Source organism: Eubalaena glacialis, chromosome 2, assembly GCF_028564815.1.
Source record: "Eubalaena glacialis isolate mEubGla1 chromosome 2, mEubGla1.1.hap2.+ XY, whole genome shotgun sequence".
Taxonomy (NCBI): domain Eukaryota; kingdom Metazoa; phylum Chordata; class Mammalia; order Artiodactyla; family Balaenidae; genus Eubalaena; species Eubalaena glacialis.
The window spans coordinates 70948563-72068902 of NC_083717.1; the positions used below are offsets into that span (position 1 = coordinate 70948563).

Genomic DNA, 1120340 nt, shown 5'->3' on the forward strand with positions numbered 1-1120340 from the left:
CTCTCATGCCCCTGCTCCATCTTTCCCAGGGTTCCGGCTGCTCCCCTTTTTGACTCTCAACGCCAAGGGGCTAATTACACACACACACACACACACACACACACACACACACTCTCTCTCTCTCTCTCTCTCTCTCTCTCTCTGTGGCAGGTCTCCCGACTCCTCAGAAATCATACACACATAGGTTTAGGGTGGGATGATGGGGAATAGGGAGAGGGGATGTTTCCTGCTTCCTTACACTCCAGGATCAGCTCTCTCACCCGCCCTAGTCATGGAAGCCAGTCCCACGTTCTAGATTTCTACCAAATATCTCCACTTGCTTGTCTCATCACTTCAGTTTCAAAGCAGAGCTGAAAGTCATCATGGTTACCGCCAAGCAGTTCTTCCTCTCTGTCAACCTCTTGTCTTGTCACCCAGACTCCGAAACTGGAGTAATTTCATTGATTCAAATGCACACATACTCCATTCATCAGGGGAGAGAAATATCTGGAAACTGGAGCACCAGCCAAATTAGCATTATTTGGGTTCTATTATAGCCCAGTCCTCTTGGATGTGCTTTCTGGGCGTCTTAACTTATTACCTAAAACTCCTTGCCATTAGGAGCTAACGTCCTCATTTTCTCTGTGTGCTGTATAGTAGCTCCAGACGTGGATTTGTCTGGGCTTGGAAATGGACTCCCCCACCCCCAATACAACCCCAATTTACCACCAAGAGTTTCAGAAAGATTTCCATTTTAGCATCCTGGGAAAATTTAAGCCGTTACAATAATATCATGTTCAGTTTTTTAAAAATAAGTTTGCTAAAAATCAAAAGACCACCCACTAGAAAATTAGATGTCGGTGGAAGGAGCCAACTCTATGGAGGAAAGAAAACGGATTGGCTTTGGCCCTTCAGACTGAGCTGTCTCTATGTGCTCGGCAGAGGGCGCTGTGAGTGGCTCAAGGCAGCTCTGTGGGGCGGGGCTACCTGTGGAGAATTTGGGCTGCCAAAAATAAATTGTAGCATAATGCAGGCTCTCTAACTCAAGGAGAGAAATTACATAAAGACAAATACGAAGAGTCACTCTTTAGACAGCAGCCAGAGTCTAAGGCGAAAACCTAAATGAGTATTTGGGTTGTATTTATAGATCATGTTGTATGGGAAAAGACCATTTTTAAAATATTAGAATCATATTTCACTTACCCTAAGAGAGGATACTAGAAGAGAACTTGATTGTAAGAATAGAAGGTTGGGATCTCAGTTAGCTCCTCATCTCATACATGATCAGATGAACAGAATCACTGGAAATACACTCCCTCCCTTCCTATTTGCCTCTCTCTTTTCTATTCAACACACAGGTGAATTTGTCAATGTCTATGCATACATTAGACAACTTCCCTCAGTAATTCCAAATTGTGTGAGAAGCAGAGGTCCCCACAGAGCATTAAAAGGGCACATAGAGAAAGACATTAAGTCCATGCAGGCAAGAGCTCAAGTCTCCAGGAAGGATGTCTGACCTTGGCATTGAAGAATGGATAGCATTTAGAGAGGAGGAGAGGTGGGGAGGGCAGTAAGACTAGAAGAGAATCTGGTCTCCACTCAACAGCCAGGATGTGTGACCATCGTCAAGGAGAAGGCCACTGCATAGGCCTCAGGAATACAGAATCTAAGCACTAAAGGTCTTTAGAGGTCTTCTGAGGACAGCTTCCCCTGCCCATTTTCCTTAAGAGTCTCTTCTATGTTATCCCTCGGTGTGGGAGGGAACCCACGGGGTACGGGCAAGAGCGGGCCTTTGATTCACCAGAGTGACTACGAGCAAGAATTAAGCCTCCGTTTCCTCAGGGGCAAAATGGGGACATTGACTTCCCTAGTACATAGGATTGCTATGAAGGCCAAGTGGTTAGGATCACAGAATTTGGAGCTACATGGGGCTAGCTGTGAGGATCCTACATAGGTAATTACCTTAATTTCACGGAGCCTCAGATCCTCTTCAGTAAAATGGTTGTAATAATATCTACCTGGTATAGTTGATATGAGGATTAACTAAACTAACGGATATATAAAATGCTTAGCCAAAGCATGGCTTCTAGTAAATATTAGTTATAATGGCTGAGAAAATGATACAGAAATAAATAAATAAATGAGATTTCGTCGTCTGAAAACACATATGATTTGTTCCCAAAAGAGTTGTTTGGGGAGATTGGCTAAATCGTGCAAACAAATGCAACAAAAGTCAGGGGGACGCTTGAACCGGCAAATTCCTTCATCTGCCGCGCTTGCAATCAGGCAAGCCCCGCCCCAGTCGCTGAAAGACCTCGCCCATCGGGTTTCCTCCCCGGCCCCGCCCCTCCTGCCTAGCTCCCTCTACCCCACCACAATGCGCCTGCGCAGGGTGGGCCGCCCGCGCAGGCGATGAGGGTTCTGGTACGGTGCTGCTGGGGGCCCCTGCCAGGCGGCGGCGGCTGCGCGGGCAGGAGGCAGAGCCCTCAGTGGCGATCCCTGGTCGGCCTGAGCGGGTCTTCTGGCGGGGAGGACGGCCGGGGCGCTCGAGTCCGCGAGAAGCCGCCTTGGCGGGTGCTCTTCTTCGGCACTGACCAGTTCGCCCGCGAAACGCTGCGGGCGCTGCACGCCGCCAGGTACCGGGGCCAGGGGTTGGGAGGCCCGGGTGTCGAGGACGCGGCTGTGGAGCCACTGCGGCCGGCCTCGAGGGTTTGGACTCCTAGTCGGGGAAAGCAGCTGCGCCGGAGGGGTGTGGGCCCAGATCTCGGCGTCTCCGGGCGCCCGGAAGGTGCACCACCCCCGCTCGGTCAGCCCTTGGGCGCCTGCCTGGTCCCGTGCGGTCTACACGCCCGATTCTTTCCGCGCTCTGAGCGCCACCGGGCGCCCTGCGGTGCCAAGGCCGCGCTGGTTGCTTTACCTGCATCACCTCCGTCCAGTCCCACCACCTCCCTGCCCGTTTAGCATGTAAACCGTAGCTCAGAGAGGTTAAGAGATTGCCCAAGGTTATCAGCTGAGCAGGTTGGGACTAAAACGGGCTCTGACTTAAAGGACCTCCCCTTTCCACTTCCTCCTACTGCCTCTTACTCACCTGATTTGTATCATCTAATCCTTTGGGCTTCTTCCCAGGCACAGGCATCCCTCTGCACACGCTTGCCTCATGCCTTCGCTCCCCATCGCTTCCCTGTATACAACTGGATCCAGTTTTCTGAGACTGAAATGAAGACATAGTCCAAAACGGAACTGTTTTCCTATGAATAAATTTATAAATTAGAACTCTTAGGTATACATTTAGTATTTCTAAAATTTAACAAATTGTGTGTCCTGGAAAAAAATAATTGAGATCCAGCCTGTCCTGAAAGTCCATGGTATGTGGTGGCTATACCCATATATCCTGCTCTGTCTCCTTTCCCCAGCCTCCATTTTTTATTTCCCCACTCCGTTTTTTCCTGATGCACCCTCACACTCATTTCTGTCATCTCCCTCCATCAAGTCTTCTCTACAAATACTTCCCAGCAGACCCTGATGTTGATTCATTCATGAATCCCCTTGTATTCCCCTCTTCACACACTCTCCTCTATAACACACCCTGAAACACTTCCTTCACACATGTTCCCTTTGCACACCTCCGTAATACACTCTATACATGCTACTTTCTGTGTATGGCCTCCTGCATCTCTCACTGCATGCACCCTGACGCTTCTGCTGATGCTTCACTTGGCAGCTCCAGTACTTCTGTACTTTTTCTTTGGGGCCCTCCTGTCTATTCCTTTTCTTATAAATCCTCAACATGTGATGCAGTACCTGCTAAATAAATAAATAAACAGCCCCAGGCACTGGAATACTTTGCAGCAGGTAAAAAAAATGAGGTAGTGCTACATATAGTGTCATGGAATGATGCCCATGGTGTGTGTGTATATTTATGTATGTATATATATATATTTTTAAAGTATTTATTGTTTGAATAACATGTGGTTATAGTAAAAAATTCAAAAGATTCAAAAGATATAAAATGAAATGTCAGTTCCTTCCATCTCTTTCTCCCAGTCCCCAGTTCTTCTCTTCAAAGATAGCCACTGTTTTCAGTTTCCTATTCTAGAAATGGTTGATGCATATACAAGCAAATGTATATTTAACCCATTTTTAAAAAAGACTCACATAATAGCATACATAGTGTTAAGAGAAAAAAACAAAATGCAGGACAGTATATATAATATTACAGTTGTGTAAAATGTCTGTACTGTATATGTTTCTGCATACACAGGAAATTTCTACAACCATAACAGTCCAAACAGTAGCCAGTAGCCACTTGTGGCTCTTTAAATGTAAAACAATTAAAATTGAATAAAAATAAAACTTTAGTCTCTCAGTTGCACTAGTTTTAATCATTTACCTTTAAATGCTTCGTGAATTTAATCATAAAAATGCCTTAGAAATGTGTGAAGTAGTTTAGCTTTCCGACATTGTCTTAACACTGTCACATTTTCTTCTAATCTTTCCAACTTAGGGAAAACAAAGGGGAAGAGTTAATTGAAAACTTGGAGGTGGTCACAGTGCCCTCCCCATCACCAAAAAGACTGCCGGTGAAGCAATATGCTGTCCAATCTCAGCTTCCAGTGTATGAGTGGCCAGATGTGGGATCTGGAGAATATGATGTTGGAGTGGTAGCTTCATTTGGCCGACTTTTGAGTGAGGCTCTTATTCTTAAATTTCCCTAGTAAGTTTTATTTGTAAGGGAATACAGTGTAGAGACCTCGGTCTTTATATATGGACCTGGTATCTAAAGTGCAATAACTTGAACTTAATTCTGCTTTCTTTAGTATTTTCTCTTAAAATAAAAGATTTTATTAGTGGCATGAATTGTTAGAATGTGTGATGCTCTTTATCACTATCTATGGGCTCTCACCCACCCTTATTTAAATTCCACGTGTATGCTGACAACTCCCAGATTTGTCCCTCCAGTTCAGATCTCTCCCTGATCTCCAGGCCCCTGATACCCACTGCCTCCTCCGCAGCTCTGCTTGGATGTCTGATAGGCACCTTACATGTAAGATGTCCAAAACAACATTCCTGAAATTTCACCCCAAAACCTGCTCCTTCCCAAAATCTTCATCTCAGTACATTGGTAGCTCCAGCCTTTAAGTTGCTCGGACCCAAAGCCTTGGCATTATTCTTAATTCCTTATCTCACACCACGCATCCAATCCATCAGGAAATCCTATTGGCTCTGCTTTTGAAATCTCTCTAGAATGACTGATTCTCATCACTTCCGCTGCCACCATTCTTGGCTGTCATACTGCAGTAGCCTCCTAAGGGGTCTCCACTTCTGTCTTTGGCCCTCTCAGTCTTTTACTACCCAACACCAAAGTGATCCTTTTAAAGCATAAGTCAGATCATGTCACTCTGCTCAAAATTCTCCGGTGGTTTTCCATCTCGCTCAGAATAAAAGTCAAGTCCTTATATTGGCCTAAGAGGGCAGAATTTTTTTTTTTTTTCTGTGTGGTTCACTGTTGCTTATATCCCCAGCACTTAGTGCCAGAACGTGGATTGTGCTCAGTAAATATTTGTTGGATGAATGAGACTGGGCTGAACAATGGAATTTAGAATATATATATACACATACACACTCTCAAGTGCATACTCATGCTGATGGAGACATTAAACTAATGACAGATTAGTAAATTATTAAAATTGCTCATTAATGGGTGAAAGGTGTATAGGGATAAACAGCAAAGGTGAATAAATCATTAGATGGGGATTTAAGAAGCTTGTTTTAGGAACTCTATATACAAACTAAGTGAAGTGAGGGTAATTATGTAACTAAACTATACGTATAATTCACATCATCCATGAGATGCACGATTGGATTTGAGTGGTTCTTCTCATATAGTAAAAAACACATTTTTTGTTTTTATTTAAAAACTCCCAGACATTGTGAGCTATGTCTTGAATTGCGAAGCTGGAACATCTTCGGAACAATGAATAGTTGTTCCTGCTCTTTTTTTAATTGAGTTTCATTGGTCTCTTATGGTAAGAAAGTTGAACTTAGCTCTGACTCCTGCTTAAGTTGGTATGAGACTAGATTTAACTGTTTTTCAAAATTTCTGGGCAAGTTTAATGATGAAAAGTAGCATATTAATTTAGGTAGCAGTAAACTAAATGGTAAAAAGCCCACTTGCATACTAATTTCTGCCTTTTCTAACTCAGTGGCATCTTGAATGTCCATCCCAGTTGCCTCCCGAGGTGGCGTGGTCCAGCCCCTATAATCCATACGGTCCTGCATGGAGACACAGTTGCTGGAGTAACGATTATGCAAATTAGACCTAAAAGGTAGAGCATATTTTCTTGAGACTTTTTGTGATTTTGAATGTTAATATCAGTCTGCCTGGGGGGGAAGTGGAGGTGGATGAGTGGGTACTAATCACTAATTTCTCTAACTCCTGGGTGCTTTATCCTTCTGTTTCCTCCTGGTTTCTAACGTAAACCACATGTGATTTGGCATTTACACAGGGTCTCTTTAAACTTGTTAATTGAAATAAATTATTAACAACTGGATTTCTATAAACGATGTTGTGTAAATGAGAGATGTATTTTTGTATATTAGTTATGAATCTCTGTTCTGCTGGCTTTGGTTTCTATGGTCAAAAATTTTTTGGAACCTGAAGTAAGAATACGTTGTATACCAATGTGTTATATAATTGTCTTAAATGTTTAATTTTTTAAATTATACCTACAATCTAAGAAACAATTATTTTAAATTGTTTTAGGAGTATATTATGCCTCTGCCTATTATCACCTAACATCCCCATAGAAAAGAAAAATTCACAAGTTCACAAGACCAAGTCAATATCTGGGATTTGCTTTAACTCACTTCAAAAAAAAAAAAAAAGAGGGGAGGGGCAGATGAAACAAGAGTGGCGAAACTTTGGTAATTCTCAAATCTGGGAGATGTGTATATGGGGATTCCTTAGACTGTTCATTCTGTTTTTGGAACGTTTGTAACTTTTCATAATAAGCATTTTATTAAAGCTCACAGGTTAAAAATAGAGTTAACAGACCACAAAGTTAAGTCTTTAAAACAAAATATATTTCTAATAAAAGCTGATGGCCAATATTTGCAGAGCTTGATATAAAATATTGAATATAAGACTTGTGGGAATGCAAATACACTTGCACCTACTTATAATCACTATTGATTATAATTCAGGCAAAACTCTTGTCCTTTGAGAAAGGAAATACAGGAAGGAATGATTGTAAATTCCTAGTTGTACTTCCTTGGAAAATGTATTCTTTGCTCTGTACTTTCATTATATAATTAGAGATTTTTTTCGTACTATTTACTACTAATGATAGAATTATTTGTAGTTGCAATTAAATCCCTGATATGCAACTTTTTTCCTTTGTGAAAAAATAAACCTAAAATCTAAATATAGGCCAGATTTTGCTCTCCCTTCTTTCTTTTTTTTTTTAATTTTATGGATTTTAATTTTTAAAATTTTAATAGTTTAGTAAAATGACTGTATTAGAATTTAATTTTGTTAAGCTCAAGTATTGACTCCATAAATGACCAGAAAATGGTACTTAAGAATAAAGCAGATGAAAATGCAGAGAATGGTGAAAAGTTAGCGTGCTTAAACTATCGAGTTGATAGACTAAAGTGATATTAGTAACATACTAATGTTGCTCTCCCTTCTTTCAAACTGACATTTCTCCCTTGCCAATGGCTAACAGTCACATTCATGGCCACCGTTAAACTATCCTTGTGGGGGAATTTCCCAGCCTTCCAGTGGTTAGGACTCTGCACTTCCACTGCAGCGGGCCCGGGTTCGATCCCTGGTCAGGGAACTAAGATCCCACAAGCCGCACTGTGTGGCCTAAAAAAACAAAACAAAACAAAACACAACCCACCCGAACAAACAAAAAACTGTCCTTGTGGTATATAAACATTCATGTAGACAAACATATTGATCTTAAGAAGTAGTCAGTAATCATGTTATTATTTGCTTTTGATTTTTTGGTAGGTTTGATGTAGGCCCAATTCTCAAACAGGAAACGGTTCCTGTACCACCCAAGAGCACCACAAAGGATTTGGAAGCAGTGCTGTCAAGACTGGGTGCCAACATGGTACAGTTTTCCAATATCCCCGTGCTTGTTTCCTAAGTGGTTATGAGGAAAAGAACAATTTTATGATATGTGATTTTAAGCTTCTTTTCAAAAAGTGGTTTCTATCCCTGGCTTCCTAAAAATTAGCATGGCTTTTGTGATCTTATGTCAGTCTTTGAGAATTTACACAGAGTATGTACTTAATCAAGGCTTTTGAATGAAATATGTGATTTTATATGGTCTATTACATTTCATGGTGAGGCTTTTAGACTATTCTTCCCATTTTCACTCTCCTTAGTCTCATAGACGTACCATTCACCCCTGTCGAACTGAACCAACAGCATTTCCTAAGTAAGTCTCTGTTTTCCTCCAACTTATGTGCCTGTGTTCTAGTCATTTGCATCTGTACGCATTGGAATTCTGCTGACCCCCTAGCTGTAAATGAACTCTGAGACTTTTTTTTGAGTCTGCATACAATAGGGTGTGAATAAAGTCTTAATGACCCAATTAATGATTTTCATCTGAACTAAAGTTTCTGTAGAGGAACCCCCCTCCACCCCACCCCCCGCCGTATAGATGATGCTTCCCATTCTAGGCACTCACCTTGGAAATGCTGTTATTATAGTGTCTGTCGTTTATTGAGCACTGGCTTGTGTGCCAAGACTGTTTTAGATACTTTCATACACTTATTTTTTTTTTACCTTCGCAAGAAACCTTTGAGGTAGCTATTGCTTTCAACTGTTTTATAGATTATGACATTGAAGGCCACAGACAAGTAAAATAACTTTTCCACAGTGACACAGCTAGCAGGTGGTAGAACTGGGATTTGAATCCAGAACTATGTGACTCCAGAGTACAGAGTCCCCACTGCCTTCCTTCAGAGTGAGAGTGAGAGTGTGGATGGCCGAGCACAGGCTGTTCTGACAGCCAGTCGAGGCTCAGCGTTCTCTGGAAGGAAATCAATGACCTGTACTCTACAGAGAGCAACATCTCCACTGAAACTCCACCAAGTAGATGGATCCTCACAGCTTAAGCCAATTTACTGCTTTACCCTGCCACACAGCTCTTAAAGCTGTAATTTCATGGTACTGAATTGTAATGTATTTCTGCTTTCGTTCTTTTCATTTTGAATATATTACTCTCCTTTTTTTTAAGCTTATTTCAATTTTGAAAAATTTGCCTGAAAGTTTGAACAATGGAAGGCAGCAGCCAGCCGAGGGGGTGACACATGGTAAGTGCAGACGGCAGAGGCTCTTACATCTTTCCTAAGGTTTTGTTTGTTGTGATGGCATCTGAACACTGTGGCTTCCTCACTTGCAAGTTGCCCTTAATTTTGACTAAAGATTGAATGTCCACTTGCATGTCCTTTTCCAGAGAATGATTGTTAAGGGGTCTCTCTCCCTCTTCACATTTAGCCTTATGAAAGATTAGAACAATTTTCTCTACTCTTTATATTGAAAAGTACCAAACACAAAGGTAAGTTGAAAGACAGTGAATACCTGTTTAACCCAGAGTCAACAATTATTAATGTTTGGCCATATTTTCTTTATATATGTGTTTATGTGTTTATGTAGCAAATATATTTTAATTTTTGCTATACCATTTGGAAGTATGCATCATGACCTTTCATCCCTAAATATTTCAACATGCATCTCCTAGGAAAAATGAACAGTTCCCTAATAGCATTGAATAGCCAGTCCATATTTAAATTTTCCTAACACTCTAAAAACATATTTTATAGCTGTATATTTTTTCAAACTAGGATCCAATTATAATTAGTCGTATGTCTCTTTAGTCTCATTAGAGTAATTCCTCCACTATTTTTTTCCCTCTATGTCATTAACTTTTTGAAGAGACCAGGCCAATTGTCTCTTTCCTTCCAGTGTTGTTTAATGTGTTTTTCTAGCCCTTAAAGTTCCTGTAAATCGGAAGTTCTAAAGGCTTGATGAGATTCGGGCTTAAAGTTTGTGGAAAGAGTATTTCATGGATGATATTGTGTTCCAGTGATATTTGTTTCAGTTTGTTTTTTAACCTTAAGGGTTGCTTTTTATTTTTATTTATGATGTAATTTTATTTCTTGACTATGTAAGACATTTACATGACTCAAAAGTTAAAACTGTTTAAAGGATCTACTCAGAGAAGCCCCCGCCTCCGTCCCCTAAAGTCTTAGGGAGTCATATCAGTAAGCCATAATACCAGGTTGCATCAAGGCTAGTGAAGCTAAATTTGATCACTTGATGGAGGTGGCGACCACCAGATCTTTCCAGTGTAAAGATGTGTTTCTCCCTTTGCAAATGGCAGGTAATCCATGGGGTGATACTTTGGCACCATGCAAATATCCGGTTCCCTACCAGCCTTTCACGTAACAATTTTAGCATGGATTGATGCTCCTTCCCTGAATGAATTATTTCAGTGAAAATCAAAATGGTGATTTTCCAATTCCTTTTATATTTAATAGTTGGCATTGTTCTGTAAAGAAGAGATTTTCCTCATTAATTGTGGGTGAATTTTAATTCATCCTAAAATGGCAGGATAAATGCTTAATTCTTTCTCTAATTATCAATTTTTAAAATAGGGAGTTGGTGCCATAATCACCTTCAATTATGGTGGCAAGTGAGTTTTTTTAGTCATTTGACTTGTGGATTTTTATTTACCGTGTTTTATAGTTAATTACATTCATAATGCTTTGTGCTGCTCAAGTTGTCCCAAATTTAGCCAGTGGTAGCCTCTTAAAGTTGGCTCCTGAATCCTTTTGACATCCCTCCACCCCCAGCTAGTTTTTGAGCGCTTCCTTGTTTCTATCACAAGATGTCCCAGGCTTACCTTGTAAATTCTCTGTCCCATGTTGGAATCAGCCACCTCTCCCTTGTTTATTTTAGTTGGGGGGTAGTATTTAGAAACCATCTAATACAATGATGTGTTCCAAAATGAAGTGTTAGTGGAGAAGGGTAGGCATTATAGTTTTTAAAAATATTTGAGTTCAGGGACTTCCCTGGCTGTCCAGTGGTTAAGACTTCACGTTCCAATGCAGGGGGTGCAGGTTCAATCCCTGGTTGGGGAGCTAAGATCCCACATGCCTCAGGGCCAAAAAAACAAAACATAAAACAGAAACAGTATTGTAACAAATTCAATAAAGTCTTTAAAAAAAAATTTGAGCTCATATTGTTTCTGATTCAAATTTTAAAGTACAGGGTTTTTCTGGTATTTTCTCTTACACAGAAAATCTTTTTTAAATATATGCTGACCTGTTTTTTATTTGCTGTGCATAAAATAATTTCAAGATTACAACACCAGTATCACTACAGAAAGTATAACTACTAAGTAAGAGTTAAGATTTTTCTGCAGTTTTTTTTTTTTTCTGCAGTTTTTTTTTTTTTTTTCCTTAAAATATATCCTACGAAGGGTATATAGTCAGAGTACTGTGTTCAAAACTTACTGGAGATAATTATTTTTTCCATGTGGTTTTGTTATGTAGTTTGATATATAGTTAAGTTTCTTTGTTTCAGTTTGTTTTTAATTTTCAGGGTTGCATTTTCCTCTTTACAACTAAATCTTATTTTTGAATATATAAAATACTTACATGATTCAAAGTTAAAACTATTTGAAAAGGTTATACAGAGAAGTCTTACTTCCATCGCATTTCTATCTCTTCCAATCCTGTTTCCCTCCCTCTAGAGTTAGTAGTTTCTGATTTAGCCTTTCAGTTGTTTCCTTTTATGAAAATAAGCAAAAACACATACTTTAAAACTGATTTTTCCTTTTTTTTTCCACAAAAGGTGGCATAAAATATACACTCTTCTGCATCTTTCTTTTTTTCACTTTACGGTGTATCCTGGTAATCATTTCCTATCAATAAGAAGAAATTTTCCTGTTCTTTTTTATGGCAGTATAGTTCTCACTTGTATGGGTAAATCATAATTTAATCAATAGATCCCCTATTGGTGGACATTTGGATTGTTTCTAATCTTTTGCTATTTCAAATAATGCCACTATGAATAACTTTATGCATATGTTACCTTCTAATCTAATAGATAAAAAATTGTGTCTTGGAGTAGTTTTAATTTACATTCCTCCTTGAGTGAGGCTGAGGAGCTTTTTATATGGTTAAGGACTATTTGCATTTCTTTTTTTCCGAGAAGGGTCTGTTATATCTTTTGCCCATTTTTCTATCCGGTTTTTGGTCTTTTTTGTCTCAGTTTTTAGGAGTACTTTGTGTAATAGATATAAATAAATCTATATAATAGATACAAAGTACTCCTAAATATAATATAAATATACATAACACATATATATAGTAATTATATATAAATATTTACATTTATTATATAGATACATCTCTCATGGAATATATATAAACAGATATAAAGTACTGTGATATAAATTGCAAATAACTTGTCATTTGTTTTTTGGCTTGATTTATGGCATTTCTTTTTGTCTTACAAAAGTTTAATTTTTTGTAGTCACATTTATCATTCTTTAATTGCTTCTGGATTTTGAGTCATAAAAGGACTTTTTCTATTCCTAGGTTATAAAGAAATTTACCCATGTTTTCTTCTAGTACTTTTATTTATTATGTATGTATGTATGTATATATTTTTACTTTATATTATGGAAAATTTAAAACATACAAAAGTTGAGACAATAATATAATGAATTCTCTTGTAGCTGTCATTCAGTATCAGTAATTACCAATTTATGGTCATTGATCTGATATTCATTCTTACTATTGGCTTTATCTTATAGCCCCTAAGATTTCTGCTGCTACCAGCTGTATAAAATGGGAGGAACAAACTTCAGAGCAAATATTCAGACTTCATTGTGCCATTGGAAATATAGTAAGTTGGAAGTCAAATTGCAGTTTTACCTAATTGTGTGTGTGAGTGTGTGTGTGTGTGTGTGTGTGTAATTTACTTTTGAAATATTTTAATTTAGGAATAAATCTCATAAAACCAAAGGATCCTGAAATTCATTTTTTTAAAAATAACTATTTTTTGGTTCTTTTGAACCTAGGGGCAGGACAGGAATAAAGACACAGATGTAGAGAATGGACTTGAGGACAAGGGAAGGGGGACGGGTAAGCTGGGACGAAGTGAGAGAGTAGCATTGACATATATACACTACCAAATGTAAAATAGATAGCTAGTGGGAAGCAGCTTCATGGCACAGAGAGATCAGCTCTGTGCTTTGCGACCACCTAGACGGGTGGGATAAGGAGGGTGGGAGGGAGATGCAAGAGGGAGGGGATATGGGGATATACATATGCATATAGCTGATTCACTTTGTTATGCAGCAGAAACTAACACAACACTGTAAAGCAATTATACTCCAATAGAGATGTTAAAAAAAAGAAACTTTTTTGGTTGGGGTAAAATATATATATAACATAAAATTTACCATTTAAACCGTTTTTAAGTGTATAGTTTAGTGGCATTAAGTACATTTACATTATTATGCAACCATCACCAGTATCCACTTCCAGAACTTTTTCATCATCTCAAACTGAAACTCTATACCCATTAAATAACAACTCCTCATTCCCCCCGCCCCACAGTCCCTGGTAATCACTATTCTACTTCCTGTCTCTATGAATCTGCCTTTTATAGGTACCTCATATAAGTGGAATCATACAATATTTAACCTTTTGTGTCTGGCTTATCTCACCTAGCATAATGTTTTCAAGTTTCATTCATGTTGTACCATGTATCAGAATGTCATTCCTTTTTTAGTCTGAATAATATTCCATTGTATGTATATAGCACATTTTGTTTATCCATTTGTCTATCAATGGACATTTGGGTTGTTTCTGCCTTTTAGCTAATGTGAATAATGCTGCATGAACATGGGTGTACACATATCTGTTTGAGTCCCTGTTTCAGTTCTTTTGTATATATGACATTCATTTTTTAAATATTCTTTAAACTTCAAGTTTTCATAGGGGCCTTAGAATTCACAAAGTACTTCAAAATAGATATTTTGCCATCTCCCATAACCAAATTTTATTATCCTGTTTCATAGATGAGGAGAATGAAAATGAAGTGACTAACTTCGGGTGCTCAGTCACTGAATAATGAACCTAAATCTTCTAACTCCTAGTCCAATGCTTTTACTAGTATGTCTTTCTGCCTTTGGCCCATTTTTTACAACTGAATTCTTAAATCCTTGATTGCTACATATGGCATACAAAATCTAGTTGTAATAACTTGTTAAAATATCTGAATTAAATTCTCATTTCTTTGACAAATTTATTGGGTTTTTTTCCCTTCATTTTGATAGCATCTTATGTTTTTTGAACTCTTGAGTCTACCAAGTGTGGGGTTTTTAATGGACCTCCTCTGTAGGTTAAAATGGAGAACTGCCATTGAATATCTGTAGCATGCCAGGTTCTTCGGTGAGGATTACAGCCTTATGTTGTGGGTATTATCCCATTTTAAGTTGATGAAATTGAGGCTTAAAGAAGATACTCAGTGTATGGCTGTTGAATGTTGCTCAAGGTCACATTGCTAGTTAGTGAGAGTCAGGTTTTGAACCAGATCTGCCTGATGTCAAACCCTGTACTTTCCCCACTGTAAGAGAACGGCATAGGGGAAGGAACATTGACTTTAGAGCCAGACGGAGCTGGGTTCCATCTTCTCTCTGCTACTTCCTATCTTTGTAGACTTGAGAAGGTTATTTAATCTCTGAGCTTTAGTTAGTTCGTTTGAAAATTAGAATGATATAATGTATATAAAGCATCTAGTACAGTATCTGAGTAGGTACTCATTAAATGATGTCTGCTCTTATTCATTCATTAAACAAAATATTTATTGAAAGCCTATTATATGTCAGGCATTGTTCTAGGTATTAGAGGTGATGTGAGAAGATGGAAACAAATAAGAAAAATAGCAGATGGTGTGATAAGCTCTTTGATGAAAATTAAAATAAGATAATGTGATAGATTAACTGGTGGCTATTTTAGACTGGCTATCTAAATGGGGAAGGCCACTTTGAACTGACATTTAAGCTGAGGTCTGAAAGACAATAAGGAGCAAGTCACGCCAAGATCAGGAAAAGAGCATTCCAGGCAGAGGGAGCAGCTAGTACAAAAGTCAAGTAAGCTAAACCAGATACAGATTTTACAAGAAAAGAAAACTACAAATCAATAGACCTTATTAATATAGAGGCAAAAATCCTTAACAGAATTAGCAAAGTGAATCAAACAACATGTAGAAAAGGATTATACACTGTGACCAAGTGGGATGTAGCCCAGGAATGTAAGGCTGGTTCAACATACAAAAATCAATCCATGTAATATACCATATTAATAGAATAAAGGACAAAAGCCACATAATTATCTCAGTAGATGCAGAAACAGCATTTGAAAAATCCAATACCTTTTCATGATAAAAATGTTCAACAAACTAAGAATAGACGGGAACTTCCTCAACCTGATGAAGAATATCTACAAAAAAATCCAAATCTAACATCATATTTGATGGCAAAAGATTGAAAGTGTTCCCTCTAAGATCAGGAACAAGACAAAGATGTCCACTCTCACCACTTCTATTCAACATTGTACTGGAGGTTATAGCCAGGGTAATTAGGCAAGAAAAAAGGAAAAATGTAAAACTATATTTGCAGATGGTGTAATCTCATATATAGAAAATCATAAATAATTCCACCCCCCAAAACTAATAGGGCTAATAAACAGTAAAGAAGACCTAAGTAAATGGAAGGGCCTCTGTGTTTATGGATTAGAAGACTTAATATTGTTAAGATGGCACTATTCCCCAAATTGATCTACAGGCTCAACACAATTCCTATAAAAATCCTAGTTGACTTCTTTGCAGAAATTGACAAGCTTATCCTAAAATTCATATGGAATCCCAAGAGGCCCAGAATGGACAGAAAATCTTGAAAAAGAAGAATGAAGTTCCAATTTCAAAGTTCCTATGAAATCAGGACTCATAGTTCCTGATTTCAAAATTTACTACAATGCCACAGTAATCAAGGCAATGTGATACTGACAAAGACATAAAGCTCAATGGGATAGAATTCAGAGTCCAGAAATAAACCCATACATTTATGATCACTTGATTTTTGATAAGGGTGCCAAGGCAATTTGATGGGGAAAGAATAATCTTTTTACCACATGGTGCTTGGACAACTGGATATCCACAATCAGAAGAAATGGATTTGGATCCCTACCTCATACCACATATAAAAATGAACTCTAAATGGATCAGAAACCTAAATGTAAGAGCTGAAACTATGAAAACTCTTGGAAGAAGATATAGGGACGTATCTTCATGACCTTGAAGTAGGTGGTGGTTCTTAGATATAATGCCTGAAGCATAAGCAACAAACTAAAACTAGAGAAATTGGACTTCAAAATTTAAAACTGTTGGGCTTCAAAGAACACTGTCAAGAAAATGAAAAGACAACCTACATAATAAAAGAAGATATTTGCAAATCATATATCTGATGAGGGTCTAGTATCCAGAATATACCTGTATGTCTCTCCACTCTCTTCTTTATAAAGAACTTTTATAGCAAAAAGATAAATAACATGATTAGAAAATCAGCAAAGGATCTACATAGACGTTTATCCTAAGAAAATATATAAATGGCCACTACGCATATGAAAAGATAATTTCATTAGTCATTAGGGAAATGCAAATCAAAACTATACTGAGAGACCACTTCACACTCACTAGGATTACTGTAATTTAAAAAAACAGACAATAACAAGTGTTGACAGGGATATGGAGAAATTTGGAACCCTTATTCATTGTTGGTAGAAATGTAAAATGGGGCAGCTGCTTTAGAAAACAGTTTGACAGTTCCCCAAAAAGTTAAACACTACATAATAATTCTTATCTTCTGCAATTCACCTTTCCTCTCCACTGAGAAATTCTTGTGCTACTACAGAAGGAGTGCCTATCTTGGAGCCAGAAGGTGAAATTTGATTCCTAGAGCTGCTGTGTATTAACCAAGAGCAAGATCCTTATCTTCTCTGAGCTTCTGCTTTTTTATCTCTAAAATGGGGTTAATGACCTGGTCCACAACTCTCAAGATCAAAGGAGATAAACTGTGAATTTAAATCCACGCCAACATATGATTTTGACAGTAATGACGGTGGACACAGAAATGACTATTTTCTTACCATCCCTTTCCTTTCTTCAGTGTTCTGATGATAAGGTGAAGATGAGCTTTACCTCCTCAAGAACAAGAAGGGTATATTCTGATTCTATACCTATCATATTTATACCTCTTAGTAAATATAAACATTTTTCAAACAGTAATCATGTTTCAGAAGTATTTTGAGTTCTTTGGAAGAAAAAAGCTACACACATGAAAGTCATTTCATAACTTTTGTTAGAAGCAGATGAAAGAAAAATAAGCAAGTTATAGAAGACAATATTTTACCAAAATATGACATATATAAGGTTGTGAATACTTTTCTTCAAATTTACTTAATTCTCTGATTTAATTGTTCACATCTTTGAAACAACCTAACTGTTCTGAAAGTTAAATGTCCTCTTTAGAGGATGTCATCAAAAGAGCACTGAGCTGAGAATGAGAAAACATATATTCTGATCCTTGGCTCTGCCACTAACTAGCTGTGTCTAAACTTGGGAAAACAGCTGCATTTCTCTGGGCCTCACTTTCCTCGTCTATGAAATAGAGGACTGAACTGCAGTCTGAAAATCCGTTTATTTACTTCAGAAATTTGAGAGAACTTATTTCCTGGTGTGTGTTAATTTCTGTTAGCTTATTTAAATCAAAATATAATAAAGGTAGCATTTCACACTGAGGGGAAGGGTGAGATGGATTATCCAATAAATAGTGTTGGGACAGCTGGTTAGCCATTAAAAGGGGGAGCCCTCAAGTCTCACCTTTTCAAATCAAAATAAAATCTAGATGGATCAAGGATTTAAGTGTTTTCAAAAAATGAAACCACGAAGAACTGGGAAAAAGAACAGTTGAATAATTTTATAATATTTGATAAACGTGGATAGGCCTTTTTAAGCATGACATGAACCAATGAAGTCATGAGAGAAAAGAGTGATAAATATTACTCCATAAATTAAAAAATTATGCATGGAAAAAAATTACCCAATATTTAAAGTCAACAAACTAGAAAAATACTCATAATACATCTGAGAACTAAAGGGCTAATTTCCTAAAAATATAAAAGCCTTTCACAAATTAATAAGAAAGAGATGAATAACTCAGGTTTTTTGTTTTGTTTTGTTTTTAATGGCCAAAGGGCATAAATAGGCCTAAGAAATAAATAAAATGTGCAGGTAGATATGGACTGCTCCTCGGCCTCACTAATCATAAACAGCAATAGACTGCCATTTTTTTTCTTTTATCAAGGCAGTTTAACAATAAAATGTTGATACTATTTAACCCAGGTGGTCCATTTAAAAAACAACCATTCTCCAGAAATATAAAAGTCCTCAAAGATATATCTACCAGGCTATTTGTTATCACATTTAAAATTTTTCATAATTTTGTAATGTGTTATGAAGTATCCATCATAAAGACATTTGTTGCATAAATTATGGTACATTTTATAAAATGGAATACTGTGCAGCAGATTAAAGAGTGAAATAGATAAGTGTGTACTGATGAAAATTTGTCCACAGTTTATGGTTAAGTAAAAAAAGTTCCTTGTCAAACAGTATGTTCTAGATTTTTGTGATAATTATATTTGTAGGAAAAATACAAGGATATACACATTGAACTATTAACAGTGGTTACCTCTGGGGATGGGAGTACAGAATACTTTCACATTCTAATTTTTTTTAACATAGTTGTAATGCTTGCATTTTTTTAAATGAGCATGATTTTTAACTAGAAATATTAATAAAGATATAAACATTGATTTTAAAATAGTGTTTAATTTTAAGATCTAATGAATCCTGGAGACTGATGTAGAGGGTCATGTTCTGTTCTGTTCTGTAAGGTTTAGAGACTGAGTTCCCAATTCCTCTGTAATTGGGAGAGAAGTCAGACCAGATTAACACAAAATAGTAGTTGAAAAGGGTTTCAGGGTTGAGTGTATTTATTTATCATCCTTCTTTCATTTTATTTGCAGATTCCGTTGCAGACACTCTGGGTGAATAGTACCATTAAACTTCTGGATTTGGTAGAAGTTAATAGTTCAGTCCTCACTGGTACTTATTTTTGAATAGCTGACATGGAAAATGTTTTCAGTATAGTCTATTTGAAAATGTGTTTTACCATAGATCCCATTTACTAAAAATAAGGATTCTTTTAGCTTGTTTCAGTTCAATAATGGTAATACTTTACATTCATTTATAGTCTTATTCTTTACAGTGTCCATTCACGTGTATTTTCTCTTCTGATCATCATAAGAACCTGAGAAGTAGGCAGATCAGTGTTACTATCCCATTTTAAGCTCTGTGATTTCCTATATTAAGGTTTTCAGGGAATGCAGAGTGCCTAGGTTGACTTCATTCTGGTGAATATCATAATAAAAATCTCTGGGCACCTCAGTGAGAATCTTAGGCCAGGGTATAGCATTTCATGTCCCTGGTCCATTCAGAGGCCCATCAGTGCCCTCCCATCCTGGTGGACTGAAGGAGTATGAGCCACAAAGGCAGAGAGTTCCCCAGAAATCTGGGAATTGGGACTTGTTTAGTCACGGATGGAAGGACCAGCTTAGATCCTAAGTCTCCTGTATGTCTCTCCACTGGTAGCTAGTTATTTCCCCGAAATGGTCAAAACTTATAGATTCAACATTTTAGGTTGATCTCTGGGACACTGGGTAAAGGACTCATAGCTTCTTGTGTGTATGGAAAGCTTCCCTTTGGGTTCAAGATACACACAGAGCACCACATCTCTATCATAAGTTTTAGATTACAAAGTCAGGGCATCAGCAGATGTGTACTCTCTGATATTAGTACTGTCTTGCAGAATGTTTTTTGATTTTTAAGGAGCATCGTGAAGTTGCATAATTATTTATTCTCTCTCTCATATCCCTCTTTTCCCCTCCCTTGTCTTTAGATCCAAAATTAACAGGACAGGCTGTTATTCCAGGATCAGTAATATACCACAGACAGTCACAAATACTGCTGGTTTGTTGCAAGGTACATTTTCCTTTAGTTTCACATTATCACACTTGTTTTACTGAGTTTATAGTTGGTATCATTTGTCATTTTTAGCTGAGACTTCACTCAACTGCCTGTCCATCAGATTGAGCCAATGGACAGTTTAATTTTCTTAAGAAATAGTAGAATCTCTAGTATAATTTTTTTCAAGAGATGAAGTTTTACCAAGGTGTTATTATTACTCAGACAATGAAAGAAGATTCAGTAACTTTAGTTCTTACTCAAAAGAAACTTGTATATTCTCAGTAATCCAATTTAATTAGCAAGTCATCGTGTTAATTGGACTTTCACAAAAAAATAGTAATGTCAAAGTATCTCACTGAACTACAACAGTGCCTGTATCCTACTTGCTTCTACTGTTTAATGTGGTTAGAGAGGAGATTTCTTAACTATTTAAAATGACTTTGAAACCATTATCATTTTTAAGACAATGGCATTATCCTGAGAAGTGTTCCATGTTCCTTCCATTTCCTGAGTGTTTTCCTTCATGTGGTATTTATGTGCGATGTTCCATGCTCAAGAAAGAGTATTTAAAATGTGTGATAGATTGATCTGACCTACACAGACTGTAGATACAGAATGCCTACAGCAACCTCTCTTCACCTCTCTTCAACTTATTCTGGAATAGCACTGGGTGCATATGTCTGGGTCTGTATACATCTATACTGCAAATCCACAGTTTGCTCTCATAGAAGTGGGTTGTCTCAACATGTGAGTTTGAGTCCCACCAGTTATGTCACCTTGGACAAATCACTCACACTCTCTGGGCATCAGTTTTCTCTTGTAAAATCAGTTTTCTCTGGGGATAATATTGGATCTGCCTACTTTTTAGAGTGCTTGTATTTTGACAACCAGTAACAATAAGATACATGGACATACTCTGAAAACTGTCAAGCACCACACAAATACAACGTACCTTTTTATTCTGCCCTGTCTATGTTTAAATAGATTTAAATAGGTCTACACATTTGTTATCACTCCTCGGTAATAAACTTTTAGAGTCAAAGAATCATATATGTTACTTAGTGCTATTTGTAGCCTGGCATTTAGTAAAGAGTTGTTGGTTTATTTTTTTCATGATAAAAGTTTTATAAACTAAAGTTTACCACCAGTTTTGCCAGCACCGCGTATTCACTATTTGTCTTTTGCCCTTTAGGATGGCTGGATTGGTGTTCGATCAGTGATGCTCAAGAAAACACTAACAGCTACTGATTTCTACAATGGATATTTACACCCCTGGTACCAGAAAAATTCGCAGGCTCAACCAAGCCAGTGCAGATTTCAGACTCTCAGACTTCCACTGAAGAAGAAGCAGAAAAAAAAAATTGTTGCTGTGCAATAGTGCACTAAGTAGTTAGGAAGAAGATGGACAAGTACCTACTACATACTTGTAATTTGTTAAAAGCCTTATTTACAAGGAATTACCTTGACTTTCAAAGAAGATGACACTGTTGGAAGGAAAGATTATTGTCAAAAAGATGAATTACCTCACTTTTCACTTTTCGTTTAACAGTGGTTAAAAACAGCTTTTTCTATTTCAATAACAAAAGAAACTTTAAATTAAATTTTCATTTATAATATCAGATTCATGGAGATTGTATCTTTCCCTAAGAGCAAGTACAACTAACTGTTACGTGTATATACTGAAGAGAGGTTCTTTTAAAAAGTGCATCTATTAAATTTTTAAAATCATGTGTCCCCATTGACTATGTTACCATTTCAGTAGTATTTAATCTACATTTTGGTTTTTCAACAAGGACTAAAGTCAGCTCTTTAAATTTAGCTACCATCTAGTTCTCACCAAGTCATAAACATTCCTAATGTGTAATAATCTGTGTCACATTGATCTGTCCAATAAATTCAGATTTTACATCTAGATTTTCTTAAAGTAGGAATACAGTAACATTCTTCAACGTATTTGTGCAGTAAAGGTTATTGAGCATCTGGTCTGTGCAAACTCATCTTCTCCGTCTCCAGGAGAGTCAGGCACTTCTGGAGGAGGAAGGAGGTGCAGTGGCCAGCTGTTGAATTTTTTAGTATCTTTACATAATCAGCTTTTCCTGCCTAGATTCTATCAGTTAAAATCTTTCTGCAATCATTAATTCATCCATTCAACAACATTTATTGATAGCATGATCGGATAATTGGTCATCTAAATTAGGACATGTTCATGAGTAAAAAGCACTTATATGAATTATTTCTGGACAACAGGCATAAACAGGACTCTCCCAGGCAAACCAGGTTGTGTAAACATCCTATTTATTGAACACTTGCAGTGTAACCAGGCTTTATGCTGATTGCTGGAGATTCAGAGATTAAATAATATTTGGTGTGTTCAATCTACCGGGGAGGCAAGCATAAGCAAATATAATACTGTTATAAATGCCATAATGAAGGTAAAGTGGAAGCAGTAAGTCACCCTCAAGGGAGTCATCGGAGGCTTCCCAGAGGAGGCAGAGCTGAACCTGAGGTTCCAAATGATGAGTTCATTATGCAGACTAAGGCCTGGAAGAACATTCTAGCATGTGCAGAGGAACAGAGGCATAAAAGAACACTATCCCGTAGGGGGTTGGTAACGTGGTTCTTAAACTGGGAGCATGATTGCCTTTTATTATCATTCTTTAAACCATAAATTTGCTATGCACTCTCTTCCGCCTATGAGCTAGTTATACACTTACGTAAGTGTATATATCGATGGCTTGGAGAACGCTAACGGTGGATCATGGAAGAGAAACAAATGGCATGTTAAACACAGGAAAAAAGAGCTGTGTTTTAAAGAAACTGGAAGAATTGATAGAAATGGAGTAGAACGATGGAGATGAGTCTGGAAGACCAGATCATGGAGGGCTTGAAGACCATGAGAATTTGGACCTTTGTCTTGTAGTGCAATAGACAATCAAGGAAGTGACCCGACTACAGATTTGCATTTTGGTAAGTTAACCCTGGTGGTGGGGTGGAAGGTAGATTGGAGGTAAAACCGGGGGCAGGAAGATCTGTTGGGAGGTTAGAAACGTGAAGATACGAACTATGGCAGCAGGTAATGGGGGTGGGGGAAATGGTTTAAAAGATTTTGGTGTGGAAGTAAGAACTTGAGTTATCAGTTGGTTTTTATATTCGTATGGAGAGTTTTGGCTTCACCACTGATTAGCTCTTTGATCTCTAACAAGTTACTAAACATCACTGAACTTTAGTTTCCTCATATGTGAAATGGGGCTGAAGATAAAAAACAGCACTCCCAAAATAGTTTTGAGAATCAATGACTGTGTGAAAGTGCCTTTTTGTTGTTGTTTTTCAGTTAATGTGTATTGAGCACTTACTCCCCTCTCCAGGCACTAAGCTCACGTTGTGGAATTCAGAGAGAACGAGAGTCAGTGTCCCCTGGGAGCTTACTGGTGATTTCTGCAGGGAATCTCAGGAGGTACCCACTCAAGACATTGCCACGGAGAGTGGGGAACCTTAGTTCCCCACTATAAGTTCTCATCTCTTACTACATGGTGGTAAATGGTCTCAGGTCTGCCTCCCTGCATTCTGGGTAGAGGCTATCTGATTGTTTAGCCTATTACCATTGCCCTTGCTGGGCAGAATCTTTTTGCCAGACCACCCCTAGCCCTTGGCCAGACAGTGAGTCAAGGCCTACCCCAGTCCAGTGATGCCACCTGCATAAACAATTCAGCCTAATGCCAAGTAGGGGGCTGTGGGTGAGGCTGTGTGAGCTGGAAAGGGAAGCTGGTCATCATGATTGACGTGGTTAGTACACTTAGGACAACATGAAATACCGTTTATACGTATGGAATCTTGAGGCACGAGTGCAAGGCCCATCTCATAGAGGGCAGTTTCCCATCCAGGGAGCCTCAAGCCCATCATGGGACTGGAAGACAAACACCAGGTTTAGAATGCCATCTCTATGTTAACAGCCCATTTTTTGAAAAATTAAATGGTGCACATCCCAGATAGGCCTCAGGAAATGAGATGACCCACTCTTTCAGGCCCCCTGTAGAGACCACAACCCAGTATGACTGAGCAGTTTCTCATCTGAACCAGAGTCACCTGGAGTACTTGTTTAAAATGTAGATTCCTGGGCCCTACTCCAGCGCTTGAATCAGAATCTCTGGATATGGGAATCTGCATTTGATCACACTCAACAAATAATTTGTATGTTAGAGCAGTAACAGCTTTAACTAGCAAGAGGTACACGTGGGGGCACATGTTGGGCCTTAGATCCGGGGTCCTCCCAGAAAGGGTGGAACACAGCCTTTTCTGCACTCTGGCTGAAAGGATGGATTTGCAAACACATTGCCTCCTTGTGCAAGATGCTTCTATTTTGATTCTTGTCATTGCTGAAAAACCATCAGACTCAAAACAGTTCAGTTACTCATGGCTAGTTGGGTGACCCAGGACAAATTTAAAAATTTTTAAATTCTGGGAATTTCCTGGTGGTCCAGTGGTTAGGACTCCGTGCTTCCACTGCAGGGGGCACGGGTTCAATCCCTGGTTGGGGAACTAAGATCCCGCATGCCGTGTGTGGTGCAACCAAAAAAAACTTTTTTTAATTCTGATTCCTCAGTTTAAAAACAAGGGTAGAATGTAAAAACATTCTATCTTGCAGAATAGAAATACATATAGAATATGCCCAGGGAAGCACGTGGCAAACAGTAGACGATAAATGGTAGCTATTTTTGTCACCACAGTCTAACACTGCTATAATGCCTTCTTTGGGCCTGCAACAATATTTTCTCCTCTGGATGGCAGCAGCAACTGGCTGAGATGCCTTTAGACTAACAGGAGGAAAAGAATTTTAGATCAGGAAAGGCTCAATGATTTAGTACTCAAAATTTCAGTTTGGAGATGAATGAAACAGGGGTCCAGCAACAGCTAGCTAGTGACAATATTAGAACCCGAAGACTACTGTAGATTTTGTTTAAAAAGGATTTTATTCTTGGTTTGATTTGAGGGACAAAAGAAATGTTCCTGAGCATAAAATTGAGCTCTTGAAAAAGCCTACTGAAAGAATGCTTATTGCTTTTAAACTTTGTGTTAAAGGAAGTACAACCTATTTTCACCATTTTTCTTTATATTTATCAAACAATTTCAAGGTAAAGAGTTATGATTTTGAGAGGTAGAGTCTTAGATTCAACAAACATGGCATGAGCCCTGCCACTGACCTTAAGCCGAGGCTGATTACACACCCTCTCTGAATCTGTTTCCTTATCTATGAAATGAAAATTGTACCTGCTTTGCAAGGACTCTCATGAGGAATAAAAATAGTATATGTAATGTACCTAGCACAGTGCCTGGAACACAGAAGGTTCTCAATACCATTATTATTAGCCAACATTTATTGATTGCTAGTCTCGTTGCTAAGGACTCGACCTGAACTATCTCATTTTATATTGACAGTAACCCTATGAGGCAGGTAATGTTATTGATCCTCATTTTTCCAGACTGTTAGATAGCTAATAAGTGGTAGAGCTAGAATTCACACTCCAGTAGTCTGACACCAGTCTGTGGGCCTAAGCACTTTGGTACCCTACCTCTATTGCAAATGTTTTTATCCTTGATCAAGGAATTTAATGTATTAGGCTTTTGTGCTCAGAAATGTAGAAGTAGGAGCACATGTTAATTGAGTGCCCATCATACGCATGCACTAGGCTAGACAATTTCAAAAAGATTTTCCCATTTTAGTTACTATTTAATCACTGTCTTTATTACCTAAGAATTCATAAAGTTTTCTAGAACCCTACAGATAGAAGCTGCTTTATTTTGTAGTATAATAGTGCAGCTCTTGTTTCCCAGGATTTTTTAATTGCAGCTCTTTTTCCGGAAGGTTATCGCATTGTTATTTATGGAAGAAACATTAATGAGATGCTAGGTTGGCAGATGATACAAAAGATGTGGTACCTTTGCTTAGGAACTTCTATTTTACCAAGTTAATAATGGTCAGACATTAACTTATCGAAGAAGTCAAAATACTGTTTCCATAAGCAGGCATTTTTGTGTGCAGGATACTTTTTTTTTTAATATCTATTTTATTTGTTTATTTATTTGGTTGCACTGGGTCTTAGTTGTGGCAGGCGGGCTCCTTAGTTGCGACTCACTGGCCAGGCTACTTTTTTTTTTAAGTTTGATTGGAAGGGAGTGACGGTGGGGGAATTATCAGAGAAGAGCAGCTTTGAGGAAAGGCTGTTGTAAAGATTCTGTAATATAGCTCTCATAAGTACATAGAATCTAAAATCTTAGAATTGGAAAGAACTTAGAGATCATTTAGTCTAACTTTGGACTCATTTTACAGAAAAGAAAACCACACCTAGAGAGAGGAAATGTCTTGCCCAAGGATAGAACTCAGGTTTCTTAACTCCCGAATGATAATAAATTATTAATTATAAATAACTGTATATAACTTGTTTGATAGGACCTTTAGGTAGCAAACTATAGAATAGTCATGTCGGTATCTTTCTTGGGCAGTTTTAGAATCCCCACTCTGTGTCTGATCCCTATAATCCAGTATAGTATGTGTATGTCACAGACTGGGTCTGGCAATGAGGAAACAGCATTCATTTTCAATCTTGGTTCTTAGCATAATTTGATATATAACACTGCAGTCGATTGTACCCTGGAAAGCTTAAAAGGATGGTATTCCAAGAATTGGTACTAGTATGAAAAACTAAGTGTTTTGCTCCTCTTTTACTTTTTCACACATGGTTCCTGGGAGCAAAATAGGGGAAATTCACTCTGGTGGAGGGGGGACACTCTGAGTGGAGGGAAGAGCATACACAAATGCCTAGAGGTTTGAGACCTCATAGGGTGTAATGGGCCCTTTGAGAGAGTCAGACCTGCTGTAGCGCATACACTTTGGACTTTAGCTTGAAGGCAATGGGGAGCTATTGAAGGATTTAGAGCAGGTTTACAGCAGCATTTAAAGCATGAATATAGTTGCTTTTAAGTAATTTTTTGTCACACCATAACATATGGCTACATACTTATATAAATTCAAATACTAAATCTAAAGCCAGCTTCTCCTTCAACACCCCTTCTATTCCCAGTTTCCCCTCAGAGGTAACCACTACTCTGTTTGGTATGTATACGTGCATAAGAGAGATATCTAGGATTATTTTGCACATGTGTTTTAAAACAAATATTATCCTGTCAAAAAGATAAATTTGAGGAAAAGAGAAAAGAGCTTGGGTTTGGGCAATTTTGAGAACCAGCTGGCCACCTGTTTCCTTTGCTCGGTGTTCAGAGAGTATTTTGTGAACATTCCAGTTTGTAAAGTGAGATTCTCACCCAGGGACTGGTGCTGTGGGAACCATCTAGCAGACCCCAACCATGACAGCTGCAAACCCTCCCAGCCATATCCACCAGGTCTGCCTGCACCGTGGCCTGCCCTGGGTTAAAAGTTTGCTTCCTGCAGTTGTGCAATTACAGGACAGCTGGAATTCACAGATACTAAATGTTTCTTGTTCAGATTAGGGAATGGACAATGTGCTTCCTATGTGTTATGGACCAACTGAAGATCCAAACATGACCATGGGTTCCTTCTCTAAGGGAAACAAAACATTCATTATTTTGGGTTTGATCTTTTAATAAAAGTATACATATAACAAAACGTATCTACATAGTGAAATAGTTTTCCATTATCAACAGTCAGGTTAAAAATTATTATTACCAAACTAACAGAAAAAAGGACTTCTAATACATTTGGGCACATCCATAGTTCATGTCTCTTCAGGGCTGATACTCAAGTGAGGTCTGGGAGTATGGGATATAAGGAATACAGCTTTAGGAATACAAGCGGATAGATTTCTTTATTTGCTAATTAGTTCATTCAATACACATTTAGTACTTATTATGAATCAGGTCATAATAGCTAAGGCACTGGTTAAATCACTCTGTTCACTTTGCTCTAAATTAAAGCTCCCAGCCCACTGGGGGAGACAGATAAACAATGTAATGAGTACCCATAATGGATTTTACATAAATACAACCAGTGATTTGCCAGGTATTCCATTCATTAAACCTCTCCAAGTTTTTTAGAAAAAGTCCCAAAGTTAAAAATCTTCCACAAAAACATTCCCTGTATAGCACCAATGTGGTGCTTATAATAGAAGACCATTTTCTGTTACTGACTCAAAATTCCAAAAAGGTGATTTGGGGGGGAAAAAGGCGGATATGTTACTGTGCTCTTGGGAAATTCGTTTGGGATTTGTCCAAGTTCTAGACTGCGAACCAAGGCTCCTGAGCAGGAGGGCAGAGGTCATGACTTAGGATGCAGTTTACTTGGATTCTCCCCTGACCTTAATCCCCAAAACAGTTGCCAGGGTAAAGGCAAAGCCCTTTAATAGGGTACAAGTTTTCCCTAACACAGATTAGGGAGAGGCATTTTCAGCAGGATCTTGTTGAAGGATCACTAAAAAACTTCCAACAAGGAAATTTACATGTTATTCAACCTTTTCATACCTCCAAATATTTTACTGAAAAAGAGAGTCATGACCTCTGCAACATCTTAAGAAAAATGATTATAAATAGATTAATATTCTCTATTCCTTTAAGGGAAAGTGATGAAGGAGCTGGAGGCTCAGTGGGAGCTGTTCCCCGAAATCCCCAGGACCTCAGCACAAGTCTGGGAAGGGAGGTGGGGGCGTTACAGTGGAGGATTAGGGAGGGCGTCTGTAGCTGTGCCAAAGGAAAAAAATCTTGCCAAGAAAAGAGAATATGCAAAGCCCTGTTCATCAAAGCCTGTAACCCAAAGGGATCCCCTCAAAGCTTTACACGGCGGAGAGAAAAGGTCGGCATCTGCTTCCTCCAAGAGAGCGCGAACTGCAGGCGGAGGCAGATCTCAAGGGTCAGGCGCCCCTTTCTTCCAGTCCCACGACCTCTCCCTAGGTGTTCACGTCACATGGGTGACCTAGAGCTGACCCAGAGGCTCCTCGGACCTCCTCCCCGCGCCCGCCGCCACCGCCAGAGCGGATGCCAACTCCGCACCCGGCAGGATGTACATAGAGCGCCGGAGTCTCACCCTGTGGTCCAACGCGCCCCGTCGCCATGGTGACCGCCGGAGTCACGCAGCTCCACCCCTTCCTCGCGGCGTGGCCCCGCCCCTCCGAACCCGGAAACGCGAGGCTCGAGCCAGCTGCGCGAACGCTTCGGGAGGAGGGAGGGCGGTGGCCGAGGCTCGCTTGGCTGCGTTCCCCGCCCCTCGGAGGCCGGCCCTCCAGCGCTCCCCCAAGGTCCACAGCGCTTGCGGGTACTGAGCGCTCAAGCCGCCGGCCCCGACCCGGGCCCAGCAGCTTCCCAGGCCCGCACCCGTAGTGGAGGGAAGAGCCGCCTTGGGGAGGAGGGAAAGGGACCTGGGGGCGGCCACGGCAGGTGAGGGGTGGGCGAGGCCCTGGGAAGCGGGGGATGTGGGTGTGTGACGGGTTTGTGGCTGCAGGTGAGTATGGTTTGTAGTGTGCGCGGCTGCCTCTGTCGGTGTGACTTTGTGAGTGGGGCCCTGAATGGGTCGGTTCATGTGACCATGCACGTGATTGCATGTCCCTGTGTGTGTCTGAGGTCGAGTCTGAGTTCATGGGGGTGATTGGTGTGCCTGTGCCCCTGCCTTTGTGTAGCTGTCATCAGTGGGACTGGGAGAAGGTGGAGGTCTGTGTGTGGGTCGCCTGGGGTGGGCAGTGGGGCGCTTGACCTGGGCATACTACTGTAATACCATTTAGGGGTTACAGTGCTGCAGCCCAGGAACATGTTTTTCCTGTAAACTTTTAAGAACTCTGAGCAGACTAGTTATTTTGGAGATTGCACCTCAGCCTGAAAGTGATAAATGCCTTTGTCATTGCTGAGTACGGGCCAGGTGTGAGGCTTGTGAAGGAGGCATGAGGAAAGTAGCAGGGCTAGGCTGTCTCACTTTTCCTAGGGAGTCATAAGTTCTGCATTTATGCTGCTTCTTTGTCTCCACCTACAGTATTCCAGCTCCTGTTGGCACAAAGCTTCAAGAGACTGAGGGGTGATAGAACAGCTGTGTGCAAATTTCCAAAAGCTTTTATACTAAGACAGAGTACAAGATGAGGTGTCACCGTCGAAATGTCAAGTAGTCGGCTTTTCCTCCCATGAGGTTTAGAAGATAATGGAATAAGTTTCTGAAGAAAGGAGGGGTAAATCTTCCCCTGAGGAAACCCAAAAAAAGAATAGCTCTGTACTGGTGTGGTGAGGTATGGAGGCTTGCATTAAAAAGCCAATGGCATTGCCCAGAGACTCTCAGGTTCTAATATTTCGTTATTGCTGGTGTTAATAATAATCACAGATTGTCCATACGAAGATCATATGATTGAGATAAAGGATAAGAAAACATCTGACTAGTTAAACTGGTTAGATGACAAACATTTGTGAAGGCAATTTCACTGACTGTAAATTGGCAGGGTCTGTTGAAACCCTGAGGGATAAGTGGGCTGTAAACTGGCTGGTTCTGCTGAAACCTTGAGGGATAAGTGCACGTAATTCTTGGTGCACACTCACAACTAGCAGTTTAATTGTCGAGCAGTACAAGGGCCAGAGAGGCCCCGGTGTCCAGAGCACTCCCTGAGGAGGGGTTTCCTTAGGCAGGATTAAGGCAAAATTCCTGCAGCTCTTTTCCCAGCAACATGAACAGGTGCTTTTGTTTTTGTGAAGAATTGTGAGAGATCAAATCAGCACTGAGTTCGTGGTCCACATTCTTTCTTATTTAATACTGACCAGTTGAGTTACAGTCTCAGTGAACCTTTTTTTTTTTTTTTTTTGCCCTATGCAGAATGTTCCCCTTGTGACTTGGAAAAGTATTCCCCTGAAGTGGATGAAAGAGAGCTGGGAGAACAAACTTCCTTTTCATACCACTCACAGCTGCTTTCCCTTTGCAGCAGTTTTTTTTTTTTTTTCACTTAAACGTCAGTTGGTCAGATGCAACATTTGGTATCTATCTTAGCTTTCATGTACTGCCAAACTAGCACAAGTGTTAAAATCACTTGCCTCTACAAAAATTTAGTCACAGTTGGGTGGAATCTCTCCATCCAGCAAGATTAGTTATAAAATATTATAATATTGGGTGGTAGTGGATAATACTGAGGACTGTGGTGAGGAACATCTTTCTACTTACTGCTGAGGGAAGAAGTGGATGACAGTGAATGTGTGTGCCTGGGAATGATGTGTGTATGTGTATTTGTATGGTAGTTTGGTTTGTAGATTGCAACTGATTCAAACTATGAATACTTTATTTTATCCCAAGTTTGGTGACTCTAGAAGCATACTTTCTGGCTTTAATTAGCTAAAGTGTTTTATAAATCTGTTGAGTAGGGTTTTTTTTCTAAACAATGTTTTTGATATTTCCTCCTGTAGAATAGTGATTGTTTATAGTATTGCAATACTAGAAAATGTCTCCATTAGGCAATATTTAGATGATATAGGAATATTTCAAGTCTGTCCAGGTAGAAAATATTCTGGAATTAACTATATGGGCTAGTTGCTTTCAATTAAAAGCAGTGACCAGCTTAGAGAAAGGCTGTAGTTCAGATGGCTTCAATTTTTTAACATGTTAATATTTGTTAAGAGAAAATGAATATGCAAAGAATGATTTTCTTTATTTCAGTATGAATAAGTACTCCATCTGTGCACACTGATTTTCAGCATAAGACTGGCTGATAATTTTCTTGATATTTTAGAGTCACTTAAGATTTTAATAAACTTTTCTAAGTACCATCCTAGCCTTGAGAGAAGAGACCATTATTACAGTGTCAAGGTTGTAAACCTAGTTTAATATTGGATGTCTACATTTACCATCTCCTTGGGGTTCAGTTTAGTAACCCCCAAGGTTAGAGGTAGCAGTTGAGATTGCTCAGTGCCCTGTGTTCTTGAGGGAGAAGATTTGGAGGGCCAAGGAGGAATATTCGTTGGTTTTAGAATCCCCAGCTCCTGACCAGTCCAGAGAAGCCCCTCTAAAATGGCAGTTCAGAGTCATCCCAGGAGTTAAGTCCTAGGGTCTCAAACTCATCCTAGCCCTGCTAGGAAAACCCAGGCTTGTGCTGGGGTAGAGGACATGATGCAAACAAGCATTTGAATCCTTCCAAACTGATGGGTGGAAGTTCTTCATTGGGCAATAAGAATCTGCAACAAGGAACTATAATTTTCAGGTTCCTGTTACAACACAACACAGATCCCTGAGCAAAGAGGGGTAGCCTTTAAGTTGAAGATGCCCAGCTAATGGAAAGCTCGTAGGTACCCGGGTTAAAAGGGACTCTAGGATGGCCTAGTTTGGCCTGCTTAGGATATAGTCATTTATTTAGTCAACAGATAATGCCTGCTGTGTACCAAGCACTGTTCTACGCTTTGGAGAGAGAGTGGTGAAATAGTCACAGAGGAGAAAACAGCCCAAAAAGGGTCAGTGACTTTTCCAACGTCACAGAGCTATAAAAGCTGGAAATCACTAATCTCACAACAGAAGACCACACATTTTTTCTAAAGGCACATGTTTTGTTTTGTTGCTAGTTATTGTGCCTTCAGGTCTATTCTGATATCTTATCATGGATCTTTCAGTACATTATATCACTTTTAACCACATCCATATGAACAGCAAGTTTTCCTGTATTTTGCATTAAAAACTATGTGTGAGTTTCTGAAACTATGTTCCCCTAGAGTGAGATTTATAGCATTTTATGAATTTATGAGGAAGCAGGCTTACAGTAACTCCTTTTTCTAGTGTGGACTGTTCTCTAGAATTTTATCAGACAGGAATATCTTTATTAACATAGATACTTAAGATTTTGTCAAAAGATAGGTTATGCTACTGCATTTGGAATCATTTAACTAGGACAGACAGTCAGGTGTCAGAAAAGGCTGTCCTGCGTCTGGTCCTGGTTTTGCAATAGCCATGGGATCTTGGGTAAGTCATTAAAATTTTCTAGACCAGATTCTTCTTCTGGAGGAACTAAGAGGATTGGAATAATTCTCTCTCGGGGCCCTTCCTGCTCCATGATTATAGGTTTTCACCAAATTGTTTTCTGTATTTTAAGTATATGCCGACAAGGTGAAATAGCCCATTTCCTCAGTTTTATCCTTTAAAGTATTGTTGGTAGAGCTAGACCAGACTCTACATTTAGTGCTGATATAAACATGAATTCTTGACATGAAACATCACATGCTTTTATTTCAGGGTTAATCTCCATTTCAGCTAATCATGGGAGAGATTAAAGTCTCTCCTGATTATAACTGGTTTAGAAGTACAGTCCCCCTTAAAAAGGTATGTATGGTTTTACTACACCTCTTATTTGCAAAATCTTGTAATTGTTTTTGTGTGTGATTTAGATGTTATGTCTTGGTAGTGTTTGAGAGTAAAGGTTATTGCCAAGTATTGTGACTGGGTTGCAGGGCCTAAAGTTCACCCCCTCCCTGTCAAGTACAATCAACTTTTGAGACTCAATCAAGAGTAAAAGTGAGAATAATTGTACTCATTATTTTATAATTGTTTTTACATATTCAAGCAAGCAGGAATATGTGTACTCCTCTGTATAGTTTGGTAGAAAGCTTACAGCAACTGCAACTGTACAGTAAGTGCAGTTGGATTCTATTAGAAAGCATTTTCCTGTTCCTCAGATTAAAGATTTACAGTGAGTCACATTATAGATCCTCTGTTTGCCATGATATATACTCATTCTGCCATAGTCATCTTTTGGAAACTTTATATGCCTGGGATGTCTAAAAACGCTAAACACTTGTATCGAAGTTTTTTGACTCTGAGTCCCAATTTAATCCCAAATGTTTGGGGATCACACCAGACAAAAGTTGTGTCAGAATAAAATCTTTGCTGATCCCCTTGCAGAAATATTAGAGTACTATGACCTGAAGAACATCTATGTCTCTGTTGTAATTATTTTGTCAGGATAGATAGCTGTGGAAGTATCATGCAAGTTTGAATTGGTAACAGAATTACTCTTCATATAGAAATTTGAGATACAGTCTCCAAGTATAGACAGAACACCTGCTATATACCTGGCACTGTTGTAGGAAGTCCCCAAATCTTATTTAATTCTTTCAACAGTTTAACAAAGTAGATAGTGGTGTGCCCACTTAGCAGATGGGAAAACTGAGGTTCATGGAGGTTAACATGTTAAAGTCACACAGTCTAGTCGAGTTTGAATTAAAATCAAATTAATCTGGCTTCAAAGCCAGAACTGGGCTTCCCTGGTGGCACAGCGGTTAAGAATCCGCCTGCCAATGCAGGGGACAGGGGTTCGATCCCTGGCCCAGGAAGATCCCACATGCCGCTGAGCAACTAAGCCTGTGCGCCACAAACTACTGAGCCTGCGTGCCACAACTACTGAGGCCCGTACGCCTAGAGCCCATGCTCCGCAACAAGAGAAGCCACGGCAATGAGAAGCCCACACACCACAGCAAAGAGTAGCCCCCGCTCTCCGCAACTAGAGAAAGCCCACACTCAGCAACAAAGACCCAACGCAGCCAAAAATTAATTAACTTTCTTAAAAAAAGAAAAAATTCCTTAAAAAAAAGAAAAGCCAGAACTAATTGGCAGCTTACCAAAGGGAACCCACCTTTCTTCTTGCTACCCCAGGAACTACTGCCCATGCTAGGAGAATTGCCCCCAGAGTCCCTCTGCCTTGTCCCATCCCCTCAAGTAATTCATGTGAACTCCTCTTGATGGACTCACTCAGCAAGCTGATCACCAGACCCAAAACAACACAAACTTATCTAAATATTCTTGGAAGTAGTAGTTTCATTGATGTAATTTTCTCCTTTGGTCAGTTTGGTCCACAAGTCAGGAAAAGTTTGCTTGAAATTTCGTAGTGCTAGATTTTCGTTTCAGAGATCTGAATATCTTGTCTCATATGAATTTTATTACTATAAGGTTGGAATTTACTGTATGCACTGTCAGAGGTTACTGAGGTTTTTTTACTACAATCATAGCAAAAAGAAACAGGAAAAGCAAAAATGTGAGTGGCAAATACAAAGGGCAAAAACATAATCATGAGATATATTGTCACCCGGGGAAGTCCAGAAGGTGTTGGTTAGGGCCCTCTGGACTTCGCCCTGCCCTGTTTGTCTGCTCCCAGTGATGCCAGTGACCCCGGTTAGTATGCCGCCACCCACATTGACACCATGGGCCCCACAGCACTGCCAGTTAGGAGCTCTCAGAAAATAGAACCTTGAACTTTTTAATGTAAAAAGGATAAGTGTTGATTTGCATTGGCAAAAGTTCAAGCAGTTAATGTACTTTTCCAAATACCAAAAAGTCAGCCAAAGAGAACAAAAATTAAACTATCATGCAGTGCATACTGTAGCTAACACTCTTGACACTGTTGAACACTCAATATCTGCCAAACTCTGTGCTAAACACCTGATTTGTCTCAGCTCATGGAATGCTCATCTGTTTCCCTTTTTGGGTCAAGAACCACTAAATCAGGAAGGTTTCTGATGACCTTTCTCCTTCTTACCCCCTTTTCCCCAAAAAGCCAGTTTTTCCCTGAGCCCATTCCCCACACTGACTGAATGGTTTGAAACATTCTCTGGGGACAGCGATGCCTATACCTGCCTCGTCCCTCCTCTCTAGCAGAGGTCTCCCCCTCAGAGGCTTGGTCTAGATCAGGCTCCTGAAGCATCTCTTGAGAGGTCCCATCTCTACCCAGCTTCTCCCCAGAGCCTGGAGTCTTTTCTTCCCCTCACCTCCCCTGGTCACACACTGACCCTGCTGATCCCAGCCCGCCCTCTGGGCCAGCACCCGAGAATGACTCTGCAAATTGTCCTCCTCCTATGTGCACACACGCACACGCACATGCACGCGTGCGCACACACGCACACAGGCAGAAGTATGGGGAAGAAATAAGATGCCATGTACAGAGTTTACTGTTTAATGGTAAACAAAATAAACATATAATCGTGGCTGGGGAGAAAAATTCAAAACTGATAGAAAAAACAGCTCTTGGGAGAAGTATAAAGCAGTTCCGTGGACTATGTCAGCACTGAAGAAGGAAAAGGAGACAAAGCCGTTTTTTATATGTGCTAGTCTGGTGTGATCCCCGCATTAGCATGTAACAACCAAGGCAGTGGTATTAAAATTGTCAGTGAAATTATAGTGCTGAAATAACTATATAAAACCCAATCCATGAGGTTTTTCATTTTTTTTCTTATAATTTTCCCTCCAGATTATTGTGGATGATGACGACAGTAAGATCTGGTCGCTCTACGATGCAGGCCCCAGAAATATCAGGTGTCCTCTCATATTTCTCCCTCCCGTCAGCGGAACTGCTGATGTATTTTTCCGGCAGATTTTGGCTTTGACTGGATGGGGTTACCGGGTTATAGCTGTAAGTATTACTGATTCAGGATTAAAATTCAAGTCCACATTTTCTGGTTTTCTCTGTGTGTGTGTGTGTGCGTGCATGTGCATGTACATGTGCGCTTCTGTTTCTGATTAACTGTAGTAATAGGCATGTTTTTTATTGAGGTAAGATGGTGTTTTCCTTTGTTAAAATGTGAAAGGGAGTTTTTTGAAGGAAGGTGGTGTGGTTCACCAACATACAGAGGCTCAGAGGGGACAAACCTCTATTGGAAGCCTTCTCTACCCTCAGCTTGAACGTGCATTTTCTGAATAAGTCTGACCAGCAGGAAGCATTGTCCTTGTTTATAGATAAGGAGACTGAGGTCCGGACCGTTTTAGTGATCACCGAGGGTCACACAGCCAGTAGGCCATGGAGGGAGAGCCCAGCTCAGTCTTCTAACCCCATTTACCCTCCCCTTTTATTACATCACTGCTTCGGGGGCAGCAGAGGGATCAGCTGACATCCAGGGGACTGAAAGCTTGCTTTAATGTGAGTCTTTGACAGGTGAGGTGAGGCTCATTAATTAGCTCATATCCTTCGCATTTGGTTTTTTGTTTCTAATCGTTATCACTGAGTTCGGTCCAAATCTAGTTTCGCATTGATCGTTCTCTAAGCTTCCTCTCTGGGAGGTGGGCGTAGGTGGGAAGGCACTGTTTGTTTTTTTGTTTTTGTTTTGGCCACACGGTGTGGCAGCGGGATCTTAGTTCCCCGACCAGGGATTGAACCCATGCCCCATGCAGTAGAAGCGCAGAGTCCTAACCACTGGACTGCCAGGGAATTCCCAGGAAGGCACTGTTGCTCACAGTGGAGTGTTTGGTGTGCCTCGATCGGGTCAGGACAATGGAAGTTGGTTTCCTAACTTCCCCTGGAAGGAGAGGCTCTGGCTTTGGAGCCAGCAGTTGTTTCTGGGACCTGGAATGTTAACATGTAAACAGTACTCCCCGTGGGAGTACTGCCGTTAGTATACATTTTATTTACTGCCTAGAAGAGAGAAAACGTGGACCAGATCTCTTCTCTTGGATGATAACTGAAAATTCCAATGGGGTTACCACTAACTGGGGTCATACAAGACAAATCCAGTTCCTCTTCATGCAGACAGCCCTTCTCTTTCTTGAAAAAACTAGTTATTATCGGCGGCCTACTGCCTTCCGCCCCCAGGTCTTTTCTTCTCCAGCTAAATTTCTCCAGATTCTTTAACCATTCCTCGTACGGTGTGTTTGAATCCCTGCAACATAATCCTCCCTTGTTCTGGGTGTTCAGTAATCCCTCTCAGTGGACAGCATTGCAGGAGAGCAGAGTGGTAACTGCCCTCATCCCAGTCCACTGCAGCCTAAGTCGTGACACTTTCTGTCCTTCTGGTCACTGTTGATCAGCCAGGGAGGGGGAACCTGAGCAGCTCCCGGGTGTCTGTCTCACTTTAGAGTGCTGTCCAAAGCGAACAGTGTGGTTATCACTCCAAACTGACAGGGCACATAGCCTTGCCTTCTGGCTGGATATTTCTTCTTGCTTCCTGATGTGGGCTTTCGCTATTTCTTAGCTAGATAATGAATCAAGAAAAAGGCCAGCAATGTCTTCAAAATTACTTTGTCCTTCTTAAGATTTGATCAGAATGCCCAACCCCAGGAGGTTCTGAAATTTACTAGGTATTTGTTAAATACCTAGCAGTTAAAATGCATGGATCCTCTTTTCGTTTACATATTTATTGAGATAATTATAGATTCACATGCAGTAAGAAATAATAGAGAGATATCCCTTATATACTTTGCCCAGTTTCTCCCAATAGTAACATTTTATAAAACTGTAGTAGGATATCACAACCAAGATATTGATGTTAATGTAATCCACCAGCCTTGTTCAGATTTCCCAGTTTTACTCGTACTCAGTTGTGTGTGTGTGTATCAAGTCATATACAGTTTTATCACCTGTCTAGGGCACAGATTTTTTAAATTTAATTTTTATTTTATATTAGAGTATAGTTGATTTACAATGTTGTGTTAGTTTCAGGTGTACAGCAAAGTGATTCAGTTATACATATACATATATCCATTCTTTTTCAGATTGTTTTCCCATATAGGTTATTAGAGAATATTGAGTAGAGTTTCCTGAGCTATACAGTAGGTTCTTATTGATTATCTATTTTATATATAGACACTACTATATATATATATATATATATATATATATATATATATATATATATTAATCCCAAACTTCTAATTCATCCCTCCCCCTACCATTCCCCTTTGGTAACGATAAGTTCGTTTTCAAAGTCTGTGAGTCTGTTTCTGTTTTGTAAATAAGTTCATTTGTATCATTTTTTTAACTTCCACTTATAAGTGTTATCCTATGATATTTGTCTTTCTCTGTCTGACTTACTTCACTTAGTATGATAATCTCTAGGTCCATCCATGATGCTGCAAATGGCATTATTTCATTCGTTTTTATGGCTGAGTAGTATTCCATTGTATATATGTACCACATCTTCTTTATCCATTCCTCTCGATGGACATTTAGGTTGCTTCCATGTCTTGGCTGTTGTAAATAGTGCTGCACTGAACATTGGAGTGCATGTATCGTTTCGAATTATGATTTTTTCTGGATATATGCCCAGGAGTGAGATTGCTGGATCAAATGGTAGTTCTTAGTTTTTTAAGGAACCTCCATACTGTTCTCCATAGTGGTTGTATCAATTTACATTCCCACCAACAGCGTAGGAGGGTTTTCTTTTCTCCACACCCTCTTTAGCATTTATTGTTTGTAGACTTTTTGATGATGGCCATTCTGACTCATGTGAGGTGATACCTCATTGTAGTTTTGATTTGCATTTCTCTAATAATTAGCAGTGTTGAGCATCTTTTCATGTGCTTTTTGGCCATCTATATGTCTTCTTTGGAGAAATGTCTATTCAGGTTTTCTGCCCATTTTTCAATCAGGTTGTTTGTTTTTTGATATTGAGCTGCATGAGCTGTTTGCATATTTTGGAGATTAATCCCTTATCAGTTCCTTCGTTTGCAAATATTTTCTCCCATTCTGTGGGTTGTCTTTTCATTTTGTTTATGGTTTCCTTTGCTGTGCAAAAGCTTTTAAGTTTAATTAGATACCATTTGTTTATTTTTATTTTTATTTTCATTACTCTAGATGGTGGATCCAAAAAGATATTGCTGTGATTTATGTCAGAGTGTTCTGCCTATGTTTTCCTCTGAGAGTTTTACAGTATCCAGTCTTCATTTAGGTCTTTAATCTATTTTGAGTTTATTTTTGTGTATGGTGTTAGAGAATGTTCTAGTTTCATTCTTTTACATGTAGCTGTCCAGTTTTCCCAGCACCATTTCTCCATTGTATATTCTTGTCTCCTTTGTCATAGATTAATTGACCATAGGCACGTGGGTTTATTTCTGGGCTTTCTATCCTGTTCCACTGATCTATATTTCTGTTTTTGTGCCAGTACCATACTGTTTTGATTACTGTAGCTTTGTAATATAGTCTGAAATCAGGGCGCCCGGTTCCTCCAGCTCCATTTTTCTTTCTCAGGATTGCTTTGGCTATTCGGGTCTTTTGTGTTTCCATACAAATTTTTAAATTTTTTTTGTTCTAGTTTTGTGAAATATGCCATTGGTAATTTGATAGGGATTGCATTGAATCTGTAGATTGCCTTGAGTAGTATAGTCATTTTGACAATATTGATTCTTCCAATCCAAGAACATAGTCTATCTTTCAATTTGTTTGTGTCATCTTCAATTTCTTTCATCAGCATCTTATAGTTTTCAGAGTATAGGTCTTTTGCCTCCTTAGGCAGGTTTATTCCTAGATATTTTATTCTTTTTGATACATTGGTAAATGGGATTGTTTCTTTAATTTCTCTTTCTGATCTTTCATTGTTAATGTATAGAAATGCAACGGATTTCTGTGTATTAATTTTGTATCCTGCAACTTTACCAAATTCATTGATGAGCTCTAGTAGTTTTATGGTAACATCTTTAGGATATTCTGTGTACAGTATCGCGTCATCTGCAAACAGTGACAGTTTTACTTCTTTTCCAATTTGGATTCCTTTTATTTCTTTTACTTCTCTAATTCCCATGGCTAGGAATTCCAAAACTATGTTGAATAAAAGTGGCAAGAGTGGACATCCTTGTCTTGTTCCTGATCCTAGAGAAAATGCTTTCAGCTTTTCACTGTTGAGTATGATGTTAGCTGTGGGTTTGTCATATATGGCCTTTATTATGTTGAGGTAGGTTCCCTCTATGCCTACTTTCTGGAGAGTTTTTATAATAAATGGGTGTTGAGCTTTGTCAAGAGCTTTTTCTGCATCTATTAGATGATCATATGGTTTTCTTCAGTTTGTTAATGTGGTGTATCACACTGATTGATCTGTGGATATTGAAAAATCCTTGCATCCCACTTGATCATGGTGTATTATCCTTTTAATGTATTGTTGGATTCAGTTTGCTATTATTTTTTTTGAGGATTTTTGAATCTATGTTCATCAGTGATATTGGTTTCTTTCTATTTTTGTGGTATCTTTGTCTGTTTTTGGTATCAGGGTGATGGTGGCCTCATAGAATGAGTTTGGGAGTGTTCCTTCCTCTGCAGTTTTTTGGAATAGTTTCAGAAGGATAGGTGTTAACTCTTGTCTAAATGCTTGATAGAATTTGCCTATGAAGCCATCTGGTCCTGGACTTTTGTGTGTTGGAAGTTTTTTAATCACAGTTTCAATTTCAGTACTTGTGATAGGTCTGTTCATATTTTCTATTTCTTCCTGGTTCAGTCTTGGAAGATTATACCTTTCTAAGAATTTATCCACTTCTTCTAGGTTGTCCATTTTATTGGCATATAGTTGCTTGTAGTAGTCTCTTATTATCCTTAGTATTTCTGTGGTGTCCATTGTAACTTTTTCTTTTTCATTTCTAATTTTATTGATTTGAGCCCTCTCCCTTTTTTCTTTTTTTTTTAAAATTTATTTATTTTATTTTATTTTTATTTTTGGCTGTGTTGGGTCTTCGTTGCTGCACACAGGCTTTCTCTAGTTGCGGCGAGCGGGGGCTACTCTTCGTTGCAGTGCGTGGGCTTCCCATTGCAGTGGCTTCTCTTGCTGCGGAGCACAGGCTCTAGGTGTATGGGCTTCAGTAGTTGCAGCACACAGGCTCAGTAGTTGTGGCTCGCAGGCTCTAGAGCACAGGCTCAGTAGTTGTGGCGCACGGGCTTAGTTGCTCCGCGGCATGTGGGATCTTCCCGGACCAGGGCTCGAACCCGTGTCCCCTGCATTGGCAGGCGGATTCTTAACCACTGCGCCACCAGGGAAGCCCTCCCTTTTTTTCTTGATGAGTCTGGCTAAAGGTTTATCAATTTTGTTTATCCTTTCAAAGAACCAGCTTTTAGTTTCATTGATCTTTCCTATTGTTTTCTTCATCTCTATTTCATTTATTTCTGCTCTGATTTTTATGATTTCTTTCCTTCTACTAACTTTGGGTTTTGTTTGTTTTTCATTCTCTAGTTGCTTTAGGTGTAAGGTTAGGTTGTTTATTTGAGATTTTTCTTGTTTCCTGAGGTCAGATTGTATTGCTATGAACTTCCCTCATAGAACTGCTTTTGCTGCATCCCATCGGTTTTGGATCATCGTGTTTTCATTTTCTTTTGTCTCTAGGTATTTTTTGATTTCCTCTTTGACTTTTTCAGCAATCCATTGGTTGTTTAGTAACATATTGTTTAGCTTCCATGTGTTTGTGTTTTTCAGTTTTTTTTCTTGTAGTTGATTTCTAATCTCATAGCATTGTGGTTGGAGAAGGTGCTTGATATGATTTTAGTTTCCTTAAATTTACCAAGGCTTGCTTTGTGGCCCAGCATGTAATCTGTCCCAGAGAATGTGCCATGTGCACTTGAGAAGAATGTATATTCTGCTTTCAGATGGAATGTTCTATAAATATCAATTAAGTTCATTTGCTCTAATGTGTCATTTAAGCCTTGTATTTCCTTATTTGATTTTCTATCTGGATGTTCTGTCCATTGATGTAAGTGGGGTGTTAAAGTCCCCCACTATTATTGTGTTACTGTTGATTTCTCCTTTTATAGCTGTTAGCATTTGCCTATGTATTGGTGCTCCTATCTTGGGTGCATATATATTTACAATTGTTATATCTTTTTCTTGGATTGATCCCTTGATCATTATGCAGTGTCCTTGTCTCTTGTAACAGTCTTTATTTTAAAGTCTATTTTGTCTGATATGAGAATTGCTACTGCAGCTTTCTTTTGATTTCCATTTGCATGGAATACCTTTTTCCATCCCCTCACTTTCAGTCTGTATGTGTCCCTAGGTCTGAAGTGGGTCTCTTGTAGACAGCATATATACGGGTCTTGTTTTTGTATCCATTCAGCCAGTCTGTGTCTTTTGGTTGGAACATTTAATCCATTTACATTTAAGGTAATTATCAATATGTATGCTCTTATTGCTGTTTTGTTAATTGTTTTGGATTTGTTTTTGTAGGTCTTTTTTCTTCCCTTCCTCTTTTGTTCTCTTCTCTTGTGATTTGATGACTATCTTTAGTGTTTTGTTTGGATTGCTGCTTCTTTTTTGTGTGTGTATCTATTGTAGATTTTTGGTTTGCAGTTACCATGAGGTTTTGTTATAGCAGTCTATATATGCAAGATTGTTTTAAGTGCTGGTCTCTTAATTTCAAATGCATTTCTAACATCCTGCATTTGTACTCTCTTCTCACGATTGCTGGTGTTACCTATCTATCTATCCGTTTATTTTATTTATTTATTTTGGCTGCGCTGGGTCTTAGTTGCTGCATGCAGGATCTTTGTTGCAGCATGCGGGATCTTTTAGTTGCGGCATGCGGACTTCTTAGTTGCGGCATGCGGACTTCTTAGTTGCGGCATGCGGACTTCTTAGTTGCAGCATGTGGACTTCTTAGTTGCAGCATGCAGACTCTTAGTTGTGGCATGCTCTTATTTGTGGCATGCATGTGGGATCTAGTTCCCCGACTAGGGATTGAACCCGGGCCTCCTGCATTGGGAGCACAGAGTCTTACCCACTGGACCACCAGAGAAGTCCCATGATTGCTGGTTTTGATATCATATTTGTGTGTGGATGATTTCCTACCTTTACTGTATGTTTGCCTTTACTGGTGAGCTTTCCCGTTTGTAATTTTCTTGTTTCTAGTTGTGGCCTTTCTTTTCCATCTAGAGAAGTTCCTTTAGCATTTGTTGTAAAGCAGGTTTGGTGGTGCTGAATTCTCTTAGCTTTTGCTTGTCCATAAAGCTTTTGATTTCTCTGTCGAATCTGAGCAAGAGCCTTGCTGGGTAGAGTATTCTTGGTTGCATCATTTTAAATATATTGTGCCACTCCCTTCTGGTCTGCAGAGTTTCTGCTGTAAAATCAGCTGATAACTGTATGGGGAATCCTTGTATATAATTTGTTGCTTTTAATATCTTCTCTTTGTCTTTAATTTTTATAAATTTGATTAATACGTTTCTTGGTGTGTTCCTCCTTGGGTTTATCCTATATGGAACTCTCTGGACTTGAATGTTTCCTTTCCCATGTTAGGGAAGTTTTTGGCTATTATCTCTGCAAATATTTTTTCAGGCCCTTTCTCTCCCTCTTCTTCTGGGACCTCTATAATGTGAATGTTGGTGCGTTTAATGTTGTCCCAGAGGTCTCTCAGACTGTCCTCATTTCTTTTCATTCTTTTTTCTTTATTCTGTTCTGCAGCAGTGATTTCCACCAACCTGTCTTACAACTCACTTATTCGTTCTTTTGTCTCATTTATTCTGCTATCGATTCCTTCTATTCTATTTTTCATTTCAGTTGTATTGTTCATCTCTGTTTGTTTGTTCTTTAAAGCTTCTAGCTCTTTCTTAAACATTTCTTGTATCTTCTCAATCTGTGCCTCCATTCTTTTACTGAGATCTTAGATCATCTTTACTATCATTACTCTGAATTCTTTTTCAGGTAGCTTTCCTATCTCCACTTCACTTAGTTGTTCTTCTGGGGTTTTGTCTTGTTCTTTCATCTGGAACATATTTCCCTGCATCTCATTTTGTCTAATTTTCTATGTTTGTGGTCTCTGTTCCTCAGGCGTCTTGTTATGGCTTCTTTGTCTTTGGGTATAGAATATCTTTTTTGGTAGGCTCAAGTTTTTTTTGTCAGCAGTTAGTTGTGATTTTGGTGTTTTCATGAGAGGAGGTGAGCTCAAGTCCTTCTACTCCACCATCTTGTCTCCAGCTTTTTTTTTTCCCTTTGTGCTTCCAGTCTCACTTGCTCATAGAGTCCTGCATGCAGAGGCCCTCCCCCTGGCACTTCAAGCCAGAGTTTCTAGTGTGAAATGGCCGTGCTTGACACCTCAGCTCTGCTACACTCTGTAAGGCACAGACATTTTTAAATTAAAGGATTCATAAAAATGTCATCTCCTTTCTTTTAGGCTGTCATCTGACTCAAATTCTCAAATTAGCAGCTAGGGAGAGTCTGTTCTCCATCCTGCCTCAGAAAAGTGGAATCCTATCCACAAGTGGAATTTTAATAGTAAAAGTAACATATTACATCATATCTGAAATTATCCCATAATTTACATGGCAGTATCTATCCCAGTGATTTGTCAATGGCAAAATGAATCTAAGTGCTTAAAAGAGCAAGCCTGTAAGATGGGTTTTACGTGTATTAAAGAGAGGGGAACTCTTAGGTGACAAACCTGAGTCTCCTAGAAAGGAATTAATGACTTGTGTTTCTTTTTCTTCATTATTGTCAACATTAATAGGCTACTTAGGGTCAAGCATCTGAAATTTTTGGTCACAAACAAAAGTACTACAAGAAATCAGATAGAATGACTAAGTCATTAAAAGTAGAGGAACAATTTTATTGAATATTCCCTTAAAGAAATGCTACCAAAAAGAGAGGAAACTCTCCTTAGAACAGATTTTATTTCTAGTTCTCCTGAGCCATAATTCAGAATGAAATTGGTTTAAAGGGAAAACAGAATTTCTTTATTTGAATGGGTTCTGCTCTGTTCATCCTTGAACCTCAGAGTTTCTTAGCTATTTGGAAAGGAAATTGATGTGAATTAAAATTGTTGTGTACGTAATATCACTAAAGTGTGCTTTTTTATTTTTATATTTTAAATTGTTCTATTAGATAAAATGTGAATTTTGAAGTTTAGGATAAGATGAGAGCTTATTTTCCACATATTTTGAATAAGGAGCAGAGATTAAGCAAATGAGAAATGCTATTATGAAAGTCCTAAATTTTTCAGATATATATGACTTGTATTTTACCTCTACAGTTTTTAAAATAAATTTTAAATTTATTGTTATTATTCTAGTTGCAGTATCCAGTTTATTGGGACCATCTTGAATTCTGTGATGGATTCAGGAAACTTTTAGACCATTTACAGTTGGATAAAGTGAGTCCCTTGAAACTAATTACTCACATGTGATTTTAATGCAACATTTATTGATACATTGTTAAGTCTGGTGTTGTCTTTTATTTTTTAATAACAGCTCTTTTGAGATAGAATTCACATACCATACAGTTTACCCTTTTAAAGTGTATAATTCACGTATGTACAACCATCACCACAGTCAATTTTTGAACATTTTTCCACCCCAAAAAGAAACCCCATACTTAGCAGTCACTCCCCACCCTTTCTCCCTGGAGCCCTGTTTCTATGGATTTGCCTATTTTGGATATTTTATGTAATGGAATGATGTAATTTGTGGTCTTTTGTGACTGGCTTTTTTCACTTAGCATAACATTTTCAGGGTTCATCAATGTTGCAGATTATATCAATATTTCATTCCTTTTTATTGTCAAATAATATCCCATTGTATGAATATAACACATTTTATTTATCCATTCATCATTTGGTTTGTTTCCATTGGTTAGTTATTATGAGTAATGTTGCTATGAACATTCTTTTGGAGCTTTTTTTTTTTTAATAAATTTATTTATTTTATTTTTAGCTGTGTTGGGTCTTTGTTTCTGTGCGAGGGCTTTCTCTAGTTGTGGCAAGCGGGGGCCACTCTTCATTGCGGTGCGTGGGCCTCTCACTATCGCGGCCTCTCTTGTTGTGGAGCACAGGCTCCAGACGCGCAGGCTCAGTAGTTGTGGCTCACGGGCCCAGTTGCTCCGCGGCATGTGGGATCCTCCCAGACCAGGGCTCGAACCCGTGTCCCCTGCATTGGTAGGCAGATTCTCAACCACCGTGCCACCAGGGAAGCCCACCTATGAACATTCTTATACAAGTTTTTGTGTAGACAGATGTTTTCAGTTCTCTTGGGTACATGCCTAGGAGTGGAATTACCGAATCATAGTTTTCTTAAACAGAAACTACAAAGTAGTTTAATTTTCTAATGTAATCTATGAATAATATTTTTTCACTTGTGTAATTTATACACACAGTTGTATTTTTTCTTGACAGGGTGTAGACATTACATTTAAATACAATATTTCCTAAACTTCTAACTGCTGTAAATATTTCAGTCTAATGACTGGTGATGACATTGTATTCTGTGGTTGGTGATAATTAAAACAATTTTTTTTGATACTTCAAGATTGATCATTGTTTTTAGGATCCTTGTGTTTGTTTCCAATTAGGTTCATCTCTTTGGGGCTTCTTTGGGAGGCTTTTTGGCCCAGAAGTTTGCTGAATACACTCACAAATCTCCCAGAGTCCATTCTCTCATCCTCTGCAATTCCTTCAGTGACACTTCTATCTTTAACCAAACATGGACTGCAAACAGGTAAGAATGTAAACATTCAACCAACATTTTTTTATTTTCAGTGGAATTTTGAAAATGTTGGCTTTTGGTTTTTCGATGCATTAGGGAGGGAGGGGCCATATATACTTGTGTCTTTTGAAACCACCCTGGCTTTTAAAATTAGAAACAATCACCTTTGGAAAAGAAAAGAATTGAAAGACTTCTAAATTCAGTTGTTTCCATTACTCTAAATCATTGTCTAGCTTTGTTTACTATACATTCACATGCCTTTACAGTTTAGTGCATATGTAACTGATACTGTGTTCTGCTTGCTCCACTTAGTATTTTGTGTACACAGTCCTGTTATAGTTTTTTAAGGCCTTTGGCTTCTCCCAATTTTTCATCATGTTCTACTGTAGATCTTTGTATAAACTACTTTTGTTCTTTCCCTTTCTGGGTTATTTTCTTGAGTTATGTTCCCGAAAAGGGAGAGATTAGAGCACTTAGTCTGTCAGCAGATGTTCTGTACATCTTGACACTTTTACAATGTTAGTCTGCTTTTTAGAAAGATGGAAATGGTGGAATGCTTTGCGGGGCAACTAGTGGGGTACCTGTTTCCTCTGAGCCATCCCTTTATTGATTTTATCATTTTAATTAACTTGATAGATGTCTAATGGTACCTTAAAGCTGACTTCATGATATTTCTTTCATTGCTAGCAAGGCTAGGCTCTACCCCAAAAAGCAGCCTAGTAACTAAACCTACCTGTGTGATCAGATTGGTTTTCACATAATGTTCTAGGTAAACACTGTTTTCATGGTTTTCACATCTACTCAACATTCACTCTGATATTTAAAATATTTCTCCTGATACTTTCTCAGTTGTTTACTCAGCATTCATGCAGCAATTTCTTGTATACATCACACACAGATACTTCATGTCCAGATGATGCACTAAGTCATTGATTATTTTTGATGATTTTTCATGTTGTTTTAATTGTCAGAAGCCAAGACTTCCCCCACTTTGTTTGTGCTCTTGCATATTAGCTACTTTTTGTCAAATGTCTGAGTGCTTACTATGTGCCACACAGAGGCTGCAGGGGCAAACCGAGCCAAGAGGATGCACCCTCTACAGAGCACACCTAGGCAGCATCACCTTTAGAAGATAAGGAGCTGTGGGGTAGAGAACTTAGAAAGATCACTGAAGGTGACTGAAAGATGGCTGTCTGGTCCTTGTGAGGGAAGCCCACTGAGAATATGCATCAGAAGGTGGTCTGCACGTGTTTTGTGTTTTTTTTTGGCCACGGCCTGTGGGATCTTAGTTCCCCAACCAGGGATCGAACCCATGTGCCCTGCATTGGAAGCATGGAGTCTTAACCATTGGACCACCAGGGAAGTCCCTGGTCTACACCTTTTATAAGTCATTTTCAGCATAGGGTAGAGAAATTCATGTTTACCCTGTATAATGGCTCTCAGTGTAATTAGTGGAGTAAATACTAATGACAGATCACATATAGAAATACATAAAGATTGAATTGCCTTGAATTAGCCCAATTGAACCCAGTAGTAGCAATAGGAGGTATAATAACTCTGATTTTCCTATTTTGAAATCTATCTTTAATCAAAAGGTGATATAAACCTTAAGGTTGATATGGTAAGTGTTCAGTTTACCGCAAATAGGTTAGCCATTGGAAATAAGACCAAATAGAAAATAAAATCTTGGAATCATCAGAATGTCTACCTCTGTAAAGGCATTTTGAAATATTGCTTATAATTATTCCAAATCCCCAGAAGTTGGATCATATTAAACCATAACTCTTTCGGAGCTTGAGAAAATGTATACAAAAACTAGATGCTTCAAAACTAGCTCTTTAAAGGAAGGGACTAGGTTTTTTTTAATCTCTAGGTCCCAAGTACCTAGCTAATACGAAGCTTCAGTGTTGAATGAATATTTGCCATTTATGTGTAGTCTTGGAAATTTGAATTATCAGATCTTTTTTTTTTTTTTTAACAGCTTTTGGCTGATGCCATCATTTATGCTCAAAAAAATAGTTCTTGGAAACTTTTCATCTGGCCCAGTGGACCCTATGATGGCTGATGCCATTGATTTCATGGTGGACAGGGTAAGGATCATGGCCTTGGGGTGGGGACACCTTGTACTCGGAATTTTCATGTCTGCTTGGTTCCTGAAGAAATACCTGTCTCACTGTGTACTAGAGGTATTTGTTAAGCGTTCTTCCATATTAACTTTACTACATCCAGACAGATATTCCTGCTGCTAAGTAATTCATCAGAATCACTTGGAGGAGCTTTTAAAAATACAGATTCTAAGGCCTCACACCAGACCATTGAACTAGAATCCCTGGCCGAGGGCACTGGGAATCTGTGTTTTTACCTCACTCCTCCTCTTCCACCTCCCCAGGTAAGTGTGATGGAGCAGGTCTGTGGACTTGCATTTAGGAACTACTGGGATAGACGTTTTTCTTCGGAGGCCTCTACTTAAATGTCTATCTATCTGTCCTCTTTGAGCTGCTGGAATTGGCTTGGTGCCCACAGGCACCTGGTGGAAGAGTCGGCTCAGGTTGAGGGCTGTAGAAGGCCAGGTGCCCAGAATAGAAAAATGTCACCACTTGCAAGGCCCAGTTATGGTCTCAAATACACTGTGTTTCCTCAGTGGTGACCATACTGGCCCCACCACACATAATACCACCTTTCTAAGCACAGATATTATCTGTGGATTTAATGTAAATGTGAAAAAATTAATTTTTAAAAAATTCACCTTTGTTTCTTTCTGCAGCTGGAAAGTTTGGGGCAGAGTGAACTGGCTTCAAGACTTACCCTGAATTGTCAAAATTCTTACGTGGAACCTCATAAAATTCGGGACATCCCTGTAACCATCATGGATGTAAGTTTTCTTTTAAGTAAAATAGATGCTTTGCCTTTTCTATATGTATATGTCAAGATCCACCTTGTAATTATTTAATGATTTTTCAGTGTGCCTCTTCAAATACTGCCTTGGATTTTCTTTTTTTTACCCCCCAGCTTTCTCAAATCCAAAATAATCTTTTATTGCTTATCCTGTATTTTTCCTGGCAGGAATAACACCATTGAAATCAAAGTAAATTTAAACAAACATGGTGGTCCTTACCCGTTTTGGTTTGCTTTGCTATTCTCATCAACAGATATTGCTCTTTAGCCTAAATTACAAATCTGGGCGGTAAAGTGAAGGTGCCTCATGAGTGCAGAGAATCAAGAATTCCATAAAGTCTAACACAAAAACTTGCTTCTTATATATTTTTTAATGGTAGTGAAATATACATAACAAAATTCACCATTTAAACCACTTTTAAGTGTACAGAGCAGTGGCATTAAGTACATTTACAGTGTGGTCCAACTGCCACTGTTACCCATCTCCAGAACTTTCCATCATCCCAAACTGAAACTCTGTACCCATTAAACAATAATTCCCCATTCCCTCCCCAGTCCCTACTAGTAACCTTTATCTTACTTTTTGTCTCTATGAATTTGCCTATTCTAGGTACCTCATGCAAGTGGAATCATACAATTATCCTTTTGTATCTGGCTTGTTTCACTTACTTAGCATAATGTTTTCAAGGTTCATCCATGTTACAGTGTCATTCCCTTTTACGGCTGAATTATACTCCGTTGTACGTATATACCACCTCTTGTTTATCTTCTCATCTACTGACAGACATTTAAGTTGTTTCCACCTTTTGGCAATTGCGAACATTGGTGTACAAATACCCATTTGAGTTCCTGCTTTCAATTCTTTTGGGTAGTGCATACCTAGAAGTAGAAATGCTGAATCATTTGGTAATTCTGTATTTAACTTTTTGAGGAACTGCCTTATCGCCTTCCACAGGGGCTGTACCATTTTACATTCCCACTAGCAATGCATAAGGTTTCCAATTTCTCCATATCCTCTCCAACACTTGTTATTTTCTGGGTGTTTTTGATAGTAGCCACCCTAATGGATGTGAAGTGGTATCTCACTGTGGCTTTGACTTTTTATTTTAATCATATAACTGTTCTGTCTCATAATGGATTTATTCCTAAATGCAAGTAACGTGGTATTTTTAAGAACTGATTATCAGGAAATTATCCATTACAAACACGTACAATAATTTATCATTCTCCACTATAATTCCTACATTCCAACATTTACCATGACACAGAGCAAGCTTTTCAACACTCTCAGTGAAATACATGGTCCTCGCAGTGCATTTGCTCTGCCTGCCCTTTCAAAGTTGTGTTCCATGTACCACTTGGGTACATGGTCACTTAAAACTGTCTGCAAGTTTTAGCAAGGTGGAGATACACCTATTTTTATTTTTATGGGGTTTTTTGTTTATTTTAAATTACTTTGAATAATTTTTTGCATGTGCATAAACATAAATTTGTATGAGTGCTGAAAGATTCTAGAGTCATATATTCCAAACTTCTAACAGTGGCTCCCCCAGAAAAGGGTCTGGACTTCTTATCTTATACTATAAAAAAATTTTTTTGAATCCTTTTTCACTGAGCATATGCTACTTGTATAACTTTTTATTTTTTTAATAAAATTTTCTTTTCTTTTTTTTATAAATTTATTTATTTATTTATTTATGGCTGCATTGGGTCTTCATTGTTGTGCCCGGGCCTAGTTGTGGCAAGCAGGGGCTACTCTTTGTTGCAGTGCATGGGCTTCTCATTGCAGTGGCTTCTCTTGTTGTGGAGCACGGGCTCTAGGCACGTGGGCTTCAGTAGTTGTGGCTTGCGGGCTCTAGGCTCAGTAGTTGTGGCACATGGGCTTAGTTGCTCTGTGGCATGTGGGATCTTCCCAGGCCAGGGCTTGAACCCACGTCCCCTGCATTGGCAGGCGGATTCTTAACCACTGTGCCACCAGGGAAGTCCCGATAACTGTTTTCAAATTAATAATAAGTTCTTTTGGGGTTTCGTGATCTTTTTGAAATTGGTATTTTCAATGATTGTTCGCAGGACTTCCCTGGTGGCTAGAGCCCATGCTCCACAAGAGAAGCCACCACAATGAGAAGCCACACACCACAACAAAGAGTAGCTCCCGCTCGCCGCAACTAGAGAAGGCCCAAACGCAGCAACGAAGACCCAACGCAGCCCCCCCCCAAAAAAAAAGATCGTTATTAATATTCTGTTAATTTAGTTAACTATGTTTGAGGACAAAGGAAATTCATGGTAGAATTTTTTCCCCTAAACAATGCAAGAGACATTTGGCAGTAAAATCTGTGTTAATGTTTTACATTGCAGTTAGAGTCACCAGGGATGAGCAAGAGGGGGTGGCCCAGGCTCTAGAAGGGTTCAGCCATGTCTCTTGAAAGGAATGCTTGGTTGGGGGGGGGCACTTTGCTGAATGTGAAAAGAACACATTGAAATAACAGTTTGGGCCTCATGTTCTTTTAAAGGTGTTTGACCAGAGTGCACTTTCAACTGAAGCTAAAGAAGAAATGTACAAACTGTATCCTAATGCCCGGAGGGCTCACCTGAAAACAGGAGGCAATTTCCCATACCTGTGCAGAAGTGCAGAGGTGAATCTCTATGTACAGGTAGGTCCTAGGTTGGAACCCAGAGCACTTTGAACCCAGAGTCTATGGTTTGAAACAAAGTTTTTTTTTTTTTTTTTTTTTGGTGGTCGAGTAAGAGAACTACAGAATTCTCTGTAGGAATGAAGCATTGACTTGATAAAGGTGGTCTACATTAATAACTTACATGAGAATTCAAGCATATTAGAGACGCCTGGGGGACTCTCTGCCCACTATCCCTTTTCTAAGAACCACAGGCCTGAACTCACACACTGAAGCAGCCGTTTGGTACGATGGGACCTTGGCTCCTGGATGCAATGAATTCAGCCAGAGCAGGATACCAGACTTAAATGGAGTTGATCTGAATCCCATGAAGTGACTTCTTGGTCTAATTTTATGCATTAAAACACACCACACAAACAAGTAAACACCACTTCTTCTAATACTTGCCTAAATGGATATTAGAATAGTGGTGAGAAATGGTTGCTTTGCAATTTGGCAAGTAGTATCAAGAGCCTTAAAAAAACCAGTCACATTCTTTGATCCTGTCGTCCACGTGTGGCAACAGATCCTGAGGAGAGGATCATAAATACAAAAAAAACTTGATTCCTAGAGATAGTCATTACAGTGTTAGAACAGCAGAGGATGGGTAGGACCTGATTCGTAGCAGCAGAGGGGAAGGGTAAACACCTACTAGTGAAGAAGCATGTGGCAATTTAAGATGTTAATAACAATTTGTAGTTACCTGGAAAGACTGGTTACATATTAAGTGAGGAACAAAGATCCCAAATTGTGGTTTTGGTTTGTTTTTTTTGTTTGTTTCTTTTGGCTGCGTTGGGTCTTCATTGCTGCACGCGGGCTTTCTCTAGTTGCAGCAAGCAGGGGCTACTCTTCATTGTGATGTGCGGGCTTCTCTTCATTGTGATGTGCGGGCTTTTCATTGCGGTGGCTTCTCTTGTTGCAGAGCACAGGCTCTAGGCACGCAGGCTTCAGTATTTGTGGCACACGGGCTCAGTAGTTGTGGCTTGCAGGCTCTGGAGCACAGGCGCAGTAGTTATGGCACACAGGCTTAGTTGCTCCACAGCATGTGGGATCTTCCTGGACCAGGGCTCGAACCCATGTCCCCTGCATTGGCAGGCGGATTCTTAACCACTGCACTGCCAGGGAAGTCCCCAAATTGTGGTTTTTAAAAATTTTTTGACTTTTCTAATTTTTCTAATTAGTATGTATTACTCTAATTTTTTAGTGTATATTTTTATTGAGGCATAGTTGATTTACAATATTAGTTTCAGGTGTTCTGTATAGTGATTCAACATTTTTATAGATTATACTCCATTTAAAGTTACTATAAAATATTGGCTATATTCCCTGTGCTGTACAATATATTCTTATAGCTTATTTTATACATAGTAGTTTGTACCTTTTAACCCCCTGACCTTATCTTGCCCATTCCCCCAGTACTCTGTAATTTTAGAACTAGAAACCATTAATACATGACAGTGATGTTTAAAATAATTATTCTGCATTTCTGCAGATACATTTGCTGCAATTCCACGGAACCAAATATGCGGCTATTGACCCATCGATGGTCAGTGCTGAGGAACTCGAGGTGCAGAAAGGCAACCTTGCCATCAGTCAGGAGGAGCAGTAGCTGTTAGCATTGGCTGTTAGTGATGAGGGATCCAGTGTGTTCGTACAATCAGTGACATCAGTGCCCACCAGTCGGCCTCTCTCTTCGGTTCGTCAGGTTCACCGGTTATCACTGTGTTTGTTTGGAACTAGGACTGATTGTCATCTTCGTGACAGGCGGCAGCTCTTCTAAGCCAGTGTAACTATTCCCCCTTGAGTTTTTTTAGCTTTTGAACTTAAAGAAGTACTTTTGAAGATTCCCATTTTAAGAATTGTGAAAATTTTGCTACCAAAAAGTCTTCACCACTGTGTTGTTAAGTGAATGTTAATTTCTGAATTTGGCGATTCTGTGGATTTTTTTCCTTTCTTTTCTTCCTTTCTTTCTGTTATTTGCTGTAAATGCTGCATATCCACATTGTGTATCAGAAGGACATTGGTTATTTTTATGCTTTCTTGGTTATAACTTACTTATCAGAGTGCCAAGGCTGTCACCCACTGTTTGCTCTCCTGCAAATGAACTACTTCTAATTTCCAGTTAAGCAAATTGTTTTCAGTTTTGGCTGTTGTCTTTCTACCCATTACAGTCTTTGGAATAAAAATTCAATTTGAGTGAGTGGCTTTTGTGATTATCATAGCTGCCAACTGGGCTACCTACACATAGGACTCTCTGAGAAGCAGACTTGTGTTTGCCAAGCCTGTGTGTCTTTCTTTAGGTTAAGTTACTTAATCTCTCTCTCTAAAGCGCAGTTTGCTCATTGTTTGTTAGATTACAGAAACAGTCCTTTATTGAGCTGCTGCTATGTGCAAGGTACTTTTCATACCTGCTTTTTTTTCCACCTCAGTGGAAGATTTTAAACAAACACACATAAAGTAGAGAAAATAGTATAATGAACTACATCCCCATTACCCAGTTTCAAAAATTATCAACTCATGGACAGTGTTGTATCATCTCTTACCCCACCCTCACTTTTTCCACACATACTCCTATGACTGAATTATTTTAAGGCAATTTCTGATACCTTATTTCATCTGTACATTTCTATATGTACCTTCAAGAGATAAAGTAATGCCATTATCACACTAAAAAATTCACCAATAATTCCTTCATACTGTCTAACATCCAGTCAATGTTCTTATTTGTGATGATCTCATAAATGTCTTTTTACAGTTGACTTGTTCTAATCAGCTTCCAAAGTTCACACTTTGGAAAGACCAGAAACTACCAAAAAGATCTTCTACAACTAAAGATAATATAAAGAAGGAACCACAACAAGACAGGCAGGAGGGGTGGAGTCGCAATATAGCCAAGTCCCATACCCCCAGGTGGGGGACCGACATACAGGAGAATTGCAATTGCAGAGGTTCTCCCAAAAGAGGGTTCCAAGCCCCAAGTCAGGCTCCCCAGCCCAAGGGTCCTGCACTGGCAAGATGAGCACCCAGAGCATTTGGCTTTGAAAGGCAAGAGGGGCTTACTTTCAGGAATACCAGAGGGCTGGCGGAAACGAAGACTTCACTCTCAAAGGGCTCACAGAAAATCTCACATGCTCCGGGACCCAGGGCAGGAGCAGTGATTATATAGGAGCCTGGGTCAGACCTACCTGCTGCTCTTAGAGAATCTCCTGGAGAGGCAGGAGGCAACTGCGGCTCACCCTAGGGACATAGACACTGGCAGCAGCCATTCTTGGGAGCTCATTCTACCACGTGGACACTGGTGCTGACAAGTCATTGTGGAATCCTCCCTCCAGCTTATTAGCCCCAGCACCCAGCCTGGCCCTGGCCCAACAGCCTATAGGCACCACTGCTGGGACACCTTAGGCCAAGCAACTAACTGGGTGGGGACACAGCTCCACCCACCATCAGATAGGCTGCCTTGAGACCCCCTGAGCCCCCAGCCACCTCTGGACATGGCCTTGCCCACCATAGGGCCCAGCTCCACCCACCCATGGGCAGGCACCAATGCCTGGGCCACAGTCCCACATTCTAAGGAGTCTGCTCTAGCCTCCAGACCAGTCTCACCCACCAGGGAGCAGACACCAACAGCAAGAAAACCACAGCTCCACGGCCGATGGATCCGGACACGCCACCAGCAGGCCAGATCCTGCACTAGGACCAGCTGGGCCTGGCCCCACCCACTAGCAGGCCAACACAAACTTCAGGATGCTCTGGACTCTGCACTCAACCATGTCAGGAATGGGCCTCACCCACCAGCAACCTGACACCAGCTCAGGGACCCCTGGTCACTGTGACTAGATTCCAGGATCTGGCTCTGCCTAGCAGTAGGCTGCCACTAGCCCCAGGACCTGGGTTCCCCCACCAGTGGGTGGGCAACAGCCCCAGAGTCTCCTGGACCTTGACTCTGCCCACCAGTGCCTAGCACTAGTCCCGGGCCTCCTGGGTTCCACAGTCAGCCACCACGTGACCTGGTCCCAGCAACCAGCAGTTAGCACCCCCCACACAAGGCAAGGCCTGGCAATCAACTGAACCGGGGGCCAATCAAGCCTACCAAACTACCCACACAGCCTGCCACAACAGAGGGACCCACGCAGCCCTCATAGGGTGAACCCCTAGAGGACATACAGCTTGGGTAACGAGGGGGATGCATTGCTGGGATGCATAGGACATCTCCTACAAAAGGCTGCTTCTCCAGGGTGGGGAAGTGGAACCAACCTGCCAGATACATAAAAATAGAAACAACAACTTGGCAAAATGAGGCAACAGAGGAGTATTTTCCAAAAGAAGGAACAAGATAAAACCCCAGAAAAAAAACTAAGCAAAGTGGAGATATGCAGTCTACTCAAGAAAGAGTTCAGGGTAGTGATCATAAAAATGATCAAAGAACTCGGGAGAAGAGTGGATAAACAGTGAGAAAAGTTGGAAGTTTTAAACAGAGTTGGAAAATGTAAAGAACCAAACAGAGATGAAGAATACAATAACTGAAATGAAAAATATACTAGAAGAAACCAACAGTAGACTAAATGGGACAGAGGAATGGATCAGCGAGCTGGAAGATGGAGAAGTGGAAATCACTGAAGCTGAACAGAAAAAACAATGAAAAGAAATGAGGACAATTTAAGAGACCTCTGGGACAACATCAAGTGCACTACTATAGAGGTCCAAGAAGGAGGAAACAGAGAAAAGGGAGCTGAGAACAAACTTGAAGACATAATAGCCGAAAACTGGCCTAAAATGGGAAAGGAAACAAACATCCAATCCAGGAAGTACAGAGTCCCCACAGGATTAACCCAAAGAGAAACACACCAAGACACATTGTAATCAAAATGGCAGAAATTAGAGATGAGAAGAGAATATTAAAACCAGCAAGGGAAAAACAACAAATGAAATACAAGTAAAGTCCCATAAAGCTATCAGCTGACTTTTCAGCAGAAACTCTGTAGGCCAGTAGGGAATGGCACAATATACTTAAACTGATGAAAGGGAAAAACCTACAACAACCAAGAATACCCAGCAAGGCTCTCATTCAGATTTGATGGAGAGATCAAAAGCCTTACAGACAAGCAAAAGCAGAAAGAGTTCAGCACCACCAAACAAGAAATGTTAAAGGAACTTCCCTAAGCAAAAAAGAAAAGGCCACAACAGGAAACCCAAAAATCATGAAAGGAAAAAAATCTCATTGGTAAAGGCAAACAGTAAAGGCAGGAAATCACCCACACACAAAGCTAGTAGGAAGGTTAAAACACAAAAGTAGTAAAATCTACATCCACAGTAAGCAGAAAAGAGATACACAAAACAATTAGATGTAAAATATAATATCAAAAACAGTAAACATGAGGGGAGGAGAGTACAAATGCAGGGTTGTTAAAAGGCATTGGAAATGAAGAGATCAGCAACTTAAAACAATCACATATACATATCAATTGCTATATTAAAACCTCATGGGGGACTTCCCTGGTGGTCCAGTGGCTAAGACTCCATGCTCCCAATGCAGCGAGCCCAGGTTCGATCCCTGGTCAGGGAATTAGATCCCACATGCATGCTGCAGTGAAGATCCCACATGCCGCAACTAAGATGTGGCACAGCCAAAATAAATAAATAAATATTTAAAAAAAAAAACCTCATGGTAATCACACACAAGATCTGTAATAGACACACACTCAAAAAGAAAAAGGAATCCAAACATAACACTAAAGATAGTCATCAAATCACAAGAGAACAAAAGAAGAAAGGAACAAAAAAGACCTATAAAAATAACCCAAAACAATTAACAAAATGGCAATAAGAACATACATATCTGTAATTACTTTAAATGTAAATGGACTAAATGCTCCAATCAAAAGACAGAGTAGGGGCTTCCCTGGTGGCGCAGTGGTTAAGAATCCACCTGCCGATGCAGGGGACACGGGTTCGAGCCCTGGTCCGGGAAGATCCCACATGCCGCAGAACAACTAAGCCCGTGCACCACAATTACTGAGCCTCTGCTCTACAGCCCACGAGCCACAACTACTGAGCCCGTGTGCAACAACTACTGAAGCCCATGTGCCTAGAGCCTGTGCTCCGCAACAAGAGAAGCCACCGCAATGAGAAGTCTACACACCGCAACGAAGAGTAGCCCCCGCTCGCCACAACTAGAGAAAGCCCGTGCGCAGCAATGAAGACCCAACGCAGCCAAAAATAAACAAAATAAATAAATTTATTAAAAAAAAAAAAAAGAGTAGCTGAATGAATAAAAAAACAAGACCCACATATATGCTGGCTACAAGAGACTCACTTGAGATGTAAAGACACACACAAACTGAAAGTGAGGGGATGGAAAAAGGTATTCCATGCAAATGGAAATCAAAAGAAAGCCAAGGTAGCAATACTCATATCAGACAAAATAGACTTTAAAATAAAGACTGGGGCTTCCCTGGTGGCGCAGTGGTTGAGAATCTGCCTGCCAATGCAGGGGACACGGGTTCGAGCCCTGGTCTGGGAAGATCCCACATGCCGCGGAGCAACTGGGCCCGTGAGCCACAACTACTGAGCCTGCGCGTCTGGAGCCTGTGCTCCGCAACAAGAGAGGCCGCGACAGTGAGAGGCCCGCGCACCGCGATGAAGAGTGGCCCCCACTCGCCACAACTAAAGAAAGCCCTCGCACAGAAACGAAGACCCAACACAGCCAAAAATAAATAAATAAATTAATTAAAAAAAAAATAAAATAAAATAAAGACTGTTACAAGAGATAAAGAAGGACATTACATAATGAACAAGGGATCAATCCAAGAAAAAGTTATACCAATTGTAAACATATATGCACCCAACATAGGAGCACCTAAATACATAAAGCAAATATTAATGGACATAAAGGCAGAAATTGATAGTAACAATAATAATAGGGGACCTTACCACACTTACATCAATGGACAGAACATCCAGAGAATCAATAAGGAAACACTGGCCTTAAATGACACATTAGACCAAATGAACTTAATAGATATATATAGAACATCCCATAAAAAGCAGTAGAATACACATTCAAGTGCTCATGGAACATTCTCCAGGATAGATCACATGCTAGGCCAGAAAACAATCCTTGGTAAATTTAAGAAAATTGAAATCATATCAAGCATCTTTTCCAACCACAATGCTATGAAACTAGAAATCAACTACAAGAAAAAAAAACCTGCAAAAAACACAAACAGGTGGAGGCTAAACAATATGCTACTAAACAAGCACTGAATAAATCAAAGAGGAAATAAAAAATACCTAGAGACAAATGAAAATGAAAACAAAATGATCCAAAAATCTATGGGATGCAGCAAAAGCAGTTCTAAGAGGGAAGTTTATAGCAATACAAGCTTACCTCAGGAAACAAGAAAAATCTCAAACAACCTGACCTTACACGTAAAGGAACTAGAAAAAGAACAACAAACAAAACCCCAAGTCAATAGAAGGAAAGAAATTGTAAAGATCAGGGCAGAAAAAAATGAAATACAGATTTTTAAAAAATCAATGAAACTAAGAGCTAGTTCTTTGAAAGGATAAAATTGATAAACCTTTAGCCAGACTCATCAAGAAAAAAGAGGGAGGGCCCAAATCAATAAAATGGGAAATGAAAATGGAGAAGTTACAGCCAACACCACAGAAATACAAAGGATCATAAGAGACTACTACAAACAAGTATATGCTAATAAAATGAACAACCTAGAAGAAATGGACAAATTCCTAGAAATATACAACTTCCCAAGACTGAACCAGGAATAAATAGAAAATATGAACAGATCAATTACCCATAATGAAACTGAATCAGAAACTTTAAAAAATCCCAACAACAAAAAAGTCCAGGACCATGTGGCTTCACAGGAGAATTCTACCAAACATTTCTACAAGAGTTAACATCTATCCTTATGAAACTATTCCAAAAAACTGCAGAGGAAGGAATACTCCCAAACTCATTCTATGAGGCCAGCATCACCGTGATACCAAAACCAGACAAAGATACCACAAAAAAAGAAAATTGCAGGCCAATATCACTGATGAATATAAATGCAAAAACCCTCAACAAAATATTAGCAAACCAAATCCAATGATACATTAAAAGAATCATATAACATAATCAAGTGGGATTTATCCCAGGGATGCAAGAATTTTTCAATATTCACAAATCAATCAATGTGATACACCACATTAACAAACTGAAGAATAAAAACCATATGATCATCTCAATAGATTCAGAAAAAGCTTTTGATAAAAACTCAATATCCATTTATGATAAAAAAAAAACTCTCCAGAAAGTGGGCATAGAGGGAAACATAACTCAACATAATAAAGGCCATATATGACAAGCCCACTACTAACATCATGCTCGACAGTAAAAAGCTGAAAGCATTTCCTCTAAGATCAGGAACAAGACAAGCATGCCCACTCTTGCCACTTTTATTCAACATGGCATTGGAAGTCCTAGCCACAACAATCAGACAAGAAAAGAAAAGTAATCCAAATTGAAAAGGAAGAAGTAAAACTGTCATTGTTTGGAGAAAACATGATTCTATACATAGAAAATCCTAAAGACACCACCAGAAAACTAACAAGGCTCATCAATTAATTCACTAAAGTTGCAGGATACAAAATTAATATACAGAAATCTGTTGCATTTCTAAACACTAAGAACGAACTATTAGAAGAGAAATTAAGGAAACAATCCATTTACTGTCACATCAAAAAGAGTAAAATAGGAATAAACCTACCTAAGGAGGTAAAAGACCTGTACTCAGAAAACTAACTGTAAGACACTGATGAAAGAAGTTGAAGATGACACAGACAGATGGAAAGACAGACCACATTCATGGATTGGAAGAATTAATATTGTTAAAATGACCATACTACCCAGGTGATCTATAGATTCAATGCAAACCCCATCAAAATACCAAGGGCATTTTTCACAGAACTAAAACAAATACTTTTAAAATTTGTATGGAAACACAAAAGACCACAAAAAGCCAAAACAATCTTGAGAAAGAAGAACAGAGCTGGAGGAATCATGCTCCGTGGCTTCAAACTATACTACAAAGATACAGTAATAAAAACAATAAGGTACTGGCACAAAAAACAGACACATAGATCAATGGAACAGAATAGAAAGCCCAGAAATAAACCAACACACCTATGGTCAATTAATCTATGCAAAAGGAGATAAGAATATACAATGGAAAAAAAGTCTCTTTAATAAATGGTCCTGGAACAAATGGGACCTAATGAAACTTAAAAGCTTTTACACAGCAAAGGAAACTATAAACAAGATGAAAAGACAACCCTCAGAATGGGAGAAAATATTTGCAAACAAATCAACGGACAAAGGATTAATCTCCAAAATATATAAATAGCTCATGCAGCTCAATATTAAAAAAAATAAACAACCCAATCAAAAAATGGGCAGAAGACCCAAATAGACATTTCTCCAAAGATGACATACAGATGGCCAAGAGGTACATGAAAAGCTGCTCAACATCACTAATTATTAGAGAAATGCAAATCAAAACTACAATGAGGTATCACCTCACACCAGTTAGAATGGGGATCATCAGAAAATCTACAAACGACACCGCGGAGCAACTAAGCCCATGCGCCACAACTAAGCCTGCGCTCTCAACTAAGCCTGTGCTCTGAAGTCTGTGAGCCACAACTACTGAGCCTGTGTGCCACAACTACTGAAGCCCTCATGCCTAGAGCCCATGCTCCACAACAAGAGAAGCCACTGCAATGAGAAGCCTGTGTGCCACAACGAAGAGCAGCCCACACTCGCCCCAACTAGAGAAAGCCCACATGCAGCAACAAAGACCCAACGCAGCCAAAAATAAATAAATTAATAACTTAAAAAAAGAATATCTATGATTTACATGGATAACAGAGTCACAGGTTCTGCTAATACTATTGTGGTTTGCTGCCTACATTCATAATAGAAGGAAGTGCTAATTTTCAGTTTGACCAGTATACATTTTTTTCCTACTCAAGTTCATGGACCTGCTGCATTACACCATAGACTTGAGTTCAAGAACTCCTTTTCTAATGAAGCCTTCTCCTGTCAGCACCAGATCGGATGAACCACTCTGGGCCCCAGCCACACTCTGTTTAAAATGCTGGCTTAGCACCTTTCACACAGCCTGCCTTGTTAACATCTCTAAATCACTGAGGGACTCCAGTCTTCTTCCTTTATTTATCTTCACTATCTTGGACAGGTGTGGCCCCTCAGATGCACTTAGCAAATCCCATCAACAGTCTGTGATGCACACAGATGAGCAGAACTCTCAAAATCAGCCTGGAGCTAGTGAGTAGGTAGTGCAAAGACACTGACCAGGAACTTCTGCCTGCCCTTACCTGTTTTTCCCTTAGATCCAAGCCCCAGGGCAAATTCAGACAAACAGATACACCCGCTTGGGATGTCCACTCTAAGATGCACCCTGGACTGTGGTGCTTCAGGAGCTCAGGTGTCCTCCTTTCCTCTAACCACCTGTCCTGGACCTTTGAACAGCCTGCTCTGCCAGGCACCTGTCTCACACCATGTGTGCCCTGCCCTGCACTAGGATCGCTCTCTCCGAAGCAAGTGTGGAAGACTGGGTCACCTGCTGACCTCCTATATGGAGGATAAAGGGCAAAGGAAAGCAGAGGCCAGATCTGTAACAAGTCCTCCACAACAATGCCTTTCAAACTCGACTCTTCAGGATCCTCCAGGACTGCGCTTTGCAAACTTTAGAGTTTTAAAAAATCACAAGAGATTGCTAAAACAGACTGCTGGATGCCACCTCCAAAGATTCTGATGCAACAGCTCTGCAGTGGAGCCCAGGAATCTGTATTTCTAAGAAGTTTCCAGGTGATGCTGATACAGCTGCCCCAGGGGCCACCCTTTAAGCAGCACGTGCTAAGATACTCTTTGCTGATTTCCAAGGTTTCCAGGGGCTTCTAGTTGGTACAGAATTTCCTTGTGGTTCCTCCTCATGTCCCTGACCTCCAAGAGTTAGGGCTGCCTCAAGATTCAGTCCAGAAAGTTCTTCTCTATCTCGACTCATCACTCTCTTGGTGAACACATTCAACTTCATGACTTCAAAGTGCATCCATATGCTGACGACTCAATGCCAACTTGACGGCTCCACTTGGGTGTCTCAAACATGCCCCAAACCAAACTCCAGATTTGCCTCTAGAGGTCCCTCTACCCTTTCAAATAAGCAGGCAATATATTCTGGAGCAATCCTTGATTTCTCTTTTTCATACTCCACAACCAATCAGCAGCAAGAACCTTCAAATTATAGCCAGACTCAGACCAATTCTTCTGCTGTCACCATCCAAACTACCATCTTCTCTGCCTGAAATACTCCAGTAGCCTCCTAACTGGTCTCTCTGATTCTATTCCAGTCCCGCCTGCAAGTCTGTTTCCTACAAAGCAGCCTGAGTGGTCTCTCTCTTTTTTTTTTAATTAAAAAATACTTGATTGTTAAAAAGTGCTAGCCATCATAAAAAAAAAAAGAAAGAAAAGAAAATCTACAAATGACAAATGCTGGAGAGGGTGTGGAGAAAAGGGAACCCTCTTGCACTGTTGGTGGGAATGTAAATTGATACAGCCACTATGGAGAACAGTATGGAGGTGCCTTAAAAAACTAGAAATAGAATTACCATATGATCCAGCAATCCCACTACTGGGCATATACCCTGAGAAAACCATAATTCAAAAAGACACATGCACCCCAGTGTTCATTGCAGCACTATTAACAATAGCCAGGTCATGGAAGCAACCTAAATGCCCATCGACAGATGAATGGATAAAGAAGATGTGGTACATATATACAATGGAATATCAGCCATGAAAAGGAACAAAACTGGGTCATTTATAGAGACATGGATAGACCTACAGATTGTTATACAGAGTGAAGTAAGTCAGAAAAAGAAAAAAAATATCGTATATTAACGCATATATGTGGAATCTAGAAAAATGGTACAGATGAACCAGTTTGCAAGGCAGAAATAGAGACACAGATGTAAAGAACAAACGTATGGACACCAAAGGGGGAAAGCGGGGAGCGGGGGGCGGGGGGGGTGATGGTGGGATGAATTGGGAGATTGGGATTGACATATATACACTAATATGTATAAAATAGATAACTAATAAGAACCTGCTGTATAAAAAAATAAAATTCAAAAAAAAAAAAAAGGAACAGGGCAAAGTGAAAAAATAAAAATAAATGCTCCTGGGAAAACCAGGCAGCTTCATGTAAAAGAATGAAATTAGAACATTGTCTAACACCATATACAAAAATACACTCAAAATGGATTAAAGACCTAAATGTAAGGCGGGAGGCTATAAAACTCCTAGAAGAAAACATAGGCAGAACACTCTTTGACATAAATCGTAGCAATATTTTTTTGGATCTGTCCCCTAAAGCAAAGGACAAAAAAGCAAAAACAAACAAATGGGACTTAAATAAACTTAAAAGCTTTTGCACAGCAAAGGAAACCATCAACAAAATAAAAAGACAGCCTACTTAATGGGAGAAAATATTTGCAAACCGTGCAACTGATAAGGGCTTAATATCCAAAATATTTATACAGCTCAGACAGCCGAACATCAAAAAACAAAAAACCAGATTGAAAAGTGGGCAGAAGACCTGAATAGACATTTTTCCAAAGAGGACATGCAGATGGCCAACAGACACAGGAAAAGATGCTCAAGATCATTAATTATCAGAGAAATGCAAATCAAAACCACAATGATGTATCACACTTCACTCCTGTTAGAATGGCTATCATCAAAAAGAACACAAATAACAAATGTTGATGAGGATGTGGAGAAAAGGAAACCCTAATACACCGTTGGTGGGAATGTAAATTGGTGATGCCACTGTAGGACACAACACTGAAGTTTCTCAAAAAAACTAAAAATAGAACTACTATATGATGCAGCAATTTCACTACTGGGTATCTATGTGAAAAAACAAAAACATTAATTCGAAAAGATACATACACACCATGTTCATAGCAGCATTATTTACAATTGCCAAGATATGGAAGCAACCTAAATGTCCATCAACAGACAAATGGATAAAGAAAATATACACACAATGGAACACCACTCAGCCATGAAAAAAAGAATGAATTTTGCCATTTGCAGCAACATGGATGGACCTGCAGGGTATTATGCTTAGTGAAACGAGTCCAAGAAAGAAAAATACTGTATGGTATCACTTACATGTGGAATCTAAAAAATAAAACCACCTACTGAATATTACATAAAAGAAAGAGACTCATGGATATAGAGAACAAACTAGTGGTTACCAGTGGGAAGGGGAAGGGGCAAGATAGGGGTAGGGGATTAACAGGTACAAACTACTATATATAAAAATAAGTTATAAGAATATACTGTACAGCACAGGCAATATAGCCAATGTTATAATAAGTATAAAAGGAGTATAACTTTAAAAAATTGTGAATCATTATATGTACACCTAAAGGTTACATAATATTGTACATCAACAATACTTCAATTAAAAAAAGTTACCTCAGCTCTGTGCTGCCAGTCCCTCCACCTCCCTCCTCAGAGACAGAAAGGGGGATCAAGATGGCGGAGTAGGAGGACAAAGAGCTCACCTGCCCCCCACAAACACATCAAAAATACATCTACATGTGGAACAATTCTTGTGGAAAACCAACTGGAAACTGTCAGAAGAACTCCTATGTAACCAAACCTGCAAGAAAGATTTCCATGTAACTGGGTAAGACAGGTAAAAAAGCCGTTGGATTGGGACCTGCACTCTTGGATTGGAACCCTCGCCCTGGAGAGCAAGCAGGTTGAGCCACAATCTGGCTATCCCAGTCCTGGGGGTCTTGCATGGAGGACACAAGCCCACTTGCCTGCTGAAAAATCCACTGGGATAGACAGAAGGGCTGGAGAAGGCTAGACTCCACTCACAAGGAGTATGCCCATGCTGGCTCACTAACAATCAGGGCAGAGAGAGCCTTGCACTGGCTGCTGCCACCTCACCAAACTTCCCAATCCAAAGGGGTCAACACCTCAGCTCTGCCCACCCCACACCACAGCTTAGTGCTGGATCTGGTAGACATGTCCTGAGAGAAGTCTGCCACAGAGACAGCCCAGATCTCTGGTGGGCAGTGCAGCCACCTCAATTCCTGCAGCCACACATCACAACCCCCAGCCTCAGCCTGCTCCACAGCACAGCCTGGCACTAGATCTAAGACGAACACAACTGAGAAAGGGACACGACCTTGGGCTGCTTCTGAGCAGAACTGTGGATGCATACACAGGTAGCACATAGGTCCCCTGTGACTGCATGGGCCTCACTTCCTCCAGCAACTACCTCATTTGCAGCAGGGCACGTGCCCAAAGGCAACAGAGCCTGACTGAACCCAACCCTCAGGACGTCTACTTTAACAACTGAGGAGCAGACCCCACCCCTGACAGAGCTGTGACAGCTGTGGAGCAGAGGGGAAGCCCTGCCTCACACCCTGCACAGGCTTTAGATACTCCAACACCAACCACACACCCATATCAAGGGGATAAAGGCCAGCACTTCCTGAGGGAAGATGTGGCTGTCATCCATACCGAAACCAGCCCTCGCACCAAAAGCACTGGACACACACAGTCTACACACGTACACTCCCACAAAAAAATGCCTCTTCAAGACCACAGTAGATAACTTTCTCCTAAATTCATAGAGACAGAGAACGTTAAGTCAAATGAAAAGGCAGAGGAATTACTCCCAATTAAAAGAGCAAGAGATATCCTCTGAAAGAATAATGAAACAGAGCTCACCAGTCTACTAGACACCGAGTTCAAAAAGGTGGTAATAAAAATGCTAACTGAATTAAGAAAGATTATCAATAGAAACACAGATCACTGTAACAAGGAACTAGAAGTTATAAAGATGAACCAATCAAAAATAGACAATTCAGGGACTTCCTTGGTGGTGCAGTGGTTAAGAATCCTCCTGCCAATGCAGGGGACACGGGTTCAAGCCCTGGTCCGGGAAGATCCCACATGCCGCAGAGCAACTAAGTCTGTGCACCACAACTACTGAGCCTACGCTCTAGAGCCTGCGTGCCACAACTACTGAAGCCCACGCACCTAGAGCGCATGCTCTGCAACAAGAGAAGCCACTGCAATGAGAAGCCTGTGCACCGCAAAGAAGAGTAGCCCCTTCTCACCACAACTAGAGAAAGCCCGCGTGCAGCAACGAAGACCCAACGCAGCCAAAAAATAAATAAATAAAATTTTAAAAAACAGACAATTCAATTGCTGAGATGAAAACCAATGTTGAAGCAATCAATAGTCAACTAAATGACACAGAAGAATGAATAAGTGATTTGGAAGACAGAATAATGGAAATCACCCAATCAGAACAGCAGACAGAAAGACAAATGAAAAAAAAAAAAGAAAGCGACATACAAGACCTATATAATATACAACATGCCAACCTACACATAATAGGGGTTCCAGAAGGAGAAGAGAGAGAGAAGGGGATCAAAAATGCATTTGAAGAAATTATGGCTGGAAACTTCCCAAACCTAAAGAAGGAAACAGATATCCAGATACAGGAAGCACAGAGGCTCCCAAACAAGATAAACCCAAACAGACCCAGACCAAAACATATTATAATTAAAAGAGCAAAATTTAAAGAGCAGATTCTAAAGGCAGCAAGAGAAAAACAAAGAGTCAGTTACAAGGGACCCCCCCCCCCACACACACATAATATCAGTTGATTTCCCTGCACAAACTTTGCAGGCCAGAAGGGGGTGGCATGAATGTAGTCAAAGTACTGAAAGGGAAAAACTTGCAACCTAGGATACTCTACCCAGCAAGAGTGTCATTTAGAATAGAAGGAGAGAGAAAGAATTTCTCAGACAAGCAAAAACTAAAAGAATTCAGCTATACTAACCCTACCTTAAAAGAAATATTGAAGGGTCTTCTGTAATAGAGGAAAGGCAAAAATCTATAGGAAAGGGAAAATCATAATAGGAAAGGCAAATATGTAAAAAGATTGAAGATCACTTAAATAAGCCAGTACATAGATTAAAAAACAATTTAAAAAATTGTAAAAGTGACTTTAACTATCAATACAATAAACAGTAAAAGGATAAGCATGAAGATGTAAAATAGGACATCAAAATCACAAAATGTGGGTAAGGGGAGTATAAAAATGTAGATCTTTTAGAATGTGTTTGAACTTGAACAACTATCAGTTTAAAGCAAGTAGATTTAGTTATGGGTCAACATACTTGACCCCATGGTAACCACAAATCAAAAATATACAACAGATTCACACAAACCAAAAAGAAAGGAACTCAAACATACTACAAAAGAAAATCATCAAACCACAAAAGGAAAAACAAACAAAAAGAAATGAACAAAGAAGAGCTACAAAAACAACTGGAAAACAAGGATTAAATTTCCCCACAAACAAAAGTCCAGAACTGGACGGCTTCACTGGGGAATACTACCAAACACATAAAGAACTTATACCTATCCTTCTCAAACTATTCCAAAAAACTGAAAAGGAGGGAACACTCCCAAATTCATTTTATGAGGCCACCATCACCCTGATATCAAAACCAGACAAAGATACTACAAAAAAAGAAAATTACAGGCCAATGTCTTTGATGAATATAGATGCAAAAATACTCAACAAAATATTGGCAAACTGAATCCAACAATACATAAAAGGGATCATATACCATGATCAAGTTGGATTCACTCCAGGGTTGCGAGGATGGCTCAACATATGCAGATCAATGTGATGCACCACATCAACAAAAGAAAACACAAAAACCATGACCATCTCAATAGATGCAGAAAAACCATTTGACAAATTCAACATCCATTCATGATAAAAACTCTCATCAAAGTGGGTATAGAGAGAACATATCTCAACATAATAAAGGCCATTTGCAACAAACCCACAGCCAACATAATACTCAATGGTGAAAAGCTGAAAGTCTTCCCACTAAATTCAGGAACAAGGCAAGGATACCCACTCTCACCACTGTTATTCAACATAGTATTGGAAGTTCTAGCCACAGCAATCAGACAAGAAAAAGAAATAAAATGTATCCAAATTGGAAGGGAAGAGGTAAAACCGTCACTAGTTGCAGATGACAAGATGCTCTATATAGAGAACCTCAAAGTCTCCACACAAAGACTACTAGAATAAATGAATTCAGCAAGGTAGCAGGATGGAAGATTAATATACAGAAATTTGTTGCATTTCTTTATATGAACAATGAAATATCAGAAAGTAAAAAAAAAAATCCCATTTATTATTTTTTAAATTTATTTTTATTTTATTTTTTTATCTGTGGCTACATCAGCTTTTTTTTTTTTTTTTTTTTTTTGGCTGTGTTGGGTCTTCGTCTCTGTGCAAGGGCTTTCTCCAGTTGCAGCGAGCGCGGGCCACTCTTCATCGTGGTGCGTGGGCCTCTCACCGCCGTGGCCTCTCGCTGTGGAGCACAGGCTCCAGAGGTGCAGGCTCAGTAGTTGTGGCTCACGGGCCCAGCTGCTCCGCGGCATGTGGGATCCTCCCAGACCGGGGTTCGAACCCGTGTCCCCTGCATTGGCAGGCAGACTCTCAAACACTGCACCACCAGGGAAGCCCCCAAAAAATCCCATTTAAAATCATGTAAAAAAAATACCTGGGTATAAACTTAACCAAGGAGTTGAAAGACCTATATGCTGAAAACTATAAGATACTGATAAAGGAAACTGAAGATGATTCAAAGAAATGGAAAGATATTCCATGTTCTTGGATTGGAAGAATTAATATTGTTAAAATGGCCATACTACCCAAGGCAATCTACAGATTTAATGTGATCCCTATCAAATTACCCATGACATTTTTCACAGAACTAGAACAAATAATCCTAAAATTTATATGGAACCACAAAAGACCCAGAACTGCCAAAGCAATCCTGAGGAAAAAGAAAAAGCCGGATGTATAACCCTTCCAGGCTTCAGACTATACTATAAAGCTACAGTTAACAGAACAGCCTGGTATTGGCACAAAAACAGACATATAGATCAATGGAACAGAATAGAGAGCCTAGAAATAAACCCACACACCCATGGTCAATTAATTTATGCAAAGGAGGCAAGAATATACAATGGAGAAAAGACGGTCTCTTCAACAAGTGGTGTTGGGAAAGCTGGACGGATACATGTATATCAACTGAAATTACAACACTCCCTCACACCATACAAAAAATAAACTCAAAATGGTTTAAAGACCTAACTGTAAGACATGACAGCATAGAACTCCTAGAAGAGAACATGGGTGAAATACACTTTGACATAAATCGTAGCAATATTTTCTTACATCAGTCTCTCAAGGCAAAAGAAATAACAGCAAAAATAAACAAATGGGACCTAATCAAACTTAAAAGCTTTTGCAGAGCAACGGAAACCATCGAGAGGAACCAAGACAGCGGAGTAGAAGGACGTGCTCTCACTCTCTCTTGCGAGAACACCAGAATCACAACTAGCTGCTGGACAATCATCAACCGGAAGACACTGGAACTCACCAAAAAAGATACCCCACATCCAAAGACAAAGGAGAAGCCACAGTGAGACGGTAGGAGGGGCGCAATCACAGTAAAGTCAAATCCCATAACTGCTGGGTGGGTGGCTCACAGACTGGAGAACACTTATACCACAGAAGTCCACCCACTGGAGTGAAGGTTCTGAGCCCCACGTCAGGCTTCCCAACCTGGGGGTCTGGCCAACGGGAGGGGGAATTCCTAGAGAATCAGACTTGAAGCCTAGTGGGAATTGATTGCAGGACTTTGACAGGACTGGGGGAAACAGAGACTCCACTCTTGGATGGCACACACAAAGTACTGTGCACATCGGGACCCAGGGGAAGCAGCAGTGACCCCAGGGGACACTGAACCAGACATATCTGCTAGTGTTGGAGGGTCTCCTGCAGAGGCAGGGGGTGGCTGTGTGGCTGTGGCTCACTGGGGGGACAAGGACACTGGCAGCAGAAGTTCTGGGAAGTACTCCTTGGCATGAGCCCTCCCAGAGTCTGTCATTAGCCCCACCAAAGAGCCCAGGTAGGCTCCAGTGTTGGGTTGCCTCAGGCAAAACAACCAACAGGGAGGGAACCCAGTCCCACCAATCAACAGTCAAGCAGATTAAAGTTTTACTGAGCTCTGCCTACCAGAGCAACAGTCACCTCTACCCACCACCAGTCCCTCCCATCAGGAAACTTACACAAGCCTCTTAGATAGCCTGATCCACCAGAGGGCAGACAGCAGAAGCAAGAAGAACTACAATCCTGCAGCCTGTGGAACAAAAACCACATTCACAGAAAGATAGACAAGATGAAAAGGCAGAAGGCTACGTACCAGATCAAGGAACAAGATAAAACCCCAGAAAAACAACTAAATGAAGTGGAGATAGGCAACCTTCCAGAAAAAGAATTCAGAATAATGATAGTGAAGATGATCCAGGACCTCGGAATAAGAATGGAGGCAAAGATCGAGAAGATGAAAGAAATGTTTAACAAACACCTAGAAGAATTAAAGAACAAACAAACAGAGATGAACAATACAATAACTGAAATGAAAACTACACTAGAAGGAATCAATAGCAGAATAACTGAGGCAGAAGAACGGATAAGTGACCTGGAAGACAGACTGGTGGAATTCACTGCTGTGGAACAGAATAAAGAAAAAAGAATGAAAAGAAATGAAGACAGCCTAAGAGACCTCTGGGACAACATTAAATGCAACAACATTCGCATTATAGGGGTCCCAGAAGGAGAAGAGGGAGAGAAAGGACCAGAGAAAATATTTGAAGAGATTATAGTCGAAAATTTCCCTAACATGGGAAAGGAAATACCAACCCAAGTCCAGGAAGCTCAGCAAGTCCAATACAGGATAAACCTAAGGAGAAACACGCTGAGACACGTAGTAATCAAATTGGCAAAAATTAAAGACAAAGAAAAATTATTGAAAGCAGCAAGGGAAAAATGACAACATACAAGGGAACTCCCATAAGGTTAACAGCTGATTTCTCAGCAGAAACTCTACAGGCCAGAAGGGAGTGGCATGATAAACTTAAAGTGATGAAAGGGAAGAACCTACAACCAAGATTATTCTACCCGGCAAGGATCTCATTCACATTTGATGGAGAAATCAAAAGCTTTACAGACAAGCAAAAGCTAAGAGAATTCAGCACCACCAAACCAGCTCTACAACAAATGCTAAAGGAACTTCTCTAAGTGGGAAACACGAGAGAAGAAAAGGAACAAAAACAAACCCAAAACAATTAAGAAAATGGTCATAAGAACATACTTATCGATAATTACCTTAAACGTGAATGGATTAAATGCTCCAACTAAAAGACACAGGCTTGCTGAATGGATACAAAAACAAGTCCCATATATATGCTGTCTACAAGAGACCCACTTCAGACCTAGGGACACATACAGAATGAAAGTGAGGGGATGGAAAAAGATATTCCATGCAAATGGAAATCAAAAGAAAGCTGGAGTAGCTATACTCATATCAGATAAAATAGACTTTAAAATAAAGAATGTTACAAGAGACAAAGAAGGACACTACATAATGATCAAGGGATCAATCCAACAAGAAGATATAACAATTATAAATATATATGCACCCAACATAGGAGCACCTCAATACATAACGCAACCGCTAACAGCTATAAAAGAGGAAATTGACAGTAACACAATAATAGTGGGGGACTTTAACACCTCACTTACACCAATGGACAGATCATCCAAAATGAAAATAAATAAGGAAACAGAAGCTTTAAATGACACAATAGACCAGATAGATTTAATTGATATTTATAGGACATTCCATCCAAAAACAGCAGATTACACGTTCTTCTCAAGTGCACATGGAACATTCTCCAGGATAGATCACATCTTGGGTCACAAATCAAGCCTCAGTAAATTTAAGAAAATTGAAATCATATCAAGCATCTTTTCTGACCACAATGCTATGAGATTAGAAATGAATTACAGGGAAAAAAACGTAAGAAACACAAACACATGGAGGCTAAACAATACGTTACTAAATAACCAAGAGATCACTGAAGAAATCAAAGAGGAAATCAAAAATTACCTAGAGACAAATGACAATGAACACACGACGATCCAAAACCTATGGGATGCAGCAAAAGCAGTTCTAAGAGGGAAGTTTATAGCTATACAAGCCTACCTTAAGAAACAAGAAAAATCTCAAGTAAACAATCTAACCTTACACCTAAAGGAACTAGAGAAAGAAGAACAAACAAAACCCAAAGTTAGCAGAAGGAAAGAAATTATAAAGATCAGAGCAGAAATAAATGAAATAGAAACAAAGAAAACAACAGCAAAGATCAATAAAACTAAAAGCTGGTTCTTTGAGAAGATAAACAAATTGATAAACCATTAGCCAGACTCATCAAGAAAAAGAGGGAGAGGACTCAAATCAATAAAATTAGAAATGAAAAAGGAGAAGTTACAACAGACACCTCAGAAATACAAAACATCCTAAGAGACTACTACAAGCAAGTCTATGCCAATAAAATGGACAACCTGGAAGAAATGGACAAATTCTTAGAAAGGTATAACCTTCCAAGACTGAACCAGGAAGAGATAGAAAATATGAACAGACCAATCACAAGTAATGAAATTGAAACTGTGATTAAAAATCTTCCAACAAACGAAAGTCCAGGACCAGATGGCTTCACAGGTGAATTCTATCAAACATTTAGAGAAGAGCTAACACCCATCCTTCTCAAACTCTTCCAAAAAACTGCAGAGGAAGGAACACTCCCAAACTCATTCTATGAGGCCACCATCACCCTGATACCAAAACCAGACAAAGATACTACAAAAAAACGAAAATTACAGACCAATATCACTGATGAATATGGATGCAAAAATCCTCAACAAAATACTAGCAAACAGAATCCAACAACACATTAAAAGGATCATACACCATGATCAAGTGGGATTTATCCCAGGGATGCAAGGATTCTTCAATATATGCAAATCAATCAATGTGATACACCATATTAACAAATTGAAGAATAAAAACCATATGATCATCCCAATAGATGCCGAAAAAGCTTTTGACAAAATTCAACACCGATTTATGATAAAAACTCTCCAGAAAGTGAGCATAGAGGGAACCTACCTCAACGTAATAAAGGCCATATACAACAAACCCACAGCAAACATCATTCTCAATGGTGAAAAACTGAAAGCATTCCCTCTAAGATCAGGAACGAGACAAGAATGTCCACTCTCACCACTATTATTCAACACAGTTTTGGAAGTCCTAGCCATGGCAATCAGAGAAGAAAAAGAAATAAAAGGAATACAAATTGGAAAAGAAGTAAAATTGTCACTGTTTGCAGATGACATGATACTATACATAGAGAATCCTAAAGATGCCACCAGAAAACTACTAGAGCTAATCAATGAATTTGGTAAAGTTGCAGGATACAAAATTAATGCACAGAAATCTCTTGCATTCTTATACAATAATGATGAAAAATCTGAAAGAGAAATTATGGAAACACTCCCATTTACCATTTCAACAAAAAAGAATAAAATACCTAGGAATAAACCTACCTAGGGAGACAAAAGACCTGTATGCAGAAAACTGTAAGACACTGATGGAAGAAATTAAAGATGATACCAACAGATGGAGAGATATAGCATGTTCTTGGATTGGAAGAATCAATATTGTGAAAATGACTATACTACACAAAGCAATCTACAGATTCAGTGCAATCCCTATCAAATTACCAATGGTATTTTTTACAGAACTAGAACAAAAACTCTTAAAATTTGTATGGAGACACAAAAGACCCCGAATAGCCAAAGCAGTCTTTAGGGAAAAAAGCGGAGCTGGAGGAATCAGACTCCCTGACTTCAGACTATACTACAAAGCTACAGTCATCAAGACAATATGGTACTGGCACAAAAACAGAAATATAGATCAATGGAACAAGATAGAAAGCCCAGAGATAAACCCACGCACCTATGGTCAACTAATCTATGACAAAGGAGGCAAAGATATACAGTGGAGAAAAGACAGCCTCTTCAATAAGTGGTGCTGGGAAAACTGGACAGCTACATGTAAAAGAATGAAATTAGAACACTCCCTAACACCATACACAAAAATAAACTCAAAATGGATTCGAGACCTAAATGTAAGACCGGACACTATAAAACCCTTAGAGGAAAACATAGGAAGAACACTCTTTGACATAAATCGCAGCAAGATCTTTTTTGATCCACCTCCTAGAGTAATGGAAATAAAAACAAAAATAAACAAATGGGAACTAATGAAACTTCAAAGCTTTTGCATAGCAAAGGAAACTATAAACAAGACGAAAAGACAACCCTCAGAATGGGAGAAAATATTTGCAAACGAATCAACAGACGAAAGATTAATCTACAAAATATATAAACAGCTTATGCAGCTCAGTATTAAAAAAATAAACAACGCAATCCAAAAATGGGCAGAAGACCTAAATAGACATTTCTCCAAAGAAGACATACAGATGGCCAAGAAGCACATGAAAAGCTGCTCTACATCACTAATTATTAGAGAAATGCAAATCAAAACAACAATGAGGTATCACCTCACACCAGTTAGAATGGGCATCATCAGAAAATCTACAAACAACAAATGCTGGAGAGGGTGTGGAGAAAAGGGAACCCTCTTGCACTGTTGGTGGGAATGTAAATTGATACAGCCACTATGGAGAACAGTATGGAGGTTCCTTAAAAAACTAAAAATAGAATTACCATATGACCCAGCAATCCCACTACTGGGCATATACCCAGAGAAAACCATAATTCAAAAAGACACATGCACCCCAATGTTCATTGCAGCACTATTTACAATAGCCAGGTCATGGAAGCAACCTAAATGCCCATCAACAGACGAATGGATAAAGAAGTTGTGGTACATATATACAAGGGAATATTACTCAGCCATAAAAAGGAACGAAATTGAGTCATTTGTTGAGACGTGGATGGACCTAGAGACTGTCATACAGAGTGAAGTAAGTCAGAAAGAGAAAAACAAATATCGTATATTAACGCTTGTATGTGGAACCTAGAAAAATGGTACAGATGAACCGGTTTGCAGGGCAGAAGTTGAGACACAGATGTAGAGAACAGACATATGGACACCAAGGAGGGAAAAACACAGTGGGGTGGGGATAGTGGTGTGCTGAATTGGGCGATTGGGATTGACATGTATACACTGATGTGCGTAAAATTGATGACTAATAAGAACCTGCAGTATAAAAAAACAAACAAAAAAAACTAATACTAAACTTTCTTTGGGTTATTTGTATGGAAATATGTTAATATAAATGTTTCAGACATTACATGAAATTTCTAAAAATCTTATATGTTCTGGTATAATGTCATAAGTCATAATTCTAGTTATTAAAATGTATATCTCAGAAATAACTAAATTTCCTTGTGAATTGTATTATTATGAACTTTCATCAAATCTTTAACTGTGGTCATTTTTAAGTCTTTTGTCATTTACAGACAGTTCTGGGTGTACTCTGATGCTTTTGCAAAAATGTTCCTATAAAAAGGTTTCATCTTCAAGGAATTCATGGAAAAGACTCTGACAAGTACAGGTTTCTGGTAACTGACTGTACTGCTGAACTGAATGAATAAGCATTTTCAGAACTCTAATGAAAAACTGATGAACTCATAAAAGTGCTAACAAAAGATCAAGATGAAAAAAAAATTAATTACATGGGACTGAGTGAACTGATGAGGATGATTATAATTTTTGTGACTTTCTGTTGGAATAAAAAAAAAAATCCCACAAGGACTCAGAGGCAAAAAGTATACAAATCAATTTTCACTGCAAAGTAAAGGAGCTGTTACAGTGGAGGATTACTGGACTGAATGTCAATATCATGACATAGTATGAGTGTGTTTCGTGTTTGGTAATTGCAATCATTGTTGCTTTTGTTGTGGTCATCCATTTACAATGCTTGGTGTCAGTTTATTTATCTCTTGTAAAAATAAAATACAGTGTGTGTGTGTGTGTGAAAAAAAAAAAAAAGGAAACCATCGACAAAACAAAAAGACAACCTACGGAATGGGAGAAAATATTTGCAAATGATGCAACATACAAGGGGTTAATATCCAAAATATACAAACAGCTCATACAACTCAATATCAAAAAACAAACAACCCAATCAGAAAATGGGCAGAAGATCTAAATAGACATTTTCCCAAAGAAGACATACAGATGACCAATAGGCACATGAAAAGATGCCCAACATCATTAATGATTAGAGAAATGCAAATCAAAACCACAATGAGATATCACCTTATACCTGTTATAATAGCTATCATCAAAAAGTCCACAAATAGCAAATGTTGGAGAGGATGTGGAGAAAAGTGAACCCTAATACACTGTTGGGAATGTAAATTGTTCAGCCACTATGGAAAACAGTATGGAGGTTCCTTAAAAAACTAAAAATAGGGACTTCCCTTGTGGTCCAGTGGTTAAGACTCTGTGCTCCCAAGGCAGGGGGCCTGTGTTCGATCCCTGGTCAGGGAATTAGATCCTGCATGCTGTGGCTAAGATCCCCGGCACAGCCCAAATAAATGAGAATAAACAAACAAATAAATATTTTTTAAAAACTAAAAACAGAGCAGCTATATGATCCAGCAATCTACTCCTGAGTATGTATCCAGAAAAGACGAAAATTCTAATTCAAAAGGACACATGCACTATGAATAGTGCTGTTCATAGCAGCACTATTTCCAATAGCCAGGACATGGAAATAACGCAAGTGTCCATCAACAGGTGAGCAGCTTAAGAAGATGTGGTATATATATACAATGGAATATTACTCAGCCATAAAAAATAATGAAATATTGCCATTTGCAGCAACATGGATAGACCTAGAGAATATTATATTTAGTGAAGTAAGTCAAACAGAGAAATACTATATAATATCACTTATATGTGGAATCTAAAAAATAGTACAAATGAACTTATTTACAAAACAGAAACAGACTCACAGACATAGAAAAGAAACCTATGGTTACCAAAGGAGTGAGGGAGGTGGGGAGGGACAAATTAGGAATATGGGATTAACAGATATAAAGTACTATACATAAAATAGATAAGCAACAAGGGTTTACTGTATAGCACAGGGAACTATATTTAGTATCTAGTAAATAACTATAATGGAATATAATCAGAAAAAAACTGAGTCACTATGATGTACACTTGAAGCTAAAACAATATTGTAAATCAACTATAATTCAATAAAAAATTATTGATCTAAATATTTTTAAAAGTTAAAAAAAATTTTTTTTAAGTTTAAAAAAATTGTTTACAGGTTGATTGAGTAGGCAACAAGAGCTCATTCATGAGAACCCTCTAAATCAATCTTGTAAATCCTGTTTTAAAAAAAAAAAAAATCCACAATAGCTTGTTTGAAATTTTGCTATTGATCTCCCAAACAAAAGAAATAAGTATTGAACTTGAGAGATATATTTCAACGTTTAAACTTCATTTATGGACTTGCTTTTTTGTCTCAAAAAACAAACAACAGGGCTTCCCTGGTGGCACAGTGGTTAAGAATCCACCTGCCAATGCAGGGGACATGGGTTCGAGCCCTGGTCTGGGAAGATCCCACATGCCACAGAGCACCTAAGCCTGCGCACCACAACTACTGAGCCTGCGTGCCACAACTACTGAAGCCCTTGTGCCTAGAGCCTGTGCTCTGCAACAAGAGAAGCCACCACAATGAGAAGCCCACGCACTGCAACGAAGAGTAGCCCCCGCTCGCTGCAACTAGAGAAAGCCCGTGTGCAGCAACAAAGACCCAATGCAGTCAAAACTAAATAAAAAATAAAACAAAAAACAAAATTCATCCAGGTAAGTGATCCAAGTCCCATGTGGTATGAAATACCTTTCTCATATGGAATAGATGGTAGAAGAAGGTTCTCCGTCTCAACACAGCGTGTGCAGATGAAGGGTGCCACAATGGCAGGGAGGCTGTGTGCTGTGCTGGGGACTGAATCCCACTGCAAACTGTGAGGCCTCAGGCAAGACACACCTCTCAAATCATCAACCTGATGGGTTGGTTTCAAAGCCTCGTTTTCTTTCTTTTTGTAAGTTTTAGTTTCAGTTATTTTAAAAAATAGACTATTTTTAAAAAACGGTTAAAGAAAACTGAGCAGATAGTACACAGTTCCCATACATCCATCTCATGGCATAGTTTCACCTTTGTTCACTTGCATGCGTGTTAGTATTATATAATGTTTGCAGGTTTCTCTGTAGGATAAATTCCTAGGTGTGGGACTGCTAGGTCAAAGGGTAAATGTATTTGTAGTTTCGGTGGATAATGCCAAATTGCCTTTCAGAGGATTGTACCACTGTGAACTCCCACCAGCCATGTGTGAGAGCTGGAGCCCCTTTCAGCTCTAGCAGTTTTTATTCTATCTTCTTCCCAGGACGCAGGCCCAAAGGCTAACTTCGTGGGGAGTTTTTCTAAGATATGGGCTCCGAAACTGGCCACAGCCAGCTGTGCCACATGCAGGAGAGCTCACATTAGACAGAAACAGCTTTCAGGCAGAACTTCCAGGCTCAAATGACAAAATTTGAATCAGGTGTGAAGGTGAGTTAATAGTATCCTAGCAGTGTTAATTTCCTGGTTATGTAAGATGTTAACATTTGGAGAAGCTGAGTGAAGAGTATTTGGAAATTCTTTGATCTATTTCTGCAGCTTTTTCGTTAAGTCTGAAATGATTTTAAAATTAAGAGTTTAAAACTTTAAAAGGTAATTTGAAAAAGAGGGGAAAAATGCGAGTGTGTGCCTCCTGGAACTGTCAAAATGTACAAATAAGCTGAGAATAGAAACAGTTGTAGAGTAAGCACAGCATTCATAAAAGTCAGGGATTGAATTAAGGGCGGTCCTTCTCGTAAGGGACGGATGGAGCCCTTCGCCCGGTTGGGGAGACAGGAATGCCGAGTTTGGCCCCTGACCTCACCACCTGCTGAGCTGCTTATAAACGCTGTGCCCAGAGTCCTCTCTGAAAAGGCATCCCTTGCACCACAGGGGGCTGCTGCGAGGCTCCAGTGAGATGCAGGAGATGAAAGTAAGCTGAGAGCTGCAAAGGACCACACCTCTGGGAAGGGATTACCTGCAAAACCTGAGACAGGCCCCCGTGAAAAAGATCACAAACATTTGCCTGCTGGTCCTGCTTAACTATGGGTTTCAGTGGAAGCAGCTGGAAGTCTGTTTACAGTACTTGTTTTTTAAGCCCTTAAACAGTGGTCCTCCTCTGTTCAGTGGCCCCCACTCTGAGGTCCCATGCTCCTGAAGGTCCAGTCCCCCCAATTACATGGCTGTGCACCTCCTTGGGGCGCTAGAGTCATCGTTTGCTTTCTTCCTGATGCTTTCTGCAAAAGACAAGAATCCTGTTGCCTGAGCGCTGCCTCACAAGGCTAGTTTGATGTTTTAATTGCCTGCAAGAGTTTGTGTTAAAAGAAGATGCAGAATGATATTTAAGAACATACTGGAAAAAGAACCAAGTCATCCCTAATTCCTCCCCTCTGAAATGACTGTTTCGCACCTTGTGTGGCAGCTGGGGGAGACCCACCACACAGGGGACTTTCCCTTTGCCCCTTGATAACGTGCTATCAACGCTTTTCCTTGTTGCCAAGTGACTGATGTACCTTCATTACTATGGATGGCTGCCTAGTACCTCATCCTGTGGTTGCCCTGTAATGCACCATGGCAATGGACGTTACAGAGTTTAAGCCTTTTTCATCATGAGCCGATTTTGTTTTTAATGAGGGATCATTACTAGAACCTGTTACTTCACTTGCCTAATGGTTCTACATGGTGCCCTGAATCCCAAATCCCAAAAAAAGCTGTTGGGATGGACAGATTCAAATAGGTTGTGACGGCCTCAGAAATTTTATTTGACCAGATCTTACTGGTTCAACTCATCTTAAGCCAGTTTTGGCCCATAGGTTTTAATGTTTATGAAAAACAACTCTGCAGGCTGTTCCCACCTTATTCCAAACTGGAGAAAAAAAAAAAATCAATGTAGTATAGAGAGCTGGATAGGAAGAGATTGTAGCTTCAGTGGCCTTGGGGCTGTGAAGGTCATAGGGATCGTCTAGGCCACCCTCATGGCACAGATGGGGAGACTGGGGCCAGGAGGTACTATGAGTTGCCCAAGGCTCCGTCTGGGTTCCAGGAGGAGGCAGGGCTAGGACCATCAATCTGGAAGGTTCAGAGCCAGCGCCACAGTGCTGTGGTCTGAGCAGCCTTGGAGGGCCCTGCTGCAGTCCAGCGGGGCCATGCAACTCTGACTCTGCGCCCGGCGCTGCCCTGAGCAGGAGCCGGGCAGGGGGGACACTTACCAGCCAGGTCCCTCCTGCCAATGGCGACGAGGCCTTTGAATAGCGCTCTGCTGGGGTTCTCACTGGCTGTGACCAGTGCCCGTGCTCCCGGTAGCTCTTGGTGCCTGAGGATCATGAGGGGAGAAAGAGAGAGAAGGCGCCAACCCCGCCTGCCTTACCAGAGCCAGGCCTGAGCACACCCCTTACCGCCGCCAGAACAGCAGACACTTCTCCAAGTTCCAGCAGAACTCAGCCCAGATATGGGGAGGGCGTGGGAGGGAAGGGGAGGAGCAGCCTTAGATGGGATGGGGGTGGAGTTTTATGTCAGGGACACCTGGATCTCCCCAGGGCCAGGCTTTCCCCTGAGCATCCACCATGTATCCTATTGGTGTCACTGGGAAGAGAGAATGAATTGGCATTCACTGTGGTACCACAATGCACACACGACTATACAGTTCATCTCTCTGGCGGCTCACAATAACCTGTGACTTGCATGCTAGTGGCCCTGTTCTTTCCCCTGAACCAGTGGTTCTCAGCCATAAGTGCTCATTGGAAACACCTGGGAGGCTTTAGCAAACACTGACACCTGGGTCCCCCTCCCCGTTCGGCGATTCCTATGTACTTGGGTCTGGGTGTGGCCTAGGCAACAGATCAGTGTTAAGCCTTCCCAGGTGATTCCAATGTTTGGAAAATAAGTGCCCATGCTCTTCAGTGCCGAGGTGGGGTTAACTTGTTATTCAACTGTGACCAGGTCAGCTCTCGCAGCTGGGGACAGACGGCCTGGCACAGCCATGGGGGCACAGCCATCAGGTCCAAGTCAGTCAGCCACTGCGTCCCTGATGCTCTGGTGTCCGTGGGCCCCCAGCAGGCACTTCCTCCTGGTGCTGCTCGTGATGTAGCAGTTTCATTTGACCCGTTTATTCACTACCCCTTGTCCCCAGCCCTGTAATTTACCAGTGCTCCTTTATCGTCTCTGAAATCCGCATCGGTAATAGAGTTTGCTTGTGGACTCCCCACTCTATTCCACTACCTGATTTGCATATGTTTATGTCAGGTATCTCTCTGTGTTAAATATTTTAGCTTTCTAAGGTTGAGTCTGGTTGAGTTAGACCCTCTTCGCTTTTTTCCCCCAGAATATTCATTTATACATTCCCTGTTTCTTCTTTCAGATGAACTGTAGAATCCTTTAATCAAGTTTCAAAAACCTCCTATTTTGATTTGATTTAAATTGGATCAAAGCTTTAATTTGGGGAAAATCAATATCTACATGACACTTTTTTTAGCTGGAAATACAGAATGTCATTCCACTTACCCAAGTCTTCTTTTATAGTTCAAATAATTTGTATTGTCTTACTCATAGGTCATTCATATTTCTTCTTAGAAACACACACTATTGTAAATGCAGTATACTTTTTACATATATTTTTAATATATATTTAAAATATTTTAAAATATATTTAAAATATATTTTTACATATATATATATTTTTTACATATATATACCTCTATATATTTTGCCCACTTATTGATGGTACTATGGTGTTCCATTCCACTATGGAATACTATGGTGTTCGTATATTTAATCACGATTAGCCATTTCATTGAATTATTTTATTCTAAGAGTTTTTCCGTTGATTCTTCTGGACTTCCTGTGTGTGTGTGTGTGTGTGTGTGTGTGTGTATCGCATCTGAAATTAATCTCTCTCTTCCTTTCCAGTATTCACACTCAATTTCTATTTCTGTTTCATGCCTTAATACCAGGGCCAGAATTTCCAAATAGATGTTAAATAATGGTGGCGACAGCAGCTCCTCTCCTTTTTACAGGGAGCACCTTTAGTTTCACGTGTGAACGATGGGTTTCAGCTCAAGCAGATTCGTGAAGAATGTGAAGTTCACAGGTCAATGTGGAGGGAGGGGCAGAGGGCCCAGTCTGTGTAAAGGCCTGGAGAGGGCAAGAGCACGTGATGTGTTGGAAGTGGCGTGTGGCTTGCTGAGGCTTTTCCCCCAGAAGCACAGAAAACTGAACACACCCCGCGTGCCCCCACCCCTCCACCGGGTTGCTCTGGGGCACCAAGGCAAGGTGGTACCTGTCCACTGTTGCTCGATGGCGTGGACGTGGGCCTCAGTGAACTCCCAGCAATACGCCAGCTTCTTCCACTCGTGGGGCCGCAGGTACCTGGAGGCCAGTCACCACAGCACAGAGCGGAGCTGCTGCGTTTCCTGCCGATGGTCCTGCTTAAAGGTCAAGCTCTTCCCAGAGCGGTCACAGAGGTCCCTGCATGAGAGCTGGTCCTGTAGGGCAGATCCCAGAAGTGCAGCAGCTGTCTGGGGGAAATCCCTGCCAGGCTCTCCCTCGTGAGCCTGGACACAGAACTGGTATCATCACAGGCCTGGGGCATAGTGTCCATTACTCTGGTTTCTGACTCTGTGCCTTGCTTTTTTTTTTTTTTTTTTTTAATATTTATTTATTTATTTGGCTGCACAGGGTCTTCGTTGCAGCATGAGGGGTCTTTTAGTTGTGGCATGTGGGATCTAGTTCCCTGACCAGGGTTCGAACCTGGGCCCCCAGTATTGGGAGCTCAGAGTCTTAGCCACTGGACCACCAGGGAAGTCCCTGTGCCTTGCTTTGAGTGCTGGAACCTGAGTTGCTTACACTGTTTCTCCATCCAGAATTCCTTTTCTCACCTCCCTGTCTCTCAATCCCGTTGCCACAGTCAAAAGACCACCTGAGTGCCACCTCTTCCAGGAAGCCTTCCCAATTTCTCTCTTTTCTTTGTGTTCTTATAGCACGAGTGTCAGTAGAATGACTCAGCAGCTGTGGCTAAAACCAGGCAAGCCAAGAATCAGGCGCTAACTAAACTTGCCAAATGACAACAAGTAGAGAAGGTCTGGGTTACAGAATTCTTTCTATGCAAAGCAGGTGATAAAATGAGAGGTTACCAAAAATTATGTAATAGCTTCAGTTAAACCCACAAAAGTCTTAGTTAAAGCCACAAAAGCCCCTCAAAAGGATGTGGATGCAGATTTCTAGTTGTTAAAAAGCTCAGGTGAGTTCTGGCATCTGCAGCTCTGAATCTTACATCCTGGTTAACTGTGTCTGGCCAGTCACCTGGGAGGTGACGACCTGGGAGCTTGGCTCTCTCCTCGGGTGGTAAAAACTGTTTCTTTAGAGCAGTGTTCTCAGCTGCATCTTACATTGGGATCATCTGGGAGCTTTAAGAACCACAGAAGCTTGGCCCTTACCCCCTAGATTCTGATTGAATTGGTCTAGGGGTAGGAAGGAGGGATTTGTGATTCTAACTGCACCACTGCCTTAGTGTTGAAAACTTTTAAAGCCTGAGGTGGTTTAAAATTAAGCATAGAAGTGAATCAGTTCATCAAACCATTGGTATTAATATTTAGGAGTAATCTGTTGTACGTAAAGGGGTTGTAATATTTACGAGAATCCAGCATGTCAGTGAAAGAGAAAATCTTATGATTCCTATGGAAATTTATCAATTGATTGATTTTTGGACAGTGATTTTTTTGAGAAGTGTAAGAGAAGTTTACTAAGTTTGTAGACAATATCAGAATGTTTATGATATTCGAGATTCACTTTATAGGTTTAATTTATTGGATTTAATGGGATAATTTAAGAATTTAGGAAGCATTTGAAGTGCTTAAAAAGAAAACCTATTATATTAAATTTATTCTTTCAGTTTAAAACGTTTAAGGTAGTTTAATTAAGCTTAAACATGGGATCAAACTTTAATCAAAAGGCTTCCTTGAAAGTGACTGTTAAAATTTACTCATTGTATAAATATAATAATAAGATTGTAAAAATAAATTTAAAAGGTTGAGGAAAAGTAGGATTTAAATTTTGTAAACAATTTAGTATTAATTTCTAAAACTGAAATAAATGCAAAAATTTATTTTCTGTGTATAAAAGTAACCATTAAGGACAACAAAAAAACTCTCCACCCACCCGCATTTGCTGACACTGGAGCTGTAAATGCAGGACCTTACATCTGCCACTCCTCTTTCCCAAATCCACAGCAGATATCACTAATCAATCCCAGCACACTTTCCTTCTGGGCTCAGAATGTTGCCTGAATAGAACACCCCAAGCCATAATTCCAATCACCTGGAGCTGACAGTGAGCTGGAACCAACTTGCCATTTCTTTATTCATGCATGAATGCATTCATCCATCAACCAGGAGCTACAGCAGGGTCTACTAGTATCTCCACACTGGCACGGACCTCAGTCAGCTTTATTTCAGTGTGGTTTGGGTGTTCACCCATCTCTGGATGCCCGCAAAGAACCCTAGTGTTAGGTAAGGCAGGGATTATCACTCGCTTGGAAACTGAGGGGCCCCTGAATTGGTCAGGGCTGGGGTTCAAAGCCAACTCCACCTGAAGCCATGGCCACTCCCTTTCCAACACGGAGAGACCAAGCGCAGGGTCTCAGTACCTTCTCCCATCTGTAGAAGCTATAGGCTTTTATGATCATGTCCACCAGGCTGACATGGTTGATGTGGGCGGCCACTGGCAATGCGGTTTTTCCTTGCTGCGGGTAAGAAGGGAGAAGGGAAGCCAGAGTTCCTATAAGAGGGTGTAGGGTGGCCTCTAGCACTGACTACAGACCCTCCTGCCCAAAGAAAGCGGTTTCCAGCAGTCTACACTGGAGAGCAGAAGGGTTTTCTTGGAGTAACTCTGGGTGTGGAAAAGTCACAGGTAGAATAAGGCAATAATTCCAGCAACCACCTCTTGTGTTCCTCTAGAATAGGAGGACTTAAAACTTATAAAACTCAGCCTGCATAACTCTTCAAGGTCATCTGTGAGATAGATGTTACCAGCCTCATGTCTCAGATGAAACCAGAACCCAGAGAAGGGGCTTGGGCTCCTGTGTCAAGTTTGCTGCCTCCCCTCAGGTTTCCAGCCCTTTGCTCCAGGCCTCCGGCACAGTGCTGGCCTCCACCACCTCCAGGGACCTACGGGGAGATGGGAAGCTCCTCTTCAAGCTTGGCCAGCTGCCCCGGGCCCCAGCTTCCCTCCCAGGAAGCAGGAAGCCCTTCCCAGGTCCAGCCTCAGGGCCTGTTCCCTGCGCCCACCTCTTTCCCACACCATCCCAAGGGCTGGGCCACGTGTGCAAGGGCCTTTCCCCTCATGAGCCTGTGACCTCTTCAGCCTCATACTAAGCCTTCAGCTCTTCTCGAACCTCTGGCCACCTGAGGAGGTGGCCACCCCAGAAGTACCGTGACCCGGGAAGCTTCCCCCAACCCTGTTTCACACGCACGGAGTTGTGGGGTGGTGACATGCTGTTCCTCTAGCTCTCTTCCGCTCTCCCCAGCAGATGACTCGAGCTCAAAGTCCGATGGGGGCCATGAAACAGAAGACAAACGTATCACAGGCAAGGACCAGGAGAGGGGCGGGCCAAGTGCTGAGGGACCTCAGAGGAGGCAGGGGAAGGTGATGGAGGGGCAGGAAGGCTTCCTGGAGGAGGCTGCCTTTGAGCTGATATATAACAGACGGGAAGCCTTGAACACTCTGGGAGCAGGAGGCATTTGCATCAGGGTCTCTGGCAAAGAGGGAGTCATGAAAGCTTGCAAGGGAGGCTGGTTGTGAGCAGAGGTACCTTATCTCTCAGGTTTAAGTTAACCCCAGCAATGAGGAGAATATCCGCTATGTCCTGCCAGGCGTGCTCAGCCGCAAGGTGAGGGGTGTCTGCTGCCTCTGGAAAAGAAGCCAAGAGGATGGAGAGCAGAAAAGCATGTAGAGATGGCCTGTGGCTCAAAGCCAGGACAGGACCAAGGTGGGTACACTCCCAACTGGGCCTTAACAGAGTTTTTCTAAGAAGTTATGTGGGGCTTCCCCGGTGGCGCAGTGGTTAAGAATCCGCCTGCCAATGCAGGAGACACAGGTTCGAGCCCTGGTCCGGGAAGATCCCACATGCTGCAGAGCAACTAAGCCCATGCGCCACAACTACTGAGCTCGTGCTCTAGAGCCCACGAGCCACAACTACTGAAGCCCAGGTGCCTAGAGCCCGTGCTCCCAACAAGAGAAGCCACTGCAATGAGAAGCCTGCGCACCACAACGAAGAGTAGCCCCTGCTCACCACAACCAGAGAAAAGCCCGCGTGCAGCAACGAAGACCCAACACAGTCAAAAATAAAAAAAAAAATAATAATAATAAAATAAATTTATTAAAAAAAAAGAAGTTATGTGGGAGGGTAAACTGGATTTAATCATAAACATAATACTCAGCAAACTTAGTAAATAACAAAAAAGTAGAAAGAACAAAGAAAAAACACCACTCGCTATCCCACCTAAGTCAACCTCTGTTAACAGCCTTAGTACATTTCTTCCAGTATTTTCTTTAATGCAGAATGTTTTTAGTTTTATGGTTTTACATATTTGAGATCATCCTGTATATACATTTTGCGTCTGTATAACTTTCTGCATATTATAAGCTCTATAAACACCATTTTTTATAACTCCATAAGAGCCTATCTATGCCTATACCGTAATTTAACCAACCACTTCTCTCTTATTAAGTACTTGGGGCCCTTTTTGAAACGAAAACTGATAGACTGCTACAACAAATATCTTGGTGCATCAGCTCTTAATATATTTCTTGAGGCTCAATTCTCAGACGTGCAAATACTGACCATTTTAAAGGTATATGTTATATTCTGTCGAATTGCTTTCCACCACTAGTGGTTGTGTGTGGCGGCCCTGAGGATTGTATGGTTGAGGGGTGGATTGTGGGGATGGGGATTTTAAAACGCTCCTGATTGATCACAACTTCAGGACTCAGAGGCCTCTTGTTATACAAGATTAACCCAGTCACCCCTGCCCTGGGAATTTTCCCTAAGGGGAAAAAAAAATCAATGAAAGGAAAAGGTTGCATGTAGCAACATGTTTACCACAGTGTTCTATATATCATGACAAAAACTTGGAAATACTCAAATGTTCAAAATAGAGGAATGGTTGATAAAATAATGCTACCTTCAACAAATATTCAAACAACTTTTGACAAGCTGAAAGAGCAATTTCTCAATTCTGGGCCAGGCTAGTAGACCACAGTCAAGCCCTGCCAACCTGGAAGGGTGCCCAGAGGCTCCGTGGGGCCCAGATGGTTTCTGCAGCCACTTACATTGTCAACGGCGTCCAGGTCACTGCCGGTGTCGATGAAGAGCTGCACCAGGACGGGGAAGTTGTGCCTCACGGAGATGTGCACAGGAGAGGTGCCCTGCTGGGGGGGTGGAGAGGCACAGATCAGTTGATGGGTCCCTCCCAGGACTGCCCAGCTGCAGGTTGGTGCTAGAAGATGGGAGTTGGGAGGAGTACAGTAAGTCCCCTACGTACGAACTTTCAAGTTGCGAACTTTCAAAGATGCGAATGTGCGTGTGCGTGTCCGATCACATAAATTAATTCACATGTCTGGCATACATTGTCACATGTGTGCATCCTCTACTAGTCGTGCTTTTGTGTACTTTACTGTACAGTACTGTTGCTGTGCAACACGAGGAGCTTACTAATGAAGATCTGATGGAATTGGAGGCTCAGAGAAAGGACAAAGAGACACAAGAGGAAGAAGAAGTAACTGAAGAAATGAAGCGATTCACGACGCAGGAAATGGCAAGGGGATTTTCTTCATTTGAGGAGGTACTGTTAGTTTTTGAGGCACAGGACCCGAACACAGAACGGTACATGAAAGTTGGAGCAGCGGTTCAGAATGCAATCCAGTGCTACTGTGTCATCTATGATGAGAAAAAAAGAGCTACTACCCAGACATCACTGAATCATTTTTTCAAGAGGGTAGATAGAATTGAATCCAGCAAGGAACCAGAACCTCTGCCGTCAAAGTCAGGCATGAGTGAAATTGCAGCTTGCCCTCCGTCTCCTATTGCTGACGATCCTTCAGCTTTACCATCTCCCACCTCCTCTCCCTCCTCCAGTCAGTAACTCTTCTTGCCTGTTCACTCAATGCCAGCCCCTGTATGCCAGCTGTTGTACTGTACTACTGTACTTTTCAAGGTACTGTACTGTAAGATGAAAAATGTTTTCTTTATTTTTTGTTTGTTTTTTATGTATTATTTGTGTGAAAAGTATTATAAACCTATTACAGTACAGTACTATATAGCCAATTGTGTTAGTTGGGTACCTAGGCTAACTTTGTTGGACTTATGAACAAATTAGACTTACGAATGTGCTCTCGGAATGGAACTGGTTCATGTGTAGGGGACTTACTGTATAGATAGTGCTTCTGAGTTTGGACCTTCTCACTTCTCGGGTGACATGAGTGGCCTGAGGAATTTACAGCCCACAGCCTGAATCCCTTGGACCACAATTGATCCTCATGGTGGGCGGGAGCCTGAAATCCCAAGTTTGAGACCTTGCCATGCCAGGAACTCACTACGTGACTTTGGGCAAGTCATCTCGCTTCTCTGCTGCTCTTCATCTGGCAAGTGATGCTTGCTGAGGTCCCTTCTAGCAACAACACCTTAAGATTCTGTGCTATCTCATTTACTCCACACATAAACCTAGCAAGTATATAGGAATGGTATTCTTATTCGTACTTTCATCTTACAAATGAGAACACTTAATAAGTTCATAAAACTTACATGACTCACCCAAGGACACGTAACTAATAGAGACCTTGTGTTACTGGACTTCCTACCCCTGGCATCTAGGTAGGTGCTCAACGACTATTTATGTATGAAATGAATGAATGAGAGAGCCAGCCGGGACCAGAACAGAGGTCTCACCCAAACCCAACATTCACCCAAGGCCTCACTCAAGGCTGGAGGACTCCATCTCCAGTGGTTCCCTGTGAGCACTGACTACGTGACAAAGTGGAGATACTGCCACAGCATCCTTCTGTCTAGGTGTATGGTGACACACATCTAGTAGAATAGTACAAAGCCAGAAAAATCAATGGGATAGATCTATACTTACTGTGGAAAAACACCCTCACATGTTGAGTACCAAAAGGTGACAGAACAGAACACACACACATACAACATAAATGCCCATGACTGCCATTACTAGTTTAGGCCAGAAAAAAACAGTTTATGGATATTGGAAAAGAAGATTTAAACTATATGATTACTCGTAGGCAACGTGATTGTATATCTACCCAGGTCAAAACAGTTATTATACCCCCACCAAAAAAAAAAAAAAACCTCTAGCAAAATCAATGAAAAGTCATATAGAAGATAAAAATACCAAAGTCAATAGCATTCCTGTATTGAATGCCTACAAGAAATGACATATTTTAAAAAGATAGTCTATTTGCAATGACAGTCAAAATATATAAAGTACCTATGAAGAGTATAATTGGAAATGGCTATTACAAAGACAAACAAAAACCACAGAACATCACTGAGGGATACAAAAGAAGACAAAAAGAAATGGCGGGCTTCCCTGGTGGCACAGTGGTTAAGAATCCGCCTGCCAATGCAGGGGACACGGGTTCGAGCCCTGGTCCGGGAAGATCCCACATGCCGCGGAGCAACTAAGCCCGTGCGCCACAACTACCGAGCCTGCGCTCTACAGCCCGCGAGCCACAGCTACAGAAGCCTGCACACCTAGAGCCCGTGCTCTGCAACAAGAGAAGCCACTGCAATGAGAAACCTGCGCAGCGCAACGAAGAGTAGACCCCACTCTCCGCAAGTAGAGAAAACCTGTGAGCAGCAACAAAGACCCAATGCAGCCAAAAATAAATAAATAAAATAAAAAAATAAAAAAAAAAAAGAAATGGCAAGACATGTTCGTAGTGAAAAAATAAAATATTACAAAGATGACTATTTTCTCTTATATTATTTACAGGCTTAATGTAATCCCAAACCCAAATAGCAATAAATGACAAAAAGTATTCTGAAACACATCTAGAAAAAAATCTAAAAACCTAGATAAAACTACCACAGAATTTCAGCAGTGTCCTCAGATCATTGCTAGATAACTGTGAAATCAAAATCAGGCCAAAAGAAGGTCTCCTGTGAGAGTGAATGGGCAGACACTGGAAACTGGCTCAAGTGCACAGCTCAGATGAGCTAGGAAACTTATCAGAGCTCTAACGGTGGCTCTCCAGGAAGCAGCAGGCCACGGAGATAAAATAACCAAGGACGCTGGATATGGCCTCCATCGTCCTGGATAGGTCTGTGGGAATGTGGTAGGAAAGGGGAGTGGCAAGAGAGCAAGTATTGCTTTTCATTGTTTTACATTTTATTTATAGAAACCTAAAGAACCAAAAAGAACAAAAGGTATCTGGTGAAAAGCCTTCTTCCCACCCTCAACACCCATCTGCTCTGTTCTCCCCACTCCAATGGTAACATCTTACAAAGCCACAGTACAATATCCCAACCAGAACACTGACATTGATAATACCCACCATCTTACTCAGATCTCCCCAGTTTCACTTGTAGTCATTCGTATACATGTGTGTTCTATGTAATTTTATCACACGTGTAGGTTTGTGTATCCGTTACATAGTCAAGATGCAGCACAGTTCCATCACCATAAGGGTCCCTTGTGTAGTCCTTTTATAACCACACCCTCCTCCCTTCTCGGCCCCACTCCCCCATCCCTAGCCCCCCGCCACCACTAATCTGTTCTCCATTTCTATTTTGAGAAGTGAGGCCCTGGGAGACTTGGCAGTGTATCCCCCGCCTCCCCACCTTCCATCCAGGCCCCACACGTACATGATCAGCCACGTCAGTGCTGCCTCCTGCATGGACGAGGGCCCAGGCCATGTCCTCAGAGCCACCGAGGGCTGCGTAGTGGAAGCAGCTCTGCTTTTTCTAGAGGGAAACAGGCATCAATGCAGCATCCTAAGGACCCCTCACAGCAGGGTTTACAAAGCACTTTGAGATTCATTATCCCATTCACAGCTCACAACCCCCCTGGGCCTATTATACCCATTAAACCCTGAGGCAGGAGAAATCAATGACTTGCCCAGGCCTGGTGACTAGTAAAAGGAGTTTACTATGGTCTCAGGATTTTCCTCACCTCCAGTCACAGACTCCGGAACAAAGGCCAAAGCCAGTAAAGACACATGGAATATAGACACTGAGGAGATGGTTTTCAAGGAGGGGGACCAATAAGATTTACCTGTACAGGGCAAATCCCACCCAGCATGTACTGTCCAGCTGGAGCTGGTCTAAGCACATCCGCAGAGGAACCTGGCAGGGCCAGAGGGAGGGCTTCTTCCTGGATGAGACTTCGTCTCAGGCAGGACCCACTAGGTAACCAACTGTCCCAGATTGCCTGGGACTGAAGGTTCCCTGGATGCGAGACTTTCTGTTTTAAAATCAGGACAGTATGGGGCAGACCAGGATGAGTTGGTCACCCTCCCAAAGTCGAGTCTGAGCAAGTTTACAGGGTGGGTGGGAATCCATCCACCTCCCAGTGGGAAATGCAATCACTTTGGGTTTGCTCCCTCCTCAAAGACCCTGCTGCACGACACTGCCAGAGGTGGGAGTGTCAGAATAGACCGTGGCCTCTGCCAGAAACCTCAAGTCAAGGCTGGAGCACGAGACCTAGTGAGGTGGGCAGCTCCAAGCCACCAACGACCACCAGCTGGATCTAACCCCCTGAGTCTCTAAGCTCCTGTGCTGTTACTGCTGGGGAGGTGACCATGGCATGACCTGTCTGTGCCCCCTCCCAGTGCCTAGTGCTGGGCACAGAGAAAGGGCCTTTCTGACTAAGGAGCAACACCTTGCTGATGGAAGTGAAACAGGAGGGAAGGGGGCAGGGCACAACCTTTAAAAGAATGACATAGCCATAGTACATGACGAAAACTAATGAGAACCAACTAGGTCCAAGATGGCAGAAGATTCGACCTCCAGTAGACTTTGAGCCTCATTATATGCTCACTGTAATACCTTAGCATGCTAAATGACACACCCACCAGCGGTGTGACAGTTCTGAGGCTAACCGTAAAAGGCCAAAAAGTGGGCAGTGGCCCAATTTCTGGAAATCCCCGCCCCTTCCTCAAAATAGTTGGAATACCCCTCCCACTCATTAGCCTATGAAATTACCCACCCCGATAAAAACTGACAACCCCATACCCTGGGGCCGCTCTCACCTTCTGAGATGGCCCACACTCTGTCTGTGGAGTGTGTTTCTCTCTAAATAAATCTGATTCTTACCTATCACTTCGTCTCCAAATTCTTTTGCAATGAAGAAAGAACCTTAAATTCACCAGCAACAGAAGGACATGGCTGGTGCCCTGGGACAGCTACTTTCCCCCTCTTGGCTGTAATGTCCCCTGCTATGCCCCTGGGGTAGTAGTCTCCACACCTTCCAGGGGAGCAAATTAAATGATTTGTGGTTTATAAAGCATTATTCACATTTAAGGGAATTTACGATTTATATTATTATTATATTTACATTTGCCATTTTGCTATTTCTTTTCTTTTTTTTTTTTTTTTTTCCCCCTCCGGCCGAGCTGCTCGGCTTGTGAATCTTAGTTCCCCGACCAGGGATTAAACCTGGGCCCTCGGCAGTGAAAGTGCAGAGTCCTAACCACTGAACCACCAGGGAATTCCCTTTGCTATTTTTTTTCTGAATGTCTCTTGTTCTTTTTTGTTCTGTTTCCCCTTGACTGCCTTCTTTTGTGTTAAATATTTTTAGCATATCATTTTCATTCCTCTGTTTTTAAACTATTTTTGCTATTATTTATATTATTCACTGTTAATATTATTTTTGCTACATTACTGAAATTTAGAACAAAAAGAGAATTCCAGACCCTGCAGCCGTTCAACCAGCCAAGAAAGATTATTTGTCACTGATCTAAAAATAAAAAGCAAAACAAAACAAAAACACCAACTTTCTACCTAAAGAAAGGCCACAACCCCCTTTTCAAGGACACAGAGAATTTCTAATGGCCAACTCACAGAGTGCAGTGGTAAGGGAGAAAGAGGCCTGTCCCAGAGTCACACCCAGGCCCCAGCTCTAATTGCGGTGTGGGCCTCATGTTGGGGACACCCCACCCCTACCCCCGCTGGGCAAGGCAAATGTTTCAGGCCATGAGCTCTGGAGTCAGGGGAATAGGGTTTTCAGACTCAGCTTTGCTTCTTACCAACTTGTGACCTGGGAAAGTCACTGAACCTCTCTCATCTGCAAAATGGGGGGAATTTTTCTGAGGTAATAGTTATGAAAGGGCTTTGTGAACTGTCACGTGCCCAGCAATAAGACACTAATGGGTACTGAGCTCCTATTATGTCCCAGGCAATATGCTAGGTATTTAGTCTTCATAGCAATATAAAATAGTAAGTATATATCACCCCCAATCTATAGTTGAGAAACGAGGCTCAGAGAGATTAAGTAACTTGCCCAAAGTCACAGAGCTCAGCAGTAGAGAAGTCAAGTCCGGAACCTGAGCCTGCTCCCTCACAGCCTTGTTCACACGATGTTCAGGAATCATCGTGGCTGCTACAGCTGACACAGTCACGGCTCTGCAGGCAGCCGAGGGCACACGCCAGTCGTGAGGAGGCCCGGCTACCTGGGAGAGGGCGCGCGCGCTACTCCCGGCCCTGAGGAGGAGCTGCACACAGTCGGGGTGGATCCCTTCAGCAGCTGCGTGCAGGGCAGTCAGACCTTCCTGAAACACAGGGCAGCGGTGTGAGGACGGCAGGAGGCTGAGGCCAGAGCCTGAGACCGGAGGACACCCCTTCTGCCAGGGCTCCAGGGCTCTCTGAGCTCTCCCCTCCCTACTACTGCAGATGTGACCTGGTGATCTGCGGTTCCCTGAGCCCCGCACCTGATTCTCACCTCGAGGGGCACGTGGTGCATTCACTCCCTCCGCCACAGCTCCGCTCGTGCTCTCCTTGCCCTCCAAGCTGCCTCATCCCTGCCCTGTCTATTCCCTCCTACTCCATCCTGGCCACAGCGACCTCTCCCTTCTTTGAACACACGCCGTGCGTATGACTCCTCCGTCATCCCTCAGGCCCAGTGCCCCTCTGAGCCTGGAGTTCTGTGCTGCTGCTCATCTTCTCCTCGTGGGCTGTTTGAGAACACGTCCTCGCTCCTGGCTTCAGAGCCCCTACCAGGGGAGATCAGGCTGCACCCCGGGCTGTGGGCTCCTGGAAGGCAGGGGGCAAGCCAGTGTCACACACCTCTGCATCCTCCAGGTGGTGACTCACCGCATTCCGCTCCTCCAGGTCCAGCCTGACGTCCAGGAGTTGCTGCAGCACAGCCAGGTGGCCCCAGCGGGCGGCTGGGTGAAGGGCTGTGTTCCCCTCCTGCGGGGAGAAGGGCTCCTGAGGGGTCAGTGGAATCACAGACCCTTGCAGGCCCTGGGGACCCGCTGGAGCTGAGATCCAGAGAGGGGAGACATGTCCAGGGTTATAGAGCAAGTTGGTGACGAGCTGCAGCCCTGCACGCTGGGCCAACGCCACCCTGCTCTGAGAACTGTGCCAAAAACTACCAAAAACCAGGGGCACTTTCAAGGGCTAAGTTCTGGTCTCTTTCCTTACACTTTAAGACGGACACATTACTTTAAAAAAAAAAAAAAAATCCCTATTTTTCCATGCTCCAGTCTAAAGCCAGTCCCAACTCGGTGACCCCGGATCCATCCCCTCCCTCTGCTCAGGCCACAGCCCCAGAGACTCCCCTTGTGCTCACCTGCGCCCAGCAGCCACATGGCCCAATCGCTCGCCTCCTGCGTCTTTGCTCAAGATGTTAGCTTCTCATTGAATAGTGCAGCCCACCGTGACCACAATATTGAAAACCACAACTCCCACCTCCTGTTCTCCTGATCCCCTTATCCTGCCCCACTTTTCCTTTTCCCCCATAGCACTGACCACCTAACACCCTCTACAATCTACTTGTATACTATGCTTGTTGTTTATTGGCTGACTCTCTTGGCTGGAACATAAGCATCACAAGGGCAAGGGTTTTTGTCTATTTTGTTCTCTGAAGTTTCCCCAAGTGCCTAGAATAGGGCCTGGGCACATGATAGACACTCAGTAGATGTTTGTTCAATGATAATACATAATGTGATGGAGAGCTTGACCTGTGTCTCCTGGAACTTGAGAACCACAGGACTGGGAGCAGCCTCACCCTTGAGAAGTCTAAAGGTGACAGTGACAGAGCCAAAAGAGGTGGCTCCACTGGGCGGGCAAAGGGCCCAGTGTTCTTTGTGTTGGAAGTGGTCCCACAGAGGGCAGCCTATTTGGGATCGTCCTTAAAGGGATCTTGCTGCAGGAGGGTAAGGGGCCCCAGGTAAGAGGAGGCAGCTGGACATGGCCAGCCCGAGAAAAGGTATGTCCCTACAGAGGAACCACAGATGGGGGACCAGAACAAGGACCCTGGAGGGACCCACAAAAGCATCCAGAAGGGAAGACCCGGCTTCAGCCATGCATCGTGCCCAGAAGGCCATGGGGACGATCGAGCTGAACCAGTCACGGGGGCCTCCTGGGTCAAGTGCTTTCCTCTGCCCTGGCCTGTCTCAGTACCTTCCCCAGGAGACATTCAGTTTAGGCACAGATATCTATAAAGGGCCCAATGAGGATGTGAACACATACAGAAGCCAAAGCAGTACTTAAAGTAGTTAAAAACATACCCTGCCCCCAAGATAGATAAACACACACATAAACAGCTATAACTATCTTAGAGTCAAGGAGGAAACATCTACATTTCCTTTATGATCATCATTATATTAATAAATAAAATTAAGTTTAAAAAATCTCCTCAACAGCTTTTTTCGGCTCCTCTCCCACCCGCTCCGTGGTAGGCTCGCCACAGCAAGCAAGGGTCAGGCTGTGGGCGGTGTAGCCACAGCCTGAAGTCTCTGTGTTCAAAGAGACCGGAAGGAAGTGTGTGAACGTTGGGGTCTGGCACGTGCCCCCAGTTAGCAGAGCTGTGGAAACAGGGCAGGGCTTCCCTCTTCCTTCTGGATTATAAATATCTACTTCCTGCCCTTTGAAGCTGCAGATGGCATGGACCCCCTGCCAGGGCCCTCACACTCTGCCCAGGCAGGACAGGGGGCTGGGTGGAAGGAGGCCTTGGCCTTGGGCCTGGCCTCTCCCCTCCACCTGTGGGGACATCCAGCCTCTCCACCTCTGTGGGGCCCTGTCAGCCTCTCCTTGACATTTCCGGAGGAATTAATCACTCTCTCCGGGCTCTCAAAGCCTCCTTACCACAGCACCTGCAGCGTGAGGTATGTTGTCATCTGTTCTGACAGGTCTGTCCCCCTACACAGGCTGGCGGGTCCTAGCACGAGTCAGACCTTCAGTGGCCCAAAGCCTTGAAAAGCTTACTGTGCCCTCTCCCCAAATGAAATTCAAAATGAAAACATTCCTCATTGGAAAATACAACACTTAACAGGGACATGTAATTTTAAAAGCTTCTTTCTAGAATTTCTGATTGCAAGATTCTGGGTAAGTTCACCAAAGCTGAACTTCTCTTGCTTTCTAGTTTGGAGCTCCTGCTCTGTTGGGGTCCTGAGTACATCATTTTTTTTTTTTTTTTTTGCCTCCTGGGTAGATGTGTCCTGGCAAGGGTCGTCCTTTACCCCTCTCTGTGCTCCCAGTTCCTGGCTCAGGGCCTGGCACAGAGCACAACCTGCTCTGCCCATGTTTCTGAAATGAAGGAAATCAGCCTGATCTGAATCTCAGAACCTGACTTAGCCTTTTCATCCTGAAAGGATGAGTGTGGGCGGACAGATTTGGTGCAGACCCCCAGGGCTCAGGGCCGCAGGAGGCGGCCTGAGGAGAAGGAGGAGCACAGGGGTAGGCATCAAGATGCTGGTTCCAAACCCAGCTCGACCTTTGTCCTGCTGTGTGACCTTGGCTAAAGTATCCCCCTCTCTGGGCCTCAGCTTCCACATCTGTAAAATGAGAAGGTTGAACTGGCCCTTGATCTAAGATCCTGTGATCCATTGGTCTGTGAGCTCTGTCACTAGCTTTATAAACAGAACTCCTTGTATCCTAGCCAAGCATATTAATCAGAAAATCAACAGTGGAATTCTTCCCTTTGTTGGAAGCACTGTTTAGAATTTGCTGCAACACATTTGCCTAATGACTCGCAATGGTCCATTGATACAAGTCATTTGTAGGGTAGTCCCCTTGGGTCCCAACCCCTCATCTATTCTCAGATAGGTGAATTCCTGCTTATAAGCTCTCCACCCTGAATGAACTGCTCCCTCCTCAGCGGTCTCATCCTACATTTGCCATAATCATAGTAGATTACTAAAACACAAAGAAAGCAAATAACCAGCAGGCATGTGGCTACCATCCCCCAACTCCTCCCCATTCCCCCCAGCAACAGACAGCCCCAGTGGAATCACAGCCCCGCTCAAACCCACCCCAGGCATCACTACCAACCAATCAGATTTGCCATCCTGGCTCCCCACATTGGCTCACAGCTCTTTCCTAGGATTGTGGTTGAATTCCTTCATTAAGAAACTGTGTCTTGGGCATCTTTGTGCTCTTCACCCATAGCACATGGCTGGCCCATAGTGTGTGCTCGAAAAATGCCTGCTGCATGAGCATCAGACACACGCTGCTCTTTGGGCCACCAGCCCCTCTAGCACGCTGCAGTTGGCAGTAGACACAGGTGAGCTGCCCGTGACCACCCCGGTCAGGAGCCCAGAGCCCGGCCCTCCCCCTGGGACCCATGGTCACAGTACCTTGTCTTTGACACTGTGGTCACAGCCAGAGCCCACAAGGAAGTCCAGAGAACCCAGCTGCCCGTGCTCTGCAGCCCGATGAAACGCTGTCCTTCCCAGCTGGCGGGGGAGGAGAAGAAAGTGAATCTTCCTCGCCCTGCCCACCTGGCCTCAGTTTCCCCAACCACACTGGGCTTGCAGTGCTCCAGACACTCTCCCCCACCTTGCCCTATACACCCTGCCTGGAAAGCCCAGACCATCTTCCCAACAAGACCCCACTTGGTGGGTCCCTCCCCCACTGAAATCCTCCTGTGGCTCCTGAATAAAGGACCCATTCCTGAGGCTGGGGGTTGAGATCTCCATGAAGGCCCCTAACAACCTCTCAGGCCTTCATTCCCAAGATTCTAACCCATCTGAACTCACACACCAAAAGCCCTTTTCCTCTAAAGCTCTAGCAATTGTCTCTCCTCCATCTGGAATGTCCCTTGCTTTCTAACCTTACTAATGAAATCTAGTTCATTTACCAAATTCCACCTCCTCCAGGAAGCAGAAAGCAATGTCTCCCTTCTCTAACCTGTGTCTAGTCCATATCAGAGTCTCTCTGAGGGAACTGACCATGTGCTGCTGGCGTCCTCCTCATTTGTGCCCTAATGCCCCTTCTAGACCAGCAACTCCCTCAGGTAGGGTCCAGTCTGCACTACCCATGGCTCAAGGGATGCACTCAAGGAATGTACAGGAGAGGCCCCAGGAATCCCAAGCCCGATGGGAAGGACACACAGCCTTGAGGCCACACTCACCTTGTCAGCATGGTCCAGGGCCACGTCCTCCAGGTCCTCTGTTATGAACGCCAGCACTGGCACATGGCCTTTTTGGGCTGCGCAGTGCAGTAAGGTCAGGCCGTCCTGGAAACAAGCCCAGGGTTGTCCCTGCAGTCTGCGAAGGGAGGCTCTGCTCACGCGCTGGCTGTCTCCCAATGAGTGTTTGGGATCAGAACAGCTTTCCAAAGGAAACCACACTGAAAATGGAGATAGGCCCCTGGGACATCCGCAGGACCCACTTAGCCTCACAGGGGCTGGTGGGAGTCAGGATGCCAGAGTTCAAATCCCAGCTCCAGCATTTATCAGCTCTGTGGTCTTCGGCAAGTTACCTATACCTCTCTGAGCCCCCATTTCCTCATAGGTCAAGTTAGGATAATACAGGCGTATTGTGCTTCACTTTATTGAAGGTCTCTTAGCCCCAGAAGCAATATTTAAGTGAGGGAGGTTTGCAAATCCTATGTTCATAGCCGAGAGCTCCTACCCAGGCCTTGCATTACAGCTAGATTATTTGGAGTACTTTTCCAAATAGATTGTAACCATCAATGGGTCATAAAAGTCAATGGAAGTCTTCTACATCTTGACAGTGGTTTGGGTTACAGAGGAGTAGCACTTGTCAAATTTCAGTGTGTAGGGACTTCCCTGGTGGTGTAGTGGATAAGACTCCACATTCCCAACACAGGGGGCCAAGATTCCATCCCTGGTCAGGGAACTAGATCCCACATGCATGCCGCAACTAAGAGTTCACATGCCACAACTAAGGAGCTGGCAAGCCGCAGCTAAAATGAGGAGCCCTGGAGCCGCAACTAAGGAGCCTGCAAGCCACAACTAAGACCTGGTGCAACCAAATAAAAAATAAATAAATAAATAAATATTTTTAAAAAAACTCAGCTTGTATTTCATTGTATACAAAGAATTTGAACTCTAGTTAATAATATGCATTCTGGGGCTTCCCTGGTGGCGCAGTGGTTGAGAATCTGCCTGCCAATGCAGGGGACACAGGTTCGAGCCCTGGTCTGGGAGGATCCCACATGCCGCGGAGCAACTAGGCCCGTGAGCCACAATTACTGAGCCTGCGCGTCTGGAGCCTGTGCTCTGCAACAAGAGAGGCCGCGATAGTGAGAGGCCCGCGCACTGTGATGAAGAGTGGCTCCCGCTTGCCGCAACTGGAGAAAGCCCTCGCACAGAAACGAAGACCCAACACAGCCATAAATAAAGAAATAAAATTTTTAATAATAATAATAATATGCATGCTGACATATTTAGAGGGAAGTACATTGATGTCTGCAATTTATTTTGAAATGCATCCAAAATCTATAAAGAACTCTAAAAACTCATCAATAAGAAATTACCCCAGGGACTTCCCTGGTGGCACAGTGGTTAAGAATCCGCCTGCCAGTGCAGGGGACACGGGTTCGAGCCCTGGTCTGGGAAGATCCCACATGCCGCGGAGCAACTAAGCCTATGCGTCACAACTACTGAGCCTGCACTTTAGAGCCCGCGAGCCACAGCTACTGAGCCCACGCTCCACAACTACTGAAGCCCGTGCGCCTAGAGCCTGTGCTCTGCAACAAGAGAAGCCACCTCAATGAGAAGCCCGCGCACCGCAACGAAGAGTAGCCCCCGCTCGCCACAACTAGAGAAAGCCCACGTGCAGCAGCGAAGACCCAACGCAGCCAAAAGTAAATAAATAAAAATAAATAAATTTTAAAAAAAGGAAATTACCCCAATTAAAAAATAATCTGCACACCAAAGAAGATATATGGAATGGCAAATAAGCACATGAAAAAATATATGACTTCATTAGTCATTATTGAAATGCAAATTAAAACGACAAAGAGTTTCCAACAATAGAGCATGGAAAGGGAAAAATGCTAACATTCCAGTGGAGAAACCTGGCCGACACCACTTTAACCAAGAGATCAAGCTTGATATTGTGATTTATAATAAGAAATATATATTTGGTCTTTGTCCTGGCTCCTGGCACAGAGCTCCTAAAACCCTAGGAATCTCCTAAATGGTAACAGTGATAAAGGTGTCTTTTATGATGTTAACGAGGTGACCTGAAGCCCCTAAGTAACCAAAGGATGGGGGCTGGTTGCCGGGGGAACCAACAGTGATTAGAGGGTTGGAACTTCCATACCCACCTCCCCACCTCTGAGGAGAGGAGAGGGGATGGAGGTTCAGTCAATGACCAAGGGCTGAGAATTTAATCTATCAAGTCTATGTAATGAAGCCTCCATTAAAAACCCAAAAGGACAGGGCTTGGAGAACTTCCAGGTTGGTGAATCAGATCACATCCATGTGCCGGGTCCCAAACTCCATGGGGACACAAGCACCTGCATTCAGGACCTTGCCCTATGCATCTCTTCATCTGGCCATTGATGATTCATATTCTTAATATCCTTTGTAATAAACCAGTAATATAGTAAGTAAACCAGTTACCTGAGTTCTGAGAGCCGCTCTAGCAAATTAATCGAACCTGGGGAGGGGGTCGTGGGAACTTCTGATTTACAGGCAATTATATAGCCAGGCAACCACCTGGGCTTGTGATTGACATCCAAAGTGTGGGCAGTCTTGTAGGACTGAACCCTTAGCCGGCAGAACCTGACACTATCTCCAAGTAGTGTCAGAAATGAGTTAAACTTGTGGACTCCCGGTCAGTGTCCACAGGGAATTGAGTTAACTGCTTGGTGATGTGGAAAAAACACACATCAGAATTGGTGTCAGAACTGGATCAAGAGACCATCACCAGTGACGAATCACAATGGTATCACATGCCCCCTGATAGGAGGTAATGAGAAGGGCATTTGACCTCTGTGATCTTCTTCCCAAAATTCCATAACCCCAATCTAATCATGAGAAAAACATCAGACAAAACCAAATTGAAGGATATTCTACAAAATACTTGACCAGTACTCTTCGAAAGTGGCAAGGTCATGAAAAACAGGATGGACTGAGAAACTGTCCCAAGATCAAGCAACAGGACTGTGCTACTACTCTTCACATCAAGAGGAAGAATCCGATATTTTCCTCCCCCTGAAACGAGGCTGACCCTGTGATGGGCTTTGACCAGTAGAATGCGGTAGAAGTAATATCTCAAGAAACCTGGCTACTTCTACTCTTGCTCTTTTGATGTCCTGGGGCTGTCACAGAAGGAAGTCTCCATGAATATCAGCTACCACCTGGAGACACTGGCCACACCATCCGCGACGTTCCCTCTTCCTGCAGAGGCCCCAGACATGCGCTGACTGTGTCCTCATAAGTGAGCCCAGGCAAGGCCAGAGGAACTGACCAGCCAATGACATTATGAAAAATCATAAATCAATGTTACTTTAAGCCACTACATTTTAGGGTGGTTTGTTACCAAAAACAGAAAACTAATATGGAGTGGACCTGCTTAACTAGAAGATCCATTACTCAGAGCCCTGCCCTCCACACACACTTAAGACCTCACCTCCCTCATTCTAGAACACTGAGGCTCATTCTGTGTTGATAGCAAATTTCATCGCAACAGCTACTGGATTCTCCAAGACCACTGAGACTCTCTCTAAGGCTAAGCCAGACAGGCAGGACTGGACAGGAGGGCCCTCAGCTTGAAACTGGGCTTGGATCCCACACTCTGGGCTTGGATCCTGTGGCCCATAACCTAGGGGTATCCTTCCCTGGGAGCTGTCAGACATTTCCACCACTGCCAACAAGATCCTAACAATGGTATAGGGCAGACCTCCTGTGTGCCATGGCCCTTTTTGGCGTCTGGTGAATACCCATCTATTATCTTACAGTTCTGGAGGTCAAAAGTCTAAAATGGGCTGGGAGGGCTGCTTCTCTTCTGGAGTTTCTAGGAGAATCCATTTCCTGGCCTTTCCAGCTTCTAGAGGCTACCCGCATTCCTTGGCTTGTGGGTCACATTACTCCAACCTCTGCTTCCTTCAATCACATCTCCTTCTCTGACTCTCCTGCCTCCCTCCTTCTTTCCCCTAAAAGGACATGTGGGCCATGTGGATAATCCAGAATAGTCTCCCCATCTCAAGGTCCTTAACTTAATCACATCAGAAAAATTTCTTTTGCCATGTTACGTTCTAGAGTTCACAGGTTCTAGGGATAGGAATATGGACATCTTGGGGCAGACAGTATTCTGCCTACCAGAAAAGAAAAACAATGATGTTGAAATAGCATTATCAAAATATTAAAACCCCAATTTTTTATCTAGTAGCATATGTGCTTTATTGATCCATTAAACAACAAGATCTAGTGAAAGGTCTAATAACTATCGCCATGATTTCAAAGTAATCATGAGCATAAACAGTATTTTGAGACAACTGCAAAAACTGTAATGTGATATGAAAAGAGCTACATTTTGTCTTAGAGACAATGTCACAGATAATATTAATTCTACCTGCATTCATCATGGAAAGAAATGCTAAAATTTCAAGCAGAGGGCAGTTTAAAAAAAAAAAGGTCCTTGTTTTCCCTTCAAAGTTCATGGATCCCCAAATTCTGTCTCTCTAAGGACCAAGGTTGAGAACTCCTGGCTGAAGGTATTTGGCCCAGAAATGTTTGCATTTTCATAAGGGCGACCAACCCCCTAAAAGTTGAGACACCAGTTCAGGGATTCTGGGCACTCTTGACTCCCTGGGGCTCTCCTCCCTCAAACCATAGCACATACCAGTGAGCAACGGGGGACTGCCAGGGTCGCTAATGTGCCAGGCACTGGGCCAGGTACTTTAGACACAGCACCGTACTTACTTCTGCCTCAGCTCAGAGGTGGGTACCAGCACCCCTATTTCCAAGTGGGAAAACTGAGGCTCAGGGTGGCAAAATAACTTGCCCAAGGTCCCAGAGTTTGGTAAATGGTGCTTTGCTCCTTCTACCTGGCCATACTGACCGCAAGGGAGCCGGGGTCCCGTGGGAGGGAGAAGGCCTTACCTTCTTCTCATTTAATCTTCTGAGGGTGTTACTTTAATTCCTCTTTGTGAACAAGAGGCTGGCCAGAGGACTGGGGACCGTCCCAACATCACAGAGTGGTAAAGAGTAGGGGGATCAGAAGCTAGGGGCTTTCAATGTTGATGAAAGAGGCGTCCCCAGGCCCTTCTCCCAGCCCCAGTGGAAGTAGTGAAGGTCCCAGCTTCACAAGGCCGAGCTCAGCTGGGGGTTCAGGACGGTTCTCAGAGGTTCGAGGCAAGTTGGGCCAGGCAGAGGCACATGAGGGGACAGAGGGGGCAGTGATGGGGACACGCAGCAGAGGTGGGGGCAGCCCTGTGCAGCAGGAGGTAGGAGGGGGCAAGGGGGATGCCAGCTGAGGCCTTACCTTGTTCTTACAGTGGATCTTGGCCCCGGAGTTGACCAGGATCTGGAGGATCCGTAAGTGGCTGAACCAGGCAGACAGGAGAAGCGCATTCATCCCAAACTCGGGGAGAGGACATGGGGGAGGAAGGGAGGAGACTGTGAGGAGGCAGGGCTGTGCCAACTGGGTCCAAGTGTGCTTTGCAAAATCGTGCAACCATAAGGGACCTTAAGTGCCACCCAGGCCGGGGAGCTCTGGGCTTTAGGAACTTAAAGTCCAGGAAATTGTGTTAAACAGAGGCTGATATACTATTGCTAACTTTTCCCCCCCAGTTTTATTGACGAATAATTGACATACATCACAGTATAAGTTTAAGGCATACAGCATGATCGTTTGATTTACATATATTGTGAAATGATCACCACAGTAGGTTCAGCTAACAGCCATCTTCTCACATAGATACAATAAAAAGAAAGAAAAGAAAAAAGGGAAAAAGATTTTCTCCCTGTGGTAACTCTGAGGATTTACTCTTCCAACAACTGCAAACCTTTGTGGGGATACCAAATAAAACTTAAAAATAAAAGAGCTGCCATCTCCTCTCACCACCAGTTCATAAAGATGGACCGTTTTACCACAAAAAATTTGGAAGGAGCTGATCTCAGACTATACTCTTTCCAAATACAGCTTCATGAAACATACACTGCATTGTTCTAATTTTCTGATTTGCTGTGACCGGTGAAGACCTCATCCTGGACTGGCGTTTGAGAATCAACTGTTTGAATCTCCTGCAGCACATCCTCCAGGCAGATGGCTTAGGTCTGCACACATGAAGGGACGGCATCTCGCCGCTGCACAAGACAACCACTGCACCGTCAAACACTTCTCACCGTGAGAGTCCCTGAAACTGAAAGAGAAAGTGAAAGTCCCTCCTCATGCTGAACTGAAATCTGCATCCCTGTGCTTTCCACCCTACTGGCCCTTTGGAGCAACTGAAAATACATCTAGGCCTTCTTCTGATGGCAGCCCAGATCCTATTTGCAGGATACTCTTCCTCGACATCTGCGAAGTGTTTCCAGGTCACCAGAGCCCCTGCACTGACCTCCACCTTCGTGGGGTTCTGCATCTGAGGGCAGCCTTCATCCCCACCTCTACTGAGTCTTTCCTTCTCTGTGAAGAGCACCCCCGGCCTCCAAACTCACCTCCCAGGACGCACTGACAGCCAGCGACCCTCTTAGAAGTGGTTTTTCTCTGTCTTTCCTTGAGTGTGGTGGGATGGGGCAGGGTCTGAGCAGAACAGAGGCCTGGGAGATCATCACCACCTTCCGCCTACAGGCTGCACTGGCCTCCCTCAGCTTTGGGCAGCCCCAAAGTTTGTCTCTAAGTTGGGCGTTCAAAGACCAGAACATATTTTCCCACAGAAACAGGGTCATGTGTGGCTCTGGGTCCTCTGGTGAGGCCAATGGCCTGTCATTCATAGAATGAGCTCACAGGGTGACCTGGTACTGATGGGCCACAGAATCTCCCCACAAGCATAAGAAGCAGGCTTGCAGTGGGAAAATGCTCCCAAGTCCAGCTGGGAGCAGAAATGCAGAGCCCACCTCAGGAAGGGCTAAGGGATCAGTGTCCCCTGATGTATCCTCATCCCCAGCACACTCTAAGCTGCCAGAAGAACAGGGTTGGCCTAGTCCTGAATCAGCCTCAATTTCACAGTCTGGACCTCTGGGGGAAAGGGTGCCTCACCCCAGCACCTGCACAGAGCACCCCAATCACAACCGCTTCCCCTCTTGGCTCCACAAAGAGCTTCTGGGGGGGGTACCAGGAAAAGGGGTCTTAGTGGTTGGCACCAGAATCCCTCTTAGGGACAGAACTGGGTTTGGGTAAAAGCTGTGACAAGTGGTTGGGATGAAAGGTGAAACCCAAAAAGAACTGACTGGGCATCACGGCAGGAATTTGGAGGCAGGGCGGGGATGGTGCAGACAAGGACAGCATTGAAAGTGGGGCAGGGGAAGAGGCCAAGCCCAAGACAAGGAAAGGACCAAGGGACTTTAAAGAACAGGAATGGCATAGAGAACAAACTTGTGGTTGCCAAGGGGGAGGGGGGAGGAGGGAGGGATGGGCTGGGAGTTTGGGGTTAGTAGATGCAAGCTATTACATAAAGAATAGATGGGGCTTCCCTGGTGGCGCAGTGGTTGAGAATCTGCCTGCCAATGCAGGGGACACGGGTTCGAGCCCTGGTCTGGGAAGATCCCACATGCCGCGGAGCAACTAGGCCCGTGAGCCACAACAATTGAGCCTGCGCGTCTGGAGCCTGTGCTCCGCAACAAGAGAGGCCGCGACAGTGAGAGGCCCACGCATCACGATGAAGAGTGGCCCCCGCTTGCCGCACCTAGAGAAAGCCCTCGCACAGAAACGAAGACCCAACACAGCCAAAAATAAATAATAAATAAATTAAAAAAAAAAAAAGAATAGATGGACAAGGTCCTACTGTATAGCACAGGGAACTATATTTAATGTCCTGGGATAAACCATAATGGAAAATAGTATAAAAAAGAATGTATGTATATGTACAACTGAGTCACTTTGCTGTACAGCAGAAATTAACACAACATTGTAAATCAACTATACTTCAATTTAAAAAATAAATTTAAAAAAAAGAAAAAAATAAAGCATATGGTAAAGGAAAGAAAATAATAAAGAACAGGAATGTCAAAGACAGGATTTTAGGATTTTTACATTGTTTTTGTGTGTAATGTAAATCCCCTCCATCTCTTATTTTGGAAAGCCTGCCCCACATCAAAGTGTGTGAATGGGGTCTCTATGGAAAGTGGGGAGAAAGACTGTGGTCCATGTTAGGGGTGATGCCAAGTTAGAGACAAAGGACTATGTGCAAAATTTCAAGAGGACGGCAAAAACCGAGCAGAAGCTGGAAGTAAGAGCCAAGAGTGACCACAAGAATTTAAGCCCTTCCTCCTGAAACCTTGGGAAGGTGCTGGACCCACCATAGCACCTCAAATGGGGACTAGAGTTGGTCTCAGCTAGAACCAAAGAGGCCAGGAGACCCAGCACTGGCTCAGAGCTCAGCCACTGGTACAATATCAGTAACTGTGGGCTGGCTGGAGGACGAAGGACAGAGTCCAAGGGGAGAAGCCCACAGGAGCTTGGGAATGAAAAGGGTCAAGGCTCAAGGTTGGGGGAGGAGAGTCATGGGAGACAGAGCCTCTTGCCAGTGGGATCCCCAAGATACCTCACTGTCCTAGTTCCAGGAACTATCTAGGACAGAGCCCTGCGGCTTTTCACTAGAGACCTTCCCCCCAACAACAGGATTTCCCTTCTCCAGTGTCTCCTCCACCCTCCTGTTATTAAAGTAGGCACGCCTACCAGCCTTCTTATTTTTCAAAACGTATTTATTGCTGTTTGCAAAGGAAACAGAGATTTGTAAGCACCCTCTCTTACTATTCTCCCTCATATCTTCTTCTCTCACTCAGTCCCTCAAGGAAGAAATAATAGAGCATGGTGGTGATAGTGAGGGTCTTTTTTAAAATATTTATTTATTTATTTATTTATTTTTGGCTACGTTGGGTCTTCCTTGCTGCACGTGGGCTTTCTCTGGTTGCGGCGAGCGGGGGCTACTCTTCGTTGCGGAGCGCGGGCTTCTCATTGCGGTGGCTTCTCTTGTTGTGGAGCACGGGCTCCAGGCGCACGGGCTTCAGTAGTTGTGGCACATAGGCTCAGTAGTTGTGGCTCACAGGCTGTACAGCGCAGGCTCAGTAGTTGTGGCGCGCAGGCTTAGCTGCTCCGTGGCATGTGGGATCTTCCTGGACCAGGGCTCAAACCCGTGTCCCCTGCATTGGCAGGTGGATTCTTAACCACTGTGCCACCAGGGAATCCCAACAGTGAGGGTCTTTGTGGGCAAAAGGCTGATACAAGAAGTTCCAGTGGTTTACTGGGACACTCAGACTAAGGAACCCAGACACTCTCCTTCCAGGGTCATCTCTAAATGAGGCCTAAGCAGGAGCAGGGAGGAGATGGGGTGAGGGAGTGGGGAGGCAGGTGTTGCTGCCCCACTCCCAGCCCTGACTTGTAATCAAGCCCACTTCATGGTGGGGCCTCAGAGCAAAGAGGAGTCAGGACAAAGAAGAGTATTTCCACGGAAGCCAAGTTTCTGCAGAGAAGTTTATAATTTTTTAAAAATGTATCCCTGTCAAATGCCGTTGTCAGATTCAGCTCTTTACCCAAACCCGTAGAGATAAATTTGTAGACCTTGTTATTATTCTGTTCTCTCTCTTAGCAGTGTGCTCCCTGCCAATTTGTTAAGTAAGACTGTTAGTCTTTATCCAGGTTGTGGGTTAGTGTTTGCCAGGGCAGAGCCCTGTGGCATATCATGAGAGACCTCCCTCCCGATGACTTTACTAATGAGGCCTTTGTCAACCCACCCAATTACCTGTTCTACAGCCCACATCTCTCCCTGTTCACATGACATCACGAGGGACTGAAAAGGCTGAGAACTGAAAGGCCCTTGAAAATGAAGAGATCTTTATGACTGTGCCAAGGGAAAGTGGGATTGGTGCAGTGTCATTGGCCCCTGAAGACTTTGACCCCCTGCCCAGCCTGCACCTGCTCGTCTGTGTATCAGTGACGACCTCGGCAATGACAGCTGGCTCATAGACCCAGAATGAGTTCTGATGCCCCTGCCCCACCCTAAGACAGACAGGAAGACGGACATACACACACAGACATGCCTGCGTGAGGGGACCCGTACCGCATCCTCATCATCCACAGCAGCCTCGTGTTCTAGGAGCAGCCGCACAGCCTGCTCGTGCCCTGCGCCCGCGGCCCGCTGCAGGGCCACCCTGCCCACCTGCCAGGAGGGAGAGGAAACCTGTGAGGCACCAGCTGGCTTCCCGGCCCACCTCGCACAGCCTCCCTACCTCTCGGCCAGGACAACCTGTCTGCGGGGTGGAAGGACCTTTGCTGGCTCTGGTGACCAGTCAGCTGGGGCCAGAGCTCCACTCTGACCCCCTCCTCTTCCACTCTGTAGCTGCTGAAATGAACGTAGTAAAACACCATGTCTAGATCCATCTGTCTCCCACCTAAAACTCTTCTCAGCTTCCCACTGTTCTTGGATCAAACTCCTAAACCTTGGGCCTATGAGGCCCTGCATGGCCCGGCACTGCTTGTCAGAAATGTCAGACAACATCCTGTCTCTAAGTCTGTTCCTGTTGCTCCCTCTGCTGGGCAGCCACCTGTGTCTGAGGATTATTTTCCAAGTCCCTGAGGAATCCTGAGTGCCTGGGTTCTGTCCCCTCCTTCCTTCAGAACAGGGCTGAAGGGTTCTGACCTACCCCCCACCCCAAACTCACTGTCAGACCGACCTGGCAGTTCACCCTGGTCTCTGGCCCTCAGCACATCTGAGCAGGCCTTGGGGAAGCCAGCCTCCAACCCAAGAACCCACTTCCCTCCACAGTTTTCAGCACGTGATGGGGCAACAAAAGAAAACACTAATTTTCTGTGTGGTCTCTCTGGGGACGAGCTGTCCCCTCCTTTCCCATGCTGTCCCCTCTGCCTGGAAACACTGCCCTTTTTCACTGGCTCCCACAAAAATGCCACTTCCTTGGGAAGACTTCTGGCCGACAGGGCCCCTCTGACGCCCACATGCTCTCAAATTGTGACAGTGGGGATGAACTATTTGTGAGATACTCTATTTACTGTCTGTTTTCCCCCACCAGACTGTCAGCTCCAAGAGGGCTGGGACCATGTCTGCCATGGGCTCTGCTGTCCCCATCACCTAGCACAGTGCCAGCACAGAGTAAGCCCTTAATACTTATTGAACAAATGAATCATTCAACGAGTAAATGAATGAATGAATCTGGCATTAGCATCCTATCATCCATAAGACGCAAGTCCAACTTGCAAGTCCATGTTTCCTTGCAAGTGCTTGTCCAGGAGATGAGACCAAGGCTCCAGTCACCAGTAATGTGCTGTGTGACCTAAGGTGACTTGCTGCCCTCCTCTGTGCCTGCCTCCATCTATAAATAGGACTAATCCTCCCTCCTCTCCTCCCCTCTCCAGGGGTGAGTGAGAACCACCAGGAAACAGGTAGATGAGTGCTCTGAAAACCAAAACACACCAGACACACCCTAGAACTCCTGCTACTATTACTGAGCCCTAGGCAGGCTGTGAAGACCCAAGTTGTACCCCTGTCACATCAAACCAGACAGAGGATAACCGCTGCAGTCAGGAATCCTGCATCCAACCCTTTCAGCCTCCACTGACCTCTCACCCAGGCCCTGGCATCTCCTCTAAGATGCTCCTGACAGCTAGAAGCCCCAACACATGGAGAGGCTACCCCACGTGGTACCCAGGCCCGTCCCCAGTGTCCCCAACCAGAAGAATGGCTTTTCCCTCTGCTCCCTTCTCCAGCAGGGCTGTGAACCAGCCCACCTGCACCCTTCCGTGAGGCCTCGTCAGCAGGGCCTGGTCTGCTTTCCCACCAGGCCAAGGGCAGGCCTGGGCCCACAACAGTTTTACACACTCAGTGGGCACAGCGGGCCCTCAGAGAACTGAACTAAATTGCTGCCTCAGGGACTCCGCCTTCCAGTGCAGGGGATGCAGTCTGGACCCCTGGTGGGGGAGCTAAGATCTCACATGCCTTGTGGCCAAAAAACCAAAGCATAAAACAGAAGCCATATTGTAACAAATTCAATAAAGACTTTAAAACAAAACACTGTAAAAAAAAAAAAAATTGGCAACTGACACATCAGCCTCCCTTGGTCCAGAACCCCTGGACTTCTGACCAGAGGCACCAGGCCACCTTTGTCTCTCCAGGTGCCTGTCCCTATCTGCCAGCCTCCGACTCCTGACCTTTGACCCCCTGCCCTCCTGATTCTAAATTTGTTTCTTAGAGGAGCCTTCTGGATGGGTCACAAGGATTAAGAGTTAAGAGCGCTGGAATCCTGACCCTGACTTTGGGCCTCAGAGATTTTGAGACAAAGTAGACAAGGACAGGGCCTGAGCCTCCCCCAAGTTAACACGTGCCGATGTGCCTGCCCCAGGCTCCGTGAACTGTCCCTCCTGTGTGGAGGTGACACTATAGCATTATTCCTAGCTGGAGCCCCTATACACACGTGATTTCTGGCCCTGATGTGTACTCTCCTCCCGATCAGCTCCTTCATCCTCCCAACGTGGTTCCGGCAGGCAGCCTCATGGAGCTGCCTCTCCAGAGGAAGCACTGTGGGGACAAAATGGGGTGCAGGATGAGGGCGGAGGACCCCCGACACTGTGTAAGGAGGATCGGGGAACAGCCCCTCCCTGGCCTGAATGTCTCCTAGGCAGGGGGTCTTCCAGCTCAGAATGGTGCGTGGATGCCTCTCCTCTTTATGTTGGAGACTTCCCCAGACAGGCTGCTTCTCCTTCCAACGCACCTCATGTCCACGTGACCAGGACTCGGCAGAACCCTAAAGCTGGGAGACCGTGGGCAAGACCATCCACAGGGGCTTCCCTGGTGGCGCAGTGGTTGTGAATCTGCCTGCCAATGCAGGGGACACGGGTTCGAGCCCTGGTCTGGGAAGATCCCACATGCCGCGGAGCGACTGGGCCCGTGAGCCACAATTACTGAGCCTGCGTGTCTGGAGCCTGTGCTCCGCAACAAGAGAGGCCGCGATAGTGAGAGGCCCGCGCACCGCGATGAAGAGTGGCCCCCGCTTGCCGCAACTAGAGAAAGCCCTCGTACAGAAACGAAGACCCAACACAGCCATAAATAAATAAATAAATAAATAAATAAATAAATAAATTTAAAAAAGACCATCCACAGGAGCCAGGTGTGTGCCCCTCCCCTCAGAGGTGCCCTGTCATCCAGTTTTCCTGACTGCTATTGTTGTTCTTGAGGAAGGGAATGCAATGCATTCCCACTGGAGTCGATAACCACCTTTTCCATGGCTCCATCAGTGAGGAAGGCAGCCAGGATTTACTGAGCCACCCACTGCGTCAGGCCCGGGTGAGGCCAGAGGCGCGTGTTCACCCGGCTTCTTTGTCCTCGTCCCTCCACCTCTTCTCTTCTCATCCCCAAATCCTAACCAGCTTTCGCCTCCCGGTTGTGGGGCCCTCTCTGATTGCCTTCTCTGTGGTCTCTGCACTCCTCTCACCCTTGTCGCGGCACCTTCACCTCAGTCTCAGACTAGAAGGAACCTCCAAGCCCCCCTTCCGGCCTCTTGTCATGGCCAGCGGTGGGCTCAGAGGGTTGGTGGCCAAGCCAGGGGGACTCAGGCCTGACGACGGGGTCCAGGGCTCATCTCACCAGACCCCCATGCTGCCGTCATCCTGACTGCTCTTGGCTTATAAGGATGTCCGGTCTCTTTGGCTGGACCTCAAGCTCCTTGGGGGCTCTGGCCACAACTGACACTTGCCAACCCACCCATACTTCACAGTGGGCCCAAAGCTGAGCACGTGGAGAAATCCACAAAACTCTGCTTCCATGAGTGACACTGAAAATCCCCTAGCTGACAGATGCCTGTCCCCCCTTCAGAAAGGCTTAGATACACAAGCACAGGGGACAAATATTGGGCTGGCCAAAAAGTTCTTTCGGGTTTTCCCGTAACATCTAACAGAAAAACCCGAACGAACTTTTTGGCCAACCTAATATTAGCTGGCCCTTTGCACAATCAGTACAGGGCATGTAACTTGAGGTTTTATTGTTGCTGAACCTAAATCCTGCACATTTGGTCCACTGCGAATGTCCAGACCCAGCCCCTCTATGTATCCAGGGACAGGTCGCCAGTGTCTTGGCAGGGAAGGCTAGGATGCATTAAAGTGACAGAGAAGCCTGCCATCAATTTGTTTTTTCCAGATAAATTCCACATGGCTTTCCAGATACAGGAGAGGGTTTGGGGCTTTCTGAGGCCTCATAGATGCAACCTATGGACCTCAGAGCTGCTGCCCTCTGGCTGAGCCATTTCCTGGCTGTGTGACTTAGGTTACTTAATTTTTCTGTGCCTCAGTTTCCTCATCTGCAAAATGGGGACATGAGCTGCCCTGCAGGGTTATTGTAATGATTGGATATAAGTATGTGAAAAGCTCCTAGCATGGTATCTGGCAAATAGTACCATCGTCATCATCACTATTATTCCTCCAAAACAAAGGGTCAGAGAATAAATTCTGGTGGCCAAAGACCTGGGGGTGGTGGGGCTTCCTTCGTTCAGGGCTCTCTGAGCCAGTGAAGCCCCAACCAAGGAAACACCTTCCCTACCCACCTCCCCGCCCTGCTTTTCTCCACAGCACCCCTCACCACTGGCCTATGCTATATTTACATATTTATTAGCTTTATTGTCTGCTTCCCCCACTATAATATAAGCCCATGAAGGGAGAGATTTTTGTCTGACTTGTTAACTACTATATCCCTAAATTCAGGTCCTGGCATATATTTTCTGAATGAATAAGTGACACACAAATCATTAAATCTCTTCAGGGCTTTTGAACTATATAAGATGTTGCCCCAGTTGAGACTCATTTGTTCCCTGGAAAACCAAACCACAAGCTCAGGTAAATGGCAGGAAAGAGGTGTACGGGGGGGACAGGGGGAGCTTCATGTCAATACTTCAGGGGAGAGGGGAAAACATCTCCTTCCAAGTGTGGTCCCCATTGATGGCGCCACCCTTCCCCACCCCCAAAAGGGTCTGCCTTTCCTACAGGGGAGGAGAGGGTCCTTCTGGTAGACTCCCTCTCAGATCTCAAACATCTCCAGGAAGCAACTGTGTCCTGAGGGTTCCTTTCCTTAAACTCTTGGACGAAAACCACCATGATCCAGGTTTAGCAAAAGATCTGGCAGTTCAGGCGTAAGCTTAGGGAAGCTGGGGTTTAGTACCCATACTGCCACTTTCTAACAGCAGGAAACATCCCCCTTGGGGGCCTCAGTTCCGCTGTAGAATCGGGGGAGGGTGAAAAAGTGATCTGTAGAGATCCCTACCAGCTCTGACTCCCTTTCTCTTGGTGGAAGCCTGGGAGAGTGGCCTGGTTTGTATTGGCAAACAGCCAAGAGCCTGAAGGAGAGCATGGAGGCCCTGGAGAGCGCCAGTGAAATCAACTTCAGTCTCATCTCTTCCATGCATCTCAATCCATGCATCCTCTTTCTGGCCACAACAGACACACACTGCACTCTGGCCTCTGAGCCTTTGCCTATTCTGGGTCCTCTGCGCAGAACTCCCTCCCGCGCACCGCAATGATCCATTGCTGCACATTCTTTAAGGGCCTGCTCAAGTGATGTCTGCCCCAAGCAGAACCCTGTACCTGCTTGAAAGACTTAGCACCTGATAGAACCTCCACTCCCATCTGCATCCCAGTGAGGAAAATGGCACAGTCCTTCTCTCCCTTTACCAGGCAGAGCAGCCAAAGGTCCCCCAAGCTGGCTGGTGTCCACAGGGATGCCACTGACTGGCCCAGAGGCCCTACCAGCCAGGCACACTCCTGGAGGGGGGCTCTGAGGTGCCCTCATCCCCCCTGCAGCACATCGTACCTCCTCCACTCCCCATCCAGCCCCGACATTCTCAGGGAGCCAGGACCCTCAGCATTTCTACCACTTTAAGGCTGTGTGACCTTGGGCAACTTGTTTAACCACTTTGTGCCTCAGCTTTCTCTTCAGCAAAATGGAGATAACAGTAGGTCCTACCCAGAAGGCTGCCGTGGAGATCAAATAAAGTGCCAGCCCCGGCTCAGTCTGGCACACAAAGTAAGTACCCAATAAAGGATCGTATTACCATCTTCTTTCGAGCTAATGTCTCCTCCACCCAAGCTCCCCGCTCCAGGGCGGGGAGCACCCCCAGTCCCAGGTGAGCAGCCAATGTCCCCTCGGCCAGGTGCGAGTTCCTCTCGCGGCCACAAAGAAGCCCAAGACGCAGGTGGCCACGCGGACCGCGCAGATCGAAGGCTCGGTCACCCCCGCTGGGTTGCGGCGCATCCTCTCGGCCTCTACCCGCCCCTGTCCCGGCCCCCACCCCGCGGACTCACGGCCCTGGGTCTCCCACGCCAGCTCCTCCTCCATGCCGCCGCTCCGGAGTTCCTCTGCGTTCTGCCTGGTCGCGAGCGGCGCGTCCGCCCGACTGGGCGCAGGAGCTGAGGGAGGGGGAGCTGAGCTGGGGTTGAGGACGAGGCTCCCGGGAGCGTCGGAGGGCAGGCGGCAGCCACTCCTCCAGAGCCCTCGCCCCTCCTCGGCTCTTGGGTACGATGCGGGCGCAGCTGCTACGACCTCCCGACCGCCCCCCATCCCGGGCCAGACTGCGGGTCTCTCTTCGGGCTCCCTCGACCAGCCCACGGCCCAGCGGTTCGGAGCCACTTGGGGCTCCGCAGGTCCCCCTGGGCTTGTCTCCTCTGCGAGCTGTCCCAGCCTCCCGGTCCCGGATGCACGACCTCCCGCAGGCCCCTGGCTCGCGACTCGGGAGCCTGGTCTGGCGCCTCCAGGCGCTGAAAGTCAGACCCCAAGCACTTGTGTGGGCATTTAAGGAACAGTAACCTCCGCAAGCCTGCAGGCATATGAAGAGATGGTCAGACTTGTTCATGATCAGAAAAATACAAATTAAAATGACAATGAGATACCACTTACACCGATTAGACTGGCAAAAATTAGAAAAACTGGATAATGCCAGATGGTGGTGGGGAATGAGGGGTGTCATGGCCAGGTGCACTGCTGGTGGGGGTAGCCTGGGGCAGCCATTCCTGTAAAGAGTCTTGGCAGTAATGAGGGAAACTAAACACAGCGAACTCTGACCCTAAAAGCCAGCTCCTTCTCTTACAGGCTCATCAGGGGACATGTAAGAGGATTTTGTTGCTGGGTTGTTGTTTTGTGGTTACTGGGAGCTGGAAGCAACCTAAGTGTCCACATTGGGGGAGTAGATGGATAGGTAAAATGTGGTACTACTATGCAACTACAGATGCAAGGACCACGTGTATTTACAGCAACATGGATTGAAACACCAAGTGCTGAGTGGAAAGAGTAAAACAACCAAATGAGACCTAAAACACAATACCAATAAAAATGCTTGCACACAAAACAACACAAATTTGCAAAGGTACATACAGTACAAACAAAATGATACACATTAAACATATCAGAATGGGTTGTACTTCAGACCCTGGGGGATGTCCATGTCTTCTCTTCTTTGCCTTTCAGGCATTTACAGCCTCTTTAGATTTGGGGATAGTGGGGTCCCAGGCATCTCTATCCCAAGGCAAGAAGTCATTACTATTTCTTGTGGGATCAGAGGAGGACAAATATCTTTCAGTCATTAGTGTAGATCAGAAAGGCCTCCTGGAGGAGGAAGTACTTGGAATGACCTTTGAAAAATAACATAATGATAACAGCTAACAGTTAATGAGCCCCACAGTAAGACTTTGTGTGGATTATCTCATTTTGTCCCCCAAACCACCCTATGAAATGGACATTATTACCACCAGATTATGGGAGAGGAACTGAAGCACAGAGAGGGTAAATAACTCTTCCTACCCGCCACAGTAAGTGGTGAAGCCAGGGTTCTAACCCAGCTGGTCTGATTTAAGAGCCACGGCATGAACATCTGGTAGGTGGATAGGACATTGATGGAGCCAAACCTGCAGACAGCTGGTGGTTGGTCACTCTCCAAGCCCTGGCCTCCCTGATGGATGCAGAGGTGCCAGGGAGCAGTTGGCTGGCACAGCTGCCCAGCTGCCATCCTTGATGTCCACGGCCCTGAACCAGCAGAATGAAGTGACTGCTGCTTTATCATCTTCCTCCTGCAGCCACTGCTGCCTGGAGATAGTCTGTGTCTCCACACTTTCCCTGGGGCACCTGGAGGTGAGACCCAAGTGACCATGAGTCAGTATTAGAGAAACCCTTGGGAAGTGGGTGACTGACAGAAGCCTGGCTGTCCCTACCAGACCAGCCGCCCTGGCCCAGGCTAGGCCACACCCATCCAGTGCTTCCAGGTAAACCCAGAAGTTTCTATGGGCTTCCTCTAGGAGGCCTCCCCAGCCTTCAATGATCCCACATTCTGGCCAGGAATTTTTAAATTCATTATCCCACTTAATCCTCACAGCAATTCTGCAAAACAGACATTATCACTCCTATTTAATGGATGAGGAAACTGAGGCTCAGAAAGGTCCAATAACTTTTCGAGGTCACAGCAACAAATAGTGGTAGAGGCTGGATTCAAACTCACTGCACCACACTGCCATTTCGGTCTGGACCAAACTGGCCCATTATCCAACCCCTTTTCATCCTTCAACTTCAACTCCACAGCACCAACCCCTAGCCTCCAGCCTCCCAGGAAGGCTCCCTTGTAGATGCTATAACTAGCTGGTGATCTAGGTCAGTCCCCTTCCCCTCTGTGGGCCTCGGTCTCCTCATCTGTAAAACCACTGGGTTGGAAGTAGGGCCTGTGAGCCATCCAGCCCTGATGGTCCATGGTTGGACAAGGCACAGTGATCTTTCCAAAGATCACTCAAGTGGGTTGAGGGCCTCTAGCACTGGTGACTGTTTTCTCCACAAGATGGCCCTCCTGGTTTTTCTTTGTTCTTACCTCGTATCTTAAGAAATTAGAGAGGGTTTCTTTGTTTTACAAAATAGAACTGTGACCTGTGTTTCACAATCTACCTAGTTGATTTCATGCTCCTGTTATTTGGGTGACATTCTGTTAGAAAGACAGAATCCCGGGCCCCACCCCAGACTGACTGAATCAGAACCTGCATTTCCACAAGATCTCTGGTGATTCCTGTGTACATCAAAATATGAGAAGCACTGCTCTAAGCTGTCAACGCTACTTCATTCCAATCCATTGTTTTCGGGCTTTTATGCCTATTTTCCCAAGCAGGTCTAATTAATCTCTTTGAGCTGTCGTCATTTCTTGAGTAACAGCTGTGTACCAGCCACTGTATCAGTTCTTTATCAGCATTATTTCCTGTACTCTTCCCAAACTCCCTATGATGCCTTTTCTTCCAGAGAGAGGTCACAATTTGTAATTTTGGAACACACAAATAACACTGGGTCCACCTATTCCCACTCAGAGCTCAATGCCCTTTCATTTCATACTCAAAAGAATCACTAGCATGGTTCCAAAGCCTTGAAAAATAACGCAGGGGACTTCCCTGTTGATCCAGTGGGTAAGACTCCGTGCTCCCAATGCAGAGGTCTCGGGTTCAATCCCTGGCCAGAGAACTAGATCCCGCATGCATGCTGTAACTAAGAGTCCACATGCTGCAACTAAAGATCCCACATGCCACAACGAAGATCCCGTGTGCCGCAAGTAAGACCTGGCACAGCCAAAATAAATAAATAAATAAATAAATAAATAAATAAATAAATAAATATATTTTAAAGAAAGAAAAAGAATGCAAGTGATATTGTCTTTGTCAACAGTTTATTTAACATAGGCTCACTGCAGAAATTATAATAATTTCACAAGCTATTAGCATACAGGATAATGTCTCTTAAAAAGCCAATAAAGAGGGAGCCGTTTTCAAGAACACAGTACATTGAGAGAGAAGTGCATTGTTGAGACCATCTGGATGATCTACATGAACCCAGTTCAGGCCTCTATATAAATTCTTAAGAATCTCGTGAGCGGGTGCAGAGATCTACCGGTTCTGCAGGCACCAAGAGAAGCCTGAGGATGTCAGCTCCGAGCCCCAGCAAGAAATAACAGACTTCACCTTGGATTAGTTCACCCACTCCTGCTTCATTAAAGAGGATTTTGAAAAGAAAACCCCAATCAAGTCCCCTTTCCAACCCCACTTTGTTCCGGAATTGAACAGAAACAGTTTCCTGTTCCAGCTGTGTGGCTAAAAGGGTCTTGGTGCTCTGGCCAGGTGTCAGGCCTGTGCCTCTGAGGTGGGAGAGCCGACTTCAGGACATTGGTCCACCAGAGACCTCCCAGCGCCACATAATATTAAACAGCAAAAGCTCTCCCAGAGATCTCCATCTCAACGCTAAGACCCAGCTCCACTCAACGACCAGCAAGCTACAGTGCTGGACACCCTATGCCAAACAACTAGCAAGACAAGAACACAACCCCACCCATTAGCAGAGAGGCTGCCTAAAATCATAATAAGGTCACAGACACCCCAAAACACACCACCGGACACGGTCCTGCCCACCAGAAAGACAAGATCCAGCCTCATCCTCCAGAACACAGGCACCAGTCCCCTCCACCAGGAAGCCTACACAACCCACTGAACTAACCTTAGCCACTGGGGACAGACACCAAAAACAACGGGAACTACGAACTTGCAGCCTGCGAAAAGGAGACCCTAAACACAGTAAGTTAAGCAAAATGAGAAGACAGAGAAACAAACAGCAGATGAAGGAGTAAGGTAAAAACTCACCAGACCAAACAAATGAAGAGGAAATAGGCAATCTACCTGAAAAAGAATTCAGAGTAATGATAGTAAAGATGATCCAAAATCTTGGAAATACAATGGAGAAAATACAAAAAACGTTTAACAAGGACCTAGAAGAATTAAGGAGCAAACAATGATGAACAACACAATAAATGAAATTAAAAATTCTAGAAGGAATCAATAGCAGAATAACTGAGGCAAAAGAACGGATAAGTGACCTGGAAGATAAAACAGTGGAAATAACTACTGCAGAGCAGAATAAAGAAAAAAGAATGAAAAGAATTGAGGACCGTCTCAGAGACCTCTGGGACAACATTAAACACACCAACATTTGAACTATAGGGGTCCCAGAAGAAGAAGAGAGAAAGAAAGGGACTGAGAAAATATTTGAAGAGATTATAGTGGAAAATTTCCCTACTATGAGAAAGGAAATAGTCAATCAAGTCCAGGAAGCACAGAGAGTCCCATACAGGATAAATCCAAGGAGAAACATGCCAAGACACATATTAATCAAACTATCAAAAATTAAATACAAAGAAAAAATATTAAAAGCAGCAAGGGAAAAACAACAAATAACACACAAGGGATCCCCATAAGGTTAACAGCTGATCTTTCAGCAGAAACTCTGCAAGCCAGAAGGGAGTGGCAGGACATATTTAAAGTGATGAAAGGGAAAAACCTACAACCAAGATTACTCTACCCAGCAAGGGTCTCATTCAGATTCGATGGAGAAATTAAAACCTTTACAGACAAGCAAAAGCTAGGAGAATTCAGCACCACCAAACCAGCTTTACAACAAATGCTAAAGGAACTTCTCTAGGCAGGAAACACAAGAGAAGGAAAAGACCTACAATAACAAACCCAAAACAATTAAGAAAATGGTAATAGGAACATACATATCAATAATTACCTTAAATGTAAATGGATTAAATGCTCCAACCAAAAGACACAGACTGGGTGAATGGATACAAAAACAAGACCCATATATATGCTGTCTACAAGAGACCCACTTCAGACCTAAGGACACACACAGACTGAAAATGAGGGGATGGAAAAAGATATTCCATGCAAATGGAAATCAAAAGAAAGCTGGAGTAGTAATTCTCATATCAGACAAAATAGACTTTAAAATAAAGACTATTACAAGAGACAAAGAAGGACACTACATAATGATCAAGGGATCAATCCAAGAAGATATAACAATTGTAAATATTTATGCACCCAACATAGGAGCACCTCAATACATAAGGCAAATGCTAACAGCCATAAAAGGGGAAATCGACAGTAACACAATCATAGTAGGGGACTTTAACACCCCACTTTCACCAATGGACAGATCATCCAAAATGAAAATAAATAAGGAAACACAAGCTTTAAATGATACATTAAACAAGATGGACTTAATTGATATTTAGAGGACATTCTACCCCAAAACAACAGAATACACTTTCTTCTCAAGTGCTCATGGAACACTCTCCAAGATAGATCATATCTTGGGTCACAAATCAAGCCTCGGTAAACTTAAGAAAATTGAAATCATATCAAGTATCTTTTCTGACCACAATGCTATGAGATTGGATATCAATTACAGGAAAAAATCTGTAAAAAATACAAATACATGGAGGCTAAACAATACACTACTTAATAACCAAGAGATCACTGAAGAAATCAAGAGGAAATCAAAAAATACCTAGAAACAAATGACAATGAAAACACGACGACCCAAAACCTATGGGATGCAACAAAAGCAGTTCTAAGAGGGAAGTTTATAGCAATACAATCCTACCTCAAGAAACAAGAAACATCTCAAATAAAAAACCTAACCTTATACCTAAAGCAATTAGAGAAAGAAGAACAAAAAACCCCGAAAGTTAGCGGAAGGAAAGAAATCATAAAGATCAGATCAGAAATAAATGAAAAAGAAACAAAGGAAACAATAGCAAAGATCAATAAAACTAAAAGCTGATTCTTTGAGAAGATAAAAAAAATTGATAAGCCATCAGCCAGACTCATCAAGAAAAAAAGGGAGAAGACTCAAATCAATAGAATTAGAAATGAAAAAGGAGAAGTAACAACTGACACTGCAGAAATACAAAAGATCATGAGAGATTACTACAAGCAACTCTATGCTAATAAAATGGACAACCTGGAAGAAATGGACACATTCTTAGAAAAACACAACCTTCTGAGACTTACCAGGAAGAACTAGAAAATATAAACGGACCAATCACCAGCACTGAAATTGAGACTGTGATTAAAAATCTTCCAACAAACAAAAGCCCAGGACCAGATGGCTTCACAGGTGAATGCTATCAAACATTTAGAGAAGAGCTAACAACCATCCTTCTCAAACTCTTCCAAAATATAGCAGAGGGAGGAACACTCCCAAACTCACTCTACGAGGCCACCATAACCCTGTTACCAAAACCAGACAAAGATGTCACAAAGAAAGAAAACTACAGGCCAATATCACTGTGAACATAGATGCAAAAATCCTCAACAAAATACTAGCAAACAGAATCCAACAGCACATTAAAAGGATCATACACTATGATCAAGTGGGGTTTATCCCAGGGATGCAAGGATTCTTCAATATATGCAAATCAATCAATGTGATACACCATATTAACAAATTGAAGGATAAAAACCATATGATCATCTCAATAGATGCCGAAAAAGCTTTTGACAAAATTCAACACCCATTTATGATAAAAACCCTCCAGAAAGTAGGCATAGAGGGAACTTACCTCAACATAATAAACACCATATATGACAAACCCACAGCCAACATCATTCTCAATGGTGAAAAACTGAAACCATTTCCTCTAAGATCAGGAACAAGACAAGGTTGCCTACTCTCACCACTATTATTCAACATAGTTTTGAAAGTGTTAGCCACAGCAATCAGAGAAGAAAAAGAAATAAAAGGAATCCAAATCGGAAAAGTAAAGCTGTCACTGTTTCCAGATGACCTGATACTATACATAGAGAATCCTAAAGATGCTACCAGAAAACTACTAGAGCTAATCAATGAATTTGGTAAAGTAGCAGGATACAAAATTAATGCATGGAAATCTCTTGCATTCTTATACACTAATGATGAAAAATCTGAAAGATAAATTAAGGAAACACTACCATTTACCATTGCAACAAAAAGAATAAAATACCTGGGAATAAACCTACCTAAGGAGACAAAAGACCTGTATGCAGAAAACTATAAGACACTGATGAAAGAAGTTAAAGATGATACAAACACATGGAGAGATACACCATGTTCTTGGATTGGAAGAATCAACATTGTGAAAATGACTATACTACCCAAAGCAATCTACAAATTGCTAATCCCTAATTTGATAGGGATTCAGTGCAATCCCTATCAAATTACCAATGGCATTTTCTATAGAACTAGAACAAAAAATCTTAAAATTTGTATGGAGACACAAAAGACCCCAAAAAGCCAAAGCAATCCTCAGAAAGAAAAACGGAGCTAGAGGAATCAGGCTCCCGGACTTCAGACTATACTACAAAGCTACAGTAATCAAGACAGTATGGTACTGGCACAAAAACAGAAATATAGATCAATGGAACAGGATAGAAAGCCCAGAGATAAACCCACGCACATATGGTCACCTTATCTTTGATAAAGGAGGCAAGAGTATACAATGGAGAAAAGACAGCCTCTTCAATAAGTGGTGTGGGAAACTGGACAGCTACATGCAAAAGAATGAAATTAGAACACTCCCTAACACCACACAAAAATATAAACTCAAAATGGATTAAAGACCTAAATGTAAGGCCGGACACTATAAAACTCTTAGAGGAAAACATAGGAAGAACACTCTATGACATAAATCACAGCAAGATCCTTTTTGACCCACCTCCTAGAGACATGGAAATAAAAACAAAAATAAACAAATGGGACCTAATGAAACTTAAAACTTTTGCACAGCAAAGGAAACCATAAACAAGGCGAAAAGACAACCCTCAGAATGGGAGAAAATACTTGCAAATGAAGCAACTGACAAAGGATTAATCTCCAAAATTTACAAGCAGCTCATGCAGCTCAATATCAAAAACACAAACAACCCAATCCAAAAATGGGCAGAAGACCTAAACAGATATTTCTCCAAAGAAGATATACAACAGATAGCCAACACACACATGAAAGAATGCTCAACTTCACTAATCATTAGAGAGATGCAAATCAAAACTACAATGAGGTACCATCTCACACCTATCAGAATGACCATCATCAAAAAATCTACAAACAACAAATGCTGGAGAGGGTGTGGAGAAAAGGGAACCCTCTTGCATTGTTGGTGGGAATGTAAATTGATAGAGTCACTATGGAGAACAGTATGGAGGTTCCTTAAAAAACTAAAAATAGAACTACCATACAACCCAGCGATCCCACTACTGGGCATATACCCTGAGAAAACCATAATTCAAAGAGAGTCATGTACCACAATGTTCATTGCAGCTCTATTTACAATAGCCAGGACATGGAAGCAACCTAAGTGTCCACTGACAGATGAATGGATAAAGAAGATGTGGCACATATATACAATGGAATATTACTCAGCCATAAAAAGAAACGAAATTGAGTTATTTGTAGTGAGGTGGATGGACCTAGAGTCTGTCATACAGAGTGAAGTAAGTCCAAAAGGGAAAAACAAATACCGTACGCTAACACATATATATGGAATCTAAAAAAAAAAAATGGTTATGAAGAACCTAGGGGCAGGACAGGAATAAAGACGCAGATTTAGAGAATGAACTTGAGGACACAGGGAGGGGGAAGGGTAAGCTGGGACGCAGTGAGATAGTGGCATGGACTAATATACACTACCAAATGTAAAATAGATAGCTAGTGGGAAGCAGCCGCATAGCACAGGGAGATCAGCTCGGTGCTTTGTGACCACCTAGATGGGTGGGATAGGGAGGGTGGGAGGGAGACGCAAGAGGGAGGAGATATGGGGATATATGTATATGTATAGCTGATTCACTTTGTTATAAAGCAGAAAGTAACACACCATTGTAAAGCAATTATACTCCAATAAAGATGTTTAAAAAAAAAAAAGCCAATAAAGAAATAACATACTCCAAACAAACGACAGATTAATTACACTACTGTTCCAGGCAGGGGCAGATGTAGAGAACAAAGCCCAAATTCAATTGAGGTGTATCTTTTCTACCAGTTTTGGTTTCTCAGGAGAGACATCTTTGCCAACAGACAGCTACATTCAGCTATCAACGCAAAAATAAAAGTCCCTTGTTGCTAGAGCATGTTGCTAGGCAACGATGGCACCTGTATTATCTGGCAGGCAGGTGTCCTTCTAGGCTGCATGGTTTGTCATCACCGCTGATAAAGGAGTAGTCTTTACCAGGGCAGGAGCTAATGCCCCAAGATCTTCGGAGAGCTAGATCAGCAAAAGATAGCTTTGCCCAGACTGAAACTCTCATACATCCCCCCCAAAACTCTCGGTATTTATAGTTTAAATGCCCCTTGCCATAGTGGCTTCTCCACACATTCTTATTGATAAGCCCCCATCGGGGCCTCTCAGCAGCTGAGCTACTAAGTGCTTATCAACAGCAACAGATGAGATGAAGACATCCTGACACAGCTTACTTCACTCATATCAAAACAACTTTACTTCTAAAAACAACTCTTTTTTTGTCTTTGACACAAACAAGTAGATTAAAACAGCTGCGCTTAAGTCATAAACAAGTGGGTTTGAAATCATATCAAACCAATACACAAGTGGCAAGGATTTCAGGGAAGTTCAGACACAGAAAAATGTCCTAAAAACCGTATTTCAACATCTCTTTCCCCAAAGGTCCACTCATCCCAGTAGGGCCCCCACTTCTTCCAAATCTCCTCTGCCGCTCTTCTCCTAAACCAGACTCTTCGTAACATCCAAATGTTCTCTGCGCAGCCTTGCTTTTCATATGGAACAGTTTTGTCTGCTCACCTCTTCCTGCCACTGGGATCTCCTCCGTTGCCCCAACAGCCCTTTGGGGTGCCCCCAAGCAGTCTCCTCCTTCAGAGGCTGTAAAGACTCCTAGCTTAATACTTTTGAATATGTCACGTGAATGTTTGTTTACTGGCTTGTTATCTACCTCCCCTACTTCCCTTTAAGCACTTTTGTTCACCATTAAATCACAGGGAGGGACAGTGGAGGGCAAGTCTCAAAGGTACAGGACTCTCTAAGTTGATGGGAGCCCTGAACGTGAAGGTCTGAAGTTCCAGGTGCCCCAGGCAACATTTAGGAGGAGCCCAGAAACACCTGGATTTTATTCCTAGCTCTGACCTTGCTGGGTCTGGGGGCTGCTCCAGGTGGTAGCCTGTGACCAGAAGACTTCTTCCAAGCCCAAAGGACTGTTCAGAAGCGCCCCTGGGGGCGCAAGATCTGGGTTGTGAGGACTCCTCCTGGGGCAAAAGGATCAAGACAAAGCAACTATTTCTTTTCTCCTAATGTTTTGTTTAGAAAAATTTAAACCTACACAAAAGTTGAAATAATAGTACCACATATTAATATTTTGCCATATTTATCTTATCTAAGAGATATGAATCTTGTAAATACTACGGAAATTTTTAAATATACTCAAAGATAGAATAATATAATGAACCCCACATACCTATCTATCATCCAGTTTCAACAATTAACAATCCATGGCTAACTTTCTCCTCCTCCTGAATTATTTTGAAGCAGATTCATAAATACCATTTTATCCATAAACGTGAGTACCTCTATAAGTAAAGCCTCATTTTAAAACATAACCAAAATACCATTTTCACACCTAAAAATTAACAGTAATTCCTTAATATCATCAACTATTCAGTCGGTGTTCAACTTTCTCCAATTACTATAGTTTATTCAAATCAGAATTCCAACAAGCTCCATACACTGAAATTGGCTGATTTGTCTCTTAGTCTACAAGTTCCACTCCACTCCCTCTCCCTCCCTATCCCGCCCTCTCTTTCTCTCTCCTTCCCACCCTGCCTCCCTCCCTCTCACAATTTATTTGTTGATTCACTGTACTGGGTCGTATATCCTGTAGAGATTCCCACAGTCTCTGTTTTGCTGATGACCTCCCTAGGATGTCATTTAACACGTTCCTCTGTCGCCTGTGTTTCCTATAAACTAGTAGATTGATCAAAGCTTTGTAAACGGAGTTTTGGAGAGGCTCCTTTCATAGAAGTGGTGTGTATTTCCATCAGAAAATACACAACATCTTGTCCCTTTTTGTGTGATGTTAGCGGCCGTTGATGATTTCCTAAATCCATTTTTTAAACCACTCTGATATTGTGATTCATAATAAGAAATATATATTTGGTCTTTGTCCCTGTTCCTGGAGCAGAGCTCCTAAAACCCTAGGAATCTCCCACGTGTGATGAGTTAGAAAGGTGTCTTTTGTTATGCTAGTGAGGTGATTTGGGAAGCCTCTAGGTGACCTAAGATTGGGGTCTGGTTGCCTGGGGAACCAACTGAGATTAGACAGTGGGAATTTTCAGTCCTCTTCCCTCCCCTACCTCTGAGGAGGGGAGAGGGGCTGGAGTTTGAATCGGTCAACAGTGGTCAATTATTTCATCAATCATTCCTATGTAACAAAGCCTCCATAAAAATCCAAAAGGAGGGCGTTCGGAGAGCTTCCAGGTTGGTGAACACGTGGAGATTCCAGGAGAGCAACGACCCGGAGTGGACAGAGAAGCTCTACACCCTCTTCCCATACTTGCCCTGTGCATCTCTTCCCTCTGGCTGTTCCTGGGCTATATCCTTTTATAATACATTGGTAAACATAGGAATGATAACTGCTATTGGGTTGGTCTTATTTCTAGGACCTTTCAGTGGATAGAGCTAGGAAATGTCTGTTCATTTGTTTTTCTTCTGATAAAATGCATCATGAGTTCATACTCATGACTATCAACTCAAATTCAAGACAACAGGGTTTTACCTAACATCATCAAAATTACATCTGTGTTTTCCTTCTCCCATGTTGGAAATCCTGCATTCACTTTACCCTACAATCTACTCACAGCAGTCTCAGAATAACAATTTCAACATAATAACCAATAACATGATTCCTGAAAACTGTTTTCAAAGTTTGTCTGGTTGTTTGGAGATATCCCACTAGGGGCATACAGTTGGCCCTCATATCTGCAAGACCTGCATCCAAGGATTCAATCAGCCCCAGATCGAAAATATTTGGAAAAAAATTCCAGAAAGTTTCAAAAAAGAAAACTTGAATTTGCTGCATACTGGCAACTATCTACATACCATTACATTGTGTTAGGTATTACAAGTAATCTAGAGATGATTTAAAGTACGTGGGAGGATGTGGGTAGGCTATATGCAAATACTATTGAAACCGTGCAACTCATATTGGGACTTGAACCCACGCACCTGGACTCGAACCCTGCCAAAACCCAGATTGGGACTTGTACCCACAGTCTTTTCATTGAGATCACACACCTGGTTTCAGGACTTAATGAAGCTCAGCTTCTTTTTTTTTTAATTATTATTTATTTATTTATTTTGGCTGTGTTGGGTCTTCGTTTCCGTGCGAGGGCTTCCTCCAGTTGCGGCAAGCGGGGACCACTCCTCATCGCGGTGCGCGGGCCTCTCACTCTCGCGGCCTCTCCCGTTGCGGAGCACAGGCTCCAGACGCGCAGGCTCAGTAGTTGTGGCTCACGGGCCCAGCCGCCCCGCGGCATGCGGGATCCTCCCAGACCAGGGCCCGAACCCATGCCCCCTGCATTAGCAGGCAGACTCCCAACCACTGCGCCACCAGGGAAGCCCAAGCTCAGCTTCTTGATGTCTCCTCGCAGAAAGAATTCAGTGAGAGACAAAGGGATAGATAAGAAGTGGATTTATTTAGAGAGAGACACACTCCATAGAGTGTGGGCCATCTCAGAAGGCAAGAGGCCCTGAAATATGGCGTGGTTAGTTTTTATGGACTGGGTAATTTCATAGGCTAATGAGTGGGAGGATTATTCCAACTATTTTGAGGAAGGGGCAGGGATTTCCAGAAATTGGGCCACTGCCCACTTTTTGGCCTTTTATGGTTAGCCTCAAAACTGTCATGGCGCTGGTGGGTATGTTATTTAGATGCTAACATATTACAAGGAGCACATAATGAGGCTCAAGGTCCACTGCAAGTTGAATCTTCTGCCATCTTGGACCTAATCGGTTCTGACAAGTTTTTGTCATGTCCTATGGCTATGTCATTCTTTTAAAGGTTGTGCCTTGCCCCCTTCCCTCCTGTTTCACTATGCCACTCTATAAGGAACTTGAGCATCTGCAGATTTTGGCATCTGGGGTCCTGGAACCAATCCTTCCAGGATACCGAGGGATAACTGTATAGTCACACTACTGTCTTAAAGCCACTTGGAATAGTTCCTCTCTATGTGATTATGCTACTAACTCAACAGGCATAGGTTTATTTGTTTCATTTTACTTTTTAGATTTTTTTTCCTTCCAGTTTTATCGAGCTATAATTGTGCTATAATTGACATACAGCACTGTGTAGGTTTAAGGTGTATGGCATAATGATATGAATTACATACATTATGAAGTGATCACCATAATAAGTTTAGTGAACATCCATCATCTCAAGGAGATACAACATTAAAGAAATAGAGAAAAAATTATTTTCCATGTGATGAGAAGTCTCAGGATATATAACATACAGCAGTGACTCTTTAGATATTTTTTAACATTAATTTTGTTTTAGAATTATGTAAAATGTTTACAAGTTTCAAAGTCAAGTCTCTGAAGGTTGTCATAGTCAGTTGTCTAAGACCTGCAGCTTCCACCTTGTTCTCTCTCTCCTTCACTCCGTACCCAGCTTTTATTCCCAGCTGATGACACAGTTGACCAATAGTGGCCTCCTGCCACCACAGATGCTCAACGGCAGACCCAGTGGCATCCTCTACACAGAGGAAACAGCTTCCCACAGACCTCCTGCAGCTTCGCCTGTGGCTGCATTTCACAGCTGGACCAACCTGGTTTCTCAGAGTGGCTAGTGCCTCCTCTGATGCTCTTACTCTCCTTCTGGTCTCTGTCTTCCCCAGCTCCTTCCACAATTGTGCAAAGCAAATTACCATCAAAAAGCCTCCAGCCCGGACTTCCCTGGTGGTCCAGTGGTAAAGAATCTGCCTGCTAATACAGGGGAGATGGGTTCAAGCCCTGGTCGGGGAAGATCCCACATGCCGTGGGGCAACTAAGCCCATGCGCCACAACTACTGAGCCTGCGCTCTGGAGCCCGTGAGCCACAACTACTGAAGCATGCACGCCTAGAGCCCGTGCTCCACAACAAGAGAAGCCACCGCAATGAGAAGCCCGCGCTCCACAACGAAGAGTAGCCCCGGCTCACCGCAACTAGAGAAAGCCCGTGCGCAGCAACGAAGATCCAGCGCAGCCCAAATAAATTAATTAATTAATTAAATTTTTAAAAAAGCCTCCATACCACAACATCAAAGTGATTCTGTTCCCCAACTGAATCCTGACTGACACCTGACTGATACAACAACCTTTTTTGTTGCTGCTGCTTACCCTTATATTGTTTAATTCAATCATATGTATATAATTTTTTCTCCCTTTCCTACAGTAGCATACTATACACACTTTTCTCACATTGTCTTTTTTTAGTAACAGCTTTATGGAGATATAAGCTACATATTGTACAATTCACTCATTTAAGTGTACAATGCAATGGTTTTCATGTGTAATCATCACCAGTAAATTTTAGAACATTTTCATCACCCAAAAAAAGAAACCCCATACCCGCATACCCTACAGTTTTCCTTCCCCTCCCCAGTATTCCCATCCCCCCATAGCCCCAGGCAACCACTAATCTACTTTGTGTCTCTACAGATTTGCCTATTCTGGACACCTACCTTGCTTTATTTACCAAACAGCTCACCTCAGCCATCTCTCTGCAGTAGTACAAGCTCTTTCTTATTCCTTTTGCAGCCTCAGAGTCCTCCAGCATGTGGCTTATTCAACCAGTTCCTGCTGATGGATGCTTGCCCTGTTTCCAGTCTTTTGCTATTACAATAGCGTTATGGTGAGTAGCCTCTTGCAAACATCATTTGGTATTTTTTTAACCAGTGCATCTAAAGGATCTATTCTTAGAAGTGGATTTCTGGGTCAAAGGGTCAATACACACTACACATGTGATTTTGCTAGCTATTGCCAGATGCCCTACATAGGATCTATACTATTTTGCACTCCCATCAGCAATGTATGAAAGTGTTTCCTCACAGCCTTCCCAACAGAACTTGTCCAACTTGGATTTTTGCCAATCTGATAGGTAAGAAATGCTAACTCAGTGTAATTTTAATTTGCATTTCTATCATTATGAGCAAAGTCTTTTTCTATGTTTAAGAAACATTTTCTTTTTTCGGCGAACAATCTGTTCTTACCTCTAGCTCATTTTTCTTTATGATTGTTGGCCTTTTTCTTTTCTTCAAATTTTTATTTATTTACTTCTGGCTGCGTTGGGTCTTCGTTGCTGCGCACAGGCTTGCTCCGCTGCATGTGGGATCTTCCCGGACCAGGGCTTGAACTCGTGTCCCCTGCATTGGCAGACGGATTCTTAACCACTGCGCCACCAGGGAAGTCCCGGCCTTTTTCTTAACAGCATTTTAGAGCAACTTTTATTTCTTGTCTTATTAATAATGTTTGTTTATTACTAAAGAAAATTTAAAACGCAAACAAGGAAAAAAATACCCACAATTCATCTACCCAAAGATGCCACTGTCAGTCACTTGCTATATATATTAGGTTAGCCCCTTTCTAACAACAACAACAAGTGCACACGCACGCACACAAGCACACACAGTGGTAAAATATTGGCTGATCTTGTGCCAGCCCTTGGGAGCCAGAGGCTGCACTGGTTTCCTCTTTGCTTAGAGCATTACCCCTGTGAGGGGAGAGAGGCCCAGAGTGTGTGCAGGAGGGAGAAGAAGGGAGTGGCAGAAGGTCCTGGCAAGTGGGGACAGGACAGGCCAGTGGGCAGCCCCTGGAGAGGAGCCTATACTGAGTGGGCAGTTTGATTGTGGGTGGGAAGGAGCATTCCCCCTCTCCTAGAATTGCTCCCCCCAAAGCAGGAGGATGTGTGGAGGAGCAGGACACAGGGACAGAACTGAGCTCCAGTCTAGTTCTGAGCTGCCGGGCCATGTGACCCTGGACAAGTCTCTCCCTGGCTCTTCATAAGGAAATAGGCATGGATGGTCTTTTAGGTCCCTGCCCACCGAAGCATTATATCAAGAAGGCATGAATAATTCATTATAAGAAAGCATTGATTAACGACACAAAGGGAGGCAAAGCTGGATATTTTTCAGGCCTCTGAGCACCCCACTAAACTCACAAACCTTGGACCACCACCCACACCCCCAGCACTTGTGTACCCATGTCTACCTGAGTCCAGTCCCAGCTCTGCCTCTCTAGATGTCTGACTCTGGGAAAATCACTAAATCTCAGTTTCTTCCCTCAATTTCTTCATCTGTGGATGATACCTTTTTATAAGGCCATTTCAAAATGCCTAGAGCAGTCCCTTGCACACAGTGAGTGTCCCATTATGGTGGTGATTACTATCTTGCTCTCCACCTGCCACGTGGATCATCCCATTGAGTCACCTTTACAACCCAAGTGCTAGTAAATCTAAGCTCCATTTTACAGAGGAGACAGGTGAAGTTCAGAAAGGTTAATGACTCGCCCAGAGACACACTGCAAGCAACTGAAGAGTTCAGAGTGGGCTTCTCCAAAGGCGAACTCTGTGGTCCCCAAGGCGCCACAGCCAGTGCTGGTCCCGGGCGGGGCCGCGGGAGCGGCTGCAGAGGAGGCCCGAGGACGTCTTTCGGGCCAGCTTCCGCTGGGCACCCCAACTCTAGGGGGCAGCTCTGTCATCAGGAAGGAAAGCTATTTGGGGGAAAACCTCAGAAAACAGCGCAAGCAAGTCCCCCTGCACGGAGGAGACAGACGAGAGAGTTACCTCGCGCGTGGCTTCCAGAAGCGGCGCCTCCTCCCGGAACTCCGCCGGGAGTGGGCGGAGCCGGTTTGTCTCGACTGCAGTTCCTGTTTTGGACACACTGGGGAGCCAGAGCCGGCAAAGAGCCGCAGTCGGGAAATACCGTAATTCCCTCCAGTGTGCGCATACGTAATCTGTTCCCATCACCAGAGAGGCTGATGGACACAGGCTGTAGTCTGACCTGAGGTTGGCTATGTCCTCCGGTGAAGGAGGAGGCTCTCCCTGCTGGGTCCTCCACTCCGGGCTTCCTGCTGCTCTGCTTTATGAGGCTTTCCCCAGAATTTCCAGTGAAGGTCCTTGAACGCCAGGCTAAGGACTTGGGTGAGGCCGGGGTGAGGGAGAAAGAGTTGCGGCAGAGATGTTAGTAATGTGGGGTTAACTGCCAGTTTAATTCCCACTCCCCTTATTTCCCACTTCACAAGGACCTGTCAGAGAGCCTCAGGCCTTTCTTAACCTGAGGGAAAAGACAGAGTGACTTTATTCACACAGAACTTTTGGGAATTACTGTGGGTTCCTGTCAGAGTGATGTGCATTTAGAAAAATGTAGAATGTGGCAAATGCTTAACCCAAAAGAACTTCTGAAGGCCTAATTTCTGAAGGAGGTGTTTGCCTGGAGAAGGGATGGGATAGGATGACCTGGCATTCCTGGGTTGGGAAATGAGGCAGCTTCATGTGGTCTGGGCCCCAGAGCAGTGGCAGGGGCCAGCCTGCTGTGAAAGTGGGACAGTGGGGTCTGGGTCCCAGGCCTCTGGAAGGAGGACACCCAGCCCTGGGCAGAGTCCATAGGCAAGTGCCCACAGCCCAGGGCTCTGTCAGCCCAGCCAGCATGGCACAGGATGTGGGGCAGGAGGCTGGGGGTAGAGGTGATGGCGGAAGCACAGCAAAGAGAAAGGGAAAGGCAGTTAAGAGCTGGGAGGATGGAGCTGGGCAAGACCTTCATTCTCCAGGACTCAGTTTCCTCATCTGAAAGGTGGAGATAATACTACTACTTAATGCAAAGGGCTATTGTGAGAATTTAATGAGTCAGTGTTCTAAAAGTGCTCTGTAACCAGGGCAAAGGGTAGGCAGGACACCTTCTCAGTGGGGGCTTCCCTGATTGCCCCAGACCCAAAATGTTACTCTTTCTTGAGTGTCCCCAGAGCCCATGGTCCAGCCTTTGGTGCCAGCCCTGGCCTTGATGGAAATAATTGTTTGCAGCTATCATCCCCCACTACACTGCTCTCTCCACTCCATTCCCTGCCAGACGGTGAACTTTTCAAGGCATGCATGGTGGCTGATTCACCCTTAAACTCATTCGAAAACAAGGCCTGATAATACTTGGCAAAACGATACTAAAGTTCACCTAAAAAAACAAACATGTGAAAACAGACAGTAAAGGTATGGAAACAAAAGCAGTGGAGGGAAACTGGGACCAGATAGTGAAACAATTTGCCAGGAGTTATCAGAATTTTTAAAAATGTACGTAGACTTTATGCTCAACACATCCGTTTGTAAGAATCTACACCACAAAAGTAATAGCAGTGAGAGGGCAGAGATAAATGTGCAAGGATGTCTGCTGCAGTATTGTCTGTAATGATAGCAAAGAACTGGAAACAACCCAAGAGTCCATCAATAGAGGATGGTGAAATAAATTGAGGTGCAGCCATTCAATGGAATGCTGAGCAGTTGTTGAAAAGAACTCAGTGAGTCTATGAGTACTGAGGTAGGGAGAATCTCCGAAAGATAGCAAGATGCAGAATAGAAAGTACAGGATGAGTCCATTTCTTTTTTTTTTAATTTTATTTATTTATTTTTGGCTGTGTTGGGTCTTTGTTGCTGCGCGCAGGCTTTCTCTATTTGTGGTGAGCAGGGGCTACTCTTCATTGCAGTGCACGGGCTTCTCATTGCGGTGGCTTCTCTTGTTGCGCAGCACGGGCTCTAGGTGCGAGGGCTTCAGTAGTTGTGGCATGCGGGCTCAGTAGTTGTGGCTCAAGGGCTCTAGAGCACAGGTTCAGTAGTTGTGGCGCACGGGCTTAGTCGCTCCGCGGCTTGTGGGATCTTCCCAGACCAGGGATCAAACCTGTGTCCCCTGCATTGGCAGGCAGATTCTTAACCACTGCACCACCAGGGAAGTCCCAGGATGAGTCCATTTCTTGAAAAACATTCTCCCACCACTGCCTTCAAGCCTTTATTTGTTGACTCTCCCTTCCCTGTCCTAGGATGGCAATCTGGCAGATCCTTTGCTATGCAATCCCTTTAGGATATTGACAGTCTTGTCCAACCCAAGTTAAATTCCAAGTTCTTTGCATCTTCAAAGTACATATAGCACAGATACATACCAGGCTTGTCATTTTAACTCGCTTATTTCTCACCACAGCCATCTGAAGTAGGTACTATGATTATCATCCCCATTTTACGGATGAGGACAATGTGGTATAGAGAGATTAAACAATTTTCCCAAAGTCACACAGATCATAAATGGCAGAGCCAGGGTCTATGGGTCCAGAATCTATGCTCTTAACTATTCTGTTATGTCACCCGAGGCTCACAGGACCATGAATGAGACTTTTTCTTGTCTCAAGATTTCAGCAGGCACAGTATATAACTAGATATATTAGAATTAATTTAGCCATTCCCCTAATGATGGGCAGATAGATTTTTCCAGTCTTGTGCTATCACAAACAATGCTGCGATGAATTTCTTCAGTCGGGTGTTTTTGTGCACTTGTGCAAACATCTCAGTAGGTTAGATTCATAGAAGTGCAATTGCTGGCTCAAAGGATAAACTTAAATCTGGATGCTGTTCCAGATGCCTATGGCTGTATAACAAACTACCCCAAAACTCAGTGTTTAATGCCACCATTTTATTTTACTCATGATTTTGTAGGTCAGAAAGGGCTCAGTTGGATGGCTCATCTTTGATTCTCTTCCGAGCTGGTTTCATCACTTATATAACTGAGGCTCAGTGCTCCTTGACCTCTCTCTCTCCACGTGGTGTCATATCCTCCAGGGCTTTGCCACATGGTTTGACCTTCATAAGAGCAGGTGATGTCAGGTAATCACAGTTTAAGTAAGAGGTAAGAAGTGGAACCCACTGGACAAGTTAAGGGGATACACTTGGATTTAGGGTTATTAGAGAACTCATAGACTAGCCCAAGTTCAAGGGAAGGGGACCTACACCCCATCTCTCTGTGGGGAAGTGTCAAAGAATTTGTGGATACCTTTACTTCACCACAGTAGCTATTTCCAAATTGCCCTCCACAATGTTGGTCAATTTACATTTCCACCAAAAATGTCCAAGTCTGACTTTCCCCACACCCTCACTGACACTATCCATTGTAAAACATTTTAATTGGTGCCAATCTGGCAGTTGAAAATGGTATATTTAATTGCTGTTTCATTATGCATTTCTTTAATTATGAGTGAAGATGGGTATCTTTTTATGTAATAACTGTTCATTAAAATTTTTTCTTTCCTTGTGAATTGTCTGTTTACATACTTTGCCCATTTTTAAATTTGTTTTTTTTTTTTTTATATTGGTTTCTGAAATGTGTATATCAAGGAGATTAGCTCTTTATCTGACATTGTGTTACAAATAGTTTTTATAGCCTTTTGACTGTTTTTTTATAATTTTCTCCATTCAGGTTTTTCAATGTTTTTACATGTTCAATTTATCAATCTTTTACTTTAAGACTTCTGAGTTTTATGTGGAGCGTTCCCTTCCTTTTTCAGAATTTTCCTGCTAGTTTCAAATGTTTACTTTTCCAGAAGAAAATTAATATCATTTTCCGAGGCTTCCTCTCCAAACCTGTTGGTGCTTGGATTGAAATAGCTTTCAGTTGACAGACCCCGTAAAGAAAACGCACAACTTTACAATTGGAGGGCAGGGCTGGAAGTCACCTTGTTTTGAATCTTCTCTTCCGTAGGACATCAAGGCTTAATGAGGGGGTGGCAGTGCCATCTCAGGGAGCCCCAGCACTCTGGGTACCTATCGAGAAAGAGCCCAAGAGCCCAAAGGGCAGCCCTGGGGTCAGATAGGCTCCCCACAGCCCTGTCCGTGGGAACCTGAGGCCTGGCCAGGGAAGGCCTATAACTCCTAGACCTCCACTGCAGGGTGAACTCAGGCCTCCTTGAAAGAAACATTCCTTGCAGGCCCAGGAGAGGGGCCAGATGTGCCCTCAGAGAGCTGATTCACAAGATAGGAGATTTCACAGAGTGGTGCCTTGTTCAGGAGATCAAACACAGTAATGTCTTTGCCAAGGACAATCCTCTGGTCTCAACATCACAACCTTGGGGAGAGGCAGGGATCTGCTCTGGGAACCAGAGACAGGGGAGGCTGCTCTGAACACAGGCCTTCAGGCTTGCCTCCCAACCCAGTCAGGCTCCGCCGGCTTCTCTCTGATCCGGAGCCCCAGACAATAGCGTTCTCCACCTACTCCTTCCCCAGGCAGGGCCCAAGGGACCCAAAGGCCTTCCCCCAGGTGCCTAGGGAGACTGAGTGGGCATTCATTTATTCAGGGATTATTTATTGATGCCTACTATGTGCCAGTCAGTGTTCTTGGGATACAGTAGAGAATAAAAGAGATCAAAATTCCTGCCCTCCTGGAGCTTACAGACAATAAAAATAACCAGAGTGAAAATGTAAATATGTTAGGAGAAGTACCCTGGAAGAAAACAGGGCCAAGTAAGAGGACTTGGGAGTTGGGGGCAGAGGAGCAGAGGTTACTGGGGAACGTGCATTTGCCCTCCAGCCGGATTCAGCCTGTGCAGGGGAGGCAGGAAGGAGAGGAGAGGAGGGCCCTTCCCTGCGGGGTCACAGCTCTGGCCAGGTGGCCCTCGCCCCCAAGCTCTCCTTTCTGATTCTAGCAGCCACTTCTTTCCCTCCCGCTCAGGCCAGGGAGTAGCAAAGGTGCCCCACGCTGCACTGCACTCTCCCTTGGGGTTTCCTTACATCCCATCCACACTTCTGCAGATAGTCCTCGAATAATCCTAACTTAAGTGCTGTATTCTGCTGAAACGCTGAGAAATACGGTGACATATGAGCAGGCTGAGTATCAGGCCATGCTGATATCTAAGGGAAGAGTGTCCTAGGCAGAGGGAACTGCCCATGCAAAGGACTGGAGATAGGATGGTATGCTTGACTTTTTTGAAGCAAGGCCAGAGTGGCCGGAGCAGAGTGAGGGGAGCAGTAGGAAGTGGTATCGAAGCGGCATGTGTTGGGAAAGGGGGCCATTGGAGGGCTTCAGTCTGAGGAGTGATATGATCTTTAATGTTATCACTCTGGCTACTGTGTTGAGAACAGATTATGGAGGCCAAGGGTGGAAACAGGGAGGCCAGTGAGGGGGCTATTGCAGAGTCCCAGGGGAGAGACAATGGTGGCTCAGTTGGCAGTGGGGAAGGAATGAGCCACAGGGTTTGCTAACTACTGGATGTGGGGTGTGAGAGAAAGGAGGTAAGGGTGCTCCAAGGATTCTGGCCTGTTGGATTTAGCTGGGCTACTAGATTTCTTGTGGCTTCTCTGCATCCACCCAGCCTGGGCCTCTGAGTGCTGCAGATGTGCGTGCATGCTTGCGTGCGTGTCTCCAGTCCCTGGGGCTGTACACTGCAGACCCATCTCCTCTCTGGCAGGCCTAGAGGTCTGCCAGCCTTGGCCAGGAGGGGTCCTTGAGCAAGCCGCAGCCCCCTCTGCTCAGGGCCATCTCTCTGTATGTCCCTGGTTCAGGGTCAGCCGTGGATTCAACCCCTGGGGCGCTGGGAAGGGAGGCTAAGCCAGATCCCCAGAAGCAGCCCCAGTGAGTGAGCTGACTGAGTTGCCATATCAGTGACCTGCTTTCTGGGGCACTCCCAGACCCACGCTCTTTTTTTTTTTTTTTTTTAATGTAGAGAAGGTACTTTTTTTATTTTTTGAGGAAGATAATGTACACAGAATTACAAACAATAATATATCCAACACCTAGAGTTAATAATGGTTGACATTTCTTCATATTTGCTTCTAGATTTTTTTAATCTAAAGAGATTATTATTATTATATACTATGGCTATTATAGAATGACTAACCTTTCCTTTTACCAACATCTACATTCCTATTCTTCTTCCAACTCCAGAGGCAACCAATACCACACATTTAGTATTTATCATTTTATTGCATTTTACACAGAGAGGAATGCATTCACAGACAATCCCAGAGTATTATTTTTGGTATATTTTTTAACTGCCACACATTAAAAGATGATGTATAGATAGATAATTTTACTTCTTGCAGCATTATATTTTTGAGATGTAGCCACAGTTTCTCTGCTTTATAATGTTCCATCCTGAGATCATGTCCTAACATATGAATGTTTTTATCCATTTCTCTACTTGTACACACACAGGTTATTCCCTTGATTTTGCTGTTAAGGAGGAATGCTTCTTTGTGTGTGTCTCTTTGTATGCATGTGTAAGAGTTCTATTAGGTATGCACTCAGATGTGCAAATGCTGCATTGAGCCATGTGGTACACATGTTCTTAAATTCACTGCTGAATGCCAAATTATCCTCTAAGGGACCCACGCTCTTCAACCTGGGTTCTGGGGGTCAGCCAGAACTGAATGTGACCTGCTTCTTCTTCCATCACTCACTCGGCTGGCTTCCTCTCGGGCTCCAGCCCTCAGTGGGGGCATCCAAGGCGAGGGGAGAGTAAAGGTCCTGCTCAGGGGTGGCCCAACTCCCTTCCTCAGGGCCCTGAGCCTTTGCCCCTCCTGCTGGCTATGGTTTTTCCAAATCCTGGCTTGGAGGACCTCCTCCCACAGCATCCCGTGGGGTCACTTGGCTGGGCCAAGCCCTGCCCCAGCCCATGAAGTCAGGCTGAGCACCTTCTGGGACAGCCAGGCCTGGGCTCCACAGATAACAGCACCACCCTTCCGCACTTTCCCCAAGCTGGCTCCATGCTGAGCTCTCTGCAAGCCTATCCTCACAGGCCCTCTGGGGTCCATCTAGTACAGAGGGTTGGTTAGAAAAGTGGGTTCTGGGGCACAAGCTCTGCCACTCACCTGCACTTGACCTTGGGGAGTCACCTAACTTCTCCAAGCCCCCACTTCCTCAGCTGACCTCGTGGTGTCCCTTGCACATTGGAAGCCCTTGTAAGTACTTTCTGAATAAGTTACTACATATAATATGCCTAACACAGTGCCTGACCCATAGTATGTGCTCAAGAAAAGTCAGCTATTTAAGTTGTCCCCATCTCCAGATGAAGAAACTGAGGCTCAGAGAGGAATGGAACTTGTCCAAGGCCACAGGGCTGGGAAATGGTGGAGCCCAATTCCCCTGTGCCCGCCCCTGCACTTGTCACCTTCTTCCCTGCCTCTGTGAGGCCAGCACAGAGTAGGTGTCAGCTTACAAATGGAGAAGCCAGGAGCTTACACTCTGAGAACCCCCAAGGGGAGGGGAGGCTCCTGTCATAATGGGAGATACAAAGATTAATTAAACACAACCCCACAAGAGGCTGCCCATTCTGAAGCCAAGAGCCACAGCACTCTGGGAGCAGTATCCCTCCCTACATAAAGGATCCAGAAACCTCTGTGGAGGGGTGACACCTGGGTCCCTGATACAGGACTGGCTCATTGAATCACAAAGGTCATAAGAAATGGTAAACATACAACCTGAATTTTTAAAGACAATCCAAGTTTCAAATATTCCGTCCCACTGTTGAAATAAAGCATCAAGAGCCCCAAAGAATCCAATATTGTGGCATCTAAATAACCTCTCACTGCTAGATGGGTCACAAAAATCCATGTGACTTCAAATGTCCTGAGTTTGACTTGGGGAAACAAAGTCCCCATTATTCCAGGCACAGAGATGCCAGCTGCCCCCGTTTCGTGGATGTGTGCATGTCCACACAGACACTAACACCAGCCAAGGCTAAGGGTCACCCAGTCTTGGGGCATTAGGTGACTCCATGGCTTGAGGAGTGCCCCTTCCCCCTTTCAGCAAAGATCCTAAACCCAGTGCTAGGCACTGTAATCTCTGGAGGGGACTTTTGAATCCTCAGAGAAAAGAGCCTCTGGCCTTGCACACTTCTTGTCAGCATGAAGGGCAAGATCTGGTCTAGGTGACACCAAGGTTGCAGCTAGGGAGTCTCTGACCAGTCAGTTATGAAGGCTGTGCTCTTTCAGTGCCACTTTGCAATCTTAGCATCTTGCTGCAGATCTGCCTTTCACATTGACTCCTGCCAGGACTTTCGGTTTCAGTTTCTGAGAGCAGAAATGAGTCCTACCCTTTCCCTCTGCGGCCCGCCTTACTCTCCTTCCTCCTCTCTTGTCTCTGTCCTTCCTTCCCTCTCCCACCCTGGTGGGACATGGCCCCCTGCTCCCTGGCTCTGTGGGAAGGGTTAAGGGAAAGAAGAGAGGGGATAGAAAAGTGGGAAGAGTTGCCAGAGAACTCACTCTATTTTCAGGGCTGGGCAGCCATTCACAGTTGTACAAATTGTGCACAGCACAACTCTAGGGGATGCAGTCACCTCAAAGTCACCAAAATTTTCAGTTATTGGCACACTTTTCAGGCAGATGGCAGTAAAGTTCCTGAGAGGGGGCATCTGTCTGAAGTGAGCCGAGTGGGATGAAGGGGCTGGGTGCATTTGGGCTCTGATCTCCAAGAAGCCCCAAGCCATCCCCTGTCCCACAAGCCACCACCCCCCGCCAGGTCTGTGCTCTAACTCACTTGTCCCTCATTGCTCAACTTCTCAGCTGGGCTAGAGCCCCAGTGAGAGACTCTTGTTCAAAAGAGGCTGGCCAATCACCTCTAGGGCCATCTGTGGGACTCCAAGCAAGTCTCTTCCTTTCTGGGCCTCAGTTACCCCATCTGTAATATGCAGAATGGACAAAATGATCTCTAAGGGGCTCTCCGGATTGAACATCTGAGTCTGCACTGCAGGTGCCTGGGAGGCAGATGAGTTACAGTTAGGTTGGTCTCAGGGTCCCCTTTTCACTGAAGGAAGAAGGCTGTCATTGCCCTGACTGAAAGCAGGGCTCAGAGAGGATCCTTTTGTTGAAGGATGATGGTGGAGGCCCCATGAGGTCACCCAGAGAAGCTGTGTGATCTGGGTCAAGTCCCCTAACCTCTCTAAACCTGTTTCCTCCCCCACGAAATGGGGGTGATACTCACCTTGCAGGTGGCTGTGAGGATTAAAGGGAATATTGTATGCAAAGGCGCTGGCACAGAGGAGGCACTCAGAGAACGGCAGAGGAAAGGAGCCCTGGGGAACACAGGGGAGCCAGGCTCCAAGGCTCTGATGGAGGGACAGCAGCCCTGCAAGGCACAGGCCCACCACTGCCTGAGCTCAGGCTCTAGGGCAGGAAATTTACCTGGCTTCCTCTGGGCCTGACAGCCTCCCGCCTTCCTCCCCGTGTGGGCTCCCCCAGTGTGAGCTCCCCTCCCCTCTCTTTGCATGACCGCACTTCCGAGAGGATGCCTTGTGCCTGCACAGCTATGCAGGAAACCCAAAGAGCCTTTAGCCTGGCATGCGAGGCCCTCCCCTAATGTCCCCTCCGTCCCTGCCGCTCCCCAGCCACCTAGAGTTACCTGACACCCCCAAACAAGCCATGCACTGTCACACCTCCATGCCTTTGTCCATGCCCTATCCCTCTGTGTCACATGCCTTTCCTTCTCCCCTCTCCCTGCCCCCGCCCCCCCCAGGAGAGCTAAATCCTGCTCATTGTTTAGGGCCAGGCTCAAATGTCACCCTCTCTGGGAAGCCTTTCCCTGTCCTTCCAGTAAAGAAAATAATCACCCTTCCTGTTGGCTCCCTCAACCCAGGACTCACAGTCAGGAGTGCTGTGGAGCTGAGTCAGTCACACCCTCACGGAGCCTCCGCACCCTTATCTATAAAATGGAGGCAAGTCACCTCTACCTAAGGGGGAGGGTGTCGGAAGAATTCAAGAAAAGGAGATGTAAAGCCCCTAAGCACAGTGCGGACACACAATCGGTGCCCAATAAACCCTATGTGAAACTTCAAGTCCAGCCGGCCTAGCCTGCAGAGGGCAGGAAGGATGTGTCAGGCACGTTTCCATTGTTCTTCCAGCTCTTTTCAGTGGGTCCTCAGGTTCCCGCCCAGGGACACCGCCGGCCCACAGCTCATTGGAAGATCAACAATGATTGACAGGCTCTGAGCCCGACGACTGACCTAGTCCTTCTTGGAGCAGGTTGTCCACCGCACTGCTCTCTTTGGCACCTCTCCCTGAGGAAGGCAAAGGGCAGGAGTCATTTTTGGGGATAGGGCTGGTTTTCATGGCAGACTTGTGTCAGCTGTGCAGCCCCACTGAGGAATCAGGTCTCCTCCCCACCCTTCCCCTTCCGGAAGAGGCCCTGTCATAATCACAGTTGCGCTACATAAAAATAGCTTCAGTTCACAGATGCATGAGCACCAGGTCTTTCCACTGAGGGAAGAGGAAGGCCATTTCCCCACACACATTCCCCTGGCCCCTATTCAAAAAGCGGATCCTCTGGGGTGGGGTCTTAACACTTCTGTGTGAATGGCTTGAGCGGCAGCTTCCTCCCCAGCTTTGGTGCAGAAGGCTTTTTGTGGCTTTGCAATCAACCTCTCACATTTTCTCATTTGTCTCTCACACCAGAGATATGGGGCACAGCAACTAAGATTGCTGTACCCATCTTGCAGGTGTGGAAACCCAGACCAAGGGAGGGAGGGATGGTGACTTGCCTCACACAGTGAGCCGATGGTGAAGCTGAGTTGTGGGTACCTGACTCCTGCTACAGTGCTCTTTCCGCTCTGGCATGTGCCTCCTCCTTCGAAAATGCCGTGGTCACGGTCAGAGCAAAGTGAAAAAGGGTAGGAGAGAAAGGCTGGACAGAGCACAGCTTTGAGGAGCAAGGCATTCATGCAACAAATACTTGTCAAGCTCCTGCTACATGCCAGGCACCATGCTAGGCACTAGGGACACAGTAGGGAGCAAAAACGAGGTCCAATTCCTGCCCCCTCATGGAGCTTACAGTTTAATAGAGTGAAAACTAACATTTACCAAGCATGTTCTTTACACCAGATGCTTTGCTAAACACTTCTACATGGAATAAATCATTTAATTCTCACCAACATCCCCATAAGGTAGCATATCAGACATTTGTCATTCGTGTTGGCCACCCAGCATCTGAAACCCCTTCCTTTGTGTGGGGTGTTCTTCACGCATGAGGAAGAGCCCAGCTTCCATTCCTGAGGCTAAGTATGACAGATACTCCCTTTCCCAGCCTCCCTTGCAGCTAAGGCTGGGCATGTGACCAGGCTTGGCCAATCAGCATAACCACCCCAGACCTGGTATTGTGAAGCAGTAATTGTACAGATCCATCACAGCAATCAGGGCCGTAACAACAGGAGCCCCACCTGACTTCCCAGCGGCACCAGCAGCCATTTGTAAGGGCAGGTTCCCTCGTTCACTGCTGGTGGGGCCAGTGTCTGTGCGCAGTGATGGGAGCTAGTGTTGTCCCTCCAGCTCTGCAGAGAAATTTTTGTTTTGTTTTGTTTGTTTGTTTTCTGCAGAGGAATTTTGAGTATTTCTCCTTAGCTAGTAGAGAAAGGAGAAAATCCTGCCCTGCCTGCAGGTGGGGTCCCTGCTGCTTCCCCCCGGGGAAGTAGAGGAGGTGGACAGAACCTGGAAAGGGCAGGGAGTCTGGGCAGAGGTACGATTTTCCTGAGAACTTCCAGCCTGAACCCAGTGGCCTGGGCTGGGGTGGAGGTGGGCACTCGGTGGTTTCAGGACCTCTGCCTGGTGGCTGCATAATCCTCCCTTCCCCTATCTATTCTCAGGCTGTCTCTCTTCTCCCACCCACCCTCCTCTCCATCCCACTGTCCCAGGCCTGGTTCTAGCCCCACAATCTCTGCTTGGACACTTTCCTCCTCAGCCTCTCCTCCTTGCAGCCACTCACTACCATCCTTCATCCTGGAGTCAGAGTGAGCCTCTGGAACACAGGACTGATGGAGGCACACCCTTTTTTAAGCACCTACCAGGATATCCTGGGACCCAAATGCCTTTGCCTGGCACCCAAGGTTCTTCCAACCCCTCCGACCTGCACATCAATCCTCTAGCTCCAACCCAGAGCTCTGATCACACACCTCTCAGGCCAGTTGCCCCCCGTTCCATTGTTACTGTGCCCTGCCCTGTCCCTTGCACCTTCTTGCACTGCCTTTGCTCATGCTGTTCCCTCTGCCAGGAGTGCCCTTCCCTGTCCCCTCCGCTCATCTAATAATCTCATTCATTCTTTCTTTTTTTTTTAATAAATTTATTTATTTTTTGCTGCGCTGGGTCTTTGTTGCGCGCAGGCTTTCTCTAGTTGTGGCGAGCAGGGGCTACTCTTCGTTGCAGTGAGCGGGCTTCTCATTGCGGTGGTTTCTCTTTGTTGCCAAGCACGGGCTCTAGGCATGCGGGCTTCAGTAGTTGTGGCTTGTTGGCTCTAGAGCACAGGCTCAGTAGTTGTGGCGCAAGGGCTTAGCTACTCCGCGGCATGTGGGATCTTCCCAGACCAGGGCTCGAACCCGTGTCCCCTGCATTGGCAGGCGGATTCTTAACCACTGCGCCACCAGGGAAGCCCCCTCTCATTCATTCTTGAAGCAGCTTCAAATGCCAACTCATCTATGAAGCCTCCCTCAACCCCACCTAGACACCCAATGATACTGTTTCCTTTATTTTGTCCTTGAGAAGTTCTGTGCATCAGCCTCTTTGGAATGAAGGAAGGTGTGCCTGTGGAACCAGGAACCTGGGCTCTTGGTCAAACAGACCGGGTTCAAATCTAAGCTTTGCCATTTCCATGCTGGGCTATTGTGGGCAAGTCGGTTAACCTCTCGGGGGCCCCCACTCTTCGGCCTTACTGACACACCCCAAGACACATTGGTGGTTTCCCTGTCAGTCTGCCCTGTGAATGAGCAGCCCCTCCATGCCCAGGACTGATGGGCATCAGCCCTGGGGCCCAGCCTGGGTCATGGGGGCCTTTGCTACCCATTAAAGCCCTGCCCGATCCCCTTGTTTCACTTCTACCCCTTCAAATCCACCCTCCACTACAGAAACAAAAGGCCGGTCACAGCGTACCAGGTGAGAGCCTCTGATTGGGCATCTCCTGGCACCAGGGAGAGAAGTGCACAGATGTGTCTCATCTATGTGCCTAAATGCCAAACAAGTACAAGCAGGTGGCTGTGTGTGTGTGCACGCAACCGTGTAAAACCTTGGGGTGGGTGTATGTGGGGGCATATGTGCTTATCTGTATGTGTGTGTAGCCGCTGTGGTTGTCAACTCAGAGCAAAAAAAGCCCACACTTCCTGTTAAGAATCAATTAGAGCATCTTTTATAGAAGCCCCAAATCTCCCTGAGAGTGTCATCAGAGCTCGGGGAGGGGAGGAGAGGTGGGAAGGGCAGGAAGGATGGGAGCAGAGGGCAGGACTCTGCTGCCAAGTCATTGCATGACCCCCAACAACACCTCTCTGGGCCTCAGTTTCCCTTTCTGTAAAAGCAGGATGGGGGATTTAGGCTAGGTGATCTCTGAACCCTCCCACCCCCTCATTTATGGAGACAGATTAGTATCCAGAGTACACTGTTCAGGTGGAGACACCACACACAGTCCGAAATCCCACCAGGCATGCCCCTGACCTCATATTGATCTGACCTTTCCCAGACCATTGTTGAAAACCTAGGCTAGACTCTTCCCTGTGGCTGTATGGGGGAGGGGAGAGGGAGGATGTTTCCAGTGGGGAAGGGCTAGTGGCAGCCAGTCTCCCACCTCATCAGCAACTTCCTCTCCACTCCCATCCCCACCCTGACCTGCTCCCTCCCGGTTCCCACATCCTCAACCAGAAGAGAAACAAATTAGTTCCTCTGTAGGAAAGGGCAGGAGTCCCTGCCCCTTCCACACACCCCATCTGCAGTGGGGGAGGGTAAGTGGAGGAGAGGCTGGGTTCACAGTCAAAGCTGGCCCCCCACATTTTACAGATGAGAAAACACACAGTGAGACAGTGGTGGTGCCAGGATTGCACCCAGCTTCCCACATGCCTTTCCACATCATCAGGCTGCCCCTCAGTGAAGGAGTGTACCTAACAAATTCTCATTTCCACTGAGGGTGGAACACAAGAACAGGAACTGACATTGTAGCATGGGTACTTAGGATAGATGCCAGGAAGCACTTCCCCAGGGATTCTCCAGGACAGGTGCCAAAGGAACACTTACCTCCTCCCAGGCATGCCTTTAGAGTATAGGATTCCCTGGAATGCAGTAGCTCCTCATGGTTAGGAAGAGGGCTGGAGAGACCAGGCTTCCTGTCTAAGTTATCCTGCAGGGAAGGGGGCAAGATTCCAGGAGGAGGAGTAAAGCTACCATGGCTGGGCTCCATGCTCAGTACTCACACCTGTGCCCATTTTACAGATGAGGAAACTGAAGCCCAGAGAGGTTAAGTGACTTTCCCAAGCTCACACAACTAGGACCTATGTGGTATGACCCCAAAATCTTTGTCTTTCCACTAACAAGTTCCCACACACAGATCACAAGATGAATTTAAAAACACGATCCACAAGGTGAGTTTAGATGATATGTGGGTGAACTGTTTTTGTTTTTTTTAACAATATATTGATCCGGGGATTCCCTGGCAGTCCGATGGTTAGGAGTGTGTGCTTTCACTGCTGAGGGCGTGGGTTCAATCCCTGGTCGGGAACTAAGATCCTGCAAACCACGTGGCGTGGCCAAATTAAAAAAACAAAAACAAAATGAAACAAAACCAATGTATTGATCCAAATATAAATCAGGAAAAAATAAATCAGCCGTCATACTCGTGAATTCACAGACAGTATTGCTTGGGACTAGGCTACGTTTTGAAAGGAGTTGAGAAATATTAAATGGAGAATAGTTTAGGTAGCAAAACTCTGGAAAGTGTTGCATGAATGGCTGAAGCTTTAGAAACAATCCTTGAAATCTCTCAGTTGGAGGCAGTGAATATGGGCCTCTACTGGCAAACAACAGGGTGACTCCTGAGTGTGTGCTCCACTCCCACCCCGTCCACCTGTCCGTCCTGGCCATGCAGCTCAGGCTCTGGTGTGTGTGTGGGGGGCAGTTCATCCTAGGTCATGCCGGCCCCGGGGGAGGTGAGACAGAGGAGAGTAGGCTGAGCTGCTGCGGAGGGAGGGGGGCGGGAGGAAGGGGAGCCTGCGGAGGCTCAGAAGAGTGAGATGCGGCCCCTGGGCGCTCGTGTCAACTCTGAGGAGAGCTCTCCACTCAGCCTGCCCTGTGTGGGTGCCCCCTTCCTCTCTCGGTTTTAGCTCCTCATTTTGGGTCCTCGTTCCTACTCACCTATGTCCCTACCAGTTTCAGCTTTGCTCATTTTCTTTATTATTTTTTAATAATTCTTCTTTTTTTTAATTAAATTAAATTTATTTATTTTTATTTTTGGCTGCGTTGGGTCTTCGTTGCAGCATGCGGGGTCTTTCTTTGCGGCGTGCTGGCTTCTCTCTAGTTGTGGCGTGCAGGTCCTCTCTCTCTCTCTCTCTTTCATTGAGGTGCGCAGGCTCAGTAGTTGCAGCGCACGGGCTTAGTTGCCTCACGGCATTTGGGATCTTAGTTGCCTGACCAGGGATCGAACCCGCATCCCCTGCATTGGAAGGCGGATTCTTTACCACTGGACCACAGGGAAGTCCCTTTGCTCATTTTCTGAGAAGCCATCCAGGCAGGAGGGAGACTCTGGGCCTCCCCAAGGAGGCAGCTCCACTCCTGGGCCCTTCCTCACGGGTCTCCAGGCCTGGCCTAGAAGCCAGCTCCAAGCAGCTGAGCATCAGGCCTGGCCCCTCGCCAGCTGCCTGGACCCAGGGGACTGAGGGAGGACGCAGAGCCCGGCGAGGGCCTGGCTGGCTGACCCGGCAGTCTGGGGTCAGCTCCACAGGGGCCGGCCATCAAGGAGGTTGAGTGAGCTCACTCCAAGGCCTGACACAGAGGAACCTCTGGGCAGCATCTTCCCTGTGTCAGTAGGAAGCCCCATGGTGGCGGTGGGGGAGGGACTCCATCTTCTTTCGACCTCCTCACTGCACTAGCCCCCAGGTGGGGCCAGCCTGCCTTAATGACTCACAGCCTATTCACCCACCTAGGATTTGAATCCTGAATGATCAAGATCATATTCATCAAGAAACATTTTTCAGGTGTTTCCCCCAAAGCTCTGGGCCCAGTGCTCTTGACACAGGATTTTATGGAACCTTCACAACACTGGGGTTGATCCTGTTATTATCTCCACTTAATAGGTGATAAACTGAGTCTCAGAGAAGTGAAACCATCTTGCCCAAGGTCAGACATAGGTCAGGGAAGAGCCAGGATTCGATCTGATTCTGAACCTGTGCTGTTTCCCCCATCCCTGTGAAGGGGGAGCTCACCATTAGAGAAGAAGGTGGTTCCTTCCACCTAACTCCATCCCCAGTTTCAGTACCAAGCGCATTGAGAATAGCCATCCTTGAAGCTTTAGTCACCTATACCTTAGTGTGAGTGAGTGGATGATCATTGTGACCGTGTACCATAAATGTTTTCTCACTTAGCATCTTATTTAGTCCATGCCCAGAAGAGCAGATATCATTATGCCTATTTTACAGCTGAGGAACACAAGACTCAGGGAAGTGTGGTGGCGGGTTCTGCAATGCCCTGGCTAGCATTGCAACCAGCCCCTCTGTTGGGTGGGCCACTCCATCCACCCCACAGCCCTTCTCTCTCAGGACCTTTCTCCCAGAGCACATTTTGTTAAGAGGAAGGGGAGCCAGCGTGAGGAACCAGGACCCCAGAGAGAGAGGGCAATGAGGGAGAGAAGTGGGCTGCAAGGAGAAAACAGAGACTATCTGGACGATCGCCGGTCATCCTGATTTTGGCTGTCCTTGGTGGGCTTCTAGGGCTGCTTGCAGGAATGTAAGGGCCACCCTTCATGAAAGCAAGACAGCTGTTCTGTGTCCTTTCCCCGACAGCCCGCCACCACCATCCTCTTTTCTAGCCATAAGACCTCCATTCTTAACCATTCCTCTTAGGACATTGCCTAATTACAGTGAGTATGAGAAAAACATGCAGACGACTCAAGGTTGTTTTTCAGTTATGTTAAACAATGTCAATGCCTGTTTGGGGGAAAGATTTCTCTGCTAATAGGCTGTTAGAAGTGTTCACCTGGAGAGCTGTGGGTTGCTCACCGTCCGGTGATGGCAGGGAGTTGAATTTCACTCGAGTAAGTAAAATAAGCAGATCAGCATTCAACTTTCTGATATAACTGGGAAATAGTTTTTTAAAAATCAGGATCCTCTCAAAATACTGCAGGGCAGGCCTAGATCAGGGGCTTGTACCCTTGTGTGTCTGTGCCATAGCTTCCTTTGTCATATGGTGAAGCCTATGGACCCCATCTCAGAATGATGTTCTTAAATGCATAAAATAAATAACATAGGCCTATGAAGGAAACCAACTATATTAAAATGTAGTTATCAAACATTAAAAAAATTTTTTGATGTAGATGGTGCTTCCTAATTAATGCATGAAATATCAAGATCTAGCAATAGGTCTCATAACTACTGTAGTTTTAAAACAGTGATGAATGTAAACCATATCTTGAAATATCTGAAAAAGCTAATTTGAAAATATCTGTAATTCTGTCAGTGACACCATCATGGGTCCTGCTAATACTGCTGTGGTTTGTTGCCACATCTTTGAAGAGGAAAAAAAAATTCAGGTAGAGGTCAGTGAAAATAAAGATGTATTTTTTTTCTCCTCCCGATTTTCAGACTTCTGAATTCTATCCTTTGATCTCTAGGGATCCCACAGACCCCAGATTAAGAACTCCCAGTCTAGATCTATCTTTTATAGCACATATGTGTAATTGTATCAAATGCAGTTTTCAAAAATCTGATTAAATTTACAAATAAATAAAGTGCCTGACAGGTAGGTCTCCATAAATGAGAATCTCTGTGCCCAGGGCCTGGAGCTCCTGCTAAGGTTACTCCATTCGTTCTTCTAGGGAAAACAGAGCCTCTGTTTGCTCACCCACAAAGTGGCTCCACAAAGTGGAGCTCCCAGAGCTACATCAAGACGTTGTGCCCTAGATGCCCGCAGACCGCTTGCCACTGAGCCAGGCCTTCCTCCACCAGAGGGGCCTTTGTGCCCCTCCTCACACTGATGCCACTTGGCAGGAGAAGAATTGCGTTGGGTCTGGGAAAATTCTGACTGGCCCTCGACCCTGGGAGGAGGGTGGCTTCACAACCAGCCCTGGGGAGCCCCAGCCTCCGAGGCACCCTGAGGCTCCCTCACCCAGAGCCTCGAGCTGCCTGCATCCCGGGAATTCCCCAGAAGCCCTTAGGCACCTGCTTCCCCTCTTGACTCATTTGTGGTCACATGAGGAACACAGTCACGAGCCAGTGTGACCAGGTCATTGCTGACAGGCTCACGAGACACTTGGCCGGGAATCAGGCAGCAGACAGTGGCAGCCGAGCTGGAAGGTCCTCAGAGCCCAGAGGGCAGACGGAGGCCTACAGCAGAGGCTGACTCCAGGCCGTCAGGCTCTGACTCCCTAGGGTTCATGCCCCACTCCTCCTTTTCAGCCTCCCCCCATGGCCAGGCCACCCTTCCCTGTGCCAGAAATGTCAATGCCCTGGGGATCATGCTCTTCCCTCTAGCCAAGGTCTGACATCCAACTGCCCCTTCTCCGGAAACTTTTCCCCTCGTCCCTTCCACTTTCCTATCAAAACCCATCTGTTCTGTGTCCCGTCACCCTCTGCTCTAAGGCAACTAACTCCCAGTTACCTGAGGTACGAGGAATTTGGAGTTAAAGACCTTCATTCAAGTCCTGGCTCTGACTAGCTATGAAGTCCCCTGCCTCTCTGAACCTTGTTCAATGTCCTCATCTATTACATGATGTGTTTAAATTGCTGCCCTACCTTTCATACCTGTTATGAGGACCAAGAACACTTTTAGATGTGAAATCACTTCATAAACTGTAAAGCATTTTCAGAGTTGTAATATGGGACTCATCATGGCTGACAAGCTGTCTGATGTGTTTCAATTATCAGGGTCCTTCTGGAGAAATGATGGTGGTGGTGTTTCAGGAGGGGTGAAGATCCATTTAACTAGAGGGCCCTGCCACATAGTCCCACCCCATCCCCTAAATCATACCCCAAGCAAGACATGCTCTTGTAGGCAGAGTCTGGTCTTGGATCTGAGTGGGAGTTTGAGAACTCTGAAGAAATAAAACCCCCCTAAACCCAACCCAGGAAATTGACCAAGTAGGTGCTGGGGGTGATACAGATTCACTTCTGCTTTAGATGTGATTCACCCAGTTTGTCTCAATCATTGTCAAGCCAAGAGGGAGACGGAAGGATGGAGCATCTGTTTCTGAGGAGGGAAGCTGGAGAGGTGCTGCACCTCAGGAGCTGAGGAGTGCATTTGTTGGCTTGGGGGCCTGGAGGGTGACCTGCTGGGAATCATGCAGGGTTTAGCAGCAGAAGGCCTGAATTCCAGACCCTGCTCTGCCATGCCGAAACTGTGTGTCCGTGGGCAGGTCACTGGCCATCTCTGAGCTTACACACCCTGTGAGTAAAAGGGCTGCAATAACCCGCAATTTAGCAGGGTCTTCCTAGGATTCATGTGTTCACTGCGTGAGACACAGAAACGCCTGCAGTTGGGTCGCAGGGTGAAGTGCCACCCGCCCCGCCTCCCAGGGTGCCAGCCCCCATGCTGCCACCCAGCACGGCACTTGTCCAGGCCTCATATGTGTTGAGCTCCTCACTGGGCTGATTCCTGCAAGAGAGAACGGTGCTTCTCGTCTTATACTCGCAACGCCGGGCACCTGTAAGCAGGGCCCAAAGCCCAGGAAGGCCCCTTACCTCCTTGTGAGACTATGATCACATGTCTACAATTGTATTGTTTTCAGATATTTCATTCAGCTTTCCCCTTTGGGGTTGCAGAAAACCTCAGCGCCAGCTGGCATTTCCCCAGCATCTGGGAGAGTTTCATCAATGCCCTCTCTTCCTTCTTTGGGGCTAGACAGTCTTGTTCAAATCCCAGCTTTGACACTTACTAGCTATAACCTTGGGCAAGTCACTTAACCACTCTGCGCCTCGGTTTCCTCATTTGGGAATAATAATTCAAACTACTGCTGGGTAGATGTATATTCAGCTTGACAGGAAAATGTCAAAATTTTTTCTTTTCTTTTCTTTCTTTCTTTCTTTTTTTTTTTTTTTTGGCCATGCCTTGTGGCATGCGGGATCTTAGTTCCCTGACCAGGGATCAAACCCGCACCCCCTGCAGTGGAAGTGCAGAGTCTTAACCACTGGATGGCCAGGGAGGTCCCTCAAATTGTTTTCTAAAGTGGTTCTGCCAATGTATATTCCCAACAGCTGTGTTTAAGAGCTCTCATTGTCCATATCCTCTTCTACCTTTGTATTGTCAAACTTTGGCCAGCCAAATGGATGTAAAATGGAATTCATTATGGTGTGTGTTTGCATTTCCCTGAATGCTAATGAGGTTGAGTACCTCTTCATGCTTACTAGTCACACATATTCATATCTTTTGTTCATTTTTCTGTTGTATTGTTTACCTTTTTGTTAACTGATTTGTAGGAGTTCTGTTTTTTTCTATATATTCTTTTTTTTTTTCTATATATTCTTAATACTAATCCTTTGTTGGTTGTATAAAATAATTATCTTCTCCCCGTCTGTAGCCTTGTCTTTCATTTTATTCAAGGTGTCTTTTGCTGAGCAGAAGTTCTTAATTTTAATGAAGTAGCACATCAGAAAGATATTCACCAAATTTTTTTCTAAAGGTTTTGATGTTTAACTTTTAAGTTCTTGATCCATCTAGAGCTGATTTTTGGTGTATGGTGTGAGGTGGGGTTTTTATCTTTTCCATGGGGATGATTAAATTTTCTAGCTGCATTTGTGGACCAGTCCTGCAACCAACTTTCTTTCCCCCTGCCGCCCCCCACCCCGACCGGAGCCAATCTTAACAGATCTTGAGGGGACAGGAAGGGAGGGCCCAGATGAAGTCTGAGTGACACAGAATTCCCTCCTGACAAGGACTTCCAGGTGGGGGAGGGTCACATCCAAGGAGGCTAGAGACAAAAGAAGCCACATGGCAGCTTTGCCCAAGCAGCCCCTGCCTGCATCTGAGCTCAGCATTAACTATTTTATTAAAGATGTAACACACAGGGCTTCCCTGGTGGCGCAGTGGTTAAGAACCCGCCTGCCAATGCAGGGGACACAGGTTCGAGCCCTGGTCCGGGAAGATCCCACATGCCGCGGAGCAACTAAGCCCGTGTGCCACAACTACTGAGCCTGCATGCCACAACTACTGAAGCCCGTGTGCCTAGAGCCCGTGCTCCGCAACAAGAGAAGCCACCGCAATGAGAAGCCCACACACCGCAATGAAGAGTAGCCCCCGCTCGTCACAACTAGAGAAAGCCCGCGCGCAGCAACGAAGACCTAACGCAGCCAAAAATAAATAAATTTAAAAAAAAAAGATGTAACACACAGATATAGCAAATAATGATAATAATAATCCAAATAGTGCTCAAAAGTATCAAATGAAGTTAAATTTTCCCACCTCCAGAACTCCTGCCCAGAGGTAATCACTTCAGTAGTGGCTTAGTAATGATTTTTAGCTCTCATGAATTCTCTCCTTGACTGCAAATAATATGCTTGGTGCCTCTATTTCTTGATTTATCAACTCTAGAATAACTCTAGGTATTCTCTGCTGGAAAAGTTAGTTTCCTTACATCTACCCCATCTCTCCTTCCTTCTCACCCCATTCTCAATATTTGATTTTTTTTTTTTTTTTTGGAGGGGGCACCCAGATCTGAACCAGGGACCTCTTGATCCACAGTGATTTTTTTTTAATGAATGCTAAATGTTAGGTCAACTCCTGCAGTTGCTGCCACAGCTGTATTTCAGGAAGCCCAGCCCATTGAGGCTCCTGCCCCCCCACCCCCACCCCCGGCAGGAGGACGTCAGACAGGACACTTCCCATCACCCTGCTTCCGGATTCCAGGCATCAGCGCTGAGCTGGACAGAAGGAAAACAGCCTTTCGGTGTCTGGGGCTCTTCCCAACAATGGTGCAAATGAAAGGACTGGGCTTATTTCCTGAGTGGGGGTGGTGAGCCCTGGAGAGGGCGGGAGGAGAAAGCTGCACGTGAATCCAGGCCAGTTGATACCCTGCCGCAGGCTCCCTGTGTGACCTTGGGCAAGTCCCTTCCCTGTCTCTCCATCTGCAAAATGCAGGTTACTGAGATCCCTCCCACCATGGACTTTCTGTGATAAGATCACAGTGGTGGCTCTAAGGAGACCTTCTGATAAAGGGTAGAAAAGGCTCTCCTGAGAGACAGTATACTACTAATACAATGACAATAAGAACAGCTGCTGTTTCCTGAGTGCCTCCCATGGGCCAGGCACTGTCCAGACAGTTCACTTGCCTGACCTTATGTAATGCTTATAACTCTCAGGGGGGCATTATTCTCCTCATTTAACAGATGAAGAAACTGAGATCAGTGAGGTTAGGCAACTTGTCAGAGGTCACAGGGCGGGAAGGTCTTTGCCACCAATCCAATCCATCACCTAGCCCTGTTGAAGAACTTGGATATTTGAAAGTGCTGAAAATCTCCAGGGTCCCTCTGGGTCTCCAGAAACAGGTTGGGAGGCCAGAGTTATCCCTTCCTGAGCTTGCGGATAGCCTGCCTCCCAGACCCACTGCGGAGACTGACCCTGGCCCAGGTCCAACAGGTGATTCTGAGGTCAGTTTCTTTCAGGAGGCCTTTACATAGCCAGAGAAGAGTGGGGGTCTGTTTGGCCTGGGGAGACCTTTGCTCACCCACAGCAGGGACCCCAGGCAGTTCAGAGTGGCCTGGGGGCTATTTCTCTCTCTAGCCCTCCCCAGGGGCAGAGCTGTTCACACACTCCCCACCCACAGACAGGCACACTCTTGGCCACATCATGTCCTGGGGACTCTGGGGACCCACAGGCCTAAGCCCAGCATGACCTGGCACTGGCTGCAGTTGGGCAGGCCTGCTTCCCTTCAGACCCAAGGCCACAGGCCGGGAAGGAAATGAAGGTGGGAGGAGCCCAGAAACGCTGACTTTGTTGGAAAGCTGCCTGGGAGGGAGGAAGCACAGAAAGGCCCGGCCCAGGGCTGTGGGCAAAACCAGCAAAGCTGCCCTGGCGTCTCTGTAGATTCAGGGCCACAAGGGCCTCTCCTGGGCCACCCAGCCCTGGCTTGTGGCTAGGAGGCTGGGGGAAGAGGCCTGATGATGTCGCACTGTAAATGAGGGACTGAGCCTGACCTCCCATGTCAGTGTCCCAGCTCAGGCTCTCACCACTCCACACCTGGCCCTGGCTGCCCAGACTATGGGGCTTTTTCCCTCACCAACAGCCAGGGGTGGCGGGTGGCAGCTGGTGGGCAAAGAAACACCTATAGCTTAAACAAGCCCCTTCCCTGAGAGTCCAGCCTGGGAATCTGCACTTCTGAGCCCAACATCAAGAAACGAATAAAACAAAGATACACAAATGAAACAAACAAAGGCTCTTCGCTTTTGTAAGAGGGCAGAAGCCCCTCCAAGCTGAGGCAAATCTGACAAAACCCTTGAGCCTAGATCTGAGCTCCTGAACCCCCCCTGACATGTGGCCTACGGGGGACAGATGTCTTGCCGGCCCACAAGTGACTTGACCACTCACTCTGCACATTGTTGTGGCAATGGGACTATAAATTGTCTGCCGAGGTCAGGGTTTCTCAACCTCAGCACGACTGACATTTTGGGCCAGATATTGTGGATGGCTGTCCTGTGCCTTGCAGTATGTTTAGCAGCATCCCTGGTCTCCCCCGCTGGAAACCCCTCCCAGTTGTGACAAACAAAAATATCTCCAGCCTCTGCCAAATGTCCCCTGGAGGACAACATGGTCCCCAGTTGAGAACCACTGCTCTAGATCCATTCTTCCCTTCTTTGGTAATAAGACTTTTGATTTTCAGCTGACACATAGCCACCAGGATCAAAGACCAAGGAGCAAGACCACCCTTGCTGTTGTGTGTGGCCATGTGACTAAGATCTGGCCAAGGAGAGGCAGGCAGAAGTGCAACTTCCAGGAAGTGTCTTTAAAGGGAAGGTGTGTGTCCTTATGACCTCTTCTCCATTCCCACTGGGTAGAATACAAGTATGGTAACCAGAGCTGGGTCACTCATGGGTCATGAATTTGTTGTCAAGTGCTAAGATGGCAGAACACATGGTGAGAGAGAAAGAGGCTGGGTCCTGGGTGACCATGGAGCTGTTGTGGTAGAGATGGGATCTACCGCCAGACTTCTCACATGGGAGGACTGAACTTGAGTCACTGCTATCTTGTCTATCTCCCCCGGAGCCGATTTTAGCCTCTGATGAACTCTCCTGACACCGTGGCCTCTTGTCAGTCACAGTCAAATCTAATCCTGAGTAACCCAGAAGATATAACTCTGCTATCCTTGTGGCTTCAATCACTTACCGTCTACATGTCCGTGACCTTCACATTTGCCCCAGCCCAGTTCTGGTAGTTCACTGGACTACTTTGCACAGTTGCTGTCCTCTCCCCAACCTGCCCCTCCCCGGATACTCCCCATCTCAGGAAAGGGCACCTCCACACCCCCAGCCCCCCCCCGTGAGGCATCTCTGATTCCCCTCCCCCCACTCCATCTCTCACATCCACAAGACCCAAAATCCCCTATTCTGCTTCATAAAAAGGATCTATTCCTCCACTCCACCTCCCATGTCAGTGTCCCAGCTCAGGCTCTCACCACTCCACACCTGGTCCATTGCAACCACCTCCTGACTGGTCTCCCTGCCTCCAGTCCCCACTCTGCAGCCTGTCCCTGCCCTCTTTAAAACCCTCCCATGACTCCCTTTGGTCCAAATTTTCTGGGGAACATCATGACCCCCTGCCTTCTGCCACCTCATTTCCCATCCCCTCACCCTTCCCTCAGCACCTCCTACTACAGGATACTACACAGAATTTGCCCAGTTCCAAGAATATGCTGTGATTCTCTGTTTTTGCACATGCTGTTCCCTCTCTCAAATACTCTCCCCAGCTCCTGTTCGGTAAACTCTTACTCCTCCTTCAAGGCCCAGGCAAACGTTACCTCCTCCATGAGGCCTTGCCTGATTCCCCCAGCAAAAGCAGCCTGTTGATCTCTCCTCTATGCTGCTGCAGAACTTGCCCCTCTAACTCAGGGCTGATCCCACTGTGTTCGTTGAGTCAGGATGTCTGTCTCATTTTATCGTACTTGGAATCCACAGCACCTAATGTAATGTTGGCAAGGCGTGGGTGTCCGACACACAGTACTGTTACCCATTTACTAAGCCCTTACTCTGTGCCAGCCTCTGAGCTAGATGCTTTATCGAAATTACCTCATTTTATCCTCAAGATCACGCTGCTGGGAGAGATGAGACTGAGATTCAGAGAGGTTGAGCAGCTGCTTCAGGTCACACAGCTTGTGCACAGACGTGTCAGAGACTGATCTGCTACACTTGATTCCCCCTTAGGATCTGGCCTCACCCCCACTGCCAACCCGAGGGTCTCCAAGGAAGCACCAATCACCAGAGCTAACCAGACCTGGGTGTGGAAAAAACCCTTTGTCCTTTTCTTCAACTAACAAGTTGGGATTTGTTGAAAAGGAACTTTAAATAGGAAACCAAGAAAAAGCACCCCCAAATATATATATATATATATATATAATTTTTTTTTTTTTTTAACAGTACAGATGGGCAAGTTCAGGTCCTCCCTCTGAGCTGTTACTTCCTCCACTCTAAAACCAGCAGAAGGTACTCGATGGTCTCAGAGATCCTTATCAGTCCTGATATCCTGTGATTCCTCAATTAGTTTCTCAGGTGGACCGTGGGCCGGTAGGTAGGTAGGTTTTGTTGGGCCACAGCTAAGCAAGGAGGAGGGTAGGGTCCTGTTGCAGGCTGCCTAGTCCCCACCCAGCTCTCCTCCCCTTTAGGACTTGACCTTAGAGGGCGAAGGGAGAAAGACACTTGCCCAAGGGCCTCCTCCTGCCTCCTCCCGACTCTCTCTCTCGCCTGGCCCTGCCTGACCAGCCTGAGGGCTGGGCTAGATAGGCCTACAGCTTGGAGTCCAGACTGCATGCTTCCTGCAGGGCCTGCAAGGGTCCTGTCCCCTCTCTTGGCCTGTTTACTCATCTTCCCTCCATGGGTCACCACCCACTCTGACCTCCCAGGCCCTGGCTCCTCCCCACTCCTGCCAGTGGGACCCTCTGGAAAGCCCCACTCAGAGCCGACAGGAAGGGGAGAGGGGAGGCTCGTGGGCGAGTTCCTGTGGAGGCTCAGGCTCTCAGCTGTAGCCGTTGGAGCCTGTCGTTTCCCTTCCCCCGCCCACCCAGCCGGGAGGCCGAGAAGTTTCATCACTGCCGAGTTGTTGTCCTTATAAGGGAAGGGCCTCCCGAGCCTCTCCCTTGGGCCCTGGCTGGCTGGTGGAGAGCCAGGCCAGCCTCGGGGTGTCCTTCAGGGGCCAGGAAAGGTGGGGATGCCCCAAGCCCCAAGTCAGCCCCAATTCCCCTGGGCTGAGCGTCCATCTGAAGTCAGAGACTCTCCAGAGAAGAAACAGGAAGCAGTCGAGTGTCACCCCAGGCCAGGAACCCAGAGTGTCAAATTCCAGGTCCCAACACTAACCTGTGGTCTCCTAGGCAAGCTGTTTAAGCCTCAGTTTCCTAAGCTGTCAAAGGAGTGAACAGAAATACATCTTCCTCATGAGGCCACTGGTGACAGTGAGAGACCAAAACAGGCCTGCCAAGTAGTAGGTGCTCTGTGAGGCCAGGTGGCTAGGGTTTACTAACCTCATCTTCTGTGAGGCAGACCATGGGCTAAGTGTTCCACAACAATCCTGTGAAGAAGGGAGAGTTAGCCCATTTGACAGACAGGAAAAACTGAGGCACATTTTACCTAAGGTCACTCATTCATGGCTGGGGTCTGAATCTAGATATGTCTGCCTCCAAATCTTAAGTCATGTTTTTCTACTTACACCCTGCTGCTTCCTCCAGGAACTTTGTTCCTGTAATACAATTATGACAACAGGGCAGAATTTCCACCATCACCTCTCCACCCTCCACGTCCCCGCACAGAGCCTCCTCGTAACGTCACAGAAACCTCCACTTGAGTGAGTTTGTGAGGTCTTTTCTGACAGTCCTGCCTCATGTCTGGGACACGAGAGTAGGGGTCAGGGAGGCTGGGAGGCAGGAACACAGGACTTGGAGGGCATAAAATATGGTGGCTCCAGAAAGACACAGGGAGCTTCCAGAGCCCAGGCTCAGGTGGGGGCAGAGGGAGGGGCAATCTGGATGTCCCCTTCCCCACCAGACCCTCCTGCTCTGTCCTGGGTCCCGCCTGAAGGCAGCCACCTGTGTTGTGCAAAGCCCCACAGGACTTCAGGCCACTGAGATATCGGGGGGATGCGTATTCAAAAGAAAAAGGCTCCGTTTCTCTGCACAGGCCTCCAGCCCCCAGGGCCAGAAGGAAAGAAAGTTCTCACCACATCCTTCCTCAGTCTTGTGGCTGGCTGGCCACTGACACCTTCCCAGCAGCCGCTCCCTTCAAGGCGTCCCTCGGGAGGAGACCTTGTTCCTGGGCCAGGGTGGGAGCACGTCCTCGTCAATAAAGGGACTTCTCTCCCTTACCTTGGTTCCTCCTTACCGATAAGGTGAAATGATTCGCCTGGGGTCCCTCACCTTCTGCAGGCCACCCACTTGGTATGGTGGACACACGTCAGGCCAGTGGCAGGGGAATTCAGGAGGGATAAGAAAGTCATAGAACAGTCAACAAGCCCGGGTCAGGTGCTTCCTGTTGTGTTGACCACCAGGCCTTTCCAGCAGCCCTCACAGATAAGGAAGGGAGCCGGCCTTTGGGGAGCACTGTGGTGCTTTCCCACGTGGGGAGCGGGTGGCACTGCAATCCCCCTTTTATGGGTGAGGAAACTGAGGCCCTGAGAGGCTGAGATTCACTGAAGTCCCTGGGTGGGACTTGACACCTTCCCAGCAGCTTGACTTGACTTGGTAGCTTGACTTGGAGCTCTGTCTACTGGCCCAGGGGCTTCCAAAGAGCACTCAGCAAAGCCCTGGGGTCCTGCTGAGATGTATTAGGGGTGCCACAGGCATAAGTCGGGGCCCAGGATCACCCCAACCAGGACCAGGCTCTGAGGTTAAAATGACAGCTGGAATCATTTTGAACCATCATAGGAAACACCTGTTCAGGCAAGCATCCTCAATGGAGATTAGATCTAAGGGGAAATTTTGATGAGGTGCAGCATATTTGTGCATGGTCTTTAATAAAAAGTCTCCCAGATTGCTTGTTAGTTACATGAGAAAAATATGTAACCATACAACAAAAATCAGACACTTTGGCTGATCAAAATAAACATCACCAGTAAAAGTCGGATGGAGGTTGTGTTTCCAGATGTGATTGCCTGAGAAGGATCTAGTATCGCCTATGCAGTTCTCTGGCTGAGACTCTATAACCTTGATCTAATTATGAAGTAACTGCAAACCAACCCCAAATGAACAATATTCTATTAAAAAGCTGGGGAGGACTGTATTCTTCAAAAATACCCAAATCGTGAAAGATAAAGGCTGTGGAAACATTTCAGATTAAAGGAGACTTGAAGAGACATGTATATAATATTCAACCCTACACTGGAGGCAACATGTGATTAAAGGATATTATTGGGTCTAACGACAAAATCAGAATATGAACAGCAAGTATTCTATCGGTGTTAAATTTACTGAAGTTGATACCTGCACTACGATTAATGAGAGAATATGCTTATTTTTAGGATATACACACTGAAGTATTTAGGGGAAAGGGGCCATGACAACTAACTCTCCAAAGACTCAGAAAAAAAAAATTGTGTGTATACTACAGAGAGAAGGCACTCAAAAGACAAGGCAACAGGTCAATCTGAGTAGAGTATATGCGTGTTCTCTGTCCTATACTTACTCTCGCAACTTTTCTCTGTGTTTGAAATTATTTCCAAATGAAGTTTTTAAAAACTGAAAAGCATTGTTCCCTATGACACTTAGCCTCCGGGCTGTAGAAACATGTTGGGGGCAGGGGGTGAGACTGGAGCGCCTGGCCAAGTTTAGCGAAGGTGGAGCACTGAGGGAGGGCGAGGCCCCCAGCCTAGCCTATGAGAAGTGGGCCCTCGAAGAGAGCTTGGAGGAAAGGTGATGCCCCGGTCAACCACCACCTACCCTCCGCTTCCATGAGGCCCTGGAGCTGGTCCCCACGCCAACAAACAGGCTTGTGGCAGCGAAGTTCCACGAAAAGGGATTTATTGCCAAACTTCAAGAAAGGCGCTTCATAAGCAGAAGGCATGGAATGCCACCCTCCTCAAGGAGGCAGGCCAGGCAGCCCCTGTGAATTCCCGATCCTCTCCCCTCCCCTGGAAGCTGGCTTCCCCCTCGGGTCCAGGCTGCCAAGGCACAGGAACCCCACAGAAACCAATGGCATTAGGCCACTAAGGTGACCCCAGAGCTACTTGCTCAGCCTGGTCACTTATCAGAGGAGGAAACTGAGGCTCTAGTCCCAGGAAGGAGGCGACTTGGCTAATGCTCCAGCCGGCCCAGGCTGCTGGTGGAGCAAGGCTGTTCCCCAAAGGAAGACTGCAGGGGGCCACGTGACTGTGGGCCCCTGGCGACATTCTTGCTCTCATACTGGAGACAGATGGAGAGACAGGCAGACTGTGGCGTGGGAGCCTAGTCTGTTCAAGGAGTGTGGCTTAGGGAGGCCAAGGCAGGCTCACGAGCCATGACCTTGCTGCTTGCCTCCACCCCTGCCCAGTACAGGCCGCAGAGTGGACACGTGCCCCTCCCGATCCCTGGACACTGCCCTCAAGAACCAAGGAGAAGTAAAGAAGACAGTGACCTGTGCCGGTGGGCCTCAGAGGGCATGACTAGTGGCTGGGGGTGAGGCAGTAGGCAGGAAGGCCAGGCACGCAGCTGTGACCCTCCTTCTCTTTCAGTAAACAAAAGTGCACTTGCAGAAACCCCTGAGCAGGCCTGTCAGAAGCTGCGCCTACTCCCGCAGGCCCCAGGGAGAGTGGCTGTGGCCCTCAGGGCCTCTGCACCTATAGACTGCCCTCAGTCCGGCCGCTGCAGCAGGATGGAGACTGGATGTGCTCCTGGAGCCAGAGACGATGGGGGGGAGGGGCTCGGGAGAGGCCCAGGGTGCAGGCACGGACCAGGAAAGGGAAGGAGCTAATGCTCCTTCCACAAGGAAGTTCAGGAGGAGCAGTCCCTCTAGCCTGAGCCAGAGGGGTGAGGGGAAAGGGGAGAGGGAAGTGGGTTCAGGTCCCAACACATTCCCATCGGCATTCGAAGAAATAACTGGGATATTGGACCTGTTTGGGTTGAGAAGCAACCACAGAGACCCAGCTATAAATCCCATCTGGGAGGCACAGAAGTTGGGGCAGCTTCTCTTCTGAAGGTTGATTTATAATGAATTACATACAGGATGTTCTGATGTCGACATCGGGTTCACCTGTACAGGAATGTGCAAGGCTGGACACAAGCAGGTCCAGGGGCAGGGACTAGACTAGAGACCCTTCGAGTTCCTCCTCCACCCTGGAGTCCTCCAATCACGGCTCACCAGAGGGGAAGGCCTGCAGAATAGGAAACAGGCCCAGGGAGGGGGCTCACAGCTAATGGCTTTCTCACACAGATGCCTCCCACCTGCCTTCAGAGGCCCTAGCTGGGTTCCAGGTCTCACTCAGCTGAAGGACAAACCTCTAGTCTAGACCCAAGGCCCCTGCAGCTACTAGGAATAGGGGGGTGGGGAGGGTTGCTTATGGCTTGAAGCTGCCTCTGCCTGGGAACATCTGGACATGGAGGCAGCAGGGGGGCTCAGCTGTGCTCTATTCAGAAGTCAGGAATGTAAACTATTGAGGGCGCAAAGCAGAGATGACGCCGCCCTCAAAAACCCGAGCGCTGTGCCAGGGCCCTGGGGCTGTTCGGAACGATCACGCCAGCACAGAGGTACCGCATGTGTGCTCCCAGCCCAAGCCCAGAGCCGGAGGCCCGGCCAGAGAGCAGCCCTGGGTGGCACCTGGCACCTCTGGCCAAGGCAGGGCGAGAAGGATCCCAGGAGTCTCTGCAGGTCCTGGCCAAACCCTGACATGCCTGATGGCCCTTCTACAGCCTGGAAAGAAGCACATTTCTCGGCAGGGCTGGGCTCCGATGGACTGAGCCGGCCAGGAGGGACCATGCTTTGGCCCGGCAGGCCCTAGGGTGCGCTTCTCCTGTAGAGGGTCACCAGCTCCTTCCGCTTCTCCCGGAGCCCAGGTGCTTCCTGGCTCAGCTCGCCCAGATCTCTGATCTCCTGCAGGACCTGGGTGGCCTGCCTCAGCTGCTCCACAGCCTGGCTGAGCAATGCCTCGGCATTCCCAGCAGCCGGCTCACTGCCCAGCACCTTGTTCAACAGTTTCTCCGTCTGTTCCGAGGCCACCTTCACCTCCAGCTGGGCCCGATACAGCTGTTCCCCAGGCTGCCGTGGACGTCGGGGGCCTTCCCCAAGCAGGTCCCCCAGGGAGGAGCAGCGGGGATGGAACTGAGGCTGCGGGTCCCAGCGGGGCAGGGCTGTGGACGTTGTTGCATCCTTTGGGAGAGTTCCTGGGGTGCCTGCGTCCTGGGATGGCTTGATGGGCTCAGGGCTGTCATCCATACCATTCACCGAGACCTGTGCTGGGCCTTGGGCAGAGGTCTCAGAGGCCCCAGGACTCTGGGCTGGCCCAGAAGCCTGCACGCCACTCATGGAGGCTCTCAGTTTCTCCGATAAGATCTTGGGTGGGGGTGTAGGGGGTGGAGGGGGCTTCCCACCCTCCCTAGGCACGGCCTTGGAAGTCCCAGAATCGGGCACCTGGGGCGGTTCTGTACTCTCAGGGTCGGGGGGCTCCTCAGGGCTGGGGCTCTCCCAGCTCACCTTCAGTTTGTCAGGCAGGACCCTGTTGGGGGGCTGCTCAGAGCCCCTGTCCTCCCCCACTGGAGTCTCTGAGTCTTCTCGGCTTTCAGGGTGGGCCTCAGAGCTTGCTGGGACAGGGGTGGAGGCTCTCTCCCCTACAGGGGTCTCCACTCCGTCACCAAGACTGGTTGTCTCAGGCGCTGCGGAAGGCTTGGTAGGAGGCATGGGCGGCCGGGGTGTCTCCCGGGGCTGGGCTGCACTGACGTCATTGCTGGGGGCAAACACTGGCAGCCCGCTGTCAGGAACATCAAGGTCCAGGCGCGAAAGCCCATCGGATGCTGCACTGGCTACCTGGGTGGAGGGGCAGGATATGGGCATCAACTTGGATGACCAGCCACTGGGTCAGGTGTGCCCACCTACAAGGTATTCAAGCCCTCCCATCCAGGCTGCCCAGGTCCCTGGCCCTCTACTCTCCATGTCCTCTGCTCTGGTTTCCAAAGCCACCTGATTAGAAGCTGAAGTGATTCTCTGATGAATCCTCTCCTCTCTCTCACTTCCATAGAATTCCTGGTTTTGAAATCACAGGCCAGGAAGCCAGAGCTAGGGTGTCCTCTCAGCGCCCCAGCCTGGCTTCTTCCGGCCTGTGTGATAGGCTGCTCTTTTGAATGGCAATTGTGCTGGCCTGGGTGGCAGGGGACATAGTTCCAGCCCTGTTTTCGGTCCCCTACCTGGCTGTAGGCCTTGGGAGGGTCCCTTCTCTGCAACCACCCACACAGGGTCCCCACAGTCAGCAGGCGACAGGACCAGAACTCACAGATGGGTCTCCTGCATCATCCTGAGCTCACTCGCCCTGCAGACCTCTGTCCGGTCTGCCAGCCCTCCGGGCCAGAGCTCTCCAGCCTTCGCCTGCCCAGCTGCTCAGCAGCCAGTGCCCGCTCTCCTCGTGCTGTCACATGTGGCACCAGACACGGGCAGCCCCAGACCACAGCTGAGTGCCAGAGGAGAACAGCTGCACCCAGCAGGCAGCTGTCCCCACCTGGCCCCAGGGGTCCACAGGGACACCCAGCAGCCCCACGGTCATGGGGACAACTCCCAGGGAGCCTCAGAGGGCCTGGAGCGGGGCTGGGCAGGAGGCCCTTCCCAAGGTCCCTCAAGGTCCCTCACTCCCTTTTACACACACAGGGTGACCTGGCCTACACATGCACTCAGTCACTGGACATGAGTCCCTCCCTGAATTCTTCTCAGAGGGTTCCCCTCTCCAAGGCTGGCCTGCCCCACACCTCCTAGGCCTCCTCCCTCAGACGTGCCTTTCCTCTCTGGCTACTTCAGTCACTCCCTCTGCAGGCTTTTCTCCCTCAGCTGACAGACATGAACAGGCTATCTCATCTCACCAGCAAACCCTCCAATGACCTTGGCCCCTTTCTGTCTCCCTCTTTCCCCACCATGGTCTATCTCCTTCTCTCCAGCACCCCCAGCTCTGCACCCCATGACAGCCCTAAGCGGACTCCTTCTCTGAGAAAATGTGCTGTAAACGTCACCATCTGCCTTTTCCTCAGTCCTGCCTCGTGACTTGTGGCTGCCAACCTGGCTGATGACCCCCAGTCCTGTGCCCTTCTCTCTGGATGCGCCACTCTCTGGCTTCCTCTTCCTTTGCTCCCTACTGCCCCCCATTCCCCAAAGGCAGCATTTGCTGAGGTTCTTTCCTGGCCTCCAAGATCTCTCCCCCAACTATCTACACCCATCAGTAACACTGGTCTGATGAAGGGCTCCTCCCTTCCCTCTCCCCCTTGCCCATAACTTCTCCCACATTCCCTGTGTCCAGGGCCTCCCTTCGCCGGGTCTCCAGGCTTGGGGGCACTCCTGACAACCCTCCCTCTTTGTCCAGTCCGCCTCCCTGAGTTCTGAATTCAATCACAAGCCCAGGTGGCTGTTGCTTCCCAGTGTCTCTCCCACCAGCCCCTCCCTTTTCACCCCCTCCTGGAGCCTAGAGGCCCCACCCCTGCCTCTATTTCCTGGGCCCCTGCCTTTCCCTCCATCAACCTGACCCATCCTACCCAGGGCCTCCAACTGACCTCAGGAACACACCCTCCCATCCATCCTGCCCCCGACTCCTGCTTTCAAGGCCTCCACAATTTCCTCCCCCTGACCCCGCCTTCCCAGACACATCTCCCAGTCAAAGGGACCAGGCACACCTCAAACTCCCCTGCCCTGGGCCTCAAGCTCGCACCATTCCCTCCACCCAGGACCTCCCTCACTCCAAGTCTGCCCACTGAAGCCGTTCCCATGCTTCAAGGGTCAGCTCAGGTGTCTGTGGGTCCTCTGTGGTCCCTCCTGCTCAGCCTCTCTGAGCCGCCCTCTGTGCCAAAATTAGACAGCGCTGCTTGGAGCAGTCCGTGGACAGGTCTCTTCTCCAGCTGGAAGCTGAGCTCTGAGAGGTGGGGACTAGCCTCAGGCTCTCAGTTTCCCTCCAGCACCAGCTTGGGTTAAGGCCCGTGGACTCAACACGGGAAGCAGGCGCACCCACTCCCTGAGCACATACAGCACACGCGTCTCCACACCGACACCCCGCATGCCACTCAGGCAGCCCGATACCAAGAGTGCGCAGGAAAAAGGTGGCCCAAGCCCGCTGCCACCTAAGGAGCTGTGGTCCCAGGCTCATCTGACTCCCAACCTTCCCAAGCTGGGGCCAAGGCCTTACCTCCTTCAGGTGGACCCTTGTAGGGGGCCGGCGCCGCTGACCCCCACGTACGCGGTCCCGTGTCACATGCTCCAGGGCACAGCTCTTGTCCACCTTTACCTGGGAAGGACAGGGAACCACATCAGGCCCCAGCAGGCCTTGAGGAGAGGAGGAAATGCCCGGGCGTTAACCTGAGACTCAGAGGCGGGGTCTGCACCTGCATCCTTGCTTGACAGGGTCAAGTGCCCCAGCTGTCCCTCTCTTTGAGGCATCTCCCTGCTTTTCTCCCTGCCTCTACACAGCCTGTGTCGTCTCTCTGCAGTCTGAGGCTCTCCCTCCTCTGCAGCTGCTCTCTTTGCCTCAGTCTTCCTGCCCAAATGTGGGCTATCAGCCCTCACCCCTCAGTCCACTGCAATATGTGAGCAGCCCTGAGGCTGCTTTTGTGCTTAGCTGGGGGAGAGCGGGGAGAAGACAGCCCATGATCCCCTAGTACCTGGCTTCCAGAAAAGACCTTCCCTGGCCCCAGTCACTCTCCCAGGACCCCTGGGGATAGCTCAAGAAAGAGCAGGGCCTCCACCCCCAGGGGTCGGGGAGTCTTGGGGGCAGCATCTCCTCTCTAAGGATAAGGAATGAGGGCGAGGAGTAGCCGGGAAGCCACAGGAAGAGACACATGGGAAATCCAGACTCTGAATCCCGGAGCAGCCTGTCCCTGCGGTGGGGGGGTGGGCTAAGACTCTTCTGCCCACAGGGGAGGCTCAGGCCCACCTGAGGGTCTTTGCAGTGGAGGAGTTGGTCCTGCTCTGCCAAGGCTGTGGGCCGAGACCCAGCCCATGCTCCTGTGGCCTCCAACACTCTCTCCCTGGAAATGGGGACACTTTCCCAAGCAAGTGAAGGGCTGAGCATGGCACAGTCACGTAAGACGTGATCCAGGAGCCATGGCTGTGAGGCAGGGAACCTGGGTGTTAAGAGGGAACTTGTGTGGGAAAATTCACTCCCCTTGGGTCTCAGTCTTCTGCAATCCAAGGGGTCACTCTAGGTGGCCCCCAAGTCCATTTTTGCCCAAACAGCTATGAATCCATGATGTCAAAGATAAACCCTCCCTAGGAGATCTGGCCCCCTGGGACACCCTGCCTGCCCAAAGCCTGATCATGGCCCTGCTGCCGTCACCACTACAGCACAGGGGGCTGGGTGGCCACTGCAGGCAGATAAGGAGCCCCAGGGTTAGAGCCAGCCAAGCTTGGACCTCACCGCCCAACTGAAGAGTGAGCTGTCAGGCTCTCAGCTCACCCACAGACCTCTCTGCTGTTTCCTGCTGTTTCCGGCTGGGGCTGGGTTGGAAAGGATGCATGGCTGCATCCAGTTAAATTCTACCCCACCACTTACCCACGTTTTAATTTAAAACAAGTTACTTAACTTCCTTACATCTCAGTGTCCTCATCTGTAACATGGGAACACAACCACCTACTTTGAGGGGTGTTGTGAGGATTAAACGAGGTAACAACCACAGATGCCCCAGTGTTTGTAGCAGTGACATAATCAAGGAGTTGTCAGGGTGGGGTGGGGCAGGGTCCACTCTGAGATCACACACGGTGGGAAAGGAGACCCAGAGCCGTCCACAGGACCTCATCGCACCTCGTCGAAAGCCTTGTTCTTGCCTCGGTTGATCCCTTCATTGAGGGCTTTGATCCAGGATTCCTTCTCCTCCCCATTGGGTGCCTGGAACTTGATGTCGCTGACCTGCAAGGGGCATGCGTGGGGTGGATAGTAGATGTTTAAAAGGGTTCACATTTGGGGTCTTGAGGAAGCTTCCCACTCTGGATTGAAGTCTGCCCCCGCACAGCTGGTCAGGAGCAAACCACAATGACCCCCACATCAGGTCTGACACTGGGGCTTCAGAGCAAGGGAGGGGACAGATCCAGCAGAGAAGGGGCCCTCTCCATGTATACAGCTGCCAGAGATTTGGATTCGAATCAGCCTTGCCCAGATCTGGTCTCACTCCATGTGACTCCCCCAGACCAGCTGCCTGACCTCTGAGTTTTCTCTGTAAAGTAGGAGTAGTCTCAGTCTACTTCCACCAGACTGAGTACAATGACAGAGGTGACAGGCATGAGGGGTGTCCACTGGTGAAGGCCCACTGGAACCAGGGCCGCCCGCAGCTGCCCAGTGGGCCCCACAACCAGTCCTGGACAAGTGGAAAAGTCCCTGGGTCTCCTTTCTGGCCTTGAATCACAGACTGCAAGAGAGAAAGGGCATTAGGGGGTCAACTCCAGCCCCCTCATCATATAGATGAGGAAAAAGAGGCTCATCAGATGGGATGGGACTTGGCCAAGGTGGCCTAAAGTAATACCATGACTTGACCTCACACCCAACCTCATCCCACGCCACCCCATGGGTTCCTTCCCACCTCAGGCAGGAGCTCTGAACTCCTACATTAGAATCAGAAGGCAGCTCAGAGAGGCCCCTTCCTGCCAGGCCCCACGGTCAGACAGGAAACAGCGGAAGGAGTGAGGCCACAGAAACCAAGGAGCTGTCCCTATGGTGGACGCAGCAGTAGGGCCTCTGAGCTGCACAGACCAGCCCTCACAGCTGGCTGACTCGGAGCCTCAGGGAGCTATGAAGATCAGTGATGTAGCAAAGTGTTAAATGTGGAAGTGGGCACAGAGGGGGTGCTCAGTAATAGGAATTATCACCATTTCTCTCCTTCTGGACAAAACAGTCCTAGTTTCCTCATCTGGAAAAAGGGATGACACCGCCTACCACAAAGCAATGCTGAGGGAATTAAACATGACTAAAGCCACAGCCCGGCACATAGTAGGTACTCAGTAAATAGTTACTGAATGAATAGCTAATCAATGAATGAACTGGCCCAAGGTTCCCGTTTTGGGGCCGCTGCCCACTCTGACCTCAAGATGCCCTAGTTCTTTGTCGGGCGGGTCACCAGCTGCCCATCCCTGCCCGGGTGTTAAGATAGCGCCTTCCCTCCTGCTGCTCTCCCAGTTATGTAACATGCAGCCCGCCTGGCCCCCTCAGCATCCTTGTTATATAACTTCCTCCTGGCTGCCTCTGCCTTCTCCTCACACAGGGCCCTGGTCCCACCCACCTCCCCACGCCAGGCACAGCCAAATGCTCATTTGCATGACCAGGGTAAATTTGATCCTGGCAGCAGATCGGCAGCTAAGTCGAAAACCCCAGGGCACCTTGGCAACTGTCTCAGCCCAGCCATCAGGGCCAGTAGGGGCTCAGGAAGGGACAGCGCTGCATCTGGGCTCTGAAAGGGCCCACCCAACCCTGAATGGGGGCTGCGAGTAAGGTGGCCCAGGGCAGCCCATGAGCCCAGCTACACTTCTCCTGCTCACAGGTCCTAAGTTGGTGGGGTCCTTGCCTGGTGCAGGACTTAGCATCCCAGAGAGCTTGAGAGGCATACACTTGAACTCAGCAACAGATGCAGCAAGAGAAAGAGCACTGGCCTGAGAGTCAAGATCACAGGGTCTAGTCGCACCAACCTGCAATGAGACCTGCACAGGTCTCTTTACTATTCAGGGCCTCAATGGGACAAAAACACAACCACTGGACTCAACCCAAACTGTGACCCTTTCCCACTGACAGCCCACCTAGGCAGGCTGGGGGGAGGGTGTTGGCCCAGGGGCTCCCCTAGGAGAGGGAATACGAGGTTAAATGGGACCCAGCCTCACCCTAAGGAACCCTGAAATCCTGCTGAATGAGCCAGGCATCCCACAAGGGTGGTCCGAATAGGGACAAATAGAGGACCAAGAAGTTGCTCCTCTTGCCCCACCCCTGTGTCCTGAAGGCTGCACACGTCCCTCCTCAAGCCCTTCCTAGCACAGGCCCCGCTAGGAGTTTAGAAGCTAACGGGACTGGACACAGAGAAGGCCCACACATGGCTGGAAAAGGGGGGAGGACAAAATGGCAGAGAGGAAAGAAGCAGGAGGGGGAGAGAGGAGGCAGGAAAGAGGAAAGGGCCAAGCTGGCTGAAACCAGCGGGGCAGCAAGGCCCAGCAGAGGCCACCCTGCTTCCTGGCAGCGTCTGCCTGTGACCTCATGGCAGGGGTGTGGGGACAGGGAGGCAGGAGGGAGAGGGGCACGCAAGACACTGGAGTCTTTGTTTATTTGATTAGAGGGAAAAAAAGGCGGCCTCAGGACCAGACAGCCAGGGTCATGTGACCTCCCGGCCAGCCTGCAGCCTCCCTGAGGAGGGGAACACCCAGGGCGATAGGAAAGGAGAGAGGATGCTGGGGGGGGCGCGAGGCCGTCTACCATCTGGCCTTTGGAGAGCGCCCACTCTCTGTGTGAGCTCCTGGGTGCTGAGGGTCAGGGGCCCTTGAGCCGGAACCAGGGTGGGCTGCGCTCCCGCTGCCCAGCAGCCCCCACCAATCACCCCACAGCCCCATCTCCCCGACCCTCGCCCTGCTCCCAGGGTCACCCAGAGCTGACCTGAACTCTTGGCACGATTCAGGGATGAAAGGGAGGGTGCTGGCCGAAGCAGCTGACAATGCAGCTGCAAAAACAGGCCTCTCGGAAGGTGATGCCCCCCCCAGTGGGGCCCGACCCACCTGGCCCACCACCAGATGATTCTCAGAGCCGCGAAAGGAGGTGGCCCACAGAACCGTGCTGGCAGAGGACAGAGGAGCAAGGCCCCCTCCACCTCACATCCACATAAGCTCACTAAGGGACACACAAAGACCCAGGCAGCCCCTGGGCCAGGCGAACACTCAGCGGCACATAAAGAGGTGCACACACGCCCATCAGGCACACAGGCAGACCTTCACATATAGCGCACTCTACACCTCTCCCAAATACACACACACAAATACAGCGCCACTGAGAGAGGAAGTGGATCTCCAGGAAAGGGTCGGGGCTCCAGGGCCTGAAAGACCAAAACGTGGCTCTCCCCTTCCTCACAGAGCCCTAAGCATCAGAGGTCAATGAAACCTGCCCCTACCCTGGCATACTGCCACCCCCAGGGTCAGAGCTCCACGGTGGCTCCCTTGCCCCCACCCACCGCCAAGTGGGACAGAGGGTTAGTGAGTAAAGCATCATGGTCTCCTCCAGGGCCCAGAGCTCCGGGGACCACAGAGGACTGGGTTCCTGGCCCTTAAACCTATGAAAGAGACAGAATGGCTTCGGGCAAGCCCAGACGAGGCCCACTCTCCAACCCCCAGCCTCTGTGACTCAGCCCCGCTCTGCGAGGCTCCACGTGACATGCAGAGGTCGGGGCAAGGCACGGCCCAGCTGCAGATTGGCCTGAGCTGGCGAGAGGCGCTGTAAATGCCAGCCTCCAATCTGATCTCCCTCCTGACATCTGTGAAACTCCACCACATGTTAACACCCAGCCGGACTCCCTGCCAGAGGTGCGGGGTGCAAACAGCGAACTTCATCCACACACACAGCATGTCCCAGGGCAAGAACCTCTCAGGCAAGAGACTTCCTCCAGCTTCAGCCAAGAAAGAACAGTGCGAAGGGAGGAAAGCTGGGGGGCTGCAGGTCCGAGCACTGAGCCTAGGATGAAAGGTAGGAGAGGTGGCCCACCCAGGAAGGCCTGGGATGAGGAGAGGGTGTGGCCGCCTGACTACGTCAGGGTGTCAGAGGCCTGGTGGGGTGAAGGCCTCATCCCCAGCTTTCTTGCCTCAGTCCTGGGCCTCCTGGGTATGGGAGATGGCCAAGGGCCCCACCTCCCAAAGGCTACTTTCCAACTACAGCCTGGGAAGGAGGCCCCAGGGCCTAGAAGGGGAGGGGGGAGCAGAGCTCTCAGCAGAGCTCTAAATGCGCCTCCTATCAACCAGGGGCTGGGGCGACTTCAAGATAAAAGCAAGCCAAAGGTCCAACCTGTGGCAGCCCCTGGGTCTGAGCCTCAGCCACATTCAACAGAGAACCGGCAGACTTGCATCCAGGGGCCCAGCCTGTCTTAGAGAGCCTTCCAGGGGTGACCTTCCCCAGGAGACCCTGGCCTGGAGGGAGGTCAGTCAGCAGCAGGCCTAGCCCTACCTTGTTCCCTGGGGACCGCAGCAGAATAAAGCGGTGTTTCCGCTTGAGGAGGGCACGAAGGTCCTGGCACTTCTCATAGCTGCCCAGCTCCACTGTCTCCACACACTTCTGCTCATCCTGGGGAGGGAGACAGAGGGGACATGGTGAGAGCTAGATGCCCTAGGCCCTCAAACACCCAGGCCCCGCCCCAGACCCTGATCCCACTCAGTGAGGGCACTGCTTGGTCAGAGGGGGCCCTCGGGCTGCCAATCAACCACCAAGATGCAGCATTCAGACCCTGGCAAGGAGACGGTGTTCAGTCCACGCTGGTTGGAGGGATGCCCTCAAGGCTCACCATCCATATGAGAAATGGGGCTCACAGCCCGAAGGTGTGTAGCAGGGCTGACTCAAATGTGCCTAAGGTCAAAGGAGGAAACGCGGAAGCTAGAAAGGCTTAGGAAAGTGTGCCTGGGAGTCCATACAGGCCCAGAAGCCAGGCAGAGACCTGTGAAGAGGTGGTCTGGAAGGAGGAGCAAGTTATCACAAATGAGGGGAAAAAAGGCCTTCCAGGCAGAGCCACTGAGAGAAGCGTGAATAAGGCTGTTTGAGGTTACACAACCTGCCTTCACCACAGTGATCCGGAGTTGACTTCCCCACTTGGCATCTTCCTCTGCTGACCCTTGGCTTGGGGTGAGAGGCCACTCTCCATGGCCTGCACAGTGGAGAAGGCAAGGGTTCCTTCAAGAGTACCCCCTGAGTCTGCCACCATGAGGCCTCATCACTAGTAAGGCTGGTGGCCAGGACAGCGGCCAGCCTCTTCTCGGTCACCCCTGGACGCTGGCTGGGCTGCCTTTCTGCCTGCCAGCCCTGGCCCTTGAGTGTTTTCTCCTCGTGGGCTCTACCCACCAGGTGCCTCTCCAGCCAGCTGTCTGGGACACCCTCCTCCCTCAATGGTGGTCAGTTGGTTCCACTTCCAGGGGACACCCAGCTGGAACAGCTTCCTGGGTGTGGCACACTCTCCCCCTGGAGACTCGAGGGAAGTAGATGCAGGCCCTGGAGACTGGCAAGCAAGTTAAGCCAACTCTTGCTGTTGGACATCATGCAGAGCATCCAACCAGGGACCGCCTCAGTGCTCCACAGTTTGGGGCGGAATATCTGGGAGGCAGTGACTCGATTATTTGCAGAGGAAATGCCCCAATTTCCCTCCATGATAATTCGCATATACTAAGAAACCCTGACACTTAGCGAGCACTTTTGCATCCCCGATTCTCCTGAGTCCCTCAAGCACCCTGAAATCCTAGAGCCCCAGTATTTGTCTCATTTTATAGAGGAAGAGAATGAGACCTGGAGGCGAAGAGATTTGCCCTTGGGCACAGACCCAAATATAAGGAGCAGGGCCAAACGCAAACACCCATCCTCTGACTCCCAAGCCAGAGCCCTTTGTAGCATACCACACTCCTTCCAGCCAGAGCCAGAAGCTGGACAGTGCCCTAGCAGCAGGCTGCTCTGCACCAGTGGTCCTCCAGGTGTGGTACCTGGGCCAGCAGCCGCAGCATCACCTGAGGACTTGTTAGAAATGCAAATTCTCTTGAATAAAAAATATATATATATATCCCACAAGGACTCAGAGGAAAAAAATTTACAAATCAATTTTCACTGCAAAGTAAAGGAGCTGTTACAGTGGAGGATTACTGGACTGAATGTCAATATTATGACATAGTATGAGTGTGTTTCGTGTTTGGTAATTGCAATCATTGTTGCTTTTGTTGTGGTCATCCATTTACAATGCTTGGCGTCAGTTTATTTATCTCTGTAAAAATAAAATACAGTATGTGTGTGTGAAAAAAAAAAAGTTAATGCAAAGTGTATCTGGGGACCAGCGCTGGTTTGCACATTATTTCCTACAGGTCTTCATCAAGATGTAGTTTATATTAATCACATGTTCAGTGAATAATGGTACAGTTTTTGTAATCTTTTTTTTACCCCTATGTTACGTTTGTTCTGGTTAAATTTATTGAAATATAATTTTCTGTCTGTTAAATCTAATAATAAAAAATTGGATAATAGGAAAAAAGAAAATGCAAATTCTCAAGCCCCATCCCTACTGAATCATAATCTTGGGGGAATGCGCCTGGAAATCTGAGTTTTAACAAGCCCTTATGCAAAAATTTGCAAACCTCTGCTCTATACCAGAGATTCTCAACCTTGGTGGCACCTGGTAGCTTTAAAAAACCCCAGTGCCCAGGCAACATCCCAGACCAATTACATCAGGATCCCTGGGGGATAGAGCTCAGACATCAGTATTTTTCAAAGCAGATGATTGTACAGCTAAGGTGAGTAACCACAGACCTACTCTCTCTTCAGCCTTTCAGGGAAAGGGGAACAGGTGGCCAGGGTGGCCTGATCTTTCCCATCTAGATTCAAACAGGTGTCTTTTCCCATTTTTGCCTCTACGCACCTCTTTCCAATCCTTAGTCTCCAGTCCCTTCCAGGTTCCTGCACTCAACACAAGGGCTGGTAAAATCCACCTGCTCCAGGAAGCTGCCCTGCTCACCCGCAAGAGCCTAAGCCTCAGTGCTCTCTCCCTCCTCTAAGGGTCCCCATCAGAGGGCACTTCTGCAGGCATCTTACTAGGTGCTAGGGACACCCTGTCATGGGGAAGAATGGTCCTAACTCCCTGCTGAGCCATCTTTCTCTACCCTCTGCTGCATGCGTCTGCTCTCCTTTCTGTTCCCCCTACAGCACCCTACAAGGGGCAGCCCTCAAGAGGAAAAGTTTGCTGAACTGAATGCCTGACTCAGAGTGAGACTCCAGAAAGGACGTTCCCCCCGACCCCATCCCAGAGAGAGAGGCTCACCTACCCCATGGGCACAGGCCTCCCCCGACTAGGCAGCTACTGGCCCAAACATACCCTCCTCTGTCTGGAAACAAAAGTCACTCCATCTCCGCCACCCGGCTCCCCACGGCTGCCTGACCTGGGTCTCCTCTCAACCTGAAACGCTGAATCATCCGGCCCTTCTGCATCTCAGAAAAATCGGATAAACCAGCAGACACTGGGCGGGGGCAGCATTTTTGGAATGTCAGCCTCACTGACAGCAAAGAAACAGCCAAGAGTCATTCGCACTCGCCTAGTTCCTTACATCAGAAAGAGGAATTGAACTAGTAAGCATTTCTCAACTCCTTCTCCTGCGCCAAGCTCCCCCACCCCCGAGTGCTAAGTTCTTAAAACTGCCCTGAGGTTTTTAATAGTGATTTTTTTTTTTAAAGCATGATTTAGACTTTTTGTGTTTAGGGGATATGAAATCCTTCCTGCTTCCCAGACGTGGGCCAGATGTAGAGAGGTGACCCAGGACAAGTCTGGTAGCGCCTGACGACGGGCTGACAGCTGGGGGGCCTGTCACTCAACTCTTATGGCAGCTGGGACTGCAGGAAGCTGCGACAGCCCCCTTTATTTATAAAAATAGCCCCCTGCTGCCGCCACAGCACATCCTAATTTGGTGACAGCAGCAGTAGAGAACATCTGGGGGGCTGTCTGCACCATTCACCCCCTTGGCCTCCTCCGGCTGCTTCTCTGACACCCCAACTCCATGAGCCTGGGGACTCGGTCAGGAAAGGTGAGATGCTTCTCAAAGGCAGCTCCTTTGAACACCTAGATCTTTCTTGGTCTGCGACAACTATGAATTTGCCAAGACAGCCTGAGGCATGCTGACAGAGGCTGATGGGGAACAGGCAGGATCCCCCTTCCTCTGCCCCCAGGCCAGTTCTGCCCCGTGTACTCTGTGTGTCAGAGTCATACAGTGATAGCCCAGTCGCAGTGGACAGGCCCTCTGAGAGCCTCAACCCCAGAACATAAACAGCATCTCCAAGTAAAGGCCACCTTTTCACGTCGGGTCTTCACCCAGAACTTTATTGACACTTATTTAACACACAACTTCTACATCCTGGGTTGTCCAAGTTCGAAACCTGCTGAAATGAAAAGGGGCACAAGTCTGAAGTGGGAAGATATGAGGACTGTGAGAGGCACAAGGACGGCAGAAGCGGCAACTGGCAGCTTGATGTTAGAGGAGAATGCAAAGCTGAAAAGTACAGTCTGGCAGTACGGAGCAGCCTGATTGATCATCAGTGACTCTGAGCCACCAAGGAAAGACTCCGTTTAGGCCAGCACCTTCTGTTGAAGGGCAGACAATATCCAACATATTTTAGAGGACTTCCACCAAGAATAAGTTTTAGAGTTTACTTGCTGACATAGCTGGGTGGAGAGATCCCTGACTTTGGTTCTAGACCTGACCTTCATTCACTGAGATGTTGAACAGGATTTGAGCACCCTGGGCCTCAGGGTGCTCCTCTGTAGAATATGACATGATGACCACTCTTTTTTTTTTTTTTTAATATTTATTTATTTATTTGGCTGTGCCAGATCTCAGTTGAGGCATGCAGGATCTTCATTGCCGTGTGCAGGATCTTTAGTTGCGGCATGTGGGCTCTTAGTTGCGGCATGTGAGATCTAGTTCCCTGACCAGGGATTGAACCCAGGCGCCCTGCATTGGGAGCATGGAGTCTTAACCACTGGACCACCAGGGAGGTCCCCATGATGACCACTCTTAAGGGACTATCGTGAGCATCGTCCGAGAGGTATGTAAGACCTCCAAACAAGCATGAGCAATAAGTATTATTTCTACTATCATTACTGAGTGGAGCAAGCTTGAGTTTTCTGGAAACTTCACAGATGTGGAACCTAGCCCCGGGACAGGGAGCTGCAGTGTAGCTGGACAGCTGAGGAGACACACACATCACTGTGTACATATGCTTCAAAGAGCCCCTCATCCAGGAGTCCTACACTCGCACCTAGAGGTATCGTCCTTGTACCACAGAGACCCAGAGAAGACCAGGCAATCGCCCAAGGTTGCACAGCAGGTCAAAAGCGAAGCAGGCCTTCCAGTCCGGGTTCTGGAATCCTCTTCTGGCCTGGGCTGCCCTCACTTTGCTCCCTGACCCGGCACCCCCAAACTCAGGACCAGGCAGGTCCTTACCTCGTTCTCGTAGACCAGCAGCTGGGCCTGGCAGAGGAGCAGGTAGCGGTCTTTCCAGAGGCCCAGGAAGCCCCCGCTGCTCTTCTTGATCCAGCCAGCCTTGTCCGCTGTCTGCGCTCCCCGAGGCTTCTGGCCCCCCTCCTTCACGCCCTGTAACATAGCATCCAGACATGCCGTGAGGGTTGCTGCCGTGAGGCCACACAGGGATGTGTCCCTCTGCTGGATACCTACTGATATCACCCCATTTGAGCTTCCCCACAACCCCTGAGGCAGATATTCTCAATCCAATATCAGAAATAACAGTTAATAACAGCAGCCACAACGATAACAGCTGCAGTCACCTTATACTGAACCACTGTATTATGTTTTACCCAAACTGTCTCATTTAACCCATGCGACTACCCTCCCAGGTGGTAGCATCATTATCCACATGTCACAGCAGACTGAAGCTCCGAGAGGGGAGGTGACTCGCCGGAGTCACACCCCTGGAAGGACAAAACCAGAATTCAAACTGGGTCTCTGACCCCATGTTCTCCCCTCCACCATTCTGCCTCCCATCTATTCATTCAACCTCATCAACACACGCTGTACTGAGCACCTACAATGTCACGGATGCTGCAGTAGGCAGGGAAGAATAAAAATAACGCATCTTTGCCCTCATAGGGCTGGCAATGCGGGGAAGGAGGAGCTGAACAAATAAACACCAGACATAAATACATTAACAACCATGAAATGCTATGAAGGAATCAGTGAAGGGGAAGTGAAGAGGAGGGAGTGCGAGAGGACAGCGGGGGACCTGGCTCAGGTCAGGGTCGCTCAGGAAGGCCTCCCAGAGGAAAGGACGTTCACGCAGGATCAGAAGGATGGGAGGAGGCAGGCAGGCAGAGTGGTAATCTTCCTCCCTACCCCTGCCCTTCTAGAGAGCCCACTCTGCAGCCCCTGCATCCTACCCCAAAGCAGGAGGTTCCACTGCCCTCATCCCTGCCCCAGGCCAGGACTTTAGGGTAGCCACCTTGTCTGGCGAGGGCTCCAAGGACGCTGCCTTCGACCACAAGCAGGTATAGGAGGTAAACTCAAACCCTTCTCTAGGACATGGCAGCCACCCTGGAGTCTCCAGGCCAGTCACTGACATCTTGTGCCTCTTGATTACCTGCTTGAGTAGCTGGGCGCCAGGTATATGCCTACCAGATGGGGTCGAATTCACATTTAGTCCCCAGAACCCAGTACCATTCCTTTACACATAATGGGTGCTCAAGAAATATCTGTGAAATGAAAATAAAAATACACCCAATTTGCTAACCACTTTGCTTCAATGACTGGTACCCACAGTGGTGAGTGTGAAGGGGAGAGTGGAGGAGAAGGGGGCTAAGAGTATGTCAGAATCTACAGGATGCTAGAAGGAAATCAGCACTGACTAATTCTGACTGCTCTATAATTTACATAAAGCTTAAAAAAGGGGCTCCAGTTAAAGGGAGCATACCTCTCCCCAGGGATACCCTGTGGCCACAGCTGCCTTTGGAAGGACAAGTCCAGACAGAAGTGTGGTGGGCTGTCAGGGGCTGGACAGGGCATGACCTCCCTGTGCTCCATCATGGCAGGGAATCCCCAGTCCAGTTCTTACTATGGCCCCCTCCCCCTCTGAACTGCATACTCCAGTGGTCAGGAGTCTGAGCTTTGAAGCCCAAGTCACGCAGACCAGAGGCAGGTCACTTGGTCTCTCTAAGCCTCAGTTTCTTCATCTGTGAAATGATGATATTAACAGAAGTTACAAGGATTATAACTCCGTGAGGGCAGGGGTTTTTGTTTTGATTACTGCTGTATCCCCAATGCCTAGACAGTGTCTGGCACACAATAGGTGCTCAATAAATGTTTGTTGCTGAATAAAAAGATACGACATACAAAGCAATGCCTAAGATACCCTAAACTTAGTAAATGGCAGCTGTCATTATTGTTACTGTTGTCACTGCCATCCTCTCTGGCTCTCTGGAACCCCTTCCCTGGGTCTGGTTCAGAATTCAGGACAAGGCCTTTCTGGGCTTAGCTGCTGGGCCTCAATGCTCCCAGGAGCTCCAGGAATATGAGGTGCCCCTCAGGGTCTCTCCCTAACTTGTAGATGGCAAGAGAAATGGAGAAGTGGAATGGTCCCAAATGGTCTTCCTGGATGGAGAAATGAGGAAGTGAGAGGCTTGCTGACAGGCCACTTATGAGCCACCCTGATCAGGGAAAGAGGGGACTTCAGGGCCCTTTGACAAGAAGGGGGAGGCTCTAGCATCCTACTATGCACCCAATGCCCCCCCATCACCAGAGACCCTGTGTTCAGCCCCATGGGCTGTGTGACCCGCTGGGGGCTTATCCACACAGAGACCCCTCCATGCTGGCCCCCACCAGGGTTGGAGGGGTAGAAGTGGGAAATGGGAAACCCCACCTCAACATCTGCCATGTCACACCCCTCCATTAGCAACTACAGCAGCTGGCCACCCCCTAGGCCTGCAGACTCTAGGCTTCTCTTAAACAAGACTGCGGAGCATGCTGCCCAGATCTACCTCTGAGCTCCAAGCTCGCCTCCTGTTTGCAGAGGCCCACCCACGACCCCCTGGGATCTCACATCCCCCTCCACTTGTGACCTCCCCTACTCGCCTCACCCACAGCCTGAGACGTGAAAACTTCCTGCCAGCTGGAAGCTCCCGGGGGCCAGGCTGGAACCTGGTACCCTGACCACCATCCTCCCGGCATGTAGCGGAGAAGTGCCCGGTGAATACCATGACTGGATTAGCTAGGGAAGCCAGTCCAGAGCCTTTAGGGATGGGAGTACCAGGATGGCACTGAGGAGAGAAGGCACTTGAGGATGGGGGAAGTGACAGCTGAGGGGCTGGAGGTGGCATGAACCAAAGCCCAGGTGAGGGTCTCCTTGCCAGAATCAGCCACAGCAACAGCCACCAGAAGACAGGCCTGGCTGGAGGTCAGAGTCCTGCCATCCTTCACCAGCCCCTCTCCCTGCCCCTCAGACACTCTCCCACCAGGGGGCCGGAGATGCCCCAGTAAGTTTTACTAAGCGGGCCCTCCCCTTGGCAGGGCTCACAGGGGAGGTTTTGTCCTGCTCAGCCCAGTTTCTCGGCCTCCTCTCCTCTTATTGACCAGCTGACCACTGTTCTTCCTGTTTCGCTCTCTCTTCTCCCACCCATCCTCACTCAGGCCCTCCCCCCCGCCCACCGCAAGCAGCTCCTGAGACACCCCTGGGCACCAGCCTGGTTCTGCTTTGCCTGAGATGGGAGGGCCTCTGGGTCATTCATTAAAAAAAAAAAAAAAAAAAAAGGGGGGGGGGCGAGAAAAAAAAAGAAAAAAATTAAAAAAAAAAAAAAAATTAAAAAAAAAAAGGAAAAAGATACCAGGTCAGTCAGCCCAACACTGTGCACAGAAAGGAGATGTGGAAAGCCACAACACAGGCCATGACAGGGAGACAGAGACCAGCAGAAGAGAACTTGCTGGCACCTCACATCACAGGGAGCTTAGGATAATGACCTTTGCCCTTTGACTAAACCCCATGATGCCCTGACCAAACTCTGCTAAGAACCTACCATGTCAGAGCCCTGTGATGGGGCAATCAGAGAGAGGAAGCACAGGCTCTGACCTGGAGAACTTCCAGTCTGATGGGGGCAACACAGACCCTGCATAAGGGAAATCCCCAGTCTGGGGGTTGGGTAGGCATCCCCTGCTTGAGAGGATCCCAGCCCACTGGGAGGGCTCTAGCACTGACCCAGACGGATACCCCGGTCTTGGCTCTCTGGTAGGGTAAGGACTTGGGGTTAGTTTGGGAAGCCCTTGCAGAAGGAAGGGTTTTGGTAGGACTGTGAGGAGGGAAAGAGACACACATCTTGGCTCAGAGAAGAAGGAAAGGCACAGAGGGTATCAAAGACCCTATACTCTCAACCCCTTCACTACAGGATGAGAAAGTGCAGGCCAGAAAGGGTCGAAGATTAGCTTAAGGTCACAAAACCAGTGCTGGGACAGGACACTGCCCTGCCTCTCTCTAGATGTGTTAGGGCAAAGGAGCAGCCTGGTGCCACTGGAGGCCAAGCCAGGGAAAGGCATGACTGAGAGGAAGAGGGGCAGAACCCCAGGGCGGAGATAGGAAAGCCTGAGTCCAGCTGCAACAATACCTCACACTGATAACTGAAGCTTTCAAAGCTTTTGCACATAAACCATCGCATTTCTGGACTGCCCACCTCCTTCATTTTATAGATGGGGAAACTGAGGCCCTGAGAACACAAATGATTAGATGCCCCATGCCCAGACCTACACTTCTGCACCAAATCTCAGCCTGATGGGGACTACCAACCCATTGCATGGAGGAGGTCACTGAGGCTGAGGGGGCTTGGCATCAGGGTTCCTGGGGCATGGGGAGGAAGTTCAAAGCCAGGGGGAGGACTAAAAGCAGCCATTTGGGAGTGAGGTGATGAGGCCAGCCTGGGGTCATGGGGCAGAGCAGATGACTTAAGATCTAAGAGGTGTTTTAGAGAAAGGAGGATGGGCACTGAGGCCTGGAGAAACAAGAGGAAGTTAAGGGGAAAAGAAATGAGAGGAAAAGAGGGATGTCAAAGGGGGGGCGGGGTAGGGAACAGGGAGCCCCCAGCTGTGTGGGGAGGTGGTGGGCAAGACCTTAGATAGCCCAGATGTGCGGGGAGCTTTTGGCATCTGGGAGTCAGTAAGTGGCAATGTTAGAGACTCAGGACCAGAGGGAGTACAGGGTTGGGCTGACCTCCAGATGAGCCATTGGCCCAGGAGGCCCCAGGAGAACTTCCCTTAATTGGGGGCCAGAGCAGATCAGGAGATGGAGTAATCCTGTCCCAAATCCCCTGGGAGAAGAAGAGGGGCCACAGCCAGACAGCCCAGCCCTCACAGCAGGGGTGGGGAAGCCCCACCCCTGTCAGCAAGAAACCACAGCCAATCATAGTGGCCTGACTTTGCCCCCTATTTCCACCCACTCTGAGAGAAGGGGCTACAATCAGGACCCGGGGAGGAGACCAGGCCCTATATTTTATAGAAGAGGAAATGCAGGCTTAGAGGGGAAGTGAGTTATCTACCATCCCACAGAAATGCAGGGCCTGGCCTGGAGGGAACTCTGACAGATACCCCAGCTGCCCCTGGGCAGTGGTCCCAGGAAGCAGGGAGAGGAGCACTGATGGGGACACAGGCAGCCTGGTCCCCAGCTGGCCAAGGTTGCCCCAAGAGTGAAGGTTTCATCTTTCCTCCCTACTTATCCAGGCAAAGACACATCTCCTCCCCTCGGTCTGGGAGGGGCAGAAGCTGAGACCCCCTTGGGGGACCAGAAGCAAAATCCTCTAGCCACAGCAGGCCCCTCCCTAGTTTATGCATTCCACAGTCACACATTAAGTGCTGGCAGTGTGCCTGGATGAGGGGGCTACTGAGAGAACTGAGTTTGCAAGTGAAGGGCAGGGGTCACAGAGTGCCTGACCCCACCCCAGACCAAGAGGGTCCTGAGGGGGAAGAGGGAGGCTCAAGGGGCATTGCTGGTCCAGCTGCCCAGCTCCTCCAGGGAGTCAGCCCTCCAGGGATGTGGGGAAGGCAGGGGCAGGGATCAGCCCCTACAAGGGCCTGACACCCAAGCAGGGGAGAAGGTAGACTCACAGGGGAAAGGGGACTCACAGGGACTTAAACAGGGGAGAAAACGCAACTTTTCCAGTCCTGCGGCCACCAGACAGGGTCACAGCCTCAAGATTCCTTGAGACAGGGACTCCAGAACCCACAGACCCACCACAAAACACACACACACACACACACACACACACACACACACACAGTGTGCCCTAAGGATCCGACGTGGACGGCACAGGGAGTCAGTGGTAAACAGGGTTCGAGCCCAGCAACCTAGGACACTTTCAGCAAGTCATCAAACTGACCAGAGCCTCAGTCTCCCCATCAATCCAATGGGAACAATAACAACCACCATGCCCATAGTCGGTGAGAGAAGACAGAAATAATGAAGGAGGATGGGTCTGCGATCCCTACCCCCGCCCCTGCTCATCTCATTTGCCTAGGCTTTGCCTGGAGACCCGCGGGAGAGGGGCTGGCTGGAACAAGGGCCTGAGCCAGGGACCCCAACCGCCGCGAGGGTCTCGAAGACCCCAGCCCAGGTCCCCCGACTGGCCCGGCCCTCACCTCCTCTTCCATGACGAGTCCGCTGAGGTCCGGCCGCTCGACCGCTCGGCCGCTCACTCCCGGCGCCGCGCGGTCTCCGTTACCTCCATCCACCGCCGGCCGGGCGGCGGCTCTGTGCGTTCTGTCCCGCTGGCTGCCGGGGGCCCAAGAAACTTCGGGGGGGCGGGGCCGAGGGCGGGGAGAGGCTTCCGGGGGCCGGGGGCGGGGCCCGAGGAGGGGACTAGCGGGGCCCCGAGGCCCTGGTCTGGGGCGGGAAACTAGGGCCGGGGCCGGGCTGAGGGAGGAGCCTGGGCGGGGCCGGGCGGGGGCTTGGGGACTGGATGGAGGAGCTGGAGCTGGAGGAAGACGTGGGTGGGGTGGGGAACCGGGCGGAGAGAGGTTTCCCTGACTCGCGGAAGGAGAGGGACTGGAAAGGAATAAAGGGTCCGGGGACCGGCAGGGGGAGGGGAGGGGGCTTCCGGCCAGAGGCAGAGGCGAGGGAAGCGGGCGGGGTCCGAGGGCGGGGCCGGGGTGGGGCAAGACCGAGAGAGCGCCCGAGGAGGTGGCGGCTTCTGCATTTCAGGTCTCCTGAGCGAGTGGGCTGGGGTTGCCTGATCGGGCCAAGCCGGCCTGGGCGGCCCAGAAATGGGGGCATCGAGAGAGTCCTTCTTTCCTACCTGACGCTAGGGTAGTGGCGACTACCTGGTCCTCTTCTCCCTGGAACCTCCTGGCAGGGCGGCGCCTGGAGCTCGGATCCCGTCCGGAGAGTCGTTTAACGGAAAGACCTGGGGCTGAGAGTCTGGACTCCAGGGTCCCTTTGGGGGAGGAGGTCTGCCTCTGACTCTCGGGGGTCCCCAAATGCAGTGTTCTCCTGCCCTCGTTGGGCATTGTTCAGAGCTGTCCTCCTCTGGTTCCTATATCTGAGGGCCCCCGCCCCCACCCCCATCCAGCAGTGACTCTTGCAGCTTTGGCAACCTTGCCGAGGAGTGAAATGTAGGGACCAGATAATGGTGTTAGTTATACCTTGTACTCTCACTTTACACTTAGAGAATCAGAGGCCTAGGGAGACAAGGTGACTGGCTACATCCCAACCTCCAGCACGGTCCTGTTCCCTCCACACACACACCTCTTCCCTCTTAGCTCTCTGGGTCAACCCTGCCCAATGCCTCTGCAGGAAGAATTAAGTGCGTGTGGAACCAATGGTGACCTCCTTTGGCTCTGGCTGCCATAGCAGCAGCTGTACCAGTTGACCCAGCTCCCCTTTCACTGCCTTCTGCTGGCCCTCAGGCTTCCAAGTCACTTCCAGTCAGCATGGAAAAGGGCAGCCTGGAGCTCCAGGGCCAAGAGGAAAGAAGATGGAGTCAGACTTTTTCTGCATACCTGGGCCTGGGTTCCTTTATCTAAAGGGATGAAGAAAACCCAGCCTGGGAAACTGAGAAAATCAGTATACATGACAAGAACCTCTTGTGGCCACCACACGGTTTTATTCCCTCAACTTGCAGAGCTGTGCAGCTGTTGTACCCTGTGCCTGAGGACTCAGAAGATCCTGTATCTGGAAGCTCATGTTCCGCCTGCTGGAGACCAGAGCCCCTGGGGAATTCATGTTGTTGCACAGAAGCAACTCATGGTGGGGTGGGGGTGAGGTCAGTTTTGATATCCAGGCAGCTCTGTCCCTTGAGAGTGAGCCACTGATAACCACTTTGGTCTCAGTTTCCCCATTCAGCCCATACTGGCCCTCTGGTTGTTGCCTCCACACCACACGCATTTTTTTCATCACAAATATTTTATTTGCCTTGATTATGCGTCAGGCCCTACACTAATGGCTGGAAGATGATGGCAGGACCCAGGGTCCCTGTCCTTTTTCAGGAGAGAAAGGCATGTAAACAGAGAAAACTATGTGTTAAATGTGAGGATAAAGGCATAGAGGAAGGAAGGGCACTAAAACCGGGACAGAAGGAACAGGCATTCCAAGCAGAGGAGACAGTGTGAACAACATGGAGGCATAGAGGCATGAAAGAGTATTTTGTGTGTGTGTGTGTGTGTGTGTGTGTGTGTGTGTGTGTGTGTATAGGGAGGCCAGGCTGGAGAAGCAGACAGAGCTCGGTGTAGAGAGGACCTTGAAGCTGTGTTGAGGAGACTACATTTCAACCTCAGGCCAATGGGAAGTCACTGAAAGTCTGGGGCTGTGGAAGGGATGGAGTCTATTTTGCATATGTGCCATTTAATCAACAAAGTTTATTGAGTGCCTCTGAAGTGGGGTGTTTTCCAATACTTCATCCTGGCATTTATCTGTTCACTCAAAAGAATTTGGGGCACCTCTGTTATCTGCTCACTGTACTAAACTCCTCACAAAAGTAGGTACCCATCCATGAAATAAATAGAATTTTTATCCTCATTTTACAGATCAAGAATCCAAGGCTTGGATCTGTTTAAGGTCACTTGACTGGTAAGTGGTGGCCCAAGGATTCAAACCTCTCCTGACTCCAGTGCTCTCTCTAAATGATGTGTTTTGGCAGCACTGTGTGACCAGGCCACAGAAAGGCCCAGGCCCTGCCTTGTAGAGCTGATGAACCAGTAGGAGGGTAGACACGTCCTGAGAAGGGTACACGGTGTGTGCTGAGAGCTGGTTCCCAGAGGGGCTGGAGTGACTAAGTTGTATTCTAGCAGGGTTCGATGGATGGGGGCAGAGGGGGTGCAGCGGGAATTTAGGAAGTGGGAACATCTCACAGAAGTAAGAACTTGTAGAAGACCCTGACTTGTTAGGGGACTGTAGGCAGATTTCTGTGGTCATATGCGTGTGATGGTGGTGGGGAGTTCAAAAAGATGGCACCAAGGAGGCAGCAGGAGCTAGGGCACTAAGTGCTTTGAGTGCTGACCTGAGAGATCTGAAATTCCTCCTGCAAATAGCTGGGGGCCGCTGAAGCAGTGAAGCAGGGCCTTACATGATTTTCATTCTGCAACCTCATTTTTATAACTGCTGTGTGAAGAATGGTGACAGGGCAAGAGAGACATGGAGACCCATTGGGTCAGAGATTGTTACAGAAATCCAGGTTGGAGGTGACGGAGCTTGAACCAGGCCAGTAGTTCAAGGATGGCAGGAGCAGATTCAAGAGATAGTAGAGATAGAGGGGTCGGGACTTGGAGAGAATGGTTTCATTATTCATTGATAAATATCCATTCAATAAGTATCTGTTGAGAGGCTACCATGTCTCAGGCACTGTTCTAAACACAGGGCACAAAGGCATAAACATGACAGGGGTGATCTCTGCCCTCTTGAAGCCGGAAGAGAGAGATGATAGGCAAATAAACAAATGACCATGATAACAACAGAATGTGGTAAGTTCTCTAAGGAAAGTAAACAGGTAATAAAATAATAATCGGGGAGCCAATTTTAGATATGGTGTGAGTGGTGGGGGGGAGCTTTTCCAGAGTGGAAATTTCAGCTGAAACCTGAAAGATGAGAAAGAGACAGTCACCAAAAAGAGGCAGACAGTCACAGTGAAAGGCGGAAGATATTTCATGCAGAAGAAAGAGCAAATGCAAAGCCTCTGGCATAGGGTCTTCAAGGAACACCAAGGAGGCCAGTGTGACAGAAGTATAGTGAGTAAAGAAGAAAGTGGTAGATGTGAGATCACAGAGGAAAAAGGGGAGGGAGTTGGCCTCAGGCTATGGTAAGGACTGTGGATTTTATTCTAAAAGGAATAGCCTGGGGAGGCATTTAACTAGAGCAGTAGCAAAATCTGATTTATGTGTTTGAAAAGATCCCACCTGCTGCTGTTCAGAGAAAGGATTGTAGGAGGACCAGAGTGGAATCTAGGAATCCAGTGAGATTATGAGACTACTGCTGTAATCCAGGGGAGAGCTGACAGATTGCTAGTTCTAGGTTGTGGGGTGGAGGTGGAGGGAAGTGAATAGATTCAAAATACATTTTGATAACCTATAATGAAAATGAATCTGAAAAAGGATATGATATATATATATATATATATATGAATCACTTTGCTATACACCTGAAACACATTTTAAATCAACTATATTTCAATTTTTTCTTTATCCATTTATCTGTTGGTGGCCATTTAGGTTGCTTCCATGTCTTGGCTATTGTAAATAGTGCTGCTATGAACATTGGGGTGCATGTATCTTTTTGCATCAGAGTTTTCTCCTGATACATGCCCAGGAGTGGGATTGCTGGATCATATGGTAAGTCTATTTTTAGTTTTTTAGAGAACCTCCATACTGTTTTCCACAGTGGCTGCACCAAATTTACATTCCCACCAACAGTGTGCATTCTCCACACCCGCTCCAGCATTTGTTGTTTGTGGACTTTTTAATGATGGCCTTTCTGACCGGTGTGAGGTGATACCTCATTGTAGTTTTGATTTGCATTTCTCTGATAATTAGCTATGTTGAGCATCTTTTCATGTGCCTATTGGCCATTTGTATATGTCTTCTTTGGAGAAATGTCTATTTAGGTCTTCTACCAATTTTTTGATTGGGTTGTTTGGGTTTTTTGTTGTTGTTATTACTGAGTTGTATAAGCTGTTTGTATATTTTGGAAATTAAGCCCTTGTCAGTCGCATTCTTTGCAAATATTTTCTCCCAGTCCATAGGTTGTCTTTTCATGTCAACTATACTACAATTCTAAAAAACAAAACAAAACATTTTGGAGGCAGAAACAACAGGTTTCAATGGTGGATTGGATGTGGTAGGTGAAGAAGGAATCAAGGATATGGTGTGGGTTTTTAACTTGAGCCAAAAATGGAGGTGCCATTTACAGAGATGATGAAGACAGGAGAAAAACAGGTCTATATGGTACTGGAGAAGGAGATTAAAAGCTCTGTTTTGGAGAGAGTGAGTTTAACATGCCATTTAGGGGCTTCCCTGGTGGCGCAGTGCTTAAGAATCCGCCTGCCAATGCAGGGGACACGGGTTCGAGCCCTGGTTCAGGAAGATCCCACATGCTGCAGAGCAGCTAGGCCCGTGCGCCACAACTACTGAGCCTGCGCTCTAGAGCCCGCGCACCTAGAGCCGGTGCTCTGCGACAAGAGAAGCCACCGCAAAGAGAAGCCCACGCACCGCAATGAAGAGTGCCCCCGCTCACCGCAACTAAAAAGAAAGCCCACGCGCAGCAACGAAGACCCAACGCAGCCAAAAATAAGTAAATAAATTAATTAATTTTTTAAAAAACCATGCCATTTAGGCATCTGTATGGAGATATCATCAGGAGGACAAATGGCAATACAGTCTGGAGTTCAGGGGAGAAGGGCAGGGTGGGGTTATAATATTGAGAATCAGCATGTAGCTGATAATTAAGCCATGAGATTGGAAAAGATAGGGAAAAAAAATAAAGTCCTCCCACATTGAGAGGTCTGGTTGAGGGAAAGGGATTAGCAAAGGAGACAGACATGAAGCAGCCAATATGTAGGAAAAACGAGGGGAGTATGTTGTGGAAGTTAAGAGAGTATTTCAGCGAGGTATAATCAGCTGTACCAGAGGTTCAATAAAATGAGTGTCAGCTGCCCAAAGAAGCAGCAACACGAGGTGAAGTGCTCTGGAAGCTGGAAGACCGCGAAACACCCTTTCAGCTCCTCCGCAAGACTGTTGTAAGCTTAGGGCTGTAAAGGTGGGGAGGGCAAAAGCACAGCGAGAAAGGACCGCAGGGGGAGAGGAAGGAAGGGGCTGGCTCTTTCAAGTATCAAATGAGAAAACGCCGAAAGTGCAATTAGTAAACCACCTAGTCCTGTGCTGATGTCGTCGTTATTATTAGTGAGCCGGGGATTGGACTGAGACCGCCAGTGGGAGAAAGCAGATAAGACGTATAGAAAGAGTTCTGGAGGAGGAAATTTCATAGTGAAGAAAACCCGTTCCTTCTGACAGCTTGCGTTAAAACCAGGCTTTGAATTAGGCGAGGAGATCGGGGAGCAGTGTTGCGCTTCACTCGGAATTGACCCCTCGGCGGCAGCAGCGAGCAGAAGACCGGCGGATGCGAAGAGGGCCCAAAGCCCAGAGGGAGGAAGTCCGACCCCAGATGTGAGGAAGTCCAGCCCCAGATGTGAGGAAGTCCGGCCCCAGATTTGAGGAGTCCCTCTGCCTCCGCCTCCCTCCTCCATCGGCCAATCAGAATCCAGCTGACGGCCGGTGGCGCTGGGGCGGGGAGGAGGGCGGAGTCTGAGGACCGTTAATCCATCGCCAGGCGGTATCCAGTTTTCCTCCGACTCCTTTCGCTCCAAAGACTCACTGTTAACCTCGTGGGCAGAAAACCACTTTGGAAAAAGCTCTTGCAGCTTCATATAAAACTAAATATAAACTCCATGACCAGCAATTTCTCACCTAGGTATTTATTCAAGAGAAATTAAAGCATAAATCCCAGGGGCTTCCCTGGTGGCGCAGTGGGTGAGAGTCTGCCTGCTAATGCAGGGGACACGGGTTCGAGCCCTGGTCTGAGAAGATCCCACATGCCGCGGAGCAGCTGGACCCGTGAGCCACAACTACTGAGCCTGCGCGTCTGGAGCCTGTGCTCCGCAACGTGAGAGGCCCGCGCACCGCGATGAAGAGTGGCCCCCGCTTGCCGCAACTAGAGAAAGCCCTCGCACGGAAACGAAGACCCAACACAGCCAAAAATAAATAAATAAAATTTTTTTTAAAAAAGCATAAATCCCAGAAAGCCCAGATCTCCATCAATAGGAAAATGGGTAAACTGTAGTATATCCATACAATGCAATACTACTCAGCATTAAAAAGGAACCAACTGGGACTTCCCTGGTGGCGCAGTGGTTAAGAATCCGCCTGCCAATGCAGGGGACACGAGTTTGCGCTCTGGTCCGGGAAGATCCCACATGCCACGGAGCAACTGAGCCCATGCGCCACAACTACTGAGCCTGCGCTCTAGAGCCCGCCAGCCACAACTACTGAGCCCGTGTGCCACAACTACTGAAGCCCACTTGCCTAGAGCCCGAGCTCTGCAACAAGAGAAGCCACCGCAATGAGAAGCCCGAGCACCGCAATGAAGAGTATCCCTCGCTCGCTGCAACTAGAGAAAGACCACGGGCAGCAACGAAGACCCAACAATGAAGACCCAATGCAGCCAAAAATAAATAAATAAATAAATAAATGTATTTAAGAAAAAAAAAAAGGTAAGCATAGGGAATTCCCTAGTGGTCCAGTGGTTAAGACTGCACTCCCAATGCAGGGGGCCAGGGTTTGACCCCTGGTCAGGGAACTACAACCCGCCTGCTGCAACTAAGACCCGGCACAGCCAAATAAATAAATAATTTTTTTAAAAAAAAGGTAAGCATAAACTCTAGTTAATTCTATGCATGTTGAAGTGTTTAGATGTGAAATGAACTGTTGTCTGCAACTTTGAAATGAATAACAAAAAATGGATTGACGCTCGGTGCTTTGTGACCACCTAGAGGGGTGGGATAGGGAGGGTGGGAGGGAGATGCAAGAGGGAGGAGATATGGGGATATATGTATATGTATAGCTGATTCGCTTTGTAATAAAGCAGAAACTAACACACATTGTAAAGCAATTATACTCCAATAAAGATGTTTTAAAAAATGGATTGGTGAATGGGGAGATGGATAGATGGTTAGATGTGTTAAAAGAAATACAGCAAAATATTAATTGTAGAATCTTGGTGGTAGGTATATGGTGTTCACTGTGAAAGTCTTTCTATCTTTCTGTATATGTTGGAATATTTTCAGAGTAAAATGTTTGGGGTACCAGGGGCTGAGAGGAGAGAGGAATGGGGAGTTGTCTAATGGTTGTCTAACCATTGTCTAATGGGTACAAAGTTTCTGTTTCGGAATAATGAAACTTTTCTAGAAACAGTGGTGATGGTGATACAACATTTGAATGTACTTAATGGCAATGAATTGTACACGTAAAAGTAGTCAACGTGGTAAATTTTACATTATGTATATTTTACAATTAAAAAAAACTTGAGGGAATTCCCTGGCGGTCCAGGGATTAGGACTCGGGGTTTTCACTGCGGGGGGCGGGTTTCCGATCCCTGGTCGGGGAGCTAACATCCCGCAAGCCGAGTGGTGAGGCCAAAAAAAAAAAAAAATTGAAAACCAAAAGAAAGAAAATGTTGGGGGAAAATTCATGTGGAAGCCTCCATGCTTTCTCTAGAATTGGTCTGGGATACTACACAGAGAGAAGGGAGAAGGTAGCCGACAGTGTGAGTGTACTAGGCCCACTTTGAGCAGAGGGTAGTGGGAAGAGAGAACACAGGCTTTGGAAATAGACAGACATGGGTTCATAATCCCAGCTTTCGCTTTCTAGCTTATGATTGTATTTGTTTCTTATTGCTATAGCTGCTGTAACAAATTATCACATATTTAGTGGCTTAAAACAACACAAATTTATTATCTTGCAGTTCTGGAGGCCTAAAATGTGTCTCACTAGACTAAAATCAAGAGCTGTGTTCCTTCTGGAGAATCTAGAGGGGGAAACCCACTTCCTCACCTTTTCCAGCTTCTAGAAACCTCCTGTATTCTATGGCTTGTCTCATGTCCCTTTCTTCCATTTTCTAGGCCAGCAGTAACAACTTCAAATCAATCTTTCTCTCTCGCTCTGTCTCTCCCTCTTACATATACACATACACACACACACACCTCTGCTTCCTCCTCATCACATCTCCTTCTCTGACTCTCTAGCCTCCCTTATAAGAATCCTAGTTAGGCCTACCCAGACAACCCAGAGTAATCTCCCCATCTCAAGATCCTTAATTTATCACATCTGCAAAGTCCTTTTTGCCATGTAAGGTAACATATTCACAAAAGGAATCTGGGGATTAGGATGCAGACATCTTTGCGGTTTGCGGTGGGTGGGGGGCGGGGGGTCATTATTCTGCTTACCACAGTGACATTAAAAATTTTCCTGTGCCACTAGTACTCATATGTCAAGACAACACTTAAGAGGAAAAATATTTCTCATGATTTTTTCCTAACAGTTTTATTGAGATATAATTCACATACCAAACAATTTAAAGCAAATAATTTAATGCTTTTTAGTATAGTCACAGAGTTGTGCAATCATCACATCTTCATCTTTCTCCATTTTTAAATATGAGGAAACAAAGGCTTGAGGCATTAAGGAAACTTGCTTAGAGTAACATCTGACTGGCAGGCCTGGGGCAATGCAGTGGCTGTCAGGAACTGAGATTCCAGTCCAGGGCTGGACTCCCTTCACCAAGTTAGACCAGTCACCTGGGAGCAGTGTGGTGTAGCAGTTAAACTAGCAGGCTTAGACTTGGGTTCAAGGCTTTGTTTTGCTATCTACAAGCTATGTGACATCTGGTAAAACTTCTTGGAGCCTTGGTTTCCTCATTTGAAAAATGGGGGCGGGCTTCCCTGGTGGCGCAGTGGTTGAGAATCTGCCTGCCAATGCAGGGGACACGGGTTCGAGCCCTGGTCTGGGAAGATCCCACATGCCGCGGAGCAACTAGGCCCGTGTGCCACAACTACTGAGCCTGCGCGTCTGGAGCCTGTGCTCCGCAACAAGAGAGGCCGTGATAGTGAGAGGCCCGCGCACCGCGATGAAGAGTGGCCCCCACTTGCCGCAACTAGAGAAAGCCCTCGCACAGAAACGAAGACCCAACACAGCCAAAAATTAATTAATTAATTTTAAAAAAAGAACCTAAAAACCATTAAAAAAAAAAAAGAACCATTAAAATCCCTTATAAAAAAAAAAAAGAAAAATGGGGCAATTCAATAAATGAGCAGGCTGACTCACCTGTAAGATGCCTTCTAGCTATGTCATTCCAAGATTTAATGAGGGAGGAAAAAGATAATTAAAAATGAATTCCCTAAGCATTCAGTTCAATGAGAGGGATGCGAATTCCCTAAAGACAGAGGCCCACACACTTCCCTTGTACTCTCTGAGCATGTGGCCACAGGTCTCAGGAGTTCCTCACTCATGGGTCTCAGACGCATGGGAAAGACAAATGCGTAAAATGATGGTTACAGAGACAGATAAGTGTGGAAAGAGCTGGTGGGGGGCGGGGTGGGCAGCGAGAGCAGTAGGCCGTGGGTGTGTGTGTGTGTGTGTGTGTGTGTGTGTGTGTGTGTGTGTGAGGGTTGGGGGGTCTGCCCAGAAATGGGCAAAGGTCCTGTGAGTGTAAACAGAGATGAGAGAGGGATCAGAGGCAGCTCTTCCGCAAGGCCAAGTTCAGCCTTAGTGCGAGGGCTAGAGAGGAGGGAGTGTGTGTTGGAGGCAAGGTTCTGAAAATAAACCTTCAGAGACGCGATTGGTGACACAACACCACGCGCGGCCCAGCTGCAGTCCCCGCCCCCTCCCACCACCCCACTAGTCCGCGCGACTTGGTATGCTCCGCCACCACAATAAGCCTCCTTCCTCCGGGGTGCTATTGGTACAGCCCAAGCCCCGAGAGTTGAAACCCAAAGAAAGACACTCCCGTTGTCACGCCCGCTGTCTCTGATTGGCTGGAAAATTTAAAGATCCGGCCGGTGATAGGGTGATTCTCTACACCCAGTATTTGAAAGTTTCTAGTGTCCTACTTTTGACTGCATGCCGACATTGCTCAGCTTGTTCGTCCGAGTGCTGGCGCAAGTGAGTGTTCACCCGATCCTAGAGGTGGGAGGCAGAGCGCCTGCTTCTTCAAGGGGTCCCTACCGGGAGGGTGCGTACGAGTGGGTCAGACGGAGGGTGAACGGAAACCCGGACGCCAGAGTCCCTCCGCGATTTCCCTAGCCAAATATTTTCTACCCCATCCCACCTTGGAGATGGGAAGCGCCGGGGCTTCAGAATCACACAAGCCCTGACTCCTACCAGCCGTTGTGGCCTCTCTCAGCCTGTTTTCCACTTCTGTACACGGGGAATAGTGAGACCTGCTTGGCTGCATATAAGCCAGTGAACGTACCTGGAAGACAGAAGGCGCTGATTACATGTCAGTCCCTTGCTTACCTCCACACGTGAGAGTCCCCTGCTTCCTGGGGAGAAGACTCAGGATTCTCGTGCCCGCCCTGGGTCTCTTGGAAGCAGGCTTCTTTTCTGCTCAGGGGATCCCTTCTTCTGTGGCCCTTGTCGGACAGCCGAGGTTCCCCAACCCTGGGTGCACTTGACGCTGCCCATCCGCCGCTCTGGGAATTATTGTGTAGGAGAGTAATTTCTAAGAGAATTTCCAGTTTGCCCCAGGACCCTTTTACCTTATCCGTGAACTCTTTGTGTTACCAGTGACAGCCCCGGGACCCTTTGTGGCTATGACCCGGCTCACCGCCCTGACCTCTATACCACCTATGATGTCCCCTGAGTCCCCGTGACCCCTGCGCTCCGGTCTTTTTGCAGACCTGCAGGGTTGGTGGCGATGCTGTCGGGCACCGAGGCAGCGGCAGCGGAATGCGCGGACGCGGAGCTGCGGTGCCGTGTTGCTGTGGAGGAGTTGAGCCCGGGCGGGCAGCCGCGAAGGCGCCAGGCCTTACGCACCGCGGAGCTGAGACTGGGTCGTAACGAGCGCCGCGAGTTGATGCTGAGGCTGCAGGCGCCCGGGCCCGCGGGGCGGCCGCGGTGCTTTCCGCTGCGCGCCGCGCGCCTCTTCACGCGCTTCGCCGCGTCCGGGCGCAGCACTCTTCGGCTTCCAGCTGACGGCGCTCCCCGGACCGGCGCCGTGCAGCTGCTGCTCTCCGACTGCCCCCCTGACCGCCTGCGCCGCTTCCTGCGCACTCTGCGCCTCAAGCTGGCCGCGGCCCCGGGTCCCGGGCCGGCCTCCGCCCGCACGCAGCTGCTTGGCCCGCGGCCCCGCGACTTCGTCACCATCAGCCCGGTGCAGCCCGAGGAGCTGCGGCGCGCGGCGGCCACTTGTGTCACGCACTCCACGCCGGTGAAGCAGCCCACGGAGCCCCGGTCGGGGGCCAAGCCCAGCACCGTGAGGACAGGAAAGGGGGGACGCCTTGGGAAGTGGGTGTGCCACGGAGACGGAAGAGACCGAGAAAGCCCAAGTTTGGGGGGAAGATGGTGGCGGTATTCGAGATGGCTACTGGTTATCCCAGACGAGATGCTCATCAGACTTCTGAGAATGACAGGAATATGGGAATTGTGCATGTGTTTCTCATGGTGCAATCCCTGAGACTGAGTAACGAGACTAGGAAAAGGGGGCCAAGGTCACATTAAAAGAGAAAGCAGAGAAGGTGCTTCAGAAGAAGAGTGGGAACTTGGTCGCCCTGGAGGAGGAGAGGAGGTTTTGGAGAGAACGAAGCGGTCAGCTGTGTAGGGGCAGAGCCAACGGGTCCAATCAGATAGGGGGACAAAGCCTGGTGGGTCTGACAGTGTTCGGGAACTGCAACAGATGGATCACAGACCACAGAGGTTTGAGACAAGCTGGTGAGAAGATGGAGATGCGGCAAGAAGGGGCCCTGGCTAGGCAGGGTTTTGCTTGGGTGTTTTGAGGCAAGAGAGACACATCTGTGGCAGGAAGGGTAGTGAAAAGGAAGGATGGGTAAGAGAACCAGGAGAGTTAGGGAACCCAGGGGAGAAAGCTGAAGGAGAATCTGGACCTGCACACTGGGGTCTTCAGGGCACCAGGAGTCAGTGGAGATCCAGCCTCGGTCCCTTCCTCAAGGAGAGACCTGGACCCCTGTGGTTACTGGCAAGATCTCCAGGTGAACCAAGGCTGCCCAAGGGCTCCAAGGAGAGAAGCCAGCAGAGACACAAAGGGCTACCAGGCCAAGAAGGGAGGGGGCAATGTCTAGGGAATGTGGGGAGGCCCTGAGACAGCCCTATGCCCCCAGGAAGTCCGAAGGTGGCCCCTGCCTGTGAAGAAGCTGAGCTTGCCCCCCACCAAACCAGAGCTTTCCAGGGAACAGGCTGCTGTGCTGAGGGTTGTCCTGAAAGGCCAGAGCATTTTCTTCACTGGGAGTGCAGGTAGTGGGGGGCAGAGTGGGTGTGGGGAGAACAGTGGTGTGCTAGGATGGAGGAGAAGTGGCCCTGACTTTGCCCTCTGCCCAGGGACGGGGAAATCTTACCTGCTGAAGCGTATCCTGGGCTCACTGCCTCCCACAGGCACTGTGGCCACTGCCAGCACTGGGGTGGCAGCCTGCCACATCGGGGGTACTACCCTCCATGCCTTTGCAGGTAAGTGAGAGCCTCTGGGGCTTAAGCTGGGAGCAAGCCAGGCAGGTGGGAAGAGAGGGGAGGTCAGGGTTGAGACAGGGCTGGGATCTCAGCCCAGGCTGAATAGTGTCACTCACAGGCATTGGCTCGGGCCAGGCTCCCCTGGCCCAGTGTGTGGCCCTGGCCCAGCGGCCAGGTGTGCGGCAGGGCTGGCTGAACTGCCAGCGGCTAGTCATTGATGAGATCTCCATGGTGGAAGCGGACCTATTTGACAAGCTGGAGGCCGTGGCCAGGTCAGTATGGGCAGTGAGGACTGGGTTCTGGTGGTCTTCCATGTGGAACTCGCTCACCCCGGTGCCTAAAGCACCCCATGCTCCTCTCCAGAGCTGTCCGGCAGCAGAACAAGCCATTCGGAGGGATCCAGCTTATCATCTGTGGGGACTTCCTGCAGCTGCCGCCTGTAACCAAGGGATCCCAGCCCCCGCAGTTCTGCTTCCAGGTAGCACTCACCCTCTGGCCCTAACCCCCATGGGGGTCTGCTCTGCTCCCTGACGCCCCACTTGCCCCCACCAGGCCAAGAGCTGGAGGAGATGTGTCCCAGTGACCCTGGAGCTGACAGAGGTGTGGAGGCAGACGGACGAGACCTTCATCTCTCTGCTGCAAGCTGTGCGGCTGGGCAGGTGGGCCCTGGGGAATAGAGGAGGGGCCATGGGATGCGGATCCAAGCGTGGGTCAGAGAGGAGCACAGGAACCCAGAGAAGGGGGAGAAATGCTTCATGGCCCCATTGGGGATGGTCACTCTGTGAGCACTGGGGCCCAGCCTCCCCCAGGGCTGGGTCCCTAACATCCAGCACAGGGCCTGGCACAGAGTACATCTCAGGGAATTATGGGCAGATGGAGACACAAGAGTTATTCAGAGATGTTAACACTCCCATTTTACAGATGCAGAAACGGGTTCAAAGAGGTGAAGTGACTTGCTCAAAGTCATGGCTAGTAAGTGGCTGAGCTGGGATTTGAACTCAGGTCTGACTCTAAAACCCAAGTTCCTTGTACTCTTAGAGCCTGTGCGGCCACTTGGTAGGGGAGAGGAGGTTGCAGATGTGATCCCACCTCAGCTAGGACAAAAGGTTGAAATGCTACAGGTACTCTAACTTGGGAGTGGAAAGGAGGCCAGGAGGGCAGAAGATATGGACCGCAGCTGGGTCTTGAAACCCAGGTCAGATTGGGATGGGATGAAGGAAGCAGGTGGTGGTGGTGAGGGGCTTTCTATGCCTGGGGACAGGAGGCAGGTAGGAAGGTGCACAGCATACACCAGCAAGTGTGGGGGACCAGAGAAAGGCTGAGTGGCAGAGCAGTGAGAGGTGTTCCCAAGTTCTTCCTCCTCCTCTCACTTGAGTTGCTGCAGCACCCAGGCTTCGCCTGGAGGAAGGCTTGAAGTGGGGAAAATAGAAACACAGGCTAGATTTTTTTTTCCCCCTAAGGCAGCAGGCAAGGGGCTAGAAAATTGTAGCTTGGAGGCCAATCTGATTATAGGGTACCAGTATTACAGGGTATCAACAGCAGAGCCTCACCTCGGTCTCTAAATCTCTGGCCTATGCTCACTCAGCATATCTAACTTCCTCAGGAGAGTGGCTAGCTCCAACCTGGGGGCAGACACAGGGAAGGGTGCCTGCCCATGATCACAGCCAAGCACCACCCCCGTGCTCATTCTCCATGTCTGGGGTCCAAGTGAGGAAGGAACAAGTTGGCCAGCTTGGAGAACCAGCAAATCTTGCCCTGGTGCCCCATCCAGTCCCCAAGCCTGGTCCACGACCTGCTGCATGGGCCATATCACCCACGTGCCCCGCCTTCCCTGGTGTTCAGGTAGGCTCTACCCTGATAGCCTGGCCTCCGCAGGTGCTCAGATGAGGTCACCCGCCAGCTCCGGGCCACGGCTGCCCACAGGGTGGGGCGAGATGGGATTGTGGCCACGAGGCTCTGCACCCACCAGGATGATGTGGCCCTTACCAACGAGAGGCAGCTGCAGAAACTACCAGGTGAGCAGGGAGCTGGGGCTGGGCCAGACCAGCTGGGAGAGGCCATCAGGCAGGCATGGCCCCCCAGGCAGCCTGGGCCCTTGGTGTCATTTACATATCTCGGTCCCAGCCTCTGTGACCATAAAGTCCCTTACATTTGCAGATGTAATTGTGACTTTGAGAGATGTGACCTTTCCTGGGTCAAAGTCATTCAGCCAGTAAACACTAAAAATGAGACTTGAACCCAGGCCTCTGATTCCAAAGCCCCAGCTAGGTTTGAGCTGTGCTCACTACCTCTCCCCATGCCCTAGTCTAATATGTGTTTTTTTGGAAATTGAGCCACAAGTCAGTGACTTGTAATCTGTTTGCCCAACTCTCTTTTCCCAGGTGAGGTACACAGCTTTGAGGCCATGGACAGTGACCCTGAGCAAGCCCGGACCCTGGATGCCCAGTGTCCCGTCAGCCAGCTCCTTCAGCTAAAGCTGGGGGCTCAGGTGAGTGGGAAGCAGGGCCCAGACCCTGGGAACATCGGCCTCCCTGGTCCTTGCCCCTCTGCACAGGCTGCTCCACAGCCAGAGGGCCCAGCTGTGACTACAGCAAACTTCTTCCCTCCTGTTCCCAGCCACCTTCCTGTCTTCCGTTTTCCACTGCCCTCCTCTTCCTCCACCTGAAGCTCCAAGCAGTGTTGCTTTAGACAAATCCCTTTCCTTTGCTGAAGCTGGGTTTCCCCATCTCTAAATTCAGAGTAAAATACCTACCGCACTCAGTTGTCTTCTGTAGTGTACCCTCTACTGTGAGCATCCTCCTTCCTTCCACAATGGCGAGGGTGGGATCCTTTTCTCAGGTTCCAAAGGGCACCTAGGGGGAAATGCAGGCACAGTGGTTGGAAGAGGGCTATCCCTCAAGATTGAGGTCCATACGCATTCCCTGTAATAGACATGGTCATTGTGCCCTGTCACCTTATTGTTCTTTACCCCCTCCTTCTGAGGCAAACTGAGCAAATGTCATTCCCCTTTGACAAAAGGGGAAACTGAGACCTAAGGAAATAAAGCAGTTTGTCGCAGGGGCCCCAGCAGACTCAGTGCCCCTCCATGACAGACCCCAGCCTCAGAGATCCGCCGAAGCGACCCCTGGAGCTGAGGCCAGGCGTAGGGATGCCCTGCTGTCCATGCCTCCGGTTTTCCTTCTCTCGCAGGTGATGCTGGTGAAGAACTTGGCAGTGTCTCGGGGCCTGGTAAATGGTGCCCGAGGGGTGGTAGTTGGGTTCGAAGCCGAGGGGAGAGGTAAGTGATAGGGGAGCAGTCCTACTGCTCGGGTTTGCAGCAGGGTCCTGGGGTTAGTGTGCAGAGGAAAAGGCTAGCATGGAAAGGTGAGGCCTGTCCTCACCTCGGAGCCCTGAAGCGGGACTGAAAGGTGGGACTTCTCCACGCCTCCCTCAGGGCTGCCCCAGGTGCGGTTCCTGTGTGGAGTCACCGAGGTCATCCGTGCTGACCGCTGGATGGTGCAGGCCACTGGGGGCCGGCTTCTCAGCCGGCAGCAGCTGCCCCTCCAGCTGGCCTGGGCCATATCCATCCACAAGAGCCAGGTGAGTGTGGGGATGGGGGCAGGATAGGCCTGGGGCATGTTGAAGGGTGGGGGGTCTTAGAGGCTTTGTGAGGGTTGAACTTGCCCTGGATGGAAAGTTCCAGACCAGCTGTAGAATAAACCTTTCTTTAGTGCATTTCCCATCCCACTTCCTCTCTCTTTCCTGGACACATACACTTCCCCTCTGTCATCTCGGGCCCTGCCATTTTCTGAGCCACTATTGGATATGTTAATTTTAACATATTACGACAACTGTAGGAGTTATAGTTGTAATAATCATTCTTGTTTTACAGAAGAGGAAACGAAGGCTCAGAGAGGTTAAGTAACTTGTCCAAGGTCACACAGCTAGTGCCCTACAGAGCCAAGATTCATTTCCATGACTGTCTGACCCAGACCTGAGCTCTTTCCTTTCACCCTTATCCCTCTACTCTTATCTTGGATCTGTATTTCCTGGACAGCCCCCTACTCAGACACCCATCATCCTGTCTCTCTCTGACTCAGAATCTCTGGACTGGGCAAGGAGATCAGGGGCAATAGCTGGGCTGGTGGAGGTGGGGTCAGGTTCTTAGGCACAAGTGAATTCAGGCTGAGCTGGCTCCAGCCCTGTCCCTCTATCCCCCAGGGCATGTCCCTGGATTGCGTGGAGATCTCTCTGGGCCGTGTGTTTGCCAGCGGCCAGGCCTATGTGGCCCTTTCCCGGGCCCGCAGCCTGCAGGGCCTGTGTGTGTTGGACTTTGACCCCATGGTGGTTCGCTGTGACCCCCGTGTGCTGAGCTTCTATGCTACCCTGCGGCAGGACAGGGGCCTCAGCCTGGTAAGAGGGAGTCACCCAATGGTGGGCCATGTGGCCATGGGCAGCCTGGGAGCTAGGACAGAGGGAAGGCCAAAGGACCATGGGGAGGGGGTGGCAGAGCCTCCTCTGGCTCCGTTGGCAGCAGGGGCAAGAGGAAGGAGATGCTGGCCCCCAGGCTATGACTCGGGGGTGGCACAAGCCCATGACTGGGTTTCTCTGGCTCTGATATAGGAGTCCCCAGATGACGATGAGGCAGCCTCAGACCAGGAGAACGTGGACCCGAACCTTTGATCTGCAAAGAGAAGACAAAGGGTGGTCTCCCCCTCTTCCTGCTCCCTGGTGGGCCAGGCCCCAGGGGATACCTGGGGGAGGGTAGTGAATGTCCCTTTCTCCCTTCATCAGGGGCTCTCAACCTCCTGGCAGGGCTCAGGAGAGAGTGCTTCCCATCCATTTGCCAGCTGTGCCTCAGTTTTTCCCCTTGCCCTGGGTGAGCTGCTTCCAGGGTCAGGAGTTGGCAGTGGGCCTGCAGTGGTAGCTGGTGTTATAGGACAGAGCTCTCTGCGAGGGGCTGGCCACAGGGCCACACGGTTGTGAATGCCGCTCCCTTTAAGCTGCAGAGAGGAGAGGTGGCAGGTCCTCCAGGAGCAGGAACAGGCTGTAGGGGTCCTGGCAGGGGACTCAGGTCCCAAGCAGAGAAGGGAACCTGGGGGGGATGGTCACAGCTAGACCCAGCCCAGCACAAGCCAGGACAAACAGCCTCCTGAGCCTAACCTGAGAACATGCACTGCAAACTGTGTGTCTATATCGTACGCTGCTCTTTCGGTGAAGAAATCGTGTGTAGGAGTATTGAAATGGATGTTCTCAGACTGTATTTATTTCGGACAAATAAACCTGTGAACTGTGTGAGAACTGTGAGTTGAGTCTTATGCTCCCTTTAAGAACCCCTACCTGGGGCACTGGCTGACCCTTTCCGGGGTGCTACCCCTACCCCACCCCGCATACCTGGTCACACAGAGGTGTCTGTTAACACTTTGATGGCTGAGCTCAGAGCACGCTTATATGAGTTTTTGTTAGTATCACTGGTTATTTGGCAAAGCTAAGTTACCTGAGGTTGGTGACTCATAGCGAATTGCCGTCACCCAACAGTCTGACAAGGACACACTGGAGAATTCACACGATGGGAAATGGGCCTGTCACAATGTCCAAATGCTGGGGGCCTCGGTTGAAACTTTCTCACTTTGTGCCTTGCTGGGGCTCCAGCTTGGATGTTCTGATCATCATAGCTTCAGTTGATCAAAAAGCCTGTTGGAAATTGCTCAGGGGCCCTCATAGGCTGGCAAAGACTATTAAGGTTCACTGCTATGAGTGAAAAGGTATCAGTTCTGGCTGATAAATACAGGTTATAGTGGAAGCATGCATTGACAGCTCTAGAGAGCAATGGTTACTTAAATGTAAAATTGCCAATGGTGGGAGACCTCAAGAAGGTGGAAACCATGCTGGTTGCTAGGGGACATGAAATCTCGGGTGCTTGAAGGTGTTTATCCTTGTCTCCCAAAAGCCAGCAGAGGCTCCAGCACACAAAGATTGGGTGCTCAGGGAGTGTCTGCTTAAATGGGGGCTCAGTGCCATGGTGTTTCAGAGGGGCTACAGGGCCTCAGACCTTCACGGTGGGCTTCATGGAGGAGGCACAGCCTGTGGAGAATTTGACTGATGGTTATAGATCGGGGAGAGACCTGGCTTTCCATCCTGATTTTACCACTCACCAGCTGTGCAACTTTAGGCATGTTACACAACCTCTCTGAGAGGGTTTCCTTACCTATAAAGTGCAGGTGGTAACTGCCATCCACATAGGTTTGTTGGGAGAAAGGCCAGCCACATGGCAGGAGGTCAATCAGTAGCTGTTATTAACATTTATGGGACTTCCCTGGTGGCGCAGTGGTTTAGAATCCACCTGCCAATGCAGGGGACACAGGTTCGAGCCCTGGTCCAGGAAGATCCCACATGCCGCGGAGCAACTAAGTCCGTGCACCACAACTACTGAGCCGGTGTGCTGCAACTACTGAAGCCCATGCGCCTAGAGCCCGTGCTCCACAAGAGAAGCCACCGCAATGAGAAGCCCGCACACTGCAACAAAGAGTAGCCCCTGCTTGCCGCAACTAGAGAAAGCCCGCACGCAGCAACGAAGACCCAATGCAGCCAAAATAAATAAATGAAATTTATGATGACTAATGGTTATCATCACCGTGGTGTCCGTAGAGCACAGTCCTGCCTGTTCCTACACTGGCTCCTTTGGCAAACAAGATGTGGGGTCTTGGAGGGGTGCCAGCCGGGCCCCCTGGATGACCCCTGCCTGTCTTGCACTTGCCACCACCCTTCCTGACCCTGAGGAGTCAGTTATTTTTCTGTGGCATGAACCCTTTCCTCTGCCCCAAATACAAGACAGTCTTAGGAGAAGCCAAGCCCATCAGGGTGACCCCACACACACAAGTGGGCAAACATGGGGGCTTTTAAATGTGATAAGGACAGACAGAACCAAGAAAACATCCTCAGTAATATCCTGTCACACTGGGAAAAAGGAGACTTCCTGCCCGTCTTGTGTGTTCATTTATTCATTCATTCATTCCACAAATATTTATCCAGGTGCTGGCTAGACACTGGAGACCCCACAGTAGCAAGAGACCTGGCTTAGATGTCTTCGTGCACCAAAGCACTGAGCACAATTACTTGAGAAAGGAGGCACTTCATAAAATGTTTGATATTTAAAGAATTCAGTGCCATCCCCTGAGAGGTGGGGATTTTTACTCCCATTTTGCAGAGGACGTAGCTGAGGCCTGGGGAGCTAGGCAGTGGCAGAGCTGGAACTGGAACCCTGTGCCCTCCACTTGGTGTTCACGGAGCTGTCCAAAGGGAGTGAGAGGTGGGGTTGAGACAGAGGGACTGGTGGAGGGCCCACCTTCACCCTACCCTCAGTCGGAGGCCAGGGGAGGGTTTAGCGAGGCATGACCTGCTCCTTTCTGAGATCCTGGCACAGTTTTCTCACCCCTACAGGGCCAATGGTGGTGCTCAGACCCCTGCATCCCGGAGCAGTGGGCTCCTGCTCCCCAAGCACCACACACCAGGAACCACTAGGTGGCGCCAAGTGGTCATTCGGTTTCTGCCCAGAGACCTGTCGGGTCCTTTGTCTTGCAGTCTCTGTGCCTGGGTGGGCCACCTCAGGAGCTGGGGCGGCCAGTAGGCATAGGGAAGCTTCTTTGTTGAGAAGCTAGTACCAGGTATCTGTTGAGTGTCTCATGGTTTGAGTTCATTAGCCCCCTTGTTTTTCCATAATAACCCCAAGAGGAGAGTGGGACATTATCCCCACCTTATGGGGAAAGGAAACTAATCCCTTGTAAGGTTAGGTGACTTGGCCAAGGTCACACTGCAAGCTGGGTCTGGAACCCACGTCCCAGGGTCCTGGGATTTTTGCAAGGTCAGCAGAGGGCACTGAAGCCAGATACTGGCTCCACCACTTGCTGTGTCACCTTGGACATGCTGCCTAAAACCTCAGCCCAAATTTCATCGTTAGCCATGGAGTTAGGACAGGTAAAGAGCTGGGGTGGGGACAGGCATGTGGTAAACCCTCATGGTTAGCTCCTATTGGCCTTTATTGCACTTACCTGAAGAGGCCACCCTGCAACCCTCCTCATCTCTCCCTCCCCCTGTCCCCCAGACTCTAGGGTGGCCAGAGAATAACAAAGAGAATTAGCAGGAGCCCAGAGTAAAGACTCTCTTTCAGTCTTCCCTCCTGGAGGACCCAGGCTGTGCCCAGCCTCTAAGGGGAAGGGGAGAATGAGGTCTTGTCTCCTCTCCTTCCCAAAACAAACTTGAGTCCCAGCCCTGGTCGGTGACTGTGTGTATCGTAACTGCCCCTCTTCTTGCCTCTGTCCACCTTCTTATCTGAGCGTCTTTGATGACTCTACGAGGGGGATCTTTAGACCTAGTTTACACAGGAGGCTCACAGAAGGTGGGCAGCTCAAGGTCACAGGGCTGTAAATGGCAGAGCGAGGATGGCACCCAGGTGTCTGAAGCCTCACCTTGGTGTTCAGGACCTTCGCAAAAAGGAGGAAGCAGGCGCTGCTTCCTTTCCCCTAGCTTTGTCCCTGAAACCCCACACTAAAGACTCCATTTCTTTAGGATTCCAAGAGCATCGCCTGCTGAGACATAAATAGCTGGGAGGGGACGAGATGGAAGGGGAGGGGCTTGGTAGGAGACCCTAAATGGGGCAGTGAACCCGGGTGCCAGACTAGCCCTGCGGGGAGGAGGCTGACAGTCAGCCCACCTTCCACTCCTTGGACTCCCACCACCTCCAGCTCCCTCCTTCAGCCTCGCAGCCTCCCTGGCAGATGCCCGCCCCAGGGGAGCCCCCTCACTCCCCTCCCCCAGCTGGTGTTGGGTTCAGTAAGCAGAGCCCCAGCTCACCTGGGAAGGTGTCGAGTGAGGAGGGCGTCCAGTTACAAACTGGGGCTGGGAGGGCAAGCAGGGGCAACCCAGGGGCAGGAGCCAAAGGCCTGGAACCTGGTGGTGGGGGTAGGTGTCGGGGGAGGCCTCAAGGCCTCAAGGCCTACCCCCCAACCCTGCAGGAGCCCCATCCCTGCTGCAGGAGGCCCCAGCTCCTGGGGGCTGAAGCAGAAAGACCATGGCATCCTCCTCAGATGCCACTTGGCAGCTAGCACACCCATCAGTTCCCTAAGCTAGGCCTCAGTTTCCCCATCCTCAGAATGGGGTAGGGTGGGAATAAGCCCTGTGTAACCGATCCACCACAGCCCAGGACTAATCTGGGTAAACTGTGCACATCCCAGGGCTGTGCACATCCTTAGGGAGGGTGTTCTCTCTGTTCAGCTCCAGTCCTTTCTCTCCAACACCCAGGGTGGCCTCCTCCCCCTCCCTGCACCCTGGGCCCTGGCACGGCACTCCATGCCTATTTAAGGCAAATCTCCTGATCTCCTTTTAAATAACATTCACTCCTTGTTGTGGAACAGACAAGCAGGGCCTGAGCTTAGAAAAAGGGGAGGGAGTTGCAAATATCCCATCAGAGAGTGGGGGGAACGGGAGACACGGTGGTGAAGCAGGTATGGGAGGGTCCTTGCACTCACTACCCCAGCCTCCCATTTGGTCCCCTCACTGCACAGGCCCTGGATTGGCTCCAACCCCTTTAGAGGGACTGGGGCACTCCCAGAAGGCTTCCTGTAGCCCCAGGGACTGTGGTGGTGTGGGAGACTGAAGAATAATGCCACTCCCAAGGCCTGGGGGGTGGCGTGCTTGGGTGAAGAAGTGGCATTTGACCAGCAAGGGGAGTGGGAGGGTCTGGGGTAAGACTGACATCTGATCTCACAGCCTGCCCATTAAGGATGAAACAACTGCTATTTGCTTCTAGAATCAGAGGCTCAGAGAGGACTAGAGACCAGCCCAGGGCCACAAAACTAGTGAGTGGAAAGGTCTGAAATCTAGGCCTGGCCCTGCTCCAAATTTATGCTTTCTGCCCCTCCATGCCAGGTCTCCTTGTGTCTGGGGCTGTATGTGACACCAGACAGTGACTCATCAGGGACCAGGCATCATTCAAAGTCCCCCACATGGGACTTCCCTGGTGGCACAGTGGTTGGGAATCCGCCTGCCAATGCAGGGGACACGGGTTCGAGCCCTGGTCCGGGAAGATCCCACATGCCGCGGAGCAACTAAGCCCGTGAGCCACAACTACGGAGCCTGCGCTCTAGAGCCCACGTGCCACAACTACTGAAGCCCATGCACCTAGAGCCCGTGCTCCGCAACAAGAGAAGCCACCACAATGAGAAGCCCGTGCACCGCAACAAAGAGTAGCCACCGCTCGCCGCAACTAGAGAAAGCCCGTGCGCAGCAACGAAGACCCAGCACAGCCAAAAATAAATAAATAAAAAATAAAATTAAAAAAACAAAAACAAAAACCAAGTCCCCCCCACACTCTTCCTGCCTGCATAGCTCCCAGGCAGGGACCCTGACTCCGCTTCTGTCTCCCTCTCCTTTTCTCCAGGCCAACCACACCTCTCCTTCCCCTCCTCCCGGGTTCCTGGCCCAGGCATCCCCCTGCTTCTGGCCTGGCCCCCAGATTAGCTCACCTTAACTTGGTCACGTACTCAGAAACTTAGAGCCAGAAAGTGGCATGTCCCACACTCCTCCGAAGGAGTGAAGCAGCGAGGCTAGGCTCCTTCCCACTGCAGGACCCCCGCAGGGCCCTTCCCAGCCACTCGGTTCTTCCCTCTTGAGGCCCGGAGGCCCTCCCTCTCCTGCTTCCTTCTCTCCCTCTTTCCCCCAGGTGTCCTGGCCGCCTCCCCAGCCTCCCATCTCAGAGTGGCTAATCCCCCTGTAGTCCTCACATGACGGAGACGCCCTCTCTGGGGTTCAAAAGGAGAGGGTCAGGGATCCTTTACAGATCATGTTGCCTCCTCAGGCATGTGAGCCCCAAGAGGCCAGTCCCACCCGCGTGTCGGTGTCATGCTGGACTAGGGGGTGGGGGACCAGAGTGAGGAAGAAGCCCTAGCCTTGTCTTCCTCTGGGCACATAGAGCAGATAGAGGCCAAAGCGGTCAGCTGGTCCAATGGCCTCATTTCACAGATGAGCAACTGTGGCCCAGGGAAGAGGAGGAGAGGCCCCGGGGGCTCACAGTGAGACAGAAGCTGAGCTGGGTCTTACTGGGACCCCTGGTACCCTCAGGTGGGGCTTGACCCCAGGGGAAGGAGGGTCAATTATAGGAGGAAACTCGGCTCAGTGTTTAGTCGGGGTGGGGTGTCCTTGAACTTTTCAGGGTCTTTCTAGCTTGGCTCTACCTTTTACCTCTTGTTTGCCCTTGGACAATCCCCTTTCCCTCTTTGGGCCTCAGTTTTCTTGTGTAAAACAAGTGGGTTGGGTAGATGGTCTTTAAGATCCCTTACTGTTTACATCTTCTGCACCTCCCATCAGCTTAGTCCCATCCCCCAGGCCTTTCCAGCTCTCACCCAGGCCCAGGTCTGCCTCATAGCCCCTCAAGAGTGCTCCAACAGGGAATTCCCTGGTGGTCCAGTGGTTGGGACTCGGCACTTCCACGGCAGGGGGTGCGGGTTCCATCCCTGGTCGGGGAACTAAGATCCCGCATGCTGTGAGGCACGGCCCAAAAAAAAAAGGTTGCTCCAACAGCCTCTACACTGTCTCTGGCCTCCACTCTCGTCTCCTGCAATAAGCTGCCCCAGACATTGCCCAGGTAACCGACTGATGCTTAGGAATCTCCCATGGCCCTCCACGGCCTCCCTAAGAATAATCCAACTCATCACCTGGCATTCAGCACATCCCACCCGCAGTCTTGGACCCTGGGCTCAGTTTCTTCATCTACCAAGCACTAACGACCCCTCACTTAGGGACTGTGGTGTGGACACATAGTGGGGCGCAGGCCAGGAGCCCAGGAAAGGCGGGATGGCCTGAGTGGCACTCAGGGCTTCTCTGTGCTGAAAAGGCTGCCCATCCCACCCCCACTCCTTCATCCAAATTGGTGAGGTGCTCCAAGGCTGGTTCAAGCTCCATCCCCTCCTAGAGAGGCCAGGCCCCCTGGGTGGCCCTATCAGAGTGACCTTGCCCATGTGGAGCTCCCACGGGGCCAGATTCACTCGCCTGCCTGTATCTACAGCTCCCGCCATCCTGTGGGGAATGTACAACTGGCCACCCCTGGAGAACCAGCTGGCAGGCACTTGCTGAGCGAACCCTTGGGTCTGTGGGCTCCTGCCCAATCCCCTCTCCTTCCCCCAGGGCGGTGTTTTTAACATGGGATTTTCTTTGACTCTCAGAGACTTCCTCACTGCCAACTCCACAAGCTCATAGCTGGGCCTCGGGGCAGACTCTCAGCTGGAGGTTTTAGACCCTGTCTTGCCCTGATCCAGTGACTGGCCAAATGGACTCTCAGAAACCTTCCCCAAAGGCCCAGGAAGGAGTAGCTGGCAGGAAATACCACTTATTAGAAGAGAATGCTAAGGGAAGAGAAGCCAGGACCTAGAACCTTGGAGACCTCCCACCCTGGGGTCTGAACACTGCTTCAGCCACTTACTAGTTTCAGGGTCTTGAGAAAATTACCTAATGTCTCTGAGCCTCAGTTTCCTCATTGGGAATAATAACTATTTCATCCTATGATGAGAGAATTAGATGATGCACGCAAAGTGCTGAGCTCATGGCCTGACACTTCGTAAATGCTCACAAAATGGTAGCTATAATCCTTATTGAGGACAGATGGATCAAGGCCCCCAGCTGAGGGGGTGCAGGCTGTTGGTTGTTCAGCCAGAGGTAGGCAGCTGGTTAGTAGCTAGAATACAAACACAAAGTCCCAAGCCTGGTGCTAAGCAGTCTACGTACATCCTCTCATTTAAACAGTCCCTTCCTCTGTCAAAAGTAGGGGTTTGGAACAGAAATTTCCTAAGGCTCAGCGAGTACTTGTAGAAGGTCTGCAGTTTACAAAGTACTATTTACTTTATAGAGCCAACCTCTAATCCTGTGAGCATTCTAATAGTTGTCAACGGTCACACAACTAGATCTGGAACTAGAACCAGGGGATGGCTCCATCTTTCCCCAGAGGCTGGTGGCAGACACTCTGAGGGGCTTGGTGAGGCCTGAAATCCCCACCAAGGGTCTAGGGTGGGACAGGGGCTTTGAAGACAACAGTGTCATGGAAGCTTGGCTCTGGCTCCTGCCCAGCATCTGGTTCTGTGCTGGGCGGAGGCCTGGGTCTGCAACTCATCAGCCCCACCTGTCAGCCCTCCCAGGCAGGCACATGGGGCCTTCGGTTATCACTAAGGAGAGCGCGGCTGAGGGGGGCCTCAGTTCAGGGGCCTGGTCTCCCTTCCTTGCTGGCCACCTTCAGGCAGGGAGCTGTGTTCCCATCGGCCGAGCACCTCCAAGTTGACTGGGCTCTGTTATATGACAGGCACCCTGAAATATGCAAAGACCGCACTCATTCAATAAATATTTACTGGCCCTGAGCTGGCTGTGGGGAATTGGACAAAAATTCCTGCCTACATTCTAGTAAAAGAAGCTGTAAAGGAAAGCATAAGTGTGATGGAAATAAAAGAGAGCAATTAGCTTTACACAGGTTAGTCTGAGAAGGCCTTTGAGCTGAGGGAGGGAAGTACAGCTAGAAAGAGCATTCTGGACAGAGAAGAGGGCCTATGCAAAGGCCCTGAGATAGGCAAATTTGGAGTGTTTGGAGATCAGCAAGACTGGTGTGAGGTGGGCACACAGCAAGCTTGCCCTCAATAAATGCCAGCTGAACAAATCAACCAATGATCATAAGGATTTCTGCATCCAGCTGAGATGGAGTAACAGGGACTGGATTTACATCCTCACCTAAGACAACTAAAATACCCCGCAAAATATATGAAACGGTGGTTCTCAAGACATTGGATGCAAGACAGGGAAAAATAGTGACTTCTGGGAGTAAGGAAACAAATGAGGTGGGCCCTATAAATGCCCCACCTCACTGCCTGAAGAAAGTTTCCAGACCAGAGCGCAGCGAGAGGAAGGCAGGTGAAGTCTGGCAGCCTCCCCACACTGAGAGGACACTGAAAAGCTGGGAGTACCGAACACAAGGCAGAGAACCAAAAGGGCAAGAGCTGCACACAGAGAGCTCTAGAGCTCTACACAGGGTACCTCTGCAGTAATTCTGCTCAGTGCATGCATGTGAGGAAACCACCAGAAAGCACGGTAAGCACCACCCAAAAGGATGAGAGAGAATAATCCTTGGAGCTCACAGAGAGCTGCAAGTAGTGTTGGTTCCCACAAACCAGAGTAGAAACCACACAATTAATGGGACACTGAGTAGAGCCAGCGTCAGAAGAGTTTTTGGCTCAGAAGTGGGAAAAAACTAAACACTGCTCTGGCCCCCTCTAACAAAAGTAAGATCTGAAAGGACCAAACTGTTTTCAAGTAACTTTTGCACCCCAGGACAAAGCTCAAGGACATTTATAAGAATACACACACACACACACACACACACAAATCCAGCAATTGATAAAATAAAATTCTTAATGCCTGGCAACCAATAAAAATCAGCAGGTAAAAAAGAAACAGGAAAATATGACCCATAATGAAAAGAAAAACCAATCAATTGAAAACTACCTAGAAATTACCCAGATGATAGAGTTATTACAGACTTTTTTTTTTTTTTTGGTTGCACAGCATGCAGGATCTTAGTTCCCCAACCAGGGATCGAACCCGTTCTCCCTACAGTGGAAGCACAGAGTCTTAACCACTGGATCGCCAGGGAAGTCCCTATCACAGACATTAAAACAGTTATTCTAACTATATTCCATATGTGCAAGAAGATAAAGAAAAGACTAACCATGTTAAGTAGAGATATAGAAGGTATTTTTTAGAAGACCCAAGTTGAAATTATGAAAACTATAATGTCTGAGATAAAAATACACTAGATGGATTAATAGAACACTAGACATGGCAGAAGATTAGTGAATTTTAATACATAGTAATAGAAACTATCCAAAATAAAACACCTAGAGAAAAAAGGCTAAAAAATAATAATAATAATAACATGGCATCAGTGAGCTGTGAGATGACTTCAAGTGACCTAATATTTCTATACGTGTAACCTGAGGGAAGAAGACAGGAAAAAATATTTGAGGGAAAAAATTAACTGAAACATTTCTAAATTTGATAAGGATAAATCCATAGATCTAAGATAATTAACCCCAAGCACTATAAACATAAAGAAACTATACCAAGCTCTCTGGTCTTCCCCATCCAACAGAAAGCACAAGAGAGACCAAGATTGAACCCGGGCCCTCAGCAGTGAAAGCACAGAGTCCTAACCACTGGACCACCAGGGAATTCCCAAGACAGCTGCATCTTCTTGTGCAGTGCCAGCTGTGTCACTGAGACATGATGGTGAAGGCTGGAGTAAACGAATACGGCTGTATTGGGTGCCTGGTCACCAGGACTACTTTTTTTTTTTTTTAATTAATTAATTTATTTATTTATTTTTGGCTGCTTTGGGTCTTTGTTCCTGTGCGTGGGCTTTCTCTAGTTGTGGTGAGCGGGGCCTTCTCTTGTTGCAGAGCATGGGTTCCAGGCGCTCAGGTTTCAGTAGTTGTGGTGCACGGGCTTAGCTGCTCCTTGGCATGTGGGATCTTCCCGGACCAGGGCTTGAACCTGTGTCCCCTGCATTGGCAGGCGGATTCCCAACCACTGAGCCACCAGGGAAGTCCCACCAGCACTACTTTTAACTCTGGCAAAGTAGATAATGTCTCCATCAATGACCCCTTCATTGACCTCAACTACATGGTCTACATTTTCCAGTATGATTCCACCCATGGCAAATTCAATGGCAGAAAGATGAGAATGGGAAGCTTGTCATCAATGGAAGGCCCATCTCCAACTTTCAGGAGTGAGATCCCACCAACATCAAATAGGATGATGCTGGTGCCAAATATGTTGTGGAATCCACTGGTGTCTTCATTATCTTGGAGTAGGCTGGGGCTCATTTTAAGGGTGGAGCCAAAAGGGTCATCATTTCTACTCCTTCTGCTGATGCCCCCATATATGTCATGGGCATGTAACATGAGAAATATGACAACTCACTCAAGATTGTCAGCAATGCCTACTGCATCACCAATTGCTTGCCCCCACTCCCCCCAGCCAACATCATCCATGACAACTTTGGCATCATGGAGGGACTCATACCCACAGTCTATGCCATCACTGCCCCCCAGAAGACAGTGGATAGCTCCTCTGGGAAGCTGTGGTGTGATGGTCATGGGGCTGCCCAGCACATTATCCCAGCTTCTACTGGTGCTGACAAGGCTGTAGGCAAGGTCATCCCTGAGCTGAATGGGAAGCTCACTGGCGTGGCCTCTCATGTCCCCACCCACAATGTGTTGGTTCTGGATCTGACCTCCATTTGGAGAAAGGTGCCAAATATGATGACATCAAGAAGGTGGTAAAACAGGTATCAAAGTGTCCGTTAAGGGCATCCTGCTACATTATGGACCAGATTCTCTCCTGAGTCTTTAACAGTGACACCCACTCTTCCACCTTTGATGCTAGGGCTGGCACTGCTCTCAATGACCACTTTATCAAGCTCATTTTCTGGTATGACAATGAATCTGACTATAGCAACAGGGTGATATGAACCTTATGGTCCACATGGCCTCCAAGGAGTAAGAGTCCCTGGACCATCAGCCCTACTAAGAACACAAGAGGAAGAGAGAGGTCCTCAGCTGCTGGGGAGTCCTTGCCTCAACTCAATCTCCCAAGACTCTGAGAATCTCTCATTCTTGACATTTTCCAAGAACAAGAAACTGTGACCCCCATCACAGCTGGGGCTCTCCCAAGCCCTACTTTGGAGGACCCCTACTTTGTCATGTACCATCAATAAAGTACTCTCTACTCACCCAAGAAAAAAAAAAAGAAAAAGGAAAAAAACCCCTATACCTAAGTATATCAAAATTGTTTTTAAAAAGTGATAAAGAGAATTCTCAACCTTTCTGTGGTTTGGGGTTGCTGTCTGCCTCATAAAGCAAAGTAGAGGGTTTGTCTTCTGGGAAGACAAAAGTCATCTTCTCCTCTGAAAAAGGCTCTTACATAGTTGGCTTTGGCATCTTCCAGGAATAGGAGGGCAGGGATTGAGGCCTCATGAGTCTGGGATTTCAGTTGGGATAGAGAGAGAAGACAGTTGTTATAACCAGAAAGTCAGAGTGCGGTGTCATTACCTCCAGAACTCATCACTATTAACTCAGCCTGGGCTTCATAAGTCATAGAAGTGGATTCCTTAATAAAATAATAGTTTCCAAAAAAAAAAAAGAGCGATAAAGAGAAAGACTTAAAAGCAGCCTGAGAAAAAAAAGACACATTACATACAAACAAACAAAAATAAGGATAGCAGATTTTTTTTTGTCAGAAACAATGCAAGTGAACCTGTTATACCTGGGTTAATACTTCTGGGAAAGTTGAAACTCAGTTACGTAACATTATTGAGCAAACTTGACTTAAGAAGATGACTCTTTCAATAGGGTCTTTCTTTGACTTATTTGATTCTGATTGGTTTGGGTCTTGGGGACCATGGCTCCAAAGTACACTCCAAACACTGGGAATTCTCCTGCTTATAGTCATCATAAAAATCCCCCTGGTGCATTATATTCTTTCAAAAGCTTTTAAATGCGTGTTCACAGCTGTTAAATGTCAAGCAAATGATCTCCCTAAGACTGGGATGTCAGAAAAGGAACAAGGAGAAAGACCACTTTAAGGATTAGGAAACTGGAACCATGACCTGTGAATGTCACAGGGATTACACAAAACATTATGATCTGTGGATACCACACCAAGCCTCCATAGATACATAGCTCAGAGTGGCACTAATACCTTAAATTTTGATCACATCTCTCAGTTAGGGTGAGAGTTTGATCAAAAGGGGAGAATTGTTAAAAAGAAGTAACAAGCCCAAAATGGAGTTATTTGCCCCCAGGACAGCAAACCAAGACTTAATTGTACTTTCAACCTCTCCCAGGAATGTGGCTTTTAAATAAATATCTTAAATTTCCTAATTAGCACTAATCAGTGAGACAATTTGCATAATGAGACCCCCCACCACCCTTCCCTTCCCTGCCAAAGAAGATGACCTGGCCTGAAACAATTCTTTCTTTCCTTTTGCTAGTAACCTCCTTGCCCCACCGTCCTTCTGCCTCTAAAAGCTTTCCCCTCTGGGCCTCCTTCTAGTTCCTAGATGGAATGCTACCTGAGTCATGAATCACCTAATAAAGACAATTAGACCTTCAAAAAGATACACAATGGCTGAATGGATAAAAAGCCAAGATCTGTTGTCCACCAGAAACTCACTTTAGATTCAAGGACACAAATAGGTTGAAAGTGAAGTGATGGAAAAAGATATTTCATGCAAATGTTAACCAAAACAAAGCGGAAGTGCTATATTTAAACCACACAAAGCTGACTTTTAGCCAGAAACTGTCACTAGAGACAAAGAAGATCATTACATAATGATAAACGGGTCATTCAATAGGAAGATATAGCAATTGTAAATATGTATGCACCCAGCATCAAATCACCTAAGTATGTAAATCAAATGTTGGCAGATCTGAAAGGAGAAATTGAGAGAAACGCAATAATAGTAGGAGACTTTAATACAGGACTTGCAATAATGGATAAAACATTGAGACAGGGCTTCCCTGGTGGCGCAGTGGTTGAGAATCTGCCTGCCAATGCAGGGGACACGGGTTCGAGCCCTGGTCTGGGAAGATCCCACATGCCGCGGAGCAACTGGGCCCGTGAGCCACAATTACTGAGCCTGCGCATCTGGAGCCTGTGCTCCGCAACAAGAGAGGCCGCGACAGTGAGAGGCCCGCGCACCGCGATGAAGAGTGGCCCCCGCTTGCCGCAACTAGAGAAAGCCCTCGCACAGAAACGAAGACCCAACACAGTCAAAAATAAAATAAATAAATAAATAAATAAATAAATAAATAAAAACTTAAAAAACAAAAAACGTTGAGACAGAAATCAATTAAAAAAATCTGTGGATCTGAACATTATAAAAAATGGATCTAAAAGATATATACAAAACTTTTTGCCCAATAGCAGAATAATTTACATTTTTCTCAAGCAATCACAGAACTTTCTCCAGGATAGATGACATGTATGTCACAGTAGAGTCTTAATGAATTGAAGAATATGGAAATCACACCAAGAATCTTTTCTGAACAAAATGAAATGAAACTAGAAATCAACTGGATCACGAAAATAGGAGAATCCACAAATATGTGGAAACTAAGTGACACAATCTTAACCACTGAGTCAAAAAGGAAATCAAGAGAATTGGTGACTACGAAATTTGAATTTGAGAATATATATAACTAACCTCTTCTCTCCAAGATTTTCAAGTGAAACTAGGCTCATCACAAGGCAAGTAATACCCATGATTTATGACTTGTTAACTGTGACTAAAGGCAAATTATATTCCTACATAAAACTTAAGTATCTCTCATGTGAAACAGTTACTAACCTCTTAGGAGTATTGATTTATAAAATGAGAAGGAAAGAAAAAAGAAACAATGCAAGCAAGAAGACAGTGGAGCCAAGTCTTTAAAATACAGAAAGGAAAAATAAATATCAACCTAAAATGTTTTATGCAGGAAAAATAACTTTCAGAAATGAAAGCTAAACCACATGGGATAAAATTAGAAATCAATGACAAAAAGAAATTTAGAAAATTCACAGATATGTAGAAATTAAGCAACAACTCTGAAATCACAGCAGAAATCACACACACAAAAAAAGAAAACAGAACAATACAAAACAAGAAAATAAAGAAGAAATCACAAGGGAAGTTAGAAAATACCTTGAAATAAATGAAAATGAATACACAACATACCAAAACTTATGGGATGCAGCTATACCAGTGCTTAGAGGGACATTTATAGCTGTAAATACCTATATTATAAAACAAGAAAGATCTCAAATCAATAACCTAACCTTCCACCTTAAGACACTGGAAAAGGAAGAGCAAACTAAGTCTAAAACAAGCAGTGGTAAGGAAATAATAAAAACTTGAGTGTAAATTAGTGAAATAGAGGATAGAAAAACAGAGAAAATCAATAAACCAAAAGCTGTTTCGTTTTTTTTAAAGATCAACAAAATTGACAAACCTTTAGTTAGAGCTATCAAGAAAAAAAAAAAAGGGACTTCCTGGGTGGCGCAGTGGCTAAGAATCCACCCGCCAGTGCGGGGGACATGGGTTCGAGCCCTGGTCTGGGAAGATCCTACATGCCGCGGAGCAACTGAGCCCGCGTGCCACAACTACTGAAGCCCACGCTGCTGGAGCCCATGTTCCGCAGCAAGAGAAGCCACCGCAATGAGAAGCCTGCACACCGCAACGAAGAGTAGCTCCCACTCGCCACAGCTAGAGAAAGCCCTGTGCGCAGCGACGAAGACCCAATGACCCAATGCAGCCATAAATAAATAAATAAATAAATTTAAAAAGACAAAAAAGAAAGACTCTATTACTAGAATCAGAAACGAAAGAGGTAACATTCCTACTGACATTACAGAAATAAAAAAGATTAAAAAGAAATACTATGAACACTATATACCAATAAGTTAGATACCAATAAATGGACAAATTCCTAGAAAGAAACAAACCATTGAAACTGACTTAAGAAGAAACAGACAATCTGTAAAGACCTATAACAAGTAAAGACATCGAAATATTAACTTAAAAAATTACCCACAGGCTCAGATGTCTTCACTGATGAATTCTACCAAATATTTAAAAAAGAATTAATATCAATGTTTTCATAAACTCTTCCAGAAAGTAGAAAAGGAGGGAACACTTCTCAACTCATTCTATCAGGCAGAATTACCCTGATACCAAAACCAAAGAAATCACAAGAAAACTACAGACCCATATCTCTTAGGAATATGGACGCAAAAATCCTTAACAAAATACTAGCAAACTGAATCCATCAACATATAAAAAGAATTACACCATGACCATGACCAAGTGGGATTTATCCCAGGAACGTTGCAAGGTTGGTTAAATATCCAAATATCAATTAATGTAATATACTTTATCAATAGAATTTTTAAGAAGCACATGATTATCTCAAAAGATGCAGAACAAAACAAAACAAAAAAAGCATTTGACACAGTCTAAAACCCATTTATAATTTAAAAAGAAACAAACAAATTAGGAATAGAAGGGAATTTCCTCAACCTGATCAAGGACATCTACAAAAAACCCACAGCTCACATCCTTAATATGATGTTAATACTTCATAGTTGGTGCTTTCTCCCTAAGATCAGGATGTCTGTTCTCAATATTTCTACTCAAAATTGTACTAGAAGTTCTAGTCAGGGCAATTAGAAACAGAAAAAAGGCATCAAGATTAGAAAGGAAGAAATAAAAGTACCTGTATTTGCAGATGACATCATTTTGTATATAGAAAGCCCTAAGATATCCACACACACACACACAAAAATACTATTAGAACTAATAAGCAAGTTCAGGAAGGTTTCAGGGTAAAAGATCAATGTGCAAAAATCAATTGTATTTCTATATACTAATCAACAATCTGAAAATAAAATTAAGAAAACAATTCCATTTACAATAGTATCAAAAAGAATAAAATACTTAAGAATAAATTTAACAGAAGAAATGAGAAACATTAGAAAACAGTGTTAAAAAAAAAAAGAAAACAGTGTTCAAAGAAATTAAAGAAGGTCTAAATAAATGGAAAAACATCCCCATGTTCATGGATCAGGAGACTTAAAATATATATTTTTTAAATATTTATTTATTTATTTGGCTGGGCCGGGTTTTAGTTGTGGCACATGGGATCTTCATTGCCAAGTGCGGGATCTCTGTTGCAGCATGTGGGATCCAGTTCCCTGACTAGGGAACGAACCTGGGCCCCCTGCATTGGGAGTACGGAGTCTTAACCACTGGACCACCAGGGAAGTTCCAGGAGACTTAATATTGTTAGGATAGCAATACTCCCCATTTGATCTACATATTCAACACAACCCGTATCAGAATCCCAGCTAACACCTTTGTAGAAATTGACAAGCTGATCCTATAATTCATATGGAATTGCAAGGGACCCAGAATAGCCAAAACAATCTTGAAAAAGAAGAACAAAGTTGGGGGACCCATACTTCCTCACTTCAAAACTTACTACAAAGCAGCCAACAGTAATGAAGACAGTGTGGTGCCAGCATAAGGACAGACAAATAGATCAATGGACTAGAATTGAGAGTCCATAAATAAACCCTGTGGGGCCTCCCTGGTGGCGCAGTGGTTGAGAATCTGCCTGCCAATGCAGGGGACACGGGTTCGAGCCCGGGTCTGGGAAGATCCCACATGCCGCGGAGCAACTAAGCCCGTGAGCCACAATTACTAAGCCTGCGCGTCTGGAGCCTGTGCTCCGCAGCAAGAGAGGCCACGATAGTGAGAGGCCCGCGCACCGCGATGAAGAGTGGCCCCCGCTTGCCGCAACTAGAGAAAGCCCTCGCACAGAAACGAAGACCCAACACAGCCATAAATAAATAAATAAATAAATAAATAAATAAAATTTAAAAATAAATAAATAAATAAACCCTGTGTGTCTATGGTCAATTGACTTTCAACAAGGGTGCAAAGACCATTCTATTGTTAAAGAATAGTCTTTTCAACAAATTGTGCTGAGACAGTTGGATATTCACATGCAAAAAAATAAAGTTGAAACTCTTAGCTCATATCATATACAGAAAGTAACTCAAAATAGATCAAATGCCTAAATGTAAGAGCTAAAATTATAAAACTCTTAGAAGAAAACACAGTAGTAAACCTTGAATTAGACAATGGATTCTTAGATATGACACCAAATGCATAAGGGCAAAAGAACAATTAGATAAAATAGACTTTATCAAATTAAAAATTTTTGCGCTTCAAAGAACACTCTCAAGAAAGGGGAAAGATAACTCACAGAATGGGAGAAAATGTTTGCAAATTATAAATCTGTTAAGGGACTTGTATACAGAATACATAAAGAATTCTTACGATGCAAGTGTTCAAATAAATAGACAATAAAAAGACAAATAAATAACTAAAAACTTGGGCCAAAGATCTGAATAGACATTACTCCAAATAAGGTATATAAATGGCCAATAAGCACATGAAAAGATGCTTGATACCATTCATAAAAACTTTTTGCCAATAAATTTGACAACTTAGATGAAATGGACAAATTCCGTAACAAAAGATACAAAGTGTGAAAGCTAACTCAGAAAGTAAGAAATAATTTAAATAGCCCTGTATCTATTAAAGAAAGTGAATTCATTGTAAACAGGAAAATCTTTTCAACAAATTATGCTTGAACAATTGGATACTCATACACGCACACAAAAATTAAATTTGATCGATACCTCATATATATACACCAAAATTAACTCAAAATAGATGACAGACCTAAAGGTAAAACTTAAAACTATGGACACTTGTTAGAATTTCTAAAATTATAAAGACTGAAGTCAAGTGTTTGGTGAGGATGTGAAGTAACTAGACTTTTCCTACTCTACTGGTGGGAATGTAAAACAGTGTAACCACTTTGAAAAACAGTTTGGCAGTTTTTTAAGAAGTTAAACATAACATAACTTCCATATGACCACCCTTCATACGACCGAGCCATTCCACTCCTAGGTATTTCTGTATAAGAAATAAAAGCACATAGCCATAGGGACTTCCCTGGTGGTCCAGTGGTTAAGACTCCGAGCTTCCATTGCAGGGGGAACACCTCCCACCCCACCCCACCCCACCCCCACATGCCAAGCGGCCGGAAAAAAAAAAAAGCACAGAGCCTTATAAAGACTTATACATGAATGTTCATAGTAGCTTTATTTGTAATAACCAAAACCTGCAAACAACCCAAATGTTCAGCAAGAGGTGAATGGTAAACAGATTGTTGCATGTCCATGAAATTGATTGCTACTCAGCAACAAAAATGGATCTATTAAGTTATACAACAACATGGATGAATCTCAAAATAATTATGCTGACTGTAAGAAGACAAAAAAAGAGTATATATTGTATGACTCCATTTATATAATATTCTGGAAAATGCAAACTAATCTACAGCGACTGAAAGCAGTTCAGTGGTTCCCTGGGGTAAGGGTCAGGGAGGAGCTGGAGGGATTAAGAAGGGGCTGGAGGAAACCTCTGTGGGTGATGATATGTTCATTACCTTGAATGTGATGACGGTTTCACAGATATATACCTATGTCAAAGCTCATCAAATTGCACACTTCACATAGGTGCAGTTTATTAAACGTCAATTACACCTCAATCTGTTCAAAACCTGATTAAAAGGATGTATATGTGATATGGTATCTCTGCTAACTTGCTATGGGACCCCAGACACACTGGTAAGCTTTTCTGAGACTTAAGTTTCTTTTTCTGTAAAAGGTTAGAAAGTACCAGAGGTCTTCCCTGGTGGCGCAGTGGTTAAGAATCCACCTGCCAATGCAGGGTACACGGGTTCGATCCCTGGTCCAGGAAGATCCCACATGCCATGGAGCAACTAAGCCCGTGTACCACAACTACTGAGCCTGCAAACCATATCTACTGAGCCCGCAAACCACATCTACTGAGCCTGCATGCCACAACTACTGAAGCCCGCTTGCCTAGAGCCCGTGCTCCGCAACAAGAGAAACCACCGCAATGAGAAGCCTGCGCACCGCAATGAAGAGTAGCCCCCACTCGCTGCAACTAGAGAAGCTTTCGTGCAGCAATGAAGACCCAACCCAGCCAAAAAATAAATAAATTAAATAAATAAATTTTTAAAAAAAAGAAAGTACCAGAACCTGTAAGTGCTAGTTTAAGCCAAAAAGGGACTTCATTGGAAGGAAGTTTCAGAAAGTGACGGAGCCCTGTAGGGTCCCAGGAAGCCTTCTCTGTCCATCCCTCGTCTTTGCTTCCCTGATCACAGCTTTCCGTTTCCCCATCTACGTGGTCAGATAGGAAAGCTACCAGCTTCTGAGTTTTGCATGGTACAGGTTTAATTACTCAGAGAGATGCTGAATTGTCTCCCTGTCAATCCTAAGCCCATGTGTAAATCCTCAGGGAAAGACCTTACTGGTGCACTTGGGTTAAGGACTCCACCATGCACCAAGGTGTGTGGTCAGAGGGCAGGGCCACATAGTATGAACCTGGCTGGTCTTGCATCCTACAGATGGAGGACAGGACAAGTGCTAGGAAAGTGCTTCGTGGACAGACAACAAGAGGGCTGTCGGGAGATACTACCAAGACACTGGCCAGAATTCAGGAGATCTGCCCTCTCCTGTGCTCATAATTGTGCCTCTAGATGGGGGCAGCACTTCCAATTGGGCAATCTGGGAAGGCTTTGTGGAAGAGGTGCCACTGGTATCAGGCCTGTGAGAAAAGTTATGCCCTGCATTCGTGTGGCCTTTGAAGCTTACTAAGTGCTTTCATATCCTCTTTTTAGAGTCTAGACCCATCCTCTCAACTTCTCCTCTAGGGTTAACATTATTATACACCCGTTTGCACACGGGAAAACTGCCTACTGGGGACGTTGAGTGACTTGCTCAAGTTCACACAGCTTGGCAGGGCAAGCTCCAGGGTTTTGACCCCAGAGCCCTGACTTGTTCCCTATCCAAGGATGATGACAACGAGGCAGGGGAGGGGCAGTCGGTCTGTGAGTGTTCAGCAGGGACTGAAGAAGGAGAGAAGCTCAGGTAGCATCTTCGAGCTCCTGTGCCTGCTGTCCTCCAGAAGATGCCCCACCCCCACCCTGGCTCCAGATACCCAGAGACCACCTTTGCTTGTGCTGCAGACTCTCCTGCAGAATGTTAAAGAAACCTCAGGACCCATCTCAACCACCTGACAAGAACAACACCAATAATAAAATTCACGTATATGGCTGCTACCATCTACACACACAGGCCTTAAGCTGAGTGTGTTACACATGGTAGTGTGTTTCATCTTCACATATACTATGACCATCCTCATTTTACAACTTGGGGAAACTGAGGTTCAGACAGTTTATTCCTTGTCCCAGGTCCCATAGCTGATAAGTGGTGACCCAAGTCTATCTGGTGACAAATGAACTATCATCATCCTGCAAAATTGTTTCCTCTTCTCAGCCTGCCCCTTTCTACCAGCAGTACCACCAAACCCCCAGGTCTGGTGAGACTCTGCCATTTCCTCTACCTTCTGTGTCTCAGGACAACCAGCAACCCTGAGAGAGCTGGAGGCTCAGGCAGCAAGCTGGCAGGCGGTCCGCACTGACACGGTGGGAGGGAGAGGAGAGCTTGGCTGCTTCATCTGCTAACCACGGATTTAATGTTGCTACGAATTTTTAAATTTCAACTTTTTAAGAGTTAAATTTAATTGCCAGGTTGTAAGCCCTGGAGGTTATGAGCAAGGAATCTGAGGTGAGAGACACTTGGTTCCAGCCCCGTCCTGGCTTCCCTACTTTCTTGCTCTGCGATCTTGGGACAACTTCTGAACCTATCTGAACCGTAGCTTCCCTATCTGGAAAAGACATAGTCATGGGGCTTCCCTGGTGGCTCAGTGGTTGAGAATCCGCCTGCCAATGCAGAGGACACGGATTCGAGCCCTGGTCCGGGAAGATCCCACATGCCGCGGAGCAACTAAGCCCATGTGCCACAACTACTGAGCCTGCGCTCTAGAGCCCGCGAGCCACAACTACCGAGCCCACGTGCCACAACTACTGAAGCCCGCGCGCCTAGAGCCCGTGCTCCGCAACAAGAGAAGTCACCACAGTGAGAAGCCTGCGCACAGCAATGAAGAGTAGCCCCCGCTCACTGCAACTGGAGAAAGCCCGCGCAGCAACGAAGACCCAATGCAGCCAAAAATAAATTAAAAAAAAAAAAAAAAAAGACATAGTCATTCCACCCTCGTGGGTTAAAATGTTGTAAGGGGAGCTGGTTCTGGTAGAGATGGACAAGGCTCAGGCCACACCTGCTCCACCGCACTGACTCCATCCAGACCTCGAGCTGAAGCTAGTTTACTTCAAAACGTTAACAAACAAACAAGCAAACTAATAAATACTTTGACAGATGATTAAATCTTTTTGACGCCTGCTTAAGTTTATTTATTTGTCTGAAGTGTTCTTCCAGGAAGTCCATGTGTGATCCTGAGCGACCCCCAGACCCACAGCAACCTCACAGTGAGTAGAATGGAGCTAAACCACTCTCTTCCCCCCCACGCCACTTCTTCCTGAGCCTTTCACATGCTAATGCACTTTGTGAACCTCCCAGAGACTGTTGAGGGTGGAAGGAGAGCAACGGAGCCTCCCAGACTTAACTTCTGAAAGCACTTACCAACATCTCTCCTCTGAGAAGGCGGCCACTGCCTGCCTTTTAACCTTGGGCAGTCTTTTCCCTAATCTCTCCCTAGCTCCAGCCTTCCATTTCCAATCGCCCGAGAGACAAATATCCTACCAAATCCAACTTTCTCTTTTTTTTAAAAAATAAATTTATTTATTTTTATTTTTATTTATTTTTGGCTGCATTGGGTGTTTGTTGCTGTGCGCGGGCTTTCTCTAGTTGTGGCCAGTGAGGGCTACTCTTCGTTGCGGTGCACGGGCTTCATTGTGGTGGCTTCTCTTGTTGCGGAGCACGGGCTCTAGGCATGCAGGCTTCAGTAGTTGTGGCACGTGGGCTCAGTAGTTGTGGCTTGCGAGCACAGGCTCAGTAGTTGTGGTGCACGGGCTTAGTTGCTCAGCGGCATGTGGGATCTTCCCAGACCAGGGCTCAAACACGTGTCCCCTGCATTGGCAGGCGGATTCTTAACCACTGCGCCACCAGGGACGCTCCAAATCCAACTTTCTTCTGTGTCCTGCCACCAGCGCCCTCCACCCACACGCCCCCCTTCCAGTGTCACTGTCCCCCACCATTCCCGTCCCACAAAGCTTGGGGAGGCCCAGTGCTTGCCCCTTTCTCCACCCCTATGGCCCTGCAGTTGTCACCTCCTGATGGCCCTTGGTCTAGCTCCCACCAGGCAGGGCCCGAACCACCTGTGGACCCAATTCTCCTTCTTGCTTTGCTCCTGAGAGAGCTCCTCTCTATTCACCTGACACTCCAGCCAAACCAGGCCCTGCACACCCTGAGTTTTCCCACACCCATGTCCTTCCCTCTGCCGGGAATACCCCTAACTACCCCTCTTCAGGGTCTGGCTCCAGTGCAGGGCCTCCCAGGGACCTTCCCAGCTGACCTGGCTGAAGGCTGCAAGTGGCCTCTCATTCCTCTTGGGCGTAGTTCTTTGTACTTGAGGCTATTTCATCACTGGTGGGGTCCAATGTACTCTTTTTTTTTTTGAGGTTTAGTTGATGTATACTATTATATAAGTTTCAGGTGTACAACATAATGGCTCACAATTTTCCACTGTAGTCTTTGGTATGCAGTAGGTGCCCATAAATGTCTGTAGTTGGAAAGAATGAGTCTAATCCAACTCCTTCATTTTACAGTAGAGGCACAGAGTTGTGCTTGACCCACCATCGCCACCAGGAGACAGGACTAAGGGGGTCTCTTGCAGGGCTCCGCCCCAAGCTAGGCTTTTTCTGCCATTGAGTTGGGAAGGAACTCCTCCAGCGACCAAGTGGGCACATTTTGGGGTGGAAGACAACCATCTAGAGCTCACACTACAGATTCTAGCAGAGAGGTTGGGTGGCCTCTTGTCAGCCAACCCGTCAACTACTCTCCCAGACTGTAGTATCCATCCCAGAAGTCCCTGGTTCCCACTCTACCTCTCAGACCCACCCACCGCCCCGGCGTTCCAAGACCTGGTCACTGAGGCAGAAGAGGCCTTAGGGATTATCCATCCAGGAGGCCCACAAAGGCCTCAGAAGGTCCTTAATGCCTCCCCCCCCCCCACAACTGTGTGCACAACTCTGTATCTGAGTATGTGGAGATTTCTGGAGCAAACATCCAGAGACACCACCTGAGACTTAAAGGGGGTCCAAGACCCAAATGAGATACAGAACAATGATCTGTTGAGCCTCTCATTATAAAGGTGTTAATACACTTAAGGCTCTTACAACTGTATCTGGCACTTTTTAAGTGCTCTCTAAGGCATGGGTTGGCCCAAAGCCTGCTTTTGTAAATAAAGCTTTATTGGAACACAGCTATGCCCATGTTTTTGCATTGTCTATGGTTGCTTCCCTACTACAGCTACCAGGGCAGAATTGAGTTGCTGCTACACAGATGTTAACTATATGGCCTACAAAGCTCTCTAAGGGTTGGCTACCATTATGATGATGATTATACTTATGAAAAACAGCAGGTCCCAAGCCATACAGTTAGTAATCTGGGGTCTGAATCTATGTCTCTGTTCAAGGATTCTGTAACACACCTTTCTGCCCCTCTTCTTCACTCACTTTAACACACAGTGCTCATTCATTCATTCATTCAGCAAGGTTCAGGGAGCCCCTGCTGTGTTCTTCAGGCTGAGCTACTGGGAGCACAGGAGCGGGAGAGAAGCTGACGTTATGGCATCGCAGAATGACCTCACTCTACCTCCAGGGCCCTAAGTGATTAGCCCTGGGTACCTTTGCCACTTCCTTTGCTCCAGTCCATTGGCCTTCTTCTTGTCTGTCAAATACACAAATTTTCTTCCTACCTCAGGACCTTTGCATATGCTGGTTTACCTGGTTCTTTCCTGTCATTTAGGTCCCAGCTCAGATATCACCACCCAGTTAAGACTCCTGGACCCAAGTCACTGTTTATCCTTACAGGGCACTTACCACCATGTGAAATACTTTTCTCTGGGCCTCAGTTGCCTCCTGTGTAAAACTATGTAAGGTAGAATGTGAGAGTTGGATGAGAAGCCCCTAACCTTTTGGTTTGAACATTCTGTGATTTGAAAGCACTTGCCAGGGGCCTGACATTGGTAGGTTTGTTGGGGAATAGGTTATATTTGACTGTGAGCCTCAATCCCAGCCCAGGCTCTGGGGATTGATGGGGAAGTCTCTACTGAGGGATGAGAGAGGGAAGAGGTGGGGCAGTAGGAGGAGGGGAGGCCCAGAATCAGGCAAGCAGGGATGGCTCTGAGAGTTGCAGGCCAGGGCCAGGGAGGAAGTGCCCCCAAAAGGGAGACAGACAAAGAAGAAAGAGCAACTCCACCAGAGGCATGGGATTGGGGTTGTGGGGAGGGCTTCTTTCACTTTTTAACCTATAAGCTTCAGAGTTGTTTGAAATTCGTGTAACAAGTATGCATTATTTTTGCAACTGGAAAAATTAAAATGTACATGCCCTTTGACCCAGCAATTCCACTTGTAGGAATTTCTCCACAGATAAGAGGCATGTGCGAAATGACCCATGTACAAGGCGATTCACAGCAGCCTTGTTTTTTTTTTACTTTATTATTTTGTTTTTAATTTTTATCAGAGTATAGTTGCTTTACAATGTTGTGTTAGTTTCTACCGTACAGTAAAGTGAATCAGCTATACGTATACATACATTCCCTCTTTTTCGGATTTCCTTCCTGTTTAGGTCACCACAGAGCACTGAGTAGAGTTCCCTGAGCTATACAGTAGATTCTCCAATGGTTCATTTTAGTTTTTAGGTTTGCCTGATCAGAGGATGTCCCTCTGCTGGCTTGATTTTTCTTCCCAGCAGCACCAAACTTTCAATCTTCCACCCCTTCGAAGCAGGTATTTATCCTGGTCTGTGCCTTTAGTACTTACAACAGACTTAAGTGGTGCATGATATGCACAAGGTTTAGATTCCCTCATCCTGCTAGCAACTCATAACCAGGACAAAACTAAGCTATTTACATCCTTCAGTTTGCCTTCTAGTCCAAAAGTATCATATTTTGAGTTGGCACTTTCATTCTCTGTACCATCTGGGGCACCGTTTTTCAACTAAATATATCATGTTAATCCCTTGACCTAGGCCTCTCATGTGACCTTTTATTGGAAGTGGGGGGTGGGCAGGGAATGCTTAATAAACCAGAATGTCTGAGTTCTCATCATAGTGCAAAATGAAAGGCCTTTCTTGTCAGTTTAACCTGAGGTTGCTGGGGGATTTACAAAACATATTAGGTCCATCAGGCAGATTGGTAGTTTCCTCTCCAGCCTCACAGTCCCAAAGCCTCCATTCTGGCCCATTAATCCAGCAGGAATCCTATTCATCAGTCATTGCTCTCACACGCATATCTAAAAAAGGCCGGACCAAAGCGCTCCTGGCCCTCTTTCCAGCACACTTTTTCAGGACACCTGACCCCTCAGGCCTGTTTCTAAGTGGGATAAGGCTACAGCAGACTTCCAATGAGCCTTTCACGAGACACACACAGGGAGCAGCCTTGTTTGAAACAGCAAAAGACTGGAAACAATCTAAATGTCCATCAAAAGGGGACAGGCTTGACAAATCAGGGTACATCCACAACGTGGAAGAGTATAGAGACATTAAAAAGAACATAACAGGACTTCCCTGGTGGTCCAGTGGTTAAGAATCCACCTTCCAATGCAGGGGACCCGGGTTTGATCCCTGGTCAAGGAAATAAGATCCCACATGCCATGGGGCAACTAAGCCCCCACGCCTCAACTACTGAGCCCCCATGCTCTGGAGCCCGAGTGCCACAACTAGAGAGAAGCCGGAGCACTGCAACAAAGAGCCCACGCTGCAACGAAAGATCCTGCATGCTGCAACGAAGATCACGCATGTTGCAACTAAGACCCAATGCAGCCAAATAAATAAATAAAGACTCAATCAAGAAAAAAAAAAAAAAGAACACAGCAAGTCTGCTAAGTGCAGATGTTGAATAATCCCCAAGATCTCTGCCAAGTGAAGGAAACAAGGTACAGGACAATATATACAGGGTGCTACCATTTATATGAAAAACTATACACACAAATGTTTATAAATGCTCAGAATATCTTCTGGAACTAGTACCAGTTGCTAAGGGATGGGTTGGGGTTAATATTCAATATTCTTTTTATAAAATTGAGGTAAAATCCACATAACATGAATCATTTTAACCATTTAAAAGTATACCATTCAGGACTTCCCTGGTGGCGCAGTGGTTAAGAATCCACCTGCCAATAAGGGACACAGGTTCGAGCCCTGGCCCAGGAAGATCCCACATGCCACGGAGCAACTAAGCCTGTGTGCCACAACTACTGAGCCTGCGCTCTAGAGCCCGCGAGCCACAACTGCTGAGCCCGCGTGCCACAACTACTGAAGCCCACATGCCTAGAGCCCATGCTCTACAACAAGAGAAGCCACCACAATGAGCAGCCCGCACACAGAAACGACGAGTAGCCCCCAATCACCGCAACTAGAGAAAGCCCGCGCACAGCAACAAAGACCCAACGCAGCCAAAAAAAATTTAATTAATTAATTATTTTTTAAAAAGTATACCATTCAGTACATTAGCAGTGTTGCTCAGCCATCAACCTGGATCTAGTTCCACAACATTTTCATCACCCCAAAAAGAAACCCCTGTACCCATTAGCAGTCACTTCCCATCTCCCCACCCCTAGCCCCTGGCAACCACTAATCTGCTTTCTATCTCCAAGGATTTGCCGATTCTGGGTATTTCATAAAGATGGAATCAAATAATATGTGAGCTTTTGTGTCTGGCTCTTTTCACTTAGCATGTTTTTGCGGTTTATCCATATCCATACTTTCTATGGAGTTTTTAAAAATATTTATTTATTTATTTATTTGGCTGTGCGAGGTCTTAGTTGTGGCACGTGGGATCTTCGCTGCGGCATGCAGGATCTTTAGTTGCGGCATGCGGACTCTTAGTTGTGGCATGTGGGATCTAGTTCCCTGACCAGGGATCGAACCCAGGCCCCCTGCACTGGGAACACGGAGTCTTAGCCACTGGACCACCAGGGAAGTCCCTCTATGGATTTTTATATTCCATTGTATGGATGTAGCACATTTTGTTTATCCATTCATCAGCTGATGGACATTTGGGTTGTCTCCACTTTTTGGCTCTTGTGAATAGTGCTGCTATGAACACTCATGTACAGGTTTTTGTTTGAATACTTGTTTTCAGTTCTTTTTGGGTACATATCCAGGAGTGGAATTGCTGAGTCATATGGTAGTTCCATGCTTAACTTTTTTAAGAATTGCAAACTGTTTCCAACATTCTTTTGCACCTGGAACTTCCATGGGTGGTCCAGTGGGTAAGACTGTGCTCCCAATGCAGTGGGTCTGGGTTCAATCCCTGGTCAGGGAACTAGATCCCGCATGCCGCAACTAAGATCCGGCACAACCAAAAAAAAAAAAAAAAAAAGATTCTTTGCACCTTGTGAATTTTAAACTGTGAACACCATGTGCAAATATTAGCTCTTTCCAAGAAAAAGAAAAAGAAAAAAATGAAGGTGGACATTCATGGAAAAAAATAAAGCATACAGTAAATGCAAGGGATTACGGTTAGATAAGAAATTAGCAAATACAGGGACTTCCCTGGGGGTGCAGTGGTTAAGAATCCGCCTGCCAATGCAGGGGACACGGGTTCGAGCCCTGGTCCGGGAAGATCCCACAAGCCGCGGAGCAACTAAGCCCGTGAGCCACAACTACTGAGCCTGCGCGTCTGGAGCCTGTGCTCCGCAACAGGAGAAGCCACCACAATGAGAAGCCCCCGCACCACAACGAAGAGTAGCCCCCGCTCGCTGCAACTAGAGAAAGCCTGGGCAGCAACAAAGACCCAAAGCAGCCAAAAAAATAAATATAATTAATTAATTAATTAATTTTTAAAAAAATTAGTAAATATCTAACTAGATGATTCCTGGAAGAAAACTGCATTTTGGACTTGGACCTCAATTCAGATTCAACTCCTTTGTTTCATTCTAGTTCTAGGAGTTGAATATAGGGAGAGCTGGATTCAAATCCCAGTCCTGTCCGTTACAGCAGTGCATTATTGTACAGGTTACTTAACCTGTCTGCACCTCAAATGTAAAATAAGGAAAAATCATCTCCTTAGCCAGCTATGAAAGGTAAATGAGCTCAGGGACATGTTATGCTCAGCCCATGCCTGGCACACTGGCACATGGTTGGCAGCCTAGGTTAGCAGCTTTACACTAGCAGGTTGGGGGAGCCACCCTCTTCTCTGCTGGGATCACTGTTCTCTGCAGCCCTTTTCACATAAGCTGCTCTGGTTCCCCACATGCTCAAGGAACTCCTGGACGCCTGGACCTGCTGAGCAAAGTCCCCCTCCTATAATATTTTACCACTCCTAATGCCAATCAGTCCAGAAGAGGGGCCAGCCAGGCTGTGAGGGTACAGGAACCTGGACCAGATGCTGGGAAAGGGGCCTGCTGTCTGTAAGGACTGCCCTAGGGCAGGAACCACTGCTTGCTCTATGGAGCTATGGAACCCAGGGCCAAATGCAGGGAGGACTTGGGTGGAGGCACAGGGAGACAGATTTGGGTTTAAATGGAAGAACAACTTAAACTTTTAACTGACAGGACACAATGCCAAGCACGGTGTTAAGCACTGTTGTGTGATTCCACACAAGCTCTCCCCATTTCACAGATGAGGAAATTGAAGCTCAGAGTCCTTAGTCACTTTACCCAAAGTCACAAAAATAAAGTGCAGCCAGGTTTGAATCCAGGCCTGTCTCATTCTAGAATATGGCAGCTTAGCCTCTGTGCCAAGAGGTGAATGGCCAAGTATTAGACAAATGTTAATTATCACTAGTTATTATCTGATAACAATACTGCTGTAAGTAGAGCTATAGCTGTAGCAGTAGAATGAGCAGTTTGGGGGTGGGGGTGGAGTTGCTTCTCCCCAAATTCGGGCAGAGGCTGGATTAGCTTTTGGTGGAGATTCAAGTGTTTGATGCAGGGGGTTGGATTCTGGTACTGGGGTTCTAGCTGCTGGGGTACAAGGAGATTCCCAAGGTCTGCCTTCAGAGATATGGATGTAGTTGTTTTCAGATGGGCCCAAGGAATCTGTCTTTTTCAAAAGATAATTCTGGTCTGTAGCCAAGTGTGAGGTCCACTGGCTTGGATTGACCTCTAAGGCCCCTTCTAACACAGATTCTGTGATCTGCGTGCCCTAACGCCCACATTGGGGGAAGCACTCCTTCAGGTTAGGCGTTGCCCTTTCCCCCCAGCTGCCTCCTTAAATCCCTAAGGCCTTAGAGAGAGTGACTGCACCTGCACCCCTCCTCTTTTGAACAATAAGCTTTTTGGAAGGCAAAGAAGACTGTTAAGTTGGAGGCCACAGGAGCCTCAGTGCCACCTTCAGTGGTGAGGGTAGAGCCAACTCATCTTCCCTCCTCACCCTGCTCCACCCCACTCCATTTAGAGCCCCAGTCCCCAAAAGACTGTCACTTGCCCCACTGGACCCCGGTCAAGTGCAACCATTCCTGCTTTCAGCCCCTTGGTCTTTCTCGGAAACTCTGCCCTGTGGGACCAACTTCCCGGCCATGCCAGGCAATTCTGCAGTTTGTCTGGCCTGGAAAGCCCTCTCCCAGGCTCTGGGAGACCAGCAACTCAGGCAGGGAAACAGGCCAGAGAGCCATTCTCAATGACCTTTGGCTTCCTGGGAAGGACTCAAAACCAGTAAAAGTTTAGCAAGTGCCATTTAATCGTTGCCAGAACTTAAAACTCTTTTTTTCTTCTTTTTTTAAACACATAGACTTTCTGGGGAATAAAAGATCATTTGAGGACTCCATACGAAAAGATCTTTGATTAGTTTTGTTTTTTCTTAGAAAGAAAATTTCCAAGCCACTTTCTTGTAAAATTCCATAGAAAGTATGAAATGAACTCAGTACCTTGGGTGTGATCTCATGTGAGTTGATTTCAGCTGCTGAACTTTAGTTTCCCCATCTGCAAAGGCCACTGGCCCAGTGGTTGGGTAGGAACTGGCAGTGGGGCAGGGTCTTTGGCTGCTGAGAGGGAGGTGTAAGTTGGGAGCCTAGAGTCCAGACCAGAAACCTCTGGCCTGCCCAGACACCCCTCATGGGTTTCTGATCATTGTTTTTAAATCTTCTGCTTCCCTTTCAGGTTCCTGGTATCCTATTCTCTCTCCCATGTTGGGAGAGGGGAAATGCAGTCATTGACATGTTAGTATAAAAATACTTCTCTCAGAGCTCTTTCCATGGAAACCCAAGCCTTTCATTCATTCAATATTATTTATTGAACCCCCTCTACCAGGACGTGGGCCAGGCACAAGAAGATTCAAAGATGAAAAAAGACACCATCCCTGACCTGAGGGTCCTCCCCTAGTTTTCAGCCATGTGGGGACAGAAGAAATAACATCTTTGGGGAGGGGGCATCGAGGGGGAGACACTGCCTCTTGGGAAGATTGGAGTTGAAGTGAAGTTCTTGGTTCTATTCCTTTGCTGATTTCATAATCACACCTCCAGTCACCCTAGAGCTTTGAGGCCATCCGAGAACTCTAAGTGCCAGGATCTCACTCAACACTTGCAAAAACCTAGGTAACTTGTGAGAGCCTGAAAGGCATCTCTAGTTTTACTATGAGAAAACAAAGCCTAAGAGAGATTAAACTGCCTGCCCATGGTCATACAGGTTGCCAGGGTCACCTGGACTCAAACCCAGATATTCTGGCACAGCTATTTTAGAAACACTGTTTGCCTTGGATTTGAACCTGCGAATTTGGTAACTATGTGGCCCAGAGTAAGGAAGGCAAGAGGAGAGGAGAGAGCTCACGAACTCTGGACTGAAATGACCCAGTCTCTGATCTTGACCTGCAACCACTCTGACCTTGACCTTCAAACTAGAAGTAGGGCCACAGGCAATAATCACAACCATTAAGAGCTTATCATGAACTCTTATATAACACACCCCTGAAGTTGTGTGCTAGTATTCCCATTTTAGAGATGAACTGATAATCTCACAACAGGGCTGTTCCATGCTTTCCCCACCATCCATGCCATCCACCAGTAGCTAGGCGAGTTTCCCTAGTTCTTCTGAGCCTGTTTTCTAATCTATAACTAGGGATAGCAAGAACAATGGATTACAGGAGAAGGCATATTACCTGCCTGGGGCAGGAAGGAGTAGGTACTTTATAAATGCCAGCATCCTGCCCCCTTCCCTTCCTGAAACCTCTTGCACTCAAGTGCAGCTTAAACCTTATGGGCCAAGAAAATACAACTCAGATACACACCAGCCTTTGGGCCTCAAGGTCACCCTATCTACCTGCCTTTTTGTTGCCCAGACTTTCCTGATGGTGGGGGACCCGGGTTAGAATGGGGGGCCTGCCCTGAAGTAGCCAGGCACACCCTCAGGATGCTGGGTCCCAGGGCAGCATTTCTTAGGAGTGAAGCCATCTGACTCTTTTCCTTACCCCAAGAATGAAACATCAAAGGATAATGTATCAATATGTACAGGAAATCAAAGAGAAAGGGCCACAGGCACCAGATAACCCAGAGGCCCCAGGAATGGTTCACTGAACAGCTGCAAATGCCCACCACTCATCAAGCTCTTTGCTGGAGGCTAGGGGGCTACAGAGATTGAGGGGTGAGGCTGTATTCACTAGCAGGGTTTGTGGACATATCTCAGTCAGAGATTTTCCTATCTGGTAGCTGAGACTTCAAGACAAGATATTTCCAGGCTCAAGAGAACATAGAGAAGGCACTCTGAGAGCATTCTGGAAAGGGAGTGGGTGTCTGGGAAGGGGGCGGTTCCAGGCAAAGGGAACAGATATGTGAGAAGCTCAGCGGTGACATGGAGCCTGGCTCTGGGGGTGGGGGGAGACACTGAAGAGGCTGCTAGAGGCTGGGTTACTAGGTCACAGTCGGGCAGTCCAGTGGTTAGGATTCTGCGCTTTCACTGCCAAGGGCACGGGTTCAGTCCCTGGTTGGGGAACTAAGATCCCACAAGCCACGTGGTGCAGCCAGGAAAAAGAAAAAAAAAAAAAAAAGTACAGGAAGGAATAAGACAGCTGCTGCCTTCAAAGTGCTTAGGGCTGGTCACATATAGGAAGCTTTCCGAGGCATTAAGCATCCTTATATAAGGTGTTTCTTATGAAGCCAAAAAAGAAAAAATAATGCAAATGCCTAACAATAAGAGATAAGTTGAATTACGGCACATGTAATGGGGGTTAGGCAATCGTTAAAATTTATGACTCGAGAACTTAAGAAGAAATGTTCATGATAGATTTAAGGAAAAAAAAGGACTATTTAAACTGTTTGGCAATTTTGTTTTTTAAAATATGCACAGACAAAAAGACTAGGAGGAAATATTAATAATCTTGCTCTCTACATGGTAGATTATTTTCTAAACTATTTTATAATCTTCCAAATATTCAACAATAAGCATGAATTGCTATATCATCAGAATAGCAATAAATACCAGCTTCATGTACGGAGAAATACAGTGATGGGAGTCAACTGTGGACCCTGCATTATTTGTCACCACTTTTTTTTTAAAGCACTTTATTTATTTATTTATTTATTTATCTGCACGAGGTCTCATTGCGACATGCGGGATCTTTTTTTTTTTTAAGTTGCGGCATATGAACTCTTAGTTGCGGCATGTGGGATCTAGTTCCCTGACCAGGGATCAAACGCAGGCCACCTGCACTGGGAGTGTGGAGTCTTAGCCACTGGACCACCAGGGAGGTCCCTATTTGTCACCTCTTTGGCCCTCAGCTTCCTCATCTATAAAATGTAGACCTGAAGGACAAGATGAGAAGTCCTTCCTCTTTGAAAAATTCAAACTAACTTCTAGAGGATACCGGAGTTTTGAAAATGGGCCAGGCTACTCCTCCTGGAACAAGTAGGACTGAAGCAGAATCTTGAGGGAAGGGAGGATTTGGATTGATATGGGGGGGAGGGTCAGGAGGAGGAGGTAAAGGAGGAAGAACATTGCTCGGCCAAAGTTGGAGACACACCTAATGGGAATATCTATACTAGGGGAAGGGAGAAGGGGTGGGGAAAAGAGCCAGACAGGACAGAGGCCTGTGCAGGATGGTCAGGATATCTGGGGGTTCACAGGTTGGCTCTATCTGGAGGTGCCAGAGGCGAGAAGTACCTAGAAAGCTCTGGGTAAAGTGAAGCACCATCATTCACGGCAATGCCCAATTCCTATAGGAAGCAGTTTCCCTCATATTAGGGCCTGAACAGAGTGTTGGCAATGGAGGTAGTGGGAAGCCAGGGTGTTCCTGGCCTTGCCACAGCACACAGTGGTTGCTCAACAATTATTTACTAGATGAATGTCATTGGAAAAGATATTGTTTACCTATAGACCTCAATTTACTCATCTGTGAAATGGCAGGTTAGGAAAGATTATAACTGGGGATACTTAGTCACAGGAACAGTGTATACTTCCATACTCCATACTCCTGTAGAGTAGTGCCGGCTCCATTTAGAGGTAGGCACACTGGGGCTCTGAAGGGTTGAGTCACTTGTCCAAGGTATGGGGTCCTAACTGGTTCATGACTGCAAACCTAGCTTATCTCACTCCACCGACGCTGTGCGTCGCTTCCAACCTTAAAATCCAGGTGCCACTACCAGGTTTGGCAGGGAAAGTCAGAACAGGAACCAGGCGCAAGGTGACAGATCACACCCGGAGACGCCTGGTTCTGGGAGGGGTCCCGCAGGACTCCCCTCACCTCTCGGCAGTGTCTTTCCCAGGCCCGACAGAGTCTCTGGCCAGGATGCCCCAGAGCTCGAGGGCGGGGACCGGGGCGCTGGGGAGGAGCCCAGTCCTCCAGCAGCTCCGCGGGGCTCAGAGCTGCCGCGCTTTAAGCACGACCCAACGTGGGCGCGGGCTTTTACAAGGTGGCGTCAGGGGCCGGTCCCAGTCAACGCGGGTTTTCAAAAGTCTGAGGAAAACCCAACACGGGACCACGCCCTTGAGACCCGCGGAGGGGAGTCACCACAGCCCCGCCCAAACCTCGGGCTCTGAAGAGGAGGAGGGGAAAAGGGGCGTGTGTGTGTGTGTGTGTGTGTGTGTTTAAGCCGAGGGAGGAGAGGACCCCAGAAGCTGGGGGTGGAGGGCACGAATGAAACCTTCTCGGTCATTCGAGGTGCACCCCCCCCACACCCGCCTCAAGGGGCTAATAACCATTTGGATCCCCAAGACTCGTCTCCCCGCCCAGGGGAATTTGAGATCTAAGTCCCACCCTCTGGGCTGAAAGCCTGAGGCCAGAGAGGGGAAGTGATTTCCTCAAGGTCACGCAGCAAACGGCGCCCAGCCGAGGCCGAAACCCAGGTGTCCGGCTCGCCTCGGCCATCAACCCCAGAACCGAGCCCCCAACAGCCCTACGCTGGGAGGGAGGAAGCAGAGGGTGGGCGGGGACTGGATGGCTGGATTTGGGGGTGAAGTTGCGCCGGACACCCTATAACCCCAGATCAAAGTACAAAGGGGAGACTCCTTCCTGAAGCCGACCACCCAGGAGTCCCGCTTCGGGCGCCCCCTCGCGTGGGGCCGCCGGGGTGGGGATGATGAGGGACGAGGGAGCGCGGGGTGCTCGGCACCCAGTTCCACCTCCGGCGGGCTGGGACGGCGCGGTGTGCGCGGCCCCTTTAAGAAAGTTCGCTGGGTGAGTTCATCAAAGTTTAAAAACTCTCCGTGGAGAAGGGAAAGAGAGAGGGAGAGAAAGGACGACGGAGAGAAGGGAAAAGCCCCGCCGGAGACTGGCGCGCCGCGGCCCGGGCCGGGGCGAGCCCGCAGCGGGCGGCGGGGATTGGCTGCGCGTTCCCCCGGAGACCGCGGAGAGGGAGGGGGAGGGGGGCTGGCCGGGCCCCAGCTGAGGCCGGTTCCGGCCCCCGCCCCCCGCCGCCGCCCGGCGCCCGCCCCCTCCCCCGGCGCCCGCCCCCCGCCGCCGCCGCCGCCGCCGCCGCCGCCGCCGCCGCCGCGGGCGCACTCGCCGGTCGCAGTGAAAAGGCGGAGGCGGCGGCCGCTCCGGCTCGGCTCCGGTTCCCAGTGCCTCCCCCGCCGCACCCCCTCCCCGCCTCCTGCACCCGCCAAACTTGATGTGACCCCAGCCCGACGCTGCGGCTGCCCCTCTCACCGCCCCGCGCGCTCCCCACCGCCACCCAGCCCCTCACTCCCGGAGCGCACCGCTCACCTCGCCCCTTCCCACCTCCTCGCCGGGGCCGGGCGCCGCGCTAGCCCTCCGCGTTCCCTTCCCCTAGCCACCCCCACCCCACCCCCCGCACCATGAGCAACCTGAAGCCGGACGGCGAGCACGGCACCAGCACGGGCACCGGCACGGGCTCGGGCTCCAGCGGTACCCTGGAGGAGGAGGTGGGTCTGCGCCCCCGGGACTTGTTGGGTGAAGTACTCGCGGAGGTGGGCGGGGGACGGGGCGCGCGGGGCCCCGCGCGCGATCTGGCAATCGCTCCCGGCGCCTTTCCGCCGTTGCCCTTCGGCCGGGGAGGAGCAGCCTGTGTCCGGCGGGCGGGGGCGTGCGGCCTGGACTACCCCGCCGGGCGGGTATTGTCTCCCCGCCCTCCCAGGCTCGGGGCCGGCAGTGCGCCGGCGGCCGTCAGTGCGTCCCGAGGTGGGCGAGCTGCGCCGTGTCCGCCGCACGCCTGCTGCCCGCGCGTCCTTCGTTCTCCACTCTCTGCCCCGCTCGCTGCCCTCTTCCGAGGCGCTCCTCCCGCGTGGCCGGGACTCCCGCCTCGGCTGGGAGGAACTGAGCGGTATTAGCACGGCGGGCGGGCGGCACCCACACTCCCTTGCACTTTCCGTCCTGACCCCTCCCTGTGACCTTGGAGGCCTGGGCCGGCCGCGCGCTACCTTGGTTCGCTAGAGTTGTAGTCATGGGGGTAGACGGCTTTCTTCACGGCCCCAGAGCTTGGGCTTTGGCAAAGATGTCAGCTGACTGAGTTGGGAAGGAGATGCCTAAAGACACTCAGTTCCCAGTTCTCGTCTCTCGGGTTTTGCCCTGGCAGCCAAGCCAGGACCCCAAAGCTGGCCCTAGTGGGATTCTGCTAGGAATGTCCACCGGCCATGTGCTAAGAGGAGGGAGTCTGGGGCGGCTTCGTGCAATCACCAACAGCTGGTTGGTTAATTGGATGTGGCAAAATCCGGGAGGGTGTGTGTGGGGGTGGAGTGGGGTGGTGGATATAGCCTTAAGGCTATCAGTGAATGGAGACCAGAAGCTCGGCCCGCAGAGACAAAAACTGGTGTGGAAAGGGGGCAGCCTTCGCAGCTCTGTCTCTGAAGGGGCCTCTGCTGTGTCACTCTAGGGCCAAGAGACCCTAGACCCTTCCTGCCGCGCCCTGGCATGCTCTTGCCCAGGAAACCAAGGGCCAGTTATCCACCCTGAGCTCCCTTCCCCTTGGTCTGGGGGAGAAACCGCAGAGCCCCTGATGGGGGCTGGCGTTGCTGCCTCCCTCCTATCCAGTGGCGGGTGCCCGCCTGCCGTGCTATAGGTTTGGTGCAGAATGGCGGCACTGGCCCACGGCTGGGCTGGGCTGGGCTCCTCACTGTGGGAGGGATGGTGGGAGGGTCACACTGCCAGTTCCCACTCTTAGCAATTCAGAGGCCTGCTGCCAGCCCCAGTCCACCAATGGCATGACAGCTTGAGAATCTAGGTCTAGATCCCGCTTTTTGTGGGGAAGGAAAGGAGGAATCTACAACCCTTCACTCTGAAGAGTGGCGAAGGAAGGCCTGACATATGTCCACGAGTGTGGTGTGGGCTCTAGTGGGCTGGGGTTCTTTTGGCTCCTAAAGTCCTTGTCCTTCTTGGACCTTGATGCTGACAGGCCCTTGGCTTTGGGGACCCCATCCTGACTCTACCTGGTTGTTCAGAATCTCCCCTGAGAGTTGGGGGAGGCTGACAGGGTTGCTAGTGTGTGTGTGGTCTCTGCTGAAATTGAGGGAGGGAAGCCCTCTCCTGTGAAGCTGGGCAAGGACCCGGAACCACTTCTGCTAGAGGGTTGACTTCAGCAGGGACTTACCTCGCCGAAGAGACCCTCAGACCCCCCCCCCTTTGAAGTGGGAAGGGTGAACCACGTGGCCAGTCTAAAGTCTCGGAGGAATCGTTTGAGGTATTGGTCACTTTTTTCTAAGTAGCTTTTTGAGAGAGAGGGCAGAATCATCAAGAAGTGGAATCCCTGCTCTCCCTCCTTGTGGACAGAGGTGGGGTACAGCCCTGTAGTGCTTCAGGGAGTTCAGTGCAACTGGTGCTGGGGAGGGTGGGGAGCATGGGCTCTTGTTTAACAGAGGTCTAAGACTAAGGGCCCCAGTGATCTCTTGGAGCCCAGCGTCTGCTCTGGTCAGGTAAGCACAAGAATCGGCCCCTTCTTCTCATTAGCTTTCTGAACAGTGGGCCAAGAGCTCTTCAGCCAGGGTTCCATCTTGGATTGGTGGTTTGAGCAGGAACTAGACTTATTCTCTTTAGCTTAGATGCCCCCTAGGTAGGCAGTTCTGCAACCCCCAAGAGCCACCATTGGGGAAATCCTCATTAACAGTGGTGGTTTATTCTCATGGTTGACCCAGGCTGCCTCTTGGAGATTAGCTAAAGCAAACCTAGGAAGCCAAGGAAGAAGTTAGAGGTCAGCCCTCCCTGAGATGTGGCTGAGTAGGAGGTGGTTAGACCTGTAGGGATGGAAAAGGCATTCCAAGAAGAGGGAATAGCATGTATAAAAGTGGGGGGTGGATTGTGGAACCACATGGCTTGTTTGGGTGACTACCAGGAATTTGCTATGTTGCAGTAATATTGGAGGCCACGTTATGAACAGCCTGAGATCATGCAGGCTTGGGAGGAAATTGGCATTTTTCTGCTACTTGAGAAGAAGGTGTGTTAGAAACTTTGGAAACTTCTAACCCTTTAACCCTTTGAAAGCTAAGGAGGGCAGCGAGGAATTAAGGGGAACAGCTACGTGTCCCTTTCAATCTAGAGGCCATACCCCCACCCCGAGGTGTGTCTTGGCTGGTGCCTGAGCTCCAGAAGGTGAGGCAGTACAGCACGCGAGCCCTGCTCAGGGCAGGCTTGCCTCTGGTGTTGCCCAATCCCAGATTCAAGCATCTCTTGTCTTAGTGATTCTTGAGAGATGGCTGGAGAGTTACAGTGTTTCTGGCGAAGGGTGTATGTGGTTTGAAAGCATATTTTATTTTGAAAATGGAGACATATTTTAACACAAGGCAGTATTAAGTTACAGTAATGACTCGTTGGGGGCCCCCTGAGAGGAGGGTGGTGTTTGGAATCTTGGGGTGGGGAGTGGGGTTCAAGTTTCTAAGAGTTAAAGAAGTTTTATGCCAATCTAATGGTAAGCTATAGAAAGGCAGGGATTAATGGTAGCTAAGGGAGCTACAGCTTGACCTGAGCATCTTGGCCCCTCACTGCCCTCCATCCCCATCTTTGCCTGTCCACTGCATCCACCAAAGCTGGGCCAAGATCGCTTCTTGCATGTCTGGTACCCCAGGGTCCATCGTGTGTCCTCTAGGGGTCTCTGAGGATCCAGCTAGGTCCCTGGCCCCTGGCAGGATGGCCAAGGTTAGCACTCAAATGAGTGAAGGAATTTCAGGGTCCAGTGTGTGACTTGGGCACTGCCCCTTTTCTTTTCTCTGCCATCAAAAATATTTGACAGAATCTGGGACATCTTGGTGCTCTGTCTGCAGACTTTTTTTTTGGTATAAGGGGAGGGAGGCATCTATGCTTCTGGGCTTTTACCTGGAAACAGGACCCAAGTAGGTAGATCCAGGCAGATTCTGGTAGATCAGACTCCCCTCCTCCCTGGGGGTTGTTGTGGATGTGTCTTCTCTGCTCAGATAACCTAATGGTAAGGCTGTACTATGCGTAGGAAACCCATACATAGTCTTTGTACCAGGCATTGTTTTGAGCACTTTACCGTTTTAACTCATTTAACTTCCACAACAGCACTGTGAAGTACTTATTACTATTTTATAAGTGAGGAAACTGAGACACAGAGAGGTTAAATAGCTTTCATGTAGCTAGTAATTGGGTAGGTTGGGGTTTGGACCCAGAGTTTGCTCTTAACAACATACTATACCCGCTGTTCTGTTTTATATTGGGGGTTTGGATGAGACTTGGGGGTGGGGAGGGGAGAGGATCTGCAACTCAAGTTTTTTAGGACTGAGCTTTAGGTGATGACAGGGTCCCAAGTAGAAGCTCAGGGACTGGCTCCAGGCTAGTTCTCTTTGGGTTGGTGGCATCCCAAGACTGGGTGGTGGGAGCTGTCAGCCCCTGCAGGAGGAGCATTTTATCACAGATAATGTTTAGAATTGTTATTGCGTGGTGATAAAAACCAGAACAAGTGAATTCTCTACAGACAGTACATCCCCCTTGTAGCCTGGGCTGGGGCTGACTGCCTTCACAGCCCACCCCCACCCTTGATTCCCTGTTGCTTTGGGCATCTTAACTAAAAAAATGGTACTTACTCTAAAATGACTGCCTGTCGTTTTGGGGGGCCATTCTCTTGGGTCTCCTTATTGCCTCCTTCCCTGTAAGTGGGCAGCCTGGCTAGTTTGCCCCAGTGAGAACCAACTTCTGAATATCATTCAATGTTTGGACATTCTGATTTCTCATCTCCATCTCTGGGGTGGGGCTGGGGGAGGAGTCTGGCGAGTACTGTAACTAGAGGCAACACGTGAACTGCGGGATGCTTTGCTCTGCTTTCATGCTCTCCACCCATTTATCCCACTGGTTCTCCAGACAGTCCTGAGAGGTAGAGGAGAGGAGTCCTCCCACCTGCCCTGAGGGCTAAGCTCCTGGTCCAAGGCCACCCACCTCTGGTTACCCAGAGCTGAGCAGAGTGCTAGGTTCTGGCAGCACCTGGTGGCCTCCAGCCTCTGCTCAGCCATTGATTTTGGGTAGCAGCAACATTTGATGCCTTGTCAGTTCCTCTGCTGTCCCCTGACCATGGCTGCCTCAGAGGGGTCCTCACGCCTCAGGCAAAGCTGTGAGGCAGTGGGGCAGAGCCCATCTCCCATACTTCAGAAACCATGCTGCTGTGAGGTGGGAACTGCAGACAACCCACGAAGCTTCCTATGCCGAACCCCGTCTACTGCCTGCCCAGGGACCAGCATGGCCTCCTTGCTGTCTGCTTTTTTCCCTATTCCGTCCTTGGATGGAAAGAATTAGATTACCTGTGAGGTGTGCCAAGGCTAGACAGGTGGCAAGATCGTTGGGTCCTCCATTCCTGAAGAGTCCACTGGTGGATCCATCCATGCCAGGCGCCTCCAGAATATAGCAGGAGCTGGGTGTAGTGGGAGGGTCTGCCTTGGCCCATCTGTCATGGCCTTCAGTCATTTACAGCCGACTGAGGAAAGGCTCTTGGCTGTCACAAGTCATTAAGGCCACCTGTATAGTTCTGAACAGGCCTAGGACCCTCAGGGAGAAAGGGCAGGGTCTGACCTGGATGAGCCCATCCAGGGCTGGAGTCCCTACCTCCTTTTTGTGGTTAGCCAACCCACCCCTTCCCAAGTGAGTTTTGGGCTTTAACTGGGACAGATCAGGAGAAATTACTGGAATAGGACCTGAGACCAGTTTGGGGAACCTTTGTTGCGATCAAGGCTGTGAAGAGCTTCCACCCAGACTGGTCCCTGTTCTTATGTGTAATTGTAGCCATATGCGGGCACAACTTGGGATGGAGGGGTCCTTCTGTGGGGTCTTGGTGACAGGGGAGCTCCAAACCAGAATCTAGGTCCTAGAAGTAGTTTCCATCCCTGAACAGAGACCCTCTCCCAACAGGAGTGTCCCTTTGGGAAACATCTCTCGTCAGACTTCATCTGCCTCAGTCAGGTGGTACACAGGTGTGGCGTGCTTGGTGCTTTGTGTTCATGTGCACGGTGCCGTGTGTTCACACTGGATTAACATCACATGGTTTAAGGGTTGGAGGTATTGATTTCGGAGCTAGGGGAAGTGCGTGGGATTCCCCTAGGACAACGCCTTGAATCTATGGGGTAGCATATAGCAGTGGTGACAACTGCAACCTTTGCCAGCCACAAGGGTCAGGCAATAGATTGGCATTGGCTGACCACACAGCAGTAGGAGGGACAGGGGAGGCTGATGGCACAGGAGGGAAGGGAGCCTTGCCCAGAAGCTCCATGCTCGAGACCCTGTGAGCCTGTCTTTCTTTTTTTTTTTTTTTTAACATCTTTATTGGAGTATAATTGCTTCACAATGGTGTGTTAGTTTCTGCTGTGTAACAAAGTGGATCAGCTATACATTTACATATATCCCCATATCCCCTCCCTCTTGCGTCTCCCTCCCACCCTCCCTATCCCACCCCTCTGGGTGGTCACAAAGCACCGTGCTGATCTCCCTGTGCTATGTGGCTGCTTCCCACTAGCTGTCTGTTTTACATTTGGTAATGTATATATGTCCATGCCACTCTCTCACTTTGTCCCAGCTTGAGCCTGTCTTTCTGAGTTGCCTCTGAAAGCCTTGTCCCCTGGCTCTGTCTGGAACCAAGTGGAAAGCAGGCCACCCACCCACCCCCCCCCACTGCCTCCAGCCAGCCTAGTCGCAAGGAGTCTGCATAGCACAGGTCACGCTGTTTGGTTGGGTTCCCTGATGAGGTGTAGCGCAGAGTTCGCAGCAGGTTTTGACCAGGTGTGTTCCCAAGATGTGAAGCCTTCCCTTCCTGGGGGTAGAAGTAGCTTGGAGTATAAGGTCCGAAGCCTTATTTAATCCAGCTAAGTTCCCCCCACCCCCCCACCCCACCCCCACACACAGGTGGAGCTCTAGGGCACATTGCAGGCCCTAAAGGAAGAGCCCCAACTTCCCAGGCAACTTGGACTTGACCCCCAGCTCTGCCAGTGGCTGGCCAGGCACCTAACTCCTGAGCTGGTTTCCTCAACTGTAAAATGGGCCTGTACCACTCTGCCTGTTACCTCGGAGGCCTGTCAGGCTCACACTCCGATGGTAGGTGTGAAAGAAGTGGAAACTACAAAGTGCTGCCCAGCGTGGGGCCTTAGAGCCAAGCCCAGATACATGTGATTTGGGGCTGGCATTAGCAGGGGCAGGCAAAACACTGTGGAACAGTCCCTAAACCTGGACTTCTCCCCACCAGGTCAGACCGTGTTGACGTTGGCGGTGTCCTAGGTGGGCACTGCTTGGAGGGAAGCTGGGCGCTGTCCTAGCCTGGGAGCTGAGCAGCCCAGAGCTCCTTGGAGGAAACAGGAGGTGCTGGCGTTCTGGGAGCATGTGTGTTTGTATCTGCTTGCTGTACTGTCTGGCTGTATCTGCTTGCTCTTTTTCCCTGTGTCCTTGTTCAGCCCTTATAAGTCCTGGGTCTGCGGGCCATGTCACCACATTCCATCCACCTCTCGTCAAGTGGCCCCACTGAGAGGGACTTCTTTCCCCCGGGAGGCGTAAGAGCGACCTGCCAGTGCCAAGCCTAAGCACAGGACCCAGGCAGAACCCAACGCTCACCCTGCCCCCTACATATGTATACAGAAGAAAAAGGCCAGGCCGCTGAGATCTCTGCAGAGGTACAGTGACTTGCTCTGAGGTTTCTGTTTGGCAGCTCCCGTATTGCCCCAGCAGAGAGACCCCTCTCAAACCCCAAGGGCCTGGCTTCTGACATCCTGCTTTCTCACCCTCTCAACCTCTGCCCCTTCTTTACTGCTTTCTTTGCCGTCTTGTGGGCAAAACAAAAGCACTGGAGCTCTGAGCCCATGGAGGACAGTGCCCGAGCATTACTGAGACTCCATCACGTTCTCCCACTTCCCTGGTTTCTTGGAAGGTCAGAGTGTGAAGGGCCCTGAGGCGAGTCCACCCCTCCTCTTTATTGCTGAGGCAGTGGTGAAGGCCACGAAGCCACTTGCCTGGCTGGTGGCAGGGCTGGGACTTCAATCGGGCTCCTTGACAATTGCTTTGAGGCTCTTTTTCTTTTGTTTCTGTGTCTGGTCTGTTGTCTGAGCAGGAGGCTGAGCCTGAGTCCTGTGTCTTGGTTCTCAATGACCCTTTTCCCCTTGCAGAAGCCAGAGCCGAACTGGGCGTGATGATGGCTGGTACAAGTTTAAAAAGGACCTTCAGTATCATTACAGCAGGAAAGCTGCAAGCTTTATATAATGCAGGCTGCAGCTCATAAACTCCCATGATCTGGCTGGTGGGGCGGTAGTGAGACACTGAGATGGAGTGGCTTGGGCTTCTGTTTGGACTCAGGGCTTCCTGGGGCTGTGAGGGGCCCTGCTCTACCCCCACCCGTTCCCCGCTGCACAAGGCTGCTCTGGGAGTTGGCAGTCTGTCAGTCTTCCCTTTGACTTCCCTATAACTAACTGTTTAGGACTAGCCGTGGGATCATCCAGTGGAACCCCGTGCACCCCCGGTCAACCTTCTGCTAAGGACTGTTGCTGCCCTCTTAGCTCAGAAGCTGAAGGTCACTTGTTCTGGGCACCAAAGGCTGACTCCCACTGGGCTCTGAGTGGGTTGGTGGTGTGAGATCAAGGTCTGCAAAAGAGCATTGACTTTTGTGAGCCGGGCACCTGGGGACACTGGGGCTGCTTCTGATATGCTCGGTGACTTCGAGTAACTCACTGGACCTCGGCTAAAAATAAGGTTTCTTCCAGCTCAGATATTCTGCATTTCAGTTGCTGGAGAGGGCTGGGAATTGGGGAAGGATGTGGGAGGGGCTTATGAGAGGCTTGTTTTTCCCTGTTTGGATTTCCCTCCTCCCCCACCCACTTTTGTAAGGGGTGTTTTCCATCCAGATGACACCAGCAGGGCTCCCCATGCTAAGCAGCGAAGAGGCAGGGTTCAAAGCAAGCGAGTTACTTGAACATTTTGATGAAGTGGTTGGTTGAAACAGTTCCCTTTCCAGATTGAATTCTAACTTCAGAGATGTTGGATTGCCACAAAGAATCAATTTTCAAATATCATTTTTATCTCTTTGGTATGATGTTTCTATTGCCCAGAGTCAAGTTTCTTAGCCTTGTGAGGCAGAGATTCACCTAGAAGGCAGGAGTTGTCTTCTAGTGGGGAGTGTTTCTGGTGGACTGCTGGGATTTATTTGGGGGTGGGGGAAGGGTGGGGATGGCCCTGATGTTTTCCTACCTCAGCATCCTTTGTGCCCCGGACGGGAGGTCCCTGGAGTCCAAGTCCAGGGTGCTGTCTTGGAGGGTACAGGGCTGGGGTTTGGAAAGAGGCTGTGGTTGTCCTTTGGAGTTAAAGGGTAGGGGGTTTAATATCCATGGACATACGACTGTTTTTGACAACAGTGTTTACCCCTTCCGTCTCTAATAAAAACTGGTATTTACGGCGCTCATCCTCTCAGCCACAATATCCTGCTGCCACCCTTACCTGAGAAGTTGAGTGTTCCATTCTCGGTATGAAGGTGGAGTGTGGCCAGGCCCCAGCCTGGGCTGACTGAGCGTGGCGTCCCGCCACTAGGGAGGGAGGACCGGCCTCGTGGTGTGGCCCCTCGGACCCCATACCCCAGTCCTGTTCCACACGGAGGCTTTCGTCTGGGGGGAACACTCCCTGCCCCGCCTCCCCCCACAGCTCCCTTCCCTTGACTTCTGCAGGGCCCCCGTGTGAGCTGGGCCCTGTGTGTGCCCAGGGGAGGACAGAGGCCTCTAAGCAGCCACTGTTGAGGGAGCTGGCCTTGGCCTGGGGGCACTGGAATGACAGGTGTGCCTGTGCGGGTGTCGAGGCTGAGAGAGATGTCCACCTGGGGTGATGGAAAGAGGTCGAGTCCTGCCTCGAAGCCTTTTAGGCAGAAGCCTGAATTTCTGCTATTAGGCTGATGCCTTGGATATCACTGTCACCTTGCTCCTGGAGGCTTCTGTTTACTTTCATTTTTTCTGAAGATCTGTAAAGAACTGTTGGTTGGTTTGTCTGAAGGAAGATCATTACTGACACACAAACAGGAATGAGTTTGTCAGAGCCCCTTCTTCCTACTTCTTTCTAAAAAGTTGTCTTCCCTCTGGGCTGGGGAGGGCTGCAGTGTTCACCTTTACTGAGGGAAAGGGCTACACCACCCGGGGGCCCGGGTCCTCTGTCGTGCTGGGATTACAGAAGGTGCTGGAGAGGCTCCTTGAAGGGGGCGTTCCCTCCCCAGGGGCCTCAAGAATAAGGCTGAGGATGGGGGCCACCACTTCCGGTGCCCTTCTCTGCCCCTCCCCGGAGCACTGGGAATGAGATGGGTGGCCTCCCGTGGAGGAGGGAGGAGCGGGCAAGAGGTCGTTGGGAGCCCCAGGCACACGAGGTCCAGCAGTAGCTGGAGGGAAAGGGCCCACGATCACACAGCAAATACCTAGCCAACCCCAGGAAGTCTGCCCACCAGTGATAGCCTGTGGTGTGGACTTCCTAGAAGGGGCTGGACTCTCCCACCCTCTTGTTCCCAGCACCCCCCGGGAAGGATAGGCAGCAGGCCTTGCTTGAGGGACGAGCAGCCTCGGGAGTCCCCAAGCTTTGCTGTCCAGGGACACCGTTGTGCTGAAGGCCAGTTTGTTGCCCTAGGCAGGCCTGGCACTGGCTGGGACCTCCAGCGAGGCCAAGTCTGCTCCTGACCATCATGAAGGCTACACACCATGTCTGCAATGTCCTGTATAGGGACACCTCTCTGGCCAAGTTTCTTGTCCATGTTGAATTCGGTGCTTCCAGTGGGTTCCTCAACATGTGTCTTCTTTTACTGGCCTCTAAGGATTCCCCATCCTTTTTTTTTTTGGCTGCGGAGCTTGTGGGATCTTTGTTCCCCGACCAGGGATTGAACCCAGGCCCATGGCAGTGAAAGCGTCAAGTCCTAACCACTGGACTGCCAGGGAATTCCAAAGGATTCCCTATCCTTTTTCACCTCTCCCCAGTACCTTCTCCAGCCTGTTCCAAACTTGCCTTCCATCTGTGCCAGGGACATGACTGTGGTCCAGCACAGTCTGCTGGTACTTGCCCTGAAGATGACCATTTTAACAGGACTGTGGTTGCTTTCAATGTTTCAGGGCAGGAGGGAGATATTCTCTTGGGTTGTGTGGATGCTTTTGGAAAAAGAGTGAGTGTATGGAAGAAGGGCCTAGGTAAACAAGTTTGGTTCCTTCTAGCAGCCTGGGATTGTGTGAGCCACCCCTTATGCTTCCTCCAAGTACCTTAAAATATTTTCATGTTGAATTCTTGTAGTAAACTTGTGGATAGGCGGTGGGATCTTTGGTTGATCTTTCCATCTTGGCATCAGTGGTGGTTGGTCCCTGAATCCTTGTCTGCGCCCAACCTCTCTGCTGAATGTTGCACCCTATTGCTGTGAGGCTGGCACCAGCAAGTGGCATGGGAGGAGTGGTTGCCATTGCTGGCCTGGGACACAGGACTCACTGGCCAGGCCTTGCAGAAGTAACTGCATGTCTCTGTCCCTGCCATCCCTAAGGATCCCGACTGTGCCATTAGATTGCCTTGTCATCTTCCTATTCTGAGCCTCAGTTCCCTCATCAGTATTTATTTGTTTGTTTGTTTATTTATTTTATTTATTTATTTATGGCTGCGTTGGGTCTTTGTTGCTGCGTGCGGGCTTTCTCTAGTTGCGGCGAGCAGGGGCTACTCTTCATTGCAGTGTGTGGGCTTCTCATTGCGGTGGCTTCTCTTGCTGCAGAGCACAGGTTCTAGGCACGCAGGCTCCAGTAGTTGTGGCTCACGGGCTCAGTAGTTGTGGCTCGTGGGCTCTAGAGCGCAGGCTCAGTAGTTGTGGCGCACAGGCTTAGTTGCTCTGCGGCATGTGGGATCTTCCCAGACCAGGGCTCGAACCTGTGTCCCCTGCACTGGCAGGCAGATCCCTAACCATTTTGCCACCAGGGAAGCCCCCGTCATCTGTAAAATGAGGGTGTTTAACTAGCTGATCTCCACGGTGCCTTCCACCTCAGACATGGCCTCCCTGGGGAAGAGGAATGCTAAAGAATCCAGCAACCGCGTAAGGTTGTCTCACCTGTGTTCCCAGCTCCACGCTGGTCTGGACCTGACCCAGCCTCACTAGGCAACCTTATAACTAAATGGCTTGTGGTACCTGATAGGTGAGGTTTTTGTGCAGGTCAGTGATGAGATTACGGGACCCTGAAGTGAACAAGCACATGGTCGAGCCTCTCCTGTGTGCTGGGCATAAAGTGTGCTCTCCATCCTGGAGGTAGAGGGTACCCGTGTTGTACAGATAAAGAAGCTGACGTTCAGAGACATGAAGCAGCTTCGCCAAGCCAAGCATAAAGCTGGGATGCAAACTCCGGTCTAACTAACCAAAGCCTTTCCCATTTATGGCATCACTCTGCCGCCCAGGACCACATCCGTTTCTGGCTGTGAGTCCCTTCTTTGGAGGGACCGAGGTGTGTAGAGACGGGGGAGGTCTCAGATGTTGAGCCTGGCTCTAGGCACCTTGGAGGACAGGAAAGTTTTGAGACTTGCCTCCTGTCTCTGGGTTTTAGAGTCCAGGTGAGCTCAGATGGTGGGACCAGTAAAAGACAAGGGGTCTTACTAAGGGCCCCAGAAGACTTCAGAGGAAGGAAAGAGGGGTGAGGAAATAGAGGGACCTGAAGGATGGATGCCCTTCAGTTAAGGAATGAGAAAGGGGTGGGCTGAGGGGCTGCGTGAGCAGCTGCCATGCCCTATGTGGGTGCTTGTCGGGGACCTGGAGTCTGTGGGCCGGGGCAGGACCTGATGGAGCTGGAAGTAGCATGGTGGGTAGGCGGGCTCTGGAAACTCTTGTTCTCTCGACATGTGGCCAGCCAGCCTGCTAAGCTCATACTTCCTGTCACTCCAGCTTTGCCGTCATTCTAAACAGGCACCCAGAGAAGGGACTGGCTACTGAACGGACGTGTGGCAGCACTTTACCCATCCATGGGGCTAACAAGGCTGCCAAGGTGCGGCTGCCTCTGTCCCCACAGCCAGAAGAATGGCACAGATGGCTGAAACAGTGTTCCTGGGTCTTACCCAGCTCTGCTCCTTGCTGAGCCAAGCTTGCCTGAGCCCTTTCTGGGCCTCAGTTTCCATGTCTGCACAGGGGGATAGGCAGAGGGCACGTCATCTGCCAGGGTGTCCAGGGTCAAGTAAGAACCAAGGAGAGCATTCAGGTCAGGCTTCCTGTGACTTAGCCTCCCAGCAAAGGGTCTGTGAACTGGCAGACGGGGACCCACCGGCTAACCCATAACTGCCTTGATGTCAGCTTGTCTCCTAAGGAATGACCAGGCACAGGATGCAACCTGTATTGTAGCCTTTAGAATCTAAAAGATGGGAAGCCAGGGAAAAGAGTCATCTGGCCCAGAGAAGGCTGGGAACCAGAATCTGAGCTGGGAACGAGGGAAAGTTCCCCTATACTCACTCTCCTCCCCTCCGCTAAGCAGGAAACTTTGTGCTGAGAACTTTCTATTTAAGGGGGCCTCTGGGGAGGTCTGGCCAGAAAGGAGCCATTTGAGGAAGGGTTTAAAATTAGCCGGGGTGAAATTGGTGGCCCCTGGGGAGAACTGAGGCAGAGGTTTCTGTGGGCGGCTCTGGCTTTGCATCTTTGACCCAAAGCACGTCCCCTCATCCCAGGGAGGAGGGAGTAGCACTGGTCCAGGCCGATCCAGCAGGGCCCTGGCTGGCTTGTACTCTTTCAGTCCATCGTCTGTGGTGGGCTGGGCGCCCAAGTCCTGGCACCAAAAAGCAAGCATCATCTCTACCAGCCTGAGTGAGTAGTTGGGAGGGAGACCTGGTTTTTGAGTCCCAGGTCTGCTGCCTTTAAAAAACAAGCTCCATGACCTGAGCGAGGCACTTCTAGTTGAGGGTTTACATGTAAATGAAAGGCCTTTCGTCACAGGGCAGAGAGGTGTAGAGGATGGCTGCCCTCTGGAGTCCAGGAACTCAGTTCACCCTACTCTGGAGCCTGGGCTGTCCGGTTTCTCCCAGATACTTATGGGACAGGGCAGTGCTTGAGAGCTGCGTGTATAGGGACACAGCTGCCAAGGGCTGTGAGATGTACAGAACCTTTACCCCAGGCCCAGGAGCAGAAGTGTGTGTGGTGAGGAAAGGCATCACCAGAGGGGGTGGAGGTGTCCTAACCGGCAAGGAATTCTCCTGGGTTTGCTTCTTGGCGAAAACTCATGTGACAGAAGAAGCTGTCCTTACCTATTTTATCAGCCATGGGCTTGGAGTCATTCCTGTGTGGCTAGGGGTGGCAACACTTGTTACGGGCAGCTATGGGGGCTGGTTTCCTTTGCCACTCCTGGCTCTGTTGTTGACATGTGTGTTCATTAGAGAGAGAGAGAGAGAGAGAGAGTGTGTGTGTGTGTGTGTGTGTGTGTGTGTGTGTGTGTTGGGTGTAACTTTGCCTGACTGCCCTGGGTTCCTGATTCAGGCCATTGTCTCCAAGAAGGCTGTTGCCTCAGTTCCTTCAGCAGGCCATCAGTAGAGCATGGAAGAAGTTCTTTGGTGCCTCTGGAGGGGGATGTGGCCCACTAAATGTTTTCAAGAATAGCCACGTGTTGGGTGGGCTGAGGCATGTGAACTTGTTCTTAAGTCGGCAGTGACAAGTTGAGAAGACTTACGTTTGGCTTAGTGGTATGAGATGCGACTTGAAACAGGAGTCAAGGGAATTCCCTGGCGGTCCAGTGGTTAGGACTCTGCGCTTTCACTGCTGAGGGCAAGGGTTCCATCCCTGGTCGGGGAACTAAGATCCTCAAAGCCATGCAGCCAAAAAAAAAAAAAAAACAGGAGTCAAGTGTGTGGGGAAGCTCTGCTCTTTTGGATTTTCCTAACTCAGAAAGCACAGTTTCAAGATGTATTTTTAATGGATCTACACTATGCAAAATCCTCCTTCTCCCATTATAATTATTGGCTGATCTGGCCTCGCTAGTTGAGCATTGGGTGCCAGCAGCATTTAACCAGCAGTGGTGAATTAGGGAAGTGTTCCTGCCAGCTCTCTCCTGGACCTCACCCACTGTTGGGGAGGTCAGGTTTGGCAGGAGTCACAGGATGGACACCTGGTGTCTAGACCTGGCTTCAGTGCCAACTTGTAACTTTGTTGAGGGCAAGGCTCATAACTTACACCATCCTCTCCCTCACTTGAAGCTGGCAAGATCCTACACATTCTTCAAAACCCAGCACCATTGTTCCATCTGACTCCTTCCCCAAGTACCTTATTCAGTAAACATTTAGTACCAGCACCATGCTAAGAGCTGGGCAGAGAAGCAAGAATATAATACATTGCCGGCCACTGAAGAGCCTACATCTAGCATAGGAAGCAGGAGGAGATGGATGTGAAAGTGCTGGGCCCTCTGATGAAATCACTCCAAGGCACAGAGTTTACATCTTTGCCTCCCCGCTAGACCAGACAGAGCCTTTCTACCAGGAGTCCATGGGAATATTCTGAAATATATATACGTTTCTACTTGTGCATTTTTTGGCGGTAAGACACCATAGCTTTCTTCAAGTCTCAGAGGGGTCCTTCGTCTGTCTTGTTAAACAGGACTCTCTCCTTGAGGCTGTTCGGCAACAGACAGTCTGCACAGAAGTGCTCAGCTAGTGCTTGATGTGACACCTGCAGGATGAACCCAGAGAAAGGAAAGGGTCCAGAAAGGGTTTTGAAAAGTTAAATGCTGTGAAACTCTGGGTGCTCATTTGCCTCAGCCTCCAAAGAAGGCTCAAGAAATCCTGAATTCTTCCTTCAGCCTTGGAAGGATTCCAGGTCCTTCCTGAAGGAAGAGCCATCATCCTTGTTCTTCTGTCATCCCGGCCCTGACCACTGTGGTCTCTTCCCCAGGTCCGGACACTGTTCGTCAGTGGGCTCCCTGTGGATATTAAACCCAGAGAACTCTACCTGCTCTTCAGGCCGTTCAAGGTGAGTCTGGACGCAGCCATCCATGGGCAGAGCCTAGGATGGAGGAGAAGCATCAGGAATGAATCGCAGACCTGGATTGGGCAGCAGGAAAACTAGAGACTGTGATGGCAGACCTGGCTCTCTGTCCCGGTTCTGCTAACTCATATGTTGCTTTCTGTCAATTGCTTAGCCTTTCTGAGCCTCCGATTTCTCATCTGTAAAGTGGAGACAGTAGAATCTCAGTAGACTTTGCCATATAAGGAATCTTTGAGATTCAGCATAGCGTTTTCGATTTGCAGATAAGAAAACTTAAAAAGGTAAGGTCTGTGCTTCCAGATGACAGGCTAGGGGAGCAAAGGGGAATTTCCGCATGAAATGGTGAATGCTACCACATGATGGCCATCCCATGTGCTAGGCTGTGTGATATGGGACGCAAGGACTGAGGGTGCTCAGCGGTGGTGGAGATCAGAGTGGGTCACCTTTTGGGGGAGAAGAGTGTGAGCTGGGGAAAGGCAGGGCTGGGGGGTGGCCAGGGTAGCACAACAGAGGCTTCCGACCTTCCCTGTTAATGACAACCTTTCTCTGCAGGGGTATGAAGGGTCCCTGATCAAGCTCACATCGAGACAGGTAATTTCTCTCCAAGGGTTTTCTTCCTCCCAGCCCAGACCGACTGCTGAAATTGGAACTGAGCCTGTTCTCTTTTCCTCAATCTTGAGGCATCTGGCAGCTGAGACCTGCCCCCTGTAACCCCTATCCTGTCCTGGGCTGACGAAAGAGTAGCCTCCACAGGTCCCCTCTTCTTACCAGTCAGCTCCTGGTCCTCCCTCTCTGGCCCTTGAGAAGCCACAGTGGGACCCGGAGGCTGAGGACCATAGAGGTGGCGGCTGGGCTCTGGCTCCTGATGCCGGGAGTCCCAGGCCCAGAGACCTCAGGGGCCATTTGGGGACTGGACTGAGCCTTGGCAAAATGAAGTTGGAGAAGTTTTAAACCTGTTGTTCCCCCCCCGCCCCCCTTTTTAAATAAATAAATTTATTTTATTTATTTATTGGCTGCGTTGGGTCTTCGTTGCTACGCGCGGGCTTTCTCTAGTTGTGGCAAGCGGGGGCTACTCTTCATTGCAGTGCACGGGCTTCTCATTGTGGTGGCTTCTCTTGTTGCAGAGCACGGGCTTTAGGTGCGCGGGGTTCAGTAGCTGTGGCATGCAGGCTCAGTAGTTGTGGCTCACGGGCTCTAGAGCACAGGCTCAGTAGTTGTGGCCCACGGGCTTAGTTCCATGGCACGTGGGATCTTCCCGGACCAGGGCTCGAACCCGTGTCCCCTGCATTGGCAGGCGGATTCTTAACTACTGCGCCACCAGGGAAGTCCCATAAACCTGTTGCCCCGGGCTTCCCTGGTGGCGCAGTGGTTAAGAATCTGCCTGCCAATGCAGGGGACACGGGTTCGAGCCCTGGTCCGGGAAGATCCCACATGCCGCGGAACAACTAAGCCCGTGGGCCACAACTACTGAGCCTGCGCTCTAGAGCCCGTGTGACACAACTACTGAACCCCGTGTGCCTAGAGCCCGTGCTCCGCAACAAGAGAAGCCACCGCAATGAGAAGCCCGTGCACCGCAACGAAGAGTAGCCCCCGCTTGCCGCAACTAGAGAAAGCCCGTGCGTAGCAACGAAGACCCAACGCAGCCAAAAATAAATAAATAAAATAAATTTTATATATATATATATAAAAAAAACCTGTTGCCCCTTGATTGAACCTGAAGCCTTTCCATGCCCTTGATACATTAGTGTCCCCTTTCGTGCTGGGGAAAACACTAGAACTTACTCTTAATTACCTGCACACATTAAAAAAAAAAAAGACTTTTACTGAAAGGGTGATGTTTAATGCAGTGGGATAAAGCTGTATTGGCATCGTTTCCCAGAATGTGGTACCTGGATGGGAGAGTTTTGGTGCCCCAAACCAAAAAAATATAATTCTTGTCCATATATAATTGTATAAATATATAATTCTTGTCCATATCCTCCCTATGTTCTAGCTGAACATAGGGAGGATATGGACAAGAATTATATATTTTTCTGTTCTTTGTTGTTTTGTTTTGTATGCTTGAAGGGGAGATGGAGTGTTGGGAGAGATGCAAGGGTATTCTCTCTTTTTCCTACTAGCCTGTTGGTTTTGTGATCTTTGACAGCCGGGCAGGAGCAGAAGCGGCCAAGAATGCATTGAACGTGAGTAGACAGAGAACAGGCCTTTCTCTGACCCACAGACTTCTAGGCAATGGGTATTCCTGTTCCATCTTCTGCAAACCTTCCCCAATCCGCGCCCAAGGAAAGGGCCCACAGATGTACCTTACCCAGCATCCTGGGGCAGAGTCTCTGGCTGCACTGTCGTGCCAAACGCCACTACTCACAAGGCCCGATCAGTGTGTCCTCTGTCTTGGCCCCCGTGTGGGCGAGTCTTTCAGGCTGGATCATTTCTGGGGCCCTTCTGTCCCCACTGCAGTGGCCAGGCTGGGTCCTACGGTGTAACGCCTTTCCCTTCCTTTCCTTCTCACGTAGGGTATTCGCTTTGATCCTGAGAACCCTCAGACCCTGAGGCTAGAGTTTGCCAAAGCCAACACCAAGATGGCCAAGAACAAGCTAATGGCTACACCAAATCCCACCAACGCTCACCCCGCCCTAGGAGCACACTTCATCGCACGAGACCCCTGTGAGTGGCACTCAGAGTGGCCATCTGCTGCCCTTTACCTGGCAGAGCTGGGAGGCCCTCGTGGATGGAGTTGCGTGCAGAGGGCATCACTGAGGGCATCAGTCCTGCCCGCCCGCCCCTTTTCCAGGAGCTTCTTGCATCCACCATTACCCATCCCTGTGGGTCCCATGCTTCCTCCCTCCCCTGCAGCCTTTGCTGGACCTCAGACTGAGCTCCTGAGCTGTCAGTGTCGCCCAGCTTCCCTGAAGCCTTTTCTGATCCCTCTTGGTTGAGATGAGCAGAGACCCATCTGAGGGCTTCTTGAAGCAGACAGGATGCTCACCAAGCCTGGCCAAGTTACCATGGCTTCTTTCCCAGTCTTGGGATCCTTCAGGGGAGCCTGAGAAGGGAGCTTATGCTCAGCGATAGTGCTGGGTCCCCTTCTCTGTTTGGAATGGGGTGGCGCAAAGGGGGACCTGCGTTCTGACAAGGGGGGCTGTTGTCTCCCGTCGCAGATGACCTGATGGGGGCCGCTCTGATCCCCGCATCCCCAGAGGCCTGGGCCCCCTACCCTCTGTACACCACAGAGCTGACCCCAGCCATCTCACATGCTGCGTTTACCTACCCAGCTGCCACTGCTGCTGCCGCTGCCGCCCTACATGCTCAGGTAAGCCTGTCACGGGGAGAAGTAGGAAAGGGGAGAACAAAGGCTCTGAGTTGGCCAGGCTTCATTCCTACCCGGCCACGGGCCACCCCGGTCCCCAGAGCTGCTGCAGAACTGCTGTCTTGGAACAACAGTACCTTTGGGGTTTGGGGTCCCACAGAGGGGAAGGAGAGGATAAGCTGTGAGGCCGCATCGAGGATACACTGCAAATGCAAAGTGTGAGAGACCCACAGTGGGTCCACTGCCCCCTGGACACGCGTGGGCAGGCTGTGCCGACTCTGCCTGTAGTGACAGACCTGAGTGTGGTCGCCGGAGCCAGGCCGCCTGCCTCTGCTTCCTCCTGTCTTTATGAACTTCAGAAAGCTCTGAAAGATTTCTGTGTCTGGGTTGTTCTTTTTCGCTCATCTGGAAAGATAGGAATAGTAGTATCTGCCTCAGGTTGTTGTGAGAATTAAACGTTCAGCCACGTGAGGGGCTAGAGTTGTACCTGGAACATGCGGGGTACCCAGTGAGTGTTTGCTCTTTTGTTCAAGGAACGTGGGCACCCTGCATTGTGACCTGGGCTGGGGCTGGAAGGATGCAGCCAGCGCTTCTAGGGGAGAGGCGGAGCGGGCACGGCTGGGCCGGGAGGGCTCTGTGCTTGCCGAATGCCACGCCAGGTGCCCGAGTGGGGCACGAGCACCTCACAGATTACAGCCAGGCCTCTGCGCGGCGGTGGCGGGGCGCCGCCAGGCAGCGCGGGAGGGCTGGGGTGAGCGGCGAGCCCGCCTTGGCCTCTCATCAGTGAGGTGACCGAGAGCCGAGGCTCGGGAAGCGCGACCTGGCTGTTGAGAGGGAGAGAACAGGCCTCCTGGCTGGGGCAGTAGAAGGGGACAAGGAGTTGAAGGGTGTGAGAAGCCAGGAGGGAGAGTTCCCAGAAGCTAGAAGCTGAGGCAGGAGGCGTGGGAGGCTCTGCCAATGGGAGGGTCAAGTGCGTGTCCATCCCTCTGAAGGGCTTCGTGACCTGGGTTCGCCCAGTTCCAAGGTAGAAGGTTCAGATTCCCTGACTGCCACCCTCGCAAGGCGTTCCCCCGGCCACGGCAACTTGGGTTGTACCGAGGGCAGGCGCGTGGTTCCGCTTGGCACTCACCCCGGCGGCACACCACAGACGGCTGGAAGATTGATCGGCATAGGGAGGTGGCGAGGCTCTTCCTCTCTAGGGCAACGTTTGGGGACTTACTGCAGACCAGCTCTGTGGTGAGTGAAGGCAGTGCTCTGTGACCCGGCGGAGTGTGGAAGGCAGATGGCGCTCCCCGCCAAGAGGGGAGTTTAACTGCAGGGGCCCTGTGAGTCCTCTGGTCCCAGCTGTGCCACCAGTTAGCTCCCTGATCTTCAGCAAGTGACTTCACCTCTGGGCCTCTGTGTTGTCCTCATCTGTAAAACGAGAGGGCAGGACCAGATCGGATAGAGAGGTTCTGCCCCGTCTGCTCTGAGATGCTAGGCCATGACAATGTGAGGCAGAGGTTGGGAGCCAGGGACAGTCAGGATGTCAGATTATTCAGGAGTGATATCTCTGCCCTTTTTGGGGTGGCCCCCCAGCCGGCTGGGAGTGGTGTGCTGCTGCGGGTCCCTAAGCTTCGTACACAGGACTGTGTGCCCTCCTCTTGTCTTCCTTTCCAGCTTCCTCCCTCCCTCCCCCACCGCGCCCTGTGGCTGTCCAACTCCTGTCCAGCTATCTTGGTCCAGGTTCTGGCTCTCTCTTTCAACACCTGTGTGACCTTGGGCAAGTTTCTTGACCTCTCTGTGTCTCGATTTCTTTGTGGAATGATGATAGTCGTAGCTACTTTGGAGGGTGGTTGGTAGCCTATTAGCATAGAGGGAGCACAACATGCTTATTATTTAATATCATTATTGTCTAGTTCCCTCCAGGTCCTCTCTGAGGCTAGAGGCCTCACTGTGCCTGAGTTCCTGTCTTCTGGTCTCCCGGGGAAGGGGATAAAGTCCCCCTCAAAGGATAGTGGCTTTTTTTGGGAGGCAGCCTGATGACAAGCCATTGGATCAGGTGGTGACTACTTCTGTCCCGCTACTTGAGTTCTCTGGATAGTCGTTTCCTCGACAGTAAAACACGCTGTTAGGACCAAATGTAGTGATAGGCATGAAAGCATTTTCTAAGTAGTATCAGTTTCTCTTTTCCTTGCAAGAGCCCCCTCCCCGCCCCCGATAGTACTGCCCCAGAGGCGGAGGCTGAAAATGCCTAAATGAAGGAGGTGGACACTGGTGATCCTAAGGAGGTTATTCTGAACCCAGAGGACCAGGTAGCACTGCGTTTTTCTGTGCCTGGGGGTAAGGAGGTGACTTGGAGAGAAGGCAGCAGCTGATAGACAAAAGGAGATGAAAACCAGTCCTTCCTTTCTGTGCCCCACCATATACATCCTGACCTCATGCCCTTTGCCAGTAGCTCGGCCTGAGCGAGGCATCCTCATGTGGCTGCAGGGACGAGACCTGCAGGAAGAAAGGGGCTTGGAGATGGTTCAGTCCTGCTCTATCTCGGCACAAGGCTGTCTTGCAGGACCTTCTGATCCTCTTGATAGAATCTTCTCCTTTCAGAGGGTATGGGTGGCAGGGGCACACTGGGGTCTGGTACATGAAGATGGTGGCCTAAAAGCAGGGATTCTGCATGTCCCCTTGCACCCCAGGGTCCTCCCAGTTTGGACTTCTTTTTCCATTTCGACCTGAGTGTATGGGGGTCTTTCACTGCAGCCCTTTGCCCCCCTTACACTGGCTCAGCCACTTACTGATGACCTTAAAGTTACACGAATCCCCCTGCCTCTATTTTCTTATCTGTTTAATGGAAATGATAATAGCATCAACTTTATAGGGCTTTTCTGAGGATTAAATGAACTTAGTGTATGAAAACTACTTAGACCAGCATCTGGCACATGCCAAGTGCTTCATAAACATTAGCTATTAGAGGTCTGCATTCATGGGAAGAAAAAGACAGAGTTTTTTCTCTTTTTTGCCTTTGCTTATCATCCTGCTTCCCAAAATATCACTACGTTTAGTCCTTAGACTTGGTAGGTAGTTGGACACAGGTGTATAAATAAATCCATGGGTATGAACCTTTTACAAAAATTACACATTTAATCTTTTTAAAACTTAAATATTAGGACATGCTTCCACGTCAGTAAGTATAGGTCTACATTCTGGATGCCTGGCTAGCCTACCAATGTATAAGTGTGTGTGCCTCCCTATAGATGGCAGTGAGGTTGTTTACACAATTTTTTTTTTGCTCTGTTAGGCTGTGCTGCCATGGACGCCTTTGTTCACACCTCTCTGGGCACCTGTCCTGCTTGCTTTCCTTATCATAAATTCCTAGAACTATTGCAAGGTCAGAGTGTAGATTTGCCAGTCTGAGTTAATTGTATTGTTTTGACTTTGTGATGAGTGAGGCTCCCTTATTTGTTGGCTGTTTCTATTTCTTCTTGTGTGGATTCATCCCTTTGCCCACTTTTTGGTGTATCTTCTCAGTTAGTCTGAGGGTCTGAGAGAGGACCGTGTGTCCCCCACTCCTTTGTTTGGGTGCTGCCCCTCTTGGAGCTGTAGCCATTCTAGATGCCCATGGTCTGTCCCTGTGGAGTGGCCTCTTAGGACCCCCAAACCCCCTGTGAACAAGTGGAGGCCCTGACAGGGGACTGGCCACTTGCTCCCTGCTGTGCTGGCCGTGATCCCTGGGCCTGGGGTTCTTGTTCTGAGCTGGGGCAGGAAGAGACCGTGCTTCTTTAGAGAACCTGGACCACTGGCCTATCCCAGGCACCTGAGGAGAGTGGAAATGCAGCCCTCCAAGTACATGTCATTTCCTTCTGTCCAGTTGGGTTGCACGACCATCCCGAGCTCAGAAATTAGGGCTTTCCTCTACTTCCTCCCCAAGAAGGCGGTGGCTCATCTCAGGCTGGAGGGAAAGCTGCTGCTCTGGAGCCCAAGCCGCAGCACCTAGTGGAGAGGGTGGGCCTGGATGGAGCAGGCTTGTTGTGGGGGCCCCTAAGCAGCCGGTGGTGGAGGAGGGTGGGTCGGAGGCCTCCAGGGTCCCTCCCACTCTCGTCCGATGCTCTCCGCTTGTCCAGCCCTGCAGGGCACCCAGCCTGTCAGGCGCTTCCTTGCCGTGGGGCCGCTCCAGCTGGAGACTGGGTGAAGTGCAATGGTCAGGGTCCACTAGGGCTTCCCTGAGCTGGACCAGCCGCAGCCTTGTCTGGTGGCAGCGGTGCTGGTTTCCTCATCGTCCCTCTCTTAGGGAATGAGCTCTGGTGTCCAGCTGGGCTTGCAGCTGAGAGGGCAGCCCACGGCTCAGCAAAGGGGGGGAGAGGCTTCCTCCCACTCAGCTGTCAGCCAGGAAGGGAGGGAACTGCTTCCAGATGTTTTGAAGACATGAGAGAAAAGAAGGTGGCCTCTGAGGCTGGATGGCTCAAAGAGGCTCTTGACCCTTTCTGTGTGGTGTGGGTCTTAATCAAGGTGGTCCTGGCAGCCCGGGGTCAACTGTGTGCCGATGACAGCAGTGTCACATCCTTAGAGCGCAGGGGCCATCCCGACATTGGTCAGGTGGCCTAGGCCCTGGTCCTGCTATGCGCCAAGTGTCCCGGCATCTCAGAGTAACCAGCTGCCGACTTCCTGCTGAACACGGGGTGGTCAGAGTCCTGTGCTGTACAAAACAGCACCTAGAATTTGGAGGGGGCACAGGAGCAAGTTCTCAGGAAGCTTTCATCAGCCACCAGATAGCCTGGCGTTGCTCTATATCTTCACTACTTACAGAGGCAGGGATTCCTGGCAGACAAGTGGGTAACTGGGTCTGATTGCTCGAGCTTCAAGAGGGTTGTCTGTAATGCCCAGCTGCTACTTGGTTTCCTCATCGGCTCTCCTGTGCCATCCCTTTCTTTCCTAAGAGAACCCCGGCTCCCATCCCTGAGTTCTCTTCCCGCCCCCTCACTCGGGGCCCTGTGATGCCCTGCCGCCACCCCTCCCAGGTGGCCACGGGTCAGGCCGGGGCAGACGTGCTGTCTGTAACCGGGGCAGGCAGCCTCCCCGCAATCTTGGCTTGGCACCCAGCACAGCTCACCGTCCAGACGACTGGCCCATGGGGAATGGGGTGCATGTCATTTCCTGGCCTGTCTCTGGGAATCCTGCTTTGGGGCCATTGCTCTGTGGGGCCTTCTAGCAAGTACCAGGGTTGAGGTAGCTGCCAGGCCCCCACTAGAGGGCTCAGCTGGTAGGTTACAAATCTCTAAAGTTAGGAGGCTTGTAATGAAGGGAACGGGGGTGGGGGTGGTGGAGAAGCTGAAACAGGGCAGCGGCGGGGGCGGGGAGCATCAGCTGGGTCTAGTCTGTGACTTCCTTGAATCCTGCAAGGACAGGACCAACTTCTGGGAGTCCTGCCCCTTGGAGATCACACTGACTTTGGTTTCTAATGTGTTTTTACATTCTGTCTTATCTGATCCTCGTGGATACCCTGTGACTTTTAATCATCTCTATCCTGTAGCTGTTGAGGACCCTGAGACTCAAAGAAGTTGAGCCAAAATGTGTTAGGTGCATTCTCCTGATGTTAGGAATTCCGCACTCTCCCGGTTAAGGGGGAAGGGCAGACTGTTGGGCCAGTGCCCCCGGCTGCCAGCACTCCACCTGGTACAGTCGGGCTCAGTGGAGCGTGAACGCCTTCGTAACCCTTCTCTCATTTGAACCTCTGTCCTGCAGAGGAGGCAGGTCAGGTGGCGCTCTCCCATTTTCAGGATGAAGAAACTGACGCCCAGAGGTGAGTAACTGGCCCGATCTCCGCCGTCAGTAACAGAACCAGGACTCCGACAGGGGCACTGAAGGCCGTGTTTCCCAGGCTCCCCCATCAAGCGAAGGGACTGCACAGCTAGCTCCTGACGTTGGCTTCTCTTGCAGGTGCGCTGGTACCCTTCCTCTGATACCACCCAGCAAGGATGGAAATATCGTCAGTTCTGTTAGTTCTTCAGTAAGTGCTGGCTCAGAGGCCTGGGACAGAAAGTGTCCTAGAGCCTGGCTCCCTGCAGGGCCGTGGTTCCTCTGCCTGAGTCCAGGAGCTCGCTGGTGCTACCCCAACCTGAGCTTGCGCCTGGGGCACTCTGGCTGGTTTTCCCCTCTCCTCCCACCCTGCCCCCCACCTCCCATCTTGCAGCCTCCTCGCAAGGGAAGGGTCTGGGTTCAGCTCCATTCCCATGCATCTGCTCATGGCCACCTCTTTCCCCTCCCTCCAGGTCTGGTCACCACAGCTCGAAGCCCCCTGCCCGCCTCACTGGGGAGGGAGCCACCCTGAGCTTCCACTGCCCCCAGGTGGCCCGTGCAGAGCTGCTGCTTCCCTCCAAAGACTGTGAATTTTAAGCCTGACTCAGTGGACTCTGTTTCCTTTCTCTCCTTTTCCTCAGCCCTGTCCTGCCCCAAAGCCCCTCTCCAAGGCCTCACGGCAGGATTCAGGGGCCTTCTCGCTGGGACACCCAGACCCAGCTCGGAGGTCTCACTGGGACTGAGCAAGGCCTGACCTCCAGTCCAAATTTGCTTCTGTAGCCCCACCTCAAAGAAATGAGGCGTTTAATTTTGCATGTTTTCCTGGCATGAATTAAGACACTTAAACTTGTATATATGTGAGTGTACAGTTTGTTCTCACATTGTGTCACCATAGCAACAAGTCCTGGCCACTAATGGTTCATCATTCCCGGTCCCTCTCCCCACACCCCCCTCCCCTGCACCCACCCTGCTTCAGTGAGGACCAAGCCCTGCAGCCAGTCCCGCCCGGCGGCTGGCGGCCTCCACCACCCCACACACTTCCAGGCTGAACAGGAAGGACCACCCGGCCAAGATAGAGCGTTTTCTTGGTCATTTCAAATTGGGGTCCTCTGCTTCCTCCCCCTCAGATGGGCCAACAGCCATTAAGAAAACCCTTTCTCTGCCCAGTTTCGCTTACCTCTCTACGGCGCACCCCACCCTTGCCATGGCTCCTCATGCGTTCCAAACTTCAAAACCAACCAAAAAGTGAAAGTATTTTTGTACCCTGTGTAACAAAATATTTATGCAACATAAAGGATTTTTCGTGTGTGTGTGCAATTAATTATTGAAGAGACCTTGTCCGCCCTGTCAGATAAGTTTAACATTTTAGTTTGAGGCATGAAGAAGAAAAGGGTTTCCGTTCTCCAGCAGTGAGCCTTAGCGTCAGCCGTTAGTTTAAGAAAAATGAAGGAAAAATTGTGCAATTTTTTGTTTCGTGTGCACATCAGTGCATTGCCTTTGGCTGCAGCGGTGGCTGTCTTGCCGTTTTCAGACTTGGGAGACAAGGAGGCTGTTGTAATTGCTGATCCTGTGAGAATGTGAAACTGGATAATATATGAAATGCAAAATAAAAAATCATCCAAAGTAACTGCTCTCCGACCTTTGCTTCCTTGGGTTGTAGGTTGCCGTCGGGAGGGCACAGCTAGAGGACAGGTGTTGGGAGTTAAAGGGGGAAGGAGGTGAAGTGGGCCCGGGCCTCAGAGCTCACGTGGCCTCTCCCTCCTGCCCTCTTTTGTGTGACTTGAGGCTGGAGAGGAAGTGACCTGCCAAGGGCCGTGCAGCGGGGCCGCCTGGGTTTAACTCATTCTTTGTTTTCTGTTCTGAGGATTGGGGCGGAGATTCCCTGCACCCAGAGTAAGCGCCTAAATGGGACCTTCGTTTTCTCTGGATGGTGTCATCTGGCTGTCCTAACCCTGTGGCCTGTGGCCTTTTCAGGCCCTTGAGTAGAGAAGGACTGTGGTTTGGGAGGTTGGATTCCTGCCTGTAGTATCCTCGGTGTGTGTCATGTGAGGCTGCGCTAGAGGGAAGCAGAGGACCCAGGAGTTTGGCCTGGAAAGGGTTAAGACCACCCACCCTGTAGGCTCCCAGCTGCAGCTCTGATTCCTGAGATGGGTTTTGCTGGGAGCCGGAGCAAATGAGTACGAAGGTCAGGGAAACGGTATACTGCTAAAACCCTGGGCTGCCCTGGACCCAGTCAGGATGCCAGCAGCTGACCCTGACTCTTCCCTTTTGTGATTTGGGGCCTCAGTTTCCTCATCTGTGAAATGGTAGTTTGAAGTTCTTTCCAGCTCCTTCTGGAGGGTTGGAGCACTGACCTGACGGCTTTGCTATTTGTCTTTAACATCTATGCCCCCACCCCCAGCCCCCATGCCCTTCCAAGCCTGACTCAAAGCCAGCCTAGAAAGGGAGGGCAGGAGAGGCCCTAGAGCCTCCCTCCTGCTGGCTTTCCTCCCAGCCTTGCTATGAGCAAAGCTGAAGTGGCAGTGGCTAGCCCTGGTCACTTCCTTGCCTGCACCTTGGTGACCCTGGTGTCCCTCTCCACTCCCTGCCTCACTCCGCTCCCCCCTTCCTAAATCCCAGCCCTGCAGTGAGCAACTTGTATCTAAGGTGTTCTGCTGATGACTGTGTTAGCTGTTAAAGGCTCATGGGTGACATTTGCAGCCCTAGCTGGTACCTGCATGTGAAGAGAGAACTGTGCTGTGAGGGAGGAGGAGCCTGGCCAGGCGCTGGCCCTGTAGGTAACTGGGTGGCAGGTGGGTGGGTTATCTGGGCTCCAGGGGGAGGCTCTGGGAGGAGGGGGGTTGATGCTTTTCCTGCCTTGTACCCCTCGCCTCACTGCAGTATTTGGACCAGCTAGGCACTTGCCAAGCAAGCAAGGCCTTCCCAGCCTGCCGCCCCTCCTAGCGCTGGTGGGGAAGCGGCTCTGAGACCCACCGCCCCACCCAGGGCCAAGCCGATGCCTGACCTACTTCAGCTGTGGCAGGAACCACTGGGTCTTCCTGAGGTGGTGAATTATTTAGCTGGGGCACCTGGGCCTTTCTGAGAGGGGCTAAGAAAGCTGCTCCATAATTCAAAGGCCCCTGCTCCTCCGGCTTCCCTGGGGGGCCTCGGTCACGCTTTACCGAGCAGGGCCCGCCTCCGAGAGCAGGAGCTGGGAAGGGGAGGGAGGCCCTGAAGCCATCCCAGAGGGGACTCTCAAGCTGGACGGCAGCCTTTTTCAGGGTGAGGCCTTTGCAGAGAGGCCTTAGTGGACAGCCGTGTTCGGACTGAGTGTGGAGGTGACGGGCTTGGAGTAGTTAAAGGGCTTCCTGGCAAGGACACAGTAAGCTGGGGTCAGAAGCGGCCAGGTCCTGACTCCCCATTCAGAAAGCACCTTATTCCTTTCCAGGTGTTCAATCCTGATCTGATTACGGGTGAAAGGCTTCTTTCCTTTCTGAAAAGATTTTAGGCCTTGGAATAACCAGGGTTCTTTTGCTCAGGGGTCCCTTCCTAGTAGCACTGAAATCTCCCCCAGGGCAGAGGAGGCCGTCTTCATAAGTGCCTCCCACCCCGCTTCACACATAGATGAGGCTGGTGGTAAGCGGATGCTTGCTGAGGCCCTGGGGAGCCCGGGCTGCACCCTGCACCTTGGCCTGCAGCCATCTCTGTACTTCCTGGGACGGGGATGATGCTTGTCACCCGGACTGGGCCATTCTTGGGCACTGCTGCCTGGCCAGCATTTTTAGGAATGTGACTTAGCTTGGAGCCTTCACAGGTGAGCATTTTCCCAAGCCCTGATATTGAGCTTCCATGGGACTCGGTGCCGGTAAATGCTCAGGCTCCGAGGGGCCCAGAGGTCTCAGAAGGGATCAGGCTCTCGCCCCTCATCCTTTGCACTCTGCCCTGCCTGTCATGCCCTGCATCGCCTCATTTGCTGAGGTCTGGAATGAAGCCTTTCCGATCTCCAGGAGCTCTCTGACAGAATACAGATATCCCTGAGAAACAGGGCAAAGCCCCTCAGGGTAGGATTAGGGAAAGTGCCAGAAGGGGACCCTGCAAGGGAGAAGTACCAGTGGAGTGAGAAAGACTTTCCTGCAAAGTATCAGGAGGAGGGAGAAAAAACCTCTCCACCCGGCTGCAGCCTGCCCTGCCTCTGTCCGTCCATCAGGGCCTGCACTGGGCGGGCGGCGGGTGCGTGGGCCGGCCGTTTCCGGGAGAGCAGGCCCTGCTTCCTGATGTGCTCCCTCGGAAACAGAGGTGGGTGGGGCTGTAGGAGCTGAGGGCCCACCCTTGTGAGGAGAGAGGTTGGGCACTGCCCCAGCAGTGTTCCTGGGCCGACAGGAAAGGGGCCTGAGCCCCTGTTTTCCCCGGACCTCCTTGCTCATCACCCAGCTCACCCACACCCTCTGGTCAGTGTGGACAACATCCATGGGCTCCCTCGCCCTCTGGCTTCTGGTTGGGCTGGGGGAGTGGGAGCGCCGGCAGAGGTCTGAAGGGAGGTCGGTGAGCGAGGTCAGGTGCCCCAGGCCATTGTCTTCATGACCTTAGAGCAAACCATCAGAAGGGCTTCTGTGCATCGGGGTCAGAATGTCGGCACGGGGACTCTAGTCCAGTCCCCTCTCCCGTTTTACAGATGAGGAAGGTGAGGCACAGAGAGGTGAAGCGATTTGCTCTAAGGTCATGAAGACAGTGGCCGAGGTGTGCTCCACGTGTGTCTCCTGACTCCCTTCGCCTTCCACCGCCCCACACGGCCGTTTCAGAACGACACACACCCCCTCCAGCGCAGGGGCAGAGAGGCAGCAGATGCAGGATGGCTGCAGGCTTGGAAGCCTCTTCCTGCAGTTCCAGAACCAGGACTAGAACTCCGGTCTCCTCCCTGCCACACTCTGGCCTGATCTCTTACGGGGCACCTGGGTGCCGCTCCCTGATTAAGGGACAAAGAGAAGCCCTCAGTGACTAATCTAGCTTCAGCCCAGCCCTGTGCAGTCTCTCTGGCCTTTTAACCTGGGGGTAGAGTCATTGGGCCTGCAGGACCCATCTGGGCATGCAGGAACCAAGACTGTGTATCTCCATTTCTGCCCATGGTAGAGAAAATGCAATTCAGTTTAGTAGGCGCAGTCTAAGAGATAAAGAATGGCTACATAGTTCCATGAAAGCCCATCTTTCCCCCTCTGAAGGTGTATCTATTTCTTTGCAAATCTGTGCCCTTTTCTCACAGGGCTATTGTGAGGGTTAATGAAAACGCAGGAACGTGCCTGATGCAGGGGGCATACTCAATAAATATTTGCTGTAGATATCTTAAGAAGAGCACAGTTTCCTCTTTCATCCTTAACAAGAATGAAATTGAGTTGATTCTAATTTATACTCTCCTTGGTTATTTTTCTAGTAGTGCATTAGTCCTCGAAAGGTGTTTAACCCTTCCCCTACTGGGAGAAGAGGTGGAGGAAGGAGAGGGCAGGGGCCCGGGAATTATGGAGACCATCTACAAGCGCCCAGAGCTAGCTGTTGGCACTTAGGCACCTTTGGATCTAACTCTAGCTTTTTGATCAAACTATTTAGGATTTCAGAGTTCTTGACAATAGTAGCAGTAGCAGCAGTAGTAATAGTAAATACATTCATATACTGCTGTGTAGTTTACAAAACATGTTCTCATATGCCGTCTCTGATCCTCAAAAGCCCTATGAGATAAGCAAGAAAGGCACTATTACCTATTTTTTGCAGTTAATGAAACCGAAGTTAAGAAGGTCCCACAGCAAGCACAAGGCTTAAGACCCTGGTTTTCTGGTATTGCCATCCAGAGTTAATTCTCTGGACTCTGGGCCACAGGGTCTCATGAAGGCCAGGGCTCTGGGGGGAGGGACTCTGGGAGGGCCTCACGGGGAACAGAAAAGCTCCACTTGGGCAGGTAGAAGGGCCAGCAGTTACCCAAACCTCTCTAGTAACCTGGCTAAGAAATAGACTAACAAACAAGCAAAAAACAAAGGCTACAACCATTAAAGTATGTGGGAGGGGAAAAGTCACCTGGACAAGGGTGAGCAGAGCTCAAAAATTTACAGTGGGCTTGTTTCCTAATTTGGCCGGAGCAGGATTATACAGGTAGTTGCCAATATCAACTACCTGTATCTGAGTTTGATTATCTCATTAGGGTCCATGAGCGACTGTATCTTCACAGTGCTGCCTGAATGGGTAGTTGTTAACTACTCACGATGAATTACCTGAGTTTGTTGTTTTCAATACTGTAACATCATGGGGATAAGGGGACTGAAGCCCACAGGCTTAGCCACGAGTCCTCCCGTCTCTGATCCTCACAGTTGCCCTGGGACGTGGTCTGGGGAACGGCCATCTCCATTTCAAGGACAGGAAGTTCAATTGTGGAGAGGTGTTAAAGTCACATTTGGCCGTGAGGAGCCAAGGCAAGGCACTGAGCTCTGGGTTCTTGTCACCCCTGGGGGAGCACCGCACCACCTACCCATTCATTCTCTCTTCAGCCATTCATTCTTTCTTTTGGCAAACACTTGTTGAGCGTCTGCTCTCTGGAGCCTGTGTTTGGTGCTGAGGTGGAAGATAAGGTGTAGTCACTGTTCTCAGAGCCCAGCCTGGGGTCTGAGGGTCTGAGCTGTGGAGGTACTTAAATGGGTACTTAACTGGGCAGGGGAAGATTTAGGAGTCAGTGGTTGCAAATGGCTGTTGCCCTTTTTCTCCCGGATGCTGTCCTATTGCCTTCCCCTGCATGAGTCCAGACCCTACTGTGGGCCTGTGTTGTTGTGGTTCTGTGCTTGGCTTCTCAGAACAGCTGTGTGGGCGGCTTAAGAGGTGAGCATGGAGAGAGATGCCCCATTTCTCACCCCCAGGGCACTCCTCAGCTTCCAGAGCAGGACATTCAGATTCAGGCCCCTGGAGAAGACAGGCTCTCACAATAGAGGCTTCTCAGCTGTGCCTGCTTCTCCAGACCCAGGTTCTTATTCCTGGAACCAACAAGTGTGTCCTGGAAACTAGCTCAGAAGAGATTCAGGAAGAAGCACCATAAAAGGGGAACAAGGAGCAACAGCCCCCAGAGCAATTATCTCCACTAGGATTTTCCCCCAAGACCATACTCCCAAATATTTCTTTGCTTATAATTTCCACGGACATATATATATTTAAATCTCTCTTGTCTACAGCCGCCAGATGAATCGTGCCAAAACACACTTTCATGGTTTCAAAGAGCTTTCTTTCATGGTTCTCTAGAGCCTATGGGCTGATGGCCAGAGTCAGGCATTCAGGACCCACCCCAGTCTGGCTTCTGGCCCCTTCTTCCCTGTGCATTCAAGTCAGGACATGTGCTGACCACTGCACAGGCTCTGAGATACTCACAGGGAGAGGTTTTTCCCTGTGAAATTGAGCACTGCATGCATCTTCAAGCGGGGGGGCCTCGTTGTAACCTCACTCCAGGTCTAGACATTCTCTATGACCCCAGCAAGTCCCTTTTTCTCTCTTTGGCCCCTCGCTGGTCCTGCCTCCCCTGCATCCTCCATTGCTCCTTTGTCCTATGTCCTCCTGTTTTTACATCTCAGGCGTCTCATCTTGGCCCAGTGGTACCCAAGGTGAGGCTTCTGCTCACTGAAGACAACCCTATACAGTTGGCCTCTGATGGGGCCTCTCTCTTCCCAGGTGCTATGTGGGTGGAGTGAGGCTCTGGCGCCCTCTTGTGGTCAAAAATGCTCACAAGCATCGCACAGATATTTCCCCCTTTTGGTCTTCCAGGGGGAACTGCCTGGCAGAGTTCTCTAGGGTCCATTTGCTCTGGGCTGTCTGGGAGCCTCTGTTCTGACCAGTGCTCTCAGAGGCAGAGTCAGCAGTCAGTCACAGACATGTATGGAGCACCTACTCCATTCGTACCTAGTTTATATTCTAGATAGCCAGTCCCTGCGCTGGCACTGGGGATAGAAAGTGAGTATGAGGTCCGAAGAAATTGGATTCACCACCTCCCCCCCCGACTTAGTTCACGGATGGAGAAACCTCAGCACTCAGAGGCAAAGAGATGTGTCCAAGTTCATTCAGTTATGCAGAACTGACATAAAACTCAGGTGTCCTGACTCACAGTTTCATAGACGATACAGTCAGTTACCTGCATCCCTTTCCATCTCACTGATTAAAATCCCAATATGTCCATAGTAATAAGCCAGGAATGGCACAGAGTTTAATAACCACAGTTGATATTTTCAGAGCTTATATATCTGAGACACTTTTTACCCACTGGAATGGCAGGGCTAGACCTCTCTGGGAGCTCTGATTTGGATGGTTTCCTTTCAGTGCACTCTTCCCAGATGTTGCTCTACCAGCACTGCCAGACATTGATCTCATCTGTGTGGACCTTGCTGGTCCTTGCCCAGATAGGGTGTTTCTGTAGGGCCTAGGTCATGCCGCCCTCACTCACCAGCATAGTCTAGGGCACCTGGTGGTACCTAACACAAGCCTGCTAACTGGCTCCTTCACTTTTGGGACACATAGCAGGCAAGTCTCTTCTCCTCTCTGGACATGTGTCCTCATGGGAATGCAGCCTTGACAAAGGTTCCCACCCTGTGAAAGCAGTCAGAGCTCTCTGAAGGTGCTGTGCGCTGCCGTACATAACAGGCAATGACTTTCTTGTCTCCGAAGGTCTTCATGCATATGCTTGCTGGATGATGCTTAGTGGGGATGTTCCGGAGGCGAGTCAAGCACTAGATGGCTGGTTGGCCCCTGTCCTGATATTTTTTGACCTTGTTCTCTATCGTGACGTGCCCACCTTAGGAGCTGTAAGCTCCCAGCAGGGGGTGATGGGACTGAGGGAGGCAGCCTGGATGACTGGGTGGCAGGAGAGCTCACGCCCCACTGAAAGGGGCCGGGGCTTCTCCTCAGCTCCAGTCAGCTTCTGGTCAGCAGGATGGGGACCCCACGTGGCTTGATGTCTTGATTTTTCAAGAGAAACTGGACATTAAGACTTTAATGTGAAAATTCATGATTCTGGATGTTGGCAACTAACCAAAATTTAAAACTGTTGCATAGGCTAAACCATGGTCCATGTGCTGTCGGGTTGCAAGTCAAAGACTGCTTCTATTCAATCGTTTTCACTTTGTGAAGTGAGTCTAGGGACAAAAACTGCCCCCAGGTTCGCGGTTACCCATGTGTTTGGCCCCCTCCTCTCCCTCCCTTGTTCTCTTCTTTTACTCCAGAAGCAACTTTGGGCATCTTTCCCTGTACAACATCAATCCAGAATCTCCCTATGGGGAACTAGAGTTCAGCTTTGTTGTGACACTGTATCGGCAGTGCCTCCAGAGGCCACCAGGGGGCAGGGACAGGGTGCAGAAAGTGATTTGTTTTGGCGGGCGAGTGAGGATTGTGATCACATCTGCCAAGGTTGCAGGTCTGTCTTGAATCCAGGTTTGGGTGTTCAGGAAGGCATCTGGGGTCGTTCCCTGGGGATGCAGGGTAGCTCGCCATTCCCTGCCTCACCTCCCAGTGGGTGCTATAGCCTCACCTGTGTATCAATGGAGAAATGTTCTACCTGGACCTCCTGCCCTTAGCTCCCTGCCCAAGCTGCTTCCTGTCTCACCTCCCAGTGGACCACAATCCCCCAACAATCACTGATGTCAGATTGATGTGCCTAAACCCACTTTGCACAGACTTTCTCAAGAGCCCTCAATGGCTCATCATCATATACAGCTTTTCAGATGTGCAGTGTCAAGATGCGGATCCTTGTTAAGTAAAGGAGAGTGGAAGGAGCTTTCCTGTCATCTTAATTGTAATCATAAGGGCAAGCCTTGGAATTCCAGTTTCACAGATGAGGAGATGGAAGCACACAGAAAAAGTGACCAATTCAGCCATTCAGCAGAACTCATATTTTCTGACCATCCTTGCTAGGTAGTATAAGGGATATAAAAACTTGAAGATATCGTCCCCGTCTTCAAAGAGACTACAGCTTGTTAGGAAAACATGATACGCATGTACAAAAGGTAACTAATTCTCAGAAGCTTCCAAATGGATAGTACAGGCGATAATAACAGCAAGAGCTCAGAGAGAGGTCCCTGCACCTAAAAGGTGGGAAGGCTTTGCAAAGGCAGCAGTGATCTTCACGCTTGGGCATGTGTACACCTAGAGACACAAAAAGGCTTTTCTAAGGGTAGGTGGCGGGATTGTGTTGAAGGGAATCCATTTCCAGAAACACATCGTCAAGAAGTACTGTTCCACACCTGAGAATGCCTCTCCCAGTTTCCTTTTCCCGATGTCTTGCCTCCCACTTCACAGACAAAAGGTGTGATCATTGTGCTGTTCACCCACTTTCCCTGTTTTCCTCCTTCCAGGTCCTTTCCCATCTTTTAGAAGTTAGTTGTGGCCATGTGACTTGCTTCGGCCAGTGAAATAGGAGCAAAAGTGAGTCTCTTCTGGGTGGAAGCATTTAAGAACCAGTGTGTGATTCTTCTTCTTACCTTCTCTCTGCCATGGTGACCGATGACATTTCAGATGGTGGAGTCTGGATCCCTGAGTGATGATGGCATAGATCAGAACCTCCAGCTGACCTGCGATGGACATGCATCGTGAGTTGGGGGTTGGGGTGGAGGAGAAGAGAGCCTTTATTGGTTTAAGGAACTGAGATTTTGAGGTTGCTTAGCATAACTTCGCCTATACTACGTAAAGGACTTATCTCCTGCCCATCCTAAATCTTATTTTAGTATGTTGCCTCGGTGTGTAAAATTCTCTGAGGCTCCAAACAAAGCTCCAAAATTTAAAATAGTGATTTCAGGACTTCCCTGGTTGTCCAGTGGTTAAGACTCTATGCTTGCATTGCAGGGGGCGTGGGTTTGATCCCTGGTCGGGGAAGTTCCACATGCCACATTGTTCAGGCAAAAAAATAAATAAAATTTAAAAATATATAAATAAGTGATTTCAATATTGAGAAGGTAAATGACTCAAAATGACTGGGTAATAAATCTTTTTGCAAATCAAAGATTTTGCAATATTTTGCTTTTAACAGTTGAAGGAGGTGAAGCAAATTCAGTTGTCACCTGCTGGATGATTAGGTGCTATTAAGTGGCTCTGCTGGAACTTCTCCCACTCCCACGTACTTGTTTATGTGAACAAGATTTCTCAGCGTTTACATCTATAAAAATGAAATGTGGAAGTAAAATTGGTGCTGATCACTGTCTCATCCCAGCATGTATACATCTATCTCAATATGAGTTGTATTTCCTATAAAATTCTACTTCTAATGTTTCATAATTCCCCATCAACATTTGCAATATATATTTGTTGTTTTGACAGTGAACTAATGATCACTGTAATGATAAGTCAATCCAGAAGAAAACTTTAAACTCTAGAGCCTTATGGTCACAAAAAATAAGAAAAGGATACAAATTTAATTTTTTAAGCTCTTAAAACATAATTTATTGAGGTAAAATTCACATAACTAAAAGTAACCATTTTAAAGTGAACAATTCAGTGGCATTTAGTATATTCACAGTGTTGTGCAATCACTGCTTCTATCTAGTTCCAAAGCATTTCCAACACTCCAAAGAAAAACCTCGTACCCATTAAACAGTCACCCCCATTCCTTCTTCTGCTCAGCTGGCAACCAATAATCTGTGCTCTGTCTCTCTGGATTTATCTCTTCTGAACATTTCCTATAGATGGAATCATACAATAATGTGACCTCTTGTGCTTGGATTCTTACACTTAACATAATGTTTTTGAGATTCATCCAGTCAGTATAATGTTTATAGCATGTATCAGTACTTCACTCTTTTTTATGGCTGAAAAATTTACCATTGGATGTATATACCACAGTTTATTCATTCATTACTGTTTTAATTTATATTATATATATATTGTTTTATGGTAGCGAAGTGTGGTTTGATGATCAATAAGCGATTTTCAAACATAAACTATATATTACATTAGGATAGCATTATGTGGGGGGGAATGGAAAGAAAATATGAATTCAAGGAGAAAAAGCAATGATGTAAATTTTCCTTTGTTAAAGAAGAGCTTGCTTATGTATTTTGCAAATGCTTGATGATGGGTATCAAACCACTGTGATTCCACTGGATACATTTAATACAAGTTTTATTTTTTTTTATTTTTTTTATTTTTTAATATTTATTTTAATGGAGATCACAGTAAATTTGAAACTTTTTTTTTTTAATGCTTTATTTTATTTTTATTTATTTATTTATTTATGGCTGTGTTGGGTCTTCGTTTCTGTGTGAGGGCTTTCTCTAGTTGCGGCAAGCAGGGGCCACTCTTCATCGCGGTGCGCGGGCCTCTCACTATCCCGGCCTCTCTTGTTGCGGAGCACAGGCTCCAGACGCGCAGGCTCAGTAGTTGTGGCTCACGGGCCCAGTCGCTCCGCGGCATGTGGGATCCTCCCAGACCAGGGCTCGAACCCGTGTCCCCTGCACCGGCAGGCAGATTCTCAACCACTGTGCCACCAGGGAAGCCCGACAAGTTTTATTTTTAAATGTTAATATTTCCAATATACCAAAAATCACATCCTTTGCAACTATTTAAACCCAGTTGGAAAAAAACATTTTTTTTTGTTATTTAAAAATTTCAAGAGAATACATAGTTTTTTAAAAAAACAGCTTTATTGTGGGGTACATCATTTAAAATTTTGTTTAGAGTGTACGTGAGCTAAATTATTGAAAGACTACTGTCTTGAAGGATGGGCTGGATTTGGCTTCGTAGAGCAGGAGGAGGAGGAGGAGAAAGGCGTTGTGGGTAGGAAGAAGAGAGAAAAGGTAGAAAGCAGAAAGAGGGTGTGTTCAGGGAACTGTGACTGGAGGAGAGTAATCTGAGATAAACTGGGAAGGTAAACTGAGGTCAGACTAACAGTTACTAGGCTAAGGCATTTCTATTTCTTGTTCATTTTAATTATGCAAATTTTGTATGATTATAATCTCCTTATACAAAAGTAAAACTTTATGGTCAGACTTGGGGCCATCTCTTCCATTTCTGGTCCCCTCCCTACCTCTCCAGAGGTGACCTTGGATTTCAGTTTGGTGTTGGCTTTCTCAGCTGTGTTTCCATGGATTTGCACTCACATGCGGCAGGTCTCTTCATGAGACAACACCTAGACTGAGGAGTTTCAGCTTTGTCATGGGATCAGCAGCAACTGCTGTCTCAGGAGAATATGGCTTCAATTTTCTTTTTCAAAAGACCAGAAATGGAGGTTTTTTGGTGAAATCTCTCAATATTGGCTCAAAACCTTCTTAAGCGCTGTGCTTACCAAACAAGGCATGTGTCTGCAGGATGCACTTGGCTTGTGGGCTGCTAGTTTGTGATCTCTGCTTTAAGGCGTCTTGCCGGAAGGCAGAGCACTGGCCTGTCATATAATCTCTTAGCATGCCGCTTGGCACTAAGATCTAAGTGGTCATGAAGGGTTCTGGGCTTCTTAGGGGGATGCTGTGGGAATGGTTGACTTCACCCTCCATGTCCAGTTCCCACCCCCTTCCCAACATCCAGCTAGTAACAGAACGCTGCCAGGAAGCTGGGAGCTTAGCAGAAGGTTCCAGAAGCATCCTTGTAAATCCAGGAAGTCAGCCAATCTAGACTCACTAGAAGCCAAGACTCCTCCAGGGAGTTGGACCTAAGGCCTCCAGTGTCCTTCTCTCAGGCGCTGGGGCAGGTTCTTACACCTCTCCCGAGACACAGCCCAGCCAGTGGGAATGTAGACTGTTGACTGTCTCTCAAATGGCTTTGTCCTGTGACTAAAGCCAAGCAAGGCAGTCAGACAAAAATGAAAACACACACACACACACACACACACGCACACACACACTGTCCCCAGCACTTCCAAGATCTTTTCCCACGCAGCTCCAGGGCAGCCGGAAGGGCAGCTGGTCATGGGAATGGACCCACGGTCCCCTCCCCCGGTGGAAGCTCCATCCTGCTCCATTCACTCCCCGCCATGCAACCCCCGGCCCCCTCCACCCGCTTACTACTTCCTGGGAAGGAAATAGCTGAACAATGCGGCAGATCAGAGAATGGGCACCGGGCCCAGGGCCCAGGACTGGTCCTTGGCAGGCTGTGGACTCCCACCCCTGGCTGCCCTTCTCCACCTCACACCCCGCCCCCTCAGTTGGTTTCCCTGAAGGTTGGCCTTCCTCAGACCCTTCTCCCCACCTTCTCCCCATCCCCATGGAACTTCAGGTGGCTGACAACTCTTTCCTTCCCCACTGTGTGGTAGCCACCGGTTGTCACCCTCCCACTTGGGTATAATTCCTAGTATGAGGGGCTGAAACCAAGCTCTGAGAGAGATTTTGGCCAGCGGGGGTGGGTGGGAAGAAAAGGTCATTTTTTTCTAAAGTTTTTCTCCAGACGTGGAAGCAAGTCCTGCAAATGGAGACTGTACTGGAAGCGTGCGCCCTGAGGTCTCATTCTCCCCTCCAGACAGAGCCATCTGTGCTGGGCGGGAGAGGGTGGAAGTGTTCGCAGGCCTGTGGATCGCTAGTGATTTCCAGTTTCCAGGGGCTGGGAAGTTGGTGGGAACCACGACTTTTTTTTCCTGTTGGTCTAAAATAATGTTCTGCCTGGGCCCGAAACCCCACGCCCCAGGCAGCCCTGCTCCTTGCTGGCTGGCTCCCGTCCTAGTGCTTTCAACTGCCTCGCCTTCCGCCAGGCATTTCCTGGCCTGGGAGCCAAGGGGAAGGGTTCCTCACAAATCTTTTGCTGCGTCTGAAAGCCAGTCTCCCCTCTCTTCCCTGGATCCTGACTCCAGGAGTGGGATGGAAGCAGCTACTGGGTAGGTGACAATAGGCTGATCTCCTGCCACACCCAGTGTGGTTCCAGAACATGGTGAGATGAGCCCTGAATCCCAGTGGCTTTCCCTTGACGGTTGGTTTCACCCTGTAAAGTGATTTCTGCCCCTGTGTAGCTCACCCAGCTACACGTGGTCGCTTGGAAACCTAAAAAGTCGAGAGCAGGAGAGAGCCCTCAAGAGCCCACTCCCAGCCTTGAATGTTAGGTGAGAAATGGAGCCACAAAGAGCACGGGTGCCCTGCCCAAGGTCAACAACCAGCTAAAGGCGGGGATAGGGGTCCTCAGGTTTTCTGACTCTTAGGCAAAGTCTCTCTGCAATCTTCTACGACTTTCTAAGGCAGTTTTGGCATAACCCTGGGAGGGGACGGAAGAGAAATGCCAGTCTCTTGGTATCCTGATCGTCTTGCTTGGGCCTTTCCGACCCTTTCTTTTGATTGCATTTTTCAGTGCCTCAGGCTCTATTTCCACCTTGAAAAAGTGGTATGTGAATTGTCTTTGTTCTTAGCAGAGAACCTGATGTGAATTCTTCTGCACTCACAAGCTGGGCAACTCACTTTTGCATTGATTATGCTGTCTGCATTTGCTTCCTAGTTGTTTCATACTTATAAACCGTGTCTCTCCAATCAGACTGTAAGCTTTTGTGCTTCACAAAAGATTCATGGAATTCTACCATGATAAAAGAAATTCATTGAGTGCCTGCTATGGCCCAGGCTCTTTGCTTCTCACCCTTATGGAGTTTTCAGTTGAAAGGACACAAGACACTTTGTACAAGGAAACAACTGACTAAATGATTACAGATGTGACAGTTGCTGTGAAGGAAATGCCCAGGGAAAAGTGATGCTCCCAAGTGCTCTCTGAGGAGGTGGTGTTTCAGGTGCCGTCTCAAGGATGGGGAGCCAGCCTGGTGGAGATCTGGGGGGAGTGTGGTCCAGACCAAGGGAGTAGTAGGAATAAATGGCCTGAGCCAAAAAGCAGTGTGCCATGTTTAAGACCTTGAAGAAGAGCCAGAGTCACTCCAGGAGGGAGAGGGCATGGGATGCAGTTGGAGGGTAGGAGGGCTCAGATCCTGAACGGTCTCCTGTGTAGGAGAGGTGAGGAATTTGGATTTTATTACAAGTGAGATAGGAAGCCATTGGAGGGTTTAAAGTACAGTAATGACACAATCTATATTTTTTATTTTTATTTTTTAATTTTAAAAAAAGATTTTTTATTATTTATTTATTTTATTTATTTTTGGCTGCATCGGGTTTCAGTTGCAGCATGTGGGATCTTCGCTGAGGCATGCAGGATCTTTCATTGTGGCACGTGGGCTCTTCGTTGTGGTAAGCAGGCTTTTCTCTAGTTGTGGCATGCGGGTTTTCTCTTCTCTAGTTGTCGTGCATGGGTTCCAGAGGACATGGGCTCTGTAGTTTGCAACACGTGGGCTCTAGTTGAGGTGCGCGAGCTCAGTAGTTGTGGCACGTGGGCTTAGTTGCCCCGCGGCATGTGGGATCTTAGTTCCCTGAACAGGGATCAAACCCACGTCCCCTGCATTGTAAGACGGATTCTTTACCACTGGACCGCCAGGGAAGTCCCTATAATGTTTAAATACTTAAAGTAGTAATTACCCTGGATGTTTTGAGGCGAATGGATTGGAAGATGGCAAGAAAAGAGACAAAGAGACTTTTAGGGGGCTGCAGTAATCTGAGCAAAAGATGGTGGTGAATTGGCTCAGGGTTGGAGAGATGGAGGATACATATACTCCTTTTGGAGACAGAAATGACAGGACTTGTTTTTTAAATGTTTTATTTATTTAATTTTATTTATTTATTTTTGTCTGTGTTGGGTCTTTGTTGCTGTGCACGAGCTTTCTTCTAGTTGTGGCGAGCAGGGGCTGCTCTTCTTTGCGGTGCGCGGGCTTCTCATTGCAGTGGCTTCTCTTGTTGCGGAGCACGGACTCTAGGTGTGCGGGCTTCAGTAGTTGTGGCATGTGGGCTCAGTAGTTGCGGCTCGCAGTCTCAGTAGTTATGGCGCATGGGCTTAGTTGCTCCCACGGGCATGTAGGATCTTCCCGGACGAGGGCTCGAACCAGTGTCCCTTGCAGTGGCAGGTGGATTCTTTTTTTTTTTTTTTTAATTTTTATTTATTTATTTATTTATTTTTGGCTGCGCTGGGTCTTTGTTGCTGTGCGTGGGCTTTCTCTAGTTGTGGTGAGCAGGGGCTACTCTTCGTTGTGGTGTCTGGGCTTCTTATTGCTGTGGCTTCTCTTGTTGCAGAGCACGGGCTCTAGTTGCGGCACGTGGGCTCAGTAGTTGTGGCTCGTGGGCTCTAGAGTGCAGGCTCAGTAGTTGTGGTGCCCGGGCTTAGTTGCTCCGTGGCATGTGGGATCTTCCTGGACCAGGGCTCGAACCCATGTCCCCTGCATTGGCAGGCGGATTCTTAACCACTGCACCACCAGGGAAGTCCCGGCAGGTGGATTCTTAACCACTGTGCCACCAGGGAAGCCTGACAGGACTTGTTATGATGAGTTGGATGACAAGAGGGGGCCAGTGAGGAATTTTAACAACACCTTGGTACCTGCCTGAGCAATTGGATGGTAGTGGGGTCATTTAAGGAGATGGAAATGAGACTTAGCTGGTGGTCTGGTGGTTAAGACTCTACGCTTCCACTGCAGGGGGCGTGGGTTCAATCCCTGGTCAGGGAAATATGATTCCACATGCCGTGCTGTGTGGCCAAAAAAAAAAAGTAGATGGAAAAGATGGGGAAGCCCTGGGAAGGACCAGGTTTGAGGTGGCAGGTGGAATTAAGGGTTTGGGCATGTAAGGTTAAAGCCATTGAATAGAGATGTCAGGCTAGTCTTGTCATGTCATGTCATATGACCTATGTCTGTAACTTAAAGGAGGATTCTAGGCTAGAGACATGGATTTGGGAGCCAGCAGACTAGGATGATATTGAAATCCATGGGAATGAATGAGATTACCTAGGGATATAGGGAAGAGGGTCCAGGAGTGGATCCTGGGGAAATTCAACCTTTAGAAGGCAGGTAGAGTTGGTGAAACTGAAAAGGACATTTAGACGAATCAGCCAGAGAGCCACTTGGGAGAGTGTCATGGAAGAGAGGAGAGTGTCCCAGGAGGGAAGGAGAAGTCAACTCTTAAGCATTCTTGAAGTCCACAGGACAGAAAGCCAACTCTGGATTTGGCCTGTTGGAGATCAGAGGGGACCTACACATGAGCAGTCTTTGTGGAGTAGTGGGGTGGATGTCAGATTGGTGTGGTTTGAGATTTATTGTTGTTGTTGCTATTATTATTATTTGTTTTTTTTTTAATTTTTTCTCAATTTTTTATTTATTTATTTTTTGGCTGCACCATGCGGTGATCTTAGTTCCCCGACCAGTGATTGAACCCGGGCCCTGGCAGTGAAAGCTCGGAGTCCTAACCACTGGACCGCCAGGGAATTGCCCCCGTTTTGCTTTTTAAATTAAAAAAAATTTATTATGGAAAATGTCAAACATTCACGTTAAAAGCACGATTCCGCAGTTATCAACTCATAGCTATTGGTTTCATCCATATCCTCTCCCCTCATATTCTTTTGAAGCTAATCTCAGGCATATCATTTCATCCATAAATATATCAGTGTATTTCACTAAAAGACACGGATTCTTTTAAAAATAATACAATTGGGACTTCCCTGGTGGTCCAGTGGTTAAAACTCTGTGCTTCCACTGCAGGGGGCGTGGGTTCAATTCCTCGTCGGGAAACTAAGATCCCACATGCCGCACAGCACGGCCAAAAAATTTTTAAAGAAAAAAGAAAAAAAAATGATTATCAGATCTAAAAAATATCTAATAATTATTTTTTAAATTGAGACATAATTGCCATAAAATATTGCATTAGTTTTAGGTGTACAACATAATGATTTGATATATGTATATACCGGGAAATGATTACCAGAATAAGTTAACATCTATCACCACACATAGTTAAAATTTTTTTCTTGTGATGAGAACTCTCTTAGCAACTTTCAAATATACAATACAGTATTGTTAACTGTAGTCACCGTTGCTGCTGACTGAAGAAAAAGTACAACCTAAAAGTTGTGAGTTATGTTTTATTTGGGGACCTACTAAGGACTATAGCCTGGGAGCCAGCCTCTGAGATGGCTCTGAGAAACTGTTCCAAAGGGGTAAGGGAGGAGCCAAGATATATAGGAGTTTTGCTGGCAGGGGGTTGGGGAACAAAAAAACAAAAACCCATGTAGGGACTTCCCTGGTGGCGCAGTGGTTAAGAATCCTCCTGCCAGTGCAGGGGACATGGGTTCAAGCCCTGGTCCGGGAAGATCCCACATGCCACGGAGCAACTAAGCCCGTGAGCCACAACTACTGAAGCCCGCATGCCTAGAGCCCGTGCTGTGCAGCAAGAGAAGCCACCACAACGAGAAGCCCGTGCACCGCAACTAAGAGTGAAGAGTAGCCCCTGCTCATTGCAACTAGAGAAAGCCTGCGTGCAGCAACGAAGACCCAATGCAGCCAAAAATTAATTAATTAATTAATTTAAAAAAACAACCCCAAACCATGTTGTTGAATGTCAAAGGATTACTGCTAATCATCAAAAAAAAAAAAAAAAAGGTGTCTCAAGTTAATTAGTTTAGTATTTTTCTGTATATGGGAAGATGCAAGAGTCTGGGTTCATAGAAATTATTCTTTAGATATGCATCTCAACTATCTAGGGCCAGTATCCTGTTTTTCTCATTCCTGAATTCCCCGCAGGGTGCACTGTCAGGGATGTGTGTGTGTATGTATGTATGTATATTTTATTTTATTTTAACTATTTTATATGTTCTTTTTTTTAACATATATTTTTTAAATTTTTATTTATTATTTTTGGCTGCATTGGGTCTTCAGTTTTGAGCGTAGGCTTTGTCTAGTTGCAGCGAGCGGGGGCTACTCTTCATTGTGGTGCATGGGCTTCTCATCGCGGTGGCTTGTCTCGTTGCAGAGCACGGGCTCTAGGTGCATGGGCTCAGTAGTTGTGGCTCGCGGGCTCTAGAGTGCAGGCTCAGTAGTTGTGGCGCGTGGGCTTAGTTGCTCCGCAGCATGTGGGATCTTCCCGGACCAGGATCGAACCTGTGTCCCCTGCATTGACAGGTGGATTCTTAACCACTGTACCACCAGGGAAGTCCCTGTATGTATATTTTAAACAGTTGGTTTGTTTGAATCACCATCTAAAAAGGGCCACTGGTTACATTTGGTGGTAAGTCTCTTCAATCTTTTATTTTATTTTATTTATTTTTTAAATTTATTTATTTATTTTTGGCTGTGTTGGGTCCTTGTTTCTGTGCGAGGGCTTTCTCTAGTTGCAGCAAGCGGGGGCCACTCTTCATCGCAGTGCGCGGGCCTTTCACTATCGCGGCCTCTCTTGTTGCGGAGCACAGGCTCCAGACACGCAGGCTCAGTAGTTGTGGCTCATGGGCCTAGTTGCTCTGCGGCATGTGGGATCTTCCCAGACGAGGGCTCAAACCCGTGTACCCCTGCATTGGCAGGCAGATTCTCAACCACTGCACCACCAGGGAAGCCCCCTTCAATCTATTTTAATCTACAGGTTTCTCTTTATTTTTTGGTGAAGAAATAGAGATTTCTGTCCTTTAGAAATTTCCAACATTTGGGATTTTGCTGATTGCATTGAACATTCTTGTGATGCCATCCTTTGTCTCCTTTTACAGAACTGTAAACTGTAGTTAGATATAAAGTCTTGCTCTGATTCAGGTTCAAGTTCTTTTTCAAAAATACTTCATAGGTCTGATGTATCCTTTCATCAGGAGGCACATAACCTTCATGTTTTTCTCTCCTTTGTCATATTAACAGCTATTGGTGATCATGATCTCATTAAGGGTTTGCAAAATGGTGATGTTCTATTATTTCTTCTTCATTTATTACCTAATTGGTTGTCTTGAGGCATGTTTGTAAAGAAAATCAGATTGAATGCTTGTTTCTTACTCTTGCCAGTTTTCAGAATCATCTCCCATCAATTATTTTGTTAACCTGAAATATAGTTCAGATAAGAAAGGCAAGTTAAATGCTTGACTTGAATTCTCTCCCTTTATTTACCAGTTTTCAGAAAATGAGTTGGTTCCTTTGAATTCTCTAAAGGTGGTCGATGATGGGTTTTCTTCCTTTAACTTCTCCTTTCTCTCTCTTTCTCTTTCCTTTTGAGCATCAATAAGCACTCATGAATTTTATCATTATAAATTAGTTTTTACTAGATCTTTTCTGGAGAGTTTTTAAAAAAATATTTATTTGGTTGTGCTGGGTCTTATTTCTGGCAGGCGGGATCCTTAGTTGCGGCTCATGGGCTCCTTAGTTGTGGCATGTGAACTCTTAGTTGCGGCATGCGTGTGGGATCTAGTTCCCTGGCCAGGGATCGAATCTGGGCCCCCTGCATTGGGAGCACGGAGTCTTAACCACTGCGCCACCAGGGAGTTCCCTCTGGAGAGATGTTTATACAGAGGGAAGTGGGACTGAATTTACACTTATGGAACGTCTTCTACACGCTGGGCTAGGTACTTCCACATACACTATTTTATTTAATCCCATGGTAGTCTTGGAGGGCAAGTGCCATGGCCCTGTTTTTCACTGAGGAGGAGATGGGCCCTCAGTAGCCATGTGACTTGTCCAAAGTCATATTGCCAGGCAGTGGCCAAGCTCAGATTTGTCTGAGCCACATGGCATATAGCTTTCTTTCTTTCTCTCTCTCTTTTTTAAAAATTTTATTGGAGTATAATTGATTTACAATGTGTTAATTTCTGCTGTACAGAAAAGTGATTCTTTTCCATATTTTCCATTATGGTTTATCACAGGATATCAAATATAGTTCTCTGTGCTATACAGTAGGACCTTGTTGTTTATCCTATACATAATAGTTTGCATCTGCTAATCCCAAACTCCTATACTTCCCTCCCCCCCACCCCTCCTCCCCCTTGGCAACCACAAGTCTCTTCTCTGTATCTGTGAGTCTGTTTCTGTTTCGTAGATATGTTCATTTGTGTCGTATATAAGTGATATCAACCATATAGCTTTCTTGAATGAGATCCTACAGACACTAAGGTCCACTGATTACCCCTCTAGACTCCTTCTTACCTCTTGTCCTATATTCTCCTTACTTACCTGTTTTTGTTCCCTTGAGTTTGTCACTCTCATACTTGCAAGAGCAGTTCCTAGGGACTAGAATACTCTGTCCTGTAACCTAGTTCATAGCTTTTGTTGTTCTTGTTAAATACATTTTTGTTATATTTACATATATGATTTTACCTTAGTGCAAACTTATCACATTATATATATATATATATATTTTAAATTTGATCAGATAATTGTAGAGTCACATGCAGTTGTAAGAAATAATATACACTGATACACTTTGTCCAGTTTGTCCCAATGGCAACATTTCGTAAAACTAACTATAGTGTAACCTCATAATCAGGATATCGACATTCATGCAATCCACCTATCTCATTCAGGTTATCCCAGTTTTTCTTGTACTCATTTGCATGTGCCTGTGTGTGTTTAGTTCTATACAATTTTAGCACCTGAGTAGGTTCATGTTTCCACCACCACTGTCAGATACTGAACTGTTCCATCACCACCAGGATCCCCCAGTGTTGCCCTTGTGTAATCACACCCACTCCCTCCCCGCCTTCCTCCACCCCATCCCAAACCCCTGGCAACCACTAATCTGTCTTCTATTTCTAAAATTTTTGTCATTTCAATATGTTATATAAATGGAATAGTACAGTATGTGACCTTTTTAAAATCAGCCTAATTCCCAGGAGAGTCATCCTGGTTGTTGCATGTATCAATCAATAGTTCAGTCCTTTTTATTGCTGAATTATATTCCACAGTTTGGATGTACCAGTTTGTTTAACTATTCATCTGCTGAAGGACATATGGGCTGATTCCAGTTTTTGGCTATTATGAATAAAGCTGCTAGGAACATACATGTACAAGTTTTTATGTGAACGTAAGTTTTCATGTCTCCGGAATAAATGCCCAGGAGTGCAATTCTGATTGCATGGCTAGTTTTCTAAGAAACTGCCAAACTGTTTTCCAGAATGGCTGTGTTGTTATTTTTTAAGGATTGTGGAGAGCATGTTTGTGTGCTGAAGGGCGAGATTAGATTGCTTGAGCCAGGTCTTTGAAAAGGGGAGGGCTTCCCTGGTGGCGCAGTGGTTAAGAATCTGCCTGCCAATGCAGGAGATATGGGTTCGAGCCCTGGTCCGAGAAGATCTCACATGCCGCAGAGCAACTAAGCCCCTGCGCCACAACTACTGAGCCTGCGCTCTAGAGCCTGCGAGCCACAACTACTGAAGCCCGCACGCCTAGAGTTTGTGCTCTGCAACAAGAGAAGCCACGGCAATGAGAACGCCACGCACCGCAACGAAGAGTAGCCCCCGCTCGCCGCAACTAGAGAAAGCCCGTGCGCAGCAACGAAGACCCAACGCAGCCAAAAATAAAATAAATAAATGAATGAATAAATAGATAAATTTATTTTTAAAAAAAGGGGGAGAGAGGGTGGGCCCCGTATCTCCTGTGGAGGGGTTGTCTGGTCTTTTGTAAGGGAGGGGACACTTCTCAGAGTACCAGAAGGGGATACAGGTGGGTGGAGAGGCAGATTGTTTTGCAGGTTGTATTAGGAATGAGAGGGAGTTCCTCTTTGCTTCTATTTCCTCAGTAACATGAGAGGTTAAGGGGACTTCCCTGGTGGTCCAGTGGTAAAGAATCTGCCTTCCAAAGCAGGGGAGGTGGGTTCGATCCCTGGTCGGGGAACTAAGATCCCACACGCCTCCAGGCAACTAAGCTTGCACACCACAACTACTGAGCTTGCATGCTTCAACTAGAGAGCCACGTGCCGCAAACTACGGAGCCCACGTGCTCTGGAACCCACGTGCCACAACTAGAGAAGAGAAAACCTGCACGCTACAACTAGAGAGAAGCCCGTGTGCCGCTGCGAAGAGCCCACGTGCCTCAGAGAAATATCCTGCATGCCTCAATGAAGATCCCGCATGCCGCAACCAAGACCCAACGCAGCCAAAAAAATAAAAATAAAAATATTAAAAAATAAAGAAGTTAAGGAGATGTGTGTGTGTGTATGTATGTGTGTGTGTATATATATATATGTACACACACACACACGTATGGTGTTATTTATTTATTTATTTTTGGCCATGCCGCGTGGCATGTGGGATCCTAGTTCCCCAACCAGGGATCGAACCCGAGCCCCCTGCATTGGAAGCACGGAGTCTTAACCACTGGACCGTCAGGGAAGTCCCTATGTATGTATTTATACATATTCAATCACCATGTTCTACACCTAAAACTAATATAATGTTATATGTCCATTATAGCTCAACAAAACTGGGGAAAAAAACTTAGGCTAGTCATCAGCTAAGATGAGAGGGGTAGAGGTTTTGTAGAGAGAGAGTAGGTATAAAATTCATCTTAGAGAATGGAAAAATTGGGGAAATATAGTAGGAAGTCCCAGGCAGTGTTGAGAGCCCATCTGAGGTTAGGATTTGTGAAGAGAAGATAATCTGCCTGGCAGTGTGATTTTGCTCCAGCAAAAGCACTGAGAAGGCAAATGGTGGATTGATCCAGAGTAGGGGTTTTGCCAGCAAGCACCAAAGGAGGAGACAGGGCGAGAGAGTGGTTATCACGATGATGGAAACAGAGCTAGAAAAGAAGGAATGTGGAAACTGGGGATCATGAATAGTGAGAAGTTAGTGAGGTCAAGGGATCAGAGCTCATGAATTGTTGAGGAAGGCTTAAGGAAATTGTGGTCAGAGGGTCTATATATTGCAAGTGGTATGATTTTTGGTGAAAAAGTTGAGGGTGTGACTGCAGGAGTGGGCAGCTGCTGTGGAGTGTGGGAAATAGTGCTGGAGATGAGGAGGTCAGGATGTTGGAGGGGCCATCACATGGACATTGAGCTCACCAAATATAACAAAATTGAGGGTGGAGAGAGAGGCAGCAAGCTAAGAGCTAAATGAGGGGCATCGACCGGGAGGTTGATTGATGACATCAACCAAAATGGTATGTCCAGATGGTGAAGCTTCCAAGGAACAGGGGTTTTGTAGGACGGAGGGGAAACACTGTAGGAAGGAGGCGTTTAGAAATGGCATTGGGGGTGGAAGAGGAATAGACTTACCCACTTCCTGACCCTGAGGTACACAAGACTGAGAAGAAAATAGCATTAATCTAAGAGGGCTGCTAAAGAAGCAGTGTCTTCAGGGGAGAGCCAGGTTTCAGGTAAGGCAAGGAGGTGAAGGCAGCATCCTGAGAAAAGCTGATGTGGAAGAATTGCTGATCACAGGTTGCAGAGGGCACGGGGGAAATGTATGGCTGGGGGCAGGAAGGTGGGAGCCAGTGTGAGGACAAGGATAGAGGTTATAATGGATGAGAGGGAGCTAGAACCTGTGGTGATGACTGCGGTAAATAGGGATGGGAAATGATGGGATACAGCGCTCTCTGGAACTTTCTGTGTGGATGGAAAACCTGCACTATGCAGTACTGTAAGCGCTAGCCATATGTGGCTGTGAAGCACATGAAATGTGGCTAATGGGACTGAGGAACTGAATTTTTAACTTTATGTCTTTTTTTTTTTGGCTGCATCTGGGTCTTTGTTGCTGTGTGTGGGCTTTCTCTTGTTGCGGCGAGCAGGGGCTACTCTTTGTTGCGGTGCATGAGCTTCTCATTGCAGTGGCTTCTCTTGTTGCAGAACACGGGCTCTAGGCACGCGGGCTTCAGTAGTTGCAGCACGCGGGCCCTAGAGCGTACGGGCTTCAGTAGTTGTGGCTCGCCAGCTCTAGAGCGCGGGCTCAGTAGTTGTGGCACACGGGCTTAGTTGCTCCGCGGCATGTGGGATCTTCCCGGACCAGGGATCGAACCCGTGTCCCCTGCATTGGCAGGTGGCTTCTTAACCACTGTGCCACCAGAGAAGTCCCTAACTTTATTTCATTTTAATTAATTTAATTTTAAATAGCCACTAGTGGCTAGTGGCTGACATATCAGACAGTACAGATTAGAGGAAGGTGGCTCCCCGTTTTTGTGAATTTTCCACTTGCTGGTCAGGCAGCCATCAGATTGGTCACTCCTTCAAGCAGCAAGTTGTGCGAGACCCCTCCTCACTCCTCCACCATGTGAATACAGACAAAGCACAGGATCAGGCAACTCTGGGCCCAAATTCTAACGCTACCACTTACTAGCTTTGGATTAGAGCAAATAAATTAACTTGCCTGGTATATATGGGCCCTCAAAAGTATTAGTTGGCAAAAGCTCCCTGAGGTTCAGTTCATTTCATCTGTAAAACAGGAGTGGAGAGCTGTTGTAAAAATTAGCGCTTTAGCATGATGCTCAATAAATGGTGGCTATTACTGACATAGTGAGTTAATATCTGCTGGTTGGTCAAAAACTATCCTTTAGGTCAAGGGGTTACTTATCCAGGGATTGATCGTCTGGCAGAAATGAACCACCCTAGCTCCCTTTGGGGAGCAGGAGGATTGCCCAGGTCTCTGGGACTATGACATGGTGTAGATCAGGGGTGGGTTTAATTGTTCGATTCTGCTATGCACTAAGGTCAGAACATACCTGGCTTGAACTTGGAAAAGCAGGTAGGCATAGTCATGGAGACAAGGTAGAGATCTAAAGTGAGCCAGAGTATGGGACCAGTTGTGCTTAATATCTAATGATAACCTGGGCAGTTCTGGTATCATTTACCACTTCAACTTCTGCTGAAAAAGCCTTAGTTTGGCAGCTCCAAACTTTCTTCCATCCCTGAATTCCCATCATCTAAAAACCATAAGCATGTTTGTGGAGTTATAGTGTCCTGGATGGCTTTAATGTGGGACATTTGTGACTTGGGGCTATTATCAACTGGGGGTCATAGTGACCTTTGATCCGGAGTGATTGTGATCATTCTTTCTGTGAAGCCATCTCTAATTCCCTAGTTACTTTCTCTGTGGCCTCCCTCAGATTGAGCACTTACCTCATATTATGATGGCCTGTCTGTGTCCCTCCCTCTGATCAGATTGTGACATCCAAGGCAGGAACTTTGCCTAGTTGATCCTTGAGTATTCCTGGACTTTTGCACGTGCCTGGAGCACAGAGTAAGTAGCTGCTCAATAATTATTTGTTGAATAAATGAATGAATGGGATTTGAGGTGACAGCTACCCATTGTGCTCTGAGATAACATGACCCCTCTTCTGTGCAGTCTGGGTTGACCATGAACAGGGTCACAGCTCTGATGATTGTGTTGAAGTGCCTGTGATCTGAGGGGTCTGTGCACCAGTGATTGTGATCTGTTGACACTGATCTGTGATAAGGACCAGCAGGGATAATGACTGTTAACTAGTAACCTTGCATGATTGTGATCTGAAGCGCTTGTAAACAAGTCAGCGTTGATGCCTTCCACCACTGCTGTCAGGTGACTTGTGAGCCTCACTCACAGCCATTTGGCTTCATATGACCCCAGCCAGTAGCAGGCCTTGACCGTTGCCCTGAGATATGTCTGTAAGGTGCAGAGATTGTTGATCTCAGCTGATAGCTGAAGTTATTGATCTGCATATTATCTAAGGTAACTGAGATCTGTTGGCCCGGGCTTAGTCTCGAATGGCGCTAATATAATATGTGTAGTACTTTTTTTTTTTTTTTTTTTAATATGTGTAGTACTTCTAGATTTCCGAATTTGTTTAATAAAATATCCTCCCAGGGCCTACAAATGACACAGCCCTACTCGGCCCCATGCAAACAAGGGCTAGAGACCAGGACTGTCAGGTCAAGGCTCAGTAAACGGTACCCGAAATTCAACGCATCGTTCGGGCCGCTAGGCTGCCGCCAGGGCCACAAGGCCGCCAGGGCCACGACCACGACCACCCCCACATGCCGCTTTTCATCTGGACCGCCGCCCGGCCCCCTCCCCTACCGCCCCTCGCCCCTCGCCCCTCGCCCCTCGCCCCTCGCCCCTCGCCCCTCGCCCCTCGCCCCTACCGCCCCTGGTGCGCCTGCGCGGCGGCGGGGCGGTGCTTTGCCCTTTGTTGTGGGCCCCAGTTTCCCAGGACACCGCGCGGCGCTGGGGTGGGGCTATGCAGATAAGGCACTCGGGGGCGGGGCGGTTGCAGCGGCGTCGGCGGCGGCCGGGGAGGGTCAGTTGGAGGCAGGCGCTCGCTGAGGCAGGAGGAGGGCTCTGGGCCCGCTGCCTGACAGGGACTTAGCCCGCAGAGCTCGGCCCCGCGCGCGCGCGCGACCCCACACCCGCCCACTCATCCACCTACCCACTCCCTGCGCCGCCTCTTCCCACCCTGAGCAGAGCCGCCGAGGATGATAAACACCCAGGACAGGTAACGGCCCGGTTTAGGCTCCCCGCCCCCATCCTCCCCTCCTCTGCTCCAGAGGGCCTCCTCCCCACCCCCCAGCCGGTTCTCGCCCCTCCTACGGGACCCCATCCGGCCCCCACTGGGTCCCTTCCCTACTTCAGCCACCCCAGTCCGAGCCGCAGCCCCGCAAATGGGCCTCCCTCCGTCCTTTAGCGCCTATTCCTCCAGCCTGGCCCATCCCCCTCGTCCGAGCGTGCAGCCCGGTGAAGCCCCCAAAGACCCGGACCCAGTCTTCCAATCCAGTCCCCAGTTCCCTTCAGCCCCGCCGAACGGTGGCCCCTTCCCGAAACTGTGCTTTCTGTCTCATCCAGATTCCCCAAATTGTTTCCCGTCTTCCCCGAATCTTTCTTCCTGCTCGTTTAAGTCACTTAAAATTCTTCCCTTTGAATCCCTTCCCTAATTTAAACTGCACCTTCCAACCAGACGCTTCTTTTATCACTACCCCCCCCCCCCCAGGTCAGGCTCCGTCCTTCAGTTCTTAACTGGACCCATTACCCCCACCTGTCACCCTCGCCCCCCCCGCCCCCGGCCCCAGTCAGGCCTAATAGTCTTTACCGTGACACTCAGTGCTCCCCTTGGTCCCTCACTCCAGCTTCGTCTTTTCCCTCCCGTCCCCCCCTGGCACCCCTTTCCCAATTAGGCCCCATTTTCCCAGTCTTCTAACATCATCCTTTTTATTTCTCACTTTGGGCTTGATTCCTGTCCTCCATCCTGTTCCCTTAATGATGTTCCCCCCAACGCTCTTCTAAACATTCCTACCCCTTTAAACACTTTCTCTCATCTGTACTCTTACTCCTCCCATCTTAACTGAACCCCATCTCTAGACTATTAGATCACAGAGTTCAACCCACTCTGCTTTTGTTGAAGACCTGCCCTCTTTCCCTGCACCTCCAGTGCTTTCAAATTAGTCCCCATACTCGGCTCACCGGGCCTTTGCAAGTGTCCTTCCTCAAAACCTGACCCCAGCTTTCCCCCATTAATTGGAGAGAAAAGCTGCACATCTTTCTGAAACTGAGCACCAGTAGTTTTCTAAACTTGCTTCATATATACTTCCCCACTGCCCAAACTAGGCAGAATTCATTATTCAATTTTCCTCTCCCTACCTCTCCTCTTTTTCTCTGAGGCAGTCCTTGTCATGCATCTTTCCCTCCAACATATCCCATATTTATGCCCCAAACTCTTCTGTGAAACTGTTTCCTAATTTCCTGATTCCCCGTAATTTTTAACCCCAGCTGCTGCTTATACATCAGAATGGCTTTTATTTACAATTTGGGTTCTAATTCTCTTCCTCGTTGTTTCCCAAGACTTGTTGCTGCTCCGTCCAAAATGAGTCTGAAGCTCATTAGTTCCCCACACCAGACCCTTTGTCTCCAGATTTGGCCTTATGGCCTCTGCCTCTCACTTGGGCCACATTGTTTCGCAAGCAGATCCATTCCCTGAAAATCCTCCTTAAATTGTGCCATGGCCTGTCCAAAATTGGGTTTTGGTTCCTCTTACAAACACAGCCCTCCTAATTGCTTTTCTTCACACACAGCTCTAAGTACCACTCAAGGTTCCTCTCAAACTTGGGCTCCCTTCTCACAAAAATGGTTTCTAACTTGCCATTTCCCATTCCTTTAACAGCACCATTCTTAAATATTCCAGCTGGGTTTTCAGCTTTTCTTGTATCTCAGTGTTTCTCAACCCTAGGTACACATGTGAAATATCAATCACCTGGGCCCCCCTTCAAAGATCTGGTGTAATTAGCCTAGGGTAGGGCCTGGTTATTAGTATACATTTTCGAAGCTCTCTCTAATGGGCAACCAGGGTTGAGAAACACTGCCTCCCCTCCCTTCCCGCCAGAAGACCCTTCCCATCATATTCCTTTAGTGGGTGTCAGCCCTTTTTCTGCGGAAAAGGGTGTTGTCTTAGTCTTTCTCTCCCAGGAACGATCCAGAAATACCCAAAATACCTGCAACAGCCTCTTCAGTTCTCCTACCTCAAGTAACTCTGTTCTCAGCCATTAACCATTTTCTTCCCTTATTTCTTAGACTCTTATCTAGCTCTCACACCTCTGTTTCTTCCTTACATGCAGAAAGAAAATTCACTCCTCATTTCCTGGTTTGTTATAGTCCTGTTTGACCCGTTAACCCCTCCTCCCAAGCCCTCTTTACCTGCAGTCGTGTTCTGCTGCTCTCTTTTCCAAGACTCTCCATGTCCATCCCCCTTTGCAGTCCCCTCTTATTTCATCTTCTCGAAACCAGTCCCTCTGGAGCTGAGGAGGTGGAGGTGGCTATATACTTGGATGGTACTGGATGCAAAAGGTGTTACTTGTGGTAAAGAAGGCTGTGTGTGCTGAGGATAGAGTGCAGGTATGAGGGGGCATGATGAAGTGCAGGGGTGGAGGGAAGCAGAGGAACCTACAGGAAATCCCAGGGCATTGTGAGAAGGATTTTTCTTTTCTAGTCTTATGTTTTTGTCTCTGCAGTGGGGTTTGGAACGTGGTGTGGTCTCAGCAGGCCTTCTCTGGAGTCCTCCAGACTGAACTGGTCTAGGTGCCAAGTCCTTTGCAGGCCAAGCCCTGAGAGTTGAGCACTTAGGACCAACACATAAGGGTCTTTTCACCAACTGTGAGTGTGAGAGACCTGAATTCTAGTTCTGGCCTTGCCAGTGTGCTTACATGTAAAAAAGAGAGAGTTGGGTTTGCTTAACTATGAAGATTCCTTCCAGATTCCTAAGTGGCAAAACAGGCTTGCTTGTCTCCAGAGCCCTTGCTTTTTTTTTTTTTTTTTTTCTTTCTGCTTAGTGTGTTGGTAATTTGAGGGGCTTGGCTGTATGAAAGGCAGGTGAAGGGAGGAGCCAGCTGACCTGCCAGGGCCTGGGCAGGAGCAAGGCCTGGGATCAGGCTCCTCCACTTTGGCCTGGGGGTGGGGTGGGGTGTGCAGGGTGTCTGGTTTCTTTGAGTTATGGCAATCTTGTTTCCATAGCATGTTTCCAAGCCTCCTCTGGCCTGCCCCTAACTTTCTAAAAGGAATCCTGGTAGGGCCCTAACTAAGGATTTCGATTAAGAGCCGGATGTTCTTCCCAGTCAGTGTTCTTGATGTTTTGTATCCACAGAGGGGTGAGCTGGCTGGGAGTTTAGGGCCCATTGGGTGGGGGATGGGCTTTCCAGCTTCCCTGGCTCCAGTGAAATACTCAAGAGGTGGAAGCTTGGTTTCCTGGAAGAAATAGTTGCAGGGGAGCCTGCAGTATGTTTTGAAAACAAGGTTCTTCCTTTCCAGTTTTGTTCTGATTAGTACTTGCAAAATGTCAAAATTACTAATGGTGGGGGAGCGAAGAAGACACAGTACAAGAACATTTATTATGGTTTTTGAACAACAGGTTTAAATCCAAGTAAAGCAAGCTTCATGACTTTTCTCTCCCTGGATTTGTAGGGTCAGGAAGATAGTCTCTGTCTAGGGCTTGCTTAGTACCTTGTGACAGTACAGTATGTGGAGAAGAGCTTGCTCTGGCTTGATAGCCTTAATTACAATTAGTCTGTGTCTGATGGGCTTTGAGGAGAAGCATTTGGTTCCACAGGTGGTTTTCCTGGGCGGGGGGCCGCCAGGCTACAATGGTACATCATAGCTACTCTGAGCATCTTCACTGAATGGTTCCCTGGGTAATGGAATTTCTGTCTCTCCCCCTAAGAATTTGGTTTTGGTTATTCCTTATTTACTGGCACTGTGGCTTGTGGTTGTGGAGTGGTAGGGAGAACAGATTTTCCTTTGATGTGCCTTCAAGGTCATCCCATAGAGAGAGACACTCCTAGCATAGTCAGGAATCCCCCCAAATTGGAGGTATGCTTCAGAAAGCTGTGTGGACTAATAATAGTAATTCCTCACTGCCAGGAAATCCAAATTTAGCCCCAGAGCAGCTCAGAAATATAAAAAAAGGGGACTGAGGAGTGGGGTAGAGGGATGTTATGTACGTATATTTCTAGAAAAAAAAAAGAGTAATTCATCCCTTTTTTGAATGGGATACACAACAATACACAGTGTTGATTCAAGTTGGTGCCATGATTCGGAAGGCTGTGAAGCCTAATTGAAATCTATAGACCAGAAACGGCCAAGTAGGTGAGCAAGAATTTTGTTACTTGAAGTGAACAAAACAGGTAGTTTCTGGTTAGCAGCAGCAGAGTAAAATGCTTTGTATAACATAAGCCTTAAGAAAATTTTCTAGGTCTTTGATATTGTATGAACAATGAAGTAATTCTGTCCTAGGAAGAAAGGCTGGAACTGGGTGATGAGCTTACTATACAAACTAGATTGAGGTACTCGTAATGAAAAATTAAGGTCCTATTTTATTTTATTTTATTTTTTAATTTATTTATTTATGGCTGTGTTGGGTCCTTGTCGCTGCATGCGGGCTCTCTCCAGTTGCAGCGAGCGAGGGCCACTCCTCACCGCGGTGCACGGGCCTCTCATTGCGGTGGCCTCTCCCGTTGCGGAGCGTGGACTCCAAGCACGTGGGCCTCAGCAGTTGTGGCTCATGGGCTCTCGAGCGCAGGCTCAGAAGCTGTGGCATACGGGCCCAGTCGCTCCGCGGCATGTGGGATCCTCCCAGACCAGGGATCGAACCCATGTCCCCTGCATTGGCAGGCAGACTCTCAACCACTGCGCCACCAGGGAAGTCCCAAGGTCCTATTTTAAAGCATGATCACCTAGGTATCTACCCATCTCTGATAGCATATGTGATTGTGCCTACCTTTGGCTGAAGATCTACCAATATCAGCTGTGTAACAAGATAAGCAAATCTCAGAGGCACAGATATTCTATCTCGCTGCCACCATAAGTGTGTTTCTTGTGGAAAATCAACCAAAACCCAGTTTCGCTTTCAGTCTGTGATTCAGAGTGGTGATGTCATTTTATAATTTTATAATCATAATTTTATAATCGTGCTTAGCAAGTAGACTCCCTTTGGCACACCGAACAGCCCTAGTGAAATGACTTATGCCTGGCATCTGACCAAGGCCCCCTTCTCATATGGAAAGGGAATTGGCAGCTGGAGATCAGCCTGTCTGCTCACACTAGACTGAAGGTGGCCCTTCACCTCCCACCTTTCTTCCTATTTCTTTTTAGCTAATTGCAATGGCAGCCCTGGATTGTTCCCTCTTTGCTGCGTAGGGATTAGTCATCAGAGACCTTCCTAGTCTCAGAGTAAAAGCAGCCTGTGTGAGGGAAGTCAGGGCACCCTAGAGAGTGTTCTGTGAGGGAGGGCTGAGACAGGAATGGGTCAGAAGAGGTTGAAAGAGGGGAATGAATATAGAATGCTTGGGAATGTGGTTTTTATGTCTTTTCACTTGGTACCACAAGGTAGGTAATACTAAGGCTGTCTGATCCTCCTCTAACAGGTAATGGAAACCAGAGAGAAAGGGTGTAGACTTGAATGAATAATAAGCTCAGGCCACTGATTCAAGTGAAACATGATCAAAAGTATATCAAGGAGAATATGGATTCAAGTATTTGTTGAATGTAGCTGAATGGAAGTTAGCCACAGAATTACTTTTATATTAAATCTCTGCTCTGTGTAGCAGGCTGTACTCTGCTTTGAGCAAACTAAATATAAAAATCAAAACTGACATAAAGTCAACTGGAGGTGATTCTTTAACAGGAGATCTTTTATTTTCTCAAGAGATTTTAGGTTACCTCCTTTAAATAGTAAGCACCTAGAGATTTAAAAATGGGATTTGAATTATAAAAATATGATTTACCAGCAACGTTCCCCAGGAATACATCTGTGGCATACGCTGCCTGTCTGTAGCCAGCGTATGAAATTATAACCTGCTAAGGACATTTCAGACAGCAGTTTCACAGAACACTTTAAATTAGAGGCAGCAGGATGTGATAAGTTGGTAGCATTCATATGTATCCTGAGGAGTGTTTCCAAGGGCATGTCTGATAGCAACTGAGAAAATAAAAGGCACTAACACATCGGCTCTAATCTCCCATCTATCTTCCGAATTGACTTGGATACCTGACACCCTCATTTCCAGCATGGTATTTTTTTTCTTCTTCTCCAAAAGCAAGACCAGCCCAGCTGGATGTTTGAGTTCAGTCTGATACATTTGATTCTCCTTAATCAGCCTGATCTTTTCAGCCTCTAGACTGAGCTTCTTAAATCATCCTTTGGTGGTAGAGATTAAACCATGCCTGCCCCCCAGTGGAGTGAACAGGATATGAGGGAGGAATGGAAGAAGCTGGGCATTGGAGCCAGTAGAAACATGACTGAACTGAATATGAAACCTAACCTGACTTGGATCTTGTGACAGGGAGACTTGTGTTTAAAAGCCACTTTCTCTTGTGCTTAAGTTCCTCCAGGATTCACTATTCCTATTGAGGTTGGTGGCATATTTTGCCACAATACCATTTTGAACACTAGAGCTGATACAAGAAGGCCGTTGCTGGGCAATTTTATGCCCCTGAATTACTTTAACCACCACATATGTACCCATATCCCTTCCCTTTTCATGTCAGAAATGACAGCCAGGTTTTTTTGAAAGAGAGCAATTTGCCATTCGCACAGCAAGTAACTAAAAACAGATTTATTATGATGGATGATTAAAGTAACTATTGATTGTGATCTACTGTCTACTAAGCTTATCCCAAACACCAGCTGTTTCTCTTGGGGAACTGGAACTGGATGCCAGGTTGGGGACCTGAAACACCCTTCCACCCCCCACTCTCTCTCACACACACACACACACACACACACACACACACACACATACTTGCTTTCTGTGCAGACTTTGTGGGGGAGGAAAGAGTTTCCAGGATCCTGTGTGAGTGGGGAAGTAAATGATTTGTTACCGTGGGATGAACTGCTTGCATTTTTATTTGAAGGAGGAGCGAGATCATGACATCAGAAATATCACGATCTCATAGATTAGTGCTGGACGCAGGGCAGGCCCTAGGGATTATTTCTAGGAAGACAAAGGGGATTCTGGATCAAAAAAAAAAAAAACCCACCTTATTCTGATCTTTTCAGTGGGTTGGCCCCATTGCTTCTGCTATTTGCAAGTGAAAATTAGTTCAGAATCAAGATGGTGGTTGGAATACAGGTCAGGAGTTGAATGTAGCTCTCCCATCTAGAGACCATTGAGGAGTAATTTCTTTGGAAGTGAGTTAGCACCAGAATTTTAGAACTGCTAGGGCCTTGGTGATCTGGTTGTTTTGTGAACCCATGCAATTCTCCTGGTATACAAGGCTACATCTCATCTATCTACCCCAGAGGTTTGCCCAGTCCTTGGGTAGCTCCACTGACCAATACAAGCAAGGCAGCTTTCTCCAGCAGCCCAGCCTTCCTGGTGCTCCTGCAGCAACCTCAACAGAGGCCTGAAGGTGGTCACTAGGGAATGGGAAGGGAACCGTCCCATGTGGGGTGTGTGTGGGTGCCTTTATTTGGGGAAACTCCCACTTTCGTTTTCTTTTTTTTCTGGCCTGGACAGTCTTATTATTCTGTCCCTTAGCACACTGGAAGGGGGGAATTTTTTTTTTTTAATTTTTAAATTTTTATTTTTGGCTGTGTTGGGTCTTCATTGCTGCACGTGGGCTTTCTCTAGTTGCGGTGAGCGGGGGCTACTCTTCGTTGCGGTGCACGGGCGTCTCATTGCGGTGGCTTCTTGTTGTGGAGCACGGGCTCTAGGCGCGCAGGCTTCAGTAGTTGCGGCTCGTGGGCTCTAGAGTGCAGCTCAGTAGTTGTGGCGCACAGGCTTAGTTGCTCCGCGGCATGTGGGATCTTCCTGGACCAGGGGTCGAACCCGTGTCCCCTGCATTGGCAGGTGGATTCTTATCCACTGCGCCACCAGGAAAGCCCTTCTTCTTCTTTTTTTTTTTTTTTTTTAATTTCTATTGGAGTATGGTTGCTTTACAATGTTGTGTTAGCCTCCAGTGCACAACAAAATGAATCAGCCATACACATATCCCCTCCCTTTTGGGCTTCCCTCCCATTTAGGTTACCACAGTGCATTAGGTAGAGTTCCCTGTGTTATACAGTATGTTCCCATCAGTTGTCTATTTTATACATAGTATCAATAATGTGTATGTGTCAACCCCAGTCTCCCAGTTCCTCCCACCCCACCCCTTGGAAGGGGTTAGCAGCTCATTGTCCCCAGCAGAAAATAAGTCCTGTTCTTAAGAGCAGTCTGTAGCCCAGTCCTCTGTCATGCTTCTTCTGCTCGTAGCTGTTGGTGAGGCCGAGTAGGGGACATGGGATGCCCTGAGGCTTTCCAGAGGAGGCCCAAGGAGGGCCACATGGTTAATCCCCAGGTGCTGATGCTTCTCCGGGCCCACTGACACTGCCTGGGAATTCCATCTCCCAGTGAAATTTCCAAGTGTGATTTCAGGCCCCTGGTTGAAATCCTTGAGAGAACAGAGGAGCTGAGCTAGAGCAGTGATGGGTTTGGACTTCCTGTCACAGGTGGAATGCTCATGTAGGTCTCTTAGTACGGAGGGTCTGAGTGGGCTGCGCCTCTGGTTACTGTACCATTGCCATGTTAGGTGTGAGTTTAGTTCTGTTGCTCTGAGCCTACGTGAAGAATCCAAATCTGGCACGCCATGCCATGTAAAGCAAAGGACAGTGTGCAGAATGGTGCCTCTCAACATTCTACAAAGGGTTTTCAGGGAAAAAAGGTCTTGATTTATAGCATTCGCTGTTTTCTGTGGTTTAAATATTCCCCCGTGGCTGATTCAAGCTAACCAACATGCCATCACTAAACGCAACTATAGTTGGGAAGAGATGTGCACAATTGGGTGAGCTGGCTCCAGCACCCCACTGAAGCACCCTCCCATCTATGTTACCCACTGCGTTCCAGCTGCCCTGAGGCTGGTGTGCTGGGGCCAGGCCTTGCTGCTGAGTCATGGTGTTAAATGCACAGTTTTCCTCTTTCCTTGCTTCACTTGCTCTTCACCTGTGGAGTGAGCTACATCTCAGCCTAAAGAGCCAGTAAATTGGATTCAAAGAAGGAGTGGAGTAGATTTGGAACCCTGTTCGGTCCACCTGAAAATCCTGGTGGCCAGTAAGGGGACACACCTGAAGGTGACAGGGAGCTCCTTTAGGAGCCTTTCACCGTCTGTGATCCATCTGATAATTGGCTTCCTTACTCAGGTCCTGGCATGTATACCTCCTCCTAGCAACCACCATGCCCGCAATATATACGTGTTGAGTGTCCATTCTAACCGCATCAGTATTACCTGAACTCCCACGCCCAGGTCAGATTCCAGCAAAGAAGGGCAACCCTGTGTTTGGTGGCACACCAGGGACTAACTCAGATGCCATCATAATACTCTGTACTATAGTGCACCTCCTCTCCGGGAGCCAAATCCCTGGATTTGATTCAGTTCTTGACCCTAGAGGGATTTGGGTAAGTGATTTCTTGTTTAGTTCCATTGTTCAGATCAGGGAGGCCATCATTGGAAAAGTGGCCTTGGGAGTTCCTCAGGGACTCCGTATCTAGCCCATGTGACTTCCTGAGGCCCATATGCCTCTCCAGCCTGAAGGGATTGTGTAGGCTTTGTGATTCTGCCATATAGGTTGTTGAGACATTGTTAGGGTAAGGAAAGGGGCTGGTGGGGGTCTGGGCCTCTAGGCCTACTAGGCAAGCCAGCATCTGGTTCTTCCCAAGGTCTGCTGGTACCACAGAGATTTGTTTGATGTTTGACAGGGGCTCCTTTGGTCAGACATATCCCCTTGACCCTGAACCCTTCTGGGACTCTCTGTGCCTCTGTAGGACGGTGGGTTCCTGCCCTTCAAGAGAGAAGTAGTTCTGAGAGCTGTAGCTGGAAGGACTGGGGCAGTTGTTGAGGGAGTACTTGTTTAGGGAGAGCCAGGGCAGGGGTGGGGCAGGATGCTGAGTTAAATCTTCAAGACTTTGTGTTTACTGTCTCACTTTATCTCTTGCAGTAGTATTTTGCCTTTGAGTAACTGTCCCCAGCTCCAGTGCTGCAGGCACATTGTTCCGGGGCCTCTGTGGTGCTCCTGATGCCCCTCACCCACTGTCGAAGATCCCCGGTGGGCGAGGGGGCGGCAGGGATCCTTCTCTCTCAGCTCTAATATATAAGGTAAGGACTGTGGGGTGGAAGGCTTGGAGCAGCGCCTTCTCAGACACTGCTGAGCATCTGCTTAAGGGCAGTGATCACTCTCCTTAGTCTTCTGAGTCTTAGGCCAGGCCAGTAGGGGGACTGGGGAGGACTTTTTCAACTGAGGCTGCTATGAGGCTTTTGGGGAGTACCAGGAGGATATCAGCACCAAGCAAACACCCTGCCATCTTCTCAGCTTAGGTCAGCACTTTAGTGCTGGTTCTGGGCCCTGAGTGGGAGGTGGAAGAAAAAGTGGGGAGGGGCAACAGTGAGTGGAAGAATGCAAGAGCTCTTGCCTCGTGCTGCTCCTCAGTTTTTTCTTGAGGAATACCAAGGGCCAGGAGTTTTCCCATTGTCCTCGACTCTCGGGCATTCTGACTTCTGTCCCTTACCAGTCTGGGGGGCATGGGGCAGGGCAGTGGCGGGGGTGGGTGGTAAGGAGAGGGCGCCTTGCATCTCAGTCATCCATCACCCTGGCAGCATAGGGCACAGCCCAGGAGCTATAGAGAACCCTGGGAGTCTGTCCTGAGAGTGATCTGGGCTGGGGCAGCTAGCCCTTTGCTGCCTTTTAATCTCCTGTGAGGCCAGAAGTGGTTTAGCTTCTCTCTATGACTGGCATTGAAGGGTGGCAGGGCAGCTGAGTCCTGGTCTCTTGAGACTCTGGCAGGGGAGACAACATGGACTCTGTAGCCGCCTGGAAGCCAGCTTGGGTTGACCTGTGCTCCAGCTGAGCCCTCATGAACATCCTCATTTGCTTCTAATGTTTCTCTTTCAGAGAAGGAAGGGAAAGAACATGGTGTTGGGGGGATAAGCATGGGCTTTTAGTCAGGGAGACCTGATTCGAATCTCAACTCTGCCATTTACTCACTGTGGCGCCTTGGGTCAGTTGCTTAATTGTTCTGGGCCCCCAGTATCTTACGTTTAAAGTGGGGATACTGATGCCTACCTCAAGTGCTTGTTGTGGTGATTGAAAAATGGGAAAGTACTTTGTACAGGACTTGGCATCTGGTGGATTCTTGGTAAATATTCCCTTCCCATCATGCTGGCTTTTAGCCGACACCAACTGGTCTCAGTGCCCGATGGCTCCATTTAGCCAGCACGCTGCTCTACGTTTTCAGCGTGCCCTCTATCCTGTGCTACCCTGAGGTTGGCCCAAGAGGACTCCTTACACCACCTAGGTTAGGGAGCCTCTGATGTGGCCAGAAGCAGTAGTGACCTGGTCCTCTGACCTGATCTCCTCCCAGGACGAGAAGCTCACTGTGACACAGGACCTCCCTGTGAACGATGGAAAACCTCACATCGTCCACTTCCAGTATGAGGTCACCGAGGTGAAGGTCTCTTCCTGGGATGCAGTCCTGTCCAGCCAGAGCCTGTTTGTAGAAATCCCAGATGGATTATTAGCTGATGGGAGCAAAGAAGGGTAAGGAGCAAGTGCTGGGGAAGGGCAGGAAGCCTGCTCTAGAGAAGGGCGTATGCTTACTAGAGACAACAGATGGCCAGCCTTCTCCCCTAGCTCTCGGCTGCCCAAGCAGATACCATTTTGTAACAGGTTAGTTTCAGCCAGTAAAACAGGCCTGTTATAATGAAAGCAGATCATTATCACACATTAACCAAATTCCTGTCATTTAATCACCCTAGTGGACATCAAATTCCCCTTGAGCCATTGTATAATGGTGCAGTTCAAAGGCCAGGAGCTCAGAGATACAGTGGGATTTCATTGGATTGGGCAAGGCCCTCCAAGCACCCAGCTGTGGAAGAAACAGTCCTGAGAATGGAGTTCTCTTGAGTGGCTCCAGCCTCTTGAGGAAATCCTTTTAGGAAGTGTTAGGGTCCAAAGTCCCTCTCAGCAGCAGGTGGTCACCATTAAACTTGGCAACTTTGGAGGACCTCTGAGAAACTGGGTTCTCTTCCTAGGTCCCATACTTTCTTGTGAACTGCATTAGTTAAGTTGGTTAGTGTTAATTTCAGATGAAGAACCTTTATTCCAGGAAGAGAGAATTCAGTGACATTTTTCTTAGGGATTGTGGTTTATTTTTTTCTGAACTTAGGGCTCCTGAGGTCTTGAAATAGGAACCTTCTTCCTGAAGCTTCCCTATTTACAGTGCTGGCTGTAAGCCTCAGGAAAGCCTTGGGTGGGGTGTAGAGGGGTGAGGCCAAAGTCTAGAGGGGGCAGTGGGCCTGAGTTGTTTTCCTTGCTTCTTGCAGATTGTTAGCACTGCTAGAGTTTGCTGAAGAGAAGATGAAAGTGAACTACGTCTTCATCTGCTTCAGGAAGGGCCGGGAAGACAGAGGTGAGGGGGCAGAGCAGCTTGAGACCTACTGCCCAGGCTGGGGAGGGGAAAAGGGGGCTCTTAGTGAGGTGGGGCTCCTGAGTTTGACATACAAACCCTGGCAGATCATGGGATTGGGAGTGTCCAAATTTAGGAAAGGCCTAGTGCTTATTTATTCCATCTTTGTTTTGGGTTTTCCCTTGATTTGAGCCTACCCTTGTTGTTTCTTACCAGAATCCTTTTTTACACTCTTCTTTTCTGCAGCTCCACTCCTGAAGACCTTCAGCTTCTTGGGCTTTGAGATTGTGCGTCCAGGCCATCCCTGTGTCCCCTCTCGACCAGATGTGATGTTCATGGTTTACCCCCTGGACCAGAACTTGTCCGATGAGGACTAATGGTCATTAGAGGATGCTTTGCCCGAGAGCCACAGTGGGGGAAGAGGGGAAGTTAGGCAGCCCTGGGACAGAGGAGGGGGCTTCTTGCTGTCTAGGGAAGGACGCTGAGGGGCTCAGGGTGAGGGTTGCCTATTGTGTTCTCGGCGTTGACTCATTGAAATTGTTTTCCATAAAGAACAGTATAAACATATTATTCACATGTAATCACCAATAGTAAATGAAGATGTTTATGAACTGGCATTAGAAGCTTTTTAAACTGCGCTGTGTGATGTGCTCTATCTAGCCTAGGGGAGGACATTGCCTAGAGGGGGAGGGACTGTCTGGGTCCGGGGGCAAGGCCTGGAGAGCTGGTGGACAGCACTCTCAGGCTGAGGTTCCCCTGCTGTTGGGCTTTCTTTTTTGGTTTTTAAGACTTGTGTATTTTCTTTCCTTGCTTCCTGTCACCCCAGGGACTCGGGACTATAGGCTTTTCAGCCCCTGGGCAGTGTCCTTCAATTGTTTTTTGACACTCCACCTGGGCTTCTCTCTGTGCATTTGTGTCTGGCCTGGAGAAAGCAGGTCTGACCCCTCCTTTACAGCTTCGTGTTATTCTGGCATTTGGTTAAGCTGGCTTAATCTGTTTCATGTTATCAGTGCATTTAAAATAGGGGCATTGAAGTTCACTCCCACCATCAGGGCTTTTTTTGGGGTGCCTGGGCCTTAAAAAACACTAGCCAAACTCCAATTCTCAGATTACGGCCAGGAGTTCTCGCTCTTGGCCGCAGGCCCAAGGTATGTCCTTCCTAGGGTCACAGACAGCAGAGGGGAAGAGGAAGAGCAGCTCAGGGCCTGGGGGTTGTGGGAGAATCTGCTCCGAGGGACTGGATGCCTCTGCCTGGCTAAGTCTAGTGCTAACTGCGCCCCTCTCTAACAGGTTCTGAGTAGTGCCTGAGACCCTGCTTCCCAGGGCTTGGCAGTGGCACTGAGGGTGTAGAAGTGGCCTGCCCTTTTCTGTTTTCACTGAACAGCTTGTTCTAAGGGGGGAGGAAGGGGGAGAGGTCTAGACTGGGCGAGGGGGTGGGGGTGTCAGGGAGGCAAGTGTGTTGTGTTACTGTGTCAATAAACTGATTTAAAGTTGTGGTTGGTCTGTCCTTTATTCCTGTACCAGGGCCAGCTTCCTCTACTGCTGTCTTTTGAGTCTAGAGCCCAACCCAGCAGGGGTGTGATACATGCTTCTCAGGAAAAAAGCAGCAGTGCATCAGGACAGATGAACGGCTGAGGTCTCTGGGGCCACGTTACAACGCAAAACTCGGGGTTGCTAGGAGTCTGGGACAGAATGCTGGAGCCCCCTAGAGACAGGTATGTACACAGAGCTTCATCCAGAATAGAGGCTATACATACCAGGATCCAAGCCCTTCTTAATTTTTGTGTAGAAGGCTGGGTCCTCAAACTGGGTTTTGGCTTTCACATGGAGCTGCCTGACATTCCCATTCCTGGGGGTGTCTGAAGGAAGCGGAACACACCTTCCCTAGGAAGATAGTTTTCTCCTTTTGGAGCCCAGTGCCCTAAGGCATGGCTGCCCTTCCCCTGTACCACCAGCCTGATGGATAAGCTCTCAGTGGCATTGGAGGGGGCTAGAATCCTCTTCACCTATGTTCTCTTTTTAAATTTCTCGCCAGTATTTTTTTCCTTTTGCTTTTTTGTTTTCCCAAGTGAAGTGCTGGGCATGTTCTTCCACCTCCTACAGCTTTAGAACTGTTTACTTACTTTTGAGCTGTGGCTGTCTTTACATCCTCTGAGTCTTTGGCCCATTTTCACATTGTTCTGTGTGGAGCTTACTTGTGTTTTCACCCTAGACAAGTCTTTAACCTTGGACTCTACCTAATACTCATGAAAAGGAGTTCAGCACCTCTACCCCACATGGTATTAGTAGAAAGTCTGGGCCTAGGGACTTCCCTGGCGGTCCAGTGGTTAGGAATCCACTCTTCCACTGCAGCGGGCACAGGTTCGATCCCTGGTCGGGGATCTGATCCCACATGCCATGCATTGCAGCCAAAAAAAAAAAAAAAGTCTGGGCCTAGAGATGATTCAACTGAAATATGAAGGGCTTTGAAGATGTCTTCCACTGAGCACATAATCCTTAGAGGTATCATAAAGTCTGTGACTGAAAAGTGGTCATTACGGTGATATTTACAACAGAGATCCACATGAATGCTGACAATGGCCAAGTTAATGTAGGCAGTTTAGGATTCAGATGTTAAATTCAAACCCAAGGACTCTATAAGGCAGGGATAAGGAACCAAGAAAAACAGTTCTCATCTGCAAAGCTAGCGAGTGGACAGCAAACATGCCTGAGACTTTGCTGCCATCTGCTGGTGGCTCCTCTTTAACACAGCCAGAGTTAGAAAGGCTGAATTGGAAACCCAGGCACTCAGCTAAGATTTCTCTTTCAAAAAGAAAAGACTTCTGCTAGGTTAAAAGACCACTGTCTGTCAGGAAAGAAATATGGTACCCAAAATCTGCAATTAAAAAAGCAACTCAGAAGGGGAAATATTTTGGGAGTGGGAGGGTGGAGTAGGATAGGGGAGGTATGTGAAAGGCAAACTAAGTCTAAATTTAAGAACAGGGACATTAAAAACTTTATTCAATAAATACAACAAATAATTTAAAAATATACTTCAAGTCCAAAGCCAATTAAGAGAAGGAAGTAGAGAGAAAGGGGAAAAAAAGAGGGGAGGAGGAAGTCAGAGGAAAAGGAGAAAGTTCAAGAGGTGGAACAATGGTTTGGTTGGGCTGTGTTTCCGATTGTACCACCCTTTGAAATTCTGATCAAATGCTCTTGACCCATAAGCCCTTAGCCCTTGTTCTGATGGGGTAGCCACAGGAATTCACCGGCAGGAATGATTCTCTGGGCTCTGGATCAGAGCAACTTTGGAGGCTGGCATCTGGGGGAGTGTTAGAGGCTAGTTTCCCACTCATTCCTAAAAACCATCTGATCTAATGCCCAGGCAGGTTTAAGAAGTAGTGCAAACTCTTAGGCAGAGAGCGCCCAGCTGCATAGTTTCACAGGTGAGTGTCCAAAGCCAGGGCCTCTGGGAGACAGGTCCCAGAGTACCCAGGGGTCCAAAGCCACTTTGGTGAATGGGATCTATGGGAGAAGACAGGAGAGGCCAGGGCACAGGATAAAGCTCCTGCGTAAGCCCGCGGCCAAGCTGGAAAATACTGCTGGGCAGGAAAGGGCTGCAGGGCAGGTAGTCTGGACACTGATTCAACAGCTTGCCATCAGCCAGGGAAGGTGGAGCTGAGGATACATATGGAGCAGGACCAGGAAGATGAGGAAAGCTGAGGGAGAAAAGTGAGGAGGAGAGAGGAGGCAGCTCAGCAGCAAACTCCAGGAGAAATAACCAGCAGCCCTCACAGATTTGTGATTGTCTCTTAAAAAGATTTATTTTCTCTTCTTGCCTGAATGTACAAAGGCAAAAAGAGTACAGTTTGTATATATATATATTTATATATATATATAAAAAAACAAGGAACTTGGTAATGTACACTTTACAGAAGGGAAGAATCAGGAAGACTGAAATTAAATCCAACAGAGCAATGCCAGTGGAACAAAAGCTATGAACAGCAACACTGCCCCTCCAGCCCGGGCCTCCAGCTCGCCCCAACCTGCTCCCAATGGGGGGCTGAGCACCTAGGCAAGCGGGTGGGCTGGGGCAGGAGGGGCTGGGGACGGGGCCTGGGAAGGGCTTGATCCCAGGAGGGGCCCATGGCAGAGGATCATCAGAAAGCTTCCTGGGATGCCCTAATAATAAAACAAATAAAGGCCCAGAATTATGGGGCCATCTAGCTGCCCAGTTGAATCTTGGGGGCATCAGAGTAGACACTGAGATGGTGGTAGGGTACATGGGATAATAAGTGGCGTGGGTGACCTCAAAGCCCGTATACAGTAACACTCTAGCCCTTCTGTAGTCTTACCCTCCCACTCCCGAGACCAAGCCCTTCCACCCCCACCTTGAAGCCTGGAGAGAAGAGGTTCAAGAAGCATCATTTCATTTCATGGGGTGCCCTCTTAACCCTTCTGCATGTGGTCCTGTGACCTTGAGATGTGTGGAGAGGGTGAGGTAAGAGAAGGAAATACACATGTATACATACATGTACAGGCAGGGAAAGGGGATGAAGGGAACTGGCACAGCTTAAATGAGGAAGAAGCAGATGTGAATCCTAAAGAGCAGCTCTCCAAGCCTTGGCTGTCCTACCTGGGGACAAGGCTTCTTCCCTCTAGCTTCTCTGTGGGGCCCTGGAGGAGCAATATCTGTCAAAAGAACTGGGCAGGGGTAGCTCAGAGAGAGCCTTGGTCTGGTGGTCTCGGCCCTTAGCAGCAAACACTTCCAGCCTTTGCTGGGGTAAGGTGGGTGGGAATCCTTGAGTGTCTCATCCCTATGACCAGGTCATGGGTGCCACAGGTTTCCCCTCTGTGTTCTTTCTCCCCATGGAGAGAGGTTAGGGGTGGACAGCAAACCCTTCACTCAGTACTCGTTAAGGATCTCTATTTCATCCATCACTGCTGCTGTTCTGTGTTACCTCAGGGAGGGAAGACTGGACCTGGCAAGGATCGGGGACCAGGAGGATCAGGAAAAGGCAGTGCCATTCTGCTACTGTTCCTTTTACCTGCTCTTCTGGGCAGCTCAGCTCCTGCCTTTCAAGGGAGGCTTGGATATAAGGATTAAAGAGCCAAATGTTTTTTAAGGAAAGAAAAAACTGTTCCCTTCTGCAGAACCCAAGGATGCCCTGCTAATACAGAAGCTCTTCTTCTCTGTTACAGAACAAAGTGGAAAGGGGCCATGCCTGCCCAACAGGAAAGAAAATGACTCCAAATGGTTTCTTCACAATATGTACAGAGCACGCTGTAAAAGCCAGCGCCAGATACAAAACACACAACAATATTTAAAAACAAACAGGAACAGAGATGGGGCCTTGGCTCCACCCGACAGAGTCTGGGAGGGCAAAATCAGGCTGAAATTCAGGTGGAATGAAGGTGTCCACACCAACGACTTCCATGGGTAAAAGGGAAGTCACTGCTCAGAGCACTGCCCGCTGGGGCATCAGGAGGCAGAAGGACTGAATGGGGAAGGGAGGCTGCCTGGGGCCTGTTAAGAGGTCTAAGTCAGTGGGGTTTTGGGGAGGGCTCAGAACCCAACTTGAACAAAAACAAGGACATGGAAACCTAGAGGAAAGGTCTGTAGGTCAGAGGGGCTCCTCTTGGGCAAAAGACCCTAAGCCTCTCTAGAACAGGGCTCTGGGGATCTTGGAAAGCAGCCTCCACTGGGCATTGTGCTTACTGTCTTCCACCTCCATGCCCCAAACTGGCAGAGCCAAGTCCCTGCTCTTAAATGGTCATTTTTGGCACTCTGGTCACAAACACCCGTCTCTAACCTAGGTTGGTGTCTGTCAGTCTTCATCTCTCTCTCAATCCACAAGGTCAACGAAAGACAGGAGAGGAGGAAGACAAAGGGATGATACCTCAAAAACTAAGAGCTAAAGCTCCCCACACCTTGGGGAAGAAGTGACTCCAGTAAAGCTACCAAATCGCAGTCACTTTCCCAGTGACACAGCATAAAGCCTGGACTGGGACTGCATTTCTAAGGAGAGCAGAGAAATGTCTCTGCCTCAAAGCACAGCTCCAATGACTACACTCTGTGGCTCCGAGGAGTAATGGCTTGCATGTGTTATCCCAGGGTCTAAGGAACAGATAATCTCCCATGGTCAGTAGCCCCTAAAACAAAAAAGTGTGTTACAAAAAAACACGGCTTATGTTGGCACACATGGGGTTACAGGTTGAGCTACATAAAGTCATGTAGTTGTGTACAGAGAAATTGGGCTGTATAGACTTATGGCCCTAGATGAGGAGGATTCTCAGATGGCTGCTTGGACAGGACATCTCTTAGAAGGGCTGGGTGCTCCCAGGGCCTGCCTCCTGGCTTGCGCTCAGGTGACCTGGCAGACTCCAAAGCTCCCCATGCTGGGGGATACTATTTTACCTGCCTGAGCCTTAAGAGCCAAGCAGTGGAAAAGAGGAGGAGAGATCAGTGTGGGGATCCCCCTGGGAGAGGCACCAAGGGGTCGGGAGGGAGGTGAGAAAAGGGCAAGGAGTGGGGGCTAAGCAGCAGCAGGGCTTAGTGGGGTTGCAGCTTCTAGTTCACAGACTCCAATTCGTGCTCCAGCTCCAGCTCTCGCCCGGAATCCCCGGGGAGCTCTGCGCTGGTGCTGGGACCCCTGGCCCTCTGCCGGACAGGCAGCCCAAGGCCATGGTGGGGCAAATTCCTTGGTCTCCCTTTCCAGGCTGGGTTCTGAGCGTTTACATGTGCTCATGTGAGAGGGGAGAAGTCTTCATGTTTGAAGACCTTGTTTTCACAACTGCAGGGAAAACAGCCCCCAATTTCTTTCCTGAGATTCTAATCCCTCCACGTGCTGCCAGTTCCCAGGGCCCAAACCACTGGGGAGATGCAGGGTCTGGTGATGGTGGTAATGATGGTGAGAGGGGTATGGCTGCTGTGCTGTCTTCAGACCTTACCCAGTGCTCGGGGGTCCCTCCCTGGGGGGCTTGGTACTGCTCCGGCAGCTGACCAGGGGCTTGGGGAACAGACCAGTGACTTCTCTGGGCTGAGGCCATGTTCCCCTGGTTGCTCCTCGTGCCTTCACCTCCACAGAGGCCACAACAGTCACTACTGTGGCCAAGAGAATAAATACGTTTGCTAAGTACCGGCTCTCCAGCTCCTGAGGGTCAGGGAGTCCGGGGATCTGGTGGAGGCGAGATAACCAAGGGTCTGCCTTCAGTCATGGTGGGAACGGCAAACAGGATGATCAATACCATTTAACTGATGTCTAAATGGCACCTCCAGCACCTCCTTGGGTGAGCCAGTCCAGGCCCGTGAAGCTGACTTTATCCGGGCACTTGGTGTTCTGCAAGGGAAACATGGACAGATAACCAGGCATTCAGCCGGCTGGTAAAAACAACCCCAGGGTGGTGCTCCAAGAAAATGAACTGCAGAGGAGGCCAGTCCTGGTCGCTAGGGGAGACGTGTTCCACAGCTCCTCTCCGCGGAGGCAGATGGCTTCATGGGAGACTTACACAAGAAGCTTGCCCAGGGTTCCACCATTTCCAGACCACAGCCCACAGAGCTATCCTTCACCGTGGCTCTGCAGGGATTCTGTGATCCAGGTATCACCTATCCCTGCTCTCTAGGTGTTGCCCCAAATTAAAAAGTTACTTACCATTCTCACCTCCGGGGGGGTGGGTAGAGTGAAGGAGTCGAGCCTTGCTGGCTGGCAACAATGGCTGTAGAAGAAAGCCCTGAGTGAGGAGGAGGATGTGTTAGTGTGGCACTCCCAGACCCTCCCCTTAAGCACTCTCCCTTTTTGCCAGCTGAGTGGGTATTGGGAAGAGTTTCTCCTTAAATTCCTAGCTCCACTGAGTTTTGGGGTGCTGACAGAAGAAAATCTGATACTTGGATAGATATAGTGGCTTGGGATAGATAGTCAGGCTCTATTTTTCAGTTGCTTGTTACTCTTTGGCTGTGGGAACACCTGCTCCTTATTCTTCTGAATATCAAAGCCAATTTTCTGGAGGAGTTTGAGAATCCCCAAGCTCCAAGGGATGAAACAAATGTCATGAATTTATTGATTGTCTGCAGGACGCTAGGATTATGGACAGATGAGACGCACAAGGGAAAAAAAGGGGGGGCGGCGGTTCTTGCCAGGGGCCCCCTGCCGTGGGCAGTGCTACTGGGATGGAGTAAAAAGGATAGGAAGTGGGGAAGTGAGGCTTACCTGCTGCATAGGGTAAGTTGTACTGTGCTGGGAGCAATGAGTACCCCAAGTGGTGGTGGTGGTGGTGTGTGGACATCAGGCGCTGAGAAGGGGAGGTTCGGGGCCGGTCAACACTCCTTTCACCCCCGCCTGCTCCCCCGACGCTGCTACAGCTGCCACCACCCCCAACCACCCCACAGCCTCCCCGATCTCTCTCCTGAGAAGTTTTATCACTTATCTGGAAAGGAAAGCAGACACAAAAGCTCTACTGTGAGACACATACATGAAAGCAAGATGCCCAGAGCCCACATTACGACTCCTTAAAGATGCAGGACACCTAAGAATCAAGGAGGTGCCTGGTAGAGCTAATGTCAAATCAGCCAAACCACACTGTGGTTAGGACTTGAACTAGTCCATCTTCTCCCAGACCCTGGATCTGGCCTCATTGGTCTCTGACAACAGTCAGTGTCACTGCACTTCCCTCACCGTGGGAGACTTGCTCTTGTAATGGCTGGCATGCTGCTGCAAGAGGTCCAGGGCTTTGGACTCTGAGCTGGATTTACAACTGACACTGGGGCTGGCTCGTGCCTTGTCAGCATCTTCACCCCCTGAGACCTTGCTGCCATACGGGGAGAAAGAGTAGCTGGAAGGCAGGTAGGAACCTGGGGAAGAGAAATAAAGCAGTCAAAGAAATGGGAGAGGGAGAAGAAACTCTGCTTCAGTGAGCCTGGTGAGGCTCAGGCTGAGATATTTTCTACCACAGTGTCTTCGGGCTGAGACTCTTAGTGTGTACTTCCTTTACTGAGCTCTAGAGGCAAACAGCTAAGGGATATTAGAAACATGGCCCTCAGTTTCTGGGGAACCAACTTCCTTAGAGCCCCAATCTCAGGTTCATCTTGGAGAGGTGATACAGTCATAGGATTTGAAAGATCATTGGATTTGGAGATGTCCTTGAGCTCAAATCCTTCCTCTACTTACCAGTTAGGTAACCCTGAACAAAATTAACAAAATAATTAGCTCAAATTAACCTTTTGAGCTTCAGTTTCTTGACCATCACAATGAAGATACCAATACTTCATAGGATGACAGAGAAGATTAAATAAGATAATGTAGATAAATCACCTAGTCCAGTGCCTAGCACAGAGCAGGTACTCATCAAATGGAACAACTGTTTTTATATAGACGGACTGGGGTAACAGGAGAAAGGAATACTACAGGATGAGACAATTTCCTATCTCAGTTTGAAAAGCTTACGTGTCCTATTTAGTATTTGCCTTATAATGTCAATATCAAGACTATTTCAGCTGCTCTCTTATAAGGAGGTGGGAGCTCTGAGAAGTGAAAGAAGGAGTCTTCCACCCCAGAAGCATCCCACATGGCTCTTCAGGCAACAGAGATCAGTGAGTAAAGTGAGCCTTCTCTTCTAACAAGTTAAAAAACACTTAAACTCCTACCTTGTGCCCCCCTCCCCAAGAACTCATGGATGGCAGTATAAAGAGTTTATCTTTCCCAGACTGAATCTTTCTAGCTGGACTTACCCCCAATCTGACTTCAAACTGCTCTTCCCCTCACAGACTGCCTCCTGACCTTACAGCTAAACATGATCTTGCAAATGAATACATGCACTCTCCTGGGTTGAATTTTATTTGTTCCACGTTTCTCTCCTGCTGCAATTAAGTTGTAAGCTCCTTGAGGGGATTGAGCTAGTCTTCCCTATTTCTTTTGTATTCCCCACAGTGCCTAGCAACATTGAAAAATGTAGAGAGTATGTGTTTTTGTTTGTTTGTTTTTCTGGCCACGCCCTGAGGCATGTGGGATCTTAGTTCCCTGACCAAGGATTGAACCTGTACCCGCTGGGACCGCCAGGGAAGTCCCTACAGTATGTGTTTAGAAAATCCCAGCTGAGGGAAGACGGCTCTGGTAGAGAGGGGGTTTCGCCTTTAGTTATTCATAAAAATTGACTGTAGAGTCAACCCTCTAGCTGGTGCAAGGGAGGGAGGAGTGGTCCCACAGACTGTAAGTAGGGGTCATTCAAGGAGCTCAGGATTAGAGTGACCACTTCACAGAAGGCCACATTCAAATCAGAGCTGTCATCTACCTGAGCCTCAGTAAGCCTTAGAGCTGAGCAAGAAAACTCTGGATTCGAAATCTGTGCCTCATTTACCTTCCCACTGAATGGAACATCAGCTGGAATTCGGTGCCGTACCTGGGTAGTTCTGCATCATCACGGCAGGCATGCCCCGGTAGCTGGGGTGGTTGGGGTCATAGGACTGGCTGTAGGAGTAGCCGTGCATGTAGGGGATGTAGGACTGGTGCTGGGTGAGGGGAGAGGACACAGGCACGTGGACACTTGGTCGGGGCTCCTTGCTCCCGAGGCGGGATTCCTCAGACGTGGGCAGCTTGCAGTCACTACTTGTGCTTTCCTTCCCATCCTCCTTGGGAACAGAGTCCTTACTCCGACTCCTTTCCTCCTTCAGTTTGCGGTCCCGCTCCTCCTTCCACCGCTCATCCTCTGACTTGATGTCTGAGTACTTGGCAGGATAAACATATGTCCACATCCGGGGCTCTGCTTCCTACAACAATCACAGAATGAGCTCTGAGTGTTTTACAGATAAGAGAGAGAGATTTCAAGCCCAATGTCCCCGTAGAAACACCAGAGCAGATAATATTAGACACCTGGGGCACAGCAGGATCTTGGCCTCTACTGACCTTTGTTTAAAATCACCTCTGGTCCCTCCTGCTTAAATGCCTGTCTCCTCCCCCCATAAAAGGAAATAAGATGTGGTGAAAGAAAGGGAAAATCCACCAGTGGGTCTTCTCTAGGAGAGAACAAGCATTCTGGGGAAAGGACTCCTTGACTAGAAGAAGCCGTTCCCTTTCCAAGGATATTTAGGTGGTTTCCCTTCTTCAGAGTAAACTCAGGGGCAGAGAGCTATGGGTGCTGCCCCGCTCAGAGGAGGGTGGTCTAACTGTGGCACAAAGAGGGAAGGGGAGACTTTCTAAGTCTGAGGAACAGAGCAAAATGTAAGACCAAGTTCTTAGTTCTAACTCTGCCTAGAAAATCTTTTTGAGAGTAACTCGGTCTGAGTTGCATACTTCTGGCCTACTTTAAAGAGACCACCATTAACTCATTCCATAGGAACCACACTGCGGAAGAAACACTGGACTAGGAATCACTAGATACCTGGGTTCCAGTTCTGGCTCTGCCAGTTAAGTCTCAAGTAATTCCAGACAAATCAAGCTAACTTACCTGGGCCTCTCTTGTCAAATGGGAAAAACACCTTTTACTGGTGTAAAAAGTGCTTTTAAAAAAAAAATGTTAGAGCTTCCCTGGTGGCGCAGTGGTTAAGAATCCGCCTGCCAACACAGAGGACACAGGTTCGAGCCCTGGCCCTGGAAGATCCCACATGCCGTGGAGCAACTAAGCCTGTGCGCCACAACTACTGAGCCTGCGCTCTAGAGCCCACGAGTCACAACTACTAAGCCCGCGTGCCACAACTACTGAAGCCCGCGCACCTACAGCCTGTGCTCCGCAACAAGAGAAGCCACGGCAATGAGAAGCCCGCACACTGCAACGAAGAGTAGACCCCGCTCAATGCAACTAGAGAAAGCCTGCGTGCAGCAACAAAGACCCAACGCAGCCAAAGATAAACAAGAAACAAACAAAAAAAGTTAAAATGATTTACAAAAGTAAAGAATCCGTAAAATTACAGATTTCTTCTGCTAATCTGTATTCTGTTGATTCCCTACAAAAGGACAGCCCTGATTTGTGAGGAAGACAGAAAAACTATCAAATATTTCTATTTCCTTCCAGAACAGTTACCTGTCGGTACCAGAGTATTGGATCCACCTCTGCCTGTCGGCCACACTCGGCACCTGTCTTCGCCTCAGAGGCCTCCTTGCCTAGGTGGCTGGCCTCACTCAGCTTTACTTTAAGTCCTTCCGGGGCCTGGCTGGGGAGCTTGGAAGAGTCATCCAACTTGGGAATAATGACTGATTTGGCAGGGTCAGCCCCTTGCTCCTTGGCCTTCCCGGGTCCTGACTTCACCAGGTCTGTCAGGCTGGGGGCCTTGGTGAGACTTGGTGGAACTGACGGCTTTTGTTTCCATTCTTCCTTGAGTGCCGCCTCCCGCTCCTTCAGGCCCATCTCTGCCTTCTTATCCAGTCCCCGCTGCTGCTGCTCCAAGCTCTGCCGTTTCTGCTGTTCTTCATACTGCTGCCGGTAAGCGGTGTTAGTGCTCAGGAGGTGGGTGTGGTAGCTCTGGTCGCTGTAGCCATAGGGGGGCACATAGGCATACTGGTTGTAGTACAGGGACTGCATGTACATGTTGGGACGTTGCTGGATGACGGAGGGCTGCTGACTGGAACTGCTCAGCTCTGGTTTCTTTTCCTCACAGGCATCGTTCTTCACTTTTCCCTCTATGCTCTCAGGCTCCTCATCCTTTTTTGTCTTCAGGGCCTGGCTCTCCACTCCTGCCTGGCTGCTGGGGTTCAGAGCCCCTGGGCTGGATTGTGTGTAACTCGGAGAGTAGTAACTCTCAAAGCCTTGGTAATATGGTGAGTCTTTGCTCTGTGGCTGAGGGGGGAAAAGGGTTTTCTTGGCCCCGTCCTTAACCAACTGTTCAGGGTCCTTTGATTTGACGCTTTCCACTTTGCCCTCCCCATCCTCCCCAGCATCAGAGATGTCGGAGTATGCAGGGCTGTTGGTTTTGACTGAGCTGGCTTCAGCCCCATTCTGGGTCACTACATGTAAGGGGGTCATGGGCTGGGTAGGGGTAGTGCTATCTAGGCGGCTACAGCCTCCAATTGAAGGGCTGGGAGCATTGTCCGTGAAGCTGTAGATCTTGTCAGCTTCCGCCTTGATGCTAGCCAGTCGGCTCTGGTGGGGGTCTGAGGAGCCATTTAGGAGCACCTCCATCTTCATCCCATCTCCTGATGATTCCCTGAATGGGCTTTTGCCTTCTTCTGCTCGACATACCTTCCCAGGGGTCAGAGGACTTTCAAGTTCCTTTGAAGATTCCTTCTTTTTTTTGTCTTTCTTTTTCTTGTCCTTGGCTGGAGTCAAGGCAGGGTTGACTGTGAAAGGTTCTCCCATCACAGTGGGCTTGGGCTGAATGGGCTTCAGTTGGGGGCTGTTGGGCATGGCCTGGACCACTGTGGTGGTCAAGCCTGAGGAGGAGCCTGGGCTTGCTGCTGTGAAGGTGGCCGTCTGGAAGGTGTAAATTTGCTGTGGGGGGATGGCAGGGGCAATGGGCCGGGCTGACTTTAAACTTTTGGAAGGAATCTTTTCAGGTTTCAAACTAGAGGGCTTTTTACATTTTTCTTTTTCCATACACTTCCTTTCCAAAGAATCAAAGGCATCATTGCTTGTTTCATCCATTACTGAGGGTCCATCATCAGAGCCATCATTGGATAAGGCCCCAAGATCTGTGTCCCCTTCCCCACTCAACTTTTTCTTACAGAGGCCTTTTGTGCTGAATTTGCTTGAAGGAGAAGGGCTATGGGGCTCTATGAGCCGAACTTTGGGGGTAGCGGAGCGGGCAGGGGACAAGGAACCTTTTTGTGAGACAGATGCACCATTGCAGCTCCCGAGGTCTGCATGTAGGGTGGGCTCCTCTCCGTACTCACTGTCTCCATCTGCTTCTGGCTTGCTGTCGTCATCTGTATGGGCATGAGCTTGGTGGTACTTAAGTCCATTGATGTGCTTGTACTTTTTGTTGCAGTTTGGGTGGGGACAGTCAATCAGGACTGGGGAGGGACAATTTCTGTCTAGAACAGTGGGTTCCACTTTGGTCCCAGGGAGGGGGCCAGTGGCTGAGCCCATGGAATTAGTACGGACACGCTTGCTCCCTTTGGAGTCCTCTGAGCTAGAATTCAGCTCCATGTCTGAAAGGGGTTTGTTTTTCCGCTTATTAGCTGAGGAAGGGCTGGCCTTGACATCCTCAGAGGTGCTGCTGGCAGCTGGGCGATGTTCTGAAGAATTCTGGCTGCCCCGACGGCCTTTGCTATTGGCTCCTGCTCGGGTTTTGCTGCTACTGCTGGTCCCTTTGCTGTCAGAGGCTGTGGCTGTCTCATTGACAGGTGTGTTACTGTTGGGACGCATGCGTTTGCCTCTACCCCGACCATTGCGCATTTCCAAGTCACTGGTGGGAGAGTCACAGAACCTTGGCAAATGACAAACACAACAGGATATTATTAAGAAAAGAAGCTATCTTCAAACCAGTTTAGCTGCAGCCTCCAGAAGAACTGTCCGTATGGTAACTATCATTTTCAGTGAATATGATTTGTTAAAGGAACTTCTGAAAGCATGGTAACTGCATTAACTGGTGAGCTCCTAGAATGTTATCTGCATACTAACTATAAATTATTCCCCAAGATTTGGGTTCCCCCAACCCTGACAAACTGGAAATTAATATTAGGAACAAGCGGTAAAGTGCTATTCACTGAAATATGAGTCTTACGGCCAACTGCAACTTGAAAAGGTCCTTGTGAAACCCAGACTGTCTAGTGGAGTTTATGAAACTGAAAATGTTTTCGAGTTTAAACTTCTGAGAGATAGCTACTATCAAAAACCATCATCAATGAATGCTTGTTCACCTGTAGTCAGATTCTGGCCTTGGTCTCAAGGTGACTGTAGGTAGAAGCCAGAATTCAGTCATTCCAGATAAAGGCTTAAATAGGATCTTCTCACCATTCCTACTCATTGATTTATTCTTCTTGAATGCCAGATGAATATAATGCCTTCCCTTGTTTCTATAACATAACTGTCCTTTAAAAGCTGGGTGTCTTTTAAAAGCTGTCCAACTCTAACAGGATAAAGGTATAAGGGATCACTGATGAGGGTGGTTCAGATTAACATAAACTAAAAAGCTGTAGAGTGCTTACCTGGGGGGTGCCCAATCATGTCGTGTGCAGTCAAGAAGTGTACCTACGTAAGTCTTGTTCCTCCATGTTACATTCACCACCAACATCCCTGGAAGACAAGAAGACTCAGATATAGACAAGAGAAACGCTGTTGGCCACTGAGAAGAGTATTTTCCATCTGAGTAGCATTCGGGCTCCTGTAGGAGGGTTTAGGGGGCGCTCTAGGTCCCAGTGGGCCTAACAGCATTAGGCTGGAATAGTTCCACAGGAACTGCCTACAACAATACCAGGGCCCCTTAGGATGGGCAACGGTTGCAAAGATTCCATGGTCCAGTTAAGGCACATTTTCCTAACTTTAAAAAAATTACGCAGTATTTCAAATACACTAAAAAAATACAAAGGATAACTTAACAAAAACTCATGTACCCACCACCCAGCTCAATGGATTTATAAAATTTTGTGCTATACTTGCAACAGGTTTATTTTTTAAAGAATAAAACATCATAGTTGAAAACCATTGTTTACTATATTTTCAAACTTGCCATTGATAGGATCATGCTGGGTATATAACTTACCTTTCTCACTTAACATTACAAATTTGAGATTTATCAATGTTGACATGAAGAGCTTAACCCATTTATTTTAATGGTGCTCAAGTATGTCATTGCATAATTTGACCACAATTTATACATACTGTTGATGGAAATTTAGATGTTTCTTGCACATTTTCACTCTTAAATGACATCACAATGAACATTCCTGACATGTTCATTTTATTTAAAAATGGTTTTGAATAGATACCATAGTCACACTCCAAAATTTAAAAGGTAGCAAAAAAAACTGCAAACAAACCCCAATATAAAATGAAGTGTCCCTCCTGTCACTGTTCTTCAGCTTTTCAGGCCCCATACTCAGAAACATCCATGGATATCCACGTACTCCTCCAGAGACATTTTATATATTTATAAGCAAATATGTTTATACATTCTTCCTCAAATGGTAGCAATGCACACCAATGTTCTGCACATTTTCCACGTAACCATATATTTTCCATCATTCCATATGAGTAAACATAGAACTACTTCATTCTTTTCAATGGCTGCATATGAATGATTTCAAACCGTACCATCATTTATTTATCCAGTCCCCTGTTGATGGACATTTAGGTTGCTTCATTCTTCTGCTATTACAAATAACGCTGAATAAATAACCTAGTACAAATGTTTTATCTTACATATCACAGAATATGTCTGTAAGATAAATTCCTATAAGTAAAACTGCTAATCACAGAGCATTTGTATTTGGATTTTTCATAAATACTGCCAATTTGCCCGCAGAGAGGATGTACTTATTTATAAACCCACCAGTAGTTCATGAGAACACCTGTTGTCCTTTCCCTTTGGCAACATAGTGTTCTCAAACTTTCTGGTTTTGCCAATCTGATAGGAGAAAAATGGTGTTTTATGTAGTTTTAATGTCATGTTTCTTATTATGAATTTGTACAGCATTTCATTACAAGATACCATTATGAGACATTTGTATTTACCTTCTAATGAACTGTCTGTTCATATCCTTTGCTCATTTTTCTACTGAATTATAGTCTTTTTCTTATTTGTGACTGTTTATATACCACAGTAAGCCTTCTGACTGTACTACAAATCAGATATTTCCCCCGGTTTGTCATTTGCCAACGGTGGTTAATGCTATGCAGAAATTACTTACTTTTAGGTTGTTACATTTATCAATCTTTTATGGCTTCAGAATTTTTGTCATATTTCAAAAGGCTTTCCCCATTCCATCACTTTATTAACAGTTTTTTTCTTATGGTTTCTTCTAGTATTTTTTTTTTTTTTTTTTTTTGCGAGGGCTTTCTCTAGTTGTGGCAAGCGGGGGCCACTCTTCATCACAGTGCGCGGGCCTCTCACCATCGCGGCCCCTCCTGCTGCGGAGCACAAGCTCCAGACGCGCAGGCTCAGCAGTTGTGGCTCACGGGCCCAGCTGCTCCGCGGCATGTGGGATCCTCCCAGACCAGGGCTCGAACCCGCGTCCCCCGCACCGGCAGGCAGACTCCCAACCACTGCGCCACCAGGGAAGCCCACTTCTAGTATTTTTATGGTTTGATTTTTTATATTTAAATCTTTGATCCACCTGAAATTTAACATGGTATAAAATGTCTGACATGGACTTTTTTTTTTGGCTGCGCCGCACAGCTTGTGGGATCTTAATTCCCCGACTAGGGATTGAACCTGGCCCTAGGCAGTGAGAGCACAGAGTCCTAACCACTGGAACTCAGGGAATTTCCTGATATGGAGTTTTTAATTTTGTTTTTTTTTTTTTGCCTTAATTCTAAATTATTTTTGGTTAGTTTTACATTGAATGAAGTCAAATATATTAAGCTTTTCCATTATTGTTTGTGCTTTTTATGTCTTATCACTAGGTCATAAACATTCTACCATGAGATATTTTAAAGGTATCTTTAACAAGCTAAGAATGGCTTTTACATTTTTACTTGTAGAAAAAAATGAAAAGGAGAATAATATTTTGTCATGTGAAATTATATGAAATTCAAATACTGCTCAGAAATAAAGTTTTATTGGAATATAGCCACATTTATTCATTTGCCCATTGCCTATGCCCGATTTCACGCCTCAAGGCAGACAAGAGTTGAGTATGTGTAATAGAGGCTATATGGCCCTCAAAGCCTAAAATATTTACTATTTGGCCCTTTACAGAAAAGGTTCACCAACCTCTGTTTTAGATCTTTTTTCTTTTCTAATGTAAGCATTTAAGGTGTAAATTTCCCTCATAGCCCACTTTAGTTGCAGTCCACAAGTTTTGATATGTTTTCATTATCATTCAGGTCAAAACATTTAGTTTCCCTGGCTTTTTTTTTTGGATTCTGGGTTTATTTGCAAGAGTGTTGTCAAATTTTCAAATACCTGGGAATTTTCCAACTATCTTTTTGTTTCTGATTTCTAATATAATTCTATTGTGATTAGAAAACATACTATATATGATTTCAATTCTTTTAAATTTATTGAGAATTAATTTATGGTATAAAATATGGTCTATCTTGAAGAACATCCCATGTGCACCTGAAAAGAATATTTCAAAATGTATACTCTGCATTGTTGGGTAGCCTATAAATGACAGATCAAGTTGATTGATAATGTTTTTCAAATCCTCTATATCCTTATTAATTTTCTGTCTTCTTATCAATTATATTTGCCACTTGTTCTTGATTACTGGAACTCCTATATGGACCTTCTAGACTAATCCTCTTATCTTTCTAGCCTATTTCCCATTTCTTTGTCTTCTGGTTGTATATTATAAGGGATTTACTTCATCTTCTAGGTTACATAGTGAAATTTTCATTTTTACCATTTTTAATCAAAAAAAAGTATCCTTGTTTCATGGGATACAATATTTTATCTCTCTGAAGATATTTCATTATATATTTTTTTCTCTCAATAGTCTTTTGCTCTCTCAGTAGTTTTTTCCCTCTAACTCCTTTTTTTCTGTTTGTTTTGTCCTACAATCTCTTGTTTTTCAGGTTTTCCTCAAAAAGTTTGGTGATCTTCGGATCTTGTTCATATTTAAATGAAAGGTAATAAAAATTGGACGGGAAGCACTATGTGTGGGCCTTTCCATTAAGCCATGAATACTGGTAGAGATTTTTCCTCCTTTCCAGGACTTGTCGGATTCCCCCAGAGAGGAACTCTTTAATTTCTTACCTGCCTGCCAGTTTCTCTATGTTATATGGATTTTCACTTAGTCCTTGGTACAGCACCCTGCCTTCCTCTATGCCCAGTGTCCCTGCTCTGGTTGAAACTCTCCGAAGAGTGAACATCAGTTTTCTGTAATGGCAGAGGGGCTGTGTAGGATGGGGATAATAATGCACAGCCTTTGCTTCTTCTCTAGACCTTCAGCCAGTCTTCTGTCTTCAGCTTCACCCCATATTCCCTGTGTTCAAAGGTACTCTGATATTTCCAATTTCTGAATATTTCTAGAAATCTGTGGTGCAAACTCCTTATTCTTGGCTCTCCTTCCTCCCAACCTCAGGTAAACAAAGAAAACAAACAAACAAGCTTCTGTTTTTTCAGGTCTCTTAAATTAGCATTGTGCATCTGCTTTCTAGTGTCCCAAGTTTTACTGATTTATACCTGTCTGTCTTCTTTACCTTGTGAGTTTATATCTTAAAAACAAAATCCCTTTACTGACATTTGAATGGGTTTTAGGGGGAAGGTAGGAGGTAAACATGTACTTTCAATCTACCATATTTAACCAGAATACTGAATTTACTCTTTTTTTTTTTAATAAATAAATTTATTTATTTTTGGCTGTGTTGGGTCTTCGTTGCTGCACGAGGGCTTTCTCTAGTTGTGATGAGCGGGGCTGCTCTTTGTTGCGGGCTTCTCATTGCGGTGGCTTCTCTTGTTGTGGAGCACGGGCTCTAGGCGTGCGGGCTTCAGTAGTTGTGGCGTGCGGGCTCAGTAGTTGTGGCTCATGGGCTCTAGAGAGCAGGCTCAGTAGTTGTGGCGCACGGGCTTAGTTGCTCTGCGGCATGTGGGATCTTCCCGGACCAGAGATGGAACCCGTGTCCCCTGCATTGCCAAGCAGATTCTTAACCACTGTGCCACCGGGGAAGTCTCCCTGAATTTACTTTTATTTATCTGTTTGGTATACAGTACTTGGAGTGTACAACCTACCTAGTTAAGTTTCTAATTAGAATTTCTCTAATTCAGGAAAGTCATTACCTATTATATATTAATTTATTGTCTTTCTGCCATTCTTTCATTTTTTTTTTCTAGGACTCATGTTGATCTCTCATATAGTTTTTCTTTGTGCTTGATTCTTCCAATTTATAATCTTTTCTTTGACTACATGTAGCCTAGAATTTATCCAATGTATTGAGGTTTTTAAAAAATTTCAATGACTATAATATATAATTATATTTAAATGACTTTTTCTCATTTCCAAAATTTTAAACTGGTTAATTTTTCATATCTACATGACATTATTTAATTACTGGCTGTCTGGTTCATAGTTTTATTTTTTATTTTTTTCATAGTTTTTAATAGTTTATTATTCTGTTTCTCTTTAAGAATTCTAAACATACTTATTACAGTCTTTGTACCATATGTTAATTTCATCAGGTGTGCATTCAATTCCTGATGGTTAAATTTTTAAAACTAATTTAAAATTTTTGAGATAATTATAGATTCACATACAGTTATAAGAAATAATAAAGAGATCTCACATGCCCTTTAATGGTAACATTTTGCAACAAAACTATAGTATAATATCCCAACCGAGATTCTGCCATTGATATAATGAAGATACAAAATATTTCCATCAACACAAGGGTACCTCATGTTGTCCTTTTCTAGCTACACTCATTTCCCTCCCATCCCCACCCCTCCTCAATTCCTGGCAACTAGTAATCTGTTTCTCATTTCTATAATTTTGTCATTTCAAAAAAATTATATAAATGGAATCATACAGTATGTAACCTTTTGGGACTGTTCTTTTTTTTTTTTCTACCAGCATATAGTTCTCTGGAGATTTATCCAGGTTGTTGTATGTATCAATAGTTTAGTCCTTTTTATTGGTGGTTTGGTATGGAGATACCATAGTTTGTCTTACCACTCACCTGCTGAAGGACATCTGGGTTGTTTCCAGTTTTTGGCTATTATGAATAAGCTGCTATACACATTTGTGTACAGGTTTTTGTGTGAACTTAAGTTTTTTGGTTTTTTAAAAATAAGATTTGTTTATTTATTTATTGGTTTTGTTTTGGCTGTGCCGCACAGCATGGCATGTGGGATCTTAGTTCCCTGACCAGGGATCAAACCTCCACCCCCTGCAGTGGAAGCGCGAAGTCTTCACCAGTGGAGCACCAAGGAAGTCCCCTGAACTTAAGTTTTCATCTCTCCAAAATAAATACCCAAGAATGCAATTACTGGGTCATACTGTAGTTGCATTTAGTTTTGTTTTTTTTTTTAACTTTAAAAAAAATATTTATTTATTTATTTTATTTTTGGCTGCGCTGGGTCTTTGTTGCTGCACGCGGGCTTTCTCTAGTTGTAGCGAGTGGGGGCTACTCTTCGTTGCAGTGCATGGGCTTCTCATTTTGTGGCTTCTCTTGTTGCGGAGAACGGGCTCTAGGTGCGTGGGCTCAATAGTTGTGGCTCATGGGCTTAGTTGCTCCGCCGCATATGGGATCTTCCCAGACCACGGATCGAACCCGTGTCCCGTGCATTGGCAGGCGGATTCTTAACCACTGCACCACCAGGGAAGTCCTCTCTCTCTTTTTAATCTTAGCCATTCTAATAGTTGTACAGTAATATCTCATATTGTGATTTTTAATTTGCATTTCCCTAATGCTAATGATGTTAAACAGCTTTTTCATGTGCTTATCTGCCATCTGTATATCCTCTTTGGTGAAATATCTGTTCATATTTTAGCTCATTTTCTGACTGGATTGTTTTCTACTGTTGAGTTTTGAGAGTTCTTTACGTATTCTAGATACTAGTCCTCTGTTGGATATTTCTGTATATGATATATATATATATATATATATATATATATATATATATATATATATATATAATGTAAAGGTTTTTTAGTTGTATTTAGTGGGAGAAATCAGGAAAGGTATGTCTACTCCATCTTCCTCAAAATGGAAGTCCTGGTTAATTTTTAGTGGTTATCTTTCTTAGCATTAGATTTCTATTATATATAATTTTGGTTTCCAGTCTCTTTTTTGAATGAGATGTTTTTGTTACTAATTTCCCCCCTTCTCTGTTTAATAGTTTTGCAATTTCTTCCATCTAGCCCCCTAAGGACCTAGTCTGAAGAGGTCTTCTAATGGCCTGAGCCATTAGAAGATACTTAAGATATCACAGTTCTAATCATTGAACCAGCAGGCAGCTTCTTCACAACTCCTTAGGCTTCCCTCCTCCCCAACTCAATTAACTTTTTTTCTTTTTTAAGTAACAAATTCTTTATCAAGGGTAATTTTTTTTAAAGCTCCAACAACAGGTAGGTTCTATTATAATCAAACCTAATACAGTAGATTGATTTCATTAGTTGCTCCAATTCTTCACCTTTGTCTGAATCTACACAATTTGCCATGCAACTAACTTGCCACTTGTCACTCTGGTGTGAAGCCCTATACCTATATACCCTTTAAAAAAAATCTGCTTTATAGTTATAATTTATATACAATAAAATCCATTCATTTTAAAATATATAATCTGATGAGTGTGATTAATATTTACAGTTGTATAATTACTACCACAATCAATTTATAGAACATTTCCATTAGTCAAAAAGTACTCAGCCCTTGTGCAATCAATCTCATTTCACCATCCCCAGCCCCAGACAATGACTAATCTGGTTTATATTCCTATAGCTTTGCCTTTTCCAGAATTTCATATACAATGAATCAGACAGCATGCAGTCTTCCACATCTGGCTTCTTTCACTTAACATAATGCTTTTGAGATTCACCATGTTGTTGCATGTATCAGTAAGTAGTTCATTTCTTTTTGTTGCTAAGTTCAATTAACTTTTTAAAAGTCTCCTTCCATGAGACTGGTTGGGGGGTTGGCATCCTACTCCTCTGGCCTCAAGTTCTCTCTATTTATGAACTATCTCTATAGATATTTTCAGTACCAGGAACTCATCTCTCAGGCACCGTTCTCTGGTCCCATACCTGGAGGCCAGCAGGCCCACAGTTTCAGCCTCACTCAGTGACTTGCATCTCTTCTGTTTTTGGTCCATGGATAAGATTATTTTGTTTGTGAGCCCAAACATGTTCTTTGATTTTCACTTTATATATTTTACTTCTTGCTATGTGTTCAGAACAAAAGGGCTGTGTCGAAAGTTTGAATACAGTAATTCAATGTGCCCAAAGGCACATTTTCTATGTAATGTATCTAGAGAATAAGACTCTAGAATTCGGACTTCCCTGGTGGCGCCGTCGTTAAGAATCTGCCTGCCAATGCAGGGGACACGGGTTCGAGCCCTGGTCTGGGAGGATCCCACATGCCGCGGAGCAACTAGGCCTCTGCACCACAACTGCTGAGCCTGAGCTCTAGAGCCCGCGAGCCAAAACTACTGAAGCCTGCGCACCTACAGCCCGTGCTCCGCAACAAGAGAAGCCACTGCAATGAGAAACCCACGCACCACAATGAAGAGTGGCCGCTTCTCGCCACAACTGGAGAAAGCCCATGTGCAGCAATGAAGACCCAACACAGCTAAAAATAAAATATAAATTAAAAAAAAAAGAACTAAGCAGAAAAGAAAAAAAAAACAACTTAAAAGACTCCAGAATTAGTCTTTTGTTTGTCTTTGGTCATAGACTAATAAAATACTATTTGATTAAGCACTCCCAGGGCCTATCTGTAATAACTCAACTATATTCTTCTTTGATGTAGAATGCTGTCTAAAGATCACTGAACTTGCAGTCAGAAAACCTTAGTCCAAATCCTTGCTCCGGGACTTCCCTGGTGGTCCAGTGGTTAAGACTCCGTGCGTGAAATGCAGGGGGCCCGGGTTCGATCCCTGGTCAGGGAATTGGATCCCGCATGTCACAACTAAGAGCCTGCATGCCGCAACTAAGACCCAACGCAGCCAAAAATAAATAAATACATAAATTTAAAAAAAAAAACTACTTTGTAAATAAGGAAATGGAAGCCCAGAAAGGTTAAGTAATTTATTCATTACTCATTATTGATGAGTGGTCAGATCTTCAAGGCATTACACATCTATCTCTTAATGGGTTCTGATTCTTTTTACACAACTTCCTTAATATGTCCCTTTATCTTCATCTTAGATAAAAGATACATAAAGGACTGTAGGGAGGCATCCAGGGGGGAAAAGGACAGGATTCCTATCCCTTTTTAGGGCCCTGGCATCTTAAGGGAAATGACAAACCTCCTAAGAAAGCAATTGGGCTAAATTCTCTCTGGCTGTTAGCAAAGTGAATTCATATGGATGTCTCCTCCCACTGATGGGCTGCTCTGATTACTGTATAACCAATTTGAATAGGAACAGGGTACATTTATTTCTAGACAAGGTAAGACTTAGAAGTAGGCACCTCATTAACAAGGGCAGATGAGCACAGCTGTATATAGAGAGCAGGTATACAATTAGAAGAGGAATGTTATTCCTACTCTTGAAACAGCTGGGTAGGAACACGTGTTTATAAATCTGTCTCCCTCCTCTGTTATAACCTGCAAATGTTAACAATAATGAATGAGCTGAAAAGATGACAGGTCAGAGTGCTGGAAATGGGAGAGGGGAAGAGGAAAAATTCCAATATGGAAAAACAAAATGGAGGCTTGTTTAAATGTCAAAGCAAACAGTTTTCTGAAGTATAACTCTCTTCCTACAAGGTTCTGAGTTGAGACAGCTGGGAGAATAAGACAGGAAGGAAAAAGCAGAAAATAACACTTAACAGACCTAGTTTCTCTATTAAGGGCTAGCTTTAAGGCAGCAAGTAGGCTGAAGAGAAAGAGAAAAGTTAGTTTTCATTTTAGAAAGCTTTCTATTTTGAATAAGTGTTCACAAAATAAGGAAAGGGTTGGCATGTTTGAAGATAATAAAAATAATAATATGCTAAAAGTAGTAGTAAAAGTAGTGCTTTGTGTTGCTCTAGGTGGTTATTTTCATATTTACCAAGGGCCTCACAGACATAATCTCATTAAACATTACTAAGTTTTAGAGTGCTGAGTTAAGTATTCTCCCTTCTTAAAGGCGATCAACACCGGAACACGGTAAAGGGGAAATGACTTAGGTATGAGGCAGCAATCAGGTTCCCCCAGGTCACAGGAGGAGTGCAGTGTTAAGACAAAACCCAATCCCAAAGCAGCACTACTTTGTTTCGAGGACAATTCAAAACAGTTGTGCAGGGACTTCCCTGGTGGTCCAGTGGTAAGAATCTGCCTTCCAATGCAGGGGACGCGGGTTTGACCCCTGGATGGGGAACTAAGATCCCACGTGTGGCGGGGCAGCTAAGCCCACGCACCACAACTACTGAGCCCACGTGCTCTAGAGCCCTTGGGCCACAACTAAGAGAGCCCGCATGCCGCAACTACTGAGCCCATGCACTTTGCTGCCACAATGAGAAGCTCACATGCTGCAACGAAGAACCTGCGTGCCCATATATGTGGAACCTAGAAAATGGTACAGGTGAACCGGTTTGCAGAGCAGAAATTGAGACACAGAAGTAGAGAACGAACGTATGGACACCAAGGCGGGAAAGTGGCTAGGGGTGGGGGTGGGGGTGGTGGTGTGATGAATTGGGAGATTGGGATTGACATGTATACACTGATGTGTATAAAATGGATGACTAATAAGAAAATAAATAAGTAAACATAAAAAAAAAACCCTGCGTGCCGTGACTAAGACCCGACGCAGCCAAACAAACAAACAAATAAATAAATAAATATTGAAGGAAAAAAAAAAACCAGTCATGCAGTCAAGACTGATACAAGCACAATAGTGGAAAGAGTAAATTTTACCTCCAGAGCCCTCATTTTTACCATTTCCACTTAGTACATGCTTTCTCTCAGGGATCTAATAACCTAATGCTCAGGTGACCACTTTCCTTCTTGTATGCCATGTGCTTCCTTGCTTCCTAGCTTCCACTTTCCTTCTTGAAAACACTTCCTTCATTTGGCTTCCAGGACAAGGACACCACACTGGCCTGATTTTCTTCTTATTGTTCTGCTCACTCCTTCTCAGCACCTTTTGCTGTTACTTCTTCATATCTAACTAATGACTCAAACTTCTATCTCCAGCACCTACCTTTTCCCTGAACTCCAGATTCATATATCTAATTGCAAATTTGACATTTCCATTTGATGTCTCAAAAGAGATTTCAAACTTAACATGACCCAAACTGAGCTCCTGATATCCACCTGTCCCTTGACCACTCCCTTGCCCCCTGCTCCCAATAACAACTTGGCCTGAGTTTTCCCTATTTCAGGCAATGGCATTTCCATCCTTTCAGGTGTTCAGGTCAAAAACCTTGGGAGTTCTGCTTGACTCCTCTCTTACTCTCACACCCCACATCCGACAGGCAGCAAATCTTGTTGGCTCAACCTTCAAAATATATCCAGATTTTGATCATATCTCACTATTTCCACTTCTCTGGCTCCAAGTACTCCTCTAATTATTGCAATAGCCATCCTATCCCTCTCTGACCCATTCTCAACACAGGAGCCAGAGAGATCCTGTTAAAATCCAAGTCATAGCCTATCATTCCTCTACTCAAAACCTTCCAAAGGCTTCTTTCCATTTCACCCAGATTAAAGGGCAAAATTCTTATTGTGATCTTAAAGGATTCATGTGCTCTCGGCCCTCATTACATCTCTCATCAACATCATCTTCTACTACTCTGCCCCTCACACTCTGTTCTGGCACGTGAGCTACTTGTTCCTTGAACACGAGAGGCATGTTCTCATCTTAGGGCCTTGAACTTGCCATTCCATCATCAGTAACATCCCTTCCCCCCATCCCCCATATTCTCAAAGCTACTTTCCCTTCATTTCTTTCAAATATTTTCTCAAAAGTCATCTCAGTGAGGCCATCCCTTATTCCCACTCCCCACTTATATACTTTCTAGTTCCCCTTCCTACCTTCCTCCCCATAATATTTATCAGTGTGTAACATAGCAGAAATTTTATTTATTCATCTTGCTTATTGTCTGTTCAGTCCTATTAGAATGTAAGCTCTATGAAGAGCAAGATTTTTGTCAGTTTTTTTGGACTGCTGTATCTATAAGACCTAGAAACATTTTTGGCATATAGTAGATGCTCAATAAATATATGTTGAATGAATGAATGCTCCTTGTTTCTCTCCAGAAACTCTGTTCAAGTAAGGTATAAAAAACTGATAAACAGAAACCTCAATTAAATAGTGTTGGGGGACCACAAGAAGGAGCTCTCATGCCCTGTGATGATAGCAGAGCCCAAACAGTAGGAAGAAAGACTCCTCTTCTTTCCTGGCAAGGACTCAGCCAATGAAAAGCTATGGACTCTGTTTACTATAGTGTTCCCAATTTCCCTTTCCCCTCTATAAAAGTGTTCTTCCCTTGCTGTGCAGGAACTTGCATGTGGCTCACCATGGTTGCAGACGCTGAATTGCAGTTCTCTGCTGATCTCAAACAAGCCCATCTTTGCTGGAGAAATATCTGGCCATCTATTTGATTTAGGTCAACATTTTGGTGGCCCATATGGGGACCAGAGGAGACCCCTGAAGACTCCAGGACTGGTGAGCAAACAGGTGAGGTACCCACAGTTGAGCCCACTGAGCTCACTGCTTTTCTGGCTGACCCTGGAATTTGGAGGGTCTTTCTCCTGGATCCAAGCTCATGCCCTCTTTGTGTATGAAGCTCTCCAGGCTTTACTCAGGATCCATTTTAAGGTTTTGTTTTTCTGGTTAAGGCCTTATTCTGTATGGCCTTGTTTGGCACTCATTTGGCACTTCAGTGTGATTTTGAAATCAGACTGTTTTAACTGAAGTTGGGTGAGAAGCTATTGGCCCATTCCTCTGGGAACAGGGGCTGCTTCACTGAAACTGTGCCAGTTCAGTCACTGGCCCATTCCTATGGACTAGGGGCTGTTCTCTGGAAAATGGCTGAAAAGCCTTTTGCCTGGTTCCTCCAGGTACAGGCTGTTTCCTTAGAAATGGCTGTGTTAGCTTGCAGGCTGTTTGAATTGAGCTGTTTGAACTGTAAGTTGTTTGAGCTGTTTGAAAATTGTTCTTTTACTCTAGAGGAAAACCTCTGAGAAATGGGATCCCAGTTATCTGTGGGCCCCCACACCCTGGGGCTCTGGCCAATTTTATGTTTAAAAACTGTGGTCCTTCCTCATGCGCATTTCTAACTAAATGGACCAACCCGTCCAAAGGCAATTTAGAATATCAATGGCCATTTTGGGGAACTTCTAAAATCTCCAAACTTAATTTCCTTAAAACTGAACTGGACTACAATAGCTCAGAAATTTCCAGAGCTGAATGGTATGCCTATTTCAACTGGCATTTTAAGGCTTCCAAACATTATCAGGAACCTAAAACTGCTTCTCTGCAAAATAAGATTTTAAGATTAACTGAGGCAAATAAATGATTAAAGAAAGATAAAATGGCTCCTGAAGTCTCAGGCTCTTCTTCTTGGCTTCTTTGTCTCAGGCTCCACCTCTGGCACCGCCTTTCTCTCCCTTGGCTTCTTGTGGCCAGACTCTGCCTCCAGCACCATTTCAATCCTTCCTTCTATATTGCCTCTGCCTCCTCTTTACCCTCAATTCCCTCATACAAATTCTCTCCCGGAACTTACCCCCTCTCTGAAACTCTCCCAGCTCCCTTTTCCTCTCAACTTGTTAGAACCTGTCCTTAAAAATTAAGCCTTCTGGGCTTCCCTGGTGGCACAGTGGTTAAGAATCCGCCGGCCAATGCAGGGGACACGGGTTCGAGCCCTGGTCTGGGACGATCCCACATGTCACGGAGCAACTAAGCCAGTGTGCCACAACTACTGAGCCTGCGCTCTAGAGCCCGCAAGCCACAACTACTGAGCCCACGAGCCACAACTACTGAGCCTGCGTGCTACAACTACTGAAGCCCATGCACCTAAAGCCCATGCTCCGCAACAAGAGAAGCCACTGCAATGAGAAGCCTGTGCACCGCAACCAAGAGTAGCCCCCGCTTGCCACAACTATAGAAAGCCTGCGTGCAACAACGAAGACCCAATGCAGCCAAAAATAAATAAATAAAATAAATTTTTAAAAAAATCATAAAAAAAAAAATTAAGCCTTCTGAGGATCCAGAGGTTAAACCCTTAATTTCTTATATTACCTTATATTGAACTGTGAGCCATTGTCAAAGATTTTCCCAAAGTAACTGAAGATCCTCACAGATTTTCTGAGGAATTTATTTTTTAAAATTTTATTGATTGATTGATTGATTTTTACTTGGTTGCACCGGGTCTCAGTTGTGGCTCGTGGGCTCTTTTTTTTTTTTTTTAAATATCTTTATTGGAGTATAATTGCTTTACAATGTTGTGTTAGTTTCTGTTGTACAACAAAGTGAATCAGCTATAAGTATACATATATCCCCACATCCCCTCCCTCTTGAGCCTCCCTCCCACCCTCCCTATCCCACCTGCATGGGCTCCTTAGTTGCTACATGTGAACTCTAAGTCGCGGCATGTGTGTGGGATCTAGTTTCCTGACCAGGGATCGAACCCAGGCCCCCTGCATTGGGAGCACAGAGTCTTAACCACTGCACCACCAGGGAAGTCCCTGAGGAATTTAATATAGTCATTCAAATTTACCAATTTGGTTTCCCTGACTTATATCAGCTAGTTCATATACTTGTTGGTGAAGGCCAGGCCCAGCATTGGATGAAAACTGCTAATTGGGAAAATCCTGAAATGTCTCTAGAATTACAACTGGGAGACCAGCCCACTAACTTACTACATGATCAGGTTCGAGATATGGCTAAGCAACTTCATCGAGCAATTCTTAGGGCTTTTCCAAAGCCTGTTGATTGGAACAAACTTCAGGCTTGCATACAAAAATCTGATGAAACTGTTCATAACTATTATAATCGACTTCAGATTAAAAAAAAAAAAATTCTGCTCTTCCTTCATGTGTTGATTCCACCTGGTAGTTTTTAACTCTATTTTTATTAATGTGCTGAACTGGGATCTTTCCCATCTAGTAAAAAAGACCAGGATGGAATGGGAAACTATGTCCATCCCAGATTTAATTAATCTGACAAACCAGCTCTCTTGCACTCTAGATGAGTCACCTGAATGGGAGACCACCAAAATTCTTAATCTTCAAATCCAGCAAATGAAGGCTCCTAAACAAAACCAAAACCCTCCTAGTTTCTGCTATTATTGCAAAGAGCTAGGACATTGGAAAAGAGACTGCTACAAATTTAAGTACTTTAGGCATCTTCAGCTCTCTAACCAGCCTTTCCAACATCCTCCCAACTCTCAATTATGGGGCTCTGAGGAACTACCAGGGATTTTCCCAATTCTCCCTCTTAATCGACTTGGAGAAACATTTCTCCAGATTGGGAATGGATCTCTTCCAGTCCTAAATGATGCTGGAGCCACACTCTCAGTGCTCAACCCAACTAATATAAAGCAGCCCCTGCCTGGGAATATTAAAACATTTCAGGACTTCCCTGGCAGTCCAGTGGTTAAGACTCTGTGCTTCCAATTCAGGGGGCTCGGGTTCGACCCCTGGTTGGGGAACTAAGATCCCACATGCCACGAGACGTGGCCAAAAAACCCCCCAAAAAACCCCAGTTCAAATAGTGGGGATCTCTAATGAACCTCAAAAGGTTCCTATCTCTGACCAATTCCCTTTTGTTTAGGCCCTTTCAGATACATACACCCTTTTCTCCTTAGTTTCTCTGTCCCTACCCATTTATTAGGCCGAGACTTCTTAGAGAAGTATCATGCCAAAATTTCTTTCTCCCAAAAGGAGGAGTTAATTCTAGAATTTGACAGTAGTCATCAAAGTAACCAGCCAGGTGAATTAAATGATCCTTTGACATCTTTTATTTGTTCTAGAGCTGATTCTGGAAACACTGATCATTTGTCCCTATTGAATCAGCTACCACCTTCCTTACGGGCAAAATCTCCAACTGATATTGGCAAAATTAATAGTGCATCTCCCATCAAGTTTCACATAGATTCCTCAAAACCTCTTCCCAGAATTAATCAATATCATATAAAGTAAAGCAGCCCTTCAAGGCACAAAGCCCATAATTGAAGATTACAAGGGTTGAGGCCTCTTTACCCCTTGTACTAGCCCCTGTAACACTTCCATTTTCCCAGTGAGAAAACCTAAGGGCCAAGGGTGGAGGCCCAGGACCTCTGAGCAAAAAAAACAACACTGTAGGAAGTTCCCTGGTGGTCCAGTGGTTAGGATTTGGCACTTTCACTGTTGTGGCCCGAGTTCAATCCCTGGCTGGGGAAATAAGATCCCGTAAGCTGCGCGGCACAGCCAAAAACAAACAAAAAAACAAACAAAAAAAACATTGTTATCCCTCAATACCTTGTTGTTCCTAACCCTCATACGTTACTAACATCTATTCCTATCAGAAGTAAATTCTTTACTGTAACTGATTTATGAGTTCACTCTTTAGTATTCCAGTTGATGAAGCTACTAGCCAACACCCGTTTGCCTTCATTTGGGAAGAAAAACAATTCACCAGGACAGTAATGTCTCAAGGGCTTTACTGAGAGCCCTTCATTTCTCACCAACCCTGAAGGCTGATCTGGATGATATAAAGTTCAGGGGTTCTACTTTGTTGCAGTATGTAGATGATTTGCTTCTTTGCTCTCCTTTTCTCTTCACAGGAAGACAGCGACCACTTGCTAAAACTTTCAGGTTTAAAACTATTATATATAGGATGGATAAACAGCAAGGTCCTACTGTATAGCACAGGGAACTATATTCAATATATTGTGATAAACCACAATGGAAAAGAATATATATATATGCATAACTGAGTCACTTTGTCGTACAACAGAAATTAAAGACAACACCGTAAATCAACTATACTTCAATAAAATTAAAAAACGAACAAACTTTTAGGCTTAAAGGGACACAAGGTCACCAAAGAAAAACTGCAGTTTGCCCAAACCTAGTTTCAATATTTAGAGCATCTGATCTCAAAATAAGGGCTACAATCAGATCCAGATAGACTTCATGGTGTCCTAAGTTTCCCCAAACCCAAAACTAGGTGCCAACTGAGAGGGATTCTTGAGCTACTGGTTATTGCTTAAATTGGATTCTAAATTTCTCTCTATGGCCAAACCTCTGTATGTCTTACTCAACATTAACAATCCTGACCCAATTTTATGGGAAGAACTGGACAACATGGCCTTTAAGGCCTTAAAGGGGAGTTTTATGAATCCACCTGCTCTTGGGCATCACAATTATCAAATTCCCCTTTTCCTTTTTTGTTTATGAAAAGGAAGGGAATGCCCTTGGGGTACCTACCCCAAAACAAGGGACCACCAACAATCCATAGGATATTATAGCCAGTAACTGGACTCTGTGGCATGGGAACACCTCCTGCCCTTGCCTTAGAGCCATTACAGCCACTGCCCTTTTAGTTAAAGCAACCAAGAAAATCACTATGGGATGCCCTTTAGCCATTTTTATACCTCATGCAGTAGAAGTTCTCCTGAATTCTCATCACACTCAACATTTCTCAGCAGCCAAACGAAAGCAGCCAAATCTCTGTTATGGCTCAAAGGGATATTTCCCCAAATGATGACTTAGGGAAACTGGCTAGAGAAGCCCAACAATTGGCCTCAGAAAAGGAAAAGCAAGGTTGGAAATTCAACCATTTTTGGTTTGATAAAAAGAGAAAGCTCTGGTTTGGACCAAATAACAACCCAGTCTTACAGAGGACTCTAAAATTCCCACTCCCCACCACTGTCCATGCATTAAACTACTGGCGTACTGACAAAATGATCGCATTCTTAAATCAATATGAGTGGGGAAACATTAAGAAAGCTACAAAAAGTGACTACTGCACTTGTCCCACTTGTCCAAAGTACAACCCAGGGAAGCCTGTTTGTACTGCTCCTGGACGTTTTAAACTGCTTAATTCGGGACTTCCCTGGTGGTCCAGTGGTAAAGAATCTGCCTTCCAACGCAGGGGACACGGGTTCGATCCCTGGTCGGGGAACTAAGATCCCGCGTGCCGCGGGGCAACAAAGCCCGCGTGCCACAACTACTGAGCCTGCGTACCACAACTACAGAGCCCACGCGCTACAACTACAGAGCCCATGCGCTCTGGAGCCCGCGCCACAACTAGAGAAGAGAAAACCTGCATGCCACAACTAGATCCCGCGTGCCACAACGAAGACACGACGCAGCCAAATAAATAAATAAAATTTAAAAAATGCTACTAAACTGATTAATTTGAGGTTTGGCAAATGGATGTCACACAACTCCCTCCATCTCATGGATGTGAATATATTTTAGTCATGGTCTGTATGTTTTCACAATGAACTGAAGCCTTCTCTTGCAGACAGGCTACTGCCTCTTCTGTGGCTAAGGTCTTTTTGGAAAAGACTATCCCTACCTGGGGAACTCCTCCCAAACTTTACAGTGATCGAGGAACCCATTTTACTGGCCAGGTACTTCAATGAGCCTGTGCTGTTTATCCGGTTTTACAAGTTTCACTGTGCTTACCACCCTCAATCCTCTGGTTTCGTGGAACACACCAACCGCATTTTTTTAAGACTGAATTGGCAAAACTGGTAGAGACCCTCCAAATACCTTGGCCAAAAGCATTGCTGTTAGTCCTTCCAAATCTCAGATCCACCCCTTTTAGAACTCATAAACTCTCACCCTTTGAGATAGTCATAAGATGTCCAATGCACTTGGCTTCTGCTTCTTTTGACCCACAAGTGATAAAAGGAGAGATACTCTAATACTGCAAAGCCCTAACTGCTTCTATTAAAAATAACCATGCTTTTAGCCACCATGGAGAACAGTATGGAGGTTCCTTGAAAAACTGAAAATAGAACTACCATATGACCCAGCAATCCCACTACTGGGCATATACCCTGAGAAAACCATAATTCAAGAAGAGTTATGTACCACAATGTTCACTGCAGCACTATTTACAATAGCCAGGACATGGAAGCAACCTAAGTGTCCATCGACAGATGAATGGATAAAGAAGATGTGGCACATATATACAATGGAATATTACTCAGCCATAAGAATAAACAAAATTGAGTTATTTGTAGTGAGGTGGATGGACCTAGAGTCTGTCATACAGAGTGAAGTCAGAAAGAGAAAAACAAATACCGTATGCTAACACACACATATGGAATCTAAAAAAAAAAGGTTCTTATGAACCTAGGGGCAGGACAGGAATAAAGACACAGACGTAGAGAATGGACTTGAGGACAAGGGGAGGGGGAAGGGTAAGCTGGGACAAAGTGAGAGAGTAGCATGGACATATATACACTACCAAGTGTAAAATAGATAGCTAGTAGGAAGCAGCTGCATGGCACAGGGAGATCAGCTCGGTGCTTTGCGACCACCTAGAGGGGTGGGATAAGGAGGGTGGGAGGGAGACGCAGAGGGAGGGGATATGGGGATATACGTATGCATATAGCTGATTCACTTTGTTATACAGCAGAAACTAACAACACTGTAAAGCAGTTATACTCCAATAAAGATGTTAAAAAAAAATAAAATAACCATGCTTTGGTAAAGCAGTCTTTTCACAGTGTACCCTTGGGAGACGAAGACCTTAAGCATCACACCTTATAACTTGGAGATTTCACCTATTGGGAAAGAATTCTCTTATACCTCACTGGAAAGGCCCCTATCGGGTACTGCTAACCAACCCTTGTACCACCAAACTCCAAGAAACAGATTCTTGGCCAGTCATGTGATATAAGTAAAGAAAGCACCAAACCCTGACTGGACCTGCACATTATCTGGGTTACCTGAAAGTGAAGATTTCCCAGAACAGAAGCGACAACATCTCATGAGACAGCTTTCCCAAGATATCTGGACCAGCCCTGTTGGAAGTTTGTTGCCAAACCTCTGATGATGATATAACACTTCAGATGATCTCAAATGTTTATGATCTTGATAACATACGGACTTCAGATAAAAAGTGCTTGAGAATTCTGCCTTCTACCCTCCCTTTTCACTCGAACGTGACCTCAATAGGTTTCCAATCTGTGCTCTTTCCCTCTGCCTTGAGACATTACACCTAGGAAAGGTCCTTCCTGGCACTGAGGGACAAAAAGCTGCTGAAACTAGAAAAACTGACTTTTGGTCAGTGACATTTTCAGAGAAAGATCTTGATTAAAAGGGGGAAATGTAAAAGATTAATAAACAGAAACCTCAATTAAATAGAGCTGGGAGACCAGAAGAAGGAGCTCTTATGCTCTGTGATAACAGCAGAGCCCAACAGGAAGAAGAATGACTCCTCTTCTTTCCTGGCAAGGACTCAATCATGGTTTACCTTAGCACTGCCAGCTTCCCTTTCCCATCTATAAAAGTGTTTTCCTTCCCTTGCCATGTAGGGACTTGCATGTGGCTTACCATGGTTGCAGACCCCAAATTGCAATTCTCTGCCTATCCTGAATAAACCCATCTTTGCTGGAGAAATATTTGGCAGTTTTATTTGTTTTAAGTCAATAAAAGAAAAACTTCCAAGTAGTTCCATTCTTATACATAATGGGGCTTATACATAATGGGAGTCTTACTAGTGTTTGAATACAGTAATAGTTTATTTTGTGAGTTGAATAAGCATCTACTTTACCCAACTGAGTCAGTAACCAGCTGTATGATTCTGGGCAAGCTACTTTATCCTCCTTTGTTGGACTAGACCTCTAGAATTCTGTGATTCTATGAAAGGCCATGAAACTCAAGCACTTAAAAGTATAAATGACTAATAAAATGCTATTTCCCATGGCGTTTTAACAATGATCAAAGACTTAAGCTAAACAAAATACAAGGCAAGAAATATAAGGCATGTCATTTCAGATATTGTTTACCTGGTAGAAAAAATTTTTATCTGAGTGGGAGTATAAATTGGTAAAAGCACTCTGGAAAACTATTTTGTTTCTACCAAACTCATGTATTTCTAAGCAGATCTTCTAAAGCGAAACATACACCTACCCTATGACCCAGCAGTTCTCAGAAACAAGAACTTATATCCAACAAAAGATATGTAAAAGAATGTTTATAGCAGCTTCACTCATAATAGTCCCAAACCAGAAACAACTCAAATGTCTGTAAAAAGTAGAATGGATAAATTGTGGTATATTCATAATGTAATACTATAATGCTCTGAAGAATGAACTACTGCTATACATTACAAAATGGATGAATCTTACAGACATAATGTTAAGTGAAAGAAGCCAAACAAGAGTACATACCATGTGATCACATTTCAAGGTAGGATAACTCATCTATAATGATACAAATCAGAACGGTGGTTACCTTTTGGGGTGGTACTGACTGCAGAGGGCATGAGAGAATCTTCTAGGGGTACTGGTAATGTTCTAATTCTGGATGTAGGTAGTAGTCACACAGCTATATACATATGTAAAAATTCATCAAACCATGTACTTAATATTTGTGCATTTTATTTATGTTATACTTCAATAAAACATTAAAGCAGGGACGTCCCTGGTGGCACAGTGGTTGAGAATCCACCTGCCAATGCAGGGGACACAGGTTTGATCCCTGGTCCGGGAAGATCCCATGTGCCGCGGAGCAACTAGGCCCGTGCGCCACAACTACTGAGCCTGTGCTCTAGAGCCCGCGAGCCACAACTACTGAGCCCACGTGCCACAAATGCTGAAGCCTGTGCACCTAGAGCCTGCGCTCCACAACAAGAGAAGCCACCACAATGAGAAGCCCGAGCACCGCAACGAAGAGTAGCCCCGGGACAGACTCCAGGAGGGCTCACGCCAAGGAGTACTTCCCAGAACTTCTGCTGCCATGTCCTCGTCCCTATGGTGAGCCACAGCCACTGCCCACCTCTGCAGGAGACCCTCCAACAGTAGCAGGCACACTGGGGATTTTGTTTCACTTCTGGATCCATTGGAGTGGAGGTTCTGCCTTCCAGACACACAAGGGTGGCAGTTCTGGGTTGGACACCCAAGACTCCTGGAGGCCTGCCCCATGGTTTTGCTGAGCACAGCCCACACTGTAGTTCTCATGGACTGAAGTCATATGCCTGTGGCTCCCCAGGCTTAAATAATGTGCAATAGTTCTACTAGTCTGGGATCCTGGAAGTGACCTGCCCCCATGGCTCTGCTGGGTACTACCCTAGTGTGTGCTCTCTAAGGTGGCCGCCTCTCCAGCGTCATAGACCCTCAGCTCCAGTAATATCCATCCTTCAAAATCTGGGTGGAATTTGCACACCAATGGAGACTGCCCAGCGTGGACACTGCCAAAGCCTGCTGCCTGTGCCTTCTAGAGGAGTGGCTACTGTTGCCTGTGCTGTGGAGTGCTGGGAATGGAACCCAAGTGTGTGGCAACTCTGTCATGCCTCTGATAAGGCATGAAAAGGTCCTGAAGGCACTGGAGACCCCTCCTTTGAAAATGATCTGATGATCTCTGGATCACCCTGTGGAGCAAGGGGGTGATTCTGCTATTGTCTTGTTCATAGCTCCTGACTTGTGGAGATGACTTACTAATCTTATCAAGTGGTTTGCTTGACCACATCCTTAGTGTTCTATTCAGACCATGCTTTCTCTGCCTTTTCTATATGGATGGCCTGGGAATTTTCCAAATCTTTTAAGTTCCACTGTTCTTTGATGAACAATTCCGTCTTTAATTCACTTTTCTCTTCCTACATTTTACCAGAAGCTTATAGCAAAAGGAAATAAGCCAGCCACTCCTTCAACACTTTGCTGAGATATTTCCCCAGCTAAATATCCAACTTATGCTCTAAAGTTCTACATTCCACAAAACACTAGGACATGAACCCACTCCAGCCAAACCCCCTCCAGCCAATTTCTTTGCTACTTGATAACAAATGGCTTTTCCTCCATTGTCCAATAACATAATCCCCATTTCTGCCTCATTAGGATGGCCTTTCCAGTCCATATCCTACCAATCTGTTCAAGATTACTTAGGTATTTTCTAAGGTATTTTCTATACAACTTTTCTTTTTTCTTTCTAGGCTGTCACCAAGAGTCTGTCCACAGCACTGTAGGCTTTCTAGTCTGCCGCTCAAAACTCTTCCAATCTCTATCCAATACCTAGTTCCATGCCATTCACACAACTTCAGGTAACTGTTACCTACAACAGTACCTCCAGGAACCAATTTTATGTTATATTATGTTGAGGCAGCAAAACACCATAGACTGGGTGACTTATACATAAGAGAACTTTATTTCTCAGTTCTGGAGGCCAGTAAGTCCAAGATCAAGGCACCAGCAGATTTAGTGTCTGGTGAGAACCACTTCCTGGCTCATAAATGACACCTTCTCACCGTAACCACACAGGGCAAAAGGGGTGAAGGATCTCTCTGAGGCCTCTTTTATAAAAGCACTAATCACCTCCCAAAGACCCCACCCGCTAATACCACCACCTTGGGGGTGAGGATTTCAAACGTTCATCTTGAGCACGCCCCAATCAAGATTCAGAAGTTTCCCATCACTCCAGAAAGTTCCCTCCATCCCTCCATTCCCTCACATCAGGAAAACAGTGATTTAAATTCTATTCCCCTATATTATTTTGGACTATTCCAGAACTTCATACAAATGAAGTCCTATATGAAGTTTCTTTGGTCTGATTTCTTTCTATCATCATAATATCTATGAGATAGATACATCCATGTTCTTACACATATCAGAAACTTGTTCAGATTTACTGAGGATTATCGTACTGAATGAATATGCCAGTTTGTTTGCCATTCATCTATTCAGTACTGGTTGTTTGTTTCCAATCTGTGGAATAAACTTGTGAATAATGCTGCTATGAATATCCACATACGAATTGCTGTGGGGAATGTCCTATGGCTAGAATCACTGAGATGTAGGGCAAGTATAAGTTTAACTTTATTAGAAACTATTATTATCCACCTTACCTTTTCTACTCATGACACTATTTATTCTTTTGTTCCGTTAATCACCCCCAACACATTCCATTTTTATAAAGTATGAGAGAATCTGATTCTCTCCTCAAAATTCTTACAAAAAAGAAGCTTCCACTCTCCTCTCCATTTTGTAATTTCTTAATTACAAATTGAAGCCTTGTCTCATTTTGGTTTCAGGAAAAAAAGTCAATCACTGTCTTAAAACTATACCAAACCCACTGATTCTTCCCCTGTGACTTCTCCAAGAGACCGTGGGACCACTCAGCCCAAGATATACACTCCATTTTTCCTAATTTCTCCCAGGTTTCCTCCTCTCTAAGAGCCCTGTGCCAGGATCCCCAGGATCACTTAGCACAGCCCCTCCCCCTCATGAATACACCATTGTTATGTAAGAGCTTCCCCCTCCCTCCTCCACCTCTCTGGGGATGCCCAGTCTCCAGCTTCTCTCTGCTCTCCTCAACACTAGACTGCTCTTTAGGAGTTGCTGTTGCAGGGATAGTCTTGCCTGCCTCCCGCTGGAGTGCATTTCTTTGGTCACAGGCTTCCTCACTCATGGGGCCTGCCTGGGCCCAGGCCCACCTGGCAGGTGATCTCTGGCTGCCTCTGCTCTGGCTACTCCTGTTTCCGACCTGCTGCTCCCATGACCCCCCAGGTTGGCGCTTCACTTCCTCTGAAATTGTGATCCCCAGGAAGGTGTCCCACAGAGTGCGTGGAGCCACAACACAAGGCCAGCTCTCCTACAAGGTTCGCTTCAGTGGCCAAAGACACGTGCTTCACATGAGAGTCAAGAAGAGCTTGCTGCCCAGACATTTTCCTGTTATCACCGATAACGACCAAGGCACCATGCAGGAGGACTACCCTTTTATCCCCCGAGACTGTTACTACTTTAGCTACCTGGAAGGGGTTCCTGGGTCCATGGGCACACTGGACACCTGCTATGGGGGTCTGCGTGGCATGCTGCAGGTGGATGACTTCACTTACGAAATCAAACCACTGGAGGCTTCTTCCAAATTCGAGCATGTGATTTCTCAGCTTGTGTCACAAAAAACACCAGCAGAGGATGCAAAATGTAAGATTGAAAGGAAAGATACAAATCAAGCATATGAGGAGGCGATGATTGCTGAGATGCCTAGAGCAGCTCCTGTGTATTTGTGGTGGCCGCATAGGAAATACTTAAAACTTCACTACACAGTTTCTAACTCATTAGTTGTTCAGAACCCTAATCATACACGTATAATAGAGAATGTAGTGATTATAAACAACATATTGCATAGCATTTTCTACCAGGGTCAACTTCAGGTTTTTATTCGTCTTATGTGCATATGGGATCGCATGGATAAGATGGATTTATATAGGTGGCGTAATGCTCAAGATGCAGTAGCTCGATTTGGTTTATGGAAATTGTGGGGATGGTTTTCAGAAATTCCTCATGATACTTCAATGCTTTTCACAGGACATAAAATCGCTGGGGCCACATATTATAGCAGCCAAGAAGGAATATGCAACCCCAATTGGGGAGCATCGTTTGTATTTGTTTCAAATTATCACATATTTTTAGCTTCAACTGTTGCAGCACATGCAATAGGTCATGTTATGGGCTGTGTACACGATGGTCCAGGTTGTCACTGTTTTCGAAGAGATCACTGCATCATGGCTCCTAAGCCTGGTCTTCTAGATATGATGAGCAATTGTACATATAGCCAACTGCATCGACGGGTTTCTACGTGGGATCCTTGTTTGAGTACACCAAACGTACCATACCGTAATTTTCCTTATGTAGCTGCTCGTTGTGGTGACAAGATCCAAGATGAGAGGGAAGAATGTGACTGTGGCACCTTAAAAGACTGTAGTCAGGATCCGTGTTGCAATACCAATTGTGCCCTCAGCCTTGGCAGTACTTGCAATCATGGAGGTTGCTGCTGGAACTGTAAATATGCTCAACCTGGAACTCTTTGCAGAGATACTCTTGGTATTTGTGATCTACCAGAATACTGTAATGGGACAACGCATATTTGTCCAGCTGACACTTATATCCAGGATGGAACCCCATGTTCGCCATTAGCTGTTTGTGTGAAGGGAAACTGTAGTGACCGTGATATGCAGTGTCAAGCCCTCTTTGGCTATAAAGTAAAAGATGCTGCACCAGCATGCTATAAAACATTGAATATCATAGGTGACCGATTTGGGAACTGTGGTGTGAGGTTGACTCGAGGAGGAGGAAAACCTGTAGAATGTGAACAAGATGATGTTCTGTGTGGAATGCTGCACTGTGCTAATGTGGAGGAACTTCCTGGTGGTGGGGAGCACACTACATTTCATCATATGGTAGTACAAGATATTAAACCAGAAACCTGCTTTGGGTATGATGCCCACTTTGGGACAGACTCACCAGAAATGGGGCTTGTAGTGGATGGTGCATCATGTGGCCCAGGATCATACTGTAAGGACCAAAATTGTACTTTTTTTCAAGACATGGGTTTTGACTGTGATGTCAAGAAGTGCACTTACAGAGGGGTATGCAACAACCAAAGACATTGTCACTGTCAGCGAGGTTGGAAACCACCAAATTGTAGCGAGAGAGGACCAGGTGGCAGTGTAGATAGTGGCCCCCCACCTGACAAAGAAATAGGTATTCGAGCCAGGGTACTAATGAATATAAACAGAGGAACAGCTCTACTGCTTCTTCGTATTTTCCTTCTTTTGCTTTCAGCGGTTATAGGTGCCTTTTACCATGTGAAAGATATTATGGCAAATGAAAAATAAACTGTTGGAAAAAATAATCCCTTGAACCTAAGTAAATACAAACTGGAACACACAAAATGGAGAAAATTACTTTGGCACTTACTGGAAGAAATGATTGATAATCACTCTTACAGGATTAATTACATAACTCTATAGCTCTTCCCAAGTTGTTATCTTGAAATAAAATGACTTGGCAATTTAAAAAAAAAAAAAAAAAAAAAAGAGTAGCCCCTGCTCACCTCAACTTGAGAAAGCCCTCATGCAGCCAGCGAAGACCCAACACAGCCAAAAATAAATAAATAAATGAATAAATTTAAAAAAATAATAAAACATTAAAGCAATCTACAGCAGGCAGTAGGTTCTCTCTCAGTAGCATTCTACTCTATCAAAGAGTTAAAAAACTCTCTGGAATATAGTGACCAACTCAGTAAACTTCTACAGAGAAAGTCTATCTCCCCCGAGGTTAATCAACAAACAATTCTTTAACACCAGAAACTAACACAACATTGCAAATCAACTATACTTCAGTTAAAAAACCCCAAAAACAAACAAACAAAAATGAACAACTTTTTGGTATCAACATGTATCAGGGGATTGTGTCGGGCATAAAGTGTAAAATACATATAATCATTCTTTATTTACTGGCAACACTTCTAAATGTTTCTACTGCTACTATGCCTAGAGAGGGCACAGGAAATTCATATATTGCTGGTGGGTGTATAAAGCTGGTCCAACCTCTGGTGGCAATCGGGCATTATCTTTCAAAAAGCACGTTCTCTTTGACCCAACAAATCCACTTGAAGGTATTTATCCACAAATATTCTCAGTGTACAAAATGAACAAGGTACTTACTGCAGCAGTGTTTATAATAGAAAAAGATGGGAAACTAACTAAATGTCCTTCAATGAAGAAGCAATTAAATACATTTCTGCATATCCATACAATGGAATACTATGCAGCTGTTAAAAAACAACTATAAATAAACTGATATGGAACAAATTCTGAGATATACAGGCAAATGGAAAAAAAAAGCAAGGTACAGAACAGTAATTACAGTATGCTACCATGTGTGTAAAAACAACCATATAAGTGTCTATTTATAAGTGCACAGAAGGTCTCTGAAAGGATAAATAAACTAGTATTAGTGGTCTTCCCGAGGGAGGGAAACTGGGTGGTTGGAATTCAGGGGAAGGAAACTTGTTTTTCATTGTATATTCATTTTACTGTTGAATTTTTACACCATATACATGTGTTACCTATTCAAAAAAAAAAAAAGGTAAAAATAGTAATTAATTTTGGTAGGACAAAATGCTAAATTTTTTTTTCCTTTTAGGAAAGGAAAATATTATAATTGAAGAGGGCAAATAAGTGGCAGGATGAATACCATCTCTGAAACCCTGTCTCACTTCTTGTAAATGGGTAATTTCTCTTTATTCAGTTCAGAGTATCAAAGTGATTGTGGCAGTTTTAAAATATGTCCACAAATTCTCTGATATTCTTCCCTCAAAAAGGAGAGGCCTAATTCCCCTCACCCTGACTGTGGGTTACAATTAGCAACTTGGTTCTAATAAACAGAATGTGGTGAAAGTAGCCTTCTCAGACTAGGTGATAAAAGGCAACGTGGGTTCCTCCTAGTTTTTCCTCTTGGATTACTTCTCTTGGGGAAGTTAGCTGCTGTGTTATGAGGACACTGAAGTAGCCTACCCTATGGAGGGGTGCATGAGGCCAGAGACTGAGGCCTCCTGCTAACAGATACGTAAGTGAGCCAACTTGGAAGTGATCCTCAAATAAGCTTTCAGATGATAGCAGCCCAGTTGACATTTTGACTGCAACTTCATGAGCAATCTTGAGACAGAATCAGCTACTTAAGCCACTCTTGAATTGCTGACCCACAGAAACTATAAGTTTTAGAATGCTATATTTTGGGAATAATTTGTTATACAACAACAGATAACCTAGAATAGCGTTTTATCCTAAGCAGACAAAGAATTCATTCAACTTATTCCTTCCTGGAGCAAATATTTACTGAGCCTCTATTATTTGCCAGGCATTATGGTAAGTATTAAAGTTATAAAAAACAACTAAGAAGATACCAAGGTCCATTTCTGGGCTGGGAGCAAATATTTATTAAGAGCCTACACTGGACTAGGTACTGGAGAACAAAGATAAACAAGGCCAGCTGCTTGCTCTCAACATAAGGGACTGAAAAATAGGTTAGGGGGAAGAGGTCACATGTGACTGAATACGCCAGTAGCTTTGAGTTTTCAAATGGAAACATCAGTATTTACCTATATGCGGCTTTTAAATCTTGTTTCAATCCCAATTGCCAATCCTGGTTGGTGTTGACAACTACTCCCTGAATAAAGGGCAGGTTAGCATGCAAGTCTCCCTTTCCCTTTTTCCCTCCCTCCCTCCCTCCCTCCCTCCCTCCTACCTTTCTCCCTCCCTCCCTCCCTCCTACCTTTCTCCCTCCCTCCCTTCAACAAATGAACACCTACTTTGGCTCAGAGTATCTGGGATATAGCAATGCACAAAGTTGACAGCTTTTGCTCTTATACAACTTATATTCAAGTAGTGGGAGACAGACAACAAGTAAATATATGTTAGACAGTGGTAAGCCCTATGGAGATAAATGAAGCAGGAGCAAATGAATAAAGAATGTGAGGGATGGAATGTTGCTATTTTATAAAGGGCAGTCAAGAGAAGCCTTATTGAGAAGGTGACATTTAAGCAGAGAAACCTGCGTGAGCCATGAGGAAATTAGAAGGAAGAACATTTGAGGCAGAGGAAAAACCAGGTACAAAGGCGCTGTAGTGGGAATGTGCTTGGCACGTTCTCAGGAAGCGCAAAGCGGAGTGAGACTATGGTGGAGTAAGTGAGAGGAAGAGTAGGAAGAGATGAGGTCAGAGATGAGGGCAGCCCACATCATGCAGACCAGGGGTTTACAAACTTTTAATGTAAGGAACCCATTGTAAATATTTTAGCCTTTGCAGGCCAAACAATCTCTGTGGTAACTTCTCAACCCTTGTAGCACAAAGCGTCACAGACAATACACAAATGAATGGGTTATGGCTATGTTCCAATGAAATTACAGAAACAGGCAGTGGGGGCTTCCCTGGTGTCGCAGTGGTTGAGAATCTGCCTGCTAATGCAGGGGACACGGGTTCGAGCCCTGGTCTGGGAAGATCCCACATGCCGCGGAGCAACTGGGCCCGTGAGCCACAACTGCTGAGCCTGCGCGTCTGGAGCCTGTGCCCCGCAACGGGAGGGACCGCGATAGTGAGAGGCCCGCGCACCGCGATGAAGAGTGGCCCCCGCTTGCCGCAACTAGAGAAAGCCCTCGCACAGAAACGAAGACCCAACACAGCTAAAAATAAATAAATAAATAAATAAATAAAGTAGCTATTAATTAAAAAAAAAAAAAAAAAACAGGCAGTGGACTGGATTTGGCACTTTGACTGTAATTTGCAGGCCCCTGATATCAACAGTTTAGCACCTTATAGGGCAAATAATGGAGGCCAGAGGGGAACAGTATATATATGCCCAGGCTTTGGCCTCAGAATGTATCCTTCACTGAAACAAAGCTATAAATGAGAGCTAACTGAAACACTTCTATTGACATTAAGCACTCAAAGGTTGTTTGTTGAATAGATAAACTGAAAAAGCAGATTGTCTGCAACCCAAAATAACAATTATTTATCTGTTTCTATAAATAAATGTTTTGAAAATAAAATTAACTTTGGAACACAAGCCATTCATAAATTGAGGACTCAATATACAGAGGATATTTTAATCTTTTTCTTCATGACTCAGGGACATTATTCTAGATATGATTATCCGATGGTGTGGTAAAGGAATGTCCTTTTAAAGGTTACCAAGGCCTTAAGGGTTAATGACTCTATTAACTGTGATCAGACTTCTCTGTTGAGTTTTTGTGTTTTGCTTTTCAGTCTCCTACCTGGTTGTCAGCAGTCACTTTTTGTCATTAACATGTCTACCTTTTGCAGTAGTAGTCATTTCCATATTCCCAACCTCTGTATCACATCCAACTTGCTTCTTATAATCTACTTTAGATGAGGAAATCAGGGAGCCAGTACTAACGTAGGTCTATCATCAGGCCCTATAGTTCCTCTTAACTGACTTCACGGCCATATACATTCCACATGCATTAATTCCATGATTCTCTTAAGAGTCTGTTATATTTGGAATGCAAAGTCCATGGGGAAAAATTCTATGGATATTAGCCAAAGGAATCAGTTAGTCAGACAAAACCATTTTTGGTAACTCCCTACAACTAATTTATTAGTGAGCTTTGAATGCAGTGTGGGGTGTATGTGATCAATGTCCAATAAACAAATTTTTAAAAATTGAAGACTTGTTTTTATTCCTCTTTTAAGTGTGTTATTTCTACCAACAGGTAATGAGGGTCTCAGTAAAGGTGCCAAGAATGCTTAGACATGGCAAAAAAATGAGACATACATCTTTAAGACTCTCTTAGACAGAGAAACTAAAAAACATTGCTTAAGGCAGTGGTTCTCAAAGTATGGTTCAGGGATGTCTGGCAGTCCCAAAGACAGTTTCAAGGGGTTTGCAAAGTCAAAACTATTTTCAGGGCTTCCCTGGTGGCGCAGTGGTTGGGAGTCTGTCTGCCGGTGCAGGGGACGCGGGTTCGGGCCCTGGTCTGGGAGGATCCCACATGCCGCGGAGCAGCTGGGCCCGTGAGCCCCAATTGCTGAGCCTGCGCGTCTGGAGCCTGTGCTCCGCAACAGGAGAGGCCGCGATGGTGAGAGGCCCGCGCACCGCGATGAGGAGTGGCCCCCGCTTGCCGCAGTTGGAGAAAGCCCTCGCACAGAAACGAAGACCCAACACAGCCATAAATAAATAAATAAATAAAATTAAAAAAAAAAAAAAAAACAACTATTTTCATAATAATATTAAGACAAATTTGGCTTTTTATTTTCATTCTCTCGTGAGTGTACATAAGAGTTTTCCAGAGGAGGCATGACGTGATATTTCGACAAATTGGATATAGAAGTACACATGAGAATCCAGAGTGTCTCCTATTAAGCCAAACATTAAAAAGATTTGTAAAAATGTAAAATAATGCTACTCTTCTTACTAAATATTTTTGTTTTAGAAACTGTAGTTATTTTCATAAATATGGTAACATGTAAAAGGTTTATTATTGTTATTTTTAAATAGATTAATAAATATATGTATTTTTTAACATCTTTATTGGAGTATAATTGCTTTACAATGGTGTGTTACTTTCTGCTTTATAACAAAGTGAATCAGCTATACATTTACATATATCCCCATATCTCCTCCCTCTTGCCTCTCCCTCCCACCCTGCCTATCCCACCCCTCTAGGTGGTCACAAAGCACCAAGCTGATCTCCCTGTGGTATGCGGCTGCTTCCCACTAGCTATCTATTTTACATTTGGTAGTATATATAAGTCCGTGCCACTCTCTCACTTCATCCCAGCTTACCCTTCCCCCCTCCATGTCCTCAAGTCCATTCTATTTTTAATATATTCTCAGTTTTAATTTCTGGTATGGCAAATATCAATAACTATAATATCAATAGATATAAACAAAAGCTCTTAGAGGTCCTTAATAATTTTTAAGGATGGAAAGGAGTCCTGAGTCTAAAAAGTTTTAAAACTGCTGACTTAAGGGATACAACCCAAGCATTATTTTACTTCTGCCTTTTTATAAAGATGTTAACTAAGCTGCTGCTATCTTCACGCTGGAAGACAGAAAGTTGGGGACCAGCCAGTTCTACCACTGCTGTCAGTTTTGCCTTGTGGGGATCCACTTGCCCAGTTGGAATTCTCCTAAGTTATGAGAATTTGGGACCCTGAAGAGAGGCAACTGATGATCTCTAATGGAAGCAGGGAATTTGGGGCATAATGAAAAGGGATCATGGGCTGAAAAAGGAGGAAGCAGAGCTGGCTTTCTGTGGCATCTGGATATGAGCCAGTCACCACGGCCTGTACGTTCTGCCTTTGAACTCTCTCTGAATAATATCTTCTTCCCCATCCCCAACCACAACCATCAGAATCCAGGTCCTCGTTAACTCACCTCTAGATTATTCTAACAGACTTTGAATTATGCTCCTAACTCCAATCTTTAATTCTTTCTGTCAATCCAGCCAGTAAACTACTGTCAGATTAATCTACCTCAAACAGTGCTTTCATGCAATGAGCCAGCAAATATATATTACTTATTATACTCCATCATTGTGCCAACTGCTAGTAGAGATTCAAAACTTTCACTTAACTGAAAATCTTATTCTATTTGGGGGGAGGGAAATGAATATATATCAAATCATTATTAAAAAGATATGCTACACATACTGTGGTATAGACATGCAGTGTGACAGATCAGAGAAAGAATAGGTAGGATTTTGGTAACTCTTAAGAGGATCTGGGATGAGCTTGGTACACATAAGGAAGAGTGAAACCATGTGATAATTAGCTGAGGCTACGTGTTGGAGAGCAGGAAGAAGATCTGAAGAAGATAGTCTAATACTTCATGCTAAAAAAAATACTTGTTAATTACTGATTGGTACACTAATGCATTAAAATAAATTATAGGGCTTCCCTGGTGGCACAGTGGTTAAGAATTCGCCTGCCAATGCAGGGGACACGGGTTCAAGCCCTGGTCCGGGAAGATCCCACATCCCGCGGAGCAACTAAGCCTGTGAGCCACAACTACTGAGCCTGCGCTCTAGAGCCTGAGAGCCACAACTACTGAGCCCGTGTGCTGCAACTACTGACGCCCGCGTGCCTAGAGCCCGTGCTCCGCAATAAGAGAAGCCACTGCAATGAGAAGCCCGTGCACCGCAATGAAGAGTAGCCCCCGCTCGCTGCAACTAGAGAAAGCCCACGCACAGCAATGAAGACCCAATGCAGCCAGCCCCCGCAAAAAATAAAAATAAATAAATAAATAAATAAATAAATTAAATTATAGATAGAAAATAAGATAAAAACTTTTGATTGGTGTACTGGGTTGCTTAATTTGCCCTCCCCTAACAGCTGCTGCTCACCACTGTTTTCTAAATATGGTAAGAATGAAGGTTATGGTTTTCAGTTTCTTTTTGTTATTACTTGATTCGTTTTACACAATTCTCATGCCCGTCCCCCCACAGTCATTTTTATGTTTAATGTAAATAAACAATACAAACATTTTTGTTTGTAGTATATTATTGTTTTGATTTCATGTATTTTCATATACATATATAGTATTATGTCACAGATTTCATTCTGGGTTTTTTTTTCAACTTGGCATTATGTTGTTAAGAATCATCTATATTTTGCTATATTGTATCTAACCCATAAGGTTATTCGTAATATCCATACCTATCATTTAATAATCAATATTTAATGAGTTCTTATCAGTAGTTAGGAGCTATGGAAATATACAGAAATAAAAGCCATGGTCCCTATCCTATCTTACAATCCAGCTGGAACAGATAAACACACAAAAAGATAACAGGCAGCAGCTGATAAAGACAGAGTAAAGTTTGGTTGAATGGCCAAATGAACTATATCTTACTATATATTTAATGAAAATATGACATATTTAGTGAAAAAAGGAGAGATAGGAAGGATGTGGTATTTGGATTTAAATGAACTGATATGGCGCAGTTGTAAAATGTTGTTAATCATTTCTACGCTTTCCTCTAGATGGTGCTAGAACAACCACATTGTCTTTTATAACTCAAGTTTCCTTTAACCTTATAAAGAGTAAGAGGTAATTTATGACTCATTAACAAGTTGATGGCTCCTCTACCAATTTTATTGCCATTTTGCTTGCATCTTGGATAGTGGGAAATCCTGGACACTGCTGAGAAATTTAAATCACAGACAACTTAAACCCCAATGGTTTCTCATCCAATCTACAAAGAACTATTAATTCAAAGCAATGTACTATTTGTGTGTGTTTGGGGTGGAGAAGTGGGGTTGAATAATTTTCAGTCTCTGCTTCCAGGAAACTTATAATTTAGAATGAAGGGACAGAACTCCTAATATAAAGCAGAAGACATTATCACCAGCAATGTTTACCACTACTAATCTAAAAGATCACAGAAATAACAAGGGTAGGTAATGAATATTCTAACTTGCCTAAGGAAATAATGGGTTCTTTAAAGATTAGTAATAAGTTTTCAAAAATTGGCTTAAAATAAAGTTATTGTTGGATATACATATCGTAGCTCCCCAAAACTGTTAAATCAGGCATCTGATATATCCAGATGGAAGCCCTGTCTAGGAACAGCCATAGTGTGCATTCCGTACAGACTTTCAGTATCTCATGTAATATGGGGTATAATGATAGAGAGATGTGAACTGAGTTCTAAGATTTCATGTTATAAGGATTTTTTGTTTGTTTTTGAAAAAATTTTGAATAACCGAACTTCTAGTATACAGAGAGCTTGGGATGGTGGTGATGGCAGTGGTTAATCAGAGAGTAAGGTAAGAAAGCTAATACATAACATGTGAATAGAAGCGGAACAGTTTCTACTTCCTCCCTGTGAGGGCAGCATCTGTAGAAAACTACAGTGTTGGTGTCTGGAGAACACTTGTGACAAACTTCTAACCAGGCCCTCTCTATCAGTTATCACTGCCAAAGCAGCTCACAAACCTTTAGGTCATCTTATGTCCTTGATGTGTCAATGATGCTTTCTCCTCATATAGTCCTCTTAAAAGCTCATGTTACATTCTTTCCCCTCCAATGTTAGTGATTAACTGGCTGGGCACCCCCTCCCCCAAACTGAAAAGAAGCTGAGCAATGGCTCACTGCTCCTAACTAATCCTTCATAATAACAGGCACCTATTGTAGCTACCTGGTCTCCTAGTTAAAAATAACTAGGCGGAAGAAGAGCTGCTGTGGTCTGCGGAACTCTTAGTACATGCTATTTGGTGGGCTAGTTATTTGCATATTATTTATTTGAAGATACTTCAGCTACAAGATTTCCTGAAAACGAGCTCCCATATACAAAGCAAATGTGAAAAAACAACTCCACAAATTTAAGAACCAAAGCTGTCTTTTTGGCATCATATGGCAAAAATGTGTCAAGGTATAAATTTCTTTTCATTCTGGCCCATTGAAAGTAAACAGGACTAGCGTTAGGCCAAGTTGTTTAAGATGTTCTTTGACTTAGTGAAGGTTTACATTTCTAAAGTAACCAAATCCATCAATCTTCTTTGTGATTTCTTCCATTACGTTTATGCTAAGCCTTTTTATCTAGAAATTTGGATATTTACTTATGTATTATTTTAACTGAATGGCTTTACAAAAATTAAAAAAAAACACATATCTAAGAATCCTGAATATATGTATGTGTGTATTTATATATACATACATGTACACACATAAAAACTTATTTTTTCTACTTTGGAAATTATTTCTTTATTTTTATTTTTTAAATTCTTTTTTTTAATTAACATATAATTGACAAATAAAATTGTCAGATATTTAAAGTTTACAATGTGATGATTCAAGATATGTATAGTTTTATATAAATTTATGTTAGTGTAAGACGGGTCTGTTAATCAACTTTTTTCCCTCACATAGGGTTTCACCAATAGCTATTACTAAAAAATCCTTTCCATTTCCCTTAGTTTGATTATAAATTAGGGCCTGTTTCTGGACTGTCAAATTGGTTCTACTGAGCCACTATATATGCATGTAAAAAATGAAAAGTAACCCGTGTTCCCGCCCAAAACCCCAATGATGCTGTATTAGAAGAGGTAACATCTACATCTTTTCCTTTTCCTTACACAGATACTTAGCAGGTACTCGGTAACTACTGAACAGAATAAATAAACCCAATACTGGTTCAACCCATCAAGGCAGGGTTTGGATAGGCATCAGATCTCACCTCTGGTTGATGAGATGACAGCAGAATAGGAACTCCTCAACTACTTACTTAAAAATTTCACTTCCTGATTATCTACCCAGTGTGGTTCACCAAATTTCCAGCAGCATGGGTATGTGTGCATGCACATGCAGGTTAGAGTTCGGGGAAGGGGTGCTGGTAAGCCTAAGTGACATCCTATATAGCAATAATGAATTTATGGTATTAATATGTAGTGTAAAGATTTAGATTTTTTTTGAACAACAAATACAACTAAAGGGGGTCTTATATTTCTGAAGCTTCATTTCAAGTTAAAATTCTACTTTTTCAAAATCATCTAAGGGTTAAACATTGACTGTAAAAATCCGACACGTTTTATTACACTGGGCTCATATTTAAAAGCAAATATCTGAATTTGTCCAGCCAAAGCTGCAGTCAGTTCAAACTCTTGCCTTTTATGTCCTGCTGTCAGACAAAATTTGTTGTAGGTTTTGCAATAAGTATCCATCTTCCCCTTCCATCTATGAGATGAACCATCAGTAGCATCCTAGACCTTAACCATTATGACACACTGAATATGCCCACTCAGTTAAGATTTAGACTCCAATATAATCTCACTAAAGTTGTGGAAGAGGTTTCCTAAATCCTAATGATACAAAAAGATGCTTAGTCCCACACACAATGGGTTAAATCCTTTGTTGCTTTCTCTGATATATTTTTCTTTCGCTGGGGGGAGTGGGGTGTACATTATTTCGGTGAAGGCTTGATGGCTTTTAAGATAATAGTTTCCATTTACTGTGTTTAAGAGTCTTCCATATATTATTTCATATTTAATCCTCTGAACAGCCCCCAAAGTATTATCATTCCCATTGTACAGATGAAGAAATGGAAACTTAGAGCAATTTGTTCCAACGTTACATAGCTAAATAAGATGCAAAGCCAGGATCTGAATCCAAATCAGTCTGGCTCTAAACTAAAACCTGTATTTTTAACTATGCTGTCTCGCAAGATGAGGATACACTTTCTTGGTTCTCAGCAGCTCACATTTCCAGGTGTAAAACACTAAATAGTCCATGTACTGTACTTGAGAATAAAATTGTGGATTAGAGTGAAAGACATCAACACCTGTAGGTTTATTTTTGGCTGAGAAGCAGGTTATTGATTTTATGTTTGACCTCTCTCTACCAGAGAAGAAATAGAAGCAGCAATAAAACTGCATGTTGATGGCAAAGGGGAAAATATATGGAGCAGAAGAGGCAAGAAGCAAAAAGAAAATGTCAAAGTAAGCAAAAGGCACCAAGAGGACAGAAACAGAAAAAGAGTAGGGGACAGAAACGCAAAAGTCCAAAGCTTCAAGGCTATTGTGAAACACATACAGTCATCCCTCAGTATCTTCAGGGGATTGGTTCTAAAACACACCCCTCCCCCCGCCACACCCGCCCAATACTAAAATCCGAGGATGCTCAAGTCCCTTTTATAAAATGGCATAGTATTTGCATATAACCTATGTACATCCTTCCACATACCTTAAATCACCCCTAGATTACTTATAATACCTAATACAATGTAAAAGCTATATAAATAGTTGTAAATAAAATGTTCACAGTTGCCAGTGAGTGGCAAATTCAAGTTTTGCTTTTTGGAATTTTCTGGAACTTTTTTTCCTGAATATTTTTGTTCCATGCTTGGTTGAATCTGTGGATTCAGAACCTGTGGATATGGAGGGCCATCTGTAATGTGTTTCCTTTGTGAGTATTTTATTGATGATATGAGAAACAAAGCTTGGTTCTTAAAGAGCTGCAAAATTTCATAAGTATCTTTTTATAAGCCATTAAAAAAAAAAGAATGTAACTTAACCTAAATCAATCATGATATATCCTTAACATGGAATAATGTGTAGTTATTTAAAATGTTATAGGAGACCATTTAATGTCATGAGAATGTTCATGGTATTTTCCTCTATAAACAAAGAAGATTACAAATATACAGAGATGGGTACCAATTTGTTAAAAAAAAGAAAAAGTGTATGTATAACATAACGAAATCACAATAGGAGTTTTATCTCTGGGTGATTTATGATTTTCTTCTTTGTGATTTAGGATTTCTCCTTTTTCTTCTAGTCCCAAATTTCCAACAATAAAAAGCTGTTACTTTTTTGGGGGAACTATCACTACTGTTTCCAAAACTTTTTCATCACCTGAACAGAAACTCTCTAACTATTCCCTCTGCCCCGTAGCACCTAGTAACTCTATTCTCTCCTTTAAGTTTCTATAAATTTGCCTATTCTAGATAACTCGATATAAATGAAATCATACAATACTTGTTCTTTTGTGTCTGGCTTATTTCACTTAGCAAAATATTTTCAAGGTTTATCCACATTGTAGGATGTATCAAAATTTCATTCCTTTCTATTGCTATTCCATTGTAAGTATATACCACATTTTGTTTATGCATTCATCTGTTGATGGACACTGGGTTGTTTCCATCTTTTGGCTATTGTGAATAATGCTGCTATGAATATTCATGTACAAGTTTTGTTTAAACACCTGTTTTCAACTCTTTTGGGTACATACCTAGGAGCAGAATTGCTAGATCATTTGTTAATTCTATGTTTAACTTTTTGAGGAGCCACCAAACTGTTTTCCACAATGGCTGCAACATTTTACGTTCCCACCTGCAGTCCACAAAGGTTCCAATTTCTCCACACCCTCTCCAACACTTATTTTTCCATTTTTAAAATAAGGTCACCCTAGTGGGGTGCGAAGTGGTATCTCATTGTGATTTTTTTTTTAACATCTTTATTGGCGTATAATTGCTTTACAATGTTGTGTTAGTTTCTGCTGTATAACAAAGTGAATCAGCTATACATATACATATATTCCCATATCCCCTCCCTCTTGCGTCTCTCTCCCACCCTCCCTATCCCACCCCTCTAGGTGGTCACAAAGCACTGAGCTGATCTCCCTGTGCTATGCGGCTGTTTCCCACTAGCCATCTATTTTACATTTGGTAGTGTATATATGTCAGTGTTGCTCTCTCACTTCGTCCCATCTTACACTTCCTCCTGCCCGTGTCCTCAAGTCCATTCTCTACATCTGTGTCTTTATTCCTGTCCTGCCCCTATGTTCATCAGAACCACTTTTTTTTTTTAGATTCCATATATATGTGTTAGCATACGATATTTGTTTTTCTCTTTCTGACTTACTTAACACTGTATGACAGACTCTAGGTCCATCCACCTCACTACAAATAACTCAATTTCATTTCTTTTTATGGCTGAGTAATTGTATATATGTGCCACGTCTTCTTCTCATTGTGGTTTTGATTTGCATTTCTCTTATGATTAATGATGCTGAGCATCTTTTCATGTGCTTATTGGTCATCTGTATATCTTCTCTGGCAAAACATCTATTCAAGTCCTTTGCTCAGTTTTGAATTGGGTCGTTCTGTTTTTTTGTTGTTGAGAGGTAGGAGTTCTTTATATATTCTGGATATTAATTCATTATCGGATATATGATTTGCAAATATTTTTTCCCATTCTGTGAGTTGTCTTTTTCATTCTCTTGATAGTGTCTTTTGATGAACAAAATGTTGTAATTTTAATGGAATCCGATTTATCTATTTTTTCTTTTGTTGCCTGTGCTTTTGGTGTCATATCCAAGGAACCAAGCATTACTTTTTAAATCAGTTTTTAAAAAATGTAATTTTTAAAAAACATCAGGGGGAAAAAGTAGTTGCTAGTAGTGGGGTAGAAAATGTAGGAGGTGTAAAGCAATTATACTCCAATAAAGATGTTAAAAAAAAAAAGAAAATGTAGGAGGAGGTATAGTTTATTGCCTCTCATTCTGAATACAAAGCACATTATAACACAGCTTAAAACAAAGATTGTTTCAAGTGTCCAAATTCCTCCTCTTACTAGAATATGACCTGGTAGAGGAGCTCTTGGTCCAAAGGTACGTATAAAAGCTTCTCTACATCATAAATCAACTATACCTCAATAAATAAAGATAATTCAAATCAACATTAAAATATGTTCTGGGGAATACTATGAAAATCACCATAAGAAGGATTACTTATGATTTTGTAAAAAAGATTACTAAAAACAGTCAAGATTAAGATCATGAAGAATATATAATTCATCTGTTTAACGAAGTTGTAGAAACAAGAATAAATCTATATGTTGTTTCTAAAAAAAAAAAGCATCTTTACTTCAAACTTTCAACTTATCAACTTTCATAATGAAAACAAAGCTACCCACTGGATAAAGAGCTCATCAATTTGGCTCACCAACTACAGATGGCATGTCAGTGCACAGTGTCTACTTTGGACTTAAAAACTAGTACACTTGGCAACAGCCCTTTGGTATTAAATAGTTTTATACATTTTATGCAATTTACAATTGACCCCCAAGACTCACATCTTAAGAGAAGCTCTGGTAAAGAGATTTATTCCTGGGTGTGTAAACACCAGTTCTATCATCTGTTATTTTAAAAAGACCCCTGTTTCTATTTCTTTGTTATTCTCTCTCTTTTTTTAAAAAATTAAATTACTTATTTATTTTTGGCTGTGTTGGGTCTTCGTTGCTGCACACGGGCTTTCTCTAGTTGCAGCGAGCAGGGGCTAGTCTTCGTTGCAGTGCGTGGGCTTCTCATTGCAGTGGCTTCTCTTGTTGCAGAGCACGGGCTCTAGGCACGTGGGCTCAGTTGTTGTGGCACACGAGCTTAGCTGCTCCACGGCACGTGGGATCTTCCAGGACCAGGGCTCAGACCTGTGTCCCCTGCATTGGCAGGCGGATTCTTAACCACTGCGCCACCAGGGAAGCCCTCTCTTCTTTTTTAAAAAGCTTGTCACCTTAGAAAAAGAGCTAAGCCTAATGTCCAGTGCTAATGGGAGTGGTTAAGAATAAACACTAATGGTTGTTGCTGACACTTTTTACACTGGTGCCTAATTGTTGTTCAATTTAGTCCTGTTCTATAGAAGCTGAATATACCTTCAGCCATGCTCTTTTCTTTGCTTTCCTGGTAGAGTCCTCTTTACTGTTCCCAAGCCTCTTTACAGGCCAAAGGTCCTTTCAGCCACCACTAAATGATCAACAGCCTGCTAGTGGGCTCTGTGTAGTTCCAAGTTCTTTCTAAAGGAGAAAGACAGACATGCTTGTTTACTGACGTTAGGACTGAGTGCAAGAAGGAGGAGGATGCATCTGCAACGAATCTCAGCTCCCAGTCAATACTAGTTTCAGGTTTTCTAGTCCTCTCTAGAGATAGGGGTAGAGGAAGAGATCATAAGAAAATAAATAAGTCACAGTTTCTGGAAACCTGTAAGCATAGCTGCAACTTGGCCTGCAGCAATATAGTACAGAAAACTGGCTAGGACTGAGAGAGGAGGGAGTTATAAGAGGATGTCTGTGAAGAAAGCTGGTTTGGAACTGTGGGTACTACTACCTCTGTGGAAGCCCCAACTAGGGGAATGTAGGAATTGCTCACTTCCCATAGCTGATCTCTGGTATATTACTGTCTAATATTTAATCTTGCCAAGTGATTAGAGATTATGCAAATTTCTGAGCACTGTTTCTTCCAGGACAAAAGTTCAAATCACAGATACAGGGAAAGGGTGAACATAATCAGAAATTCACAAGAGTGAGTAGCATTCAGAGATTTTGAAAAGACTAGGGAAAATTAGGACCATCTGTGGTTCATCTACCGACTAAGATTTTTTTTCCTAAATTGGATGTTATCTGAAAACTATTTCTTTATGGGTTTGCCATGTAGTAATATCAGGAACTCTGGTAAAGAGCGCCATATTTCAAGGAAAACTCTAGTCCCAAATCTGTCTACTTCAGTGAAAATTATTAGAGAGAATGTTTTGCTATGCTATAAATTCTTATGTCTTATGTCTTAACAAACCTCATGCAGGCAGAACCTAAAATCAGTTTAACAGCAACATTTCCAGGTTTTTATCTCACTTACCCTGGCAATCCATTCATCTACAAGTCATGGATTTGACTGTAGGGAAGGATCAAATCATGCATGGATCTTTCAAAACCAGAAACCCAAAGGCAGAAATGTGATTATTATTCCTTTAGAGAGAATACTTCCAAAGAGAATCTTAGTAAAGGGCTCCTGGTAAAGGGCTTCCCAGGAGCCCTTTACTAACATTCTAAGTAGAAATCTGTGCGGTTATCCAATAAAACAATTTGGGATAAAGTCTTCTGCAGAAATGTTTGAAACCTATGGAGCAGTGGTTCCCAACTTGCTGCACACTGGATGCACCTGGAGATCTTTAAAAACTACTGACCCCTGGCTCCCACCTACAGCCACTCTGATTTCGTTTAGCTAGGTGAGACCTGAGCATCATGGCTTTTTAAATCCCCGCCCCACATTCTAATGTGCAGCAAAAACGTTCTGGGAATGACAGGAAACAAAAATCCTAAACCCTTATTTCTGGGATCTTCTGGGGCAGAATGAGCCAAAGAAAGCACAAAGGTAACACCCATCATCCTGGAACCATTTTCACATGACTATTGTATTCTCTCTCCACAGATATTCAGGTACAAGTATAATAGAGGCCAGCTGAAACCATTATTAATTAGGCAAGTACCAATTTGGGGAGTAGGTTAGGTAGATCTGATGCTGCTAAAACTCTAAGCAGGAAAAGAAAACTATATCCTAGTACAGGTTAGAGATGTAAGGCCAAAGTGGAACATCCACCAAATGTAAACCACTCCACCCCCAGACTGCGGGGACCAGGAGGCTGGGGAGGAAAGCTAAAGATCTGATATAGCTCCTCCTCCCAGCTACAAGTTCTCACACCATGGAAACTGTAAGTGTAACAAAGGCTGGTTTACCACACCCTGAAATCTCACATCCTCCCTTTCCTCTTGGTAAGGTAACCACACAGTGTATACCCATAGTGAGAGGTGGCTCAGCAGAGGCCATCATGCCTTCACCTGTCCAGCTACAGTCCTTGTCTGAAAACCACTGGGAGTAAGAAGGAAGGTATCATCTCAATGGGACAGCTCTGAGGAAATATTTGCCTGGGGTTGAGATGGAATCACACTTGTCCACAGTTTTACTGCTTTATGACCTAGCAGGAAGAATCAGGATAAGAATATAGCTAGGGGCTAGCCTACAAGAGGTACTTTCCCTTTCAGCCTTCTTCAGCTAGAAGCTGAGAGATGTAGGTAAATGCTGAAGCTTCTTTTTCTTTCCGGTAATCTCCACTTGGCATTTTCAGGGTTTGTTAACAGAGTAGAACTGAACCACACTGAAGCTCTCAGTGCCAAGGAGATGGGAAATAGTAATGTAGGAGAGGAACAGCTGGGATCAGAGGGTGGATCCTCTTCTGCCCAGACTGGCTTGGGAAGCAATGCCTCTCTTTATTTTGTGCAGTTCTAGATTTCCTTCCTTTCTCTAACTTGTGACAATAAGTATTCTAAAATTTTTGATGGCCTCTGTTATGGGTTGAATTGTGTCCCTCCCAAAAAAGATATATTGAAGTCCAAACTCCCAGTACTTCAGAATGTGATCTTATTTTGAAATAGGGTCCTTACAGAGACAATCAAGTTAAAATGAGGTCATTTAAGTGGGCTCTAATCCAATATGTCTGGTATCCTAATAAAAAGGATAAATTTGAACACAGTGACGGACTCACTCAGAGAGAAGAAAATGTGAAGGCACACAGGAAAAAGAAAGTCATGTGACTGGAGTGATGGCACCTACAAGCCAAGGGACACCAAGGACTGCTGGCAAACACCAGATGCTAGAAGAGGCAAGGAAGAATTCTTCCCTCAAACCATCAGAGAGAACACAGCTCTGCCAACACCTTGATTTCTGACTTCTAGCCTCCAGAGCCATGAGACAATAAATTTGTTGTTTTAAGCCATCCAATTTTTGGTTCTTTGTTATGGCAGCCCACTAATACAGCCTCAAAAGCAGACTGGTAATGATTATACAAGTCAGATTTTACTTCAGCCTCAGTGAATTACTGCCACTAGCCAAGGAGATTACAGTCTAGGTCAGTGGTTCACCAGTAGGGTGGGTGGAGAACAGTGGTGATGGCAGCAAATCATAAATCTTGGGGAGCTATTTCACAATAAACCTGCCCAAGCTCCATCCTGAACCTGATGATTCAGAATATGAGTGTGGGATAGCTAACATGTATTTTAAACAAGCTCCGCAAGTGATATCACTGACTTGCTCTGATTTTGTATCACCCCGCAACTGAGTAATCCTAAGTTTAAATAAAAGGATAAAACTTCAGGTCTTTCCCAAATTGATCTGTAGACTCAATGTAATCAAAATCTCAGCAGGTTTTTCTTTTTTTCCCCAAGTAAAAATTTACAAGCTGATCCTAAAATCTATATGGAAATGCAAAAGGCCAAGAATAGCCAAGGCAATCTTGAAGAAGTATGATAAAGTTGGAGGACTTATACTACGAGATATGAAGACGTATAGAGCTATAGTTATTAAGACAGTATAGCACTGACACAAGACTAGACGGATGGATGACTGGAACAGAAGAGAGAGCCCAGAAATAAACCCATTCATATGTCACTTGATTTATGACCTATGTGACACTGAACTGCAGTGGGGGAAAGGATGGTCTTTTCAATAAAGTGCTGGGTCAATTATGTATCCATATGAAAAAAACAGAATCTTGACTCTAAATTCACATCCTAAAAAAAATCAAATTCAGATACACTACAGATCTAAATATGAAATGAAAAACAATAAAGTTCTCAGAAAAAAAATATAGGAGAATATCTTCATTATTTTGGGAAAGGCAAAGTTTTCTTAAACAGGACACAAAAAAGCACTAACTATAAAAGAAAAAAATGATAAACCAGACTTTATAAAAACAAAGAACTTCCATTCATGAAAACGTAGGAAACAGAAGATATTTATGATACCTATATCTGACAAAGGACTCTTAACCATACTACACAGAGAACTCCTAACAAATCAGTAAGAAGAAAACATACACCCAATCCAAAAATAGGTAAAAGATTTGAACATGCACTTATAAAATGAGATTTCCAAATATCCAATAAGTACATGAAAAGATGCTTAATTTCATGACTTATCATGGAAATGCAAACTAATACCACAGTGAGATACCACTACACACCAACCAGAATGGCTAAAATGAAAAAGACATAAGCTCAAGTGTTGGTAAGGATGCAGAGCAACCAGGATTCTAATTGGAAGTAGGAGTGTAAATTGGTTCAGACACTTTGGGAAACTGGCAACATCTATTAAAGCTGATCATATGCCTACCTTATGATCTAGGAATTCCATTCCTAAGTATACACAGAATAGAAATATATTTATATTTCTATAATAGAAATACACAGAATAGAATATATTTCCCCAAAAGACGTGTACAAAAATTTTCACGGTGGGACTTCCCTGGTGGCGCAGTGGTTAAGAATCCACCTGCCAATGCAGGGGACATGGGTTTGAGCCCCGGTCCGGGAAGATCCCACGTGCCGCAGAGCAACTAAGCCCGTGTGCCACAACTACTGAGCCTGCGCTCTAGAGCCTGTGAGCCACAACTACTGAAGCCCGCGAGCCTAGAGCCCGTGCTCCGCAACAAGAGAAGCCACTGCAATGAGAAGCCCGCGCACCGCAATGAAGAGTAGCCCCTGCTCCCTGCAACTAGAGAAAGCCCATGCGCAGCAATGAAGACCCAATGCAACCATAAATAAATAAATAAATAATAATAAAATTTTTTTTCACAGCGACATTTTTCACAACAGCCCCAAACTAAAAACAACCCAAATGTCCATCAACAACTGAAAGTAAGTAGTGTTATATTCACATTATATTCATGAAATACTGTAAAATAATGAGAATAAACAAAGTACAACTACATGCAACAACACGGATGAATTTCACTGGCATAATGTTGAACAGCTACAAGGGTATACAAACACGTAAGAAAGTACATACTCTATGTTCAAAATGTGTAACACTACTCTTGAAAATTCAAGGACCTGTATGCTTATGATTTGTGCACATACTTATATTTATATTATTGTTAAATAAGACCTATTAATGAAAAACAAAAAGAAAAACTTTGGGTTTGTGACTCCTGTAGATAAGTGCCAGGAGCAGCTGGAATGCAGACTAGTTGTATACTTTAGGCAGTCTGCAACCTCCAGGGTGGCAGACCAGTCTAATATCTAATGCAACAGCATCTGGGGGTGGCGGGGGGGGGGGTTCCTACTTTCTTCACCCATGCTTTCTCCATATTGATACTCAATTCTGGGAGATTTTTAAAATATAACAATTCTAAGGAGCAGGGTAAAAACTAAAAAGCAGAGGGGAGCTTGCTTAATGGGAAGATGCACTGTATTTCAAGTGTATTGAATGATATGGGAAAATTTTCAAAAGATGGGAATAATCAGAGTCAAATAAGAAGAAAGCAGGTTGTTCACTAAATTAGTTCAGGGTTAAAAGTTTCATTTGATTATGAGTTCAATGGGGGTAGAAAATTATTTGATAGCAGTCTTTCAGGCTTTTTATAGACATCCTAAAAAGAAAATAGAGTACAATTTGTGGGAGGGGAGCTACTCAATTTCTCCCCACAGCCTTTTTGTCATAGACCTTGTTGCTATGGAGAAGGCCATGAAGGCAGCAACTAAGGGAAATAAAGGCTCTGGCAGGAGTAAGCATAGGGACAGCGGTTTAAACAAAAATTCCTTATGTAATTAGCAAGTAGCAGGGCCTATAAATGACCCACTTTCCATTTTTTCCTAACCCCTAACCCTCTAAAAGTACATGGGCCTGGTTTGCCACTATAATTTAACTCAAATACAGAGAAGCCTAAATGGGCCTAACAAAGCCTAAGGCTGGCAGACAAAACACATGGCCATTTAGCAGTGCTGCCTCATGCCAGGGGGAATCAGCTACCTACCCGTCCTATCCTGGGGAAATTATCTCCAGCTGCCTAAATTATAAAGTTGATGCCCTATGATTTCTTTGTTCTGTAAAGCCTAAGGGAGATGGGATAATGAAGTAGCAGAAGAGGTAGAGAACAGCCTCTCGTTTCACAGAATAGTCAGAGACACAGAGGGGGTGTAGGGAAAGAGAAAGAGAAAGAGAGAGAGAGAGAGAGAGAAAATCTCACTGGTATCAAGAGGCAGCAGCAGCTACCTGCAAGCAAAGCTCTGCCTGAAGTGGTCTGAAACTCCTGCTGTGGGAGAAAAAGGCTAGTTGCCAAGTTTGTTAACAGCTTCTGCCCATCATTGCTATAGCAGCTTTATCCATCAGGGCAGGGCCAGGACCTGTTTTTTCTTTTTTTAATAAATTTATTTATTTATTTATTTATGGCTGCGTTGGGTCTTCCTTGCTGCGTGCAGGCTTTCTCTGGTTGCAGCGAGCGGGAGCTACTCTTCGTTGCAGTGCGCAGGCTTCTCATTGCGGTGGCTTCTCTTGTTGTGGAGCACGGGCTTTAGGTGCGCAAGCTTCAGTAGTTGTGGCACGTGGGTCAGTAGTTGTGGCTCGCGGGCTCTAGAGCACAGGCTCAGTAGTTGTGGCGCACGGGCTTAGTTGCTCTGCGGCATGTGGGATCTTCCCGGACCAGGGCTCAAACCCGTGTCCCCTGCATTGGCAGGCGGATTCTTAACCACTGCGCCACCAGGGAAGCCCCAGGACCTGTTCTTAGCAGTGTAAGCACTGAAATGGGAGGGTACAACATCTTCCAGCAGATCTCGCCACAACCAGTGATTAACAAAGACAGTTCCCTCTTCTGTCCCACACAAATGATCACAGAATCATAAATATCAGAGCTGGAAGGGCCACAGAGATATGCAGTCCAACCTCCTCATTTTACAAATGAGCGAACTAAATATCAGACCAGTTAAATAACCTTATCAACAGGGCAAGAGAACTCGAAGGTCTGCAATGGAGCCTTTTCCCCTTGGAATCATGTGCCAAAGCTCAATCAGCCGGGGCTAGTGATTAGACCCAGTTTATAACAGAACTATATTTATTGCCTAGGTATCACTTCTGGGGTTCATACATAAGTATCAGGAACTAAATTATTTGTTAGAGGATGGCATTAGTAACAACATAGGTCTGTCTTTGAGCCCATCTGAGAGGGTTTTGTTACTGAAATACCAAAAGAATCTCATTTGAAACAACCCTTACCTATCTGGCAAGCCTGCAGCCTGGCCAACTTAACTGCCGGACAGTCCTTTGCTGGCAGGCAGGGAGGAGGTGGGTAAGAGTGCACAAAAGAATCTCTTTCCTTTGGAGATTAGTTTATTTTGCAATTTGCAAAATGAAACTCAAAAAAGGCTGTAACTGAAATTTTTCCTTAGGGCTTCTGGATTTAAATCTGTGACAGTGGACAGGTAACATAATCCACAGGGCTGTTCAAACATGTAACTGCCCTAAGGCACCCCCTGGGAGCAAACTGCTAGGTGGGAAGAATGTGTTGGCTGTTGTTTTGTGTAGAGGAGGGGCTAGGAGAAAGTAAGTGTTGATTTCCCCAATGTTTCCTTTGTGTCGCTGCCGTTGCCATGTGGTGGTCTGTTGCTATGAGATTTGTGGTGCCAGACAATGGCTGCTGGCTCTTTATGCCTGTGCTATTGGTAGAGCTGTTTCTGCAGGAGTCAGGCTAGTAAGCAATTGGCTACGCAGTGGAGAAACCCTGGTCACTGTGCACCATCCCTCTCCAGGTAAGTGCTGCCTGAGGCAAGACTGAAGGTGAAGGAGTGTTAATTATAGCCAAGGAAAAAGAAAAATCAGTAGCTGAGAACCATCTTAACTTTCCAGTACAAATACCTAAAATTAGATATTTCACAGTTCACACACGTACTTTCCTACATCAGAATCACACAGAATAAACCAAGGGTAACAAGGTTACCATTTCCATGAAAGATTAATGGATAGCCTCTTCCTGTTAGTGAGAAGGACAAAGACACCCACAGTCGGGATCTGTAATCAGATGAGGATGAAGAACCGCTGAGGCAGGTTCTCAGCGGAGCTACCACAGGCTAACTAACTTCCTGCTAAGCAAAACCACTGCCTATTACTCTGATAATGAGAAAACTTTGTCCCACAGACCAAAGTACAGGGCTCAACCACAGAGTTTGAAGCAGGGCCAACTGTTCTGCTAGGTAACAGGGGCCAGAGTACACAGAAGTCACCCTGGCTTTGTGTAGGTGTCAGCTATTTACCCACCCTCATCCTTCTCCCATAGATTACTCTTTCCATCTCAGAGCAAATATACACTTTTAGAGTATATGTAATTTAAATACCACCTAGCCCCTATGATATTCAACATGGTAAACCACTAGCTATATATGAATATTTAAATTTAATAAAATTTAAAATTCAGTCCCTCAGTTCCACGTGCCACATTTCAGGTGCTCAATATCATGTGTCATTAGGCTATGATTGTGGAGAGCATATTTCCACCACAAAAAGTTCTACTGGACAGGACAGATCTAACCCAAGACCCCATAAATTAGAAATCTAAGGCCAGGAGAAGTTCAGAGACTTATCCAAGATCACATGGGTAGCTAAATGCACAATCTGTTCTGGAATTCAACTCTCCAGACTCTAGTTCAGAGATATTTGTTCTGTACTACTATGCCTTTAGGGCACTATTATTCCTTAAAACAATTCATCTCAAACAGCTGCAGACACTCGTAGTTGTTGGACTAAAAATGTATACCCTGATGTGGCGATGGGGACGCATAGCCTTTCCATGTTTTTTTGTGCACATATATGACAAAACCTTTACCAAGTGCAAAAACTGAAAACTTTCTCCTCCTCACCAAATCATTAAGCTAGAATTCAGCTGTGGAGGATAAGGCCAAGCTTATCAGAGAGCTTTTCATACCCTCTGGAATACAACGGAGTTGCACTCACTTCAGCTTCAAAAATGTGGTCTTACAGCACTACAACTTCTGTCTTTCTGATATTTTGGTAAAGAAGACCGGAGAAAAAGAATTTTAGAGATGTTGTAAGAGGGATTTCTACATGGAGTGGGATGGTGAACCTAGATAAATGATTATCAAAGCTTTTTTTTTAACAGCAGAATCCTCTTCAAATATAGTTTTACAAAGGAGCTTAACATATAAATCACCCAAAAGTAGAACTGCTCTGGGTTGCATCTGGTTGGGTAGCAGAGATGGGGGCTTCAGTAGCTGTGGCACATGGGCTCAGTAGTTGTGGCTCGCGGGCTCTAGAGTCAGGCTCAGTAGTTGTGGTGCACAGGCTTAGTTTCTCCACGGCATGTGAGATCTTCCTGGACCAGGGCTCGAACCCGTGTCCCCTGCACTGGCAGGCGGATTCTTAACCACTGCGCCACCAGGGAAGCTCTGAAACGATTCATTTTCAAGATGCCATAGTCAACTAGTATTGGATCCACGCTGACTCCAAGGTTTAAGCCATAGATTCTAATAACTTAAAAGCTGGATGTGTCCTTATTGGTCATCTAGTTCAACTATACTTAAGAGATGAGGTAACTACAGTCCAAAGAAGTTAAGGAATTTGCCCAAGGTCACACAACAATAGTGGCAGAGATATAGAGGTCTCCTGATTTTCACTCTAGGGCTCTTTCCACTATACCACAAATTCTGTCTAGAAAGCTCATTTGCTGAAGTAAAATATATCACTAGTGATGGCCTTCGACTTAGTGCTGTAGTCTAGAAAGAACCTGTAGCATTTCCTGGAATTCTTATCTAATAAGTCAGCTTTGCCTTTCTTTAAAATGCCGTAGAAGCCAGTAAGCAATTTTGCCTCAACAAAAGTATATGTTTCCAGGACCATGGGTTAAGGTAAGATTTGTGAACCAGAAATAGACTTGGAACCTGTTATTTTGATTTGAAGTGAGGTGGGACAAAGTGAAATCGGGGGAATCAGACCTCTGCATAAATGCTAAGAATACGTCTTAAAAAAGCCAAGGAAGACACTCCAGGTTATACTTGGGTCTTCTTAATAGTCCTAAGGTTGAGCCTAGTTAAGGAGGATCTTTGTAGTGCTGGCTGAATCACGAACAGCCGAAAAAGGAGATGGGATCTGCAGGAATTTCAAAATGCCTCCAAGGCAAGGTTTACAGTGAGAGATAGAAAAGAAAGCAACAATGCAGGACAGGTAAGCAAAGAAATCAGGAAGAATTGAGGTCATGACCCCTACACCTGTTCTCAGCAAGGTGGCTCAGTTCTATAGGAACCACAGGATCCTCCATTCCCCTCAGAGGCCAAGCATTCATAGTTTCTCTCTAAGCCGTAAGGGTTTTTCAGTTTGAAGACAGTAGTTTGCCAGGCAAAGAGACAGAAAGTATAAAAAGTTGGGGTAGCAGACAAAAAAACCTAGAAGGCTGGAAGGATTTTTTTAAAAAGTATCTGTATATAGTTCTTATCATTAACTTGAAAACTGACTCAGTACACTAGATCTTACAGATCTGCAGAGAATGATCTTTGCAGGAAATCTCTGTTTAAAGATGAAAAGGAATGTGAACCAGTTCTGATCCTAATTCAGAACTTTGCCCACAGACAGTTCAGGTGAAGGCCCTCTGGGACGGCCAGAAAGCAAAGTAGAGTATATCATTGCAGAACAGTTCTCTTTCCCTTGCGATGAAAGAAAAAGAAAAGAGAGGTAATAAGCCCTGAAATATAACATGATAGGTGGGAGAAAATATGGTATTAAACGTAGAGGACTAACATTTACAGGTTTAAATAAGTTAGAGTGATCTTAAACTTGGTGAAAGTAATATTTATTCTGAGTTTCAGAGAAGGTATAGAATTCTGGAAAGTATCTGATTTTATAGTATCTATTAGATATACATTAACATAGATCCAGAAATGACAATGAGATGGTGTAAGCATCCATTCACTCAAATAAATACTTGTGAGGGCCTACTATAGATGCCAGCCATTAAGTACTGGGGATATAATGGTGAGCAAAACACACTCTCTGAGCTCACAGAACTTTTGGAACAGTGGAAGAGATAGACATTAACAGAAAAATACAATTATATACAAAATTGCAAATTGTGATAAGTGCTGTGAAATAAAGTACAGGGTGCATTGAAAGTGTGTAACAGGGTAACTTGGTGATAGGCTGCCAGTGACAACCAGAGAGTCTTTCAGAGCAAACAATTAAAAAAAAAAAAAAAAAAAAATCTGTGCTAACATCCCCCTGGCAGGGAGGGAGAACAGGAATCCTCAGATTAAAAGGTAACCATTGTTCTCAGGAGAGTGAAAGGGTTATTAGCCTCACTCTCAGAGTTTTTATCAGGTTCACATACATAAAAAGCATACTGCCCTTGGAGAAAGTCACTACCATAAAGATGGGAAGAATACAGTAAATTGGCAGAAAATTGATGTTTTCTATCTTCAATATACTGAAGCAAGAGGCCCTGAAGTTTGCTTGGTGGCACAGAGCTGTGATCTGGATATGTTTGTCATTCCAACAGACTCTGGCTGTTTAGATATTTGGCCATAGGCAGATGACATTTTTAAAATCAGAGATAGCCACTTGTGATTTCCAGATTGTATACTGTATACACACACACAGAGTCAACCTCTAGGTCAACCTGTCTCTTTACTGTCTCTGCATCAGTTTCTAACACAATAGGATTATTTTCTTTTTCTTTTTGCATTATGGTCTCAGGCACACAATAAAACCTTATCAGCAATGTTATTCTGAAAGCTGAAACTTTACTATATTGCTAACAACGAGAGAGCCAAGAACACAGAATTCTTAACCTGTATCACATCAGCACCTACTGCATGGAAAACCTTAAATAAATACTGGATCACAGCAAAATATTCAGAGAGGCAGACTGGTTTTTATTGAAATGACTAGAATGAAATGCCTGAATTTCCACAGGCAGACTGATAAGATTGCTTACGATCATCAGAGATAATTAGCTGTGCTCCTCTGGGCCTCTAAACTCCTCAGAGTGGGGATGCTTTGAAAGCCTGGTTACTAATGCAGAGACATGATGGGACTCTGAGGACCAGCCTCTCTAACCACACATTCTTTCACAAGGACTTGGATTCTTTATAAAAAGAAGGTATACTGAAATCAAATCGCCACAGATGGTACCAAGGGATCTGAAATACCTGGTTAAGTCCCTTTGCACCCCTAATTTTTCAGGTTTACAAACTTTCAAAGCAGAAGAGATTCTGTTCTCAGGGGCAAGTAGAACATACAAGAAGTCTGGATGGTAGCCTTGGGCAGCAGCACCCTACAGTGAGCCAACTGCTTAGTGGATGCCTGAAAACAAGACCATGTAAACAGTTCCCTGTTGCCTAGGCCTATAAAATCTGTACTAAGTGACAGATGCGTAAAGTGGCGTTGGTGGCTGGGCAATGAGGCAACCAGTGGGAAGGAGCTGGCTGCACCTCCAGGTGCTAAAAAAGGTAAGAGTTGCATATCCAATGAGCCAACACTACGTCAACTTAGGGGTGACTGTTTTCCATTTCCTTGACTCCCACGGCTGCCCTTTTATTACTTTTTCTCTTCAAGCCTGACCCAAAAGTTCATTTATATTCATATTCTCCCATATAAAATGATAGGGAAATGGAGAGTATAGACACAGTTTGAATTACTGCATGGCCAGCACCTATCAAATGACTGCTTAAGTACCAGGGCCAACACCGTTGAATAGCTATGAAGGGGAGATAATTAATTTAAAAAGCTGGCAATTTCTAGAAGCTAGGCAATTTTACAGACAATTTTGCTATAATCCTCTGGGTAGGTATCCCCAGCAAACTATGGTCATTTGAGACTCCTAATAAATACTCGGTATTATTTATAACAATAAGCCCCCTGTTGACAGAAGCAGGTTGAGAAGGGATGGGAAAGCCACACATAGCACTTACCATCTTCTGTTTCCTGCCACACGATGCCCTCAAGGTTGACGCTTGTCCCAGGTTCGCAGGGGCCCAGGCACTCGGGCTCTGTGGCCAGAGCCACATCACATGTGTTGACCCCAACTGATCGGGTACGAACCATGATCTGCTCACAGGGGGATGCGATGTCATTATTGGCCACTGGCACCAAAAGGTGCAGTGGCAGCACTGCTGGTGTGGAGACAGGGGACTCCATCTGTGGGGGAAGAGAAAGCAGTAGCTGAGTTACAAGGAGGATATTTATAGGAAATAACTTCTCTGTATTTCATCTAGTCCTACATCCTTTCCTGCCAGAGTGCAGAGGGCTTTAAATATAAGACGTTGGTCCTCACTTTCAAGTTCTAGCTCATGACACCATTACAAATCTAAGTGGTTTAGATGAGCGCACCCTGGACTAGGAGAAGCTCTATTTCTTATTAACAATCCTCCTCATAAACTGTGCTTGGCTAAAATTGTATTAAAAAACTTGTCTCATTTAAAAATCTCTAGTGAAAGAGAATCAGGGCCAGACTTCAATAGCAAGGGAGCACACAGATTGATGAGAAAGAAAAGGCTCAGCTTCTGAGGCATGTTCTACTGCTACCACTTTGCTTCCCTCCAATCTATCATTCAACAAATAATACATTAATCAGGTATAAAATCCAAGAATACAGGTAGGATTAAAGAAGGGGAGAAATATCCAGATCCTAGGAATGCCACTTCAGGAAGACTAGAGCTTTAATTCATCTTTGGGTAGAAGGAAATCTACTTAAAAGTTACAGGAGGGCTGGGAGCAACCTGTCGGGGGTTTCTAACCCACAGAGATTATAACAGCGATTGGTTAATGAGAATGGCATTTCGGAGTGTGAATCTAACATCAAGTGTACGTGTAAGAAACAGGAGGTACTGTTACTATCCAGAAACCAATCTACAGCAGTCTATAGTCAAACACAAGAACCAGCAATCTACCTCAAAAACTAGACCCTCTCAGAAGAATGCGATTACTTAGATTCCAAGAAGAAAGCAACACATCTAGAGTTAAAAGAAAAATTGTAATAAAAAGCAATAATCCCTTAATTCTTTAAACCCCAGCATTTATCAGGTTGACAAAGTACCAACTCTGAGTCAATATTGCCTACACCCTAACTAAACAGTGTCTGGAATATGCAAAGGCACTCAGTACACACACTGACTGATCTTCCCTAAAGATTAAGTATGATACCAATCAGAAGACCTAGAAAATAAGAGTCAAGGATTGGGACCCTCTTTCCCTTGTGAAAGACCAGGTTGAATGTACTCCTTCAACAGACCCACATTGAAAGCAAGGCACACATGCACCCATAATCCAAGCTGCTGGACAGCGCTGCAACAGAACTCTGGTTCTGAAACAGTTTACTGCATGACCACCACTCTATCTATAATCCATCTCCCTCCTTTTAAACACATACATGCGCGTGCATACACACACACACACACACACACACACACACACACACACACACCCCTACACCTTCCTGGCCTTGAACACTACCCTGGAAGCTGAGATCTGGGTACTGCATCCATTCTCTACAGGTAGCTCTCTGACTTCTTGGCTTACAAGTCAAGTGATGGTATTTGCAGACCATCACCATCAGAGTCCACAGAATGCTAGAACACTGATTCTGATCAATTCTGGTCCCTGAAAAGCTGCCAAAACCTTATCCTTATCTGTTTGTTGTTACACACATCCACCCTGTACTTCCCTAACTCCACCCTTTTCATAAAATGGAAGTGGAAGCCTGTCTAATGAATCTTCTGCATCATGGTAAATGCCAAAAGGCATTTTTGGTCTTTTGTACTCTTGAAAATCAGGCATTTATAATCCAATTTGGCAAACTTCTTGGGATGTGGTAGATGCCTGAAAAACCCTTTAAAATTTCTAAGCACAGGGCTTCCCTGGTGGCACAGCGGTTGAGAGTCTGCCTGCCAATGCAGGGGACACGGGTTCGAGCCCTGGTCTGGGAGGATCCCACATGCCGCGGAGCAACTAGGCCCATGAGCCACAACTACTGAGCCTGCACGTCTGGAGCTTGTGCTCCGCAACAAGAGAGGCCGCGACAGTGAGAGGCCCGTGCACCGCGATGAAGAGTGGCCCCCGCTTGCCGCAACTAGAGAAAGCCCTCACACAGAAATGAAGACCCAACACAGCTAAAAATAAATATTAAAAAAAAATTTTTTAAAAAAAAATTTCTAAGCACAGATTTGAAGGTGAAAACAACAGAAAAAATAAACTGGATTTCCTACTACTCCTGTGTAGAGCTGGACTCTGGCTCTAATCATTAAGTCCTCTCAGGAATGCTATAAGAAGGTGGTTCATTAACTCTTTGGAAAGAAAGTTTCCTGGAGATTTTACCCTTGAGAGTTAGTAGAAAGGGGAAATCAGAGACAGAGTATACAAACCATCTTTACTCTTAGCCTCACCTCTGTTTCTTGGTTCTTTCTCTTGGGGAAGAACTAAGACAGAAGCAACTTCACAGTTAGTATGTGCATTTCCTTTGCTTAAGAGTTTGTTCCCTTTTCTATACCTTTCTTCTACTAGCAAGAGAAATTCCTGCAAAGTCCTCTTTCTTGGACAAAGAAATTGGCCTGAACCTTTTAGGTCACTCCTGTGAACTTTCTGATTGCCTCGCTTGAGCAAGTCCTATTGCCAACCTGTCCCATCGTTGAGGCAGCAATCCTAATCAGAGAAGGTGGTAAGTCCCCAGGGAGTCACCTACACACTCTGCCATCAAGGACAGCTCTTTTCTGTAAGTGGTTTCATTTCCTGTTAGGTTATTCAGTGCTGCTGGTAGGCCAGGGAAAAGATAAGCTACTAACATCTAGACAAGCTAAGCTCCCAATTCTATACTAACAGACCCAGAAAACAACATCTAAGATATAAGTACAAAACACCACTGTTGCATTCAAGCAGCTTGCCAAATTAAACCCCGCGGTAGAACATCTGAAGAGAAGAAACTTAGCTGAACTGATCACTAAGGATAACAGAACTAATACACATGAGGAGCTGATTAATGTGTGTATGCGGACTTCCCTGGTAGCGCAGTGGTTAAGAATCCGCCTGCCAATGCAGGGGATACGGGTTCGAGCCCTGGTCTGGGAAGATCCCACATGCCACGGAGCAACTAAGCCCGTGCGCCACAACTACTGAGCCTGCGCTCTAGAGCCCGTGAGCCACAACTACTGAGCCCGTGTGCCACAACTACTGAGCCCACGTGCCACAACTACTGAAGCCCGCGTTCCTAGAGCCGGTGCTGCACAACAAGAGAAGCCGCCGCAATGAGAAGCCCATGCACCGCAATGAAGAGTAGCCCCAGCTTGCCGCAACTAGAGAAAGCCCGCGCGGCAATGAAGACCCAATGCAGCCAAAAATAAATAAATAAAATAAATAAATTTATAAAAAAAAAAAATGTGTGTATGCATCAAACCACCCTTACTGATCAGAGTTAAGTTACTAGAGTTCAGGATCTCTGTTTGTGTGAGGATGACTTTATTTAACTATCTGATTAGTTAAACGAGATTTCTGAGGGTGAGAAGTGAGGAAATCTACCTATGGATGTGGAACTACTGTTCAGTTTCCTTCTACTTTGCAAAAGAAATCTAAGGAGCAGCACAATAATGTTTAATTACAGCTCTAGCTCTGCTAATTACTGTTTGGTCACATCTATAATCTACATTAAGCCATAGTGCATAATAAGCAGCTCTGTGATATTCATCTAATAACCTAGGTGGCTTTGTGGGACTTCAAATTCTACTATTCACCGGAACAAACATAGCTTCATTTAACACTCTCCAGGAGAGGATAAAAATAAAAAAAGGACTCATTTTGCCATCTTTCCTGTATGCCTAGGATATAAGAGCAGGGATTGTCAAGAGACTGATGCCAGCAAGGAAAATAAGCAATAGAAATATGAAAAGTTAAGGTCATTAAATACCTTAACAACTATGACAATGATAAAAGCTGGGCCAATTCTCAGATTCTGAAATGCTAAGAAGTGCCACCATGGCTCCTGGGGCTCACTGAAATGGGAAGATAAACAACAAAACAAAACAAAACCTGAAAAGAGACAGAGAATTTAAAGATGGAGATCTCTGAAGTTTCCCAATATTTCATGTCCTTTATTTTTTAATGATACTTCTTTTCGATTCACCTTTAGATATGAGTCTAATAGCACCTACTAGGGGTCTGAGTGTTGATAGGCAGGTGACACAAAAATGAGGACTAGAGAGAATAAAGACAAGCAGAGCCATTAATCTCCCCACAATAAGCAATTATACACTGACTTCAGCTGCCTCCCACACTTGAGGCACTAATGGAGGAAAAAAATTTCAAGGCTGCAACATAATTTTAGGGGTAGAAAATGTAGCAAAGAAATATTTGGGACAGACTCTCCCCTTCACAAATATGAGTCTGATATCTTTACCTTCACAGTCAAAAGGCAGAAAAGGAGCTGGTTCGACTGATAACTGCGGTAGCTCTAAGAAACTCCCTTTTATCCAAGAGTGAAAGATTACTGGGGATCATGGTTAGATGAATGTTCACATTTATCAGGAAAGACTGTGCAGAAAGTAGAATGTCATCAAATATACTAAATACTATATTAATAAGAAGTTCTCTTTCTTCAATAATTCCAAAGATCCTTCAAGATTTTATAGTGACTCGGCATCAGCAACACTAACAGTAATATATGATCTTGATTCATGGACAAAATATAAGTACTCACCCTGATGTATTATAGTAAACTTGATTTGCTCACAAAGTTTTTATTGTGGTTATTAAAAAAAAAGGTAATTTAAAAAATCCCATTTATCAGTTTATTGTGTTATTTATATTTCTCTCAAATTAAAACACAGGATAAAACCCTCAATTGTTTGAACTGCCTTCTGTTGATTGCCAATTTGAGACAAAATAAGTTCACTGTATTCTTTTTTAATAATTTAGGATTATTTTTGCTTATTCTGAAAGATCCTTATTATGAGAGGCTGGAGGGTGGAAATCATGGAATAACTGAAGATGGAGGCAGGAATCCGAATTCTTCCTCTCCATGAAGCTCTTGTCAGAAAGCAACAGAATATTCCGAGTAAATCCCCAAACAGCTTAACATTTAACTACTAGTGAAGGAGGAAATCAGCTCCTTTTCAAACACTAAGTACCTTTCCAAGTGCCTCTCCAAGAAAAAAGGAAGGAAGGGAGGAAAGAAGGGAGGGAGGGAGGGAGGAAGGAAAGAAGGAGAGGGGAGAGGAGGGGAGAGGGGGAAAACGAGGCTTGCCGGTTTCCTGAGCTTCCAGATTTCACTTGGGCTGCTTTGAAGAAGAATTTGGTTGTAACTCTGGTTACTTTCCCAGACATTTTGTAGTAGAAGACAAGGAGGTAAAAGAGAAAAAGAAAGATGTGGTAGCTGGCACCATAGCCAAACATCAAACAGTTCTTAAAAGCTACATATTCTATTATTCAAAGAAGACTTACTTTAGCATTCAATTTTAACCAATCATCACCTGGTCAAGATCAGCAGTGAAGGCTGTTCCAGTGTGTACTACAAAATGCAAGTGCAGTGAACACATAATTTAAAGACTACAGATTAGCCATAGGGAGGTCTCCGAGATGATCCCTATAGAGTCTCAGGCTCAGACCCTAAAGACTCTTCTGGTAAAGAGAAGGAGATGGCAGATCAAATGATCCTAATATTCAAGCCTGTCTAAAACTCCCAATGTGTGGGACTGAGTAAATTATACTGGAAATTGAACAAAAGAAAAAAATCTCATAAGCAAAATCAATGCACAACATAAATCACATGGCAGTGTCCAATACTGTGCAAAGGTTTTTGCTGAATGAAGCATCTCTTTTGCTCCTCCAAGTCTTCTCACTTTACAGTCTCCTGCCTGCTTGAAATGCACCACATTTGCCTTCAGCAAAACTATTAACTTTGTAGCTGATGAGCAACCATAGGGACCTAAGTACTATCTACCTCTGAAACTGACTACATTTTTTTTCCACACAAGGTTGATGATACCTCCTCCCATTCCTACATTGTTCCAAAGGAAGCACTAGAATTAGCTCTCAAGAATAAAGAATTTGAGAAAAATTCATTCTTTGGCTGCAACTACTTCCTCTCCTGAACACGCTTCTTACCTCCTTTTACATACTCATTTCCTAAAAACGTCACGGCTGTAATGTGTCTTCTCTACTCCATCCTCTTTCCCCTTAAGGAAAGTAAACACAACTGCAAGCTAAAGCCTTTCTCTGAATCATTCAGAATCACAGATGTCAAAAGAAAAGTCTCAACATATCCTCCAACATGGATGGATGAACTGTACTTACGAACCTAATCATCATTTGTATTGATGGTCCTATGAGAAAACACGAGCATTTTAATTGAGACATCACAAACCACATCTTGCTCTGCAGCAGCTTGGGAAGGAGAAATGGGAATGATTCTCCCTGCTTTAAGCCAGCTGTTCTTCACCTTCCAGGTCTTGGGAACCCAGATTTAAAAACTGAGAACCTTACACAGCTATTATTTATGTAGGCTATATCTATTGATAGTCACTGTGTTAGAAATTAAAACTGAAAGATTTTAGTACGTACTAATCAACTAATTTAAAACAACTAACAATTTTGAAGTGACAAAATTAGAGACACAGAGAACAGACTAGCAGTGGCCAGGGATAAGGGTTGGTGGGAGGAGGAAGGAAGGTGGGTGTAGTGAGGAAAGGGCAACACAGGGATCCCTGCAGTGATTGAACTGTATCTTGACTATGTGGTAGATACTCAGACTAGACATGTGATAACATTGATAACGAAGACCCAACGCAGCCAAAAAATAAATAAATAAATTTACTAAAAAAAAAAGAAAAGAAAACTGGTCTCACACAGATATGTATGTCCTTTTCAGATAACTGTGGCTAGTCTCCTTTGATGTGACCCCAAAACGCAAAGAGTAATAGTTCTTTTTATTTTTTAATATTTATTTTATTTATTTGGCTGCGTGGGGTCTTAGTTGCGGCACGCGGGATCTTCGTTGTGGCATGTGGGATCTTTTAGTTGCGGGATGTGGGATCTAGTTCCCTGACCAGGGATCGAACCCAGGCCCCCTGCATTGGGAAGCACGGAGTCTTAGCCACTGGACCACCAGGGAAGTCCCAATGAATGATAGTTCTTAAAGGTTATTGACAATGTGGAATCTGAAACTTTTTGTACTCTGTTAGATTACTATCCATTGGTCTAGCTTGCACTTGGAATGTTTCTTTAACTGCATGATTTTTTTTTTTTTAACATCATGCATTAGTCATTTGGAAAATACTGGTTCACTGAGACAGCTCTTTCAAATGTTGACATATTCCATTAATATTGAAAAGTGTTATTTGTTAATATTGTCTCTGAGCTTATCAGAAAATCTTTAAAATACTGGTAAGGTGTCAAACTCATAGTGGGGTAGATACAAATTTTCCAAAATTGTAATGTTAGCTTGAAAGCTCAAGTTTTATCATTAACAACAAATAACTGTCAGTTGCTGTCCTTGGAATAATAGGCTTGTTACCAACCAGCATTCTTGGCCTTCTCTAATCAGTAGAAATTGATAAGATGCAAGACAAGGAATTCAGGCAAGGCTTCACTGGGGCTCCTGCTGCAGCAGGAGAGAGCAAAAACAAGTAGCAAGTTCCCTGGCTTGCTCACTGAGGCAGGGCGAGCTGGTTCTTTATATGGGGTAACGGTAGGGGTGGGTCCGGGGGTTGGGCCAGAGGGGTAGTTTAGGTGGTTTGTCCACCACTTTGGTGGTGTTGTGTGCAGGGGGCATGCACAATATCTTGCTTTTGCTCCTGGTACCCTGTTTTTTTGCTCTTGGCTCTTCAGAAGTGGCAGTTGAGTTTTTGGTCTTTTTGTATCTTGTTGTCCATAATTTGCCCCAACTGGGCATGCACGAAGCTATTTTTAGTCCTATATAGTTTCTTGGTATTTTGTTGCTGGAGGAGACAGGTGCAAGCACTGCAGCAAAGGGTCCCTGGTCCCAGCCTGTCTCAGACTTATTTCATTCATTTTCAAGAAAATGTCTGCTAAATACCCAAGTCTGAATAACTATAATTTGTTAGTTGTTCTCTCAAGTAAAAATGGCATTTCATGAAAAAACTGGCTAGTTCAGCTTGCAACTCAATTGCACAAGCGCTGTTCCTAGAGACAAACAGGATGCAGAAGAAGTGCTTTATGTGTACTTCCCATTTTGCTACATAGAATATAAAATGACATGTACTCAAAGGTCAGGATTTAATAAGCTAATAATTGTTACTGCTTTATTAAAGATATTTTAAAGTGAAACTAGCTATATAAAAATGTTTACCTTTTACTGTGAGGGCACAGCAGTTAAGAATGTTATGGCTACTAGTACAATTTGGTGCCATTGATTTGACTCCTGCCAAGATGTCAGCCATTTTACCTACCATTGCTTTTGCACCATCAGTGCAAATGTCAACAGAGTGAAAAAGGCAAGTGTCTTAGTATTATTATGAAAATAGTTTTGACCTGGCAGGACCTCTGAAAAGGTCTCAGAGATACTTAGGGGTCTGAGTGCTGTATTTTGAGAATTAATCAAGTTTCATGTTCTGGGATTGGGTAAGTGATCAGCTTCTCCAGAAGCATATGCCATCTGATTCCTATACAAAACTGGGATTCTGGTAGCAAGGAAGTTGAGGGAGGCTGCCTGTTCAGTAAGCAAACAACAGTGTCTGCCACAACACGGCAGTTTGGAAAGACAGTGAAGGAAAAAGAGACACAAAGGCAGGGAAAATTATTAGCAAGAGTGGAGTAGGAAAGACAGCTCCTAAGATCCAGACTAAGGATCTTTTAAGTAAGGGATGTTCACAAGTTAGGTATTAATAAATTTCAGCAATTGAGTAATGAGTGAGTATTTTAAAAATTTGGGAGAATAAAGCGCTCAGTTAATTGTTTATAAAACGGACAAAAGAATGATGGTCATTAACCACTAATAAAATTGATCCTTACCCTTGTGGGCGGAGGGGGAATCACTCTCTCTAGTGCCTATTTGTTTTCAAATTGCTAAGCATAAGACTTCTCTGAAATTGTAATTTAGTAGTTCAGAAATTAAACATGGCTTATCTAAAAGAAATTTTAAAATGGGCCCCTTAATTAACCAGAAGCCATCACTTCCTACAGAAGTCTTCCTTGTCTTTGCTACTTAAGCTAAAGGTATAGAGATAAAACTTCAAAGTGGTATGAAGGGTGTTGTACAGTCTGAGTTAACTCCTGATTATGGACACCTTAGCACTACTGAACCAAGTGGGAAATGGCCATCTGCTTAGATATGCTTCAATGCCCGAGTGTCTCCTAGGTGACTTTGTGTTCTATAATATAAGGTCACAGAATATCAACTGATTCTGTATAACTTCCACATAAGACCTACAGATTTGACAGGAAACAATGGGTGATTCCAATGAGAGGTCATTCTGTCTAAACAAAGCACCTTAAGCAGCAAAGCTATTTGGGTTCCTAGAGAGCATGTGCAAGACAAAATTATAAAATCGCATCATAGTGTGGAAAAACCTTCAAGATCATCTAACTAAACTAACCTAACCACTCAAGGGTGAAATCTTTTCTATAATAGGTAGTCATAAAACCCCTATTTGGGGACTTTCCTGGTGGCACAGTGGTTAAGACTCCACGCTCCCAATGCATGGGGCCCGGGTTTGATCCCTGGTCAGGGAACTAGATCCCACATGCATGCTGCAACTAAGAGTTCACATGCCACAACTAAGGAGCCCGCCTGCCGCAACTAAGACCCGGCGCAACCAAATAAACAAATAAATAAATATTAAAAAAATAAATAAAAATAGGGCTTCCCTGGTGGCATAGTGGTTAAGAATCTGCCTGCCAGTGCAGGAGACACGGGTTCGAGCCCTGGTCCAGGAGGATCCCACATGCCGCGGAGCAACTAAGCCCGTGCGCCACAACTACTGAGCCTGCGCTCTAGAGCCTGCGAGCCACAACTACTGAGCCCGCGTGCCGCAACTACTGAAGCCCGTGCACCTGGAGGCCATGCTCTGCAACAAGAGAAGTCACGCTCTGCAACAAGAGAAGCCACCGCAATGAGAAGCCTGTGCACCACAATGAAGCGTAGCCCCCGCTCGCCACAACTAGAGAAAAGCTTGCGCACAGCAACGAAGACCCAATGCAGCCAAAAATAAATATATAAATACATAAGTTTTAAAAAAAATAATAAAATAAAAATAAAACCCCTATCTGAACTTTATCCACCCCGCCCTAACCCTGTGGTGAGAAAATAACCCTTACTTTACTGGGTGGCTTAAAAGATTAAATTCTTTAACGTATGTCAAGGGCCTAGCAATATGTCTACAGTATTCTGGCAATCTCAAATGGTAGCCATTATTAGTTATTCTAAGAGTCAAGTCACTCTTGAAAGCTCATACTGAATTTCATAGCCATTAAAACTCCCTAGATCTTTTCTGCTCAAACTTTGAAAACATTCTCTTCCACCTCTGACCCCCACCCACCACCACCAGTTTCCTTTCCCAGAAGCAATCAACTCAATGCATATGTATTTGCTTGTTTTTATGTACCTTCCCTTCATTCTTTTTACACAAATGACAGTGCACTACATACACTGTTCTGTACCTTATTTCTTCATGTAATAAAAATAGAGGTAACTGTTTTAAACTTTAAATGCTCATCATCCTAAAAGACAGACTGGATGAAATCTCAGCTCTATAAAAACATCAGGGGTACCTATATTTCATACGGTCATTGTAGCAATTAACTGAATACGAAGTGCTTAGTGTATAGTGCCCAAGACACAGTAAAAGTTCAATAAATATTAGCCAATAACAATTATGATGATAATAATAGTAATAACAACAATATCTTACAATTTAATTCTATCTTTCAGTCTTTTATGACATTGTCAATCTCTATTCAGACATTCAGTACTTGAACTATCCATCTGCAGTGGTTCATTCTAGTATAGTTTTGACTTCATTATGTCTTCCCTTCTTCTGGTAGAGGAATTTCTCTTTCCTGTGGGAAATCCATTCCCCCAACTTCATTCCACTATAGGAGTGGGCCCAACTCTACTCAGACTACGTGGAATAGGTTCTCCACACGCTACAGAGATTCTTTCTTCCCCTGGTCCCTTAAGCTGGAAGGACTAATTAAACCTGGAACTGCTAATGGCCATTTTCCCTAACACTTGAGAAGGCTTGTCTAAGAATAAAGCCAATTCAGGGGAAAGTAGAATAGAAATGAGCAAAGATAGAACCCCAAAGACATTATTTGCACCCCTGCCGGAAACGAATAAACTCCATTGGTGAGAACCTACAAATTCCTTTTTTGCTTAAACTAGCTTGAGCCAGGTTTCCATCACAACTGAAAAAGTCCTGACCACTATATATCACCCACAAATTTATATGCATACTTTCTATTTAGTCACAAGTTATAATGAAAATGTTGAACAAGATTGGGTCAATGGCAGAGTCTTGTGGTATACTAACCTAGCTAACATCTAGTGATCAATACTCTTTAAATATAGCTCTTCAGCCAACTATAAAGTCACCCAACTGTATCATCATCCAGTCCACATTTCACTGACATGTCATCAAGAATATCATAAAAGGCTTTTTCAAATATCTTGAAGAAATCAAGGCACGCCAATCTACCCACCCAAAAACTCTATTGGGAAAAGAGAGAAAGTTTAGAGTGTCATGTTTTAGAACTTAATTTGGTTTCTAATAAGCATTATTTTTCCGGATTCCTTTCTTCATTCAGAAACATTAAATACTTACTATAATCTCAGCACTGTATTATGGCAAGTGATGAATCGTAATATGGTCCCTGTCCCTAGGTCTGGGCAGGTAAACAAATGTGAACAAGTAATTAAAGAAGTATCATAAAGGATGTAAAAGAAGTACAAAGGTGGCAAAATCACTTGTGTACACCTGGGAGAGAGGCAGGTGACGTTTCAGCTGAGTCTTAGAAATAAGTTCACAGGAAGATAAGGAAAATTAGGTTATTTTAGTCAGATGTAATACCAAATACATGGCCTGAGAGGGAACCACAATAGTTTGGCATGGAGGGAGTGGTCAAGCGGTGGGAGATTACATGTCATGCTAAAGAAGGTCACTGTGGAGTTTTAAGCAGGAAAGTGATATGATCCAATAAGGTTTTTAAATGATAGAAGCAAACTTCAATTACTGCTTACTGTGTGTGTGTGTCAAGCACTTTTCAAAGCATTTTATATGTATTCCTCAAAATGACCCTCTGAGGTAATTAACATTGTATCTCCTTTTAAAGATGAATATACTAAAGCTATATGGGCTAGGTAAGTTGGCCAAGGTCATATAGCTACCAAGTGATAAAACTGGGATTCAAACTCAGGCAACTTGGCTCTAGAACCCATGCAATAATAAAAAAGTGAGAATCCAAACTGAATGGTGTCACAAGAAGTCAAGGGAAAATGAAGTTTCAAGAAGAAAATGGGCTGCTGTTATGCAAGCTGAAATTGCAGGAAAGGGTAAGGCACAGAAGCTAAATTGCACTGGCTAAGGGAAAGCATCAAGAGGTGAAGGAAAGATGATCAGAAGTTACTGTGTGTCTACTGTGCACCAGAGTTATCTTAGTAAATCTCCTACACCCATATGAAGCAGATGATCCTTTGTTTGATAGAAAATAAACAAAGCCCCATGAAGGTTAATTGATTTGTCCATAATGACCACTTACTAAGTGGCAGGGCCAGGATTTCAACCAAGGTATGTCTAACTCTAAAGCTTGTGCTCTTTTCCATTATACCATGCTACTCCAAAAAACCTTAGGCATGACCAGGAAGAAGAGTGCAAGCACTTCACAAAATATCTGTTTAACATTTTGTTCTAGGATTTCGCTAAAGTTCAGTGTTAAGTTTGATGGTCTACAATTTTGAAAATTTGGACATTTGCCTGTCTGCAGTCTTATGGTTCTCTCCCATCTACCAGGATTCCCTAGAAAAAAGGATCTCTGACTACATGTGCAAACTCTTTCAATATTTTCCAATGTGATTAATTTGGATTTAGACACTTGAACTCTGTCAAAAATTGAGGTGCTTTGTCAAAGAGGAAAGGAGGTGGTTGCTATTTAGAATTTGGTAAAGCAAACTCATCTTTTATAAAAAGAACAAAGGTTGTTCAAGAGTTTTTAATCTGTTTTTTAGATCTGAATTTGCACATTTGTTTTGGTAAATCCTTGGTTTCATACAATGATTTTTTTGCTTCAAGTTGCATCATAATATGGTTCTGATTTTCCAGTACAAATATCCTTTGAAGTGGAACTGAAACACCTATCATAATGCAGTTAAGCCTTGCTAAACTATGTTTCACTTTTCAACAATTCCTTAGCTTAGCTCTTCTAATACAGACCAACAAAAGTGAAAATACCAAATAACAACACTATATGAAATTTAGAATTTTGTACAACATACTTAACATACAGGGCACACAAAATCTTATAGAAATTGAGAGGGGCACTTCATCTTTCAAGGGCCAGTAAAGTTAAGCTTCCTAAATAGAGTAACTTAGAAAGGCATCAGAGCATTCAATATTGGAAAAAACTCTGGCCTTAAAAATCTCTCACCAAGGTAGAGCATTAGGCAAACCCAACAATGTAAATAAGAGTTGCTATATTCTAGGTAACAGATTTTTACAGCCTTCATTACTAAACATGGTCCATATTGTAATACTCACAAATCCATTCAACAGTGTAATAAAATGAAGAACTCTATAAGGCTCAGAAAAAACAGATATCCTGTATTTGTAGAGTCAACACAAAGTTTATATCCTAGCTTGCAAAACTTCATTTTATATTAGGAGACAACTGTTAAACAAATAATCATAACAGAGGTGAACAGAGGGCTGCAAGTACCCTGCCCAGGGAGTGACCGCCAAGAGGCAACAGGGAAGACTTCATAGTGGAGTGGACCTAAAGGAGTTTCCCAAGAAAAGAATAGAAAGCATACTCCATTTGCACAGCAAAGGAAATCATACACAAAAGGAAAAGACAATCTACAGACTGGGAGAAAATATTTGCAAATGATGTGATGACAAGGGCTTAACTTCCAAAATATATAAATAGCTCATACAATTCAATAACAAAAAAACCAAACAACCCAATCAAAAAATGGGCAGAAGACCTAAACAAACATTTCTCCAAAGAAGACGTACAGATGGCCAATAGGCACATGAAAAGTTGCTCAAAATCGCTAATTATTAGAGAAATGCAAATCAAAACTACCAGGTACCACCCACACTGGTCAGAATGGCCATCATTAAAAAGTTTACAAATAACAAATGCTGGACAGGGTGTGGAGAAAAGGGAACCCTCCTACACTGTTGGTGGGAATGTAAATTCGTGCAGCCACTATGGAGAACAGTATGGAGGTTCCTCAAAAAACTAAAAATAGAGTTGCCATATGATCCAGCAATCCCATTCCTGGGCATATATCCAGACAAAACTATAATTTGAAAAGATACATGCACTCCTATGTTCATAGAAGCACTACTTACAATAGCCAAGACTTGGAAACAACCTAAATGTCCATCAACAGATGAATGGATGAAGAAGATTTGGTACATATATATAATGAAATATCACTTGCCCATAAAAAAAGAATGAAATAATGCCATTTGCAGTGTCATGGATGGACCTAGAGATTATCATACCAAGTGAAATAAGTCAGAAAGAGAAAGACAAATACCATATGATATCACTTATATGTGGAATCTAAAATATGACACAAATGAACTTATGTATGAAACAGAAACAGACTCACAGACATAGAGAACAGACTTGTGGTTGTCAAGGGGTGGGGGGGTGGGAGAGAGTTGAATTGGGGGGTTAGGACTAGCAGATGCAAACTATTATATATAGAATGGATAAACAGCAAGATCTTATTGTACAGCAACAGACAACTATATTCAATATCCTGTAATAAACCATAATAGAAAAGAATATGAAAAAGAATATATATATATATCTGAATCACTTTGTCGCATACCAGAAACCAACACAACACTGTAAATCAACTATACTTCAATTTTAAAAAAATGAAAAGAAAAAAGAAAGCATACTCCAAGCAGAAGGAACAGCCTGTTCAAAGGTGCACAGGCATGAACAAACACAATTAGTATATTCAAAGAACCGCAGGTCGTTTGGTTTGGTTGGAGGAGAGAGTAGTACAGGGAGAGTAAAATTTGGACTTAACTTTGCAGGTATTAAGAAACTTCTGAGGAATTAAAGCAAAGGAGTGATATCAGGTTTGTATATTTAAAAGTAAAATTAATGAAAGGGGGTAGACTAAAAGAGATTGAAAAGGAGGGCACCTAGCTAGATGCCTGTTGCAACAAACCCAGTAAGTACGAAGTAGGAGAAGGCCTCAAGAGACATTCAGGACATACAAGAAGTTTGACTTCACGACATATGAGACATGTAGGTAATCAGTAGAGGAGTCAGGTATGACTAGAATTTCTAATTCAGATGGTTGGGAGATGATTCATTCCACAAATATTTAATAAGCACCTAATATATGCCAGGCACTATTCTAAGTGCAGAGGATATGCAATGAACAAAACAGATCAAAATCCCAGTCTCTGGATGGTATCCATTCAAGTGGATGGTATTCTATTACTGAAAGAAAAAGAAAGAAAAAAGAGGAGGAACAGGTTTCAGTTTTGATTTGGGGAGACTGGAGAAAGATGAGTGAGATTAGTTTTATATTGCTTTTACTTTGCTTAATTGCCAGCATTCCAGGAAAAGAAGACTGGAAGTGTGTTACAAGGAAGAGGTGGGTCATCAGTGCACAATCTGAAGGGGTCTTCTGAGTATTTTTTAAGGACTTCAGAATAATACATAAATACAAATGAAAACACAATATAATTTTTCACCTATATGACTGGTAAAGATGAAGCAGTTGAACGATATCCAATCTGGCAAGAATATGGACAAAAAACAGACACTGTTACGCAGTATTAGTTGGTGGGAATATGAATTGGTAGAAACTCTGGAGAGGGCGATTTGGCAATAGGTATTAAGATGTAAAATGTACATGCTCTTTTGTCCAAAAATTCCACTTTTAGAATTCATATTAAGAAGATAAAAGGACAAGTGCACAAAAATGTATCACGTACAGTTTGCTTCAGTGTTAGTTTTTAATAGTCAAACAAACAAAAACCCAGAAACAATCTGAATGTCCATTATAGCATAGATCTATAACTACCATCAAGTACAGATACCCACAGCATATTTTTGAGTGAAAAAAAGTTTACAATACAGTATGTATTAAATTAGCCCATTAATGTTAAACTGATCTTTATGTAACTATATACGATTTTTTTTTTTTTTGGCCGCACTGTGTGGCACGCGGGGTGGAAGCTCAGAGTCTTAACCACTAGACCGCCAGGGAAGTCCCTATGTACAATTCTTACACACTATGCAGATCAGAAGTGAGAAACAGAAGTTGAGATTTAGAAGGATGTTCTTGCAATCATCTTTGGGTAGTGAGACTCTGGATGATATTTAGTTTCTCTTTTATATTTTTCAGTATTTGATTTTTTTATTATATTGAGAACTTGCTTAAAATTTAGTTTTTAAAAAAGCTACTTTTAATGGAAAAGGGAGAGATATTTACATATGTGAAGGTTTACGTTTATTGTAAGAAAAGGGACCTAGGTTAATGAGGAAATAGGCAGGCAGGTGAAAAGAGTAAGAATACTGGGGCACATAAGTAGAAGGGGGGGGAGGCAGAAGGGTAATGACATTAAGTCAGTACTTCCATTGCATAGGTCACTGGGACAACGGGCCATAGGACTGGCCCCAAACAGCTGGGTGGTTCCTAAGAGCTGGGGATATGGGCAGTACTACACAAACATTTCTGTGATCTTCGTAAGGCAGATATTCATAAACCAGCCACTGCCCATATTCATTTGATTCTAATTGCCAAGAACTGAGTGGCATCTTCCACGCATGTGCAAATATGCAAACTCTTTGTTGAGAAATAAACAACAATCCCAAACCCCTCTCTGTGGCGACCAGATTCCTACCTGAAACAGGGCCAGAAAAACCCATGTCTCCAGCACTTCTGAGAAAACTGTGGCTGCTGCTTATCAAATTAAAATGCAAAGCAGCTCATTCCAGTGTCACTGGGAAGTGTCAGAAAAGGATTATGGTGCCCACCCCAAGGATGCAGGTCAGCTAAACAATACCCATCTTCTTGTGCCGAGAAGGAGGGAGGAGGAGGAGAAAGATTAGGCCTGTTTCCAAATAGCAGTCTGGCCTGCTTGTTACTGTGGTAACCTCCCTTCCCTGAGCTGCTCTCATTTGTCTTTCTCTGTCTGACCTTTATGTTGTTCTGACAGTAACTGAGGAGGAAAAGGTGCCCGCCTGCCAGCTAAGCACTCAAGTTGAGGGCACTGAACAAGAAAAAGAGGCACTCAAAGTCTTCCTCGTTCTAGACTCTAAACGGTGACCTTAGAGCAATTAGAGTCCTGAAAGAGATTTCTCGCGGCCCTCATCATTCCATCCTTCCTCCCCTGCTCTCAGGGCCACCTCACTTCTCTGATACTCCCTTTCAGTGTGAGGAATCTGAGTCAGAGTCAAGTGGGTAGGTGAGAAGTCACAGAGAAGAGAAAAACAAGGCACGAGAAGCTGAAGAACAGAGGCAATAAAATATTAACTCAAAAATGCCTGAGACAATTATCAGTACAGTGGTTAAGTACAGCTTTTAGTTTCCCCTCTATTCAGGATTAGTGCCATATGCTCAGTCAGTGAAGGAATGAGGGCAATTAAGGTACTTGGGACGGGGCTAGGGAAGGGCCCAAATACTCAGTGCTTTTTATTGTTTTTCTTTAAGCCCTGAATACCTTTAAAATTCAATCACTTAACAAATAATTATTGAGTACCCCCCCTCTTGTCCTAGACACTGGGTATGCAGTGGGAAATGAAAGAGACTGGTAAATAACTATAATAGAAACCTACTAAGGCACAAATAGGGCAAGGGGTAAGAGGTAAGAGGACAATGTGAGTTATCTCCGGTATAGTTGGGGATGGCCTCTCTGAAGAGGATGGATTTAAGCTGATACCTAAAAGATGAGAAGACATGAAGAACCTAGGAATGAGCAATGCAGGCAGAGGGAACAGCATATGTAAATCCCTAAGGCAGGAAAGAGCTTGGTATATATTTGAGGTCCATATTTCATTTCATATTACTACACAAGCCCATGGAAAAATGTTTGAGTCTGCTTATTCTAGAAGCTTAAGGAGGCCCAGGAAATGGGCAACATGAGAACAGTCAGCCAAATATTATCCACTAAGTTCACAGATGAATGAGTCATTAAGTTATCAGTCATGAAATGCTATGGTGTACAGACAGAACTCTTATCTAATAGTTTGAAAAAGTAAGAGCTACAATACTGGGGTCAGTTCTCTGCCAATAGCAGTCACTGTCATTCCAAAAGACACACTGTGTAGGGCTAATTTAGTTTTATCTTAAATGGCATCCTCAAACCCATCAAAGACTTCACCGCAAACCTACTTAAACTGATTTATGTTGGAGTAATGAGCTTACAAAGGAGGCAGCAGGGCCAGGTTTTAGTCCCAGTTTTCCACCACTTAGCTGTATAACCTTAGACAAGTCATTTCACTTCTCCAAACTTTGACCTTATGAAATGAAGTAGTTGGACTTTATGATCTCTAAGGAGACTGTATTAGGACTTTTTCAGTTACAAGTGACAGAAGAGCACACCAGACTGGCTTAAATAAAAAGTCCAAATTAGGCTATCATATAACTTAAAAAGTCCAAATTAGGCATGGCCTGATATAGAGGCTCACGTGACGTCATGGAGGCCAGGTTTCTATCCCTTCCTCCCTTGGTGGTGTCTTTTCGGTTCTGCTTCATTTTCAGACAGGTTCTCCTCCTGGGTGGCAAGGTAGCTGCAGCAGTTCAAGCTTTACAAGCTCTTAATTCCAGGCTCAGTGGACAGACAGGTTCTTTTCTAGCCACCTAACAAAAATCCTGAAGTTCCTTCTGATTGGACCAGCTTCCGGAATGTAAGAGTTGATGTCCCTTACAATTTTTATAATCTTTATATTTTGTAAATATTTAAGCATATTCCCTCCAAGTTTTTACCTTTTCAAGTTTTAATTTTTAAAACCATAGTGTATATGTAGTTTTTGTCTGCCCAGCATCCATCTTTCATAGAAAACTGTCCCTTCCCCAGTCCTTGTGCTCTAGTAAAATAGGCAATCACAGTGTCTCTCCAGTCGCCTGTCTCTGGAGTGGGTTCGGCATCAATCTATTTATTTCTTCTAAAATAATCTGTTGATGGAATATTTATTTCATTTTTTTAAAAAGGTTGAGTCATACTTCATCCTTAATATGCCTGTTTAAGATATAAAACCCTTCAAATCTCTCCTGCTCTTAAAAGCATTAAATTTCTGCAACTGCCTCAAACAAAACACTTGAATGACAGTCGAGGCATTTCATCACAAAAGTATTAATATGGCCAGACGGCAAACATCAATCCTTCTTATCTACTCAATTATACTACAGAACTGAGTTATAGTTGGATTATCAGAACATTCTGAATTATTATTAAATATGGGAACTTTCTTGAAGACCAAATGGAATTTTCAGATTGCAAAAAACCATTTTATCAGAATTTCACTGTACCACAAACATTTTTTGTTGATTAATTTAAAACATAATTTTAAATGTTTGAATAGAATCCTTTTGAACAAACAAACCATAATTTATTTGACCAATTTACTACAGGTGGATATTTAGGTTGTCCCAATTTTCACTTGTATAAACAAGGCTGAGCGGAGTATCTTAATGGCTACATATCTTGTACCCGTTTTACGATTTTCACAGGCTAACATCCTATATATGAGATTAGTGAATAAAAGGGTATGCATATTTTACAGTTTTTTGATACACACTAGTCCATCAACTTTCAGGCTCTCTAGAGCTTAAAAAAAAAAAAAAAACAGACAAAAAGTCTATAGTACTGCTTACATTTCCAGGGTAATTTATTTACCCTTCTCAGGACCTTCCTTAGGTATTACCAAGACTATACAAAGTATTCTACTTTTAAACTTATTTGTTGTTATTCCCAAAGGATTATAACATTTTCTGTTTGTTTTTAATGTCTTCCTGACTATAACCCTGTAAACTGACATTTATAGCCACTGCTCTTGCCTTCACTTAAGGAGGTCTACACTAATTCTTGATTCCTTTCCTGGGTTACAAATGACTACCCAAAACCCAGATATATTTAATATATAACACAAAACATACAACATACAATATGCATTTTATATATATATATATATATATATATATATATATATATATATATATATGGCTCCATTTATCTCATGCCCCCTCCTATATACATGACGTTATATTTATTCATAGGTAATATTCAAACAGTTCAGGCCCAAGAGCTTCAACACTGGGCAGAGTCTGAGTCCCTCTTAAGCCAGGACAATAAAAGGCTAGATTTCGTAGAGTACAGGTTGGGGGTTGAGATTTCTAATCGGCAAGTAGCTGGCAGACAGGAAAGACTTAAGTTCATAAACGAAATGGGGGCCATGCGTAGCACGTGTTTCTTCTTCCTCTCTCCAACTTCTTCTGGCAGCTCTTCAACTTTCTAGTAAACTAGGATAATGTTTTAGCTTTTACCATAACCAGTAGGATCAACCATACCATCTAATATTTTACCAGCATCTATCAGTCTCAGTTTTCAGTCACTTATCTGTGAATACAACTGAGAGCTTTTTAAAAGGATAGAGTTTTTCTTGACAAATCTCCATAATGAACAAACCTCTTAAGTTTCTGGGTCTGTTTCCAACATGTAAAATTTCTTAACCACTTTATTTATTGGGTTGGCCAAAAGGTTCGTTCGGTTTTTTCCGTAAGACGGCTCTAGTAGTGCTTAGCTGTCTTTAACTTCATTTGAAACAATTTTGTTAGATTGTATTGTGACAGCTTTCATATTAGCGTGCATTTAAAAAAAACCTTATCAAAATTGGTGAATTTTTGTGTAGCCATTTTAATATTGAAGATGGAAGAAAAAAAGCAACATTTTTGGCATATGATGCTTTATTATTCCAAGAAAGGTAAAAAATGTGACTGAAACACAAAAAAAGATTTTTGCAGTGTATGGAGAAGGTGTTGTGACTGATCGAACATGTCAAAAGTGGTTTGCAGACTTCCCTGGTGGCGCAGTGGTTAAGAATCCGCCTGCCAATGAATGGGAGATGGGTTCAAGCGCTTGTCCAGGAAGATCCCACATGCCGCGAAGCAACTAAGCCCATGCACCACAACTACTGAACCTGCTCTCTAGAGCCCGCAAGCCACAACTACTGAAGCCTGCGTGCCTAGAGCTCGTGCTCCGCAACTAGAGAAGCCACCACAATGAGAAGCCCGCACACCGCAACGAAGAGTAGCCCCTGCTCACCGCAACTAGAGAAAGCCCACGCGCAGTGGCAAAGACCCAACGCAGCCTAAATAAACAAACAAACAAACAAATAAATAAATAAAAAGTGGTTTGTGAAGTTTCGTGCTGGAGATTTCTCCCTGAACGATGCTCCACAGGCGGGTAGACCAGTTGAACCTGATAGTGATCAACTCGAGACACTGAGAACGATCGTTATACCACACGTGAGATAGCCAACATACTCAAAAGATCCAAAGCAAGCGATGAAAATCATTTGCACTAGCTTGGTTATGTTAGTCGCTTTGATGTTTGGGTTCCACATAAATTAAGTGGAAAAAAACCTTCTTGACCGTATTTCCAAATGCTATTCTCTAATTAAACGTAACGAAAACGTTCTGTTTTTAAAACAAATTGTGATGGGTGATGAAAAGTGGATACTGTACAATAATACGGAACAGAAGAGATTGTGGGGCAAGCGAAATGAACCACTAGCAACCACACCAAAGGCCAGTCTTCATCCAAAGAAGGTGATGTTGTGTATATGGTGGGATTGGAAGGGAGTCCTCTATTATGAGCTCCTTCCGGAAACCCAAACGATTAATTCTAACAAGTACCGCTCCCAATTAGACCAACTGAAAGCAGCACTCAATGAAAAGCGTCTGGAATTAGTCAACAGAAAACGCATAATCTTCCATCAGGATAACGCAAGACCACGTTTCTTTGACGACCAGGCAAAAACTGTTAGAGCCTGGCCGAGAAGTTCTGATTCATCCGGCGTATTCACCAGACATTGCACCTTCGGATTTCCATTTATTTTCGGTCTTTACAAAATTCTCTTAATGGAAAAAATTTCAAATCCCTGGAAGACTGTAAAAGGCACCTGGAATAGTTCTTTGCTCAAAAAGATAAAAAGTTTTGAGAAGATGGAATTATGAAGTTACCTGAAAAATGGCAGAAAGTAGTGGAACAAAATGGTGAATACGTTGTTCAATAGAGTTCTTGGTGAAAATGAAAAATGTGTCTTTTATTTTTACTTAAAAACCGAAGGAACCCTTTGGCCAAACCAATATAATCTCTACCTTGTAGAATATCCTAAAAGAATATCCCTGAAAAATTACATAGATATGGCCTATTTTAGAAAGTAGTAGAGGAGGATTCTGGTTTAAGAATGAATGTGATGGACTTCCCTGGTGGCGCAGTGGTTGAGAATCTGCCTGCCAATGCAGGGGACGTGGGTTTGAGCCCTGGTCTGGGAAGATCCCACATGCCGCGGAGCAACTAGGCCCGTGAGCCACAACTACTGAGCCTGCGCGTCTGGAGCCTGTGCTCCGCAACAGGGGAGACTGCGACAGTAAAAAGCCTGCGCACCGCGATGAAGAGTGGTCCCCGCTTGCCGCAACTAGAGAAAGCCCTCGCACAGAAACGAAGACCCAACACAGCCATAAATAAATAAATAAATTAATTAAAAATTAAAAAAAAAAAAGAAGAATGAATGTGATACGGGTTTGAAAGACTTCTTCAAACAGGAGAAAAGGGTGAAGATAAGTAAAAAGAGATGATTAAGAGAAATGGACTTTGAAGATAGTCAACCTGGGTTCAAACAGATCCTCCACTATTGGCTGTGCAACGTTAGGCAAGTCATCTAACCATTTTTAGCCAGTTTTCCCATTAATAAAATGGAAATCATAATAATACATGTCTCACAGAACTACAGCGAGAGTTAAATGAAATATATAAAAAGCATTCAGCCTTGTTGCCTGGCACTTACTCTGATAAATGTTAAATGCTGCTGCTGCAGTTTCTGTTATTATTAAATGTGTCCTAGGGATCCTCCAAAGGGGCATCATCCACTGACCTTTACTACAGAATAAAGGTTAGAAGGTTCACAAGTCAAATAGCAGCATTCTCTTTTCAGGCTAAAAGCCAGGTCAGGAGCTGGCTACCAAATCAGCAATTTAAAAAATCAAATGAGTTTTTCTTTTTTTTAGCTTTTTAAGCCCATTCTCATTTCAGGTTGGAAGATGTGTACATAAGGTGAGTACCCCTTCCATAATTCTTGTACTACTCTACACTGGGCTCCATCAGAAGAGTTAAAATGTAACTCACTAGTGTCCATCTGAGCAACCCAGGAACAAACCCAGGAGAGAAAGTCCCAAAATGACATTCTGATGTGTAGTTAAACGATTTGCCTTATATGGGTAGCTGAAACATCGTCCTTGTTGTACCACGAAGACTGAGAAAGAGGTTGCCATAATCTCCAGTAGTCTGTACATCTGTCTCCTTCTTGTAGAAGAAACTGTATAACCTACCAGCACACAGTCTCCCCAAGCAGATAAAACTGGTCAGCAGGTGACAAATGGTAATAATCTTCTAATTCTCTAAGGAGTTAGAGAGAAAGCACTTAATCTTCACTTCAATGAGGCATTTGGTTAATCACTTGCTGGAGAAGGAAAAACAAATGAGTAGGCCATCTTCTAGTAAAGGAAAAAAGATCAGAGAGGCCTTCCCTCAATCTGCTCCTCCATGTCCTTTATAACAAGCAGACCTTAATTTTGCAAAGGAAGCTTTCCTGGCTTCTAGTACTGTTTTCTAGCACCCTCAAGATTTCTACAACCTAAATGTCCAATGTCAGATGAATGGATAAAGAAGATGTGGTACATATATACAATGGAATATTACTCAGCCATAAAAAGGAACGAAATTGGGTCATTTGTAGAGATGTGGATGGACCTAGAGTCTGTCATACAGAGTGAAGTAAGCCAGAAAGAGAAAAACAAATATTGTATACTAACGTATATATGTGGAATCTAGAAAAATGGTACAGATGAACCTATTTGCAGGGCAGGAATAGAGATGCAGACATAGAGAACGGACATGTGGACACAGGTGGTGAAGGGAAGGGTGGGACGAATTGGGAGATCAGGATTGACATGTATACACTACCATGCGTAAAATAGATAGCTAGCGGGAACATGCTATAGAGCACAGGAAGCTCAGCTCCTCAGCTCGGTGCTCTGTGATGGCCTAGATGGGTGGGATGTGGGATGGGTGGGTGGGAGGGAGGTCCAAGAGGGAAGGGATATAGGTATATATATAGCTGATTCACTTCATTGTACAGCAGAAACTAACACAACATTGTAAAGCAGTAATAGTACAATTAAAAAAAAAAGATTTCTAGGTAATAGCTGTGGTCATTTAAGCTTGCTTGGCCTCAGTTTCCTTATGAGATTAAAAAAAAAAAAGCTAGGATTTTATTCTCCTAAATTCTTATCTTCCTTAATTTCCAAACTGGTGTAACTGTCAGATGGAGCTATCCTTAATACCACTGCTATTAACTTCAGCTTTTTTACAAGGGTATTCATCAAAATGAAGACCTGTACATTCAGACACACATTTTCAGTACAAAAATAAAACGCTGCAACCAGGAACCTCTTCAAAATGATATAAATGAGATAAAGGCAGCACCTAAACCAGTGGCTTTGGACAAACATCAGGCTTAGGGTCCAAGCATGACAGGTGTTGGAAGAAACACAATTTTAGAGCTCCATAGAGATATGTGTATTTCAAATATAATAAACGATGAAAAAGTTGAGATGCATTTATCTTTCAGGCAATATTTTCTTTCAATCTATAAAATATTAAAATGGCCTACTTTGGTATGGTTTTCACATCTCTAGTATTCTAGAGTCTAGTTCTAAAGATATTCTTACTTTTTTTCCTTTATAGGTTTTGCTTGGGTTGCTAGAAGAGATTCTATGGATTTCTAGCCTCAAAGCTGGGCTGATCTGATCAAGTAAAAGATTAGAGTGAGCGAGCAGGCACACACACACAAAGAATTATCAAGAAATGAAATAAACCAAGGCACAACTGCCAGAAGGGAGGAAGGGACCAGTACAGAAGAGATATATTGCATTTATATTTCTAACAAATGCATGTGGCAGAAACACACGCTTTTTAACTTCATTGTTGTTTACCTCACATCCTTAATCAGCATCCAATTAATTTCACTGGTCTAAAGAGAAACTCCTAGTAAAATTTCACAATGGGCACCATCCTGTGCCTTAGTAAGATCACACCAACAGACCCAAAGCAGGTTTTTCTGTTCTCCCTCACACTAAGGTTTTGCCTAATAGTATACCAAAAAATTTCTAATCTCCTGGAGAAATAGGAAAAAAAAAAAAAAAAAAGTCACATTCCAAGAAGCTCTCATTTCATATACAGTATATTCCAAGCCATGTGGCAAAGTACCAAGTTATTTCATTACCAACCTAGTAAGAGTAGGATGAGGAACACAAGTAAGAATTCCATTCAGAGGGAAAGTCTATAGACACACATATTTAGAAGGATGTTATCTTAGTACATTGGCCTTGTTTTACAGCACTCAGAGGAAGCAAGACTTTTCCCCTATAAATCTAAGGGTATGCCCTGAGAATTTTAAAATTTCTACCGCTGTATCCCTCTTTGGGTTTGTTTCTTTCAAAGAATGAGATTAAGAGAAAGAAAAGACAGACTTTAGTACACAACATACTGATAGATGCTCATATTGTCCTTAACCACTTACTGGCCATATTTAAAACAGTATTAGGCACCCACCGTTCTGGCCAAAAAAAAAAATTTTTTTTTTTTTAAATTTATTTTTGGCTGTGCTGGGTCTTTGTTGCTGTGCGTGGGCTTCTCATTGAGGTGGCTTCTCTTGTTGCGGAGCACGGGCTCTAGGCACGTGGCTCGAGGGCTCTAGAGCACAGGCTCAGTAGCTGTGGGGCATGGACTTAGTTGCTCCGCAGCATGTGGGATCTTCCCGGACCAGGGCTCGAACCCGTGTCCCCTGCATTGGCAGGCGGATTCTTAACCACTGCGCCACCAGAGAAGCCCTGGCAAAAATCTTTAAAGTTGACAGTACCAAGTACTGATTAAGCAAAACTGGTGGAGGCATAAACTACTGGTACAACCACTTTCATAAACTGGCCTTACCTAGTGAAGTAGAACATGTGCACATCCAACTACCTAGCAACTCCACCCTTGGGTGTGTACACTAGAGAAACCTTGGCACTTGTGCCCCAGAGACATAACAATGTTCAAAGCAGCAATGTTGGTAATAGCAAAAATACTGGAAAGAGCCTAAATGCCCATCAACAGATGGATGATATATTTTCATGTACTCATACAGTGGCACACTAAAAGCAGTAAAAATAAACTAACTACACTGCATATATCAACACAGACAAGGAAAAATCAAGTCACAGAAAAAGGCGTGACACTGTGATTCTACTTAAATCAAGAAAAGAATCAGGGACTTCCCTGGTGGCGCAGTGGTTAAGAATCTGCCTGCCAATGCGGGGGACACGGGTTCGAGCCCTGGTCCGGGAAGATCTCACATGCCGCAGAGGAACTAAGCCGGTGCGCCACAACTACTCAGCCTGCGCTCTAGAGCCCGCGAGCCACAACTACTGAAGCCCGTGCGCCTAGAGCCCTTGCTCTGCAACAAGAGAAGCCACCGCAATGAGAAGCCTGCGCACCGCAACGAAGAGTTGCCCCCACTCGACGCAACTAGAGAAAGGCCACGCGCAGCAACAAAGACCCAACTCAACCAAAAATCAATCAATTAATTAAAAAGAATCCGGTAAAACTAAGAAAGATAGCTTAGTGATACAGACAAATGGAAAAACATAAAAGATAAGCAGGTGACTAACATAAAATGCTACATAAAGGGAAGTAAAGAGGAAGGAGAGGGTACAATGAGGAAAGGGTCACACAGGAGGTTCTAAACCTAAAGCGTTGTCATGCTTTACTTCTTAAGATGGGTAACATGTACATGTGTTCTTTTTGTTATTCTTTGAAACTCACAGGATATATTTCACAGTTTAAAACCAACAAAAGGAAACAAATTATACTAAGCTATTCCTTATTATCTAGTGTCTACACATTGCTACAATGAAGAAATATGCCAAGCCTTCCAAAGGATGACCTTTTTAGGTAGTAAAGAGATTCGACTAACCACGTTAGTTTTAAGAAAAATTAAGCTAGAGAGTCCACTTCCATAGTATCTCAGACGTATGTTTCCTTTGTAGCACAGTTATCGCATGCAAAATCACTTTTTATAATGTCTCCCTTCCACAATAAACTGGAAATTCCATGAAGGAAGGCCTTCCCTCCTTCAACACTCTATCCAGAGTCTAGCACTGTGCATGATCATGGGAAGTACTCAATAAAAATTTCTGAAAGAATGAATAAACTAATGATCTTGAGAATCTAATTAGGCTGGGATAATTTACTAGTCTCTCCACAAATGTAGGAAAACACACCACAGTTTTTCAGAAACTTGATGTTTCATCCCTGTCATTCGGCTCTCTGAACCAGTTTCCCAGCATTTAGTAGTTATTTCAGCATTTACACAACAAAATTTACTAAGGTCCTACTATAAGTGGGCACTGTGCTAGGTGCTAAAAATAAGGCACTGACAGGATGGAACAGTCTCATTTATCTATATAACAGCCACTCCATGGCATAAAGGAGATGGCAGGATAGGATTTTCCCCCTCTGACCTCTTAGGACACTGAAATGTATACAAAGGCAAGCCTGAGGTTTCAACAAATGGTGTGTGGCAAGATACACTCCGGAAAACAATGGGCTGCTATTTCCTTCAGCTGCTCTGAACAATGAACTAATTCCTTTAGTCTCTGCCATCCTTGTTGAGTTAAATTATATCATTCTTTGTTCTGCAGAGTAGCCTCTCCTAAAGTATTGAATAAACAGCAAAGCACCGGCCTTCTGGAACCTCTTCTAGAAAGCAACAGGCAGAGACATCACTCATAGGAAGAAAAGCTATAAAGGAAAGAAATTATTATCTTGAAGACAAACATCTCTATTCTGGAGATAAAAGAGAAGAGCCATAGGTTGCCACATTACAGCTGCCCCTCTGCCTGCGATTTATGGGAAAGGTTAAAATTAAAGACAACTAATGAAAAACCATCAAATGGTGGTTGTAATAAGCTTGAGAACTACTTTGTTTCACTAAACTCAAAACTTTGCTGCCTTTCATTCTGTTTCAATACAGTCATCATTCTACCCAGCATTCCTTTAAAGGCCACAGTAGAAAATGTTGCTGACACCTATTATCATCAGGTCCAGTTATTCCTGACTCCCTTCTCCTTCCTTCTTCTTCCTTAAGCCAACCTAAAAGTTAAGAAATGAAAGTTGGTGAGGAGTAGTGTAATTAAGTAGGACATGAAGGGGACAACCAGCACCCCTCAAAACGGACTGTGTTTCTATTTTCTTTTTAGGCAATTAACTTCTTCCTGAAAATTTAACAAAGTCATCGCTAATTTGACTTTGCAAGGCATATTTCCTTTTGTACATTATCTCAATTAAAAGTATGCATTTCCAAATATATTATATTCAGTTTTCATCTCTGTGAGTCACTGTTTATGGAACAAGAATTTAGCACTCAGAATGCTGAAGTAATTCATTCATGCCTGAATCTACTGAGAATGGTTGGCACAGGGGTCAATGAGGCCAAAGGCAAATGAGCATTAACTAAGGATACTGAACACCCAATTAGGTGCTAGGTAGCTACACTGGAAACTAGTCAAGAAAATTTAGAAATTGGGACTTCCCTGGCGGTCCAGTGGTTAAAATTCCGAGCTTCCACTGCAGGGGGCATGGGTTCGATCCCTGGTCGGGAAACTAAGATACCACATGCCGCGCTGCGTAGCCAAAAAAAAAAGAAAAGAAAGAAAGAAAATTTAGAAATAAAATTTATTTATTACTATATTCAAAGGGAATACATAGGGATATTTACCCAAAAACTGGGTAACTTGCTGTAGAACTGAAAGAATAAAGCAGAACTGTGCATCAGATTCAGATTACCTAAAGACAACAGCAACAAATAAAACACCCAGGGCTACCAACAGCATAAGACCTTTGTGAATTAGAGAGAAGCTGCCTTCAAGATATTGACCAGGTTCAAGATACTGTGAGCCAAGCTCAGGCTGGATTTCAACCCTTTATTCAACCCCTCTCAGGAGGGGACCCTCCTGAAGGGCACACCCTGTACAACTGAGGATGAATGCCCTATATATGTGCTTTTCTTCTTTCTCTTCCAAAACCTAATTAAAATGAAAACATGTCAACAGAAGAAGAGGCACAAATCTCTGAGGACTACGAGAGCAAGAGAGAAGAGAAGAGCAGGCATGAGATAACAAAACCATTTAAGAAACTAGAAAACAGACGGACAAATGTTAACCTAGCAGACCAAAGGAAGCTGAAACATAAGCCTGTGAGAGACCTCAGCCTGTAAAGTGGAAGTGAAGGAACTATACTAGCAAACATTCAAAACCCAGGAAAAGCTCAGTGGCCTCAGGTACTTCTGAAAAGAGGACAGGGCTAAAAGCAGGAAGATCAGTTCCAAATCTTTAAAAGATACATCAGAACTCTAGACCATCTTCATCAACAATGCAGCTTTCCCATCTCCCCACCCCCTACCCCTCACAATTCTAGTAGAAGTCTGAAGGTTTATTCTCTGGATATGTTGAACAGACAGGCTCCATACTCACCCACGCCAAGCACAACTGAGAACAGAGATAAAGTACAACACTGACAGCAACAGTGAAACACAAAACTCCTTTCCCTTCGCTGGGCTCTGTGAAAGCAGGCAAAAGATTGGTTGATTCCTCTGAGGGAAAAATGACTTGCCTAAGTCAAAAGACCAGATGCTGGCAACTGGGTGACCCTCACCTAAATAGTCAATCACCCCTAGAGTAAAGCCCACCAATTGACAAGCTCCACCAATGAAAACACAGCTTCTAAAAAAGGACTGTACTGTTTTGCTTTTAAATACAAGTGGATAATCAAGAATGGTAAGACATTTGATTAAAAACACTCCAATATGAGTCTAAACTAAACAATGAATGAACTTGTAGCAAGTAGAGATAACGTAGGGAGCAGAAATAAACAAAATGAAAAAATTATCATATCATACATAAGACACTGCATCCATGGAACAAGAACAAGAGATTATGAAAAAGCATTCAGAGTATAAGAAGGATATTGTAGAAATTAAAAAATATATATATATTTATAAAGTAGGAAGTTGGAAGATGAAGTTGAAGAAATCTCCTAGAAAAAAGACAAAGAGATGAAAAATTGTGAAAAACTAAAAAATTGAGAAGAGCAGTATAGTAGGGCTGAAATGCAACTAGTAGAGTTGTAGAAAGAATAAGGAAGGGAAAGAAAATTTATTTAAAAGAAAAAAAGAAAAGAAACCAAAAAATGTCCAGACATAAATTTCTAGATTGAAATGGCTATCTAGAACTTAGCTATTAGTAGTCGAGATTAAAAGAAACCCACACCAAAGCACATCAGGTAAAATTATTAGGTTAAACACATCAAACTACCATTTTTGCATGCCAAAAATTATTAACTAACAGCAGTTTCTCATAGTTCAACCTAATATTTCCAATCTTGAATTTAATACTTAGACAAACTTTTTGGGCTTGTAAGGTCTTAAAATATTTACCTCCCATACTCCTTTTCTCAGAAAGCTACTCCTGAAGGATATGCTCCAGCATCATAAGGAAATAAACTGAGAAGGAGGAAGATGTGGCATCCAGAAAGGCAAGGATCCAACACAGAAGGAAATTCCAAGGACAAAAGCTATTGAGCTGGCCTAGAAAGCCACCAGTTCACAGTTAGAGAAAGAGCACTGAAGGAGTAATGTCTCTAAGGGGAAAAAAAAACTTAAAAAAAAAAAAAACAAAATCAAATATGTTTATAACATATCAAGAAAAGATTTTCAGTTCTATTGAAGAGTTTGGAGATGACTTTTTTTTTTTTTTTTAATTTTTTGGCTGCACTGTGTGGCACGTGGGATCTTAGTTTCCTGACCAGGCATTGAACCCAGGCCCCCTGTATTGGAAGTATGGAGTCTTAACCACTGGACTGCCAGGGAAGTCCCTGGACATGAATAATTGATGGATACATAAAACTATCAGCAAACAAACAAAAAACAAATCCAAGGAAAACAAAAGGCTGTGCAAGAAAGGAAGCATAAGAGAGGTAGTGTGCATGTAGTGAGGTGGGAGAGGTAAGAGAATTAAATTTCATCCTTCATCATAGTAAGTTAATAGATAATTTAATAAATTTGAAATATTAAAACAAATAGCAGAATAAGCATATTTTTTGAACTATGGAAGTTAATACCAGAAGAAACAACTAAAAGACTTGAAAGTGTTGCCTCTGGGGAGCAAGAATCTAGAGTGTGGAGAGATAGGGCATGGGACTGTTCTATTATAAGTCAAGTTGCACTTTTAGCTTTTAAAACTATATACAGGGCTTCCCTGGTGGGGTGGTGGTAAGAATCCGCCTGCCATTGCAGGGGACATAGGTACAAGCCCTGGTCCAGGAAGATCCCACATGCCGCGGAGCAACTAAGCCTGTGTGCCACAACTACTGAGCCGGCGTGCCACAAGTACTCAAGTCCACGCGCCTAGAGCCTGTGCTCCGCAACGAGAGAAGCCACCTCAATGAGAAGCCCGCGCACCACAACAAAGAGTAGCCCCCGCTCACTGCAACTAGAGAAAGCCCATGCGTAGCAACGAAGACCCAATGCAGCCAAAAATAAATAAATAAAACAAATAAATTAAAAAAAGAAAAGATTAAAAAAAAACTATATACAGATACTACTTTAATAACTAGATAGCTCAAGGCAGTATGCCAAATTAAATATAATCTCAGTAAATAACCTGATATAAAGCCCTTAGTTACAATAAACTAATTCTTTTAGAAAGCCATCTAAATTAATCACTTCAAAATTACACATCAAGAGATTCCATATAAAACACCAATCAAATTAATTTGCATGACCTACAGAAATACACATAAGAGTATGGATGTTAAAAATTTGATTGATGGGGTTTTTCCTTAGATGAATTTGATATGCCTAGCTGATGAGTCCATGACAAAATGCACTTTGCTGAGCCGACTTCTGGAACTATACTATTTTATTCCCAATTCTGGGGTGTTGGGTTTTTTTTGTTTGTTTTTTGTTTTTGAGGTGGGGGTAGACAAAGACAAAAACTAAATACCACTAGAGAATACAAAATTAAATACCTTAGCTGAATCTTTTCTTGGGAAATAGTCCCACCTAAGAATCAACTATAAAGTTGATCACCATTCAAATTAGAAAGGATTTTACATTCTGAAAACAATGTGCTTATAGGTATGCAAGGTCTTTGATAAGACTCTCTTCCTAAAAATCAACCACTTCTTCTGGCATAGGGCAGTTTCATGAAGCTGTAGAGTTTCTTTCTGTCCAAGAATGAAAAAAATCTCCCTTCCCACAAGGTACCTTATAGATTCTTCCAAACCATATTAGAGCCAATATTTACTTTTTAATTTTTACTTAAAAATTTAAGGTTACATTTGCATAATAAATCCTGTTTGTGGCAAAAAATATTTTAAAATACAGGAAGGTATAAAGAAAGTAAAAGCTTCATTTCCAAAGAAAATCATTATAAATATTTTAATACTTATCTTAAAAAAAAAAAAAAGCTGGGCATACCCAGTATACTTATTTTTAAGCATTTTTTTCACTTTCACAGGAATATTTGCCTATGCCATTGAGAATATAGTTTTTTATGGCTGCATGTCATATATATATATATATATATATATATATATATAAAAATATATATATGTTGAAATTTTTCTTAACTTGCTTCCTATAATCAGAATTTTGGGTTGCTTGAATTTGTGTTTTAAGCATACTTGTCCATAAGTTATTGCAAAATGTTTCCAGTTACTTCTTATAAGCGTAAACTGGTTACAAGTGAAATTGTAGGGTTTTCAACACATTCTTAAACTATCTTTTAGTAAATTTACATCAATGAACTTTCCTAGTAACAGGACATGAGATGCTTCACATTCTGATTACAATGGGAGTCTAGTTAGTTAGTTAGTTTGCCAACTTTGTTGAAGTATAACTGACAAACAATAAACCATACAAATTTAAAGTATATAATTTAATAAGCTTTGACATGTATAGCACCAAGTAGACAGTTACTAGAAGATCTATAATAGATAAACAGATTTATAATAAGAACCGAAGTCAGGTAGTGTAAGTGCATTTCCATATGAATTTTAAAATCTGTTTGTCAATTTCTATTAAAAAGACTGCTGAGAATTAGGATTCACTGAATCTATCAATCAATCTGAGGACAACTGACACTGTAATACTGTTGAGTCTTTCAATCCATGAACATGGTAAATCTCTCCATTTATTTAAGTCTTGTTAAATTCCTTTCAGCAATGTTTTGTAGTTTTCAGTGTACAGGTTTTACACATCTTTTGTCAGGTTTATCCCTCACTATTTTATATTTTAATGCTATTATAAATTATGTTTTTAAAACTTCAATGTGATTGCCAGAATACAGAAATTCAATTGATTGTCATACAATGAACTTCTGTCCTGCACTATTGCTAAACTCACATATTACTATCATTCTAATAGCTTTTTTGTAGCTTCCTTAGCAGTTTCTTTTTTTATGATTCTAATAAATATTTCTTTATTAAAGTCTCATGTTATCTGTTTTTTTTTTTTTTAGCATTTTCCACATAGATGATCATAACATCTATAAAAAAAAAGACAGTTTTATTTCTTCCTTTCCAATTTGGATGCATTTTATTTCTTTTCCTGGCCTTACTGGACTAGCTAGAACCTCCAGTGTAATGATGGATAGAAGTAGTAAGAGAGGACATCCTTACCTTGGTCTTTATCCTAAGGCAAGAGCATTCAGTTTTTCAACATTAACTATGATATTAGCTGTAGGTTTATGGTAGATACACTCTATCAGGAAGAGATTCGCTTCTATTCCTTCTTCTTGAACAGGGTGAGGCAAATGAGGCACGGGAAGTATCAACCGCAGGTGCAAAATTTAAGGGGGCACCAAAAACCTCAGTAATAAAGATAAATGATATTTTAATGCAGTATTTTTAAAAAGTCAAATGTAATGCAAAAATCCACAATGAACAAAATACTGAAATTTAAATAAAGATTAGATTGATCTCATTGATTTTTCCTTTTGCTTCTGGCTTCAATATGGCTCTGCATAGCACTGTTACTGAAGCCATGAGAATAACAGAAGGGTGGGCATTGTAGACAGAAGGAACAACATGCATAAAGGCCATAAGGTAGGGATGCGCCTGGAGCATTTGAGGAATATTAAGGAAAAGAGTGAGACAGGGAGAGAAGAGAGTAAAGGAGGTCAGGATGAAAATAGGGGCTAGATGATCTAAGTGACTATAAGAACTTGGAGTTTTTTAGAATGATATGGGAAGCCACTACATGGTTTTAAGTAGAGGAGTAAAATAATCTGACATGCTTAAAAAGGATCACTCTGCTATGTTGAGAAAAAATTATAAGGCACTAAAGACAGGGAGACTAATTAAAGGTTATTACAATAATCCAGAAGAGGTTAAACTGGTTTAAACCAGCTGGTAGCAGTGAAAGTGGTAAGAAGAGTTGGATTCTAAATATACTGAAGATAAAGCCAGTATAATTTGTTGGTGGATTGAGAAGAATGACTCCTTGGTCCAAGCAATTAGAGAAATGGAATTGCTATTTACTGAGATGATGAAGAGATCAGGTTTTGGAGAAAAAATTCAAAAGTCTGGTTTTGGACATTTTAAATTTGAAATGCCTATCAGATATCTAAGTCAAAATGTCAGGTAGGGGCTTCCCTGGTGGCGCAGTGGATAAGAATCTGCCTGCTAGTGCAGGGGACACAGTTTCAATCCCTGGTCTGGGAAGATCCCACAGGCCGCAGAGCAACTAGACCCGTGTGACACAACTACTGAGGCTGTGCTCTAGAGCCCGTGAGCCACAACTACTGAGCCCGCGCGCCTAGAGCCCATGCTCTGCAGCAAGAGAAGCCACCACAATGAGAAGCCCGTGCACCTCAACAAAGAGTAGCCCCCACTCTCCACAACTAAAGCCCGTGCACAGCAACGAAGACCCAGCACAGCCAAAAAAAAAAAAAAAAAAAAAAAATTGTCAGGTAGGCAGATGAATATATGAGACTGATAGTAAATGTGAAGTTGTCAGAATATGAATGAGAGCAGAAGAGATAACAAAGAGTGGTGTGACAGAATAAGCAGTCTGAGGACTGAGCCCAGGGGCACTTCAATGTTTAGAGGTTGGAGAGATTAAAAATAAGCAGCAAAGGAGACAGGTAAAGAATACAGTAAGGTGAGAAAAAAAATCGGGAGAATGTGGTATTCTGGAAATCAAGTAAAGAAAGTATCTGAAGGAGAAAGTAATCAAATCTGCTGAAAGATAAGGATTGAGAACTGAGAACTATCAGGAAAGTGAAAAGACAACCCATTACGGAATGGGAGAAAATATTTGCAAATCACATATCTGATAAGGGACTTGTATCCAGAATACAAACAAACACACTCTTATGACTCAACAATAAAAAGACAAACAACCCAATTAAAAATGGGAAAAGGATCTGAATAGACATTTTTCAAAAAATATATATATATACATATATATACATACACATACACATATACTTACAAATGACCAATAAGCAAATGAAAAGACTCTCAGAACCACTAATCGTTAGGGAAATGCAAATTAAAATCACAACATGATCCCATTTCACACCCACCAAGATGGCTCAAATAAAACAGACAACAAGACAATAACAAGTGTTGATGAGGATGTGGAGAACTTGGAATCTTCTTACATTGCTGGTGGGACTGCACCCACTTTGGAAAAGTTTGGCAGTTCCTCAAAATGTTAAATAGAGTTATCATATGACTTAGCAATTCCACTCCTAGGTATAAAACCAAGTGAACTGAACACATATGTCTACACAAAATGTGCACATGAATGTTCACAGCAACATTAGTCATAGTATCCAGAAAGGGGAATCAACTCAAATTTGTCCATCAACTGATGAATGGATAAACAAAATGTGGTATATATATATCCATACAATGGAATACATGGCTATAAAAAAGAACAAAGTATGGATACATGCTGTATAACATGGATGATCCTTAAAAACATTATTCCAAGTGAAAGAAGCCAGACACAAAGGGCCATATATTGTATGATTCCACTGATATGAATGTTCAGAATAGGCAAATTCATAGAGTCTGAAGCAGAGTAATGGTTTCCAAGGGCTACAGGAAGGCAGGAATGTATAGTGACTACTAATGGGCACAGGATTTCTTTCTGGGGTGATGTAAATGATCTAAAATTAGATAATAGTGATAGCTGCATAACTATGAATATACTAAAATCCCCTAAATTTCATACTTTCAAAATGTGAATTTTATGGCATGTGAATTGTGTCTCAAGAAAACTCCTACTTAAAAAAATACTGAGAATTGATCATTGGATTTACCAATGTACAGGTCACTGGTGACTTTGACAAGGGCAGTTTCTGTAGAATGGCAGAGGAAAAAGCCAAACTAAAGTTGGTTTAGGAGAGAAAGGAGAAGAATGGAGATGACTGTGAAGACTATAATTTGAGTCTATACTGTAACTGGAGTATAGACTGCTCTTTGAGAAGCTTTGCTAAAGGGAGCAGAGAAATAGGGCACTTTCTGGATGAGGACGTGGGATCAAGAGAGGTTGTTTTTAAAAGATTAGAAAAATTTAGTGCATGTGTGCTGCTGACGGGAATAATCTATATACAGGGGAAAAAAGTAATTCTGCAATAGAGAAAAAGGCGATATGTTGGAGTGAAGTCCTTGAGAGACAGGAGGAAGAGATCTTGTGTATGAGAGGAGCGATTAGCTCTAGATAGGTTCACAAGCAGCCCATGAGCAAACACGCAGATAAATGGGTATATGCGAGTAAAAAAATAAATGGGAAGATGTGTGTAGAATGGGTAGAAGCTCTTGCTTCTATTTTTTCAGTGAAACAATAAGCAAGGTGAGACTGAAGATGAGAGGGGGATGCAGGAAGTTTGAAGAGAAAAGAAGGTAGGGAAGAGTAATAGATAGGGAAATGTAGTAGGATTGCCGTGAAGTATTAAAGGCCTATGTAAGGGTAATAACCATGAACTTAATATGAGAACAGGCAGAATAGTTGCATAGTTTTCTCTAGCCACATTTAGATGCAAAGGTGTAGGCATGGAGTAAGCCAAAAGATGGTTTTAACCATGGTTGGGGTTTTATCAATGAGCAAGTTAAGAGTGTATAGAAGGAAGTAATCATAATGTAAGGAGGTAAGGAGGGAAGTAAATATGTGAAAAAAGTGTGATGCACAGTACAAAAGGTGGTGAGGTCAAAGGATTGATGGATTCTAGAGGAAGGGAACTGCAAAAATAAACAATTTTAAGAAGTTTTTAAAAACGAGGGGCTGGATGAAGAACAGGATGCTTGAAATTGGGATAATAGAGGAGATGCAGCTCTAAATGACTAGGTCTAGGACAGAAGCCTTGCAAACTTTTCCTGCAAAGGGTCAGACAGTAAATATTTTAGGTTTTGAGAGCCACTGGTCTCTGCTGCAATACTCAATTCTGCTGCTATAGTGTGAAAGAAACTGTAGACAACACATAAATGAAGGAGCAAGGCTGTACTTAAATAAACTTTATTTACAAAAATACATAGTTTGGCAGAGGCACTGCCAGGGGCACTGGTTTAGGATATGACCATAGGATTAGTAGCTGAGACAGGATAGAGAATAAAATCACTGGGAGAGATGTGGCCAAGGAACTAAGAAGCAAAGGCATTAGTAAGACCATTAGTATGAACACTGAGTTTAAGAAGAATTAAGCCAGGAGTAGTATTGGAGAGAGTGACTGTGAGCCAGGAACTAAAACCTTTAAAGAATGAGGGGACGCATCAGCAAAAATGGCGGAGATCTCTGAAAATTCTCTACTCCATAAAAGAAGTAGGAAAACTAAAAAAAAATCGTCAGAATTAAGTTTTTCAGAATTCTGGAAATTAGCCAAAGGCTTGCAGCGATCAGGGAAGCCTTTACTCAAGAAATAAGCTGAATCTCAATAAGAACAGTGAGCTCTGTGGCATCTGAACTTACCCTATTCCCATCCCTGGCTCTGAAAATCAACTGCCTACAATCACAGTGAAAAGCAGCAGCCTGACAACTACTGGAAAGGGCAGAACAAGCTTTGTTCCTAAAGAATTGTCATTATTTGACCTTTCTAGTGGCTCCTTGGAAAACCCCACTTGCAAGGTTGTCTATATTTGACCAGATTTAGAGCTTGCCCAGTGTGAAAAGCCTTTTCCCTGGGGATGGAAACATGGCCAAAAATATTCACAGGCAAGTGTTTAACTTTGTGGCTGCCTAAGACAGTAGGTAACAGTTGGGGCAAATAATAGGCTAACCAAAAAGCTTAAAAGGAAAGCTAGGGAAGCAGCTGTCAACAGAGGCTTTGAAAAGTTCTGATGTGTTCCTGGGAATCTAGAAGGCACCCACATGCCCAGGGCTGACCACATGCTCAGGAAAGGCCTGAGGAGGCTCTAAGCTCTCATCTCTGGTTGACCTTGAGGCTCTGCCATGCAGAAAGTGAAGAGTTGTCAACTGCCTGGGTGAGCGTTCAATTCTACATCTACCAAAACTATTCTTTTTTTTTTGAATTTATTTATTTTTGGCTGTGTTGGGTCTTTGTTGCTGTGCGCAGGCTTTCTCTAGTGGCAGGGAGCGGGGGCTACTCTTCGTTGCGGTGCATGGGCTTCTTATTGCGGTGGCTTCTCTTGTTGCAGAGGAAGGGCTCTAGGCGCCCAGGCTTGAGGAGCTGTGGCACACAGGCTCAGTAGTTGTGGCGCACGGGCTTAGTTGCTCCGCGGCATGTGGGATCTTCCCGGACCAGGGCTCGAACCTGTGTCCCCTGCACTGGCAGGCAGATTCTTAACCACTGTGCCACCAGGGAAGCCCTACCAAAACTATTCTTAAAAAACTAGGAGAAATTAAGATATTCCCAGGTAAACAAAAATGGAGAATTCATTGTTAGCAGACCTGCACTATAAGAAATATTTTAAAAGGAATCCTTCAGGTTGAAATGAAAGAATACTAGGCAGTCACTTGAATTCACATGAAGAAATAAAGAACACCGGTAAAGGTAGCCCCATGATTGTATTAGTTTTCTACTACTGCTGCAACATATTACCACAAATTTACAGCCATAAAACAACACAAATTTATTATAGTTCTGGAAGTTGCAAGTCTGAAATAGGTCTCACTGGGCTAAAATCAAGATGTTGGTAGGGCTACATTTCCTTGTAGAGGCTCTAGGGGAAACTTCGTTCTCTTGCCTTTTCCAGCTTTTAGAGGCTGCCTGCATTCCTCAGCTCATGGCCCCTTCCTCCATCTTCAAAGCCAGCAGTATAACATCCTTAAATCTCTGACTCCTACTTTCCTGCCTCCCGCTTTCCCTTATAAAGACCCTTGTGATTACATTGGGCCCACCTGGATAATCCAGGCTACTCTCTCCATCTCAAAACCCTTAATCACATCTAGAAAATCCCTTCTGCTATGAAAGGTAACATTCATAGGTTCCAGGGGTTATAGGATTTTTTTAGGGGGTCATTATTCTGCCTATCACATACATAGTTTTTTGCATACTACTGAAATTAAATTGGCATTAACCCAAACTAGATTATTATAAATTAAGATGTTAATTGTAATCCCTGGGGCAACCACTAAGAAAATAACTCTAAACATTATATTAAAAGAAACAATCAGGGAATTTAAATGGTATACTAGAATATCTCCACTTAACACAAAAGAAGACTTTGTGGAGGAATAGAGAAACAGAAAAGACATAAAACATATAGAAAATAGGGGCTTCCCTGGTGGCACAGTGGTAAAGAATCCGCCTGCTAATGCAGGGGACACAGGTTTGAGCCCTGGTCCAGGAAGATCCCACATGCCATGGAGCAACTAAGCCCGTGAGCCACAACTACTGAGCCTGCGCTCTAGAGCCTGTGAGCCACAACTACTGAGCCCACATGCCACAACTACTGAAGCCCACGCGCCTAGAGCCCGTGCTCCGCAACAAGCCACCGCAATGAGAAGCCCGCGCACCGCAATGAAGAGTAGTCCCCACACCGCAATGAAGAGTAGCCCCCGCTCGCCGCAACTAGAGAAAGCCCGCGTGCAGCAATGAAGACCCAACGCAGCCAAAAATAAATAAATTTATATTAAAAACATACAGAAAATAAACAGCAAATGGCAGACATAAATCTCATCAGTAATTATGTTAAATGTAATCAAATTAAACATTCCAATTAAAGAATGAGGGGAAGTAACCCAGTGTCTATCAAATTACTAAAACAGACAAATGACAAGACTTACAAACCTAGGAAGTTTTAGAGAAAAAGGAGAGATAATGATCTGCAAGTGGCAAGAAAGAAAAAAGAGGACACCCACTTTTAAGTCCACTGATATATGGAACATGAGAGAGAGGACAGATACCGCTCCAGAGGACTGCACTGTAGCAGGATCCTGTGGAGATGTTTATGATCTTTTTTGATATAAAGAAATTTAAAGTTTTTGTTAAGTAAAAATTTATCAATCTTTTCCTTTATGTTTCTTCCCTTAGCATTCATGCTTAAAAAGTCCATCATATCCTGAGAACAGATTTAAAAATATTCATCTCTGTTTTCTCTTTTATATACAAGATTCCTAAATTAGAGCCTCTGTTCATTTTAACCTTACCGTAGACTCTGCTGTATAAAACTCTCTTATTTTTCTTTCCTAGAATCAGAAGGAAAGGAGTAAAGGAGACAATGTATTCTAGAAAAATCACTAAATTAAAAGGCAGTAGTACTGACATTTAATCCAAGCTCCACTATAAAGCCACTGGGTGGCAGCTTGATCTCTGTATCTGCCGCCCTCTTCCCCCACTGCCACAGTTTAACAACACATCATCTCTGGTCTATGGCTATAGGTTATTGTAATATCGCCCAACTGGCCAAATTGACAACAGTCTCTCCTTCTTCCAATCCATCCACCACAAAGGCTAGAATTACTGTCTTTAAAAAGCCTTAAAATGAAGGATTCATTTCTATACTTCATATAAATCGTTCCTACAAATCATTAGGAAAAACAAACAATTCAACAGAAAAATGAGTAAAGGATATGAACAAGCAATATACAGAAGAAATACAAATGACCAATAGAGATATTTAAAAACCACACTAATAATTAGGAAGGCACAGATTAAAATGACAAAGCATCTCCCCCATCAAATTAGCATTAATTATAAAGAATCATAAACACCCCGTTTGGTTAAAGATATGGAGAAGCAGAAACTTTTGTATTAAAATCTTACTTATATTAAGAAGTTTCATACTTAATAATAAGGAAATCCAAACTCCATAATATGACTTAAGGCCTTTCACAATATGGCCTTGGCTCATCTCTCTTTTCTCTTCTCTATCCTCTACTCACCCTGGGTTTTACCTGCACGTCACCCAAAAAAGGCATGAAACATATCAGATTTTTCATCCCTCAACAATTAGGGGCATGTTCTTCTTACTGCCTGAAATGATCCTTTCCTTTCATCTCCTCAATGCAAATGCCGTATTTCCTTTCAAGATAAAATTCAAACACCCTCTTCCATGGTGTCCCCAAATTTAGCTGACTTCCCCTTTGTGTTCTTATAGCACTTTAAAGCTCAAGGGCCCTTATCACGCTTCCACTTCAAGTTATCTGTTGATAATTTTTTGTCTTCCTAACAGACTGAGGAGAGAGGACCTTGAGATTCTAGTCTTATTTATTTTTGTTTTTACAGCACTGAGCACATAGTTGGTGCTCCATAAAAACTGAATTAGTAACATTTCACCTACCACCTAAAGCTAACAATAAGGTTTTTTTCATTTCTCAAAGTCTACAAAGACCAGTATTACCTTAAAATTACAATTCTCTAACACACCACTGTCCAAAACACCAAAACCAACTACCTTACATTGGTAATCTAGGTTTTATTATTGATCATTTACAAGGCTAAAAAAGTGAAATGTTGCTTTTGCCAATATGGGGTCTCAGTAGATTAATTAGAAATTTAAACAATCCTCTTAGAGAGAAGCAGTGGTGTGCAAGGCAGTTGACTCCACATTGATAGATTAAAATAGGCCAGGGTTTTATTTACACTATGAAAATTGGTAAACACTACAAAAAGCCCTGTCCCCTTCTCCCAGCTGGTTAAACATTTACCAGCACATCACTGGACAAAAGTAGGACAGCACTGTGACTAGCTGATGAGTAAACAGTACTTTAAGTCTTCTCTCTTCTTCAAGAAGCCTCCTGGTCTAGTTACTAAACTATTTTCATGTATTTTCCCCTAATTTAGAACTCCTAAAGCACATCTATGTCAAAAAGTTTTACTTACATTCACCTAATTCATTCAATAAATATGGACCTATGACACTGTCCATATTGATGATCAATTGTTTTATCCACTCATTTTTTACCTTTAACTAAACAGTAAAGCTTCTTGAAAGAGGAGGTTTCTCAAAAAGTACTGAACAGGTAATGACCGGGGTAGCAGATGCGGTTGGCTTCCAACATCCATTTCACCTGAGAACATCAAAGACAATTATTGAAATCCCATTCCCCTTGTCAGCAAGTAGTTTAAAAGAGGGCTTATGACCCAGTTATGGTCAGAGATGTGAGAATAAAAGTCTGCTGGGAGCTTCTGGGAAAGGCTTCCTTGCTCCTAAGAAATAGAAGGAAATTTCCCTTCTTAACCTCATGTTGTGGTATTTGAATGAAATCCTTACAAAGCTGGAGTCATCACGTTATCCAAAGCAAACAAGCAAAAAACCCAAACCTGACCTACTTCTGAAATTCTGAGCGATAAGAAATGTCCTAATGCCATTTAAAAACAAGGTTTGTGGGACTTCCCTGGTGGCGCAGTGGTTAAGAATCCGCCTGCCGGGGCTTCCCTGGTGGTGCAGTGGTTGAGAATCTGCCTGCTGATGCAGGGGACACTGGTTCGAGCCCTGGTCTGGGAGGATCCCACATGCCGCGGAGCAACTGGGCCCGTGAGCCACAATTGCTGAGCCTGCGCGTCTGGAGCCTGTGCTCCGCAACAAGAGAGGCCGCGATAGTAAGAGGCCCGCGCACTGCGATGAAGAGTGGCCCCCCGCTTGCCGCAACTAGAGAAAGCCCTCGCACAGAAACAAAGACCCAACACAGCCATAAATAAATAAATTAATTAATTAAAAAAGAATCCGCCTGCCAATGCAGGGGACACGGGTTCGAGCCCTGGTCCGGGAAGATCCCACATGCTGCGGAGCAACTAAGCCCATGAGCCATAACTACTGAGCCTGTGCTCTAGAGCCTGTGAGCCACAACTACTGAGCCCACGTGCCACAACTACTGAAGCCCACGCACCTAGAGCCCGCGCTCCGCAACAAGAGAAGCCCCCGCTCGCCGCAACTAGAGAAAGCCCGCGCACAGCAACGAAGACCCAACACAGCCAAAATAAATTAAAAAAACAAAACACACATTTAAAGAATAAAAACACGGTTAGAAAAAGCATATTAACTGATAAATCAGAAATGTGGACAAAGATATATGTACTGAACTAGGATTCTCACCATAGTAAAATTTATTGTTTAGAGTGTAACTAATTGTGTTTTAAATTGGTCTTTTTCCTTTAACATTTTCCTCCTAGGCACACAACTATTTTTTTAATTGAATGAAAGATTCTTTAAATTCTATAGTGCTTTACAATTTTCAAAAGTTTCACACACGTGATTTCATGTAATACCTTAATAACACCCTTCCCCCAACCTCTATCATGCCCCTCCCCCTTCCCTTTCTCCACTGGTAACCACTGCTTTGTTCTCTATATCCGTGAGTCTTTCTTTTTTGTTTTATTCACTAGTTTGTTTTATTTTTTAGATTTCACATATAAATGATATCATGACGTATCTGTCTTTCTCTGACTTACTTCACTTAGCATAATGCTCTCCTAGTCCTTCGATATTGCTGCAAATGGCAAAATTCATTCCTTTTCATAGCTGAGTACTATTCCACTGCATATATACACAACATCTTCTTTATCCATTCCTCTCTTGATGTACACTTAGGTTGCTTCCATATCTTGGCAACTGCAAATAATGCTGCTATGAACATTGGGGTGCATGTATCTTTTTGAATTAATGTTTGTGTTTTTTTGGTTAGATACCCAGTAGTGGAATTGCTGGATCATATGACAGTTCTATTTTTAGTTTTTTGAGAAACTTCCATACTGTTTCCCACAGTGGCTGCACCAATTTACATTCCCAGCAACAGTGTACTAGGGTTTCCTTTTCTCCACATCCTCACCAACATTTGTTATTTGTGTGTTTTTTGATGATGGCCATTCTGACAGGTGTGAGGTGTTATCTCCTGGTTTTGATTTGCATTTCCTGATGATTAGCTATACACAACTATTTTTTTTGTAAAGATTTTTTGATGTGGACCATTTTTAAAGTCATTATTGAATTTGTTACAATATTGCTTCTGTTTTGTTTTGGGTTTGTTTGGCCCCGAGGCAGGTGGGATCTTAGTTCCCCGACCAGGGATTGAACCCGCACCTTCTGCATTGGAGGGCGAAGTCTTAACCATTGGACCGCCAGGGAAGTCCCCACAACTATTTTTCAAAGATTAAAGTTAAACATACACATTGTTCAAAGAATAAGAGTTTCACAAAGTTTGTTAAAAAAAAAAAAAAGTTGCCCTCACCCCCATTGCTGTCCCACTTCTACTCCCTAGAGGCAAACCACTTGCACATCTTTTAAGTAATTATTTTGGAACTAATCTCCATGTTTCTAAATGACATGGTTGTGTTGCCACCTCTTGATTCTTCAGTTTTGGGAATTATCCATTGATTTCCCACTTGGAAGACGAGCTCTTTTCTTCCTTCTCTACCCATAATACACACACATGCATCCTTTCTATCTCCCAAACTACCCTTTATAAGGATACTACAATTCTGATTAGTTCAATATTCAGTGTACATTGTAATGATTACATAAGCCTATTCACACTTGAGCCATACAGTAAACCGTGATTCCTTTTCCTTTCCTGCACAATTTTTTGTTTTTCCTATTTATCTTTTTAATTCATTTGCTTAGATTTCTATGTATTTATAAACACTTTGTCCCAGAAAATCTTTGCCAATGGTCTAAATTTCCTCTCAAGACACTGACATCCATAAAGTATTCTATTTCATCTTCCTAAAGAAGTCTGTTTTGGAGACTTCGAACCTTCTCCAATCTGGACTGGCTGACCTCTCAGTGCTGGTAAACTGTTTATCTGAAATCTCCATTCACTAATCCGAGGAATCCCCTAGCTTGTCTTCTTTATTGGATCCCCCGTTTCCTCAATCATGTCTCCCTCCTTCCTGGTTTATGACCTTATTTTGTGGAGAACATTTTCCAGTAGCTTCCTAGAATGGTGCATGGGAAGGAAGTACATTTTTTGAGACACTGCAAGTTTATTCTAGCTTTTCAGACAAGATTGATAGTTTGGCTAAATTAAAAAAAAAAAATCTAGGCCCTGTTCTTGGATACAGTTTCGACAATGATGTGTACTGACTTTCTTTTTAATTTTCAGAACAAAAATTTGATAATTCTGAATTGACATAGGAACTCAGAAACACATGACTACAGAAGTCTGTATCAGAATTTATAATACACTTAAGCTAGCCTAGACTCAGTGTTAATGTTTAAAGAAAGCCTAATGAAATTGGCAGCAAGAAGACACTGAATAAATGGTAGTTGTTATTAATAACAAAAACCATATTTACATCTGCAGGTTCTGATATAAATGAAGTAGATAAATTCGACCCAAAAGAGAAGCCAAACCAGGGTTTTGGTTTCTCAAGATGCCTAATCCTGATCAGTCTCCAATTTTATTAATTTCTCAGATATATCAAGTAATTCTTTCTGTATTTATATATATATATATTTTTAAACATTTTTATTGGAGTATAATTGCTTTACAATGGTGTGTTAGTTTCTGCTTTATAACAAAGTGAATCAGTTATATATATACATATATCCCCATATCTCTTCCCTCTTGCGTCTCCCTCCCTCCCACCCTCCCTATCCCACTCTTCTACTGGTCACAAAGCACCGAGCTGATCTTCCTGTGCGATGCGACTGCTTCCCACTAGCTATCTATTTTACATTGTATTTATATTTAATACAAACCAGCTTGGGTAAAAACAGCTTGCTTGGTTGAAATGCAGATTAAACTCCAAATATTGGCAAAGTTCAAGTGGCTATATCATTAAGTTCACCTTGCTAAAATTTCAAAACCTTCTTTTTGTAAACACACAGTCCTACACACAGCCATACCGCCCAGGATCTCAGCAATCTACATAATTTAATAGTACACAAAACCGCTGCATAAGAAAAGGGAATTTAGTATCAAGAAAACAAAAATGTCAACCCCTCTGAGGAAACAAAAGAAATTCCTCAATGATTGCTATTCCCATCCTGTCTCCAAAAGATTCACATTGCCAGAAATTTCATAAGCGTAAAATGCTATATATATACTGAGGAGTCAAATCCCCTCTGTGATTGTTACAGGCAATTTCTGCTTCTCCCCTCTTCTTTCTTCCCATCCCCAGACCCAACCTCTAGGTGTCAATGTTCAAAACACTGATGGTGAAAGAAACTCTCTCCTTTTCTCCCTTCATGAAAAACTGAAATGAATTTATATAAATTTTCATTTAATGAAAAATTAAAGTTGGAGACATTCTAGCCTTCCCTTGGTTTCGTGAAGTCTTCTCATTCATCAATACCTACAATCAAACCAGCATTCTCAAACACATTAGTCAAGGCTCAGTATTAGGAAAATCTCTCAGACTAAAGGAGAGATTTAAACTAAGGGCTGGGAGAAATTTGATTAACTTCATACAACTACATAGGGTATGTAAGATATTAATAAGCATTTGGAGGATCAATGTAGATTATGTACAGTGTAGTCTCACCCTCTGTAAGAGCTATATTTATTTAAATTTAACAGCAACAACCCATTTTGTGAGCTGTGACTCTACAGTAGAAGTGGCGGTGGGTGGCAGTGGTTGTAGCAGTGAGGTTGGGGGGTGGCAATAGTGTAAATCATAATCAGAGAGTTCAAGAGCATGAATGTGGACATTCAACCACTAGAGTGAAATGGAAAAACTTGATGGCTCTAAACTTGGCCATCAGAATTCATTAAAGTTTTACCTTAATCCTAAAAATAATCATAATAATAAAATAGATAAATTTAACAGCAACAACAAATTTATTTACTAATACTAGTAAAAATATAAAATAATGGGAGTAATATGTTTGTTTAAAAAATAATGGCCCAGTACTTCCCTGGTGGCGCAGTGGTTAAGAATCTGCCTGCCAATGCAGGGGACACGGATTCAAGCCCTGGTCCGGGAAGATCCCACATGCCGCGGAGCAACTAAGCCCGTGTGCGACAACTACTGAGCCTGTGCTCTAGAGCCCACAGGCCACAACTACTGAGCCCCGTGTGCCACAACTACTGAGCCTGCACTCTAGAGCCCGCAAGCCACAACTACTGAGCCCGTGCTCCACAACGAGAAGCCACCGAAATGAGAAGCCCACGCACGGCAACGAAGAGTAGCCCCCGCTTGCCGCAACTAGAGAAAGACTGTGCGCAGCATCGAAGACCCAACGCAACTAAAAATAAATAAGTAAATTTATAACAATAAATAATGGCCCCACTCCAGTAGCAAGGGGCATGACTAGTGCCTAGATCTTATTTTCTAGTACCATTCTCTAATAAAAGGAATCAGGGCTTCTTGGAGAAATGGCTCATTCTAGGGCTGGAGTATGAAATATACAAGATGAGTCTACCACATCTTATAGCACCAGAAAGCAAGGAAGTGCACCAACAATAACAATGCACACAAGCGAGTATGCACGGGGACATACACACACATTAAGGATGTTATGCAAAGGAATGTGGAAACCAACTGAAAGGGCTCCCAATGGCCGAAGCTGGAACTATTTGAGAACCAAAATTAAGTGATATTGGAATACAACCCAAAATATAAAACAAATATCCATGAATCCATTCTGATATAAATAAATAACTGGATAAACAAATAAATGGGGAAGAAGAATCAAAAGTTCCCACGCAGAAGATTTGAAATAATTTATGTAGATACTCTGCCCTCAAGGAGCGGAGTGTAACTCCCCACTCCTTAGGCTGTAGACAATGTCTAGTGACTTTCCTCCAGAGAGTACAAATGGAAAGAGGAGAAGAAAAGAGAGTAACTTTACAGTGAAGAACCTGACAAGCCACAGCCAGGTGATCAAGGCCAACATCAACAGTCATAAATCATGTTAACAGTATGTGTGCTTGATAGGATGTGATGAAAATGGCCCTTTACCCCTGTGGTTATCCTACCAATAACCCATAACCTTCGTTTTATCATGAGAAAAACCTAAGACAAATTCCTACAGTGGGACCTCCTACAAAATACCTGACCAGTACTCCTCAAAACTGCCAAAGTCATCAAAAACAAGGAAAAGTCTGAGAAACTGCTACCACCAAGAAGAGCCTAAAGAGACATGACAACTAAAAGTAACGTGGTATCCTAGATTAGATTCGAACAGAAAAAGGAAAAGTTAATCTAAATAAGATCCAGACTTAATAATAACAAATCAATACTGGTTCATTATTGTAAGGTGTAGATCATCTAATAATACAGGATGTTAACAACAGGGAAAACTGGGTGTGGGCGTATATGGGAATTGTCTAAACGAACTTTTCAACTTTTCTGCAACTCTATAACTGTTCTAAAACAGTAAAGGAATTTAATAAATTAGAGTACACAAGGAAACATACATTGCATACTTCCCTTACCTTTGGAAAAAATTTGGAACCTGTCATCCAGGTGCATAATATCAGATCAGATGTCTAATCATAAACACATATAAGACATTTAAGTTGCAAAGTAACTACATCTTTGCATAACAGAATCAAGCACCCTAACAGATATACAGCTAGCAACGAACATGGATGATCTGACAAGAGATCTGTGTAGGAGGGTTGCTGAGAGTAAAAAACTAAGATAATTTCAATTGACTAACATTTGAAGGTAAAAGCAGATAAAAATCTTTGGAATCTGTCACATCCTAAGATAGAACTACTAGAAAAATCAAATCAAATCAGCAAATACTGAGTCTTATTTATGTGTAAAGCATTATCCCTAGGCCAGTATTACTCTAAGTATGGTCTCCAGATTGAGAGCATCAGCATTTTCTGGGAACTTCTTAAAAATGCCAAATGGCCTCACCCAAGATTTACTCAATCAGAATCTCTGGTGGATTCAACCTAGAAATCTGTGTTTTAACATGCTCTCCAGGTGATTCTCACGCATGCTGAAGTGTGAGTAGGCAGTGTGATCCCTCGGCAAATGTGGCAAATGCATACAGTGGTCTGGGGTGCAGGTAAGCAGATGGAGAATTCATGTCTCACAGCAATCCACCTGCCACATGATACCAAGCAGCACTGGTAAAGAGCAGTCAGCCCTCCTCTACCAGAAACTGAGTAGAAACACAATGGTTAGGTCCTCTGAGTGTCTCCTGGCAATTCTGAAGACAAGCAAAAAAGGAACAGAGGTCAGAAGTCAGAAGCAGGCTGAAAATGCTGGCCAGTAGGGAGACACACATAATAGCAGGTGTAGTGTATATTCCACCCAGTGACCCAAAACAGATTAAGTGTTGCAATCCAGCCCTCTTAACATCTCCAGGTTCTTGCTTTTCATAAAAACCTGGGGATTATAGGTTTTGACTCAGAATTCTGAACTTTGAGATTGCTGTTTCCATCTTGCTCTCGCCTATTTAAAAATGAAAAGCACTTTCTATATCACCAACAAAAGCAATTCCGCAGAATTCATTTCTATATATTGTGCTGCCAAATATAAGCTCCATTAATGAACAGCACAAGGGACTAGTGCTTGGTTTGGTAAAAGGATTAGAGTGTCAGGAGAAATCTAGCTCTGCAAGCTGCTGCGTTTAGAAAAATGCATTTAACTGCAGCCACAGGTCCCTCCCTCCTCTTGCTTCATCATCAGATGTTCACCCACCCCTAGCAACAAGATGAAGACCTTAGAGAGAGGGCCCTGACAGCAAACCACAGAGACTGCAGACACATCTCATTTTAATTGCATCAGCAACTGCTAAGCAATTAATGAAAGAAAGAGGGAAGAAGCATCGGGGCAAAGAGAAAAGCGACTTGAGCAACCATGTGGAAATACTTCATCCTCACCCCAATGAGAGTAGGTTATTTATGGCAGCTGCACAGAGCATCAAATCCTTGCCTCTGATCTCTCAGGCCACGTCCCAGGCAGCAATAAAGCTACAGAATCTAGATTTCCTCTTGCTTACAGTTTCATGTCTCCCATATTCCTCCCTGTAGCCACCAACAGAGATGAGGGAGAGAGAAACCAACAGATCGAGTAGGCTATTCAGCTATTAAGTCCCTTGGGCAGATTCTATGCTTTGCACAATACTGGGATATGAGGATCAGTAAATACTAAATACTAACAGCAGTGATTCATCAGAAGCATGCACGTACTAGGCCTAGGGCATGATGGGGCAGGAACTCCATCAATAAACCCCTGCAGTTTCCTTTTTTTTTTTTTTTTCCAAGCTGTATCCTTATCCTATCACAGAAGAGAAATGAAGTAAGATAAAAACTGCCAACAAAAACCTCTCAGAGAGAAAGTGAATTCTCAAATGTGGCCTTGGGTGCCAAAAAAACATCAGCACGAAAGAGAAACAAAAGCTCAAACAAACAGTCATTTAATGCCAAGATTCCAGCTGTCATCTCCTCAGTGAACTGGGAACCCTAAATTACATCAGTGAAGGTTGGTGTTTTTGGGGGAGTGAGGGTGGGAGCTGATAAGAAATTAGAGGTTCTTGACTAATTCATACAAGAAGTTCCTAAAGAGAATAATATCCAGATGCTCTCCTCTCTCTGCTCAGTCACTATTCAAACACAAGGACCAGATGTCCTGGGTTTTCTGCAACAGCCCTCATTGAAAAATTCTACCCTACTGTGTCTGGATTTGAGGTTGCAAGAAAAATGATCATTTTATATATAGCTTATCCCAATGCCCCTCACACAGATCTTGATAGAACATGATAAACCAACATATGCAGGCAAAATGCAATGCCAAATTGATGAGGATAAAGTAGGCAGGAGACAGATTCCTAAAGCCAAGGTCCAAAAGTATTGAAAGTTGGACTTCAACTAACTTGGCCTATGCCTTTCTGTACTACAGAATTACTTGCACTGCTTACTAAAAATACAGAAGATTATGATTCATTGAAAAGTAGTTCTGGACTTCCCTGGTGGCTTAAGAATCTGCCTGCCAATGCAGGGGACACGGGTTCGATCCCTGGCCTGGGAAGATCCCACATGCCGCGGAGCAACTAAGCCTGTGCGCCACAACGACTGAGCCTGCGCTCTAGAGCCCGCGAGCTACAACTACTGAGCCTGTGTGCCATAACTACTGAAGCCCGCGCGCCTAGAGCTCGTGCTCCGCAACAAGAGAAGCCACTGCAATGAGAAGCCCGCACACCGCAAATAAGAGTAGCCCCCGCTTGCCACAGCAAGGGAAAGCCTGCATGCAGCAACAAAGACCCAACGCAGCCAAAAAAAAAAAAAAGTAGTTCTTAGCTGACTGCTATTAGGGAAAAAAAAAAAAAAAAAATCAAACTCCTTACAAGTCCCTACCAGATCTGGTTTCTGCCTACCTGCTCATCTCATAACCACTCACCCGCTTCATTCTAAACTATGCTGTCATTCTATGAATATTTATTCAGTGCCTCCTACATGCTGGCACTGCTGGAGATACTATGGATGCATGTAGGACTCTCATGTAATGCTTGTTCAATTATGTCTTACACAAGGGCTCCTGGCTGAGGAGGCAGGAGGAAGTTGAAGTCCAGATCATGTTATGCTAGCTAAGCTGCTTGTCCTAGTGTGGGGCTGCAACCTCTTAGAAAGGAGGTTTTTTTCCTAATTTGCTGAAAGAAGCCCCATGGCCTAAGAGAGGCCCTAGGTATAATGACAAACAAATCAGACAAAAATCCCTGCCTTCATGGACCTTATATCCCACTGTTGGGGGAGATGGACAAAACCAAAATAAATTATACAGTATGTGAGACAGTGAGAAGGGTTAGGGAGAAAATAAAACAGAGGAGGGGATAGAAAGTTTGTGTAGGTATGTAATTTTAGAGTATTCACTAAGAAGGTGAATATAGGCCTTTGCACTTGCCTTACTATCTGCATAGAAGGCCTCCTGGTGCACCCCTACCCTTATTTTTGAATGGCTAGCTTTTTATCTTTCAATTTCAGCCTAAATGTCACCTCTTCAAAGGGGCCTTCCCTGGCTGCTCTAAGTAAAACAGCTATCCAAACTTAACTACGTAGGCTAGAGTTTAAATTCTATTCTATTTCTTGGTTTAACGCCTGGTATTTAGCTTCCTCATCTGCAAAATGGATAAAAAAAGTACCTGCCTTACAGGGATGCTAGGAAGACTAATTACAACCACCACCACCACAATAACATGACAATAAAAATGACAATACCAATGACTACTTATATAGCTCTTACCACGTACCAGGCATTATTCTGTGTGTTCTGCTTTTATTAACCCACTTGATCCATTCGATTAATACATTTAAAGTGCCTAGCATGGTATTCAGCACACAGGAAAGAAACGCTGGCTGTCATTCTCATTACCATCATCATCAGTGGCAGCATTATGAGCTATTCTACTGAAGTATCTTAAGCACTCTGCCGGACTTTCTGCTCCACTAAAGGATCTATGCTCCAAAGTTCCTTCCTTCCCTTTTAGGATTAACAGTCTAAAGAAGGAATTTATGTATCAACCTCAACACTCACTCTGTGCAAAATAATTTCTCATTCCTGGCAATGTCATGGACTTAAAAAAAGGAAAAGACATAAGCCCGTCCTTATGCATCATATGCTTTAAATTTTTTTTTTTTAATTTATTTTTGGCTGCTTTGAGTCTTCATTGCTGTGCGCGGGCTTTCTCTAGTTGCAGTGAGTGGGGGCTACTCTTCGTTGTGATGTGCAGGCTTCTCATTGTGGTGTCTTCTCTTGCTGCGGAGCATGGGCTCTAGGTGCGTGGGCTTCAGTAGTTGTGGCACGTGGGCTCTAGAGCGCAGGCTCAGTAGTTGTGGCGCAGGGGCTTAGTTACTCCGCGGCATGTGGGATCTTCCTGGACCAGAGCTCGAACCTGTGTCCCCCGTACTGGAAGGTGGATTCTTAACCACTGCGCCACCAGGGAAGCCCGCATCATATGCTTTAAAAGTCTCTAGAGGGCAAGTAGTAAGGTAGTGTGGAACTGGATGCCAAAATCCCTGGATTCATTGATTCACAGAATGCTAGAGGCTATCCAGATTAATCTTTCATTTTACACACGAATGAAATGAGGTTCAGAGAAAGGAAGTTATTTGCCAACTTGCCTTGTTACTTATAGGTAGTTCAATATGAACCTGGAACCAGAATCTAAATCTCTTACTCCCAGTCCAGCACCTTTTCCATTACTCCACAGAACCACTAGTTCAAAGTGGCCACCTGGAGAACAAAGGAACTGAATTTGTTCATCATACAGGTCTCTCCTCAATCTGTTCTAATACTGTGATTCTAATAGGAATGAAACCGAGAAAGAGATAAACACAAACTTTCAATTTGGGGAAATCTTAGGCTTTTAACACTAGATTAAAGTTCAGGAGGCAAAAGTATTGAATCCAGAGGAGTTAAGTATTTGAGTATATAGGTGTGATATTTAAAAGCGGTAATGAAGACTTCCCTGGTGGCACAGTGGTTAAGAATCTGCCTGCCAATGCAGGGGACATGGGTTCGAGCCCTGATCCAGGAAGATCCCACATGCCGTGGAGCAACTAAGCCCATGTGCCACAACTACTGAGCCTGCGCTCTAGAACCCACGAGCCACAACTACTGAGCCCGCATGCTGCAACTACCAAAGCCCGCGTGCCTAGAGCCCGTGCTCCGCAACAAGAGAAGCCACCGCAATGAGAAGCCCGCGCACCGCAACAAAGAGTGGTCCCCGCTCACCGCAACTAGAGAAAGCCCACACGCAGCAACGAAGACCAGACACAGCCAAAAATAAATAAATAACTTTATAAAAAAAAATAAAATAAAAGCTGTAATGAAATAATCTCCCCATTTGGTGGGAAACACTCTTCAATGCAAAATTCCCAGATTTAAACATAAATTCTAAGACTGTGTTAAAGTAAACTAGGTTCTGCCCATAGTGGAAAGAAGGATAAACTGGGATAGAATTCTAGATCTGCCATTATTTTTATGACTTCAAGCAAATTACTTTTCTTCTTTATAACTCAGTTCCTATACACAGAAAATGAGAGGGTTAGGCTAATTATTTTTAAGGTGCCTTTCAACATTAACAATATAGGATTTGAAGCCAAATACAGAACAGAACATTACATCCTTTTAGATTAGCAACATGATTTTCTGTCTAAACAAGCTCTAGTAAGGTCAGCTTGCTATCAGTCTGAAAAAAGGGAAAAGAGAGGGAAATGAACAGCTTGGATAGTTAATTACTAAGGCTTAATTATGATTTACAACAAATAAGTACGATAATGAACTTATGAGTGGATGTCTTTTTCAGGAACTACTTAATCATGAAAATGATAGCTGGCACAGTGCTTGGCACATAGCAAATTCTCAAAAATTCATTGAATGAATGAATATGTAAATAAATGAAGTAATTAGCCAATTAGATATGTTTATTTTTTCAGGCAGGTCAAGCTGATCATAGAGAACTTTTGATGGCATGGAAATGAACTTCTTAGACTTTGGCTCTATAAAGAATAAATATACCAGATACACCATATACAAAAGTGCTAATTAATATAGAAGGTGGATGTACTAGTTTCCTGTGGCTGCTGTAACAAATTGCCACAAACTTAGTGGCTTAAAACAACATAACATTCTCATATTTATGAAGGCCAGAGTCCAAAATCAGTTTCAGTGGGCTGAAATCAAGTGTCAGCAGGGCCAAACTCCCTCTGGAAGCTCTATGGGGGGAATCTGTTCCTTGACCCTTCCAGCTTCTGGTGGCTGCCAGCATTCCTTGGCTTGTTGCTGCACTACTCCAATTCTCAAGGCCAGCATTTTCAAATCTCTCTCTGCTCCATCTTCACATCGCCTTCTCTTCTGTGTGTTCAAATCTCCCTCTGCCTCTCTCTTGTAAGGATACATGTGATTGCCTTCAGAGCCCACCTAGATAATTAAGGATAATCTTTCTGACTCAAGATCCTTAATCACATTCACAAAGGCACTTTCTCCATATAAAGTAAAGGGATTTTACAGGTTCCAGGGATTAGGATGTGGATCTCTCTTGGGGGGAACATTTCTTCCAGCCTCCCACAGTAGAGTATGAAAAATGGTGACAGAGTGGTAGCCAGAGTCTAAAGAGATAGATCTTAAAGTAGAGTTTGGGAGGGAATAAACAGGGTTTGGAAGAAAAGAAGGGGAAAGGAGACTGAGGAAGAAGGGTTAGTGTGAGAGGGAAAGAATGGTGTATACCAGAGGTAAAAATGGGTGAGCTGTACATAAAGAAAGGCAAATATTTATTCATTTTTTTAATTTTGGGGGGACTGAAGTAGAAAGTTTCAGCAGGGGAGAGCTTCAAAATAAAATTAGGTATACAGGAGCTTTTTTTTTTTTGTAAAGAGCTGTGTTTACCAATTGTGTGTTGAGGTGCCCTGGGGCAGTATAACAAACTTAAAAAGGCACTGCTGAATATTTTAAAAATTTGAGGGACAGTAGTGCTCAATATCTATGGGACACCACACAAACTATACCAAACTTACCACACAAACTGCAAGGTAGTTCATAGTTTCAACACTAGATCACTCTATGTTCATTTTGCTGATGTTGTATCTTTACAAAACTGGATTTTCAACTGTTGTAATAAAAAGCAAGTACATGAAAAATCAGTGTGGGATGGGAAACGAGGGTGGTGGTGTCCATCCAATATGACTCCAAAAGTTTAGAAGGGTATGGGTCCCAACAGGCACACACAACTCATTAGTGAAGTAACTGTGGTTAATTAAGAATGAAATAAAATTATTTTTCTTTTATTGCTATTATTGGCTTTTAATTTATGACTACTGTGTTGTTAGACTGTAAATCCTTATTAAGTTTTTAGACCTAACACTTAATATACAGGACCATTACATGTGTCTTTTGACCTAGGTGTGCTGTGAAAAAAATTGAGACATTAAGAACACTGACAACCAAGAAAGTTTAGGAACATCTGACATAGGGCAGTACGAGTAAATATGAGCTTCTGAAGTATAGTGAAACACACAGTATGTAGGACAGTGACAGGCTCTGAGAACTGTGGAAATGAAGTGACAAATTACTTTACATCAGGATCAGGAAATTTAATTTGATACTGAAGGGGAACTAGATATTAGCACAAGGATCATTTCTTCTTAAAGTTTACCTTCTCCAATAAGCAGGCATCTTTTATTTGGACTGCCCTACTTAAAAACAAATACCTAGTTTCCTGTGAATACAGTTACATTTTTTAAAAATTGAATTGAGTACTTGTGAAAACACAAAGTTGCAGGATGATATAAAGAAAGCAGCCATCGTCAGAGAGTGTCACATAAGACTGGCTTTCCTCATGTTAAACTAAACTTAGTAACAAAGTCTGATGATTTTAAACAAATCTGGGCTAATTTTACTTGTCCCATAAAATGTAACATGAAAATAACAGGAGTTAATTCATTTTAATAACATTAGTATCTCAAAAGTTTTTAGGATTAACTACAAATGCTCCTTTTGGATCCCTCGCTAAAGACAGCCTAGAATCCATGCAATTAACACCAAAGATATCAAAAAATATTCAGAAGGCTTAAAGAAAGTGGAAGTCCAAAGACTTGGTTCCACTTTTGGACTCATCCACTAACACACATTAACAAACGTAGATGCTACTGTTCTTTAAGAATCTTGACGTAGTGAAAGCAATCTTGAGAAAGAAGAACAGAGCTGGAGGAATCAGGCTCCCTGACTTCTGACTATACTACAAAGCTACAGTAATCAAAACAGTAGGGTACTGGCACAAAAACAGAAATATATATCAGTGGAACAGGATACAAAGTCCAGAGATAAACCCACACACCTATGGCCACCTAATCTATGACAAAGGAGGCAAGAATATATAATGGAGAAAAGACAGTCTCCTCAATAAGTGGTGCTGGGAAAATTGGACAGCTACATGAAAAAGAATGAAATTAGAACACTCCCTAACACCATACACAAAAATAAACTCAAAATGGATTAAAGACCTAAATGTAAGGCCGGATACTATAAAATTTTTAGAGGAAAATATAGGCAGAACACTCTTTGACATAAATCACAGCAAGATCTTTTTCGATCCACTGCCTAGAGTAATGAAAATAAAAACAAAAATAAACAAATGGGACCTACTTTTGCACGGCAAAGGAAACCATAAACAAAATGAAAACACAACCCTCAGAATGGGAGAAAATATTTGCAAATGAAGCAACTGACAAGGGATTAATCTCCAAAATATACAGCTTATGTAGCTCAATATCAAAAAAACAAACAACCCAATCCAAAAATGGGCAGAAGACCTAAATAGACATTTCTCCAAAGAAGACATACAGATGGCCAATAAACACATGAAAAGATGCTCAACCTCACTAATCAAAACTACAATGAGGTATCACCTCACACCTGTCAGAATGGCCATCATCAAAAATCTACCAGGGGGCTTCCCTGGTGGCGCAGTGGTTGAGAATCTGCCTGCCAATGCAGGGGACACGGGTTCGAGCCCTGGTCTGGGAAGATCCCACATGTTGCGGAGCAACTGGGCCCATGCGCCACAGCTACTGAGCCTGTGCTCTAGAGCCCGAGAGCCACAACTACTGGGTCCGTGAGCCACAACTACTGAGCCTGCGCGTCTGGAGCCTGTGCTCCGCAACAAGAGAGGCCACAATAGTGAGAGGCCCGCGCACCGCAATGAAGAGTGGCCCCCGCTCGCCACAACTAGAGAAAGCCCCCGCATAGCAACAAAGACCCACTGCAGCCAAAAGAAAAAAAAATCTACAAACAATAAATGCTGGAGAGGGTGTAGAGGAAAGGTAACCCTCCTACACTGTTGGTGGGAATGTAAATTGGTACAGTCACTAAGAACAGTACGGAGGTTCCTTAAAAAACTAAAAATAGAGCTACCACATGACCCAGCAATCCCACTCCTAGGCATATATCGGAGAAAACCATAATTTAAAAGGATGCATGCACTCTGATGTTCAGTGCAGCACTATGTACAATAGCCAGGACATGGAAGCAACCTAAACGTCCATCGACAGGAATGGATGAAGAAGATGTGGTACATATATACAATGGAATATTACTCAGCTATAAAAAGGAACGAAATGGTGCCATTTGCAGAGACGTGGATATACCTAGAGACCGTCAGACAGAGTGAAATAAGTCAGAAAGAGAAAAACAAATATCGTATAATATCGCCTATATGTGGAATCTAGAAAAATGTTACAGATGAACTTATTTGCAAAGCAGAAATAGAGTTACAGACGTAGAGAACAAACTTATGGTTACCAAGGGGAAGGTGGGGTGGGACGAATTAGGAGATTGGGATTGACATATATACACTACTATGTATAAAGTATATAACCAGTGAGAACCTACTGTATAGCACAGGGAACTCAATGATCTGCGGTGACCCAAATGGGAAGGAAATCTAAAAAAGAGGGGATATATGTATACGTGTAACTGATTCACCTTGCTGTATAGCAGAAACTAACGTAACACTGTAAAGCAATTATACTCCAATAAAAAATAAATAAAGAGAGAATGGGAAAAGAAAAAGGAAGCAAGGAAGGAGGGGAGGAAGGGAAGAAGGGAAGAGGGAAAGAAAACAAAGAATTGGCAGCTCAGTTCATATGTAATGTGAATAATCAACCTGGTAAGAGAATTTGAGAAAAAGATTTCTGAAAGAAGTAAATAAAAACTGACCCGTAACAGGAGAAAAAAAAAAAAATCTTGATGGAATAGAACAAGATTTCTGAGCAAGGCCTCTGGGAACTGTTTTCCTGGTATCCGTTGCTTTGAGACATAAATTCACCATGAGCCATCTGAAATGCATTTTACAGAAATCTGTAAATGATAAAGACAAGTTGAGAAAAGGATATAATGGGAGGTAGTGTAGTTAAAATTGTGGAATATAAGGTCAAACTACCTGGACTTTAATCCTGATTCCACAAATCTTCAACTAGGGCAAGTTTCTTCAACTTCCTAAGATTCATGAATAAAATGAGAATAAGAAATAGTGCCTACCTCATAGAGATATTGCGAGATGGGTTCTAATCATTCAGTGCCTGGGATATAATACAAGACCATAAATTAAGGCTTAAAAAAATTACACCAAGAAGAAAGAGAAAAGTCAAGAACATTCTTTATGCATTTAACACACTTGCTTTTTAGATTGTAAAAGACGACAAAGAAAGTTAACTAGCTGACCAATGCTGCCTCCTTCTTGACTCTTAGTGATACACAAGGAAAGACTGACATCAACACATTCTGTTTCTCTAGCATTACCCAAAGGTTAAACAACAAATTCCTGTTCAGAGGGAGAAGTATTAAGATTAGCACAATTACTCTTGATGCCTTTTCGCAAGGAGACTCACGGTGAGAGCAAGAAGGAACCCTAAAACCCCAGTCTGGGGAGGGGGCTACTGAAATGACAGAGCCAACACACTCTGTTACACATTCAGCACAAACTTCCCAGCTGCTTAGATTTTCTAAACTTTCAGCATAAGAAAAGATGCTCCTTGGGGGAACGGACACGTGAGGATTGATAGGAGATTATCCCCAGGAGCTTTTCACAAGTTATCTCAAATGTAACGTAGGATTACTGTCACCACTTTACTTATTCATTTATTCTACAAATATTTATTACGCATCCTCTTTATCTCAGATATTTTCCTACAGTTACTGGGAATACAGGAAACAAAAAAGATGAGGTCGCAGCTCTCATGGTGTCCTTACATTATAGAAGATGGAGAGAGTCTATAACAAACAAAACAAGAAAATTTCAAGAAGGGTAAGTGCCAAATGAAAATTAAACATGATTATACGATATGGACTATCTGGGAGGTTACTTTAGATCAGGTGATCAGGGGAAGCCTCACTAAGGCGATGACATTTCAATTGAAACCCAGGACTTCCCTGGTGGTGCAGTGGTTAAGAATCTGCCTGCCAATGCAGGGGACACGGGTTCGAGCCCTGGTCCGGGAAGATCCCACATGCCGTGGAGCAGCTAAGCCCATGCGCCACAACTACTGAGCCTGCACTCTAGAGTCCACGAGCCACAACTACTGAGCCCGTGTGCCTAGAGCCCGTGCTCTGCAACAAGAGAAGCCACCACAATGAGAAGCCCGCGCACCGCAACAAAGAGTAGCCCCCCCGCTTGCTGCAACTAGAGAAAGCCCGCGCGCAGCAACGAAGACCCAACGCAGCCAAAAATAAATAAATAAATACATTTATTAAAAAAAAGATTAAAAACAAACAAACAAAAAAATAAATAAATTGAAACGTAAATGACTATTAAGGGCCAAACTGTGTTACAGGCTGTGGGGTGGGCGTGGGGGAGGTAGTAAAAAGGTCCTAGAGCAGGAATGAGCTTCGTGTGTTTGAGGAACCGAAAGAAGGCCAGTGTGGCTGGAGCATAGAGAGAGGTGGTAGAAGTGGTAGAGTTATCCCCTGAAAGAAAAGCTAGGTCATATTAAAGTCTCATTGATGTTCAGGACTTAGCTACTAAGTTACACAACTTGTTCCCCGGTAAAGCTAGAGTTGAACTCCACAGAAATATGACCCTCAAGTCCAATATCTTTCCAGGACATCACAGTTAACATATCTTATTCTTAGCTCAGTGCTTTAAATACTGTAGATGTTTAGTAAATGCTTACTGAAAGAAAAAGAAAAAGAAAAAGCCTAAAGACCTTCACATACCACTCTTCATTTCTTTACTGGTCAGAAAAATGTCAACTGTCCATCCAAACACTTCTGAACAGTCTCACTGAAAATTAGTAGGATCTACATAGTTGTGATTCTCAATCTTGGCCATGCACTGGAAATTACCTGGGAAACTAACAAATACTGATGCCTGAGTCCCCTAGCCCCAGAAATTAGGACATATGCGGTCTGGGATGAAGGGGGATTCGAATTTTTAAAAGCTACCCAAGTTATTCTAATGTGCATCCCAAGTTGAGAACCACTGCCCTAGACATTCTCAAATTTAAAACCATATGAACATGCAAACAATTTCATCAATTGCTGCTGGGCATCAGGTCCACGGCAAAGTCATAAGGAAAAATACGGCCCTGGGGCGAGTAGGGTTATTTGAGCAAGGAGAAATATACTTAAGTAAGGGGTTAAATAAAATATCTTGCTACACATGGATAACAGATGATATTAAGGAATTATTGTGTAGTATGATAATGGTATTTTGGTCACATAAGCAAATGCCCTCATTTTTTGGAAATGTGTGTTGAAGTATTTAGGAGAGAAACATCATAATGCCTCAAACTTATAAACTGTTCAGCAGAACAAATAAATGAAATACATATACATAGACAAAGCGAATATGGCAAACCTTGAACAATTATTGAATCCAGGTGGTAGGTGATCATTTCACTCCTCTGAACTCTTCTGTATATTTAAAACTGTTCATAATAAAAGGTTAGGGGAGGGAAAATCTCCTGCCACAATATTATTATGTTTGAAAAGCTATCTTGGTAATTTTTTTAGATAGAATGCCAGTTTGCACTATCTCAATTGAAAGTATAAAATAGAAACCTGCTTTTAAAATATTTAGTCTGTTTATAAATATTTCCTCTCAATTCTACTGAGCCAGATCCTTTTTAGCCCATTATTTCCTTTTAACTGCATTAACAGGGGAAACTTACACACTCTTCAGAGTTTATGATGTTTACTCTTTCTGGGAATCAGATTTCCCAAAGTTTACCACTGAAGACCTCTGTGCTATCAGCAGCTTCAGGCTGCCTGCCATGAAATAGTCCTCACCTCTGAATGACGCTCAGTGATACCACCCATGACCTGGAAGAGGATGGTGGCCTCCAGCAGAACCGAATCACATACTACAAGGCTGTAATAGTCTCTTTCTACTAGCTCTCAAAAGCAGCTCAGAACTGGAAAACTGTAACTTGGGTCACCCAAGGTAAAACAGGAAAGTAGGCCACACTGTCTCTACCACTTCCCTCACTGACAGCTTAGGACCCTCCAATTCTAAACCTTTCCCCATCTCTTCTGTACGTGTTCCTTTACTCAGGTTTAATTTTAAACTGTGAGTCAACTAAATAAATTAATCCCAATTAAATATGTTTCGCTAACTGGCCTTTTAAGAAATGGCTAGAGTTTTTGGATCTTAGAGTCTCTGCAAATCATATCATGGCCACCTATCCTGATATCTATCACATATACACATAATCTCAAGTACCCACCTATGCAGTCTTGTTTGAAGTTCCTATAAAACCAACTCCACTATTCAGACAATTCAAACGTCAGCCATTGACTGGTCATGCTTACTTCTCTCTCCATGACTACCCCAGGAGACTCATTTAAAATACAACAATAGGGGCTTCCCTGGTGGCGCAGTGGTTAAGAATCCGCCTGCCAAGGCAGGGGACACGGGTTCAAGCCCTGGCCCAGGAAGATCCCACATGCCGTCGAGCAACTAAGCCCGTGTGCCACAACTACTGAGCCTGCGCTCTAGAGTCTGTGAGCCACAACTACTGAAGCCTGTGTGCGCCTAGAGCCCGTGCTCCACAACAAGAGAAGTCACTGCAATGAGAAGGCTGCGCACCGCAATGAAGAGGAGCCCCTGCTCCCCGCAACTAGAGAAAGCCCGTGCACAACAACGAAGACTCAACGCAGCCAAAAATAGATAAATTTATTTTAAAAAATAAAATATGACAATAGAAAGGTACTTAAATGAATATATAGGTCAGTGTCAAGTGGATACTTAACTGCCCTCCTTACTTTAACCAAAACTTGTGGTGAATTTTAAGGCACACAAAAAAGAAACTTATCTTAATATTAAGGATGCTTATTCTAGTATCCTTCTTAACTCGATTCTCTTAAGAGATGATCAGAATCACCACAGTGATAACTTCAAATGCCTTTTTGCCAAACCTTAATTTCCTGGTTTTCCTTCTTGCATTCAGTGCTGCTAAAATTAAAGACATTAAATTCATTTACTAAAATGCTTATGTAACTTACTGGGCATTCTTAGTAGCCTAAGCAGACATTAACGGTAAACATGGCACAGTTTTATAAATTATCAACAAAGAACTTACTTTATCCTACTAAAGAAACAAGGACTTAAAAAAGCAAGGACTATTAGTGGATAAAAGGATATGTTTAGGTAGCAATACGCATAGCAATGGATCAGTGACAATGCTGTCATTCACTGTAATCTAAGTGGGTTGAAGGGAAGTAGCTGAGTTTGACGTGCTCTTATATACAGCCAGTTTAATTAAACTTAGATCATAAAGATTGAAGCCGTACTGAAATGGGTACTCTTCTTTTCACTTGCTCTACAACAAAACATACCTCTGGTATGACAAAATACCATGGAGAATAAATTCTAACTACGGGATGGATATCATTATGCCTGAAAACAAATCAAAATGCATTTTATTTCAAGTTCTGTAAAAGTAAAAATAAACCTTCACTGTTTGCTCTCAACTTCTAAATGTTAACCTCTCCCTTATACCACGCCCCCTAAGACCAGAGAAGCTACAACACTCAGTATGCTTACATCTCCTCTCATGTGATTATCTTGCACTATACTGGATTTCATAACAAGCAACTTCCCTGACCACAACAGCTCTCTCTTCTCTAAGCCACCGGGGCGATTATTGTGGCTACCACTCATCTGGCTCATCTATTGTTTGGTATATACTTAGTTATCATCTTAATCCTTTTTATAAGTATAGGTCTCCCCCTGCCCTGCCAATTACACTTCAGACTTCTTACTTGGCACAGTAACTACTCTCTCCCTCTTTACAGGCATGCACGCATGCACATACATGGAAGCACACACGAAGCTACCGCTAATATTAAGATTAAATTTTTGCTGGCTTCTGCTTCTGAACCATAAACTCAGGTTATTGTTTAATTATAACAATTATGATATTATTGCAAATATAAAGCCTACTTCCTATCTGTCTAGCACCATTAGTTAAATCTAAGAAATTTAATAGAATTCAATAGAGTTATCTCAACCAGGAACTCTAAGAATGTGTGTGGCTGTGATACAGAGGGATTATTAGTAACATATGAACCCAGGGTGGATGTTGTATTAGTGCCTCCCTCAAATAAAACGATATAGGCAGCCAAGCATTGTGGCAAGATGACCAGCTTTAAAGTTACACACAGACCTAGGTGATAAATCAACTTCTGCTCCTTTCTAGTTGTGTGACCTTGGGGAAGTAAATGTTTCTAAGCCAAAGTGCCTTCAAATGTAAAACGAGAATAGTAACCCCCTACTTGTCAAGGCTGTTGTGAGATTATCCAGATAAATTATTGCCTAGCACAGTCTACTTTGAAGGCACTCAAAATAAATGATAGCCATTATTACTAATTACAATGACTTTCAGTGAACAGACTTTTTACATTTATTTGGCAACCAACATTCATCAATATCCTTGGTATTATGCCAAACTGATAGATAGGCTTGTACTTAAAAGAATGAAAAGTGGACCTTGGAGAATGAAAAGGTTGAAGTGAAATTATTAGGTTTTATACCAGGATCTGGGATTTATTCTCAGGAGTTTGCAAGAAGTTTGGTGATCTGTAAAATTCAAAAGAATAATTCAGATGCCAGATGCTACATTATTAAACATAGTATCAAAATTTTCACAGGCAGCAGTAGGTATATCCTTATCTCACTTAAATTTGAGCACGAACTCCAGTTCTTAAGGTCGCTTAACAAATGGCACGCATTAAGCCACTCTGAAAAATACTAATTGAATGACTTTCATCCTCATAATACCCCAACACAGCACTGTTTAGTTCCTAGTCCTCAGAGAAGAGGAAACATAATGTTAACAGTTGATCTGTTGCCTAGCATTGGTTTTTAGCCATAAGACCTTAGTTGGTACAAGTTTCTCCCTAGAGATCAGCTCTGAAAGACATGAAAACTATTCCAAGAAAATCCGTTTTGCATTATAAAAAGGAAGTTAGAATACACAAACCTTAAGTCTTAAGCAATCAAATCTCAATAAATAGCATTATTATTTTTTTGAAATTAAGATCTATTCCATTTTGGTTTGTTATGTTAAGACTGATATAGTATAGAGGTTGGGCAATGGGACTGCAGCAATCAGTGAAGAACTAAGACTGATATAGTATAGAGGTTGGGCAATGGGACTGCAGCAATCAGTGAAGAACAGACAAGGACCAATTCCCACAAAGATTACTCTAGAATAGAAAGACTGACAAACAAGAAAATAAAGTGGTAAGCGTTATTACAAAAATAAAAGAAGGTAATGTGTTAGATTAAGAATAACTGGGGAAGGAAGTGGTTCTGGAAGAACTGACGGATGAATGGTGAGTAAATCAGCCATTAGGGAGGAGCAACCGGGTTGAGAGACCAGCAGGAGCAAAAACTCTGAGGCAAGACCAGACACAAATCTTGTGTGACTGGTATATGAATGGGCAACAGTGATTAAGATCACATAAATAGGCAGTCATAGTCAGATATGCGGGACTTTTTGGCTTTGGTAAAAGAATTTGGATTTTATCCTAATTTGATGAGTCAGAGGATTTCTAAGCAGAGAAATTAGGGACATTGAGACTGACTGAAATCTATAGATGCTGTTTTCCCATTAAAGTTCACAGGTTCATATAAAGCCTTTCAATGTTCATGAGAAATGTATGGAGGAAGTTTAGCACTTAAATTAAAATACAAATTCTATGGATTTCAGCCATCTTTGACCTGTTTCTATTCCTTGCTTCCCTAATCCAGTCAGTTAAGTCTTGCCAATATCTCTTTCAAAATCATCATTTATTTATTCCTTTTGCCAAGCATCACACTTTAAAATCTTTTCCATCTCTGTTCTTTTCCCCCTTTTCCCAATCATGTGCTCATGTGCATGAATGCACAGAAAATGTGAGAGGTAATTTTATAGAGAGGTCCCTCAGTTTTCTTTGTTAGAATCTAAATGAGTATGAAAGAGTATTTCCAGGAAGAGGAAATAAGGGATTCACTGGGTAAGAGAGGAATATGAACAAGGAATGTATAAACTCTATCTAGATGAAACAGCACCTGATGGGTTGTAGAAAGCCAAAAGATCCTTTGTTGATAAAGATGAAACAAAAAACTAGGGATACACCAGGAAGAGCAAATGAAATTGAAAGTATGTGGTTACTCTAGATCCAGGACAGATGTATAGCAACCCATCTGGTGTAAGATATGGCTACACAAGCTCCTATTTTCCTCTACTCTGTTTATCAAAACCTTATTCTCCTTAAGGACCTGGTAAAAAGACTGTGTCCTTAGAGAGGCTTTCTGTGACCCTACCAAGCCAGAATTAATTTTTTCTCCTTTACAGTCTCATATTTGAAGTTCTATTTAACTCAAAATTATTCTGTCTTATGCTACACTACTATTCTTATGGATACTATTATCCATCTTGCTTATACCACAAAGGGGGTGAACAGGAGAGAAAGGTGGAATACTAAATGAGATATCTGTAAATTGCGAAGGATTAAACAAATTAATTTATTCAGTTAATATTTATTGAGCAGCTACTATGTGCCAGAAGTAAAATCTAAGCTGAGATCAGAAAAATGAATACGAGCCAGACAATAACAGTAATAATTATACAGTGATTTTTAAGTGCCAAGTACTGTATATATTCCATATATTTACCCATTGATTCTCTCAACTACCTCATGAAGCAGGAGTTTATATCCTTGGAAGTGGTGGGGAATGTTAGCAGTTATTAATATAATTAATTCATTATATGTCCATCTTTCCTATCAGATTCTGAAATTCTCTAGGAGACCATGTCATTTTTTAATTCCCCCAAACAATGACCACTACAGCAGATGACAAATAAATGTCAGAACTGGGAATACTTCACACAAAAGCTTTTCTAGTGCGCAGCCGCAGGGCCCCTTCTAAGAGGTCCTCACTTGGCTACCAGTGGTCAGTCTCCCTCTTATATCAGACCCCAGAGCCTCAGTGGTTGTTGTCACTCAGCCACTTTAATCTTTGAGGTTTCCTCCACCCCATCCCTGGCTGACTAACCAAGAAAGTCAGGTCAGCTTTTGGCTCTCCACTTTTTATCTCCAGGAATCGAATCTCCCCATCATCATTTTTTTATTCCATCTTTAAGCCGAGGTATCGTTTCTTTCCAAACAGACACTGCAATTAAGGCAGAGTAACAAGCACCTCCACAGTCTAAAATGAAAAATTTATATCTTTGAGGCTCCACATTAAATAGTTCACGAGGTTAGGGCCCAGCCTGGGAATTATCCTCTCTGGGCATTTCTTCATATTCCAGCCAAGGCTAAAGGGGTGAATTTAACTGCAAATGCATGAATTCCTACAGATATTAAAAAGGTCACTTAGTATAATAGCTTAATTTCAAACTGGGGGATGGAAATAGGGTAAAATTGAAAAACCTTTACTTCTTGGGTCAAGGTCCAAATGAAAGACTTGCTGACTAAAAGAAAATGGGGTGGAAAGAAAGAAAGAGAGAGAAAAAGAGGGGGGGGGAGGGACGGAGGGAGGGAGGGGGGGAGGGAGAGAGGAAGGAATGAAGGAAGGAAGGAAGGAAGAAGGAAGGAAGGAAGGAATGTTTTAGACTTTCAAAGCTATACAAATGAATCTATAAAACTCTTTGAAATAAACCTCAATAGTTTAGTTTAAATACCAAAATTTCCCCACACTGTAATCAATTTTAATTTTCTATTTGAACTGTATGTGTGTGCTAGACAACAAATTTTTATTGAGCAGTTACTATGTGCCAGTCAAGGAGGATATGATGATGTGATGGTAGCAGAAAAAGAATGTGTGGCAGTCAAACAGCTAGGCAATGATGATATAACATGGCGAGGGAAATACAGGAATCTAAGGGAACACAAAGGAGTATCTAACCCAGTTTTAGGGTCAGGAAAGACTTCTTAGAAGTAAAATCTAAGCTGAGATCAGAAAAATGAATACGAGCCAGACAACAATAACAGTAATAATTATATAGTGCTTTTTAAGTGCCAAGTACTGTATATATTCCATATATTTACCCATTGATTCTCTCAACTACCTCATGAAGTAGGAACTATTTTTGTTATCTACCCTGTATAGATGAAGAAACTGAGGCTTTGAGAGATTATTAATTTGCCAAGGTCACACTGCTAAGTAGGGGCAGAAACCAGGATTAGAACCAACATACTCTAGAGGCTCTATCTCTACATCAAGATAGGAGGTGATGGGGAGGGTTGGAAAGAGATGTTAAGGAAAGGGAAAATGAAAGTGTGACAGACAGAGGAATGTATGCGTTAAAACTTGGAGAGCAGAAAAGATACAGCAAGAATTGAAGGAAGCTCAGTATGGTGGGCTGTTGGGAAAGGTTAAGAATGTAAGAAACGTAAGAGAAACCAGATTAAGCTGGGGTTCCTTACACCTTGGACTAAGGCAGTCAGTATCAAACCCAAGAATCATTAGTGTGTATATTACAGCTATGAGCTTATTAAGTTATTTCTTGGTGTCTCTTCCTTTGGGACAATCTTCCTTATACAACCGTCAGAATTCAACTTCCTGAAACATCATTTTCATGATATCACTACACTGCTCAAAAAGTCTTTAGTAGCACTCCATTGACTATAGGATTCATTCCAAGTTATTGAGCCTTTGTAAAACAGCCTCCATCACTCTTCTAAACTTTGTTTTCTACCAATCTCAATCACAAATTTCAGCCCCAGATATAATTATTTTTTTGCCCTTGGAACAAACACTCTTTGCTGAATAAAAATTTGGAAGAAATATTTCAATTTCACACTTTGTATCATACTTCAACCTACAAACAATATATTTATCACACTTGCACAGTTTCACAATTTTGAACGGGTGCACAGAGGAGGGAAAAGAATTTGTGCAACAGTACCTTAATATTTCTCAATGCTCCTTAAAACCATTACATGTATAAAAAAATCTTTTATCTCCAGCTAATGGAAAGTATGTAAAAAACTACATTTCAGGTTTGTTCAGTGGCAGATATTTTAGCATTCAGAGTAGCATCTGACATACAGAACACCACAATTTTAAGTGAATAAATTTGGGCTATCCTCAAGAGCCAGAATTTCATTCTTACCAGAAACGTCAGGAAAAAGAATGAAATTAAATACCAAATGAGCCTAGATTTGGGGGTATAATTATCCTGTTTCCTCTTTAAGGTTTTGGATCTTTAACGTTTAAAAGTCCTATTGCATGTCTCATTTATTGTAAGTTATATTAAATCCCTTTTCAAAGCAGGTAGAATATAAATAAAAATTTAAAAATCCTTGGAAGTGGTGAATAACTTTAAATATATACTAAATCTTAGTCATGAAAAAAATCTCAATAGACCTACCTAATGTTACAACTGTTAAAACACAATGTATATTATAACAATTGAGTACTTGTCAATATGATGTCATGAGGTTTAATCTAGTCAGATTAAACACACTGGTAAAATGCCAAAGACAAGTAGTGTTATTAGTGGCTAGGAGAGAAGGACAAAGATTTCTGTGTTAAATTTTTACTTAGGAAACTGATCACTTATTTAACTTGTCCATAAAACAATATCTGATCATCATGAGGGTTAAACAAGTTAACGTATACGAAGCATTTTGAATAATACCTGGCAATTAATAAGTGCTGTGCTTATTATTGACAGCAGATTAGTGGTTGTAACAAAGGGCTCATACAAATAATTAAAACAAACTGAGATCCACAAAGTCCCAAAGATCAAACAAACAAACAAAAAAATCAAAACAGAATTTACAAAAAATATATAGAAATAGGTATCAAACATTTGAAAAATTATTCAACCCTATTATTTTACTTCTAAGAATTTACCCAAGAAAATAGATGCAAATGAAAATGTATGCATGAAAATGTCCACTGTAAGAGTATTAATATCTAAGAATCTATCCACAAAATAAATGTAGATTAAACTGTCTAGTAAAAGAATCTGAAATTTTATTTATAAGTAAAAAGCTGAAAAAGCTCTAAAAGTTTAACATTAGGGAGTTAAGGAAATTGTTCCGTAATTTATGATATACCTTGACTCTGGAGTATTTAGCAACAACTAAAAATGTTTATAGAAAATTTTAAATGAAATAAAGAAGTTGAAAAAGCATTAGGAGCTCAGTGGTACAAAGCAAAATGTATATAATAAGAGAAATGTAGGCACTGCTACAAGTGGTTATTGCTACATGTCGGGAAAACACAGAATCTTTGGGTTCCACTATGCAAAGAACTGGAAACACAATTAGAATCCCTACTAAATAATTCCTACCAAAGCTATTATTGCAAAGTTGTGTAAAAAAAAAAAAAAAGAAAGATTGTACCAAAGTCAATTAGGACCTACAACTGTATGGCTGGCAGTAAGTAGAAGTGACAGTTTTTACTTGTTTTGCAAATCACATGCAGCACACCTCAAATAAAAACATCTTTTTAAGAAGAACAAGCAGGTAGCAAGGATGAGATGACAGTGGAGAGAAAACAAATACTTCATCCTGAGTTCAGATTTCATCAAAAGTCACTAGTAAGTAAAGAGATCTTTTCTTGTTTTAGACATGTACTAAATATACTTGGGTTAGCCCCAGCAGTCTAGAGCTTCACCAAATAAAGAAAAAAATGACCAAGGTATAAAATGAAATTTTCACAATGACTTTTGTCCCCACAAACATTGCTACCCTATGGATTTCATCATCACTCTGAACTGCCTCACCTCTAGGGTATTAAATGACAAATGCCCTCTGATCTTAATTCTAATCCCTTCTCTCTAGGACCCTGGTCCTACAGGTCTGTACGATCGGTTACTGTGAGCCATTGGAGAACTCCAGTACTTCGATTTCTCGGTCATATTCCAGGTTTACCCTGATCCTCACCAACACTTCCCTTGCACTTGGCTTGACTTCAAGACCATTTAAATTAGGATCTTACTATGGTGGATTTCATAAACCACAACTAACTACGAAAAAAAAAATTACGAGTCTAATATACGATTGATAACTTTGTATTTAGTCGAAAAAGGATACCAAAATAAAACCCCAAACACCATCATCTACTATCATAATTTCATAAAAGGGCATTTAAATACCAAAAGTAGGAAAGGCAATTTCAAAATAAAGGACAGTGCCTTCCCAGGAAGAAAAGAAAAAAGACAAAAAGAATTAAATTTTTTCAGCTGTAAAATATTTCTAATTTTCAAATTTTTAAAATTTCCTTTATAATATTTTATTCTGTGTAATCATTTTCTTTACATAAGGATGTCTAGTGCCACCAGAACTGAAGCATGAATGTCACTTCTGAATTTTCAGAACAGAACAGAAGGCAGTTAAGGGACATCAGTGTCTGCCCTTCAGCAGTACTTGGACTTTTCCCTGAAGGGCTGGGGATAGCAGACTAGGTCTGGAAAAGGCTGCCGGGCCACCTTCCATCACTCAACATGAAGATGATAAAATATATATGGAAAGAGAATTTAAAGACCGCTAAAAAATACGCATGGATACTTTGTTTTAGAATACATCTTTTGGAAGTTCTTCTTAGAAGATATTTTCTCCACTTCAGTATTGATTCTTCCTTTCCCCTCTCCTTTAAGAAATCTGCCCCTATCCACACCAACCTCTTCCAGGGACACTTCTAATAAATGAATGGACTGTGTGGGAGTAGGAGGACAGGAGGTATTGAAGATCTAACTCAGAGGAGAACCACTAAAAGATCAGAGTTAAATGTCTGAAAACTTAAAACAAGAGATGGAGAGTGAGTTAGATCAACGGCTTGCAACCTCTCTGACTGTAACATATAGTGAAAATTACATTTTATTTAATCATCTCTCTCAGACTGTTATACATTTCTCTCCCAAATGGTCTCCTTGCTTCCACCCTTGACAACCCTCAGTCTATTCTCAGGACAGGCTAGAGGGATCCCATTAAGAACTAAGTGGTGAGACTTTCACTTCCAATGAAAAACAGAGATCAGATTTATCCTCCTGCCAAAAAACAAGGAAAAAAAACAATAAAAATATATGAAACACTTTTCAAGACCCTGGACATCAGGAAATGAAAATAGTGATTCCTGAGAGATTAGAAACAAATGAGGTAAGCTCTCCAAATGCCCCAGCTCTGCCTGAGAGAATTTCTAAGCAGCTGTATAGGAAGGAGGAACCCAATCATAACCCAGCAGTCATCCAGAGATGACAGAGCTGGAAGTTTGGAGAGGTCAAAGCAGCTCAAGTTTGCAGGGCAGAGTACAACAAAGGAAAGTGCTGCCCCAATTGTGGAGATCTTCAGAAGTTCCTTTCAGGTTGTCAGCTGAGTGCCAGTGAGCACATGTCTGTGAGGAAACTACCCAAGGCTAGGAAGAGAACCACCCAAAAGAATTAGAAGGGAGAAGTACCTGTAGCTCACATAGGACAGGGAAGAGTGCCTGTTCCTACCACTAGGGAGGAAAAAGTCATAATTCACAGAGCATCAGATAGGATCCACATTAGAGTTCAGCTTTAGTAGTGGAGAAAATCAGCCCTACTTTAGCACTGCTTTGGTCCTACTAAGGAAGTTTAAAAGGATAAACTATTTCTGAGAAATCTAACCACAACTCAGAATAAAGCTCAAGAATATTTAAAGTAATAAAAAAATATCCAGCACAATGTCTGGCATCCAACTCCCAGGCATGCAAAGAAGCAGGAAAATATGACCTACAATGAGAAGAAAAATTAATCTATCAAAATCAACCCAGAAATGACACAGATGATAGAACAGACAGAACATTAAAACAATCATTTTAATATTCCATATATTCAAGAAGCTTGAGGAAAGATTAAAAATGTTACGTGGAGGGACTTCTCTGGTGGTCCAGTGGTAAAGAAACCACCTTGCAATGCAAGGGAGGCGGGTTCGATTCCTGGTCAGGGAACTAAGATCCCACATGCTGTGGGGCAACTAAGCCTGCGCGCCACAACTACTGAGCTCACGTGCCTCAACTAGAGCCTGCGTGTCGCAAACTACAGAGCCCACGTGCTCTGGAACCCATGCGCCACAACTCCAGAGTCCACGCGCCCTGGAGCCTGCGCACTACAACTAGAGAGAGAAAACCCTCACACCACAACTAGAGAGAAGCCTCCGCGCCGCAATGAAGAGCCCGCACGCCCCAACGAAAGATCCCGCATGCCTCAACGAAGATCCCACATGCCGCAACTAAGACCTGAGGCAGCCAAAAATAAATAAAATAAATAAATAAATAAAAAATAAATCTTTAAAAAAATGTTAAGTGGAGTTTTGTAAATACAACAGATCTATATAAAACTTCCAGAGATGAAACTATAATGTCTGAGATGAAACAGACACTGTTGGAGATTAATGGCAGATTAGGCAATTCAAAAGATAGGTTGGTGAACTTGAAAACACAGCAACAGAAATGATCCAAAATAAAATACAGTGAAAAAAAGTCTGAAAGAAAGAGACAACTTCAAGTAGAATAATAAGCATGTAATTCAGGTCTGCAAAGAGGGGAAGAAAAACATTTGAATAATAGCTGAAAAATTTCCAAAGTTGATGAAAACCATAAATTCATAGCAACAAGAATCACAACCAACCCCAAGCACAAGAAGCATGAAGAAAATTCAATCAAGGCACATCAAAATCAAACTCATTAAAATGAATGATAATTTTAAAGCCACCAAGCCTAAAATTTTTTAATCACTAAATTTACTTAAATTTTATTTAAAACTTAAAAGCAGACTCACATACAGAGAAACAAATATAAGGGTGACCACAGATTTGACAGAAACAATGCAAGCCTTGAAAGACACAAACTACCAAAGCTCACTCAAGAAGAAAGATAATCTGAATAGCCCTTCCTCTGTTAAAGAAATAGAATTTTTAGTTAAAAGCATTACCACTCCTATTTTCCCAGTCCTCCACCCCCTGAAAAATTCTAGGCCCAGATGGCTTCTCTGGTAAATTCTACTAAACATTAAAGGAAGAAATAATACCAGTTCTGCACAAACTCTTCCACGAAATTCAAGAGGTGGGAATACTTGCTGACACATTCTATGAGGCCAGAATTACTCTAGTACCCAAACCAAAGACATTATATGAAAGCTTTAGATCAATATCCTAATGATTATGGACATAAAAATTCTTTAAAAATTAGCAAATCAAATCCAAGAATATATAAAAAGGTTACCACATCATGATTGAGTTTTATCCCAGGGATATATTGTTTGAACATCTGAGAGTCAATCAATGTAATTCACCACTAACAGAGTAAACAGTAACAGACTAAAAATGTTTTTAAAGTATGTTAAGCATCAGGAGTTCCCTGGTGGCACAGTGGATAAGAGTCGCCTGCCAACGCAGGGGACACGGGTTCGATCCCTGGTCTGGGAAGATCCCACATGCCATGGAACAACTAACCCCATGCACCACAAGTACTGAAGCCCGCAAGGCCTAGAGCCCATGCTCCGCAACAAGAGAAGCCACCGCAAGGAGAAGCCTGTGCACCACAGCGAAGAGTAGCCCCTGCTCGCCACAACTAGAGAAAGCCCATGCATAGCAACAATGACCCAACGCAGCCAAAAATAAATAAAATTAAATCTTAAAAAAAAAAAAAAAAGTATGTGATCATCTCAGTAAATGCAGAAAGATTACCTGGCAAAATCTAACAACTATTCCTGATAACATGCTCAGCAAACCTGGAATTGAAGGGAACTTTCTCAATCTGACAAAGGGCATCTATGAGGGACCTACAGGCAACATCGTTTTTAGTGGTAAAAGCAGAATGCCTTCCCCCTAAGGTCAGGAACAACGGAAGGATGCCTACTCTCACCACTTCTATTGAGCATTATATTGGAGGTTATAGTTAGTGCAATAAAGGCAAGAAAAAGAAATAAAAGGTATTCAAAATAGAAAGGAATAAGTAAAACTCTCTTAATTTGAAGAAGACATGTTCGTCTAGCTAGAAAATTCTACTGAACTACAAAAAAGCTACTAAGAACTGATATATGAGTTCAGCAAGGTCACAGAAAATAAGATCAATTTACAAAAATAAATTTTATTTCTATTATATATCAATGAACACTCAGAAATTGAATTTCAGAAATATAATTTACAATAGCATCAAAATATGAAATAAGAATAAAACTGACAAAAAATGTGCAAAATCTATACACTGAAAACAAAAGACTGCTAAGAGAAATTACAGAAGACCTAAAATAAATGAGAGATATACTGTGTTCATGGATCGGAAGACAGTATTGTTAAGATGTCAGTTGTCCCCTAATTAATCAATAGATTCAATGTAATCCCAATTAAAACCACAGAAGACTTTTTTTTTAAAAAGAAATGAACAAACGGATTCTAAAATGTATAAGAAAATCAAAGGACCTGGAACAGCCAAAAAAACTCTAAAAAAGAAGAACAAAGTTGGAGGATTTATACCACCTGACTTCAAGATTTATTATAAAGTAACAGCAATTAAGACAATGTAATGTTGGCATTAAGATATACAAATTGAATCAAACAGAATCAAGTAATAGAACCACACATGTATGATGAATGGTTAATTGATTTTTGACAAAGGTGGAAATATAGTTCAGTGGAAAAAAAGAATAGTCTTTTTAACAAATGGTGCTAGAGCACTGGATCTCAAAAACAAAGGAAATACTTAAAAAAATTTTTTTTTAATATCTTTATTGGAGTATAATTGTTTTACAATGGTGTGTTAGTTTCTGCTTTATAACAAAGTGAATCAGCTATACATATACATATATCCCCATATCTCCTCCCTCTTGCGTCTCCCTCCCACCCTCCCTATCCCACCCCTCGAGGTGGTCACAAAGCACCGAGCTGATCTCCCTGTGCTATGCGGCTGCTTCCCACTAGCTATCGATTTTACATTTGGTAGTATATGTAAGTCCATGCACTCTCTCACTTCGCCCCAGCTTAAAAACAAATACTGTGATCCATACCTCGCACGATATACAAAAGTTAACTCACGATGGATGAAAGATCTAAATATAAAACCTGAACTATAAAACTTCTGGAAGAAAAAAATAGGAGAATATCTTTGCAATCTTGGTTTAGGCAAAGATTTTAGATATGACACCAAAAGCATGACCCATTAAAGAAAGTATTGATGAATTGAACTTCACCAAAATTAAGAACTTCTGTTCTCTTATCACTGATCAGAGAATGAACAGATAAACCAGACTGGGAGACAATATTTCCAAACCACATATCTAATAGAGATATATCCAGAATATATCAAGAACTCTCAAAACTCAGTAATAAGAAAACAACCTAATTTAAAAATAAGCAATAGGAGGCTTCCCTGGTGGCACAGTGGTTAAGCATCTCCCTGCCAACGCAGGGGACATGGGTTCAAGCCCTGGCCCGGGAAGATCCCACATGCCGCGAAGCAGCTAAGCCCATGAGCCACAACTACCAAGCCTGTGCTCTAGATCCTGCGAGCCACAGCTACTGAGCCCATGTGCCACAACTACTGAAGCCCGCGCGCCTAGAGCCCGTGCTCCACAACAAGAGAAGCCACTGCAATGAGAAGCCTGCGCACTACCACGAAGAGTAGCCCCCGCTCGCCGCAACTAAAGAAAGCCCGCACACAGCAACGAAGACCCAACACAGCCAAAAGTAAATAAATAACTAAATAAATAACTAAATAAATAAAATTAAAAAAAAATAAGCAATAGATTTTTAAGGGACATTTCACTGGAGAAGCTATATAGACAGTAAATAAATTCATGAAAAGGGACCATCACTAGTCAAAAGGGAAATACAAATCAAAACCACAAAGAAATACAATTACATGTCATTAGAATGTCTTTAAAAAAAAAAAGAGAAACCACTGTCTGAAAAATAAATAAATAACCAAAAAAACAAAACAAACAAACAAAAAAATCCCAGACCATACGATGTGTTAGCAAAGTTATGGAGCAACTGGAACTCTCATAAATTGCTGGTAGGAATGTAATATGGTATAACCACCTCGCAAACCAATTTGGTAGTTACTTAGAAAGTTAAACATATACTACCAAGTAACCCAGCCATTCCAATCATAACAACTTAAGAGAAATAGAAGCATCTATCCATACAAAGACTTGTACTTGTTCAGGGTCGCTTAACTGGTAATAGCCAAAAACTGGAAATATTTCAAATGTCCAGTAACAAGCTAGATAAACAAATTGCAGTATACATTTCATACAACGCTATATTATTCTGGAATAAAAAGGAATAAACTATATATACATGCAATCTCAAATTATTAATGCTGAAAGAAGCTAGACAAAAAAAAAAAGAATACATTCTGTTTACATAAAATACTAGAAATGCAAACTAATGTATAATGATAAAAGATCCATGGTTACCTGGAGACTGAGATGAAGAGCAGAAAGGGGTGGGAGGAAGAGATTACAAAAGGGCACAGGGAAGTTTTTCTGGGTGATGATAACGTTCATTATCTTGACTGTGGTGACTTTCACAGGTGTGTGTGTATATATATTTGTATATCAAAGAACATCACTGTACACATTAAATATGTACAATATATTATGTCAATTGTACTGTAACAAAGCTATTAAAATATCTTTAAATGTTGTTTTAATTCAATAAAAATGGCCTCCAATCTCAGATCAGAAACCTAAATACTTATAATGTACTCCACCCCAACCACTTACTTCCTTGACTTTACCTCCTACTACTTACCTCCTCAACTCTCTTAGCTCTAAGTCACAATGACTCCTTTGTCGTTCCCTGAATATGCAGGTACCCTCTCACCTCAGTACCTTTGCACTTGCTGTTTTTAAATCCCCCTAGGACATTTTCCCTCCAGATGTCCTCTTAAGCTTGCTTCCTTACCTCCTTTAGGTCATTTATCAAATGTCATCTTCTCTGCCCTTCTCCCTCACAAATCCCCCACACTTCCTCCTTTGCTTTATTTTTCTCCACAGCACTCATCACCATCTAACACACCACAGATTTATTTTGCTTATTGTCTGTCTCTGTCCCCCAGATTATAAATGCCATAAAGGCAGAAATTTTTCCTCTAGAATCTTTACCAGTTACTTAAAATTACTATGTCATGTTTCAACATCTGGACAACCTCTAGGTCTGGTTATGTTTGCACTGCTTGTCTTGCCTTTTTATGTATCTCTTAATTTTTTATTGAACTAGATACTGTGCCTAAAAGAACAGTAGAGGAAAACAGTATTTTACTTTGAAATAAGCACACCTGTTTCTGCCAGGCCATTAGGGTGGTGGTTTGAATCAATCTAGTGATTAGGTGAGCTGGGTTTGGGTTTTTTTGTTTTGTTTTGTTTTTTTTAAAGGTTTTCTTTTTTTTTTTTTTAGGAACTCCTTTATTTATTTATTTATGGCTGTGTTGGGTCTTTGTTTCTGTGCGAGGGCTTTCTCTAGTTGCGCCAAGCGGGGGCCACTCTTCATTGCGGTGCGCAGGCCTCACTATCGCGGCCTCTCTTGTTGTGGAGCACAGGCTCCAGACGCGCAGGCTCAGTAGTTGTGGCTCATGGGCCTAGTTGCTCCGCGGCATGTGGGATCTTCCCAGACCAGGGATCGAACCCGTGTCCCCTGCATTGGCAGGCAGATTCTCAACCACTGAGCCACTAGGGAAGCCCTGGGTTTGGGTTTTATCGTTGCTTAATTAGCTTCAATGCATCATAGGCTTCAAATTCTTCCAGTGGTGAACTGACAATTTATCTTGTGTTTTAGTACTAGGAGTAGAGTGCTAGAGAATTTTTCTCAGAATTTTTGTTCCATCCTCAGTTTTCAGCAGAACTTGTACACCTGTGCCATAGAGCAGTTGTCTCTCCACGTCCTTGCCCCTGTCCCAGTGGTAGACTGCTAGTACTTTTTACTTGGTATAAGGCTAGTAGTGGGAACAGGATTCTCTTCCTCCAGTTTCAGTCTTAGGCAGGCCCTGTGCACCTGAACCTTAGGGGTGGAGATTACCCCAGTGGCAGACAACCTCTGTTTCCTACTCAGTGCAAGATGAATATAGCATATAGCTCAGGCAGGTATCCTGAAATCCTTCTAATCCCTATTCCTTTCACTGACCCCCTTCCCTCCCCATGGGGCGACTGAACTCTGCCTTCTATTCTAAAAGGTTCTTGGGTAGGAAGGAGCACAGGGCAAGGAGTTGGGGTTATTTACTAATGTATCCCTGTGTGGCAGAGAGTAGCTACTCACTAAGGGGGATGAATTAATTTTATGTTGCAGTAAGTATGCATTCAAACACACATACAACTTAACCTTACTAACTGTACTGAATTTCTTTTTTAAAAAATGATGATTGCAACCAACATGATTTCACAACCCACTAATCAGTCAAATCTGCAATTCATGAGAAGGGTGGGGACTCAGGCAAAGTAAGTTCTATGTCAGTCATGTAGGGCCGTGTGCAGAGTAGGCCAGTCAAGAAAGAAGAGAGAAGAGATGCAGAGATAAATGTACTCAAGAGGTATCTAGCTGTACTTTTGCCTTTGGTTGCCCTTATCATTGTCTCCTGAAGCCTTACAATAACTCCCCCACTGACTTTTGTTAGAGAGGACTTCTCTTGCAACCCAATTATTCCTAATAACCTTAACCCAATCCCTATCATTCAATTTTTTGCTTTTATTTTGTTTTCATTCTTTTATTTTTCTCCTGGGCTACAGTGCAATGCTAGTAAATCCACAAAACTGTGGTATCTCGCCCAACAACAAATTCCTGACAACCATCTTTTGGTAGTCCTTTAATGCTACTCAGAAATCAATTTATTTCTTTCTACATGACTCCTTATCCTGAATCTGTCAAACTTTCCCAACCAACCTGGAACTCCCCAAACTATCCTAGTAATCCCACCTTATCCTCAGCAAATGACTTTGCCACTAAAATGAGACTAAGATTTATATGACCTGGACTCCTTTAAATTTCTATTCTTTTCAGTTCAAAGTTCCTTTCTATTTTCTCTGCCCCCTCCTATGTTAAAGGAAGACCTAATCCTCCCCCTGATATGACTAAACTTTCTAGGCTTTATTCTTTTATGTTGTTTGTTTTGGATTATTTTTAATATAAAATATTTCAAACAGATAAGAATAAAGAACATAAATACCCTTGTACCCATCAATGAGTTTTGCTGAATCTTAATATTAGGTCATATTATTTCAGATATCCCCTTTTAACAAAAATTAAAACACAGAGGTACCCTTCCCTCATCCTGTTCCCCTCCATCTGCCCACACCCCAAGTAAAACCACTATCATGAATTCAGGGGTTATCACTGCCAAGCATAGATTTTAAGCACATATTATATATTTATGCATCTATAAACATTATATATTATTGTTATCCAAGATGTTTACCTTTTTTCTTAATACTGTCTTGACTCTCCATTTTTTCCCCAATGAGTATGTTTTTTAAAAAAAATACTCTCTCCTTAAAAAACAGCAATCCTTTTCTTTTCCTCCCCCTTCTAACTACTAAAATTTCTAAGTGAGTAATCTATACTTGCTACTGCCACTTTTTTACCACCCACTTTTCCTAAATCTTTTATGCCAACTCTTTAAATCGAGGGGTAAGTACCCCCGGAGGTAAAAACAATGGGCCAGAAATTAAGCCATAGAATAAAGGTTGGATTTTTACTTTATACCATATATAAAAATTAACTCAAAATGATCAAAGACCTAAACATAAGAGCTAAAACTATAAAGCTCTTTGATGAAAACATAGGGGATATTGGATTTGGCAATGATTTCTTGGCTAGGATACCAAAAGCACCAGCAACAAAAGATAAAATAAACTGGACTTCATCAAAATTTTAAAAACTTTCATGTATCGGGACTTCCCTGGTGGCTCAGTGGTTAAGAATCCGCCCGCCAGTGCGGGGGACACGTGTTCCATCCCTGGTCCGGGAAGATCCCACATGCCGCGGAGCAACTAAGCCCGTGTGCCACAACTACTGAGTCTGTGCTCTAGAGCCCGCAAGCCACAACTACTGAACCCGTGTGCCACAACTACTGAAGCCCATGCGCCTAGAGCCTGTGCTCCGCAACAAGGGAAGCCACCACAAAGAGAAGCATGTACACTGCGACGAAGAGTAGCCCCTGCTTGCTGCAACGAGAGAAAGTCCGTGCACAGTAATGAAGACCCAACAGCCAATAAATAAATTAATTAAGTAAGTAAATTTAAAAAAATTAAAAAACTTTCATGTATCAAGAGGTGAATAGGAGAAAATATTTGTAGACCACAGATCTAATAACGGATTAATATCTAAAATATATAAAGAACTCCTACAACTCAACAACAACAAAAATCCCAACCCAATTCAAAAATGGGCAAAAGATTTGAATAGATAACTTCTCCAAAGAAGATATATGAATGGACAATAAGCACATGAAAAGATGCTCAACATCACGAGTCATTAGGGAAACACAAATCAAAACCACAATGAGATACCATTTTACGCATTAGGATAGCTATTATCAAACAAAACAAAACAAGAAACAATAACGAATGTTGGTGAGGATGTGGAGAAACTGGAACGTTTGTGCATTGTTAGTATGAATATAAAAACTGCTATAGCCAACATGGAAAACAATACAGCAATTCCTCAAAAAATTAAACACAGAATTACAATATGAGTCAGTAATTTCACTTCTGGGTATATACCCAAAAGAAGTTAAAGCAGGGACTCAAGCTAATATCTGCACAAATACGATCATAGCAGCACTATTCACAACAGCCGAAAGGTGAAAGCAACCCAAGTGTCCATCAAAAGATGAATGTATAAACAAAATGTGGTATATACATACAACGAAATATTATTCAGCCTTAAAAAGGAAGTAAATTCTGACACATGCTATAACATAGATGCACCTTGAGGACATTATGCTACATAAACTAAGTCAGTTACAAAAAAACAAATACTGTGTGATTTCACTTATATGAGGTAGTCAAATTCATAAGAGACAGAAAGTAGAATAGTAGTTGCCATGGGCAGCGGAAGAGAAGAATTTGGAGTTATTTACTGGATATAGTTTCAGTTTTGCAAGGTGAAGAGAGTTCTGGAGACTGGGTGCACAACAAAGTGCACTTAACACGACTGATGTGTACATTAAAAAATGGCTAAATTTTATGTTAGGTATGTTTTACCACAATTTTTTTTTAATTAAAAAAAAATTTAAAAAGAGTATAGACTCTGGAACCAGATTACCTGGCTTTGAATCTTCCCTCTGCCACTTCCTAGCTACGTGACCTTGGGCAAATTACCTAACAGCTCTGTGCCTCATTTCCTCAGCTATAGAGGGGATGGCATTAATAGTACTTACATCATTAACCTGTTGTGGTGATTAAATTAGTAAATACATGTGAACTTCTCACAACAGTCCTAGCACACAGTGAGTACTATTTTTAAATGTTTGTTATTGTTTTTAGATTCACCATTTTGAAAACATAATTTCATATGGAAGTCAGGTCTACAGGCAAAATTGAGCTTCCCCTATGCAAAATTGGATAAAACAATCTGTGTGCTTGTATTCAGGGTTTTCAGGTGAACTCTTGATATAAAGCAGACTACCATTTACACAAACTGAGGAAATATATCCATAATACCTTATTTTTTCAAAGGTTTCATTTATAATTTTGAATATTTCATGTCAAGTAGTTTGTTTCAGTAGATATGCAGAGAACAATGTTTTAGGAATTTCTCTTTAGGGACTCTCACCAGTACTACTAACTGGGCATGCTCACGAATGTCTATTGATTCATCAATCTATAATGAAAAGCAAGGTTTAATAGCCGTCTGGTATAGTTTTGTTTCTATGGCATCTGATGTTTTACAATGTCCACAAGTAGAATTACTCAAAAGTGGCACCTTTTCTATTTCCTTTTCTTCACTGATCTCAAACATAATATTGACCATTTCTAAGCAAGATGGTAAAATGAACAGTTCTGCAACTGTGTAAGGCTATGACCTTTGTTTCCTATTTTGTGTTTGTAGACACTGAAAAAATTCTTATCTTTTTCTGTGAAAATGGATGTTTTGTGGTGAGGGATTAGTGTAGTTTGCTTGGAACCGTTTCTTCTGAAAACTCCTCCTTGAAAATAAGACAATTAGGTTGGAGAAGAAAACCACTGGGGAATATGTATCTAAACTTGAGATAATCCTCATCAAAGGATCATCATGGACTGAATAATTAATTATAAATTAACCTTTTTTCCGGCTACTTGGTTTTTGGGGTGAATCTGACTACTTTCCAGTTTTAATCAAGTAGTCTATAAGGGTCTTAAAAACAACATACTTCCCATATCCCCCCAATCCCCTTTCTCTACCTCATTTTTCTCCAAAGCCCTGTTTACTCTAAACAGACCAACAGACAGATTTTAATGCTTAATATTTTATTATGTATTTCTCCAACAAGAATGTAGTCAAAACAGGGTTTTTTTTTTTTTTTTTTTTACTGTTTTGTTCTCTAGTGTATCCCAAGTACCAGAATAGTTCCTGGTACTAGGTGGGCACTCACTCACTAAATACTTGTCCAGTGAATGAATTGGTAAACAGCTTTACACATGGCCAGAGGTAATGCCAATATCTTTCAACGTAACCTGGTTTTAGGAAGTGCTTCTTTTGGGCCAGAGCTAAATTTTATTGTTCTTTAGAATACAGGGCCTTCTTTCTAAATTTTCAAAAGCCCAAAGGGCAAAAGAGCCTTCTTTACCATCTGCCGTGCCAATTCTATATATAATTATTACTGCAACTGTATTTATTCACTCATATTCATGGTTCACACTTCAACTGTGTCATCCTAACATGCATGCAAAGGCCTATAAAGATAAGGCTTTCAAATATCCAGAAAACTAAACAAGCCAAAAATCCAGATTATGTGGATCCTATCCTTGCTGACTAAAGTTGAATAAGGTAAGTGTAATATCAACACCATGGTTGTCTATGTAGAAAATCATAGGAAATCTAAAAACAAAACAAAAACAAAAGAAAAAACTGCTAGAAGAACGAAGTGACTTTGATATAAGGTCATACACAAAAATCAACTGCATTTCTATATACTAGCAACAAGTAAATGAAAATGAAATTTTAAAAATACCATTTAGGGACTTCCCTGGTGGTCCAGTGGTTAAGACTGGGCTCGCAATGCAGGGGGCCCAGGTTCGATCCCTGGTCGGGGAACTAAGATCCCACATACCGTAAGTAAGCCAGCATGCCACAACGAAGAGCCCGCACACCGCCACAAAGACCCAGCGCAGCCAAACAAACAAACAAACAAACAAACAAAAATATACATATATATATACACCAATTAGAACAGCAACAAAAATTAAAATCACAATGAAATACTACTTCATACCCACTAGAATGCTATAATGAAAAAGAGAGATATCAAGTTTTGGCAAAGAGTTGCAGCAACTAGTACTCTCATACATTGTTGGCCACAGTATAAAATGGTGCAACCACTCAGGAAAATCATTTGTCAGTTTCTTATAAAGTTAAATATACACTTATCAGGGGTTTCCCTCGTGGCGCAGTGGTTAAGAATCCACCTGCCAATGCAGGGGACACGGGTTCGAGCCCTGGTCCGGGAAGATCCCACATGCTGCGGAGCAACTAAGCCTGTGCACCACAACTACTGAGCCTGCACTCTAGAGCTTGTGAGCCACAACTACTGAGCCTGCACTCTAGAGCTTGTGAGCCACAACTACTGAAGCCCGCATGCCTAGAGCTTGTGCTCTGCAACAAGAGAAGCCACTGCAATGAGAAGCCCGCACACCACAACGAAGAGTAGCCCTCACTCACCGCAGCTAGAGAAAGCCCGCAAGCAGCAACAAAGACCCAACACAGCCAAAAATAAATAAATAAATTTATTAAAATAAATAAATAAATAAATATACACTTATGACCCAGTTAATTCCACTCTTAGGTATTTATCCAAGAAAAATGAAACCCACAGAAAGCAATTCACAGCTTTATATAATTATAAAAGCCCAACACTAGAAATAACTCAAATTTCTTCAATTAGTGAGAAAACAAATTGCGATATATCCATACAATGAAATAGTATTCAACAATAAAAAGAAAGAAACTGCTAATACATGCCAACCACAAGGACAATTTTCAAAGACTATACTGAGAGAAAGAAGCAGAACTCACAAGAATAGGTACTGTATGGTTCCTTACAGGCAAAACTAATCTATAGTGCTAGAAATCAGATTAGCAGTTGGTTGCAACAGGGCTGGGGGGAGGAGGCTGATTACAAAGGGAAACAAAGGAACTTTCTGAAGAAATTAAAATGTTCTACACCTTGGTTTGGGTGGTGGTTAAAGAGATGCATCCATTTGTCAAAGATCATCAATCTGTATCCTTAAAATGTATGATTTTTATTGTATGAATATTATACTTCAATAAACTGATTTTTTAAAGTCCTGATTATCTGGATCCTCTTCTCACTATACCAACCTGTTTTCCTTCCCCCTTTTATCAAGCAGATCTGATTGCAAAAGAAAGGGCTGAAAGTACCTCCAGGAATGACACAAAGGCTTCAACAACGAAGTGGATTTCTAGTCTCACATAATCCTGAAAGCAGCCAGTCAATCTCTTTTACCTGCTAATCAGAGCGGAAGAAATAACAGGTACAGAGGTCTCTCATAATAGGGAAACCGCAGCTTTCTGCAAGTGTTCAACATTTAGGGGCCAGCCTGAAACACCCAGCACAACACCTACAACTTGATGGGCCAACAGCAGAGGAGAAAGCACTGACTGGCAATCTGGAGACCGAAAAACAACTGCCCTTAAAACAGCCATGTACCTGCTCTGTATTCCTAGCTCATGGCTTTCGTGCTAGACTGGTAAGAAGGGGTTTGTTTGCTGACAGCTTAGAGGATTTATGAGAAGGGATTAGTCCCGGCATTGCTGTTGAGAAAACTCTGAGCAAAGTATGACTGTGACCCATGGCCTTGTAAAGGGGTTTCAGATGAGGCTGTAGAAGAAACCAGGCCTTCATTGTAACCAAAAAAGAATGCTGCCTGCTGTTTCAACACAAAGGAATGAAAGAGAGCCTGAAAAGAGAACTTTCAACCTCGGCATCATTTGTCTAGTTGACAAAATTTACCCTTAATCACATTCTGCATGAATCTGGATACCAAAAATCAGTAAACATAGAGAGCACATCAAATTATATTTCAACAGGCCCCAAAGTGCTTTCAAATTCTTTGATTTTGTTGGACTTTGGGTCTAATTAATATTACTCAAAATACATGGGTTCAGAGCTCAAGTTGAAAACCTGCCTGCTCCATTGAAATTTTTTTCTTTTTAACATGAATGAGATTCAGTCAATGAGCATTTATGGAGCAGCTACTTGGAACCAGGTGCTGTGTTAAGTAATATGGAGCCTAAGATAAAGATAACACAACAGTTGCCCTCAAAAAATATCTTACAGTCTAGGTGGAAAACAGAGAATTCGATCTTATCGTATGGTGTGATAAATGCTATGACACAAATACATATGAGGTCTTGGAAAAAAAAAACAAACCCAGAGCAAAAGTTCCACTGATTTGTGAAGCAGAATTAGAAGTTATCTGATCAAAAATGGCAGAGAAAAGTATTCTAGGCAGAGAAAAAAAAGTATATACAAAGGCACAATGATATGAAACAATAGGAAGTATGAAACCCCATGGCATGTCTAGAGAACTGCAAGTACTTTTATGGCTGAACTAAAGGAGGAGTGGTAGAAGAGGAAGCTAGGAAAAAGCAGACTGGGATGGGATTCTGAAGGCCTGTGTGCCTTAGAGGAAAAGAGAGGATATTTTTAAGAGGAATCATTCACAGGACTTCTGACCTCTGGATAAATGAAAAGGACAGAGTCTAGGACAATTCTCTTTTTCAGCTTCAGCAATTGAGTGCATGTGCATTAAGCATCACTAAGATATGGAATATTACTAGACAATCAAGTTTAAATAGAAAGATAACTATTTTAGATATGTTGATTAAAACATGAGTACTGGACTATAGTGCACAGAACCTTGAAAGGTGACAATATTTAAATCCTATTTCAGTATTACAGGGCTGAAGTTCCATTTGATGATGTGAAAAAATAACAAAGAGAAATCTTAAGTCAGGAATAAAATTACAGAAAAAATGTATTACATCTCATAGTTGTACCTGAAAGGGGTTATCATTTATTCTTCCATTTCTCACAGTAACTACTTGTAAAACAATTCTAATAATATTCAGGCAAAATTATATTTTAAATTTTGCCCAAGAGGCCTACAAATATTGTAAGGCAAGTTCAAAGTTTGAGGAAGAATGGTTTTAGACCATTTTTAAGCTTCCCTACTCTCATACAGCATAGAAAATATACACTGGGGACTAAGTTCTGGGTTCACCTTTCTCAGAAGAGAAACTTAAACTGAAGAAAAGAAACAAACTGAAGAGAAGAAAAGCCTCAGTTCACTAAATAGCAGGACCCAAAAGGCAAGGGCAAAGAGAAGAGATTCCATCTGGATAACAATTCCTTTCCATGAAATCAGTTATCGTCCCAGTGTAATTCATTTACAATGTTCCATTCTGCCAAGTATTCTCCTTTTAAAGAAATGCAACTCTTTTCTGCTTTTCCATATATCCTATTTGGTAAAGAAGAGGAAGGGGACTAAATTGGATTTTGTTTTGCTGCTAGACTTGAGTTTTTTTAATCTACATTTAACAAACATATCTGTTTTCATAAAGATTAATGGCCTATTCTAGATTACTAAACACAAAACCATCAACAATTGACAAAAAGAAGAGGTAGTTAGCATTAGTGTTCTGTTGCTTTAAATTAGAATCTTTTTTTTAACCATTTTTTAAAATTGAAGTATAATTTACAATGTGTTAGTTTCAGTTGTACAGCAAAGTGATTCAGCTATACACACACACACACACACACACACACACACATATCTGTTCTTTTTCAGATTCTTTTCCATTATAGGTTATTATATTATTATAAGATATTGAATATAGTTAGTTCCCTGTGCTATATAGTAAGTCCTTGTTGTTTATCTATTTTAACATACAGTAGTGTATATCTGTTAATCCTAAACTCCTACTTTATTCCCCCCTGCCCTTCCCCTTCGGTAACCATAAGTTTGTTTTCTATGTCTGTGAGTTTATTTCTGTTTTGTAAATAAGTTCATTTGTATCATTTTTTTAGATTCCACATATAAGTAATATCATATATTTGTCTTTGTCTGACTTCACTCAATATGATAATCTCTAGGTCCATCCATGTTGCTGCAAATGGCATTATTTCGTTCTTTTTTATGGCTGAGTAATATTCCATTGTACATTTGTACTACATCTTCTTTATCCATTCATCTGTTGATGGACATTTAGGTTGCTTCCATGTCTTGGCTATTGTAAACAGTGCTGCTATGAACATTGGGGTGCATGTATCTTTGCAAATTAGAGTTTTGTCTGGATATATGCCCAGGAGTGGGACTGCAGAATCATATGGCAACTCTATTTTTAATTTTTTGAAGAACCTCCATACTGTTCTCCATAGCAGCTTCTCCAATTTACAATGTAAATTGTGAATAGAATCTCCTCTTTTGACCAGCCCTTCCTCTCTCCAGCCTTCAAATCCTCACAAAGCCCTGCCTATTCCTACCTCTCCAAGAACATACACTCTAGGGAAGAAGAGAAGATGAGGATGAGGGAAGATAAAAGAATCTTCTCTGTAATGAACTATAAGGCATAGGAGAAATGCAGAGAGCTAGCATCACAAACCAGCTGGTAATTAAAAAAACCTCTCTTTACAGATAAAATTTTTAAAAATTAAACTCTCTGGCCTCTTCCTATAGCCAAATTTACTAATAAACACTGATAATCTAATAAATCAATCTATGAACTAAAGCAAAAGCCTCAAATATTTTGATGAGGAGTCATCAAAATTTCCCAAAATTTAAAAATGCCAATACGGTAATATCTTGTGTTCTATGCTGACAGTCATTTCTCTTAGCTTTGAGATCTAACAGTAGATCACAACATACTGCTTAAATACCTCAACACCAGAAATATTTCTGAGGGAAATATAACCCATCTGAAAAAAATTTTCACCTCCTAATGTAACAAAGGAAGATTAACCTAACCAGAACACTACTCTAAAGTAGTCACTCTCAATTAGGGTGATATCGTCCCTGAGGGGACAAAAAAAAAAATCGTAAGATATTACAATGGTTTGTGTTCCACCAAGGCATCAGTACACAAAGAGATATACAGTATACCTCTGGTATTAAAATTTCATGGAGAGGAAGGCAAGTAGGGAAAAAAAATGTCTAAAAAGACTCCTTAGGAAACAATCATGAAGAAAAAGGTTGAGAAACAGGGGTCAGCAAACCTATTCTCCAGAGGGCTGAACAGTAAATATTCTAGGCTCTGCTGAAGGCTGTCACTATTCAACTCTCCCACTGCAGCATGAAAATAGCCACAGATGATACATAAAAGGAGTTAAGTGTGGCTGTGTGTCAACAAAACATTATTTATGGACAACAGATTTGAATTTCCTATCATTTTCACATCATAAAATATTCTTGATTTTTTTCAACCATTCAAAAATGTAAAAATCAACCCAAATGTCCATCAACTGACAAACAGATAAATGTGATACATCCATATGATGGAATATTATTTAGCAACAGAAGGAATAAAGTACTGAGACTATAACATGAATGACCCTTGAAAACATTATGCTGAGTGGAAGAAGCTAGTCCCAGAAGACCGCATATTTATGGTATAATTTCATTTATAGGAAGTGTCCAGAAGAGGTAAATTTACAGAGACAGACAATAGAATAGTGGTTACCTTGGGCTAGGGTAGTGGGGTCGGGGTGAGGGTGGGGAAGAAAGGGTCTGACTGCTAAAGGGTACCGTGTTTCTTTGTGGGGGTGACAACATATTCTAAAATTAGATACTGGTGAACGATTGAACTCTGTGAATTTATTAAAAACCAACGATTTGAATGTTTTACATGGATGAAGTTCATGATATGTGAACTATATCTCAGTAAAGCTGCTGTTTAAAAAAGGTTAAAACCATTCTTAGCTCAGACTGTACAAAAACAGGAGGTGGCTCTGACTTGGCCTGTAGTCTGTGGTTTGCCAACCCCTGTTGTAGATACAGCAATTCAGCAAATATGATCTTAGGGGAAGAGAATATAAACTAACATCTCAGAAATCAGACACTCTGATTAAAAGAGGAAAGATTTTTCATGGCCCTGTAGGAAAAGCAAATGCTACTCATAGCCAATATGCCCTAAGAACTGCTCTCCAGGTTACCATTCACACTCAATAAACCAGACCGATACTCAAACTTTAGAGGGTATCAGAATCATTAAGGGGTAAGGGGCTTGTTAAGACAGATGGGTTGCTGGGCCTCACTGCTAGAGCTTCCAAGATGGTAGGTCTGGGATGAAAATGGAAACCTGAATTCCTCACAGGCTTCCATATGATGGTCATGCTGCTGATCTGGGGCCCACGCTCTGAGAACCACTGATCTAAACGAACAGACTATACCAGGGAAATATCTACTGTAGTCATATTTGAGGCATATACCAGATACAAACATTTAAGGAAAAGTGAAGATATATCTTCAAGACCCACTCCAGTGGGTCTTGATCTTTGGTTCCTAAAGCACTATAACAAACATTGCCTTTCAATATGCAATGTGGTTGTATGTAGTCATAAAACCTCCTCTTCCTTCCTTAAAACTGAAGCTGACTCTTCAGAAACCATTAGAGCCCTAGGTATATTTTTTTGGACACAGGTATACGGACGAAGCTCTCAGTGTTTTCCAGACGCTTACTAACATTATTTTCAAAGAAAGTCTACGCAGCAAAAGGAGGTGAAACAGGGACTTCCCTGGTGGTGCAGTGGTTAAGAATCCGCCTGCCAGTGCAGGGGACACGGGTTTGATCCCTGGTCCAGGACAATCCCACATGCCACAGAGCAACTAAGCCCGTGCACCACAACTACTGAGGCTGCGCTCTAGAGCCCTCGAGCCACAACTACTGAGCCAAGTTCTGCAACTACTGAAGCCTGGGCACCTTAAAGCCCGTGCTCCACAACAAGGGAAGCCACCGCAAAGAGAAGCCCACGCACCGCAACAAAGAGTAGCCCCCGCTCGCCACAACTAGAGAAAGCCCACATGCAGCAATGAAGACCCAACACAGCCAAAATAAATAAATGTATTAAAAAAAAAAAAAAAGGAGGTGAAACAAAAACCATCTAAACCAAAGAATCATGACTTTCTACAAAAACAAGAACCAAGGGACAAGACCCTTGGAGCTAGGGAGTTCTGTTAACACCTTGCACCTTTTTACCTTCCTCCACCATCATAAATCAGTTACTAAAAAGTGTAACAGAATAACCCATGCTGAAAAATTCCAAATAATTTATGTGGCTACTCTGTCTTCAGGGAGGGAGAGCACTTGACTCTTGACTCAAGTGTGCACTGCACAGGGTGACTTCCCTCCAAAGACTACAGAAATGGGGCAGGGGGAGTAACCTTACAGTGGAAAAACCTGACAAACACTATCTCAGCTAGGGGAAAAAGGTCAACATCAACAGTGATAAATCATGTAAACAGTATTACCTTTGAAGTAATGGGATGAACATGTTACTTTACCTCTCTGTCCTTCTTCTCCAAACCAGTTAACTCCAGGCTAATCTTGAGAAAAAACATCAGATAAATACCAGCTGAGGGGCATTCCACAAAAATCTGACCACTATGCCTCAAAACTGTCAGGGTCATAAAAAATTAGGAAAATCTGAGAAACTTTCACAGCCAGAGGAATTAGAGGAGACATGAAAACTATATGCAATGTGGTCTCCTGGATGGGATCCTGGAACAGAAAAAGGACATCTGGCAAAAACTAATGAAATCTGAATAAAGTATGAAAGTTAGTTGATAATAACATATTAATACTGGTTCAGTAACAGTAATAAATGTACCATACAAATTAGTAAGATGTTAATAGTAGGGGAATTGGGATGTGGGATATATAGGAACTCTGTACTATCATCTCAATTTTTCTGTAAATCTAAAAATGTTCTAAAAGATAAAGTCTATTTAAAAAAAAAAAAGAATTGTTGAAATTGCTAGACCCCAAAACAAATCACATTTGACCAAGGTATCTTAAATCTTTCAAACAAACAAAACAAACAAACATACCAGAACAGTTAATGTTAATGTCCATGATAACTTTGAGTTAAAGAAAATCTTAATTCTTCTCATAACTCCTACCAAAGAGCGCTTAAAGGAAATAATCTATTATATCTTTAAAAAAATTTATAGAGCCCAGTTAGAAGCCAGACACTGGAGATAACAGAGATAGATAAGAGTCCTGGTCCTTATCAAATAGCCCATAGACAGGGAGCGGGGAGGTTGGGGAGGGGAGGGAATCATACAAAAACAAAAATTACAATAGAATAGTACAAATCAGTGCTACAATAAAGGGTGCAAAATAATCATGGGAGCAAAGAAAAAGGATACTCATTTGCAATCTATTTGCTGGAGAAGAACAGGCCTCAATTAAGTTTTACTTTCACCTGCACAAAGTCAATTATAAAATATATTTACTTAATCTCCAAAGTATACAAACAGCTCATGCAGTTCTATGTCAAAAAAACAAACAACCCAATCAAAAAATGGGCAGAAGATCAAAATAGACATTTCTCTAAAAAAGACATACAGATCGCCAAAAAGCAAAATGCTCAACATTACTAATTATCAGAGAAATGCAAATCAAAACTACAGTGAGGTATCACCTCACACCGGTCAGAATGGCCATCATCAAAAAGTCTACAAACAATAAATGCTGGAAAGGGTGTGGAGAAAAGGGAGCCCTCTTGCACTGTTGGTGGGAATGTAAATTGGTACAACCACTAGGCAGAACAGTATGAAGGTTCCTTAAAAAACTAAAAATAGAACTACCATATGATCCAGCAATCCCACTCCTGGGATTTGAAAAGATACATGCACCCCAATGTTCATTGCAGCACTATTTATAATAGCCAATACATGGAAGCAACCTAAATGTCCATTGACAGAGGATTGGATAAAGAAGATGTGGTACGTACATACAATGGAATATTCCTCAGCCATAAAAAAGAACAAAATAATGCCATTTGCAGCAACATGGATGGACCTAGAGATTATCATATTGAGTGAAGTAAGTCAGACAGAGAAAGACAAATATCATATGATATCACTCATATGTGGAATCTAACTTTAAGAAATGATATAAATGAACTTATTTACAAAACAGAAACAGACTCACAGATTTCGAAAACAAACCTATGGTTACCAAAGGGGAAACATGGTGGGGAGGGATAAATTAGGAGCTTGGGACTAACATACACACACTACTATATATAAAATAGATTAACTAACAAGGACCTACTGTATAGCACAGAGAACTCTACTCAATATTCTGTAATAACCTATATGGGAAAAGAATCTGAAAAAGAATAAAAATATGTATATGCATAACTGAATCACTAAAGCTAACACAAAATTGTAAATCGACTATAATCCAATAAAATTTAAATTTATTTATTTATTTATTTATTTATTTATTTATTTATTTAATTTACCAAATGAAGAAAGAGAAAGCTCCAATATGCTCCCTGAGGCTTAGGATACCTGATGAACAAATGGATTACTGGTTATCAAGAGATTTTAGGGAGTATGAGCTCCAAAAGTAAATCACATATCAAACAGCTTTTTTTAAAGTTTAAGAGGAAGAGAGAGAGAAACAGCGAAATCTCCCTGCCCTTAAAAAAAAATTGTTAATAGCCTTCAGGGAACTTGAAAACAAGAAATTCTGCAAAAATAAATGTCTACGTATTCTTCCATGGGCAGACTTGTAGCACTCCCAGTGAAACATGGGAGTGAGAAGTACTCCCATGAGAAGTGGGAGTCATGAGAAGTACTAACACTGAAAGCACACACTTATCTAGCTTCGTTAATGTATAATCCTAAGATTCCCCCCTTTCCTATTCCTAACATCTCCTTTCCTGTTTTCACCCAGTTTGAAGCAGAGGTATCTAAATACTATCAAAAGTTCTCAGTGACAATAATTAACAATACAGGTATAAGACTTGTACCTCTCTAAACATTTATTCTTTCTATCCAAATTCTACCCACTATTTGAGTCCCACTTTCTCTATAAACCTGTTTCGTAATACTCCTCCACTGATTTTTCCTTTCTTTATATCACTTATAATCTGTGTTATATAAGCTACCATATTTCTATGTAATATAGATCTACCATCTCATGAGTTTTGTCTCTCAATAAGAGGTACACTTCTTTGATATATACTGTGGTTTCTACTCTCAAAATTCAACTACTTACTATATCTCTCATGGTTCATGGTTGCTTACAGAAACTAACTGTGGCTGATTAGAACAAAAGATGCAAGTGGGTGACTCGTAGAACTCCCAGGAAGTCTGAAGAATTAGGCTCAGAAAACAAGCAGGCACAGGAAGAGGCTATACAACCAGAACCACTTACAAATCATACCACACTATCAGTCTGGAAAGGACACTGCTACCTCCACCACTGAACCAGTGATACCACTGGAGATTGGATGGTGCTGTGACCACCACTATAAACAATTTTCCATTGTTCCTTGGCATCAGGGACTGACTGAAAATACCAGGGATGACATATTCAGCTGGTGAGGCTTGGGTCAGGTCTCAAAACCTTGTTGCTAACAGAGCTGGGAGAGTAAGCATCTGGTATTTTCTGATTTTACAGTAGACATTGGACTTACAAGGTGAGGAAATCCCCCAAAGGCCAGAGGCTCAGATAATTGGTAGCATTAAAAAAAGACAAACGGTCATTATATGTATTGAATTATTCCATCTTCCAAAGTATTAAAGGCATATTTATGTAAAATACTACATTCTAAATAAAAGCATAGTATATCAGGAGAAAATAAAAATTATATTTAATCAAAATAACACAAGTATTACAAAAAGAATAGCAATTATTTTTATATATGGATGGTGATATTGGACCTTTCTCAGTAACCTAAATCTAAATACTAACTGTCAACCAGTCAAAGTAGCAGCATTTACACCCAAACAAAAGCATAGGGATAAACAATTCTGTACTAAAATGGAAAAGACAGATCTGGTAAAGGAAAAAAGTCTAGCAGCTCTCTCACAATTTCATCCATCATTTTAAAAAACTTGCATCTCAGATTCTGAAGATACAGAATGAAGCTTGGAGACTAATAACAGAAAACAGACATGAAAACAACTGAATGTAATAAAATGTTGTGTATGCTAAATACTGTCATGAGGTGTTCGGTGAGGAAGGATGCCAGGGTGGGGGTGTGGTGGAATAACACAAGGCTTTGTTGAAGAGGTGTTCTTAAGCATCTTGAATGATGAGGTGGATAGCACAGAAAAAAAAGCAGGGGGAGAAGAAGAAATGAAATTAAAATACCACTCTCACATAAGAATGCCCTAGTTCCACTTATCACTCCAAACACTGTTTTAAAACAGAGGTGAAAATAAAAGTTTATATAAATGCATATCAAAAACGAAAGAGAAGTTGTCAGTCAAGTTGGAACACTGGGATTTATTTTCCTAAAAGCAAATGCAAAATATGGATATGGTAGATTGTAAAAAAAAAAAAAAAAAGTAAAAAATTATTTCCCAGGCTTCCCTGGTGGCTCAGTGGTTGAGAATCTGCCTGCCAATGCAGGGGACGCGGGTTCAAGCCCTGGTCTGGGAAGATCCCACATGCCATGGAGAAACTAAGCCCGTGCGCCACAACTACTGAGCCTGCTGCGCTCTAGAGCCCACGAGTCATAACTACCGAGCCCGCACGCCTAGAGCCCATGGCTCCTCAACAAAGACAAGCCACCCCAACGAGAAGCCTGCATACCGCAATGAAGAGTAGCCCCTGCTAGCCACAACTAGAGAAAGCCTGCGTGCCGCAACGAAGACCCAACACAGCCAAAAATAAAACAAATAAATAAATTTATAAAAAGATAAAAAAAGTGTATGGCTCCTCATGTATATAAAAATACACTGTTGGTGGGAATGTAAATTGGTGCAGCCACTGTGGAAAACAATACGGAGGTTTCTCAAAAAACTATAACTAGAACTACCTTATCAACCAGCAATTCTACTCCTGGGTACACATCTGAAAAAAATGAACACACTAACTCGATACATACACCCCAATGTTCATAGCAGCATTATTTACAATAGCCAAGATATGGAAGCAACCTAAGTGTCCATCAGCAGATGAATGGGTAAAGATGAGGTATATATACATATATATACACAATGGAATACAACTAAGAAGAATGAAATTTTGCTATTTGCAACAACATATATGGACTTGGAGGGTATTACGCTAAGTGAAATAAGCCAGACAAAGACAAATACTGTATAATAATCACTTATATGTGGAATCTAAAAAATAAACTAGGGAATATAACAAAAAAGAAATAGATTCAAGGACTTCCCTGATGGTCCAGTGGGTAAGGCTCTGAGCTCCCCATGCAGGGGGTCCGGGGTTCGATCCCTGGTCGGGGAACTAGATCCCACATGCATGCCGCAACTAAGACCCAGAGCAGCCTAAATAAATAAATAAATAAATATTATTTAAAAAAAGAAACAAACTGATTCACAGATATAGAGAACTAGTGGTTATAGTGGGAAGGGGGAGGGGGGAGAAGGCAAGATACAGGCAGGGGATTAAGAGGTACAAACTACTATGTATAAAATAAATAAGCTACAATGATATATTGTACAACACAGGGAATACAGCCAATATTTTATAATAACTATAAATGGAGTATAACCTTTAAAAATTTTCAGTCTCTATATGGTACAACTGAAATTTATATAATATTGTACATCACATATACCTCAATTTTAAAAAAAATCAAAAATAGGCAAGATTAATATATCCTATTAGAAATCAGAATAGTGGTTAGCCTTAGGGGGCTCGTAACTAGAAGGCAGCACAAGGGAAGTTTCCAGGGGCGAGCAATGTTCTGTTTCTCGATCTCCAGGCTAGTTACATGAGTGTGTTCAAACTGTGAAAATTCATTGAGCTGTAAGCTTATAACTAGTGCACTTTTTGTACGTATAATAAAATGGTTTTTTTGGGCTGTGTTGGGTCTTCATTGCTGCGCGCGGGTTTTATCTAGTTGCGGCAAGCGGGGGCTTCTTTTCGTTGCGGTGCGTGGGCTTCTCATTGCAGTGGCTTCTCTTGTTGCGGAGCGCGGGCTTTAGGCGCACGCCCGGGCTTCAGTAGTTGCAGCACACGGGCTCAGTGCGGCACGCGGGCCCTAGAGTGTGTGGGCTTCAGTAGTTGTGGTGTGTGGGCTCAGTAGTTGTGTGGGCTCTAGAGCACAGGCTCAGTAGTTGTGGCGCACGGGCTTAGTTGCTCCGCGGCATGTGGGGTCTTCCTGGACCAAGGATCAAACCCATGTCCCCTGCATTGGCAGGCGGATTCTTAACCACTGCACCAGCAGGGAAGTCCCTAAAATGTTTTTTTAAAGCATATTTTATTCTATATAATTGATAATTATTACCTTTATTTACTTACATATATTATTGCACTCCCAAATGTTATTAAAAACTTCAAACATACACAAATATAGAAAGAACAGTATATATCGGTGAATTATGATTGGCATCTCTACTGATCTGTCCTTCAACTCAAAACTTCTTATCAAAATATACAGCTATTTTGTTGTTTATCCCTAATCCACCACTTCCTAGTGTAAATATAACCACCTATCAAACCTAAAGAATTCTGGGAGAAAAATCAGAAAAACAGGAACAAGCATGGTTTAAGTACATGTGTATATGACATCTCCTGTAGCCCTCATTGGAATTAAAGAGTCTTTTGCTCTATTTGCTATTTTCTTGAAGCAGTTAACTGATACATGCAGGCTGGGAATTTGGTTTCAGGCATCTCATTTACACACAATCAAAAGTAGTTTCCCCTCTAAAAATGAATAATCTAAAATATAAAGAATCTAGCTAGAGTTCATTGGCAGATGATATGAAAGATTGAGGAAAGAAGATAGGGGTTGAGTATACGGGCATTCTCTCCTAAAGCAGGGATCTTGGGGGTCTGGTGGGGGAGGCTCTCCCTTAGGAAAATGCCAATGGTCAAATTCAAAGGAATCAATTGTATTTATATATTTCATTTCCACATATTCACTCAATATGCACATATATATATATACACACACACACATATATATTTTTTCACATATAGTCTGAGTTTTAGTATCATTCCAAAGGTTATCATTCCTTGAGTTTTTCTTCTTTATTCACTCAAACACTCATGCACTTTAGGGTAAAGAAATGTGAGACAACACTGAGAAGATGTGCTTAAACCACCAACATAGGTACAAACACCTACACAGCACCTCATGATGTAGTCTATGGCATCACATTTCTCTAGTGTTGTTATTCTAGGGAAAAAGGAAGCCAATAATGTCACACTTACGAAATTTACATAGGTCCTAATATTTCTCTCATTTTGTGTTTTAGATTGGATGAGAACAAAAAACACTCTCTCCATCTATTAAGCCAGAACTGACACAAGACTCTAGACTTGAGTAAATGAAGAGATTACGTCATGTTCTTAGGTGGTAAACAAATATTATATAATGATAATGCAGTACTTTATGACATTATTATAAAGACCATTTCTCCCTCAAACTAAATCTATAAAATCAATGTAATTCCAGTCAATAGCTGAATTGGATTTGGGGGAGAATAAAAAACATTTTGAAAGCTAATCTGGAAAGAAGGAATACGAGCACAACTTCGCAGTCTAACTCTTACATGGCCCTATGTTACATAGCATTAAAAGAGCTCTACATATCTTAATGCTTTTAATCTTCACAATAACCCTCTAATGTATGTAATACTATAATCCTCATCTTACAGATGATACTGAGGTCTAGAGAATTTAAAGAACTCGCACTAAGTCATTTAGTTAGTAAAGGGAGAAATACCATTCAACTAGGCAAGTCTAACCTCCGAGTTAAGCTCGTAACTATCATGCTATGCCTCCTCCTAGACACTGCATTGTCTCATAGGCCTACAGCAGATCATTAAACTGTGATATGATGATGTAATAGATGACTGGACTGACAAGAAAGCCCAGAAACATACCAAATACATAGATTAGATTATGATAAAGATGGCATCTCAAATCAATGAAAAACTATGAATAATAATCAGTAAATGATGAGGACAACTAACTCTCCAATTGGGTTTTTTTTTTTTTTAATTTTTAATTTTATTTATTTATTTATTTTTGGCTGTGTTGGGTCTCCGTTGCTGCGCGCGGTCTTTCTCTAGTTGTGGCAAGCAGGGGCTACTCTTTGTTGCGGTACGCAGGCTTCTCATTGCGGTGGCTTCTCTGTTGCAGAGCACGAGCTCTAGGCTCATGGGCTTCAGTAGTTGTGGCACGTGGGCTCAGTAGTTGTGGCTCGCGGGCTCTAGAGCGCAAGCTCAGTAGTTGTGGTACATGGGCTTAGTTGCTCCGCGGCATGTGGGATCTTCCCGGGCCAGGGCTTGAACCCGTGTCCCCTGCATTGGCAGGCGGATTCTTAACCACTGCGCCACCGGGGAAGCCCAACCAATTGGGTTTTAGAAAACAGAATATTAGATTCCTATAGAATACCAAAATAAATATCACATGGTTTAACAAAGAGTAAAGAAAAAAATACAGGTTAATATTGTTATAAGCTTGGGTGAGGAAGTTGTTTTTAAATTAGACGTGAAATTCAGGAGTCATTTAAAAAAAGAAATCCTCAGATTTCATTAACTATAAACTTCTATTAGATCAAAAACGCATAAGTAAACAAAAAAAATTGACAGATGTCAACTCTCCCCTTAGTGCAGTTCCTATCAAAATACTAGCAAGGTTTTGTGTAGATACAGATAAACTAAAGGACCTGGCCTTTCCATATAAATAACTAAAACAATCTTGACAAAGAAAAATAAAATGGGATGAATCACTCACCCTAATTTAAGGCTTATACAGTAATCAAGACAATGTGGTACTACTGGCAGAGAGGTAAACACATAAATAAATGGAAGAGTGCAGAGAACCCAGAAATAGACATACACAAGTATGCTCAAATGATTTTTGCCAAAGGTGCAAAAGCAATCCAATGATTGAAGGAGAACCTTTTCGAAAATGGTGCTGGGGCAGCTGGACATCCTAAGCACACACACAAAATATGAACTGCAACCTAAACCTCACACTTTCTATAAAAATTAACTCAAAATGGATCACAGTTTAAGTGTAAAACATAAAACTATTAAAATTTTAGAAGAAATATTGGAGAAAATATTCAGTATCTAGGGCTAGGTAAAGAGTTCTTAGGACTTGACACCAAAAACATAATCTATAAAGGGAAAAATTGATAATCAGACCTCATCAAAACTAAAAACTTTTCCTCTGTGAAAGCTCATGTAAAGAGAATAAAAAGATAAGCTACAGACTGGGCGAAAATATTTCACAAAAGACTGGATCTAGAATATAAAGAACTCTAAAAACAACAGTAAACAAACAATTAGAAAATGGGCAAAAGACATTCAGAGACATTTCACAAAAGAGGATATACTGATGACAACTACATGAAAGAACTTCAACAATGTTAGTCATTACGGAAATGCAAATTATAACTACAATGAAATATTACCACACACTTATCAGAATGACTGAAGTAAAAATAGTGATAATGCTGAGAAGGATACAAAAAAAAAAAAAAGATCTCATATGCATTGCTAATAAGAATGTGAAATGGCACAGACACTCTGGAAAAAATAATTCGGCAGTTTCTTAAAACACTAAACACACAATTACCATTTATCCCGGAGAAACGAAACCTTATGTTGGCACAAAAACCTGTATATGAATGTTCACAGCAATTTTTTTCGTTAAACCCCCAAACTGGAAACAGTCCAAATGTCCTTCAACAGGTGATTGGTTAAACTGTGGCACATACACACCCATACCATAGAAACTCAGCAATAAAAAACAGTAAACTACTACACACAACAACCTTGATGAATCTCCAGAGAATTATGCTGATTGTAGTGGTGGACTGGGTCAGAATCTTGATAGTGGTGGATAAACAAACCTACACATGTGATAAGACTGCATAGAAACAAGCAACAAGCAAAACCAAGGAAATCTGAATAAGATTGGTGGATTGTATCAATGCCCTTATCTTGGTCGATTTTATACTATAGTTTTGCAAAATGTTACTATTGGGGGAAAATGGGTAAAGTGTACAAGGGAATCTTCCTATTGTTTCTTTTAACTGCATGTGACTCTAAATAACTATCTCAGTTAAAATGTCAATTAAAAACAAATGACAGTGAAGAAAATAGCTACAATAAATATAGTAGACAAAAACACACTAAAACTACACTGAAGGATTTTCTAAAAGACAAACCCACAAGGAAGGGAAGAAGAAACAACGGTTAACATTTTGGAATCTAGAAAGCAAATGAAAGTATTGTAACAGGCTAAGTCAACATAAGAATGCTGAATACTAATCCTGCAATGGAGAAAACTTTCAACTGTAACAATCAACACCACAGATTCTTCCCCCCAAGAGCTCAGAAACTGCTGGCGCCAGATAACTCAAGCTGGCGGTGGGTGGGTAATAGCCTGGTGATTTAGTTTGAATAAGAGTGATTGAAAATTGTTTCAGAAGCAATTATATCCTCAATCCCTTTTCTCATTCAGATAACGTCCCCAAATCAGAAGACTAGAGATTTATTCTCTGGAACAGGTCAAACAAAGGATCTCTGGACTAGTGCTCCAGGCATAGGGGAGGACCTAAGGAACATCTAAAATAAGGGCATTAGGGACTTCCCTGGTGGTCCAGTGGTTGAGAATCCGCCTTGCAATGCAGGGGACGCGGGTTCGATCCCTGGTCGGGGAACTAACATCCCACATGCCACGGGGCAACTAAGCCTGAGTGCTCTAGAGCTCACGCGCCACAACTAGAGAGCCCGCATGCTGCAACTAAGACCCGATGCAGCCAAATAAATATTAAAAAAATAAAATAAAAAAATAAGGGGACTAAATGTGGACTTAAGCATAATGAATGCTGAAGGCCAAGGCCCCAGTCCTCTTCTATTCACTTGGCCAAAGAGAGCTGGCAGTAAAATCTTACCTTCCATGAGGATTAGAAGAGGCTTTTCTAAGGAATCTGGTAAACCCATGAAGAAAGACCTAAAGATATTGAAATCTAGGGTTTGCCAACTTAACCATCTCACCGTGAAGACCATAATATGCTCTGCTGATGCGCTCAGCTTCCACTCAATCATTCAGTGCCCCATCTTAAAGATGTTTAAAACATGAGCAGACAACCAAGGACTATCAGGTATCTGAGGAAAGCCTCTTACATAAAGATAGAGATCAAAACCAGCATTTCACAAATGAGTCAACTGGGGCTTATATCAGCTAAAAATGAGATTAGTACTCACCACACTGCACAGCCCATCCATATGTTTAACAAATATTTAATGGGCTAGGTACTCTTAAAGTTGCTTGGGAAACACGGGTGAATGGGGCTTATATTCTAGCACATAGAGTCAGACAATAAACAATAAACATAATAATTAAGTACACATTTAGTAAATTAGAAGGAGATACGTGCTTTGAGAGAAAATAATGGGGCAGGGTAAAGAAGTAGGGGAGCAGTGCAGAGGCAGCTGCAAATTTAAAACGGGGTGACATTTGAGTAAAAACTTGAAGGAGATGAGGGCGTTGGCAATGCTGCTGTCTATGAATTCTAGAGGCCGAAACTTTCAGTGTGAGAGCCCTAAGGCAAGAGGAGCACACCTGAGATGCTCAACGAACAGCTGGAGAGGAGTTGAGAGAGGGGGAACATAGGAGATAAGGCCATAGAGGCATGGCAGGGAGAAGCACAGATCATGTAAGGCCGTACAGGCCATCAGCTTTTTCTCTGAATGAAATGAAGGGCCAATGGAGGGTTCTGAGGAAAGACATGATAAGTGACTGACAAGTTTTAAAAGAATAACTACAGCTGATGTGTTAAGACTGCATGGAAGCAAGGGATACGAGTTAGAAAGCAAGACAGAATGGCGTTTCCCAGAATTTTAGAACTGGCAGGAGCCTTGGAAATATCTTTTTCCAAGTTTTTCATTTTAGAGATAAGGAAACTGAGGCCTAGGAAGTTAAATGAGTTTTCCAAAGTCATGTACTGTATTAAAGTCTGGAATAATACACTTTGCATTTGTGCAGCCTTTTCAGTGCTTTCAGGTTTATCATCTGATCTTGTGCTCAATAATCCTCTGGGCAGTTTATCGGGTAGGTGATAGCTGACATCCATTTACAAAACAGCTGGCCAAAATTAGGGGCTATGTCTAGAATATTCTCTCTCAATACTCAATATAAAGCTATTAGCTGTCTTGACAGGGAATGAGTCTGCAATCATGCTAATAACATCACAAAGTGATAACTAATTCAGACCTTCAAATAACAGAAATGACTTACTTTTACATGGTCTAATCCTATGGTTCTACAGCAGAGCCAGGGCTACCAAATGTTGCCCCTGCATGTTAGGTGGTATGATGTTCACTACAAATTAGGAAAGAGAGTCAGTAATTCTCAGGTAAATGGGAAACAGCTATTTTGTTTCCCATGATACTGTGTGCTCAGGTCTCTTCTTCTCCCCTTTCTTCCCCACCCAGTCTCATCCTGCAAGATCTTTCACAGAATAGAAAGCAGCTGATAAACAACTAATTCCCACAAGACAGTTCTTGATAAATAGCACAAGGTATTATCTCTCTCCAGGGGTATGTATACTTTAATAGGAAACTCAAAACCTTTAAATCCCAAAGGAAGTGCAGTCAAGTTGGCAGGGAATGTTATTTTATAAAACCTCCTAACATTTCGTTAAATCACAGTAAATAAATTCAAACTCAGCAACTGCTTATTGATGATCTACCATACTGTCATCATAAAGATAAGGCATGGTTCTTGCACAGTGGAAGAAAACAAAACAGAAAATACTACCTTTTATTTTTTTTTAAATAAATTTATTTATTTTATTTATTTATTGGCCGCGTTGGGTCTTCGTTGTTGTGCGCGGGCTTTCTCTAGTTGCGGCGAGCAGGGGCTGCTCTTCGTCGCGGGCTTCTCATTGCGGTGGCGTCTCTTGTTGCAGAGCACAGGCTTCAGTAGTTGTGGCACGCGGGCTCAGTAGTTGTGGCTCGCGGCCTCTAGAGCGCAGGCTCAGGAGCTGTGGTGCATGGGCTTTGTTGCTCCGTGGTATGTGGGATCCTCCTGGACCAGGGATTGAACCCATGTCCCCTGCACTGGCAGGTGGATTCTTAACCACTGCGCCACCAGGGAAGTCCCTACCTTTTTTTAACTGAACGTCTGCTATACAGTAGGCACTAAGCTAGATGCTTTTAATAAGCAATTTGTATCGAGTATTATATTTAGCTCAATGTTTAGCAAATAACAAATGTTCAATATATTGTGGCCATGATTACTATAATCATTAATTACCTCTATAACTGCATTTAATCTTTTTGTTTTTGATACCTATTTGAGATTTTTTTTTAATTGGAGTATAGTTGCTTTACAATGTTGTATTAGTTTCTGCTGTACAGCAAAGTGAATCAGATATACATATACATATAACCCCTCCTTTTTGGATTTCCTTCCCATTTAGATCACCACAGAGCACTGAGTAGAGTTCCCTGTGCTATACAGTAGGTTCTCATTAGTTATCTATACTGCATTTAATCTTCACTTCTGCTCTATGAAGTAGTTATTAGCTTTACTTTAAGATAGGAAACAGGCTTAGAGAAGCTGAGTAATATGCTCAAGGTCATACAGCTATTAATAAACAGGATTCAAACTCAAGTCTGTATGATTTTACAACATACGTTATTAATACCTATACAATATTCAAATATTCCATAACATTAATAGAAAGATGTTTAATTTCACCTTGAAGTCTGAGGACTTGGCTAACAAGAATATGCCATAAAGAAGAAGTGACGTTTAAACTGGGTCCTGAATGACAATTAATTTACCAAGTGGGAATGAAAGAGGGTGAGACTAGAGTTGGTCCAGGTACAAAATGATAAGGGTCTGAACAAAAGAAGTGGCAACAAGTACAGAGAAGAGGGAACATAAAAAGAGATATACAGCAGATAGTCTCTCAAAGGGCCTTTGTGATGCACTAGATCTGAGCAGAGAGGAAAAGGTAAGGATGACTCAGAAGTTTCTAGTTTGGCTAAAAGGAAGGAAATATTCCCACTACTGAAACTGCGAAAGCATGAGGTGGGCTTTAGGGACAATTTTGTTTTGGACATTGTGAGTTTGAAGTACATTTGGGACAACCAAGCCAGGAAATTTTAGGCAGCTGGAAACAATGGCCAAACTTTAGAAAGAGGTCAGGGCAGAGGACAAGGATTTGGGGGTCCTTGCTGTGACTACAGAAGTTTGAAAAAATGAAAGTATAAGAGATTGACACGTAAGTAGCACGAATGCTATCTACATATACGGCCAGTCTTAACACCAAAACCATACTGAACTCTGAAAATAAGCAGGGCCTTAACACATGCCCACAAATCACCATATGCCAACACCTCCATCTTCATATTAAAAAAAAAACAGACGTTCAATAAATATCTGATGAACAGAAAGCATGAATGAAGGAAGCACAGAGAATAAAACAGAATGTCCTAAGTTACACAATTTAAGTGGTAGAATGGACACTAGGATCCAGGTACTCTCAATCTTTTATACTTTACATTACACAGGTTTCTCCAACACCACCCTCACACACACGCCCCTACCTCAAGGACTATTTGTTATGAAAAATAAAAATAAAGTTCCCTGGTGGCCTAGTGGTTAGGATTCCGGGCTTTCACTGCCATGACCCGGGTTCCATCCCTGGTCAGGGAACTGAGATCCCGGAAGCGCAGAGTGGCCAAAAATTTTTAAAAATTAAAAAATAAAAATACTCTTAAATCTCAAACAAGAGTGTAAATGTTCCCTTCAAAACTCCATTTTAATAAAGGGCACCTCTGAAAGAACCCACAGTTAACATCATACTTAATAGTAAAATACTAAATGTTTTCCCCTAAAATCAGGAACAAGCCAAGGATATCTGTTCTTGCCATTTCTATCCAACATTGTACTGAAGGTTATAGCCAGGGCAATTAGGCAAGGAAAAAGAAAAAAAGACAACCATATTAGAAAGGAAGTAGAAGTATCTCTATCTGCAGATGACATGATCTTATACAGAGAAAATCCTTAAGAATGCATGAAAAAACTATTAGAGCTAGTAAATGAGTTCAGCAAGGAAGCAAGATACAAGATCAATAAATACAAATCAACTGTATTTCTATACACAGCAATAAGTAACTCGAGTATGAAAGTGAGAAAGCAACTCCACTTACAATAGCATCTAGAAAAGATGCTTAACACCACTAATTATTAGAAAAACGCAATTCAAAACTACAATGAGATATCACCTCACACCAATCAGAATGGTCATCATCAAAGAATCTACAAGGCTTCCCTGGTGGCGTAGTGGTTAAGAATCCGCCTGGCAATGCAGGGGACAAGGGTTCAAGCCCTGGTCCAGGAAGATCCCACATGCCGTGGAAAAACTAAGCCCGTGCGCCACAACTACTGAGCCTGTGCTCTAGAGCCCGCGTGCCACAACTACTGAAGCCCGTGCGCCTAGAGCCCATGTTCCGCAACAAGAGAAGCCGCCACAATGAGAAGCCCTCGCACCACAACGAAGAGTAGCCCCCACTCGACGCAACTAAAGAAAGACCACACGCAGCGAAGACCCATCGCAGCCAAAAATAAATAAATAAATTTATATATATATTAAAAAAAGAATCTACAAACAATAAATGCTGGCGAGGCTGTGGAGAAAAGGGAACCCTTCTACACAGTTGGTGGGAATGTAAATTGGTACAGCCACTATGGAGAACAGTATGGAGGTTCCTTAAGAAACTAAAAATAGAGCTACCATATGATCCAGCAATCCCACTCCTGAGCATATACCTGAAGAAAAACATGGTTTGAAAGGATACATGCACCCCAGTGTTCATTGCAGCGCTGTTTCCAACAGCCAAGACATGGAAGCAACCTCAATGTCCATCGACAGATGAATGGATAAAGAAGATATGGTACGTATATACAATGGAATACTACTCAGCCATTAAAAAGAATGAAATAATGCCATTTGCAGTAACATGGATGGACCTGGAGATTATCATACTAAGTGAAGTAAGTCTGACAGAGAAAGACAAATATCATGATATTGCTTATATGTCTAAAAAGAAAAAAGATACAAATGAACTTATTTACAAAACAGAAGCAGACTCGCAACTTAGAGAACGAACTTATGATTACCAGTGGGGAAGGGTTGTGGGGAGGGACAGATTGGGAGTTTGGGATTGACATGCACACACCGGTGTATTTAAAATAGATAACTAACAAGTACCTACTGTATAGCACAGGGAACTCTGCCCAATATTCTGTAATAACCTAAATGGGAAAAGAATTTGAAAAAGAAAAACAAAACAACAACAAAAAATAGCATCTAAAAGAATAAAACACTTAGGAATAAATTTAACAAAAGTCCAAGCCTTGTACTCTGAAAACCACAAAACATCACTAAAAGAAACTAAAGACCTAAATAAATGGAAAGAGATCCCATGTTCATGAATTGGAAAACTGTTAAGACTGCAGTACTCTCTAAATTATGTGACAGATTCAACTCACTCTCTATCAAAATCCTAGCTACCTTTTTTTTTGCAGAAATCACCAAGCTGATCCTAAGATTCCTATGGTAAGGCAAGGGACTCAGAATCCAAAAACTCTTGAGAAGAAGAACAAAGTTAGAAAACTCACAATTCTTGGTTTCAAAACTTACTACAAAGCTATAGTAATCAAGATGGTAATACTGGCATAAGGATAGACATGTAGATTAGTGGAACAGAACAGAGAGCCCAGATAAAAACCCATACATTTATGGTTAATTAATTTTCTACAAGGGTGTCAAGACAATCCAATGGGGAAAGAACACCCTTTTCAATAAGTGGCGATGGGAAAACTGGATATCCACATGTAAAAGAATGAAGTTGGACCCTTACCTCACACCATGTACAAAAATTAACTCAAAATGGATCAAAGATCTAACTGTAAAAACTAAAACCAGGGACTTCCCTGGTGGCGCAGTAGTTAAGAATCCACCTACCAATGCAGGGGACACGTGTTTGAGCCCTGGTCTGGGAAGATCCCACAAGCCACGGAGCAACTAAGCCCGTGTGCCACAACTGCTAGGCCTGCGCTCTAGAGCCCACGAGCCACAGCTACTGAGCCTGCGTGCCACAACTACTGAAACCCGCGCGCCTAGAGCCCATGCTCCGCAACAAGAGAAGCCGCTGCAATGAGAAGCCCACGGACCGCAACGCTAATGGGGTGATGAAAATATTCTGGAATTAAGTATTGGTGATGGTCGCAGGATATAAAACCACTGAGTTATACACGTAAAAAAAGGAAATTTGACTATCTTAAATTTTTTAATTGTGTATGAAGTGAAAAAAATCCCCATCTATAACCTGCTTAGCTCACCTCTTGCACCCAAATTCTCCAACTATCTATTAGTCATTAATGGATTCTAGAAATAGGTTAATTTCTACCTTTTGACAATAAATAAGGAAAGGCAGGAACATTAAAGCCATCTGATAAACATGGAAAAAACAATTCTACCCACAGCTTGGGCAACATCATTTCTCAACCTTCTATTCATATAAAATTTAAGTTAATAACATGGAAGATTTACAAAGATTTTCCTAGATTTCCTTAAATTCTTAAATCAATCTCACAGTCAAAACCTACTATTAGGTGTCAATCCTGATTTGATTTTTTTTTTTAACATCTTTACTGGAGTATAATTGCTTTACAGTGTAGTGTTAGCTTCTGCTGTATAACAGTGAATCAGCTATATGCATACATATATCCCCATATACCCTTCCTCTTGCGTCTCCTTCCTACCCTCCTTATCCCACCCCTCTAGGTGGTCACAAAGCACCGAGCTGATCTCCCTGTGCTATGTGGCTGCTTCCCACTAGCTATTTTACATTTGGTAGTGTATATATGTCAATGTTGCTCTCTCACTTCATCCCAGCTTACCCTTCTCCCTCCCCTTGTCCTCAAGTCCATTCTCTACGTCTTTGTCTTTTTTCCTGTCCTGCCCCTAGGTTCATCAGAAGCATTTTTTTTTTTTTTTAGATTCCATATATATGTGTTAGCATACAGTGTTTGTTTTTCTCTGACTTACTTCACTCTGTATGACAGACTCTAGGTCCATCCACCTCATTACAAATAACTCAATTTTGTTTCCTTTTATGGCTGAGTAATATTCCATTGTATATATGTGCCACATCTTCTTTATTCATTCATCTGTCGATGGACACTTAGGTTGCTTCCATGTCCTGGCTATTGTAAATAGAGCTGCAATGAACATTGTGGTACATGACTCTTTTTGAATTATGGTTTTCTCAGGGTATATGCCCAGTAGTGGGATTGCTGGGTCATATGGTAGTTCTATTTTTAGTTTTTTAAGGAACCTCCATATTGTTCTCCATAGTGGCTGTATCAATTTACATTCCCACCAACAGTGCAAGAGGGTTCCCTTTTCTCCACGCCCTCTCCAGCATTTATTGTTTGTAGATTTTTTGATGATGGCCATTCTGACTGGTGTGAGGTGATACCTCATTGTAGTTTTGATTTACGTTTCTCTAATGATTAGTGATGTTGAGCATCTTTTCATGTGTTTGTTGGCAATCTGTATATCTTCTCTGGAGAAATGTCTACTTAGGTCTTCTGCCCATTTTTGGTTTGGGTTGTTTTTGATATTGAGCTGCATGAGCTGCTCGTAAATCTTGGAGATTAATCCTTTGTCAGTTGCTTCATTTGCAAATATTTTCTCCCATTCTGAGGGTTGTCTTTTCGTCTTGTTTATGGTTTCCTTTGCTGTGCAAAAGCTTTTAAGTTTCATTAGGTCCCATTTGTTTATTTTTGTTTTTATTTCCATTTCTCTAGGAGGTGGGTCAAAAAGGATCTTGCTGTGATCTATGTCATAGAGTGTTCTTCCTATGTTTTCCTCTAAGAGTTTTATAGTGTCTGGCCTTACATTTAGGTCTTTAATCCATTTTGAGTTTATTTTTGTGTATGGTGTTAGGGAGTGTTCTAATTTCATTCTTTTACATGTAGCTGTCCAGTTTTCCCAGCACCACTTACTGAAGAGCCTGTCTTTTCTCCATTGTATATTCTTGCCTCCTTTATCAAAGATAAGGTGACCATAGGTGTGTGGGTTTATCTCTGAGCTTTCTAACCTGTTCCACTGATCTACATTTCTGTCTGATTTGATTTCTTCAAACCAAAATTTGAAAGACTGGAAAAGGATAGTTCCAAAGATTAGTCTCAGAGCTGCTAGCGTGATTATTTTGACTGGAAGCTCTCTCTCTCCTATTATATGGAGAGATTCCATGTTAAATGAAAAGAAAATCTACAATAATAACCTATCAGTATAGAATGCACACTTTCAGAGAATATAAATAAAAACAGGCCCAACTAGCATCTCTTCCCATTTCTGTCCTGTCAAAAGATCCTTAGGGTATATTAATGAAGGTCTCTTTTGGGAATGGCTATACCTGATACTGCAAATGTTGAAGAGTACTTTTAGATACCAGTGTCTTGTAGTTCCTGTTTCATTTTAACGTGAATAAGGAATAATAAATAAGACCAAAATAATTTCCCTACTAAGCCAAGATTTCCATCTTCTTTACCACAAACCTTTAAGAGTTAAACAAACATCTATAATATCTATGTAAACATCTAATAAGCAGAAGCTCCAGACTGGTCAACATAAATCCAGATAGAAAATTACATAGAGAAAAAGGGTGGATTTGTTTCTGTGCTGTTGCCTTAACTAAAATGTTGCTCTAGGGGAAAAGAAAAAGTTCCTGTAGCTCAGTTTGTCTCAAGATTCCATGAAGAACAGCCCTTTTCTTTTATACAACAAGAAATCTCAAAAGACAAAATTGACAATGCTTGTCAATGAAAGCAAATTATTATGTTAACTGACACCACAGACACCTCTTTCCAAAAAGGGTTTGAGAAAGCAGGTCAATATTTAGCCTTTAAAAATAACAAAACCATTTCCCCCTACACATTCATTCACCATCACTAATTTAAAACACGAACACCCAGACTTCTAAAGACAATCACAGATGAAGATAAAAACTTGGTTTAAGACAAGTTATAAAAACTTAAATATAGAAGATAGTTTCATACTCCAGGGTGAGATTTCATCAAAGGTAATAAAATCTAGCCAAGCAGAGCCTGACCAGGTCAGTTCTCAAATGGTAAAATAAAAGATGCTTAAACTTAAGGGAACAGGATTGAGCTTTATGAGGTATATAGGTCATGTACAAGCCAGCCGTGAACGAATAATCTCAGCCAGTTTCACATTAAAAAAATTCTTCCATTAAGAAAATGAATATGGTAGAATTAAACATGATTTTTCTCTTGTTCCTTTTACCCTTCTGCGTTTTCCAAATTCTTTAAAATAAAGCACTTATTACTTTTGTATTTAAAACTTTTTTTAAAAAAAGCATTAATAGTGGATTTCAATGCCTGAATGCTGAAACTTCAGGAGTAGAAAATAATCTCAAAGAAACCTAAAACCACGTGGACAGGTTGCTGTAATTCACAAGGTCAAGACTCTCCCACTTGCCAAGTAGACAGTTTGCCCTGAGGGCATCAGAGATAACAATGCCTGTACTTTGCCCCAATCTTCTCACTGACAAAATAGGCTTTTGTCTAGAGTCACCAGATGCCTCAGCAAGTGCCTTAGCCAACTGCCAGAGGCTCAGAGCCTAGATAACACAGCTGAGGTTTGGTACTCCTTACAGGGATTAAGAAACAATCCCCAGCCCACAACTCTATTGAGCAAGCTTTGGCAGCTGCCAGGGCCAGTAAAGAATAATGAAGGGACAGGGGTCCAGAGACATAGTTACGTTTCTTTCCCATACCAATGTTCTCCTTTTGTCCTCAGACGGCTCATGTTGCTGCCAACTTCAGGTCTTACGGACTCCTTGGTTTAGCCAACATGGCTGTCTTTTTTTTTTTTTTTTTTTTGGCTGCGTTGGGTCTTCGTTGCTGTGCACGGGCTTTCTCTAGTTGCTTCGAGCGGGGGCTACTCTTTGTTGCAGGGCTCAGGCTTCTCATTGCGGTGGCTTCTCTTGTTGCAGCGTACGGGCTCAGTAGTTGTGGCACGCTGGCTCTAGAGCACAGGCTCAGTAGTTGTGGCGCACAGGGTTAGCTGCTCTGCAGCATGTGGGATCTTCCCAGACCAGGGATCAAACCTGAGTCCCCTGCATTAGCAGGTGGATTCTTAACCACTGCGCCCCCAGGGAAGTCCCCATGGCTGTCTATCCTTTTTAAAAAACCATGCTGGCAATGATGGGATTTTAGTAAAACTTAAACACTTCCAAGTAAACCGAGGGTACCTTGCTCGGGGCACTTTCATAAAAGTTACGAGCCTTGATTCTACCTAGTTAAATCCCTTCTGGCTTTCGTCTTGGCAGACCAATATTAATAGGCTGTGCTAGAAGAGTTGTAAAACACTCAATATCCAACCATTTCCTGTACCTTGCAATGTTAAGTACTAAGGGGGGTTGGGGAGGGGAGGGAAAAAAACAACAACAAGAAATGGAAGGGGGAAAAAACCCTTCTTCTCAGGGCAATGCCTAGACTCCAGAGACCAGGTCCAAGCTCCCTCCCTGCTGTTTCCAGCCACACGACAGCCAAAGCCAAGAACAATACTTCCACTTACAGAGCCTTCCACACACTTCCCTCCTCAGCCAACTGTGGAGCCAGGATGAGAAATTCTGTTGGCACATGCCAGTTCTCGTTTATGAGCCCCGTTACTACCTCAAAGGCTGCTTGGCCCAAGGCCTGCCCTCTCTTTGCAGGATCTTTCAAACTTCAAAACGGGGTCTTTTCTTGGACTCTTCCTAAGACACTGAGGTGGTTTACTAGACCTCCTGTTTCCAGCCTAGGTCCCATCCAATGACTTCTCTGAGGACAGTATTCTCAGGGAGCAGGCAACATCATCCAATATGGAAGGACAATTTACCCACCCATACACAGTGGAGAAAAACTGAAAGATTTTATACTAAAGATAAAAGCAAACACTTTCAGAAGTAACTTCAATGGGCCATCAAGAAAGAGGTCATAAGAGTTGAAATGACCCAAAATCGGGTGACCCTCTCCTTTGCTGTCACAATACAGAAGAGAGGGTGGGAAAGAAGATACTTGTTTTGCTAATAATTCAACTCTGTTCTGCACCCACAGCTTATTTCTGAAATCTTGTAATAGCAATTTTCCTACATTGAAATTCCACACCCTATTGACTAGAAGTTGAAAAGAGACATTTGGAAGCCAAATTTTTAGACTATTTTTTGCCTTTCCATCCTACCATAGACCCCTTTCCCCCCATAATTCCATCCCACCTTTTAGGGATTAAGAGAGAGTAAAAACCTAGACATAGTTAGACATAGTTATTGGTTAGAGCCTGGTTCTCTATTGCCTTTGGTAAAAAAAAAGATTAAAGATTTGTGTGTGTGTGTGTGGAAACATAACATTCACAACAGAAAACTGCTATATTATGCAACTCACTGCATTTTCATAAACATAAAATTACATAAACACAGCCATGTAACACCCACATCAAGAAACGGTATTTTAGCAAATGGTTCTCAAATGGGATTTTGCCCTCTAGGGGACATTTGGCAATGTCTGGAGGCATTTTTGTTTGTCTCAGCTTGGGGGGAATGCTATTGGCACCTAGTGGGTAAAGGCAAAGATACTGCTAAACATCCTACAATACACTGGACTGCCCTCAGCCCCAAATGCCAATGATGCTGTTGTTGAAACTTCTGGATTACCCTCCAGAAACCCTCCTTCTACCTTCTCTCCAGTAAGGGCTTTTACCACTGAAATGCAAAACTCCTTTGCTCTAGCAGAAAAGCTGCTGTTACCATGATCACAGATGAAAAAACTCACCTGCCTGGGAAAAACAGGAGAGGCTGCAAGGAAGAAAAAATAAAACAGAACAAACATTTGTTGCTGGTTTACAACTACTAGACTACCACATACTATGCACTTACAGTGTGCTTTTAATCCATAACAATTTAAGGAAAATGAGATTCAGAGAGGCAATTTGCAAGATTCCACATATATTCAGTGGCAGTGCTGGGGTTCAAACACAGGTCTAATTACAAAGTCTATGCTTTCATTTTAATTCCATTGTGGAAGTTCAGAATGATTTGGAAGAAGCCGTGAAAGGCAGAAAAAATATGGAAAGTGGTTAAAGTAAAAAGCAAAGATCACTCTTTCATTATTCACAAGTAGCATAGGCAAGGAACTTTTCCTTAAAGCATGACTCAATCCAGTAAACCAAATTTAACTACACAACTAATCAAGTTCTTCTTTTTTTTTTTTTAAGAAACTTATTTATTTTATTTATTTTATTTTTGGCTGCGTTGGGTCTTTGTTGCTGCGCATGGGCTTTCTCTAGTTGCGGCGAGCGGGGGCTACTCTTTGTTGCGGTGCGCGGGTTTCTCATTGCGGTGGCTTCTCTTGTTGCGGAGCACAGGCTCTAGGCGCGTGGGCTTCAGTCTTTGTGGCATGCGGGCTCAGTGGTGTGGCGCGCGGGCTCTAGAGTGCGGGCTCAGCGGTGTGGTTCTCGGGCTGTAGAGCGCAGGCTCAGTAGTTGTGGCACACGGGCTTAGTTGCTCCGCGGCATGTGGGATCTTCCCAGACCAGGGCTCAAACCCATGTCCCCTGCATTGGCAGGCGGATTCTTAACCACTGCGCCACCAGGGAAGCCCCTAAGCAAGTTCTACAACCCTTTTCAGAGAATTTAAAAATGTTTTTGTAGACATGTGTTCCCTGTTGTAGGTTTGTACGCTCTCCATTACACAGGGAAGCAATGCCCAGTATTCCATCTAAGTTAGCTACATTCTTGGTGCTCCTCAGGGATCTATCCTGGGCCCCTTCCTTTTTGTCTCATTCAACGGTCACATTCTCCCTAGGTAAGCTCACCCACCTTTATGGCATCAATTACCATTTATTTGTTCACATTAGTAATTCCCATATCTTTAGATTTCCAGTTCTCTCTCATAACCTCCAGACCGTAAGGGACATTTCCACTTGGTTGTTCATTCATTTAACTCCCTTCTCCTAATTAACTACTACTCATTCTTCAGATATTTACTCAAACTTCTTCATGGATATTTTATCTGACACTGACCCCGATATGCATGTGATTATTTGATTCCATTCTGTCTCTCCTACTAGGTGTACTATTCAGTAGCCTCCAAGTTGAACTTCGGAAATGTTTCTGAAAGATGTAGAAGAATATAAGCAGGATAAATACAATGATAAGGAACCATTTCCTAAAATAAGATCAATACGAGAACATTTAAGAAAAGATAATTTTTACTAAGTGAGCACCACATTAAAATCTAAGTTTCCGGGAGTTCCCTGGTGGTCTAGTGATTAGGATTCTGAGTTTTCACTTCTGTGGCCTGGGTTCAATCCCTGGTTGGGGAACTCTCGCAAGCCCCATGGCTTGGCCAAAAAGAAAATAATAAAAAATAAATAAATAAAATCTAAGTTTCCTTTAAAAGTTTGTTTCTTGGGAGGTATTATTTAGGCCGAAGATATCATCTCTTGCTATCAAGTCCTAAACTACGCTGATCTCAAATTCCTACCCAAAACCATCCCTAAAGGGTGATAAACCAGCCATTTGCTATTTTTCTTGCCAGTAGCAAGTAAACAGGTGATAGCAAAAGTACTAATATTTATTTGTTGTTGTTAAAAATAAAACTAAACCATCAAAGTTTATACTTAGGCACTCATTCCCCACCCCACCATCACAAAGCCCAACTCCACTACTTCCTCACTGCCACAATCATCCAAACATACCTCTCAGGCTGCTCCCAGTTCATTTCAACAAGCTTTCACCAGCATCAAAGCTCTATGCGGGCAAGGGAATGGGAAGGATTAAAGTGGGATTTGTCTGCCTCTTTGCTCCTGCTTTTGGTTATTAGGTATGAAATGGAAGATGAAATGTGACTAGGGAATAAAAACAAATGAAAAATCTGAAAATATCAGTCAAATATGAAAATGTCATTGGAGTATTATTTTCCAAGTACCTTCCCAGACTTTTCTCTGCATTGAATGCCACTTCAGGTCACTAATCCAGAAGAAGCCAGACACAGCCCTAACTAACTTGGTTTCTAAACAACAGTCAGTTTTTCCTCTTTGTGTGATATCTAAGGACACCTACCTGCTTAGTTCTAAAAGGGCTGATTGGAGAGTTGGAAAGTGACATTATTTTGAGCCTTTAAGTCTGCTCTATCCCATCCCTTCCCCTGCTTTGAAAAGAAGCTCCATTTCACAAAGGCTAAGGGACAAAACCCCAAAGCTTCCTAAATCAGTAAGTTTAGAATTCCATTTCCAGGAGCTTTGCCCTAGCCAAACTGCTTCCCAGGGAGTGGCAAACTGTACTTTTCTTCTTCCTCAGTGATGCATTGGCCTACAACCAGAAACATTTCACTTAGCTCTTCAACATGAAAACTTCTGTCTCTCCAGTCCTACAGGCCAACTGCAATGTTCTGGCCAAGAGCTGCCACCAGCACACAGCTAGAAGCGTAGCACTGGCACCAAGCCTTCAAATAAGGTATCCTATTCACAGCAGGCAAAAACCTGTAGTCAGTAGTACAGTGGTTTTCTTGATACAACCAACGCTGTGTCCAGACTGTAATGAATACCCATGGTAGAACATATAAAAATGACTACTTTTTCCTGGTTAATTACTTTCGATTGGAGAGGAGAAGAAAAGCCCCTCTCTAAATCTCCATAATGAAATATAATCCCATCTGGTTAGGACTGGACCAATAACAAATGTAAAAGTGAGTATCATAAATAACAAAAAATAATTAAAACAACTACAGGATATTAAAGAAGCATGATATAGGTTCTAAGTGTAAGTCAGAAAAGGATAGAAAGTGAAGGGTAGCTGAAGGAGGTTACAAAAGGCACTGGGCCTAAGAAAGAGAGACTAGGCTCAAGGATGTTTATGTTGGTAGGACGAGAACAGCTCTGTTCTTCGGTTTGCCTATAGGATGGTTTTTGTTTAACTCAAGGGTAACATATGAGGTTAGCATATACAAATGGCTTTATTTCTTCAGTGATCAAGGGAACCTAAAGAGAAGGAATTTGTGGGTATTGTGAGGAACAAGAAAGTCAGAACTGGGACTTCCCTGGTGGCGCAGTGGTTAAGAATCCACCTGCCAATGCAGGGGACACGGGTTTGAGCCCTGGTCCGGGAAGATCCCACATGCCGCGGAGCAACTAATCCCGTGTGCCACAACTACTGAGCCCGCCAGCCACAACTACTGAAGCCCGCGTGCCTAGAGCCTGTGCTTGGCAACAAGAGAAGCCACCGCAATGAGAAGTCTGCGCACCACAATGAAGAGTAGCCCCCGCTCGCTGAAACTAGAGAAAGCCCGCGCACAGCAATGGAGACCCAATGCAGCCAAAAATAAATAAATTTATAACAAAAAAAGAAAAGAAAAGAAAAGAAAGTCAGAACTGAAAAGTAAATGCTACAGGAGACTAATCATTATATTGGGCTGGATTCAATCCATGGACCCGTAAATTTCCACTATAGAGAGACTCCGGACCCCAAGATTTCTTCTGTCATAAAATAATTCTGTACACTAAATAGACAACATAACCAAATCAACTTTATGTGACTGGCAAAAAAAAAAAAAAAAAAGAAAAAGAAAAAACAAAGAACAATGTGAATGGTTTGGGCCTAGCAGTTACTAAGTTACACTCTGGAGGGAGCCAGAGATGGGAGACTTGAACTGGCTGTTCAGTTATCTGGTTTCCATTGCAGTGTGTCTCCTCATAGTGTAAGCATTTTGCCAGGGTTAGGGTAATTCTAGTATTTACAAATACATATTTTTCATCAATACAGTCCTCAAACACAAGTCAGCTTTTACATGAGACCGCAACTGAAGAAATAATGGTTTGTTTCAATGCTAAAGAAAAAATTGTTCATGTTGAATTTATGAAGCCAGTATGGCAATCTCTAACATATGTATAAGCAAAATGAAAAATGCCTTATGGCATATTTTATCTAAAACAGACACTCTACCAGATGTTTAGGAATCTGCATACTGATAGAATTCAGATCTAGTCTAATATGGTGTATATAAATGTGTAGTCACTTTGTATGATGACTTCTTCCCCACATTTGCCAATTTTTTCTCCTCCTTTGCAATGGTATATGCATACTCAAAAACCTAAAAAGATCCATCTAAAGTATAGATTACTGTAAATTTTGAGAGCATAGATAATACAAGTATCAGTACTAAAAACCATGTTTTAAATTTTATTATACTGGGACTTCACTGGCGGTCCAGTGGTTAAGACTCTGTGCTTCCACTGCAGGGGGCTCGGGTTCGATCCCTGGTCGGGGAACTAAGATCCCACATGCCGTGCGGTGCCGCCGAATTAAAAAAATATATATATTATATGAAAACTGTAGGTTATGTGATTATAATTTTGCCCCAAACATGACATTCCATAATGATTTTAACTATAAGTTTGCAGCATATTCAGGTATGTGTTCATCTCTGATAACAATTAGCATTCTAACTATAATGAGACTTAAAATCCCAGCAGGGAAATACTTTATACTCAAAAACATTTAATTTTCTTCCTGACTTCAAAGAAATAGTATGTGTTTACAAAAAAAAAAGCAAAGAAAGACAGTGAACCTCTACTATTTTTGTGAAGTGATGCTGTCTCTTCTTAAAACAGCACGTTTAATTTGAATATGTCCAGAAGAAGGCTCAGGAACAAGGTCTTTATTGGATAGCTGCATTATTTTATATTGGAGTGTCATGGATTTCTGGAAAATTAAGACCACCTATATTCCAACATAAGCACAGAAATACATTCACAAATCAAAGAGAAAAGAAGCTGCTTTTGGATTAGCAATAAATTTAGATTATCTAAACCTGTCTTCTGCTCCCCTCCAATTTAAATAGAAAAAAATCACAAGTTGCCTATATATGGCAAAACATATCTAGTCATAGGAATTTTGTTCAAATTTGCTTTAAAAATCTGAAACAATAATTTTAAAATGAATCAGTAACACTGATATGGATGCTCTACTTTAAAGGCTATAACTATCAAAAATTTATTAATTAGTTCTCCTAATTAAGGGGATAATGAGAAGTCAGATTCATTATGTCTATATTCCTAAATGACTGACCCAACACAATGAGCATGAAAAAGGAAAGCTGGAGGAAGATCTTGACCATGCTGTAAAACACTTGAGGATCACATGATATCTAAAGTGCAGTGCACAGCTCCATCTGCAAATGGCAAAAAGCAAGAACAACTTTAAATGTTCCCTGGCTGAATGAGTAACAGGGATTTCCAGAGGCTGTATAGTGAAATCAAAGTCCTTTCCGCAACGACAGTGGTTTTTAACCAAGAGGCACATTAAAAGCACCTGCTGAAGTTTTAAAAAAATATGTACATGCTTGGGGTCCCCAACCCTATAGATTTTACTTCAGTAGGGCACTTTTACTTTGTAGAAGCTCCAGAAGGGATTCTGACATGCGCCTCCACTTGAGAAGCCTCAGCACCAAGAGACTCTTCATCCAGAATTTCTCTAACCTCATGCTACTTTGGTTGGTATATGATGAATATGTACTCCTCCTTTCTACAATACTCTCTGTACCAGTCAGTGCAGAGTTAAGTATTTAACTTCTAAAGTAACATATCAAATAGGAAATGTCAACTCTGAGCTGAGTGGGCTGGAGTACCAGTTTACAAAAAACTTTTTACAGTAAAGAGAACCCATTACTAAACAAAAACAGAGGCCAAGAGAAGACATACAGATGGCCAACAGGTACACAAAAAGATGCTCAACATCACTAATCATCAGAGAAATGCCAATCAAAACCACAATGAGATAGCACCTCACACCTGTTAAAATGGCTATTAAAAAGACAAGAAATAACATGTGTTGGCAAGGTTGTGGAGAAAAGGGAGCCCTTGTGCACTGTTGGTGGGAATGCAAATTGGTGCAGCCACTACAGAAAACAGTTTGGAGGTTCCTCAAAAAATTAAAAATAGAACTACCATATGATCTAGCAATTCCATTTCTGGGTATTTATCTGAAGAAAACAAAAATACTGATTTGAAAAGACATATTAAAAAAAAAAACCACATATGCACCCCCATGTTCACTGCAGCATTATTTACAATAGCCAAGACATGGAAAGAACCTCAATGTCCATCGATGGATAAATGGGTAGAGAAAATGTGGTGTGTGTGTGTGTATATATATACACATACACACAATGCAATATTATTGGACCATAAAAAGAATGAAATCTTGCCATTTGTGACTGCATGAATGGGCATTATGCTAAGTGAAATAATTCAGACAGAAAAAGATAAATACCATATGATTCCACTTATCTGTGGAATCTAAAAACAAGTAAACAAAAACCTGAGGACATGGACATAGAGAACGGATTGGTGGCTGCCTGAGGTAGGGGGTGGGGGGTGGGTGAAATGGGTGAAGGAGGTCAAAAGGTACATTTCCAGTTACAAAATGAATAAGTCATGGGGATATCACATAAAGCATGGTGACTATACTTAATAATACTGTATTGCATATTTGAAAGTAGCTAGGAAAGTAAATCTTGAAAATTCTCATCACAAGAAAATTTTTTTTGTAACAATGAGGATGTTAACTGGACTTACTGAAGTGATCATTTTGCAACATATACAAATATTATATCATTACGTTGTACACCCGAAACTAATATAATGTTATGTCAATTATACATCAAAAAAAAGGCCAAGAAAGGATTTAATGGAAAGGTTTGGCTCATTTAAACCAAGCTAGTATTTGCCACTAAGGCTGGAACCCAGTGGCCTCAAATTTGAAAATACTCAATTAGTGTATTTTTCACAGGCACACAGTCGAGTTGTACTCTCCCAGTGGACAACATTTCAAGTTGAAAACTGACCACCTCCTAAAAATCTAAGAACTGCCTTTTTATTTCCTGCAGCTAGTGACAAATTCACAAAAAGAAGCATCTCAATCCTTATTCTTCTCTTGACCGTTTAGACTACCTGTAGTTCTAATCCTTTCAAAAGGCTAAAGTTTGCACTCTTCAAAGATTAACAGAGGGGAAAAAAAACTTTCCGAACTAAAACAATCATGTTATAGCCATTTCAATGCTTAGAAAAATAATTCAGAAGGCTGGAGTATATACCAAAGAAACTGACTTTAATGGGAAATAGCTAAGCAAGAGCCATGGTTCTTCAACGTGCGATCAGCTCTACCAAAAGGAGTCCAACAAACCCTTCCAAACTAACCAATCAAACGATAAAATCCCAAACCTTAATGGTTCCAAATGCTCTGAATCCGTCTCTTCCTGGAAATCAGTAGGATTCAGAATATTAGCTATTATAAACTCATTATTTTCCAAAACCTCTAAGGGCTTCCCTCTTCAAAGTCTCTAGGGATATCCTTTCTCCTTAATTTCACAATGACCTTGCACGTCATAGCTAACAACATTGTAATATCAGCAACAGCTAACATTTACTGAGTACTTACTACATGCTAGACATGGTGCTGAGTGCTTAACCTTCTTTATCTCATCTACTCCTCAAAATAACCCTATGAGATCAGTACTACTATTCACTTCCACATTACAGATGAGAAAAGTGAGGCTTAGAAAAGTTATAAATTAAATATCTTTTTTGCTTTCAAAGTTCCAAACCCTTAGGATTGCTTCCAATCTTAGGTTCCTGTCAGTTTGTCCATAAAGAGAAAAGACATATCTGAACATCACTCAGGAAATTAAAAAAAAAAAAAAAATCATACCTACTGTCCAGAGTTACTTTTTACCCCTTCAAGTTTTTGGTGAATTTGATCTTCACTATTAAGAGGACAATGTGCTCTACAACAGTGGATCTCCAACTTTTGTGTGTATCATGATCAATGGGATAGCTAATGGTAAAACATAAATTGCTGGGCCTTAAGCCTAGAGTTTCTGACTTGGGGGCCTGGGATGGGGCCTGATACTTGAATTTCTAACAAGTTCCCAGATGCTATGCTGATGTTGCTGGTATAGGGATCACAGCTTTATAAGAAGGTAAAAGGAAGTAATTCCCTCTCACCTTAGCTGTCACCTTTCTCACGTAAAAACACTTCTCTACGGAGCACTTCCAACAAGAGAGACACTTAGGATTTAAAAACATCATGAAGAACCTAGGGGTAAGACGGGAATAAAGACACAGACCTACTAGAGAATGGACTTGAGGATACGGGGAGGGGGAAGGGTAATCTGGGACAAAGTGAGAGAGTGGTATGGACATATATACACTACCAAAAGTAAAATAGATGGCTAGTGGGAAGCAGCCGCATAGCACAGGGAGATCAGCTCCGTGCTTTGTGTCCACCTAGAGGGGTGGGATAGGGAGGGTGGGAGGGAGGCAGATGCAAGAGGGAAGAGATATGGGAACATATGTATAACTGATTCACTTTGTTATAAAGCAGAAACGAACACACCACTGTAAAGCAATTATACTCCAATAAAGATGTTAAAAAAAAAAAAAAATCTCCAGGTTCTGAAAGCTAAAAGACGTCTTTTTTCCCCACTTCACAAGGGCCCCAATGTCACAAATGACATTAAAGCAGTGGAAATCCAGAAGAAGGAAAATTAAGGTCAGAATGATTGTAAACTCTGCTCAAGAACCTTACCAGGCACATATTACTTCTTCAGTCTGAAAAGTGTTTCCTTTGGGTCTCCTAAGGCAAGAGAAATGCCCAAAGGAAGAAATAAGTAGCTTGTTTCATAACACTAAAAACACAAGGACAGGCTCTGAAAACAAGGGAATTTTGCTCCATAAGTAAAAAATCACAAAATGCTATGAATCCCTATCTTTCCTTTGTCATACTATTCTCCATCTCAAAAGAGCTATTCCTCTTACTGAAGACTGACCCAAACTCTATACTTTCTTAGGTAGCTTAAATATTGACTATGTCAATGTCATCTAGGATGAACAACTTCAGAGAATAGGATTTGTTAAAAATGTCTCCTCAGCCAGCCTGGGAAGCTTCATACTTGGGTGGGTGCTCTCAACCGTGACTAAACTGTACCTAGAGAAATATATTTTAAAATATTAATATGGCCTAGCACTTTCCTGATGGTAATCCTTCCAGGCCCATCCCAATGGCACAACTGGGAAATTAACTGAAGAGAAAAGCAATCTCCTCTCTGCTCTCTACTTTCAGATGCTCCTCCTCTACAGCTTTGCCATGCACAGACTCATTTCTATACATATACACTGAGATAGAACATTCGCACACACACAAATAACTCTCGGCAGGAACCAAAAATCAAAGCCTAACCCCAACGTTTTTAAGTGAGCAAGCCCAATTTCCTTCTTTGTAGCCCTTGACACATGCTGGCTGGGAGCCGTCTGGATTTTTTTCTGCCTTGTTCCTGCACCAGAAGGCTCTGCACTGCAGGTCAGGGGATGATAAGGAAATGAACAGTGTAATTTCCAAGGCCTCTGAACACAGCCCTGTCAGCAGCTCTGGAGGCGGGTTACTCAAGCATGGCCTGAAGAGTGAAAACCACAGAGAGGAGGGCTCAGACAGCCAGCAGTGGCAGGATCTCAGCTGTGCATGTTACTGCCACCTCCAGCCTGAAAGCCCAAGCCCTGCTGCCTCCCTGGATGAGCTCTGTTGGTAAAAGCTCTTATACCCAAATGGCAAAAATACAAGTTCACGCTGGGGGAGGAAGATTAAGGACTAGGACTTAGATTTTCCATGCACTCTTGTGCAGAAACAAAAACATTTAGTGCTTCTCCAGCATACACGAGATTGCACCTGCTGGCAAACCCACAGTAATATCTATCCAACATACTCAACCCCATACCAGGGATATGGCCAAAAAGGAAACTCAATTCATATGAAATCTGAAATTCAACAGGCCACTTCAATATCCTTTGAAGCCAATTTCTGGTTTCTACCTCATCAAACCCCACTATAAATATCAGGGCCTTTAGAACACATCACCAGTATGCAAGCTTCCCAATCCAGGTTTGGAACTTCTCCTGAGAACAGTGCTGCAAGTCTTAGCCAACATGCTTATCTATTCATACTGGGCTTCCGGTATAGGTGGAATGTTGTTATATTTCAGCCCGTTATTGCCTAGAGCAAACTGAGACATATTTCAACTCAAATCATGTTATTCTTCTTTTCTAATATTTACTAAATGCTCCGTATGTGCCAAACACCGTTCTAAGTGTTTTATATGAATTAACTAATTTAATTTCACAAAAATCCTATTAAGGAACTATTGTTTCCTCATTTTGCAGATGAGAAAACTGAGGTGGCTCAGTTAAGTAATTTGTTCAATATCACTCAGTTAATAAGTGTCAAAGCTGGGATATAAACCCCGGTAGTTTGGCTCCAGAGTTTATACTCTTAACCACTAAGTTATGCGTAAGAGCTCATGTGCAGTTTAAGTTTACAAGACTGGTGTTTTAGGTTGGAAGTGGCTCCCAATGCCCAACTTATGAAGTGTCCACCTTTAATGATGGTTAAAGAAAATTCACAAACATTAAAGTATATAGCAATTATCTGGAGAGTCTTCTGGAAGTACAGATTTCTGGGCCCCTACCCCTAAAACTTATTTAGCAGATCTGGGGTAAGGTCCAAGACTCTACATTTCTGACATTCAGATGATATGATGCACATGGTTTTATGGACCACAATTTCAGGAACTCTGCTCTAGGTGGTAAAACTGTAAGCAAAGAGCAGCAACCATCGCTGTTCTGTTCACCAGTGTACACCCAGTACTAAGCACAATACCTGGAATGTAAAATGCACTCAATTAATATACAGAATGAATGAAAGATGATAATGGTATCTAACAGTACCATCTCTTTACAAAACAGTTAATATCCACAATACGTTTACGGTCTACCTATTAGTGATATATCCAAGAAGCACAAGGGCAGGGTTTTTTTTTTTCATACCTGCAATTGCCAAATAAAGAGGGAACTGGCAATGCCTCAATGATTACAATGAAAATTTGACTGAATGCAATACTCCAGAACACACACAAACACACACTCTCAAGAAGTCAAACTCAAAGTAGCAGTTTAAAAAGTAATTTTCCCTCTGTATATATAACACAGGTGGTTCAGCACCAGCTATAAATGGTTGTTCTTTGTAAACATCATCACCTTACCAAAGAAAGTGAAACTCAAAGATCCTTTGTTTACTGAGTGCCTACAATATTAAAATCGGTATAGAAAACAAATGAAAGCAGTCTTAAGAGCACCTAGGCATTTACATCCAATGTTTCTGAGGTAGTCTTTAAAGTGGGAAAACAGAATCCTTCATAACAATGAAGGATTTGTTAAGAATCCCAGAGTAACAATATGCCAGAAGAACTTGGTAAACAAAAACCTGGCTTTGCTACTGACTACCTGTGAGAGTCTAGGTAAGTCACATGACCTCCCTGGTCTCAGTTCCCTCTTCTATAAAGTGAGGAGATTGGACAAGATAATCTTTCTCAGGGCCCTCCTTGAATTACAACACCCGGATGGAAAACAGAGCTGCTGAAGAAAAAATAAATTAAGCTCAGACTTCGTTGTAGTTAGAGAATGCATCTCTGTCCCACATAAATATCAACTTATTTTAATTTTTTCCAAGAAGGAAAATGCTTGAGGGCATTTGGCTTCAGGAAGCACGGCTAACTGCTATGTCATCACTAGCTGAGAAAGAACAGCTTGTGAGGGAGGAAGGTGTTAAGAGAGAAAGCCCTGGATCAGAAGGAATAAAAGAGACCTGACCTTGGTTGAGCAATGAGGGATTGCAACACGAGAGAAATGAGATGGAAGGCATAAACTAGGGCAAGAAAACAAAATCAAGGGCAAAGGAAGATGCTCTTAGAACACAGGATATGATGCAAACATGATCGGAAGGGGAAAGAGCAAAGAGCACACTTTAGTTTTGTCTTCTAAACTAATGGGGGAAGTGGTAAATACGTGTATGCAGCATTCTGAGAGCAGCAGAAGCTGAGACACAAACATGGGGAAAGCACAGTGCAGTGTTTCTACCTTCCAAGATCAAAAGCAGCAGCTGAAGAGACAAGGAGAGCTTCTGGCTGCAAACTTCTAGATCCTTTAGCCACTAGAGCTTTACTTTATACGATCTGGGAAAAAAAGGAGTCTCACCTTAAACTCCTGGTTTAAGCCCCAACTCAGAGTCAACACAGATAGATCACTGCCTTCTGTGGTTTGTAAATTGTTTTTTCTTGCCTGTCACAGTGGTAACGTGAGCACTAAGCTGGGGACATTCAGACAGGCACCCTCCCTCATCCTACCTCCCCTTCCATCCCTAACTCAACAACCTATCAATCAAACCAAAGACAAGGAACAGACAGGAGCTGGAAGGCTCTGTCTTGTTTATTCCTCAACATTCCCTCCCCCATCTCTTCAGCTGGCAGGAAGCATGAGGCAGGAGTGTTCAGTGACAATTCAGGGCAGCAGAAGTTGCTAAGAGCCATCTCTGGTCTCTCCTAGAACTCTGGGAAACAGCACAGTGAGCCCTGCCAGAGAGAGGTGTGGTGGAGCAAAAGTGGGATCCCATGAAGGGAAATCCACATTCTTGGCTGATTGAAATTCGCTCAGCCATAGACTGAGATACCTACCTTGATGAGAGAGGAGCTCCTGAGGTAGAGAATTAGAATATTCAAATCTCCCTCATTAGCTAGTTGTAGACATGTGACAATTCTGTCCTACACCACAAACTCCACTTGTCTTCTCTCTTGTTTCCAAGGGGTTAGAGGAGTGGGTATGGGTAAGGAGACTCCAGCTAAGACACTTTCCAAATTTTATGAGTTTTCCCTCTTCATGACAGCTTCCAGCTCAGAGTATGTAATTCCTAGATTATATCAAAACATCTGTTTTGTTGTTTTGGTTCTGTTGGTTGTCCCCACATGGAAGAAACATTCCAAACCAGTTAAGCCATAGGCAAGCCCATATCTCAGAGAGAAAAATCTTAAGGAAGTTTTCAAAGACTTAGCTTATGAGTTATAGTATTAATCATCAAACACCGACTCAAACACCTCTTATGCCCAACACCCTGGGATCCTTGTTTCTCAAAAGCTGCTCCACTCCGAGATTCCTAGCCTGTGTTCCCTTTTGCATCTTTCCCTCCTTCCATTCCAGAAACACTGTCTCTCTGCACAGTGTTTTCATCTCCTAGCAACTTCCAAATATTTATTTACATAATTATTTATTTCAATGGCCAAATGCTTTAGAATGGCACCCCACAGAACCAGACTATTCAAGAGGGTTAAGGGAACAGGGAAAAGAACTGAGAAAGCAGGTTCTTGCTTAGAGTAACATCAAACTGCACAGCAAATTTCCTCTTCTAAGAGTACTTTTCAGCAATTTTATCTTTCCTCCAAAAATAGAAGCACAGTCTCTTTCCCTTTTCTCTCTCATTCCACCGCCCCATTCTCAGTCTTTTTGGATGACAAGGCATATAACACAGCTATATTATTAAGAAGCAAACCTCCCTGGCACCAAGGTGTATTCTTAGCTGAATATACTGCATCTTTCAGCCCAATTATAAACTGAAGAGCAGCCACCCAACCAGTCCCTGAACCTGTAAGAAGAAAAAGGGTTCCATTGCTTCTCTGTTGGAGACTCTCAAGGATATTTAGACTTAAATCCAATATGAAGATAAGCATCATTAATCCTTTCACCCACAGACCACTGCTGGGCTTAGAAGATTGCAACATGAGTCAAGAGTTCTAAACAGAAAGGAAACTGAAGGCCACCCTCAGAAGTGGCCACTTTTCAGCACAGGAAGAACAAAGATTATGAACATGGATATACGGCAAGAGTTTACTGGAGCCAGATGTAGGGAACAGTCTAATGGGCCTGGAACAGAAGCAAGAACTCCTGGTACTCCTAGGCCTCTTTAAAACAGTATTATCCATCTGCACCCCAAAGAAAATGGTAAATCACAGCCAGCACAGGATGCACCATGCCGGTAACCAGCTGTAACTTGACTCTGCTGAGGTGGACTGTAGCATCTGCCACCTAAACATAGGCAGACTCTCTGGCAGCTGCCACTGGTAAAAGGGAATAAACCATTGTGTTATTAGTGGAAGAAAATTCACAGCCCTGTTACCAGGGGAGCCCAGATGTTGCTAAGAGTTACAGATGTGCCAGAGGCAAGGACCAAAACACCTACAGCAAAGAAAGTGCAACCTAGCACTGAGAGGACACTACCACCCAAACATACACATCCTGCCTCTATTAACACTTACATATGGAAAGAGGTACTCCCTGCTGCAGCTGATGCAATTACATAGAAATCAATTTATACTGCATCTGCTGGGATCAGCTGAAAGCATAGGGTGAGCAGAACACAGAGCGGAAAATCAAGAGCCAATGAACAGCCCATTACCAGGCCAGCTGCTTTGCAGGAAACTGTAAGCTGCAGAAGTTTAAGGCAGCCTGAGCTGACCCTAGATTCACACCCACTCTGGTCTAGCTCTGCAAACTCCATTTACTGAGACATGAACTAAGATCATCTTCCCAAAGGAGGAGAACCCCTTGTGGGGCTGCAGGCACCTGTCCTTCCAAGTCAAGCAGAAGGCAAGGTATCATTACACCATTTGGCAGCTATTAAACCACCAGGAGACCTTGATTCCCAATAGTTGAGGGAGATACCCAGCCAAGAACTATACTTTAGTGGCCAAAGAACCTCTTTCAAGGCCAAACTTTCATAGCCACTACACTAATCCATAAGACCTGATTAAGTACCTCAGTACCTCCTGCTCCACTGTTTACCTGCCCCAAACTGTGACCTTTTGCTCTTTGGCAGTCACCAATAGAACACTTGGCAGATATCATGTAATGAAACTTACTTAACCCTTTTCTCTTCCAGAGACCCAGCAGCACCATTTATCCCATTAAAAACAGCACTCAATTGAAAGCCTATTAAGTTTATCAACTTGTTAAGTTTATCAATGGCTCTAAGGATGAAATGTCAATCAAGCTGGGAACCATATAAAGGTTGATGCCAGCCTCTAGTAACAAGTATCTGAGGTGGGACAAGGACAAGGCTGGAGGTTCTTGATTTACGGAAAATTCATTCTACCAAGCAGCTACCCCCAACAACAGATACTCTTCTCCAAAATGTCCAGGCCTGCTGTTAATCAATCTGTAGGGAATCCCCTAATTTGGAACAAAACCACGTTATCATTACCAGCTGCTCTGACCTTGTAATTGGTCATTACCCACAAACTAATGAGCCTCCCACAGAGTGCACATAGCATTTGGCGGTTAGTCCAGGGCAGTTCTGACTGGCAGCGGGCAGCCAGATCTGGCCACCTCTTACCTTTTCAGACTTGACTTTCTTTAGCGGGCGACACTCATTCTCCCCTTCCTCTGGCTCCGGTTTAGCTCCCAAAGGGTTGAGCGCTGCCCCAGGCTCAAGAGCTATACTCCCAAGTGGCTCCACAGCTCCTGGGTCCACCCCTGTGCTTCCATCATACTGACCACCACGTCCTCCCAAGGCAACTGGCTGGAGGACCCCAGGATCCTTTTCTGAACAAGTCCCCACTCCTTCGCTTCTCTCCTTCTTGCTCTTAGACGAGCTGTTCTCCTTCTCCTTTTTGGAGCCGGCTACACTGCGGGGCACCTTAGCCGCCTTCTCTGAGCCCTTGGGAGCAAGAGCAGCAACCAGGCTTCCTGCACTGGCACCATCTCCTGAGCGTCCCTGCACCTCTTTCTTGCTAGTTGCCCCCTCACTTGCAGTGAACAGGGACGTCCCTGGAGGGGGTTTGCTAGTGTCTTTGCCACTCTTATTCCTTTTAGATTTTGATTTGCCTTCCTTCCCTTGAGGACCTGGCACTGGGGTCACAAACTTGATGTTGTCTGGTAGTGTAGCCACAGCATTGGGAGCTGGTATCCCCACCTCCTTTGAGCCTGACATTTCCAGTTTCTGCTGGTCCTTTTCCAGATCGGCGTCCAGGTCAATGATGAGATTCCCTACTCCAATGTCCCATTCATCCCCACTGTCGTATGTCTCAACCGGGTTTGCATCCACTCCTTTCCCTCCGGAGGCTCCACTGCTCAAGGACATCTTAGAGTCAACGTCCCACCTCAAGATTCAAGGCTCTTCCTTGCCCCCAGCTTTCCTATTTTCAGCTTCAGCTATGTTCTCAGACCTGCCACATTGGTCAGTATATGCCCAGTGGACAACATCATTGCTGGAAAAAGAAAATTTAAAGAGCTGTTAAAGGAAACAATACAGGCAAAGAGGCTGAAATAAACTCCCACAAAAAACAGACCCTTCCTAGGTGGCTATCACATCACAATAGACAAGACAAATAGACAGGTTCAGTTGTATTTCTAACCAAGTCACATTGGACCAAGGGAAAAGCTAATTCCCACTCCATCTCCCCAGGGGAGAGTACAATATTTGCAATTGCCCGGAAATTCAGCAGTAAGTCTTAACTAGGAATCCTCTAGAGTTAGTTTCCCATTCCCAAGAGACTTATCTCTAATACCACTGCCAGGTGGCAATCCTCCCTTAATCAATACAGGCCCTGGCACATCCTCTAGCACAACTTTACTCATACCTCTTTTCTCCTTGCTTCTTCTTGAACTATCAGATTCAGAACATAGTCTAGCAAAGGCTAAATCCCTCTACTAACAGGGCCTGTCCCTACTAAAAATAATATAGATTCCTCGTCATTCTACTGCTGGGCGGGGGGGTGTCTAATTGTGGGTAAGTAAAAGAGAAAAGCAAACAGAACTGGGGGAAAATACAATTATCAGGATAGGGACAAAACCTGCAATTAGAGGAGGCAATCCTCAGAGAGGACTTAACCAATCAGCTTCAGTTCAGTTAAGCCAGCCTTATTAAACTCCAGGTTTCAAATTATGTCTAAATAGCAGAATTCAATGTAGTCTTTCTCACTGCCCACTAAAATACCCAGGAAGAGACAAACACACACACACACACACACACAGAAAAAATGTTACCCTATCAATAACTGAACAGTACTAAAAAACCTCATGCTAGAATGTGGGAGAAGTCTCTACATTCTAATAGTATAAGACTGATGGCACTATATTGATAAATACCAGGGCCTCACCACATGGAACAGAGATAGCTAAAAAAGGGGGTGGCATGGGGTGGGTGGTAAAAAAGGCAATTTATACCTCTCCTTGGGGAGTGTACCATCTAGAAAACCTGGCAACCAACATACACCATCCAGCTATTACTTTATGATGAAGCCAAAGATTTCTGTTCTTGCTCACTCCCCTGTTTACCATCTTTCTATATGCATATAGAAAATAACTCTCATAAGATGACAGAGCAGAAAGGGTAAAACAGAGGTGGCACAATGAATCCTACAAAGTAAATATCCAACAGGTAAATGCCATAGATATCTCTTAACAGAGATAAGACACATTGTACTTTTCCACCTGCTCTCTCAAGGCAGTGTCAAAGAACCAGGGTGCAGTTCAAGAGAAGATGTCACCTAGGAGAGCAGAGCTATACCAAGTGAATGCTTGATAGCAACTGGGATGTAAGAGAGAAAGGAGTGCACATTAATCTGCCATTTAGCCATAGATGTGAGAAGAAAATATATCCTTTACGCAAGTAGAGAGCTTAGTGCCAACAACAACCAACCATTTCTGACATTGAGTCCACACAGATCTTACTTCATAAAACGATGAGCAAAAACTGTGTGTGGGGGAAAACATGACATAAGAACTATGGGGCATCCCTGGTGGCACAGTGGTTAAGAATCCACCTGCCAATGCAGGGGACATGGGTTCGAGCCCTGGTCCAGGAAGATCCCACATGCCGCGGAGCAACTAAGCCCATACGCCACAACTACTGAGCCTGTGCTCTAGAACCCGTAAGCCACAACTACTGAAAACTGCGCACCTAGAGCCCGTGCTTGGCAACAAGAGAAGCCACCGCAATGAGAAGCCCGCGCACTGCAATGAGGAGTAGCCCCCGCTCACCACAACTAGAGAAAGCCCGCGCGCAGCAACGAAGACCCAATGCAGCCATAAATAAATAAATTAAAAAAAAAAAAAAAAGAACTATGAAAAAATGCCACCCACAAGGTAAAGGCAACATAATCTCTGAAAAAATTAAAGAAATGATACCTCTGATAATGATCTAGAATTCTGAAGAAATTTTTAGTAAAATGTTTGGAATTCTCTATATTATACACTAATTCATTCCAAAAAAATGTGTATTAATTGCCTACTAAGTACCAGGCACTAAACTAGGTGCTGGGAATACAGTAGCAAATGAGAGTGTATAAGGCAGTGGAACATGATACTGAAAGTAATTCTATTATGAGGGGCAAAGGCATTTCTAGAAATGGGAATGCCAACTGAATCTGCACTACAAAGGATTATTAAAGCATAGTTCTTCCCAACATCATAATCTGTCACCTCTGCAATCTCTGCAATTGTGGTGAGGCTTAGAGCATAACCCACGTTCATCTAACACTTACCCACTTTCCTCTTGAGCTGCACTATCATCAGTATGTAATGTAACCATTACAGCAATCCCATGTTTGTTTATCCAATAAAACTTTCAAAAGACCTTCCTCCAAAAAACAAATAAACAAAAACCCTTCCTCTAGAAAATAGGATGGTAATGGAAGAGAGACTCTGGAAAGGTATATAAAGGGAAGAATATAAAGTACATAAAAGTGTCTGTGCTGAGAGCTTCTGACAGTTCTGCACTGGCTGACCTGTCGTATGGAGCAGGATAAACAAAATATGACAGTAAAGAAGACATAGCATTAAGAAGATACTAGGCTGAAATGAAAAGATATGAACTTAGACAAAAGAACCTCATTTTTTTTTTAAAAAGGAAGATGCAAGGAAATGAAAAATGCAATTAAAATTCATACAGAAATCAAAAAATCACAGAACTAAAACTGTGGAAAATGAATCTGTAAATTACAAGAGAACTTGAGATACTGTTCCAGAAGGCAAAGGAAAAGGACAGCAAAAAGAAAACAATGAGGGAAATTGAAAGACAGAGAAAGTATTTAATAATACTCAAAGCAAAACTGAAGAGACTAGAACAAATGGGAGAAAAGCAACCCATCAAGGCATAATATATGAATAACACCCTGAGCTGAAAAAGATCTTGAAAAAGTTCACTACCTTTTCAGCAAAATCAATTTTTAAAAAAGCCAAACTTGCAGACATCCTAACAAAATTTTTGAAATACAAAGGACAAAACTTAGGCCAACCTCAGACTGCTCTGCAATATTAAATGTTAAAAGAGAATGAAAAATCTACAAAGAATTTTGAAGAGAAAAGGTTATTTTTCAAGAGTCTTTCATTGAGTCAAGTTGTTTGTCACATGTAAAAACAACAGATTTTCAGTTATGTAAGAACATATATATATCCACCTTGTTAAAAACTATCTGAAGCATTAAAATCAGTTCAGTGTAGCATAAAGTTGAATAATTCTTGTAAACAGAAATACCAAATGATTTTTGTAATCTTAAGAGTAAACTCAATGCAGATATTCCTGGAAAAGATATGAGGCAAAATCAATGCTTGTAATAATGCTGAACCTAGAACATTCAGCCTTAACATCAGTAAGGAAAGACACTTCCTCAAATTCCTTTTGTCCCAATTCCATATGTCGTGGCAAATTGTTTTGTTTTTTCTAGTAAGCAAGAAATATTGCCGTTAACATGTTTTTTAAATTGTGCTTCTTCTTAAAAGGGAGCTGGAGATGAAAAGAACATCTGATGGTCTGTGCTCATTTTCAAGTTCCACATCTTAAGTGAGATATTAAGTGGAGGGATATCCTAGAGTATAGTAAAACACCAAAAAAGCCATTTCATAAGAGGAAAGGTCTTAGAAACTGGTATTCTTTCATCTGGAAAGGAGTTAGCTGAAGGGAGATAGGCTGGTTAGCTTCAAATATATGATGGCTGCAGTGTGGAAGAGAGAAACTTATTCTGTGATGCTGAGGGTATAAAATGGACCAGTGAGTAGAAGTTACAGAAAGACAGATGTTTAACTCAGGAAAAAATGTAATACCCTGGAATTCCCAACAATGACCCACAATGCTTAATGAAGCCATATCTTTATCACTGAAAGTAGTGACCAGAAAAACCATAATCACCTGTCAAGCAAATTACAGAATTCTTCTATGTGTGATAGGGAGTAGTCTGGAAATGCCCAGGGCCTTTTTCAAATCTGAAATTCTATTAATGTACCTATCAAAAAGTGCGTTCCCTGGGCTTCCCTGGTGGTGCAGTGCTTAAGAATCCACCTGCCAACGTTCAAGCCCTGGTCCGGGAAGATCCCATATGCCGTGGAGCAACTAAGCCCATGCGCCACAACTACTGAGCCTGCGCTCTACAGCCCGTGAGCCGCAACTACTGAGGCCGCGCACCTAGAGCCCATGGTCCACAACAGGAGAAGCCACCTCAATGAGAAGCCTGCACACCGCAACGAAGAGTAGCCCCTGCTCGCCGCAACTGGAGAAGGCCCACGTGCAGCAACGAAGACCCAATGCAGCCAAAAATAAAAATAAATAAATATTTTTTTTTTAAAAAAATGTGCTTTCCCTACTAGAAAACTACCCAGAATTTCTGAATTACCAGGATGCAAACAAAGAAAACATATCCTGAGGACTGATATTTAGTGGTCCTGATGTTCTATAGAGAGCCACTGTCCTCTAATTTCTGAGTGAGCTAAGTAAGTACCACTTTTCAACCAGGTGACTTCTCAGAAATTCAGTTTACCAAACCCAGCAGGTTTCACAGTAACTTTGTTGGTACCTTTCCAAAGATATACTGAAAAATTGCCAAGGATTCTTTAATCAGCCTGGCTACAGCAGCCAAACCACTTTCCATCTGCTCCCTACCACATCCCTGGCTTTATACAGCTAATAATCAAACTCTCTGACAGGTCACGGCAGAGATGTTTAACCACAGGAGGTAGGGTAACTAACATGGTAGCTGGAAATGAAAAGCACTGACCTCTTGCTTCCATGGCAGAGAAAGTGCAGAATCAGGAGAACCAATACCTTACATAGACCACAAAGTACTTTCAACTTGAGGAGCTTCTGGATATATTTTCTTCTCTCTTCTCCTTCTGTCTAATTGTACTATACTTCGCTATTTAGGACCACGATTCACCAAACTCTGGAATTACTTGCCAGTGCCATTTGTGCTTTGTTCTGCACCTGATCACCAAGAACTCTTCTCTGCGTGGATATAGCTAAGGGACCAAGATAGGCCATGAAAATCACTCCTCATACCCTGTATCTATAACAATGAAAGTTCAAATTCCAGTTTCCTCTTTGGAACCCAACTCCATCTCTCAGACTCCCAGCCCACAGACTGGTTTGTAATCACACATTTCAGGTCATTAATTGCTTTTTATTAGGGCATATGCCATATATTACACCACTTCCCTACCTCAGTAATGAGCAAGGCCTCTCTTCCAGGCTAAGAATGAGAAAAAGAGTCTTCACGCAAGGTCTCTGCCCCTGCCCAGAGGACATAAGCAACAACTGACCCTACTTATGTCCAAACACAATATGAAGAAGAATACTTCTCCTTCTGCCCAGATAGAGCTCTGTATCCATCCTAGAGGGCATCAAAGAGAAAGGATCTCTTTAACTGCCAATTACTTATAGCTAATCTGGTCTAAGTAGCAAACTGTCCAATGCTCTCCCAGTGTAAATTTATCTGTCCTCCCCTCTTGTTACAGTTTTTGGATCAATCTTCTTACAGGCTTTGGTCTGAGCAAGTGAAAGTTGTGTTTGAGTGAGTATACTCTGCTTGCGACCACACAGGTCACACACATTTGGGTGTGCGGGTGATCCGTCTGGCTAGCTAGTTCTCACCGAAAGCTATATGGACAAAGAAAAATATGCTACACTCAATTCTAGGAAAGCAGCATGGTGTAGAACACAGATAACTGAGCTGAGAATCAAGAGATGTGATTTCTGGACTCAGATTTCCAATGACCCTAGCCAGGATGTTAGCCAAGTTGCTTCATTAAATATTAATTTTCTTATTATAAAATGGAGGGAGAATCCATCATGGTTCTAAGCATATTATGAGGATCCAAATCTGAAAAATATGACAACTCAAAAGTATAAAATGACCCAAATATTCTCATAATGTTCTAGGGTCTCAACTTAAAGAGGCCTGCTTCATGGTTATACACTGTATAGAGATCTAAAGTATTTTTAAAATAAAGGAAAAATAAATATTAAAAAAAATTTTACAAATTAAATTACAGGTAGTACTGATATCCATTTGAGTTCTACGAAAGAAAATGGCAATCCTTTCTTCTTTCAATTACTCAGTGGTTTTCACTTACTCTGGTTTTCCATTTAGGCTACTCCTACCTTCAGATGTGGCTCATAAAATCCTACACTATAGTGACTGACAAAAAGACTCCATCTTGCTTCAAAAATCCCTCAGGGCCAAGGTACCAATCTCAAAGCTCATGTTTTTAACATCTGGACTATCTCTTTTACCAACTGTTCCAGTCCAGTAGGTTGTTTCCCCCCTGACAGGCCTTCAAAACTAAATTGTGTGAGGTTCACAGGGTTTGATGCCCCAGGGAATTGTCAATAAAGCAGTGGGATAAAACAAAGTTGAGAGAAAACCAAACTATACCATCTTCCCTGAATTCCAGAAGCTACCCTGAAATCACATACTCAGCCAACCTCAGGTGAGGCTAGTACAACATGTGAACCATCCGTGGTGACTCTGAGCTTACCCAGCTGGAAGAACAGGCATCTCCCTCTCCAGCTGCCACATTAGAGCTCACTAATCAACTGAATTTCCAACTGGGGCTCTAACAAGAAACAATCAACTTTCCTTTGGGTCTCTTCCTTAATTTATTACATTAATTACTGTAACAAAGGAACTGTGTCATCTCCTCAAGTACCATAGCTCTCAGCTTTTATCTCCAATGGGGATCAGATAAAGACAGACTAAGAGTGCCAATTTGAGAAGATGGATCCAATTCAACAGGGCTCATCTGACCATGTGTCACCTAAGGACAGAAGAGCAAAAGTGTAGCATCTCCCAGTCCCTCAGTGTTTATAACCTGCATCTCATGAATAGTTTTATGGTCCTCACAGGCTGCTATTCTCAGAGTAAGATTATGAGGCTTGACCTGTTTCATTTCACATAAGCAACTGACACTTCCACTAGACATAGCTATTCAACAGGGCTCAGGTTTAGAGCCTTGGTGTTTGTCAATACTGCTCTGTGCCAGCATACATCTCACAATAGGCTAAACAGCATACTAAACATGTAAATAATTCAGTCCCAACCCTATAGGGATTCATTGGCGGAACTGGTTCACAGAGAAAACCCTTACCAAGGCCTATGTATAAGTACGCCAAGAAGCAGAAGGCAAAGATCATCTAAAGTAAACAATAAAGCCCTACCATCCCCCCTCCCCTAACAACTGAAGGGCTATGTAGCCCTTTATAATTTAGTTCTTTTCCCCAGAGGTAAACATTCTGTACTAAAGAGAAAGAGGTGATGTCAAATTCTCAAGAAAAAAGTGAATAGTGGAGTTAGCTTAGGAATCAGGAGATCTAAGAAATTGGGCCTCCACACAGAACTGTTGTGGCAGAGCTTTTCTCACCTCTAAAACAGGGAATAATATGGGTCAAGTTCATAGGAATGGGGGAAAGGAAAAAACCTAAGCAGGGACTTCCCTGGGGGCACAGTGGATAAGACTCTGCGCTCCCAATGCCGGGGGCCCAGGTTCGATCCCTTGTCAGGGAACTAGATCCCACATGCATGCCACAACTAAGGAGCCCATGTGCCACAACTAAGGAGCCCTGGAGCCGCAACTAAGGAGCCTGCCTGCCGAAACTAAGGAGCCCACGTGGCGCAACTAAGACCCGGTGCAACCAAATAAAATAAATACATAAATAAATATTTAAAAACAAAACAAAACAAAACAAAAAAAACCTAAGCCCTTTTCAGGAAACATGAGGAATTACCTTCATTTTTATATTCTAGACCTCACCTCCCTTCCTAAGTCTCTTACTTAACTACTATCCTATAGCAACTCTAAAGAGCACACAAAGAAAACTTCTCTATCAAAAGATAGTATCTAGGGACTTCCCTGGCAGTCCAGTGGTTAAGGCTCCGTGCTTCCACTGCTGAGGGCACAGGTTTGATCCCTGGTCGGGGAACTAAGATCCCACATGCTGCATGGGGCGGCCAAAAGAAAAAAAGATAGTATCTACACTGTTAGACTAACCATAAAAAATGGTGGAATTCACACACAAATCCCTTAGGATATCTAAGCCAGACTGACTTCTCCAGCCTCATCTCATGGCCACACTCTGTCCTTTGCAACCCATTCCCACCTTACTGCCTTTTGGCATTTACCTCAGACATTCCCTGCTCACATCCTACCTCCCAGTGCGCATGATGATTTGATTAACATTTGTTTCCTCCACTGGACTGCACGCATCCTGGGGGCAAGGGGCTGCATCTCTTTTGCTCACCATTGTATCCTAATAACAGTGTTTAGGTCACAGTGCTCCCTCAATAAATATTCTGGTCAATAAATGAGTGAATGAACACTGCTTTCCTCAATGGGCAGAATCGTAACACTGCCAAGGCTGCCATTTCTCATCTCCATTCTTACTTGAGCTTGATTTGTCACTAGTTATAAGCTGTCTCAATTACCTAACAGTCTTCAAACTTACTAGAACAGAGTGTGGATTCCTCTTTCTTCTAAGATACAGATAAAGGATACAGATTTATCAAAAGTCTAGGGGAAAAGTAAGAAAACAATCCAGTCCCCACATTTCTTAAAAAACGCCTAACTGCTCTGGAGTATTCTCAGCCTTCAGTCTCATCCATGCATACCTGCTACCCAAAACAGGGCTAGCCCACAAATCAGGAGTTCTGGACATAACCAATCCCTTGGAAGCCTCGTACTTAAATGTATGATACATTCTATCAGACTTAAAACGTTCAGTTAGCACATTTTAAACATCTATGAATCAAAGGTGACAGAAGTCAGAAAAGTGGTCATGTCTGGGAGGAGGTTACTGAGTGGGAAGAAGCATGAGGGAACCTTGTGGGGTGCTGGAAGTGTTCTATTATCTTGAGCTGGATGGTAGTTATATGGCTATATACACATGTAAAAACTGTGTTGTACACTTAAGATTGGTGTACTGAATGCACTTTATCATATGCACATTATACTTAAAAAAAAAAAGGTAAAATAGTAAACACCTATGAATAAAAGGACTGTATTACTGGATCATGGTCCTGGTCCTAAAATAGCATTTTATGTGATCACGGTAAAAGGGAATCACGCCATCAATCCCCACAGGATATTTAGGGGAATGGAAAGAAGGGAGGGAAGGAAGGAAGGAAGGAAGGAAGGGAGGGAGGGAGAGAGGGAGGAAGGAAGGAAACTACATTTAAGGATTACCATGTGTTTGACTATATTGTGAGGAAATTTATAGATCTGTTGGAGAGTCTGAAAGAATGAATAACAACAAACCAAAAACAGTGAGGTACTTAATGATATTAAATCCTGGAAAAAAACATAAGTTGTATAAGAAAACATAACAGGGGACTTCCCTGGTGGTCCAATGGTAAAGAATCCGCCTTCCAGTGCAGGGGACGTGGGTTTGATCCCTGGTCGGGGAACTAAGATCCCACATGCCGTGGGGCAACTAAGCCCGTGCGCCACAACTACTGAGCTCGCGCGCCTCAAATAGAGAGCCTGCATGCCGCAAATTACAGAGCCCACGCGCCCTGGAGCCTGCACGCCACACTAGAGAAGAGAAAAAACCCGTACGCCACAACTAGAGAAGAGAAAACCCGAACGCCACAACTAGAGAGAAGCCCGCACGCCACAACTAGAGAAGAGAAATCCCGCACACCACAACTAGAGAGAAGTCCGCGCACCGCAACAAAAGATCCTGCATGCTGCAATGAAAGACCCCACGTGCCGCAACTAAGACCCGACGCAACTAAACTAAAATTAAAAAAACCAAACAAACATAATAGTAGTATACTAAATGATTCAATAATAAATATTTACTTAACACAATAAATAATGGATACTGATGAAACCAAACATTTGACTTGATAAGAAGGGGAGGGCAATAGGAGTGTATATTATTTATTACTTAGAAATATGGGAGTAAATACAAGAAAAAGACTGAAAATTTTAAAGCGGGTGCCTAGTGGGAGTGAGACTTGGTGTGATGGGAAAGGGTAAACAGTGGATTACTGATTTTCATTAAAAGCCATACCACTATTTGACTTTTAATATAAAGTTCATGGGAAGACAGAAACAAAAAAGTACATGTATTAATCTGATAAATAAAACATTTAAAAATAATTTTATATGGTTATTATAGTTCCATATAATTAATTAAAAAGAAATAGATGCAAAGTTCTAAGAGAGCATAAAGCAATTCCTATTCAGACAGAGGTTGTATATTTAATTTTATTTTTCATTTGTAACATTCAAATATTTTAGTTTCATTGTAATAGTTGTTTCCTGTCCATCAATGGACACTGGTTTTTAAAGGGGTCATTACTCCATTACAATAAATACAGTAAACTGGAATGCTGAAAAAATAAATTAAAAAATAAAATAATTTTATAAAAAGTTAAGGATACACTCCCCCAAATATTCCTGGATCCCCTTGACAGGTTACTATAAAATATATTAATCCAAAAATTTATCAAAAATCTTATGAGAGATAGGAAGAGGGGTAGCAGAAGTGAGGTAGGTGTGGCTATAAAAGGGCAATGTGAGGTACCTTGGTGGTGATGGAACTGTTCTGTACCTTGACTGATGGTAATAAAATTGCATAGGACTAAATACACACACTCATAAATGGGTACAAGTAAAACTGGGGAAATATGAACAAGCTGGGTGGATTGCATCAATGTCAATATCTGGTTGTGACATTGTACTATACTTGCATGACATTACCACTGGGGGAAACTGGGTAAAGGGTACAAGGGATTCCTTTGTATTATGCTTACAACTGCATGAGACTCCTACAGTTATCTTAAAATAAGAAGTTTTAATTTTAAAAAAACACAAGAAAACCTTCTAGACCCTTTTTTAAATTTCTACTACCTCTAGTGTTAACAAATTTTATTTATTTACTATTGATAACAGCAACCCAATAATTAAGCTAAATTCATCTCTAATTTGAAAAGGTGCTCTCTATCCAATACAGAATCCTAAGAACTGGTGAACAAGTCTATATGTTCTTCTCATCGCCTGATAGGGTTTGACAATACTCCGTCTTTAAAAGCTGAAGATTTTTTTTTTTTCATTTTACATGTCTTCATTAAAGCCTTCGTCTCATTTGGTCACCAGCTCTGGTATGTATTTCTTAGGGATGAAAAGAACGCAGAGTATCACAAACAAAGACAAACCTTGGTTTTGTATAGAGGGAAGTTTATTTTTATCTTTCTTTAGTCCTCTTCCTAATGACGCCTAGCATTTCCCTGGCAGCACACGGAGCTAATTTTTTGAGGAATAGCTTACCAAGATTTCTAGTCTCCTTTGGGGGCTATAATTGTTAGCTAGAAGTTACTCATGCTAACAAAGTGGTTTGGACTTTCTGCCTCTTTTATTTATTTATTTATTTTTTGGCTGCATTGGGTCTTCGTTGCTGTGCGCAGGCTTTCTCCAGTTGCGGCGAGTGGGGGTCACTCTTCATTGCGGTGCGTGGGCTTCTCATTGCGGTGGCTTCTCTTGTTGCGGAGCACCGGCTCTAGGTGCGCGGACTCGGTAGTTGTGGCTCGTGGGCTCTAGAGCGCAGGCTCAGTAGTTGTGGTGCACAGGCTTAGTTGCTCTGCGGCATGTGGCATCTTCCCAGACCAGGGATCGAACCCGTGTCCCCTGCATTGGCAGGCGGATTCTTAACCCCTGCACCACCAGGGAAGTCCCCTGGACTTTCTGCCTCTTTTAAATGTAATACTATGCACACTGAAGCTCATCTTCTAGTTTTCATTCCCCACACACAGCCAAGATATTTCAGAAGTATAATCTTGAACAATTTGCGAACCTAAGTACTTGAAAGAGCTTAATGTCATGAGAAAACCTGAATATGTCACTTTTGTAAAACATTTATTAAAATGTCAAATAAAATGAGTGTCACTGCTTAAACCCTTCCACCTAGAAGAACTTATCAAGATGGTTTCTGGAGGTAAAGTCATGAGAAACCAGCACAGTACAATGGAAACAAAACAAAACAAAACAAAACAAAACAAAACAAAGGAGGAGGTAGCAAAAGCTCAAGTCTACTCTTTACTCCCCCCTAGATGTGTAAGAATCTTGGGCAAGTCACTGCACTTATTTGAGCCTCAGTTATTTCACCTATAAAAAGCTGAGATAATTAGTGTACCATACACAGTTTAATACTCTCAGTAGAAACTGGAACAGCACCCTGACAAGAAACTCATTAATATTCTTACAACAAAATGGATAAATATTTACTTGAAATAGAACAACAACCAAAAAAGGTTATAAATAGCCTCATTAGCTGAAGTCAGGTTTGTGCCTACCTTACAAAAAAACTTTCAGCTTTCAGAACTTTGGGGTTTTAGAACTGCAGAGAAGGGACTGTGGACCTACACAGAAGTGTTTACTGTCAGAAAGTCAGTTTGCTAATGCACAACAAAACATTTTCTCCCATTCCAAGACTAAAGTTTTTAAATAGCCTTTGGCCTGACTTTAACAAAAAGTCTTTTAAAACTAAACAATGTCAGGACTTCCCTGCTGGTCCAGTGGTTAAGACTCTGCGCTCCCAATGCAGGGGCCTGGGTTCGATCCCTGGTCAGGAAACTAGATCCCGCAGGCTGCAACTAAAAGATCCTGCGTGCCGCAACTAAATATCCCGCATGCTGCAACGAAGATCCCGCACATGGCAACGACGATCCCGCATGCCGCAACTAAGACCCGGCACAGCCAAATAAATAAATATATAAAAAAAAAAAACTAAACAATGTCCACTGGTAACAACTCTGTCCACACACAACTGTCAATGATTTGTCATATGTGACTTCTCCTTATATAAACTAACCCATCGCCCTGGCCCCAGTAAATGATATGAATGATACCATGTCATCTCAATCTTTAATTTACATTTTTCAATTTTCTAATATAGATTTTATTCCCTCCACCTCCAAACCCTTCTATGGACAGAACCACATATCTACACCAGTCCCTTAGTGTAATGACCATGCCACTTAAAACATGAAGTGATATACTTTCACTAAGAGTTACAGTTTATCCTTGAATTCTTTCTCAATTCTTGGGTAGATAGATTTAATCTCATCAAATTTACTGATATGATCAAGAAAAGCCTAGGCAGCTAGGAAAAAAATGTATTGGAAAGACTAAATAAATATTACCATTTCTGGGATAACTCCAGGGACTTCTGTACATTTTTCCATGCTTTCTATGCATTAAAAAAGATTAATTCGTGTCCTAATTTTTTTTTTAAGTTAAGCATTTATCATCATTTGACCAGAAGCTTTAAACTGCTTGGGAAGCGGGAAAAACAGAAGTGGAAATTCTCCAACGTCTTCGTCCCTGAATGGATCTTTCACATCATGATCAAGCAGTCTTACAATTTTCTAGTTGCCTTTCCATTTTTAACATGTCTTCTTAAAAAAGCAAAAACAAACATAAACTCTTACCATCAGTTGAGCAAAGAGCTTAACTAATTCATCTTCTTTTCTTTCACCTAATTTCTAGGCAGCACGTGTGACTAACCACCATCACTCTGTGGGCTTCCTTGGTCTTGATTGAAAATGTTTAAAAATTTTTTTTAAAGATGCTTTTCTCCTCTCCACAACCTCTGAGACTATGCCAAGTGACCATCTGTTTTGCACGGTCCTTTCGATCCCTTGCTTTCTAATAAAATGGCTTTTAAGTCTTTAAACTTCCGGTGGGTTGTTTTTTAAAATCTTTCCACTTTTCCTACTGTACATACTTGATCGCAGCTCAATTTCTTAAAAATGAATCCCCATATGATAGATTTTATTCCTGCTCTCCCTGAAGAATGTTGAGCTTAATCAAGATTATGATTACTATTAAATAGTGTTGACCTACAGAAACGTTTATCAATTCTTGTTTGTTCCTCAAAGCAAAATCCAGGTTATTTCTTTGCTTTATGGGATCTAAAACTGCCAACTGTGTGAAGTAGTTTATCTTACTCAAAACCACATCTTCACATTTGCTGTCAATAAAGTATTTAACCAATCTATGTATAAGTAAATAAACCCCACATTATTATTATCTGGCCTAATTCTGCAGCTTCTCCAATCTCCATTAACAGTTTCAACTCAGCCACATTATTTTGATTAGGACTGTGACATTCTTATTTAAGTAAGGATTTCGATCCTTATAAAAATTTAATCCCTTGCAACCTGTATCATTCCTATGAAGTGCAGAGCCTAGCAGCACCACATTTCAACGATTAGTTTCCTTCCATCAAGTATCTGAGATGTGAATTAAACCACTGTATCATTATTTTGCCTACCAAGAAAGGAGAAGGGAAAAAAATTATATGAGTATGACAGAAATGGCACTCATCATGTTTATGTAACACTTTAAAACAAATCTAATGCTTCAGATCACAAATTCAGGTAAAATATATTATAGACTTGTTGTTGGAAGAAAATGTCACTGTTATATTACCTACCCCAATGTAATCTTGTTCAAACTGAATTTCTTTCTTATAGGAAGGCTCCATAAGAAAAAGAGTACTACCAGACACTGTCCTGCATTTCCCTCTTTGTCAGAGAGTGTTATGGAACTCATCTGAAATCCACACTGCCAGGATTTCTAGCTCTGTTAGGACTGGAAGGGCCTACTAATACAAACCACAGAAACAATACTACTAAAAAAAGCAATTATCACTAGCAAACTAAGCAACGTTAAAGCATTTTTACTAATAAAGCAAACAACTTGGTCAGTTAAACTGAAACCCTTTTAATCACTAGAGAAAAAAACAACACACACTTGAATTAACAGCCACTGGTTTTAAAGTTCACAATATCGGTAATATGTTATTGTACCACTTGAATGTATGTGGTGAGAACGTATGACTTCAAGTCTGATATGCAGCAAATCCTGACAAAGAAAAGCAATGTGAAATCTGCCTAGAGGCTCACCTAACATTAGAACCACATCTGCCTAAAAGTTAACAGATTTTTCTTAGCATCGACCCCAAGTTCATTGAGAATCTTTATTCTAAAATTTTATATCAAAAATAGCACATTTTTTCAGAATGGCCAATAGGTCTCCGTGTGCACTGCAACTGCAAAAGCTGATGATATAAATAACTAAAAATAGAGTGTACAGGTATCCTGCACCTCTCAGCTACCTCAAATAGCATACAATATAACAAACGTGCTGAGAGCTTGATGTCCACAAGCTGCATTCTACATAACCCAAGGACAGAAATAAGACATCTCTTATACATTAGGTAGGAATTTTAGCTTCCAGCCAATTACTAAAATGGCAGTCTAGCCTAAGGGATTTCTGTTTCCTATCAGCTTAATGTAAAGAAAAAGGGAAGAGGCAACAGGAAAAATAATGAAGTAGAAGGGTTAGTAAAGAGCAAGCAAGGAAACTATAAGAAAATTTACAAAACACAAGTCAAACAAGAGAGCGTCTAGACATCATAAGACATCTTCATCCTCAGGCTAATGAATTAGGTACTGAGACTTCCAGAACATAGCTACCTATGCATTGAGAGGAAGTCGAAATACCACAAACCTTAAAATTTAATTTTTAGGCTGGGAGCAAAGTGTACAGTCCCTGAAAACTTATTTTTAAAGAGCTACCCCAAACAAAGTTGCTGAGGTCTCACTAGAAAGAGGGAAGGTCATGATAATGGGCTTTTCCCTCTGAGGAAGGAGAAAACTCAGAGGCCTAACTCACCCATTACTCTAGGCACCCAAGGGCCAATCAACAGAAGAGCAAATCCCACTCCTCAGGGAACTGGCTACAAGGCCTCCAGTTCTACCCTTGGTGTCTTCCAGACATGACTGCAGTTTTCACCATGATTAACTTCCAGGAATGCCAGCCAGGGAAGCAGCCAAGAAAAAAGAACATTTTTCCACCTCACTGTCAGCTAGACCCTTTGGAACAACTGCAGACAGTGCCTCTATCTCTCTTCTGGGCAGAAGAGTATTCAGCACCCTCAGGGAAGTGCCTAACAAACCAGTAACACACTAGCACCACAATTCTCAAAGATGTCTACTCTGACCATCTTATTTAAAGCTGCAACCTTCCTACCTCCCCCACCTATCCTTCCTCCATACTCCTAATCTCCCTTACTCTGTTCTATTTTTTCCCACATTACTTATCACCCTCTTTATACTATATAATTATTTATTATGCTTATTTATATTTCCTTTTGTTAAAAGACAAGATCCATGGGGTTGGGATTTTTTTGTCTATTTTGTTCACTGATAGATCCTAAGCAGCTAGGACAGGACCTCACATATAGCGGGAATCCAATAAATATTTATGGAACGAAAGAAGTAAATAAGAAAAACTAAAAAGACCTCTTGGAGGTCAACAATACCCAGAGGGCCCAACCATGCCTATATTCCTCTAACAGAATCAGTCTGGTTCCCGTGACCGACCTACATTGCTTCTGTCTGCCATGTACTACTACCTCTCCCCCTCCCCTCAAGTCTTCCATCAGCTAGGATATATGGGACCACAGTACTGCTGCAGGCACTAAAGGGCACAAATGCTTGTCCTTGAGTCTGAAGGATTTCTAAAGGCTTTCACAGTCTGTGCCTTGTTCCTAGGTTATTCAGTTTGGGATAAAATGTGTTAAATGGAAGTTACCTTAACATAAAAGAAGGTCTAAAAAAAAAAATCACAAGAAGTTTCTGTTTTCAAAAATCAAATTCCAATTCAATTCTGCAAGCATTACACATAAAGTTATATTCAAAGCACTGGGGTGGAAGCCATGGGAAACAGGAGACTCAGGTCTCTTAGGAGTTTAGAATGAGGTAGGGAAAAAAATATATTCACATATGATTAAAGACAAGGTGTGATACAGTGCTATAACAGAGATCCTAGCAAAGAGTTAAAGAGATACAGAGGAATACAAAATCGATTCTGGAGATATAGGTGGCTGGGAAGAAGAAAGTTAAGAAAGTCTTCAGGAGGGAGATGAAATTTTTTGGTAGGTTGAAGGAAGGGTCAGATTTAAAGCTGAATGCCTTGGAGCAGGGAAGGGCATTCCAACAAAAAAGAAAAGAAAAAAACTAAGGTGTTGAGACTGAAAAATGCAGGGTAAGCGGAAGGAATGGCTGGAAAAACAGTGAGAAAGAAATAAGACTGAAGGCCAGGGTTGGTCAGGTTATGGAAGATCTTGAGTACTGGCCTATATAGGCAGTAAGGAGTCATTAAAAGTTTTCAGCAAGAAGTGAAATAATCAGAACTGTGTTTTTAAAAGTCTACACTGGGATTCCTTGTTACATATTCTTCTAGAAACAAATTCTTTCCTTTCAGAGCACTTCAGCTCATAATCATACATTCATTAAATGATTGCTAGTTTCCTCAACTAGATGTATAAGTCCTGAAAGGACAGAGATGATGTCTGGCCTGGCACATAAGTGCTCAATAAATACAGGCATACCTTGGGGATATTACAGGTTCGGTTCCAGACCACCACAATAAAGCAAATATCACAGTAAAGCAAGTCACACAAATTTTTGGTTTCCCAGTGCATGTAAAAGTTATGTTTATTATATACTGTAGTCTATTAAGTGTGCAATAGCATTATGTCTTAAAAAATAAAGTACATACCTTAATTTTAAAATGCTAAGCATCATCTGAGCCTTCAGCAAGTCACAGTAGTAACATCAAAGATCACTGATCACAGATCACCTTAACAAATATAATAATAATGAAAAAGTTTAAAATACTGTAAGAATTAGAGAAATATTGTGACACAGAGACACGAAGTGAACAAATGTTGCTGGAAAAATGGTGCCAATAGACTTGCTCGACACAGGCTTGCCACAAACCTTTAATTTGTAAAATATGCAGTATCCGCGAAGCACAGTAAGACAAGGGATGCCTGTATTAACTAACTAAATAAATAAAAACTATAATAATATTGCAGTAGTATGTAGTATGTAATACAGAAAGAAGCATTAACCATGAGGTTACTACAATAATATACAGATGAAAGGCCTGAACTAGGTCAGGTGAAAAGGTGAAGCTAAATGATAAAGTATCTAGAATGATTCAAACTTGGTGAATGATTAGATGAGGTGGTAAGGAAGAAAAAGGAACCAAATATGAACCCAAAGTTTTGTGCCATGGCAACTGGAAGAACTGTAATGCTTAGGGGAGAAAAGGGGAAGCAAGTTTCAGAAATGATGGACTGGAGGTACATTCAAAAGCAAATACCAAGTAGAAAAAAAATTTCCCCCTTCCCACTATACCTTTCAGATTCACAGACCCCATGAGCCTCACAATTCCAATTTCTCTATAGTTCCATTTCTGATACCATTCTTGCTGAGTTTCACACCAAACCTCAGAATTTGCAACTGAAGTTTACAAGGGACATTCTTGAACATTCACTTCTGCTCACATGAATAAAAGTTCATCTTAACCAAACCCAAAGTGCTTACCTAGGAATGTTACTAGGAACACTCTGATAACATACCAAAAGGCCTCTGGCTTTACTCTGTACATAGAATAGAGCAGACACTGCTGCCTTACTCTATAAATACTGAACTGCAGCCTAAGAAACTACAGGTACCAACATGCAATGTTGTATCAGCATGCAATGCAGTACCAGCAGGCAATGTGGCCTAACTGCCAGACCTGGATTTCAATCATGGTGTGGTTTGATTTCCAAGGGTTGCATGGCACCTACTCTGGTCACCTTTCAATTCAAAACCCTTCACTTGACACTTAAAAAAAAAAAATCTATCTACAAAAGCCACTTATATTTCTAATACAAATCTTTAAAAAATCTCATTCACGTGGAACACTTCTCAAAATAACCTTTAGATTACCTGAAAATTAGTAATGTGCTACAGATGGCTGGGAATAAAGCAAAACACTCCCAGGACTTTTTATGAGTCCAAAATAAACAATAGTTCCTCCCACTGAATTTTTCTATTACAGACGGATGGATGTTTTAAGTACAAATTTAAGAACAGTGAATGCTTCTTCCAGTGTTCAAAGGTAGATTAAACATGTGATTTTGCCATGTTAAACACATTCCCCAAAAAGAAAGAAAGACTAAAAGACCATCATCTTCTTAACATTCAATAAATAGCCGCTATTGGAAGTTCCAAATCCAAAAACCAACTGGGAAATGCTGATAAAAATCCTAACGTGGGGAATTAACAACTAGGTTATAAAATTTTATTCCTTTAAACTGCTTGAAAGCGAAGATTTTCCAACATCACAGTTAACCCTTGAACAACATGGGTTTGAACTGTAATTTAGGTCCACTTATATCTGGATTTTTTCCAATAAATATGTACTACAGTATACATAACCTGCAGTTGGTTGGAACCTTGGATACTGGAAGGTCAACTGTAAAGTTATATGAGGATTTTTTACTTCCCTGGGGGAGGGGGGGAGGTGCCCCAATCCCTGTGTTGTTCAAGGGTCAACTGTACTACCACTTTCAAAGTTCCTAAAGTCACCCATCAGCTTTAATTTGCTCAGTCCCTTTTAGGGGGTATTTCAGAGATCCCCCTTGTTGGTCAAACTGCCAGATTTTGCATTTTGAGCATTAAAAATAACACTTTTATTTTGTAAACAAAACAGTGGGCAACTCTTATTCAATCCCAAGAAGTTAATTCAAAGTAGGTTTTCCACTAACTGGACAAAAATGGAAAAATGCCCAACCCACCTCCAAAATCAGTCCCTTGGCTCAAGATTTCAGATATAAGAGATTTAAAGATCTTAGATTCCTGACTGAATACACAAAATTACTTCTTAATGATATCGGGCAAATCCTTTCAGGTTTGATTTCTTTCTCCCAAGCTGAGGTTCTTTTTCTACAGCTTTCTGATCCCCACTCCTATGGCTTGAGAAGGCTAGAAAAAGGTATATTTGACAAACTGGTGAACCTGCAGAATGAAGGTACAAGACTCTCCAAAAGAAGATAACTTCATAAAAAAAATAAGCACAGCATAAACTTTATAAACATATCAAAGAGGAGTGAAAGTCAAGCCCCCGGGAACTCAGGCTGCACTTATTTGCCCTTCTGAATACCGACACAATAATAAAAAACTGCTCACTTACGTCAACCATCAACCATTTTTGTCCCATTCTTTCATCATAATCTTGATAGCATAAAATTCAACACTATATGGAACCTTTAGAGATGATCATGTCTAATATGCTCACTTTACAGATAAGGAAAGTGAAAACATAGGAGTGACTAGCACAAGGCACGGCTAGTCAGAGGCAAAACAGTGATCAGGACCTGGGTTTTATGACTCGCAATTCTGTGCTTTTTCCTCTATGCTTTGAAAAGCTATATTAGCAAATAAACATTTTATACTATTAAATCAGAAAATAACTAACTGTAACTAAGCCACACAAAAATAAAATTCATCCATCTAAAGAGAACAAAGGGTTAGAATAGGAAGTACCCCAATTCAAACAGAAAGAAGGAGCATTTGTTCATACAGTACAGGGCTTTCTTAAGGGCACAACCTCGCACATATTTTCTGAGCCATTTTATTAATTACCACCTGCTGGGATTTGTGTCCTGTGCTCCATCAAATGCAACTCCTTAAGAGAATGCCACAGTGACTCTTGTGGCAAAGGTCTGAAAAGTGGTAACTTCTGGCATAGATAACTTGATGGTACAAAAGGAACCCACAAATGTGGTGCCAACAATCAAGAGGAGAGGACTGGGGGTCTTCCCTGGTGGCGCAGTGGTTAAGAGTCTGCCTGCCAATGCAGGGGACACGGGTTTGAGCCCTGGTCCAGGAGGATCCCACATGCTGCGGGGCAACTAAGCCCGTGCGCCACAACTACTGAGCCTGCGCTCTAGAGCCCGGGAGCCACAACTACTGAGCCCGCATGCTGCAACTAACGAAGCCCGCGTGCCTAGAGCCCGTGCTCCGCAACAAGAGAAGCTACCGCAATGAGAAGCCCGTGCACGGCAACAAAGAGTAGCCCCTGCTCGCCGAAGCCTGTGCACAGCAACAAAGACCCAACTCAGCCAAAAAGAAATAAATTAATTAATTTAAAAAAAAAAAAGAAGAAGAGAGGACTGAAGTTGAAGAGGGTGGAGATTTGGCTGGGAGCAAGTAATCCTGAAAATGGGATAAGAATAAAAATCCAAGGGAGCAAAGCTGGCCTGACACTAATGACCAGAGAGCACAATAAAAAGAAGGCAATTTCAGAGCCTGCCTGGCATCAGACAGCTCTCACCTGCAAAAGAAAGAAGGAAAAAATTCTCACAGAGACAAGAGAAAGATCGCAGGTTTGCTCCTGAGTGATGGATTAGATATGACCTAATAGGTATTTGCCATCTCTTATTTCTGGGACTCTGATCCAAGAACAAACAGCAAGAGAACCATGAAAAATCAGCCCTGTTGGATCTGGAGTTCTGCCTTGACAAGATATAAAGCTCATTCATAGATCTGACTGTGCTCATGAGACTGCAGTTCAACTCCTGCTGCTAGAGCAAGGGGAGGGGGAAGGAAGATAGAAAGGGGTGAGTGGGAAGGAGGTGGAAGATCTGGGTTGTGACTATAATAGCTACAGTAATTAGAGTGTTTCCAGGCTGCTAGGGAAGTCTTCAGAGCAGAGAATGTGGATGGGAGATGGGGGAGGGAGAAAAACATGAGGAAGCAAACTACTGAGAATGCTAGGAAAATACATGGTGGTTTGTGAACAGTTTAAAACAAACAGCTGCGATGGCTTCATATGGGGAAATAAAGAAGTTTATATTTTTTCCCAGAAGTGAGTATTATACAAATGACTGCTAGGCTCCTACTTAAAGCTAGGTTGCAAACTAGGTTTAAACAGATTCTTGCAAATGTCCCTGTCTCTGTAGTGGTCCACTGGCCCTGGCCTCAGTCACACTGTTTGCCTCCCTTTCCCCTAAATCAATCAAAAAACTCAATCTATCTATCCATCCATCCAGCCAGCCATCTACCTAAATCTCTGTCTCAATCTCTCTGACAGATCCTTCACTTCACTTGGAAGAGGGATTTCTGAACTCCAAAACAGTTAAAGTCACTTCTTTGCTGTCAATCAACTGTTAATTAATACCCTGTGAATTCAATTAGATTGTGTGTATGTGTGTGCGTGCGTGTTTCAAGCACACAGCTTGTCAGCCCAACACAGAAAATCACTGGAGGACACTAAAGAAGTCACAAAATAAACACCAAGTTGCTTGTTTATAAATTTTAGGCTCTTCGGCACTGCCTACTATAGTGGCATGAACATGTGAAAGAAAAATAAAATATTAACAGAAGATGATGATAACCTAGAAGGAAAATCTGGGAATTTGCAGAAAACCTCAAAATAGAAAGTCCTCCTCCAAGTTATAGGAAATGCTATACTTGTTTTTAAGATAAACATTTAGTTGAGATACTTCCTTAGCATGATTTGGCCCTCTGATGATGACTTGATTCTAACAGTGATGTTAATCTCAAAGCCAGAAAAAAAGAGTTATAAAGGTGCTGGGAGAAACTAAAAATGGAATAAAACAACAGAAGAGGTGCAAACTTCATGTGGAGAATTACATTCATAAAATAAAAACACATGTGAAAGTCTTGAGCAAGATGTCAGGTAGACTTAACACAAAAAGTCAATTACATCCTTTGCACCTGGGTATCCTCCCAGCAGCTAAATCCTTTTCACCACCCTAAAAGCAAAGAATTTTCTCCTTCCCTATCCCCCTAATAAGTGCTAGAAACACTGAATTACCATTATTCCCTTCCCATTCATAGGGCATAAAGCCAGAACTCACAGAAATACAATAGGGCCGTCTAGGACCATGTCTAAGGCAAGCTACTCAGTAATCTAAAAGAAACACAGAGAGAAGGAAGAATCTCTTTTCTCTATTCCATTATCCTCTCACTAACAAACCAGTATCAGGCATTAAGAAACGTGAAACAAAGAAGAATTTCACACATATGAACTGAACCTAAACCACGGAGGACCAAGTATTTTCTTGTTACTGTGGCATGTGATTCTTTAACCACCTGCTCAATAATCCCTCTGCAACTGCACAGCTGCTGCCAATTCCACATGCCCAGCTAGGCAGGTGCTTTGGTGAATTACCTGTTCCTTAGTGAAAACAGTCCTTCACTGACACTTAGTGGGCCCAGAACCTGCCAATCAGCATCGCCTCTCTTCATTTTGTCTGTCATAGCCAACTTTTATGAGATATCACGAAGGCATATTTAGTACATTACGTGATTTTGTATTTTGCAGGGTTTCTTTTTTTTTTTTAAAGGAATCTGATTTTTAAAAATCAGTCAGAAGAGAGAATTCAGCTGCTTAAAAGAAAATTTGCCACACAACATAAGGCTGCCTCATCTCAGAGTGGCCCCATCTGTCTGGCAGTATTCCCATCCATGACCAGTTTCCACAAGGGAAATAACAACTGCTTAGTTACCTATGGAGCAGGAAAAAGTGGCACTAGAAGGTTCTATAGTACCTGGCAGTGATGAGAGAGAAAACAGAGTGTGAACTTCTAGAGACCACACATCATTCCTGTACTTGTTAAGTCTCCACGGCTGGGCCCAGGCAGTAGTGTTCTGAGTCAAATAAGTAAGGAGTGGCACTTCCACTTGACAGAGCAATCAGTAAACCCCTCAACAAATTATCCTGTTCCAGTCATTTAGTTGCTATATGCTAATTGCAACATAATTACTACCAGGAGCCAAAATTATGCTTCCATATCCTCACACAAAATAAGCAATAATCTGTCCAGCTATCTAGACCTCTCACAAGGAAACATTTTCTAACAAGAGGCTGGGGGAAAAAAATCCAAAGTGCTCTCTGAAATATGGTCACAGTCAGAAGACTTATAAGACTCCTTGTGGCAAGGGCCCAATTCTGAAACCACTAAATCTAATCAGGGCAAATTTAATCTGAGGCTTCTGCCTTCACTGTCACCTGACAGGATTAAGAAATGAATGCCAACAGCCCAAGAGCAAAAAGCTTTGGACTCAGTTTAGCTGAGACTTCACTCAGAGACCTAAGACATATAACTGGAAACAGTCTAAAGACAGACAACACCTCTAGTAAGACCTTAAGACAGTTCTGTCATCAAGAAACATAAAGGTCAGAACAACCTGTTCCCTCCTAACAAAGCCCAACACCTAAGTGGCAAGCCATCATTTTTAAGAAACTCATTGAAAGAGAAAAGGGAGGCAACGTGGTCAGACTTAGGGCCTCAGAAAGACCTTTACCACAACCAAAGGCTAAAGTTCCTCTTCAACAACACTCTATAGGAAATGGCTGGCTGTTGTGTACAGTGTATATTGTGTACAACTGTCCTCCCACAATGAGCTTGATTTCTAATCTCTTTTTAAAGAAAAGTTTTCTTTAATGTCCTAAAGGAAAACCTCATTTCTAGCCCCCAATAGTTCTTTACGCAACTAATAGTACCTAAATACTATTTGGGCACTTCTATGAGGTAAATGCAAGGACAGGTTTCCTTCTAGCTTGTTCTCATCCTTCTCTCATTAGTAACTCCCAAGATCTCAAAAGATTTTTTTTTTTTTAATGTTCATCTCTCTGGCAAACTTCTCCCTAACACAGAAACACATATGGATTTTCTACACAATGAACAAGTCACCTCCTTTCATCAGAATGAAAATAAAGATAAAAAGGAAAGTTGTTTCGTTTCCCCAGCCCTTGCCCAGATAGGCAAATTCTGTGGCTTTTTTGTTGTGCAATTATTCTGACCAGGAAGTCACCATTAAAAAGGTACTTGGTCCTTGACTCCCTATCTTAACCCTGCACAGGTTTTTAGTGGTATTCCTAAACGAATCAACAAAAATCTTTGTGTGTGTCCCATCTCTATAAAAAGGATTAAATATGCTGGCTCAAACAAGAGTAAAACCCTCCCCTTGGAGTCTTCTTCCTTAAAAGTCTGACACAAACATCAGGGTTGAGTCTCCCAGCCACTCTTCCTCCTCAACTTAGTACAGGCTAGCCAAAGAGGCAGGCACAACATGGCTGGCATTCCCTATTCTTCTGAAAAATGTGTGCCAATGAGCTCTGCATTGTTCCTCACTCAAAAAGAAGAGCCTTTCTGTCTGGCCTCCTCCAATGGCAAGCCCCAGTCTGGAAAAGGAAGAAAATGGCACTGAGGAGCCTGGGAGATGGAGCATATCCAAAGCTCTCAGACAAGACTTGAACCTATGACCTTCACTGTGTACACAATAGGCGGGTGAGAGGGACCGGTTTATCTCTGCAGCAGCAGTTCTCAGCCCTGGGGTAGCAGTCCCGATAAAATGACACGACTATTGTGTGTAGCAGCAGAACAGTCATCTCCTCACAACAGCCTGAACCAGCACTCCCTCCCCCAAGACAAAGCAGCAGGGGTGAAATTAACTCAAGGCTGCAGAGCAAAGCCTCATACAGAAAAGAGAGGCCTGTAGGGGACTGGGGACTCTCCTCAACCCCTAGGGCTCTGGACACATGGCTGGAAACAGACAGGCTTTCTTCCCCATCTTTCCCACTCTCATTTAGGATGGAAGCTGTTTCTTAGAGAATTTAATCATCTGTGATTTGTTCAGAAATATTCCCCCTGAAGGGCTCTGATCTCTCCACCCTGTGTGAGCCTAATTCCTAGAACCTGAAATGACTGTTTGCTGCTGCCTGTTTCACAAACACACATTAATTGGTCAGATGTGTCTCCTCCTCCTCAACCCCAGAGGGAGGAAGGAGAATCTGAGCAAAGCACAGAGATGATCCAACCGTAATTACACATAAAGGGAAAAGAGGGCAGCATGGGTTTTCCAAACAGGACAGGGTCACAAACCCTCCCGGGGGTACTAGGATAGCAGTTAAGGCCAGGCCCAGGAATCCCTCCATCTTGAAGAAAAGGACAGGAGTAAATGTGACCTGAAGACTGGAAGGAGTACACACCCACAACCTACTTACTGCACACTCCCGGCCACCTTGCTCCCCCCTCCTGGGCTGCGCACACGTCCTGCTCCCAGACCCTCGCCCTGAACCCCCCTAACTCCCTGACTAGCTCCAGTCGCTCTGGGCCCCCTCAAGATACCCAGACTCGCCTTTGAAACTCTCTGGCCTGTCCCCACAACCTGGCCAGACCCTAATCCCCTCTCGGGCACCCCTACCCTCAGCCGGAACCGGCCCTGGCCGCGCTTTGAACTTCACCCCGCGCCCCTCGACGCCCCCTCCCCCACCCGCGCAACGACCCCCCCCCCCACCCGCGCCATACACACCTTCCCCTCGCTCCGCCCCGGCCCCGCAACCCCCACTTCCTCTGTCAGGCGCCGCTACCCCTGGCCCCCTCGGCGCCGCCGCCTCTTTCCTCCCCCAACCCCGGCTCCACACAAAGCTCCGGACTCACCGCGCGGCCGGTCCCGGGAGCCGCCACCTCCGCCCGCCCGGGCCCCGGGCCGTCGAGCCGCCGCTGCTACGGGCCCCAGGCCGCCATCCGTTCACGCGGCCCCTCCCCCCCACCCCACCCCGCCTCGTCTCCGGCTCTCCGCCCCCTCCTCGCGCCGCTCCGCCCCGCCCGCCGGTGCCGCTGTGTCCGGGGCCGTGGGTCCCTCCGCCGCCGCCACCACCGCCGCCGCCGCCGCGATCCGGGACAACCAGGGCCGCCCGCAAGACCCGGACACTGGACTACCGGGCCCTCGGATCCGGATCCCGGGTTGGTGTGCAGTCTGGAGCGGTAGAGCGCAGGGGAAACCCGGAACCTGGATGGAGGAACCAAATCCTGGGTCTCGGAACGCGCGGTCACACGGAGCCCGGATTAGAGACTCGGAGCCCGGATTAGAGACTCGGAGCTCTGGGAATGCTGGAAAACCCGGCGAGCCGGTTAAAACAGAGATAAACTCGAAGAAACCTGGATTGGAGAGCTCGAACCTAACGCTCTCTCCTCGTGGAAAGACCTCTCGCTGGACCAGACTTCCTCGCAGAGAGGTCTCTGGGGAAGTATCATACCTTAAATGCGGAAGACACCAATTCTATAGGTGTCCAACCGTGGGGAGAGGAAAGGGTCACACGGGGTCTGAACGTGAACATCCACAAAGAACAGAAGAGCAAGCACGGCTCATCGTGTTTCACCCATTTTATCCCTTGGTTCAGCAAAGTATCAATCCCCTAATTTTTTATCCTTTGTTCTCCAATTTCTTTTGTAGGATTACCACTAGTTTTCCTCTTAAAAGTACCCATTTCTAATCCTTCTAATATCACTTTTCACCTCACCACCCCATATCACCAAATCTTGTTGCCTTTTATTATCTAAAAGTCCTACGGTTCTTTTCCAACCCACCATTCTAACTATTGTAACTTTTATCTTATCTGCCATTCATCTGATTGCCCAGCACACTATCTAGTAGGCATCCTGTCCTTGTTTAAGTGAACCCTCCCACTCACCTCTCACTCATGAAACTTATACTTTTCACCACCTCTTCCCTAAAACGTCCACCCCCTTCCCTTGCGAAAAGAAATTTATCTTAATTCTCAAGTCTTAGTCTCAATTATGTCCTTGACCATCTTAGCTCTGCAGGGTTTTTTTTGGCTGAGCAGCATGTGTGATCTTAGTTCCCTGACCAGGGATCAAACCTGTGCCCCCTGCAGTGGAAGTGCAGAGTCCTAACCACTGGACCGCCAGGGAATTCCCAGCTCTGCAGTTTTTATCTTTCCTTTCCCTTACCCTGAGGCATCCTTCAACAGTGCCACTCAAGAGAGTATGTGACTTGGGGATAGAGCCAGGTCATAAAATCCCTTTATATCTCCAAATACACATGCAAAAGGTGTGTGTGCGTGTGTGTGTGTCAGGGGGTGATGGCTAAAGATGAACACTAAGCCTATCTGGCCTAGGAAAAATAATCTCCCCTTGATCCACCCATATTCAGCTTGTTCTAGGACCGTACAAGAACAAAACTGACCCCAGGTGACAGAAAACCTCTAATCTGTACTGGACGATGTCACAAGTGAGGATTCAGCTACTTGCAGGTAGACAAAGAGAAGGGTTTAGAGACTTAGGTATGAATTAAAGGTTAACACTTGAGTAGTCATCTCCTACTGAAGAGCATGACTCTACCACTGAAAAAGACTGGACTGCAAAAATGGGGAACAAAGCAAACATTCCTACAGTGAACTCCTATTTTTAGACAGAAATTTTTCACGCCTAGAAGAACCATTAAAAATTTTCAAGCAATTGATGTCCTATACAGTAAAAGAATCTTAAGTTTTGACTTCTTATTCCTCTCAACCAGGGTTTGGCAAAATATGGCCCACAGGTCAAATCAGGTGCAGTGCCTGTTTTGGTATGTCCCATGAACTAAGAATAAGAATGGCTTTTACGTTTTTGGATGGCTGAAAAATAATCAAAAGAAGACTATTTTGTGATGTGAAAATTATATTAATATATTAATTCAAATTTCAGTGTCTATAAAAAAAGTTTTACTGGCTCATAGCCGTGCTCATTCACCTACATATTATCTATGGATTCATTTCACTTGCACTGCAACAGCAGAGTTAAATAGTTGTAACAGGGACCATATGGCCTGGAAAGCCTAAAATAGTTGCTGTCTGGCCCTTTACAGAAAAAGTGTGCTGACCCCTGCTCTGAACAAGCACTGTCTGATAGAACTTTTTGCAATGATGGAAATATTCTATACTTGAGCTGTCCAATTCAGAAGTCACTAGTTACATGTAGTTATGTGAACACCTGAAATATGGTACTGTGACTGAAGAACTGAATCTTAATTTCACTTAATTTAAATAATCACATGTGGCTAGTGGCTACTATATTAGACAGCACAGCTCCAGACGCTCCTCAAATCTTATGTATTGACATTTTTTGCCCCTTGTCCCAACATCTCACTCCCTTCCTGTGACACATCTACACATTCTCAGTTGCCCTCTCTGCCCCACCTTATCTACCTGACTCCAAGTCAGGGTACAATATTTACTAGGTTTTCTTTCTAGACTCTTCATTGTCACAACAGAAATCTGATCAGTCTACCAGGTTTCACCGTATGAATTAATCCACATTATGTGCACACACATAAATGGACACACATTTACACAAGTTCCTTTGTGTCAGAGGATGGCACTGTGGCTATGTTCTTTCTTCTCTGCATGAGAGAATTAGAAAGCCCTCCACATGCTAGATTCCTTGATGCTGCTGGAGCCTGTGATATGGATCACCTCCCTCCCAACACATTCACAGAAGCTGAGAACAGCAGATGTGCACTTGCTACTTGAATCTCAAGGAAAAAAAATCCTTCATCACAGGACTTTCTTTCCTGCCCTCCGAGGACTAATAAACTGAAGTTAGCTGATTTCTCTAGTTTAATAGATGCTTGCTTTTTTACTGGCCTTGTCTAACTGGGCAAGAGAACAACCCCAATACTGTCTCTATCTTGGCTAGGAGCTCTAGCAAAAGCATTAAAAAACAAAAACAAACAAACAAAAAAACTTACCAAACAAAATGAAATCCACATAAATGGACTTCAGTAGAGACAGTAGTTAAAATGAAAAGAGATTAGGGTTATAACTCATAAAAAGCCATAACTTTGTAATTATTTGTAAAAGCAATCTTTATAGTCAATTTTTTATACCTACTCCCTAGGAAAAAACGGGTTTCTGTAAACTGCCAGCTTAAAAAGAAAAAAAGGGACACCTAGTTTTCTTTCTCCAGATTAGCTGTAGCAAGCAAACACCACCCCCCCACCCCTACTCCATTCCAAACATCTGCAAGGCCAAAGCCTCCTAAAAATCCTGGCAGAGAAAGACTCCAGTTTTATATATATCCTACTTTGAGCTTATATAATTGAGACTGTGTCCTGCCTAGAAAAACAAAAACGCTGAATCCTTTAGCTACTATACAAATTGAGAGCCAATGAACCCAACCATCCAAAAGAGGGTACAGATATTTAGGCTGTAGAAGTAAACCAGCTGAGAAATGTGGACCTTCCCTCAGGCCAAGCTGTCCCAGAGTTACAGGGTCAGTGCAAAGTGCTGTAAAGTACTGAAAGGCTACTCCTGGGCAAGTTTGTACTCAAGCTGCTAAGATTTTCCACTAGGCTTTAAATTATGCTATTCATCACTGAGCAACTGACGGCCATCTACCCCCAAGTCTCTCCCACACTTCCTCCCGGGTGTCTCCACAAATAAAAGAGAGACCTTATACCACCACCACGTGAACTGAAGAGAGTCTTTCACAGTCTAACCATGAAAAGGAGAAGTTTCCAAGTTACTCTGCCATTTACTCATGTGGCTCCAGCTGCATATTTTGGATGCTGAGGTGGGTTTCTCATAAACTTGTAAAGTTCTTGTAAACTTTGTCACAGCACACAAAATGGTTGCATAACCTGAACTCTTGCGTCTCCTGATGTTTTTCTTTAGGCATGCACACACAATCTATCCAGGTGGAAAAATCAATCCATACTCCTCTGTGTTCAGGCTGTCATTCAAATAAAAAGGCAGAAAGATAAACTTTTTTTTTTTTTTCTCCTTAGGCTCTTCACCTCCTACCTTTCAATTTTATTTTGGTGTTAAGAAAACCAGACAATTCCAGCACAGAATTCAAATTGCTACTGCTTGGTAAACTGTTAACTGCATAGTGAACCCAGTGTGGCTTCATTAATAGTACTAGGGTCTGCAGAAGGCCAGAGAGAGACTTTTTTCCCCCTAAAGAACAGCCATTGGGGTCCTTTCCAACTTTCTCTACAGAAGTTGAACAGAAAAAAAAAAAAAAAAAAAAAGAATACAACATGCCTTCATCACTAGAACAAGAATTGGGTGGGTTTTGCCTGGGAATCCAGAGTGATCAGGCCCCCACAAAACCAATGCCCAGAGCTCTGCAACAAGCAGGGTTCACAGTTGAGTGAGCATCAATGCATAATGAGTGGAGGCATTTCAATGCAAATAAACGCTGAATATGAAGGATTAAAGAAAGGGGAAATTAATCTTTTTCATAACACAGGGCACTTTTTTCTCTCCCTTGCGCTCTTTTTTTTAAGTCATGCACACAACTGCTGGAGGGAATCCAACTTCCCCAGTGTGGTAGTGCTGCTTTATAAAAAGCAGAACATACACATTTAAGACCGTGAATTTCCTGAGGATGCCAGCAACTGAGATTCTGACAGCTCTTCTGAACAGCCTCAGAAAAAAAGTGCTTCACTAAGTGTGACCAGAATGACTAGTAAAAATCTCATTTCAAACCAACCTCCTATTTTTCCAAAGCTCATAGCTTCTTGGGGTATGGATGGCTTAAAGGGTTTGGTTTAAGCATTTTGGGATATTTGGATGCATTTACTGAAGGGATTTTATTTTTGTTTGTTTCTAATTGCTCCATCCAAGTGATACTTTTGCAATACCAACAAAATAAACAGGGCGGTTTCATGCTGCTTTAGCAGGTGGCTCTATCTCATCCCAGTCTGATCCTCTTATGCCCTAATGTCTCAAACCAAAGAACAAAGTGGCAGCACCTCTTCAGGTTATCCCCCCACCCCACCCCCCACCAAAAATCTGCCAGGGAAGGTTACTCAGCTGAATACTATTCGCTTGAAGAGACGTTGGACTAGAGCAGCAAAGTTGTTTAAAAACCTCTCTGTTTCTATTAAACACAATTCCTCAAACATCCTAATACTCTACCAGGTTATCACTTTGAAAAAAAAAAAAAAAAAACTTTAAAATTCAAGTGGTGCCTTAAAATACTGTTAACCTAGGTTAAGAATTTTCCTAACTAAAACAAATCCAAGCCTCAGAGAGGAAAATAATTTCCAACTTGTTCCTTTTTCTTCTGTATCATTCTGAGAAAAATGTCAAAGATCTAGAATTTTTAAAATAAGTCTTTATAAATAATGTATCCAAAGATTTTTGACCCACTACATAAAGTAAGAATCCCACTCTTTAAGAAAAATATACAGATTTTGATGAGTTTAAATTCTGAGAGGTTCAAGCCTGATGCCAAGCCTTTAGATGTCTACTGCTTCAACTCCAAAGGACCAGTGGATAGCAATTTTAGTACACAAAACTCCACTATGCTGTATAGTTTCTTTTTTCCTGGGTCAGACAGCTTTATTCTGCTTCATTAACCCCTTCTTTGCTCCTTGATGGATCTTGGAATCCAGTTTCCCTGTAAGGGAGAAAAAGAAGCCTCATTATTTATTTTTTATATTTGCAATGCAAATCTTTCATGGCCTCCCAGGTCTTCTGGTTACTGTGTTTCTGTCACATTCAATTATCTTGCTTCAGGACTCAGACATTTTCAAACTTCAGAGTTTCATTCTGTAAGAATGAGGAAGCAATGGGAACACTGTATAGGGACACATAAATGTACGTACGTACACAACACAATGAGTATTCACCTAAAAATCTAAGAAGTTAATATTTCTAATTTTGTAGTTACTAGAAAAGAAACATTGCGTTTTCCAGAGTGCCTGATGCTAAGGCAAGTTTTTAAAGAATACACACATAATGATAAAGGAAGACATTTCACACAGTGGGAAACCCATTCCTCTGACCTGTTAACTGGCTGAGCATAATGCATGTACCTCCCTCACAGTGAGAAAAGCAGTTCAACTCACTCCTTTGCTGCCTCAGACTTAATAGGGGGAGTGACCTGAAAGAGTGGAGTAGAATCCACATGAATGCTTTACTGACAAAGGGCCCCTATCACCAGTTAAGAAGGGCAAAGGTCATAGGCTGTATGACTCTCCTAAGTGTTAAAGTTAGAAAACAAGCAACCTTCCTGTCCCAGGTGACCCTAATGAGAGGTACTTCACGGATGTGGTCTCCGACCTCTGACTCCTCAGATCTACCAGGATAAAGTTGGGTTCAGTGGTAGCTGCCTTAGGAAATATCCATCTCATGAAGAAAAATTTAACAGAGTTCCTGTCTGCCTGGCCTGAGAACAGAGCTTGCAGGTTGCTTTCTCCCACAAAAAGTCTTATTTAAGTCAGTAGAGATGCTGATGCTGGAAACAGAAATAGTTCAGTTCAGCCTTGGCACTAAATAAACAAACAAAAACAAAAGCAGCTGGGTGTACTACAGGCCTATACGCACAACCACGGCCCCTTGTATGTTGTCATTTTCATTTGTTGCAGTAATCAGGTATAAGAGAGAAAGCACTGGACAAGAAGCCAGGAAACCCAGGTACCAGTCCTCCTTTGTCTGATACCAACTAGATGAGTGACTTGGGGCAAGTCATTAGATCTCTCTGGACTTCAGTATCCTCATTTGTCCAACTAAGGTAAGAATACATGTCCGGACTACTGCACAAGGAGAGTGTGAAAAAAAATTACTTCAATCTAACAAGTTTCCCTGTTTTCTTAATTTTTTTCTTCTTCCTCATCTTTCCAGGGCTACATCTGCCTCTGGAATAACATTACTTCCTTCTCTGGGCTTCCTTAGAAACCATCACTAAGTGATACCCTAAATGATGTCCACAACAGTCACAATGATGTTGACTTTAATTTGGGCTTTAGAGCACAGAGTTTTCCCAGGGATTTAGGAGTTCTTTCATCCCCCAGGCTGTCTTGCTGGAAATCCAAACATGTGCCAGCAATCTGGCAAAGGGCCCTGTTACGAGGCAAGTTTGCCATTGTATCCCTAAGACTACCAAATGGTAGGTGCTCAATAAATGAATTAAACAAAGAAAAGCAGACACCACAAATTTCAAAACCTTTACTTTATAGGGACTACTAAGTGACCAAAAATAGCAGATATCAGATAAACATAAAAGAGTACTCATTGTAAAGGTGGTGGTACCCAGAGGTATAAAGAAGTATTGCGTCTCATTAAGCTTTTTAGGACAAGCTAGGACAGAATTTAGAATTCCATCTAGGACTACAGACTTCTAGTTCTCTGTACTGAATAAGTTAGAAGACCCAGGTCCCAGTTTTAGTCCTAAGACTACCTATCTGTATAACCTTGAGGAAGTCACCTAGGCACTCTTGTCCTCAACTTTTTCAATGCTATGAGGAAACTGGACTACACAGTACTGAAGGCCCTTTGCAGCTCTGTGACACTGTGCCCTGAAAATGAAATGTAAATTGGAATACTTTGTTTCTGAGGCAATGCGATAAAGTGAGAAGAGCAGGAAACCTAGAGGTAGAAAGACCTGAGCAAAATATAATTTCTGTAAACCTGTTCACTCAGCTATAAAATGAAAGGAAGAAAAAATTTCTACTAACATACAAAGTTGTTGAGAGGATTATAGCTAATGCTAAGTGTTTTTCTATATACTAAGCACTGTACCAAGTATTTTACATACACTGAATCATTTAATCAAATAATTAATTGAAATAATATACATTAAAGGGACTTCTCTGGTGGCACAGTGGTTAAGAATCCACCTGCCAATGCAGGGGACATGGGTTCGAGCCCTGGTCCAGCAAGATCCCACATGCCGCGGAGCAACTAAGCCCGTGCGCCACAACTGCTAAGCCCACATGCCACAACTATTGAGCCCGCGCACCTAGAGCCCGTGCTCCACAACAAGAGAAGCCACCCCAATGAGAAGCCTGCATACCGCAACGAAGAGTAGCCCCCGCTCGCCGCAACTAGAGAAAGCCTGTGCGCAGCAACGAAGACCCAACGCAGCCAAAAATAAATAAATAAATAAATAAATTTATTAAAAAATATATACATTAAAATGCTTCATGAGTTCAAAGTTCTCTGAAAAATTAACGGTAGTCATGTTATTTATGCTAAGGCTTGGGAGTTGTGTTTCTTAGTTATGGTCTCAGTTTTACTTTTAATTTACCATATTTACCAGATAACTCTAGGCAAGACTTTTAACTATATTTATTTCAGGCTCCCCAAAGCTTTACTGTATAAGAATATTCCAAATATAATTTTCATAAAACTCCAGTCTGACTGTGAAAGCCCTCACATGAGACCAGCTCAGGTAAGATCAACCCATTGGAGCAGAGCACTCAATAGTAGGCAAACTAATCTCTGGCTTCAATGATGATGTCATAAATTGGAAAACTGATGCGAGGAAGGAGATACAGAGGACGAAGGATTTCCAGGGCACTCCCAGGGATTCAGAAAGTCTTTCATCCCCTAGACTAACCTAAGAAAACCACACATGTGCCAGCAATCTGTGAGCTCCTTACAACTAAAAACTTCTTTGCATCCCTAATATCTACCATAGTGACTGCCAATAGTAGCAATTGGGTTAGTTGGGCAATGAAGGCCAGGGACTGGGGCTCCTTGCATGAAGAAGCAGTTATCCTGGATGCCCTCTGAACTCTGAGTTCTAGTTTAGCCTGGTTTTTTAAGACTTGGGATCTGGACAGTTAACTACAGTAATATACAGTACACTCTCTTAAAAGCAGAGTGATAATGCTTAGTTTCTGTATTTCCCCAATATTTTTATATTTAGTACATACAGCATTTCAGTGTTAAACCACATCCTCAATCATGGTGCCTAAAAGAAAATCAAATGCATGTGCAGCAGATGGAGAAGAAGTTAAAAGGGAAAAAACTATTTGCCATCAATCGATATAACTCTCATAGGGATTTTCACATGTTTTGCATAAGATATAAGGCAGAATTTGCATGAGTTTATAAAGCATGTAGTTCATTTAAAGTAAAAAAATTACCTTCATCTCTTTGAGCATTCAACCTACATATTCTACTATACTTAACTTTTTTGCATTTCTTAATTTGAGCAGACACACAGCCAAGTGATTTCATATTGCACATTGTTTTCTGAATTATTTCAACTTCAAGAAGTGCAATTATCCTCAGGTCAAGCAAGCTCAAGTTTTACAAGTCCAAAAACATAAATAAAAATATATGCCTTTAATTTAAAGCAAATATATACACGTGATACAACACGTAAATGAGTTATATTGTAGACATTTATTTGCAAGTCAGAAGTTTGGAACTTAGAATAAATTTCTCACAGAACTAATCTATGAAAAGTGGCTAGGGGCTTCCCTGGTGGCACAGTGGTTAAGAATCCGCCTGCCAATGCAGGGGACGTGGGTTCAGGCCCTGGTCTGGGAAAATTCCACATGCCAAGGAGCAACTAAGCCCGTGCGCCACAACTACTGAGCCTGCACTCTAGAGCCTGCGAGCCACAACTACTGAGCCTGCATGCCACAACTACTGGAGCTCGTGCTCTGCAACAAGAGAAGCCACCGCAATGAGAAGCCCGCGCACTGCAACGAAGAGTAGCCCCCGCTCACCGCAACTAGAGAAAGCCCGCACACAACAACAAAGACCCAATGCAGCCAAAAATAAATAAATTAAATAAATTAATTAAAAAAAAAAAACTTAAAAAAACAAAAGAAAAGTGGTAAGGTTCCTAAGCCATCCCACAAGAAAAAAATATTTAAGGCACAGAGCTGTAACTGAAGTAGAGTATTAATATTATTAATACCATGGAACTTAACCACTTCATGTAACAATATTCTAGAAGAAAATGTGAAGCATTCCAAATTAAGAGCCAAGTATAGGAATTCCCTTGTGGCGCAGTGGTTAACAATCGCCTGCCAATGCAGGGGACACGGGTGTGATCCCTGGTCCGGGAAGATCCCACATGTCGCAGAGCAACTGAGCCCGTGCACCACAACTACTGAGCCTGCGCTCTAGAGCCCACGAGCCACAACTACTGAGCCCACGTGCTGCAACTACTGAAGCCCGTGCGCCTAGAGCCTGTGCTCCGCAACAAGAGAAGCCACCGTAATGAGAAGCCTGCGCGCAGCAACGAAGACCCAACACAGCCCTAAATAAATAAATAAATAAATAAATAAATTTATATATATATAAAAAAAGAGCCAAGTATGTATTTTCCCCTATGGCAGTGGGATTAAAGACTTTTCCAGCTGTAAACTACTGGAGGTGGTCCCTATGGCTTAAGGGAAGGAAGTTCTGGCAGAGTGTAAGGTTTTTAAAGACAGTAAGGATGAATGAAGGACAAAGGAATGAAGAGTTACAGGGAACAGAAACTTCACACCAGACTAAATCCTCAGGTAGGTTGGCTCCCTCTCAAGAGAAGTTTTTTTCTGAGACACAGGGATTGGTCAACCTATTCTTTCTCCATCCCCCCCAACCCCCAACTTTACCTATTGTTTCTGGCCCATGTTTCACCTTGTCTGGTCTACCATGGAAGAAGGTGCAGTCTCACAATTTCTCTCCAGCCCTGCTGTCCCTAAAACAAGCACACAGCCCATTTGGCTTTTTAAAGCTTCTAACCAACAGAAGGAACGGGGAAAAGCTTTCTCTTAAGACCATCACCCACCCCGCCCCCTATTAAACCTTGTGGAGAAAAATGAAGGTCGTATGTGTGCTGAAGGTGGGTCTCTGGGAAGAGAAAGTACTGAAGTAAAACGTTTCAGAGAAATATATAAACTCTGTTTACACAAAACATTTTCTCACAGGAGTTTAAGCAGCAGATGAAAACCAAGATAGAAAGAAAGCTACGAAAAGGTAACTGGGACTAAATATCAAGTAGCAGTGGGTCTGGGAGAGAAGACTGACCACGTTTTCCTCCTAACACCAGTGTTGCCATCAGTGCCTACAGTAAGGTAAGAATGGACTAGAGTAGGAAGGGGTAAAATTTCTCAACCTAAAAAGGAGAGAAAAAGGGAGATTTAAATCCTAAATAGTGAAGAAGAAGGAAAAAGAATTTCCAGGGCCACTTGGCTAACAGGTGGGGTAAAGTATGAAGTAAATAATTTGTGTAAGTCAAGGGCAATTTATGTTCAGATTTTCTGACTTGCAGGAATCTCAAGAATATGTTTCACAAATCCTGAGGGTTGCCTGAATTTTGCAGTGAATATACATGAATCTAAATTCATACTCCAAGCATTTCATTTTGTGATCAAAAGCAGTATTATCCATAGTGCAGTCAGCTAACCAACAGCATTAGTATCACTTGGGAGAAGGGCGCAGGAACCTGTGTTTTAACAGCTCTCTAGGTGACTTTTATTTACATTACAGTCTGAGAAGTACTTCTTTACAGAACAGATTTATAAAATAGTTGGTCCACGACGAGCAAGGTGACATAGTCTTGTGCACAGCCGACAACAATGCATGCCCCAGAAGCATCCAGTTCACACAATGGGAAAGCAATGTCAGAGTCATGAAATAGTAACTGACATGAGCAAATGGGAGAGTTGCTGATTTTTTTTTTTTTAACATCTTTACTGGAGTATAATTGCCTTACAATGGTGTGTTAGTTTCTGCTTTATAACAAGGTGAATCAGTTATACATATACATATGTCCCCATATCTCCTCCCTCTTGCGTCACCCTCCCTATCCCACCCCTCTAGGTGGTCACAAAGCACCGAGCTGATCTCCCTGTGCTATGTGGCTGCTTCCCACTAGCTATCTATTTTACATTTGGTAGTGTATATATGTCCATGCCACTCTCTCACTTTGTCCCAGCTTACCCTTCCCCCTCCCCGTATCCTCAAGTCCATTTTCTAGTAGGTCTGCGTCTTTATTCCTGTCTTGCCCCTAGGTTCTTCATGACCATTTTTTTTTTTTAGATTCCATATATATGTGTTAGCATATGGTATTTGTTTTTCTCTTTCTGACTTACTTCACTCTGTATGACAGACTCTAGGTCCATCCACCTCACTACAAATAACTCAATTTCGTTTTTTATGGCTGAGTAATATTCCATTGTATGTATCTGCCACATCTTCTTTATCCATTCATCTGTTGATGGACACTTAGGTTGCTTCCATGTCCTGGCTATTGTAAATAGAGCTGCAATGAACATTTGGTACATGACTCTTTCTGAATCATGGTTTTCTCAGGGTATATGCCCAGTAGTGGGATTGCTGGGTTGTATGCTAGTTCTATTTCTAGTTTTTTAAGGAACCTCCATACTGTTCTCCATAGTGGCTGTATCAATTTACATTCCCACCAACAGTGCAAGAGGGTTCCCTTTTCTCCACACCCTCTCCAGCATTTATTGTTTGTAGATTTTTTGATGATGGCCATTCTGACCGGTATGAGATGATATCTCATTGTAGTTTTGATTTGCATTTCTCTAATAATTAATGATGTTGAGCATTCTTTCATGTGTCTGCTGGCAATCTGTATATCTTCTTTGGAGAAATGTCTATTTAGGTCTTCTGCCCATTTTTGGTTTGGGTTGTTTGTTTTTTTGATATTGAGCTGCATGAGCTGCTTGTAAATCTTGGAGATTAATCCTTTGTCAGTTGCTTCATTTGCAAATATTTTCTCCCATTCTGAGGCTTGTCTTTTCGTCTTGTTTATGGTTTCCTTTGCTGTGCAAAAGCTTTTAAGTTTCATTAGGTCCCATTTGTTTATTTGTGTTTTTATTTCCATTTCTCTAGGAGTTGGGTCAAAAAGGATCTTGCTGTGATTTATGTCATAGAGTGTTCTTCCTATGTTTTCCTCTGAGAGTTTGATAGTGTCTGGCCTTACATTTAGGTCTTTAATCCATTTTGAGTTTATTTTTGTGTATGGTGTTAGGGAGTGTTCTAATTTCATACTTTTACATGTACCTGCCCAGTTTTCCCAGCACCACTTACTGAAGAGGCTGTCTTTTCTCCACTGGATATTCTTGCCTCCTTTATCAAAGATAAGGTGACCATATGTGCGTGGGTTTATCTCTGGGCTTTCTATCCTGTTCCATTGATCTATGTTTCTGTTTTTGTGCCAGTACCATACTGTCTTGATTACTGTAGCTTTGTAGTATAGTCTGAAGTCAGGGAGCGTGATTCCTCCAGCTCTGTTTTTCTTTCTCAAGATTGCTTTGGCTATTCAGGGTCTTTTGTGTTTCCATACAAATTGTGAAATTTTTTGTTCTAGTACTGTGAAAAATGCCAGTGGTCGTTTGATAGGGATTGTATTGAATCTGTAGATTGCTTTGGGTAGTAGAGTCATTTTCACAATGTTTACTCTTCCAATCCAAGAACATGGTATATCTCTCCATTTGTTTGTATCATCTTTAATTTCTTTCATCAGTGTCTTATAATTTTCTGCATACAGGTCTTTTGTCTACTTAGGTAGGTTTATTCCTAGATATTTTATTCTTTTTGTTGCGATGGTAAACGGGAGTGTTTTCTTAATTTCACTTTCAGATTTTTCATCATTAGTGTATAGGAATGAAAGAGATTTCCGTGCATTTTTTATCCTTCTACTTTACCAAATTCATTGATTAGCTCTAATAGTGTTCTGGTAGCATCTTTAGGATTCTCTATATACAGTATCATGTCATCTGCAAACAGTTACAGCTTTACCTCTTCTTTTCCGATTTGGATTCCTTTTATTTCTTTTTCTTCTCTGATTGCTGTGGCTAAAACTTCCAAAACTATGTTGAATAATAGTGGTGAGAGTGGACAACCTTGTCTTGTTCCTGATCTTAGTGGAAATGGTTTCAGTTTTTCACCATTGAGGACGATGTTGGCTGTGGGTTTGTCATATATGGCCTTTATTATGTTGAGGAAAGTTCCCTCTATGCCTACTTTCTGGAGGGTTTTTATCATAAATGGGTGTTGAATTTTGTTGTAAGCTTTCTCTGCATCTATTAAGATGATCATATGGTTTTTCTCCTTCAATTTGTTAATATGGTGTATCACGTTGATTGATTTGCATATATTGAAGAATCCTTGCATTCCTGGGATAAACCCCACTTGAACATGGTGTATGATCTTTTTAATGTGCTGTTAGATTCTGTTTGCTAGTATTTTGTTGAGGATTTTTGCATTTATGTTCATCAGTGATATTGGCCTGTAGTTTTCTTTCTTTGTGACATCTTTGTCTGGTTTTGGTATCAGGGTGATGGTGGCCTCATAGAATGAGTTTGGGAGTGTTCCTCCCTCTGCTATATTTTGGAAGAGTTTGAGAAGGATAGGTGTTAGCTCTTCTCTAAATGTTTGATAGAATTCACCTGTGAAGCCATCTGGTCCTGGGTTTTTGTGTGTTGGAAGATTTTTTTTTTTTTTTTAATAAATTTATTTATTTATTTATTTTTGGCTGTGTTGGGTCTTCGTTTCTGTGCGAGGGCTTTCTCTTGTTGCGGCGAGCAGGGGCCACTCTTCATCGTGGTGCGCGGGCCTCTCACTATCGTGGCCTCTCTTGCTGCGGAGCACAGGCTCCAGATGCGCAGGCTCAGTAGTTTTGGCTCACGGGCCCAGTTGCTCTGTGGCATGTGGGATCTTCCCAGACCAGGGCTCGAACCCGTGTTGCCTGCATTGGCAGGCAGATTCTCAACCACTGCGCCACCAGGGAAGCCCTGTTGGAAGATTTTTAATCACAGTTTCAATTTCACTGCTTGTGATTGGTCTGTTCATATTTTCTATTTCTTCCTCGTTCAGTCTCGGAAGGTTGTGCATTTCTAAGAATTTGTCCATTTCTTCCAGGTTGTCCATTTTATTGGCATAGAGTTGCTTGTAGTAATCTCTCATGATCGTTTGTATTTCTGCAGTGTCAGTGGTTACTTCTCCTTTTTCAATTCTAATTCTATTGATTTGAGTCTTCTCCCTTTTTTTCTTTATGAGTCTGGCTAATGGTTTATGAATTTTGTTTATCTTCTCAAAGAACCAGTTTTTAGTTTTATTGATCTTTGCTATCGTTTCCTTCATTTCTTTTTCATTTATTTCTGATCTGATCTTTATGATTTCCTTCCTTCTGTTAACTTTGGGGTTTTTTTGTTCTTCTTTCTCTAATTGCTTTAGGTGTAAGGTTAGGTTGTTTATTTGAGATATTTCTTGTGTCTTGAGGTAGGCTTGTATTGCTATAAACTTCCCTCTTAGAACTGCTTTTGCTGCATCCCATAGGTTTTGGGTCATCGTGTTTTCACTGTCATTTGTTTCTAGGTATTTTCTGATTTCCTCTTTGATTTCTTCAGTGATCTCTTGGTTATTAAGTAGTGTATTGTTTAGTCTCCATGTGTTTGTATTTTTCACAGTTTTTTTCCTGTAATTGATATCTAGTCTCACAGCGTTGTGGTCAGAAAAGATACCTGACACGATTTCAATTTTCTTAAATTTACCAAGGCTTGATTTGTGACCCAAGTTATGATCTATCCTGGAGGATGTTCCATGAGCACTTGAGAAGAATGTGTATTCTGTTGTTTTTGGATGGAATGTCCTATAAATATCAATTAAGTCCATCTTGTTTAATGTATCATTTAAAGCTTGTGTTTCCTTATTTATTTTCATTTTGGATGATCTGTCCATTGGTGAAAGTGGGGTGTTAAAGTCCCCTACTATGATTGTGTTACTGTCGATTTCCCCTTTTATGGCTGTTAGTATTTGCCTTATGTATTGAGGTGCTCCTATGTTGGGTGCATAAATATTTACAATTGTTGTATCTTCTTTTTGGATTGATCTCTTGATCATTATGTAGTGTCCTTCTTTGTCTCTTGTAATAGTCTTTGTTATAAAGTCTATTTTGTCTGGTATGAGAATTGCTACTCCAGCTTTCTTTTGATTTCCATGTGCATGGAATATCTTTTTCCATCCCCTCACTTTCAGTCTCCATGTGTCCCTAGCTCTGAAGTGGGTCTCTTGTAGACAGCATATATACGGGTCTTGTTTTTGTATCCATTCACCCAGTCTATGTCTTTTGGTTGGAGCATTTAATCCATTTACATTTAAGGTAATTATCGATATGTATGTTCCTATTACCATTTTCTTAATTGTTTTGGGTTTGTTATTGTAGGTCTTTTCCTTCTCTTGTGTTTCCCGCCTAGAAAAGTTCTTTTAGCATTTGTTGTAAAGCTGGTTTGGTGGTGCTGAATTCTCTTAGCTTTTGCTTGTCTGTAAAGCTTTTAATTTCTCTGTCAAATCTGAATGAGATCCTTGCTGGGTAGAATAATCTTGCTTGTAGGTTTTTCTCCTTCATCACCTTAAATATGTCCTGCCACTCCCTTCTGGCTTGCAGAGTTTCTGCTGAAAGGTCAGCTGTTAACCTTACGGGGATTCCCTTGTATGTTATTTGTTGTTTTTCCCTTGCTGCTTTTAATATTTTTTCTTTGTATTTGATTTTTGATAGTTTGATTAATATGTGTCTTGGCGTGTTTCTCCTTGGATTTATCCTGTATGGGACTCTCTGTGCTTCCTGGACTTGATTAACCATTTCCTTTCCCATATTAGGGAAGTCTTCAACTATAATCTCTTCAAATATTTTCTTAGTCCCTTTCTTTTTCTCTTCTTCTTCTGGGACCCCTATACTTTGAATGTTGGTGTGTTTAATGTTGTCCCAGAGGTCTCTGAGACTGTCCTCAGTTCTTTTCATTCTTTTTTCTTCATTCTGCTCTGCGGTAGTTATTTCCACTATTTTGTCTTCCAGGTCACTTATCCGTTCTTCTGCCTCAGTTATTCTGCTATTGGTTCCTTCTAGGGAATTTTAAATTTCATTTATTGTGTTGTTCATCACTGTTTGTTTGCTCTTTAGTTCTTCTAGGTCCTTGTTAAACGTTTCTTGTATTTTCTCCATTCTGTTTCCAAGATTTTGGATCATCTTTACTATCATTATTCTGAATTGTTTTTCAGGTAGACTGCCTATTTCCTCTTCATTTGTTAGGTCTGGTGGGTTTTTGCCTTGCTCCTTCATCTGCTGTGTGTTTCTCTGTCTTCTCATTTTGCTTAACTTACTGTGTTTGGGGTCTCCTTTTTGCAGGCTGCAGGTTCGTAGTTCCCATTGTTTTTGGTGTCTGTCTCCAGTGGCTAAGGTTGGTTCAGTGGGTTGTGTAGGCTTCCTGGTGGAGGGGACTAGTGCCTGTGTTCTGGTGGATGAGGCTGGATCTTGTCTTTCTGGTGGGCAGGTCCACGTCTGGTGGTGTGTTTTGGGGTGTCTGTGGCCTTATTATGATTTTAGGCAGCCTCTCTGCTAATGGATGGGGTTGTGTTCCTGTCTTGCTAGTTGTTTGGCACAGGGTGTCCAGCACTGTAGCTTGCTGGTCATTGAGTGGAGCTGGGTCTTGGCGTTGAGATGGAAATCTCTGGGAGATTTTTGCCGTTTGATATTACGTGGAGCTGGGAGGTCTCTTGTGGACCAGTGTCCTGAACTTGGCTCTCCCACCTCAGAGGCACAGCCCTGATGCCCGGCTGGAGCACCAAGAGCCTGTCATCCACATGGCTCAGAATAAAAGGGAGAAAAAAAAGAAAGAAAGAAAGAAGAAGATAAAATAAAATAAAATAACATAAAATAAAACAGTTATTAAAATAAAAAATAATTATTAAAAAAAATTTTTTTAAGTATTAAAAAAAAAAGAAAGAAAGAAAGAAGAGAGCAACCAAACCAAAAAACAAATCCACCAATGATAACAAGTGCTAAAAACTACAGTTAAAAAAAAAAACAAAAAAAATACGGCCAGACAGAACCCTAGGACAAATGGTAAAAGCAAAGCTATAGAGACAAAAACACACACAGAAGCATACAAATACACACTCACAAGAAGAGAAAAAGGGAAAAAAATATATATATCATTGTTCCCAAAGTCCACCTCCTCAATTTGGGGTGATTCGTTGTCTATTCAGGTATTCCACAGATGCAGGGTACATCAAGTTGATTGTGGAGATTTAATCCGCTGCTCCTGAGGCTGCTGGGAGAAATTTCCCTTTCTCTTCTTTGTTCGCACAGCTCCTGGGGTTCAGCTTTGGATTTGGACCTGCCTCTGCATGTAGGTCGCCTGAGGGCGTCTGTTCTTCGCTCAGACAGGACAGGGTTAAAGGAGCAGTTGATTTGGGGGCTCTGGCTCACTCAGGCTGGGGTGAGGGAGGGGCACGGATGCAGGGCGAGCCTGCGGCAGCAGAGGCCGGCGTGACATTGCACCAGCGTGAGGCGTGCCGTGTGTTCTCCCGGGGAAGTTGTCCCTGGATCACGGGACCCTGGCAGTGGCGGGCTGCACAGGCTCCCTGGAAGTAAGGTGTGGAGAGTGACCTGTGCTTGCACACAGGCTTCTTGGTGGCGGCAGCAGCAGCCTTAGCGTCCCATGCCCGTCTCTGGGGTCCGCACTGATAGCTGCGGCTCGCGCCCGTCTCTGGAGCTCCTTTAAGCGGCGCTCTTAATCCCCTCTCCTCAAGCACCAGGAAACAAAGAGTCAAGAAAAAGTCTCTTGCCTGTTCGGCAGCTCCAGACTTTTTTCCGGACCCCCTCCCGGCTAGCTGTGGCGCACTAGCCCCCTTCAGGCTGTGTTCACGCCGCTAACCCCAGTCCTCTCCCTGGGATCCGACCTCCGAAGCCCGAGCCTCAGCTCCCAGCCCCCGCCCGCCCTGGCGGGTGAGCAGACAAGCCTCTCGGGCTGGTGAGTGCTGGTCAGCACCGATCCTCTGTGCGGGAATCTCTCTGCTTTGCCCTCTGCACCACTATTGCTGCGCTCTCCTCCGTGGCGCCGAAGCTTCCCCCCTCCGCCACCCACAGTCTCCGCCCACGAAGGGGCTTCCTAGTGTGTGGAAACCTTTCCTCCTTCACAGCTCCCTCCCACTGGTGCAGGTCCCGTCCCTATTCTTTTGTCTCTGTTTTTTCTTTTGCCCTACCCAGGTACGTGGGGAGTTTCTTGCCTTTTGGGAGGTCTGAGGTCTTCTGCCAGCATTCAGTAGGTGTTCTGTAGGAGTTGTTCCACATATAGATGTATTTCTGATGTATTTGTGGGGAGGTGATCTCCATGTCTTACTCTTCCACCATCTTGAAGCTCCTCCGCTGATGTTTTTAAAAGGAAGTTAGGGACTTCCCTGGTGGCGCAGTGGTTAAGAATCTTCCTGCCAATGCAGGGGACACAGGTTCGATCCCTGGTCCAGGAAGATCTCACATGCCGCGGAGCAACTAAGCCCATGTGCCACAGCTACTGAACCTGCGCTCTAGAGCCCACGAGCCACAACTACTGAAACCTGCGCACCTAGAGCCCGTGCTCTACAACAGGAGAAGCCACCACAATGAGAAGCCTATGCACTGCAACAAAAAGTAGCCACCGCTGACTGCAACTAGAGAAAGCCTACACACAGCAATGAAGACCCAACACAGCCAAAAATAAATAAATTTATTAAAAAAAAAAAAAAGGTAAGTTAGGCAAAGAGGACACCACTATATGCTTCTTGAGATTCCTTGGAAATAGAAGAGGCTGCTGTAGGACTAGACAGAGGAAGAGAAGTTGGGAGTTGAAGAAGAGTTGGAAGTTGAAAGAATAAAGTCACAAGCACTTCCTAAGAAGTGAATATGCAGAGGGTACTATAATCACAAACACATAAAAGCAAACATTACAGAAAAGAAAACCATCAGGAGGTTTCAAAAAGAGGATGAAAAGCAAGAGGGCTAGAGCAGAGCTCTAGGAAGCAGTAATCAAGGGAATAGTGGGAAGTGGTACCTCCAAAATAGACATTCAAAAATAGACACTTAAAAAGTTAAGTCTTATTCTCAGATTGAATACTGAGGAACGATGGATAAATGACAATGTTGCCACTGGCACTGGCTTAATACTTCCTTTAATAAGAACAGTACAGTGGGGCAAACGTACTCTTTTGGCTGACAAATAGGATTTTAAAGTTAATGGGGTCCTAAATGGAAGTTTAGAGTGATTCACTCATATACCAATAATTGTGGATCGAGGTATATTTTGGAAAGGCTATACTGTAGTTAACCTAACATTAAAGTTATTGATAAATAGAATTTTTTTATTGAAGTATAGTTGATTAACAATGTTGTGTTAGTTTCAGGTATATGATAAGTAGAATTTTACTAATCCTCCAAATACTTGAGATGACATAGAACACGGTAAAAAGAGAAAAAAAATTTTAAGTTAAACAAGTGAGATTCAAGACAAAAAGAAAAAAATTAGACCATCAAAGCTTGTGACTTACAGATTTTTGGACTTCCTTTAATAGGAAACTTCACAATCATTTCCTGGGGATTTGTGCAGATGAAAACAAATGGAGAATCAGATTCTTGACTCATGTCTGGATACTGTGAAATATAAAAATAAAAAGTTCAAGCTAGTTGGAACAAATTTTGAATTTCAAGGAGATCAAAGGGTGTCCCAGAATCCACCTCAACATTCTGATAATAGTACTCTCCATTACACAGTCAGGTAAAGAGGATTATGCTCAATAAGCAAGAACAAACCTTCAACTTTCCCCAGGCTTTAGCACAGTATTCTCATACAGTCTTTTGCCCACCATCTGTGACTTCCTATAATGGAAACAACTTCTTAAAAAAAGATGCCTGACATCTTCCCAGAGAATCAAAACTGACTAGTCTTTCAATATAAGTGACTGTGAGTTGGGAGATTCAGAGGTCTCCTTCAGGAACATCAGGCACCCCCAGGTTCAGCTCAAGTGAAACGGTGGAAGATTTAAGAAAAATAGAACATTTGTGGAAATTCTGCCAGACACAATCAACAGAGCCCTTCTCTCACTAAAGGGAAGGAAGATGATTCATTCTGAAAGGTATGAACATGCCAAAGTTGTTTTGCTGGATGCATTGCAGACTCACTTAGGGTGAAAAGGTAATGGTAGAGCAATTCTGAAAATAACTTAGAAGCCTCCTTTGGATCTCATATCACAAAACAAATCTGTGTGAATACTTAGGACTTTTACTCCTTCTGCAAAGACAGACACAGAACGTGGAGTAAGACTATCTGGCCACACAATCACAACTTAAGGAACAACTGGGGTTGGCAGTAAGTGCTCTCTAGCAATGCCCAACTGACCTGGTATTTCATTATTTCCTATCTTGGGATGTCTTGTGTTTAGCATGTTGGATAAATACGACTCAAAAGCTGACTATGGCTGTGGGTCAGACTTCATCACCGGAGGAGCCTTTCTCCTAGTAATTAAAAAGTATGAAATTATTTTCCACTCTTATTCACCTGTTAAGATGTGTCCTCTAAGACATGAAAGGTTTTAAAGTAAAAATGGAGGCTTCAGTAAAATAAATAAGAAAATTCAAATGTCTCTGTAACTAGTGGAAGCATAAACAGGTAACTTCTTTACTGACTACTCTGTTCTAATGCTGTGAAGAAACAGAAGGGATTTACAGTGGCTTTTAGTCCTGCCCACATACCATGGGTTTCTGTGTGGGACAGGTGTGGCATGTACTTTGATAAAACATAGCTTAATATCAAGTATCAGCCACATTTATATTCACAGGCACTCACAACTATATTCACATGAACATTCAAAATGCTCATGGTAGAAAATAAAGACTAAAGATGGAAGGAGAAACTTTCTTCTTTCCTTATCCTTTGGATCTTTAGAATGCAAAGAAAAGCAGGGTCAGCTGTTACTGTTGAGGTGCTCTGGGACAAATAAAACCAGAGGCTGCCATCAATTTCTTTAAACCTAATTCTACAGAGGCCAGAGCAGCAACAGTCACCATTCACATCTCTTCGATTTTCCTGCTCTCTCTTCTCTGTGACTTAGAGAGTGTCAAGGCAGAGGACAAACCTGCCAGGACTTCACAGCTCTGCTTTTCCAAAACGACAAGCCATTTCACTCCTCTTTCTTCCACATCAATAAATGTTCTCTCTCTACTGGGTCAATCCCATTAACAAACATCCTTTCTATAATGTCTGCCGTAAAACAGAAACTCCCCAGACCCCACATTCTCCTCCAGCTGCTGCTCCATTTCTCAGATTCCTTTCAAAACAAGATTCATTAAAAGATTATCTATACACTCTGCCTCAAATTCGTCTCCTTCTGTTTGTTCTTGAATTCACTATAGAGAGGCTTTCACTCCCATCACTCCACCAAAACTGTTCTTGTAAAGGTTATCGTTCAGTTCCATGCTGCCAAATCAAATGATCAATTCTCAGTTCTCATCTTAACTGATTTATGTAGAACTTGACAGAATTCTTCTCTCCCTCCTTCTTGAGCACATTCCTCACTTTGCTTCCAGGATACAATTCTCCTTCCGATGTTGCTTCTTCACTGACTGCTCCTCATTTCCCCATCCTTTAAATGCTGGAGTACTTCAAGAGTCAAACCTCAGACCTCATCTCTCTCTACATTCACAACCTTGGCTATTTCCTTCAGTCTCAAAGTTAAAAAATAAGGTCCTGAATTTGTAACTAGGAGAGGTGATCGATGTTAACTAAACTTATTGTGGTAATCATTTTGCAATATATAGATCATATATCAAATCTTCATGTTGTACAACCTTAAACTAATACAGTGTTATATGCAATTATATCACAATAAAACGGGAAAAAAATAAGGTCCTGTAAATATAAATCAATACCACAATGAGATACCACTTTACTCTCACTAGGATGACTTATTATAAAACAAAACGAAAATAAAAAACAGGAAAAAATAACAAGCATGGGTAAGGATGTGAAGAAACTGGAACCCTCATGCATTGCTGGTGTGAACGTAAAACGGTGCAGTTGCTGTGAAAAACAGTTCGGTGGTTCTTCTAAAAGTTAACCGTAGAATGACCGTATGATCCAGCAATTCTACTTCTAGGTATATACTCAAAAGAACTGAAAGTAGGGATTCAGATATTTGTACACCAATGTTCACTGCAGCATTATTCACAATAGCCAATGGTTTCCACAATCCAAATGTCTAACGATAGATAAATGGATAAACAAAATATGGCATATACATACAATGGAATATTATTACGCCTTAAAAAGGAATGAAATTCTGATACATGCTACAACATGAATGAACCTAGAAAAATTATGCTAAGTGAAATAAACCATACACAAAAGGACAAATATTATACGAGTCTACTCATGTGAGATACTTAGAATAGACAAATTCGGGAATTCCCTGGTGGTCCAGTGGTTAGGACTTGGTGCTTTCACTGCCAGGGCTGGTGTTCAATCCCAGGTCGGAGAACTAAGATCCCACAAGCAAAAAAAGATAAATTCATACAGAAAGAAAGTATAATAGAGGTTACTAGGGGCTGGGGGAAGGAGGAAAGAGGAGTTAGTATTCACTGGGTACAAAGTTTCTGTTTCAGATGATGAAAACTTCTGGAGATGGACGGTTGCACAACACTGTGAATGTACTTAATACCCCTGAATTGTGCAGTTAAAAATAGTTTAAACGGTAAGTTTATGTTATGTATATTTACTACAATAAAAATAAAATAAAATAAAAAATCAAGGTCCTGGATTTCCTTTCCAAACCTGCCCCTCTCTTAGTCATACCCCTTTAAAATAAATAGCTATTCCATCTTTGTAGTTGTTCAGGCCAAAAACCCCACAATCAACCTGCTGGGAAATCCTGTTAACTCTACCTTCGAAAGATACCCAATAACTCACCACTTCTTAAGACCTCCATTGCTACTTCCCTGGTCCAGGCCATCACAATGTCTCCCTGGATTACCACAATAACTTCCTAATTGGTTTCTCTGTTTCTGCCCTTAACCTCCCTCTTGCCTATTCTCAACACAGCAGCCTGAGCTATTTTTTAAAAATATATCAGATCATGTCACTCCCCTGTTTAAAACTCTCCAATGGCTTTTCATCAGTCAGAATAAAAGACTAAGTCCTCACTATGACCTACAGGTCCCTAGACAATCTGGCCCCCATTTCCTCTCTGATGCCTTCTCCTACTACTCTCCCCACTTTCCACTCCAGCCACACAGGCTTCCTTGTTCCTGCCTCTGGATGTTTGTACTTGCTTACCTCTCTTCCTGGGATGCTTTCCCTGCTAGGTATCTACATGGTTTCCTCTCTCTTTCTTCAGGACTTTGTTTATATGTCAACTTCGTAGTGGGTCTTCTGGCACTCTTAACCCCCATCTCCTACCTTATTTTTTTTTCTACAGCACTTACCATCATCTGATACTATGTAATTCACTTACTTAAATTTTTAAATTTGGACTTTCCTTACTAGGATAAAAGCTCCACAAAGGCAGGGATCTTTTGTCTGTTTCGTTTACTCCTCAGCACCTAGAATCATGCCTGGCACATAGTAGGCAATCAATAAATATTTGTTGGATGAAAGAACAAAAAAATTTACCAACTTGTGCTTTTAAGTTATCTTAACCATGCTAAATATGCACATGCTGGGAACTGGACACTCTTAGGACTAAACTCTAGATAAAAGCAGGTGCTACTCTGTAACCTGTTATCCCTCAAGCTAAATTAGAACTTTTGTGTCTTGGCAAATGGCCAGTAAGGCCCTATGTTTAATGAAAACTACCCTGACATATATTAACAGAGTAAGAAAATGTCAAATAATGGGAAAAATGATGGATAAATGAAATTATAGAACAAGAGGTTCCTTGGACCCATTCATGCCTTACAATAAAGATAAAAACTAAAATCAACTTTCCCAGCTGAATCTAAATGCAAGTTTCATGTGAATATTCCTTTTCCCAAGGTCGATCACTAAACTTCAGGAGGCTTACAAGAAACAGAGCTGAAGTGCAAAGAAGCCTACAGGAATAAAGAAAAGTAAGGCCTATGTGTTGGGAGAAAGGATTATTTTTCACGGTAAAATGCATTAAAGCAAAGTCAGCTTGGCAGAGCCTCAGTACCTGCAAAAAAGTATAATCTCTGCAACTGGGTCTTAGACATGACAGACCACATTAAACACCAACAAGACTTACAAGAAAGGGATTTTTGGTTTGAAAGTCAAAAGACTAAAATGCAGCTGACTCAAAGAAAGAGTAAATTAAGAAAAAGGAGGTTCATATTTGTGAAGAACGTGAATAAACTCTCGATGTCATATCCAATTTAGAGAGGATGCTAGACTAAGGGTCACTGAGATGGCACAATAGATAGGATAGGGAATGTGGGTTATAAGACCAAGAAACTCAAAGCAACCATTTAAATTCAGTAATAGACTCCTCAGGACGCTGCTGTTCTTGCCTTCAATAACATGACTCCTGGGCTTCCCTGGTGGCGCAGTGGTTGAGAATCTGCCTGCCAATGCAGGGGACACGGGTTCGAGCCCTGGTCTGGGAAGATCCCACATGCTGCGGAGCAACTGGGCCCGTGAGCCACAATTACTGAGCCTGCGCGTCTGGAGCCTGTGCTCCGCAACAAGAGAGGCCGCGACAGTGAGAGGCCCGCGCACCGTGATGAAGCGTGGCCCCCGCTTGCCACAACTAGAGAAAGCCCTCGCACAGAAACGAAGACCCAACACAGCCATAAATAAATAAATAAATAAATAAAATAAAAATTAAAAAAAAAAAATAACATGACTCCTATCACCTGGTTTCCAGCCTGACGATTGCGGGAGGTGGGCCTACTCTTCTTTCATGCCTCATAAGTTTCATAGCTGTCTAACACAACAGATAATTAACTACTAAACAGCCATTTTCTTCTCCAATCCAGAGGGAAATTGTTCACCAGTCATCTAGAAAACATTTCTCTTGCCATTTTCATAAGAGAAAAAAAAAGTTTAGTGGTTTTTGGCAACCACTACTGACTCAGAGCCAAGTGGGCATTTTCACCAACTCCACAAGCCTCCATTTAATCCTCGTACTGAAATGATCAGAAAGTCCTAAATGATGTCACTCTTCCCAACAAATCCCCAGATGACCTATATGTAAATCTTACACCTGTCTCCAGAGGACTAACAGCTAAAGCAAACATTTAAGAAGAAACTCATGGACAAAGAACATATATTTGCTGTAGGTTTTCTTGGTCTGAACTTTGAGGAACTAGATAGGACATGAAATTAGGCTCTGAAATCTAGTTAGCTGAAAACCAACTCCAAGAAGATTGAGGTGATAATACTCAGAAAGAGAGAAGGAAATGAGTATGATAAAAAGGCCACAAGCACAACAGATCCAAAGAAGCATATCCTGACAGCAACTGCGTTCTCTGATAAATAGTTCTCATTAAAAAAAAAAATAGTTCTCATTTTCCTTCAAAGCAATTCAAGGTGTTTACAGGATAACTAGTACCTTGGGCCCCACTATACTGGAGGATAAGAGTTTTCTCACATCAGAGTTAACATATTGATCATGATACTTCGATGAGATGACTACTGCATATTTGACTGGAGTTGGATAAAGATCATGCCAATTGGCCCTAAGTGGGATAGCTGAACTCATGTACCAGTACCCAGTGCAAATTATGTGCCTAGTAGCAAATACAGAGGGTTCCAGCTCAATGCTACAGAGACCATCCATATTTGCTCCAGGTAAGAGGAATAAGGGATAAGCAAGATGCAGCTTTTGGGTCTTCCAGACACTTGTGGAAGGTGATCTGGTTGAAGCACACAGCATTGGTATCTTGGTCCCAGTGTGACTTTCTGTGCCCTTGGGAATCCTATCTATACTGAAACCTCCACACACAAAAGAACCCAAAAACTTATATTTTCTCTAAAATTAACCTCATAGATTTTCTGCCCTGATTCTTCAAGACCTAAATGGGAATCACCCATTCATGACAATTATTTTTGTGTTTTGTTGTTGTTGTTGTTGTTGTTTTTTCATGACAATTTTTTTTGGTGTTAATTTGCATATAGCAGGCTTTCACTCCAACTTAAACTAGTAAGAACCAAAAGAAAATTGCTCTTAATTAAAGATACTACATTGTAAGGTTCTTAACCATTCAAATCTACCCTAATATCTCAGAATGCTAAGACTCCTCTTGTGTTAAGCGCTCTGCCAATTTTAGATTTTTATCTCCCAATGACTCGTCTGACTCAACTGAGAACAACTACTGAGGGAGAGCTCAGCGAATCCTTTGACACGAGTTAACATATCAAGGTAAGATCATTATCAAGTAATATAGTGTTATTAACAGCAACAATACCTCTTTATCAAATAACATGTGTTTTAGAACAAAACAGATTAAAATATTTTTAAAAGTCCAAATGAAAAATCATAGAAAAACTGATTTTTGTATGGTGATCACATACTACAGAACATCTCTCCTTTACTGCTACAATACAGGCTTCCTTTGCCACACAGCTCCTTTATTTTAAAAAGTCATTTTCCTTAAAAGAAAATTCTCTTCTTATGTATACCCCATCTAGACTAATGGTACTACCATTTAGCCCCTCACCACAGCCAGAAACCAAAGTTTATCTTAGACTTCTTTCTCTCACCCTTCACATCCAATCAAATCACCAAGTCCTATAGATTTTATCTCCTAAACATTTCAAACATCTGTTCCTTTCTTTCCAACTCAACTGCCAGAGCATTGTTGCTGGCCTCCATCATGCCTCCACCTGGACAATCATGATAATTTCCTAACTCATCTACTTGTTTTCAGGCTTGCCTCATCCAGTCCATCTTTCCTGCTGCTGCCAGAACAATCTTTCTAAAATGTACATCTTATTATCTTATTACATCACTTACATGGTTGCCTTCAGAATACAAGTCAAATTCTTTAACATAGCATTTAAGGCTTTTCATATATCAACCAGTGCCTGCCCCTCAATTTATTGTCACCACCATTAAGTGAACATCTACTAAGTGCCAAGCTATATGCTAGGACACCGGAGACAAGAAGGTGAGCTGACATAGATGGTGACCTAAAGGAACTACATGTGAACATATAATTACCAAAAAGAAAAAAAAAAAGGTGAAAAATGTAAAAAGAAATATGAACACAGTAGCCCAGAGAAGGAAGTGATTAATCCTGTCAGGGAGGAAATGGGTTGAGGTCAGAGAAGACTCTACAGGAGACAGGGACACCTGAGCTCTTTCAAAGAATGAATAGAACTCTCATGGGGGACAAAAGCATGGAGACATAGGAAGGTATATCCAACCTGGATGACAAGTGTCTAGTCACTAGACTTCCCACCTTCAGTCTCTTCACTGCAATCCATCTTCCACATTGCTGCCAGATTCATTTTCTGGCTCCAATGACCTTCAAAACACCCCTCCCCAATCCCACAACGGACTAGAGAAAAAAGTCTTACCTCTGTAGCCTATCACTCAAAGCTATCTACCATCTGACCACAACATACCTTTCCATTCAACAAAGTGGTCTGCTATTATTCTCCATACAGGCCCATGATTTTCCACCTCACATTACTCCCTCTCCCTTAGAATATGCTTTCCTACCATGGAAGGAGGAAGACTTGAACAGCAACCCCAATTCTACCATTTACTGACTGACAATACACAAGTTATCTTAACTCTGAGTCTTAAGTTCTCTCATCTCTAAAAGAGGAGTAATGATACCTTGCTTGGTATCAAGTTGTTGTGAGGATTAGAAAATAACATACGTAATAGGTCTGGCACATAATAACTGATCAAAAAGTGATAGATTTTATCATTAATACGCTTCAAGGCTAATTCAAAAGCCACATTCCTAAGATGTTCAACATTGCTAATTATTAGAGAAATGCAAATCACAACTACAATGAACTACCACCTCACACCAGTCAGAATGGCCATCATTAAAAAGTCTACAAATAACAAATGCTGGAGAGGGTATGGAGAAAAAGGAACCCTTCTACACTGTTGGTGGGAATTTAAGCTGATGCAGCCACTATTCAAAACAGTATGAGGTTCCTCAGAAAACTAAAAACAGAATTACCATATGATTCAGCAATCCCACTCCTGGGCACATACCTGGACAAAACCATAATTCAAAAAGATACATGCACTCCTATGTTCATAGCAGCATTATTTACAATAGCCAAGACGTGGAAACAACCTAAATGTCCACTGACAGATGAGTGGATAAAGAAGATGTGGTACATACATACAATGGAATACTACTCAGCCATAAAAAAGAGCAAAATAATGCCATTTGCAGCAACATGGATGCAACTAGAGATTATCATACTAAGTGAAGTAAGTCAGAAAGAGAAAGACAAATACCGTATGATATCACTTTTATGTGGAATCTAAAATATGGCACAAGTGAACCTATCTACGAAACAGAAACAGACTCACAGACATAGAGAACAGACCTGTGGTTGCCAAGGGGGAGGATGGGTGGGGGAGGGATGGACTAGGAGTTTGGGGTTAGTAGACGCAAACTATTACATATATTGGGTTGGCCAAAAAGTTCGTTCGGGTTGTCCAGTAACATTGTACAAAAACCCGAACGAACTTTTTGGCCTACCCAATAGAATGGATAAACAACAAGGTCCTACTGTATAGCACAGGGAACTATATTCAATATCCTGGGATAAACCATAATGGAAAAGAATATAAAAAAGAATGGATATATGTGTATAACCGAGTCACTCTGCTATACAACCAAAATTAACACAACATTGTAAATCAACTATACTTCAATAAAAAAATAAATTTTAAAAAATATATAGGGACTTCCCTGGTGGCACAGTGGATAAGAAACTGCCTGCCAATGCAGAGGACACAGGTTCGAGCCCTGGTCCAGGAAGATCCCACATGCCGCGGAGCAACTAAGCCTGTGTGCCACAACTACTGAGCCTGCGCTCTAGAGCCCGCGAGCCACAACTACTGAGCCGATGTGCCACCACTACTGAAGCCCACACGCATAGAGCCCGTGCTCCACAACAAGAGAAGCCACTGCAATGAGAAGCCAGCTCACCGCAGCTAGAGAAAGCCCATGCGTAGCAAGGAAGACCCATCGCAGCCTAAAATAAATAAACAAATTAAAAAATATATATATATATATAAATGGCTAGTAAATATTTGAAGAGAAGATAAATGTCACCAATGATCAGGAAAATTAAATGAAAATAACAAAATATGTTTTCACCCACTTATTAGCAGAAATTAAATTGATCATTATTATTATTATTAATTTTTTTTTTTTTGGCTGTGTTGGGTCTTTGTTGATGCACGCAGGCTAAGCAGTGAGTGGGGGCTACTCTTAGTTGCAGTGCCCGGGCTTCTCATTGGGTGGCTTCTCCTGTTGCAGAGCACAGGCTCTAGGCGCGCGGGCTTCAGTAGTTGTGGCACTCAGGCTCAGCAGTTGTGGCTCGCGGGTTCTAGAGCGCAGGCTCAGTAGTTGTGGCGCACGGGCTTAGTTGCTCCGTGGCATGTGGGATCTTCCCGGAGCAGGGCTCGAACCTGTGTCCCCTGCATTGGCAGGTGGATTCTTAACCACTGCGCCACCAGGGAAGCCCTAAATTGATTATTAATAACCAGTTTTGGTCAGGGTATTGGTATAGGAAAGACTCACACCATCGGTGGAATTTTAAATTAGATCCCTCTTTAAGAATGGTAACTTACCAGTTTGTATCAAAGTTTAAATGTATGTATCTTAGACCCTTAAGTTCTACTTCTCAGAATCTATCCTGAAGAAATACTGAGTCCCCGTAGGGAAAACAAAAAAAAAAGCCACATTCTGAAGTCTTCCTCCCACCTGGAAGCAAACTTTCCCTCCTTTAAATTCCTCAGAGGCAGTCCTTACTTCTCTTAAGACAGTTATCTTTGCTTTTTATTTTGTGTTTGGTTGTTTACAAATTTGGTTGTATACATATCTTATCTACCTAGTGGTCTTTCAAACATTCTGAGGACAGAACCCATGGCTGATTCACCTTTTTATTTCTCTTAGTGTCTAAAACAATGTCTGATTTATGGTAGGCACTCAAGTATTTACTGATCTATAAATAATTAAGAAAATCTTACGAATTATAAGTTCATTTTCAGATGTAAAGCTAAACATTAAAGAATTTACATAAATGCACAAGAGTGTTAATATTCCCTTCTTCACTTCAGGATAAGAAACAGAAAGCATGGGACTTCCCTGGTGGCACAATGAGAGCCTTCGCAAGCCACCGCAATGAGAAGCCTGCGCACCGCAACGAAGAGTAGCCCCCGCTCGCCGCAACTAGAGAAAGCCCGCATGCAGCGACAAAGACCCAACGCAGCCATATAAATAAATAAATATATTTTTTAAAAAATTAAAAAAAAAGAAACAGAAAGCATAATGCTTCCTGGATTATTTAAAAATGAGCATGGCTGTCCTCAACTCATCAAGTGGGCACTTGATACCCAGGTTGCAAACAACTCTAAAGACAGTCTGTTCTGACCTAGAAACTCAAATAAATATTCTAGTCTTCATGAGAATTCTGAAAATACATTCCCTGTCTCCCTCAAGTGAGCTATGATGTTAAAGAACTGCTTAGGGTTGGGCTAGCTGTTGCAGACACACAGTTCCCCCCTTTGTTGGGTCTCAGATGCAGCCCTCACAATCCCTTAGGAATCATACATTTTAGGTCTATGAATTGGCAGGTTTTCTTAGTAAAACAGAGAGGACATTTTCACATAATTTAAAAGAGAATTTGGGGACTCTGCATTTTTCAACGCCAATGCCTGGTTTGAATACTGACTATTATTTCCTTCATTCTCTAATTTCTCATCTCTCAGACAATCCTTTGGTGATAGAAGCCGATGATTTCCACACATGAAGTGATATAAGCAATCTTCCTGAAGATCTGTATCGCATGGATACTCATATAAAAAGGAACAAGTAATACACTCTTCCCCACTGGAAGACAGTAATTCTTTTGCTGATGTCAATTTGTAGGCACCCAGCAGTAGAACTGCCTCAGCGTAATTCCTTAAATACAGGATCTTGGCTATTACAAAAGCCATAAGATCAAATGGACTAAAAGGTCAGTAAGCTGGCAGGAGAAGAATGGATTCAGTACAAAAGAAGTAGAATAATCAATGACCTCAGAGATTTCAGACAAATCAGATTTTCTATTGAAGGCAGAGATATAAATAGCACAAACACAATACAGACACATAGAAACAAAAGCCACCAACTCAACTTTCTGTTTGACAACTTGTTAGGTCTAGAGAACTGTTCAAACCACAGCTGCTAATGGTTATGGATTTGGCAATCAAAATGTCTTTGTTAAAAAAAAGGTTTTAACTGCCTTACTATTGAGGTTACAAACCACAGCCTTGATGCATTGTTGCAGTCAACATCCTCCCTGCTGTTTTTGAGAGCTTACATCTGCTGCTGGCAGATAAAACCCTGGCAAGGCATGCGCTTCTTCCAGGGGAGTACAGGAGAAGTTTTAACTAGATGGCTCTCGTCTACCTTTCTTTCCTGAGTTGAGCCTACAGCCTTTGCTGTATCATTCCTACCTTGTTTAGGTAGATCCCCTGCCATTACTCAGGAGGACTGATGGTCTAGCAGGATTTTTTTCTGGCACAAATCGGCCATGCCAGCCATACTACTTTCAGAAGATAAAAGGAAGATGAGTTCTTAGCTCAGGGGAAAGCACTTTAAGCACATATTTTTAAAGCCACTTACAGTGTGCTGCACTTGATTTTAAACAACCACTAATAAAACCTTTTCTGTTATTTTTTTTTTAAGAAACTAAATGATCACACTATGCCAAAAAATAGTGAGGGCTTAGTATATTTTAACTTATCAAAGAAAGGCCAAGAATGAAAGGTCAGGAAGTAAATTACTGAGTTTCTTTGGGGAAGGAAAAAGTTAGGAACAAGATGGAGAATTAAAACATGGTTCCAAGTCACACAGGAGATTAGTTTCAGTTGAAATAAAAATTACTAGATCCACACTGGGTTTCAAAGAAAATACGGGACTTCCCTGGTAGTCCAGAGGTTAGGACTCCGCACTTCCACTTCAGGAGGCACGGTTTCGATCCCTGGTCAGGGAACTAAGATCCCGCAGGCCCCGCAGTGCAGCCAAAAGAGTAAAAAAAAAAAAAAAAAAACGGAAAATGCAATTCAGCTGGGTGATGAGGAATGAGTGTGAAGATGCATAAAGAAGACATAAGTCAGGAAACTGTTTAACTGTTTCCTGGATCATTCTCCCTCAGTGAACTGACCTATGAGGACAAAAAAACCCAAACATACTTAGGCTAGCACTTGCTAACTATATATATACCACAAGATACCAGTATGCAAATATGTTGGTGGGGGCTGTTGTGGTCAGAAAGGTATGAGAACACTGCATATTACATCCACCAGATAAATCAGAGAATTGTATCAGAGTCAAAATGCACAGCAGCACATTCAGGGCTCTGAGAAATTCTGCCGTAAACAAACAAATTTGTTTAATCCAAATAAATTTTCCAAATGTGTGTGTCAACAGAAACCCCTCACCCCCCTTTTTTTCCAGAGAACACCTATGCCATGGAATAGTTTGGGGAATGCTAGTCTAGGGGTATTACTCCTAAACTCTCAACTCATTCTTGAAAAAACTTGAACATTGGTAAAACAGACTAAGCAATCACAATTCTTACATCACAGAACCCTAGCTCAAACAGAGACAGGTAGATTACCAAAGGTGCTCGAGACATTTTCCAAAAGACAGCCAAATACCAAAGCTACGACCTTTAAAAGTGGTAAGATCCTTACTCAATAAATAATCCCCAAATAGGGCTAATATCAATTCTGAACACATTCATGTGCTACTCTCAAACACAGAAAAGAAACAATGGGGAAAAGCCACAGAAAAGCTGACCATAGGGAAAATGGATATGGGACTCCTGTATGATGAAACCTCGTGGCTTTTGGCATTTTAGTATATTCTAATGTCATACACATCAGGGAAATTCATAAAGAGTTGCCAAGACCTCCAGCTGGGAACATATGGGAGGATTCCTACACGTCTATGTGCTGCCCTCAGCATCCTCAGGATAAAAGACAGAATATAAGCTCAGGTAGGAGTATCATGCTGACCTGAAAGAGAGGTACCCTTGAGAAACCAAAAAGATTTGTTTTGTTAATTATATTTCTAATTCCCATAAGCCTTGTGGTACTCTATAGATTAGGATTACAGCCCCCTACCCTTCTCAACACAAATTTGTGGCAGAAAGAAGATTGGTTAACTGCCTAGAAATTGAATTCATTTGACCTTGTATCAAGTGGTGGTCTGCTTGATAAACAAATGAGAAAGTAAGGGAAGGCCCCTGGCCAAAACACCACCCACACTGCCAGATGCTCCTCAGTTCTCTTTCAGAATGCAAATATCCTCATAAGAAAATATAATACATCAAGTGATACTAAGCTCTTCATGAGTCTCTAAAACTGTAAAGCCTACACCAATGTAAGGAATTTTTACAATTATTACTTCTAGAATGAAAAAAAGGGAGGAGAGGAAAGAAGACATTGAAAAAAATCAGCAAAAGGTCCATAGATAGACAGAACAGGCACAAGGTTGTGGAAAACAAAGGGCCTCCATGTATCTACACTTTTGCCTAGGTCTAGATCAGGTACTAAGAGCAGAACAAAAGGGTTGGAGTCAAAATTCACACTTTGTTATACAGCAGAAACTAACACACCATTGTACAGCAATTATACTCCAATAAAGATGTTAAAAAAAAAACACACAAAATTCACACCAAAACGCAAGCACTGTACTCATATACATAAAGTAATCAGAAAACGGCTGAGGAGGCAATCCACAAGAAAATGAAAGACAGAAAACTACAGGGACTTCCCTGGTGGTCCAGTGGTTCAGATTGTGCTCCCAGTGCAGATCCCTGGTCGGGGAACTAAGATCATGCATGCCGCACGGCGCGGCATAAAAAAAAAAAGAATAGAGACAGAAAACTAGAGGGATAATAATTACTGGCTAAAACCTGTGAGGAATGAACAGAGGGAGTGAGATGGATGGGAACAGTATTTTGTTTTGTTTTGTTTTTTTAAAGCAGACACTGGGACTCCCCTGGTGGCGCAGTGGTTAAGAATCTGCCTGCCAATGCAGGGGACACGGGTTCAAACCCTGGTCCGGGAAGATCCCACATGCCGTGGAGCAACTGGGCCCGTGTGCGACAACTACTGAGCCTGTGCTCTAGAGCCCGCGAGCCACAACTACTGAGCCCGTGTGCCATAACTACTGAAGCCCGTGTGTCTGGAGCCCGTGCGAAGCAACAAGAGAAGCCACTGCAACGAGAAGCCTGCGCACCGCAATGAAGAGTAGGCCCCGCTCACCGCAACTAGAGAAAGCCTGCGTGCAGCAACGAAGACCTAATGCAGCCAAAAATAAATAAATAAATAAATACACCTATTAAAAAAAAAAAAAGCAGACACTAATAGCAGTAATGAAAGGCACAGAAGAGTCTGCAAAGCAAAGAATTTACTGAGAAAATTAAGCTGAAGAATATGTTCTTAAGCACAGTGATGGAACCGCTATTGCGTAAAGTAACTGTTCAAAAAACAGGAAAACCATACTGTTAGGTAAGACTTTTTAGGCTTTAAGGATGGACTTTCCCACTTTGGATTCCTGCTAGACTAAACATAAGGTTCTAAATTTCAAGAATTTTCCAATTAAGCTAAAGTCCTTCAGCTCCCTCTGCTGTTCAAAAATGTACTCTAGTTACGTCAGTTCAATCTTCAGTAATCAAAATAAATAAAAATACATACATACAATATGTACATACAAACACACACACACACCCAAAGCTGGCACGGTCCAGGCAATCAGAGTTCAAACATACTTGTCTTTCATGAATTCTCTGGTCTGGACCAAACGTTCCAGAGTAAGTAATAACAAATTCTACCATTCCCACTACCTAATTGAAATAATTCAAGGAATAACGAAGGATTTCTTTGCCAAGAGCAGAAGTTTTATTAAGGGACGAGGACTCTACACTATTAGCTGGATTGTGGCAATAGCTTTTTAGGCAGAAATGTATATGTACCAGTCCTCCACACACTAGGAACCAAAGCATCACTAAATTTTTTCCATTTCTCCCATGGTCTTTTCTCTCCCCAATATTCCCTCCTTAGAAGATTCTCCTCACATGTCTAAATTCAGTTTCTAGCTCCTTACTATCTACAGGATACTCTGAGTTGAAGGACCTACAGGTCAGCTACTGTGGCAAACAAAGCATCTGTCCCAGAGAAATACTCTTTACTCACCTGATTCTTAAACTGCTTCTGGGACAAGCAGTCAGTTAGGTCCACACAGCCCAGAAGACAACCTGATGGATAGTCATTGGGAAATTCCACATCTAAATCGAGAATAACAGAAGGATTACATAAATTTCTTCTTTGTGACCCTGGAACTCACAAATCTGTCTTCAATTCTGAACAAATCGCTTTCTCTATTATCTATTTATGGACATAAGGAAAACAATGAGGCTTTTTACTTGGCACAACTGTTTGTATTTTAGCAAAACATTTAGTGAGTAGCTGGCTTAGTCCACTATCCACATCCTAAACTATAGGAAAATAAGCCTCATACCATTGAAGTTCAAGGACCCCACAACTTCACTCGAAACAAATCAATTCCACTATACCCAACTGGATCAGACTAGAGTTTGGTGGTGACGGGTTCTGGAAACAAGCTTGAGGTGTCAAGAGAAAAACATAAAAATGCAGTTAAGAAACATAAGAATGTCAAAACATGAATTTAAAAGAACCCAGGGACTTCCCTGGCGGTCCAGTGGTTAAGACTCTGCACTTCCACTGCAGAGGGCATGGGTTCGATCCCTGGTCAGGGAACTAAGATCCTGAATGCTGCAGGTGCACACCCCCCCAAATAATAATAATAATAAAAATAAAAATAAATAAATAAATAAATAAATAAAAGAACCCAGTCATACCAGTCAAAACAGAAACGCATTTTTAAGGAAACATACACTTTTGATTCCTAAAGCTTGGTTTCTTAACTTTTAAAGGTGGTTCTGTAATTATCCTCTCATTTTACCTTCAAAACTACTGTATGGGCTGAATAAGAGGAAGGACGCCAAGACATCCAAGGGTCAGAAGTGTTTTTTAGGATCCAAACTGAGTGTTTGGGGTGACTGTCAAAACTCACTGCTTAAGTCAACCAACTTTGATCTGTCCAAATCCAATAGCAGATGTCTATTTGAGTTACTTCCAATAATAAAAAGTCTTATTTGTGGTTGTTCTTCCCAATCTAAAGATCCCAGAATTTATAGTAGTTATTTTACTCTCATAAAAAAAAAAAATGTAGAAAATTAAGACTAGTTGGTTGATTTCTGGTGTTGGGAACGGATATTTTTATTTGTACTGTTTGGTGAATTAATGTTTTGAACAGCTGTCCATGATTTGCTACTAAACAAACAAACAAACAAACACAAAGTTTAAAGTCCCTTTCAGCCAAAAAAACCCACAAAAAAGCCACAGGAAGAAGGAGGTGAAAGAAGATGAACATCAATGACTTCTCTCCACAAAGTAAGACTGAAATTAGAAGAATATATGGCCGTTACCTTTCCCACGAAGGAGAAGATATGTAGTCTGGAGTTCTGAAACTTCTTGAGGAGAGGGTCTTTTGGCTGTGGCTGCTATCCAAAGTCGTCCTCTATGTGGGGTGTACCAGCTTCTGCCCTCCACCCTTAAACAAATACAAATTTAGTAGAAAGAACCTAAATTTTAGTGTCTTGGAAGATCTCATAACGTACAGCAAATTATCCAGTTGAACCAAGAGATCTATAGATGATACCTCACCAAGAAGGGTATTTTTTGTAAAAAACATTTTTCCTACAATACCTTTCACTTGAGTATAAACCCTGTTCTCTACTTTTCCCTATCATCAGAACAAAGGCAATTCACCTCTCTCAGTTCCTATTTTTTACTTGATCTCTGTAACTCAGAAATGAAGCTTTCACTAGCCTTGGGACTTCTACAATCCAAATCTTCTATTTTCAAGGCATCCAAGCTGTCCCACAAAAATGAAAATCCTTGCCTTTGAGTCATGAAAGATTTTGTTCATTGTTCTCCAACCTGACAGAAAAATCCTCACCCACACATAACTCCCCAAGAATAGTACTTTCATAATTACTATTTAATAGAATTTAAGTAAATAAAAATGCTTATCATCTTTACTCTAAATTGCAACCACATTCATTTATATTTTCTAAGTATTTTATAAAGGGTTATGTTTCTTGCAGATAATTAAACAACCTGTTAGCTAGTTTGAAAGAATCTTAAAGTAGAATAACAAAATGCAATCAAGAGAATGTATTACTGCCTACATTCCAAGGATTACAAAAAGATGTTTCTCCTTTAGTTCCTACAAAATGAAATAAAGTAGCCTGATAATATAACCCTATTATACTTGCCTTATAAGGGGAAACGGAATTTCTCATACCCTTAGTTTTCCAATATAGATGAATTGGAAGAGTACCAGGCACACAGTGGGTACTCAATAAATGAGGAATGAATCAATATATTTCTCCCTCTACACCAAATGATACACAGGGTTACTGGGAAAACGTTCTCACAAATATGGCAGAACCACCCACTTTCTTTCTGTGGGATTAGTGATTGTGGGCTGGATGCTGTTCATCCTGTTCTTTTCAGTGAGAAAATCTGGATAACACAGATCCAAAACAGGACGAGAGAAATGTAAACATTCTGATTCCCTCTGTAGAAAGCAAGCTGTTTAGTTTTCTACTTTGGAAAAGGAAGACACCTCAACTGCAGAGAACTGAATGAGAAGAAGAGACATCTGAGGGCCCAGGTGCCCTGGAGCAGAAGCATATTCACATGCACTTGTTATAATGCCACTACGTACCTGGATTATGAAACACTTAGGAGCCACAGAAAGAAAGCCTGACCTCGAAGAGGGGAGAAAAATGGTAACACACCTTCACGAAGGAGGCAAATCTCAACTAACCATGGAAACTACCAAAGTAGAAATGATTGTTCCTAAATTCTGATAATAAATTTTCTTTCAGGAAATAGAGAAATGACTGAGGCTTACAAAGTAAGATTGGAAAAAGCACTCTGAAAACCTGAACTCTAGTTCCATCTCTGCCATTAACTAGCTTTGTAATTCATAGCAAGCTCCTTTACCTTTGCCTGCTTAAGTGTTCAAGACTGTAATAATACTGGTCTGATCTACTTCAATACAGCTACTGCTTTGAAAACTGTAAAATTCTATTTAAATATAAATACATAAGGCAATATTATTGTTATGAGTTAGGACACTCCCAGGGATATAAAATTCTAAGAGATAAAATAAGAAGGAAAAAAGAGGTATCTGCATCCCCACATTCGTTGCAGCATTATTTACAATAGCCAAAACATGGAGACCATGTAAATGTCCATCAATGAATGGATGGATAAAGAAAATGGATGAAGATTATTCAGCCATAAAAGAAAATGAAATCTTGCCATTTGCAGCAATATGGATCAACCTTGAAGTATTATGCTAAGTGAAATAAGTCAGAGAAAGATAAATACTTTATGATCTTACATGTGGAATCTGAAAAAAACAAACTCATAAATATGGAGAACAGACTGGATGAAGGTAGTCAAAAGGTACAAACTTCTAATTATAAGATAAATAAATCCTGGGGATGTAATGTACAGCACGGTGACTACAGTTAACGATAATGTATTGTATAGTTGAAAGTTGCTAAGACAACAGATCTTAAAAGTTCTCAACACAAGAAACAAAAAATTTGTAACTATGCAAGGTGATGGATGTTAACCAAATTTATTGTGGTGATCATTTTGCAATATATACATATATATGTAATCATTATGTTGTACACCCCGACGATGTTATATATCAATTATATCTCAATAAAACTGAGAAAACAAGGGAAAACGAACATGTAATAATAAGTGAAAGAAGAAAAACATAAACGTAAATATATATTATGACCTCATTATGCAACAATTTGCACAGGAAAAAGAATATAAATAAATACTCCAAAATGCTAATGGTAGCTGTTTCTAGGTGGTGGAATTATAGATGACCTTTCTTTTTCTAGCTGCTTTTCTGTATTTATCAATTTTCTATTTACATTTATAAAAGCAAAGGAAAGAACTATTTTTTAAAAGTTGAATTGAGAAGAAACATATGAAACCATGGACTAGTAAGCTATTACCATCACTAACATGTATAACGACTTAACTTTATAATACCTCTACTTATCCCTCACTACTTCCCCCACTTTTTGTAGAAAAGGAATTTGTGGTAAAATAGCTTCTCAATATGGTCACTCAGATTAAAAGATAGATGTATAGATAGAAAAACAAAATCACAGCTAGGCTGGTATCTTTAAAAAACTAATAAATAGGCATAAAAACTTTGTATTTCCAATAGGATCAAACCATTAAGGTTGCTGAGTGATATATTATTGTACAAAGGCAAAGCCAAGAGAAGTTTTCTCAATAGACTTCCTTCCAAAGATGAAAAAACTTATGTTCTATTCTTTATTATGACTAGGATCCTTAGTCCTTCTAATCTCAGTTTTTTTTAAGCTATTCAGTAAAGAACAAGTCCATAACATGAATACATTGCTTAAAGTTCTATGTGCTGAAGAGTATTATAAATCATCGCTAGATTGGGAAGATGAATTCCAGTCCATAATTCTATATCAAGTTTATGTAAAATCTTCCAAGATTCATTTCTGTCCTTACCTCTTTTTTTTTTTTTTAATTTAATTTTTTATTTTTTGGCTGCACCGCATGGCATGTGGGATCTTAGTTCCCTGGTCAGGGATCGAACCCACGCCCCCTGCAACGGAAGTGCGAGGTCTTAACCACTGGACCGCCAGCGAAGTCCCCCTCATTTCTGCCCTTACCTTTTAATCCCTCTGACAAGCAGAGAAGCCCAAGGCTGATGCATAGAGAGGCACCAGCCACCATCAAAGCCTTCCTGAAATTCTTGGTCCTGGATTCGAAACTGATGCCGACATGAGCTGAACTCTAGTCCTGATCCTGCTGAATGGAAAGCCTTCTTCTGTGAGGCTGCACCCGTCTGATCTATCCACTATACAGGAAAGAAACCAAACATATAATTTTGTCTGACAAGGGAAAAATCTGGGGTAGGTATACAAAATGAGATGAGTTCTAACATTAATGAATCGTACTGGAAACATTCTCTTAGAAAAACGTATCCCATCTTTGTCTGAAACAGGGTCAAAAAAGGTACAGAAGGTATAAATTCAGTAGGAGTTCCAGGTATGATAACATGGTCCCATCTTAAAGGATAGTTAGATAATGTTGAATTCTCCACACACAGCTTCCTAATTCCAGCAACAGTACAACCATCAGACCAAATAATTGGCCTGTAATTATTTCCACTTTAAAATGATTAATGATCCGTATTGGACAATTTCCCAATATAATTCTATCAGCCAAATGAAGGTTCAACATTTTGTTCCATACATTCTTCATGTGCTTAAGGGACAGGGTCACATACTGTTACCATGATAAAGCCAAACAGATGCTTTCGGGGGGCAGCAGTTCTGACTATTGGATGCATGAAGTATTCTCTTATCCTGAAATGAACAACTTGTCCCCCAAAAGACAGGATGAAGCACTACTGAAACAAGGCTCCCATCATGTGAAGAGAACACAAAATTACAGGGTACAGATAATTACAGGAGACTAAAGAGTCTTGGCAGTAGTTCAGTCAGAGAATGACAAAGGGTAACATTTCTTCCAGAGCAAGAAGACTGAGTGCTCTGAAATTTATTTTTAAAAAAAAAAGGCTCTATTAGGATGATGAGGTTTAGAGTTAGTTGTGTTAACTTTTTGATGTTTTATTTAATAATTTATAGGGAAAACAAAAATACTAGAATGGTAGTCTAGAGACTCTAAGCAATCATTTAACCCCTAAAGGTTTCAGTTTTCTCAAATGTAAAATGATGGAGTTGGACTAAATGAATCTCTAAGAATCTTTCTGCAATAAAATTTTATGACTGTAATCATTGTGTCATAGCTTAAAAAAAACACACAAACATTTACTATTTAACTCAGTATATGTGAAAAGCATATAAAGTCGGGAGACATATAAAATATAAAAAAGATATGGTTCTTACTTTCAAGGAACTTAACAATCCTACGAGAAGACAGACACATAAATAACTATCCAAAACATAAAGCAGATTTGAGTAAATACTACACAGGGATTTAAGTCCTTAAGCGGGAACACAGAGGCAGAACTGATCCATTACAGGGGAAATAGGTGATTTCATAAAACTGTTGGTGTATGAACAATCCCGAGGCCCAAATTGTCTGTTCTATCTCTATTACAGTTCTTGTTTATACTACCTGTTTTTCTACTCCACAGCTACTTTCCTAACTTAATCTTACTGTCTTTCAATAACACTACTTTAGAGCCTGCTAACTAGTCTCATCTCCATTTTTAGCCTCTAAGTAACTCTCTACCGCCTTACTAACTGCAACACTAAATTGGGCCCTCATCATCTTCCCACTGTGCTACCACAATAACCTGTTTTTTGGTAGCGTGACATGTGTGATCTTAGTTCCCCGACCAGGGATCAAACCTGCGCCCACTGCACTGGAAGCGTGGATTCTTAACCACTGGACCACCAGGGAAGTCCCTACTGCAATAATCTTTCTAGCAATTTCCCTGCTTCTGTCTTAGTCTTCCCTCTAATCCATTCTCTACATAGGCATGGAAGTCATGCCAACTGTCTGCTAAAGTTCTTCAAGGACTCTTCCTTGCCTACTGTAGAATAAAACTAAACTCCTTAGCATGAGATGTAAGGACTTTCATGGTAAGATGTTACCTGCTATACTGGGTTGAGTAGCATCCGTCCCAAATTTTTGTCCTCCCAGAACCTGTGAAATTGACCTTATTTGGAAACAGATATAATCAAGGTAAGAGAGTCATACTGGATTAGGGTGGACCCCAATCCAGTGACTGATATCCATATAAAAGGAGAAAACACACAGAGACAAAGACATACAGGGAAAAAGTCCATGTAAAGACAAAGGCAGAGTAAAGTGACGCAGCTATAAACCAAGGGATGCCTGGGGCCACCAGAACCTCAAAGAGGCAAGGAAGCGTTCTCCCATAGACATTCGCAGGGAGTATGGCCCTGCCAACACCTTGATTTCAGTGTTGAGAACTGTAAGAGAATAAATTTGTTGTCTTAAGCCAACCAGCTGTCGTATTTTGTTATGGCTGCCCTAGGAAACTAATACACTTACTAGCGCAGTTTAATTTCTAACAGTACTTAATTACTTGTGGTTCTCCCAACCTACAATGCTCTCAAGCTGCTGAGCCTTTCTACATGTTATACCACCTACCTAGAATTCCCTCCCCAAATTTATCTGCTTGGAAATTCCTATTCATCCCTTAAGTCTCCTCTCAAAAACCATTTCTTTTGTGACTCCTCTGTGAGTTTATAATCTCTCTCCTAAACTCCTACTGTATCCATGACATGTGTCTATCATAGCAATTATCTTAAGGAACTGAAATTCTTTGTATTCAAACACATCTTCCCACTAAATTTGAAGTCCTTAAAAACTTCAAGGGCTCTTACCTTTTAATTTCCCAGCACCTAGCAAAGAACCTGGCATGTATACAGTGCTGAATGAGTATCTCCAGTTAAACTCCCTAAAGCACTGCTCTGATTGCATCTCTCTGCTCAAGAACATTCTATGATTCACATTTATTTACAAAATAAAAATGTGAAAACTTCCTAGCTAAACACTTAACTCTTTAGTGATCTGACTCTACCTACCTAACTACTCCATTTCTCATGATAATCCCTTTTTAAAATATTTATTTATTTAATTAATTTATTTTGAACTTTAAAGGTCAGATTTGTTTGGAGAAAACAAAAAAACCCACAACCTAAAGGATGGGATTTTACATCTCAAGACCTCTCCCAGGTATGAAGTCTATAGATTACAAATCATTTTCGTAGAAGATATTTCTGTACAAATTTTACATGTATTGAGGAGCGGGTCATAAATCCCTGTTTGTTTTAACAGGGTGGCAGGGTAGAGGAATGGGGGAAAAAACAGCTTTTTTGGACACATCTATTTGGAAGGAGCAGACATGAAGAGAGCAAACCCTACTTTTTCATCATCTAGAGCAAATGGTTTTAAAAAAATACCCTCTCAACCTTGGGTATCTCTAAAAGCCACTTCGTAGCTACTAGGCACTCCAAGCCAATTATTTAAAGTTACTTCACTTGGTATGTCTTTTATGTCCACTGGGTAAATGATTATTATGCTCACTGCTGCAGCACTGATAAACCAACACCCCTGCATGGCTGGACAGGGTCTAACCTAGGACTGATGCGAGAAGAGACCAAGATGTCTTTTCTCTGCAGGTACCAATATTGCCCGTAAGGACTCCATCTGTTGAGCTGACAGTACCAAGGTGCACATAAAAGCAGGCAAGTAAAGATACTGTGTTGCAAGAGAAGCCAGGACCTTGTGAAATTGTTCTTCTCCATTATCATTTATTCTCTCAAGGGATGCTAAAAAAAAACAGAACCAAAAACACCACACATTGGTCTAGGCCACATTATAAATCCAAACATTGGTGTGGGATTTCACTTGGAGGTAAGGAAACTTTTGTTTTTTAAAAAGCCCCCCAAACCCCAATCAAGGTTGTAAGAAAGGCTCCCAATTTAACCAACCTCGCTCACCACCTAAGACTGGTAATACTGAAGTTTTCTGAGGTGTAAAAGGGGTCAAAGCAGCAGGAGCATGAATGGCTGGAGGGAAGGAGTGAGTGCCAAAACATGAAGGAGCCAAGATTTGCTTGAGAAAAAGCAATGATGATTCCTCATTGAACAGCTCCCAGGGGCTCTAGAGAATGCTTAGGAGGTCAAGTATGTGACTTAAGTAGAAGCTGCCTGTGGGAAGGTAACAGGAAAGAGTAGCATGAGGAACATAAGACGAAGACAAGAGTCTAAATTTTTAAAGCTTCAAGATTTCAACAGAATATGGATATATTTGAACTTTCAGAAGGGATAGTGTTTAAGAAAGGGTGAAACCAGGACACATAAAAGACCTGGGAATTCCCACAACCCCTAAGTGCTTCCTGCTCCAGGAGGTAAACGATTATGTGTTCACTGGAGGTCATACCATTTTCCCTATTACTGGTGCAAAATAATTCATCAAATCCCCAAGCTACTTTTCAAACCACGATTTCCCCATTCATTTAGGTCACCAAACAGTCCTATTCTTCAGTGGCCTGTAGACTCACTCCCACCTACCCCCCTGGGGGGTACAAATGAAGGAACTCCCCCATAGGCTGGCCCCAGTAACTCAGAATTAAATAAGAGGAGGGGCTGGCAGCCTCCTGGAGACTAAAACAACATCAGAGACTAAACCTACCTTGCCGAGGATGGAGAATTTATTCAGATAATGTTTGAGAATTCATGTATGCCACACTGGATAATAAGAATTAAAGGTAGAAACCTCACACTCTTCCTTATACCTGCCTGCTGCCCAACCAGATTCCAGACACTGCATCACTATCACTGCCATTTTGCTAAACGGAGGCCCCTAGGCACTAATCACACAGGCAACTGCACGTGTCATAAAAATGCACCACAACTTTAAATGCACAGTATTAAAAGCTGTACGTCTCTCTCTGGCTACATTGGTGATTCTCCAATTAGTTCAATACTTTAAAGGCTGCAGCAGCATGCAAAAGAATTTCATTTTGTTTCTTTTTTTTTTTTTTTTAAAAAGCTAAGAAAGGTCTCCAGGAGACGATGAGTTTTATTTTGTCTTGTCTGGATGGAGGTTTGATTTGCTCTCGAATGTTCCAGGGTGGTGAGAGACTAGGAGAAAGCACAGAATGCAGAGGTCTATTTGGTGTAATCTTCTCCCTCATTTTCATCTTCACCATCAATGGCAAGAGCAGCATACTTGCTTGCAGAACTGAACTTATAGGCTGGATTTTCTTCAGCTTTCTTTGGCTCAAGTGCAGATCTGGAGTCTTGATCCTATTTGCCATCTTTCCTATCTGACTCCTTCCAGTGGTCTTTGTTCCCTCCATCTCCTGGACCACAGCTGGAATTTCCACTTTGGCCTTTTGGGGCACTCACCCCATCTACTTTATTTTCATCTTTCCTTACTGGTCCTTCCTCAGATGGTTGAGCTGGAACTACTTTCCCTCCACCACTTGTAGGGGACTGCTGCTCTGTGTCTGAGCTCTGAGATCGAGTAGGAGGGTTAAAACTTCGCTTCACCCAAGCATTCTCCTTTGGTGGAGGGGCTGGCATTACCTTTAGAGGCTGTTCAGATTTGGGAGGCTTAGAAGTTGGAGACTGACAGTCTTCCTCTTTATTGGGTGTTTCATTTTCTAGAGACTTCTCAGTCTCCTTCATGCATTTCTGCCAGATGTGGCTGAGGTCCCCGTCTGTGATGACTCACTTCCTGTCCTCGACTGTTCCCGTTCCTGAGTTTCTTCACTTCGCCAGCTTGAGTGTCTCTCCCGAGGCTGTCGTTCTAGTTTTGGCTCATCCAGCTGATGCTGCGGTTTCTCCTGTTCCTTTTGTAGCCGCTCTTCTACTTCTCGTTTTCTAGCAGCTGTGTCAACAAGCTTTGCACCTCCAAAGACAGAGGCTGCTCGACTGGACTGGGACGCGCTAGCAGCGGAATCATTTTCCTTAGGAGTACTCCGAGGCTTTAGGTTCAGTTTGGGTCTTTGGGGGGGGACCTCTATCATCACGCCTATAATCATCCCAAGAGTAATCATCTCTGGAGCTCCATGACCAGTCATCTCATCTGTCATATCTGTCTTCACAGCAGTCCCCGCCTCCTCTGTAGTCGTCATCCCTAAGGTACCCACTACCAAATGCTCTTCTGCCACTGCCTATCCTGGAATCGTAGCCTCTATCATAGTCTCTGCTGCCTTGGTCATCATAGCGATCTCGGCCCCCATATCGATCCATATCCCGGCGTGGGCCATCACGATAACTGTCCTGATACCCATCACGATATCGGTCTGAATCATAACGATCTCGATACTTGTCTCCAAAGCTATCATCACCTCTTCTAGGTGGGTAGTCATCAAAGCTGTAGCAGGACGGGCCCTCCAGTCTGTATCTGTTCTGTCAGAATCCGGATTTCTATCTCAGCCAAAAGAACGATCATCCCTGTCTTTATCCTGTGCTTGATCAGCAATGTCCACTCGAATTCTCCTGTTACCTAGAGACTCTTCATTGAGGCTCAGGGCACTGAGCAAGGAATCCAGGTCCTCAAACTCAGCATAACCAAAACCTTTCAACCTCTCAGGATTGCTGGGTTCACGTGGTAAACACACTGCACTGATATTTAATCCTCTAAAGAATTTCTTAATGGAGTCTTCTGTCACATCATAGGGCAGGTTCCCTAGAAAAGCAGTGTAGGGTGGTGATTTGGGAAGACGGCTCTGGTCGATATTGGGTTCCCAAGCAGCCCGTGGAGCAGTGGGCAGAATGGAACGGTCAATTGGAGGTGCCCTATACACGTCATCATCATTACTATGCCAAGTGGTTGAAACATCTCCTTCTAGGTCATCTGTTTCATAAGCCCAGCTGACTGGTTTGGGGACATAGGTGCTTCCTCCACCAGTCCCTCTATCCTCAGCCAGGAAGTCTGTTACAGAGAGTCTTCCCCTTCTTATTCTTCTTTTTTGCTGAGGCCGCCATGTTTGGAGAGAGAATGCAAAGGTTATTTATTTGGTTGCTCCGGGACTCAGTTGCAGCAGGCGGGCTCTTTAGTTGTAGCTCGAGGGCTCCTTAGTTGCGGCTCGCTGGCTCCTTAGTTGCGGCACATTGTCTCCTTAGTTGTGGCATGCACACTCTTAGTTGCAGCATCCATGTGGGATCTAGTTCCCTGAGTAGGGATCGAACCTGGGCCCCCTGCATTGGGAGCGTGTAGTCTTAACCACTGCGCCACCAGGGAAATCGCGATAATCCTTTTTATGAGTACTGTCTTGGTAGTCTAAATTCACTATTCCCTGTGTAGCTGATCCTTGAACAAAACGGGTTTGAACTGTGTGGGTCCACTTATACGTGGATTTTTTTCAATAGTAAATACTACAGAACTACATGATCTGCAGTTGGTTGAATCTGTAGATGTGGAACCTACTGTGGATGTGGAACTGCTTTACAGAGGGCCAGCTATAATTAATACACAGATTTTTGACTATGCAGAGGGCCAGTGCTCCCAACCCTCCCTTGCACTGTTTAACTGCATATATGTATATACACGTTTGTGTGTGTGTGTATCCCACGCCTTACTCCTATAGCTAATTCTGATTGGAATTTTTTTTCCCACCATCCCCAAACACCATTTTCTTGGATATCTACTTTTAAGGAATGCCAGCTTCCCTATAAAAGCCTCTTTTATTCCTCTCAACTGTCTTTCCCTCCTTTGGGTTTCCACTGTACTTTATTTATATTTCTATTAATATTAGAGCGGCCTATGTAATCTTTTCCTCTACTAGTCTATGTGTTCTTTGAGGATAGAAGCAGTGTCTGGTTCATCACTTACTTCTGTGATTATACATATTAGATGCTCAATGTACTTGATGGAAAAATGAATGACAACAATGAGTAAGTGAATTAATGTATTAATTTAAAACACCACACTATGGGACTACCCACATTCTATAAAAGATAGAGAAAGAACATTTACAAGAAGACCATGGGATTATTGTTTAAAATCTCTATAGTACTTAACAAAACCTTCTCTTGGGAAATACTCAAATGATAACTTGTCACGAGTGCTGCAAAAAAACTGGAAAAATTGGGTCAGAGTATAAGCTGGGTAGGAGTACTGAGAGAGCAGACTGGTATCTACAGCCTATGAAACAGGCACATTTGAAAGGAGAAATATCTGGGCCCAAATTTTCTCATCATCAGTTAGAGCAAAGGTCCACTAACCTGCGGAGGGGACTGGTACAGGTTGGGATTCACCAGAAGTCCTAAAGGCTCTTCAGAAGATCTATTCAATTTTGTCGGTGGTTGGTTCAAGGTTCCATTGGAAATGGCATGTATTGCCTCATCTAGTCTGTGATAACAAACAAAAGGATGCAATAATTGGTAATGCCCTATGCTCAGAATATCTTTACTTAGCACACACATAAAACTCTTCAACAGTAATAAAACTTGACACTCAAAGAGGGGTCCATGGATGACCTTCCTTGCTCCCCCTACCAACTTCCCCTTCTCTTCACTCCAAGAACCCTAAGGAGTAGGAGTTGGTAAAAGTTCCAGAACACTAAGAAAATAGGTATGGCACAAGACACTCATTCATCTCTTTAACAATATTATTAGAAATGCCAAGATTAGAAAAGGTGCCTAGAAACAGTCTGACCCACAGAAGAGTATTCTATGGCAGCCTATTTCTCAACACCTTCAATTATTCTTCTGCCCACTCAGCAGTCCCTCTCCACTCTTCCATGCTGATCTGAAGTCTATCCTTGCTTCATGGCCCAAAACTTATAAGGAGGCCCTCTACCAGCGCAGTACAAAAGTACTTATTCCTTTCTCTGAAGTCCTGTAGCACTTACTATTTAAACAGTCATCAAATATACCCAGTGTTATCCAGCATCTACGGTGTTTGCTATGGATATTTGGCTCTCAACCTATAAAAGAATGTGATGATTTCATTTACAGATTATGGAACTAACCCTACTGGTTAGTAAGAGATCATAGGTCTTGCAGGAACCATATCTTATTCTGCTCTACATCTCTTCATTACTTGCTGCTGTACTCCATGTCCTTGACAGATGCTTGACAAATGTTTGTGTATGATGATTCTAAAGCACGATATAATGAAAAACTTCTACTAGTAGGAAAGGCTGAACCTGACCCTGAATACAATTAAAGAGATATTTGTTAGGAACCTCTTATACACAAGGCAACTTAAAAGGGGAGGAGGACAGGGCTCCTACCTTCAGGAAGCTTTAAATCTAAGTGGCAGGTTTAAGACAGCTATAAAGATGATAACCAAAACAAGGAAGGATGTAATTATTACTGTAAGATAGATACAATCCATTTGGTGGTTATTATCCCATCATTCCATGTGTTGTACCAAGTACATTCAAAGGGGAGGTAGATATTTGAAAGGAAAAGATGGGAGGACAGATATCCAAAGCAAGGAAAAAGCAGAAACAAAGGCATGAACCAAAAAAAAAAAAAAAAAGTATAAGAACTTGAGGTAAGAGGCAAGTCTAAAATAGGATGGGGGCTTCCCTGGTGGCGCAGTGGTTGAGAGTCTGCCTGCCAATGCAGGGGACACGGGTTCAAGCCCTGGTCTGGGAAGATCCCACAAGCAACGGGGCAACTAGGCCCGTGAGCCACAATTACTGAGCCTGCGCGTCTGGAGCTTGTGCTCCGCAACAAGAGAGGCCGCGATAGTGAGAGGCCCATGCACCGCGATGAAGAGTGGCCCCCGCTTGCCGTAACTAGAGAAAGCCCTGGCACAGAAACGAAGACCCAACACAGCCATAAATAAATAAATAAATAAATAAATAAATAAATAAATGGATCATCCCGTTTAAAAAATAAATAAATAAATAAAATAAAATAAAATAAAATAGGATGGGGATGATGGAATCTAAAGGAAGGAAATAGATTTGAGACATAGTACACTGGTTAAGTATATCTAGAACTCTAGAATCTATGAAAGAAATAATATAAATAGCAAATCAATACATTTTTAGAATGCTCAGACTTACTGGCACACAAGCAAAGCAAAAAAAAGTGAATAAAAATTATGATAAAATACCATTTTTCATGTATCAGAATGGCAAATGTATTTTTCTAATTGTTCAGAAAGAGATGAAGAAACTAGCATCTTGGTACCTGGTGTCAAAAAGTCAAAAAATATGCACAATTTAAATTCTGAGATACTGTCCAATTTCACTTCTAAAAGGCTGTACCATTTTTTATTGAACATAAAAATGATTTTTCTTACTATAAAAGCAATCCATGTTTATTACAGAAAAACTAGAAAATGCAAATTAATAGAAAGAAAATGAAAAATTCCTAAACCCATCACCCAGAAATAATTTTATTTTTTCTTTATATCTGTGTAGCAAATATGTAATAGTTGAGAACAAATTAATTATTTTGAAGCTAGTGGTAGAATTTTTTAGGACTACTAGAGCTAATCAATGAATTTGGTAAAGTAGCAGGATACAAAATTAATGCACAGAAGTCTCTTGCATTCCTATACACTAATGATGAAAAATCTGAAAGTGAAATTAAGAAAACACTCCCGTTTACCACTGCAACAAAAAGAATAAAATATCTAGGAATAAACCTACCTAAGGAGACAAAAGACCTGTATGCAGAAAATTATAAGACACTGATGAAAGAAATTAAAGATGATACAAATAGATGGAGAGATATACCATGTTCTTGGATTGGAAGAATCAACATTGTGAAAATGACTCTACTACCCAAAGCAATCTACACATTCAATGCAATCCCTATCAAACTACCACTGGCATTTTTCACAGAACTAGAACAAAAAATTTCACAATTTGTATGGAAACACAAAAGACCCCGAATAGCCAAAGCAATCTTGAGAATGAAAAATGGAGCTGGAGGAATCAGGCTCCCTGACTTCAGACTATATTACAAAGCTACAGTAATCAAGACAGTTTGGTACTGGCACAAAAACAGAAACATAGATCAATGGAACAGGATAGAAAGCCCAGAGATAAACCCACACACATATGGTCACCTTATCTTTGATAAAGGAGGCAAGTATATACAGTGGAGAAAAGACAGCCTCTTCAATAAGTGGTGCTGGGAAAACTGGACAGGTACACGTAAAAGTATGAAATTAGAACACTCCCTAACACCATACACAAAAATAAACTCAAAATGGATTAAAGACCTAAATATAAGGCCAGACACTATCAAACTCTCAGAGGAAAACATAGGCAGAACACTCTATGACATAAATCACAGCAAGATCCTTTTTGACCCAACTCCTAGAGAAATGGAAATAAAAACACAAATAAACAAATGGGACCTAATGAAACTTAAAAGCTTTTGCACAGCAAAGGAAACCATAAACAAGACCAAAAGACAACCCTCAGAATGGGAGAAAATATTTGCAAATGAAGCAACTGACAAAGGATTAATCTCCAAGATTTACAAGCAGCTCAGGCAGCTCAATAACAAAAAAACAAACAACCCAATCCAAAAATGGGCAGAAGACCTAAATAGACATTTCTCCAAAGAAGATATACAGATGGCCAACAGACACATGAAAGAATGCTCAACATCATTAATCATTAGAGAAATGCAAATCAAAACTACAATGAGATATCATCTCACACCGGTCAGATTGGCCATCATCAAAAAATCTAGAAACAATAAATGCTGGAGAGGGTGTGGAGAAAAGGGAACACTCTTGCACTGTTGGTGGGAATGTAAATTGATACAGCCACTATGGAGAACAGTATGGAGGTTCCTTAAAAAACTAAAAATAGAACTACCATACGACCCAGCAATCCCACTACTGGGCATATACCCTGAGAAAACCATAATTCAAAAAGAGTCATGTACCAAAATGTTCATTGCAGCTCTATTTACAATAGCCAGGACATGGAAGCAACCTAAGTGTCCATCATCGGATGAATGGATAAAGAAGATGTGGCACATATATACGATGGAATATTACTCAGCCATAAAAAGAAACGAAATGGAGGTATTTGTAGTGAGGTGGATGGAGTTAGAGTCTGTCATACAGAGTGAAGTAAGTCACAAAGAGAAAAACAAATACAGTATGCTAACACATATATATGGAATCTAAGGAAAAAGAAAAAAAGGTCATGAAGAACCTAGTGGCAAGACGGGAATAAAGACACAGACCTACTAGAGAATGGACTTGGGGATATGGGGAGGGGGAAGGGTGAGATGTGACAGGGTGAGAGAGTGGCATGGACATATATACACTACTAAATGTAAAATAGATAGCTAGTGGGAAGCAGTCGCATAGCACAGGGAGATCAGCTTGGTGCTTTGTGACCACCTAGAGGGGTGGGATAGGGAGGGTGGGAGGGAGGGAGATGCAAGAGGGAAGAGATATGGGAACATATGTATATATATAACTGATTCACTTTGTTATAAAGCAGTAACTAACACACCATTGTAAGGCAATTATACTCCAATAAAGATGTTAAAAAAAAAAAAAGAATTTGTTTTAGGGAGAGAATAACCTCTGATTAGGAAAATTCTGTAATGGATTTGCCACAGATGAAAGAGAAAGACCGAGGACTGGGCCGTGCAGAAAGCATTACTGTGTTCACCAATATCCAGTTTTCTGTGTGTGTGTGTGTGTGTGTGTGTGTGTGAGTGTGTGTGAGAGAGAGAGAGACAGAGACAGAGACACAGAGAGATATGTATGCCATTTCCAAAACGTGGAGATCTCCACGTGCTTTCTTTTCAGTACTGTGCTAGAGCCAATATGTGTATCTTTTCTCAACTCTGTTCAGTGACTTCATGTTGGTAACTTGAAATTGGCCATGATGTAAATTTTTTTCAATAAACTTTATTTTTTAGAGCAGCTTTAGGTTACAGCAAATCTGAATGGAAGGTTCAGAGACTTCCCATTTACCTCCTGCCCTCACATATGCATAGCCTCCCCCATCATCAGCTATCCCTCACTAGAGAGGTACATTTGCTATAATTAATCAATCTACATTGACACATCATTTTCACCAAAATCCATAGTTTCCATTTGGATTCACTCTTGGTGCTGAGACTTGAACATTTTAATATTCCCTTCCTTAATAAGAGGGCATATCCATCATGCTGGCTCAGTAGTTGTGGCTTGCGGGCTCTAGAGCACAGGTTCAGTAGTTGTGGCGCATGGGCTTTGTTACTCCGCAGCATGTGGGATGTTCCAGAACCAGGGATCGAACCCGTGTCCCCTGCATTGGCAGACGGATTCTTAACCACTGCACCACCAGGGAAGTCCCTGCATTTAACTCTTTAGTCAAACTTATTCTCACAGTATGCTTTGAGGTAGAGATCTAATGTAGATTTGTTTCAAAGCTGATGGCCCATCATTTATTTAATCCTTCCCTTACTGTTTAGAAAAGTTTTACACAACTATAGACACACACCTGTACACACACAATGCAGATGCACAGGTCTCTTTCTGGATTCTATTACATTTCATTCATCTATTCCTGTGCCCAAACTGTACCTCACTGTTTTAAACACAGTTTTTTATAAAACTACAGTAGTTATCTAGTAGAACAAGTGGCCCTCACTGTTCAATTCCAAAATTTTCTTAGCTACTGTTCCATGTTTCTACTCCAAATGAATATGTTGCTCTAAAAATTAACAAAAATAACAGACTCATTAAAGGGGGGGGGCGCAAATCCTTTACAGTTAAACTGCCCCCTTCTTTCAGACCCTTTCTGGTGTTGCCCACTTACTTGCTGTGATACTCAGCTAGAGGATTTTCATCTTCCATGATCTTCCTGCCTGCAAAGTCAATGGTGATCTTCTTCGAGAGCCGAGAGGCATGTCGAAATTCTCTCAGCTCCTCCTCTCGCTTCTGTAGGGCTTCCCGTTCAATTCTGGACAACCACTGGTTAGAATCACTGGCAAAGTAATCTGACTCATCATCAATGACTTGGGTCCTTCGAATGCTAAGGAAAAAAAAAAGAACACATGGCAATTGGGTCACCTGTTGACAAACAGGGACTTGATTACTGGGAAGCTGTTTCAAGTAGCTCACTCTTCTGCTGTCCTGAAGGTGATTATCTCAAATATAGATGCTCAAGAACGTTCCAAAACTAGGTCAAACTCTGTCTGATTTCCAGCTTCTGCACATACCGTATTCCCACTGCAGGCTCAGCTCAGCTCTTAGAACGAATCTCACCCTCGGGGAGGAAAAGACACAGCACCATAATCTATTGTCCTCCTATTTTCCTACTAGTCCAGCCCTCACCTTCTTATAACTGGGCTTATGTCTGATTTTGCCACATCTGAGTTCATGTCTTGGCAGCTTACTCAATATCCTAGTCCTTCTACAATTGGGACCTAGACTATTCCTGCTAGGCCCAATTGCTGCTATTTCCCTTAGAAACTGGAGTTCCATCCTGGACTCTCAGTTCTATAAGCTTATTCTTAGGATATCTTTATTACTCTACTACTACTATATGTCAGTTTTCACCACCTCCCCCATCCCCACCCCAACCCTATCCCCAGTCCCTCATTTAACATATTTACAAGGGCCAAGTTCCAAGATATGACAATCAGGCCTATTTCTAAGATCATACCAACAAAGAAATTAAGAACTAGAAGGAATCTTGATGATCCAACTCTCTCCTTCTACAGATAATAAACCTGGGCCTCAAAGAAGTTAAGTGACTACTCCAAAATCATAAATCAGTCTCAACTGCATAATTAATAATCAGTATGATATATTCAGGCATAGGGAAATACTGAAATCAGATTCAGATTTCATTTTTTCAGGACTCAGCTGGAATTATAAAAGTTTTAAAGTAGACTGAGAGTGGTCCTATACACAAACCTACATAATGAAATTGGCGCCCTTAGAAACTCACCAGCATAAGGGCAACACCACCAATAGGGAGAGACCCTTTTCCAGTTTCTGTTTATCAAAAAATGTACTCTATTTCTAATGATAAGTTTCACTGAGTAAGGATAAAAGTGATATTTAAGGATGAAGAGCAAATATTAGTTACAAACCTTGTGATGGGCTTGCTTAACGAAGAGCTTTCAAAGTATATCTCATGTATTCACAGCAAATGATTTGAAAGTAGTAGGTGTGTCTAACCGAAGGATTATAATGCTAGGAATAGACATATTCACTTACCACAGTAAGAGATTCAGGGTCTTTCTAAGGATTCTCACATGGCCACTTGAGAAGTGAGCATATTAAGTCCTATTTAAACATTCTTTACCACTAATTGGTCTTCAATACATATTTTGTCCAAAAGAAGAAAAAATGAAAGAGAAAAAAATAAAAAATAGAACTAACAAATCCATAAATCTGTCTCCTAAAGAGAGGTGAGTGGGCTCAATGACAAAAGTGTAGGAGAGTAAAACTCAATTTAGGGACATTATTGAATCAGAAAACAAATTTAGTGTCAAAGGAAAAAGGGAGGGTAAATCATGTCTTCCCATGAGGTGGTGTTAACACTCTCCCAGAGACAGTTTCTTATGCAGTATCCAGAGGCCCCCCCAACAGTTGGCACATGGTAGGCACTCTAACATATGCTGACTGAATAAACGGATGGTTTCAAGTGAAACAAGTGGGGAACTGTGTCAACCCAAATCAACTTTCCATGGGGTACACTAGCATTTGCCAAGAATCAAAAAATATTGCAGGGTAGGATCCTCTCAGTGGGAGCCTATCTTATTAAGACATGGTTCAAAAACAAGCTGTAGACCTCCTCCACAGAGCATCTGGCTCTTCTTTTGTTGTAAACACTTTCATAGTCCACCCTAAGAAGGTATCAAGTGCCAAAATAATGGACTACTCTATTTCTTAGCATTTTTTATTCTAACCACATCATACCTAGTTCTGTCAAACTCTAACAGTTTGTCTTTATGCTTGATAGCCTTCTCCAGACCAGATTTAAATCGCAATTCTTGATGAGGAAGAAGGTCCTTGGTAGAGATGTCCACTTTTGCAGAATTCTCTGTCCCTGAAATTCAATAAGGAAATCAAATGGTGTCAGTGAATCATACCAGTTAGTTGTATCGCTGTGCAGCAAAGAACAAAATATCAGTAGATCTGGCTGTGCCCCTAATGACTGACAGCATTCATTTCAATGGAAAACAAACAGGTACACAGGCCAGGCTTTACTTGTCAGGCATCAAGCAGCGCTTGACACATAATACATTCTCAATAAATGTTAAGGATCCACTTCTTCCCTTATGGAAATGTGGATCACTAAGGGTAACAAACTGTTTAACAACACAATATAAAAATGCCTTATAAGAAAAACTTTATTGAGTAGGGCTAAATATCACCTTTAAACATACTTTTATATATCAAAGCTAAAAACTAAATAATAAAAGGAAAAAAGAGAAGAAATTGCAGAGAGTGACAGAAATGAATAACGAGAACTTATCAGATGCTAAGGCACTTCATACGTAGTATATTACTTAATTCTCACAATAACCCTGTAAGACAGCTTATATTATCTTTGTTTTACAGATAAAGAAACTGAAATTCAGAGACATTAGTAAATTTACTGAGTTCATTAAGTCAGAAATTAAAAGGTAGAAACAAAATTTAAAGTTAGGTCTGTCTGGACTTCCCTGGTGGTGCAGTGGTTAAGAATCCGCCTGCCAATGCAGGGGACACTGGTTCGAGCCCTGGTCCGGGAAGATCCCACATGCTGCAGAGCAACTAAGTCCGTGCGCCACAACTACTGAGCCTGCGCTCTAGAGCCCACGAGCCACAACTACTGAGCCCATGTGCCACAACTACTGAAGCGCACACGCCTGGAGCCCATGCTCCACAATAAGAGAAGCCACCGCAATGAGAAGCCCGCGCACTGCAACGAAGAGTAGCCCCCACTCGTCGCAACTAGAGAAAGCCCGCGTGCAGCAACAAAGACCCAACGCAGCCGAAAATAAATAAATAAATAAATTTTAAAATAAAATAAAATAAAGTTAGGTCTGTCTAACTCTAAAGCCCACATTCACTCCTCGGCCCAAGTGTTATCTTCCTTTGTGACAACATACCATAAATCTATATATCCCAGAAAAGATAGCCATAAATTATGATACAACCAAGATATAAAATGTGTTAGGAAAACAACTAAGCTATAATGAAGGCTAATCTTTCTCTTTACCTAAAACACTAGTCCTATTTAAAGTCCTAAAAAAAAAAAAAAAAGTCCTGTCAAATCTTTCTTTCAAACTTAAAAAAAAAGATTGATTCTTGTGTTCTGAATATAAGAAAAACACTGAGAACTACCTTTTCTCATAACAACGACCCTAGTAAAATCCAAATGGAAAAAAATATGGAGACATGTTCTACCTCATTAATAATAATAATAATAAATTACGACTATAAAAATAAAATAACACGAAATGTCAAAACCCAATAGTGACAGGTTTTGGGGTAAAATACTAATATTGTTGTAGACTAGTACAATATTTTGGTAAAGTAATATGGCAAATACATCTTAAGTGTCAAAAATGATAATATTCTTTGACTCAGTAATCCCATTCCTAGGAATTTATCCCAAGGAAACAAATCAAAGATATAATATTAACAAAGTTGACCACTTGCGGTATTATTTATAATTCGGAAAGAGTCAAAATATCCAGTAATGAGGAAATAGATAATCAATTATAATAAATAAATTTAATGACTATTTTTAAGCACTAAAAATTACAAATATGAAGAATATATGGCAACATAAACAATAATTATAAAACCTTAGTTAAAAAAGGAAAAACAAAATTCTATATACACTATGATTACTACTTCATAATACCAACCAATCTATCTATATTTAAAAAACAACTATGAATTAAAGCAGGAACAAAATATTTGCACAAATGGAAAGTAATGAGTATATTGTTTTCCCTTTAAAAATGTCCTTAACTATTTTTGTCATGCCTTTTTCAACTATAAAAAACTTTGAAGAGTTGCAAAAAAAGTAAGAGTTCCTGTATACCTTTCATTCATCTTCCCTTAATGTTAGTATCTTATCTCACATAACCATAGTACAATTATCAAAAGTAAGAAATTAACATTAGTACAATACCATTAACTAAATTACAGACTTTATTTGGATTTCAACTTTTTTTCCACTAATACTGTTTTTCTGTTTAGGGATCCGATTCAAGATCCTACAAGGCAATTAGTTGTAGTGTCTCCTTAGTCTCCTCCAAACCGTGACGATTCTTCAGTCTTTCCTTGTCTTTCACGATCTAGCACATCTCCAATTCTTAAACTTTCATCCAGTAATTTTAGCATCTATTGGTGGATCTTGCCTGTAGCAATTACTATCAATACTACTGTGGTGTTGACATGGTGATTTTCTGTTACCATAATTCCTTCACTTTATTAATTGGAATTCTATAAGAGCAGCCCCTTCTCTCCCATTTATTAATTTATTCAGTTGCTTCATGACATTAATTTTATTCTTTGGGTTATAATCCAATAGTATTATTATTAGTTTTTTTGCTCATTGTTAGGTGGTTTTAATAAGAACTTAAAAAAAAATAAACGAGTAAATAAACTGCATCTTACATAACAGGATACAAGTAAGAGAAACAATCACAGATACAACAAAATGTATCCATCACTACAGTGACCCAATTAGAAGACTGCTGCCTACCTGACATGAGCTTCTTCAGCAGTTTCTGGCTCTTGTTTGAGTCACGCTGTAAAATATCCTGTTCTTCACGAGTACATACCTATAAAGTAATAAGAGTAAGACACATGATCCAATAGTTAAATGATAGTGTTTGCTTGATATACTTAAAAAGTAACCTCAAATTACACGTTAGATACGGCAATAAAATAGACTGTCAGTGTTTTTTAATCCAGACAAATATACCAAAAAAAAAAGTATACCCAAATGAGTTTTGCCCTAGTCTCTTTCCATTTCTCCCTTCTTTTATGAACCATACAAAAAACTGATCTCACTACAAGTGTCCCTGAATGACAGTTAAAAAAAAAAATCTAACCTACTTTCAAAAGATAAAGATTTGCCACCACTGAGAATATTGAAAAAATATACAAGACTTTTTTTTTATAGCCTTCCAGTTCTAATCGTGAAATCCAAGTCTTACAAGAGAATTGCTAAACAAGTGTCTTATTTATTTATTTATTTATTTATTTTTGGCTATGCCATGCGGCATGCGGGATCTTAGCTCCCCGACCAGGGATTGAACCCATGCCCCCTGCAATGGAAGCAGGGAGTCTTAACCACTGGACAGCCAGGGAAGTCCCGCAAGTGTCTTATTAAAAAGAGCCGGAAAAAGAAGCAGTGAAAACTAGTCTAGCTTTTATATGTATTTTGCTTCTTTGCCTTCAAACATTACCTGCTTATAAAGTAATAAACACATTAAGCAAAGAAAAAGTTCTGTTTATTATAAAATCACTAGAAGTGTAAGAAGGGAGGTTACTTAAAAGCAGAAGGGGTTACTTAAAAACAATTTCATATTAAGTTTATGAAACTGCAAGACCTCAAGGCCAATCTGCTTTACATTACTCTGTTTCTTGAACCGAAGGATCCAAGGGACCTAACAGAAAACACTGTACTTGTTAGCAGTTGCCTGAGTGGCACACAGCAGCTGTAGGGTGTTTCTCTAGAGAAAAGCCCCACATGGGAAGACATTTACTGCTGTTCTATGAACATTTTTGATGTTAGATACTACATTTTTCAGGTCATCCATTGTCTATCAGCTTATTATCTGAGTATATTAAAAAATTAAAGGCCCCACCAGAGAAGGGAAAACAAAGCAACACAAAATGTATACCTTCACCAATACCAAATGCCATTGCTTCTGCCAGTCAGCTCAACTGGCAGAATAAGCCTTCCAGACAACTCACTAGGGTGTTTGTAAAAGAGTCATTACAACTACACTTTTGAGGTCACTTACTCAGATAATGAGGAGCTATAAAAAGGAGGTGTTCTGGAAAAAGAAGCTATAGACTTGAGGATTACATCACAGTGGCTCTGTAACCCTAGGAATATGAGCCACATCTGAAGACTGACAAAAATTTTTGACATTTCAGGCCCTGAAGTTTTCTTGAACTGAACTTAATCTGACACAAGACTTGGATCCCTCAACAAGGTATGTTCTCAAAACGCTTCTCACAAATAGGCTTCAGTTCTAGGATATCAACTTGGGTTTCTGACTAAAGTTCCTGCTACAAGAATTTACTGGTGGCACAACAATGTAAATCAACTATACTTCAATAAAAAAAATAAAATTAAAAAAAAAAAAGAATTTACTGGACACCTTAGGGAAGAAATTTACTAAGAAAAAGAGAAATTACTAGGGGTGTGAATGTCCCTATGTATAAAACTGAAGAGTAGTAAAATAGGAAAGAAACAATTTACCAGAGTACCACAGAACAAGCAGGGGCCAGAACCCTCTTGCTCACAGACGATACGCCCACAGATCAGACAGTTATTGATCAGCTTGTGCTTCTGGCCCAGGCAATCACAAGTGTGGCGACCAGGGATCAGGACTGCAAGCTTGTCCTGTCCCTCTTTTGTATATAAACTGACAAACTTCGTCTTCTTCTTCAAGGAGCTGCTGTTCTCTTGTGCCTAATCATACAAAGATATCAGAAATAACATCAAATAATTAATGACAATGAAAACAGTCAAGAGAGAAAAACCTCAGTTCTGTTCAATAATAACTTATACCCTACCCAGCAACCATGAAAGAAGGAAATAGGAGAAAAACAAATGAGTCATAATCAAGGGTCTAAGGAAAGATTATGCCCTAGAAAAACTAGCTAATATACTCTGCTTTTTCTGCTAGTAGCTGTCAGCCCTGTATTATAGCTGGTGGAAGGTAAATGTAGCAATAAAAGCTGTTTATGTGACATGTTTAGGTATAGCTAAATTGGAGATCATAGAAAACAAAAATGCCTCTAAAAGCAGATGATATTCACAGATCTGGAAATAAGAACAATCAGTAAAGTAAGAAAAATCTATAAAATATTGACTCAGTAAGAAAAAGACAGATAACACAGTGGAAAAATGGGCAAAGGACCTAAACAGGAACTTCATAAAAGAAGATCTCCAAACAGCCAACAGACACATGAAAAGGTGCTCAACTTCATCAGTCATCAAGATAATACAAAATAAAACCACAGTGTAATATCACTGCATACCAACCAGAATAGCTAAATTGAAAAGACAGAAAATACAGCTGAGCATATGTATATCCTGTGACCCAGCAATTCACCTCTTGGACATATACTCAACAGAAATGAGTAAATATATTCAACAAAAGACATATACAAGAACATTCATTGCAGCATTAGAATTGGAAAACTACCCAAATGTTCAACAGTAGATTGAATATTCACTTAATAAAATCCTATATAGCAATGAGATAAACCACGTGACACAAAAGAGTATATACTATTTAACTCCATTTATATACAAAGTTCATAAGCAGGCAAAACTAATCTATGATGTTCAAAGTCAAAATGGTGTGTTCCCTTGGGAGGGTTATCATTGTGGGGCACATGGGAGTTTTTTAGAGGAATGGTAATGTTTTATTTCTGTCTATACAGGTATGGTCCGTTTGTGAAAATTCATTTATTCACTTCTGTATGTATGTTATAAAACTTTAAAAAGAGAACTATATCAGCCTCTGTCTTAGTCCATTCTGGCTGCTGTAACAAAATATCACAGACTAGGTAGCTTATAAACAACAGAAACTTATTTCTTATAGCTCTGGAGGCTGAAGGTCCAGGTTCAGGGTGCAAGCATGGTTGGGCAAGGGCCCTCTTCCAGGTCACAGAAATTACTTCTTTTAGGTCACTGTGTTGTACGTGGCAAAAGGGGCTAGGGACTGTGAGGTCTCTTTTATAAGAGCACCAACCCCATTCATGAGGACTCCACCCCCATCACATAAGAACCTCCCAAAGGCCCCACTTCCTAATTCACACTGGGCATTAGCATTTTAAGGTATGAATTCTGAGTGGTACACAAACATTCAGACCACAGCAGCTTTTGACACTTAAGGTGCATAGATGCCTCTCCTCTGGTGTAGTCCTACTTTCCCTTTAAATTGAGAGTTTCTCAATCATTTCCAGAGACTGAAGTTTCAAAGAAAAATCTCAGGAGTCCTAGTGGATAGGAGAGTTATAACAATGAAGGTAACAATTCTTTGGTTACTATAGAGAGAGGTAACACGCCCTAATGTCCAAAGCCAAAACTTGAGATATACAGACAGTATCAAATAAGTCAATGGAGGTAAATGTTAAAATCTAAGACAAGTGTTAAGGATGTTATCTAATTCTAGCAGGTTGCCATTTTTCAAACTGGTCAATTATACCTTTGCTCTCAGGGATGTTTGTGAGGGGAAGACTAAAATCTCTAAGCAGAAACTTCTATTTCACTCCCTTTAAAGTATCCAGTTACATTAAAATAACACATTTGAGGGATTGAGGGCTGTGCTTTGATTAGGTCTTTTATCCATAACAGGCAGCAAGTATTTATTGAGAAGGAGGAAAGACAGAGTAATAGAGGAGAGAAGGGGAGAACAGGGCAAGCCAGAAAATTCATAACATATCACTCCTCTGCCTAAAACCATTCAGAGGGGTGGGGAGGAGGGGTTAAATAATTAAAAAACAAAAAACAAAAAACGAAAAACAAAACCACTCACTGGCTTCCTCCCATTGTGCTTAAAATTTAATCCAAGCTACTTATAATGACTTATAAAGCCTTACATATGGCCCTCAGGTGCTCTCTAGCCTCACCTACACATCATTCTTCCCCTGTCCACTATGCTCCAGCCACACAGGGCTTTTGATACTTCTGAGAACACTTTTCTCCATCTCCCCTTTGCACTTGTTATTCCCTCTTTCTGCATTGTTCCCAGCCCATCTCTTTACATACTGGTTCCTTTGCAGTGTTCAGGTCTTAGCTGTAATTTCACTCCCTCAGAAAGGCTTTCCCTGAATACCCTACCTACATTAGCTCCCACCCTTCCAATAACTGCCTATCACACTGCCCTTTTCATTTCTTTCATGTTAGTTTTCACAATATATAATTACTTAAAAAAAATTTCTTTGACTATCTTTTCTACCTCTCCTCTGAACCACTAAAATGTAAACTCTAGGAGGGCAAGAAACCTTAATGAGTCTTGTTTATTGCTATATCTCAAATGCCTAAATCAGTTCTTGACACACAACAGACACACAATAAAAACTTCTGAATAACCAAATGAATTGCCTGTGAAAACTGAAGACAGATTTAAGTTTTACCTACATGTCCAAAAATGGAACTGGACATACAGTTTGACCATCATCTTTCATGGTTCCAGATCTTCAAATTTGCCTACTTGCTAATATTTATTTGTAACCCCCAAATCAATACTCCAGGTGCTTTCACAGGCATTCACGGACACGCACAGAATGGCAAAACATTTGAGTCACCAAATGCACACATTTCCAGCTAAGGTTGAGCAATGCAGTGATCTGCCTTCTTGCTTCAGCTCTCATACTGTAAACAAGTATCCTAAGTCTATTTAGTGCCATTTCTTTGCATTTCTGTGCTTTTTGTTGGCAATCTCACCATTTAATATGGCCCCCATGCATAATAGGAAGTGCTATTTAATGTTCCTAAGCACAAGAGGCTGTACCTTATATGGAAAGTAGGTATATTACATGAAAGGATGCTCAACATCATTAATTATCAGAGAAATGCAAATTAAAACCACAATGAGATATCACCTCACACCTCTCAGAATGTGGTCATGAAAAAGACCACAAATTACAAATGTTGGTGAAGATGTGGAAAAAAGGGAACCCTCATACACTGCTGGTGGGAATGTTAACTTGGTATAGTCACTGTGGAAAACAGTATGGAGGGGCTTCCCTGGTGGCGCAGTGGTTAAGAATCCACCTGCCAATGCAGGGGGCATGGGTTCAAGCCCTGGTCCAGGAAGATCCCACGTGTCGCGGAGCAACTAAGCCCGTGCACTACAACTACTGAGCCTGCGCTCTAGAGCCTGCGAGCCACAACTACTGAGCCTGCAAGCCACAACTACTAAAGCCTGCGTGCCTAGAGCCCATGCTCTCCAACAACAAGCCACTGCAGTGAGAAGCCTGTGCACTGCAACGAAGAGTAGCCCCAGCTCGCCACAACTAGAGAAGGCCTGCACACAGCAACAAAGACTCAACACAGCCAAAATAAAATAAAATAAAATAAATTAATTAAAAAAGAAAAGAAAACAGTATGGAGGTTTCTCAAAAAACTAAAAGTAGAACTACCATATGACCCAGCAATTCCACTCCTGGGTATATATCCAAAAAAAAATGAAAACACTAATTTGAAAAGATACATATACCCAATGCTCATATCAACATTATTTACAATTGCCAAGATATGGAAGCAACCTAAGTGTCCATCAACAGATAAATGGATAAAGATGTGGTATATATACACAATGGAATACTATTCAGTCATAAAAAGAATGAAAAATTGCTATTTGCAACAACATGGATGGACTTGAAGGGTATTATGCTAAGTGAAATAAGTCAGACAGAGAAAAACAAATACTGTATGATATCACTTATATGTGAAATCTAAAAAATAAACTAGTGAATATAACAAAATAGAAACAGACTCACAGATATATAGAGAATAAAAGATAGGGGTAGGGGATTAAGAGGTACAAACTATTATGTATAAAATAAATAAGTTACAAGGATACATTGTACAACACAGGGAATATAGTCAATATTTTATAATAACTATATGTGGAATGTAAACTTTAAAAATTGTGAATCACCAGGAATTCCCTGGCAGTCCAATGGTCAGGACTCCATACTTCCACTGCAGGGGGCAAGAGTTCAATCCCTGGTGGGGGAATTAAGATCCTGCAAGCCCCCCAAAAATAAATAAAAATTAAAATTAAAAAAAATAATAAAATAAAAATTGTGAATCACTATGTTGTATACCTATAACATAATATTGTCCATCAACTATAAAAATTAATAAATAATAATAATAAAAAAGAAAGGTATATTAGATAAGCTTTCTTCAGGCATGAGTTACAGTGCTATTGGCTTTGACTTCAATGTTAATGATCAACAATATATATTAAATAAAGTGTCTTTAAACAGAAACACACATAAAATGAGGTTATGTTTTGATTGGTTGATGGAAATGTGATCAGAGGCTCCCAGAAACCTAACCCTGTATTTCCCCTAGGAACAATGGTTCTGTATACATTGAGGCTTTAAAAAGAAATGAGCGGGCTTCCCTAGTGGCTCAGTGGTTAAGAAACCGCCTGCCAACGCAGGGGACACAGGTTCAAGCCCTGGTCTGGGAAGATCCCACATGCTGCGGAGCAACTAAGCCCGTGCGCCACAACTGCTGAGCCCACGCTCTAGAGTCCACAAGCCACAACTACTGAGCCTGTGTGCCACAACTACTGAAGCCCGCGCACCTAGAGCCTGTGCGCCACAGCAAGGGAAGCCACTGCAATGAGAAGTCCGTGCACTGCAGTGAAGAGTAGCCCCTGCTCCCCGCAACTAGAGAAAGCCCACGCACAGCAACGAAGACCCAACGCAGCCAAAAATAAATAAATTAATTAAATAAATTAATTTAAAAAAAAAAGAAATGAGCTGCATGATATCCCACCAAATGAGGGAACAATAATTTATTTAATCTGTCTCTTACTGCTAAAAAATCAGGTCAGCTCATATTTTCAATATTATAAATAACATTATACAGAACATACATTTTTTGTGTGCATTTCTGATTACTTTGTTAGATATTTAAGTCATATTAATAAGTCAGAAGTATATGAACATTTCCACAGTTCTCGATGTATGCTGCCAAACTGCCCCCAGAAAGCTTAAACCAATTTACATTGCCACCAGTAGTGTATAGGAGGTTCCTGTTTTAATACAACTTCATCATCACTGTATCTGTTTTTAAAATCTTTGAGGGACTTCCCTGGCAGTCCAGTGGTTAAGACTCCAAGCTTCCACTGCAGGGGGCACAGGTTCAATCCCTGGTCCAGGAACTAAAATCCCACACGCTGCATGGCATGGCCAAAAAAAATTTTTTAAAATAAAATCTTTGACAATTTGATATGCCATATCTCAGGGATTTAATGTGTATTTATTTGATTACTAGTAAAGTAACCAACCATCCTTGTTTGCCCAGGACTTAGGGGAAATCTCAGAATACAGGACTTTTCAGTGCTAAAACCAGGAAAGTCCAGGCAATTAGGGTGACAAACTGGACTCCTTAATTACTAGTAAGGATAAACATTTTTAATGTTTATTGGTCATTTGTGTTTTTTCTTTTGCTTCTGATAGTCTTTGCTTATTTTATTCCAATTAATAAAAGGCTTAAGACTATTTTTTTTAAGTTCACATTATTTTGGAAACCCTTTTCCATGTTTTTTTGCATGGTCATCACTCAGAATTTTTTGATCACTACTCTTCCATCTTAGCATAATTAACTATCCCCTTCTGCTGGGAAATTTAGCTTGTCAAATTGCCCTGAATATAAATATTTCTGCTTACCTCACAGGGCTATTTTTAGAGCCAAGAGAGAATATGAAAGACCTCTAAATGCTAAATAATGATGATGATGATGGGTAGTGAATGGCCTAAAATAGGAATGCTCTTAAAACAGCTAGAATTGTGCATTCTTTTAGTACAAAGCCACAAAAAATGTTGAAATTGAAGTCCTGGTGTATTTCATTAAATATTTTCTATCACATCTATCTATCTATCTATCTATCTATAATCTCTAAGCGAAGAAGTCCTTTTTTTTTTTTTTAATAAATTTATTTATTTTTGGCTGCAGTGGGTCTTTGTTGCTGCGCACGGGCTTTCTCTAGTTGCAGGGAGTGGGGGCTACTCTTCGTTGTGGTGCGAGGGCTTCTCATTGCGGTGGCTTCTCTTGTTGTGGAACACAGGCTTTAGGCACGTGGGCTTCAATAGCTGTGGCACGCGGGCTCAGTAGTCGTGGCTCGCGGGCTCTAGAGTGCAGGCTCAGTAGTTCTGGTGCATGGGCTTAGTTGCTCTGCGGCATGTGGGATCTTCCCGGACCAGGGCTCGAACCCGTGTTCCCTGCATTGGCAGGTGGATTCTTAACCACTGTGCCACCAGGGAAGCCCGAAGATGTCCTTTTAATACTTATTTAATCAGGTTGTCAAAAAAATATCTACCATATAGAAAGTAATATGTTATCATTATCACTCTCTAAAATTCATGCATTTGTTGAAAAGTTGCCATTCTAGTCCAATTTATACCGTTTGCTCTCTGAAATGTGTCAGTTGTTTGCTCTTCTCCATATAGCCAGAAAAGCCTCATTTTCTAAGCACTCACCTTGGCCAAATCAAAAGGTGTTTTGACCTCTATGGTTGTATCAGGTTCAGTAAATGCAGGAACTTCCTGTCTGTTTCTCCCTTTCCGCCTGCTCCTCTTTAGCTGGTCTCCTGACCTCTGCCCATCTAAAATTTCTTTAAAGAAGAAGAAGAAGACAAAAAAAAAAAATATATATATATATATATATATATGTACATAGATTGGAAATAGTAGGATTCATTGGTGAATTAATAGCTAATAAAGAGAAGGCAATGCTTAATATTTAGAGTCAAGATAAGAAGTCAGGCAGGTTTTCAAATTATCTTTTCCTCTCAAATCAGAATTAAATTTAAACCATCATTTTCAAGATTGTAGTCAATAATAAAGACTACTGGCTAAAATTAAATTAAAGGGAATTCCCTGGCAGTCCAGTGGTTAGGACTCCGCGTTTTCACTGCCAAGGGCCTGGATTCAATTCCTGGTGCGGGAACCAAGATCCCGCAAGCCGTGTGGCAAACCCAAAAAAAAAAAGTTAAATTAAAATCTGATATTTTAGACTGTATAATAATAATGACTTATTTAGTTTGGTGCTCATCTTTTGTACTGTTTAACTTAATAGTTACTTCTAAATGCTATTCATACTAAGACTGGTCAACATTTACTTACATTCATGTATACACATAACTAAAGTTTTTCTTTAATCTATGTATAAATTTTTCAAGTTATTCTGAAGCCACATTTGCATCTATAAACAAGTATTTTTGTGATTTTTTTAAGTTTAAAAAGTCTGAACTAAAACAATACTCATTACAGATCAAGTAGAACTGAACTAAAAACATGTATACATATGATTCTGCTTAAGTTAGTCATGAGGAAATACGGGTGACAGAACATACCAGGTCCTATAAACCAGCTAATTTACCAATATTTCAACCTTTACTTTAATTTACTTAAGTTAATTACATTAACTTAACTTACCATCTTTTTTGAAGGACTGCTGCAGAGCATCAGAAATCAGCTCCTGATCATTCTTTTGCCATTTAGTTACAAGCTCTTCTATGAATTGACCTTTTCTGCCCTCATTTCCCTGAAGAAGGTCAGTAACATATTCTCGTAGCTCTTCAGCACTCTCAATTGACAAAACATACCTCAAGAAGCAAAGAAATAAGTTGTTAAAACAAGGCTAGCTTATACTATGTTTTTCAATAATCGTAACAGAGATCAAGGTAGTAAAAAACATTCATTAATCCATTAGAGTGTTTATTTTGAGCCAAGTTCTAGGTTAGATGCTAGGGATATAAATTTGATTAGAACAAAGACTCTCTCCTCAAGTAGTTCATAATATAACCTTCATGTAATCTTCTTGTATTTCTAGAATCAAATCAGTGTTTTGAAGATAGGTTTGTGGAGCTGTCCTTAACATAGGAATACTTTCTAACCTAAATGGGAAAAGAATGAAAAAGAATAGATACATGTACATGTATAACTGAATCACTTTGCTGTACACCTGAAACTAACACAACATTGTTAATCAACTACACTCCAAGATAAAATAAAAAATTTTTAAAAATTTACAGTGTACTAAATAAGTGTTTGTTTTACTATTTTTTAAATTTCTCTATTCTGAGAGCAGGAGAGTTTTTAATATTTTGACAAACATTTTTGAAGGTCATGGAATAATCAAAAATTTCCCCATTTTTTTTATTAAGACCATTTTATTAAGATTTTTTTCATTGCAGATTGCATGGTCATTTTTACGGTTCCATACTACTGTGCAAAGCAAGGACTACTTATGTCTTGACTGAAGGATGGTTACAAGGCTATATATACTTGTCAAAACTCATCAAATTTTACATTTAAAACAAGTGACTTGAATAAAAATTACATTTCAAAAAAACTGTTAAGGGGCTTCCCTGGTGGTGCAGTGGTTGAGAATCTGCCTGCCAATGCAGGGGACACGGGTTCGAGCCCTGGTCTGGGAGGATCCCACATGCCGCGGAGCAACTGGGCCCGTGAGCCACAATTACTGAGCCTGCGCGTCTGGAGCCTGTGCTCCGCTACAGGAGAGGCCGCGATAGTGAGAGGCCCGCGCACCGCGATGAAGAGTGGCCCCCGCTTGCCGCAGCTAGAGAAGGCCCTCGCACGGAGGCGAAGACCCAACACAGCCATAAATAATAAATAAATTAATTAATTAAAAAAAATTATTTTAAAAAACTGTTAAAAATAACTGTTATTAAAAAAAAAAAAAGAATACTTTCCATAACCACACATCTGCAGTCATTATATTTTCCTAGGAACAATACAAATTACTTCATCTTTATACTGCAAAACCTAAAATTTCTTTTTTGCTAAAAATATGAATATATACTACAAGCTAACCAGTTACTGATTTAACATTCTTAAAAATTATAAATCAAGATTAGCATCACATCAGAATGAGATCTATTTTAAGAAAATGGTATGAAGGGTTCCTAAAAGTGAAATGGGGTGGGAGTACAAGTCAGTACAACTTTTCTATAAATCAATCAGCCAATGTATTTAAAGTGCCTTAAAAAGAATCCAATAATTCCATTTACAGAACTCTCTAAGAAATAAGAGACACAGGAAAGTTTATGCAAAAAAATTAACTACATCATTATTTGAGTTAGTGAAAAACTGGAAACTATTTAAAACATTCATCAATGAAAGGGGCGAGTGAATTCAAGTTTTTGGACTTTACAAAATATAATATGCGACCACAAAAAGTGAAATTTTTGAATAATTATTATTTTTAAAAAATCATTGACTTGTTTATTTTACTTTATTATTATTATTATTATTGGCCATACCATGCAGCTGTGGGATCTTAGTTCCCAATCAGGGATTGAACCCGTGCCCTTGGCAGTGAAAGCACGGAGTCCTAACCAATGGACTGCCAGGGAATTCAGTAATTCAGTAATTTCTCAGTAATTATTATTACTTGAGAAAACGCTCTCATATAAAGTGAAATAGTAGGACAGACTGTACAGCATATGATCCCAATTGCTATAAAAGGAATGTATATATCCATACACTTATGTGTAGGAAAAAGGCTAGAAGGTTATACACCAAAATGATTACCACTAACAGAGATGATTAAAAAGAGTTTGGGTTTATTTTTATTTTCTTTTTTTCCTTACAATGAATATATTTTGAAAATGTATTATAATATGCATAGGAAAAAACACTAAGAGAGAAATGATGGTTATCTCTGGGTTGTGGTATTATGGTAATCTTGGTTTCCTCCTTTAAGCTTTTCTGATTTTTTTAGTTTTCTACAGGGACTATGTCACGTCATTAGAGAAGTAAGAAGTGAAAAAATTAAGGTATCAGACCATGAAAGCATTATATGATCTGAAGAAACTGTAAAGTAGATACACTGGTATGAGATGTAAGAAAAATTATTACAATAATGCTATATCCTTTAAATTAAAAAAAAAATCATGTAATTGTCCCATCCTTGGTAGTACATGTACTGGGTTCTTTTCCTAATATGGTGGTGGATTTGCAGAGTTACAATCTATAAGTGAACAAACCTGTGCCTTTGTGCCTCTTTAAGAGCATCTTCTAATCCATCACAAAATTTTTTTAAAAATACACAACTGTTTTTCAGGACTTTCAAGGTTTAATCAACTTGATCCCCAAACTTACCAGGCCCCATTAAAAGATTAACTGGCATCAAGAACTCACAGAGCTGCAAGGAACCTCAAGGATCATTTAACTCTGGAGTATTCAAACCACTAGGGAATTATTTAAAGAGTTTCAGAAACAATTGAATAAATGTCATTTAACTATTTAACAAAGTATAATAAAGAACAACATATATTCAAATGTGTTATATACCAAATCTTAACAAAATAGATTCATCCAAAACATGAACTAATGCAGATTGTGGAACAAAGTTTATCTTGCTAACTCTGTGCATAGACCTTAAGGTCTCATAAATGTATCACTGATTAGGAAGGTAGTAGCTCTGTGCTTTTTTTTTTTTAATAAATTTATTTTATTTATTTATTTTTGGCTGTGTTGGGTCTTCGTTGCTGCGCACGGGCTTTCTCTAGTTGCAGTGAGCAGGGGCTACTCCTCGTTGCGGTGCGCGGGCCTCTCATTGCAGTGGCTTCTCTTGTTGCAGAGCACGGGCTCTAGATGCGTGGGCTTCAGTAGTTGTGGCACGTGGGCTCAGTAGTTGTGGCTCACGGGCTCCAGAGCTCAGAGCTCAGTAGTTGTGGCGCACGGGCTTAGTTGCTCCGCGGCATGTGGGATCGTCCCAGACCAGGGCTCGAACCCATGTCCCCTACACCGGCAGGCAGATTCTCAACCACTGCACCACCAGGGAAGCCCCGTGCTGTCTTTTTAAAAAATTCAGGCTGCTCGTGTCAAATTGTTCTAGCTAGCACACTAGTATAGTACACCTGGGTAATTCTCAATTAATATCAGGCAAGACAAGGCACAGCAAATTTACACAGCCAACACTTTCATTGTGCCATCATAGCCTGTTGTGCAATAACTAGTGAAAACCTAGGAAGTGGTTCCAATAGCATTATATTATAGGTAGCTTTAGGGCTTATTTTAAGTTTTGAATAATTCTTGTCTAACTTATATTTATAAATATTTTTAAATGCAAGCACATGTACAGCCATACTTATTGCTTCAACTTTAAAACAGAAATTTCTGATCACTCCTCTTTTAAGGGTGTGGATAAGTTTAACTGAGGAAAATCTAAGGCTGCACAATGAGCTATTAAACCACAATCTATGAGACTTAGGAATTTTCCTAATACTGTGTAAGCAACAAAATACAACTGGATTCTGAGACTGAGAAGATTGCAACTATTCATACTCCATTGTTGATTCATCAAAAATAGACTCAATCTTTTTTTTTTTTAACTGATTGACTTTTTTCTGTTTGGTATATTACAAAGCTTCATTATTTCATTTGACAGCATTCCACTGCTTTAAAAAATGCCTGAAAACTACTTAACCTGATCTTGCCTTCAAACAAGGGTAAAGCCAAGCCATACAATTTGGCTGTGTTTTTTTGTCTTTTTTAAAAATATTTTTTGTCAATTTTTAAAAATTGATGTATAGTTGATTTACAATATTGTGTTAGTTTCAGGTGTACAGCAACGTGATTCAGTTACATATTTTTTTTCAGATTCTTTTCCACTGTAAGTTATTACAAGATATTTAACGTAGTTCCCTGTGCTATACAGTAAATCCTTGTTGTTTAACTATTTTATATACAGTAGTGTGTATCTGTTAATTTCATACTCCTAATTTATCCCCCCCCTTTCCCCTTTGGTACCCATAAGTTTGTTTCTATATCTGTGAGTCTGTTTCTGTTTTGTAAATAAAATCATTTGTGTTATTTTTTAGATTCCACATATAAGTGATATATATTTGCTTAACTGAGTTTTTTTTGATAGTCTATTCCAGTGTTCAAAATAATCCTCTAAAATTGGCTCTTTTAACTCTCTCCTTGTCAACAAGTCTATTTTCTCCCAAAATCAGAAATTCACCTTACTTCCTACAAAAGCCCTAGAACTGCAATTTAGGTTTCAGCAACAATGAGCAAGGAACCAAATCAAGAAACACTTCCAGGTTCTTTAAGTCCAATTTTTGTAGAAGTTTTTCCCTCCTCCTGAACTCTGCACTGCCACCTACCCATCTTTTAGTTCTCAAGTTAAATTCATCCCTTGCAGTTAACCTTACGAGTTTCTCAAATCTTAATGAGAGTCCTTTTTCCTATGCTCCTCGATACACTGCACTTCCCCCACCTCCTCACTCATCAACCGTCTTTGTTGTCCTGGCATGCAGTATCGCCAAAAAAAGAAAAGTTAAATCAGTTGAAAGCAGATATTAAATCATGTCACCATTTCCATTTCATTACAATCATAACGCGTTATTAAAGATAATCTCTGCTAATTTTTCATTTTACAGACGAGGAAACTAAGGTACAAAGATGGAAAATTAAGTTGCCTAAGGCTCCAAAACTGGTGAATGACCACAGAAAATAGAACCGGGACTCCCGAGTCAGGGGCTATTTTTTACACAGTACCACGCTACCCCCATTTAAATTTCAGGTCCTATTTGACACAACCCGGATCGGGCAAACTGAAATGTTCAGAGTAAGGAATTTCTGGAAAGACAATTTGGCTTGCCCCTTCTCTCCAAAATCTATAAGGAAACTGGTTCCTGGGACAGACTTACAGGTCTAATTATCAGGGATTTGGCGTTTTCCTGGGGAAAAAAAGGCCCCACCAGCCGATTGTGGAGCATGACACCCTATTCCAGAAGCTAAACTATAAAGCCGGAGGTCAAAATTCGGCTCTCGTAGATAGACCGCAGCCCTTTTATCACATTTCTTCACTCTCATCAACTTTTTAGCCCTCTCCGTTTCCCCGTTTGCTCAGCCAGTGCACATCCCAGAGCTCCTTCCCGCCTCTGACCCGAACCGGTCTTACTGTATGATCTCCTCACTGACTTCCAGGCCGAAAGTCTTCCGCAACTTCTGGGTGCACCAGCCCACCAGCTGCTCCCGGGACACCGCCCCAGTCACCGCCATTTTCCCCAGCCGGAACCAGCTGGGCTGCAAAAGCTCGGCGTCCCGCTACGGACTAGTCCCCTGCGCAACACCGACCTCGCTCGCGCGGGTTCCGTCAGCCTGCACTGCCCCGCGCGGTAGCACCGCCCCCAGCACAGATCCCTCCCACCTGTGCCTCCTCCTGCTTCTGCCGGCTTCCTGATGTTGCCGCTTTTATCAGAGGTCCATCTGCGAGTGGTTCTTCCGCGTCGTTAAATGTAGGACTCGAGAATTGGGAAATCTGCTAAGACAATACAAATACCTATAAAAACTACAGTTTAGGAAAAAACAAAACAATACCCCGTAACCTGAGGGTCCAGTTTTTAAACTGTTCTGGTTTTATGTAAAATATTTAACATAGCCCTTGAAAGCTAGAGTAAACGCTGTAAGGATTTGCTCCGGTGGTAGTGGTTTTATTAATACCGCTTGTAGTCTAATACCTGATTCACGCTCCTAAAACCTCTTTTTGCTTTTTTGAGCCAAGTCTTTTCCAGGAGGGCCAAGACAACTCTGCAAGCTCGAGGGAGAAAAAAAAAAAAAAACTTTAATAAAAACAGGTGCTGTGATTTGGCTTTGAAGACCTTCTATATAAATTCTCTGTGTTGATTTTTAAGAAATTAAAGGTATTTCAACTCAAGATGACCAGATTTAAGGGTCTTTTGCTACTTCCCTACTCCATTGGGACAACGGACTGGGGAAAATTTAGCCAGATTTTTCTGGCGAGCATAACATAATGTCTTCTGATATATTTCATGGATCAATTTGACTGGCTTTGTGTTACATGGATAGGCTCTTCATTCCCATTAGGCTATTTATACTAAATAATTACATCAATTGGATGTTGTTTCACCTTTTTATGTTAGTGTTTTCACCGACATAAATAATCAAAATCATATGTGTGTTGATTTACATTGAGTTTAGATTATCTTTGTTGTTAATTTGCAAAATATATGGCTTTCCAGCTTAAAAAGACTGAATTTTCATAAATAGTGGGTACAAGTTTTGTTTCTTCATAGATATCTGCTACATTTAATACTAATTATAACATATCCAAATCCTTTACCTGTTTTTATATCTGTTCTGTTCCCATAACTAAAATGATAACTTCTTGAAGACAGACTGACAAGCTTTTTGTACAATAAGACTTAGTATATCACACATTATGATGAAATTACTAGGTCCTCAAGAATAAAAGTGTTCTTTTTCATAAGGAATATGTTATTGATTGAAATCTCTAGTTTGTAATGTATGTAATGTAATGCCATTTACCGTATTACCATTTATTAAAATGAATTTATGCCTGAGCAAAGCAAGCACATCTATTTAATATGACTTAAAGATATTCTTTTGTATAAATTTAGGCAGAAATTTCATTTGTACATACTATAACTTTTCTTAATGCCTTAGGCCTTTAAAATTTTCAGGTTCACACCACAGAACTATTTTAACTGTAAAGGAGAAGCACTTCTGCAAAGCAAACATTTAAATTAAGAATTTTTACTAGGCATCACTGCTTTTTTCCTGAGTTTTTACTCTAATTTGCATCCTTCCTTATCATAATTGGCATTAAAAAGACAGACATACAAACACAGCTATAGTAATATGTAGATTGCCCCTGTGTGCAAAGGTATATTTGCAATTCTTTCTAGCAATTTACTTGGCATGTGGACTAAGAGAAAAGACCAGCAGATTCTCAGCTCAGTTCTAATCTCTGCAAGGATCTGGGAATTAGGTAATTCAGGCCTTTGTAGAAGCCACTTAACTGAAAAGGAAAAAATGTGCATTGAATAAACATTGTGTATTGAGAGGGGCATGATGACAAGAACAAGGAGGGATACCCTAGGGCTTGTTGATTTTTCTGATAGGACTTTGGCTGTAATCTTAGACACTAAGATTTAGACAAAGCTACAGGTAACTTGCAATACCTTTCCTCCTATTATAATGTTAATTTCATCTGCTGTCTAGATTCTGTAATTCAAAAACACAAAGTAGTTGTTGATTCTGTTAAAGTACTGAGAAGCCTTTATTCTGAAAGTTCAAGCATAATTTATTGGAGAGAATTAATGCCATGCTTACACTTTCAGGTTTGCCTTTCAAGTGCACATTTAACAAAGTACATCCTAAGGCAAATTCATTTGATCAGGTTTTGTGCATGGTATTCAGAGAGTGAAAATCATTGCCCAGGGCGTATTGTGAGTTCTAAAGATAAGCATAGGGAAGGAAAATAGTTATGAGCTCTTATTCTAAAATCATGTTCACTACGTGCCAGGGATGTGCCCTTGGCACATATGACATATTTTTAAGGAATTCTGAGACCATACAGGTCTCGGGGAAACGTTTTATTATTATAATAATGTTTCTTTTAATGTATGTATGTATACACAATTCACTGTTTTTTTCTTGTTTCACACCATCCTAAAAAGTTTTGTTTTTTTTTAAATCCCTGTAAATAGGGAATTCCCTGGTGGTCCAGTGGTAAGGACCCGGAGCTTTCACTGCTGCTAGGGCCAGCGTTCGATGCCTAGTCGGAGAACTAAGATCCCACAAGCTGAACGGCCTGGCAAAAAAAAAAAAAAAAAAAAAAAAAATCCCTGTAAATAAATTGTATTAGCTTTTTCCCATTCCATAGACTCGTTTTAGTTACGGATGCTGTAAAGAGTGTTCATACCTGAGATATTAAAAAGTCCGCTTCATTTCAGGTGTCACTTCCAGGAGTGACATTATGGATTTAAGCCTGTGGTTAACTTTTAAAGAAATGTTGGAATTCGCTGTCTTTCCTGGGTTTTCTTTTCTAAGCAGGCCCCTTTACCTAATTCTTGATCTTAGCACCCACACATGGGGCACCCCAGGAAAGCGCCCTGGCACCGCCCACCTCAGGCGGGTACGAATCACAAGCTTCTGCAAGTTGATGGACGAGTCAGCACTGCGCCCAACCCCGCCGCGGTCACCACTGGACACTGGCGATTGGTTGCGCGTGAAAGGCGCGGAACCAATGGGAGCGGAGGCCTGGGAGAGTCAGTGGAGCGCGCGGGAAAGGGACCAATATAAACTGTGGCGGGAGATTCGTTTTCGGGGCCTTGTCCCGTGAAACATCTTCGGCTGGGGAGTCAGTTGGTTGTTCTCATCTCGTGTTTGAACATGGTGCGAACTAAAGCAGACGGTGTCCCTGGCACCTACAGAAAAGGTGAGGTAGTCGAGCATGGTAGTGGAGGGCAGGTGGTTCCCTGGGCAGCTCCGCCGCGGGCGGGAGAAGCCGGACCTGCCCACAACCCTGTCCGCCAAACTGGTCCAGCCCGCCAGGAAGCAGCGGCCCGATCCCTTTAACCAGGAGGAAGAAGCGGCGGGGACAGGGGAGGGTTATCTGCTGTTCTGGATCGCGGGCCTCTCCTCTCCAATAGGCTGGGTCGGAGAGTGTGGTGAGAAAGTGGCTCTGAGACTCTTCGTGCGCCCTTCTGAATGCCCTTCTTTGCCTCTCTCCGCAGTGGTGGCTTCTCGAGCCCCCAGGAAGGTGCTTGGTTCCTCCACCTCTGCCACTAATTCCACGCCGCTTTCGTCAAGGAAAGGTAAAAAGCGCCCCTGCAAGATCCTGGAGAAACCTTCTCAAAAGGAGATCAGGCCTGGCACCACAGTTCTCCTGACCTGCGAGCCCCCTGCCCCACCGTGGAATTTCTTTTCCTGAGATCCTCACCCCCGAATTTCTTCCTTGCCTTTTGCTCTAATGAGCGGGCCTGTCTCTTGGCGGGCTGGGGTAGGGGTGCGGGGCGGAGTGGGTCGCATTGTAAAGAATTTCAAGTCTCGGGTTAGGGACGGACAAAGTTTCTCTTCAAACCTGTTTTTCTTTTCTACTTTAGCGTTGTTATTTTTCTTAGTATTGACAACTGGGCTTTTTCTTGTAAGAGGCTATGTAAGCACCTCTTTACTAGATTAAGAATCGGGACTATAGTTGACAGTGCTAATCACGCTTTGGTTTTCATTTCTACATATTTTTCTTTGTCCTTCCTTCCCTTTCTCCCTCTCTCCTTTCTTTCCTTTTTTTTTAGTTTTGTGTCGGTGTGTGTGTTTTACAACTTTGCAGCTCCTGTTACTGCTTTTGGGACATTAAGAGGGAAAACCAGGCCAGGGAAATAGCTTCACATCGTTCCTTCTGTGCGAGAAGTTGAGAAAATACCATGCCATCTGCTGTCTCATTCCTTTTAGGAGGAAGTTGAGCAGTTTGGAAGATTAATTCCACAAGCTCTAGTTAAGAACATACAGGAAAAAGTGTGTCAAACTTTAGTATGACAGTACATAAGACTAACTGAATAGCTCTGCTTGTGGACAAAATATGAAAAATATTTTCTAGTTGTAAACATCTTGTTAATGCTATTTTTCTAGGCTAAAGGATAAATGTAATAAAGTGTTATACATTATATTATAACTGAATACAGCTTTATCATGTCACATTTTAAAATTTAAAGATGGATGTAACACCATTTAATACCCTTTAGATTTGACGTTAAAGAATTAACTTTCCCTTTAAGGAATGGTGATTGTATTCTTAATTTTTATTTAGTTCTATCTGTTTATATTTTATAGCTGAAAATAAGTACGCAGGAGGGAATCCAGTTTGTGTGCGCCCAACTCCCAAGTGGCAAAAAGGAATCGGAGAATTCTTCAGGCTGTCCCCTAAAGATTCAGAAAAAGAGAATAGGATTCCTGAGGAGGCAGGAAGCAGTGGCTTGGGAAAAGCAAAGAGAAAGTAAGTTTCTATATTCTGGAATATAAAGAAATACTTATATTCTTGAAAATAAAAGACAACAGAATATTGAGTAACTTTAAAATTTCTGTTTGAGCAGATAAGAAAATACAAACCAGAGGTTTTTTAAACTGTGCTAACCTATTATTATAAGTCACTCCCAAATTTCACACATCAATGAAAGGTATTATTTTTACTCATTTCAGTCACTCAAAGAGGATCAGTTCCCATTCAGATGATAAGTGTTACATTATTAATCATGAACTTCTGGTCTTTATTCTTTAATTTTTTCTGTCTGTTTTCTGTAGTCTTTTTTCAAAAAGCAATTTCCATGTTGGTTTACCTAGCTTGAATTCCATTAACCTCACCTTTCAAAAACTACTAGTTCAGTCTCCACAGGAAATATATACCCAATGTAGAAAAGTTGGAAAATATAGAAATCCCCACCACGTAGAAACAACCAAAACTAACACCATGGTGTATTTTCTTTACAACTTCTCTGTAAATACATAAGAAAACTTCAAAGCAAAACAAGGTGGGTATAAAACTGCAAACATGCAGAGTTCATTGTGTAAACTTTTTAAGAAGATAATTAAATCATGCTTTCAAGCTTTTAATGTCAGGAAAATGCTCATGATAAGTGTTAAGCAAAAATTCTGGTACAAAAGTACAATCATTATTGTGTAAAAGACATGTATCTAAATATGCCAAATCTCTGTACAAAATATACCAAATATCAATAGTGATATATCTGGGTAAAAACCTCTCATACTCAGTGCTACCAACTTTCAACAACAAATATTTTAAGAATCAGGAAAAAAAATAATACCATTGGGGGGAAAAAAGCAATGGAAACCTGCTTTTTAAATAGATTTATAAGTAATAGTGTCCAGACTCTCTAAAGAATTTTGAAATTTTTGTTTCAAAAACAAATTATTTGACTGGAGGTGGGGAGTGGTGAGCGCGGGTGGTGCCACGTCACCGCCATTATGAAGCCTCCGGCTAGATTTAAGACCCTGCTAGATACCTCCCCTGCACCAGCCAGTAGCCTGTGATCCTCCTCCACGGCACCAAGCAGCGAGCCCTGCCCAAGGCGGAGTGATCACCATGGGCAAGGGGATGGTGGTCAGGCTCAGATTGGGGCTGCTGCTTCTGGTGCTGTTCCTACCCACGCAGATTTATTCATTCGTTCCTTTAACCAGCACGGAAGGTCCTCCGTTCGAAACCACAACGGTCAGCTGTGCTTTGCAGTCAACAGCTAGTCTCCTTGTGGTCTTGCTTGCCCTTCTACATCTCTACCGTTAAGAGACTTGGCCAAGAGACATCTACAGTTTACCAACCCATATTCTAAAGCCCAATCCGTACGCCATCTAGAAGTACAGTGTGGCAAGGAAAATAAACAGGTCTTCATCAAGTCTACTAATTCCATCCCTTGTTTTATTAACACAGAGAATGTTGAGACTCCCAAATTGGACTAGTTTAAAGAGCATCTGAAGGATTTGACCAGATAATGAAAGCCAATATTAAATCTGCTGGAGTTTCATGTACAAGACTGGAAAGAGACAACATCGAGAATTAATGATGTGATTAAGTATAACTTAAGAAATATGGACACTTCAAACTGTACCTTGCAAATAAGAATAATTTCATCTTCATCTAGAGAAAAAGGATGAGCTATGGAATGGAGATTCAGTTTCCATTTTGTTCACGAAATCTAGAAGGCGGTAAAATGATTAGGTAATATAAAAAGCTTCAGTGATTCTATTTATGATGTACACTGGAAGGAACCACCAGGTATTACTGCAAATCCTCTGTGTATTGTTTCGGCAGTCCTGGTTTAATGCTGATATACTCTCCATCAGGTTTTACACTGTTTTCACTGTTCTCTTGGGAACTTAACTCTTTTCTCTGGGGCTTTGGATTTGACATTGCATTTGACTTTCTTCAGTAACTGACACGTTCCAGAGCAATGACGGATTGGAATCTACTACAAATCCAAGCATAAGTAATCCCAGCAAATGCACTTAAAAGTCAAATAACAGGTATTTCCTATCACACATTCCCATCCAGATTCATTTAGCTAAGTTGGATCATTTAACTTGTTTCCAAAGATTAGAAGTGCATTGACTTCAACCAGTCTTAAAATATTGCTTTTTATTTCTGCATATATTGAATAATTTTTACAACTTAAAAAATTGATCTGTTTGGAAGGCATATTTGACAAATCTTGAAATTAATAGGCAAATATATGAAGGCAGCAAAAATAATGTGTATTAGGTATTTGGGAAGTGAAGACTGGAAACTTGCTTGCATTAAATTCATAACTCTTTTGTGCCCTTTCCGTAAACATATATATATAAATATAAAACTTGATGAATAAGAATAGCTACACGTGGAGCACTTTCTACATCAGTCATTATTTTTAGATGGTTCTAAGCCTAAGTGGACTTGATCCTGGAAAATAAAACTTTACAACTGCCTTGATGTACAGAAACCTTTTTAGAAATAGAAACTCTGTGAAATCTTTGGTTCACAGGTTCACACAATGATGCTTAGATGTTAAGTATCCAATATGGCCATAGTACTCTTAATAAGTTTTAAGCCAATATTTGCCATCTTTAGAAGTCTACACAGGAACAACTAGATCCAACTGATCTCAGGTTATGTGAGATCTATGTGTGTGAATGAACACCTCTTGCTTCATATCTGAACACTGTACACCTGTTTTGGATTGTACATTGTGTTTGGAATTGATTTGCATTGAACACAACTAAATAAAAATAAATGGTTAATGGGCAGTTAAAACAAAGTATTTGACATATAAAATGATGTTTATGCATATAAAATTTTAAGACTTACTCAATATTGTTCATAGATCATTTAGTAAATTGTTATTGAATGCCTACTATCCATCTAATGAGATATTTAAAAGGAGTGTCAAATTCTGGAGCAGTAACTAAATTTTATACTTTGTTGCTACATCACTATTATCATTTCTGTTTCAATAAAATCAACAAGGAAGGGGATACATTTTTGGATAGAGTTTTTTAATAGACTTGTTTTCATGATCCTGTAAGTCTCCTTTTGTTCCTTCTCACTTACTGGCACCATTCTTCCTTGTTCTTTCTCATTCTAATTTGAACAAGCTAATAGTCAATATTAGCTCTAGAATATATGACAATCCTCTTGAATTATTTGTGACTTCCATTAATGAAAGAAAATATTTGGCAATATAGCCAAATATGGCTATACCATTGATCATGACAGCAATAAAACCTATATTACAGGCTTCCTATCATATGGAAAAGATTACACATATAGTCTCATAAAGCACTTTGATCCATAGTATAATAAAATCTGTGACATAAAACTAGGTAATAGAGGTTTATAGTATTACTTTAGGCCTCTGTCTTAGATTTGTTTTTGTTTAAGAGAGTTGTAGTTATCCCTTTATTTATAATAAATCAATAAATTGGCTTTTTTTTCTCCCAGTGTTATTGAGACTTAATTGACATACAGTACTATATGAGTTCAGGGTGTAATGATTTGACTTACGTACATCATGAAATGATTACCACGATAGGTTAGTGAACATCTATCTCATACTGATATGTTAAAGAAATAGAAAAAATTTTTTCCTTTTGATAGGAGCTCTTTCAATAGATTTACTATTGATAGTAAACAGAAAACTATCAGTATATCAGAAGGACTTCTGTCTCCCTAATTCTTAATCTGGAATATGGCTACTCCTATGGCTTTATTCTCACAAAGGAAGATGCATGGGGGAGAATCAGAATCAAGAAAAACTATCTTCTTAAAACCTTGAACAGAACTATGATACCTAAAGTAAATTAAATCAGGTCCTTGAAAAAAAAGAATTTTGGGTTATGATAGTGTTCATTTGTTAACTTGATTTAATTTCCAGGAAAGTACAATGAAGACGTCTTGGTAATATAAGAGTAGGTGAGTCAATGGTAATCTTATTCCAAGTCAGAATATCCTTGTTTTAGCTTCCTTCTTTCACTCACTTGCCCTATGACCATTCAGGCTTACTGGATCTAATTTGAAAACTATTTTAAAATAGATCTCACAAATCTTTATCAGTTCTAAAAAATTCTGATTTATGATTAAGTTTTTAATTGACTTTTTCTCTATAAAAAGTATAATGAGGGACTTCCCTGGTGGTGCAGTGGTTAAGAATCCGCCTGCCAATGCAGGGGACATGGGTTCGAGCCCTGGTCTGGGAAGATCCCACATGCCACGGAGCATCTAAGCCCGTGTGCCACAACTACTGAGCCTGTGCTCTAGAGCCCTCGAGCCACAACTACTGAGCCCATGTGCCTCAACTACTGAAGCTGGCGCGCCTAGAGCCTGTGCTTTGCAACAAAGAGAGGCCACCATAATGAGACGCCCACGTGCCGCAAGGAAGACCCAACCCAGCCAAAAATAAATAAATAAATAAATAAATAAATAAATGTATTTTTAAAAAAAAGTATAATGAGTACAAAATGGCTTTGGGATAATATAAATTATTTTTCAAAAGCTGTGATTACCATATGCCAACTTAAGACAATTTAGGGGTTTTTCTAATTAGATAATACATTCATATAGTTCCAAAGGGTATACAGTCAAATATGTCAACTTGCTGTTTTCTCTGCTCAAGTGGATTGGTTAAATTCTTTTGCTTTTCATAATCACAGAGTTCTTGCTGAAGGATTGTACTCTTCATCAATCCACTTAACATATCAAAAGAAGATGCTATAGAAATAGAGATTCCCTCTTTAATAAAAATGGCAACATATCCTAAAGGGGAAAGTAATTTGGCAAATTAACAGGCAAAATAGATTATTAAAAATTTTGTCGCTCTAGTATTTGGAATCTGTAGGAGTTTGTCAATTAATGGAGTTTAATTTTCTCCCATTTCTAGTCTATTGACAAGACCCACTGCACTGTTAATGTTCCTGATTTACATAAGTTTTTAAAAACTACTTATGTTTTGTTTTTTAAACATTTGACTCAGGTGACTATTGAAGTTCTCTCTTCTTTCCACAGATCATGTCCTTTGCCACCTGATCATACAGATGATGAAAATGAATAGAAATTACTTATTCACTCTTGACTGATGTCTCCTGTTTACTCTGGTATTCTAGGATGTAAATTTGCATAAACGTATTTGTTCCAATTAGCTTTGTTGAATAAGCATTTAATTTAAAAAATGAGGCTTACATTTAGTTATTCAAAAGCAAGTAGTTATGATATTGGAAAGTTTATAAGATTAATTATGGTTACTTAACTTAGTATTCAGTATAATGCAGTATTCGGTTTCTTTTACCTGTTAAGCTTTTGCTTGCTAGAATTATTGCATGGTGTTCTAATTATGAATCTGCTGTATTTGAGATTTGCTTAGATTTTTGTACTGTTGCCATTTTTATTGGCATTTGATTATTGGAGTGATGCCATATTTTTGTTCCTTTTATTTGCTTTAAAAAGCAGAGGTAGATTTTTGCACATTAAAAAAGTCAGTATTAATTAAACTGAACCCATACCCTTTTTAACAAAGGGGGCCAAAGATGCAATGTTGAAATAATTTGGATGGCTGTCTACCTTCTTCTTAGAAAACTTTAAGGGCAGTTTTGTCCTAAGGATTTAAAGGGTTGATGAAGCTTCTAAAAACAACAACAAAAAGATAAAATACTAGCATAGAATTGGGCAGGAAAATTCCATAGATTACATTAAAAGAGAGGAATTTTCCTAGAATATGCATTTGACTTAGTGTCATAAAATATTACCCTTTGGGCCTATACTTTTCAAGTTGGAAATGAATAAAATATGAAAGGCAAACCATGCCATAAACCCAGAACTATGTCTAAAGTCCTTAGAGCTACTATTATATTTTTCAAGATAATCAGGGGTATAATTGAAGAGGTGGGTATAATAGTGCTTAGTAACTGGTATTCTTGCTTCCTCATCAGACTTTTTGCTCACTGACATCCTGTTATCAAAACTAACCATGTTTAACAGGAATGCTTTCCTGAAGTTTGTTTTTAATAAATGAATACTCATTGTCACAATACTATCCATATGTGTGCTTTCTAAGATTATATCCTACTAGGTATTTCTATTTTATTCCTTCCAAATGCAAATCACTGTGCTGACCTGATTTTATCAACGTCCAAAATAAGTCCTTATGACTGTAGATTGTATTTTTTGCTTTGTCTTTTAGAGGTGGGTATTAAACGTAATGATACTGAATTGAGACCAGAGTTTTCATCCTAAGTGCTTCCTTGACAATTAGGCTTTTGATGGGTATGAAACCTGATTTGCTATTTTTCATTGATGGAGAGAGAAACTTTACGGTGGTGTGTCCAATGAAGTCTAATTTTGGTATGTAATTGTTTCCAAAAAATTTGACCTAAAGAACCTACAGTCTTTTCAAATACAATCCTTTCAAAATATATAATACTTGGTGATGTCTAACTTTATTAGGCAGAGGTCCCATGTAATCTGTTTCCTTGTCAAAGGTTTTTTAAAATGTAGATTGTCAATTTAGCCTCTTCTAAACATGAGAGAAGTACAGACTCCCCATTTACATTGAAATTGAATCAAAAAATAAAGTTTATACATTAAAAATATAAAGTAAGTTTTAATTTTGTACCCTTCACAAAGTTAACCTGGTTTTCATTTTTGGATGGATTATTCAAATAATTAATGTTAGTGTTCAATTCCGGAGCAAACAATGATTAAAGCTACTTTTATGGAATTTTTGAATGCTAATGGAATTCGTGAGGATCATATGAATTTTGTGTTTACATAGTTTCACAAAGGAAGATAATACTATAGTGAAAATTATAAAGTATGCCCAGAGTTATTTATGAGATGACAAATGCTTGTCATTTTTCTAAAAAGCAGAAAATAAAGCCTAAACTAACTGAACTTTTCCCATATGTATATATACACTGCTTATAAATCTCACTGTACTTAGAATTCTTCACGCTAACTCACTTTTGGAAAAATTGAAGATTCAGCTGGACCTTGGTCCAACCAACATTGTTAAAATGGTTCCTTTTACATTTGAGGATAGCCTATGGAGGTGGGAAAGATTGTCACTGAATCAAAACTGGGAGGAGTGTTAGAAGCTACCTTGTTCAACCCAAGCCAGCTATAGCTTTTCATTAGATGGTCTATTTTATTAGCTGGACGCCAATCGAAAGTGCTACAAGTTAAAAACTTGATTTTTTTCTTAACTCCCCTCCTCCTCTTCTTGGTTCTGTCCTTGAAATAACATAGAACAAGTTACTCCTTCCACATGACAACCTTCAATTATTTAAAGATAGCTGTTACATCTTTAGCCTTCTCTTCCTAAGGCTAAACATTATGTTGTTTATGTCATATGTATCCTAAGTGAGTTTCTCTAAGTCCCTTGTACAAGGGGCCATGCCTTGTGTGTTGTATATTGCTTAGGCAGATAAAAAGTAAATCTGGCTATATTTCTTCTAACTGAGCCCAAGTATTCATTGATTTTGGTATCTTTTATGTTTGTCTGTTTTGTCTTTTGTATTTGGAGATGCCAATGGAACTCTTAAGAATATTTGAATTTTTAAGTAATAATTATTAACAGAGTATTGGGTTTCCCAAAAATAAACGTTATACAACCTAATTCTTTCTTAAATGATTACAAGGGACAATTGAAAAATGACAAAAAGCTTTCAAGAGATTGAGAAAAAAGGCTAGAGGTCCTATATTGATTTGAAGGATGAAGGTACTATATTGACCTTGAAGGCTATTTGAGATCTAGCATAGATTTGAGAGCACTGTCTTTTTTTTTTTTTTTTAAACGTCTTTATTGAAGTATAATTGCTTTACAATGGTGTGTTAGTTTCTGCTTTATAACAAAGTGAATCAGTTATACATATACATATATTCCCATATCTCTTCCCTCTTGCATCTCCCTCCCTCCCACCCTCCCCATCCCACCCCTCTAGGTGGTCACAAAGCACCGAGCTGATCTCCCTGTGCTATGCGGCTGCTTCCCACTAGCTATCTATTGTACATCTGGTAGTGTATATATGTCCATGACACTCTCTCACCCTGTCACATCTCACCCTTCCCCCTCCCCATATCCTCAAGTCCATTCTCTAGTAGGTCTGTGTCTTTATTCCCGTCTTGCCACTAGGTTCTTCATGGCCTTTTTTTTTTTTTTCCCCTTAGATTCCATATATATGTGTTAGCATACTGTATTTGTTTTTCTCTTTGTGACTTACTTCACTCTGTATGACAGACTCTAACTCCATCCACCTCATTACAAATACCTCCATTTCATTTCTTTTTATGGCTGAGTAATATTCCATTGTATACATGTGCCACATCTTCTTTATCCATTCATCCAATGATGGACACTTAGGTTGCTTCCATGTCCTGGCTATTGTAAATAGAGCTGCAATGAACATTTTGGTACATGACTCTTTTTGAACTATGGTTTTCTCAGGGTATATGCCCAGTAGTGGGATTGCTGGGTCGTATGGTAGTTCTATTTTTAGTTTTTTAAGGAACCTCCATACTGTTCTCCATAGTGGCTGTATCAATTTACATTCCCACCAACAGTGCAAGAGTGTTCCCTTTTCTCCACACCCTCTCCAGCATTTATTGTTTCTAGATTTTTTGATGATGGCCAATCTGACCGGTGTGAGATGATATCTCATTGTAGTTTTGATTTGCATTTCTCTAATGATTAATGATGTTGAGCATTCTTTCATGTGTCTGTTGGCCATCTGTATATCTTCTTTGGAGAAATGTCTATTTAGGTCTTCTGCCCATTTTTGGATTGGGTTGTTTGTTTTTTTGTTATTGAGCTGCCTGAGCTGCTTGTAAATCTTGGAGATTAATCCTTTGTCAGTTGCTTCATTTGCAAATATTTTCTCCCATTCTGAGGGTTGTCTTTTGGTCTTGTTTATGGTTTCCTTTGCTGTGCAAAAGCTTTTAAGTTTCATTAGGTCCCATTTGTTTATTTGTGTTTTTATTTCCATTTCTCTAGGACCTGGGTCAAAAAGGATCTTGCTGTGACTTATGTCATACAGTGTTCTGCCTATGTTTTCCTCTAAGAGTTTGATAGTGTCTGGCCTTACACTTAGGTCTTTAATCCATTTTGAGTTTATTTTTGTGTATGGTGTTAGGGAGTGTTCTAATTTCATACTTTTACATGTATCTGTCCAATTTTCCCAGCACCACTTATTGAAGAGGCTGTCTTTTCTCCACTGTATATGCTTGCCTCCTTTATCAAAGATAAGGTGACCATATGTGTGTGGGTTTATCTCTGGGCTTTCTATCCTGTTCCATTGATCTATATTTCTGTTTTTGTGCCAGTACCAAACTGTCTTGATTACTGTAGCTTTGTAATATAGTCTGAAGTCAGGGAGCCTGATTCCTCCAGCTCCATTTTTCATTCTCAAGATTGCTTTGGCTATTCGGGGTCTTTTGTGTTTCCATACAAATTGTGAAATTTTTTGTTCTAGTTCTGTGAAAAATGCCAGTGGTAGTTTGATAGGGATTGCATTGAATCTGTAGATTGCTTTGGGTAGTAGAGTCATTTTCACAATGTTGATTCTTCCAATCCAAGAACATGGTATATCTCTCCATCTATTTGTATCATCTTTAATTTCTTTCATCAGTGTCTTATAATTTTCTGCATACAGGTCTTTTGTCTCCTTAGGTAGGTTTATTCCTAGATATTTTATTCTTTTTGTTGCAGTGGTAAACGGGAGTGTTTTCTTAATTTCACTTTCAGATTTTTCGTCATTAGTGTATAGAAATGCAAGAGATTTCTGTGCATTAATTTTGTATCCTGCTACTTTACCAAATTCATTGATTAGCTCTAGTAGTTTTCTGGTAGCATCTTTAGGATTCTCTATGTATAGTATCATGTCATCTGCAAACAGTGACAGCTTTACTTCTTCTTTTCCGATTTGGATTCCTTTTATTTCTTTTTCTTCTCTGATTGCTGTGGCTAACACTTCCAAAACTATGTTGAATAATAGTGGTGAGAGTGGGCCACCTTGTCTTGTTCCTGATCTTAGTGGAAATGGTTTCAGTTTTTCACCATTGAGGACAATATTGGCTGTGGGTTTGTCATATATGGCCTTTATTATGTTGAGGAAAGTTCCCTCTATGCCTACTTTCTGCAGGGCTTTTATCATAAATTGGTGTTGAATTTTGTCAAAAGCTTTCTCTGCATCTATTGAGATGATCATATGGTTTTTCTCTTTCAATTTGTTAATATGGTGTATCACGTTGATTGATTTGCGTATATTGAAGAATCCTTGCATTCCTGGGATAAACCCCACTTGATCATGGTGTATGATCCTTTTAATGTGCTGTTGGATTCTGTTTGCTAGTATTTTGTTGAGGATTTTTGCATCTATATTCATCAGTGATATTGGCCTGTAGTTTTCTTTCTTTGTGACATCTTTGTCTGGTTTTGGTATCAGGGTGATGGTGGCCTCATAGAATGAGTTTGGGAGTGTTCCTCCCTCTGCTATATTTTGGAAGAGTTTGAGAAGGATAGGTGTTAGCTCGTCTCTAAATGTTTGATAGAATTCGCCTGTGAAGCCATCTGGTCCTGGGCTTTTGTTTGTTGGAAGATTTTTAATCACAGTTTCAATTTCAGTGCTTGTGATTGGTCTGTTCATATTTTCTATTTCTTCCTGGTTCAGTCTCGGCAGGTTGGAGAGCACTGTCTTAATTATGGTTCATATTAAGAATATTCATTGGGGACTTCCCTGGTGGCCAGTGGTAAAGAATCCGCCTGCCAATGCAGGGGACTCGGGTTTGAGCCCTGGTCGGGGAGGATCCTACATGCCACGGAGCAACTAATCCCTTGCGCCACAACTACTGAGCCTGTGCTCTAGAGCCTGCAAGCCGCAACTACGGAGCCCGAGTGCCACAAATAGTGAAGCCCACGCGCCGAGAGCCCTTGCTCCACAACAAAGAGAAGCCACTGCAATGAGAAGCCCACACACCGCAAGAAAGAGTAGCCCCCTCTCGCTGCAACTAGAGAAAGCCCGCACGCAGCAACAAAGACCCAACGCAGCCAAAAATAAAAATAAATTAAAAAAAACAAAAACGAACAAACAAACAAAAAAAGAATATGGATTCCTGGGGACTTCCCTAGCGGTCCAGTGGTTAAGACTTCACACTTCCAATGCAGGGGGGGGTGGTTTGATCCCTGGTCGGGGAACTAAGATCCCACATGTCGCATGGTGTGGCCAAAATAAATAAATAAATAAAATTTAAAAAATAAAATAAAAGGTTGATTTGGGTAATAATTTTTAAAAAAGGAATATGGATTCCTGTGATACTGCTCACAAAATCCTAAAAGCATAGTTAAACCCACATAGCTAGTTTTAGGTGTGGATTGTGCTATATACATATTTATTTATTTATTTGAATTTTTAAACATTTATCAACATTTTAGGTTGATTTACTTACAATAAAATGTATATGTTTTCAGTGTACAATAAAATGTATATACCTGTGCTATACATCTTTAGAGGTCTCCAAGTAATGAGTATGTTAAAAGTGATGGAATTATACACGTCGTGATCATTTAGGAATTAAGCCAGATATTCATACACCTATACAAAAGTGACTCAGTAATAATTTTTTAAAAACTGTAGGAAGAGAGGATCTAAATAAATGCTGTTATATGCTATTATAAGTCATATTTCTTCAGACAACAGGAAAAATGAATGATGCATAGGAATTTGCATTTTTATATTGACTTAAACTACAGCATTTGATCTTAACTATTTTTACCCAATAAAACATTTCTTTCTATAGAACAGATTTACCGTATTCATGTTTTTAATTTTTTAAAGACATCTAAGTCCACCATAGTTTTATTTATTTTTTATAAATTTATTTATTTTTGGCTGCGTTGGGTCTTTGTTGCTGCCCGTGGGCTTTCTTTAGTAGCCGCGAGCGGGGGCTACTCGTTGCGGTGCATGGGCTTCTCGTTGCAGTGGCTTCTCTTGTTGTGGAGCACGGGCTCTAGGCACGTGGGCTTCAGTAGTAGTTGTGGCACGCGGGCTCAGTAGTTGTGGCTCGCGGGCTCTAGAGCACAGGCTCAGTAGTTGTGGTGCACGGGCTTAGTTGCTCTGTGGCATGTGGGATCTTCCTGGACCAGGGCTTGAACCTGTGTCCCCTGCCTTGGCAGGCGGATTCTTAACCACTGGCCTCCAGGGAAGCCCCAGCATAGATTTAGATAAGTTGTTGCTCATTGGGCTCATAATTTTATTTACTTTTCTAATTAAAAAATTTTAAATATTTAAACCTGTTGCCAATTGAAATACCAAGCTCTATTTTGTCATGGTAACAGATTTATCACTTGTCAAGTACAGCCAGGTTTTTTTTAAAGAACAATTAATGACTGGATGTGCTCAGATTCCATTTGAATTTTGTGTGTGTATACTCCCACATGTATGCATGTCCATGGCAAGGGTGGAAATGTTTTAGACTTCTTTAACAATCTACTAGTGACATTTGAAGCTGAAGTGATTTCCTAAAGGTTTTGCTGAACTGACTCTCTTGGTGAATCAATTTAATGCTGTGTCACATGTACAGGAAACCAACAGACCTGCTGTTTCTTTGAAGTTACCAAAAGTCATTTCCTCTGCCCCAGCTAGGTGGACAACAGTCAAATATCGGTGACTAAGAGGTTATCATGACCAATAAAATTATCATGACCAAATTATTATGACCAATAGCCAGCAGTTGCAAAGACATTCACTGCCATGGACTAGAGAACAAATTCAGGAGCTACTATTAAGCTTTATTGCTTTTAAGCAGACCTATTCAAGATAGGAAAGTTAAGCCAAGATTTTTACTCATTTTTCTCTGAATGCCCAACTACATTTCTCTGAATGTTTAACTGCCGTAATAATATAGGTCATTTTTCTAGAAAGAGGATTAATTATGTTGCTGGCTTTTGCTCCAAGCAGTGGTTTTCCCAGTATTTTTCAAGCTCAGATCACCCCAACACAAGAAAAAATGAGGTCTCTTATTAACTTTCCCTGTCCACAGTATAGGATTGAAAGTTTATTCTGAGTGGAGGATTAAATGTCTTCCTCCTTCCCAAGCTTGATCACCGGCTTCCTTTGGCCTTTTCTCATTGTTTTTTCTTTTAAGGATTAATTATTTCCAGATCATACACAAGCATGTGAAATCCTTACAAAAGAGATGGGTGAAGACAAACTTTCTCACCATTCGGTTTCAGGGGCTATCACAGGAGAAAGAAGTGCATGAAAAAGGTTTCATAACATTGGAGGAGACTTTAAAAGCTCAGTAGAAACACAACTGAAAATCCACAAGAGGGAGATGCTTGCTAAACCGCCAGAAAGTAACTCTCACGAGGGACCTGAGAGAGCCTTAACAGGAGCCAATAGGTCCGCCCGGGATTCAAGGCGGGAGGGAACAGGAGTAAATAGTGGCTGGGGTCTGGTAAGGGGAGTACAGGTGAAGGGAAAAGCAGGATTGGCTTCGTGACTTTGGCAGCGAAGCCCGTGCTCAGCCCAAGACCAGGAGCAGAAGGTAAGAGTGTGTTGCCAAAGAGGAGTACACGCTCCCAGCTACCTCCTGTTAGTCCCATAAGTAATGGGGGTGGTTGTCTTTGAAGGCACTTCCGCTTAGCAACCCCACGCGGTTGCTAAGGAGGGACGGTAGGGGGGATGACCCGGAAGTGGCGGTGTCTATTTCTCACTGCCTGCTTTCAGTTTGTCCTATCGGGAGCGCCAGGGTGCTCTGCGCCGGGCCGAGGGTGGGGCCAGCGCTAGAGGTTCCGGTTCGGCTTCTGAGGCCCCTCGGCTCCTCGTCTTCCCCCTCCCCTCTCGCACCTCTCCTCCCTCCCGTTCCTGGGAACGGGAGAAGCCAAAGCTGCGGGTGGGTAGAGAAGCACTCGGCGCCTCCGGGAGGGGGCTGCGCCCGCCCCATCTGTACCCCGGAGCACTGCCAGGTACTCTCTCCGGCTTCGACGGGGTCCGGGAGGCTGGAGCTTGAGGATGTGTGTGTGTATCTGGGGGGTGGTGGGGGCCCCTTCTCCGGGTCGTGGAGGGGAGCGCGGAGATCCTGGGTGGGGCGCAGGCCGGCGTGTGTGCCCCTGGCGGGTTGCGGGGGTGGAAGGGAAGGGCTGGGGATGACGGCTGGCGGAGAGTTTCGGGTGGCCGTGTTGAGGTTGCGGAGGAGGCGCCCCCTCAGATGCAGAAGACTTCGGACGGTGTGGACGGGGAGTTTGCCACCTGGAGGTTTAGCTCTGAAAGAGGGAGCATCCTCTGGGTCCAGAAGGAGAGCATGGACCCCGGCGGGGTGGATGGGACAATCCCATACTTCCATTGCCTGCTTCTTCTGCCCACCCCTCTGGGACAGAGCCCGGCTTCGGGGGTTGTGAGTCGGCTGGGCACCGCGGGGAGCCGCCCTTGGCAGAGCTAGGGCAGAAGAGTGGGTAAGGAGACCTCCCTCCTCCCAACTTCCGTGCGCTTCCCCCACTTCTTCCTTTACTGGTCTCTTGCCCCAGTGTCCTACAGGAGCGGTAGCCCCCTCCCCAAGTGGGTAGGCATCACAGCGTAAAAGAAAGAGGATGGAACTGGGTTTGTGGCCCCAAATGATACTTCGAATGTTTGGAAAGTGCCAGATTGACATATTCAACCAAGTCTCCCAGCTCAATATTAAGTCTGGTCTAAATTATTTTAGAAAAGTGCAGTTCTGGAAACCAGCAAACTGTAAGCTGGTCTGGGATAGCCTTATTTGGTAGATACGCGTGTTTTTAAAAAATAGACTGGGGGAAGCGTAAAGATACAGAAGTCTAGGCGAGACGTGTTGAGGCAAGCCTTTTCCAACATCTTTCTTACCTGCCAGTAAGCTTGACCTAGTTTAAATGAAGCACACAGATCCTCTTCATTTATATTTCAATCAGTGACTGAATTGTAGGTACTGTGTGGTTATCAATGTCTCAGAATAGTTGCGTGAACCTTCGGAGAGACAAGATTCCCTGCTTTTGAGCCTGTCTCATAATCTTTTAAGGAGATAATTGTGGTCAAGTGGAAGTATTGGTTTTGAGGTTAGGTAAATCTGGGATTGAACTCGGACTGCCACTGGCTAGTTGTTGACCTTGGGCAAGTCATGGAACCTACCAGAGATTCAGTTTCTTAAGTAACACGAGTTAAAATTCTAATCAGTATTGTAAGGGGGGGGGGTAATGTATCTAAATAACAGTCCACTTTAAATGGAAGCACCTTCCAGTTGAAAGATGAATTATTAATAATCTTACGCAGTCAAGGTAGCCCAGTTTTGTGGAGTGAGGTTTGAGATAGGAACAGAACTGGACAATATTCCAAAACATATATATACAACAGGACTTTCAGTAGCTTCTAGAAATTGATCATAAGTAGCATGAAATTCAGATATCAGTAGTTTCATAAAACTCTTAAAAATAAAGCAGAATATGTGCATTAACTGAAATGACCAATAATGTTTCAAAGGTTTTTCTCAGATTTGTGATGTGTGTAGTATGGATTGGTAAGAAAAACATTTAAAAAGTAATGTATATAAATCTTAATTAACATCACATGTCTGGAGAGAATTAAAATTGGGGCATAAAATAGAAGAAAGTAGTTGTAATTTTAAGAATAAAATCAACACAAGTAGCATGACTCATCTTAATTAGATTTAAACTATTAGCAAAACTTACAGAATTTTTATATGTGTAATCTGTAAAATAAATGCAAATGGAATGAATTTCTGCCTTTAAATCATTTGTGATGATGATATAGAAATATATCTCAGAAACATGAAGTCTTTTTTTTTTTTGGTCAGGTAGCAGGCTAATCACTTTTTTTTTAAATAAATTTTATTTATTTATTTATTTATTTATTTTTGGCTGCATTGGCTCTTCGTTGCTGTGCGCAGGCTTTCTCTAGTTGCAGCGAGTGGGAGCTACTCTAAGTTGCGGTGCGTGGGCTTCTCATTGAGGTGGCTTCTCTTGTTGTGGAGCACGGGCTTTAGGCATGTGGGCTTCAGTAGTTGTGGCATGTGGGCTCACTAGTTGTGGTGCACGGGCTTAGCTGATCCACAGCATGTGGGATCTTCCCGGAACAGTGATCGAACCCTTGTCCCCCGCATTGGCAGGCAGATTCCTAACCACTGCGCCACGGGGGAAGCTCACATGAAGTCTTTATATTCATTTGTTTTGTAGATTTAAAACAATACAGTTATTTGTAACCTATTATATGTCAGATTTTCAGCTAATGTAGTCTGCTTTTTGATGTAACTTGAAGTTAGTAAATTTTTTTTTCTTTTTTTTGCGGGGGGCCACACTGCGTGGCTTGCGGGATCTTAGTTCCCTGACCAGGGATCGAACCCGGGCCCCCGCAGTGAACGTGCCAAGTCTTTACTACTGGACAGCCAGGGAATTCCCGGTAATTTTTAATATTAATTTTTTAATGTACTTTATACTCAAAAGATGAAAATCAAATAACTTGCTCTAGTAATCGATTTTTGTGTGAGAAAAGTGGTTATAAAGTTTGTAATTCAGTATCACTTTTTAGAGAAGTTTACAGGTTTTCCATAATTTTGAGAGAAATTTTCAAATATATTTCTTCTTCGTGTCTCTCTTAAACAGAGTTGAACTTTTTTTAAAAAAATAAAACTGTCCAGCTATGTTGCATGCTTCTTGAGGTAGAAATACTATTTTAAATTTTATCCACCACTGCGGCTACATAATAGGCACCAAATAAATATTGGTCAAATTGATAAATGGATGAATATATTTAAAATTATTAATAATGTATCTAATTATGTTTTTTTGTTTTTTTTTAAATTTTATTTATTATTTATTTATTTTTGGCTGTGTTGGGTCTTCGTTTCTGTGCGAGGGCTTTCTCTAGTTGTGGCAAGCGGGGGCCACTCCTTATCGCGGTGCGCGGGCCTCTCACTATTGCAGCCTCTCGTTGCGGAGCACAGGCTCCAGATGCGCAGGGTCAGTAGTTGTGGCTCACGGGCCTAGTTGCTCTGCGGCATGTGGGATCTTCCCAGACCAGGGCTCGAACCCGTGTCCCCTGCATTGGCAGGCAGATTCTCAACCACTGCGCCACCAGGGAAGCCCTCTAATTATGTTTTTACTACATGGTTTGTAAGGTTATTCAACTTTCTAAGTGGCTTTTCTTTACACTGTAAAGTCTTTAGTGTATGTGTAAGCATTTAACTGCGTTTTCCTGGATCATTATTTTTCAGTATCTTTCGAATCTGAAAGTTGAGACGATATTATCTTGCTTTGGTAAAGCCATGAGAAGTTCCCATTTTTTCCTTATCTTCTCATAAGAATTTAATAAATAATTCATTTTGGTATAAGAGTTAGGATACTAGCTGTAAAAAGGTATATTTAAAATGTGGGCAATAATAGAGACTGTTACAGATAATGCTTTTCTCAATGACCTTTTCCACTTAAACAAAGTATGTGGCCATTCCACAGATCTTTGCAATTGTCAGTTATGGAATTTGCTGGTCAGGAAATCTAAAAATGACTAAACCTTCCTTTAATGTCTATGTCTTGGATGATCTCAGAAAACTTTAGGAGAGATTGGGAAGGTTTGTATACCATACTAGAATATATAATGAACAAAGTACAGTTAACTTTATTGGTGCTGCCAAATCAGGAGTGAGTTACTGTGGCAATGTTTAAAAAATGCCGGCAGTGCTCTCCTCAAACCAAATGAGTATTCTTCCAGAGCTTGTTTCTACTTTAGAGCTTATTTCTTTTTGGACTATGATTTGCTCTCTAATAAAGATAAATAATCATTGTATCCAGAAAAAAAGGCTGATATCATAGACAGATTTTATTACCACCAGTCTTGATAGAAACTGCTTCAATGGCTTCAAATAAGTGGAGGTAGATTTTCATGAAAGAACTTAAGAATTTGTGGAACGATGGTTTTTCTCTATTTAACATCTAACTTGTCTCTACTCATTTCTGCCTAATATAGAAACTTAGAGAAGCTGGGAAGAAAAAGAAAAAAGAATGAATTTACTTCAGAATTAGCATTTTATGTTTTGTAGATTACTTATTTGGAGAGCTAAATTGGATTTTGACATTATTGGGACTGTGTTCAAGATGGACTCGGGGGAAAAAAAATTAGAGAGATGCCATCTGCTTCAGATTCCTGTTCCCTCACCCCTTCATGTTTTGTGGCTTTGAATTTATCAGATTTTTTTTTTTTTACATAAAAACCCTCAGTAGATTTAGGTTATATAATTTCAGCTATATCGGTGAACCTGTAACTAAAAGAAGTTGCATTTTATATTGAGTTACAAAGAAGGATCACAGACACTGGTTAAAAGTAATTGTTATTTCAAACTATCTGAACATGAGATAGCTTCATACATCTTTGTCGTCATTTGCTTAATAAACCATTCTTGTCATTAGTGCTTACCACAGTCCACTTATTGGTGGAAGTTGCTAAAAAAATGGATTATAGAGATATAGAATAAATCCTTTTTTTCCTCTGATATTACAACCAGAAGAGAAGTTTCTGTTGTCGTTTTTTTTTTATTTACTGATGAATCCACTTAAACTTATTCTTTGAGTAGTGAGTTTTGCCTTACCTTATGCCAATTGCTATAGTTTTCATCTAAGTGATACCATACAGTTCATAGGGCACATACTTGTCACTTTTCAGTTTGAATCTTTAATAATCCTGAGGACAGGCTTTTGGATTTACTGAGCTGGAAAAGAATGTGTCTAGTTCAGGTTACAGTAGTCGGGCACTTAGCATGGACCAGAAAGACCCAGGCATCTCTGAAAAACTATAAAGTAAAACTGGTATGGTATCCCAGAAATGATCTGAAGAGAGAGTCTTCTGGATAGAAGAGAGCCATGCTGTGTCTGCAGTAGGAATGTTCTGGTGATGTGGGAAGACAGATAAACTGCCCTTGTAGTCTGTTCCTCACCCAGAAGCTCCAAGTAGGCAGTGTAGTTATGGCAGGGGCTGGGGTGTCAGGGATGGGAATTGTTCTTTAATAATTGCTCACCCATCATAATGGAGGCATAGACATACTGGGGAAAGGGGAATTCTCTTGGATTTTGTCTTGGCCAGAGAAGCTGAGTGAACAGGTAGCCATTGCCCTTGCTGTCAAAGAGAACTTGGTGTAACACCTCTGGGTGCTGGGTAAGCCTATCAAAATGCTACAGTTTGATGTCTCCATCAAAATGCCACATAAATTTTCTAAGAAACAGCAGCATTGGACCACATTGATTTCTGTAGTTTTCACATTCTAATTCTTTAACCTAGAAAAAGAGGTATTGAGGACTTTTGGGCTTCTGAATGAGAGTATCACACATTACATCCATCTTGATAGATTTATAAATACACTTTACTTTGTCTGTTGGCATCAATGAATCATGTGAAAATGTTTTAAGTTTCGTGTGTGTGTGTGTGTGCGTGTCTGTGTGTGTGCGCGCGCGCGCTTGAGTGTCCATGATGATTACCAAATTTCAGTTCTTCAGGCTAAATTGCTAACCATAACTGTGGTGAAGCAGTTTCCCAGCTGGATTTCTTCTCTCTTTCCTAGAGGTCACTCTCTGATGTATGTGCTAGTGAGCAGAGATATGACCAAGCCAATAAAAAGGCAAGGAGATTGAAGTTAATTTCTTTTCAGGAATTCCCTGGCAGTCCAGTGGTTAGGACTTGGCACTTTCTTGCTTTCACTGTGGGGGCCCGGGTTCGATCCCTGGTTGGGGAAGATCCCGCAAGCCGCACCGCGCGGCCAAAAAAAAAAGAAAAAGTTAATTTCTTTTCATTTAAATTTATTTAAATGCTTATTCAAATTTGATTTTATTAGGTTTTTTTTTTTCAACTTTGCTAGGATTTCTGTAAAGTTTAAAGTAGCAATAGGTACTCTTTGAGATTGTGGGTGCCCAATTTTTTTTAAAAAAATTAAGACTTTTTTTGAACAGTTTTAGATTTACAAAAAAATTGAGCAGGTAGAGAGTTCCATCTCTATCCATATTCACTTAATTCCCAACCCGTTCCACCCCATTTTCCCCTATTTTTAAAAAACATTTATTTTATTTATTTATTTATTTTTGGCTGCATTGGGTCTTCATTGCTGTGTGTGGGCTTTCTCTAGTTGTGGCCAGTGGGGGCTACTCTTCGTTGCGGTGCGCAGGCTTCTGCCTGAAGTGGCTTCTCTTGTTGTGGAACACAGGCCCTAGAGCGCGTGGGCTTCAGTAGCTGTGGCATGTGGGCTCAGTAGTTGTGGCACGCAGGCTCTAGAGCGCAGGCTCAGTAGTTGTGGCACATGGGTTAGTTGCTCCACAGCATGTGGGATCTTGTGGACCAGGGCTCGAACCCATGTCTCCTGCATTGGCAGGTGGATTCTTAACCACTGCGCCACCAGGCAAGTCCCTCCCCCATTATTAACATCTTGCATTAGTGTGGTACATTAGTTCCAATTAATGAACCAATATTGATACATTATTATTATCCATAGTTTTCATTAGGTTCACTCTTTGTGTTGTACGGTTCTGTGGGTTATAACAAATGCATAATAACATGTATCCACCATTACAGTTTCATACAGAATAGTTTTACCACCGGAAAAAAATCCCATTTTACCTTTTCATCCCTCCTCTTTTTCCTCCAGAATTCCTGACAAACACTGACCTTTTCCGAAACTTCATATAGTTGGAATCATATAGTATGTAGCTTTTTAAAAAAATAATTAATTAATTAATTAATTTTTGGCTGTGTTGGATCTTCGTTGCTGCACACGGGCTTTCTCTAGTTGCGGAGAGCGGGGGCTACTCTTCGTTGTGTGTGGGCTTCTCATTGCAGTGGCTTCTCTTGTTGCGGAGCATGGGCTCCAGGCACAGGCTTCAGTAGTTGTGGCACGTGGGCTTAGCAGCTGTGGCTCGCAGGCTCTAGAGCACAGGCTCAGTAGTTGTGGCGCACGGGCTTAGTTGCTCTGTGGCATGTGGGATCTTCCCGGACCAGGGCTCGAACCCATATCCCCTGCGTTGGCAGGCAGATTCTTAACCACTGCACCACCAGGGAAGTCCGTATGTAGCTTTTTTGTTTGTTTCTTTTTGGCTGCGTTGGGTGTTCGTTGCGACGCGCAGGCTTCTTATTGCACTGGCTTCTCTTGTTGCAGCGCTCAGGCTTCAGTGGTTGCAGCGCTCGGGCTTCAGTGGTTGCGGCACGCAGCTTAGTTGCTCTGCGGCATGTGGGATCTTTCTGGACCAGGGATCGAACCTGTGTCCCTTGCGTTGGCAGGCGGATTCTTAACCACTGCGCCACCAGGGAAGTCCCTGTAGCTTTTTTTTAGACTGGTTTCTTTTACTTAGTAATATGCATTTAAAGTTCCTCCATGTCTTATTGTGGCTTGATAGCTCCTGTCCTTTTTTTTTGTGTGTGTGAATTTTTGAATTTTATTTTATGTTTTATACAGCAAGTTCTTATTAGTTATCTACTTTATATATATTAGTGTATATATGTCAATCCCAGTCTCCCAATTCATACCACCACCTCCCCCTCCCCCACCACTTTCCCCCGTTGGTGTCCATACGTTTGTTCTCTACATCTGTGTCTCTATTTCTGTCCTGCAAACCAGTTCATCTGTACCATTTTTCTAGGTTCCACATATGTGCGTTAATATACGATATTTGTTTTTCTCTTTCTGACTTACTTCACTCTGTATGACAGTCTCTAGATCCATCCACATCTCTACAAATGACCATTCTAACTGGTGTGAGGTTATAGCTCATTGTAGTTTTGATTTGCATTTCTCTAATAATTAGTGATGTTGAGGAGCTTTTCATGTGCTTCCTGGCCATCTGTATGTCTTCTTTGGAGAAGTGTCTATTTAGGTCTTCTGCACATTTTTCGATTGGGTTGTTTGTTTTTTTAATATTGAGCTGCATGAGCTGTTTATATATTTTGGAGATTAAACCTGTGTCTGTTGATATGTTTGCAAATATTTTCTCCCATTCTGAGGATTGTCTTTTCGTCTTGATTGTAGTTTCCTTTGCTTTGCAAAAGCTTTTAAGTTTCGTTAGGTCCCATTTGTTTATTTTTCTTTTTACTTCCATTACTCTAGGAGGTGGGTCAAAAAAGATCTTGCCTTGATTTATGTCGAAGAGTGTTCTTCGTATGTTTTCCTCTAAGAGTTTTATAGTGTCCAGTCTTACATTTAGGTCTGTAATCCATTTTGAGTTTATTTTTGTGTATGGTGTTAGGGCGTGTTTTAGTTTCATTCTTTTACGTGTAGCTGTCCACTTTTCCCAGCACCACTTACTGAAGAGACTGTCTTTTCTCCATTGTATATCCTTGCCTCCTTTGTCATAGATTAGTTGACCATAGGTTTGTGGGTTTATCTCTGGGCCTTCTATCCTGTTCCATTGATCTGTATTTCTGTTTTTGTGCCAGTACCATATTGTCTTGATTACTGTAGCTTTGTAGTATAGTCTGAAGTCAGGAAGTCTTATTCCTCCAGCTCTGTTTTTTTCCCTCAAGACTGCTTTGGCTATTTGGGGTCTTTTGTTTCTCCATACAAGTTTTAAGATTTTTTGTTCTAGTTCTTCAGAAAAATGCCATTGGTAGTTTGATAGGGATTGCATTGAATCTGTAGATTGCTTTGGGTAGTATAGTCATTTTCACAATATTGATTCTTCCAATCCAAGAACATGGTATATTTCTCCATCTGTTTGTGTCATCTTTGATTTTTTTCATCAGTGTCTTATAGTTTTCTGAGTACAGGTCTTTTACCTCCTCAGGTAGGTTTATTCCTAGGTATTTTATTCTTTTTGTTGCAGTGGTGAATAGGATTGTTTGCTTAATTTCTCTTTCTGATCTTTCGTTGTTAGTGTATAGGAATGCAAGAGATTTCTGTGCATTAATTCTGTATCCTGCAACTTTACCAAATTCATTGATTAGCTCTAGTAATTTTCTGGTGGCATCTTTAGGATTCTCTATGTATAGTATTATGTCATCTGCAAACAGTGACAGTTTTACTTCTTCTTTTCCAATTTGTATTCCTTTTATTTCTTTTTCATCTCTGATTGTCGTGGCTAGGACTTCCAAAACTGTGTTGAATAATAGTGGTGAGAGTGGACATCCTTGTCTTTTTCCTGGTCTTAGAGGAAATGCTTTCAGTTTTTCACCATTGAGAATGATGTTTGCTGTGGGCTTGTCATATATGACCTTTATTATGTTGAGGTAGGTTCCCTCTATGCCCACTATCTGGAGAGTTTTTATCATAAATGGTGTTGAATTTTGTCAAAAGCGTTTTCTGCATCTACTGAGATGATCATATGGTTTTTCTCCTTCAATTTGTTAATATGGTGTATCACATTGATTGATTTGTGTATACTGAAGAATCCTTGCATCCCTGAGATAAATCCCACTTGATTATGGTGTATGATCCTTTTAATGTGTTGTTGGATTCTGTTTGCTAGTATTTTGTTGAGGATTTTTGTATCTATATTCATCAGTGATATTGGTCTGTAATTTTCTTTTTTTGTAGTATCTTTGTCTGGTTTTGCTACCAGGGTGATGGTGGCCTCATAGAATGAGTTTAGGAGTGTTCCTTCCTCTGCAAGTTTTTGGAAGAGTTTGAGAAGGATGGTTGTTAGCTCTTCTCTAAATGTTTGATAGAATTCACCTGTGAAGCCATTTGGTCCTGGACTTTTGTTTGTTGGAAGATTTTTAATCACAGTTTCAATTTCATTACTTGTGATTGATCTGTTCATATTTTCCATTTCTTCCTGGTTCAGTCTTGGAAGGTTATACCTTTCTATGAATTTGTCCATTTCTTCCAGGTTGTCCATTTTATTGGCATAGAGTTGCTTGTAGTAGTCTCTTAGGATGCTTTGTATTTCTGTGGTGTCCGTTGTAACTTCTTTTTCATTTCTAATTTTATTGATTTGAGTCCTCTCCCTCTTTTTCTTGATGAGTCTGGCTAAAGGTTTATCAATTTTGTTTATCTTCTCAAAGAACCAGCTTTTAGTTTTATTGATCTTTGCTATTGTTTTCTTTGTTTCTATTTCATTTATTTCTGCTCTGATCTTTATGATTTCTTTCCTTCTACTAATTTTGGGTTTTGTTTGTTCTTCTTTCTCTAGTTCCTTTAGGTGTAAGGTTAGATTGTTTATTTGAGATTTTTCTTGTTTCTTGAGGTAGGCTTGTATTGCTATAAACTTCCCTCTTAGAACTGCTTTTGCTGCATCCCATAGGTTTTGGATCATTGTGTTTTCATTGTAATTTGTCTCTAGGTATTTTTGATTTGCTCTTTGATTTATTCAGTGATCTCTTGGTTATTTAGTAACATATTGGTTAGCCTCCATGTGTTTGTTTTTTACGTTTTTTTCCCCTGTAATTGATTTCTAATCTCATAGCGCTGTGGTCAGAAAAGATGCTTGATATGATTTCAGTTTTCTTAAATTTACTGAGGCCTGATTTGTGATCCAAGATGTGATCTATCCTGGAGAAGGTTCCGTGTGCACTTGAGAAGAAAGTAATCTGTTTTTGGATGGAATGTCCTATAAATACCAGTTAAATCTATCTACTCTATTGTGTCATTTAAAGCTTGTGTTTCCTTATTAATTTTCTGTTTGGATGATTTGTCCATTGGTGTAAGTGAGTGTTAAGGTCCCCCACTATTATTGTGTTACTGTTGATTTCCTCTTCTATAGCTGTTAGCAGTTGCCTTATGTATTGAGGTGCTCCTGTGTTGGGTGCATATATATTTATAATTGTTATATCTTCTTCTTGGATTGATCCCTTGATCATTATGTAGTGTCCTTCCTTGTCTCTTGTAACATTCTTTATTTTGAAGTCTATTTTATCTGATATGAGTATTGTTACTCCAGCTTTCTTTTGATTTCCTTTTGCATGGAATATTTTTTTCCATCCCCTCACTTTCAGTCTGTGTGTGTCCCTAGGTCTGAAGTGGGTCTCTTGTAGACAGCATATATATGGGTCTTGTTTTTGTATCCATTCAGCGAGCCTGTGTCTTTTGGTTGGAGCATTTAATCCATTCACGTTTAAGGTAATTATCGATATGTATGTTCCTAGTACCATTTTCTTAATTGTTATGGGTTTGTTTTTGCAGGTCCTTTTCTTCTCTTGTGTTTCCCACTTAGAGAAGTTCCTTTAGCATTTGTTGTAGAGCTGGTTTGGTGGTGCTGAATTCTCTTAGCTTTTGCTTGTCTGTGCAGCTTTTGATTTCTCCATTGAATCTGAATGAGATCCTTGCTGGGTAGAGTAATCTTGTTTGTAGGTTCTTCCCTTTCATCACTTTAAATATGTCGTGCCACTCCCTTCTGGCTTGTAGAGTTTCTGCTGAGAAATCAGCTGTTAACCTTATGGGAGTTCCCTTATGTTATTTGTTGGTTTTCCTTTGTTGCTTTCAGTAATTTTTCTTTGTCTTTAATATTTGTTAGTTTGATCACTATGTGTCTCAGTGTGTTTCTCCTTGGGTTTCTCCTGCCTGGGACTCTCTGTGCTTCCTGGACTTGGGTGGCTATTTCCTTTCCCATGTTAGGGAAGTTTTCGACTATAATCTCTTCAGATATTTTCTCAAGTCCTTTCTCTCTCTCTTCTCCTTCTGGAACCCCTATAATGTGAATGTTGTTGTGTTTAATGTTGTCCCAGAGGTCTCTTAGGCTGTCTTCATTTCTTTTCATTCTTTTTTCTTTATTCTGTTCTGTGGCAGTGAATTGCACCGTTCTCTCTGCCAGGTCATTTATCCGTTCTTCTGCCTCAGTTATTCTGCTGTTGATTCCTTCTAGTGTATTTTTCATTTCAGTGATTGTATTGTTCATCTCTGTTTGTTCTTTAATTCTTCTAGGTGTTTGTTAAACATTTCTTGCATCTTCTCGATCTTTGCCTCCATTCTTTTTCCGAGGTCCTGGATCATCTTCCCTATAGTTATCCTGAATTCTTTTGCTGGAAGGTTGCCTATCTCCACTTCATTTCGTTGTTTTTCTGGGGTTTTATCTTGTTCCTTCATCTGGTACAAAGTCCTTTGCCTTTTCATCTTGTGTATCTTTCTGTGAATGGGATTTTCCTTCCACAGGCTGCAGAATTGTAGTTCTTCTTGCTTCTGCTGTCTACCCTCTGGTGGATGAGACTATCTAAGAGGCTTGTGCAAGCTTTCTCATGGGAGGGACTGGTGGGTAGAACTGGGTGTTGCTCTGGTGGGCAGAGCTCAGTAAAACGTTTATCTGCTTGTCTGCTGATGGGTGAGGCTGGGTTCCCTCCCTGCTGGTTGTTTGGCCTGAGGTGACCCAACACTGGAGCCTACCTGGCGCTTTGGTGTGGTTAATGGTGGACTCTAGGAGGGCTCACACCAAGGAGTACTTCCCAGAACTTCTGCTGCCAGTGTCCTTGTCCCCATGGTTAGCCACAGCCAGCGCCTGCCTCTGCAGGAGAACCTCCCATACTAGCAGATAGGTCTGCTTCAGTCTCCTCTGGGGTCACTGCTCCTTCCCCTGGGTCCCGATGCGCACACTTCTTTGTGTGTGCCCTCCAAGAGTGGAGTCTCTGTTTCCCTCAGTCCTGTCAAAGTCCTGCATCAAATCCCACTAGCCTTCAAAGTCTGATTCTCTAGGAATTCCTCCTCCTGTTGCTGGAACGCCAGGTTGAGAAGCCTGACGTGGGGCTCAAAACCTTCACTCCAGTGGACTTCTGTGGACTTCTGTGGTATAAGTGTTCTCCAGTTTGTGAGTCTCCCACCCAGTAGTTATGGGATTTGATTTTATTGTGATTGTGCCCCTCCTACCGTCTCATTACGGCTTCTCCTTTGTCTTTGGATGTGGGTATCTTTTTTGGTGAGTTCCAGTGTCTTCCTGTCGATGATTGGTCAGCAGTTAGTTGTGATTCCGGTGCTCTCTCAAGAGGGAGTGAGTGCATGTCCTTCTACTCCGCCGTCTTGAACCAGTCTCCTAGCTCCCGTCCGTTTATTGCTGAATAATTTTGTATTATATGGATGTAACACAGTTTGTTTATCTTCTCAGCTATGGAAGGACATCTTGGTTGCTTCCATTATTTTGCGGGGGGTGGGCATGTGCAGGGTTTTGTGTGTACATAAGCTTTCAGCTCCTTTGGGTAAATAACAAGTGTGATTGCTGGGTTGTACGATAAGACTATGTTTAATTTTGTAGGAAACTGTGAAACTGTCTTTCAAAGTGGTTATACCAATATGCATTCCCATCACCAATGAATAAGTGTTCCTGTTGCTCTGAGTACTTGCTGGAGTTTGATATAGTCAGTTTTTTGTACTTGAGCCTTTCTAATAGGTGTTTTAATTTGTAATTTCCTAATGCCATACAGTGTTGAACTGCCTTTTTATATGCTTGTTTGCCATCTATATATATTCTTTGGTGAGATGCCTGTTCAGCTCTTTTTGCCCATTGTTAAATTGTTTCTTATTGTTGGGTTTTAAGTGTTCATTGTATATTTTGGATAGGAATCCTTTATCAGTTATATTTTTGGCAAATATGTTTTTCCAATCTGTGGCTTGTCTTTTTATTCTCTTAGCAGTGTCTTTAATAGTATGAAAGTTTTTTAGTTTTAATAAAGTCCAGCTTTACAAGTTTTTCTTTCATTGAGCATGCTTTTGGTGTTGTATCTATAAACTTATTGCCAAACCCAAGGGCACATAGATTTTCTCCTATGCTGTCTTTGAGAATTTTTATAGTTTTGCATTTTACACTGAGTTCTAAGATCCATTTGAGTTTTTTTTTTTTTAATATTTATTTATTTATTTATCTGGCTGCATTGGGTCTTCGTTGCTGTGCGTGGGCTTTCTCTATTTGCAGAGAGCGGGGGCTACTCTTCGTTGCGGTGGCTTCTCTTGTTGTGGAGCACAGGCTCTAGGCGTGAGGGCTTCAGTAGTTGTGGCACGCGGGCTCAGTAATTGTGGCTCTCGCAGCTCTAGAGCGCAGACTCAGTAGTTGTGGTGCACTGGCCTAGTTGCTCCGCGGCATGTGGGATCTTCCCGGACCAGGGATCAAACCCGTGTCCCCTGCATTGGCAGGCGGATTCTTAACCACTGTGCCACCAGGGAAGCCCCATTTGAGTTTTTGTAGAAGGTTTAAGGACTGTGTCTATATGCATATTATTGCACAAGGATGTCCAGTTGTTTTGTTTTTTTTAAATTTTATTTATTATTTATTTTTGGCTGTATTGGGTCTTTGTTGCTGTGCACGGGCTTTCTCTAGTTGTGGCGAGGGGGGCTACTCTTTGTCGCAGTGCATGGGCTTCTCATTGCGGTGGCTTCTCCTGTTGTGGAGCATGGGCCCTAGGCATGCGGGTTCAGTAGTTGCAGCTTGCGGGCTCTTGAGCGCAGGCTCAGTAGTTGTGGTGCACAGGCTTAGTTGCTCCGTGGTATGTGGGATCTTCCCAGACCAGGGATCAAACCGGTGTCCCCTGCCAAAGGGGATTCTTAACCACTGCACCACCAGGGAAGTCCCTGCCCAATTGTTTTATTAAGATGTTTTCTATTCTACAAATGTTAATGTGGTATTTTTTAAATGACTTTACTTTTTAGAGCAGTTTTAGGTTCACAGTAAAACTGAGAGTAAGGTGCAGAGATTTCCCATATAGCCTCTGTTCCCACACATGCATAGCCTCCCCCATTATCAATATCCCCTACCCAAGTGGTACATTTGTTATAATTGATGAACCTACATGGACACATCATAATTTCCCGAAGTCTGTAGTTTAATTTAGGGTTCATTCTTTGTACTGTACTTACTATGGGTTTGGAAAAATGTACAGTAACAATTATTCATCCTTTTAGTATGCAAAGTATTTTCAATGCCCTAAAAGTCCTCTGTGGTCTGCCAGTTTATCCCTCCCTCACACCCCAACCCTTGAGTATTTTTTTCTTTTTTAGAAACTAAATGTATGAAATAATTCCTGGGGGTAGTTTTGAAAAGAGATTTTTCTAACATTCTGAGATGTAATTGGAAGCATTGTTCAGAGTCTCGAGTTTCCCTTTCGAAAAGATTGATACTAGGTCATTAGGTGTTAATTGACAGGTGCTTTAATTCTTTGAGATATGTAATTGGGCATTAGGAAGTGTGAGTTAAATGTGGTACTGTTCACATGACAGTTGCAGGTGGTAAAGGGGCTTGATAGATCTAAATTCAGGATTTTTGAACTGTCACTAAAGTTAAGGTCCTTTGCCACTTACATTTTATAGTTGTGCAGGTTTCAGCTCTACAGATTTCTTGGCTGCCATCTCCAGTATTTGCTTCTTCCTGTTACATTTGTTGAAGGCCATCCAGAAACTTGAGCTGGCAAAGTTTGGGTAGGAAGAGATATCATGGATACTGCTGTAGTTGCCTGATATTTCCAATTTGGATTCAGAGTGGAAGTATCTATTTTAAAAGCAATAAAACGCTGTCCTGAGGCACTGTTTCTCAGATACCCTGAGTAGTAATTGTTAGAATCCTCTTTCAGTTGGCTTTAAAATTGTTCTGTCTGGATTTCTAGGACAGCTTCTATTTTCTAAACATGTTAACTTAATTGGTAGTGTGACATCCAAATATTCCAGTCATCTATAGTATGATGCAAAAAATGTTTAATAACTCCATGTTTGATGGATTTTGTTTGCTTTTTCACCTAGTTAAATAAAAACAGACACGAGGAACGATGTGTTTGTGTGAAAGCACTTAGGTTTTCCAAAGATAGCTGCTCTCCAAATCAATCAGTACATAAGCTCACTTTGTCTTTAATGGGATCCATCCGGTTAATGCTTATGTTTCTTGAGTTTCATAGATTATGGAATCATAAAGTAAAAGAAAACATGGAAATGGTCTAGTTAGACTGTCTTATTTTACAGCTGAGACTACCTAAGTGCAGAGAGACTAAGAGACTTGATCTAGATTGTATAGCTAATGAGTCACACTGGAACCCAGGTCTCCTGACATATATAATACACTAATTCGTTCTCTTTAGTTAATAAAGAAATGATGATTGTATAAGACGTAAAATTTCCAGGAAATTTAAGTAGACAATTAAACTTCTACAGTATTAGAATTCAGGTATTTAGTTGAAATCCTGGTTAATTTCTGAAGTGTTGAGTTAGTATATCTTTAAATACCAGGTGTCACTGGATCTTTAGTTAAGAGCAAATTTGTTATTTTTCACATTCTAGATAGAAATCAGCCAATTCAGAAATAATGAAGATATTATAGCCTCTATTTAGCAAGCACATATTTGGCTGTATTAAAATGAATCTTTTTTAAAAAAATTATTTGTTTTTGGCTGCGTTGGGTCGTCATTGCTGCACATGGGCTTTCTCTAGTTGCAGGGGCTACTCTTCCTTGCAGTGCATGGGCTTCTCATTGTGGTGGCTTCTCTTGGCATGGAACACAGGCTCTAGGCGTGTGGGCTTCAGTAGTTGTGGCACACAGGCTTAGTTGCTCCGTGGCATGTGGGATCTTCCAGGACCAGGGATCAAACCTGTGTCCCCTGCATTGGCAGGTAGATTCTTAACCACTGTGCCCCCAGGGAAGTCCCTAAAATGAATCTTAATGTATTTTTTCTTTGCACAGTGGAGATGATCTGTTAATTTTTTAAAATAAATTTATATATATTTTATTTATTTGTTTTTGGTTACGTTGGGTCTTCGTAGCTGCACGTGGGGGCTACTCTTTGTTGCAGTGCACGTGCTTCTCATTGCGGTGGCTTCTCTTGTTGTGGAGCACAGGCTCTAGGAGCATGGGCTTCAGTAGTTGTGGCATGTGGGCTCAGTAGTTGTGGCGCACGGGCTTAGTTGCTCCGCGGCGTGTGGGATCTTCCCGGACCAGGGCTTGAACGCGTGTCCCCTGCATTGGCAGGTGGATTCTTAACCACTACGCCACCAGGGAAGTCTCTAAAATGAATCTTAATGTATTTTTTCTTTGCACAGTGGAGGTAATCTGTTAATATTTAATGTCATAAAGCAACAATGGAATTCTGCTTTATGTGGTGGTATATTTATAAAACTAGAGTGGAGTGTTATATAAAACTGAAAGTACAGATTAATTTAATATGCATCTGGTGAATTCAGGGCTTGAAGGATGCACATCTGTTGAGAAAACAAATCATAGAACTATTCAGAGCTTCAGCATCTTTAAATATGTGTGCTTTGATTCTCTTTAACTGTTTTGAAACAGTCTTTAATGGATTTAGAAAAGGCTATTTGCTCTAAGGAAGCAACTCTGAAGCCATTATGATTCTGTTAATCATTTTATTATTCTCCACAGCATTTTGATACATTAGTATTTTTTTCTAATTTATTTATTGGGGAAGGAAGGAGTTAAATGACTCAGTAACAAAATGAGTTTGTTCCAGACTATAAAAGAAGGAGTATAGTTTCCTGAAATGGATAGAGTAGAAATACTTAAAGCTTTGAATTCCAATTTGAATCCACAGTCAGTGAGGAAATAAACACTGAGTTCCTACTGTGTATTATCACCATACTAGTACTGTAGTAATATAGAAATTAAAGATGTGATCATTGATCAAGTGTGAGAATTAATTTAAAATGAAAGAGAGTAACAGTTTGATATGTAACTAAGTGCAAACTTGATGATATAATCTGGTAACACTGTAGGAATTTAGGGGGAAGAAAATTTAGTGAGTGTTCATAATTCTGATCAGAAGGAGATTGAAGGTAAAGTAGTGGATCTCATCTTTGGCTGCTTATTAGAATCACTTGGGGAAACTTGTCCCAGGATCAGTTGAATCAGAATCTCAGGTGTGGGGCATCCACAGTTTTATTTGTTTTGTTTTGTTTTGGGGGGTGGGTGGGAGGGGGTGGCATGCCACAGTTTGCGGGATCTTAGTTCCCTGGCCAGAGACTGAACCTGCGCCCTTGTCCTGACCACTGGACTGCCAGGGAATTCCCCCATCCATAGTTTTTAAAAGCCTTCCCAAGATGATTGTAATGTGCAAGCTTAAAGGATGGTTATGATTTGGGCTAGCAAGAAAGTCTTTTGGGGCAGCAAAGTTAACGCAGGGAGGGAGAATTGGTTAAGAATTGGTTAAAACTAATGAAAGTCGTATGTACTGGTTAGGGAGTAGGGAGAAATAAGATTAAGGAGGCAGAGGGGGGTCATATTTTAAGCAGTACTTCTCACTTCTCAAAGTGTGGTTCCTCAACCAACAGCATCAGAATCACCTGGAAGTTTATTACAAAGCAAATTCTGAGGCTCTGCTCCAGACTTACTGAATTGGAAACTCCAGGGGTGGGTTCCAACAATATGTTTTTAACAAGCAATCCAAATGATTCTGATGTACACTAAAGTTTGAGAACAGCTGTTAACAGAGGATAATGAAAGGCAGAGAATGTTAGATTTGATGTCGTAGTAAGTACGGACCCAATGAAGGTTTTTTAAGCTGGGGAGTAACAGGATGTATTTGTATGTACAAGGTAAATCTGTTTATGATGTGCAGAATCCTTTGGACTACTGAAAGAGGAATGAAGGAAGCCGGTTGAGGAGGTGCAGACATAATCTAGTGGATATAATCTAGCAGCAGGGAGGGCCTGTTCTAGGGAAATATTAGTGAAAACACAGAACAGTAATAATAGTGATGGCAGTTTGTTTAGTGTTTATATAACGGGAGTTTGCTAAGTGCTTTGTATACATTATCTCATTCTCACAGCAAGCCACTGAGGTGTGGCTGTTATTCCCATTGTATAGATCAGGAAGTGAGGCAAAGAAAGGAAGGTTACCTCCAACTTTCACACTGTTGATAAGTGGGAGACACAGATGTCAAGCTCAAGTACTTCTACCTCAAAAGTCTCTTGAAGAAACAGCTCATAGTAACTAGAGACCAAGAGATAAGGAAGACTCAAAAGTTTCAGCCCTAGGTGACAGAGAGCAAGGGGAAAGTGACTGTCAGAAGGGAAATAGTGCTTACAGTGGGTACCAGGGCAAGTCATTTAGCCCATTTGAAACTATATTGTAAAAGTGATTGTGAGAAGTAATCAATGGAAATTTTTGTATTGTGCTTTTCAGGTAAAAAGTTTAAAGTAACTTGGGATAGCTGAGTTTCTGAGTTTTGTTTGGCCTTTTTGCTCATGGTGAGTGAGTTTAAAACCTCACCCATCTTTTAAAAAATATCTTTTAGATTTTAGAGTAAATAAGTCTTTGAGTCAATTATGCCTGAGAAGCTTTCTGTAATACCACTCTTCCCTCTCTAGAGAGATATTGTGATTTAGAAAAAGGTCAGGAACATCTTAAGACAGTTTAAGAAATATTTAAGTGCTATTTTGTTTTAGTTGGGAAGCAGCAAATAGTAAAATAACATGTTTGGGTAATTGTTTTCATAAGATGTTATTAGTTCTGTTCTAGCACCCTCTTATTCATTGAGATAAAATTGACATAATATAAAATCAGCCATTTTAAAGCGCACAATTTGGTGGCATTTGCTACATTCACAGTATTGTGCAACCATAACCTTTATCTAATTTCAAAACATTTCATCATCCCCAAAGGAAAAATCCCAAACCTGTTAAGCAGTTACTCCCCGTTCCTCTCTCTCCACAGCTGCTGGTAAACACTAATCTGCTTGCTATCTCTATGGATTTACCTATTTTGGATATTTCATACAAATGGAATCATATAATGTGTGACCTTTTGTGTCTGCTTCTTTCACTTAGCATAACATTTTCTAGGTCCATCCATGTTGTAGCATGTATCAGCACTTCATTTCTTTTTATGGCTGAATGATATTCCATTGTATGGATATACCACATTTGTTTATTCATTCATCAGTTGATGGACATTTTTGGTTGTTTCTATCTTTTGGTTATTGTGAATAGTGCTCCTATGAATGTTGAGATACAAGTTTTTGTATGAATACCTGTTTTCAGTTCTTTGGCATATGTACCTAGGAATGGAATTGCTGGGTCATATGGTAATCCTACTTTTTATTTTTTGAGGAACCACCACCTATTTTACAGTGACTGCACCGTTTTACATTCTCACCAACAATGTCCAAGGGTTCTAATTTCTCTATATCCTCCGAAATTTGTTATTTATTTATTTACTTACTTATTTAGGCCTCGCTGCGCAGCTTGCAGGATCTTAGTTCCCCGACTAGGGATTGAACCTGGGGCCACGTTGAACTGCCAGGGAATTCCCTATTTATTTATTATTTTTTAATTTTCATTTTTTGTCTGTGCTGCAGCAATCGGGGATCTTAGTTCCCTCACAGGGATCGAACCCATGCCCCCTGCGGTGGAAGCACGGAGTTTTAACCACTGGACCGCCAGGGAAGTCCCCCCCATTTATTTTTTAATTATAGCCATCCTAGTGGGTATAAGTGATATCTCATTATGATTTTGATTTGCATTTCCCTAATGGCTAATGATGTTGAGTGTATTTTCTAGTGCCTATTGGACATTTGTGTATCTTTTTTGGTGAAATGTCTGTGCAAGTCCTTTGCCAATTTTTTTTTTTTTTGTAGAGAGTTTCCATTTTATTTGTTTATGATTGGTCAGATTTCACATTTTAAGTAATTATTCATTACTTAAATTATTCATTAAATAATTATTCATTAAATGGAGCTCCTCCTCAATCTGTCATATTTCCTAAGTGATTAGTGCACAGATTCACATAATGGTTCCTTTTCTACCTTTCCTTGCTTTAAAGAAAAATTGTAGTAAAATATGTGTAACATGAATTTCCCCATTTTAACCATTTTTAAGTGTACAGTTCTATGACATTAAGTACATTCACATTGTTGTGTAACCATCACCACTATCTCCAAACTTTTTTATTTTCCCTAACTGAAACAATGTGGAACACGTTTGAAATATCAGTTCAGGTCCTTGCTTTCACTTCTTTTGAGTACATATCCAGAAGTGGAATTGCTGGATCAAATGGTAATTCTATGTTTAGTTCTTTTTCTTTTGCTTTTTTAAAATTTATTTGGCTGCGTTGGGTCTTAGTTGTGGCATGCCGGATCTTCGTTGTGGCATGCAGGATCTTTCATTGTGGCGTGCAGGCTTCTCTAGTTGTAGCACACGGGCTTCTCTCTAGTTGTGGCACGTGGGCTCCAGAGCTCGTGGGCTCAGTAGTTGGGGCACAAGGGCTCTCTAGTTGTGGCGTGTGGGCTCTGGGGCACTGGGCTCAGTTAGCATGTGAGATCTTAGTTCCTTGACCAGGGATTGAACCCAAGTCCCCTGCATTGGAAGGTGGATTCTTAACCACTGGACCACCAGGGAAGTCCCTATGTTTAGTTCTTTTGAGGAATCTACCTACTGTTTTCTACAACTGCTGAGGTTGGTTTTCTTTTTTTTTGGCTGTGCCATGCCGCTTGCAGGATCTTAGTTCCCTGACCAGGGATCGAACCCATGCCCTAGGCAGTGAAAGTGCAGAGTACTAACCACTGGACCACCAGGGAATTCCCTGAGTTGTTTTAAATACATCCCCATAAGCAGTGCATAAGCAGGATTCCAGTTTCTCCACATACTCACCAACACTTATTTTCCATTTTTTGATTATAGCCATGCTGGTAGGCGTGATGAGGTGTCTTGTGGTTTTTGATTTGCATTTTCCCAATGACCAGTGATGTTGAGCATCTTTTCGTGTGCTTATTAGCCATTTATATATCTTCTAAGAGTTTTATAGTTTTAGCTCTTATATTTAGGGCTTATATTAGGAAGTGTGACAATTACATTCTCACCAGCAACTTTCAAGCGTTCTAATTTCTCTACATCTTCACCAAAATTTGTTATAGTGTGTCTGTGTGTGTGTAATTATAGCCATCCTAGTGGGTATAAGTGGTATCGTTTTGTTTTTCAAGGTTTTATTTTTCAAGGTTTTCCAAGATTGGATTTTGGCTATTTGTTGTCCCTTGCAATTACATATTAATTAAAAAATGTTAATGGTTACTCTGTGGTTTGCTTTTATACATTTATAACTAATCTAGGCCTACTTCCAAATAACACTGTACTGTTTCATGGTTTATGCAGGTACCTTGTAACAGGATATCCAATTCCTCCCTCCTTTCCCTTAAAACATTCCTGTGATTCATTCACTTATCCATAAAGTGTAATCACTTAATACATTGTTACTATTATTATTTTGAACCTATACTTATCTATTAGATCAATTAAGAAAAAGAATTTTTGTTTTACCTTCATTTATTCCTCTCTAGTGCTCTTTATGTAGTTTTTGACCTATGTCATCTTTCTTCTCTCTGAAGAACTTCTTTAGACATTTCTTGCAAGGCAGATCTGCTGACGATAAATTCCCTCTGTTTTTGTTTGTCTGACAAATTCTTTACTTCTCCTCTACTGAAAGATAATTTTATTGGATCCAGAATTCTAGGGTTTTTTTTTTAATACTTTAAATATTTCATCCTCTCCTTGCTTATAGAGTTTATGAAAAAGAAATAATGTCGCCAACAACGGGCTTATACTCCTGGGCTTTTGCTTCCAGTAAGTTGGGATTTTCCCTGTCCTCCTCTCTCTCCAGTTTTCAGGGCAGTGATTTACCCTGCGACCTGAATTCTCTGATGGAGCTAAGAAGAGTTTTTGTTTTTTGGTTTTCTTGTGAGGACAGGAACAGTGACTTCCATGCTCTTTACATGTCAGAGCAGAAAATGGTAATCTCTTTATGAATTTTAGGAACAGGTTTTCCTTTTCTGCAAAAATGGCCATTGGAATTTTTTTAAACATCTTTATTGGATTATAATTGTTTTACAACGTTGTGTTAGTTTTACTGTACAAGGAAGTGAATCAGCTATATGTATACATATATCCCCTCCCTTTTGAGCCTCCCTCTCACCCTCCCCATGGCCATTGGAATTTTGACAGGGATTGTATTAAATCTGTAGGTTGCTTTGAGTTGTATTCCTATCTTAACAATATTAAGTCTCCTAACCCTTGGACAGTGGGATATCTTTTTATTTGTTTTGGTCTTTAATTTCTTTCAGCAATTTTTTCCAGTTTTCAGTGTACAATTCTTATACCTCCTTAGATAAATTTATTCCTAAGTATGTTTTTTGATGCTATTATAAATGGAATTGTTTTCTTAATTTCATTTTCAGATTGTTCATTGTTTGTGAGTAAGAATACAACTGATTTTTGTGCTGAATTTATTAGCTCTAATAATTTGTGTGTGTGTATTCTTTTGGTTTTCCATATATAGAATTATATTATCTGTGAATAGAGATAATTTTATTCTTTCCTTTCCAATTTGGATGGCTTTTTTTTTTTTGCCTAACTGCTTTGGCTAGAACTTCCAGTACAGTGTTGAATGGAAGTGTCAAACAAGAGCATCTTCGTCTTGTTCCTGTTCTCAGGGGGGAAAGCTTTCAGTCTTTCACCATTGAGTTTGTTAACTGTGGGTTCTCAATAAAAGTCATTTTATCACGATGAAGGATTTCTTTTCTTTTTTTTGGGTTGCTTTGGGTCTTAGTTGCGGCGCGCGGGATCTTCGTTGTGGCGCTCGGGCTTCTCTAGTTGTGACACTTCTCTCCAGCTATGGCACGCGGGCTCCAGAGCACGCAGGCTCAGTAACTGCGATGTGCGGGCTTAGTTGGGCTTAGTTGCCCCGCAGCATGTGGGATCTTAGTTCCCTGACCAGGGATCGAACCCATGTCCCCTACATTGGAGGCGGATTCTTAGCCGCTGACCACCAGGGAAGTCCCAAGGATTTCTTTTCTATTCCTAGTTTGAATATTTTTTATCATGGTAGAGTGTTGGATTTTGTCAAATGCTTTTTTTGCGTCAATAGAGATGTTCATATGGTTTTTCTCCTTCATTCTATTAATGTGGTGTATTATATTGATAGGTCTTCATTATTGACCCACCTGGGGTAAATCTCAGTTTCTCATAATGTGTAATCCTCTTAATATGCTGTTGGATTAGATTTGCTAGTATTTTGTTGAGGATTTTTGTATCTGTATTTGTAAGGGATATTGGTTTATAATTTTCTTGAATGTTTTTACCTGGTTTTGGTATTGAGGTAATGCTGGCATCACACAGTGAGTTAGGGAGGGTTCTATCCTATTCTGGATTTTGGGAGAGTTTGAGAAGGATTGATGATTATTCTTAAAATGTTTGGTAGAATTTACCAGTGAAGCCATGTGGTCCTGGGCTTTTCTTTTGGGGGAAGTGTTTTGTTTGTTATTTTCTTACGTGCTGTGCCACGCAGCTTGTGGGATCTTAGTTCCCGGACCAGGGGCTGAACTCAGGCCCTCAGCAGTGACAGCACAGAGTCTTAATCACTGGACCTCCAGGAAATTCCCTGGTGGAAGCTGATTGTTGATTCAGTCTCTTGCTGCAGATTTTCCTTTTCTTCTGGAGTCAGTTTTGGTACCTTGTCTGTTTATAGGACCATGTACATTTCATCTAGGTTATCTTACTTTTTGGTGTATAGTTGTTTATAGTATTCACTTATAATCCTTTTTATTTTTAAGGTCCATAGAATTGTCCCCAGTTTCATCTCTGGATTATTTAGTAACTTGAGTCTTTTCTTTCTTTCTTTTTTTTAGTTTAGCTAAAGGTTTTTCAATTTTGTTCATATTTTCAAAGAATCAGCTTCTGGTTTTGTTGATTCTATCTTTTTTTTTTTTAATTCTCTTTTATCTCCAGTGTAATCTTTATTATTTCATTCTTTCTGTTTGCTTTGGATTTAGCTTGCTCTTCTTTTTCTACTTCTTTAAGGTGTAAACTTAGGATACCGATTTGGGGTCTTTCTTGTTGTTTAATATACGCATTTATACCTATAAAGTTACCTCTTAGCACTGCTTTCTCTATAACACATAAGTTTCGGTATGTTGTGTTTTCATTTTAATTTGTCTCAAGGCATTTTCTAATTTCCATTGTGATTTTTTCTTTGAACCATTGGTTGTTTAAGAGTATGTTGTTTAAGTATGGAGATTCCTTAAAAAACTAAAAATAGAGCTACCATATGCTGCTGCAATCCCACTCCTGGGCATATATCTGTAGAAAACCATAATTTGAAAAGATACATGCACCCTAATGTTCATTGCAGCATTATTTACTGTAGCCAAAATATGGAAGCCACCTAAATGTCCATCAACATATGAATGGATAAAGAAGATTTGGTGTATATATATAAAAAATATATATTATGTATATGTGTATAATATATATATATACACTCATGCAATGGAATATTACTCAGCCATTTGCAAGAATGAAATAATTCCGTTTGCAGCAACATGGATGGACCTAGAGAGTATTATACTAATTGCATAAGCCAGACAGAGAAAGACAAATATCCTATGATAATCACTTATATGTGGACTTAAAAAAAAAAAAAGATACAAAGGAACTTATATACATAGCAGAAATACCCACAGACATAGAAAACAAACTTATGGTTACCAAAGGGGAAAGGGGAGAGGGATAAATTAGGAGTTTGGGATTAACATATAAGCATTACTATATATAAAATAGATAACCAACAAGGACCTACTGTATAGCACAGAGAACTATACTCAGTATTTTGTAATAACTTATGAGGGAAAAGAATCTGAAAAAGTATATATATATCTGTATGTATGTATACGTGCACATGCATACATACGTACATATATATATACATATATAACTGAATCACTTCACTATACATCCGAAACTAACACAACATTGTAAATCAAATGTACTTCAATAAGAAAATTAAATTAAATTAAAAAAAAAGAAAGAGTATGTTGTTCAATTTTTACATATTTGTGAATTTTCTAGTTTTTCTTCTGTTAATATCTAGTTTCACTCTGTTATCATAAAAAATACTTTGTATGATTTCTGTCTTTTAAAATTTATGTGGACTTCCCTGGTGGTCCAGTGTTAAGAATTCGCCTTACAATGCAGGGGACACGGGTTTGATCCCTGGTCAGGGAACTAAGATCCCACATGCCGCGGCACAACTAAGCCCATGCACCACAACTACTGAGCTCACGTGTCTCAACTAGAGAGCCCGCATGCCACAAACTACAGAGCCCATGCCCTCTGGAGCCTGCGTGCCACAACTAGAGAAGAGAAAGCCCACATGCCGCAACCAAGAGCCCACGCACCACAATGAAAGATTCCACGTACCTCAATGAAGATCCCGCACGCTGCAACTGAGACCCAACGCAGCCAAAAATAAATAAAAATAAATAAGCAAATAATAAATAAATCTTAAAAAAAATAAAATAAAATTTATGGAGACTTGTGGCCTAACATCTCTCCTGGAGAATGTTCCATGTACACCTGACAAAAATATGTATTCCACTGTTTGTTCAGTGGGATGTTCTGTATATGTCTGTTAGGACTAGTTGGTTTGTACTGCTTTGCAAATACTCTGTTTCCTTACTGATCTGTTGTTTGCTTGTTTTTTCCATTATTGAAAGTGAAGTTTTGAACTCTGTTATTGTAGAAGTGTCAGTTTCTCTCTCCAGTTCTGTCAGGTTTTGCTTCATATTATTTTGTGACTTTGTTATTAGGTGTGTTTATGTTTGTAATTGCTATGTCTTCTTGATGGATTGACCCTTTTGTCATTGCAACAATTTGTCTTTTGTAACACTTTTGTCTTAAACTCTTATTTTGTCTGATGTTAGTATAACCACCTTATTCCTCTTTTGGGTACTATTTGCATGGACTGCCTTTTTTCATCCTTTTACTTTTAAGCTGTTGTATCGTTTGATATAAATTAAGTGTGTAGATAGCATTTAGTTGGATTGATTTTAATCTATTATACCAGTCTCTGCCATTTAATTGGAGAATTTAATTCATTTACATTTAAAGTAACTTATAAGTTGGGACTTGGTTCTGCTATTTACCTATTTGTTTTCTATTTGTCTTATATCTTTTTTGTTTCTCAGTTCCTTCATCACTGCCTTCTTTTGTGATTACAGTCATCCCTCAGTGTCTGCAGGTGATTGGTTCTAGGACCTGCCTTTGATTACCAAAATCAGCGGATGCTCAAGTCCTGCAGTCAGACCTCCATATATGCAGTTCTGCATCTGCAGATTCAACCAGCCATGGATTGTATAGTACTGTGTGTATGTGGTGAAAAAAAAATCCATGTATAAGTGGACCTGTGCAGTTCAAACCTGTGTTTAAGGGTCAACTATAGTTGATTTTTTCTAGTGTACTGTTTTTTTCTTTTTCTGTATATTTTGAAGTTATTTTCTTCGTGTTACTCTGGGGATTACAATTAACATCTTAACGTGATGCCAATCAAGTTTGAACTAATAGCAGCTTTAGTTTTAGTAGTACACAAAAACTTTGCTCCTATACAGCTCTGTTCCCCCTGCACCCTATTTTGTTATTGTTAGATATTGTATCTTTATACCTTGTGTTCCTATTAACATAGATGTTTAGTTTTAAACATATAGTTATTATGCTTTCTTATCTGAAATCATGTAAGCCAGAAAAAGAGGAGGTACAAATCATTAATGCAATAATACTGGCTTGTATATTTACTTATGTAGCTATCTTTACTCTTTTTTATTTATTTATTTATTTTTATTTATTTATTTTTGGCTGTGTTGGGTCTTCGTTTCTGTGCGAGGGCTTTCTCTGGTTGCGGCAAGTGAGGGCCACTCTTCATTGCGGTGCACGGGCCTCTCATTATCGCGGCCTCTCCCGTTGCGGAGCACAGGCTCCAGATGCGCAGGCTCAGTAATTGTGGCTCACGGGCCTAGTTGCTCCGTGTTATGTGGGATCCTCCCAGACCAGGGCTCGAAGCCGTGGCCCCTGCATTGGCAGGCAGATTCTCAACCACTGTGCCACCAGGGAAGCCCTTTACTCTTTTTTTAAAAAATTATTTTATTTTATTTATTTTTGGCTGCATTGGGTCTTCATTGCCACACGCAGGCTTTCTCTAGTTGCAGTGAGCGGGAGCTACTCTTTGTTGCAGTGTACAGGCTTCTCATTGTGGTGGCTTCTCTTGTTGCAGAGCACGGGCTCTAGGCGCACGGGCTTCAGTACTTGTGGGTCACGGGCTCTAGAGTGCAGGCTGAGGAGTTGTGGTGCACAGGCTTAGTTGCTCCGTGGCATGTGGCATCTTCCTGGACCAGGGATTGAACCCATGTCCCCTGCATTGGCAGGCGGATTCTTAACCACCGCGCCACCAGGGAAGTCCCAGCTATCTTTACTCTTGTTCTTTATTTCTCTGTGTGACTTTGAATTACTATCCAGTGTCCTCTCATTTCAATCTAAAGAACTCTTTTTCAGAGTCATTATAGAGCAGGTCTACTAGTCACAAACACCCTCAGGTTTTGTTTATCTGGGAATGTCTTAGTCTTTCTTTCTTTTTTTTTTTTTTAATTAATAGGTACTTTATTTATTTATTTATTTATTTATTTTTAGCTGTGTTGGGTCTTCGTTTCGTGCAAGGGCTTTCTCTAGTTGCGGCAAGCGGGGGCCACTCTTCATCGTGGTGCGGGGGCCACTCTTCATCGCGGTGCATGGGCCTCTCACTATCGCGGCCCCTCCCGTTGCGGGGCACAGGCTCCAGACGCGCAGGCTCAGCAGTTGTGGCTCACGGGCCCAGTTGCTCCGCGGCATGTGGGATCTTCCCAGACCAGGGCTTGAACCCGTGTCCCCTGCATTAGCAGGCAGACTCTCAACCACTGGGCCACCAGGGAAGCCCTTCTTTCATTTTTGAAGAAAAATTTTGCTGGATGTAGAATTCTTGGTTGAGAAATTGGCTGTTAATCTTATGTAGGATCACTTGTAGGTGATAAGTCCCTTCTGTCTTGCTGCTTTCAGGGTTCTTTGTGTCTCATTAGATTGACTATAATGTGTCCTGGTGTTGATCTCTTTTAGTTCGTGCTGTTTGGAGTTAGTTGAGCTGCTTGGATATGAAGATTCATGTTCATAAAATTTGGGAAGTTTGTAGCCATTATTTCTTCAAATATAATTTCTATCTCTTTCTCTCCTGTCCCTCTGAGACTCCCATTATCCATTATGGTGGTTTGCTTGATGGTGTTCTGCAGACTCCTTAGGCTCTGTTCATTTTTCTTCACTCATTTCCTATTCCTCAGACTGAATAATTTGAATTCACTTATCTTCAGGTTTGTTGATTCCTTGTTTTTCGTGCTCAAATCTGCTGTTGAACCCATTTAGTTAACTTTTTTTTTTTTAAGGAATTCCTTTATTTTTATTATTTATTTATTTTTAGCTGTGTTGGGTCTTCGTTTCTGTGCAAGGGCTTTCTCTAGTTGCGGCAAGCGGGGGCCACTCTTCATCACAGTGCGTGGGCCTCTCACTATCGTGGCCTCTGTTGTTGCGTAGCACAGGCTCCAGACGCGCAGAGCTCAGTAGTTGTGGCTCATGGGCCTAGTTGCTCCGCGGCATGTGGGATCTTCCCAGAGCAGGGCTCGAACCCGCGTCCCCTGCATTGGCAAGCTGACGCTCAACCACTGCGCCACCAGGGAAGCCCTAACAGTGACAGTTTTACTTCTTCTTTTCCAATTTATATTCCTTTTATTTCTTTTTCTTCTCTGATTGCCATGGCTAGGACTTCCAAAGCTATGTTGAATAATAGTGGCGAGAGTGGACATCCTTGTCTTGTTCCTGATCTTAGTGGAAATGCTTTCAGTTTTTCACCATTGAGTATGATGCTTGCTGTGTGTTTGTCATATATGGCCTTTATTATGTTGAGGTAGGTTCCCTCTGTGCTCATTTTCTGGAGAGTTTTTAATCATAAATGGGTGTTGAATTTTGTGAAAAGCTTTTTCTGCATTTATTGAGATGATTATATGGTTTTTAATCCTTAATTTGTTAATGTGGTGTAGCACATTGATTGATTTACGTATATTGAAGAATCCTTGCATCCCCTTGATAAATCCCACTTGATCATGGTGTATGATCCTTTTAATGTGCTGTTGGATTCTGTTTGCTAGTATTTTGTTCAGGATTTTTGCATCTATGTTCATCAGTGATATTGGGCTCTAATTTTCTTTTTTTGTGATATCTTTGTCTGGTTTTGGTATCAGGGTGATGGTTGGTTCATAGAATGAATTTGGGAGTGTTTCCCCCTCTGCAATTTTTTGGAAGAGTTTGAGAAGGATGGGTGTTAGCTCTTCTCTAAATGTTTGGTAGAATTCGCCTGTGAAGCCATCTTGTCTTGAACTTTTGTTGGAAGATTTTTAATTATGGTTTCAATTTCATTACTTGTGATAGGTCTGTTTATATTTTCTATTTCTTACTCGTTCAGTCTTGGAAGGTTATACCTTTCCAAGAATTTGTCCATTTCTTCATGGTTGTCCATTTTATTGGCATATAGTTGTTTATAGTAGTCTCTTACAATCCTTTGTATTTCTTCGATGTCAGTTGTGATTTCTCCTTTTTCATTTCTAATTTTATTGATTTGCATCCTGTCCCTTTTTTTCTGTTGAGTCTGGCTAAGGGTTTATCAATTTTGTTTATCTTCTCAAAGAACCAGGTTTTAGTTTTATTGATCTTTGCTATTGTTTTCTTTGTTTCTATTTCATTTATTTCTGCTGTGATCTTTATGATTTCTTTCCTTCTACTGACTTTGGGTTTTCTTTGTTCTGCTTTCTCTAGTTGTTTTAAGTGTATGGTTAGATTGTTTATGTGAGATTTTTCTTGTTTCTTGAGGTGAGATTGAATTGCTGTAAACTTCCCTCTTAAAACTGCTTTTGCTGCATCCCATAGGTTTTGGGTTGTCATGTTTTCGTTGTCATTTTTTTCTATGTATTTTTTAATTTCTTCTTTGATTTCTTCAGTGATCTCTTGGTTATTTAGTAGCACGCTGTTTAGCCTCCATGTATTTGTGTTTTTACAGTTTTTTTCCTGTAATTGATTTCCAATCTCATAGCGTTGTGGTCAGAAAAGATACTTGATACAATTTCAATTTTCTTCAATTTTCAAGGCTTGATTTGTGACCCAAGATGTGATCTATCCTGGAGAACGTTCCATGTGCACTTGAGAAGAAAGTGTGTTCTCCCACTTTGGGGTGAAATGTTCTATAAATATTAATTAGATCTATCTGGTCTATTGTGTCATTGAAAGCTTGTGTTTCTTTATTTATTTTCTGTTTGGATGATCTGTCCATTGGTGCAAGTGGGGTGTTAAAGTCCCCTACTATTATTCGATTTCTCCTTTCATGGTTGTTAGCATTTGCCTTATGTATTGATGTGCTCCTATGTTGGGTGAATAAACATTTATAATTGTTATATCTTCTTGGATTGATCTTTTGATCATTATGTACTGTCCCTCTTTATCTCTTGTAACAGTCTTTATTTTAAAGTCTATTTTATCTGATATGAGTATTGCTACTCCAGCTTTCTGTTGATTTCCATCTGCATGGAATATCTTTTTCCATCCCTTCACTTTCAGTCTTTGTGTGCCCCTAAGTCTGAAGTGGGTCTCTTGTAGACAGCATATATATGTGTCTTGTTTTTGTATCCATTCAGCCAGTCTGTGTCTTTTGGTTGGGGCATTTAATCCATTTACATTCAAGGTTATTATTGATATGTATGTTCCTATTATCATTTTCTTAGTTGTTTTGGGTTTGTTTTTGTGAGTCTTTCCCTTCTCTTGTGTTTCCTGCTTAGAGAAGTTTCCCTAGCATTTGTTGTAAAGCTGGTTTGGTGGTGCTGAATTCTCTTAGCTTTTGCATGTTTGGAAAGCTTTTGACTTCTCCATCGAATCTGAATGAGATCCTTGCTGGGTAGAGTAATCATGGTTGTAGGTTTTTCTCTTTCATCACTTTAAGTATATCCTGCCACTCCCTTCTGGCCTGCAGAGTGTCCACTGAAAAAGCAGCTGATAACCTTATGGGGATTCTTTGTATGTTATTTTTTGGTTTTCCCTTGCTGTTTTGAATAATTTTTCTTTGAATTTAATTTTTGTTAGTTTAATTAATATGTGTCTTGGTGTGTTTTTCCTAGGGTTTATCCTGTATGGGACTCTCTGTGCTTCCTGGACTTGCGTGACTATTTCCTTTCCCATGTTAGGGAAGTTTTCCACTATAATCTCTTCAAATATTTTCTCAGACCCTTTCTTTTTGTCTTCGTTTTCTGGGACCCCTATTATTCGAATGTTGGTGCGTTCTTTGTTATCCCAGAGGTCTCTGAGATTGTCTTGTTTTTCATTCTTTTTTCTTTATTCTGCTCCTCAGCAGTTATTTCCACCATTTTGTCTTCCAGCTCACTTACTCGTTCTTCTGCCTCAGTTATTCTGTTATTGATTGCTTCTAGTGTATTTTTCATTTCAGTTATTGTGTTGTTCATCTCTGTTTGTTTGTTCTTTAGTTCTTCTAGATCTTTGTTAAACATTTCTTGTATTTTCTCAATCTGTGCCTCCATTTTATTTCTGAGATTCTGGATCATCTTTGCTATCATTACTCTGAATTCTTTTTCAGGTAGATTGCTTATTTCCTCTTCATTTATTTGGTCTTGTAGGTTTTTACTTTGCTCCTTCATCTGTGACATATTATTTGGCTGTCTCTCTCTCTCTCTTTTTTTTTTTTTATGAGTGGGATTGTGTTCCTGTCTTACTGGTTGTTTGGCCTGAGGCTTCCAGCCCTGGAATTTGTAGGCTGTTGGGTAGAGCTGGGTCTTGGTGCTGTGATGAGGACCTCCATGAGAACTCACTCCGATGAATATTCCCTGGGGTCTGAGATTCTCTGTCAGTCCAGTGGTTCAGACTCAGAGCTTCCACCACAGGAGCTTCAGCCTGACCCCCAGCTCATGAACCAAGATCCTGCAAGCCACGTGGGGTGGCAAAAAAAAAAAAAAAAAGAGAGAGGGAGAACGATAACAAAGTAAAAAATAAAATTAGACTGGGAAACTAACAGATATGTTAGAAAGAATATAAAAATATAGATGAATCAACAACCGGAAGGTACAACAGTACCACAATAGTAAAAAAGAGGAGTAGGGGAAAGAGGAAAAAAAGGGGGGGGGGGAGGCCTTGGCTGTGGAGGGCGGGGCCTAAGCAAGGGTGAGGTTTGGGCAGTGGTTGGGGCCTATGCTTAGGACCCACAGGGCTGGAAAAGGCCCTGAGGGCTGTGGGGGGTGGGGCTTAGGCTCAACGGAACAGAAGGGGCCCAGGCATGCCCCCCACCCCTGGTCTCAGAGGGCAGGGGACCTCACCTGGGAGCCCAGCAGGCTTTTTGGGCTCTAGTTAGTGGGTGGGGCAAATGCCCTCCTCTCCTCTTCTGCTCCTCCATTCCTGGAGGGCCCCTCCCACCTGCCTCTCCTGCCTGCCTCTCCTGATCTCCCCGGCTTCAGGGGTGCTGATCCTGTCTGGCCTCCATTTCTCCTCCCCCTCTGTCCCCCCATGTCCTACCGGCTCACTTGGTGGTTCCTCCGTTCTCCTTGGGTGTCAGGGTCCCCCACCAGTGACCAGCAGGTGCCCTAGTAGTGGAGAGATGCTAACTCAGTGTCTGATTCCTTTTTATAATTCCTGTTTCCTTATTGATATTCTCTACTTAATGAGATAACTGTTTTCTTGGTTTCCTTTTAGTTCTTTGTGGTTTCCTTTGCCTGGGCTTCCTCAGGGACATTTTCTGTATTCATTTTTTTTTTTTTTTTTCCTGTGAATGGTTCATACTTTCTTGTTTCTTTGCATGCCACATAATCTTTTGTTGAAAACTGGACATTTTGAATATTATGTGTTGACTCTAGACATCAGATTCCTCCCCTTCTCTGGGTTTTTTGTTGCTGCTTGTTGTGGGTTGTTACAATTAGTTTCATTGTTGTTTGTTTAGTGTCTTTTCTAAATTATTTTTGTTAGGTATATATGCTTTGTCATGTGTGATTATTGAAGTCTGTGTTCCATTACCTTAGCAGTCAACTAGAGTTTTTCCCAGTTTCCTTGAACACCTGGAGACCAGAAAAGTATAAAATAAAGAAAAAGAAAAAATACTCTACTTTTGGCTGGGTGGTTCTGTGTTTGGGTACTCCAGTGCTTAGCCGGGCTGTTTACAACCCTGCCTTAGCTTTTACCTCCTGTTTGTGTGGTGCCTAAAGGTCAGCTAAAGGTAAAAGTTTAAGGTCTTCTAGGCCTTTTTCTGTGCATGTGTTCAGCCCTGGGCATATGTGTGGCCGTCTAGATTCCTCGTTATATATGAGAGTTTACAAAGCCCATTTCTCCCCACGTATCTCCTTTCTCAATGTCTTCCTTCCCAGGCTTTTAGTTCTATATATGCGTTATTATCCTGCCTGTTTTCCCCTATCCTAGGCTGCTTGCCCTGGGAGTGCTCCAAGTCAGGCAAAACAAAAGCACTTTCTTGTGCCAGTTTTTGAGGAAATTGCCAGTCAGGTCATTGCATTCAGCCACAGTTCTTTGAGACTAAGGTTTGTATTGCCCCCTTGGCACTGTTATCCTGCACCAGGAGTACAGCTGCCATCCTTACTGCCCCTGCTGAACTGGGGAGTGGGGGATGGTTGGTAGGCAGTTAGAAACACCACAGCGCTCTCTTACTGCAGTGTAGCAGCTTCTTTCTTTGCCAAGCCTTCTTGGTTGTTGTAATTTTTATTAGATTCCAGAGTTCTGCAAAAGTTGATTCTGACCATTTTTTCCAGCCTGTGTGTGTGTGTGTGTGTGTATGTGTGTATGTGTATGTGCAGTGGGTGAAGCCCTGGAGTTCCCTGCTTTGTCCATTTTGATGATGTCCTTCCCCTGCTGCCCTCCTTTTTCTTCCTACTGTATCTTTTCAAAGCATCAAAGTTAAGTTTTTACAGTATTTTTTTCAAGAAGTACAGCATATGTATAAAGATTCACGTATGGTTTAAAGACTAAAAGTGAACACTGTGTACCCATCACTGCATTAAAGAAATAGAACACTACTGGTATCTTAGAAGTTTCTATGTGCCCTTTCCTTTTTCTGACCTAGAAGGAATCATTATCCTGAATTTTGTGTTAATTAGACATGCAAATAAGTAGGAAAATGTCATCCATAGCTACGAGAAAAATAAGTCTATAGAAATAGACCTAGAAATGCTGAAATGATAGAATTAGTACACTAAGACTTTAAAAACAATTATTTAAAAAAGTTTAAGGACTTAAAGGCAAGTGTGAAAATACTTAGGAGAGAAATGGGTATAAGATGCAAGATAGAAATAAATAAAAAACTTTTCAAGCTGAAAAATACCTGACTTGTTGCTTTTAATTTAGCATTTTCAGTTTTTAGGAGGCAGGCTGTTTGAGTAATCTGCCATATTTCCATTTGCAAAGTTCCATCCTCCCTGCCCTCCCACCCCCTGCAAGCTTTTTTTTATATAGTAATTCCCAAATTTTGCTGTTAACCAGTTTCATCATTTTTCTTATCATTAACTTTACCCAGTGTTAAGTTTAAAAAATTGGGAACAATTTCATCTTAGTTTTAACTTACCAAATGAAGAATGTCAGTAATACTGCTTTTGCAGATAATAAAAGATAAAAATGCTGGGATCCAAAAAACAGGCACATAACCAAGATGATGAATGAAGGCAGTAAGGACTAATATTGTTAAAGAAAGTGCTAAGTATATAATATAGAAATATTTGAGAATGATTAAATACAGATTATATTTCACAAAGTATATCTACATTTTTATACTTTTAAACTGTACTTGCGTATTTAACATAGATATAATTTGATTTAGTATTTTAATTAATATGTGATAATAGTAAATAAATAACAATTTATACTTCTATTGTATATATAGTTAATCTATAGTTAATCATTTTTTCTTGAACTGCACATTTTTAATCATTTTGTAGGCAAGGCTGTGCTGTATCCTTCTTGTTAGGACAGTACTGACAGCATAAACCTCTTTATGCATTCAGCTATGATTAAGCTTAAGGTATTAAAATGCCACCTCCCAGTTGCTAAACATACTTTAAGTCTTTCTAAGTTGCCACACTTACCAGTACTGATTTCAGGGCCATTGGGGTTTATCTATGTGTGGACCAGGTTAGGACAATGAATTCTTTTTCTTGGTTAAAAAGTTTAAGGTTTAATTCTTTTTTTTTCCCCAAACATTGTATGACTTATTTTTGAATAAGTTTCAATTTGTGGTTGAAAAAGTTGAGGTAAGTGTTGGCTTGGGTCACTGGCTTATCTGTGATTAGAATTCAGAATTTTTAGCCCTTAGTTCAATTCTTCCATTTAGTTCCTCTACATGAGACATTCTTCCCTGTTCACGAGGGTTATGCCTTTGGTTTTGTTGTGGTACTGAAATATATTAAGGTGTTGAGTTGGTAATGCAGGATCAAGTATTTTTCATTTGAGGGAGCTAAACACTGAGTCCACTTAATCCTTAGTATAACAATTATATTGATTCTCCACATTGTTATAAAATCCTAGGTCCATGATGACTAATTACAGAGTTGGGAGAATTTAATTTTGGCTTTGAGTAAAGTGACCAGAGAGTTCAGACCTCTATTTGACTTGAGAATAGTCTCTGGTTTGCCCAGTAAGGTGTCATGTATGCTGTGCACAAAAGTTTTGGTTTTTAAATAGTCAAATTACCTCTACTGGGGAGCACGTCACTATGGAACTTTAATTTTTCTAGGACTACAGTATGTATAACTTTAGCATACATATGATTGCTAGTTTTATAACATTCTAAATCCAGTGAAGTTCAATCACAGTATTATAAGGTATAAAAGATAAAGTATGATTAATTTTGACATAATGTCTACTTTTAATCAGTGACTACTTGTTTTTATGGTGGCAGTTTAATTAAACTCTTGGTTGTTTCCTTGCAAGTGTCATTTTAAATTTAAACAGTGTTAGGAAGACTTTCTATTATTGTAAGCTATTTACAGAGGTAAAATATTCATTATAAAAAGTAATAATGTTTTGCAAATTTTAACAAAGTGTAAGTGCTTGTAATTTTATCTTGATTTAGAAATTTGGCAGTTTGGTATGTAATCCTTTAAATTGTGTTTCTTTCTATATGCTAACATTTTTTCAGTTCTCTTGTTACTAACTACAGTATGAACTATTATTTTCCTGTTTAAAAACTTTTTGTTTTAAAGCAGTATCTCAGTATTTTGTCACAGCATTTTGGACAAGGTGTTTGGTTTGATTTCACTTTTCAAATAATTTATGTGATTATTTCATATGTGAAGAGTTTTTCAAAAATTTTGAACAGTGCAGCAAAGTTATAAAGAACAAAATAAAACCACATATAATACTTCCTAGAGAGTAATCATTATTAGCAGGTAAATTTTCTTTCCATTTTGTTCTGTGATTATATGAGACAGAGAGATACATGTATAATATATACATATTTTTAAAAAAGATTTATTTATTATTTACGTATTTATTTTTGGCTGTGTTGGGTCTTAGTTGCGGCACATGGGATCTTCATTGAGGCACGCAGGATCTTTCCTTACGACGCGTGGGCTTCTCTCTAGTTGTGGCGTGGGGGTTTTCTCTTCTCTAGGTGTGGTGTGCGGGCTCCAGGGCGCATGGACTCTGTAGTTGGGGCTCGTGGGCTCAGTTGCCCTGCAGCATGTTGGATCTTGGTTCCCTGACCAGGGATTGAACCTGCCTCCCCTGCTTTGGAAGGCGGATTCTTTACCACTGGACCACCAGGGAAGTCCCTGTATTTTAAACAATACAGTTTAGTATTCTTTTTTCACTTAATGTTGAGAAAATTGTTCCATGTCATCAGATAGTTAATGGCTGTAAAACACACAAATTGTTTAACTACACTTCTATTGTTGGTTTTTAGGTTATTTCAGATATTTGCTGCTATAAATTCTGAAATATTTTGTTTATTTCCTTAGGAGACTTCTTTCCTTAGGGTTTAATTAATGAACATTATTATTTATTCCCTAAGATTCAATAAATGAATATTTTACCAGGTAGTCTTTTGGAGAGGTGGTACAGTCCCCTCAGCAAGGCATGAGAGTTTATTCCTCTGGACTTGCCTAATGTGGGACATCACGATTTTCTTTCATCTTTACCAATTTCATAGATGAAAAATGTTATTTTTGTATAACATCTCTAATGTGTACTTCATATGTATAATACGTATGAAGTGCTGTGTAGCTTTTGGGTATCATATATATTTGTTAACTAACTGTAAAGTAAAAAGTAGAAGTAAATAAAATTTATGTAAAAATAAGTTAGTACAGTTTGAGCCACATCAATACTGTTTTAATTTCTGAAATGTTAGAAGGCAATGAAAATTTCAAAGGACGTGCTTTTTCTAGTTTGCATTGTCATGTGTGTAAGGCTTGGTAGCGTCTGCTGATGAGTCCACTTTGAGTTTTGATGTGGCGTTAACTATTTTGAGGCTCAGAAAATTGTTGGGTTACAGCTACTAAGAATCTTTTTCACCCATGGATGAAAATCATCTGTGGAAAATATAGTTTGCTAAGAAATAGTTTGGGGCTTCCCTGATGGCGCAGTGGTTAAGAATCCTCCTCCCAATGCAGGGGACACGGGTTCAAGCCCTGGTCCGGGAAGATCCCACATGCCGCGGAGCAACTAAGCCCGTGCACCACAACTACTGAGCTTGCGCTGTAGAGCCCGCGAGCCACAACTACTGAGCCCACGTGCCACAACTACTGAAGCCCGCGCGCCTAGAGCCCATGCTCTGCAACAAGAGAAGCCACCGCAATGAGAAGCCCGTGTGCCACAACAAAGAGTAGCCCCTGCTCACTGCAACTAGAGAAAGCCTGTGCGCAGCAACGAAGACCCAAAGCAGCCAAAAATAAATAAATAAAATAAAATTAAAAAAAAAAAAAAAGAGTGAATGATGCATGTAATGCTTTAGAACTATTGAGCACCTAATAAATGCTCAATAAATATTAATTATATAAAAAAAAAAGAAATAGTTTGGTGGAATCAGAGTCATAGAGGCAGTGGCCAACCTAACAGAGCAAATTGCTTGAGAGACATTTATATTTGACATGTTAATTATAGATTCTTCCTATTTGTTTGTATTAGTAATGTACTCAAAGAACTCCTAATTAGACATTGTTTTTGTTTTTTTTTTTGATTTTTATATTTTAAATTTATTATTTAAAAGGTAAGATCTTTACTTGGTGATAACCCAGGTACAGAATTTTTTTTTTTTTTTTTTTTTTCACACACACTGTATTTTATTTTTACAAGAGATAAATAGACTGACACCAAGCATTGTACATGGATGACCACAACAAAAGCAACAATGATTGCAATTACCAAACATGAAACACACTCATACTATGTCATAATATTGACATTCAGTCCAGTAATCCTCCACTGCAACAGCTCCTTTACTTTGCAGTGAAAATTGATTTGTATATTCTTTGCCTCTGAGTTCTTGTGGGATTTTTTCTTTTTTTAAATTCAACCAGAAAGTCACAAAAATTATACTCATCCTCATCAGTTCACTCAGTCCCATGTAATTAATTTTTTTTTTTTTCATCTTGATCTTTTGTTAGCACTTTTATGAGCTCATCAGTTTTTCATTAGAGGACATTGTTTTTTATTAACTTGATTTGTTTTGTGTATTTGAAAGCAATAAATAGCATTTCTTTTTTTCTTTAATGATTTAAAATTATTACAATTCATAAGTTAAGGAAGACATTATTTGGGCTGATCTTCAAACTAGTCTGCTCTTTCTGAAACATGAGGCAATCTCTTATGAATTAAAGAGCATTTATGATTTTCATTACACAAATCACATGTCTTTATCACTGCTCCTGGATCTGCTCCATTTGACCTAATTATGAAATGAAGTGGTCCTTTATCTAACCATAGTTTTATGCGCATAGAAACTCTTGTAGTTTTATTTCCCTAGAAACTTCTTTATATACATAGCTGAGAACTTGAGTGTAGGCTAGAAAGTCTGTATTTTTAAAGTCTGAGTCCTAAAACTCATGTACTTTTCTTAAAAGTATACTTCTAAAGCTTCTAGGAACATAGTCACCTGACTTTACTAAGTCACCTAACTTTACTAACAGGTTTGGTTGTAGCTCATAGCAGATTAAAGGAGGTGCATTACAAATAAGCAAAGGAAGGTGCTGCTAGAGCTGAACACACCAACAACCGTAAGAAAGAGAAGGAAATATAGTATTAAAACTTAGTACCCTGGAGCCATTTAGTATAGCAGCATTTGGCCTTACATACTTCATTAGGGCTGGGTGACATAATTTTTTTTTTTTTAATTTTTTTTAAATTCCCATTTTTTTTTTAAGTTTTTCATTTTTTTAAATTTATTTATTTATTTATTTATTTATGGCTGTGTTGGGTCTTCGTTTCTGTGCGAGGGCTTTCTCTAGTTTTGGCAAGTGGGGGCCACTCTTCATCGCGCTGCGCAGGCCTCTCATTATCGCGGCCTCTCTTGTTGTGGAGCACAGGCTCCAGACGCGCAGGCTCAGTAATTGTGGCTCACGGGCCTAGTTGCTCCGCGGCATGTGGGATCTTCCCAGACCAGGGCTGGAACCCACGTCCCCTGCATTGGCAGGCAGATTCTCAACCACTGCGCCACCAGGGAAGCCCCCTGGGTGACATAATTTTTCATAGAAAAATACAGTGGTTGTTCTCAGTCATCAAAAAGGTTAAATTCACATGTCTTGTGTTTGGCTGTGCTAGGAGTTCATGCTCTAAAATTATTATTTCTTCCTTTCTTCTCATCTTTTCCAATATTTATATCTCATTTTTTTCCTTATGGACCATTGATTAAGTTATTTTTATAGTGGCTTTTATTTAAGTATAAAGTATATATGTCTTTTTTTAAACTTTTTTTACATAAATAAAATAAAAGGGTTTTATTTTTTTTTAATTTATTTATTTGGCTGCATCGGGTCTTAGCTGCGGCACGCGGTATCTTCCTTGTGGCATGCAGGATCCTTCGTTGTGGCGTGCGGGCTCTTTGTTTCAGCGTGCGGGCTCTTCGTTGCAGCGTGCAGGCTTCTCTCTAGCTGTGGCACGAGGGCTCCAGAGTGCACAGGTTCCGTAGTTGCGGCGCATGGGCTTAGTTGCCTCACGGCATTTTGGATCTTAGTTCCCCAACCAGGAATCGAATCCGTATCCCTTGCATTGGAAGGCAGACTCTTAACCACTGAACCACCAGGGAAGTCCCTAAAGTATGTATGTCTCAATCTTAGTTTTAGGGTTTAAAAGGATAAACTTCAATTCTCTAGCAAATTCATCTATTCAAGACATAATTTCCTAATCATTAGACTAATGAGGGGTTATTATGCTTAAAGAGATTTATATCTGTGCACAGGTACAGTTTGGCATATATAACTGCATATACCTATTTTTAGAAGTATTTGGTTAGAATTGTGGTTGGTAGAGGCATGAGTAGATTAGAAGGTGGAACAAGATAAAGGCTAATTATGAAAAAGAGTAGAAAGGTTAGGTAAGTATGAGTGATAGTTTGGAAGGAGAAAATTACTTTCAAGATAAATAGGCTAATAATTTTATTCTTGGAATATTCATTAAAAGGAAGTTTTTCATTGTATATTTTAATGTCACATTCTCCCTAGGCTTTTTTTTTTTTTTAACATCTTTATTGAAGTATAATTGCTTTACAGTGTTGTGTTAGTTTCCCCTAGGCATTTTGTAAATATTCTAGATATTGTCCTTTAGTTTTTAAGAGTAGAGATTTTCTATAACTGATAAAAATGATTTTTGATTATTAACAGGTGGTATAAAAGGAAGAGCGGCAAGTGAAACCCAGTTATCTTTTGAGTAACAGCATTTTTCCTGTTCTAGAATTATAAAACATTGTTTTAGAGACAGACTTTTATGTAGCCAAATGTACAAAATTATTCTAAAATAATTTCACTACACTGTCCTGATAATTGAATTTGGCCCAGGCTCATGGGAATCCTGTGGGTGTGTGTACGTTTGGCTTCTGAGCAAGTTACTAGAGGAGAGTTAAATACTTTACAAAGCAAAGCTAAAATACGGATTTTTGGGTGTTGTTTTGTTTGCTTCTTTGTAGTGGGCCTACCAATTGTTTCTTTTCTCATTATGCCTTTCTTGGCTTTAAAGAAGAAACACTCTTCTTACTCACTGCTTTTACTGTTTCCAAGTGAAATCCATATGTATGTCTCTTATTTTGGTATAATGGTGTTTAATACAGAGTTAATAGCACTTTTTCTCCTTTGAGGTGGTGGGAGGCTATTTCCTCCTCTACTTCTCTCAAGCACTATCTTTGTGGTGTTTTCACTGGGTTTCAATTAAGAGGCTATTTACCAGAGACTACTACTGCTGCAAATAGACCCAGAAGACTTAATGGATTTTTGTGAATTCGTAAGGAGTCACAGGAAGGAAAGGAGAAATTTCTGGGTCTGTCTGCAATAGTAATCAATATAAACTCACAAACAAGCCAGAACAAATACAAGTTTTTTTTTTCAGGATTCTGTTTGTTTTGTGTGGGGGTGCAAGAAGAACAGGAGAAAGTCATTGGCCCTCTGTGTGGATATGAGGAGAGGTCCCTCAACAGGTTATGGTTGTCTTTGTCTACTAATTTTCCTTACCTAGTTACCTCCTCCTCCTGCTTTGAAGCTGTTTTATGGGGAGAAAAAGGATAAGGGGAAAGAGCACTCTGTGGGTTGCCCCATATCTCTGATCAGTGTTGTTTTTCTGTGTTGGTCATTCTTATTTTACCAATAAAGAAATTAAGGCATAGTCAGAGGTTACTATTTCCCTTAATTCTTTCTTCATTGCTTTATCATTGAACCCTTTTATGAGTCCATGTGTTTTCCCTACCCTTGGGATTGTGAAATTATCCTAACTTCCTTCTTTACAGAGACGGTGCCTTGAGATAGTAGTCATTTAGTGGTTAGTGGTTTCAGCCTGATTCCCTTCATTGACAGTTTGCGATAATGGGACTGCATTGGTTTTGATCATAAAATACACTTCTGGCTGATTTCTGAAAGCCACAAAGAGTGGGATGTGTTTCTATACCTTTGAAATTAAAACTGCAGCATGGCAGACATTAGGATGACTGTTAAATTTGGCTGCGCATTGAAATTTACCAACATTCTGAAACAACTACATGAGAGAATGGCTGACAAGAGATAAGTAGCATATTTGTATGAATAATTTTTCAACCAAGGATGATAGTATTCATTTTGTTGCATAAGTAATGTAATGAAAATAATTTAAAATGAAAAGAAAGTGAAAACGTCATCATCCTAACAGATCATTTATTTTCCATTCTTGCACTTGTGTTTGACTCTAAATATAATTTTGTTACTTAGTAATAATGTCATAAATACATATTTATAGTCTATGAAGCCATATTTTAAAAATTAGGGATATTGGGAACGTTTTAGGGGTCTTGGAGATGGGTGGCAAAGACTAGAAGGTAATACTTCCTTATAGTTGTTTGGTAAAGGACACCCCTTAGGAAGGAACTTTGAAAGGGTGAAAGAGAAGAATCAGGAAATGAAATAATTTTAGAACCCTAGTGTAACAGTATCTTACATTTATTATCAGTTAATAATAGGTGTGTACATTTATTATACTTTATTTCCAGTGACGTAGGAAACTATCTTTAAAAGAAAAAATTTTCCTACTATTAAGCGTGTAAAAATGATGGATTTATTTATTTATTTTAAAAAATTATTTATTTGGCTTTGCCAGGTCTTAGTTGCAGCACGCGGGATCTTCGTTGCAGCGTGCGGGATCTTTTTAGATGCGTTATGCGGGATCTTTTAGTTGTGGCATGCGGGATCTAGTTCCCTGACCAGGGATGGAACCTGGGCCCCTGGCATTGGGAGCACCGAGTCTTAAGAGCTGGACAACCATGGAAGTCCCTGGATTTATTTATTTAAAAAAGCTTAATAAAAACATGGCTGAGCTGACAAAAAAACTAAGATAAGAAACAAAAAGAGAGCCCAAATGCAGAAGTGTTTGCAAGCACTTAATTATCGTCGCCCTAGGGCATCTGCTGGTTCCTGATGACTTTTTTTTTTAAATATATATATTTTTTTAATTAAATTAATTAATTAATTAATTTTTGGCTGCTTTGGATCTTCGTTGCTGTGCGCTGGCTTTCTCTAGTTGCAGCGAGCGGGAGCTACTCTTCTCTGCGGTGCGCAGCCTTCTTATTGCGGTGGCTTCTCTTATTGCGGAGCACGGGCTCTAGGTGCGTGGGCTTCAGTAGTTGTGGCACACAGGCTCAGTAGTTGTGGCTTGCGGACTTTAGAGTGCAGGCTGAGTAGTTGCGGCGCGTGGGCTTAGTTGCTCCGTGGCATGTGGGATCTTCCCGGACCAGGGCTCGAACCCGTGTCCCCTGCATTGGCAGGTGGATTATTAACCACTGCACCACCAGGGAAGCCCGCTTGATAACTTGTATAGTCAGTTTTTAAGAGGTATTCATGAAACTCAGGAGACAAGAATAGAAGCTATGCATTAGGGAGTCAGGCTAGAGATCTACCTTCCTAAAATCAGAACCCACAAAAGGCTATATCCTCACTGGGAAAAGGAGATAGAGAAAAAAAAAATGACCCTAGCAAAGAGAGTCAGAAAACTTATCCTTCTTAGCGTTAGCTATGCATAGAGGGAGAACGAGGTTTTTCCCTGAATATTTATAATTAGAAATATATCCTCATAGAGGTTTAGGACCCCACTACCTGTGTGATTTCAAAAAAAAAAAAAAATCTTTAAGCTGAGATTCGTTTTGAATGATTACAGTTTACTTGGTATTGTGCCCAGACAAAGACAGAAGTGAATTCAAATCCCTTTTAGAGGAACATCCTCTCGAAGTCCTCAAAGAATTGCCAAAGATATTAATCCAGAGAGCTTGAGCTCCTGTAAAAAACCACAAAGCACATGAGGAAATGGTCACCATGAGCAAAACAAAATACCAAAATCAGACTCACAAAGGTTTCAGGTATTATCTTACTGGATACTGAATATAAAAATAAATGTGCTGGGACTTCCCTGGTGGTCCAGTGGTAAAGAATCCATCTTCCAATTCAGGGGACGTGGGTTCGATCCCTGATCAGGGAACTAAGATCCCACATGCCGTGGGGCAACTAAGCCCGTGTGCCACAACTACTGAGCCTGCGTGCCTCAACTAGAGAGAGAAAACCTGCACGCCACAACTAGAGAGAAGCCCATGGTGCCGCAACGAAAGATCTCGCATGCCGCAACGAAGACCCAACACAGCCCAAAATTAAGAAAAAATTAACTAATTAATTAAAAACAAATAAATAAATAAATGTGCTTTCCTTTTGCCACTGTGGCCGCAGCCATGAGTATGCTCAGGTTTCAGAAGAGGTTTGCCTCCAGTGTCCTCTGCTGTGGCAAAAAGAAGATCTGGTTGGACCACAATGAGACTAATGAAATTGGCAATGCCAACTCCCATCAGCAGATCCGGAAGCTGATCAAAGATGGGCTGATCATCCGGAAGCCTGTAACTGTCCCTTACAGGGCTTGATGCTGGAAAAACACCTTGGCCCGCCAAAGGGCAAGCATATGGGCATCGGTAAGCGAAAGGGGGTACTGCCAACGCTTGAATGTCCGAGAAGGTAACCTGGATGAGGAGGATGAGAATTCTGTGCTGGCTTCTCAAAAGATACTGTGAATCTAAGAAGATTGACCACCACATGTATCACAGCCTGTACATGAAAGTGAAGGGTAACATGTTTAAAAACACGTGGATTCTCATGGAACATATCCACAAGCTGAAGGCAGACAAAGCTTGCAAGAAACTTCTGGCGGACGAGGCTGAGGCCTGAGGTTTAAGATCAAGGAAGCACTGCAAGCACTGTGAAGAGTGGCTTCAGGCCAGGAAGGAGGAAATCATCAAGACTCTGTCCAGGGAATTCCCTGGCGGTCCAGGGGTTAAGACTCCGTGCTTGCAATGCAGGGGGCGCAGGTTCAATCCCTGGTGGGGGAACTAAGATCCCACATGCCAAGCAGTGTGGCCAAAAAAAAGACTCTGTCCAAGGAGGAAGAGACCAAGAAATAAAGTTCTCCCACTCTTCTGTGTACATAGTGGCCTTGGCAATTACATAGATCACTCATTCAATAAAAAACAAGCCTTTATCTGCCTACCCCCCAGCCAAATGTGCTTAATATATCTGAAGAAACAAATGGGAGAAATGAAAGTATGACTCAGGAACAAGGGATTGTCCAAAATAATTAGAATCTAGAAACAAAAAATAAAATAATTAAAATCATAAATTGAAGGGCAGGTTTAACAGCGTATTGGCTTGAAAAGAGAATTAGTGAAGTGGGAGATAGATCTGAAGAAATAATTAGGAATGCTGTACAGGGAGAGAAAAGAGAAAATATCAGTAAGACACAGGAGAAGGACTGAAAAGGTCTGAAGTACACCTGTGGTAAGCTGAATAATGGCCCCCCTAAAGGCGTAGAACATATTCAAGTTTCATAAATATTCTGTGAGAGCTTGAAAAGAATGTGCATTTTCTAGTTTGTTGAGGGCAGTGGTAGTTAAGAGAGGAGAAGAGCCTCAGAAATTGAAAACTGTCAGTGGTTTAACATTAGCATACATAGCCTTGTGCAGTTTGACCTTTGACAGCTGTCAGCAGGCAGTACTGTCCCTTCATGTTTCCTTTGCTTTAACCTTAATAAACTAATTACAACTCCCTCATCAGACTAGATCAGTGGTTCTAAAACTTTAGCGTATATCAGAATCATCTGGACGGTTTGTTAAAACACAGCTTGCTGGGCCCTCCCTCCAGAATTTCTAATTTAGTGCAGCTGGGTGGGGCTTCAAATTTTCCATTTTTAACAAATTCCCAGGTGATGTTGATGCTACTCACCTAAGGACCGTGCTTTGAGAACCACTGTAGAGACTACTTATCTTGACTCCGATCCTTTGTACCTGCTATTTTTTTTCCTGCAACTATCTATACTTTTCTTTCCCATCTTATACTTTTTTTCAGCAGCCCCCCAGTTTAAATCTCTTTCTTCTTGGAAGTATTTTTAACCACCAAATTGTCAGATGTCTCTTGTCTATGCTTCCTTATACTCACAAATACCTTTTGCACATCTGTAAGAATCCTAATCATGCTCTTTTAAAAGCATTAAGGGTTATGTTTTGTGTTTGTATCCCCAGAGTCTTTGTACCTGGTATATAAAAAGCAGTAAATAAATACTTGTTAATAAATAAATGGGCTCTTGCCATCCATATTTTGATTGTGTTATGTAGGAAGAAACAATTACGGAAATTTATCTTAAGACTTTGTATAACACAGTGTTTAAAAAAAGTATACATTGTATATTCAGAAATATACAATTAAATACACTTTGGGAAGGTAACCTGAGTTTGGAAAGGTTCGTTCCTTTTGTCTTCCTGCCATTTCATGTCATTTGCTGGAACATAAGGGTACAGGAATAAAGATGGTGACATGAGAAATGGACTATTGCAATGGATTTAATAAGGACAAAATAAAGAATTAGGCCAGTGGTTTTTCCTTAATTCATTGTATCAATCTGAAAGCAGAATTACTAGGATATATTGTATGTTATTAAGGGATTTGACTGTACAATTGTGGGAGCTGGTCAAACAGTCTGTAAAGCTTTGAGTCTGTAGCTAGAGCTTGAAGTTCACAGGCAGGTAGTTGGTAAGAGAAGATGAGAAGTTGGAAGCCATGAGCGCAAGCTAGAACTGACAAAGGCAGACTAGAATGCTTATCAGTTGCCACTGCCTTCAAGCTTGCTGATGTAGTTATCCTGCAGGAGAAGCTAGGCATTCTTACTTAAGGAGCTAACGCGTACTTGGCGAAAGAGAAGCTGAAGGTGGATCCAAAGGAAGGTGGAGTCATTGTAGACCTGGGCTGCTTCCATACACCAACAGAGTGAGCTAGCAGATAAGTGACAAGATGTGTGAAAGCAGTAAAAGCACCTAGCCCGGCCTTCTGAGTGTAAAAACCAAAATGTCTGCTGCTTCACTTCCACTCTCCAGATCCTGGATGAAAATGTCTTTTGTGGCTCAACCACAAGGGAAGAGAAAAAGGGAAAAGTTTCTGAGAAAACTTTTTATCCTAGCTAAGTTGACACATTACAGAAGCCATCACACACTTTAGAGATATGTATATACACTAAGTAAAATTTTCAGTACTTTTCTATCACAGTGATTTTCTAACTTCAGTGCAAAAGAATCATCTGGGGAGCTTATTAAAAATGCAGACCTATGAGCCTTGCACCAAGATTCTAAATTAAGCGGGTCAGGAGTTGGGGGCCAAAAATATTTGTTTTTATAAAGAATAGCAAGGGCGTGGAATTTTTGAACCACACTTAGAAAAATGTTGATAACAAATATTAGAGTAATGATTCTCTAGCTGCATATTTAAAAAATAGCAGGATATTTTATTAAAACCTTATTAAATCAGGATATCAAGAGGCATGGGTTCTGGTTTGTGTAGTTTTATATTTTACTAGCGATTCTGCTGTGCAGCCACAACTGAGAACCAGCGTTTTGTAGCAATAAGGGGTTCAAAGAAAATACTCAAATAAAAAGGGTAGGGGGCTTCCCTGGTGGCGCAGTGGTTGAGAATCTGCCTGCCAATGCAGGGGACACGGGTTCGAGCCCTGGTCTGGGAAGATCCCACATGCCACGGAGCAACTGGGCCCATGAGCCACAACTACTGAGCCTGCGCGTCTGGAGCCTGTGCTCCGCAACAAGAGAGGCCGCGATAGTGAGAGGCCCGCGCACCGCGCTGAAGAGTGGCCCCCGCTCGCCGCAACTAAAGAAAGCCCTCGCACATAAACGAAGACCCAACACAGCCAAAAATAAATAAATAAATTAATTAATTAATTTAAAAAAAAAAAAAAAGGGCAGGGACCTAGTAAGTGGGTTTGAGATTGGTCTGTATTTGTTTTGCGTAGTGATGTTTAATGAATTAGTGAAGACTGTATTTGATCAAAGTATCCTTTCCGCCATAGTCACACTTGATTCTAGATGTAAACTAGATTGCACTAGCTGTAGCAGCAGCTCTTGGAGAATGGAGTCTGGGGGCTTACCATATTCTGTGGTCTAATCCTCTTTAGTGATATTGGTGTGAATTAACAAAAATAGATGAGTACAGCTAGAAGTTTGAGTTAAACTTTGTCCTATTCAATCCTGTTTTCTTTCAAAACTAGGAAAATACGTCAGAGTCTTGCTGACACAAACTGATCATGTGCTATGGATATTTCAGCCTTCTAACCTTTATTCAACTTCAAGTTTTAGATGCTGTAGGCTTAATCTTAATTAACAGGTCTGATTTTAATAGCAGTGCAAGTACAAAGTGGAAATTAAGATTCGTTAACCTGTTAATCAGTTTACAGATTCACACTACTAATTTAATTTCAGATACTGGTTTTCAGTAAACTATGTAATCATATTCAGAATTGTTATAGAGATTTTCTTTGAAATATGCATAGATATTCTGTGACCGTTAAAAAGAAAAAAATGAAATATACTGACAGGAAACAAGTCCAAGATATATTAAGTTACCCAAAACAAAAAAACACCAAAGCTCTGAAACTTTTGGTTTGTATAGTAATTTTTTTTTTAATATTTATTTATTTATTTGGTTGCATTGGGTCTTAGTTGCAGCAGGCGGGCTCCTTAGTTGTGGCTTGCTGGCTTCTTAGTTGCGGCATGTGAGCTCCTTGGTTGCGGCAGGTGGGCTCCTTAGTTGTGGCTTGCAGACTCCTTGTTTGTGGCTCACTGGCTCCTTAGTTGTGGCATACAAACTCTTAGTTGCAACATGCATGTGGGATCTAGTTCCCGGATGAGTGATCGAACCCAGGCTCCCTGCATTGGGAGTGTGGAGTCTTAACTGCTGCACCACCAGGGAAGTCCCTGCTTTGTGTAGCATTATCCCATTTCCTTCCTTCCTTCCTTCCTTCCTTCTTTCTTTCTTTCTTTCTCTTTCTTTCTCTCTTTCTTTTCTTTCTCTCTTTCTCTCTCTCTCTTTCTCTCTCTCTCTCTTTCTCTCTCTCTCTCTCTCTCTCTCTCTCTCTCTCTCTCCTCTCTCTCTCTCCCCCCGCTTCCTTCCTCCCTTCCTTCCTTCCTTCTTTCTCCCCTCTCCTCCTCTTCCCTCCCCTCCCCTTCCTTGCCGTATGGCATGTAGGATCTTAATTCCCCTACCAGGGATGGAACCTGCACCCCCTGCAATGGAAACACGGAGTCTTAACCACTGAACCACCAGGGAAGTCCCTCCCATTTCTTTATTTCACTTCAAAAACTGTACATTTTAAACAATGTTATATGGTTAATTGATTTTTAACAAGGGTGCTGAGACCATTCGATGGGGAAAGGACTATCTTTTCAACAAATGATGATGGGAAAACTTGATATACATACACAAAAGAATGAAGTTGAACCCTTACTTACACTATACACAAAAATTAACTAAAAATGGATCAAAGACCTAAAGTTGAGAGCTAAAACTATAAAACTCTTAGAAGAGTGCATTGGGGAAAGCTTCATGATATTGGATTTGGCAACAATTTTATAGATATGACATCAATAAGCAACAACAGAAAAAACAGATAAATTGGGCTTCATCAAAATTAAGAACTTTGTGCATCAATGGATACTGTCAAGAAAGTGAAAAGATGACCTACAAAATGGGAAAAAAAAGTTGCAAGTCATATATCTGATAAGGGGTTCATATGTAGAATATTTATATAACTCCTAAAACTCAACAAAACAACCAAAAATCCCAATTCAAAAATGAGTAAAGAACTTGAATAGACATTTCTCCGAAGAAGATACACAAATAAGCACATGAAAAGATGCTCAAAATTGTTAGTCATTAGGGAAATGTAAATTAAAACCACAATGAGATACTTCATACCCATTAGTATGGCTGTTATCAAAAAAACAAAATAACAAGTGTTGGTGAGGATGTGAAGAAATTGGAAAACTTCTGCATTGTTGGTGGGAATATAAAATAGTATAGCTGCTGTGGAAAACAGTTTGGTGGTTTCTCAAACGGTTCAAAATAGAACTACCATATGACCCAGTAATTCACTCCTAGGTGTATATCCAGAAGAATTGACATCAGTGTCTTGAACAGATATTTGTACATTAATGTTCATAGCAGCATTAGTCATAGTAGCCAAAAGGTGGAAGCAAACCAAGTAAGTGTTCATTGACAGATAAATGGATAAACAAAAGTGGTACATACATAAAATGGAATATTATTTAGTCTTAAAAAGGAAGGAAACTCTGACACATACTATAACATGGATGGACCTTGAAAACGTTATGCTTCGTGAAATAAGTCAGACACAGAAGGACAAATATTGTATGATTCCACTTATATGAGGTACCTTGAATGGGCAAATTCATAGAGACAGAAGGTGGAATGGAGGTTACCAGGGGTTGATGATGGGGGCCGGTGGGGGGAGTGGGAGGAGAGGGAATTATTGTTTAATGTATTCAGAGTTTATGTTGAGGGTGATAAAAAGGTTTTGGATATAGATAGTGATGATGGCAACACAACATTGTGAATATATTCAATGCCTATGAGTTGTATATTTACATATGGTTTAAATGGTATTATGTTTATTTTGCTACAATAAAAAGCAAACAAAAATGTTAGTACGTGATTGGAAAGAACTTATCAAAAATCTTTGGTGGTGAGGTTTCACTTTTTACTTTGTATAATATTTTTCTGTGAGTTCTGATTATAGAAACACATGCTTATTAGAAAAAATAATCAGAAAACAGCAAGTATATAACAAAGATATGTGTGTGTGTGTGTGTGTGTGTATGTATATGTATAGGAAAATTTTGTCTAGTGAATCCAAGTTGTACGGATTGTTGATCATCTCCCCAATTAAAATTTTTGGGTGGGGGGCTTCCCTGGTGGCACAGTGGTTGAGAATCTGCCTGCTAATGCAGGGCACACGGGTTTGAGCCCTGGTCTGGGAAGATCCCACATGCTGCAGAGCAACTAGGTCTGTGAGCCACGACTACTGAGCCTGCGCGTCTGGAGCCTGTGCTCCACAACAAGAGAGGCCGGGATAGTGAGAGGCCCGCGCACCGCGATGAAGAGTGGCCCCCGCTTGCCACAACTAGAGAAAGCCCTCGCACAGAAACGAAGACACAACATAGACAAAAATAAATAAATAAATAAATACATTTAAAAAAGAAAAATTTTTTTTTGGGTAACTTGACTAGATGATTTTCCATAGGACAGGAGTCAGTTAAGTACCCTCACTAACAAGTTCATTGGTTATAGATCTTTTATAGTTTGTTATATGTGTATCAATTATTCTTAAACTTCTGTTTTCATCTTGAAAAATTATTTTTAAAATGTATCAGTTAAGGCATATATGCCATATCCAATACCTAATAGTCAGCTATTTAGTAGAGTTTTGTATAGGAATGTCTTTTTAAGTCAGAGATCGCAAGGCAACATGCTTTACACCTTTTTTTTGGCACATCCACAAAATGAAGAGGATAGCTTTGGTCATTCAGTTTCCGCAGTATCTGTTCTACTTATTAGCCATTCTGGAATTCTTTACTCAACTAAACCTGAAAAGAAATTTTGTTTTTAGTCTCATCTTTTATCTGATATCTTCTGTTCTGTTGAAAGTATTTATGGCTGTTTAGTTCAAGATACAGTATTAAATGAGGGAAATGTGATAATTTCCATCGCAGTTGAACAGATCTTTTTGTTCAAGTACAGACTGTCTTACTCTTTTTGTTGTAAGTACAGACTACAACACATATCCCAACTAGCTTCTGCATGCTCCTTGACACTGACCATAAGGAGAACTGGACCACTCTTTCATAGACCCTGGATAAATCCTATTCAAAGTATAATTTCCTATAAATGTAGAGTTTTTATAAAGGAAGAACTTCAGATTATTAGCTCTTGCCCCAAGAAGCATAGGAAAAGATGAGGCAGTATTTATATGAATAATAATAATAATTTAACCTATTTTAAACTGTGTGTGTAAGAAGTTTTAAGTTACTATTACAGGGACATGTAAGCATTGTTCTTAATGTGGTCATTGAGTGAGGGACATAATTATTTTAATTAATTATTCATCAGTCAGAAAAAGTATTTTCATAAGACCCTTACATGTCTTCTGAAAGCATCATAGGTCACAAATTGAAAATTTCTGTGAAACTTTGCTTCTCACTAGTTATTTTCCCTTGGGAAATTAATTATCTAATTAATTTTCCCTTTGGTTTCCTGTGATAGAGGGATGACCTGTCTTGTGATGGGAGAAGGGGCTAAAAGGAGGGAATTAAACCAATGATTGATTTATTGTTTTAGCTGTTCAAATAGCTAGGTTGTATAAATTCTGAAGCTCATAATTTCATATAATGTTTTTCCTTTAAAACTCTTATAACACAGATGAGTAAAAGTTCAATCGATTAGAACAGAGAAAGTCTAGAATGCCTGGATTTAGGCAGCAGGATTGACTTCTGTTTAATTGAAGATTATGAAGAACTTCTAAACTTTTCAAAACTTGTTTTATTTTGAACATTTACTGTGCTTAAAGAACTATGGGGCATGATGAAGAAGAAATGGGTTTTTGCTCTTAAGAGGCTTACAGTATATTAGGGTAACTAGACTTGTATTATGGTCGTTCTTTTTTTCTTGATCATTAAAAATACAAAACTGATATCCTTAATATTGTAGGGAATAGAATGGGCTCTTTCTATGTCAATAGAACCTGTGGCTATTATAAGTGTTTTACTCTCTGTAAGAAGCATATTCAGATAAGTATTGAGTGCAGGTTGCATTTATGCTGATTCCAGTAGACTTCCTGGCCTTAAATAAGAAAGAAAGGAAGAAAAAAAGGAAGTGTGTAGAGTGTTGTTGATGGATTTTGTGTAAGTTGTGATTTTTGTTGTTTTATAATTTCTTTGTAATTAGAATAGTGAAATGGAAGGAAAGGATCTAGTAAATTGAGGGTACTTATTAAGTAAATTTCAGTTAATTGGAAACAGTCAATTCAGTTAAACATTTATTCATTCTACTCTGTTTTGGCACAGTGCTTGACACTGCAGGTACATAAGACAGCAGTTCCTGGTTCCATAGAGTTCCACAGTCTAGTTTAGTAGACAGGTAAAAAATAGCCACAATTAATTGGTGTAGCAACAAATGAATGTATGAACTAAGGATATTATTATTCATTTATGTGTCATAAACTTATTGAGCAACTACTCTGTGTTCAGTTCAGTGTTGGCACTGTGAGTACAATGACAAACAAGAAAGATTTGCTCCTCCATTGAAGGAGCTTACAGGCAGGTTTTATTTTGTCCCTATCCTTAAGGTTTTGAAATGAAGTAAGTAAAACAAGACAGGAAACAGCAGGAGTAAGTTGACTCTCTACACTGGAAGAACTCAAATCAGAATGTAGTTTGTGTGACAATCTAATATTCCCTTGATCAACTGAAAAGGTTGAAATTCTCATTTCCCCCATCAATATTGGAGGGACTCTCTACTATTTAGCTTGTGATAGGGTGTTTTTTATAAAGTATAATTAGATGAAAAGTTACTTTAAAGCTTTAAAAATTCAACCACGAAGTAAATATTTATGGAGGAAACATACTAGCTCTTTGGAAGGTAGATAGGGGTGAGGCAGTCAATGGAAAGAACTCAATCCGATAATTATTTGGGACTGTCATCAAGGCTGCCTATTGGTGTTCTGTAGCCTCTTATGCTGATTGTTCCTGTGTTACTAAACTGCACTTATCAAAGCCCTTATTTTAAAAAATAAATAAATAATTGCAAGAAAAATGACGATTCAGGACCTTTGTGACTTTATGCCAATGAGAGGTGTTTGTGGCTCTTCATTACTGGCTTCATTGTGACAGTTTTAGTGTTTATGTTTCTTGAACAGAAAAGAAAAGCTAATCTGCTCAGTGAAAATTATTATGTTTTTGTATTTTAGCATAACTTGGCTTGAAAAAAGTTTTAGTGTGATAGAAAAAGAAAATCCTTTCACCAGATACTGAAAGATATTTTTTCTATTAGCCTCTGCTGGTTTATACTTCTCATACAGGGTGTGTTCTAAAATAGTAGTAGATAGAAGTATTTGAAACAAATGTTTGTTTTCTTTGTAGATTGTCTTAACAAAGCAGTTCTTGTAAAATAAGTCAATAATCTAAATCTCTGTATTAACAGAGAAAATAATAACAGAGGGAATCTGTGTATTAACAGAGGGAAATAATATTGTGATCTCTAGGTTTACCTTAAGCTAGAGAAAACCAGGTAATTGTAGGAATGAGCTTTTTGGTAAGCGTAATGCTGTCATCTGTTACAGTAGATAAAAGATTTCAGTAGCTCAGCCCTTGTTGATATCATTGCCCTAGTTTTAAGTTAAAAGTGTCTCTTTCCAGCTACTTGAATGAGATGCTCTTAGAAAATAGTACTCCTTGTGTTTTACTCCTGAGATGTACATGCTAGGATTTCTTTATTCCTTCTTCCCAAGTAACTTTAGCTCGTGTTTAAGCTGAGTATGTAATCTCTGAAAATAAAGATGAATTTCCTGGTCCTATAATAGCTATTATATTAAGATTTATTTATTTTTTAATATAAATTTATTTTATTTATTTATTTTTGGCTGCGTTGGGTCTTTGTTGCTGCGTGCGGGCTTTCTCTAGTCACGGTGAGTGGGGGCTACTCTTCATTGCAGTGTGTGGGCTTCTCTTTGCATTGGCTTCTCTTTTTGTGGAGCACAGGCTCTAGGCATGTGGGCTTCAGTAGTTGTGGCACACGGGCTCAGTAGTTGTGGCTCGCGGGCTCTAGAGCGCAGGCTCAGTAGTTGTGGCTCATGGGCTTAGTTGCCCCGTGGCATGTGGGACCTTCCTGGGCCAGGGCTCGAACCCATGTCCCCTGCATTGGCAGGCGGATTCTTAACCACTGCGCCACCAGGGAAGTCTTATATTAAGATTTAAAAGTTTGGGAAATTAGTATAAGTTGTGTTTATCAGATGAACTGATTTTAATGTGTATAAGTCAACATGTTTATCAGTTGATAAGTTTTATATGTTTTCAAAATTAAGCATAAAAGTATAATCTCTTTTATGACATTAAAAGTACTTTCCTTTTGCAATCTGTATCTTAAAACACAGTAAAATTAACTGAAAACCAAGGTGCAGCTGTTTTCTTTCATGTGAATGAGGTGAGGTGTGATGTGATATGATGAGATATGATATGGTGTGGGTGAGAGCTTTGGAATCAGGCAAATCTGAGTTTAAGTTCTCTCTCTGCCATTTACTTTTTTTTTTTTTAAATAGAATTATAGTTGATTTACAAAGTTGTGTTACTTTCAAGTGTACAGCAGAGTGATTCAGTTATATATATATGTATATTCTTTTTCAGATTCTTTCCCATTACAGGTTATTACAAGATATTGTTTTGTTTTGTTTTTATTTTTTGGCCATGCCACACGGCATGTGGGATCTTAGTTCCCCAACCAGGGACCAAAACCGTGCCCCCTGCATTAGAAGTGTGGAGTCTTAACCACTGGACCACCAGGAAAGTCCCAGGTTATTACAAGATATTGAAAGTAGTTCCCTGTGCTATACAGTAGGTCCTTGTGGTCCTTTTTGTTTATCTATTTTATATACAGTAGTGTGTCTGTTTATCCCAAACTCCTAAATTATCCCTCCCCCCTCTTTCTCCTTTGGTAACCGTAGTTTGTTTTCTATGTCTGTGAGTCTATTTCTGTGTTGTAAATAAGTTCGTTTGTATCTTTTTTTAGATTCCATGTGTAAGTGATATATGATATTTGTCTTCCACCGTCTGGCTTACTTCACTTAGTATGATGATCTCTAGGTCTAGCCATGCTGGTGCAAGTGGCATTGTTTCATTCTTTTTCATGGCTGTGTAATATTCCATTGTGTGTGTGTGTGTGTGTGTGTGTGTGTGTGTGTGTGTGTGTGTGTGTGTGTACATATATCATGTCTTCTTTATCCATTCATCTGTCGATGGACATTTAGGTTGCTTCCATGTCTTGACTGTTGTAAATAGTGCTGCTGTAACAGTGGGGTGTATATATCTTTTCGAATTAGAGTTTTTGTCTTTTCCAGATATATGCCCAGGAGTAAGATTGGTGGATCACATGGTAACTCTTAGTTTTTTAAGGAACCTCCATACTGTTCTCCATAGTGGTGGCACCAATTTACATTCCCACCAACAGTGTAGGTGGGTTCCCTTTTCTCCATACCCTCTCCAACATTTATTATTTGTAGGCATTTTTTTTTTTTTGGCTACACCCCACAGCTTGTGGGATCCTAGTTCCCTGACCAGGGATTGAACTCGGGCCCTCCACAGTGGTTGGAATTCCCATATTATTTGTAGACTTTTTGATGATGGCAATTCTGACTGGTGTGAGGTGATACCTCAGTGTAGTTATGATTTGCATTTCTCTAATAATTAGTGATATTGAACATCTTTTCATGCGCCTGTTGGCCATCTGTATGTCTTCTTTGGAAAAATGTCTATTTAGGTCTTTCTTTGCCATTTCTTAGCTGTAGTAGTGTTAGGCAAATTAGTTAACATCTCTAAACTTTATTTCTCCCATGCGTAAAGTGAGAATAATAATACCTATCCCATAGGATAGTTGTTAAATATGATAACCCAGGTGAAGTGTCTTGTATAGTACCTAGTACGCAGTAGGCAGTCAAAAGATGCTCTTATTACTGTAAAAAATTCAGAGCTATGAACTAAACCCTAAAGTTATGATAGTTAAAGGTAGCTGTAATTATGGAGCTTTAGAAACCTTTATTTAAAGTAGTTGTGAGTCTAGTGCTCCCCAATGTTAATTAATTTTTCATACAAATGGTTAGATAATCTTCTGTGATTTTAGGACTGTAGAGTTTTTCTTGGTCCGCGGTAACTCACCTCGGTAATGTGAGAATAATGTAATGCTAATAGCTGTCAAGTTGTGTGAATTGTCTTTTAGGCTTGAACTCCCCACTTTGACCTCCTCCAGTTAATGGAATTCCGTTATCTTTCCTTACTGAAAATAATGAAAGATGAAGCTTAAGGCTAAACATATACAGTTGTAAAATTCAAATAGAAGCCTCTTGTACTGTGCTGCTTCTGAGTTATATAACGTAACTAGAGCCATATCCCAGTGAAGGTAAAATATTACTGAAGACCACTTGAATTTATGTTGTTCCATTATCCTTAAAATAAATACTTTTATTTTATTACAACTTAGCTGTAGAGAATGATTACAGGAAAAACAGTGTCCACTGTTCCAGATATCGCAAAAATTGGAAGGCCCAAAGGGGTTTTGTATTAAATTTTGTACTAATCAAGTTCTTATGGTTCACATACTTTTATATGTTCAAAAGTTACCCTACCTAAGACATTACAGAGCACTGGGCTGTATAAAAATAAAATTTACCTTACACATTAATTCAGCAGCATCCTCTTGACAAAACTCCCATGTATTTATACATGAAAATGTGCTCATATTTCCTAAAAGAATAAATTTGCAATAATCCTTGCGATAATCTACATTTGTTGCAAGTTAGTGATGAATGTTAAGAACCATTGAAGAACTTGGATAGGGTTCATTTATAATCTCAGCCTACAACAATATGCTGTCTTAGGGCAACCGTACACATCTCTTCATATAGGCTTTGGTAATCAGTATGGTGTTTATAAAAGCACAGTGGTCACGGGCTGTTGAGTGAGGCTGTCAGATATCCTAGCTCCACTGCTTTCTAGTTTTGTGGTCTTAGACACCTTGCTTGGTTTCCTCATCTGTGAAATGAGGGTGATAGTAGAAAATATTACTATCTCATAGGTTGTGGAAGAATTTAATGAATTAATATACATTTAAAGCACTTGAAGAGTGTCTGGCACATAAAGGGCCCAGTAAATTTTAGATGTTATAGTTGTCACTGTTCTGCAGTGTGACAGATGTGAACTTTTTCGAGTTTTTCATTATGTTCTATGAAGTGTATACAGAGAATAATAAAATCTATGGGGAAAGAGTGGCTATGTATTAAAAGTACTAGATGGAATCTTCCTTTTGCATTACCATGTAGGCTATAAAATGAGAGAATAAGCAGATAAAGGCCCTTTGAAGGAAAAGAGAGGAGTAAATATAACTTTAAACATTCTAATCAGAAGGGTGAAGTTGCTTATTTGTTTAGCCAGTGATTAACAAACAATTCTTTGAGACTGGACAAAAGTTGAATAAAAATAGGATAGTATTTGTATATAATGCCATTGCAGATTTTCAACAGCAGCCCTTCAAAGTTACAAATAAATACAGTGGAGCAGTGAAGATTCATTCATGACAAAAGCAAGAAGAAGATAAAAGTGTAATGCATTTTATATTGCTGTGATTAGAGTGGAGCCCTATCTTAAACCTGAGAGTAACTGAGTTTAAAAACTTGATGTATCATGTGAGAGTATAGTACGTGACTGAGATGAAAAAGGCTTAGCTGTTGGCACCTTTGGGAGGAAAAAAAAAACAAAACAGATTTCTTTGTGGCTACTTGATGCATAAAACTGAGAAAGAGAAATCCGAAATACGGGAACATTCATGTTATAAGCCTTTATGCTCCATCCACGAGAGGAGAAAAACATGTTACAGAAAAACGTTTACTACTTAGGGTAATTAAGGTGAGAAAATGGAATAAAAATACAATGAAATGTTACATAGGATCTACTTAGAGCCCAGCAGGCACTCCTGTGAGACCTGTTACTGCCTTATATGGCTTATCAATAAGTTAGGGGAAATACAGGTAGAGAATTCAGGCTTTATGTATAGCATCATTACAACCCCAACTCACCCTCCTTCTTCCCCATCCTATTGGCTGTTTTTCTTGCTCAAGGGAATTTTAATGATATTATTTTATAATGAAAAAACTTTACCAATATTAGTGTTAAGTCTTTGACTAGGTGCTTTGAAATGAAATTTGCAGTGTCCGTGGCCTTAACCTAGCTCACTATCAGAGATAGCTATATGTGTCATCAGACAAGGGACTTATGGTGATTTTATTTGATGTGTTGTAGACTTTTTCCTTTATAAACCCATCTGTTCATCATATAAATGTTTGCATTGTCTAATGTGGAATAACTTTATTTTGAATGCTGCTCATTTCCTTAGAATAATACATTATATTCTTCTCATTTAGATCTGAAATTAAGAAATGGGAATTTTGCCTTGTATAAGAAATGGAAAATGAATTAAATTTGTCTAGTTAATGATACTATAATATTCTGAACTTCTCTGTTGAAAGCACTGTCATTATTTCAGCCTCTCACTTTTCATATTTAGTCTTGTTTTTGTTGCTAGAGTGAACAAGGTACTTTTTAGTTAAACATGGTACTTTTTTCTTGTTTTGTGAGTTCTCCTCCTTGTTTTAGGCAACATAGATTATTTAAGCTGAAGGCTTTAAAAGCTGTGTTTCATTTTAACAATTTTATACCAGAGGCTACAAACTGGTATCTCAGACATTATGGGATATTTTATTGTAATTTCAGTGTTTAGCAACTCATGAAAAATCAGAGCTGGCAGCACTGGACCTGTATTCTTGTATGGCAAGACTCAGCAGGAGCTGAGAGGTAGCTGTGCTTTAGATGGGATGCCCACTATTCACTTAACCACCATACGCCTTTGCAGTGGTCATCACTCTTTACATTAGATATCCAGTCCAGCATTGCACTTTCTGCATCAATGAGTTTGTTTTGTGCCTGTTTCAGTGGAATTATCTTGAGACTCATAAAAAGCCCTGGTCTACTTAGGCCAGGGCTTACAGTTTTGTTGTGTTTGGTTTTTTTTAAAGTCTTTAGACAAGCAGTATTTTCCTTTTATGATTTTTATTCATTCAAGGGAAAGGTGTTATATTTTATATATTCCTATAACATGAATACAAGGAGGTAAGCATGATAAATTAAGCTAACTTCGAAAAAAAACTTACAATAGTTTAAAATCCAAACAAGTATTTCTTTCTTAAAGTAATCACCTCAAGAGGCCAATTCTAAAAGTGCTACTCAAAACATTTTTGTAAAAAAATGGTGGTATATTTGTTTTAAATATTCTCAGGGATATCAGTTTTTTACCCTTGAAGAGTAGATGTATTTCAGTAATACTTGAAAGGTATATATCAATATAATTTGACAAGAAAATTGAACGTGACAAATTTTATGAAGTAGCAAGAAGTTAGTAAACTCAAAGTCTAATGGGTGGCTATCTGGATAAAACCAGATTTTATCCACCTTCATAGTACATTTGAACATTTGTTCAAAGTAAATAGTTCTCCAGGAAATAAGATATTATAAATATAGGTTTATACCCATTATCCCTCAACCGTAACCATCCCTTTCCCCCCCCCCAAAAAATAGAATATAGTGAATTAGCAATAACAAAAAATAATACTAAAGCAAAAATAATGTAGAAAACTTCATCAGGGTGATGAAAACAGATAACAGACCTAATTTAATGCCATAGATTTAAAGGACTGTCTTCCAGAAACAATATATTTTGGATCAGATTGAAAGAAATTCAGCTGAAATTATCCTTTCCAAGAGGATAATACACTATTGTCAGAACCACATGACATTTGAAAACCCTTACTAATATATCACAGGAGGAAGAAAGTTAGGTACATGGTTCATTGTGTCTTAAGGCCACAACAGCAAAGTGATAAAGAAACTATATACAATTTAGTCATATTATTTGTAAAAATATTTATATAAATACATTTTTTCCCTCCTCTGTGATAAAAGCTTTTAATATCACAATTGGCTTACTTCTACATGAAGAAGTCTCCACCAAATTGACATGAACAAGATTTAGAGGTGAGGGCCAAGGCAGGAGAAATAGTCTTATAAGATCTTTTCCTCAGCTGTATAGCAGTTGCTTAAGCCCTAGTTCCCTGTCCATCCCTGTCAGGTAGTGAAATAAATGAACCAATTAGAGAAACTGATAAGTATTTATCAGGTAAACAAACTCAAGAAAAATCAATTGTAGCCACTAATTATAGGCTAAAGATAGATCCATTTTGATATCTCTCAGTTCAAAAATTATTTTTAAAACAGAGATATGCTTTAAATAGATGAATTGTATGGTATGTGAATTACATCTCAATGAAGCTGTTTTACTTTTTTTTTTTTTTTGGCCGCACCGCGAGGCTTGCAGGATGTTAGTTTCCCAACCAGGGATTGAACCCAGGCCACGGCAGTGAAAGCTCCAAGTCCTAACCACTGGACCGCCAGGGAATTCTCATCAATGAAGCTGTTAAGAAAAAGAAAACCCAAATCCCATGGAGAAATTTTGCCACAAAAAGAGGGCATAGATATAGTATTAAGTGATGAAGAACATCAGTGTGGGAAATAGAAGAAATTTTAAGTCACTCAAGGGAGGGAGAGTTAGGCTGGCTCCCTAGCAAAAAAATTTGTGGGCATACTTAAAAATCACCACACACTTTTGTTTTTTATTGTTTCAGGAGGACAGTTGTGAGGCCAGTGCACTTTTGACTCAATGGGGCTGAATGGGTGAGTAAGTGAGTGCAGCATCCTTTGGTAAGGGTGGCAGATGGGAGAGAGCGCAGGCTTTGGGCATGTGGCTGGCCTTGACTGTGTGACCTAGTCAGTGAATATGAACTCTGTGAGCTTCAGTTTCCTTGTCTATGGCAAGGAATATTTAAGTCCAGGTTAACTTCACTGAATAGGTCACACAGCACCCAGAGTCAGTCATTTTAAAAATGTAAATGTCTTTTATAAACCTAAATCCCTTTAAATATAAATGTCACTCCCCTCTTTTAAATGCTTAAATGGCTTCTCATTGCAGTATTGCGACCTATAAAATCTTGAATAATGGACTCCTGCTACCTCTTCACCTGTAATCCCCTGCCTTGCTGGTCTTCTTTTACCAAGAGCCTTTCTCTACAGCCCTTTTCTCTTTCTGGAGGCTCTGTTCCCAGCTCTTGACATGGTTGGCTCCTTCTCATCCTTGAGGACACTATTTAAATGTAGCTTCTAATAAAGGCCTTAATCACCCTCTTTCTAAACTCTCCCTTTTGACTTCCCATTATCTTCAGCAGGTCTTTGTTTTCTTTGTAACATGGCCCAAATTTGTAGTTCTTTTATTCATGTGGTTGTTTGTGATGCTCCCTGTAGACTATAAGCTCTGTGAGCACAAGAACTATATATATGTTGAGTTCACTGTTACATCCTCAGTGACTATCGTAGTTTTAGGCAACATAGGAGACACTCACTAAATGTTTGGTTGAATTAAGAACTCCACTTTGAATAAATATATGTGCTTGTACTTTTCCTTTTTGACAACTGGAAATGGTGCAGACTCCTTCAGTAATTGCCATAATTCCTTAAGATTCTTTTATTAGAAATAATATTTTAAAACACATATCTGTGTATCTTTTTTTTTTTTTTCCTTTGGCCACGCTGCTCGGCTTGCGGGATCTTAGTTCCCCGACCAGGGATCAAACCCATGTCCCGGCAGTGAAAGCACCAAGCCCTAACCACTGGTCCGCCAGGGAATTCCCTTTTTTTTTTTAAGACTTCATTTCTTAGAGCAGTTTTAGGTTCATGGCAAAATTAAGAGGAAGGTACAAAGATTTACCATATACCCCCTGCCTCCACACATGCATAGCCTCCCCCATCATCAATATCCTTCATCAGAGTGGTACCGGTGTTACAATTGAGGAACCTACAATGACACATCATAATTATCCAAAGCCTATAGTTTAAGCATCTGGTGTATTTCAAAATAGTTTATTTTTTCCTTCCCCTGCTGGAAGCACAAGGGGATTTTTTCCGTGCTGTACATTACATAGATTTGGACAAATGTGTAATGACATGTATCCACTGTTATAGTATCATACAGAGTAGTTTCACTGCCCTAAAAATCATCTGTGCTCCATGTATTCATCCCCCACCCTTCCCCCTGGTAACTACTGATCTTTTTTTTACTGTCTCCATAGTTTTGCCTTTTCCAGAATGTCACATAGTTGGAATCATACAGTATGTAGCATTTTCAGATTAGCTTCTTTCACTGACTAATATGCATTTAAGTTTCTTCTGTCTTTTTGTGGCTTGATAGCTCATTTCTTTTTAATGTTGAATAATATTCCATTATCTTGAGGTGCCACAGCTTATTTATCCATTCAACTTCTGAAGGACATTAGAGCCCTTAGCCTATTAATAATAGTTGTTTTAAATTCCTAGTCTGATAATTCCATCATTCTTGCCATGTCTGGTTCTGGTACTTGCTCTGTCTCTTCAAATTGTGTTTTTTGCCTTTTAGTATGCCTTGTAATTTTTCCTGGATAGCCAGACATGATGTACCTGGTAAAAGAAACTGCTGTAAATAGGCCTTTAGTAATAACGTGGTAAGGTGTAAGGGGAGGGGAAACATTCTGTAGTCGTTTGATTAAGTGTCAGTCTTTTAGTGAGCCTGTTCCTCTGGACTGTGAGCTTCACAAGTGTGTCTCAGTTTTTTTCTCCCTGCTTAGGTGGGGCAGGATGGCTAGAGTGGTTTGGAGTTTGGTATTTCCCTTCTATCATGTAGAAGGCTAGAGGGAGCTGGAGTTGAGTAGTTCCCTTCTCCCAGGTCAGTTAGGCTCTGACAAATACCCCAGCAGGTTAGGCTGTGATTAACTATTTTCTCCAGAGCGCAGGTCTCCTTAAAAACAGAGTCCTGGGCTTCCCTAGTGGCGCAGTGGTTAAGAATCTGCCTGCCAATGCAGGGGACATGGGTTCGAGCCCTGGTCCAGGAAGATCCCACATGCCGTGGAGCAACTAAGCCCATGCGCCACAACTACTGAGCCTGTGCTCTAGAGCCCGCGAGCCACAACTACTGAAGCCCTTGTGCCTAGAGCCCATGCTCCGCAATGAGAAGCCACCACAGTAAGAAGCCTGCGCACCGCAATGAAGAGTAGTCCCCGCTCGCTGCAACTAGAGAAAGCGCGTGTGCAGCAACGAAGACCCAACGCAGCCAAAAAAATAAAAATATATAAATAAAATAAATAAATTAAAAATAAGTAAAATTAAATTAAAAAAAAAAGAGTCCTCTGTAATATTTCAAAATAGTTCATTTTCCTCTCCCCCGGCTGGAAGCTCAAGGGGAGTTTTTTTCTTTTTTTTTTTTAAATTTTATTTATTTATTTATTTATGGCTGTGCTGGGTCTTCGTTTCTGTGCGAGGGCTTTCTCCAGTTGCGGCAAGCGGGGGCCACTCTTCATCGCGGTGCGCGGGCCTCTCACTAACGTGGCCTCTCTTGTTGCGGAGCACAGGCTGCAGACGCGCAGGCTCAGCAATTGTGGCTCACGGGCTCAGTTGCACCGCGGCATGTGGGATCCTCCCACACCAGGGCTCGAACCCGTGTCCCCTGCATTGGCAGGCAGACTCTCAACCACTGCGCCACCAGGGAAGCCCATCAAGGGGAATTTTTTTTCTCTGATATTTGCTGTGGGAACCTGGTTGAGCTCTTGGAGGCAAATGTCACAAAATTGTCCCTCCTATGATAGTGTCCCCTGGAACTTTTAACTCTTAGAGATGTCCACACTGAGCCTCCAGAAATTTGTCAGTTACAGTTCAGGTTTTCCTACCCCGGCACTGGTTCCTGCTGAGTATTCTGAGTCTCTACTCCAGTAAGCTGTGACTCCCTGTTTTCACCTGTCTCTCTCCAATCTTGGCATCAGTGGTTTGCCCTGTGTTCTCGCCTCTTGGATCCAAGAACTGTTGATTTTTCAGTTCCTTCAGTTTTTTACCTGTTAGAGTGGTGACTTCTAAGCTCTTTACATGTGGAACTGGAAATTGTAAGTCCCCTGTATATACTTTTCTTTTCCTTCCTCTCCTCTGCTTTCCTCTCTTTTTCTTTCTTTTATTTTTCTTTACTTTTCTCGTCTTTCCTTTTTCCTTTAAAACCAATTTAAATATTTTTTTCTCCAGTAAAAGATATGGTAAGTTTCAGGAATATCCCTTTTTTTGGTAGAAGGTGAATCAAATGGAGGGAAGTAAATTGGTGTCAAGGCTGAGAATAAAAATGCAGATTTCTGGCTTTAGTCTTCTACTTCACCAACTGTGTATCTATGTTAAATAGGCTGTTTTTGCATGGCTTAGAAAAATACATAGGAACTAAATAGTGATAATGCCAGAGAAGCTCCCAGATGACAATACTTAGAATTGGATTTAAAACAATACCAGTGTCTTGGTCATAAGTTTTTATTTTCTGATGCCGTCATATACCATCTAAGATGGGTAAAAATTTGGGTCATACGTTTCTAATGACCTGTGCCTTTTCTACAGTAACACATTGCATATAATTAAGATAGGATATAGTTGTCATGGTACTTGGGATTATTATATTTTTCTTTCTCTTCAGAATGATGTCAGGAATTATGATCTCTTAGATCAACCTGTTCAATCTGTTCTTTGGTTGAAAACCAAGATTGAGAACTCATTTATTCATTTATGTATTCCTTTATTCATTAAATATTTGAGAACCTACTATGCCAAGCCCTATGAATAAAATGGTGATGACACAGTTCCTACCTTCACAGAGCTACTTAGACAAGTGAAGAAGCAGTTACAGTCACTGTGGTTAGTGCTACTTGTGGATGCTAAAAGAGTGTATAAGAGGAGCCCAAAACACAGAATCGAGTCAAAGGAAAAGTTTTCCAGAGAGAGAGGCATTTAAAGTAAAAGCTAAAGAGGAGCATGAGTTAAGTAAGGAGCAGAGATACAAGGCGGGTCCAGGCCAAGGGTCCTTTGGTGAAAATGAAGTGAGTTTGGTGTTCATTAGCACATAACATAAGGGAATGATTAACTGAAATGAAGCTGTAGAGGTAAGCAAGTGCCAGGTCAGGAAGGACTGTAAGCCTTCCCAAAGGGCATTGGGAAGCTATTGAAGACCTTTGAGTTGGAGGATGACATGATCAGACTTGCATTTTTGAAAGTTCCCTCTGGCTACAGTGCTACACAATTGGTATGGAGAGGTAAGGGAGTTGAGAGGAGAAACCTGGAAGCCAGGTCAGTTAAGAGATTGTTTCATCCCTGTGGGAGAATGGTTTCTTTTCCAGAGTGATACTAATGAAGACTAAGAGAAGCTTATAGATTTGAGTGTTCTTTAAGAGCTAAAATTGACAGTTCCTCTGTGTCTTGTTTAGGTCACTGGGTAGATGGTTAGTTGTAGTGTTCATTGAGGTAAGAACCCAAGAGAAGAAAGTAGGTTGAGGTTTTCTTGGGGACAGAGGGGTGGTGGGAGAAGTGGGAGCCAAGAGAAGATGAGTTCAATTGGGACTATTGAAATTGAGGTGTCTGAATTTTCTATGTTGAGGTAGAAAAATTGAGTATACATATCTCAACTGAAGGAGTATATAGATCTCAACTGCAGGAGAAAGGTGTTAGGGGGAAATACAGATTAAGATTCATCAGCACATAAATGAACACGTGATAGGGATGCTTAGAACAATACAGCAGTGCCTGGGAACAGCGTCTTTTACATAATGGACACTTACTAAATATTTGTCAAATGACTGCATGACTAGAAGCCATGGGAGTGGTTTTGAGTGAGAAGAGAGAGAGCCTTGGGCCAGTATTGGGAGGAAATGAAACAGTTTAGGGACAGGCTGAGGAAGAAGGAGCAGTGAGAGAGAGGAAAATCTGGAGAGAGTGACAGCATGAATCCAGAGGGGAAATAATATTTTAAGAGCAAAAGATTGCCAGTGTCAGGAGAACAAGAAGATAAGGACTGAGAAGTGTTTCTTGGATTTGGCCTCAAGGATGTGGTTTTCTGAGGGAGGAGAAAGATGTCAATGGTTTGGAGGGATGGGATTAAAAACCCTATTGCGGCAAGTTCAGGAATGAGGAAATAGAAACAGTGAGTGAGGACAGCTCTTGCAGTTTGGTTGTGAAGGGCCTGTGGGGAGAGAGAGAATGGCTGCCAGACAGGAAATAGTGATCAAGGGATGGGTGTTAGATCTTGTGGGGTTTTTTTTTTTTTTTAATAAATTTGTTTATTTATTTATTTTTGGCTGTGTTGGGTCTTCGTTGCTGCGCGCGGGCTTTCTCTAGTTGCAGCGAGTGGGGGCTACTCTTCGTTGCGGTGCGCGGGCTTCTCCTTGTGGTGGCTTCTCTTGTTGTGGAGCACGGGCTGTAGGCGCGCAGGCTTCAGTAGTTGTGGCACGCAGGCTCAGTAGTTGTGGCACATGGGCCTAGTAGTTGTGGCTCGCAGGCTCTAGAGCGCAGGCTCAGTAGTTGTGGTGCACAGGCTTAGTTGCTCCGCGGCATGTAGGATCTTCCCGGACCAGGGCTTGAACCCGTGTCCCCTGCATTGGCAGGCGGATTCTTAACCACTGCACCACCAGGGAAGGCCCAATAAATAAATATTTTTTTTAAAAGTTAAAATCCTTTTGCAGTCTCTAATGTGAATATAGTTTGTGTGTACTTAAAAAGAAATCCGACAGGATACATAAGAAACTGAACACCAGTTAATCTCTGAGGAACAGAATTAAAGGGCAAAGAATGGAATTTTAAATTTCTATTTTATACTTCTGCATTCTAAATAATTTAAAATAAGCAACTACTACTTTAGTTATTAAAATTTCTATCTTGCCAGTTAATAGAAAGAAAAAACCTTATGATGAAAATTCCCTTGATTTTCTAACACCAAACCAACAAAACATGCCTGTAAAGCTACCTGTCTTTACTTCACCTTCTTCCTGTCTCATATAGGAGAGGTGGCCCTCCTGCCCAAGGCAAATCACTTATATAAATTTTACTGTATTATCTTTCTCCTATAACTTTATCCTCTTTCTCTCTGCTGACTTCCTACAATGAGCATTAAGTATGTTCAAATTCTTACCATTAAAAACACAAGATCTGGACTTCCCTGGTGGAATAGCAGTTAAGAATCCGCCTGCCATTGCAGGGGACATGGGTTTTATCCCTGGTCCGGGAAGATCCCACATGCCACAGAGCAACTAAGCCCATGAGCCACAACTACTGAGCCCACACACCACAACTACTGAAGCCCATGCACTCTAGGACTTGCGTGCCGCAACTACTGAAGCCCACACGCCTAGAGCTTGTGCTCCGCAACAAGAGAATCCACCACAATGAGAAGCCCGCGCACTGCAACGAAGACCCAATGCAGCCAAAAAAATATAAATAAATAAATAAATAAATAAAATAGTAAAAAATAAAAATAAATAAAAATTTAAATAAAATTTAGTTGCAATTCCTTTGACTCTTAAATACCATTTCAACAATCCATAAATAAGTACAGAAATTCATGAAAACTGTACTAAAATATATAACGGACTCATATCACATACACATAAACTTTATGCCCTTAGCTAAGTAAATAAGTAAATAAAATAGTGAAGCCCATCCCCACCTAACATTACATTCAATAAAGAAATAGCTGAGGGTGCAACAAATTAGAGAAGTGAATCTTGTTTCCTCATACTACATTTATAAGGCTCTCAATGTATGTGAATCTTACAAAAAGGAATGTAATTTTATTGTTTGAAGATAAGCATTTCTCATAGCCCTAGAATGCATTAAAACTTCATCTGGCACTCAACTAAAAAAATAGCAATCTGATCCAACGTTCAGGAGAAAATTGACCACACTGGATTTATTTGAAGGCAATATGTGTGTAAATTTAAATTTTTAAATAGTGTAATTATCCTCCACTAATGTGCCAACCCATTCTTCTTCCAGTAGTGGATGTGACTTCTATTTTCTGCATGACGTAGATCATATGCTACACATAAGGAAACATAGCAGAAGGACTGTTTAGCTTGGTTCAGAGTTCCACTGAATTAAGAAACCACATATTTATAGTGATATTAGTTGTGACATTTTTCTCTATCAGTGTTCAGCAGAGCCCAGGTTTGGGTACAGAGAAGCCCAATAGTTAGATTCACACAGGACAGGGACTTTGGCATGATAGTCATTAAAGTAACAGATTACGGAATCTAAGCAGGCTGGAGAAGAAAGTGAAGACTAAAAGGGACTGCTAGAAAATTGAGGGTCCCCAGAGGTTGATGAAATCACAGAACAAGTATAATGGGAGTAAATGAGTGAGAGAGCTAGAGACAAATTAAAGTGTCCCTGTGTTTACTTCAACTTCTTTACTTATTTTTACTTGAAGAATGGGCAGCTCTTCTAAAAATGTGGAACAAAGACATTCATTTCATTTTAATTTACTTCTTCAGTTGTAGGATCCAGTGATTGCCACAGATCTACAATAAAGAAACAACATTTAAAAGAAATATTATAGATGAAGTAGACATTGTTTTCTGTGCCTTTTTGGGAAGTATAGTAGAAAGAACATTTTTTTCCTCAACCATTTGAGAGTACATTGCTGAGTACATACTTCCCCTTTTTGGGAAGTATAGTAGAAAGAACATTTTTTTCCTCAACCATTTGAGAGTACATTGCTGAGTACATACTTCCCCTTTTTGGGAAGTATAGTAGAAAGAACATTTTTTTCCTCAACCATTTGAGAGTACGTTCTTTATCTACAATAAAGAACCAACATTTAAAAGAAATATTATAGATTAAGTAGACATTGTTTTCTGTGCCTTTTTGGGAAGTATAGTAGAACATTTTTTCCTCAACCATTTGAGAGTACATTGCTGACAAGATTCCCTATAAGCCCCACTGTTTTGGTTTTGTTTCGTATATTATTGGAGTATATCTAATCTTTCAACGCCATTTAAGTTTTATAAGTTGTACCAATAATGTCCTTTATAGCAAAAGGATCCACTTCATAATTTCAGAATTATGCTAAATATTTTAGGAAGAGGTACTTTCAGACTAAGTAAATATCCCATTCCTAATCAGACTTTCAATTTATTAGTTATATCTGTGTAAATTCCTGGTTTACTGGTTTATTCAGTGGACTATAATCTTTTACTTTCATTTATTTTGATGTTCACAGTTGGCCAGTAGGAATCCCTGCGAGTTAGTTCCTATGTCCTTTTGACATGTCCCCATCATTCACTGATCACTTTCTTACTTTGATGTTCTAGGGTCATCTTGTACTCTACTGCCTCAGCTCTGGAATCAGCTATTTCTGAGGAATCTGGTTCCTTGAGAATGGTTTTTAAAACCAAGATCTGGGTGACAGATGTGCTCAATGCTATTGGGTGTTGTTCCTCCCAGGCCCTGTTAGTGGATAGAGCTCATAATTATTTTATTGCCGTATTTATTTGTCATGTATACATACGTATATATAAGATCATGGGTTTACACTGATACTTCCAGTGCCAGTCCAACACCACCCAGTTCATTCTAGTTTTTTCCCTTTGTTTGTTTGTTTATTTATTTGGCTGCATCGGGTCTTAGTTGCAGCACATGGGATCTTCGTTGAGGCATGCAGGATCTTTCATTGCAATGCGCGGACTCTTCGTTGCGACACATGGGCTTCTCTCTAGTTGTGGAGTGCGGGTTTTCTCTTCTCTAGTTGTGGCATACGGGCTCCAGAGCGAGTGGGCTCTGTAGTTTGCAGCACGCCGGCTCTCTCGTTGAGGCACGTGAGCTCAGTAGTTGTGGTACGTGGGCTGAGTTGCCCTGTGGCATGTGGGAGCTTAGTTCCCTGACCAGGGATCGAACCCAAGTCTGCTGCGTTGGAAGGCGGATTCTTTACCACTGGACCACCAGGGAAGTCCCTCCCTTTACACTTTTGTAATTCTTTTCTATTACAGTGAAAAACCTGACTATCATTGTCCTCAATATGTTTACTTATTTGATCAATATGCCTATATGTAACTGACCTCCCCTTGCCACCTCCACTCACTCCTCATTTCACTTGGGTTCTGATACTCCGTGCCAGACTCCCTCTTCCACATGGATGCCATCTTCACCCTGCCTGTGCTCCAACGTACCATGTTGAGTTGTAATTTCCATGCTGGGCGAGGACCTAGGACCTCCATGCTGGGCTCGTCACCCTTTTCAGGGTCTGACACTCTACTGGGTCCCTCGTTTCTTTCCCACTCCATGGACCTATGCCTTTTAAATTTTGAGTTACATGTAATGAAATACACAGATCTTGGATGAACACTTTGATGAGTTTTGATAAATGTATATGCCTGTGGATATTCAACAGCCAAGAAAGTTTCCTAGTGTCCCCTTCCATTTAATTTCCACTTTCCTATAGTCAAACACTTCTGGTTCCTCGCATCATAGATTAACTTTGCCTGTTGTTGAACTTTGTGTTTTGAATAAACATATGTCTTAATGATTGTAGGTTTAAAGTGTGTCTTCCAAATTTAAAATTTTTTAAATTGTGGTGTAAAAACAACGTAATACAAAATTTACCCTTACCCATTTTTTAAAAAAATTTATTTATTTATTTTATTTATGGCTGTGTTGGGTCTTCGTTTCTGTGCGAGGGCTTTCTCTAGTTGCGGCAAGTGGGGGCCACTGTTCATCACGGTGCGCGGGCCTCTCATTATCGCGGCCTCTCTTATTGCGGAGCACAGACTCCAGACGCGCAGGCTCAGTAATTGTGGCTCACGGGCCTAGTTGCTTCGCGGCATGTGGGATCTTCCCAGACCAGGGCTCGAACCCGTGTCCCCTGCATTGGCAGGCAGATTCTCAACCACTGCACCACCAGGGAAGCCCCCTCTTACCCATTTTTAAGTGTATAGTTCAATAGTGTTAACTATATTCACATTGTTGTGGAACACATCTCTCATTTTCATCTTGCAGAAATGAAGCTGTATACCCACCAAACAACAACTCCCTATTCTCCCTTCCCCCCCCAGTCCCTGGAACCACTATTTTACTTTCTGTTTCTGTGATTTTGACAACTCTATACATCTCAATATGAGTGGAATCATACCATAGTTGTCCTCGTGTGTTGTGTGTGTGTGTGTGTGTGTATTTAAAAGATTGATTTGGCTAGTCCAAGTCATTTTCTTTTCCATAAATACTTTTTAATCAGCTTGTTAATTCCTATAAAAATTCCATAATGATTTTTATATGGATTGCATTAAATCTGTCAGTTTGGGGAAAATTGACCTCACAACAGTCTTGAGTCTTGCAATCTATAAACACAGTTTATCTCTCCATTTAAAAAATTTTTTTATTTATTTATTACTTTATTTTTGGCTGCATCAGGTCTTTGTTGCTTCGCGCGGGCTTTCTCTAGTTGCGGCTGGTGGGGGGCTACTCTTCGTTGCAGTGCGCGTCTTCTCATTGTGGTGGCTTCTCTCGTTGCGGAGCACGGGCTCTAGGCGCATGGGTTCAGTAGTTGTGGCTCGCGGGCTCTAGAGCGCAGGCTCAGTAGTTGTGGCGCACAGGCCTAGTTGCTCCGCGGCATGTGAGATCTTCCCGGACCAGGGCGTGAACCCATGTCCCCTGCATTGGCAGGTAGATTCTTAACCACTGCGCCACCAGGGAAGCCCCTCTCCATTTATTTAGATCTTTGATTTATTTCTGCAGTATATTGTACTTTTGAGCATAGAGATTTTACACATTTTATAAAATATATTCATAAGTACTTTTAGTTTCTTGATGCTATTTTAGATGGAATTATTATTATTATATAGACTGTTTTTAGATTTTTAGGAACAGTTTTAGGTTTACAGAAAAATTGAACAGAAAATACAGAGAATTTCTATATACTCCCTCACAACAACCCCCTCTCCCACTTTTCCTGTTAATAAGTATTTCTCCCTTGCATTAGTGTGGTACACATACAACTTTTACACTTGATCAGTCAATATTGATATATTTTTATTAACTAAAATCCATAGTTTACATTAGGGTCTAATCCTTGTGTATTAATATGGGGTTTTACAACCACATAATGACATGTATCTATCATTACAGTATCATACAGAGTATTTTTACTGCACTGAAAATCCTCTGTGCTTCACCTGTTCATCCCTCCATCCCATTAATCCTTGACAACTACTGATTTTTTTTATAGTCTCCATAGTTGTTCCTTTTCCAGAATGTCATAGTTGGAATGTATGTAGCCTTTTCAGATGGGCTTCCTTCACTTAGCAATATGCATTTAAGTTTCCTCTATGTCCTTTTGTGGTTTGATACCTCATTTCTTTTTTTTTTTTTTATAAACTTATTTTATTTATTTATTTTTGGCTGTGTTGGGTCTTCGTTGCTGTGCACGGGCTTTCTCTAGTTGTGGTGAGCGGGAGCTACTCTTAGTTGCAGTGTGTGGGGTTCTCATTGCAGTGGCTTCTCTTGTCGTGGAGCACGGGCTCTAGGTGCACGGACTTCAGTAGTTGTGGCACGCAGGCTCAGTAGTTGTGGCTCGCGGGCTCTAGAGTGCAGGCTCAGTAGTTGTGGTGTACGGGCTTAGTTGCTCCGCGGCATGTGGGATCTTCCCGGATAAGGGCTTGAACCCGTGTCCCCTGGATTGGCAGGCGGATTCTTAACCACTGCACCACCAGGAAGCCCCTCATTTCTTTCTATCACTGAATAATATTCTATTTCATGGTTATACCACAGTCTGTTTATCCATTCACCTATTGAAGGACATCTTGATTGCTTCCAGTTTTTGGAGATTTCAAATAAAGCTGTTGTAAACATTCACGTGAAGGTTTTTGTATGGATTTAAGTTGTCAGCTCATTTGGATAAAGACCTAGGATTGCCGGATCATATAGTAAGAGTATGTTTAGTTTTGTAAGAAGCTGCCAAACTATCTTCCAAAGTGGCTATACCATTTTGCATTCCCACCAGCAGTGAACAAGAGTTCCTATTGCTCCACATCCTCACCAGCATTTGGTGTTGTCAGTGTTTTGGGCTTCCATCATTCTAATAGGTGTGTAGTGATATCTCATTTTAATTTGCTATGAGATAATTCCGTAATGGTGTATGATGTTGAGCATTTTTTCATATGCTCATTTGTGATCTGTATATCTTTGGGGTAGTAACTGTTAATCATTTGCCCTTTTTTTTTTTTTTTTAAATTTTATTTATTTATTTATTTATTTATTTATTTATGGCTGTGTTGGGTCTTCGTTTCTGTGCGAGGGCTTTCTCCAGTTGTGGCAAGTGGGGGCCACTCTTCATCACGGTGCGCGGGCCTCTCATTATCGCGGCCTCTCTTGTTGCGGAACACAGACTCCAGACGCGCAGGCTCAGTAATTGTGGCTCACGGGCCTAGTTGCTCCGTGACATGTGGGATCTTCCCAGACCAGGGCTCGAACCCGTGTCCCCTGCATTGACAGGCGGACTCCCAACCACTGCGCCACCAGGGAAGCCCTGCCCATTTTTGAATTGAGTTGTTTCTTATTGTTCAGTTTTAAGAGTTTTTTGTGTATTTTGGATAATAGTCCTTTTTCAGATATGCGTTTTGTGAATATTTCTCCCAGTCTGTAGCTTGTCTTTTCATTCTCTAAACAGTGACTTTGCAGAGCAGAAGTTTTTAATTTTTATTAAGTCCAACTTATCAGTCTTCTTTTTCATGGATTGCACTTTTAGTGGTATATCTAAGAAATCATTGCCAAATCCAAGGTAACTTATATATTCTTCTGTAGTATCTTCTAGTAGTTTTATAGTTTTGTGTTTTATGTTTGGGTCTTTGATTCATTTTGAGTTAATTTTTGTGACAGGTGTAAGATCTGTGTCTAGATTCACTTTTTTGCATGTAGTATCCATTTGTTGAATGCATGTAGCACTATTTGTTGAAAAGATAGTCCTCCACTGAATTGCCTTTGCTCCTTTGTCAAAGATCAGTTTGACTATATTTGTGTGGGTATGCTTTTGGGCTTTCTGTTCTGTTCCATTGATCTATTTGTCTTTTTTTTTTTTTTTTTTTTTTTTGCTGATACCACACTGATTATCGATTATTATAGCTTTATAATAAGTCTTGAAATTGAGTAGTGTCTGTTTTTTTACTTTGTTCTTCTCTTTAAATAGTATGTTGGCTATCCTGGGTCTTTTACCTTTCCATATAAACATTAGAATCAGTTTGTCGATGCTCACAAAATAACTGGCTGAGAGTATGTTTTTAAAATGGTAGTAAAATTTTTTTCTAAGTGGGGAGATGTGAAAAATTGTGAGGTACTGAAGGACTGAAAATTGTCACATGGGCTTGGCCTTGGTTCCACTCCGAGGTGGTAATATAGGAGGCTCCTGAACTTACCTCCTCCCACGAACACACCAAATCTTATAGCTGTGGACAGAAGAATTCCCTCTGAAAGGAATCCAGAAACTAGATGAGTAACTCCTGCACATTGGGTGAATGAGGTAAAAACCCACGTCGAAATGGATAGGAAAAACTGAGACATACTCTTTCCATAAAACCCATCCCCAACACAATGACACACAATCAGGAGAGAACTTACAGCTCCCAGCTTCTGAGGAGTGAAGGGTTTGGACCCAACATGTAGCACCCCAACATTTAAGTCTTCCACCAGAGGGATGGGTCCCCAAAACAGTTCTGAAAGCCAGTGGGGCTTGTATCTGTGGGACCCTGAAGAGTATAGCAGACAGAGAAATTGTTCTTAACAGGTCCTTACCATGGTTATCCCCCCAGAATTAAGTGCAGAGGCAGAAGACAGAAATGCTCATCTCCCAGTCTTTCCCTGAAAGAGGATTATTTGCGTACTCTAAAAGCTGCTGCATAAGGGTCAAGCTTCTAATTTAGCACTCATCTAGGGACGGACCACAGTTCTCCATGGAGACCTGAGAGGCTGGCGGGTACCACTTCCACATTCTCCTTCTGTCCACTCCATGTCACTGGTGTCTCTCTGGCATGAGCTGTACACTCATCTGGTGCCCTGGCTTTTGTGGCTGCCTCTTAGAGGATGCACCTCTTGATCTCTTGCATTCACGGGTCCCAGGGAACTGTAACAAAGAAACAGTTCTTACCTAACTATCCTCCCAGAGCTTAGTTCAGAGGGAGCAGACTAAAAAGCCCAGTCCCCAGTTTCTCCCTGAAAGATCTACTTGCGTACTTTAAAAGCTGCTACTGAGGGTCCAGCTTCTAGTCAGCCTGCATCTAGGTGCTGACTGAGATCCCCTCTTAGGGACACTGGTAGGTCTCGGCACACCCTCAACTAGTAGGAACCAGAGACCAAAGAAGGTGGCTTGGACAATCACAAAGATTTGAGAGACAACTAGGGGATAGGGCCTGGTTGAACTAAAAGGTTCATCTCCTACAGGAGACTGCTCCATTGATATTGGGAAAGGTTTCTGTTTTACCTAATAATGCTGTGAAACCAACACAGAGAGTCAAGGAAACAGAGGAATATTTGCCAAACAAAAGAACAAGATAAAACTCCAGAAACAGACCTGAATGAAATACAGATAAGTGATTTACCTGATAAAGAGTTTGAAATAATGGTCATAAAGCTACATGCTCAGCAAGTTCAGGAGTCCTTTAGAATTGAAGGAGAGAGAGAGAGAGTTTTCCAGACAAGCAGAAACTTGAAGGAGTTCATCACCAATAGACTAGCCTTAGAAGAAATGTTAAAGCAACTGCTTCAAGCTGAAATTAAAAGATGCTAATTAGTAACAGGAAAACATATGGAAGTATAAATCTCATTGGTAACAGTAAATATGTATTTAAATCAGAATACTCTAATGTTGTAATGGTGAGTAAATCTCTTATAAATCTAGTATGAAGGTTAAAAAAGAAAAGTAGGGGCTTCCCTGGTGGCGCGGTGGTTAAGAATCTGCCTGCCAATGCAGGGGACACGGGTTCGAACCCTGGTCCAGGAAGATCCCACATGCCACGGAGCAACTAAGCCTGTGCGCCACAACTACTGAGCCTGCACTCCAGAGCCCGTGAGCCACAACTCCTGAAGCCCGGGCGCATAGAGCCCATGCTCTGCAACAAGAGAAGCCACCGCAATGAGAAGCCCATGCACCGCAACGAAGAGTAGTCCCTGCTCACCGCAACTAGAGAAAGCCCGCGCGCAGCCACAGAGACCCAATGCAGCCAAAAATAGATAAATTAAATAAATAAATTTTTTTAAAAAAGGAAAAGTAGTGAAAATAGCTGTACAGTAATTTGGTAATGGATACACAAGGTAAAGAGAGGTAAATTGTGGTATCAAAAACATAAAAATTGAAAGGGGAGGTGAGTAAAAATATAGAGTTTTAGTATGCATTTTAACTTAAGTTGTTATCAGCTTAAAAGACTGCTATAAATATAAAATGCTTTATATAAGCCTCATTGCTACCACAAGGCTAAAACCTATAATAGAAACACAAAAGATAAAGACAAAGGAATCTAAGCATACATTAAGTCACAAAGAGGTAAAGAGAATGAGAAAGGAACAAAGGAATTACAAAATATCCAGAAGACAATTAACAAAAGGGTAGTAGTAAGTCCATACCTATCAATAGTTACTTTAAATACAGATGGACTAAATTCTCCAGTCAAAAGACAGAGAGTGGCTTAACGGATTAGAAAAACAAGGATACAACTATGTGCTGCCTTCAAGAGACACTTCTTCTTTTAAGACACACACAGATTGAAAGTGAAGAGATGGAAAAAGATATTCAATGCAAATGGAAACCAAAGAAAACAGTGGTATCTATGCTTATATCAGACAAAACAGACTTTAAGACAAAGTCTGTAATAAGAGACAAGGCCATTATATAATGATAATGTTGTCAATACAACAGGAGGTAACTTTTATAAATGTGCACCCAACTTAAGAGCTCCTAAATATATAAAGTACAGGCATTCCTTGTTTTATTGTACTTCACTTTATTGTGCTTCACAAACACTGTTTTTTTGTTTTGTTTTGTTTTGTTTTTACAAATTGAAGGTTTGTGGCAACCCTGTGTCGAGCAGGTATACAGGTGCCATTTTTCCAAGAGCATTACTTTTAAATTAAGGTATATGCATTGTGTGTGGGTGTGTTTTATTTTTTATTTTTAACCTAATGCTATTGCACACTTAATAGCCTACAGTGTAGTGTAAACATAACTTTTATAGGCACTGGGAAATCAAAAAATTTGTGTGACTTGCTTTATTGCAATATTTACTCAATTGTGTTGATCTGAAACTGAACCTGCAATATCTCCAAGTCATGCCTGTAAGTATTAACAGACCTGAAGGGAAAAATGGACAGCAACACAATAATAATACGGGACTTCAGTACTCCCACTTTCAACAATGGATAGATTGTCCAGACAGAAAATCAGTAAGGAAACATTGGACTTAAAGTACACATTAGATCAGATAGACTTAATAGACATTAACACAACATTCCATCCAACAACAGCAGAATACACATTCTTATTAATTGTACATGGAACATTCTCCAGGATAGATCATATATTCAGCCACAAAACAAACGTTAATAAATTTAAGAAGATTGAAATCATATTAAGCATCTTTTCTGACCACAGTGGTATGAAACTAGAAATCAATTACAAGAAGACAACTGGAAAATTCAGAAATATCTTAAATAACATGCTACTGAACAATCAGTGGGTCAAAGAAGAAATCAAAAGAGAAATCAGCATAGTATTAGAAGTCCTAGCCAGAGCAATTAGGCAAGAAAAAGAAATAAAAGGCTTCCTTTTTTTTTTTTTTTGGCCACACTGAGTGGCTTGCAGGATCTCAGTTCCCTGACCAGGGATTGGACCCAGGCCACAGCAGCGAAAGCCCAGAATCCTAACCACTAGGCCACCAGGGAACTCCCAAAGGCTTCCAAATTGGAAACTGTTGGAACTAATTGACAAATTCAGTAAAGTTGCAGGATGCAAAATCAATATCCAAAAATCTGTTGGGTTTCTATACACTACTAATGAACTATCTGAGGAATTTAAAAAATCCCATTTACGATTGCATCAAAAAGAATAAAATACCTAGGAATAAATTTAATCAATGAAGTGAAAGATCTGTACACCGAAAACTATAAGACATTGGTGAAAGAAATTGAGGGAGAGACAAATAAATGGAAAGATATTCTGTACTCATGAATTGGAAGAATTAATATTGTTAAATTGTTCATACTACCTAAAATAATTTACAGATTCAGTGCAATCCTTACCAAATTCCAAGAGCATTTTTCACAGAAGGAGAAAAATCGATCCCCAAATTTGTATGGAACACAAAAGACCCCAAAGAGCCAAAGCAATCTTGAGAAAAAACAACAAAACTGTAGGTATCACATTTTCTGACTTCAAATTATAATACAAAGTTATAGTGATCAAAACAGTATGGTGGGGGCTTTCCTGGTGGCGCAGTGGTTGAGAATCTGCCTGCCAATGCAGGGGACACGGGTTCAAGCCCTGATCTGGGAAGATCCCACATGCCACGGAGCAACTGGGCCCGTGAGCCACAATTACTGAACCTGCGTGTCTGGAGCCTGTGCTCCGCAACAAGAGAGGCCGCGATAATGAGAGGCCCGTGCACCGCGATGAAGAGTGGCCCCCACTTGCCGCAACTAGAGAAAGCCCTCACACAGAAACGAAGACCCAACACAGCCATAATAAATAAATAAATTAGTTAATTAATTAATTTAAAAAAAGTGCAGCCTCCTTAAGTGAACAACACTACGCCTTGCACTGCTCGAAATTTTAAAAAAACAAACAAAAAAACAGTATGGTGGTATTGGTATAAAAACAGACACATAGATCAAAGGCACAGGATAGAGATCCCAGAAGTAAACCCATGCATATATGGTCAACTTCCAACAGGGAGCTGAGAATATACAATGGAGAAAGGATAGTCTTTTCAGTAAATGGTAGTGGGAAAACTGGACCTCTGTCTTATATCATATACAGAAAACAACTCAAAATTGATTACAGAATTGAATGTAAGACCTGAAACCATAAAACTTCTAGAAGGAAACATAGGGCGTAAGCACCTTAACATTGATCTTGGAATGATTTTGGTTTTTTTGTTTGTTTGTTTGTTTGTTTAACATCTTTATTGGAGTATAATTGCTTTACAGTGGTGTGTTAGTTTCTGCTTTATAACAAAGTGAATCAGTTATACATATACATATGTCCCCATATCTCTTCCCTCTTGCATCTCCCTCCCTCCCACCCTCCCTATCCCACCCCTCTACGTGGTCACAAAGCACCGAGCTGATCTTCCTGTGCTATGTGGCTGCTTCCCACTAGCTATCTATTTTACTTTTGGTAGTGTATATATGTCCATGCCACTCTCTCACTTTGTCACAGCTTACCCTTCCCCCTCCCCGTATCCTCAAGTCCATTCTCTCGTAGGTCTGCATCTTTATTCCCGTCTTGCCCCTAGGTTCTTCATGACCATTTTTTTTTTTAGATTCCATATATATGTGTTAGCATACAGTATTTGTTTTTCTCTTTCTGACTTACTTCACTCTGAATGACAGTTTCTAGGTCCATCCACCTCACTGCAAATAACTCAGTTTCATTCCTTTTTATGGCTGAGTAATATTCCATTGTATATATGTGCCACATCTTCTTTATCCATTCATCTGTTGATGGACACTTAGGTTGCTTCCATGTCCTTGGCAATGATTTTGGACTTGACACCTAAAGCAAATGCAACAAAAGCAAAAATAAACAAGTGGGATTATGTTAAACTAAAAAGCTTCTGCACAGCAAAGAGAACCATCAATAAAATGAAGAGTCAACCTCCAGAATGGGAGAAAATATTTGCAAATCATATATCTGGTAAGGGATTAATGTCTAAAATATATTAAAAATCTCATACAACTCAGTAGGGAAAAAAATCAGTTTTTAAAATGGGCAGAGTAACTGAATAGACATTTTTTCAAAGGAGACGTACAGTGGCCAACAGGTACATGAAAAGGTGCTCAACATCAGTAATCATCAGGGAAATGCAAGTCAAAACCACAATGTGATATCACCTCACACCTGTTATAATGACTGTCATCAGAAACACAAGAGATAAGTGTTGGCAAGGATGTGGAGAAAAGGGAACCCTTGTGTGCTGTTGGTGGGAATGTAAATTGGTGTAGCCACTATGGAAAACAGTATGGAGGTTCCACTGCTGGGTATATATCCAAAGGAAAGGAAATCATCATCTTGAAGAGATACCTGCACCCCCATGTTCTTGGCAGCATAATTTACAATAGCCAAGACATGGAAACAACCTAAGTGCCTGTCAACAGATAAATGAATAACCAACCCCCAAGACAGACATACAGAATAATATTATTCAGCCATAAAAATAAAGGAAATCCTGCCATTTGCAATAATGTGGGTGCACCTTGAGGGTACTTATTATGCTTAGTGAAATAAGTCAAACAGATAAATACAAATACTGTATGATCTCACTTATCTGTGGAATCTGTAAAAATCAAATTCATAGAAAAGGAGAACAGATTGGTATAGCCAGAGGTGGGAGTGGGGGGATTGGGAAGGGGGGTGCAACATAGGTGAAGGTGATTAAAAGGTACAAACTTCCAGTTATAAGATAAATAATTTCTGGGGGTAAGTACAGCATTGGATCTATAGTTAACAATACTGTGTTGTATATTTCAAAGTTGCTAAGAGAGTAGATCCTAAAAGTTCTGATTTAAAAGGAAAAAATTGAATCTCTCTGGTGATGGATGTTAACTTATTCTGGTAATCGTTTCGTAATAAATACCTGTATCCAATCATTATGTTGTATACCTTAAACATACAATATTACATGTCAGTAGTATAGCAATAAAATTGGAAAACATAATTATCAGATGGGAATAGATTGAGCAGTGAGGGTTGGAATAGTAAGAATGGGAGAAATTAAGAATTGGAATTTGTGGAAAAAGGAAAGATTAATAACACCAGAACCGAGACACTTCTTTGGGAAAGACCTCCAGTGTTCTTTTTACTCGCTGCAAGTAATAAATCCTTCCTTCTCCTGAAAACACACACACACACACACACACACACACACACACACACAAAACCCCAAACCAGAATCTGTAAACATTTTTCTTCCCTTTAGTAATAGCACTCCCATAATGTATTTTGGCTAAGATAAATAGATTCTGATCATTTGTTAGGTTAATTAAAGTGAGGTTCTTATTGTGTCCCTTTTTAAAAAAAGTTAAAATGAGTATGAGCATTTTGTTTGTACTTAAATTGTATTATACTTTTAAAAATTGTCCTGTAATTTTTGATAGTTTTTTTTAGCACACATGCAAGCACATTCACATGTGCAGATATCATTTTTGCTGAATGTTTACTGAATACTTTCTTTGGGTGTGATACTGCCCTTGAAATTTATCCTATGTTCTAAACGTCAAATTAGGCTTTGATCTCATTCTTTGAGGAGCTTACAGTGGGAATTTCAGCTATTGTTGCAGACACTGTTTGTTGGCAACTCAGCATAAGGGGAATTTTGCTGGGGGCTCTACAAAGAATTTTCTTCTTTACCAAAAAAGAGATGCATGATGAGAAGGTCTTGCTCTTGCCCTTTCACTTCTGTTTTCCACTGGTATGGGAAGTGATACCTGAAGCTGAAACTTGTGACCAGGAGGTTGCAAGCATTAGGAGCAAGGCGAGCATGTAGTAATGAAGGGATAGTAGAAGAGAGAGTCTGGTCACTTTGGAGATTCTTTTTTAAACATACCCTTACCATATGATCCAGCAGTCCTACATCCATAAAGAATTTCATCATAAGTTATATCAGAAGAGAGAGATTTATAAGCTTGACAATCTCTTGTCATGACTATCAACAAAGGCTGAGTGTGTTTTGACTTTAAAATTTAAATATTTATGTTCCTCGTTTTGGACAGTGCCAGTATATGAGAATCTGAAATAAAAAACTGTAAATCACTGATTTATTTTCACTTAGCAGACAGATTCACAGCTGTAATTCTTTATTTTTTTTATTTTTTTATTTTTGGCTGCGTTGGGTCTTCGTTGCTGTGCTCAGGCTTTCTCTAGTTGCGGTGAGCGGAGGCTACTCTTCATTGCAGTGCACAGGCTTCTCATTGCAGTGGCTTCTCTTGTTGCGGAGCACGGGCTCTAGGTGCGCGGGCTTCAGTAGTTGTGGCTCGCTGGCTCTAGAGCACAGGGTCAGCAGTTGTGGTGCACGGGCTTAGTTGCTCCGCGGCATGTGGGATCCTCCTAGACCAGGGCTTGAACCCACATCCCCTGCGTTGGCAGGCAGATTCTTAACCTCTGTGCCACCAGGGAAGTCTTAAATATTTTTTTGATGATTTTATAATATGACTTAATTTTTTTTAGTCTTCACGCAACTTCTCAAAATACTTTTACGTAAAACAATAAATTCACTTTGGTAATTTCATTTATAATGGAAAACCACGCCTCTCTCTCCCACAAAGCAGCCATTGCTGCCCTACAGAGAGTGACTTTGGGCCAGAGGAACTCTTGGTTTTGACCTAATTTTTTTATGTGTTGGCTCAGGGTGGTAGATATTGGAAACATAAATTTCTCCCGTTTTAGGGTGTTCCCTGGTGGTCTAGTGGTTAGGATTTGGCACTCTCACTGCTGTGGCCCAGGTTCTAATCCCTGGTCAGGGAACTGAGATCCTGCAAGCCACGTGGCGTGGCAAAAATGAAAAAAAAAAATATATATATATAAATTTCTCCTGTTTCTATGTGACGGAATGCTATGAGATATCTTCTAGGACAGTCTAGGAAGGAAAACTTTTCATTGACCACTGCTAAAGATAGCCATATTCTTCAACTCTAACAGTAAACCAGGCAGATTTGGCATCAGTTCCCCATCTACAATTTGATGAATTGGATTTCTTGATTTTACTATTAGCAGTAATTCTTTAATCTGCTAGAGAGCTCTTAAAATTTCCCAATTAGGAAAGCCATATGTATAAATCTGTTTTTATTCACTAAGTGGAGCCTGATTGATAGACTGATGGCTGCTGGGAAGGGTAAAACTGGTTCCTAAAACTTTTGATTGCAAAGAATATGCGGAGTGCCATACTTTATTTATTTATTTATTTATTTTTAATATTTATTTATTTTGGCTGCCCCGGGTCTTAGTTGCAGCATGCGGGATCTTTTAGTTGCGGCATGCGGGCTCTTAGTTGTGGCATGCGGGCTTCTTAGTTGTGGCATGTGGGATCTTTAGTTGTGGCATGCAGACTTCTTAGTTGCGGCCTATGGACTCTTAGTTGCGGCATGCAGGATCTTCAGTTGTGGCATGCGGACTTCTTAGTTGCAGCATGGAGCTCTTAGTTGTGGCATGCATGCAGGATCTAGTTCTCCAACCAAGGATCAAACCCGGGCCCCCTGCATTAGGAGCGTGGAGTCTTACCCACTGGACCACCAGGGAGGTCCCTGTCATATATTAAAAATACCTTTTCTCTAATTCAGGCATGCCTAAAGTGGTAGAAACTACTAGAATTAGGCTTTTTAAGAAACTTGCTGGTATGACTAAAAATTCAGATACATATGCATTGTAACATTAACATGTTTAATGAGATCCAAGTGATTGCTGAATAGTTTATTGGCCAGAAAAACAAACATCTACTTATTGCATTTATATAATTTCTCTCCTTTCTCCTTCTGTTAAAAAAAAAGAGGAGAAATAATATAAACTTATAGTTTATCTTTTACTGCTGTCCTTAGAAGCCATTTTTTTAAAATAAGGTTAAAGTATAACATAATGCTTACCTTGGGTATTCCATTTGACCTGGTTCTTGAGCTAACTTTTTCACATGTTATTTGCTAGTAACTGTAAATAAACCATTTAATATCCTTGTGAAATGGAAATTCTAACTAGCCTATGTCTTAACACTAATGAATTTAAATGAAATAATACCAGCTTCTTGCTAGATGAATTCTAGGAGTTCTTAGGGTTAATTAGGGTTCTCCTTACTTTTACATATTATTTTGTATAAATATTAGGTTATGTTGCTAGGAATCTGTCTTCTATTATTCAAGATCATAATTATTACTCAGTATTTATTAAGTACCAATTATATGCAAGAAACTAAAAGAGATGTGACAAGATCCCTAACTTCAAGGGCTTATAATCAAATTGAATATTAGAATACATATCAATATAATCTGATATATGGTAGGTAGCAAATGGTGGTGCTCCAAGCATTAATGATGAATTGGTTATAAAAGGTTTCACAAAGGATGTAAGATATGAGTCAGGCCTTAAATAAGACAGAAGACTTAAGAAACCATTCTAGGTATAAGAGCTAAGGGTGGATGTTCCTTTGCTTTATGTAGTAGCTTTAATACATGAATTTAAATAAGGAGTTGATATTGAAGGGACTCAAGTGACAAGCTAAAGAGTTTGTAATTGGGAAGTAGGAAATAGTTTTGAGCAGCGAGTGGTGATAAAGAAATAGGATTTTTAAAAATTTAATCATTCAATTTGATTTCTCTAATGAGAGGTGCCACATAAAGTAGTATTGAATATTTTTCATCTTTCATAGTTACAGGTTAAATCGTGCTAATGTCTCATGAATAGATTACAATAGATTACATTGATAAGTGTGTTTGCCATGTTTGTGGGAGGTAAAATGATTGTTCTAATCTACAAGCAGATGTTTAAAAAAAAAAGAAACACCCTTTTCCCAGCTGAATACGGTTGTTGGCTTTCTGCAGTTTTCTAACCTGGCAAGTACTACTGTATGTTTTTTGAATACATACATGCAAGTATACATGGATATGAGGGCTGTGAGTGATTACTGAACCTAATGTTACATGAGTCTAAGTGCAATGGAGAAAGCTAATGACAAACATTATAAAAATAACCTCCATTTGTTAGGAAAGAAGTGAACACAATGAAAAATATGAAGAGCAATAGACAAGGTAGTACAGTTTTTCAAATCTTATAAATGAGACTATTATACTAGTGATAACTGATGAAACTTTAGGAGTTAGTTCAGTGCTCAAAATTGTCTGGATAGGCTAAGACACCCTTTACCTGTTCTGAAAAAAATGTGTGATATAAAGGAAGAAAGTGTAGCCTGACAGTTTATCATCTGTAGACACACGACCACCTGTTAAGATGGACTATCTAAATAAAACATCTTAAATTTTATTTCTCTCTCTCTCTCTTTTTTTTTTTTTGGAGGCGGGGTGGGGGGGTGGTGCACACTGCGTGTATTGCGGGATCTTAGTTCTCTGACCAGGGATTGAACCCGCACCCTTGGCAGTGAAAGCGTGGAGTCCCAACCACTGGACAGCCAGAGAATTCCCTATTTCTCTTTCTTTACTCATATTGTTTGAGGGACTTTGGGTAGACAACAAAGATAATTGAAGGATATTAGATGAAATTATAATAAGAGAGTGAGGAGAAATATAAATTCATAATGTTGTTCATGTAGGAAATCCAGTAATTACTGACCTATTCTTACCACCCTGATTTTTTACTTTAACAGAGTATACATTTTGAATGTAGATGTATTATTTCCTGAATTCAGGGAAATGTATTTTAATGATGATTAGCTTTACGGAAGCCTAAAGTCATTATACAGTTTTAATAATGCAAAGAAAGCAGACAGAAAAGATGAAAATAAACAGTTAACTACTATAATGAAGTAAACAGAGTATGTTCTTGGATTATTTGCCCATTTGTACATTCAGCTCACACGTATGTGCCTGTTCTTGTACTAGGGAATTAAAGGTGTCCATAAGAAGCTTACGGTCTAGACATATTTGCTTTCTTGTATACATGCAATAATAACCAAGCAGTTCTAATTCTCTTCCTCCTTAAAATTTTAAGGGAAATCTTCAGTGAAAGTGAAACAGAAGTATGTGTTTAGTCTGTGATCGGTGGTAACAGAATATTTTTTTGTTAAGGATACTCACCTAGGTTATCAAAAATAGCATCAAAATTATCTCATTGTAAACTTTGTCTTGGGCTTAGTCCTAAATTGAGAAACTGGAGAATTCTGATAGGGATGAGTTTTGTTTAAGATTTTTTGTTCTTCAGATTTATTCTCACTTTGGGGTTGTGCAAAGGACCTCCTTCAGGCACTCTGTCGTTGTGTACTCAGCCCACAATGAAAACTAGACCAAAAGTTGAGCTTTCCAAACCTTTAGTCTAGGACTACTTTGTACCACTAGGGTTTTGGAAAGGCCTTCATAGAAGTAGTCTGTGTCAATCCGTAACTTGCTTTGGATTTCGTGATTGCTGTCAGTGCTTGATAAATGGTGGGGATGGAGGAGGGGGACAGTGAGTAGTGAGTAGCTTATTTCTGATAGGTTCTGTCCAAATTAAGGGGAAGAACTTTTAATTGCCCTCAGTTTATTTAACTTGGCTGAACCCCACCATATCTTTGTTAGCCAGTGATGAAAAAGCCAACAAATAGCTTTCTTTTGAGTCATATGTACAACACTAGAAGAAAGCATTTTATGTTAAAGGGTTCTGTGTTCCGTTAGCTGCCCTGGTCTGTAGCCTACTGAGCCTACGTTACCAGATGAATTACTAGTCCAGATGGCTAAACTGTTGGAGGATGTAAAACCAAAATCCATTTCAGGAAGCTGTCCACTTTGCTCAGTTTTGGATAGAGTCCATTCTAATTAGTGGTAACTCTCTTAATTTGTTTTAAAATACAATTTTTAACTGTATGCTTTCTTGATTTTTTACCTAGGTTACACAATATCCTCCTATGCTTGAGACCTACAGACTACGTGTCCTACCAGAACTAATCAATGGTTTTTCATCTCCTGGAGATAAATTAGAAACATAAACATGGTGCCAAAAGAACTCCTTACCTTACTCTAACTCCAGTTTATTCAGACGTACTTTTGTATTGAAGAGAGGTATACAAATTAAGGATACCTGTGCAGAGACTCTGTCGTGTAGGATCATGGACCATCCTAGTAGGGAAAAGGATGAAAGACAACGGACAACTAAACCCATGGCACAAAGGAGTGGACACTGTTCCCGACCATCTGGCTCCTCAACATCCTCTGGGGTTCTTATGGTGGGACCCAACTTCAGGGTTGGCAAGAAGATAGGGTGTGGGAACTTCGGAGAGCTCAGATTAGGTAAGAACTTGGTTATATTATTGGCTTAGACTAACAAGAACAACAGCAGCTATAATAAGCTTTGGTGCGTTTCAAGACCAGCAGTTTATAATTTTATGAGAAGTTCTTGTAATGAGGACCTATTGTTAAAAGAACTGAAGAATTTGTGAAGGAGACTATAGTCATTATCAGGTGTAATTGTTATCCAAGGTTCATCCCTCTTTGTGTGTGATAGGATTTTAGATTTTCCACCAGTTCTGAGATTTTGTGATGTAGGGAGATCTGCATACAGACATCAGTAAAACGAACATTCTGATTTAGTTGGTTGGAGAGTAGAGCCCTGTATACTGTCTTTTTAACAAATTCCCAGTTGATTAAGATGCTGTTGGTCCTTGAACCACACTTTGAGAAGGGATTAAGGCCTTGTTTTAATTCCGAATCTACCCTTAGTAAGGGAAGAGTCAATACTTACTCAGTAATACCCATACTTAGTCTGCAAGGAGGTACATCAGTATTTAGAGAGGTTTTCCAACTGATAACATGTTTGCATTCCTTCCTGGAAGTCCCAACATCCGGATTGAGCTAGAACTCCAGGGAGAAACTTTGCAATTTTTATTTCCCAACCAAGGAAAGGATTTTTTATTTCAAGTATTAGTTTATGAGTGAGATGATGAATAATGATAACATCAACCAGTTTGAAGACATGAAATTGGGAAGAAGGTACATTGGGTATTTAGAAACTTTTTATGGCCCTCCCTAGGTGAATGGGGAAGAGAAAATGAAGGATCTTGTGAATATGTGAAGTTGGTCATCAACTTGCAGATTGTGACAAGGTCCTGTTTTAAGCTAAAGTGTTTTCTTATTTTTCATAGCTGTTGAGACTATGTAGTATTATGAAGACCCATTGTAAGAGGCTTTGCCCTTTGAGGAAGTGGGAGCGTGGGAGCATAAGATGATTATTTTTGATTACCTCTGCTACTTCTGATGATTTTTCAAAAGGAGATCGAAAAAATCTTACCTCTCATCCCCCCATAGAGAGATTCAGGGAAACATCACTGTACTAGCCAGAGATCACTGGGTGCAGAATTGAATCTAGGGATGCTGAGAATGAATTTATTTTTACCACTAGAAGGCTGGAAGCCTGGAATTTTAAGACCTGACTAGGATAATGAAAGGCTTTTATATTTAGTGATGTGTTCATGTTCTGGTTAGCAAAGCCAGCAGATGCTACTGAAAATAAGAGTAAGATGTGTAATTTCACACTGCTTGAGTTCCTACCAACTCCTGAGTTGCTTTAGTAGCTAGTTTTGTGACTATACATTTATATAATGGATTGACTTTGCTCTAACCTCACAGTAGTACTTGAATTAAATAGATTATGACATAAACATCCACAAAATTACTGAGAGGCAGTTTATAATGCATATAAATTCATGCTTTCTCAAAACATCATAAAATTGTTTAATTTCTATAAAGATGAAGAAAAACCCTGGTCAATGAAAACTGCAAATGTATTTTATTTAATTACTTAAGTCTAGATTTGTATTATATGATCTTTACGTTTACACAGGAATGGAAAAATCTATTCAGGTAGAAGGATAGCTCATGTATGTTTTCAGAGTGGTAAAGTGTTGTGTTTTATTTCCTCTAACGAATCTAGGGTGATTATGATGGGTCCCATTTTGACTTGCATTGTAGTCAGCAGAAAGAACTTGTCTCTCTTTTCAAGTGGTTTTATTCTTGTGTGCTGATGAGGTTTTCATTAGCCCTGGGACCGTTATTGTTAGGGCATTGTATCTAGGAGTACTTTTTATCAACAGAAACCAGAAAAGTAACTTTCAGAATCATTTGACATCTCCTGACAATAGGGTGTGCTGTATACCCCATTCCATTGTCCTCTTGCTATGGTATTAGTAAGTAGAAGATTGTGCAGACAACAGAAGGTGAAAACTGGAAAATTCCAAACTCAAGGCAGGAGCAGATAGGCCTCCACCCAGGCTACCATTACAACGCTGTGCTTTCTTCTCCAAACTCATTTCTTTCACTAGCTACCTATCTCTTCTGTCCCTCAAATAGCCAAGTGCATTTGTGCCTCAGAGCTTTTACACCTACAATTCCTTCTGCTTGAAGAATTCTTTCTTCAAAATTTTGCTTCGCTGGTTGCTTCTCATCCCTTGGGCCTCAACTTTCATGTTACTGTCTCAGAGAAACCTTCTGTGAATTCTTTCCCACCTCCATTTAAAATAGCACATTACTCCCCTAACCACATTCTGTCTCATCAAACTGCTTTGTTTTATTCATTGCATTGATCACTGTCTGACATTATTTTATATATTTGTTTACCTGTTAATTGTCTCTCCTTACTCCAATATAAGCCCCTTGGAGGGCAGGGATTCTATCTGTATTATTTGCTGATGTTATTTGTGGGATGGATGGATAGATAGCCAGATGAGTAGGAAGGGGGGAGAAAAAAAACACACGGGCTCCTTTGGGTTCCTGGTATGTGGGGGTCGTGGTAGGTAGTGGCATTACTGCTTTGATAGACTCCTGAATTCCAGACAGAGAGCCCAAAAAAAAAAGGGATGATTAGTGTATTTTGGCTCTCTGTAAATCTGTTTCCACCTCATCATCCATTTGACAAACACTTCTTGAATATTTACTGTCTTGCTAGACTTGGGAAGGATACAAAGAATAACAAGATGTCCTTAAGAATCTCACAGTGTCAGGTGGTGGGGAGATAAATTAGGAGTATGGGGTTGACAGATACACACCACTATGTATAAAATAGATAACCAACAAGGACCTACTGTATACCACAGGGAACTGTAGGCAATATCTTGTAATAAACTATAAAGGAAAAGAATCTGAAAAATATATATATGTATGTATAACTGAATCACTTCGCTGTATACCTGAAACAAACACAATATTATAAATCAACTACAATTTAAAAAAAAAGAATCTCACAGTCTAATGACAAAAAAAGAAAAACAAATTACAACATAAAGTGATAAGTATTGTAATAGACTGTATAAAAACTACACTGGCAGAGAAGGTTAATGAAGGTTTCACAGAGGAGCATGGTTTGATTGAGAGTAGTACAGGACTTCACTGGTGAGCACAGGGAAGAAGGACTCTCCAACAGCAGGATGCACAAACACTATGTGTTATAAAATTGTTTAGCATATTGTCAGAGCAGCAACTAGTTATACACGGCGGGGTTATGGGGTGTGAAGTGAAAGAAGAGTAATAGATGAGGCTATTAGATATGCTGGGAGCAGATTGTGAAGTGTTTGCTTGGTATTAAAGCATTTGGACTTTATCCTGTAGGCAGTGGAGTAGAATCATCAAGCGTTTTACAACAGAAGAGTGACATTATCTGGTTTGTATTCTAGAAAGATAATTCCCAGTATAAGATTAGATCAGATAGTAAAGAGGTTGACGTCATGTGGATTTTTGTTCTAATTGTACTTGTCACATTGTGTCATGTTCCTCCATCTCTCTACCTCAAGATATGCTTGATGGTAGTAATTTTCTTTATTAATATTCTCATATTTATTCGTATTCTTAATTCCTTTTACTGTGTATGGCATATAACGGGTACCTAAGTAGTCCAGGTCAGAAGTGGCCAGGCCTGCCTTAGCTCTGAAAATGGCAGTGAGATGCAGAGGAAGGGATGAATTAGGGAGAAATTTCAGAAGTAGACTATAGGCAGGATTTGGTTACCCGTTATTTTGCCAGCTTGGGAAGACCAAGTGAATGAGGAAACCTTTAACAGAGCTAGGAAACACGGGACTAGAGTAGGCGATGGGGAAGGCAAGTAAGTTAGACTTTGAGAATATATTGACTTTGAGGATTGTGTAGCACATATGCAGAAATGTGACTCTGAGACTTAGAAAAATTAGACTTCAGATAGGGATTAAGAAATCATTACCATGTAGGTGTTAATGAGCATGCAATCATCGGTGATGATATGATGCTTGTGGAGCTTGTGTGAGTGAGGAGAGAAAGAGGGTGCATTTAAGGGATGCTGGAAGAGGAAGAGCCTCAAGAGTAGAGAAGTCGAAAAGTCAAGACAAGAGTTTCTAGAGGGGTGGGGTGTTAAGCACAGCCTGCGCCCTAAGGCTAAACAGGAGAAGCTGATTATTATAGCCTTTGGTCTTTACTTCTGTTTATATATTTCTGAGATGATTCCTTTTTTCCTTCCTTTTCGTTCTTCGTTTTTTTAAATGAATACGTGTATTTTGTAACCAGGGGAAAAATAGCAATAAACATATCCTTTAAAGGAATGTTTTTAAAAAGAAAACATGCTGTTGCCCAAAATTTTTTTAAAATTTTTCTTAAAAGTATCTCCAAAGATAATCACTAATTTTGTTTAATTAATTTAATTTTCCAGAATAAAAAATATGTATCAGGACATATTTTAGAAATGCAATCAAACTGTGCTGTAAACTTGCTTTTATCACTTAATACAGCATGAACTTCTATTGTTTCAGCTTAAATATAGATAATTTTTAATGTCTATATTTAGAAATTTATTAGCTTGTCTTAATACACATATAAATTATTTGTTCTTTAATTATAAATAATACTATCTGGACATCCTTGTAGATACTTGTAATAAATACATCCTTGTAGTCCAAACTTGGTTGATTATTTTCTTAGGATAAATCCTGGAAGTGTACTTTCTGTGTCAAAGATACATACATATTTGTGATTTTGTTACACATTGTCAATTTGCCCTCCAGAAAGATGGTTTTCCTTTACTTTCTGTGTGAGCCTGTGTGTGTGTGTGTGTGTGTGTGTGTGTGTGTGTGTATCTCCTTCGAAAACCTTGAACATTATCGAGAATCTTTTCATCTATGCTAGTCTGATAGGGGAAAATGGTATCTTGTTAAATGTGTATGTGTTCATGGGTGAAGTTAAACATCTTTACACATTTATTTATATTTCTTCTTTTAAGAGTTGCTTGTTTGTGGCCTTTGCATATTTTTCAATGGAAAGATTATTTCTGTGGAGTCTTACCTATGTATATTGCCTCAATAGAAAGGGGAATTTTGAAGATTTGAGAAAGGAAGATTGATGAAGGATGATCGTGGATAAAAGGTAGGAGGACACGATGGAGTGGAAACAGATCTGCAGGTTGTTTTTTATTAATTGTGAAGCATGGGGAATATTTTGAGGCCTTTTTTTTTTTTTTTTTTTAATTAAAGTTTTGAGTCTCCTGTTGAATCAGGCCTGGAAAGAATCATGTAAACATTAAGATGAAAATGATTCTATTCCTCCAGAATTTAGAAAATATGTATCCCTAGTCTACAAGTAGCAGCTTTTTTTTCCTTCTTAGTTGCAAGAATAAGTAGATAGGTGATTTCATATCCTAATAGGTATGTACCTATGTTTATGGGAGACCCTTTCGACTAAACAGTCTTGCATATAAATTTTATTAGTAATTTTTATACTGTCTTTGTGAAATAGTATCTTGTTAGAGAATGTTTTTACTTACAAATAAGAAAATGGAGGCACAAAGAATTGACCTTTTTGTTCTATTCCATCTTTGGTATCTGGTGAAATATGTAAAAGTACATTAGAACAGAAGGATGTTTCTGACAAAGGTAAATTGTCTAAGGGTATCAGCTTGTTCTGTGACACATTCCTCCCTTGCTTCTAAAATAAGACACTTATTTCTATGACTAAAGTAGAGTGTACATGACAACTTCTCTGCATATTGTTCTTTCCATATCTGAATTACTTAACTATCACTAATGAACTTAAATTGGAACTTGTAACTTCAGCTCTTACCAGCCAGTTCTGTTTTTGGCAGTTGTGATAATTAACAGTTTACAGTTGCATATTATATAAAGCAGTTGGTTTCATATTACATCCCACAAAGTCTTGGAGCCCTTGATTTCCTACTTCAAGAGAATGGGAAAGGAAAAGTGAGCAGGCAGGACTCTCTCTGTTACCTTTATATTGAGTTTTCAGTAAGATTTTGTTTAAAAGGTATGGGTCTGTTGTGTTAAAATTTTTTGAAAAGCATTCATCTGAAAGAATATAGGCTTAAGATAAAATAAGATTTAAAAGTGTTTCTTCTCTAGTTGAAAGTGAAAGCATTGTAAAATCAAATGTTTACTTTTTTATTAATAGTTTCGTAGGAAATCTTAGCATTTTGAAAAAATGAAACTCAATCTATATCAGCCAAAAATCAAGCCAGTCAGCAAAACAGAAAAACTGATACACAGTTGGCCCTCCATATCCACAGGTTCTTCATCTCTGGGTTCAAGCAGCCAGGGGTGGAAAATACTCTGGGGAAAAATAGTCCCATAAAGTTCCAAAAAGCAAAACTTAAATTTGCCCTGTTACAGGTGACTCTTCACATAGGATTTACATTGTATTTACAATTATTTACCTAACATTTACACTGTACTAGCTGTTATAAGTAATCTAGGGATCTAGATCTAGTATACAGAGGATGTTCCTAGGTTATATGCAAATAATACGCCATTTTGTAAAGGGACCTTGAGCGTCCGCAGCCACAGACTTCGGTGTCCACGGGGGTCCTGGAACCAGTCCTCCACAGAGAGTAAGGGGCTACTGTATTGTGCTTTTATAACGTTGTTAAAGTTTCCCTATAAATTTGCAAATGTTGGGGGTTTGTGGATGGAACAAACTAAAAACAAGTTTTAGAAGTTGTGTCATTACTTTCTGCCTCAAGTGGTTAAAAGTAAGAGCCCTGAGTCAGATTTCCTGTCCAAGTTTCATTTTTTTCCCTCCGTAAGAGGAGGGTAATAATAATATCTATCTTACAGATTTGTTGTAGAGAGAAAATTTAGATAATGCGTATAATCACCTAAGACAGTGATTGACAGATAGTGAGCACTTGGTTTGTATACGTAATACAAAACATTGTTTAAATTTTTGTTTTATTTTTTCCCAAGTTGTATGAAGAAAAATTTCAAAATTTTACAAAAAACGAAAAAGGATAGGATGGTGAGGATCCATAATAACACCTAGATTTACCAGTTGTTAATATTTTGTCCCATGTACTTTACCTCTTTGGAGATATGTATGTGTGTACATTTGTGTATGTGTTGTAGTAAGTTGTAAGACTGACAAAACATATTTTTCTCCCCCTAAGAAGGGGATACTTAGGTTCCTGCTTCATAGATATGTAACGAATTATATCATTTGTTTTCTGCAGTATGTTGTGGAGGGATTCAATTTAAATTATGATCCCAGAAATAATGTATTTTAACTTTCTTGGAAAACTACAAATGAATATAAAGTTATTGTTCCTAATAGTATTGTAGTTTAAATTTCTTTTGGAATTGCATCCTGTTGGTTCTAACTCAAGCACAGTTTGCTGAGGTTAAACAGCTTTAACAGATGTTGAGGAAGAATTCTTTTTGTCAGTAGCATAATCCACCAAAAAATAGTAGGAGCAAATAGTTTTAACCACATTCACTGACGCACAGACTGTGTCATGTTAATATGGTAACTTTAGAAGTTTCACAGATATGATACTTTCAGGATTATGCATTGACATCTTGGCTAGTTAATCAGGAGAACTTAACAGTAAAATTTTCAGGATTGCTAAAGCAGTTTGGAATTGTTCAGCAGGAGTACAAAACTAGGACGATTAAGGATTTAATTATGAAGAGAGTTCAGAATCAATATTTATGTGATGATCATGCATCCTAAGGAGAAAACTGTCTGAACTTATGGCCATACTTTTCCAGAAAATGGCAAAGCTCTTACCAAAGGAAATGGAGCCCATCTTCCAAAATGTTGACATCTCTAGTCTGCTTTTTTCCCACCTATTTTACTTGTTCTGTTTTCTTCCTTTTGTCATTTCATTGGGCTTTTGGAAAGGAATAGAGTGAAATGCCTACATTTTCTCTGCCATGTTAAACCAGATGTCTCTATGTATCATATATTTTTATTCAGCAAGGCATTTATTTGACAGACTTTTGTGATAGTCTAGTAACACATTTAGAAATATGAGTTGGCTGAGAAGATAGTTGAGATTTGTAGTTGTTTTAACCACCTCACCAAAGAGAATCAGATCATTGTCATCACTGATGCTGAACAGTAGAGCTCTGTATTTTGGTTCCGTTCAGTTCAACCGTGAATTGAATGGAGATCTTTGAAGGACATAGTAATGAAATCCTCACATAACACAATGTTTGAGGTGGGGCAGCTAATACAGTGACTGGTTAACAGAATCAAGATTCAACATTAAATCGAAAAAGCAGTGAGTTGAACAAAAGACCTGACCATGATTCAAGAATCCTAGTCTACAACTTCAAGTCTGACAACTAGATTGGCAACACTTATATGAAAAAGATGGCTGTGAGTTTACTATGAGACAGGAGTGGGATTTGCCCCCAAAAAGCTCATGGTAACTTAGACTGATTTAATAGATAAGATCTTTCTTAAGTTTTGGACCTCTAAGGAACTTTGGCATTGTCTAGTCCAAACTTCATCATTTTAAAAATGAAAGAAATTAGAAATTAAACAACTTAGTCAAGGTAAAATAAACTAGCTTGCCACAGAGTTGGAACTAGAGCCCAGGTCTGGGACATCCTAGACAGATATTTCTATTATATATTATGTAGTTTCCCTACTTATTGGTTAAGTGTGCAGTTGAAATACTACATGCTGGGGAAAAAAAAGGTTTAAAAGGACATAAGTAATTTTTAATTCCAAAGGTGATAATCATTTACATTCAGTATAATTATACCTATTACCAAGAAAAGAAATATAAAGTATAAAATGATAGCCAATAATCTTTTCTCTAAGTATCACTATCTAGTTTCTATGTTGGACCAACTTTAATCTTCAGGGATTTTCTGGGAGGTAAGGAGGGAAAACGTTGGCTAATTGATTAATAATTAATATTTTATTATTTTTAATTTTGCAAAGTATAGATTTTAAATTTAGAGTAAAATCAAAGTGGAGGAGATTATAAACACTGTTCTTTATTCTACCCTTAGCTTTTTATTTGACTAAGGTACAGTGGGAAATGAGGGTAGAGATGTGAGCAGAGTCTGTTCTTGACTAGCTGTGGGCCACAATACAGATTTTGGACTTTGTCTTGTAGGCAGTTAAAAAAAAAAAAAACACAAACAAAAAAAACTTGGAAGGAATTGCATGTCATGTTTTCCACCCCCGTACCCCGCCCTTCCGCAGAGATCATAAATTAATTAGAACTTCTGATCTCACTGCCCCTTCCCACAAAAGGTATCATTTTTCTGTATTGTTAAAAAACACAGAGCAGTCTTTTTTAATCTAGTGGTGCTGATATTAAAGGATAATAGGGGAGTTCTCCAGTTTGTCTGGATGATAGAAAGCTGAAACAGTAAATGCCTCGTGATTTAAGTAATTCTAAGTGTTTCTTTGATTAAAGGGCTCTTGTAGGTAGTTTAGGCTAATGTCTGTACTGTGAAACTAAAAGTTAACATTTTTTTTTTTGAGATTGTCATGTTCCTTTTTCTACCTTATGTTATAAACTACTTCAGAGATAGATTAATCTAAATAATAGATTGTTTGGATTTGAGCACCCAGCCTATAGAGAAGTTAATGGTAATTCCAATTCATGAAGCTTGTTTTGTTTTTGTTTGTTTGGGTTTTGTTTTTGTAGACAGAATTGTAACATTACAGAAAAAATTAGAGCAGCTCTTTGTTTAGTTGTGTGTAAATGTATATATGTCTATATATACATGCATATACATATATATGTACTTTGGTATAAACGAAGTTGGCTATGCTTTGAGAGTCTGCCTTTTTTATTTACTAAATTCCTATATGTGACTTTCATAATTATAAGTTTAAATGGCTATTCTGTTTCTTCAAGTGGATTACCACAACCGTTACCATATAATTGGGCTTCGTTTTCTTCTAGCTTTTATTATTATTATAAGTAAATAACACAATAAACATGTTCATGAAGATAGGTTATTATTAGAACTATAACACATTATCCTCTCTAGCTTGCTAGATAAATTAGTTTTATATAGGGCAGAAAATTTACACATCAGTGATGAAAGTGTAATTATTTTTCTACAGTTTTATTATACTCTAAAATACTCATTTCAGAATAGACAAGGCTAAATGGAGCATTTTTTCACAAAAATTTATATAGAATATAAATTAACATTACTGTAAATTAGAATTATAAATTACATTTGTTGAAATTTTTATCCATGTTATAGTAAAACTGTACATGGTATCATTTTTCTTAATAAGCTCCAGCTCTCTGCATCAAAGCTGAGGACTAGCAAACCAAAACAACGATAAAAATAAAAAATTTCTTAGCAGTCAAAATAGATATCTTAGGATCTGTGTATGCAGAAGTTCCTGTGCTTCAAACCTTCAGTCTTTTTCTTAAAGCCTTTGTGTTCTTATTTTATATGCATTTCTAACAAGCTTATTAGTTTTCTTAATCTTCCATAGAGTACAAACACAGAAGGAAGAGGGAATTACATATATCAAGAAGTGATCACTGATAGACTGATAGCAAGGAAGGTAACAAAGTCACAAAGCAGAGCAGTCTGGGCAGAATAGCCTTATATACTGGATTAACCTTTAAGGGTGTTTGCTCAAGTGGGGTAATATAATTATTACTCATCTTGAGTAGATTCATCAAGGAAAAAAAATCAGATATTCATGGAAACGTTTTTATTGAGGTGTAATTGACATATAACATCATATTAGTTTCAGGTGTACACGTAATGATTCATTATTTGTATATATTGCAAAATGATCATCACAGTAAGTCTAGTTAACATCCATCACCACACATATTTACAAAATTTATTTTTCTTGTGATGAGAACTTGTAAGATTTCCTCTCTTAGTAACTTTCAGATATGCAGTACAGTATTATTAACTTTAGTCATCATGCTGTACATAGCATCCCCTGTGACTTATTTATTTCGTAACTTCAAGTTTGTAAAAAAATGTAATGCTTCATGAATTTGCATGTCATCCTTGCACAGGGGTGGGGGGCATGCTAATCTCTATCAATTTTAGTAAATAGTATGCTGCCAGAGTGAACACCCGATATTCTCTTTATGAAACATGAAGCTTTAGAAACATTTCCATTGTAAATGATTTTACTTTTTAACTTTAATTGAAAGAGTGTCACTTCACTTTTCTGAAAAATTTATTTATATAAAAGAGTTCCCTACTTGAGGTTTAAGAGATACTAATACTTTTCTAATTAAAAGACAGTATGGGGAATTCCCTGGTGGTCCAGTGGTTAGGACTCCACACTTCCACTGCCAGGGGCCCAGGTTCGATCCCTAATCAGGGAACTAAGATCCCGCAACTGCACGGCTTGGCCAGAAAAAAAAAAAAAAAGAAAAGGCAGTATGCTTCTGAGAATGGATAATGAAAGAAGAGGTCTGAATCATTATTATACAAAAGTATCTATGTTTAATCCAAAAATGAAATTAAGAAAGCAGTTCCATTTACAATAGTATCAAAAGAGAATAAGTTTAACAAAATGAATGTAAAATTTATACTCTGAAAACTACAAAACATTTTGGAAAGGAATTAAAGAAGACCTAGATAAATAACAAGGTCCTACTGTATAGCACAGGGAACTATATTCAATATCCTGTGATAAACCATAATGGAAAAGACTATATATATATATATATATAACTGAGTAACTTTGCTATACAGCAGAAATGAAACACAGCATTGTAAATTAAAAAAAAAAAAAAAGGAAGAAGAAGAAGACCTAAATACCTGGAAAAACATTCACATTCAGGGATCAGACTTAATATTGTTAAGATATAGTACTCCCCAAATTGATTTACAGATTCAACACAACCCCTGTTAGAATCCCAGCTGGCTTTTTTGCAGAAATTGACAAGCTGATCCTAAAATTCATATGGAGTTGCGAGGGACCCAGAAGAACCAAAACAATATTGAAAAAGAAGAACAAAGTTGGATGACTCACACTTTTTGATTTTAAAACTTACTACAAAGCAACAGTAATCAAGACGCTGTGGTACTGGCATTAGAATAGACATATAGGTCAGTGGAATAGAATTGAGAATCCAGATATAAATCTATGGTCCATTGCTGTTCTACTAGTGTGCCAAGACTATTCAGTGGGGAGAGGATAATTTTTTCAACAAATGGTGCTAGGACAACTGGATGTTCACATACAAAAGATTGAATTTGAACCTTTACCTCATACTATACAAAAGTTAACCCAAAATGTATCGAAGAACTAAATGTAATAGCCCAAACTGTAAAACTCTTAGAAGAAAACATAAGGGTAAATATTCAGATCCTCAGTTTGGCCGTGGACTCTTAGACATGATACCAAAAGCACAAATAGCAAAAGAAAAAATAGATAAATTGGATTTCATCAAAATGAAATTTTTTGTGCTGCAAAGGACATCCTGAAAAAAAGTAAAAAAACAATCCATATAATGGGAGAAAATATTTGCAAATCATATCTAATAAGGGACTAGTATTTCAAGTATATAAAGAACTCTTAGAACTTAACAATAAAAAGACAAATAACCCGATTTTACTTTTATTCTTTTTTTTTTTTTGGCCACACCGTGTGGTATGCGGGATCTTAGCTCCCCAACCAGGGATTGAACCTGTGCCCCCTGCAGTGGAAGCAAGGATTCTTAACCACTGGACCGCCAAGGAAGTCCCCAAATAACCCGATTTTAAAATGGGCAAAGGATTTGAATAGACATTTCTCCAGAGATGACATAGGAATGGCCATTAAGCACATGAAATGATGCTCAACATCAGTAGTCATTGGGGAAATGCAAATCAAAATCACAATGAGATCCCACATTATACCTACTAGGGTGGCTAGAATCGAACAGGTAATAAGTGTTGACTGGTGAGGATGTGCAGAAATCAGAGACCTCACATGCTGCTGAAGGGTATGTAAAATGGTACAGCCACTTTGGAAAACAGTTTTGCAGTTCCTCAGAAAGTTAAACATAAGAGTTACCATTTCTTCCTGCAATTCCACTCTTAGGCACATACCCAAGAGAAATGAAAACATTATTCACACAAAAATAATTCACACGTGAATGTTCATAGCGTCATTGTTCATAGCTAAAAGGTGGAAATAAACCAAATGTCCACCACCTGATTAATAGATAAACAAAATGTGGTATTATTTGGCCATGAATGAACAAATGAATCCAGGAATAAAAATACATGCTATTGATGAACATTATGCTAAATGAGAGAAGCCAGTTAAAAAGACCACATATTATGTGATTCCATTTGTATGAAACATCCATAATAGATGAATCTGTTGACTCACAGAAACTATTGAGACAGAAAGTAGATTCGTGATTGCTTAAGGACTGGTGTTTGGAGGTGAGAGAGGGACAGGACGACTGGTGGGTGGGTAATAGCTAAAGAGTATGGGGTTTATTTTATTTTGGGGGGGGGTTTGAGGTGATAGAAATATTCTAAAATTGATTGGTGTGACAGTTGCATGATTCTGAGAACATACTAAAACCCAGTGAATTGTACACTTTAAATGGGTAAATTGTATGCTATGTGAATTACATCTCAAAAGCCGTTACCAAAAAATGTACATAGGCTTAGTCAAAATTAATATGCAGACTTACAAATATGATTATGTAACTTCATGTTAGAATTAAGTAGTGTAATCACTTAGTATAGGTTGAAATGATTTTTCCCTCTTGCGAAACTATATTTAGAATTAAACTAGGGAAAGTTTCAAATCTCATCACATTTTGAACATTTTTTTATTTTTCAATAAATTATTGATTAGAGATAAAACTGTTATTTCATTTGTGGTCAGTCTTAAGTTATACTTTGTAAATCATGATTTTGTATTATTATGCATATCTGTTTCACTGTTTCATAATCACTTTAATAACCAAGAGAGATTTTTTTTTTCCTACAAGGTTTTTAAGGTAATCTAAAGAAATGCAGTTTTCAGTACAGACAGTGCTGCTTTGATGTTTATTCTTATTACCCACATGGAAAGATTTTTTGACTTTAAATGAGAATCTGATGGTTGTAGGTTAAGAGCTTTTCAGTTCCAGCCCCTAGAGCAGCAAAAGTTTTACTAAAAAATACTACATTGCGTAAATTCTACAAATTAGAGTTTAGCAAGTCCATTGAATTAAGCTTTCAGTTACTTATACTTTATTTGGAATTAAGTTAGTTTCTTCTTCTTCTTCTTAAGTACAAACCCATTTATTGTAATATCTTGATGTGGTCTCTCCAAAGACCATGTTCTCCCATTACAAATTGGGAGTGACCCTGCTCAAAATGACAATAGTTATTATTACTGACAAGGTAGGTCTTGCGATTTCTTATTTTCCTAGAAATGGCATTTGTGGGTCTGAAAGGGATGCCCAAATTCATTTTTTTAACAACATAAAATTTACCATCTTGACCATTTTTAAGTGTACAGTTTAGTAGGGTTTAGTATATTCATATTGTTGTGAAACAGATCTCCAGAACTTTTTTTCATCTTCCCCAACTGAAACTCTATACCCATTAAACAAAATCCCCTTTTCCCTCTCCCTACAGCCCCTGGTAACCACCATTCTACTTTCTGTTCTATGAATTTGACTACTTTAGATGCCTCATTAAAGTGGAATTATATAGTATTTGCCTTTTTCTGACTGGCTTATTTCTTTAGCGTAATGTCTTCAGGGTTCACCAACATTGTAGCACATGACAGAATTTCTTTTTAAGGCTGAATAATATTCTATTGTATGTATATACCACACTTTTTCTATCCATCCATTCTCCACTCATCCATTGATGAACATTTGGGTTGCTTCCACCTCTTGGCTATTGTGAGTGGAATTAAGTTGGTAGCTTCTTAATGTTTAGCTTAAGATATTAAAATTTTGTTGTGGAGGAAGAAACAGCAGTTCCAAAATAAGATTAAAAAATGAGGAAAGGTAATCCTGAATAGGGTGACTACCTTTTTGCCTTGGTTGTCCTTGGTGGCCAGTGAGAGTAGTTTATGATATCAGCTCAACTTATACTTCCCAAAGACTTCTTCCTGAGGAGGACTGTCTTTTATGTTCCAATATGCTACTAGATGGAATGCAAAGTGGATTTGACAATTTTGTTGTCCTTACTCAAAAAGAAAAGACTTGAACACACTGAGACCTCTATTTTATTTTTATTACTAACAGCATGGTCCTCTGCTGTAGGAAGCCTTGTGCTTTCTTATTGTGGATCACTTCATTGGAGGCAGGTCACTTCTTCGTGCATTGTACGGATATACCACATTTTGTTTTATCTATTCATCAGATGATGGACATTTTAGTTATTTCTACATGTGAATACTCTATATGACCCAGGGTATGTGCCCAGGAAAATGCATATCTATGTGCACCAAAAAATGTGTTCGACAATGTTCAAACAGAACATCTAAGTCATTACACAGACTAATAAACATGAACTACCCCCCCCCAATTTTTTTAAAAAAAGGAAAAGAATGAGCTATTAATACATGCAACAAAATGGATGAATCTCAAACATAATGTTGAGCAAAAGAAGCCAGACACAAAAGAGTGGTTACTGTATATTTCCATTAATAGATGTTCAAAATAGGCAAAACTAATTTCTTGCAATTAAACAGAACAGGTAACTTTGGGTAGTGGTAAATGAGGATTATTGATCTGGAAGAGGCACAAGAAAGCCTATTGGAGAGCTGAAAATGTTCTCTCCCTGGATGGTTACATAGGTATATGTATGGATATGTAAAAATTCACTGAATTATACATTTTACATTTGTGCACTTTACTTCATGTTAATTATGCCTCAACTAAAAAGAAGAATAAATGTAAAAAAAATTTTAGGGGATATCATTTGTGCAAGAGGATTAAAATTTGGTTTTAGATGTTAACAGTATGTGTTAGTGACCCTCACACAGCTTTCCACTGTTCCTCAGGAGGAGCTACTTCACAATCACTGGCTCTAAACAAAGCTGAAAAATTATATGCCAGACTCCAGGAAATTGTCCAAATAATTAACAGTAAAGCAAGACGTAAAAAAAAACACAGTAAGTTAACATTGCTTTTAATGTAAATACCTTCATTACAATGAGAAAGAAATGGACATAAGTGCATCACTGGGATTTGTGAAGTTTTCAGGTACTGTGGCTTCTCCAATTTGTACATTAGTTGAATGCCTAATTTTAAACGTGCATACTTTTCTACTCCTGCAACTTCATTAATATATTTCTTTCCTCTTAAAACTTGCATTATCATTTAGAATGGAGGTTGTATTCTTCTTGGCAGGAAAATATTAATGAAATATTGGACCATTTTTGCCTGATGATCAGGTTCAAGTCATTGACAATCCATAGTTTTAGTTCTTCTAGAATCAATTGTTTTACCTTTAACTATGTTCATAATTGCGCTTTTTTCACTTTCACCCCTTTTGCTTTTTCAAAGGACCATTTGGACTTTTCTTCCTGAATGGCTGAAATGTCGACTAGGTACTATAACTTTTTCAGTAGCCGCAGATCTCCATTTGGTCTTTTAATTTTTCACATTTATGTGGCAAGTCTTCAAATAGCAAGTAATCCATCTGCTCTAAAGAATACTTCAAATCTATTAAAGATCTGTAATGAAATATTTACTGATGAAATAATATTATAACATCTGGGATTTGCTTCAAAATCATTTTGTTATTGAAATTGGGTGAGGTTACATCGGGGAATCATTGTGTAAGTGAGATTTTGCATAATAAAATTTTTAAAAACTAAAGTACTTCGTTATTTTTCTGCTGTAGAGTATCATGCTTTCTGGAGTGATTCATTCCAGCTTTGTTTTTTTTTTTTTCCGCACCACTATAATGTAGAAAGTTTTACACACTTGCTTAAAGCATTGCCTCTGTAAGTACTTCATAGGTCACCCTCTTGAAATGCAGTACAGGTCCTTCTTTGGCCTCATTTATCCATGACATCATCCACCCTCTTCTTCCTCACTCTGCTCAGTCTCACTCCAGACTTTCAGCTGAAAATGAGGATTTTTCTAACAGATTGATCAGAACAGACTATTATGTTTAACAGTTTAGGAAAGTCATAGGAGCCAGTTGTCACTGACCTGAGCTTTTCATCTCAAAATGAAATAATTGAAATTGCTTTTCAGAAGGTTTTTATTAATGGCTTTTATTTTTTTCGCCATGACTCACACTAAAAAAATACATATTATATTGTGATCCAGTATATACAGAATTTAATATTTGTGTATGTCTGAAGCAAAAGTTTTATGAAATAATACACTTTACTAAGTGTGATGTACTCTTTTAAATTTTATACTACTTTTCCTTAAAGAATGTGTTGGTCAGGACCCACTGAATTTATTTATTTCACACTCCTTAATCGATCATGTTCTGCAGTTTAGAAAACGTTTTAACATTGTCTAAAACAGATATGTCTTACATATTAATAGTAAACATGCTCTATACCACTACCAGTGGTGTTAAGCAAGATTTAATAAGATTTTTTATAATAAACTACTTACTGGTATTGATAAGTAATCCCTTCAAAAAACTTAGCACAAGAAGGAATTATCATTGCTGTTAACTACTAACCATTTGGGAAATCTTTCTGCATAGTGTACTAATAAACTAGTAGAATTAAGTTAGTAAAAATGAAAAAAACCTCTGGCTTCTTTCTTTAAAGTTGTAGTGTTTATTATCTTCTTACCCTTGAGCATGCTGCCTACTTAAAGAGATGCTATCTGGGTGGTGAAGGCAGTAGGCCAGCCTCTTTGCCTTAAATAGACATGGTAAACAATCTGAGTTACATAAAAGTGGTTTCTTGGTTTTTGTTTGTTTTTCTTTGAATTTTATTTTCTTTATTTTTTTATACAGCAGGTTCTTATTAGTTATCCATTTTATACATATTAGTGTATACATGTCAATCCCAATCTCCCAATTCATCCCACCACCACCAGCACCCCTGCCTCCGCTATCCCCCTTTGGTGTCCATACGTTTGTTCTCTTCATCTGTGTCTCAATTTCTGCCCTGCAAACCGGTTCATCTGTACCATTTTTCTAGGTTCCACATATACACGTTAATATACGATATTTGTTTTTCTCTTTCTGACTTACTTCACTCTGTATGACAGTCTCTAGATTCATCCACGTCTCTACAAATGACCCGATTTCGTTCCTTTTTATGGCTGAGTAATATTCCATTGTATATACGTACCACATCTTCTTTATCCATTCGTCTGTCGATGGGCATTTAGGTTGCTTCTGTGACCTGGCTATTGTAAATAGTGCTGCAATGAACATTGGGGTGCATGTGTCTTTTTGAATTATGGTTTTATCTGGGTATATGCCCAGTAGTGGGATTGCTGGGTCATATGGTAATTCTATTTTTAGTTTTTTAAGGAACCTCCATATTGTTCTCCATAGTGGCTGTATCAATTTACATTCCCACCAACAGTGCAAGAGGGTTCCCTTTTCTCCACACCCTCTCCAGCATTTATTGTTTGTAGATTTTCTGATGATGCCCATTCTAACTGGTGTGAGGTGATACCTCACTGTAGTTTTGATTTGCATTTCTCTAATAATTAGTGATGTTGAGCAGCTTTTTCATGTGCTTCTTGGCGATCTGTATGTCTTCTTTGGAGAAATGTCTATTTAGGTCTTCTGCCCATTTTTGGATTGGGTTGTTTGTTTTTTAATATTGAGCTGCATGAGCTGTTTATATATTTTGGAGATTAATCCTTTGTCCGTTGATTCATTTGCAAATATTTTCTCCCATTCTGAGGGTTGCCTTTTGTCTTGTTTATGGTTTCCTTTGCTGTGCAAAAGCTTTTAAGTTTCAGTAGGTCCCATTTGTTTATTTTTGTTTTTTTTTTGTTTTTATTTCCATTACTCTAGAAGGTGGATCAAAAAAGATCTTGCTGTGATTTGTGTCAAAGAGTGTTCTTCCTATGTTTTCCTCTAGGAGTTTTATAGTGTCCGGACTTACATTTACGTCTCTAATCCATTTTGAGTTTATTTTTGTGTATAGTATTAGGGGGTGTTCTAATTTCATTTTTTACATGTAGCTGTCCAGTTTTCCTAGCACCACTTACTGAAGAGACTGCCTTTTCTCCATGGTATATCCTTGCCTCCTTTGTCATAGATTAGTTGACCATAGGTGTGTGGGTTTATCTCTGGGCTTTCTATCCTGTTCCATTGATCTGTATTTCTGTTTTTGTGCCAGTACCATATTGTCTTGATTACTGTAGCTTTGTAGTATAGTCTGAAGTCAGGGAGTCTGTTTCCTCCAGCTCCGTTTTTTTCCCTCAAGACTGCTTGGGCTATTCGGGGTCTTTTGTTTCTCCATACAAATTTTAAGATTTTTTGTTCTAGTTCTGTAAAAAATGCCATTGGTAATTTGATAGGGATTGCATTGAATCTGTAGATTGCTTTGGGTAGTAGAGTCATTTTCACAATACTGATTCTTCCAATCCAAGAACATGGTATATCTCTCCATCTGTTGGTATCATCTTTAATTTCTTTCATCAGTGTCTTACAGTTTTCTGCATACAGGTCTTTTGTCTCCCTAGGTAGGTTTATTCCTAGGTATTTTATTCTTTTTGTTGCGATGGTAAATGGGAGTGTTTCCTTAATTTCTCTTTCAGATTTTTCATCATTAGTGTATAGGAATGCAAGAGATTTCTGTGCATTAATGTTATATCCAGCAACTTTACCAAATTCATTGATTAGTTCTAGTAGTTTTCTGGTGGCATCTTTAGGATTCTCTATGTATAGTATCATGTCATCTGCAAACAGTGACAGTTTTACTTCTTCTTTTCCAATTTGCATTCCTTTTTATTTCTGTTTTCTTCTCTGATTGCCGTGGCTAGGACTTTCAAAACTATGTTGAATAATAGTGGTGAGAGTGGACATCCTTGTCTTGTTCCTGATCTTAGAGGAAATGCTTTCAGTTTTTTACCATTGAGAATGATGTTTGCTGTGGGTTTGTCATATATGGCCTTTATTATTTTGAGGTAGGTTCCCTCTATGCCCACTATCTGGAGAGTTTTTATCATAAATGGGTGTTGAATTTTGTCAAAAGCTTTTTCTGCATCTATTGAGATGATCATATGGTTTTTATTCTTCAGCTTGTTAATATGGTGTATCACATTGATTGATTTGCGTATATTGAAGAATCCTTGCATCCCTGGGATAAATCCCACTTGATCATGGTGTATGATCCTTTTAATGTGTTGTTGGATTCTGTTTGCTAGTATTTTGTTGAGGATTTTTGCATCTATATTCATCAGTGATATTCATCTGTAATTTTCTTTTTTTGTAGTGTCTTTGTCTGGTTTTTGGTATCAGGGTGATGGTGGCCTCATAGAATGAGTTTGGGAGTGTTCCTTCCTCTGCAATTTTTTGGAAGAGTTTGAGAAGGATGGGTGTTAGCTCTTCTCTAAATGTTTGATAGAATTCACCTGTGAAGCCATCTGGTCCTGGACTTTTGTTTGTTGGAAGATTTTTAATCACAGTTTCAATTTCATTACTTGTGATTGGTCTGTTCATATTTTCCATTTCTTCCTGGTTCAGTCTTGGAAGATTATACCTTTCTAAGAACTTGTCCATTTCTTCCAGGTTGTCCATTTCATTGGCATAGAGTTGCTTGTAGTAGTCTCTTAGGATGCTTTGTATTTCTGCGGTGTCTGTTGTAACTTCTCCTTTTTCATTTCTAATTTTGTTGATTTGAGTCCTCTTCCTCTTTTTCTTGATGAGTCTGGCTAATGGTTTATCAATTTTGTCTATCTTCTCAAAGAACCAGCGTTTAGTTTTATTGATCTTTGCTGTTGTTTTCTTTGTTTCTATTTCATTTATTTCTGCTCTGATCTTTATGATTTCTTTCCTTCTACTAACTTTGGGTTTTGTTTGTTCTTCTTTCTCTAGTTCCTTTAGGTGTAAGATTAGATTGTTTATTTGAGATTTTTCTTGTTTCTTGAGGTAGGCTTGTATTGCTATAAACTTCCCTCTTAGAACTGATTTTGCAGCATCCTATAGGTTTTGGATCGTTGTGTTTTCGTTGTCATGTGTCTCTAGGTATTTTTTGATTTCCTGTTTGATTTCTTCAGTGATCTCTTGGTTATTTAGTAACGTATTGTTTAGCCTCCATGTGTTTGTGTTTTTTACATATTTTTCCCTGTAATTGATTTCTAATCTCATAGCGTTGTGGTCAGAAAAGATGCTTGATATGATTTCAATTTTCTTAAATTGACTGAGGCTTGATTTGTGACCCAAGACGTGATCTATCCTAGAGAATGTTCTGTGCGCACTTGAGAAGAAAGTGTAATCTGCTGCTTTTGGATGGAATGTCCTATAAATATCAATTAAATCTATCTGGTCTATTGTGTCATTTAAAGCTTCTGTTTCCTTATTAATATTCTGTTTGGATGATCTGTCCATTGGTGTACGTGAGGTGTTAAAAGTCCCCCACTATTATTGTGTTACTGTTGGTTTCCTCTTTTATAGCTGTTAGCAGTTGCCTTATGTTTAGAGGTGCTCCTATGTTGGGTGCATATATATTTATAATTATTATATCTTCTTGTTGGACTGATCCCTTGATCATTATATAGTGTCCTTCCTTGTCTTTTGTAACATTCTTTATTTTAAAGTCTATTTTATCTGATATGAGTATTGCTACTCCAGCTTTCTTTTGATTTCCATTTGCATGGAATATCTTTTTCTATCCCCTCCCTTTCAGTCTGTATGTGTCCCTAGGTCTGAAGTGGGTCTCTTGTAGACAGCATATATGTGGGTCTTGTTTTTGTATCCATTCAGCGAGCCTGTGTCTTTTGGTTGGAGCATTTAATCCATTCATGTTTAAGGTAATTATTGACATGTATGTTCCTAGTACCATTTTCTTAATTGTTTTGGATTTGTTTTTGTAGGTCCTTTTCTTCTCTTGTGTTTCCCACTTAGATAAGTTCCTTTAGCATTTGTTGTAGAGCTGGTTTGGTGGTGCTGAATTCTCTTAGCTTTTGCTTGTCTGTAAAGCTTTTGATTTCTCCATCGAATCTGAATGAGATCCTTGCCGGGTAGAGTAATCTTGGTTGTAGGTTCTTCCCTTTCATCACTTTAAATATGTCGTGCCACTCCCTTCTGGCTTGTAGAGTTTCTGCTGAGAAATCAGCTGTTAACCTTACGGGAGTTCTCTTGTATGTTATTTGTTGTTTTTCCCTTGTTGCTTTCAATAATTGTTCTTTGTCTTTAATTTTTGCCAATTTGATTACTATGTGTCTCAGCATGTTTCTCCTTGTGTTTGTCCTGTATGAGACTCTCTGTGCTTCATGGACTTGGATGGCTATTTCCTTTCCCATGTTAGGGAAGTTTTCGACTATAATCTCTTCAGATATTTTCTCTGGTCCTTTCTCTCTCTATTCACCTTCGGGGACCCCTATAATGCGAATGTTGTTGTGTTTAATGTTGTCCCAGAGGTCTCTTAGGCTGTCTTCATTTCTTTTCATTCCTTTTTCTTTATTCTGTTCTGCAGCAGTGAATTCCACCATTCTGTCTTCAGGTCACTTATCTGTTCTTCTGCCTCAGTTATTCTGCTATTGATTCCTTCTAGTGTATTTTTTTTTTTTTTATGTATGTATGTTTGTATGGCTGTGTTGGGTCTTCGTTTCTGTGAGAGGGCTTTCTCTAGTTGTGGCAAGCGGGGGCCACTCTTCATCGCGGTGCGCGGGCCTCTCACTATCGCAGCCTCTCGTTGCCGAGCACAGGCTCCAGACACGCAGGCTCAGTAATTGTGGCTCACGGGCCGAGTTGCTCCACGGCATGTGGGATCTTCCCAGACCAGGGCTCGAACCCGCATCCCCTGCACTGGCAGGCAGATTCTCAACCACTGCGCCACCAGGGAAGCCCTCTAGTGTATTTTTTATTTCAGTGATTGTATTGTTCATCTCTGTTTGTTTGTTCTTTAATTCTTCTAGGTCTTTGTTAAACATTTCTTGCATCTTCTCGATCTTTGCCTTCATTCTTTTTCCAAGGTCCTGGATCATCTTCACTATCATTATTCTGAATTCTGTTTCTGGAAGGTTGCCTATCTCCATTTCATTTAGTTGTTTTTCTGGGGTTTTATCTTGTTCCTTCATCTGGTACATAGCCCTCTGCCTTTTCATCTTGTCTCTCTTTCTGTGAATGTGGTTTTTGTTCCACAGGCTGCAGAATTGTAGTTCTTCTTGCTTCTGCTGGCTGCCCTCTGGTGGATGAGGCTATCTATGAGGCTTGTGCAAGTTTCCTGATGGGAGGGACTGGTGGTGGGTAGAGGTGACTGTTGCTCTGGTGGGCAGAGCTCAGTAAAACTTTAATCCGCTTGTCTGCTAATGGGTGGGGCTGGGTTCCCTTCCTGTTGGTTGTTTGGCCTGAGGCGACCCAAAACTGGAGCCTACCTGGGCTCTTTGGTGGGGCTAATGGTGGACTCTGGGAGGGCTCACGCCAAGGAGTACTTCCCAGAACTTCTGCTGCCAATGTCCTTGTCCTTGTGGTGAGCCACAGCTGCCCCCGCCTCTGCAGGAGACCCTCCAACACTAGCAGGTAGGTCTGGTTCAGTCTCCTATGGGGTCACTGCTCCTTCCCCTGGGTCCTGATGCTCACACTACTTTGTGTGTGCCCTCCAAGAGTGGAGTCTCTGTTTCCCCCAGTCCTGTCGAATTCCTGTAATCAAATCCCGCTAGCCTTCAAAGTCTGATCCTCTAGGAATTCCTCCTCCCGTTGCCAGACACCCAGGTTCGGAAGCCTGACGTGGGGCTCAGAACCTTCATTCCAGTGGGTGGACTTGTGCGGTATAAGTGTTCTCCAGTTTGTGAGTCACCCACCAGCAGTTATGGGATTTGATTTTATTGTGATTGTGCCCCTCCTACCCTCTCATTGTGGCTTCTCCTTTGTCTTTGGATGTGGGGTATCTTTTTTGGTGAGTTCCAGTGTCTTCCTTTCAGTGATTGTTCAGCAGTTAGTTATGATTCCAGTGATCTCGCAAGAGGGAGTGAGCGCATGTCCTTCTGCTCCGCCATCTTGAACCATAGATCGGTTTCTTGTTTTAACTACTAATTGCCTCACATTAATTTGGCTGGATTTTTTTTTTTTTTGTAACAAGTTCTAGGTAGTAATTTATAAATGTACTACTTTCACTTTATGGCAAGAAATCTGACAGCTGGAGATCTAACTAAACTGGGAACCTGAGGCTTGTATGTTCCTTTATCAGCATGACTCTGAGAACTGACACCTGCTGGTTCTTTGAAGCAGTGCTTTGTCTGATGAAGCTTACCATAAATGTTGTCTCTGTAGGCGACTTATTGAAACAGGAAGTCTTCACGCAGTGGATTTTATGGGTAGCTTCACATCTAAGACTGCTGCTTCAAAAGGGCTGAGTTTGGATGTAAAGCTCCCAAATCTACTATGTAATGCAGTTTCTTTTACATTAACAATAAAAGAACCCATAGCCAGGAAGTGACCTTGGGGTGCATTGTGGATTGTGTACAGCAACTAAAAGCTTTGAGTGCTTGGAATTATGCCACCTCATCAATGGTATTTTTCTGTTCGGTAAACTTCCTTTCTCACAGTTATTGATATATCATTCATATATATATACAATTTTTTGTAAGCTGAAGCAGTCATTCATTTTAAATGGGCAGGATTGTAACCTCTATCTTTGTAATTAAATTCTTCCAGAGCAAAATTTTTGTGTATCACTGAGAACAGTGACTTAGTGTTTGTCTAGCCTTCCACTTGGCTGTGTTTTGTATTGACCTCTTAGTCTTTTTTTTTTTTTTTTGGCCACACCACATGGCTTGTGGGATCTTAGTTCCCTGACCAGGGATTGAACTCAGGCCATGACAGTGAAAGCGTGGAGTCCTAACCACTGGACCGCCAGGGAATTCCCGTGACCTCTTCAGTCTTAATGATGTCCCCTGGCAAAGGAATTCATTTGAATGATGCATAGCTCAGGAGAATTATCTAGTCACCTCCAGGGCCTCTTAGGATAAGGATAATTGCTTTTTAAGAAGGTGACATGTGTTCAGCTTGTTTTGAAATAAGCAGAGAAAGTAAGCAAACAAAAGCAAGCTAGCATTCTGTAATGTATCATGTTTGGTGTTACATAAGCTGTCATGTTTGGTGTTACATAAGCTGTGTCATTATGCTTCTGTGTTTATATTCTTTTGTACAGGTACAAACATTGAAGCTGAGAGGCATTTCATAATTTCTCTGCTGCTTTTAGGTTTAGTGAGAACTTGGAGGAAGGCATCATGGTAGAGTGAAATGATTGTTGCCTACTCTCCTGGTTTTCTTTCTGTTCTCCTCTAATTAAGAGCATCAACTTTAACCCTTCTATTTTCCTTTTCCCTCACGTTTATACGTAATCCAAAGGTTGTTAGTTTTTTCTTCTAAATGCCTTGATTATAAATCCTATTTTTTAAAGTTATCTTCCAGGAATTATTGCATCATACCTGCAGTGATAATAGAAGTCCTAAAAATTAGATTTATCTAGGACATTGCAGTTTACAAAGTACTTTCACATATTCTAACTCATGTAATCCTCATAACCACACTGTGTGGTAGATGTTATTCTTTAAATATTCTGCTATAAAAACTTCCTATTCATTTTCTTTGTAGGTATTCTTGTCTCTTTATTTTATACATTGGGACCAGATTAATATTTTTAAAATACAACTTGCACCACTATACGTTTCCTCTTAGCACAAATATCTTTGGTGATTTCACAAGCTGAATAATGAAGTCAAAACTCCTGTATTCGCATTTAGGATTATCCATAATCTGATTCTAAACTAAATTTTTTTTTTAATTGCCCTAAAACTTTCTCAGAAGAACCTTCTCTGTATATCAAGTCAATTTGGTTCACTTCAGCAAGCATCTGTTACCTACTATATATCAGATACTATGTTGGTCGTTAGGGATAAAAAAATGAGTGGGACATTCTTGTCCTTAGGAAATTCACTGCGTAGTGGAGGTAAAAAGATGCATGAATAACTAATTATAATATATGTGTAAGTTGATGAAACTGAGTGCTGCCTCAGTTTTATTTTATTTTTTTAAATTAATTACTTTATTATTTTTGACTGTATTGGGTCTTCGTTGCTGTGTGTGAGCTTTCTGTAGTTGCAGTGAGCGGGGGCGACTCTTCTTTGTGGTGCGTGGGCTTCTCAGTAGTTGTGGCTTGTGGGCTCTAGAGCGCAGGCTCAGTAGTTGTGGTGCACGGGCTTAGTTGTTCCGTGGCATGTGGGATCTTCCTGGCCCAGGGCTCGAACCTGTGTCCCCTGCATTGGCGGGTGGACTCTTAACCACTGCACCACCAGGGAAGTCCACTGCCTCAGTTTTATAGTGTATATTTAGAAAAGGGATTTTTTTTTAAAGGCATAAGAACCACCAGGAACCAAAAAGAGAGAGAGAGAGATGATAAAAACAGGTGAGAAATTTTAACAAAATTCTGGAAGCTGGAAAGCAGTTAAGTGGTAACTAATTTAGCAGTCCAGAGAAAGCTGAGTGATTTAACAGGTAGGCCAGTTTGTAACATAGAATACACCAGATATCAATAAGTTCAAGAATTGGAGACACTAGGAATTTCAAAAAGTTGGGATGCAGAAGGCGCTAAGAACAGGAAGATTAGTTGCAAGTATATACATATATATATATGGAGCAGTTGCATCGCTAAATCCCCTCCTTCCCTGGCATCGCCCGGCAGCTACTCTTTCCCACCTTCACAGGAGATGTAAAGGTCACACTGTTGAAAGTAAACTGAGCTGTGAAAACTGGGCCGCCCAGCTGAACACAGGAAAATGAGGAAAAGGTTCCCCTCTGATTGGTGAGGCCTCCTAGACTCTGGAATAAGCAGATGCATAAGTGCCTGGGATTTCTTTGAACTCTTGTTTGGTTGTTTGTTTGTTTTTCTTCCAAAAGAAAACTATGCAGGATTTCTTTCTTTATTTTTTTTTGGCTGCGTTGGGTCCTCGTTGCTGCGTGTGGGCCTTCGCTGTGGTGCATGGGCCTCTCATTGCAGTGGCCTCTCCCGCTGCGGAGCACAGGCTCTAGGCGCACGGGCTTCAGCAGTTGTGGCACGTGGGCTCAGTAGTTGTGGGTCACGGGCCCAGTTGCTCCGTGGCATGTGGAATCCTCCCAGACCACGGCTCGAACCCGTGCCCCCTGCATTGGCAGGCGCATTCTTAACCACTGCGCCACCAGGGAAGTCCCTGCACGATTTCTATAATATAGCAAGTTTGTTTTACTATTAAAAAAAAAAAAGATTCCCCCAAATCTTCAAAAAAAGTGAGGATTTAGGAAAAGTATTTACTTCAGTGTAAGAAGCTGGCTTTCAAGGTTATTCATACTCTGTTCGTATGGATTTTTCTGGCTTCATTTCTCACCATTCTCCCCTATATGCTTTGTGCTCCTTTCATACTGGTCCACTCATACTTTATCACATTCTCTGCATTTTCTATCATTTCTCCACCTCAATATTCAAATTAGTATTTTTATAAGAAATGCTCTTTATCCTCTCCTGTTCGTCCTCAAAGGCTCACCTCAAGTGCCATTTGTGCCCAAATGCTTTACCCTCCCTCATCTAAGTCATCTACTGACTTGTTCATATTTCTTTTTTTAACACTTATCACTTTATGTGATTTATTTATCAAACTTTGAGGCACCATGTGCAGGGTCTTGTGTGAGGATCTAGAATACAGTCTCTGAAGGGTGAGAACTGAGTGTTGCTCATCTTAGGTGTCTGATATTTGCATATGAGGGGCATTAAATACTCAAATACTTTCCCTTATTTCTGGTGTCTTCTTTTTCTGGTTAATCTTTTATACCTCTATACAAAGGAGGTATAGTTATTCTAAATCAGAGATCTGATCATGTCACTACCCTACTCAGAAACCTTTCATTTTAAGCTTTAAGATGGCATTGAGGACTTTCCTAATGTGGACTCACCCTTAACTTTTCTAGTTTCTTTTGCTGCCCTAACCACTCCTTGCCCATCCCTACCCCTTCCTGATCTTCCTGGTGCAACTTATGGTCCATCTACCCCAAGACCATCGCCCATTCTCTGCCTAAACCATCTGTTTTCTCATTTTTATTGTTTTGCTCATATAGTTTCTTCTCCCTGAGATGTCTTTTTCTCCCTTCTTCAACTGTTAAAATTCTGCTCATTTTTTCACACCCTGTGGGGAGGTGGTGGGAGAAAGAAAGAAAAGTACATCCTTTCTGAGACTCCTGTGATTGCCTTCTCTCTCTTCTTGCTCACAGATCAGAATCCAGATTGATTACTAGGCTTACACTGATACCACCATCTCAATTCACTTTAAAAGTTGTAATCTATTTGAATTAAAGATCTGTTACTTTAAGCATATACTTCAAAAATTAATTTAATTCTTTAACAGCGACGTCATATTGTACTCTAAATGAGTAAGGGGTGAATTTCGGTGCCCCTACTTCCCTACCCCCCAGTAATTCTTACTGCTAAAACTGGGGGGTGTGTCCAATTCGGAAAGACATCCCCCTCCCCAAACACATTTACAGTTTTAAACTTGACCATTTTCCTCTAAGGAGTAGTAAGTTTTTAGGGTCAGCCCTTTGCTAAAATAGGTTTTAGATCACAATAACAGTGCTTATACAGTGCCAGGAAGGGCTTTCCTGAAAAATCTTTATGCAGCATCCTATCTGGCGTGGAAGAAGTCTGTGGCCAAGCTGGAGTTTTAATCTGCCTGGGAGCTGGCTGTTACTACCTCATCTCGTCCTCTCCCGGTTGTTGGTATCCTTTTCACAATTTCATCAAATATATTTTTTAAAATGATTTTGGTGGGAACATTAATCAGAAACACAAATTAACTTTTAGAACTTAATGCAATTAATATAGAGAGGAAAAAATGGCTATTTTCTACTTTTGCTCCTTTAAAAAAGAAGTTATTCATCTTATAATGTCTTAGGTGTTTGTCTGGCAACCTGTGAATCCTCTCTATTAATGTTGTTTGCAGACAAAAGTTATTCCTAAATTAGTGTACTCTTCTCCACATAAAAGTACTGGGAAAACTAATAACAGTATTAAAAGTATAATGGTGTAATTTTAACTGTATTAAAAGTATAATGGCCATCTATTGTCTAGAGCTTGTTAAAAATAACCAATATTACAAGCAGCCTTTTGTTCCCAAAATGCAGGGTTTGTTTTTTTTTCATTATCAAAACAACCTATATTATATGAAAATTAGAAACAGTCATCTTAATACCTTAATGTACATCTTTCTGTATCCTTTTCCATGCATATATATTCAGCTATGTACATATGTATATGTACGTTTATGTGTATATATAACCTTTACCTCCATGTATTATTTAAAAAGTAGTCATACTATACGTACTTATAACTTTTAATCAGTCAAGGTTTTGAGTGTCTGAGATGTGCAGAACATGGTCTTAAGCACCATGGGGCATTGATAGATCCATTAAAAAAAATCGCTACTCTCAGGATATTTATAGTCCAGCTGACTAAGATAGGACAAATATATAAGAAGCAATGTGAAGTCCAGTGCAGTGGCTGAGCTATATGGTCTATACTAAGCACTCACAAGGAATTAAAATTAGCCTTCAAGGACCAATGGAGTTGAAGAGGTAAAGGTAGCTAAGTACCCAGCATGTAGTGTGGGCTCACTAACTGATGGTTGTTGCTCTTATACTCACCCCAAGTTCTGACTCTAGATGTCTAGTGCAGAAGAATATTGATTCCATTTCTATAAGTAGAGAAGTTGAGAGGAAAAAGAGTTACAACTGCAGGAAGAACTTTGAGTTAAGTGTTGTCTGGGTGGAGAGCTGTTTCTGCACATAGGTGAAGATGTAGAGCTTGAGTTCTGGTGAAGAGTCAAAACAGCTTTGAGAATCATCTACTTAGAGACAGTAGATGAGTTTTCCAAAAGGAGTAGGCCAATAATTGGTTTTATTTCACACTGTCCTTTATGCCAACTAAAGTTGATACTAAATACCATGACAAAAAATAAAAAAGCCCTACTTGTCAGTGAGTTAGAAAAATGAGGGTTTGTGGTTTTTGTGCCAAGAGTTAAAATCTCTCTATCTTTGTAATTCTGGCATTTCTTCTTCTTGGGTTGCCTCATAGCTCAATAGTTGGGAAATATTAAATAACAAAATGTGTGTGTGACAGACAAAGATTTGTTTTCTTTTCTTTCTTTTTTTTTTTTAATATTTATTTATTTATTTGGCTGCGCCAGGTCTTAGTTGTGGCATGTGGGATCTTCGTTGCCACGTGTGGGCTCTTAGTTGTGGCATGCGGACTTCTTAGTTGAGGTATGCATGCAGGATCAAGTTCCCTGACCAGGGATGGAACCCTGGCCCCCTGCACTGGGAGCGTGGAGTCTTAACTACTGGACCACCAGGGATTGTTTTCTTTAAAATAAAAGATTCTCATGTCTAACTTAAATTTTCAAATTCTCAAGCTGTTTTTGTTCTTGTCTTGCTGGGTCTCATTATCTCTGTTTGGCTTTTCACTTACAAATCATGTTTCATATATGTGAACAGCGTTGGGAATGTGACCTTTCTCATGACCTTGTAAGCTAAGATTTTGCTTTGCATTTCCCAGAATAAATGTCACTAAAACATATACATTCTGCTTTTCCCCTAGGTAAAAATCTCTACACCAATGAATATGTAGCTATCAAACTGGTGAGTAGAATCTATATTTGTGGTAATTATGTTTTAGTGCTCTCACCCTTCACATAGCTTTTTACAGGAAATAATTGTAAGCATTCACAAAAATACTAATGTTATTTTTCCTTGCATATGATCCCACATAGTCATTTCCTTCAAATATATATAGTGTTACAGTGATGAATCACTGTATACTGTAAAACACTATATGTTAGAAGATGCTAACTATAGTGTTAGCAATAATAAATCAAAAAAAGTTAATAAAACATAGCTGGAAGGAAAAAAAAAACCCTAGTAACTGCTGTAAACTTTGTACCTTTCACAGTGCTTTTTTTTTATCATTTTCTTATTCTTGAATATGACTGATCCATTTAAAAAATGTAAGGTATTTATTAATGTACTTCCGAATGTGATCATCTAATCATTGCCTTAAAAAGCTGTCAAATGTGAAAAACACATTATGTGGTCAGATTTGAAGCAAAGAGTTCAATTGGCTTTGTCAGTGCTAATCTTATGAATAACTAACCTAGTCACTGAAAATAACATCCTGTTAAAAAAGAATAATTCTATTATTTTTAAGGATGAATAGTTTTAGAAGAAACAGTTCTTTATCTTATATTTAAGATTGATGAAAAACCATTTCTAGCCATATGAAATGCTCTATATAACTAGTTTCTATGAAACTGTATAAATATTGTCCTCCTAATAAATCCTAGTACATTTCCCAGGATCTGAAGGTAGTTTTGGGCTTTATTTGTTGGAAGGCAGAGGCGTTAATAGTTGAAGGAAGTATCTTGTGGTAATTGCTGTTCTTTTCTAATGAATTGCCCCTACCACATCCACACCTGCTCTGTGGTCGGTCCTTTCCTCTCATTAAGCTTGTCTGTGGAGGAGTTAGAGTTGTCCTGTGAAGAACTGACAGGCATCAGATTAGTTTCTCTACAAAGAGGTGGGCAGGGAGCAGGTCTTAGAGCAGGTAGCTCCTTGGGAACCGAGTGTTTTGTTTGTTGACTTGGAACTTTTGTTGGAGAAATGGGAGCAGGAAGAGAGACAATGCATGTAACAATGCAGACCAAATATTTTTCTCAGCTTGAATATCAAAGCATTAACTGTATATTTTTATTTATGGGAATTTGATTATTCTGTGAAAGTGTTATCTAGTTCATCTCTTTTTTACTTTTTCTGTTTTATTGTTTTGGTAAGTTGGAATAATTTTGATTCTTTGGGACTAGTAATAGGGAGAAGCAGCCCCTAAAACACTTTAAAATGTTGCCTCAATACTGTATATTTGTAATTGTCCCCTTATTTATCAAGACTTCTTCTGAGGCTTTCTGTTAGGGGCAACTCATTCTATCTAGATTTCTCTTTCCAGGTTCATACTACTCGACCTGTTTAGATAAGGTTGCATAACATTATTGACATGACTGACCATTGCATTTCACTTACATTTTATTAAAGTTTTATTCTTTGTATGGCCAAGAGTTAAAGGTAGATAGACTTCATGTCATCTAGTATGGTGTGCCTCAGTACCTCATTTCCCTTTCAAATAAACCTTAAATAAAGGCTTTTTAGAGGATAACAATCTTGTCTATGGGCCTCCTCTCTTGCTGTGGGGCTGTATTCTCTGTGGGAGATATGATGGCAGTGATTGAGCTCTTTTCACTGTAACAGCAAAATTTGCCTTAAGCATTACAGTCCTACAAGGACTACTGCTGTCAGTTTAGGATTTCAGGCAGGCATGTGTGTTCCAGAATAACCATGATTCTGGCAAATAGCCAGCCCTCTATGGAAATGTAATCAGCATCTGGCACAGAAATACAAGGAAGCCCTTGCTGGTAGTGTTTCAGTTCTACTTTGTTTAGATCTTCATTGTGGGCTCTTGTTTCTTGGATTTCTAGGAACATTTTTTTAAAAATCAGATACAGTGTAAACAAACTAGTGTGATGAACCCCTCCTTTACCCCTATCATCCAGGTTTCTGGGGGTCTTTTTAACAGAGGTTTTCTAACAGTTGTTTAAAAAGTTTTCTCTCCATGCTGCTAATCCTACTGCCTTTTACAATCTTATAGATTGTTTGCAGTGTCCTTTATTCATAGTGCTTTCAGAAGAGCACTTGAAGCTCCAGTTGGCTGAGCAGGCTACGACTACGTGCTGAAGGGGTTGGCTGAAGGATGTAAGTCCTTCCGTCTGTGATAAAAAGCCCCTCATGTCTGAATATATGTGTTGTGTACACCCACTTTCAGCCCTATAACTCTAAAGAGATATTGCTTTTTTTAATCTGTTAACTTATTTACCCAAGATCAGATTGAATATTTCCTATTAATGTTTCCAGTATGAAGTTTGAACGTATTAGGTTTGAAGAAGGACCTGTGTTTTTAAAAATTCATTGACCCTTGTGGTTTGTCAGAATTCAAGACTGTTTCTGCAGAAAGAACACTCCTCTTTCTAGTGTTTAGATCAAGCTCTGGTTCCATATCAATTTGTCATCACTGTCTCTTTTGGTTTCTTGTGAATTATTAATGATTTTGCTAAAAGACAGATTCTGAAATTGGCTGCTTTGATGGTGGTATATTAGAAGATCTAAAACCCGAATGGAGACTCTGTAGCTGAAGAGATAAATGAATAAGGAAGTGACTCTACAGTATAGTCTTAAATACATTTTTTTGGACTACAAGAATCTTGAGTAACTTGAAGGCTACCTCTGATGCTTGCTGATTTTGCAATCAGAGAAGGATATGAGTTCTTTCATAGAGCTCCTTAGGGCTTTGAAGTATTCCAGCCTACCTGAATTGATTTAGGTAAAACCTTCCTAGAAGCAAAGGTGTAGACTAGATAACTTCAAGGAAAGTTCTGAATTCTGTGATTTATGGATTCTATATTTTAAGAAAAATGCAGAAAACTTCAAGTGGGCTCAGGAAGAGCCTTCAGGGGTGATCAAATAACTAAAAAATAGGACCAGTGAGGAAAGGTTAAAAAAATTGAAATTACTTTGCCTGAATAAAGGAAGTTTAAGAAATGACTAAATAGCTTTGTTTTTTGAAGATAACTGTTATAGTATTCACAGGTTATTCGGGAGCTGTTTTGTCTTTGTTATTGAGGATATAAGAGAAATAGGCTAAAGTTTCAGTAAGTGGAGATTGCAGTTACATATAAAGACCTTCTAAACCATGAAACTTGTTAAACACCAGCATGAATTAATAAGGGAAGCTGTGAGACTCTCCTTCCTTTGAGCCTATATTAAAAATAGGACAAGTAACCATTCAATGGGGAGAGGACAGTTTTTTTCAACAAATGGTGTTGGGAAAACTGGAGATCCACATGCAGTGAAGTGAGACCCTTTACATCATACACAAAAATTAACTCAAAATGGGTCAAAGGCCTAAACATAAGAGCCAAAACTATAAATCTCTTAGAAGAAAACTTAGGGGAAAAGCTTCATAACGTTAGATTTGGCAGTGATTTCTTGGATATAACACAAAAAAGCACAAGTAAGAAAAGATAGATAGGTTGGACTTTATCAAAAACTTTTGTGCATCAGAGGACTCTGAACAGAGTGAAAAGATAACCCATGGAATGGGAGAAAATATTTGAAAATCATATATCTGATAAGGAATTGATTCTCGAATTTACCATTTTAACCATTTTTAGTTGTACAGTTCAGTGGCATTAAGTACATTCACATTGGTGTGCACCCATCACTATCATCCATCTCTAGAACTTTTTTTTCACCTTCCTCAACTAAAATTCTGTACTCATTAAACACCAACAGCATTCCCTTCTCCCCCCAGCTCCTGGCAACCACCATTCAACTTTCTGTCTATGAATTTGACTATTCTAGGTACCTAATATAAGTAGAAGCATGCAGTGTTTGTCCTTTTGGGTCTGGCTTATTTCACTTAACATACCATCGCCAAGGTTCATACATTTTGTAGCATGTGTCAGAATGTCCTTCCTTTTTATGGCTAAATAATATGCCATCACACATATGGAACAAAATGTAACCACATTTTATTTATCCATCCATTTGTTGATAGATACTTGGGTCGCCTCCACCTTTTGACTATTGTGAATTATATTGCAACAAACATGGGTCTACAAATATAATTTTGAGTCTGAGTTTTCAGTTCTTTTAGGTGTATATCCAGAAGTGGAATTGCTGGATCATGTGGTACTTCTGTATTTAATTTTTTGAGAAATTGCTGTACTGTTTTCCACAGTAGCTGCACCATTTTACATTCCCACCAGCAGTGCACAAGGGTTCCAATTTCTCCACATCCTTACCAACACTTGCTATTTTCTGTGTTTTTGATATTAGCCATCCTAATGGATACACAGATGTATCTTTCAGGGTAATGTTTGATTTTCTTGTTAACTAGTTGCCTGATATACTGTCAATTCAGAATGATTAGCCAGCCAATTCTTGAAGTTTGGTATAGAGCAAAGTGTGGTAGTATGGCTGCTTTATCTTTGGGCTCTTTAGAAAACTCTATTTTTAAAAACTTGAACACTGTATTAATTAAAGTTACAAGTTACATATCTTAGTTGCATTTACAGTCTTTAATTCTCTAAAGTGTAAAAATAAATATACATAACACTGTTCCTACAGCTTTATTCATAATATTGAAAACTGAAAACAGTTCAAATGTCCAAAAGTTGAGGTTTGTGTGTATGTACACACACACACACACACACACACAATAATATATAGTTTTACTTACTGCTATGGAATGATGTCATCATCACATGTTGAATTTAAAGACATAGAACACCAAATATAGTATGCTCTCATTTATTTAAAATACGTTTTTGAGTCTATATTATATATAAATACATGTATAAATCAATATTTGGAAGAACATTCACCAAAATGTTAATAGTGCTTTTCTTTTAAATGATAGGATCTCAGGTTATTTTTACTTTCTTTCTAATTTTTGTGTGTCTGAAATTTTTTTCCTGAGCATATATCATTTTTCTATAAATAATAAAACCATTTACTACCCAAAATTCATAATAAAACAAGAAGGAAATACTTGCTGGTATTTAATTAAAAGATTTGGCACCTGGTTTCCTAGGAGAATATATTTCAGAAGAATACTTCATGGTGAGAGAGCTATCCTTGAGTGATGTCTCATACAGAGTATTTTTATTTAAATATCCATGGCAGGGATTGTATATAATTCAGCTTCATCTTCCCCTAGATGTGCTTTCAAAGAGAAATTGTGGTAAGAAAATGCTATTATATATGAATATCATCTCTAAAATATTAAGTGGTCTTAGCCCTGGTTTACTCTGAAAACCTAGGAATGAAAAAACTGTCTAAATCTGATCACAATTTCTCTTCTTGGGTTTCAGGAACCAATAAAATCACGTGCTCCACAGCTTCATTTAGAGTACAGGTTTTATAAACAGCTCGGCAGTGCAGGTAAGTCAATGTTTCCTCCATTTATTCAGCATATAGCTTAGCTGGAAGCCCTAACATATGTAAATTTTCTTGCCTACCCTTTTTGCCAGACAATGTATCTCCCCTACTTGCTGGATAGGTAAATACACATAGTCAACTAAAAAGCTACTTACTCTCTGGCATCTAGAAGGGCAGTTGAGTTGATTAGGGGTCTGTGCTACCATGCCTGCCCACAAACCAACCTGTGAATGCTTTCATCCACCTGAAATACACATGGTATGGTTTTTGCTTTTTGGTAGTTTATTCATTCTCTTTTCATTCCTTTGTGTATACAGAAAGAAAGGAGGAGGTGTTGGTAATTTTCAAGCTGTTTTTACCACATTGAGACTATATATCCATTTTAAAGACATACTACTAAAATATATCTTCTGAAATACCTTAACACTGTCACTTTATCTATTGTTCTCATTAATTTGGAAGACCTATCTATATGATTGTAATAACCTATGACCTCTGAGGATTTTTTAAAAATTAAGTTTATAATTTTTAGAAACATTCCTGTTTTTGGCCAAAAAGGTCAAATTTCTGAAATATCTTACTGGCTTGCAGAAAAATATATTGACTGAACAAATGTTACCAACCCTAAGGAGGTTGAACCCATAGGATTCCTTTTGCAGAAGATGAAATCCTTCAGTGCTAGTTTAATTATTTGACATTAATAGACATTCCTCTGCTTTATGCTTCTTCAATGTGACAGTTTTTTGTGAATGACTGAAACATAGTTTCTATTTCAAGTACCATTATTGAAGGTACTGTTGAAGGAATTTGAGTTTCACTTCCTAAAATATATACAATTATATAAGAGCCACTGGGTGTTATTCAAGTCATCTTATACCCTGACCATGGCAATAATCAGCCATAGTCATAACCTAGGGAGGCCAGGATGAGCATTTGTCTTTCATTGAACCTAACATGAGTTCTTGCAGACAGCTCAAATGCGTTCATCTCAGCTGTTATATGCTGCCCCTCCACTGCTCACCTGCAAGTCTTCTTTTAAGCTACGTGTCTTCAATTCCTTCAGTTTTTTGCATTATGTGATTAACAGATACTTCACTGTCATTGCTCCACTAGGAAGCATGAATGTACACACGCACACATTCCTGGTTTTGTGATGTTCCTCTTAAATGAGCCTCATAAAACAGCGCCAGTAACTCTGGATTTGGAGACAGTGGGATTATTATCTTCCTTGATCTAGACACAATAGTTCTATTAATTTAGGTTAGCTATTTTAACAGCCATTTTACATAGTTGACTTTTATGCATTTATGGAGTTCTACTCAGTTGAAACCTTTATGTCTTTTTTACATAAGCTGCCATCAACCAAGGCTTTCTGAATTTTTCTGGTTATGTAATTGATTTTGATCACCTGAACCTCCTAAGTGTCACCTTATTTTATCACATTATTACTAAGTATTGGGATGCTTTTCAATCCTAATTCTGTTACTGATGATTACATATTGACTGTTTTTAAATTATAACTGCATATCCCCCCTGCCCCTTCCCTAAGACTACTATAAGCTCCTTAAGAACAGGCTTGTGCCTTCTTCACCCTGGTGTCTCAAATGTATCTCAGGACCCTACATTGTTCTTTCACATAATAGGAAGCTGGGAAGAATTCTGGTGACAGAAGGAACTTAGGAAGATTTGATAAGCATGCGTTTTAGATTTTTGCCAAGTTATTAAGAAAAATATTCCCTGGGGATGGCTAAAAAAGGGAAATTATTTATTTATTTATTTACGATAGGTAAGAAGTGGATTTGTTTAGAGAGATACACATTCCGTAGACAGAATGTGGTCCGTCTCAAAAGGCGAGAATGGCCCGGGGAGAAACACACTCCACAGAGTGTGGGCCATCTCAGAAGGCGAGAGGCCAGGAAATTTATTTTGAAAGTAGATCAGTTGACAAAGTAGACAAGATTTCACCATGTCTCCCTATAAATGTGAGCATGAACGCTAGAGCTTGTTCCTAAGTTACAGGCACAAGCATTTCTCTTCCTATTTTTCTAGAGTGAAGTTCCCAGCTGCAAATGTTACTCATCAGTAGTTAATGTATGAGCAGCTAGAGCACATATGCCCTTCTCTTCAGAACCAAGGTGATGTTGTGGCACTGTAAATAAACAACCTTTCACGCTGAAAGCACACAAACCAAAATTATGCAATCATTGTTTTTACTCACTGGTGCTTTGTCTGTCATTATTCAGCACAGGCCGAAGATTTGCAAGCTATTTGGGTATCATGACAAGGAATACTTAAAAAGAAAAAAAAGCCCATTGTGACTTAGGTTTGTTCAAGGAATTAATCAGTACTTACGAAATAAATGGATGAAATTTGGGGGGAGAAATGAGTGATTATGAATTTAAAGGACACTGGTATAGCTATTGTGACCAGAGCTTGAGACTTTAAATTCCTAAAATAAGAACTTCTGTGTTGGCTTGAGAATATGACCATTTTTTCCTTAAGTACAAAAGTCTTATTCATTACCTTGCTTTTTGACCCCTACGTTGCCCTGACTGTATGATCTGGAAATTCATACCAGTTCTCTACTCATGTGTAGATAGAACAAAAATGGTAGTACTGGCTGATTGTGAACATGGTTTAAGGTGGAGCTCTTCCTGATTGTCCCTTCTTTTCCTTGTTTGATTTCTAACTTCTTCCCTTCTATACCGTCGTGTTCTCTAGTGAACAGTCACACTTCAAGCTTTCTTTGCTGATTGTAACTTTGCCATCAAGAATTTCAAGGCCTGATTATTTACTATGAAGGTTATCTCTAAGATAATCAGGGAAGAAAGAGGAGGGCCTTGAGAGTCTTGAAACTGAGGATTTTGGTCTTCCTAAAAGCTACCATTTTTTTCCTTTTTCATTTATTGTAGAAACCAAATTATGAAATATTAAAGGATATTTTGAAAGGAGATGGTGGTCCATGTTCTTATCACCCTAACTCAGCCACATTTTATTTGAATATTTCTTTTTCATATGCAGACATATTTCATAGTTAATCTCAGTTCACATGCAATTGCATGTCTTCATTCACTGAACATTGTAACATTTGTCTTGATGCTGCATTAGTTACATGTTTCTAATCATTGTATAATATCCTGTCAGCTTTGTAGACCATAATTTAGGCATGCATTTTGTGCTGTCAGACTTCTGGCTTGTTTTTATTTGGAGAAAGCATTTCTCCTATTGATTTCTGATACCTGAGTGTATAACTCAAAACTTTTCTTTCATATGTTCTGCCATTTACTCCCCATATGATACGATGGTGATTTTCAAATGTTTAAAGATCTATTAAATGATAGATTAAGTTTATTCCAAAGGATTCCAGAGCAAAAATTATAGAAAGAAATTTCAGTAAGATAAGTTTGACTTTGTATAACAATTAAAACAGTGTGAAAGTAATCTAAATGTCATCAATATGGATCTGGGTAAATAAATGGTGATATATTTATACCACGGAATTAACTATTAAAAAGAAAGTAGAGCCCTGTGTACTAACATGGAAAGATGCCCCAATATATTTTTTAAGTAAAAAGTTTTGCAAAACAGTATAGCATGATTATATTTCTGTAATACAAGAAAAACATATATAATACAGATATGTCCGCATGAGCACAGAAAATATCTGAATGGATATATTAAAAAGTTAATGATTATCTTTGAAGAGAATGATTAGAAATGGGAAGCAGTCTTTAGGTTTGCACTTTAATCCTTTCATGTTGGTTGTATTTTTTGCCCTGATCATGTATTATTATTGTATTGTTGTTGTTATTATAATAGCTAATTTTTTAAAAGACTGCAGCAGTGGATTTATGGTTTCTCTCTTACCTCTTCCATCACCAAGCAACCTGTTTCTGTCCCCATTTATCTGGAGCCATGTGTTAACAGTTTCAGGCATAAGGTCAACAAATGATGATAAAGTGGTGCAATACTGTGTTTCCTTTCTTTCCAAACACCTTCTTGTAGGAAGAAAAAAACCAAATTGTGAACTGGAATAAGCTGTCTTATGCAATAGGATTTCCTGTCTCTTAGCAGGAGGGCAGTTTTCAGGCAGAAGTTAAACAATTATGCATTCTGGATGTTATAAGGGAGATTTGTGCACTGGGTAGAAAGTTAGAATACGTGACTTTTTAAGACCTATTTGAACACTGAGATTGTATTAAAAACTTTAAAGACCATGTTAACATGCAAAAAACATCCTGGTGCAGATATTTATACTTGGGGCCTTACTCAGTTTCAGAAGACATAAACTTATTTTTCTAAGTTAATTACGTCATAAATATAACCCTGGCAAAGTGGACACCCAGTAGTCAGTGAATCCAAATGGGAACATTATCTACTATTTTCACATACTTGGATGTGTGTGGGTGGGGTAGATTTTTATTTGCAAATTATGGTTCAGTTATTGAGCCTGATATTGCTGGAGAATTTCCAAATTTATTACAAAGAAAAACAGTATTTTTAAAATGTGAACTCTGCAACTATATGTAATGACTATGAAAAATTATTATATTATTCTTTTCCTCACTGTTGGAACATCAAAGTTTTAGGTTTTCTCCAGTGACTAAACCAAATACATTATTCAGTTTTGTCTTATTTTTGCTTCATTTTCTCTTATATCGTTGTTTTGATTTTTCACAGTACAAAGGGCTTTGGCACTGAGCACAATTATACTTTTCTTTTCAGATGTAACTTTGTATAGGTTGTTCTGAGTACACAAGATTAGAAATAAGGGACTTAAAGATTGACTCTGGGTTCCCTGGGGCTGGCTTGCCCTCCTGGTAGCTTCAGTATTTGTTTGGTACAATGGGCCAGCTTCACAAGAAAGAACAGTATTTAATCATGGTAATTAAAGACTGTAAGCCTTGCATTCAGCAGATGAAAGCACCCAGTGAGTTATAACCATCTTTCTTATTTTCTTATCATTTTCTTCAGTGATCAGTGTTGGGTTAATTGTATTATAGTCACCATGGGTAAGTCTCAAACTTATTTTCCTGTTATGGGAATGTTTTTAGGTTTCCCTATGCTCTGAGTGTCCTTTTACTTAGGAGAGTATATACATTGTCAGTTTTTAAATTTCCCAGCCAACAAATCTTTTATCCAGCACACCTCCCACTTTTGCCTATGTCCTAACACACAGGAACAGGACATGTGGATGACCGGTTTGGGGCAGAGATAGGCAAAACCAGTGGCCTCAACAGAGAGGAGGCCTAAACATAAGAGAGGGACAGTAGGAGCATGAAGGTTCATAGCTGGATAGGGACTGGTCACATAATAGGGGTCAGTATATGTTTGGTAATTAAGTAAAAGATGAATAAACCAGAACCAAGCATGCAGCTGAAGTGGCAGGAGAGAGAGGGAGGAAGGGAGAGGGAATGAGTCAGCAAGAGCAGGAGCAAATCAGAGAAGATGGGGGGAGGGGTGAGTAGGCAAATGACAAGAAAATAGGATTCTAGAGACAGAAGTGAGAGTGCAAGTGATAAAGTCTGGTGGAGGCCTCTGACTTAGCCAGAAGGAGCAATAAAGTTGCCTTCTGTTACTGTTCTCCGAGTTAGCTGTTTCTTAGGAACAGTGGTTTTGAACAATAGCTTTGACATTTTTAGTAAAAGTAGTAGGGTAGGTTATGGTAAATTCCCATCACTTCACTTGGCATTTGGAAAGGCCTAATTTATAATATAAACAGATAGTACAATGACCTCTTTGCTTCTGGAGCCTTCTTAATTGTATTGAGAGATCCTAAAGGTAGTAGAGGAACTCATCGTGCTCTGGTTAAACATTTAATTCCACTTCCACCCAGCAACCTGTCTGGGAAAAATTCTCAGGGGCTCTGGGAATAAATATATCATAGACAATCTAAGCCTGAGCTGCCATGTCCTGGCTTTCCAGCAGCTATTCTAATCTGCTAATGCTATTCTGCTTTGGCTTTCTTGTAAAGGAGATGGTAATCCTCAAATTAAAGACAGCAAAAGGGAATTCCCTGGCGGTCCAGTGGTTAGGACTCCGCACTTCCACTACAGGAGGTACGGGTTCTATCCCTGGTCAGGGAACTCCCGCAAGCCTCGCGGCGAGGCCAATAAATAAATAAATAAAATCTTAAAAATTAAAAGGACAATAATATACTTACTGAAATTTCACAGTGTAACAAAGCCCAGGCAAAATCTCATTGGAAAGAGAAAGCAAGTGAACTTAAGTGCCCACTAGGTACTTTATATGGTTATTTCATTTTTCCCATTTTGAGCACAGGGAAGTTTAGTAACTTACTTTACCCAGGGTCACACAATAGGAAAACCTGAGCTAGGAATGTGTTTGTCCCATGTTTTCGTACAGATTTTTGTCTTGTGTGTATACCGAGCAGAGGCCAGATGCCTGGCACCTTCTACCCATTATCCCTTGCCTAATTGTAACAGAATAGTGGAAGATAGTTGTAAAAGTGTTAATTGATGCAAAGCCCCAGTGAAACAGTAGGATTTCCTGTTTCATACGGTGCCCCCAAATTTCATTCCTTTGTTACCTCCAAAATCTTTTATGGCCTTGGGTGATCTAGGTTTTGAAACATTTCTTTCCAAAGTAAATTAATCATTTGGGTTGAATACTTGTGCCATGTGTGCAACTGAGGAGCTCAGAGCTACCCCACCCAAGCCATTTTCACCCACTGAAACCTTTATGCTATGAATAAAGAAAGTATTCATATTCCGTAATACCTATATGGGAAAAGAATCTGAAAAAGAAAGAATATATGTATACGTATAACTGAATCACTCTGCTGTACACCTGAAACTAACACAACATTGTAAATCAACTATATACCAATAAAATTTTTAAAAGAAGTATTCATACTCTGCAATTTTGAAGTTTCTGGGAAGGAATGGTTTTATATGTCATCAAAAAAGATAGGAGGTACAGGTTGGTACCAGAAAAAGAGCTTTGAATCTAGGCAACTGTTAAATTAACAGGAACATGGTTCTACTTCAACAGAGAAATAAAGCATAAATCTGAAGAAAATCACGAGAAAGTGTGAGATTGGCAAAACCGTCCTATAGTGTTGTGGACTTCCTTAGGAGTACATTATAAATAGGCTGGGCAAACACAGGAAGCAGTACGCAGGAAAATAAAAAATAAGAACATCTGAAGAGATTCTGGAAAGATGGGGATTTTACTGAAAATAGAAGTGAATCATACAACAAGAGTAGTTACGAACAAGTAACATGGGTCAGCTAAGATGTTCAATAGTTAGGAGTGCTTTAAGGAATTGAGAAGAAACGTTTTCGTCTCCAGTTGGGCAGAAAGTTTTCGTAACAAGAGAAGAAAGGATGAAATAGTGAACTTGGTAAAAGAAAGTGAAATCTGGATTCTTTCTTGCCATATATAAGTTTTTCAGAAGTCTCTCTGCCAGAGATATTACAGAGAGAGGAGACATATACCACTAAATTCAGGGAAAACCAATCTTAATTAGTTTAAATGGGCAGTCTTGAAATTATATTTTGAGAACTGGAGATTTAGACACTTGCCATCTCTAATTATAGGCAGTGTGCATAAGTGGAGACAGCCAAGAATGGGAGCAAGGAGAAAAGTTTAGCCCGTTTTCCCACTGTTTTTCTGTGACTTACTGTTAACCTTGTGCCCCTGCTATGCCTCAGTTTCCTTATTCATGTAACGGGAAACTTCCTCTTTCTTATTGAGTTTGCAGACCTTCTAGGGATGAATGAGGTAATGTCTGTAAAGGCCTTGAATCCTTAAGGAAAAAGTGCTATATGAACACAGGCAGTATTGTTTTACATTGAAACCAAAGATCTAAGTTTCCTGTAGAAATGGAAATATCCTATTTACATTTCTTATAGCTTTGAAAAATATCAGAATGAAGAGATAACAGTTTCATTTTTGAAGAATTTTTGATGGATTCTCAAACAATAGTGACTTAATATTTCCCAGTCCTTTCTCTGACTTAATAGAGCAGAATTCTGCTGTGGTGAACCCATCACATCTGTGATCTTGAGGGAGATGTCTGTTTCTTTCAGAGGAGCTGAATGTGGTCGTGTTGAAATACAGTTATGAGCCTGCTTGGTGAGAATGACCACTTTTGCTTCTACAACTCCACAGCCTTTCGTGCCAGTTTGGAGGGGACACTTGGCCACAGCCATCTTGTACTACCTGGAAAAGAACCCCAGAAAAAAAAAATCCAATTGCCATACCTATTTTTGTTTTGTAAAATAGAATTGAAACCACTATGTAAGGACCAGGCCAAAGGATTCATTAACATTTGGTCCTTATCATAACTGGATTCATCTCTGAATTCTCAAAGGAAGTGGTCTTACTAGTGATGAGCTACTGAAACATCACAAGTAAGGTTTATTACAGTGGTCTGTGGGAATGTTAGTGAATGTCATTGCCCCCCAAAATGAAAGATACAAATGGTTGGGCTGCCTCCTGCCTCCAGTGTAGAAGGTGAGATTTCTTAGGAAGCCAGACAGTGTAAAGGAACAGATAGTAAATATTTTAGGCTTGGTGGGCCACTTGTCTCTGTTGTAACTATTCAACTCGTGTTATCTATGTTCAGCTCTTGTTGTCCTTGTAGCACAAACATAGCCATAAACAATTTGTAAACAAATGAGCTATATTCCAATGAAGGTTTATTCATGGACACTGAAATTTGAATTTTATGTAATTTTCACTTATGAAGTATTCTTCTTTAAATTTTTTTCAAATATTTAAAAATGTAGAAACCATTCTTAGTTCTCTAATCATGCAAAAGTAGGTGGGCCAGATTTGACCTAAAGACTATATAGTTTGCTGATCTCTGCTCTAACATGGCAGTGACCAAAACTCCTTATTCTTTTTTATCACTTAGCTCAGTTTGCATAACATAAGAATTACCTCGAGACTTCCCTGGTGATCCAGGGGTTAAGACTCCATGCTTCCAATGCAAGGGACGTGGTTCAATCCCTGGTGGGGGAACTATCCCGCATGCCGAGTGGTGCAGCCAAAAAAAAAAAAGAATTACCGCAAGGAATACTTCCTTATTCCTTATATATATTCCACCCTTTTCTAAAAAATAAATTTATTTATTTATTTATGGCTGCATTGGGTCTTTGTTGCTGCGCACGGGCTTTCTCTAGCTGTGGTGAGCGGGGGCTACTCTCGTTGCAGTGCAGGGCTTCTCTAGTTGTGAAGCACGGGCTCTAGGCGCGCGGGCTCAGTAGTTGTGGCTCGTGGGCTCTAGAGCGCAGGCTCAGTAGTTGTGGCGCATGGGCTTAGTTGCTCTGCAGCATGTGGGATCTTCCCGAACCAGGACTCGAACCCATGCCCCTGCATTGGCAGGCGGATTCTTAACCACTGAGCCACCAGGAAAGTCCACATTCTACCCTTGAGGCGCTGTAATGAGAGAACTTACAGAGAGAGAGCCATATCCCTCATTCTGTGGACTTTTCACAGTGTTATGCTGCTGGATTGTGAGCTTTTTTTTTCCATTTATTTTATTGAAGTATAGTTGATTTACAATGTGTGTTAATTTCTGCTGTACAGCAAAGTGATTCAGTTATACATTCTTTTTCATATTCTTTTCTATTATGGTTTATTACAGGATATCGAATATAGTTCCTTGTGCTATACAGTAGGACCTTGTTGTTTATTCTATATATTATAGTTTACATCTGCTAATCCCAAACTCCCAATCCATCCCTCCCTTACCCTCCTCCCCCTAGGCAACAACAAGTATGTTCTCTATGTCTGTGAGTCTATTTCTGTTCATAGATAAATTAATTTGTGTCATATTTTAGCTTCCACATATAATTGATATCATATGGTGTTTGTCTTTCTCTTTTCTGACTTACTTCACATAGTATGATCATCTCTAGGTTCATTCATGTTGCCACAAATGGCATTATTTCATTCTTTTTTATGGTAGAGTAGTATTCCATTGTATATATGCACCACATCTTCTTTATCCATTCATCTGTTGATGGACATTTAGGTTGTTTCCATGTCTTGGCTATTGTAAATAGTGCTGCAGTGAACATTAGGGTGCATATATCTTTTCGAATTATAGATTTCTACAGATATATGCCCAGGAGTGGGATTGCTGGGCCATATGGCAACTCTATTTTTAGTTTTTTTGAGGAACCTCCATACTGTCTTCCATAGTGGCTGCACCAGTTTACATTCCCACCAACAATGTAGGAGGGTTCCCTGGGTTGTGAGCTTTTTAAGGGTGAGAAGCATCTTTTATTCATTATAGTATTATTTGCATATCACTTAATCCAAAGAAGAGACTCAACAAATGTCAAATTGATGAAATCTCAGTATATAAACTCTTCCAGCAGGATTTCACTGGCAGTGAGATCACCAAGTTAAGTGGCAGCTTCTTTCTTTTATGTGTACACTCTCCTCTTCAAGATCTCAGCGTCTTCTTTATTTGCTTATGCTAGCAATTCTTGATTAACTGTATTAAGGAAGCAGAATAGAGATACTAATGAATAATTCAAGATATTAGAACGAAGTCCTCCAAATTTTTTCTACAGGGATTTGGTGTACAGTCAGAGACATGTATATTCACTATTACCTACAAACTTAGAGCATCCAAGAACTGCCTGGCAAAAGTTCTGGAATTTAAGCCCTTTGAAGGTAGGAATTATGTGTGGTTCTCATGAATATAATGGCTGTAGTAGTGCACATCTTCATACATAAATGGCCCATCAGCAGGTAGAAAATTATTTGGACACAATCACATTGAAACGGTTGTCATAATTTGTCAACTTTTTGCTTGGCTCCACTCTCAACAGTTATAGTTCAGAAAAGATAGGACTCTAGATCTCTTACTATGCTACCTAACAAAGAGAGTAACTTTTTAAAAAAAAATATTTATTTATTTATTTGGCTGTGCTGGGTCTTAGTTGCGGCATGTGGAATCTTCATTGCAGCATGCGTGTGGGATCTAGTTCCCTGACCAGGATAGAACCCAGGCCCCCTGCATTGGGAGCACGGAGTCTTAACCACTGGACCACCAGGGAAGTCCCAAAAGAGAGTAACTTTAAAGAAGAAATTTACAACTGTGTGCAGCTTGCCCAAAGGAAAATTTTTTTTTCACTTAAAAAATTATTTTGTTAAGTTATGGAGAAAACTAATATTATTGAAGGTTTAGAAAAATATATAATAGAAAGATTTAATCTCTCTACTCACAACTACTATTCTCATGTGTACTTCCTTAGTCTTTTTTTTTTTTTTTAATTTATTTTTGGCTGTGTTGGGTCTTCATTGCTGTGCGCGAGCTTTCTCTAGTTGTGGCGAGCGGGGGCTACTCTTTGTTGCAGTGCACGGGCTTCTCATTGTGGTGGCTTCACTTGTTGCAGAGCATGGGCTCTAGGTATGTGGGCTTCAGTAGTCATGGCACGTGGGCTTAGTAGTTGTGGCTCGCGGGCTCAAGAGCGCTGGCTCAGTAGTTGTGGCACACGGGCTTAGTTGCTCTGCGGCATATGGGATCTTCCGGGACCAGGGCTCGAACCCATGTCCCCTGAATTGGCAGGAGGATTCTTAACCACTGCACCACCAGGGAAGTCCCCCTTAGTCTTTTTATGTATATATTTTCATTAAAAAATTTTCTGATTTAAATATTAGATGGGGGTCTGTTTATCAAATGGGAAGGTGTAAGTTTCACACAGTGCTGAGGTTCTTTTAGCTTTATTATCCAATATGGATTTGAGAGATGAGATGCTAAAGGGATAGAATGAGTTAAATGTCAAGTTGAATATTATGATTGGAAAACAGTTGAAATATTGAAGATATTGAAAACATTTCTAGACAGATAATAAAAAATGTTAGAGAATAAGTTGCTGGGGCCCATCTATGTTTGTCATGTCTCCTGTATTGAGGCACCATCAACTATAGGAGCTTCGTAGCCTAATTTGAGTATAGAGGCTTTGTTCAAAATCCTAAGATAATTCTCAGAACACCATATTTCAGTTCAGTTAGCTGCTGGGATAACCTAATAATCAATCAATAACTAGACCACCACCAGCTGTCACAGATCATACCTCACACCTATATACTAGTTTATAGGTATCTTATTTAAAATTCTAGGATTTCAGGACTTCCCTGGGGCTCAGTGGTTAAGAATCCACCTGCCATTACTGAGCCTGCGCGTGTGGAGCCTGTGTTCCGCAACAAGACAGGCCGCGATAGTGAGAGGCCCGCGCACCGTGATGAAGAGTGGCCCCCGCTTGCCACAACTAGAGAAGCCCTCGCACAGAAACGAAGACCCAACACAGCCAAAAATAAATAAATAAACAAATGTGGGGTTTAAAAAAAAAAAAGAATCCACCTGCCAGTGCAGGGGACACAGGTTCAATCCCTGGTCCGGGAAGATCCCACATGCCGTGGAGCAACTAAGCCCGTGCTCCACATCTACTGAGCCTGCACTCTAGAGCCCACAAGCCACAACTACTGAGCCTGCGAGCCACAACTGCTAAATACCACGAGCCTAGAGCCCGTGCTCCACAACAAGAGAAGCCACCGCAATGAAAAGGCCCCACACCGCAATGAAGAGTAGCCCCCGCTCACTGCAACTAGAGAAAGCCCGCACGCAGCAACGAAGATCCAACGCAGCCAAAAAATAAATAAACAAATAAAATGCTAGGATTTCAAGGGTGACAGTTTTTCTAAGGAAACCAACTGTTAAACACAGTGTAGTCACATTTGAGGTCAGGAGCTAAAGTTAGCACACAGGTGAAAATCACACATAATCAGAGTCAGCCTTGAAAAATCTCTCAAATTGCCCATGGCGTATAGAGTGTAGTCTAACTGGATTTGTATATATGATCATACTCAGTAAATATGCATGGTATGGATGTTTAGTGTATACAGTACTGCAGAATTTATGTAATAAGGTATGCATGTTCAAAATATGGTAGTTTTTTTATTTCTTAAACTTTTTTTTGGCCAAGCATATATCATTAAATTTAAGTAAGTGGATTTGATGCTTACGCCATTCCATGTCTCACTCTTCCTTCTTTTTGCTAATTTTTATGAAAGACTTGACCTAGTACTATGTTAGCTGTTTGCCTCTCTGTTTTCTATCTGTAAGCTCCCTAAGGAGAGAGTCTGTGTCTTACTTATCTTTTTTTTTTCTTCTCTCCCTAAAGCATCTAGTGTAGTGTCTTGCACATAGTGTTTAGGAAGTGATGATTAAAGAAGAGGAAGAGGGACAGTTATGTGTGTGTATTGGTAAACACCATTTGATTACAAATAACAGAATCTATTCCAGTTAGCTATGATTCTAAAGGAGAATTTACTGAAAAATCATAGGGACATATCATGGAACCAAGGAAGGAAATATACAGGTCTCACTAGGGATTGGAACAAAGCACTTAGAAAGCCTCTAGGAACCAAAACAACTGCCCTTTGTCCCTGGCTTTCTGTCTAACTCTTCTGGACTCTGACAGTGTATTTGACCCTCCTTCTGCTTAGGGTCATAAAATTTTATGCCTTGGCTTCTGTTAGCCCTCTTCATTTGCTATGTGTTACCAGCCTTCTCTGCTTCTCCTTAACATTTGGTGGAAAAAAGCCTTTTATGCAGCCCTTCTCCATTTAAGCACCAGCAGAGATTGACTGGAGTCCTGTATCTCAGTTGCAAGCTCCAGGACTTCCCTGGTGGTCCAGTGGTTAAGACTCCACGCTTCCAATGCAGAGGGCACAGATTTGATCCGTGGTCGGGGAACTAAGATCCCGCATGCCGCACGTCGTGGCCAAAAAAAATGCAAGTTCCTAGGAAAGAGACCGGCTGACTTAGCTTGGAACAGCCTTCCAGTTCTGGTCCCAATGCCGTGATAAGGGTGCTCAGGATCACATGGACTCCACCACTCAGCATAGAGCACGTTCTCTAAGAATGTGGCTTAAGAACTGGGGGAAGACAATTGACAGTGTGACAAGAAAATGGTGGACTCACAGACCATACTTTTCTTTCTCTTCATGTAACCGTTGCTAGAAAGCAAAACATTTTGCCTTAAGACAGTTCAGCATCTTGAGATTCTCAAAGTGGGGAGTAGAGCCTGAAAACAACCACCGTGTGATGTCCTGGCAAAGGGCAGTGAGTACTCCCAGAAAAAGAACTCCCTCTTTCATTGCTGATTGTGCCTGTGTTTATTGTACTTATCATACGCTTGTTGGAAAAGAATAATCTTAAGAGAAAAATCTGCTTTGGGCCTGTGTTAAGAGAGACAGAGCTTCTCATACTTAGAAGGGTCTGGAATGATGAATTTAAAGCCATTTCTGCCAAACTTTCACCCTTTGAAGGACCTGCTCCTTTCAGCATGAGTGGCATATTTGAAATAAATAAACATCAGGGCAACAGCAGAAGCCTCATATTAAAAACAAACAAAAAGGGCTTCCCTGGTGGCGCAGTGGTTGAGAATCTGCCTGCCAATGCAGGGGACACGGGTTCGAGCCCTGGTCTGGGAAGATCCCACATGCCGCGGAGCAACTGGGCCCGTGAGCCACAACTACTGAGCCTGCGCGTCTGGAGCCTGTGCTCCGCAACGAGAGGCCGCGATAGTGAGAGGCCCGCGCACCGCGATGAAGAGTGGCCCCCACTTGCCACAACTAGAGAAAGCCCTCGCACAGAAACGAAGACCCAACACAGCCAAAAATAAAAAATAAATAAAAAAAATAAATAAGTTAAAGAAAAAAAAAAAAAGATTTCTTTAAAAAAAAACAAACAAACAAACAAACAAAAAAGTTAAAGTCCTGTCCACTGGGTAAAGGATGAGGAGTATATTTGGATATACGTTGCAGAAGGAGCAGCACCAGGGTCACTGTTGTTCCTCTCAGGGAGAAGAACCTAAATATGAAAGTGTGCTTGAGTTGGTGTGTCAGTAGCAAGAGCCTGTGATGGGTATATGAAAACCATCTCCATCTTGAAACAGACTCACAGACATAGAGAATAGACTTGTGGCTGCCAAGGGGGAGGGGGTGTGGGGGAGGGATGGATTGGGAGTTTGGGATTAGAAGATGCAAACTAGTTTATATAGGATGGATAAACACAAGGTCGTACTGTATAGCACAGGGAACTATATTCAATATCCTATGATAAACCATAACAGAAAATATGTATATGTATAACTGAATCACTTTGCTGTACAGCCAAAATTAATACAACATTGTAAATCAACTATACTTTAATCTTAAAAAAATCTCTGGGGGACTTCTCTGGTGGCGCAGTGGTTAAGAATCTGCCTGCCAATGCAGGGGACACGGGTTCGAGCCCTCCTCCGGGAAGATCCCACATGCTGCGGAGCAACTAAGCCCGTGCGCCACAACTACTGAAGCCCACACGCCTAGAGCCCGTGCTCCGCAACAAGAGAAGCCACCGCAATGAGAAGCCCGTGCACTGCAACGAAGAGTAGCCCCCGCTCGCCACAACTAGAGAAAACTCGTGCACAGCAGCGAAGACCCAATGCAGCCAAATAAATTTAAAAAAACAAAAAACAAAAAAACTCTGTCTTACAGTATATGGAGCAAACTTCAGACAAGGGAAAGTGTGTTGTGCTTTTCATCTTTTCCTCTTAAAGAGTGTGTGTGCATGTGTGTACATTTCCAAATCTACCTACCTTGTCTAGAAAACATTTTAAAAGGACATTTAAATGCTTCTATTGATGTTACAGCGTAAATCCAATCTGTAGCAAAAATTTTGTGAAGCAAAAATAGAAAGGATTGTTTCATTTACTGGGCTTGGAAAGGCATAATTGTCATACTCCGTACTAGTTTGCTGGTCTTTGATGGAGCTAATTTAGTCGTGATTGCACTATGAATTCCTTTCCGTTCTTCCAAGGACAAAACGTCATGACTTTTAACCTTTATTAGCTAACTACAGTAGTTAGCCATAAATAGGAACAGATATTTCTGAAGCCCAACACTCAGTACACTTCTGGACTAGGATAAATTCTATGGTTGTGTGTCCTTTGTGTTATTTTCCATAGTTTCGAGCATTGGGACATTTCTCATGTTACGGCTAACAATGTACTCTACAGTATCGTGAAATATAAGCATAAAAGTTCATATGTAATGCTGTGAGAGACTTGCTTATCTGTTAGAGCCAAACCCTTGTGGCCCTTCTCTGCTCCTTAAAACTCTCAAATAGCTCTAAGTCACATGAGGCATAGACAGTAATTACCTTTAATTATATACATAAAATTTATTCCTCTCTCCTGCAAAAAAAAAAAAAAAAAAAAAAGCACCACTTCTATTTTAGATACTTGGCTGGTGAAGACTTGTTGGGCCAGTAATTCCTTTAATTGCAAATAGGGAGTTGTGAGTTTCTTATAGAAATTGTGTGGCCTGCATGCACCTCACAGTTACACAAAGTACTGACGCCTTTTCAGTGCATTGTTTTGCAAAGTACAGAACTGCTAGAGATATTTGCTCAGTGTGAAGGCAGAATTTGTTATTTGGATTTTGACTTCTTTTAAGGATCTTCATGAAAAATGGAAGGCAGAGTTCCAAAAATAGACCCAAGTAACTTATATGTATGTGGCCTGGGCTGGGGTGGTGATTAGTTCCAGAAAACTATTATAGTGCTTATGCAGGCAAAGATTTAGAAAAGGTCAAGCACCAAAGCCTGTCAGAGGAAGCTTGCTTATAAGTTTGCACAGACCCTAAAGTTTCTGATGTCATTTTCTCCCTTTAGTTCTTGATCATACTTTACTTTTCTATCTTTACTCACATCTCTCTTACTATGTACCTGCATGTTTCTCTTCCTTCTATGTCTTCAAAGCCATTCTTCAGACATTAAGAATAGCTTAGTGGCTGCCCTTAGAGAATGCCTTTTGAAGGAGGGCAGAGGCAGAAGTCTCAGTGACCATCATAGGACTGACCACAGCCCTCAGTCACTCCCCCTCCTTAACTCATAGTTTGTCAAGGTTAATCATTAAGAGAGAAGGTAGCATTTAGCATCCCCAAAGCTATGGAGTACTATGGAATGAAAGAGATGAGTCGTTGAAGTGAATTATTCCTATGCGTTATGAGAAGGTGAAAGCCTGTATCTATTGTCTTGTATTAAAACTCAGTGAATTCCTTTCCAGTGTCTCTCAGTGTCATTGTGAGAGAGAATATTTTCCTTAAGTTCCGGTAACAGACTACATGAAGATAGATAACGCCTCACATCTGTTATCAAAATGATAATCCAGTTGCTAGCTAAGCCCTTTTGTATTTGTAGAATATAATGTATCTATATGCATACTTAAGACAAAAACCAACAAAAAGATCAAGTTTTAACATTTGTGACCAATATTTTCATCTTTCAACGACTTCTAAGTAAGTGCTTTATATTCCACCCACTTAAAAGAAGAGTTTGTCAGCTCTGTACACCTCTGCACTCTTTTGTGCTTTCAACAGTCTGACACACTTTTAACTTTTCTCTCCATTTTCCTCTTTCTTTATGCTTCATATTGCTTTAATTCATCTTTTCTTACCAACCTGTAGAGTCTCTTACTAATAATTACTTTAGTCATAGCGCAAGGAGATGAAGTTTTCACTAGCAAGAACTCAGCATCAGCTGTGTCCATAGCACTACGGTGAGTAATTTGAGGGCCACAGAGTTATAAATAACATGGTCACTGCCCATTGGAAGGAAAATGTAATGTTTATTGAGCTTTCATAATGTTTTTTGTAAGACATTGTTGTACTACTCTCAAGGAGCTCACTAAGGTATGTAAGTAACTATAACGCACACAGAATGTGTGGAATGTTATTTTTTTAAGTTACCTATAAAATTATATGGAAGTTCTGAAGGGAAAAATGGTTTCTAATTATGGGAAACAGGGAAGGCTTTTTAAAGAGCGTGGTAGCTATGGGGCTGAACTTTCAAAAAGAGGTATAATTTACTCGAACATGTTCAAATAGAAGGGTAAAGAAAGCTTTCCAAGAATAAAATAAGCTAAGGCCCAGAGGCAGGTATGTGTCTGTTCATACATTTATTAAAGAGGCATTCACTGAGCATCCCACTTGGGTTAAGTACTGGTCTAAGCTAAAGCCCTGGGGATACAGTGGTGAATAAGAGTAGGCATTGCCCCTAACTTACATTCTATATTTATTTACTTTTTATTTTCGACTGTGTTGGGTCTTCGTTGCTGCGCGCAGGCTTTCTCTAGTCGTGGCGAGCGGGGGCTACTCTTTGTTGCGGTGCGCGGGCTTCTCGTTGCGGTGGCTTCTCTTGTTGCGGAGCACAGACTCTAGGCACATGGGCTTCAGTAGTTGTGGCATGCGGTCTCAGTAGTTGTGGTTCACGGGCTCTAGAGCTCAGGCTCAGTAGTTGTGGCGCACGGGCTCAGTTGCTCTGCAGCATGTGGGATCTTCCCGGACCAGGGCTCAAACCCGTGTCCCCTGCATTGGCAGGCAGATTCTTAACCACTGTGCCACCAGGGAAGCCCCCACTAACTTACATTCTAAAAGGGAGACAACCTGTGATTGGCTCCAGGTAAGCAGAATCAGCAGTTCTAGAGAGTTTCAGAGGAAGGAGAGGGTTGTGGGCTGGAGAAAGCTTCTTGGTCGGGATCATACAGATTGCTAAGTACAGAACCTCTTGTCTGCTCCATTATTGTATGTAAGTCAGCCTCACTTATATCTTTCACAACTCCTTGCAGAGCTGAACCACTAGCCGCCTATGACTACTGAGCACGTGAAATGTGGCTAATCCGAATGTGCTCTAAGTATAAAATACACACTGGGGGCTTCCCTGGTGGTGCAGTGGTTAAGAATCCGCCTGCCAACGCAGGGGCACGGGTTCGAGCCCTGGTCCAGGAAGATCCCACATGCTGCGGAGCAACTAAGCCCGTGCTCCACAACTACTGAGCCTGTGCTCTAGAGCCCGCGAGCCACAACTGCTGAAGCCTGCGTGCATAGAGCCTGTGAAGCCACCACAATGAGAAGCCCGCGCACCGCAACAAAGAGTAGCCCTCGCTCACCGCACCTAGAGAAAGACCGCGTACAGCAACAAAGACCCAATGCAGCCAAAAATAAATAAAATAAAAATAAATTTAAAATACACACTGAATTTCAAAGATTTAGTATCCCCAAAAGGGATGTAAAATATCTCAATAATTTCTTTTAAATTCTTATTGAAGTATAGTTGCTTTACAATGTTGTGCTAATTTCTGCTGTACAGCAAAGTGAATCAGTTATACATATACACATATCCACTCTTTTTTAGATATCCTTCCCATTTAGGTCACCACAGAGCATTGAGTAGAGTTCCCTGTGCTATACAGTAGTTTTTCATTAGTTATCTATTACATATGTAGTAGTGTATATATGTCAATCCCAGTCTCCCAATTCATCCCCCCTTTCCTCTTTGGTAACCATAAGTTTGTTTTCTACATCTGTGACTCTATTTCTGCTTTGCAATCTCAATAATTTTTAAATTGATTACATGTTGAGGTGATGATATTTTAGATATGAGTTAAATAAAATCTGTTATTAAACTTAATTTTACCTGTTTCTTTTTACTTTTAAAATGTGACTTCTAGAAAATTTTAGATTAAATCCATGGTTCTCATTCATGGCTTGCATTATATTTCTATTAGCGCTGTTATAAGGCAATGCTAGGGTCCTAGTGTATACTTAGTTCAGTTATTAAAGATGTACTAAGGCAATATGGGTGTATAATACTCAGATAAAATCCTTATTTTTCCTTTTCTTCATTCTTTTGATCTTCTTTTTATTTACTCAGATATCTCTGCCTTTTCAACTTTGTTAATGGCCTTTGCCATAATTTTTAGAGACATCTGCTTAACTAGTAGGTGGTTCAGAATTTAAAGAAACTCCAGGTGAGAGTAAAATAGTCTTAGTTTTTCTAATTTCGGAGAGCTGTTACCCTGCTTTTGCCACTGTGCTTTGAGCTACCTGTATGCTTGCTGGTCCCTCAGCCTGCAAGATTATTCCCTCTCCCCACACTCCAACCTAATCGGCTCTTAACCATCCTTCAAGACTCAGCCTATAACCCTCGCTCTCTGCGAAGCCGTCCCCAATCCCTTCAGTCAAGGTTATATGCTTCTCTTTATTGTTGCCTTGGCACTCTATTCTCACTTGTGATGTTTGATGAATGGACAAACTGACTACCAGACATTCTAAACTTAAATGAATTTGAAACTGGAAGCAGGGACATTGCAGCACTTATTCCTTAGATTAAGTGAAAATCAGCAAGATAAGTAAGTTCACTTTGCCTCCTTGGAAGTCTTCATGCCTCCTCAGTGACCAAAATTATAAGATCATCTCAAATGTTCCACCAGGTCACATCTGTTCTGACTGGAGAGGTGTTTGGGTGAAGGCTCAAATGAGGAAAGAATGGCAGGCTGTAGCATCTGTTCCATTGACCAGTTCTGTGGCAAGCCAGTTAACCTCTACTTTCCCATTCAGAAAATGAGGGTGACACTTGGTACTTTACTCTTCCATGGCTATTTTGACGCTTAAGGAAGGGTATTAAGTATTAAGAGAGTTCAATAATAGGGGACACTCTGCTTCTGTGCTATGATTAGACTGTATGCTTTAGTGGGTTTGTTTTTTCAATCAGGAGACTTCTGGGAAAAATTTGTTAAATGGGTCCAAAGTTAATGAAAACATATGCTTATCTGCTTTTTATACTTTCTGTATTAATCTAAACATATGCCAAGTTGCCCTCTGAATTCCTAATGATATGTTTAATTTATTAGGTTTAATTTAAAGATTGGTAGTTGTATTAGAAAAATACTACTAATGCACTCCTGGTAGAGTCTTACCTGTGCTTTTTGTAAGGAAAAAATTACTCTTTCTTTATTACTTGAGTTCATAACCTATCAACATCATCAATATCTTGTGATTGTCCCTTAGGTTCATACACAGACTACGCTTTACTGAATCTTTATTAAATTGGTTAATCTCCTATGAAAGTAATGTGACCCAGTAGTCCTCGCTGCCACTCTAGATGTCCGTGGACTTCAGGGTGCAGATAAGTATATGTGGTATAGTAAAAGAGCCTAGGGGACTTCCCTGGCGGTCCAGTGGTTAAGACTCTGTGCTTCCAACGGAGGGGGCGCAGGGTTCAATCCCTAGTGGGGGAACTAAGATCCCACATGCTGCACAGCACGGGCAAAAAAAAAAAGAGCCTGAAACTTGGAGGCGGAAGTGGGGTTTTAGGTCTTGGCTATACCACTCAGTGTATGACCTGAGCAAATCACTTCAAATGAATTTCCTTATCCATAAAATGAGAATAGTAATCCCTGTATGTACTTATTAGGATTAAATGGGAAGGCCTATATAAAAACACTTCATAAACTGTAAAGCAGTTTATGGCCAATAGACTTTTGTGATGCAAGTATGCTTTGAGTGGAAATTTCTTATTGTAGTGTTGAACAAATAATGGGGGAGGAAGGATTCTCCTGACTTTGAAATATCAATGATAATTTTGACAAAAAGCTAGGAGACTCCTCCAAACGTGCTGTGGCTACATGTAAGAGAGGAGATAACCTAGTGCTGGGGCTTTGGGAAGAATGAGTCAAGGCAGCTTCTGAAAACATTTTTAAATACTCTATGGGCCTGGATACTTAAGTAATAGGACGGTAGTACTAAATGTGAAAAGAGGCCCAGCACTGGAAACAGACCAGGGACCAAAGAGGATTTAGAACTGGCAATGTGGCAACATATACTAAAATGTTAAATGTGCATGACCCTTGACTCAGCATTTCCTCTTCAAGGAATCTACCCTCAAGATACATTTGTATTCATGCCCCAAAATGTAGGCACAAGGATATTTTTGCAGTGTTGTATGCATATCTGTCTAGACACGTTCCATTTTCAAATGATAGCGTTCAAGCTCACTTAATTGAGGGAGTGGTGGGGCGGGAGAGAATTTCTTGGCTCACAGGACTGAGAAGTCCAGGATTCTCACCTCAGGCCAGCCAGATCCAGGACCAGCATTGTCCTTGGTCCTCAGGTTTGTGGTATACTTGTCTGTCTGCTTCTCTCAGCTCTGCTTTCTCTGTGTTGGTTTCATTCTCAGATAAGTAGTCTACCCATTCTCATGTGGTTGTCTCTGGTAGCTTCAGGCTAAGCTCCTTCCAGTTTAGTGATCGAGGGGGTCTAAAATTGCTCCTCCTTCTCTATAGTTTCAAAAAGGCCCAGAGTTGACTCTCATTGTACCGACATAGTTCAAGCTCCTATCCTTGACCCAGTTCCCCAGGGCAGGAGGATAGAATCCTCTAATTAATCTGGCTTGAGTCATATCCTTGGGGTGGCAGTGGGAAATGGCTTGGCCCCACTTTAACCACATGTAGTAACAATGAAGGAATGGTGCTTTCCTGCTGGAAGAGTAAGATGTTATCAGAAGAAGGAAGAAAAGGATGCGTGTCAGGTGAAAGCAATAGCTGTTCACTATAATGTCTATTTCTAATAACAAATATACGGATACAACCTAAATGTCCATCAGTACAGGAAAACTTAAATGTGATACATCATAGGGGGAGATATGATGTAACTTTTAAAGTGAATGATGTGCATACATGTGTTGACAAGGAAAAATGTCCATTATATCATATTAAATTACAAATGAAGTTGCAGAAAAGTATTTTTAATTATGTGTATGTGTATCATCTATTACGGATATGAATACTTTTTATTCATATGTTTCTGTACTGTTTTTGGTTTGCTATTGTATTTATTTAAAATTAGTATATATCACATTTATAATTTAAAAAACTAATGTCCCAGGTGGCCCCCATTCCAGATAAGGAACTGGAATTGACAAATCAAGAACTATAGAGATGGACTTCCCTGGTGGCACAGTGGTTAAGAATCTGCCTGCCAATGCAGGGGACATGGGTTCGAGCCCTGGTCCAGGAAGATCCCACATGCCACGGAGCAACGAAGCCCGTGCACCACAACTACTGAGCCTGTGCTCTAGAGCCCGTGAGCCACAACTGCTGACCCCGTGCACCACAACTACTGAAGCCTGCGGCACCTAGAGCCCATGCTCCGCAACAAGAGAAGCTACCGCCATGAGAATCCTGCACACCGCAACGAAGAGTAGCCCCTGCTCGCTGCAACTAGAGAAAACCCGTGCACAGCAATGAAGACCCAACGCAGCCAAAAATAAAATAAAATAAATAAATAATAAATTAATTAATTAAAAACATAAAAACTATAGAGAGATGGACAGATGATGCAAAAACTGTAAAATAGTATTCAGGTAACTGCTATAAAAATATCAGGACTTCCCTGGTGGCGCAGTGGTTAAGAATCCACCTGCCAATTCAGAGGACACAGGTTCGAGCTCTGGTCCGGGAAGATCCCACATGCCGCGGAGCAGTTAAGCCCGAATGCCACAACTACTGAGCCTGCTCTCTAGAGCCCGCGAGCCACAACTACCAGCCCATGTGCCACAACTACTGAAGCTGTTGGACCTAGAGCCCGTGCTCTGCAACAAGAGAAGCCACCGCTATAAGAAGCCCGCGCACCGCAATGAAGAGCAGCCCATGCTCGCCGCAGCTAGAGAAAGCCCGTGGGCAGCAACGAAGACCCATCGCAGCCAAAAATAAATATTGGGAACCAAGGAGGTGGGTAGGACAGATTAACCAGATTAATCTGCCTGTGTAGTAGGGTGGCGGATTTATATCCTGGAAGGATAATGTTAACCAAAAAGGCATGTGGTTTGGAAGAAGTGGGGTAGGGAGCACAGAGAATAACTTTGGCAACCACATGAATGAAAGGGAAGAAGAACGAAGGCGGAGAATGTTGGCAGCTTAGTATAGCGAAGTGAGCAGTGAATCTGGAGTTAAGAGGTCTGGTTGTGTTACTTGGGCACCCTGTCAGCTAGGAAAGGTCACACTGTCTCTCAGGGTCTCTATCTCATATGTAAAATGGAGTCATTAGTATTTTCCCTTTTTTGTTCATAGGATGACTGTGAGATTGAAGTGAGATGGAAAAGGGCTATGTATGTAAAGAAAAGACCATATAATTCCAAGTTAGGACCAAAATAAAGAATGTGTCTAAAAATGGAGTGGGAGAAGAAAAGGATAAGAAGATGTCATCAGACTTCCTTTGCACATTAGACAACTTAGATGGCTAATTTCATTGGTCATTTAGTCTATTTGGATGGGCAGGTGCTTTATTGAGAGATAGGAAGACGTTTACATTTGTTTGTGTGTATGTTTTTCAGTGCTGTTCACTAAAATGAATAATGCTACATAGTTCACCTGCATGTGGGAACAGCAAAGACATAACTGCACATACCATATACAACCATTATGGAAGAAAATACACAGGAGAAAGTCCATGTAGAAATACTACAACTCTGAATTACTTGGAATCTTCATATTGGTGGCTTGCCCAACAGAACTTCTTAAATATCATTCGCATGAAATCCAAATAAGAACTACTCAGAAATATCAATTATGTTAGCATTCCCACACATTTAAAATCTGATTAATTCGTTTTGCTCTGTGTATTTTAGCATTTTGAGGTTTAAATATTGTGTGTTCCAAATAGAAAACTCAAGTCAATTTCACTGAATTGTATTTATTTATTTACTTAGTACTTATTCTGCCCTTATCTACCATGTGCTTAGACTGGTGCTAGGCAGCGATATACAAACATAATTAACACATAGTAGTCACTGCCTTCAAACAACCTTCTCTTAGTTCATAGGGAAAGCAGATACATGGACAAAGAAAGTGTAATGGGAGTGGGGCAGGATTGTCAGGAAGAGGTTCACTGTACTTTGAATAATCTCATTTTTTTTTCTTCTTATTCCTTCTAAATGCCTGCTAAAACTTTCTTTTTAGTTGTTATTGTTCAGGTGTGTGTTAAGAAGAATTGATCATCTCTCAGCTTTTGAAGCTCAGTAGATAGTCTGTCTATATAACTTTTTTTTTTTTTTTCTTGGCTGTGTTGGGTCTTCGTTGCTGTGTGCAGGCTTTCTCTAGTTGTGGTGAGCGGGGGCTACTCTTCGTTCCGGTGTGCAGGCTTCTCATTGTCGTGGCTTCTCTTGTTGCGGAGCACGGGCTCTAGGCGCGCAGGCTTCAGTAGTTGTGGCACGTGGGCTCAGTAGTTGTGGCTCGCGGGCTCTAGAGCTCAGGCTCAGTAGTTGTGGCGCATGGGCTTAGTTGCTCCGTGGCATGTGGGATCTTCCCGGGCCAGGGCTCGAACCCGTGTCCCCTGCATTGGCAGGCGGATTCTTAACCACTGCACCACCAGGGAAACCCTGTCTATATAACTTAATCACAGGGACAAAGTGGTAAAATTTCAGAGATTGGGGGTTTTTTTTTATCCCGTAAATTTACCAGTTCTGAGCTGAGTTAGTCTTTTGGGGAAGAGAAAGGATCCCCTACCCTTCAATCCCACCCCCAATACACAACACACTTTTAAAACATTTTTTATCTTTGATGCTATCTGCTGCAGAAGAAATCTATCCTATCTTGGACTTTCTTTCCTGACTCCTTTGGATAAACAAAACTTTGAACCTGCTTTGAGGCTTAAGGCCTTTGTAATTATGTGTGTATGTAATAGAGAAACTGTAAAAGCTCAATTTCTCTGGCTCAGAAATGTGAGATTATTCCTCTGCTCTGCCTTTCCTCACCTTCTCTTCTCCCACCATACAAATTTGAGCTCATTTTAGGAGCATATGTCTGGTGATATTCCAGTTCCCAAGAGGCCAGTGAACAAGACAGTTGTAAAACATTTTTCATTATAGGTAAGGCAAAGTAATCCTGATTCTTTAATTTTGGGTCTAGCTGTTTCTGTTATTAAATCAGCAGTTTAAGTAGATTCATATGTTGAACTGGTTCATATTGTAAAAAGGCATTTTTTTCAGAGTCAGAGAAATCAGAGGGATTCTGTTCTTTTTTTAAAAGAGAAACAAACACATGTATTGTCGCATATTTTTGTGATAATGCATTGTTTTTATAGAGTTATTTTCTGAGTTTTAAAGCCTATGTTTCATTTCCCCCTTTCGCTTCTTCCTGTGGAATATTATCATGTTAGTCTGCCTATTCTTTCTGCTTTCTTGTTAAGTGGACTTATTTAATATTATTATTATTACCCCTGGTGATAATTCCCTGTGTGTCAGTAATTCCCTGACCTCTCATAAACACTAAGGAACATTCAGTAGCTGTGCTAAAAGCCGCTACCATTGATGGGACCAAGGACAGCTTAACTTTGGAGAAAAACTATCCTCTTTTCTTTAAAAATTAAAAAACAAACTGTATAAATAAAAGAAGGGAATTGCCGAGGCCATTATGTCCTTAAAGGTTTTTTCCAGCCCTGACTTTAGAAGACAGTCATCATCAGCATATACTTATTTTTTCATAGAAATATTTATATGGTGTTATTTTTTTACATCCAGGTATTAATGTAGGTATGGGACTTATTTGAATTTGCTTCACATCTAGGTAATTTAGTTTTTCAAAAAGAATGAAAGGCTAATTATTAGGCAATAATGTGATCAAATTACCAAAAGCTTCAAGGTGGTTCTATTTCATTTCTCAGCCTGATGTGTATTTAAAAATGTCTCTACTTAGAGTAGTTTCTGTTCATAATACATTATGGAATCTTTTTAGGTAACAGCTTGGATGATAAAGAAGCCGTTACCCTTGATTTGGTGTGTTTAACCCAAGTTAAATTTATGACAGACTGAAAATTAGCTGTAGTGTTATACATCTCGCTTCCTGTTCTGTGCAACTTGATATATGTGTGGGCCATATGTCCAGCAGGAGTTATAAGAATATGTTATTGATGGATGGAAAAGCTGTTTCATAGTTCCCTGTGAAAATATACACTGTAACTTGTACAGTGTGTATATAACCTTGCAGTTTTGGTTTTTGAGAGATTTAACCTGTGGCTAAAGGTAATATAATGAAATCTGTTGGAAATCCTTCAGAAGAGGAGAATTTGAAATCTACTTCTTTAATTTTCAAGCTTTTATGCAGTTGACCAACTTAGGAGGGAGACCTTAACTAAGTGCTTTTATTTTCAGAGCAGATGAGAGATTATAACAGTACCTTAGTTTCTGAAATACCATGGATCAAAGAATTCAGTGCATATCTACATTGCCTACTTCCCCCACTTCATTCCCTTTACCTCAAAATTATTTGCAGGAAGTACCTTGTTTTCCACATGTTTATTGTATTTAAGGCTTTGCCCTCATCCCCAGTCTTATTAAAGGAATTCCACCATAATGTTGATTAATTTAAAATTTCTTAAACAATGGATTAGCGATGGCTCTGCAAAAGTAGTGTGGAACATAATATATAGGATTTCTCATTTAAATACAGCCCAGGTGATAAATCATTACTGTACAGTAATCTCTGACCAAAGAGGCAGACTTTCCAAGTGGGCCTGTGTCTGTGTCATTCACCACCAGCACTGGCCAGTTTTGGGGCAATCATGTGTGAAACCAGACACAGATTGGAACTTGTGTGGGCATCTTTATCTGTACAGACAGGTCTAATAAATTAAGGCCACATCTCCCAAAGAGACTTCTATACTCAGCAGCACATTTTCTGTAATACCTAAGAAACTCTAAACAGACAGGTCTTTCAAATAGCCTTAAAATGATTCCTTTCAATAGGTGTTGAGTCCAGTTGTTCTGATGTGAGAGAACTTCTGAAAGCGATTAGTCTGTCAGTGTTTTCTGAGTCTTCATAATATATTAGCCAGAAAGCAAAGCAATGCCCTTTATTTCTACCCTCTAGGTTGCACTTCTGAATCACCTGTGGAGCTATGCTTACATCTACTACTAGAAATTCTGGTTTGGTAGGTTTGAAGTAAAGTCACTGTATCTGTTTTCTAAAGTTTTAGAGATATTTCTAATAGACACACTTTCAATTGAGTACCACTACCACTTACCACTACAAGCTACATTTGAATTTGTACCATGCATATTCTATATAACATGGAGACAAGTTTCATTCATACTGGTGCTATGGCTTTACAAAGAGGAACCTAGAAGGTAGCTAGAAGGAAATCCTAGCTATAATCAGAATTTTGGATTTAAAAGAGAACCAGTCTAGGGACTTCCCTGGCAATCCAGTGGTTAAGACTCCACGCTTCCACTGTAGGGGGTGAGGGTTCAATCCCTGGTCAGGGAACTAAGGTCCCACATGCCACACGGCGTGGCCAAAAAATAAAAAATAATAAAATAAAAGAGAACCAGTCTAAACTCCTCCTCTTTACAGATGAAAAAGAGCAAAGAGGTGAAAGAATTTTCAGAGTTGGTAGCAGAACCAAATCCATGACTGACTTGAGCTCTTTCTACACTAGCATCTTGGACTTAGTCCATCTTTGAGAAAAGCTTCAAGGCCACTCAGTAATCTAGAAGTTGTCTTGAGCATCCCAAAGCCCAGCAGGGTATTGTGAGGTTCAGAGTATTTAATAAAAGGAGCAATAATGCAGCCAGCATGAACTCCTCGATTCTTTGAAGTTACTAGGCAGGAGTTACGAGTGACATTACTCACAGTTAGAAATTATAGACATCACCCAGAAAGCTTTTGTGACTTCTTTGTAAACATGGAAATTTCTGACAAGAGATGCCTAGATTTGGTACTGAAGATTGTCAAGAACAAGGTGATCATCTGTCTTATTTTTAAGCTGATCCTTAAGTATTGGCAGCAGGGCTAGAAAATTATGCCAATATTATATTTCTACACAGGTCTGACTTTTAGCTTGTACTTCAGAAGGAGGATATTGTGCCTAGATTTGCAATTTAACCAAGTAAAGGAATAGTATGTTTATTAATTAGGATTAGATTTGGTTGTTAAAAAAAAAATCCAAATAACAGTAGTTCAGTCAGATAGAGATTGATTTTTCTTTTTTTTTTTTAAAGCTACATGAGATATATATTTTTTTCATATTTATTTATTATTTATTTTGGCTGCACTGGGTCTTAGTTGCAGCACATGGGATCTTTAGTTGTGGCATGCAGACTCTTAGTTGTGTCTTGCATGCGGGATCTAGTTCCCCAACCAGGGATCAAACCCGGGCCCCCTGCATTGGGAGCCCGGAGTCTTACCCACTGGACCACCAGGGAAGTCCCAGATGGATTTTTCTTTTGGATTAAAATAGTCCAGAGGGAAGGGAAGCCCAACATTAGTGTGGTTGCGTCATAGCTGTCAGGGATGGGTTCTTCTAATTTTGCTCCATCCATCTTGGTACTATCTTAAATCTTCAAGGTATCTGATGGTTCTAGATGGCTTCTGGAGCTTCGGTTATCTCAAAGGGGCATACCTCCAACTTGAGCCAGCTCCCTTTTTTTTTTTTTTTTGAGTCAGCTCCCTTGAAAGAACTTTCCTAGAACCACCCTATCCAACAATTTCTGCTTCCATCTCACTGGTCATTCCTATTATCGAGGGAGACTGGAAAGTTATAACTGGACGAGTTGCTATTCACAATAATTAGAAATTTTGTTGTTAAGAAAGAAGGAGGGAATGGATATTGAGCAGGTAACCAACAGATCTGCCACACCTGTTTTGAAGAGTATAATTTTTATATTAGGAAAATCAAATTTTAGTCACATCAAAAACTATTATATAGGATGTAAAATTTTAAAGATCTCCAAACTACAATCTACCATGTGTCTGATTAATAAAAGCAATAAATCTCTATGGTACTGTTCTGCTTTGGATTTCTCAGTAAAACTCATTGGGAACAGCTGTTAGGTTTTATATATTTTAAATGAACTGAAGAAGGAGTTCTTCAAAACAACAGGAGAAAAAAGATAAACTCTGTTTCCTTTTGGAGATAGGGAGAATCAAAACAACCACAAGGACAATTCAGTGGATATTTATGGAGCTAGCAGGAGCAGAGTATACTATATGAAATGGTATGAGACAGGAATGAGCCTATTAAACACTAAGAAAGAAGTTGTTTAGTATTTAGATGGAATATGATAGACTATTGCAGCACATGAAATAAACACATATCATAGCAATGAATCATACTGATTCCAGATATACAAGACGTGTGCTAGAGAGAAGGATGGGCACATTGGGTTAAAGTTCTAAGTATTAGACATTGTCTTAATCCAGTTGGGCTGCTGTAACAAAATACTACAGACTTGAGTGGCTTATAAACACAGAAATTTATTTCTCACAGTTCCAGAAGCTGGAAGTCCAAGATCATGATACCAGCATGGTCAGGTTCTGGTGAAGGCCCTCGTCTGGGTTGCAGACTGCTGACTTCCTACTGTGTCCTCACATGGCTGAAGGGGCTAGGGAGCTCTGTGGGGTCTCTTTTTTAAGGGCATTAATCCCATTCATGAGAGCCCTGCCCTCATGATCTCACCTCCCAAAGGCCCACACCTCTTAAAACCATCACACTGGGCATTAGGTTTTCAACATGCGAATTTTGGAGGGACACAAACATTCAGATTACAGTAGATATAACTACCTCTGCCTGTACCCTATCTGTACAAATAAAATGCAAAGATGGAGAGAATTTTGTTGTCTAAAAAACTTACAGGCAGGAGCAAGCAGTAATCTGCAGCATGTACAACTGTAGACCGTGGTGTGCATAAGTGTATTAAGATGGATGTGTTCTCACTCTGTAAGACCAGATTTTTAAAAGTTCTGTAGTCTCATTCATACCCGCAGTTCACATGGTGCCATTTAGCACATATTTATTGAGTGCCTCATATTTACAATACACTTTAAGGAGGAAATCATTCACAAGTTGCCACGTAGGTGAGAAAGTCTAGACTTGGCTCCTTATAACTATGAATTTCAAATCTGGGGAAAACCCAGCCTTGTATTTTTATTCCTTTTCCTTTCATAATTACTTATCAGTAACCAAACCCAGTCTGTTGACTTTGCTCCAACTGATAGAAAACAGGAAACTACAGAGACTCCCGATGAGAAAAGGACCAGGCTGCATCCTCTGTGACCTCAGCCCTTCGGTCTGAGCTCTCCTCAGAGCAACAGTTGGAAACAGTTCCATCTCCTTGTGGCTTTGGTAGTAAGCATAGGGAGTGCAAATGAAACCAGCTAATGCAACAAGGTGTGTTAGCCTGGCCTTTGAGCTCATGAGCCATCTTTTGAACCTTTTACTCTAGTGCGCTTTTGGGCATCCTTGGGGGAGAATAGTTTACGCTCCGATCCAGCAGTGGATCAGGGACCATTCTCTGTCTTACGTAGCAGTGGAAATGCCTTTGGCACTCTGGTATTAAATAACTGCTTATTTGAACATATTGTGCAATGGCTTAGCCTTTCCCACACATTACTAGTTCCCTTTGAAGCTGTTGTACTCAGTTTGAGTTCTCCAGTAGGGACTATGAAAGAAAACAAAAATCTCACAAATTATATTTCCTTTTTATCTACTTAGTGCTGTTGCAGCTGTCTCACATTTTGGTTTTTGTGTCCCTCACTCTGCACCCTATTTTCCCTCTGCTTTCAGGTGAAGGTCTCCCACAGGTGTATTACTTTGGACCATGTGGGAAATACAATGCCATGGTGCTGGAGCTTCTTGGCCCTAGCTTGGAGGACTTGTTTGACCTCTGTGACCGAACTTTTACTTTGAAGACTGTGTTAATGATAGCCATTCAGTTGGTAAGTTGGCATTGCCATTCTGCAGAAGGATAGGCGGGGCGGGTCTCCCAGCCACATCCTTGTGTCCCTGTTGGTGATTTACCATCTGTAGTGACACCTAGTGAATGTCCACTTACCGGCTTGGTGGCATTCTAGGAAGCTGGCTGGGGCAAAAAGGGTTAATCCAGAGAAGTCGCACTGCATTTGCCGTTTGCTCTATTTTAAGAATTTGCACCTTGGAGCAATACTCTGACCTTGACTGAAGTGGAAATTTATTTAGGGAGAAAGAGGATGATTAGGAAAAATTGTACAAATGCAAGTAACTTCTTTGTTGTTTTATTTATAGGTTTTAAACACATGACTGTAAAGTTTTGTCATGTCCTCCCTCTCTCCTTACCATCTCATCCAAGAAAAGATTGGAGATGTAACCCACTGCCCTAAAATCAGATTCCGAAGTTGTGTGACCAAGAACCTGCCTTAGTTCTCTTGCTTCTAGTTCTCACAGAGACTGAGACAGCTGAAGAGGCAGCTTTCTCAGCTTCTACCAAATTACACACCAGTACCAGTTTAAGGAACAGTTAAGACAGTTCCTTTGAGAACTTTGTCATCCCCTAAGCAGAAGGATGTCTTTATTGGTCTGAAATGGTGATGGTCTCACCCACTTCAAAGACTTGGAAATGTTAGAAAATTGATCTTGACTTTTGAGTCAAAAATTCAAATGCTCAAGCTTACCTTTCTATACTAAGTAGAAAAGCTTTGAAGATAGAAATGAACTTAATGAAATTTGAATAATTTTATGATTATTATTTTGGGCTATGTTTACTTTCTCATAAAACCTATACTCCTACCTCTGCTGTTAGTTAGCTCTGTGATATCAGTCCAGTATTAACTTCTCCGGGCCTCACTTCCCTTATTTATGCAACAAAGAGACAGAGTATAGGAAGGTGTGGGCAGGAGGTGAATGTGGCAGTGGCACCTGTCTTCAAAGGCCACCAACATATTCTGATTTCCTGCCTGGGAGTAATTCTTGCCTCTCAAATGCTTACTTTCTGAAGTAACATAAAAACACTAACTCTATTCATCATTTGCAAATTGTTGCATAACGAAGTAAAAGTATGTATTATCATTTTAGATGAACTGTACTATCCTTCTCTCTCTTTTTTTGTTTTTTAATTTTTATTTATTTGCTGCGCAGGGTCTTAGTTGTGGCAGGTGGGCTCCTTAGTTGTGGCATGCGAACTCTTAGTTGAGGCATGCGTGTGGGATCTAGTTCCCTGACCAGGGATTGAACCCAGGCCCCCTGCATTGGGAGCATGGAGTCTTAACCTCTGCGCCACCAGGGAAGTCCCTATCCTTCTCTTTTATCTTGATATTTCTCATATATGTATTTGTATCAGAAAATATATTCTGGTTTACAAGAGTAAAGTGGCTCTGGGTGGTGAAGAAATGAGTTTTATTTTAATTTCAAAGCTTTGGGCTGATAAAAGAAAACGTTTTGATGTATTTTTACAGTAAACTTCTTTAGAGTAGTATTTCTATCATTGTTTTTCTCTCTTTTAGCTTTCCCGAATGGAATACGTGCACTCGAAGAATCTCATTTACCGAGATGTCAAGCCAGAGAACTTCCTGATTGGCCGACAAGGCAATAAGAAAGAGCATGTTATACACATTATAGACTTTGGACTGGCCAAGGAATACATTGACCCTGAAACCAAAAAGCATATACCTTATAGGGAGCACAAAAGTTTAACTGGAACTGCAAGATACATGTCTATCAACACGCATCTTGGCAAAGGTGTGTTTATTTTCAGCTCCATGAAAGGAGCAGGTTGTTAAAACACCTTTTTATTCCCAAAACACTTTTGTACCCATTGTGCATTACCACTTGTGATTCTTATTGCTTCACAGGGTAAGTGATTTTTGTACTTGAGAAATTAAGATGGTAAGTTAGTGACTTTCCTAAGTATCCTGTTGACAACTTAAGGATTTTTCATTCTTTGTTTCCAAATGCTTAGTTTCTCAGAGTGTGGTACTTGAATTATTGAATTAAGGTGATAACATTTTAGTAAGTTTAGTGATGAGTTTGATATTTACATACAAATGGCCCCATATATAACCTGAAAAGGACATCAGGCTGATATCTGCTTTGAGGAAGAGTGCTTCACTAAAACATGGACTAGCCTTCTGTTCTCTGTACATAGTTTCGTGACTCATTTTTCAGGGAAAAGCCTATGTCTTATTCAGTGAAAATATATTTGCTTTTCCATGAGTCTTGAATTTTACTCAGGATAGACAATTTGCATAAATATTGCTAAAAGCTGTAGTCTCACTTGTTAGAGGGACTAGTCCAGGGGAGAGTATTTGCGAGGGAAGCCTAAGGAACAGTGAGAAGGGCCAGTAGGTAGGGCCCTGGGCCCTTGCCAGCTTCCCCAGGAAAGCTTCCCTTTTTATCTGTTTTATATATTGGGCTTTCATGGAAGATTCTATTTGAAGAAAAGGTTCTAAGGTGATTGAAAAGATATGTTCGAAAATCACCACCCTAGAGAGTAGACATATAAACAGAATATTAGACTCCTAGACGTAGCTAATTATGTAAGGTATTTAAATATTAACAAACAGTTTACACAATAAGTATTTTACACAATAGTACATTAAAGCTAATGTAAATAGCTATAAAGTTGCCTCATCGAATAAACTGCTCAGATATTCAGATGAGGTTTCTAGTATTAGTGAAGAGTAAAAATGACATTACAAAGTGGTATGATACAACCCGAGTTGAAATGAATGCTGTCAGGATTTTTTCGGTAACCACATGGATATTCTCACTTAACTAAACATAATAGTTTAAAATTAGGCTGGAAGGTTCTCTGGCACTTATTACTGGTGTCACTTTCGACAAGTTACTTAATCTCGCTGAAACTTACCTGTAAAAATAGGGTAATATTTCACAAGGATGTTTTGCAGGTTGAATGGGTGATAATATATGTAACTTGGGTCTCTTGCATAGTGCTCAGAATTCCCTTCTTCCTTCCTTTTTACAAGGAGATAGAGTGTGTGGTACATAGTAAAGTCATGATTGTTTGGTTTAACTGACAGAGTGTAGAAGTTGTTCTAATGCCTGCCTCCTGGGCTCAGCATTTGTGTTCTGATTTTATTATTCTTGTCAGGAAAGGCAAGAGCAGACAAAAGATGCATATCCGTGTTGTTTGTATAAGGTACAGTGTAATAGTTAAGAAAAAGGGATGTAAATTCTGGCTTTTTCCCTTAAACCTATGTGGTCCAGTAACCTTCCTTCATTAGCATCAGTTATCTCATCTACCCTGAAAGATGTATGGTAATAGTACCTTATACCATAGGGTTCTGTGAGATAATGCATATAAACTGTTTAGCATAGTGCTTGATGATAGTAAAGACTCTATACTGGTAGTTATCATTTATTCAACAAAATATGTTTTAAGCATTTACTGTCATCAGACTGGGTTCCTTTATCTCTTGATGTAGCCATTTCTGCTGGAACTTTTGAGTGTATCTCCACGCGTGGACTTCCTGAGTTCCAGAGTTTTTTTCAGGTCAGATCCAACCTGTCACTGTATTTGTCTATAATGTCCCTATTACAGAGAATACATATAGGTGGTTGTCACATGCCCTTTAAACTCTGGCCATGGTCTCAAACCCAGAGAGGTTTCTGTAGGAACCCTAATCCTATTGGTTTTCAAATGTGTTGCATCCTTTATGTTGTAATGAAGAAAAAGGGAAGTGTATTTTCAAATGACCTGGAAAGAATTGCCTATTAATTTTGTGAGGGCAGAAAACAAGGGAAGCAGCCCCCTAAACCTGATATTTACTACATTAGATTAGCCACCTTCCCACTGATTAAGTCTGCCCATTTTGTATTCCTTAATGTTTGAACTTAGGGTGAGGACACTGGGTCACCTGGCCCCTTTCCTTCAACAAAATATATTTGACCTAAAATCAGGGATGTGATGCAAGTAAACCAAGCACATCTTTCTGATTGGTTGAAAAGCAAGCCTTTATGGTATGGAAGAATTTTGTGTCCTCCTGGTCTCACTGGTATTGAAACCTTTCTTCTTTGAAAATGAAATATCCTGCATGAAAAAAACAAGGGAAATACTGAATTGAAATCCTGAATTGAATGAATGTGGAGTGTTCAAAGAAATGTGGAAATAAAGCATGGCTCTGATTTTCACTCTCATTTTTTTTGAAAGGCCTTTATGATTTAAATTATTGTAGATTATTTTAGAATTTTAGAAATGGAAAATGACTTTTCAGAGTATCTAAATCAACCACTTTTTTTTCAAATGAGGAAATCGAAGCCCAGAAGGTGACTTGGCCATGCTTAATTTTGCCTGGATTAATAAATTAATAGAAAGGACAGGCCAAGACCTAGATAACCTGACTCAGGAACCATTATTTTTCCTGTTATCCCATATTCCACAACTTTTTTTCGTGGTTTTAAGTATTTGAAAAGTTACTTTATTACTTATTCCAGTGAGTTTAAATGTGTTTAGTGTATTTTTTGGTTTTTGATTTTTTAAAAAATCTCATTTTATAACGGCTTTGCTGTGAAGAGAAGCTGGGCTTATTTCTGTAGGGCTGATCAGTCATTGAAAATGTGGAGAGTTTCGCCCTCTAGTGCTCAACTATCTAAAAGTACAACCATTTGTCCCCTGAATTATTTATTACCAAGGGGCCTCCTTACAGGAAGTGAATATAAAAATGGAGAGGCGATGAGTAGGTGTGATATAGTGTGAGAACCTGCAGGGTGTGCTTTCTCTGTCTGCCCTGCTTTGTGGGAGGCCTCAACTCACCCTGCTTGTTCTTTCTTTTTTGGTGTATCTTTAGGTTCTGTTAACAAAATCTGTTTTTGTCTGTTAACAAAATCTGTTTCTTTAAGTTCTGTTAACAAAATCTCTTTTGTTTTCAATTACATATGAAATCTATTGCAAACTTCAGGCAAGCCTTGTAGTCAAAAGCTTCTGATGGCCTTGCTGTTTTGCTTCATTCTTTTTAAGATTATTTCAATTGCTGTGTATCAGCTCAACTTTATGTTATTTATGTCTCTTGTCAGGGTGCTGCCCCTTCCCATTAGTGACCTCATTTCCAAAAACCTCCTTCAAAGTACAATTTAGAAAGTTGCCTTTTCTTTCTTCATCTGCCCTGTAGAGTACTATGCACTCTTTTTCATGCAAATTTCCTATAATTGGAGGCGGCAGTTAAACGTGTTGTGCTTTTGTATTTTGGGTTACCTGAGTAGCTTTCCCTACCTCCCTGACTCTTGTTAGGTTTTACTTTCTGCACAAAGAAGACAAAATCAAGTTTAAGATAGGCCCTTATTCTTGCATCTGTCATTTCTTTTGATAAAGCCCAGAACTCGATTCTGAAAAATAAACACATGAAATGGTCTGAGATAAATTGTAATTGGCAATTAAAAAATGGAAGAATGTACTACTTCTATTGTCTGACAGCCAAAGAATGTAAAAGACGTTTTCTGAGATGTAGTTACAATTTTTTATTAACTATTCCGCCGTTCTTTCCCATTCTTACCTTCCCAATTTAAAGAAAAGAAAGAAAAATCCAGCAACTTGTTTTACATGATAAGCTCTCTGAATGCAGGGATACTGTTTTATGTGCCCACCAAAGGGCACCTTAGTAAGAAACTTTAAATTTTTCTTAAGGTGGCTATGGGACATGGTACAAATGGGATGGAGCTGAGGATTGTGCCCTGATGTTTGCTTACATTAAACTAAATTTTAAGTGTTAATTTTTATGATGAATAAAAAGCACTAGGCATGTACGCTAGGCATTCTGCAGCTTGTGTCTTTGCGGGCCTAGCCAGAATGGACTCTCTTAACAGCCTCAGCTACTCAATTAGCTGCTCACTTTTCGTGATGGTACCAAAGAGTAATTGTAGCCCATGTACTAGAAATAACATTTTGTTTAAATTATCTTACTTTCAGGAAGGTGACGGCATAGAGTGAGGGGTGGTTACTCACCAGTTAGTGATTTGGACTTGGTTTTAGTTTAGGATTTGCTCTTTTCACTTGATATTTACTCAAGAGTAGCAGATCTAGGCAAAGGAAGTACACGTTGCTTTTGGTTTTGATCTAAAATACTATCCCTGATTTAGATATACAAAGAATTAGTAAGCAGAGCCTTTCCAGAGCGGACGGGTTTCTGAAGGGATTACTTGGTTTTGAACCTCTTTCTGCTTTAATAACTGCAAACATAACGTGTCGTCTGTCTTCCTTTTTAGAGCAAAGCCGGCGGGATGATTTGGAAGCCCTAGGCCATATGTTCATGTATTTCCTTCGAGGCAGCCTGCCCTGGCAAGGACTCAAGGTATCCTTGGAAGTGCTCAGTGGAGGGCTTTGTTTAAATACTCAGTTGATAATGAAGGGGTTGCTGACTTGATGTCTGTAGGAAGCACAAAAGGGAAGATTGGCTACAGGGATGACAGGCAGGAACGACATTAGTCTATAATGTAAATGCTCACCTGGGCTTTGGAAGCTCTGTTTTGCCCACGTTTGTCTTCTTCCCCTTCTGATCCTTCTTCCGTATTTTCGAGTTTTCCATAATCTCTTCCCTCATTCCCTCCCAGCCTTGGCAGTGCTGCTTTTCTCTCTGTGTCAGTATTCCTCCTTCACTAACATTATGTAGCAGGCATATTGTTCCCAGTGTGTTGGGGAATTTCTGGAACAAATTGATGATAGCAGCTGCTACACATTTTACCAGCAAGGCCAGCAGGACTAGGTGTGCCCCTAAGGGGAACTGGGAAATACTTGTTCTTCCTATATAGGCTAAGGACCCACCTGAACTAAAACGAAAATCCAGGTTTAACATTGCTGTTCAAGCGTTTAATTGAATAAATGCCTATGCATAAAATAGCTGTTCCTTGTGAAATGTGTAGTTTAAATAGCCTTCCTTAGGTAAGTGTCAATACAGTGCATTTGTGTTGAAGTTAACTATTAATTATAGTTACAACCATTGTAATGATTACTCTGTGCCTCTGGCGGTTAGACTAGGAAATGGTGCGCTTCTAACCCATTCTAAGTCCCATTAGATAGTTAAATGCAAGACATTTTTGAGTTGTGATTTATTTCAACATGTTAGTATGGAAGGAAACTTAATCGGTAGCTTCGGGTACTACTACACCCCCTCCCTCCCGAAGGGCAGAATGATTCGTTTTGCTGTGCTTTCTTGGACATTGTCCTGAAAAGTGAGACTTTTATCCCTTCCCTTTGGGAAGATTTTATTTCTTTCCTGTTAAATTCCTCTCCTAACATCTCCTCCATGGTCTTCTCCTAGTCACATATACCTTCTCATTGATACTGACAGCTGTCAAATAGAGTTTCACATCCTGTTTGCTCATCATACAGCCAAATAATGCATTTGTATATTATTAATTGCTTGAAACTTTCTCATGATTCATGAATCATTTTAGTGGTAGTTGTAGATTTAAAACTCCTCCAGTATACTTCAAAACATAATTGCTTAAAGCCAGGTGCAGCAGGCTAGACAGAGCCTCATGAGAATCCCTTGAGACCACATTATTGGTCCAAGCTCCAGGAGCCCTCTGTCTACAGTCTTGAGCAAACCAGACTTGGCTACTTTGAGCCACTGACATATAGCAAATCTGTCTGTTAGCCATGCCTGTATCATAGTTAACATTTTTCCCTCTGGAAGCACATTGTGGAAAGGCAGTTGTTTTTTGTTTTTGTTTTTGTTTTAATTTAATTTTATATATTTATTTATTTATTTATTTATTTTTAAAATTTTATTTATTTATGGCCGTGTTGGGTCTTCGTTTCTGTACGAGGGCTTTCTCCAGTTGCGGCAAGCGGGGGCCACTCTTCATCGCGGTGCGCGGGCCTCTCACTATCGCGGCCTCTCTTGTTGCGGAGCACAGGCTCCAGACACGCAGGCTCAGCAATTGTGGCTCACGGGCCTAGTCGCTCCGCAGCATGTGGGATCTTCCCAGACCAGGGCTCGAACCCGTGTCCCCTGCATTGGCAGGCAGATTCTCAACCACTGCGCCACCAGGGAAGCCCTATATTTATTTTTTATACAGCAGGTTCTTAGAAAGGCAATTTTTTTACATCTTGTTCTTTTTCTATTCAACTTCACAATATATATGTTGTGGAGCCATCTGTCTGTTTGCCCCCATTTGGATTAGCAGTGTTTTTAATCTTATCTAGAGCTGATCTAAGAATGAGAAGGTTGAATAACTTTTGAACCCTAGTGGCCATGGGTCATTACTAAGCTGTTATAATTTTGAATTTATTTTCTTATCTTAGCCTCTCATCTCATTACATTTGGTGGTGTTTATCTGAGACTACTAAATGTATTTGCAAGTAAAACTTCCCAGAACAGATGTTTTGTACATATCTAAATATATCATCTCTACTACATTTCTTGTTTGTTAGTATTAGAAAAAAATTGAGACTATCTAACAAATCCTGCCAGTTTGAGTGAAACAGTCATTATGTCCTGAAACATATTGGACTCCCATACTTAACACCTCTTTCCAACTAACTTTCTCTCTTTCTTCTCTACAGGCTGATACATTAAAAGAAAGATATCAAAAAATTGGTGACACCAAAAGGAATACTCCCATTGAAGCTCTCTGTGAAAACTTTCCAGGTAGGATGCTGAAAGGACACTCCAGCCAGTGTGACGGAAGCTTTGAAGGAGGTGGAGACCATATCTTAGTATTTCTAGATACTCTCCAGAAAATTTACGTTTCCTTTTATTGTTATTTAAATCAAGATAGGTTTTATCACTTTGATTTGGTCCATAAAGAAAACATCAGTGTCAAATAGTCTGTACAGATATTCCTTGCCTGGCCCAAAGGTTCTCCCCATGAGAAGCATTCAGCTAATGAGCATGGCCTTTAACCTCTTTCCTAACAGAGGAGATGGCAGACTACCTGCGATATGTCAGGCGATTAGACTTCTTTGAAAAACCTGACTATGAGTATTTACGGACGCTCTTCACAGACCTCTTTGAAAGGAAAGGCTACACCTTTGACTACGCCTATGATTGGGTCGGGAGGCCTATTGTAAGTATCTTCTTTTTAACCTCCTCACCTCAGACCAGCACTGTCTCACCCCTTGCCAGACTTTCTGCTTAAATCTATGGGGAAAAAAAAAACAACATTCCTTTGACTGTAGACGTTCCATTTGCCAGTCTTTTCAGGGTGATGCCAGGGGTCACTCTCACTAGAGTAATAAAGGAGTTACTCTTACTAACTGTGTTTTTAAGATTATGACCACTGTGTCCTAAGATATCAGAATTTAAGTCAGTTTTTAAGACGTTTTCTTTGAATGATCCAGGAGCTGGTGCTACATAAGCTGTTAAGGGACTTGATTTCCGTCGGGTGGAGCCCAGCACCAGAGGAAACTTCTGAATTTGCTCTTCTGGCCTTGGGCTCACAGGCCCTTAGAGCATACTAGCAGTCATTACTGTAGGATGTTATTTTTCTTTTCAAAGGCAAGCTACTCTCCAATGAACTATTGAGGACCAAACTGTCTCCCTTTTGCAGATAAGCAAACTGAAAAGGCAAGAAGACTTGAAACTGGCCTTGGTGTAATAATAACAGTAATAATAATTACTACTGTTCTGTTAGAATTAGAATTAGAATGATGCTGTCCTTTGCGGAGACATTAAGTTGAACCTATTTTCCCCGTTTGACTTTTTGTTATATATTTTTCCAGCCTACTCCAGTAGGGTCAGTTCATGTAGATTCTGGTGCATCTGCAATAACTCGAGAAAGCCACACACACAGGGATCGGCCATCACAACAGCCTCTACGAAATCAGGTATGTGTTGGACCTTCATTGTTTCAGAAATCCCCCTTCTTCATGGCTAATATTAAAATCCAAATTCTTCAACTTCTCCACTTAAGCGTATATACTGAAATTAAAGACAAAGGGCTTAGCGTTACTCACTGTTGTGGTGTGGCATTCCAGCATCCCTCAGGGTTGTGTAATAGCACTGAGATGTGGCCAGGTGTCTTACATGAAGCATCCACTCTAGAGAAGCTGGGCCTGTCAAAATCTGTTGGCTGAAAGGGACAGTCTGCCACAGGCCCAAAGACACACTGGATGGACAGGGTAGCCCACTTTGGGTCTCATCTGCAGTCCAGAGTAGAGCTCTCACCCATGCTGGTTTTTCCTTGCTGATTAAGAATGGTAGGTAATTTGGACTTCCAGCTGACGTAGGCATAAACTGGCATCTCCACCCCACCTCTGTCCCTATATCCAGATTAACTTTATAGCTGGCCAGGATCTGGACCTGTAGTGAAGATTCAGCTTTGCTTTAGGCCATTCCAGAGAAGGCCGTGTCATCCATCCTTCAATGTTCATGGTTTGGGAAACTAGTGGTTTGGATGAGAGGCTTCTCTCAGCCTAAAGACAGAGGAGGCAAACACCACCCCCGCCCCTGCCAAAAAAAAAAAAATCTACAAATTTGACAACGTTTAAAGAAAGGGGTAACTGATTGGGAAGTAAATATGACAGTTTTAATCCTTATTACCCTATATATTGCTAAGAGGAAAATGAGTACGTCAATAGATAAAGAAGCAAAGAATAATAAACAGATAACACACACACACATAATCATATCAAATTAGCTTGTTCCCCCTCATCCCTGACCTCACTGTTTTATATTCACAGACATTTTTACAATAAAAGGCAAAAAACACTTATCTCACAGATGTACATGTGAAAGTACATAGGTTAAAAATAGAATATAGAATCCAGGTGCCCCCTCTAAAACAAAAACAAAAAAGTAGTATATTTAGGTATATACACACACATACATACAGTAAAGTGTGTACACAAATATAGATAGACTCACCAGTGAGTACATACTTTTGGCATGTATGTGTGGCATGTTGGGTAAGAAAAAAATGTGTGAAGGAAGGAAATCTGTGTATTAGAGAGTAGATAAAAGAGAGAGTAAGTAGGCAAAAAGATGGGGTTCAGCAAACTATGACCCCTAATTGGGTCCAGAGTTACATACTTTAATCAGAATACTTGGCTAATGATTCTATTTTGACTGACTTGTGATTTGACAGCAGAGTACTATTGACTTCTGCTGCCGTTCTCCCCTACCCCCCTTTTAAAAAGTGTAGAGTGCACAGTTCAAATGACATTCTCATGCATTGCTCTTGACTTTGCAAATTGTTACAAATTCTCTAGAAAGTAATTTGATAAAGTTACAATCCTCTCTGATAGAATAATTTTACTTCTTGGAATCATAATAAAACAATCACAATAAAACAATCCAAGATACAGATTTACTTATGTGCATTAAACTGTCACAGTGCCATTTCTAGCGAAGTTTTAGAAATGATCCACCTATCCAATTATAAGGGAATGGTTATGGATCCGCTCAAATCTTTTATCAAATAAACTAGGTTATAATAAAATGAATTGTAACGCATTTATTCAGTGGAATATTATCTAGCCACTTAAAATAATATTTAGGAAAACTTGTAGCAACCTGAAAATGTTTATGGTTGTATAGTAAAGAAATCACAATACAAAATTAGAAATACCTCATGATTTTCCTGAAGGGGAAGGGAAAATGAGAAAGTCAATGGGAGGAGATAATGCCAAAATATTAACAGAAGTAGTGTTGGAAGTTGTAGTATTGTGGGTAATATTTTTCCAAACTATTCTATAATGGAGTTATGTTACCTTATAATGAAATATACATTTAAATAGTAAAGGTATGAAAGAAATAAAAAAATAATTTAAGTAGTCAGTGAAATCATAACATACCTACCCATCATAAATATTGACTATTTATTCAAATAATTCAATATTTATTTGAATAAATATTCAAATATTTTCAGAATATTTGAAAACTAAAATATGTGTTTCCTTTAGTTTCCCTTGTCTTTTCTGCTTCAGTGAATTCATAATCAATGTTGATGTTTTGAATGAATTTTAAAGGTATGGGGAAAAGAGATGGTTGAAAACCTAGATTTCCAGGGTGGAAAATGAGGTCATACCTAGTATGTGAGTAAAAGTACAGTGAATTTCAGTGTACTTTCTAGTGAAAAGTCATTAAACCCGGGTATGTAATTAGGAAATCTCATCTACAAGGCAGTAAGCTTCTTTTTGAAGAGTTGAGTCTTGAAAGCGTGTTTGATTTTTTTTTTTTTTTTCTTTTAGGGTTTTTAGTATCCCATGGCTGCTAAGGGATTGAAATTCCCCACATCAGTGCACATTTTATACCTCCTTTCCAGCAGGATTCTGAATTCTAACTGGGTAGAATTCTTTCTGCACTGTGCACTGTGGGTAAATGGATTTCTAGTGTCTTTTCAGCCTTTACACTGTGTCTTACTTAGTCTGTGGTCTCATTGCTTTGGTTCCATCTTCAGGGTTTTTTCCTTATGCTTTTTTTTTTTTTTTTAAGATTAATTCTTTGCAAGTTTTGAAATCAGCCAAAGAAGAAACTAAAATCTCTCCTTGAGAGAGATTGAAAGGTATTAAGTTTAGGGACAGCTAACCTTTCTTCAGCAATTTTGACTCGGTAAATCTAGCTAAGGACTTGCTATGTGAAAGTATGTCCTGTAGATACCAAGATAAGTAGGGAGTCCTTGTCCTCAAAGAACTGACAAGCAGATAAGCCAGGTAGCCAGATAACTTATAACACAAGGCAGAACAGATAAGCATCCCAAATCACAATCTTTAGGGATTGGAAGGAGACTTTTCATCTAATCTGAGCATGACAAAGAATTTCATGAAAGAAGCTGCATTTGAAATGCTCTTGGAAGAACTGAGTGGAAATGAAAGAGGCATTCCAAGCAAAAAGGAAATATGAGCAACAACAAATTATCTAGTTCCATTTTGCTAAAATATATTCTGTGAATAAAGGAGACAAGGCTAGGAAAATAGGTTGGAGCCGTTCGATAAAGTTCCTGAAATGCTGGGCTACTGGAGAGTTAGTACTTAATTTCAGTAGGGAATAGGTACTAAAGGTATTTGAACAGAGGGGTGATAAGATCAAAACTTTGCTTTAGAAATCTTTCAGCATGGAAGGTGGTAATAGCCTGGCAGCCACCATGGAGACCAATAAGACAGTGAGTTCCCTTGAGAGGTAAAGGGGGTGCATATGGACTGTAGTGGTGAGAATGAAATAAAATTGAAAAATGATACAGGGATATAATCTATCAGAATTGGGAGCTCACATGTATGGCAGGGTTGAGGGAGAAGGATGGGTCAAAGCTGTTGCTGTGCACTTCAGCTGAAGATGTCTGGCAGGCAGAGGATGGCTCTCAAAAGAAAACCTGAGAGATCTTTGGAGATGACATTGACGATAATGCTTGAAGAGCCTATTTATTCTGAGTAAATCTGCCCATCAATTGTGTGATAGAGGAGTGAGCCTGGGATTAACAGTCTTTGCTTAGTTATATACTTAGAGTAGGAGGAGAAGGATGAGGAGCTTAGAACTTGGTTTTAGCTGATCCCAAGCCTTAGGCTGCAGGACACTTAAGCTTTTGGGGGCCTCAGCTTCCACAAATGTAAGCCCTGTAAGGGCAGAGATTTTTGTTGTTTTGTTCACTGCTGTATCCCTAACCCCTGAAAGAATGTCTGGAATAGTAGGCACTCAGTAAATAATTGTTTGAATGATGAATGAATGAATCTGTCAAATGAGGAGTTTAGATGAAATCAGATATTTGTTTAAAATATAGATTTTTATTTAACCTTCCAAGAAAAGTAAATTTTAAACTTTTCTTCCTACTTGTTTTTTCTATTTCCCCAAAGAGCCATCCTGCCTTGTTTGGCAGCCAGAGTAGGGCTAGATTGTCTGCTCAAGGGGAAGGGTTTGAAAAAACACAGCAGGCTCTTGCTGCAAAGCAAGTTCAGGAGATTGTATTAGTTCTCCTCCATCACAATGGGATTTTTCAGGGAAAATTTGCTTTGCTGGTCGACTGACCAACATACTGAATTGAATACTGAATTGAATTGAGTATCATTTGGTTCCTAGATACAGTACTAGAGCCCAAACATGGTGGCCAGAGAACTGCATTTAAACTCACCTATATTGAATCTGTCTGGTATATTAATACCAGGTGCTTAAGAACAATTTCTTTGAACATTAATTTACCCAGCTGGAGAACTGTAATTCAGTCATGAGTTTGGGTAGAATAAATGTTCCTAAAAGCGAGATCCACTCAAAAGGATCCCAACGGGTTAGTCTTTTCTGTCATTTTACCCTTGGTATTTGTCCTTTCCCAGTTCCAAAGATGGTCAATCTTGCCATGACTCAGGTTCCTTTTAAAGAATTCTGCATTACCATTCATCAGGAAGACGATGAAAACTTTACTAGTTCTTCCTATTTCTACCCAGCAAAGCTTCCCTTGCATTCGCTGATCAAATTCGATCAGGAAGTAAGTCCTGCCACTATCCAGATAGCTCATATTAAAGTGCAATACTGTCGAAGGTCTTATGCAGTGTGTTTGTTCGACATGCAACAAAATACATATAAATATAGCATATATAAATATAGCAAAAAATATATAAATTTATATATATATATAAGTATAGCATATTGCATTGATTAGCATGTGCATGCAGCAGCACACTTCCTTTCAGAACCTCTAGCTTGTGACAATCCTTACTCAGGTAGATGCTACGCAAATATATACTACTGTGGTTCAGCAGTTTTGTTAGTTTCTCTTTTCTCCCATAGACCCCTTTTATTTGGTAGATTTTCTGTGGGCATTTGAAGAAGGGGTACTTGGCCTAAAAGGTTAGGGAGAACAGATCTGTTTTGAGGTTGGAAAGAGTCATATTGGTCATCGAGAATTATTAAATTCTACCAGACATGGTATCCTACCCCTGATAATATTGAATCCTCAAATATTACTTATTCATTTTTATAGGACCAGCATATGTTTAAGGGAAAGAATGTCATATTGAGTTCTGAAGAAGATATGCCCCAGTAAAAGAGTAGTTCAGATTTATTCTGTTTGTGTCTAGACTCCAAGGGATTAGATTTAAGTCCAGTAGCCTTAAAAAAAAAAAAAAAAGAAAAGAAAAGCTGATAAATTCTCCATTCCCTTCCTTTTACAGAGTACTTCTTTGTTTTCAGCAAGGTTCAGAGTTTGCTAGTTTAAGGAGCAGATGAGTTTGCTCAGCGATCACTTGCCTACTTCTGACCCATGTGTGATTTCCTGACTTGCTGCCTGCTGTCTAGCAGGAGCTCAGGTGTGGAGATTGCACACTCACCCTGCCCCGCTCCAGCACAGAGCTCAGTGCAGAATGAGCTGTCCCTCCTCATTTCTGGGACCTTAATTCCAAGGGGGATATTGCAACAAGCAAGTGCAAAACTGAAGTACAATCCTTTTGTTAGCTTCTCCCACTCTGTGACCTAGTCTTTGCTGCTCACCTCTGCTCCTAATTCTCTATTCCATATTAAAAGTTTTCTTCTGTCTGTATGCATTGTTCAGTATTTTGTATATCAGCATATACCCTGTGTTCTGAGGCACCTCCTTGTAGGAGGATGATTCCAGAGTAATCTTACCTAGATAAATCATCATTCCGTAGAGGAGGTGTCTTATGCCATTTTGAGTAAGAATAGGGCAGGATTTGAGTAGAGAATTTGAAACCTCTAGGACGGTTCCTGTGATTTTTTTTTTCAGAGCTTCACAGAATTGATGCTGCTGTCTCTGTGGGCCTATATAGTATTGGGCTTGGAAATAATCCTTCCAGGTTCTTATCAGTGATTTTCAAATATCGCTGATATTTGATCAAGTTTATAGAAAACAGGAACTCACTATTGGTACACCTGACAGACTGCATGTAACAATCCCTGTCTGGCAGAGGAAAATTGGTTCTATATCATGAGCTTAATGGAGAAGTTTTTGATTTTGTTAAAGTATACACTTTAATAACTTTACCAACTTTTTTTCATTTCATACCTGAGGTCTAACACATAATATAGTATACTTAATATACTATATTAAAATTTTGTTTAATCTTGGAAGTGTGGTAAGACAGAATGTAATCGAGTGTATTTATTACTAACCTTTTGGTATTATTCAGTCTCTATTCTTGTTAATTACAGTTGAAGACTGTAATTATATAATGAGGCCTAGAAGACTGACATGAGAGGCCAAAATGTTCTGTATAGACGGCAACTTTTAAAATATTTTAAGAGCCATGAAGTAAAATGGATAAAATACATTTTATAGATGCAATCAAAATTAATTTTTCAAAATAACTTTACATAAAGAGTAGGATTTGGTGATTTGTTTGTTACAACAGGAGGAAGATATTTGCCTGCCTTCTGCTTCAGAAAAGTAGCTTTATCTCCAATAAAAATTTGAGATAATTTTCAAGCCATAGATGGAAGTGGTTATCTGAGGTGTTTTCGGACTGTATTTTCTTGCCCTCCTGTTAGTGTCGTTCTCCCCACTGTCTGTCTGTGAATCGCTGCCAAATGATTGCTGGGAGAGACTTGCTTCCTCTGCCCTAGGCACATGTGGTGGTTTTGACTTTTTACACTAGGCTTCTATGTTTTCCCTTAACTATTTTTTGTAGCTTTGCCTTTGATTTATGTTCTGCTGGGTTGCTGCTTTTTTTATTTCCACATTCACCTACTAGATAGTAAACTAAGCATTTCCACGCAGGTGATGCAATCACAACTGAAGATTTTAAAGCATTATCCCAAGGAGTTCCCACTACTTGAGATTCCTGCTCCTGCCTTTGGGGATTTACACACTCCATTTGGACCTTTGCCTTTCAAGTAATGCAGAGAGATTGGTTTTGTTGAATGACTCTTCTACCCATGGACGCTCCTGATTGCTTTTTAGATAGACACGTTGCATGAATGATTTTTAAGAATGAAGGGTTTACATGCCGATCTCCTCTGCTGGTTTGCTTGGTATAACTGGATCCTGTGCTGATTATGCCTAATCATAACCTCTGTGTATACAGCATTGCCTAGAGTACCTTTCAGGAACAGGTAGACTAGCAGAATTCTGTAGTTGTGAACATTCCTTGGTTTCATTTAGTTTCTCGGCACTCAGTTGCTTTCTAAAACTGGCAGATGAACACTTCTACTACATCAACCTCTAGATACCAGTCCAGGCCCTTAAATTCCAGAAAAGAATAGCCATAGAGTTTAGTATTATGGTGAAAGTAGTTCCCAAAGTAATAAACCAACAACCCCAGGTTCAGGTCTGTTCCTTGGTTTTGTTGCTTTCAGTGGATACAGAAGGCGTTGGAGAGCAGTAGAATGGTGCCATGTGTTCTTCACTTGTCACAGTGGAAGCATTTATGAAGCAATCTGGAATGCTAGCATTGTTTTTCTCTCCTCAAAAGATAAATAGAACATTGCTTTGAGGATGGAGATGGAGTGTAACTTCTGGGCCTTTGAAAAAATGTCTTGCTATTTTCATTTAGACAAAAATGTTAATTATTCCAACAAATTACCTATTTAGCCAGAATGAATATAAACAAGTACACAGCCCAGGGAATCAGACAGTAGCATCAAATCAGACTTCTGAGATGTATTTCAGTAAAAATAGAAATAATAGCTGATCCAGCTGTCCAGGGTTTTGTTAAGCTTGAAAGCATATGAGTGTTTTATATACGTTTCATCTGCCCTAAAAACAAATGCAAAACAGAGAGTGTTCGTGAGAGAAGTAATTGCACTGAACATGTATCATGGAACTAAAAACAGCACCAAATGACTTATAAATGTCTGGATATTTTTTAAGCATTTAAATTTTTTGAGAACAGACAATTCTATATAGTAGTTTAGGAGCTTAAACAGTCTACTTAAATATTACAAAAAACTCATAAAGTCCTAGAGAGAACTGAAGAGGCTATCACTAATAGATATTAGTTATAGATATTACTTATAATATTAGAAGAACAGATATATTCTCAAATCTCCAGTAGTGAGAATAAATGAGATTATGTGCTCTGAGATATGGATATTGGTTTATAAAATAGTTATGATTATGTTATAAACCACAGTCTTATTTTGGAAAATGAAATTTTTTGAACTTCTGAACTGAACTTCTCGGCAGAATTAATTGGGGTGGGGAGATATTTTGAGTAGCTTTGATTCTCTCAAATGTGACTAGCAGTATAAAACTAAACTCCTCTTTTGTAAGAGTATGTATAGCAAGCAAGTTAATACAGTTGCCTTCTTACAGAATATGCTCACTCCCTGAGGAATATCAGAAAACATGGCCAGGATCTTTTATAGTGCTGTTACCCATGTCACCTCATATTCCATTACTTAAAGAAGATGAGTAAGTTGTAGCTGGTGTACGACGCTTTTTTTAAATGGGAAAAGCCTTTTTGATGATTTATAGATGAGCTTTAAACAACTCTTGTCAATGAGTTACAGAAGGGGGTGAGTGAAATGGAGCCTCAAATCACTACTACTTTGGTCTTCCTTTTCCTTTTTATAGAATACAACATTTATAGCTGTGAACATTTCTAATATTTATAGCATCCTTACTGGTTTTCGTGCAGAGCAGCAATATCACGTCCCAACCCCTGCTGCTGTTTATATCAGCAGCAGTTAAAATTTGACTTACTAATCCCTCATTGCTGCCTCTCCAACACCTCATTTTTCATTTTTGTAGAGCCTTAGGACTGTTACAGCTGAGCATCATGATGGTAACACCTGCTCAGCCATCTGGCACAGGGGAAGCGGCACCTAAACAGATTCTTCAGAACAAATATCACATAGGAGCAAGATCAGAATAGTGTGAGATCTAAAAAAACAGGTAAAGAAGGAATGAAGAGAGCCTGAATGACAGCAAAGGTGAACGCAGAACCCAACGAGGTTTTGAATTGAAAGCCCTCCTTTTGCTGGGAAAAGATCTGCCTTTTGCTTTCTAGAAGAAAATAGTTCGTAGTAGTCTTATCTAAACTTTTTCTAATTCCAGGCTAGAGGCTGTTAGCTAGAGGAATCTGAGAAACATTGTAGCCTTATTTTCCCCCATCTTTTCATATTCTTGACCTGTGAACCTGCTTTTGAAGAGATACTTTGTTCATCCTTTTAGATAAGAAAGCATATTCCAGCTACTGTTCATTTTATCTTAGTTGAAAGTCTTCTGGAAGTTTATGTTGAGGGTAGTGGGCTCCCTATTCAAGGAAAAGGCTTATTACCTTGATTCCTAATGCTGGGAATTTTCTATATTGACTACTGTCTATTTAGATAGATAGTTAATTAGTGAAATGATTTGTAAGTATGATTATTCCTTTGTCCAACAATCCTAACTTTCTGAATTTGGTGTGCTTAGTGGCTACTGAAATTTTACTAATATGGAAGCTAAAAGGTGATTCCAGCTTTTGATAGTTTTTATTTTTTTTAACCTCCTCTTTTGGTGATTATTGTTTTTCTGTGTCTAGGCAAGGATGGTATGCTAGAGACAGTTATGTGTTGGCTCATTAGGCTGAAATGAATGTAGCCAAGCTATCTTTTTCTCAGTGCTTTGCAGCAGTTGTTCAAAATCCAAAACAAAAACAAAACCCTTAGGGACACTAATGTACTTGATTTTGATATTGCTTGCTGTTGCTTCACCTTTCCTTCCATATCTTGCTCTCATGCTTCCTAATGCCTGAGCAGACTGCATCGTCAGAGCGCCGAGGAGAGTGGGAAGTCCAGCCCAGCCGGCAGACCAATACCTCGTACCTGACGTCTCACTTGGCTGCAGACCGCCATGGGGGATCAGTGCAGGTACTTACGGCCTTTATTGCCTTTTCCTGGCCCTCCCAGCTTGGCTGGTAGAATGTTGGCTTGTTTCTGAAACCCAAGTTCCTTTAGAATGGAAACTTACAGCAAGGTTGAGCTGCTTTTATAGTTAACTGAATATCTCTGTGCTGATTTTCTACCTAGGTGGACTTGTAAGACTCACTTGTTGAGATGATTCTGGGTTGTTGTCATTGACTAAGAAATATCTATATGACTTCTGATACTGATTCCTGGTTAAACTAATCCTACAACCTTGATCCACTCATGATAGACCATAAAATAATGTCAAGGTAGAAGTCTCTTAGTGTCAAGTCTGGGAACTGCAAAGAAATATTTAAAATAAGTATTTTGGGGATAGAGGACTGCATATGTAGCTCATTCCATGATGATATATGCCCTAGTACATAAGGTGAGATTGTTCATTGGTCCAACTCAACCGTTTATGAGTGGGAACCCAAGAAGTTGGGCTACTTCTTTTTTTCTCCCTGGAATAAGTGTGGTCTTAGAGAATTATTTCTGATTTCATTTGGACTATTTTGAATCTCTATTCTCTCTTGTACTTAAGAACACCTTGCATCTCTTAACTTTTCATATATGTCACTATTTTAATAATCTTAACCTGAATATTTTTCTCATACTGGTAAGTGACACCACCAGTTGGGGCACACAGGTGAACCCAGAGCTACCAAATGTAAATTCTTATAAAGGGATAGGCAAGCCTTTTTCACACAGAAATGCATCTTGATAGGCTGATTGTTTAGGATATGCCTCTACATGGAGTGACTCACTGAAGATTGTGTTATTCACAGGAAGTTAGGAGACAGCTTTGTCCTCTAAACCAAAAATGATCTCATAGGAACATCTCATAGGTAAAAATGATGGATTGAACACTCCCACTCCTGAAATAACACTAAAAAAATGATAAAGGAGATTTTTTTTTTAAGGTATAAATCCATATAAGAATGGAGAAAACAGAAGAGGAGGCAACAGCGATCGGCTGTTAGAAGCTGGATAGCAGATGGGCAATTATTAAATGACTTAGGAGTCCCGAGAAAACCAGATTCTGAACCAACACAGGGGAAAGCTTGAGAGCCTATTTATACTGGGGAATCCCCAAAAGCCTCAGAAATTGGCCTTCTATAAGGGGGAGGTGGATGTGGAGGGGCATGTGCTAAAATAAAGATTGGTTTAAAGTCTGTTTGAGAAACCAGAGATCCCTAGATGTTCTCCTCCTTTCCAGCAAAGACCAAAGAGTTATTCTTTGGAGAGGGCAAAAAAAAGGGTCTCTGGATTAGGAGATACAAGGCACATTTGGGGACAGAATACCATACTGGAAAAGGGGAGATTAAATGAATGTGTGCATACTGACTGCCTGCTTTCCCCATTTAGTACTTCAGAATGCTGATAGTCAGGTATGTACCTTGCAGGCAGGAGATTGAGTCGGCTCTGGGGAATCTAACCAGCCCCAAAGAAAACATCTGAGCCTACTGACAACAGGGTTTCCCTAATGAAATGGCCCAGCCAGATCATTCCGCAGTGAGATCCGTACTTAAAAGTCCCACCCCTGTACTCACAGTGCCAGTTAACTTTACATTCTTCCACTTTTAAATATGGGCAAACACTCAGGGATTATCAGACTTCTGAGGAAAGCGTTTAATAAGATAGAGACCAAAACAAGCAATAACAGCAACAAAAAAATACCCTGTTATTAAAAACCTCAGAGATAGAAGATATTGCAACTGTGAAGCAAGGACAGCATGCTACCTTTAAAAGGAACATTCTAAGAGCAAACACACAAACAAAAAAATAGCTCTCCAAAATTAAAAACATAGTAAACAAAAATTTAAAACTCAGTAGTTTGAGTGTTTTATTTTTCTTTTCATAAGAAATATTCATGTTCTCAAGTTCTACATATATTAACATGTGTGCTCTGATGAATACAGCCTAAACAAACTGATAATAAATTCAGTAATTTTCTTACGTTATCTGAGCAAAAAATAATGATACTGGTTATATTCTTCTTGTTGATGTTTGAAACAGTTGCTGCTTATAGAACAATTTAAGACCAGGAATAATTACTAGTGCATCAGTTGAATGCTACATACATTCCTCAGATTAGAAATCCACAGCTAAAATTATCAAGTCATAAACAATGTATTTCCTCACAACTTTATTAATAATTTACACATGGCATGGAAGAAATGTTATTTCAAATTCATTTCTAAATAAAAATTTTGACAATTAAAAAAATAGTAATAAAACTCAGTAGTTTGGAAGATAAAGTTGTAAGGAAGTCTCCCAGAAAGTAGAGCAAAGAGAGATAAAGATAGTAGAAAACAGGGACTTCCCTGGTGGTCCAGTGGTAAAGAATCCGTCTTACAATGTAGGGGACGTGGGTTCGATCCCTGTTCAGGAAACTAAGATCCCACGTGCCAGGGCAACTAAGCCCGTATGCCACAACTACTGAGCTCGCGCACCTCAACTAGAGAACCTGTGTGCCGCAAACTACAGAGCCCACGCGCTCTGGAATCTGCGGGCCACAACTAGAGAGCCCACACACCCTGGAGCCTGCGCACCACACCTAGAGAAAGAAAAACCCGCATGCCACAACTAGAGAGAAGCCCGCATGCCGCAACAGAAGATCCCGCATGCGTCAGTGAAGATCCCACATGCCACAACTAAGACCCAATGCGGTCAAAAATAAATAAGTAAGTAAGTAAATAATTTTTTTAATTAAAAAAAAAAATAGTAGAAAACAACGTAAGATTTAAGGAGAGTCTGGAAGGTCCAATTTCTAAATAATGGGAGTTCCAGAGAGAGAACAGAGAAAGTGGAGGGGAGGAACTCGTTAACGAAATTATTTCCCGGAACTCATAAAGACTTGTTTCCAGATCAACAGGGCCCCCCTAAGTGCCCAGCTTAATGGATGGTGGAACCACACCAAAGTATATCATTGTGAAATTCCAAAACACTGAAGACAAAGAGTAGATCCTTCAAGCTTCCAGAAAGAGAAAACAGTCACATGCAAATAAAGGATCAGGACTTAGTATAGCTTCAGATTTCTGAATGGCAATGCTGGAAGCTAGAAGGCAATGAACAATACCTTCAAAACTTATGAGGGAAAATTATTTCCAACCTAGAATTCTGTACTCATCCAAACTGTCAATCTGGTTGGAATATAGAATAAAGACGTTTTCAGAAGTCTGTGGTCTCAGAAATTTTACATCTCATGCACCCCTATGAAGCTGTAGGAGGATGTGCGCTATGAAAATGAGTGAATAAACCAAGAAAAGAGTAAATATTGGATCCAGGAAACAAGAGATCCAGCGCAGGAGAGAAGCAATATTGATATAATGGTAAAGATAGAAGGTCCCAGGATGACAGTTGTACTCCAGTAGAAGAGGACAGCCTGTCCCAAACAGAGCTGGTCAGGAGGCCTTGAGAGCAATTTTACCAAAATGATGAAATGACTAGGATACTGATATGTCAGAATATCTTGAAAGTAGATAAATGACAGAGTTTGGTTAGAATTAGTGATTAGCAAAAAATTTACAAAAAACTAAGTAAAAATAAATTTTAAAAGATCATGGGCTTCCCTCGTGGCGCAGTGGTTGAGAATCTGCCTGCTAATGCAGGGGACACGGGTTCGAGCCCTGGTCTGGGAGGATCCCACATGCTGCGGAGCGACTGGGCCCGTGAGCCACAACTACTGAGCCTGCGCATCTGGAGCCTGTGCTCCGCAGCAAGAGAGGCCACGATGGTGAGAGGCCCGCGCACTGCAATGAAGAGTGGCCCCCGCTTGCTGCAACTAGAGAAAGCCCTAGCACAGAAACGAAGACCCAACACAGCAATCAATCAGTCAATCAATCAATCAATAAATAAATCTTAAAAAAAAAAAAAAAGATCATTAACTCCATGGAAAACAAGAAATTACACAAGGAAGGAAAGATAACCATGGTATACTCCATGACACAGCAGTAAATAGCTTTTAATAGTCATAATATAAATGCTAAGGATTGATCTAATCTGAATTACAGTATAAACTTTAATGGCAGAATAGAAAGATGGAAAAGGTGAATATACTGCCTAAAAGTGACAAATCAAGATGCATGTTATTCAGAGATACGGAAGCAAAAAACAAAGGAATCAGCTGTAAAGGAAGGGGAAATGGTGGAGTGGAAGAAAGAAATTATTGTTTTTCCTAAGAATCCTTGTAGGAATATTTGATTCTTTATATAATGTGCTTATATAACTGATAAAAATAAAACCTAACAATTAAAAATATATATATAAACATATATATGCACACATATCAGTTTCTAATTATCTCATTTGCAAAAATTTGTAAGTTTAATAATAGCCAATCCATCTACTACTGTTGAAATGTGAGTTATCACTATTATGGAGGGTAATTTGGCAATCCCTGTTAAAATCTTAAGTATCTACACTTTTTGATCCAGTGAATCCAGTTTCAGATAAATACCCCTCAAAAATGCACAGATCCTAAAGATACATGTTCTAGAACAATGCTGTTAAAAGAAATGAGTCTCATCTGTAATTTAAAATTGTCTAGTAATCACATTAAAAAATAAAAAGAAACAAGTGGAACTAACCTTAATAATATATTTAACCCAGTATATCTAAAATAGTTCAACATATAGTCACTATTAAAAATATTTGTGATATTTAACCTTTTTTTTTTTACTAAGTCTTTGAAATCTAGTGTGTATTTTACACTTACAGAACGTCTCAGTTCAGCATTAACTAAACAGATATAACACTTCCATACCATGGAGAGAGAGAGATCTCTGGATGTCACGGAAAATGGCCAAGATATATTGTTGAAAAAACAAGTGGTCCAGCAGTGTGTAAAATTTGGCCCTGTTTTTATTTTCACATATGTATGAAAAAATATATATGTCAGAGAGAATACACACACACATAAACACACATATACATTAGTGTATGCAGAGGAAAAAAAGATTATAGGAGTAGGGGTGGGAAAACACAACCAGTGGACCAAATCCCACCCTCTGCCTGTTTTTGTAAATAAAGTTTTATTAGAACACAACCACACTCATTTGTTTACATACTGTCTGTGTCTGCTTTCATGCTGCAGTGGCAGAGTTGTGTAGTTTGGACACAGACTCCATACCCCACAAAGCCTAAAATATTTACTACTTGTCCTTTTATGTAAATAAATACTTTGCATACCCTTATTCTCAAGGAACATTTACCAGATTTCCCACTAGACACTTCCATGTGATGATGTCACTGGAAACTTGCACTTTTTATGCTGTCTTTTTTAATATTCTAATTTATTTTTTACAACAAACATGCTTGCTTTGTAATTAGAAAATAAAACAAAGATAAATAATAATTTCAAAAGGGAAATGCCTGAGTCAGGCATGTCTGGACAGTTTACTAGATTTGTGCTCCTAGAACATGGGGGTGCTTATTTGGACAATGTTTCCTGCTGTCCACTGTGACTAGTTGTCTTTAGATTAGAATTGGAGTCAGCTAGAGTTTCTGGCAGCACTTTTGAAAAATACAACCTCCTTCAATTCCCTGGTAGAACTAAGTTCTGCCAGCTTCCTTGACACTTGGATAGGGGACAGGCAGTTGTGCCATTTCCCTAATATTATGTTAAGCTCTGCTGCTCCTCACTATATCTGTCTCTTTGATTTTAACCCCAATTTTTGTAAACTCATAAAGGCTGTGCTTTTTGCAAACCAAATCAGCAGTATCTTTTTAGCACAACAGATGCCCATATATTTTTGAGTTGTCTCACTTGCCAAAGTTAATGTGGTTGAACCGTGGTTGGCCTAACTGGATGACCTGAAGACACCATGGCCATGGTAGGGTGGGCAGAACGCCAGGATGAGAAGAGTTTGCTCTGATAAGGCGCATGGACACTCCCATTTCAACCTGTTTAATGGGCAGGTCCCCTACGGTTCTCATCCTTCCAGTATTTCCACAGATATTCCACATGTGGAAGGCCTAAATTAAAAAAGACAGAATATTTTTCTCTATCAAAAAGATGACTCTAAAATTGTTTGAATTAAAACATGTAGGAAATATAAGGGCATAAGACTTAAGAATGACATTTAACGTTTAATTAAGATTTACTTTGCTCAAATCTTTATAACTTATAATTATTTACAACTCTTATTAAGGTTAGCGTTATTACAGTTTTATAGATAGGGAAGCTGAAGTAGAGAATTACCAAATGCATTAGTTGTGAGAAGTAGCATTGAAATGTTGATTAGCAGCTAAAGTACTGCTTCCTTTGGTACACAGCTCTGATTTTTCTTCATGGTAACATTTTGAAAAATGGGGCTAATAACTCAAATCTCTGAGACTTTTAAAAGGGATGTTACCAATATTAAGGGCTAAAGTTCAAAATAGTACTTCACCTTAGTCTCTTTCATGAATAATCCTGTATTAATTACTTTGGTCTTGTGTGATATAGCCAGAGGAATGTGAAATTAATATTAGTGATTGCAGCAAAATAAATTGTCAGTATTCCAGATATACAAATAACGCTTACTTTTTAATTAAGTTATTCTAAAATAATCAATGGAAAAGTATAAAAATGATAGTTTCAAATACTAATAATTTGTTACATTCGTTAGGTTCTTTACAGTTTTTCAAATTGCTTTCCTAAACATCATTCTATTTAACTACCATAGTAATTATAAGGTAAATAGGAACAAGGTGGTTATTGGCCTAATTTTACAGAATTAGAAACCAGGGCTCAAAGAGAATGTTGATGGTAGAGCTAGGCCTGGAATCCAGCTCTTGGGTCACCTACACTAGGTGTTTGTTCCACTGCACATCTAGGCAACTGTTCAGTGGTTTGACGAACTGTACCTTCAACCTGAAATAATTAAGTGGATGCTCTAGAGACCCAGATTAGTTGCCATTGATTCCCGAGTATATTCTAGGTGCAGTTAAGTTGAAGGTTAGACAACTGGTGGTAAGGTTACCATTTGTGCCTGATTTGTTTGAGACCAGATACTCATGGATACAGACAAGATGTCTAGTCTGTAAAATGGGGATAACCTCTTCTTCCTTAGATTGCTCAAAGACATTGCTTGTGGGTCAAGCGGCAACATAGTAAGGAGAAATTAGAGAGTTATGAGACATGCGAAACACTGTAAGCACGTGCTGTGACCCAAAGTCACCAAGTAATTCACAGTGGTGGTGCTTACTGTCGCTTTGTTCACGTCAGTAGAGGCCAAGACATTTTATTTAACATCTTGTCTAGTTCCTGAATTGTTTACTAAAAAACTTACTGTGATTTCTCCTTTAACCCTTGTGCTCACAGAATGAATTTACCAGCATTATCACTAGTGTGCAGCCAGAATGTGCCCACAAGAAGCATATATAGGCTGAGGAAATTAACAGGACAACATTAGCATGACAGGCTGTGGTTTCTCCAGTCTGTAAACATTCTCTCCTCAACTTTTCATTTTTGCTTGTTTTCTCCCAACTTTTCATTTTGAAATTTTAAAATCTACAGCAAAGGGCTGGGGTGGGGGGGTGCAGTGAGCCTGTGTGTACCCTTAACCTAGATTAACAAATGATTGATTTTTGCCATATTTTCCTTAACTCGGGAGGGGGGTGTTTTCTAAACTATTTGTAAGTACATTTTATCCCAAAATACTTCAGCCTGTATCTCCTAAGAATGAAGCCATTCTCTCATGTAACCAACAACACCATTGTTATATCTAAGAAAATTAATAATTCTATAATAGCTAATGTACAGTCATAACACATTTCCCCCAATTGTCTCCAAAATTAATTTTATAGTGTTCAGGATCTAATCAGGGTTCTTGCATTGTATTCGGTTGTTATGCCTCTTGTCTTTTTCAACCTCTTAGTCTCTTAATCTCTTAATCTATAACAGTCACCTCTGTGTTTAAAAAAAAAAAAAAAAAAGATTTTTGAGGCATTTCTTTTTTGAAGAATCCAGGCTTGTTGTCATATAGAATGTCCTGCATTTTGGATTTGTCTGTTTTTTTCCATCATACTTAGATTCAGATAAAACTTTTTTTTTTGGCAAGAATACTATATAGATAATGTTATGTAGTATTCATTATATCCTGTCAGGAGATAAATAAGGTTAGGTTGTTCCATTGATCAGAGATGGTATATTTGATCACTAGCAGAAACTTGGGTCTCCCATGGGTTAAGTCCAAGTTTAATATTGTATGTTTCCTTGACTAACTGTACAGCATTGTTTTAATTTTTTTAAAGCTTGTATAATTAATAAGAGTAATAAATAGTTCTGGTTTAGAAATAATGGTGGGCATAGACTTCTGGTAAGTAGTATTCACCTTGTCTACCCTTTCCTCAAAGACTCCTTATACTAAACATTTCCTTCCACCTTCCTCTTTATAAGTGTGCAGGAAATTTTTGCAAATTAACTGCTAATGAGGACCCCAGATCTAGAGGGAGATAAGAGTAAACATTTATGGAGGGAGAATAACAGTACTATGAACGTTTACTGAGCCATTACCATGGACCATGGCACTGGGCTAAGCACTTTCTGTGGATGGTCTGCGCAGTAACCCAGTTAGGTAAGCAGCATTGTTTGCCCGTTTTACAGATTAGGAAGCTCAGGCACAGAAAGAGTGAGATCTTGCCCAAGGACCCACAGCAAGTAAGTGGTGGAGCTAGGGCTCAGAGCCAGGGCTGAGTAAATCCAGAGCCCATTTCTCATCTACTGCGCTGTGCTGCCTCCATTACTGTGCACCAGCTGTTTTACCACACACTGTCTCATGCATTTTCTTGTATAATTCTCACATCAGTCTGTAAGCAGCAGTCTCATATAGATGAAAAGTTACTTACCCGAGGGCGTGTGGTATCTGAACCATTTATCCTATTTTGTGGTTCTCTCCCATGTTTCAGCCAAGGTCTTTAACAGCAGAGTGGTTTGTCCAGCGGGGTCCCTTTTCCCACTTCCCAGCACCCACATAAACAGGAATCATGTGCTGGAAATGAAACCAGGTGACAGAAGCAGCTGCACAAGCAAGAGAAGCCTGATCGGTTCCACCTAACCAGATGACAGGAGTGAGAGCCTTCAGTTACAATTCGGGGACCGTCCGTGAGAGATGGGATGACACTGAACCTGGAATAAAGGTTGTTGAAATAAGACTGGTCTTCCAAGGGAAAGTGTTTCCTTACTGTCTGCCGTCTCACCAGAGAGGATGTGGCAGTCTTAGTTGAGTAACTTCAAACCAATGGTCCAAAGCCATGAAGAAATTTCTGAAGGAAAGTGTGATTGCTTATAGTTTTTGATGCTCACTGTTGATTTCCTTTATAGAATTTTTTTTAACATCATCACTGAGTCTGTATATAATTATAGCATAATAAACTGAGAGGAATAGAATTAAAGACAGTAATATGACCAAAAAGTTTATACGATTTTTGTGAGGATTAAATTGATATACACACACACACACCACAATGTAGCAGAGTTCCTAACACAGAGTAGGCATTCAGTATGGAAGTTATCATCATTATGTAATTAACTCATTGAGTTTTGTGCTCTCACATGATATGGGTCTGGGAACATTCCCTAAGTGAGGACATTTAGCCCCCCAACCCAGGAAAACAAACATCCCAAACACTGCCTGGCTGCTACCTAAGCTGGAGACCAGGTCTCCCCTAGGGACCCTCTGCCGCACTGGCACGAGACTCCGATTGCCGTGGTGTCCGTCACACTCTGTCCTTCTGTTTCAGGTGGTTAGCTCAACCAATGGAGAGCTGAATGTCGATGACCCCACGGGAGCCCACTCCAATGCACCGATCACAGCTCACGCCGAGGTGGAGGTAGTGGAGGAAGCGAAGTACGTTCATCTTTCAAGGGGGCTCTTGAGTTATAGGTTGAAAAACCTTTTCTCTGTCTCTTCCTGTCGTGTGCTGCTCATTTCAGACTGGATACCTCATGCTTGTGCCCACAGCTTTCTTCCTTTGACCATTTTATTTTTTGCATGGTACCTTAAGGCTGCTGCTGCCCTTCTTTAGCTGTGATTTCTGAGAAGACAGTCACATTTTTAGTCCACATGGATGAAAAGACATAGTGAACTAAAAGAATCATGGTATGAGAGCTACAGCACATAGCAGTCCTGAGCCTCTTGGGGCCCTGGAGCCTCTTGCTCCCTAAGGGACACAGAGAAGAATCTGCTTGTCTAAACCATGGGCCATGCTGAACAGCATTTGATTTCTGGTTCTTGGCTAACCACTTTGCATCTATAGTCCTAGACAAGGGTCTCAGAGCCCTTTTGTTCTCACTTAGATGATTCTGAATTCAGAGAGACTCAAGATAAGTCAGTCAAGAAAAATAGTCTCTGCACCTGTTGAATGAAAGAGTCTTGGGATGGAGAGGAAATCACACTCATCCCAAGAGGGTGAGGAGGTTACCCCACTCCCTTTTCTGCTTCTCTTGCATGTTAGTGTCTTGCCCTGCCCATACCACCAGCCCCTTGGTGCTCTCTGCATGGTCTGTGTTTAAACTCTTAGAAAATGGGGTAGAAGGTGAAATAACTGCTGATTCTGCTGCAAAAGCAGCATTTCTATCACTTCTTTCCCTTTTTGCCCCATCCCAAATTCAGGTCCAGATTTAAACTCCAAGGCAACATGAGGTAGGGAGAGAGAAGTCCTTCACAAATCAGTAACCGCTGCCACCCCTGATATGGATGCCTTTTCTTATAAACCCTTTGCGAACATCCAGGCTATCCCAGTATCTTGTTTTCAGAAGCAGGCAACATTTTTATAGTGATATTGTGCCTTAAGTGATCTCTTGAGCCCCCAACTAGCCTAAGTCCAAACCAGAACATGCTTATGCCTCAGTAAAAGGTAGTAAGAGGCTAGTCAAGATCTGCGTTCTTCCATATACAACTTTTCATGGTTGTCCCCCTGCCCACTCCGCCGCTCTGCTGCCCATCTATTTGATGAGCTCACTGTTCTTTCGAGAGGTCCTTTCCTTTAAAAGCCAGGACTTGAGGATTCCTACCCAGTAGATAAAAAGCAACCGAGGGTGACTTGGACTCTCTCTTGTTGAGTCCCTACTGACTGTAGGCAGCTTCAGATGCTCCTCTCCTGGTTAATGTAAGGCCCGAATACGTAAGGAGGACAAGGGAGTGGGGGTCAATGCCAGGAGGAGACCATTTTTAGTAAAAGGAAACATGCTGCCTAGTCTCAGGGGCTTTGGAAGTTTTAATGGTGCTCACAGTTTTTCAGTTTCCATGACAAAACTTCATTCTCCCAAATAAACAGTGTGGTACTCCTACCCTCTGAGTTCTCAACCTTGGCTGCACTTTGGAGTCTCCTGGGGCATGTTAGAAAATACAAATGCCTGAATCCTGGCTACAGAGATTCTGGTTTAACTTATCACGGATGTGGCCTGAGCATCAGGAGTTTTTAAAGTTCCGGTGATTCAAATATGTCGCTGAGGTTGGGAACCACTGTACTGGGTCTGACGGCAATGTTTGTGGTCTGATCCAAACATTGTCTGGGCTTGAAAGATGGCTGCGCCCGTTCCCATCCCCACCTCACTCCCAGTTCACTGTTGTGGCTATTACTTTGAAGGCCAGAAGTTGAGCTCTGGATTTCATACTATACTTTGAATACCAGGATTGAATGGGCTTTATTAGTCTTATAATATGCCCTATACAGAATTATCTTTGAACCCATTTATCTCATTTCATTTTGGTAAATGTGTACACTAATTGTGTGAGTGTGGTGTTGTGTTCTGTGTATAAGGTAGGGGACCATTCACACACACAGATTTCAATCTGGTGTGTTCTGTTCTGGTATAATCTAAATTCTAGATGTAAAGAGAATTTAAAGTCTCCCCATTTAGCAAAGACCACTGTGCCAGGTTTGAGCCTTCTGAAAGATGTGGAAACCAGAGGGGAGCAATCGTATTTGACCAAATGTCATCCAGAAGCTCATGGCTTAGGACATTTTGTGTGGCATTTCCCCCAGTGATTTCATGAGCTACCAATCCATGTTGTCCGGGGAACTGTCAGGGCACAGCCATGTGTTTTTCCTCTTGGCCTTCTATGTATTGGTTGGGGGCGGGGGAGCCATGTGTCCATCTGCTTGATCACTTTCACGGGAAGAAGTCACAGCTAGAGAAGCACAGGGCATCATCCCACGCAACTCCTCATTGCACACAGCTGCGATGCCATTTGTCCATGCAGCCTGCTTGTGGAAAAAAGGGGGCTGTTGCCTACATTAAGATTCAGCTAGAGTACTGGGGAAACAGTGTGGAAACCTTCACTTCCCAGCTTTTGATTTTGGGTTCCTCAGCCAGCTTGTTTCGTGTAAAGGAGGAGAGATATAACAGGGTCTCGTTTTTTGTTCTGTAAACAAAATAAACATCTAACTTACCCTTTTCTCTAGATATAGGACACATGTCCTTGTTTAAGGGTGATTGGAAGGGTAGTGAGGCAAGGCAAAGCTTTTTGGCTGATTTTTGTTACGGTAAGAACACAGGAATTTTTGGTTATCCACTGAGTTTAGCTACAACTTAGCAAGTGTGGACCTCATTTTCTCTGAGAATTAACAAGAATGGGATTTAGGCCTTTTTCTGGCAGTTACACCTTAATCCGAGCAGTGACCCTCCTCGCTCGTCACCTCCTAATAAGATAAAGTGTCTCTTAAGCTTGTTTTCCCCTCTAGAGGAAGAGCTAACTGCTGGCTGCTTTGGTCAGGCATGTTGGTCTTAGAGAAAGGCTAGGGACTTCTCTTTCCCTCAGAATATTTGGGAGGTTAGCTTAACAAATTGCACAGTAAGACTTCATGTGGGAACCAAAATGGTTTGGCCTGGGTGCCTGATTGAATTCTTACAGGCAGGATCATATGCTCTTTGTCCTGCTACCTTCCTGGAAGTTGCCCAGGAAAGCCCACTCTTGGGGCTCCCACCAACTCTTTCTGTTTTGCCTTAGCCCTCACTGAGATCCAGCTCCCACCTCGATGCTTCTATCAGGCACCTGTCCCCTCCACTTTAGTGTGGGGACCAAGTGGCCTGGGCCTACTCACCCTGCCTTGACAGAGGGAGAAACTAAACACAGACACATACTGCATGTTTGCATGGCTCACAGGGAGTCGCTTCCGTCTCACCTCTGTGGACTAATATCTCTCTTTCTCTCTCTTCCTTTCTGTATTTTTCTCTTTACACACTCTGTAGCTGCCTGAAAATGCTCAACCTGTGGTGAGTCCCTCTCTCCGGTCCACACGCTAGGGGAGCGGACCAGGCTAGGTTGGGATTGGCAAAGCCAAACAAAATGCCTTAGGAACACTCAATGGCTCCCATATGCCACCTTGTGCCATACCCACCCAGACTGGGGAACTAGAGCCACAAGGTGGGGATGGGCAGGCCTGTACCCAGCAATTAATCTGTTCCTTTTTTCCTTCCAAACCCACCACATTGCAGCCTCCTCCTGTCAGAACAATATCCCACAGTATCCAAAATTGTCTCTTCATTTTTAGCTGAGTGAATTTTTTCTCAAATTAATACGGCTAGATATTATCAGGCAGAGAGGGACAGAGGTAAGAAGACCAGATTACTGTACCAGTTGTATAATCAGAATCTAATTATTCCTCACAACTCCAAGGACAGTTGTTGCCAGATAATCTCACATTCTGTGTCTCTAACCTTAAAATTAGCAGCTTTGGAAAAATCTGTGACTTTTCGTTTTGGTTCAGCTGGTTCTTCCATATGTAGAATATGAGTATCTCCAAATAAGCTGCTGCTTGGGGGAGAGATGGACATTTTGTTGTTGTTGTTGTTGTTTTGAATTTTTTGTTTGTTTTTCACTTATTGTCTTTTTTTTTTCCTTTTCTTTTCTTTTCCCTTCTTATAAGAGCATATAGTGGGCCAAGGGCCGACTTGGCTTGTGAGACACTGGAGTCTCTCTCCCACTCCTGGAGAAGGTCCCTTGAATGCACTTCTGGGGCAGCATGCGGGTCTTGAAGGGGAAGCCCTGGCGGCTCCACGTTGGGCGGGGCGCGTTCTCACTGTAAGGCAGTGCCCTCCCCGCCTCGCTTCCTGGGCGTTGCCTGTGAGCTCCAGGCGCTCGTGAGCTGATTGGTCTGCTGTGGTCTGGAGCCAGAATCTCCTACACTACACGTGTGGGATAATATTCCGTGTGGTGATAACAGTCTGCTGGCCTCTGTGACTACCTTGTTTCTATTGGTCTTCAGTAACTGAGTTGAGCACCGGTTTCTGTACCCTAACTGTCTAAGCCAAGTTGCCTACAGGGTTTCCCAAGGGACAGAGATGTATTGAAGATAACAATTGGGTTTTATGGAGATAGAATTTATAGTATTACAGTATCAAGGAGTACATTTGGCCTATTTATTTAGCAAACATGTGTCTGTGTAATCTGACATCATCGTGGTCTGTTTTTTCCTGTGAGATGTCAGTCACATGATCCTGACTGCAAATACAGGGCCTACTTTGTGCTCATCCACTCTGTGCTTGGAACTCTAGGGGGTCTCAAGGCCTTCCCCAAAGAGCTTAGATACAATCTACCTGGAGAGATAAGACATGCATGCTTGAAGGGACACTTTTATGGTATTGTCCCTTGAGAGGTCAGTGTTGACAGGGATGGTTAAGGAAGACTTGATGGATACTGTGGGGCTTAAACAAGGCATTAGAGCAAGGGAAGAATGTACAAGTACAGCAGAGAAGCATAGTAAAGGAATAGCTGAAGGGAGAGCCAATCAAAGAATCAGCTGGAAGGAAACCTGAGACACAAGAAGAGTTCATCACTTGCCTTCAGTCTCTTCTGAGAGTAAGACCTCTGTATGGAGTCAGTCAGTGGGCTTGGTCTGGGGTCTGACCAAGTTTAACAGGTCCTATTGCTGGTAGTCACCACAGAAACCAAAGAGTTGATTGTGGAGCCCGTTTCCTCGTGGGTAGAATTATTAAAAGCTTCTGCTACTGCTGAAGTTTTAACTACAGTAACTAGCAAAAATTAAGGCTCTAAGCCACAGCTCACACTCTCCTCCAGTCAGGTGAATTCAGCTTTGCACATCAGGTTATGGTATGCTTATAAGTAGATATTAATTCTTATGACTTGCCTTGGAGGAGGTAAAAGAGAAATTGTATCATTTGAAACGGACCAAAACAGTATTTCAAACTTTTTAATGATTGTTCTGAACTTAAAAACACAAAATCATCATCTTAGCATCCTCCAAAAAGCATAAGAACAAAAAGTGACTTAAATGTTAGTGATCCCTCTGAAAATCATGGTTAACAGGGAACAGGTAGCTAGCTCTATTGAAGTACTGGTACTCCCATGAGATTTAATTCACCTTATTTAATAATTTCTGGACATTCAGCTTGAAAAAATGTCTGTTTTCTAAAGCATATGTACAAAAAAATGACCTTTTTTTAAAATCCTTCCCCAGGGATTCCCTTAAGGACTGAAAACAATCAAAAGTGTTGGTCATTTTTATTTAAAAGAATTTATTCAGCCTCTAAATACAAAGGACACTTTGTTTAGTGACTATATTGACACCCATTAATAGTACATCACATATGTCATTATACTCTTAGAAAATCTTTTTTAAGACTCTCTTAAGGAGCTCCTATTTCCAATATCTCCATGTTTAATTCATTCAGTTATGGTTAAAGCCCATCATTTTGTCTGTGTAAACATCTATTTCTGCATTCTAAGAAGATACTTTCTCCAAATTTTTGATAACTAGTCCATCGGGTGTGGGAATACAAAGGGGTCTGACTAAAAAAGGGGGGAATCTTAGCTACAGTGGAGGACTTAGGGGTATGCGGAAGTAAGCAACAGCTCTTTATTTCTGTATGAATATTTTTGACATTAAAGCCAGAAGGATTAGGCAAAAGACCCAAAGATAGTTTCTGAGAAAAGCTTTCCTTTCAAGGATCCAGCAAGTCTGAGTGACACTTTCAGTTTACTCCCCTCCATCACATGGCATCTTTGACTCATCCACTACTTTCTGCCCCTCACGTTCTCATTTCCCATGTGTCAGCTTCCTGGAAAGGACATATCTTTTGCACCAGCCATGCCACAGCCCTCATCACCCCCTTCTGGAATAGTCGCTGCCTGAGCAAGAGGGGCTTCCTGTTCCAAAGACAGCAGTACGGAGCGGGTACCCGAGCTAAAGGCTGTGGCAGAGCTGTGGCCATTGAAGGCATCAGGCCCCAGCCCCACCCTAAGCAGGGTCAGTCCTTGAACCCAGTCTGGCACAGCAGCAGCCTCGGGAAGCTAAGTTGAGGAGGACCCTGCAACCTGATGCTTCCTGGTGATCAACTGTGGCATTGATCCTCTCCAAATGAAGAGTAGGCTGTGCTGATTTCAGTTAAAAATCTGGGCTCACACAGTTATTAGGGTCAGGGCTTCTCCTGCCTATGCCAGGTAGCTGGCTGGGGGCCGGGATGAGATTAGAGAGAATCCTTAATCCTTCATTGGTAGCATTGTGAGAGCCTCCTAGAGTTCCAAACATCATACTTTTCTTGGCGTTTGTTTGCCTTAGTTTAGCCTCCATACCCACTGACCTCCGAAGTTGCATTAAATAATTTTTCCCTCTGTATCAAGGGGCAAACAGTGCAGGCTCTTCTCATGCAGCCCTGAGGACCCCCAGCCTTGGTTCGGTATAAAGGAGGATGAGACTTTCAGGTTGGGGTGTTAGACTGGGAAATAAGCCTTCTTCATCCTTCTTCCAAAAATGCCTGCTTCCGCCCTGCTGCCTAGCCTGCAGCACTTTGATGATTAGGCTTGGAATAAAGCAGCTGTCTCCTTTGGCTTTCCTGGCAGACACTGCCCACTGCCTCCAGTATGTGCGCAGTAGATGGCGGGCGACCCTGTGGGCGGGTGCCGGGGGAAGTTCCACCCCTGCAATAAGCAGAGGCAGGCAGAAATCTGTTGGCAGCTGCGGGCCTCCCGCACTGACTTGTGGTCTTCCTTGTGCTCCAGGTGCTGCTGCTTCTTTAAGAGGAAAAGGAAGAAGACTGCTCAGCGCCACAAGTGACCCGTGCCTCCCAGGAGTCCTCAGGCCCTGGGGACTCTGACTCGATTGCACCCGCAGCTCCTGCCATTTCTCATTGGAAGGGACTCCTCTGTGGGGGAGGGTGGAGATCCAAACCAAAAAGAAGAAAAATGGATGCCCCCAGAAGGAGCCAGTGCGGGCAGCCAGGGCCCAGTGGGTCAGTGGCCGCCCCTACCTGCCTGAGGCTCTGAGCAGGTCCCAGAGCCACTGGTCCTCCACTGCTTACCCTTGGGGCTGCCTGGTTGACTCTCCTTCCTATTGTTTACAGTGAAGGTGTCATTCACAAAAACTCAAGGACTACTATTCTCTCCCTTCCCCTTAGTTTACTTGCTCCTGGTTCTTGCCCCACCCTCAACCCTCTCCAGCATAAAAGCTAATGAGCTGAAGGCTTTGTCTGCTGAAGGAGCTTGAGAGGCTGGGGGTGCGGCCTAGAAGGTAGGAGGGAGATGCAGGCCAAGGCTGGAGAAGAACCTTCTCCGCCCACCAGGTGTGTCTGGCAGTATGGCTCCCTCTTCCTCTGTGCCTGTGCAGCCTCCATCCCGAGCTGGCCACGGGGTGCAGGTTACTCCCTCCTTCCCTCTTGTGAAGTTACACTGTAGGACACAAGCTGTGAGAAATCTGCAGTCTACTGTCCCTGTGTGTTGGCGTTCTTAGCTTTCTTGACAAGTGAACTCTGTTCTCCAGACAGTAGTAGAACATTGCAAATTGTTCTGAGCAAAGGACAAAAAAAACTGACTTTATTGCACTTTTAGTTTTTTTTTTTTTTAAACAAAAAACATGGCAGATGCATATTGTGTCTGGTTATATTGGGAGTTTTACTTTTTTTTCTGTTTTGAGGGGGTTGGGGCCAGCCAAGCCATTCATGGAGAACATGGGTCCAGAGGACATTCTCAATGGAAAGAGTTGGGTCTGCAGCACCCAGAAGAGAAGAAGCCAAACTCTGTGTCATTCTGAGTGAACTCTCAGGTTGGCAAGGAAACATACTTGAATTTTCATTCGTCTTCTCAGCTGCTGAAGAATGTCCCTACCAGAGCCTCTTGACCTCATCAGCCTGCAGTTTGGACAACCTAGCTCTCCAGCACATGGGATGAGCCAGCCAAGCCAGACTGTGACGGGAGACAGTTCATCCCAGAGAAGGAGATGCTTAACAAAAAAAATCTGAAATATCTGTTTCCTCCACTGCCAGGGACTTCCAACTAGATAGCCATGTGACTTCCTTAGTGACTTGGGGGACAAAATTAGTGATGAAACAGCCACCACCGTATTGCCACTAGTGGACAAGAAGGAGGAAAGTGGTCCTGCCTTCCAACTGCCAGAGGAACCTCAGGATTTGGCTCATCATAGGGCCAGGAAATAACATTGGTGTGTACTGTTTGCCCCAATAGCTGAGTTACAGCATTTGGGCTGGCCTGCCTTATCAGAAACCAAGTACCTGCAAATCTTCTTCCAGCAGGTCCATAGCCACAGGCTTAGGCCTCAGTGTATGGGGCTATAGTGAACAGGAGGGTAAGATTGGTTAGTGCTGGAAAATTCCTGGGGAAAGGAGACTGAAATGAAAGGTGTGAAATTATCTTCTCACTTGGACTTAGACTCCTTCTAGATGAGATGGCCACGCATCTAGAGCCTGTTCTCCCTGGTACACTCTCCACGTCCAGACGTGCTGCCATGAAGGGTCTTGGTTCCTCATTCACTGCTTGAAAAGTCACCAATGTATGGAGTTAATAGAACTTCTCATGCTTGATTTTCATTTGAGATGAGCGACTTATCCAAACAGTGACTTCTCATTCCAGATGTGATCGAGGAGAAAGGATTAATCACGTCAGAGAATGAGGTCTTGTATCTGGGGGTAGAGAGAGCTAACCATGGAGGACAGTGGCTGGTGACTTAGTCTGGGGGTTTTGGGAACACGGAAATCATTGCCTCTGGCTCGAGATGTAGGGCTGTCTTTTGGACTGGAGGACGCAGACATACTTTCTGGTAGTTGGTATTTTCTGACAAGTCCCTTGATGTGTCTTACTTGGAGCAGAGATAGCAGCGGTAGCGTCGATCGGAGTTACTGGGCTTCACCTGTGTTCCACTGGTCCTTGCCTAGGAAGTATCACTTCACTGGCTTCAAACTTGCCTAGCTTATATAAAGATTGTAATCTTTCATTTCTTTAAAAGAAAATTTCCTATAAACAGAACAGAATGGCTGGGAGATGCAGGGTCACACCGCTTCCCCACAAGAATTTTGAATATTGGGGTTTGCTTCCTTGACATTAGCTGGTGGTTAAGGCACTGTCACTGAAACTTACATAGTTTCTCAGTTGGCATTTGGGTAACTCTTCTCAATTTGGGTAACTCTAATTTCCTGTATAGAATCTTTAACCTCCACATCCCTGTGTAGAAAAAGCCTTGCTTCTCATGGGAGGGCAAGAGGAAATGGTGGCAAAGTCCAGAGCATCCCTGGCACCCCTTACTCCACTAAGTGCCTCCCCACTTCCACAAAAAAGCAAAGGCAGTTACCAGCTTGGCTGCAGGGCAAGCCCTCTTGCAGCTGGGTTTGTGACTTTTTCAGGGTCTTAACTTTGTTTTAAAGGCTCGCTATTGCAGGATTGAACCTGAGCAGTTGTGGGGTTCTTCCTAATGCACTATTCTCACTCTCTGCCCCCCTCAGATCTCTTACTAGATATTTGATTTTTCATAACAAAGGTGAAGAGCCCAAGTCCTTCTGGCATGCACAGTAATGGTGATCCTCCCAGGGCCATTGGTACTCCAGGGTGGTTCCAGACCCCCGAGAGAGTCTACTGTGATCTTCCTTTAAAAAAGAAAAAAAAAAATTTTTTTTTTTTTTTCTTTTTAAAAAGGATACCTAAGTAGGAATTTGGCCATCAGTTTCATCCCCATCAGGCCTCCCTCCTCAGCCCCGTTGCTGTCGTCGAGTAGCTATATTCCTCAGCCAGGGCCTCGGGGTTGGGCACTCCCTCCACCTACCGCCCACCCAAATCCACTTGCTCTGTAGTCTTTGAGCTTCCTTCACTCCATAACCATGATACCTAGGGATCTTTTTCTTCAGGATTGATGCAGTTGCTGAGTTAGCATTAAGCACTAACAACATTAGGGGTTCTCCCAAGCCCTGCAGTCCTTCAGGCATTGCATCCTGAGCAGATTGAGGCAAGCAGGCCGGGAATCCACCAAGACGTAAAGGGTCCTTCCCTTGTGACCAGAGCATGGCTGTGTCTGTGCAGTAAGGGTTGATTACTTGCTGTGCATCCCTTGGTGTTTCCCAGTGATTTCACTCCAGACTGCTCTGCAAGGATGTGCAGAGTGTGCCAGCAGCAGCATGCTTTCATGTCTGCCTTAATTAACATACTCCTGCCATTTTGGGTCTGTCTAGGAGGAAACGGTCTAGGAAGGTACAAAGTCAGGTGATGAGGTTGGCCTCCAATTAAAGCCCCATTTTATTTTGGGATACAGGGCGACGGAAGACAGCAGGATCCTGAGTTTTCCAGTAGAAGTGTTGATTGCCTATTCATTCTCAGTGAACTCCAAGTTCATAGAAACAGCCCCTGCCATTAGCCAGAAGAGGTGTCCATCGCCTCTAAAGTACCTTCCAACCTGGTTCACTGGAAATGTACATTGGGAGTACATATTCAGTGTTGGTTCTCAGTGTTAGTAACCACTTCTGTTGTCAGAAATGAGTGAGGGTAAGGTTATGTCAGAGTGGTTACTAAAGATCATAGCCTTAACTTTTTTTTATGTAAAAGAGACAACCTGCTCCCCCTCGCAGTGAGCAGCACGGCCTGCATTTTTCAAAAATAAGTACTTCCATGGCAGCCTAGGAAGGATCTCCTCTAAGGAACTTGATCTTTCTTCTGATGCATCTCTCCCAAGTCTGCATGCCTCGTGTGTCGCAGTCACCTCTTCCATTTTCATGTTTAAACTAGTTTTCATTCCCAGTGAATTGCCCTGACAACATTGTCTCCAGTGTCAGAGCCATGCTAGGGCTAGAATTTCTCAGATCGGGAGCTTGCATTGTCATACAGCCAACATTGCCTTTGTCAGGCCACTGCCACCAATCCACCATTGCCCCAAGGTGGGCAGATGAATTCCAGAAACCTTTAGGGAGCCAGGATAACTTGGCACCCCATCTGGATTGGCCTGAGCAGCAGGTACTTGTCTCTGGGGTTCTTGCTTTTGCCAACTTCAGGGCTCCAGGAAGGTCCCATCTAGAGGTTGATGGGCAGTGACTCCCAGTCTTCCCCATGATGGGTGGGTAGGAATCAAAATGAGATGCCTGTGGTTTTTTCTTGGGTGTTTGTTTGTTTTTGATGGGGGAGGGGAGTGATTTTGTTTCTGAATAAGAAAAAGAGGAAACCATGGCTCTTTTGAGGGTTTGCAGAGTTTTAAGCAGTGTTTTAGCCACAAATAAGGAATCTTGGAAGTCTTTGATCAATTAAGCAGTCTTAAAAATGTTTTTCCTAATTCCTTTTGCAGGAGACTGAGTGCAAAAGAATAGGCTTCTCCATTGTATTCAAAATAGTAAGTAGGTTCCCTGGATATAGACAGTAGTAGTTGACATATTTCCTCAAAAAGCGACCAGGAAGTCCACTCCAGAGTTTGTTTGTAGCTCAGCTTGTATTACAAAGGAAAAAGTGAACGTGTACTCCATATATTTCTAGTTTGATTACCAAACTCAGTGTTATAAAGAAACCTCAGTTCTGTGGACAGAATTTATTTTGTTACTCTTCTTTTTTTACTTCTCACAATCATCTTTCCAGTGCCATCACCACCTTCAAAGCAGAGGGTTATCCATGGTAAGAAATGGGGATGCAGTGCAGTCGTCCCAGTAACACAAGAGGACAGCTGTCCTGACTGCCCCTTCCCCGCAAATCCCCTCTTTCAGAGCAGGTGAGACATTTTCAGTGTTCCTCTTCATGAGCTCCAGACCAAATCCCAGGCCAGCCCTTACACCAAAAGCTTTTTTAAGAGGCTTATCAATCTGTTAGGAATGTCTCAGGAAGATGAGCCATTTCTTTGGCGGGGGGTTACGGGGGACTGTATCTACAGATGGGTGTGTGTGGTTGCATTTGTATGCGTGCGTGTGTGTGTCTGTGTGTGCACGTGCGTGCCAGCACTCATCTGTATGCATTTCACTTCCATAACGACTCACAGCCCACCTGAAGAAAAAAAACCTCACAGCCCAGGTTGCTGGGACCATGTGTTCCTGAATATTCTCGGAAGTAAACAAGAAACAAGTGAGTTTCTTAAATTGGTGTGGCAGCAAGCTGGCTCTGGGAATGAGCCCCATTTATCAAGCAGAAGAGTAAACAGCAGAAAAAAAGATGAAACCAAAAATATTATAAGCCCCCCCAATGGAAAATAATGTTCATTCATCAATTCCCATTGGATGTATTACATGCTCTAATTTATTATATTATTATTTTGTCTGTTTAATCTTTGCCCATTGTACTTTTTAAAAGATGTTGGGATGTTGACTGCAATTTTTTAAGACTAGATAATGTATAAATCAGCTGTGGAAATCAGTTTTAATTGATGCGTGGATGTGTCTGATTATTGTTAAATGCCTTTTTTTTTAACCTTTTATTTTAGATACGTAATTTTGTTCCATAAACCCTGGCACTGGTCTGCAAAGCTCAGCTGTGAAAATGAAACTTGTAGTATTTTTAAACATGAATGTCAATTTCAAGTGTATTTGAAACGGTTCCTCCAGGAGAGAGATTTGTACACCATTAAGTAGAAACTCCTCTGCAGAGGAAGTAGCCTTCTTTGGAGTAAATGGAAATGGGTCTTGATATTATCTCAGAGTAGCCCATTTCCTAGGGCACCATGGAAAACACAAATGTGATCTTTAAGTATACCTCTTCTCCAATCTGGGGAGGAAAGGACTCAGTTTGCACCCTTTTTGTATGTAAAATAAAATGTCTTACCTTTCTTGGCTAATTTTGCTTGTTTGGTTGGTTGGTTTGTCTGCTTTTAAACTCTCCTGGTTCATTTGTAATGAAGAATCTGGCTAGGACTCTTAGTTACAAGGATCCAGGAATGAAAATAATGCCTGATACTTTGGCATTCTTGCGTCATTCTTTTGGGTTGAACATTGCCCTCTCCTGTGGGTCACTTTAAAAATAAATATTTCTGGGGCTTCCCTGGTGGCGCAGTGGTTAAGAATCTGCCTGCCAATGCAGGGGACAGGGGTTCGAGCCCTGGTCCGGAAAGATCCCACATGCTGCGGAGCAACTGAGCCTGTGCGCCACAACTACTGAGCCTGCGCTCTAGAGCCTGCAAGCCACAACTACTGAAGCCCGCGCATCTAGAGCCCGTGCTCCGCAACAAGAAAAGCCACCACAACGAGAAGCCCCCGCAATGCAACAAAGAGTAGCCCCTGCTCGCCGCAATTAGAGAAAGCTCGCGTGCAGCAACGAAGACCCAACACAGTCAAAAGTAAAATAAATAAAATAAAAAACAATAAATAAATATTTCTGGCAGAATTTGGACATTCATCACTCACATACTAATTCACATACTATTTCCTGTATCCCTGTGGTTCTTAGGTGCTAGAACACCAGGAAGATAGGATCTGCTCTGGAACAACTATGAAATGGCAGCTTTGTAATTCTGCTCTACTAATGAAGAACATCTATACAGACAGAAGGTATAACTATGATGTGCATATATGGCACAAAACAACTGCCAGTCTGGCCCTGATTGGTTCCAATTTTTTCTGTTACTACTCAATTGCTACTTAACGATTTCTTTCACTAGTAAAAAACATGTTTAAGATCAGCATGAGAGGGACTTCCCTCGTGGTTCAGTGGCTAAGACTCTGCGCTCCCAATGCAGGGGGCCTGGGTTCGATCCCTGGTCAGGGAACTAGATCCCACATACTGCAACTAAGAGTTCGCATGCCACAACTGAAGATCCTGCATGCTGCAACTAAGACCCAGCACAGCCAAATATTTTTTTTAAAAATCATCATGAGAGAAAAACTTCATATTGAGAGCACTGTATCCGTCAAGCTTATTTTTTTTTTCAAAGGTGGTGGGGGGAGGTGGGAAGAAGGTTGCTTTTATGATGTTTTAGCATTAGTTCCTCATGTGGAGAAGGCTACTTTGAAAACATAGCTTGGTAAACAATTTTCTCAGTGTGGGCAGTGTGAGACCAGCGAGTGGGGAAAGAGGCTTAATAGACCCAAAAAATGAAGGAGGGGAGGAAGAGGGGGTTGAAAGATCGTCTTTCTCAGTGCAACAGTTTTACCTAGAAGAACCTCCACCTCATTGAGAGGTGGTCTGGATTGAGGTGTGAGAATTAGAAACAGCAAATGTTATTTGTATTTATTTGAGAGAACTGTTGAAGCTCTGCAGTCCGCCTGCAGTGACCTCAGTGTAAGGAAGGACAAGGTAATGTCAGTGGCCATGCATAACCTCAAACTCAGGTCGGCACCTTATATAGAGACCAAATTGCCAAGTTCGACTATAGAAATGGAGCCACGTCTACCTACAATCTGGGCTGTGAAGACCAGGAATTTCTGTAAAGTTAATCTTTGAAAATTAAAGACATTTAATAATGTCATGGTTCCGAGCTTTAGAAAAATGTCAGTGGCAATTTTGGGGGTGTGTGTGTGTGCAAGACTCCCAGTACTGAAGTATATATGTTGCAGACTGTTGGGAACAAGCGTCTTTGGAGCCTTGAAATACTGCTGGGGGCGCATCTGACGACTACTCCTGACCTTCCTGGAGGTTTCTAGAAAAGAGGGACTCAACCTCAGACCCTTGCAGATATTATTTCCCACCTCAGTGCTAACGTGACGGCTGTTCCATCCAGCATTTGTTGAGCACTTAGCCCTGCAGCAGTTGGGGGAGCTGTATACAAAGTAAGAGCAACACAGTCCGTTTCACACCAAAATAAATAAAAATTTTTAAATGTAGTTGCTTGGGAAAACAGGTAAAGAAAGGAAGTTAAGAACCAGAGTATAGTGTGCGTTGACTCATACAGCAGTAAGCACAGTAAAATTAGAGAAGGGAGAGAAAAAAAGGTAGGACAGCGACAGGGATTAAGTCAAAAGGAAGTGGGTTTTGAAGCACGTTTTGCAAGACAAACAGAAGGAGCTGTATAAGGTTATACTCTGGGTAGGCATAAACGTGCCCTGAGTTTTTGGAGGCTGTCACATTTAAACCCAATTCGGTGTGACTAACCCTTGACTGGCCCAATACGGACAACGACAAGTGTCTTCTGCCCCATCCACGGACTTCCTAACCTACAGCCTCGGTCACCACCTGCCAAACGACTTCCGCAAAGGCGCAGCGGGCCACGGGGTCTCTCCGCTTGGGCTGGTAGCCTCTTCAGAAGTCCAATCCGGGGCTCTTGGAGGGGGCACCGCCTTCCGCTGATCCCCTTCCTGTTTGGGCGTCGGCGAGCTGTGAAGCCAATGAGGCCGCAGTAACGTGGCAGCCACCCACGAGCCCGCGTCTTCGCCCGCCCAGTCGGCGAGCCGGGCTCCGCCCCCCAGGGGGAGCTACCATCTGGCGCCCAACCAGAGGGGGAAATGGGGCCTGCCTCCCGCTAGGAGGCCTGCAGGAGCCCCGGTTCCCCCCGGCTGCGCTCGGTGGAGGCGCCGGGCCCACGTCGCCGCGCCCCCACCCTTTTCCAGCGTCCGCAGCCCGGGCCGCGCTAGCTTCGCCCGGTGGATGCTTCGCCTCTCGGAGCGGAACATGAAGGTGCTCTTCGTCGCCGCCCTCATCGTGGGCTCCGTCCTCTTCCTGCTGCTGCCTGGACCTTCTGCTGCAGATGAGAAGAAGAAGGGGCCCAAAGTCACTGCTAAGGTCCAGCCTCCCGTCTCCAGACCTGCCTGGCGAGGCCTGCCCTCCGCCGCCTGGGTTCCGGCCTTGGCGCTTCTGGTCACACATGTCCGAGGCATTTCGGGTCCCGGAGCTCGGGCCTGGGCGTCCTCGGCTTTGGCCCTGCCCCTCCCTAGTTTCCCTGTCGTGGCCTCTTGGCGCCTGGGCCGTCCTCCCCCATTCAGACCGGAGAATGACCCGGACCCTCCCCGAGAGCCCAGCCCTGACCCAGGCGTTGGCGCCCAGGATGCCCAGCTGGGGCCGGCATTGCAGACTCAGAGCCGTCTATTTGCAGATACCCCACAGTGCTGAGGAAATGGTGAAAGATCACGTCTGCCAAATTGCCAGTCTTTTCTCTACGTAGGCCAGATTTTAGCCACTTCACTTACAAAGCACAGCAATGTAATAGTTTACACCTGAGTGGTGTGCTTAGGCTCCCGTCTTTATGGTGTTTTGATGTTAAGTTTTAGAATCTGGGCCCATTATTTATTTAGAGCAAAGGTTGTTACCCTGTAGTCTAAGGAGAGTGTAAACAAACATATGGAGCTTTCATTAGATTCTCATGGGGTTTTTGTCGCCACCAAAATCAGATTCAGAAACACTGCTCTTAAAATATGGGTCTGTTTTCTTTCCCATCCTCCGGGTACCTTCTTGGGCCCTCGGTTCCCTTGGAAGGACCCTTTTAAGAGGCTCAGTTTGAAATGGTCTTTTTCCTCAGGTGTACTTTGACTTGCGAATTGGAGATGAAGATATAGGCCGGGTGGTCATCGGTCTCTTTGGAAAAACTGTTCCAAAAACAGTGGATAATTTTGTGGCCTTGGCTACAGGAGAGGTAAGTGGCTAGAGCGGAGGTAGCCAAGCTCACAGGCAGCGGAGTTGGCAAGTAGGGCTGGCGGCAAACTGAACTGCAGAGCGTGGCCCACCCATAGCAGTGGCCGTCACGGAGTACCAGCTGTGCCCTCTGGCACTGGGAACCCAGTGTTATCATATTATCATATCTTCTGAGTTATTTATTTATTTATTTATTTATTTTTGGCTGTGTTGGGTCTTCGTTTCTGTGCGAGGGCTTTCTCTAGTTGCGGCGAGTGGGGGCCACTCTTCATCGCAGTGCGCGGGCCTCTCACTATCGTGGCCTCTCGTTGCGTAGCACAGGCTCCAGACGCGCAGGCTCAGTAGTTGTGGCTCATGGGCCTAGTTGCTCCGCGGCATATGGGATCTTCCCAGACCAGGGCTCGAACCCGTGTCCCCTGCATTAGCAGGCAGATTCTCAACCACTGCGCCACCAGGGAAGCCCTTCTGAGTTTTTTTAAACTAAATCCAGAATTAGAATTTTTTTTTCTTTTTTTGAGAAAATTTTTCATCTTTGAGACATTGCAGTAACCAGAGAAAACATCCAGGGAAACTAGTTTGTGGTCTCTGCACCAGAGTGAGGGGCCCAGAGCTTTCCAGGTTTTAAGGAAATGAATGCCCCATTTAAGAAAGTCTGCATTCCAACTTCCCATTGGGTCAGCAGGTAACTTTTTTTTTTTTTTCGGTCTGTTTTCTTCTCTTCCTATGATTAGATTAGGAAAAAACGAGAGGGGAAAGGTGGAGGCATTATGTATGAAGTAGAATTGTATAAAGGCAGAGGAAATGTGCGGTCTTATAGCCTTTCCTGGATCTGTGTGCTCCAGGCCTGGCCTTTGATAACTGGTCACCTGGTGGTACGTTGAAGGATGAATCTGCCAGCAGAGGTTTCTCTTCTGTGAGCAGTTGTTGTTGTGGGCTGGGTTCCTGCAGGGCCTATTTAATGTCTGCCTGGTGCCTCATGCCACCTCCTCACCTTCTCATCCCTTTTTCTAGAAAGGATTTGGCTACAAAGACAGCAAATTCCATCGTGTGATCAAGGACTTCATGATCCAGGGTGGAGACTTCACTCGGGGAGATGGCACTGGAGGTAACCTCAAATCCTCTGGGCAGAGGGGTCTGTCAGTGCAGCCCCCAAGGTGGGAGGGCCAGGGAACCCAGTACAAAGGAGAGGGAGGAATGGGTTTCAGGTGGACATAAGAGAATCTCGCACAGCTGGCAGACCAGCTGACCCAGGCCTACAGCCTCGGTGACTTGCCTCGCAGTACGTCCTGCGGGGAGGGGAGCAAAGTGAAACACCTGTAGGTGATTCTAGGTCAGGCATGCAAAGCTTGTGTGGGCGGCCTTGGAAGCCCCAGCAAGGGTGGGAGAAATTGCTTTCCTTGGCAGTCTCCCCCCAGAGACCACTTGGCAAGAGCTGGCAGTCTCACCTGTGCTACTTTTACGGTAGGACAGACAGGCAGCCTGGACTAACCAACAGGTCTCACCACACTTGGGTGCACAGCCTGCTGTTCCTTTAGACCGCAGCTGCAGCTCACCCCACCGATCAGTATTTACTGGGCCAGGCTCTGTGGTGGGTGCTGAGGATGCAAAAACCAGTGGGACAGCAACTCCCTTTCACTTCCAATACCTGAAGAGTCACAAATGGGCTGTAACACAGCTTTTAGGGCTCAGGCTCTGTCCTCAAGTGGTTTGTCGTCGAGGTGGAAGAGGAGAAAACACTATGAAAGTGACATAATACAAGATGTAAGTCATAGCTAGCTGGACGACAAAGCAGACGTGATACAAATGCACTGTAATCATGGAGTCACACAGTTGGGTGTCTGCCACCTTCTTACTTTGTGACCTCAGGCAAGTGAGTCCTCTGAACCTCAGTTTCCTCTTCTGTAGAGTAAGTGGTAAGAGTTGTGGGTGCCGGGAGGGTGAGGTGAGATGTTGAGTGAGTAGTGCCCAGCGAGTGGTAAGTAAAGTCAGCCGTCGTCAAAGTGCTGACAAGTAAAGGACTCACTTTGCGCCAAGGTGATCAGGAAATGGCCTCGTAAACGTGAGGACAGATTTGAGCGGGGACAGATCTGGCTGGGGAGAATTTGAATGGGCAGGGAAGAGGCAGGGTTAAGGCGTGAGCTCAGGTCTGGTCTGCGGCAGGAGCTTGGCCAAAGGTGGGGTCAGGAGGATGGAAGTGAAGCTCCCACTGGGAGCCCAGAGTGGCGGGCCGCGGCCAGGCTAGGGACCCAGGGCTTTGTCCTTCACGGAGTGAGGATCCGCTGAAGACTTGAATGGGAGCAAGGCCTGTGAGCGCAAAGGAGTTTGAGGGATAATAATGTGGCAGATTCAGGACATGGACACAGGAGAAGCAGACTGGCAGGGGGGTTGGTGCAGCTGCCCCTGCGTCGGGCGATGGGGCCTGAACCCAGGGAGGATACCTAGTGGGTAAGAGCAGAGATTCGAAAGCCAGACCACCTTGGTTTGAATTCCAGCTCTGCTACTTCCCAGCTGGGGTAGCTTTAACCTCTGTACCTCAGTTTCTTCATCTGTGAAATGGGGCTCTTAGCTCCTGCCTCATAGGGTGGGTTTTTTATGTTTCACATGCTTGCACCAGCCCTCTGGCACACTGTTCCCACTCTGAGCATTAGCCGTGATTGCAGCAGGGATAGCAGGAATGGGAAAAAAGGATGAATCCGTGATGGGGGTGAGGACAACATTGACAACGTGCGGAGGAAACAAATGTCAAAAGAATAACCGAAGTCTGGAGAGAAAGCTGACAAAGTATGTTGAGTTTAAAACCTTCACTATCCATTTAAGTTTGGGACTCCTTGTATCTTGGGAAAGCAATTGGAGCTAAGGATATAGATTTGGGGATTTTCTGGATAGCAGCAGTAGTTGAAATCCTGCAGTTCACTGAGATGTACAAAGAGGATTGTCACATGGGAATCCTCTTTTTTTTAAAAAAAAAAACTAAAAGAGTTGACAGTTTTATTTTCACATTTCGCATTACAAATAAAAATTGCTTTTTTTGGTCCCACTACTCCCCTCCAAAACTATTCTCTCTTTGATAGGAAGGGGGAACAAGTCTTCCTTGTCATGCTGTTAGAAAACACCGCAAGTCACAGCACCGTGATCTCCTGGTGAAGTAGAACAATATAAAACTGATGTAAAGAGGCTCCCCAATCTCCTTATCTGTCTGGTTGAGTCCTTCCTGGCCAGGTCATTTTCAGACTTCCCACTTACTGTACAATCAGAAATACCTCCTTAGCATCAGTCTAGGACAGCTTCCCAACCTGGTTCCACTCTGCGGGAACCACAGGATGAAAATACGTGAATCGAGGAGGAAAAAAGGTTTCGTACGCAAATAAGTTTGAAAGGTGTTGGGTAAAACAAAATGAAAATTACTTCTTTGTTGCTGGGTTTCTTGGGGCCTTTAGTGCACAGTATAAATCTCTAGGAGAGGACAGGGACAAAGAAGGGTGCAGTATTTGCAGTATTTCTCCTGGAACCAGCCTTGGGAACTTAGGTTAGGATCTCTGGAATGGGGTAGAGATCCTCTCTCGGCTCCACTATCTTGTACGCTGGCCCCAGACCCTCCACAGACAGACACAGTACACACACTCAGAGCCACCTTTTACTTGGGTTCATGCGTTGATAAGAGGCTCTTGACTTTCCAGAACTCAAATGGCGGCCCCCCTCTTTTGCTTCTCCCTGCCCCTCCCCACTCATCTCTCTTCCTGCTTTGGAGTGTCCTCAGTATCTTTTGTGCTCTTAGGAAGAAAAGCTGGTCAGCCACAGCAGTCCTCCTTTTCTGGAGGGTTCTTACCTCCCCTGCATCCTGCACAGCACCTCCCTCCACTAAAGTCCCCTTGGCAGGCCTCTCAGGCCACAGCCAAGGTAGTTTTTAATATGTGCCTTATTTGAAAGTCATAAAACTGTATTCTCAAAGTAATCATCGTGTGAGCTATTCACTAAATCACCCCGGCCTCATGCCCCACTTCGGCTGTCAGCATGGTTTGGCTCCAGGGCCCGAGGGTAGGAAGGGAACAGCTTGTACGTCCTTGTACTCCACTGGAGCCTGGCCTGGCACAGGGGACAGGTTCAGCCTCTGGAATCCTCGCCCTGAAGATCTGCTTCGTTGGGGCTCCCCCAGTTCCCCTGACCTACTCTTTCTTCCCAGGGAAGAGCATCTACGGCGAACGCTTCCCTGATGAGAACTTCAAGCTGAAACACTATGGCCCCGGCTGGGTAAGCATGGCCAACGCAGGCAAAGACACCAATGGCTCCCAGTTCTTCATCACGACGGTCAAGACAGCCTGGTTAGATGGCAAGCATGTAGTGTTCGGCAAAGTTCTAGAGGGCATGGTAAGTTTGTGGGGGAGGGACTAACCCTGGGCAACCCTGACCAGGGATCTGACACAGACCCCAGGGCAGGGGATCCATATATTTTATCCCTTTCCCAGAAGGGAATGTACAGATTCTGACCAGTGTTTATTTCTACAAACCTGGGGGGAATTGAGACTAAACAGCCTCTCTCTATATGCCCCTGAGTTCTTTTTTGTTTTTTTTTGGTCACGCCGTCTAGCGTGCGGGATCTTAGTTCCCCGACCAGGGATCGAACCCATGCCTCCTGCCGCGGAAGCCCAGAGTCTTAACCACTGGGCCGCCAGGGAAGTCCTGCCTCCAAGTTATAAATCCTTCCAGGCCCCAGGCAGAGGCCGGCCAGGAGGTCTCGGTGAGGCTGCACAATTGAGGACCCTCCATCCCGTCACTCAGTCAGGCATGTCCTGGCACCACCGTCGGTTGTACAGGACCCAGCTGAACACGCTGTCCCGGAGAAGCCGCTTGGCACCCTCTCCCCAGCCTCCCCCCCACCCGCCGCCCTCACCCCTAGCCCAGCCTGGGTCATACTTCAGAGGATCGAAACTACTGCATCCTCCTGTTGTCAAAGCTGGGTTCCTTGCCCTGGGCTGGCGCCCGGCCACGATGCCCTTAGGATTTTGGTGCCTCATGGTTTGTACAGGTCACGTGCGGGTTTCAGCCCTGGCGGCCGCACCCGTCTCCCTCGACCGGCAGATCGCCTGACACTCTGCCTTCCTCCCCAGGATGTAGTGCGTAAGGTGGAGAGCACCAAGACAGACGGTCGGGACAGGCCTCTGAAGGACGTGACGATCGCAGACTGTGGCAAGATCGAAGTGGAGAAGCCCTTCGCCATTGCCAAGGAGTAGGGCCCCAGGGACCTCTTCTCTTTGAGCGACTGTCTGTGTGGCCCTGTTGCCCTCCCGGGGGTGAAGACAGCCCGCCACAGGGCTCCATTGCTGCACTGGCCCTAGTGCTGGCGTCTGACGAAGTGGACCCCTCCCCTCACATTCCGCGGGCCCGCGGGCCCAGTTTTGTAACAAACTCCTACCAACAAACACTGACCGATTAAAAAAAAGGTGTTTTTTTTATAATCTGCGTATGGGCTGGGTTCTGCGGCCTGCGGCACCCCCCGACCCCAAGTCCAGTGCCAGCCCCTCTGGGGCTCCTGTGGCAGTGGTGCCTGCCCCCTCCTTGGGTTCCGGCCTGAACCCTTTCCCTCCAGAAATGCTCCAGAAATGAGGGAGAGATGAACACAAACCAGACATTTCCAACTGGCCACACAAGTCTGGGAGGGCAGGGGGAAACAGATCTGAACAGTCACAAAAAAATGTGCTATGCACAAAACGTCAAGCAGGAGCTTTTGCCCCTTGCTTCTGAACTTGGCTAGCCACTGTGCCTCAGCCTTTGCATGTCCCTGCCCCGCCCCACCTTTCTCCTGATGTAGGTAAAGGAATACACCTGCACCTTTTCATAGCCCACCTCCAAACTGGTGGGCTATGAACATTCTAAAGGAATTCTCCCTCTCCCTTTATTCCCTATCCTCTGTTGTCCCTACCTTGGCCCCTGGGCTCTAGGAGTGCAGGATTCTACCACCTCAGATACCAGTGCAGCTGAGTTCTGAGCCTGGAAGGGTGGAGGGTGGTGAGTCCTGGGTCCGGGCCAAGGCTGACCCAGCCCATGTCCCTTTCATAGGACTGAGGTACATGACTGTCCTGGCAGGTGGCCTAAAGCCCTCTGGACTGGTCAGGGCATTGGTGGCACTGGAGCAGGGTGACAGGCAGCCTCTGGCTGGGCTTCAGCTGTGCTGGCGCTGAAGCCATAGAGGCCCTGGAGCACACCATTCACCACCACGTTGGGCAGAGGCTCTAGGACAGAAGGAAAACAGGAGTAAGGGGTGGGGGCTTCAGGGCAAGAGGAGGTGGGGTGGGCCTGGCTGCAGGCCTGCAGCTCCCTGAGCTCCTGCTCATAGGCTCAGCACCCCCTGTTCCCTGAGAACCGGGGTCCCTGCCAAGGCAGCAGGTAGCAGCTGGCCACCTCAAATGGGGCCTTGGCATTCCCAGCTCACATTCTGTTCACATCTTGGTAAAGCCAGGCTGGTAAGGAATGGAGACCAGGGGAGCCAAGCTCATTTCACCATGTCTACTTCCTGGAGGAAAATACAAAGCAGGCTACAGGGGCACAGGAACAGCAGGGAGGTGTGGCCCCAAAGGAGGGCAGTAGGAGGGAGATGCTGCCTAGGGGTCCTGGGAGCTGAGAAATATCAAGTTCGCCCTCACTCCCACCCTGGTACCTGGGCCCTAAATGTGGATTATGGGTCAGAGGCACCTCCTCACCTGGGGATGGGATGCAAATATAAGGATCCATGCAGAAGCTGATAACAGGCCGGTGGTACAGCTGTGAGCTAGGAAGAAAAGGGGTCATGAACAGTGGAGGGGGAAACAGAGAAAAGTCTCAGGTTGGGTGGAGACTAAGGACTGAGATCACCAAGGACCCACAGAGGAAAAGTGGGAAGTGGGCTCAGGAGGCAACAACATGAAAACCTGGACCACGGGGACAGGCCAGAGACTTCAGGCCCTGGCATATGGCCACGAGGGGGCAGCAGGGACCCAGTGCAGACAGGGACTTTGACTTGCCTGCTGTTGCCTGGCAGGAACTCCCCCAGGGTGCTGAAAAGAAGAGAGAGGCTGTGAGCTGCCTGGGGGATGCCCGGGGGGAGCGTGTGGCAGGGGTGGAGATGCGGAAGCCCAGAATTTCACCTCCCAGGGGACTGCTGCTTCTATTTGTAACAAACTCAGCTCCGGAGGCACCTGAGGTAGCGAAGGCTCTTCAGAAAACAGCCCCTCCACCGGGGTCAAGAAAGCCTACCAGGGAGGTTGTGTCTCAAAGAGGAAGAACCAGGCTAGGGCCTGGCAGATACAAGAAGGAAAGGGGCTTGGCCTCTAAAACCTTTCCTCACCTGCTGGCTGCAGGGAGCCCCTGTCCCCACAACACTGGGGCCCCTCTCATGCCAAGCGCCTCTAGGGATGCTCACCCCCAGCTGCTGGCCTTGGGGACTATGGGCAAGTGGCGAAGACTCAGGAATTCCAGTAGTTCCTTGGGCACATCCTGGTTCAAGTATAGGATGCCCTGGAGAAGAGAAGAGAGGCAACCTGTAATCAGATTCAGCTGTGTAATATGCAGAGCCTGGTGCAAAATGAAAACGTGTGGGCCCTTCCAAAATGATAAAGAATTTCAAGACAGCCAAAGCAGAGCATTGAACCAAGCTAGGGCCCTTCTGAGCACTGGCCCTGGGTGACTACACAGATCGGCCCATGAAGCCAGCCTGGCCTGCAATTGGGCATAATCGTGTGGGAGAGGTGGGGAAGGGTCTCCACCCTTATCATGAGGGCAGCACAGGATCTCACCCTGGAGGAAAAGAGAGCTAGCCTTCATTTAACTGGGACTACCTGCCTCCTGGTTACCTCACTCAATCCTACCAATTCAGAGAGGGATGAAGTACTAGAACATGGCCAAAATGTAGGTCTCCCTCACCCCATGCCCCCGCACCTCTCTGCCAGTGTCACACCTCTGGTCCAGCAGGCTGAGAGGCAACAGAGTGAGACCCACGCACACCTGGATATAGGCCTCCAAGCTCTGCCGCCGCTGCTCCAGTCCTCTGGTCCTCCAGTTGGGCAGGCGTTTCGAGGGGAAGTCGGGCACTTTGTACAGTTTCTTGATCTGCCAGGAGGTTACCGCGGTGCGATCACAGCATTCCGACTGAGCCCTCAAGCTCACTTCATCCTAGCCAAGAGCCCTCCCCAGTCCTCCCTGCCACCCACTCCCCCAAACTTCAGGTTGTACCCTGAGACACGCCCGCGTGGTGAGTAGTGGTTGGGACAAGGGCGAGAGGAGCCCCCAACACCCCCGTCCGCCCCCAAGACGCCCGACGCCAGACCGGCCGCGCAGGCGCACGGGCAGCACGTGGGGACCTGCCCCTTCGCGCCCATTCCGCAGCCCGCAGGGAGGTCTGTGCCCACGACCTGAGCTCTCTAGGGCCCGGTAATGGGGGTGGCAGAGGCTGGGGCCCGCCAGCTCGTCTGCCTGCCTCTCAGGGCTTGGGAAGGAGCCGGGCCGGGGTCTGTCTGTCGGTGGTGGGCGCAGCCTCACCCGTTTGTGCAGCGCGTGGAACTCGCTGTAGCGCCTCTGCACGGTGTGTCTGCGCCCGTGGCACAGCACCTCCACTCGGAACACCTGGCGGGCGCGGGAGGGCAGCCGGGTGCGCGTGAGGCCCGGCGGGTGGGTGCAGCAGGACCGGCTCCCGGCGACGCGCCCACCCTCCGCCCTCAGAGGCACAAAGCCGCCTGGGAGCGCCAGGGAGCGCTGCTCTCCAGGGACCCTCCCACGTCCCCACATACTTGGGGACTCTGCTCCGTGCAGTCAGTCCCTCAGGAGCCGGGACCGCCATCGGAAGGGCTGGCAAGTCAGAGCGGCCCAGAGACCCTCGGCAGGGTGTCCCCAGACGGCCTGGGCCGCCGCGCTCGGACCCCGAGCATTCGACGCAGGGAAATCCGGCGGGTCCCCGCGCCCCTTCCCATCCACTGCCCCCACTCACCATGTGGCCTTTTTCGGGGCTCTGCCGGGTCCCCTCGGCCTCGGGCCCCACCGACGGGATGCGAACTTCCAGCATCCACGCGCCGCTGGCAGCCGAACTCTCCGCGCTCCGACCAGAGACCGCGGCGGCGCCGGCCCCGCCTCCTCGTGCCTGCGGGCCTCGCCCCCACGTTGGCCCCGCCCCGGGCGTTCCCCAGCGCCGCCGGGTCCTGCAAGGGGCTGATTAGGCTGTACCCAGATGGCGCGAGGCGGGCGCCGCCCACTGAGGCTAGTGGGGCCGCAGTGCGTGGAGACCCTTCGGCAGAGAGCCATCTGTTTGTCAACGTGTCCACATTCACCGAGTCCCCAGTGATTGACAGGAATGCGGGAAAGCCAAATTTCACCTGCTCTTATTTGAGCGCCTGCTAAGGACTGTAAGCCCCTGTGGGCGCTGGGCAAGGAGGGAGGCTGGGCCCAGATCAACCAGGGGCGTTCCTTGAGTTCCTCACACCCTTGCCCAGGACCAGGCTGCACCGCCATCTCCTTCCCTCCACCTTCAACGTGGACCCTGGGAGCGCGGCCTGGGGCAACGCTTGGTCGCACTCTGGCTTTGATGTCCCCCTTCCCCCAGCATTCGTAGGCCCCATTCATTCATCTTTTTAAAAAGTATTTATTTATTTATTTGGCTGCATCTGGTCTTATTTGCGGCAGGCAGGCTCTTTGTTGCAGCGTGTGGGCTTCTCTCTAGTTGTGGCGCGTGGGCTCCAGAGCGCACGGGCTCATTAGTTGCAGCACACGGGCTCTCTAGTTGTGGAGTGCGGGCTTAGTTGCCCCGTGGCCCGTGGGATCTTAGTTCCCAGACCAGGGATCAAACCCACCTCCCCTGCACTGGAAGACGGATTCTTAACCATTGGACCACCAGGGAAGTCCCCATTCATTCATTTTTAAAATCCATTCCTCCATTTCAGTCATCTTTCAGCCCAAACCTTCATCAGGCGGAGGAGAGGCAGTGTAGGGACAGAGGCTCTGCTTCAGCGGTCAGACGGCTTGGGTTTCCCCAACTGTGTAGATCTGTGCTCATCTGCAAAATTGAGATAATATGCCTCCTTCAGGAGAGTGTACGAAAACTGAGTGAGATAATCCCTGCTAAGCCCTCAGCAGAGTAGGTATTAGGAAAATGGCAGTTTGTGGGCTCATCCTGGAGACACAGGTGGGTGATGTTGGTATGCAGGGCAATGGATGGGGAAGAGAGACTGTGGGAGGTGGCACTAGGCTGCCCTTGCCCACTCTTCTGGCAGAGTCTTTCTGGGTCTGTGGCGGGATTTAATCCAGAACTCTCTCACCTCCTGTGCTAGGAGAGGCTTCTGCTCCCACCTCTCAATGCTCTTCCCCCACCCGTATAAGGGAGCTTTCCCATTCAGCACAAGCCTCCACTCCACTGACTCCTCCCCAGATAGTAGTCTTGGGGGGCAGTGGAGGAAGGCGAGGCCCCTGCCTCCCAGAGCTCACCCCAGCAGAAAGCTTGATGGTGGGAAAGAGCAAGCAGAGAACCTGTCGTAGGAGCTGGGGTTGGGGTACCACTGACTCCCTCCCTCCCTTGCTAGTGCAGAGGTGTTTCGGTGCTGGAGCAGAAACTCCCCATTCCCAGCTCTGCCCCCAGAGAGAGGCTGAGAGGATGACCCCATAAGGGGGCAAGCAGGTCTCACCAATACTATGTTCCACACTTTCCCGCCGCCAAATTCCATCTCACAGGGGCCTTAGAATCAGGAAACTGAAACCTCCTGGAAGGGAAATGATCCACCATGAGGAGAAGTGCTGGTGTTTCATTACCTCCCTTGTTCTCTAGGGCCCCATCAGTCAGGGGCCCTGCTCTCCTTGTCTGCTGTTCAGGGAGTCCTCTTCTAGGACCCTCAAACCTCTAAACTTCTTGGTCGCCCATCCTAATGAAGGTCTGCCCTCTGTCTCTATTCCTACCACCCAGAACACTGCCACATCTTCTAATGGATCTCTCTTGTTTTTCCTTGCCTCTCTCCCTCATACAAGGTCTACTCTCTACCTAGTAGCACAGACCATCAAGGCATCTGCTTAAAACCGTCCAAAGGCTTCACGTTGTGCTTAAAACAAAACCCGCCCTCCCCACCACAGTCTACACAGCTCTAAATGACCCAGCCCATCTCTCATTTTCTCTCCTCCCCTCTCATGCATGGGGCTCCAGCCACAGCGACATTCTTCCAGTTCTTCAAACCTAACGAACTCTTTTTGCCTCAGGACATTTATACTCACTGTTTCATCTCCCTGAAACACTTTTTTTTTTTTTAGAAGGTTTGGTTTTTTTTTTTAATTTTTAAATTTTATTTATTTATTTTTGGCTGCATTGGGTCTTCATTGCTGCGTGCGGGCTTTCTCTAGTTGTGGTGAGCGGGGGCTACTTTCCGTTGCCGTGCGCAGGCTTCTCATTGCGGTGGCTTCTCTTGTTGTGGAGCACGGGCTCCAGGCACGTGGGCTTCAGTAGTTGTGGCTCGTGGGCCCCAGAGCACAGGCTCAGTAGTTGTGGCGCACGGGCTTAGTTGCTCTGCGGCATGTGGGATCTTCCCGGACCAGGGATCAAACCCGTGTCCCCTACATTGGCAGGTGGATTCTTAACCACTGTGCCACTAGGGACTCCCTCCCTGCAACACTTTTTCCTGACTCTTCACCTGGTGGGCTTTGCCTAAAACTTCTAATTCTTAGCCTAAAACTCACCTTCTCAAAGACACCTTCCTTCCTGACCATCCTATCATAGCACCTTGTCTCTGCACTCATTCCAATATTACTGTTACTGTTTGTTTATTGTTTCTCCCTGGTGTCCCCAACTCGGCCCCCAGACTCAGTACTAGTGAGCCAGGGACATGGTCTCTTGTCAGGGGTTTGCCACCATGGTGCCAAGCATGCAGTAGATGCTCAAAAGAAGCATTGTTGATTGAGAGACTGTATGAATTAATGGGGGAGGGGGATGTTGGGAAAATGCTAGGGAGAGGAGGGAAGGCCTGGGAAAGAGGCAGGAAGGGAGCAGTGTTGCTGAAGGGTTACAGGAAGGCCTGCAGAGGGATAACAACAGAAATCCTCTTCCTACCTTCAGAGTTAGACTCTTATCTCTCTCTCTCTCTGCAGACCATCATCCACCTCATTCACTTATTTGATTTTCAGCTGTTCCTGAGAAGTCTCAAATCAGTGGATTTTCATCCCCATTTATAGAGGGAGATTTGAGGCACCTGACTCGTAAAACATTTGGTAGTAAACCTGCTGCTCCTTATTCCACAGCATTTCATTCAGACCTGAGTGAAGATCCAAATGAAGAAAAACAAGATCCTTGACCTGGAGACATTTATGTCTTTGGGGAGATAAAACAACTTATGGAGAATATTTTCCTGTAAAGAGGAACACGTGACATGATGTACACTCCAAAGCAGTTATTACAGTCAAAGGAAAAGTTTGTTTTCTGTATACTTTACATTGGCCCTCTCAGTGGGTGAACACTGATCTAAGTTCCAGTCGCGGATTATACGGCCCTAACCGGGGTTTTCCGAATGCATTCGCCTGGCGTGGAGTCTGACCCAGCGCGTTTTCCACAAGGTCGCTGGTGATGCTGATGCTCCTGGCTGGGGGCCACATCGTAAACACCTGTCTCTTGACGCCCACACCAGACCCGCCAGGGAGGGGGTCCATTCTCGCCCCACTGTACAGACGTGGAGCCTGGAGATGAGGATCAAGGACCGAGCAGAGGGCAGGAAGGGCTGGGGGCAGAGGTGTTCCCCCCCCCCGACACGCCCCCTCTCCCCGGCCGCCTGGTCGCGGGCGCGCAGGTGGGTTGGACCGCGTCTCCGCCCTGGCTCGGCCCTCGCCTTCCACTGCCCTCACACAAAGCGCCTTTCACGGGCTTGGCTTCTACTGGGCGGCCGACGCTGCTCCGGAGGTTTGGTTAACCCCGTTAAGAAAACAAACAGCTCCTGGGCCGCGGGCGGGCAGGGGGGACGCCGCTGGGCACAGAGGCTGGATGCTTTCCCCTCCCCGCGGGCGGGCGGAGGCGGACTGACCTGGAACCCCAGCAACCCGGGGCAAGGCTGGGCCTGGACTGCTGGGATGGGGGGTGGAGGAGGCGGTTCTGGTCGCCAGGGCAACCTTTGACAACGCCCCGTGCCTCGCGTCCTTACCTGTACCACGGGGAGTTGTGTGTAGACTAAGTGACATCATGCTTCCAAAGTGTTTGGCATGGGGCCTGGCACACAGGAAATAAACATTAGCTATTCTTATTCGACTGAATTATACCAATTCGCTGTTTTTGCAGGCCAAAACTGTGGGGTTTTGCCAATTACATATGGTCCGTCCAATATATTGTTAATGATTCATCTCTGAAACAACAAAAGCAAGTTCTTCTATTCCTTTTTCAGTATCCTGAGGTTGCAAGGTTAGCTTAAAAACAAACAAACAAACAAACAAACATTAGTTACTCCAAGTACTAACTCTGTGATCAGGCTTTTCCTGATTTTCTCAATATTGTGCAACCAAAAACAGGTAAGAGAATGAATTAGAAGCAGAGGTTGGTGTAAATCAGCAACCGTCCTGTTCATCCTAACAGCCTCAGAGCACTTACTAACTGCTTAATAAGTACCTCTTATAAATTTGAAATAATAATAATCAAATAAAAATTTTTATGTTGTGAATATTGGACTTTGGTGCAGATGTCTCAAAAATTAGTTCTGCTGCTACAACATTTTAAATTACTGAGCTAGTCTAAATTCATCATTTTATAGATGAGGAAACTGAGGTGTGAGAAAGGGAGAAGTGGGCTGTGGAAAGGGCTGTGTTAGGAAGGCACCTCTGACAAGCATGTCCTGCCTGAGCCCTGAGAGCAAAGTCTGACCCCCTGTTAGACTGGTGCCCGGCTTCTCAAGGGACAGGTAGGCTCCAGCCAGCAGTGTCAATCCTAGGAGTCCCCTGCCTCTTGCCCAGAAGACAGAGGCAGCTCAGCTGCTTCAGACAACATGATACAGGGCCAGAGCAGGAGGAGCTGCGGAGACCACTCCAGCCACCCGGTTTCGAGGCAACAGCTTCCCGGGGAGATTTTTCTGGCGCTACAACAACTCCTAACATCCCTTAGGGTGGTATGTCAGGGCACCAACCGATTGCCCCTCTGGTGCGCCCGCACCGGGGTTCAAGGAATAAAGACATGCTCAGGTACCCTCAAGTCACAGGAGTTTATCATGAAGGAAGCCGTGGGACTAAGAACTAAGGACGACAGGGAAGCTGGGGGGCCCACAGCCCAGGCCTCCAGGTCTGGAATGGAGATGCACCTCCACCCGCTCTAGCCCTGGATACTGTCTGGGGTTTCGCAGCAAGTCGAGTTTTTACTCTCTGCCATTAATGGTCCCCAGATACTCACCCAAGCTGTTCTCTGTCTCCAGATTCTGCTCCTGCCACACACTGAGCACATCTGGGGAGAGTATCTCACAGGGTGAGAGAAGCTCAAATGCCTACAAGGTCAGGTGGGCAGCTTCTCCTTGACAGGCCTGCTACACGGATTTGTTCAGGTCTTTAAGAAAACAACTTAGTGGGTTAGTGTCTAGGTCCTCCCTGTCCATCCCCGACTGGATCGTATGGGATATGGGGGTGCAGACAAGCCGAGTCAAGCAGACTGAGTTCACGTCTTAGCTCTGTGGTGCGACCTTGGGCAAGCTGCTTAAGTCTCTAAGCTTCAGTCTTTTAATGTAGATAATGACGCCCACCTGGCAGAGCCGTGGTGCTGGATGAGTTTCAAAGCCCTGAGCCCACTGGCACAGGGTAGGTAGGTGTTGAACGCATGGCAGCTCTTGGTTATTAGGTCCCGGGGTGGGATGGGACTATCGGGGCAGTCTGGACGCTGCCCTGCATGTGTTCCTGGCTGCCACGTGCCTCATCATCTTTTTCTGGTGAGGCTGCTAATGTTCCCGAGGGGAGACCTGCTCCTGGGCCCCTGTGGTCAGCATCACTGTTACTCATAACGGAAGAGGAAGCTGAGAGCTCTGAAGCTAGGAGGAGGCAGTCATTGGGAAACAATCGTCACATCCCCTTAGGGAAAGGTCCTGTCTCAGTTTGGACAGGGTTTTTCTTTGGGGTTTTTTCTGGACCCAGAGGCTGGGCAGCTGGCTTCCTCTGAGCAGCCTCGGTGGTGGGGCTGTGGGGATTTCTACCCCAGAGGTCTGGTCATCAGAGCCAGAGGGGCATTTCCACAACAGACAAAGGCAAAGCGGGGAGGCCTTTCTGGGGCAAGCAGTGGGGCAAGTGGCTATCACCTCCCCGCTTGCAGGCCCCACCTGGGGCACTGAGCACCGATCCTGCCAACCAGAGCAAAGCCTACTGAACCCCAAATCAGGCCTGATTTCTGGATCTCGTGAAAAACCCCAAGATCTGGGCCCACAGGCTCGTAAAACAGTAATCTCCGCAGCTGAAGGGCAGTCGCTTCCCCCTTAGGCTGCCTTTGGAAGTGGAGGAGGGCACCTAGATGAGTAGGAACACAGTCCATGATCTTAAGGAGTTCAGAGCCATGGAGGCTAATGAGATAACATTACAAACACAAGCGAGAAAGACCAGAGGTTTAAGAGGATGACAAAGTGCCATGCCAAGAGCTATAAAGGAGGCAGGGCTCCCACTCCAGTGTGGGTCGGGGGCGGGTGAAGAGTAGATCAAAGAAAGCTTCCCAGAGATGTACATATAAAGTAGGCCTCAAAGGATGCAGTGGATTGTTTTCCCATAATGAAAATAGCTTTATTTAATGTTTACGATTATAAAAGTAATACACAGAAATTCCAAGCAATATCAAATAGTATAAAAATTTTAAATAATGCAAAATTCCATCCCTAGAGGCAACCAGAGTTAACAATTCGATCAACATCCTTCCCATATATATATAATTATAATTTTATATAAATGCAGACCATATCATACATGTAATTCTATAACCTACTTTCATTCAAAAATGAGTTTTTCTTGTCAATAAATATAGCTATATATCATCTTCAATGACTGTATAATATCTAATTATGTACCATAATTCATTTAATCCCTTCCTGCTGTACATTTAGATTGATTTCAAATTTTACAACTGTAAACAATGCTATGATGGGCCTCTTTGCATAGTCTTCTTCATGGACTTGGTTTCTAGAGGTGTCTATGGGAATCCCCAGTGAATGTTCTGACACATTAACCAATGCCCTCATCTCTATTTATTCACACTCTTATCCACAATACTGAAGGCTGGCTGTTTCAGACAGGTGTAATTCTGAGAATGCAGTGGGGGATGGAGGCTGAGATAGGGTGCTTCAGGAACAAAGCCCAATATTAATAAAGGCTTCTTAGGCCACACAGAAGTGAGGAAGAAAGGAGCATATGTGGAATTCGTTTCCATGAGGTATGCGCACTGTTGTGAAGGACTAGGAGATAAACAGGAAAAGGCGAGCTGGGGTCCTCTCACAGAAGGCTGTGAAGGCCAGGTGGCAGAGCCTACAACTGGAGATCACTCAACAGTTATCTACTGATATTTGGCACCTATTTTAAGCCTAGATCTTTTCAGGGCATGGGGTGATAAAGATGTTCCACTTTGGAGAGTTTATTGTCTCATTTTTTTTACGCCTTAAATTGCTTTCTGCGCTTCAGTCACCTGCCTCCTCTCAACCTATCCCTTGTAGCAGTTGAGCTCCTATTGATACTCTAAGGCCCAAATCAAATATTACAGAATTTTTATTGTTTGGCAGAGAGAGCCAACATTAAACCACACAAGTGGTATCACAAGACATTGGCAGATGTCACACCAACCCCGGGGCCAGAAGACAGGGATAAGCTGTTCTAGTGCATTTCTAACTCTGAGCTCAGGCCTGCCTCTTCCCCAATGTGGAGCTGAGAATCTTAGCCAGTGACTCTGAAGACAGGGTGTCCGGTTCAGTCATGTGGCAACTGCAGCAAAGGTGTGTCCTTCCTTGCTGCAGGAGGGATCACCATTCTCTTCCCCTTCCCCTCCTCCCAACCCCCAGGCTGCTGGAACTGGTGGGGAAAATCCCACCACCTTAGGGCCTGCTGTCCCTCAGAATCCATGGTCTTCAATCCCATGTGGGCCCTAAGCACGCTCAGCAAAGGACACTCCTTCCATCACCATGTTCCCTCCTCAACCAGTTCCTGGCCCCATCTTTAGATTTCCATTATCTTCTCATGCTTTTAAGAATTTGAGCTGCACAGGCATTCTTTATTTTCTTTAGCGTTCTCAGCTACAGGTGCATTCACAATGAAAAGCATCTGGAAAGAGCTTAATGTTACAAATATCTACGTGTGACACTTCCGATCATTTCTACTTCTTGCATTTGTTCTGTCACTGACTACTCATCCTCGTTGGGGTCCCTCCAGCTCTAAGCCCTCACCTTCAGGACTCCAGAGCCCAGAGATTCATGGGGGAAATAACCCAAGGGGAAGCAGGAGAAGTAAGACTCATCTCCACACCTCTTCTCTAAACCACTTGACTCAAAATAGGTAAACTAGATATTCCTATCTGAGAACATTTTAATTCTTCCCCAGCCACACCCAGCAGCGAGGCTCCCTGCTCTGTGCATTTTTGCATTTACTCCCAGACAGGGCTGATGGCTAGTCCCTTTATCTCCTCTGAATTTTATTAACATGCTAGGTCTGACCCACCTTTAAATAAAACAAAGCCAGCTTTCACTCTGGATCTCCTGCACCTCTCAGCACAGTCCTCCCTTCCCATTTAGAGGAGCCTCTGACACGGTCAGCACTTGCTGTCCCCACTGCTTTCCTGCCCATCTGCTCCAAACCCATTTGGCTTCCTGTATTACCTATGTCATGAAAGGCTTCACCGTCTACCCTGAAATCCAAGCCAGAAGCTGGCGGGTCATGCCCGCTACCACTCTTCCTCGGGCCTCTCATCAGATCAGTGACCAGACCACAGTGGTTCTTCGCCACCTCCTCCACCTCTCTCTGAGCTCCAGCACCATTACTACGGCCCTCCTCAGCACTCTGGCAGGCTCTCCTTGCCTCCAGTCTCATACCTTCTGATATGTCTACATCACAAATGTGACCATGTTATTTCCTGCTTAAGTCCCTCCAGGAGCTCCCCACATTTTCAGGATAATGTTTGAAGTGCCCCACAGGTCACAGGTACTGTGTGATCCGGCTCTTGCTCGTCACTCTCCGTGGGCCATCCACTAACTTAACTCTGCCCACATCGAGCCACTTGCATTTCCCTACATGTGCCCACCTCCCACTACATGACACAGGGAGGCAGAATGGTCCCAGCAGAAGAAGCAAACACCTCTTCACCTTTAAGACAGCTCAAGCATCCCCTTCTCCAGCTTCTTTCTCCTGAGTCCCCAGGTGGAATGACTCCATCTTTGTAGCACTATCCCACCCCCGCAATACAGCCCAGTACACTTAACCTGCTATTGGCCTTCTTAATTTCCATGTCTGCAAGCTCTGCACAGAAATGCACAGGCCCCAAAGACAGCTGGCCCTATCAGCCTCGGGATAGGAGGCCGAGGAGGAAGTTCTGAAACCACAAGGGAGCCCATCCCAAGGAAATAATAAAAACAGACTTACATCAAGATGATCACTGGATGGAACGTAACAAAGCAAGGAGAAAGTTTTAAAATTTAGTTTGGAGAAAGAGTTACAAATATGGAAAGGGAGAAGATAAGAATAAACTTTATGGGGCTAGACTGAAAATATCAGTGTGGATTCATGATTTTTAATATCTAATTCTTTATATCATCTATCTCCATCTCTCTCAATATTTCCATATATTTTTATCTATAGCTATTTCCTTGCTCTGTCTGCCAAGAGCCTAGAAGCAATGACATTCCAGTAGCAATGGGCATACTCAGCACCCAGATCTTGGTTTCTAAATATCATTCTCCATTAAAAGGAATCAAGATTCCCTGGAGAAATGGCTGATTCCAGGGTTGGGGCAGGGAAGATACAAGATAAGCCTGAAACATCTTGTTAAGCCAGAAAGTAAGAGAGTGTTAAAAAAAAAAAAATGAAGGGGATATGTTAAAAAGAAACAGGAGCCTGCTAGAAATCTGGGAGAGTTTGAGAATCAAAACAAATTAAAGCAATGGCTTGCAACTTTGAGTAAACAGGAATCCATTGATCCGTACTTATAAACAAGTACATTAATAAATAGGGAGGAAAAATGCTGTTCTTTAGAAGTAGAATGCCAAACAATAAATGTAGAAGAAACTATGGAGTTAGAAAATCACACTGGATGAGGAACAAAATATTTACATGATATCAAAGTATCTCCCCACAAATAACTTGTTAATTACAAAGGGGAAAAGAGTAAATTTAAAAAAGGAAACCTGGCTGACATCAGTTTAACCAAGCGATCAGAGTTAATGTCAGCATTAATGGGACCAACTAACATCACATGCCAACTTAAGATGCACTGAGGACATGTCACTTCTGTGATGTTCTTGCCCAACATACAAAAACCTAATCTAATCATGTGGAACCATGAGACCAATCCAAGTTGAGGAACATTCTACAAAATACCTGACTGTATTCTTCAAAAATGCCAAGGTAATAAAAGGCAAGGAAAGGCTCAAGAAGTCTGGATTAAAAGAGACACATGTAATCATGTGTCACAACTAAATGTAACACATGATCCTGCACCAGGAATCACTATGAAGGACATTACTGGGACAGCTGACACAATTTAAATAGAGAGCACGTGTTAGATAACAGTATTTTATCAGTGTTATACTTCCCGTTTTTGATAAGTGGTTATGGTTACAAATTATGAGAGGATGTCCTTATTCTTAAGGAAAGGCATACTGAAGTTCTGAGGTAAAGGGGTACAATGCCTGCAACTTACTCTCAAATGATTCAGAAAATACAACATGTAAATGCAGATAAAGCAAATCATAAGTCATAAAGCAAATAGGGTAATAATGTAAACACTTGGTAAATGTGAGTAAAGGATATATGGGAGTTCTTTGTGATATTCCTGTAACTTTTCTGTAAGTTTAAAATCATATTAAAATTTTAAAAGTTACCGAACCAACCAGGAATCCAACAGCAAGGGATGAGTCAGAATTATGGTACAGTCACTCTATGGAAGCCTTAAAATTACACAGCCTTACAAATAAAGTCTGTGAAGACAGATAACAAAATAGAAAAAATGCTTATAACTTATACAGTGTTGAATGATAAAAGCAGGATACAAAATATTTTACGTGTATATTATTACAACTAAGCAGAGCAAGCACATAAGTAAGACTGGAAGGATAAAAATCAAAGGTGGTAATAAGGATATTAGGGGAAGCTGATTCACTCTGTTATACAGCAGAAACACACACACCATTGTAAAGTAGTTATACTCCAATAAAGATGTTAAAAAAAAAAAAAGGATATTAGCGGGGAGGGAGAGATTGAGTGACTTTTTCTAAAAAAAAAAAAAAAAAAAATCCACATATTGAAAACGTACTTGCCGGCACTGGCACTCCCCGTCAGGCTGGAGGACTGGAGATCAGCGCTGCTTGCTGTTTACTGCCGGCTCCTGCCTCACGCTGCCCTCCCCAAAGGTTGACATTGCCCCCACAAGAACTGACAGAGCCGGGCATCTCTGCAGCTGGTAGGGTGGGAGTGGGGAGGTTCCCGCGTGCAGGCAGCCTGCCAGCCTGTCCCACAGAGCAGCTTCACAGTCTGCTCTGACTAGCAAGCTTAGCGGCTGCAGACAGCTGAGGGGAAGCCCGGCAAGGGTGCATCCAAGACCAGGCCTCCCTGGCCAGGCCAGCACAGAGACCCCTTTGAACGCCCTCGGCTTGTGCTGACCACACTCGGGCCTCTTGCTGGCATGCTCCCTCCTGGGCACAGACAGTGAAGCTTCTTGGAACTCAGAAGGTTTAGGAATTCTGGGATGACTTTGTCTAGAGGCAGAGTGCCTGGTTCTGTTGTCAGTGGGATAAAGTGCTAAGTCCTTATCAGTCCTTCACATTTTTAACATGGACCAGTCTACTGAGGACTTTCTTTGATGGGCGGCAAAAAGATGTTCAGAAAGCAAGGCTTTGCGATCAGAAAGCAAGACTCTCAGAGAACCCTGGGCAGCTGAGGGAAACAGGGCAGGAATAAAAGTGAAAGCTGGCCTCCTCTGCAGGAGAATTGCTTTTGTCCCTCTTATTATAAGAGATGTGTTTAAAACTCCTTCCCTAAAGAAGTAGGAGTAAGAGTTAAATAGATTAAGAGACCCTCAGAACAGGTAGCTGAGGTAGACAGAGAAAAGGAAATTCCAGTTCCATAGGGAAGCAGGAGCAGAAGCTCGTGAACTCCTGCGGAGAGGAAGTAACTATACCTGGCTATACCTGGGCACTTCTTGGTTAGGAGTATTCCAGACCTGCTTCCCAACTGCTCCCCGGCCTAAAGCAAAAAGCACCACCATTCTGAGTCATGTGACCCGATTTTAAAGTATTTTATTACATAATCTTTTCATGGTACCATCAGGAGTAACAGAAAATGTTATTCCCAGTTCCTAACCACATCCTGAAAAATATACATTTGTATTTATATATTTATATCAATACTCCACCCCTATCCCATAATTCCACCACCTAGTATAGGTTTTTTGCTTAAAGCAAGAAACTATTCTCTCAGGTAAGAAAATATGTATGGAAGTTAAATGAAGGACCGGTTAGAGTGACTGGGGACAGCTTGGCCATGGGGGCAGGGAGGAAGGGGTGAAGTCCAGGCTACGCAGGATGCATCACTGGGGTCCAGCAGAGGTGGAGGAGGACAGTGTATAAAAAGGCAGCGTCAGGCAGGTGGGCTCTGGTGTCCTTGGTCCATTAAGAGATGGCCTTTGCCTCAGGAAGGAAGGCTTCCCAGTACTTTGCCAGCTGCAAAGAAGTGGGGTCAGTAAGCAAGTGCCCCCATTTAGTGGCAGAGCCTGAGCCTGGAAGGGGAACGAGCACAGTGCCAGGGCACTCTCCCAAGTGCCTCAGCCACCCACAGGGAGGCCTGGGCTAAGGCCAAACTAAGGAAATGGCTTCGCTGACCGTGGACCTTGGGACAGATTAGCCAGCCAGCCACACTGCCCTTACCTCTCTAGACTGAGGGAAGCATCAAGTGAAAGGGCAATATCTGAAGACAGTCCTGGTTCTACCCTGGAGGAAGTACCCCCTGGGGGCCACAGCTTGGCTCAGCTCAGTCAGCTCCTCACAGGGGGCCACTGTTTCACATATTGATCGGGGCCTCAGCCTAAAGAGGGTTAGGAGGTATCACGGGGTTATAGGGAGAGGAGAGTTGGGGTTTGTTCTTAAAAACTAACTCATTGTAGGATTAGGGCAACCCTGCCTAGCAAGAGACCCTACTGGATGCGCCACGTTAGAGAACCAGGACCTACTTTCAAGTATTGATTAAGCAGGGCCCAGCCCCTCCGAAGCAGGGCCAGATCATCCTGTCACCAAAGCCACAAGTAGGCAGCTGGCCTTTGGAGCAAGCAGGAGAGGATGAAAGCCATGCATAAGTTACATACCTGCTGCTGTGAATACAGGAGTGACTCAAGGTACTTGATCACGTGGTTTTTGAAGTCCTTGGATTTCTCTTTCTAAAGGAGACAGGATTCTACACTGACCATCCAGACAGTTGCTCCTTCCCCTCTTGATAGGGTGCTGATGTTTTTTGCTGACCAAGGCTGAGCACAGCCTCAGAAAGTAGAGGCAGCAGCTGGATTGGCTATAATTTTCCAGCCAAATAGCCTCTTGCAAGGTTTTCTTGAATGGTGGCAGGGTGGGGAAGGGGAGTAGAGGGTTTATGACAGCTGCAAGCTTTGTTTTGTGTCTAACTGCTCTGGTCCAGCAACAAGTGTAGGACAGCCACTTTGCCTCAGGAACAAACACACGAACATGAACACACACACACACACACACACACACGCACAGAAGGCCACGCCTGTTCACAATAGCTGCCAAGTCACTGGCGCCGCCATCTGTCTCCCTACCTAATAGAGACTTGGATAAAACCAACAATGGTACTAAACCAGGCACTGCACACTTGTGAGAAGTAGGATCTTCTATCTCACCTCAAACCGTATCACTTCTTTTCGGACCACAGTTGAAATCCTTTCAAAGTCCCTTTCGTACTGAGTCACCCGAGACTCCCACTGGGAAGAAAAGGAAAGAAAGGATCACTTAATATATTATGGTATTACTATTAAGTCTTTACCTTTGAATAGAAATTCTGTATCTGAGACCTCAATTGGCATTTGTCTGTCCCTCTGGCTAAGATTAGATATGGAGATTCAGCACGTAAGCCAGAGTCCAGTAGAAGGCCATCTTTCGGGCTGGCTGGGAAAGAGATGCCGTGTGCCTCAGGCCAAACCTGGTTCCTAAGAAAGCTCTGGTACCCCAGAGGCTCTGGTTTAGGTACTCGCCAGCAAAGCTGGGAGCCCCAGAGAACTGAATTTAGTTCTCACCGGGGGGGGGCACATCTGAATCATCTTGGAGCTTTTCAAAGACCCAGCCAGGACTGCTCCTGCAGAGATTCTAATTTGGCAACTTTGAGTGGAACAGGAAAGGAGAAGGAGGGCCAGGTCTCAGGGTAAGCCTGGATCATTCTCAGAGGCTTCCCCAGCAGCTGTCCTTTAGACTCAATCAGTTCTCTTGCCTGCTGTGGGGTTCTAAGCATCTGGGTGGGATGGGACCCAGGCTCATTCAGGAGCCAGCAGAACACCCCTGCTGGGCTGCCTCGGGGGCCTCACCTCTACGATCTCATCCTTGGCCTGTTGTAGCTTGTCAGGCTTGTTGGCCCACAGCAGCCGAGCCTCAGCCTCCCGCTTCTTCTGCAGTGTGGCTTGAGCATCCTGCCAGCGCTGCCACATCTTCATGCGCTGGTCAAAGGCGGCCTGTGAAGGTGGAGGTTGGGGAAGAGCACAACCAGCCCTTCAGGAGCTCTGCTGGCTCTGCCTCGGGGGGCTCTCCCAGCAGCTGTGCTAGGGAAGGACCGAGCAAGGGCAGGTTCTGCAGCCACGTGTTAGTGCCCAGCTGGAAGTTTAACATCCAAAAGCACAAGCTTGGGTAAGACTCCTCTCCAAGGATCCAGTGGGCCAGCACCATGCTGCTTCATGCTACTCCCAAGGCTGGATGGCTGGGAGCACAGTAGGTGGCCTGATGCCGGTGCCCAGTCCTATGGCTTTTGAACTGCCTCTCTCAGATCAGTCAGTTCATGAGTCTACACACCTTCCCTGAGTGTCTGCCATGTGCCAGGAGCTAAGAATACAATGGGGAATGAAACACATGGGCCTGCTTTCATGGAGCTTGTAATCTAACAGGAAAGGCTGACACTGTATTACTAATTGCCAATAAGTAATTATAAGTATGCAGAGTACAGAGAAAACAAGCGCAGTACTGTAATAAAACTGGGGACCTAGCTTAGCCTGGGAGATACATTAGGGAAGGCCAACCTAAGGAAGCAACCTTTAAACTGATACCCAAACAATATACAGGGTTAGCTTAACAGATCTCCCCACCCCTGCCCAGCTTAACAGATCTTTAAATAAACACTTAAACCTACCACAGGGACACACTGCTTTCATCTCATCCATACATTCAACTGTTCTAGGCTATCAAGGCCCCCAAGAAGCTCTCCAAAGTCCACTTGCTGGTTTTCCATGTTTCTAGTTCCTTGACGACAATCAGCATTTCCAAAGGACAGCTGTTTGGCCTAACAAAACTATCCTGCACCACCACTGGCTTTGTAGGCTTCAAGAGGCCTGGACGAAAGACCTGTGTCTGGGGCAGCCTCCCAGCCCTGCTCCTTTTGCTCCCCTTCCCTACAAGAGTTCCCTGGATGTTTTCTAGGCCTCCTTAGTGCAGGCCTTTGCCAAGACTTGAGCCTTAGGGAGTGAAATGACACCAAACTTACCTTCCCCTGCATTGTCACTGCTGCTCACCTCAATTTCTAAACAGCTGAATGTCAAAGGATTAGGTAAAGGGTGACCTCAAATCCAACCTAACCCCCTGGGCTAACTGTGGTACAGCTGCAGGTTCAGCAGAAAAGAAACATCTGTTCATCTCTCCAATCCCACGGCTAGCTCATGATTATGAGGAGGGCAGGTGAGGGGTCTCTGAAAAAAGACCAGCTTGCAGTTCTGTGCTCTAAGGCGAGCTGCCCCAGCTAGGCCTCCCTCACCCCTGTCCATACAGGCTCACCTGGCTTGAAGCTCATATCCAAGTGCTGAGCTCTCCAGAGACCCCAAACAATACTGCTCTCTGAAAGCTTCCCCAGAGAGAACCCTTCCCTGGGATGGCTCTCCAGTCTAAGTAGTCTGACCAGTTCCAAGAATTCCCAAGCAGGTTATTTTTTCAGCCTCTTATCACTCTGGAGTTAGCAGCAAACCAAAGAGCAAGGGGAGAGGACAATGAGCAATCTCACAGGCTATATTAAGCACCTCTACCGCGGAGGAAATGAGAGCCCTGGGTGCAGCCTGGCTCTTGACAATACAGGAGCTCTCTGGCGAGGGCAAGGTTGGGGACGGGGAGTGGGGGTGGCTCTGTTCCAACTCAGAGGCTCATACATTCTGGTCCCAACCTGGATCGGGCAGACTCAGGCCCTTTTAGGGCAGGCGCCAGGCTCCCTCTTGGCTCTTTCCTCTGTCTCAGGGAGGCCATGTGAGAGCTAATATCACTGCCCGGTGAAGCTTCCTTGGCCACTCTGAAAGGTCAGGGGAAACCAGAGTGCCCTGGTCACCAGAAGAGAAGGTGAGGTGCTCGACCTGAGGGGCAGGCTGCAGTGTTGCTACCGTTGTGGTCAGCAAAGCTCACAGAGGGTTCTGGTGACAAGCTCTCTCGGCCCCCTGGCCACACTCCTCCAGGCAGCGCCAAGCCAGTTCTGTGTAGTTACCTGACTGCCCACATTGGAGGGACAAGTGGAAGCCAGCAAGAGCTCTTACCAGGGCAAAGCCACCGCTTACTGTTAAGGAGGCAAAGACCAAAGGACTGAGGAAGTCACTGCTCCAGGGGGCCAAGACCACAGGTCTGTAATAAGCCTTGCTTGAAGAAAGGAGCATAGAGGATACTGTCCAGCTTCAACAATAAGGAGGGCCTTACTTGGAAATTCAAGAGTGGTCTTTTCTCCAAATTCATTTAAGAAACTGGCTGTGGGCCTCAATGTGACTCAGTGATAACTAAGAGTTTAATGGACTTTTTGGTTCACGAGACACCTTCTCTTTTGAGAGTAGAAAAAATTATTTCGAGCTATAATGGATGAAACCATCTTGGGAACGGGAAGAGCAAAGGAAAAGACAAATTAAATCAAGTGGAGGAGAAAGAGGAAAGGAATGAGAAGCTTACGCGGACTATGGCCAGGAGGCGAATATAGTCACTCAGGAGCTCAGCAAGGAGGAAGAAGTCATTGTTGGCCTGTTCCTGGTGGAGCTGCTCGATCTTTTCTTCCACCTCAGCCAGCTGGGAGAGTGCCCGTGACAATGCTGTGTTGTCTTCAGAGCTCCCGAGCATGGCGAGACTCTTTGCAAACTGGGATGTGTTCAGCGCTAGCTCTGGAAGGAGGAAGACAGCAGAGGCCTCTGATCTCCCAAGGAAAAGGGACAAGTCAGCTGGCACTGCAATGGATGCCTTAGCAATGCTGGCCCCCGCATGTCTGGCAACTGTGGGCTCTGCAACCTAGTCACTTACACCACAGCCAACTGTATTCAGAAAGTGAGGGCAATGCAGTTCGGTCATGTGAGCAGGGAGAGGTAACTGCTGCCCTTAGTTTCCCTAGGTTAGGCTTACTTGGAAGAAGCAGCTCCAATATTCCTGGAGAACCAGGGGCCAGTTAATAAAAACAGGCCAATGGCATGATTCTGATTTTACGTTAGTGCTTGTGGTAAGCAGCCTTCTGCAAGAGTGAGTGTATGCATACTGCATAGTTTTGCATGCCCCAGAGCAGGACAACTTTCTGTTGTATTTTAAGCTTTGGTTCACTCTCCCCGCCCCCCTCCCCATCTCTTTAAAAATGTAAAAACCATTCCCAGCCCAGAGCAATAGGTCCATGGCCAGATCCGGCCCATGGGCTGGGTCATATTCTGCCAACCCTTACATTGCCCTCATTCTAATGGTTTTCTGCCTGTTTAGAGTTCTGATTATCAGCATGTTTAAGGCAGAAAAGGAAAGCATTCAAACTTGGCAAATTTCACTAACTCTTAAGTAAATCTCACCAAAGAAAGGTGAAGAAGGGTTAAGAGACATATATGGTTTCCCGCATTTACATATTGCTCGTTGGACCATGTAGCTAAGGCATGTAACATCATTTTGGATATAAGCCACCAACTCAAATGCCACCAACAGAAGCCTACGTCCCAGGTCAAGCTGTAACTGGGATGGCTTCCCTGTACCTCTCCCAGGTAAAGAGTACAATGTCCTCAGTGGTGGAGTCATGTTTCTTGCCAGGAGATGCAGGGCATATCTTTTCAATAAGAACATCAAGGACCAGGTGGGCTGAGAATTTCAACTTGAATGGCTGAGAGGCTTGGGAACAGCATACCCTCCCATCTCCAGCTCACTGGAGACATCAGTTTCCCCCAGTTCCAAGTGCATTTCGGAGGTCTGTTACCTTTCCTGTGGTTGACTAGAGTTTCTACAACGGCATGCAGCTTCCGTAAGCGCTGTTCCTCACACTCTACCTCCTGGAGCTTCTCCTCAAACCACTGAAACACACAGGCCCAGAGCTTTAAAGGAGGCTACTCATACAGGTGTAGAGCAGTCTTTCCTTAGCAGTTTTTTGTTCGTTTGTTTTTTAACGGGACTGAATTATCATAAAAAGAAAGTCTCTAATCTCAGAAATTTCAGGACTCCTCAAGGCTTCTGACCCATAAGCCTGAGGGGGTAGGGAAAGCTGAGAGGCACAGGGCTACTCACAATGTCTGATTCATTCATCTTGATGGTCATTTTGCTGACTGCATCTGTGGCTTTGTTGAACATCTTGAGGAGACCAGCACCACTGAATGTCTGGGTACCCACGGCGCGTGGCAGCTACAAGACCAAGAAGGCAGGGTGGCAAGTTATCTGCTGCCCCTATTTTAGGTTCAGAAGAATTAGTATCCATCAGATGGCATGCCCAAAACTTGCCAAACAAATTATTTGAACTGTAGCTTGTTATTTTCAAAGGCAGTTAGACAAATCCATAACTAGCATGTAGAGAGAAAAAAAAAATCAAAGGACCACATTTAATAGAATCAGCAAAATTTTCAGCTTCTGATATTGTGTGCAGAAAGAAAGCAGAGTGTGTTACGTGGCCAGGTGACCTCACGTCGAGACTGTCTGCCCACCTAGGCATGAACTGCTTAAATACCAAACACGCTTTTGTTAAAAGTCAGAAGTTCTTTTGGATGCATACTCTGCACACAGCTAGACTTAAAATCTTGAGACACTTTGAAGTCGTGCTGCAATTCCATTTGGATTTTCCTCAGTGAACAAAAGGTCCAAGGACGAGAACATAATTTATTCAGATTGAGGCTACTTTTAGGGACAATCTAGTTAAGTCAAGCATGTCGAATATTTAGAAACAATTTGACTAGTTCAGTCTTCCCGCTCCTTTCCGAAGGCATGAAAGGGATGCTGAAGAATCCATAGTGTATATAGTATACCACGCTGAACAATTAGATGTTAGTGCCCAGGACTCTTGAGGCACTGGTTCTCAACTCAGGGCCATTTTGCCCCCTAAGGGACATTTGGCCATGTCTGGGGATAATTTTGCTTATTAAAACTGGGGGCAGGGGGAACTTCCCTGGCAGCGCAGTGGTTAAGAATCCACCTGCCAATGCAGGGGACACGGGTTCGATTCCTGGTCTGGGAAGATCCCAGATGCCACGGAGCAACTGGGCTCATGCACCACAACTACTGAGCCTGCGCTCTAGAGCCCGCGCACCACAAGTACTGAGCCCGCGTGTCTAGAGCCTGTGCTCCGCAACAAGAGAAGCCACCGCAATGAGAAGTCCAGGCACCACAATGAAGAGTAGCCCCCGCTCGCTGCAACTGGAAAAAGTCAGCATGCAACAACGAAGACCCAACGCAGCCAAAAATAAATAAATAAAATAAATAACTTTATAAAAAAATAAAACTGGGGACAGGGAGGTGGAGGAGGGTACTGGCATCTAGTGGATGAGGCCAGGGATGCTGCTAACCCTACAATGCACAGGACAGCCTCCACAACAAAGGATGATCCAGCCCAGATGTCAGCAGGGCCACTGGAGAGAAACCTTGCTCTAGGGGTACCAAGCAGGGGTGAGGGCGTGAAAAGGAAAAGTGGATTTAGGAATCCCAGAGGAGAAAAAAGATTTAGAGCATTAGACAGAGAATTTTTAATTAAAAAAGTTCATTTTGGGGGGGGAAAAAACCTATATACTTAGTACCATTTTCTTAATTAGAGTAATACATATGATATGCAAATTAAAGAAAAATGTAAAAATAAAAACAAAATGAAAAAAATAAATACAATAGTCCTACCCTGTCACTTATTTCCTTCTAGTTTTCTTTCCTATGAGATATAACATTTTTTTTAACATCTTTATTGGAGTATAATTGCTTTACAATGGTGTGTTAGTTTCTGCTTTATAACAAAGTGAATCAGCTATACATATACATATGTTCCCATATCTCTTCCCTCTTGCATCTCCCTCCCTATCCCACCCCTCTAGGTGGTCACAAAGCACAGAGCTGATCTCCCTGTGCTATGTGGTTGCTTCCCACTAGCTATCTATTTTACGTTTATAACATTGTTTTATTCCAGTGTTTCTTTTGATCCTTAATGACTAACATATTTCTTCAGCTGTATTTATATGCTGTTTCATGTTTCACTTTTTATAATTCTTTTTTTAAATTGAAGTACAGTTGATTTACAGTATTGTGTTAGTTTCAGGTGTACAGCAAAGTGATTCAGTTATATTTTTTTTCCAGATTCTTTTCCATAATAGGTTATTACAAGATACTGAATATAGTTCCCTGTGTTATACAGTAAATCCTGTTGTTTATCTATTTTATATATAGTAGTGTATATCTGTTAATCTCATACACCTAATTTATCCCTCTCCCTCATAATTCTTTAAATGTATGCTTCCAATGAATTTCTGTATATTCTCTGTTTATGATGAGAATTAAGTATTTGTTGTATTGATATAGTTCACTTAATTCTCCAGTTATTAGCAACTGAGCTGTCTCTAGTTTTTCACAATCATGAATAGCCTAAGCATAGCCTGTTAAAAAAGACTGTCCACTTGAATCAACACTTTTGCTATATGCTGGCAGTTCTGTGCTCTGTGGTAACTGGTTTTGAACTAAAACCCCTCAGCTCCTGGCACAAAATAAGCATCCAATTTGAGCCAAGTAGTAACCTATGAAAGCCATTCCAAGGACCTGCCCAACAGATCACTGTGTTGATCTAATAAGACAAAGACAAAACTAGATTGCAGTTTGACCTCTACAACCAGTTACTTTTGACTGCAGGCAGAGCTTCTTTTATTTCAGAGGCTGAAGAATACTTGTCACTTTTGGGCGCTTACAAACTAGGATGTAGTCTGAGACTAGGCTATACACGGGTGCTCAAATATTTGTTGAATGAACTAGTTTCTTTTCACAGGGGCAGATATGAATTGTGAAATTCAGTTTGTACAATACTAACCTCTTCTTTTTCCAAGAACTCCCTGACATCAGGGTCCTGTAACATGGTAGGATGATTCACAATCCTCTGAAGGTACCTACGGGGTAAGGAGTTATCTGGTTAGCTGACCTGGCCTCACAAGGTTTGGGGTATCATACAGTGCTGGCAGGGGTACAATGTCTCTCATTACTTTAAAATGTCCTCAGATAAGGCACTTAAGTACAAGCACATTCAAGTTCATATTCTTCATGTTTCCAAAAAGGGAAGAAAAATAACCGCTCAGAAAGAGACCTCAGAGCCACTCATGTTTGACTGTTGAAGAAGGAGAATTTGATTGCTCACTCAAGGTCGGGAAAGAAAAGAAGATATTCTGTTCCTGAGGTGGGAAGGAAGAGACTTAGGAAAGGTTAGAGATAATATGGAGGTGGGAATCTTTAATTCACTCAAGTTTCACCACTACTAACTCCAGCGAATATCTCATCGTAATTAAGTCTCAGTTTCAGCTTCTCATTTGTTCTCATGGTATTCAAGAAAATAGTTTTATGGTACTTACCTTTCTAGAGCAGCCCTCCGTTTTTCAAGAAATTCTGCAGAAGAAGAATCTTCCTTCCCAACTTTTACTTTTGTCATTCCTGGAACAGAATTTAAAAAGCAAAAAAAACCCCCATATATCATCATGAAAAGCATAAGGCTGTAAAAAAAAGCCCACAGGAGGAAGGCAATGAGGACAGCTCTACAAAATACAACCAAAGTTCACGTCTATGTCACGAGCAGGCATGAACAAAAGGTTCTTTACATGACAGTCAATTTTTAAACTAGTCTTAAAGTGTTGAAGGTTCTACACTCTGGGATTTCCAGAGCATGTTGTTCTAAAAGGGGGCCATGGGACTCTGAGTAAAGATTAACAGACATCAATTGATGGTAATGGGAAGATTCCTTGCCCCATCTCCTTCCCCTCATTCAGTTAGTACATTTCAATCTGGAAGGAACAGCAGTCATTGAAGACTCCAGGATACCAACACAAACACACACACACACAACTGTAGAAGCTAAAACCAGAGTCTCCTATTGCACTCAAAGACAGAGACCATGTCAAAACATGCTATTTCTCTAGACCACGTGTAATTTATAGGAAAATGCTGGAAATACTTTTTATTTTAATTAATTAATTAATTTTTGGCTGCATTGGGTCTTCATTGCTGCACGCAGGCTTTCTCTAGTTGTGGTGAGCGGGGGCTACTCTTCGTTGCACTGCATGGGCTTCTCATTGCGGTGGTTTCTCTTGTTGCCGAGCACAGGCTCTAGGGCGTGTGGGCTTTAGTATTGTGGCTCGTGGGCTCTAGAGCACAGGCTCAGTAGTTGTGGCACACAGGCTTAGCTGCTCCACGGCATGTGGGATCTTCCCAGACTAGGGATCGAACCAGTGTCCCCTGCATCGGCAGGCGGATTTTTAACCACTGTGCCACCAGGGAAGTCCCGGAAATACTTCTTTTCTAACTGCAAGAGTCTACACTGTTATTAAAAGTAGTCTCATATACTAAGTAGAAAGTATATTGCAGAAAGAATGCAAAGGAAAGAATCTAAGTAGAATTAAAGACGACAGGCTTACCTATTAGGCTCTTCTCTGGGGGAGGAGGGACGATAAAGCCATTCTGGGAGTGTTTCTCTGAAAGCTTCTCATGAAGACCCAGAAAGTCACTAAATCTTCTTTTCACTGCAAACTGTTTACTTCTGAACATTGGTAAGTTCGTCTTGGGGACAGAAAAAATACAAGGCGATCTCATTTTAAATAGGGTATGAATGAGTATCTTGAAAGTCATCCAGCTGACATCAAGGGAATCTTCTTCCCAGATCCCTGTCCTTTAGCCACCTGGTAAATAACTTTCTCTGAGATTCTTACTCTTGTTTGTTTGTTTGTTTTTTGAGCTATAATCCCCTCTGGCTGTCTGGGAATCTATGGAGCCCTTCTCAGAATAATGATTTTAAGTGCATAAAATAACATACATTGGATTACAAAGGCAACTAATTAAGTTCAAATGCGGTTTTATTTGCAGGTTAAGGGCTCTTGCTCTAAGGAAAGAGATGTTGCAATCTAGTTTAAAGCTAGAATTCTATGGTCATCTATTAACCCATTCATCCTGCACTGACTTATTAAGGGTATTACCTGCTGGAATTAAAGCAGCCAAACGGAAGAAAAGACAGAGTAAACAATGCCCCTAAGGGGTAGGATCAGACGAAATGTCTACACTGTAGACACTTTAACCTCTAAAGTGTCACAGGATCTAGAACACAGGGGCAGGTCAACAAGTAGTAGAGAGATAATATAAAGAAAACTTCTAGTAAAAAAGACTAGGCCTACATCATATTGAGAGATCATTTAATACTCACCAGACAGGCAAAATTTAAGGAGGTGGGGCCTTGCCAACTGCTGGCAGAGAAGTTTGTCAATGGGAACTTTTACATACTGCTGATGGAAGTATAAACTGATACAAGGACTTTAAAAAGCAGTTTGTATTCCTTTTCTTCAACATTTGCACTACCTATGACCCAGGGGAACTATTCCTGAGTATATACCCAAAAGAAACTCTTCTTATGTGTACACCAGGAGACATGTGCAAGTATGTTCACAGCTCATAATTACAAAAACTGGAAACATGCCAAATATTCACAACAGGAACATGAATGTATTATGCTATAATCACAAAATGGACTAATTAACTACAGCTACACACAACATGGATGGGTCTGAGGAACAATGGTAGTAAAGAAAGCACTATTTTCAGCATGATACCATTTTAATGAAACTCAAAAAAAAAAAGCAAAACAGTACATTGTTTAGAGATACATATGGGAAGACTTTTTAATAAAGGAAATGAGAGACAACTCAGGAGAGCGGTCGCCTCTAAGGTGTGAGGCAGGGGATAGGAGAGGGAGAAACACGCAGGTAGATTCAATGGTACTCATCTTAAGACTGGTGGTAGGTTCGGGGCTTCATTTTTTATGCTTCATAACCTGCATACAACAACGTGTAAGTTTTGTATGCATTAATATTATATAAAAAAGGAAGACCAGACCCGAGGGGCAAAAGGTTAGGGAAAGCATTAAAAGAAGTTCCACACAGGAAACCTCAGAAGAACTGATGATTTTTAAACAGGTGATACAGTTTGGGGTGATCCGCCAAACTAGCTCTAAGCCACATAGCTCTTAAGAGGGATGGTACTATATCAGATACACCACATGTCTTAATAAAACTTACAAAGTTTCACACTGAAGTGTTAGCTCTCTGGAAGAAAAGTGGAAAGGCTCAGATGAGATTACCAAGGGGATGCAGACTTGTTCCATCTTGAGTAAACTTGAAGGAAGATGTTGACAAAGAAACTAAAGAAATACCCAGAAATAATCTGAATGATGACCTTCTTGGTATGAGCACCCAAGTCTATTAAGGTGGTCATCAGCAGGGTCACTTGGACTCACCTGTGTTGTAACTTTGTAGGCCACATAGGCATTCATACCATCCCCTGTGGGGAGAACAAGAAAGCAGGAGAGGATTATTCTGTAAACCAAAGCAGAACTAATCTTGCTAACATTTAACCAGGAATCATAAGCCAGCCACAGGAGCTGTGTACAAGAAGGGATATCTGTTTCATCTCTAAGCTTTATATACTATCCTATAATCCAGTTCCTACTTTGTCTCAGGGCCTCTGTGGCGCATATCATGCCCCCATGGATGCTGGCTGGGCCCCAGTTTAAGTCAGACAAGAGAGTCAGCCTCCTGTTCCAAAGCCAGGCTCTATTTATACCCTCCACAAAGCAGCACTGGATACTGACAATCCATCGCTTGTTACCATGCCAATATTTGGGCTAGTTACACACATCTGTCTAAATCCAAACAATTCTCTTGCTGTATAAAGCAGGAGGAGGAGAAGGAAGCAAATGATGTAAAAGGAAACAAGAAGTTCTACCCTAAGCTAGCTCTGGGCTCCATTTGCTCTTTCAGAAGTACTGCGCCGGTCCCTCCACTGGTGCTGGGGGACACTGACCCCTCTCATCTAGCATGTTCACCCAGAGCAAAGGGCCTGGCAGGAAGACACTTCGGCTGCCTGATGTCACACAAATCTCTCTTTCCTGGAGGAATTATTTTTCTGAAAAAGGCTTTGACTGTTAAATAATTTGGGATTCAAGCAATTGTTCTTCTCTGTGGTAGTGTCCTGACCTCAACCACTTGGGGACATAAAGGCACCATTGACTCCCTGAGCAGTGAAAAGACACACATTGGACTCGAGACAGACATAACTCCAGTGCTGGGCTCTGGCACGTTAGGCTGGTTTCATTCCCTTCCTCCCCACCCCCTGATTCTTCCCCACACCAACCAGGAAAACGTAGGTCAACAATTACTAGCTGCCAAAGCCTCTGAACTGGTCCTGGGGTAAGAGCCCAGGGTAGGAACGTGCAGTTCTAGACCCGCAGGGTCACATATTACAACTTGGGTTCACTGAGATGGCTGGGAATAACTGCTTTTATAAATTACACAGAGAAGTTGGAGACTGTACAGGAAGAGAGGGCTTGCTTTCTCCATCTATCCAAGTCCTACCAAAAGAGCAATGTGACACAGACCTACTAGAGAATGGACTTGAGGATATGGGGAGGGGGAGGGGTAAGCTGTGACAAAGTGAGAGAGTGGCATGGACACATATACGCTACCAAACGTAAAATAGATAGCTAGTGGGAAGCAGCCGCATAGCACAGGGAGATCAGCTCGGTGCTTTGTGACCACCTAGAGGGGTGGGATAGGGAGGGTGGGAGGGAGGGAGACGCAAGAGGGAAGAGATATGGGAACATATGTATATATATAACTGATTCACTTTGTTATAAAGCAGAAACTAACACACCATTGTAAAGCAATTATACTCCAATAAAGATGTTAAAAAACAAACAAACAAAAAAAACCAGAAACTACAAGTTAAGCTTTAGAAATTACTTTATATTGATTACCACTGTTACTTCTCTTCTAAACCACTTAAACTATATTGCCTAATACTACTAAGGATGCTTACCACTGATAAAAGGAAAAAAATCTAAATTTACTTTATAAACTTTCAAATTTTCATTCACAGTTGCATAGTCATGGTCAAATGTCCGAAAGGTCAATTCCATAATTTAGTGCCTGCAATTAAGGAATGACTAAGTGCAAACATACATAAAAACACAGTAGCGAAGTAGGATCTTCAGACACTTTGCCTGCTTATCAGCTGTTTTTATGGAGGCAATGTGTAAGAAAAGAGACATACTTTCATGTCCAGAGCTTATTAAGATATGGAAATGTCCTAGAAATGCAGCAGTTTTAAATTTGCTAATTTCCTAAATAATTTCAGGAAGTTGAAAATGACATATGCAAATTACCAAGGCTCTAAAAAGCAATATCCTGGTAGTGAGATTCTAATTTATTTAGATGTGTGTGGGAATGAGAAGCTCATGTTGAGTAAACAGCCCACGCAAACAGAAGGTGCTGTTATAAAGATCAATATGAATCTTGAAGCATGAAAATGCTTTAAGTAGCTGGTTTCTTGGCATCGACATGACTAAGAATCTACTATGGTGCAAGGGGATGAAGGTTTATCACCAAAAGTGATTTGTGTTTAAATAAATCTGATCCATGGGATGTTTAAATTACTGTTACGCGTTGAACTGTGTCCCCCTAAAAAAGATATGTTGAAAATCCTAACCCGTGGTACCTCAGAATGTGACCTGATTTGAAAACAGGGTCTTTATAGAAGAAATCAAGTGAAAATGGGGTCAGTAGGGTGGGCCTTAATTCAATATGACTGGTGTCTACATAAAAAAGGGACCTTTGGACAGAGACAGACACACATAAAAGGAAGATGATGTGAAGACACCAGGGAGAATGCCATGCGACAATGAAGGCAGAGATTGGAGTGATTCATCTATAAGTCAAGGAATGCCTGAGGCTCCAAATGCTAGAGGAGAGGCACGGAACAGTTCTTCTCTAGTGCCTTCAGAGGAAGCATGGCCTCACCAACACCATGACTTAAGACTTCTGGCCTTCAGAACTCTGAGAGAATAAATTTCTGTTGTTTTAAGCCACACTGTTTGTGGTACTTTGTTACAGAAGTCCTAGGAAACTAACACACTCCCTCCCTCTCCTGGTACAAACATCATGACTTTTAAATGTTAAAACAATTAGTTTTATTTACTTATAATTTATTTTATTCTACCAAGGATTTAAAGGAGCTAATAACTAGCCTAAAATCAATGTGCATATAGAATATTCATAAATATTAGAGAGGCAAGAGAGAATCCTAAACATGTAATCCAAAGTTCTGGTCCAGGTTCTACCACAGGCCATACATTGTGACCTGACAGGAAGGCTACATTTCATTTATTGGTTCTCAATTTCCTCTACTGGTGGATGAGGGAATTGTATAAGATGCTCATAAACATCCTACCAGTGCACCAGTCTAGGAAAAGTAAAACTCTACAGTTTAACGACAAACCATTTTGGCATAAAGTCTAATTAGATTTTAAAAATTCTTTTTCCTAGTTCAGAATAGAAAAAGGGTTGGAAATCACATTTTTCCTCTTAACCATACAAATATCACCCCTACTTAATAGGAGGAAAAAGCTCTGTGCAGCCTCTTCTCTTAGGGACTATACCTGGAACAAGGAAAGTCGAGGCCTGTTGCTCTCCGCTCACTAAAAGGTCTCACAAGCTTGGGACACAGGAAGGCTATCCTAAAAATCCACATTCTGGTCAAAGTTAAGTATTGTGCTTTTTGAAAATCTAATTTCAATTTGATCAAAATTTAACCTGGGTTCTTTAATCTTTACCTATGAAAGAGAGATGCAGATTTCCCCACTTTATTAGTATATCAAGAGTACATAGTAAAAAGATATGTAACAAGAAATCCAAATTTCTTGAGGGAAAAATAAATCCAGCATCCCAAGATTTTAAAACATGTGTTTTTAGGGTGCTTAAATGGAATTTATGATCTCAAGAGGGAATAAAATGGTGTCAACAACTCTGTGGGAGAAGCCAATTTTGGGTTTTTAAAAAGGGATTCGAATAATATTTGATTTTCTGATTTTTCTTTCTTAAGCCAGAAAAGGCCTAAATAAGTACTGGTAACTACTGTTTCTGGCCTTGGAAGCATAGCAAGGGGCATAGTTTCATAGGAAAGATAATGATGAAGTACTTCACACTAGCTAGTTCAGCTCTGGAGGTAACCATTAAGAAATTGGCTAACTGTGCTTTCCACAGCCATATCCTAACATCACAGGGAGTCCCAAGTACACTTACCTATCTTCTCAGGATCAGTTATACCAACTGTCAAGTCAAATTGGTCTTCCTGTTCTTCTTCCTCTAGCTTTTAAAGAGAAGACAAATCGTGAGATACCCCAAAAAAGGCTATATTAATTTTACTCTGCATTAACATTACATCAATATAATAACATATATTAGATATAGATACATCCTTCTACACATCAATGTTCAGCTCTGTCCATTCCCAACAATCCTGATGAAGCAACTTCCACTACTTTAAGTTGGAGCTTGCACGAAGGTCTTTGTTACATCTATTCTCTTAAAACATTATTTTGATCATAACGAATAATTACTAGGTTTTGGAAGACTTGCCTCTGTCAGGCTAAGGAGGGAATGAGGAGACACTATACTCTTGAATATGGGAGCTTCGGACACTAAATATCATTAATGACCATTGAAAGCCTCTGTGCCATCTTCTGGGTAACAGATACTCTGCCCAGGAAAGAGTCCTTTATTGGATTTTGGCTGTCCATTAACCATGAGTCTTCTTCAAGAGTCATAAATGTTATCTCAAGGTTCAAACTCAACTGAACTTCAGACTGGCAGCACAGTCCTAAACATCCAAAAGAAGACCAACAGCACAAATTCTCACCTCCTCATAGCTTGGCTGGGGCTTAGAAGAATTTGTGGCCTCCTGCGGAGGAAGAGAAATGAGTGTTTTGGCTGGCACCTTCTTCTGATTATTTTGTGTGCTGTCCAGGGATAGCTCCACTGTGGCATCTAAAAATAGTTGATATTTTATAATGAAAGAAGAGTCAGAAAAACTGTAAGCTAGAAAAAATGGACCTAAGATACAAATGCAGTAACACTGGGGAAAAAGTACTGTTTGCCACATCTGAGGATGACACTGTTGTTTTACCACAGTTTAAGAATGTTCACAATTACAGTTTTAGATCATCTTGCAAAGATTAAGTTATGTTTAATATACGCTGTCCAAGGGGGATAAAAAGATATTGCAATATCTGAAAATCTTTCTAATCAAAATAGTTTAAAAAAAAAGTGCTAAAGAGCTGTCTTTGTCTAGGAAAATCTCAGTTGAACAGAACAACTCATTCCCTAAGTGTTCTAGGGAGGGGACTTTTAAAAGAGCATTATGTACCATTTTTAGGCATTAAAATTTCTTAGGCAAATAATAAGAATGCACTCTCAACTTGGAGCAATGGAGCTAGAAGTTCAAAACATAAATAACTGAGATTTTTTTTTCTTTTTAATAAAGAAAAATATAAATATCCATTAGGGTTTGGCCTGATCAGTAAGTATTCAATTCTAGCCTTAGGGAATTCAAAGAGAACTGTTTCTTTTTCTTTTCTAGACTTTCATTTGGAGCTAAAATGAAACCAGAGAGAGGGGTCTATAAGGCATAACCAGGTCCTAGATCAATGTTATTATCATTAAAAGTTAATCATGTCTATAAACAAGGTTGCCAGACTGTCGGAATCCTATCAGGATTCTTTTCCTCATCAGGAAAAGAGAGGTGGTAATATAATCCGGCCCTACTGTAGGAGTACAAACCACACAAAAAGTATGCATAATAAGCATGCTAGGGTGATAGGATTCTTTGAAGCAAGCAACCAGCTAAAGTATGTTTAAGATATTCATATCATGCAGGCACCACATAAATAATTAAGTTATCCAATCCAATAAATGTGATTGAAAACGAAACAGGAATTTAGCTAACTGTTTAGCTAAACAGGAATTTAGCTAAACATTTAAAACCTTTGGCTTATTAGAGTGCTACTAAAAGCCTTTTGAAGAGCTGTGCAGTTTTTATTGAGAGTCCTGTGACAAATGTGACAAAACTTACATCAAAAATGCTTTTTTCTTTGTACTCTTGATAAGAGTAATGGAAGAGCCACTGGACTCCATCACAGAGATTCTGACCATCACTAAACTAATCATGTAGAAAGTATCAGAACATTTAAATTTCCACAGTCAATAACTGAAATATCTGAGAAACTACTCGAGTCCTAAACTAAATGTATCACTGTAGGCATTCCTTTCTATAGATATCTTATGTTCCTTTCTTAGTAATGAGGCAGGCATTGGCTGCTTATGAAAACAGTTGGGGAATGAAGTAAATCAGAACCTTCATCAGCAATAAATATGTCCCTAATAAAGATCTTCTACATGTTCATATGTAAAACCCAACCATGGGCGTAACTCAGTCACACCAAGATTTCAGGTCTTCTTAAAGGGCAAATCATATAAATGTTAAGTTCCCAAAGATTGAAAAACCTTCTTTGCAGTCTGCCATATAACTAGATGATTCATTATTTGCATTTCTCCTCCAGAAATTTTACCCAAACTGTAAACATTAGCAGAATGAACAGTGGCACTTAAGTTTCAGAGAGGAAAGGAACTGGAAAATATTTGAAATCTTTATATTCCTTCTTCTAACCTCTTCTTCCCTTGTCATGTCTTAATTTTGCACTGAGTTCAAATGTGAGAGTCCTCCCAAGATCTTCCCTTCCCAAGTCCACCCTCTCATCTCTTCCCTTCCTTATCATTCTCTCCTTTGAGGGTCTCATTCACATGGCAGTTTCAATTACCACCTCTAGGAAGCTGATCCCCACATTTAAAATTTAAAATATCTAAAACCCAAACTTACTCTCCCCACCCTCCAACTCAAAGCTAGTTTCTTCTGTAGTATGTAGTTCTCAAAATGGTACCACTTTCTTCCTAATCCTTGGGCTTGAAACTTTTGATTGTCTTCAAGACTTATTTTTGGACACCCGTTATATCCAATCACCAACACCAGATTTTGTTGATTTCAGTTTTTGAAAAGTTTTCACCTTTCTTTTCCTATTTCCATTACCTGATTTTTGGTCTTTACCATTTCATTCTTGAACTAATTGTGATTGCCTTCTGACATCTCCAGTCTTTGTCCACTGCAATCCGTTTTATATAATAATTCTACCAGGTCAGTCTTTCCTCACTTTGCCCATATCACTTTCCTTACTCAGAACTACCAATGGCTCTTAATTGGCACTAGGATGAAAATTCAAATTCTAATTATTACTGATATCTAAAATCCTCCTAAACAACATTTCCAGACTTATCTTCCATGGCATCTCTAAGAAGCCCCTGTTTTGGCCCACTGAGTTTACTGACTGTCCCTCAAACACACCATATACTTCCTGCCTAACCATTTGCACCCTTTCTCTTTTTCCTACATAAATCCTGCTTCTTCCAAGAAGTCTTACAAGATCACTCTAGAGCAGAGCTTATCCATGAGGGCACTACTGACATTTTGGGCTGGATAATTCTTTTTGGTGAGGGGCTGTCTGTGTACTGTGGGGTGTTTAGCAGCATCCATGGCCTCTACTCAGCAGATACCAGCGGCACTGCCAGGTGTGACACACAAAAATGTCTCCAACCATTGCCAAATGTCTCTGAATGTCTTTGGGGGTGGTGCGGGGGAAGGACCACCTTTTGTTGAGAACAGGGCAGTCCCTCTCAACAAAAAATTACTGGGCCCAAAATGTTAATAGTGCCAAGATTGAGAAACTCTGTTCTATACTAGTGTTTTTCAAACAGCAGGTTGTTGTTCACTGGGGAATTGTGACAGTGATTCAGTGTGTTACAAACAGCATTTTAAAAAAAGAAACAATAGAAAATTTCAGATTGTATGCAGGGTAGTAAGGGCAAGTCATTTAATAAAACTTTTAGTTTTATACAAGTGCATAAATATTTTGGATTATGACACAAAATGTATTTCTTACTATGAGTCTTGGTCATAAAAGTCTAAAACCACTGCTTTAGTCTCACCTCAGACCCCTCTGAGCTCCTGTGACCTAATATTTCTATCAGTCCTCTGGCCACATTTATATTACTGTTTAACAATTTGTCTAACTCACATTCTTTTTTTTAAATTATTATTTATTTATTTATTATTTTTATTTTTGGCTGTGTTGGGTCTTCGTTTCTGTGCATGGGCTTTCTCAAGTTGTGGCAAGTGGGGGCCACTCTTCATCGCGGTGCGCGGGCCTCTCACTGTCACGGCCTCTCTTGTTGCGGAGCACAAGCTCCAGACGCGCAGGCTCAGTAGTTGTGGCTCACGGGCCTAGTTGCTCCGCGGCATGTGGGATCTTCCCAAACCAGGGCTCGAACCCGTGTCCCCTGCATTGGCAGGCAGATTCTCAACCACTGTGCCACCAGGGAAGCCCTAACTCACATTCTTAAATAACTGTATATTTATGTCTTACTCCCTAAACCTGTAAGAATCGTGATGGCAGGTACTGCCTTTTATTATGTTTTGGAATCCTCCACAATAGTATCTTACGTAGAGTTGTGTTTCTCATATACATATAGCTTTTTACTTTAACTCAGCAACTTAGAAGATTCCTAGCTTAAGTTTTGAGTCCGTACTTGCCTGCAAAGAGATCCTGTGGCTCTTGGTCTTGTTCCTCATGGATCCCATTTTCTTTGGAGCCACTGTTGATGGGAAGAAGGGAAGCAATTCTCTTTGGAGACTGGGGCTTACTCTGAAAACAAAGAAATACTCTGAATACTCTGAATAAAATTGTACCATTAAAAACAAACCTAGAGGACTTCCCTGGCGGCCCAGTGGTTAAGACCCTGCGCTTCCACTGCAGGGGACACGGGTTCGATCCCTGGTTAGGGAACTAAGATCCCCCATGCTGCTCCACACGGCCAAAAAAATCACCAAAAAACAAACCAACTTAGAAAGTGACTTTGATGCACCCCTCAGTTGCTCCCCCAGGTGTTTAGGGGAAGACAGGATTACTAGTCAGCCAGTTTAATAAGCAGCAAATCATTATTAGTGATGTAAGCGTGGCCTGAGTGATCACAGAGCTAAAATAAACTCACATATTTTAGGGTTAATTTCTAACACTATAACCCTGCTGAAATGCCCTACCCCAAAGCACATGATGCCAACATGGGTATGTGTATACAAAGATAATTTTCAAAAGAACCTGTCCAAATGCATTTCTCCTCAGTTGATGACCTTTATTCTTTCAAATGCTGACAGGGCACATTCTTGTGTCCAGGACACCACACTGGAGACCATAATTCAAGCTCTGATCCTGACTTATTTTGTGGCCTTGGCTGAACCATTCACTGAAGCCCAATTGTGTGGATATTACCGACCCTCCTGACAGGCAAAGGAAGGTATGACACTTTAATGTTGTTTGTAAATATAACTTATCTTTTCATCCTTAACTTATAGAGACACAATTTTCAACCAGACTCGTGTCAGGCTAGCAGAAGAAAAAACAGCCATGCTTAGCCTATGGGCACATGGTGAAAATACACTCAGTCCATGGCCTTTATCAAAAGCTCAGTGATCCGCCGCAAGCAAGGGTGGGGTGAGGCCCCAGACCGGTACCAGAGTGAACAAAGCTGAATTGTGTAGAAAACGAACAGAAAGCTGAGAATCTGGCTTCAAAAGCCATGGCGTCATATTAAAGGGTTTTGAAGTCAGACCCCAAGGCCAAATCAGTTAAAAGACCTGACTTAAGGAATCTTTTATGAAACATTTCCTTAACAAATTTGAGGGTGTTTGCTCCTGGAAACAGGCCCTTTCTGACCCAACAGAACAAAGTGAAATGACAGATTTATTGGGTACTTTGAATCTGTCATGCAAACAGCTCCATCCCAGTACTGGTGCCACCCTCAGGGAAAGAAACTGTTACCAATATGTAGATTTATACTAGCAAACAACGAAATTTTCTATGCTAATAAAATTTAATGAGCTTTTAGTTGTATATGCTTAAATGTTACCAATTCTGTTAGAGACAGTGATCCTGTCTTCTAGCTGCTTCCACAATCTTAAGAAACAACCAAAAAAAAAAAAAAAAATCACTGCCGAGACACAGACGACAAATAATAGGGCAAAACCAAACCCTACACTTCCCTTTTGCCTCTTAAATTGCCAACTACTTTCTTACATACACACGTCCATCCTATACATGCTCTTGTGCTCTTGTACAGTATAGGGAATCTCATAAAAAGCCATCTGATGTCTTTTAATTCAGTTCCCACTAATACCAGTCGCCTCTAGATGGAGATCTGAGATTAAAACTCAGATACATTAAGAATATACGTATATAAATGTAATTTACTAGTAGCTCACCAGAGAGACAAAAGCAACAGGAAAAGAACAGGTTAGAATTTACCCATTTTTAACAACACCGAGAAGAACCCATTCTTGTGATAACGAAGATGAATAAAGCCACCTTTCCATTTCTGTTTTATCATCTAAACTTGGAAGTTTAAAGATTAAGAAAATTTTCTGGAGCAATGCTAGAATAGCAGTCTGTCTGGGAGAAAATATTTGCAAATGATGAGACCGACAAGGGCTTAATTTCCAAAATATACAAATAGTTCATACAACTCAATAACAAAAAACCAAACAACCCAATCAAAGAATGGGCAGAAGACCTAAATAAACATTTCTCCAAAGAAGACATACAGATGACCAACAGGCACACGAAAAGACGCTCAACATCGCTAATTATTAGAGAAATGCAAGTCAAAACTACAATGAGGTATTGCCTCACACGGGTCAGAAGGGCCGTCATTAAAAAGTCTACAAATAACAAATGCTGTAGAGGGTGTGGAGAAAAGGGAACCCTCTTACACTGTTGGTGGGAATGTAAATTGGTGCGGCCACTATGGAAAACAGTATTGAGGTTCATTAAAAAACTGAAAGTAGAGTTGCCATATGATCCAGCAATCCCACTCCTGGGCATATACCCAGAGAAAACTCTAATTCGAAAAGATACACACACCCCAATGTTCACAGCAGCACCATTTACAATAGCCAAGACATGGAAGCAACCTAAATGTCCACTGATAGATGAATGCATAAAGCAGATGCGGTATACATATACAATGAATACTACTCAGCCATATTGCATGGACCTAGAGATTATCATACTAAGTGAAGCTAGACATAAAAAGACAAATATAATATCACTTACATGTGGAATCTAAAATATGGTACAAATGAACTTATTTACAAAACAGAAACAGATTCACAGACACAGAAAACAAACTTAAGGTTACCAAAGGGGAAAGGGGATGGGGAAGGGATAAATTAGGAGTTTGGGATTAGCAGATACAAACTACTATATATAAAATAGATAAACAACAAGGTCCTACTATATAGCACAGGGAACTATATTCAATATCTTGTAATAAACCATAATGGAAAAGAACATGAAAACGAATATATACACATATATAACCAAACACACACACACACACACACACGTATAACTGAATCAAGTTGCTATACACGAGAAACGAACACAACATTGTAAATCAACTATACTTCAGTCAAAAAAAAAAAAAGAATAGCAGTCTGTCTTTCCCTATACTAATCAGAAAAGACAGACCCAGATGGATGGGATACTGTGGTGACAACTAGAGCACAACTACTTGTCATTCTTCCTCTACCAGATCCCCTTCAAGCCCAAACCATACGTTACTTGACTAGAACTGTGATGAAAACAAAAGCTTGTGCACCCTTAGTAAGCTAGGTAACAACTACCTTTGAGAATAGAAAACTGCTCCTCAAATATACTCTGGGACTCCATTCCAAAAACCACTCAAGGCTGAGTTCTAGGAAAGCTGAACATAGTTAGACTGATTACTGTATTTACTATTCTAATTTTTCCTCAGTAGTTCTTTAATAAAATTAATCTATGTACATAAAACTTTGTATTCTGTTTTTGCCCCCTTTGCCATCTGAGCAGGTTTTTCATGTCATTAAGGTTGTACAAAAATCCCACTTTTAGTGACTTAACTCTCTATCATATGGGTATACTACAACATAGTCATTTCCCTAATGATGGGCATTTAGACAGTTTCCAGGTTTTTATTTTTATCATCACAAAAAATATGGTGATGTCTATCCCTATATATAAGTCTACATCTGATTATTTCCTTGGGATAGATTCTTAAGCAGAATTATTCAACGAAATTTTCAAAGGCTCTACTAAGCTCCCTTCCAGAAAGATCACAATTTGCATCCACCCCCAGGCCCCCACCCCACACTCCCATAGCAACATTAAGCATTCTCTCTCTCTAAAAAATCTTTGTAGGTTAACTAGTTATAAGTTGTCTTGTTCCCACATGTTTAGTGGCCATCTGAATCCCTGTGATGTGTTTTGATGTCCTTTGCCCATTTTTCTATGCTAAGTTAGCATTACTTAGATGTACACTTCTCTTACGTAAGTATTTTAACTCTCTCTCCGGCATATTGTATAGTACCCACGCTCCCAATTTTATCTCTTTTCTCTTTGTTTTATTTTTGATCTTAGCAAATTTATTTTCAATTGACTGATTTGGATTGGCACTGGCCTATTTCTTTAGGCTGAAGAATACCCAGCACACAGTTGTCCTTTGAGGCATATTTTCAAGTTTTACTTAAAATCAAATGCAAGAGAAGCTGAGCAGAACTATTTTTAAGGATAAGAAGAAATGAACCCCTGTTCATGGTATCCAACATTTATACAGGACTGTTAATAGAAAACAAGTCTTCCATGAGACTAGAGTTTATAATAATAGCTTACTTCTCATCAAAATAAATAGCCACCTGGCATTAAAACATATTTCATATGCCATGCCCAAGGTTAAAAGGCTAATTTTCATCAGTATTAAGGAATGATTTATATTAAAAAGCTAATTTTGAAGCAACAGTTTAAATTTTAGGAAGGACTCATTTTTGGGGGCAGAGGCACACTGATTACAGAGTGACAAAATCAATACTAAAAATAAGGCTTGCTTTATAATCCATATTTTAAAAATCTCTTTATAGTAAGTCACAAAACTCTGAAGGGGGCTAAATTTCTAGGCAATAGATAAAACTATTTTCTGTGATGAAATTTTTTAAATTTATTTTTTATTGAAGTATAGTTAATGTACAATATTGTATAAGTTACAGGTGTACAGAACAGTGATTAACAATTTTTAAAGGTTATACTCCATTTATAGTTATTATAAAATATTGGCTATATTCCCTGTGTTATATAATATATCCTTGTAATTTATTTTATACATAGTACTTTGTACCTCTTAATTCCCTATCCCTATACTACCCCTCTCCCTTCCCTCTCCCTACTGGTAACCACTAGTTTGTTCTCTATATCTGTGAGTCTGCTTCTTTTTTGTTATATTCACTAGTTTGCTGTATTTTTCAGATTCCACATATAAGTGATATCATACAGTATTTGTCTTTCATCTTTCTCTGTCTGACATATTTCACTTAGTATAATACCCTCCAAGTCCATTCCTATTGTTGCAAATGACAAAATTTCATTTTTTTATGACTGAGTAGTATTCCATTGTGTGTGTGTGTGTGTGTGTGTGTGTGTGTGTGTGTATATATATTTTTTTTTTTTTTTCACCACATCTTAATCCCTTCATCTGCTGATGGACACTTAGGTTGCTTGCATATCTTGGCAATGGTAAATAATGCTGCTTCGAACATTGGGGTGCATTATCTTTTCAAATTAGTGTTTTATGGATATACACCCAGGTAGAATTGCTGGGTCATATGGTAGTTCCATTTTTAGTTTCTTAAGAAACTTCCATACTGTTTTACAATTCATATATATTTTATGTGTTGCAATTCATGGTCGTTATTATCATTACTTAAGCTCAAATCATTCCATCTTTGGCCAGTGGGAACCTCTTCAAGTTGGCTCTGAGTATTTTTGACATGACCCTGTAGTCTTTGACAGCTTCTTTGTTACCTGTAATGACAAGATTGTCCAGGCTCTTTTTGTACGTTTCCTACCTCACACCTGAAATCAGCCTGTTCTACGAGAACAAGAAGCCCTGGTTTCTTGAAATAGTATTTCAAGACCACGATCTGAGCACTAGGGGTATTCAGAGGTACCTGGGTTCATCAGTGTTTCTAGAGCTTTTCAGTAGATAGATATAGATACACACATTTGTTTTCTAAATGTTTCATGTGTTCATACTGACATTTTCCATTCAAATATCAAGACTACAAATTTCAAGTCTCCTTTCTTTCATATAAGAATTCTGATTCTCAAGAACACAGCGGATGATAGGATTAGACTGTCTCATAAGTATTCACTTGATTTATCCCACATTACAGTCTCAGGATAACAATGCTGATACTATCTCCAACTACTATGATTACTGAAAAGAGTTAAACATTTTTTTGGAAATGTTATCCCCATTCCCTTTCCTTTTTAAAAAATATAGTTGTTTTATATCTGTAGTGTCAGAGCGTACGACCATGACATATGATGCTCTCTCCTTCTTATTCCTCCTTAAGTCTGAATTCTATAGGCAACTGCATCTTCAGTGCTCACCACCGGTCCATATGTCGATGTGTCTTCAATCATTTTGGCTGTCTAAGGAAGGGCTCAGAGGAACAGTATTCTCTGGGTTCTTGTGCTTCTGTTTATAATTACAAGAGCACTCAGACAGCCTAATCCTAATTCTCAGAGAGTCACTAGAAAGATATGCCATCAAGACAGCAATTGTGTTAAGAGCAAACAGGTATTCCTTGCCAATTACTGGCTTCAAACCACGAGGTTCAGGCTACTAATGAAATTTTCTTAGCTCAGGGAAGGACAGATGTGGGCTTCCTGTCCCCCAGAGCTGACACAGCCATTCAGTACTGAAAAGTACTGCTGTGATTCCGGGTATCTTCCGTTTAGGTTAACCAGTTGTGATTCTTCCTCATGTTGCTCAATTGGTCTTTGCTCCAGGCAGAATCTTTGCATTATGTTCAAGGGACCTCAGAAGGGTAGTACAATTGAAATTCTCAACTGCATTTAGAGGATGAATCCAAATAAAAAGCTCAAGTAACAGTGCTTCTGGAAAACTGGGTACATACTCATTTTCCGATGGAAAATTAGGATAATTTAGTTAAGGCAAGATGGAGCTACGGAATTGTGTGACAAGGAAAGGACAATTAGGAATAAGTCAACCCCAGAAGTTATACCCAGATGATAAAACGGCAGTCACGAAGTCTTTAAAAATTACCCTGGTAGGGCTTCCCTGGTGGCGCAGTGGTTAAGAATCTGCCTGCCAATGCGGGGGACACGAGTTTGAGCCCTGGTCTGGGAAGATCCCACATGCCGTGGAGCAACTAAGCCCGCGTGCCACAACTACTGAAGCCTGCGCGCCTAGAGCCCATGCTCCGCAACAAGAGAAGCCACCGCAATGAGAAGCCCGCGCACCGCAACGGAGTAGCCCCCGCTCGCCGAAACTAGAGAAAGCCCGCGCACAGCAACAAAGACCCAACGCAGCCAAAAAAAAAAAAAGAAAAAAATAATTTACACTGGAAGACCCTGGCATGAAATACTGCTCCTTTTGCCACCTTTACTTCTGGGGAGAAATGAGCTAAGTGGGGCAGTGTATTAGTTTTCTATCATGGCTGTGACAAATTATCACAAATTTAACAGATTAAACAATGGAAATTTATTAATTTATAGTTCTGTAGAAGCCAATACAGGTCTCACTGAGCTAAAATCAAGGTATCATCAGGGCTGCACTCTTTTCTGGAGGTTCTAGGGGAGAATCTGTTTCCTTGCTCTTTCTAGCTTCTAGAAGCTGCCTACATTCCTTGGCTCATGGCCCACTTCCTCCATCTTCAAAGCCAACAATGTTACATCTCTCTGTGCCTTTCTTCTGAAGGTAGTGACTCTCTGTCTCTTCCATTTTTAAAGGATCCTTGTGGTTACACTGGGCCTACTCAGATCATCCAGGATAATTTCCCTACTTTAAGGTCAGCTGATTAGCAACCTTAATCCCAACTTCAAGTTTACCCTTCGCTTTGTAACCTGAGACCTTCACAGGTTCCGGGAATAGGAGTGGATATGCTGGAGGGGGAAGTCATTCTGCCTACCGCAGGCAGTGACTCCTCTCCCACACCATGTTTCAAAAATGGCACAGATGCACTAAAAGTTTCTGTGCTTAGGAGAATGGACATTAAGTGTCCACTGGATTTGGTACATCTTACTCTACAAACTGGGTGAATATCTAACTAACCCAAATGATTTCACAATATTACCCCCTCTCATAACTTAAGGAGTTAAAGTAGGGATTCTTATGTGGGGTCCATGAACCACAGAATTGAGAATTGGGCCTATGAATTTAAATGGGAATAAAATTACAATTTACTTTTCACTAACCTCTAACTGAAATTCAGCATTTTCTTCAATTATAAAGACAGGCAACAAACCATGAGTAGCAGCAGTACCTGAGACATAGCTAATAAAAATTAGATATTTTTATTTGATATTACAGTTATTACAGACCTTAAAATATCATTTATGCTCATCTCAATTTAAAAATCACGGTAGTTATTAGACCTATCCCTAGATATTATTTAAAGCATTTTTTAAAAAGCATATAACATAAAATTGTTTTAATGTTTTGATAATTACATTTCAGTATAATTGGTTTCCTTTGTAATATTATGTATTTTATACATTTAAGAACATTATTCTGAGAATGGGTCCACAGACTTCCCTGGACTGCTAATGGGTCCATGACACAAAAAAGGTAGAGAACCTCTGAGCTAGTTCCTCTAGGACTAATGAAAATGGAAAAGGGGGAGCTAGAAGGGTGGGGAAAATAAGCCTGAAACTGACCACTGAGCTAGTAAAGGAAAACCATGAGCAAGTGCAGTAGAGACCTCAAAATGAAAGGCCATCCATGATCTACCAAAATTTAGCTACAGACATTCTACTGAATCCTCTGGTGTAACTTCCATACCAAATTTTTGGGGTCTCAAACTAATATAACTTGGAAGGGCCTGGAACTGAAGAAGGATCAGAGTACTAATGGTGCATTAGCTTCTAAATTGAAAAAGCAAAACAAACCCAGTTCAAATCTGCACTGAAAGCAAAACGAAGCCCCAGCTGTCCATCTGACTAAGCAAAAGAATAAGCCAGACAAAGTTGAGCAACAGGCTTTTCCTGGAGATGAGATACTTATGGCTACTTGCTCTAGTAACTATCAACTACTCATGATTTATTTATGACAGCAGTTATTGAAGAGTGCTGAGAAGATTTGAGGACCAAGGGAGAGAAATTAGAGTGTTCTTTTTCCTCTGCCTTCTCCCAGCCAAACGAATCGCAAGTGGCCAAGTCATTAGAGTTACCCTGACATCTGAGTAAGTAAAGGGGCAGCAACTCCCTACAGAACCTAGAGGTCGGATCACAACCTTAGTTGCTTCTCTCATAAGCCCCAAACTCTAATTTTATTTCATTTTTATTTATTTATTATTTTACTTATTTATTTTGGCTGCGTTGGGTCTTCGTTGCTGCGTGCGGGTTTTCTCTAGTTGCGGTGAGGGGGGGCTACTCTTCGTTGCGGTGCATGGGCTCTAGGCGCGCGGGTTTCAGTAGTTGTGGCGCGTGGGCTCAATAGTTGTGGCTCGAGGGCTCTAGAGCACAGGCTCAGTAGTTGTGGCGCACGGGCTTAGTTGCTCCGCGGCATGTGGGATCTTCCCAGACCAGGGCTCGAACCCGTGTCCCCTGCATCGGCAGGCAGACTCTCAACCACTGCACCACCAGGGAAGCCCCTTATTAGTCATCTTTAAAAGTCTTCTCTCATGCCCCTTTCTCCAAAAGTGTTTTGTAACTACTTTTGTTAGCTCCTCCTCCATAACCTTGAAAGCTAGGTTAACTGCTAGTACAAGTCTATGATCAAGAAACCAATGAGTCTATGTACTTCAGGAAAATCTAAACTTATTAGAAGTTTACAATTTGAGCTGAGCATTAAAATGAATCTTTAGACAAAACACCAGTTACTGACTTTTCCAAGAACATCTGTATCAGACCTGTGTGAAAAATGTGTAATTTCAACTTCTGATCTTTTGATCAGATCTGACCACCTGATGTGATGTTAGCTCCAAAAACAAGTGTTTGAGACAATATGCCTATAGAAAATACTACAAACTAGACGGACAGTTACCCATGACTATTTACTAATATTAGTTGTAAATGACTATACCATTAACTAAAGAAACTAAGTATTAAATCTGTTTAAAAATACTGTTGTATAGATTAACTTTAAGAAGTCTGATTAGGGGACTTCCCTGGTGGTGCAGTGGTTAAGAATCTGCCTGCCAATTCAGGGGACACGGGTTCAAGCCCTGGTCCAGGAAGATCCCACATGCCGCGGAGCAGCTAAGCCCGTGTGCCACAACTACTGAGCCTGCGAGCCACAACTACTGAGCCCGTGCGCTTAGAGCCCGTGCTCCACAACAAGAGAAGCCACCGCAATGAGAAGCCTGCACACCACAACAAAGAGTAGCCCCCACTCGCCGCAACTAGAGAAAGCCCGTGCGCAGCAACGAAGACCCAACACAGCCATAAATAAATAAATAAATAAATAAATAAATTTATTAAAAAAAAAAAAAAAGAAGTCTGATTAGGAACAGAGAAAGGACAGTATCAAGAAACTTATTGAGGACATGTTATACCTTTGGGAATAGCAACCATGCATTTTGCAGAACAGAGAATTAAAATCTTAGCCAGTTAAACTATCAATTTCCTTAGAGCTTTTAATGAAATTACCAACTAATATCCAGATCTAAAAAAGTTATCCTATAAGCACTCAAAAGGAAATAAACTGGTCTTAAAAAAGAGCTGAGATAACATTGTAAAATGGTGCAACTGCTATGGAAAACAGTATGGAGGTTCCTCAAAAACTTAAAAATAGAACTACCTTATGATCCAGCAATCCCACTTCCGAGTATATATCCAAAAGAATTGAAAGCAGGGTCTCAAAGAGATATTTGCATACCCATAGCAGCACTACTCATAGAGCCAAAAGGTAGAAGTAACCCAAATGTCCACTGAAGGATGTATGGATAAACGAAATGTGGTATATACATCTGATGGAATATTATTCAGCCTTAAAAAGGAAGGAAATCATGATACATGCTACAACATGGCTGAATCTTGAGGATACTGTGCTAAGTGAAATAAACCAGTCACAAAAAAGACAAATACTGTATGAGTCCACTTTATGAGGTTATCCAAAGCAGTCAAATCCACAGAAAGAGAAAGTAGAATGGTGGTTACCAGGGGCCCAGGGGAGGGGGATAAGGGGAGTTGTTATTTAATGCAGGAGATCTGTTTCACACAAATGTGAGTATACTTACCACTACTGAACTGTACAATTTAAAATGGTTATGATGATAAATTTTGTTGTGTGTTTTATACCACAATTTAAAAAAAGCTGATTTGTTTCCCCCTCAGGATACATGTTATATTGATCACAGATGTAGGACTGGATTCTAAAAATACCATGTCCTTTTCTGTCTAAATGTTAATATATAACTTACGTTTATATAATTCCCTATAGTCCATAAAACATTGTCAATCAGAAGCCAATTGCTATCCTTGACTTTTGACTACCAATAAAGGCTAGTGATATTGTTCTTTAAACACCAGTGGAAATATGTAAATAAGTCTTGATTAGCCAAAGACAATTTTTTCAACATATGACTTTTCATTTTCAAGTCCCCTGCTATTTTGTCTTTATCCTATTCTTTTTTTCTGGCCATTTCTCTAATTACGAGGGTTTCAATTTAAGAATAAGAGTGGTGAGAAAAAAAAATCTAATTGGCATAATATATCATCAAATGAAGAAGTTACCAAATTTGGCCAAAACCTGAACCAAGATATCATTAATCTATGTTTCCCTCCTTTTTCTCAGCATGAGAAAGGCCACCACAGTTCTCCTCTTTTATTCAGAGGGCAAATCTAATGGTGGTCCTGGCATACTGCTAAAAAGAGATGGGCATATAAGAGCTTCTGGGAAGGCAGATAAAGAACTTGCTTCAATTTTATCTTTCCGGTTTAGAGGTATGCAAATAAGACCAGTGAGGTCAAATGAAATGTAAAAACATGTATGCTATTTAGTCTTTTTAACATAACAATTTTAAGAATTAGAAGAACCGAAAAGGGGCTCCAATTTAGTCTCTCTTTTTACTAAGGGAAAAATTAATCCTATCCTAGAACTAAGAAAGTTTTAACTAAATGGATACATATCTGGATTCAGGTCCAATCAAAGATTCAGATAATATATTTAAAATTTTAGACCTTTTTATTCATAGGTCCACAAAGTAAGAGGCATAAAGAAGATAAGGTCTTGAGTATTCTTAAGAACCAGACCTTCCACAAGCTGGTTTTCAGGCTTAAGGCAATGATTTCAGATTTGTTTTAATAATTCTTTTAACTCCAGTCTATCCCATTCAAACAATTGGTTTGTAGATCCTAAAATGCATATCAGGGGCTGCTCTTTCCATTAGAAATCAAATTATATTTTTATTACCATATTAACAAAGCCTCTTGGGCTCTAAAAGAGAGCAGATGGGATGATTAACAGCAGCAGCTGTTACATCAATGTCCAGGGAATTACATGCATACCAAAAATGAGTTTTAAACTTTATATGCCTCAGCTTCTCAATTCTTTAACGCTCCTCCCTTTGCCTCCAACATGCAACAAAACCCAGTATGAAGATAAACTTAAATCAGTAGGATGCTACTGAAGTCATTAAGTGCCTACTTTGATGGCTTTTAATCAAATCAATCTTATTACCAGTTTGATTTTGATAAATTATATTAACCATTTTTAGGATTAATTAATTAAACTTTTCTAATTCATTATTAGATTTTGCGGGTTTTTTTGATTCTTCGAGTAATTCTAGTTTACAAAATGCTCAACTGTTCTAAGTGTTTTACAGGTATTCTAATTTAATCCTCACAATAATGGTGGAGGTAAATACTACTACTATTCACATTTTACAGGTGAGGAAACTGTACAGAGTAAATAAGTACCCTGCCCAAGGTTAAGCCAGCAAGTAACAGAGCCTGGATTTAAACCAGGCTTCAAAGCCCACTTTCTTAATTACTTTATTCTTCAATCTTGTTCCTTAAGATACAGAAGCACTGCAATCCATCTTCTCACACTGGCTCACAACTAAAGCATTTATTGTAATATAATTTGTATTAATGACTAACAAAAAATTCACAGCCTAACTAGTGAGGAATCTTGCGGTCTTGGCTTTCTGAAGATTAACATCAGGATAGGCTGCTAAAATATGGCTTACAGGTGGCATTTTAGTTCCCTCAGCAACTCAATTTTCCTGGATCAAAATCTAAATAAAAATAATTTGGCTTTCTGTGGTAGAACAAGTTCATTCTGACCCCCTCCTCCTCCCTTTAGATGGAAATTAGGCAAAGTATTTTCACTATTTTAGGAGACAAGTATGGATGCCTCTGGGAAGTAATCTGGTGAGACCAATCAAATCACAGCCTCTTGAACTTACTTAGAGAACTTTAGAAAATAACAATTCATCCTTCCAGGGTCCTTTTTGAAAAATAAATCATCATTTACCTATGTGACCAATTGCTTTCAGAGCCAGAGTCTCTGTTTTCAGATGTTCAGTCTGACTATCTACCATCTCAGCAGTTATCAACAGTCGCTGTTCTGCATGGCTTATGAGGGAATTACTAAAGGAATAGACAAAAGATTTGTTTTAAATGGGATACAGAACTAAATTAGCAGCAAGAGTTATTTCTCAGAATAACAGAGACTTCATTTGACAGTCTGAGCTGTTATATTAGCATCAGCAAATACTTTTTGAGCTGGGATTATGGACTTAATTCCTAAATACAGTACACGGAAAAATCTAATGATTATCACAGAAGACATTGCCAAGAAACTTAACCTTTTTCTGACTTAAATGAGAGAAGCCTCAAACTTTTTCAGACACATGCTTGCATAAAGAATTTAAAGCTGTTTTATTTAGTCACTCATATACTGAGTAGCTACTATGAAGCTAAGCATTAACCAAGATAGAAAAATACATAAATTCACTGCTAGCACTGAAGAAGTTTTCAACCTGGAACTAACTGTACCAAATGGTATGAGTCAGTATTCTTATAAAACAGCCCAAAACATCTCCATTGGTTCCAGAACTGATTATTGATTTCCACATTCCACATATAAAGATGAGTTTTTTTCAATACCTAACTCTTATAAGAAACCCGGATATTACTATGGGAAACACCATTTCCTCCTCTCATTTACAGATTTGCTCCCACTGAGGTACTTAGGCACAAAAAAAAGGGACAAAGCTTTCGATCTACGTAGTGGTTTATCTGGCAGGACCTTTTTTTCAACCGACATCTGGCAGGATTTTCCTAGAGATCAAAGGAGTCAACTTAACTCTCCTAGACTAAGATCCAGAAAGGGCCTTTAGTAATCACCGGTAAGGACGGAGCTAACGAAAGGATTTGTGGGCAGGTCACTATCCTGAGCAACTCCAGATAACATTATTCATCCTTGGAACAGTAAGGCGAGGTAAAGGAAAGTCTGCACCCCACCCCCTTATCTTGACCTATTAAATCAGCCCGGCAGGAAACCACCAGCAAACCAGCCCCGTGGGTCCGTGGGGCCGCAAGGCAGGGCCAAGTGCCCGCCTCGGCGGCTCTTCGCTGTCAGGGATCTCAGCTGAGAAGCCACCACATCCCTCACTCCTCACCGTCCGCCCAGGGGCGGGGAAGCCGGGCCCTACGTCTCGGTGCTCATCTAGAACCCAAGCCACGACTACTGTCACCAACGTAAGGTCTCGCCGGGCCCACTCTGCCCAGGCTCCCCAACCCTCGCTTAGCCTCGCTTTCCTTTGGGGGCGCCCGCCCGCCTGCCCCGAAGGGTGCGAACTCACGGCCTCCGCGGCGCCGGTGAAAATATCCTCGCCCTCGGTGTCGCTGTCCCCGGCCTCTTGTTCTGACCCCCCGACCGCTCCCTCGGACTCCGGCTCCAGGACGGGGAAGGGCGGAGGGAGTCTTTCCGAAGCGCTACAGCCACCACCCCCCGACGCCATCTTCCTCCACCCACGGCGGAAGCCGCAACAACAACTTTATAAAGAGGTAGTGCCGCGAGCAAAGCGCTCCAGCGGCTCGGAGATGGATGGCCGCTACCAGTCCCGCGGGGCGCGCGGGGCGGGGCCTACGCGCTGGGGGCGGGGCGGGACGACCCGGGGCTCCTGCGCAGCCAATCCAAACCCTGGGTCTCGGGGCTGAGCTCTTAACGTATGGGGCAGAGGGACAGAAAAGGAGGCGCTAGGGGCCGTGTATGTTCTTAACGGCTTTTTGTGCTCTAGATAGTTTTGTCTACCGGGCTTCTTAAGGAGATGAAGAAGCGAGTCTGAAAACCTCTTCGTGCCACCAACCCATGCCAAGCACAGTGGCTACATAGAGATTCAATAAATATTTTCAAAAAATTATTTATATTTTTAATTGTTGGTTTCATTGGGTCTTCGTCGCTGTGCGCAGGCTTTCTCTAGTTGCCGCGAGCGAGGGGCTACCCTTTGTTGTGGTGCGTGGGCTTCTCATTGAGGTGGCTTCTCTTGAGGAACACGGGCTCCAGGTGCATGGGCTTCAGTAGTTGTGGCGCGCGGTCTCAGTAGTTGTGGCTCGTGGGCTCTAGAGCGCAGGCTCAGTAGTTGTGGTGCACAGGCTTAGTTCCTCCGCAGCATGTGGGATCTTAATGGGCCAGGGCTCAAACCCATGTCCCCTGCATTGGCAGGCGGATTCTTAACCACTGCGCCACCAGGGAAGTCCTCAATAAATATTTTTGATTGAGGTCTCTGAACAGATACAGTAAAGTTTTGCTATTCATTCTTTCCACAACATTTAGTTAATTCATTCAAGAAATATGTATTGAGCATCTACTGCGTGCCTGGCACCCTGCTATGCGTTTGAGATATAGAAATAAAGACGCTTCTGGCCCACTAGGCGCTTGAGGGAGATGGGCATGTAAGTGAACAGTGCTATAATGTGCAGTGGGAGCATAGCAAAAGAGATAATCAATTCTGTTTGGAGAAGTCGGGAGGCCTCAAAGAGGAGGTGAGACTTCAGTGCCCTAAATTTGATCACAAGGAAGTTAGAATTATCCTCTCAATTGCTGTGGAGTAAGTGGAGTGGAACAGATGGCAGGGGAATTGTTAAACTCTGAACGAAATTTTCCTGGGACCTAAATTATTCACTGGTTGTCTGGTGGGCCTAAAATCTAAATCACCTAGACAAGAGTTTAAAGATAAATGGGAGGAATATTACTCAGCCATAAAAAGAAACAAAATTGAGTTATTTGTAGTGAGGTGGATGGACCTAGAGTCTGTCATACAGAGTGAAGTAAGTCAGAAAGAGAAAAACAAATACCGTATGCTAACACATATATATGGAATCTAAAAAAAAAAAAAGATGGTACTGATGAACCTAGTTGCAGGGCAGGAATAAAGAGGTAGACATAGAGAATGGACTTGATGACATGGGGTGGGAGGGCGAAGCTGGGGCGAAGTGAGAGTAGCATTGACATATACACTACCGAATGTTAACCAGTTGGTTGCTGGGAAGCAGCAGCATAGCACCGGGAGATCGGCTTGGTGCTTTGCGATGACCTAGAGGGGTGGGATAAGAAGGATGGGAGGGAGGCTCAAGAGGGAGCGGGATATGGGGACATGTGTATGCATATGGCTGATTCGCTTTGTTGTGCAACAGAAACTAACATGGTATTGTGAAGCGATTATACTCCAATAAAGATCTATTAAAAAAAAAAGATAAATGGGATATGTTTTCATGGGATAATTCAGCAAGATAATCCTTACTTTCCTCTCAATAGACATGGTATGAGAGCTTCCCTGGTGGCGCAGTGGTTACGAATCCGCCTGCCAATGCAGGGGACACGGGTTCGAGCCCTGGTCCGGGAAGATCCCACATGCTGCAGAGCAACTAAGCCTGTGCGCCACAACTACTGAGCCTTTGCTCTAGAGCCCGCGAGCCACAACTACTCAGCCCGCATGCTACAACTACTGAAGCCCGCGTGCCTAGAGCCCGTGCTCCGCAGGAAGAGAAGCCACCACGATGAGAAGCCTGTGCACCGCAACGAAGAGTAGCCCCCGCTCACCGCAACTAGAGAAAGCCTGCGCAGCAACGAAGACCCAATGCAGCCAAAAACAAATAAAATTAATAAATTTATAAAAAAATAAAATAGAGATGGTACGAAACTTGTCATCAACTTTGACAAAAGGTTTCGTTTGTTTGTAACTGCAAATTCCTCAACATCAGGGGTTGGCTCCCGCACAGGTCTGTGAGCTGCTTGAGGGTAAGGGCCATGTCCTATCTTCGTATCCTTGGCGTCTATAGACCAAGTCTGGCAAATTAAGTATCGAATAAAGGTTTGAGATTTGACTGTAGGGATGGATGGATAAAATTAAAATTAACATCATCAACCTTGTTACTGGCATCCATCACAGCCACCAAACCGGAGGGCTTAAGACATTCGTTTTAGGATAGCGATCTCCAATGTCACTATTGGACACACTGGACATACGGAAAGCTCTCTCGTTCTAAGTTATCTTGAAGGCGATTGGCAGAAATATTCAGCCCGTAGTGGGGAGCTGTGCTAGCCTGAGTCTCTATGAGACGAGAAAACAAAAAGGAACCCCTCCTCCCGCCACGCCTAACCATCCTTACTAGGCTCCAAAGACATCCCGTTTAACCGCAAAGGAAACTCACTTCCGTCCTGACTAGGACGTAAGAAAACTTTGGCTGGAAGCGGCCCCCTCGGAGACATAATAGTAGGGGGTCACCGTGCAGACGCTCCTCCAGCACTAGAAATCAAGATCTCCTTTCCCCTACCTCTTCAGGGTTTCATCTTTAGCTTATCCAGACGCTGAGTGAGGCAATTAACGGCGGTTAACAGACCGTTACCTGCCCCCGCCCACCATTGGAGACTACATGTCCCATATTGCAGCTCGCCGTCTTCCAAAGAAAACGCCCATACGTCCCAGCACGCAACGCTCCTCATGGGCCTCTAGGAATTTTTTTTCTCTGGTTCCGCCGAAACCGAGCAAAGCATGCTGGGGCTTGTAGTTCTCGCGGCTCCCTTACCTAGGTCCTTCGCGATACTCCGTCCGGTCCCGCCTATTCTCTGCTGCCCTGGACCTTTAGGCTTGTCTTGGCCCGTTTGAAGACCAGGAAGTTGATAAGTCGCGAGGCTCGCTGCTGAGAGACGGTGGCTCGGGTGGGACAGTCGCCAGGGATGGCGGAGCGTAAGGATGGAGCGGGTGTCCGGACTGCTCTCCTGGACGCTGAGCAGAGTCCTGTGGCTGTCGGGCCTCTTTGAGCGGGGAGCTGCCCGGCAGCCCCGGATCATGGAAGAGAAAGCGCTAGAAGTTTATGGTAATTAATTTTACCCAGGGCAACATTTGGTGATATACGTGGAGGCGGGGGTAACGAGGGCCTCACCTGAGGGGTAGGAGTGGAGACTCGGGTTTTTGCCAGATCTCGTCCGGGAGCGTAGGAAGCTTTTTCTCCGGGGTCCTAAGTCACGCGGGCTTGTGGGTCTTTCTAGGACCCAGGCTCTTGCTAAACCCGGGGCAAGCCGAGCCTGGAGGTCTCAAACGCTTCATTTCCCTTGTCTGCCCCCACGTTCTAGTGGCCATCTCAAGACTTATGGGCAGAGCAAGCGTCTAGGGTGCTTGGTTAGGAAGCAAAGCTGGCCTGATTGCCCTACTTGAGCCTCCTTCCTTCCTAGCCCCTGGACACACACTCCTTCCGCCGCCGAGGGTACTGCTGGGTGACTGCCGAGTTGGGGACTGGCCCAAGGTCACAGCCACCCTCTTCTGCTGCAGAGGCCGTAGGCAGAGGTCCCCGAGAGCCCGGCCTTGAACTTATAGTTCTTTAACACACCCAAGCCTGGAGTGCAAAAAAGAATACACACACATTGAGTTATATATACGTATAATGTATATTATATATATGCACACACACACATATTCTCTATTCAACCCCTGGAACCATCTTCATCGTACAGATGAGGAAATAAAGGTTTAGAGTAGTTAAACAACTACCTGGAGGCCACTCTGCCAGTAAAGAAACAGCAAAAACCAAAGCTGTTGTCTTCTGATTCCAAACTTAGTGCGCTTTTCATCACTTCATAATTGCTTTATGATTTGCCTTTTTTGGACTTATTAGTATTGTTTTTGAAAACTGAAACGACTGGATCTAATGAGCGTTCAAAGATTCCTGCTGACGGAGGGTAAAAGTATAGCCACAAGAATACAGATAATGCAGGTAAGGATTATAGACCTGTAGAAAGAAGCCAGGGATGTTAAAGACCTTCGGAGTTAATCTGGTTTACCTCTTGCTAGGGGCAGGACTTAAACCCAGTCAGGTGACAAGTGTGAGTAGAATGATCTCCACAAAGCAGTAGGCAGAGGTCCCCAAGAGCCCGGCCTTGAACTTATGGTTCTTTAACACACCCAAGCCTGGAGTGCAAAAAAAAATACACACACAGTGAGTTATATGTGTATAATATATATTATACATATATGCACACACACTTATATTCTCTATTCAACCCCTGGAACCATCTTCATTGTACAGGTAGGGTTTGTGGTTAAAGGTGGAGGGAGGTGTGGTCAAAAATTGTTTTACATACCAGGTTGGAATTGGATCCTGAAGGTTTAAATATAAATGAAGAATTTAATATCAGTGCAGAGCCAGTTGAAGAATTTTAGTCAAGGGAGCAATGTGAGGAGAGCAACATTGCTTTCTTTCTAAAGAAATAAATGCAAATCACTAGAAAAGTAGAGAAGTTGAATAAGGCGTGAGATTTAATTTCAGAGTTATTTAACATATAAACAATATAATGCAGCTTGTATATATGAGCCTTACAGGGAAAAGGCCTAGGATGAAGGGGAAAAAATTCCTTTTCAAAAAAACCTGTTTCCCTGTTTCCCTGAGCTGTTTCACAGCTTTGTGAAGCCTCTTTTTCCTGCCTCCCTTTTCTAATCAAGTGATAAGCTCAGGAGTTGCTGGGGAGAAGATAGAGTTTGATTGATTTGTTTTTCCCAGATGGATTTCTGATTACAGGGGTGCTGTGAGTAATAGAACAAAACCTCAGGCTTGAGAACATCAAGCCCATCCCATGTGAACTCCCTCTGCTTTTTTCTACCTCACTATTTCTCTTATCATTCTCCTTTTCCATCTTTTTCTACAACCTCAGGGTAAGAAGGAAATCTTTTCCTCTCCACTGCCAACCCAGCCTCCCACATCTTTGGTCTTATTCCTTTCTGCTTATTTTACCAGCCTCCTCCCCTCCCCTCCTCTCCTTGAAATTTCAGTGTCTCTTCCTCTATTTTTTTTTTTCCTTCCTCTATTTGATCCTTCCCCTTGGGCTATAAAACATACTCAAGTTTCCCTTATCCTTGTCATTGTTCTAGCTTTTTCTAAACGCACTGTCCTCCTTTTGCTCTTCCCTCCTTCCCTGTCAAAGCCCTAGGATTACATTTGCAGTTCCTTCTCACTTCTCCTTTTGCAAGCTGGCCTCTGCCTTTACCTCTCTGCTGGAAGTGCTTTCTTACAGGTGACCTTCTGAGACCTGCTTTAGCTTTTGTTAACCTGCATTTTTCTGCAGCATTTTTTTTTAAAATTTATTTTTGGCTGTGTTGGGTCTTCGTTGCTGCACGCGGGCATTCTCTAGTTGTGGCGAGTGGGGGCAACTCTTCGTTGTGGTGCGCGGGCTTCTCATTGCGGTGGCTTCTCTTGTTGCGGAGCATAGGCTCTAGGTGAACGGGCTTCAGTAGTTGTGGCACATGGGCTGAGTAGTTGCGGCTCGTGGGCTCTAGAGCGCAGGCTCAGTAGTTGTGGTGCACGGGCTTAGTTGCTCCGCAGCATGTGGGATCTTCCCAGACTAGGGATCGAACCTGTGTCCCCTGCATCAGCAGGTGGATTCTTAACCACTGTGCCACCAGGGAAGGCCCTTTTCTGCAGCATTTGATGTTATTAACCATCCCCTCTTCCCTTTTATGCTGCGTTTTGCTTTTCTTCCTCCTACTGATCCCCAAATTAGGTGCTTCCTACAGATCTATACTTGGTTCTCTTTCCCTTTGCATTTGTGATTCTCCAACTGGACTGCACATAAGAATAGCCTGAAGAATAAAGCAGAAACTAACACACCATTGTAAAGCAATTATACTCCAATAAAGATGTTAAAAAAAAAAAAGAATAGCCTGAAGAATTTTTTTAAGTCTCAATGCCCAGGTCATACTGTGAATCAATTAAATCAGAATCCCTGGTAGGGCTCAGACACCAGCTTTTGTTTTTGTTTTGAAACATTCCTAGAGATTCTGCTGTTCAGCCAAGGTTGAAAACTACAGTTCTACTCATTGTTCTTTGTGAATCCCATGAGTTCAACAGCCACTCTAGCCTTGGTTCTCTTAAACCTTATGCCACAGTTCAGTGTTTGCTGGAATGTTCCATTGGTTTGCCCCTTAAGCACCTCAGAATGATTACATATAAGATTTAACCTGTTTATCTCAGCCCCCACCCAAATTTCTTCCTTTGTTCTCTCTTCTTTTTTTTTTTCATTCTATCTTTGTTCTCACAGGCTCTTAGATTTACAATCTTAGTCATCTTCCTTTTCTTCCTTTCCTTGTCTTCTACATCCAAATAGTTGTCAGATTCTGTTGATTCTGCCTCTGAAATTACTTCTTTGTCTTTCCCCTCCTCTCTATTGCTATGGTCATGTCCCTGTTTTAGGCCCAGCTTTTTCAGCTGGTATCCCTGGCTCTGCTCTTTAGTTCTGAGTCTACCAGCTGCCAGTGCAATGCTGTCTATGTCACTCCCTTGTTCAGAACCTCTTGAGGACGTCCTATTGCCTGTAGCTGACTCTAAAAGACCCTTAATGGGCTGGCCTAAACTCTTAATAACTTCTTCCCTTATGCTGAGTTCCGTGCAAACTAAACTTGTTCTTTACTTTCCTTCATCTTAAATGGCAAATATTGAAATGTTACCCATTTTTTTGTTTTTGTTTTTTGTTTGTTGTGGGGTTTTTTTGGCCATGCAGTGCGGCTTGCAGGATCTTAGTTCCCTGATCAAGAATCAAACTTGGGCCCCTGCAGTGGAAGCGTGGAGTCCTAACCACTGGACCGCCAGGGAATTCCCCAAAATCTTACCCATTTTTAAAGGCTTGATTCAGATTCCATTTCCATAAATCCTGATACTGCATTCTCCTAAACTAAGTTATTTTTTCCCTTGAACTTCTGTGACACTTTCCCCATTCATGTATTCTCTCTGCAAGGTTGGATCCAAGAAACTGGACATGAGGTAGTAATAATCCAAGAAAATGGTTTTCTCAGAAGGACACTAGTAGTGGAAATTTCTGTCAGAAACCTGGGGAGTGGCTATAGTATTTGCTCAAACAAAAAGAAGTCAGTGTTTGGATTAGGACTGGCAAAATTGTTTGTATTTAGAATATTCATGTTTTAACATAAAACCTTTTCTCTGATGTTTCTTTAGATTTGATTCGAACTATCCGGGACCCAGAGAAACCCAATACTTTAGAAGAGCTGGAAGTGGTAACGGAAAGTTGTGTGGAGGTTCAGGAGATAAATGAAGAAGACTATTTGGTTATTATCAGGTTCACGCCAACAGTACCTCATTGCTCTTTGGCGACTCTTATTGGTAAGGTTTTAGATAAAAATATTTATATATTAATTCTGAATTATTCTAGCTGATACTGACCCGCAGTAACAATTAGCATCATGTATCATACTTTATGGTTTACAGAATATTTTCTGTAGTTCTCACAATTAGCGTATGAGAGAGTCAACATTATCTTCATTTTACAGATGAGGAACCTGAGGCTCAGAGAGTTTAAGGGACTTGCTCAGCATCACGTAGGCAGGAAATGATGAAACTGAGGCTCAATTCCAGGTCTCCTGACTTTAAGTGTGTTTTTCCGTTAGCTATACCGTGCTGCTTCTCTACAATTAATGGAGCCTGAGTGTGGGCCAGCTCCTCTCCACAGTTCTGGAGATCGGAATGGGTGTTGTCAGACTAGCACTGCTGCCCTCACCATCTTCTCCTTTTAGCTGCTCTCTTGGCTTCTATGTAGCATGGGCAGAAGTCCTGGTGGGAGGGTATTTTTTCAGGTAGTTTTCTTTTTGAGAGGTTGCATTCCCAATATTTTAGATTAGTTAGCAGTGAGATATACAATAGATATCTTTGAATATATACTTTGTTAAAAAGAAGGCAAAGAAAGTTTATTTCAAACCAAATCTTGATCAGTAGGGAACCAATTAAATAATCAGTGATGGTGTATATTAACAATGGAATACTATGCAGCTATAAAAAAGAATGAAGAAGCTCTCCATATACTAATATGGAAAGATCTCTAGGACATACTGTTAGGAAATAAAAGCAAGTATAATATTGCTACATTTGTGTAAAGAAAAGCAAAAATATACATTTATATTTGATTGCATATCTATAAAGAAAACGTAAGAAGTGAATAGCTAAGATGGGGGTGGGCATTAGTGATGGTGGGAACCGGTCAGATGGGGGATAGGGTGGCAGGGAGACCTTATACCTTTTTATATTTTTAAGCTTTTGAACGTTGAGAATATATTACCTATTTAAAAATAGACAAATTTATAAAAAGGATTGGAAAGGTAAATATTTTATTATTGTTTCTACTATTGTTGTGAGTTGTCTTTCTCTTCTCGCTTGTTGGACCTGGGATCCCTCAAGTAGTGGTTTCCAGCATATGGGGCACATCTTGAGGGACTAGACCGTCTGTGAATCCATAGATACTATTGTGGTTATAAAATTCCAATACTAGAAAAAGCATTCTTGAATGCATATTTATTTTTCGTCATTGGACAGTTTCTGAATCAATAGATATCAAAAACAGGTTTCAAAAAGTAATGTTTATATTGTGTTTCTTAAATTATAAAAGTAACATGTTTGTTGGCAATAATTTTGAAATTCCACAAAAGTGTAAAGAAGAAAATAAAAAAAAGTTGTCATTAGAGTGTGTGCTCTAGGCTAAAATTCCAGCTCTGTCAGCTCTGTCACTTTGTGGTCTTGGGCAAGTTACTTAACCTTTCTGAGCCTATTTCCTTATCTGTAAAATAATGATAATAATGGTAACTACTGAGTTGCAAGGGTTAAGTAATAGAAAGCATGAAGTAGATGAGAAATGTTTTTTAGTTCTCCTTAAATATTATTCTTTAATTATATGGTCATATAATTATATGGTCATCATTTTTGTAACCATTTAGACTACTTCTAGCCTCCTACAATTATAAATAATACTATGATGAACAACTTTATACATAAATATTTTTATTTATCTCTAGTTATTGCTTCAGGATAAATTTCTGTAAGTGGAATTATTGGGTCATATGGTAGAAATATTTTTAAGTCTCTGGGTAAATATTAGCAAGTCACTGGGAATTCCCTGGTGGTCCAGTGATTAGGACTCTGCACTTTCACTGCCAAGGGCACGGGTTTAATCCCTGGTCAGGGAACTAAGATCCCGCAAGCCGCGTGGTATAGCCAAAAAAAAAAAAAAAAAAAAAGTAGCCCTCCCCCCGCAAAAAAAAAAAAAGTTCATACTCTTTGTCCCAGGAATTAAGGAAATAATACCCTAGGAGAAAATAGTAGCATGTACAAAACATATATAGTAAATTTATGATAATAAATCCTGGAAGAAACTATAGTATCGATTAATACTGAAATGATATAAAAATAATGGCATTTCTTATTTCTATTGAAAATGATGAATATAATCAAGGAATCAAAGTGTCTGTGTGAGAGTGGATGAAAAAGCTTGAATGATAAATTGAATTTGCATTATGATTGCACTTATTTTAAAAAACTGTGTTTACGTGGACAAAGATTGAGAGAGCACATGAAATAAAAATAACTGTAAAGGTGTCAAGATTAGATTATGGTTGATATTTCAGATCTGTACATCTCTTGACAGAGTTTTGTCACTTTTTTGGCCCTTTTGATATGGGTTTCATTTAAGACCATTGGCTTTTTTTTTAATTAATTTATTTATTTATTACTTATTTTTGGTTGCATTGGATCTTTTTGTTGCTGTGCGTGGGCTTTCTCTAGTTGTGGTGAGCGGGGGCTACTCTTTGTTGCGGTGCATGGGCTTCTCATTGTGATGGCTTCTCTTGTTGTGGAGCACGGGCTCTAGGTGCGTGGGCTTCAGTAGTTGTGGCACGTGGGATCAGTAGTTGTGGTTTGTGGGTTCTAGAGTGCAGGCTCAGTAGTTGTGGTGCATGGGCTTAGTTGCTCCGTGGCATGTGGAATCTTCCCGGACCAGGGCTCAAACCCGTGTCCCCTGCATTGGCAGGCGGGTTCTTAACCACTGCGCCACCAGGGAAGCCTAAGACCATTGGCTTTTGAGAAGGTTGTATGGTAGCATATCATAGTAATCGTGTTCAAGCAACATGACTGGAAAACTCTATGAAGGGAGTCCTCTTTCTGACTGATGCATTAGGAGGCATTTCCTATGAGCAGGTAGTACTAAGCAGAGAAAGGCACCTGAGTCAGAGTTCCACCCTGACTGCTTAGGTTGTCACCTACTCACTTACCCTGGTATATAATTCCAAAGACAAGGAAGACTTTAAGCAGGTGAGTGGGTAGGGCAGAAAAACCACTTGATAATCTTTTCTGTTGACTTAAACAAGAATGGCTGAAGGCAGGATATGAAGGGCATAGGATTTGGAGTCTAGATTTAGCTTCTAGCTCTGCCACATGTTAGCTATGTGATGTGGAACAAATCACTTATCTTGGTTCCTGGCTGTAAAATGAAAATGATAAAATAGTAATAGCTAACATTTACTGGATACTTATTATGTGTCAACTACTGTTTTAAGCATAACTATGTTTACTCCTCATGCATAACAACCTTATATATAGTGGTACTCTTATAATACTTGTATAACAGATAAGGAAACTGAAGTTCAGAGAGGTTAAGTAACTTGCCTGGGGTCACACAGCTAGTGTTTAGTGGAGCCACTTTTGAACCCAAATTATCTATCTCAGTTATGCTATACTGCCTATCTTGAGGATACTGATATTCAAGAAAGCGCTTGTGAATTGTAAAACAGTTATTATTTATGGGTAAAATACCTACCAACAGTGACTAGAACACATGAGGATGCTCAAGAAACAAATTAAGGAGACAATGTGGGAGCAGAGGAAGCACAACCCTCCAGATAAGCTTTAAGGCAGATAGATACTCTAAAGGGAGACCCTTCTTCTTCTTTTTTTTTTTTTTTAAGGGAGACCCTTCTTAAGGAAATTATATATTTTCTTTAGAATTCCCTAATATTTATTATGGAATTACTGTGTTGTAGACTCTAAGGTAGGCCCAATCTCATTGTAGCTCATCTAATTCTTTTTCCTTCTCTGCAATTTTTCAGATGATTCTGTTAGAAAACCTAGTGGTACTTTAGAAAACCACAAGCAAATTAATTTCATACCTCCCCAAAAGATAGGTAGTCTAACAATTATGTTTTGCTGTGTTATGTTTGGGGTTTTGTTATTGTTTATTTTTAATCAAACCAAAATACTAAGAAAATGTTCCTTATAACGTAACAAGCCCTTATGTATTGATATTAGTTGGGAGAGGACATAAATTGCTCTAAATAAAAACCTGCAAAGCCAGGAAACTAGAGATTCATTCTGACCCTATTTTTCAAAAACTCATTACTGAAACACTTTCTCTTCATAATAAGAGCAGTTTGGTTTATCTTCTCTGTCTAGAGGTGTAGACTTAGTTAAAATTGTATGCCTTATTTTATGGTGGGGGAGAAGTGAAACATTGGCACTGAGGCTCTGTTCCAAGCTGACTTTTAATTTCTCTTGGAAGTCTCAACTGGAAAAAAAAATTATTGAACTGTGACTTGGTATTGGGGTGATAAACTGAACTTCAGAGGAGCTTGTTTTAGGGAAACAACTCTATTTGTACCCTACAGGCACAGAGGATTCCAAATTTGAGAGATTGCTTGTGGTCCTTTTTAAGTGGCTCTTACTTGGTTTTAAGTTTTTGTGTGGCCTGACCTGTTGCAGGCATTCAATAAAGTTTAATGAGTGAATTGGCCTTTGATGGAAGGCAAATTGATACAGCAGAAAGGACCTGCATTTTGCAGTGGTTTCGGGTTCCAGTCCCAACTCTGTCATTTTACTAGCTCTTTGATCTTGGGTAAGTTACCTTGTGACCTCGGTTTCATAATTTGTAGAATGGGATTGACAATACCTAGCTCACTGGATTATCATGAGGAGTTCGTAAGATGTATCAATATTAAAGTTGCTAGCTAAAGGTGCCAGGCTCAAAGGAGGCCTACATTGGATTGAGCCTAAGCTCTTTTCAGCTGCTGTTTTGTATAGAAACACCTAGACACAGCTGTATGCTTTTTCAAGAACCAATAAGAAGAGATAATTGGGGCTTTTTTTTTCCTCCGCAGGGCTGTGCTTAAGAGTTAAACTTCAGCGGTGTTTACCGTTTAAACATAAGGTAAGGAATGTGTTTTTTGTTGTTGTTTTATAATAGCTTTGTTGAGATTTGATTCACATATCATACAACCACCTATTTAAAGTATAGAATTTAATGGTTTTGGTATATTCACAAAATTGTGCAGCCATCGCTACTATCAATTTTGGAACATTTGCATCATCCCAGTAAAAAATCCGTACCAATTAGCAGTCATTCCCCATTTCTCCTAAACCTTCTCCCATCCCTAGGCAACCACTAGTGTACTTTTGTCTCTATAGATTTGCCTATTCTGGGTGTTTCATTTAAATGGAATCATATAATTTGTGGTCTTTTAAGACTGGCTTCTTTCACTTAGAATAATATTTTCAGAATTCATTCATGTTGTAACATGTATCAGTATTTCATTCTTTGCCTTGCCTTGTACTGTTCTTTTGTGTAGATATCACATTGTATTTATTTGTTTTATAATTTGGTAGACATTTGGGTTGTTTCCATTTTTTGTCTTTGATGAATAATGCTGCTATAAACCTTTGTAAGTGTTTGTGTGGGCATGTGTTTTCATTTCTTTTCCACCGAGGGCATATGTTTTCCATTTCTTTTCTTCCTGGATTCTATGGTAACTCGATGTTTAACCTTTTGAGGAGCTTCCAGACTGTTTTCCATAGCCACTTCACCCTTTTACATTCCCACCAGCAGCATATGAGGGTTCTGATTTCTCCACATCCTTGCCAACACTTATTATGATAATCTCTTTTTTTCATTATAGCCATCACTAGAATGTGTGAAGTGATATCTAACTGTGGTTTTGATTTGCATTTCCCTGATGGGTGACAATATTCATCCAAAAATTTAAAACCAATTAAGAACCACTTAAAAAGGGCCACAAGAAACCTCTCAAATTTAGAATCTTCTGTGGACCAAACCAACTGTTTGGTTACCCTGAGGTATAGTTCGCATAGGAATAACAGGGTAAATGCTTGACTCTTCCCCTTTATTTACTATTTTTCAGAATAATGAGTCGTGCATAATTTTAAGCCAAAGTAAATGAGTATAGAGTGATTTTATACCACTTCCTTTGTTGTTTAGAATAAGAGTTAGTGTTATGCCACTGGGGGAATGTATATGGTGTTTTGTCTTTTAAAGAAGACTGGACTAAATGGTCTCTAGGGTCTCTTATAGCCATAATAGGTGATGATTTTTCCCCCCTCATGAAAACATTTATCTCAGTAGTAAATAAGTATATGCGAATTAGATCACATGCTCCAATGTTCCCTGAAAAATAGACATATCTTTATCATATAGCGTGATTTATTTACCACAAGATTTGCAATAATTTTGTGGGTTTGCCTCAAAAGCTCTGGTTCTTGGAGGTTAGCTAGTTTAAGGGAGTGAGTGCAGCAGGACCAGGAGAGATAGCTTAACCAGTATTGTACTTGAGAATAAATTTATCAAGATAATAGTAGATGAGAAAAGGAGGATACTGAAAACTATATATTGTGATCCCATTTTTGTAAAGTACACAATAAAAAGAAACTTCCAGCCTTGGGGGTGTGTGTGTGTGTGTGTGTGTGTGTGTGTGTGTGTGTGAAATCTGTTAAATTATGTGGGTATAGAGAAAAATATGGAAGAAAGTACACTAGATTATTAATGTGGCTTTCTTGTAGGGTGGGGCAGGGAGAAAGTTTAGATACTGATTTGGGAGGAAGAGGTAGAGTGCAGGGGATAGATATTGTTGAGTAAAACATGTATGAGATCTCACTTGTATAAAATTGTAGGTTTGTATTCATAAAAAAATAATGAATGGGAATACCCACTGCGGGCCTCCCCATATGACCAAAATAAAAAATCCTACTAACTTCAGCCCTCATTTTAGAGAAGAATGTGAAGATTTGTCCCAAGTCTTTGATGTTGGAAACAGGATTTGGGCTTTCATCCCTAGACTCTTGAGTCCATTGTACATTCCACCTCACTTATCTTAGAATGCTCTAAATGTTTTGCTTTTAATGTATTTTTTTCCTAGTTGGAAATCTACATTTCTGAAGGAACCCACTCAACAGAGGAAGATAGTAAGTGAATTTTGAACCATTATTAGAAAACAGCTTCATGTAGTACTTTATCTTGGGTATTATGTTATTCTGCCAGCCAAGTATCTATTGGGTCATTTTCAAAAAAGAACAAAATCAGCTCTTAGCTTTTCCTTGAGAAGAAAATAATTTTTTAGTGGGACTCTGGGTGAACTAGAGTTAAGCCCTGTGGATATTGACTGGTTTAGGCCAATGGCCACACATCTGTGAAGAATATCCAGCTCTAGGAACTTTGAATTATAAGCTCTAAAGAGAGCTTGATTCTTTTCTTTGGTGGCACGATAGAGAGCTGTGTACTTGAAATTGAAATCAAAGGTCCAGCAAGTAAAGCTTTAGGGAATCTTGGGGTAGGTGTTGTCTTCCTGGGTTAATGTATTAAAATGGGAGTAGAGAAGCTTTTTTGTATAAAGGATCTCTAACCTACAGAGAGAAATAAAGTGGCAGCCACTTAAAAATAACAGAGGTGGGATTTAGGAAAAGCAAAAGTGGGATTATAGGGGATTTTTTTCTCTTTAAGTCTCCCTTTCGAAACTTATGAATAATTAGCCAAAACCTGCGTTAAGTTCTCAAGGAGTTAAATTCTATTTTAACAAGCTAATAAAAATACTGTCTGTTGCTGTGTATTGACATAGTCCTGCTAACTTTTGCCTGTGTGTTTTGCAGTCAACAAGCAGATAAATGACAAAGAGCGAGTGGCAGCTGCGATGGAGAACCCCAACTTACGGGAAATCGTGGAACAGTGTGTCCTTGAACCTGACTAATAGCTGTTTTAAGAGCCACTGAACTGGAATCATTTGATATATTTGTTTAAACTCTTTGTAAAATGTAAAGGACTCATGTTTAATACGTAGGTGATTTGTACCTCAGTGCATTTTTTTAAAGGATGATTTCCAAGCAAGATTTAATTATAAGGTAGTACCTAGTTTGTTCAGTGTTTAACATTCTCAGGATTTGTAACACTTAAATGATCAGACAGAAAAATATTTTCTAGTAATTATGTGTCAGATGAGTTGCTATTTTTCTGATGCCCATTCTGATACAACTGCTTTTCACGTCAAATATTTACTGCGCCCAAATATATTCAGTTTAAATCATTACTCTGTAAATAAATAAAACAGAGATGATTCTTGTACATACCTTAGAATGTTTTTATTTAATTGTAAATTTTAGTGTAAATGTTAACACTAAAAGATATTTCCAAAGCTTTATTTTCTGATTATCATGTAGAATCAGAGATAGGAGAACCAAAAAGAACCCTTAATATCAGGCCTGGGCCCTGACTTCCTTCAAGAAGAGTCCTGGACCCATTTATAGATAAGGAACAAATGTGAAGAGGGCCAGGTGACATACATAGTTTTGAAGGTCAAGAAGTCCCCAAAGAAATTTTTATTAAACCATCTAAATTAATGGGTTCTTCTTTACTTGTACTTTGTTCAGTTTGTTTTAGGGGACAGTGGTCATTTGAAGTGTAACAGGGTATGTTAGGAAGCTTCCGAGGTGCCCCCTCAATGATCCTTGATTCCTGATATTCATGCCCTTGTAGTTTCCTTCCATATTAAACCAGAACTGGTTGCCATGACTAAAAAAGAATCAGAGGTGACAGTGTGTGATTTCTGAGGCTAGATCGTAAGAGATGTTACTGCTTTCACCTTGTGATCACTTGAGTTGCTCGTTGTGCAGGAATCCAGCTGCCGTGTCCTAAAAACACTCAGACAGCCCTGTGGACAATTCCACATGGAGAGGAATTGAGGCCTTCCACCAACAACGAGCACCAACTTGCATACCATGTGAGGGAACCACGTTGGAAGCCATTCTGCAGTCTCAGTCAGGCTGACATCTTGACTGGAACCTCACTAGACCCTGAGCCAGAAGCCACTCCCTGACTCCTGACACAGAGAAGCTGTGAGTGATGATAAATGTTTATTGTTTACACCACTAAGTTTTGGTGTAATTTGCCATGCAGCAATAAGTAACGAATACACAAGGTATTAGAATAGAACTCTTCTGCCTCAAATTTAATTGAGGATTCTAAGGGGAAAACATGAGAACTTGTTCCATGGCTCTTGAACCCCTTTATCCACATTAAGAATATGAGTTTTGAGAGAACAGAGAGGATTTGGTAAGAAGATTGATGAAGAGATTTCTTTGGTTAAAGCTGTTGTTATGCTGAGTTCCAACCCCCATCTTGATGGAAGGGTGAGGAAATGACATCTTCTACCACTATCTGCTGAGGGGAATTTCAAGGGGACAACTCAGAGAGTTTGGAATTGTGTCCTCTGCAGTTGGGAGACCCAGAAAAGTGGTGCCTGACTCAGGCCTGAGAAAGCAAGCAGAAGTGGGCTGAAGGCTGGGGCCTGACTCCTGTCCAGGAAGTCTAGAGGGTGAGAGAAAGGCAAGGCTAACTACCTTGATGACAGAGCCCTGGGATGCACAAATGTTTCTCGTGGACCATGCTGTGGGGTCATATTTGACATTGTTCAACAAGCCATCAGCAGGGCCAAGGAGACCTCAGAGAAAGGGTCTGGAGGTGTACTGCCTGGTGCCCAGGGACTGAGCGGAGAAGACAGCAAGTGAGCAGCCAGGATGGAGATGCTTCTGCCAGGGTCAAGGGGCACAGCGGGAACACCTGGTAAGCGTACGAAAATGCCAGCCTAAGAGAAAGAGCCAGCTCTAATCATCAGGCAGAGAGAGCACAAAGCCAAGCAGCTAAGTAAGAACTGTCCCATCTCTGGTGCCCCTCCCTCCCTCAGCTCCCGCAGTGGCGAAGTTGAAGAGGGGGAAAGAAGAGAGAGCAGAGGACCCCATCCCATGGCTCCGCTGGAGGTTTCAAGCCTGAAGCAAGCTCAAGTTAGGAAAGAGTTGATGCCAAATTTGTAGTTCTATTAGATGTGACTAGATAATTCAGTGCAATGAGATTGTATGGTTAAAAGTGACAAGATGACTTAATCTGACAGAAATCATGTGTCTGCCCAAGTCTTCACCCATGGGCAGAGGAAGATCATGCCTTCTCAACAAAGTTTCAAAGGATTAGTGGGGGACAAAAATAAAATCAATTCTTACATAACATACTGGTTATAGAAGTCCTATTAAAACCATCTTGGGGGCTTCCCTGGTGGCGCAGTGGTTAAGAATCCTCCTGCCAATGCAGGGAACATGGGTTCAAGCCCTGGTCCAGGAAGATCCCACATACCGCGGAGCAACTAAGCCCGTGTGCCACAACTACTGAGCCTTCCCTCTAGAGCCCGCGTACCACAACTACTAAGCCGACGTGCCACAACACTGAAGCCCGCGCACCCAGAGCCCGTGCTCCACAACAAGAGAAGCCACCACAATGAGAAGCCTGCGCACCACAACGAAGAGAAGCCCCCGCTTGCCGCAACTAGAGAAAGCCCACGCGCAGCAACGAAGACCCAACACAGCCAAAAATAAATAAATAAAAAATAAATAAATTAAAAAAACCCCAAAACCATCTTGGCTTCTGCTGAGGCTCTGCACTGTGGGAATATCCCAGCAGAGCTTCATCATCCCCGTGATCTTCCTCTCTTGAGAAAAACCACTAACATTGTGGCATCGGAGCACCAGCTTTGTGGCAATGTCACTGTTGATTCTTAATCTTTTGCTGTGAAAGTTCTCATTGGCTCCTCTCTTTCTTCCTAGATCTTTAAAAATTGGTTATCCAGCATACATAAATAGATCCAGAAGTAATAAAATATTGCTGATTTTTAGTCATCATTGTAATCACTTCTTTCTAAATTACAAATCCACTGGAAAGGTCCTTAGGACCAGCCCTAAGTTTCCTGCTTCATGGAAGTCTGCCATCCAGGGCAAGAGCTAATAGTACCTGGTGAACACTCTGTCCCATATTCTCCCACCCAGTGCACACGTGCACACACAAATGCTTTTTGACCAGCTGTCTGCCTCTGAAAGATATGACAAGCATCATCTGAGTGGGCTCTGAGGCTCACAGACCAGGGTCAAATACACATTGATCCCCAAGTACTGACCGTTTGTCATCCCTGGACCCTTATCTAGGGCTTAAAGAGTAGGGCTGTCTTTATATCTTCTAATGAGACCCTGATACATGAAACTCTCTTTGCCAGTTTCAGGTGGCTGGAGTCGATTGAAGTCAGAGATCCCTAGTGTATGCTCTTACCAACTCAAGCAGTTACTCACTGGCGCTCTCACCAACAGATATTTAGTGAGCACTTTTTGTTTGTTTGTTTTGTTTGTTTATTTATTTATTTATGGCTGCATTGGGTCTTTGTTGCTGCACGCGGGCTTCCTCTAGTTGCGGCGAGCAGGGGCTATTCTTCATTGTGGTGCACGGGCTTCTCATTGCGGTGGCTTCTCTTGTTGCGGGGCACGGGCTCTAGGCACACGGGCTTCAGTAGTTGCGGCACATGGGCTCAGTAGTTGTGGTTCGTGGGCTCTAGAGAGCGGGCTCAGTAGTTGTGCCGCACGGGCTTAGTTGCTCCATGGCATATGGGATCTTCCCAGACCAGGGATTGAACCTGTGTCCCCTGCATTGGCAGGCGGATTCTTAACCACTGCGCCACCAGGGAAGTCCTAGTGAGCACTTTTTAAGTATCAGGCACTGTCTTAGGTGCTAAGGATACAAAGATGGATCAGCCACTGTCTGTCCTCCTTCAGTTCATGCTTACCAACCTCTGCCTTCAGCCCCCTCTTCCCTGCAGGCAGTGAGTGATGCAGGCTGTCCTGTCTAGTGTCTGAGCTTGTCCTAGCCAGGCAGACATGGAGGCTGGTCAACCAGAACCAAAGACAAAATCATCCCTTAAGGGACTGTCTGGTGGGGAAACCAGTGATGGTACAACCAGAAATGGGTCACTGCTGCAGGCACCCCCATCCTGCTGGCCCTGCTGCTCTTCGAAGTTAGCTGTAACTGCTGTACTCTCTGCTACTGTCAGAATGATATCTCTTCTATCCCTGCTATTTTGTGTGACTCACTCCAGCTGCAAAGTCCTAGATGGGGTCTCTAATGGACTGATCCCAAGTCCCATGTCCATGTCCTGGCTGCCAGGGAGGCAGGAGAAAGGAGTATCTGGCCTGTATGAGGAGTCCGTCTATCTCCCAGCAAGACTTACATGGTAGGAATTGCTCAAATACATCAAGAGGGTTAATGTAGTCTGATGACTAATGTCCACTACATTAATATTATATTTAAATGAATTTGTACTTTATCAACCACAACAGCATCTACATACAAGTGAAAACTAGAGGTCCATAAATTCACAAAATGTGTTTGCTGGCAGGGTCAGCAAATTTTTTCAGAGAAGGGCCAGATAGTAAAATTTCAAGTGTTGCATCTCTCTTGCAACTATTCAACCCTGCTTTTGTAGCACAGAAAGCAGCCATGACAATATGTAAATGAGTATAGCTGTGTTCCAATAAACATTTATTTATGGACACAGATTTGAATTTCTTATAATTTTTATGTCGTGAAATATTCTTCTTTTGATTTTTTTTGACCACTTAAAAAGATAAAAACCATCCTTAGCTTGTGGGTTGTACAAAAGCAAGCATTGGGCTGGATTTGGCCTGTGGGTCATTTGCCAGCTCCTGATCTGTAGGGATGATTCTTAACCTTTTTGGAAGGTCTCAGACCTCTTTAAAAATTTTATAAAAGATATGGAATGGACCCTTTCGCTAGAGGAAAAAGGCACTCACATGAAATTTTGCAAGTGATTCCAGCACTTTCATGGATTTGCTAAGGAGTAAATAATCCTGGTCTCTAAATCATGCTAGCTGAGCCCTTGGGCTCCCATTCCTTTAAGAACTCCTCAGAGCCCAGGGGTTCATAGCCTTGGTTGGGCGTCACTATCTATTTAAGCAATCAGAAGCTTTCTCAGCTCCACTGTGGAGCAACTGCTGTGTGACCCAAACCGCAGATGTCTCCAGCAGGATACAGTTAACTGTAATTAGGGGAGGACTATCTATTAGGAAGGGGAAGGATTGCTGTAATAGTGGCCTTGCATTCATAGCCCAGTTGGTGTCTCTCATGTGTTGATACAAGGACAGAAAACAAGCCAGTGAACCGTGAGGGATGAACCTCATCACTGACACAGCACTACTAGAAACACTATTTTTTAAGCTGCAGGTGGGTGCTGAATATCTGTTATTTTTTACATCTTTTTTAATATATAAAATATTTTATAATTAAAATGTTAAAAAACCCACTGGATCTCGCCTGGGCCAGTGGTTGTCTTTGACTTAGGTTAGGCTGCCTATAGGGCAGAGGTGAACTCAGTCCCTGTGTGAACTTGTTTGGGAGAGATGAGCTAGGGGAAGGGGGAGGATAGCAGTTGCTGTGTGGGCTATAAAGTTCTCTCTAGGGGCTATTAGTATCACACAGAGCTTTGACCCTCACAACGGAGGTGGTTCAGAGCACAGGCCCTGCTGCCAACGTGCCACCTTGTTCTTTTTTTTTTTTTTTTTTTAGGCTTTTTAAATATATTTTATTCACTGCTCTATTTCCAACACCTAGAATAATATCTGGCACATAGTAGGAGCTCAACAAAAATGTATTGAAAGGATGACTAAACAAAACAAATAGACAAAAAAAAAACAGAATTGCATGCTAAAAATAATTCCATCACGTTTGTTCCTTCTCATTATTCACATCTCTGCTCAATAATCATCTCTATCCACGTTATTTCAGTAGCCTTTCCTAAAAGTCATTCTCTATGTCTTTATCCTGATTTACTTCTTCATAGCATTCACCACTGCCAAATTTAATTACTCAAATATTTGTTTACTTTGAATAAATAAATTATTTGTCTTGCCCAGTTGAATGTAAACTCCATGAGGGCAAAAAAAAAAAAAAAAAATTGTCGTGTTCACTGCTGTATCTCCTCAGCTTAGAATTCTTTTTAATCAAAGATCTTTGACCATATATGTGCCACCTTGTTCTAATTGTGAACTTAGCCACTGTGTGACCTTGGCCCAGTTACCTAACCTCTCTGTACCTTAGTTACCTCATCTGTAAAATGAGGATGATATTTCATAGGACTGGTATGAGGATTAAGAGGGAATGCTTGTAAGTGCTGAGCACAATGCCTGGAACACAGTAAATGCTTTATTAGTGTTTGTTAAATAAAAATAGAGGAGAGAGAGAATTCCCTGGTGGTCCAGTGGTTAGGACTCGACACTTTCAGTACCGTGGCCCGGGTTCAATTCCTGGTTGGGGAGCTAAGATCCCGCAGGCCACAAAAAAAGAAGAGAAAGCCCCTTGGTGCTAAGTTACTTGATGGAGGCGACAATTTTCCTCCCTGCCTGGGTACAGTTACTTGGGAAGCACTAGATGGCAGCAAAGCATGGGCTTCCAGGTTTCCAGTTGGTCGTTGAAGAGCAAGACTTTTTTTTTTTTTTTAAACATCTTTATTGAAGTATAATTGCTTTACAATGGTGTGTTAGTTTCTGCTTTATAACAAAGTGAATCAGTTATACATATACATATGTTCCCATATCTCTTCCCTCTTGCATCTCCCTCCCTCCCACCCTCCCTCTCCCACCCCTCTAGGTGGTCACAAAGCACCGAGCTGATCTCCCTGTGCTATGCGGCTGCTTCCCACTAGCTATCTATTTTACATTTGGTAGTGTATATATGTCCATGACACTCTCTCACCCTGTCACATCTCACCCTTCCCCCTCCCCATATCCTCAAGTCCATTCTCTAGTAGGTCTGTGTCTTTATTCCCGTCTTGCCACTAGGTTCTTCATGGCCTTTTTTTTTTTTTGCCTTAGATTCCATATATATGTGTTAGCATACTGTATTTGTTTTTCTCTTTCTGACTTACTTCACTCTGTATGACAGACTCTAACTCCATCCACCTCATTACAAATACCTCCATTTCATTTCTTTTTATGGCTGAGTAATATTTCATTGTATATATGTGCCACATCTTCTTTATCCATTCATCCGATGATGGACACTTAGGTTGCTTCCATGTCCTGGCTATTGTATATAGAGCTGCAATGAACATTTTGGTACATGACTCTTTTTGAACTATGGTTTTCTCAGGGTATATGCCCAGTAGTGGGATTGCTGGGTCGTATGGTAGTTCTATTTGTAGTATTTTAAGGAACCTCCATACTGTTCTCCATAGTGGCTGTATCAATTTACATTCCCACCAACAGTGCAAGAGTGTTCCCTTTCCTCCACACACTCTCCAGCATTTATTGTTTCTAGATTTTTTGATGATGGCCATTCTGACCGGTGTGAGATGATATCTCATTGTAGTTTTGATTTGCATTTCTCTAATGATTAATGATGTTGAGCATTCTTTCATGTGTCTGTTGGCAATCTGTATATCTTCTTTGGAGAAATGTCTATTTAGGTCTTCTGCCCATTTTTGGATTGGGTTGTTCGTTTTTTTGTTATTGAGCTGCATGAGCTGCTTGTAAATCTTGGAGATTAATCCTTTGTCAGTTGCTTCATTTGCAAATATTTTCTCCCATTCTGAGGGTTGTCTTTTGGTCTTGTTTATGGTTTCCTTTGCTGTGCAAATTAGAACACTCCCTGACACCATACACAAAAATAAACTCAAAATGGATTAAAGACCTAAGTGTAAGGCCAGACACTATCAAACTCTTAGAGGAAAACATAGGCAGAACACTCTATGACATAAATCACAGCAAGATTCTTTTTGACCCAGCTCCTAGAGAAATGGAAATAAAAACACAAATAAACAAATGGGACCTAAAGACTTCCTGAAGAGCCCTGATGTCAGCTGTCCTGGGTGTTCTCTGCCCCCGCCAGGGATCTGCCTAGGGGCGCCCTCAGGGCACACTCACCACCACTCTGACTGGACTGCATCACACTGGGGGCATTGCAGTCTGCGCCTTTGTTCTGACAGGGGTGATTATCATAGAAGCCTTTCTCGGTGTGGAATTACTATGCCAAAGGTTATGGTAATTTTGACACTTTTGACACATATTGGTTGCTGAATTGCCTTCTGAAGAAACTGTACCAATTAATATCTCACCAGGAATGGGGGTTTGTGTCCCTGTCCTGCACTAATTAATATTGGGTATTATTATTATTTTTGACCTATTATTTCAGCTTTATTGAGGTATAATTGACATAAAATTACAAGATGTTTAAAACGTACATCGTGGTGATTTGATGTATGTGTACATTGTGAAAGGATCCCACCCATCTCATTAATTAACACATCCATCACCTCATGTATTTATCCTTTTTGGGGGGAGGTAAGAACATTTAAGTTCTACTCTTTCAGCAAATTTCAGTTATACAATACAGTGTTATCACTACAGTCACCATGTTTTTCGTTAGATCCTCAGACCTTATTCATCTTATAACTGAAACTTTGTACCCTGTTACCAACCTCTCCTTATTTCCCCCACCCCCTGCCCTGGCAACCACTTTTCTGCTCTGTTTCTAGCCTTCGACTTTTTTTTTTTTTAAGATTTCACATGTAAGTGATTCTATGCAGTATTTGTCTTCCTCTGCCTGGCTTATTTTAGATTAATTACATTTAAAAAGTATTCCAACCCATGTCCTCAAAAGCTGTATAATCTTCCTTTACAAATCAGAGTTTTTATTTAAATTGTATAAAAACCATATATGGTTTGCATTTTTGTGTTCTTATTAGTCATCCATTTTATACACATCAGTGTATACATGTCAATCCCAATCTCCCAATTCATCACACCACCACCCTCACCCCCCCTGCCACTGTCCCCCCTTGGTGTCCATACGTTTGTTCTCTACATCTGTGTCTCAATTTCTGCTTAGTTGCTCCGCGGCACGTGGGATCTTCCCGGACCAGGGCTCGAACCCGTGTCTCCTGCATTGGCAGGTGGATTCTTAACCACTGCGCACCAGGGGAGCCTGAAAATATATATATATTAAGGTGGGAGATAAATAAAATAAAATGTATTTTCCCCTTTGAGGAAGTTTCCTTTGATTTTATCCAAACTCCTGGGGGCTAGTTCTGTAGCACACTGTTTGTATTCTTGGTTGTCATGAATGTGTTTTCTAATATTTTGTATCTTCTTTAGATGCTCCCTTTATCTTCCACAGTGTTTTCTTGTTGAATTATTTCAGGCTCACCTTGGTCATAATGAGGGGATTCAGCTTTACCAAGGGCCTCAGTCTTTGGCATTTCCTATGAGGAATGCCCACCGGCCTAGGGGTCAGGAAGCCTGAACTTTAATCCTGGCCCCGCCCCGAACAAGTGTAAACTTGGGTAAAAGTCACTTCCCCTCTTTTGGCCTCCTTCTTCCTTCTATTAAATGAGGTGTTAGATAATCTCTAAGGTACCTTCTGGTTTTAAATTTCCACCTACCACAGTGGATGCTGGCTTTCTGGAGCTTCCAAGGATTCATTTACATCATTAACAACCACAGGAGTGATTAATATTGAGCTTGGTCCACAGTCACTAATCCGTTGATTCATGCAGAATTAAAAATGATTATGACCCTTTAGGAAAGCTTATTAGTTGTTCTCTTTTTTTAAAGGAATGTTGTGGTTCTTAGGTCTTTGTCATTGTTGTTCTGATTAAGCTAATTGAACTAAACTGCGTCACATCAGCTGAGTTTCCTTGTTGCTGGATTCCTGAAGCTGTCACATTGTGTTCCTTGGCTACATTAAGGTGAGGTCTGTTCAGATGAGTCAGAATATAAAATGAATACGTGAGCCAAGCTCAAGGTTGCCTCAAAGGGTGAATCTTACCAAGTTGCAGAGCTTTGCTGGACCTTCATTTCTCCAAGTGGAATACATGGCTACTATCAGGGATCCTGGGGGCCAATTCCATGTTAATCTAATCCTACTATCCGATTTTATAGGTAAGAAAATGGAGGCCAGGAGATGTTGAGTGACCTGTCCACACTCACATAGCATGGGAGAATCAGAATCAAGACTATGTGGTTAGGATATATGAAAAGTGGCCTGGTTTCCAATGAAGGTTGACCAATAGTCAGCGTTTGATTCAGCCAAGTCATTTCTCCGCACTGATTTAAATGAATTGAAAGATAGAATAGAATGTGAAACTTTCTAGGTTCCTTAAATATTTTGTAGACTAAAATAGGGGCTGGGTAGATTGACAAAGAACTGGTAAAAAAAAAAATAGGACATAAAAATCAAGATATGATTCTATTCATTTTGTCATTTTCATCCTTTTCTGAAGGATATTTACATCTTCATATGTCTCCACATTAGTGATGTTTACTCTTAGCAAAATTTTTTCTTTTGTAAAATGTAATTATTTTATTTTATATTGGAGTATAGTTGATTTACAATGTTGTGTTAGTTTCAGGTGTACGGCAAAGTGATTCAGTTATACATACACATATATCCATTCTTTTTCAGCTTCTTTTCCCATATAGGTTATTGCAGAATATTGAGTGGAGTTCCCTGTACTATACAGTTGGTCCTTGTTGATTACATATTTTATACATAGTAGTGTGTATATGTTAATCCTAAACTCCTAATTTATCCCTCCCCCTAACATTTCCCCTTTGGTAACCATAAGTTTGTTTTCGAAGTCTGTTTCTGTTTTGTAAATAAGTTCATTTGTATCGTTTTTTTTAAGAGTCCACATATAAGTGATATATATGTAATATTTGTCTTTGTCTGACTTACTTCACTTAGTATGATAATCTCTAAGTCCATCAATGTTGCTGCAAATGGTATTATTTCATTCTCTTTTATGGCTGAGTAATATTCCATTGTATATATGTACCACATTTTCTTTTTTATTTATTTATTTATTTATTTATTTTTAAGTTAATTAATTTATTTATTTTTGGCTGTGTCGGGTCTTCGTTTCTGTGCGAGGGCTTTCTCTAGTTGCGGCAAGTGGGGGCCATTCTTCATCGCGGTGCGCGGGCCTCTCACTATCGTGGCCTCTCTTGTTGCGGAGCACAGGCTCCAGACGCGCAGGCTCAGTAGCTGTGGCTCACAGGTCTAGTTGCTCCACGGCATGTGGGATCTTCCCAGACCAGGGCTCGAACCCGTGTCCCCTGCATTAGCAGGCAGATTCTCAACCACTGCGCCACCAGGGAAGCCCCCTGTACCACATCTTCTTTATCCATTCCTCTGTCGATGGACATTTAGGTTGCTTCCATGTCTTGGCTATTGTAAATAGTGCTGCAATGAACATTGGGGTGCATGCAACTTTTCGAATTATGGTTTTCTCTGGATATATGACCAAGAGTGGGATTGCTGGATCATACGGTAGTTCTATTTTAGTTTTCTGAGGATATTCCATATGGTTTTCCATAGTGGCTGCACCAACTTACTTTCCCACCAACAGTGTAAGAGGGTTCCCTTTTCTCCACACCCTCTCCAGTATTTGTTATTTGTAGACTTTTTAACAATGGCCATTCTGACCGGTGTGAGGTGGTACCTCATTGTAGTTTTGATTTGCATTTTCCTAATAATTAGCGATGTTGAGCATCTTGTCATGTGCTTTTAGCCATCTGTATGTCTTCTTTGGAGAAATGTCTATTTAGATCTTCTGCCCCTTTTTTTAAAAAAAATTATCTATTTATTTATTTATTTATTTATTTATTTAGGTTGCACCAGGTCTTAGTTATGGCATGCATTTGGGATCTAGTTCCCTGACCAGGGATCGAACCCGGGCCCCCTGCATTGGAAGCGTGGAGTCTTACCCACTGGACCACCAGGGAAGTTCCCTGCCCATTTTTTGATTGGGTTGTTTGTTTTTTTGATATACAGCTGGATGAGTTGTTTGTATATTTTGGAGATTAATCTTTTGTTGGTCGCTTCATTTGCAAATATTTTCTCCCATTCTGTGGGTTGTCTTTCAATATTTTTTTCTTTTAGCAAGATTTAAGAAAAGAATACAATGCCCTTTAATAAGTGCTATTGCTGAGTAGAAATGAGGCTGAGGAAGACTGACTGAGTTCTAAGAACCTCAGCACTCATTAGTAGGTCTAAAGGCTTAATGAGCATTAATGGGTACTAAACACAATATTTATTAATTCTTCTCTGGAATGACGAGACCTCCACGGATACAAGCATGCTATTCTCAGAGCAACCTCTGTTGTACATATTTTATCGATTAACCTAGTTTTCTTTGATCATAGACGCAATATAGAAACAGCAAAACCAAAAAAAAGTTCAAAAAATATAAAATGAAAACTAGAAGTCTCCCTTTCCACCCACTCCAGAGTTACTCCCCAATGACAACCACTCTGAACAATTTTTAGTTTTAGTTTTTCTGCTAATTACCATAATAAATATTATGTTTTACTTTCCCCAACTTTTGATTTTGAAAAATTTCAAACTTACAGAGAAGTTGCAAGAAGAATTCACCTAGATTTATCAACTGTTCAGCTTTCCCCCACTCTACACATATACATACTCTTTTTGCTGCACCATTTGAAGAACAGTTACAAACATAATGCTATTTCTCCCCAAAACACCTCAACATGCATGACCCAAGAGGAAGGACATTCTCCTGCATAACCACAATATAATCCTCCCACTCAGAAAACGTAGCGCTGATATGATTATGTAATAAAACATCCATATTCAGATTTTCACAATTGTCCAATCATGTCCCTTTTAACGTTTTTAAAATCCAGGATCCAATCACTCATCACACATTGCCCTGAGTTGCTATGTCTCTTCAGCCCCCTTTAATGTAGAACAGTCCTGGTTTTTTTTCACGGCGCTGATATTTTTAAAGAGTCCAGGTGAGTTGTTTTGCAGAATATCTCTCAGTCTGGATTTGTCTGATTGTTTCCTCATGATTAGTTTTTGGCAGGAGTACCACATAGATGATGTTATATCTTTCTTGTTCCATTTTAACTGATGTTAAATGTGGACTTTTTATTAAGGTGCTGTCTGCCAGATTCCTCTGTTGTCAAAGTACCCTTTCCTCTTTGTCATTAATGAGTAAGTCTATGAGGAGATACTTAGAGACCCTGTAGCCTCCTGTTCTCCAACAATGTTTCAATCAGTGTTTTTTGTTTTCCTTTTTGTTTTTCTTTTTGTTTTTTTGGGGGGTTTTGTTTGTTTGTTTGTTTTTTTGGCTGTGCCATGTGGCTTGTGGGATTTTAGTTCCCTGACCAGGGGTCAAACCTGTGCCCCCTGCAGTGGAAGCACACAGTCTTAACCACCAGGCCACCAGGGAAGTCCCACTCAATGGTTTTAATATCCAATGACGTGCCGCAGAGTAGGAAGGCCAGCTACACGGAGGTCAGGGATCCGCCAGACGTGTGGAAGGAGACACCCGCGACTGACCAGGTCTGGCCCTGAAGTTCCTCTTCAGACGAAGGTGGGGAAGAAATGCTCTCCTCCCATTCTTCCCTCGTGGATCTACCACAGGCCTCTGATGGGTCCGACCACATTACCAGCAAAGAGAAGGATGACAGGAGAAGGATGTGGAGAAGGAGGGCAGGGCTTGTTAACAAACACGGGAGGTGAAATCCTAGCTTCAGCTCAGCAGATGTGACTGTGCCGTCTAGGAAGAGTTCTCTCCTTAGAGATGCCTCTCTACCCTGCCCCCCAGGCACTCAGGCACCTCTGGGCTCCCTTGGGGCTCTGTCTGGCTTGCCCCAGAACATGGGATTCTGGCATTTATTCCCAGGATATCTCCTCTGCTTGGCTTTGAGGCCCCTGGAGGGCAGGGCCTGTGCCTCATTTCTCTCAGGGCGTGGCCCAGGATGTGCACCAGGAAATGAATGAGGCTGGAATTGAGCTGAGCCTTGGATAAATGGAGGGGAAAGGAAGAAAGTATTTCAGAGACAGAAGCAGGAACAACGTGGCTGGAGAGATAGGGCACAGGTGACAGACTGTCTTGAGAGAAGGAACCATCTGTTTTTTTTGTTTTGTTTTGGCCACACTGCGCAGCATGTGGGATCTTAGTTTCCTGACCAGGGGTAGAACCTGCGCCCCCTGCAGTGGAAGCGCGGAGTCTTAATCACTGGACCGCCAGGGAAGTCCTGGCAACCATCTGTTTTGGGAGGGAAGCTGCCATTTGTGCCAGTGTTTCCTCAAGTATTTTGTCTGGTCCTGAGAGAACGGTATAATTATTCCCATTTTACAGATGAGGCAACTGAGGCTCAGAGGGGGAAGTGACTTGCCCAGAAAGTGGCTGAACAGGAATATAAATAGGCCTGTCTTATTCCTAAGCCTAGAGAAGGAGATGGTGGAATTCATAGCCCTAAAGGTGGGCATTGTTTGGGGTCCCTGGCCAAGCACCCAGTGCCCGTGTCACCAACCTCTGCCTAAACAGAAGGAGACAGCATGTGCCTGGATCGTGATCCTACCACGTGACCCCTGCGCTGGCTCAGGTGGGAATTGAGGCAGTAAATGGCAGGTGGTTTCATACCTTCAGCCCTTTGTACACACAGCTACTCCCACCTAATGTGCCGTCCTTCCCTCACCCCACCTCCTACTCTCCTGGTCCTCTTCTTTCACGTTTGAGTCAAGGCTCTCCTTCCCTTAGGCGCCTCATGATGCCTGCTGGAGTAGACCTGACACTTGACCAGGCGTTAAGCCTATTCTTCCTCCATCAGCACCTAGCCCCAGGGGGTGCCCTTGAATGTTTGCAGAATCAATGGGTGCACCCTTGTGCCCCGGAAATCCCCATTGTCCAGGGCTTCCAGGGAAAGGCAAGGCCTCCCATGCCCCAGCCCCTTTCAGTCTCTCCTCCCCTCCCCTGCCTTATCCTTATGGTGGGGTCAAGACCTTGCTGAGTCCACCCAGGCTAGAGGTGGAAGCAGCCACCTCTGTTTGCAAGAGCCAGCAGGCCTCCTGAGGGAGGAAGCAGGAAGGGCGGCCAAGTCTGCCCCACACCCTGACCCTGCCTGGCTGGGCGTGGGAGAGCAGAGGGCACAGGGCAGGGTGCATAGGGCTGGGAAGGACTGAGGAACCAGGCCACTGGCCACCATTGGGAGGAGGAGGCTTCCTGCCTGCCTTCTACCCAGGGGGCTAGCCAGCTGGGGAGGAACCAACTGTGTCCTCTCCTGGCCTGTCCTGATAGCATAAGAAAGCTGTCAGCACTGGACCCACTGTCAAGCAGCCGGCAGTCCAGTCTTCATTTGACTCGTTCTGGACCTGCTCAGGGCCAGGCTGGGGATGGGTGGTGTGTAAAGATGAGTAAGATCCATTTCCTTCTCTAGGGGAGCTCACACCAGACATTTAAGGAACAATAAACATAGCAATACTCATTGAGCACTTATGGGCCAGACACTGATCCAAGTGCACACATATCCGTAACTAATGGAATGGTCACAACAACCCATGGGGGTAATGAGGCACAGAGAGATCAAGATGGTTCCCTGGGGGACTTCCCCGGCAGTCCAGTGGTTAAGACTCCACGCTTCCACTGCAGGGGGTGCAGGTTCAATCCCTGGTCAGGGAACTAAGATCCCACATGCCACGTGGCGCTGCCAAAAAAAACCAAAAACCGAAAAACAAAACAACGAAAACCCGAGAAGTTTGCCCGGGATCACACAGTAGGTTGCTTGTTGGGATCTACCGTAGGCATCCGGCATCGGAGTCCCTGCATTTAGCCCTCGCACCGTGCATCCTCTATGCCAACCCCAGTGGCGGTTGCCCCAGTCCACACAGGCAGCATCTCAGTCCTGGCTCTGTCTCCTCATCAGCAGGTTGGTAGGCTCTGTAAACTTGCCAGGCGCCAAAGTGTGCCTTAGGATATCACCACTTTCATTGCCCTTTAGTGCCCCCCATGGTTACATCTTCCCCGTGGGCTTGTCTTCTCATCCTGTGGAAGCTTCAGGCTCCTGTGACTCACCAGTCTCACAGGCCGGGGGAGTGTCTTGCACAAAGCAGGTGCCCAGATGTGTCTGTGGTTTGGTGGGTTGATGGAGGAGGCTTTCCTTTCCCCAGGTCTCTGGGACATGAACAAAGTGGTTCTCAGCCTATTCATTGGAACCACCTGGGGAGTTTTAACCACTGCTGAAGCCCAGTTCCACTCCCAGAGGCTCTGATGTAATTGGTGTGGGGTGCAGTCTGAGCATTAGGATTTTAAAACACTCCCAATGTGATTCTGATGTGCATTCAGGGCTGAGAACTCCTGGAATGTAATATGTGGCAGTTATTAACTTTAATTATACATCTCTCCATCTGACATATGATTAAGTGCCAGGGACTTGGGTGCCCTTGGGGGACAATAGAAAACAAGACAGTTATGGTCCCTTACCTTGTGACATTTACATTCTAGTAATTCAATTTAACAGGCTTTACTGGGTTGGGGATGTCAGGCATTGTATGGGCACAAAGATGAACAAAGCGTTGTCCTTGCCCTTGAGGAAAAGAGAACTGGACACTAATTACAACTAAAATAGAGGAAGGGGAATGCCAATTAGGTACAAACCAAGAGTGGTAGGGTTCAGGGGAGAAAGGCATCCAGAGGGCAGATCGGGGAAATTTCCATGGAAGATATGTCACCTGAGAGGGCCCTTGAGGGATGGTTTGGATTTTGTAGGATGGGGTGAGGGGGTGGTGATGGAATGGCTTAAACAAAAGTATGGAGGCAGGAACAGCCAATAATCCAAGCTGGCAAGAGAGCTGGATGTGTACACACAAGAGGGAAGAGGATGTGCGTACACAGTGGGGAAATGCAGGTTGGAGCCTTAAATGTCAGGTGAGGCATTTGGAACCAGGCAGGAACTGAGGCTGAGATAATTCTTAGCTCTTAATACCTGGACCTCCTCCTGACTTCATTCTGGAGTAGGTGTCCTTGCTGCCACCACCCTCAGGGTTTTCCCTTCCCTGCCCACTGCCACCTGGGTCCCATGTTCAGTTCTCAGTAGCCTGTTACTGCTCTCAGGTGAGGTTCTGATGAACTCACTCCACCCCAAGCATAAAATGCATTTCCAGATGGTACCTCCCTAGGCATTGCATTTGGCAAGTAGAGTGGAAAGAGCACCAAACTGCAAATGGGGAGGGGGCCTGGCTCTAATCCTAGCTCTGCCCCTCACCAGATGTGTGACCTTGAGCAAGTCACTTCTCTTCTTTGAGCCTCAGTTTCCTTATCTGAAAAATAACCAGGCTGGATGGGATGACTGACAGTGCAACTTCCAGCTGAGACATTCTCTGACTAGTTTGCCATGTGTCAAATTCAAGAATGTCCTTTTTGCCTTGGGCAAATTAGGTACTAAGCATGAGACTCAGAGGGGGAAGGGATGGAGAGGCTACATGTAGGCGCTCCGCAGTCTCGCCTGAGCCCAGCCTTGGATTCATCATAGCACAGGCACCAGCCATGTGAAGGAAGAAGCCTTCAGATGATTCCAGCCCCCAGCCATTCAAGTCACTCCCACCCACTGAAGTCTCCCCATTTGAAGCCCCAGACATGGTGCAGCAGAGATAAGCCATACGTGCTGTGCACTCTCTGTGTTTCTGACCCTCAAGGCATGAGCCTAACAAAATTGTTTCATGCCACAAGGCTGGGGTGGTTTGTTACACAGCAATAGATACCTGAAAATGGGGGAGGAGGTTTGAGGACGGTCTGAGGATGAAGGGCCTCCTTATGCTGGTGAAACCTCACCAGTGGTTGTCCTCCTGTGGCCACTGACTTGGAGAGCCACCTCTGGTCTTGGATATTACTCTACTCAAGGTAGCCTGGTGCTCTTGGGGGAGGTGGCTCAAAGCCTGCACTGTCCTGGAATGTCGTCAAGTTTATGAACAAAGAAGCACCGGGATCTTTCTAGAGGCTGTCACAGACTCTGAAGTACCAGTCAGCTGGGGAGTGGGAGAGGGCTGGTTGATCTGTACATCTCAGTACCCCAGTGTCGGGAAAGGCTAAAGCGGGGACAGGGGGGGTTGCTCACACAGGTAGAGGTCCTCTAGGTGCATCTTACACATTCTGTCTCATTTTTGTCCCACAGTAGCTCCATTAGATGCTGTAAGGAGTGTTTACCTACTTTATTGATGAAGAATAAGGTCAGGTGCCATGCCCAAGACTATACCCACACCGGGAACGGCAGAGCAGAGCTTTGAACCAAATGTAGGACTCTGAATCGATCACCCTTTCCTCTCGGACTGTCTTGAGGAGTGCCCTGGATGAATTAGGGATGGAGGCTCTGGGAAGGGGCCTACATTTATTCTCCCTAAACAGCCTCTTGTCTTGAAATAAGACCACTGAACTTGACTTACATTCTGTTTCCATGTCCTTCCACCACCCCCTCCACTCTCATTCCTTTTTCCTCCCGGGATTTTTGGCAGAAGGAAGAGAGGAGCGCTCCACTCCCAAGTCTTTCATTAGGGAAGCCTTGATGGTGATGTGAGGCTTCACCAACGTGCCAGGCAGGGCTGGGGGCACGGAAGCCAGGCTGCTCCCAAGTGGGGGTGGGGATGAGGGGATGGGGTGGGGTGGTGAGGAGGGAAGTGTCCCTCCCCTTCACGGCCCCCACCCCACTGTGAACCGTGGATGGTGAGGTTTCCAGAAGAATCTGTCCATTGTCGGAGCACTCTGACTGGGAGGGAGGAAGGGGCATATTCCCTGGTGGGACTTCTTCTTTCACGGTGGAAGCGGGGGACAAGGAGATACCGCTTTCTGAGTGATCATGCCAGGCTATATCAAGCGTATCAGCTCATTTAAATCAGTTTCCAGATTAGGCTTGGAGAGGTTAGCTGACTTGTCCAAGGCCCCACATCATGTAAGCGGCAGAGCCCGTGAAGACGCCAGGTCTTGCCACTGGCTCTCGCCCCCTCTCCTGGGAACCTCAGGGCCCAGGAGGTGCCCGCTCCGACCTGGCAGGGAGGCTCTCGGCCCTCACCCGGGGGCTGTCCTGAGGGGACTCCCGGCAGGGGGCGCTCCGAGCGCCGTCTCAGGCCTCCGGGTGTGCCTCCAGCCGGCGCCTGGGACGGGACCGGCCGCCCCGCCCTCTCGGCTCCTCCGCGGCTCTGCGGGCAGGCGGGCGCCCACCGCGCAGGGAGCCGAGCAGAGCAGAGAGCAGCGCGCCCGGCCGCGCTCCCCGTGCCTACCGTGCCTCCACGCCCGGCGCCGCGCAGCCTCCCGCCGTGAGTAGCGCCCGTCTGCGGGCTCGACGGGCGGGACAGGGCGCGCGGCTCGGGGCTGGGGCTAGCGGGGGCAAATTGCTCCGGGGCAAGTCAGCGGCCCGGTCCCTGACGCCGCCCCCCGGGTATGGCCGGCCTTGGCCTTGGGTGCTCTGGCCGGCCCTGGACCTCAGGGACTGCCCGCTGGGCCCCTAGGGCTCGCTCCGAAGTCTGGCACTTTGACCCGAGGAACCGGCTGGGAGCGGCGGGCAGACCTGGCGCCTAGGGAGGATGGGAGATAAACTTCCATCAAGTTAGGACCCCTTGACGCGGGGGAGGGCCCCAGATTTACGGGAGGAGAGGGCCCAGATCTTTTCAGCCTCATCTGCTTCGCATACCTCCTTCTCGCCCTCGTGCGAAGAGGTGATGCGAGGAGAGGAGGCTGCTGCGTACCCAGTCAGCTTTCTCTGTGGCAGAATGAAGCTGTGGTCCCAGTCGCGAGCCTGGGCTGGGGCAGAGTTAGGGTGGGCAGCGGGGCAGCCAGTTGCTCTGCGGCAGGCTGGGGTTTCGACCCCAGCATAGGAGGGTGTTGTCAACGGTTTACCCGACTATGGTTCAGGCATTGTGGATGTCTCATGGCATGTGTGGGTCTGCCTGAGCCTCACTGTAACTCTGCAAGGTGGAAATTAGTCTTCTCACTTTGGGAGGGAGAGGAGGCCCAGAGCCGTAAGCGTTGAGGCCAGGCAGGTGGTAGGTTAGGAGTGCACACTGGGAGAGAGGATGCATAGCTGCTGCCTCACTGGCAGGTGGGAAGGTCGCTGGGGGCGGGTGGCCCCCGACACCTTGTACTCAAGAATCTGGTGGGGGGAAGCTGGGGGCCGCTGCTGTGGTTTCTGACATTGTATTTCTCAGCTGCCTCTGTGCAAGGTATTCCTGGGAGAGCCCTGGTGACTGAGGGGTGCTGGTACGTTGGCCTCTTCACGATTTCCTCCGGAGTTCTGTTCTTCCCCAAACCACCCATCTCCCAAGATGTGTTTTTAGCACCTGAAGTGGCCCCATTCGGCAGCTTTGGGAGAGGCTTGGGCAGGGGGTGCAGGGGTGTGTGGATTTGAGTGGGTGTGTGCTGGTCTGGGACGAGTTTCCCACTGGCAGGAAGAAGACCTGAACTGACCCTGACCCTCTCCCTAGGGCCTCCCTAGTTGTTAGATGTGGGGGGTGACCAAGCAGGCTGCCCAGCGGACCTGGACCTTTACCAGGAAGATAGTTTTCTCATGTCAGCTTAGGCAGGTGGCTGATCTTCTCTGAGCCCCAGCTTCCTCATCAGAGATCAGGGTGGGTCAAAGCCTCCAATGCATAGAGGGACACTGTAATGCTGGATGCCCCTCCCTTCTGTTGGCAGCCTCCTCCTGAATGTGATGGGGGTGGGGTGTAAGGGGGCAATCATGGTCCCATTTCACAGACTTGCACTGGGTGAGGATCTCTGAGAGTTCAGCAGGGTGAGCTGGGGCCCATGGGGGAGGGGCTTAGTAGGGTTGAAAGTTCCTTATGGGATGATCCTCCAGCCCTGGAGGCCTCCTCCCAGGTTGTCCCTCAGGAGGCCACCGACTTCGTAACCCTCATGCCACCATTGGAGGGTTGAGGGTACTGTCAACAGAAGCTGGGGGAAGAGCAGCTGGAGTGGGCTAGCTGTGTGACTTTTAGCAAGTCCTTTCCCCCATCTGGACCTCAGTTTCCTCCTCTTGTAAAACAAGTGGGTTTGACCAGACAGCAGTGGTTTTCAAACTCCTCCCACCCATGAATTCTTACACAGAACCCCAACATATAGCGTAGATAAAGTGGAACTTCTCTGGCTCCCCTTCCTCATGCTGGCGGCTCCTGAGCAGAGTCTAAAAATCCCCTAGATGTTCTTAGAGATCTCTTTTTGTGAGGTTTTAGGAAATCTGTGTTAACCTTTCAGAAGTGTTGCCTAGTATTAGGGTTGAGGGCAGGAATGTGAATTCTAGAGATTCCATTAAGAGAAATGTAGGCATTAAGATGGGCCTCAACCATGGAATGTCTGGAGCCGATGGCCTGTGCCCCTGGCCAAAAGTTGTAGCTGTGCCCTCTGCCATGTGGTTTCACCTTTTCAGGGCCAGAAAGGTGCCTGTATCTCTGGGTCCTTCTCTGGGTCCTAGTTGGTGACTGTAATTCCACCTCAGAATGTCTTCCCTTTAGTTTCATGTTTCTAAACTGGTAAAATGCAAAATCATCTTGGGGAGAGATGTTATGAAGGGGCTTTGAGTTGTTATCAGCTGCTTTTACCTGATGAGCTTTCTGAGCAGCAGCCTTGAGAAAGACAGCTGGGGCACTAAATTTAAATCAGCCAACATTCATGGAGTGCCTGCTGTGTACCAGCCTACCACAAGGGGACAGAGGTGAGAATGTCACAGCTCCTGCCCTCGTGAGGCTCCAAGACAATAGGCAGGAGGGAAGGAACTCACATTTGTTGGAACCATCCAAGGACTATTAAAAACACTTTACATATGTTATCTCATTTGTCCAGTAGATATTAGACTCATGGTTTAATTATGTAAAATTTTGATTGCATACAAAATAAGTGTACATACCATCAAGAAACAGCATTGCCAGCACCCAGAAACCTCCTTGTGTCCCCTTCCAGGCACAACCCCTGACCCAGGCATAACCACTATTATGACTTCTAGCACCACGGATTTGTTTTACCTAAAGGGAATCACACAGTCTGTAGTCTTTTGTGTCTGGTTTTTTTCATTCAACATTATGTTTGTGAGTTTCATCCACATTGTTGCAGGGAGCAGTAGTTCACTTTTTCTCATTGTTGTATAATAATTTCATTGTATGGGTATAACTCAATGTATTTATCCATTCTTCTGTTGATGGCCATTTGGTTGTTTCCAATTTTTAGTTATTACTGATAGTGCTGCTGTGAACGTTCTAACGTGGACCATTTTGGAAAACATCTGCATGCGTTTCTCTTAGGTATGTCCATAGAAACTGCCCAACAGTTTTCCAAAGTAGTCCCAGTGAATACTCTCCCTAGCAGTTTTGAGAGTTCTCCAAATATTCACTAACACTAGGCATTGTCTAGACTCATTTTCTACGTAAGTAATTTGAAGCTCAGAAAAGTTGTCTTGTGCTGTTTGCTAGTAAGTGGCAGAGCTGGGATATGAACCCAGGCCTGTGTGCCTGTGGAACCTGTACTCTCTCCCTCTGGGTTACACATTGACATAGATTATGAAATAAGCCAGAACGTGATAAGCTCTAACCCTAAAAATGTGTAAAGAGCCCTCTTTGGGAATTTAAAGAGGTAGAGAGTTTTAATCTGTTTTGGCAAGAAAAAGGGTCATGGAGGCTCATAGAGATGGTAGCATTTGAGCCTGGCTTTGTGGGAAGGGAACAGTTTTGCTAGGAGGGCTCTCCAGGTGCCCCCCCTAACCCCCTGAAGAGAGCCCAACTTGAGCTGGGGCGTGGCAGGGGTGAAAGTTTTGGGGGGAATGGCAAAGGTCTACTTTTGCCTGTAATGTAGGATTTATGGGGGAGGGGGCTATGCTGAAATGGTGAGTTGGGGCCAAACTGGTGGGCCTAGTTTGAGCTTAGGGGGCTCCCCTGGCCCCCAAGTTTTGGTCACTCAGGATGTGGAGCACAAGGCGGGGGCTCATTGTTTTCTGGGGAGGTGGGGCTTCTTCAAATCCAGCTCAGCTCCTGAAAGCGAATGCAGCTGGCCTCTTGCCAGATGGAGGATCATAGCTGTTCCTGGGACCATTCTCAGGGTATCTGCCAACAGAATTTTTTTGGAGTTTTCTGCTTCCATCTAGCTGTGGGAAATTAGTAGCTACTCTCACCTCCACCCCCAGGATCTGACCCAAATGGTTTATTTGGAAGTATTTTTTCAGCAAAAAGAAGATGATAGATAGCAGTCCTGCCCCCCTCAGTGCTAGTCTCGGGAGGTTTGCCAGGAATGGGGGTTGGGGGCGAAGGGGGCCAAACTTCTGATTCTGATCAAGCCAAACTTGCCAGGAGGATCCCAGTACCTTTTCCTCAGAAGGGAACAGAATTGGTGTCTCAATGGCTGTGGGAAGCAGAAACACAAACAATGGCCTGGAATGAGTCAAATAACAATAATAATCATCGTTCTTATTTGCCCAGCAGTTTATGTCCTTATCACAATGGATCCTCACATGGATGTGTGAAGTATGTGATATAGACGTGATCACCCCAGTTTACAGAGGAGGGGGATTGAATCCCAGAGAGGGTGCCAATGTGCTATGGGTCACATGGCTAATATACACCCAGATTAGCCTAGAACCTGGGATCCTGGAGCCTGCTTTTCTCAGGATTCCATGCTTGCCAGGCCCTGGCTGAGCATGGAGTGAAGACCAAGCAGGGAGGAGGATGTGTGATGCACAGGCAGGAGGTTGGCAGGTGGCCCTGAGAGTAAGGCCTGTGAGCCAGCGAGACCAGCTCTGCCTGGAGGTCTTCAGGGATGTGTGTGACTCGATGGAAGGGAGGGAGGCAGGTGGCATGTTGGTACCAGAGCTCTGGTTTGTAGGTGGCAGAGGTGGAGGAAAGAGGGTGAAATGTATACATCACCTGAGAGTTAGAACAGCTTCAGCCACTTGGCACTGGTGAGACGTGCCCTTATGTAATGGTGCCTCCACCCACCCTGGTGAAAACAGTCTTTTGGGGCTCATGGGGCCCGGCCGTGGTTGGTATCTGATTGCCAGGCAGAAGAAAAGCTGCCAGCACTAGCCAAAATGAGCTCTGAGAGGCCTTTGCTAATGACTCTTGAAAGATGCATCCACAGGTAGCTGGTTTTATCTTTGTGATGTGCAGGCTGTGTCCTGGGCCCTGCCTTCGGAGTGCTGTCCAGGGTGGCATGTGGCTGTCCCAGGAATGGGTGAGCTCCTTAGGGCAGGAGGATCCCAAGGGAGGATGCAGACAGTCTCTTCTGGTGGAGTGGTGAGTGCTCTGCGTGGTTCAGAGTAGTCCTGTGGTTCTCACTAAGGTGCCCTGGGTAGGCAGAGTTAGCTCCATTTTACAGATGAGGAAACAGCCTCCTTCCTCTGACAAGAGATGAGGCCATAGAGCTAGTTGTGGGCAAAATTGCAACTAGAACCTCAGGCTCCTAACTCCTGGTGCCTACTGTAATTTGTCACACCACTCCCAGCCATCTTTCCCTTAGGGTGATGAGTGAGAGAGTTTGAAATCAGTTCAGACTCCAAACTGGGTGGCACAGTGCCTGTAGGAGCTGAAGTCGTGCACATCCCTTACCTTTCTACTGCATTTTGTAGTTTATAAAATTAATATCCTGATTTGCAGTGGTGTTAGTACTAATCCCTTTTACAGATGAGGAAGTTAAGACTCTGCAGTTAAAATGACGTAGGCAACTGTGGGACTTGAACCTGGAACTTCTGACTCAAAAACGAGTTCTGTTTTTCCTGCATGACAGCTGCCTCTTTTCTCAGTAGACCTGAATTTCATGAGAACAAATTGCCGAAGTTGCCCATGGCCCTGTTTCTCTGAACTTGTTCAGAGCAGATCTGAAGAAGTGAGGAGGGCTATTTTTCTGTCTCCTTAACACATGTGATTAATATAAATCAGATAAGAATCGTACATCATTGGTCACAGGTGAGGAAAGGCTTGATCAAGGCTGTTCTTGAGGAACGAGGGCTGTGGGTTATCCTTAAGTTATTAGCTCCCACGCAGCCAATTACTTTTGGGCCTAGATTCAGGCTGGTACCAATTGACACGTCTGTCCTAAGCTCAGGTTTTTTCATGTTTCAGGGCTGTACGCTCCAGGCCTCAATGAGGAGCCCAAACATGGAGACATTCAAGCAGCAGAAGGTGGAGGACTTCTATGACATCGGGGAGGAGCTGGGGAGGTAAGTGGCTGTGAGAGGTGTGCTGGTCAGTAGATCTTGTAGGTCATGGGCTTGTCACAGCACTTGTGGGAAGCTTTAAAAACAGTCCTGAGGTTTATTCACCTTCATGGGTGCCTCTGCAAGTAATCATCTCTCTGGAAATGAAGACTTGCCAGCAGAAGGGACTAGAATTGCTGAGTTCCGTGTTTTCAGTATAACCTGGCTGACAGTTAATGGCGAATCTAAATGATTCTTGTCGTATCTGTTCCTTTGCTCCAAAATCCTCCCCAGGCTCTGGACTGAGATATGACCTGTTGGTTTTCTTCTCCGAATCCCACTTGGGATTCTCCGTGGCTCCCAGTTTTTTTTTTTTTTTTTAATGTTTATTTATTTATTTAGCTGTGCCGGGTCTTAGTTTCGGCATGTGGGCTCTTAGTTGCAGCATGTGGGATCTAGTTCCCCGACCAGGGATGGAACCCAGGCCCCCTGCATTGGGAGCATGGAGTCTTAACTACTGGACCACCAGGGAAGTCCCTCCACAGCTCTCAGGATTTTGTTCTGTAAGCTCAGAGCCTGAATGGGAGGTGAAATCATCCTCCTGAAAATGGCTTTAGATTGAGTGACAAGCCACACGAGCCTAGTTGTGAAGGTTCCTCCGATCTGAGTTATTGGGTGCATTTTCAGGTTTGCTAAACCTACAACACAGACAGGAGTAAGCTCAGATCTGAAAGTAGTTACTGTCTGGAGAGAAATGAAGATTTTCTGAAGCTCTCTTCTTGCTTCTCATTTGTAACAACTGCTAGTATTCAGGTGGTATTTTAATGATTACAGAACACCAGTCTTGGAGTTTAAGTCTCACAGCAATTCATGAAATGGGAATTATTTTTACTCTTATTTTTCTTGAGGAAACTGTGGTCCAAAGAGTTTAAGCAAGTTGCCCCAAGTTGCTCAGCCAGCAAGTGACATGGCCAACGTCTGGCCAGTCCAGTCTGTACCTGCACACCTGTCATGCTCTCTCCGGTGCACATGGTTCTTGCACACTCACACATACTTGCAGTACACCCGGCCCAACCCCTCCACACACCCAGCAGAGTAAAAATCTGGGGGTTCAGGGCCTTCACTGTATCCATGATGCACAACAGGAGCCTTTCCCTTTAAAGAGCTCCTGTGTCAGGACTAATTCTCTTACTTTCTTTTCTTCTCTTTTGTTTTTTTTGCAAATATATGTATATATTTATTTCCTTTTATTTTAAGCACACTGAATTTATAGGTTAGTGTTTTAATACAGTTTTAAATATTACATCTTAATGTATCATACAGGTTTGCTCATGTCATTAAATATTTTAAATGCAATTTTATATTCCCTTGTATATGCATGCCTCAGTTATTCAGCCATTTCCCCTACTGTTAAAAATATGCAGTTTCCATTTATTTTTTAAAATTTTCATTGCTAGAGCTATAGTGAACATCCCTTAACAGAAATTTCTGATCCTGTTTTTGATTGTTTCCTTAAGATAGATAACTAGAAGTTGGGTCACTGGGTACTTTTATTTTTAAAGAAAAACTAGAAAGAATTTCAAAGCCAGAGGAGCCTTACTCAGAGAAGAATGAAAAGTGCAGTTATGGGAATTCCCTGGTGGTCCAGTGGTTAGGACTTGGTGCTTTCACTGCCGGGCCGGGTCCAATCCCTGGTCAGGGAACTAAGAACTAAGATCCTGCAAGCCGCGTGGTGAGGCCAGAAAAAAGAAAGTGCAGTTTCTTCAAGTTTAGGGAGTGCTTGTCCTGCTTGACTGGGTGGGTCAAGAAGCAAGTGTCTGCAGAGTCCCAGAGTGTCCCAGAGGGGGAGATTCCTCAGCCTTCTGTCTGGGCCATTGCCACTGGCAATCCAGGGCCTGTGAAGGGCTGGGAAGAGGCTGGAGGGTGGTCAGCTGGACTCTGCCTCTGAGTGAGAAGCGAGGTTCTCTTTGCCTCAGGTGCTTCACCTGAACTTGGTGATGCCAGGGGCAAAGTGGCACCCTTAGCCACAGACCCTGACAGGCCCTGCCAGTGGCTTTTGATTCGATGGCCCCATGTTGGCCATGTCCTGTGTGTAAGGGTCTGTGCTAAGTGCTCTGGGTACGGAGGTGAGCATGACACGGGGAGTCTTTGCCCTCCTGGAGCTCCAGCCTGGCTGTAGGGGCAGCTGTGCACATAACGAGGGCAGCGTTGCATGGGACTGTGTCGGGTGGGCTGAGAGCTGAGAAGTCAGGAATGGGGGGGGGGTTCGGCTCTGAAGAAGGAAGTAGACGTTTCCCGTGGAATTCATCTGTTATTCCTTCTTAGTCCTGTCTCTCCCCCATTCCATACCTCAGAGCTATTAGAACTGGAAGAGACCTCATGCTCTGGGGTCCTCCATCTACAACAGGGTGTGAAGGCCCCAGGTCCCTCACAGCCTGGGGAGCCTTGGAGGAACCTCCCGCCTGCCCCCCGGCACCTGCAACTTTTCTAAGGTTCTAAGGTGCTGGCTGGACATAGGGTGAGTAAGAGGCAGCAAAGGCCTGAGGCCTTGGGAATGGCTTGTCGTCCTAGGATTTGTGGTCTAGAGCAGGGGTCCCCAACCCCTGGTACTGGTCCACAGCCTGTTAGGAACCGGGCCGCACAGCAGGAGGTGAGCAGCAGGCAAGTGAGCGAAGCTTCATCTGCTGTCCCCCATCGCTCTCATTACTGCCTGAGCCATCCCCCCTCCCCGTCCGTGGAAAAATTGTCTTCCACGAAAACGGTCCCTGGTGCCAAAAAGGTTTGGGACCGCTGGTCTAGAGGTCCGGTGAGCTGGAAGGCCTTTAGAGGTCTTTCTTCCAAGACCCTCGTCGGACAGTTGAGGAAACTGAGGCTCAGAGAGGGGAAGGGTCTTGCCGGGGGCCATAAACAGGCTGGAACTAGAGCTGCCTTCAGATGACTGCTGGGCTTCAGAAGGGGCAGTGCTATCTCTCTCTCCTCCTCTCTTCTTCACGTAACACGCTATTGCGGGTGTACCTCGTGCCAGGCGTTGTCCGAGGCAGCGACGAATAAAATCGACGTTCCTGTCCTCTTGCAGCTTGTGTTCCATTGGTGGAGAAAGACATGGAACAAGTGCTTGAGGGATCACAAAAGGACAAGTCACTATAGAGTGTGTGATGGGCTGTGAAAGGAGAGAGCGGGATGCTCTGAGAGAGAATAGGGGATGTAGTTTGCCCTGGGTGACTGGGGAGGCTGCTCCGAGGAAGTGGCTGAGGGTAAATGCGCAGGCAGGGGAAGCAGCATGGATGCAGGCTCCGAGGTGGGGAGAGCCTGGGACCTGAGCTGCTGGCAGGAGGCCAGTGTGGCCGTGGAACGTGAGCTGGGGGCAAGCAGTGCTAGATGAGGTCGGATATATAGCTAGAGGCCAGACCCAGCCTGCGAGATCTCTGTCAACACAGACTGGTGGAGAGACTTGGCCTTTGGGGACACACAGTTTGAGGTCTGGGTCCCTTTCCTAGCTGTGCAACCTTAGGACAACTTACTTGAGCCTGAGTTTTTTTTTTACCTGTAAGATAGGTATAATAACAGTAGCTACCTCGTGGTTGTGGGGATTAAATGGGATGCTGAGTCTGCGGTGTCCCTCACAGAGCTGGGCGCAGGGGAAGTGTTCAGTGAACAAGAGCTTCTGGCCTTTGAAGTAAGTTTGGGTGTCAAGGCCCCGTCTCCCACTTCTAGAGCCTCCCAGGAGGACAGTGTGGGTCTCTGCAGGAGGAACAGCAGGAGGGGTTGTTCTTATGTCTGGGAGGAGCTTTATGTAAACCTGCTTCCTCGGCTCTCTGTGAGCACCCTCACCTAGACTCAGGGCTGTCTCATTGACTTTAGCTCCTCATTAAGTCCTTACTATGCAAAAATGAAAATGAGTGAGAGTCACTTTTCATTTTTTTACCTGTAATGACAGGTGGAGCTCACGCAAGCATCATGCTGAACGAAGGAAGCCAGGTTCAAAAGAGCCCATACGGTATAATTCCATTTGTGTCAAATTCAAGACAGGCAAAATGAATCCCTGGTGCTAGAAATCAGAATAGTGGTTATTCTTGAGGGACTAGTGACTGAAAGGGGGCATGAGAGGGATTTCTGGGGGACAGGTATTGTTCTGTTTCTTGATCTGGGTGCCTGTTTCACCGATGTGTTCATTTCCTGAAAATACATTAAACCATACTTGTATATGTACATTTTCTTGCAGGTATATTGTATCTGAACTAAAACTATACATTAACAAACAAGGAATCTTTAAGTCCACTCCCTGCCCTGGTCTGGTCCCTGAAGGGCATGTTTCTGATGCCTTTGGAGGCCTTGTATGTCCTTATCCTACAAATAAGAGAACATCTGTGAGAAAAGCTGCAGAATCCAGCTTTGGATGTGGACGTCTTGGGCACGGCTGGGGCCCACCTGGCCCTGCACATCTCACCTGATTTTCTGCCTCACATTTCGGCACCAGCCTGCTGGGGATGCTGGAGGTTGTCGGCTGTTTCTGGGAACAGTTGGAGAAATGCTGGCCTGCCGCTTCTGGCCTCTCCCAGCCTGGGTAGCCACTGTAGGGCAGAGCAAGGCTCATAGAGAGAAACCCATCTAACCCCTCATTTTAAAGATGAGGCTAAGACCAGAGAGGGGAAGTGGCTTGTCCAAGGTCACACGGTGAACAGGTGCTAGACCAGGGTGGGCACTGGTGGTCTGACTCCTACTCTAGGGCTCTGGCCGCCACACCATAAGGACCCACAAAGCACAAACTTATTTTTCTCTTTAATTTGACTGCTTTTGGGGAGTGGGGGAGAATATATGGTAGGGTAGTCTTTTTTCTTTGACCTTGAGGGTAGGGTAGCAGGGTCAGAGTCAGAAAGGTGAGCATTTGGGAAGGATTGATGTTCCCTGGGGAAGGGTGCTGGTGGATAGGCCCAATGATGACTACTGTATGTGTAAGGGTACAAGGTAATTTAATGTAAGCAGCGTATAATGATCAGTGGTTTCTTCTTTCCTATACTTATATTACTTCACTTAGATTTTTAAATTATTAGATGAACATAAAATCATAAAACGTTACTGTTGAACTGGATCTCAACAAGAATTTAGTCCAGATCTCCATTTTATAGACAACAAAAGTGAGGCCCAGAGAGGGGAGGTGATTTGTCCAAAGTCACAGAGCCAGCAATACAGGAGCTGAAACTTAAAGAAGCTTTTCAACTACACTGTGCTGGTTTAAACAAACAGAGGAAAACCTCTCTATATGTAAATTCAACTTTTATCCACAGCCCTCACCTCTCTCAGGGAGCCTATCTCACCATTCATTACCCCACACATCCCATCATAACCTCCCCAGCTCCCCTGGTGAAGATAGCGGCCAGAAGCCCTGCTACATACAGGAGGCTCACATGTGCAAGGCACACTGCTAGGCACTTAACCTGCAGAATCCCCTTTTATAGGGACAGGAGCCTTGGGCCGTGGAAGGAGCCACTGCTCTCAAGCCTCACCCTTCCTAAACAGGCTGAGGAATTCCTTGGGACAGCTGCCTGCCAGACCTGAGTCTCCCAATGGGGTCCTCTGTGGTTAAGATCACCCACCACACATGCAGCTTAGCCAGAGCAACTTCTTTTGGGAGAGAAACAAAAACCTCCAGGAAATGTGTAGAGCTCAGGTGTACCCAGGCTGGGTTCTATAGCCCAGTCTAGCCACAAAGCTCTATAGAAAACAATAATAATAGGTGTTCGGATTTACCTGTCTCTGTCCTTGGGAAAAAGCGTTTCCAAGATGAACTCGGAGGCGAAAGGGGTTTTATTATTTCTTTTTAAATTAAAAAAATTTTTTTATTGTGGAAGTAATGCATGGCATATATCATAAACTTATGAAAAGTTAGAGTAGAACTCCCTCTGTCCTCCAAGTCTCACATCCACAGGTAGACTTTGATGATAATTGTCTTCTGTTGCCTTTCAGAACTTAGTCTAAGTAAAGCAAGTGTGAATGTAGACCCAGATGGGATCATACGACCAGAACAATCTACAACTTGATTTTCTCACTTAATGAAATACATTGAATATCTTTTTACAGTATATAGATCTATGAGACTTCCTTTGGATGAAAGTTTTTTGTTTTTGTTTTTTAATAAAACATTTAAGAAGACAGTTTAAGCCAACAAAAGATTAGCAGCCTTAACCCAGCAAGTGTTTTTATTTCTGAGTCTTACCTTCTGATCTGTCCATGGCTGTTTCTCACGCCCACATATCCTCTCCTCTTTTGTGTCTGCTTGAGGCCTGCGTGTGCTCAGATTTAACATTCCCCCAAGTGCTAAGCTCCTGGGGGCAGGTTGCATAGACCAAGGGGAGTAGGAGCAATGCCCAGGCCCTGGGATGACTGGTGATGAGATTAGGCCTATCTCACATTGGTTTGTGCTGGGCTGTCAACTCTTTGAAGGCAGGTCCGCAACTGCTCTCCTATTTTGAGCATCCCGGCAGCACTGGGACAGAGGTCAGAGGTCCCCAAATCTTCTGTGACTTCTCTTTGCTCTCTCTCTTCTCTCACTCTTGGAAAAATTAAACTTTTCCCTCAAGGTCAGGATCAAATGCCGTCTCTCCTGGCAAAGCCTGCCATGACCCACTCCCTCTACACCTACCCCCTCTACCACACCCCCTCTATGGACTGTATTACCTCTTATTCTGGACCCACACCTCTATTAAGTGCTAATGTCATCATACCTCATGTTACACAGAAGATTCACCTGGTCATCTTCCCTGCTGGACCCAGGGTCCTCCATGCTGGGGTCCTGCATACTTTATCTTTTATCCATTCATTTTCTGCCCCTATCCACCTCCCCCCCACACCCTCCACCCTGCCACAACCCCAATAGCGTCCAGCCCAGGCCTTTTACGCTTGATAAGCACTCAACTCCCACAGACACCACAGTGAACTGCAGAGCTATTTGGAACCTGCCTTGGTTCCAAAAGCTCAGCCAAGCCCCCAGCTCCCATAGGCCTTGGAATGCACGAAGGTCCAGGATTCCCCAAACACAAAGTGAGAAACAAAACACACTCCATTTCCTGGACACACATTATTTTTTTCTTCTTACTCTTTTTTTTTTTTTCTTTTTGGCTGCTCCACGTAGCATGCAGGATCTTAGTTCCCCAACCGGGGATCGAACCCAGGCTCCCTGCAGTGGAAGTGCGGAGTCTTAACCACTGGACCGCCAGGGAAGTCCCCATTACTCTTTTTTTTTTTTTTAATTGAAGTATAGTTGATTTACAATGTTGTGTTAGTTTCAGGTATACAGGAAAGTGATTTTAGTTATATATATATATATAGTCTTTTTCAGATTCTTTTCCATTATAGGTTATTATAAGATATTAAATATAGTTCCCTGTGCTATACAGTAGGTCCTTGTTGTTTATTTTATATATAATAGTGGACGCACATTATTGTATTTAATCCTGGTAGCACCTTGTGAAGCAGCTGCTATTCCCATTTTACACGTGAAGAAATTCAGTCTCCAAAATGTTAGGTAACTGGCTCAAGAAATACAGACCACCTACCTTATCAAGGAGAAGGCAAGTGGGAAATTCCACTTCGTGCAACACAGCAAATCTCAGAGAAAGTCAGAAATAAAAGCCAGAAACTTCTCTAGCCAGAGCCCTGTTTCCCTCACTGGGGTGGGATTCTTGTGCTTGTCTGATCACACACATGCCTTATATTTCCTGCTGCTGGGAAAGTGAAAGTGACCGACCTAAGTTAAGAATCTTCTGCCCTCATGTCAGTATCTGTGCCGAGGACTTCCCATCTTCCAGAACAATATGAGCTGGATCACATTCCCACTTCACAGTTGTGAAAACTGAGGCTCAGAGAAGTTTTACAGTGGCGGCTGGTCACTCATGCCAGAAAAGCTTTCTTACCGCTAACACTGAGCGTGTCTGTGCTGGGCCCAGGAAGCCCTCAGCTTGGTGTTAGTGGCAAGGAAGTCTTTTGGGCCACAGCTGCGCCCCAGACAAGCCAGTGGTTTCCAAAATGTGAGTGAGCATGTGTGGATGTGTAAGTGCATGTCTGTACTCATTGTCACATTCCAGAGACTCTTCCCAGGCACCCACTGTGTGCTGGGCACCGTGATGCATAGAGGAGACTTAGGGCTTAGGCCTTACCCTAGAAGAGATTAGGGCTCAGTTGTGGCACAGGGGTACTCTCCTCAAAAGCTAATGAAATGAGATGTTGGAACAGGCCACAAGCTAATAGGGGGACCCCCAAACATGTGCCAGTCGTTCAGCGGAGGAAGCTGTCACCTTTTGTGGGACAGCTCCTCGCGGTCTAATCCTGGAGATGGCACATACCCACCTCAAGGTCAGGGCTCTGCCAAAGACTGAGAAACAGCAGGCCCGGGCTCGGGCAAGAGGGCGCGTGGAGAGGGTTGAAGGGAGGGGGCTGCCAGGAGGACAGGCGACTGCAGGGGCCCTGGATGACAGAGGCCCTGGAGGAAGGAGGGAGGCGCCTTTATCACCCATTGTCAGGCAAACAAAGCACAAAGCCACTCAAACAAAGTGGCTGCATTGCACGTGCTTCAGTCAGAAGCTGGCACATGGTGCAAACCGCTTGCCCCGAGGTAGCGGCCTCATTGAGCTCAGTTTGCGTTATGAAAATTGTAAGAGCGAGAGGGAGGTCCTATGTGAGGATAACTGAAACCGTTATACACCTGTATCTACGGGACACACTTTCCTTTCTACTTATATATCGCCAGCGTGTACATTTTGCATTGTGTTGTTTTTTGACTCAACATTGTTTTATGTATACCTTTCCATGTATCCAGAGTCCGTATAACCTAAAAATATTTTTGTTTCAAAATAATTTCAAATTTAATAGAAACATTTTCAGAATAACAGAACTCCTGTATATCCTTTACCCACATACCAGGTTTTAACATTTTGTCACCTCCTCTCTTGCTCTCTCCCTCCTTCCCCGCTGTCTCCTTCTCCTCCTGCCTTTCTTCCCTCTTTTTCCTTCCTTCAGTTTCTCCTTTCCTTCCCTTCTTTCTTTTTGTCTGTCTATCTACCTATCTACCTACCTACTTACCTATTATTGTTTCCGAGCCGGTTGGGAGTTGGTTGTGGACATTATGCCTCTTTATCCTCAATGCTTCATTATGCATCTCCTAGGGACACGGGCGTTCTCTTTCATAACCACAGTACAACTTTCAAATTCAGGACATTTCACTCTGATACAATATTTTTATCTAAGCTATCATTCTTGTTCCAATTTTGTCAATTTTCCCATTAGTGTTCTTTAAAAAAAATTTTTTTTTAATTTTATACAATTTTAAAAGGTTAAACTCCATTTACAGTTATTACAAAATATTGGCTATGTTCCCCGTGTTGTATAATACATCGCTGTAGCCTATCTTACACCCAACTGTTTGTACCTCCCACTCCCCAGCTAGTGTTTTTTATTTATATATTTATTTAAAATATTTTATTTATTTATTTAGTTGTGCTGGGTCTTAGTTGCAGCAGGCGGGCTCCTTAGTTGCAGCACGCGAACTCTTAGTTTTGGCATGCATGTGGGATCTACTTCCCCGACCAGGGATTGAACCTGGGCCCCCTGCATTGGGAGCTTGGAGTCTTAACCACTGTGCCACCAGGGAAGTCCCCCAACTAGCAGTTTTTCTCCCTGCTAAACAGGATCCAGTGAAGATCATATATTGCATCTCCTTGTCATATATCTTTAGTCTCCTTTAATCTAAAACAGTTCCTCAGCCTTTCTTTGACTTTCATGACAAGATATTTTTGAAGAATACTGGCCTTTTAAAACAAATAGATACACTCCGTATGTTTTCATTAACTTCATAATAATCTGCTATATAAACATCCCCAATTTACTAAACTTTCCCTATTGTTTCTCACTACTAAAAATAAGTGTTTCTGTGAACATATTTGTTAATTTCCTCTCTCTGCATTATTTCTGCCAGTGTATTCCCAGAGGTGGAATACGAGGTCAGAGGTTATGGCTGATTTGTGTAATGGTTGAAACTGGAAATACTGAACCAGTTTACCAGGTCACCAGCATGTGCTTATTTCCTTATGGCTTTGCCAATACCCTTTCGTTATTTTTGTGTATTTTTGTGTAGTTTAATAGTTTTGTAAAGATGCCTTAATGTTTTCACTGTGGAGAAATTTAAAGTGGTTGAAGTCTTCTGTGCTTCTCCCTTAATTCCAAATCTTGTTCTCTGTGCTACTTTACCTTTTTTCATGGTGTTTCTATTTCATTTTCATAAATATTTTGAAGTTCTGATAGCAACACAAGGCAGGTAAGGCAAGTATAATCATTCCCATTTTATAAGTGATGAAAATGAGGCCCCGTCAGGACTAGAGGCAGAGGTCTTCCTGTAGACTGATGGTGTTGCCTTCCTCCCCCGAGAGGTAGAGGGGATTCAAGGTCTTTGGGGGACACCAGAATTCCAGCAAAGGGTTCCACTTCTTTGTCTCTACTTTTAGAAGCTGGCTGGAATGTTGTTTTTTTTTTTTGGCCACGCCACACGTGGCTTGTGGGATTTTAGTTCCCAGACCAGGGATTGAACCTGGGCCCTCAGCAGTGAAAGCGCAGAGTCCTAACCACTGGACCACCAGGGAATTCCCTGGAATGGTTCTATAAGAAAGTTTTCTGTGAGGTGCTATTGGGAGAGGGGGTGCTTGGGGAGAAGTGTGTTTTGAGGGTGAAGGAGAGAGCTTGGTTTCCCTGTATTCTCCCTTGCTGGGGAGACCAAGGTGAGGGGTAAGAGCCGCGGCCAGTGGGAGGAGTTAGAGCCTTAGGTGCCCATCACCTCAGCTGCAGTAAAGCACCAGGGCTCTGGCAGTGCAGGTGGGAGGTCATGTGAGGCCCTCCAGAGCCTCCCACAGAGGGGTTGCTGCAGCCTTCAGAGTCTCTCTTCTGGAGATTGCTCTAGCCCCCAGAGCAGCCTTCAACAGGCTTTAAAGCCCAAGAACTTTAACCTGCAAGGGCTCCGACATTGTCTGGTCCAGGGGATGGGAAACTATAGCCCTACAGTCAAATCCAGCCTGCCACCTACTTTCAATGGCCCTGGAGCTAAGAATTTTTTTTTTTTTTTTAACAAAGTGTGTGTGTGTGTGTGTGTGTGTGTGTGTTTTAACTTTATTGGAGTATAATTGCTTTACAATGTTGTGTTAGTTTCTGCTGTATAACAAAGTGAATCAGCTATACGTATACATATATCCCCATATCCCCTCCCTCTTGAGCCTCCCTCCCACCCTCCTTTTCCCACCCCTCTAGGTGGTCACAAACACCGAAAGAATGGGTTTTATAGATGACCAGTTGCAATAGATTTGATGGTTGGAACACTAACTTTGGACCCCAATTAAGCAAACTGTTACCTGTCCCTGCAATTCCATTCTTCTCATGGCAGACCTGTATTACAAAAAACAAACAAAACAGAATAAGACAAATGCAATTCTTACTATATTTTGAGTTTCATCAGTTAAAATTTTGTGGAAATTTAGTTTTCTCCTTTGTTATGTAAGTACCTACTCTGCGCTTCCGGTGCAGGAGGTGCGGGTTCGATTCCCGGGTCGGGGAACTGGGATCCCACATGGTGCAGGGCCAAAAATAATAATAATAATAATAATAATAATAAATAATAATATCCTGGATTTTACTTCTTGGCTCTCAATGCCTAAAATATTTACCATCTGACTCTTTGTGGAAAAAGTGTGTCTACTCCTGATCTACTCCAGTATGGTTTACTAGTTAAGCAGCAAAACTTTAAGAAAGTGATTTATTCTGGGGTGGGGGACAGGATAGAAACAGGTCAAAGTGAGGTGCAGTTATGGAAAAGGAGGAAGAAGAGGTGAGCAGCGGTCCACCTGCCCTCCTTCCCTGCCCTCCGTCTCACAGCCTGTGAGGAACCTCCGAGAAGCCCAGTTTCAGAACCACTGTCCATGTCAGTCTGTCCTGTCCTGCAGGGAGTGCTGGGGTGGAAGACGGGAAGGGAGGTCTGGGTATTAGGGATTGTGCATCCTCTCTAAACCTGGCCCTGCATTGGTCATGGGCTGTTACCTAGTTTAATCCTCTTGCAGCCCTACAGGGTGGCCGGTGTTTCTCCCACTTTGCAGATAAGGAAGCTGAAGCTTGGAGAACTTAACTAACTTACCAAGGGAAGTGTCAGAGCTGGGATTTAAACCCATGACTTCTGACCCCTGGTCCAGTGCTCTTTGGGGGGCGGGTACCAAGCTGCCCAAGATTTTTCTTTCTGCCTGTGACCCTGGGCTCCCCTCCAGAGAACAGGGGAGGAGGTGGATACTATTGTTTAGTGGTTTATTGGGGAATCTGCTGAGAGCCCGGTTGTCCTTATCTAATCCATTTCCACGGCTGACACTGCTCCCCTGCCCACGCCCACCCCCTGGCTGCCTGCATCTAAGCCTGAGACCTCAGAACCCTAATCTTGAATCCTGAGCTGCTGGTCCTTGGTGGCCTGGCCACAGGGCCTGGAGGGTGATGAATTATCCTTCCCTCCTGGGGGTGAGGTTTATTTGGCACCCTGGGCCCAGGGCCCACCAGCTAAAGAGGAGAACTTGGTTGCTCAGGGGCTGCAGTACGGTCCTGGGAGGCAAACGCTCCTACTGGTGTTTTGGAGGAGACAGGGAGACAGGGCAGAGGGGGAAAGGCAGCTGAGGGCCAGCTGAGGGCCCCAGCAGGAGGTCGGGCTCGGGGCAGCAGGCTGACGAGCTCTAGCCTGGTGGTGACTACTCTGGGTGCTGCAGCCACCGGGCCCAGGTGTGATCCTGGCTCTGCTACTGTGAGCCGCTGGACCTGGGGCAGCTTCATGCTCATAGGCTCCATTTCTTTGTGCTAAGATGGTCCCATTTCTCACAGGGTTGTTTTCCAGCCTTCTGGGGTCCCCTCCTTTAATGTCCAAATAAGAATAATGAGCATTCCATTCCAGGGCAACAGGAAGTCCTGTTCCTGACTGAGCATTTCTGGGTCTCCCCAGGGAATGCTCACATCCTCCTTGATGTCTTAGGTCCTTGGACTCAAGGACCTCTTTCTCCTTCGAGACAAGGCAGCACTCCCTCTTGTGACCCTGTCTCAGGCACGGACTCAGGCCCGTTTCTGAGTGCCTCCCTTGCCACTGAGGCTGCTTGCAGGATAAACTGAGTTTCGGGCAGTGAGAGGAATTTCTGCACAGAGAAGGAAACAACTTAAAGTGGGGTAATAGATACCTCCACTCCTCTGACTCCTGCCATCTGCCATGATGCTGGGGCCTTCTAGGACCCCTCCCCAGGCCCGAGATCTGCTACCATCCTTATACTTACCTCCCCAAAGAGACCCCCTATTCTTTCACATATAGGAAGTTTAGGTCCTTGTTACAGCCTCTCCCTGAAAGGACCCTGGGCCTCTCTTTTCCAGAACCAAAGATCCTTTAAAGTTTTTCCCATGCAAAAAGCCGTCTCTGACCGTTCCCCCACCCCACCTCCACCCCATTTCGGAGTCTTTTGCCTTCCTTATTACCAGTAACAGTTCTGAGCAGCTTTCAAAGTGATTCTTTTCCCATTCCTAGCACAGATGTAAGGGGCGTAGCCTGGCATGTGGGAAGTACCCAGCAAACAGTTGCAGATATGGACAAGGTGATGCTAAAAGCCCAGCGGTCAGTTGTTTTGAAGAGCTCATAGGGAGGAGCTGGGTTGGGCTACTTCTCTGTTACCTCATTTGATCATGAGCCTCCACATTGGGGTAGGTGGGCAGGTAGGAAGTCACCATCCCCATTTTACAGATATGGAAACAGAGGCACAATGACCCAGCCCTACCCTTGAGAGCAGGGTGGCCAGATGGAGTAGAGATAAGGCTGTGTGTCCACAGGGGTTTGTAAACACAGGTCCAAGTAGCAATCTTGAAAAGATTTCTTAGAGAAAGAGATTGTATAAGACACCTTTGGACCCAGCTAAGTCAGCAGTGTTTCCAGAGTTTGGAATTGTGAAATTCTTTCTGATGTTTCAGCTGAGCCCTGATGTAATAGCCTTCCTGAGGTCCACACATGCCTCTGAGATTTCAGCTTTCTGCTGGCCCGGAAGCACTGCCAGGCCCTGGCTAAGCCGGTTTGGCTCCACCAACTGCCACCCCAATTCCCCTGGTTCCCAGTGTTGTTACCATCCAGGAAGTTCTGCGGCTGGACCATCTCCAGGGCAGCTGATCCACCCCTCTCCAATACACAGTCAAGAATTTGTCTCTCAGGCTCAGGTATTAAACCTAGGTACGAATCCCAGTTTTACTACTCACTGCCTGTGTTACCTTGGGTAAGTTACTTCACCTCTCTGAGCCTTGGTTTTCTCATCTGTGAAATTGAGAACATACCACCTACCTTATCAGGCCAAGATTTGAACCTCCATCTCTCCTGACTCTAGAGGATTGAATGAGATTATGACCGAAACATGTAGCACAGTGATTGTCATCTTGGGTAGTACGTATGAATCACAGAGGAGGTTTAAAACAAACACACATGTATACATGCCAGGGATTCAGATTTACAAGGTCTGGGGTGGGGCTCTGGCATCCGTATTTTTTAAAGTGTCCCAATTTGTGTAGACTGTACACCTGGATCCAAGATCACTTCTTCAAAATGGTACTTGAGACACAAAGTAAGCTCCCAGAGCTGTTGGTTTACTCCTTCCTTCCCTGATTGAGCAAGTCTCTTTATTATCCTCTATCGCAGTGGGCCATGTTAATTTTACCTCTTTGTCTTTGCTCACAAAGACCCCTGCCGGGATTCCCACCCCCCCCCTCCACTTGTGCATGGTGTCTGCCATACCCAATATTCCTTTCTTGCTAAAACTACCCTCTTTCCTCTTCCGCCCTGCGCCCCTCACAGCCCCCTGCCCCATAGCGTGGAGCTGGGCTGGCTCTTGTGCAGGGGTGGCCCCTGATTGGAACAGGGATGGTCACTTGACCCAAGAGTGACCCATTCATTGGCTATTTGGTGTCCTATGAGATGGCTGGGCTGAAAAAGCTCTGCCCACTAGGACCAGTGATATATTAGCTAAAAGCCAATTAGATGGCCTCTCTCTGAGACTTGATGCACATTGAGGAGGGAATGGGGCTGCCACAGAAGATGCAGTGATTCCACGAGCTAATTCCTTTGTGACTTTCTCTTCCTGTGTGTATCCTTCCAGTGACCGCCTTTTCCCCAAAGAGCCTAGGTAGCATGGCTTCCCTGTGTTATCTGTGTCTCACCCATGCCTGAAGCCCTGCTCCAGTTCTACCCATGCCCAAGTTTTGCTTCCTTACAGAGGCCTGTCCTGACTACTGCAGGCAGGGTTGGGTGCACCTGTTCTACATTCCTACAGCATGTTGTGGATTCCCTAGTCGTCATTATTTGCCTTTGAGTCTGTTCCCGCCGTCTCTGGCATCGCCCCTTAACAAAAAGCTACCCTAAAGCAGCTTGCAGTCCGGTGAGCTTTCCGATCATAGGATCTGGAGGTCATTCTCTTTTATCTCCCAGTGCCTTACCCAGTGGTAGGCACATAGTAGGTACACAATAAATGTTCGAATGAGTTCTGGTTTCAGTTGGCTCCCAGGGTCTCTATTCTAGCTTTGCACTGTGACCTTAATCAAGTTTCTCTTCCTCTCTGGTTCTCAGTCCCATTTCCCCCCTCAGCTCTAAAATGTCGTGATTCTATGAAATACCCATCAAACATCTATTGGGTAGGAGATGCTTTGATAGGCATAGGGAGGGGTGGAGAGGGGAGTGAGTGCAGAGATATAGTTTATACCTTCTAGGAGCTTATAGAGAGGTTGCAGGAGCATGTAAACAAACAAACAAATAACCAAAACAACCCATTGAGAGTATCAGGCTCGGCAGCAATTCAAGAGCTGTCAGAACGTAGTGCAGCCAAAAGAACATTCCAGACAATCTATGAGATACTGGTTCAGAACGTGGCTACCTCCATGGACTGGCACAGTCAGAAAAGGTTTTGGGAGGTGAGAGCTAAGTGAGGCACTGAAGGATGGGTGGGATTTGAATAGGCTGAGCAGTGAGTGTGGGCATTCTAGGAAAAGGTGGACTTGAGCCTCCCAAATAGACAGGAAAATGCAAGGTGTGTTTGTGAGGGTGGGTCCCCTGGAAACTGGATGACGTGTTCTGATAGGGAAGCAGTGCGTGAGCCTGGAGTAGCAAGGAGGGGATGGACAAAAGTCTAAGCTGCCATTAAAGTTTTACTAGTGTTGGTATTGATCACAGTGAGGGGAGGTGGGAAGGATGAGGGGAAGTTAGGACTATGGTTGATTTAATTGTCTTTTACTTATACTCTCTGTATTTTCTAAAAAAAACTTTAAACATATATTTCTTATGTCATATAGAACAAATTGCTTTTTAAGTATTTCATGCTCAGGAGTTTGGACTTCATACTGGTTTTAAGCTGGAAGAAAGGTTAATGGGATTGAATGGGGAAAAGGGTCATGGGGGACTTCCCTGGTGGCACAGTGGTTAAGAATCCACCTGCCATTGCAGGGGACACGGGTTCGATCCCTGGTCTGGGAAGATCCCACATGCCGCGGAGCAACTAAGCCTGTGTGCCACAACTACTGAGCCTGTGCTCTAGAGCCCACGAGCCACAACTACCGAGCCCACGTGCCACAACTACTGAAGCCCGCATGCCTAGAGCCCGTGCTCCGCAACAAGAGAAGCCACCGCAATGAGAAGCCCGTGCACCACAACGAAGAGTAGCCCCCGCTCGCCGCAACTAGAGAACGCCCACGCGCAGCAACGAAGACCCGATGCAGCCAAAAATAAATAAATTAATTAATTAATTTAAAAAAAAAAAAAAGGAAAGGGTCATGGGAGGTGGCCCAGTGAGGAGTGAATCGCTGTAAAGAATGTGAGGGGATAAGGACCTGGAAGCTTCTCAAGGGAGGGATGGAGGCTTCACTGACTTGTATCCTTCACACAGAAAGAAAGGACTCAGTAAACCCTTGTAGAAAGATTAGCAAATCAGGATGGCAGCCCCTAAGAGGGAAGGTAAAGTGATGGTGAGGGTTCACACTGGTTCCTGCAGTGAGTCTCCCATCTCTTTTGCCAGAAAAATTCTGGCAGATACCCCGGGGGGTTTGGAAAGAGTCATTTGTCATTGCCATTGTCCTCACTGGGCCACCTCCCATGACCCTTTTCTTTTTTTTTAGATTACATTTATTAATTTATTATTAATTAATTTATTTATTTATTTTTGGCTGCGTTGGATCTTCGTTGCTTTCTCTAGTTGCAGTGAGCGGGGGCTACTCTTCGGTGTGTGGGCTTCTCAAAACTTAAAACTATCCAAATGTTAATAACTGCAGGTGCTCATTTAACAATAACAGTGTTGTACATTTCTTTTCTCTCTGCGAGATTGCCCAAAAGCCTATAGCATTGCCAAGATTAGCTGACCCTTGCTGATGTTAACCAGCATTTGGGTGGTGTACTCTAGGCCCATAGGGGTATGTCTGTAATGTGTTTACCTTCCCTTTTTGTTGCCACCTTAGTTTCCTCTTTGCAGGGTAGGTGCTTCAAGGCTAGTGTCTAAGCCACATCATCCCTATAGTTTGTCTGATACAGAGTCAGGAATAAGTGGCTGGTAGATTAAACTGAAGGATGTGGCTAATTTAGCCCATTACTTTGCCCACTCTACCTGTCCAAACTTACCTCTCTATACTTCCTAACCTTTCTCACTCCAGCTGCACTGTCCAAGCCTTTTTTAAAAAAATTTTTATTGGAGTATAGTTGATTTACAATGTTGTGTTAGTTTCAGGTGTACAGAAAAGTGAATCAGTTATACATATACATATATCCACTCTTTTTTAGATTCTTTTCCCATATAGGTCATTACAGAGTTTTGAGTACAGTTCCCTGTGCTATACAACAGGTCCTTATTAGTTATCTCTTTTATGTTTAGTAAAGTGTTTATGTTAATCCCAACCTCCACCTTTCCCCTTTGGTAACCATAAGTTTGTTTTCTAAGTCTGTGAGTCTGTTTCTCTTTTGTAAATAAGTTCATTTGTGTCATTTTTTAGATTCCACATCCAAGCCTTTTAATGACATGTTCTTTTCTTCCTTCTGAGCACCTTCTCTCTCATCTTCCTTCCTTTCTTCTACTAGTTGTACTCAGCCCTCAAGTCCAGTGAAAATCCCTCCTATCCTCTGAAGCCTTCCCGTGGGTATTTCCCCCAGCTTCAGCCATCTATCCAGCTTCCAGCATCCATAGCCCTTACAATCTCTGCCTCATACATAATTGTTCTGAAGCAGAAGGTTTCCTGGAGGTTCATTCTGTATTCTGAGTCAAACTGTGAGCCCCTTGTAGGCAGAGGCCAAGGTTTACCATTCTTAGTGTTCCCACCACCTCTAGCATAGAGCTGGATCCATAGTAGGTGCTCAACAAACACAGGGGCTGGTGTAACTATAAATTGTACTCAGCCAGCACTGAGCCCCTGAGGGCTTGAGTTTGTGTTTCTAAGACTAGGAGAAGGTAGAAATGCAGTGGCATTATTTTCATCACAGCCCTGTTCACACGACCTTCTTTGTTTTCTTGCCTGGAGGGGGTGGAGCAGGGGAACAGGCCAAGTGTGCAGAGCTGTTTGACATCCCAGCAGCTGTACAGAATGCTCACTTGTTCTCCCCTTTCATGTGCCAGAATTGCCGCACATCACAGCTTCTTCCTGCACTGGTGTTAGCCTAGTGGCCTCTGTCCTGCTCCTGCTTTTCCAGGAATTGGCTGAGCCTAGTTCTGCGAACCCCAACGGGGTATCTAGTCCCAGATAGAGAAGATGCCAGAGCTTCCCCTTGTGGGCAACGACCAATCACAACTGAGGAGATGCCATGGAAGTTCCAGGTCATGATTTTGGCTTTCTTGGGGCTGTCTGAGGATAAGAGAAATGCAAAGATTCATCTGTGGCATCTGAGCCATCAGCCATGGACTTAAAGAACTTGATTCAAGTCCCACTTTAGCTGTCAATATGCTTTGTGACTTTGGGCAAGACACTTTCCCTTTCTGGGTCATGCAGCATTTTGGTGGTGCAAGTGGAACCTGATTGCAGGTCTCCTCGCTCCTGGTGCTTCCTCTTTCTACTACTCCACAGAAACACTACAGGTATTTGATATCACACCAAGTCACCTACCCTTTCGCTTTTGACTTGTTCCTGTTAGTACCTGAGGTACTCTTAAGAGTAGGGACTTTCTTCAGAGGCCTGCTGTCAGAGATCTACCCCCAAAACGTGATTCTCCTACATTTCACTCCTTTAAGCCTCGGACTTCCTTGGGGCTACGTGATGGGTCTGTCTGTTTCTCTTCTTTTAAATTAAAGTATAGTTGATTTATAATGTTGTGTTAGTTTCTGGTGTACAGGAAACTGATTCAGTTATACATATACATAACATATTCTTTTTCTTATTCTTTTGCATTATGGTTTATTACAGGATATTGAATATAGTTCTCTATGCTATACAGTAGGACCTGACCTTGTTATTTAGTGTCTGTCTCTTTTGACAGCTGCAGAGAGATCCTTCCAGAAAAGGTGGGCCAAGTGACACTGCTTTGTTGAAGCAAGTAATGCCGTCTCATGACTGGGCTCCATAAAGATTTGTCATACGAATAGATGAATGAGTGAATGAATGAATGAATTCTAGCAAGAGGCAAGAGAATTGATGATGCCATGGGATCACCTGAATCATCACTGTAAGAGACCAGGGCAGTCTTGGGAAGACCCCTCTGTGAAACTGACCATCTTAGAGCAGCACTTGCCCAATTTCCAGTCCTGATGAAATGGGTTCTGTCCCCCACTGCCACCCCAGCTCTTTCTCCATGTCGAAGCATTCAGCAAGACCGTGCAGTAAGAGCTGGTGTGGGAGTAAAGGCCTCCTGGCTTTGGTTCTGCAGCTGCATGTGCTTAGGCAAATCCTTTCCCTCCCCAGGGGATCTCGGTTTCCCATCTCTAATGTTTAAGTACCTTCCAGCACTAGCCTCCTGTGACTTTATGATCATGTGAAGCATCCTTGCTGGGTCAGAGGCCACCTACTCCCCAGGGCAGGAGTCACCAAGGGCCATGGCACAGTAAAGCCTCTGGTGCCACTGAGACTGCTGTTGCTGAGATTAGACAGGGATGCTTGGCATCGAGGCTGTGCCCAGGGCCTGTTTTAGCAACACGGCTAGTAAATATTGACTCTGTGGCACGAAAATGGAAAGCAGAGATGACTGTGTTAACTCACTCAAGGGGCAGAAGTTCACCAAGCCCTGATGAGACAAGATGTAGTTACGCAATCTGTGGGCATATCATTGACAAATACGTTGTTTAGGGCTGGGGAGAGCTGAAAATAGGACAGGGGAACCTTCACGGCTGATCCACAGCTGCTGTCCCGTTGGCATAGGCTGGCCTGCTGGTTCATCGTTCATTTTTAAATGAATGGATACTTACATTCTTGAAGGATAGAGAAAAAAGACTGTAAGGAAATACACCAAAACATTCACATCTCTAGAGATGGTGAAATTGCCCGTAATTAAAAACTATTTTTCACACTGTCTGCAACAATCACATTACTTATAATCAGAAAAAGGTAATGTATTAGAAATAAAATACCCTTCTTTGAAGAGTCTGAAGGAACTTTCAGAATCTTCTAAGTACCTCAGATCTTTGTGTTTTGCCTACTGGACATTGTATGGTAACGTAGCTCTCAAAAAACGAGAAAAGTCCATATGAGAGAAGGTACTCTTCAGAATAAACCCTGATCTAAGCGTGTTTATGTATTGATTTGTACCCATGAAAGCAGAATGTGGTGGGAAAAAATTCCAATCACTTGAGATAGCAGGATTTTTTTTTTTCTATGTAGACAAACACTGCTTTGAGTGCTTTCTGTTTGCCAGCCCTGTGTTGTACAGTGACCAGGCCCGGCTTGGCCCAGAACTAGGCAGGTCTGAGCACAGGGCACTCTGGTAAGTGGTTCCAGTGGTTCTGGTAAGGTAGCAGGAGCCAGGTATGGAGGAGGGACTAGGCCTTAGAATTTGGAGGGCAGGGGTGGGAGTGCCATTATATTAATAATAATAATTATCACTGATTAAGCACCAACCATATGCCAGGAACCTTCCACATATTACTAATCCTTACAAAACTTTGTGTGATAGGCATTAGCTACCTTTTAGGGATGAGGAAAGCAAGGCTAGGAGAGTCACCTCCCAAAACTTCAGAGCCCATCAGCAGCAGGCTCTGGATTCAAACCTACATCTGCCTGACTGCAAAGCATTTGCTCTTCCCACCCTGCCAGGCTGCCTCTCAAGCAATTTAGGGTTTTACAGGAGAGCACAGACACCTGCAAAGGGAGCCTGAGCTAACAAGATGCATGCAGTCTCCATCCAGGACTGAGGGTCTTTGGAGGAAGTCGCAGCCCCAAGCGTAAAGCATCGGCAAGTAGCTACAGGTAGCATCCTTGTGTGCCAGCCCTGACCCCAGGACTGGGTCCATCTGCCTTCCTTGGCCCTGGGGCCACCCAGTGGGGCCATTGGGGCCACAAGAACCATGGGGCAGGTGAACCTTCTTTGAGGTTCCTTCTGGCCAGTCCAAAGGGCCCTTCATCCTCATCATCCCTTGTGCGATGCGGGAGGTCATTTGTTGGGGTGCAGTTGGAGTTTGGGGCTGCACAGTCAGGGCCTGTGGAGGAGGAGAAATTGGTCTGTAGGCCTACTTTGTACCTGGTTAATTAAAACAACCAGTAAAATAGTCTCATGGTGGTTTAGCTTTTTAGCTGGCTTGCTAGAGCTAATTTCTGAGTCTGACCAATCGCCTCTTTGGGCCCAAAGATCCTGTCCTCACAGCCCTTGGGACTGGCCAGGAGCCTCACTTCCTCGCCCAGCTCCTCTGGAAATCTCGCTACTGTAACCTACCTGGAGAATGCTTCGTCTGCCCCCTTCACCCGGGAAGGCTTGCCTTCTGAGAATGAATGCCTCAGAGTTGGAGTTCATCGGTTAAAGTTGGTTTCCACTTATTTTGTTTTCTTAGGAGAAAGGATGTGAGTTTTGGGGGAGGAGCTGAATTGTGGTATGTGGTGTTTTTAAAAAACTATGTTTTTGGCCCAAGCAGCTGAGTTGATTGAAGCCCAGCAGCACCTGTTCTGGAAATGGCTTATCTTGTGGTTCTCCAGAGTTGTGGCTAGAACATATTTGGTTTCCTGGCAGAACCATATAGGATTTTGAAATTTGATGGAGAAGGCTTCAAAGTTACCAAAATTGAAAGGAGCAGTGGCATCTGTATTCTCCTTCTGGCCCAGGAGTCTGGGTTTCTCTGAGGCTCACACCAATGTGAGTATCTGTTTTTTGACATAATAATGATAATCGTAATAATCACCTACATTTGTATAGAACTTTACAGTTTATGAAGCACATTCACATACATTATCTCATTCAATTCTTGTGGCTACATTTCTAGATAGGCAGGGACAATTAACCCTATTTTACAGAAGAGAAAATGAGGGCTCAGAGACGTTAAGTGACCTGGTCACACAGCTAGGAAGAGGCAGCATCAGAAGTTGAGCCAAGGTTTTGTGACTCCAGACCAGGAAAGGCAGGGAGGTTTGCATCCAGTTTATGACGTGGACCTGCCATTGTGCTGGAATGCAGGCTCCCTGGGCACAGGGAGATGCAAGCAACCCAAGAGTGTCCCGGGCCCAGCAGAGCCAACCTCTGTAGAAGATGAGACAACCTTCAAGGTGCAATCTGGGGCTTTGTGTAGGCTTTGCCCCTGTGGCCTTCTATGGCTGCTGTTTCTATTTGGTCTGTACAATTGCCCTGTGAGGCAGCAGGGTGCGTAGCTGCTGTTAGCCCCATTTTACAGATGAGAAAACTGACATTTCAAGAGGTTGGGTGACTCACTCAACACCATTTATTCCTTATTCACAAAACAAATATGTATTGCATCCCTATGGGAGGTACATAGGGGACTGAGGTCACAGCTAGTGACTGGTGAAGGAAGGATATGAAGGCGAGTAAGAAGAGGGAGCACAGCAGGTACTCGGCAACTCTCTGCTGAGTGAGGGCCCTGGAGGACAGCCCCCAGGTTGTAGATCTCTTTGTATCCACCACAGCAATGAGGACAAGGCAGGCTCAGGCCAATGTTCCAGAAAAACTCTGTTAGTCATGTAAATAATGGTGATGACAATTGCTCTCATTTATTGTGTTCCTGTTGTGTAGCAGATCATAGGCATTTTACCGGCACTATTTCTAATTGTCCTAGTTACCCCACTTTACAGATGGGAAAACTGAGACTCAGAGAGGTCAATCACTTTATCCCAAGTCACCCTGGGATTAAAAGTCAGGTCTGTTTGACTCCAAAGCCAGCACACTTTCCCCTGAACTACTCTGCCTCTCTATGAAAATGAGCTGTGAGAAACTTGCTGGAGAAGGGTGGTGCCTGTTACTTTTGGGAAACTCATGGATAAAGAGGGTAAGGTGTGGAGGGGCCTTGGGTGGGCAGACAGGACCACAGCTCTGGGTAGAGAATCTTTAAGGGGCTGTGAGCCCCTCTGGTGGCAGCTGTGCCTGATGGGAGAGCAGGACGGGGCAAGGTGGGGTAGGCATCCTCTTCATGGCTCCTCCATCCAGCTGGCTTGAAGTCCTCAGAAGCCAGAGGTGGTTTTGTCCCCCTCGGATACCCTGCTGGGAAGGTCCCACTGCCACAGGTCTTACGACCCTGTTACACAAAGATGAGTGACATCTTTTCCCAGAACTCCTGAAACCGCCAGCCTGCTTCCCCATCCCTCTTCCCTACTGTATTAATTTCCCAGGGCTGCCATAATAAATTACCTCAAACCAGGTGATTTAAAACAACAGACATATATTCTCTCACAGATGTGGAGACCAAAAGTCTGAAATCAAGGTGTTGATAGAGTTGGTTCCTTCTGGAGGCTGTGAGGGAGGATGGGTTCCATGCCTCTCACCTAGATTCTGGTGGCTCCTGCTCGTCCTTGGCATTCTTTGGCTTGTAGATGCATCACTCCAATCTCTCCCTCTGTCTTCACATCCCCTTCTCCCCCGTGTGCCTCTGTGTGTCCTCTTCTGTCTAATCTCCCTCTGCCTCATTCTTTTTTTTTAAATTAATTAAATTAATTAATTTATTTATTTTTGGCTGTTTTGGGTCTTCGTTGCTACACGCAGGCTTCTCATTGCAGTGGCTTCTCTTGTTGCGGAGCAAGGGCTCTAGGTGCATGGGCTTCGGTAGTTGTGGCTCACGGGCTCTAGAGCGCAGGCTCAGTAGTTGTGGCGCACGGGCTTAGTTGCTCCGCGGCATGTGGGATCTTCCCAGACCAGGGCTTGAACCCGTGTCCCCTGCATTGGCAGGCAGATTCTTAACCACTGCACCACCAGGGAAGGCCCCTCTGCCTCATTCTTATAAGGACACCTGTTATTGGATTTAGAGCCCTCTCAGGTAATCCAGGGTGATCTCATCTCAAGATCCTAAGTACATGACATCCCCAAAAACCCCTTTTCCACAGAAGGTCACATTCACAGGTTCTGGGGATTAGGACATGGACATATCTTTTTTGAGGGGCCACTCTTTGACCTGTGACACCTGCCACCCCTTTTTCCTCCTGGAGCTGCCTGAGACCTCTGGGGTCAGTGCCATCACTGAAGGCTGGGCCCTGTGCCAATGCAGCTGCCACTCCTCCCCAGAGCCTTATGGTCAAGTGGGTCTTGGCCCCCCATAGACCAGCAGTGGGAGGACCCCGTATTAAGAGCTCATAGAGCTTTTCTGCCCATGGACGCCGCCGAGTAAGCATCGTTGATGTCCCCCCCCTCCTCCACTGCCGTCATGTCTAAGTCAGAGTCACCCAAAGAGCCCAAACAGCTGCGGAAGCTCTTCCTCGGAGGTTTGAGCTTTGAAACAACCGATGAGAGTCTGAGGAGCCATTCTGAGCAGTGGGGAACGCTCACAGATTGTGTGGTAATGAGGGATCCAAACACCAAGCGCTCCAGAGGCTTCGGGTTTGTCACATACGCCACTGTGGAGGAGGTGGATGTGGCCATGAATGCAGGGCCACACAAGGCGGATGGAAGAGTTGTAGAGCCAAAGACGGCCGTCTCAAGAGAAGACTCTCAAAGACCTGGTGCCCACTTAACTGTGAAAAAGATTTTTGTTGGTGGCATTAAGAGGACACTGAAGAACATCACCTAAGAGATTATTTTGAACAGTACGGGAAAATTGAAGTGATTGAAATCATGACTGACCGAGGCAGTGGCAAAAAGAGAGGCTTTGCTTTCGTAACCTTTGATGACCATGACTCTGTAGACAAGATTGTCATTCAGAAATACCACACTGTGAATGGCCACAACTGTGAAGTAAGGAAAGCCCTATCTCAGCAAGAGATGGCTGGTGCTTCATCCAGCCAAAGAGGTCGAAGTGGTTCTGGAAACTTTGGTGGTGGTCACGGAGGTAGTTTTGGTGGGAGTGACAGCTTTGCTCGTGGAGGAGACTTCAGTGGTCGAGGTGGCTTTGGTGGCAGCTGCGGTGGTGGTGGCTATGGTGGCCGTGGGGACGGCTATAATGGATTTGGTAATGATGGAAGCAGTTTTGGAAGTGGTGGAAGCTACAATGATTTTGGCAGTTACAACAATCAATCTTCAAATTTTGGACCCATGAAAGGAGGAAACTTTGGAGGCAGAAGTTCTGGCCCCTATGGTGGTGGAGGCCCATACTTTGCCAAACCCCGAAACCAAGGTGGCAATGGTGGTTCCAGCAGCAGCAGTAGCTATGGCAGTGGCAGAAGGTTTTGATTACTGCCAGGGAGTAGTGTGCTACTACAGGCTTATCAACTCTTAAAAACAAAATTCCAGTTCAAGCTCATGGCTAAAAGGAGCATCCTTATGAGGACCTTTATCTGAGCTACCGTGCACTTCATTTTCACTGCCATGCAGTAGTCATTAACTGCTTTGCAGCTTGAATTAATCATTCAATTTTGTGAATGGACTTTTTAAAGATAAAATGCATTTAACTTGGAAAAAAAAAAAAAAAAGGGCTCATAGAGCCCTGGGGTTAGCTGCTTTTGAACTTCGGAGCGGTAATTCCCACCTGGGACGTGCTGTCCTTGTCCTGCATGGCATAGGCAGGCGAGAGGGTGTCCTTGGCAGGGCAGGGCCCCATGGGTCAGCCAGGCTGTGGTCTCCTGCCAGACCGCAGCTGGCACAGGTCCCTGACCATGTGGTGCCCCCTCCTGCCGCCTCACCACCCTGCAGGGACCTGCTGTGCTCTTCTGCCCACATCACCTCATCCTTTCCTGCCCACCTCCTCTTAGGATGCTTCCTTTCTCCATGCCCTTGCTTGTCTGGTAATTTCTCTCTCCTTCCTCAAAGGTGGCACATCTTGTTTTTATTTAATGGTATTGACTTTTCTGAGGGATCAGATCTGTTTTTTCAGTTAGACGTCAGCTCCCCTGTGGTACCTTGCCTGTGGTCTTTGGTAAATATTCAGTACCTATTGGTAAATACCATTGGCTGCTCACCTGGCGTAGGGAAGTGTTTTGGGCTTCTGGCCTCGCCCAGGACCTGAAGTCTCCTTCAGAGACCTGAGAGCTGTTGGGACAATCACACAGTGTTCAACCTGAAAGGGACCTTCGAGAGTATTTAATAATCCAACACGGGTTTTCCAGAAGAAGAAATGAAAACCCAGGAGGGGGTGATTTGTTCCTAAATTATCTGGTGGCTTTGAACAAGTCACTCACTTCCTGTGTTTTCATTTCTTCCTCTGGAAACCAGAGTGTTGGACTGTTAGGTACTCTCAAAGCTCCCTTTTAGGTTGAACATTGGATGATTGTCCCAACAGCCCTCAGGTCTCTGAAGGATGGTGTGTGATACGGCAGGAAGTTTTTCCCCATGCCTGAGGGAGGGTCGGAGATACTCACTCCTCCACCTCTGCCCGCAGCACTGCTGTCTCCTCAGGTAGTACTAGAACACCAGACTGCAGGATGGATCACACTTTTCTCTGTAAGCAGTCTTGGAGATAACCCTACTTCCCAAGGGTCAGGTGCTCTGGTATGCGGGAAGGCCATCTTGGAGCCTTTGGTTAGAGGAAAATGAAGTAAATGAACACTTGACCGGAGTCACTGCACCTCCAGGGAGGACTCAGGCAGCCAAGCCTCTGGCTCAGAACCCTGGCTGGAAGGTCTTTCTTTCTGGCAAAGCTGCCAGTCACACCCAAAGAAGGTTGGGATTTGTTAAGTGCAATGACTAATTAGTCCTGAGGCGGGAGATCTCTACCCGCTCAAGATGGTATCATGATTTATTCATGTGAGGTTGGAACACTTACAGGGACTGGACCTTTGTTTCCTGTGGCTTCCGTGTCATGTGCAGCCAACTGTATTTTTCCAGAATGGATAATTTCTCAAACCTAGCTTGCTTTCCCAGTTGCCGCCAGGAAACTTATAACTCTGGTCACTCAACAGCGCCCCCCTTCCTGGGTCTGCAGTTGTTTTGGAAGGAATGCATCCTTATCTGGGCCTCAGTTCCTTTCCTAGCAATGCAGGCGCTGGGCTAGCTGCTATCTCAAGGCCTTCCAGCCCTTAGGTTCTTTACTTTTTCTTGCCCCTTTTCCCAGCGGACACTTCTGTTTTCTTAAGGGATATGCTTCCACAGAGCTGCTGCAAGGAAATCAGAGACATCTCAGCTGCTGGGAAGCCCCATGCCTGGTTTCACCTTTCTGCCCAATTACGAAGTCTTAAAGGCACCTAGTGTCCTTTAAGCTGCCAGTTTCTGCCTTTCAAGATCACACAGACTCACTTAATGGCTAAAATCTCGGTAAGGAAGAACAAGGAAGAACAAGGTCTCAGCCCTGAGGCAGAATTAAGGCGGGCTCACTCCACTCTGTATTCCCTCAGAATGAAGGGTAGGACCTGTCTCACTCCGCAGGACGTTTGCAGTGTCACTGTGACTGCTTCCTGCACTCTGGCCATGGAAGTGATTTGGCTCCTCAGTGATTGGGTTGCCACCTTGTGGATCGTCTGGGGGTAGGGGTGGCAGGGGCCTCAGGCCTTATAGGGTCTAAAAATGGTTTTGCTTCCGTGCTTTCTTTTTGTCTGTTTGCCATTATGATGACACCGGAGATATAATTTATATCCTGTTTTCCCCAATTACATTGCACTGTAAACATTGCCCTCTCATTTCCTCGGGGAATATATTTATCGGCCAGGTGACATGATCAGGTTAACTTTAATAGTTGAAAAAGAAAACTAGTGGATAAAAAAAAAAATCAAATAGTGCACTGAAAAGTTTCCTCCCCCATCCTCCTGAATCTTTCTAGCCCCAGGCCTCAGAAGGGACCATTATTAAGTTTCCATATATCCTTCCAGAAACTGTCTGTGCATACACAGCCATACATATGCACGTTCTGTATTTTTTTAAATGTAGATTGGATCAGACTGTACATGTAGATGGGATCAGAACGTTGTTCTGCAATTTGATTTTTTAATCTTGTGCATTTCCCCAGATCCGTGTGTGTGTGTATATGTGTGTGTGTGAGATGTTCTTTTTAACAGCTGCATAGACCAACTATGGATGGACCATAATGAATTTAACCGGTGACATTGAGGTTGTTACTACAATGTGCATCCTTGTATATACATCTGCATACCTCATTTACTCACCTTCTATCTGCCAAGTATGGTTCTAGACACTGAGGATTCTGCAGTAAAAAAGACAAACTCCAGTGCCACACTCATACCAGTATAATTGCTAGATAAATTCTGGAAAGTGGAATTGTTGGCTGATTGATTTATCACATTTATTGAATGCATGTAAGCCATGTAGAATATTTTGTTGAATGTTTGATGAGTGTTTGAATTTTTGGCTGCCTGAAACTTTCTCCCTTACACTTGCCCCCGACCACGGTATCAGTACCCTCTCCTCAGCCTCCCAGTGGTTAAAGGGTCATTTACTGAGGCTTCAGGAAGGTCACTACAGCAGTGCTGGGTGATGACAGTAACATGTGTTTGCTGACACTTTTCTGTCTTTTTTTTCTTATCTGACGTATAGTTTATAGTTTACTATAAAAGTTATACGTTTATAGTTTATTTATAGTACTATATTAGTTTCAGGTGTATAACATAGTGATTCAATATTTTTTAGATTATACTCAATTTAAAGTTACTATAAATATTGGCTATATTCCCTGTGCTGTACAATATATTCTTGTAGCTTATTTCTTTCATACATAGTAGTTTGTACCTCTTAATCCCCTATTCCTATTTTATCCCTTCTCCCTTCCCTCTCCTCAGTGGTGACCACTAGTTTGTTCTCTATGTCTGTGAGTCTCTTTCTGTTTTGTTATATTCACTTGTTTGTTTTATTTTTTAGATTCCATATATAAGTGATAGCATACAATATTTGTCTTTCTCTGTCTGACTTATTTCACTAAGCATAATACCCTCCAAGTCCATCCATGTTTTTGCAAATGGCAAAATTTCATTTTTTTTTTTTGTATTTTATTTTATTTTATTGAAGTATAGTTGACTTACAATGTTGTGTTAGTTTCTGGTGTGCAGCAAAATGATTCAGTTATATATATGTGTGTGTGTATATATATATTCTTTTTCAAATTCTTTTCCATTATAGTTTATTACAAGATATTGAATATAGTTCCTTGTGCTATGCAGTAGAACCTTCTTGTTTATCTATTTTATATATAGTAGTTTGTATATCTGTTAATTCCAAACTCCTAATTTATCCCTCCCCACCTTCCCCTTTGGTAACCATAAATTTGTTTTCTATGTCTGTAAGTTTGTTTCTGTTTTGTAAATAAGTTCCTTTGTATCATTTTTTTAGATTCCACATATAAGTGATATCATATGATATTTGTATTTCTCTGTCTGACTTCAATTAATATGATAATCTCTAGGTCCATCCATGTTGCTGCAAATGGTATTATTTCATTCTTTTTTATGGCTGAGTAATATTCCATTGTATATATATACCACATCTTCTTTATCTGTTCATCTGTCGACGGACACATAGGTTGCTTCTATGTATTGGCTATTATAAATAACGCTGCTATGAACTTTGGGGTGCATGTAACTTTTCGAATTAGTGTTTCTGTTTTCATTGTATATATACCTAGGAGTAGAATTGCTGGATCTGTAGTTCTGTTTTTAGTTTTTTGAAGACCCTCCATACTGTTCTCCATAGTGGCCGCACCAGTTTACATTCCCACCAACAGTATATGAGCGTTCCCTTTTCTCCACATCCTCACCAACATTTGTTATTTATAGACGTTTTGATGCTAGTCATTCTGACAGGTGTGAGGTGAAGATAGAATTACCATGTGACCCAGCAATCCCACTCCTGGGCATATACCCAGAGAAAACCATAATTCAAAGAGACACATGCACCCCAATGTTCATTGCAGCACTGTTTACAATAGCCAGGACATGGAAGCAACCTAAATGTCCATTGACAGAGGAATGGATAAAGAAGATGTGGTACATATATACAATGGAATATTACTCAGCCATAAAAAGGAACGAAATTGGGTCATTTGTAGAGACGTGGATGGACCTAGAGATTGTCATACAACGTGAAGTAAGTCAGAAAGAGGAAAACAAATATCGTATATTAACGCATATATGTGGAATTTAGAAAAATGGTACAGATGAACCTGTTTGCAAGGCAGAAATAGAGACACAGATGTAGAGAACAAACGTATGGACACCAAGGGGGTAAAGCCGGGGGGTGGTGGGATGAATTGGGAGATTGGGATTGACATATATGCACTAATATGTATAAAATAGATAAATAATAAGAACCTGCTGTATTAAAAAAATAAAATTAAATTTAAAAAAAATGCAAGCGTTTTAAAGCTGGAAGATGAAGTTAGTGTTTTTCTTTTCACTTCGTTCTAAAGGGCTTGCATTTCATGAATTCACTTAGAGCTGCTCTGTGCAATGCAGTAGCCAGCGGCCACGTGGGACTACTTAAGTTTAAATGTAAAGTAATTAAAATTAAATAAAGTTACAATAGGTTGCTCAGTCATGGTAGCCACCTTTCAAGTGCTCAGGATTCACGTGTGGCTAGTTGCTACTGCATTGGACAGTGCTCACTGGATATTTCCATCATCCACAGCCCTGACTTCAAGTGTCCATAAGGCTGTAATGTTATTTTTCTCCTAAACACTTGAATGTTTGTAGGTGGAATTTTTGAGATCATCTTCACTCTCTAACTTTACAGGTAGGGAAAAGGGGGTGCACAGATGGGAGGTGACTAGCTGCCCATGGTCACACAGCTGAGGGTGCAAAGCTGTAGTTAGAACCAGACCTCCTCCTATGTTTCTTCCACTTCAACCTGCCTCATTTATCCTGAGGACACTTTCTTTTCTTTTTTTTTTTTAACTGGGGTATAGTTGTTTTACAATGTTGTGTTAGTTTCTACTGTACAGCGAAATGGAGTTCCCTGTGCTATACAGCAGGTTTTCACTAGTTATCTATTTTATACATATTAGAGACCTCCTGTAGGAGATTAGAATGATTAAAGTACCAACTGAAAATAAAGATGATTGAGAAGGCAGGCAGGCGGAGCCTTTGCCTGAAGGTGGCCTCTGTGGTTAGGAGTGATGAGAAACCACTGGTTTAAGACTGAGAGCCAAGTGGGGAACATCATCATACTGAAAGGGTCAAGAATGCCTGTACCCCATGACTCATAGATTTTATCCTTCACTCAACCTCTGGCTCCTGAAAACTGTAGTTAGGAAGATGAGCAGAGAGTACTAAGCAGTTGATAACTGTTGTTAGTACTAGTAGTAATACTGGTAATACTAGTAACACGACAGTTGTCAACTGCTTAGTACTCTGCCAATTTTCCTAACTACAGTTTTTAATTTTGGTGGTGGTGGTGGTAGTAGTAGTAGTAGTAGTAGTAGTAGTAGTAGTAGTAGTAGTAGTAGTAATAATAATAATAAACAGGAAGACACGAGTTAAAAATTATGTCCATAGGCAGTCCTTAAAGGTGGAAGGAACTTTCTGGTATACCAAGATAATACTCTTGTGTGTTTATGCTAGTGATTCTCGAATGTTAGTGGATATTGGAGTTCCCCTAGAGGGCTTGTTAAACCATAGATGTTGGACCCCATCCCCAGCGTTTTGATTCAGGAAATCTGGGGTAGGGCCTGAGAATTTGCATTTCTAACAAGTTCCCGGATGATGCTTATGCTGCTGGTTTGGGGGGCATACTTTGAAAAGCACTGGTCTATACCTTTAGGTGCTAAAGAGAACTCAGCTTAAGTTTCAGTGGCACAGATTTTCATTTCTAACCCCCTTTTACAGACCCTCCTACCTATGCCCCAACTGTGCCCCACCTAGAACCAGCCTCTGTACCACTCAGAAAACAGTTTTGTCATTACTAACCATGTCTGTGTTTCAGATTTTCAGACCTAACCACCAGTAAGTCTTGAGCTTCTACAATGTGCCGGTTTTACAGTGGGTGTGGTGGGTCACACTGATGACGTGTAAGATATTGCCCTGCCCTTAAGAAGATTAATCTAGTTTGCGGGTGGGAAAAACACAAACACTGGAAAGAAAAGGGTACAAAGAGATAATTATCTTTTTGTGTACTCAACTTTGTAAGCTGACACATTCAGAGGCGAGGATCCCTGGGGGTTGGCATGGTCAGGGAAGCTTCCAGGAGGAGTTAGAACTTGAACTTAAGCAGAGGTAGGATTTGAGTAGGCAGAAGGTATCTCAGAATAGGCAAACGGGCAAACAGGAGAAGCCCCGAGGTGGGAATGTGTGTGTTGGGTTGTCCCTGCTGGGAAGCCAGAGTACAAGGGCCCTGGGACCTGGCCAAGGCGCACAGTCTTGACGGGAAGGGAAGACAGGTCTTGAGCAGAAGAGAATGTGATGACATAAGTGTTTCAGGAAGATGGACTCGGGGATGTGTGGGGTCGACTGGGAATGTAGGTGGAGGACTGTGGGCACGAATGCTGAGCAGGAGGTTGTGCTAAGTGTATTCATCTGTAAAAGCCTAGCTCTAGAGGGGGGTGGGTATGAAGAGAGTCTAGTCAATTTCATTCAGAAAATATGTACTGCAGCCCTACAGGGGGTCCAGCATTGTATTAGGTACCTGGGGGTACAAGGATGGGTGATTACAGGCTGTGCTGGAGTATCTCACAGTTTAGTGAGGAAGAGGAATATACAAAGAGAGAATTTCAGTAAAATGTGCTGAATGCTATGATGGAGGTGTGCACCAGAGGTGGAAACAGAGGAAAGCCTCATGTCCAGGACACAAAGAACATTTCTTTTTTTTTTTTGAACTTTATTTTACTTATTTTTATACAGCAGGTTCCTTTTTTAAAATTTTTCGTAATGTTTCATTTTATTTTATTCTATTTATTTATTTTTGGCTGCGTTGAGTTTTTGTTGCTGCGCGCGGGCTTTCTTCTAGTTGCGGTGAGCAGGGGCTGCTCTTTGTTGCGGTGTGTGGACTTCTCACTGCGGTGGCTTCTCTTGTTGCGGAGCATGGGCTCTAGGTGTGCAGGCTTCAGTAGTTGTGGCACTTGGGCTCAGTAGTTGTGGCTCGCAGGCTCTAGAGCACAGGCTCAGTAGTTGTGGCGCACGGGCTTAGTTGCTCCGCGGCATGTGGGATCTTCCCGGACCAGGGCTCGAACCTGTGTCCCCTGCATTGGCAGGTGGATTCTTAACCACTGTGCCACCAGGGAAGCCCCAGCAGGTCCTCATTAGTTATCTATTTTATACATATTAGTGTATATATGTCAATCCCAATCTCCCAATTCATCCCACCACCACCACCTCTCACTGCTTTCCCCCCTTGGTGTCCATACGTTTGAAGAACATTTCTAAGGAAAGATCAGGAGTGACAATAAATTCTGGCCGACTTTCCTGTGCTCCTTTTGACAAAGAGGAGGTCTTACGTTTGCAGACTAAGAAGAGGTTCCTGCCCTTTCCTCGCCGTTGACTGTCATGTTCTTGGTGACCCTGTAGCCCAGTGACGTGTGGTAGAAACTGCTGACCACCCCCCCTCCCAGTTCACCCCTGATTGGATAATTACAGTTGTTGATGAAAAAGTAATCAGTGGATCTAAGAAAGAAATGGAAAATTTTATTTGAGCCAGATTGAGGATTATAACCTGGGAAGAGCATCTCAGAAAGCTCTAAGAACTCTTGCACCCATTAGAAATCAAAATACAGTTACATAAGTTTTTTGAGACAGAGAGCTGTACATCAGTGACGTATTATTGACAGTTCACACAATCCAGATCTAAATGTCAGTGTGGCCCCTTATAAGATCAAGAAGGAATGTTATCTTTTAAGGAGTTGTCTTGTTGGTGGGAGAATGTTGCTCTTTATGGTTGAGCAGGTATTCCTGTTGATGGGGGAGGTTTGGTCAATGCATAATGTGGATACACACTGCACACTAGAGGGGAGAGAGGGGCCAAAGGGCAGAGAAATTTTTTTATGCTTAAATTTTTCTTGTCTTGCCATAAAATATGAATTTTATTTCACACAGTGTTCTGCTGCGCTGGTTGGGGGTATCCATTCGAGTGTTTATTTTCTCTCTCTCTCTCTTTTCTACTGTTAAACAACACAGGAAGTTTTGAAAGGGAGGTTTTCACTTAACTATTCATCATCCTAGCACATTTTTGCCTCTGTGTTCTCTACTATTTTTTGGCCACACAAGTGTGTTTAAACAAAATGAAAACTGTAATCAAACTGTACGTATACCATCTGCGTATGTTCCCGTATCATTATTTTATAAACATGTCCCACCTGATTCTCCTGTTTATCATCTTAATGTTTATGTCATCTTCCATTGCAACCGGAACAGCTAATTACCACCCAGTTCCTTAGTGGAAGATTTTTAGCTTGTTTCCAGCTTTTCCTTGTCTATGGAGCTGTGCTCTCTCTTTTGAAGTCTCTCCACTGGCTACATTCCCAAAGAACCCTGCACTTGGACTCAGAATAATCTGATTTTAAGTTCCAGATCTGTGGCTAGTTAGCTGTGTGGCTTCAACTCTCTGAGGCTCAACTTTCTGCTCTGTGATAATACTGACTGTGCAGGGTGTTGAGATATGACTCAGGGCCCATAAAGGACCTTTCATAAAGGACCTACACATTTAGGCACAGTTGATATGACCCAGTAGAAGCACATGAGTGAGTATGTTTATGGTTCTCTTTTTATCTCTCTACGTAGAGATATAATTCACTGACCATGCAATTCATCCATTTATAGTGTACAATTCAATGGCTTTTACTCTATTCCCAGAGTTGTGCATCATCACCACCATCAATTTAAGAACATTTCATTACCGCCAAGAAGAAACCCCATGCCCACTAACAGTCATTCCCCGTTTCCCCCAACACCCCCCAACCCTAGGTAACCACTAGTTTGCGAATTTTGTCTCTATGGCTTTGCCTATTCTGGTCATTTTATATAAATGGAATTATATTTATGTGGTGTTTTACAACTGGCTTCTTTCATTTAGCATAATGTTTTCAAGGCTCTGTGTTGTAACATGTATCTACTTCATTCCTTTGAGTCGCCAAATAATATTCCATTGTATGGATATAGCACCTTTTATTTATCCATGTATGAGTTGATGGGCATTTAGGTTGTGTGGTTCTTTAAACATTTAAAAAATTAATTGATTAATTTATTATTTTTGGTTTCGTTGAGTCTTCGTTGCTGTGCGCGGGCTTTCTCTAGCTGCGGCGAGTGGGGGATACTCTTCGTTGCGGTGCGCGGGCTTCTCATTGCGGTGGCTTCTTGTTGCGGAGCATGGGCTCTAGGTGCATGGGCTTCAGTAGTTGTGGCATGCGGGCTCAGTAGTTGTGGTGCACAGTCTCAGTAGTTGTGGTGCACCGGCTCTAGAGCGCAGGCTAAGTAGTTGTGGCGCGTGGGCTGAGTAGTTGTGGCTTGCGGGCTGTAGAACACAGGCTCAGTAGTTGTGGCACACGGGCTTAGTTGCTCCGTGGCATGTGGGATCTTCCCAGAGCAGGGATCGAACCCGTGTCCCCTGCATTGGCAGGTGGATTCTTAACCACTGCGCCATCAGGGAAATCCCTTACGTTGTGTGGTTCTTGATATGCAGTGCTAACTGACATCTATCAAACACTGTTGCATGCCCCAAGTTGTTTGATGTGCCAAAATATAGGACTCTTGGTCCCTTTTTCATCGTAACAGTCAAACCACAGAAATTAGGTAACTGCTGGGAGAACTGTCAGAGAGCTGCCCCCCTGAGTTATGAAGAAATCCCATGCTGAGTAAACCCACACCCTTTAGGAAGGTACCTTTGCCTTCCTTCCTGATGCTAACTTTCTCCAGGGCTGGGAGATCAGAGGAGGCAGCCCCTTCAGGAGGCAGAGAAGGCTTCCTGGAGGAGGGGGCCTTCAAGGATGGAAAGCCTGGCTGGAGTAGGAGGAGATGGACATCTTGGGCAGGGGACAGGTTGCTGTGATAGGAGAGTGGAGGGAAGATTTAGGGGCACTGGAAACTGAGGGGGCCAGATTACAGGCTGAGGGGATCTTATACAGAAAGGGTTGTGTGGTGACGAGCATGGTGAAGTGAGGTTGGGCCCGCTACTGTCTTGTAACTTTCCCCCCTCTCTGTAGCTGGTGGAGGTTTTTCTGAGTGCAGTTCAAGCCTCCCTGCATGTTCAGTGGCTTTCTGGAGCTGGGCTACCTGTGGGCGGGAGGGAAGAATAGTCACCACTTCCTTCTTGGCTCCCTGCGAGATTGATGTAATCTGGACTTGGCTCTCTCCTCTCCCAGCTGCCATGTAGGCGCCAAGGCTGAGCTGTCTGAAACATGAGGTGGGGTGGAGGGGAGGGGAGAGAGAACAGGGATGCCTGTCAGGAAACCTGTCTGGCCCTGGCTCTGTCACTGCCCCGGAGAGTAGAGTACTCAGGCAGGTCCATCCGCTTGGCTGGACCTCGCCTTCCCCATCTGTAAAGTGAGGGTGACGGTGAGAAGTTCCCTTTATTTCCACAGTTCCACGAGCTTTGCCGAGTTTTATTGTATGCTGGGGATCTCAGACAACTTTCCGTGGTTGGCTCTGTCGTGCTTTGGGGGGCTTGTGGCTTCTCTTGAGGGTCCTGATACAGGTGCTGGAACTGTGCATCTTTAGTTGTGGGGTGGGGAGACAGGGGCTGACAGATATTGTAAAGTCCAGGATATAATAGGAGGAGAGATTATTTTGGTGTCTCCTGCTGCCTGACCAGTCACCCTGGAGGGCTGTGTCCTCTGATGGCAAGGGCTGATTCTCTGACTCTGGCCTATTTTTTGGTAAACAGGCAAAAGCTACGTGTGTCAGATTCAAGTGGGGACAGACCTTGGTGGCAGGTGCCACTGTGGCAGCAGAGGGGTCAGGGCTGGCCTGGGGAAGCTGGGGGACCGGTGTGCTGGGGTGGGACCACTCGGTGCAGGTTGGTCCTGAAGCCCTCGTGGGCGTGATGGGGTGCCAGGAGACGGCATGAGCAGAGCAGTGCTGGGCAGGCTGGTTCTGCGCGTGCGGCTGAGATTTACGTGTGTTGGGTCTTGTTCTACTCCTGTACCCAGTGCTTGTGTTCATTTCCCTCTTTTGTGGATTAGATGGTTTCTTATTTTTTTCCCCTCCCTCCCCCACCTTGGCCACCTGTCTCCCAGTGTTTTCTGTTGGCCTCGAGCATGAGATACTCTGGGCACATCGGTCCATGTGCGTTCCCATCTTGGGAGGGCACACGGCTGTCCTCCCACCTTCTGGGTTGTTCCAGGCTTCCCTTTCTCCATCTTCTCCAGCACCTGCACGTCTTCCCTGAGCTGCACTTGTATTCCTGGGCCGGCAGCTGGGATTTAGGTCAAGGGAGGATAATGTTTCTGTTCTTGTTTCCAATATCTGTGGTGACTGTATTTACAAACCCCATGATCAAAACATATGGCCTCGGGCTTCCCTGGTGGTGCAGTGGTTGAGAATCTGCCTGTTAATGCAGGGGACACGGGTTCGAGCCCTGGTCTGGGAAGATCCCACATGCCGCGGAGCAACTAGGCCCGTGAGCCACAACTACTCAGCCTGCGCGTCTGGAGCTTGTGCTCCGCAACAAGAGAGGCCGCGATAGTGAGAGGCCTGCGCACCGTGATGAAGAGTGGCCCCCGCTTGCCGCAACTAGAGAAAGCCCTCGCACAGAAACGAAGACCCAACACAGCCAAAAATAAAAAAACAAAAACAAACAAACAAACAAAAAAACATATGGCCTCATACACTATAGCCTGAGAACAGAACAAAATGTTTGCAATTGCTGCTAAAATCTAGGCAGGATGATTTGCTATGAGCTGGCTGGATACCTGCCTTGTTCAGAGCCTCCTGGCTTCTCTAGCACCACAGGTAGGAAGATCCCTCAGGGGTGGGTATTGGACTTAGAAGATGTGTCTGTCCCATGAAAGGCAAGATCTTGCACCCTTAAGTGCAGGCTTTGGGCCGGAGCAGGACAGCAGGTAGACCAGCCGAGCTCTCTGGGCTCAGTTTCCCAGCCTGGAGGGCGGGGCTCTGCTAGTCTCTCTCCTTACTCACCTAAGTGCTAGAGGATTAGGTAAGAGTGTTTTGAAGAGCTCATCTAAAAGGAGCTATGGGAGGAGATGGAATTAATGTTTCAAATGAGGAAGGAAAGAGAAGTCGTCACTGATTTGGGCCCTGAAGCCAGGAATGTGAGGCCGAATAACAACCTGTGGCTGCTGGGAGGGTGGGAGGGAGGGTGCGGCTCTCAGAGTCAGGGATCCTTGGGTCATGTCCCTGGCTGACTCAGGAGGTGGTTCTGCACGTGCTCAGTGCACTTGCGTGTGGGTCCCAGGGCCTGTGAGAAAGCCCACTGCCAAACCAGGCAGCAGATTCTAGTGAGGCCTAGCAGAGACCCCCCCCCCCACCCCATGCACATGCAGCAGTAACAGCTTGGAAAGTCTGTTTCCCACTAAGGAGATCAAAATCCTCAACACTCTACTGGTCTAAACAGAGCTGTCCCATCCAGGCAAAGGTATCAGCATGAGGCAAGTCATGTTTGATGATGATAATTAAAAAAAAAAAAAGAACCCCCTATTGAATTAATGAATCTAGGCATTGATCATTAGAAGCTGCTAATATCACCAAGAGAGAGGCAGCCAGAGTGCGTGTACCTCCTGATGGAAGCACCACCTGCAGAGTTTTGCCAGAAACTCAAACTTGAATCTGATTCAGCCTCTCCATCCAACTACATATTTACAGGATATACAGGGCACAACAGAACATGTTAAACAACACTATGGGGGACGCAATCAGCAAACTCCACTCTGTGGGAAACTCTAGGTCAAAAGATCTCTCTATTATTTTCAACAAATGAATTGTGAGAAAAAGAGAGAGAGGGAGAGAAGGAGAGGAACCTATAGATTAAAACAGACTTAAACATTATCAATCAATTGCAATGTATGGGCCTTATTTGGATTTTGATTTGGTGAAACAAACTGTAAACAACCTTTATGACACAATAGGGGAAATATTAGCACCAACTAGATGATGATATTAAAGAATTATTTTTATTTTTTTAAAGCACAATAAATACTATGGCTATAGTTTTTAAAAAAGAGTCCTTGTCTTTTATTTTTTTTAATTTAATTTAATTTTTTTTTAAATTTATTTTTGGCTGCATTGGGTCTTCATTGCTGCATGTGGGCTTTCTGTAATTGCAGCAAGCGGGGGCAACTCTTCGTTGCAGCGCACAGGCTTCTCATTGCGGTGGCTTCTCTTGTTGCGGAGCACGGACTCTAGGCACACGGGCTTCAGTAGTTGTGCCTTGTGGGCTCCAGAGCACAGGCTCGCTCAGTAGTTGTGGTGCACGGGCTTAGTTGCTCCGTGGCATGTGGGGTCTTCCTGGACCAGGGCTCGAACCGTGTCCCTTGCCTTGGCAGGCGTATTCTTAACCACTGCGCCACCAGGGAAACCCTTTAATTTTTTTTAAATTTATTTTTGACTGTGTTGGATCTTCGTTGCTGCACACGGGCTTTCTCTAGTTGTGGCCAGCAGGGGCTACTCTTCGTTGCGGTGCGCAGGCTTCTCATTGCGGTGGCTTCTCTTGTTCCGGAGCACGGGCTCTAGGCGCATGGGCTTCAGTAGTTGTGGCATGTGGGCTCAGTAGCTGTGGGTCGCGGGCTCTAGAGCACAGGCTCGGTAGTTGTGGCTCATGGGGTCTTCCCGGAGCAGGGATCGAACCCATGTCCCCTGCATTGGCAGGTGGATTTTTAACCACTGCGCCAGCAGGAAAGTCCCAGGAATGACACTTTAGAGTTATGGCGTGGGAAGAGGCAAAGGTCCCCTCAACTCTTACTAAATAGCTGCCTCCTATGTATATGTGTGCGACCGATGGAGCTCATACATAGTCCCTGTGTTTGTGTGGCTTTTTGCAGTTTACAAAGTGTGTTCACTTTCATCATCACCTTTGGGCCTCACAGTAGCCTCACATAGGCAGGGATTACCCTCATTTAACAGAGAGGAAGCTGAGGCTGGGAGAGTTTATGACTTATCCAAACATGACAGCTATTTTGAGGGAGCTGGTACTGATCCCAGGTCATCTGACTCCTGAGATCACACATCCTAGCAGTAGATGAGTGACTCCAGGGGCCCAGGATGGGGGCCCTGCCTGTGCAGGCCTATCTTAAAAGTCAACAACTACCTGTGACTGAGGGAGAAAGGAGCATCCAGGGGTCAGCTGATGACCTTTCTTTGGATGGAACAAATAGTAAGTAGAAACTCAGGTTGATTTTCTCTCTCATGGCCAAGTTCCCAGCAAACTCTGGTGATGTTCAAGGATGGGTCAAACTTGACCCTGCTTGACTTTATAAGTAAACAAGATCCCGACTTTCTATCTCATCATCTCTCCCCAGGCCCCTGAATCAGTTTCCCACTAGTTTCACTCCACTCTTGATGAGGCGGTCAAGGTTAAGAGTAGAGCTCTGGAGCCAGTCCCCTTGGGTTCAAATTCCCGCTTTGCCCCTTTCTGGCTGTGTGATTGGAAAATTGCTTCTCCTCTCTGTGTTCCAGTAGCCTCATCTGTAAACAGGGGGCAGTAATAATACCTCCCTTATAGGGTTGGTAAGAGTACTGAGCACATTAATGCATCTTAGAATTGTGCCTAGAATATAGAAAGAAATTATTATTTTTTAAAATAGTGAAAAGTCTTAAAAAACTAAGAATAGAGTTACCATATGATCCTGCAATCCCACTTCTGGGCATATATCTGGAGAAAACTCTAATTTGAAAAGATACATGCACCCAAGTGTTCATAGCAGCACTATTTACAACAGCCAAGACATGGAAGCAACCTAAATGTCCATCGACAGATGAATGGATAAAGAAGATGTGGTAGATATATATACAGTGGAATATTACTTAGCCATCAAAAAGAATGAAATAATGCCATTTGCAGCAACATGGATGGACCTAGAGATTATCATACGAAGTGAAGTAAGCCAGACAGAGAAAGACGAATACCATATAATATCACTTCTATGTGGAATCTAAAAAATGATACAAATGAACTTATTTACAAAACAGAAATAGACTCACAGACATAGAAAACAAACTTATGGTTACCAAAGAGGATAGTGGAAGGGGGGGTTATAAATTAATAGTTTGGGATTAATATATATACACACTACTTTATATAAAATAGGTAGGAAATTCCCTGGTGGTCCAGCGGTAAAGAATCGCCTTACAATGCAGGGGATGCGGGTTCGATCCCTGGTCAGGGAACTAAGATCCCACATGCCGCAGGGCAACTAAGCCCATGCGCCACAACTACTGAGCTCACGCGCCTCAACTAGAGCCCGCGTGCTGCAAGCCTACAGAGCCCACGCACCCTGGAGCCTGCACACAACTAGAGAAGAGAAAACGCACGTGCCACAACTAGTGAGAAGACTGCACACCACAACGAAGAGCCCACGCGCCGCAACGAAATATCCCGCATGCCTCAACGAAGATCCTACGTGCCTCAACTAAGACCCGATGCGGCCAAAAATAAATAAAGTAAATAAATAAATAATATAATAAATTTTTAAAAACCCCAAAAAACATACTTTATAAAGAAATAAAAAATGAAATAGGTAAACAACAAGGACCTACTGTATAGCACAGGGAACTATACTCAATATCTTATAAAAGCCTATAATGGAAAAGAATCTGAAAAAGAGTATATATGTATATATATGTATAACTGAATCACTTTGCTGTACACTTGAAACTAACACAGCATTGTAAATTAATTATACTTTGATTAAAAAAATAGTGAAAACTCTTTGTAAGTAGACCAAGATATGACTACAAAATAATGAGTGATTTGTTGCTGTTCTTTTTAAATAACTTGGAGAATCTTCCAAGGATCCTGTCAATTCTGGAAAGAGCTCTGAACTCCTTCCTTGGAATTGCCTTTTTTGCCAGACTGCGAACCATGTGAGACAATCAGACAGATTGTGGTCTCACTCTATGAAGCTTTGGTTAACTCTAATCCTCTGTTGAATGGAATTGTGTATGTTTGTATGCGTGACCTTTTCAGTAAGCAGATTAAAAGAAAACAAGATGACATCAGGAGTCTAGTTTGTATTTTAGATGTAGAACCCCAATTTCTCATACCCACAGCTCAGTTTCCAGGCCTCTCCAGTGAGAGAGAAGAAGATGTGTTCTGATAAGTCTGCCAGTTGGTCATCTATCAGTTCTTTCATTCAAAAACATTTGTTGACAGTTATGTACAAATTACTGTGGTAGATGCTCTGGAAGACACAGTGATAAATAAGAGAACTTTAAGACCTTTAAAGATCTGTTAATCTTCAAAAACACATTTGATCAAAGCACATATACAGGATATTGTTCACTTTTAGGGGAGGTAAAGCTGATTCATGTTTCCGACAAGAAGGCCCAAATCAAAAAGGGATTTCTGATGAACTCTGTTATTAAACATTTAAAAAATCAGATTATCCTTTTCTCCAAACACTGTGGTTAATCCATGTCGAGCTGCAACATGTCCCCCAGATGTGGACCCTAAGTGCCACGTTGGAGGCTGTTTGTGCCACTCTCTCCGAGGCCCCTGAGCTTGGCTTCTCCTCTGTAACAGGAGGTCAGTAATACCTGTCCCCAAGGGCCTCCTGGGGATTTGGTGAGCATGAAATAAGAGAACTCACATAAAACCACTTTGTAAGTCATAATGCTACTTCAAGCGTAACTTATTATTCACGGAAGGAGTCGTTCAACATATTTTTATTCATTTGTGTCTGCTCGTTATACTGCCTTTTCCAAGGTATGAAAACAGTCCCATAGGTCCAGACTTCCAGCAAGAAGGACCAGGACCAAAGAGGATTTGGAGGGAATTTTGGGGTACCCAGGATTCCATTAAGTAGTGGTTTGCTGTAGTATTTTCTTAAACAGCACTTCTCAAACTAATATGTACATGAATCACCAGGGAGTCATGTTCACAGGTAGATTCTGAATCAGTAGTGCTGGGGTGGGATCTGAGCTTCTGCTTTTCTGCCAAACTCCCAAGTGAAATCAATGCTGCTGGTCCAAGGCCCACACTTGGAGGGGCAATGTTCTCGGGGGTACAAGGTCCAGAGATGAAGAGAGGAGAGGAGGTGCAGCCCTGGGCCCCAGGAGGGAGATTTCCAGGAAGGTTGTGTTGGGAGCTGTGGTTGCAACTCAGTGCCCCCACTTCCTTCCCATCCCCACCTGGAAGAGGCTATTATTTTCCTGGGCTGTGCATTTGCTCTGAATTTTGGAGGGAGGAAATGTGCCTTGTGAGTGCTTGCAGGGAGGAAGAGGAAGGAAGGAGATTGCCCCATCATGTATAGTAACTGTCCTTTCTCGGTGGCAAGCTGCATTTCCCCGTGATCTAGAGACAGCAGAATGAGCCAGTTCCCACCTCCAGCGTCTGATGGGACAGCACAGCAGAATCCAGTGCAGACCAGAACTTTTTTTTTTTTTGCCAGTAGTAGAGGTGGTTGAAGAGTGTTGAGTTAAGTGTTTCGAAGAAGGGAAGGACTGAGGAGTAAGCAGTCAGAGGGTGCTCCCACCCCCTTTTTTGCCAGCTTGCCAATGCTGGCTGCCCTCCTGCTGCCCTCTAGCACCCCAAAGACCTCCCCTGCAGGGCCCATCTTGTTCTGCATCTAAGTACCTCAGTTCTCCTCACCCCAACATTATCTCTTCTTCTAGTACATCAAAATTTTCTTTTTCCCCCAGCATAGATTTTTTGTTGGTTTTTTTTTTTTGTTTTGGCTGTGCTGGGTCTTCGTTGCAGTGTGCAGGCTTCAGTTGAAACGTGTGGGCTGTCTAGTTGTGGCGCGCGGGCTTAGTTGCCCCGTGGCATGTGGGATCTTAGTTCCCCAGTCAGGGATCGAACCCACCTCCCCGGCATTGGAACGTGGATTCTTAACCACTGGACCACCAGGGAAATCCCCCCACCACCCAGGCATAGTTGAATTCTGCCACTTGGTAGGAAAGCAGTCTAATCCGACTAATTCCTGTTAAGGTATACATGACTGCTAATCCAACTATCCATAAGTTTTTTGAGTTTTTGTGAGCTGTGACACACATGGATTTCTCCCCACTTCTCCCTCTCCAGGCAGACAGAACCTAAGCCCTAGGGAGACCTGAGGCTTTGTAGAGGTCTCTTTTGCTGTAGGTGGTGATACCTCAGGAATCTGGGTGTGGGAAGAGCTATGGGGACAAAATCTAGGTGTACCTGGTATAGGTGTGTCCGTTCAGGGGGAAAGCTTCCCTCTGCCTCCACAGCAGGCTGCCAGTAAAAGCAGGAGGCTGTGACGTAAGGGGAAGTTTGTAGTGGTGTGGTTTTCACATCGAGTCCTTTGGTGCAGACTTAGGGGCTGTCACGCATGTCTGTGTGTGTATATAGTAATCAAGCAGTGCTTTGCGTTGTTCCCCTTTGATCTGTTTTGTACTTTAAACTTCTGTGTAAGATTTATTTGAAAAACAGTGATCTTAAACATGAGAAGGCTTAAAAGCGATTGCCTCGGGTGAGCAGAGCTGGGGCACGAGAGGAATGGGGCAGGGGGCTCTTGATTCCACTGTACGGCCTTCTGTGCAACTTCATTTTTATTTATCCATGTTTGTGTGTAGTCCTTTGCTGAAGATTTTTAAGAATAAATAACGAGGGCTTCCCTGGTGGCGTGGTGGTTAAGAATCCGCCTGCCAATTCAGGGGACACGGGTTCGAGCCCTGGTCCGGGAAGATCCCACATGCCACGGAGCAACTAAGCCCGTGGGCCACAGCTACTGAAGCCTGCACTCTACAGCCCGTGTGCCACAAGTACTGAGCCTGAGTGCCACAACCACTGAAGCCCGTGCGCCTAGAGCCTGTGCTCCGCAACAAAGAGAAGCCACCGCGATGAGAAGCCCACGCACCACAACAAAGAGTAGCCCCCGCTCGCCGCAACTAGAGAAAGCCCGCATGCAGCAACGAGGACCCAACGCAGCCAAAAATAAAATTAATTAATTAATTAATTAATTAATTAAAATAAATAAATAAATAATGAAAAGAAAAAGAGTTTTACTGCTAGAAAAAGTTTGGAACTCCTTGCCGTAGTAGAAAGACACAGAATAGGTGTTGAGAGACCTGGGGTCTCTGGCTGCTGTGCTGTAAGCTGCTCTGTGACCCCGGGCAAGCTCTGCGTGTTTCCTCAACTGTGAAAAGGGTCCTTCCTCTCCCCTGCGGTTTGACCCTACCGTTCTGTGAGAAGCAGCTGGTGGCAGCTGTGGGGCAGCACCGTCCTTCCCAGTCCCCACTGTGCCCTAGAAAAGCTTGGGTCTGACACCCAGCCTGTGGGTCGTCCTAACTCCCAGCCCCAGCTTGGTCAGGTAATTTCTGGGCTCTAGGGGAAGGGGAACTGTGACCAAGTTACTCTGTGTCTTACCTCTGGGATCCAAGGGAAAATTCCTTACAGAACAGAGAGTGACTGGGCAGGTTTCCAGCAGAGTGGATGGGCAGCGCTCCCGAGCTGAGTTTAGTCTGTGTCAAAGTGCCTACTGTGTACTCTGTGACAGCTTGGGTGTCCTACGGGTAAAGAGAGATTCCACAAAGCAGCTCTGCCTTCAAAGAGCACGGGAGAGAAGATATACCGAATGTTTAGTTTAGAAAAGAGGTTTCTGGGGGTGCCTTCTGCAAATACTTGCTGGTTCTTACGTGAATGAGGAACTGCATCTTGTTCGTCTTTGTGTTCCCAGTGCCTACACACAAGACTCCTGTATTCAGCTCATACTTACTGAGCGCTTCTAGGCGCCAAAAGCACAGCAGTGGGCAAGACAGAGCCATCCCTGCCTCTCAGGTGTTTACAGCCCTGGGGCGCTGAAGGTGGAGAGGGTGGAGCGTGGGATTCAGGCGAGTAGACAGAATACCCCGGGCAGTAAAGGCTGTGCCGGACGGACGCTGAGTTGTGCACACGGAGGACACCTGTTATGGTCAAGGCAACCTCAGCTGCTCGCGGCTGGGCTTCCTCACACTTCCGCTGGGTCCGCTCCAGCAGTGGCCCACCCAGAAGAGACCCAGGGACCCAGGCAGAGAGCTCGGCGTATGCGGGGACCCTTCTCTGTGTGTATATGAGCCTTGCCATCCAGAGCCAGCCTCTGGCAGGAGACCCTGCAGTGTCCCTGCCCTGGAGGGAACGGTGGGGTGACGGGAGGGCCGAGGGACACAGTCCATCCCCTGGCTGTCCTGGGCCCTGATGTGTTGAGACACTCTGCTCTGGAGGGAAGGCCGGGACCTGCCAGCTCTCGAGATGAGGCAGGAATGTGCCTCTCTGGCCAGTCTGGGCCCCGGGTGGCCCCTGCTTTGTTGAGGGAGGAGGTGATTTCTGGGATACTGAAGGGCAAGAAGGGGCAGCCTGCGGCCAGGGTGAAAACATCTGCTCTGAACCGTGATATTCACCGTCTGATTTATTCCTCCTCCACCTTTCAGAAACCACTCAATGAGCACCAAGGATATCCTGGGCTTTGTGCTGTGTTCTCACATTTCTCTAATTAAAATTTCTCAACAGTCCTGCAAGTTAAGTGTATTATTTTCGTTTTACAGGTGAGGAAACTGAAGCCCGGGGAGCTAAAACTAAAATCATGTTTATCAGTGCAGTTAATGTGCATCACAACCTATGAGGTAGTTGTTATCCCCATGTGCTGATGAAGGAACAGAGGCACAGAAAAGTTAAGAAACTCCCCCAAGTTTCCAGAGACTGCTAGTAACAGAACTGGGTTGGTGTTATCCTGGCGTCTTTCCCAGATCCAAGCCCCCTGCACCTTCAGAGCTCTGCTGGTTAACCTCTGCCCCTCTGTGACTCCAGCATGGGCCATGTGGGCGAGGTCAAGGCCACCCTGAGGCAGCTGGTGAGGGAGGCCTGGCAGGTGGGCTTCTAGAGGGAAGAGGCCATGTTAGAGGCCGGGCTCTATTCTAGACTTGCAGTTTGGGTAGACAGGAAAAACAGATCATGTTGGATGTGACACATACCTTCCCGGTGTCCTGACAGTTAGGCTTGAAAGAAACATGTCAGATCCTGTAATGACTTAGAGCAGAGTTAGAGGAACCTGGAAGGAGTGGCAGCCCCGAGGGTGCCTGGTAGCTGCTAATTGGGGCTGGTGATGACAGCGGAGATGGCACGGCTGCAACTCGGAGCCGCCTGCCCAACAGAGGCTCTGGCTTCTGCTGGGTAGACAGGGCTGGGTCGGGGGAGATTTTGAACAGAAATCTGCTTCTAAGAGGACTTGGACCTGTTCTCTCTACCTTGCCCCACCCTCTAGGGTTGTGGGCATAGGGAGGATGGATGTGGATCTAAAGTCAGATCCCTTTGAGGGTGGGGATGAGGGAATGGGCCGCCTGTGAGCATGGGGCCTGCGGGGGGATGGGAGTGGCACCATTTTATTCCTATGGGAAATGCCTTCTGCTCTGCAGTCGATCAACTTGTCCATTGGGATGGACTGTGAATGGCTATGTGGGTGGTCCCGCCTTGGCCCTTTAACCATTTGGGGCCTCCACTAGCCATCTGTGAAATGGACCAGGTTCTGCCTTTGCAGGCATGCTCTGCAGCTCCCTATCTTTCTCCATGCTACAGTGATGGCAACACAGAACAACTTACAGTTATTTCCTCCTGCCTGTGTATGGTAAGAACTTGAGGCAACGTACAGCATGAGGCACACAGAATTTGAAAATAAAGGTGGAAGATCAAAAGACACTTGACTTCCAAAAGATTATGATTTATCAATTCTGTGGTAAGGCCTGAGTGCCTGCATTTTTTTTTTTTTTTAAAGCCATGTGCTTTTTTTTTTTTTAATTAATTAATTAATTTATTTATTTATGGCTGTGTTGGGTCTTAGTTTCTGTGTGAGGGCTTTCTCCAGTTGCGGCAAGCGGGGGCCACTCTTCATCGCGGTGCGCGGGCCTCTCACTATCGCGTGAGTGCCTGCATTTTTACCAATCTCCCCAGCTGATTCTGTTACACCCTCAAATTTGAGAACCACTGGTGCGAAGGAAGGAGGAAGGAAATACACCCAAGATCTGGGCCACTATCGCTATTGTCACTGACCACCAAGACGACAAAAGGGAAATAAGATAGATTACGTCATTTTCATTATCTGAAATGAAGAAGGGTATCAGTTTTTCAGGGTAGACAGACATCTTCATGGTACTAATTTCTGAAAGAAAGCCATTTCCTGCTGCAGCCTGTTACAAAGGACACTAAACAACATCATGGATAATTTGGGGGCAGGGGAGATGCTCTGCATCCCTAAAGGGGGTTTGTTGTGCCAGTCACCCCAGCAGCTGTGGCCCACCTTGGGGACACCAGGCCCACTCTGTAGCAGGACCTGCTCACCCTCTGATGCCATCCTTTTCTGCAATCAACCAGTAAGAGGGGCATCGCCAGGAGGAAGAGTGGGCTAACTCTGAGGAAAGAGCCAGGTGTGGGGGATGAGAGGTTGCCTGTGCGGTGAGTTTGAAGGTATCGCTTGGATTGAGTGCCTAGGTGACCAACAAGGGCACAAGGCATAAGGCACTTCCCTTCAGTGTGCCCTGAAGTCACAGCTTAGTGACAGGCAGAAGGAGAGAGAGGTAAGAAAGAAACTGGTTAACACCATCGGATGCTACAGAAGACCTAAAGCTCCTTTGTGGACAATACAATTAGGGCAAATATTTGCAACATACACGGCAAAGGGTTCACGTCACAAATATGTAAAGAGCTTTTACAAACAATAAGAAAAAGGCAAACATCCCAGTGGAAAAATAAGCGAGGCATATATAAGGCAGTTCACATTACCAACAAATACGGGAAAAGATGTTCATTCTTACTTGTAATCGACTACAAGTTAATAAATTTAATTCAAGTTAAAACAATGACATATCATCTTTCAAGTAGGAAAATGGTAAAGCTGAAAAACACAGTGAGCCGGTATTTGGTGAAATGTGTGTGGGGTGAGGAGCAGGGGATTTTGATATTTAGGGCTGCTGGGAGTATTACTGGGACATTCTTTCCAGAAGATAATTTGTCAAGTATGAAAAACCTTAAAAATGTACATAACGTTTGACTAAGGGTTCTACTCTCTGGAATTTACCTTCAGAAAAAATAATCAGGGATGTACACAAAGATTTATATATAAGGGTATCTAAAACAGTCTTATTAATTATATTAACAATTAGAAGTAATATAAATGTCCAAAATTAAGAGTTTGCTCTAAAAACCATGCTTTATTTGTATGGTGGCATATTATTTAAAACCAGGTAGTAAAATAATTTTTAATGACGTGAGTAAATGTTCATGATCTATTATTAAGTAGAAAAAAATTTTAAAGCAGTTTCCAAAATAGTACATATGGTATCATCCCAGTTCCATTAAAAAAATGAAGTCTTTTTTAAAAAGGACTGTAATATGTGCTGAAAAAAAGTCCAAGAGCGCAGCCACCAAAATGATAACAATGGTTATCTCAGGAAGCTTCCTCTTTGTGCTTTTTAAAAATAATGAACATGCTCCTTTTGTAATAAACAAATATCAAGAACGTGTTCTTTTCCCAGAGAGTCTGCCAGTGATGTGCTCCAGCTGCATGGAGAGCTGGCTGTGAGTGACAGGTCCTGCACCTCACTTCCTGCTGCCTCAGTTTATTTTATTTTATTTTATTTTATTTTTTTGGCTGCATCAGGTCTCTTAGTTGCAGCACGTGGGATCTTTCGTTGCGGCGCAGGCTCTTCATTGTGGCGCATGGGCTTCTCTCTAGTTGTGGCGCTCGGGCACCAGAGCGCGTGGGCTCTGTAGTTTGCGTCACGTGGGCTTTCTCACTGAGGCGCACGAGCTCAGTAGTTGTGGCGTGTGGGCTTAGTTGCCCCGCGGCATGTGGGATCTTAGTTCCTGACCAGGGATCGAAACCGCATCCCCTGCATTGGAAGGCAGATTCTTTACCACTGGACCACCAGGGAAGTCCCCCTGCTGCCTCAGTTTAGCTCTTCCTTTCTACACTGACGGAATACCTGCTTTGTTCTCAGTGTTCAGCGGGCCCTGTGAGATGAGTAGGACAGTTCTTTCTCCCCAGGCTCTTATGGGCTGGTTGCTGGTTAAGGTGAATGCCTCGGTCATTTGTCATGGAGGTATCTCTGCCATTTGGTGTGTTCAGCATTTTGCTGGATGTGAAGATGGTACAGGGGCATCTTTCTGAGAGTGCCTGAGATCTGTTCTTCTTGCCCAAAGCCCTGATCACACTCTCTCTTTGGAAATTTAGTTGGTTAAAATGGGACTGACAAATCTCAGTAGCTTGAACCTGTGGCTGGACCCTGTGCAGCGGGAAACCCAGAAATCACCCTGTGTATCTCAGACTGATAGATGCATGTGACACACTGACCTGCATCAGGGAATCCTAAGAGGGTGAGCTGGGATGGGGGTGGGGACCTGAGAGAGACATCTTGGTCCAACTCACCATTTTTCTGATGAGTAAACTGAGGCCATGAGAGAGAAGGGGACTTGGAAATTGGTGATAGAGCCGGGACTCCAAACCCTGTGCTCTGCCCACAACGTGGTGGTCTTCCCCATCCCCAGCCCTGAGTTTGGGAGAGGTGATCTGAGGCATTGTCAAGTAGTGGTGAGGAAGCAAACCTGGGATCAAAAACTCACAAAAATTCCGAGGAACAGAGAGCATCCACCCTAGATGGCTAAGAGTTGTGTATTTCAGTGAAGATGTTGCAGCAAGAATCCCTTGAACATTAAGATCCAGGTGGACAGAAGAGAATTGACAAGAAATAATTGGTTGCGATTTTTGCACACCCGCATTCACATACGCAGATACATGTAGTCAGTCCTCTTCAGGGCCACCTTTTTGGCATGAATTTTAGGAAAGACCTTTTTTTTTTTTTAAATAAATTTATTTATTTTTTTAATTTATTTTTGGCTGTGTTGGATCTTCGTTGCTGCGTGTGGGCTTTCTCTAGTTGCGATGAGCAGGGGCTACTCTTTGTTGCGGTGCGCAGGCTTCTCATTGTGGTGGCTTCTCTTGTTGCGGAGCACGGGCTCTAGGCGCGTGGGCTTCAGTAGTGTGGCACACGGACTTCAGTAGTTGTGGCACGCCGGCTCAGTAGTTGTGGCTTGCGGGCTGTAGAGCACACAGGCTCAGTAGTTGTGGCGCACAGGCTCAGTTGCTCTGCGGCATGTGGGATCTTCCCAGACCAGGGCTCGAACCCGTGTCCCCTGCATTGGCAGGCAGATTCTTAACCACTGCGCCACCAGGGAAGCCCAGGAAAGACCTTTTTATCTCCAGTTAGTTCCTTCACTTGTCCAACGTGTGCCTAAACTTGCCACTGTTAAAGCCCCTCTTGGTCAAGGATGCTGCTAAAATGTGAATGTGTTACTTTGCACTGAGGGCAGGTTAACCCTTTGCATCCCGCATCCCATATCACTCAGTGTGAATTATGGGTAAATTATGGAAAGGATCCCCAGGGGATGTGGACCATGGGGAGGTCCAGAGTTCACAGGAGAGAGGCTGGGTACAGAACTCTTGGCACTAGAGTGGTCTGGCAAGTTGGGAGGGAGGTTTTATAGAAGATAAACTGTTCACTTCACCATTTTATGAGGGAGGACCCTGTCCCCACACAGTAATAACAGAACCCCGACCAGCCTGGATTTTTCTGTCTTCCTGTTGTAGTCCTTTTCTTGCTCTGTAGCATGAGCTCATGCAAAAGGTCACATCTGTTATGGTCCAGCCTCCTGGGCTCCACCCAGGCTGTGAAGGCCAATTGGCTGACATTTCTGGGATCAAGCAAGTTGACCTGTTCTGCTGAAGTTCTTTCATTAGTCAAAGGTACATCGGATTGTCAGGAACTCGGGTGGTGAGAAGGGAGCCCTGCAGGCGAACATCATTGGCTGCCGGCCACTTGTCTTCCTTTCCCTCCACCCGCACAAAGAGGAGAGGAAAGGGCAAGTTCAGCTTCTTGATGTACTTCCTCGAGAAAGTGGCCACTTGACGGGGAGGAAGTGAGGTAGAGAGGTGGTGAGTTGGGGCCTGCCCAGAATAAAGCATCTGTGTATCACTCCCTGCTTCTCCAGCTGTGGCGAGCTGACTCCCCTTTGCCTGTCTGCATCCAGCTTTTTCTGCCTGTTGGGCTACACCCCACAGGCCTGCAGGCCCTGTACTTGCCCAGCCTCAAGACCAAAGAAAGAGCCCGGAGTCAGCGACAGAGACAGCAGTGGTTTAATGGTTGGGGGGAATCTTACATGTCTGAAGCAAGGTCCTGGAGCGACACTTCACCATGTGCAGCAGATGGCGGGCAGGACAGGGCAGCAAGTCTTCACTCCTGGGTGGGAGAGTGAGGTTACAGTTATAGAGGGAATTGATGTCAGGTTGGCTCATCGGTTACCAGGGAAACCAACAGAGGCGCATGCCCCTCACTGCCCCTTTCATAAGCTATCTTGGTCAAGATGTTCTTATCTAGAGATTAGAACAATCACCAGCTGGGGCCGGGGGCAAGTATGTAGGCATTGACTGATTAGGCTCTATGATTAAGAGGGAAGGTCAGTCAGGTGAGTAGGGTGTAGGTGAGGCAGGGACTGGTCGAGCAGGGGATGTCCAGAGAGCAAGAGAACAGCCATCTTGAATGGCCTGATAGTACACTGTTGCCCCTGGTTCAAATCCCACCTGCTCCTTAAGGCTTCCCCTGACTCCCCTTGGCTGATACTTTCTCCCTCTGTCGAACTGCTGCAGCACTTACTGTTTCCCATGCAGTTGACTCTGAGACAGCTATTACTACACATCCATGCCATATTTCTTTTTCCATGAGTGTTTGATCTCCCAAGTTGACTGTGAGCCCTTCAAGTTGTGGGGTGCATCTTGTTTGTAGCACTTAGGACACTGATCCATACATGAGGGATGGAAGAGTACATTAGTGAATGGATGGATTGGTGAATGGACAGTTAGGTGGATGGGTGGGTGGGTAGTTAGGGGATGAGATGACAGGTGGGTGGATGGTGAGTGGTGGGTGGTACCCTCCAAGGCTAACACTTCAAACCGTAGTAACCTACCTCATGTCAGTGTCTAGAATCTAGACTCTAAACTAATGGAAATACCAGAGGACACTGAGCTGTATTTTCAGTGAAAACCTTTCACTGAATAGCCAAGTCCAACTTAAACTGAGCCTAATTTATTTCAGGCCTTGGACTTGTGGGCTCATGTTCATTTGACAACAGCATCAAAATGTGCTTAGACTTAAAAATAGATTCCAAAAGGTAATCATAGCTCAGCCTGACTTGGCTCTGCTCAACAAGTCCTCCCTTTTTGTGCTTTAGGAATTTTTTCTGCCCCCCCTCCCCCCAAAAAAGTGTCAGAGGAAGGAAGTTAGTCTGAGGGACAGGGAATTGAATGAGCTAAGATGTGAAAGCAGCTGCCACTGGCCAACACAGGCAGACACCTGTGACTGCTTGGACAGGGGCCATTTGTAGGTCAGGGTTCAGCTCCCTGGAAACTTCTGGTTCCTGATGCTTATCCTACATGTATTGCTTACTGGTGACCCTGAGTTTGGCTTGGTCAGAGTAACTTCTTAAAAGACTAGATAATAATTTTGAGAATTATTTCATCAGTGTTTTCTATTTCTCCTTTTTTTTTTCTTTTTTCTTACAGTTTGAAATTGCTTTGGGATTATCAATGAGCATGCTTCCATGCTGTAGAGTGTACTTCTCAAATTGTGTTCCCTGGAGCCCTAGGGGTTCCATGAAGCCCCTTTAGGCATCATGTGGGTGGGCTCTGAGTAGGTGACCTCTGAGTGCCTCTCCCCCAAAAAGAAGTACTCCTTTTTTTAAAAAAAAAAATTTATTTATTTATTTTTTATATCTATTTTTGGCTGCGTTGGGTCTTTGTTGCTGTGTGCTGGCTTTACTCTAGTTGCGGTAAGCGGGAGCTACTCTTCATTGCGGTGCGTGGGCTTCTCATTGAGGTGGCTTCTCTTGTTGCGGAACACAGGCTCTAGTCACGTGGGCTTCAGTAGTTGTGGCACACGGGCTCAGTAGTTGTGGCTTATGGCCTTAGTTGCTCCGCGGCATGTGGGATCTTCCCGGACCAGGGTTCAAACCCATATCTCCTGCATTGGCAGGTGGATTCTTAACCACTGCACCACCAGGGAAGTCCCAGAAGTACTGCTTTTTATCTGTTTTGCATATTGGGCTTCTGTGCAAGATTTATTGGAGAGAGGGTTCCATACCTCAACTAAATTTTAAAATCATCATCAGGAGACTAGAAGGGTATGGGCAACACGGTCAGAGAGGAGAAATGGGTTCGTTAGACAGTGGGTTTGGCTCACTAGCTGGGAGGAAAGGCCATGTGAACGGCTCTGGGCGCTCTTGTGTTTGCAGGTCTTGTGCTGATGTTTCTGTCTGCTCCAGTCTCCACGTGCCGCCTGCTGGCTTGGGTGCTGATCCCACGTGCCTCTCACTCCTCGCTTGCCCACCTAGCTCCTGACGTACTGCCCACCTGGCTTTTGGTAAATTTTTGCTCCTTACCCTCATGTCTCTGGCCTGGAATCTTGACTTGCTACTTCCCACTTCTGGCACCCTTGTATTTCTTCACCCTTTTTTGGCTTCCTGGATGTCTGGTCCCTTGTTTGCCCTGACCTTGGGTGACTGCGTCCCGAAGTGTTTTCTGTCTTCCTGGATCCTGGCACCACCTGGGGACCCTGCCTTTCAGCGGCCCCAGTTCTCTCCAGCACTATCTATTTTTAAGCTGGGATCTGTGGATGGGGTTCACAGGGGCTGAATCAGGTTCAAGGCTGGGACTGGAAAACGGAGACCAGGATCCAGATATGGCGATCCAGTGGATGGAAAGAAAGAATAATTCACATTCACAGAGAATTATAGTTTACTTAGTGCTTTTACATACTTGTCTCATTTCTTTCTCATTATAACCTGGTAAGATTGGGATATTCTTACGTCTGTGTTACACACAAGGAAACTGAGGCTCAGAGTCACAGTAGCAGAGCTGGAGATAGAACCTGGGTCTTTTGACTCTAAATCCTGGACTTGGGTATAGGAGACCAGAAGCAAGTTGGTTACTAAGGCAATGGGAGAAAGATCTTGTTCATGGGAATCAGGAGTGGCTGGCTAGATATGAGATGTGTTGGAAGGGGGAGGGGGTTAAGAGGCAGGGTCAGTCAAGCCTGACCAGGCAGAGGAGTGGGGAGGGGGCCAGCGACACCATCCTCAGACAGGCTATTGCCCTGGGATTGGGGTGTGGGTCCTCTGGGATCAGGCTGATGTGGTTCCTGCGGACTGTAGATTTGAGCTCCTCTTGCCCACACATTTGACACATGTTGGCCGAATGTCCCATTCCCCCGCCTGCTGGGCTGCACCTGGGGTGGCCATGACTGGAAGCTTCTAAGCATCATCCCCGCCCAGTGGTCCTGCAAACTTGCAGGCTAATTCCAGAGGAATCGTGGCTCATTGTTCTGGAGTGTGGGAAGAGGAACTGCAGTGATTGCTTGGGGGAAGCGGGAGGAGGAACCTGGTCCCCACATCCCTCTGACTTGGAGCACTTCCCATTTGCACTGGCAATTCTCAATACTGTCAGTGATAAAATGCTCCGCCATTCTGGAGTGGGCCCCCTCCTCACTGTTTGGTACATCACTGCTGGCTAGTTACCTTGAGAGTCTCATTGAAGCTGGAGTCAGTTGACCTGACTCTATGTTCTAACCCTGCTATCAGGGCCTGCTACCTGGCCCAACTACCAAGTCACTTAACCTCCCTAAGCCTCCATTTTCTGATCTGTAAAATGGAGCTAAGAATGGTACCTGCAAATATTAAAAGAGAGAATAAAAATACAGTTAGCTTGCAGAGAGAAAAGCTGGATGTAAATGCTGGGATGTCCACATTGCTATACAAAATCTATCTCAGGGTGTGAGATTTGGGTCACGCCCAGATTATTCTTCTTTGGCGATGAAGAATTCAATGGTAATTGAGCCAGGCTCTTCCATGAAGCTTAGGAGCTGGTGTTGGAGACAGCAAAACTATTTTTGAGTTCTGAGAAGCCGGTCTAGGTTTCCTTATCTGATTCCTGGGCAGACAACAGGAGACCCTCATGGGGTGCCACCCTGGGCCCTGCCGAGTTCTGTCTGTGACTGTGATGCTGATCTTCACGCAGCCTGCTCTGTCCTCCCGGGGCACTGAGTGAGTGAGGGGCTGGGCCCTCTGCCTCGGAGGAGGGGCGTGTTCCTGACATACTTGCAGGAGAGCAGCTGGCAGGAGCAGGGAAGGTAGTTTCTGTGTCTTGTGGATTTACTGTCCTTCGCGGAAACTGTCCTAACGTGACTTTTGCAAGCCAGCCTCGGGCTCAACATTCCACCCACCCCCTGCCTCCTGCTTTTCTACTGTGCTGGATAGTTAAGTCCTTTGTCAGGCGTTATCTCATGATTTCCCCAACAGCCCTGTGAGGTGGACAGGCGGGGTTTTCTCATCCACATTTGACAAGGGAGGACCCTGAGGCCCAGGGAGTTGAACAGGCTGCCCAGGGTTATGACCAGTTAGTGGACGGGCCCTGACCAGAACCCAAGTCTCCAGACATCAGCCCAGAGATGGAATTTGGAGAGTGAAGGGAAAGCTTCATTTCTGTTCGGAGTTGTCATGGGCTCTTAGGAGCTTTCTGACAGGAAGCTTTCTGAGGTGAGACCTCAGGTGGCAGCTGGAGGGAAACAACTGAGAAGGCATCTCCTTGTCCAAGCCCACGAAGCTTTGGTGGCAGGTCACGGGGACCAGGAATTGGACCTCCGGACTACCCTCCCTTTGCTGCATTCAGGTTAGGAACTGACTCTTGCTAGGGAGGCGGGAATAGGAATATGCGTGCTCTGCCTATGTACATCAGTGTTTCAGCATTCCCATAATTTTTGAATTAGTGTTGGCAATCACTTCCCTTATGGTCGGATGGCTCCTCTCTGCTCCCTCCCGGGATATACCCTGGGTGGCTCCGTCCTAACCTAGAGGGGCTCTCGCTGTCCACCCCTTGCCCCGTAGCCTAGCTGAGCGACTTCTGCATCCCAGGGCCTGAATTTCTGGCTTCAGAGCCTTCCTGATGGGCAGACAAGGGCTCATCACCACCACTGCTTCCACCTGCCCTTGGGTCTTCTGGGGGGCGTGACGAAGCCACCTCAGGTCTGGCTTTTGTGCATCTGCTGTGGGTACAGTGACCAGGGGGTGCCCAACTGCAAACTTCCATTCCTGTTATTTCCCAGAGCCCGGGGTGGTCTTCTGCCTTGATTTGCAAATCAAGCAAAAACTGTCCTGGTGGAAGAGATGATACTCCCCCAGCTTACTTTTCTCCCCTCCCATCCTTTTCTCCCCTCCCATCCTCCTTCTAATGGTCAGATCAAAGAACTAAGGGAGAGGGTAATATATCAATACTGAAGAGGGCAAGGAATAATATGAGTAACAGTGGTGTACTTTTTTCATCTAGAAAATGGAGATAATCAGAAGACTGTTGTAAGTTGGTGTTTCTCAGCTTGGACTGCACATCACGGTCACCCGGAAAGCTTTTAAATATCTTGATTCCCAGGCTGCAACCCAGACCCTGGAGATCAGAATCTCTGGAGGTAGGACCCAGGCAGCAGTAATTTTAAAATTCCCCGGGACTTCCCTGGTGGCCCAGTGGTTAAGACTCTGCGCTTCCACTTCCGGGGGTGCGGGTTCGATCTCTGGTTGGGGAACTGAGATCCCGCATGCCGTGCAGTGTGGCCAAAAAAAAAAAAATTCCCCTGGTGATTCCAGCGTGCAGCCAGGGTTGAGAACCACTGCTCTAAGGATGAAAAGAGTTGGTTAATTGCTTAGAACAAAGATATCCCCATATCTGGTATTGCACTGGAATCGTCAGGGGGTGGGGTGGGGATGTGTTAAAATCGCACTGATGCCCTGGCCACACATTGCAGACCATGTAGATCAGTGACTTCTGCCTTCATATGAGCAACTAACTAATAAGACGTAATAGTCACTGTTTACTGGAGGTGCCTGTGGGTCGGCATGACATATTTCCAGTCTTCACAATTCCCTGGTAGGGAATCACAGTTCCCATTTTACAGATGAGGAAACTGCTGCTCAGACCAGATAGCCAGGCAGCGTAAGTTTCCCGAGGCCAGGCCTGTCTGACCGGAAGGCTGCTCTCCCTGCCCAAGGCCTCCCTGCCCCAGGGCTGGCCTCGTGGAGCATATTCTGCACACTTCCCAGTACCAGCTCAAGGAGAGGGGAAAACCAGCAAGTGGCCTTGGCTCTCCTTGAGGCTCCCCAGGGCAGGTTGAGTAGAGGACCGCTGTCCCGTGAAGAGAGGGAAGATGAGTGACGTTACTTGGTATTTGGCTCTGTGTTAGTCATGCACTCTCAGAATACTTCCTTTTGGCTGGAGGAAGACGCCTGCTCGTGTTAAGCCTGACCCCCCAGTCACCTCTCATTGCCGCAGCTGCTCTCACAGAGAGAACACTCAACCAGGAAGAGCAAACACTCATTTGCTTTTTGAGAGTTTGAGGAATTTTTCAGGCATGTGATACAGAAAAATGCCTCCGTTTCCCTCACAGGAAAAGGGAAAGCTTTGTCAAGGTAACCTGAAATATTTAGCTCTGCCTTATAAAATCCCTGTGCCTCCACCTCTGTGCTCTGTAAACTTAAACAAATCGCTTAAAATCCTTAAGCTTTGGTCTTCCCATCCCTCAGGGCTGCCAACGCCAGGCCCCTTGAGGTGTCAGAGAGAGAAGAAAGGAGTGTGGCCATCCTGAACCAGAGACTTACAGCTGCCTGGGACTAGAGGCTTTGTCCAGTGTTTGGTGGCACCCACTAAGCAACCTGATGTCCCAAGGCCCAAAGCAGCTCCCAGTGACCAGAGATCTCACTGAATGTGTTCCCTCTGACTTTGGGAGGCTTGGCTTCACTCCACCTGTGTCAACCCCTAGTGTGTAGCCAGCCCAGAGCCAATATTTGGGGCATAAATAGTTGAGTTAACTCTAATAGTTTCGAGTTAGCAGACAGTGTGGTAGACATTTGGCTCCACAAAGGCTTCCCAGCCCAGCCCAGCACCCAGGGCCCTCTCCCTCCCCAGAGCTCCATCTGTATCTGATGTCTGTGCCTTTGGTCCCTGCCCCTTACTGTGCAGCTCGGAGCCTGGCACAGAGTAGATGCTCAGGTAGCACTGGGTGATTGGGGGATGAGGGGATGGAGAGATGCATGAACATGTGTTTGGCAACATCTCTAAGGTGGTTGCCATAGAATGCTATTTAAGTGTTGGCATATCTATTCCTTACTTGCTCTACTTGACTTTTTTTTTTTTTTAATCACTTGGGTTTATTTTGAAGGCTGTCTCACTAAGGGTTATTCTAGTAATGGAGTGGTTCAGATGTGATGCTGTTTTCTGAGGTTGAGGCAAATATCCAAAGCACTTGTGTGTAACTTTTACCCCAGAGCCACTAAGAGAGTACCTCCAAAGTGTGGAGTCTCATGGCCCCTTGTTTAGCCATTAAGCTGAACCTTAAAGTTTTCTGAGTTCTGTCTCAAGCAGTGGGTATTGTGGTTGGCAAGAAAACATGGGGTACTGGTGGAACAGGAGTGGGACGACCCACAGGAGGGTGGCCACTGGGCAGTCACCAGGGACTTCGAGTGGCCCCCACCGATTGCCTGGACTGAGATGGTGAAACAGGAGGCCGCTGCCCTTCCCTGTGTGTGTGTGTGTGTGTGTGTGTGTGTGTGTGTGTGTGGTGGGGGGGGGGCTGCCCCTGGAGCACTCAGGGAGGCTGGCCTAGGGCCACCTGCCACTCTGGCAAGGACACCATTTCATGATTGCTGTCTAGGTCCCTGGAGTGAAGGATTTTGAGGCCCAGCCCTGAAGGGCACTAAGCATCATCTTGACTCCTTTAACTATCTTAGTGGCTTTGTGAACAGTGGGCTGGGCACTCGGCCCTGGGGCCTGGCTTTGCTATTAACTGTGTAATGACCTCAGGTGAGTCAGTTGATGTCTCCTGTGCCTCAGTTTCCTAACGTTTTACGATTCTGTGGTCCTATCAGTCTTCTCACCGTGACGAACACCCACTGTGCTTACTAACAATGTTAGGCTGCCTCCACCCCACCCTCACCTCCACCAGGATCCCCCCGAACCCAGCTGGCATAGCCTCTGGCCTCGTCTTTAAGTGCATCATCCTCATATTAGCTCTGTCCCCTTATTGTCTGACTACTTGGCTCATGTCAGGTAATTGAGATTTTTATTTGTTGGGAGGGGTTGGAAACAAAGGTACAAGCATGAGACTATAGAGGTGCTTTGTCCCCTCACAATTCCAAATAGATGAATTTGTACTTGCTTCCAGATAAGGGAGGCCCAAACAGATGATTGTTACTGTTAGTATTTTGACCATGCTGACCATTTTTGCTTTTTATTTTATTTATTATTTATTTATTTATTTATTTATGCCACACCTCACAGCATGTGGGATCTTAGTTCCCCGGACAAACCTGTGACCCCTGCAGTGGGAGCATGGAGTCTTAACCACTGGACTGCCAGGGAAGTCCTGCTTTTCCGTAAAAATCTTTTCATTAAGTAGTATAAACCTCTGGACATTGTGATTTCATCTGGTAGATACAAGACAGGGGTTCTAGCTGAGGCTTTGGAACGATGAGGCTGTGTCATCCAGATCAAACCAATAGCCTTTCAGGGCCTCAGTGTTCCCATCTGTACACTGGGAATGACAATACCAACATTCCTTCCTAGTAAAAGGTAAAGGATTCATATGAGCAAAAGGGAAGCCCAGTACTTACTCTGTCTCAGTCACTGGTTGATGGCCAGGTGGGGATGCTGGCTGGTGGCATGATTTGTCCTGCCCTGGAAGAATGACTCTGAGTTACTTTGGCCTAGGGGTGACAACCAGGTCACTTCCCCAGTAACCACAGTGATGCCCTCCTTGTGTGGGTCTGTGTCCCCACAGCGGCCAGTTCGCCATCGTGAAGAAGTGCCGAGAGAAGAGCACGGGGCTGGAGTACGCAGCCAAGTTCATCAAGAAGCGGCAGAGACAGGCCAGCCGGCGGGGTGTGTGCCGGGAGGAGATCGAGCGGGAGGTGAGCATCCTGCGGCAGGTGCTGCATCCCAACGTCATCACGCTGCACGACGTCTTCGAGAACCGCACTGACGTGGTGCTCATCCTCGAGCTGTGAGTGGGTGCCTGGGACTGGGGGGGCGGGGCAGCAGGGCGGGGGGGTGGGGCGGAGCTCCAGCCGCAGGCCCCAGAAGGAGCAACAACCTGACAGAAGCCCGACCTGGAGGAGATGAAGTCAGTGGGAAGTGGTTTCCCTCATTTACCCCATCCACCTCCTGAACCCGGGCTTGCTGTGCAGCAGGAACTGAGGGCGAGGGTCTAGGTCTGACTTTCACTGGACCCTGGGGATCAGAGGGAAGAAGTGGGGAGCGCTGGGGTCCCTTCCTGGCTGGTGAGCACGTGGGAGGATGAGGGGGGCAGAGGGTGGAAGGGGGAGCAGGGGGCTGTCAGGGAGAGTCTGTCTACGAGGAAGGGAAGAGCAAACACCCTCCAGGCTCTGCAAAGCCCTTCTCAGCCCTTTCCTGGGACAACCCCCCTGCCTTTGTGCTGTGTTTGATGCCTTTATTATTATCATAGTAACTATTACTTAGAGAGCTCTGCTGTAAGCCAAGCGTTTGCTAGGTCCTTCGTGTTTTCTTGTTCAGTCTTCACAGAAACTGTGTTGAGGGTAGTGTCCCACTTCCGCCAAGAGGACTTTGTATTCACTTTGCTGAGAATGTCTGTTACCTCATTTAATCCTCATAACAATCCTATCCCATGGAGACTCTTATTACCTCCATGTTACAGACAAGAACACTGAGAGGCTGGGTCATTTACAAGATCCTACAACCAGGAAGTGGCGGTGCCAGGACTGGGTCCACGCTGCTTGTGCAGATAGCTATGAGCTTGAGGTGGGATGGCCTTGGGCTGGCCCTGCAGGGGAATCCTTCACAATCTGGTGGAATTTGGATGGGTGACACCACGACTCCAAGGGTTGGTTGGCCAACTGGTGTCCCTCCTGGAGATGCCCCCCATGGATTGGGGAGGTGGAGGTGGGCCTCCGGCGGTTAATAGAGTTTGAGTTGGGCTGTGGCACAAGTTGAAATGGCTGTGTCTAGTCAAGCAGCAAGACCGGGTGTCAAGAATGTTCTGAGCCTCAGAGGCGTGAGGCATCTGCCAGTTAGCAGAGGAGTGGCAGCATTTGTCTCAGCAATCCCTGACTTTGTGACCTGGGGCAAGTCACCTCACCCCTCTGAGCTTCAGCTCTCATCTATAAAGCAGGCAGTCATCCTTAACCTGCCTGTGGGTTGGGTGGACCACCTGACATTTGAGACCATTCTAATTTGAGAACTATGCTCTGGTGTTGTCAGCCTATAGATTTATGTAGCAGATGGGCATTTGCATACTTTTGCATTGGATTCTTAAATTATCCATCTCAATGTTTAAGTGCATAGAATTACCCATGCTCTCCCCTCCTCTAACTCCCTGTGTCCTCTGTGTTTCTCCCAGGGACCTCTTAGCCAGTTGGACCAGTCAGTGTATACACCTGCCTCACTCAGACAAGCCTGGTGGGTTTCCACAGATGTAGCCAGCCATGTGGATGGCCCGAGGTGTGGCAAGCCCCAAGGCTAAGGGTTAGCACTGGTTCCCAGCAGAGAGTGACAAGCCCACCTTTGCTGGGAAAGCCAGGCCAGTTCTTTAAAAGTCTGTTGTCAAAACTTTACAGCAACTGAAAAGAAATTACATTCATATGCCTACCACCCAAACACAGCTATTTGTTTCCCTGTGGTTCCTCTCAGTCTTTATCTATTTGCATACAATCATTGTACTTGTACAATTTCCTGCTCTACTTTTCCCCCAGTTAACATAATGCCATGAATAGCTCTTTCCCTTTTAACTGACTATATCATGTTTCATTAAATTACATACCCGTATCTCCCTGTTGTTGGACATTTGGTGTTATAATTTCCAGCTTTTAACCATTACAGATTTTACTGCCATAAAACAACTTTCTTCCTGTGTTTTCCCCCTTTTCTTTTGGATTAATTTTTTTAGACAGATCCTCAGGAATGGGGCAATCGGGCTGACATTTTTAGGGCTCTTGGCATCCTCACTTTCATAGGACAGGTTAACCAGTACCACCTGGAACATGGGAGCGTTTCTTTCTGCCTGCAGCCTTGCCAGCCCTGGGTCATTTGTTTTAAAGCAGTGTTCATTATTGTCTTTTACAGTTATGATACTTTTCTGTCATTTTAATTGGCATTTCTGTCATTGCTGGGGAAGTTGTCTGTTACTCCCTGTTTGTAGAACCCCAGGAGTTGGGGTCTGGGATGCTCTTGAGATGTCCCTGTTTCTCCCCGCAGGCTTCATGACTAACCAAGAGTTACATGCCCTCTTCTTGTGAGCTGTCACCGCCCGTGACATCAGTTGTCACACTGGTGCTCCTGTGAGCTGCTGTGTTTGTGAAGTTCTGTCTGTTCGTAGTTTCTCTGTCTCCTCCTTTACTTTCAAGCTGCCTCATTGTCTCAGGGTGCCTGGCTATGGAGCTAGGGATTGCTAAGACAGTGCCTCAATCTTGTGTGACCAGGGTCTGAGAGGAGGACCTTCCAGGAGAGAAGGGCTTTTCATGGGCTTTTATGTTTGGACTTGGTGACCTCTGTTGGGCTGCTTAGGAGCCTTTGGCCTCCTGGTCCTCACCGTGCCCTACTAGGCTAGTGGGTTTGCCTGGTACTTAAACACGGGTGTCAGAGCCGTTGACCAAATATCAACCTGCTCGGTTGATATTTGCAGGGTTTGTGGATGGATCTACCTCTCAGCACTGTTGTCTAGTGCAGGGCTTCCTCCTGCTTCAGCTGAAGTGGCCAGTGCTCAGAGGACATTCCCAACCCTGATTTAAGTCCCCTTCAGCTGTTTTTACCCTGTCCATGATCGCCTATGCAGCAGCTGCCTCTCGTCAGGACTGGTGATGGCAGGGTTGGGAAGGATTTAGTTGTCCATGTAAGTTGACTTCTGTAGGGGGTAAAGAATATTTTCAAACTCTCAATAGATTAACTCATGCCACATGTGGAGCTGGCTCTGAAAAATGTAGGTCTGCCCTAGGAGGGTTGGGCAGCCCTCCCATCCCAGGCCCCTGACCTCTCTGGGGCCTCCCTGACTCCAGGCTGTGGAAAGCAATACAGCGGCGGGAGCATACCAGAGCAGGGCCTGACAGAGCGCTCCAAGGTGACGGCAATGCTTCCCAGGCCTTGAATTGAGTCCAGCTTTCTGGGCCCCAACAGCTCTGGCAGCATCCTTCCCAAATCACTGCCTGCACAGGTCATTTGAGCACTCCCTCAAAATGGTTGGTTGCTTTTGAAAGAGTTCTGAAAAGAGTTTCTAGCAGCCAGATCAAACTGCAGGGAGGAAGGAGGCAAGAGTCAGATTAGCAGGAAGGCGACTGGTCCTGGGGACACTGGAGGAGAGCAGAGGCTGGCTGTTAGGTTTTGCTTTTCCTCTTTAAGTCAAATTGTTTAGGGGTGTGAGAGGAGAGAAGCTTGGGTGGAGTGGGGATGACTCCATGGCAGAGATCTTGGGGCTGAGAAGCCCTTGGGAGAAACTAGGTTTGGGGGTAGAAACAAAACCCAGGCTCCTTGATGGCCTTGAGAACAGGTGCCTGAGGATTGATGTGAGGGTCCCTTGCCTGGGTGTCCAGGGCTGGGACAGATACAGCAGGCTTATCAGCCTCCCACCTTTCCAAGTCTCTGGGGATGATTCTAAGGGTCACCATGGCTGTTCCCCTCTTCGTCCAAAGGAGATCATGTCTCACTCCGTCTCCTGCCCAGATCACACCTTCAAACAGAACAGCTGATTACTGTCCCCCAAAGTCCTCACCCTGCCTGGGCCTTTACATCAGTAATTTTGGGTGACAGAACACATCCACATTATCATGAAGTTCTTTTACATTTACTCAACGTTCTGTTTAAGGTAGGAAGGGCAGGATATGCCTGAGGTCACAGCCTTGCACGACCCAGCAAGCCTGGAAGTATAAAAACAAGGACTGGGCTAGGTCCTTGTGTTCCTGAGCGACACTGTGGATTTGAAAATTTGCAGAAGGCTCCCGACAGGTCTCTTGCAAATGCCAAGACTTCACTTCTGTATGATACAGAATATTCTGTGCCATGTTGATATTTTAAATGTCTTACTCCTTTCCTTTGTTTTTTTTTGTTCGCCCACCTTCTCTTGAATGTCTTGCACAAGGTGCTATGGAAGCAAAGGTAATCTCACTGGGGAGAGAGCCAGCCAGACAGTGACAGCCCAGTGTGTGAGGGCACGGATGCTGCAGGACAGGAATGGCAGATGACAGCCTAGGGCTTGGGGTGGCTTGGGGTTTTCTTTTTTGCATCAGCAACTCGAGCTTTATAATATGGGTAGAGTGTGGTGAGAGGAACACGTGGTGCACCGGGATTGAGAAGATCTGGATCTAAATCCTGGTTCTGCCACTTACTAGCTGTGTCACCTTGGGCAACTCACTGCTCTGTTGGGGCCCCAGTTTCCTTGTTTGGGAAACCAGGACAGAAGTTCCATCTACCCCTCAGGGCGGATGTGAGTCTCAAGCAAGAGAATGCTTGGGGAAGCACATCACACAGGTGGCGAACTCTAAATAAACTCAAAACCGAGCCCTCTTCCAACACTACCACCCCCAACAATGATATGGTGCATGGTATTGGACTGGGGTCTGGGACTTGGACATGGTCTTGACCATGCATTCTCTTGCTAGGAGACTTTGCATGGCCACTTCCCCTCCTGTGGGCTTGGTTTCCTCATCTGTTAGGGAAGAACTTCCAAGTGATGATGGTTTCTGTGCAGGGGTCACTGAGGGAGAGCGAGGAGTTTGCTTCCCTAGAAGTTTACTGTTAGCCTCATATTATGGAGGATTTCAAACATATACAGAAGTAGGGAGAAGGATGTAAGAACCCTCATAGGCACATCCCCCAGCTTCACATTATCATCATTTTGCCAGTCTTGTTTTACATCAAATCCTACTTCCCCCACTCCATCTGTTTGTTTGCTGCAGTACTTTAAAGCAAACCTCAGACATCATGTCATTTTACACACAAACACTTTAGTATGCATCTCTCATTGACTGCAGTTTTTAAAATGCAGCCACCATGGATTTATCACACCTGACAGAATTATCCAGCCAGCCAGGCCCCAGACCACCGAGGCTGTCTACACTCCGGTCCATAGTGATATTCCTGATGGACCCAAAGATACCTTTTTATGGTTGTTTTATTTGAATTAGCATCCAAATGAGGGAAGTCCACATGCTGTGTCTGGTTCTTTTGTCTCCCATGTCTCTTATTCTATGGCAGTTCTCCTTCCCTCCCTTTTAAAATAATTAGTTAATTTATTTATTTATTTATTTATTTATTCTTGGCTGTGTTGGGTCTTTGGTGCTGCGCGCGGGCTTTCTCTAGTTGTGGCGAGCGGGGGCTACTCTTCGTTGCAGTGCACAGGCTTCTTATTGCGGTGGCTTCTCTTGTTGCGGAGCACGGGCTCTAGGCTTGCGGGTTTCAGTAGTTGTGGCTCGCGGGCTCTAGAGTGCAGGCTCAGTAGTTGTGGTGCACGGGCTTAGTTGCTCCGTGGCATGTGGGATCTTCCCGGACCAGGGATCGAACCCATTTCCCCTGCGTTGGCAGGCGGATTCTTAACCACTGTGCCACCAGGGAAGCCCTCCCTCCCTTTTTTGATGCTATTGATTTGTTGGGAGGATTAGGTCATTTGTCCTGTTGATTGTCTCACAGTCTGGTTTCTGTTGATTGTCTCACAGTCTGGTTATCCCTTCCTCATGGTGTTGTTTAACTTGTTCCTCTATGTCCTGTATTTCCTGAAACCTATAGTTAGACCTAAACAAGATACCCTTCCTATTGGTGATGTTCAGTAGAAATATAGTGCAAACCACATATGTAATGGAAATGCCAGATTTTCCAGCAGCCATATTGAATAAGAAGTAAAAAGAACTAGGTAAATTAGTTTTAATAATATTTTTTATTTAACTCAATATATACAAAATATTATCATTTGAACATGTAATCACTGTAAAACTCACTAATGAGATAGTTTACATTCTTTTTCTCATCCTATGTCTTCAAAACCCAGTGTGTATCTTACACTTACAGCACATTTCAATTCATTTGCAATGCAATGGTTAGAGTGCAATCCTGCCAAAAAAATAAAGTTGTATTTAAAGGAAAATATTCTACACCACTTCAGTTTTTGAATTAAAATGAATTAAAATTTAAAAGTCAGTTCCTCAGTTGCACTAGCCGTATTTCAAATCCTCACTAGCCATATGTGACTAGTGGCTGCTATATTGGACAGCATATAGAGAGAATATTTCCATCACTGTAGAGTTCTGTCAATAGCACTGAACAAGAGGCTTAAGCAGATTTAGGTTCAGTTTTTTAAGTTGCAATACTCTGTAGGTGTTGCTGTGTACTTCCTATTGTATGACATTGTGTTCAGTTGTTCTGTTTTTCATGATGCTAAGATTGATGAGTGGGTCCATGTATGCTTCTGGACACTTTTAAAGAAAGGAAAAAAGATTTTGAGCCTCTTTATTTAAGATAGACTAGGTGGCAGGGAGTGAATGAGTCCCAAAACTGGGACAGAAGCCATTCTGGCCATATGAAAATCATCTGAGGACACTCTGTGATATAGTGGTTGAGAGTCATTCTGCCTGGGTTTGAATCCTGATTCTACCACTTACAGGCTGTTTGACCTTGGGCAAGTGACTTAACCTCTCTGAGCCTCTGTCTCTTCAACTGTGAAATAGGAAACTAATAGTATTGTACTTTAGCTCATAGGGTATTGTGATGATTAAATGAGATAATGTACAAAAAGTATACATTATGCACAGAGTAAGTATTCAGTGAATATTAATTACCATTACTATGTTGCTGTTATTATAAAAATACAGGTTCTGAGGCCTTGCTGCTAGAGAATCTAATTTGGTAGGGTCTGTGGTGGGACCCGGAAATCTGCATTTTAAACAAGTTTTCCAGATGATCCTGAGTTCCTGGACTCTCTGGCCCAGATCCCTTCCTGAGATCTTTTCCTGGGGTGACCCTTGGCTATGTTGCAGCTCCAGAGAAGCACGTGTCGGCTGGACACTCCAGCATCTGTCAGAGGCCAAACAAGCCCAGTAACACTGCCAGATTTAGCAAACAAAAATCTCCCATTTTATCTGGCAACCATAAATCCCCAATTCAGATAAAACTGGAAACTAGTCTTTTTGCTCCATGGGTCTCTCTATTCCTGCCACATCAACCATAGGGTGCAGGAGCATAGAATGTGAGGACAAAAGCAATATTTTAGAGTTTTTAGAGATGAATATAATTAATGGGTCTTGATGTTTAAGTTAGGGACATGTCTTTGAAGAGGTCATCTGTTATAAGATGAAAGAAAGGGGCTTTGGGAGCCATCTTGATCAGTCTGCTCATTTTGCAGGTGAGGAAACTGAGGCCTGCCTGGAGGGGGCAGGGGAGTGAGCTGTCCAAAGCCAGTAGCAGGGCCGGACTGGAACCTAAGTCTCCAGTTTCTGGCCCAGCATATGTTCCTCTTTGTCATCCCACAGCACTTGTTTCTGTCCTCTGTCACTTGAGTCATCTGATGGGGAGGGGTAGCACCAAGGGTAACAAGGGACCTGGGCCTAGAGTGTGAGCAGAGACCCTTCTGGTGACACCCTAAGAGTGGTTCCTGCCCTTGTGATCCAAAGGGAGGAACACAGCAAGTAGAAATAGAAGGAAGGTCAGTCCCTGTGCTGGCTGGATAGAGCCCCAGAGATGAGTGAGGGGATTCTGCTAAGCACGGTGCCTGGAGACAGGGTCAGGGGTTGCACGCATGGGCTTGGGCTCAGGACACACAGGGCTGACTGGGCCTGGGCCCTCCTTACCGGTGTCTTGCAGAGTGTCCGGAGGAGAGCTCTTCGACTTCCTGGCCCAGAAGGAGTCCCTGAGTGAGGAGGAGGCCACCAGCTTCATTAAGCAGATCCTGGAAGGGGTGAACTACCTTCATGCCAAGAAAATTGCTCACTTTGATCTCAAGGTCAGTGGGGTGCGGGGGAAAGGGAAAAGAATCAGTTTCGGAAGAATGGGCCCAGTCTCTCCCAATGTCATTGCCAGGAGGGGTCAGCGCGCACTAGGCCTTCCTCCCTCATCTTACAGTTGAAAACTCTGAGCTCCTGGGAAGGAAATGATGCCACGGGAGTGTCCCCCTCCTGAGTTTCATTTCTCAGATAAGGTTTTCTTTACATAGGGGCTGATGGCAAGAAGCTTCTGAATCAGACCACTGACACCTTATCTCTTTCAGGGAATACATAGGGTGTAGTTTTTAAATAAGTAAGCCAATGACAGGAAACTTGAAACCAAACCCATTTCACAAGACTGAACTTTTCAGTAACCAAGAGCTAACTCCTGAGCGGGCAGAGCTAGACGCATTCAGATGAATACTGCTGAGGTTGCCTGGCTCTCTGGACCCAGCACAGCATCCAGCATCCTTTGACCAGAGGTTATAAATCTTAGAGCCCAGTGACCACTGGCTGCACTCCCCAACCCCACCCCTTACTGTGGCCATAAAACTGATTCCAGGGGCCATTGATCATTTGTGGTAACTGGTATTCAGGGTCGAGCAAGTTCACTGTGACCACACAGGACTGCACACAGGAAGAGTGTGGTCAGAGTAGAAGGATCAGTTCCCATAGTAGCCGAGCTCAGCTGCGTAGGCTGATGAGCCTTTACAGTCACCTGAAGCATCAAGATCCCCCAACCTGTAATCAGAGGGACCCGTTTATTGGGGAGGAGACCCACTGATTTTTTTTTTCCTTTCTTTTTTTGGCTGCATTGGGTCTTTGTTGCTGCTTGCGGGCTTTCTCTAGTTGTGGTGAGTGGGGGCTACTCTTCGTTGTGGTGCGCGGGCTTCTCATTGCGGTGGCTTTCCTTGTTGCGGAGCACGGGCTCTAGGCGTGCAGGCTTCAGTAGTTGTGGCTCGCGGGCTTTAGAGCGCAGGCTCAGTAGTTGTGGCGCATGGGCTTAGTTGCTCTGCGGCATGTGGGATCTTCCCAGAACAGGGATCGAACCTGTGTCCCCTGCATTGGCAGGCGGATTCCTAACCACTGCGCCACCAGGGAAGTCCGACCCACTGATTTTTCTATACAGAAATTCCTGTTGTGTTTCAAGCATTGTGCTGGGTGCCTGCGTGTTGCTACAGGTACAAAATCAACTGAGGCCTTGTTTGAGCTTAGTTCCTCATTTCCAGGAACTTGTGCAGGAATCATAAAAGAGAGATCAACAACTCTAAGTGCTGTGATAGAGGGAAGTACTGGGGGGCTGGGAGTCTAAATGAGAAGCCATCTAAGTCAGACTGGGGTATCCGAGAGGGGGCTTCCTGGAAGAGGTGGTATTTGAATTGAGTTTTGAACTGCCAGGAGTTATCAGAGGGGAAGGGCCTTCTAAGGAAGTGAGGCCAGCAGGTACATGGTCCTGAAATAGCACAATGCATTCAGGATAGTACAGGCAAAGGGTGAATGTGCTGAATGGAGAAGCCAGGAGGAGAGCAGGAGGCAGACAAAGGCCATGGGAGCTAAGCCAAGGCCGTTGAACTTTACACTGAGAGATATGGGCCAGATGAGCAGGGAGGTGAGGCGAGCAGATGTGTCTTTCAGAAAGAGCCCTCCAGCTGGGAGCACGGATAGAATGGGGACAGTAATCTGGGTGGGATGTGGCAAGTGCCAAACTAATTTGAGGAGGGGATGGAGTCAAGACCTTTATAGAGGTTGCTCTGAGGATTGATTAGGTGCCTAATTAGATGGGGGAGATGAGGGGGAGGGCAGAGTCCAGGATGACACCCAAGCTCTGGCTGGCAGGGCTGGCCCAGAGAGGGTATGGTGTCTTGTGGTCTCAGAGGCTGCATCAGGGTGTGGGCTCACGTCCCGTACAGGGATCCCACCCCAGCTCTTACTGTGCCCCATGGGGCAACCTGCTGTGAGTCTCCCCTCCTTAGGCCAGATTGTCGCAGTATTTTAAATTCCTCCAATAGAAGACATCTTGCAGAGTCTCGCTCAGGTGTCACAGGGTGAAAGTCAGGGTCACTGAGGAGTGTGTGGCCTGGGCAGGGCTTTGGACCTCAGGGTATTAATACACCAAGCAGGAAACAGGCTACCTGGATCGCACGTGTGTCTCCTTCCTGATAATGCTATGGGTAGTTGACTTATTTTCTGTGTCTTTGCTGGGTCCAGGAGGCTGGCCTCAGAATGGCCTCCTTTGTCTTTTCTCTCATGGGGCTGGTAGAGGCAGGCATGTGGAGTCCACAGGCCCCGATGACTAGAGCATGTTCATGCTGTACGGTTGGCTTCTATGGCAGCTTGCTGAGGTGGGAGGAGTTATAGCCCGGTCAGGGTTTCACCCTCACTCTACCGTGTACCAGGAAACAACTGAACCTCCGTTTTTCAGCTTTAACACAAATGATAATGCTTACCTGTCAGAGTTGTAAAAATGAGAGAGAAGCAGCATTAAGTTCTGGATACCAGATAGGTCCTCTGTAATAGTAGCTGGTATTGTTATTTCCCTTCCCAGAACAGAGGAAAAGAAAACACACCTCCTGTTACAGTGTTTTGGGCCCTGATAGACTAGGAAAACGAAGCCTGCTAGTGCGATTCTAAATTGCCCAGCAGAGAGCTGAGATTGGTTGCTAGGTGGGGCTGCTGGTGGGCGATCTTGTCTGGCTCCTGGGCTCAATATGGACATTTTCCACAGCCTGGAGACAGGCTGGGTTTCGCCTGGATGCAGGTAGGTTGAGGATACTGCTGACCCCTACCCTGCCTTGTATCCTTAGAGGGGTATGGGCAAGAAGCCTGCTGACTCCCCTACCCGTGGGTCCCTTGGCCCAGGCCCAGCTGGGCAACTTCAGAAGTGATGAGTAGCTGGAACTCAGTGGGATTACCTCATGATTGACTAGACACTTCCTGGAGCCAGAATGTGGGTATGTGTTCCCCTTGGCTGGAACTTCCTGCCAGCTGGAGGGATCATGCAGAAGGTCCAGCTGGTAGCTTAGAGAGGACTTCTTGGTTCCATGTTGTTTCCCACCATATAAAATTCATTTTATATGAATACATTTCTCTTCCTGATTTTCCTTCTCCACGAGGGACCTCTGCTTTCCCCTCCTCTTGTATTCTGTTACTCCTTGCCAAGTGAGTCAGGCTCGCTTGGCTGCCCCCTGAACACAGCCACCATTGTTATCTCCACGCCCCTGCTCATGACCTGTTCTCCACGCTCACCTTCCAGCTGGAAGGAGCAGGTGATGGAGAGCTTCCAGCTCTCTGGCCTGCCTTTGGAATAGGAAAGACCTCTCCTCCTGTGTCAGCCATTGTGCTGGAATGGTAAGGCTCTATCCCTGCTTATGACACACTCCCAACCTTGTGGCAGAGAGCAGATGAATGGAAAAATTAATGTACAATAAGCAGCCTTGGCTAAAACAGATCACAGCATGCTGTTGCCCAGAAATCTGTGACAGATCCTTGTCACCCATAGGATAAAAGAACCCCTTCTCAGCATGGCATTCAGGTCTTTCTTAAACTGCCTGAGCCCTGATTCTGGCCTCATCTACCTTTCCCCACTCCAAAACACTAGCCCCAGGCACCAGGATGACAGATACATGTCCTGGCCCCTCTTCTCTGTTCATGCTGTTCAAATCCAGGAAGCTGCTAGTCTTCCTTTTCTCTGCCTATGGACTTCCTGCTCATCCTCCAGGCCCAGCAGAAATACTATTTCCTCTGGTAAGCAAGCCTTTCCCATGCCTGCCAAAGCATAACTGAGAACCAACCAGCTTCCCTGCTTATTTTGCCCCTTGTATAGACTTCCACTGACAGCATTTATCACCGGGCATCACTTTCTGCTCTTGTCTCTAGCACAGTGCCTGACACATGAGTTACTCATTGTTGAATGAATGAGTGAATGAAGAAATGAATGGTTTAGTAAGACAAATGCACACATGGATATCATCTGGAAAATGCAAAAGAGGTGGCAGGCAGATTTCAATTCAGTGATGTGGCATTTATTGAGGGACTATTGTACACCAAGGGGTAGAGTGACAAGCATCAATAAGGTATGGTACCTGCCTTCCAAGGGTCCACCATCTATGGGGAGATGGCCGCAGTGAGACTGGTGCCGAGGCCATCTAAAATAAAATCTACCCATGACTCTCATTAAGAAACACTCACTTCCAAGGGGTAACCTCTCTGCCTCAGCAGAATGAATACCATCCTAGTGTGTGGTGTAAATTCACCACAGACAGGCCCGCTGGTGTGGGTAGGTAGAGGGGGTGCAGGTAGATGATGTTGCCCTGTGTTTACATAAATGGACGTGACACTGCGACTGACTGCCCCTCATCCTGGGTATCATTCAATGTGCCATCTGGAGGATGGATACCAGGAAATGGGGCTCAGCACCACCCAGGGACCTCACCCTAGTACGTGATCCCACACAAAGGCCTTGTAGAGGGTGTTTTTGTGTGGTTTTCTGTTTGTTTTGGATTTGGGAGTTTCCCCTCTGAGAATGGGTGTGTCTCCCCTACCTTCCCCAAATCCAACTTGAGAATTCAGAAATGGAAGGTGACCCTCAGGTCTGACTGGTATTTTAAGCAAAAAGAACACACCATGAGAATTGAATGAAATTGTATGCAAGCCAGGAACCCGGAACTCTGAAGGGACTTTTTGATTTATGTAAACAGTGTTAAGAAGAGTGAATTCCTGAGCAAGATACTCCAAAAATCCAAATTCCTCTGTGTCCTGATCATCCTTTGAGTTGTTTGTATGTTCGTGATGCGATGGGGTCTGCTCATCAAGCTTTCATAAGAATGATACTAATAATACTTTAAATGTACATTGTACTTTCTAGAATACAGCATGCTTATACATCTCTTCTCTCATTTGATCCTCACAGCCACCCACTGAGGTACAAGGTATTGTCACTTTTTTACACATAAAGCAATTGAGATTCAGAGAGGTTAAGTTACTTGTCCAAGACCACACAGGTACTAAATGATAGGGCTGGTACTTGAACTTAGCCAGTGAGGAGACACTAAGCACAGCTGAGTATCACCAGCTTTTATTTCACCAGATTCTAACAGTATGGATTTCTTACTTGCTTGCATCATGCCTTTTACGCATAGTTAATCCGAAGGTTTATACTGTGCCATAAATTTATCCTTTGCACAGTTAATTTCTCATCTGGTTACCTTATTTTTTCTTTCTAATAGGTTATTCCTCATACTTAAAAAATTAATTTGTATTCTATTAATTGCTATAAAATGTGCATGCATTTGAAAGTAGATCTTACAAGAATGAGATGATTTCCATACTAAAACCTTGGAGCATGAAATAGAGGTGAGACTTGGCAGTTTTGACTATCAAGATAGGTTTGGGTGAGATTGTAAAAGTTTAGGGCAGAAGTTTGTATAGGCAGTCACAGCCATAGAAGACTTTTACCCCTCAACATTTTTTATTATGAAAACATTTCAAAATGTCTGAAAAAATTAGAAGAACAATACAATGAACACCATTATGCCCTCCTCCTGCATTCAACATTTGGCCACATTTGCTTTACCTCTTTCTGTCTTTAAAAAGAAAAAAAAAATTTACATTTATATAAAAAGCATTTTACATATATATACACACACGCACACACACATACATGTGCATATGTGTAATTTTTAAAATTAAAAATAATATCTAATAAAAATTTAAAAATAAGTATTAAAATGTATGTAATTTATTAAAATTATGGTATAATTGGAAAGAAAATTGTAGCTATCCTGACACTTCACTCTAAACACTTCAATAAGCATCTCTCAAGATTAAGTTCAGTCTCCTACCAACCCACAGTACCATTATCACACTTAAGAAAATTAACAGTAATTTGTGGAAGACCTTTAACTGGTAGAGAAACATTATTCTATTTCTTATTTAGAAAGAAAATTCTCCTGGCAGTGGAGAGAGAATGGATGGGAGAGAGTAGGCCAGTTGGAGGTAATGATAAGACTGTGGGAAAGAGATGAACTGAAGGTACCCCATAAACTTTTCTTAAAAAATGAAGTCAATGGTCTTTTATGCTATTATAAAAAGTAAAAAAATACAGAAACATACAAAGAAGTTATGTACAGACTCTCTACTCCAAAATAACCATTATTAACATTTGTTATATTTTCTCCAGCTTTTTATAAACAGGGTGTGTGTGTGTGTGTGCGTGTGTGTGTGTGTGTGTGTGTGTTGAGGTGTTATAACTATACTACTTCTACAATTTTCTTTCCTGCTTTTTTCACTCTACATTCTAACCCAAGCAGGCCACATGGGCTCTGTAGTGATTTACTTTGCTGTTGAGGCTTTTATACAAGTCTTTCTGATTTCCTTACCCTCTTGGCATGTTCTGAGGGTGGACCCTGTTTCCTGTTCCTCATACCCAAAACTTAGCTTGTGCCCCAGCCTCAGTATGTGCCCCGTGGGCTCTTCATCTCAGCCCCATGCATCAGCATGGGAGCCCAGAGCCCTAGGGATGCATCCTGGCTGCATCATCAACTACTGCAGGGCCACCCTAGGGTGACCCAAGGAGGAGTGAAATGAGGACACAGAGCTCCTAAATGGTTGAGGGAAGGAACAAAATGTGGCAAAAATTAAACTATGGAGAGCCATAATTGAAAGAGTTGAAATATAGCAGTAAATGTGTAAATGGAGAGCATTAAACCAACAAGCTGCTTTTTATGAGATACAGCGGGAGGCCACATGGGAAGTGGAAAGAGGAGACGATTGTGGGTCAAGCCTGCATTTAAGTCTCACCTCTGCTAGGTAAGGTTGGGGAGGTCATGGCTCTGACCTTTCCTGGCCTTGAAAGTGGAGATAATATTGCCCCTCACTTCCTCACCCAGGAATGGAGTGAGGAGCCAGGGAGAGATCAGTGTTTCTGAAAGGTCCCTGTAAACTCTAAGACTCCTTACAAGTGCTGGCTGTGAATTTTAACTAGCCTCCCTATGAGGCCACATTTCTCCCTATTCCTCTCTTTCCTCCAAAGGGATTCAGAAAGGGAGGTGGGCATGGAAGCACCCAAAGGGGTAATGAATAAGGTGGTGCTTTCCTACCAGCAGGCTGGGCAGATTCCCAACGTGGCAGGACGCTGTGTGAGGTTGATAGGGCTTGGAGTAAATATCATGATCCCTATTTTACAGATGAGGAAACAAAGACAAAAAAGCAGTGCCCTCCTCCTCTTTTGTCCTTATTACCTTTGCCATCACCATTAGGTGCTCAGAGTCTCTTTGCTACTTCCAGCTGCCCATGGTCCTCCACTCTGGACCCCTGCCCAGGCCTGGCCTCCACTGAAGTATCATGTGTTCAAATAGTACCTTTTAGGTTCCATTCACATCTCTACCATTAGCCCTCCCCATGCAGCTGATCTCAGTAGGAGTGAAAGAACCTGATTCTGGAAGTGGTAAAGGGTGGTGGAAAGGTATCTTGGCATGAAAAAACCTGGGTGAAAACCTAGCTGCACCACTTCTTAGTCATGTGGCCTTGAATAAGTTACTTAACTTCTCTGATCCTCAGTTTCCTCATCTGGGAAGCACAGACAGTAACTTAGTCTACTCAGATTCTGTGCAGTGGTGTTCTGGTAGTAGCTGGATCTCCAATAAACAAATATATGTACACACACACTAAATTATTATAAAGTCTACTGATATTAAGGTTTATAATGTAATTTACAAGTACTAAAATATATAATACTTTTATTTTGTAAATTTCACAAAAATAAATTGATTCTCGTAGAACACTTTCCTTGGTTTTTGCTGACCTCTTGTATCAATAGCCAACCTATGGATGCAATAGACAAATGAGTGTAGTTCCAACAGGATTGTTCATTGATATTTTTGTTTATGTTAACAAGTAAGGTGAAAATGAAGCAATGAAGATGTGTGTTGGAACTTTACTTGTTTGCCAATGACATGAGTGACTTCTTTGCTGAATTGGATAATGGTTTCTGAATATTGAAAAATATTTCTTCAGTTTTCTCTGCTAGCACAAAATAATGGCTGTAGACACGACACCCTTATAAGTTTAATCTCTGTTATTAAGTGGTTTTCTGCAGCACTTCCTAAGTCTAGAATCAAGAAATCAAGTCCTGATTTGTAGTGTCTGCCGATTTCTGTGGTGTAAATACACCCACTGTGGCCAATTTCAAGGCACCAACTTGATGACACTGACTAGAGCTAGGAAGAGGGGTGCAGTAACATACCATGATGAAGTATTTCCCCCATTCAGAGATGAAAGGCGTTAAGTAACCTCAAGAACATAGAAGATAATAAAATATAATAGAAATAAAGAAATAAAATATAATAGAAATAAAAATTTATACTTCCTAATAGAAATTAGGAAGTAATAAGTTTTTTAAAAATTATTTATTTATTTGGTTGCGTGGGGTCTTAGTTGCGGCAGGTGGGCTCCTTAGTTGTGGCATACATGTGGGATCTAGTTCCCTGACCAGGGATCGAACCCCGGGCCCCCTGCATTGGGAGCGTGGAGTCTTATCCACTGCGCCACCAAGGAAGTCCTGGAAGTAATAAGTTTTAAGTATTTTAAATATAATTTAATTAAACATAAGTTTCTATAATTTAATTTTTAATATTAAAATAATATTCTTACATAGCTCAGTTTAACAACTGGCTTACAACATTCCTGCAAATTTAACAGCAGGCTCTCATGAGCCGGTAGGCACCAGCTTTAGCCCACCCCCGGCTCTCTGAGACTCTGTTGGTGAAAGCATTTCAGGACAGTGCTACCTGCAGGCCAGCTGTGGTGGTGGCAGCAGTGGTGTAACAATAATAATGGCAGCCAACATTTACTGAGGGCTGTAGTAAATGTGCAGGCTCTTCTCTGAGTGCTCTGCATGTGTTTACTCCTTTTATCCACATGACGACCCTATGAGGGAAGTTCCATGGTCATGGCCATTTTATAGAAAGGGGAGGTTGCTCAAAGGCTCCTAGGTTTTCTTGTGCCTCCTCAGAACCCCTTTCCTGTTTTGCAGATGAGGGGCCAAGGATCAGAGAGGTGAATGACTTGCCGAGGTCACACAGCTAGCCTGGGGCAGAAGTAGGGTTCAACCCAAGTCTGGGGACTTCCCTGGTGGCGCAGTGGTTAAGAATCCACCTGCCAATGCAGGGGACACAGGTTTGAGCCCTGGTCCGGGAAGATCCCACATGCTGCGGAGCAACTAATCCCGTGTGCCACAACTACTGAGCCCACGTGCCACAACTACTGAATCCCACGCGCCTAGAGCCCGTGCTCCACAACAAGAGAAGCCACCGCAATGAGAAGCCCGAGCACCACAATGAAGAGTAGCCCCCGCTCACTGCAACTAGAGAAAGCCCGTGCGCAGCAAGGAAGACCCAACTCAGCCAAAAGAAAATAAACAAATAAATAAATAAGTTTATTTATTTATTAAAAAAAGTCAAGTCTGTCCAATGAGAGGGCCCTCTTTAGTGCTGGTTCCCCAAACACTGGGCACTGTATGATTCTGACTTTCTTGGAGAGCTTGCTTTAGAAAACCAATTCTGGAGCCTCACTCCTGGTGGGTTGATTTAATTGCTTTGGTATTTTTAACACAGTCCCCAGGGGATTCCAATGGGTAACTAGCTCAGATGGGCCCCAAAGCACAGCTTGGGGCTCAGAATGCCTGGATTCAGGCCCAGGTTCCTCACTGGTTAAATGGAGGCTCCGGCCATCCACAGCTTGGCAGCTGTGAGGAATAAGGTGATGTGTGGGGAGAGCGCAAGGCAAATGCTGGTTGTCGTGTGGCACAGACCAGAGAGCCAGCATTGCTGATTGGCCCAAGGCTGAAATCCAGTGGTCCTAGAATGGCCTTGGAAGTGAATTTTTATTTCCCTCCCTCTACCCAATAAGAGCACAGAGACAGTAGGTAGTGGTTTTCTCTGACTTTACCAGGCAGGGCTTCTAGAACCATGCAGCAGCCTCCCATAGAGGAGCAGGCCGCAAGTGAATGTCCAGAAGCTGTGGTTTAACAAATCCAGTGCAACTGGGTTGGGGCCCTTCCCTAAGATGTGCGTTTTCTAGGAAAAACATGGAGCTGGAGGGACTTCCCTGGTGGTCCAGTGGTTAAGAATCCACCTTCCAATGCAGGTTACAAGGGTTCCATCCCTGATCGGGGAACTAAGATCCCACATGCCGCGGGGCAACTAAGCCTGTGCGCCTCAACTAGAGAGCCTGCATGCCGCAAACTACAGAGCCCACGTGCTGTGGAGCTGGTGCGCCACAACTACAGAGCGCTGAAACTAGAGAGAAACCCACACCGCAACGAAGAGCACAAGCATTCTGGAGCTTGCGCACCTCAACGAAGATCCCGTGTGCCACAACTAAGAGCTGATGCAGCCAAAAAAAAAAAAAGAGGAACGCATCCGTTAAAAAAAAAAAAAAAGAAAGAAAAAAAACCATGGAGCTGGACCAGCAAGCTGGTGAGTTACCAGAGCCAAGATGGAAATGCCAACTTTGCCAGCCGGCAGGGGTGATCTAAGTGGGCACCCTTACATCAGCTAGAGGAAGTGAGGCAACATGGGAGAGGGGAGAGCACACAGGCATCTTGGGCAAGCATTTAAGGCATCTTGGGCAAGCGTTTAACCTCTCTGAGCCTCGACTTCTTCATCTGTAAAATGGGGTGATGACAGTACCTGCCTCAGAGAGTGAGAATCAAATAAGAGGTGTGTAAACGCTTCGTAAACTGAGTGCTGTAGGTTTTGCTATGCGTGAAACTTCAGATTGGGTGCCTTTAGGATCACAGGAAGAGCAGGCCCTGCCTTTAGCAAGTGTGCAGTCTAGTGGGGGAGGCAAGACTAACACATAAAGGTCTTGGCAGTGCTTGGTGCTGCAGGTCAAGATTGCTGCACGAGTGTGGAGCTGGGAGAAGGAAGGAGGGCTGGGCTGGGTATTCAGATGATGCTTCCTGGAGAAGATAGCATTTTGACTGGGCCTGGAAAGATGGGTAAGAGTTCAATAGGCAGATGATAAAGACCTCTGGAAAGGAGCGGCAAGATCAGGAAAATAAGCCCAGAGGTGATGACAACGGCTACAGGCCACTTTATATGCCTTGTTTGATCCTCTTAGTAACCCTCTTGAGGTAGGTTTTACTGTTACTCCTAATTTACAAGTGAGAAGCCTGAGGCTGAGAGAGGTTAAGTAACTTGCTTGGCGTCAGACTGCTGGTAAATGGCAAAACTGGGATTCGAACCCAGGTTCTAAGGCTCTTAGTCATTATCTATCTTGACTCCCTAAAAGCAGGTTGTGCAAGAGACACACATATGACTGCGCCGATTCTTTCATTCCTTTACCTGATAAACCATTCCTGAGCACCTACTACATTGCAGCCCCTCTTGGGTGCGAGGGATGGAAAAGAGAGGCAAAGCCCCTGTCCTCCTCTGTGGGGCCTCAGCTTAGTGGGGAGACGACATGTAAGGGAGTAGTTGTAGTGCAGTTGATTCTCTGCCAGAGGTATGTCCGTGTACCTTGCAGGCCCTTGGGTAGAAGCAACTAGCTGTGTGTGTTGGCGGGGAGGGGGTCACAGAAGATGTTCCAGTGGGGAAGTGCTGGAGCTGGGTGGTGAGAGGGGAGGAAGCTTGTCAGGAAGGCATTCCAGCAGAGTGAACTGCAGGTTGGGGTTGGGGTGATGAAGGTCCACTGGCATGTAGCAGAGGGTGTGCTGTCCAGAGGTGGGAGGGCCTTGAATGTCGATGAAGGTGGACGTTGGGCCCGGGCCACACTGGAGGCTGGTGGGGAAGGGCTGCCTGTGGTCTCATCTACAGTGTGCTGGGGGGTGGCGGGGGGGAATTTGCTGCAGCACCATGGAAACCTGCCCACAGAGGCCTGGCAACATGCGGCCCTGCTTTCTCAGGTTGCCCAGCACTTGCTGAATAACCTGGGACTGTGCTTGACATTTCCAGGGAAGGTTCCTAGACGGCTTCCTTGTCCCCATAGCACAGACCTGGCTGGGCTCCAGCTCTGCTCAGCTGAGCAGCCTCACCTGGTGATGGGCAGGCCATGCAGACACCTGGAGAGGGCACTGGGCCGAGGGTCAGCAGACTTGGGCTCTGTTCTTTGCTTGGTATCCTTGGCAGTTTTGTGAGCTCTCTGGGCAGCTCTGCAGCATGAAGGGACTAAACGGTCTCTGAGGTCCCTTGCAGCCCCAACATTGTGAGTCTGAGGGTGAAACGGGATGGGGGGAGGGAAGCAGAAGATGAGTGGGGGAGGAGGCAGGTTTGCGAAGGGCATGTTCTTCAGATTCAGCAGGGATTCAGTAAAGTTCCCAGGGATGACTGTTGTCACTGCTGCATCCCTGAAAGGAGAGAGCAAACATAGCCACCCTGCTCTGAAATCTCCTTGGGCACCGCTCCTTACATGGACCATCTCCCTGAATTCTCAGAACACTGTATGCCTTGGTAGGTGTTCCCATTTTGCAGATGGGGAAACCAAGGCTCCAAGAGGTCCAATGACTTTGCCCAGGTTTCACTGTGAGAGGTAGAGGTGGAATTTGAACCCAGGCCTGACTCTAAGCTCTGGTCTTTGGCACCTTACTTCATAGATCCCCTGAGGCTGCCTTCATCCTGCAGGGACTCTTAGACATGCTGTACCAAGCCAGTAGGGATCACCCGACAAGGGTCACCCCTGGAGGATCAGCTTCCAGATGGCACCATAGTAGGTGCCTCAGGCCAGATCTACTGGGCTGCTAAAGGGCACATTGGCCCACAGCTGTCTGCCTGATGGGCTGAGCTGGTGGCTTTATTTTAACAGGTGGGGAAAATTTCACCTCCTGGTGGCTATGCCATGGGCCCTGGGCTCGGCAGTGGCAGCATCTATGGAAATGTGATCCCTTCCTCCAGCTGTGCTTTGGAGGTGACGTCAGGTGTGTGGGTGAAGTATTTGGTTGAAGTAAATAAAGCTGGAGGAGAATGACAGGAGTGAGGGAGTGTGGATGGGCTCGCACTATCCCAAGGGCACTCTGGCTTGGCAGTCTGCCCTTCCTTCCTGACCTGGAACCAGGAGACCTGAGGCTTTGCGGGTCCTGCCTTGGGGCCCAGAGGAGTGGGAATTGGCCCAGCCAGCTTGGAGGATGGGCCACCTGGCAGCTACAGGGCCTAGAGCTTGAAGAGGCTTTAGCTATCATCCAGGGTCTGTTTTGGAGTTGGGAGACAGAGGCCCAGAGAGAGGAAGTAGCCTGCTTAAGCTCACACAGCCTTGGGTGGTGGAGTTGAAATTGGAATTTCCCAATACCCAGGCCTGGGCTCTTTTACACCACCGTACCCTGTTAGGGGAGCGGGGAAGCGAAGAAGCTTAGACCAAACCCTTGGGGAAACTGCCTCTTTGCTGCCCTCAGACCACCCTTCAGACCCTCCCTGAGTCCCTTTTCCCTCCTGATCCAGCCCTATACCAGCGCTGTGGGGAGGCGTGCTCTCGGGCGCCCCTAGTGGTCGAGGGCCTCCATGGTGCAGAAAGGGAAGAGCCACTAGCCCCCAATTCCTTCAGTTCACATCAGCAAATTGTTATGAAACATGCAGGATGCAAGACACCATAGGGGATGCCAGGAACCTTAAAACTAATTGAAATTTTCCCAAGGAGGCTACCACCCCGGAAAGCTGCATCACGATACGAGAGACAGCCTGCAACTAGGGCCACTCGCTCGTAAGCATGTTTGGTGCTGAGGGGGTTAGAGCACAAGATCAGGGGCTGCTTCATTGAAAAGCAAGGGAATAAAAGGAGGCAGAGAGGGGATAGGCTCTGAAAGTGTGAGAAAGAGTAGGAAGGGCATTCTAGGCAAGAGGAAGAGCCAGAGTAAAGGATGGAATAGAGATGTCGTCCTGGGCCTGGTAATGCTCACCCTGAGGGGATATAGGACAGGTGCAGGCAAGTGATGGGCAGTGAGGCTGGGAAGTGCAGAGCCTCAGATGCCTCAAATATCAGGCAGGGCATCTGGACTTTCTCTGGTGGTCAGTAGGACCACTGAAGATATTTAACCAAATAGAGTGCTGTGGTGGAGAGAGCAGGAGCTGGACTTCCCGGGAAGCTCATCCTGACTCTGCCATTATGAGCTGTTGGACCTTGGGTACATGCTTTATCATTCTAGGCCTCTGTTTCCTCATCTGTGGAATGGGGTTGATAATAGTACCTACCACTCAGGGTGGCTGCAAGGGTGACATAGAGCACTAGCGCAATGCCTGCCTTGGTAGATGTACAGTAAATGTCAGTCCCTGCCTTGCTTCCTTGCCTCATCAGATTATTACTGGAGGTTGGGCTAGCAAGAAGGAAGTCTTGCTGAAAGTCGGAGAAGCTGCAGATATGGGGTCCAGATCCCCTGGCCAGCCTAGAATCTCCTTGGTAGCCTGGGCAGGAAGTAGGAAGCATTGGTGGCGGGGAGCCTGTGACCTCTGTGTACTCCCAGTCAGGGCTGGTCTGAGCTGAAGGTGCATCTGGTCCAAATGATCCAACTTGCGAGTAGTGAGTGAGGTGGGGACAAGGACCCAGGTCTCCGCCACCTAGCAGAGCATTCCTGCTGTACTGGGGCCACCTCCCAGCCTGAAACCCCTAGACCCCCATCATCTTATGCAGACCTATCTTGGGACTCTCTTTGACAGGACCTCTGCTTCCTCACTGAAATGAGGAGGTTCAGCCCAGGAGGTCCTGACGCTCCTTTCTGAGTCTCTGGACACAGCACGAGGGCCAGGCCAAGGGCAGGGCTTGGGACTGCTCACCAGGGTGAAAGCATCACAGGAAGAAAGGCATCCTGGGATGGGAAACAGGTGTCGGGGCAAGAAAATAGCTGTGCCTGAGCCAGGGTGCGAATTTGCCCTGCTAGGCTGCTAGGCCCAAGCTGCATTCCCACTTCTTCCTGGGATAGATTCCCAGGACCCTTGAGAAGCAGGGAAGGGGGACCATTTAGTCTAGTGGTTAGGAGCACAGGCTTTGGAGTCGGACAAGTAGAGGTTAAACTCCCTGGTCCATGAGTCAGTATTTTTTCAGTTTTGGTTCTTTTCCTAAGAAAGAGGAATGATAAACACCCACCGTATAAGGTAGTGAGAGGGTCAATGAGGTATAAAGTATGTCATGTGCCTGGTTAGCACTGGACCTGCACATTGTAGGGGTTTACTAAATGGCGCCTATCTTCACTCGGGGAACATTCACTGAGCACCTGGTGGATGTCAGGCTCTATGCTAACCTTTGGGTAGTTGATAGGAGTTAAACCCTCGGGAAGCTCTTAGCCCAGTGGGGCAGACAGGTCAGTAAACTGACAAGCTCAAGGCAGTGGGAAAAGCACTGAAATAGGGGAAGTGCAGGGTTTGATGGGAACTGGGGAAGTGGCGGGTGTGGGGAGCAGGGGTGGCTTTCTGGAGGAGGTACTATTTTTGCTGAAATGTGAATAGGAATTAGCCAGGTTGGGGGTAGGGACAGTGCAGGGAGAGTGTCCCACGCAGGGGAGCAGTCACCTGCTGTGTGATAGGTTCTTGGGGTGGGGCAGGGGACAGATGGGACTCAGGTGAGAAAACGTGGCTTTGCACGGAGGTTCTCACAAGCCAGTGGAGAGGCTGTTTCCCCTGGACTGTGGGCCACCGAGGTGAGAGGATGCGAGGCAAGGACGCTTCTCACTTCTTAGGGAGAATCTCCTGGGATTCTCCCAGGGATTCTCCAGGAATGCCTGGGAGAATCCTGCCTCCAATTGTTCCTCCTTCCTTCCTGTGGGGTCCCTGCCCCCTGTCCCTACTGCCCCCCAGTCCTGGGGACCACCAGGGCTAGTGTGTCTGCCTCTGTCCACTGCGGCTCCCAGCCCTGTTCAGCGGGTTTTGGGTGGTGGTCAGGAGGACCCGGGCCGGGCCCCTCAGCCCCAGGGAGAAGCCTCAGGGCCGTTCCCAGGAAGAGAGAAGTTCCCAAAAGGTGGCTGAGGAATGTGGTGGAATGGAGGGAGGAGAAGCCCCCTGCTCAGGAGATGGTGGGCAGCGGGGAGGGTGCAGCTCACCACATGGGGTGCCAGGATGCTTGGGGTCCCTGGGCAGCCACCGGAGGGCCGGGTCAGGGCACTGGAGGGGGCCCGCAGCCTGCATCCTGTGTCCTGCCCTCCCCCTGCCCTCACTCTCCTTTCTGCAGAGTGTAAGGAGCTGCCCTGCCTTGGGAAAGGACTTTGACACATTTTCAAAATAAGTTGAGAGAAATCTCCAGAGGGGGAAAAGAATAAACACACTTTTAAAATGCAAAAGGAAATATATTATATTATATTTTTAAAAAAAGGGAAAAAAAGGAGGGATTCCTCATCCAACTCACTTGAGTGAAAGTTTCCAGCCACTGTGAAGTGAGTGAGGTCACAGAGACCAGGGAGCCGGGAAGTTTGGTATGGGGACACCTGGGGTGTCTTCAACGCAGATTCAGAATCAGTTCAGCCAACTTTTAGGGCCACCCTCCACCTGCCTGCCTCTGAGCTCTGCGCTGCGGGGGTGGAGATGCAAAGACATGAATCCTTCCTCCAGCTGAGGGTCCAGTAGGGCATCGAGGACAGACATCGAGGACTGTCGGACAAGAGAGAGTGTGACAACTGTCATAGCAGAAAGGTTCCAATGAGCATGAAGGGGCCCTGGGGGAGGGAGGGTTCACGTCTGTGGGTGGGGGGAGAAGACTCAGTGCTGCTGAGGAAAGGTTTCAAGGAAGAGGTGGACTGAGTTAGACCGTGAAGGCTGGCTAGGATTTCAGTGGGCAGAGATTGAGCAGAGGCTTTCCAGGTAGAGCAGATGATGAGAGCAAAAGTGCAAGGTGGGAAATTCTCCAGTACTTTGAGAAACAGGGACATTCAGTTTTCTTAAACACTTACTTATTTACTTATCTATTGATTTAAAACCGCTTTATTGAGATTTATATGTCACCTAGCATGTAATTCACCCATTTAAAGTCTACAATTTACAAAGTTGTACAAGTAACACTGCAATCAATTTTAAAACATTTTCATCACCCCCAAAAGAAACCCCGTACCTATTAGCAGTCACTCCGCAATCCCCTAGTCCTAGGCAACTCCTTATCTACTCTGTTTCTGTGGATTTGCCTATTCTGGATATCTTATATAAATGCAATCATATAATCTGGGGTTTTTGGTGACTGATCTTTCACTTAGCACCATGTTTTCAAGGTTCATCCATGGTGTAGCATGTATCAGTATGTCATTCCTTTTTATTATTTTCTCCGCCTTCATTCCTTTTTATGGCTGAATAGTATTCTGCTGTATGGATGTACCACATTTTGTTTACCTACTCATCAGTTGATGGATATTTGCATTGCTTCCACTTTGGGACTATTATGAATATGCTGCTGTGAACATTTGTGTACCAGTTTTTGTGTAGATGTGTGTTTTCAAGGCATTCCATTTCGAATGGGATCTAAGATGGTCCTGGTGAGGAGCAGGAGGAAAGATGACTCAGAGGGACTGCTCACCCACTGAGTGCCCTGAGTGGTTGGGTGGGAGTGAGAAGGCTAGGCTCAGGATCCTGTTCTAGCCTCACTGGGAGCCTGGGCTTAGTGAAGCCAGGGCAGGGCTGTCCCCCCACCTACACACACCGCCATTATTGTGTTAGATCTGGCATCTGTTTTACTGGGCTGGGAATAGTCTGGGCAGCTGGTATTTTCCCTGGAAATTAGGTGTTTTTTTCCTGTGTCCCACCGAGGGCCAATGTTAGTTAAACATAGAGAAGTGTGAGCCACACCGTTAGTCTAGAGGAGGGGGGTGTTGTCCACAGGAAGCTGACCGGCCAGGGGAAAGAGGTGGTCAGGAAGATGGAGGTCAGTAAGCCATGTGTAAAGTGAGGCTACGTTGCAGTGCCCCTCCCCACCCACATACACCCAGAGAGGCAGTAGTTTTGTTTACAGGAAATGCTGCAAGTATCTCCCTGGCCCCATTTGACAGATGGGGAAACAGAGGCACTGCATTAAAGGGATCTGCTGTTCAGAGACAGAAACAGGGTTAAAGCCAGAGTCTGGTTCTGCTGTCAGCAGCAGGTTTGGTAAAACCCAGGCCTTGCCCTTGGCGTTGTGGCTGTTTTTGAGTTCACAGGAGAAGACTGAGGACACAAAAACAAGAAAGTGTTTATGTGGTTTTGGTGTCCCAAAAAAGAACACCAAACCCCACCCCAAAACCAAAGCAAAAACATAAAATAGGGCTTTAATTACCATCTTTTCTTTTATCCCTTTTCTTCTCTTTTTTTGTTCTCCAGCCAGAAAACATTATGTTGTTGGACAAGAATATTCCCATTCCACACATCAAGCTGATTGACTTTGGCCTGGCTCATGAAATAGAAGATGGAGTTGAATTTAAGAACATTTTTGGGACGCCAGAATTTGTTGGTGAGTTTTGGGCCTGTTTCTCTCCCAACTGAGAATCTGGGATCAAGAGGTAGAGAAATCACAGTAGCAAACCCTGCGTCTGGGGCTGTGGCCTGTGGGCTGAGAGATGATGCCTTGGAGAACCCCTAGAAATCTAATGGGTGGGGAAGGAACTGGTCTTATTTGCACCTTACAGATATATAGGGTGGTTTCTCTAAGCCCCTGACCAAATTATGATGACTTCCTTTTCCCAAGATCCCTGAACACAGGTTATAACCACTCTTCCCTATTCCCACCATTCTTTGAAATTTTAACCTGAGACCAGGGTTAAAAAGTGTCAGCTTCTGGGAGTGTGGTGGACCAGGTCTTACAAAAGGTCCTCTCACTACAAAACTGGATTCTTGAGAAAAATATTATTTTTCATGCAATTCTGGACTCATAGGAAGTAAGAGAAATCTTTAAATGTAGTAAGTCCTTCAGCATCACTTGTCATACCTTGAAAATTGAGTGAAATGAATGTAGAGCTGGAGCTGTGAGCAACAAGAATATTCAATAGGAGGACCTCTCCTAAAGGCAAGTATACATATCAGCATTTATCAGAGACTAGCAAGATTTAGATGTTCAAGGATGTAGGATATTAAAATTATCAGATGTTGACTATAAAATAAATGGAATGTATATAGAAACAACAAGTAGACTCACAAGAATGACCAGGCAAATTTTTAAAAGAACCAGATAGAACTTTAAGAAATTCAGTATATACTCATTGAAATTTAAAACTCAGTGGATGGGGCAAACAGCAGATTATACACAGCTGAGGAGAGAATTAAAGAATTGGAAGACTGAGCTGGAAAAAATCAGCTAGAACACCACAGAGTGACAAAGATATAGAAATATTAAAGAGAGGATAAGTGAAATAAGTTTAAAATAAGAAGCCTAACATAAGTCTATTTGGATTCCTGGACGAGGGAATAAAGACAATACAGGAGTAATATCTGAATAGAACGGCTGAGAATTTTCAGAACTAATGTAAAAACATGCATCCCCAGATACAGAAAGGACAACGTATATCAATCAGAAAAAAAATCTATACCTAGACACATTATAGTTAAAGTATAGGGCACCAGATACAAAGAGACGATCTTAAAAATCAGCCAGAGAGAAAAGACAGGTTACCTACAAAAAACAAAAATAAACAAACAAAAACCAATAACTGGACTGACAGCATACTTCTCAAAGCAACAATGGAAACCAATGTCCAATAGAATATAATCTCCAAAGAGCTGAAGAAAAATAAAAACCCCATAATTGTGGAGAAATTATATTTCAAGAATGAAGGTAAGAGATTCAGAAAAAAAGCAAAAACAAAAAAGAACAACAACAAAAAAGACAAAACAATAAAAACAGTTAACCTCCAGCAGACCTTCATTAGTGAAACTTCTAAAAGATATACTTCTGAATTAAGGAAAATGACTCTGAAGGGAGTTCTCAATGCAAGCAGTAATAGGAGCAAAGAAATCAGTAGAACATTAGGCAAATATAATTATTTTCTTTCCTAAATAATGATAACGATGATGGTGATGATGAAGCTTTAATTGTAGGATTGAAAAAAAGAACTAGAAACTGAAGAAAATAATGTTAGCTAGGACAGAGTACTTGAAATTAGTGTTCTAAGTTTCTTGTATTGTTAGAGGAGGGTCAAAATATTGATTTATGTTAGAATTTATTTGATATTCATAGTAAAGTCTCAGGGGTAGCCATTACAAAAATAGAAGTTGGGGAAAAAAACAATAAGAAAACTAACAAAAAGCGATTAAAAAAAAAAAGACAAGAAAGAAGATGAAAAGCACAGATGAAAATGGACAAACAAAAGCACCTGAAGGACAGAAATGAGTGTGTATGTATATCGAGCAGATGAGCACTAGAAAGTGAGTTGTGGGCTTCCCTGGTGGCGCAGTGGTTGAGAATCTGCCTGCCAATGCAGGGGACACGGGTTCGAGCCCTGGTCTGGGAAGATCCCACATGCCGCGGAGCAACTGGGCCCGTGAGCCGCAATTACTGAGCCTGCGCATCTGGAGCTTGTGCTCCGCAACAAGAGAGGCCGCGGTAGTGAGAGGCCCGCGCACCGCGATGAAGAGTGGCCCCCGCTTGCCGCAACTAGAGAAAGCCCTCGCACAGAAACGAAGACCCAACACAGCCATAAATAAATAAATAAAATTAAAAAAAAAAAACAAAACGAAATCTCCAGCACAAAACTTCACAAACCATTTAAAAAAAAAGAAAGTGAGTTGTGCTCCTCAAACTCTCTATGGTGAACCACTTGAAAAAAAAAAAGTCTATCCTGGACTGCTTGTTCAGTAAGATACGATAAAAATAAATTCCTAGAAAAGTGATCACAGTTTGAGTGTCCCAGCAATGTCAAATTGCTATGCAAGTCTCTAAATGCTTACTGTCAATTTCTGTACATATCTTGTCAGGACCAGTGACAGTCTGCAGACTGTTTGCCTGCAGACTGCACTTTGAATATCACTGTCCTAGAGAAAGTCTTTCATGTGTGTCTCAGGAGACAGGTACAAAAAAGTTCATAGCAATGTTTTTCCAATAAAATAATATAATAAAATAATAATATAATAATAATAATATAATAAAATAGTATAATAATAATAATATAATAAAAGAATAAAAGAAGTGGAAACCATCCAAATGATCACCAAGAGAATGACTAGAAGATGATCTATATTCACACAATGGACTATTATATAGCAGTGAAGATGAAAAACCATGGATGAACATTCAATGAATGCTAGAAGCATCATGTTGAGTGGGGAAAAAAAGTCAAGTGACAGTAGATCACATGCAGTATGGCATCATTTTTAGGAAGCTGAAAAATAAGCCAGGAGAGTGGTTCCCTGCATCTGGGAGGGTGGGATGGGGGGCACATCCTATAGATGCAGAGGTTTTGATATTATTCTAGATGAGCAAACTTAGCCTTTCCCACTCCCCAGCTTTTTCCATTCGTGGTTAAAAAGTCTCAATCCCTCTCCCTTCTCTAGTTATCATCCTCTCTTTCTTCTCTAGTTCATCACCAAGCTTTTTTAAAGAGTCATCTGCACCCTTATCTCCACTGCCCACACTCAGCGCTCTCTGGGCACTGCAGTGAGTGTGAAATTCAACACTTGCTTTCCGGGGCTTATGGGCTTGATCACCAGGCACCATTTGGTCCTCTTCTCTCCCGGGTAGAGGCTTCTTTCCTAGACTCTGCACCTTCTCCTGGTCATGGCAGCATTCGCACGGCTCCTGTTTCCGCCTGTGTGATGGCTCTGGTCCACCCCACCCCCACCTGCAATACCCAGCCTGTTCCTGGACATCTTCCTCTGGATGCCCCTCGGGCACCCCAGGCTCATCACCTCAGTGGCCACCAGAATGTCCTCCTGCTCCTCAGGTGGGAGTTGCCCTCTTTCAGACAGACTCAGAGGAGTGTGGATTCCCTCTCTGCCTCCTTTTCTCCTCCATCACCTTCCAGCGCTGACCTGACTGGTTTCCAGCAGAGAGTTCTAAAGCAGGCTTTGTTCTAGGCCCCATTGTCCCCTCCCGCATCTTCCTCTCCCCACCCTCCTCTTCCTTTTCCAGGAGTCCCTTTGTCCCATCTTCCTCACTATCAGGATAAAAGGCAACTCCCTTCCTCAAAATCCTTAGACCCAGATTAACCCCATCTGCCTCTCTGATTTTCCTTAGTGAGGATTCAGGATGGAGACATTTGGCACCAAATTCCCTAAAATTCCTTACGATCATCTCTTCTCATTTTCATACCCCTGCTGACTCTTCAACATGGCTTCTTTCAGCTCCAGAAATTGTGAACTATGAGCCCCTGGGCCTGGAGGCTGACATGTGGTAAGTTGTACAGGCCGCCCAGGTGGCCCAGACCCCGGCTCTGGCTGACATCCCCCTTGACCGTGAAAACCTCTTCCTTCACACTGACCTTTCAGAGCCTCTGGCTGCTCTGGGTGTGCTGGACCTGCGGCCAGTTAGCACACGGCCGAGGCAGAGAGCAAGGGGAGAGGTGAGGCTGGAGGTGCAGGCTCACCCCAGGCCTGCTGCAGCCACGATAAAGATGATAGTGACAGTAGCTCATTCCATCAGTCAAGCAAGTGATCACCGGGAGCCTCTTATGTTCTAGGTGCTGTGCTGGGCCGGGGGATCCCGCAGTGATGGATTCTCTGCACAGATGGGGCTCATTTCATGTGAACCATGCTTTACAGTTGGCTAAGCAGCTTGATCACGTGGTTTTCTAAAATCCTCCCAGTGGTCCTGTGAGGTAGTTATCATTTTCCTCATTTTAAGAGGAAAAAGAGGCTCAGAGGTGATCATCGCAGCCTGCATGTGCAGGAGTCTGATCTTGAACCTGGGTCCTTGGACTCAACGTCCAGAGCTTGATGACTCCAAACAAGTCCCAGGCTGCTGCTGAAGAGCGGAGTGGGGAGGGGCGTGGGACTTGAGATGGCATCCAGGGGCTGCCGTGCAAGGGCCCTCAGAACCATGTGGGGAGTCCCTTGCTGGTCTGGGCTGACAGCCACGCAGCCCTGACTTGACTGTTCTTTGTTTTACAGGAGCATCGGCGTCATCACCTACATCCTGTGAGTATTACTGATCCCGGGGCTCTGACCCGGCTCGGATCCAGGGGGAGCGGGAGGGATGAGAGGGGTCAGGCAGACAGACAGACTGACATTTCCTGAGTGCCCACTGTGACCAGATGTGTTAGAGCCACACAGCAAACCTGAGGCTAAGTGCTCTCAGCTCCATTTCATACATTTGACCCTGGGCTTGGGGTTGGGCAGGAACCCAGGAGAGCAACCTGCAGCCCTCCATCCTGCACAGACTGTGCCTGCATCCCTCCTGTGGTTGGGGATCCACCGCTCAGCCTCACCCAGACCCAGGTTTCCTGTGAAAATGTCAGTTTTCACTCCGAAGCCTTGGGACAGCCCTCAAGCTGCCATGCCCTTCCTGACCCTGCCTCTTCTTTCTCTGCCTTTTCCCCTGCCTTTCTCGAGATCCCTTTTGCTCTCATATTCTCTCTCTTCCCTTTTCCCCAGAGTCTCTCTTTCCTGTCTCTGAAGTATTAAGTGCTTAAGCAGAGATTTCCTGCATCGGGTAGTGGACCTGTCACTTTCCATCTCTGTGGCCTGGGGCAGAGACTTAATCTCTGGGCCTGTTTTTCTCATCAGAAAAGTAGGAATCACAAACTTCCTGCCACGGGTGTGTTGTGAGGGTTAAATAAGCCGACGTGCAAACTTCCCGGCACTGCTCAGACACAGACACGGCTGATTAGTTGGTGTTCATTTCATCAGTACTTCCCAACTGTTTCCTCTCACAGCACTCCTGGAAAATGGTATTTTTATGGCACTCTGGGTAGGAGGCAGCCCACAGCCAGAGGGGATGAAGGATGGGGCACCAGCACTCAACTCTCTCAACATCCCTGTAAAGCATCCCTCTGACTCCCCTTGGACTGGGAGCTCTGTGCGATGTGATAGACAACCCCCCCCCGCCCCGCCCATCCTGTCCCCCGAGCTGCAGCAGAGGGTCTCAACCCTGGCTGCACATCAGACCTTTCAATATCTACTGTGGCGCAGGCCCCCCTCCAGATCTATGAAATCAGAATCGCTTGGAGTGGGGTCTGGGCATCAGTATTTTTTAAAAGCCCTGGAGGAATCTGAAGGAGGAATTTGCAGAGAGAGAGAATTTGCTGCATTGCTGTATAGTTCCAGATTAGAGCCAGAATATTCAGATGTTGACTCTTGACACCTTGATATCTTCAGAACTCTGGTTTCCATATTAAAAGAGTATGGAATTCCAGTGTCTCCAGGGCACACAATCTTCTTGTAGCTCATTGAATTCCGTACAGGTTGTTGACTGCCTGCTCCATGGTGGGCACTGTGCCAGGCACTCAGGATACTACCTGAAGGAGAATCTGTCCCGCTTGCCTGGAGCTCCCTGTGTGTGTGGGAGACACCGGACGGCGAACTCTTACCCAGTGGGACCAAGGTTATCCTTTAGGTATGAACATGGCTTTGTGAGACACAGATGGGAGAGCCACTGGTTTGCTGGGACTGCAGAAGGTTTAATGGGAGAGGGGGAGGGGGAGACAGAGAAGTGAGAGAGATTGATTTGAACTGGGCTAGAAGGAATGAGATGAATTCTCCTGGTGGAAAGGGAAGGAAGGGCTGTCCCAGCCGAGGAAGGGAGCAGTGAGCTTGGTAAGTGTGGTGAAATATATGGAGCGTGTGGACCAACTTCTGATGCCTTGCTCAGCAGTTGAGATGTGATTCTATATAAAACAGGGAGTCATAGAGGGTTCTTTGTGTGCTAACAATGACAATAATAATGGCCATCAATTCCAGAGTTCTTAGTATGGGCCAGATTGCATGGAACAGTCTATATATATTTATTCTTCAACATTTTATATATATTTATTCACAACAGTCATGTGAGGTGGAGACTTTTATTTTCTTCAGTTTACAGATGAGGAAACTGCAGCTCAGAGAGGTTGAGTAACTTTCCTAGGTTCATACATGAGTGACAGAGCTGGGATTCAAATCCAGGATTGAAATATCAGATTTTTTTCCAGGGTACCTTGCTTTCACTATCCCAAGAAAGTGTCAGTGGAGGTAGGGATGACCTTTAAGAGGTATTTAGGAAATGGAACCAATAGAAATGGTGAGGGAATGGGAGGAAGAGTCAAAGATGACTGCTGTGTTTCTAGCTTGGGTACGTTCATGAAGTGACATCATTAATCAAGGCAGGGAGCGCATGGAGGGTTAGGGTAGGGCACAGGGACCTCTGGGACAGTGGCACATCTGGAATATGAGTCAGGAGACAGTAGATTCAGGAGTCACTATTTGAACAACACATTCCCCACAAACCCTGCAGGGGAACATCACTCACCCTTCCGGTCCCTAACTGCCCATCTATTGCCACACCTCTCAGGCTTTGCTCAAGCTGCTCCCTTAGCCTAGAAGACCCTCCAGCTCCTTCTGTGGCTGCTGACAACCTCTTCATCCTTCAGGACACAACTGATGCAAATGTCAGCTCTCCCATGAAGCCTGCTCTGGACCTCCCCTCTGTCCTGTGCTCCCCCAGCCCTTTGTCTGGCCTTCTGTTTTATTCTGTGCTCTGCTGGGGATTATGAAGAGCCAGGTCTCTGTATTTGTCTCCCCTCCTCTTTCGAGTCCCTTGAAGACACGGTTTCTCTCTATCACAGGTACTTCCCTCTGTCACAGGAGCTCCATAAAGTGTATTGAATTAGACTCATTTGAAAAGTTGCTGACTGGCCCCGCCAGAGGGGGCAGCAGGGTTGCGGGGAGCCTCCCATGCCCACGCAGCAGTACGAGTCAGGGTTCCCTGAGTCCATCACCCCCACTTTCATCTACTTTCCCACAGTCACGTGTTTCCTCTCTGTGTGCCCAGCCTCAGTGGAGCATCCCCTTTTCTGGGAGACACGAAGCAGGAAACACTGGCAAATATCACAGCAGTGAGTTACGACTTTGGTGAGGAGTTCTTCAGCCAGACCAGCGAGCTGGCCAAGGACTTCATTCGGAAGCTTCTGGTTAAAGAGACCCGGTAAGAGGAGAGAGAAGGGCACTGGCTTCTCAGGTACTGACCCTCTCCTGCCACCTCTCCCAAAGACGTGTCCGTCTGTCCCTGCTTTGCCATGGGCTGTCATCGACCATTGTGGTCTAATCTGGGCAGGTGCTGAGGAGTGTGGACTGGTCAAGACTTGGCATTCATCTTGTTTCCTCAAGTCGTTCTGGTTTCTTTGCCTGCTGAAATGCAAATAAATAACTCTGTGTGTGTGTGTGTGTGTGTGTGTGTGTGTGTGTGTGTGTGTGTGTATAAGTCAGCCTGGGTTTCTCTAGGGCTCATTATCTTTTGCAGTCTGTCCCAAAGGCACCTGGAACTAGGATTCAAAAAGGAAAGTGGCAGGGTTTTCAAGTCAGTTCAGGATGGGAGTGGGCGGAAGTGGGCCCAGAGGGGTCAGAACAGTGGGAGAATAGGAGACCTGCTAATGCCACACCTTCTGCAGGGCCCAAGGTGAGCCCCGTGGCTGTGCGATCAAAGAAGGAGATGGGCAAGGACTTGTAGGGTGCTGGGTGCCCAGAGCACGGCCTAGATGAGACAGGGGTAAGGTCCACAGACTTTAGAAGACCATATCCTCTTGGTCCCACAGATTTGAGAGAGAGGCAGAGTGGGGTCCTCTAAAGTGCAGGGGCCCGATTTCCCTATTGAAGATCAGTGCTAGGTGGGATCACCCTACGTGGGTACAGAGCAGGGAAGGGCAGAGAGTGGATCTGGGAGGCAAACAGAAAAACAGAGACCAAAGGTTTTGCAGTGGAGAGCATTTATGACTCTCCTATAGTGTGGTGTTGGCCCCTTCAACTCTGGGACCAAAGATGAGGGTTTATGTGATGTCATTTTATTGAGGTGTCTTCCTGGACCACTTTCTCTGGAATGCAGAGAATGCAGCCACCTCTGCATCCCTTATTATTCTAGTTTGATGGCAGTGGTTGAAGAATGACAAAAAGGAGGTCTAAGAAGAGTGAGAATGGAGACTGTTGCTCTCAGCTTCTCGTGGATCATCACTGTTTTCTGATCCTCATTGCAGGAAACGGCTCACGATCCAAGAGGCTCTCAGACACCCCTGGATCACGGTAAGGGCACAGTGATGAGTTCCAGTGAGCAGGTCCCTGCTCTGTCGCCAGGGCTGCCTGGGGCAGCCGGATGCAGGGGACCTATGGAAAGGCCTTTGCTTGAAACACTGACCCTCAAGCACAGACGAAAGCTAGTTGGGGGCTTCCAAGGGTCTGGGCTTGTTCAAATAGGTCTACAAGTTTAAGTTTCTATTTCACGTGTTCAGGTGACTTATGAAATGAAACCTTCACAAATGTCAGTTGAACTCCTTGTTCTTTGGGCCCATCTTACAAAGGGTTCTTTGTCAGAGGACATGTCACTGTCATTCTCAAAGCAGAAATCAGGACTCCTCAGTTGTAGAGAGAGATCAATGACAGTTAAAAACCTCAACTTTGTAACCAGGGGTCCTTGTTTCTGACTTTTGAAGTTCTGAGTAAAGGATGACACTCAAACCGGTCACTGGCTTCCTCAGGCCCCTGGAGACTTCAGGGAATGGGGCTCTGAGGGGGAGGCCTGCTGGGAGAGAGAGGTAGCCACTCCTTAGGGCAGTTCCATTCTCTCTGGGGAGGGTGGGGACACAAAGGTGACTCCCTGCCTAACTCGCCTTGTAACTGGGCTTCCAGCTGCTGGGTTTTCAGAGGGCCTTGCAGTCTAGGCACAGTAAAGTGCCAGTGAAAAGCACTTTGGCAGGATAGGAATCAGGAGAGTGGGATTCTGGCCCTAGTTCTGCTGACTGATGAGATGTGTGCTCCCAGGGATGTCACCAGACTTCCCATTCACTGAAATTGTTAAATGGGAGAGCTGGCGAGGATGATCTGAGGGTGCAGATGAGAAGGGGCAGAGGCTCACGGGAGATGGAGGGCAGGGAGGGCTGGAGTGCTCTGGAGAAGGCCAGGTTCATCTGCTTGTTGAAGGATGGGGAAGGCCAGGGGCCCTCCAGGTTTGGGCCCAGACCACAGAGCTAGGGAGTCTGGTGGGCTGCCTCCTAGCTCAGCTTGCCGAGTGTTACCAAGGCCCAGGGAGCCCACTGGCCATGAGGGAGAGAAGCCCCCAGCTTCCCCACATCAGCCATGGCCTCGTTTGCTTCTGCCCTTGAGTGGATGCCTGCAGAATCCTGGCTCTAGCCTGCTTGTCTGTGTGAGCACCCTTAAATGCTATGCGTGTGGAGACCCTCTCTAATGGCCGTGGACCACCCTGCCCTGAAATGAGTGTGCAGGCAGCACCCGTCCTCCTCGACCTGACCTTTCTTAAGGTCTGTGTGGGTGATCGTTCCGCCCTGGTCCGCCCGTGGCCTGGCGCATGCAGTGAATGCAAAGAGGCTGCTCATGTGCCGTCTGCCTGCACCTTGGACTGCGCTTGGAGCAGACGTCCAAGTAACTCTGGCCCTTCTGTCTAAACACCCCCTAGTCCAAAGGAGAGATCAGAACCCCTGAACAGCGCAAGGCAGAGCCCGCCCAGCTGAAGACCGAGCGCCTGAGAGAGTACACCCTCAAATGCCACTCAAGCATGCCCCCCGACAACACCTATGTCAACTTCGAGCGTTTTGCCTGTGTGGTTGAGGACGTGGCTCGGATGGACCAGGGATGCCGGGCCCTGGCGGGGGCCCGTGACACCATCCAGGATGATGTGGAGACCTTGGTCTCCATCTACAATGAGAAGGAGGCTTGGTACCGGGAGGAGAGTGAGAGAGCCCAGCACGACCTGTCCCAGCTCAGGTACGAGTTCCGCAAAGTACAGTCCTCGAAGAAGCTCCTGCGAGAGGACATCCGGGCCACGGGGTCCCGCCTCAGGAGCACAGCCAGGAAACTGGACCATCTGCAGGCGCAGTTTGAAGCCCTGGGGCAGGAGCTCTTGGCAGACTTACAGTGGCTCCAGGAACTGGTGGGCGGCTTCCAGCTGGAGAGTGGGAGCGTGGACAGCCCCAGCTCCGTGTGTTGCCAGGACTCCAGTGAGTGCCTAGGGGAGCTGCTCAACAGATCATGCAGTGAGGATGTCTAGGCCAGCTTGAAGCTCTGAGCACCAGAATCGAGTCAGCAATGCATCCTGGATGGTTTGCTGAAGCCTGTTCCCAACTGCCCTGCCGGGGCATCGACTAGAATTCTCCTGCAGGGGTGTGCGTCTGTAGCATAGCCTTCCACCCCCTTCCCACAATCCAGAATCACGGAGGGGCTAGCTAGTTATCCGTTCTGTACCTCCTCTCACCAGCCTGGTTTTCTGGGAGAGTGGGTGGCAGGGCAGCTAAGCTGTTAAAACGATTGAGGATGAACACCCCTCAGTGTACCCTCCTACAGAGGGAGGACGGCTGGCCCTGGAGAGATACTTGATAACTGATTTGTGATAATGGATTTGTTCACATCTCACTTCTCGCCTTATAGATTGCAGGTCTTGGGTAATATTCTAGTTAACTAGGGATAACAGTCAGTTGGCTTGGTGCTTTCCTGCTGCTGAAGGAGGGATTCTGAATGCACAGAGAAAAGATTACCTTTCATTTATATTGACTTTTCACTTACCAAGCATTTATGGCTTTGATCCTTAAAGGAACCTGTGAGACAGGAAGGTAGGTGGTATTATTATTGTTGTTACTGTCATTTCCATGTAACTGAAGAGGAAATTGACCTCGAGAGGGAAAATGACTTAGGTTCATTCATAGCTAGTTGATACAGATGAAACAGAAACCCAGGATGCCCGACTCTAAGATGAAGTATATGGGAAGAAATAGGCTTTACTGTAAAAATCCACGTTAATATTAAAGTTCAGATCCCAGAGGTAAAGTAAGCATTTTCATGTATTTTGCCAAGTCAGGTGGAAGCCTTATACCTTCAGGCAATTGTCCTAAGCAGTGTGTCCTAGAAGGCACGTAGTTTATCGTTCCCATCCAGCTGTGTCCCTGTCTGAAGATCACCTGCAGAATAGGAAGGAAGGGGCAGCATCTCGCCCTTCTCCACTTCCCGCCTCTGGCTAAGGGCTCCAATCTCGTGTTGGGAATGAAGGCCAGAAAGGACTCAACAAGCAGGTTCCTTTTCTCATGTCCCTAAGGTCTGAAGAGGGTGGACATTAAGATTGGGGAGCCCAAGGCTCAGTGCTCCCTTCCTGACCTCAAGCCGTGCGCACCCCTCCCTGAGGACTGGATCATCTTGTCTCCCTCTTCCCGGAGGAGGGGCCAGCCAACTAGTCACAGAGAAAGAGTGTGGAGTGTGGGCCCAGTGCTGTGCTAGAAGCTTGGGGGTGAGGGAACAGATTGTATCATTTCAAAGTACCTTCACAGACTCACAACCCCCCCCCCCCGTCAGATAGGTGGGGTAGGTGTTATTCCCAATTTGGAGCTGAGGAAACAGAGAGGATGTGATTTGCCCAAGGTCACAATAGTGGCAAAAGTGGAGACCTTCTGATGATGTCTGTTGCTCCTTCTGCTTCCCCTAACTGCCCCAGTCTCCAAGAGTTTACTCTCTGCTGTGGGGCAGGTTACACCAAGATGCATCCATCTATGCATTCACAAAGAATTTTTAAGTACCTATCTACTGCCAGGCATTCAGCCTGGCCCCAGGGATACAATGTTGAGTGAAAACAGGCATGTTTCCTGCCTTCACGAAGTTTGCAGTCCAGTAACGGATTCCAACATTCATCAAGAACATTTTACAAAGGTAGAACTGCAGCTGGGACCTATGCAATGAAAGAGAAGGATGCAGCACTGCAGGAGCCTGCAGTGGGGGATGATCTAGTCAGGGAAAGCATCCCTGAGGTGGTGATGCTGGAGCTGAGATCAGCTAAGCAAACCAGGGAGAAGGTAGTGCTCCCACAGAGCTGTCATGCCAGGGCTCTGTGCTGGGAGGGGGCCTGGGAGCTGAAATTGCTCAGACAGAAAGAAGGCTGGAGGGGAGAGAATAGAGTATGGTGTGGATGTGCCTGGAGAGAAGACAGGACCAGCAGGGCTTTGCCGTATTAAAGAGCTCTGCCTTCATCCCAAGAGTCATGGGGAGCCATGATGGGTGCCAGGCAATCAACGGCCTGACGTGCTGGCGGGGGCAGGGATGCCCAGTGAGCAGCACAGATGGGGAGTGGTTTAGGATGAGGCATGAGATTGTGATCCCATGAAACCATTTCTTTAAAATCCTACCTCTAATTCTATTTGCATGCTGGATCACTTCAAATATCATATATAATATTTGTAACAGAAACTTTTTCATCAACTGTAAGAAAGCATATTTTCATCAAATGTAAATGCATCATTATTTTATGACCCCAAAATAAAGAAAAAAAAAGCCCAAGATGGGAAGTCCAATAGGAGACTCCACATACAAAGCTGGGACACCCTCACTGAAAGGGTAGATGGGAAATAATGCCACCAGGCAGGAAGGGGAGGCAAGGGAATGTGTGTGTCTCAACCTTGACACTGGGTAGAGGGATGGAAAAATCCTCCACTGAGAATAGGAGTCCCAGGTCCGTGGTACTCGTGCAGGTTTGCTTTCTGCATTTGCACCATCAGTGGGATCCAAAAGAACCTCAAAACAAGTGAATAAACAAAACAACAACAACAACAAAGAAAAAGAACCTCGAGCAGAGAATCTGACGTCAAACGGTTTGAGGCTGGGTGGCCCCAATGGCTGGCAGAATCAGTGTGGTCATCTTCCGGAACACCTGCCTTCACTTCAGACCGACAGTAAGGATATGATGCCATTGTTTGGGAGTTAAGTCCTGATTTCAGAGATCCAAAAATGTGCATCTTGGAATCAATGGAAGATGGCAAAGCCCTGTTCCCTAAACCCTGTCTGGAAGAACTGATGCAAAAGACCCATCTACGAGCTCTCCAAGAACTTTCCTGCCCTGTTACAGGACATGATGTACCCATTTGGCATAAGGCACTGCAAAGATTAAAGGTCCCTCTGGCCAAGTCAACAGGTTTCCTAAGGAAAGGAAGCCCCTGATTGAGCAACTCAGGGCAAACTTTCTTGTGAAGGTCGAAATAAAATGCAATAAAGTAGTAAGATGTGGATGATGATTTGAATTAGGGAGACTGGGAAAAGGGAGAGAGGAGTGGTTATTTTAGAATCCTGGCATCAGCTTCACACTGTCCATACTGGGGGGTCCTCAGACGTGAGCTACCTGACACCCTCTTTTTACAGGATTTTACAGGACAGGATTTGTCTAGAGTCCCTCAGCTAGTCAGCCCCAGAGCTGGGGTCAGAACCCTAAGTGGTTTTCCTCACAGTAGTGGAATCGTCTTCTCTGTGTTCATGTCCAGTCGTGGGTAACAACTTGTCATTTAGATGTTTTATGAACAGACTCTTTTATGTACTAAGAGTTTCCAAAGACAAAGTGAAGTGAAGTGAAAAATGCCCCCCAAGTCTTTCAGGGAAATCAGAGGAGACTGTGACCTTCCTCTGTCACCTGGCTAGTCCAACTCCCATCACCCTTTGGCAGCAGAACCTGAGGCGAAGGGGAGCCCAAGGAAGCCTGTGGAATGCCCAGCCAGAGGACCTGCTGGATTCCTCCCCACACGCCCACAGCTGGCATTTTAACAGAGACATCAAGGACAGGGCAGGGCAGGGCCGATGGTGACGGGATGGGGTGTTTCGTTGGTACCTAGACGGACGAAGACCTGGGGGGCGCCGCTCTGTGGGCCGGCCCATCTACCGTCACAGAGGATCCTTTCATTCACCAGGCTGTGAATGAAAGGTCAGCCTCTGTGCTCTGGGCAAATGCCATCCTGGGGAGGGCAGGGTGAGCGTGTGACATCTTCCTGAATAGCGATTCCCAAGGAGGCTGGAGAGTCGGCGCCTGGAGAAGGCAGCAGTCTGTCCCTGCTCTGAGGCAGAGGCATGCTGCACACGATTACCCTTTTGCGTGGGGAAGGGTGGAGATGGCGTGATAACGTGGTAACTGGTGATTCTGCAGATGCAGGATGCTGGCAGTGAAGGGATGGAGCAGAGTAATAATGGTAGGAGAAGCCAGAGTCTCCTCTGTGAACCCCTTCCCCGTACCACCCACCCACCTCTCCAGGTGATCTTGAAGGTGGCGACTTCCCACCTCACTCCATCAGGCGGTGCTGTGGGCCCTGGTGGGAGGTGGCTGGGTGCTCAGCTCCCACCCCCACTGGCAGCCTCTGTACATGTCTGTGGAACTGAATGGCCTTTTCTGCTTTGTCGGTGAAACTCTTGGCCTGTGGGGAAGATTCTTTGCCCTGGAGAGGAGACCCAGCAGTGGGCATATTTGAGGAGCAGAAGCGGCCAGTTCATTGAACAAACACTGGCTGTGCTCTGGCTCTGGAGGGAGGTGACAGATAAAGACAAGACAACCCCTGAATAAAAGACTCAGTGTCTGGGACAGATGGGGCCCCAACCAACTGGGAGGTGAGGAAGGCCATGGTGAGTGAGAAAACAGGGGTACCTAATATTCCAGAAAACAGGAGGGAGATGAACTCTGTCTGAGGAAGGGTAAGAGAGGTGGCAGAGGGCAGAAACATTCTTGGGGGGTGGGGTCTTGCCCCCAACACTCCCCTCCAAGCTGTAGCCTTGTGGGGAAGGTACCAGGCAGAATTTGGAGGGCTGGGGATGAGCCCAGCTTGGTGTCAGGAACCTGGAGCTGTCAAATGGAGATTAAAGGTGAGGAGATTACAGAGATTTAAAAGAGGGAGACTTTCTGTTTTTAACTTTTTGTTATGGGGGATTTTCAAAACTTGCACAAAAGTATTGAGATTGGCAGAGTGAATTCCACGTACTTATTACCCAGCTTTGAAGTAATTTAAAGCAAACTTCAGACTGACTTACCTCATAAATTCTTCAGCAGGAATCTCTGATAGGGAGTTTCTTTTTACTATGACCACTGTGCCATTATCACACCTGACAAAATCAAGAATAATTACTTATTATCATCTGGATACACACTCTGGAGTCACATGCCCCTGCTTTTCTTAAGGGTGTCCTGTTATACTCTGTTTGTTCAAATCAGGATCCAAACGCAGACCGCACATGGCAGTTGGATGTTATGTCTCTCAAGTCTCTTCAGTACAGGAGGGAGAGCTTTTGAAGCTTTTCCTGGGGATGAAAACTTGCTCAGAAAACTGAAGGTCCCAGAGAGAAGATTAAAAGTGAAGAGTGTATCCATGCTGAGACCTAACTCAGAAAAGTAAGGCCGGGTCAGGCAAGGAAAGGGACATTCTTACCTCTTTCCATTGGCTTGTTCAATGTAGGGACAACCTGCAGGAACACAGCCTCTCTGCAGCTCTCCCCACCCATGCATAAGGAGGTAGAGACTCAGGCCCCTATAAGCCTCACGTGCTCCTTTCCTGGTTAAACAGGGAGGTAAGGCCAGCAGGGCCCAGGCTCCAGCCAGCAAAACAGCCAGCAAAAGGAAGAGGTGGAGATGCCACCTACAGAGAGATGCCACTAAGGGAGATGAAGGAGCGAGGCTCAGAGAGACAGTCCTGGGTAGGAGAGGAAAGTGGGTGCTCAGGTGTCCATGGCTTTCAGTGGAGGATGGGGCTGGAGTAGTGACTCAGATGGAGGTTCGAAAAGTTGCAAACTGTTGGCAGTTTGTAGAGGAGGCCTGGTATTTATTTATTTATGATTTTATTTTATTTTTTTAATAGATCTTTATTGGAGTATAGTTGCTTCACAATACTGTGTTAGTTTCTGTTGCACAACAAAGTGAATCAGCCGTATGCATACATACACATGTCCCCATAACCCCTCCCTCTTGCGTCTCCCTCCCATCCTCCCTATCCCACCCCTCTGGGTCATCGCATAGCACCGAGCCCATCTCCCTGTGCTGTGCTGCTGCTTCCCAGCAGCCAACTATTTTACATTCGGTAGTGTATATATATCGATGCTACTCTCACTTCGCCCCAGCTTCGCCCTCCCACCCCATGTCCTCAAGTCCATTTTCTATGTCTACCTCTTTATTCCTGCCCTGCAACTAGGTTCATCAGTACCATTTTTTTTTAGATTCCATATATATGCGTTAGCATACGGTATTTGTTTTTCTCTTTCTGACTTACTTCACTCTGTATGACAGACTCTAGGTCCATCCACCTCACTACAAATAACTCAATTTCGTTTCTTTTTATGGAGGCCTGGTATTTAGAGAAAGTCTTTGGAGTGCCTCTTCTGGAAAGCCAGGGTCTGTCTTTATGCCTGGGAGGATGGCTGCTGCTTCATCTCCCTGCTCTGTGGATGTCGGTGCTGCCTAGCTCTCCCCGATGGACTTTTTCAGAGACACTTGCATCTGCATAAACAAAACCTGACTTAGCCACAGCGTTCTGTCTTCTTTTCTCCCTTCCCAACATTTTTCTGAGACACCAAACATGCTCCTAGGAGCCTGGTCAAAATCGCCCACACTCTCTGGTATCGCTGAAGGACCACAAGGCTGGAAGGTGGGCACTGTTTGTTTGCAGAAAGGGGAGGGTCAGGAGAAGGCGGAACAAACTCTGTTGCCCCTCACACCCTGAATTTAATCCAAAGTGTTGGTGCCACATTCCTTCTGGGAACTGATTTCACTGCAGAATTTATATCTCTCTGCCTTCTTGCCTAGATGACAGTGTCAGCGCTTGGTGAGCCTCTTAGCAACCAACAAGGCCCATTGATTGGGAAAGGCCAGCCTGACAGGTTTATAGCCTCTTCCTCAGAGTTCATGCTGATTTGTGTAGCATATAGACAGGGCCCTAGAAGTAACTGCATCACCTCCCATGAACGGCCTCTGGGAATGGTCCGATGTGATATTTTAGTTGGGCATCTCTGCTCAGCGGCTGGCACTGCTGGACCAGTTGGAAGGTGGGATTCTCACTAACAGGATTCCCCTAGCCTGCCTGTCAACCTTCCATATGTGGGGTTTAGCCATCTCTCTCCTCGCAAGGGTGCCAATCAGTAAGTAGACAAAAAGAGGTCCCTTCACTCCCAGAGTCTACTAATACCAGCTCATCAAACTCTCCAAGTGAAGTGCAAGAGTGTCCCTTGCAAGGGTTCAACTCGAAGGTGAATTGCAGACATTTGTGAAGTTAGAGGTAGAAATCTTCTGTGGGCTGGGAAGGCAGGATGCCAGTCACCTTGGGAAGGAGAAACTAGTTGCTGAGAGGTATGGGGAAGTGGAATTAACAACAAATGAATAAATATGGAATAAAATGTCAGGTAGTGACAGGTGCTATGAAGAACTGGGGCAGAGGCACAGTGAGTTGCATGGGGCAGCTGGGTGCTATTTTATATAGGGTGGTCAAGCAAGGCCTCCTGAGGAGGTGACATTTGATCAAAGACCTGAACAAAATGACAAAGTAAATACAGTAAGACCCAGAGACCTTGGGTTCCTGGACCAGCAAGCAGACCCATGCAATGAAAGCCACAGGGACAGGAAGGAGATGGGGAGAAAATCAGGTTACAGAAGGACCCAGATGATACAGGCCTTGGGGTTCTTGGTGAGCTTGTTGGGTTCTATTGAGAGTGCCCAGAAGCTGCTGGAAGGTTTTGATGCCAGGAAAAGGCAGGCTCAGCACAGATCAGTTGCCCTCTGCCCTCTTTTGCATCTCTCTTCCAGGTGGGACCTAAACCCAGGGCTGGGCTTGCGGAGGAGATGAGAGGTGGTTAAGGAAAGAGCTGGGAGAGCAGCGCATGGCCTGATGGTCCCCTCAGAGCCCCCATCCTTTTCTCTTCTCTCTCCTCTCTGCCTTCCTCCTTTTCCTCCTCTCTCCCCTCCTGCACTCTTTGGCCCAAACCACTGTGTCCCATTTTGGGGGAGTGAATAGCCCCTGGCTCTCTCGTCTCCCTTCTGTGTCAAGGTTGCGTGCACTCTCCTCCCTGCTCCCTGACCTCCCCAGGACTCTGCCTCTCACCTTGCTGATTCCCAGGCAGAGCTGTGGGGAGTCATGGGGTCATGACACCCTTCCATGGTCTCACGGCTGGGCTGATCCAGGTGCCTGGGCCTCTCACTGGTGGGAATGAGCAGGTCCTGGGACTTCGTTGTGGTTTGATTCTGCAGCAGCTCAGGGGAACAGTTTATCCGTACAGCTCTTCAGCGCCCACTGTCTTATGCTCTGGATCAGGAGTGGGTAGTGAGGAAACATTGACAAAAACATGAAGGAAATTCTTCCTATTGTTGTTCACTAGTGGGATGACTCCACTGCAGAGCTGACCGAGAGAGGTGCTAAGTATAATAAAGGAGCACACATGTTTTGGTCATGTTGGGAGACAGAGACAGCGTTTCTTGGAAGTTATCTTGGAAGAGGTCATGTTTGAATTGGGCTTTGAAACACACAGAGGCCGTCCTGGAGGAGGGAGATTGGGTAAACAGGGAAAGGGCCTCCTGCCAGAAGATGTCAGGTCCAGAGCAGTGTGGGCCGGCCATATGCACTGGCTTCCACTGGCACCTGGCGCCATGATGAAAAGTAAACAGGCATGGAGGTGTGCTTGCAGTGTGGTTAGGAGACAAGACCAGCATCAGGAATCAATGAGTGACCTCACTCAGCGGTCACTGAGGTGCCAGAGGAGGCACTGCTGTGAGGAGGCTGTCAGAGCAGAGAGAAGAATAGAGCTGGATGGGACCTTATGGATCGCCCCGGGCAGTTCATTTCCTTGAGGTCACGGAGTCATTTAAGAATCGTTGGAAGCTATTGACTCTTCTCAGAGGAAATGTATGTCTGTACCTATACATTAAGTTTTTTTTTTATTGAGCTATAATTCACATACTATAAAATTTACCATTTGAAAATGTACAATTCAGTGCTTTTTAGTATATTCACAAGGTTATACAACCATCATTACTATCTAATTCCAGGACATTTTCATTACCCCAGAAAGAAACTTCACACCCTTTCATAGATAGTCATTCCCCATTCTCCCCTCTTTCCAGCCCTGGCAACTACTAATCTACTTTCTGTCTCTGTGGATTTGCCTATTCTGGACATTTTATGTAATTAGAATCATACAATATGTGGCCTCTTGTGTCTGGCATCTTTCACTTATTATACTGTTTTCAAGGTTTATCCATGTTGTACTATGTATTAGTACTTCATTCTTTCCATGAATGGATTTTCCATTCAGTTCTTCCATTGAATGGATATACCACATTTTGTTTGTCCATTCATCAGTTGATGCACATTTAGGTCCTGTCCATTTTTTGCCTATTATGAATAATGCTGCTATGAACATTCATGTACAAGTTTATGCACTAAAATTTGCAGACCATTTCAGGAGGTTCACAGAACCCCTGAAACCCATCTCTTGATTTCTCAATCTAGGAAAACCTTGTTTTACGAAGAGGCAGGAATTCATGAGGGAATGGACTCCTCACATTGGAGTCCATTAAATATGTCCAGTTTCTTTTGTATATCAATTACATCGCAATAAAGCTTTTATAAAAAGATGGAATGGAGAAGACAGGAAGGCTATCAATAATATATTACTATTTATTGAGCAGCTCTAAGCTAAGCACTTTACATCCCACATTTACTTAATCCTAAACAACCCTGTGACACAATGTTATTTATTATCCCCATATTACAGATGAGAAAACTGAGGCTCAGAGAAGCCATGCCAGGTTTCTTGGAGAAGTTAGGGTTTAAGCTAAGCCTTGACTGCCAAGCAGTGAAAGGCAACTACACATCCCATCTCCTCTCGACCCCCATCAAAGCCCCTATTTCCTTACATTTATTTTTGAATGGAGTACTAATGCCCCCTCTGCTAACGAGGCATCCATTTTGCTAGGCCCAGAACTGGCCCAGTGCACAGTGGGCATCCTGGGCTGCTGTACGATGACCCTTCCCCAGAGTGACCCATGATTGAAGGACCTGCCTCCTGCTCTTCCCCTTCGGGGAGGTAGGGGCTGAGCCTCCAGCCCAGCCAGCGTGCACATCTGGCTGCGGTAATAATAGCGCAGGGGTGCTGAGGGCATCTCCGGAACAGCTGAGACTTCTGGAGCCGTTGCCCTCAGCGTGAGGTTCCTCTGTGTGCGCTGCCCAGCAGGGAGGTCCCGGGGTCAGGCTAAGGATGGCGTGTAGTCAGGGGTCCTGCTGCCGTCCGAAGCCCAGCGTCAGCCGCCATGCTCTGCTTTGTCTCCCAGCCTGTGGACAACCAGCAAGCCCTGGTGCGCAGGGAGTCCCTGGTCAACCTGGAGAACTTCAAGAAGCAGTACGTCCGCAGGCGGTGGAAGGTGCGTCAGGGCTTAGGGGTAGGGGCGGGGGGCCCAGGTGGGCTCCTGGTTACCTCCAGGGTCTCGGTGCACATTCTCACCTGGCGGTTCCTCTCCTCTCCCTCCCTCAGCTCTCCTTCAGCATCGTCTCCTTGTGTAACCACCTCACCCGCTCCCTGATGAAGAAGGTGCAGCTGAGGCAGAATGAGGACCTGGTGGGTAAATGCAGTGCCCTGATTGGGTGGAATTCTGGGTATGGCCTGGAGCTGGGGGGAGGGGGGCGGGGAGAGGAGGTGGGGCTTAACTGTTTCTGCAGGCTCTGCACTGTGATCTGTGTTCAGCGGGGACCACTGGGGTAGTGCTGGGAGGGGGCGCTCCAAGGGGGCAGCATGAGCCTCTGGAGGACCTCGAATCCTTTCTTGGTGGGCTTTCAAAGGGACTGCTGTTGCCAGTCCACAGCCCTAGCCTTCCCCTGAGGACCTGTAGCCTGCCAGGGACCGTGGGAACACTGGACAATGAGACTACCGGGGGCAATCCAAAATCAATTCCTGACAATCCAAGGATCTGCTTTAGAATGAAAGCTTTACATTCATTTGCCGATTTTTCCATTTCTGTTTTGCTTTAGAGTGCCAATAATAATAAAAACAATAATATTTAGATGATATCTTATATTTGATTAGCTTGTTGCAGTTTTACGTACATCTAAAATGAGAGACTTACAATGTAATATAGTAGTCAAGAGCATGGCCTCTGGAGCCAGACTGCTAGGATTCAAATCTTCCACTTACTGTGTGACCTTGAGGAAATTACTTAACCTCTCTGTGCCAAAATGTCATCATTTGTAAAATGGGGTTAACAATAGTTCCTACCTCACGGGGTAGTCATGAGGATTAAATGATGACATATTCTTAGAGCCTGGCATTTTAAGTGCTCAATACTTATTAGCAGCTATTATTGTTGTTTAAAATCCTCGTATAGACTGTAAAATGCAGTGCTGGTGCTACGAAATGCAGTGTTAGTATTGCAGCTGGTCAAGGTTCCCTGACAGACCCTCCCCGCTGCTCACCGAGTGTGGTGAGGGCCCCAGGAGTGTCTAGGATGGCACAGGTCAGGACAGAAGGTGACTGCCTGCTCAGGAAGAGGCTGGAAGGTGGCAGCCTGAGGTGAATGCGCTGTCAGCCCTGGGCAGCCTCGGGGCGCACAGCACTTAGGCTGCATCGCAGGACCTGGCACAGCCTCTGTGCTCCCCCCACCAGCCTGAGCTCTTCTTGATTCTCACTCTTGTCCGGAACTTGAGGATTTATGGCTCCAGAGACCCAAAACAACTGTGTGGCTTTGGCCAAGCCATGTCCCTTCTCTGGCTGCCTTCCTCATCTGCTGTAAAAGGGGACTGGACTTGCTCCCTCTGAAAATCCCTGTTAATCACAAGCAGACTGTTCTCCAGCTTTGTTTTGTGTTGTATGGCTCTGACTCATGCTAAAAAGTTTCTCTTCAGCAGAGCTTGAGTTATTTTTATTGTTATAGCCGGGCTTGGTCCAGGATGTATTTGGCTAAAGTTGATCTTGACCTTGGATTTCCAGCTGGGTCAGGCCAGGGGAAGGAGAGAGGGCCCTGGATAGGCACAGGGCTGACAGCGGGCATGCCTTTCAGGCCGAGTTGCCCTGATACAGTGCTGGCCATTGGGAAAGAGGAACAGAGAGTAATTAAAAAGCGTATAAAACTCTTTCCTAATTTTTGTCCTTGTGCAAACATTTAAAATAGTCCTCTTTTTACTCAAACAGTCAGCACCTGATATCAGCTCAATGGCTCACCCTACACGTGGAAAAGGAATGAGTCCCAGGGGACTTCCCTGGTGGTCCCGTGGTTAGGACTCTGCGCTTCCACTGCAGGGGGCCCGGGTTCGATCCCTGGTCAGGGAATTAAGATCCCTGCATGCTGCATAGCGTGGCCAAAGAATTAAAAAAAAAAAAAGGAATGGGTTCCAGACATCTATTATTCAGTTTTCCAAAAGGCATTTTCCTTAAAAAAAAAAAGAAAAGGAAAAAAGATACGTCCTTTTGTTTAGGAAGCATTAAAATTGAACATCTGACAATAGACTTTTTTTTTATGACTTGCATTAAGTCTTTCTGAATTAGGACTTTGTTTAATAGTTTTAATAATTTAATTAGATGCATGTGGCGTGAATGAAAAAGGCACAGTGACCACCAGGGTGGCTGCTCCACTCTGGCTTAGCCATGTAAGAGCTGATGGACTGCACTTTACTCTTTTTCTCTTTCATAAAAATGGAGCACGGGAGCCATTTCCCTGGAAAGACTACATGGCAGGGCTGGCTAAAGGTGCAGCTTAAGCCAGTCAAAGAAGAGGGGGTGAGGTGGCCGTCAGAGTTTGGGGAGATCCCTGTGGCTATCCCTCCTGCATTCTCTCTAGGCTGAGTTCAGGAGACCCACCAGCCCACAGACCAACTATCCAAGTGGTCTTGATTATGTGGCAGCCACAAAGGACACCAGATATCATTTTCATTATTATTATAATTTGGCCTCTTCTGGTACCCGATTTTTCCTAGATGCTCTGCTCTGCCTGTATTCCTTCCTTCTGGGAAGGCGGCCTCAAGGCAGTTGGTCTGGCCCCATTTCAGGTCCCTCCCCACCCCCATCCCACCCACCCCTGGTCTCTGGACAGAGCAACAGGCTTCCCCTCAATGTCCATCTCCCTGGTTTACAGGCCCGTGACCCAGGTGTATCAGCTCAGGTTGCCCAGCACGACCCCATTCCTGGCACCTTCTGACCCTCTTGCCCTGGGTCTCTCTTTTTTTCTCTCTTCCAGAGGAATTGTGAGAGTGACACAGAGGAGGACATCGCCAAAAGGAAAGCCCTCCACCCCCGGAGGAGGAGCAGTACCTCCTAACCGGCCAGGCTCAAGGTGGCCACCAGGGAGGCCTGGGCCCCGCAGGGCTCCTTTCTATGCAGACTCTTGGACCCCGCTTGTCGCCAGCACCCAGGCATTCTGCATCCCTGAGCACTTTGCAAGAGAGAGGGGCATGCAGGATTCAGAAGCATTAGCGGCGGAGCCAGGAGACCCTGGGATCTGTGGCTGTCACCTCCTGGGCATGCAGGGGACGCCAGCATTCCCAAAGCTCTTAATCCTCCACAAAATGGGCTTTCACCTGCTGCCAACCTCAGAACCTGGGATGGGGATGTGGACCTAAGAAAATGATGCAGATGACCATCATCATCATGGGTGAAGGTCAGATTCAGGCAGCTTTCCTCACAGGACGAGGGAGTTCAGAACCAGCCTGGTCAAAACTTACACCAGGAAGACAGAGGCCTCCCCCATGGGAACAAGATAAGGAGTGAAGTGAATCTTGGAGTGTGAGGGACCAATCCTGTGACCTCCCAGAACCCACATGGAGTCCACGTGTCATGCTGGCCAACATATCAAACCTTCTAAAGCAGCCCATTTTCAGCCCACTGTGTTGTAATTTTTTTCACTTTTATTAAACTTCTGGTTTACCTGATGCTCGGCTTCTTTTAGGACTCTCCCGATCTGATTTTCTTTAGCTCAGGTGCCTGTGACTGTCGGGGAGCACCTGGGGTGCTGAGTGGATAGCACCTCCGAGGGTCATACTGAACCACCCCCTCTGGACTGCAGGGTGCCTACCTTCTACATCCTTCCCTAAAGGAGTGCAGCCCAAGAAAATCAGCCCAGATACCAGCATATAATGCCTGTGCTCCCTCCGCTACGACGACAGTCACCCCTGCTGGTGTGGACTGAGTTGTGTCTCCCAACCTCTGGTACCACTGAGTATTTGGAGACAGGTCTTTAAAGAGGTAATTAAGGTAAAATGAGGTCACTGAGGTGGACCCTAATCCAATACGACTGGTGTCCTTATAAGAAGAGAGATCGGGACACACAAGACCATATGAAGAGACAGTGAGAAAGCGACCATCTACAAGCTAAAGAGAGAGGCCTCAGAAGAAGCCAACCCTGCCAAGACTCAATCTCAGACTTCTGGCCTCCAGAACTATGAGAAAATAAATTTCTGTTGTTTAAGCCACCCAGACTGTGCTTCTTTGTTGAGGCAGCTCTATAGAACTAATACACCTGCCAACGATGGCCAAGATAGGGGCAGGGGGCTTTATGAAAATGTGGTTGGAGAAGGTCAAAGAGGGACCTACAGGGAGAAAGGAGAGGAAAAAAAAGATGGATTACCTGGACCCTTGAGTGAGGATGGCAAGAGAACTTTGACAACGTAGAAATCTGGGCCCTGCTTTCCAGGCCAAAAGAATGGTGGTGCTGATCAGAAACCCAAGAGAAGACCCTTGGAAGCCAGAAGTAAAAAGGGTCAGGGTGAGGCACCAAGGCTGAGAAAGTACATGGGAAGAGGTGGGAAGAAAGGGAGAGAAGTTTTGGAAGGTGAGTGAGGGAAAGTGTGCCAGGAAGGAAAGAGGGGAAGAAAATAAGGGTGGAAAGGAAAGGGTACGGGGAGAAGGGGAGGCATCCTTTCCCTTTGTCAGCAGCAAGTTTTAAGCACATTGTGTGAGAGTGGGCCCAGCGGCCCTCATCCAGTGAATGATCCAGGGCAAAATGGCCCCACAGAAACAGAAAGGCAGTCCAGTTTCAGAAAAGCTTCCAGCCAGAAATGGAGTGGCCTGCAAGCTTGTTGAAGAAAGCTCTGCCGTTGCCTTGTAGTTCTTGGACGTCCCAGTTCTCAGGAGGATCCAGCTCTGTGCCACCCTCCAGCCTCTGGAGGATAGCCGAGGCTGAGAACTGCTAACTGTGTTCAGGGCCCCTGGGTCATGGCTGTGGCTGGTCACATAGATCAGCAGGGAATGTTCTAGAACAAGGGCTCCTGGGCGCTCCTAGGAAGTAAAATGTGGTAGCGAGTAGGCGGCTGCCCTCCTGCTAGGAAAGAGGGCAGTGAATGGCTTTGACAAACCCAGTCTTGCGTTTCCAATCATGACCAAAGGGTAAGCCTTTTGGAACTTGTCTGGCCCAACCACTGCATTGTACTGAAGAGGAAATTGAAGCCGAGAGAGAGGAAGTGACTAGTTCTGCTTCACACAGCAAATTTGTGAAAATGTCTGATGAAAGCCCAGACTTCCTGACTCCTAGTACTGTGCTCATTTCTTCAGCTTGATAACTGTGGGAGACCTTTCAGGAAATGGATGGACACTTTGCTTTGCGTCATTTTAAACATGCTCTCATCTGTCCTTTACTGTTGCCTGCCTTGTCCTTCATTTCTGGAAATGGAAGAAATGATCACACTTGCTTCTTTCCATCTTTGCAAAGGGCACTGCCCCTGAGTGGGGATAGCTCGGCAGCCAACCTCCATGGGCTGCAAGTCGGTCAGTGAACCGATATTTACTGGGCTCCTACTATATGCCTAGGACTGTTCTAGATGCCAGGGTTAGAACAATGAACAGGACAGACATGATACTTCCCCTACAGGGGTCTACGTTCTGTAAAGTCCTGGGAATCCAGGACTCCATCCTACTTATAGGCTGCTCCTCCCCCTTCCTTCTCATCCAGATTATATAAAGCCCTGTTGACTGGGTCCCCCTCAGCCCAGCTCTCTGGGGTTTGAAGGCACCCGCTGGGGTTCCCAAATCCCTCAGGAAGCACAGGGCCAGGCAGTGGGCAGAGAGGAGCCTTTGAAGATGTGCATCCTTTGAGGATGACTTTGACACCTAGCAGCCCGAAGCCAAGCATCTGTGCCAATCCCATAGAGGGCCCCAGTCCCTGTGGCCTCTCGGCTGGCAGATGGCTGGTGCCCTCCAGGTGTGAGGAGGTGTGAAACAGCTGGCCCAGGGGAACTAGGTGTTCTGGGTTAGTTCTGAAGAAGGCTGTGTTGACCAGCTGACACTTCAAGAGACCACAGTGTGCCCTGAGGCGAATGGAACATTTCCAGTGACGAAAGCTGTGCTCAGTTAAAAGGCAGTCTTCAAAGAGTCTGAGGGTGCCCTGCCCCCGAGTGTTTGCCTGTATGTTTGCAGGATGCTGCATTAATATTTCACAAAGGCACATATAAATATTTCAGTGCTCTGCATTTTAATGTCAATCTCACTGATTCTCCTGACTCCAGATCTTAGATTTCATTTGCCTTTTCCACTAGCCTATTGATTTGCCGAAAACCTTATTTTGGAAGCAGACGAAGGCCATACCATAAGAGGTGAACCACAAAATCTCTATGAAAGGAAAGTAGGTACGTGTGAAAAGAGCTTAATTGAGGACTGGGATAGCACAGGGAATTTCATCTGACACAGGCTTATCGAACTTTCCATGTGGTTCACAGCTTGATGTCATCCTGACATTGTTCTGTTCACCATTGCTGCACCCCAAAGAATAATTGTTCCTTGGTGGGCTGCTGAGAGAATCCCATTCTAAGCAGACCTTAATAGGCTTAGGGATTGGAGCCATTGAAGAGCTGTAAACAGTGGTTAATTCACATTTCAAAAAGCAGAAACACAGTTGCTGACCTCTCATTAATAGTTTCTGTTTTTCCCTTTCTCCCACTAGTTCCCTTTTTCTCTCCCCCTCTATCCATTAGCAAGTCATAATATATAGCTGAAGTACATATTTTAGTAATGTCTTTACTTATTGAATAAAATTTGTGTTCCCAGTTTTTTTTTTAAATTTTATTTATTTATTTATTTATTTATGGTTGTGTTGGGTCTTCGTTTCTGTGCGAGGGCTTTCTCTAGTTGCGGCAAGTGGGGGCCATTCTTCATCGCGGTGCGCGGGCCTCTCACTATCGTGGCCTCTCTTGTTGCGGAGCACAGGCTCCAGACGCACAGGCTCAGTAATTGTGGCTCACGGGCCTAGTTGCTCCGCGGCATGTGGGATCTTCCCAGACCAGGGCTCGAGCCCGTGTCCCCTGCATTGGCAGGCAGATTCTCAACCACTGCGCCACCAGGGAAGCCCCTGTTCCCAGTTCTTAATCGAAAAAATAGTTGGTTATATTATCTAGGGAGGAATAATTTTGTAAGTATTTCCCCCCCTGTGGATCAGTGATCCTCCCCCCTTGAGCTAGAAAAAAATGAAAGAAAAAAAAAATAAGCTTGCAATAATTTTTAAAAACCTGTTCTGCAATAGGAACATTTATATACGCTTTATTTAATCCTCTTTGTAACCTTGTAGGGGAAAGGAGAGCCCCATTTCTATAGATGAAGAAGCTGAGACTCAATGGAGTTAAGAAATTTGCATGCAGGGACTTCCCTGGTGGCGCAGTGGTTAAGAATCCACCTGCCAATGCAGGGGACACGGGTTCGAGCCCTGGTCCGGGAAGACCCCACATTCCGCGGAGCAACTAAGCCCTTGCACCACAACTACTGAGCCTGCAGTCTAGAGCCCGCGAGCCGCAAATACTGAGCCCGCGTGCCACAACTACTGAAGCCCGCGTGCCTAGAGCCTGTGCTCCCCAACAAGAGAAGCCACCGCAATGAGAAGCCCGTGCACTGCAATGAAGAGTAGCCCCCGCTCGCCGCAACTAGAGAAAGCCCACGCACAGCAACAAAGACCCAACGCAGCCAAAAATAAAATAAATTAATTAATTAAAAAAATTTTGCATGCAATCACACAGCTGGAGTATTTAGAATCTGGATTCCAGCCCAGTTTTGCCCACCCCGAAATCCACATTCTTCTCTACTTTTCCTGGAGAGACAATGTTGTGTGAACAAAGCATCCCAGAGAACTAGAGAGAGCATGATACTGTTTTTATAAAGCTCAAAAACTATACTATACTTTGTTTGGAAATACATGTCAATGTGATAAAACAGTGTTTTAAAAGCAAGGCAATAATTATGCTCAAAATTCAGGGTGACACTTACCTCTGGCGGCTGAGATGGGGAAGAGGACAAGCATGGGCACCAGGCTGTTGGCAGCATTCTGGACAACACTAAGTTCATGATGGGCTCACGGGAGTTCATTTTATTATTATGCTTTCTCACTTACATATGAGTTATCTATGGTTGTCATCTATCAAATATTAAAATAATATAGGGAGAAAGTGAGGTGAAAAAAATCAACCCTAATTGTCATGAGCTGCCACAGTGGACAGAACTTGGAGGCTGTGGTGACGATCCCTGAGTGTGCCTTTCCCCTCATGACTTGATGCTGGCTTTGCTCTGTGTTTTTTTACCTTAATCAGAGGTCATCATGCCACTCAGTGAGAATGCCTCTGCTGGATTATTATTCCCATTTTAAAGAGAAGGGGTAGAAAATCCCCCCTGCTTTGCAGCTCACCTCCCCAGTCACCACCTCCCCTTGGAATTTGCCTAAGGATGCTGGTCTGAGGACATCTTCCGAGCCCAACTACGGTGAGTTTGCCAACTCACTCTCTGGTGCCTTCCTGTCTCTCTGAGCTTAATCCCAGAGGCTGGACAGGGTTTGAAAAGCCATTTGGGGACTTCCTTGGTGGTCCAGTGGTTAAGGTTCCGGCTTCACCGCAGGGGGCATGGGTTCAATTCCTGGTCAGGGAAGTTCCACATGCCGCATGGTGCAGCCAAAAAAAAAAAAAAAAAAAAAAGCCATCTGGGCCATTCCCCTGCTCATTTTGAGTGGAGAGGGGGCGGTCCTGTGCCTTCCCTCAATTCCCTTTTCTAGTTCTTAGCAGTCTTTGGTATATTTCACCACTTCACCAAAAGGCCTGGGCTAATTCCTGGCACTTTTCAGCTGTTGAATCTTGGCCTTGTCATTCATCCTTTCTGGGCCTCGATTTTCTCATCTGTGCAATGGTGATAATAACATCAATGTTACCTGTCATGAGTGCCTCGTTGAGACCCATTTTGTAAGGGAGGTTTGTCAACTTTGAAGAACTTGGCAAACATAAGGGATCTGTTATTTACATACCTTAGTTGTACTCTGAGACCACAGGCATAAAGAGCAACTCTGAGAAACGTAAAAGGAGAACAACCATGGCGACAGTGGCACTCAACGCTGGTGCCCTGAACTCTGGGTAGAGGGCTCCTGGGGCCCGGGCACACCTCCTACTCACCTTTTCTGCCCCAACACACCTCTGTGATGCCTGATTCTGCACAGAGCCTCAGCAATGGTTTATTAAACAGAAGAGAAAGCAGGAAGGGCCTTCTTCCCACATGGGTGCCAGAGGCTCTCACTTGGCCGTCTTCTTCCTACCCCTCCAGAGGGTGCTTGCGGGGCAGGCCGGAAAGGGCCCTGTTGGGGGCAGGGTGCTGAGAGGGAGGCTTACTGCTGCTTTGCCTTTTCGTTCAGAACTTGTGTAGCTCACCTCAAGAGGCGTAACAACTCTCTAAACAAGCAGATGCAGGGACCTCCCTGGTGGTCCAGTGGCTAAGACTCCGTGCTCCCAACGCAGGGGGCCCGGGTTCGATCCCTGGTTGGGGAACTAGAGCCCACATGCCGCAACTAAAAAGATCTTACATGCTGCAGCTAAAGCCCGGTGCAGCCAAATAAATAAATAAATATTTTTTTTAAAAAAAGGAAGAAGAAGTAAACGCAGGACTCAGACTATTTGGCCCCTACCTTGTTTCCTTGTTTTGTTGTTTTTGATGCTGTTTTAGTTTGCTAGGTTGGCCATAACAAAATACCACAGACTGTGGCTTAAACAACAGAAATTAATTTTCTCACAGCTCTGGAGGCTGGAAGTCCAAGATCAAGGTGCCAGTAGGGTTGGTTTCCTCTGGGACCTCCCTCCTCGGCTTGCAGACAGACGCCCTCTTGCTGCCTCTTCACGTGGTTGTTCCTCTGGTCACAAGCATCCCTGGTGTCTCTTTGTGTGTCTGCATTTCCTCTTCTTATAAGGACACCAGTCATACTGGATTAGGGCCTGCCCTCCTGGCCTCCTGTTAACTTAATCACCTCTTTAAAGGCCATATCTCCAAATAGTCCCATTCTGAGGTACTGAGGGTTAGGACTTCAACATATGAGTTTGCGGGGGAGGTAGAAGATGCAGTTCAGCCCATAACAAATATTTCCTTTAAGAGTTATGAGTTTTTCATGTCTGCCTCCTCTTGTGGGCCATAAGCTCTGTGAGAGCGGGACTAGGTCTGTTTGCTGTTTTGTGTACAGTGTCTGTGGGTGTTCAGTAAGTATTTATGGACTGAATAAATGAATGACGTATTTTTCCTTGTGGATCCAAAACGGCAAGGAAAGCTGCAGACCTCACGCTGGCAAGAGGCCAAAACAGAGCCTTCAGAATCAGGCGGCCACCCTCTCCCAGCATTCCTGTCCTGTAGGGTGCACTCAGTTTAATACACACTGGTGCCGAATAGGCCTACCGTGGGTCAGACTTTCTTCTGGCCTTAAAGGATGAATGAGTAAGCTTCTGGTAAGAGAAGGGGAAAGAAAGTATGGGTTAGTGTTCTGTTTGCTTGTCCTTATGCCTTCCCATGGCTGAACTTTGGAAAGTCGCCAAATGAAAGAGTAAAACGTCTCCTCTGGGTGTTGAAGTAGTAGTGTGATGAATTAGGACTTTACCGTTTTTCCCCACCCCTAGCCATTGTGACCCTGATTCCAGGTCAGAGACCCAGAGGGCCCTGCCAGAGAGCCAGCGGCCACCTGTTGGGCTTGGAAGAGGTGTTCAAGGTCAGGCATAGATGACAGGTCAGGCTCTGGCTGAGTCCTTTGGAGGAGTGTGTGTGTGTGTGTGTGTGTGTGTGTGTGTGTTTCAAGGTACCTGCATGTGTGCATCTGTCTCTGTGGGTGTATTTGGATGTGTGTGTGTGTGTATGTGTGTGCATCCCTGGGTGTATCTGAATTTTCTCTCTGTTTCTGTGTATGTGCATCTGACTGTGTGTCTGGGGGTTCTGGGTGTGTGCATCTGTCTCTGTGTGGGTGTATCTGGGTGTCTGGGTGTTGTCCAAAAGGACTCACGGGGAAAGTGCCTCTACCCCAGGCTCTGTAGCATCTGTTCTAACGCTGTCAGACCTCTGAGGCCAGTCTCTTTGACATTCCAGGGGACAGAGTCGAGGAGAGCCACATCTGCGGAGTCATAAGGATGTGTGCTCTGTGTGTTCACAGTTGGACATATCTCCTTTCACACACCCGGAGGGGAAATTTCAGACGGGCTGGCTGACCCTGCATTCTTTCAGAAGGTTATGACCTCTGCCAGCCCCAGGAAGGAGCAGCAATGAGAATGCTCAGGAGACCTGGAGGTTGGCAGGAGGCGAGCTGAGACCTGGGTGTCCCCCAGCTGGGGACCCTGGGTCATGGCTTTCTCAGGCCGTTCCAATAACCAAGCTGCCGGCTTTGAAACTGATTGATGGATGCTTCCTGGTGGAGGAGGGAGCCAGGGCAGATGGTCTTGAGTGATACAAAGTGCAGACCTCACCAAACTCTTAGTGCTGACCCTAAGAGACCCTACTAGGCCATGAGTCTGGACTCTGGAAAATCCTTCTCTTCCCTCCCCAATTCAACCAACCAACAAATAAACAAAAACCACCGCAATAGTGTGCCTAGCCACAATGCAATCAAGTGAGTCTCTCAAGTTTGTCTGATATAAACAGTAAAAATTTCCCCAGGGTTAGCATGGGCAGGAAGCCTCAGTCATGGGCTCCTTGATTGGAATGGATTTCATAGGTTCTTTTCCAAGAGCAGATAAAGAAGGGCAAGAGGGCATTTGTGGTGTGTACCTGGCAGGGCATGGGAAGTAAACGCCCCTTCTGAGAACTTACACGTGCCTGGCGTGGAAATGGGCACTGTTCCCAAGGAGCCCAGGCTGGGGGTGAACCCGCAGATACTCAGCTTACCCAGAGATGAACTGCTTCCTGTAGCCCATGAGGCTGGGGGCACAGGCGTGGATGAGGTGATGGAAAGGGGTAGGGGTGCATCCAGGAGGGGTTGGTCCTTCTGAGAAGGCAGCATTCAAAGGAGGGAGGGGGCTGGCCCAGAGCAGGGGCCTCACTACTGGTCACTTCTTGCATTCAGACAGTGAAGGCCACTGACAAAAATTCATGCCAGTCTACCATCACTCGCCTTTGGCAAGGTCCAGCCAGCCCGTGGGGCTCTGTGGGTCTGGACAGCAGGGCAGTGGGTTTGGTGGGGATCAGGTTCTCCTGGGGGGAGAGGGGCCTGAGAAGGAGGTTGGTGGTCGGTGCCTGCCTAACCAGGGGCTTCAGCGACTTTGTAGATGCCCACGCAACCCCACTGGAGATGCCCAGAGGTGACAGGGAGTTCATGATCTCCTGGCAGGACCCTCAAGAGTTGGTGTCAAACTGTTCACGTTGTTGCCAGTTTTTCTCAGGTTGAGTACAAATCTGCCTCCCTGAAGATCCAGCTGTTGTCCTGGTTCTGTCTTCCGGGGTCACATCCATTTAACAAATATGTAGACAAAGATGAAAAAGACAGTCTGTGTCCTCAAGGAATCTACAGACTAGTGACAAGGACAGCTGTTACACAGGACAGGATGAAGTAGGGGCTAGGCTGTGAGCTGAGGGAGGGGTTCTTCATCCTGACTGATGGGGGCCCCTGGAGGCATCCAGAGGAGGTGCCATTTGAAACAGGCTTAAAGGATAAGGGGATTGGTGTATGTGGAGGAGCTGTGGAGTCCGGGCCAGGAAAAGCTTGAGCGAAGACACAGAGGCAGGAGAGAGCAGAGCAGTTCCTGGGGATGCGGAGTTGCCTGGCAGGGTGGGGACCTGATGTGGAGGGGAGCCATGGGGGAGATGGGGGCTGCATCACAGAGGGGCTTGAACCCAGGCCTGGGCCTTTATTCAGTGGGCCACGGGGAGGCTCAGAGGTTTTGTGAGACTTTATCAGAGCTGTGGTTTACATCACACAAAGTGTGTTCCCCGGGCAGCAGTGTCAGCATCACCTAGGACCTGTTAGAAATGCAGATTCTCAAGCCCCACCCCAGACCTGCTGAATCAGAAACTCTGGGGGAGGGGCCTAACTAACTGCTCGAACAAGGCCTCCAGGTGATTCTGATGCACTGCTTTAGAAAAACAACCCTGACAGCCTAGGGAGAGACAGGTGAGGTGGGCAGAGTCTGGAGGAGGGAGAGCAATTTGGGGCTATTAGTATCACCTGGGGGAGGCAGGAAGCCGCCCGCCCCGCGGAGGGGGCAGGAAGAGTTAGACAGATTTGGGTTCCAGTGCCAGCCCCTCACCTTCTAGCTTCGTGAACCTGGGCAAGGGACTTCCCTTTCCTGGGCCTCAGTTTCTGCATCTTCAGAGAGGAGTCACAGCTGGAGAAGGTAGGAGATGGTCGACGACCATTTCAGCTTGCCCAGGACTGAGGGGTTTCATGGGACTCAGGATTTTCAGTGCTAAAACTGGAGCGACCAGGACAAACGGGGATGGTTGGTCACTCAAGCCCCCGAATGGTACCCAGAAAGAAGCACTGCTCGGGATGTCTGCAGAGTGAACGCTGAGAGTAGGGCTGCTGAGGGGCCCAAAGCCCATTCTTGAGCACTTTTGGTGACAGCTAAAGTTGCCAGTCCCTCTTGCTGCTGTTTCTGGTGCCCATTTGGCAGGAGCCCGTCCCCCAGGCCTCTGCTCCTCTCTGGCTCTGAAGACCAGCAGAAAGGGAGACGGGCCCCAGGCCAGGCAAGGGCACGAGGCCGGCACCCCATGGCCGTGTTGCTGGCCTGGTGCCGGGGTCACATGAAATACAATACGGCTGAGGCCTCCCAGCCCCTGCTGATGCTGCTGGAGGCTGAAAATACCCAGTGTCCTGGCCTGGGCGCCTGGCTGACTCTTCTGGGTCAGGAGTCAGGGGAGCGACTGTGGTGTCTGTTACTCCACTAGTCTGGCCTCAGCTGGGTTCTCACCGCTTCAGCCAGGGGCCTCTGGGTAGGGGTGGGGACTTGCAAGCCCTGTGGCCTTCTAACTTTCCTACGGTTGGGTTTTTTTTTTTAATTGAAGAATAGTTGATTTACAATGTTGTGTTAATTTCTCTTGTACAGCAAAGTGATTCAGTTATACATATATACATTCTTTTTTTTAAAAAATTATTTATTTATTTATTTTTGGCTGTGTTGGGTCTTCGTTTCTGTGCGAGGGCTTTCTCTAGTTGCGGCAAGCGGGGGCCGCTCTTCATCGCGGTGCACGGGCCTCTCACTATCGCGGCCTCTCTTGTTGCGGAGCACAGGCTCCAGACGCGCAGGCTCAGTAGCTGTGGCTCACGGGCCTAATCGCTCCGCGGCATGTGGGATCTTCCCAGACCAGGGCGCGAACCCGTGTCCCCTGCATTGGCAGGCAGACTCTCAACTACTGCGCCACCAGGGAAGCCCTATACGTTCTTTTTTAATATTCTTTTCCATTATGGCTTATCATAGGATATTGAATATAGTTCCCTGTGCTATACAGTAGGACCTGTTGTTTATCCATTCTCTATATAATAGTTTGCATCTGCTAATCCCAAACTCTCCCAATCCTTCCCTCCCCCATCCCCCCTCCCCCTTGGCAACCACAAGTCTGTTCTCTATGTCTGCGAGTCTGTTTCTGTTTTATAGATAGGTTCGCTTGTGTCATATTTTAGATTCCACATATAAGTGATATTATATGGTATTTGTCTTTCTCTTTCTGACTTACTGCACTTAGTTTAATAATCTCTAAGGCCATCCATGTTGCTGCAAATGGCATTATTTCATTCTTTTTTATGGCTGAGTAATATTCCATTGTATATATGTACCACATTCGTTATCCATTCCTCTGTCGATGGACATGGAAGTTGCTTCTACGTCTTGGCTATTGTAAGTAATGCTGCAATGAACATTAGGGTGCATGCATCTTTTCAAATTATGGTTTTCTCTGGATATATGCCCAGGAGTGGGATTGCTGGATCATATGGTAGTTCTTTTTTTTTTTTTTTTTTAAGTTTTTTAAAAAATATTTTAATTTTATTGGAGTATAGTTGATTTACAATGTTGTGTTAGTTTCAGGTATACGGCAAAGTGACTCAGTTATACATATATTCATTCTTTTTTTAGATTCTTTTCTCATATAGGTTATCACAGAATATTGGGTAGAGTTCCCTGTGCTATACAGTAGGTCCCTGTTGGTCATCTATCTTATATATAGTAGTGTGTGTGTGTTCATCCCAAGCTCCTGATTTATCCCTCCCCCCAGTGTTTCCCCTTTGGTACGCATAAGTTTGTTTTTGATATCTATAAGTCTGCTTCTGTTTTATAAATAAGTTCTTTTGTATCTTTGTTATAAATTTATTTGTTTATTTATTTATTTATGGCTGCGTTGGGTCTTCGTTGCTGCATGTGGGCTTTCTCTAGTTGCGGCGAGCAGGGGCTACTCTTCGTTGCGGTGCGTGGGCTTCTCATTGTGGTAGTTCTATTTTTAGTTTTCTGAGGATACTCCATACTGTTTACCATAGTGGCTTCACCAATTTACATTCCCACCAACAGTGCAAGAGAGTTCCCTTTTCTCCACACCCTCTCCAGCATTTGTTATTTGTAGACTTTTTAATGATGGCTATTCTGAACAGTGTGAGGCGGTACCTCATTGTAGTTTTGATTTGCATTTCCCTAGTAATTAGTGATGTTGAGCATCTTTTCATGTGTCTCTTGGCCATCTGTATGCTTTTCTTTGAAGAAATGTCTGGGTCTTCTGCCCATTTTTTAATTGGGTTGTTTGTTTTTTTGAGTTGTATGAGCTGTTTGCATTTTTTGAAAATTAAGCCATTGTCAGTGGCATCATTTGCAAATATTTTCTCCCAGCCCATAGGTTGTCTTTTCGTTTTGTTTATGGTTTCCTTTGCTGTGCAAAAGCTTGTACATTTGATTAGGTTCCATTTGTTTATTTTTGCTTTTATTTCTATTGCCTTGGGAGATTGACCTAAGAAAAACTTTGTATGATTTATGTCAGAGAATGTTTTACCTATGTTCTCTTCTAGGAGTTTTATGGTGTCACATCTTATTTTTAAGTCTTTAAGCCATTTTGAGTTTATTTTTGTGTATGGTATGAGAGTGTGTTCCAACTTCACTGATTTACATGCAGCTGTCCAGCTTTCCCAACATCACTTGCTGAAGAGACTTTTTCCCATTGTATATTCTTGCCTCCTTTGTCGAAGGTTAATTGATGGTAGGTGTGTGGGTTTATTTCTGGGCTCGCTATTCTGTTCCATTGATCCATATGTTCGTTTTTGTGCCAATACCATGCTGTTTTGATTACCATAACTTTGTTGTATTGTCTGAAGTCTAGGAGGGTTATGCCTCCTGCTTTGTTCTTTTTCCTCAGGATTGCTTTGGCAATTCCGGGTCTTTTCTGGCTCCACATAAATTTTAGCATTATTTGCTCTATTTCTCTGAAAAATGTGATGGGTAATTTGATAAGGGATTGCATTAAATCCCTACCGTTGAGTTTGTAAAAACAGGGACCTGAGGTGGAAACACCAGATAGAAAGGTTACCCATGGAAGCTTGCTCAGAAAAGTGGGGCAGCTTCTTTCTAAAGATCCCGAGGAATCTCTCCAAATGTCTTGCTGGTCCATGTGCTCATCCATGGACCAGTAATGGGGACTGGCAGGGATTAGGGGATTTGTTTAGGCCTGAGAGCCAGGGCCTCAGAGCTTGGGGCAGAGACAGCTTCCTTCAAAACTGGTTGCAGGAACTGAGGCCATTGCCAAGAGAAGGAAAACAGATATTGGGAGGGACTAAATGTCTCCCTCATTCTCTTCCCCTTTGCTGCTGGGTGGTGCTCTTCACCTAGTTCTGCCGCCAGGATGCCCTCCATGAATTCAGGGTTGCCTCATGAGCAAGCTCTCTGGGGTGTGAATGGGGCTTCCACTCCCAACATGCACCCACACCTGCCCAGGAGCCAGGCCTGCTGCAGCCTCTAAAATCTACAGGCCCTACTCATATCTACACCTCTTCCCTGAAAGAACTTCAAGCCCAGGCAGGAGGTACTAGTCTCAGGTGTGGAGATACTGGATTTGAAGTCAGGCAAGGTCTCTGGGTTTGAATCCCTGTTCTGGCACCTTCTTGGCCAAGTGACTTCCAGCAAGAAATTGAGCCTCAGTTTTGCCTCTTGTAAAACGGGGATAACGTCATGTTCCATGCAGCGCTGTTGTGAGGATGAAATTGAATGAACTGTGCATTTAAGCTAATAGGATAGAGCCCAGTACATCACGCTCAGAAAGTGTTATTGATGTCATACAGTAAAAGAATAAGAACAAATACATAAATGAGGAAACTGGAGCAAAAGGGAGAGAAAGAGAGAGACTCTTTGTAGTATATCTGTCCAAGGTGCCTGCTCTGGTGACTGCAAAGCACGTGGCTGGCAGGTGCCTTAATGTGAATGAGGGGCCACACCTCTTATTACTAAGAGGCCATGCCTCCTGGGCCTCTCTCCATGCTGTGGGCTAGGGGTGACCCCCGGGGCCTGCACCCTCCGCAAGCCAGGGTTAGTTAGAAAACCTCTCTGCCCCGCCACAGGGCATATTCTACTTTCCATGCATCTGGCCCCACCAACGGGAACTTAACGCCCTCATATAACCGTCACCAAGCACAGAGAAATCTTCTGCTGCAGCCGGCCCTCTTCCTACCTGTCCGTGCCGGGGGCAGTTTGGGTGGGAGAAGTAATGACAGTAGTGGTCCTGCTGTCATATGCCTGCTATGTGCCAGGTGATTTGCATATATTATCTTCGGTTTTCACAACAATCCTGAAAAAGGGCTATTGTCTCCATTTTACAGATGAGGAAAACCGAGGCTCAGAGAGGCGAATGACTTTTCTAAGACCACATAGCTAGCCATAAACTAAAGGGAGAGTTTAGGTTCAAATCAAGTTCTATCTGGCTCCAAAGTCTAAGGTCTTTCCACCACACAGTGGGGAAGAAGACGGCTCAAGCTCCAAGTCATTAACTCCCGTGGGATGGGGCCAACCCCCTCTCCTTGCTGGTCCTCAGTTTCCTTACCTGTGAATCAGGTGATTCCTAAGGTCAGGATTCTGTTCTCCTGGCATCTGACTCCTTGGAGGCCCTCTGCTGCCACGTACAGAGCACAGCCTGGGCAGAGCTGTGACACAGGTGACCTCAGTATTTCCCCGTTTCCCTTGTGAGGCTCTTCCTCTGGCCAGGCTAGTGTTTTTCCACTGCCAGACAGCTCTGAACCCAGGAGTCACCCCTCCAGACTTCTTTGCCCTGTTCTCTGGACATTGCTGCCCACAGCCTCAAACAGGACATTTTCATTCTAGTGTCTCCTCTCCGCTGGGTTCTGCCATCTTTGAGAAGACGAGCAGGGAAGCTAAGATGCGTATCTGAATTACAGGGTGAGGGGTTAATGGGCTGTTCAGTTGCCTTTTATCAGGAGCTTCTGGAAAGTGTCATAACCCAAAAGAGCAAGTGGCCAACTTAGTAACTTCATCAGTGCCTGCCTGAGTCCCCTCAATGCCCTGCACATTCACTGTGGCTTTTGCTGTGTTTAGCTCTCCTCCTAGCCTATGCACTCCCTGAGGGCAGGGGCTGGGCCTTGCTCCCTGGCTAGAGGAAGTGCTTGATGGAGCACCCAGGCCAACATACCCCCAGGGGTGACTGGACCTGGATCTGACCCTGCCTGTGGAAACAGTAGCCACTTCCTGAGCTCCCTCCCCACCTCAGTCCGGCCTGGAATTTATTCCTTAGTAGCTAAAGAAGAAGCAAGAAGGTCAAAGGAGGGAGGGAGAATGTTTAGAAATACTGGAAGCACACAGATTTCTCAGTCATTCCAGGGCTGCGCCCTCCCAGCCCTGTGGCCACAGAAAGTTCCCAGGAGCCGGGCTACTCTCTTTTGGGCAGGGGAGTAAAGTTATCAAGAAGTAACTGAAGGGGGACTTCCCTGGTGGCACAGTGGTTAAGAATCCGCCTGCCAATGCAGGGGACACAGGTTCGAGCCCTGGTCCGGGAAGATCCCACATGCTGCGGAGCAACTAAGCCCGTGCACCACAACTACTGAGCCTGCGCTCTAGAGCCCACGAGCCACAACTACTGAGCCCGCGTGCCACAACTACTGAAGCCTGTGCGCCTAGAGCCCATGGTCCGCAACAAGAGAAGCCACCGCAATGAGAAGACCACACACCGCAACGAAGGGTAACCCCGCTCACTGCAACTAGAGAAAGTCCGCGTGCAGCAACGAAGACCCAACACAGCCAAAAATAAATAATAAATAAATAAATTTATTTTTAAAAAAGTAACTGAAGGGAAGAGAATTAACATTTATCAAGTTCCTGCTATGCACAGGCATTGTTCTAGATTTGTGTGCAGACTTCATCTGACTTCTGCCTGTACCCATTTGGTAGATGAGAACACTGAGGACCTGAGAGGTTAAGCCATATGAGATAACAAGGCTAGTGGAACTCCCTGGCGGTCCAGTGGTTATGACTCTGTGCTTTCACTGCAGGGGGCATGGGTTCCATCCCTGTTCAGGAAACTGAGATCCTGCATACCACACTGTGTGACTAAAAAAAAAGAGAGAGAGAGAGAGAGATAACAAGGCTAGTAGATGGTGGAGCCAGCGTTTGAACCCAGGTCTAACTTTAAAGTCCATGTGCTCTGTGCTCCTGCAGGCTGCCTCTGGGTGGCTCCCTGGGAACCAGAGGCTGTGGAGCTCTGGAAGCTGTGCCTCGTTCCAGTCAGGACCCAGACAAGCAGCCCTGGAGGCAGACTGTGTGCCCACTGGAGCCACCCCCACCCAGCCTGTGGGCACAGGGCCCTGTTACCCTGCATCCTCCTCTGCTATCTGCTGGGCATCCCCACAGATTTTTCCGAGGGATGCTTGGATTCGTGTCTGGCTAAGACCACCAGGTGGCGCAGTGTAGGCCATGGGACCTTAACTCCTGGATCTAAGGCTCAGTCGGTTCTTGGGGATCTCCTGTAACAGACCAGAGTTCCCCTAAGAGGTTCCTAGGGAACTCTAAAAATACAGGCCCAATCCCTGAGAGTACGGTTTGATATTCTGGATTGGGTTTCTGGAATCTGCCATTACTTTAAAATTGTGTTTTTTTGATTTTCTGAATTGGTAAATTTGAATTTTCATGGCTCAAAAATTTTTAAGTACAAAAAGATGTACAGAGAAAAATCCTCTACTCCCCAGCAAGTATTCACTATTATTAGTTACTTGTGAATCCATCTAGAGAGTATACATTTATATATAATATTATGTATGTAATCATCTATATATAAGATTATATGTGAGAGCACACACAGATCATAAGAAATAAGGATATACATTCTTTCCCCTTTTTACACAATGGTTGCATATCTTTTTACTAAACGATTTTTATTTTGTCATATTCAATTTCAGAATTATATGTGTAATTATAAATTTTGTAAGAAAAAAAGATATATTGTGGTCTTCTTTAAATAAGACTAGTTGCCATTTAAAGCAATAAAGTGACTGATCTGAGCTATATTTTATTTGATCACCTACAGATAATGTATACAGATGCCATATATACATTCAACAAAAGAAGCAGAATGAATAGATTTTAATTACAGTAACAAACTAAACCATATATTCTTTTGCTGTCTAGCAAAACATAGTAACCACATAGTAACAGTATTAACAAGCAATAGCTGTTGATTTGATCAGAATATGAGTATTTCAACCATGAGCCTTATTGTAAAAAGTCACTTGATTTTTGATCGCCAGTCTCCAATTGTGTTTTCATGACTGTTTCGTAGTCTGGGTCAGCGGGTTTGTGAGCGTTACTTATTTTGTCTTTCTTTAGTGTTAATGAAGGATGCATGGCATCCTTAGTTCTTGTTTGCACAAGTCTGTTGAAAAACTTTGGGTCATTATTGCCAGTCTCACTCAACTTTCAAGTGATTTTGCTCATTTGACTTAACAGAAGCTAAAATAACATGATGCTTCTGACGGCTGTGTTGGATTCTTTCCAGATGTTACTCAGCCTCTTGGCTTTGGGGAGCCTCATAATCTCCGTTTTGGGAGTTGGGTCCTTAACCTCCCGCCGTATGATGATGCCAAACCACTGGCTGTACATTTTCAAGTACCCTTGGGGTGGGGTGGCACGTGCCCAGTTGCCCAGCCACAGCAACCTGTGGGATACGCTTCCGTCACGTGGAGGTTTGGTTGCCTCTTGGGGTGAGAGTGTCGCTTATTATATATGCTGTCCTGCACCTTGCTTTTCTCACATGACAGTATAGAGATGTTTTCCCATATCGGTTCATAAAAAGCTTTGGTATTCTTTGTTACAGGTGTATAGTAGTCTACTGTATGAATGAAACATATTTTTATCAGTTCCCTAATGATGGATATTTAGGTTGCTCCTTTGCTGTTGCAAACAAGGCTATAATGAATAATCTCGTGCGTATGTCATTTCATACATGCGTAATATCTGAGGATAAAATTCTAGAAGTAGAATCGTGAGATCAAATGGTATGCACATTTAAAATTTTCACAAATACTGCAAAATTGCCCTCGATAAGGATTGTACCAAGTTATACTTCTCCCAGGAAAGTATAAGAGTACTTGTTCCTCATCAGCTTCCCTAATGCAATGTGTTATCAAGCTTTAGGATTTTTGCTAATCTGATAATGTAAAAAATGGCATCTCAGCATTTCTTTTATTCTGAGAGAATTTGTGGGGTTTTTTTTCCTATTTTAAGATCTATTCATATTTCCTTTTCTGTGATTTGTCCAGGGAATCTGTCATTTATGAACTGTTTCTCGCTTATAACCTTAGGCAAGACCCCAAATCATGAAACCTTAGAGGAAAAGATGGACATATTTAACTATATTCAAATTACAAACTTCTATATAATAAACAAGATCATAAAAAAGTTAAAAGATATAAGAGGTAAAAAATATTTGCAACATGTATTCCCAATATAACTTGCAGAGGAAATTTCAAAGGAGAGGAAAAGGCCAGAATTCTAACTGGCCACCACTCCTCACCATCTTTATAGCTTTCGAAGGAAGTGCTCATACCACGACTCCTCAAAAAAAACAAAAAACAAAAAAACAAACCCACTGAAGTGGGTATTATCATTTCAGAGATGAAGACTCTAGGCTCAGAGAGGTTAAGTGACCCGCCCAAGGTCACTCAGCTGGTGAGGAGATGAGGTATTGTTTCTCTACCACTCACAGCTGCCTGGACCACAAGGACACCTGAGTTCTGCTTTGGCTTGGCCACTATACCTAGGCGACCCCGAGCAGGTCTCTCTTCTCTCCACCTTAGTCTTCCTGTCTATAAAATGGCTGGATTTTTAAGGTCCTTGCTAGCTCCAGATTTGTGTGTGTGGTGGGGATGGTGGAGGAGGGTAGGAGTAAGTGTGGGGATGCACTGTGGAAGTGGGGGAGGAGAGAGAGAAAGAGAGGGAGGAAGCAGGAGTGGGGGAGGGAGGAAAAGGGAGAGAGAGAGGAAGAGAAGGAAAACCGTAATGGCTTAACGAACTTTCGAAGTGAAAATCTAAAACAAACATGATAACAAATTCAGATGATGTCTATAAATACAACATAACATTCCAGAGTTTTAAGCAGGCTTATAAGGTCTCTGCTCTTGGCATCAGTCCCAGGTTCTGTGCGTGTATGTGTGTTGGGGGAGGGCTCTATCTCCTGGGGCCTCGTGTGGACCGGGGAAGGGTCAGAGCAAGGCCTGCGGAGACCTGCCCCAGATTCGGATTCATTTCTGAATGACAAGAGCTGACCCTAGAACAGGACCTGACACTGCATCTGCCCGGAGGCCTTATCCCCTCAACCCTGTGCTCAAACCACCCTCAAAGCGGAATGCACAGGCTGGCCCCAGAGTCATGGAAAACAGCTGGGGGCAGCTTTCCCAGGCCCCCTGCCCAGGGCCTGGCCCTCAGAGGAGGTGCTCACAGAGGGTCAACAAGGCCTGGCCCGAAGGGGAGGAAGTCCTCCAAAGGAAGGCAGTGGAGCAGGGGTCAAAAAGAGAGAGCAAAGGGGGAATGCATCCTTTGGGAAACCACAGTGGCTGGGGTAGGTGGGATAGGGGCTGCCGTACCATTGAATAAAGACTTGTTTTTCTCAGCATGGGGTTGGGGCCCAGAAAAAATCACCGACAATCTTGGACCTCCTGCCTTCTCTGTCCACTTAATCTTAGGAGTGGCACTGAGAGTCATAAAGGAATTAAGGTTCCCCCCCTGCCTCTGGGAGCCCACAGGACAGACTGTGTCACACATCAAACAGAGGCTTAGAAACGTGTTCTGGGAGCTGGAGATGGGGGAGGCTCCTGAAAAGTGAGGGTAACGTGGTGTAAGAGCGCATTTCTGTAAAGCAGACAAACCTCATCTGTGGTGTCAGGACAGAGGAAAGGGAGGAGGTGGTGGTGACCGGGAGGAACATGAGGGGACTTTGGGGGCTTGATCTGGGGCTGGTTACACAGATGTGTTCTGGTTTTGAAAATGAAATCAAACCATATACTTATGATTTGGGTACCTTTATGCATGTAAATTTCAATAAAAGGATTTTTTTTTTTTTTAAATAAGGGCAGCGTAGATGTGTGCTCAGAGAAGCTCACATTTGACAGGGGAAGAAGTGAAACCACTGAATACCTACCAGTCTGAGCACTTTGCATATGTCGGCTCCAATGCTTTGTGCAACCCCTGTGAAGTAGCTACTGGTAGCTCCACTTAACAGATGAGGATGCTGAGATGCAGAGAAAACTTGAAAACTTAAAAACTTGTCTGAGGTTTCAGCCACGAAACGACCGAGTCAGGAATCAAACCTAGGCCTTCACACTTTCTGCTGGGCCAAGCTTCCTCCCCGTCTGGTAGGTCTCCAATAAGCCACAGGGAGAGAGAGGGAAGGGCCCTTCAGGCAGAGGAGCAGTCTGAGCAAAGGGGAAAAGCTCCCGTGACTGAAAGGTGGTGTTAGCCCTGATGCAAAGCTAGGACTGCCTGAGGACTCCCTCCCTCCCGGAAAGTTTTAAAGGCAGGCCAAGAATTGGAGGTCAATCCTGCAGTCAACAATGAGCCATTAAAGGTCGTGGGGCAGGAGGTGACTAGCATCTTGGACATTGAAGACCCTATTCCTGGCAAATCCTGTGCGGATTTGAACTGTCCCCCTGCCCATTCGCTGTCATGGCCCACAGAGGACAACAAAAGCGAATCTCTATAGCAATTCCCCCAAAGTCCCAGAGGAGAAACAATGCGGGTTTGAGGCTTAGCACTGTCCTGGGCACCAGGTTGGGGGCGGGAGAAAAGCAACACGAAAGGTGGCCCTGACCTCAATGTGTTGATAGCGCAGCCGGAGAAAGAAGACACGTTCACATGCATAAAAGAGATTCTCACAACACAGGTGAACTTGGAAACAAGATGCTAAGTGAAAAAAGCCAGACACAAAAGACCACATACTATATGATTCCATTTACATGAAATGTCCAGAATATATAAATCTATAGAGACAGAAAAGTGATTGCTTAGGGTCTGTGGGGAGTGGGGGGATGGGGGAGTGATAGCTAAAGTGTGCAGCGTTTCTCTTTGTGGTGGCAAAAAAGTTGTAAAATTGACTGTGGTGATGGTTACATATATCACTAAATATACTAAAACCCATTGAATTGCGCACGTTAAATGAATGAATTGTGGGGTATGTAAATTGCATTTCATAAAGCTGTTATAGAAAGGGAGATTTCTGTGGAGAGTAAGGGTCATCAGGAGCAGCTGGTACAAGGCCTATTGGGGGGATGGGGGAGAGGTAGAGAAAGTCTAGCAGGGGCAGGGAAGGCTGAAGAAAGGAAGGGGACTTGAATTGGGTCTAGAGGATGGGCAGGATGTCCAATGCCTTCCCAAGAGGAAGCAGAAGCCTCCTTCTTTCCCCTACTCCCCCCAAGCAATGGGTACACTGCCAGAAGAGCCATAAATTCAGATCTTAGAGAAGAGTCCAGGAGCCCATGTCAGAGGATGACTCTGGTAAGGGAGGGAATCTGGATGTGATTGGCAGCTCTCTAGCTGGTGGCTCATAGGCACGTCCTCATGAGCCCAAGTGGTTGACAACAGACTCTCATCCAATGTTCACATGTAACACTTCTGCAAGTATTGGGAGTTTGCCGCCATCCTTTGCCTGTCAGACATGAGATACAGGAAGACACAGGCCATAGCCACAAGGAACTTCAATGTCGCGAGGCCTGAAATTTACCGCAAAGCACTTCTTTTTGGAGAGGTCAAGGCTGCTGACAGAATCATAGAATCTCAGGTGTTGAGTACAATCTCTTCTTTTTTTTATGTATATAAATTTATTTATTTTATTTATTTATTTTTGGCTGCGTTGGGTCTTCGTTGCTGTGCACGGGCTTTCTCTAGTTGCGGCGAGCGGGGGCTACTCTTCGTTGTGGTGCGCGGGCTTCTCATCGCGGTGGCTTCTTGTTGCTGAGCACGGGCTCTAGGCACATGGGCTTCTGTAGTTGTGGCTTGCGGGCTCTAGTTCGCAGGCTCCGTAGTTGTGGCACATGGGCTTAGTTGCTCTGCGGCATGTGGGATCTTCCCGGACCAGGGCTCGAACCCGTGTCCCCTGCATTGGCAGGGGGATTCTTAACCACTGTGCCACCAGGGAAGTCCCTAGCCTCTATTTTTTTTTTTTTTTTTTTTTTTAAACATCTTTATTGAAGTATAATTGCTTTACAATGGTGTGCTAGCTTCTGCTTTACAACAAAGTGAATCAGTTACACATATACATATGTTGCCATATCTCTTCCCTCTTGCATCTCCCTCCCTCCCACCCTCCCTATCCCACCCCTCTAGGTGGTCACAAAGCACCGAGCTGATCTCCCTGTGCTATGCGGCTGCTTCCCACTAGTTATCTATTTTACATTTGGTAGTGTATATATGTCCATGACACTCTCTCACCCTGTCACATCTCACCCCTCCCCCTCCCCATATCCTCAAGTCCATTCTCTAGTAGGTCTGTGTCTTTATTCCCATCTTGCCACTAGGTTCTTCATGACCTCTTTTTTTTTTTTTTTTTCCCTTAGATTCCATATATATGTGTTAGCATACTGTATTTGTTTTTCTCTTTCTGACTTACTTCACTCTGTATGACAGACTCTAACTCCATCCACCTCATTACAAACACCTCCATTTCATTTCTTTTTATGGCTGAGTAATATTCCATTGTATATATGTGCCACATCTTCTTTATCCATTCATCCGATGATGGACACCTAGGTTGCTTCCATGTCCTGGCTATTGTAAACAGAGCTGCAATGAATATTTTGGTACATGACTCTTTCTGAATTATGGTTTTCTCAGGGTATATGCCCAGTAGTGGGATTGCTGGGTCATATGGTAGTTCTATTTTTAGTTTTTTAAGGAACCTCCATACTGTTCTCCATAGTGGCTGTATCAATTTACATTCCCACCAACAGTGCAAGAGTGTTCCCTTTTCTCCACACCCTCTCCAGCATTTATTGTTTCTAGATTTTTTGATGATGGCCATTCTGACCGGTGTGAGATGATACCTCATTGTAGTTTTGATTTGCATTTCTCTAATGATTAATGATGTTGAGCATTCTTTCATGTGTCTGTTGGCAATCTGTATCTCTTCTTTGGAGAAATGTCTATTTAGGTCTTCTGCCCATTTTTGGATTGGGTTGTTTGTTTTTTTGTTATTGAGCTGCATGAGCTGCTTGTAAATCTTGGAGATTAATCCTTTGTCCGTTGCTTCATTTGCAAATATTTTCTCCCATTCTGAGAGTTGTCTTTTGGTCTTGTTTATGGTTTCCTTTGCTGTGCAAAAGCTTTTAAGTTTCATTAGGTCCCATTTGTTTATTTGTGTTTTTATTTCCATTTCTCTAGGACCTGGGTCAAAAAGGATCTTGCTGTGACTTATGTCATACAGTGTTCTGCCTATGTTTTCCTCTAAGAGTTTGATAGTGTCTGGCCTTACACTTAGGTCTTTAATCCATTTTGAGTTTATTTTTGTGTATGGTGTTAGGGAGTGTTCTAATTTCATACTTTTACATGTACCTGTCCAATTTTCCCAGCACCACTTATTGAAGAGGCTGTCTTTTCTCCACTGTATATGCTTGCCTCCTTTATCAAAGATAAGGTGACCATATGTGCGTGGGCTTATCTCTGGGCTTTCTATCCTGTTCCATTGATCTATATTTCTGTTTTTGTGCCAGTACCAAACTGTCTTGATTACTGTAGCTTTGTAATATAGTCTGAAGTCAGGGAGCCTGATTCCTCCAGCTCCATTTTTCGTTCTCAAGATTGCTTTGGCTATTCGGGGTCTTTTGTGTTTCCATACAAATTGTGAAATTTTTTGTTCTAGTTCTGTGAAAAATGCCAGTGGTAGTTTGATAGGGATTGCATTGAATCTGTAGATTGCTTTGGGTAGCAGAGTCATTTTCACAATGTTTATTCTTCCAATCCAAGAACATGGTATATCTCTCCATCTATTTGTATCATCTTTAATTTCTTTCATCAGTGTCCTATAATTTTCTGCATACAGGTCTTTTGTCTCCTTAGGTAGGTTTATTCCTAGGTATTTTATTCTTTTTGTTGCAATGGTAAACGGGAGTGTTTTCTTAATTTCACTTTCAGATTTTTCATCATTAGTATACAGGAATGCAAGAGATTTCTGTGCATTAATTTTGTATCCTGCTACTTTACCAAATTCATTGATTAGCTCTAGTAGTTTTCTGGTAGCATCTTTTGGATTCTCTATGTATAGTATCATGTCATCTGCAAACAGTGACAGCTTTACTTCTTCTTTTCCGATTTGGATTCCTTTTATTTCTTTTTCTTCTCTGATTGCCGTGGCTAACACTTCCAAAACTATGTTGAATAATAGTGGTGAGAGTGGGCAACCTTGTCTTGTTCCTGATCTTAGTGGAAATGGTTTCAGTGTTTCACCATTGAGGACAATGTTGGCTGTGGGTTTGTCATATACGGCCTTTATTATGTTGAGGAAAGTTCCCTCTATGCCTACTTTCTGCAGGACTTTTATCATAAATGGGTGTTGAATTTTGTCGAAAGCTTTCTCTGCATCTATTGAGATGATCATATGGTTTTTCTCCTTCAATTTGTTAATATGATGTATCACGTTGATTGATTTGCGTATATTGAAGAATCCTTGCATTCCTGGAATAAACCCCACTTGATCATGGTGTATAATCCTTTTAATGTGCTGTTGGATTCTGTTTGCTAGTATTTTGTTGAGGATTTTTGCATCTATGTTCATCAGTGATATTGGCCTGTAGTTTTCTTTCTTTGTGACATCTTTGTCTGGTTTTGGTATCAGGGTGATGGTGGCCTCGTAGAATGAGTTGGGGAGTGTTCCTCCCTCTGCAATATTTTGGAAGAGTTTGAGAAGGATAGGTGTTAGCTCTTCTCTAAATGTTTGATAGAATTCGCCTGTGAAGCCATCTGGTCCTGGGCTTTTGTGTGTTGGAAGATTTTTAATCACAGTTTCAATTTCAGTGCTTGTGATTGGTCTGTTCATATTTTCTATTTCTTCCTGGTTCAGTCTCGGCAGGTTGTGCATTTCTAAGAATCTGTCCATTTCTTCCAGGTTGTCCATTTTATTAGCATAGAGTTGCTTGTAGTAATCTCTTATGATCGTTTGTATTTCTGCAGTGTCAGTGGTTACTTCTCCTTTTTCATTTCTAATTCTATTAATTTGAGTCTTCTCCTTTTTTCTCTTGATGAGTCTGGCTAATGGTTTATCAATTTTGTTTATCTTCTCAAAGAACCAGCTTTTAGTTTCATTGATTTTTGCTATTGTTTCCTTCATTTCTTTTTCATTTATTTCTGATCTGATCTTTATGATTTCTTTCCTTCTGCTAGCTTTGGGGTTTTTTTGTTCTTCTTTCTCTAATTGCTTTAGGTGCAAGGTTAGGTTGTTTATTCGAGATGTTTCCTGTTTCTTGATGTAGGCTTGTATTGCTATAAACTTCCCTCTTAGAACTGCTTTTGCTGCATCCCATAGGTTTTGGATCGTCGTGTCTCCATTGTCATTTGTTTCTAGGTATTTTTTGATTTCCCCTTTGATTTCTTCAGTGATCACTTCGTTATTAAGTAGTGTATTGTGTAGCCTCCATGTGTTTGTATTTTTTACAGATCTTTTCCTGTAATTGATATCTAGTCTCATAGCGTTGTGGTCGGAAAAGATACTTGATACGATTTCAATTTTTTTAAATTTACCAAGGCTTGATTTGTGACCCAAGATATGATCTATCCTGGAGAATGTTCCATGAGCACTTGAGAAAAATGTGTATTCTGTTGTTTTTGGGTGGAATGTCCTATAAATATCAATTAAGTCCATCTTGTTTAATGTATCATTTAAAGCTTGTGTTTCCTTATTTATTTTCATTTTGGATGATCTGTCCATTGGTGAAAGTGGGGTGTTAAAGTCCCCTACTATGATTGTGTTACTGTCGATTTCCCCTTTTATGGCTGTTAGTATTTGCCTTATGTATTGAGGTGCTCCTATGTTGGGTGCATAAATATTTACAATTGTTATACCTTCCTCTTGGATCGATCCCTTGATCATTATATAGTGTCCGTCTTTGTCTCTTGTAATTGTCTTTATTTTAAAGTCTATTTTGTCTGATATGAGAATTGCTACTCCAGCTTTCTTTTGATTTCCATTTGCATGGAATATCTTTTTCCATCCCCTCACTTTCAGTCTGTATGTGTCTCTAGGTCTGAAGTGGGTCTCTTGTAGACAGCATATATATGGGTCTTGTTTTTGTATCCATTCAGCCAGTCTGTGTCTTTTGGTGGGAGCATTTAATCCATTTACATTTAAGGTAATTATCGATATGTATGTTCCTATTCCCATTTTCTTAAATGTTTTGGGTTTGTTATTGTAGGTGTTTTCCTTCTCTTGTGTTTCTTGCCTAGAGAAGTTCCTTTAGCATTTGTTGTAAAGCTGGTTTGGTGGTGCTGAACTCTCTCAGCTTTTGCTTGTCTGTAAAGGTTTTAATTTCTCCATCAAATCTGAATGAGATCCTTGCTGGGTAGAGTAATCTTGGTTGTAGGTTTTTCTCCTTCATCACTTTAAGTATATCCTGCCACTCCCTTCTGGCTTGCAGCGTTTCTGCTGAAAGATTAGCTGTTAACCTTATGGGGATGCCCTTGTGTGTTATCTGTTGTTTTTCCCTTGCTGCTTTTAATATGTTTTCTTTATATTTAATTTTTGATAGTTTGATTAATATGTGTCTTGGTGTGTTTCTCCTTGGATTTATCCTGTATGGGACTCTCTGTGCTTCCAGGACTTGATTAACTATTTCCTTTCCCATATTAGGGAAGTTTTCAACTATAATCTCTTCAAATATTTTCTCAGTCCCTTTCTTTTTCTCTTCTTCTTCTGGGACCCCTATAATTCGAATGTTGGTGTGTTTAATGTTGTCCCAGAGGTCTCTGAGACTGTCCTCAGTTCTTTTCATTCTTTTTTCTTTATTCTGGTCTGCAGTAGTTATTTCCACCATTTTATCTTCCAGGTCACTTATCCGTTCTTCTGCCTCAGTTATTCTGCTATTGATCCCATCTAGAGTATTTTTAATTTCATTTATTGTGCTCGTCATCGTTTCTTGGTTCCTCTTTAGTTCTTCTACGTCCTTGTTAAATGTTTCTTGCATTTTGTCTATTCTATTTCCAAGACTTTGGATCATCCTTACTATCATTATTCTGAATTCTTTTTCAGGTAGACTACCTATTTCCTCTTCATTTGTTAGGTCTGGTGTGTTTTGACCCTGCTCCTTCATCTGCTGTGTGTTTTTCTGTCTTCTCATTTTGCTTATCTTACTGTGTTTGGGGTCTCCTTTTCACAGGCTGCAGGTTCGTAGTTCCCGTTGTTTTTGGTATCTGTCCCCAGTGGCTAAGGTTGGTTCAGTGGGTTGTGTAGGTTTCCTGGTGGAGGGAACTAGTGCCTGTGTTCTGGTGGATGAGGCTGGATGTTGTCTTTCTGGTGGGTTCGTCCACGTCTGGTGGTGTGTTTTGGGGTGTCTGTGGCCTTATTATGATTTTAGGCAGCCTCTCTGTTAATGGATGGGGCTGTGTTCCTCTCTTGCTAGTTGTTTGGCATAGGGTGTCCAGCACTGTAGCTTGCTGGTCGTTGAGTGAAGCTGGGTCTTGATGTTGAGGTGGAGATCTGTGAGAGATTTTCGCCGTTTGGTATTACGTGGAGCTGGGAGGTCTCTTGTGGACCAGTGTCCTGAAGTTGGCTCTCCCACCTCAGAGGCACAGCCCTGATGCCTGGCTGGAGCACCAAGAGCCTTTCATCCACACAGCTCAGAATAAAAGGGAGAAAAAATGGAAAGAAAGAAAAAAAGAGGATAAAATAAAATAAAATAAAGCAATTATAATAAAAAATAAGAAAAAAAATTATTAAGAGTAAATTTATTAAGAAAAAAAATTTTTTTTAATTTTTAAAAATAGATTTATTAATTTTTTATACTAAAAATAAGAAAAAAATTATTTAGAAAAAATTTATTAAGAAAAAAAATTTTTTAATTTTTTAAAATAAAAAATATGAAAAAACTTATTAAAAATTTTTTTTAAAAATAGAAAATAAGGAAAAAATTATTAAGAAAACATTTATTAGGGAAAAAAAAAATTTTTAAGCCAAAAAAAAAAAAAAAAAAAAAAAACGGACGGACCTAACCCTAGGACTAAGGGTGAGAGCAAAGCTATACAGACAAAATCTCACCCAGAAGCATACACATCTACACTCACAAAAAAAAGGAAAAGGGGAAAAGTTAATATATCCTGCTCCCAAAGTCCATCTCCTAAATTTGGGATGATTCGTTGTCTATTCAGGTATTCAACAGATGCAGGCACATCAAGTTGTTTGTGGAGCTTTAATCCGCTGCTTCTGAGGCTGCTGGGAGAGATTTCCCTTTCTCTTCTTTGTTCGTACAGCTCCCGGGGTTCAGCTTTGGATTTGGACCCGCCTCTGCATGTAGGTCCCCTGAGGGCGTCTGTTCCCCGCCCAGACAGAACGGGGTTAAAGGAGCAGCTGATTCGGGGGCTCTGGCTCAGTCAGGCCGGGGGGAGGGAGCGGTACGGAGGAGGCGGGGCGAGCCTGCGGCGGCAGAAGCCGGCGTGACGTTGCAGCAGCCTGAGGCGCGCCGTGCGCTCTCCCGGGGAAGTTGTCCCCGGATCACGGGAGCCTGGCCGTGGCGGGCTGCACAGGCTCCCAGGAGGGGCGGTGTGGAGAATGACCTGTGCTCGCCCACAGGCTGTTTGGTGGCGGCAGCAGCAGCCTTAGCGTCTCATGCCCGTCTCTGGGGTCCGCGCTGATAGCCGCGGCTCGCGCCCGTCTCTGGAGTTCGTTTAAGTGGCGCTCTGAATCCCCTCTCCTTGCACGCCGCGAAACAAAGAGGCAAGAAAAAGTCTCCTGCCTCTTCGGCAGCTGCAGACTTTTTCTCGTGCACCCTCCCGGCTAGTTGTGGTGCGCTAGACCCTTCAGGCTGTGTTCACGCAGCCAACCCCAGTCCTCTCCCTGGGATCCGACCGAAGCCCGCGCCTCAGCTCCCAGCCCCCGCCCGCCCCGGCGGGTGAGCAGACAAGCCTCTCGGGCTGGTGAGTGCTGCTCGGCGCCGAGCCTCTGTGCGGGAATCTCTCCGTTTTTCCCTCTGCGTCCCTGTTGCTGTGGGATCCGCGCTGATAGCCGCGGCTCGCGCCCGTCTCTGGAGCTCGTTTAGGCGGCGCTCTGAATCCCCTCTCCTTGCGCGCCGCGAAACAAAGAGGCAAGAAAAATTCTCTTGCCTCTTTGGCAGCTGCAGTCTTTTTCCCGGACTCCCTCCCGGCTAGCACCGAAGCCCGAGCCCCAGCTCCCAGGCCCCGCCCGCCCCGGCGGCTGAGCAGACAAGCCTCTCGGGCTGGTGAGTGCTGGTCGGCACCGCTCCTCTGTGCGGGAATCTCCGCTTTGCCCTCCGCACCAATGTGGCTGCGCTCTCCTCCGTGGCTCCGAAGCTTTCCCCCTCTGCTACCCGCAGTCTCTGCCCACGAAGGGGCTTCCTAGTGTGTGGAAACCTTTCCTCCTTCACAGCTCCCTCCCACTGGTGCAGGTCCCGTCCCTATTCTTTTGTCTCTGTTATTTCTTTTTTCTTTTGCCCTACCCAAGTACGTGGGGATTTTCTTGCCTTTTGGGAGGTCTGACGTCTTCTGCCAGCGTTCAGTGGGTGTTCTGTAGGAGCAGTTCCACATGTAGATGTATTTCTCATGTATCTGTGGGGAGGAAGGTGATCTCCGTGTCTTACTCTTCCGCCATCTTGCCCCTCCGGCACCTAGCCTCTATTTTTATATGAGAATTAAATTCAAGTTCTACCAGCTGACCGTGAGCCAGTCATGTGACCTGTCTGACCCTCAGTAAAATGTGATAAGGAAATCTACTCTGCCTTCATCAAATTATCTCATGTAAGTAAATATGCTTTGTAAATTGGAAAGTGCTATGCACACATTGGTTATAAAACTAATGACTACACAGCCTTATTCACAATAGCCAAAATGTGGAACAGCCCAAATGTCTATCAACGAATGAATGGATAAACAAAATGTGATATATACATACAATGGAATATGATTCAGCCTAAAAATGGAATGGAATTCTGATGCATGAATGAACCTTGAAGATGTTATGCTAAGTGAAATAAGCCAGACACCAAAAGACAAATGTATGAGTCCACCTATTTGAGGTTCCTAGAATAGTCAATTCACAGAGACAAAATGAAATAGTTGTTACCAGGGGGAATGGGAGTACTGTTTAACGGGTACAGAGTTTCAGACAGGGGACCTTGGCACTGCTTGACCATTCCACCCCGCTCCGCCGACCACTGGGGGCAAAACAGCAGCCTAGTAGCCCTTCGTTTCCATTTTCCATTTCAATTAGGAAAAGTCGTGGAGATGGATAGTGGTGATGGTTGCACAACAATATGAATGTACTTAATGCCACTGAACTGTACACTCAAAAATGGTTAAAACGGTAAATTTTATGTATATTTTACTACAATTTAAAAAAGATAATGAGCTAAGACCTCAAAGAGATTAGGATGATATATCCTAGTTTGTGGCCTGGGTAGGATCAGAGGAATAATAGCAAATGTTTATTTATCCCTACTGTGTGCTACGCATTTTGCATTATGTTATTTCATTTAATCCCAACAAACCTACAAAGTAGGCTTCATTATTATTTCCACTTTACAGATGATCAAACTGAGGCTCAATGAGTTTAGATGTCGGTATCCTTTAGGCCTTGCTTTGGGCAGCAAGTAAGAGAAGATTTAATTCAAAAGATCTGAGACAATAAGAGGACTTGTTATCTGTCTTAAGAAGTTAAGTTAAAATGGGGCACGGAATTCCCTGGCGGTCCAGGGGTTAGGACTCGGCGCTTTCACTGCCGAGGGCGCGGGTTCAGTCTCTGGTCGGGGAACTAAGATCCCGCAAGCTGTGCGGCACTGTTCATGATGGGTTAATTCTGCATCTCTCAATGAGGACTCAGTTTCTTCCTTTTTATAAATTAAATTAATTTTTTTATTATTAGATATGCTTAACACTCACATAAGAAAGGGAAATAGAACAGAGTTATATACTCACCACCCGATTCAATCACATCTAAATATTATCATATTTGCTCCAGATGCTTTCCTTCTCCATTAAAAAAAAAATTACAGGGAATTCCCTGGCAGTCCAGTGATTCGGATTCCACGCTTTCACTGCCAAGGGCCCAGGTTCAACCCCTGGTCGGGGAACTAAGATCCCACATGCCATGTGGCACGGCCAAAAAATGAATGAATGAATGAATGAATAATTACAGATACAGTAAGGCCTCCTGTGGACCCTACCACAACCCCCTCCTCACCCTCCCACCTTCCCCGTAGGAATCACTGTCATGAATATAGTGTATATCAACCCATACATAGTTGTATGCTTTTGCCAACATATTTATGTATCCATAAAGGTTATATAATATTGTTTTGCAGATTTCTAAACTTTTCAGTCACTATCATATTGTACATTTCCTTTTGCAATTTTTTTTTTAATTCAATCTTATATTTGGGGTTAATTCATTTGGATACGTTTGGCTCTAGTTCATTGATATTAATTGCTATATAGTGTTCCATTACCTGAACTTAACCACAATTTGGCCCTTCTCCTGTTGATGGATGTTTTTTATTATTACAAACACTGCCACACTGTATGTTCTGGGCCATGTCTCCCTGTGCCCATGTATGAATATGTCTCTAGTGTGTATTCTCAGACGTGGAATTTGTAGGCCCAAGGATATGAACATCTTCAACTTCCTAGACATTGCTACATTGCTCTCCCAACCAGTTCTGTCACTTTAAGCTCATAGCAAGCAGTCCTGAACATGTCATTAACATCCTAGTGTGAATTAGTGCATCCAATCACTTACCTTTGGTCGGTCAGCTGGGAGCTGAGCAATTTTATTTGCCTCTAAAGTACTTTTCTCCTGTAGCATTTTGTGGGACCAAAGTTCTGAGCAATGCACTGGAGACCTTGACACTGCTCCCTATCACATCAAGAGCAAAACAGCAGCACAGTAGCCCTTCATTCCCAGTTTCCATTTTAATTCAACAAACATTTACTGCTGTTTATTGCACCTGCTGTGAGCAAGCACTGGGAAAACTCAATGCCAAACAAGACTCACTTCTGATTCTCTAGTGAGCAAGAGGGATCCAAGTATGTAAACCATTATCCAAACCACATGCAATCGACCACGAGTTACAAACAAGGCTCTGTGGGTGCTTCACAGCAGAAGTGAGTACTTTCTTGTAAATGAAGATTTTTGTTTTGATCCTAAAAGTAAAGAGTCTTTTGAAAATAGAGAAAACTGGCCATCTTAACACCCAGAGACAATAGATACATTTGGTGTCAATGGGGTGACTTGTCGTAAAGGAGGTGGCACACGGTTGTGAGGAGGAGAAAGGCTGGGCCCCGTCGCCTAAATCTGGGATAACAGCCCCTTCCTTCCTGGAGTGGAAACTACAGTGCATGGCGTGTGGAGACACCTGTGGTTAAGCCCTGGTCCAGCAAGTCGAGTCAGTCCTGTCACCTCTGCGGGCCTCAGTTTCCCCATCTTTAGAATGAGAACCTCAAGGGTTTATTTTTGATTTCCATTTGGACAGTCTGACCTACAGCTGGCACACTGCATTTGTTTGTTCAAAGTCAGATTATTCTGTGATGTTTTCTTTAATAACAAATGGAGGGAAACAAAACCCAGCCCCCATCTCTCTCTGACAACAACCCCTATTCTCCCCACCCTCAGGCTCTGGGGCCGCTCTGAGTGGTGGGGAGTTCCACCCTGAAATTTTCTCCCACAATCCTGGTCCTGATGACTCTGAAACCGGAGGTGCATCTGCCTCTGGGGACCCACAGAACATGCTGGGAAGTGGGAAGTGCTGAGCAAGGCTGGCACACAATAGGGTTCAGTAGAGGGTAGGAGTTATTGTGATCGCCCTACCAACCCTCCTGGTCCTGGTGGGAAATTCCCTGAATGCCAGGTTGCCTTCTGGAGGCCTGGCGGCTCTGGTCACTACTGTCCTTTTCTCATTCCCAGGGACCCCAGAAGGGTATGTAGTAGCCCCAGAGGGGAGTAACTTATCCAAGGGGAGCAAAGCTGGAGCAAAATCCCCGGATCTCTAGATCTCTGGCTGTCCCTTCATTCCACCCTGCCCTGCCTTCTCCTCGCCTTGGCCAGAGTACAGGCCTCACAGGGTCAGGCCTCATACCTCAGGATTCAATCCATGGTCAAGACCGTTGTCTTGACCCCTCAGGGCTGAGTGCTGTGAGGAAGTCTGTGCAGGGTGATTTCAGGGGTACCTCTGTACTCTAGCCAGCCCCTGGCCTGCTTATGGACACCCACCATCCAGACTTAGAAATTCTTCTCTTTGATACTTCCCTGTACAGAAAAACTTTGTTTTCTCAGTCACAGGGGCTAAGATGGGAATGAATTCAGGAAGGCCCTTTCCCAAGAGCAAGCTTCTGGGGGGCGGGGAGGGAAGAAGGGCCTGTACTGGGAAGCGCCTAGAGCAGGTGGGCAGGGGGCTTGGAGGGAAAAAAAGGCACAGGAAGGGCTTCCCAGGGCCCTTCTGCCTCACAGCGTGTGCTCTTCAGACTTTGAGAGAGAAAGATAGCTTACACTCCAATGTTTCTCCTTTGTCAACTGAAAAATTGAACAGCCTGCCACAGGAAGATGCTTCAGCATGGACTTTGTGATGAGACAGACTTGTGTCTGACCCTGGTTCTGTCACCAACTCAATATGTGACTCTGGGCAAGTGACTTCCTCTAAGCCTCAGTTTCCCCCTCTGTTAGAATGGGCCTGATAACACCCACCTCCAAAGGCTGTCATCAGAGTAAAATGAAAGAATGTATCGGAGCCCAGTGCCTGCACGTAGTAGGCCTGCACTAAAAGCAGGCTTCCGTTCTTCCTTTCCTCTTCCCTGTTCCCCAGTCTGTTTGGATGGTAAACCAGATGGTTCTCTGGCTGAAAGCAACAGAAGCTGACTGGGGATAACTTAAAGGGGAAAATGCATTGGGAGTTTATTGGGTAATTAACTAAAGTAAAAGAAAATGATGAAATCAGGGACTTCCCTGGTGGCGCAGTGGTTAAGAATCCGCCTGCCCATGCAGGGGACACGGGTTTGAGCCCTGGTCTGGGAAGATCCCACATGCTGCGGAGCAACTAAGCCCTTGCGCCACAACTACTGAGCTGGCGCTCTAGAGCCTGCGAGCCACAACTACTGAAGCCCACATGCCTAGAGCCCGTGCTCCACAACAAGAGAAGCCACCACAACGAGAAGCCCGTGCACTGCAACGAAGAGTAGCCCCCGCTCGCCGCAACTAGAGAAAGCCTGCGCGCAGCAATGAAGACCCAATGCGGCCAAAAAATAATTAATTAATTAATCAAAAAAAAAAAAAAAGAAAATGATGAAATCAGCCTCAAGAAGGATAGGAACCAGAGAGCCCAGGGATGAGTCTGAAGCTCAGTGGTTTGGGGTGCTGCCATTGAAATGGTCATCGGCTTCCCATTAGTTGGTCACTCTGCACAAGATTCCCAGGAGAGAGCATGTGATTGGCCAAGCTTGGGTCAGACACCCATCCTTGGCCGTGGGGCACTGAGATAGACAGTTTCTCCTGGATGCGTGGAATGGGGAAGAAGCAGTTCCCCAAAGGAAAGCAGAGAGAAGAGAGGCTGGCTGGGAAAAACAGCAGGTATAACACTCTATAGATGGAATTTCTGACACAGATGAAGACCAACTGTAGAATGTTCTTTGAATTTAAAGCGGAGGCAGGACTTCAACTTTGGAAAGGCCAAGAGAAAGCCAGAGCTTACATTTGCTGTAGTCGTGTATCCCAAGGCATGGGTGGAGTAGGGAGAGAGCCAAGCAACTAGAAGGGTGCTGAATGTGGAGTCAGGAAGTTTAGGTTCAAATCCCAGCTCTGTTACTTACTAAATGAGGATTGGGCAGGTCAGTTTACCTCTTTGGACCTCACTTTTTTCATCTGTAAAATGGGACTGATCCTCACTGGGATGAGGCTTAAATGAAAACGTGTGTAAAGTGTGCTTTTGAAACTGTATCCAGCACAGTAGGTGTAGTGGTAAAGGTTTATTATATGTTTAAAAAAAACAAAAACAAAAAACTCTGACTCTGAAACCTGGAACCTGACCTGCATTTGCAGCCTCTTGAATTACATCCTTATTGCTGACTTTACTTGCTGTTGAGAATGCAGTCATCTGGGAAGTAGGGATACTCACCTTCAGTCTGGGCTACTTGGGAAAGTATTTTATTAGGGGTTCAAGGAGAATCAGTAGCAGATCACAGTGTTCTTTTGGAACTATTAGAAGCCCAGCTGCCCTTGTGAGACAGTGCGGGGAGCAGGAAGAATCAGTCTAACTAAAAAAGTCTCCCTTCCCTCTGTCTCAAAGCCCTGGGCTTATAGCAGGGGTTCTTCATGTTTTTTTGTGGCATGGCCCCTTTGGGAGTCTAGTGAAGATTATGGTCCCTTCTCAGAATGATGTTTTTAAATAGGTAAAACAGAGGATTATAAAGGAAATCAATTATACCAAGATTTGGTTATAAAAATATTTTTTAATGAGTGTGTAATATAATCAATGTGTTTCCTTATTCACATTTTCAATAACAAAGTCTAGCATAATAACTGCCAGAATTTTGAAATGATGAGCATAAATCATATTTTGAGATACTTTCAAGGAATTGTGATGTGCTAAGAAAATATCTATGATCTGTATTAATGACCAAGTCACAGATACTGCTAATATTGCTGAGGTTTATTGCCTGAGCTCATAATCAAAGGAAATGCTAGATTTCAGACAGAGGTTAGTGATAATAAAGATGTAATTTTTAAAAACCTCATTCAAATTAAAACCCTAATTTCCACCCACACATCCAGTTAAAGAATTCCTGGGCTTAGAGAGACTTGAGATGAGTCAGAAACTAGCCCCTCACCTGCCAGCAGGTTCTGGTCACGGGGCTGGTTCTTATTCAGAGTGTACAGTGGGGCGGATGCCTGCTCTTCCCGAAGGCTTGTCTTCTCCAGCTCTCCAAGCTCTTGCTTTGTCCCCAAGAGCCTGGGCTCTGAAGACCCTCTGGGATGAAGAGGGCCTTCACCAGTCTTGGGCTGACCCCAGTTTCCAGCCCAGGACTCTGACCACTGTTGAGTAACATGTGCTAATTCATCCTGAAGTGTATGAGTATGAGAGGCTGGGAAGAGAACTTTTTCTTAGAATTGTTCTTTTAATTTTTTTGGCTGCATTGGGACTTCATTGCTGCGCACGGGCTTTCTCTAGCTGTGGCAAGTGGGGGCTACTCTTCGTTGCGGTGCACGGGCTTCTCATTGCAGTGGCTTCTCTTGTTGCGGAGCACGGGCTCTAGGCCACACAGACTTCAGTAGTTGCAGCACGCGGGCTCAGTAGTTGTGGCTCGCAGGCTCTAGAGCGCAGGCTCCATAGTTGTGGCACATGGGCTTAGTTGCTTCGTGGCATGTGGGATCTTCCGGGACCAGGGCTCGAACCCCTGTCCCCTGCACTGGCAGGCGGATTGTTAACCACTGTGCCACCAGGGAAGTCCCTAATTATGTTTTATTTGGAGGATTTTTCTCATTTTAAAAGCCAGAATACTAAATTTAAAAATTTTTGGAAAACAGAAAAACAAACAAAATCCCCCGAAGTCCTCATAATAACTCTACTCAGATCTAGGAATATTTTAGAATTTTCAAAAAATACAAAAATGAGCTCCTACTGTCATAATGTTTTATTATCTTTTTTAAATTATCTTTTTCTTAATTCAATAATACACATGTTTTTCCATGTCAACAAATACTCTTTGCTCACATAACTTTTAATGCCTATAAAACACTTCATTGTTTGGAAGTACCATAATGTTATTTATCATACTCTATTCAACGTTTAGTGTTAAGTTAAAGTTAAAATGTCCAAGATTTTACAATGATAAGTGGCACCACTGTGAAAATTCTTAGACATCTTGGATTACTTTTTCAATTGCTTCCCGGGATAAATTCTTGAACAGAATTTCTGAGTCCAAGTGTAGAAAGAATTTTGCAATAAACTGCCCAACTGCGCTTCTAAAGTTTATTCCAATTTATATTCCCATCCAGGAGTGTTTACATGTCATTTCTGCACATCCATGCCCACCCTGGGCATTTAAAAACTTTTTCATCTTAGCCAATATGAGAATTTTAAAAAGAGTATCTCACCTTAGTTTTAATTGTTTTGATTGTTAGTGAGATTGAGTGTACATGCATATGTTTATTGGTAATTTGTAACTTCTTGTGTGAATTGCCTATTCACACTTTGTCTCTTATCTACTTGGATACTTACCTTCTAATTAGTTTGAAAAAACTTTCTCATTAAAAAGGATGTTACTTCCTCATCTGTTACATGTACTGCAAATACCTTTCCCTAATATCTCATTTGCCTTTTAGTTTGGTTATGGTGCATTTTTTCCCCAGTATGAATAGCTTGAGGATTGTGTAGTCAGATGTGTTGATCTGTAACGTGGAGGGGTAGCCCTGCCCACTTTGCCTTGGTGCCTGACAAGTTTGCATTTGTATAATATGAACCTCTCATATTTTTTCCCAGTACCAATTGAGATCTCTCTGCCTCCCCTGAGTAGGGCATGTTCCCAGAGCTACTGGGCAGGGCCCAGAGTACAGTCTGACTGTCCATCCCTGGTGCATAGCCAGGTGAAGAACTCTTTCCCAACCTCACCTCAGGTTCACCAACCTCAAGTTCAAACCCCACTGGGTGAAGATAATTCTGCTGACGATGTCAATATTCAAGTCAGCCCCAGGTGTTCAGAGCATGTCCACCCACAGGTCACTCTGCAGCAAGTGTGGTCAAGGCCAGTCCCAGATAACCCACTTGGAGCCCAGCTCCAGGCCCTGCCTTTAGTATTAGCCAGGACACTCAGAACTTTGCCTGAGGCTCTCAGTGCACTGGCTTTGCCCTGGAGCAGCTATGTTATGGGCAGCCTTCCCCTGCCTGAGGCCCTATGAGCAAGGCAAGCAGGCAGGTAAACACAATGACTGAGCATCTACTGCATGCCAGGCATCTCCACTCAGGTGTCTCTACCCATGGTCTCAACAACCTTGGACTTATTAACCCTCCCCCACCCCCAGTTTTGGGGTGAGGAAACTGAGACTCTCAGAGATGGGTTATTATCCCCAATTTATTCAGCTTAGCAAGTTGAAGAACCTGGATTTAAACCTACATTCTGTTTGAGTCTCCCAGATTGGTACCAACTCACCCTAAGACCTTAAGGCTTAAGCTCTCTCCTTAGCTTCTGGGAAAATGAATAGGGGGGACTCATTTATACCAGAGTGTAAAGGACTAATACAGGTTAGCAATATCCTCTTTCCCAGTGGGCTCCAAGATCTGGGTCTAAGTCTGATCACTCTTTGTCTCACGCATAGCTGGTCATGGCCTGGGATGGCCTGGGCCAAAGAAGGTTGGGTTTATTTGAACTCTTTCTTTGGGAAATTCCCCCTAAAGCTGAGGCATTTCCCTCTAGGTATCACTGGAAAGTTCCCGAGAGCCTCCTTCCCTACCCTCTCTGCCTAACTGGCCCCAGGCCAGGCAAGAGTGCAAGATAAAGATATGGCAGCTCTGGGGCTAGGTCTGCCCCTCCCATCCCCAGCTTGTCTGTGGTCCCTGCACAGCTTCCTGATCCTTCAGGGTAGGGGAAGAGCGGACAGTGGGGGTGGGCGCTGGGGAGACTCCTTGGCAGCCTCACTGTGAGGAGCATGACTTAAAGGTGCCTGACTCCCCAGGGTCAGGCCTGGTGTTAATTGAGGGATATAGGAATGGAAAGAAGGGGGTCTTGCCAAAGTACCATGGAGATCCCAGGGGCCGCTGCAATGGAAATTGTCCCTCTGGAGGTCTCCAGGCTCAAGGAGACATGAGGGGGATTCCAGCTTGGATTCTGACAGACTGGATTTGAATCTTGGCTCTGCACTTTTACCACTGAGTGCTTCAGGGGAAGTGACTTAATCACTCTGAGCCTTGATTTCCTCATGCTAAAATGGGAACACCACTTTATTTATTTATTTTTAAAATAAATTTATTTATTTATTTTTGGCTGTGTTGGGTCTTCGTTGCTGCGCGCGGGCTTTCTCTAGTTGCAGCGAGCGGGCTTCTCATTGCAGCGGCTTCTCTTGTTGCAGAGCATGGGCTCTAGGCGCGCGGGCTTCAGTAGTTGTGGCGCGTGGGCTCAGTAGTTGTGGCTCGAGGGCTCTAGAGCGCAGGCTCAGTAGTTGTGGCGCACGGGCTTAGTTGCTCTGCAGCATGTGGGATCTTCCTGGACCAGCTCGAACCTGTGTCCCCTGCATTGGCAGGCAGATTCTTAATCACTGCGCCACCAGGGAAGTCCCTGGAACACCACTGTAATAATGGGCTGTTGTGAGCACTGAAAGAGGCAATACATTGAAAAAGTCTAGCAACTGAGGTGGCAACTTCAATAGCTGGCAGTGTCTGATCAGAGTGTTGTGTTGAGAGCGTCAGTTAGAAAGAGTGCTGGGACCAACCAGCCGCGTCTGCACAAGGTGAGATGAGAGGGGCGGGCATGGGTGGGGGTGGGGTTGGTTCACGGTCGGTGTTAAATAAATAACTAGGAACTCTCTTTCCCCCTTTCTGGGAGGTCACCTTCCCCACTTGTCGCTCCCTTACCTATAAGTGCCTGGATGTCCCCTGTCCTTCTCTGCCCCCAGCCACAAACCCATGGAGCCGCGATAAGTCTGAGGCTCACATCCCAAAGGAGGCTGGATTCCTAACTGCAGAACCTCCCTCCTGTTTGTGCCTCAGGAGGCACATCGCTAAGAGCCTCCGGTGGCTGACAGAGAACTGGCTTCAGATTGGGGAATGTGTCTAAATGTATAGATTTGGAAAAAAAAAAAAAAAACACCAAACTCTCTAATGACTGCAAGTCTACATGCTGAAATAGTAACAGTGTCATTGTATGCATATTATGCCTAAATAAAAGTTGTCTACATACATTATATACATACTATATATATGTAGAACTTCATTTCCTTTTTATACACTAATATATTTTCAATTGAACATGTATTATATTTATAATGAGAAACAAAATCCTGTTGAACAGTACATTTTCCCTTGAATAATTGTATCAATGTTGCCTTTTCTTTGAAGTACTGAAATCTATATTGGCAGGTGGATCAAAGTACAGATTGAACAGCTCAAATATCTCGCAAACTCTCCTTACTCATTTTGGTCCTTACACATTTGGGCACCTTGGAGAACCTCCAAAGAATCCAACTCAGTATCTCTCCCCTCAACTCAATACCCATTTTCTGAACTCCATGCATCCCAGCTCTGTGCCAGGAGCTGGGGGATTATGCTGAAGATGGGTGATCTCCATCCTCAAGAGGTTGGGCAAATGAAGGAAGGAAATAAATGCCTTTCAGTGGTTGGCATTTAGAGATGAAAGAACTAAATACAGGAGGGAGAGGTAGAAGGAAGCTTCCCAGCTGGGCAGTGGGTCACCCCAGCTGTAACCTGGGCCCCCCAGTGTCCTCTCAAGCTTTGGTGAGGCTTGGGGTCCCCAGGTGTGCTGCGGAGCGCTCTGAAAAGGGCCCCTCTTCCCTGCCGATTCTGAGGGCAGAGCCGTGGAGAGCCCGGTCCCTGGGGCGGGTGCTGTGAGGAGCAGCCACTAGGCCAGGCTTCTGCTGGCATATTGCCCACAGCTTCCCTGGGGCCAAGTGGGAGTGCTGCCCCCGGGAGCCCTCCCCTGCCTGTAGAGAGCTGCTACTGGCCCAGAGGAAGAGTGAAGCCACTGTCTTCAGGTCTCAGAGAGAGACAGGCTTGGTGACCTGACTCCCGAGGGTGGGAGAGTGTGCCTGGCAGTTCCCCTGTGGACTCAAGCTGCTGCTGTCCTCACTGCCAGGGCCAAGGGCACCAGCTGCTCCCGGCTACCGCCGAGAAGATCAGAGAAGCAAGGCCAAGGCGCGGAGTGGGTTCAGAGACCTGGGCTCTAGTCCTGACTCTGCCACCGATTCTCTGGGCAAGGCTGGTACTACTTGTTACCTAGTACATGCCAGACATGGTGTGAGATATTGTACACATTTTTTTAAAAAAGTATTTTCTTTCTTTTACTGGTGAGGAAACTGAGGCCCGGAGAGGCTCCATAAATTGCACAGAGTCACACAGCTGGAATTTCGATCCAGTTCTCTTTGGCTCCAAAGCTGGTGCTCTTTTCCCCGCCCTGCCTCTGTCTCTGGACCCCCCATCTCTTCCTCATCCTATAAAGAGGCTGGTCTTGATGAAAGGAAGGGGCAGGAAGGAAGCCCTTCACTAAACAAACCTATCTGTGCCCCCCACCTACCTAGGGCTTACTGTCATTGCCATCAGAGCCACTGGGCCCGAGGGTTCCCCACCATGGTTGGGTTTGCACCAAGGCTTCTGATCCCTGGGGGTTGGGTCCAGAGTAGCGCCATCTGGTGACCTCAGACACCCCCTCCCACCCCCCCTGCAGTGGCCCCAGTCCACCCAGTGAGGGCTGTTTTTTTTTTTAACACCTTTATTGGAGTATAATTGCTTTACAATGGTGTGTTAGTTTCTGCTGTATAACAAAGTGAATCAGTTATACATATACATATGTCCCCATATCTCTTCCCTCTTGCGTCTCCCTCCCTCCCACCCTCCCTATCCCACCCCTCTAGGTGGTCACAAACCACCGAGCTGATCTCCCCGTGCTATGCGGCTGCTTCCCACTAGCTATCTATTTTACGTTTGGTAGTGTATATATGTCCATGCCACTCTCTCACTTTGTCACAGCTTACCCTTCCCGTGAGGGCTGTTTTTATTCTTTTTTCTTTTCGTTTCCTTTCCTTCTTTCTTTCTCTTTGGCCAGCTGGGGCCAGAAAATCAACTGAAGAAGGAAAATACGAATAGTCAGGAGAAGCGGTGACTGGGGCCTACTTTCTGCAAACTTTCAGGGACTCTGTAGGGTCTACCTTTCTCTATCTGAAGCTCCAAAAATCCAGGCTCCTTCTCTCCCTGCCACCCTTTGCAGAGTGAAGTCCCACGTGCCCTGTCACCTCTGCTTGGCTGGAGGACACTGCCCCTTAGGATTCTGAGCACTAACTCCCAACTGCGGTTCCACAGCCCTTTCCCATTCGTTACTTCACCCACAGGCCTGCTTCGTTGGGGGCAGGAGAAAGGGGTCAGTAGGCATATAGTTCCAGGGCCATTTGACAGATGAGAAAACTGAGGCCATACAAGTAGTAGAAGGTAGGCCTTCCATCTCTAAGTCCTGGCTCTTCGCTTAGTTGAGTGACTGTGGCTTCTGACCTGGTCATTCTGCATTCCTTTCTCCACCCTCTATGGAGTTTTCTTGCTGAAGCTGCCCAGAGTCTGGAATGCAGCCTGTCTCCCTGAGTTTCCTAGGTTTGTGCCAGCAGCTTCCAGGCTGGCTATTCTACAGGAATTGAGCTACCCTTTGCTCCATTGCTGCTGGCAGGAACATCCGAGAGCTTTGTCTCTCCCCCAGAAGAAATTGGAAACCTGATGGCCTGCTGAGGGCTCCATCAGAAAATACTTCCCGACCACCTGCTCTGGTCTCCCTTCACCCCAAAGCGGAAACGACAACCCCCCAGGATTAGTGCAATGGGAGGTTGGCAGCAGGGCTCTGTGGCAGCCCTGGGGATCATGTGAATCAGGGGAACCAAACACTTATGTTCTCCTTCCAGATAAGATAAAGGTTTCCTTTTGTTCTTGTTGGGGAAGGAGCCGACCCTGCCAGGTGCCAAAAATGCTAATGAGGCCCCAAAAGAGAACCTGCCTGGTGGAAAGAGCACTGAACTTGGAGTCACACAGGGCTCTGCTGATTCCCAGAGGTGTGACTTTGGGCAAATCAGGTTGCCTCTCTGAGCTTGCCTTAGAGGGTTGTTTGGAAGGAGTGATGGGGCAACACTGCAGCACTTATGGCCTTATAAAGATGCTCATGACACATTGGTATGAAAAAGCGGGTTACAAAAAGATGTGTACAATAGGCCCCCATTACTGTGAAATACAGAAAAATAGCTAAGAGCCATATACCGCAATGCTATTAGTGTTTGTTCTGAGTGATGGGATCATGGATGTCTTATGTTTTTCCCTTATGTATATTTTCTAAGTCTTTTTCTAGAGTGGGCATGTGTTATATATTTATCAGCTATTGCCACAATAATGCTGCATAACAGACCAGCCCCCAAACTCAGTGGTTTATATCACAAGGATTCATTCTCATGCTCACGGGTCTGCGGGTCAGCTGCAAGTTGATTGATGGAGGTTGGGCTTGGCAGGGCTGCTCTGTCTCAGGCTGCAGGTCACCTGGGCCTGCTTCTCACTGCAGGTTGGGCTCAGGGCTGCTCGCCCTGTCCTTACTTTGGCACTCTGGCTCAAGGGACAGCAGTTATCCAGGACTTGCGTCTCCTTCCGGATCACCAGAACCTAAGACACAAGCCAAACCATATAAACATATATAAAGCCTCTGCTTACATAATTTCAACAACATATTGGCTAAAGCAAGTCATGTGGCCAAGCCCAACATCAGTGGAGCAGGAAAGTATATGCCACCACAGTAGAAATGGGAGGGCAGTGAATATATGCTGAATAATAACCCAGATGTATTACTTACTACTTATATAATAAAACAAGAATGATGTGCTTTGTGAGGTGTATTCATATTATCCACTAGAGAAAATCCTAAGGGGCTCTTCAAGAATAAGACAAGGGAGCCATTTTATAATCTTATTGTTAGAGGATAGAACAAATGTTAGAGGAAAAGGCTGACTTTCTCTACCTTCATCCTCTCTGTGCTTTTAAGATAAGTGGCCACTACCATTTCTGGCTCCTACAGTGCCCCACAGGAAGGTGGCAAGTACCAACACACATTCATGGGCAATTATAGCCAAAGGCCAGATCTTCCTTCGAGAGTTCCCACCCAGATCTGTCTGAATCCACTTCCTATTGACTTCCTTTCTTTTGGCTTCTCTCAGTTCATTTAGCCATTCATTCAGAATATATTTATTAAGCACCTACTATGTGTTGGCATTCTTCTAGCCATGGGGTTAGGTTGGTGAACAAGGCAACATTGTTTCCTTTCGATAAACAAGGAAATCTCTCTAGGGTTTACTTTCTACTGGGGAGGTGGGATGGGTACCAGGCATGGAGGGAGAGGCTAGTGACATTGATAATGCCAAGTAGTGTGAATGCTAAGAAGTAAATAAAATAGGATAGTGCACCAGAGATGGATAGGGCAGGGGATGGCTGTTTTGGATGGTGAGGTCAGGAAAGGCTTCCTTGAGGAGGTGTTGTTGGGAATTATTGGAAGGTGCCTCTTGGGACCTGACCTTTTTTTTTTTTTTTTTTTTTTTAAAGGGAACGCTATTTATTTATTTATTTATTTTTGGCTGTGTTGGGTCTTTGTTTCTGTGCGAGGGCTCTCTCCAGTTGCGGCCAGCGGGGGCCACTCTTCATCGCGGTGCACGGGCCTCTCACTGCCACGGCCTCTCCCGTTGCGGAGCACAAGCTCCAGACGCGCAGGCTCAGTAGTTGTGGCTCACGGGCCCAGCTGCTCGGCGGCATGTGGGATCTTCCCAGACCAGGGCTCGAACCCGTGTCCCCTGCATTGGCAGGCAGACTCTCAACCACTGCGCCACCAGGGAAGCCCGGGACCTGACCTTTTTATCTGGGCTCTTCAGTCCTTGACTCTGAGTCTCACCTGGCTTGGCGTCTTCCTTGCTTTGGCCTACCTTGAGGAGTTCTCTTGTCCTAGCTGAATTTCAAAACTCAGCCCAGCTTCCCACTGCCTGGCTGGTGCCCCAGTCAGCTTAACTAGTCCTCAACAAAGAGGAGACCCACAAAATCCTATTAGAGCAAGCCAACCACTATTAAACTCCTATTGTATACCAAACTAGTAGCGCATTTATTGGCATCTTCTGTAAACCAAACCAATAGGCATTTATGGAGCACCTGTTGTATGCCAAGTCAACAGTCATTTACTGAGTGCTTATTGCATATCCAAGCCAACAAGTATTTATTTCCTGTGTGCCTGGAACTGAGGAGAACACAAAAGTTCTAGCTATTTCTAAGAACTTGCAATTGAGTTGTAGAGGCAGACGTTACACAAATGTAGCTATAACAGGCAGGGCTTAATCGAATAAGTACTATGTTGCACAGAACATGCTCTAAGTACTTTGAGATTCTAGAGGTGAGCCTAGAGATCAGCATGGAATGGGGTAGTCACCGAAGGCTTCATGGAGGAGGTGGGCTTTAAAGAACAGATAGGACTGAGATAGAAAAGAAAGACAGGGACTGGGGAAGCATGGCTGGTCCTAGGGAGTACGTGCTTGGGAACCCTGGGGTATGATTCCGGGCATTCGTTATGTGGGCCTGGTGCCCTCTCCTTTCTGGTTTGTCAGCATTTTCATAACAGCCAACTCCCCCATGACCTCTGTTTCTTCTGGGCCACAGCTGGATTCCTTGGCATCTATAATAATTTGCCTGGGTGATCAAAGGCTGATGTCATCTGGCCACTGTCAGAATGGGCAGCCCTGCAAAAAAGTGTTTGTGATATCTTCAGTAGATAAGAGCATAAGCCCATAAAGTTTGGGCTCATTGATGTCCAAGTACAGTGTATTTCTAGTCCAGATGTCCTCCCACCTCCTAACACAGACATCTTTAAAAATGATCATGTTTCTCTCCTCGACCTGGAGCCTTGAGACAGCAGCCAGGGCTATCTAGAATTGATTAGATTTGAGGGATGGGCTCAATGGTCTTTTACCAGATTTCTGGAAGCAGGAAGAATGACCTACTATCTTTTTATTACTCTGATGGCTAATAATATAGTCTACTTTCCAGAAACCAGCCAGGAGAAAATCTGAAGTTATAAAACGACTCCATTAAGGATAATCATTTTTTTCACACTAAAAATATTTTCCTGGACCCCACTCCGAATAGACTGGGACTGGGTAAAAAGGGAGAATAAGCCACAGGTTCAGGATCCCTGTGGATAAGGAGCCCCTCCACCCCTTGAATATAAGACTTAACTCAATTTATAGAAAGAGTCTGTTTATACAGCTTCTCAGGAGACTTGCTCTTTTTCGTACGTAGTGGTGATTACTCCATCTGTAGAATTACTTTATATTTCATTTATTTGCAGGTTACAATGACTGTGGAAAGCTCAAGAGCCTTTGAACATTGTCATTGTAGAGGGAAATGTTTAGACCTTGGGCAAAATAAAAACTGAAACTGAGAGGCAGGTGTAAAACAGGCTCGAAGATTCATTCTGAGGAGGAAATAAACCCACACAGGCTTTCTTCCCCACTGGAGTCCCTGGGAAAACTGAGAAGCAGCAGGCAGGCTCTCCGAGTTCCCTGCAATCGCAGAGGCATCCACTCTGGAAGGAAGTGAGCTGCAGAGGGAGTAGGGCTAAGGAGCCCTGTCACGTACGTGTTTCAAGAACACCAGGCAGCCGGCTCCAGGTTCATCCCGGACACTTGTAAGTGTGTCATAGCAGGTGGCAGAGGAACGAGTATGAGTTGACCTAAATCCATCCAGCCACTCACCAGCTCACCAGCTGTGGGGCTGTGTGGCTATGTCAGCCCAGCTCCTTTGAGGCTTTTTTATATGTGTAGAGGTTTATTAAGCAAATGCCTGTGTGCAAAATGGGGAGCAGCTAGGGAGGCTGGGGGAGCCATCAGACCTCAAGGCGGATCTGACCCCTGAGGGAAGGAAGGCAGGCCTGGTGGGAGAGTTGAGACTGCAGTGCAGGTCTAAAGAAGGTCAGCAAGGCTGATGGGGGTCCTCGAGTCAAAGCCCCCCTTCAGAGGAGTCCCCTGATTTCCAGGTCTGCCTTGGTATCCCCACAGAGAGTGGCTTGTGGGAAGCATGGCCTCAGAGTAAACGCCTTGAGCAGTTGCCTTACCTCTCCGAGCCTCGGATTCCTCAACTGCAAAAAGAAAGTTGCTGAGAGATTTAAATAAAACAGCATATTTAAAGTGTTTGGGGGACTTCCCTGGTGGCGCAGTGGTTAAGAATCCGCCTGCCAATGCAGGCGACACAGGTTCGAGCCCTGGTCCGGGAAGATCCCACATGCCACGGAGCAATGAAGCCCGTGCGCCACAACTACTGAGCCTGTGCTCTAGAGCCCATGAGCCACAACTACTGAGCACGCATGTCACAACTACTGAAGCCCGTGCGCCTAGAGCCCATGCTCCGCAACAAGAGAAGCCACCGCAATGAGAAGCCTGCGCACTGCAACGAAGAGTAGCCCCCGCTCGCCGCAACTAGAGAAAGCCCGCGCAGCAATGGAGACCCAACGCAGCACCCCCCAAAATTAAAAAACTTAATAAAAAAATAAAATAAAATAAAGTGTTTGGGATGGAATCAGGTGCCCAGTAAATGTTCAGTGGACATCAACTCCCTCCATTCCCTTGTCTTACCCCCCAAGAGGCAAGTTCAACACAGCACCAAGACCTCTCTCCCTGCATCAGCCGTGCTTCCTCCACCTCCCCCCAGCCATACACACAAGAAGACAGGTGTGTGTGCCCCAAGGTCGGGGCCTGAGGGCTTGTGTTTGAGCAGCCAAGCCCTCGAGCCTTTATCATAGCTGACATGGGGCTACAGACCTGATTAGGCCCTGGGGTGGGGAGGAGGGAGACCCCGACGCACAGATGGCACTCTTACTTAGGGGAACTCACATCGGAGTCGGAGCCATGAGCCACACCGCCTCAGGAACGTCCTCAGGGAAGACTCCCAGGCAAGCTCTGCTACCAAGAAGGCTGCGCTGAGGTCCACACCATCTGCTGCCCCAGGACTACTGGGTATCTTCCCTCAGAGGGAGACTTTGGGGATGGCTGTAAGGCAGTCCCTGGCCCCCGCCTTGCCCGCAGCTGCGACGTCACCCTCATGATCCTGCCGTGTTAGTCTCTGTTTCTGTCTCTGTCTGCCTCCCCAACACCCCGCCGTGAAAAAAGCTAGGCCTTTGTGCCTGCTGGTCCCTCTACCTACGGGGTCCTTCCCCTTGCCTCACCCTCCTAGCAAAAGCCTTCTCCCAGTTCAGCTCAGCTGTCTCCTCTCCTGGGCAGCCTTTCCTGACCCACTCCTCTCGCTACCGACTCCAGTCCGCTTGACATGTCTCTGTGCCTCGGTTTCTGTATCTGGAAAATGGGGGTGATGATGATGGCAACACTATAGCGAATTACAGTGTGGCAGTAAAAATTAAATGAGGTAATGATAAACACATCTTATAAAGGGCTGTATAAGTGAGCCTCATTGCTAACGGTAGGTGCGTGTCCAACAGACACTGGTCTGTGAACCTATAATACGGGAGAGTGGGGGTGGGGTGAGAGCCCACAGTGCGACAACGTGGAGGGAGCGCTGGACTCAGAGGCAAAAGGCCTGCTTCTGTCTTTGCCGCTGGGCTACATGTCCCTGAGCCAACCCTTGTCCCCTCTGAGCCTCAATTTCCTCCTTTGTACATGGGTGTGGCCTCCAAGGGTGCCCTCCTGGCTACCCTAGCTTGGCTCAGAATCTCCTGTGCTTCAGGTGTTGCCTGAGCTCTGAGATGCTGTCCGGCTCCCAGGCTGGACAGCTCCCATGGTATTTTTGGGAGGCAGCAGAGGCTCCCAACTCTCAGCATCTGGACAGCACCTCAGGCTGGGAGGATGAAGGCCCTGGTGGACCTCAGGCCCTGGCCCAAGGGGTGCGGTGTGGGAGAACGGGAGCCCCCTTCCAGGAGGGGAGGGCAGGCACCAGCAGAAGGGAGGAGCTCCAAGGCCTTAGAGGGCAGGTGGGAGGGGTCTGCACAGACTCTAGCTCCTTGGTGCAGGAACTAAGAGACTGAAGATTTGGGGGATTTGCCTACAATCTTTAAGGTCCAAGATCACCAAAATCAGAGTGTCATGTCTTAATTGGCCCTAATCCAGATATAAGATATAAGAATCTCATTTGATGCTATGGAAAAGAACATTTTTCCACTCTGATTGTTCAGAATCTAATTAGCAATCAAGGGCTCTATACCACACACAGCAACTCTGGCATATCCTAAATGATGGGAATTTTTTAAAGTCCTTTGGTGTGTCTTTGATGCTAGATCCAATAATTGGCTGTTAGGTTTTAAAGGTTTGCCATTTCCATTGTGAGTCATAATTGTTCACTGACATACCTCATTTATTGCTTACTGTCATTTATAGACCCAAAAGATAAAAGGCATTGCATGAAATTTTTAAAAACTGCACTCCTTTACACAGATTCTACAGTGTATACTTTCCCCCAGGTCTTTCATCCATTTGTTTTTCAAATGTTCATCTAGTGTCTCCTGCATGCTGGCTGGTGTTCTCTCTTTCACGCCCATGGATTCATTTCATCCTCACGATCACCCCATGACGCAGGGATTGCTATTCTTTTTCCACAAATGAGGAAAATGCAACTCAGAGAGGTTAAGTGATTTGCCCAAGGCCACAGAGTAAGTGACTGAACGAGGATTTCAACTTAGACCTTGAACTTCTAATTATATCTTATTGGCCTCCTCTTACTCCTTAGCTCCTTCCCTGCCAAAAGTCCCCATTCCCTGCCCCCCACTATTTTGAAGTAGAGAACAATGAGGAGAGTTATGGTTTGGTAGAGGAGACACAGAAGGATATTGTGCAGTGTCAACATTATTTTCCATGCATCTATTCATTCTTTCAACACAGATCAGTGAGAACTAGCTAAAAAGGGACACTTGATCTTAGCCCAGAATCCTAAAGTTCTTGGTCACCTATTACATGCCAGGACATGTTCAATAGCAGGGGTTCAATAGCACCCCACTCCTACCCTGAATAAGAAGGGGGAATAAAAATGGGCACAAATAACCAGGATTCAGACAGGGGTGGCTGGTCCTGTAGAAGAGGGCCTAAGGGAATGGGAAGGAGAAAATTCTACCAGTTAGAAATCAAGTCTGAACTTGAGGCAGGAAAAGAGAAAAAAAGTCATTAATTTAAAAAACCCTCTGTTTCCACTAATCTCATGAACTTTAGATTAAGATGTTTTATATAATGACAAGATAGGGTATAAAACTACATCCTTGGGAAGGAGGTGGGTGGGTGGGGAAACAGAGGCACTGGTGTTGGCACCCATCAAGTCCTGGGCATTCTCTCAGGCAAATAGCTTGATGTCTTCTGGCCTTTGTTTCCTTATCTGGAAAAGGGAAATGTTTCCCATCTCTCAGGATATTATAAGTAGAGGACATGAGATAGTATGTGCAAAGCCCTCAGGGCAGTTCCTGGCATATGGCAGCTGCTTGAAAATTGTTATTTCAATTCCATGAGTTATGTTGGAGCAGTTGGTCCGGAATAGAGGGGGCCCAAAATTTGGATCAAAAGAGGGCCCCCTGGGACTTGAGGGTTAATATAGCATAGACATGAATCTTTGCAAAGACACACTCTTTTTTCTAATGTGCTGATGAGACGCCCACCTCCCATCATAAAGTTGGTGTAAATGGAAGTGAGGTGAGCTCTAATTTGAGAACGGTAATAGACCGTTCATGTGCCAATGGCAAATGCTAATGATGATTGCAAAAAGAGAGTGTCAGCCTGCATAAATGAAGGGTCTTCTACATGTTCTGGAGGAAAACAAACATTTATATGAGACTCCTGGTTGGGTGTTTTAGGCTGAGGAAGGCCAATACCATATGGGAGACAGTATGGTGGAGAGAAGCCTAGACTTAGTTCTACCCTCCAACAAGCTTTGAGACCTGGGCAAGTCACCAAGTGTCCTGTCTTGTTTATGAGGACAGTTGTCTTAGTACCTGCTCTTTTCATAGAATTGTTATCAGAACAAAGAGGTAGGCTCTTCAGAAAATTAAACAGAGAATTACCATATGATCCAGCGATTCCACTTCTAGGTATATACCCAAAAGAACTGAAAGCAGGGACTTGAACAGACATTTGTACACCCATGTTCATAGCATCATTATTCACAATAGCCCAAAGGTGGAAACAACCCAAATGTCCATCGACAGATGAATGGTTAAGCAAATTTTGTACATACATACAATGGAATATTATTCAGCCTAAAAAATGAATGGAATTCTGGCACATGCTATAACATTGATGAGCCTTGAAAACAGTATGCTAAGTGAAATAAGCCAGACACAAAAGGACAAATATTGTATGATTCCACTTATATGAGGTACCTAGAAGAGTCAAATTCATAAAGAAAAAAAGTAGAATAGTGGTTACCAGGGGCTGGGGGGAGGGGAATTGGGAATTATTGTTTAATGGGTACAGAATTTCAGTATAGGATGAGGAAAAAGTTTTGGAGAAGGATGGTGGTGATGGTTGTACAACAACATGAATGTCTTTAATGCCACTGAACTGTACACTCAGAAGTGGCTAAGATGATAAATTTTATGTTATATATATTCTACCACAATTTAAAAAAAGGACTTTTTAATTTTTTTTTAAAAGAAAGAGGCAGTATAATGTCGAGGAAAGTGCTATGCAGTCTGTAGAGCAATATGAACCAATGAGCTGTGGTGAGGTGGTTAGGTTGCAGTATTTTCATTTGTGTTAGAGCAAGCATCAAAACTGGGTCCTCCACCTAGGACTTCTCCATCTGTTTTCTAAACTGTAAACTCTCAGGAAGAGGAAGATACAAAGAAGAAATGGCATCCACTAAAAGAGTTGAAAGTGGTACCTCTGGGAAGTGAAAAACAGGAAAGGTGGGGACTGCTGTATTTCCTGACACACTTTGTAGAACAATGGAACTCTTTAAATGATGCGCATATACATGTTTCACAAAAAAAAAAAAAAAACTTTGGCCTTATCAGAGGTCAAATTAGAGAAAAGAAAAACTATCAAGTGTTTCCAATTCATTATTTTCATGTTGCTCATTTACTGTCTGTGCTGAGCCATTGACTCGTACTCCATAATAAAATGAACCAGGCCAAGGAAGGAGGCGGGTGTTATTGTCAGGAGGAGGGAGCTGCAGAACACTGAACCTCCTGTGATCTTCCTCTCTGCTGGCCAGGCCCCCAGCGAGGGAGGGCCCTGCCCCAGAATTCTTGGTGGGTCCCCAGTAAACGAATCAATTGGCCTTCCTGTTTATTAATCAGTCTCTCAAGAGTCTGGAGCCAGGGCCTGGATTCTCCAGAGCTTGGTTCCCACAAGTGAGCTTTGCAGATGGAGTTTGACAACCTCTAAAACTAGGACCAGACCCAGGATCCAAGGGTCCCAAACAGGTGTTCTTTGAAGCTCTTCCTAAAGCAGCCCGGAGGTATCGGCCCCTTTAATTACAATGCTCAGCGTGAAAATTAAATGATAAACTGTGTGCATAGAGGTTCATATATACCAGCAAGTAAAATTTCACTTTAGCACCAAGTTGGCACAATTTCTAAACCACATTTCGCAGGCAATAACTCAATATGCCATTAATTTTTTAAACAGCCTTATTGAGATGTAATTCACATACCACACAATACAGCCATTTAAAGTGTACAGGGACTTCCCTGGTGGCGCAGTGGTTAAGAATCCGCCTGCCGATGCAGGGGACATGGATTTGAGCGCTGGTCCAGATCCCACATGCCACAGAGCTGCTAAGCCTGTGCGCCACAACTACTGAGCTTGCATGCCACAACTACTGAAGCCTGCACGCCTAGAGCCCATGCTCTGCAACAAGAGAAGCCACCACAATGAGAAGCCCGTGCACTGCAACAAAGAGTAGCCCCTGCTTGCCGCAACTAGAGAAAGCCAGCGTGCAGCAACAAAGACCCAACACAGCCAAAAATAAATAAATTAATAAATTAATTAAAATAAATAAATAAGCTCCCGCCCTAGCGACAACCCTTGGCAGAGGACCATTTTCCCACCAGTCGGAACTACGACTACCCCAGCTGCAAAGTCTCATCATCTACGTTTGAAATTGCCATACAGGTCTGTTTACTAGCCAAAGGAAGACAGCAAGGAAAGGATCTCTGAGTGGCAAGTAGGTATGTGACTGCATCCTTGTCAGCATCCCAAGAGTGCACTGCAGTCTAAGCCAGCTCCCTGGGCACTTGCTGTGTGGCTGACAGGGTCTTGGTGCTCCGGCCAGGTGTCGGGCCTGAGCCTCTGAGGTGGGAGAGCCGAGTACAGGACACTGGACCACCAGAGACCTCCTGGCCCCACGTAATATCAATCAGCGAGAGCTCTCCCAGAGATCTCCGTCTCAGTGCTAAGACCCAGCTCACTCAACGACCAGCAAGCTCCAGTGCTGGACACCTCATGCCAAACAACTAGCAAGACAGGAACACAACCCCACCCATTAGCAGAGAGGCTGCCTAAAATCATACTAAGTTCACAGACACCCCAAAACACACCACCAGATGCGGTTATGCCCACCAGAAAGACAAGATCCAGCCTCATCCACCAGAACACAGGCACCAGTCCCCTCCACCAGGAAGCCTAGACAATCCACTGAACCAACTTTACCCACTGGGGGCAGACACCGAAAACAATGGGAACTACGAACCTGCAGCCTGCGAAAAGGAGACCTCAAACACAGTAAGTTAAGCAAAATGAGAAGACAGAGAAATACGCAGCAGATGAAGGAGCAAGGTAAAAACCCACCAGACCAAAGAAATGAAGAGGAAATAGGCAGTCTACCTGAAAAAGAATTCAGAGTAATGATAGTAAAGATGATCCCAAATCTTGGAAATAGAATGGAGAAAATACAAGAAACGTTTAACAAGAACCTAGAAGAACTAAAAAGCAAACAAACAATGATGAACAACACAATAAATGAAATTAAAAATTCTCTGGAAGGAATCAATAGCAGAATAACTGAGGCAGAAAAAGGGATAAGTGACCTGGAAGATAAAATAGTGGAAATAACTACTGCAGAGCAGAATAAAGACAAAAGAATGGAAAGAATTGAGCACAGTCTCAGAGACCTCTGGGACAACATTAAACACACCAACATTCGAATTCTAGGGGTCCCAGAAGAAGAAGAGAAAAAGAAAGGGTCTGAGAAAAAATTTGAAGAGATTATAGTTGAAAACTTCCCTAACATGGGAAAGGAAATAGTCATTCAAGTCCAGGAAGCTCAGAGAGTCCCATACAGGATAAATCCAAGGAGAAACATGCTGAGACACATATTAATCAAACTATCAAAAATTAAATACAAAGAAAAAATATTAAAAGCAGCAAGGGAAAAGCAACAAATAACATACAAGGGAATCCCCATAAGGTTAACAGCTGAACTTTCAGCAGAAACTCTGCAAGCCAGAAGGGAGTGGCAGGACATATTTAAAGTGAGGAAAGGGGAAAACCTACAACCAAGATTACTCGACCCAGCAAGGATCTCTTTCAGATTCGACGGACAAATTAAAACCGTTATAGACAAGCAAAAGCTAAGAGAATTCAGCACCACCAAACCAGCTTTACAACAAATGCTAAAAGAACTTCTCTAGGCAGGAAACACAAGAGAAGAAAAAGACCCACAAAAACAAACACCAAACAATTAAGAAAATGGTAATAGGAACATACATATCAATAATTACCTTAAATGTAAATGGATTAAATGCTCCAACCAAAAGACATAGACTGGCTGAATGGATACAAAAACAAGACCCGTATATATGCTGTCTACAAGAGACCCACTTCAGACCTAGAGACACATACAGACTAAAAGTGAGGGGATGGAAAAAGATATTCCATGCAAATGGAAATCAAAAGAAAGCTGGAGTAAGAATTCTCATATCAGACAAAATAGATTTTAAAATAAAGGCTATTAAAACAGATAAAGAAGGACACTACATAATGATCAAGGGATCAATCCAAGAAGAAGATATAACAATTGTAAATATTTATGCACCCAACATAGGAGCACCTCAATACATAAGGCATATGCTAACAGCCATAAAAGGAGAAATCAACAGTAGCACAATAATAGTCGGGGACTTTAACACACCATTTTCACCAATGGACAGATCAAAATGAAAATAAATAAGGAAACACAGCTTTAAATGATACATTAAACAAGATGGACTTAATTGATATTTATAGGACATTTCAGCCAAAAAAAATAGAATACACTTTCTTCTCAAGTGCTCATGGAACATTCTCCAGGATAGATCATATCTTGGGTCACAAACCAAGCCTTGGTAAATTTAAGAAAATTGAAACCATATCAAGTATCTTTTCCGACCACAATATGAGACTAGATATCAATTACAGGAAAAAAACTGTAAAAAATACAAACACATGGAGGCTAAACAATATGCTACTAAATAACCAAGAGATCACTGAAGAAATCAAAGAGGAAATCAAAGAATACCTAGAAACAAATGACAATGAAAACACGACGACCCAAGACCTATGGGATGCAGCAAAAGCAGTTCTAAGAGGGAAGTTTATAGCAATACAATCCTACCTCAAGAAACAAGAAAAATCTCAAATAAACAACCTAACCTTACACCTAAAGCAATTAGAGTAAGAAGAACAAAAAAACCCCAAAGTTAGCAGAAGGAAAGAAATCATAAAGATCAGATCAGAAATAAATGAAAAAGAAATGAAGGAAAGGATCAATAAAACTAAAAGCTGGTTCTTTGAGAAGATAAACAAAATTGATAAACCATTAGCCAGACTCATCAAGAAAAAAAGGGAGAAGACTCAAATCAACAGAATTAGAAATGAAAAAGGAGACATAACAACTGACACTGCAGAAATACAAAGGATCATGAGAGATTACTACAAGCAACTCTATGCCAATAAAATGGACAACCTGGAAGAAATGGACAATTTCTTAGAAAAGCACAACCTTCTGAGGCTGAACCAGGAAGAAATAGAAAATATGAACAGACCAATCACAAGCACTGAAATTGAAACTGTGATTAAAAATCTTCCAACAAACAAAAGCCCAGGACCGGATGGCTTCACAGGAGAAATCTATCAAACATTTAGAGAAGAGCTAACACCTACTCTCCTCAAACTCTTCCAAAATATAGCAGAGGCAGGAACACTCCCAAACTCTGCTGTGAGGCCACTATCACCTTGATACCAAAACCAGACAAAGATGTTACAGAAAGAGAAAACTACAGTCCAATATCACTGGTGAACATAGATGCAAAAATCCTCAACAGAATGCTAGCAAACAGAATCCAATAGCACATTAAAAGGATCATACACCATGATCAAGTGGGGTTTATCCTAAGAATGCAAGAATTCTTCAATATACGCAAATCAATCAATGTGTTACACCATATTAACAAATTGAAGGATAAAAACCATATGATCATCTCAATAGATGCAGAAAAAGCTTTTGACAAAATTTAACACCCATTTATAATAAAAACTCTCCAGAAAGTAGGCATAGAGGGAACTTACCTCAACATAATAAAGGCCATATATGACAAACCCATAGCCAACATTGTTCTCAATGGTGAAAAACTGAAACCATTTCCACTAAGATCAGGAACAAGACAAGGTTGCCCACTCTCACCACTATTATTCAACATAGTTTTAGAAGTTTTAGCCACAGCAATCAGAGACAAAAAAGAAATAAAAGGAATCCAAATCAGAAAAGAAGAAGTAAAACTGTCACTGTTTGCAGATGACATGATACTATACATAGAGAATCCTAAAGATGCTACCAGAAAACTACTAGAACTAATCAATGAATTTGGTAAAGTAGCAGGATACAAAATTAATGCACAGAAATCTCTTGCATTCCTATACACTGATGATGAAAAATCTGAAAGAGAAATTAAGGAAACACTCCCATTTACCGCTGCAACAAAAAGAATAAAATACCTAGGAATAAACCTACCTAAGGAGACAAAAACCTGTATGCAGAAAACTATAAGATACTGATGAAAGAAATTAAAGATGATACAAACAGATGGAGAGATATACCATGTTCTTGGATTGGAAGAATCAACATTGTGAAAATGACTATACTACCAAAAGCAATCTACAGATTCAGTGCAATCCCTATCAAACTACCAATGGCATTTTTCACAGAACTAGAACAGAAAATTTCACAATTTGTATGGAAACACAAAAGACCCTAAATAGCCAAAGCAATCTTGAGAAAGAAAAACGGAGCTGGAAGAACCAGGCTCCGTGACTTCAGACTATACTACAAAGCTACAGTAATCAAGACAGTATGGTACTGGCACAAAAACAGAAATATAGATCAATGGAACAGGATAGAAAACCCAGAGATAAATCCACACACATATGGTCACCTTATCTTTGATAAAGGAGGCAAGCATATACAGTGGAGAAAAGACAACCTCTTCAATAAGTGGTGCTGGGAAAACTGGACATGTAAAAGAATGAAATTAGAACACTCCCTAACACCATATACAAACATAAAGTCAAAATGGATTAAAGACCTAAATTTAAGGCCAGACACTATAAAACTCTTAGAGGAAAACATAGGCAGAACACTCTATGACATAAATCACAGCAAGATCCTTTTTGACCCACCCCCTAGAGAAATGGAAATAAAAACAAAATAAACAAATGGGACCTAATGAAACTTAAAAGCTTTTGCCCAGCAAAGGAAACCACAAACAAGACAAAAAGACAACCCTCAGAATGGGAGAAAATATTTGCAAATGAAGCAACTGACAAAGGATTAATCTTGCAAATGTACAAGCAGCTCATGCAGCTCAATATCAAAAAAACAAACAACCCAATGCAAAAATGGGCAGAAGACCTAAGTAGACATTTCTCCAATGAAGCTATACCGATTGCCAACAAACACATGAAAGGATGCTCAACATCACTAATCATTAGAGAAATGCAAATCAAAACTACAATGAGGTATCACCTCACACCGGTCAGAATGGCCATCATCAAAAAATCTACAAATAACAAATGCTGGAGAGGGTGTGGAGAAAAGGGAACACTCTTGCACTGTTGGTGGGAATGTAAATTGAAACAACCACTATGGAGAACAGTATGGAGTTTCCTTAAAAAACTAAAAATAAAACTTCCATATGACCCAGCAATCCCACTACTGGGCATATACTGTGAGAAAACCATAATTCAAAAAGAGTCATGTACCACAATGTTCACTGCAGCACTCTTTACAATAGCTGGGACGTGGAAGCAACCTAAGTGTCCATTGACAGATGAATGGATAAAGAAGATGTGGCATATATATACAATGGAATATTACTCAGCCATAAAAACAAACGAAACTGAGTTATTTGTAGTGAGGTGGATGGACCTAGAGTCTGTCATACAGAGTGAAGTAAGTCAGAAAGAGAAAAACAAATACCGTATGCTAACACATGTATATGAAATCTAAAAAAACCCAAAAAGGTTATGAAGAACCTAGGGGCAGGACAGTAATAAAGATGCAGACATAAAGAATGGACTTGAGGACATGGGGAGGGGGAAGGGTAAGCTGAGACGAAGTGAGAGAGTGGCATTGACATATATACACTACCAAATGTAAAATAGATAGCTAGTGGGAAGCAGCCGCATAGCACAGGGAGATCAGCTTGTGCTTTGTGACCACCTAGAGGGGTGGGATAGGGAGGGTAGGAGGGAGACGCAAGAGGGAGGGGATATGAGGATATATGTATACGTATAGCTGATTCACTTTGTTATACAGCAGCAACTAACACAACAATGTAAAACAATTATACTCCAATAAAGATGTTAAATAAATAAATAAATAAAGTACGATTTCATGGTTTTTGATATATTCCATTATTAGTCTTTAAAGATTGTGGTAAAATGTATATAACACACAATTTAACCGTTTTTATTTATTTATTTTTATTTTTTATTTTTTGCTGCATCAGATCTTAGTTGCGGCATGCAGTATCTTCGTTGAGACATGCAGGATCTTTCATTGCGGTATGGGCTCTTGGTTGTGGCATGCGCTTCTCTCTAGTTGTGGCGTGAGGGTTTTCTCTTCTCTAGTTGTGGCACGCAGGCTCCAGGGTGCATGGGCTCAGTAGTTGTGGCACTCGGGCTTAGTTGCCCCACGGCATGTGGGATCTTAGTTCCCTGACCAGGGATCGAACCCGCGTCCCCTGCATTGGAAGGCGGATTCTTTACCACTGGACCACCAGGGTAGTCCCGACTTTAACCATTTTTAAATGTACAGTTCAGTGCATTAATTACATTCACAGTGTTGTTTCATTTAATCCCTGCAAGGACATCATTTTATAGGTGAGAAAACTGAGGCTGAGCAAGGTTAACATGTTTACCCAGTTGCTCAGTGAGGAAGTGGCCAGGTAGAGCTTCAAACCTATAGCTGCCAACTCTAAAAGCTGAGGGTTTCCCAGCTTGTCGTGTCGCCTTCTACTGAGGCAGAGAGGTTCCTCGAAGGTAAACAGCCCAGAGCAGCTGGAAGGTGGGCTTGTCTGTATCTAAACAAGACAGGGGAAACTACAGAAACGACCCCTTGTGGCTCCTCGCTTGTCCTCCCTACTCGACTTTGGAACATGGTTGGTTGCTTGTGCTCTCTTTGGTGCCCTGTCATTGCTTTCTTTTGAGGACAAATAGGCCACTGTCCTAGCCAAACTTTGTGAAAGGACCCACAACTCTCTCTCTGCTTCCTCAGAGAGGCAGCCCTGTCACTCCTCTGATACTACCCCTTCCCCCATCCGTGTCACTAAGTGGTCTCTGTGACCAAATCCAATGGCTCCCTCTCTTGCGTCTGTGCTGGCTTTCACTGTGACTCCCATGGCATCCCACTCTCGTGGTTCTCCCAACTCTGACCACTCCTCTACCTCCCTCGCTCTGCCCTTCCCTTAAATGCTGGCTTTCCTCAGAGGTCAGTCCCAAGCCCTCTTCCACTGCTCCTGCTTGCCCTGGACAGCCTCATGTGCGACCACGTCCTGGGAGTAGGACACAGAGGGATCCAGGCTGCAAGGGACTTCTTCTGGAATGCTTTGAACTCAGGCTGCAGGAACCCTTGAGAAATGCTCAGAACCCAGGCTCTGAGGACATCCTAGTGAAGTAACTGAACTGAGGCTGTGGGACTTTTGGAAAAATGCACTAAATTCAGGCTGCAAAGGCTCCTCAGGGACTCACAAATTCAGGCCGGGGACTTCTTAGGAGATGTACTGACTCTGACTGTGAGGATGTCCAGGGAAGGCTACTAGACTCAGGTCTAAGAGGACGTTCTTGAACTCAAGTTATGGGGCCTTCTTGGAGGAGTTCTTGCTTCTTGTGGAGTTCACTGAACTCACGCTGCAAGCCTGGAATTCTGCCTGCAGATTCCAAGTCCATGTGGCTTCCCTCTGCCACACAAACCCACAGTTATAGGATCTTCAGACAGGCATGGGCACAGACTGCAGTTGCCCACAAGGTCATGGTCATTCTCTCTCTCTCATTCTTTCTCTCTCTCTCTCTCTCTGTCTCTGTCTCTCTCTGTCGCTGTCTCTCTGTGTCTCTCTCTCTCTCTCACACACACACACACACACACACACACACCGCCTTCTCAGCCCCCTCTCCTGGCTCTTCCACACTTTCCTGACCTCTAAACGAGGGATTGCATAGGGCTCAGTCCTCAGATCTCTCCTCCTCTTGTTTGCATTGACTTGCTAGGTGATCCCATCCAGTCTGATGACATTAAATACCATCTGTTCTCTGACAACTCTCAACTTCCCATCTTCAACTCAGAACTTTCCCATCAATTCCAGACTCACTCATATCCAATCGCCTACTTGACACATCCACCTGGTTGGCTGACAGGCATCTCATGTCCAAAACCAGACTTCTGATCTTCCCTCCTAAACTCCTTCCTCCCACTTTCTTCCCTATCTTAACAAATGACAACTGCATTCTCTGTTTCCCATGTCAAAAAATAGTCATCTGTGATCCCTTCTTTTACATTGTATATCAGCAAGTCCTGTTGACTCTACCTGTAAGATATATACAGAATCTAACTTTATATGACCATGTCCACCACTTCCACCCTGGGCCAAGCCATCATCAACTCTCCCTTGGTTATTGTTCTAGGCTCTTGGTTAACTAAGTAGTCACCTTGCTTCAGTTCTTGCCCACCCCTAGTCTAGTCACAATGCTGCAGCCAGAGTGGTTTTTCAAAAACTGTAAGTCAGATCAGTCACTCATTTGTTCAAAACCCACCAGCATAAAAGCAAAGTTCTTACCTTGACTTCCAATGCTCCAGGTGATTCTTTCTCTCCACTCCTTTCTCTCTTTCTTCACTTCCTATCGCTCTCTCCCATGTTCACTCCACTCCAACCATCCTTGTCTCCTTGCTGTTATTTGAACATGTTATGGCCACTCCATCTTGGGATCTACTTATGTATTTGCTCTTTCCTCTACCTGCAATACTCCTCCTACCTGTCAGATATCCACCACCCTCACCCCCTCAATGCAGCCAGATCTCTGCTCAAATGTTACCCCAACACAGTAAGGGACCCTCCTATTCCCCTATATAAAAGGGCAATGTCCTCCTAGGCACCCCCCACTATTTTACCCAGGTTTGTATTTTCTCTGTAGCTCTTCTCACCATCTGACATACTATAGATTTATTTGCTTATTTGTTCATTGTTTCCCCACCACTAGAATGCAGATTCCACAAGGGCAAAGACTTTGTCTTGTTCACTGCAACATCCCCAGGTCCTACAACAGTTCCTGGAAAATAATGGGTGCTGAATGACTATTTGGTGAATGAATGAATGAATGTTGGGAACCGAGGAAAAATTTGTTGAATTGAGTGGCACTGGATCCCACTCTTGCCCACTGTGGGCCTCATGGACCTATACCTTCCTTTTCAGAGATTTTAGGAAGCAAAAAGGAATTTTCTAAATCAGTTTTCAAGGCTTTTAGATGGGAATATCAATACTTAGTCTGAGGGAGAGAGTTTAGGACTTCTAGAACAGTATAGGATGCTTGAAACATGACAGCTGAAAGGGTAACAGGACTTTAATTGGTTATGTCTGGTCTGGAAACAAATACTTTTGAGTAGTTAAAACAGAGAGTTATTAAAAAGGAGAACTGGCTACAAAAGTAAAGGAAGAACCAAGAAACCACTGGGGAATGTGATGCAACTCAGAAATTAGCAAAAGCAGGAAGTCATTTCTACCCTAGGTCAGAAGGTCAGTGGGAGGAGCTTGCCAGGCCACAGGAAACAGGGACACAGAAGCTGGAACCATAGAGAGAAAGCAGAGATGCAGTCAGGGGTGTTTGTGTGCGTGTTGGGGAGAAGTAGCCTGATTTTTTCCATCCCCCTCCAGTGCCTCCCATTGGCTGAATATGCCAGAAGCCAGCTGATCCAGGAGCCTGGGAAAAGCAGCCTCCAGGGGTCACCTCCTATAATACAGACCAGAGCAGGGGAAAAAGAAGGAATGGTATGGAGGGCAAACAGCACTGGGCCAGGACAGGCACTGAAGCCCTCAGTGGCTTCCACAGATAGAAGACGAGGAGAGACCTAGGGGAGAGGCAGAGGCAGCAGCGGAGCCTCTGAATCTGAGCAGGAAGAAAAAATCAGACCCAAATTGTACTTTCAGTTTGGGCTAAAGCTGGAGGAGGAGCCTCCCACCCCCTATATGATTGTTATCACTTGTTTCCAGTCTCTCAATTCTGGCAGCTACTTTAAAGAGAGGAGCCTAGGGCTCCTGGCTGGGCTTCCAAAGCTGCTTCTGCTCTTCTCTTTCAAGGTGGAACCAGCTCTGCTGTTTGACACCAGTACAGGGCACTGCCTTTAGAGCCCTTTATTATGTGGCAGGCACCAGACTGGTATTATCCATGGGCGCATGGGACTCTGATGGCACCCAGAGTAGCCACTGATAGTGTAAAGACGCCACAGGTGCAACTGGTGCCTTTGATTTAGCAGAAGCACCCTTCAAAGTCTTCACTGCACTTGAAGTCCTCACCTCTAGAAGAGGGAGAGGGCTTGTTCAGCCTCAGTAGAGCCAGGCCCAATGGGGACATTTCTGAGGAGGAAGGCTTAAGTTAAGGAAGAAGTTTTAATAACTAGAGCTGCCAGCGGTGGAACTGGCTGTCTTGTAAAGGTGTGAGGTTTCTGTTCCAGGAGGTATTCTAGCAAGGGTCCGTCGTAAGTGTTGTGGAGCGGAAGCGTGCAATGGGAAAATGGGCTGAATGCCTTCTCTATTGCCTCTAACTCTGCCCAACTCTGTATTATTCTGAGGGTGACCGACTAACTTCTTTATTCTGACCCCTGTTCTGGACACATCCTTTTGCAGACCAAGCCCACAGCCAAGTTCCCTGACCCTGGCAAGGGAGCATCTGAGGGGAGGTTAGGCATGTGCCACCCACTCAATGGGCTATTCTCTTCTTGCCTGGGTCTGAGTTGAGGAAATTGGCTCTTGGTGGGTGTGGTAGACAGAATAATGGTGCCCTAAAGACGTTCATGTCCTAATCTCTAAACCTGTGAATTTGTTACCTTACATGGCAAGAGGCACCTTATAGATCTAATTAAGTTAAGGATCCTGAAATGGGAAAATAATCCTGGATTATCCAGGTGAGCACAAAGTAATGAAGGGTCAGAGGAAAAGGAGATGTGACAGCAAAAGCAGAGATTAGAGTGATGTGCTTTGAATATGGAGGAGGGTGCCATGAGCCAAAGAATGCAGCTTCTAGGGGCCTCTAGAAGCTGGAAAGGCAAGGAAATGGATTCTCCCCAAAGCCTCCAGAAAGAATGCAGCCCTGCTGACACCCTTAATTTTAGCTCCATAAGACCCGTTTCAGGCTCCTGACGTCTAGAACTTTAAGATAATAAATTGCTGTTTTAAGCCACCAAATTGTGGTAATTAGTTATCAAAGTAGGAAACTAATACTGAGGACTTGGGACCAAGTCCAAAGACAACTAGCACACAGCCTGGTAGTCAGGAGAAAAACCATATCCCATAAGGAGGGAGTGAACGAGGCAGTTAAGAGCATGAACCTAGGAGACAAACAGACCTGGATTCAAAGTCCAGCTCTGCTACATTTCACAATATCTCAGAGGCTCATTTCCTTATCCATAAAATGGGAGTATTAATACCCACCTTGCCCAAGGTGACTGTGAAGACGAAATAAAATAATGTGGGAGCTCAGCAGAATGCCTGGAACATAGCAAGGGCTCAATAAATAGTAGCAGTAGTTATTCTTATTCCATCCACCATCACTTCTATTACTACTACTACCACTGCCGTTACTGCTACTGCTGCCACTGCTACTAATACTGCCAACAACAACAAGAGCACTCTCTATGGCTGAAGAGCAGAGCAGGTGCTGCAGAAGAATTAATAGAGACAGCAGCTGCAAGGAGGGAGGATGGGATTAGAAAGGGTCAGAGAGTGGAAGTCACAACTTCAAACGGCTGTTTGAGATTGACTTCAGAATCTGAAGCCTGGCCTGAGCGCTCTGGAGGTGGAAGAGGTTAACATCTGCCTCTGCCCATCCCAGAATTGTGCTGGATTATCTGCGCCTGGGCTCAGAGACCTGGACTCAGAATCATCAGCCAAGGCCTTCCCTCTGAGCTTCTGTCTGGCACAGTGCCCCCAGCCCAGACCTTGAGCTAGGGAAATGCTGGAGGAATGCCAAGACATGACAGAGTCCGGAGTTTCAGGCACTGGTCCTCTGCTCTGGGAGACAAACCAGCACCCTGAACCCAAGTACACATCCATTTCTTCTTGTTATTTTCCAGTTAAGAAAAGTCAGACAGCAAATGAATGTGTGAGCAAGGTACAAATGCCTCCTCATTATCTCTGTGATTGTCTCCCAAGGCCCTGCTATTGTTCAGGGGCTCTCCCTGCTTCTTTTCTTTGATTACAGAAAGGCACCAGGTGGCTTTTCCCTAAAACACTGGGTTTTGATGAGTAACACACTAAGACAATGTATCGTGGATATTTTTAGGACGTAACACCACCTAATAGGGTGGTTAAGAATCTTCCTCTGGAGTCTGATAAAATCTGGCTTCACACCCTGGCTTTGTCACTTTATAGCTGTGTGGCCTGGGACAAGTTCCTTAACTTCTCTGAGCCTCAATTGAGGTTGTAGGGAATTCCCTGGCGGTCCAGTGGTTAGGAGTCCGAGCTTTCACTGCCGAGGGAGCATGTTCAATCCCTGGTCAGGGAACTAAGGTCCTGCAAGCTGCATGACTTGGCCAAATAAAATAAAATGGCTGTAATAGCAGATACCTTTTAGGGTTCTTGTAAGGAGAAATGAGATGATCCATACATGGTACTCAGCACACTGCCTGGACTTTAGCAATTACTGAGGAGATACTGATTACTGTTGTTAGTATCATTGCCATGTTAATATCATTTTCAGAAAAAGCTTTAACTTGGGACCAGAAGCAGCCACAAGCCCAGGTACCAGCTTGGCTTTCCCTCTCTGCATTGTTGCAGCCGCCTGAGACTGCATGCTTGGCAGAGTCTGGGAGGTCAAGCCCCTTTGTCCTGCAGGGTTCAGGAGGGTAGGCAGCCTGAGGCTCTCCCAGGTGGGTTCAGCCAGGCACAGCTATAAGAGACAAGGAAGAGATGTTGATGTGTTCCAGATGTGCTCCACAGCTGTTGTGTTGGGGATTGGTGCTGTCTCTCCTATCAAAACTTTTTTAAAAATTCGTTACTGAGAAGCTGGTTTCTAACTTCATGTGTCTTCAGACAAAAGGGGTGAATTAGTTGACAGGCTGATTTGGTTATAACTGATGAAAACATACCTGAGAAATCATGACACTTCAGGTTTATCTCAAACTGGTGACTTGGAGCAAATTTCCCCGGAGGGCAAACAGGATATAAAGATTGAGTCAAATGACATTTGTCAGTGGCTTGGAATTCAAGCCCCTGGAGCAATAGCAATTGATGGGTGGAACAAGCATTTGCCTTCACTGCTGGTGGCAGTGAAATCACTATAACCTTTGGGACTGTAATTTTGTTGTCAAACCCAGGTTCATGTGCCTGACGCACAGTGAGGCCAAACAATCCAAAATGTTGCAGTTTGGAACAGAGAAATGTTTATTGCAGGGCACCAAGCAAGGAGAACAGGCAGCTCATGCTCAAAAGACCCAAACTCCTCGATGGTTTTGGGGGAAGAGTTTTTTTGTTTGTTTTGATTTTTTTGATGTGGACCATTTTTAAAGATTTTATTGAATTTGCTACAGTACTGCTTCTGTTTTATGTTTTGGTTTATTGGCTGCGAGGCATGTGGGATCTTAGCTCCCTGATCAGAGGTTGGACACACACTCCCTGCATTGGAAGGCGAAGTCTTAACCACTGGACCGCCAGGGAAGTCCCCTGGGGTAAGAGTTTTTAAATGCAAAATTTGGGGTGAGGACTGCAGAGTGTGACCTTTTTCTGATTGGTTGGGGATGAGGTGACACAGTGATATCTTGGGAATCTCACCCTTCTGGTTCCAACCAGTCTGGGGTCTGTGTGCTTCTGATCAGGTTGTAGTCACCATCCTCCACCTGGGTGGAGGTCTTAGTTTCTGTAGAAGAACTAAGGGATATGTATCAGATTGTTATCTATATCCTTTCAAGAGGAACTAGGAGGCCTGTGACTCTACTGTCCTATTAGCTGCTTGAACCTGCTCTTTGGAATTTGGGGAAGGCCTAGGAGATTAAAGCCTTTTCTTTTTCTTTTTCTTCCTACAAACAAAAAAACAGGGGACACGGAAGGGCTTTTGTACCCAGGAGGGCTGTGCAGGGTCCTACTCAGTTTCAGTCCCCCCTTTTCTCTGATACTCCTCAATCTTGAGAGGAACAGGTTCAGCACAAGAAAGGAAATAAAGTTTTGGATAGACATATTAATCATAAACTCAGGAGAGGAACTCAGTTTTACAGGGACTTGGTTTCAATTTGGCTGTTGGTGTGTATTTCCTTAAGCTTGGTAATTCCATCTCTGAGAGTCTATCCAAAAGAAATAATTCACAAATTTAGAAAGAGCTGTATGCATATGTTTGTTCATCGCCTCATTGTGTATAAGAGTGAAAAGATGGAAACATTCTAAATGTCAAACTAAGGGTCTAACAATAGGGGGTTGGTTAAGTAAACAGCAGCATGTCCATTTGGTAGAATGTTATGCAGCCATTGTTAATTGGTATCACAAAGACCACACAGCAGCCCAGGAAAAGGCTTGTGGTATATATCAAGTGAAAAAGTCAAACACAACATGGTATAATTATAACTATGTGAAAGACCAGATAGAATAATAGATTGGAAAGAGTTACAGAAAAATATTATTAGGGATTGTGTCAGGATAATGGAGGAATAGTGGGTAACTTTTTTGGTACATGGTCCAAGTTTTTAATTTTGTAGTTATATAAATTTGTGGTGGGCAGAATAATGACCCCTTCAAAGATCTCTACGTCCTAACCCCTGGGACCTGGGCATATGTTATCTTACATGGCAAAAGGGACTTTGCAAATGTGAATGTAAAATGAAGGATTTTGAAATGGGGAGGGTATCCTGAATTATCCAGATGGGCCCAATGTAACTACAGAGGTCCTTAAAAAAGGGAGGCAGGAATATCAGGGTCAGAGAAATATTAGAACATGCTACACTGCTGGCTTTGAAGAGGGAGGAAAGCGCCATGAGCTAAGAAATTCATGTGACCTCTGGAAACTGGAAAAGGCGAAGGAACAGATTGTTTCCCAGAGCCTCCAGAAGGAGCACAGCCCTGCCAACACCTTGATTTTAGCACAGAGAGACCCATTTCAGACTTCTGACCTCCAGAATTATGAAATAATAAGTGTGGGGTTTTTTTGTTTATTTTTTTTATTGAGGTATAGTTGATTTACAATGTTATATAAGTTTTAGGGGTACAATATGGTGATTCACAATTTTTAAAGATCATACTCCATTTATAGTTATAATAAAATATTGGCTATATTCCCTGTGCTGTATAATACATCCTTGTAGCTTATTTATTTTATATATAGTAGTTTGTAACTCTTAATCCCCTACCTCAATCTTGCCCCTCCCCTCTTTCCTCTCCCCACTGGTAACCACTAGTTTGTTTTCTATGTCTGTGAGTCTGTTTCTTTTTTATTCTACTCACTAGTCTTTTATTTTTAAGATTCCACATATAAGTGATAACATACAGGATTTGTCTTTCTCTGTCAATAAATGTGTTGTTTCAAGGTGGCAGACTAGGAGGGTGTGGAATTCGTGTCTCTGCAGAACTAGGGCACCTACCGTTCACTGGTGGGGGACCACGGACACCTAAAGGGATGGGAGGAAGTCCCAGTGACCAATACTGCTCCTTTTTTTCTTTTCTTTTCTTTTTTTTTTTGGTCACACCATGCGGCTTGTGGGATCCGGCAGGTTCCCAGGCTGGAGGTCGGGCCCGAGCTCCTGGGGTGGGAGTGCCAAGTCCAAACCGCTAGACTAACAGAGAACCTCAGACTCCAGGGAATATTAATTGGAGTGAGGCCTCCCGGCGGTCCTCATCTCAGCACCAAGACCTGGCTCTACCTAACTGCCTGCAAACTCCAGTGCTGGACGCCTCAGGCCAAACAACCAGTAAGACAGGAATACAGCCCCACCCATCAAAAAAAAAAAGAAACGACAAAAAAAGATGTTACAGATGAAGGAGCAAGGTAAAAACCTACAAGACCAAATAAATGAAGACGAAATAGGCAACGTACCTGAAAAAGAATTCAGAGAAATGATAGTAAAGATGATCCAAAATCTTGGAAACAGAATGGAGAAAATACAAGAAACATTTAACAAGGATCTAGAAGAATGAAAGAGCAAACAAACAGTGATGAACACAAAATAACTGAAATTAAAAATACTCTAGAAGGAATCAATAGCAGAATAACTGAGGCAGAAGAACGGATAAGTGAGCTGGAAAATAAAATGGTGGAAATAACTGCCAGGGAGCAGAATAAAGAAAAAAGAATGAAAAGAATTGAGGACAGTCTCAGAGGCCTCTGGGACAACATTAAATGAACCAACATTTGAATTATAGGGGTCCCAGATGAAGAAGAGAAAAAGAAAGGGTCTGGGAAAATATTTGAAGAGATTATAGTCGAAAATTTCCCTAACTTGGGAAAGGAAATAGTCAATCAAGTCCAGGAAGTGCAGAGAGTCCCATACAGGGTAAACCCAAAGAGAAACACACCAAGACACATATTAATCAAACTATCAAAAATTAAATACAAAGAAAAAATATTAAAAGCAGCAAGGGAAAAGCAACAAATAACATACAAGGGAATCCCCATAAGGTTAACAGCTGATCTTTCAGCAGAAACTCTGCAAGCCAGAAGGGAGTGGCAGGACATATTTAAAGTGAGGAAAGAGAAGAACCTACAACCAAGATTACTCTACCCAGCAAGGATCTCATTCAGATTTGAAGGAGAAATCAAAAGGTTTACAGACAAGCAAAAGCTTAGAGAATTCAGCACGACCAAACCAGCTTTACAACAAATGCTAAAGGAACTTCTCTAAGCAGGAAACACAAGAGAAGAAAAAGACCCACAAAAACAAACCCAAATCAATTAAGAAAATGGCAATAAGAACATACATATCGATAATCACCTTGAATGTAAATGGATTAAATGCTCCAACCAAAAGACACAGACTGGCTGAATGGATACAAAAACAAGACCCTTATATACACTGTCTACAAGAAACCCACTTCAGGCCTAGGGACACATACAGACTGAAAGGGAGGGGATGGAAAAAGATATTCCATGCAAATGGAAATCACAAGAAAGCTGGAGTGGCAATACTCATATCAGATAAAATAGACTTTAAAATAAAGACTATTACAAGAGATAAGGAAGGACACTAATAATGATCAAGGGATCAATCCAAGAAGAAAAGATAACAATTATAAATATTTATGCACCCAACATAGGAGCACCTCAATACATGAGGCAAATGCTAACAGCCATAAAAGGAGAAATCGACAGTAACACAATAATAGTGGGGGACTTTAACACCCCACTTACACCAATAGATCATCCAGACAGAAAATAAATAAGGAAACACAAGCTTTAAGTGACACGATAGACCAGATAGATTTAACTGATATTTTTAGGACATTCTACCCAAAAGTGGAAGAATACACTTTCTTCTCAAGTGCACACAGAACATTCTCCAGAATAGATCACATCTTGGGTCACAAATCAAGCCTCGGTAAATTTAAGAAAATTGAAATTGTATCAAGCATCTTTTCCAACCACAATGCTATGAGACTAGGTATCAATTACAGGAAAAAAACTGTAAAAAATACAAACACATGGAGGCTAAACAGTGCACTGCTAAATAACCAAGAGATCATTAAAGAAATCAAAGAAGAAATTAAAAATTTACTAGAAACAAATGACACGAAAACACAATGATCCAAAACCTATGGGATGCAGCAAAGGCAGTTCTAAGAAGGAAGTTCATAGCAATTCAAGCTCACCTCAAGAAACAAGAAAAATCTCAAATAAGCAATCCAAACTTACGCCTAAAGCAACTAGAAAAAGAAGAACAAAAGAAAACCCAAAGTTAGTAGAAGGAAAGAAATCATAAAGATGAGGGCAGAGATAAATAAAATAGAAATGAAGAAAACAATAGCAAAGATCAATAAAGCTAAACGTTGGTTCTTTGAGAAGATAAAGAAAATTGATAATCCTTTAGCCAGACTCATCAAGAAAAAAAGGGAGAGGACTCAAATCAATAAAATTAGAAATGAAAAACAAGAAGTTACAATGGACACCACAGAAATACAAAAGATCATAGGAGACTACTACAAGCAACTGTATGCCAATAAATGGACAACCTGGAAGAAATGGACAAATTCTTGGAAAAGTACAAGATTGAACCAGGAAGAATTAGAAAATATAAACAGACCAATCACAGGTAATGAAATTGAAACTGTAATTAAAAATCTTCCAACAAACAAAAGTCCAGGACCAGATGGCTTCACAGGCGAATTCTATCAAACATTTAGAGAAGAGTTAACACCTATCCTTCTCAAACTCTTCCAAAAAATTGCAGAGGGAGGAATACTCTCAAACTTGTTCTATGAGGCCACCATCATCCAGATACCAAAACCAGACAAAGATACTACAAAAAAAGAAAATTACAGACCAATATCACTGATGAATATAGATGCAAAAATCCTCAACAAAACTCTAGCAAACAGAATCCAACAACACGTTAAAAGGATCATACACCATGATCAAGTGGGATTTATCCCAGGGATGCAATGATTCTTCAATATATGCAAATCAATCAATGTGATACACCATATTAACAAACTGAAGAAGAAAAACCATATGATCATCTCAATAGATGCAGAATAAGCTTTTGACAAAATTCAACACCCATTTATGATAAAAAGTCTCCAGAAAGTGGGCCTAGAGAGAACCAACCTCAAAATAATAAAAGCCATATATGACAAACCCACAGGAAACATCATTCTCAACGGTGAAAAACTGAAAGCATTTCCTCTAAGATCAGGAACGAGACAAGGATGTCCACTCTCACCACTATTATTCAACATAGTATTGGCAGTCCTAGCCATAGCAATCAGAGAAGAAAAAGAAATAAAAGGAATACAAACTGGAAAAGAAGAAGTAACACTGTCACTGTTTGCCAATGACATGATACTACACAGAGAAAATCCTAAAGATGCCACCAGAAAACTATTAGAACTAATCAATGAATTTGGTAAGTTTGCAGGATACAAAATTAATGCACAGAAATCTCTTGCATTCCTATACACTAATGATGAAAAATCTGAAAGCGAAATTAAGGAAACACTCCCATTTACCACTGCAACAAAAAGAATAAAATACCTAGGAACAAACCTACCTAAGGAGGCAAAAGACCTCTACTCAGAAAACTATAAAACACTAATGAAAGAAATCAAAGATAACATAAACAGATGGAGAGATATACCATGCTCCTGGATTGGAAGAATCAATATTGTGAAAATGACTGTACTACCCAAAGCAATCTGAAGATTCAATGCAATCCCTATCAATTTACCAATGGCATTTTTCACAGACCAGAGCAAGAAATTTTACAATTTGTATGGAAACACAAAAGATGCCGAATAGCCAAAGTAATCTTGAGAAAGAAAAACGGAGCTGGAGGAATCAGGCTCCCTGACTTCAGACTATACTGCAAAGCTACAGTAATCAAGACAGTATGGTACTGGCACAAAAAAAGAAATATAGATCAATGGAACAGGATAGAAAGCCCAGAGATAAACCCACACACATATGTTCACCTTATCTTTGATAAAGGAGGCAAGAATATACAATGGAGAAAAGACAGCCTCTTCGATAAGTGGTGCTGGGAAACATGCATAGATACATGTAAAAGAATGAAATTAGAACATACCCTAACACCACACACAAAAATAAAGTCAAAATGGATTAAAGACCTAAATGTAAGGCCAGACACTATAAAACTCTTAGAGGAAAACATAGGCAGAACACTCTATGACATAAATCACAGCAAGATCCTTTTTGACCCACCCCCTAGAGAAATGGAAATAAAAACAAAAATAAACAAATGGGACTTAAAGAAACTTAAAAGCTTTTGCACAGCAAAGGAAAACATAAACAAGATGAAAAGACAACCCTCAAAATGGGAGAAAATATTTGCAAATGAAGCAACTGACAAAGGATTAATCTTGCAAATGTACAATCAGTTCATGCAGCTCAATATCAAAAAAACAAACAACCCAATCCAGAAATGGGCAGAAGACCTAAATAGACATTTCTCCAATGAAGATATACAGATTGCCAACAAACACATGAAAGGATGCTCAACATCACTAATCATTAGAGAAATGCAAATCAAAACTACAATGAGGTATCACCTGACACCACTCAGAATGGCCATCATCAAAAAGTCTACAAACAATAAATGCTGGAGAGGGTGTGGAGAAAAGGGAACACTCTTGCACTGTTGGTGGGAATGTAAATTGATACAGCTACTATGGAGAACAGTATGAAGGTTTCTTAAAAAACTAAAAATAGAACTTCCATATGACCCAGCAATCCCACTACTGGGCATATACCATGAGAAAACCATAATTCAAAAAGAGTCATGTACCACAATGTTCATTGCAGCTCTATTTACAATAGCCAGGACATGGAAGCAACCTAAGTGTCCATTGACAGATGAACGGATAAAGAAGATGTGGCACATATATACAATAGAATATTACTTAGCCATAAAAACAAACGAAATTGAGTTATTTGTAGTGAGGTGGATGGACCTAGAGTCTGTCATACAGAGTGAAATAAGTCAGAAAGAGAAAAACAAATCCCATATGCTAACACATATATATGGAATCTCAAAAAAAAAAAAAAAAAAGGTGGCAGGACAGGAATAAAGATGCAGATGTAGAGAATGGACTTGAGGACACGAGGAGGGGGAACAGTAAGCTGGGACGAAGTGAGAGAGTGGCATGGACATATATACACTACCAAATGTAAAATAGATAGCTGGTGGGAAGCAGCCACATAGCACAGGGAGATCAGCTTGTGCTTTGTGACCACCTAGAGGGGTGGGATAGGGAGGGTGGGAGGGATATGCAAGAGGGAGGAGATATGGGGATATGTGTATATGTATAGCTGATCCACTTTGTTATAAAGCAGAAACTAACACACCATTGTAAAGCATTTATACTCCAATAAAGCTGTTAAAAAAAATCTAGAAACAATAAATGCTGGAGATGGTGTGGAGAAAAGGGAACCCTCCTGCACTTTTGGTGGGAACGTAAATTGATACAGCCTCTATGGAGAACAGTACCGAGGTTCCTTAAAAATCTAAAAATGAACTACCATATGACCCAGCAATTCCACTACTGGGCATATACCCTGAGAAAACCATAATTCAGAAAGATACATGTTCCACAGTGTTCATTGCAGCACTATTTACAATAGCCAGGACATGGAAGCAACCTAAGTGTCCATCGACAGATGAATGGATAAAGAAGATGTGGCACATATATACAATAGGATATTACTCAGCCATTAAAAGGAACAAAATTGAGTTATTTGTAGTGAGGTGAATGGACCTGAAGTCTGTCATACAGAGTGAAGTAAGTCAGAAAGAGAAAAACAAATACCATATGCTAACTCATATATATGGAATTACATAAACAATAATAAAAAATAAATATAAATATAAAAAAGTGGTACTGATGAATCTAGGGGCAGGACAGGAGTAAAGACTCAGATGTGGAGAACGGACTTGAGGGCACGGGGCGGGAAGGGGAAGCTGGGCTGAAGTGAGAGAGTAACGTTGACATATATACACCACCAAATGTAAAATGGATGGCTAGTGGGAAGCTACTGCATAGCACAAGGAGGCCAGCTCGATGCTTTGTGATGTCCTAGAGGGATGGGATAGGGCGGGTGGGAGGGAGGCGCAAGAGGGAGGGCATACGGGGATATATGTATACATATAGCTGATTCACTTTGTTGTACAACAGAAACTAACACAACCTTGTAAAGCATTTATACTCCAATAAAGATGTGGAAAAAAAAAGTGTGTTGTTTCAAGCCACTAAATTTGTGGTAATTTGTTATAGCAGCAATAGGAAATGAATATAATATGATAAAACTGAAATGAATACTATATGATAAAAATTAATTTTCTAAAGTGTCAGCTATTACAAGAGTGTTACCAAATACAGTGGAATAATTATATATTTTCTTTACACTTATGCCCATGACATTTTCCCTTTGAATAAGGAAGAGCTTTGATTTTTAGCATTGGCTTTGGAGGAGGCAGATCTGAGTTTGCATCTCAGCCCCTCAGCTGTGTGACCTTGGGCAAGTTTGTAAAAAAAACTTCTCTGATCTCCTAATCTACATATATGTGGACCATGAAATATGATCATTTTCAGCTGCAGTGGGCCCCAAGAAGGTAGACTGCTTTTTTTTTTCTTAAATAATTTTTTTGAAATTTTAAAAATAATGTAACATTACAAACAGTATAGAAAGTGTAGGGGAAAACTCCCATAATTCCTTCACCCTAACACAATAATTCTTTTGTGCATTTCCTTCCAGTCTTTTTTTCATATACCCATTTTGTTAGTCAAGATTCTTGGTTGGAAGTAACCAAAACCCAACTCAAAGTAGCTTAGGTTAAAAAAAAAAGGAAATTTGTTGGTTCAGTAACTGGGAAGGGTACTGGCTATTGGAATAGCTAGATTCATGTGTTCAAGTGATGTTGTTAGGGTCCTGTGTATCTCCATGCCCTTGCTCTGCTTTCTTCTGTGTGGCTTCAATATCCAGGGAGCTCTCTTTATGTTGTGGGAAGAATGGCCAACAGCATGGTGACGCTTCTGTGGTCCTTAACAGCTCTTGATCGGAGAGGAAGACAAAGTATCCATGTACCAAATGTCATGCTGAGACTCTGATTGGCCTTCCATGGGCCATATGCATTTCCCCTGGACAAACCATTGTGGGTAGGGGAAAGGGGTATCATGATTGTCTGGGCTGGTGTCACTTGCCCACTCCTACAGGAAGGGATTGGAAGAAACAGTGTGATTGCTATACAACCAGAGGGAGGGGCAGTTCCTTTAACAAACATGAGGTGTTGGGCATGCAAAATCAGGAACCATCCTCTATCCATACTTTATATCATGAGTAATTTGTACATCATTTCATAGTCTTCATAATGATCATTTAAATAGATTTAGGATTTCAGCATACTATGGTTTGCCTAACCCTTGTCAAATACTGTTGGCTACTTAGATTGCTATTAAAATTCCTCATTATAAATAATGCCGAAATGAACATTTTTTGGTGCAAATAGTGTTCTCTATAGGTTAGATTATTTCTGTAAGACAGATTCCCAGAAGAGGGGTTGCTGGGTTAAAGGTGAGAACAACTCATTTTGGCAAATTGTTTTCCAGGAGGGCTGCACAAATGTACAGGGAGCAGTGCAGCTGCTGAGCCTGAGAGGTAGAATTGTGCTCAGTCTCAGGCCTTGCAAACTGAGGTGGGTTAAAAGGTCTCCACAAACCGCTGTGCATTGAGGTCATGGCCAAAGCAACAAACAGGAAATATACTTACCCTGCCTCAAACTGAGATGAAATGCAAACTCACTTCTAGTTAGGGAGATGTGTATTAGAACAGTGAGATACCGTCTTTCATCCATTTGATTGGTAAAACTTGAAAACACTGATCACATGCAGTGCTTGTTAGATTGGGGAACGAGGCACCCTCATAATCAGCTGATAGAAATGGGAATTATTACGACATTTTGGGAAAATAATCTAGCAATATGGATTAAAATTGATCTGAGAACACCTTCATTGCATCACATAATTACCATTTCTTTTGTGGGGGGAACGTTTTTAAAAATTGAAATATAGTTTATTTACAATGTGTTAGTTTCTAGTGTGCAGCAAAGTGATTCAGTTATATATGTATATTATGTATACATGTATATATATACATATATATATTCTTTTTCTTTTTTTTTTTTTGGCTGCGCTGGGTCTTTGTTGCTGTGCTTGGGCTTTTCTCTAGTTGCAGAGAGCGGGGGCTACTCTTCGTTGCGGTGTGTGGGATTCTCATTGCGGTGGCTTCTCTTGTTGCGGAGCACGGGCTCTAGGTGCATGGGCTCCAGTAGTTGTGGCACTTGGGCTCAGTAGTCGTGGCTCACGGGCTCTAGAGCGCAGGCTCAGTAGTTGTGGCACACGGGCTTAGTTGCTCCGTGGCATGTGGGATCTTCCCAGACCAGGGCTCGAACCCATGTCCCCTGCATTGGCAGGCGGATTCTTAACTACTGCACCACCAAAGCCCCAATATTCTTTTTCATTGTGGTTTATCACAGGATATTGAATATAGTTCCCTGTGCTATACAGTAGGACCTTGTTGTTTATCTATTTTATAAAAAGTAGTTTGTATCTGTTAATCCCAAACTCCTAATTTATCACTCCCCTACATAATTTCCCCTTTGATAACTGTAAGTTTGTTTTCTGTCTGTAAGTCTGTTTCTGTTTCATAAATAAGTTCATTTGTGTCATGTTTTAGATTCCATATAGAAGTAATATCATATGGTATTTGTCTTTCTCTTTCTGACTTACTTCACTTAGTATGATAATCTCTTGGTCCATCCATGTTGCTGCAAATGGCATTATTTCATTCTTTTTTATGGCTGAGTACTATTCCATTGTATATATGTACCACATCTTCTTTATCCATTCATCCGTCAATGGACATTTAGGTTGTTTCGGTATCTTGGCTATTGTGAATAGTGCAGCTATGAATATAGGGGTGCATGTATCTTTTTGAATTATAGTTTTGTCTGGATATATGCCCAGGAGTGGGACTGCTGGATCATATGGTAACTCTAGTTTTACTTTTCTAAGGAACCTTCATACTGTTCTCCATAGTGGCTCCACCAATTTACATTCCCACCAACAGTGTAGGAAGGTTCCTTTTTCTCCACATTCTCTCCTGCATTTGTTATTTGCAGGCTTTTTAATGATGGCCATTCTGACCAATGTGAGGTGGTACTTTATTGTAGTTTTGATTTACATTTCTCTAATAATTAGCGATGTTGAGCATGTTTTCATGTGCCTGTTGGCCATCTGTATGTCTTCTTTGGAGAAATGTCTATTTAGGTCTTCTGCCCATTTTTTGATTTTTGTTGTTGTTGTTATCAAGTATATGAGCTGTTTGTATATTTTGGAAATTAAGCCCTTGTTGGTCGCATCATTTGCAAATATCTTCTCCTAATCTTTTAGTTTTGTTTATGGTTTCCTTTGCTGTACAAAAGCTTAAGTTTGATTAGGTCCCATTTGTTTATGTTTTTAAAATTTCTATTGCCTTGGGAGACTGACATAAGAAAACACTGGTACAATTTATGTCAGAGAATATTTTGCCTGTGTTCTCTTCTAGGAGTTTTATGGTATCATGTCTTATATTTAAGTCTTTAAGCCATTTTGAGTTTATTTTTGTTTATGGTGTGAGGGTGTGTTCTAACTTCATTGATTTACATGTGGCCGTACAGCTTTCCCAACACCGCTTGCTGGAGAGACTGTCTTTTCTCCATTTTACATTCTTGCCTCCTTTGTTGAAGATTAATTGACAGTAGGTGTGTGGGTTTATTTCTGGGCTCTCTATTCTGTTCCATTGATCCATTAAAATACCATGCTGTTTTAATTACTGTAGCTTTGCAGTATTTCCTGAAGCCTGGAAGCGTTATGCCTCTGCTTTGTTCTTTTTCCTCAGGATTGCTTTGTCAATTCTGCATCCCCAGAATTTATTCATCTTCTAACTGGAAGTTTGTACTCTTTGACAGACATCACCCCTTTCCCCTCACCCTCCCACCCCCATCCCCTGGTAGACAACATTCTATGCTCTGTTTCTGTAAGTTAGGCTTTTTTAGATTATTTCCAATCTAAAATCTAATGTGAAAAAAAAGCACATCCTAATAGTTGAGAATTATGTTTTATTTGGGGCTTTACTGAGGACTATAGCCCAGGAAACAGCCTCTCAGATAGCTCTGAGGAACTGTTCTAAAGAGGTAAGGGAGAAGCCAGGATATATAGGAGTTTTCACTGGAAAAAACGAAAAAGTCAAAAAAACCCAAAAAATAAAACATGTAGTGGAACATTAAAAGATTACTGCCAGTAACAAAAACTGACATCTCAAGTTAAAGATTTTAGTGCTTTTCTTTGTATGGGAAGATGAAAGAGTCTGGACTTATTGAAATTATTCCTTTGATATGCACCTTAACTATCTAGAGCCAGTATCCTGTTTTTCTCCATCCTGAATTCCCCTCAGAGTGCACCAACAGGGGCGAATGCAGCGGCTGATGGCTTTATGGTTGCAACATCCTTTGTTTACTGAAACAGCAGGTGACATTCTTTGTCCACAGTTCCACATAGGAGATCACACAGTATTTGTCTTTCTTTGTCTGATTAATTTCACTTAGTATAACGTCCTCAAGGTCCATCCATGTGTTGCAAATGGCAGGATTTCCTTCTTTCTTATGGCTGAATAATATTGTAGTATATGAGTGTATCAAATCAATACATTGTACACCTTAAACTTACACAATGTTATATGTCAATTATATCTCAATAAAACTGTTTAAAAAATGGATGTGAGAATCCCATTTTTGTGAATCTGTCCTACAAAAAGAAGGTATCAGGTCTGTTTCCTGTTGGCATCAGTTTCTCTTTCTTTACAGGTTATAGCTCCCTGCATGAGCTAGATATATCATTTTCTTTGGCCTTATCTCCAGGAGGTGCCACACCCATCTTTGACTTTAACAGCTAAGCATTTGATATGGACTATGTGGCAGAGGCAGCTAACTATCTCTAGTAGCTATTTTTCCCTTCTTCCTTTTAGTAATAGATCCCACAGAGCCTATGACCACTCAGTTAGAGACCACATAACCCAGCCTCCCTTACAGCTAGGTGTGGTCATGTGAATAAATTTTGGCCAATAGGAGATAAGTGGAAGGTATGTCTGCAAACTCCAGAGGTGAAGCCAGTGGATTTGTTCATCTAGAAATTTTGGCCTTTGAGAGATGCAAATGAATATTTGCTGGCCTCTTGAACTGAGAAGAGATAGAATTGGGAGCCACAGGATGCTGCTTTCTGCCATGGGGACAAGAAACAAGAAGAGGTGGTTTGCAAAGAAAGGAGAACGGAGCAAATGCAAAACAAGAGGCAGGGTGGGGATACTGTGAGGTCTGACAGGTGCTCAGAGCAGGTGTCCCGGTCATGGCTCTCATTCCTCGTGAGCGGGGCCATGCTACTCCTGCCCTTGGGTCCTTTTAATAGAGTCCCCATTTTCCTTCAGCAAATTTGAATGATTTTTCCATTATTTGCAAAAAAAGGGGATTCATAAAGATATGGAATAACCAGATAACCCTTTCTTTTGTATATAGTAGCAAAGAAGTTATGGCAGGAAAATTTATTGAGTTGTTGTATTTTGCTTTGGCTGTTGTGGAAGAATTAGAAAGAATAACAGCCATTTGTTTGTTTATTCTTGGGACTTTCCCTCCCTCTTCTAAGCAGGTAGACAGGCTTTGGGTTTCCTGCCTCAGAGGAAGTTTGAGCTATGGGGTTGCAAGAAGAAGTTACCTAAGACAGCCTGCTGTCCTAGGTTTGAAGACATCTATATTTTGTTTTGTTTTAAATATTTATTTATTTATTTGGTTGTGCTGGGTCTTAGTTGCAGCAGGTGGGCTCCTTAGTTGTGGCTTGCAGGCTCCTTAGTTGTGGCATGTGAACTCTTAGTTGCAGCATGCATGTGGGATCTAGTTCCCTGACCAGGGTGAACCCCGGCCCCCTGCATTGGGAACACAGAGTCTTATCCACTGCGCCACCAGGGAAGTCCCTGTCCTAGGTTTGGTTTCCAAAAGTCTGAGTTCCTTGGAGGGGATTCTAGAAGAAGGGAGAGAGGCTAAGTATTCTAGTGTGGGATAGCTGGAAGCAGAGAGAGAGAAGGGAGGGTCCTTGATATCTCAAGGAGAAGGATGAAAGTCTGTATATTCTGTGACTTTTGGCAACCTGTACCCTAATCTGACCCAGGGAGATTCCAGGACCTCAGAGGGGACTGCAAGCCTGCTGCATACAAAGAGATGGGATTTGGCTTTCCAGGCCTGACTGTCACTTCCTGACAATAAAACTTTATTTATAAAAACATGGAAAGTTTGACAGATTTGGCCTATAGGCCATAGTTTGGTAATTCTTGGATTAGAACATCATCATTTAGCAACCCTCAGTGAATTAGTAGATATGGACATTAGGAATCAGTAGATGTTAAGATCTTAAAAAGGCATCGTGTGCTTCCTGTGGTCTTGCCAAGGGGACCAAACTTGAGTCTAATCCAGTCTCTGGATGCAGCTACATATTTGCAGGAAATTTAAGGGACAGAGAAACATGTCGAACTGCACCAAGAATATGCAATCAGTAAAATCTAGACTGGGCAGTTGTACAAGTCAAAAGCATTCTTCAACAGATTGGGTAAAGTAAAGGGATAGAGGGAGAGATATGGGTTGAAAGAGATTGGGAATGTATTAACTTGGAGAATGGGCAAGACTAAAGTCCAGGTTAGGGATGTACATTTGGGTGATATTATAAAAATCAGGATCTGGGGAGGGTTGTGATTGGGAAGGGGACCATGGATGGGGCTTCTGGAGTAGATGGCAAGACTCTCTTTCTTGATCTGATGGTGGTGACATGAATGTTCACCTTTGTTTGTGCTTTGCATTTTTGGGTTTCATTTGTTTGTTTTTGTTTTTTAATTTGGTGTTTTATTTTGCAGTTTTTGTTTGTTTGTTTTGTTTTAAACAGTTCTAAGGACAACATATAAGTCTGGAGCTGCTAGGTGCCATGATTCTTTCTGTGTGCAGAGAGCTACTTTGGGAATGAAGCCATCCCAGAAGAATGCAGGGTCTAGAGACAGAATGTGAGACATAAAGTCCAAGATGATCTTGTTTGACTACCTGAATCTAGCCATTTCTGAAGATTGGTATATCCATGAAATTTTCAGTTATATGAACCAATAAAGTACCTTTTTATTTCTACTACTTTGGTTTGTAACCAGGAGTCCATCCACATATCTGTAGATCCTCAAAAGTATCTTGACTACTCCTTGCGGAATATTTCTCAAGAAACTGATGGTTTTGTTGGATTTTTGGTGATTGCTTCGACTGTCTGCAGTAACTCACATTCACTGCCACACACAGGCAAACCTGTTCTTCATTCTCTCCGTGCTCTCGAAAGCTTTATTCCATATTTCATAACGGTGGGGTCCATTGTCATCCACTAAGACACCGTCCATTGTGACCTTGTTTGAGGGTTGGCAGAGCTCACCGAGGGAGGGTATGGGAAGGAATGTTCTGCCAAGGGAGGATAAAGATCCTGTCACCTGGAAGAGCTGGCACATTCGATGGGTTGGTCTGAAGTAAGGGGCAGTCATGTGTTTCAGGGATCTTTCATTTATTCATTCATTATGTATTTATTGATTTCCAGACACTGCACATGACAGCCCCAGGCTCAGCTTTCAGGGAACTCACAGCTGGGGTGTGGGGTGGGATGAAGAGCTATGCGGTACAACCTGGGGAGCTCTCAGAGGCCTACTTGTCTCTGGTCTGACCCAACCCCCTCTTCATGGTTCTGAAATTTCTGTCATTCGATGTATTTCTTGATATTGGTGCGATACTCCCAGGAAGTCCAATTTAGAATGCAAATGTGTTAACCAGAGGGGTGAGCACACTTGAGGACACAATATCTATATGGTAAAGAGTAGGAGAAGACAACACAATACATTTTGAGAAGAGAGTCTTTGGGAAGAGCTTGCAGCCTGGAGTCTGGAGCCCAGGTGTTGTCAAAGGTAAGCAAGAGGGATG

The 1120340-nt window shown here is 43.2% G+C and overlaps 16 protein-coding genes, 3 long non-coding RNA genes, 1 other non-coding gene and 4 pseudogenes across 36 annotated transcripts; 14 read left to right on the top strand and 10 right to left on the bottom strand.

Moving 5' to 3' along the window:
• Window positions 1-2362: 2362 nt before the first annotated feature.
• MTFMT (mitochondrial methionyl-tRNA formyltransferase) lies at window positions 2363-21890 on the top strand. 2 transcript variants are annotated; one of them, XM_061182023.1, is made up of 9 exons: window positions 2363-2615; window positions 4484-4693; window positions 6183-6305; window positions 7997-8099; window positions 9234-9309; window positions 12822-12913; window positions 19162-19240; window positions 20094-20176; window positions 21354-21887. In XM_061182023.1, exons 1-9 carry the CDS (start codon window positions 2392-2394, stop codon window positions 21537-21539), a joined length of 1176 nt encoding a protein of 391 aa, XP_061038006.1. In that variant the 5' UTR covers window positions 2363-2391; the 3' UTR covers window positions 21540-21887. The 2 variants fall into 2 exon arrangements, with proteins under 2 accessions (XP_061038006.1, XP_061038007.1); XM_061182024.1 differs by lacking the exon at window positions 4484-4693 and having other exon boundaries at window positions 21354-21890.
• A 7416-nt stretch (window positions 21891-29306) lies between these two features.
• Window positions 29307-55022, top strand: SPG21 (SPG21 abhydrolase domain containing, maspardin). Its single transcript, XM_061182025.1, has 9 exons — window positions 29307-29560; window positions 33360-33446; window positions 36364-36525; window positions 45855-45935; window positions 47129-47274; window positions 49244-49352; window positions 50027-50134; window positions 52668-52808; window positions 54319-55022. The coding sequence occupies exons 2-9, from the start codon at window positions 33384-33386 to the stop codon at window positions 54433-54435; spliced, it is 927 nt and encodes a 308-aa protein (XP_061038008.1). The 5' UTR covers window positions 29307-29560; window positions 33360-33383; the 3' UTR covers window positions 54436-55022.
• A 26251-nt stretch (window positions 55023-81273) lies between these two features.
• ANKDD1A (ankyrin repeat and death domain containing 1A) lies at window positions 81274-117331 on the bottom strand. Its single transcript, XM_061182026.1, is given in 16 exon segments — window positions 81274-81335; window positions 82308-82379; window positions 82382-82411; window positions 84374-84578; window positions 86738-86833; window positions 87902-87997; window positions 89422-89520; window positions 92972-93070; window positions 95776-95874; window positions 96416-96514; window positions 99904-100002; window positions 100680-100784; window positions 106009-106107; window positions 110714-110842; window positions 113109-113212; window positions 116980-117331. Coding segments are annotated over 16 exon segments (1749 nt in total). The 5' UTR covers window positions 117236-117331.
• Window positions 117332-117333: 2 nt separating this feature from the next.
• LOC133085120 (uncharacterized) lies at window positions 117334-134384 on the bottom strand. 2 transcript variants are annotated; one of them, XR_009699529.1, is made up of 4 exons: window positions 134338-134384; window positions 132767-132919; window positions 118576-118792; window positions 117334-117491 (listed from the first exon to the last, which is right to left on the bottom strand). It is a non-coding gene; the product is annotated as an uncharacterized LOC133085120 (long non-coding RNA). The 2 variants fall into 2 exon arrangements; XR_009699528.1 differs by lacking the exon at window positions 117334-117491 and having other exon boundaries at window positions 118371-118792.
• Window positions 134385-163122: 28738 nt separating this feature from the next.
• Window positions 163123-186300, bottom strand: PLEKHO2 (pleckstrin homology domain containing O2). Its single transcript, XM_061180197.1, has 6 exons — window positions 186147-186300; window positions 179970-180119; window positions 174961-175077; window positions 170590-170694; window positions 168979-169077; window positions 163123-166631 (listed from the first exon to the last, which is right to left on the bottom strand). The coding sequence occupies exons 1-6, from the start codon at window positions 186156-186158 to the stop codon at window positions 165606-165608; spliced, it is 1509 nt and encodes a 502-aa protein (XP_061036180.1). The 5' UTR covers window positions 186159-186300; the 3' UTR covers window positions 163123-165605.
• Window positions 186301-196486: 10186 nt separating this feature from the next.
• On the bottom strand, window positions 196487-240440 carry LOC133084110 (uncharacterized). Its single transcript, XR_009699383.1, has 4 exons — window positions 240248-240440; window positions 201973-202072; window positions 199710-199886; window positions 196487-197013 (listed from the first exon to the last, which is right to left on the bottom strand). It is a non-coding gene; the product is annotated as an uncharacterized LOC133084110 (long non-coding RNA).
• On the top strand, window positions 197458-203882 carry PIF1 (PIF1 5'-to-3' DNA helicase). The gene is made up of 11 exons (XM_061180202.1): window positions 197458-198015; window positions 198878-199220; window positions 199339-199492; window positions 199584-199698; window positions 199773-199879; window positions 201096-201235; window positions 201602-201708; window positions 202410-202497; window positions 202654-202799; window positions 203421-203612; window positions 203823-203882. The coding sequence occupies exons 1-11, from the start codon at window positions 197458-197460 to the stop codon at window positions 203880-203882; spliced, it is 2010 nt and encodes a 669-aa protein (XP_061036185.1).
• On the top strand, window positions 214512-215789 carry LOC133085121 (glyceraldehyde-3-phosphate dehydrogenase-like; annotated as a pseudogene).
• On the top strand, window positions 239929-266486 carry RBPMS2 (RNA binding protein, mRNA processing factor 2). Of its 3 annotated transcripts, none has more exons than XM_061180198.1 (8): window positions 239929-240325; window positions 255700-255777; window positions 256345-256383; window positions 257913-257975; window positions 258306-258456; window positions 258951-259102; window positions 265013-265082; window positions 265345-266486. In XM_061180198.1, the coding sequence occupies exons 1-7, from the start codon at window positions 240239-240241 to the stop codon at window positions 265073-265075; spliced, it is 633 nt and encodes a 210-aa protein (XP_061036181.1). In that variant the 5' UTR covers window positions 239929-240238; the 3' UTR covers window positions 265076-265082; window positions 265345-266486. The 3 variants fall into 3 exon arrangements, with proteins under 3 accessions (XP_061036181.1, XP_061036183.1, XP_061036182.1); XM_061180200.1 differs by having other exon boundaries at window positions 259065-259102; XM_061180199.1 differs by lacking the exons at window positions 265013-265082; window positions 265345-266486 and adding an exon at window positions 264853-264957.
• A 26329-nt stretch (window positions 266487-292815) lies between these two features.
• On the top strand, window positions 292816-306863 carry OAZ2 (ornithine decarboxylase antizyme 2). Its single transcript, XM_061182027.1, is given in 6 exon segments — window positions 292816-293024; window positions 302979-303054; window positions 303056-303136; window positions 304399-304574; window positions 305360-305445; window positions 305689-306863. Coding segments are annotated over 6 exon segments (570 nt in total). The 5' UTR covers window positions 292816-293004; the 3' UTR covers window positions 305820-306863.
• A 1570-nt stretch (window positions 306864-308433) lies between these two features.
• Window positions 308434-532518, bottom strand: ZNF609 (zinc finger protein 609). 2 transcript variants are annotated; one of them, XM_061180203.1, is made up of 11 exons: window positions 532429-532518; window positions 523680-523760; window positions 505174-506047; window positions 374554-374779; window positions 320493-320580; window positions 317431-319771; window positions 315814-316180; window positions 314094-314269; window positions 313629-313845; window positions 313074-313152; window positions 308434-312761 (listed from the first exon to the last, which is right to left on the bottom strand). In XM_061180203.1, the coding sequence occupies exons 3-10, from the start codon at window positions 505918-505920 to the stop codon at window positions 313079-313081; spliced, it is 4236 nt and encodes a 1411-aa protein (XP_061036186.1). In that variant the 5' UTR covers window positions 505921-506047; window positions 523680-523760; window positions 532429-532518; the 3' UTR covers window positions 308434-312761; window positions 313074-313078. The 2 variants fall into 2 exon arrangements, with proteins under 2 accessions (XP_061036186.1, XP_061036187.1); XM_061180204.1 differs by lacking the exon at window positions 523680-523760.
• TRNAF-GAA (transfer RNA phenylalanine (anticodon GAA)) lies at window positions 328981-329053 on the top strand. Its single transcript has one exon. It is a non-coding gene; the product is annotated as a tRNA-Phe (tRNA).
• A 5394-nt stretch (window positions 532519-537912) lies between the features above and the next one.
• Window positions 537913-607176, bottom strand: TRIP4 (thyroid hormone receptor interactor 4). Of its 3 annotated transcripts, XM_061182028.1 has the most exons (13): window positions 607021-607176; window positions 601518-601687; window positions 600561-600694; window positions 593581-593793; window positions 591847-591925; window positions 589059-589188; window positions 586945-587160; window positions 581420-581546; window positions 573347-573534; window positions 570017-570141; window positions 568701-568792; window positions 552843-552945; window positions 537913-538179 (listed from the first exon to the last, which is right to left on the bottom strand). In XM_061182028.1, the coding sequence occupies exons 1-13, from the start codon at window positions 607119-607121 to the stop codon at window positions 538112-538114; spliced, it is 1746 nt and encodes a 581-aa protein (XP_061038011.1). In that variant the 5' UTR covers window positions 607122-607176; the 3' UTR covers window positions 537913-538111. The 3 variants fall into 3 exon arrangements, with proteins under 3 accessions (XP_061038011.1, XP_061038012.1, XP_061038013.1); XM_061182029.1 differs by lacking the exon at window positions 552843-552945; XM_061182030.1 differs by lacking the exons at window positions 537913-538179; window positions 552843-552945 and adding an exon at window positions 553731-553806.
• On the bottom strand, window positions 578317-580180 carry LOC133085123 (eukaryotic translation initiation factor 4B-like; annotated as a pseudogene).
• Window positions 607177-610234: 3058 nt separating the features above from the next.
• Window positions 610235-616972, top strand: PCLAF (PCNA clamp associated factor). Its single transcript, XM_061182031.1, has 4 exons — window positions 610235-610323; window positions 610622-610702; window positions 611715-611877; window positions 616927-616972. The coding sequence occupies exons 1-4, from the start codon at window positions 610278-610280 to the stop codon at window positions 616970-616972; spliced, it is 336 nt and encodes a 111-aa protein (XP_061038014.1). The 5' UTR covers window positions 610235-610277.
• An 8807-nt stretch (window positions 616973-625779) lies between these two features.
• On the top strand, window positions 625780-824810 carry CSNK1G1 (casein kinase 1 gamma 1). Of its 8 annotated transcripts, none has more exons than XR_009699385.1 (14): window positions 625780-625876; window positions 688219-688267; window positions 714232-714631; window positions 745280-745320; window positions 750657-750726; window positions 782155-782306; window positions 783846-784080; window positions 788560-788645; window positions 790862-790946; window positions 791216-791364; window positions 792020-792124; window positions 801918-802028; window positions 810960-811190; window positions 811794-811873. XR_009699385.1 is itself a non-coding variant. In XM_061180205.1 (14 exons), exons 3-14 carry the CDS (start codon window positions 714451-714453, stop codon window positions 819069-819071), a joined length of 1377 nt encoding a protein of 458 aa, XP_061036188.1. In that variant the 5' UTR covers window positions 625780-625876; window positions 688219-688267; window positions 714232-714450; the 3' UTR covers window positions 819072-824810. The 8 variants fall into 8 exon arrangements, 6 of the variants coding, with proteins under 6 accessions (XP_061036188.1, XP_061036191.1, XP_061036192.1 ...); XR_009699384.1 differs by having other exon boundaries at window positions 810960-811272; window positions 811794-811834; XM_061180205.1 differs by lacking the exon at window positions 810960-811190 and adding an exon at window positions 819017-824810 and having other exon boundaries at window positions 811794-811900.
• LOC133084618 (large ribosomal subunit protein eL19-like) lies at window positions 671057-673638 on the top strand (annotated as a pseudogene).
• Window positions 824811-827723: 2913 nt separating the features above from the next.
• PPIB (peptidylprolyl isomerase B) lies at window positions 827724-834207 on the top strand. The gene is made up of 5 exons (XM_061180211.1): window positions 827724-827908; window positions 828642-828755; window positions 829766-829859; window positions 832935-833119; window positions 833860-834207. Exons 1-5 carry the CDS (start codon window positions 827774-827776, stop codon window positions 833980-833982), a joined length of 651 nt encoding a protein of 216 aa, XP_061036194.1. The 5' UTR covers window positions 827724-827773; the 3' UTR covers window positions 833983-834207.
• SNX22 (sorting nexin 22) lies at window positions 833663-837804 on the bottom strand. Its single transcript, XM_061180212.1, has 6 exons — window positions 837708-837804; window positions 836729-836833; window positions 836148-836242; window positions 835750-835782; window positions 835450-835517; window positions 833663-834981 (listed from the first exon to the last, which is right to left on the bottom strand). The coding sequence occupies exons 1-6, from the start codon at window positions 837780-837782 to the stop codon at window positions 834860-834862; spliced, it is 498 nt and encodes a 165-aa protein (XP_061036195.1). The 5' UTR covers window positions 837783-837804; the 3' UTR covers window positions 833663-834859.
• Window positions 837805-838385: 581 nt separating this feature from the next.
• On the bottom strand, window positions 838386-840856 carry LOC133084116 (uncharacterized). The gene is made up of 3 exons (XR_009699386.1): window positions 840798-840856; window positions 839392-839466; window positions 838386-838766 (listed from the first exon to the last, which is right to left on the bottom strand). It is a non-coding gene; the product is annotated as an uncharacterized LOC133084116 (long non-coding RNA).
• A 9294-nt stretch (window positions 840857-850150) lies between these two features.
• Window positions 850151-885582, bottom strand: SNX1 (sorting nexin 1). Its single transcript, XM_061180214.1, has 15 exons — window positions 885388-885582; window positions 871057-871168; window positions 867277-867404; window positions 866661-866727; window positions 862820-862863; window positions 860955-861096; window positions 859899-859977; window positions 859367-859442; window positions 856609-856722; window positions 856304-856397; window positions 855043-855248; window positions 852453-852596; window positions 851775-851855; window positions 851229-851300; window positions 850151-850590 (listed from the first exon to the last, which is right to left on the bottom strand). Exons 1-15 carry the CDS (start codon window positions 885544-885546, stop codon window positions 850540-850542), a joined length of 1569 nt encoding a protein of 522 aa, XP_061036197.1. The 5' UTR covers window positions 885547-885582; the 3' UTR covers window positions 850151-850539.
• A 3053-nt stretch (window positions 885583-888635) lies between these two features.
• Window positions 888636-901244, top strand: CIAO2A (cytosolic iron-sulfur assembly component 2A). Of its 2 annotated transcripts, XM_061182032.1 has the most exons (5): window positions 888636-888904; window positions 893027-893191; window positions 898000-898049; window positions 900049-900094; window positions 900776-901244. In XM_061182032.1, exons 1-5 carry the CDS (start codon window positions 888781-888783, stop codon window positions 900871-900873), a joined length of 483 nt encoding a protein of 160 aa, XP_061038015.1. In that variant the 5' UTR covers window positions 888636-888780; the 3' UTR covers window positions 900874-901244. The 2 variants fall into 2 exon arrangements, with proteins under 2 accessions (XP_061038015.1, XP_061038016.1); XM_061182033.1 differs by lacking the exon at window positions 898000-898049 and having other exon boundaries at window positions 888637-888904; window positions 900776-900865.
• Window positions 901245-920031: 18787 nt separating this feature from the next.
• On the top strand, window positions 920032-1040592 carry DAPK2 (death associated protein kinase 2). Of its 2 annotated transcripts, XM_061182034.1 has the most exons (11): window positions 920032-920114; window positions 925893-925990; window positions 987395-987524; window positions 1013795-1013924; window positions 1017746-1017794; window positions 1018511-1018537; window positions 1021365-1021517; window positions 1022560-1022605; window positions 1034625-1034714; window positions 1034825-1034908; window positions 1037517-1040592. In XM_061182034.1, the coding sequence occupies exons 2-11, from the start codon at window positions 925914-925916 to the stop codon at window positions 1037595-1037597; spliced, it is 867 nt and encodes a 288-aa protein (XP_061038017.1). In that variant the 5' UTR covers window positions 920032-920114; window positions 925893-925913; the 3' UTR covers window positions 1037598-1040592. The 2 variants fall into 2 exon arrangements, with proteins under 2 accessions (XP_061038017.1, XP_061038018.1); XM_061182035.1 differs by lacking the exons at window positions 920032-920114; window positions 925893-925990; window positions 987395-987524 and adding an exon at window positions 1005766-1006021.
• LOC133085127 (heterogeneous nuclear ribonucleoprotein A1-like) lies at window positions 950785-951884 on the top strand (annotated as a pseudogene).
• Window positions 1040593-1120340: the final 79748 nt, after the last annotated feature.

Excerpts from the sequence above, each read along its gene's own strand:
- MTFMT (XM_061182023.1), top strand. The coding sequence starts at position 2,392 with ATGAGGGTTCTGGTACGGTGCTGCTGGGGGCCCCTGCCAGGCGGCGGC. Across the intron at positions 4,694-6,182 it reads CTTATTCTTAAATTTCCCTA|TGGCATCTTGAATGTCCATC; the intron begins GTAAGTTTTATT and ends TTTCTAACTCAG. Across the intron at positions 9,310-12,821 it reads AGCCGAGGGGGTGACACATG|CCCCTAAGATTTCTGCTGCT; the intron begins GTAAGTGCAGAC and ends TTTATCTTATAG.
- SPG21 (XM_061182025.1), top strand. The coding sequence starts at position 33,384 with ATGGGAGAGATTAAAGTCTCTCCTGATTATAACTGGTTTAGAAGTACA. Across the intron at positions 36,526-45,854 it reads GGGGTTACCGGGTTATAGCT|TTGCAGTATCCAGTTTATTG; the intron begins GTAAGTATTACT and ends TTATTATTCTAG. Across the intron at positions 50,135-52,667 it reads TCCCTGTAACCATCATGGAT|GTGTTTGACCAGAGTGCACT; the intron begins GTAAGTTTTCTT and ends GTTCTTTTAAAG.
- PLEKHO2 (XM_061180197.1), bottom strand. Across the intron at positions 175,078-179,969 it reads TGCTGGTCTACGAGAACGAG|GATGAGCAGAAGTGTGTGGA; the intron begins GTAAGGACCTGC and ends CTCCCTCCCCAG. Across the intron at positions 169,078-170,589 it reads AGAACAAGGCTTTCGACGAG|GTAAAGGTGGACAAGAGCTG; the intron begins GTGCGATGAGGT and ends TGTCCTTCCCAG.
- PIF1 (XM_061180202.1), top strand. The coding sequence starts at position 197,458 with ATGCTGTCGGGCACCGAGGCAGCGGCAGCGGAATGCGCGGACGCGGAG. Across the intron at positions 199,699-199,772 it reads CCCCGCAGTTCTGCTTCCAG|GCCAAGAGCTGGAGGAGATG; the intron begins GTAGCACTCACC and ends TGCCCCCACCAG. Across the intron at positions 201,236-201,601 it reads GCAGCTGCAGAAACTACCAG|GTGAGGTACACAGCTTTGAG; the intron begins GTGAGCAGGGAG and ends CTCTTTTCCCAG.
- RBPMS2 (XM_061180198.1), top strand. The coding sequence starts at position 240,239 with ATGAGCAACCTGAAGCCGGACGGCGAGCACGGCACCAGCACGGGCACC. Across the intron at positions 255,778-256,344 it reads TGCTCTTCAGGCCGTTCAAG|GGGTATGAAGGGTCCCTGAT; the intron begins GTGAGTCTGGAC and ends CTTTCTCTGCAG. Across the intron at positions 259,103-265,012 it reads CTGCCGCCCTACATGCTCAG|GTGCGCTGGTACCCTTCCTC; the intron begins GTAAGCCTGTCA and ends CTTCTCTTGCAG.
- ZNF609 (XM_061180204.1), bottom strand. The coding sequence starts at position 505,920 with ATGTCCTTGAGCAGTGGAGCCTCCGGAGGGAAAGGAGTGGATGCAAAC. Across the intron at positions 320,581-374,553 it reads GTGGCAGGAAACAGAAGATG|GGATGTTGGTGGTGAATGTA; the intron begins GTAAGTGCTATG and ends CTTGTCTTCCAG. Across the intron at positions 316,181-317,430 it reads CAATACTCTGGTACCGACAG|GAAGCAGAGCCCCGGATGTG; the intron begins GTAACTGTTCTG and ends TGATTGTTGTAG.
- TRIP4 (XM_061182028.1), bottom strand. The coding sequence starts at position 607,121 with ATGGCGGTGACTGGGGCGGTGTCCCGGGAGCAGCTGGTGGGCTGGTGC. Across the intron at positions 589,189-591,846 it reads GCTGAAGAAGCTCATGTCAG|GGACAGAGAATTCTGCAAAA; the intron begins GTAGGCAGCAGT and ends ATTGAATTTCAG. Across the intron at positions 568,793-570,016 it reads TCTTCTCCTTCGTGGGAAAG|ATGTGGAATTTCCCAATGAC; the intron begins GTAACGGCCATA and ends TTCTCGATTTAG.
- PCLAF (XM_061182031.1), top strand. The coding sequence starts at position 610,278 with ATGGTGCGAACTAAAGCAGACGGTGTCCCTGGCACCTACAGAAAAG. Across the intron at positions 610,324-610,621 it reads CCCTGGCACCTACAGAAAAG|TGGTGGCTTCTCGAGCCCCC; the intron begins GTGAGGTAGTCG and ends CTCTCTCCGCAG. Across the intron at positions 611,878-616,926 it reads TTGGGAAAAGCAAAGAGAAA|ATCATGTCCTTTGCCACCTG; the intron begins GTAAGTTTCTAT and ends TTCTTTCCACAG.
- CSNK1G1 (XM_061180205.1), top strand. The coding sequence starts at position 714,451 with ATGGACCATCCTAGTAGGGAAAAGGATGAAAGACAACGGACAACTAAA. Across the intron at positions 714,632-745,279 it reads CTTCGGAGAGCTCAGATTAG|GTAAAAATCTCTACACCAAT; the intron begins GTAAGAACTTGG and ends CTTTTCCCCTAG. Across the intron at positions 811,901-819,016 it reads GAGGTAGTGGAGGAAGCGAA|GTGCTGCTGCTTCTTTAAGA; the intron begins GTACGTTCATCT and ends CTTGTGCTCCAG.
- PPIB (XM_061180211.1), top strand. The coding sequence starts at position 827,774 with ATGCTTCGCCTCTCGGAGCGGAACATGAAGGTGCTCTTCGTCGCCGCC. Across the intron at positions 827,909-828,641 it reads GGCCCAAAGTCACTGCTAAG|GTGTACTTTGACTTGCGAAT; the intron begins GTCCAGCCTCCC and ends CTTTTTCCTCAG. Across the intron at positions 829,860-832,934 it reads TCGGGGAGATGGCACTGGAG|GGAAGAGCATCTACGGCGAA; the intron begins GTAACCTCAAAT and ends CTTTCTTCCCAG.
- SNX22 (XM_061180212.1), bottom strand. The coding sequence starts at position 837,782 with ATGCTGGAAGTTCGCATCCCGTCGGTGGGGCCCGAGGCCGAGGGGACC. Across the intron at positions 836,243-836,728 it reads GCTTGGAGGCCTATATCCAG|GGCATCCTATACTTGAACCA; the intron begins GTGTGCGTGGGT and ends TCTCTTCTCCAG. Across the intron at positions 834,982-835,449 it reads TATTTGCATCCCATCCCCAG|AGCCTCTGCCCAACGTGGTG; the intron begins GTGAGGAGGTGC and ends CTTCTGTCCTAG.
- SNX1 (XM_061180214.1), bottom strand. The coding sequence starts at position 885,546 with ATGGCGTCGGGGGGTGGTGGCTGTAGCGCTTCGGAAAGACTCCCTCCG. Across the intron at positions 859,443-859,898 it reads CGGAGGGCTGCTCTAGAAAG|GTACCTTCAGAGGATTGTGA; the intron begins GTAAGTACCATA and ends CTTACCCCGTAG. Across the intron at positions 852,597-855,042 it reads GCCTCCTGGCCATAGTCCGC|GCCGCCTTTGACCAGCGCAT; the intron begins GTAAGCTTCTCA and ends CCACCTTCACAG.
- CIAO2A (XM_061182032.1), top strand. The coding sequence starts at position 888,781 with ATGGAGCGGGTGTCCGGACTGCTCTCCTGGACGCTGAGCAGAGTCCTG. Across the intron at positions 893,192-897,999 it reads CTCTTTGGCGACTCTTATTG|GGCTGTGCTTAAGAGTTAAA; the intron begins GTAAGGTTTTAG and ends TTTCCTCCGCAG. Across the intron at positions 898,050-900,048 it reads GTTTACCGTTTAAACATAAG|TTGGAAATCTACATTTCTGA; the intron begins GTAAGGAATGTG and ends TTTTTTTCCTAG.
- DAPK2 (XM_061182034.1), top strand. The coding sequence starts at position 925,914 with ATGAGGAGCCCAAACATGGAGACATTCAAGCAGCAGAAGGTGGAGGAC. Across the intron at positions 925,991-987,394 it reads ATCGGGGAGGAGCTGGGGAG|CGGCCAGTTCGCCATCGTGA; the intron begins GTAAGTGGCTGT and ends GTGTCCCCACAG. Across the intron at positions 1,021,518-1,022,559 it reads CTTCTGGTTAAAGAGACCCG|GAAACGGCTCACGATCCAAG; the intron begins GTAAGAGGAGAG and ends TCCTCATTGCAG.